At 42.7% G+C, this 899015-nt stretch overlaps 9 protein-coding genes and 1 long non-coding RNA gene across 24 annotated transcripts; 4 read left to right on the plus strand and 6 right to left on the minus strand.

The window, feature by feature from the left end:
- Positions 1-350: 350 nt before the first annotated feature.
- On the minus strand, positions 351-128863 carry CACNA2D4 (calcium voltage-gated channel auxiliary subunit alpha2delta 4). The gene is made up of 39 exons (XM_062616599.1): positions 128509-128863; positions 123198-123279; positions 115516-115632; positions 113954-114013; positions 112239-112401; positions 109911-110042; positions 108886-108946; positions 108128-108278; positions 106526-106600; positions 105206-105295; positions 98192-98305; positions 97029-97107; positions 94863-94996; positions 92263-92340; positions 91094-91174; positions 88584-88658; positions 87149-87235; positions 83623-83694; positions 79377-79438; positions 78633-78700; positions 78449-78494; positions 77073-77170; positions 75064-75157; positions 73693-73788; positions 71120-71247; positions 68033-68113; positions 25448-25509; positions 24272-24286; positions 22356-22400; positions 21335-21397; positions 15483-15553; positions 14586-14661; positions 12695-12747; positions 11716-11771; positions 10673-10693; positions 5910-6027; positions 3043-3155; positions 2362-2444; positions 351-1676 (listed from the first exon to the last, which is right to left on the minus strand). Exons 1-39 carry the CDS (start codon positions 128613-128615, stop codon positions 1590-1592), a joined length of 3294 nt encoding a protein of 1097 aa, XP_062472583.1. The 5' UTR covers positions 128616-128863; the 3' UTR covers positions 351-1589.
- On the plus strand, positions 29627-53573 carry LRTM2 (leucine rich repeats and transmembrane domains 2). 2 transcript variants are annotated; one of them, XM_062616597.1, is made up of 5 exons: positions 29627-30372; positions 40770-40905; positions 42348-42509; positions 46668-47258; positions 49240-53573. In XM_062616597.1, exons 3-5 carry the CDS (start codon positions 42443-42445, stop codon positions 49692-49694), a joined length of 1113 nt encoding a protein of 370 aa, XP_062472581.1. In that variant the 5' UTR covers positions 29627-30372; positions 40770-40905; positions 42348-42442; the 3' UTR covers positions 49695-53573. The 2 variants fall into 2 exon arrangements, with proteins under 2 accessions (XP_062472581.1, XP_062472582.1); XM_062616598.1 differs by lacking the exon at positions 40770-40905.
- A 16588-nt stretch (positions 128864-145451) lies between the features above and the next one.
- On the minus strand, positions 145452-192016 carry DCP1B (decapping mRNA 1B). 2 transcript variants are annotated; one of them, XM_062616694.1, is made up of 9 exons: positions 191776-192016; positions 190324-190364; positions 187723-187850; positions 166559-166625; positions 164253-164388; positions 156575-156718; positions 154980-155819; positions 148338-148586; positions 145452-146505 (listed from the first exon to the last, which is right to left on the minus strand). In XM_062616694.1, exons 1-9 carry the CDS (start codon positions 191932-191934, stop codon positions 146425-146427), a joined length of 1845 nt encoding a protein of 614 aa, XP_062472678.1. In that variant the 5' UTR covers positions 191935-192016; the 3' UTR covers positions 145452-146424. The 2 variants fall into 2 exon arrangements, with proteins under 2 accessions (XP_062472678.1, XP_062472679.1); XM_062616695.1 differs by lacking the exons at positions 190324-190364; positions 191776-192016 and adding an exon at positions 188277-188417.
- On the plus strand, positions 178608-664464 carry CACNA1C (calcium voltage-gated channel subunit alpha1 C). Of its 5 annotated transcripts, XM_062616658.1 has the most exons (50): positions 178608-179053; positions 250576-250897; positions 254535-254640; positions 467088-467227; positions 474533-474672; positions 495128-495289; positions 497032-497228; positions 516925-517028; positions 523481-523653; positions 546797-546887; positions 556144-556170; positions 558290-558450; positions 559245-559470; positions 565393-565600; positions 566414-566534; positions 568476-568590; positions 569696-569816; positions 569944-570013; positions 576241-576373; positions 578026-578155; positions 582139-582198; positions 582335-582394; positions 585816-585922; positions 587450-587537; positions 588687-588794; positions 589479-589531; positions 589639-589785; positions 590679-590880; positions 591343-591501; positions 594353-594463; positions 611498-611581; positions 612213-612296; positions 631673-631705; positions 634697-634825; positions 638650-638715; positions 641831-641922; positions 642718-642883; positions 643756-643883; positions 645543-645639; positions 647248-647350; positions 649545-649646; positions 651046-651173; positions 652327-652461; positions 653122-653474; positions 654799-654825; positions 656163-656291; positions 656673-656782; positions 658780-658883; positions 661624-661947; positions 662206-664464. In XM_062616658.1, the coding sequence occupies exons 1-50, from the start codon at positions 178924-178926 to the stop codon at positions 662500-662502; spliced, it is 6663 nt and encodes a 2220-aa protein (XP_062472642.1). In that variant the 5' UTR covers positions 178608-178923; the 3' UTR covers positions 662503-664464. The 5 variants fall into 5 exon arrangements, with proteins under 5 accessions (XP_062472642.1, XP_062472638.1, XP_062472639.1 ...); XM_062616653.1 differs by lacking the exons at positions 178608-179053; positions 516925-517028; positions 582139-582198; positions 611498-611581 and adding exons at positions 223292-224138; positions 516443-516546; positions 544430-544504 and having other exon boundaries at positions 652312-652461; XM_062616657.1 differs by lacking the exons at positions 178608-179053; positions 516925-517028; positions 582139-582198; positions 611498-611581 and adding exons at positions 225934-226045; positions 516443-516546; positions 544430-544504 and having other exon boundaries at positions 652312-652461.
- Positions 653678-662301, minus strand: LOC134162631 (uncharacterized). Its single transcript, XR_009964381.1, has 2 exons — positions 662194-662301; positions 653678-653904 (listed from the first exon to the last, which is right to left on the minus strand). It is a non-coding gene; the product is annotated as an uncharacterized LOC134162631 (long non-coding RNA).
- Positions 664465-671155: 6691 nt separating the features above from the next.
- Positions 671156-703164, plus strand: IL17RA (interleukin 17 receptor A). Of its 4 annotated transcripts, none has more exons than XM_062616675.1 (14): positions 671156-671343; positions 688268-688292; positions 690029-690175; positions 691713-691837; positions 692658-692784; positions 693903-693950; positions 694928-695085; positions 696452-696529; positions 696965-697040; positions 697125-697139; positions 698033-698134; positions 698948-698989; positions 699577-701563; positions 702142-703164. In XM_062616675.1, the coding sequence occupies exons 1-13, from the start codon at positions 671218-671220 to the stop codon at positions 701088-701090; spliced, it is 2583 nt and encodes an 860-aa protein (XP_062472659.1). In that variant the 5' UTR covers positions 671156-671217; the 3' UTR covers positions 701091-701563; positions 702142-703164. The 4 variants fall into 4 exon arrangements, with proteins under 4 accessions (XP_062472659.1, XP_062472662.1, XP_062472661.1 ...); XM_062616678.1 differs by having other exon boundaries at positions 699580-701563; XM_062616677.1 differs by lacking the exon at positions 697125-697139 and having other exon boundaries at positions 696965-697050; positions 698028-698134.
- Positions 703165-707120: 3956 nt separating this feature from the next.
- TMEM121B (transmembrane protein 121B) lies at positions 707121-709457 on the minus strand. Its single transcript, XM_062616693.1, is given in 1 exon segment — positions 707121-709457. A coding segment is annotated over 1 exon segment (2046 nt). The 5' UTR covers positions 709269-709457; the 3' UTR covers positions 707121-707222.
- A 6413-nt stretch (positions 709458-715870) lies between these two features.
- On the minus strand, positions 715871-724719 carry HDHD5 (haloacid dehalogenase like hydrolase domain containing 5). 2 transcript variants are annotated; one of them, XM_062616600.1, is made up of 8 exons: positions 724567-724719; positions 724198-724398; positions 723771-723883; positions 722539-722632; positions 722022-722055; positions 721441-721615; positions 720941-721129; positions 715871-720375 (listed from the first exon to the last, which is right to left on the minus strand). In XM_062616600.1, exons 1-8 carry the CDS (start codon positions 724666-724668, stop codon positions 720006-720008), a joined length of 1278 nt encoding a protein of 425 aa, XP_062472584.1. In that variant the 5' UTR covers positions 724669-724719; the 3' UTR covers positions 715871-720005. The 2 variants fall into 2 exon arrangements, with proteins under 2 accessions (XP_062472584.1, XP_062472585.1); XM_062616601.1 differs by lacking the exons at positions 722539-722632; positions 723771-723883.
- Positions 724720-731745: 7026 nt separating this feature from the next.
- Positions 731746-752599, minus strand: ADA2 (adenosine deaminase 2). Of its 2 annotated transcripts, none has more exons than XM_062616603.1 (10): positions 752404-752599; positions 751048-751367; positions 747892-748117; positions 740893-741103; positions 737784-737911; positions 736576-736666; positions 736170-736278; positions 735006-735163; positions 734013-734215; positions 731746-732836 (listed from the first exon to the last, which is right to left on the minus strand). In XM_062616603.1, exons 2-10 carry the CDS (start codon positions 751358-751360, stop codon positions 732728-732730), a joined length of 1548 nt encoding a protein of 515 aa, XP_062472587.1. In that variant the 5' UTR covers positions 751361-751367; positions 752404-752599; the 3' UTR covers positions 731746-732727. The 2 variants fall into 2 exon arrangements, with proteins under 2 accessions (XP_062472587.1, XP_062472586.1); XM_062616602.1 differs by having other exon boundaries at positions 751048-751373.
- Positions 752600-781488: 28889 nt separating this feature from the next.
- On the plus strand, positions 781489-886304 carry LOC134162616 (chromatin remodeling regulator CECR2). 4 transcript variants are annotated; one of them, XM_062616660.1, is made up of 19 exons: positions 781489-781729; positions 833458-833552; positions 853301-853484; positions 854228-854367; positions 854876-854980; positions 855600-855649; positions 857926-858095; positions 858829-858906; positions 863671-863827; positions 868520-868649; positions 868944-868981; positions 869085-869176; positions 869465-869591; positions 871015-871448; positions 872522-872650; positions 872743-873565; positions 875614-877018; positions 877867-877972; positions 878252-886304. In XM_062616660.1, exons 1-19 carry the CDS (start codon positions 781559-781561, stop codon positions 878255-878257), a joined length of 4440 nt encoding a protein of 1479 aa, XP_062472644.1. In that variant the 5' UTR covers positions 781489-781558; the 3' UTR covers positions 878258-886304. The 4 variants fall into 4 exon arrangements, with proteins under 4 accessions (XP_062472644.1, XP_062472643.1, XP_062472645.1 ...); XM_062616659.1 differs by having other exon boundaries at positions 781490-781729; positions 875611-877018; XM_062616662.1 differs by lacking the exon at positions 781489-781729 and adding an exon at positions 828790-828896 and having other exon boundaries at positions 875611-877018.
- Positions 886305-899015: the final 12711 nt, after the last annotated feature.

Consider the following 899015-nt stretch of genomic DNA (forward strand, 5'->3'; position numbering starts at 1 on the left):
TTACACACCTCTCAGGAGGCCCAGAGGGGCGCAGGTGGTTTCCAATGTGGCAGACCTGGCAGAGGAGGCCAAGGCAAGGCTCTGCTTTGCTGGCCTGATAGCCTGCTCCCTTTGAGCAAACACAGTGTGTACTCATTGGTGCTGGAGTGACTACAGATGGGGATGATGCAGAGCTCAGGGTGAGACCCTGTTTCCACCTGTAGCCATTGGCTGTGGCATCCCTACCACTGATGGTGGTGGTCCTCGATCATGTACATCCACATCACCCTGCCAGCACCAGGACTCCTACCCTGCCCCAGAGGTGACAGAGCTGTGGTCTGTGGGGTGCAGTTGACTAGTTCACAGTGTGCGCTCCATGGTCAGAGGTCCCAAAGTTCCAGTAAAAACAGTGGCACAGCAACCAGGAGCATTTCTTGGTATCCCCATGAGTTGCTGGCACATCCCTCCTAGCCAGGCCACCATTTCTGCAGTGTTTGCGTCCCTCCACCTGTACTATGTCCCCATGAGTTTGGTGAAGGGATATGGTGTAGGGCTGTGATTAGCACCAAACATGACACGCTGAAGCCTAAGTATCTATTTAGAATATGCCATATATTTGTTTTTAGTAAGATGGTATGGAGCAGTTCATACAAAAAGAGAAAAAATGGGTGCTCCCCATGTGTCTGTAAAGCTCTGTGACAGCACCAGCTGGGCAGGGGCTGCTTCTATGAGCAGGGCAGTGCTGCTGCAAGGGGAAAAGTGCCCATTTCTTAGCTGCTTCTGCAGTGAACTAACAGGCAGTGGGAAACATACCTCCACTTTTGGTGGGTCATCCATAACCCCTTCCCAGAGGTTAAGTCCACATCTGGGCAAGACTGTGGATGCTGTGCCAACAGTGTCAGGAGGGATGTCCTCAGCAGAGCTGGCGTAGCTGAAGCTAACTAGCCAAGCTGTGCTACTTTCCTTCACCTAGTTACATGCTAAGTACTGCAGTTCAGGTTAGGTGCTATGTCCTCCCCTGTGGTCCTGGCTGAAGGCCACACCAAGCCCAGGAGATGCTGCCTCCCTCCTAGGACCACCAAAGGCCTTGTTCTGGGAGGGCTATGCCTGGGCTGCTCCAGACCAGGATGCTCCAAATCCTGGTGGTGCCCACTGTGGGACAGGCAGACAGTGTCCCCTGCCCCTCTTGCTCCTCTATGGCCAGATCTGCTCCACAGAGCCCTCTATACCCCAAAGTGGTTCTGTGGGAGGCAGGGTGATGGTGGCATGCCAGCCATGCTGACAACCCTGGCCATCCTGGCTGTGAGCTGGTGTCTGGGAGGAGCAGCTCAGGAGGTGGAGTGCTGGGAGCTGAGCCTGCTGGTCCTCACTCAGGACTGTTACCATGGGCTTTTGAGGATGCAGCAGCTTCCACCGCTGGCAGCATGCTGGACCATGTGGTGAAGAACACAGCATGTGCTGCACCGCACTGTTAACACTTCAAGTCCCCAGTTTGTTGCAATGGGTATCACAGAACAGCCTGAGCCCCCATGTCCTCCCTTCCTGCCATTCCGGCCAGTGGCAGCCCCCTTTCCCCGGATCTCTGCTGTGTAAGGTGTGTGCTGGCAGCGTCACCGCAGGAGCAGCACCAGGGGCAGGAAGAGCAGCGTTGGTGAGACGGAGATCTCAGCAGTGCCACCGCAGTCTTGGGCGTTTTCCTGGGAGACGGGAGAGAAGGTGTCAGTGTGCTTACAGCCAGGGTGGCTGCTGGCAGAGGGAAGGGAGCCTGCAGCTTGTCTTTGGAAGGGGAAGCAGTGCCTATATCTGAAAGGAAGGATCACCACGGGCAAAGGAAAGGACTGGTTTGATTCCTGTGGGCTAGGATGACATTTGCTTCCTTGGCTTTCACCATGCTCTGCCCCACACCCTGAAACCAATCCCTCAGCCTCAGAGGCTGCAGCAGTATGTGCTCCCACATGTACGTCCCCCCTGCAGCTCCTTCCAGAGTCCCCTGCCTGCAAGCAGCTCGTTGTGCCTGCTCCTGGCTCCTGGCACTGTGCGAAGGTGCCTGGACCAAACTGCTGCCAGCCAGCAGGGAGGAGAGCTGCCTGCCTGCACCAAGCCCAGGCTGCAAGGGCTGGTTCCAGGAATCAGCGCTCTTCCAACAGGTGAAACCCCCAAAGAAACCCAGTAACCCTGTGGTGTCTGAGCTCGAGGTCTTCCCAGGTACCATTAGCCTGACTCAGGGGCTTGGAACCCCTTGAGGAGTCACAGGGCCGTGTCTGTGTCCAGTCAACAGGTGGGCACATGATACACACAGCGCAGGGGTGCAAGAGCGGACCACCATGCCCATGGTGAAGCCCAGCCAGGGCGTGCTCTCCCTCGCACGCTGCCCTGCAGTACCTCAGGATGGAATGCGTGGCACGTGTCCGGCCGCCGCCGCAGCTTCTGGGACCGCATCCGTTCACACTTCACTGAAGCGTTATGTGCGAGGCTGTTAAGGGCACGCAGCGGCAGGCAGGGGAAGGGCGATGAGCACCGCACAGAGCCATGGGGCCCTGATGTAAGTCATCTGGGTGTAACTGTACAGTGGCCTGGGAGACAGAGCGGGGAGGACACGGGAAGGGCAGGTTGCCTCGCATGGGCTGAAGACATCGCCAAGCTCGAGAAGGTGGCAAGGAAGGACCCGCAGCTGAAAGTGGTAACAAGCTGCACAGTGTCACTGCCCTTATGAAGAGCAAGGGATGAGGACCGGACAGGGATGAGTTATGGGAGCAGTGCTGGGGAGCTAGCCCAGCTGCACCCATCCCACTGTTGATCCTTTCCTCTGGCTTTTCCAACCATCATCCTCACACAGTGTATCCGACAGCCTGGCCAGTGGAGGCTGGCTTCCCTTTGAGGGTATGGAAGGCAGAACCGATACCTCCTCTCCACTACACTGCAACCCTACCTGCTCCATATCTCTCCCCAGCTGCCCCACACCCATGGTGACTCCCCTGGGAGCACATTTTCCACCCTACCAAACATGGAGATGAAGGGACCTGTGGAGCTCAATGCCCCTGCTGCACACACATGGAAGGATATATTTGACCTCTTTCACATCCAGCAGGACGGGTGGGAAGATGCTGCAGTCACAAACAGCATCTGTGACAAGGAGCAGCAGGTTACTGCTGATGATCTGCTGCGCCACAAACATCCTGCAAGGAAAGAGCAGGTTGGAGAAGGTACATCCCTCCCACTGCAGTGCCAGAGCGGCATCACCTGGCCCACAGCAAAGAAACACAAAGAAAACAGGAAACGGGATGTCAGTAGAAAGTGGGAAAGACACAGCAAGCAGCTGTACACATGGGGGTGGTAGTGTTAGTACACCTTTTTTTTTTGCCTCAGGAAGCTCCAAATTGTCTCAGATTTGTAGCTCTGTGCTAGGTACAAAAGCCAAAATTAAACCCAAACCCCAATCAAAAATACCAGGCAAAACCCAACACAAACCCTCCCCAAATGGGTCAGCATTTAGCATTTAAATGATTCCTCATTAGCATTTAACTGCAGATAACACCAGAGAAGGCCTGGTTTCATCTGGAGATGTGCCAGTGTCCATTCAATGTATGTTTATGCATATACTTTTACAATGCAAAGATCTATGTACTAAGTGTTCCTGCAAGGAACAGAGTTTTGCTAAATTTCCTGTTACTGGGGTGAGAAATGGAGGATCCCAGTAGCATCACATTATGTCTGTGTGATGGGACTGGTGCTTGTTCTTGCCTACTGTCACGAAAAGCATACATCTTCACTTTGCAGCCACAATTTCTCCTGCCTGTCAGACAAGCAGGCTATGGAACAGGGCTGGTGACAAGCACAGGCATGTGCCGGTGGGGATGTCTCTAGATCCCAGTGTTTTCCCGAGGATGTGCACGTGAGGGCTTGTGGCAGTGCTGCTGCCCTGCTCCTGCAGGCATTGGAGGGCTCGTGTGGGCTGAGCAGGATGAGGTCAGGCACGTGTTCCAGCCGTGTGCTGACAGGGTTCTGTGCACGAGTGTGTGTGCACAGCTCAGCTGTGTCCCTGTGCTCACGTGGCTGCGTGTGACTGCGAGCTTGCACACGGGCACATGCACCTCTGCGTCACCCTGGGTGAGCACATGGAGTGGCAGAGGGGGTGCGTGTCCAAGCGTGCGCACGCGGGTGTCACCGCAAGGTGCTGTACGTGTCTGGGCAGCTCACCCACCACCTGGTGCCCTGCAGGCATTGCCTGCCCTCTGCCAGCACAAAGCCAGGCTCAGCTGCCCATGCTGTCATCCTCCACTGCGGGCCAGCAGGCTGTGCTGCCACTGGGCACGGGGAAGGCCAAGTGCATCAGGCTTGGTGTGCTTGTGCTGGTGGCACGGGTGATGCTGCAGACAGAATGGGGCTCTGTGTGCTCACCGCCTCTCAGCCAAGGGGGAGGGCTTCTGGATGAGAAATACAGGTTTGTGAGCCTGTGCCTGCTGCACCAACAAACCCGGCTGTGCTGCAGATGGCCCTGCCTGCCTGGTCAGTCACCACTTAGCCTTGCTGCCCTCTAGCCTCCAGGGATTTCCTTATTCACATTTAGAGGTGTTGAATGTGACATGCTTCAACTATTTCATTAGTATTCCTGGCTGAAGACAGCCTTCACCCACACACACATTCAGTAACCAGGCTAGAAGTGCCCCATGCACCAAGCTGATGTTTACCCAAGGTGGAGCACCCAGCTTCCCTGGGAACCACCTGGGATTGCCAAATATGAACAGGAAAACCTTCATGACCAAGCAGGCCACTGGCTAATGCTCCTCAGAACCTGTGTCAGGGTTTGTGTTGCTCCCAAACACCTGCACAAAAGATGTACCCAGCATCCAGATGCTGCAACTTTGCCTATAACTACAGAGGAGCCAAGCAGGACTCTGCTGCTGCTGCTGGCACAGTTGAGGTGCTGCCTCTAGCAAGTAGAGATCAGCCCCAGCCTGTGTTGGTGTTGCAGATCAGTGCAGCAGCAGCATAACACACAACCAGGTCAGTTTGGAGCACCTGGCTCCTCTGGATCTGCCCACAGCTTTTTGCACCTACTCAGTACCTTGTGGTCACCAAATCTGCCATCTCTTCTACAACAATGTTTGGCAAGGCCTGGTTTTCCATGGCTGTTTTCCTAACCTTTAAGTCTTTCCTGCAGTTAATCCAAGGCTGAAGTCAGACTAGGTGAGACTGTTGGCTTTTTTGTTAAGAGGGATTCCAGTCAGCTCTGTTTGGACATCTCATGTTAGGAAAAGCTGGACCAGTGGAAATTCATCCTTCTGCATGTGATTGCTGACAGCATCCGCTCAAAACCAGCCTCTTTTCACAATGACTTTTCTGTTAGTTTGGACTGTTCATTCTCTTAAAATGAAACCAGAAAATAAAAAGGTCTACCTGTGATTCAATTTCTTTTAGTTTAACACTTCCTTTAGCCCAATATTTTTTTCTCCTTTTTTTTTTTTTTTTTGGTAGAAAAACAGGAAAGGGAGAGAATAAAGTAAAAGGAAAGCTGAAAGCACTGCAAAAAAGGAAAAATTTCTAAGGAGAAAACTGTTGCCAGAAATGTGAAAAAACAGACAAAGTTCCTTTCTGAAATCTGTGGAATGGAAAGACACATATATATGTATATATATATATACATACTTAAATGCTTTTCCCCTCATTCTACAGCCACCTCTGCTTATTAACTGATGTTTTTAACTTTTTCCTCTTTAACTGTGAACCAGTAACTTGATCACTTCACCCCCTCATTGTCCAGCGTGGCTGTTTAGCTCTGCTCTGTGGCCAGAGCTGTGGATGCAGTGGTGGCCATGCCATGGGCACAGCAAGCAGGTGACTCTCCTCATGTTGCTGTTGTCACCCATGGGCTCTGCAACAAGGATCATGATCTGGGGAACCTCAAATGAAAGGGAAGCCACAGCTCTTACTTTTGGCAGTCTCCACACTCTATCAGCCCATTGGTCTCCTTGATGGCCGGCTCGTACACAAAAACGGGGTACTCAGTGTCACAGGGCTGCAAGATGTCGTGCTTCTTGTGCTTGTGAGCTGCGATAGTAAGGATACAAGGTGAGAAAGCAAGGGCAGAGGACTGTCCAGGAGCTGTCTGCACTGTGACGGAAGCATGTAAGACTGGTGATATAGGTTGGAATAGTCCTGAGTTTCCCCTCCCTGACAAGTGTCCAAGAGCAGGTGCCTTCCAGAGAAGGGGAAGGAGATGCTGCGGAACGCAGTCAGGCAGTGAGCCCTGCTCCCACTAGGTGGTGTGGGAAAACCGGCCTATGTAAGAAATGAGCCCAATATTCCCACTTACCTCCCCCAAGGAAGTCTGAGCCCTGCCCTGCTGAAGGCACAGCCATGGGACTGCAGAGGCCACAGCACCCCGGGAAGCCCTGTGACCAGTTAGGCAGGGGCATTTAGGCACTGGTACCCCTGTGTTCAAGGCAGGGGATGTCTACCAAACCAGCGGTGAGACCCTCTTGCCTAACCCAGCCCTGGTTCATACACTTCTTTAAACATTCAAAGCTGCAACTGGGCGGTCCTCAGTGCCAGTGCTGAGAGAAGTGCCCTTGCAGGGACCCTGTAAGTCCGTGGTGGAGCTCTCCATCAACCACTGATCGCTCCTGAGCCCTCTGACATGATAGAGCGAGCCCACAGCTGGAATCTGAGGGTTGAATATGTGTCACATTAAAAAGAAAACACTGCCAGCAAACAGATCTGGCCTGAGCCCACAGGGAAAGAGGCAATGGCTCTCAAGGACCAGCAGAGACCCAGCTAATGCACAGTGCTGGCTCCTGGAGGGAGCCATCCACCGCAGAGGCAGGGAGCAGCTGCTCCATCACTCATCAGTCACACACACTTTGTGGGACTCCCAAACTAATTTGGGGATGAGGGGGAGCTGAACTGCCTTCCCAAGCCTCCCTTGAGAAGCAAGAGCATTCTTTCTAGGAGCTCAGCAAAGTCTGCCTTGCCTCCAACTACTGCTCTGGGCCTTCCTGGCAATTATTTTCTGCAGTTTGAGCTAGCAAAGCCAGCTCCTGCCTCTCTAACACACAGGGGGATGCCACTGACGGAAATGTGAGGCTTTGTTGCTAGAGCAGAGGTGGTTGCTGCTCAGGCAACAAGTATGAGAAGTGGTTTCTACATTAGCTTTGGGTCTGAGCACAAAAGACTCGCCCCATAGAGCTTCTGCAGGCAGCCCTGCCAGAGGACAGGCAGGACAGAGTCCTGATGTGGAGGGGTGACCAGCTTACCCCTTGCAGGAGCGGTGCTAAAGATTTATGGAAAATGCAGCAGCATGGGTTTTAATCAGCAAATGTGAGGTGAGAAGGCAGCGAGAGGAGAACTGTGATTCTGATGGGTAATTTGCATCACTGTAAAACCCTCACTGAGAGCTATGGTCTCCTCTGTCCCTGCACTGCCAGAGCACACAGAAAGAGTCAGGCACTCCCTTGCAGAGCCTGCTGTCTAAACAATGGGATTACATGAGACAGAGAAAAGCTGGATGATTTTCTCTGATTTTTTCTCCCCACCATTGTGATCCAGCAACACAAGACATCCATTAAGAGGCAGGAGCTGCAGCCCAATCTCCCCTTTAATGACTTCCTAGGTGAATATGATGGAGACTGAAACACCTCCCTGCGGTACAGAGCCCCCAGTAGTTGTGCCTTGTGCTTTCTGAACTCCCCCAAAATGTTACCTTCAGGGCAGCCTCCTACTTAAGTCCTCCCAGACTGCAGGCCCCACCTTTTGGTATCACGGTTAGGTTCATTTTGCACAGATCCAAAAGCACACAGGGCTTGATTTCAGCATCATGCCTTGTTCTGTATTCAACCTGGATTCACGCTAAATTAATCAACTGAGCTCGTTGTTTCAGGGTCTGGCAGCCAGGAGCTGCCTGGCTGTGCTCTGCCACTACTCACTGTCCCTCTCTGCAAACCCACACTGCAGAAGCATGGAAAAGCCTCTCCCATTTTTGCTAATGGAGAAAACCTCTGTCTAGTACCTGTCATAGGGATGGACAGTCCTGAGGATATTCGGGATGAGCAGCAGAAGGCCTGTTACTGAGATGAATTTCAAAGGCTTAGACATTTCTGATGAAACATGCAGAATATCCATTTAGGCTGGAAGGAGAGAAGCCACAAATGCTTTCCATGTCAGACCAGCTCCAGGCTGGTCCCTGATGGACGAAAGAAGTGTGAGGAACTGAGTGGGAGCCCTTTCCTTCAGCCTTAATTCACTGTGCTAGTGGCTGGGAAAACAAACTCTGAAACAGGCGGCCAAGCTACTGCAGTCTGGGCCAGGGACAGACCTTCTTAGGGACATGCTTGTGGTAAGACCACACACTGGTCCCCCAGCCACAAACCATCAATGTCCCATTGTGTTACCCCTGGATTTGCAGCACTCCTTGCTGGCCTGAACCGCACAAATGGGCAAGAGCTCTGGACACAGCTCTAGAGAGGCCACACTTGAGCAGTAATCCTGGACTGAACCCTGCCATGGTGGCTCTCGCAGGAGCAGCCTGTGTGTCTAGAGGTAAGCAGTGGGGAGTGGGTTAGTCCCTTCAGGGGCACTTTTGCCACTGGCAGTATGGCCTAAGTCATGCACAGAAGTTGCATTTCTGTTTGTGTCTTTCATGACCATCTGCAATTTGTCTTGCTCTGTGTTAACTCCATCATGTGCACCAAGTTACATTTTTAAACTCTGCTAAATTGGCACAAGTCCCCTGCATAGACTGTCTTCAATCAGTTTCTTGGCACAGGCTAAATGAAAAGAAGCCCCTTTAAAATCTTCTAACTTCTGCGCAGAGACAAGACCTATGACAGAGATTATGCTTAAGCCTCCTGCCACTTAATTTGCTTGGAAGCAATGCAGCTGCAGCAGTATTGAGAAGTTCAGAGAAGCCCAGTAGCACGTACATCATCAGCAAAACGCCTGGGCTGAGCCTCTGCATGCACATGCTGGACATCAAAACGTTATCAGTGCTCCAAGAGCCTGGTGGTCAGGGATTAGTAAACAGCCAGAGGAGCTGATAGCAAATTGCAAACTTTATAGCAAAGAGTGAGTTAATTCCAGGCTGTCGTTGCTATCATCTGCACTGCCAGAAAGGCTTTGTAAGACGTTTGGCAACCAATCCTTCTGAGTAGCAAAGGCAGCTGCCACGCTGTGTTATGAACTATACAGCCCGGACCGTGAACTCTTTCCCACCAACATAAATCACAAACCCAAGCCAGTGGATTTACTCTGGGACACCAGAGAAAGTCTGCTACTTAGTTACAAATACAAAACAGAGAATTTAATCGATTAACTTGCAAAATATCCTTTGTGTATATTCCTGTGCAGTCAAAAAAGAAACTTTAGTGAGCTACACAATTATAGAAATAGTCCTTTCTAGGCTGCATTCCTTGGTCGGAAGTGGTTTTGGCTTAATTAAAAGCTTTCAAACCTGTGCTGATGTCCATAAAAGCAGAAGCCCTTACAGACACAAAGAGGAATGAGATGCTGAGAGCAGTGAAAAATCCATGGCAGCAAACATGTCTTCTTACCACCTCTGAAAAGCCGATTTGCATGATGAGTGCAGTCTGAATACATCATGCCCGTACTCCAACAGCAAGGCCTGCCTTCCCAGAAAGCAAGAGAACTTGGGAAGCAGAAACAGGCTCAGCGCTGCAGAGCTAGAGGTGCACAGTCAGGCAAGGGTGAGCATTAGGTCCCTGGCCATTAATTCCTCTGCCTATATCCCTGAATCAATGTGTGCTCAATTTCTCTCTCACAAAATGTCTCCTTCTCTTCATATTTTTTGCATACACCAGCCTTGGCATGCAGTCAAGGAAACGTTAACATCTCTGGCAAAAATCTACAGCCCCTTCTTAACAACATGTGCAATCCATTTCTTCCAGCCCCAGTAGTATTCTTCCACCCCGCTATTCCCTCCCCCACCCCCAGACACTCTTTTGCTTCCTCTTCTTCTTACAGTGAGACACATTCCAACTGTCTCTATTTCTCTATCTCTGTCTCACACATACGTCTTGCTGGGCAGAGAGCAAATCGGCAAATACAAGCTAGATATGGAAGCTGGAAGATACAAACACAGCCACAGTCTGGACTGTGTCTTGGAGGGATTTCTAACTTGCCTGTAGGAGTGGATTTATGAGCTAGAGCATATACTTATCGAGCTGAACTGCCTGAAAGTAGTTGTGCATTATCCTGGGGCTGGGCTGGGGTTCATCAGAAGGAGCTAAGCCATGGGGTGTGGAAAAGAAGACTTAAGTTGCCTCTTAATAACTGAAGTCTATGAGACCCATATAGTTTTTCCTGAAATAGGGCATGGATCGGTCTTTGGTTTGGTGCAGTAAGTGAAAAGAATGGGGCAGCTGGGAAACAAAGTGAAGGACATGCCATGGTACATGGGCCATGTGCCCATCTACACCATAGTGATGGTGTTGTCTGTACCCGCAGTCCCTGAGGAGGCTGGTGTGCCCCTTCTTTTACTGACTTCTCAGTGACAGACCTTCAATTGCCAGCTAAACAAGGAACAGAATCACTTGCTTCTTTTCAGTGCAGGGCAATAGAGCCAGGCACTGCCTTGTCTGTCACCTCTTTCTGCAAGCTCCCCATTGTCTAAAAGAAGCCTTTCCTAGCTGGGGTTTCTAGCTAAATCCTCCTCTTTTTGCTGTTAAGTAGTTTTACTTACAGTGATGGAAGACAGCTTTGGCTGGACAATTCGCGTGACATACATACAATGACGATGGAGCAACATGACAGTTTCATATGATGGCAGAGCAGTGAAGAGATGAATTTGCACACAGCAGCCATGGAGGTGATGCAGGAAAGAGATGAAGAAGGCACAAAAGGAACTGGTGATGAGCAGGACAGCAGTGAGAACCCCCTCCCTTTTCCCTCCCATCTCTTCAAGCAAAGACTAAACCAAACTATGCAGCCACTGAGCATCCACAGCAGCTCCCTGCAGGAACAGCAGGTTGGTCTGTCCTCCAGAAAGAGCAGTCGCTCTTGCACTGTCACAAGTACTGCACTTGCATCTGACTCTTCCTCACCAACTTCTGCACAGGGCCATTCCTGATGCATGTTAAGCAGCAGCCTACATAGAGGATAGCTGCAACTTCTACCACCATCTCTGGTGATCATCTTTGGAGGAGGTGAGTGGCACATACACAGTACCCAGACACCGGGCTGGTTATCTGACTGGAAGGGAATTCTGCTTTCTAAAAAATACTTTTTCCCCGTTATGCCACGAGAGTTCGGTGCAGAAGACAGCCTCACAGTTAGCAGGGAAGTTACCACTGTCCATTAAAACACCTTTAGTGCTGAACAGTGAGGGTGTAATAACGGCACCTGCATGGCATGCAGAGCACTCCTCTCCTTTACCCTTTGGGTCACCTCCTGCCTTTGCAGCTGATGGTCTCTCTTATCCTATGCAAGTAGGATGGGGGTCCTCAGAAAGAAGAGCCTCCCCCTGCCCCAGTTACCTTGAGGAAAGCCACACACACCTCACCCTCACTGCTCTGGTGCTGTGGCAGCCTGAAATGGGCTTGGAAATAGGGGGAAATGGGGTGGTGGTGGGACCTGAAAGCTGGATTCCAGTGCCTGTGGAGGGAGAAGTGGCAGGGCAGATGGCTGGCTCCTCGCACGGGGCCAGGCTTCCCCATACAGCTTCTTCCGCCACCAGTGGCTGTAGCACTCATGTTCTATGGGGCTGCTGGACTCTTGTGTACTCACCATCTGCCAAGTTGTCTGAGTGCCAGAAGCTACTCATGCTAAACTCCAAAAGGAAGCTGTCAAAAGAGCAAAAACAGAGGATGCTTTTTCAGCAGCCTGGAAGGGTGCAGGTGTCAGGGAGATGGCCCCATTGCCCGATGAGTATCAGTTCTTAAATGTTTACTACAAATCTGTTGGCAGTGGAAGTCTGAGTTGGGTTTGTTTTTTTTTTAATTTATTCTTTTTTTTTTCCCTCTCCACATGATACTGTGTGGCTCTGTATCATGGGATGTGTACTGGAGAATACCTAAATGGGTTTTATCCTGGGAGGGGATTCAGCCACAGTGAGATCCATCTGAGGCACGGATGGCCATCAGGGAGCCCGTACTCTGGCTACTGGGAGGTAGCTGCACATCACATTAAATTATTCTGTACCGATATGCTCAAGCCCTCGGAGCTGGATTTTTTCCACACTTTTCCTTTTGCACACCCAGCAAGCTGAGAAGTGGTATTTTCATCCTAAATTGAGCTTGAACTCCAATTTTCCCCAGCAGTTTGGTGAGTTCGAATCCAGAGCTTCATTCAAGGTCTCCCCCCTCTCCTCCCTTGCCTGTCACTCAGACCTGAGCTCCCTGGCTTCCTTCCTTCAGACTTCGACCCTGCGAAATGAAGGTGTGCATTCACTCGTCACAGGCAAAGGAGACAGGCAAGAGGACTCAGCATCAAGGATCTGCATGAGGCCCCAGGAGACCTGAGTCCTATTTCTGACTCTGCCACTTTGTACTGAGTGACTTCAGGTAAATCCCAGACCTGCTACAGGCCTCTGCCTCTCAAAATGGGAATAGTAATAGCTTTCTGTCTCCCAGGAGCAAGGCGCTGAGCTGAATGTCAGGAGAAGGCTGAGAGCAATGCCCTACGCAGGCACCTCTGCTTGCAGCTTTCTCAGCTCTTGCCCCCATTGGACTGAGCCTCCCAAACACCCCAGTCTTTTGGTACTCACATGAGGAAATCACTTATCAACCATTTCACTGCAGCTAGAAAGGCATAAATTGGCTGGAGAACAAAAGAAGAAATGAGAAATACCGTAAGGACCTGGTCAGAGAGCTTAGAATTGTTATGCAGGACCCCATGTTTCAGACCAGTTCCCTCCACTGATCAGAGCTCTTGAAGACAGGCTGGAAATTCAAGGTCTGGGCACCGCTGGAAAATGTCCAAAATACATCAAAAGCCAGCAGAGCTGCCTTGCTACTAATAATATCCTCTCACCCCCTCCCTGTCAGGGTCAGGGAGTTTATCACAAATGTATGAAGGACTTTGAAGATGTAATTGCTTGATGATTTCTCTCCAGTATGGATGACCTTGAAAGCTCAGAGCAGGAGAGAAACACAGCTAAATGGGACACCACCAGTTTAGGGTGCTTTTGTGTTCTGTTAGCAAGTGGTGTTTCTGGGACAAGTGACAGCATTGCCCAGGATTTAGTATTATCTGCCACTGGTTGATTATGCTTAACTGTGCTTTCATCCAGCTTTTCCTCAAGATGGCATGACTTCTATCATCTTCTGGCTTTTCAGCTACAAATTGGAAATCCAGCATTGTCCCAGGGACAATTCATCTGCAGAGGATACTGCTGCTTCTTTTCTTCATGGTAACCATGTCTAATTTTCATCTCTCCCTCTCATAATCATACCCCTATCCTCAAATCCAAAACAGATGCAGCAGTCATAGGACATAAGATAATGTTCCATTACTGTTAGCTGACTTATCTTCAGCCAGAGAAAGTCAACAAAGAGTAAAATGTACAGATGGTTGGGAATTTGGCTGAGTTTTTATGAATGTACATGAAAAATGGACTTTTCTTGATTTCTTCCTTTTCAAGGGATTTCCTAAGAAGGGACAATGAGAGATGGAGGCAGAATGCTCTCCTTTTTATTCTCTTCCCAGTTCACCTCGTTTTTGGCAGCTCATACTTTGTGACATTTCTTTCAGTAATCAAAATTGGAGGATAATAGCAGTGACCAAGCAAATATTTTCACTACCCTCACGGTATTTTCATCTATCCAGCTGATGTACAGCCATTGCAAACCAGACACGTTGTTAAAATGTAACATATTGTTAAAAAGTAAAATTTTGCTGAAAATTCTTTTACTAGAAATAAATTACAATGTCATGCTGTAAGAAGTATTTCCAGAACACCACATTTTAAAGTATCAAAACCCCAGTCATGACAGTAATAAATACAGCTTGTTTAGGATTGCTTCAACTAGTTTGAAGTAGCCTGAGTGTTCATTACTCGGTTCTGCCTGTTTGAGGACAGGTTAGCAAGATAGAGTGGGATTAGATTATTAGTTTATATCGTCTGAAAGAGAAGTTGCATTTGGGTACTGGCAAAACTATTCACTCTGATAGTTTATCCCCTGGGCTATCAGCATTTCTCAGCTGCTTTAACCTGTCTCTGTTGCCCTAAGCCCACTCTGAAAAGCTTCCCTGAAAGGCTGACAGCTTTCTCTCAGATGCTCAGAGTGCAACTCCTCTTTCTGTGCTGCTGAGTAAAATCATGTCCTGTAAAATCATTTCTGTTCATTTCAGCAGCAAGCTGGTTCCTTGGCTTTTAGGAGATGTCTGGCATAGTCTAGTTCCTGTCCTGTCCCTGGTGCTTCTGATTTTCAGTGAGATCCTATATGCCAAGAGAGCCAAATTGGAAACCACTGTCAGTGGCCATCACTGCCTTAGAAATATTCCTTATGATGAGTCTGGACATTCCCACCACTTGATAGCAAAAATCTGCTAAACTCTTTTGGGGAACGTGCTACATCAAGCTATGGGAGATGTCTTAAGAAGAGAAAGCCTCCACAGCCAAGCCCATAGAAGGCTGCAGGCAGACAGGTACGTACGCTGAGCAGAGGCTGGGCACCGCTGTGGTGGTGGTAGGGTACTTTGCACATTGCTTGGTAATCATACATGGTCACCCTGCAATCGAAACAAAACAAGCAAGCAGTTGAAAGCAAGCAATGCAGCTGCCTAAAGGACACACACATCAGCTTTTTCTAAGAAGCCCTTGTATGGAAGAACTAAATCAGCGGCCTGCTTACACATACATGTCTTTGTTGTTTGGTCAGTGCTGGATCTTGCAAAGCAAGAAATACAGGCTCTGGGTTAATGTAACTGGGTCAGTAAAGGAAGAAATATGTCTCTAATTTCAGATGGTGAGTAAAGCAGGCAGCGAAGCAGGAAAATTATAACTGTGAACTACCTCAAGTCCCCCTACTTCCTGTTTTCAAGTCACTGAAACTCAGAACTCTCTTTTGAAATGGGCTGGGGGAGTGGAGTGAGAGAAACAGAGGTATTCTGAGGAGAGAGAGAGAAACGTGCTCAGCCAGCTGCAATGCTACATCTGGGGGACTCTCAAGACCACTGCTCACAGGCTTTCCAAGTGGCAGGAGGAACTGAAGCGCTTTATACCCAAAATGCCAAGAAGTGTTTCCCATAGCATCTTGCTCTGGAAAACACAGAGGAGCAGCTGCTTTCTAGCCACATGCAGATCAGGAGTTACTGTCTCTCTCAGTGCTTTGCAGCAGGCAGAAGAGCAAAATGAGGAAGAACAGGGACTGTGGTGATGATGGCTGAGCGAGTCAGGGGAGGAGGCAGGTAGCTGTAGGAGCTGTTTTATCAAAACAAGAGTCACATGCATCAGCATGTGCATTTTCCCCTGCTGCTCATGGGGACCAGTCTGCTCTGACCCACACATCAGCTAAAGAAAGAGAAGTACAGCATGGAGATCCCCCACTTACCGCCTGAACATGCCCATGTTTAGCAGCTGGGTCATTACTGAGCCATCCACTGCACCCAAGAATTTTCCAGTCTGCAATCACAAGAAAGGAAAAAAAAAACCAGAATAAACTGACAACAGTAAAATTTCCAAATGCTCGATGGGACCAGCTGATCCAGTTTGTCTGAAGGCCTACCACACACATAATGGGTGTTTTATAACGAGGTAATGCCAAGCTTTGTCCTTTGGCTGGCTGGAAAGCTTGAGGGAGGACTTCCCCCATCACCAGCTGGGCACTCTGCACCATTCCTACCACACTTGGAAATGATTTAGCCCACGTAAGTCATGCAGCTTGTGATAGAAAAAGGAGGACTCTCAAGCTGCAGAGACCCAGGCACACTGATTCACTGGAAGACTGGGCTCTCCTGTGGATTTTTGTGAATCCACATCCTCCAGGTCTGAGTGCCCGTGTCTTCTGCTTGAACCTCTCTGCTAGCTCACAGCTGCAGTGGCTTTGGAAACCTTTGCTCTCCAGCTGCACTAGGTGAACTGACACACCACATCGGAGTGCACTGTACAGATTTATTTAGGTAGGAAATGCAAGTTTACAACTCACTGTTGTGCAAGTTCCAAGCAGGCAGTAACCCCAACCACACAAACCCATGCATCACTTTAGGTTACTATGCACTGGCACAGACAGAGCTATTGCAAAGGCTCCACCCTAACAAAAGTTGCACATGGGAGGTAACAACCCCCAAATCCCACTTGGGTGCCTGAGCTAAAAGCAGAGCTTGTGGCTGTCTGCTCCCATTTATGCTTTGGAGTTAATATAATACCTCAAATACAGTCCTAATCCCAAATCCTGGAACTGCTGCTTTAAAGACTTCTTCGAACAAACAACAGATCTGTCTTTCCTGATTATCAAACCATGACAAATCTATTGCAAAAATGCTTAAAATCTGTCAAGTCCACTGCTTTGTTTAAAAGCAAGTAAATAAAATACTCATAAATAATAAAAGTGCTATCCTCCATCAATTTTCCTAGCTCACGGGTCTTGACACAGTTAACACCTCCCATATGTTATGGCAGTGTTCACGCAGTTTGGGGGGGACATTTTCTTTTCCACTGATAGACTAGCAGTGATTTAGCATGTATTTAGCAGATGACAGATGATTTCATTTATTTGAGTGGGGCATTTCCACTATAAAAACTAGACCCTTAGGCAGATTTACCTAAGATCATATGGTAATCATCTAACAGTAGCGTTACACGAGTATGAGCTTCTTCCCAACAGGCTTTAGAATGCATTTCACTGTATATATCGACACACAACATCAACTCCTCTTCGAGCACTTAGGCTGTAATCATCTCAGACATAGTCAAATGTGTCTGAGCAAGCGCTAACTTTTTTCACCTCCCTCGCTCTTTCAATCTGATTAGGGTGGTAAAAGGAGGCCAGCTGCTTCAATTTAATACCAGTCTGTAGCCCTAGCAGGAGCTAGAGCAGTGGGATTTAAGGCAGTGCAAGCTGCAGCTGGTGTGGCAAGGGGAAGTGTCTCACCCTGTTCAGAGATGCTGATGTCTGAATTTCTCCAGGTAGGATGTCGTTCCTATAGGTACAAATACGAGGAGCTTTTAGTACAACTGAGAGAAAAGCTTAGGGTATGTGTTCAGGAAAGCATGAGCAAATTGGCCTTTAACACCAAACCAGACATTCAAACCTTGGTGCTGTTTCAAGTACTCTGTGCAGGTAGTAAGACAGGAAAGCAACACTTGGCAGAAACCTAAGCGGTCCTGCACTGAAGCGACATTTTGCCAGGCAGCTCTCATTACAGCCTGCTTCCTCAGTGACTGGCTGCTGCTCTCCCTGACATTCCCCTGCTGTGTTTCTCCTGATTCCCAGGCTGGGTATTAGGCTGGAAGCTGGGAATTAGGCTGTAGGCTGGAATTGCACAGGCTCTTGCAATTTCAAAGATTCAAAGCACAAAGCATTGCCTCTGACATCCTGCGTGTCACACGCTGTATCAGATCCCTCTGCAGCTGAGAGTGTACAAGCGTTCATGCAGGCTATGCACAGGAAAGAGATGTATCCTGAAGCACACACATGGCTTGCAAGGTACATCACTGCTTACAGACATACATGTTCCTGTGCTTTGCTGGCTCACTGAACAACCTGCACTTTTGGTACACACAAAAGCTGTAGACAAACAGGATCTGCCAAATGGGCCACGCTTTGGGCAAGCAGAGCAGGCAGCCTCCTTGCATGGCTCAAACAAAGCCTGCCCTTCCTTCTCCACAAGCTGTGCCCACCCCTGGTGGGATCTTGGCCTTTTTAGCTACCACCCTGTCCTTGAAGTCCTGCCCAGGCAAAACTTGCAGATGTCTCAGGGAGAAGGGAGCAGTCCTAGAAAAAAGAGGTTTAGTGTGCAAGGGGACATCTAGATGCAGCAGGTGGAGGGAGCTCAAGACCTGTGATCCACAGATGTGCCTCTGGCTGGCAGCAAAAGGGGGCTAAAAACCCAGGGCCAGTCATGGGCCAGGGCTGAGAACACTGGCAGAAACATACTGTGGAGCAGCCCTCACTGCAGCACAGCCTGAGCATGCCACTGACTTTACCTTCCTCCACTGCCCTGGATCACCTGGTCCTTTCCCTTTCTCACTCCCTTCTCCTGGCTCTGGCTACCAACTTTTTGCTCCCTCCACAATAAATCTGGATGGGGAGATTAGCCTAAATTAAGAGATTACCCATTCTCCCCAAGTAATCCTGTAGGGAGGTTTCAATGCATCACTCATTAAAATCCTGAGTCCCTCTTTATTCTGTGGTGACTTTTGGCTGCTGGTAAGCTTCCTGCTGCCTTCAGGCAGAGGTTACTAGAGCTGATCCCCCATCCTGATTGCCCATCCGAAGGACAGAGGGAAGCAGAGGCCAAGCCAGGCTGTCCTCTCCCCATTTCTTTGTAAGGCTGCTCTGGTTTCCAGTGTGGCCACCCAAAAAAGAGGTGCATGCAGGAGGCTGAGAACACCATAAAGCACCACAGCTTTATGTGTGCTTGCATCACAAGGGAGCAAGCAGAGAGATGGAGCAAAACATCTCAGAGCCCCCAGGGTGGGTCTCTGGCACTAGCAGCTTGCTCAGGAGCTGTAAGGATACAGGCACTGTTATTCTTAGCTTGCACCTTTGCCCCAGGAAGTAGGCATTTTGGACATGAAAGCCCCTTGGCTGCCTTCCTCAGGGTAGTGGGGTTGTGCATGGGGCTCTGATTATGCTGGAGGTGCCACAGCCTGCGTGGTTTACTGGGGTAGATACTCACTCAGGTACCCTAGCTCCTTCAGCATCTGATAAGCCCATTCCCATCCTGACTGATGGGGCAGAACAGGCAGCATGCAGGCAGGCTGCCATTCTGCCTGTTGCTGGACTGAAATGCTGACCCATACAGCTGAGCCACTCTTGCTGGTGTGAGGCAGAGAGGGAGGAGAGTGAACTAGCCAACTTCTCCAGAAAGGCAAAATACACACAGAACCCAGGAATGGGATCTGGGGGGGGGGCATTATGTTAAAAGATGCACTGAGGGGAAGATTGTGGGATGGGGCAAAGAAGACCACATAGCAACAAGTGTTCCCCTGCAGCAGCATCATCCAAGTGGCAAGGCTATGAAACCCAGGGTACTGCTGCTGTATTGAATTCCCTGTAGTGTTTAACAGTGTGGACACGCCTGGTGCCTCCAGGAAATAAAAGCGGTAACTAGAACAAGATGACGGAATCAGAAGAAAAGTAGTGGTGAACTCTCCAAGGTCAGTGGAGGTAACACCTGGAAGAGGTAACAGCTCTGGTGCCTGCCAAAAGGCCTGATCTTGGAGGCATGCAGATAATGCTTATAATTTACCCAAATCCACTACAATGCCATGTTTCTACTGGTCAGATCTTTCAGAGAGGAGCTTTTGGAAAAACACATTTTCCATAAGATGCAGAAAACACATGGAGGCAGAACCCAGGAGGGCAGTGCTGGCAACAAACAGCAGATGTGGTAGCTAAAGGGTGTAGTTGCCTTTATCTATGGACACATGCCATAGGACTCAGCAAAGCACCTTTGAAAATGCCATGCAGGGCAGAGGAGGAAGCTGCAAATCCTAAGATTACCAGCCCATCCTGACCATGCAGCAGGACCTGGTCTCCCAGAGTAAGGAGTCAATATAACTTTACAGCAATTTCCTTCCTTGTATTTTCAAGTTTTCTTTGCCTTTTTTTTGGCATACCACGTTACTGAAGGGGTGCTTTTTACTGGAATATTCAGTAGGTCACTTTCCCAACAGAAAAGAGGTTGGTTATTCCATGCAACATGCCCCCTCCTTGATATCTGTCTATATCGTCCCCCTGGTGCCAATGTGTTGCTGATTCATTTTGCTTTGTGAGCCTCAACAGTTCCCATTTTGGCCTCGCTGAATTTACTGCACAGTGCCTGCAGAATTCACGATCTCACCTTTTCCTTTTGCCAACCTATTTGTAATATGCTAACCAACACAAGTCCAGATGGGAAACCACGGGAATCGTATAACTTGACACTTTCCATCTAAATATCCATCTAAAAATTCCTCTTCTTTCTTTTCTGTCCCAGCTACTTTGAGATCAATGCCACTACTTCACTCTTCAACCAGAACTTGTTCAACAGCCTCTTGTAAGGGACTCTCTTCAAGGCTTTTAATAAAACTGACAGGCAGTAGGTCATCCATCCTCCCTTACCTCCTGCTTTACCTACACTTTCAAAGAGCTATAGCTGGTAAGATAGGGTTTTATCCTTTATAGAAGTTCTGTTGCTTGTCCCAATCATATCCATACGGTGTTCTGTTACTTTACTTGCAATTTCCATTTCAACCTGTTTGTCACATCTTGAAGCAAGTAATTTCTGGGATCAGTTCTACTGACTTTTGGAAATACACATACAGTGTTTGGTAACTCCAGTACTGTGGAAATTTTAATGAAACTGCACACTTCTGTTAGTAACAAAACAGCTTCATTCCCCACTCTTGCTATTGACTTATTGCCTTGTAGCTTATGAGATTGTTCCAACACATCACTTTCTGACATCCAAATCTATGGCCTTTTATTATTTTGAAACAAATAGCTCTGTGGTGAATTTACTGGAGAACAGAAACGTACAGCTAAGCCATGCAGTGGCTGGTAGTGTTGGGTTTACACAGGCTACAGAGAAATCACATCATAAACTGCACCCCTTTAGCTCCCTAGGAATGGTCATGGAGGTACTGGCAGCAAGAGGAAAGGAAGCAACTTCTGTTGTTATATTTTTATTACTATTCTGAGTGTTTTTCCTTGCTCCTTTCACCTCTGTGTGTCCAGCAAACCCTCCAGTTCTTTAGGATTTGTCCTGTTTACAATTTGTTTAAACGATTTCATCTTTGTTTTTGCCTTTGGCTTTTTGTTCTTACCATCCCCTTGGTTTCCCTTCCTGAAGAACGCCTGCTTTGACTTCAGAGGCACTCAAAAGTGCTGCTCCCTTCCTTTTCCCCTTCCCTCTTTTCCTTTCCCTTTCCTTCCTTTCAGTTTCCTGAAGTCAGGGCACACCTGCCTTCTGGGATTGCCTCAGATCATCATTCAGTAGATTCTGTGCAGAGAGAAATGAGTCTGATTTCCTCACTCCTGATGAAAAGATATTTTGACTAGCTCCTTCCTTATGACTGCAAATTCCTTCCTCACCTAGGATGTGCTGTCACTCTGCTGGGAGGCTTCCCCCTCATCACACAGCTGAATTTAATTACACCACAGCCACCCTTATTACACAATTCAACTTCATTCGTTTTAACCAGCTCTGGTGGGTTATTTAGGAACACTCTCCTCCTCCTCCTCTTATGCTTTCTTACCTCTGCAGGTCTTTTGGAAACGAGTATAAAGCCGTTGTTATCAATAAGGAAGCAATTCAGAATCTGCAGAGATTAAAGAGAAGCAACATTAAAGACAGCTTTTTCCATGGTTGTGTGGCATGTGCTTCCATGTACTGCTCTGTGCACAATGGAGTGGTGTGGGCTGTGCTTATAGCAACAGCCTTGGCATTTCTACGCCTAGCCCCATGGCTAAGCTATGGGGCTTTACACAATTGACTTTCCCCTCTCTGCCTCTGTCTTGAGGTATTTAGTTTGTGAGCTGACTGTGACAGTGACTGTCTCTTGCCAGGGCTGTGAGCCACACTTAAGAAGACAAGGCACCCTGCAGGATATTTGGAGAGCACTTCTCTAATAAAATGGTATCTAATGCTTTCCATCTTCAGATTTCAGAGTTTTATAACCACTCATGAAATAACCCTCTCCTCACCACTGAGTATCAGTGATGGTCTTCGTTTTGATTTTGCAGAGCAGGAAATCAAGGCACAGAGTTTAGATGAAAACCTTTAGGTCTCACAGGGGAAAACAAGGATGCAGGGGAAATCTCACATTAACATAGAACAAAAATTCTCTGGTGTTCTCACTCTCTAGGACAGAGGAGCTCCTGTCCCAAATATGCCTGAGAACAAGGTTAAAGCAGTGGCCTAAATGCAAATAGGGGTGTCCAGCATGCCTGTCATGCTGACAGCCACTTTCTTTGGAAGACCTCGGATGACAGTGAGGCAGCCTTAGAGGAGATGGAATCTCCTTAGAGTCACTGGCTGGAATCTCCATATCTCTGCCTTGGCTCAACTGACATCTCACAGTAAAGGGGAAGACCTAAACAGCAGGTTTACCCCAACAGCTCAAGGTCCTGCTCCCAGCTCTGCAGCCTTTTGTGATGAGGTGACAAGCAATACCTTTTTGTTCAGTGTATGTATAGGTGTGTGTGTGTGAGATCTCCACAGAAGAGGTATTCAATCACATCCATCACAGGTACAGGGAAGAAATCTGGGCAACTTACGTCATCCTGACAGCTTAGTGGACAGGCACCGTCCAAGGCACTGCACTGGAAAGGAAAAGCAGAGAATTAAGCATGGCACGACCTCATCTTACAGTCTCCCCTGTGGGACTGCTGAGCTAAAGGTCTCCACACTACTATCACATGAAGCTCTGCAATTTAGCTGGCATTTCCCCCAAGACAAGCTCTTGAGCATGCAGAGGTACCACCCCCTAAGTTGGCCACCCCGTGCCTCTGTGTGCTCCCCACCTCTCTGAGCAACATCTCCATTGCTGAAGGCTTTGATCCTGCACCTGCCTCCCTGATAGGGTCCCTGTGCACTTCAAGCAGAGGTGTCTTTTGTAAAGAAAGGGGACAGCATCAAGCTCTCTGGCTGCAAATGCAAAGGTTATTGTGCACTGGTGAGAAACCAGCATGCATTTCAGCATCTGCTGGTATCTGCACTAAGCACAGAGCATGGTATTTTAGACCAGGATTCTTCTCCAGCAGGGATTTTTTGTTGTTGTTGCTGTTGGTTTCTTTATTCTCCAGGCAGCTAATGATAAAATAGGATGTGAATGGTGCTCATGTAGCCCAAGGCACCATCCATTTGTTTCATTTAGGATTTCTGTGTACCGCACTTGACATGTGTTTCACAACGCTGAACTTGGTGGGGACACGAGGGGTTAAGTGGTGAGTAACAAAGCCCTTCAGGTAGTTATTGATTTCATAATTGTTCCAAGTTTGCCATGGCTGTGCTTGTCTGTCTCTTTGTGTTATTTTCGAATGCTATTTTCTCCAGCAGCAGAGGGAAGAAAGCTGGCAAGGTGTTGCCATTTCTGTACACGGGGTCCCTTTCCTGCCTGCCAGAGGTTTTCTGGGGTCAGGGAAGGACACTAAAGTGCTGTGTAGCCTGCCTCCTCTCAGCCTGCTGCCCTTTATTTCCTTACAACCCTTATGCATAAACCCCAGACCCCTTTCTGAATGATTCTCAATAACAAGAGGTGAATTTTCCGTTTCAAATCACAAGAAGACTGTTACTTTCGGTTAGAATTTGTTTCAGAGGAGGCTTGGAGATGTCTGGGTTTGTTTCAAGCCCTGTGGCTTTGCAATATTGCATGCTCATGCTCCAAATCCCACTGGCTTTTTGAGGCTTTGGGGATGATGGTTTAATAACATTCCTTTACCCACACTTGCAAGCATCATCTCACCCCTTACGAAACAGCATCATGTTGTTTTGTTTCCCTGGACATATGCATAGAAGTGGCCGTGTACTTCATCCCAAGTGGGTTCTTTCCTTTGGTCATCAGAGAAGTGTGGCTGCAAAGAACCACTATTATGGCCTTCGGGGATAAGAAATACAGAATCCAAAGCATGAAAATCAGAACAGAAACCCAGGTGAACCAGAGCGGTTTCCAACAAGAAAGGCCTATACCTCACAGCATCTTCCTCAGCAATGTGAGGACTGAGTCTTGCTGCCGCTGCCCCTCCAAATTGGAGAAGATCCAGCAGTGCCCAGTGCTGGACTAGCTATGCAACAGTAGGACTGTGGTGAGAAGCCTGGGCTGAGAGCACCAGCAGCTTGCAGGGAGCCCCTGAGGTGGGGGAAGAGCTGATCCTGATCTCCCTGATTGCTCTGAGACCATATCTACTATGTTATGGGCACAGGTCCCTCCTCAGAGACCAGCTTACTTCACAGTATCTTCCTGCTGTTGGTCAGATCTCTGAAATGCTGTGACCCAGAGCACTTTGAGCTTTGCCAAAGACACTTAATTACTGTGAAGACAAACACAGCCTACAACAGGATTGGACTGTCTCCAGTGACTACAGACAAGGGACAGTGCCTATAATATGCTGGCACACAAACAACACAATTATGAAGCCAAGAGCTGTGGAGGCCTGCTGGGATGCCTCCTCATCCCCAGCTTTTGTCTACTTACATCACTGTCATTGGGCTGGGAAACGGGAGGCACAGCATGGACATCCAGAGCGGCGCAGCATGCGGTGAAGTGGGAGAGAGAAAACAAGATCTGTTAGTCATTCCTCTGTCAAATGGAGGTCACGTTCTCTGGAACCATATGCAGGCTCTTTTTCATACCAGCACCTAGCAGGGCCATGGGTTGCAGGCACTTGGCACACAGGCCTTTTTTCAGCTTCTTTAATAAGGCTTCCCGGTTTCACTTAACACCCATGTGGGCTTCTTTGTGTGAGAACTGCCTGGGTATGGCCCTAAGGAGATATTTAAAAATGAAGCTCTCTGCTGATGCACCAGGATATGCTCACGCACTTTGCAGAAGTATTTTTAGCTCAGGTTAGGTTTATGTGATATCCCACCTGTGAGGATGCTCCTGCCACCGCAGCCAGCTCTGAGCTTCTCCATTCCCCACCTGTGCTCGCTCCCAGCAAGCAGCCTCCTGCCCTTCTATCTTCTCTGTCATCCCCATCTAACAACAGTTCCCTTTCCTGGCAGCAGAGAGATACTTCTGCTGCATGCTGCTTTGGTCCCATCAGTCTCACCCCTCCAATATACCTTTCCAAAAACAAAGCCAGGGGAAAGCCTCTGGGTGGTAACGGAAAGGTGTTTCACTTTTCCTGACTCTCAGACCAGGGCAGCTGTTTTAATTATTCCATTTCTTTCAGTCCAGCAAGAATTTCCAAAATTAGGACACCACTGAAAGCTTATCCCTGGAGCAAGTGATTTTTATTTTTGCAAGCTGGTAGCATTTTGTTACCATTACCAAGATAAGAGAGCGCAGTACATTTTTTTTTTTTAACATGTGCCCAAAATTGCAGATTTCCATGAGGTTTCTGAAAGGCTGAATGAGCACAAACATATTTCCACAATTAAACGTGTCATATGCAGCAGAGCTAATGCCAGGCCAGGATGCTGACACTGTCAACACAGCATTTGCGGAACAGATTCACGGCTCACATGGCATTAGTGCCGTCAAAGGATTACAGAAATGTGTGACTTCAAACTAATCTACTTCATAAATCTTTTAATATGAATGTCACAGAAGCCTTCATCAAAATGCCATCATATGTGATATAACAGTATCGACCTAGCTGATGAACAGCATTAAATTGCCTCTCTACATGACTGCTGATACTCCTACCTGTTGCATGGCCATCCAAAACTTGCGTTGGAGCAAATCCAGCTTGATTTGCACACCCACCGCTATAGGAAACAAGAAAGGGGGAGGATGAAAAGAGGAAAGTACCAGAGACAGAAGGACAAATACAAATTAAGAAAGGAGGAGTAAATATTTGCCTGAAGTGATGGGACAGAAATCACAATTGCAACCTTCTTCCAAGTGTGAATGATAAGGATCAGGGGATCAGTGCTGAGTCAGACTGCCAAGTGAGAGTCAGTGGTTTAACAATGCAGAGGAAAAGGGGACAGTGTCTGTACTGAGGTACTGACACCTCCCTCCCACTAAACACTATGGAGCTACAAAAAAAAAAATCGCAGCAACAAAAAAAGTCCCACCAAAAACCCCAGGGCAGTGAGCATGTGAACTTTCATTTTTGTCTTTTGTAGATTTGCAGATGTTTCTGATCACCCCAGCCTCAACTGTTGCACAGCACAGCATCAGGCGGAAATAAAGTAGGCCAGTGTGAGGAAGGGACTCATTCAAAACCCCACCTGTCTCACGGGGAGACCACAGCAATTTAGATGGCTCCTAAGCCATTACAAAAGCACAGAAATATGAATGCCATTTGACGGAAAGGTGTTGATTAGAAGCAGTGCTTTGTTACCCGGTCCCGGCCGAGTGAACAGTGGGCTAAGCAGAAGTGTGTTTCTTAATGAAGTGTGTCCTAATTTCTTGGCTTAATTTCTCTTCTATTCCCAGCATCATGTTCCTGAAGTAAGGCATAGCTTCACAGGAGAAAAAATAGTGCAGGGTCCCCCTGACAGAATAACCTAGCTGTCCCTGGGTAGGTTGCTTGCAAACACACGTAATAACCAGTGCAGTTGTGTGCAGCCTGGCACAGTGACAGGAGCAGTGGTGCTGTGTGTCGACTAGTTGAATCCAAATGCTCTGCAGGAACTACAGCCTCAAGCAGGACCTTGAAATAGAATGTAAAGTGCAAGTGAGGGAGAAAAAGAAGCACAGAGAGGGAAAGTTTGAGCCTTTTTTCGCAACCACCGATATCGGGTGGATGAAGTGTTGCTGTTTCTACAGATTTCCTCTGAATTAGCAGGACCTTCAAAGGGGGAACAGATCCTTTAAATCTGAATCATGCTGTGTGGGTGCTTTTAAGTTAACAGTATGATCTGATGCTCTAATTCACATGGGTATGAATTAAAACTGGAGTATGCAATGGTATATTTTCTTGCAGCATGTACAGAGACCCTGGCACCCGACATCAGTTCTGCCTTTTATATCAGTGTCCTTGTCACATTCCCACTGCTATTACATCTTACAAAATCCCGTGTATCGCAGGTGCATTTATTATCCAGCTCTCCGTGCTGTAGACTGAATCTGACTGCCTGTACGTGAGGAAAAGAACGATTTTGTAGAGCTGCCTTGCCCTAAGCTGTGCAGAACACAAACCAGACAAGACAAAGAACGTAAACAAAGGAGAAAGGATGAGGCTGAGTCCAGCTTGAGTGAAGATTTATCAGCTTCAGAGGGGCTATTGCAGGCATGGTTTGGCTTGGTGCCCCTGCTGACAAACCGGCAGCCCATGACAGAAGGCAAGTGGTGCTGTTGCTGCTGAGTCCGATGAGGCCCACGCATCCGATTTGGTATGTAGCTTTAAATAAATTCATCGTTTTCCTTTAACACCATCTCAGGAAAAAGTTATTCCCCTTATTACAGCAGATCACATCAACAGAACTGAGCATTATTCAGTACATGGAGTTTTTATGAGACCTGAAGAGGAGCTGACACCTGCATAACTAACCTTGCAATGCAGAGGCTTGCTCAGTGGCTCATGGTTTTGCCAGTGGGAACATCTAGCCTTAAACTGTTCTTCAAGGTGAGCTTAGCCCCTGATTGTGAATTCTTGCCTCTGCTCAGGAAGCATGAATACCATGTACCAAACTTGGACAGAGTTGCCTACAACATGAGGAAGGATAGCTCTTGGAGGCTTGCGTTGGTGTCTGGTGTCAGGGACAGAAAGTCTCCCAGCTCTCTTTTTCCTCTTTCCACATCCACTCACATCAATGTCTAACCTGTCCCTGCCATCTGTCAGCAATCCTTGTCCTTTGGATGCAATCTTTGCAGCCCTAACTTTTCTGTACGGCTTGAGCTTACACATCTTCTCCGCATTAGCCCTTCCTTTCCTTCCCAGTGGTCCAGCACCCATTTCTAGCTATTCCTCATGGAGCCGTGGTGAGCACTACTCTCCTCCTCACATCATGGCACAGTCTGAAGAGGTCATTGAAAGCAAAGCTGGGAGCTATTCTGCCTTGCAGCCAGGTTTGTCTGTTTGGATGTACACATTACAGGGTACCACACTGGAGGGATTGCTCCATACTTGGTGCTTGGCACCACCACTCCTTGCCAGTCAATAGGGATTGGCAGCTCATGGCAAGAGCTGTGAGAAAATTCCACACATTCAGGTGACCTGAGGAAAACACGAGAGCTGAGGGGAAACAGGCCCCAATCACTCTCCCAGTGCTAGTAACAAATAGGTGCCTGGGTGCCTTCAGGCTATTGGTGGGGCTGGGGAGAAAGAAGGAAACTGGTAATTCAGCCTGAGGCAAGGATGATGCTACAGCTCAGGTGAGAGGGAGAAAACTGGACTAAACCCTTCTCTGCTTGTTCCAAAGTACAACTGAGCGTTAATGAGCCTTTTTGCTCTGGTGGCAAAGCATATGCTGCAGCAGTGGGAAGATCTGAAGCCTGCGAAATGATGAGTGGCTCCAGTGTGCAGCACAGCAATAACCGTGGAGTCCTCAGAGAGACGGTGGCTGATAGGTTTATTCCTACCACTGTGCAAACACCCTGTGCAACTGTAGCGTCCTAGCAGGGAAATAAAACACGTGGACCAGCAATGCTGTGCACTTTGCTTAGTTAGTGTCACTTGCTTAGTTAGTATCACTTCATGTTGATGAGGTACCCAGGCCTGTGAATGACTTCCCATCAAACCCAAGCAATGCCCACTGCATGGCTGCTGCTGGTTTTCTCTGGGATCTTGAGCTGCGATTCACTGTGGAGACAAGAGCCTTCCCCTCCACCTGTTCATCCCTCTGTTGAGCATGTCTGCCTCATTAGCTCATCCGCTGCTTGTCTCTCTCTCTGTCTGCCTTCCCTGGCTTCTCTCTTTGATTGTCCATATGCTGTTCTCATAAGGAGCTTTCCCCAAGATTTAACTCTTGGGCCTGCTGCACAACAAAAAGGCATAACAATCACAAGGCCACATCCTGTAAAGTGCTAATCAAGATTTACCTTGTCATTAACAACCTGTTTACATGGCAGTTGGTCCAGTAGTTAAATAAAACCTATGATTCAAATAGAAGAAGGCACCACAGCAGCAGAGCAGCCCTGCCCATACTGTCCATTTGCATTCCCCATTCTCTATTTCTGAAATATTCCTATTTTCCCTCTCAAGCCAGCAGTGGAGCTGCCCCACTCAAAATTTTACTTGAAGCCCCCTAAAAAATTTACTTAAAAAATAACTTCTAGGCAACTTAAAATGAACAGAAAGCTCAAACCAAGGGCAGCCTGTTTACAGTACTGGACCTGACAGAAGAGCCAGTTCAGGTGGATCAGTGAAAGAGTAATTCTTGCACATACGAGCTACAGAGGTCTTCAGCAAGCTGGAGGGAGGCAAGCAAGGGGTCTGATCTGTGGGATAGGGGTGGCTGCAGGAGCCCACAGGAGAGCACAGAGGGAAGCCTGAAAGAGGCAGTGGGTTGGATTTGATGGTACCAATAGGCTGTGTCAGGGAGGGCAGGGGATGCCTCTGTCACTGCGTGGATGTAACCACACCCCAAGCTGGACACATCTCCCTGCCACACACCAAATGCAGGGGAATGAACTGTGGGTGCAAACACTCCTCTCTTTCACCCATTCCCCTCATCCCAACTACCCCCTACAAGCACTCCTCAAGTTTTCCCTGATTCCTCAAGGACACAGACACAGGGTCATGCTGCATGCAAGGAGGGAAGCATTACGGCAGTTGCTGGGGATGCTGGCTGTGGCTGGGCATGATGTGACCAGCCCGCAGTGGCCACCTCTCCGTTAAGTCTCTCTGTCAGACACACTGCCTCCCCCCACTGTCTCTGGAGCACTGGTGGGAAGGGGGTGCCCTGCTCCCAGGCCCCCTGTGTTTTCCCCCACTGCTTCCCCTTCACTGCAGCTGCTCATCTCAGCCCTATACAAACCCCAGGGCTTGTCCCTTCTCCTTGTGCTTTTCTCTCTCCGTTTATTGTCATCAGCCATTTACCAGGAAGGGGAGAGATGGAGGGAGGGGAGGAGGCATTCAGCTCGGTGCCTCCTCTCATAACCTGTGCCTGACCAATCTGCCTCCCGAGGGGCTGTGGGGAGCTACCTCTCCTTACCCCTTCGTGAGTCCCTTGGCTCCCGCAGACGGATGGAGGCAAGGGGAGGAGGGGGAGAGAGGGACTGACAGCAACTGCCCTTTCTTCAGGATGGGTTGAGAGACACAAGAATCTCCCGAGCTCCTTCCTGTGGGTATTGCGGAGCACACCCTGCCTGCCTGGCGGGGTGACTCCTCTGCACTGTCTGTGCGCGCTCCTGTGCGTGTGCTGCTGCCATCACAGATGTACCCCCAGCTGTCACTTCGCTGCGCGCAGTCGCTCCCTCTCCCGTCTCTCTTTCCTTCTTCCCCTATTTATTATTTACGGAGGATTACAGTTCCTTTCCCACGCTGCCATCTCGCCGTGAGGTTCCTCTGCCCTCCGTGTGTGGCGAGCGGCTGGCTAGGAGGGGCTCCTGACAGCTAGGGTCCATCGAGAGCCCAGCCGGCAACGGAGGCACTTTCTGCTGAATTTGCTCTGGGATTGTACCGGGTTTGCTGACAGAGCTGTCGTTCTCACAGGAGGATCCAGCCCAGCCCCAGAGAGGTAAGTAAAGACGTCTCTTTTGTATTCCCCCCCCACTCCCCACCTATGTGAGATCAGTGGAGCTGGCCCCAGGAACCGGCTTCCCTGGGGAGGAGAGTGGTGGTCAGGGGCAGCACTGCCTGCCAGGCGGCACAGTGCAGGAGTCCCGGTTGTGCGAGGCTGGCAGGCAGCGGTCTTGCCGATAAGGCAGAACGACAACCCTGCCGCAGAGGCTGCTGGTACTGGTTCCAGTCCGGTTTCAGTGCGGGCAGCTGGGAGCAACTTCTCCCAGCTGTGAATGGCACAAGCTCAGGTGCAGCTTTGAGGCTTGGTCCTGTGGCCACTGGGTAGCTTCCCTGAGCCTTGGCTTTTGTTCCCCCTCCTTATGTCTGTGAGAGGGGTGAGCATATGAGCTGCCGCTCAACTGACCCGTGGTGGCTTTGCTGGGCATCATTTCGGTCTCAGCTGTCTTAGTAAGAACAACCTAAAATGGAGAAGTGAAGACCAAAACTGAACAGGTCTCGCACTCAGCACGCAGCTTTAGGACTGAGAGGGGGTCTTTATGTGTGTATGAGCATGTACAGTTTCACACACAAAGCTCACAGACACAACCACAGGATATGAAGTGAAGGATGCCATACCACAAGCAGAACCAAAAATAAGACCCAAATTGCTTCTGGCATCCCTGCAGGCTGACCCTGCGCTTTCTGAACTTTTGGGAGGAAAGCACAGCACTGAGGGTGAGGGTGAAAAAGCACAGAGAAACTTCACAGCCTTTTCCAGTCCTGCCTGGGAGGAAAGGGGGAGAATGAGGTTCTGAATGAGTTGATGTGAAGCCCCCTATGCATAAGGGTATATATGTGTCAGTGTGTGTGTGCATATATACACGTGTGCCTATATACACATGCACAGACACGTGCACACATACATCCCATACAGGGCATTCTGCCTGCCCCCCCCCTTCTCCCTCTGCCTGCCCAGTTTATTACTGCCACTGCATCTCATGCTAATTGAGAGAGACATGTAAAAGCAGAGCTTTCCTGGTTTGGGGAGAGAGGATGTTTGGAGCTGTTACTCCAACCAGGTCATGGCTGAGCCGGGCCCCAGGCCCACTGTGTGGAATGTCAGGTAGCCTGAATGTGCCACATCCAGAGCATCCCTGGCAGCAACCGCAGGGTCCATCACTGCTCTGCTGCCAGTGCCTGATCTGCCACCCAAGGGTGGGGGGAGAAATAAAGATCTCATCTGGGGAAGGGCTGGAGCAGCTGCTATTGCAGGGTTTAAAGAAGGAAACCCTTTAAAGACTGGGGAACCCTTAAAGGCACACAGGGACCTATCACAAAGCATGGGACATTTCTAGCGGGGGAGGGTGTGTGTGTGTGTGTGTGTGCGCCTTTCCAGAATTGCAGATCATTTTTCTGCTGATCTTTATTGCTCAGGTCTGTTGGGTGTGGGGGGTGGATCTTCCTCTAACTGCTGTTGGCAAACAACATTTGCAAGGGAATTATTCCACATGAGCAGAAGGCTTGCGGGAGTTGTCTCCCCATCAGACATCAGTGCAGCCTCTGTTAGTGTATCTTGCCCAGCTGGAGGAATTATGGTAAATCCTGAGCAAAGGGGCTGTTTGCAAAGAGAAAGGGGGGAAGTCTTCTTATGTAATTTTTATGCCAGATCATAGCTTTACCCTTGCCTTCAGCAAAGTGAACGCCACATGCTAGCAAGGTGCTTGGATATCTTCATGAGCTACTCCAGCTTCCTGCCCTTCCTCTGGCTTTTCTAAGCCTGATGCAGAAAGGATTTTCTAGGCTTTTCAGCATCACAGAAGCCTGGTGAAGACAGACCTGTGACTTGATGCAGCAGGGAGGACCAGCAGCAGCACAGGGCCAGGAGGATACTTGGACAGGCATTCAGCAGAGGCTGGAGCAGGATAGTGACAGGCTCAAGCCTGTGGGAGGGCATTTCTGGGCAGTTCTTCAGTGACTCTTCAGAACTTGCCTGTTGCTGATTCAAAAGAGAGCCCAAGCAGTTTCCTTTACTTGCCATGTTTGGTTACAAGCAGCTGCTTACACCACTTGACATCTGTCCCAGCCTGGGTGGCTCAAACAGTAATTCAAATGACCATACTGGGATGCTCCTGATAATGCTCCAGAGTGCCACACCATTGACACACTGCAGTTCTTAGTGGGAAGGAGCTGAAGTCCTGGGCTTTTTCTGTGTCTACCGCATGGAAATACCTTGTAACACATACCTTACTCCTGGCTTTACCAAAATGCTGGCTCACAAAAATGCTTTGTGTGGCTGAGGGTATCCTATTAGCAAGAAGAAGTACTTCTTCCTATAAACCAGTTCAGTTCCAGGCTGGAGAGATGGAAGGTCAAGTTACTTCACCTGCGAGGGGTTGGTTTATGTGGAATACAGTTTTATTCACATCACGAAAACAACCAGTTGAAAGTCAGAAGATGTCAGGATTTGGGGCAGCATGCCATCTGCACTGGGTTGCAGCCCTGACTGGTAGGATCACGGGCTGTATTTCCATAAGCTGCTTCACTCAGGGCACCAGCTACACGCTGCTTGGGGAGCGAAGCAAAGGGCTGTTACTGAGTTTTTAGTACTGCAAAGCGTGTGCCTGTTTTATTTGTTTACTGCCTGCCATCCAAGCCCTGCAGGCAATACATCATTATTCATTGTCTTGTGGTGTTCTGAAGATGCTCACTGCTACAGTCGCCTCATAGCTGATGATAGAGAATTTATGGTCCTGATAAGGCAGACAGAATAGTTGTTTTCCTTGCTTTTGAAGGGAAAAAAGACTTGCCCTTTAGCCAGACAGGGAAGGAGCAGCAGGTGCCTGACTGGAGCTTGGGGTCTCTTGGCTCTTGGTGCCATTGAGTTCTCAAGACCATACCAGTTTGCTGGCTAAGCTTCCAGGATTTTGGAAAGCATCTGTGAATGCTCAGCAGTTCTGCAAAATGGCCCCTAGGGTCTCATGTTGGGCACCGCAAAATTAGGAATGGACAGACCGTGGCCACGTGCCAAAACTGTGGTTTAATATTTAATGCCGACCACATAAAAATGGCCTTATTTATTACAACAACGTCATTGTTAGATGGAGTATTGGTGTGCCCTTTGCACTGAGTATAGGACAGGGTCCTGTGGAAAAAAGAAATAGTACTTTCAGGTAAGTAAAGGCTTTGTTGTAATGTGTACATGCAAGTGGCTGAATTAAGGTTGTGCAGGTATTAACTCACATTTAAGTGCTTGGCTTTGCAAGCCAAATGGCATATTTTATCATATGGCAATTTGGTTTTAAAAATGAAAATGACATCTTCTTGATTCTTCTTTTATGAATGGGAAAACAACAGACTTCCTGTTATTTATACACTGCAACACCCCACACCTAACCATAGGAAGGACCGAGAAATGTACGGCTGATCCATACAAGTCTGAACTTCATGGCTGACTGCAGGCAAAGGCTGTTACTTTAAAGACAGGCCCTGCTATCACACTCCTCCTCACTCCAAGGAGACTGGGAAGTTTCCTTCCCCATGGACCATGCTGTCACACAAGGAATAAAATAGTAGGACCACATACTGAGTCTGGAGATGTTAGAAGCAACTTGGGCTCTCTTTCCACTCCTGGTGAAGCTCTCTGCTGCTGGTGCTCCTCAAAGCAGGGCATGCTGCTGCTGTGATTTTGCTGCAAGGTACCTGTTGGTGGTAGAGGGGCTGCAGGTGGGCCTTGCTCCCCACACTACTTGCATTGATTTCGATGGGATGTGAATATTGCCTTCTCTTCTGTGGCTACAAACCTTCCAGTCAACTAAAGTCACATCAGTTTTGAAGACCTTCCCCAGCCTCACAAGCTCTGCAGCATGAGGCTAGGATCTGTTTGCTAACCCAGATGCATGCAAGGATCTTGGCTGGAGGTCTGGGTTGTGAGAGTGTCACCACATCTTGTTGAGCTATGGGCAATGTTCCCAGCTTGTAAAGAGTATAAATATGTTCCAGACAGCCTCAGGCACCCCTGGAGCTTCAGGCCTGGACCTCATGAAGTTTGTGTGGACTTTGCAGGGAAGCCCCTCTTGGATACTCTGGGAAGGTGATAGTGGGGTGATAGGGAAGAAGAAGAGAACCGCAGTGACAATCAAGCAGACCTATGCAACTCACTAAGGCAGAAAAAGGTCTCCTTCAGAGGCCGGTATAAATGCACCGTGTGTGAACAACAACAGTCAGCCTTTCCTTGGGAGGTTTGCCAGGAGCTGTGTGTGTGCTAGGTCACTGATCCCCTTATGACAAGAGCAGAGAGGATTTAATTCTAGCATGTTGTGCTCTTTCCACCCTGCTATGCATGCATGGATGATCCCTGCCCCTGTGTACATGCCCAGGGCACAGAACTGTGAGGTGAGATGGTAATGATGTTCTTCCTTTGACCCACTGTTTGTTCTACCTCCTCTCTCTCCTCCTGCTCCAACTGCTAAAGTGGCAAGCCACTACCCTTGCAGCCAATGGTCTCATTCTGAGAGGCTGGCAGCCAGAGAAGCATAGCCAAAGTGCTGGGTGAGGAAGACGGGGAGGAACTCTCCTTCTCAGCAGCTTAGGTGGCAGCAGTTCTCCATCACGTTGGCTTCTCCACCAGAAGCAAAAGTAACAAGAGTCAAGCACTAGGAATGCTAGTGAGCTTGGAGTCCTGGTGTATTTCAGAATAGAGGCTATGAAAAAAGGCAAAGCCAGTTCTTGGGCTAATGCAGACATGAATGATGGCAAACAAGCAGGTGTGGGACATTTTCTGTGCATGGGAGCTTGCAGAAGCTCTCCTGATTCTAGGAATAAGGGAGCAAAAGGAGAAAGCCTTATGGCCGAAGTGCCTTGGCTCCCATAGGATGTGACAGGAGTTTCTTGGTATTGATCTGGAAGCCTCTTGATTTGGCAGTCTGGCTGTGCTGTCTGATAGATGTCTGGCCTAGCACTCTGGGGACAGAACTGTGAACTGAGAGCTATATTGATAAAAAGCCCTTATATTTTCCTATCTTGCTGCTAAACTGATGCACCTCCATCTACTACTCTATCCATGTAAATGTATCTCAGACAGGCTGGCACCTTCCCTCTTATGGATCTGCTGCACCCTTTGCCCCTAATAAGAGACCCAGGGAAGGTACTGGGTCATGCCCAAATTTCTGAGCCCTCAGAGAGTCCTTCACAAATGTGGGCTTATACATACCCTTCTTCTTGAACAACACCCACTTATGAAAGAGATTACTTCGGGATTCAGAGCACCATCCAACTAACTGCGGAAAATACCTGTGTGTAGGCTGGGGAGGGGAATGAGAATCACAGAATTGGGATTCTCCTGCTAAGCTGCCTGGAGCTCTCCCTGGGTTGTGCCACTCACCCACACCCCCAGGGCAGGCCTGTCAGGAGGGTAGGAGCAGCATGTTACATGACAGTGAAGGATGCTCGTGGGGTGTAAAGGAGGAACTGGGAGCAGAAGGGTTCCTCCCCCAGACCTGCTGTGTCAGGAGTGGCCACAGTCCTTCTGTCGAGAGGCTGTGTGCAAGGATTAAAGGCCTGAGCTACTACTGACCATGGGATTAACCCCTGTAGGAAATTAAAGTTGTAGAGAAGGCTCTTCACTCCACAGCTGAGAGAAAGACGAAAACTGGGATCTGGATTAGAATTGGCAGGGCTGGTGACAAGCCACCACCCACAGCCAACTGTTCCTGGCTGGATCAGAAAATGTTATCTCAGCCTTCATGTAGAACCCCCCTCCACATCTCACTCGGTTACCAATTTTTGCCAACAGTGTGAGAAGAACAAAAACATCACTCTGTGACAAGAAAAACAGAAGGAAACTGGGTAGCCAGCTCACGTGTCCCTCCTCTGAGCCCCTCTCCCACTCCCTCACCCGCTTCCCTTCTCAGCTGCCTCTATTTTGCATGGAGGAAACACGCACGTGGTCTGTTGCATTCGATAATACTCGGAGAAGATGCTGGCACACACATGGCTGGATTTCTTCCTGTCAACTGCCCCCTCAGCTCTCCTCCTGCTGCTGCTCTGGGCCTCCTCCATATGCCACACTCTCACTGCACTGGGACTTTCCTGTCACTCCCGTGCTGGATATCCCAGTCTCCCCACCTGCTTCCACAGCTTCCCAAGGAATCCCACTTCTCCACAGCAATCTGGGTCTTTCCCATCAGTGATATCCACCCTGGCTCCCCTTCAGCAGCTCTGTGTTTTCTCAGAGGGTTTGATGATGCCTGATGCCCATGGTATTTCCAGCCTCTCCAACATCTCCCAGTCTCATTATCATGCATTGGTAAGGCTTGGGATGAAAATAATGGTAGAGGATGAAGAATCAAGAAACCTGGCTTCTCTCCTGATTTTGCCACAGGCCTGTTAGGAAACTTGGGAAAGCCTGGGCAAATCTCCTTTATTCTGTGTTACTTTGGAAAGCCCTACAAATCATCTCTGCTGGACAGGAGAGCATTTGGAAGCCCAAGTGATCCAGTCCAAGCACCACAGTTGATGGCTTCAAAAACCCTGAGTGAGGAACTAATGTGAGCTCTTGAAGAAGTATGAAAAGCTAGGCAGCTGAAATTTCAGCCAGCCAAACTCAGCAGCCATTTTTACCTCTGTGACAGTTTACCCCTCCATAAAATGGGAATAAAGCTGATCTTTCTCGAAGAGGGCTTGCGGATGGAACATCTTTTAACAACAATCACATTTGCATTTCAGAGGTGCCTACACATTGTTCTTCCAAAGATCAGAAGATATTTGACCTCTTCGCATCCCAGAAACAGGGTGAGGTTTTATTCACACCCAGTCAGGAATGTGGCAGAGTCCCTTACAATACAAAGTGGGTTTTGCACACTTTCTACTTTAAAGCTTTCTGCATGAGGTGCTTTGCTTAGCTGTGATTGATCACTGCAAGTCAGATGGCATCATTTCTCCTGCAGCTGAGCTTCTAGTATGAATTTAAAATGTGCTTTGCACTGATTGTGACAGCACAACACTAATGAATCTTGAACATGTGTTAATAAATCAGCAGCTGCTGGAAATGAAGCCCCCAGCTATTTAGCTTAGAAGCTCACTGGGACAGCGACACATGCTCCATGTTTCTACAGTTCTGTTGAGCTTGGCTGCCATCTCTGGGTGCTTCTGCAGTCCAATTAGACCACAAATGAGGAGCTGCCACTGAGACAATGTGACCTCTCATGGTCAACGATTTGCACAACTGACTTAGGTCTGCTGCGGGACCAAGAACAGGCCAAGATCATCTCCATGCCACCTAAGCCCATTTGGGGTACTGTCAGGAGCATGACTCCCCACTAGGACTCATCAGCCAGGTTACTTCATGAATTTCCAATCGCTGTAATCAGACCACATGGCTGATGTGTCTCTGTGCCCCCTGTGACTCTTGTCCCCCAAAGGGCTCATGAAGAAACAGACACAGAACAACATGCTTTAGTCTCTGGGTGCAGCAGTACTACTATCCCCCTCCATTATGGGGTGATGGTAATAAAACAGGAATCCTAAAAGCAACAAGGAAATGGGAGGGGAGAAAGGTAATATCTTTGAAGGGTTCTCCATGCCCTCCATCACCCTGCTGCTTTTCTGGTACAGGCTAAAGCAATACAGCATTGGAAAGCAAAAAAGGACTTTGCCAACATTCTGCAAGGAGAGTGTGGGGGAGGGATGAATGTCTGCATGTACTTCCTGATAATTTATCACTGGCATCTGTTGCAGCCTCTGTTACCTACCCTTTTGTAGAATAGGTCATCCACATGCCCCGCCAATGCTCATAAGCCAGGCTGTTAACGGAGTCTGATCCCTGAGCCACGATCCAAGGGTTAGTGCCAAGTTCTCGGAGAGATAATCAGAGGCAGAGGTTGCTGGGCTCTGCTTTTGACCATGGCTCATCCTAGTGACACAGTCACCTGTCTCTCTAGCCTCAGTGTCCCTGTCTGGAAAATGGAATAGCTTTATCCACCAACCTAGACAGAGGCACTATAGGCTATGACCCCAGCCTTCCTTCTGGGGATTATTACATACAAAATAACACCACCTACAACTACAGTAAGAGCCATTTCTAGAGCAGATGGAAGGTGCCACAGAATTGGGAAGCGTTATGAAAGCAGTATGCGGATGCAGTAAACCAAACCCTTCCCCACCCTCATAGCATGATCCTTGGGACCCTATTTATGAAAGCTAAGGCTTTAGATTGTCACTGCAAACGTTACTGGTGCCTGGACAGGGAGAATGGAAGCACAAGACAGGGATAGTGGCTGCTGTAGCTTTTATGCCCTGGCAAGTGCTGCAGAGTCATTACAATATCCTCTGCCTCCATCTCCCCTTCCTCCCCAGCAGTAAAGTTTCCTGTTCAAGCTAATTAGGGGAATCCTCATTAGAGAGTCCTCTAGAGTCTGACAGCAGGCCAAATGTCCAAGTGGCACTTCAGCTCAGTGTATTTTTGGCCACTGGAGACCATGGGCCAGAAATGGATGATCTCATTCTGTTGCTTTGAGCTGAAACTATACAAGTTGTCTTCTACTGTCCTATATCAAACAGCAAAAAGAAAAGTCTATCACCAGCCCCACAGGCTACTCTGTTCCTTTCTCCAGAATCTGGAAAAGAGACTTAACTCCAAGCATGTGGAAGAAAGGTCTGGATACCATGTCCCTTGTGACACGGCATTCAGCTGATGTGTTGCTCCAGGGAGAAGGAACTATCTAGTATGCCCAGAAGAAAGACTAATGCCTGATTTGTGGAGCCCTTGAGAGACTTCAGAGTATTCAGAGCTGCAGCAATGCTGATCAGCCTTGAGCCCCCAAAACCCAGGCAATGACATGCTAGTTCAGTGCTTCTCCCCTTGGGCTGGGGGTGTATGGGGGGCACTCCCAGGTCTGGCAGAGTCCTCACTGCTGGAAAAGTCCCTGGCTGACAGGCTAAAAGCAGCCAGACAGATTTGGTGGTGCTTGAAGAGCCTTGAGGTGTGGTCAGATGCTAGTTGCCCCAGGACTACTGGGTTCCCAGTGCTGCATTGGCAGTGAGCACAGCTGGCCTGGACACCTCTTGGGCCACAGTAAACCAGCTAATTAAGTCAGAATTCAAGACAAATCAGAAAAAAAAAACTCTAAAAAATAAACTCAGAAATCCTCTCCACCACCTTGCTCTCTCCTGGCTGCAGAATAGTAATTACTAAGGGTCTAATGTGATTATGGTCAATAGATGCATAAGAGAAACTGGGGTGGTTTTGGATCCTGAGAATTAAAATTTCTCCATAAACATACTACGTCAAGGTGTAATGCAGAAGCTCATTGCCCCTTGTACTTTGGCAGCCAGGAGCCTCTACCTATTCCGAATCTACTGTGCTGCCACCTGAGCATGTGCTATATATGCATGGAGAAGCAGGCAGTTCTGTGCAAGACGTGGATGTTGATAAACACAAGGTTACAGAAGAGCCCCCAGCACATGTGCATGCCCAACTGTGCACACGTTTGTAAACATAAGTTAGACTGGTGACTATATCTGCATACATACATGAAGATAGTTGTGTTTAAGTCTCAGAAACATGTATGAGTGCACAAAGTGTGGCTGCTATCTGTGTGGGGCAGGAGTGATGTATTTTTGTGACATGCTTTTAAAATTATCTTGGGTTTATCAAGGCGCCTCCATCTTTGTGCATGTTGCAGCGCAAGAGACAGCAGTAAAGCCTGAACAGGTGTTAATCACTATGCACTGTAATAAATTCTAAACATAGGGAAAGGGCTTATTTATACACGGCTGCTCCTCCCACCCTGCACTCTGTGCTTGAGCCTTGGCGCTGCCTCAGAGAAAGAGGCGCCCGTGAGGTGCCACAAATGACTGCAAGATCTGGACTTGCTCTGGCAGAGCAGGAGCTAGGGGTAGAAACCCTGACCCCATCCTCACACCTGGGTATGCCCATCCTGCTTTCAGCCCCAAACTGTTGCCTGGGGATGGCGTGGCTGGACCGCACAGAGCAGCGAGAGGGGTTGGGGAGACACCAGCACCTGGCATAAGCAGGGACCTGGGCTGAGGGGAGACCACGGATGGAAGCCGTGTCACAAAGCACCTAAGGAAGCTGTTTTTTTTTTCCTTTTAAAAGAAAAAAAAGCGTAGCCCCCCCTGATTGGAGCTGAGCCAGCTGATACAGATGGGGTGTTACAAAACAGAGCCAAAAGGCAAGAGCGCAAGGAACAGAGCTATCTATAACCCTGACAAAGTTAAATGGAGTGAAGGTGGGGAAGAGGGAAAGTCAGAGTGTGGCAGGCAGCCCCTGATGCTGACAGTGAGGACTCGATCGTTCGGCAATGGGATTTGGAGCTGATCGGCTCCCGCTATCCAGCAGGCAGATAAGGCTCTGTGGCTGTCAGCTTAAGTCTGCCGTTTATTCCTGTGCTGTAGGGAGTTAAATAGAGCACACGGAAAGCCTGCTGCCGGGAGTGAAAGTCAAGGAGGGAAGGGAAAGGAAAGGAAGAGGCAGTAACTGGGCAGTGCCTGGGGAGTCGGGTGGAAGTGGCTGTGGGCAGAGCCCCTTCAGGTAAGTGCTTGTGGCTTTTCATCCTTGTCGCTGCTGATGGGGACAGGAGACTTCAGGGGTGGCATTTAGGATGGAGACATTGATATGAGGGAGGCTGAAAGTCTCCTTCTCAGCCAGGGTGAATGCAAGCGGTGAATGGGGACAGCTATTTGCTGTGGCTTCTCCTTCAGTGGGGACTGCAGGGAAAGGGCTCAAGCTCAGTTTGGGGAATAGGGGGCTGCAGCCAGTGGTTTCGGTTCTGTAAGGGGTATTCATCTATTTGGTGCATTGGTATTTGGGTAAATGATCTAAATAGCTTTGCAGAACGTACTAGTCTAGGCACCGATCCTGCTCATCTTTCTCATCAAGATGCTAATTTAAATATTTCCTAGTGGTTTACTTTCCCATACAAAATAAATCATTCCTGGGAGCCTGGGGGAGGGGAAGCAGCTGGCACGTGTGTGGGGAGGGTGTCCCAGTGGGAGTGCTGCACCCAGCTAAAATAACGGCTGTGGATGTTGTCAGAGCCCCTCAGAGAGGGTGGAGGATTATGTATTTCTGTACCCTGGTTGAAACGTGTCCATCCAACTGCTGCTGTGACTGTGGGTGGCATATCTGAGAGCAAGCAGGGGGACAGGAGGGTCCGTGGTGTTTCCCTTTTTCCTGCTTGCCTGTATCCGAAAAGGAAGTGGGAGGGAAGTTGGAACTTGTTGTCAGTCAGCTATTGTCAGGGGAGAGTTTATGGTCTTTGGGTTTCTAATTAGTCTGAGCATTTTTCCTTTTCCTAATTAAGATGCAATTCCTCTCTTTTCAACACTCCCACTCAGTCTCCCCTGCCCCAGGTCCTCCCTTCTCCTTTGAGGCTCCCTCACTTGCTCTTTAGCTCCTGCAGTTGCTACAGTGTCGAAATCCTCAAGCTGAAGCTGCGCTCTGCTCAGCCCTGCTCCAGCCACCACATCCATTTTACCTTCAAACAGAAAGGAAGTGCTAGTAGGAAATACAGGGCAGCAAAGAAGTGGCTTGGCAGCCGCTGGTACCCAGACCCCAGTGAGCCTGAGCTCTGCATCAGGGAGGGGATGGACAGGTTGTACCACCTGTGTGGAGGCAAGAGGGAGTGAGCTGGAGTCTGCTGCCCTGATAGGGTCAGCTCAGCAATTCAGCAGGTTAACCTTGAGTGTGTGGCTAATGCAGCTACCATAGCAGGCTACTCAAACACGGGCTTGTCTCTTCGGCACTAAGGTGAATCAGGCTGTATTTCTGCCCTGTGAGGTTCAAAGTGAATTAACATTGTGTCTTTGCCAAGCTGTGCCTCCTGAAACATCCTCCATCTCTCCTCCAAAATGGAGCTGATTCCTTAGAGGCAAAACTCTAGCTGGGGCGGAGAAAGGACAGAACTCAGCCCAGCCCTGTGTCTTGTGCCCAGGCAACTTAGTCTCACCCACTCTTCTGCTCTGCCCCTCCAGGACCTGGCAGGCAGGATACAAGGTCATTCCTCCTCTCTTTGGGGCTGTGTGCCAGGCTGGCTGGTGGATGTGAAGACACGCTGGAGAAGACAACAATGCTGCCTACAACTGCTGGCCACAGGTGGAGGAGCAGGTTCCTCATGAGGTGGCAAGAGGCTTGTTGTAAGTAATGCCTACTCAGGTACTAAGTACAATGATCCTGTTTGTCAAAGGAGTGGAAAGAAAATAGGTCACATCAGGGTTAAGAATAGGGGAGAGGGACAGCTAAGAATGGAGATGTTTGAACTAATTCCTGATTCCTTTAGAGGCCAGGCTAGGTGGGAGGGAGAGCGAGACTCTAAAGCTGAAGATGGGCTTAAAGTGGGACAGCAAGTGATGATTGCTGAATTCCAGTGGGCCTGGCAGGTAAGAAACAGATACCACAGATACAAAGAGCCACCCCGAGCATTTCTCAGATTGGCATTCTGTGAGCTGCAGACCCCTCTCTGTGGTAGGAATATGTATATATATATATATATATATATACATACATATATAGGCTGCTGGGCAAGGCTCCCAGCAATTTACAGCAGAAGTCATGACAGATTTTAGAAGGGAACACGGGATGCAAATGCAGAATTCTCCTACTGGGCACTGCCACATGCAGTGAAAATCAAAGAGTAAACAAAGAAGATCTCTTTTACATTAAACTGTAAAAGTTCAGCCTGGGCATCTTCCCAGTAGACTGGGGCATCTGCTACAGCATCCCTGAGTGCAGAGCAGAGATGCCTATGGTGATGTGAGGCTTCTAGGAGTGTACCTTCAGTTCCCAGAAGCATCTGTGGACCACAGCAGAGGAAAAGGAGCACTTAGGGTCCATCACTATTACATGCCTAAGTGCCAAGCAGGTCTCTGGTTTCTCTTGTTCCTGTCCCCCTGATCAAATTTGGGGCTGGCACTGTAGGAAGCTGGGGAAATGACTTCCTTCTCCAGAAAACAGTCATCTTTGTAATCCATCTTTACAGACTAGACTGCTGTATAAATTATTTAAAATTAATGCTACTGAGTCTTGACTTAATCTGATATACCTAGATCAGCTTTCTGTCACCTACTGGTCACCAAACACCCCACAAAGTAACTTCATCTTCCCCTAACACAAGAACACATGCTACTCATCCTTATGTAGGGCTGGGAGAGTGTCAAGTTCTGTCTATTGTTTCCCTGCCTTTCTTCCCCATAGAGATTCATCCTAACCAGTGTGATGAATTCCTTGGTCTCAACTCACATACTAGTGGATGCACCTCTTGCAGGGACTGAAAATGAAATCAGACCTTCTCCCCTCTATGATTTTAGTTAAATATTTCCAAGCACACAGAGCAATATATGGGCAACAACAAGACATTTTTGGCATATCCTACATGGCTGCAGAAACTTGGCATAAATCAGATTCTGAACATAACCGCAGCCAGCTGACTGAGACTTTGTTCCTACCAGCCGCTGCCAGCATCCATACTGGTGGAACCCCACACCCACCCAGTTGGGGCTGGTGGCGGGTAGGCATTTTCAGAGATAAGCCCTGAACAGAATGCCACCTGTATAGCATTACACACAGTCTGCTCTTGCCTTTCTTGGTGTACAAAGCAGCTAAGTGTTATCTCATCATCACAGCTGTCAATCTATTATTAATACTGTACTTTTGTTAAGCATCCAGGAAAAGAGAGGGTCACTTGAGTGACTCACGGCTCTCTCCCTTCCCCACTCTAGCTCCCATTCTTTTAATTCTCTCCTTACAAGAGCGCAATGTATTCTGAATGGAATTAAGTATCATCCAGCCAGCCAGCACCTGCACTGCACCAGTCCACAGGCTATGATCGGCTTTCATGGCAATCTTTGCTGTTGACCCCCACCTTTGCATGATAAGAAAGCACACAGGTGCTCAAGGTAAAGATTTCTTTTGTATTTCATCATAAGGATCCACAATTACCATTAAAACAGCACACAAATTGGCACAGCCTGGGCTGAAGTACACCTGAGATCTCAACTACAGGACAAAAAAATTCTTGAAGGAATTGTGAAAGATGGATGAAATACAAAAGAGCTGAGATTGTCTCTCTGAACACTTATCCCCTGGTCCTTAATGAAGTCATCACGTAATCACAGAATACCATGTTGGAAGGGACCTCAAGGATCATCTGGTCCAGCCTTTTTAAGCAAAGCATGACCTAGATTCTATGTCCCAACACTCTGACCAGCCAAATCTTAAATGTGTCCAATGCTGGGAGTTCACACCTTCCCTGGGGAAATTATTCCAATGGCTGATTGTTCTCATTGTGAAAAATATTCCTCTTGCCTCCAATTGGAATCTTCCCAGGAGTAGCTTGGGCCCATGACCCCTCAGCTTTTCCATGGGACTTCTTGTAAAAGAGGAGTCTCCACCTTCTTTGTAGCTGCCTTTTAAATCCTGGAACATGGTGATAAGGGCTCCCCTGAGCCTTCTCTTCTCTAGGCTGAACAAACCCAGTTCTTTCAGCCTTTCCCCACGTGGCACTCTTCCCAGTCCTTTGATCATCTTTCTGGTTCTGTGTTATATAGCTTAGGATCCAGACTATGTAGTTCTCCTTAGGCTACCAGTCCACAAATCTGCCAGTTCTCACAAGGACCATTGGGAACATGAAAAGGCCCCATGCAGGATGACATGGTTTGTGTATGAAGGCAGCATTGCTGACAGATGCCAAGACAATATAAAAAAATGGGCTACGGGTTAGACTAGAGAGTGGTGTGATGGAAGAGAGGAAGAGCATGGCTGATCCAGGCACAGCTTCTTCAGAAGCTCTCCAGTGGCTCCCTCTCCTGTGGCAGTCCTTTCACAATTCCTTTGGGGTTAAGAAACAAAACACCTGCTTGCTGGGTCTTTGGAAAAAGACTAGGACAGAAGAATCTGGTTTCCAGTCCAAGAAAGAATGGAGGGAAAATAAATGCATCCACTTCAGCTACCGTTCATCCCTAAAAAGACTCTACCAGCCCCAAGCAATTGCCTTCTCTGAAGGAAAGTGAGAAAGGGAGAGGACAGGGCATGACGTACAAACAAACCTGCTTCAGCTTTAGTCAAATGTTCAAACTTGTCACCTTGAAAAGCAGCAAGGGAGCTGAATTTGCTTCCCACATTGAGAAACTAATCTCAATTCCACAAAAGGAATTAAGATGAAGGATGCAAATGTTTTACATAGTCTGCTTAAACATAACTCCCACTCCTCCAATGACAGGAAGCACAAAGCTTGCTTCCCTGTTGCTGGTGCGTCTTTGCCACAGAAACGAGAGTTTTAAAAGCCACCGGCTCACAAAGAGGATTAGTAACTAGTGCCCTGACACCATCCATAGGATCTGGACCCGCATCTGGAATGCTGATCCACAACAGCTCTACAATATGCTGGTTTGTACGTTATCTGACCTTCCTTTTGGGACAGTGCAGGCAAAAGGGGGTGTGCTAACCTTTTTCCTAAAACCCCTTTCTTCAACTACCGACCTACACTTTTCTTCCTCATCTTCATTGCTATAGGAAATTTTGGTCAGAGGAGACAGATGTGGGGGTATTGCTATGGGATTCAGAAACTGTTTTGAGAGCAATGTCAAGTACCAGGTGTCCAGTGGTTTAGGGTTTCCTTGTTACCTTTTAACAGCTTTATTCATCATACCTTTGTAGTGTAATTTAATTCATAAAAAAGTCTTTTGCCACAAGGTCCACACAATACACTGTGGATATGGAAAGCAAATGATACCCTGATTTAGAGGCTAACTTAGACATGAGCCTGATCTATCACAAGGATTAGGATACAAAAAGCACAGGAGCACAACTGAAATGTAGGTTGTTTTGTTTTCATTTTTCTGAAAAGATTTTCATTAACATGTCTATTTCTGTAAAAATAGAGCTTCTTAAATATATACCAGTCCCTTCCCTCTCAACCCTGACTGTTTGGAAAGAGCTGTCTTTTATCAGAGCTGAGGCTCCCACCACTCTCTACTCCATTCTCCTCTGACAGGTTCCAGTGCTCTAGTACATAGCAGCAAATTCTTTTGGGGTGCACCATTTTAACTTCCTCATGAGACTAGAAGGATATTTACTTCTTGCTCATGACAAAAAGACTAAGAAGAAAGTCATGATGACAGGCCTCCAGTAAAGGGATGCAGCTGTGAAGAAGCTCATTACACTGTAGGGCATTGCAGCAGAGTCACGCTGTGAGGGTTATATTATAACCATAGTTGTGGTCAAGGTGACAGTTGATGAGGATGGGAAAGCACTGTTCTAATACATGCACTCTCTCTCCCCTGCTTTTCGCCTACCAGTGCTTGGCTGTTGGCTGTCACTGTGTGCTGCCGAGTCCTTCTTTGCTTGTCCTTCCTCCTGCAAGTGTAACAGTGGCAACCTGGAAGTGGACTGTAGTGGCTTGGGCCTCTCCTCCATCCCTTCAGACATCCCCACAAACACCAGGACCTTCCTCTTTCTCAACAACAAACTCAGCATCCTGCCAGGAGCAGTGTTTTCCAACCTCTCTGCTCTACAGAGGCTGGATCTATCCAACAACTTCTTGGACCAGCTCCCTCAGAACATCTTCAGTGACCTGGGGAACCTCACAGAGCTTCAGCTGAGGAACAACAGCATCAGGGCCTTAGACAAGGACCTGCTACAACACACGGCCCTGCTGCGCCAGCTGGACCTCTCCATCAATGGCCTGGCCCAGATACCCTCAGGCATCTTTGACGACCTGCCTGCTCTCCGCTCCCTCTCTCTCAGGTCCAATCGCCTGCAGAGCCTGGACAGGGTGACCTTCGAACCGCTAACCAGCCTGCAGCATCTCCAAGTTGGGGATAACCCCTGGGAATGTGACTGCAACCTCCGAGACTTCAAGCACTGGATGGAGTGGTTCTCCTATCGAGGTAGGTGCTCGCGCAGCGGGAACCAAGAGCAGAAGTACAGGTCTTCCATGGAAAGGCAGACAAAGGCAGGCAGGGAAGAAACATGAGCAGATACATCTGGTAGGTCAGGCTGACCTGAATGTCAGATCTTAGCCAAGGAGCATGAGGACCATGCCACAATGCTGAAACAGTTCAGCACCACTGCACCTACATATAGCAGCACCGCCACACTGAGAAGTCCTCTGCAGCCCCAGATCTCCTATTTCCTTGTTTTGTTTCCATTCTGAAAGATTTCTTTTTTCTTTTCTTGGGAGAGAAATAACATAAAAATTTTAGGACTATGAGCTCCCCTCACCCTTTCTGCCTAAAGAGAAGAAACGCTTTTCATGCTTGAAAATAACCATCCTGTCCTCTTTCTTAAGCCGGAAGAACTAGAAGCTAGATTTGGCTGTAAAGAATCAGGTTTGCGTTCAACAAAAGACCCATAGGAAACAGTGCCACTTAGAAAAATACTGCAACTAATATTGGGAAACCCAAACTAAAGCTCTTAGTAACAAGCCAGGCCCCAAGTCAGACTGGCTATAAAATTATTTCAAACTAAGCAGCTCTTGACAAGTTTGTTTTTCCATTTTTTTTTTTCTTGAGATATGGAAGGCTGGAAAGGTACATATCACTTATCAGGAAAGCTGATGGGATGACAATTTTTCAGGAGCTGTGACTCAAAGAAAGATGGCACATTATACAGGAATGATGATCGAAGGCCTGACCTTCTGTCACTGGAGCCAGTGAGTAGGAAAGGGTCTCAAATCATGCAGATAGCTGTCACATCTCTGCTGATCACAGCCATGCTGCAAAGAGATTATCTATGCCTATGGCTACACTGCATTCTGAAATATGCATTTGTATGAGCAGAATCAAACCAGCATACGAGTGCCACTTTCCTCTTAATTTTTCTTTTTGGTTCGTTTTGTTTCTTGACTCTCAAATCACAGAGTCAATGAAAAGCACATGGAGTTAATGTTGCTTTTATTTCCCCTTACAAAGAAATTACCCGAACTTGCTCAAGCATTTGTTTCAACATCTGTCATTATTTTCACAGAGGGGGGATGGATTAGTTGTTCGAAGATGGGTCTGCTGTCATTTGGAGAAGATACACCCTGGTCCTATCTTTTTGCTTTAATTTCTCCTCATCTAAAATGGTTCTACTGACACTTATATAACTCACTAAACAGTATGAGGCTTATTTAATGGATGGTTTCAGAGGGCTTTCATGTCTTGGCCTGAAAGATGTCTATAAAGATATCATGTACCATGAGCTCTCTACTGTCAAATCCAGCCTAGGCAGAAACATATAAGCCGGCTGCCATGGTTAAAACTGTTCCAGCTGTGGAGGGCTAAGGCACTCAAACTTGAAAAGGGGAGATTTAGACTGGATATAAGGAAGAAATTCTTTACCATGAGGGTGGTAAGACACTGGAACAGGTTGCCCAAGGAAGCTGTGGATGCCCTATTCCTGGAAATGTCCAGGCTGGACAGGGCCTTGAGCAACCTAGTCAAGTAGAAGGTGTCCCTGCCCATGGCAAGGGATTGAAACTAGATATCTTAAGGTCCTTTCCAATCCAAACCATTCTACGCAAAATGTCTCCAAGTTAGGCAAAACAATCATTTTAAAGGATAATACATGTGCTCCTTCTGCCCAGTGCATGGAGGTGGAGCCATTCCTCCCTCCCTCCACCTTGGACAAGCACTGAGTATCTGGCAGGCTCTCATGAATACTCTCTCTGCTCAGGAGTGCATTCACACATGAGGGACTGGATTGTATGGCCCCACTGCTATAACAAAGCAGTTCCCCACTTGTTAATCACAATGCTGACTTTTGCAGGGCAAATGTTTAGCAGATGTGAATAGAGCCATAGGAACTTAATCCACCAGAGGATCTAGCTCTGCTGTCACTGTATGGGGATGAAGCTGTGGTTTACTCCTATTATCTCTATTGGGACAGGTGGGAAAATCGACCAGCTGGCATGTACCCTGCCCAAGGAGCTGAAAGGGAAGGATATGCGAATGGTGCCCATGGAGATGTTTAACTACTGCTCCCAACTGGATGATGAGAACAGCTCTACAGTGCTGGACAATACTGGCCCACCCTGCACTAAAGGAAGCCCAACTCCTTCTAAATCTAAATCGGGCCCAGAAACAGAAGTGGAGCCCAGTGTGGGATGCCCTCAGAAACAGCGTTATAGGCCTGTGAGCGTGCGCCGGGCTATTGGCACTGTGATCATTGCAGGGGTGGTTTGTGGCATTGTGTGCATCATGATGGTGGTGGCAGCTGCTTATGGTTGCATCTATGCCTCCCTTATGGCCAAGTACCACCGGGAGCTGAAGAAGAGGCAGCCACTCATGGGTGACACAGAAGGTGAACATGAAGAGCAGAAACAAATCTCTTCTGTGGCATGAAACTCTTCTAGGAAGGAAGGGACAGCAATGAACAAAGGTACCTGAGAGCAGTCAAGCATGGGGTCCTCCCAAAATACATCTTCCCAGACAGACAGACAGACAGACTGTGCTATTGCTCCACTCACCCAAGTAGTACAACATGGTTCTGGGGGGGCAGGGCACCTGGCTCAATTTCTGTTCCTCTGCCCCAGGCCCATTTTGTGCCCTTTCACCCTTGGGCCCTCCCAGACAAATAAAGTAGAGTCGGATCTCGAGTGCTTGCTGTGCCTCATGACCCTGCACAGACCTTCCCTCACATGCCTGCTGTGGCACCTTCTGGGAACCTGTGCATCCTCTCAGCTTCGGTCCCAAGTCATCCTGTATCATGTCAAGAGCTCTCTGCAGAGAGCAGCTCTGTGAAAGCTTCTGTGAGTAGCAGGACACCAAAAGAGTCCATGCCTTGCTGTTAGGGTCACTGCTGTTGTGTGACAGTAAGCTGCTGCTCACCCTACAAGTCAGTACTGCTGAGAGGACACCAGAAAGGACAGAGGGTCCCTAGGGGATGACAACAGTCAGCGGGAGGTTTCCCTTCTCACTTTTAAAGGTGAAAAGATACCTGTATTACTCTAACACATTGCCTGGGAGCACAGTGGCCCCCTTTTTGCTCCTGGCCAGGTCCAAATCTCCAAGCTGACATACATACCATCTGCTATAGGTACACAGATATAGACCTGTCCTTCTGCACACACACACACACACACTGACTCATTCTGATCCCAACACATACAAACAGTCGGCCCCAGCTCCAGCCATCCAGGTACCCCATCTGTGCATGCAGAGCCACATGTGTTCATATTGATCTATCTATCCTCTGTGTGCAGCCATGAATACATTCAGCCACTTTACTCTCACTGTAACAGTGCATAGCATCTTCTGCTTCAGACAAAATACATGCACCCTGCCACTGAGGAGCTAACAGAAACATCTCAGCCATAATGCAGAGCCAGTGGGAATGGGCAGGATAAGATGGAGAGAAACAGTTATTAAGGTTACAGCATGAGTCTGTGGAAACAAGTACACAGCATGAAAAAAAATTTGGTGTGTTCTTGTTATCTATGTTTTCTGTGATAAATGGAGAGCGTAAGGATATGAAGCCTCCATTTGGAAATGTCTGATTGGTAGAGCAGAAGTGGGCCATCAGGAAAGACTAAGGGAGGAGGTGGCTTACCAGCCTCGGTAGTGTAAACTATGTTGAGGAGTAGTGTGAGCCTAGGGGAAGGTGGCGGAAGAAGAAGGCGCACAATCCAAGAGAGGCAAGCATGGTGTGTGGAGTAGGGTTATGCAGCTGGCGTGACTGAAGAGAGGGGCATAATTCTGGAGGGTCTTGAAGTGAAGGCTGAAACCTGGACCACAGTATGACACAGATGGGGGAGCCCAGGAAGGGTCCTGCATGGTCCACCACAGCCCATGTATGCTCCCCTCACCATCATGCCATCCACCGCTGCACATGAGTGTGCACACACACACAACTGCACACACTGCCACTGTCACGTAGGGTGACTTCCCCCAACCAGATTTTAAAGCCCTCAGATTGCAGTGCCTCCTGCTAGTCTTAGCTCTTTCCAACCTGACAGGAAAAAAATGAAAAAAAGTGAGAGGGGAAAAAAAAACATGAAAGGAACTCAACATAAGGACTCATTTTGTATCACTGGAAGTGGGATAAAATGCTGTCTCCAGGGGAGAGCGCACATTGCCATGGTAACCTACTCTAACCCATCGCAGTGGGTATTCCTGAGCAAGGAAGATGACACCGGAGGTCATGCATCCGCAGTGCCTGTGAATGGTGTGATCCCTGCTGCCATCAGGAAACAAGCTGGCAGCCAGCCCAGCTTTGCAGGGTGTTTCTCTAGCAACCTGTGTTCAGAGCCCAGCACGCACTGCAGGTGGACTCTGCCAGGGCATCTCACCTCTTTTCTGTGCTCCAGCTGGATCCTGATGCCTTCGGACATCGCACAGCCCTCCTGCTCATGGCTGCTGGATCCCTGTGGAAGTGATGCACACTGGCTCCTCACTCCCTCCTGGTCCCAAACAGGTGTTTGTACTGATCCATGGGCACACAGTGCCAAGTCTTTAATCAAAGCCTGGAGTGGCAAAATCCCTCCTGGCCTACCCAGGGCCACCAAAGGCAAAACAATAGGATGCTCTGGACTGTTTTAGCGTGACTTCCCTTTGACACAGAAATGCATGGGACAGGGAAAAATGTTCTTCTGAAAGCAGAAGACCAGGCTGCCCTAAAAGAATGACTGGGAGAAACAGTCCACCCACAAGTGTGCGCACATATTCTACCCCCACTCCCAGCACACTGCTTTTGGGAAGAGGAGGAGGGGGGCTGGTAAGATGTGAGGAGGAAGGACTCTTCCCCCGTGCACTGTATAGCCACTCCAACCATCCCATCTGCTGCAACCATAGCCCGCTCTGAAGGGCAGAACTGGTGCACTGCAGACTCCATATGCGTGTTACTGCTGCTCCACATTCCCAGCAAGCCAGGACTAGACTCTGCCTGCTGGATCCAAACTTCCCCCCAGCCTCCCTCTCAGGGGAACTTCTCCCTTTACCATACTGGACTCCGCAATCATACTTGAAATGGGACTTGAGTCAGAGCGGTATATTTATAGATCTATATTTTACTTGCATCAAATAATGGTGAAATATTGCACAAAACAAATGGGACCTATGTATGTGTGTGTGTGTGTGTGTGTGTGTGTGTGTGAATGAGCAAGATAGTGAAGGAGAGATAGTTTTTAAGGGGACAGACTAGAGGTAAAATAAATGGGAGTGAGGCAGAGGACAATGCAAGGGTTGGGGGGGGGTGAAATCCTCTTTCCCTGCACCTTCCCTATGACCTCCTCCTGCCCTGACCAATTTTTCTTTGTTGCTAATTCTATTTTCTATATGCTGTGTTGTGGGGCTGATGGTGACCTTGCCCATCCTTTCCTTTTTTTAAATTCATTTATAAAGCGGAAAGTCTGGATTCATCTCAACCCTAGAAAAGGAAATGCTATATTTAGAAACCCACCCAGGAAAGGAGAAGACAGGATAGGGGAGAAAAGAGGGCTGCTGAGAAACATGAAGGCTGGCTGCTATGGGGACTCCCACTGGAAATCAAATACTGTACTTGAAAGAACAAGGACCTGTCCTCTTTCATGCATAGCAGGATAACAGGATTCACTGGGAAAAGTCCTCTTTATACCACTATTTGTAAACAGGCTCTTACTCTGCTCCCTAGCACACCTGGAAAACAGGCTGCCCTAATGTGACTGAGCTGCTGCACCTTCCAGAGGCGCTCTAGGGAACATGGTACCCAGTGTGGTAAGAAATTCAGCTCTCCTGTGGGATGCTGGATACAGAGCAACACCCAGCACTCTCTGTAAGCTGAGACAATGAGTTCAATGAGTAATGTGTGGGGACCAGAGGTCCTGTGTTCTCTGCAGATATGTCTAGGCATGGAGGAAATCCTCCTGAACACACTCTTTGCTGCAGGCTGGTGTATCAATGCCACATGCAGGTACCTGCCCTCAGGAAGTGGTCTTCTGGGGCTGGTAGGCTCAACACATGCCAGGGTGATGTAGGGGATGTCAGGGCCATCAGAAACACACTTTCTGCTCTCCCTGCTCCCCTTCCCCACACACCCACCTGTGGTACAAGCAGGCACATTTCTTGTAGGGAACAGATAGCACTTGTAATTCCTATTTCTTTTCGTTACTGTTTGAGGGAGAGCAACAAGATTTTCTAAAATGATTGAATGGAGGTTTCTTTGGCATGAGACAGAACATTTTTAAAGGTATATTATATTTCTGGCTTGTTGTTACAGAAGAATAATAAAGAATGTATTTTCCTATGCTCCTTCTTGTTTAAATGAGATCTCTGATGGTAACCTCCCCTCTTCCCTACCACCTGCAAAAGCAAACACTGCAGGGATACAGCCGGCCAAATGAAAAAGCCCCCGAATTCCCACATATGTGTATACAGCGTTTGAACTTGGAATGAATGTGCACACATCTACACACATACATACACTCTATCAGGGTGAGTCCTAGGCAAGCACTTACTGGTAGCTGAGGTGGGGCTGCAGGAGTAAATACACGCTCAAATCAAGGCGAGACCCTAGATCTAGAAACGCGCACACACACGCACACACACACACACACACACAGAGTGCGCTAGGGACACAGCCAGACAAGGGTGATTGTGTAACAAGGATAAGATACTGTGGCAATCAGCTCATTACATAAAAGTAGAAAGGGCCAAATTAATCCCTAGGGTAAGAACGCAGAAGCCAATGGAGTTATATTCAGGTCAAATTGGATTCCAAAAGCCTTTTTTTTTTTTTTTTTAATTAGAGCATAATGTTCAATCAAGCTTACAGTAACAAATGGTGAGCTATGGGTTCCTGCATCTCCAGATTCTTGACCCTGCTGAGCAAGGTTATTTTGAAATGAATGGAAATTGCTATCTAATCCTATTGCACCCACAACTACATAAGCTGTCACCCCTAGAGCTAAAAGAGTCTCTCCACCAGCTGTTCACTGGAGAGGTCTATCACACACAGCTAAGAAGTTTAAATTCCCCACTTCTTTACTTTCAGCACTAGGCATACACAATTCATCACATACTCTTCCTGTGACAAAAAGCTCATCCTGAGGCATGTGGAACCACAAAAGATGTTAAACCCTGCCACGAGCAAACCCTTGTGCCACTCTGCTCGCGCTGTAATACTCAGTTACCCTGTCATGCTCAGACTGATCTTCAGAGAGAAACTGGGTGCAGAACTCAGTTACTCTTAATCCGATAACAGCTGAGGCATCTGTTCTGCTGTAAAGGTATGTGCCACAAGAGAATCACTATTATTGTTTAACAGTATGGTGTCTATGACACATAGTTTAATCTAATTTTGCCATGTAGGTAGATGAGCGCACACAGATACTACTAAGCAGTTCCTATAATACTGGAAATGTAGAGCAGAAAAAAACACACTGATCTGATGACTCTAGCTTTTTTTCAGTTCATGAATTATCTGGGACCAGGCTGTGATCTTCTGCCTGGTTATTATATCGGTTAAATGAAATTAAAGTTGGTTATTATAATTTGATTATTTGATACTGGCAAATGTATCTGCCCTTCATACCTATCTAGTCACACACACACATTGCATTGCATATAGAAACATGTAATTATGTGTATGTATATATAATACATGTAAAATACATGGAATAGAATTCCTCTTCACTATCTTGTTCATCAGCAGCTTGCTGTGCCTGCTTGAATGGTGTTTGCTGACACTGATTGGAAGCACAGGTCAGAAGGTCAGTTTCTATCCTCTGATTAGATGAGGGCAAGTCCTAGCATGGGATTTCTGGGGACCAAAAAGCCTTCCCTCTGAGAATGCTGTGCAATGCAGACAAAGGAATAAGCATTCCCTTATGAGTACAGTTGATGAATGGAGTGCAAGTAAATAAAGATTTCCTGTATCATCTGGGGAGCTCTCCCATCAGTAGCAGTCCTGGAAACCTGGGGACAAGGCAGTAGCCTCACAGCTTTTCTCCCTTTTAGAGGGTGGGGGAGAAGCAACTGATAGGGACTAGACCTCTCCTTCCCACAGTGGTACTGTGCTGCAGCAAGGCAGAGGTCGTGTGCAGGGCACCTGAAGCCAAGGAGAAAAGCAAAGTGCGATGCTAAGAATAACTCTGCCTTGCGTGGAGCTTCTGGGCCAGGACAATAACGTGCTGCTCTTCACTCGGGGCACCAACTTGAGGTTTTGCCCTTCACATTTGCTTTTTCTGTGTCCTAACTTGGTAATAAACTTGTTTGTTAGAACAGCTGCAGAAAAACACCTCGCAAAGGGCATCGAATGAATGACAAATGCAGGTATTTCATTTGAGGAAATATGCACAGATGATATTCAATCAGCTCTGCATAAAGCTCAAGGGAAATGTCCAAAGTAAGAATGCTTTGCATTTCTATAGTGCTTGCCTTTGGCAGCTCTCTGGGAGCTTGCAAACATTAATGAATTCACAGAGGCAGAGATTCAGAGAGTATGAAGGCCAGAAGGGACTCTAGATCATCCAGTCTGACCTTCTGTGTATTGCACGCTACTTGGAAATTGTGCGGAAAAGAACCACAAACATTATTTGAGGGTGGCAGAAACTGCCTTGATGTGAAAGGCTTAAACAGCTCAATCTGTTTAGCTTATGAAACAGAAAATAAAGAAGGTATACCACAGAAAGTCCAACAGTGAGCGTGTACATGTAGCTAAGGTCAATCTTTCAGAAAGGCATCTACCTTTGATCTAAAAAACATTCAAGAGAGGAAACCTCTCATTTTCCCTTGATACCTTACTACAATGCCTATTCATACTATTAGCATTCATGTTTAATGTCTCATCTGAATGTGTTTGGTTTCCTGCCACAGGTTTTTGTTGTGTTTCTCTCTCCTAGATTAAAACCCCCAAAACATTCAGTAACCAGCTCCTCTCCTATGAAGGTACTTTATACTCTTATACTCAGTCTTCTTTTTGGTAAAATAAGCAGATTGAGTTCATTAAGCCTTTACTTGTTAAGCATTTCCTCCTCTCTGCAACCACGCTAGTCTTTTGCTACACTATTTCCAGTTTTTCCTCACCCCTTTTACAAGTATGCTCCTCATCCAACAAAATCTGTGTTCTGTATTGTAGATACTGACTATTGCCACACAACAATAAATATCACCTTTCCTACTTCTCACCACCAATGTCTCAGAGCACACTCTCTAGGCTGCGTGAACACAACTCCTACTTTAAAGATGAAGGGATATGGAAACACTAGGGCAAAACCCTAACAAGCAATTTTATCATCAAGATCATGGGAACTTGTTCTGATCCCACTTATAAGCCCCTCTATAGTAGTATAAATTCACAGGATTTTAAACCAGACTCTCATGCATTTCTAGGCAAGAGAAAAATCTAGCGCTTTAACTAAATTGATGGTCCCCTTCTAGCAGTCTCCTCTTTCTCATCCACTCATGGTATCATATGATTATCTTTCACTTCTCTCCTACTGGACATAAAGGTTTTAGATTCCCCAATAATTCCTTCTCTCTCCCCCTCATTTTCATCCTCTTGTGACTGATCATCCCCTTTTCAGTGACTGCCTCTGACCAGCTGCTTTTCAGATTCTCCCTTCTCTGATCTCCTCAACTGTCACTTCTCAGCTGCCACAAACCACACCAACCCCCACATCCCCATCTGCTTTTTAAAGGCTTGTTAGCATAAGCAGGGGCTTCTCCACTTGCTCTTCTTTGCTTTGCAAAACCCAAATCAACCAAGAAAACCCACCATGCTGTCAAAGGGTGGGAGAGGAGTTTAGGTCAGCCCTAACTTCTGGCCTCCCAGGTCCTGTGCTGGGGCTTTCAGCTGCATTAGCACATGTAGTTTTATTCACTCCTAATTAAATCATGGAGTGTGTGAATTAGATGGTATAAAGGACCAGCCTTGTACCCAAAAGGAGTGCTGCAGTGAACAGGGACTGCCCTGAGTGACCGCCCCATGGCTTGCTTGCTTGCTGGTAATTGCACCATGGCATGGTGAGACAAGAAACTTCAGTTGTCTCCTGATGATGGAGAAGGGACTGCAGGCCAGCAAAGTCTCATCTCTTTCTATTCAAGGCACCACCACCTTCTTACAGACTTTTCAGACTCCAGCTTAAACCCATTTGTCTTTTTACCTCAGATTCTGGCTGAAGCTGCATTACCCTAACAGCTAGAAGCTCTCTTCTAGTTTTCCACCCTAAACATTTTCATGGCCTATATATACTGCACTGTTTTAATGCAAGCCATGTGATTTAGTATAAATGTTTCCTCCAATATGCATTTACAGCATATATATTGCAGCAATCTTATCTGCTTCAACCCTGGTTGCATGTGGTTAAGCAAGCTGGGTTCTCCCAGGCTCCTCTCATAAAGTCAGGCTTTCTTTTTCTCTCATCATCTTTTTGTTCTGTCTATACCTGTCTCAGCCTGTATTCCTTTGGCCAAAACTGTAACACAAACTAGAGGGGACGTATCACAGGGCTTTCTGTAGGAGCACCAATGCATCCCCATCCCCACTGGGAACACCTCTCCAGGTACATTCTAGGACAATATTTTCTTCAACCACAACTGCATCACACTATCACTTGCCATCATCCTACCATCACTTAATACAGAAGTTCTTAGTATTTTTCTTCTGAGCTTTCTCAGGATATGTCTGCCACAGAGTCTACCTGTCTACCTTTTGGCAAAGGCCTCAGAACAGAACGTAGCAGATAACAACGGCTCCCTGAATTTTATATGGGCATCAGGGGAGGGGGCAATACAGCCTACACTGAGGATCACATTGAGACTTGGCAAAATGAGCCCAACAGTTCCCAGAAAACGACTGCCTTTAGTCGTGCTTGCTGTGCTCTCTGCCAGATCTCACAGGGTTACCAGCTTAGAGGAGATTTCTAATATTAGTTCTCAAGCATATGACCTTGTCTGTCGTACTACTGAAATTCATTCTGTTTCTGGTACTCCTGCCAAGGTCAATTAAGGCTTCCTCTACAATATCCTGCTCCTTCCCTGTACTAGCAATGCCTTCTAGTGTTGAATCATCAGGACACTTCCTCACTACCTGTTGCTATCTGAGTCAGAGTCTCAGGTTAATGTTAGCGAAGACTAATCCCACGGGTAACCATGGAGGAGTGCTACAAGTAACCTTTTGCTAGACTTTGATAAGTGATCTTGCTGCTTTCATCTTCCCAGACTGACTTTTACCTCCCTGCTCTTTGCAACTCCTCTGCCTTTCCCAATCTAGTCCAGTTTAACTGATAGTTCCATACGTGGAACTGTATCAAGTGCATTACTGAAATACACAGATCAGACCTCTGCAATTTTTTTTGCCTTCCAGGAAAACAGTCATCTGAAAGAAAGCTATTGGGTTAGTCTGGTAGGATCCAGCACTGATGAAGTCATACTGCCTGACTCCCTTTTCCCCTAACTGCTTGGTAATAATTATGCTTTCCTTCAAGATCTCCTCTAAAGTGCTACAAAGATTACAGAGGTTACTCTTAGAGGTCTGAGACTGAGAGCTTATTTCTCCCCCTTCCTTAATTTTAAACTGCTTAATTTTCACTTTTCCAGACTGCATAGAGTCACCACTGCGGGAAGAGTTGAAAAAAATCCATTGCTATAAGCCTGTGTTTCCACATGCCAGCTCTCCCAAGGCTGGAGAGCACCCAGGCCCAGCACCATGCAGTAAGCAGCTTGAACTGCTTATTCCCAGTAGTCAGCTTGTTTCTTTCCCCAAGGACGATATTGCTGTCCTTATCGATAACTTGGGCACAGAGACCTCTTGGGTTTTGGTTTAGACTACAGACTCCTTGATCTCAACCTCACTGCCCAGAAGTGGCCCCACTTCTCATTATCTTTTTTTCTTTTTTTTTTTCAGATAGCTGAAGAATCTTTTGCCGTTTGTTTTAATCTCCTTTGCAAGGTTTAACTCAGCTTGATTTGTAAGCAATCCTGACTTTATCCCTACATTTCCTGACCTCTAAGACGCAGCTTTCTTTCTTTGCTGTCTGTTCTTTTTCCATTCCACGTAGGCTCTCTGCAGAAAAAGCTTAAGCAGCCTAAGCAGTTGCTTGTGGTGGCAGACAGATGGAGGGCAACAGAATCAGGCACTGCCATTTACCGACTCCTCCCAGAAATGTGGGCTCCACAGTCTCTGAAAGTCAAACTGCTCTCTCCCCACACTCCAGACTTTGCACTGCTTCCTGTGCAAGCAGTTCCAAGAGCCAGTGGCAAACCACCCCTCTGCACACCCTGGGCAGCAATGTAGCCCACACCTTGCCTACCTCCTGCACCTACAACATCTCTTCTCCATCTTCCAACTGCCTTGGGAAAGCCTGGCACTTCCCAGGGCTTCCAGACAAGGACTCTCAGCCAAGCTCTCCTGCCAGCAGAAGCAGGACAACTACCTTCCACTGTCTCCTTTCCTCCCACACCCCCTCTGTGCCTCACCATCCAACACTGGGTCCATACCCACTGCAAACCACTCTGCATTCAGCACCTCCACAGCCCATGGTGAGCCATGAAGATTTGCTGATAGCCCTCATACAGCACAAGGACAGGGAGAGAAAAAGAGAATGGCTATCAGTACAGCCTCTGCACAGTACAGGTGGTGAGAGCACAGTGTAAGAGCATCAGGGAGGAATAAGAAATAGTTCTGAGGCTATTAATATGATACAGCTCTAAGCAAACTGGTCTGGCCTCATAGCTGACCCTGCGTTGACTAAAGATCTCCTGAGATGCCTTTCAACCAGAATTATCCTATGGTCCTATGAGTGGGCCTTCTGTGTCCCAGTGAGGAAAAGCAAGAGAAGAAAAAGGAGGTCTTGTGAGGTGAAAGAGCTCACAGTAGCAGTCCCATTAAGCAGCCTTATAATGGGGAGATTTGTGCCTTTAGGTGGGTAAGTAGGGCAGGAAAAGAGGAACTCGGTAGGAAACAGGCTGAGTTTGGTGGTAAAAGGAATGTGTCCTAGAAGTAGACCGAAGTTGTCCTCAGATCTGCTAAGTTTCTGTGGTTCTCTTCCTGCAAAACTTGTCTGCTTGTGCCTTGGTTAATTTAATCCAGACCATCTCACAAGACATTTCCTATAGCCTTTTCTGCTGTAATATTTACTACCTTCATCCCTACCTCTACAGACTGCTTCTGTGATCACTTTCAGCATCTTCTCACATGACTTTGCTCCTCTACTGAACTACAGGTCTTAATGAAGCTCATGACATCATTTATACCTGCGCTAAGGCTATGGTTCTTGCATGGACAACACTGCTTTACTCCATGTACTTCAGATGCATAGATATGGGCTGTTGTAGGGGAAGAGGTGTGAGCAAGGTAATGCGCTGGCCTTGCGTTCACACAGAGCTTTAAGTTTGCATCCTACTTGGTCAGAGGTGTTAATGCCACTTGCTTGGCAGTCTGTGGATCTTCACACAGCTCCAAATGGAAGGTCCTGGCCTGCTTCTCAGTGCTCATGAATACTCAGTGCATACTAACAGACCCTACACACTGGGTACACTTCCATGCCCACAGGGATTTCTCATGTACATACTGGCATGCACACACAGAAAACACGTGTAGGTGTGTAGCCCTACCACAGACATGAGTAGGTATAAATTACTCTGTGGGTAATTTGTGTAATTTGTGGGTAATTTGTGTGGGTAATTTGCACACATCTGTGCACACCTTTAGTTACACACATAGACAGGTATCACAGCCACGCAACACAGAGAAACTGTGTATGCAAATATACACATGTATGCACAAATCCCCTCAGACACTGAGCATCTACACATACTCTGCACCCCCCATGTGCTCCCATGGGCCCATGTGGCAGAGACACAGGTCCCTGATGATGCTGGCTAGGTAGGAGTTAATGCAAGAAAGGCTGGGAAAGAAATTAAAAGCAAATAAAAGAAGTTAAAAGCCCAGCACATGATTCTTCTCCTATCACATCTGTGAATCCTGGAGCGCAAGAGTAATTGTCTGCAATGAGTCAGACCAAAAGGCACAAGGAAATGGTTGCTATGGCAACCCGCACACTGCTCTAATTCGGCTCAGAATTAAAATGATATCAAATAATTTGCAAGCAAAGGGAACACGGCAAAGGCGCCGGGTGCCAATCTACAAAATCCAGCTATATGCAAGTGTCTCCTGAGCCAGAGTCAAGGGCTCGTTTCCCTTCAAGAGTGACAGCCATAGCAATCAGAGGAGCTACAGAGGCAGCACTGATGGATAACCTTAGGCTAGAAGATTTCTGTTACACTCAGGCAAGAACAGGCTCCTGGGCTGGAGCTCTAGCCTGGAACAGGCTCCAGGACTGGAGATGTTCTGAGGGATGCCTCAGCAGACCCCACAAGAGAAATCCTATTGCTCACAAGTTGTTTTGGTGTCCCCATTGTAGAAATTCCCTGAAAGGGCTGGCAAGGGCAAGGCCTGGGCACAGGCACCCACCCACAGTGGAGGCATTTGCTCTGTGCTGGGTGAAGCACTCCCCACATGGGCTGAAGGAAGGAGGGCTGATTCACTTGATGTTTTCTTCCCTGGTGAGTGATGCAATGTGTAAACTCTGGCACTCAGCTGACACTACAAGGAAATATTTATTCTACATAATTGGCTATCTTCTTTGCTTTTCCCCCAGCCAAGGGCTTATCCCAAGGCAAGAGGCAATGTCCACACACACAGGGAGGAGACACAATCCTCATGCTGAAGATCTTACAGCTTATGCAGACAGCAGATACACCATGGAGGAAAAGGCAATTGCTGATGTCCAGTCAGGGTGGGCAAAATGCAATCGAAAATGTCTCACATACTTATTTTTAGCATTCTTTTGAGGATAAAATAAATTTATTTGACCCCATTGTCACTAGTTACTGTACATGCTTGGAAACATCTATATGGAATTTTGCAGGCAGATGCCTGCTATTTCTGCCTGTTCTGACTTGGCTGGAGGATAACCAACTCTGAACCGGGAACCACGTAGCCTCAGCACGGACAGCAAACACTGGCGAATGGCAGAGTTTGCAAGATCAGAGCCAGTGCCAAACAAGGCCACCACCTCACTTTTATCTGGTTCATATAACAGCTTGTTTCTGCCACAGAAACACCCCAAAAATCAGCCTTTATGATTACAGGTCTCTCCCCCAAGGCTTGGTATGCAAAGTAGAATGCAATGGATGGCAGGCAGGCAGATGGATGAATGAAGGATGCAAGAGACACCGATTTTGGCACACCAACAGCACTGTGTAATGTTGATACCGTGGCCCATGGAGTATTGGCTCAACCTGTGGTACAGCCAAATGTGTGCTGACTGATAACAGCCTCCAGACAGACGTTCTGAGAGGTGGAGAGGGCATGGCTTGCTTTAGTACTAAAATCATCAGCATTTTTGGATTGCCATACGGGAATGGCATTAGAACCACACATAGCATTTCTACCTGTGCTACCACTGGATGCTGGGGAGATCATCATTTCCATAAAGGCACCCAGTGATACCTCAAGAGCTAACTGGGTCAACACTGGCACAAACCTCTAGCACTGAAAGGACAGCACTCCTTCTGAATACTGCAGCACACATTCAAGAGATCAGCTGCTCTATGGTTTTGTATGGGTAACAATAAGCTGGTTTCTGACCCAGCCTAGTGAAATCATTTTAATTCTGCAGCTTGGATGCAGCTATTTCCATATAAAAGGTGCTTATGCTATTGTAGCTTATCTCCACGCATTTTAGCAGCTTCTACAGGTGTAACTGTCATTTTCTAGAGAGAAGGTTGAAATATTTTATCCACCCAAGCAACAAAACTTTAGGAATACAGAATTGCATGTAGATTAGTTTGAAAAGCTGCCACAGCAACAGAACTGTTGAAAAACCCAACTAACTGCACTTCCTCTCCCTGCTTACTGGTAAGAGACAGCAGGTAGCCAAAACTGGGGACCAAGGAAGAGGATGGAGAGATGTCAAGCTGGCCAGTAATCGCTTTTCAAATGAAGAGCTTCTGTTGGACTGATAGAGGTTGGATTTTAACCAGTATAATGGCAAAATTACTTCCCATTATCTATTTTTCAGAATGGTTGATTTTGAATACTTTTGACAAAAATCTAAGCTTTTTAAAAACTCTGCTCCTGCTGTGAATAAAGAGCTCTTCTGAAAATACTGGCCTTAATAACTCAGTGTCCCCAAACATCCTCTGTAAAACAGAGACAATATTTCTCTTCTCTCATCCTTGATTCAGCTTGCCGAGCACTCTTCCCAAATATATCTCTGTATGCAATTGGTGTCATGGGATAACAATTTCACCGTGGTCCAATCACTGCAGATAAGAACTAACAGTACCTTTCACTACAAACAGAGAAGAAAGGTACTGTATAAAATAAACCTGCACTTCCTAAGGGCCCACTTAGATTGGTTTTTATTGGGCATTACGGAGACTGTGCATGCCACATCGTTTGCTGGTATCAGCTGTTTCCCATCCCTAAGACATGACAACCATGGCAAGAAACTTAATGGAAAGAAACCCCTACCTGCCCAGCTGGGACTGGCAGCCAGCTGACACCACATAAGTCAAACAATGAGAAGGTCAGGAAATGAAAGAGATGTCATACACAGCCCAAAGTGACAGCTAAACTCCTGCGCAGATTCCAGCAGTTTCACTGGGGCTTTAAATCACTAAAAGCTTCCGTCAGCAACTACATGTGATTTCTGCCTCACACCCTGAGGACCAGAAAGCCCCAGGCTACTGACTCACGGGAGGCAGCAGATGACAGTGCTATCTGGGGCAGGACTTGGCTTGGGGAGAGTGCCATCACAATTCCTTATTTTTCATTTCCAACAAAGTTAGTGTGCGTGAAACCTACTGGACTGACATCCCAGGAGAATAGCTGCCTTCTAATTAATTATAATTAATCATCCAGGCATTACTTAATGTTTGCATAGTGCTTTGACGTGCCAAAGCACAATATAGCAAGAGATATTATTAATTTAAAGAAACGGGTATAGCCAAGCCAGGGGTAGGTTTGCCTGTGTGGCTTCCAACCAAAGAGACCACACCAATTCAGCTCACACAAATGGACCTTGCCTTGGCTCCACCATGTCCTCCGAGAGACCTGCAGGTACCTTGAACCCTTTGCTCATCCCCCTTGTGCAGAGGTATAGGGACATGGCCCACAAGGGAAGGAGAGGGATGGGTGAAAGAAGGAAAGGGTAGGGTAGGGCAGGGCAGAGGACACCGCTTTTGCCTCCTGAATTTGGCCGCCTCACCACCCATCCTTGTGTGGAGCAACATCTCTAACAGTGAGAGAAGCATCTCAGACTCCCCTCCAACCCATTCTGGGATTCCCTTTTGAGCTAAGCCAGACCAAAATGGGAGGGAAGAGGCTCTTGTACTCCCACCCTATTTCTGTTCTTAGCCCTCCAGTGTGGGTGCTTTCCAATCCAAGTTGACTGCTCCCTCACTCCCTGACAGCATCAGGCCTGTGTCATCTTCCTGGACATTTGATTTTAGCAGTTTGCCTTTCTCTGTCTTGGCTGGGGACTGCCATTCAACCGCCAGAAGTAAAGGGGCTCGATGCTTCCTGTCACTGGCATTCTTCCCATGGGGGCACTGGGGGTGCTCCCTCCCCATAGGCATGGCTGTAAATCCTAGAGCTGAGTTTTTCACTGCATGCATAGTGAACATTTCAGAGTGCTCACCAATTCCCCCCCAAGCACTGTCAAGTCAAACAAGTGACAGTAACAATCAGTGGCAGAATGACAGGCCAGTTCATACCACTTGCAATTCTATAGGGGCACTTAAAAAGTGTCTGTTGTTCCCCTTTTACAGAACTGTGCCTGTATTTATCCAGAAACTACAAGCCTTCCAAGATATGTGGCTTTCTGGGAACCTGTGCTACCAAACTACCAACAGTATTCTAACTCTAAATGAACATTATATCAATCCCACTGAGGGCTGATGCCATCAGAATAACAATAACAACAATCTGCATCCCATTCTGCTCTGATTGCTTCTTGCTGTGTCTCCTCTCACTCCTCTTCCTTCACCTCTCTTCTGTACTCAGGATGGTATTGCAGCACTCCCCAGCATCATTTGTGCTGCAGCCTCTGCTGTGAAGTACCCTAGAATCATGTCCTAGCCACTCAGGACTGATTATATTAGTGTGAGGGGAGATGAAAGCAGGCCTATACCCTTCTCTCAAGATCAAACAGTATTGTAACAGGTAGTGTGACCTATACTGTCTACCTATAATTATTTCCTTTTTGTCTTCTTTTAAATGACTATTGGTATCAAAAATTCAGATGATTAACCTAGTTGCTACTGGAAGCAAAGAAAAGGCAATATATAGTAATTTTTTGCTCCCTAAAACACCCGAACCAAGGTGTAAACTTACACCCAAGTCAGCAGATGGGAAATACCTTGGCAAGCCCTTGTACTCCCACGAAGTGAATGGGGCTACAGCTGCTGTGGGCCCAAAGGACTTGGACCTTTTGGGAGAAGTTACTTCCCTCGGTGCTGTCATGCAGGCCATTCTTTGGATGAAATGTGGGTAGTTTTCATCAATGCATAAGAAATGGGGAATGAAGAACACCCAGCTATATGTACCATGTGTGGAAGTAAGCAAAGATGCTTACAGTCAGGATGCTTAATGTGCCTGCTACTGACAGGGACTGTGGCACCTTTAAGGAACAAAAGCAACTGAGAATTCATTTCTATGTCTCAACTTCTGTGGTTACCAGTGAGGAAAATAGTTTGTTCTGGATCATTTCTACAGATGACACAATTTTTGCCTTATTGTTTTAACATGATTTCTTTCCCTATCCTCTGCTCTTTCTCTGCCCTCCTCTTCCCTCTGCAGAGGATCCTGCCCCTTCACAGCATGTCCACACAGAAGAGTCAAATCAGTATTCAGCATAACCGAGCGGGTGGAAATCTCCACAGGGGTTGTGAAAAGCACTGCTGACAGAAGAGAAATGGCTCTGTCAGGGGCAGATCCTCCTGCCACTTGTTCTTGCTCCAGCTCTTCCAACTCAGAAGTTTCCTTCCTTATATTTATGCCAAACTGCCTGTGTGCCTCTGTTCTAACTCACAGGTCAGGGAAGGGAATGAAAACAATAATGAAAAACAATCTTAAAAAAAAACCACCCAAAACCAAACCAAATAAAGCTTTTCATGCTTAGAAAAATGCTCCAAATGCTCCAGTGCTGCAGAAACCCTTGGTACTGTTTCAATGCTATTTCATTTTCTGCTGGGTATTCTTATAACAGCGTCAGCCAGTATCAACTTTGAGAGCACTTTCTGTGACCCAAGCACCTATCAAACATGAACTTTACTGAAACCATCTCTATTTCACAGGGACAGACTTCATAATGATTTTCTGGATTTGGGCTTGAAATGGTGGTTTATTAGTGAAAAGTGCTATTTCATAACACCCCTCCTTCAGCTTATAAGTATTTCCTCAATGCCCACATGATACTTTTAGATATAAGGAAGAAGTTCTTTACTGTGAGCATGGTGAGGCACTGGAATGGGTTGCCCAAGGAAGTTGTGAATGCTCCATCCCTGGCGGTGTTCAAGTCCAGGTTGGACAGAGCTTTGGGTGACATGATTTAGTGTGAGGTGTCCCTGCTCATGGCAGGCGGGTTGGAACTAGATGATCTTAAGGTCCTTTCCAACCCTAACTATTCTATGATTCTATACTTTAAGAGTACCACTCCCAACTGGAACTTACTAAAAAACTAGAAGGTAAGGAATGTTTGCTTCATCAGAAAAACTGATATAGTTTTACTGTAGTACTGTATCCTACAAGTCGCTGTATCCTACCCAGCCTAGGGAAGAGCAATGGCTGACTCCCTCAAGATATCTGCTGTACGACCTTCTCTCTACTAGGTACTCGTATAACAATTATTTCACAAGTAGCTTTGCTTCTTGGCAAGTGTTTAGTGATAATTACTCCATTACGTGTTCATCAACTTCTTCCCTTAATCAATGCTTCCACTTCTAAACCAAATTCCACTGAGATACATCTTCTCTTACCCAATACTCCTACACAGAGCATTTAAGTTGGATACGATGCCAGCATTATTGATTAAAACATTAAAACATTAAAAATGTTTCATTAAATGGCTGCTCTGTTTCACTTCTGAGTTTACTGTACTTTCGTAAAGGCAGAAGCAATTGCTGCAGAAAATGGTAAGGGTTCAAAAGCTTTGGAGTTCTGCTGGAAGTAACGTGGTTTATGAATTTTCCAAAAGTAGACACAGAATCTAGTGAAGGTCTGCCAAAAGGGGTTTAAAGCTCATCTACAAAAATAAATTGGCAATCTATATGTCTGAGCTGGAAGTCTAGCAACAAACCCATTCCACCAGCAAAAGTTATTTTTCAGCTGAGATAACGACGGAGATGCATGAACACGCTTTTCTTCCAAAACCAAAGTGTCTCCTGCAAACAGTTCAAAATCTGCATGGACTTCTCAGCCTATTCACGTTTCAGAGAAACAGTCTCGATCCACAAATCCACCAGCATTGAAGATGGTAAGCTTCCATTCAAACAGTCAATTTCCCTTCCAAAAGCCTATCAGCTATTCAGTACCTGTTTCAGTATTCTCTCTTTAGCCTAGTTTTCAACATCACAAACTATTGTGGCTCACATCATCTCCCTTGAGTGGCAAGCTAACAAACAGCTCCCAGCTCCCACTCTCAATAAAAGATGCAATCATTTCATTCAAGATAAAAAGAGAAACCAGAATGTCCTACCTGCAGCAATACCCATCTTCCCATCCACAGACACAGACACAGCCGTGCTCACTGTCACCACTTTTGGCAGGCCGCTCCCCTCTGTTAAGACACAAATACGGAAGGCTTGGTTAGCTTATCACCGCAGAGGAGAAAAACAAGCAGGTTCAGCTTGCTCACACATTTTCGCACCCAGGACAGTGTGCACAGATGCCTCAACCCTGAAACACCCAAGAAGCTAGAAGCCTGCATCTTTCAAGACACAAACAACCTAAGTGGCTATGAGTAGATCTTTTTCTTCTTGTAGATAAGGTCCCCTGATAAAAGTAGCACCCTCTCAGCATAAAAAGGGACTGGTCTCCTCAGTTTTGGGCACGTAGAACTACTTTTAGGCCAGAAAACTGCTGTGCTTCATGCACTAGCTAAACTTTTTAGACACAGGAGAAGTGGGATAGGCAATTCTGACATTGACTCTTGCATTCTGCTACCCAAGCCAGACCCGCACTACAAATTGGAGAGACAGGCACAGCACTTCCAGGTACTTTCCAGGGCGTGCTCCATTTTAGGAACGAAGTCTTCTGCCCAAACTCTGTTATGCCCCAGGCTCTCCTGATTATCCTTTAGCTGCTGCTTTAAGCATCCTGTAGGTCCTGTGTCACAGCTGCCAGCCCTGTGCAGATCTCTTGGCTTCCACAGGGCACTTAAAATAGCATGGCTGGATAGGTTTAAGCAACTGAACCTCATCTCCCTTCTCTTTGTCAGTGCAGTTGTTTCAGACTGCAATTGTCCATGTGACAGATTCAATTTCTGTGTTTTCTTAAAGTGATTAGATTAGCTTCAGCAGGGGCACCTCTTTTGGAACTGCCAGGGGACACTCTGAAGGTCAGCATGATCGATTTAGCCTGCAACTGATTCCTCACTTGTGTGTTGAATGGAAATCTCTTGCTCAGACAGATGGGTCAGGGATTCTTTCAGTCCCAAGAGCTCCAGCATTTGTTTCTGCTTCCCGTTTCTGCCTTCATCATTCTAGGTGGCACCCAATGTGTCCAAAACACAATTCAGTGTCTGCCACATTTTAGCCTGGAGTCTCTCATTATTTTTTAGACTGAAGCCAGATTAACTTGCCCTGTGATGTCAGATATAGTAAAGCCCTTGTGAAACAAATACCCAGGCAACTGATGCTCACATGACTTGAGCCTGATTCAGCCTTTATGGTGAACCCCAAATGCCTTGCTCTTCCTAGGATGAGATAAAGAAGCAAAAGACACTTAGCATCTCTAGCAAAACAAACAAACAAACCAACCCAAAATAACAAAGCACCCAACACATGAGAGATATGGGCTGCGAGAACAGCTGACTTGCAGAGCTTTCTCTGCTGTATTCTTCCCTGGGGGACTTTTGAACACTAGAAGGAAGTGCCCTCAATAAATTATTCTGATGATCTGCAGTCATTCCCTGCTGGTTTCCTCCCCAATGGGGAGGTCTTCTGGCTCTTCCCTCTTATGTAATGAGAAGTGCATCTGTCCTGGAAACCCTTTGTCATGGGTGGAGGGCACATGTAGAAAGCATGAAAATGGTATTTCAACGTTTATTCATCAGGAACTTACTACGAAACTGGGTGGTCAAATGGTGGGACACCCCTGCTCCTTTGGATGTCAAGGGAGGGCCTGGACTCTGCTCTGATGGTGCAGCACTGTGTCTTAGAAGCACTGAGTAGTATTTTCTGGCTCTTCCCAGGCATACTGTGTGGCCTCATGGATCACTGTCTCCTAAGCCTAGCTGTTCATCTCTAAAGAGCCTAATCTCCCTTACAGTTTAGAACACAAGGTCTTCAGGGTCAAATATTACTTCTTACAATGTGCCTGCAGGGTTTCCAGGTGAATGGGGTCCTGGACTTGATTGAAGTTTCTGACAAATAGCCACATAATACAAAAAACCGTGGCGGCTGCTTGCGTTTTGTCTTTATTAATGGAAAATTACCAATGACTTCTAAGAAAGCCACATCAAGCCACAACTCCAGTTTTTAGCCAGCAGTGATTACTGTGGCCTGGGTAATGGCTGTCCTAGGAAGCCCCAGATGATGTCACTGTCTGGTTTTCTAACCCACACTCTATTCCAAAGAGCAAATGCTTTGGCATGCAGGAGAGTAAAAGGTCCTGCCACGCCTCCTCCTCTCTCCACAGTTGCCTTTTAAGTGAGATACAAGGGTGCTGGGCAGAGAGGCTTTCATGGAAGGTTTCAAGTATTCTCTTTCCATTCGCTCTCCCTTTACATCCTGGTTCATCACTTGCCTCCAAGTCAGGTTTTCTCTTCTTTGCTACTTGCTTTCCCACCCACCAGCCTCCCACCATTGCGCCACAAAAAGCTTTAGCAGCTAAAGTGCTGAGCTCTGTGACAGAGATGGAGAACTAGGGGCCAGGAAGGAGCACAGAGGGGACTTCTGCCTTCTGTGTAGGAGCCTCACATGAGGCTTTGTTTTGACTGTTTCTTCCAGGTTCTTCTGCTCTCTTCCAGCCTTTGAAGAAGCCCTTCCTGAGAAGCTATGGAAGAGCCTTCTTCCCTTTTCCTCCACCATCTTCCAAAACAAACCCATCCCTTCCCATCATGGAAAGTGGTGACAGAAAAAATGCTGCCCTCTAAACTCAGACTTCTTGACAAGTGCTCGCTGATCCCTCATCAGTCCCAGCTGTTACTGTCACGCAGTATGCCTGATGTTCCCTCTGAGGCATGCCTGTATGTCCCAACCCCTTCTGTGATACCCTTTTCTCATGGTTCATGTGTTCCCCTGCTTCCCACCTGCCTAAATCCTTTGGTCTATCCCGTCCCTGCACTTCCACGTGTCCTTCATCTCCCCTGCAAACTTCATGTTGTGCAGCCCTGACTGCTTTCTGTGCAGCTTGTAGCTTTCTCTTTCTGCTGTGTCAGTATTTCGGCAATGCCCCCTCTGCCATGCCCCCTCTACTGGTGCGAAGGCAGGCCAAAAGGCAGGCCTCAGCGTTTCCCACTAGGCAGGAGGCAGCAATAAAGGGATTGGGCAAACATGGTGTGGGAAGCAGGATGTGAAAAGCTTTCTCTTTCCCTCTCCTCTGGTGTTCAGGCTGGGATTACCTGAATCATCTTCTGAGACAATGCTGTAGATGAAGCTCCCGGGGGGATGCTCAGCTGCCCGCCGGTACCACAGAGGGAAGTGGTCCATGGTGAAGATGCTTTCCTTGTCCTTCTGTGTCAGGAATTTCCTGCCGAGAGAAAACCCAGGGCGGCCGTTGTGCACAGTGGGAAGGAGCTGGGCAGCCCTGCTTGGGGCAGTGCAGCGGGACCCCTGCGGCTGGGCACAGCACCTGCATCCCTTCCCACCCCGGCCGCGGTGGGTCCCCCAGGGGACCGAAACACGCCACGTGGAGCACCCCTCGCCCCGGGGACACCGGAGCAGACAGCGAGGACTCCGGGGCTACTGAAACCAGTGCCTCACACCCCCCGCCAGGCGTCGGTCAGCGGCCGACCCCCGGGACGGGCTCCTTCTGCAGCCCGGCCGGGCCCGCTGCCCGCTACACCCGCGGCCACGGTCCGGCAGCGCTCTGCTCCCCGCTGCCGCCGCGCCTCTGTCGGCCGCCCGCCAGGTGCCGCTGTTGCCCCGGCCGAGGCCCTCGGAGCCGCGGCCAGCGGCGGCCCCAAGGGCGGGAGAGGGGAGGCCGCGGGCCGGCAGCGTCCCGGCTGTGTGTGGGGCTCCGCGGCTTTCCTCGGCCTGTGGGTCTTAGTGCCCGGGAGGGAGAGGAGTCCGCCTGCCCCGCGGGAGGCCTGGCAGGTTACTCGATGAGGAGCAAGGGGCAGAGCCGGGAGGCGGAAAGGCGACAGGCATGAGCCATAGTGATGGCGTATGGCTAGTTACTGCAGGCAAATGGGGAGCAGGTGAGGAAATTAGACAATATCCTAAAAAGAAAAAAAAAACAATAACACAAGTTTTAAAGCCCCCAATAATATTAATTAAAAAAATAGGAAATCCTCTCCTATGAAGACAGTTTGGAAGAGTTGGGCTTGTTCAGCCTGGAGAAGGCTCTGAGGAGACCTTAGAGCAGCTTCCAGTGCCTAAAAGGGGCTATAAGAAACCTGGAGAGGGACTTTTTACAAGGGCAGGTAGTGACAGGACAAGGGAGAATGGTTTTAAACCAACAGGGGGTAGATTTAGATTAGATATTCTGAAGAAACGCTTTACTGTGAAGGTGGTGAGACACTGGAAGAGGTTGCCCAGAAAATCTGTGGCTGTCCCACCCTATCAGGCCAGGTTGGAGGGTGCTTTGAGCAACCTGCTCTAGTGGAAGGTGTCCCTGCCCAAGGCAGGGGGTTGAAACTGGGTGAGCTTTAAGGTCCCTTCCAACCCAAACCAGTCTGAGATTGTATGAAAAAAAAACAACCCAAACCGAAACCCACCCCAAACCAAAGGTCATGCTGCTGTGGCTAAATATGGAACTCCTAGGGGCGGATGAAGTGTTTGAGGAAACGGGTGCTCTTGAAGGCAAGAGGATGAGTCCTGAAGGCATGGCAAGATAAGCAGTGGGTGCTCAGGAGAGGCCTCATGAAAATCAGGTCATTGCCTTCCCTGGAGGTCCCTACATCTTGCCTGACAAATCCCCTTTGTTTTCAGTCCTCTGTTTAGATGTATATTTTGACATAGCGATAATTACTCATTTATACAGTTCCTCCCTTTCCGGGGATTCCAGAAGTGCCTCTTACGTGATGCGTGGGGGTCTGTCACTGCAGTGTCATGACTGCATCTGTTTAAAAGCATCGAATGATGTTCCTGATGCGCAGTGGGGGATAGGGAATCATCATATCTGCCTGCTGCAGCACACATAGATTTCTTCCTTGTTGCTGGAGCCTGACTACTCTGACTTATCCAGACTGCCTCAAAAACATGAAGAATGTCACCTTCCAGGCACAGCAGAGTTATCTGCCTTGAACCTATGACTTGTGTTTGGGGAACTCAGAGACAGTGAAAGAGCTGCCAAGAAGCTAACGACCACCACTGACTCCGTCCCCTTCTGTTCCATCTGCTGGTGTGCCTCTGTGACCTATCCTTTCTTAAGCAGCATGCACCAGCCTGTGTATTCAAAACACAGCAAAAATGCAAGCTATATCCTTTCCGTGTCAGAACCCTCCACTGAACACATGCTTTTGCCTTCAGGGAGAACACAAGGGAATGAATCGTATATGGCAGATGTCAGTCACATCACTAAATGCCTCACTGGAACGCACTGGGGTACTGTGATGTAGGCAATGTAAGAGGTGGAACAGAATAAAACTGGAAGAGAAATTGAGACAGAAAGATCAAATCTAGCCAAGCTGGAATGTCACCAGGGCACTGAAGTGCAGAGCCTTTGCACTGCAAAATGGTCCTGGGGATATATAGTAACTGAGGACATTTTCTTTGTTAGCTGACTGAAGTCAGGGAATAATTGAAGGTTTTCATTGAATGGAATGCATGCTGGGAGAGCATTTTAAGAAAAACTCGAACCAGAAGAAGACAAAGGACCACTGCCCTAATTCTGTAAATAGGCACCAAGGCCATTGAGGTGTTGCTTCTTTCTTTTCTGTCTTCCCAAATACATTTCTAAGGCTGGTGGTGGTTTCATGCTGCCCCTTCAGAGACACTGAGAGAAACCCTTTAGTGCAATTTAGGGACTTACCTGTTGGAAATTTTCTCAGAGCCCACGTATAGGGCATTCCTCATGAGCCCAGCCCGAGTGCCCAGAAATGCCATCTCAACACCTGTCTCAGTCTCCCTGTGGAACAGAAACACACAAGCAGAAGCAAACAGTTCCCACAAGAACAGACATCTCTCTGCCACAGGGTGAGGGCATTTCAAATAAGAAACCACACCTGGAGATACAGTCCCAAGTTCATCAGCAACATAACCTATTCACACCAGGGGTGGCACTGGCTCCTCCCTGCTAATGGCAACAGGTTGTTACTGGCTAACAACTGGCAGGCTTAGACTTGTACCTAGATTCACACCTTTGAAATTTGCTTATTTTATTCTCTTCTAAGTATACCATAAGCTCCTCTCCTCCTGTTAGCCCTGCTCTAGGCTGCCCACATGAAGCTGAAATGAAGGAGAGGAACCGTAGAGAGAGTGGCAGGATCAGGTATGCAGAGAATGGGCAGGGTAGCAGAATGACTCTGAAGAGGGTGTCCTGGTGCAGCTGTTTAAAGACATGCTGTTAACTGGGTGTCCTAGCATGACTGCCACTGGTGGAGCATCTGGCAGTGGTAGGGATACTGGTAACTGAAAGAGGGACAGGAATCCCAAGGCCACACAGATAAGTAGCATGTAGTCTGCTGAAAGAAGATCTGTTTGATACTAGGTACTACAAGCAATAGATGCCTTACTGGAAATAGACTAGGAAGTTGTTCACTGAAGCCAGCCTATCCACTCTGTGAAGCTCAGTCTGAAGGCATCACCAACAGAGACAAGATCAAACTCTCTTTTCTTTACTGCTGGTAAAGGAACAAATTACTTGCCACCTGGGATGGAACTTCTGCTACAGTCATAAGGGGAGTTGGGCCAAACCACATTGCTGCCATTTAAAGGGATAACTGATAAAGGGGGAAATAAATCATAACAACTTCAAAGTGAAATGCCCTGAGGTGTCCTAAGGTACCAAACTCTATCAGCTAAAGGGGCAAATGCAAGGCATCCGAGTTAGGTGGTGCAAAGAATTGGTGCTGAACACCCCTTGCAGTGACACACCCAGATCACTGCTCTTCTCCAGTGATATTCAGACATGGGTTGTGTTAATGATTTGTTACCAAAAAGCGCCTCACCAAACTAAAGGCTCTCCTGAGAAGGCCCAGCCTGTTGGAGTCCACTCCTCAGAGACACTTTTGGAGTTATTTTTAAAGGTATTGAGCTATTTCTGTCAGCTTTTGAGCTATTTCTAAAGTTTCTTATACACTCTACAATGGTCTGTGACTGTTTTGGGCACTGCATAAGCCCATAGCATCTGGAGATACATCCTCAATGATGTCTTACCCATATTTATTTCTTGTACACTTACATGGACATATTGAGGGCTAGGGTTGTCCAGTAGGCCTCCATGGGTGCAGTGACTACTGCATCAAACAGCACTTCCTGGACCAACTCCTCATCACCTAAGAAGAAGGGAGAAGATGAATCAGGGAAGAAAAGCATGTTCCTCCATAGATGTATTAGAGAGTCCTTTGTTAAGGAGCATCTGCCTTGCCAGGACAGTAGAACAACACAGCACAAAAAGAGGCCTCCTGTTGAGGTCTGAGAACATGACCTACAACCCCGGGATGGAGGAGAACACAAGAACAGATGTTACAGCTAAGATTATCAACTGTAAACTCAGTGGAAGGGTTTGGGTTTTAAAGTCTGGGCAAGTGAGAGGCTTTCAGATGAAGTTCTTCATCAGACCCTCACTCTGACCTTTTCCTTGATTGAATAGGCTGACCACAGTCATTGCCTCAGATCTTTGCCTTGACCTTTCTTCTGGATGCCCTGTACAGAGGACACCAGCCACCCCAATCCATTCAAGAAGCTTTCTTCAGGACCACTAGTGACTTCTTCATGGCCTCTACTCTTGCCTTGTACTCACTGGCTTCTCTGTTAGCCATCCTTCCTGTAAGTCCCATTAGACAATGTCCTGTCCTGGTTTCCACCAGAAGTTCTGGCCAGTCTAGGCTACCAGTCTAGTCTGTTCTGGACTGGAACTGAGAAATGTTTTGTAAGCTTCAAGGTATCATCATGTGCTAAATAACATACTCTAAAACCCCTGTCATAACCCCACTGGTTGTTGGGGTGCCAGGAGGAGCTGTGCTTCAGTACCAATCACTTCTGAAGCAGCTTGAACCCCATTATAGGCTGCCAGTATCTCTTTCTCAGTTGGGTTATAGCTGGCCTCATATCCTCTGTATCCCCAACTCCAAAAGCTGAGGGGTGAACCTCCAGTCTCCCCTGGAGCTTTCTGCCAGAGGCTCCAGGTAGGACCATTCTCCCTGGTTGCAGTGTAGAGCACATTTTTCACATGTTGTCCTGTCTAGGCTGGCCCAAGGGCTACTGCGTGAACTCTCTCATTTAATTTGGCTGGGTTGTGTCCAAATCATATTTGGTTTTCCTCCACAGCACTTCCAGGTCTGCATGGCTCTCATAGTCAGCTCTCCTCAAACTTCCTTCCTCCTCCTCTCTGGCCTCTTCAATTCATACATCTCCTCTTTTCAACCTGCTCCAAAAGCAGCCAGGAGGGGTCTGCTCATACTATGCAAGAGAGGAAAAATTATTGGATTACATTTGATTTTAGTTTTAAGAGATTCCCATCCTTGTGCCAAAGGTTTGTGCCTCTCAGGTAGAGGCATTACATGCAAAAGCTTGTACTTGGCACATCTAAGGTGGCTAAAGGACATCCTAAAGCTAAATTGCATAGATATCCCACTCTATAGAGGTGCTTTATCAGATGCTTGTGTGGCTACATGTTGCCTGGAGAATGGGTGCAAGGGACGGCACTGGGAGTAGGAAAGATAATAATTCTGTCATATTTTTTTTCCTGAGTCAGTTACCAATTATGTTTGGGAAACAAGATGAATACTCCTCATTCTGAAAGAACCCATCTCTCTAGATGGCACTGAGCAGCCCATGGAGGATGCTGGCCAGAGACCTGGGGAGAAGAGTAGTTACAGCAGCTTTCCTAGCTCCTCCTGCCATCACCCCCTCTAGCCCAGCTGGTCAGTCTGTCTTAAACATGGTGTGCAGCCCTTGCCAAGCTCCATTCAAGCCTTTCACCTTTTGGTGTTTCCAGTGCTGAGACCTCCAATATGGCCAAGTTATGTGACAGCTTTGAAATGGAAAAAATTCCTCTGACAGAGATGAGGAAGTGGATCCTCAGCTCATTTCCACTTGTGAATTAAGCTGGGCTTGAGTTCAGTCCTGCCTGTGCGGGCAGGTGTCACAGGAGCTTAGTTTGACACCAATCAGTTTGTCACAGTCCTCTCTCCCCCATGGTCAGTACAGGAAAATCCCATCAGGGCCCATTCTGTGCTTGGGACTCACATTCCAGGTCAGGCTCCTCTCCAGTGAGGAATCGGATCACAGCTTCCAGCTGGCTGAGCTTCCGGTGGTCCGGATCAATGTCGGTGATGCAGTAAATCCTGGTGGGGAGGGAAGAAGCAAGAGGAAAGAAAACCCAGTCAGGCAGATGCTCCAGAAAATAATAGCTGCAAACAAAAATTCAGGAAGGGACCTTGTGCTGCAGAGATTTTGCTGCTGCTGCATGTTGTTCCTACTCAAAATCTAACAATGTGGCTATATGAGCAATAACGATCTGATGGAGAGACCTGAAAAGCAGAGGGTCGTGTGCAATGTGAGTAGACTGAGAGCAGAAAAAACAAGAGGAAGAAACAAAATATGAGATGAGAAATGATATTGCAGTATGATAGGATGGCAGTAAAAGCTGTCCCAAATGGACACAGCTGCAGGAGCCTCAGGACACATTTTGGGGAGAAGCAGTATTACAAATGCTCTGTATTATAAAAAATCCCATTCTTCTAATCCTGCTTTCAATTTTGACTGCTTCATTGTCAGAACAAGGGAGGGTAAGGGGTTATAAGAGAGAATTACAGCTCATAAAGGAGCTGAAAGGAGTGATTTATGAGGGAAGCCTAAGAGAAATGAATATGTAAAGTGTGGTAAGCTGACACCCCAAGTTAGGAGTAGAAGAAGAAGTCACTGCTTATGTCTCAAATGTGCTGCCTGTGAAACTTGACAGTGTAATGAGAGGTGTGAAGGGCTGCAGGGTTTGTTGAATATAGTTATTTTGGCTTTGATACAGGCTGGGTTCATGTGCTTGAGTGTAACTGAATGTCGGGTTCATGAAAATCCCAAACCTCACAGCAATAAATGGAAAGTGCCATGCTTCACCCTATTTCGTATCCAAACCAAGCAAACCCATAAATTACGCTTGCTATTGAAACGGGGGTCATAAATCACCTCCATGTTCACTAGAAATTAGGTCTAGGCTCAGTTCAGAAGAACGCCAACCAAAAATAAGCTAGGATTTAAAAAAGCATTTCAATCTCTCACCAAGCTTGCAAAAAAAATTCCTGACAGATCTGACATACTGTAGGTTTTGTGGCACAATTCTGAGCAACACAAGGAGGAATAAAATAGGTCTGAGCACAGAAGACTGAGAATAAATCTCAGGAGATGTTTCTTAGCAGAGGGATGTGCCAGGCCTTGGTGGGATCTCCTGAAGGAAGAGATGGAACTGAATTGCCTGGAGACAATCAGGTCTTTGCAGGTACAGACCCTGAACAGCACTACTGTTTCCTTAGGCCACAGAGAGTGGTGAACTCAAACCAAATTCCTGGGAACTTTGCCAAAATCTCCTGACAAAGTCCTCTGTGACTGGCAGGATTTCCTCCACTTACCATTCATTCGCTAAAGACAAGTCTGGCTGGAGCAGGTCATGCAAACCTGAAACCAGATAATACATAGTGTATGCAGTTAGGTACCAGACAGACACATACAGGCTGTGAAGGAGAAGTAAAGCAGTGAAGTTCAGAGTAGCTACCTTATCCCTTAGGATAGCGTGGCTGTGTCAGATTAACCTACCTTCTTCCACTGAAGTGTTCCCCAGCAAAATGTACTCCCCATGTCCCCTGGATAGCACAACACCCAGGCTGCGGGCAGGAAGGAAAAAAGAGAGCTTGTCAGCAAGGAGAGGTGTAATCCCTGAACATGACACTGCATTCCCTGCAATTACAACCCTTAAGTCATTAACTCCTTCCACAGCTATTAAAGAAAAGAACATGATCGAAAGATTAGGTGAGATCCAGTTTCAGCACGAGGCTAAGGAGCCTGTCTATAGAGCTATGAGGCATTTTGGTGACACTTTTTTTTTGACCAGTGCTGTAGGCTCAGGTCAACAATAACATTTCTCGAATTTGTGCTAATTTAAAACCATTTCAGCTGGGGAAAAAAAAAGCAAAAATATTTTTGCTTGATTTCTCATGAGATGTTTTATAATTTTCAGTTTATCACAATGTTCTGTTTAGAATCATACACCAGAGCATAAAATATATTCAGTGGAACTGAAAACTGAAGAAGTCTCATTTCTCTGAAATGAAACGTTTCACCTGAGCTATATCTTTTAGACTTTGAACCTCAGATAAATCTAATATACCTTCTGAGTTGACCCCAGGGATATTTTAATGGCTAAAGGAACAAAGAAGTCAGTTATTCACAGTGCTGTACTCATGACTTGTAGCCAGTTTCATGAAGAAAAGAGACCGATTTGCTGTCCCTGATGGCAGACTTCTGACACCCTGGATTGGTGTCACATGAATCCTTGCTCACCTGAAGGGTGTTCCACTGATGTCCGTAAAGAAATAATCATTGGTGAGGAAAAGAACTCGTTTCTGGAATAAGAGCATGAATAAGAAAGTGAGAGACCATCTGACAGACCAAGAGCATAGTGATGATGGGGACCTGGGATGTACATCCCCAAAGCTAGGCAAAAGCAGTTGATCATTACCAACACTTCACTCCCTGCTAGGGCTGGCTGGAGGCAGGGTTGAATGCGCAGTATTCAGCATATTCAGCAATTTGTGACTTTCAGGATCCAGGCAGCCACTCTGTCTTTCCATGTAGGGCTTCAGTTAAACCTTTCTTTGCTCTAGGGCTCCTGCACAGCCTGAAGGAAGGGGTGGGGGGAAACTGCCCTCCCTCTTGCACCCACTGAGCCAATGTGCTGGGGCCCTGCTGCTCTTTTGCTATACTGAGTAACCTTGATGGCTTTGCACATCATCATCATTATCATCCCCAGCAGGAGGGGGGCTCAGTGGGGCAGGTAGGAAGGAGAGGTGGGGTTAGAGGAGAGACAGCATGGCAAACCAACCCACAGTGTGGGTGGGCAGCCAAGGCCAAGTCTCCCCACTCCTGTGGGAAATGCTGACATTCCTGACATTTGCTTTTGTGCTAAACTGGGACAAAAGATTAGCGTATTTCAATTTTGTTAGAAAACATCAGTAAAACCCCCAATTTACATTTTCAAATTGGAAAAAAGTGCTGATTCAAATCCAAGCTGGTTTGATTCACTTGAAAATATGTTTTTCAGACTGATATTTCAACTGAAGACATTTCAGATTATTGAAAGCTGCTTCAGAACTTCAGCTGTTTGCCAGACTGGCCTTTTCCTGTAGGAAAGTGTTGATTTCAGTGGAACTCTTTTCCAAGGGAGAAAAGTTTTTGGAAAGTTTCTATCCAACCCTTATGCCAGTATATGAACCCTAATATGCTTAAAATCCCAGCCCCGGTCTGAAAACGAGGTGAGAGGATGTGTGTGGGAGACAGGGAGTGAACACAGAAAACTCAGTGTTCCCCAGGGAAAGTCATGCCTGCTCCAGCTTGCTCAAGCCACGCAGCAGTGCAAGCCGAGCAAGGCAGAAAGGGGGAGCCAGCAACAGCTCCACACTGTGCCCCAAGTTTGTGCATGCAGTGTATGGGCTGATGGGGATGGGGGTTATTGGTAGGTCAGGAAGTGGCAGATGGCTCAGCCACTTCTCTCCCCTTTCTTTCGTGGCAATTGTGTACTGCTGAGCAACAGGGGCTGAGTTTTTTGCTGAGCCTAAGATGTTATAAAAGTGCTGTGATACTACCAAGGACCATAGCATGGTGGTATTTTGGTGGCTATGGGGAAGGTACAAGAGGTGTTAAGTCTCCTTTTCCTTTCCAGTCTGATCTAATGGTGGAGGCAGGGAGGTATGTGGAAGGAGATCCAGGAGTGTGGGCCGGTCTCTGGGAGAAAGGGTGCAGTGGAAAATGGCCCATGGGCGCCACTACTCTGAGAACCTTTCCTTCAGCAGGGCTTTGTTCTGCTTATCCTTTGTTCCCCTGAGCTGCCCCTCTTCTGCACATGCAGCCACACAGCACTTGTACCTTCTGAGAAGGAGGGCAAACCTCTGTTTGGGTGGGAGGGAATGGGTGGCAAATCCTCCCCAAGACAGCTGGATGTATCAGCACTTATCTATGGGAAGGAAGAGGAGCAGAGGCACCCTTGAGGTGAGCAGGGCTGAGGATGATCAGACAGGACTGATCATCCCTCCCACAACACAGTGCAAGGGAGAAGACAAGAATGTGGGTGTGCTGGCACAGGGATAGGATAGCTGACTCCCAGCACCTGCGGTCTGGGAAGACGTGTTTCCAGTTTTGGTATTGTCACCACTTATACTAGGTATCCAGTCCTGGCTAATGCGGTTTGCTACAGCTCTTACACATGTCCTTGCCCTTTTGCTTTCACAGTCACAACCCTGTGGTACTCTAGTTGCAAGCAAAGGCATTTTTGCCACTAGGTCTCTATAACAACCACTCCTTTTCTTTGGTCCGTATTTTCTCCTCTCTATCTCACTCTGCTCTCAGTGCCTCCCTGAGATCAACCTGGGGAGCTAGCATTTATGTGGCTGGCAGAATAATTCCTACTCCCTTCACTCAGCCCTTCTCTCTGCCTCATCGTCTTTGTTTCAAGGCTCTGTCAGCACTTTGTTTGTTTCAATGCTGCTCTGCTTCATCAGCTGGCAGAGTACAAGTGAGAATTGCTAAGTTTCACTTCTGGTCCCCACTCCACGTGTATTCTGATAATGGTGAAACTGTCACATACTCAGCTTCAGTCTCCTATTGTGCTTCATAAAGCTTACAGAGCTGCAGAATAAAATGGCTAATATCTCTCACAAAGGCTACTTTTTGTTATCTTTTTTTTCCCCGAGTAGAGGAGCAGAAAGATGTCCCTAAAATACTGAACTTAAAGAGGTGTCTTTGGGTGACTCAAAATAAATGCTATTGAGGGTACACAGAGACAGAGAAAGAGGTTAAGCTAGCAAAATAAGCAATCTAGACTTACAAAGAATAGATTGTGCTGGAAAACCATGATTGCTTCTCTGAAAAAATAACAAAGGTAATAGATGAATAGATGAAGTGAATAAAGGACATGCAATGTATCTGGGTTTATATAAAGCACTTGAAACAGCTTCTCATTAAATTTCACTCTGAAGAATCTGTTAAAGTGGGCTTAAATAAGATGTGGAGTGAGAACCAGCTGCAGCACTGTAAACAAAAAGAAAGAGCAAACAACAGGGAAAAAGATCTAATGAGAGGAAGAGACTGTCTTAGGAGCCTTTATGTACAGTGATCTGTAAGACAAAGTAAAACAATACTTCTCTGTCTACTGAGAAAAAAATCTCAATGACCCTAAAAATTAGACAGATTAGAGAAAACAGAGGAGTGGGGTTCACTTGGAAAAATGGCAACTGGAAAAATAGCTAAGAAGCCTGGAAACCAAGGAAGATGTTCCCACGCAGCTGTAGAAGGGATAAAAATATTGAAGGGACAAAAGAAAGGAGAACTGGGGCTCCCTGTTCAGAAATGCCTATTGCAGAGAATAGAGGCTCTCTACAATAGCAACTAGGAGCAACAGGGAAACAGTACTCAAATAATTCAGCCCAGGTACCTGTGAACCAGAAATAGTACAAGTGACAAAGGGAACACTAATAATTGCTGAACAGCTTGGACTGAAAAGTGTGCAAGTATTTCAAATGCAGATGCTGGCAATGCCCAGGAGAGGAAGGGCAAAGTCATTGACAGGTAGCTGATAGTTGCAACACTAGAAATAAAGAGAATTTAGTTACAAGCTGTAGCAGCAGAACTGTTCAAAGGAAACAGGGTGGTGCCTTCATTAAGAAATGGCACCATTTCAGCAGTGGCTGTGAGCAGTTGGTTTAATTGGAATTGGTGTCGACTGTAGCTTAGCATGGGAGCAGTTCAGCCAGCCTGATTGCCAAAAAAAAAAAATATTGTTCTCTAATAAGAGATGGAAAGTTTTCCTGAAATATGGAAGACTTCTGGGCAGTGTAACTTGCAGGACTCTGGAATACTTCCTAACAGGAAATGATGAAAGCCAAAATCTTTGGGAGAGTTAAATAAGCCTGAATGAAAAAGTACCAGTGAATGTAAATGTGCAAGATAATTTTGCACTGATTCCAAGGGAAGATGTATAACCCTACCTAAGAGCTGGTAGGGAACGCTCAAAAGTCTCCATTTTCACTAGGGCTTTTCATAAAACATCTGTAAATATTTGCATAGAAATGGAACCCTCGACCTGGATAGAGGAAATCACATTCTAATAGAGTGAGGGACAAAGTTTTCATGAGTGTTTTTGGGTAGGGAAAGGGACTTACAAAATAGCCTCCGAACCTCTGTCTGTCTAGATCAGCTCAGTATAGCCTTCCCCAATCTAAACTCTTGAAGAACCCAGATTCATTTCACAGCCCTATAAACAATTAACAGCATGCTTTTTGGCTTTGCCTGGACAAAGAAGAGATTTGGGAGGCATTTCCAATACCTTTGTATGAGCAGAATGTTGATAGGTATAAAAAGAACTTCTAACGATGCTCTATTTTATGTCTTCAGCACATGTGTTATGTATATGGTGAAACAATAAAATCTTCACACTCAGAAATGCTGAGCATTAAAACCACATCCTTTGTGGCACTTCAGCATCCATTTCCCATCCCCTCCCTCGTGTGACCTGAGCAGAAGTATAATGTCTTACCCCTTTATCCACAGGGACCTTCACATCCATAGAGAGGTAGCCTGTTTCCCCATTGATCATGGCAGTTCTCAGCTGCAGAGGTGAGCAAGCGTTAGTGTCTCCAAGCAGGACAAGAATTAATAGAGCTTGCTATTAACATACAGGGTCTGTCAGAAAAGAGTGACTGTGCCCCCTTCTCCCCCCAGGTCTTTCTTGCTTCTTTTAAACTGAAAACCTGTTCTCGGTGGTCAGGATCCTTGTTCCGTCAGGCTGATAAGTGACACAGAATAATGATGGCTTATACTGAAAGCTTGTTGATATGTCTTTTCAGTGAAAAGAAAGGATCTGGATGCTATGAAATTGCCAGTCCAAGTTTCAGACTTCACAGTTTGGCAGCCAGAAAGTCATTAGCATGGTGCTTTGAAAGCCTGGAAGTGGAGGCAACTGAGAAACCCAGTAACTCCCCCAGACTGATTCCAAAGCTCTTTGACATTTTTAAAACTGATTTATAAATTGTAGGCTGTATTCAGCACCACTTCTGAAGTGCAGCAGCGCAGCTGTTTAAGACAGCAAACCAAGAGTGTATGATAGCAGGGTAGGCAGTGAGAAGACCACTTTATTCGATCCAGTTTCCAAGGGCAAAATGTAGTTTTCACAGTTACTTCCAGCCTCTTGCAAGAAAGAGCCAGGGAATTTTTCCACTAGTGCAGAGGCTTTAACTTCAGGTCTAGCCTGCCAGAGCATATCAACCTACTGCTTCAGCCTGGGTAGAAAAAAAGGTGGGAAGTAACTTATTCATTCACACAAATTGCTTCCTTACTTCCAGAGACAGGCCTCCATTCAGGTGCTAGCCAGTCTCAACTGCATTTGCTTTACAAGGCCACAGTTTTGTTTATTATGGCTGTTTGATGTGGGTTATTTACGGACCTAGAATATAAAGCTTGTGTTCCCCAAGGCCCATGTCTTGGAAATTAAAACACTGAGTGGTACTATTACTCCTTTCTGGCTAAGAGTGTTTGACCTCCTGCCAGAGCCACAGCATACTCTCTGTTCAGGTCTGACAGCCTGCAGCATTTGCTATGGGTTTTGGGTTTAGTCCAGATATTGGTTTCATCCATATCTTCTTGAATATTAGGCATTTTTCCCCTGTAAGGCAGTGGGAGAGTAAATGAGTGGCTATCTGAGATCTCCCTGGATCTCCTCAGCTCCAGCTACTCTGCAGGCAGGCTCCTGGTCTTGTGAGCAGCCCCCAGATGACAGTAGCTGTAGATTGGTGCCACAGTCCAGGCTTGCTATGTCTTCCTCATCAGCTTTTCCAGGAGTGAGAATTACAATCCTGATGTCTGTAAGCACCCATAATGCTCAGTCCTTTTCAGGTAGGACACTTCTGGCAGCAGCTGTACCCTACTTGGAAAAGTGTGTAGCAGAGTTTGGATGCAGAGGAGCTCTGGTGGATGCTGAAGCACTCATTCCTGACACTCCAAACAGCAAACTCTCCTGCTCCAGGGCAATGAGTCTCTGCTGTGCCCATCACTGGTAATGAGTTCTGCAGACTCCTTTCCCCGGTCTGCTTGTGTGGCTTCAAACCAGCACAGACATACAGTTTAACTGAGAGGTTCTCACAATATCTATGTGTTTTGCCACTCGGTTTCAACATCTTTCCAAACTAACTTCTTCTTCAGTGGTTCTGTAAAAACTGAAGAAAAGCTGTTTGGGTGACAGCTTCTAGACTGCTGTGAGGATCTCTTGATTCTTCCCTTTCCCCCTCACACTGAGGGGAGCACTGTGTTGTTATACAAGCAAGCCCAAACTAGCACTGTTGTGCATCAATTGGTATTTTCCAGACAGTGCCATCTTCCCTCTCCTACATTTCTGTTTAGCAGCTGGTCTGTATTACACATCATTAGCACTTGGGCATATTTTTCCAGTCTGAATTTGTTGCTTATCAGTGTTGCCGAGATTATACTGCAACTGATGTTGAGTCTGTCATTGATCTAATACCATAGCTGCAAATATGGGTGTTGAAATGTTGGCAGCTCTCTGCTGCAGTGGGTGTATCTTGAGAGTCTCTAGACTTGCTGAAGTCACACTGCAGATACCGTTTGCGTCACTGAATGTCTGTGTACCCTCAGAGACTGCACAACCTTTCTGCTGGAAAGGGTTAGGCAGTACAGGAACACAAAGTGGCTTTGTTTTTCATGCCTCTCGTGACTTTTTTTCCATTGGATAGTTTTACTCTGATTGCCTACAGACAAAAACCTGACACTTTGCATCATATTTGCATCAGGTATCAGTGTTACTTGGTCAGACAGGAACCTGATAGCCAAATGAATATGACAGCAAAATTCTCCAGTTCCCTGGATTATTATTTTCGTGTATGTGTAAAATAGCAAACTGTAAAGAAGTGCAGCTCCAGAAACTGCTTGAGTAAGAGAGATAACTACAGTGGGAGCAGAGCTTCGAAGATAACAGTGAAGCCACACAAACCCATTGACAACCTGCATCTTGGTGGTTCCACTGCACATGAAGCTTCTTATTTTTATCTTGCTTTCCATGTTTCACACCCAGTTCCACTCTTTCCTTTCTTAGTTTGCCACTCTCCCACTTCCCAAGTTCTGCTGCTGAGACCCTTTGTACTTGGCCTGCACTAGAGGCAGTAGCTACTTTGATCCTCTTGCAGGGCGGTTCATTTGTCCTACCTGTTTAAGTGGGTATCTATAGCATCAGATCCGTTTATCTTGGAAGTTTCCCCTGTAATCCAGAAGCACGTGACTCACAGCTAATTCTATCTTACTCCAAATTCAGTTCTTATCTTAGCAACTTAATATCTCCTAATTCTCCTGAGTAAAAGAAAACCAGCCACAGAGGAACCGATCTACCTTCTCATTATATGTGGCAATGTGCAGCTGTTAAGGTGATTGCTGTTTCATGTTTATCCCTTTTAAACAATTTTGCTTAAAAGACAGTAAAAATGGTATTTTCTGATCTTTTCCCTCTGGTCAGCTACTGTTTTCAGTGCATCTACACCTGTGCAATAGAAACTGGTTCTCCTCAAGTGTCTGAAGTCCCTTATCCTCTTTGTCTATTGGTAGTAATGGCTACCAGCTTTAGTCTTTTTCTGAATGTCCTTTTTTCCTTGTTGCAGATCTCATTACTTGAGTGGCTTCCTCTATATCTCACATACTACATGTTGGGTAACATCATAGGACACTGCCATACTCCTAAATTACCTTGGCTTTACATGAAGGCAGCATTTGGGCCATATATAGACTGGCTCCTTGGAACAGTGTATGTATGCCCCTGCAAAGTGCTTCCTTCCTCCTGCCAGTGCTTTCCCTCCCTGATCCATGAGAAGGAAAGCTCATACTGGGAAGGAAGACAGGCACTTTGTAGAGGAACATCATCTGTGTCCCTTTGTAGCAGGAGCCAGTTAGGCACGGAAAAAAACATGAGTGCCTGCTGTTCCCCTGCTCCGTCCATACAGGCACCCAAAGTAACAGAAAGAAGGAGCTGCAAAAGCAGGCTAAATTCTCTTTCTGATACTCACTATTTCATCACGGTCTTCCCATTCCACTTCTGAAAGATCTACGCTGTTGTAGTTTGGCTTAGGCTTCAGTTTCTTTCCTTCTTTATACTGGTGTTCATTAAAAAAAAAAAAAAAAAAAACAACAAATCAAGTAAGAGTCTAGGTAAGTTTCTAAACTAACCTTTAAAGAATTGAGATGTAATTTGAAAAACAGAGGGGTTTCATTTGTTCTATGACTAGGAAGGCAGCTTTTGGGTGCAAGTGCCTTCTTGGTCCCATGCCACGTACTTCTTTATGTGGGCGCTGGAGGGGTAGAAGAGTTGAAGTGGGAGAGGCTGATCCAGGAGCAAGGGGCAGTCAGGAACACAGGTAAACTTGGAGATAAAGGCAGACCCTTTGTGAGAATATTCTTCTAAATAGATCAGCACAATACACTTTCCTCCAGGGAATATTTTTTTTCCCCGTACAACTTAGCGTGCAACCCCATTAACACTAATAATAACCAGCAGGAGATCTTTTCTGATGGGAATTAGGCTTTGACTCCACTGACACAAAGGTAGGCTTTTCACCTAGGGCTAACACATGCACGAGAGCTATTTCTCTGTAATCTAGGAGAAGGAAGAGATGTGAAGCAGACTAAGAGAGGCCAGTTTCAGGTGGAGGATAAAGCAGTGCCCATGCCTTGCCCCATCCTGAAAACACTATGTGTCCCTTCAGATATTGAAGTAACTACTGGTGCCTATGGTCTCCCTGAGCAAAGCTTCCTTTTTGAAGATAGCTACCATGAATCCACCAAGGCAAGAGGAAGCTTATAGCTGCATGCAGGTGGATTTGCGGTGACAGGCATGTATATGAAATGTGAAATCATTGCATGCTTGGGTATCTGAGTAATGGGGACAGCTGTGTACTTGCAGACAGATGTGCAGCCTGGAGCTCCAGGTGGCACCGTGAGGGAGAAATGCTGTCCTTGTGTCTGCTCTCTCAAGTCCCAGAGGGTCTTTGCAGCCTACTGGTCTCTCAATTGTATCTGACTTACCATGGCCCTAAGACCTGTGGACCCTGCTATCCTCAGATTCCCAGACTGTCCACACTACAGCTGTTGGGTAGCTATTACTAGGGTGCTACTTGTGCTAAATCTTCTTGTAGGAGATATGCCCAGCAGTGAAACCTTGTGTTGATGCAGATACATGTGCACTCACAGTGCAGCAAGCACACACAAATACAACTCTCACATTTAGGAGAACAGACAAGCAGGGTACTTTACACTTCATACACGTCTGTCCAAATACACATCTTTGTATGTGGAATTGATTTCTCTGGCCCTCATGCTCCTGGGTGCCTATATATCAGAGCCTGGTAGCCTCCACAGCTCAGTAAAATATGAGAAATCAGGAGCATCCCTAAAAGCTGCTGTTTCCAAGTAAGCAAAGGTTCTCAAATTCACAGCTATACATACCAAAGGACGGAGGTCTGGATGTGAAAGGATGTACCCGTTGTTGGTGTTCAGAAAGGCGTATCCATGGACACCCAGCTGGAGAAAGAGGCGTTAGAATAATTAGTCTTTTAGCTATAAACACTGCTGTGTAATGGGTGCCACTGACACCCTGGCACCACAAGTATTCAGAAGTATTTCCCTTTTTTAAGGCATTGAGTGGCAGAAAACAGGGTCCATCCCAAACCACTTATCTCCAGGTCTCTGGCTGCTCTGTCTGAGCAGGCTGACTATGATGGGATGCAGAAAAGGATGGGCAGGTAGCTGATTTGCGTACGCATTCAGAAAAAGATGCCCTCCTAGAGTATGATTGTGCTCATGGACAATTGCCATACAGGGGCAGAATAAGCTCTCCACAGCAGGCACAGCAGTGCTGCACATAAAATGGGCAAGGATGGGGAATGTTGTGAACAGTACAGAAACAGTGGTGACAGGTCTGTATGCCCGTGACTACCTATGCAGAGCAGTTAGTGATCAAGTGAGTATTAATCTCACAGATGGCTTCCCTGGAAACCCAGTCAGTCTTCAGAAGAGCTTTGTTTCAGTATTGGCAAGATCAGACCCGGCCCAGGCCAATTGTACAACCCTGTAGTTTTAAAATGCGTTTTAAGGAATAGCACAAACTAACAAGAGCAGGCACTGGTTTACCTGATCTGGAAGAGATTTTGAGAGAGCAATTACCCAGATCAAGCCCATATATAATACAAATTCCAGCTAAACCCCAGGTTGCTAAAATCCTGCTGATAGCCTGTGCTTGCCAAAACAAGAGGTGCCTCTAGGAAAACAAGAATGGCTAAGGTTTCTGTCTTAAAAAAAATGTTGCAAATTTATATTCCTATACAGATGATCCTGCAGGGATAAGAGTTGGGAAGTGGGGAGGCAAGTCATTTAAAATCCGTCTGTGCTCTTTTGGAGGGAAAGAATTCTGTGTTTCACACATCCCAGATCAAAACTTTGGACTCTACCTACGTGAAACGGTTTTTGCAGAGCACACGGAGCTCAGCTCAGCATGGCAGGAGTGAAACCAAGGCATTGAATCAGGACTACAGCAAACTTCCTTGTTGGCCTGTTAAAGCTGGAATTTCCCAGCCCAGTAAGCACCATCATAAATGCACAATCTCTCAAGGGCTGTAACTTTGGAGCTGGTCCTTTGTAATTCATATGCCAGGGGCTTAAGTTGAGGATCCTAGGTTTCCACACTGGTCTGGAGTTGAAAGTGGTTCTGGGAAGTCGCTTCCTGCCTCTAATGTAAGAACATCCTTCAGATAATTTTCCCTCCTTCCTTGCCACTTCTTGGAGGAAAGAACAGTGTCCTTCCTAGTCCCAGAAGAAAGATTTTTGTGACATATAGCGTTTGAGTGACATGGTGGGAGTAGGTGGTTTTACAGAGAAAATAAACATCGATAAAAATTGAAAGTCATAGATAAGGTTTCCTTAGACCCAAACCAGCTAGCTTTTGGTGCTGAATGTATGCACCACACCACTTAGTTCCTGGGTTGCCTGAAGGATTGTTTCCTATAGCTGCAAATGAATGGTCTGCCCTGCATCCATGTCTGCAAGCACCACACAGATTCATGGCCTCTGACAGCGTTTTCAGTTCTGTGAGTCTTCAGCAGTTATATTTTGGACGACTGCCTAACTGGTGGTAGTTGTCTGATAGGTACTAGAGAGAAACTGAAAACTGGAAATGACGGCTCAAATCACCTGATTTCATGGTGGTCCTCAGATGTGCTTTGCTGTCTCCTGGTGTGCAGACTGATTGAACAAAAGGTCACGGCACAGACATTACAGCAGAAACCAAACTAAACTGCATCTTGGGGTGTGTGCATGGGGGAGAAGGGCTCCTATGGATGAATGTACTATTTTTACCTATACTGAACATATTACTAATGGAAAGTTGTTGGACTAACAATTCTGGAGAGCAAATACTTTATTTAGGTACAGCACAAGTGAATGAGAGCCAACTTCCTGTGCACTCTCCTGCCAAGAAATCTTCACGCTGATCTGGAGAAAGGAACCTCTGGGCATGAGGCAGAAAATTTGGCTCTCTGCAGTCCATTCAGTCCTCAGTTTTTCTGCTAAGTGAAACTAGTTTAATTCTTGCCAGCTGGTGTGGCAGCTTTTGTGCACTGAGAACTGGATATAAAACTTCGATTCTTCTGAGGTAGGCTGTCAGATCTGTATCAACTCCAAGGGATCTAGGTTAGTGACCATCAAGATGCAAACACTCCATGATGTGTTACCCATCTACTGGATCATCTGGGACTTGGGTTTCTGAAGCAGCACAAGAGCTTCTAATAGTGAATGATTTCCCATGTGCTATATAGAAATCACACATCACCACATCCAGCATCTCTTGCTTCACACTTACAGTTCTTCCTACAGGCAGAGGAATGATTTTTCAGTCATGCCCTTGGAAGAATGACTGGTGACTTTGCTGTGCAAAACAGTAAATCCCTTTATCTCAGTCTTACCTTATACCGTGGAGCAAGTTTTAACAACTCCCTCAGTGGTACATCGGAGCCCACCACACCCAGGAGAATGCCATGAGATCGCTTAAAAAACAAAGGAGAATCCGTTTTCAGAAGCAAGACCTGGGTAGTTTTCTACCTGAATACACATTATTGTGTTCCTATGAGTCTCTTCTGTATCCTCTTCAGGCCTGTGTGAATATGTTAATTGAAAACCAGCTAGCATACTTTAAAAAACTCTAAAGAGCTTGCTCCAGTTTTTATGAAAAGGAGTATTTCTACCCAGCACTAGTCAGCATCTTTAACTATGGCTCAGAAGTAGCCTAAAATCACTGAAAACAAGTTTTGAGGGAAACCCCCTCAGTTTCAGTGTATGCAAATATACAGTAACAACAAGGCAATCACGCAAAACAACATGGATTGTTTGATAGCTTGGGTTGATTAAACCAAATGCCAAATCAGAACTGTTAACCTAGGAAAAAGGAATGACCCATAAAATGGAGAACTGGTTGTTTAATAAGTGTTCAGAGAACACAATGAGAAAACGACACACAGGATCTCTCACTGCAGTGCTGTGGTTAAGGCCAGCCTCAGGTGGTGAAGGCGGGCAATTGTTTTTAGGGCCAGGAGAAGATACAAAAGGACACAGGCATTTTAATCTGCTGAGAAAGTCATTATGGCAGGAAGGTGAGACCAGACAAGTTGGAAGTGGAATTTAGACACCAGTTTTTATTGCAGAATGAGAAACCACAATAGAGAGGTCAGGGCTGGATGCCTTTCTTCAATGATGCTTTTGCCAAACACAGGTTATTCCGCTCATGAAAAACCATCCATATGAAACGTAAAGGTCTGCAGTAAAAAGCACAGACTAGGCAAGGCAATGATCTCTTCCAGCCTGAAACCTTATAGGTTTGTGAACGAGGCTCAGTCTGAAAATGGAAGGGATAAAACAGGGGAAATATAATGTTCAAGGGGTATTTTGAAAAGACAGTATTCCAGCTATCAATTTTGTCAGATAAATTGTCAGCTGCCCTTTCTGCCAGAGGTCTACCGCAGTCTGTAATGGCTGGCTGTTCTTTCAGAGACCCATTGGCTTTAAAACCTTACAAAGGTCTGCTGTACCCTTTTCACCTTTGCTGGCTGAAGGAGAGGGAAGCCTGTGTTGCACTCACCGTCTCGTTCTTTTTGCTGAAGACTGGCATAGCCACTGTTGTCATGAGCAACAGACTTTGAGCCTGAGATGCAAAGAGCTGCCACAGAAGAATGAGTCACGTGTTAGCAAATGCAGTACCACAGATAACCTGAACGAAAGGCACTGGAATTCCCAAAGACCCCTGATGCTGATTACAAGTAGCCATCTCCTTGCCTCCCACAGCCCTCTAAAAACAGATGACAGCACTTCTCAATACTCTGTATCCAAGAGGATCGTGGGATGGATGCTTGCTCATGAGGGGTGATAATGATGGGATGAATGCCAATGAAGTGTGTTGAAGCAAGAAAAATTAAAGAGCTGCTACAAAAACCTGCAGAAGTGGTGGCACAATTTATACCCACCACGCATTGGGAGTGTAGACATGAGCACTTATACAACAAGTGTGAAAACCACCAAAACAAGGAGTACAAGATAGAAAAAAGCAACACAAATATGAGCAAAATCACAAATAAGATGTCATCTATATTGCAGACACATAAATACCACAAATGAGAAACACCAAAGGCAAATATTTAAAGGGCACAAATACACACAGGGCCTGCTTATATATACTTGTTACTTAACCATCTAAGCTTAGGAAAAACAGAGACAAATCATGATTCAAACAGATCATGGTGAGCTATCTCTACAGGGAATACAGGACATGGACATGTAATGGGGAACAGATACTCTCAGTTCTGCAGAAGACAGATGCTCTAAAAGCACACATGAAAGGAGGAAAAAGAGCAAGACACATGTGAAGAAATCTCCCAAATATGCCTAGCCATCAAAAGAACTTAATTGCTCAAAGCCAGTAGCACCTCCCTTTCATCTCTTACTTGGTCAGGTAAGTAGTAAGGCAAGAAATTACATTCTGTCTCCATTATTATACATGCTAGGAACCATAACAGAGTGAGTCAGTAATCTATAAAGTCACGTGAAGGAGACTTGAGCTTGGTATCTTGAATTACTGGTCTAGATTATTCTTTGTGAAAACTTTCCATTCACAGCAACACTCACACTAACTAACACACAGCAAGTAAACTTCTCCAGCACTTAGTGGATATATGGAGAAAGAGATACAGTGAACTAAGCTACTGCACAACACGGACACCCCTACCTACTCTGAACCAACAGCACAAGCACAGCTCTCCAGTACATCCATCATTTCCTCTCCTCTTCCTGTGAGTGTAAGAGGACTCCTCCATTGCTGCAGCCCCCACCCCCCTCCAGATGTACAGGCCAGCTGTGGCTGTGAGCACTGTCACTGACACACCAACTGGCACGAGGGAAATGGCACGCTCACAAAACACAGGGGTGCAGTTACCTCCTCAGACTGTGGCAGCTAGTGAGAGACACGGACGAACAGATGAATGAATACATGAATGTAGGGGTGAACCAAGGATGGGAGAGGCTGGGGCAGAGGAATAAAATAGCAAAACAAGCAGCAAGAGAAGAGATGCAGCAAGAAAAGAAACGCAACAAACAAGTCCCTGTGGCTCCCTTGGGAAGTGTGACACCACACACTGGTGCCAGGGGTGGCATGCCTGCTGATAAAATAAACTTGCTGGGTTTAGCAGCATTTCTGGAGGTTTTGCTTTGCACACTCAAGTACCATGTCCTCAGCTCTCACTTGGCACAGCTTCTGCAGCAGGAGATATTCTCATGTCATCCTCACTGAGCTAATGGGCCATGGCTGCAGCCTCAGTGGTCAGCCACAGCACAGAGGTGGGGGATGCACAGCCACAAAATAAGAATTATAACTTTGGCAATGTAAAAAGGCATGGAGACAGAGGTTGAGGAACATCTTCTATCTGGGGAAGTGCAGGGGAAGGCTCCTTCAGTGAAGGTTTACTCTTTTGTCCTTCCCTTCACTCCTTTAAATTTCCAAGCTGCCTTGGCAACACAACACTATAATAGCACTTGCTCGTGGTCCAAATGTCTTCACATATGGAGGCCTGAGACAAAGCAATGGGTATTGGGAGTGCTGACTGTCTGGTCCTTTGCCACGCGTCCTTTACCCACAGGGCTGAGTATAGGGCCACTGCAGTGATATTAGGACCTGCTAGCTCAAGGAAGTGAAGAGTGAGCCTGCTTCCCAAACTAAGATCTGTACCTTTGAGTGGCAACCAGTATACATTTAGCTACTGGGCTGGAGGAAATAAGTCTCTGTGACCCATATCCTGAGCTGTAAATCTTTCCTGTGAATAATCCCTTAGAAGGCAACCTGCTTACACGCAAGCACTACTTAAATCATGCTGTACCTGTGATTAGCCCTGGGCTCCCTGGTCACTGCAGACTCAGATCTGAGTCTGCATACACATCTCAACTCCAGCACTGAGCAGAAAAGAAATACTGTCTCAGCAGTGCCAGAGCCCAGTAATTTCTACCAATCAACCAACTTCTGGTTTTACATAAATTTCAGGACTTATTTAGATTCTGATACACATAAGATATTTAGATGGGAATCTGGGACAAGTTATATGCTTAACGTACTAGCTGGGTGTCTAATGCCTTTGCCAGTTTGGCCCATAGGCCCTACTGTTTGTTGACTTAAAGACTTGTGCTGCAAGTCCTTACCGCGCTGTCCATGTAGGCTTCAGTCCAAATAATGTCATGGTCGTGGTTGATGACCATGGGGCGGCTGAGGACATGCAGGTATTCCATCACGTTCTCCTGGACATCTGCCAGCGTGGAGATCTGAGTGTAGTAGCCTTCATGGAGAAACAGAGGTGTGAGTCACGCTGCTCACATGTCTTCAGTATTTTAAGTGAGAGTCTGTGCAAAGCTAGAAAACTAGATGTCAAAGACTATATACCCAGATGGCTTATCTGCTCTTTACAGAAAGTGCCTTGACATGCCTCGTATCCACAAGCTTCTGTGGACACGTGTTTCTGTGGAAATCTAGAGTTTCAAAGGATTGGCTCTGTTCTTCTCAAAATACCAGACCAATGCACAAGACCGGAGTCTGGATATCATGCCAAATAGATGTAAAATGTTGCTTTGGGTCTTAGGAAAATCCTAAGTAAAAAAAAAACCAACCACCAGTAATCAGGCTGCCTTTGTTCTTGAAGGCCAGACATATGCAAACAAAGTATTCCACCAGGCTACCCACTTACCCTGCCCAATTTTTATACTAAGCCCAAACTCCCAACTTACCTTCCAGATGTTTTCCAGCACACTACTCTTCAGTCTGCCTAGCTTTACATCCAAGGATAGTGACTACTTGCATCTACCCATTGGAAGCAGAACCTAAAAGTGCAAGTTACCTATTTTCCTCTGCCCCTGCAGATGGACCCATGCCAGTCTACAGCAAGGAGTACAGGGGAGGAAGGTTTTCAAGTTATCAAAAGGTGCTTAAAACTATCTATCTGCTTAATGGGTTAGAAATGTTAACACAGTGTAATGTCACGATTCTTGCTTCTCACCACGTGGAATGGATTGGTTGTGCTTGGCATGGGACAGAGTATGTCTGATAGATGGAAAACACTACCATGTGAAAAGGCTCATGATCTGATAAGCTTTGTGATGTGGGAACAGATTTAGTGTGCTTGAAAACAAGGAGTACAAGAGCTATACAATGTGCTGAAGGAGAAGAACCAAAATCAGTGAGCCTTGTGCAGAGCTCAAGTCTGGTGAGAATTCAAGTGCAAAGAGCACATTTTTGTTTTCTGGTTATTCAGGAGAATACATTCTCACATTTTATGGTGAACCAACAGCGCAGTGAACTCCCTGTCACTAATCCTAGGTCTGATCATGCAAACCGAAATCTAGGTTTTTGTTGCATATATCAAAAACTAAGAGTTTTACATGTGATTCAGAGCGCTAATAGACAAACATTTGAGCCTTGGATGTCTCCAGCTCACAGACATTCTGCAGGCTAGCAACTCTTGTCTGTCAATTATTTTCAGTAGCAAATGCACCCACGCATTTCATAGTCTGCTGGAACCACTGCTCAGACAGGAAAAGAGTCAATATACCTAGCTAGTCAGCCCCCAGCTTCAATCTTCCCTTCCTTTCCCTGTTTAAGCAGGATACTGGTGTAGCAAGCATTTCTGACTGTCTCCATGCAGGCTGAGGCCAAGTCATGCCCAAACAGCTTTTCTTTTTCCCCCCTCTCTACTTTTACCCTTGCAGAGCCTGTTAAGGCTAACTGGACTTTTTAACTGGCCCCAAATGTATAGAGGTGACTCACTTACTCTGAATGGATTTTCCCATTCATGCCGTATTCAGAATATTGGGTTTGTGGTGGGATTAACAAGCTATTCTGGTACCTTGGTGAAACCATCGGCACACAAAAAATTTGGCCAGTATATAGGGGTTAACCTGCAGACCTCATGAAAAATGCTGTTAAATCTTTAAAGAAGAGATATTAGTTTTGTATCTCAGCCAAAAGATGTCACAGGCTTTCTGACAGAGTTTTAGACAGATTGTCAAAAGCCAGCAAGTGGGACACAATAAGCACAGGGACTTAGATGGACTACAGCCAGCATGAATCTTGGTCATAGTGTCCCCTGGCACCGTGACAGGAAAATGTGGTGGCTCAGCACGGAGGGCTTGTGTTAGTTGGACACAGTCACTCTGAACATGGACTAGCAGGGTTGTTTTTTCCTTAGGTTGCTTTCCAGCCAAGGGTTCCTGGGCCCCAGGCTGTAGTGTCTGAACTGTATAGGAGTCCAGGGCGCTGTGGCTGCAGTCCATACATGGTACATGTGATGGGGTCAGGGAACTGTTCCCATACAGCACCTTTGTTGTTGCAGGCGATCCATTTCACGTTGGGGGCAAAAGTGACCTCCCGTCCAATGAGGTAAGTGAAAACCCGGACCTGGGAACAAGAATGCAAAGATAGAAGAATTAGGCTGCAATGTGCTAACAAACCCAAATGGCTGAGGTTTAGCATCCTGCTATGCGCTAGTGTGAATGCTTGTTTGTGGTGCATAGCAATAGCTCTGCCTTCACACAGAGACAGGAGCCTCTTGCTCTATTTGCTTTGCATTTTGTGGGCTGGAACTTGATTTCCATTTACAATAAGCCCAGAAAGCCAAGTAGCACCCAAGGTCATTTGAATAACAAGGCAGAAGTGCAAATTCTGTTTGATTTTATGATAGCAGCTCTGCCAGGCACTCAGCAGCCACATGCAGAGAGGTTTATAGCTCACAGGAATCTTTTACCCAGGGGAACAGCTGGCTGCATGAATCATTTAGAGAAAGCTTCACCATTTCTCCTGTGTTTGACCAGCAACAAAAGAGCCAATCCTGAAATAAACTGCTTTAACAGCCGCGTGCTCTGGTCTCTCACTGGGCTGCTTCTCTCCCTTTGCGCATTGCTGCTGTCTGGGATGAGGTAAGCAAATAAATCATGAGGGTGTAGGATGAACCCTGCTTTATTCTTCTTTCACAGTCTGCTTTGCTAGTACAAGCCTGTAATCGTAGGCCCCAAAGTAAATAGGGCTGGAAGACATGTAGAGATTTTGCCTGGGCCATTCTTTTGCATATCGTAAGAACTGGTAATAGCTAAACCTTTCCCAAACAGCATCAGTTATAAACAGTCTTGGATGGGATTAAAATACCTTTTCTTCTTTCCAAATTATTTTGAAGTACTCAGCTTAGTCTTTACCATTTTATCAGGAGAATGTTTTGATTGTCACACCTTTAGAAATCAAAGTGTATGAAAATATAATAAATCTTCACTGACCTACAGTTACCCATTTGTGATCCTACCACCTCTAAAACCGCCGCAGCAGGCTCCTGCCTGGCTGCTTTGCTTTGTGTTTACAGCTGGATGCATGTGGGTATCAAAGGATGTGAATGCTCAGCCCTGCCTGACATCCTGGCTCACGCTCTTCCATTCCCACCATAGCAGGATAGCATCTTTCCTTGCCCTTTCCATTTAGCACTTCCCAGACAAACCTTCCGATCTGGCCAGTTGTACTTTTCAAACACAGCTTCATAATCCTCCACTGCTCCGTCTGTAATCAGCATGATAGCTTGGTTACACAAGCCTCCTTGACCAGCCTCTCTGAACTGCAAACAGAGAGGAAGAGCATCAGTTACCTCAGCACGGGCTGTTTTTGTGTAACTGCAGCGTATTTGTTCATGGTGGGCCAGATCCTGACCTTCCTTTGTAAACCTAACGCTGTGCTTAAATAAAGACCGTGCTTGTATGCTGCATATAATTGTTTTATTTATACAGCCCTACCTAGCACAAGAAGACAGAGGAGACTCTACAGAAGTAAAATAATGAGGAAGTAAGTCCTGTGGCGGAAGGGTGCGATTCCCTGCTGCCTCACATCTTACAGTCACATTCGTTTACGCAAACAACTATAGGCTGACCATAAACACTGCAATTCTGATTTGACAGCAATAACTGTCACTTTTTATGGCAGAAAGCATGACAGGAGGAGGAAATCAGACTCATTATTTCAGGGCAAATCCATCAATCTGCCAAAAAACAGCAGAGAAAGGCAGGAGCATGTGAAAAATAAAAGAGCATTACTGCCATCAGGGCTGAAATAGGTTATTAATGTGCCAGATAAAAAGGCCATACACTCTAATGACAGATGACCTGTTATCTGTGCATAAGTGATATGTAAGGTAGAGTGGAGGTATTCTGGGACTTTGGTATAAACGTTGATGCGTTAAGAGGTGTTGAATGGGCACTGAAAAAGCCAGACCCTGCCTGTTTAGCCAGGAAAAACAGCCTTCAAGTGCTGCTTATCTCCTGCGCCTGCCTGAAGAGCCATTTGCCTCTTGGTTCTCTAGAGCCGGTGTACCTAAGAGCACAAGTGTCTTACGCAGCACCAGCACAGGTACTGAATTAGAAGTCACCAGAGGAGGCAGCAGAGGCCATGAAAGCACAAAACCACACAGCCACTTTGCTGTGGCTCTTAGCTCAGTGTCAGCCTGTGCTTCTCCCTGCAGAGCATCTCACTGCTTCTGAGCATGGAAAAGTCTAATCAGCAAAGGATACAAAAACTGATGCAGAGTAAAAAAATATGGAAAGAGGAAGATACAACAGCTCTGCACACAAGATTAATGAGAGGCAATGGCATGAGATAGAGAGCATATGGAAGACTAACTGAAGGGTGACTAATGTTATATCAAACACAGCAGCAATTTTAAACTGGAGAGGGTAGTTATATCTTATAAATGAGGAGAAAGGTATCCAAGTGGCGAGACTAATTACATAAAATGAAAGCAAGCACTGAGTAGGAGGACAAGAGCACAGGATGCAAACTGAGACTTTATAGATGTTTTAAGGTTCAATTAACAAGTCCCTTCTGGTGTGGTAATACTTTGTTAGGACAGAAAGCAAATGTCTTTACTAACATAGACGGTACTGTGGTTCCGCTGTAGATTAACATCATGACCATGGATACCTGGTGCTAATATCACCATAATGTCTCCTTTCACCACTATTTATGTTATCAGTCTTGCCTCCTTCAACACTACTCTTAACATCACTGAAGTACCTGTTACTCTACTGCAGTAGGTATGGATTCAACAGCTTCTGAATGACCACATGTGTGAGCCCATTTCTCCCTGTTTCATGTATCACTGACCAGAATAGGTACAAGCGATCATGAAAGAGAAAGGTGGTGTAATAAGGTCATTCCTAACTAGCTGTTCTCAAGCAAAACATCTGTGTGAATTCCTGAATCAGGATGAGGTAGTTGGACATGCTCTGCCTCTTTTGTGACACCACAGCAGCACACTGAGAGGGGAAACAGAGTGTACCTCTGTTGCTGTGGTCATGCCAACCCAACAGTAGGGATCTCCCATATCTTTCCTTACAGAGTCCCTAAGATCTGACATTTCCAGTCATCCAAAAAGCTTCTACACCTTGTTCTATAAAAAAAGCCTGTCACTGCCAGCTAGAGGGTAACTGAAGCTCCAGAGTGAGTCAGAACATGTGTCTCCCCCCTTCAGCAAGGAGACTCAAGGCAAAGGCTGAGGATGAACAACAGGAACAAACATAGGATGTGCTTAGGTGGAAACAAAAGGGGAAAAGCAGTTGATAGCTGCATAGGAGTCTGCTGCAGATCATCAGGTAGGAAAAAGACAAGGAGTCTCAAGTGAGTTGTTTCTAGGACAGAAATCCATTACGTGCAGATTACCAGAGAACGGGGCTAGTGTGAGCACCCATTAAGGAGGCATAGGGTTATGATGGTGCAGGAGATGCTGTCAGAATGAGGTTTAGATCACCGATCTGTGAACCTTGTAGTTACAAAAGCAGCTTATTCCAGTCTGTTGCAATCTACAATGTATATTATTTAGACAGTTGTTAAATTAACACTTAATTAAGGTCATCCGCCATTTCAAACTACTTAAGATCTCTCTTCATGTAGCTTACTTCAGACCTCATAATACTCAGATACTGAGAAATTAGATGCTGTATCAGAACCAGCAATCTCCTAATTACAGGAGTAGATGGTATTTTCAACAGGGAAAATGAGATCATCAGTGTCATAGAAATACAGATTAAAAAGACAGATTTAGAAAACAAATGAACAAGAGGTAATCCCTGGCTTTTAGGTCCTTTTGTGGCTGGCTGCAGCTGTAGCAAATGATCTGACAGCATTCACATCAGGCTCTGAGCATAATTTCCTACTCTGACTGAAATCTCAGGAGCATGAAGGAAGGGGAGAATGGGAACAAGATGTCCGCAGAACAGGTGCCTGAATAGGTGCGGGCTAGAGCTGCAGTCGGCAAATAAGAGCTGAAGCTATGTATTCTCCCATATAACTTTGGTTGTACTACCAGGAGTAGCAGGCATGATCTCATTAATTCACGGTCAGAGTCTCTTATACTCCCTTGTTTGCTCACTGTCATTTACTTTGCAGTTATAGCCAGGCACAAAAGTTACTAGTGAAGCAATAAGAACATCAGCATAGCTCAGTGATGCACAGGCATGCATGCGGATTATACACATCAGACTGGATGACGGAGCAGCCCCTCTTCATCTCCTTCTGCCCCATTCTTACACAGACCTGCCTCCAGAGAGGCCTCTGGAATTACTGAAAATTCAGGCTTAGTGGAAAGTGTTTCATGGGTAGAAAATTAGCTGAAGAGAAGAAAACAGAAAGCTAGTGAAGAACAAATGAGAGATGGCATTAAGCAAAATGGCATAAACTGGTAAACAGGAAATCCTGAGCTTTGCATGTCCTGAAAACTATGCCGCAGAATCCGGGTCTGTAAAAATGCAAGTGGAATCAAGAAAAGATTTACAAATGCTCAGAGAAGAAACAAGAAAGGGAGTAAAAGGAGTATGTTGCCAGATGATAAACAACAGAGGGAAATGGTCAGGCAGAGATGCTTTATAGCTGTCATACTTCATCATCAAAAGGACAATATTGTAATGGCTGTGCACACACTGAAGTGATAAGAAACAAAGAAAAGAATTAACGAATTACAGGCAGGGTCACAAAGTGGTAGGGTTAAAGCAAAAGTTAATTGAAAGCATTTGAATAATCTCTGCTCAGCAGGAAGGGAAAGAATTGCAGAAGGTGTTGCTGAACTACTTGCCTTGTGAGCCGAGACCTGACCGGGACTGACATCCCAAAGGACAAAGTGGGAACGAATAGAAAACTTGTGTTACAAGAAGGGGATAAACTAGGTGGGTAAATTGTCCTTAAACATTTAGCACATTGCTAGAAAGGTTAGTAGCATGGTCCTCTTGTGAGCGTGCAAATGAAATGCTTCCCCACACAGGTAGGGGATAAGAGGCCACAAACTCCGCTTACTCCCATCAGCAGATGGGCTCATTCTTTTCATGACACCAGTTTGCTCAAGTTACATAATACATCTCACTGAAGTCCAGTTTTTTACCAGTTTCACCACTTTATTTTTTTTTTTTTCACCTATAGCCTTTTTTGAGTGACCTACTCATAAACAACTTCAAAATCTATGTTATTTCTGAGTTCAACTGCCACTCAAGGTACACATTAAACCAGCTTGGCATTAAGAGGAGGCACCATTCCAAGGTGACCTCAGAGAGCAAAACTTGGGGTTTCTTTTCCTCCACTGGGTCAGAAACCATCAGCTTTCAAAACACCTACTTAGTCTGAGAATTACCCTGAGAAAGGAGGAGCCATAAGAGTCACAGATTTCGTATAATCTAATCCTAATTCTATTCTTACATGACAAATATATGAATATATTTATATCACTCTCTGACATAGGGCTGCGTTTGCATATGTATATACGTACGCACATCTTTGGCATGCCTATAAAAATATATAAGTATCTTTTCAATTGATGTACATTGGAAAGGATAGTCAGAGGCTCGAATACAGAACAGGAGGCTGAATACTGGCTGAAGAGGAATACCGCAGAGGCGGATCAGCTGTACAGGAATTAACAATGTGACAGTGTCTGAAGAAACATAGCTGTTGTCTTACATTGTGTTAAGAGGACTGTGGTGTGTAAAACAAGGAAGGTGATTATTCTGCTCTGCTTAGCACTTGATAGCTCTCAGCTGCAGCACTTACATACTGGTGGGAGGATGGTGTTTCAGGAAAGGCAGCCTAGAAGCAGCCATGAGGAGAGCAGCAGCCAGAACAAAGGGGTATAAATCCTACAAGAAAAGGGTGAGAGGACAAGACGTGCCAAGCGTGTTGAAAGGAGAAGGCAGTGGTGAGAGAAACTAAAACTTGATAGACAAGGAAGGAGCTCACTTGACAGAACTTTGAACCACTTTATGAATGTATGCTTAAGACCACAGTATCCCTGGCACGCAGATTTTATTGAAACCACTTGGTGTGTGGCTAGATTGAAACAGAGAGTTTAAGTGGTTTATTGAGCATGGCTGAGAGGGGCAGAGGAGGCTCTGGCTAACCATTCTCCTGAAGCTATTCTGCAGATTGCGTCACAGATTAAAATATATCCTGTCTACCCCAGAACAGAACGGAGGAAAACAAAGACAGTGAGAGATTGTGCTCTTCTGCAACCCCTCTGTTACTCATACCTCACTGAGTGGGTCTCCACTGGGCTATTAATTCTACAAGCAATTGGACTGAGGAAAATTACCAGGGAAATTTTGTAATCACTTTCATTACAGATATTATTACTGGTTGTCTGTTGTAATCAACAAAACCTGTTTCATCAGTGTGATGTAGCAATTTTCATTTTCATTCCCTTGCGTATGCTCCTGTGGACAATAACAGGACAGTCTGTGAGTAACAGCTATGACTACAAGCTTAGAATGTGAATGTTGTCTGACGGGAGGGGGGTGGCCAATTCCGCCAAAATTCCCCTTTCTCCTGTCTGCATGAATGCAGCAGCACAGATATATTTCAGGGCACACTGATGGAAACCATTTTCCTTTCCTATTACTGATACAGAACTAAGAATCTCTAAGATTTCAGAGAGTCCATGAAGTATAAGAGCACTTGGCAGGTGATACCCTTTTGACTCAAGTTGTGATGCTTGCTGAGCCTCGGGTCCTCCAGCTGGTGGTATCAAGACACTCTCTAGGTGAGTCCCTAAATAGGGAAGCTGATGTTTGGGGAAGGCTGTTGTAGGACAGCAGACATGTTTCTGTACTTGCATGCCTATGTATGTGCATGATGCTGCTTGTGCACTGAGACATCACCTCTGTCTCTTCTGAATGTCATCAGGCAGACAGAAATCCTGGGATGAAGTTGCAAAGTGCTACGTTAGATATTAAGAAATCATTCTTTCCTCTGTTGGAAAAATTGTTTAAATATTGTGATTTATATCTATACAGGCTCTGGATCTTTGTTTTTAAAGTTCAAGTTAATTTTGTCATAAAGTTCAAAGCCACACGTAGATAAATCTAGCAGGCCTCTAGTCCATACAGTTGTTCTAGGTTTATATCATTACTGCCTCTTTGGTCATCTCAAGTATCTTCCTCCAAAGATGTTGAAGCATTACTACTAGGAGTGCTGCCAGCCTATGACTGCAATGCCAAAGTTACACCACAGTCTTCTCAAGTTGCCATTAATTCCATTATGCTTCTGTAACCACTGGCAAATCAGCATCACCCACCACCATCCCTGGGTTCAACTCTGATCATGCTTGCACTGGCATAAATCAGGAACAGAATTACCATACCCAACAACAAACTTAAACCTTCAATTTGTAAAATAAGTAAGACTGGAGAATCCTTCCCAGGGTGTCAATACCTCTAGCACATTACGATTAACATCAATATCATCATTATGGCCACTAGCATCATAGCGTGTACATATATTTGTCAGCCCCAAAGGCACTGGCATCTTTAGGCCAACCACACTATACACAGGGCTACAAGGAGGTGGGGTGCTCAGCTGGTTCTTCGTCCTTTTTTGCTAACCTTCCTTAAGAAACAGAGTTAAATTTTATGTTTACCTCCAGACTACTGAAGTCACAATAGTTCACATAAGGCAATGAATCATTTACGATTCTTATCACAGGACATGATCAGACTGACTGATTAATTCTTCTGTACCAGTGATTTCTTCCCCAAGCACTGACACTCAAAGTGACACTGAAATAAACCTGAAGCCTGAGAATAACGTTTCACATCTTCATCATCATCTACTTATCAAGGCTCACATTGTAATAACATTACTTATGACTAGAACTGTCACCCTCAGCTGATCAGTTGTATTTTATTGCCACCATCTATAACCAAGGTGCCTGAGCAATGCCCAGTTGTGTGGCTCATTAAGGAAGCACTCAGGAGGCTGCAGCCTTGAAGAGATCGGCAGCCTCAAGGCACCACGCACAAACTGGCACCTCCAAATTACGGGGTCACCCCTGCACACTGCCCATCACGAAGTTAGGGACTGTGAGATCAGCTTATGCCAGCGGCCCCCCTGCCTCACCTTGAAGGATGTGCTAAGTCATAAGATGCAGAGGAGAAAGTAGGGGTGGGCAGGGACACTTGTGCCCAATGCATGGAGCAGCACTGACTCTTACCTCCCTCAGTATTTTGAAGGACTCTGTCAAAGCCTTGTTCACAGTGCCAACTCCTTTTGCCTGCAGTTCATCCACCAGCTGCTTGAAGTGCTGGCAAGAAGAGAGTGAAAAAGACAGCAATGAGTTGCAGGCAGGGTGTTTCCTTCAGCAGAGGGAGGAAAGGGTAACGTGGAAAAACCTGTGCTTTGGGCTCCTGATCCTTCACCACTGCTGGATGTGCAGTGCAGCACTGTGATGGGTGGAGGTGGGAAAGTCAAGTGACGGTTCCACTGGCAGTGCCATCATGTTGCACCATTGCCCAAGCAGCCAGAGCAGGACTGCATTTCACAGTCTATGTGCTGCAGACTATGGGTGGTCGATAAAACATCATGCAAGGGACAAAACTGCTAGAAATCAGACTTTCCTTTGCCTATCCCTTCAGGAAAACAAACAAACAAAGCAAAACATTCCTGTGCATGCAAGAGCGACAGGACTGGGGAAAAAGAAAAAAGAAAAAAATAAATCAGTGCTCATCCACTACTTAAGAGGCATTGATCTGGCTGTAAATGAAACCCTCAGAGAGTGCTCTCTGCAACATAGCATCCAAAATGCTTGGGGATCCTTTGGGAAATGCTGCAGGAAACATCACCCTCTGGAGTCATACTCAGACTCAGGACTAAGCTGGGAAAGAAATCTGGAGAGAAATCAGGTTGTTGAAGACATGGAAGGATGTGATATATCTGTGGTATTAGTATAAAGATAAGGGAATTGAAGAAAACCAAACAGTAAGAAATGCTGAAGATACAAGTCAGCCCAGAGGGCGATGGAGCAGCTGGGTACAGGCTGAGGCCTCCTGGATAAGAGCAACAAACCCCCCCATCAGAGAAAGCTTGCTGGCAGTCCAGCCTGGCAAAGGATCAGGCCAGGTTGAGAACACATTCACCAGAAAAGGGCTGATTTTTCTCTTTTGAGGGCTGAGGATGTGGGGTTTCAAAGGTGGAGACACTTTTCCCTCTGCAAGCTGTTCTTCCACAGCAGTCTGGGCTGGGTCCAGCAAGCTCTGGCAGTAGTGCTGGTGCATCCCTTGTGACACGGGGAAGCTGGTTGCTGCTGGTTAGCTAGCCAGCTGACCCCATGTTACAGTGGCTTTGTGTAAGCAAAGGTGAACCACAGAGCCAGCACACACCACTGAACTGGTGCTTGTTTCTGAAATGCAACCCCACATGTTTCTGGGAAATGGTTGTTTTCCCCCTGGAGATTCATGTCACAGCATCTTAATCTCTTGTACTTCTTACATTAAGAGAGCTACGTGAATAACACAGATAGGAGCCTGGTACTCACCTCTCTGTTATCTCTGTCTGCTTGGACCAGGATACCCTTAAAACAGGGTTCAATAAAATGAACATAATCATTATACTGCAAAGAGAAAGTGAAAAGAAAGGGGTTGTAATTGGAGAAAACTGGGTTCATGTCCTGGGTGGATGTTCAGAAAACAGTATGGAACATTATGCCATTTTATACACATTTCCCTTAAGAATCATTTGCAGTGATTATGCAAAATGTAATTTTGACAAATCTCAATCTGTTTGAATAATGCATTAATTATGGTGCTTTACTGAGTTCTATCTGGACATATCTCCACATACAAAATTGCTTTTTTTCCACTCACACTGTAGACATTTCTTCCACGCTCTATTAGCTTATGCCTTTGGCCTTGCTTCTAGCACTATTTGCACATATTTTTGACTTCCGGAGACTTTGCGAGTCCCCTGTCAAACTTTGCAGGTCATTTTGTATCCTAATGTCTGATGCCTCTCGTGCATAGCTGAATAACAACATACCAAATTACCACATATCCACCAAATTGTGATAATTAGTGGGGTGTATTCTTCTAGCCTGATACATATGTGAGGTAAAACATGCCAGTATAAACCTTTCACTGCAAGGTTCAGAAGAGCATCATTCCTAAAAGCATGGCTAAGAGGCTGCTAATGCTCAAGCTTAGGAGCTTAGGTCAAGCTATAATGTGTCTGAGCCGGTAGGTTGTTGGTGTGGGTACAGTAAAGGAATATATATATTATATGCTCTTTCTGGGATTGTTTTGATGAACAGATGATATTTCAAACTCTAATGGCTTGCCTCCATTTTTCTGCCAACACTGTTCACTCTTACAACTATCCAGCCATATAAAGACAGATCTTTACTGGAGTTTCTAAGTAACTTGCACAATAACAAGCTATTGACAGAAACTAGACTTTGTATCTCAGTGACTGTGCCCTGGCAAGCTTTTATAGAAAGGAGCCCAGGGAAAGAGGTGGTTGAATTAGCTTTTAAAATTAGGAGACAGGCAGCTGCTTGGCTTTAACGTGGCACCAAACCTCCTGTTCTTGGCCTGGATCATGGAAAAGCTTTGCTTTCTGTGATAGTAGTGCTGGTTCTCTATGGGTAACCAGCATATCCTCAACCTGTCCAGGGCTTAAAAAGGGAGATAGTAACACTGAAGCAACCTGACCAGACTCCATGCAGACCTGCGCAGGTTGAACTAGATTCTGACACATGAAAAGGCATATGCTGGTAATTTTCTAGCCTGGAAAGATTATCCTGAGGCTGGAGCCCAACACAGTATTACGCTATGCTATGCTAGGTGAATTTATTAGCTCTAGTGTCATTCTACACCACTTTACCTGCTGCACTCACATCCCTAAGTAAGCAAAAATATGCAGCTGACATCCTCCAGGGCGGGGCAGGGGGATGATGATTTAGCAGCCACCCTGCTGACCACATGAAGCCAGCTTCCCAAAGGTAATTGGTTTTAATCCACCATCCAACATAGGTACTAAGTGCTGTAGTTACCCCGCTGTAATGCCTATAGTTGCTAAGGGGACTGAAAAAGCTGGTATAAGGCACAAGGAAGACAACTTAATGAAAATGGGACATACTTACTGCAATGATGTTGACAAAGTCATTTTCTCCCAGCGTATCTAATATGGTGGTAATGGTGTGTTTGGCAATGGTCATCCTCAGGCCCTTCATGCTCCCACTGACGTCCACAATGATGACGATGTCCTTGGGAGAGGTGGCCGCTTGGATGTACCTTTTATAAAAGAAGAATACAAGGAAGCAGGGTGAGTGTACAAAGAGGAGGAATGCTGAGCGTGCTGCTGTTGCGTGATGCTAGAGGCAGCAAAATGAGTGTCACAAACAGCTATTCAGCAGGGTCAGGCTGGGCATCCAATGGGTCCCTTCCTACCAACATGCCTCTCCCACCAGCCCCAGCATCTCACTTCCCACATTGGCAAGTGCTGGGCCTGCTGCAGATGTGTGTCCACAAACAGCTAACAGTGACAATTGCTAAAGCCTCCCTTAGCCATGCTGAACAGACTGAGTAAACACTTCACATCTCTGGAGTCTGAACAGCCCCATCCCTCCAATCACAGAATTATAAGAAGGATGGGACAGAGGAAGGACAAACCAGTGGCAATATTCATGTGGCACATGTTAGATGCCATAAGGCAAGCTGGAACTGACAGGTGGTAAAGCTTCCTAACCTGCCACTGCCTTCATTTATGTAGCCCTCATCTCTTGCAGAAGCCGCATGGGGCAGTAGCTGCTGATCAGGAACTCACCAAGGTGTCACTTTGGAAAAGAGGGGGAAAGGAAGACTGAAAGATGCTTTGACTAAGTCTCTCCAAAACTCTTACCAGCCACGATTCCTGCAGTCAAAGGAGATGACTCCATTCTCGTCTGGTAACCACTTTATTCCTGAGGGGAGCAACAAAAGGAGCAATAAACACACACAGGCAGGCAGGCATCTGCTCCCCACTCCCCAGGGAACTTCCACTGTTCACTGCTGAGACACAGCTACCTCATGGGCATACAAGTCTGGCCAGCAATAGCAGTGGCTACAAAAACAAGCAGAGCTACATAGATACCTATTTAAAAAGGTACCTAGATACAGTTTTTTTCATTATGGGGAGCAGCTGCATTTAGTTTGAGCTTTTTGCCACTTTGATGTAGTTTTCAACATCTTTTTCTCCCCAACAGTGGTTGAGAGCATATAAACACAGGAACAGTAACAGGGACATGTCCCCTATTTCCTGCTCTGCTCACAGTCATCCCTACTTTTCCCTTCCACAACACGTGACAGGTCACAGAAGAAGGGCATGCAGCCATCTGATGAAGGGGCCAGCAGGCCAGGCTACAGCTGTGGAGGATCCTGTGGGCTCCTTCAAGCACAGAACTTCCTCTCTTGCTCCATGACCTTATATGCAGCTCTCAGCTCATGTGTGGATAACAAGTCAGACTGGCAGCGGCATCTGCCACATGTGGATGGAGAGGGGCTGTGGCTGCTATTAAAAACCACAGGGAAGCATGAAGCAGGGAACCCTCCTGCAGCATCCGCACCCCACCTGAGAGATGGGTGCTGCCATGGTGTTTTGTGAGCTTTTTGGAGCACCTGTAAGCAGCCTTCTCCAGGATTTCAAGGGCATCATGCTTGGGGGGCTGGTCCATGTAGGAAAAAGGGGGTCATGCCTACCATGGACACTATTCCTTCCTCCTAAGTGTCAGCAGCCCATGCACTCAGTATTTTTCTCACTGCACCCTGCCCATCATGGGGTCATGCTGCCCTCAACCTTCCCAGATTGAGCTCTTCCATGGCACAGACCTTGTCCTGCAAGACTATTGCATTGCACTGAAAGAGCAAAGCTGATCTCTGCTCTTTTACCTGGGTAGAGCCTAAAGAATCCAGTGGAGCTGCCAAAGTACTGCCAGGTCAGCGTGGGATCCCTTTCAAAGTTGTCCACAAAAATAGGATTCAGGGCTTCTGACATGTAAACACCATTCAGGATGTCCGGGTCTGTGATGAAAGAATAGAAAATAGGGAAAAAAAGTGCAAAAGAGGATAGGTGACCCACCACCTCCAATGGAGGAGAGAGATGAGAACAAAAGCAACCCCAGGAGCTGTGCAGCCTTGTCCAAAACTTTGACGATGGAAAAGGAACTGGATACATCATCCAGTAAATCCTGGAGGCCAGGTCACCACTGGCCGCTACAAGTGATCCTGGTCATACACTATTATCCCTGTTTCTGGTTCCATCCTTCTCTGCCCTTGGGCATTACACCTGGTTGGAAGAGGGCTCTGAGAAGCCCAGAAAACCAGCACCGCACTGAGCACAACGGGCCACACCACACAGGCAGGGCTCAGGAGTGTTTATGTTAGTTGTAACTGCCTAAGACAGAGGAGCTCTAGGATTTCATGCCATTTCTCTCTCTTCTTTTTGCCAACAATTCTTTTGTCTCCTCCTCTTTCTTTTACAAAGCCTGAGCTGTCCTCTCTTGCCCCTGATCTCATCAGAATCAATAGCAAGTTGCAGGCTTGCAAGAATTCGTAAGAGACAATGTGTATTTGGTGTCTGTGTTGACTCATTGCCTCAGGAGACCAAAGAGAGCAGCAGCAATAGAAACAGGGAATTATGAAACTAGTTATTGTAGGATTAGATGTATTAATGTTGAAAGGGAAGGGGCTTTGGCCTACCACTTCCTGTTAGTCACTTTACTAATGGCAGTTTTGGTCAAAATAGGGTAAAATTGAACTGTGACTCCTCCAGGGATGAGGCCAGAGGAACTCATGCATGAAGGGAGCCAGAAGAGCTGTGGAGAGCCAGGCTTGCTGCAATTTGCAAAAGAGGGAGTGAGTACAGCCAAGCACTGGTCCCAGCATGAGCCACGGGTATCAAATGGCTCCATCTCCTTCTCCTCTATCTCCTCCTCCTCCATCTCCTGCTCATTCTCCAGCCATAGCAGTTGGATGGTTTGTGTCAAGCTTTAGAGGCAAGAAATCAGCTAGCTGAGCAGCGCCTCTCTCCTGTCTCTGACAGCATCCATTTGGCCACCTTTTCCTGTGTGCTGCTCTAGGCAGCAGCCTACTTCGTGTAGCTGCCCACAGCCAACTCTGCTGGTAGCTCTATTGTGAGCAAGATTTTAGTGCCTGGTGCTGTCAGACCAGATGGAACTAATTGAAAATCATGGGAGAAATAGAACTCCCTCTATTGTCCCTCTAAATAATGTAACAGTTGTGAGCACAGTCACCAGCACCTACCCTGTCTGGTCCTGAAGATTGTAAATGAGAGAAGTAATGGCAGCTTTTTTTCTTGCTAAAATGTACACAAGGGGAAAAGCTGATGGGGAGGCAGGGAAGGAGCCAGTTCAGGCAGCTTCAAGTGGTGGCCAAAAGGAGCAGTAAACTCAGAACGATCACAACTGGTGCCTCATCCCGCAGATTTGGCAGTGTGCTGACCAGCCTGGAGATGGAGTGGTTTCTGGTGCATAGCCAGAGTGGAAGATGTGCAGGAGGAGAGGACACACTCTGGGCACAGATGAGGCTGTATAAGCCTCAGTGCCTTCCTGGCCTTCTGCAGCTGCTAAAGTGCCAAAGGCTCTCTGAGAAAAATAACCCAGAATAGTCATGTCCTTCTAACAGTTGTTCATTATCCTGCCCATGGCAGGGGGGTTAGAACTAAATGATCTTTAAGGTCCCTTCCAACCCAAACCATTTTGTGACTCTACGATTCTACCTTCGGTCCCTATGGATATGCTCATTAGGAGTTAAAAGTGTCTGTGTGAGCTGTTAGTGCCCCATAATACAAAGGTACTTGGGATCTAAAATCTCATTTAAAATCAGTGAGATCCTCAACACCTGAAGACCTTGATAGATCTGATCCTTTGTATGGAGTGACGATTGCCAGTAAATTCACATCACTGTGTTTCATAGCATCTTTGTGTGCATAGATGAACCCTAGGAGACTATACTGCCTGCCTAGGATGGAGAACTGTCCATAATCAGAGGTCTTTCAAGAGCAGATTATACCTAAGCCCTGTCACAGTGACAAGCTACAGCACAGGCATAGACATGCCTTGGGACAATATCTTTCCAGCCCTGTTTTCTTTTCTGTCAGTTGTGGGTTTTTTTTTAATATCCCCATCTTTTCTTTCAGTATTATTACTGGTTGTTTCCACAGTAACCTACTAGTAGTGAGAAAGTAGAGGCCATTACCTTTGTTGTAGACGTTGGTGGGGAGCTGGATATCACTGTAGGTTGTGTTCACCAGCAGATTATTGAAATGCTCATTTGGCTCCAAAATGAATTCATCTCCAAGCTCTACATAATTGTCATTTTCATCCTTATCATTAATCAGGAGAGAGTTGTAGTAATCAAACTGTTGATGATGACAATGGAAGAGAGAAAGGCAACAAGAGAGAATAAGACAGACTATCACCAGGTACTGCCTGAAAAAAAACTCAAAACCTCTTTAAAAGGTGAAGTGACACCTGAAGAATTTGGGCTTCAAATAGGATCATGATGCGCAGCAAACAACAGCCATTACCAACCGAAAATTGTCAAGCTGCACAAATGATGGTTTCTGGCCAGTTTCTCACTGTCAGGTGCCCATATGACTGAAAGCATGGTCATAACCAGCAGAAAAAGAGCCACCTGAGAGGAAAGGGACAGAGTGGTGGACTCCTGTGGTCCCTCACAGGTATTTAAGTGACTAGCCAGAGAGATGGAGTGTCTCACTGGGTCTGCCTCCCAGGTTTGCTACAGGGCATGCCAAAATCCAGACCTTACTTGTCCTGTCTCTGCAGCTGTCATTTACTAGAGCGAGCTGTTGATGTTCATCTATCCAGGATTATCCCCTCACTCTATCACTCTAAGCAGCAGGCGCACATAAATAGTGAAGGATAGAGTGAAGGTGATCAAAGATAATGGAGTTTTCCCCCTGTGAAGCCACTGGTGATTTAGCACCTACAGCCATTTTAGTATCCTCAGGACACTCTTCACCCTTGATAATAGATGTTTTGAAGATGTTTTTGTTGACTTTATCCAAGGGCAGAGGTTATTTAAGGCTTTATGTTCAAGCTAACGGTACTCAGCCAGTGTGAATGATGTGTGGGAATACAGTCAAGTACTTCAACTCACCCATGACCCTTACTGTGAATGCAGCTAACCCAACTAGCATGACTGTAATGGGATTCTTAAATAAAGAGGTGAAGATGGCAGCTAGCTTGATTTCAAGAACCATTTTCACTCCCACCTTTTCCCAGCATGGAGACATGTACTTGCAGCGATAGCCTGTACTTCTGCTAAGCACTCTGTGCTTGCACTGAGGACAGCGGACATTCTTTAGCAGAGTTTTCACTCCAGTTCCCTTCAACAACAATAATCCCATAGCTTGGCTACAACAGCTATTAACAGAAAGCCAATTAACCAAACAGCTTGGGCAACACCAAGCTTTCACTTAAGGGGAGTCCTACCAAGTGGGTGTCTGCAGGGTAGAGAAAAGATGATGGGAGCTGTTGAGAAAGATAGTGAGAAACTCAGCTCATTGGGATTAGCAGTTTGCTGTGGGTATTTGTAACAGCATCCACCTCATCACTCATACACACTCAATTTTTAGTTCGTTTTCCAGTCAAGTAACTGACAAAGCTCCAGCTAATTTGCAACAACGCATCATATAGTGACAACGTTGGTGTGCAGAAATGTAATGCCAATAACATCACACAACCCAACGTCTTCACAGATCCTTCCCCTTCCAGCACCGAAGGGACTAATCTCCTTGGTGTTACTAGGTTTGGGATCTGCCAAGGGAGTCTCTTACACTACCTTCTAGACAACCCGAGTGCCCTGAAGACAAGGAAACTCCTAACCTGTTCAGGAACCTGAGGTGGCTGATGCGTGTCATATTTTGTCACTGACTAAGATAAACTTACCTCCAGTGAGGAGTTGTACTCGTGGTTCAGATCTGCATCTTCTGCTGCTTCCACCAACCTCTAATGCAAGCACATGGAAAGAAAGATGAGGGAGTGCAGTAAAAAACCCTCCATAAGCTCTTCCAGCTGTATCAGCCATTCAGACAGGTAGTGAAAAGACACGCAACTGCCCCCTTTACCACAACACAGAGTCACAGGGCTATAAACTTCCCTCCTACCCTCCTTTTCTGCTGACCTGTCATTCTGTGCTGCAACTTTACATCTTGGAAGGTATATTCACAGCTATTTACTGCCAAGTATATTCACACCTACTTACTCCAGAGTCCCCACTAAACCCCTGAACAGTCTTAGATATCACAGGACATATACAAACAGGAACATGTTGATTCAGAGAATGAACAGCCAGAGATTTAATTTCATTTTCCATGAACCCTTCCAAAAAGCCATGGGAAAGGCATGGCAGACCCAGCCTGATGTCAGTATCTTGTCAGAAGAAAAGGCCTTGTGGGAGTCTCAATATTGGTATATTATTACTGAGACAAAGACCATGACTTGATTTCATAAAGGACTCAGTGATGGTGTGGCCATTTATAAGCTCTTACCATTTATGGAAGACAAAATAATCAACTAGCATTCTCCACTGTGATGCTTCAGGGCACTAATTCTCAATTGGTGCAGACTGGGAAGGAATCCAGCTACACACACACATGTTTTCAGAGCTGCACAATCAGCGATAGTCTCAGCAAAACTACTTTTTGCTCCTTCACAAAGGATAAGGAAATCCAAACACTGGAAAAGTCTGGATATGAATTTAATGTTATGGGCCAAAGCTCTGGGTCTAAATATGCCCACATTTCACTTTGGGATTCAAATGATGTGTTTCTGGATGACTTTTCCACATTAGATGCCTTTAACAGTCAAGGCTCTGTGACTACAGAAATATGCTTTTCATAGTGGGTAAATATAAGGGAATATGATAGATCCTTAGATGCAAGAGGCAAGAGGGGCCATAATGATTACTCGCTCTGATCTCCAACACAGCAACAGCTAAAGACCTCTTGCCACCTCCTCGACACTTCCCCATGTACACAGCTGGAAATCCAAGCACTTTCCTTGCAGCTTCTGTTCAGGGGCTGCAGAAATTTCCCTTGAGCCACACACACAGCTGAAACAAGCTACCAGTCTTCAATGGCCGGACTGCATCATGCAAGGATGGCTTTTCTCTTGCGAGAGGTGTTTTTTTGCTCTATAAACAGCTTTTTTTCTCCTGGAAGAGTATTCATTCCCTCATATTTATTCCTAGACTTTGTTTGTATCTCATTTCCTACTTTGGGCTGAGGGAGAAGCCAGCATTCCCTTGTCTGAACGCCCACATCCTCCCACCAGTGTCTACTTAAAGCTCAGAGAGAGGAGCCAGCTGCATCAGCAGGCATTTTGTTAGGCAAGGAAGTCCTCATGCAACCTCTGTGCCCACACACTCCTGGTACAGGCAGGAAGCTTTGTGTCTACTGCTCTGGGGCTGACAGGAGAGGATTTCCTTTCTTTAGCCCTGGTGGTCCTACCTCAACGGCTTCGACCTTCCTGCGGAGCATGCTTTCCATCTGCTCTGAGAACTTCTTCACCAGCTCCAAGCCATCCACCTCTTTGATCTTCAGCGTTGGCTCCACATCTTTGTACTTCTACCCAAGGGAAAGCAGAAAACCCTGCTGAGCAGGAGGCTCATAAGGAGAGGGGTGAATCTGTTATTGTTAGCTAGGTATTATTATTTTTGGTGAAGAAAGATGTGTTGAAAGAACCAGTCTGATTTATCACACCCCACACCCCCCTTTGTATTTCCCCCCCTTTTCAGGGTGTGTGCAGATCACTGGCCGTAACACAAAGCATTTTGACTAAGTAAAGGCAACTGATCCAATTGTGAGCTTGTAACTGTTGAAAACAGCAATGTACCTGAAGCTATTAGTGACTACAAAGGAGAGAGAAGCAGAAGAGGCTTTTGAAAACCAAAAATACACATTGTGCTTACGTCCATAATAACATTATGTACATCACATACCTGAAATTTACTTAAGGCAGAGAGAAGGGCAAGGAACTGTATACTGTCATTATATTGCCTCCTACACCATACGTGCTCTGGGTCACTAGTGGGAGAGATGTCATGCTAGTGTAATAACTTGTCCTCCCACAGTGCCATCCTATCTGTAGGGTAACTTATCAGGTCTGCAGCAAGAAGGGTCTGCTCAGGCTTAGGTGGGAAACTGCTAAGAAAGGTCAGTGAGACAGTTATGATACTTATTCAGCATGCATGACACACTTTGAGCCAAGAGCACCACAGAGGTGATTCCTTGAAACTAGGAATTACAAGTGTAACTATGTACTGTTGCCTCCACTGCGAGAGATGCCGTAATAAGAAGGATCTGGGTCTGACAGCCTTAGAGGTAATCAGTTTCTTCTGACCATGTTTTGTAGAATCTAGGCATTAAAAACCTGACAGTACTCCCAAACTGGATAACTGTAATCTGCCTCCCTGAATCTCCCAAGACTGGATACAGTGGCCTTTATTTCCCTTTAAAAAAGAAAAATAAATCCCAAACCTAACAAAGATAGGCAGAAATGAAGAGTAAAACAACCTGCAAAAGGACACAATATGGTTAACTTATTTCACAAAAGCCAGAGCCTTTTCCCCCAGCAATGTGGAAGCATGAAGGCAACAGAGACTGAATTTCCCCCATCCCTCATCATCATTTCTCTCTGCAGTGTATACACGTTCCCACCATCTACATGCTGTATTAACACCACAGCATCAATCTCAGCCAGGGCTGGACTTCTTGTGCTGGAAAAAAATGAGGTGGTGAAAGGGTAAGGGGATGTCAGGACTTTAGAGGCACTTTGGAGTTAGAAGAAAGGGGATGGTGACAACTTCGGATGTCTTTAGGGTGGGTAGTAGAGCTCCTTTTGTTCAAGAAGCTCATTGACCATCTGGGAGGGAGGGCAGCTGAGCCCAGGCAGGGTAAGAAATGCCTTGAGGATGGGGCAGGCTGAGGACATCAGACAGAAATAGCAGCATCCAGCCTGCAGCAGGCATGGCAGAGAGGCTGCTTGCTCTGTCTGGCGTGATTAACAGCAAGGGTTTTACCGGATTAAATATGCCAGTCCTTGCATCCCCTCTGCTGTGGCTGAGTAGGCAGGACTGGCAGGGGAGGAGGTAGGGTTGAACATGAAGGTTAGCGTAACCATGATGCTGAAAGAGGGACGTGCAACAACAACCCCCCCGACCGAGGTCCCTGACTGCTGACAAGAGCACAGGACACATCCCAGCTGGTGCCTGTCCCATTTAGCTCTGTGTCATGGTTTCATTGTAAGGGAAGGGATCTTTGCCAGGCTAGGCTTTAATCAGGCCCTCCTCAGGGGGAGGAGGGTAATCTCTCCTGGGAAAGCTAGTGAAGGGGGGGGACCACACCAGCAAGGGCAAGCATGCACTTTACAAAGTGACCTGCCATCGGTTACTTTGGGTCATATCTTGAATGAAAAAGAACAGGGCTTTTCACCTCTCAATTATTGTTTAATGTGCTTTTGACACATTGACAAGTAGATGTTGACAAGGTAAAAGTAATCATGAGCAATCATGAGCAGTCTGATAATACTGTACACACGTCTCAGCCCTGAGAACTAGCCAGGAATGAGAAGACAGGAAAACAACCACCAAAAAGTTTTCTGCAAAGTTTCAGTTGGCTGCAAGGAATACACCTGGTTTGAACTTTTTTTTCCCCTACAGTCTAGCAAACAACTTTCTATCTGAATCACTGCCACTAAATTCTCCTGCTATTAATGAACATTCACTCCAAGACTTCTTAAAGGTGAGCAATGAAGTAGTACCTGTGACTTCAATATTGTTAGCAGACACCATATTTGAAAGTATGCATATGTCAATACAGGTGCTTGTAGCTGACCAAGATTAGCCTGCATAGAATAAGTTTAGGGTTCAAGTTATCAGATCATTATAATTTCCAGAACAGGAATTGTCTGTAGACTTAGGGAGAATTGGCTGAAAGGATCTGATGTTGAAAAGGGGCCAAAAAGTTCTGATCTAACAGAAAATCTTTTCATATTCATCTAGTAATTAGTATTCCCTTAAAATAGAAGGAGCAATTAATTAAGATTCTCCTGCTGCAGTGATGGGGGTGGTGACTTAAAACTGGAATATCCAGGACCCAGTATTCTAAGTTTTATCTGTGAACAGAGATATATCACCAAATATATTTTCTTGTTGCCACCTCCATGAAATTGAGCCCATTGGAGTACACAGTGTTGCATTACTCACTGCTAGTGAAACTATATTAAGAGTGTGAAAGACATCCCTTTCATCTCCACCCAGGAAAATGTCTTGACTGAACTTAACTTCTATTCTTCACCATGCAGTTATTTGTCGTGCTTTCTAGTAATTACATAGCTGGAGCAAACAGCCAAGTCGTGCTGTCCTTTCTCAGCCCTATCCAATGGGGCCGGCAATCATCACCTCATGTCCATAAGGAAGCAGGAGGCAATTCTCAGGAAACACTTATAATGCATCATTTACACAGTAGAAGAAAAAGTGAAGATTTGGGTCTGCTGAAGCTGATGGCGTTCCTGCCACTTGGAGGCAAGAACCACCATATCATCTTCTTGGCATGGCTGCCACTTTGATTGCAGCAGCAGGACTATCAGCAAACAGACCTCATAAGCCACAAGTTGCAGCTTTCTGTTCCTTGGCTCTGGGAGATGCTACTGTCTTCCCCCTACTCAGCCTTTCCCATTACCTCTCTCTTCCAGCTGTATTGCTCTCAGCTGTTCTAGACTCTGGTCAACATTCTAACACAGACCCATCATCTTAGAGCCAGGTTTAGTTATGCAAGCTTATCACAGAATCATCGAATGGTTTGGGCTGGAAGGGACCTTAAAGATCATCTGTTCCAACCTCTCTGCCATGGGCAGGGACACCTTCCACTAGACAGGGTTGCTCAAAGGCCCGTCCAGCCTGGCCTTGAACACTTCCAGGAAATGGAAGCATGTTCATAATGAAGAATTTCTCCCTAATATCTAATCTAAATCTCCCCTCTGTCAGTTTACAGCCATTCTCCCTTGTCTTCTCACTACTTGCCCTTGTAAAAAGTTCCTCTTCAACTTACCTTAACTTCTGCTGCATAATCATAGAATAGTTACGGTTGGAAAGGACCTTAAGATCATCTAGTTACAACCACCCTGAATACTTCAGCCATCAAACCAAAAATCACTCTTTGGCTTCTGCTACCTTGATGAGGTTTAATTTGAGGATATCCTTACTGCTTGGGATAGAGAAACACCTGGGGGGCTTTCTCAAAGCCTTCTGATCCAGGATGAAATCCTGCCTTTGTGGATTCAAGAGATGTCTACTGATTCACCAGGTCTCTTGGAACAATAAAGCCTGGCAAGAAATTGACTGTTTGGATTTGCAATGAGATATTAGAGTTCTTCTGGGAAAACAAACAAAAAACCCTAAAGAAAACCAAGCAAACTCAAAGCCACAAAAGGAAGTTTATGCTAAATATTAAGGAGAAGGTCTACATACAAAACATTCAGTAACTGAAAAATTATGGCTCTCAAAGCAACAATAAGTTAGTTACTTTGAGCCTATTAGGCACAAGGGAGCATGAAATAAAATATGAAAGGTGCTGTTTTCTCTCAGTTTGTATTTCCACAAAGGCAAAATGCCCATCAACTTAAGCAGAAAAGGTCTCTACACTGTGCCCCTCATTCCTCTGCTGGTCTGTGCATGCTCACATACACAGAGAAATAGTTAATGTGAAAGAGAGGCAATGGCCCAAAAAGAGGAAGGTGCCTGGAAAGCACGTTTGGTTTTCCAAACTTCAGGGCATTTGGCTCCCCTGTGCAGGCCTGCAGTCTGCACTACTCTAACGATCCACATAAAGTTACTTGTGGTCTGCCAAGGTGCATCTCATGGGGCATGAAAACATTGCTATTAGTAAAAGATCTGTATATGCCCTCCTGAAACCATCCTTCTGTAGCAGTGTGGGTGTTATGATCCAGGATCATCTGTTTTGAGATGCTGATTTGTGAGTAAGTGTCTAACCCAGGGCTTGCTATGGAAACAGAGGCTGAAAGAAGGACTGAAGTTGTGTGTGTTCCCTGGTCCTCCCCTATTTCCCCAGTCCCAGGAAAATAAGAGAATATCCCTGGACCATTTTTCTAGGCCCAGGGAAATAAGGGAAAATGAAAGAGCTCAAGAAGAGTGACTTCAAGCTTGAAAGGCAATCCTGAGCTGTTTAAACTGCTGAGGTTCGGGCAGTCCTGAGTTGTTTAAACTGCTGAGGTTAGGGCAGTCCTGAGCTGTTTAAACTGCTGAGGTTAGGGCAGGTGACCTGGTTTCAGCTGGGATAGTTAATTTTCTTCCTAGTTGCTGGTACAGCACTTTATTCTGGATTTAGTCTGAAAATAACACTGATAACACACTGATGTTTTAATTGTTGCTATGTAGTGCTTACCCTGATTGAGGACTTTCGAGTCTCTCATGCTCTGCCAGTGAGAAGGGACATGGGAAGCCTGGGGGAAGCAGACAGGACGCCTGCCCCAAACTAGCCAAAGGGGTACTCCATACCACAGCACATCATGCCCAGTATGTAAACCGGGGAGAGTTGTCTGATCACTGTTTGGGGATTGGCTGAGTATCAGTCAGCAGGTAGTGACCAATTATATTGTGCATCACTTGTGTTTATTAAGTTTTGATTTGTTTTGATTTTTTTCTGTTTTATGTCTTTCTTATTATTATAACCCTTTTTATTACTATTATATTGCACTTTATTTTAACTATTCTTATCTCAACCCATAGATTCTACATTCTCTTCATTTGCCTCCCCATGCCCCCCTGGCTGGGGAAGGGAAGGAGTGAGGGAGTGGTACAGTACTTAATTGCTGGCTGGGTCTAAACCACAACAGCAGGACAGGATGTGCATTTGGGAGATGGCTCTTCACTGGAGTGTTAACAAAGCAAGTCTGGATCGAGCTCATCTGTATCCCAGTGCTGGAAGTGGTGACAGTGGCTCACTGAAGGACACTTTCCATCTGAATCACGGGTGACAGCGTTCCATGCAGAGTATCCCCAGAGATTGTGCAAAACACAATCTGTCTGTGCTACATCCAGGCCCCAACACTTGCAAGAGCAAATGAGACACCTTCCCCTCTCCAAGAACAAAGCCATGTGGACAAGGACTGAGACAGGCAAGTGCAATTGTTTTATAAGGCTGTCAGACCACCAGGGAAATACAGCTCTGCCTTGCCTGCCCTTGACATGAATGCAAGATTGGATTTTGTAACATTCAGGTTTCTTTTTCATCAAAAATCAGTTTCCTTTGCTTCCAGTGAATTACACCAAAAGCTGATAAAGTTGAGAACTTTTGTTCAAGATCTGGTTGCCATGACTGTCATTTTCAGTGGTACTATACTAGAATCTACAGGTCTCATATAACCCATACCCCCAGAAGATCAAGATCCCAAGAGACAAGACAGTATGGACAGAGGGGGGTGAAACAATTGGATGCAACATTCCTAAAGGGTCAACAGCACAGCTGTCTTAACACCCACCCTAGTATCACATTTGCCATTGTTAACTTTCACAACACTGCTATTTTCAAGCTAAACCCTGTTTTTCTTGGTCCCACTGACCTTTGGACCTTAAGGAACATCAACTCCCTTAATCTCTTGGTAGAAATAGTCACACAAGCAGTACAAGTTGGCTATGTTTAAGCATACCTATATAGCATCAGATGCAGATGCCTATCAAATAATCCCAGTCTGAATCTTACACCCAGTGGAGTTCTGGCACCCACCAGAAATACCTGAGCATGTCACTTTGCCTCTGACAATTATCTCTTGGAGACCCCATGGAATAATGGGCAATGCAGACATCATCCAAACTGCTAAAAGCCAAACTTTTACCTGCATCTATACCCACCACAGCTGCCTCATGACTAGTGCATGAAGTACCTCTATTTGTGCTGACAGATTTTTAATGCACAGTGGCACATTCCTCCTAAAAAGGTCTGATGATCAGATCAGTATGGAGCTTTTTGGTGGATGCTGAAGGCCATACATGGCCAAGCCTACCAAGGGTGATATTCCTTTACTCCAGATAGAAAGCAGCACTGTGGACACAGGGAAAGAAGGGCTCAGAAGCAAGGCAAGGTAAATGACATCCAGATCCTTCCTTTTGCACTGAGATATGGGTGTTATTACTAATACGAGGACAGAAATCAGACACCTAGAAGGCCTAAGAGACAATGCAGGGTTTGTATTGAAGAGAATGGTCAGAGGAAGAGTAAAGAAAAGGAACTGGACAGTCCCATGGGGTGGAGAGGGGACTGCATCACTTCAGATGCACCCAGCAGCCACCAGGCCCCCTGTGCAGCACTTGAGACCTGTTGATCCATGCAGCCCTGCTGCCGCAGTGCAGAGCTCACCAAGCCTGGAAGAGGAGCAGCCATTCACCTCTGACTTCAGGAGTCAAAGTAACAGGACAGCTTCTCTACATCTGCAAATGGGACCTTTATTAAAGCCTCTGGGGCTACACCCTTTAATGCTGGTTTCAGGTACTGACACTGTTGTTTCCGTGCAACGGTGCCTGGTGTTTGGTGACCAGGCCAAGCAGAGCTCTGCACCTCTGGAAGATCGTGGCTTCGAGGGCAGCTGCCTCAGGGACCTTGTCCAAAGCAGAGTTTCAAGGGCAGAATTCAAAGAATTAAGTGACTGGTGGAAGACAGATGAAGAAAGCAGAAAGAAACAAGAGTGCCAGCTGGAGAGCTGCAGGAGGGGACAATGGGATGACCATGAACATGGGAGTGATGGGCAGGATAGGAACTGATAGGCACCTAGGAAAGGAGGAGCGAAGGGTCAGTACAAAAGGGCATAAATAATTATCAGAGGGGAAGCAAAATTAGTACTGTTAAAAAGTATTTCTTTTTAAAAAACAGGACTATTTAAGTGACATTCAGCCATAGCTAATGAAAACAGGAAGGGCATTAGATAGATGGATGCCCCTCTCCAGTTCACGGAGAATGGCCACAGGGCATCACTCTCTGCTTATGGATATGAACCTACGTGGGTTTTGAGAGTTAACTGGAGACCTGTGTGGCTTGCTTTCTTCCATCCCAGAGGAAAGCTTGGAGGGCTACATGGGGAGACAGTCCAAAGCAACTGAACCCTCACAGCTTTTGCCTACCTTCTGCAACAGGAGAGAGCCTGAATACTTAGTCACAATGGAGTACAGCTCCCCACCAAAGGCATCTGCCCAAGCCTTCACCCTAAAAAAATGAAAAAAGGATAGATCAGTGTTAATAAAAATCAGCAGAACTGCCTACTTCTTCAGACAGGGAAAGCTCAATTTTCCTGAGTATGAATCCTACCCTTATTTCTCTAAGCAACTACTGTGACAACAACAAAGCTTTCTCCCCATACTGCTAGCCAGACAAGGAGTAAGGCAGGCAGCAAGCATTGCTTTTGGACATTCTGTCTGGGACATTGGTCAGCGAGGAGAGACACTGAGTTCTGCCTGTCTCAGTCACTATTTTAACTGATCACCAAGTTTTGACTTAGTGAATTTGTCTCACATAACTTTAGAAGTACAAAACTTCTACATTTGGTCTTCAGCATCAGCTGTTTTCCTCTGTTGTTAGCAAAGTGATATGAATAGCTCTCTGCAGACACCTATTTGTCTTCACTGGTTGCAGACAGAGCCTGGGGTGAAGGGCTAGACACCTAATGTCAAGACTGCTGAAGAGAAATAAGTGCCAGACCTGAAAGAAGTTGTCAAGATTCACCCCTTGGATTCAGTTCCTAGAGCTTTGTGGAGCAGAGACCAACAAGCCAGACTAATTCACTGCTGTCAGTGGAGATACTACAGCTTGATAATGCCAGAGTAGATTATACACCTTGTCACTGTAAAACACTACTTACATTTCTGCCATCCTGTAAATAACTGACAATAGCAATACCACATGGAGTGCATAAGGATGTTGAAGACCAACCTGAACATCAAGCCATCCAAATCAAAATAGATGGCTCTCATTATTGACGAGCACTTCGTCAAAAATCTGTTACATGATTCACATTAAGCAGATCCACCTACATACAGTTCCTTCAACAAGGACTCACTTAGGAGAGATATATTCAATGGGATAAATAGCCTCCTCCACTTACCAGAATACACTACTTATTTATGGGGTGCAGAGTCTTAGCTACGGCTTCCAGTAGATTTCTTCCAGTCCTAAGCAGGCTTTATCATCAGGGTCTAATTTCTCAGTGCATCACACCATTTTCATAGCACAATAAAACACCAACAGAGATGAGCTCTGGAGTAAAGCCAGCGCAGCAATGGTGGAATAATCACAACAGCTAACTTCAGCCTGGGGAAGACTGTTTAGACTCTCCTCTTGCAAAAAGAGTAGTAGGCAGCTATAGGAATGATTTGAAACATACTTAAGGCTTCTGTGCTGAACTGCACCTCTTTCCACTGCCTATAAAAGCAGTATAAGAGGGTGGGTGTCTTTTTTAATCACTCCTCAATTAGCAATGAGGCATTAATTTCTAACCACTGAGTGTGCTCTAGCACCAGCTGAAGTCAATAAGAACAAGGCTTACCCATTCGTGTCATGTCGTCCCGTTCCCCCCCTTTCTTTTTAGCATTGTACTCTGCATCTTATTTTGACAGCCAGAGCTTTTGCCTCTTCATTTCATTCTTAAATACAAAAGAGTATATGGGTATTTGCTAGGACAGCAGGATTTATTGCCCCGTATCAGAATTATTCTAGCAAGCCTATAATAAAAGAGGAAACCATAACAGGCACCTTATGGGATGCTTTCCTGCTTGTTGTAGTAACTAACAGATTCCCTGAGGTATAAGGAGCTCTGAATCAACATTTAACTTGATGCCCATCTGCTGCTGATGGTTTTATAGCTTTTATGTATGAGATGTTTTGTGCTGATATTGACTAATATTCTTCAGTCTCCTCACCTTTTGCCGCAGAAGAAGAGAACCTGGACATGAAGTCTGGGATAGTAATTTTAGCAATGAAGTTTATCTTTACCCTATTTGCCTCCCCCAGAAATGAGGTGCATATGATCCTGGCCTTTCCGTTTTGTGTTGTGTTTGTGGCAGTGCGTGTGCCCCTGTTCCCCCCAGCCCTCATCATTTGTCAACCCATTAGGGTGGAAGAGTCTGTGATATATGTATATAAAATAGCAGAAAGATGCTATTACTGAAGTAAGAGGCCCACAATAAATACAAGCTTAGCAACAGTCAGTCACTAGAGAAGCCAGCCACACACACAGTTTCATGGAAGATCCCAGCCTTACTGCTCGTGGATCTGCGCATTGTGCAGTCTTTAAGTCCATCATGACTTGGGATTCTCTGCTTTCCTAAAAACAGGACAAGATAATGTTGGTTTTTAGCCTTTGAGAGCACTTTTAGCAGACAGAGGGCCAGAGGCGAGCAGCTTTGGAGGGCTGGTTGGAAAGTTAGGTGTCACAGAGGAATGGGAGGGCACAAAGGTCCCAAAGCCCCGTGTGACAGGGTTGAGGAGTGGGTAATTAAAAATATAGAGTGGCATTTTACAGAAGTTGAAAAGGAGGCAAATGGAGAGGTGGAAATATGCTGGCATTTACATATTTAAAAGACAATTATTTGCCAGGGAAGGGAGTAACCTCAGAGTACTGGGAAATCAAGGGCAGCCTGCTGAATTTAAATAGGCTTCCTTATTTTTTTTATAAACAAGTTAGAGAAAAAGTCAGTCTAAAATTCATCAGGTTGCAGAGAAATTTCATCTAAGGCTGCTAGCTCCATGAACTCAGGGAGAGATACATACAGGTGGTAGGGGCAGTCTAAAGAGGCCATACCAGGTTGACCTTCACCTCTCCCACCAGCATGTCCTTATGTTTATTGGTGTCCTAAGCAGCAAAGGCTGAGCAGCCAGTTCCACATCCTCACCATCCTCACTATCCTCACAGCTACAAGAACTCCTGACCGTGCCATGGCCAGCTGATGAGCAGAGCAGTGGCCAGGAGTAAAGAGGAGGTGGTTTATGTGCTGACCTTGAACCCCAGAAGCATTGCTAGTAATCGACTGAGTAGAGCTTTGCACACTGGAGTTAAAGCCAAGTGAGCTTCGAAAAGATGTGAATAAACTGGCAATGAACTGAACATGGTTCAACAAAGCCAGACGCGACTTGGGGAGCAGCACAGGCTGATTTAGCCTTATGTCACTTAACTGTGATTGAACCCAGCTGCATTTCAAAGTTTTTGGTTTTGTGTCCCTAGAATGTCCCTGCATAACCTATGAAGCAAGTCCATTTTCCACTGATTTACTTCCTTCGGTCCTCTGGCCAATGTGCTCTTCTACTGAAGTTTCATTGAAAGAGAGCAATTTTTATATTTTAGTTAAATTCAGGAGTGGATTTCAACCACCAGGGATTAATTCAGCTGTGGGTCTGATTTCAGTGCTAGGGGAGAAAAGCTTTTTTCTATTGTTTACTCTTCATTCTTGTACATGAATATGTTCCAAATTGTGCAAAGTGACGTAACTCTTTTCTCCGTGGTAAAGGACTATCACATTATAACCAAACATATCAGAAAAGGATTTGGTCAGAGATTGCCTGCCTGTAATCCCTGCACTTGTATTCAGTAGCAAAACCAGCATAAAGGTTGTCCAGGTTATTAATGCTGCAGATTTCAAGGCCAAAAGATATTTCCATGCAGTATTTACCCAGGGAATGGAAAGCTGAATTTTATTTTGCATGGTTTAAAATTATCAGAAGTTGGATTTTATTCTCTGTAACCTCTGTGTCCTTTTTGTGAGATGCAAATCAGAAGCACTTTGATGAGGAAGGGCTTGAAAGTGCAGCCAAGAATAAAATTGGTGGCAAAGTTTCCTGAGACCCTCCCCAGATAATGTCATTGCAGCTCCTGGTAATTGCCTGGGCTGTATAGGTGAGCACATCTGCAAAGGGTCTTATAGGCAATGACTGAATATAAAACATTTTCTCAGTCTCAGGAAAGGGATTGAGCTGCCTTTGGTTGGTTTATCAGACACGTCTGCCACTGAAAGTGGATGGCAGTGTTGTCTCCTCTCCAGACCAACCGGCTTTCCTGTGTGGACAGACTGATCCCAGCTCCAGAGAAGCTGCCCCCCAACAACTTTTACCAACTGTGGTGCTGACATTTTTAATCCTTAAAGGATTTAACTTGCCTAAATCAGCTTACAAGGTGAAGTTTTCATACACTGGGTTTGCTGAGAGCCCTTAGCCTCCTGGGGTGCTGTCAGGGCAGGCTGGTGGGGAGTTTTCCAGCAGTGACCGTGCTGGAGGAGCCGCTTATGCACACCAACACACACGTGCAGGAATGGGTGCCCTGCAAAACCACATCCAAAAAGGTGCATGAAGATGCCCTGCATGTGCACTAGTACCTGGACACAAATGCAGTGTGTGCCCCATCTCTGGAAATGTTCAAGGCCAGGCTGGATGGGGCTTTGGGCAACCTGGTCTAGTGGAAGGTGTCCTTGCCCATGGCAGGGGGTTTTGGAAATAGATGATCATAGAATCATAGAATCATACAGTCATAGATGATCTATAAAGTACCTTCCAACCCAAACCATGCTGTGCTTCTGTGCACAAAACATGGCTGTTTATGCTTTCTATTGCAGCTCATCCTTTTATTCCTATGCTCCAAAGCTCTGGGAAGGGCTATTACACGTTTTGTAATAAGGTGTAGCAGGAGTAAGGAAGAAAAGGTGCTATGGCCTCTTTCCTCTGTGTAGCCTCCATGACATCCCGTGACATCTGCCCACGTGAATAAACACATGTGTGTATTATCCAGGCTGCGTATGTGCACACAAAGGCTTTTTTTCGGCCATCAGTGTACCAGACCAACACAAGGGGTCAGAGCTGCAAAGCTTGTACTGCACGATCCATATCTAGTGTGTATCAGAGAGATGCATCTTCACTCTAACACCCCATGCGTATGCCTCCTGCAGCCAGGTCCTCACCACTGCTATACATCCCCGGGGTGTCCCTGTCACTGTCTGCTGGAATGGCTCTGCTAAACTGGGGAGCTGCTAAACTGGGGCTGCTTGCATCTGCCTCCATGGCTGAATCTCTCCAAATTGCACCCGTGGCGGGGTTTTATGAATATGTCTTTAAACTGGTTTTGCCTTCTGCCACCCAGTGCATTAAGCAATGCATTAATAAATGACAAATTGCTTAACTAAAGCAGATGAGTATCATTGCTCTGCTTGACGAACGGAAAAACAAGGCATTGCATCCACGCTAGAGCTGTGAACGGAATCTGTGGCTCCCATTCCCATGTCCTTTCCCAGAAGCCATCGCCACCATTGGAAGGAAACACAACTTCTCCTGAAGTGATGTGCTCCTTTGGAGGAGCCTGCACCTGCAGTGCTTGCACTCCCATCCTCCTGCCCATGCCCACACCATTGCCCACTCCACACCAGAAACACTGCACAACAGAGAGAAGGAAACACTTACGTCTCCAGCGGGATCTTCGTCTGGGCCCTGGCAGAGGGCAGGAGGCAGAAGAGCCAGAGTGTCATCCACAGGATGGCCCAGGGCCCCATCCTCCATGTGCTAACCATCAGCAAGAGGACTGGACAGCGGGATGTGGGGGTTCCCTGTCCTTCCTGCTGCCCCGCGGGGGATCCCACGCAGCCCCTGCCATGCTGCCACACTGGGTATCCTCAAGCTGCGGGGCCAAGCCCCAGGGTGACCCTGGCTGCCTCCGCCCTGGAAATGCCACTCCTGCTACCGGGTGCTGTCACGGTGTCTCTGATGCAGGGCAGGCGGCTATAAACCTGCAGGGACCCTCGTTGGTGGGCACCCGTGGGTGCGGTGCATCTCTGCGTCCTGAGGAGCGGCCATGTCGGGAGGGAGAATCCGTGCCGCGAGCTGCAGTAGCTACGTAATCCCCCACCAGCCCCTTAATCCCCTCACCAAGCAGCAGCAGCCACAGATTTAGAGAAGTGGAGTGGGATAAAATCACACGGGATTACTCTGATTCCTGAAGATGGGTTCGGCTTCTCCAGCCACAGGTCAGGCTGTGCCTGCTTTAAAAGGGGCACATCCACTCCCTCCCCCCCCACAAATAAACCCTGACCTCTGATCTGTGTCCAGCAAGGCCTCTTTGTCACACTGCAGGACGCTGACATGTTGCTCCAGCAGGTCACCCCAGCACCATCTCCTCCCCACTGGGGACCTGGGGTTGGGACCAGGAATGTGGGCTACATGGCAGACACCAGTCTGTTCATGCTGTGCTTCTGCTCGGTGCTGAGGCTTGCACAGGACCAGCTTGCACAAGAGAAAGGAGGAGAGGAGAAAGGAAAGAGGAGAGGGGAGATGAGAGAAAAGGAGGGAAAATGGGCAGCAGGAAGCAAAAACAGCATGGAAAATGCCTTTTTTAACTGATTGTCTCCTTATGTTAGTAAGTCTTTACTAATAGTTGAACCTCTCAGTTCGGGCAACATTCAACTGAGATTGCCACCCCCTCATTTGTCTGGAGACCAATGAATCAAAGGAGCCCGATGGCTGAGCTTGATGAAAAGCAGCAAGCAGCAAACTGCACACTCGGATGAGGGGCATGCTGCATAAGCTCATCACAGTCACGAGAAGTATGGATTATAAATAACTATAGATACAGCAGCTGAAAGATTATAAATTGCCTGTTGAACACCTTGACTCTATGGCTATGAATTAACCTGGTTATTAAAGTATCTTCCAATCATCTTCTGCACCTTTACAAACGGTGTATTTAATACAAAATGCAAAGCCATGCTCGATCATTAGGTTTCTCATAAGAATGTGGAGGGAGAAACCAGCTGTCAAAGCACTAAAATAAACAAAGGCATGTATTATAGATGTGCTACTGAGTGCAGCATTGGTGCTGCACATTAAATGGGATAATAGAAGTGGCAGAGGAAATACAGAGAAGGGAATAAAACTGTGAAATGTGTAATACAGGTTAAATTGTATGATGAAGAGGCTGAACGCCTGGGGTGAGCAATTAGGTAATTACAGGAATAATTCACCTTGGAATTGGATGGTTTAGGCATTTATTACAATCTTTAACTCCAGATTGAGTATCTTTTTGAAAGTTAGGATCTTCTTCAAGCAGATGTTGTGAGCCTGAAGGGCACACATTTCCAAGTTATGTACTTAGGTCTGTGCAAAGGGTTACATGGGGAGGTTGAAATGGTTCTTTCTCACCTTAAAATGTGTGAAAAGTCAATTTCCACACACACAAATGCTGTAGAGACAGTGCCTTCAGGGTACCACATGGCTGTATGGCAAATGCCATAGTCAGCATACGAAGGCAACAGGCAGAGCAGATCTGGATCTTAGTAATGCTTTTCTCAAATGGTAAAAATGTGCCATGGGAGATTGTGTCCCAGAAAGGGACACATACAGACCCAAACGGCCCCAGTGGGGATCCAGATGTGAGGACAGTGCAGAGAAATGTCTTCCCCCCAGATATGCTCATAGCAGATGAGGGGTGCAATGTGCTGACCGTAGGAATGGAAGCAGCTGTTTGCCCTTTCCCTGATGCTGGCTTCACACTACTGAGACCAGGGACCAGAGGGTTGGGCTGCTGACTCCCCCTTCCTCTGCAGCCTGAAGAGAATAGATTGCTCTTAGATGAGATGGGAAGAATGACCCTCAAGGTCTTATTTCTCTGTGTTTATCTGGATTAAAAGTGCGGGGTAGCATCCAAGGTGGCAGGCTTCCCTGTCTGGATGCTTCAAGGAAGAGATGATAAAAATTCATGTTCTGAAACAATCTGAAATGAGATCTGAAGGCAGGAGAATTAACATTTTAGATGGCATTTTCTCTCCACTTTGCAAGGAGCCATATCAAAGAGCTGCTGTGAGTTGATTTTTTGCAGGATCTTTTCACTAACCCTTCCAGCCACTGTGTCCTATTTGCAGCTGGGACTCAGTTTAATCCAGAGGGGTTCTGGCAAGAGCGCCTGTCTGGTTGCATTTGGAGAACCCTGAAACACTGATAGGCAAGGCAGTAACAACATGCTGAACTGGGAGATCCAAATCCCTTTATTTGGATTTATCCCATTTACTGGATATATCTCACTTAACCCCTTAATGATCTAAAGTGGCAAGGGAGTAAGATTTGAAGGTGAAATGAAAATTGCACAGAAAACTGAAACAGCCCAGGTGACTAGAGGACCCTTAACGGGATTAGTGTGCATCCAGTTACTTATGTAGAGCTCAGCCACCACAGAGTGTGAGCACAGCTGGAGCAAGGGGAGGAGATAAACGGCAGCAGGGTCTGGGTTGGGAAAAAGAGAATTAATCCTGTGAGAAAGAATGAAAGCAAACACATAACAGGGAGTGAGAATTCAAGGCTGCAAGAGATATGGGGTGAATGATTACAGCAAATTAGAGCTAAATTTGCAAAACCATAGGGCAATAAAAAAATGCCAGCATGATTTTGTGTTGTGTTCACAGGCAGAGGGAAGATTTACCAGCTCTTTTCATTTCTGGTTTGACTAGAACCTGAATTCAGTTTGGATTATCTTGTTATGAGAAAACACTGGCAAATGTCAAGACCAGCTAAAGAATGAATATCATCAAACCACTGGTATAAGCAATGTATGAGGAGAGTTTATTAAACAGTAGAAATCCTCATTTGTTTAATGTATTCATATGGTGACCTTTACCTGGAAATGCCTCAGAAGGCTAACACGTAGTCTTACAGCAGCATAAATATAAGGAGAATGGGGCAAAATGAAGAAAGGGGAATGCTAAACTGAGCATCAGAGAAAGCTGGTGAGAAAGATGTGCAGGGCATGGCACAGCCTCTTGTGGCAGTCTCTCTCCATGCAATACTGGTCAATCAGGCATTCTGCAGCAGCCAAGTGTCTCTGTTAGAAGTTGGCTGGAACAGGGGCTACAGTGACAACCTTGAACGCAGCAAGAGTATGCAGCTTTGTGGAGGTGAAGAGCAGATGCGACAGTGTCTCAGCCTCCTCAGGCATCAGGCTCATCATAATACTACTCCTTTTGCCAGGAGGTTGATCGGGCTGAAGCTGGTCATAGAGGCACTTCCCCATAGTAATGATTTCCCAGTTAGCTCATTTAGTGATGCAGGGGTGCTCCTCTTATTTTCTGGGTACTCTGGTGCAGTGTCTCAGGGCCTACACGGAGCAAGCCTCAGGGTCCTTTCTTGCACTGTAGATATCAGGATATTTCAAGGATATCAGGACTGGGGAAGAGGTTGCAAAATACGAGCACTGACTTGTTTTTCATCCTGGAGATGCTGGGATCTTGCTGTGTGCCTGCCACCACCACCACATATAACAAAGCAAGTTTTTGCTCCATCATGATCCTGAACTTAAAACATCTGGGATGTCATCACTTAATAAGGATAATTTGCCTTGATTTTGAATATCTTAAAATAAGGCATGATGGGAGTAAACGGTCTTGTTCACAGAAGATACATTTATCTGAGATCATAATCTTGTGCCTCTCAACATCTCTCAGTAGGACTCCTTAGATGAGTATCTGGGTTCGAAAGCTCCTTTCTACCCTGGTCAAACATCCTGCTTGTGAAACCCCTCTCTCGACAGTGTTTGTGCTTGTGTCCTGCTCAGGAGATATGAGGACAATGTCTGTGGCCTTCTGAGTAGATTTAACTGCTCCTCAGGGTGGTTTGGAAAGCAGTCATGCAGTGTTTTGCCAATACTAGAGAATGCCATCTCCCTGTCTCAGCAGCTGCCAGGATGAGGGAGCCCTTGCCAGAAGAGGCAATGAAAAAGCACTTTTAGTCATGGTTTTACTGACTGGTTGTGCAAATCTCTTCTGATCAGGTTTCAGTGCTGTGGGGTTAGCAGTCACAAGCTGAGTTTGCAGAGGTGTGGATACCCCCTCACTCCCAGGAGTGTTTTGGGTTAAACTGGCTGCTTTTAATACCAGCTGGGTGCAAGGCAAATGGTTGATACATCTGGGTGCATGCAAGAGTTCTTCTGCCATCGGGGAAGAGGCTGATGAGTGCCAGTGGCCACGAGGAGACCCTGATATGACTCCAACAAGAGGCACACAAAAGCATGTTTACCATGGGAATGCAGCTGAATACCTGATGCCTCACTAGGATCTCTGTAGAGTGGGACAGATTTACCCCAAGTGTAACGCTGGGTGAGATATACATGGGAATATCGAGGTACCCTCAACTGACATGTAGGCAGGCATTATACCGCTTTCTTCATTTCAGGTTGCCTCAGAGCCAGTGAATAATGAATGTCACCATCAGACATCAGCAGCATGTCTCGAATTGAACGTGTTCACCTAGATCCCACATTTGACCAGGCTGCTCTGTAAATATCTGCCTGCAGACCCATTCACCTGCAAGCCGCATGTTCTCCCCCTTGTTTATAGAAGCAGCCACATAGGTGTCATATTAGTTAATGCCTTTGGCTGGTTACTTTGCCTTTTTTCCCTTTCATTTTTTTTTTTCCACAGCTCTTCTCTAAATTTAGACTTGTTTAAATACTCCAAGATGAAATGAGCATTTATTTATTTATTTTTTTTTGCTAGCAGCATTTCAAACCCTCATCAGGCACAGTGTTATGAGCAGTGGGAAATGTAGGTCATGGAAGGGAGACACCAAGGGAGAACCGAATGCACAGGAAGAAAAGAACATTGGAGCATCTTCCCACCATCTCTTAAGGCAAGACAAGCAAAGGAAGAAAGAATGAAAAGAAAAAAAAAGGAAAAATGCAAAGGAAGAAAGAATGAAAAGAAAAAAAAAGGAAAAATAAGTGAAAGCACGTGCTTGTTTTGGAAGAACTGTGAGCAAATGTGGTTTTCCTGGGGGCTGTCACAAAAGCAACCAGAGTGACAGTCAGCTTTATCCTTCTCTCTCTACTACCAAAGGGTTAAACTTAATCTTTTCTATTTCAAGCCCACCTGAAAGAACTTGATTAGGAGGAAGGGAAACTCCGTTTAAAAGAGATTAAAGCCTTTAGTGATAAAGTGGCTGCTTGTTTGAGAGAGGAGGCTTTGTTTCATGGGGAACCCCAGGAACTGAGGTGCATCAAGTGACTAAATAAATGATGCCACTTATCCTGCTAATCTCCACAGCCATAAAGACACTTGACTCAGTGCACATCTAGCTACATCATTTATGTTGCCAAATTCTATGTATTAAATGCATGATGCAATGACCTTAATCAGAGTACATGCTATAAATACCTCCTCCTTTCTGCTCCGTGTGTTAATAAGGATTCAGGATTTTGCAAGGTTACCAGGACAGAGGTATTTGGGCCAAACTAGGGTTGCTCCAGTTTGGCTGGGCTAGAAAGAAGGAGGGTTCCTCTTCCTATGTGTTCCCCTGTCAGGGTCAGCAGGGTACAGAAATTAGTTTCTTGCCTTCATGGTCTGACATTACTGCCTCACCTATTTGCTGAAATGCTGGTAAAGATTTATTGGGTAATGGCTGTAGGGTGCTTGGGTAATACAAGATGCTCTTTAATTCTCTGCACACTTGCAAAGGGAAACAGCATAGCCTGCAGGGCTGAGGACCACCTTCTTGCTTGACAAGTGATCTACAGGGGCAAAGCAGCAAATGACCCCACTTCCTTCCCCTCCCCTGGTTGATTTGGATCACAGCGTCAGTGGTTCAAGGGCTGGACTGAGCCCACAGGGCTGTTTAATCCATTCCCTGGCAATAGGGGTGGGCTGCAGCACTTTGCAGAACTGTCTGCAGTGATCCAGGCATTAAACATCTGCCTGCCAGGAAAAATGGCATCAATACAGATGAGCTGACTATCCCTAGTGGAGCATTCATGGACCATGGGCTCTGTGGCTGTGGGTTTGCACAATACAAATAGCAGTTACGCCTGGTCCCTGGGGAAGCTGCTGCATGCTACCGTAGCATAAATAAAGGGCAATCTTGAGGCAGTAAGAAATTTTTATCATTTTAAAATACATTTTTCAGAGTTTTCCTGTTAATTTCATTTGTTCTGCTGCTGATACTAAATGTCCAGGCAAGAGCTGTTGCAGAAATGCGTACCGGAATTTCTGGAATATTCAGAACTCAATTAAAAATCTTAGAAGTTTGATTATTTTTCTCCTTCAGTTTGACTCCACAGAAGGCAGCAGCTTTGCCAAAATTCTATGTCACAAATTATAGCATTTCATGCTTTTCTCCTTTGAAAACAGGAGTATTTTTTTCCCCACAAAAATCAGAGGTGATCAGTTTCAGTGTGATTAGAGATAAAAGCTGGGCTTCGGATGAGTTGTACCACACATTGATGTAGGTGTAGATAAAAACAGTCCATTCTTTCATGAATATTAATGAAAACATGTTTTGTGATTTTAGGCAACCATCAATTGTTATCAAAACACCAAGACAGTTTTGAAGAAGAGAAAGGGGTGGGGGAAGCGTCCATGAGGCTTTCCACATCCAATTAACACCATTTTGCAGCAGCTTGTGTTTTGCTCCAAAATTGCTCTGTAATGAGGGTGAAAGGTGTTTCCCTGACCCAGGGCTGCTCAATGGGCTGACAGGGAATGGTCTTAAGCCCATCTGAGCATGGAAGCGCTGGCACCATCTCCTTTTAAACTCTTTTAACCTCTGGTTACAATTCAAGTCACTTCCTGTCACCCTAAATTGCCTCTGAGTCTGTAATTAGCTCAGTCACCTGCCAACTTTCATAACACACGTTCACACTTCCTCCCTTCAATATCTGACAGCATCTCACTCAGCGAGCGGCCTTCAAAGAGATTTCCCCTCCACCCCAGGGGTTTTCATGCTGTGAGCCTGCCCCCAAAGGATGGAGATACAAATCATGTTGTGCCCAGAAGGATCATTAAACGCTGCCTTTGATTTCCTTCAAGGAGCACAAATTAGCTGTGGAAGCAAAATAGCACATTTCTTGCTATCAGATTTTGTTGGTGATTTTAAAACCCATCGGCACAGCATGATAGAGCCAGTATCTCCATGCGATAGCTGAGGTCTCTCCAGGTTCCAGCCATCTCCTTCTAACATAGGTGCTGGCCAAGGACAGCACCAATCCCTCAGTAAAGGGTGGCTCAGAAGGATTTAGCCTGGTCAAGACACACATGAGAATAAATAATCTCTCTCTCACTGGCGGAAGGTGTAACAGTGTGAAAAGTATCTGTCCGAAAAATTCCATTTCTAGCAGCCTCACTTATTCTGCTTCCTCCTGCTGCTGTCAGCATTTGGGCAGTACATGGGACAGTCAGTGGAGAGATAGGGACAGCTCGGCAAACCATTTGCTTGGGTTGGTGACAGTGCAGTCTGAAGCATGCTTGAAATGAAACTAAGAACTGCATTCACTGTCCATGGCAAGAAGTGGAATTTAAGATTACCAGAGCTATGGATAAATAAACAATGCATACGTATATTGCAAGAAAGAAAATTCAAATGCCAAGTTGTGATGTCTGTCTAAAATGATCTGCCGTTTGCGAAAGAAGCACTCCAACTGCCTGCCTTCTTGTTAGTGCAGCATCAAGGGTGAGGTTAACATCATTCTGAGCCAGAGGCTCCTGAAGTTTCAGACAGAAGCCAGAGTTGTGCCCCAAGGGATTCCTTCACGGGAAATCTGATGTGTGTAAAGGAGGCAGAGTGGCACCAAAATCCCATTAGCAGTGGTTGCTTGCTGCAGCTCTGGCCTTAGCTTAATTCATTCAAGTGATGCTGGAGCTAATTGGCATTCTCCGTTTGGAGTGATTCCCTTTTCTTGCTGAATTTTAAACCTAGGTCTAGTCTGCTATAAATCTCCTAGAAAGAAATAACATTAGCTAGCTCTTCTTGTACCCTGAAGTACAGCCGCACACTCTTACAGCCACTAAGCTAATTCATGGCTGTGTAGGGGCCAAAATGTCACAGCAGGCAGCAGTGAGTTGGGTCTCGCAGCTTGCATGCTGGCAATTCTGGTAGAACACTTCTGCTTTGAACACTTCCAACAGTCATTAGACCACGGTGAAGCTCCAGCTCTTTAGAAGGTGAGTTGCTGAGACTGACTGTGGTTGGCTGTGGGTGCTGGGGCAGTACACCAGCACTCCTCTTCCCATCCTGGAAATGTGGACAGTACCCAGCACTCCACAAATCCTTTACTGGGGCACCTCCAAATTGCGCTGCGGCTATTGTCAAAGTCCTCAATTACTGGTCAGCTTTGTCTCATCTCTAAAGTGCTCAAGCTCCTACTTGTCTTCTAGAGGTTTTCCAGAGCTCTGCTGATAGTGTGCTAATGTCTGGCTTCACATCTGCCGACAGTTGCTTTCTCCTCATCTACCAGGGAACAAACAGAAACTGCAAATGTTATTCACTTCCAAAGCCTTCTCTCCAAGGATGGTCTCCAGCAGCAAAGGACAAGCTGTTGTTCTTCATCATCTCACTGACATGAACATCTGTTGAGGATGATCAGGAGAGAAAGGAGCTTGCTGCTTTCACAGTCTTCCCAAAATGCTCGGGGGAGGTCAGCAAGCTTCCAAACACTGCATGCAGCTGGTCAGACCTAGGCTAAAAGCTAAAAATGCCCTAACCTAGTATGGAATAAGATGGAAGCAGAGAAGGTTGATGTAACTAAAATTCCTTAGAATTGACTGCTTAAGAGGCTATGAAAGCTGACAGGCTAGAATAGCCATGGAGCCTCTTTCCTGCTTTTTGAGAGAGAGGACACCAATTAGATTTAGTGTGGTGCTGCACATATTAACCAAGTAGAAAATTGTTATTAGCACTAGAAAATTGTGAGCTGTGCATATGGCAGCTCAGGACCAGAAAGGTGCAGAAAAAGATGAAGATAAGGGGCTTGAGAGCACACAGTGAACTCAATCTCTATACAGAGGCTCTGTGTAGATGAGGTGAAAAGTTGCTGCGTCAGGAGTCAGAACATGTTTTGTCATCCACAGTGGGTTTTAGTGTTGCTGTGCAGTACTATTCTGGGCCGTGGGCTTTCTCTGGAGCATGAAGACTAGGGGCAAAGGACAGGGGCAGAAACAGAACTTGATAGCTTGATAGTCCAACCTATTCAGGCAAACTTGTGTTTGTGAGAATCTCACAGGAGGTTTTTTTCTTTTCCCCTCCCACCGAAAATGGACTTTTGGTTAATTCTGGTCTTTTCTAAAATGCCTATTGCAATTGCTTACCTCTGGACAGACCACCAAAAAAGCCGTTAAGACTCCCATTAAGCTGCTGCAGTCATCTGGCAGAAGAAAAACATTCCTAAGGAGGGAGTGCAACAGAAGCTTTGTCAGCAGCACATCACAAATCACATCAGAGGCTTGGAGCAAAGAGCTGAGGGAAGAGCAGACACTAATGGGACAGGATGGGAAGGATAATGGGAACTTGCACTGACTGGCCTCTTTAGTGTCATCTGTATTACACAGCTGGAGAGGGCACACTTTGCAGCAACAGTAGTTTATTTTCTGATCAGTACAGCAGTTACATATGAAAATACTGTTGCTGTTCCACTCATTCCCACTGGCTTTGTTCATTTGTCTGGCCTAGGATAGGCACAGGGTGTACCAGCCTGCCACATACCATACCGCAAGATGCTGCAGAGGGAGGGAAGGAGGACAAGATTCCTGCTGGTCATACAGCACCTGCAAAGGGGAAAAAACATAACAACTGAAATCCCGCATTTGTCAGGACTCATTCTTGGTTGCTAGGCTGCTGCTGTTGTCTCTCTCTGTTCCTTGCTTCTTCCAGTTTTCACCGCCTACACAACATGCTGATCTCTTATGAAGTGCTGCATCTGGGAAACAGGGCAGTTTGGGCTGGGCTGAGGGATTTTTCTGTTTGCTGCAAACAAAAGTGAAGTGATGGACAAAGGAGAAAAGCCCCAGCGAGACATGACTGCGCATCAGTCTCTGCCTTTGTCTCTTGATTTCTTCTGTGTCCTCCATAAATCCATTATGGAACCACTCTTCATATCCACTTTAAATGGAGATAATATTTCCTTCTGTCTCCTCTGCTAGGGTAATTTGTATACAAAGCACTTCCAGATACTTTGTATCTAATGGGCTATTAATGTAAAAGCACCTTTAGAGCAATGTTGAAGACACTGAAAATATACGCAAGAAATAGACATCTTTTAAAATCACCACTTCCAAAACAAGAGCAGATCACTTTGGGTTAAATATTGACCAGAGTGTTTGTGTCTTCCAATTCTGTATCTGAACCTGCCCATTGCCCCCACCCTCTGTACGTTCAGACCTGCCTCTTCAGCACCAATATGTGTTGCTAGGGTGTGACCAGAAGAGCCCCCAACTTTTCTCTTTCTATCACCTTCTAAACTGGTATTTTAACTCTGAAATCTTCCCATTTCATGAGTTGGTTTCTTCAATGTATGCACAGCAGCACTTGCAGAGTGTCTGCTTTGCAAAGCCAGGTCTGCTTTGACTGCCTGCCAATATCTCAGAAATGAGTGCTCGCTGTCTTCATCTTTGGCCATCTGGCTGGTTCAATGCACTTGACACTGGAGAACATTTGTCTGCTGGATTTGGCAGCCCCCCACAGTGTGGGATTAGTTCAGTGTTTCTTCTGAACTTTAATACTCTCTGAATTTCTGCTTTTACAAGTGAAAGTTTAACTGAACAAAATCATTTTCTTCTGTGCATTTCCATCTCCCTGCTTCCTCTTCCAGTTTACACAACTTCACTTCGGTCCCCACAGGTGAGTTGAAGATTCACTGCTTTCACTTCTGCTTAGAACTATTCACTGTTCTTTCAAAGACCTTACTGGATTTTCTTACTGAGCCAGCATTTCTTCATACCTCTCAGTCAAAGGAGTTAACTGGAGATTCTTCATCTTCTTTATGTCTCTACTCATTCCTTCTACCCTTCCCTTGATGAAGCTTGTGTTTCACGATGATCCCCTTCAGGGACTTTTCTCAAAGACAGCAAAGCTTTTATTTGTTACAGCATTCATCATCTTCATCTTTGGTCTTGCTGATACTGTCCAGACATTCCTAACTTGTGGCATATGTTTGGTGGGGTGCAATCCACCTGAATGTAGCATGTGGTGATGGCCTGTGCTTGCTCACATGGCAAACAAGGGCAAACATCTCCCCGTGAGCAGCTGCTTTGGAGGAATGAGAGGTGGGTATGAGAGGATTGAGGCAGTGGTAGGAAAGAGGATACAGAATGTCTGGAAGCACTAGGTTTTGGTCTTCAGGTGTAGAAACAAGGGAAGTGAAATTAGTATCACAAGAGGATGAGACAGCAGGGACAAGTGGCTAATCCTGCTTGCAAACGTATCTTTAAGAGAGATGGAAACTATGTCTGTTGCCAAACTGCAAGCTTTAAGTATGGGATCCCTGGATTATGTCATGATACTACAGCCTGATGGCTCCTCTAGATCAAACACCTGGTCACAGCTCACTGCATCCATGGGAAAAGCCAGGAGAAGCAGGTTTTCCTTGATAAGAACTTGAGAGAGGACCCTCAGGCATAAACCCCCCACAACCTCTTGTATGAATGCGAAATGCAGGCACTTTTTCTAAGTGGTAGGTCTGGGGCTCCTGCTGTAAGTGGAAAGAAGGCAGCTGTTAGTGAGCCAGGCTGCTAAGCAGCAGTAAAACTGAAGGAAAACAGAGCTTTTGTTCCCAGCCTGAGTAGCCCTATGCTGGGAGTGCTGCCAAGAGCCTGCATGCTCCTTTCCCGTCTCCCTCTAAACGTTGCATTTACAGGCAAGTGCTTGAAGAAAAAACACACAGGTGGGTAAGCGACAATAAAAATAATCACACCATTTTAGTATGTTTCAGAAGCAAATTTAAGGTATCGGGTACAGAAACATGGTACCGGTGGCTGTACTCACAGCGACGTGGTGTAACAGAGATGTGCAGCAGCATGGTTCAAGGCCATGAGTAAGGAGCTCTGCATTGAGCACATGACCTTATGGAGCAGGGTGGCAGCACTTGGGCAAGAAAAGTGGCAATGTTGATGGAGAATCTAACGACAGGATTCGCATCCCTCTATGTACATGGCAGCAGCAGCTGTAGGACTTGGCCATTGTTTTGCATAGGTCCCTTATGGCATGAAAGCAAGCTACTCTCTGGTAGTCAGATGTCATCCTTTCTATTTCTTGGCTTTCATTTAGGCACCATACGCCAGAGGGTTTTCTCTTCTGCCTTTATTGACTGGTGGTGTTTGCGCAGACACATTGCTCTGAATGCAGAGCTTACTTTGCTTCTTGTGGAATTTGTGCCCAAATATAGTAAAAAGGGCTTTTAATTAATGTATGCCCCAAATGGTTTCAAAATGTTTTTTTTATTCTGTGTATGACTGAAGGTGCTGCTCTCACAAAAAATGAGCACTGACTTCCTATTGTATACACCAGATGTTTATTCTACATTTGTTCTTTGGAAGTTTTTATCATGTTGCTCACCTTCTAGAAAGAAGAACCATGGAGATTACTTAAAACTCGAATTCTTTCTACAACAGGTATAAAGTAAAGCTGTTCAAATACTGGACACACTTCCCCCAAAAGCTATTCTTAAAATGACCTAAAAAATACCTTTTTTTTTGCCTCTTCCTTTTATCTTTACAGTGCTTACTTCCTGCTCGCTCCAGTGGTTTTTCAGCTACACAGACAAAAGCAATCTGGTCCCTGCATTTCACATTCGCTTCCATGCTGGGCAGATTTTTATCTGAACAGTCTGCTCAGGTTTGATGGTACAATCTCCATTAAATTTAAAAGAAAAAAAATAGGAAGGGAAAATTCACCCCTATGTGGTGAGGAAAGGTAGGGGCTGATTCCAATGTCAGTACTGGTTCAGTACAAGATGGTGGTGGTAAGGAAGGTGTTTGCGAAGGCTAACATTAGCCCAGCCAATCTAATCTCCCAAGCCAAATTAGATTTGTACTGAGTATCTCAAGAGGATCCTGTCTTTCCACTGGCTCTGCAGACAGCCTGGAGAGATTAACCTCATGGACAGCAGTTACCCTTTGTGGAGGTATCTGCAAACACTCTCATGGATTTCCACACAGAGCCAAGGTAGGGGATAACAACAAAGTCACATTTCAATGTTTGTGGCATCTTCTGAGTCTGAATTTCAGTGAAGAGGCAAAGGCCTTTAGATCACAAAAGCTTCCAGTCAATTTAAGGCAGTACTGGAACTCAAGCCTCCTGCCTCACCTTCCTCTCCCCATACCCCACTCATCCCCATGGCTGCACGTCCCTGTCTGTATATTGACACTGCTGCCGAGGCTGCTGCCCACTGAACTCATCTGGGTTAAAACCAGCTTTGGCATGCAGGGATTCTTAACCTGGAGTAATTCTGCTGCAACATATTTCATCATGTCTTAATCAAACTAAAAGAGGAGAGAAAGGAAGGGCAAAGGAAGGAAAGAGTGGTGTGGGAGCAGGGATGAGCAGCTAGGAGTGGGTGGCTGGGACAGACTGCCTCTTCAGCAGCAGAGCCAGCTTAAAGTGTTTATAAAGCTATAGCCTTTGTTTCTGTGGTGTCTTGCAGAACCACATTTTCCTCCTCCCCCCAAGAGGTTCTAGACCATCAACAGCTACCTGCCCCCCCCCCCCCCAACAGGCTCTAAACCATGCTCCCTCCTCTATTCCCAACTCAGCTGCACAGAGATTTACGTCTAGAGGCCAGAACAAGCTTGTTAGAGATATCCGTAGCAGTATGTAAGAGTCTCTTAAAAGCCCTTAGGATTAGCAGTAAAGTTTACTGTAGGCTGACAGAGGATTAATTTTTTAGTGCATTATTCATCTTCAGGACTAGGATTTTGCCTTTTTCTAGGTTTCAGGGATCCCTCTGGGTAAAGCTGCCATCTCGTAACATCTTTCACATTACAGCCTCAAATGCTAACTGAAAAAAATATCTTCTAATTTTGTCTTTTCCTCAGCAAAGATTTCCAAGTTTGCTAAAATATTAAACAATGATTTTAATAATCTAAAGGGACAAAGACATCTCAAATGCCCACCACTTTTATGCCTGAAATTCAAAGCTCAACATGTTTTAAATAGGCTGTCAGAGGAGACAAAGCATCCTGCCTATTCAGCTGCATCCTGCTCCTGGAAAATGTGATTTTGCTGTACAATTTTAATTACCCTATTTGCAGCTACAACAAGGGGTAAACAAAGGAGCAACAGAGAGCTAATGAATAAAAATCAAATTAAGGATTTGAAGTTTCTGTGAGAAAAGATTTGGATGCCTTCACTGAATATTACAGATTTCAATGATAAACACTGAGAGAGATTATACTGAAGTATTTCACTGATTTTCTACTCCTCGTTTTCTCATTCTTGCTTATTAGGTGTGGAATTTCCTAAGGAACTGGTCATTAGTTAAGTGGAACTATACTGAAAGCTAATATCAATTCAAGGCTGAGACTAGGATTAATGTATAAAGCATTGCTCCAACTTCTGGAATTCTTGCTAAACCCCAATTTATGAGATATTTATTCCACTAGAACCAGAAGAAGCCCAACCCCAAACAGCAGTATATTATACAGACAATTAAAAACTATTACACACGCATACTGTGGCAGCATCTAAAGCAGAGTTAATGTGGTCCTTACACACCTTCTGACTTTCTGCTTCCTACCTTTTTTCCTTTTCCAGGTTAAAAAAAAAATAGGCCTAAAGAAAAGCAATCTGAACTGCCGTGGCCTTTGCATCTCCAAAGGCCTCGCTAGCTCAAGGATTCCCTACTTCTAACAGTGTCTTAAAAATAACATAATAAAATAGGGAACCCAAGTGTTTGGAAGTGACCTCCAAGCTTTTTGGTATCATGCACAGATGTGGCTGCGTAACAAGACAGCCTGAGCTGATAAAGAAGCTTAAACAAAACACAATACCAAAAGGCAGAGATCAATTTTTCAGTATTAGGTAAGAATCCTCCAGGCTTTCTGTAGTACTGGAAGGCTCCGACTATATTCCTGGAAAATGCCTTTTTCTGAGACACATACTTCAGCTTGTAGTAGAAAGAAGAGAGAAAGGGGCATGGCACAGTTTTACGCTCCAGTATGGACTCCAAGCTCACCTCACCAATTCCTAAACATCTCTGAAGAAGCAGATCCTGCCATCTGAAAGGGAAGCCTACACAAGAAGTTTGGCTTCATTTCTCAACAGAATTCTCTCACTACTTTTACTCTTTGGTTAATTGTCATAATATTCAGATTTTATTTCTGAGCTTTTTCTACCTTCTTACCTTGTACTAGGTAAGCATGCAAGCCAGCTAAAATAACACTTCTCTTCTTTAGCAACTACTCTTCTTTTCTTCACTCCATAAAGGACAAGTTTATGCCTCCTAAACAATCCCAGAAATCCCTTACAGCATAATACAATGACAAGTCCGACCCCGTCAGTGTTACTTGGTGTGGATGTAACCAGAGGAGAGGGCAGTGAGAGGAAACCCTGAATTAGCTCTATCCTTGTCTGCTTTAAGATAAGCCTCAGCATGTCAAGCACAGTGCCAATACTACTGTTGTCATAAACACCAAGAGTTAATGGATGTTTTAAAAAATATGCCTTTAATTTTTGTAAATGCTACATTACTCTGAAAAGCAGTAAATAAGGATGGTTTTAAAATTCCTACTTGCCTTTTGTAAGTAAAAGCTTCCCTCATGACTAAAAAACATATCAAAACCACAGCTTGAGATGCTTGAGGATTATTTTTAGCCACCAGTTACAGAAGTTCTGTTTCAAATGAGGTCTTAACTATGTGTCCCCATCATCATTAAATTGCACTCTCAGGTACCCCAGCATCACAGACACCAATTATGCATGTATGTAGTTTCATACAAACTCTCTTGTGTAGATTCCAATTTCTTCCACACAGTATATTCAGAAATAATACCAATTAACTCGGTAGAATCCCATAAACTTGAATGGCTACATAAATTATTATGGCTACAAGATTAGAATTAGGACTTGCTATCTTTAAATCTGCCCTTCCTGGTATTTGCTCAACATGTTCTTTTCACTGAATCTAAAAGAATCATAAGCAGTTTGGTAACAAAACAGAACTAGAACACAACTTGCTCTCTACAAGCCACCTAGTGTGGGAAAAGTCCAGCAGTTCTGTAGGCATGAGTCTCTTGGGGTTATTCACTTGTCTATAAAGAAAGTAGCTCTCAACTTTTCTTTTTAATATTGATTTAGAACCTTTCTCAAAGAACGTGAGCACTAGAGAAACACCAGATGTAGGTTGAGTGGGAGCAAGTGCTTAAATCGTTACAACTACACTAACTGAAACCTGCATCCAAATTTACACTGAAGAACCTTTACCACTGAAACTACTGAGCTGTGCCTACACCAGAGCCCATAGTAAAGAAGAATGTGTACTCACTTATGGAGTACAGATTGGGTTCTCTGCACCAACAAAAGAAATGCCTCTTCAGCAACATCTCTGGGTTCTAACCTGTAGTAAACTGGCACTTCAGTGGCAGATAATAATAAAAATTATACATAAAATTTATTTCAGTCATTTATGCTAAATGATTTAAAAAATTGTGAGCTTTCTGCCAAGTGTAAAATCATTTTAAAGTCACACAAATGTAAACACATAGTCCATGGTACAATAAAATGAAATCAGCGCATAGGAGGGAATAGCCATTTTATTTTCTTTAGAAACAGATCGATGAAATCACTGTGCTCCAGGACACACTAAAAAAAATTAATAGGAGTTTTACACCAGGTAGCATTCCCCTTAACAAAGTTGTACATTGCTTATCCAATGTGCAGACTGCATCTGGAATAATAGAAACATGAATCCAGTGCCATCCCAGAGCTATGCTGATAGCAAGTACATTCACAAACAAACCCTCCCCCCCAAACACCCGCAGAGTCCCGTTTCTACAGCTAGCTAAAAATATTCTTCTTAAAATAGAAAAAGATTTTTGTACAAAAATTTGGGGGGAAGTCATGACATGTCATCTAAACGGCTTTGCAGTCAGCTAAGCGCGATGATAGCTCAGGCTTCCCGAGACTTTCCCTTCCGAGGTGCCACTCGGGTTTTCAGGTTCCTAAAAGCAGTCCAACATTGCCACCATGTGTTCAGAGATGGGCACGTTCAGACGTTTCGGGGAAAATCCACGTCAAACACCTAGTCAATGAATAACCAACCACACTCCCAAGTAAAAAAGGAAGCCGAATTCTGAGAACTGAGCCCTTATGCAGTGAAACCAATTCCAAGTATGGACCAATGAAAGAAAAATAATTTAAGATATTTCGTTATTAAGTCTTCAGTATTGTGACGCTCTGCTTCCTGAAGGCACAATCTGTTTTTTGCTCACTTCTGTCTCAGTACAGCATGTACTTGCCAACCAGCAAAATCTACATGTATGCAAAATGGTTAAGACCATTCATTTCTTTAAACATAAATGTACTTGAAAATTTGGAAACCTTTTTCCTAGAGTTCAGGGAGAAACTGAGTTTAAAAATGATCTTTCACACAGACTTTTTCATGGCTGCCTTTCTCACACTGAAGAGATATGCTTCATAAATAATATTTAAGAAGTTGTCATCATTCTGAAAAACAAAACAGGTAATTGTTAGTGCATGATAGGCGTTCTGAGTAAAGAGATTAGAAGGTTTCTCCATTTCATGGACCAGTTACATTTCATTCTTACTCTATTTTTAAAAGTGAGCAACAGAAAGGCTGTTTCCTTTACAAAAATATGGATTATTTCCAAGCCTTGCTAGTAGCCTTAAGAAGAACTTAACATGAATATAAACTTCACTGCAGCAAACATGACTGTATCTCTATAAGAAGTAATGGGTATACAGACAGCAGATTTTCCAGACTCGCAGTGGATTTAACTTCAGTCCACTGTTCTTACATGATAACATGGAGGCGATACAACTCTGTAATTTCTTCCCTTCTAGGGATTTCCTAAAGTAGTTTCCTCTATTTAGTAGTTTCCTCCAGCAGCTTCCAGTGATAATTCCAAACATGCCTGCAAGAACAGTGAAACACCCTGGGGTTTGATCCTAAACTAAATCCTACCTGGGCAAATCCTTGCATCTTGTTTAGCTCTTTTAGACTTAATGCTCCTAACTGATGCTGTGTCCTTTGTTCTGATGATTGCTTAACCTTTTCCTTCAGATCAATTTGCAAGAATGGGTCAGCCCACATTAAGAAAGAATGTCATAAGTAGCTTATATAAACATATGAGGATAATTAAAATCAAGATACTATTTGAGGGAAAACAGGAGCATCCAAGATTGTAGTTTTATATAATGAAAAGTAACAGGTAAGAAACTGGCAGCAATATATTTCCAGGTAATTTAGTTATTCCCAACTACCACCAAGAACAGGAGGGTCAAATGCACATTTTGCAGGTAAGTTTAAGAGGGTAAAACCCAATTTTCTTTGAGCAGCTTCCTTTTGAACTTCACATATGGCTTTACTACTATCCAGATACCTGAAGTGTGTAAAGATGATAATTTTATCTTTTAATCCCAAACTAAAAATTCAGGGGAAAAATAAGAAAAGCCTTTAATTTCTTAAAGATACTGCTTTCTTTCCTACTCAGAATCTAGAACTTAAACTGCATTTTAAGTAACTTCAACATTCCAATAATGACTTTTATTTTTATTCGAAAGCCATACAAGCACACAGTTTTGGCCTACAAATTAAATCTGTGTTTCTATTCCTTGTCCTTTGCGGGCAGGTCTTTAGTTATACAATCTCTCCCCAGCTTCTGCTCTTCAGATATTCATCATGTGGCAAGTTAAGGAAAATAACATTCATAATCACCCATATCATCCCAGAGCAGTAAACAATCATCTCATACATAACACTGTCAATGATTTGTCACATTCGAATCTGGAAAATTACAGCAAAAGGAATTTTATCATTTGAACTAGAGAACTGCATTGAATTAACTGAACTATAGTTTTAGGTTATCTAACCTATATTTAAAGTTGCTCACAGTCATCCTGCAATTTTCATTTCCCATCTGAATTCTTCTTACTGCTAACATGCATCTCTGTAATATTTGGCAGCTAGGATAATCACCCATTATTTATTCTTAGCTAAAAATAGAATAGATCTCTCTCTGGCTCATAGATTCACCTTACAAAGTTTTCAGTCATCTTTGTTCTTTTCCATCAATTTTTTTTCTTTCCTGAGCCCAAAATCAGATGCATTAATCAAAATGCAGTTAAGACAGCAGGGTGCAAGGGCAGGCTATCACACCCTCAGTCTATGTCATAGTGCTCTGCTCACATGCAGCCATAAGCATACATTTTAATTATTCATTTAATCTCTAGACAGTCAGATGCAACCGATCACACAGGGTGCTTATATCAAAATGGGTACTGGGATTTTAAGCGAAGGAGAATTCTTGGCACTTTACCTGGATCAGGTGTAGAAGTGTTTCCTGCAGCTGCATCTTTGTCATTGAGCTGCTGCTGGCCACAGAAGGCTCTGTGCTTTGCAGTGGCAAAAGAAGGCTAGCTGAACTAGCAGCAGGTTCTTGGTTTGCTGCTGCTAATCGCCCACTTTCATTTGCTTTTGGTGGAGCAGATGTGGACTGAGTGAACACCATTGGGGACATCAACAACGTAGGAGTCACAGTGGCAGGAATGCGTTGAGGTGAGATTACCTGTTCATATAAAAACACAGTCATCAATTAAACCTATCATCTACTTCATTCTATGGGAATAAAGATGGTCAAAACCGCAGACTGATTTGCAACAGGTAGAGAGACTGCTAGATATCAATGCAGTTACATGAAACTCTATCTCAGGACCACCTACATGAACTATTTACAGATTAAAACACCTTCCATTCAATTTGAGATTGAAGCAATAGATTCAAGTGTGATTAAGCCTATCTGTCAAACAAATGACGTTAGGACAAGAGCATTTTATTACAAAAATCAGACTACTATTAAATATCAGCACTCCCAGAGAATGCAGCTGTAAAGTCTTCTACATAGGGACAGTAAGTCATTATGTTTAATCTTTGTGTATATACTTAACGTGCAAATATCACTACTAAAGACAAACCTCTGTAGCTAATATTAGAAAATGCTTTCCAATTATAACTTTCAAATTACTTTATAATTATATACATAAGTATATATATATTTTTTATTATTTTACTTAAGGAAAGGGGAAGGAAAACAAAGATTAAGTGATTTATCTAAAAAGCCACAGTGAGCTAGTGGCACTGTCAGAAACAGAACTGACTCCTAACCAACACACAGCTGACAAGATCAAAAAAGGCCCTCAAGGAGAAGGAAAACCTTGATGCTGCAGCAGTTCTGCAAGTTCCCTCAGTATCATAACCATGCCAACCTGCAAAGATATGTGTCAAAGAATTTTTACTTTTAAATTTTGCAAAACATCCTGGAACTGTAAACCATGCAGGACTAGGAAATACTATCAGATGTAATATACAACATAATAGGAAGTTTATTCACTCAGTTTGCAGACATTAGAGCTCTCTCCAGGTAATTATAGTAATAAATCTTAATCCTAATCAGCAATTTTCTCTCTATTCAAGTACCCGATATTTTTTTCACAGAACAGAACATACAAAGCAACTGATAGGAGTTCACCAAAGCTCCTCTCTTTTGGACTGGAGGATGATTTATTGCAACTGTATGAAGGTGAAAGGCTACTGAATCACTTTACTCTGTGTCCTGAGTTACATTTCAGTTTTGATGAAAAATTAAGAAAATAAAACTTAGGTTTATGTCCCAGATATGCAAAACAACGTAGTTTAATACTAAAAAACTTCCATATTTTGGTAGCTTGACTTACGCCTAGATTGTTCTACTCAAGACATTTCTGAACAATGTTAGCTAGACTACAATACAAATAAAAATAGAATGAAATGAAGAGAACTGGGATCTCATGCTGTTTTTTGCAAAATTTAAGGAAGCAGAAACACTAGGGGTGAGGGAAGACCCATGGGTATCAGGAAGCACACAATATTGCACCGAATACAAAACTATCCCAGTTCACATTTTAAACCACAACAACATTTTATGTAAATATTGCTTCTCAAATAAAGAGTTCTACTTAAAAACAAAACTCTTGACCTACAGCTTTTTCCTACCCCAGGGCATGTAATCATAACAGCAACCATCAGGTCTATGTTAAAAGCTCTTGAATGAGTTAACGTATTCCTAACTCGCTCTAGGTTTGCTTCAAACAGGAAGGTGGTGCATATGTTTGTGCACCTATGCTTGAAAAACAACATTCTTTTTAGAAGAAAATCAATCCAAGTCCAAAGTGACACCCCTCTGTGGAGTGAGACCTTCAGACTGCACACAGATGTTCACCTGTAAGAAGATTGCTCTCCTACAGTGGAAGACTGACTGCCTCCAGACACTTATCACAATGCTTCTGCTCTACTCAGAAGTAACTTCTCTATAATTTACCTCAAGCAAAATTGGCAGGGTTTGCTTGTACCAAATGATTCTCCCTAATGTCATTTAAAGAATGTATATACAAACTTCTCTCCAAGGGCAGGAACCTCCAAGCAAAGGGATGGTGGTGAGCAGCTGGAGGAGACAAAACTGTCCCACTAATATAGCTGAATCCACACAGACTGTGTCAAAACCTAGATGACATGTCCTTCAGACCCAAAAGACATTCCTCTCCAGAGTCAAAGGCAAATAAACAAAACCTGAGGCAAACTGTGCACTTAATAACATACACTTTCAAACATGTACACGTGGTTTAAAAGATGTAAAAAATTACTTATCTTCTCTGCTTTTTGGTAGCACTTGCCAAGCATATGGAAACTATATGGAATAAGCAATATTGCCATCTACTGGTGACACAGCTAATATCTTCAGGTTACTGCAAAACTTAAAATACTTGTATCAAAAGAACAGAAAATAAATATCATTTTTCAGTCACAGCATTTGTTTCTGTATGCAAACACTGCAATGCAATTTTTGCTAACACTTCATGTTCAAGGCTTCTGCCATTTAACAAATTTACATGAACAACAGGCTTTTTAAGAAACTTACAGGCATATTTTCATTTTAGACTTGGTTCAGATCACCTTCAGTCACTGGGAAAGCTGACACCCAGCAGAAATGGGATGCTGATCTTGGCATTACTAGTTCTAGATATACTAGTTCTATATAGTTCCTATAACACTATGCTTTTGGTGAAAACACTGAAAATGCTCTGTAGAGACTTTAATAGCCCTTGGGCCAATCTTTTAGCTTTAAGCAATTTCTCACAAGACATAACAGCTCTTCCAAAATGCTGTTCATCAATTTCTTCCCCACAGAATCTAACTTGAGTTACTTGTTCATCCAGTCTCTACTGAATTACCTCCAGATCTATCAGGTCAACACTTAAATCTCTGAGTCACTATATAGAGTAGGAGTCTACCATCAGTTGTGCAGCAATAAAGAAAGAACAATAAAATAACACGCAAAATAATCACTGCAGCATATAGAATTCCTTCTCAGAAGCATAAACGCTCACTAAGATACCTATTTGGTATTCTGCGTGGCTGCTGGCAGCAAGATGACACGATAGCTGGCAAATTCACGTAACACCATGAACTGAGGAAAGCATTGGATCTCCTGTAATGAAAACTGGCAGCCTCTGTTGCTTCCTACGCACGCAGAATTCCACGTGCATCAAGTGCTCCTCTGGAACATGAGCACCTGGGTGGGTGCTGTGGGACTCTAACTGGTTTTTAGTGGTATTACTTAAAACTGAGAACATTTAATGTAAGAATGGTTCAGGAACATTAAAGACAATTCCCACGAAAATAAAGCTGGCTACAATGCTAACATTGCTTTGTCTTTCAAATTCAGATTTTTTAAATTGATGTGTAAGAACAGAATCTTAAACTACTTTTCAAAACAAGTTGTAAGTATCTATTTGCATTCCTCCTCTGCATGTCTACAATCTCGTGCTGAAACTGCAGTCAGGACAATTGAAAGGTAATGATGTGATGCTCACACCAGAGATATTAGGTACCATGCACACATTCAGGAGATGTAACACTGTACCAAATACATTCTTGATGGAAAATGCTCCAAATGAGAAAAATGGGCTGCGAGATAAATGGCCTGCTGAAGAAAAGATAAATTTGTGTCAAGGTTATTGTAAGCAGTTCTAAACCCATAATTCTGATTAACATAAACACTTCAGCATGCATGTATCTATAATCAGGATAACTCATGCCTAACACTATGCATATGCTTAAAAGACCACAGCAGATTAATGCCTTTTTATTGCATCTTAAGCACAAGTTACTCACTGTCCACATAAGGAATACTTCACAGAACAGGGCTGGCAACAGACCTGACTGAATGCTTCCGAGTATTATTCTTCAGCTTTTGCTTTTATTCTTTCTTTCTCTATTTTTTTTTCTTTTTTTTGGTAACCGGTCTCTTCCTTTCCATGTGGGAAATCACAGTTCTTACACCATATGGAGAGGCAGAGAAGCCAATTTAAACTTGGACTTGTAATGTGTCAATTGTGGAAAAGACTTGCTTTCATTTTCTTAGTGCTGTTTTAGATGGATTTAGGGTGTTCCTTTAATAATGATTCCAACAACAGACACTGTCCAGATACCTCTCCATTCCTGTCAGACTTTCCAGAATTTGCTTTTCCTGTATAATTAATTGTAGTAGAGCAGGCAATACCAAAAGATAAATAATTACAGAGAACAAACCTTTTGCTGCATTTGTTGTCAGAATCTGCTTTGATCAATTTTGCATGAGCATGTGCAGATATACTTGTGCCAATTCAATTTCACTTGAATGTCTGTCTGCAGGCATGGTAGCACTTAAAGCCTCTGCTTTACAGCAAGGATTATATTATGAAAAGAATAACGTTGGTTATAAAAGTTATTTCAAATTTTTATCTTCCAATTTTATTTATTTTATTTTTTTTCAGAAACAGGCATATTTCATGTGGGTAAATCATGGCATTCTACAGGAACACAGACTCACACCTTCATTTTTAGCTTCCTCCCCTTTTTTCATTCTTGGCAATCTGCTGCATGTGAAAGAGGCCATTCCTTCCAGGTTGCAGAGCTTTAGGTGTCCGAAACAATAATTATTCATACTTTCATTATAATTTTCAGTCTATGCATTAAATCTGCTGCTAAATGTGTGAGAAGAACTGCATCTAATACTGTTTTGGTAGTAGCTGTTGGTCTGTGAAGCCACTCATAGGCAGTCTCAATCTACTTGGTCTGCTCACAGCCATGCAAAGTGAGACTGAGTATCCTCAGCTGCTTTTTTTTTTTTAAGGCAAACTTGCAGCAATAATCACAGTGAATGAGACTTGTAGCAGTGAAGATTTCACTCTTCTCACAAGCTACTGTTCTAGTACTTAGACAGTAAAATCATTGACATTGCATTACATCAGACCTCAATAATTCCCCTTCTGTATTGCAACTAATGCTGGCATTGCAGTCTTTAGCAATATCAACATGTATATGGATTTTTCATTTGAAAATATATCAGCATATTTTCCATTTTTCATTTATGCATAGTGATTTACACAGCCTGGCACTTGCCTCATTTTACCTTCAAAGAAGGAATGTCTCCATGCTATCCGTACATGTACCAGTTAGACAATTTCTTTCATTTATAGCAGGCAAGACCCATTCCCAGTGAAAACAGAAGTAAATTTTTGTGACTCTGGATACTCTTTTAATTCATTAGCACTCCACTAGAAAGTCAGAATACCATCTGTAAGCAACTGCTCCTGAATAATTTCAGTGACTAATCCCCCCAAAACTCTTTCACACAGATTATTCAAAGTCATGCTGCTTTAATTAAAAGAATAAAAATAATGAGAGCTATTTGCTATCGCAAATTAATCTTCCTCTGACCTCTCATGGAATTAGAAATCTTGACATGTCACAGTGTTAGTGACAGATGTGGCCCTTAATTGTTAAATGACTGTTTCAGCTTCTTCATGTGTAATATAACTCTCTAGAATCAGGAGGATTCTTGGAACATGCTGAAGTATTCTGTGGTCTTTCATTTGGGTTTTCAAGAAGTTGCAATAGAAATGCAGCTTTTGAATTTTACACTGAAAAGGTGAATGGTTTTTCATTCGGGTAACTTCTAGACTCCAATACAAGTCAGGCTCCAGCACAACACAAATCTTGTGAACAGTCTGTCCACAATAAAGTAAGTTAAAAGGCACTGAGAGTCATCCTTGAACAGCGAAGACACTCAAGTGAGAAAGATCCTACAGAAAATGAAGTTGTTAACAAAGACAGCAGCTATCCAGGATGAGACATTTCGTAATTGTATACGATGCTTTCCTTAAAAACAGAAAAATGTAGTCGTGAGACACACATTCTCTTGACATCTCCTGAATTTTTTGCAACACCACTCTGACTTCTAGGGTCACAATCACGAGAATTAAAGGTTTTGGTTTTTTTTTGACGGCATTCAGGAACAAGGCCTTTTTTTTTTTAAAAAAAAAAGACATTACATCACAAAAAATAGCTAATGAATACTTGCAGTAGTGCTTACGGTACAAGGTTGCTAATTCATCAATACAAAAAAGATTCAGAAAACTGCTCTTAGAAAGCAACTGATCTTTAAAGCACTTTTAGCAACAGGCATACAAAGGAATGCATACCTGCACAGAGAAAGCCATGACTAATTTTGTAAGAAAAATTATTAAACCCAAAATATTACGTTTAGTAACCACATGAGAAACCTTAAAATAAGTACAACTGAAAACCAGGTGACTTTTCAAAGTGCCTCTGGAAAAACCCAAGACTGCAGTGTTTTTGGTCATTATTGATGTGCAAGAGGTGCAGCCATCAGTATTTACAGTATCACAGCTTAGTAAATCAGAACTTATTTGCTGTTGTTAAATCATCCCCTGCGAAATGAACTATGTACAGCAACATGTGGTAAGAATAGCAACAAGAATACAGTAGTCAAAATGAAACAAAGACTAACCTTGCAAAACATCAAGTTCAAAAGATTGCTAGATTTTTATTATTTTTTTAAATGTTGATGTTTCACATTTACCTGAAAGAGAGCGCTCTGTTTTTCTGTACCCGGTGCCTTTTCTATCCAAGAATCCAGTGGTTTCAATGTATTGGTATTCTGAGTAACGACAGGAAACTTAGCTGCCAAGGTTGGTCTGCTGGATACATGCAACTGTTGTTCTTGTTGCACTATTTGGAGTTTTTTCAGTAACTCTTGAGGTGAAATCACCCCAGAACTGGCTGGTTGATTGCCCGAGAGAGGAAGTGGCTGTCTAGGAAGTTTGGATTGTTCTTTACCAAGTGTCTGAGACTCTAAAGCCTGGCCTGGTAGGGAACCATTGAAATACACCAAAGGTGGCTGGCTCATGTTATTTACTGGTGCTGCTGGTGCTCCAACAGGAGCAGGAGTCCTGCTGAACACAGAAGCTGTTGAGTTCACAGATCCTGTTGCACTGGTGTCCTTTTTAGGCACCGTCCCTGACTGACTTTGCAATTTCTGCAGTAAGCTCTGAGTGCCAGCAGTATCCTGAACTACATGAGATGCTGCAATACCATGAGAAGTCACAGGCTGGAAGAGTCCTGTGAAAGTTTCACCCACAGGATGGGTATTGCCATTTTCACAAAGTCGGTTCTCAGGAAACTCAGAAAGCGGATGAAGGTCTGTCCCACGCACCATAAGCTTCTGAATGGCGGGGCAAAGCTGTTTCTCTGCAGAGGGTGAATGCCTGCTAGGTTCTTCATAGGACAGTGAACGTACTACACCCTGCCTAATAGGAAGATTCTCTTGGTTCTGCTTATTAAGTGGTTCTGAGACATCCGTCTTTTCTTGTTTTCCAAACAGTGCTGTCAAAGACAAGTGCTGTGGTTCAGGATCCACATTCTGTTAGGGGACAAAGGAAAAAGTAAACATAGTTCCCTCATGCATAAGTCACATTAAGTGGTGACATTTAGCCAGCAGTATTCAAGGAAAAGCTGAGAAAACCAATATGTGCTTTTCTTCCAAGAGGATTTTTAATAGTTTTGTCACATAGGAAGGGCAAGACAACAGTTGCCAACCTGCTAATGTGGGAGAATAGCAGTGAACCTGAGAGATAGAAGTGGCTTCACTTCAAACACCATGAAAGAGCATATTCCCTTTCAGCCATCAGTACAATATTAGTAAGAAAGAGAAGTCTCCCCATGTATGAAGTAGGGCCACTTCTTGTGCATCTCCATGTCACAGCTGAATTCAGCTTTTAGGATGCTGCAGCATGATTGAACTTGAAGATATCAAGATACTTTATTTAAAGAACTAACCTAAAAAAAAAAAAAAAAAAAGGAAAAACAAAAAAGAAAACCACAAAAACTGTGGCCCTGCAATTGATTAGACCAGTTTGTAATCAAAGTAGCATCTGAAATTTGAAAGACTGGTATTTCTTTGCTGCCTCAGCATAGTATGCCTGTGACTTACATGCTTCTACATCATGCAGTGGGGGTTGCGGAGCTTTATATAAAACTGATTAGTTTTGCATTAAAATAATTCCTTACAGTCATTCCACCTCAAATTCTTGCACTGACCTTCCAACTCCAATATATATCCCTACATGGTTACTTGATTACAGCAGCACTGGTCAGAAAACACACAAAACATTTTACCTTGCTTTGCTGCTCATTGCTTGTTTTGCTTGCTCGTTGCTGCTGATTTTCACTAGGCTTCACTGGAATTGGTTTGATTAGGTTGGGGTTGTTATAGATTGCAGAGGAACTGGTTATTTGTTTTGGCTCTGAGCAGGTCTTACACTGCAACAGAAAAGAAGTGGTTTTTAGTAAGTGTGACAGTATCTTTTCCTTTATTTCTCCACTATAGTAAAATACAGACATACCCAGATATTCAGTAACCAAAAATACTAGTTGCAGCACTGATTATGAAATATCATGCTATTGAAAGAACTACAACTGCAACCTAATTTTCTAAACCCACAAATCACATGTAAAAATAAACACTTGATTCCAAGACTTCCCGAGCATGAGGTTTCCTTCTCATTTAAATCTCAGTTCTTTTTCTTACCTTCTGCTTTTCCCACACTTAAGAAAGCATAAAATAATTTTTAGAAAGCACCTCAGAAACCAAGCAACAGACATGCTTTTCCTGCATTAGCAGACAGCTAGTAGTACTTCAAATAGATGAAGGATTAATATGGCCATAAAGAACATTTCCAATGCTTTTTTGTTAAGAATTGGAATTATAACTCAGAATCTTTTACATAAATATTCCACATTGTGGGAACCTGGAGGATGCATATACCCACAAAGAAAAGTAATTAAAGGTTTAATCAATTTTTAGAACCAGTGTGTTTTCTTACTAAATATGACAGGATTAATAAAAATATTTATAAAAACACAAGCAGAGACAGATGACTAAAAGTGATCAGGGACATGGAAAGACATGATTTAATTCAGAAGAAATGCACAGAAAATGCTGCCTGAAAGAGAAATAATAAATGGAATAGGAAAAGGAGAACAAGATGGTCCTAGTTTCATTGTACAAAAAATAAGAACATAATCAATGGAACTAAAAAAAGCATTAGGTATACAAGGAATGCTATTGTCAGTAGAAAACAACATATTGGAAGTCACTATCACCTGATACAACTGAATCCAAGAACCCAGAAAGATTTCTTAAAGAATTACCTAACAAAATTAATCCTAACAAGAATATTCACCGTTAATTACCTGAATTTTATGGGATTTAAATTTATGCTGCAGATCTAATGGTTGGGTAAGGAATGATCAGGTTTGGTTTCTCATGCTTTCCTCCAAAGACCCCAGTCTTGTTTTTTACACTACTTGGGACAGAACTGTGGACTGGACAGGCTGCCACATGGACACACTCAAAAGCCATTTCTGTGCAATTATGAAAATGTCAGTGTCCTTTCCAGAACTTTCAGAAACAAACTCGTTAGGATGCAAATGTGTTGGGTGAGAAAACAACCCCTCCTCTCAGATATACAAAACTAATCATTTAATCCATTTCCAACACCTACTGCAATAGTGAACAGGACACTCTGGTTCCAGGGCTGCTTTGTAAAACAGAACTTGATTTCTCAAGGGAGCTCGAGGGGCTCCAAGGACCTACACAGTGCCTGATTTGCAACATTTGTCCTCAGGAATCCCAGCCCCTGAGATTGGTGGGAAGGTCTGAAGTGATGAAGACTTTCTCTTGGTAGAGGAGGATAGGGTTAAGTAGCATGTGGGATGCACTCACAAGAGCTGAGAGACCTGCCTCTGTCATTGTGAAACCACTCTATTTTTGAAAGGTAATAGCAACTGGGGGAGTGAGGCAGAGCAAGGACCAGAAGAAAACAAACATCAGTACTACCTTCAAGAAGGGCAAGAAAGAGGATTTGGGGAACTTCAGGGCAGTTTGCCTCACCTCAATCCCTGGGAAGGCAATGAAACAAATGGTTTCCTACTGGAAGCCATTTCTAAACATGTCAAGGACAAGAAAGTGAGTTGGAGTAGCAAGCATGGATTTACACAGGGAAGATCATACTTGAGCAACCCAGTAGCCTTTTACAGTGAGATGACTGGCTCAGTGGATGATGGGAGAGCAGTGGATATTATTTGACTTTTGCAAAGGTTTTGACAGTGTCTCTCACAACATACTCAAACCATTGATACGCAAACTAGGTAAGTGGACAGTGAGATGGACAGAAAACTATCTGATCTGCTGGACTCAAAATATTGTTGGTATGAAGTCCAACTGGAGGCCAGTCACTCGCTAGTGGTGTACCACAGGGTTTGACATTGGGGTCAATACTGCTTAACATCTTCATTAACGACCTGAATAATGGGGCAGAACAAGCTTTCAGACTATAAAATAGGGCTGTGTAGTTAATAGACCAGATGGTTGTTCTGCCACTCAGAGGGACCTTAACATGCTGAAGAAATTGGCTGACAGGAACATGAAGTTTAATAAAGGGAAACTGAAGAAGAATAACCCCATGTAGTACAGGTTACTACATGGTGCTGTACTAACTGAAAAGCAACTTTGCAGAAATGGACCTGGGTGTTAAAGAAATTTAAGATGAACTGGCAACATGCCCTTGGGGCAAAAGAAGGCCAACAGCATCCTGGGTTGCATTAAGCAGAGCACTGCCATCGAGGGAGGTGATGCTTCAACTCTGCTCAACACAGACCACTGGCTAGACCCTTCTACTGAGCAGTGCAGTGCTACGTCTAGTTCTGGGATTACCCACACACACACACGTGACTGTGTTCACTGAAAGTCTATGAAGTTGATTTAAGCACCTGTCAAGCAAGGAGAGGCTTAGTCTCCAGAAGATAAGGCTCAGGATATAATATCAATGTCAATAAATACCTGATGGGAAGAAGTAAAGATGACCGAGACAAACTCTTTTCAGTGGCGCCCAGTGAAGACAAGAGTCATAAGGGAAAAATTAGAATATACAAAGTCTTGTTTAAATCTAGGAAAAAACTTGCTTACTTTAAGGATGTTTGAATACTGGAACATGTAGCCCAGAGAGGATGTGGTGTCTCTGTCCATGGAGATATTTAAAACCTGACTTAACACAGTCCTGAGCAACCCACTATAGCTGATACTCCTGTAAATGGGGAGGCTGGACTTGGCTGTCTCCTTAGATCCCCTCCAGTGTCAATGATTTTGTGAGTCTCTCCTGAAAAATCATCTGGTGATGTTGGGACAGTCAAGAGCTTCTGCAGTGCATTTCTGATTGTGAAGTATAAACGTAGTTCCTGTCATGTACCTGGCTTTCTCCTATTGTATGACAATTTTTGGCTCAAATGATGCCCTTAGAAATAACTTTAAAGCACGTACAGTCATGCCACAGGGTGGTTAGCTATTCAGTTTCAAGAAAGAACAAGCACCTGTCTCTTCTTTCCTGGTATACCCCTGCTGCATAAAGCAAGAAACTTCCTCAAGCACTAGATTGGAAAAAAACATGAAGAACAACATACTGACTTTGCCAGTAACGCAGAGCTTCACAGCAAAACTGAATTTCAGTTACATATGAAATCATGTAGCAAGTACCCCATGGCTAATTTGAGTAGGCCACATTCAACATATGAATATATTTAAACTCAGATACACTTTTTGTCCTCCATGGGAAAAATCAAAGAAATAATTTTACTAGAATGTGGTATCTCATTCACCCAGAGCCTTGCTACCCATCTCACAGTGCAGAGCAAGTCTGATGACCAAAGATGTCCCAAAATTTAAACAAAGAGTTAAGTCCAAAGACTATACATGATAAGCAAAACCGTTTACTTTTAAAGCTAGTCCATGCTTAATTCCTTTATCTATGATTCTGGATATTTATGATTCTGGATATCTATGATTCTGGCTATCTATGATTCTGGATGATTCTGATTCCTCTATCTATGATACTGGAAGCACTCGAAAGAAACCTACACTTTTCAGTTTTGCTAAGCAGTTAATATTTAAAATGTTTATGAATGGACTGTTATAAACAATCATAACAGAAAGAATCTATGAAGAAACAGTGCAGAAAACGAGCCTACAACACTAACATAACTATTAAAGCTTTTACACTAAGGAAAAGTTTCCTTTCCATTTATTAGCTCTGAGTTAAATTTATCAATGTACTGCTCAAACAAATTGTTTTCTTAGGTTCTTCTTAGCTTACACATTGTTATCCTTGAACTTAGTAACTTTTTTGTTGTTCTTGTTTTTTCCTACAAACTTTATTTTCTCATAATTTCCAGGCAGTTCATATGGACTCTCAACAATGTCCTACTATGGAGCCTTCTGCAACTTCACCATTTCTTTTTAAAAATTAAATACACTTGGACAAATGACTGAATTATTCTTAAACCACTTTCTCACCCAGTTTCTGACTGGTGACATATGTTGTGTCTCATTCACTTAATGACAGTTAAGCCTCTTACCTAATATATTACCAGATGAAAGTTTTCTTCATAGTCCAAATAAGTGCTTCCTGTGGCCCTATTTGATCTATACTAAAACAAGTTCAGGTAGTTTTCTGGTTTAGACTGCACAGATCCCACATAGAAAAAAATATACTTCAGTAACATGAAATAGCTTTTCTTCTCCCAGACTGTTCTCTTTGTAACAACGCTGCCTTTTCTTCAATATACCCTCTTCTTACTGATATTTTTCAGCATAACGTTTGGGGCTAAAATCATAGAAGCATGTATTTAAACTTTATCATGATGAATAACATACTCGTGTGTATCTCACAATGAGTTCTCCAGAATTTAAATAATACCCTTATTCCCCCAGGGTATTTTAATAGGCTGAATTCTTCAGAAACTGTGAGTACCTTAGCTTCTACTGTCATACTCTGCATGAGCACAGGACTAAGCATGTAAAAATGAGGTGAGGAACAGTGGAGTTTCTCACTATGTGAGCATTTTTCAGACCAAATTCCTCAGCAAAATGAATGGCAATATATACAAAGGCCTACAGAGAATGAGACTGAACTATCATCTGGTACCATTCCCATGATTTGATAAAACGGCTAGAGAGAAGTATGCTGAAGAGGAAAAAAAAAACAACCTGTGATGATTTCAGAGGCTCAGAATATAGTCATTTTGGCAGATAGAGAGCATGGCCTTGCTGATGAGTAAGTTCAGAGCAACAACATGACATTTTAAGCAACTGTCAAGTGGACAGGTAAAGAAGATATCATATGCCATAATCAAGAGCAAAAACAGCATGAAAGAAATGTCACCATGCTCTTTAGTGATAGAACCAGAAGAGTACTCATCATCTACTACACTTGACAATTACTCTAGCTTGGTTCACTGGTCTGTCCTTTAGTCACGTGTCTTGTTCAAAGCTATGTTCCTACAAAAGATGCATAAGAAATCAAAAGGTTCGAAGATTGAGCCAAAGAAAGGCTAAGAAACATTGGAAAAAAGCAGAATATATGGTAAATCTCAATCAAAAAGAACAAGACCATCACTGAGGATATTTTAGGTAAGTTTGGTATGGTCAGAGACACAGGAGTCAAACAACTGCTCTATGTTGTGAGATTTCAAAATCTACATGTACAATATGAAACTCAAGCTGACCAGGACATTTTCGAAGTAAACAGACAAAGGGCAAGCGTGGTACTTCAGTACGCATTTCTCCTGAAGCAAATACCATGTCACATCCCAATCTCATGGTCTGTAGCAAAAACCTGACTTTGAGACATGTAACTGCAAACACCTGTCAAGTACAAGGAGGAGGTTCTAGAAGGTCTGATACAAGGAAAGAAGGTCAGCCAAGACCTGATGGAACTTAGAAGAGTTTCTGTACTTAGATGTCTATGCTGAAAGGGATGAAGAGGACTTTGAAGTTGTCAGAGCTTGAGTGCAAAGCTATAAAGCCCTGGAAACTGCAGATTTCCTAAAGCAGCCACAAGATGACATTAATGAACATGATATGAAGGTGTACAAGGTGTTTAGCAGAAGAGAGGAACTAAGGAGGACAAAGATGCTGTCAAAGAGCAGTAGTAAAGATTTCCAGTCAGAGCCCTGCTTAAGTGAGACAGAGAGAACCAATTCAGACTGTTTAAGAATAGCAGTGCAGTCTCTGCATCATCAAAGCTAAGTATGGCACAGTGCCCTCAGGAAAGCTAGGCCTTCTGGATCCTACTATCAAGTCTTTCACACAGTTAATGAATCAAAAGCTAAGGCACCCAAAAACTTAAAAAGTATATTCCTCTTCTGGCAGTGCATTACCACTGGAATGTTTTGTTAAAAGACAAAAAAGTGAAAGAAACAGTCAAAACCAGAAACAGAAGTCCAGAGGCTGTGCTTGCTCGCTACCAGAAATGATGTTCTTATCAAATCCTTGTGTGTCCTTAGTAATGAAGAAGAACGCTTCAGTTATTTTTGCCACATCAACCTGACAAAGGATGCCTGCCTAATCTGACCCTTAGATCAAAGCTGGTGTAGTAAATAGGTAGATGCTGTAGAAGAAGTGCATAGCACAGAGCTAAAACCAGAGCTTGTCTTGTAGGACAAGAAAAGGCACAATGGTTAAAGAGAAACACATTTTGTCATGCTTCATTCTGTATCCTAGCAGCTCTTCAGCTCTTTATCTCCCCAGCTATCAATCATTATGAGGCCAGCTAATACCACTTCTTCTTACCAGAGATCAAAAGAAGGCAAGTGTAAGACATTTTTTTTTAAATATTTTAGTGGTTTAAGAACTTAAAGTTCCATTAATAAAAAAGGAGGTGGGAGGCTATGTGTTTTATTTTACATGTAAGCTTTAAATGTGTAACTTAATTTAGGAATAAGATATACCCCTCAAAGTTAGCTACACTCTTAAAAAAAATCCACAACACTATATTAAATCCTTATTACAGAAAATACAAAGGTCCTAAGCTTCAAGAGAACCTATTCTACAATAAAAAGGGCTACATTTCAACATAACTGAAATAGTTTACTATTGTCTTTCTGAGGATCTTATTAGTAGCTGCATTTCAGAAAAATAACTTTTCCTCTCTTCAAATTGCTATGTTTAAGATATACTTCTAGATTCAATAACACTTATGAGTTTTATTATTGAATGACAAAACATGAAATACAGGAAACGGCAGTAGGAACCTGCAGGCTCTGTAACAATTTGCAGCATATATATGAATAGTTAAAATTCCTAATGTTTATTCCCCAAAGTAAAACGTTTTTGATTGCTCAATAATAGAGAATATTATTAGTCCATTAGTTACTTCTTTATTTAGAAGCCTCAGAAGACCAAAGCAGTACATGGGCTGAAATTACACTACATTTCAACCTTTTAACTGCCTTCTATTAGTATTTGAAAGTAGCTAACAACCACAATTAAAAGCAGTAACTTCACTGTTAAAAGGCCTTCTCTGAAGGAAGCTATTTGTACAAACTACAGAAGCTACTAGCAGGTTTGAATACTTCACCCACAAGAAGGACAAAACTTCCAGGTGCTATTCAATAAGCAATAAGCACAGGAGCTCCAAGGGTGAAAATAAAAGCTGATTTACACTTCATATTACCCCCCAGCATTCAACAAATAAGCAACCATATATGTGTTCGCCTTTCAGAGGATTTTATTGACAGCATTCTTTTCTTTTGAATCTTTAGAAAATTCTGACAAAACTTTTCTATCAGCCACTTTTACACAAAATGAGAGAGTACACTGTTGAAATCAGTTTCACATTGAGTAAAACTATTTAAACAAAACCAAACCCAATCCTTTTAGGTTTTAAATTGTAATGTGAGTAAGCTGGCATCACCGTATCACCAAAAAGAAATGTCCTCTTTTGTAGACAGCAAGCCTCACCTTCGTATACTCATCTTTGGCCTTGGTAAGCATTCGTAAGATATCCACTTCTTTGTTATTAGCAGAATTCACGATCATTGGGGATGCTCCTGTTCCCATGCCCTGCTTTGCTTTGAATTGTTCCTGTTGAGTTAAGCTGAAAGTTGGAGGTGAGAGGAGAATATACAAGACAAAAACCAGATAAAATATAAAGAGTTTAACCACAACTACTTTATTGATGAAAACTATTTTTACCCCATCTATATTTAAATGTATAAGAAATCTCTATTAAAAGATCTATATTAAAACACAGTTTGGCCAGGCATGAGATTCTTTTTCTCCAATCTTGAATACAGTAGGCCATAGACTAAAATTTCCATAACTCAGTCTTAATTTCTATACCCAGAAAGAGCGGGGAATTTAGAGTGTTATTCAGTTCTGCTGGTGGTGGAGGATTGCAAACACACAAATCAGTCATTAAGTACTAGCAAATAACCAATTTCCTGCCCCAGCTGTTTTATTATTATTGTAGAATGCTGAGAATTAAAACACACAGCCAATTGGCTGAGCGACAGGGTATTTTTTATCTATATGAAACACTGCTATTATAAACGACTACACATGGTTTACAATTGCAGGAATCCTCAGAAAACTAGTTTTTATTGTAGTAAATTACCAGTTTGAGAGTACCTAATCACCACCAACTGAAACTTGAGCTAGTTAACTAAAATGAGCTGTCAAAAACCGGGTTTCTTAAGGTTCATTGCTTATTTTCATGAATTCATCCCCATCAATTATTTCCTGGGTCAAAACTGACACATTTTATTGCTGTAGGATATTCAGCAAAAGCAACAAAACACCCTAAACAACCTCCGTCATTGTCACAGTCTGTGTTTCACAAAGTTTTGTCACTGCAAAATTAAAAGCAGCAGGTATTATTTTAAAAAGAGATATGGAGGAAACATGACTATCTTCCCATACAGTATTTTATAACAAATCCTCTTGGGAACATAGTGGTAGAAGAGTTAAAGCACTTTGCTATGGATTGAGATGTGTGAGGATGAACCTTGTTTGGACTTGTATTGCAGGGTACGTAAATGGGCTTTTGGGCACTTGGTAACTTTAGCAATCAAAGTTGATGTCACTTCCTCAGCATGCTTTTGTCTAGAGAAGCTGTTAGACTGGGACAGATAGATAACTTGAAAAGGACAGATTCACAGGTCTGACAGTGACTTTACACTGCACTCTTGTTAGTACCCAATGCTGTCAGTTTGACTGCATCTACCTCCTATGGCTTTTCTTGGGATGACAAAAACCTGACTTTACGTCATCCCTCCTCCTGTCACTTAAAAGAACTGTGAGACGATGATATGTCCAACCCTATATAATGCAGGCAAACAGTATATCCAATCTCTGCCTGTTGGGCCCCTTTACTATATCCTCTACATTATAGCTGTAAAAAAATTAGATTGCATATATGGATAAAATCTGTAAGAAGACTTCAGTTCCTTCCTCCTCCAAACACAAGAAACTGCAGAATATAGTAATAAGAAAAAAAGGATCATTGCAAACAAGCCCATCATTAGGCCAACCAGAGGGCAGAGCAGAAGAATGAGCCCATTCCGTCCCAGACACATGAAGAAAGCAGTGAGAGTGAAAAAAATATCCATGATCTTGTTAGATTAAAATACAGCTGAGAATACAGTTCTGTTTGAAATTTTAATCTCTGACTTGACTGCAAAATTAAAGATTATATAACATGTAGAAAATAATGTTAGGTACATAAAAGTAATGAATTCAAAGCTAATTAAAGTCTTGCTTTATATTAAAAAAAAAAGTGAATTTTGTACATATTCCTACAAAATAATGAATCCAATCATGATGTGTAAACACAATAAACCCCACAGAACTGTATTATTACTGCACGCCTTCATGGTAGCCCACATTTACACTGATATACCAAAAAAAAAAAAAAAGATAACAGCAACATTAAAAAGAAAACCTCCCCAAACACAAAAAATACATTAAACCCCCAAAGAATACAGTTCTTCAAAACATATCTCTGAGTCATCAGGAAATAAATCAGATGAACTGTTACACTCTGATGTAGCTGGAAAGCAGCACAGCAAATGATGAAATAGTATTGTAATATACCAACTTATTTCTGTTTATACAAAATGCAGGTGTGACAACATTATTTGCAACAAATTCTATACATACAGCTTTAAAATAGAAAAGTCTGACCATCCTAGCAATATAATGTGCATGTATGTACAGAAATACATACATAAAAAAAGCACAAGAAGTCTTGTTTACCCATCACTTACTTTTTCATGAGCTCTGCGATTCTTTGGCATTCTTCCTTATCATAAAACCAAATCCCATATATGGACACTGTAAATGCACATCAAACACAAACTATGAGCATCTTCTCAAACAGCAATTCTACCTGGTAGACATTTAAAAGTGACCTGTAAAGGAATTTTTAAATTTATTTATGCTTTCCCCATCTATAAACATGACACCTCAGATCCTCCAAATTCAAAAACAGATCAAGGGCGTATCTCTAAGAATGCAAATTACAGGCTGTTGAACCTTCAGTTAAGGCAGAGGTATTTCTTTAGAACACTAAACTTGAGGTTTTTTTCCTTTGAATCCTTTTGTTCTCTCTTTTTTTTTTCAGTTGTCATATCTTTTAGATTTCAGTGGCTAGTATAGCGCAGGTAGTGTTGCACCACACGTAAGCAAGCAAGATCTGATTTAGTTTTCAACAATGTTCAGATCTATCTTATATACCATCCAAGTTGTTATAGTATGAACTCCCTGTAAATTTCCTGTAATGTTGCTCATTATTTTCACCACCAAAGAAGTAATTATCTGTAGCCAAGCCCAGTATAGAAATTCTGTATCTTAAGTTCAGACCTCCACTAAAGTAAGGCCTTGCAGCTTTGCCCAGCCATGACAGATTTAAATTTACTAGTAGTTCAAGATTCTCAGACGTACACACTGCTAACGAAACCATCATTATGGTAACAGCCATGATGGAACTGCAGTTAGTGCAGGTTCCACAATCATCATAAAGAGGGAGCTTTTTTCCACTCTCAACCACGTTACATAGCTCTGGTAAGATAGCCTGGGAATAAATCTACAACACAATCTGAAAACAACTCATCCACATTTATCAGGGTAACAGTCCTAGTTTTAACCTCAGGCACAAATCTGCTTTGTGAAGAGGAAGGGAGAAGCACTTAAAAGGTTAACATGGATTTTCCCCTCTTTATCACCTTGTGTAACATTCATGTTCCCTTTACATTACATGGTAGCTAACACAGAGCTGCCACATTTCTTTCCCCTTTCCCTTCCTACCACACTGCAGGCAACAGTTTTACCTTCACCTGACTCAGAAACGTCAATTGCTAGTATGTCTTAAAATCCAGCATGTTTGATGTTAAAGGGCCATAAGCACCTGCTTAAAAACAACTGCAGCACTGATCCTGATCATGTAGTATTTCCTTATATTAGCAGAATCCAAAAGCAATCGCTTCTTCAATTCCACAGAACCAAAACCGTGGCATATGAAGTATAAGTTTGCTTTGTTGATGTTTGGAAAGAAAACAAATGTACAGCTGTTTGTAAGATACAAATGTAATACTTATCGCCATTCCCTCTCAAGTTCTCAGCTGTCATCTTCTATATAGCTAAAAATGCTTCAGCTATTTAATACAGCATACTGGTGAAAAGCCTAAAAAATCCACAAACCAAAGGCTAACCTGCAGACATATAAAAAAAAAACCTTCTAAAATACATACAGTCCTTTTATGATTAACTTTTGAAAAGTGTGATGATTTCTATTATTGACCTAAAAGAAGTTGAGCAACATAATACGCAACAGCGAGTCTATAAATGCGCAACGTAAAGAGCTGATCTGAACTGCAGAGTATCAGTTTTGTAACATAGACAGATTAAAACATGCATTTATATTAGACATTAATATTCTAGCACATTCCAGTAAGCATCCAATAATAAACTGCAAACCTGCACAGAAGCATATGAATGATTCACAAGGTTCCAAAGCACCAACCTATTATGCAAAACTACACATCTTTGTGACGGAACATATTTGAAAACTGTAACTCTGTAGTCTTCAATGCAACAACACAGCAAGCAGACCAAAAAGCCCAGGCAAGTCAAATTTGTTTTAATCAAGGTTCTTCTTTGTTATAAAAGAATCTCCAGTGCAGAAAAATACTGATGAAACTCTGGCCATCTGCTCCATCTTCTCTTTCTTTTTTTAATGTGTGCCACAGCTGGTGGCACCACCAATATGCAAGATGGGTTGAACAGCTTCACCTTTTGGCCAATTGATCAAACGTGTCATAGACTATTTATGAATACCTAATAAATTTGAAAACTGACAGTCCTATGAAAATAACTGCAGTGCTTCTGGCTATTAGAAGCTAAAAGACGAATCAACAGCAGGAGCAAGCTAGTTCACCTCAACTCAGTGACAAACACAACTGTCTGATTAACATTGTAAAACACCATTTCAGCTTTTACAGCACTACAGCTAATATTCTGAAATACAATTCAAACAAATGCACACCCATTTCAGATCATGGAACAAGGACACTAATTACTGCTTGTCCCACCAGAACATCACTCAACAATATACCACAATACACCAAAGCTTCTTATCTAAAGCTTTAAGTTATGGTACTACAGATCCAGAGACCTTTAGCCTAGATGTTAACTGAGCTTCAAACCATCTACCCAGTCTTGCTTTCTCACCTCAGTTAAATTGTACTTTCAACCAGCCTAGGAAGCACAGCTAAAAGCAAGCTAAGACCAAAACCCAATATCCTCTGCACTTACAGCTCACCCATTCAGTAATGAAATCTGTCAGAAGTGGACAGTCCCCCTCTTCCTTCCACACTTCTCCCATCTGTCCAGAACAGATGAATGCTTCCAAATACACTGAGAAATAATCACAATGTACCCCAAGCTCCTTCATGCATTGGAGAACAAGGTACCAGTGAGAAGGCAGTAACGTGATGGAAATCTGAAATAACCACGTATCCAAAGTACACTAGCATATGTTTTCATGTTGGATGTTTATCACCTCGAGAACTACGGCATAAATTCACACTGCAGTAGTATATTCTGCTATAATCTACATTTAAGAAACAAAATTGTAAATAGTAGTAGTAAAATGGGGTAGTAAAGTAGTAGTAGCAAAAATGGGTATTAATGGCCATAGTCTTGATTAATGATGAACACAAAATGGCAAATAAAAAAAAAATTATGTGTATGACAATACATAAGACCCCAGGACCAGCAAAAGAACTTCAGATGACTATAAACTGTAACTGGCAAGCTAGGAACCTGGCATGCTCTCCACTAATAAAAACTACACAGACATACAGTACAGATTTCACTACAAGATTTCACCAGCATGAAAACACTGCATGTCTTATCACAATCAAATCTAAACAGATCACTTTTATCAGCCTTCCATCTCTATCAGACTGTTTGACAAAAAGGAAATCCTGATCTAAGTATCATCTGTAGGGTGGTAATTTCACTAAAATGTTCACATGTTAAAAATGAATCATGATTCAGCGGAGGCACAACTGAATCACTATACAGCAGATGCACAAAGCAAGTACTTCTGCTGCTGCACAAAAGAGGAAATATTAAGTCACTTTTAGGCCCAGCTTTAGCTATACAGTTATTCAAGAAGAGATTATTGTAAGAAAAAAACAGAAGGAAAAACAAATCAAAGTCAAGTATCTTCTGCTAACCAAGTGAACCAGTTACATAAAAAGCAGCTAACAAAAGCCCAACAAGGAAAGCTACATTTATACTGAGAAGATGGTACACAGCTATTCATACACTTTCAATAGCTCCAAAGTCATTCACTAAATGAAATGAGATTTAGTAATGAATCAATCACATTAAAGGAAAAAAAAAAGGGGGGGCACCAAAGTTATGATGTTGTTAACAAGATTACACAAAACTAGACAGATATAATGCAGCTAACAAATCAACATGATACAATTAATATTGAATGGGAATAAGCTAAATAAATTACTTAAGTAACCTAACATTAAGGGATATCAGTCTTTAGAACGTTTAGAATTTGAAAAAAGGTCTGTCACTAATAAATAAAAAATGAAAATTTAACAAAATCTGTGAAGCTCTTTTACTATAGCTCAGTGACTGAATTTAAGGAAGTACACTAAGTTTTAAATCATTACTTCAGAGCCAATTCGACAGCTTCTGCCTTACAATTTTCATTTTTTTGGCTACAGATTTCTCCTGTCCTCACAAACGCTAGAGCACTCGATACTATTTATAAGCAGAAGCTGACAGCTGCTATCTACCAGAATTATGACAATTTCTAACCTCTCAAAATCTGAAACTTTTATTTATTATGATGATGAAGAATTCATCAACTTTCATAATTCACATTAAGTATCCTATTAAAAGGGAAGGCCTTTCTCTAGGATTATTTATTTTACTCTTCATTTGTCTAGCTTCAACTTCCAGCTATTAGATTTTTGTCTTCTGGATAGACATTTCCATTATCAAAGTCTTTCCATTATCAAATTACCTGTAGCACATTATTTTAAAGCTATTGCTCCACAGACTGCCTACAGTATTTAACCACAGTAAAAATAAATGCAACAATATCGTAACTACTGATGAGAGACTCTCTGTACCTAGATACTCTTTTACACTCACTGGTACTAAAAATAAACAAATAAATAAAATTATTCTTTAATTTTAATGTTTTATTCTTGATATCAAGCTTCTTAAGGAACTAAGAAGCCTAGACTCCTGCTCCTGAATATGTATATCCACACTTGGCTATATTAAACAGCAGTTTCTCTACACACATCTTACGAGGTAGCCAGAAACCTTTACGCTGGTCATCTTTTCTCTCTGCTGTAATGTTTGACTATTCAGCAAACTATCAATGCTTTCATTTCTTTTCCTAGCACTTTTAGAATATTGCAGCTTCCATTTTGCAGGACCTACTGAAAAAAGAACCCAAGTAGGTTATATTCACAATGATAATTTTTCATCTACAAGTTCTTAACTTAAAACATGAATCCAAGCATGCCACGTTGATTCTGTGCTCTTCTGCTCCAGTGCACATGCAATCCCTTTGTCCCTGATACCATCTTTACAATTACGATATAGGCATATGATGTTCCTTCCCCTTTGCTCAGCCCCAGTAGTAAAGGAGACTTGCCTGTGGATGGTTTACGTCCTACTCTACTGTGTAAAGCAAGAGAGGAGTACAACAAAGGAAAGACGATATAAAAATCCTGCAGCAAAGGCAGCTGCACACTATCTTGGCAAGCTGAATTACATCTCTGACACTGCCTCAGAGATATTATACAATGATACATAAGTTGTGAAATGTCATATTAAGTGGCTGCCACTGACTGCATATGCTATATTTCCCAGTGTTAGATTTGAGGCCCTAAACCTCAGTCTAAGATTTGAATGCATAACCTGCAAAAACACCAGCTACTTAAAATCACAACTGAAGTCCATATGAAGTGGGTTTGAACATATGAATGATGTTGGAAAGATTAGGTCTGAGTAATTAATGTCAGACATACAACATTTAATTGATCTCTGCGATTGTAACTACTCTGCCCTAGAATCCCAATTTGTAAAATGGGAAGAATAATACTTCTACACTGAGCAAGGTACAACAGTTCAGCTTATTCATTATTTATTAGTATCACAGAAAACAACAAGAAAAAAAGCAACTAACAGTTCTGTCCCTAGCACAGAACTTCAGTGGCATATAACAAAGCAACAGTCCCACATATCAGTAGTGATGAAAAAACAGACATGCTGAGTGGCTGCTCTTTACATGAATGCCAGTCAGACTATTTGATAACTGAAGCAAAGCCCTTATTACAAAAGACAATGATAACATAATTTAAAATTTCATAAGCAAAAAAGAGAGATTGCACAAGCAGCCTTAATTTTGGATTTTGCTAGTTAGGAGTCTTAAAGTTATTTTAGTTCTTTACAGCCTCAAACTTCTTTCAAACACAACATTTTGCTTAGCTATTTTTAAAAACAAACCACTAGAAGAATACTAAATTTCCTATTATACCACCATATTGATAGTGATGTGGCTCATCAACAGTACTGGAACTTTTAGGTCTCTTGCTTCTCTACATTGTGTAAAGCAGTACAATACAAATTATATATAAAACTCATTTGTTTTTAAATAATGGAAATTCAGCTTAGATGTATCTTGTTATTTCTGGAAGTTCTCAAAGAGGAACCAATTTTTTATGATGTCTCAGGCACACCACAATAAAATGTAAAGAAACTGAAGCAAGGCAAGAGTTTTTAAAGCAACAAAAAGCTGTATTTTGATATAATCTTAACTTAAATTCCTAAAAAGCTGCCCAACAATTTAAATAATCAAACATTTAGTTCTTTCATTTAAAAATTGACAAGCCTCCTGACCTACTTACTTAGGGAACTTTTAATATAGACAGGGAAAAGGATAACTTTGTATTTCCATTATTTCAAATGTTTAAAACATTACATATGACAAACCATTCTATGATTCTATGATCAATCAGGAAAAAAAGCCAGATATTAAAGGGAAAAGAATCCTTTGCATCTTAATGCAAACTGATGATCATACATGGAGAGTGAAAAAAGCTGGTTTTCAGCTTGACCAGTCAAATCTAAGTGAGGAGGGAACTATCCAAGCGGCTTTCTTAAAAAACAAACAAACAAACAAACAAAACAAAAAAAAACAACCAAACAAGAAAATGTACAACAACAAAACCCCCAATAAAATGCTAAAGCCCCTCAAAACCCTTTTCCCCAAAAGCATATGTTTTGACAGTGTGCAATGATTGGCAACACTTCCGAAAGTCAAGAGAAAGTTCCCCACCATCATCTGTTTAATTGTGCCTGGAACTATGCCTTAAAAATCACCACAAGAAACATTTTTTTTTGTTGCTAGGATGGACCCTGAAATATCCCTGCAATCTTCTACCAGTCATGACAATTGTGTTACAGACTTCCAGATAGACTCAGCAAATACTTGATTTCATGAGGCAAAAAAGGGACAACTCGGAGATGGTGGATTGTTTATTAAATCATGTCTGTGGCTCTACTGTGATAGCCTGACTTCAGGCAGATTTTTAATCAAAATTTATCAGAAATTCTTTATGAAAAAAAGTCAATTCTGTAGCAGACATAAACAAGATTGCCTCACTGGAATGCCCCTTAAAGAGCCTCAAACCTAACATATACTGTAGGGAAGTTTAAAGCCCATTGATCCATTTATTTCCATAAAGCTCAGCAGATGTAAGAGTCCATCAGCAGGTTCCTTAGTTTTTGGAAAAGAGCCCAAAGGCAAACTGAATTTTACAGATTTCCTTTAAAATCACATTCTGTTGATGCTACAAGAAATTTTTAGTCACGACACAGGAATAGCATCTATGTTATGATCCATCTGGCTTTTAGTGCATTTATTTTCCCCCCGCCCACCACTGGTTTTCCAGTCACATCGCCTGACGTTGCATCATCAGTTCCAAATAATTTTTAAACCATGATGATGCATAACACTGAAATTAAGGCAGGAAGTCTGTAGATGCTAGACTATTGATTTCTAAAATAACAAGTTGTTCTTAATAAATCCTTTAATGTTATTATTTCTAAGTTGTTCTTAAATAACAAGTGGTTCTCATCACTATTTCACAATAGACTTCTGAAATGTCCACGTCAGACTGGAGTTCCGCTGCCTTTTATAACAGAAATGATTAAACAGTCTCACTCAAGGAGCGTAAAAGCCAAGAGAAGAGGTATTAAAAAAAACAAATGCTGGGTGAAAGAAAAATATATTAAAAAATGATAGACAATGACAGTAGAAAGGTAAGTGAGGAAGTCTGCAGTAAGGCTACAAATCAAATCCAAATATCCTGAGTCAACAGTAGCACTCTTCCTATGAAAGAAATTGCATCTGAGAATAGCTCAGTGGAAAAGACACACAACACTCCAGCATCTGAAACTATCACCTGTGTTAGCTTACTCTATATTCTTTGCTTTCTACAGCAACCCATAAAACATATATTCAGTGCACTGAAATGAAGCCAGGCCCTGATTTACAGGCATCATCAAACATATTACAAAAATGCCATTACACAAATCTGGCTCAATATATATTCGTAACTTCTGTTAGCAGAAAAGCTTACATTAGCTTAACACTATCACTAGCGGAAGAGGCTAAACCAGAAACCACACTCTGCTTGATTCTGCACATCACATTGTACCAACTAGCTAAAATCAATGAGAACTCTCCTCAGTCAAGAAGGGGACAACACTGCCTTTCCAACCTAGCAGCAAAAAAAAAGTTTGCTTTTATTTGAAAGAATAGGAAGGAGAGCTGCCTTCACCTTCTCAATTTCCAGCCCCTTTATTTCCATCCTGCCTTCCACTAGGTTAAGAAAAGCAGCAGCTTCTGTTATGTTTCTTGCGACTTCTGTTACAGTTTTTGGTGAGTATCTGGGTTTTTACACCTGTAAGAATAAAATCTGTTCTACTGTAGGTGACATACATGGTTAGTAAAGGACTCATCAGATTTGAACATCATGGTTTTTATTTATAATTTAGTCAAATCTAAGAATATCTTCCCAATGATTTTTAAAATGCATCTCTGAGATACCCAGCAAAGGCCCAAGTACATCTCTAATTCCAGAGCTGTAATCAAGTTCAAATTATTTTCCAAACTCTACTGATTTTTCAGTAAAATGGATGTCCTGACTTCAGCTGGGATATTTAATTTTCTTCCTAGTAGCTGGTACAGCACTGTGTTTTGGCTTTAGTCTGAGAATAATACTGATAAGACACCAATGTTTTAGTTGTTGCTAAGTAGTGCTTGCCCTAAGTCAAGGACTTCCAGACTTCCCATGTTCTGCCAGTGAGGAGGGGCACAAGAACCTGGGGTGGGACAGCATAGCCAGAGCAGCTGACCTGAACTAGCCAAAGGGATATTCCATACCACATCACGTCATCATGCCCAGTATATAAATTGCAAGGAGTTGGCTGGGAGGGACTGATCACTGCCTGGGGAGGCCTGGGCCATGGGTCATGAGCAATTGTACTATAGTAGTATTAGTATTACATTGTACTTTAATAATTAAACTGTTCTTGTCTCAAGGTATCTACAGGTATCTACATTTTCCCAATTCTCCTTCCTATTCCACGGGGGAGTAGGTAGGAGAGTGAATGAGTGGCTGCTTGGTACTTAGTTGACAGCTGGGGTTAAACCATACAATAGAATAGAAGGAAAAAAAGAAGGAAGAATATCTAAACCTCAAATAGGTATTTAATAGAATGATCTTTTATTTATTCCTGAAACACAATTTTTTTTACTATAATCACTCTGAAGACCTGTCATCTCAAATGGTTTAATTCCCTCAAAATTATGAATGACTTCAAAGAGGGCTTCAAAAAGGAAAATAAGCAACTTTATAGATGATGTTTCTAATTCTGACTGTTGTGATCTCATCTTTTATTTCTTCACTGCATACCTTCAGATCCTAAGTAATGGAAATATATTTGCAGATCTGGACTGAGTTCTTGAAAGTCTAAGCCGTTTGTATATATATACTTGTTCTTGTAACAAGTAATAGCTAAGTAATTCCGTAAGATTAACAATATTTTAAAAAATCAACTTTGTATTTTTCCATTTGTAAGCTCTGTACACACCATCATTTGAGAGGCAGGCAATTTCTTAATTTTCCCTAAAACATCTCTATGTCTGAAATTGCCAGAAAAAGAATAAAAATATCCACATAGAAATAGGCAAAGTCAACTACTCCTCCTGAAATTTCAAATGTTTAATTTCATATTTACAGCATATCTTATGTTTTGCTTTTACTGATTTGCCACAGCCTGTCAACATGTCAAAGACAACACATTAAAAAGTTCTTCTCTACTATGTAGCTTTTCCTTCTCTTATAGTCAGCTGTTACATTGCCTTCAACACCACCTGCTTATCTGTAGAGCTGCCTTTTGAAATTCTGATGTACAATTTTTAATGATACAATACAAATTCACATTTACAGAGGTGACTTCCACTGTTCCCGCATAATGACAGGCAAACAGTAATAGGTTTACTCCAGTTGTGGGTAGGTTCATGCTGCACTCACAAGCTAAATCTCAGTAGCTGGCTACACTCGGACCCTTTATCATTCACATACGGCCACTGCATTTTCACATGCTTGAAAACTGAATGGCAATTACATTTAATCTTACAACATATTTTATACATTTTTATTAATACTTTATGACCCTTGTTTTTCTTGCCAAAGTTGCAACTTTGTAATTTCTTTCATGAAGATACAAATACAACCTCTTTGAGCTACCTTAATGCTTTTTTCTTTTGATTGCTGTAATTATTTTTTAACATGTTGGTATATATCTTAAAATTTTAACTACTGGAGTTAGTCTTCAGATTACTATAAAAATCAGCAGCTTACTGACTTTTCTGCCTTCTTGTAAACCAGACATTCCATGAGAGTATACGTATAGAGGGAAAAAAAGAATGTATACCTGAGATCAAGTCTGTCACCAAGAAAATGCAATTTAAGCGGCAAGCATTTCCTTGTTTTAAACCTGTAATCCAACAGAAAAAAAATCCCCACATTTACCAAACTCATTTTATATTAGCTGCTAGATATTTCATAATAGCAGCACTGGGAGATACCCCACAGTTCTGAATCCCTGAATACAGAACAGAGATACATGTAAATTAAATAAAAATTTGAAATTTTTCATTGGGTCATTTTCATTACAATAATTGTATTATTTTAATACAAAAAGTGCATATTTCATTTTGCTTCAGAAGTCAGCAGTACTTTACTAGTTCATGCAAAATCCTTTAGGAATAAAACATATCAGTAATCATCTTCTGTTTCTTCAGTCTATCCCCTCCTTCAGCGTTTAACTCTCTCAGGGCAAATCTTAACCTCTGTTTTCTGTTTGAGACAAAGGATGTACAAAATATTCACGTGACAGAAACCAGAACAAAACTGGAAGAGAGATGACAACACCAAAAAAAAACAAAAAACCAGTAAAGAACTGCAGGAAGGCATATGATACCTTATATAAATATCCAATGTTATTTCTCTCCTTTTCTAATTACTATGAGATTTCATTAACCTTTTCATTGAGAGATGCTACACATCCCTGTGTAGAAGATTTAATACTTGATGTTGCAAAGCAGATAATATTGAAATTTTACAGGAAGACAGTTTGCTTGACAAAGACAAAAGAATTGGTGGAGCTCATCAAACTGAAAGTCCATATCCTGTGTAAGACAATGACCAGCACCAGATGATTCACAGGAAGAATCTTCCTAGTCCCTTTACTGTTGACTTCTGACCTGAAGTATGTGTCTTACATCACTTACTTTTTTTTTTTCCCCCTGGCTACAGGATCTCTGGCTGGTTTTATTCATATAAATAATACCTCTGCTACGCAAAAGGATTACTGAAAGAAGCTGCAACAGACCTAGCAGTATTTAAGTCTAAAATAGTAAAGTTAGCAGGTAAAACCCACTTTTTCTAAGACTGACTTTAAGCAATACACTATGATATGAAGACTTCACATTTCATTAAAATTTATTAAAGCAAGCTCAGCATTGCAAAACCAACAACTGGGCTTCAGCTGCAACCATTAGAGCAGAGCAGACAGCAAATATTAAGCCCAATACTGTTACAAGTTTGTATGCCAGTTACGACAAAAAAAACCAACACTGCATTTGCAGTCTTAGTGGAATTCCACTGGAGCAGTTGCACCGTGTTTCTGTATAGAACACATTCCTTGTCCTTTAAAGGGTATGCTATCTTATACTTGAGAAGGGTTTCTTTCTTTTTAACTCCTGTAATTGAAAAGTATTGTTTACTGCTGATTTAAGGCTTGTTTTGACGAAGAGAGAGCTGATGAGGCTCTCAAGAGCTTGTATTAAATCAATACTAGACAGAAGTGAGCAGCTTGTATATGCGCTGTGGGATACACTTGATCACATATTTATCTTTCATGTTTTGAGAGAAGGTTACAAATATTTTTATATATACGCACATATAAAAGAGTGTGAGTGAGCAAGCTCACATTCCATGAGAAGTTTTCTGGCTATGTCAGGAGTGAAGTCCACCCCCTACTAGACAAACCTATTTTTTTCAAACACAAGAGGATATTATCAGAGAAGTCTGTGCTGATATACAGAAACCAGAGATCGTCATGGCTCGGTGAGGTGATGAGCTGACGGGTGGATGGCGCCCATTATCTTCACTTCTCAATCCAAGTTTTCCTGAAAAACCACAGGGGGAGGAGAAGGCTCCAACTGAGCATAAGGCACAGAGGACAAGAAAAAGATTAGGAGCAAAGAGCAAGGAAAGGAAGAATAATGCAAAAGATACTGCAGAGGTTTCAGAGAGCTAGAAAATAGACTCTAGATTAAAAGACCAAGTTATCAGTACTTTAAAGAAACCATCAGGTTTTAACTTCTGAACAAGGCAATTTTGTAAAGTAACTCTGAAGTAAGAAACAACTGACCAAAAGGAATTTACCTTTACTACATACAGAATATACGTTCAGGTTCAGCTCTTTCAGCTCTCCTTGGAATTTTAAAATGTTTCAAGCCTTTGTTCGACAAGCGTACCACCCGCTACCCAGCCACCAGCCAGGGGAACCTGAAACGAAGTATAAGGGGAAGCTGGTGCATGAAACTCAGCTTAACTGCTTCTACATCAAGCCTGGAGGTAAGACAACATTACCCAGTTGTGTGCACGCAAACTGTATTGGTATGTACCGGCTGGGATAACTATTATATTACTGTTTAAATACAACAGTCTGTATAATATATGAAACTACACTAATAACTTATAGTAACAATCGTGGATAATGTACTGTTAAGTGCTGTGTGTGTGATTCCACTACCACAGGATTTAGATAAGTCTCAAACCTGTGGAGTTAAATAGATCGATGGCTTCTCTTGGTAATATATTCTTTTGAGAATCCAATGAACATCACTTTCCCACTTCACTTTGATACAAGAGGGGAAAAGAAAAAAAAAGGTATGTAGATATAAGGAACAAGAAAGAAAAAGAGGTTTTTTTGTAGAGAAAAAGCCTGAGAAGTTTAAAACACACAAAAGCTCAAAATATTAAATGCATCTCTGTGTGTGAACGGATTAATCTGAAAAGGGAGTTACACAAGAGATTGCTGAAAAACAACTAGCTCTGTAACATTTTCATTTGCAGGAGAAACATGCTGGCATATTTACACTGACCTGGAAACATCCACCGTTTTATGCTATATAAGGAGGTGTGTATGAATTAGAGGGTATACAGGTAGTCACATGAAGATAACCTCTTTTAAAAAAAAAATTTATCTGTTCCAACTTGAACTCTAGAGCTTTACTGCATCATATGCCTATCTTATCTTGAAAAGATGTCTGGAATTCCCAGCACTGGCAGTACACTCCCAGCAGTAAACGTCCAAGCAAGCTAATATGTTGCTTATATGCTAACATCCATAAATGGGAAACAAAGAACTGTGTTTAGCAGATATATGCAGTATTCTACTCCTATTCTATACAGAAACTCATCTACAACTGCAGGAGGCTTGAGACACGCTTTTAATTCTATTCCATATACTTTCCCTACCCATCTGTCTGCTCAGGCAGGGACAGAGTTCCTCCATACACAAAATAATTACCAGCCATCAAAAAAACCTACATAGCTTTCTTATCGTAGCTCCTTAGCTTGTTTCTTCTCACATGACATACAGTTTCTCTGACATACAGATTGGACTCCATCATTCCACAAAACTGAAAACGCATGTTAGGATTACTACACTTTTTTTATCACCTTCATCACACATCAGAAATACCATTAGGGCAAAAAGATGGCTGCACTCATCATAGTTACAGTTGTAAAAAGCTACTTTATAAATGCAAAGCATTCTAAGTTATTTTCTTTGCTCAGTCAAAGACTTCTGCAACTACCAAATCCTCAGGGTAGGAACCATGAGGAAAAACCAACAAAAATGTCCTTTGAGGAAAGTCTGAATAGAGGTATCTGTGCTGAACTGCATGGAGGGGCAAGGGACATGGGTATTATCTATCAAAATTTGTATCTTAATCTTAAGGCCTTCACAACTGGAACGTACAACTTCCACTGAAAAACATACATCATATTTAAAGGAAAATATAAATAATAAAGTAACCTGGAAAAACTAAATTTAGAAATACTTATTAGTCCAGACAATTTTGCCGTACAAACAAAAAAGGGTTATTACAATTTCTCCTCTGTTTTATGTTTGGTGTTTTTTTTCATTTGACACCTAAAAACCTACATCACAGAACTACATTTACTGTCCACAATAAACACACACACAAAAAAATCCCAAATGACCTAACAGAATTAACCAATACCGGCTAATTCTAGAATAACATTAATAATTTAGTTAATTGGCTAGGGCCTCTGCAGGTCATTTATTCTAGCCTTCTCCTCAAAATAGGGATAGCTTCAGGAAGATAGAGAGTTAGGAGAAGAAGAAATTACGATCAACTACAATGTACCACAGAAAAGTATATTGTATGGCACTTTTTCAGTCAATCTATTTTTTAAGCAATTTGCAATTCCTTTACAACAAATTCTCCTATCCGTTCCACCATACTAAAAATCCAGTCCTGCTTCCACAGACTTTAGTTACAGATTTCAAAACCAGGCATAAACTCTAGAACGGGTAGCTTGGTAAGCGAGACAGCAAGATCATGATCCCCAGTCTTAAGATTCACCTGTTTTGAGTCAGCACCACTGCACATCCATCAACACCCAACTGCAAAACACCATTTTGTTATGCCATCAAGTTATAATAATATTTTTATATTTCAACAGGCAAGCACTGAAGATTTTTAGGCACCCTTGAAAATTAAAATGAGATTAAGCACAAAAATCTAAATCTATAAATATACCTATTTTATCTATTTCTAAAAATGCAAATTAGTATCTATACCATTTCAAAGGGGAAATTCTTTTATTTTTTCCACATTCCAAAGCAATTTTGACCATCTTCTTAGCACATTAAAATCATTGGCAGATTGAAGTACAGCCCACAAAGAGAGGAAACGATATGGGAAATGTAATAAGAAATAAGTAATGCTTTTATATATGTTTTTATAAACTGGTTTAGGAACAGATAATTTCTGACTGTAGATGCAGGGAAGTCAGTAAACTGAGTGCTAGACAGCATCTCACATGAAAAAAATATTACTGTCACTATGCATCTGATAGGCAAGTTTCTTCCTACTCCTATTTATTTGGTTCTCAAGAAAATTTGCACATGACCAACTATGAAATAGTGAAGTTGGAGACAAACTACAAAAAAGGTTTCTAAAGTAAATAAACGCATGCCACAGGACAAAACTCATGCTGCAACCTTCATTTTCTGGGTTTAGAAACAACTTTTACTGCAACTTTAATGTATTTTCAATATGCATATTTTCCTTTTAAATTTAAAAAAGGAAAACAATATCTATGCTTAAGAGTGTCAGCATTCCAATGCTCTCAGCAAAACTGAGGTTTCACTTTGAGGTCAGTAACACCCAGGGAAGATAACTGTGACCTCTGCTGCTACTCTGTCTTGCTGGATGCCTGATGAATTTTTATAATGCTAATTAGAGGAGAGAGAGTGGAATGGGAAGAAGGAGGAACTATTTGTTTATTTATCCAAGATAAAAACGTCTCCAAGGACAGAACCTCAGGTAAATCACAAACATTCATATTCTGAACAAATGGCAGTAGGCAGTCCAGGCAGGCCTTTAAAAAAAAGCTTTAGCCAAATCTGTTTAGCAAACAATAGGCTAAGAAGAATGTAACTCTAACAAGGGCAAGGTCCTTCTGCCAAAATGACTTTGAATTTCTATAGTTTGAGCTTTCACTTTTCAAACACTTTTGTTCCAAGTGGACAAACATTTTTCTGAGTTTTAAACTACAGAAGCATTTTCTTCAACAAAACCTGCAGGTTCTAGCAGGCCAGAATAATTATACTGCAATCAAACTTAATCTCAGAACAACTGTTTTTAAGTTATTCAGCTGTGACAAAAACATTGTGTTTAGCTTAATGAAGCAGCAACAGAAAGCCATGGAGCATTTACAAACCAGCAGACCACTAAATTTAAAGAAAAATAATATGAATTGAATGAAGTTAAAATCATTTAAAGATACCAGTTTCAAAATTCAAGAAGACCAGTGAACATTTGGGGAATAACTGATTAAATACACATTTCAATTTACTGCATTTATCCTGTTGGATTTTGTTGTTGTTGTTGTTACTGGACTAGATACTGTGTGTTGGCAGGTATGAGGCTAACAAATAAGGCTCTACATTTTAAACTGACCTTTCTACCAGCACCAGAAACTAAACAGAAATGCTATTGCACCATAAAAATAAAGCCTGGGATATCTATTTTGCCTGTCTCAACAGAAACAATTGAGGAAGTAGTTGCTTACTGGTCAACATGAGAATCTAAATTTATATGCAAATTTAACCACCAAAGGGCTGGTTTCATTCTCAAACAAAAACACATTTTACAGGAAAGAAGATATTTAAAATACTGAATTACAGAATATATAATGTAGTATAGACTGCAAACATTTCAGGGTAAAGAAGATATAATATCCAAAAGAAGATTGTTTCTCACGACATACTCATTTTTACATATCACTCAAATTCTATTACTGTTGTTTCCTGCTTTCCTTAGGAAGTAAACTTCTAATAGTCTTTAAACTTTACAAGAGGAACACTACTTGCAGGGTCAATGGGTCTCCAGAAATGCCCAGAGAAGTGGGGCACATGTTGCCCATTTAGTTTTTATCAGTATGTATTTGTTTAGAAGGGTGAACTGAAATGAGCCACAACCAAGTCTCCAAGAAGATAAGTTGTTCTATTTGAGAGGGCTCTAGGATACTGTAATATAGAATTTAAGAACGAAAAATAATAGTCTGAGAAATTTTCATGCATAAGTAATTCTGACCTACAGGGGAAAAAAAAACAAACAACAACCACCTACAAACCCCCCTCAGCCCCAAAAATGTCATGCTATTTCTTCAGACAGGTGGCAAACTTCCCTCTCCATACCATCTCATCTACCGAATGTTTTTGCAGCGTGGGAATACAGGAAAACAATACTAAATTTTCAGGGTTCTTATAGACAGAAAATGAATTTAGTTTAACCAGTAATTTACAGTTAAGCCTCTCTTCTGAACTATGTCACATTAATCGCATCAAGTCTTAAGCAACAGGTCCTAAACATTGGTTTCCACAGTAAATATCACCAAAAATAAAGGAAAAAAATAGTCATTATGTAGTTAAGGTTACTCAAATATAAAACTCAGGAAATTTTTTAAACACTTAAAATCATTGGATGATGTAAACAGAAACAGAAATACTGTCCTGCTTTCAGAAAGAAAGCATCTAAAATTGCAGATAACAAGTTTAAAAGTCACACTGAAAATACCATTGATCCATAAACCTTCTGTTTGTTGATGGTCAAGGATTTCTGCTGGGATTCAAAACTGTAATTTGAGCTTCCCTCCTGGCTTTAAAACGAATAACCCTAGTTCTAGCCTAACAGATTTCCCAAACTAAACTTTTCCATGAAATAGTGGATTAGTACAAACATTAACTGCAATGGATCCCAAATCCAGCCTGAAAAGTCCTGGGATTTGACTGTATGTTTCTGCAACATGGTGTTTAGACAGTATTTCAAATTTAGATGACCCAGATCATATGGAACAATATAAGAAATACAAGAAACAATATAGCAAAAAGTAGGGGAAAAGAAATAATTTTAAGTATTCATAAAACTTATATTTATTGTGTACAATTTTGGAAAGCTTTTTCCATTGTCATCATATATTGGATGCAAAGCAGTCTTTACAAAATAATAGCTATAACATGACAAAATGTTGGCAGACTTGTCATACACAAGTACCACCTTTTCCTGCCAAGAGCAAAAGCATTTATTTTTGACTGTATGATACAGCCAGCCACAGATATTCAGCTGTACTGAAATTAAGTTGGTTTCAACAAACATCCAGAATATTAAAAGAAACAAAACACCAGGCAGGACTTCTTTATTGTTCCAAATGCTTGCTTTTGTATTTTTCTGGAATTTACACTGTCACAAACACCAAACGTAAGTCCTGTTATATGGGAAAGCAATTATTCCAATTAGATACAGAGGAAACTGCTAGTTTTGTTGCATCTAATAAGATTTGTATGAAAAATAGAGTGAGAAGTAACCAAGTAAAACAAAAGACAACTTGTTTCCAGATCCTGTTAAGTATTACTGCCAAACTGTCCACCATTTTGTCAAGTAAACAGCTATCACTGAGTACTCCTCATTAGTATCTGGACAAAAGAGATAAAACTAATATTATAAGATTAGGGTGTAAAAAAAACCCAGTTTTGGATGAAAACTCCATTTAATAACAAAGAAGCCTGAAGCCTTAGTTTTGCAAAAATTATAAAAACAAGTTGTATAATAAAGCAAAACACAAAGAAAGCATCCATATAGCAAATTCAAGACTGATACTCAGAATTGTGTTTAGGTGAGACCTGAGTGAAAACGTATACTTAATGTTGAGGAGGTTCCTTTATTTTAGGTAGCAAAGGCTTTGAAATACACAGTAAGGAAGAAAGGGTCAGAGGTATCTGCATCACAACAGAGAAATCACCACGTGAACTATCTGTAGGGACCTAAAGAAGGTCAAATGAGTTGGTAAATCACTTTTCTTCTATGGATCTGTAATGCCAGTTTGCTCTAGAAACCTAGGTATTCCTATGAAAATCTGAGAAAATGACAGTTTTTCCTTTTGAAGTATCAAGACCTTCAGATTTCCTGAAGAACTAATGATTAAGCTTTTGTAAGGGTATTTAGAAGATAAGTAACTAGGGGTAACATACTGCTGGAACACATACCTGGAACACACCTGATACTAACTGAAATCCTAAACCAGTGGATTTTTTTTTTAGTAAAGCAAACATGCATCTTCTCTCAGACAACAAAATTTACCCATGGTTAGATCCAACAGCTAAAAATCAGACCCACACATCCAGGCTGAAGATAACTTTATTAAAGTACGGACTGGAGAGCCTGTTGTTCCTTTTTTCATGATTGCACTCAAAGGAATGATACAGTAAACAGTACCACGATGTCAAGAAGCCATTAGATCTTGTGGCTGAGAGATCCCAAATTGAAAGAAAGGTGTTACTTTCACATTGCCACTGGCAAAATGTAGGTATTGTAGGCTCACCCCAGCCAGCAGCACAGGTCCACACAGCCACTCTCTCCCTTCCCCTCAACGGGATGGGGAGAGAATCAGAAGGGCAAAAGTAAGAAAACTCATGGGTTTAAGACTAAAGGCAGTTTAACAGGTAAAGTAAAGCTGTGCACACAAGCAAAGCAAAATAATTCATTCACTACTTTCCATCTGCAGACAGATGTTAACCCATTTCCAGGAAAACAGGGCTTCCTCATGTGTAATGGTCACCTGGGAAGACAAATACTGTATATCCAAACATCTCTCTTCCTCCTTTCCCCCCTGGTTTTATTGCCGATCACAATATCATATGGTCTGGGGTTTCCCTGGGGTCAGTTGGGGTCAGCTGTCCCTGCTGTTTCCCCTCCCAAGTTCTTATGTACCCCCAGCCTACTCACTGGCAGGGCAATGTGAGAAACAGAGAAGGCCCTGATGCAGAGCAAACACAGTTCAGCAGTCAACTAATCTAAAAGAACCCCTGCCTAGACAGACAAACTAATAAAAGAAGCCGTCTCCATTTGCTGTTGCACAACTAGCCAAGAAACCCTGGACACAGGCCCACTGCTCAGAGGTATATGTTAGTACTTACATTTGAGACCCTGAAAATCTAAAATTCTGACATCTCTCTGAGAACAAATAGTGTACACCCCTCAAAGCCCCCAGTTTTAATCCTAACTACAAACCAATCACAGTTTACATGTAGTAATCAGACTAAAGACCATCTTCCTTCATGTCAGCAGAGTTATGACAACTTCTAATTACTCTTTATACCGTCTCACAAAAACGAAAAATTAATAGATCAGATTTCAGAAGGTAGATTAGTTATACATACATTAACTCCTAATGGAATTTCAAAAGGAGATAAAAAAATATTACATGCACATAGGAAAGACTTCAAAATCAGATGGGATAAACAGGTCTCATGGTACTTAAATTCCTTATGTCTTGTCTAGTCTATGTTAGTCCGCAGATGTCTGCATCACTTTCCAGTTTCTTTGGGAATTTCTATTTTTTGTCAGCGTATCAAATACTTGCAAAATTATAAGTTCATTTTGGTTATTTAAAATGTCATTTCTCTATTGTTTCTACCACACAGTGTGCGTGAACAACAGGATTCCCTCTTGATATACCTTTCAACTCCCAATTAGTTTATGTAGTAAAAAGGTCTAGCAGATTATCAAACTGGGCTGCTTTGTATGCCACAAATTTCCTCTGCTTTTACTTCATCCAGAGGGAACACTTCTGCATCACAGTTTACATAAAACATTTTTTGCAGTCTGCTTTTGTGCATCAAGCACAAAGCATAGATTGTACTGCAGCTCTGCTTCCAAGTACAGATATAAACTGTGTATTTATAACTGCTCATTCTCATGTAATTGCACATTGTAACAGTCTGCATGTATATCTGCATGCAAAAGAACAGTTTTCTCATGTCTGCCACGTATTACTGAGTTTGTCTGACACTCGCTAATTCTTGTATAAAGATAATCATGCAAGATAAACACAGAGCCCAAAGTAATAGCTTTGTCTTTCATCAGGATTTGAATTACGCTCAACACTTACGCTGTCAAGAATTAGCCCTAATAGTCAAGAAGTAATCTGCCTCCCAGATTGCTACAAGGACAGTATTTTGGAGCTACAGCAAAAGACAGGGTTTGAATTTGCTGCATTTGTCTATTTTTATGCAGAAAAAAAAAAAGGCTACAACTATTACTCCAACCCTTAGCAGATCTGCTTTACAGCAATACTTCCTAGTACTTACTAGGATATATTCAGAACACACAAAATATCTCTGTGAGTCTCTAAGCCCACCACATATACACAACCATAAAAGTCTTCTATTTGTCAGTTAACTGAAGAGATCACTGTTACGCACATTCTAATACTTTCTTTAGAGTGGCATTTTAGGAAGCACTGAACACAAGCTTCTCTTTCAGCAGCTCAAAAAGCAAAATGCATTCCTTTAATTGTAACTGTTAACCAGCTAGTTTTCTGCCCTTGAAAGCTGCAGTCTAACCATTTGGACTGCGGTAGCCAAGAACAGACTCTGAAGAGGTGCTAACTCCTTTAGTATTTAACCCTACATATCACGTACTTACATCTGGCATTTCTGTACAGTAGGAATGGGTCCTGCAGCTGGAAATCGAGGTCTTTAGTAATTGGTTCTGTTCGATTTTCCATGCTCAGTCTGTTCATAATTGTGAAACCATGCCTTGGAGAAGCTGATCTGAAAATTATCAAGTAGAAATCACATTAAGTCAAGGAAAAAAAGAAACTACTAGAATTTCTTTGTTGTATAGTTCTCCAAAATTGTCCAGGGCTTTTTTTATTATTTCTAAAGAGATAGTTTTGTTGCCAAGGAAGTAACAACAGACTCTTGCAGTGTTTCGTGCAATCCTTTTAATTATGTCAAAACCCTAAATTATGCATCAGAAATAACAGAAGCACCCCTGGTCTCACAATACCTACGGAGATTATGCCACACCTTCGGTACTACCATTTGACACCAACTGGTTTAGTCACAGCACTATAATATCTCCATGTCCAGTTTTCACTTCAAGTTATAATGCCTACAACTTCTGAACAGGCAAGATGTTACGAAAAGCCCCTTTGTCCTAGACCATCAGCGTCACATTACCCAACCACCACCTACCCTGTAGTTTCTCACTGGAGCAGAAAACAGCAAGCAGAATGATTCAGTCATGGGCCAGAGCAAGTATATTTTTTAATGCTCAGGTTAACAATTACAGATTACAGTCATTCCAGAAAGGATTTTCCATACCATCTAAAGCACAAGAAAAAAAAACGAGGGTGGTTAGGAACTGGAACAGGTTGCCCAGAGAACCTGTGGATGTTCCATCCATGGAAGTGTTCAAGGACAGGCTGGATGGGACTTTGAGCAACCTAGTGCTAGTCTAATGGACGATGTCCCTGCTCGTGGCAGGCAGGTTGGAAATGGATGATCTTTAAAGGCCCCTCCAAGGCAAACCATTCTATGATTATATGACTCTAAATAATTCATAGGGATTACACTTCAGGTCACTTACATAATTTTCACTGCTGTCAGCTGTTAAACCTATCACGATCCTGACAGGAGACATTACTTTCAAACCAAATATAACAATAAAGGAAAAGATGATAGCTAAACGTTTGGAAAAAATGCCATCTCTGGTAATTGCTGGTGTTTACATCTCTCTATGCTATATAAAGCACAGGAACCTACATTACAGGATTGGTTTAATTTTCCATTGATTCCAAAGTGAAACCCTTATCAAGCATCCTTGCTTGCAACAGTCAGCAGTTTGCCTAAAACAAAAAACCAGTCCACTTCCACTGGTGTTAACCCAGTTAGAAATCTGATTTTTTGACCACTCTTCAGAATTCGCAAAGATGAGACAGGTGATAAAAAAGTCAGCTCAAGTAAAATGGTCACATTACTTTACATTGTTACAACAGCAATGAAAAGCAACAAAGGCAACAGCAGTGGTCTCCAAACTATGGTCTGTTGGCAATGTCTTTTCCAAAAGACTTCATGACCTTGTTCAAAGCCACAGAAAATGAAAGTTAAAACTGAAGGGGAGGGCAACATGTGACGTTCCTCACAGCTCACAACCTTTTTCATACTGCTGCCTATAGGGCAGCCAGGGTAGCAATCTGTGCTGTAAATGGAAACTTCCTCAGGCAACAAAAGAACAGTGAAAGATCACAGATGCTAGAAGTGCCAGGTTACATGCTGTCAGCTCTGGAGTTTTAAAACCATCATACCAGAGAAATATTACTTCTGTTTAGCTACCTCCGTCTACTGCTGGCACAACTAAGGGCCAGTTCTTTCCTCATGTGGTGGTAATTACAACAGCATCTTGTCTCCACTTACCTGAAAGCAGCTTAGAAAAATTACTGGTGATGATTTTCACTGCTGGTACAAAAGAGCTCAAAAGATTAAAACCAGCATTCTCACTTCACACAAAGCTTATGGTCTCTTGAACTCTGTCACTTCACACATACATCTCTCACCTTCTCAAAACAATCTCTTGCTTTCTCGGTTCTCCTACCAGCTCCTCATCAACATAAATGTTGAAGAAAATTTCTGTTTTGGTGTCCTATCCCAGCAGCTACTGCAAGATCTGATTAATGTATTATTTTCTGATTTTAACAATAGTCACAGGCAAATGCTGGGGCACTAACTTGAAAACTCAAACACAGAGTAGGCTTCACAACAAATCTAACATACATGCTAGAATAAATGGTATAACCAGTGCCTTGAAAAGCCACAACTAGAGCTGCTACTAAAAGAAAACATTAAAATAATCCAGAATGTTTAATTAAATATGCATGAAAAAATGAATGATCAATAATACAAGCTGTATTAAAGTTCCCTAAGTAGGAAACACAATACTTCCATTAGTTCCACAATTCTCTCACTTTAAGGAATATCATTATTTATTTCACTAATTAAAACAATGTAACAGATTCCTATGACTTACCCATATTGAGATTTAAATCACACTTGTGAGTCTTATCCAAATACAGGGTGATGTCTCCTTCCCAGTGTTTTCTTCCCCACATTCACTTCTGCCAATTTCAGTTTCTTTTCACCCCTGACAAGGAGGAGTATTTCACTCATGCAACCATGGTCCATCCTACCTAGCTTTTCTATACCCACAGGTTTCATCTGCAGACATGAACCAGTAAATCCTCACCTTGTGTAAACAAACAGTGTTCCCTCCACATCAGTCTTCTCCTGAAGAAAAGGAAAGAGAATTGAAATCAAGGAAGCTTTTTGCTAGACATCAGTGAGCCCCCCTTCCCCACTCTTTTACCAATACCATCAGTTACATCTCTCTCACCTAAGCCACGAAGAAATAACTAAACCCAACTCCACTGGCTGGTGGTGAGAGGCTAGAGGCTAGAGATAGCACAGGTCACTGTGCAGCTGACCCAAGCTTTGACATGATATGAACAGGCTAAAGGCTCGACATCATGAGACTAAACACTGTGCTAGATTAACTCTCTGCTACTCCCAAGGGTGATGCACAGGTCAGGGAAGGGACTTTCCAAACAGTGCCTACCCTCAAGGGCAATGCTTGGGATGGGTAAGGGGAAACCACATGAAAGGGGCGTTGTGCAGGTTCTTCAAATACAGGTCCTAAGCCCCACCATTAGAACAATCAAAGAACCACCTGCAAATAGCCAGAATCATAGAATGGTCTGGGTTGGAAGAGACCTTAAAGATCATTCAGTTCCAACCCCCCTGCCACAAGCAGGGACACTTTCCACTAGACTAGGATACTCAAAGCCCCATCCAACCTGCCCTTGAACACTGACAGGGATGGGGCAGCCACAGCTTCCCTGGGCAACCTCTACCAGAGCCTCACCACCATCACAGGGAAGTGTTTCTTCCTAATACCTAATCTAAATCGACCCTCTCTCAATTTAAAGCCATGATTCCTCGTCCTGTCGCTACATGCCCTTGTAAAAATCCCTCTCCAGACTTCTTGGCACGCCCCCTTTAGGCACTGGAAGCTGCTCTAAGGTCTCCCCTGAGCCTTCTCTTCTCCAGGCTGAACAATCCCAACTCTCAGCCTGTCTTTATAGGAGAGGTGCTCCAGACTTCAGAGCACCTTCATGGCTTCCCCTGAACTCGCTCAAGCAGGTCCACATCCTTCTTGTGTCGTGGACCGCAGAGCTGGACAGTTCCCCAAGTTAATTACTTGTTTTCATTCTTAAACAGTCTTTTTAGCATTTGTAACACCAACACTCTTGTATGCACTTTGATTTGGCTACAGAGAGGCCCACACCGTGGTTTACACCCCAGTCTCTTGCAGCCCTGCCCTGCCAGCCTCTCAAACCTCATTTCCAAGGCACTACAAGGCTCAAGACTACCCAGAGGCTGAGGCACAACCTCTCACCGGCTTGATGAGCACCCCCAAACCGACCCTCCCACCTCCACCATGGCAACACCCACCCCTCTCTTTCCCCCCATCCTTCCTTCCTTACCCCGCCCTCCGCACAAGCCAGGGGGCGGAGCCTCCTCTCCACCCGCCCCACGCCCCGACGCCACGCCCCTCTTCCCCGCTGTGGGCGTGGCCTCTTCTCGCCCCGCCCAGCCACCGCGGCGGAGGGTGCGGGGAGGGCGGTGCGTGCTCACGTACCCACTCGTTGGCGCGGTGCCCAAAGGTGTACAGCGCCACCTGGCTGGCCACGTCCACGATGCTGCTGATGTAGGGGTCCTGCTGCTGCAGCGCCGCCAGGCTGATGTCCAGCCCCTTGCCCAGCAGGGCGGCCCCGGCCACCGCCGCCGCCGCCGCCATTTTGCCTCCGACAACAACACACGGTTCCTAATAGGCGCAACTAATCCATCACCGAGAAGAAGGGGCGGTGGTGGCGGCGGTTCCCACTCCCTCCCACCCAGTCTTATTGAGAGCGGGCGAGGAAGTCGGAGCCCAGGCGTCAAAATCGAGCGCCGAGCGCCGCCCGCTCAGGATTGTTGCCGTTGGCGACGGGGCAAGCTGAAGGGCGGCCTGACCAGAGGAGACCGTGAGAGTTGACCGGCTTCGCAGCGCCTCTCCCGGCAGCGGCCAGTCTCTGCCGGCCGGTTTTCTCGCGGCACCTTTCGTTTTCTGGCCTCTTCCTGCCGCTGGGGAGGCCACAGTGGCTTCATTTCCAGAGGGGTAGCTGCGTGCCCGAGGAACGACACGGCTGCGGGCTGCGAGCTGCGAGCTGCGAGAACCGACCAAACGAGGCGCGAAGTGCCGCCGGCGTTCGCTGTGCCGAGCACGGGGTCCTGCACCCACTGTGTGCCCATTAGCCTAAAGGGAGAAGGTGTGATGTGTGCCACAAGTTGTCTCACTTCGATGAATGTCCAGTCTGTATCTGCTAGCATACACTAGCACAGACTTCTGCGTCGAACTTAAGGGAAAAAGAACGTGAGTGCAAACTAAGCCATCATACAACCCTTGTGTGTGTATATATATATATACATATATATACACATGCATACATGTGACAAGCAGCTGAAACATAAGCATACGATGATATGGAGATACACAAACAGCAGAGGAACAGATGGACAAGACCATGAATTTATTTACCATATTTTCCTGTTAGACATATTTATTATTAATCTATTGATATTGACAGTTTACAGCAAATACACGAGCTTTATGTGGCATGCACATAAACTCAGTATGTACTTACATTTAAAAGATTTGCTTAACAGCATGAACTGCCTGCAAGAGCAGATTTTTTTTAATCCATCACCTCAGACTGACATAGCAATTCTGAAAAGAGTTACCACATTCTGTGTGTGGAAGCAGTAGGGTGATATATTTCCTTCCAGAGAATGGGATATCCTGAAAGAACTAAAGCCAAAGGTAGTGGATGCTGTCTTGTTTGTCTGCAATATCCCTGACAAAACATTTCTAGGAGTGCAGTAGCTGGATATAGGGGGATGAAGACTGCCATTTCATTTTCTTCCCTAGATAGAGTGAGCCGTAGCATCTGCTCTGAGAGCAAATGGGCAAGCCCAGGTGAAAAAGTGAAATGGGGATAAGAAAGAACTGAGAGGCAGCAAGCTGGAAATTCATAGTATTAAATGTAGGGACTGTCATTCTCTTGAGTTAGGAATGGGCATGCTTTCAGGAAGGCCAGAAAGTGAGATTGTTCTTTGGGCCTCAGGAGAGAATATGTATGTTTTGTTATAGCTCAAAAGGCCACTAAAAATTGCATTCCTGAGGACCTACAGCTTGCTCAGCAAGTGGGAGAGGAAACCTTAATACATGCTGTTATTATAATCTGTCTCACTCTTTGTCTAAAGGCACCTTGTTTCAGTTGGGGCTATAATGAAACACAGCTTTAGAGTTTAGAAGTTTTTAAGTGGTTTTGGTATACTCATGGTAGGAAAATAGCTCTAAGCAGTTCCATTTCAAAGCACTGGCTGATTTACAGATCCTGTAATGGCAAGGAAGATATATGGGCTCATGGTGGACAAGGAAAACTGCTGTCCTTGGTCTTGGGCTGACCAAAGTAGAATGGCAAAAAAAAAAAAAAAAAAAAGAAAGAAATAGTAAGTAAGAAAGATAAGTCATGTTTCTGAAATAGTGAACAGATGCACAATCCTTTCTTTTTGCTGATTGGATAGTCCTCGGTTCCCAGTTTGCAGGCACCGCGAACCACATTCCTCCTTATGTGCTGGAGTTTCTCATTACCATCTCATCTCCAGTTCTTTGGCATTTCTGCTTACAAAAAGTCCCAACTTGTCACCAAGGCGTAGAAGTGTCAAACTCTTGGAGTTTCTTTTCCCAGATGCCTTTGCCCCCTCCAACAATAATTCTCACTGAAAAAGGTGCCCTTTTTTTTTAATTATTTTTGGTGCTGTTGGGGAGGAGTTATTGCAAAGTCCCATAGGAAGATCATGTTATAGGAACTGTATTTCAAAGGCTATTTATTTAACTAAAAGTAGTCACTCATAGCTATTATTGAGCAGGAGAAAGCAGAATACAACATTTAGATGTACTGCAGCCTTGTTACAACTGGAAAAAAAAAATTGAAACAGAAATAATGTGTGTTTCAGCTTTTACAATTTACCTTGTTGTTGCCCCTTTTGTCAAGCCAAGTAGTAACCAATACTTGAAGCCTTGGATGTTTTTTATGCTAGAGAGACAGATTGATGGGCTCAAGTGTGTCTCCTGTGCCCTTCTCTTGACATAGGAAGATTATAGAATGTCCTCTTCCCTTGAGCTCCATGGAAGAAAACCCAACTGTGAGGTTAAATATCTTGAAGTAGGCCTGCCAAAAATTTTGCCTGTCTGTTTTCATTGCCCTGTTTGAGGATGCTTCTTTAACACTATCTTCCTCCTGGATTACTGTGACCCTTTCTACAATTGCTGGACATACAGTCCATAGTCCTGTGTTTTGGGTCAGTGAAGCTGTCAAGCTTCTGATCACGCCTCTTTATATTTTCTGTTGCATGGTGAAGTAGTTTCTGCTGGTTGCAGCTGTTTTGCAGTATAAGTGGGTTGTAATTGCTCCTTCCATTTAGCCTGAAGTAAAGCTACTTAATAAAGCCATTAGTTCTGCCCTGCTTTATGGGATCACATAGTAGACTAAAATTTTTCCAATGAAACAAGATCTTGTTAAGAGAAGCACTGTGAATTCTCACTGCACCTAAGAAGTTAAGGACATTTTAGCAAAAATGTCACAGCTTAAAAAGGATGATTCTTTAAACTGCAGTTATTTGCTTACAGTCAGTAATCCAGTAGTCCATAATAACTATCAAATCGAGTTAGAATGATGTTGCTGTAATTTGTTTATGAAACAAAGTAATTTTCTAGCTTTCAAAATGTCATAGTTTCATGAAGTATATGATTAGAATGTCACATTTTTGTCTTCCACCCACCTGGGTACTATGCTGTTAAAAAAAAACACACCTATGCTTTTGATGTGGTATGAAACGCGTTTTGTGTAGGTAATATCCAGACCGATTTAAAGCAAAATCCACACAGCATGACATTCTTAAGGTCTCTATTAATAACAAACTTTAAGATGGTTAGGTCAAACTTTTTCACAAACAAAAATTGTGCCTTCTACAGCAAATTATCAACACTGATGATACAATTTTATGTGAATGTATTTGGTGGCACTGCTGGGTGTACACAACCCCTGTCCCAGGTCCCAGCCATTCAGTCCTGCCATTTTGGTGTCTTAGGACTGTACTGGCATGGGTGCATATGTGGCTACAGTGTGAATCAAACTAGGGAAATGAACTGATTGAAAACCAGGTGTTCATACTGAGATCACTGCCTTGTCTGACTACTTTCCTACCTGTTCACATTCAGTTCCTTCTCTGCACAGCAATTTTTTTTTTAATAAACAGCAGGAATCACATGATGAAATGTAGAACTGAGCACCTCATTTGCTTCTCTTCCTCATCTTCAGCCTCTTTGGAGTTGTTACTGCATGGTAGTTGTCTTTTCCTTTTTATTCCTTTCCCAGTGCTGCCATAATTTTCTTCTGACTCTGGTGGCACTACTGCTGATCCTGCTAGTGGAAAAGGTGCTGAGACAGAATTAATAAGTTCCCCATACTCCATCCAGGGCCACTTGAGTATCTTTGCATGGTGATTTCCAGCATGCCAGCTTCCAGGGGAGCAGTAGGTTGCTCTTACAGAGCCAGGATGATCCCACAGGGCTTTGTTCCCATATTTCTGGGGATATGCTTGCAACTTTGCAGCATGGTAGCTCTCACCACCTGGGAACCAGTGCCCCATGTCCTGGAGGCCATCTATATCCCTTCGCAGACACTGATGAAATGTATGGACTTTTCAGCCCACATTGATTACAGGCTCTCAGTAGATAGCATTAGAGTGCTTTCCTTATGCTCAGAAGTTGAAGTTGTTGGTTGTACTGTTAGACCACTACCTAACTCCTAATGGTTAAAGCAGTTTTAGTCTTTCTGTTAGTAATTTATTACTTGCTAAAGGTTCCTTAATGAGTATAGGGTCAGATTATATAATTTTATCTGATGCAGTTACTAAAAAAATAATATTTCTTTGCTCTAGAATTAAATCTGGTTACTTTCATTCGAATTCAAAACAACTCCCTCCCCTGTCACCAAATAATCTCCATTACATTAAGTTATTAGCATGCCCATGTGTCTGCAGTGTTGCTTCCTGGTAAAGCTTGTGAGACCGTTTTGAGATTTTCTGCAAGTGCTAGTCCACACAAGAATGGAACAGTATTCTGTCATTGTTGGTTTTGAAATTCTGATATTATACATACTGTGTATGAAATAATTAACAATAAGCCTGGGTTTTTGCAAAAAGTTTGTTCTGTCTTTGACTTGAATTTTGTTAAATGGTTCTGATAGTAAGTAACTCTACACTTTTTCCTCTTTCTGGACATGTATTTGCAAGATACTGAGCTCTCTCTTCTTTACAGGCCCAGCTTCTGCCAGTGGCCTAGCTGGAAGAGAGCAAAAGGAAAGTTCCCTAATGAACTACTGCTTTTTGTTTCTAACTTCCTATGTAGATATTCTTCTGGGGTGAAGAATTCTTTTTGATTGAGCTTTAATCACTTTTCAGAGGGCATAACCTGAGCTGAAAAAAAAAACCAACAAAAAAAACAGGAAAAGACTATTTCAGGAGGAAAGGAGAGGCTGTACCAATATAATTGCATTGAATTATAGTGTTATACAGGAAAAAAGTCTTTCTTGTGTATGTTTAATCAGCAAAAATTCTGATTTGTATCAGTGGTAGATTTTTAATGTTTAAGTGACTATATGATTTCAGTGTCTTACTTTCAGTAGAGCAGAAACGAGAAAATTATAAACCTAAAAAAAAAGGGTTTTGCATATGGAATATGTTTACCTGGTTATACTAGTTGATACAATAAAAGGTGTTACCTTTATCTGCAGAATTTGCCTGACTTCTGTAACTATACAATTGTGAGTACAATTCTGTCAGATTTCATAAGATGCGAGATTACATCCTCCAGTCTCTCCCTACAGTTCATTTTCCTGTTATAACGAATTAAAAATACCATCAAATCTTGTTGGCTTTTTTTCACCTTCTTTATTTAATGTAGTAAAAATACTGACTTCCTTCAGTAATATTTCTCATAAGGCTTAACTTCACAGGTTGCTTTTCTTTCACCCCCATCCTACTTTAATTATAGTAAAAATAAACTCCAAACACTGGATTTTATTATGAGAAGGCAACCATTTTGGGTTAGTAGTTGAGTTCCTCAGTAATTTTTTCACCACAACTGTATGTGCTTATAATCAGTAAAATATTGTTGGTAGCCATTACCTTATTGCTTTACCTATAAACTGCCCTAAACTGTTCCGATACATCTGCATCATTCTTTGCACAGTTGATCAGCTAGGCAAAGCACCAAAATACTGATGAGACAGAACATTCCTGCTATTTTCCATAGGTTAATAAGATGTAATAGTAATTATAGCTTACTGAGGATAATACCTTTCCAACCACATCTTTCTGGTAATCACCATTTAATTGGCAGAATCAAACACCTGTAGCTCTAAAAGAGCTGTTTCCCAACTAGTTACAGAGAAGATGGACTCATTTAATTAATTCATAATACGAAGTGTTCCATTAGATAATTATATTGAGTCATGACCTCATTTATACACCTCACCTGGCATAGGAGGTGTATTAAGGAAATATTAAGGAAAAAATCATAACAAAGATATGCCACTGTTGCTGCAAAGAAGCAGATAGTAGCAAGGCTGGAGGAGCACTTGGGCTGAGTCTGATCAGTGGCTGGGGTGCACAGGGATTTGGGCCTTTGGTGCTAAAGAATCTCTTTAGGCAAATGAGTTCTGTATGTTCAAATCAGCTTGTTTTTTTGGAGTTAAATGATGAAGTCAGGAGAAGCGCCAAACTTAAGAATGCTTCACTTTTCTTATTACTTGTGTTGATCTAGAGTTTGTGGGTATGGGAAGAAAGGCCTGGGTAGAAAAGGAGCTCAGTTCTGTGTATCAGAAGATAAAACTTGATAACATTTTAAGTGTTGCCCTTGGAAACAATGAATGTAGTTTATCCCTGGTTTTTAAGAGGGATGCATTTGGGCAAAGGCATCTTCCAGCAGGTAACTGATAGAAGATTTAAGCACTTTCAATGAGATTTTGAAGTGGAAACTGAAAGTATTAACACCACAAGCCTCCAGTGGGTATCTGAGTCTGGGTTTATTACACTTGTGTGAATTTGTTTCTCCCAGTGAATTCTGAGAGCTGTGAAGGCATTTGGCAGTCCCTCTCCTACAATCTGATTTTGTCACTTTCTGGTGATGCTGTGTTATGTCTTCTGTCAGATTAAATTTACAGGCATATTACCTTGCGTGACAGAAACATGAGCTACATGGATTTTTAAAGAAAAACTTCCTTAGACAGCAACAGGCCAAGGTCTCTTTCTTCCTCTTATTTTTCCTGCTGTTTTACCCAAATCTGTTAATTGCAGTGTCATTTAAGCACTAGTAAAACTTATAAAACCATGTAAAACTAAAACATGTTTAGGACATTTTAGTTAGGTAATCTGTTATTTACTCCTGACTTACTACTCAAGGAAAGATCTTTTTTAAATAGTTTTACATGGCCTCTGAGGATTTCAGTTATTAACAGATGAGATAAACATATTTCATGGTATTCTCAGAATCAGGGAATGGTTGAGGTTGGAAGGGACCTCTGGAGGTCACATTGTCCAACACCCTGAAGCAGGGCCACCAAGGTTTCCCAGGACTTCCAATACTCCAATAAGGGAGACACAGCAACCTCCCTTGGCAGCCTGTGCCCAGACCCTTAATTATCTTTGTGGTCCTTTGCTGGATTTCCTCCAGTATGTCCATATCTCTCTTGTACTGAGGAGTCCAGAACTGGACCCAGCACTTAGGTGTGGCCCCATCAGGGCTGAACAGAATAGGAGGATCACCCCTCTTGACTTCCTGGCAATGCTTTCCCTAATGCAGGCCAGGATACCATTCTCTGCCTTTGCAGTGAAGACGCATGGCTGGCTCATATTAGTCCACTAGGACTCCCAGTTACTTTTCTGCCAAGCCGCTTTCCAGCTGGGTGACCCCAGCGTATGTTGGTGTATGGGGCTGTTACTTTCCAGGTGCAGGACTTTGCACTTTCCTTGTTGAACTTCATGACGTTCCGTTGGCCCATTTCTCCAGCCTCTTGAGGTTGCTCTGGATGGCAGCATGATTCTGTTGTATCAGTCTCACCTCCTAGTTTGTGTCATTTGCAAACTTGCTGAGAATGCACTCTGTTAGATGGAGTTTAACATCTTAAACAATTCCTTTAGTCCTTATTTTAATCAATGTGATATTTTTTCCATTTCTGGTGCAAAAGCCAGCATATTTGGTTTCATCTCTGAATCAAAAAGAAGGGGGTGGGAGTGTAGAAAATGTATGAGACAACTTAGATGGATTGTGTTATAAAGGAGAGATAAAGATTGGAAGAGAATTAGAGATCGTATTGTGTTATTATTCAAATGATACAGGAGCATACAGACTGGGGAAGCAGGATGCATGTGGATTCCCATTGGCGAGATAAAGAGACAGAAGAACCAGCAAGAATGGGATGGAGTACAGGAGGCAGAGCAACTGGAATAATGCTTGACATGTTGCACTGGAGGGCAGGATTAACATGGGGGCAAAATTAAAGGAGGCTTGCAGCCAGAATGAGACACCTGCTAGGAAAGGACAAAGTTATGTAGATCTTGGGGCAGAAAAATTCAGATTGGTTTTCTAACTAGAAGTAGAGTAAAAAACTGTTCTTTAGGTTTTGATGGAATTAAATGCTGAGCACAAGGATGGGTAAACAGTTGTGCTGCCATCACTGGATACTGCCTTTCTGCCATGACCATATTTTTAGGTCACTTTAATCACTGCTTGTGACATGACCTAGTTGGAATTGGTTGCTGCTACAGAACAGAATGTATGGAGACTCTCCTCATGCAGCACTGAGCAATTAGGAACCAGATAGAGCATCCCATATATTTTCTGTCTCTCTGTCTGCAAGTGATTTCTGAGGGATGCAGAACACATTTTCTCCACCTGCTTGAGGAAGAAAGGGACATAGACTTAAGAGTTGTAGGAGAAGTTGCTGACCATCAAGAGAGATGTAGTGGTAGAGGAAGCATTTATGAAAGCATAAAGCCTGCTAGAAAGCGTCTCTGTTTTCTTTACTACTTGGCAACAGTTGCCACAAGATGTAAAAGCCACTTGTACAGTTCCAAGAGAGATGATATAGTCCAATATTTTTAAATGTCTTGGTATCATTGATTCCAACTGATAAATAGCAGTTACATTTTCTCCTAAAAGTAACTGTATGTCAATAGAGACTGCTGTTTGAAATGTGGATTTGGATATAGAGGGAGGAAAAGCTGTAGGGTACTATTTTTAACATTCTATCTTGGATATTGCTGTTTGCAAAAATTATATAAACCAAGCTGTTTTGTCTGAGCTTTGGATAGTACATGTATGTGTGTTTTGTATATGAAAAAATAAAAAAAAAAAACCAAAACAAAATCCCAAGCAGAGAACAGGCTTAAAAGGGGAGCGGGCTCATTTTACTTGTCACTAAAGATTTAGTGTAATGAAGTAATGAAATGATGGAAAGCTTTTCTGAAGTCTGATTTCCTCTAGCATTTGGTTATCCACATTAACTCCATCAATGATGGCTCCATTTTTATTCAGTGTGAGTAAGACGGCTTAGCTTATGGGATTTTACTTTCACATGGCTAATGCATCTTGTTATGCTAGAATTATAAATCTGTTAAGTTTGTAGCTTCATTGATTCTCAGGTGTCCTACAGTATCGAGGAATATGATCTCTGTTCTGTGAATGAGAATACGATACTTAAACTGCTATAGTAACAGGAAGTGATTCTGAACGTGTCTTTAATTTAAAGCTAAAGTAGTAGCAACAGGAATGGAGATTCCACAGTGTTTCTGGGCAACCTGTTCCAGTGTTTTACCACCCTCATAATGAAAATTACTTTCCTTACATCTAATTGGAATTTATTCCTTTATGACTTGTCTGCTGCCTCTTGTCCTTTCACTATGTACCTTTGACAAGAAGTTGGCATCAACTTCTCTATATACTCCCCCTGAACACCTGAACACGGCAACAAGGTCTACCTTATTTCTTCAGGCTTAATAAGCCCAGTTACCTCAGCCTGTCCTCATATGTTATCCTTCAGCCCCCTAATTTTCTGGACCTTGTCCTCTATGTCAGTACTGGGTAGCCCCAAACTAGATGGGATACTCCAGTTGTGGTCTCACAGAATGACTTCCCTATGACCTTCTGGCAAAATTCTTACTAATTAGGTGCAGGGTGTGGTTAGCCTTCTTCACAACTAGGGCATGCTACTTACTCATGTTCAGTTTATTGTCTACCAGGACACCTGGTCCTTTTCTGGAAGACTGCTTCCCAGACTCTGCTGGTGCATGGGATTATTCCATTCCAGGTGCAGGATTTTGCATTTGTCATTGTTAAACTCCATGTGGTTCCTGTCAGTCCATTCCTCTAGCCTCCTGAAGTCCTGGAGAGAAGCTCTACCTTCCAGCATATGACTTCTCCCTCAATTTGGTATCATCCATTAGCTAGTTGAAAGTGCACTCTCTTTGGTAGTCATGATTATTAATAAAGGTATTACACAGTTTTGGCTCCAATTTCAGTACCTGAGGTAGTACTACACTACCACTAGTAGTTGGCCACCAGTAAGAGTTTACACTACTGATCACAACCCTTTGAATGTGCCAGTACAGGGAAATTTTAATCCTTCTTATTTATTCAATCCACATCTCCACAATTTGGCTACAGAATATTATGAGAAACTTTCAAAGACCTCACTAAAGTCAAGGGAAGTGACACCCATTACTCTCCCCTTGTCCACAGAGTCAGTCATCTCACCATAGAAAGTTATGTTGGTCTGGCATGGTTTGCTGTTGTAAGTCCAGTCTGGCTGTTCCTTTTTGTCCCTCCTGTGCCTGGTTATGGTTTCTGGAATTACTTACTCCATAATCCTCCCAGGAATTGAAGTTGACTGCCCTACAGTCAACCTTCCTGAGCCCTCCTTCTTGGAGATGGATGTGATGTTTGTCTCTGTCCAGTCATCAAAAACCTCCCCTGATAGCCATAACCTTTAAAAAATGAGTGACATTGTCTGCCTCTCTTATACACCTTCTGATACCACTTATGTCATTCCCAGGATCTGTGTATGTCCAACTGTCTTAAATGCTCCACTCCTACAGACTGCCACAGGGCTCAGTGACCTAGAAGGCCTAAAGACAAACCTTACTAGGAAGGAAAAAACCCAAACAAAACTGTAAGGCAAAACAGGCATTGTGTATCTGAGCCTTATCCATGTCTTTTGTCACTAGTTTCCCTGTCAGACTGAACTGTGAGTCCACATTCTTCTCAGCCTTCCCTTTGCTGCCAGTGTGCTTACAGAAGCCCGTCTTGCCTTTCTGAGTTTTGGCTTTTCTAACTCCATCCCTGCATTCCTGGGCCATGTCCATATATTCCTCTTGGGTATCCTGTTGCTGCTTCCATCCTCTGCAGTGCAGTATTCTGTGTGATTGATCCCATATAGCACATTCCTAAACAAGCTGAAATATATTCTGAATTCCAGAGCCATGATTCCAGTATTTCCCTTGCTCACTTCTTTCAGGATGTTGAACTGTAGAGTATCAAGTTTGCAGAAGCTTAGGCTGCGCTTGACCTTCACATTACCCAGCTCTTCATTCTTTTTCATGAGTAAAAGGTTGAATGCCTCTCCCAGTCATCTTGTTGATAATCTCTATCCAGAAATTGTCATCAACATCTTAACATGATTATTCATAAGAAGGATTTGATTTCATGAAATGTCTAATTCAAAATTATAAACTAAAAAGTTTGAATAAGTTCCCAAAACTACTGGGTAATTATCCAGACAGAGCTGATTAAAGCTCTCCCACTCCCTGTATTAATAGGAGCCACAATATTCCCATGCTGACTATGAGGGGAAAAATCAATATCAGCAAACGTACATTCATATTGATTTATCTTCCCTTTTGGTTTTCTAATTTAGTAAAGGCTACTAATGCAACATTACATAAAGATTCTCAGGAGAATAAAAAGGCTAATAAGATCAGGTACCACTGTTTGTTCTGTGGAAGTGAACTGACTTCACTGTACCTAGTCAACTGTTGAGTTGCTGAGATGAGGAAGGCCAGCACATACTTTTGAGCCATGTATCAGAGAGCATTATTCCAGGGATGTGACTAAAAGGAGTCATCGAGATGACTTTTGGAATGCAGACCCAGCATGCTGTTAGGATGTGTATTAGGGAGGAGTGGTCCAAGAAACCAAATATTAAGGTTTTATTTTTCCACACAGTATTCCAGGAAACATTGTAGATGTATTTGAATGTCCTGTTATACGCATCTGCTCAGAGCAGTTAGTAACATTTGTCAAACTAGGTTAGAAAAGGATTTTCTGCTCATGTGCAAATTCTTATACAGATATTTGATTTTTAAGATATTATTCCATGTGTTGTATGAGGAGAAAAGAATGCATTATGAAAGCTATCTGTTTGCTTCATTTACTCATTCTAAATAAAGTGAAGGGAAGTAAATGAGGTGGGGGGGGGGAAATCACAGAATTGTTAGGGTTAGAAGGAACCTCTGGAGATAATCTAGTCCTGAAATTTATTACTGTCCAGAATACCAGCAAGTTGTCTTGTAGGAAATAAGTCAACCTACATGTTATATACTTAGAGTTGAAATTAGGACATGATATAGACTCATAGACAATTTTTGGTTGGAAGGGACTTCAAAGGTCATCTAGTCCAACCCTCCTGCAATGAGCAGGGACATCTTCAACTAGATCAGGTTGCTCAGAACCACATCCAGCCTGGCCTTGAACGTCTCTAGGGATGGTGCATCCAACACCTCTCTGGGCAACCTGTGCCAGTATTTTACCACCCTCGTTGTAAAACATTTCTTTCTCATGTCCTGCCTGAACCTCCCCTCTTTTAGTTTAAAACCATTACCTCTAGTTCTAGTGCAAGTTATTGAAAGTTCGAAAAAAAAAGCTTCAGCAACAAAAATGTGCTAATTTCCCAAACAGTGTACATTTAACACAACCATATCAATATCATAACACTATTTCTTGCACTCAATAATAAATCTCAAGATATTCACCCTTAAAATATATACTCCTTGTCAAGTTACAAACATGAAATCACATTGTTATAAATATAAATGGGAACAGCATTATCTGTATTCTTACTGTTCATCTTATATATGGAGAGATTCATGATTGGAAGTATTTCCTGCATTCCATATAGTTGTTTTTCTCCTTTCCCCCTTATTGAGGAGAGGACACTCATGAGGGCACTGTCAAAAAGTAGGACATTTCCTTATCCCACCAAAGGACAAGGAAAGCAGCGGATTACTGAAAAATAAGACTGAATAATTAGGTTATTGAAGGCCCAGCCTCATACAGGTATTCAGTGTCCCAGAAGAACTGCTGATAATCTGCAGCTGAAAAATCACATTTTCAGGATGATTGTAAAAGTTGATTCCTGTCTCCCAAGTCCCGAATTCCTGTTTTTTTAAACTTTGAATGATTTTGGCCATCAAACAATTGTACTAGAGATATAAATGCAAGAATAGTCTTTGTCCTACTATAATTGCTGGAAAATTAATTTTCATTAGTCGCTTTCATTGGGCCATCAACAAATTCTTGCTTATGAAGAAGGAAGATTACATCTTAATTTGGAGTAACAAATGGTAAGGTTGTAATCTCCAAATAGCCGTGACCTCATAGTTTAAAGCCAGTTGTGTTCAGACTGATTTTTCTCAGTTGTCCATCAGCAAAGACTGTGACTTCTGCCTGTAATGCTACAGTAATACTAGTTTGGTGCAGTGCCTTTTTCCTAGGGGCAGTGATTTTACTGTAAATACAACCTTTTTACTCAGTCCTTTGGTTCCAAAGGTAGAGAAGATAAATCAGTATCATGGAAGTAAGCCATTCGAGTGGTCCCATCAGAAAGTGTTACTTAAACATATCTTAAATATTCTAAGGCATAACTCCATGGAAACAGCATTACAAGGTTTCTCAGCCAGGCTTAACTCCTGTTTCTTTCATATAGTCTTTTGGATATAATTTTCCTGTTATGCATCTCCTGAAACACTTGCACCCACCCCCAAATTTAAGTAGAATAGAATGTTATTACAGCAGAGTTTATTAAAACAGCTGAAACATTTCTATTATTAGCCCTTATTTTTTCACTTGGAAAACAGGAGTAACTGTTAACAAGTGTAGGTGATCATACTGTTATGTCAGCCCTGGGGAGAAAACGAAGGCTACACCTTCAGAAGGTGTGGAAGCTACTCTTTCTGAGCAAAAGGGAGCCAGGCATGGAATTCCAGTCTAGCTTCTGAGGTCAGTGATTCTTGTGGTATGGAATGTTTCTGGCCCTATAGCTTGTTCTTTTTCCATACTGAGCATATGGAAGCCACAATTCTTTTATGGAACTTTAATTTGACAAGATTCAAGTCATGTACATGACAGAAGGCCTTGAAATCTGGGCAGTTTTGCCTGTCAGATTGCAAGCCTTGAAGCATTTATTACCCATTTTCCTGAGAAATTTGAATCCAAACAGTTAAAACTTTGTTATCAAAACCTGAAGAGAATGCCTTTTAGAAGTGTTGCCTTGTACTTAGTTTGTGTAAGAGGGCTATTTTAAAATGAAAATCAAATTACAGGTTATCATTTAGTAATACCATAGTTCATGTGTACTAAAATGGATTTTCAGTTCTTACTTTAGAAGATCTCAAATAACTTCACAAATAGTATCTCAGTGAGATGTATAAATACTATATTCATCTTATTTTTAACAGGGGGGAAATTGGTCAAAATGAGTGAAGAGGCAAGATATATCTGAGGTTAGAGGTGGGATAATTTATCAAGTCATTTCTGTTAACCTTTGAAATTGCAGCTCTTCTTTCTGAAAGGATCTTTAGGACCTTTGTTTAGGACAGCTGCATTATTCACTGAACTCTTTGACTTTAGTAAGTTTTGAATTAATTCTCTTATTGTTGCTTGCACAGTCACAAAATCTTGCTTTAGTGACAAGAATCTATCCCCCATGTTCCTTTGTAGGTAATGCTCTGCATGTCCTGCCCAGGTGCCTGGTTACTGAATCAACAAGTATTTTTGATATTTACTTCCATCATTTTGGCCTGGTTAGAGCAAAACCATGAACACCTGTGACATTTTCTGGTCTAGAAAAATGCTTGTCAACACCCAGACTAACTTGGAAATAATTCTGAATAGTTCCTAGTAGAGGACTCTCTTGGTACTCTCTCTTTGAATTCTGTTGACTATAAGTTAAATGGACACTATCAAGCAAAACTTTGTATGGGGGGAATTATCGATGTATTTTAGCCATAGGCATTCATTGTTTAGAAATAACTTTAAAAAGTCAACACTGATACTTTTTACCTTTTCATTGCTATTATAATGATCAGTGTCATGCTTAATTTGCAGTAATTTCCACCTTTTATTTCTAAGGCATAGTAGAATAAAAGTTGGGAGTTGTAGTCTGTAGTTCTTTATCTCATGTAGCTTGGTAAAATTATCAACCTCTTAACACCCAAGGTTTTGCCCATATTAATGAAATACGTCTGAAGATCCATAATGTATCATCTCTCTGGACAGTTTTTTGCTGTTGATAAAATAATGATAATTTTTTTCAATAATATTTCCAGTATTCAGAAGTGAGAAGGATGGATGGATGGATGGATGGATGGATGGATGGATGGATGGATGGATGGATGGATGGGAAAAGTAATACAAAGAAATAGCGGTGCATGCTGCATCCTTTCATGAGGAAATCTGCCTGAAGATTAAAACTGTTTGCAGCTTTATGTTCTCCTGCATCTTTCATTACTTCCAAAAATCTACAAAAGTTTTATTGAAAACCAAATTTTCTCCACTTGAGGTTAGCAGGAAGACTGCATATCCTCATATGAAATTTAGGCTTAGTCATAGCCATGTTCATGCCACAACTGGGTTTAATTCTTGTAACTGTGTCTCCTTGGTGCTCTCTTTACCTCTGAAATATGGAGACCAGAATCCTTGGGAAGAGGAACACACAGTATAGAGGAGAGAGATTTGGTTTGTGATGTTACAAGAGACTAAAAATCTTGGGGATATACCCAGGCAGAGATATGACTAGAAGTTATCAAGATGTCAAGTGTTTATTTCCATTTCTGCAAGTTTCAATAATAAATTACCCTGCATTTACAAATCTACTCCTCCCACCCCCAGCTGGGAAGACACTAGCTTACACAGTGCCTCACAGATGGAGGGGGAAGACGAGAAGATGTCAGTACAAACATCCTTACTAACACTGTGGTGGCTAGGAAGTAAAGGGTGGAGGACATGACAGTTTGGCTAAGTCAATACATATCTTGAAACAGATATTAAGGAAGAAATTGTCTTTCTCTCTTTACGGTACCTTAAACGTGATATGAACAGAGAAAGCTAAGTAGGGATAAGAATGAAAAACTAAGAAGAAAGTATGAAGAAGATGCAATATATTATGATACTTTAAATAGTGCCAAGTACTGAAGAAACAAAAATATGTTGCATGTTCTTTTTTCTTTGGTTTTGGTTTAGTTCTTTTTTTTGGGGGGGAGGGGGAAGGAAAAGGGGGACAGTTGGTATTTTAAGATATACTCTAGCTTATCATTTGGAACTTGAACAGTTTTCATGTGTCTGGTAAGCTACTGAATAAAAAGAAAGGTCTTGAGTAATTCAGGGGTCATTGATCTTTCCCTGATTATTCTTATTCAGGGGCACCTTCATTATGTACCACTTATAGTAACTTCCATACGTTGGCCCTTCATAGGCTGTTATTTTACTCTGAGTTCATGGGTAACCTGGTAGTTTCTCCACACCTTATAACTCATAGCTCAGTTCACTTGGTGGGTGTTTTTTTCCTTTCAGAGCTGAAGATAGTTTACTTAGAGAGGGGAGTGCAGAGTGCTTTTTGCTTTGTCACATATTCTGTGTCATGTATCTGTGACACAGATAGATGCAGGTAAGTGGTACACTCAGTCTCTTCTGGAATAATTTCTTACATTCAGAAGAAATAAGGTGGTGAAAAAGATCTTTGTTCCCACCCTGCTGCATGATTGTTTTCTGGTGGGATATGATAATTCAATTTGTGATGCATTCGTGATGTGCATTGTAGTTTTTTAGGTCCAGTTTTGCCAGATGTGCAGACCATAACAATCCAACTAGTCTTTTACTTTTGTCTACAAAGAGCTGAATTTGGCTCTAGCATTAGTTCTAATTGTTTAAAGTTACAAAACAACTTTTTTTCCCCTTTCTTTTAATACTATACAAAGAAGGGGCTGGTAGTCTTGCAAAATAATTGAGTCAGAGCCTGTTGCAATCAAAAGATGATTAGTTTCTTGTGTTTATGTGTGTTCTGATGTGAACCAATCTATTATGTCTATTTTGTGTTCCTAGGGATGCATTATTTTTATGTAGAACTTGCAAAAGCAGACACAGTTGGCTGATGTTTATTAGTGACCTTATCTTGTCCTCTGAATTGTGGACAGTCTGCTTTGAACTGGGGAAATGCTACTAGCAGTCATTATGTGGATGTTCGGCTTTTTTGTAGTTGCTTAACCTCTCCAAGGCCCTGCCACAGTTCTAGATGTAAAAAAAAAAAAAGAGAGAAACTGAATTATGGGTGTTTGAAATATTTATAGAAGCAGTTTTTATTTAAAAATAGCATTTGTGCCTGAGAAGATCAGATGTACCACTTCAGTATGAAAAACAAAACCAGATTTTAGTTGATATTATTAACAGAAATTGCATGAAATTTGATAATGTAATTTAGCTGAAAATATTTTCTTCCAGTCCAGGCTTTAGAGTGTTTTTTGTGTTACTAAATGCTATAAAGATTTTTTTTATATCATTACCTATTTTTTATAGAGGTTACAAATAGGTGAATTATTGTTTATTAAAGAAGAGACTATACACCATAGAAATTAGATCTTTCAAATTAAAACATAGACAAGTGATATTAGAAAACCAGTTTCGCTTACTATGAGAAGATGGGATTCCCATCTATAACCAACAAAGTGCTAAACTAAGATCATAGAATTATAGAATAGTTTGGATTGGAATGAAAACATATTCTATAAATAGATTCAAATTAAAAACTGGATTATTTAGGAGCAAAAATTTCCTTAATTGTCTGTGAGGGAAGCTTACACGGACTTTCAAAATCCATCCTTATTAAAAATGAAAAGCAACAGTACATAGAATCCTGAAGTCATCATTGACTTGAAGTCACTATTTAAGTTGATTAACATTTTACCAGAATGACTATGAAGTACTGTAGGGTGTGGCCCAATTGATTTTCAGGTGGTGGCAATCATTAGTGAATACAGAATGACAGAACATGGTTTAGAAGGGACCTCAAGGATCATCTGGTCCACCCTTTCTAGGCAAAGTGTGACCTACACTAGATGTCCTAGCACCCTGACCAGTCGAATCTTAAAAAGTGATGGGGAATCCACGCCTTCTCTGGGGAAATTATTCCAGTGGTTGATTGTTCTCATTGTGTAAAATTTTCCTCTTGTATCCAGTCTGAATCTCCTCAGGAGTAACTCATACCTATCAATCCTGGTCTTTTCCATGGGACTCCTTGTGAAACTGGACTCTCCTCCTTCTTTGTAGCCATGCTTTAAGTACTGGAACATGGTGATAAGGTCTCCCTTGAGCCTTCTTTTCTCTAGGCTGAACAAACACAGTTCTCTCAGCCTTTCCTCACATGGCAGGCTTCCCAGTCCTTTCATCATCTTTATATCCCTTCTTTTGACCCTCTCCAGCCTGTCCACATCTTTTTTGTATAGTGGGGACTGAAACTGAACACAGGATTCCAGGTGTGGCCTGACAAGCCAAGAGTGGGGTAATGACTTCTTTATCTTTGCTGCTGATGCTTTTGTTGATGTAACCCTACATCCTGTTGGCTTTCTTTGCTGCAGCAGCACACTATTCACTCACCCTGAGCTTGCTTCCACCAGGACCCCTAGGTCCCTTTCCACAGAGCTTCTCCCCAGCCGGGTAGATCCCAGCCTGTCCTGCACTCCTGGATTGTGTTTACCCAGGTGGAAATTTGGGTAATTTGGAAATGCTTCCTGATTTGAGTATCATATACTGATGGGATTGAAAGAGTAAAAAATTATCCTGTTTCTTTTTTAAGGCTCAGGTAAAGAATGAAACATAGTGTGATTATCTTTCCACTCAACTCTTCCATGTTCTTTGTAAAATGCCAAATTGGAGAGGGAGTAAAATAAATGCCTGTTGTGAGTTACTGCTTTGACTTTTCAAATACTATCTTAGAACGCACTTGGAGGAGAAGAGTAGTGCCCTCAGAGCTATGATCCACAATTCCAAATCAAAACCATAAATTGAATGCATTTTGAAAAGGGGTTTTGCTTCACTTTCTTCAATATTTGAAATTATTTCCAGTACTGTGACAACTGTCTTAAATAAAAAGTTACAGAAAAAAGTCTGCCTGCAACTTTGCAAACCAATTATAGAAACCAAAGCCAGTCTGAACAAAGAGAAATTCCTGCCTCGTATTTCCTTAGAATGACAGATCTCCTTGTCTTTGCAGCCTTCTCCCCAAAACCAGCATGAAGCAGGGCTCTTCATTAGTCAAGAGAAGGCAGCATGCAACCATTAATATTAACTGTATCGCATCACACCATCTGGCTCAACCAGCTTGGAAATGATGGTCGGTATTATTTAGTCACAGCTGACAGGAAACAGCAAATTCATTCTAAGTACAATTGTCATTTACTCTTTACCCCTTGCTCTTGACTCTGTATGGTCTAACATTCATTTTGCTTTTGAAAGACCTCATACTTCTAACTGTATTGGTTGATCTATTAACTATATTGGTTGATCTAATTAAATCTATTTTGTATAGATCTAACAATATAGATCTATTCTTGATCTATACAAAAGAATATTTGTTGTATACTGAGCACTAAGTATTTAAAAAAAAAAAACCAAAGTAGGTGTAGAACTTAAGTTTTCTTTTTAAAAACACTCAAACTTTGTTTTTTTTCCAACTACAGAGTTGAAGGAATATACTTGTCTGTGAAGGTCCACTTAATATTTATTCTCAGAGGTATTTATGGACAGAGAGGAATGTTAATATGGAATACCTCTAGGCAGCCACCTACTCACCTTTTTATTTCCTAACATGTAATTGACCAGATACCCTTGCTTGATTTCAAAATACATTTGATCTTGCCTCCATACGTACGGTTTTGCAACAAGTAAAGTTTCCAAGATCCCTGCAAATCCCCTGGTTGAATCTGAGCATATAGAACAAGATCTTATTCACTGTCTTCATAGGTGCTCTAAAAATTAATTAGCCCATGATTTGCAACACTGTAAAGAGTTAAAAATGCTACCTAAGTGTTATAATTTGGTTCTTCACTCTAGTGTAGTCCAGCTTTTAATTGCTCTGCTTGCCATATTACCAGGAATTGAACTCTTGCAAAATAAGCAAAATCAGTCTATTAATCAAATGAACTTCAAGTAGAATTCAGGGTGACACCAGATGCAGTAAAGCTGGGGGGCAGATTGCATTCTTTTCCTGGAATAAATACATAGCAAACAAAACTATAGGCTTTGGGTTTCACTGTGATGCCTGATGTGCTACCTTTCTGTAATTGTAACATACATCTGATAGCCCAACAATTTATTGTCATTATAGATCTCACTGAACCTTTGTAAAGTTGAGAGAACCAAGTTAATTTCCTGTTCTTATATTCTGATCAATTTTTTACAATAGCTAAATAATTTCACACAGCATTTTTCAATTCCAGTCTCAAAGTACGGTGTGGTGTTAATTCAAAATGAAGCTTTAACTCAAATGTCAATTCTATCTTTGTGACTAGTAAAATTATTTTTAAACCATTTTTGTGTGCTCTGAAGTTTTTTGGATGTAAGGCACTCTGAATATCGTCAGTGACTGTATTTGATGCTGCTGCTGACTATGGGAGCTTCATCTCAAGGACTGAGAAACTTAGAACATGGGGAGTCACGAGTGTTCTTAACTAGTGCCAGAACACCAACTCAAGCTGATTGCTCCTTTGTGTCACTCTTAGGGCAAGAGTGTGATTCATCACTTCCATTTTGCTGAACACTAAAGTGCAGATGCATCTTTATGGGTTAGGTTTTACTCTCATTGAAGACTAAATGGCATCCTGATCTCATTTGTAATAATATAAGTTGGGAGTAATTTGATAAAACTGATTGACTACATCAGTATAATTCTTGTGTGAGATCTTTTCGGATCCAACAGCTTCACTGGAAATAGGTTTGGTTTTAGCAAATAGATATATTTAGTTTCTTTGAAAAGCATGTGGATTTCCCAGGCGCTGGGGATTCTGATTGTTATTCACTAGCAGAATATTTGTAAAATACATTCAGTGAACATGTTTAAGCCATGTGCTCTTCCTGTGTGAAATTTCAGGCATGATGTAGCTTTCAATGAATGATTAGTCTTGACCACCAGCTCGCTTCCATTTTGACAATAATACCATCTGCCATTCTTTCATAGTGTGCTTGTTCCTTTATCTTTGTAACTCTCTTGATGACTACATTGTTTGGATATGCTAGGCCAGTTAAGCTGCAAAAATCTGGTTTAAAAATAGCTGTATGATTTTAAAATGATTTTTAAAAACTGGAGGAGCACAGAAGGAAAAAAATGTTTATATATGGTTATAGATCTATTTCTGTAGTTCTATTTCTGGTAAACTGAAGCTATCTAATACACTACAGAAGCACAAAAAGAAAGATTTATATAAGTACAGATACAGAGTCATTTCAGGTTATGGTCAGGATGGTCTTACTGGCTTATCTTTGGGTCACTGGGACATGCAGGGTTTGTTTCGGCTTTTTGTTTGTTTTCTTCTCTGTACCATTCTTCTTCTATGAACCTGATATATTTTGGGAACAGAATTTCCTTTCTAGTATCTTCTTCAATTAATTATCGTCACTTCTAGACATCAGTTAGGTGGCAAAATAGCAGTAATGTACAGCTAAATAGAGATATTCAGAATGTGAAATCTGTCAGTCCATCCCCTGGGTACAACTCTATGCCTGTTCATGTTAGAACAACAGTCACATGTCTTATTAAATCAGGTACTCTTTGTGCAGCCTGTGTACTGCAGATTTACTGTGCTATATACCACAGAAGCTCCACTGTTGTGCTTGTGCCGATAAGAGTTCCTTCCTGAAGTGAAAATCAGCAGCCCCTGTTGTGCATACGAGCAATTGCCATAAACACTACAGACCTCAATGGAAATTAAATGGAATCAGAGAGATGTAATAGTCCCATATTATTTAAATATTTATTTTCTACATTCTTATACTTGACCAACCTGGAGCTTGCAAACTACCCTTTTCCTTTGGGATTGACAGGCAGCACTAACCAGTAGAAAGCTCAGAATGTCAATACCTCCATTTTCCTGTCTTCCTTCAGAGTTCAAGCTGTGTTTCTTCAGGAGATGATAGCAGCAGATGATACAGTAATTGTAAAAGTCAAAGACTCTCCTACAAGACTGAAGATGGAAAAAAAAAACCAAATCCTTATTTCTGGCCAACAGTTATGCAGTTAAAAGGCTAGATCATTATGTTATTTGCATTATGATGATGGAACTGAGTAAGATTTTGAGCCTCTTGTGTTCCTTTGACGCAAGAGAAGTATACTTTAGATTAAAGGAAGATAGTACAGTTGAAAGTGAATTTGTCAGTTGACTTTGAAATCCTTCAAGAGATGCCCTTCTGAGAAACTCGGTCAGTGCCTGACAGCTCTCAGGGTGAAAAAAAGTTTCCTTTATGTCAAGCTGGACCAGGAACTGGAGAGAGACTTCTTCAAGGATTTAATCGATAAGGAGCTGGGTCTGGTCTTAATCGATAAGGAGCTGGTCATCTTGCTTTCACTCACCCAATCTTCTTCTAAAGTCAGAAGACTCAAACTGACTCATGGAAACACAAGTAAATGAGACATAAAGGACATCTCCTTGAAAGGCAATTGGAGAACAAAGTGGGTAGTGTGTGCTTTTCTGTTCTCTTTACCTCTTGTTGCTTGTGCGATGTTGGGTCAAGCACTTAATCACTTTTTCCCAATCTGTAAGATTACTTATGATAAGTAGTATTATATTTTATCAGTTTAATGTCCAAAAATTCTGATCAGGATCAAGGCCTGAGTTCTTTACAACTCCTGTTTGGGTTTTTTTTCTGATTTACGAAAGTGATGCAGACAGGTCAGGACAGGAAGGAGGGATAATGTCAAGGAATGAAATGTTGCAATTACTTATGCTTCCTATACGTGTAATTGGCATGAGCTTTCCGTTCTCTTTTGATTTTGTATTTGCTTATTAAAAAATTATCAGGTTTTCTTCCCCTGGTGTAGAAGGGGAAATTTAAATACAGACTGAAAAATTCTATGGTGCTCTGAAAAATGGTGAGTTATGAATAACATCTCAAGCAGCCTTAGCCGGTGACGTAGCCTATTCTGAAACCTACACATTTTGTTACTTAGCAGAATAATGTAGTCTAGATGGGTTGTTGAGGAGGCAACAAGTTTTCCCCTTGATGTGAAACTTTCTACTATTTTAAAGTCCAGCAAAAGGTGGTCTTCCTCTAGTTCTCATTCTCACCCTATATCAAAGAGGGTATTAAACCTGATCTGGAAGCTTTCTTCCTATGATGTATTTCTTTTAGATAAAACTGCTGCCTTTTTCTTTTTCATTTTTTCTCTTCTTTGTGTGTGTGTGTGCTTGGAGCTTAGCTTGTTTATTCTTCGTCTTACAGAGTTCTTGAGAGGCAGCTCTTTTAAACTATTGTACACATTGATGGCATTATAAAATAACTCTCACTATTTGTGTTAAGGAAATGCAAATATTTCCGTCAGAACATGTGGGACTAAAGATTTTAGAGTTATTTGTTTCATTTTGCTTGTTTGCATGTTTAAAGAAAGATGGAAATACATGAAAGGGGAGATGTAAATAAACTGCATGCTGGAGGGGTAGTTTAAATAACAGTGTAACGTTTTTTTCAAGACACTGCAAACACAATGAACATTCATCACATATGTTGATTCAAAACCTACTTTACTATATTGTCCCCCAAATCAAATAATGCTCTCAACTTTGCTATCTGTAACTTCATCTGTTTTCCTGCTTCTGTTCCATCAAGGTTCCACTGCAGCAAATAAAGCTTTGGAGGACACATATTCAGGAAACCACCTATTGCATATATAATGCTACAAGTATTTGGAATATTCTGCAGCAGTTGTGGTGTTCACCAGCAGTGACAGCCATACAACCATTTTTAAATTTAAGCTACTTGAGTAACTTGTGTACAAGCCCAAATCCATGCAGTTGGAGCAGATTTAATTTATGCAGTGTCCAGGAACCTTTCCAAGAAGCCTTTAATATCTCTCCAGCAAAATACACTTTGAAACACTTTGTTTCACACTTCCAGAACTTCTGTAACACTTTATTAAAGTTTCACTAAATGAGCTTTTGGATGTCCTAGGAGAACAATTAGTCAAGATGGAACCACAATGAAATATACAGTTGATGATATAACCAATTCAATGAGGGTCTGCATAGCATTTGCTTGTGGTGTTTTGATGATGATTTTTATGGAAATAGAGAACTATTCTGAGTAATCTATTGGAACTAATTTTGTTCTAAAGGGTGGTTTGCAAAGAAGAGCTTTAGATCACTTGAATGCAGGTTTAGGTGGTACTGAGGTAACCCTGGACTGACTATAGTCTGTAACAATACAATTCTGGAAAAAAGGATTGAAGTTGAATATTGCTATGTGTGCAAGTTGTCTTTAACTTAATGCCCATTTGAATTGACCACAAAATCATTATTCAGTAAACACAATTACAAGTAATTTCAACCGGAGGCAGTGAGAGAACTGCAAGTTGTAGAACAGATTTTAAGATTAAAGGAAATAAAGGTGCTGCAGTTGAAAATGAAGCTGATTGCTGGGCGAGTGGTGATTTTCTCCATCTTGGAAAGAAATTATTGTGAAAAAAAAGCCAGAACACCACAAAGATTACATTATAAGCAGATACACTTACAAAGTGAGTTGAAATGTTGACATTGTGTGTAACTGACTATACCAATAAATTAATCATCTTTCTTGCAGCTGATACGCAAGACCATGTATTTTTAGACCATTTTATCTTAATAGTGATTACAGTAAATCCTCCAAAATCTGTCATAATCCCAAATTGTTGGCTTCCTTGAGTTTGTCAATAATTTTCTATGTTGACGAAGCAGATTTAGAGGTTTGGAGACTTTAAATGCCAAAAGAGAAAGAAGGAACTTGGTCTTATAACTCACCCCTGTATTTCATTTGTTTTTCTTTTTCAAGCTCAGTTTATGACTTTTATGCCTGGAATTGGTTGTACAGGCTAAATATATTTTTCTGCATTGCCTTCTTATTTTGACATTGTTTAGTTTTCATTGTTTAATAATTAGACCCACTGAGGTTTCCAAATGCCAGCATCCTGTAACCCTTCTAGTCACTGCAAATTCTTCCTCAACAGCTTGCAAAAAATTACGCTTTGAAGAAGCTATTTCTTCCATCTGTAGTTGCCCTAAATCTCAATTTACATGTGGTACTTAGTTATGAACAAGGTACAAAGTATATATTCCTGAGTAGAATGGTTAGATGATCATAATTATAATAATTTCTTAATTTTTGTTTTGTATGCAGTGCCAAGTATCTAAGATCCCCTCAACAGTTTGCGTGATGATTTTTTCTTTTTTTTTTTGCTAAAGTGTAGGCTGATCATATAAAAAATTCATTTTTCATTGTAGATCTCCCTGTAAACTTCATTAGATCATGTCTTTTGTTTGACTGATGATTTTATACTATTATTTTGCTTTTTTGCTCTGTTTTGTTTTGAATTAGCAGTAGCTAATGACGAACTGCTGAGCTGAAGTCTCTTTATATCAGTACATATCCATTCCAGTTAAGCCCAATTATTTCTTACCTAAATAGAAACAGTGCAACACTTTTTATTACGTTCATGTCTTGCCCTTAAGATTTTGTGGCAGAGTCAACAACTGACCTTTTCCCTTCTTGAGGAACAGAGAATAATTCCATTCTGAAATTCTGCAAAGGTGTTAGACCTTAGTGCACTAATAGCTGGTGCCAGTGATCGTGATGGTATAGCAAAAACTGCCACAGGTTCCCTCAAGTCTGAGAAGCACATCTGTGCTTATTTTACTTGGGATAATTGTCTATTGTGTTGTTTCAGTGTGTTCAAGCATTTGTTTGCTGATACACTTCAAATTTGTGCATGAATTCATACAATGCTACATGGTAATCATTAAACACTTATCACCTATTTACAAGGATAAATAGCGAGTTCTTTCATTTCTGCATCCGGACTTAAAAAAAAACCTTCATGGCGACCACCCGTTGACATCACAGATCACAGCTGAAAACCATGATAGTTAAACCATTATAGATTTGAATAAAATCAGACTTTCAGATATACAGGTTACTTTCTAGAAGCTTCTGCAGTCTAGAAAATCAAAGCTTACTTAAAAGCCACAAATTTCATCTACTTCCTTTTCTTCTCCATCTAATGACAGTTTATTTTGATTAGCAACTACTTTCCTACCTATTCTTTGTTTCCCCCCCCTTATATCTAATGTTTTCTATTGTTTACCAATACTAGACCTTAATATGCTTTAGTAGACCATACAAATATCTTGATAACTCTTACCATTTCCCCTCTAAATTTTTGTAGTTGCTTGTTGACATTTGAATGTAAATATGAAAGCTGATAACTGAAATTTCAAAGCCAAGTAACCACTTCTGTTAATTTCAACGTGAAAAATAGGGCTAAGTTTTCCAAGCTGACTTTGAAAATCAATCTTCTGACTGTATAAAACTTCAAAAATTCCTAAGCATTTGGCACTGTTTCAGATTTTAAGAAATGAAATCACCTAGAGATCCTGATCATCAGCCTTCCCAGAATCCTTTTTTCTGCAGAAATTCTCGTGTTCTAGCTAGTTGATAATTTTGAAAGGTCTGCTGTATCCTGGCCACATGTTGAAAAGCTTTAGATAGCACTGTCAATTGCTTTCATTCCAATTAAAATCAAGCAACCAAAAAAAAAAAAAATCAAATAAATGACATTTTTATAAATCCATACTCATTGATGTGATTTTTTCCACTAACAAATAGGAAGTTGAAATGGAGAGGATGATACTCACATTTTTGGATGATACGTAGTTCAGGAGAATCAAAAATAACTGACAACAGTTCGAAACAGAGCAGTCCTGAAACATGAGAAAAAATCGCTATCATCAGTAATTGATTAAAAAAAAAATACATTGTAGTAATGCAACGCTAGCAAATACCCAACATTTCCATTATACTGTGTATGGACCAACAATGCAGTATGGTCAGAAATAGAACCAGAATAATTAGGGTGGAAAGGACCTTAAGATTATCTACTTCCAATCCCTCTTCCATGGGCAGGGACACCACACAGTAAACCATGACACCCAGAAGTTGTTAAGAATATTATGTTATTTATGCACAGTGATTCTTTTCATGTACCCAGGACTGATCAGGTTATTTCTTTAGGTCTGACTGTTCTGAAAGAAAGACACTAAACAGAAACCAGAATTAGTGACATGTTAGCCTTTGAGAAAAGGGAGGCCAAAGTCTTTGTGCAAAGATTGCACTGTGTTTAAATCCCATTTATTTAAATCAGTGACAAAAAAAAAAAGCAAAACAAAAAAACAAAAAACAAACAAAAAAAACCAAAAAACAAACAAACAAAAAAAACAAAAACAAAAACAAAAACAAAAAACAACCCATAGTTTTCAGTGCAAGAAAGTGCTGATTCTGATGGGAAGCCTTCTCTGTTTGCTGGCGGAGGTGCAAAACCTTAAATCTGTGGGGAAAAAAATACCTTTCAGCAAAGTAATAAAGAGTTCTGGCACTGTTTCTCTGCACTGGCCCTGGAAAGAATCACATTTGTATTGTGAGCTTTAATACTATTTCTGGGGATAAATACATTTCTTTTCTACTTTTGAATAATTTACCTTCTTATAGTAAAAGGCATTACTGCCAAATAGTGTGAACAGAATCTACTGCAATTAGATAGCTAGATAACTTCTGCAGTAGGCCCAATGAAAACCCTAGATCATTTTGAAAGTACTGAGACTGCTTAAAAAAGCCTTTCAAATAATTTTATAAGGCATAAAAATAGTTCAGTGCAGAGTTATTGTATGTTCTTGCCTGTGTTCATCCCATTGCTTTCTGGCACCATCTTTAAAAACAGCATTGCAGTAACTTGCTTTCTGAGTCAAGGAGACGATTTGGGTGATTTCTGTTCAGAAGGTGGACATAAGTTCTGATACTGGATTTTGAAGAAGCTGTTCTGCCCAGTATACCCTATATATGGCTGGGTAAGGGGGAAGGAGTATACAGAACATTGTACAAAGAACAAAAAATTCCTGACATGCAGTATGGACTGTTACATGTCACATTATGCACCCCACAAATCATCTTTGACACTTTGTAACTTTAAATAGCTGTTTTTCAGAAATCTCTTGGTGCTTTATATGGCCCTCCTTACTATTGTTCTCAGAGCAACTGGAGAACAATTTTTTGCCTTGTAGCATCCCTGTGGGGTAGAAAACTATATCTCCACTTTAGACCTGGCCTAAAGCTGAACATACATTGGATTATTTGTCCAATCTGTATTCATCTTCAAGCACGAATTCAGCCTGACGTGAGATACCCTTGTACCTGATCATTACACTGGCCTTCTTAGAATCACAGAATCATAGATTGCTTTGGTTGGAAGGGACCTTAAAGATCATCTAGCTCCAACCCCCCTGCCATGGCCAAGGGCATGTTCCGTTAGACCAGGTTGCTCAAAGCCCTGTCCAGCCTGGCCTTGAACACTGCCAGGGATGGAACAGTCACAGCTTCTCTGGGCAACTTGTGCCAGGGCCTCACCACCCTCACAGCAAAGAGTTTCTTTCTAATATCTAATCTAAATCCTCCCTTTGTCCATTTAAAGTCATCTCCCCTTGTCCTATCCTTACTTGCTTTCCAGTAGGTCCCCTTTAGGTTCTGGAAGGCTGTTCTAAGGTCTCCCCTGAGCCTTCTCTTCTCCAGGCTGAACAACTCCAACTCTCCCAGCCTGTCGAATCTTGCCTTTAAATCTGCTGGCTGCCATACCATGCAAGGACAAAGAACTTTCTAATTGTTTGGGGATTTTTTTTTTTTTTTTTTAATTGAAGGAATAATTCTGTAATAATTTTTTAAAGAGATTTCTCTCACTTGTATACCCATCTTTGGGTCATGTGTGAGGGGATCTAAGTCTGCAGAAGGCTAAGCATGCTCTTCTTTTCAAAGCACCAATCATTCAAAAATAATAGAAAACCTTCTAATTAGCTTAGGCCATACGCTTTGCCTTTTGAGTACTGGGCCAGAACATACCCAATTAGACAGCTCAGGATTCAGAGCCCAGGCAGGGAAGGGCTGTTGCCCTCCCTGAAGTCTCTAACATGCTGCTCTGGAGTTCCTAGTAGAATCCCTTCTGCACTACCAGTATGAAAAATGGAAAGAAACTGTAAATAATATAAAGAAACAAATTTTAAGTCAGTTGAATCTCCCTAGTTTCTGTGGAGGGTAACACCTCAGGTTCTTTCCTGAATTATTCTTAAATGTGAATTTCAGTTATCGCATTATTAAGAAAACAAAAATATCTTACCAGCACCTTTACTTCAAATTCCACATCTTTACCAAAGCTTTTTTTTCATGGAATACATCTTCTGAGTGTCCTTTGACAGTACAAATTCTTTAGGGGAAGGTGATGTTCACTGTTATGCCACCTGATTATCCTTCATTAGCAGGATCTTTCCATCTTAATCCTACAATCAGTTTCTTTCCACTTCTCTGCATAGAAAAATATTTGCATCAGAATTGATGAGTAAGGAAGTCTCAAGTCATAGTAGAATTTTATTTATGCTGAAGAAATTAATGCCAGCTAATATTCTTGTTTCTTGTTCTATTTTTCTTCTGTATTTAATTTCTGGTAATTGGCCCAACTTGTGTCCCACTGTGGGAGCTTGGCAGAGAGAGAGGGATAAAGAACGGAGAAAGATTTGTAGGTTGCAGGGACAGCTTGTATATGTGGCTGCATAAGTATGTGAGCTGGCATAAAGCAAGGCTCTGTGGATGTTAACTGTTTAACTAATACTGGATATAAATCCTTAGCTAGATGAGAATGTGACCTGACAAGGTAGGAAGAAATATTTACAGGTGCCCCACTGGTGTTTGGTTTCTTGCAAGAGCGATCAGAATGCACTTAATTACATCCCCAGATATTATGACCATGCAAGGGTGAATCATGCAACTCTTGGTTGATGCATAGCTGGAAAAATGGAGTTAGCACAATCCAAAATGGCAAGGATTTGTGGTCACAAGGAGAAAAAGGAAATGCATACTTACACAATACATGTAGCCAGTGAAGGATTTCATTTTCAGTCCTTCTTAGAATGATGAAGGAAGGACTTTTTTTTTTTTTTTTAAGAAAAAGGCAAGTTGAGTTGAAAATGAAACCTAACATATTGCCATTCCACCTTTAGCAGTGACTTTGCTTGGTCTAACCAATACCTAGGTTAAACCTAAGCTAAACAGGGTGAGTGCATGTGACATTCGTAGAGAAAAACTAAGCAATAGAGAACAGAGTATTTTAATTGCTCAGAGGAACTCTTTCTCCCGAGTCAGAAATAAAGCAGTGTCTCTACATGCTGTTAATGGCATTATGTTGTTGGTGGATTACCTTTTGAATAGCATCTAAGGCAGAAGTTGTGATGATCAGCGGTTATTAGAAACCAAAATGACCTTTCTTTAGCACAAGTGCTTTGGCTGCATCCAGTTCTTGGTAAGTGCTTTTATGTCTCTATTCCAGTTTTTCTTGTAGTTCCAAGTGGATGTGTTTTCTTGTTTCTTTGCCTGAATCTGTTGGGTAGTACTGTTTTCTACTATATTTTGAGTTCCATCTGAGAGGCAGCTCATTCAAAGTGGTGGGAGGAACACCTCAGAAAGAGACAACTATCTGATCACCCCACTGAGATCCACTTGTAGGGAAGGCATTAAATTAGTTTGATTCTTTTATAGGGGTATTACCAACTTGAAATACTCTTTTTCTAGTTGGAATGGAAAACCACTTGAAAGGAAAGAACCACTGTGTTTTAAGTTCCACAAACACTATCACATGATGTTAAATGGATCCTCTGTCATCATGAGAATTTACACCCGGGGTTTGCAGGCAGGACATGGCATTCTGGACACTCACCTCCACGTACACCAGAGCGGCTTAGTTGCTCAGGTTTTGGCAGTTCCTGCAGTTCCTGAGGTGGTTTTGAATTCTGCATCTCTTGTTTAACATGGCAGCTCGAAGAGTCCAGCTACGTTTAACATGTACTGAATTCAGTTCACATTTCATTTGGAAGGAGTCATTTTTGCTCTCTGCGGAGGTTTCAATTATAGAGGACCAAACGACAGGCGTAATTAAGGGAAGTGGTGGGATACCAGCAGAGCACGTTGGTGTTTCCACCAAGGATTTTGCAAATCCAAGCTTGATTAATCTGTTTAAACATCTGTGCATCCTCTCGTCTGTGCAACTTATCCCCGGGTATCTCTTTCCCTTCCACCGCCTGCCTGCCTGCCGTGCTCCTAACGGGCCGGACCTAGCCGCAGCCCTCTCCACCGCTTCGCACACGATGTCCCCCCGGTAGCGCTTCAGCCAACGACACCGCCCGCCTCAAAACACCGCTCGCACTCGCATTCCGCGGCGGAACCGCAGGGCAGAGCCCCCAGTACCGAGAAACCGGATCGAAGAAGGGCTGGGGAGCGGCGGCGGCGGCGCCTGCCGCCGCGGGGTGCTCGGCGCGGGCGGGCGCGGGGCTCGGCCACTGTGCCACCGAGCCGCCCTGCCACTGTGCCACCGTGCCGCTGCCCCTCAGCCATGCCGTGCCGTGCCGCGCCGTGCCATGGGTCCCTTGGTCTGTCCCCCCACTTGTGGAGGCCGTCGGCTCCAGCCCGGCTCCTTGACGTCATGTCTGTGGCGCGGCCCCGGCAGGCGCAGTGAAGGCGGGCGGGCACCGCGTTAAACTTTCAGATCAAGTCCGGCGGCGGTTCCGAACGCCGCGCGCGGGGGGCTGCGTGCAGCCGCCGCTGCCGCAGCTGGAACATCTGGAAGCGTTCAGTGTGTCTGTCTGCCGGCGAGAGGGAGAGAGCGGGGAGCGAGCGCTCTGAGGGAGGGGAGGGAGTAAGGGGCTGGGACTGTGCTCTCTTCCTCTGCAGAAACAGCTCCCTGCCAACACAACGCGCTCGGAATGGCTTTGAAGAGGAGGAGCAGCAGCGTTTGAACATCTCTCTTTTTTCCCCCCTTTTTTTCCTCCTTTTCTGACTCTTGTAGTTGGTGGATTTTAAAAAGACATTTAATCCTCAGAGATTTGCCCTGGATGCTTTTGCTTTTTCCTTTTTTTTTTTTTTTTTTTCCTTTCTCCCCCTCTCTCTCGTTTCCCCCCTTCCTGTTCTTTTTTATGGTTTAACAGCCAGAGGTGCTGTGCTAAATTCTTGGAAGGGGCCCGGATGTACTGAGGATGCATTGCAATTTCACTAAAGGAGGCAGTAGTGGAAAGGATCAGTTTTTGGTGTTTGATGCAATAATGGGAATCAGGTAATAATAAAAGGGAAAATTCTGCAGCTCCATTCTTCCGTGTATTTTACCAAGCCGATTTTCGGAGGGATTAATCTGGACTCGTTTTAAATGGTCAATGAAAACAAGAGGATGTACATCCCCGAAGAAAACCATCAAGGTAAGCCTGAGATTCACCTCCGAAGATCTCGCAACCATTCTCTCCCCTACCCTTTGTCCGTAATCTCTCGGCTCGGTTCAACCGCTGCCCCAGCCAGCTGCAGCCGTGGGGCCGGGGCGGAGGACAGCCCTTGCCACCGCTTCCCATTCGGGGGACACAGCTCCCTTCAGCCGACTGTGCTGCAGGAAGACCCCCGCAGCCCCTCAGGGAACCGGGGGTTCATAGAAAACCCCGTTCAAAGTAAAGTTCCTTTGAGTCGCCGTCGTTGCCTTCCAGGGCGGAGGGGCTGCGCGGAGCCGCCCGTGCCTCCGTGTCAGGGACAGATTAATTGGTAGCGCGGCCAGGATTATGGGATCTTTCCCAATTAATGCCCTCCCGGTCCTCCTAACCCCCATCTGGGTACGGCTTCCTAAGACACCGGGAGAGGAGCCCTTCCCTTCTCTTACGCTATTTCTAATCTCTCACACGAGAAGGGAAAGGAAGGGGGAATTAGCTGTTTACACACACATACACCACACACGCACACGCAACCGGGAGGATGAGGGACACCGGGAGGGCCTGCATTAAAATCAAAGTTGGGTTTTACTTGGGGCAGTGATTTGTCTCCCAGCTCCTCTCAGGATCGCCCGCATTATGGATACCAACCCTTGCTGCTGCTGCTGCTGCCTCTAGGCATTAGCAAACGTCCCCCGCTATTCCCTGTAGTAAAACTTTGTCCAAACTCCAGAAGCCTCTCCCCCCACACACCCGGCTCAACCCCGATCTGCTGTCCCTGAAGTTATTTTTACCCTGTTACCTGCATGTTGTCCCCCCTCCCTCCCCAGCAGCCCTGCTGCACACACACATCGGTGTTGCACAGCAGACAGAGCCATTTCCTCCCCTCGGCAAGAGAGGAGCAGCGCTCCGGCGGGAACCGACTGCCCCCCTCTTCTCCGCAGAACCCTCCAGCCGAGGGCAACTTCTTCCTTATTCCCCCATCCTGCCCCCGGCCCTGCCCTCCATGGCACCTCCCACCCTTGTCCAGGGCCCCTGCCCGCTGTGACCGGGCACCTGCACTGGGTGCGTGTGGGGTCCCAGCTTCGGGCAACTCCCCTGGTGCCCCCTGCCCTCAGCCCGTGGCAGGGGCAGCCGAGGGCGCAGCTCGGGAGGTACGTTAGCGCTGTGGCAGCCCGTAATGGTGGAGAGGCAGTGGAGATAACACCATCCTCCTTCCGATTTAATACAGATTAAAAAGAGAAAAACCCCGACACCCCAGCATCCCCCTCCCCTAGGCACTCTATCGAAATGAGGTGGGAGGGGAAAGGAAGCAGCCCCTGATGCAGAGTGCTCCTTCCATGTGGGAGCGAGCCCGCAACACATGTATTCAGCAGGCGTAATTGGGCTGCTCTTCCTGGACCAGAGCTGATAAAGTGGATGAAGAGCTCAGCCTCCATAGCAATATGCCAACACTATGGCAACCTAAATCCAGCTCCCTCCTTATCAGCTGCAGTGATTATATAATTGAAGGAACAGTTTTGCATCTGTCTCTTTATGCGGGTTGTCATTACCCCCAGGTGAAAGAGCAACTTCTAAAGCAAACAGAAAATCAGTCAGGTGGAAGAGTTCTGTTCCCTGATAGTGCTTGGGCTGCCATTTATTTACAATCTATTTTGATTTTGTGCAAACAGCGCCTGAAAGGTTAAACTGATCAGCAATCGAGAAAACCTGGTGACAAGGAGGTGGGAGCAAACCAATCACAATGTGGAATGGAGTCGTTAAAGCAACCACAAATTCTCAGTTGCAAGGTAGAGATAAAGAGTAGAAGGTAAAGCAAGGTGTGTGACCCTGGCCTGCTCCTTGTTTGTAAGAGGGAAGGTTGACTGGAATAAGTCCTTGTTCTTGCATCCTTCTCAGTTGCTGGCAGCAAGGTGAGCGTTCCAGGTACTGCTGATACAAGGCAAATTTTTTTTGTCTGTTCTTGAAATGTGACTGACAGGGCCAGGCCTCTGCTAGCAGTTGCTTTCTGCACATGTCCACTCCAGTGAGCCTCTCAATAGCTCACCTGTACAGCATTTAGTACTATAGCCTGGGAGGCAGGGGAGCCGCTTGCTTAAAATAAAGAAATAGAGCATGCTAGAGGCCATTTGTTAGGTTGTGAGGACTGTGAGGAAGAGAAATTGTATTTGAAAATGCTTTGTTGACTTCTCAACTGCTAATTTGGGTAGGTTTGTAATACACGTGTTTGTAATACGTTCTTTTGAATGTGACTTTGTCCACTGAAAGGCTTTCACCCTAAAGTAAGAATTTCTGATAATTTTTGAATGTTAAAATATAAGTCTACTGTGTTTTCATTGCAGTCTCCTGCTGCACAAAGAAAGAGGAGCTGATGATATTATTTGTTGATGCTGAGATGCTTCTCAGCGTTTTTTTTTGCTAAACAAAAGAGCATATTTTTATAGCAATTAATTATTCATTATTACCATAGTGCATGTGTTTATCTAGAAAAACTAAAAAACCCACCTGCCAAGCACCAGAAAAAAGCTTTCAAAACTACCTCCATCACTCTTAATGCACATGTGGGACTGGGTGGGATCCTAGATGGGCATCTTTAATGTGTTTCCCTCATAATATTTTGAAAACTCACTCTCTCATAATAGAAAATGGAAAATCAGTTTGCAAACCCACGTTTCACAGCCCTCTCAAGGGAGGGACCAGTGTGAGTCAACCCAGCCTGTGGTGCTGCGAGTTCGAATCTCAAGCATAGCTTAACCATCTAGTTGAATGTGAATGCTCCCCATCCTGGTGATTGGAGGGGTCTCGGGGTGATTTGGTGACCAGCCAGGAAATGAAACGAATCCAGTAGTTCTGCCGTGTTTTTTCAGTCCCGGGGGCTTCGGGGGACCGGGAGGGTAGGTCCCGGTACTGCCTCTCCCGGGAGGTGGCACTGCGGGGCCGCTGAGCCCGGAGCCGTGCAGACGCTTCTCGGTCTGCCTCATCCGTCCCCTGCTCCTCAGGAGGACAGGCCAGATGTAGCACCAGTAGATACGGATCTACCCCAGAATAAAATTCATTAGGATTGAAGAGCCCCTGGTAGGTCACTTATTTCATATAGTAATGATCCTCTGAGTGAAAAGCCCTTTCTGATGCTGTGTCTGAACTACCCTTCCTTCAATTTCAGAGAATGCCTTTGGGCTTTGTCCTTATTGCATATTTTGAACAGATTTCTACCTGCTGCTTGTAGAGGAGAACCCCCTCGTGTATTTGTCAACCATAATTAGGTCTTCCTTCAACCTCCTTTCCTAACCTGCACATATTCTGTTCTTGAAATCTTCCCTGTAAGACACTTTTTTCATAGTCCTTGTAATCTTTTGTATCTGTTAAATCAGGAGCTAATTAGTATATCCTTTATTTCTCAGAAGCCTATTGATAGTGAGAGGGTCAAGTCACAAGCATGGTCCCTAATGCATTTTCTGACCTGAAATGAGGATCAAACCCACAAATACTCCCCTTAACTCTGCAGGTATAAATAGAGATGATTGTGTACACTTTACAGCTGATTTCAGTTGAAGGCTTGAAATCTGTCTCGTGCTGTGCTACAAGACAAAACCATTGGAGATGTGGACTAGAATTTGCTGGATGTTTGCTTTAATTTTCTGCTCTATTTTCAGAATGCCACTTTTATTTCCTCTAATTTTCTGGGGCAATGCTTTAACATATAGGAAAAACTGTGTTCTTTTTGTGGTGACTAAGTGATCAGACCAAGTCTTCATTTTTGAGCATTTGTTTTTGTGCTCTCATTTTGCTATACATGTTTGTCAGGCATTAGTTGTGGGGCATAAAGAATACCTCTAATTGGATTGACACTTATCTTCAGGGTTTTTTTTTTTGGGAAAAAAAATACCTGAATCACTGTTTTAAAAACACAGCACTAAAATTCCAACCCTCACAGATTTAACAATAAATGCTTGTATTTATAAAGTATTATTTTCTTCCTCTAAGTACTTGGGACATTCAGTAGGTGCTAAGTGCTTAATTCAATGTAATATGAAATAACAGTGTAATATAAAAACAGTTAATAGAATGTTAAATAACTACTTAAACATTCTAAGTAATATAGTGCACTGCATTTACTTGTAGAGAAGACTAGTAGTCTTCAGAAGAAGTGCTTATGCGCATTCAACCTTTTCGTATCCTTAAAAGAAGTATTTTAAGTATCCTGCTAAAGACATGGGATTTAAAGTATATACTCTTGAAAGATTTTCTTTGAAATCCTCTTCAGTCATACAGACCAGTTTGGGTTAGGTCATCATTGGTGTTCCTGCTTACTGGTTCTTCCTGAAGTCTGAGCTTCTGCCCTTATGAACACTTGCTTCTGAAGAACCAAGGTTGTGCCCTCTCTGCAACCAAGGCACCCTTACAAACCCACTCATAGTTGCATTTCTGCTCCTGAATGTATTTTTGGGGTTACATCTGTGTAATTCACTGCAGCAGGTATGACACATTCTTGCCATGTGGAATTAATTTGAATCATAGAATAGAACTATAGAGTCAGGTAGGTTGGGAAAGGCCTTTAAGATCAAGCCCAACTGTTAAATTAATTTATCCTACTAAGATACTTACTTTTAATTGTCTTCATTTTTTGTTTCCTCAAAACGCATGAGTTTAAAGAAAATGTCATATACCTGCAATATTACCATGTATGCTTAGGTTTCGCTTAGTTTCTTTCCATTTTGTGGAAAATGGGTTTACGCCTGTCCTTAAAATAGGATCAATCTGAATGGCAATCATTCTTAAATTTACTTTTTTTTTGCATGTCTGTGTATATGTGTGTGAATTGTCATTGTGGCCATCTGACTTGTTAGCAACTGTCTTGTTTAACCCTTTCTGGGAGTTAATTCAAGGAACAGAGTCACTGAAGTTCAGGAACAGCAAATATAAGATCTTTTTTGAGCAAATGTGTTGTATAAATTTATTGTCTGTCAAACAACAGATGTGACCATGTACATTAAAAGTCTCTTGAATTACTGAAAACAACAATAGGATCAACACTGAAGAAAGCTTTTTCCAATGGCAGAGATATGCTTTACAAAACATAATATTATTAAATTGTTCAATTGCCCATTTTTTTTAAGACTGTAGAAAAACCCAGTATTTTTTGGTTTTGAGTCAATTTTTTATCTGAAACACTGTTTCTTATTTAGCTAATGGTGATGAGATGAATTTGAGAGAAAGTGTACTAATTAAAATGCTTATTGCTGGATTTTGGCATCACCAATTTTAAGAAAAGACAACAATATTAAGCATTCAGACATATTGGTTGCCACCAAATACTTTTCGTTTTGACATAGTTCATCTCTTACCTAATATAAAATTGGCATGTTTTGTGTGTAATTTTACTAATGGAAGCTAAAAAATATATAAAATTAATATTTACCATGCTTAATCATTTTTACTTTGCTGGAGTAAAAGCATTTAAGCTACTTGAGAATTTTTTTCCTCATCCTGCCCTTTGTTTTTTATGCAAGAGGAAATCAGTCAGTCTTCTGAGCAGAGAGCACGGTGATGGGCTTATGGTGCTTCTGCCAGAAAGCAGGTGTAGTTTTAAGTGGTAGAGTGGTCATGCTGGGAGCTCTGAAATGCAGTGATGAAGTTGTATGATCGCAAGGGCACCTGTTATTACTGCAAGGTTGTCATGGAATAAATCAGGGTGCAGTCAATACGACATGTAAATCTTCGCATGAAAGAGTCCTTTAAAGAGTTTCTGTCAGTTCCCGTGAATGGGACATAATGATGAAAGTGATATAAAGAGCAAGCCCTGTTGAAAAGCAGGTCTTACTCAGAGCCATATCCAGTCAAATCTTTAATGTCTCTGAGGACAGGGCTTCCTCTGAGCAGCCTGGTACTGTATTTAACTACCCTTATGGTAAAAAGAAAAAACAAACCCCAAACAAAAAAATCAACACATTTTTTCCTAGTATCTGCTCTGTATGTTGAAATCTGTATACTTAAAGATGGAGAGCTAATTTACATATGTCAGCTGGTAGCTAAGCTGCAACCATGTTTCTGTGTTTAATCGGACACCGTGCTATTTGTTGAAACTTTGAGGTGGAAGACTTGAGGAGCTTTTGCCTCTGTGCAGCACACCTTTTTGAGTAGTTTTCTTGGTTTTATTATAGTTTGCATTGTAGGTGAGGTGAGGTAAGCCTGGAGTGTCAATTGGTCTTATAGATACACTGAGTTCATAAGTGGGTTGTTTTTCTGCGCTGTGCTAGAACAGCTTTCTATTCTATTCTGTGGCTAGGGTCAGAGACTGGCACATGTAATGATGAGGTAGTAGAAATCTATGAGTAGTTCAATGTTTAATGTTCCAATACATGTTAATATACCAGGTCAATAGATGAATCCTGCTATAATTTATAAACATTTAACTGAATCTGATTACTTACTGTTGGGATATATATATATCTGCACATAAAATCATCATGGGAGTGATGACTGTAGGGCTTGAATCCAAACACGATTAGGGTCTTCTATTTAGATTCTTTTTTCTCCCCATGGACTAAAGAAAATTGAGGTAACTGTTAATGGATGTCCTCTGGGATGTCAGAAGCTTATGTAGAAATGCTAAGACTGTATTTGTAGAGGACTTTCTCTTTTTTTCTCTGTGTGTGTGTGTGTGTGTGTGAGAGAGAGGGTTTTGTTTCTTTTTAGCCCCAGTTATTAAATTCTAAATCTCAGTTGCTGTCTCAGTGGGCAAAACATTTAGAATCCATGAAAAGAGACCAGCAAGTTGAATGTCCTTCAGCAGCTGGGAGGAGTTATCATGGTACCAGTTAAAGCCTTGCCTGTGGGAATAAACAAAAAAAAAAAAGGTTATTTAACCTGGTACCTGTAAGGAAATAAAAGAAATGCACAAGATTCATCAGTCTCCTGAGCTGGGCACTGACAAATTTAGCACAGTTAAGAGGGAGAGAAAATTTGCTGCTTTGATAAAAGACAGAAGATTAAAATAAAGTAAATCTTAAAGGTGATTGGAGACTTAATGGTTTTCAAACCAGACTGAGAAATGAGACCAAGAAATCTTGCTATCTTTCCACCATGTGTATTAATCTTATGAGCCAATTGTTTTAAGGAAAACATTGTCTGAGATCCATCCAACTTTAAACGATGCTTTATCATATGTTTAAAATGTGCTTCTCTAAATGGAACTGTTATTTGTCTTAAATTTTTCAGGTTTTCAGCCTATGATGTGGATGGTTGCCTTTGGGTATTTTGGAAAAAACAATTAAATATGACTGAACATGACATTGTAATTACAAAGTAAATATGCTCTAATTGAGTAATTAACTCAACATTTCTTCCTAAAGGCATTGTAGGAACAAATTTATGTTACTGATCAGATGTCAGATTTTTTATTCCAAAGGAGGAGAAAAAAAGATTTCCGTTCTTCAATGTGCCTGGCTAGATGTAAGACTTCTTAAGAATCTTCAGGTTTTGAAATTTAATATGTGGTTTTGATACATCAGATGTTCCTCTAGTGCTTTTTGTCAGATGAAAGAGTCTTTAAATATACAAAAAGAGTGCCTGCATCTCTTTTGCTTGTAAGTCAGTCCAACTCTGTTAGGTACCATCTATATCCTGCTTCATGCTTTATTGACAAAAGAAATAATTCTGAAATTGAAATTTGCATGATATAGCTGTTAGTAGTAAAATTCATGAATTTTAGATATAGAAATGCCACAGTGGACTGTGTGGGAAGCAAGGGAATCACGTGAGTTCAGGAATTAAAATTGTTTGTTGAAGATAGAAGAAAAATGTGTCATTGCATTTAAATACATCACGTAGCATATTAATGTTGAACTTTATGGTTAAATCTGATACAGATTGACAAATATCAGGAAGCTGAAAGTTAAGACTTAGATGCCATGCCAAACTTTGCTGTGTTTCCTGTCTATCACGTTGTTCACAGAGTAACTTTTTCCATGCAGACCCTGTATGTAAACCTTAGAAACTTGTATTTAGTTAAGTACAAAGGGGTCTGATTCTCTTGGGGTAAATTTAGCACATTGACAGCAAAGTTAGCAAATTAAGTCACATAAGCCCAAGTGACTTTAAGAAAAAGGAAGAAATCCATGATATTCATTACTTTCTTGAGTTGTAAACAAATATATGTAGGGAGGAAAGCTTCACCTATGTACTGGAATTCCCATGATACTTAAATTACTTATTGCTGATTTATGAATTATATAAATGCAGAGTGTTTTCAGGTGTAATTTAAATTTGAATTGGTATCTTTAGAGAGAAATAAAATATAGAATGAAAGTAGAAAGTGATCAGGTTAAATTGTAGTTTAAATGGAACCTTTATGTGACTGGAGCAACAGGTAGGAGTGAGTTATACGGAATTTTTATATCACTTTCACCTAAATGAAAATTGTAAGTGGAAAAATCTGTGATTTGCAGACATCAGTCAGGTTTGGGGCAGGCAGTGTCAAAATTGAGTTCTTCAGTTAGTGGATGGCTTGAATGATATAACTCTAATCTCTTTTGCCTGTCAGTTTCTCACTGGCTTTGGCTTAATTGCATAAATCCTGTGAGTGTGAAATGCCTGTTAGCAGGTGTTTGGTGGTGGTAGTCCTGTACACAGCAGTATACTCTGGTGAGCTGAAACACATTTCTCTACAATTTGTGATTTGAAGGCAAATATAATGACATAGTGGTGACTGGAATAAAGAGGCTATCACTTGTCAATTTGGCCATTGGAATAAAAGTCAGAAATAATAGCAGTGTGTGAAATACTAAGATCAACATGGCTTGAAGACTTTTATCTGCTTAAAGGCAAAGGGTGTCAACAAAGATCATAAGAGATGAAAACTCATGTCCTAATTCACATGCAGTGATAAAAGCTGTTATGCATGCCATGAAGTCAGTCAGAAAATAACTAGCCGTACTTGCTTCTGACAGTTCCTAAAAAAGTCAGGTATCAAGCTTCAGGAGATTTGAGCATGGAGCTCTACAGATGCTTGGCAGAATCTTTTGGAAGGTATCTTAGCACACAGTCAAACCTAAAGTGCTTTATAAAGGATCATGTCTTAAAAATAATTCAACAAAACATAGCAAGAAATTTTTAATGCTGATAATGCAATTTCTGTTACTTCCTATGACACATCATGCTTAGGCATCATCTGAGTGCTTTTAATTTGCAGTGTGAGTAACGCAGTATAGAAAGTTACTGTCAATAGGTATGTATTTGAGTAAATGTACATCCTGCTGCCTTAATGCAAAGCTTTTACTGAAATAAGTTTTCATTCAGATTTTACAGTACATGTGGGTCAGCAGTTTTCTATCTGTTTTCTTAGTACTTAGCATTCATATTGAGAACCTTGCTGTTGTCTTGCTATCCCTTGATTGCATTCTTATTTCACCAGAACAATGTTGGAATATTTATTTTTGAGATTTTTCTGTTGTGCTTTAAGGTGGTTTCTTCTGGAGAAAAATAATGCATAGAATACACAGCTAGGTTTTACTGAATGTTGCTAAAGATTTTGGCATGCATGCTGTAGGGCCAAAGGATGTGTTATTTACAAGACATGGATGGAGAAAACCCTATGTGGAGTCAATTCTACAAATATCAAAGGGCAGGAAATGTGTTCTTACTGCATGTATCAGTGGTGTTTTGATACTTCAAAAGGAATGTGGTGTAAGCTCATCCAGGTGGCTTAATATATTGGTGAATGTCAATATTGAAATACTATTTTAAAATATCATTTAAAAATAGAATTACCGTAGAAGATAGAAAGCCCCACTTGTCATCTTAGGATTTAAACCTCTAGTTCATGTAGCTAGTTATTTTAATAACAGCAGTAGAAAGTATCTAAACCAGATTCTGCTGCTACAAAACACTGGACAAAGATTTGACAGATTGTCAGGTGCTATTTGAGAGATTAATGTAAAGACTAGAGTACAGACATTAGAGGATCAGACTGTATTTTAATTTATTTCTGTGTTAGGATATAGGCTTCCAGAATGTCTGCCAAACCTCCACAAAGGTTGCCTTTTGGAAGGCTGGCAAATAAGTGTTTTCTCTGAAGTTGCATACCTATTTTCTTACATACTTACATGGTCATGGTATCTGTAGTATGAACAACTCCCAGTGTGAAAAACTCTATTGCTCTTCCCAAAGTGCCAGGTCAATAGGATTGAAAAATTAATTTTCTTTATTAACTATGTTCTGTGTGCTTATGTGAAGATACTACTCTCAGAGGTGCAGGCAAAGAAATTAATAAGACATTTAATTTTAGTGAGATGCATGTTATGAAATGGTATGTAGTTACTGATGTCATCAAGCCTGTAACAGATGTGGATATAGCAATACTGGGATGATTGATCCATCTGTCTGAATGCCAACCAGAGAAAACAGCTGCTGCCTTAGTCCTCCTGGTTGCATAAGCAGGTTTGAAACCTGTGTTGTGGTCAGAGCAACAGGTTAGTTTGTTGTAGAGGTCCAGCTGTGGTGATTAAGGGCAGGACTCTTGATGGGTACCTCCATACAACTGTTGTCCCATGACTTGCATTATTCCTTGTCAATTCTGATGGCTCTCCTTTTCTCTGCCTTTGTGCCTCCCCTCTCTGACCAGTCTTCTCCAGAATAAACAACCCACCCTTGGTTACCTTTTTTCCCCACTAGTCCCAGCTTTCCTATATCCATAACCAAATTTGGTGTTTCTGACATTGGTATTTTGTAATCCTGGCCTCATTTGGCATTCCTGACACAGTTACCTGGACACTGTTGGCCTTGCAATACTCCCCAACAGGACTCCAGTACTTCCCTTCAACTAGCTGTGAAGTTTGGTCATCTCTGACTCAAGTCTTAACTGTGTGTGAAATCTGGCCATTCCTTACAGTGCTACCTGTAACCTGTGTCAGCATCTGACTCTGTTGTCACATCTGGTAATTTCTCATGTCACATCCAGTAGTTTTCCATGTCTTGTTCACTTATTCAGGCCAGGACTGAGTCATCTGCCTGCAGCCTTAATAAGTACTCTGAGTAGTTCTAACTACTAAGTCTTAACTTAACTTACCATGTGGGTGCTGTATATTAACGGGTAAAGGGGATTCTCTTCCTTGGAAGAGAAGGTGCACTTTGGAAGAAAAGCCTGTGCTGGAAGAGTGGGCTAACAAGAACCTCATGAAGTTCAAGGACAAGTCTAAAGTCTGGCATGTGAGTAAACACAATCCAGGAGTGCAGGACAGGCTGGGATCCTTCCTGGCTGGGGATCAGCTCTCTAGAAAGGGACCTAAGGGTCCTGATGGGAACAACCTCCATGTGAGTGAATAGTGTGCTGCTGCAGCAAAGAAAGCCAACAGGATGTGGGGTTACATCAACAAGAGCATCACCAGCAGAGATAAAGAAGTCATTACCCCCCTCTACTCAGTTTCTGTCAGGCCACACCTGGAATCCTGTGTTCAGTTTCAGTCCCCACTGTATAAAAACATGTGGGCAGGCTGGAGAGGGTCCAGAGAAGAGCCACAAAGATGATGAAAGGACTGGGAAGCCTGCCATGTGAGGAAAGGCTGAGAGAACTGGGTTTGTTCAGCCTAGAGAAAAGAAGGCTCAGGGGAGACTTTATCACCATGTTCCAGTGTTTAAAAGATGATTACCTCCCTTTTTGCAAGGAATCACATGTAAAAGACATGGGGTCATGAGTATAAGTTACTCCTGGTGAGATTCAGACTGGACACAATAGGAAATTTTTTCACAATGAGAACAATCAGCCATTGGAATAATCTCCCTAGGGAAGAGTGGGTTACCCAACATCAGACACTTTTAACATTCAGCTGGTTAGGGTGCTGGGACATCTAGTCTAGGTCATGCCTTGCCAAGAAAGGTTGGACCAGAGGATCCTTGGGGTCCTTTCCAACCTTGTATTCTGTGATTCTTTGCACTTATATTTTTTTTCCCTGGCAATCAGCAGTTTTATAGTTGGGAGAGGCAATGGCCATGGAAGGAGACCAACATTACAGGTAACTGAAAATAAATGATCAGGCAGGTTTGGTCAGAAATCTACAGGTTCATGAGGAGGCAGTGCAGAGATCTTGGTGTAAATTTTGAATCAGATACTTTATTGTCATGGTTGTGTGTTTTCACTCGGGTATAAATTGCAGAGATAGGGTGCTCTTCTCTTGAATGTTACTATGATCAAATGTGAATGTAATAGAAAAGGGACTTCTGTCTGGTCTTTCTCTGGGACTGTACATGGGAGTATGTGATGTGTACACAAGTGTACTTGGTGCTAATGGATAAGAGGAATTATGCCTCTCTTCCAATTCTATGCATACTTATCAGTAGGCACTTCTGGGCTTGAATAGCAACCTAGATATACAGGGACTTCTGATTTTTGTCTGCCATCTTTAAAGTATGTGTATCAAGGGTATCTTAAATTTTGTTTTCAAATAGTAAGAAAAAAATTATCTATGCTCTGGAACCATTAGAATGTCTCAGAGATGTCTGCAGTTGCACTGTGTTTACACAGTTGTGTGTACATATATATATATATGTAGAAGTATAATTTGCTTAGTGGACCAGAATGAATAAGAGTGTGGTTGGAAGGATCTATCTGTGTTTAAAGAAGATTTGGAAAGAAATAGAATAGTATGAAATGAAATAGTCTGTTTTCAGATTGTCATTCTCCATATAGCAAAAATAATCATTTGTCATGGATGTCATTTCACCTCACTGTCATTGTTCAAATTGTCTAGTTGGAGCTAATCATCTACAGTTCATGTGTAGTCAGTGGAGAGGAAGGCAGCCATGGCTGCAGAGCATTATAGATAACTGAAAGAGGTGAGGTGGGCTGCTTTTTTGGAGGAACTTCACTGTGCCTTAACTGTATGGATAAAGAATTGATGACTAAGTTAGACTACATGTTAGATTTTACATTGCTGGAACTCGGGAAGTGAACTCTACTTTCTGCACGTGTGTTAATTTCTAATTTTTGTCAACAACAGAAGTGTAGTGTGGAGAAAGGAGTTATGTGTGCCTATATCAGGTTTTAGTAAGTCACCTATCTTCCAGGTGACCTACGTGAATGAAAAAGCAATAAATGTATGCTTCCTGCCTGAATGTATGCCATTAAATAAAATGTTAAAGAAAAGCATGACAATAAAAACAATACTTCAGGAAAAATCCCTGTTGGAAATTCACAGAAGCTGCTTCTTGAAGAATATCCCTGTTTCTATCTGGGGTGAGAACAATTAATTTTTCCCCAAATTATGTTTAGAGTGGAGAATATTGTGAATGTGAAATAGGTAGCTTCAGGAAGGAGATGGGGCTTTCCAGGCAGTGTCGAAAGGATGGCAAGCATGCCAGAAGACACAGCATCAGAGAAACCATGCTCTAATCAGTTCAATCTGCTTCTCCTAACTAGTGTGCATAGTTAGCTGTGCTGGCTGGAATGTACAAAATGTACAAGGAAAGATTAATAGTTAGGTAATAGCGATGTAGGGAGAGTTCTCTGCAGTAACTCTTCGGTTTGTGTGTTTTGTGCTTTTTGGTGAGCAAATACAGCATGCCTAATTTTGAAAGTGCCGTTTCTGAATCATTGCAAACTGATACAGTAACAGGGTCCCAAAGAGAAGATAAATTGAGGTGCAGAATTAATTTGGTTTTGTTAATTTGGTAACTTTGTTCAACCGTGTATTATTGGCAAATAAACTGTGGCCTGCTAGAGCTGGGATTACCAGGCAAAGTGTGCTGGGCCCATGATTTCAACCAGAGGGAGAGCCTTTGTCCCTCCAGGGTGCAGACAGAGGAGGAATAGAAAGGTATTTCATTCTGGTAACATCAAGAGAAAAGGTTAACCCATCTCAGCAGGGCAAGTTTTTATCATTGTATATAAAGGGTGTCACACACACTTTCTTTATATCTTTACAATCTCAAAGAACATGCATCTTTTCAAAATTTCTTCCTGTCATTCCACAAGCAGGGACATGAACTCTTTGTGTATCATCCTGTTATCTCCTCAGAGCCTCTTTTCCCAGAATTTATAGCCTTGACTCTATCATGCTGCCCTTTGCATAAGCTATATAGTGACCAAACCCTGCCATGCCCTGGAAGAAGGGCTGTGCTGCAGCAGCTACAATATGTGGAGCAACTATCATAGCTTCCCGAAGAGCACCAGCAAGAAATTCTCTCACAGAAATTGTCATCTGTCATGGGGTAGATGAGTTCAAAGTGATACTTGCCTTTCATATGAGGTGCTGATAAAATAATTGAACTTTTTGAACTCAAATTTGAAAACTGAAGTTTGAAAATAGGAAACAACGGGATTGGTTGGTTTTTTTTTCATGAATGTAACTTTTTAAAATATAGTATTTTCCATCAGTGGCTTCCAGTTTAAATTTTCTATGTAAACTACAAACATATGTTATGATGCCTCTATGGAAAGCTCTTCTGTAATTTTGCATGGGGTTGTCTATGATGCTTTCTGTCATCATTTCACCATTTGCTGTTGAATGCTCTTTTACTGCCTGTGCCTGGTAATGATACAATGAGTCAAAACTTGAAACAAGAGAATGTTTCAGGAAAAGTATAGATTTAAGTGGGAGTAATTTACTTAAAATAACATAACTGGTTATGTAGCACTACTTTTCTGATTGAGCCATTGTGCTGCAAATAACTTGAAAAAAGACAACAATGGGCATTCCTCTAAAAATCTTGTATTTATTACATCGCAGACTTCAGTATGTTGTAAAAGATACCATTTTATAGAGGAATTTCTGATTGATGTTTTTTTAAGTATCATCATAATTGCTTCATGTTTCCTACTGTCCTTGGGCTGTCTGTGGATAACAGAAGCCAAGTTGAAGGATCTCTCCCAGCAGTTTCTGAATCCTGCTGAGTATCATAAGGGACATTATAAAAAATACCCAGGCCTGAGCTGGGGAGGCAAAGTGAAGGTGACCCCTGACATTTCACATTTAAGTTTTCCCCTGATTAGGCCTCCCCATTGTTAGCAGTGTGTAACTTCTTAGGCATCTGAGTTTGCTTAGGTACAGCTACCAAATATGTCATTTCATAAGGGTTATTCTAGTTAGCTGAAAGGGTCATGGGGTGTCAAAAATCTTTTGCATGCTCATGCTGATAAATTCTGATGGCTTTTTTTTTTGCTGTCTCTATATAAGACTAAATGATTCAGGTATCTTTAGTGTCTCAATGTAATATATTATCCCATTCTACATTTTCTTGTACTTTTTCTTAGTTCTTTAAACTGTTCTTCTTTTTGAGGTGTGGAGTCTAGAACTGGGGCCTGTGATGTTGTGTTCTGTAGCAATGCTCTGTACAGCCATGTTGCATGAACTTTGAGGCTCACACATAGGTTAAAACTCATTGAGGTCTATGTTGTCTGTGTGTTGGTTCACTCTGACCATCAGTTAAAGCCAGACAACTGGCTCTCAGGATGAAGCAGCTCAGTCATGAAAGAGGAGTTAACTTGCTTGTATGCCCTGCCTCCAGAGAGGGAGGGCACAGTTTCATGGCAAGCTCCAGAGGTACTGAGAGATGCTTACTCCTTGTAAATAGGCTGGATGTTTTGGGGTTTTAAAGCGTTGGTTGGTTGTGGTTTGGCGGTGTGGTGGTGGTGGTGGGTTTGGGGTTTGTGTGTTTTTTTTTTTTTTTTTTTTTCTCCTAGCAAGCAGAAGAAGCATAGAATCTCTTGACCAGTGTTCAAATGCTATCGGAGTAGATGGTTTGTAGGAAATCTGGGCTTTTTTGTGATGTGCATCCTATGAAGTCCAGAGAGCCCCAAAAAAGGAACACACAAGCCTCAGCTTTCACTGTGTTTGGTGTGATCTGATAACTGTCAGAAAGGTGGGTCTGGAGCAGTGGCTAGAGCACTGATGCAGTGCTAGTGCTAAAATACTGCCTACTGAGATCTAAGCAAGTGCTCCACAAACCTGGTGTGCATCTGCTCTTGCCACCTTTGCTCTGGTGTGTGTCAAATCAGTAATGATCAATTAATCTGCCTTTATATAAGCAGGATTCTTTATTTTTAGAAAGAATCTATAAAGACTATCTCAAACACTTGCCTGCATCCACTGCAGAAAAGGTCACAGAGAAGCTGGTTAACAACGTTTGGATAGACAACCAGTGACATAAGGACTATTTCAGGGTTATGTGTTACAATGTTCAACCTAAGATATAAGCCAGATGCTGTTTATTCTCATACAGATGCTTACAAAGACTGTCTCTTGCTAATTTTTCCCACCTTTTATTATCCCCTCCTTTTTTGCTACAGTTGCATTCTTCTGATTTAGTGCCTTATTTAGTTTGGAAATGCTCTTCACTGGCAGAGCAAGTCAAGAGTGCTTGTTTTTGCATCTGGATATTACACATTCTTAATATTCAAACTTGGAACATTCCCCAGGAGGATACCAGTAAATAAAAATGTCAGAGAAAAGTCTGCATGCTAGAGATGGAACATAGTGCTTTAGATACCAAGCAACTCAGTAAAATTATTTTCTTCTATGCAAGGTGACTTTAAAAACATGACTCTAAATCTGTTATTGCTGCAGTGCCTTTAGATCACAAATGTCTGGTATGAGGAAAAGTGTTTATTTTTTTTGAATTGCCTTTTAATATCACCCTGAAGTTGAAACAAGCACTGTTTTCCTTTGTTGTATAGCATGGTTTGTTTTCATGTGGTTAGTAATTTTCTGTGGGTTTGCTTTAATGGAGGTTTGCAAGGGCTTGCTCCTTGTCTTGCAGAGCACGTTGTATATCGAGCATCCTCTTGAGATTCTGTAGATGAAAGGAAACAGAAGGATAAGACTGAGGCAGCATTTTTTTTGTCTTCTCTCAATTTAAAATTTGCCTTTTTTTTTTTTTTTGCATGATCTCTTTCTAGCACCTGGCTGGTGCCGAGTTACAAAGAGCCCTCCCATTTGAATACTTTAATTTTGCCCAAAAATTATTCAGAGATAAGATAACATTAATTAGATGAATGAAATTAGGAGAAACCCTGACCTTATTTATCTGTCATTGTCTTAATTCTTAGGACTTGGCAAAACATTTTTATAGTCCATTTTAAAACTTTCCTCTCCAGTTGCTTTTTCTGATCTTCTGTTGGTTTTACTCCAAGCAGCAGGGGGGGGGAAAAAGTAATCGCATTTTAAAAATGGGGAAAATTATGGTTTTTAGAACCCTGAGATTAATAGGTGAATTCAAAGTCAGTTTTGACACTTGAAGCATCTTTTAATATCTTTTCCTTTGAAACTGCCTGCATTTCAAGAAGTGAGTGCATCTTTAATTTATTAGGATATTGCATGCCTAATCTAATATTGGGTAACTGCAGTTTAAAATAAATTCTAAGCTTTGCCTTTGTGAAAAGCAATAAATGTTTTTAGGTGATTGTTTTGTGTGAGTGCTAATGATATAATTTATAGATGTCTGGCTTTCACAAAGTATTATGTAGTAAGTACCTTTTTAAAATTAGGTATATACTACTCTCTTAAGGTGTATGCCCAATACATGGATGAACCTTGGATTTGCATGCCTGCTGTGGTCAGTTCTTGCAATACTACCCACAGACTCAAGAGACAGCAATAGTGGTGCAAGCTATGGTGCTGGAAAGCCAAAGGGGTTGTTGAAATTTGACCACTTTGGATAAGTGGGCTAAAAAGGAGGAGGGGTGTGGACCAGATGGCCTTCAGAGGTCCCTTTTAACCTAAGACATTGTATGATAATGTGGATTAACAACTTCTTGATGTGGGTATCATCAATAAGAGGGAGGGCTGGCAGGGAGTACTTATGGCTTGCTTAGGAAGGTTAGATATCCACTCCTTTTATACACTTCCAAAGAACATTCCAACAAGCTCTGCCTGCTGTCTGGATTTGTGCAGCTGAACACTGACTCCACAAGCAGCAAGAAGCAGCAAAAAAACCTCATCCTCTAAGAATCTGCACTCTGTATTGTTTGTCAGGGTTGGTCTCTATTTAGAGCTGGATGCTGAAGGGTTTGTTTTGGTTTGGTTTGTGTGTGTATGTCTATTTTTATTGAAATTCATATTGTCTGTAACTCGGATACAGACCTATATAGAGATTCCTTTGTGCTTTTTAGTCATCATCTGATGTACCTGGGAACAGACTGCTATTTCTGGCCTGAGAATACTATGAGTTGTAGAAGAATTATGATTGATTTTTCTAGGATGAAGTATCATTGAAATTGCAAGCTTTGAATTATTTAGATATCATACAGTTGTACATATTTTCCAAATTTTGTCATATTTTGGGCCAAAAGCAGCTACAGAGTTGTTCTGTACCTTGTGCAGAAACACATGTGCATGTATATACTCCCCACACACAAGTGGGAGTCATTTAATCTCATTTAATCCACTTAAATTTGATGTACAATTGAATTTATGTTTTAGATTACTTCTGCACAATCTGAAGAGAGATTGGCACTTCTAACAGCTGGTTTCACTTGTATTTCAAACATCTGTCTTAAGAATGGAAGAAATGGTCCTCTGCAGAGACCACAGGGGGAGCTTTGACAAGATCCCTTTTTAAAAATGATTTGGGTAGGGTGAGGCAAATCACATTAACAGCTTTGTGTATTTGGTTTCATCCCATTCTGTGTTCTCAGCTAAAGAATCTGGAGACCATCTAATACAGCGTCTGATACATTTTAAACCTGTAAGAGTTTTATTTCTGTAAAGAAGTTATATTTAGATTACTCACAAAGTGAAGAGTAATCATTCACCAACAAGAAAATGATGAGTAGTTAAGTTGACAAGTTTGTCAGAAGGATCCAATCTATTGAGTTATGGTTAATCTCCAGAGGAATTTTGCTGTAAAGGAAATTTTACTGAATATGTACTTGATCCCAGCATCCTTAAGGATGTAACATTAAATTAGATGAACTGTGCAAAAAATAACATGTTTAAACAAGAAAGTTTTCTCTTGGTGCCTCCATTTGAGGTTCTATGCCTGGAGTTTGTCCGAGAAACACATTGTTCTTCCAAGAAACTCACTGTGACATGTATGCATATTACTACAAAGGTTTTGTACTGATAGGTACCCTAAAATACTTTTAAGAGATGTATTAATGCAGTATACCGTGATATGTGCATCTGTTGTTGCCACAGGTGAGGAACCTTGGTTTTTAATTTGCTTGCTATTTGGTATTAGAAAGGGCTTTGTGTTTTGTGTTCTGTGGGATATTGCATTATCACAGCAGAACTACTGTTTTATGCGAAAGCTCTTGCTAGCCACTCCTTCAAATACATGGCTAACTGGGTTCTCTCAGGATTATTTGAGATGAATGCAAATACTGGTGTTAGTAAAAAGCATCTTTATGTCACTAGTCCTCTATTGCTATTTTTGAGTTTTATGAATGTTTCAGTGAGCTATTGTTGAAGGGAAGTGTTGCTTGGCTTGATTTCCAAGAGCTTAACTTAGGTGCCACCAGAAACATGTCTTAAGAAATCAAGAAGGAGTCTTTGTGGTTTTCTTTGTGTTTTCTGTTAGCTTGAAAGCCACAACAAAATGCAAGTGTTTCAAAGGAAATTAGCCTCTTAGCACCCCTCCTCCCCCAATCTAACAGATTTATCTCCTAATAGAATTTGTAGTCCAGCTGAGTTGCATTATAGACTTCTCTGTCTCTCCTAGTATCTGTGTCAATTATCAGTCCTTTAATATTGGACGCTTGCCTTGGGGCTTAACATTTACTAGGCTCCATGCTTTCTTCTTCCTCCTCTCTAAAAAAGACCTTACCTCTCAGACTAGTTCTCTTCAATCTATAGTTACAGGAGAGAAAATCAGAAACTAGATGGACTTTTGTGACTCTAAGGATTTTCAAGCTTGTGGCTCTTCTGAGCAAGATTTGACAAGATGCCTCTGTGGTGAAGGAGGTATAACAGGCTGTTGCTTTACTTTGTTTTGTTTCAGAATGTAAAAATAGAATGGAAGTTGTCCTCCTTTTAGCTCTCGAGATGAAATCTTCATGATAACTTCTTATCACCTACTAATTAGAAGGGGAAGGATTCCATCATTTGTGTTATTGTAGACTGAACTGTAAAACCCCCAAATTGTCAGTAAATAAAAACATTATTTGCTTTTATTACAAGTATAGGATTGTGCCTTTTATTAGAAAAACTCCAATGCCACCTACCCCCACTCAAAAAAATCCAAACACCACCAACAAAAAATACCCACCCAAACAAAAAACCCAACCAAAACAAAACCCTACCCAAGCCCCTGAATTGTGTTTATTGAAAACCAGGGCATTTTCAAGCAGAAAAATAAGGGAAATATTAGACATTTGTATCTCAGTGCTTAAATATTTTGCATGTGTAAGCACATAGGGAGGAAAGATCTTATCGGGAAGCAATGGGTTTACATCACGCTTTGAAACAAAGTATTTTTGCATGGAGAGAACTGTACGTGTGATAATTTTAAAGGAAAAGTTATGATTTATTCCAGTGTTGGTAGGGAATTATTACTATTTGTATTCTTGTTGTGCCTTATTCATGAGCCAGGAATCTGTTGTGATGGATGCTCTACTAATATAGAATAAAAGTCTATCCTTAGAAAATTCAAAATCCAAATAGTGTTGGCAAAGTCCAACCATGCAATGTCCATGGGTAATTTTCAAGTGTAAATATTTAACTTGGAGGAATTCAATACTTGAAATGAGATTGTGCGCTTGCTCTCTTCACTGAAACTGACTTGTTTTTTCACAAAGCTAGTAGCTTATTGTGTCTTCTTGAGTTAATGGAATGCAGCAAAAAGGCCCTCTGTTGGAGGGGGAGATAAAGGAAAACAAGGATCTAATAGCAAATGAAGCATGGCTCTTGAATAAGTTTGAGGTTTTTTTTTGTTTAGATTTTAAAGAAATGTTTAGTCTTAACTATTGCAAACGAACTGTCTTAAATCATGTATCTCTTATGTGTGTGTTCTGAAACCCCAGAGCAATTTACAGGGAAAATTCCTTAACTCTTTTGTCTGTGGCTAACAACTACACAGTGCGTTTTAGTCTGACATGATGTTTAAAAGTGTATGTGTGTATTATAAATTTTGTGATAGAAAAAGCCATAGCGCGGGTTGCAATCCAGCTTTCATTATAGCTCTTATCTCTACTTACAAATTACCTACAGAAAACTCTTCTTTTTGAAAAAAAATAAAAAATAGTGTCACTTTACCAGGTAGCTGTTAGAATTAATGTTTTGTCAACTTAAAAAAAAAAAAAAGCAACAAAAAACAAAGAATGCAGTCAAAGACCAGGGAAATAAGGAAAACCATCCTCTAAAGGAAACATGCTCTAAAGAAAGTGAATGCTATATGCATGCAGCACTGCATTCACTAGGGAAAATTTCCAGGGATGTCAACTAAAAAGTTAATAAAGATTTCTGGAAAAGAGTTTTCTCCAGGACGACTGGTCTGAAAGACTTAAAGTGCAGGAGATACTGCACCAGTCCAGGAAGTCAGTAGATGTGCTTCACTGTCTCTATGATTAGGAAGTGTTTTCAAAAGCATATAATGAAGTTTTCTTACTGCAAAAACACTTCTTCTGCTTATTCACTGTGAGTGTGGTGATAAATATTCCTTTTCTGTTCTTTGAAATAGAACACATGCTTAGAAACATATTAAAAACATAAATATATATGTGCATATATATAAGTGTATATATACACACACTTGTGAGTGTAAAGAGCCTTCATCTTTAGGAGCGACAGTCTAATTTCTGGCATTCCCATTTCTGTCACTTTGCCTCATAGCTCATGTTTTCTAGGCCTTTGGTTGGTCTCCTTGCTCTCCTCTGGGCAGGCTCAACTAAGCCATATCTTTCTTGAAGTGTGGAACCAGAAACTGCCCACTGTATTTCAGCAGAAGCCCAGCCAATGCTGAGCTGAAGAGAAGGATTACTTGCAGTGTTGCACAGATTTTGTCCCTATTTATATACTACATTGCGATGATTGCATTTTGTGGGAAGAAGGCTGTATGACAGTATCAGCTTCTGTTCTGTTGGGGATCCAGTATAACCCCTAAGGCTTTTCTGGAAATAATTTAGGTGGATGATTCATTTTGCTTAAACACTTTGCATTTGTCCTTGCTGAACTCCATTCTATTTTTAAGACTTTTTCTCCAATTCATGAAGTTCATTTTTAATTCAAATCCTGTCTTTCAGTGTATTTGCTTTACCTCCCAAATTCACAGTTACCTGCTTGTTTAATAATGCCATTCACCATTTCACCATCCAGGTCATTAATGAAAACGTGGAACAGAATTGGATCTGGGGCTGGCACTTGGGTATCTCCATGTGTCACATCCTCCAATTTAGAATGTGTACCAGTGATAACTGCTCTCAGGCATCCACTGGTTCTATACTCATGTTACAGCAATATTTTTCTTGCTCATATGTCCCTATCATCCTTGTGAAACTGTCATACAAGTCATAATGAAGAGACATGGCACCTAGTGCTTCCATCTTGCATGTGAATTCTGTTACCCTGTTCTGGAAGGAATTAGTTTTCTTTGACACAGTGTATTCATGACAGATCCATGTCTGCTGTCCTCCAAGTACTTGCAGACACTTGTTTATTTTACTTACTTTAGATCCTTTCCTGGAGACTGAAGCTCAACTGGATTTAAATTTCTCCCTTTCCCACCTTTCTATGTCTGGAATCCATTCACACTTCCTTAGTCCTCTGAGGTCTCTCCTATCTTCCATGAATTCAAACAGCAGCTAACAGCTTTGAGATCACTTCAGGAAGCTCTATAAATATTCTGGGGTATTCTGTGGAATGGTACCTAAGTAGCTGAAACCATGGACATTATCTAAGTACTTCCTAGCTTGTTTACCATCCACAGTTGGGGATTAATTGTGCTATTCACCTGTTCTTGATGGATTTTCCTTTAGTAAAACTTGATGCAAAAAGGTCATGTAATACTTAAGCCTTTTTACAATCATCTGTCAAATGCTCTTTAATCTTTAAGGTCCCAAACCAAACCATTCTATGAGTCTATGAAATTTGTTCATATACATGGACTTTTCTGTTTAATTACTATTCAGATGCTTAAACTCATGAACCGTAGCGCTAGAAGTCCTGGAGAGAAAAGAGCTTTGTGCACCAGCTGGACAGAGTCAACAGTAAAAATTCTCGCTAAAGCGTGGTAAGGATTAGTAGGGTGATAATGCTGTGGATCACAGCGCTTAGTGAGTTGCTGCGTTTGAGTGGGGGATGAATCTCCATTTCCCAGTTCTGGTCCACTTCCAGCTTAATAACAGTATAAACAAATACGATTAAAGTGATTTAGGTATCCTGAAACTTTATTTCTATTAGGGAAATGGAGTGAAGTATTTTAACTGCTACACTGCAGAATGAAAATAGCAAATCCAGTAACTGCAGCTCTCTGGTTACAGCAAAGTTTTGTGGTGTGGGAGAAACAAATGCCACAGGTGGAATTTAGCATGGTGCCTTGCAAGTTCAGTATGAACTGTATTCTCCTTGCTTCCTAGGAATTAACACTAAACATTTAGATCGCAGGGCAGAATTTCATTCGCCCTGAAACTTTGGCTATGCTGTCTTTGAAAACATTTCACTCAGTTTTTGAATGTACTTTCTGTGAAGCTGTGAGTTTCACTCTGTAATTTAAGCTATAAAACTGCCTGTAGATCAAGTAATTTGTCACTGCCATTAGTTGTTTAGTACAGATAGAGTCTGCAGACTCTGAGCTTCATAAACCAGACAGATCCTTATCAGTAATCAATATTTGTAATATTTGTTAATATAAATCTGTCACTACTGACTCATCTTTTGAAATTAATCTGGGACAAAGCACTTTACCATGAGCACCAGTCCCATAATAGAAGCAAAAGCAACAAAACAACTGTAAGTTGTGTCCCTAAGTTTGCTGGCACATCAAGTCACAATGCATAGACTTGAATCCTCATATGAAACCTAGCTAATAAGCAGTAATAATGAAGGAGCTTGACACATTCCCAAATTGCATAAAAGTCTTCATTAAGATGCAGCAGCTGTTTATTTCCAGGACCACATGGTCTAGTCAGCATGATAAGAACACAAGTGGTGATGGATCAGCAAGTTTGCTTTTACTGGAAAACACACACATCTTTCTTATCCATTCTAATGGGTTAGTATTAAAGAAGAGCTAGAGTTGGAGAATAATTAGAGTAATTTTCCATTTATTTATCTTTCCAGAATGCCTCAGGCTAGGGAGGTCAAGTAGATGCTAAAGAGGAAAAACTGCATCTGAAACTGGTCTGAAAATAAATACGCATCCCATGAGTAGTGCTGTGTACAATTTGCTTAGCTTCAGAAAACTAAGTTTGTCTGCCAGCTGATTGCCTGCTTCATTGAGGAAATCTGCTTAGCCTGAGCAATTCCGAAAGCTCTTTTTCTTCAGTTTCAAATTCTGAGGGGTGTGAATTAACTATTTCCCAATTTCTTGTTTCTTTCAGTTTTCCCTTTCATGTATCAGTCATATTACTCACCAGCTTCCTTTGGCTGGTTTGCAACTAGGAGGTTTTTCAGTGAGCAGAGACAAGCTCTAGGTTTTCCTGCTCTGCAAAGAAACTCTGTCAGCCTGGCAGTCTTATGGCAATGCCTGACATAAAATAACATCTGACTGTCATGTCCTTCCTTGTCATTGAGATGAATTTAAAAATCTTGTATGCTTTCTAGGTAGAAGCATATCCTGTTGCGTTCTGTGTGTCAATGGAATTGTATTTATTCTACCTGCTTTAATTCATTTTAGTACAGTTATTGGTCATTGCTGTGATATCTTGGCACTGCGCATACAGCTGTGAAATATTCATCTTGGGTAATTATTTCTGCTCAAGAGCAGTTTGCCAATTCCCCAGTTTTGAATGTCTTTCATCTGATATTTTAAGGAAGATAGTGCTGTGTGGTCTTCTGTTTGCTTTGCCTAGTAGTCTGTAGGGTTACATCTGATCTCCTTAGTAGAATCATATTTCTATACTAAAGTGGAACACCATCAATAGTAGACTTTGAGCTTGCTTTGAAATATAAGGTGATCAAGCAAAGTACTGAGTTTATGCTGTTTGCATGCACATTTTTTTTCTGAAGCACAGTCTCTGCTGATCAGAAAACACAGTCTTTTGAGTGTGCAGCGTTTTGAAATTGAATTCTGTGAAGGAATAAGGTCTGTAAGTAGTCTGGGCTTCCTTTTATCTGTATCTCAATGTATGGGCCACAGGCAAGTCCACAAAAGAAGTTCAGTAATCTCTGAAATCTTACATGGCATATCTAAACAGGAAGTTCATTCTAATTAAAGTTTGCTGTTGTGACTTTGCATAGATTTTTATGTTGCACTTGTCTAACATGGCTTACATTTTCTTCATACTATGAAGTGTTTGCGGCAAAATTCAGTTAGCCTTTCACAAGTTCTAATGTATTTCAATTGAGGCATACTCCAAGGAGGAAGGGAATCTGAAGTTTCAAAATTCAATTGTCTTGAAGTGATGGAAATTTTAACTTGCATTGCTAAAAAAGCCTCATTGAAGAGACACAGGTGACTTCACTGTCTTTACTGAAGCAATGGAACAATTGTGCTAGCTTGAAAGGGTGACTTTCATTTTCTGTACTGCTAAGACCTAAATATCAGCCACATGTCACCTGACATATATATCCTATTACTGTGTGTGGACAAAAGCGTATACTCCCTTAGTTTTGGGTAAAAGATGCACAAAGCTTGAGACTTCTAGGTCTTAGCATTCTTGTTAATACATGCCTTTTAGATGTGACTCCATTGATTTCAATAGTTCGGCTATCTCAAAATCAGCTTATAAGGAGTTAGTTCCAGTTTCTAGATATATTAGTTGGTTTAAACTGCTTGCACAACATCCTATAGAACACAAAAGCCACAAGCCCTTCCTTTGTGTTCCAGTTTCTGCTTCAGTGTGCCTTCTAGTCAGGCTGTTCTTAGGCTGACTACAACAGCCTGCAAACAACATGTACTGTTTGCAGAGAGAATTACTGTCATTGTTAAAATTTCACTTTACCTTCAGGCGTTATTGAAAACCTAAGGATTTTCATGACAGGACTTGAGAACTTCATTTGGATTCTTTGCCAAATAATAGTATAGTGCTCCATGTCTGTGTAATAAAGCGATGAGATCTAGCCTCCCCTTTTGAGCTTTCAAGCAATCCAACTTTCAAAATTGATGAGTAAAAAAGGAAAAGAGGACAGTTTCTTTTCTGTGAATCCCTGCAGGTTGCGGTGATTGGAGGTGCTTCTTAGTAGCTCAGTGTCTACTGGGTCTTGTTGGGTGACTTGCAAAACAAATGATTATCCTGAACCCTAGTTCTTGATTTTACTGATACTTAAGATACTAATACTTGTGTTTTTAAAAATCGTTTATTTTTTCTGCTGTTAAAAAGTGTCTGTACAAATTTCTATTTTATCTTTTCCTTTCATAGGTTCCAACTATGGGAGTCCCCGTCCAGCTCATGCCAACATGAATGCCAATGCAGCTGCAGGGCTTGCCCCAGAGCATATCCCTACTCCAGGGGCAGCTCTGTCCTGGCAAGCTGCGATTGATGCTGCCAGGCAAGCCAAACTGATGGGTAGTGCTGGCAATGCAACAATATCCACAGCTAGCTCCACGCAGAGGAAACGGCAGCAGTATGGGAAACAGAAAAAACAGGGTACCACCACAGCTACACGTCCTCCCCGGGCACTGCTGTGTTTAACACTGAAAAATCCCATCCGGAGGGCATGCATCAACATCGTCGAATGGAAATATCCTTTTTGATGTTCTCATTTGGAAAACAGCAATTTATTTGTGCACATCAGGCGCTATTCATAAGTGTGAAGAAATCAATACATTAAGTTGAAAGGCACCACTGGGAACATAAAGTACATGAATAGTTTTTGATGTCTTAACTAAGATCATTTATGCTGGGGGAAAAAAAAAAGTTTTGAGTTTAGGACTGAAGCCTTAACTGTACCCTGGTGTAAGAAACGGCTGGAAGTGTAAATGATAAAGGTTAGGGGTTGAAATTTGCTTTTTTAAAACCACATGGCCAAGGCTGAAATTGATGGGAAATATGCAAGGTGTCTGAGGCCAGAACCGAAGTGACTTGATGGGATTGATAGCAGCTGCTGGCTTTCCTTACCTTTTTTTGCAGGCACTTAGAGGTGTCACCAGTTAAACAGCTGTGGTGTTTTGAATCATATGCATTTTTTGTTAAACACGTGGCATCACACTTTCTACAGTATGAGAAAAAGAATGGGACAAAAGGAGGAGGAAAAAACCCCAAACATGTAATAAGACCATGAAACAGGTCTAAAGTCTGTTCATTATTTTGGAACTCCACTTAAACTAATAAGGCTCACTAATGTATGGTAACAGATACTAGTTATCTCTTACTGGTTATCTAGAAGCAGGGTAAAAGAAAGACAGTTAAAGTAATCCTGCAACATGTATGAATGCAGTATAGGGCCAGATCTAGTAGTCTGAACAAGAGACAGCCTGTCAGAGATGATAGATGATCACCACTGACACAGAACTGCAGAATGTAAGGGTCAGTGCTGCTTCCCTGGAAAGTCAGTGGGAGTTTGGCCATTGGTTTAATTGTGTGAGAGAAGAAAATCGCCCGAGTCTGATGAGCACCAGCTAGAATTTAAGAATTTGGTGTGAAACACAAGCTAAAATAAAGTACACCTGCCTCACATCCCCAAAGGGAAACCGAGCCTTACCCTGAACAGTAATTGTCAGTAAATCGGAAGCTAATGGGCTTCTTCAGAAAATACAAAAGAGAAAACATGTTGTTAGGGATAGATAAGCATGTCAAGGGAAGGCAGTACAGAACTTGGCAGTAGTTAATATGATAAAAAAAAAATGAATGATGGCATTTAAGACAATGTGATAATATTGTTCCTTTGGGGGTCTGCTGGGACATTAGAAAGATGAAAACAGAATATGATTATTATGTCTTGCTGACATGGACATATTTTCCAGATTAAGAATGTGTTAAAATGTTCCTGTCAATTCTTAGATGTCCTTAAACTACCTGCCTGCCTATTTCTTTCTTCAGATGCTAATTTTTAATCCCTCTGATTAAGTTCGCAACTCTTTATCCCTTTGGACATAGCTCTGGTATTTTAAGTGTAAGAAGATGGGTGATGACTAACAGGATGAAGCTGAATATTGGTTCACTTGCCAGCACCCCAGTAACCACATGTCTTTAGAAAAAAGCACAGAGTGACATTTGATAAATGAATAAGATCAGCAATGAATGATGGGAATGATGTGCTGTAAAACAGGATACAGCAGTGCTGGGATCAAGAGAGGACCAAACAATGCATTTAAAGCAATCCAAAGATGCTGATGATAGCGTTTTATGGTTTTGTTTGCTTTTAGGTGAGTTGATGGAAGTATTTTTGTTTTCCATCAGAACCGCTCATTGGATATCTAGTGTTTATAAATGTGAAACGCATCAATCACAAGTAACAATATTAAAGGGTTTTGATGAAATTTAATTTTATCTGTATTCATCCTAATTGCTAAAAACTACTGAGGAAAGCTTAGCTTAATTTGCTGAACCACTCAAGTCTAAGCACAGTAGATATTAAATATCAAATGGTACTTCTGCAGTGTTTCTGATCCAAGCATTAAGAGGCTGAAGGTGCAATTGCACACAAGAAAAAGTGAAATGAAGCAATTGCCTTATTTTGCAAAGATTTAGCTGTCTGTTTAATTTTCTGCTCTGTGTGCAGGGTATTTGTAGAGTTTACACCATTTTATTTTTACAGTGCAAAAAGAAGTTGAAGAAAATATGCATAAACAGTGGTAAGTTAAAAGATAACAATCCTGTCAAAACCAAGAAGTCTAGGAAGAAAGTTATTAAGAAAAGGAGAGCCTGTGGAAATTCAGGTGTTTATACAGTAAACACTATATATACAGCCTGAACTTTTTGAGAAGTCCCATGGATAGCACCCTTATCTGCTTTTCTTCCTCAGTATGGTCATGTATCTCCTATTATTCATAGGTTTAAGCAGGGTAGTCTGGCAAGTTTGGAATACTTTGACTATTCCATATGTGAAATGTAGAAAGTATCTGAGCGTAAGCAGTGGCCAGGTGCCTGGACTTTGTGTATCTCTTGCAGTTCCTGCTGCTGCACATCCTGATCTCCAGTTCTTTCCTGCTAAAACCTGCTGAGAACAGTAGTCTGCTGACCAGAAACATACATGCTGTGTTGACATTTGGCAATGCTGCAAAGCCAGTCCCATGGTATATAAATTCATGCTCAAATGCACTCTGTGGCGCAGGTTATGCTTGGCATTCTCCCTGTCCTGTCCTGCTTTTAATTCCCCTCCAGAGTACTGGTGAGTTTTCCCAGAGCTAGCTTCCAGGATATTCTTGCAGGCAAGTAAACGTAGACAGGCTGTAAATCTGGTCTCTAGTCTGCGTTTGGAGTCACTTCACAGCATTTAAGAAGTCCACAGAAGTAGATGAAATACAGTGCCAGCAAATTGGTCAGTAGCAAAATGTCTTTTGATCCCAATGGACAGTCAGTGGGGCATCAAGGCTGTGCAGGATTTGCTTGTTGAACATCCAGTATGATTGTGGTGTTTTCTCTAATGAAGTTGATGCTGGTCTGAAATGCCCTGGAATTGGTGCTGCTTTATTATAAGAACTCTTAGCTTCCTTTTGCACCTGATACACTGTGTAAGCGCATTTGTTTTCCCTATGAATACTAAAGGAAATCCAAATTAAAAAGAAATACTGCCTAAAACAATTCTTAAGCAAAACAAGCATACATGGCAATGTGCAGTATAAACACATTTTGGGCAAAACTTTTTTCTTTTGCCTTAACAAATCTTATCGTCATGTAAATGTCTTCTAGCTGAATGTATGCCTGTATTTCTTGGGCCCTTGCATTTAACTTTGAGATATCAGAGACTGGGAAAGGCAAAGGGGGGTGAGGGGAGGAGAGAAATACAATGCCAAAAAAAAACCACCCAAAACTTTGGCTAAAATTGTTTCAGGGTTTGTAAATGCAGATGGAAAAGACTGAGGGAAGCTAATTGTAAGACAAAAGATGACAGTCCTTCTAGAGCAGGCTTCTGCTATTAAAAATAGTACAACCACACTTGAAGGAAAATGGGGAAAATGCAATCTAAATAAATAAAGGAAGAAAAAACTTTTAAGAAATCTGTGTTTACTCTGGCACGCGACTGGCCTACACTGCTTTTGACATATTAGGAAGATTCTTGGCTGGGAGCTCCTAAAAGCACTTAAAAAGGCATATGTTTCTTTTCAGAATATAAGGGGCTTGGAATGTTTTCTTTAAACAGAATTCTTATAAATCTTTTTTTCTTTTTTATTTGTGTGTGCACATTTTGGAACAATTTCCTTAACTCCATTCCTCAGACCATTTGAAATAATTATTTTACTGACTATTTTTGCCAATTGTGTGGCCTTAGCTATCTATATCCCCTTTCCAGAAGATGATTCCAATGCCACCAATTCCAATCTGGTAAGTCCTTAATGGTGTTTAGTTTTACTATTTTGAAAGTCCTTTTTAGAAGTGACAAGAGAGACTGTTGAAGGTAGGGAACATAAATGTATCTACCAAAGATAAGAATGTAATAGAGTAAAAATTGGATTGGAGTGCTGTGTCTCCTCTTCTATGTTAGCATCTGTTTCAATTGAGCTGCCTTTAGAAAAGAATGTCCCAAAAATTGCGTGGGTGCTGTATGTGTTGTGATTTTGGTTAACAAATTTCTGCGTGCTGCAAAAGTGCTTGGTAAGTTTTAAACTGGAGGTATTTGCGGAAGAAGTCTTTTAATCATGGATTATATGATGGGTTTTGTTTTAAAGTGCCATTGTGAAATTGATCGTGTCCTTGTCTCAGGTGATACTTGAGAGTGCAGCTTGATGACTAATTTGTAAGGAAATACATTAATTCTTGCATTTCAGAGATGCGTGTGGCTGGACACTGTTTGTGGGTTGTTTTTTTTTTTTACTTTATTTTGGATTTTTTTCTTCCCTGTTGTTGAGGAAAATAGTTTTTCCTCCATCACCACTGATGTGTATGTTGGTACTTTGGGATAGAACTGTCTATATAGAAAGGCAAGAGTGTTTACTTTTGGCTTAGCATGAAGTCATAGCAAAAAATTCTGTTCAGTACAGACACAGCATAAACCAATTCTGGAACACAATTCATTGAATTAGCAGAAAACATTTTTCTTTCTCTCAAATATGTGAACAAATCTCCCACTTGTCTGGTTGGATCAGGATGAAAACTTGCTCCCAGAGTTTAAGAGTTGGGATGCTCCTTCCTGATTAAAATTTACTGAGACAAAAGAAATTTAAGAGCAACAGAGGAGGAAAACAAAAGCCATACTTCCAAAGTAGGGATAATTGGGGTGGCCGACAGATGTTGTGATTAAAATGATCCGTGCTCTTCTTGGAAGTCAGTCACTTGATTAAATATCTCTTGGAGTTACACAAAACAAATTGCAAACTTCAGGACTTTGCTGGAACTGTACTTCTGTGTTAAAAAAAGGGAATAAAAGATTTAATGCTTTTCCTCTGTAACTCCTTAAAGAAGTTTAAAAATAGGAGCAGGAGGAGATACGTGATTGTTAACTTTTAACTATTCTTTATATTGACAGGGTATGTGATCTTGTCTTATTTTCTCTTGCTGCTATCTTTTTGTTAGCTTGACTTGGTGATTTCCAGTGATGAATTGTGGTGTGTATATGCAAGATAATTCAGTATGGCACCTTTCAAAATGAGTATCTTTTAAAAAACACATTCAATTCAATTGATTCTCTGGTGATAAAAGACAGTATATTTAATGCACGTTCTGACTTCCAAGGCTGAGATATGAAAACAGCAGAGTTGAAGTTTAGCGAACTCTTTAATTTGTCTTGAGTTTTATTTTGTGGGGGTATTTGTCTTACTTCAGTGAGGAGACTGCTGGCTTATACTGGGTTGGGAGTATATTCTTAATTGAATGAGGTTTATTAAAACTGTTCTTCTATCAGAAAATATATGCACTTCTGTGAGCTGAATTGCTATTCTGCATCTGTTTTCCAAGGCATCTTTTGCATCATTTGGTCAGTCTACCAAAACACTCATGTTATTTGTGAGTAGGAGTTTAAAAAGCCGAGCCAAGCAAAAATCATCATCTGAGGAAAGTTTAGAAATGTTATAGCAATGAAGGTGAGGAGGCATTGTTAATTTATCTAAACAGCAGTTTTAGAGGAAGAGGGGGGAGAAGAAAGTAAATGGGGAGTCTGCTTGACTACACATTGTTCTTTGGGTCTTAATGGAAAAAGTAATTAAAAATGGAAAATGAGATACTTAGTATTCCATGAGGGGGTTGCACTAGTGGAATTAAGACTCTATACTGTAGAGGAAACCCTGGACCGCCAACTGCCCAGTAGCCTTTGGTCCTATGGTATCGCTAGTCCCTTGTTGTGGTTTTGTGGGATTTGTGGTTTTGTTTGTTTGCTTTCTCAGGGTGATATACATATATTTTGGCATGTATATACTGCTGTTTGGAAACAGTTTTTTGCGTGTGTCATATGCTGCATTCTGAAGCTTTTCATAGAATTGTGAAGAGTTGTGTATTGTGGTGAGTGTGTAAAGTACTGAGCAATAAGGGGGGGGGGGGAGTGGAGGCAAATGGGTGAAATAAGGGTGAAAAAATGTTTTAGTTGTGTTTTGGAATAGGATGAAAGCTTAGATGAAGCGCAGAATTAAAGGGAAGTTATTCCAGATGGTAGGAACTGCAGAAGAGTAGTTGTACTAGCTTCTTGTTGTACTCACTTGTTTTTCACTTTTATTTTTTTCCTACCTGTGAGCATGTATTTTGCAATCAGATTTACTTTGCAGCTGTGATCCCTAAACCTTTAAAAGCTGAAAGAGGAAAGGAGGGTATGTCTTCAATGTGTGCACACAGGTTAATAGCATGCACAGTGTGAAAGTGTGAGTCTAACAAAATGCATACGGAATCTTCCTATCTGACCAGAAGAAGTTTTCACTTGTGTAACTCTTGATTCATTCCCATTTTGCAGTTTAGCCCCTTTTAGGGGTAAAGCTATGACAGAATCTCCCACATCCTATGTTTCTAGAGCCGTCCTTAACATGAAAGAACTATCTACAGAAAACATGATGGACAGTATCTGTTTTACAAGGTCTGAAAGTGACACAACAGTTTTCCAATAAGCTGCCACTTTTCCCTTAGGGTCTGAGTGTTCCTTCTCTAAGGTTTCATCATAACTTTTCAAACAATGTTTTCTTTGCAGGCTGAGGTAAAAATTCAGTCGCTTGTTTTTAACAGGATAATGGAGTAGAGGGTAGTGAGAGAAGAGAAAGGAGTTCTGAATTGTGGGAGTTGCTGCTTTCCTTCTCTCTCTAAAAGCAGAAAATGATAGCTGAATAATGTTTTGGTAAATAGTTTAATTTCACAGATGTGATCAGCCACTGGTCAAATAGGGCTTATGTATTGCTTTATGCCTTCTACAGAAGTCTTGAAGAGACACATGTCTCATTTGCCTGTACAAAACCAGGAACCTGTAGTCATATCTCCATTTTAACCAGCCTTGTCTTTAGGTTTAAGACCTATTTGATATGATGCTACAGTCATTAGTGTAAGTATTGGAAATAAATACAGAAAATTCCAATAAATTCCTTCATTTTTGTGTTAGCAAGGAATTGTGATTAGCTATCGTACTACAAGTTTAGGCCAAATAGCACGCACATGTTCTGTATGGTTCACTGCAATTTGGTTTCCTGTAATAATAATAATACTTCCTGTAAATCCTTAAGCCATTTTTATCAAGGCTAGGGATAGTAACTTGGACTGTGAAGAACTTTAATTTTTCAAATGCATGTTTATACTAACCCCCAGATTGCATATTTTTATGCTCACTGCAATGTCTTTGACACTGGCTGGAAGAAAAATGTCAGAACAATATAATATAGTTGGAACAATATAATGTAGTCATAACATGCTTGAAATTGCTTCAGCAGTTTCTGTGTTTTACTTGTGCAATGTGTTCACTGGAAAACTGCTGAGCTCTCACAAGTGGATGAGTTGTAGTAGGTGCAAAAATGTTTTTATAAGAGTGAACTCTGCTGAAACTTTGCTTAAATTTACAAGTAAAGCTCATTCAAAGAACAGTAATGTATTCTCTTGATGCAGTCAGGAAAACGGGAGCTAGTTTGAAGGGAATTAAAGTTAGCCTGCATGAGAGGCTGTAACTGATACAGAGGCTTTCTGCTTGTTATCCCTGCAATTATGCATTGGAACAGAGATAACATACATTTAGGAATAAAACTATGGACTGCCCAAGATAGGAAGCTGAAAGGAAAATGCTTCTGTCACTTTACTGGCAATTGCAAATGGCAGAAGCCTGGTCAATGTCACAGCATGGCGATAACATAATGAGGTTAAGACCAAGGTTTACAACACCTTCCGTGGAAGGCAACTCGATTGTTTATGCTTTAGCTAAATAGCAGGAGAAGAAGTTGTTTTGATAGCTCTCCTGTCCCTCCCTTGTCCTTATTGCAGGAAGGAAATCCTGTTTTATACTAGTTAAACGTAAAAAAAAAATCCCAGAATTCTGGAGCCAGCATATTGACCAGTCTCTCATTTTTAATTGTGCAAAGTCAGAAAAGTGTTAGAGAGCAGAGTGGTGGTGAGGAGATCAGGAAAAACAGGGATGGCTTTTCTGGACAAGGATAAGGAAGAATACTGCACAAAAGCTTTTGGTTCGCTTGTGTCATTGCTGTCATCTTATGTGACAGTTCTCAACTAGTAAGTGAATACAGTAATGAGATGTCAATGTCAGAGGTGAGGTGCAGGGCAGGATAGAGGAGATACCAAGATAATAAGCTCTGATAGGCTTATTAGCTTGGGCCTCATGCCAGCACTGCCACAGCTGGGGGAGGTTATGGAATTTGAAAAGTGGGGAGTAAGGGACAGAAGATGGAAGAGAGGAGCTGAAGAGGCTGGAAAGACACTGGGATCAGGATGAGGAGAAGAAGAAAGGAGGTTGTTCCAAAAAATCCTTAAGGACTTCCTCCAGAAAGATTGTGAATTTCTGACTTCTGTAATGCTAAGGAAATGGAAAATGATGGAATTTAGGCTCAACATTTCCCAAAGTCCTTGGAAGCCCTGCCTCTGGCATGGAGAGGCTGATACTCAGCATCTTTGGCAATAGTGAAGCACAGTGTGGAAGAATAAGCTTTATATTTGAGAAGACAACATTCAGGTTGTCTGCTGGTTCTGCTGCTGACAAACAGTGTGGCCTTGGGTAAATTGCTGTCTCAGTTTTCCAGTCTGTAAAGTGGGATGGTTACTGCTCTCATGGTGAGATGTCCTTGTCAAATCCCAGCTTTCTGCTTCTCCTTATACCAGTGGTCCCTATGTCCTCACCCAGTCTGTGCTTGTTGTTGTTGATAGTCTCTTGATCTCCTCTGAGATCTCTTATGTCTGTGTCCTCATTTTTGTTGCTTTATAAAATTTATTATCTTTGCTTTGCCAAGTAATTTTTCTCTTTCCAATCCCGTTTCTATAAGACCTCTTGCTTTTAGTTTCCCTATTCTCTTCTCCATAGTGGTTTCATATGTTGTTTGCCTGTTTTGTCTGTTGATATCAGTGCTATCCTTACTCAGGTTTGGCTCCCTGACCACTTCTATTGTTAACTCTGGTCTTAAATGCCTTTCCACTCCTAGACCTGGTCTCTGTAACCAAGTAACCCTCAAAATCTCCATACTCTTTCCAGCTGCTTCTTTGTTATTTTCCAGCTCCATTCTCAATACATAGGTCTCCCAGTCTGAGCCTGTCCCTGTTTTTTTTTTATCCCTTTTGGTTTTGAAATTAGTAGTGTCCTTCCCAATGTCTGTATAACAGTGGCAGAAATACTGAGAGAGCAGCCCAGCTGAAAATTCATTTGCTTTATTCCAGCTTGATTCAGACCAGCTGAGAACAGCTATTACATAGGTCCTTGAAAGCTTTTGTAGCCCTTGCTAGCCTCTGTGGATGTGACACATGCATTTTGTTTTGCAGAAGCTGTAAGACGCTTGATTAGTATTTGTAATGACAGTTTGGGCGTTAAGTCTTAGCAAGTCTCTGTGGAGCCTGTGCAGATGGAGGTTTTAAAAAGCCAATCTGGCTAAACTTAAATGGGTAGACAAGGCAAAAGATGTAGCCCTGACACAAAGGCCATTAATTTGGCAGATATATGGCCTTGTTGCAAATAGTATGATCACTAAAGAAAATAGTTGAGATATATTTTTTAAACTAGGATAAATCAATGGGTGGTGTTAAACTGTTTTGTCTGAAATAGTTCACAAATACTCAGCCTGAAACAGAAACCAGCCTGGGAAACTGTAGTATTAACAAAGTCACAATTAAAAAGAGCTGAAAACAGTATCTTAATGGAAAATACTGGGTAGCTTTAACAGAAATAGTGCTAGAGATTCACCTGCATTAATATCTTCCATATTAAAATGTTTCATAGTGCTTCACAATCAGTGAGATACTGCGAAATGGCATAATAGGCTTTTAGAATTAAAGAATAAATTATAAATAATGCTGTAATGTTGTCAAGTACATTTATGTTATGCAGTCTATAATGTAATAAAGAGGATAACGAGAAGAAGTAGGTTTCAGGTAGAATGTGAAAGTGAACAATGTGCCTTTGAGGCAAAATTCAACTATTTGAAAAGGGCTGTCCTGATTTAGAGGAGTTGCAGAGAAAGGACCTTTCTCTGTAGACAAACAGCTACAAGATTGGTAGCAGAAATGGATATCCCTATTTGCTTACAGTAGGCCTAAGTTTTGTGTAAGTAGGACTGTAAGTAAAAAAATCAGTTATACAAACTAATCCAAATCCATGGAAATAGCAACTTGAAATTTGCAGGTTGTATGTTTCTGTGTAAGTGATTTTTGAAATTTTAACTATATGTTTTGGTTCTGATTGACAGCTCGTTTATTGACTTAGTCCAAACATGAAGCCATTTATCCCATTTCTTTAGACAGCTCTGATTACCATTTTCCCTTTCTTTATGTGTAAGCTTTCTAAGTCAGTTATTAAGTGTGTGTTAGCTTTTTTTTTTTCCAGGTGGCAATTATTCTTGTTTATCAAACCTCATGTTCACTTCCCCTCTTGATCAGAAAAGATAGGAAAGCTTTGGAAGCAGGACAAATAAGAGATTTTAAGTACTGTTGTGTTAGCTGTAGTCTAATTTCCAAAATGACAGGCACGTTTCCTGGGTCTTTTTGGTACAAGTATCCTTATCCCTCTGCAAATCTTTAGGATGTTAGACTTCTGTTCATGAGTTTAATGATGTTGGGAAATATGAATCTCTATCTATAAATTCAGTAGATGGTTTTACATCCCATTGACTTCACTGGCTTTTACTTGATTTTCACCCAAATGCATCCTCTAATTTAGTGCATGCTATTGACAATCACTGGAACATTGGACTTTGCTGACATCTACAAAATCATTGACTCTAAAGGCAATACTCCTCGTACTTGTGAAAACTAGAAAAAAATCCCCACAACTTTTCATAATTCCCTTGGAAATAAAAGAATGGATGTGCTGCTTGCCAAGGGGCAGAATTGCCTAAAGGGAAGAATGTTTTGTATGTTTGTCAAAATTTTGACTAGCTATTCCTCTGGGGAACAATTCTGATTTCCCCCCCATGTTTTTTATCTCCTAAAACATGTCATAGCAGCTCTTCAGTCCTCCTAGCTGAATGACAGACAGCCTGTACTTCAAAGCAAGCAAAGACCATCCTCGAATTTCACTTTTGGGAAATGCTAGGCAATTTATAAAGGAGTTTGTCTACAACCCCATGAACAAAATCTCTTTTCTTGTACAATAACTGTGAAGAGCCTAAACCTGTCAATGATATTTCTCTATTAAGAGTATGATGTTGGAAGTTCACCAGTTAGGGGAAGAGTTCTGGTAAGCAGCAGGAAAAATTCATTCACATCTCCACAGTATGCTGCAGTTCTGCAGATGTTGGAAAGTTGGCACAGCAGGTTATCTGCTTAAGACATTCTTAGCGAGTTCTCTTTTACCTAAGCCTAGGCAAGAGAGCTGGACCACTTCTGGACTGCAGAGGTTTTCTAACATTTTGCTACAACCTTAGTAATGTGATGGTCTGTGGGACACTAAGAAATGCAGATTTTGCTTTGTTTAGACACTTCAATGATGTATACCTGTAAAGTTTTATACATGCATGATGCAAATTGATGTCTTGATACTCATAGTGACTTTATCCATGCAGACCTTGGGCTCTAATGCCCAAAAACATCTGGCCAAAGGAGCATACCTGCTCTTTGAAAACTGTTACCATCCTGTGGTTGCTGGCAGTACAGTTTCTTGAAAGTCTCTCAAACAGTGGTGTCAACACCTTTAGCTCCATGGGCTATATTTGGCTAGCTGTGCTGGCAAGTGTGCAACTGTTTTTCAGTCTGTCCTGATAAACTTTCAGTGATGGAGAGTTTGGGGTGTTGGAATTCTTCCTCTTCTGCTGGCTTGCTATTGTCTGTTTCTTGTAAAACTTATGTTTAGGTAGCTCATATTAGGAACTGAAGCAGTCATCTTTTGCATATGATTATCTTCATCTGGTATGTTGAAATGTTTTTCTAGTTAGCAATAAATGTGCTTAATCTCTGTATTACTCTTTGATCTAAAGCATAGTGAATGCTTTTCATGTGGACATTTTGAAATGTTTTAGTTCTATTACATACCCTCAAATATAAAACATCACACAAAAGCAGAACTTGCATGTTATTTTTTTGTAATTATTATCTTTATCCATTGAAAACCACTCACAACGCTGTTATCCTTGTGTGGCCTTGTTGTTTGAGTCGCTTTAAAACAAGAATCACTGTTTAAATGAGATTATGCAGCCAAACATGTGGTCACAAAAGATTTTTAAAGATCTAGTTGCATAATTGTTTAACAGTCTAAACTTGTATTTAAAAAAAACAACCAAACGGAAAGCCTCTCCTCATCATTGGTCACCAAGATAATGTCTGAATCTGAACAAGAGGCGCATCAATGTCCTTCAGGAGTAGTGGGCTGAGATGAAAGACTACAAGATGAAATAACATTAAAGAGAATGAACAGCTCCTGTTCACCTCTAGCTGTTAAGCTAAATCACAACAATGACAAAGATTTCAAACACACATTAGATTTGTATCACTGTAGTGACAGCTTTTTGGGGTATTTAACTATTAAGGTTTGTTTTCTGTAGAAGGAAGAAACTGGATACCTCTGCTTTTTAAAGCCACTTCTGTCCTTGCAACAAAGGGAAGGAAATAGAGGATTCCAGCTTCCCAGTGCTGTTAAATGCCTTGGGTGCCTCCTGAATCCAAGAAGCTAACTAAGCATTTGTTTGTGCAAATACCAAATAATCATGTGCAACTGTAGTAATGGAGAGGTACTATGTTTTCATCTGGAGTTTTCTATGAAATCAGTGCTGTATGTCAAAGTAGGGAGAACTGTAGATGAAAGTTGGCATCTGCATATATATAGGTGAGCTGGATGTGCAGCTGTGGTGTGTGCAACTTGTATCCTAATTTTTATAAGTCATTAATCAGGATTTATTCTTCCCTTATTCAACCTGAACAAAGTTTTAGCTAAGAGTCAAGTCACTGACTGCTTTTTAGCTCTTGTCTTATTTAACATTTTCACTGTATCGTAATTCTCGTTTGACGATTCTATGATTTTTATCCATCTCAGGGGTGTGATGTTTTCATCCTGACGTAAATAACTTCTTGATGATAACTATTCAAGTTCCAGCATTACCTTTTACTTCAATTAAATGTTTAACCCACTTGATAACACTGAAAAATGACATTTGTTTCAGCCTCTTTTTTTTATATTTGATATAAATATTAATGTCCAAATCTATTTTGTTTCCAGTTTTCATTGTCCTTATGATAAAACCAGCACTGCTGCTACTTTGTCTTTCTTTTGAAGCATCAGGCTGCTGCATGCAAATACTTGACAGTTCATAGGGGAAAAAGGAAGAAGCAGATGAAGCAAAGTTGAATGCTTTAGCCTTTCAGAGGCCATGAAATATGAGAATGTGTTTGAGTCTTTTAGATGATTTTTTTTTTGTACTGAAATCTCATGGAGTGAAAGAAGAAAAGAGAAAAAAAAATTGACAAAATATGTTTGCAAGTCTCAGAAGGTCTAAATCTGCTCAGTTTTGAGCATCTACATAGCATTCACCTTACAGAGGATATGGCTATATGAGGGACATAGCATTTTAAAGGTTTAAAGGACAGGATCTAGTCTAGATAAAGTGCAATGCAGTATTTGAGAGAAGTGCTGATACAACTTTGGAAATTTTTCTGATTATCTCTTGAAATAAATTCAGTCCTGGATGACAGCTCCATTTGGAAATGTTTACCTTCACTTTCACATTTCAGTACTGCATTGAAAAAGGACGCTACAGAGGTATTGATTCCCCCTTTCAGAGGAAGAGAGATCACAGCTTGTATACAAGCTGCTGCTCATGTGGTTCTCTGTGCTGTTAATCTTGGTTACTCAAGTCATTTTCCATGGTAGGCAGGTAACATTGTTGGGCTCTAGTATGAATCTGAAGGTGTGTGTTAAAAGCAGTCTGTTCTTTGTGGTTCATTCTCCCCATCACCCACCATCAAGACCTAAACTAACATGGCTCCCAGTCTGTGTGCATGCCAATGCTCTTCAGGGAAATAAAAGAAAGGTTTTATTGCATGATAACTTATTTAATTTACAGGCTTTTTTAATTTTCTCAATAATAGTTTTCAAAGAAGGATTTTTGAATTGCTGGTTATTCAGTATGTCTTGGTTTTATTATTTTATTTTATTTTTAAAGCCTCTGTTGAACTAATACACTGAAGCAGAACTTAAGAGTGTGGTTCCACCTATGCCTAGGATCCATTTCTGAGATCTTTTTGGGGACCACAGTTATGGATGTTTCTGTGTGGCGCTCATAGCGGATGTGTAATTGTCAGAGGTAGGCTTTGACCCTGTCATTCCCCACCTTCCACACAAGTACACACTCATACTGACACAGACATTCAGGGTAACAGGCACCAGTCTGGAGGCTTCTCCCTTGTCTCTGTGTGCAGACACAGCAGCAGCTGTGTGTGTAGGAGGAGTGCCTCTTCCTTTTCCTTGCACCTTCCCTCCTGTCTGACTGGGAGGGGTAGCGGGTCCATTTCACAGTCTGTGCAGGAAAGCAGGCTGCTCTGCTTTTGAAACAGTGGTAGAGCAGGTAAGGCCTTTCACTGTTCTCTCATGGGTGACTTCTAAGCTTCGATCAGGAGAGTATTGAAAATTGCTTCTAATCGATGCATCTGCACATGTGGACAGAGGGCTGAAAGCAGCTAAATACAGTGATAACCACGTTGCTCTATGTGCCTCTGGCTACGGAAACTGATGTGCCTTTACTGTTCCAGCACAGAAGACAAACTGGGTTCAGCAGAGTCTTTGACCTTTTGAAAGCATGAAAATCCATAGGGACCTGAAAATGATTCCTTTTTTTTTTCTTTTTTTTATTTTGTTTGGTTGAGCTGCTTAAAATAAAGTGGCCTATGACCTTTTGAAAGTGTGTCTGACCCTGTGGGACTAGGGAGAGACCAAATGAAGTAGACTATAACAGGACCCAGAGGTGAGCACAAACCTGAAGTTGTAGGCAAGCTCTATGCATCAGATGATATTGTAAGGTGGTAGGTGATAATTTCAAGTCTGGTCTTGTTTTCCACCGGTCATATAAATTCATGAAGTAATTCCTCCCTCAAGAGGAAAGATGTGATTAGCAGATGTGTAAGAACAACCTTAATTCTAATTTAAAGCTGCTTAAGAGTAACGCAACCTGAAAATAGGGTATTTGGGTTGGGTTTTTTTGGTGTTTGTTTGTTTGTTTGTTTGTTTGGGTTTTTGGTGTTTTTGTTGTTTTTTTTTTTCCCGTTCCTCCATGCATTCTTCCACTACTATACAAATTTACAACAAGAATGAAAATGTCTTTCCTGTCTCCACACAAATTCTGACAGATTATGCTTGAGTCATGGCTTAATTGTTCCTATTACGAGGACCACAACTTTTTCTCCATTTTCACTATTTCCTGATAACAATTCTTATGATTTTTCTCTTCTCCAGAAAGTGCTCATCAGCAACATCTTTGAAGGATGGACATTGGAGGTAGATAAAGTTTTCAATAATATTGTCACTAGCACAGCACAGAAAGCAATTCTTCTCTGGTTCAGTTTTTCTCCTTGGGCATCCTAGAATCTTATTAGCTGTCTTATCCAAAGCTTATCCCTGATGCTTGTGTTTTGTTGACCTTGGAAGTGATCTGGAAGCCACCTTAATGAACTGTTGCTTCTCAATATATGTATAATGACAGTTCAGTCAGTTTAGCCTACATTACTACATTCCAGACATATGCCTTTTTTTTCTGGCTATCTTGCTATGCTGAAACATTTTGTTCAATAGTTCCCAATTCTCTGATAAGTCCTCTTCACCTTGCACTGGTTTAGCACAATTGGAAGCATTCAGATTGATCTCGGTAAGCGAGTCTCACTTGCACAGCTTGCAAACAACATGTTTCTTCTACTGTTAGTGCTGTTGTGTCTCTGAATCTTCTCTCAGTTTTACCTGATGGAGCCCCGCATTGTATACAAAGTAATTATGTAATTATTCCATCCTGCTATCAGTAAATTGTTTTTAATTGGACTAGAGAGCAAGAGAAACTGACTGTGGGCTTTGAGTATGTTGCTTTTACTTGCCATGTTAAAACCTGTTACTTTAGATCCCTTGGTCTGAATCAGAAAAGCAAGAACGGAAAGCTTGTAAACAAATCCACATCTTGCTTCTGAAGACACAGATGAGAATATATTCTCCCTCATCATGTGTAAGTGAGAAAAGTGGTGATGACTGTAAAGCAAACACTGAGGGGGAAATGGCTCATAGAATAGCATACAGAAAAAAAAGCACCAAATGAATTTTAAAAAGCCCTCATGCTATACATGGCCGACAAGGATTGTGCAACAATTTGTTGAGAAATTTAACGTCAGAAAAAGAAATTGCTTCTGCTTCAGGATATTGCCATTTTCTTCACAATAGTGAGGTACTGTATAGAACCCTAAATGTTTTGGAATCTAACCTCATCATGTCCATCAAATGACCATGCTCGAGGTATTTATTGATAAGGTTGGATAAATCCTAGCTGAAGAGAACACCACTTGTCATGGAGTGAGTAAAATCCTGGGCATGATGCCAAGTTCTCTGGGCCAATTATGCCTTGATGGTGTATAGTGATTTATGCTTGTCTTTGCTTCCAACGCTGAGTGCTAGAGCAGGGAGAATGGAGGAAGGAGGAAAGCAAAGCACTGTTTTCTCACAGGGATGTTATTTACTTAAAAATTAAAATCTCATTATTCACCATTCTCTGGGGGGGGAAATAGCCTACTGTCTTGGGTTCAGCTGCAGCTGAGTTACTGGCTGTGCTTAAACCACAGCACCTCCTGACTTTATTTGAAATGATATAGTCTGTGCATGAACTGGATATGATGGTTGTGATGAGACTCAACCTAAACACGTTCTTTTAAATGCTGAAATTCTCAATTCTGTGACAATAGAAGCTACTTTATGTTAAATAATCTTAGACTGGACCTCTGATAAAGTTCTTGGTAGAATTTTTCTTGCTACTCAGTGATGTTTTGTTTCAGTGAGCAGCAGTTCATTTTGCAGTTGTTTTTCAGTGAATTGTAGAGAAGCCTATACACTTTAAACACTGAAGATGACCAACATGTAGAAGCCTTTTATGACTTTCAGTAAGGCCTTTTGTTTCGCTGGCTTATTAAAATTAATTGTTGCACATGGGAGCTGATTGACTTGTGCCAGGAGCAGTGATTTCCACTTATTCCATGTAGCCTCACAGCATTCCTGGACAAAAGTTGAGTCATGAGAGAGAAATGACTCATTCTTTGTACCATTCCCTTCTGACATTACTTCATGAAAAATCAAGAGGTTTAGTCTGAAGTATTGCTGTTGTGTAAGAAAACAGAAAGATTACATTAACTTTAGGGGAGGATGGAACAAGGTGGAAAAGAGGTCCATTGAGAGTTAATAAATAGACAAACTGTGTCAGGCTGAGGAAATCCCTTGAGCTAAAAATAATTGAAGGCTGGGAGGCTATGTGGGAGAGGTACTGTTTGTTGTTGATATTCCTTTGGCTTTTGATTATGGTCACTCTTGGAGGCTCAGTACTGAGTTAGATGAGCCCATTTTTTGTGGGGTGGGGGAACCGGAAAACTAGAGCTTTGGGATTCAAAATCCAGAAAGGGTCCAAGACTTTATGGTTGTGCAGCCAACCTTCTACTGGCATGGAAGGGAAGGAAAGAAAAGGAACCTATGTATTTTAAATATCTGAGACTTCTAGAATAGTTAGGGTTGGAAAGCACCTTAAGATCATCTAGTTCCAACCTCTCTGCCATGGGCAGGGACACCTCACCCTAGGCCATGTTGCCTAAGGCTCTGTCCAGCCTGGTCTTGAACACTGCCAGGGATGAAGCATTTACCGCTTCTTTGGGCAACCTGTTCCAGTGCCTCACCCCTGTCACAGTAAAGAACTACTTCCTTATACCTAACCTGAACTTCACCTGTTTTCATTTGAAGCTATTGCCCCTTGTTCTGTCGCTACAGTCCCTGATGAAGAATTCCTCTCTGAAATCCTTGTAGGCCTCCTTCAGATACTGGAAGGCTGCAGAAACTGTCTTGTAAAGTCAGTAGTCTGTGCCTTTTCAGAGAACCATAGAATGGTTTGGGTTGGAAGAGACCTTAAAGATTGTCTAGTTCCAACTGCCTGCCATACCTTTCACTAAATCAGGTTGCCCAAAGCCCCATCCTGCCGTAGAAAAATCATGAACTCAGTCAGAGATCAATGTGATCAGACAAAAGCTATTTATTACAGAGTATCAATCCTTTTTGTACTGTTTCTCTGCCTTGGCTTACAGCAGCTTGCTGTATTATAATCAGATACATTTTCTTGTAATACACCGCAACTACGGTTACATTTACAATAGCTTGCTGTATAATATTTGTATACATCATCAATAGCTCGCTGTAGTATAATTAGATACATGTTCAATAGCTTGTTGTATGATGATTGAATGCATACATATACAATAGCTCAGTATACTATGCTTTGATACATATTCCTGCGGCACACAGCAGCTACTAACAATAAACGTATGAGAACTTAACCTTTAAAATTTGCTAACAGTCCACTGTTTTGTATCTTGGCACAGTCCAGTCTGTTCTTATCTTGCTTGCACTGCTACTTTTGCTTCTTTACCCATATCCTCCTTCATCCTCGATTCATGTCGAGCTCCATGTAGGCACTTGCTGCCTTGGGAGTGTGGCCATTCTTTGCTAAAAATCCATCCACATCATCCAACCTGGCCTTTTAGTGAATTCAGTTTAACAGAGTTTTACTGTAAGTGAAGCTGAAGATTTGTGCCTCGTTATTGTAATTTAATCTGAGAAAAGAGGAAGGTTCAAGATAGTCAGCTGAGAAGATTATCCTGAGACAGTAAAGTAGGAGCCACCAAACTTGGTTAGACATGTGTAAGTGCACTTTTGCCTCAAACTGCTAATTTGTTGGCAATAAGATGTGGCTTCGTATATATTGTGGACATAAAGCCAAATTGAATTTGGGAAATGAAATCTGAATGTGACCAGTAAAACTATTTATAGGGAATTTTCTTCTTTCACATCCATTCACATGGGAGAACTCTTCCCAAGAGCATCACTTTAATTCCCTGTTACTAGTTTCTTAATTAGGCTGGTCATCAAAGCTATGGCTTGTAAACCCAAAGCTCCAGTCACTCCTTTCATGAGATAATACTGTCCAGGCATTGCTAACAGCAAAACTAAGTTCTGTGCTTTCCTGAATCTTTCAGATGCTGTCACGGATTGTCTGAAGGTGAAAGCTGTCTCCTTGTTATATCAAGTCTGCAGTTTGGGAGTTTAATAGTTGTGAAAGCATATTCGGCAAAAATTCTTCATCTTGGGATGGTACAGAGAGCTAGAGTGGTATTGAGATTGCCATCTTGGCTAGAAATTGAGGGGAGTGAGGCAGATAATATCACAATATTGGCTTGTTCATTGTGATATAGCCCTCTATTCAAAACATCTTTCAAAATCTAATTCTGTTTTCACACTGCAGTTAAGCAAGAGAAATTGGCAATCTGTGAAGTGACACCACTAGTCCTGTGTTAGTCTTGACAATGTAGGGTCACAAAGAAGCTGGCAGCTCACCATCAGAACTGTAACACCTTTTCTATTCATGATGTCCTTCAGTAGCTTTATTTCAAGGAGTTTTCAGTGGAAGGTCACATACAAGGACTATAAAGGAGATGGCAGGACCCAAGACATTTCAGTCTCTCTCCAAGGAAAACAGACCTAGCAGCATGGTCTAGATACTGACCCTATTTTCATCAATTCCCTAGCAAATTTGAGTCCAGATATAAGTGTCCCAGATATCAGAAAAATGGATCTCTCTAAGCCCTCAGAAGCCTTGCCTGAACAAAATCCTCTCAGCCTTTCCAATAAAGTTCCTGACTAGGGAACTTTCTTAGAAGACCACTTACAGGGACAGGCTGATAGTTGTGCACAGTATCAACAGGTGCTAGCTCTAATCACATAGGGGTATCCTACCCATTTTTGACAAGGTGTTTGCTTCCCTTTTAGTCCTCTCACTTTCTAGGTAGAGGAAGCACAGCATCAATTTGACATTTTTTCCCAAGGTGACTTAACCAACCAGTTTAGCAACTATGCAGAGGTGACACTGTAAGCCATTCAAAACTGGCTACACCTGAACTTTGAGGCATCTGCGTTTGCTCTATATTAGTAATGAAAGGTGATTCCTCTGGACTGAGGAACTAGCCTGGGATGAGCTCTGTGGCATCTAGGTCAGTCTTTAGTGCTGTCTGAATTGAAAGTCTGAATGCTGACTCTTTATGTTGGAAAATATCCTGCTGGTTTTGCATTTGTTTTTGGCATTTCTCAGATTCTCTAGAAAGACAGTTCAGCAAAATTATTCTGAAAGCCAATAAAAAGAAGCTGAAAATGTTGCTTTGTATTTTTTTTTAGCACATTAATATATCACCAGGATGCCATTAGAATCCCAACATTGATGCATTTCCAAATCAAGAGCCTTTTCTTTGTACACATGATTCTCTTAAAATTTGCTGTTAAATTTGTCTTTTGATGATAAGGTTTCTTTTACGGACCACTGGTAGTTGCTACTGATCTCCTGAGGATCTTAAAAGTAATCTAGTGAATCTTAGAATTGCAGTTCTGAATTTCTGAAGGTGGGCAAAGCAAAACTGAGGTGTTACATAAGCTGTGCTGGATCTACTTGACTTCTAATTGGCCACTGTTCTCTGTGTCAGCATCTGTGGAGGCTGATTAGCATGAACCACTTCCTGGTTCAGTGAACTTTCAGGAAGCTCAGATTCAAAACAGGACAGAAACATAGGAACACACCACATAGGATCAAGAGGGTACTGTAGTGACTGTTCAGGTCGCTAGACAGTCTTCCTGCATCTACCCTACATTCAATTGCTATGTGAAAATATTGATGAAGCTGCTTTTTATATGGCCTAGAAATCTGACCAGAACCTTTCTTGTTATTTCATTCCCATTTTCACAACTGTTCTATGTATAGAACTGTCATGCAAAAATCCAGTCACAACTAATAAGGAGATGAGAGGTACGCTAATTGTTTTACCACATTTGCTTTCTCTTCCAGTATTTGAGTTGGGTACCTGGATTCAGGACAGGCATCAGATTCTGTTTGACACTCCTTCAAAAGAAGGATTTTAATAATGTCAAGGGAAGGTTACAGAGCTCATAGAAGTATCACCTTTGAGGTGTTACAGTAATTTCCGCTTGTAGATACAAGTGTATGTATCATGACAATGTCTTTGTCATTTTAAATTATAGTTAATCTAGTGATTCAAAGAAAAGCAGTTAGGTTCTATTAGGAACACTAATTGCACACTTTTGAAAAGACTCTGATGGTACACAGGACGAAAGAGTTAAAAAATGGTTATAAAAATCCTTGAGTTAAAACTTTCTGGTAAGTGCTTCAAACTGATAGTTCTAATTCAAACAGCACAAATAAATCCAGTAAAAATATATATGACCTAAATACCATTTATTGTAGGCTCTGAGAAGGTTCTAACACTGATAATCACTTTTTAAAAGGCTAATACCAAACTGCAAACCAAATGGTTATTATTTTTCTCTCCAAATTAAACTATGCCATAAGCAGAAAAATACTCACTAGCAATATATATGTGTATTTGTGTTTTGAAAGAACTTTATTGGAAAATATAAGGAAACTATATTTACTAATAGCAATCTGATTTTTTTTTTTTTTTCAGCAATGTGGAACTATAACAAATAAGACAGGATAAAACGTAAATACTGACTTTTGAATTGTTGCCAACTGTGAGTTGGTTTGTTGTTTTTAAGTGATACTGATGCTTTCTGAAGTGCTGCGTCCCTTCCGTTACTGATACAAATATTTGTGGTGTGATTGGTGAGATGTTAGTTGTGAAAACGTATCAGTGCTTGCTGTTTAGGCCAGCATGTCTATGTGCGTTTGGGAGGGTGGAAGAAGGTTTCTTGTCATCACTGTTCAGTTGCTTCTGACAAGAGTCAGATCGGAGGAGTAGATTTAATTTCATAGAATCATAGAATACAGAATAGTTAGGGTTGGAAAGGACCTTAAGATCATCTAGTTCCTACCCCCTGCCATGGGCAGGGACACCTCACACTAAACCACGTCACCCAAGGCCTCGTCCAACCTGGACTTGAACACCGCCAGGGATGGAGCATTCACAGCTTCCTTGGGCAACTCATTCCAGTGCCTCACCACCCTTACATTAAAGAACTTCTTCCTTATCTCCAATCTAAACTTCCCCTGTTTAAGTTCTAACCCATTACCCCTTGTCCTATCACTACAGTCCCTGATGAATAGTCCCTCCCCAGCATTCTTGTAGCCCCCTTCAGATACTGGAACGCTGCTAGGTCTCCACGCAGCCTTCTCTTCTCCAGGCTCAATAGCCCCAACTTTCTCAGCCTGTCTTCATACATAATTTCAACAGGCTGGCGATGATTTTAGATGCATTTTGTGTATCCTTATGAAAGTATCTTCAATACAGATTTAGGTGGGACTCTCTCAGGTTTGCTGTCTTGAGTGAGTGCAGCCACATAGTGAAACAACACTTTACTACCACAAAGCATTCTCATGAGTAGCATAGACTCATGCATAGACTATCTGTGCCATCTATGCCATTAGACTGCAGTAAAATTATTTAAAGACTCATAGGAGTATTAGTGGTAGGCCAAATCCCATTGTGCTAGGCATTATAGAGAATAAAAGATGATCCCTGCCCTAAATCTTTCAGTGTAGTGCTTCAAAGAAGAAATCTGGTGTAACTCAAAGAGTTTTCTCAGTGCTAGGTTCTTTTTCCTGAATGTGAACAGAGGATGGTATATATCAATACAAGCTGATATCTGAGTGAGTTTGAGTATCAAGAGCTGTCTCGAGGCAAGAGACATATCATAGCAAGCGGCATATATCATAGTGAATTAATGCTTTCATGCCTTTTTTAAGAATGTGTAAGTTTACATAATGCTTTCAGTTTCTTAAGCTGTGAGAAGTTATGAAAACAGGAGGAGGGAGGTTAGGACTACTCTGTCATAGCACTAAATTTGTAGGTATAATATTTACTGGTTTTCAAGTTATGTTTTCTTAAATGGCACAATGGGAAGAAGAGGGGTCTGGGTCTTACATGTCTAGAAGCACAGTTAAGTACCATTGTCTTGCAAGTGCATTACTTTTGAAAGAAGTGTTGTCTTGAGCATGTAAGAATGTCACTGGATTTTATTTTTTTGTGCTTTATAAAATTAGTTCTGAATTTTGATAGCTATATTTTCATGAAGGTAAGACAAAATGTATGGGGAAGAAAGTTTTAATAGAAAATATGCAACATTATTCCAATGATCTTACAGTAGTCTCAATAGAATAGCTTGTAGGTCATGTTTGTTTTTGTGAAGAGAAAAATGGTGCTAGTATTATATTCAGGCCGCACTGAATGTTACTTTCCTTCTGTATCCTGTTTCCCTACCAGAAGATGAATTCTGCAGTATCTGATACCCCACAGTAAAGTTTTGTGACACCTTTACTGCATGTCACATTTAAATTTAAGGCAGCAGACTGAGATTCGACAGATGGTGTTGCGTCCATGCACTGTTAAGCTTGTTGCTCCTGAGGTTCCAGCCAGTGGCATGTGCAGGTGTTGCTTTCTGTCTTGCTGTGAATAAAGCTAGTTAGGGCTCTGAAACTGCTGATACATACTTGTGGTACCCTTATCTCCCGTGTTCTCTCTGTAATGTTTAGTATCCCAATTATCAACCATTCTGAAAGCTACCATATTACACATGACCACTGGCTTGAAGTGAGTTTTGACAGAAATGGCCATGTTTTCGTTTTAGAACTTGCTTGTAATACTCTATATGATGGCTTGACTTCACAAACAAAGATTTGGGAAGGGCTTTACCCATGCTTGCACGTGTGGGTAAACCCTTTAGGCCTGCACAGTGAATTTTTTAGGTGAGGCACAGCATGCATGGAACTAGCCCTACCCTTTACACCTGAGGTTTATCTGCCATGGCCTAGCTAGCTAGGATGGTGACAGCGAAGTCCTCAGGTTGTAGGTTTGGTTAGAGTATCCTTCTCTTAGATGAATGGCCTTACAAGGCTAAACAAGCTCCATCTGCCTGGGTTTGAAGTTAGAGTTGTTCTTCTCCTAGGATGGTTGCCTGAAGGCTAGTGAGCCCATCCTGCCCATGGACACCCTTTGTCTGACCCTTCAGTTGAGACCTGTCTGGCATGGGAGATCCTACCGGAGGCATATGCCACCACCAGCATAGTTCCCAACCTCACAAGAGCATGCAAGCTCTTTCCCTATGGCAAGGGGGTGTCCGTGGAAGAGAATATTCTATATACCTATTCAGCATGTGTATGGGTAGGGCAACATGCTAAGACTATGAAGGAAAAAATGTCATTTACTTTACAGAAAAGGATGAAGTAAACTTAAAACAAACTAAACCAATAAAAAGCCCCCACAGAGCCATAAGATGGGATTTTGTCCCGGCTTTACTAACCCTTTCCCTTTGCCTGGAATAAAAATCATGAGACTCCACTATGTTATGTGGCTGGCAAATATTTGGAACCTGTGTATCTAGCCCCATATCAGCTCAACGAAGAGGAGAGCATTCCCACTATAATTACCCAGTCCACTTCCTACAAGTTTTCTGCTTAGATTTTGTATTCAGGTTCTCCTTGTGCCCAAACCTCCTTGATTTTTGTGATTTGCTGTTTGAGCACTATCGCAACTCAAGCTGATTAAGCACCAAGAATCATGAATGTACCCACAGTATTTTGAAATTAATTCATGAATGTTTGGATGAGACTTTGTCCAAAGGGTTATGCTTTTTAATTTACCAAAAACTTCCCATCTTATGGTGCTGGATTTAAAAATAATTCAGGAAAGTGGTCTAGGTGGAGAGAAGGAACAATAGGCATGAGGGCAATGGTGCCTTCTTGTCTTTGGATACTTTACCAGTGAATAAGATAAGCTGCATCCTTATTTTGTGGCCTTTCCAGGTCTGCGTTCTCCTCCCTTCCTCAACATCTTACAGCCAATAGGATATATATGCTTTAAATTCCACATCCTATTCCCAAAGTCTAAAACTTTGGGGGATATTTGTTATTGCCCACTTACATGGTATAAAACATGGATGTAGGACCAGGACAGAGAGTGAGAGCTTTCTGCTAAATGCAGTGATTCAAATCAAATGAAGTATAATAATTCAACTTTAGTCACTGTACTGAGTCACTGTCCTGAAGAGTTTATGTTCTGACACAGTAGTGGATTAAGGGAAACTCTTCCATCTTTTGGAAGACAAAGTCACTTGCACAAGAAGTCATTTGGAAGAACTGTGCTGCTGGCAGAGAAGACGTGTGAGTATGTCTATCTCCTTGACACGCCTGACATTCTTCCAGCTACATTAGGTAAAATTAGCTGATTGACTAGGCGCAATTTCTACTTTGTGCCAGGATAAGGAAGAACACCTTGAGTATCATTACCTTAGTTTTGTTTTCCATAGACTATAGTACTTAATTTTGTTAAGGGTAAACATACTTGTTAGCAGCACAGGTATTTTTGTTTTCTTCACTCCTAATTGTGTTCATAAATTTGTGAAATGCTTATGAAGATGTTAAATTGTAGGATTTACTGATAAAACAACGCGGTAGCTGAGCTTTAATGCAACAATGTAATGATTGTCAGTTTAATTGTACCACACACTTTGAGAGGTTTGCCTATGGAAATCAGTGAAGTTCCTTGCATCTCTGGACTTTCCACGTATTTACAACTTTCTAATCTCACTAAAGGGTATGATGGAGATTTTGTGCTTTCCTATGAAAATTCAGAAACCGGCTACTACCCAACATATTTCATCAGAATAGAATCATGATTTGACTGTATTGGATATTACATGGCTCTTTAGGATAAGTTATTTTATTTTCTTCTCTGACTTCCTATGTGTTGGGTGGTGGAGCTTTTTTCCTGTGGTTGTTATTGAAATTCTGTAGTCTGAATATTGTTGTCTGATCTGGAACTTCAAAATTTGTATTCTTACTAATTTATTGGCTGTACATTGATATTAAGACCAATAAAGAAGACTATCTATTTTTGTGTCCATACATGGTACAATCTAAGAGGGATTTTTTGAGCTTCAGAATGGGAACATGGGACTTTAAAAATGAGCACGGAGACGTGAGTGCTACTTCATGAGGACATTGCAATTGCCACGTTACATCGCTTGTTCACTGTCCTTCCTTTGGTAGAGGACTGTAATGCTGTCTGAATAGAAGAGTGGAAAAGGAAAAGCCATTATGATGTGCAAGCTTATCTGAGAAGGAAAATGTTTTTCCTCATACTGGTTGGTTTAGGCTCTAAAAGATGTCGTATTCATGTGCATTCCTTTTAAAACCTGACTGAAGTTCTGATCTCCCGCATTTCTTGTGGCAATGAATTCCAGTATTGATCTAAAAGCTTTTACTTAGACAGGCTTTTCTGCTTCACCTATCAAATTTTCTAGCTGTATCATGAAAAATAGAAGCAAAACTTGTCAAATAAACTTTGGAAAACAAACTTTCTTTAAAAAAAAATAATGAATCATTATTTATGCATCCTGGAAGTTAAAGTAGGAGCTGTGTGCTCAGCACTTTTGAAATTAAGCTACTGGTTTAGATGCCTAAGTATAGGCATAGAATGCTAACTTCAAGCACTCACTTATCAAATTCTTGGCTTTGGTTACAAATGTCAGTGAATACAGGTAATAGCAGAAGTATACCACATCATGCCAGAATCTAAATAGTGAAAAGATCTGTATGATAATAGATTAAAACCGATTATGAAAGCATGAAAGAATTATAAGTCTGTTAAGTGACTGAATAACACATGAGGACATATTTTAAAGAAATACTGTCTTCCAGTTGCTCCAGTCCATGCAGGTCCCAAAGGATGCCTCCCCATCTGCTGCTTTCAGCTGCCCATTACCTCTTTCTTTTCCCTGTGCTGATACTACTGCTGTCAGGATTACAACTTAATTTGAAGAACTGGTTTAAGAGATGGAGATAGTAGGGTGATAACTATTTCTTATAATGATGGTAGTTTTTACCAGCTTATAATGGCAAAGATTCATAGACCAGCCCTCTGAAGAGAGGGTTAGGAGTAATCTACCTATTAAGTGAGAGAACTCTAATTATCACAGGTGTTTTGATAGCAATTTATCAATGGTTTTGTTAGTGTAAGGCTTGAAGGAATATAGTTAAAATCTGGTTGAAAGTTAGGTGGAAAAGAAAGAAAAACTTAAACTAGAAAATCATCCTGGAGAAGGCTACTTAAATACATTTTGCTACCAAAGTAAATTGAATAACAAAATAAAGATACCAAGTTTGACACAATAAATTAATGAAGAGAACTAATTCATTAGAACCTTAAACTTTAAAAAAATGGAAATTCTATCCAAATGCCATTAGCAGATTGGAGCACAAGTTATGAAATAACCTCAAAATAATATTTATTAAAAGAAAGGAAAATAAATACAAACAATAAAGTGCTCTGAAGATCTGACGTAAGGTAATTGAGTATGTAAACAGAGGCTTCTGCCCTAGTAGCAGATGACCTAGAGAATCCTCTGTATTGCAGAAAATATTGAGGACATTGCTCATTTAAAAGCATTTTTAAATAGAGAAATTTAGTGTGGCCTCTACTGAAGATAAAAACGTTGGAATAGGGTTCATGTCTCTTTATATATTTGGAGTTTGATCTGCTCCTTGACAGGCTCAGGATTGTTTGGATTTTTTTTTTGTATTGGGGTGATGGCAGCTTGCTGATTTTTTAATTATCTTTTCCTTAAGTACCTGTAGGGATAATCAGAATATAGGGGGAAAAGAAAGCACCAGAATCAAATTATGTTCACAGAAGCATTTTGAACAGATGGACAACAACAGAGAAGTTTAGATCTATATTCCAAAATCTGGGATGATTTAGGACATTATTTCCAGTCAGTCTCTAGATCTAAAGCCTGAAAAGAAATAGCAGATCTGGGTGAGGAAACGTCATGGATCCACAAAAACAACTGTGATCAAAGACTTGAACTTGAAAAAAAAATTAAAAATCCCCAAACTTTTCAGACCCTGAATCTTTTTAAGGACAGAATTGTTTAGAGACCTGGTCTGCTTTGAGCCTGTCTTTGAGTGGGAGGTTGGGTTGGATTACCTCCACAAGTCCTCTCCAACATACAATAGGTTTTTAATTCTTTGATTCCTTCTGGTCTATTTTACAGTAGGCACAGAGAGGTACATTTTACCCTGGACTTGTGCCAGATGAACTGAAAGGCATTGCAGCTTCCCTGGAAACGCCTCTTTGTATGGTACAACTTGCCGCATGTCAGTGTCCATCTTGGGGAGCGTGCTGACTGGCATGTATGTCAGCAGTAGGCCTCATCCGCCCTCAGCAAGGCAGGAAAAGGTTGGTAGGGTCACAAGATGGTTGGATGTACAGCCAAGAGCTGCAAAGATGCAAATGCGTCCAGGAATGGAGTAAGGACGGATGGGTTAGGATTTGGATTCCCCTCCTACAGCAGATGCTTTGCAAGTGAACCACTGAGCACAAGCTCAGTAGGGATCCTGAATGCTATTTAATCTTCCTTTATTTGGGAATTAAGCATGAGGAATTGTGTGTCTTTAACTGTTAGTGTGTTCATCTATATGGGTATTGAATCTGTTTTTGAAGAGTAGGCCAAGATGAAATAATTCTCTTTTTTGAATAGTTGAGGCAAAATTGTTTAAACTAGCCCTGGGTTTTTAATGACACTCTATGTTCATCAGGACAACATCTAAATCTGCTTGAAACTTGGCTTGTTGTAGTCCTCTCTGCAATGCTCGGTGCCTAGCAACCGTCATCAGGGCCAGTATTTTCATCCACTTTCCCTTTAAAGTGTTTTCCAGTTTCTTCTAGCTAGGGTATGAAATAAAAACAGCCTGAGAGACACTTACCTCTGTTTGTAATGGCAATAGCTGATTTTATGTACTTCAGGGCAAGCTTACCGTGGTAGGAAGCTCTCCAAATCATTCTTTATTATTCTAATATTATGATTTTGAATCCTTGAATTCCATCTCCTGGAAAGCCTTCCTGTTCATGCAGTAGGAAGATGCAAAAATTAGTGTGCTCTACGTCACTTAGAAAAAAAATCACAGGTCATCTGGGAGGAAGAAGAGAAATCAAAAAATAGTGTAAAAGGGTTAACTTTTTCCGAAGTTGTTCTTCAAATGTGTTATCAAGGAAAACAGTCTCGAATGCTTTCTAAATAAGCAGACAGCTTGCAGATGCAGTTTTTCATCTCCATGCTGTGCAGACAATAATCCTATTTTCTCAGTATTAATAACTGCAGGGGCTTTAGGGGAAACCCTAGTCTTGTAGCAGATGTTAAATGAAAACTGCATAGCCTAGACCTTATGTGCAAACTACTTGCTTTCTTTGCCAGGTTTCAGTTGAAAGGTATGTTTTTCAAGTATCATCCTTTTCCTTCCTCTATTAGGAAGGTATTGTGCCTGCATTACTTGAACAGTATCTTGTATATGTATTTGTAAGTGCCATTTGTCTGTTGCATAAGGCTGCTTTCCTGGGTGATGGCTTAGCATGATTATTTCTCTTGGCAATAAAGTAAAAGAAGGAAATAACTATATTTGTTGTTTTCTTTTAAATCAAGTAGCTTTAAAATTGACCATCCTCATTACTAGTTGTAGCATTTAATTTCTTTACAGTATAATAGCTCAGCTGTGGTACGCTAGAGCTTATAGTTCACATAGGTTCTGCAGAGGCAGCTCAGGCCACGATGCAGAACTCACAGTTCACTTGGACAAGAGCAGTGCTTGCTTTAATGAAATCACAATTAAAACCAGGCAGGAGCCCCTGGACTCCTACTATAAGTTATTTGATTACAGTTTATGGAAAGCTAGTGATATGAGATCATTTCTGCCTGTATGAGACTCTTATGGTGATGAGGTATTTGTGAAGATGAAATGGCTTACAATAAAAAATTAAAAAAAACACCGTTGTTGGAGCTAGATGCTCAGAGGATGTAAACTGGTGTAACCCCACAGATTTCAGTGGGACTAGGTTACAACTAGTTTGAAACCATGGCTGTCACGTTAAAAACAAACTTAACTGTAGAGAGAGTAGGGAACAACCTACCTATAAGCTTCTCTTCCCTTGGCCTTTCCTTAGTTTCCTTTCCTACTTTCCTGCAGTCTTCCCACTGATGTAGTCTTTTTTCTTTAACAGCCATACCAAGGAACAAAATCTATTTGTGCAGTTACAATACATTTCAGGACACTGTACTCAAAGACTGGTTGACATAGCACAAATGTAAACTAAGGGTGTATTCTCTGAGTCATATGAAGTGCACTGTCTGAGTGAGAAAAGATCTTCTGCAAGTATTCTTTCAGATGGTGAGTGACCTCTGCTTGTGTAGTTTGTGTGGAGTTGGGGTTTCTTATCCAATTACCTCGCTTTCCTGAAATGTTGTATTCCAAAGTGGGGTTCAGGATTTCTTAAGCAAATTTAATGCTTACAGCTGTAAAATTAAATGTTATGGATTAAAGTCTCTCTGTCTTATCCAACGAGAAATACGTGTATGTTATCTCTTACTGAGCCAACGCTTGCTCTGTCTTGTATGCACAGACACTGTACTTGCCAGTATGTATTTGTAACTCATTTGGTACTTACTGCTGCTCAGTGACATTCCAGGTAAAATTTCAAAATATTTAGCTTGGATATATGTCAGTAAAAGTTCATCTGGGACATCTGTTATGTTTATTTCCTTTGAAGTACCAGTTCAGTTTCAGAAGCACCTTCAAATGTTAAAAAACATTGATAAATTTATAGCAAATTATATAAAATAAGTGATGATATTCCTTGATTTGCTTGCAAACTTTAGTTTTGGAATGGACTACTGTTCCAGTTTTGGCTGTAGGAGAAAAAGAATTTAATGGTTAGAGGGATAGGAGATCATTCTTTTTGCCAGTTCCATAGTCTGTGTGTTTCTCAGTGCATGAGGAGCAAGGAGGTGAGCAACATGATCATTGGAGTGTGCTTGTTAAAATGATGTGTGGAAGGAAAGTGGTTAACAGCAAATATGATCATATTTGCTGTTATATTTCTCTTCATCTGCCAGCTTTTTAATTGGGACATCTAGATTGTTATAGTAGCCTGTTTGTACAGAGATGGAGGAACAAAGGTGGCAGGTGAGAATTTTGTTGATAGAAGCCTCATTTTTAAGACAGAGAACAACCCTCAAGTGTGTCCTCTAACTCAGATCCAGCCTGGAGAAAGATGAGTTTCCAATACGTAGGTGGTATAAATGTCAGACTGGATTTTTCTGATTAACGCATGTGTCACCATGTGCACTTTTTATAGCAGTGTACACTACCAGTTTCTGCAGGAAGAGCTTCTAGGTTCAGAGTGGAATTTATAGTTAAGATGAGAAAACACACAACCTGAAACAGCCACTGAGAACTCCAGGGCACTCACTTGATGGGGGTGATTCAGATTCGAGTCTTCAAACAGCTCAGCAACTTAAATGGTGTCTCCTCTGCCCAGCAAATGTCTAATCTTCCAGGTTACATGATCATTCTTGGCTTTTTACCTGTCAGAGAGATTCTTGGTGAACACAGTTAAATACAGTGGGGAAAAAGTAAAGGGGACTGAATCCATGTCCATGGTAAGAACAACCACTAGAGAGATGCAAAAGAATTTCAAGCCTGGTCTGTGGTGAGTCAATCACATATACATAATGAGGTATCTGTAACAGGAAACCTTGGGAGATAATAATTCTTTTATCTAGTTGCTAAGACATTCTTAAATAAATGAAGATTCACATCTTTAGATAAGCAAAGTAAAGAACTGTATTGGGATTTCCCAAACCAAGATGAATACTGTAATCAGCTGCAGAAGCTACTCATTATGCAGTGGGTAAGGATACTCTATTTTTTCTTCTAGAGCACCATCATCTCTAAGAAGAATTTGTTTCATTTAATTTCAAACTCTTGATTAGGAAACTAGGGACCTATTTCATGCTTAGATTCAGTTCTTTGGGTCTAGATGGAGCATTACATAGTGCCTCAGTGTTAAAGATAATAGGTGGCTCCACTCCCTTTATGTGTATGTTCTTCTATTGTTGCTGTTATGACCCTCTGTGGACAAAGGATGTGCAGCTATGTACCAGTCTACTTGTAGCTGGCTTCTTTTTGCAGTTCCCTTTATAAATGGTCAGAAAGAATGATGAAAGCCAGTAATAACTGCAATACTGTTCACCTTACTAAACTACCTTCATTGTTTTGAAATGCCTCAAGTGTATAGCAACAGGAAAAAATTTAGGAAAAGGCCCGTATAGGTTTCACTGGAATGTTTCAATTTCTCTAACCCTTATTTAATGAACTACACTAAACTAAGTGCTTAAAAGCCTTATAAATTGTCACAAAGATTGTAAGTAACCTTTTTGAACCCAAAGCAAACTAATGAGAAACACTGATTTAAAAGAACCAAATAACTTTGACTCAAATTAGTAATGAGACAAGAGAACATTTTACGGCTTCAATAGCTTGTGTGAAATGAATTGGTGGCCCCAGTCCAGTTTCTAGTAAATGTTTCGCTGCTACAGTAATAGTCTCTCTATAAATCATCAGTAGTGCCCACATCAGAAAAGTCACCGCTAGTATTTGACCATAATTGGCTGAGTGAATATGTTCATGCAGGATTGTCCTTAATGCCTTTCAAAGGAGTTTCTCTTTGCTAATGTTAAAAAGTGTTGGCAAGGAATCTGGGGGAGGAAGGAGAGGGTTTGTTGAGTGCTGCAGATATTCTTTGGGTTAAACTCCTTGATTTCTAATTCTGTAGAAGTTTGCTTTTTGTCCAAACTAAAATCCAATGAAAATGAAGTGGAGGAATATAAAGAAAGGCATTGGGCTGCGTAGTCCTGACTTTCTCCTGTTGTAATGGATGATGTTTCAATTATTCTTATGCTGCTGCCTTTTCATTAGATGGACAATAGTAACAGTGCTAATTCTATTTCTGGGTGTTCACAGAGGATGTACTCTGCAATTCCTTACTTTCTTCTAACACACACTGGTGCTTTCTTTGTTCTTAACCTGTTGTGTACTCTAAGAGCTGTTCCAAGTTGGCTGCTATTTTAAGTTTTTCTTATGAGACATGCTGTCTTGCCTGTTGTCCTTTGCTTGCCCTAGGACATCTCCATAGCATGTTCTCCTTAATGGAAGCTAGTAAGATCTGCTTGGTCAAGATGCTAGTTTGTCAGCGAAGAAACCTCTTCAGTGTCTTAAAAATCTGACATCTGTGTAACAGTGCAGGTATAAGAGCCACAGGACTGTGTTATTAGAGCACGTAGGACAGCCGTTACAAATAGGTGAATCAGTCCAGATAAAATTAGAACTGACTCTGTTCTTTACCAAGTCCTTGAACCAAACCTAGATCAGATTGCTTTTGAAATAAGTATCAAATCTCTCACAGATTTTTAATTTTAATCAGTCATTCAGGACTCTGATATTTCTATTTTGTTGAGCCCTTAAAGTTAATCCATTTCTGTTCATTTTTATGCACCGTGCATATTCTTCCCTGTTCTAGTGACGGCCCTTTGTGCAAAACCTGCATCATGGAAGGGTAGCTATTTCAGCCAGACCGCAACTGGGAGGGACCAGAAAATTTCTCATGGAAAAATCAAACCAACCAAACACGATAAATCCAGAAACATTTTTTCACCTTTCCTCTTGAAAGAATTTCTTTTCTGTTAAAGGATGAGAGCTTTGGTAAAGGTTTGGGTAATCAACCGTTTGGTGTACTTAACAGAACCTCAAGCCTCCAGTGGTTTGACTGTCACTGTTCAGAGTTTAAAAAGGCTTTTCTTGCTTGAGTGTACTATGCATATGTAGCAGTCAGTCTCTTTTTTAGTGTGCTTCAGACACAGTAGCATGCTATTAGCATTAGCAGACAGTTCTCTTAAAGGTCAGATGAAGTCAGAGAAGCATATTCCTCAGTGATAAAATAAAGCCAGAGCTGACACTTCAACAGTGCCAAGGAAAATGCAGTCTCTCTTTGTGTGCAAGCATGCACATGCATCTCAATCAGAAAGCCAGTCTCTACATTCTTATAGAACACTATAGTAACTTCATAAAAAGTAGAGTCCACACAGAAACATATTTACTCTTGAAATGAGAATTATTATTTTTTTTTTCTTGAAAAGCTAATTAATATCAGTGATCTGTGTGATGCAGCTAGGAAACTATGTTTGCATTTGAATAATCTTTTTGCTTATGACAGATTAAAATAATAAAATCATTGAAGATAATTCATTAGGAAGGAGTTGAATAAAATCATAGTACTTTTTGTTTTGCCTCATGTTACTTTATTTTTATATGCTATTCAATGTAATTAGTGAGTAAGACTTCAGAGTGGCATAACAGACAATACTAGGAATGGTACTTGGATTAGGTTATTTCATCATTTACTCCACAGACATATTTAATCTAACGGGGCAGTCAGGTAAATGTCAGAACAAGCAGGAAAAAAGAATAGCCTAAAAGCACTCTTTTCACAGAAAATATTTAAAAGTTGGTTTTTGGAAGGCTGTCCTCTCGCTCAACGCTACTGATCATGAAGTCCTAACTAGAGTAAACCACAGCAGTCTAACTCAGTCAAGTCTGCTGGGTTACACTGTGGTGGTTCTCACACTGGAGGTAGGTTAGCATTGGTGTGCCCATTGACTGTTTAAACAAAAATTATTTACTTTATTCTAAAGTTTGCTCACATTCCCTGGAGCAGTAGTTAATATTATTTGCATTATCATGTCATACAATCATAGAATCATTTAGGTTGGAAATGACCTTTAAGATCATAGAGTCCAGCTGTTAACCTAGCACTGCCAAATCCATCATTAAACCATATTCCTAAGTGCCACATCTACACGTATTTTAAATATCTCAAGGGATGGTGACTCAACCACTTCCCTGGGCAGCCTGTTCCAATGCTTGACAACCCTTTCAGTGAAGAAAATTTTCCTGATATCTAATCAAAACCTCCCCTGGTGCAACCTGAGGCCATTTTCTTTTGTCCTATTGCTTTTGTCCTGTTACCTGGGGGAAGAGTTTGACCCCCACCTCTCTCCATCCTCCTTTCAGGTAGTTGTAGAGAGCAATAAGGTCCCCCCTGAGCCTTCTCTTCTCCAGACTAAACACCCCCAGTTCCCTCAGCCATTCCCCATCACACTTGTGCTACAGACCTTTCACCAGCTCCATTGCCCTTCTCTGGCCCTGCTCCAGCTCCTCAATGTCTCTCTTGTCTTGAGGGGCGCAGAGCTAAACACAGGGTTCCAGGTGTGGCCTCACCAGTGCTGAGTACAAGGGGAACAATAATTTCCCTAGTTCTGCTAGGCCACACTATTTCTGATACAAGCCAGGATGCTGTTGGTCTTCTTGGTCACCTGGGCACATGCTGCTGGCTGGTATTCAGCCAGCTGTTGACCAGCAGCCCCAAGTCCTTTTCCTCCAGGCAGCTTTCCAGCCACTGTTCCCCAAGCTTATAGCATTGCATGGGGTGGTTGTGAAAACAGTGCAGGACCTGTCACTGGGCTCTGTTGGATGTGTGTTCTTCCTTTCACTCCCATCTAATATATTGGCAGATATTTCTCTTCAGAAATTAAAGCTGCTTCCTAATGAGGCTAATCTTTAGAAACTAATGGAATTTGTAGTACATTGATCTGTAGGAAGGTAACTGTCACATCATATCAACTGGCCATTTTCAAAGAATAAACTGTCTTACGTATAACAAGACCTTCAATACTAAAAATGTAAAGATTCTAGCAAAGCTGGAGACAGCATTGGTGTAAGAACTTTGAATGTGTATCTTTCCTACCTCTTGTTGCTGATGCCTCTTATCTCACATGATTGTGACTTCCTCAGATAGCTTCAAACTCGTGATCCTCAGACCTCTGCAGCTACATATGACCCATTTGAATCACAACATAGAGATGTTTGTTCTGCTCCCAGTTCTGGTGCAGGTGTGATTGACTGAATGGGACAGAAGCTGCCCAACCCCTCCACCCCCCCTTCAGGCAAAATTCCATCAGGGTCCTTCCTCTTCCAGGGCTCTAAGGTGTGTGAGATGATAGACACTCACAGAAAAAGTTAGAGGGGTTGGAAATATGTGCATACCTGGATGATGACTGGCAAACTGTAGTTATAGAAGTAGAGAAAATATTTCCATTCTAAATAATCTTTAAGCACATTATGAGAGAAGGCAAACGAAGTGTCTGAACTTTTAGGAGCTAGACAGCTTTTTCTTTCATTCTTAGTCTTCAGAATCTATGTGTTTCTTTGGGGCACCAAAATGAAAAGCATTATTTCTTGGCTTCTCTTCATTAGGATGAGGTTTTCGTGAACATATAAGCTCATGTGATCCTAAAATTGCACTAGAAAGATGAACAAAATCCCAAACAATTAGATGTAATATTTTTTGTGCTAATATATACTTGTGAAAATCATTCTGTTCTCTGCAGCAGCAAAGCCTTTGTATAGAGGAAATCATTATCTAAGTATCTTTTCAATGTGTCAGGAATTAAATATCTGTATGTTTAACTCCATTATGTAGGCAGTGAAGGACTAGAAATCAACTTTTCAATTTTTATTTCAGATTATTCCTATTTAATGGTTTTTATACGAAAGGTTTTAGGGGAATGTGTCATTTTCAGTTGCAATCACATATAGATAACATATGCTAGAAACATTTCATTTTTTTGTCCTTTGGATGGCTTCTAGCAACGTTTCATGGTGTTTCCCATTTTCTGTGTGGTAAATATATTTACATATCTCTTTATATATATATATTTTTGTGTGGTTTTGCTTTCTTGAGTGAGACTCTTCTAGCCAAGCAGCTTTCCTTCCTATGTAGGCATCTTTTGCACCAGCTCCTTGATTTGACCTTGGTTCACCTGTACTGCTGCTTCATCTGACTAAATTTTGCTAGAATGTATTTGCTCCCTTTGCCCTTTCTTTAGGGAATGAACCATTCACTTCATGTTAGGTTTATTTCAGTTCATAGTCATCCCTGGTTTTGCATGGTGCCCATGTTCAGCACACACTGGATGACCCCTTTCTGTAAACATTCCAAGTAACAATAGTTTTCCTTCTCCCCCCGTTCCCCCTCAAAATGTAACTATGTGAGCTGCTTGTTATTTGAATGATACTGGAAGGGAGAGTATGATGAAGCTAAATGTTATATCTTTAGGAATGAAGATGCAACAAATAATGTGAAATAGATTATCTGAGATGCTGATGTTCTTGTCATGTGTGAAAAGCCATTTCATAGAAACTGTCTCATAATCTTCAGAAAAAATATGTTCACAGCTGGAATATTCCTAGATTTTCCATCATCTCTGTCACCTCCTTAAAACTCAGGAAATGGATTTCTTTCATTCAGGGCTCTTCCAGATGTGCCCTGAAAATGCAGACAGCATGTACGTGTCATCTAAATTTGATGAAACAGCAAGTATAATTAGAATGCTTAACATGCTCGTGGTTGCCAGTACATCATTAACCTAAGATGTAGTAGTGTGTGACCATTTGATTTGGATGTAAGTGACCCAACAAAGTCTTTTAGTGGTTTTGTCTTTGTGGATTCTTTTTTGGAGTAGGCAATGAAGAAGACATACAGAGATCTCAAAATCTTATCTGGGAATCTAAATTTTATCTTCCTTTGGTGTCTGAAATTTGGTTAAAGAGAAGTTCTATTTCCATGGCAAAAAACCTCCAAAACAGGAAATCATTTCCAAGATGGGTGTATCAATTAATCCTTTCTTCCTGTCAGATTTGAACATAATTGATTGGTTTGTAAACTTCTACTGGCTGTAGAGATCTGTTTCACCCTGGAAATTGCTCATTATATCCATAGTTCTTTTTACAGTATGTATTTTTCAAATTGCGTGGTCACTGATGGGAATACCTCTTGCCTTAATGTGGAATCTGTAGCTCTCTTATAATTTTATATTTAAACGTATTTTTGTTTGGAGACTGGCAGGGATACTGTTTTCTTTACACTTGATGGTGCAGAACATACCCTGGCTTGTATACAGTGATTGGCACCAACCACATGTGAGGCAGGAGTTAGTATCTGTCTTGCAGGACTGTGCCTAGGAGATATGTGGCAGGTCCAGCAAGCTCATGTCACACAAATGGAAACTTAAGAAATGCTGTTGCTACATTAAGAGGTAAAGCAACAAGCTTTTATTTTCAGGATAATTATGATAAGCAAACATTTCTTGCTAGATGTACTTACAGATATTGATACAGAGCTAGTCAGAGCCCTAGATTTCTATAACAAATTTTTATTAAAATGTGAAAGTACCAAGAAGAAAACCACTTTGTTTAAAGGATAATTTAACGGATTGTAACATTTCTGGTAAAATAGTTTATCACACTGTTAAGCCTTTTTTTAAATTAGTATATGATTTTATATAGAAAAAGTAGGCATTTTTTTCATTCCTCATTACTACCCAAACAAGCACCACTTATTCTGAAGCAGAGAAGATAATAACTGAGGCATGAATAGCAGTGTCTTCTACATAGAACTGTGAGATTTGTAATGATTGTCAATATTAGAGACCTTCAGCTGTAAAATGATGCCTATGTTAACAACAGCACAGCACCCTCTAAGAGCTTGTCAGATCAGTCATTCAGTTATTGGTTTATCAATACTGGCTACTGTAAGAGAAAGCTGTGTGCTGAATCATGGCTGAGGCTTTCTGCAAAGATCCTGTAGAGATTCTGCTGTGTGCTTCCTGCTATCTCTCTTAAATAGTCAGTATAACCCCAGACAAACTCAGGAATGCCGCTGTCCTCAGACAGATGGTTTGTTATGCCATTGTGCAAGGTCCTTGCTGCAAGCCCTGATACTAGGAGGATGATGGAGGCTGACCTGAGCAGAGGGTGAGCACCTTGGGGAAGTAAAAGTTGCTCAGGTCTGTGAGTGCTGAGGAATGTTCTGCTGTTACGTACAAATGGTGACAAATTTACATAATTTTCACAGCTTATCCTAGTTAAACTGATGTCTATGTTTATCTTTAGAGCAGCAGAAATATAAATAGTATAACATCATACACTTGGAGTGTCCCATTCAAATAGCGTGGACAGCCCAACTTATTTGGTTTTATATCCAAATAGAGTCCAAAACCCATTACATTTGCAACTGTGACTTGAAGTAAAGTTTGCTGGTTTCTCAGGGGTTGGAGTAAATCTAATATTGGTCACAACTGAAGTGAGCTCATCTAACAGATGTTGTGACCTATAGGTTTCCACCAAACTAGTTTGAATATGTTCCCCAGCACCCCCTTCCTTGTGAGCAATAATGGTGCTAATATCTCAAGGTCACTTCCAAATTTTATTAGGCTTTTCTGGTCCTCTCATTTTTTTTGTCAACAAATATAAACATTCTTACAGGAGCACCAAAGGAAATCTAAACTTAGCAAAATGCTGATAAATGCTTGGTTTTTGGACTCTTTCTTTCTCACAAGGGTCAGCAAATCCCTTAAAATGATTGCATAGCAACTGGCAATAGGACTGGTCCTGACATTTTTTCAGCTAAATGTTTCCATCCGAAAATAAGAGTTTACTGAAAAGAAAGCTTGTGTAGTATCCTATCACTTTTGACAAAACTTAAGAAGGGGTTCTGAAATCTTGGATGGAATTCCTGGCTGAAAGCACTTCTAATATAGCCAGTGTTCTGGTGGATAAAGTACTGATTTGGGACACAGGAAAAATGGGTTGATGTTTTGTGCTCTTTCCTACCGGGAATCTGGGGCTGGATTTCAGTTGGAATGGTTCAACTGCTGGAAAAGTGCAACTCTGTCCATTGTAGCAAGCAGGTGAAACTGAGTTTTCCTCATCCCACAAGAGACTCTTAAACACTAGGAACTATATTTTTCTGTCGCTGTTATTACTTATTCATACAAAATAGGACTATTACAACAGGAGACACTAGAAAGGAACAGCTGTTCCTAAGGCTTCAGCTGAGTTTAGACTATCTAGGATTAAAATCTTTATTACCCTGGATGTCTGTAGGGGTTTTAGCTCTCACTTTCTACATTTCAGAGGCATTCTTTGCCCAGTACCTACATGTATCTTACTGTATTCTGATTCTTTTTAAATAATGATAAAAAAAAAACCCTGAAATATTTTCCTTTTTAAACAGTTTCTAAATCTTAAAATTCATGACATTTTATAACATTTCTGTCATTCTTTACAGCTGAATTGTTGCTTCTTGAAGGAAGAATATTTTACTCGAGTCAGAAAATACTCTTTATATAGTCCGTAGGGACCATTAGTGGACTATGGGTTATAGTTTTCAAGTTACTGATTTCAGTTCTCATCATTGTAGACCTCTTATTGGTGCTGCAGCTGGAGAATCAACAAGATGAGAGCAGAACTAGCCAGAAAACAGTTAGGTACCTGAAATAACAGAAATGAAAGCATGTAACACTGAAACAAGTACTGTTAAAATAACACTTTTTTTTTTTTTTTCAGAAACCATATAGCTGTTTAAAATGAGGCATTTGCCACACAAAATACTTTTCTGATATAATGGAATTAGAAGGGTATTTTCAACTGTGCAGTTCCTCTCTTTTGAATTTGATGTATATAAACCAGAAATTTAAGAAGGAAGTTGTGGACTGTTTTGCAAGGAAGGTCTTAAGACCTTCTTTTGTGGCTTCCTTCAAGACTCTGAGGTGCAATATATTCAACGAGAAGAGGCTGCATGGCATGTTCAATCTGTTGAAAAAAGAGTCAGCTATTTGGAAGAGAGAGCTTTGTATTTATTTTTAACATATTGAAGAAAGTTTTGGTAGAAAACTAACAGCATTCTTAATTGTATATTTATTTATTTTATACTGAATTATTAATCAAAGTGTTTAAAGGTAACAATAGAAACAAAATCCTTAATCGCACTTAGGATGGAAAAATCCCATCAAAGGAGCTGCAGCAGCATTTCAGTAATTTTAAAAGCTTTCATGCCCTCCACCTTTTTATGAACTGCATTAATCACAGAATCGCAGAATGCTTTGGCTTGAAAAGGACCTTAAAGCTAATCCAGTTCCAGCCCCCTGCCATAGGCAGGGACACCTTCTGCTAGACCAGGTTGCTCAAAGCCCTGTCCAACCTGGCCTTGACACTCCCAGGAATGGGGCATCCACACTTCTCTGGGAAACCTGTTCCAGTTTCCTACCACACTCATAGTGAATAAAATATCTTTCAGCCAAGTTTGTCCCATTTTTTTTCTACATGTTATTATTTACCTTTGTTTTATAAAGAAGGTGAAATTTACATCCTCTTTGAAGGACCAATGCAGGGCCATAGCTTGTTGAGAAGAAAAAGGTAAATAGCATGGTTTTGGTATAGAAGGGAAAGAGAAAAGGGGAAGAAAGATTGAATAAGGAAACAGAAACCAAAATAATGGAATTATAGAATTGTTTATGTTGGAAAAGACCTTTAAGATCAATTCCAACTGTTAATCCAGTGCTGCCAAGGCCACCAGTAAACCATGTGCCGCATTTGCATGTCTTTTAAATACCTCCTGGGTGGTAACTTAACCACTTCCCTGGCAGCCTGTTCAAATGCTTGACAACTTTTGGTGAAGAAATTTTTCCTAATATGCAATCTAAACCTTCCATGGCACAACTTTATGCTGATTCCTCTTGTACTATTGCTCCTTACTTGGGAGAAAAAAATTACACCCACCTCACTACAACCTCCTTTAAGGTAGTGTTATGGTCTCCCCTGAGCCTCCTTTTTTTCCTGGCTAAACGACACAGAGTGTGTGTGACAACACCCACTTCTGTGAGTGGTGTATTGTATGACCTTGTGCAAAACACCTTTCAATTTCTGGTAACTGTATATGAAGCTCTAGCTGATTTCGTCAAGGAAAAAAAAAATTATAATAGGAAAAGTTATACTGAATTTGAGATGAGTTTTGTGGTGAAAGAGTAACACTATGAATGACAGCTCTTTGAACTGTGTTTTTTGCATGGGTTCTTCAAGAAAAACTCAGAAGTGATAGCACTTTCTGTCAGTCTTCTTTTAATAAATTTTGAGTTTGTTGGCAAATTTTAATGAAAATTTGCATGTAGACAGAGATCTCGAAGGTGTTAAATTCCTAAAACAATTATCAAAAGGGTGGCTGTCTAAAGGAGAGAAACCCTGTTAATGGCTCCACTGAGAGACTGACAGAAACTCTCCCGTTACCATCAAGTTTGGCAACAGGCAGTTGGGCAGTCAGCACCCAATGAGTTCTGACAAGTCAGGCAACCAGCACATGAACAGCGCATCAGCAACGAGCATGTGTGGCTCCAGGCTAAGTAATGCATTGCCTTGCCCAAACAAGAAAGGTCAATGAGGTTTAGAGCAAATGAGGAATATTGCTACTGGGAGATGGGGTAAAGGATCATTGAGAATAGAATGGAGAAATAATGTGAATTTGGGGAGGAAGGAAAGGTTGTTTGTGGGTAGCTCATGTTGCAGATATCTGGGGAAATGTGGAATATCTAATGTAAGTACAACAGAAGGCATGGGTTGAGTTGAGCTTTTCCATGGAAGTGGAGGAGGCAGGAGACATCGGGTGAAGATCTGTTGGAACCCTAATTTTATCAGTTCTCCTGCCTCAGGAGCCATTCGTTCCCTTTTATTGTGAGGGGGGCATGTATGTGTGCACTGTTCCTCCTTTTAGGTAGAACTGAATATGGTAGAGGTTTTATGCTTGCATCTTTGCGTAAGAGTCCTCATCCCAAAGATAGATTTAAATTGTACAAGTTTTATTTAAAATATTGTGCGTATTTGCAGACTCCATTATTGAGGAAGAAGATTATTTTCAGGTTTAATTTGACTCTATTTTGCTTGTCATATTCATATTTTCTTTGAGGATTATAAGTTAGAGATCTGTGCTGTGTCAGAAACCTTTCAAAAGAATCAGAAATATCCATATTCAAGAACCTCATGTTCTTTGGATGCTGATCAACATCTGTTTTTTTCTTTTGTGTCTCTTATTAGTTGAAGTAAAAGGATGTGTCATGCTACCTTTATTTTCCTTTTTTTTTTTTAATCTTTGGGCTGCACTTGGAAGTCAGTGTTTAATTTATCATTTCATGTTGGCTTATTCCTCACTTAAAGTCATAATTAAAGCTGATTATATCTTTTATTTTCTCCCCAAAAACTAAGATGTTTCAGTTTAGATGACATATACATAAAACCTTGTCTAGAATTTCAGCAAAACAGGTATGGATTAGTGTAAATTAGTGCATACACAAAGTGTGGGAGAGATGTGATCAAGTCCTTCATCTGCTGATCAAAAAAACCCAAAAGAAATAAAAACTTCAAACACTTCTAATATGTAAATTTGTTGTTTCCTGCCAGCCTTACTAATACTCCGTATGGATAACAGTTTGTAGTTTGAAGCTGAGAAGCCTGTGCGATCATCTAGGATAATAAAAAAATAATAAACAGTAGAAAATAGAGATCTCTGTGATCTTGTGATCTTTGCCTTTCAAATGGTGTATCTAGTTTTCAAGATGCATTCATTCCTATGTAATAGCACCCTGAATCATTTTGAGGAAAAACCCCCGAATGGTGGACCACTGTGAGTGCTGCAGAGAAACTAGGTTGAAGCAGTAGAGTGGAGAGGCAGGAATGAGGCTGGCGGGTTTCCCGGCCTCTCATACGAAGTAATTCTCAGAAGGGAAATGGTGCAGGACTGCTGCAGCAGATCCACAGGCTGATTTCTAGCCCTTTTTTGAGAGCTTCCCAAGAGGTGGTGATCACTCTTGAAGGACAAAGTTCTGTTCAGTTCTGTATATCTCTGAGGGAAAGCCATCCTTGCAAAGGGCATATGAGATGACTGACATGAAATTAAAGATACCTGCTGGAGCTTTGCATGTTCATTATGCCCACTTTCTGGTTTCATAACTGACTTAGACCTGAAAACTTGAAAGACTCCTTAAATTGCAGTTCTTCTCAGAAATGTGACTTTGTTTAAAAAGAAAAAAGATGTGATAGGTTGTCATGTTTCTCTCTATATAACTTCAGATCAAATATATTTAGATTACAGATATTTTTGCTGTCAGCATTGCAGACTTAGCAAAGAAAGACAGGCCTGATTCTTTCCTACTTGTGCATCATCACCAGTAATATTCTGCAGCATAGATTTGACTCTCAATGAAACTTATACAAGCCCATTGTTTCAGTTTAGTTTTACTGGTTCCAAAACTTCCAGATCTGGCACTTCAATGGAAACTTACAGATTGATACAAAACCCAAGAATGAACGCGTCTGATCAACACATTTCTTCCTCATTGATAGAAAAAAGAAATCTAAAGAAGAACCTAAGGCAGTTAGCTGTAACAATGTTGTACAGCGAGTATTCATTTTGATAGAATTACTTTTATGGGCTGCTTTGTGGAGGAGAAACCATAAAAAAATTTGTGAATCTTTCAGGTGTATTCGAGTCAATTACAAGTTTTTAGTGGAAATTAGATGCTATTCAATGATTCTAAGGAGGATTTTACCCTAATTTTAGATTTAAGTAGAGTTTAACTGGCAAAAAGCTTGTTCACACCAAAATGTGTGCATGCTCTTTTGAAAAATATTTTAGATATGTACTTTTGGGTCAGAAGTTCTGCAAGGGGCAAGAGTAGAGTATCCTGTAACTTACTGAATTAGTCACAACTGAGCAAAAGCATAAAAGAGTCTAGTGAAGGAAAAGGATAAATGTGTCCTCATGGGAAGATATTCTAGAATACCTATTTTATTTTAAATTGATACTCTGCTGCTATACTCCATATAACTCCTGTACATACATAAATGCTGATATTTTAAAGAGATTTGGTCTAATGGCTAAGTAATCCTTTCTTCCTTAGAGTGTAAGGGATGGTCATGTTACTTAATTATTCAAACCAGAGAAAGTGATGCAGCAGGTAATTCGAACACATTTAGAAGAAAAAATACTTCCTCCAATGATATAACACTTTTACAGTGCATTTAAGGTGAAGTTTTCTCAAACTGAACAATGTTCCAGCATAATTTGAGAGACGAGATCAGTGCATCCTCGTTCTAGTGCTGCATAAGAATGAGATCTGTGTTCTGATTTGGCTACAGGTGTCATTAGCACTCCTTGCTCCAGTATGAAATCTCTACATTTTGGATTAACAGAGATATTTGTTGTGGTTTGCATGCTGCTTGGTGTGGGACTCCAACTAGATGCTTTCCCCCATTCCTGTCATTCATTATCTGAAAAGAAAGCTTTTATTTCTATTTTGCAGTGAAATACATTCATGTAATGGCAGATTTTTTTTTTTGTTTTCTTTCCTGGGATAGCTATTGTTTTAACTGTAATATCTAATGTAGATACAATAAAATAGTAAAAAAGGAAAAAATAGTAAGTATTATAATAGTATATTATAAAATAGTATAGCCTTCTTGAGGCTAGAAGGATATATACAGAATTGTTTGAAGTTGAATGTTAGTTTAATGTCAGTATTCTGGAGGTAAATTAATAATCACTTTTTCTTGAGTGTATTCAGTTTAGCTAATGCTCCTGGGCTGCAATTGTATTCCCCAGAAGATACTTGTGAATGTGTGACAGTCATTTGTGTCTAAAACACCAGGTTTTCTCTTCCATGGGAAATCCCAACATTTGAGTAGGAAATAATTTCAAGTTGAAAGAGACATCCAATATTTTTTGAATGAAGACTCAAACTACAGCAATCACTTCAGTGGTATCAAAACATTTTGATTAATTTCCACTTTTATATTGCACTGTCTCGCTAAATATAATATATATTTTTGCATATACAATTACAATTAAGAGTTGAATATAAGAAGATTAATTGCTGTGTTCAGTTTCTGAAGTGAAAACCTTTGACAATTTTATATAAAAAATGTAATTGGTATCAACATGTCTTCAAAACATTGCAATTTTCATAAAATTATTTTTAAGCAAAAGAGAACTTTTCTGCTTTTTTTTTTGTGTTGTTTGGTTTGGTTTTTTGGTTTGTTTTGTTTTTTGTTGTTGTTGTTGCTGTGTTTTTTTTAAGCTTTAAAAGATACCAGAAGAAAAACTTACATAGAGTACAGAAGTGCTGCAGAAATAAGAAAGACATGAGACCACTTGATGGTGGCTGTTCTCTTATTTTCCTTTGGCACTGTACATGTTAAAACTAGAAATAAGAGCTCACCTCTCCTTTCTGCTTCCTTCCACTGCCTCCCTTCCCTCCCAACTGCCTTTGTGATACCAAATGGGGAAATCATGCTACAGCTTAACAAGTAGCCAGCCATTGCTGCGCTTTGCTCTGTGTACCTAAGGCAGTGTGCAGGCCCCCTGTTTGGGTGTTGAGGGATTTGCCGTGGAAGACTCACTGAGGAAGCACTTCCCCCTAACTAGTTAAGCTCTGTGGAGACAAATGGAGTCTCGTGTGTGGCACAGGGAACAGAATGTCTTTATAAAGTCATGCCACTTCATGTTCCTCTTCAGGGGAGCTGCTAACTGGCACCTCCATATATGCGAGGATTTGGCTTAGGCTCTAATTATATTTTAGAAACAGCACTAAGAAACTCAGAGAGTTCAAAATAACTCCTCTGAACTTCAGAAACCCATCCCTGGATGGGTATTTGTATTTCCCAAGAGGATGCAACAGGATAGGAAAATCAAGTCAGATTTTTTTAGCATTTGAGTTTGTGGCTTCCTTAAAGGTTATCACCATATTCATAATTGCTTTGTGTTTTTATGGGAGCTGAAGCCCATCCGGAGAAAAATCAATTTTTAGGTTGAAATCAGTATCGTTAAGACATGGTTATATTAAATGTTCTGTGTCTCTGGCTATGCTTGTATAAACTAATCTTATCTGATACTCAGCAAGTCAAACTGTATAAAATTCAGTGATGGGTGGCAGAACAAAGGGAGCAGAATAAGAATTATTCTTCTAACTAGAAGGGATATTTTAATTTCAAGTCCTTTTGAAAACAAACACTGGTCACTGGTAAGAAATCCAGCTCTCATTGTTTTGGCTTTCTTTGTATTGTTCTTGTTCATTTTTGGAAGTAATTTTCCACTCAGATTTGGCCTGTTTTTATTTAGTGCCTTTGTAGGGTGGCTGAAAATATGTTTTTAGAATATTCTCTGTAAAGTCAGTTCTTCTTTATGTCACTATTTCAAAGGTCCCTATGCACAAGGATGTTATTGCTGTTTCTCAAATGCACCATGCAACTATTAAGTGTTTATTGTGACATTTTCCACTTGCCATTCATTCCTAATACAGATTGAAGGAGAAATATTATTTATTGAAACATGGGGAATAAATAGGAAAAATGAGAGAATAATTTTCATAGTACAGCTGATGGGCTGTATATTACTGAACACTAGGTCATATACAGCATAGAATTTAGGTGGAAATATTGTCTCAGTTGGGTGCTTGAGATAGAAGAAGACTGAATATTTTGATCAGATTTTCCTGCTACTGAAACATACAGATTTTGCAACTTCAAGATGATTTAGAAATTCCTTTTTTGTTGCCAAGTTATTCATTTGAAGCAACAATGTTCAAAACCTACCAAATGTTTCATTTTAGCATTTTAAGCATTGAAAGTTTACATTATTTTAATCTGAAATTATTTTCCATTTCATAATTCCTTTTTGGTTTATGTCATTATGTTTTGTTTTCAGTTCACAAAAACAGAAGGAAAAAAAATATCTTTCCTGGTAGAAAGAAATAATGTTTCTTCAGATTTTCCTTGCTTGAAAAAAAAAAAAAACAACCAAAGAAACAACCTGAAAATTCCTTTTTTATTTAACCCAAAGGAACTGTTTATTTTGTACATTGAAATCGGCTCAGACTCAGTATTTAATTTTTTGTCTAGCTTTTCCTCTGAAAGGAGTCAGCTGGACAAGCAGTTTGTCCCAGTCCTGCTATATTTCTGCCATGGGCTTATCTCTTGAAACCTGAAGGGAATGGTTCCCTGGAGTACAGTAGCACTAACCCATGCAGATCTTGGAGTCAATAACTGTAAAAGTACTACTGGTTATGATCAGACTTGATTTTGATATTTTAGTTTACAGGGTCTCATACAGCTTCTCTCCTCTAAAATACTTGTTCCTGGGAAGAAAGGTGCTGCAGATCCCTTTCCGTGTGACCTGTGGTTAGGTTTTGGATTGTTCTGCTCATGTGTCCCTGTAGTGGCCAGGAAGAAGCAGCGAAGAACACATTTTATTTTCTTAGTTGCAACTTTTATTAACTTCTGTTGAAGAATTTTTCACTTTAAGAGCCTTTCTTTCCTTGGTGATGAGTCTTTGCAACATGAGCTTTCATCAACCCTGTTGCAATTAGATGTGGCATATCTTGTATTCCCATCATGTCTTCAATCTGAGAATACCAAAGCCTAGTTGCACAATATTCTAAGTTGCATTTTCTCTTATTTTGTAGGGTCTATATGCCTAGGGAATGTCTACAGATGAAATGAAATCAATTTTTTTTCTCATCTATTAACTATAGGACAGTTCCTGCACAGATCATTTAAACCAGCAGAACTGCTGTGTCTTCTGACTCTGCTGATTTAGAGATTTTAAGGGGTTTTAGCCTTTTATCTGTCATTTGCTTTGAATATTCAGAACAGTTTATCTCCTTTCCTGCTTTTTAGTCTCATGTTGACATTGATTTGGAAAATCTTCCCACTGTCATGTTTTGGTTGGTTTTGTTGCTTATCAAAATGTGCTAATTTTAAAAGGTGATCAAAGCCTACAGAATATAAACACCCCGTAACTGCTGAGATCTTGAAGGAGTTTTATTATTATTTTGCCTGTTACACATGAACATCTAGGAAAAAACCCCAACACCTTTATTTTTAGGCCTCACTAATTCTCAGGCTTCTCTTAGTTGCAGGCTACCTGGCAACAGCTGATTGCCATGGCAACAGCGCGCTGATGAGCGAGGCTTAGCCTGTCTCTTCTGTCTCTGTCCTTCTGATAGATGGAGAGCTGCAGTAGCTTTATGGCCACTGAAGGGCATAGACTGACAGGCTGCTCGCTCACTCGAGACTCTGCAGTGTTGCCAGGGACCTCCTGCGTGCTGTATAGGTGTAAGGAGAGGGAAGGAAGGAAGGAAGGAGCTCATGACCTGGGGTTCAGATTTTTGTTGGAAAACAGAAAGCTATTCCTGTTGAATTCATTTCTTCTTTTGAGTTATTACCCAGACTCTCAACGTGCTTATCTTTGTTCAGCTCACAAATGCAGTCGCGCTGGCAGCTGTTTGTGTTCCTTATCTGCTTGCTGAAAATGCTTTGACTTTGCTCTGATTTTTTCCTCTCAGTCAGAGGCACGCAGCCCAATGCTAGAACATGTCCTGATTACATTCAGATTGTCCATGCCGTCTTGTACCTTCTTGTACAATGCCTTGCATTGTAGCTTCTGCAAGTCATCGGTGGCAGTTTTAGTGCTGAAGTTGTAAGCCAGAGCAGAATTTTGACCATTTAATGTAATCAGGTTAAACTAGCACAACAGAAAAGAGCTATTCATCCTTTTGTAAATTAAGGTAATACTTAATGCTAGTTCAGAGGTTAGATTTCTTATTACTGTTTGTGTTGATACCAGTGAACACTCAAAACATGAAATACATGGTTTTCTGATTTCTGGGACTTTGGCGTGAAAGTCTGCTGGAGAAAGCTGTTAGGCTATTCTCTCTCCCTTGGAAGTTAGGACACATGGCTAGCTTTAATCCCAGCTTTCAATTGCTCCAGCTTCCATACACTGGTTTTAACTCAGTGGAATATGACTCAGGCCAAACTACTTTTCTTTGCAAGGTTGATGCAAATTAGAAGTGATTGTCACCTTTGCATTGAAAAATGTTTTTATTGAACTTTTTCTCAATGCAGCTTGAGGAGGAGTGTGTGGTTCCTGCAGGTGAACTGGTTGTGCAGCTGGTTTCAACAACAGAGATTCTGCTTTTATGACCATGGGATCTTCAAGTAGCAAGGACTGCTAGGGAGAGATGAGATCCACCTTGCCTAGTAGGTCAAAAGCATCTTTGCCAACAGGCTGGCTAACTGGGTGAGAACTTTAGGATCAATAGGGTAAAGGAATCAATACACAATCAAGTGAGGAAGAGGTGGACTGAGTTTGTAAGCAAAGGGTGCATGGTTTTGCAGACAATAAAGAACTCTTAATCCATAATAAGGTCGTTTCCAACCCTAACTATTCTATGATTCTATAATGCTGAAGGGGGACCTCATGAAGCCTGTGCAAGCAATAAGGAAGTGCCTACAGGGCATTATTACAGGGACAGCTTTCATACATTTTCTGGGAAATCAGCATGTCCAAATACGTATCTGAAGAGTGTGTCTGCTAATGCACATAGTGCATGTAGAACAGTCATCAGGAGTTAGGGGTCTGTGTGCAGTTTCATGGCTATGATCTCATCTATACTGCAGACATAGTGGGGTAGTTTACACAAGAGCAGCACTGTAACAGATGTGTAAAAGCTCTTTAAGAAGGATGGGTCAGGAGAATATGAGGGAAGTTACCTTTTGTGTGAGGGAGCAGTGGGAGTGCACGGGGCTCTGCCTGGGAGCTCTGCCTGACAGCTGACAGCTTATAAATTAGGGCTATAGGGAAAGCCACAGGTGGGCCACTTTGCAGTAGGGGTCTGCAGCAGACCCTCTTATCAAGACTAAGAGGTTGTTTTGGTGGTCATCAGATAATTTAAGTAAGCCTCATGTTCAAAGGCACTGGTCCTCATGCAGGACTTAAACCACCCCAAAATCTTTTGGAAGGGTAAAACAGGAGGCCAGAAGCAATCCAGGGATTTTCTGGAGTGTGTTGGTGGTACCTTACTGCCAGAAGTGATGGAAGAGCTGATCAGAGGAGGACACTGATGCACCTCATACTTGCAAAACAGGAAGAACTAGTCAGGGATGTTAAAGTTGTAGGCCACTTTGGCTGCAACAGCCTTGAGTTGGTAGGAGTTCAGGATTCTGAGAGGGAGCAAGACAAATAGCAGGATCACAACCCTGGATTTCAGGAAAGCAGACTTTTTTCTCGTGAGGAATTTGCTTTGAAGACTCTTATGAGAGACAGTCCCGGGGAGCAAAGGCATCCAGGAGAGCTGGTGTTTTTTTTCCCTAAGAATTTTCATGGAAGAGTTAAAATGTCCATTTCACAGTATCAATGGATAGTTAGAGGGAACTGGCGGAAGTCATTGCTAGACCACTCGCCATCATCTTTACCAAGTCCTGGGAAACGGGAGAGGTGCCTGAGGACTGGAGGAAGGCAAATGTCACTCCGGTCTTCAAAAAGGGCAAGAAGGAGGACCCGGGTAACTATAGACCGGTCAGCCTCACCTCCATCCCTGGGAAAGTGATGGAACACCTTGTCCTTGGTGCCATCTTAAAGCATATCAAGGATAAGAGGGTTATGAGGGGCAGTCAACATGGCTTCACCAGGGGGAAATCATGTTTGACCAATCTCTTAGCCTTTTATGAGGAAATAACACGGTGGATGGATGATGGCAGAGCGGTGGATGTGGTCTACCTTGACTTCAGCAAAGCCTTTGACACAGTCTCCCACAGCATCCTCACAGCTAAATTGAGGAAGTGTGGACTGGATGACCAGGTAGTGAGGTGGACTGCGAACTGGCTGAAGGAGAGAAGCCAGAGAGTTGTAGTCTATGGGGCTGAGTCTAGTTGGAGGCCTGTAACTAGTGGAGTGCCTCAAGGGTCAGTACTGGGACCGGTATTATTTAATATATTCATCAATGATTTAGATGAGGGAATTGAGTGTACTATCAGCAAGTTTGCTGATGACACTAAGCTGGGAGGAGTGGCTGACACGCCAGAAGGCTGTGCTGCCATCCAGCGAGACCTGGACAGGCTGGAGAGTTGGGCAGGGAATAACGGGATGAAATATAACAAGGGAAAGTGTAGAGTCCTGCATCTGGGCAGGAACAACCCCAGGTTCCGGTATAGGTTGGGAAACGACCTGCTAGAGAGCAGTGTAGGGGAGAGGGACCTGGGGGTCCTAGTGGACGACAGGATGACCATGAGCCAACACTGTGCCCTTGTGGCTAAGAAGGCCAATGGCATCCTGGGGTGTATTAGAAGGGCGGTGGTTAGTAGGTCGAGAGAGGTCCTCCTTCCCCTCTACTCTGCCCTGGTGAGACCCCATCTGGAATATTGTGTCCAGTTCTGGGCCCCTCAGTTCAAGAAGGACAGGGAGCTGCTGGAGAGAGTCCAGCGCAGGGCAACCAAGATGATTAAGGGAGTGGAGCATCTCCCTTATGAGGAAAGACTGAGGGAGCTGGGTCTTTATAGTTTAGAGAAGAGGAGACTGAGGGGTGACCTTATAAGTGTCTATAAATACATAAAGGGGGAGTGTCACGAGGATGGAGCCAGGCTCTACTCAGTGGCAAACAATGATAGGACAAGGGGTAATGGGTACAAACTGGAACACAAGAGGTTCCACTTAAACTTGAGAAGGAACTTCTTCTCAGTGAGGGTGACGGAACACTGGAACAGGCTGCCCAGGGAGGTTGTGGAGTCTCCTTCCCTGGAGACATTCAAAGCCCGCCTGGACACATTCCTGTGTAACGTTATCTAGGTGTTCCTGCTCTGGCAGGGGGATTGGACTAGATGATCTTTTGAGGTCCCTTCCAATCTCCAGCATACTGTGATACTGTGATACTGTAATTGCCTCTTCTAATCTCAAGAATAGTTGATCTCTCCACACACAGGAAATAGTAGGTGACTGGAGGCTTGCACAGGTGAACACAGAGCTCCTGACAAAACTCAGATTTTAAAAAGGAAGCATCCAATAGTAGAAACAGGGTCAAGGGACCCAGGAAGACTATAGGGGCACTGTCCAAGCATGAAGTGATGGTTAGGCATTTGGTTAGGCAAACCAAAGTCCAGCTACAGTTGAATTCAGAAGCAGATGTGAAAAGCAGCAAGAAGTGCTGCTTCTATACAGTTATATTACCTGTAAAAGGAAGAGGAGGATAAATGTGGACCTGCAGCTCAGTATGGCTGGTTACAAAGGACAGGAAAAGACAAAGGTACTTGATGCTTTTTTTGCCTCAGTCTTTACTGGTAAGACCACGCTTCAGGAATCCCAGGCCCCTGAGACTGGTGGGAAAGTCTGGAGTGAAGTGGAAGAAGTAGGGAAGGATCAATTTAGGGAGCGTGTAAACAAAGTAGACACACACAGGTGTACGGGACCTGATGGGATGAACTCACAAGAGCTGAGGGAGCTGCCTGTGTCATTGTGAGACTCCTTTTGATTGTTTTTGAAAGGTAATCTCAATAGGGGGTTTCCTGAGGACTGGAATATGCTGTGGTTTTTCTCCTCTGTAGTGAGGAAATGGTTGGATATGCTAATAAGAACAGAAGAAAAAGTAAATTTAAGAATGCCCTGAAATTGGTAACCAGAAGCTGATTTTTCTCTTGATTTTAAAAAAGTCAGAACCTACTAAACAGTGTACATCAAATTACCTACAGAAAAGCAGACTTCTTGTCTTGGAGAACTTGCTGGCTTCAAAATTTGATTTTCCTCGCAGAAACTTCTGTGGGAACTGAAAGGCTACTGTCACCAGGCCTCATTTAAATACAATACCTGCTGGTTTGCTATTCCTTTTGGTCTGATGTCAGTGTAACCAAGTTGATTAATAAGCAATGAATCATGAAATTCTTTGAGGCAGTTCACTGCCTTTTTGAATGTGTAAGGGAGCTATGAACAGATTTCTTTAGAGCAAAGGTTCTAAAGCTTATGGCATGTGTGCTAATGGTCAAACGCAGCAAGTACTAAGTTGCAGAGAGCACGAGCCAGCACAAAGGCAGATCTAGGACACCAGGAACCCTCCAAAAACATGTGTGAGGGAGAATGCCTCCCAGGGCCTGCTATCAGAACTCAGTGGGAAGCTTTGCCTGGTACTCATGAAGTGAGTGATAGCAATGTCTCTTGGGTCCTGCTGAGTCTTCACCAGTGTATTCAAGCATTCAACATCTTACCTAGGGAAGATACACTATTCTTGGTAGGCAGTTCACTGATGTTTGCCTTGAAATTTCTTATCTTGAAACCAGATTCATAGTTTGGGGATTTTTTCTTTTTTATTTTTTTATTTGCATTTTAATTTTTTAGATTTTCTAAATGCTACTATTTCTTAGCCACTTTGAAGGATTTGATAGTGTAGAAGTGAAATGTTTTTCATTTTTACCAAACAATACCCAAATAGACGGTATTAAAACCCAGATATACTTCCTGGCATGTCACTTTGATGGCCTGTAGTTACCCGTAAAAGCAGTGATTGATATGCTCACTTCCCTTATCTGTCAGTGGAATAGGATACTCTGTGGCTGGTCTGGTATTTTAGTAACTGTCACCTTGTACCTCTGCTAGCAGTAGTAAAATACCAAGTGCTAATGCTCAGTTCTGTACTTGAACTTAACTGAATTTCCTGGGTTGGTACAAACTAGGGAAGTGATGAATTTATAGAATATATATCTTGACTTAGAAAATATTGGGTTTTTCTCATTTTGACATTCTTTTGGGGGGGAATTTGAGCGTTCATGTACATACAAGAAATGATGCGATCTAACATTTTTATCATTTATTTTGCTTTCTACAAAATTCATAATTCATGGGTGAAATTCTGTATTATGTTATGTGTGAAATATGTTGGTGATTTTATGCATCTTAGAAGCAGCTGCACTTACTAATTTGGACTGAGTTTAAAAAAAAAGACTTGTTATAAAGCTACAGACAAAATTCTGATTCTCACTGATTGAGAGTATTATGTTTAGCATCAGTGGGAGTAAAACCAGTTCCTTGGTCTTAGTGGTCTCTGCGTTTTTGAACCCTCTGAATTGAATTATTTCCTAAATCAAGATAATGACCTACTTATGGGAAATTACTTTTTAAATAAAACCTGTAAAAGCAGGGAGTTATAGTAAATTCCTTAGCTATGCGATACAGCAATCGTTACAATCTCATTCCATCAGCAGCTGATCTTTACACTGAGTCTAGGTTTCATTGGCAGATTGCTGAGGTTCTCCTGTAAGGATCTGTGGAAGTAATACTAAATGGAAATTTTAAAAGAATTTATTTATCACAAAAGAATTAAAAAGGTTCAATCAAATATTTGTAAAAACATTCATTTTTTATCAAAAAATTACTGTACAGTTTTGAGCTACTGGATGCCTTTGCAATCTTCCTTAATAGTTTTACAGTTTGTTGATCCTATTCAAGCCACTGGAAATGTTAAGGTTATCTTATGTTAAGGACATATTTTACTCATTAGCTACTTCCAGGAATCTTATAATTTTAACACTTAAAAGCAGAGGTTCTGATTTTTGTTGCCTCTACTTCAGTTTCTACTCCAGAAGTCAGCCTAAGCCCATTACACAAGGCTCAATAACAGGGGTCTTTCTGGTAGCTGTAGACCTGTTACTGGAAGCCTCAGCCAAACTTTGTAGCGGCAAAAATATGTCTCCTAATAATGAGGGGGAGGGAGCTATTGGAAAGAATACATAAATCAAAGAGAAAGGAGAAACCTCTAATCATTCAAATGCTTTTCCAGGATAAGAAGTTGGCAGCACTGGGCTGCATTGTGTTCATACTGATAAGATAGAAGATGACTGACACTTTTGGAAGATAGGGAGGAAAGGATAGGCTGCTGTGAGCTTTGCTACAGAAACTTCTTTTAAAGTTGAGATTATTCATACAGGCAGCCATCATTATTTTTAGTACAAACTCAGTTTTGGGGAGAGACTTTATGAATGTTCATGTGGGTTTTTTTCCAGATATAATTACTCTGCTGACATAGTAAACACTTTATTCTCTCAATAACATAATCTGTCCAACAAGCTGTCGGCAGAATGGAAGATGCTTTAGAATACATCCAAGCTACAACTCTTCTTGCAATTGCAGCATTGTTGCAGGTGGCTGCTTGTAGTTCTTCATTCCTTTGGGAATAAAAGCCTTACAAATTTACGGAAATATACAGCCATTACGAATAGGAGCATGTTGCTGAGAGGAATAGGTAGGCTCTTAGAAATGTATTCAGAACTGTAATTGTGGCTGAGCCACAATTTGTTCTCTCTTGACACCCCATGTCTTGAAACTGAATGCTTAAAAAGTAAGAAATGCTGCTTCTCTCTCATTCCTGTAGGCCTGGCAGTACCTTTCTGTTACGAGTTTCCCCTACCAGCTACATGGAGTTTACTACCAGTTCCGCCTGAATTCTGCTCTGTCCTGCTCTGTGTCTTATCTTGAAGGCTCTCACCATAGCTGGATATAAATGCAGCTTGCAGATACATAGCACTTCAAAACTGGGGGGAGCACTTAGGAGAGGGGAAAGGTATGGGAAAGTTTTGGGCAGAATCAGAACCAGGAGTGCATTCCAACAGTAGCTTTGATAGTTTTCTTTAACTTCTCATCAGGTGCCTCTAAGCCACAAAAGCATAAAACAAGCGGGTGATCTTTCTTATTCCTGATCCATTAAAGTCACTGAGAGTATAACTTGCCTAAAGAGAGAGCCGGTGGGTCCTTATGATTCACAGTGCTAAAACAAGGAATAAATACTGAAATTCTTTAGGAGAATGCATCTGTGTAACTCTTCATTGTAAATTGCAATTATGGAGGAGAGCCTGAATCCTTTTATTTTTAACTGTGAAGGGCTGACAGTGTGTTACATAACCTCAAAATATTGCCCTCATGCTTTCCTTGAACATCTTACTTAAAATCCAAGAACAAAAGCATATGGAAACAAAGTGATTTGCTGTGTTGTATCCAATGTACTGTGTGCTCTCTAAGCATCATCTGGCTGGACTGAATATGCAATGCTGTATACTGTTGTTGTCACAAATGCGTTTTTGCAATCAAAAACTTCCCCTTTCACAGGATGAAAAGATACTTTCTTAATGTTCATTACAGCGTATTAAGACATTAGTGCTCGTACCCTTTCAGTGCATTAGACAGAACATTGTCATTCTTTTTTTTTCATCAGATGAAATAATAAGTTATCTGAAATTGCATTACCTTCAGATAAAAGAAGAATATGGGCTCAAGCTTTGACAATCAAGACTTACTTTAGATAATGCAGTTAACCACTTGAAATAGCAGTGAGACATCTGAGCCATTCTCATGTAGCAAACCAGCAGAAGACGGTGATGCTTTTTACTTTTTCTACATTACATGTCTGTATTAAGACAAAACCTAAGGCAAAGGTCAATCTACTTGTGATAAACTTTAAAGTTGACTTTGCATTAATAAGTGAGACAGAGATGAGAAGCTGTTAAGAGAATTAAGAGCATTGTATTTTCATTAATTTTTAGATTTTACGCAGGGCCACAGATGTTTGTGGCACTCTACAGGCAAATAAAACAACAGGTGCTGATACTGAGGAATTAAGACCACAGTGAAATTTTATCCAGTAAGGGATGACAGTATTCACAGGGAGATTAGAAGAAAATGTTTTCACAGGAGTGAATTATCTTGAAATGTGTTTTTAACACGCATTTTGAAGTCTGTCTAATAAAATGTCAAAGCAAAGCTATACTTAATACTGTAAGATTGTAACTGGTGTCCCAGAATGAGGGTTAAGCTGAAGGTCATTGACGGAAAGATGCCTGAGAAATTTAGAGCTACCAGGTGTCTGAAGATGGGAAGATGAAAGACAGGATTTGGAATAAAGCTGCAAACAATGAGGAGGGCATGGTAGAAAAAAAAAAAAATTGTATTCTGGTAATTGCCAGAGGGTAAGACTCAGACTAACTGTATGTCTCTGAAATTTTAGTTCTGGTTCCCACCCTAGGCTAAGGAAATGGATCTGTGTCTTAGTGCATGGTCCAAGGCTATTCAAAACCCCCATTCACTTCCACTGTCCTATGAAATAAGTGTCTGTTTTCTCTCCCACTTCCTTGCAAGTGGAGAAACAGTCTATCATAAGGTGGTGGAAGTAACAAAGCAGTCAATGGTGGGAAGTAAAGAGCAGGAGACAGCAATGATTTGCTTTCAAGAAATGGATCTTTTAAACCGTTTAGGCTCTATGGAAATAAGCAAATTAAGCAAAGTGGGAGAATTTTCTAGTAACAGCTTACTCAGTTGTGGATTTTTCCAAATGCATTTTGAACCAATACTCAAACTTCAGAAAGCACTAGTGGGGAAAAATGTCTGCTTTCCTTCAAGCAACTTGTAATGGATTTTCTTTACATGTTATGGAGGTAAACATGCAGAATTTGGTTGGAGATGTTCAGTTGTGGCTTCTGTGAATTTTGTGACTAAACTGAACTTGCTACCTTTCCTTATGAAACAGAAGGATAGAGAATGTTTTCCAAGAAAGTTTGTGTTTTGCCTATTGCCCAGGAACAGAAATAAGCTGTGTTCATAGAAAAGAAAAATGTCTTCATAGATCTGCTGTTTCTTAAGAAATACTGCTTCCCGTTTGATAACTGCAGTGTTGAATGTCTTTAAAGAGACTTCATGGTGATGTGTATTTTGCTTATTCTTGCAAATCCAAATGCATGAAAATCAAAGATTGAATTGATGGTATATCTGCATGACTTGTAGGGTATTTGAACTTGGACAAGAAAGAGTGGTATTATCAATTTGCAGAATTTTATGTACCACAAAATTGTTAGTGTTTGTCATCTGCTTAGCAGTAGCTCTATGTTGAAGTGAGGATGGGGAATGGAGTAATGAATGTATATTACAGATAAAATTATGAATTAAAGTGGATTTGAAAAGCATTGAAGACTGGCTATCAGATGTAGTTTAGTCAAAATAAATTCATTCATCCGCTTTAGGGAGCTGTAGTTAAGAGGTGATTTTTCAGACACGGATGCTGAACTGAAAAAAAAAACAACAACATTGTCATGATTATTTTAATGTATTTTGAACCCAAGAATCTTTAATTGTTTATATTATTTTATTGTTTTTAATCAAGCTGTGTAGAGATGCTCCTGAAGGTTAGGCTTTAAAATAGCTAAAATTAGCTCAGAAAATTAAGCTTATCAAAGAGACAAAACACATTGCTTCATTCCTATCTAAATACATTAGGCATGTAAAATGACAGCTGGAATGCGTACTTTTGCTGCTGAGAGGTGTATTTAACTAAGAATAATCAAAGTCTGCCAAATCCATTTTATTGCATGATAACAAAGATAATCTCTAAGGAAGGTAATTCTCTTTCTCCTCCACGTGCACAGGAAAACTCTACTTTCCTGGCTCAATCTTGATTTCCTTAATTAGTTTTGACTTGGTCATTATTTAAACAGAAATTTACTAACTTTGCATTGGCTGAAGAAGGAATGAATAAAAATGTGGGAGGCTTCTCCATGGTAATTTAATATAATATATGTTTTGAGATTAAGAGAGAAATCCATTGGAAGAGATGATGTGGTTTTGAAGTAAAGAAAGTAGAGTTAGCTGTCACAGAGCATTCTCCACAACAATTTGCATAATAATAAATAGTTTACACATCTATAGGTCCTTTAGTCAAGAATCATAAAGTTCTTTATGAAAAAGGCCACATATTATTATCCACACTTTGCAGATAAGAAACTGAATTAAATAGTATTTGAAGTGCACGTTGAAGGTCTCAAATACAGCAGGCATATCCAAGTTCACAAACAAACTTCCTTTTTAAACTGTGAGACCATCCTGCCAATCCTTATGACACTTCTTTTTAGCATGTAAACTTTAGCAGATTGCAGTGAGATTCTTCTGAATTGACAACCATTTGGGCTTTATGGTGGCTGTTCTTAATTATGCAAATTTACAGTCATTGCACAAACTGAGATTTAGGACTAGTTGGCAATTGTATATTTTCAAAGTGCTGCCGGGCAGTCATCAATGCTTTTGGATGACTGAACGAATTCACACTTGGGTGATTGGTTGACCTCTATATGTGAGCTACTGGGGTTTTTTTCTTTTCCCTCTTTACTGCCCTGATAGCTTTACTCACGAGTTTTTCAGTGCATGTTTTATGAGTTTGGTATCTTTATGTACAATTTAATTTAGCTAAATAGTTCAGTCACTAATTTCCACACAGAAAAATTGCATATATTATACTTTACCTAAAAATGCCTGAAGCTGAATCTGTCACAAAAAAGTTAAATTCTTGCGGCACACTTTCACTGTCCTTCTGAGCAATTTCACAGCACTGTATTTGAATGTACATTTTCAGATTTAAGTTCATGGTTCAGTATTAAAGACAGGAGATCTAACTTCCCAAACCAGCAAAAAACAGGAGCCATAATTTAAGCGTAAGCTTCCTGATATACCTTATTTGAAGTCAGTGGGAACGCATGAGAGCGGATTAGCTGTTCCTTCCCACCATTAGCATCCTTCAGCTCTACTCCTTTCAGCTGAAAGCATATTATATCTTTGGTTTACGTTCTCCCAGTTCTCTTTTGATTGGTGGTTACTTACTGTAACTGCTTTATTGCCCTCAGTTCTCTTGCATTTGTCTTCCTTGTCCATTTAACATCATAATATCTTTAAGACAGGGACTGTCTCAGGTGAGATAGTCAACGAGACACTGAACATGAGCCGGCAGCATGCGCTTGCAGCCCAGAAAGCCAACCGTATCCTGGGCTGCATCAAAAGGAGCGTGACCAGCAGGTCGAAGGAGGTGATCCTGCCCCTCTACTCTGCTCTCATGAGACCTCACCTGGAGTATTGTGTGCAGTTCTGGCGTCCTCAACATAAAAAGGACATGGAACTGTTGGAACAAGTCCAGAGGAGAGCCACAAGGATGATCAGGGGACTGGAGCACCTCCTGTATGAAGATAGGCTGAGAAAGTTGGGGCTGTTGAGCCTGGAGAAGAGAAGGCTGCGTGGAGACCTCATAGCAGCCTTCCAGTACCTGAAGGGGGCTACAGGGATGCTGGGGAGGGACTCTTTATCTGGGACTGTAGTAACAGGACAAGGGGTAATGGGTTCAACCTTAAACAGGGGAAGTTCAGGTTCAATATCAGGAAGAAGTTCTTTACTGTGAGGGTGATGAAGCACTGAAATGGGTTGCCCAAAGAAGCTGTGAATGCTCCATTCCTGGCAGTGTTCAAGGCCAGGTTGGGCAGAGCCTTGAGCAGCATGGTCTCATGTGAGGTATAGCTGGCCATGGCAGGGGGGTGGAAACTAGCTTGTCTTAAGGTGCATTCCAACGCACATTCTATGATTCTCTGATGTAGAAATCAAATCTCTGAAGTGAAGGAAATTGAACTTCCTTAAGCACTCTAAGTAGTAAAAAGATAAAGCTTTAGGAAAAGTAGTATTTTCTGTGTCTTAGCTGATGTGGAAAAGTATTATGCAGACTAGAACTGCAAAACCTACTCAAGAAAGTACTTAAGCCCTTGCTTCAGTCTCTTTGTCAGACTGCTGCACAGGCCTAAAGTTAATAATATTCTTAAACACTCTTCTGTATCCAGAGCCTGAATTATATTCTATTTCTGTGTCATTATTTTTTTTTAAACGAAAACCTGCATTGAAATTCAAGTTTTCTTTACTATTATCCTTTGTTATTTGGTGAATTACATAGAGAAGTCACTGGAGAAATAAAAGCCAAAAGGACAGGTAAAGTGACATAATTGACAAACACCAAGAAAACCCCACTGAGGCTAAATCTCATTAACATTGTTGTAGAACTGAACTCGGTAATCTCTTTCCTGATTTCCATTTTGCATAGGGAGATAGCTGTCATGTACATTAGTAGAAGAGAAGAATCCCAGCCATGCAGTTTAAGTGTATTTTCTTTTTAACCTTTAGAAGGTCTATTTATGCCCTGCATTGTTCACTTGTACCCAGCAAAGTCACAATGAGGAAATCACTTCTTAAAACAACAAACTTCAAACAAGAATCCCTCCACATCACTGGGGAGATTTCTGAAGCTGGGAAAAAACTTTGTTCTGAAGCCAAACTGAACTGCTTTTGACCTATGCATCTGTAATGGCGCTTTGCTATTACCTTTGCTCTTAGTCTGTTCACTTTTTGAACTTCAAAAATAAATTTGATTTGCTATAGGCAGGCTGCAGGATCCAACATTTTGATATGGCCATGGTTAGCTAATCTGGATTAGCTAATCTGATGGATGATGTAATTTACAATGATACGATAGTGATTTGTTAGATGCTTCTCTGTCCAGCTGAATCGTGCTGTGCAAACAAGGTCCCAGTGGTTTGAAATGTTAAAATAGGTCAGTATGTAAAATACCAATGACACATCTGAATATCATCTGAATATACAGTCTATCACATAGATTTTAGTTTTCTGTATGCATGAATGTAAAATAAAACATATGCGTGAAATATTCCCCAGACTTGTAAACACAAATCACTTTGTAATTACATGAGCATTAGCAGTCTGCGTTCAATTCAGAGAGCAACCTGATCTTACATAAGATTAGGTTATTCTTAGTGAGTTGATGGCATCTGGGATTAGGCATTCTTTTTCATTCGTGGAAAACTGAAAAGAAACACTCATTCATCATCAGAGAGAATGGCTTCTGTGGAGCTGTATTATTATATAAACCTACCAGAAATTAATTCACAAAGGATGCCTGCAGAATACTGCAACAGGAAATGAGGACCAATGAGACCTTCTGCATAGTTCTGTTGAATTAGGGGTGCCAGGAATCAAAACAACACACGTGTCTCCTTGTTTTCATGGGTAGAAATAGAGAATTTGCTAAACAGACCCTTAGGTTTTAATCTGAACTCCCCCATCCTTTATTTATCTGTTGCTATCTAGTTTACAGGTAGTGTGTTGAATTTGCTGCTATGGTAACTTAGGATCTGAAGCCAGCAGAAGTTTTTCTATTTTGGAGATTTCCTTTTGCCATTACCATTCTCTCCATACTTCCTACCAGACTCGTATTCTGGAATTATATGAACAAATAAGTAAAAATAATCTAAAATTGTGGTTTTTTTTTCAAGTGAGAATTAACTAGGCCAAGAAAAAGCTGGCTAGATTAGTCCAGACTGAGGAAGCTGAAGTACAGAAATATGTGTTGTGTGTCTCCATTGGTGTGTTGTTGTGACATTATTGGAAAACAATTCAAGCAGGGTCCTTTCAAAGGTCTGCAGGGAAAAGATGACACTAAGAATTATATTTGCAAATCACAAGTTGTCAGTTGAGATTATATGGCACATGTCCCAAACGGCCAGGCTTACAGGATTGATTTGAACTGACCTTTATTAATACAATAACCTTAAAAGCAACTTTGTTAGCACCTCCTTGTTTGGTTCCCTTTTCTAGAAAAATAAGTAAGCATCGTTCACAGAGTCGTTTGCAAAATCTTATCCATTTCAATTTAAAAATAAAAGAACAAACTTTTTTAGGAGATAGAAGAAGGTCTGGCTCTTTTTCCCAACCTAATTCATTCACAAGTAAAACCAGTTCCTTAAAAAGACCCTATATATATTTATACAGTGACTCTCTGGAAGGTTGATAAATATGAAGGATGAAACAAAACTGCAGCAAAACCATACAAAAATGTACTAAAACACATCCCTAAACAATTTTAGGGGAGAACTGATCAAGAAGAACAATCTTAACAATGTATTTAGTACTTGATAATTTAGAAATAGGTGCTGATAAATTTAAAACTGTGATTTCCAGCACTGTATGCTCACATTAGCATGAAATTGAATCAGTCTTTTTCCTGCCTCTATTCTGTCGGTATTCTCTACGACTAGATTCTCTTAGTCAGAAATAATCCCTGTCTCATAATGCTTTCCTTGCTGTTACACAAATCCTATCCCTCTTTGCAGTGAGGTAAAATTTGCTCTAATTCTCATCTGGTGCTGGAATGTTTGCTGGAGGAAATAACCCAATTTTATTTTGGTTTCCTTTTTTTAATAAACTCCTAAGTTATATGTATAAGTTTCACATCAAGACAACTGATACCCAATCATGACAGCTTCATTTATCTTTCTGAAAATCATTATGGATATTATTTGATCTGGACTTCAGAAGCAATTAGGAGAAATGGGCAGAAAAGGCTGTCTCCTCTCCTGTAAGATGTTGCAGCATTTAAAATATTAACTCATCCTGTACATGGAGACGTCTTTCAAAGCAAAGAAAGATGCTGCTTCTAGAGCAGTAGGACGGGTGCTCATTTTCCATGTTAATGTCTATGCTTGCTTGAAGAAAAGTTTTAAACTTCCCTCTTCCATTAGAATAGAATGAGTTGTTTTCTACTTATCTAGGTTTCTCTTACTGCCAAATTGACCTTGGTTGAGCCATTCTCCTTTTCTGAGTTGGAGAATCCATCTTTGTTGCTACATGCATAGATGTTAATTTGAAGTTTTTAGTTCAGTTTATCAACATCTTTCTGGAAAAAAAAAATACTTAATTCTAAAATATTTAGCCAGCTTTTGGAGATACTATGGTTGAAATGCCTCCTCTCTGGTGACTGGAGTCAGACCTACTTTTAGAAGGTGATGTTTTTCCCGTGTAATGGAGATCATAACACCTGCCTGCCTCTTGTAGAAATTATGAGGGTGAACAAATTTATGTTCATGCCTTGCTAGGTGTTCTTCCTAAAGCTAAATGCTGCCTGAGAATGAGAGTCCTGACCTTGAAATTGGATGTAGTACTGTTATAGGCAAAACCTACCACAGAGCAAATGTGCCAACCCCCTATTTATCACTTACCCAGCTGTTTTGCTAAATTGCAGTTCCTTTAAAATTACACTCTAATTCATCAATAATTCAGCAATGAAATCTTACAAAGAAAACACTAGATGCCATTTTGAATAACTTCGCTATCAAATGGTAAGCTATTCAGAGGAGAGAGTGGGAATACTGCTGAGGTACTGTGTCTCTGTTACCAAGGGAAATTCAGTTAACGTTAGAGAAAGCTACAACACAACAGGGCTCGGGAGATTGTTTTACAACAGACCTTTGGTAGACACATAACAGTATGACGGAAAGGGAGAGGGAAGCCTGTGGGGTAAATATATCGATGTGATCTTCTTGCAGCTTTGTAGGCTTATCTGGGTATTTAAAACCCACACAAGAAAAGCAGATCAATGCATAAACCAGCATATTGCGCATGAGCGCAGGGGCTGGCATCCCTCCACACTCTGCCAACGCTGCAATTAGTCAGTGTGTGCTAAACAGATGTGTGTGTGGTATCCCTTCAGATCAATGCGAGGCTTAACTCTTTCGGGATGTTTGGCACAGCACAGGATCTAAGCAAGGGCCCTGGTTCTCTGTGATTATGTCCTGGTCTGTCCTATCTACCAAGTGCATCCACTCAAAGTGCAACATGCTGTAGGAGGGTGGTTGCAGCAATGTGTTTATTTTTCAGTTTTGCCATGGCAGGGTAATTTCAGTAGGATTTATGCTGTCTTGGAAGTCTGTCTTCTCTCCTACTCCCTTTTTTATCCGCATGTGTTACTGTGTGACGAAACATTTCTAATTATGTATCTGGATACAGGCTTGCTTATGATATATGTATGCATTAAGGCTATAGTAACACTTAATGGGTGAGACAGTGCATCTTAAATCATATCTAGACCAACTGGATTAAATCATTGCAAATGATTTACTTTCTTAGGTAATTCACCTACCTTCCTTTTTTGGCTTGCACTGAAGTTCTGACAGGCTTTTAAGCATAAGCATACTTTTGAAAAACATCCTAAAGTACTGTAAATTTTCTTCTAATGAAAACATATTTGTGAGATTATCAGAGGATTTTGGTAAAAAAATACTGAATGTTTGTAGCTCCAGCCTTTTATATTACAGAAGATGGAGGAGTTCTTTACTGGGAGGGTGGTGAGACACTGGCACAGGTTGCCCAGAGAAGCTGTGGCTGCCCCATCCCTGGCAGTGTTCAAGGCCAGGTTGGATGGGGCTTTGACCGGTCTGGTCTAGTGTAAGGTGTCCCTGCCCATGGCAGGGGGGTTGGAACAGATGATCTTAAGGTCCCTTCCGACCCAAACCATTCTGTGGTTCTATGAAACCTTCTCACAAAACAGTTTTCAGGAAATAGCTGAACCATGGAACCCACTCACAATTCCCTGCAACACTGCAAGTCTGCCCCAAGGTGAAAGCTGCACTGCCGTGGCCTGTATAGGCCTGGGCATTCCCATTTGAAATTTAAGGTCTTACAGAAAATGAAGTCATCTTTTCAGGTTTTGCTTGTGCTTCTTGTCCATTGATCCTAGTGACACTGGTCTGTTGTCAGGAATATTTCCCTCTATGCTCTTCCTCTTAAGTCACTCATTTTTTAAAAACTTATCTACCTCTTTTTCCCTCATTTTTCCCAGGGGATTTGCTTCTTGTTCTATACTTTAAAGAGAATATCCTTAGTGACCCTGGACTGGGTAACAGCTGCATTTTTGATTTACAGACCACCGAGCAGGTGCTATTTAGCTCTTGATGGGAAACACTTGCCTCAGTCTTGGGGCTGCTACCAATATTAACTGTGGTTACTTGTATATGGTAATGCCTAAGAACAGGGGCCCCATCCTAGACTATCATTTTCATGCCAGCAGAATTAGAATAGTGATCTTATTTATAAAGCACTCTCAATTTCTTGTTTTATTCTGTTTGTTGAAACAAGAAATTATTAATTTAAACATACAAAATCAGTAATACTAAATAAATAAGATAGTATTAAAATGCAAACAGATTAAAACCAAAGGCAGCATCCTACTATCTCTCTCTCTCTCCTGCACATTCATAGGCTCAGAAGGGAGGCCTGGCAAGATGTAACATTAATAAACATAAGGCCAGCAGCAATCATTAAATAAATATCATTAAAAAAATCCCCTTGATATTTAAAAAATGCTGAAGGCTTTTGTTTAATAAAAAAATGGGTAGGAATATAAAACAAAATGGGTACTGTAGTGTAGTGAATTTCACTATCAAGAAATTGGCTATGATAAAGTATAGAGACCAACTGCTTCAACAGGTAGCTGTGGAATCCCTAGAACAAGGATGATGTCAAGTCAGTACAGAGGTTTCTATGTTATATATGGTCTTTCCAGCTGGGCTTTTAAAACTTAGTGAGATCACCTTCAAGTCAAAATACCACTCTGAGCAACCCACAGGAAGCACCCAGGGCAGGTGAAATCTGACAGCCTTTTGCTGAACAGAATTGCAGACGGGCTAATCCATTCTGAACAAGCTGAAAGCTTTGGAGCTGCTCTGCAAATGCAGAATTACAGCACCTTCAGCCATGTGGTGACCAAGGCACGTGTTGCTGATGTGAGGTTGACATGGCATAAGTAAGGCCACAGCATCTGCAAACTGTGCAACAGGAAAAACATTTTCCATCATGTATTCACATCTCTTTCCAGAGAGAGTGAAAACTGATGTCAGGATGCAGCTCATTTGCTTTCAGCTCTGTGAAACATTGGAGGACCACAAAAGAGGGAGCCAGGAAGGGAAGTGGTAAATTGTCTAGTTATAAACTACTACTGGCATGATATTTTCAAGTCTCCAGCAACTTTAAAAAGAAGTATACCTGTTTCTAGACATTCTGAGGCTTGTAGAATGGGAGATGCTTTCCAGATAACGCACCATGTGAAGACTCTTGGGAGTTACAAGACTCGGATGAAGCTTCTCATTTAATCTAAATAGCTGATAGATTTCAGAACAGCAGCTTGTGCAAAAGTAGCAGAGCTAGGTTTAAAACTGAATAGGTTGGCTAGCAATATCTATTTAGTCATAGCAGCACAGAGTTCAACTCAAGATAACTGCCCAAGTATTTTCTGAGCTTATCAGGAAAGCTTTGCAGCTTGTTTGGCGTTCTGGGATTCCACAGCTGTGTTTGTAGCAGAACATCTGTAAGCTATGTGCAGGCATAACTGAACATGACTGTGTGAATATCTGAATACATGGAAACTAGTGTCGAGATATAAATTGTACCTACTTCTGAAAATATAGTTCCTAGATATCGTACCGCTTAGGAGTGGGATCTCCATATACACATTATTCTCTGCTGGAAAACTAAAGTAGTTTATATTATTCATTTCTCCACATGTGAAAGATAAGTTGGAATGTTTTACGGCTACTATGAGCTCATATATAGTGGAAACTCAAAGGTCTTCCAAATAAATATGTTGGTGGTATTCCTGGCATCATATAGGCAATACTTGATAATGAGGAGCATTTTTGCTCATAGGTGGTGTGAATCCAGACAGCTCATTTATTATAGATCTTTTGCATATAATTGACTTCTGTTGTACGTACGAAATGGAAACGCATTAAAGAGCATCTCCATTTTGCTTATAAGACCAATAGCCAATTTTCTGTTCTGTCTTTTGAGAATTCATAATTGTCTTCCATTATTAGATATTGGGAATGTAAACAATTACATGAGATTATAAAAGGGTTTGGTTTTCTTTTTAATGCAAGGTATAGTGTAAACATCTAGGCAATCGGTTGCTGCAGCAGTTTCCTATTTTTCCTTTTGCATTGAAGTTTGCTTTTGTAATTCCCATTTCTTGTTCAGCTCTGAATAATTTCTTAAGAAGTATATTATTAGAAATGTAATAATTTCTAAATTTACAAATTATGTGGTCCTCACAGTTTTTAATGAATCAGTAGGATATCAAGACCCTCCAAAGGAGGGAATCACAGTTTTTAATGTAGAATAGTTACTGTTCTGTAGCATCTGGAGACATCACAACCTGTAGTTTTCCTGGTTTTTGTCTTTTTGGCTTCCCCCACAAAAATTCCACTGACAAGATTGTACTGCTATGCTTTGCAAAGACCTCACTTAGCTGAACTATTCTACAAGTCGAGAAACATTTATATCACCCTCCAGACCAAAACCAGGTAAAAGCGGAACTTTCCCAAGCTATTTTTACTGAAATGGAGATTTCATACTATTCAGTCTATTTGGGTGCATGCAACATTTCACTTCCATAGAGGTTTGCCTTGAGTATTTCATTTGGAATGACAGTGGCTTTCATTTCTGTCTGAGACTCATTACACAACTGGAGGTAATAATCATACTATATCCAACCTCACACTTATTCCTTAGATATATATTGTCAACCAGAAGGCTTGGATATAAGTCTTATATTAAGACTCATTCATCTCTGCTGGTTTTGAGGGACTAGTGATCTGTCAGTCCATCCTGTCTCTCCCAGTGAACGGATCATCCAAGCTTTGGAGCTTTAGTAAAGTTACTCAAGTAGAAGATCAGATAATGTTTGGACAGCCACATGGTACCACTTTGCTCTGAAGGACTCAGCTGTAGGAAGGAACAAATTAGTTCAAATAAGCCTTAAATTGCACTTGATGGGCCATAGAAACAGATCTTTGTCCCAAGGTACTTCACATTGTTGCTGTTGCTTTATAACACATGCTGAAGCATGCATTTTTGTCAGACTTCCCCCTCTTTCCCCCTGTGCGTAGCAGCTGATTTTCATAGCAGTTATTAGGGCATGAGCAGGGAAGACTTTGTGCCCCATGATGGATGGGCCCACGCAGTATGCAAAGCACATGCTGCATATCACACTTCCTCTCTTCTACTTTTCCTTGCTGCTGTAGCAGTTTGGCCATATTTCATTACAGTTAATAACATGCTTTAAGTACAGCAGGCCCTGCTTGCATCAATAATAAGACCTCCTTTTTTTGAAAGGGTGGTTTTAATGCTAGCAAGTGGCTGCTCCTGTGATGTTTTCAATATGTTGCTAATCTGTAAGTACCTGCTCCTGTCAGTGGTTGAGGACCTCCTGTGTCCTGGGTAGTGTGCTTGGCTTCCATTGATTTCAGAAGAAGCTGAGGATAATCAGTGCCCTGCAGGACAGGCCATAAGTGAATGCTCCAGGCAATGGGAGCACAGAAGGGTAATCACAGTGCTAATGAAAGCAATAGGTGGCTGTCTGTGAAATATAGGTTTTTGCATTGAGTTTGTGTTGAGAGATTAAGAGAAGTTTTGCTTGAATTAAGCGTGTGTAAAAAGAAAAATAAAAGAAAAAAAAAAGAGGAGAGATTATTCATGTTTCAAGTTTCTGTTCTCAAGCTGCCATGCAGGGCTGCTCAAAGGAAAAGTCACTGGAGTTCTTAGACACAGAGGAAAGAATATTTTCCCACTGGCTAATAGCACAATTATTTTGGCTGAAATAAAAAAAATCTTCCAAATGCTGCTTGAAGCAGGATGAAAAATTTCTAGCAAGACAGGTGCATGTTATTAATGAACAATAGGAAAGAGTACTTTGTAATATGAAGCATTTAAGAGCCTCAAACTAGGTGTTGCTGGCCAGAGTATTGCCACTTCTGATAGCTTGTTTGTCCAATAGTAGAGAGCAAGTGGGGAAACAGAGTAATGTCAATCTAACACTGAAGAAAACATTTTTAGGATGGAACTAAAGGGTTAAATAGAGATAATGGCAGGAAATTATAACAGGGTAATTTTAGACCTGAGTGGAATAGATTGTGGAACAGAGAAATGTTGGGAGCTCTATTGTTGACACATTTAAATATAGACTGGACAAAATGTTAATAAATGTACAATAGGGAACAATTTGACATTGTGCTCAAGGAGATGGAAAGGGTGTAGTAATGACTTTTAAAAAGGACGATCAGATTTTGTAATATACTTTATTGTGAACTTTATCTCATTTTAAACATGTTTATATTTAACATAAACACAACAATATTTGTCCTCTTTATCAAAAGAAATGTTACTTTTTGAGGTTCAATGCAGTGTCCTTGATTGTCCTGTAGGGCATAGGGAGCTCTGCTGATTTGCGCCTTGTGAGTGCGCAGACAATGGTAATATATCTTTTTGTATCTGAAAGGCACTAATCTGTTCAGTCTTAATAAATTACTCAACAAGTAGCTCCACAGAATAGAATGTCATTCAAATATGGCCCTCTGAATCCGAAAACCCACTGAAACTGTGGAAGGGACAAATGTTCATGTGGAAGCAGTCAGCAGGATCTGTTAGATACTGGTCTTGATATTTTCTGAACCTCCTGTCAGTATCCCACAGTCACAAATCACCAATACCAAACTGCTAGAAAACAATCAACACTATCGAAAAGGTCATTTGTAGTTTGCAGGCAAGACAGTATAAGAGTGCTGGAGCTGCCATCTAAGGAGAAGATACTTTTTTTATAGGATTGAGTTGTGCTAATTTAATTTATCCTTTTAAACTCAAGCAAATCTTCAGAAAATTGTGTTTGCTTTAGTATAACATGTTGAAAGATAATGGTCCTTGACATTGAAGTTGTAGGTCAAGTGTAAGAACTTAGAGTCAATCAAGGGAAAAGTACCTTTCCAATGACATATAAAAATAATTTGTATTTGGTAAAATTTTTTTATCCTGGAGAAGGTCCAGATATTTTGCAGCTGCCATGGATGTGGTAAGGTCTTCACTTCTCACTAATAGGAGTTTATTGTTTGCAAATTGTTGGTATACAGGATGTCCTTGATGTTCCATAGATACAGGAGAAGTCAGTCATCATCAGAGAGCTTATAGGTTAGTAATAAACGGTGCAGGAAAGCACGTTAAAATGAGGTTGACTAGTCTTCAGGTTGTAACATAGCCGAGTAAAAGTATTTGATGTAAAAATCTTGTTAGAAAATATTTCTCTCTACTATATTTGCCTCAGCTTACTAAAATGATTTTAACATTTAACAGGATATCCTTATTACTTATTGTCACTACTCTGACACTGAACTTCTCAGCACATTCTTCCTGCTACTCTCCTCCCTTCTGCTTGCCATTGAGCTGGCCTCTTGTTTTGGGGCTCTTCCACAGGCCTTGTTGAGTGAGGAACATTACAGATCGTAAGTTAAAACCGAAAGTGAGGAGTTCAAAACAGATTAGAAGTTATCCTCACTATTTTAATGACCGCAAGGATTCTGCTGCCTTTGTGAAAAATTATGGCTTGGCTTTACAGTTGTATGAGTTCACAAGAGAGCTAGTAAATGAATTGATGACATTTGAGAGCTTTAGGGCAAATCTAATGGAATTACCTTTCTGTGATACTGTATGTTTTGAGATTCATAAACACAGTGCTGAGGAGAAAAACGTGTTCTCCTGTTCATATATAACTTTTATTATCTCTAAATTATATATAGCAAAATATATTTCATGCATTTCCTTCCCTTTCTTAAAAGATTTGACTAGATTACATGGTGGAAAACAGAATCATAGAATTGTTCAAACCTCCTTGAAGTTCTGTGTTTATCAGCAAGAGAAGACAGAGTAAATTCTATCAGAGGTGTGATAGCACAATTTTAACGCAAGAAGCAAAATAAAGAAACCAAGCACTGACATAGTTCAATATTATAGTTCCACTAACGGACAATCCTCTGAAGCAAGCTTGTGGAAAACTAACAGTCTGTCTCTAATGTTTTCTCCTTACCTTTCTTATGGTCATACCTTTTAATGAAAAACTACAAGATGAGATCCTGTGCTTAAAAATGATGGTACGGAAGAGTTTTTCCTTCTATTAAACTGAGTTGAGCACTAAGACATGAGTTGCTCATGCTAAATGGAAAACAGTGAATATTCAGCTTTTCTCAGCTCTCAGGAAGTGAGCATCCCATGCCTCAATTCGGAAGCAGAAAGAACATTTTTTGTGTTGAAAGGCCTTTGGATCTATAAACATTTAATCTATGGTCTCTTAAGCAGCCAAGGTCCCAGCTGCTGTCTGTTTGAGATAATGGCTCTTCTAGGTATGTTTTCACCTGGCACATTTCAGTAGTGAGGGTTGAAGTAGGGTCTGCCTCACCAATGTCATGCCTACATGGTATGATTGATGGAGCCTATAAAGGCTTTTTTTGTGAGGTTTGTGGGGATTTCTGCCTTGGTAAGCATGGAGAGAGAGCGTATAGGGAAGGCAGTTTAACCTGCTCTTAAGCAAGTCTGATGGAGCTGAAAGTGAGTCTGAGAGCATGTACTTCAGTGCTTTCGATTCTTTCGTAGGTTCACAGAAAGAGAAGGAGAAAGGTTTGAGGATGCCTGTAAGCTCAGGAGCCATGACTGTCAAGTATGAAAGATATGCATGTGGGAGAAAACTGAGCAGTGAAGAGCAGTTCTGATCTCTGGAGGCATTACATAGGAAGAGGGAAGATGTTTGGAATTGGGTGAGAGCTGGTAGCTGTAGTTATGGAATGGCAGGAAATTAGGGACATCCTGAGTTCATAGGATACTGTATCAGACTGGGCAAGACTGAATGAAAAGCTGTCTATTGCTAAATAGTGATTTCTGTGGCAGGGACAGAAGCAGGTTGAGGGAAGAGTAGACAAGATTTAAAGTTGATTGTGTTCTGTACTTCAGTACTTAATTCTAAAAATGTGTGAAAGCAGCTGTGTAGCAGCCAATTCTTTGTGCCACCTCCTGCTCACCTGCCCTAGAAATGCTTTTATTAAATGACCTAGATATATTAATAATATCACTTAAAAGTAAAGGGGGTTGGGGGGGTGGCTAATGGAACATAACTATGTGTGAATTCCTTAGCTGAGAGCAGGAGGGGAACAAACAAACCGACAATGGATACTCAGTTTTGGTTTTCTTTTTGATAGCATAATTGCCATTGGTACAATCTTATTTGAAAGAACTGCTGCTCTTGAGTACCTTGTGATAATAGGCTTTTTGTGGCACAGTGGTTAGACACAGCTTTGTTGAATTCATATTTGCACACTGGTTGACACTCAGTTGAAGGAGACAACCTCAGCCTGTCAGAGCAAAACCACCATATCTTACTCTCATTTGCATTCTACATGCCATGTTTCAATTTTTCATCATTAAATAATAATTTGTAGCTATGTAGAATCTTTTATTAGGGATCTCAGAAAGCTTTATACATATTGCATGAACGAATGGAGCCTCGCAACATGCCTGTGAAGTATGGCTAGGTGAGAGTCATTAGCTCTGTTTTATGCAGGAGCTAGATAGGACATTAAAGCATAGGCAAATTAAGGCTCTGAAATTTGCCCCCAGATTCTGAAAGCACTTTCATAGCAAAGCAGTCAGCTCTTGAACATGTATATTTGCAAAAGGCTTATATATGTACAACAGGTAACTTGAGTGCAGTTTCAAATAAAAACCTTTTTTTCTTCAAGGTCATGTAATGAGTTTAATCAGAGCGAGGAAGAGACCTGATGTTTTAAGTCTCCCTGTACTGTATTTTAAATATAGAGCTATTCATCCTCCTTGAAAGACTGAAATTACCAGGGAAGCTTATATATCCCAGTGAGGATTAATCCTACTCAGAGCTTCACGTAGGCTTCTCTGATTTGTTTTTTGTGTTTACTAAATGTTTTTTTCTCACATTGTCTTTTCAGTTGGATTACTCCCCGCTGAGTTAAAAATAAATGTCAAGTAATATGACTTAAATAAAAAAAAAAATCTGTGTGTTCCAGAACGGTCTGGCTTCCCCAGGAAACACTAGACAATTAATAAAGCAGAATGAGGTTTTGCCTAGGGAGCCATCATGGAATAAGAAGTGTGTATAAATACATGCACAAAGAAACACATACAAACCCATTAAAAGAGCATTTCATTTGGACAGGATCTACTTATCAATGTGGAAATTTATGAGGCACTGTAGAGCATGGACAAAAACAAATCATGGGGAGGATGCTATTTTGAAAGGTTGATGAAGTTTTCCGTGTAGTTTTTTTCTGCTGCAGCAGGAAGCATCACGAAGACCGTGAAGCTGTTATTGGTTAAGTCTGTGCAGCAGAAGTTCTGAAGCAGTTGTTTCCCCCAAAACATTTAGGAGGATGTTATAATTAATTTATATACTACCATTTCCATACTCGAAGAAATTTCTTCATGTCATACAACTTGAGTGTCTCTCTCTGAAAACCTTCAGTACCAGTTTTACCTTTTTCTGTGGAATTCTGCTCTAATATCTGATTACGCTTAATATTAAGGTATTTCCTTATTAGCTAATGAGATTTCTGGCTGAGAGTCAAAACCAGATTTTATGTATTGACTGTACAAGTTGCCTGTGTTGTTTCTGTGTGATTGGTGTATATTATATGCCATGCACATTCATCTTCAGATTATCCATCCTTCTCTTAATCTTCTCCACCTGAAGGCTGGTAAGTATCCTAAAATGGACTTATCACAGTGTCGTGGTTTAAACCCAGTCAGGTAATTCGTCCGCTCACTTCCCCCCCTTTCTTGCCCTCCCCCTGCTCTCGGAGGGACGGAGAGGAGAATCGAAAAGAATGCAACTCCCACGGGTTGAGATAAGAACAGTTTAGTAACTAAGGTATAACACAAATCACTACTGCTACCACCAATGATAACGATGATAAAGGAAATAACAAGGGAAGAGAATACATCATCTCACCACCAGCCGACCGAAATGACCAAGCTCTGACCAATACCTTCTCCAACCCTGCAGTCCCCCAGCCCTTCCGGCTAACTCCCCATTACATCCTGGGCATGACGTGCTGTGGTATGGAATACTTCTTTGGTCAGTTTGGGTCAGGTGTCCTGTCTTTGCTTCCTCCCGGCTTCCCCTCCTCCCTGGCAGAGCATGAGGCTCACAAAGTCCTTGGCCAAACCAAAATATCGCTTGTTATCAGCTCTGTTCCCGAGCTGAAAGTCAAAACATTGCACTGCACCAGCTACCAAGAAGGGGAAAAATGACTGCTACTGCTGAACCCAGGACACACAGCCATACCAGATGGGAATAGGTTTCTTAAAAGAAAGACTCACCATTACAAATGCCAGATTTAAAAGGAATATTTCACTTCCTGAAATCTTAGGGATTACTAGTGGAAGAGGCAGTAAAAATCTTCTTTAAAGCAATTTGTGAATTATTAAATAAATTTCTTTCAAACTGCTTTATTACTCATAGGAATTGTATCAATCAGCAGTGAGAGCTAAATTACTAGATCAGTCAGAAAATATTGTTGCAGCTGAAGAATCAATGCTAATTGAATCATTAAGGCATTATTACATGAAACGCAAATAGCTCAGGATGATAACTCTTTGCTCTGCTTGATCTATAGTCTGCAAAAAAGACATAATACCAACAGTTGTAATTCTTAATTGTTCTTCTTAGCATCATATTTTCTCAATACAGTATTTTTCTCTATTGGGGCAATTTTGCTCGTAAATCTCTTACTAGTGAAATTTTAAGAAACCAACCCCCCCGACTTTAGATTAATGTAGTAAACGTTTTCTCTGTAGTTTGAAGGTCAAACTTTCTTCAGACCTCCGATCCCTGATTTCAGTGAAGTTCAGAGCTGGGGGCACTTTTTGCTTGAACTGTTTTTGTGCTTTTGAGGAGCTTTTCCAGTGTTGCCTTTACTATGTTGGCTGAAGCAAGGCTGGATCTGATGGAAACTTCTGACAGTCTGTAGTAAGACTGATATCAATTAAGGGAACTCAGTGACTCTATGTTTGTGATTTGTCTTTGTTCACTCTTCACCAATAGTCAGAAAAGTTTGCTCTTAATGCAGAAGATGAAGGATGTGAGTGCTGTCCATATCTTTGAATTTATCAGACTCTTGTCACACAGGATGAACGTTGATGGTGTGGTATCTTCTGCTTGCTGCCCAAGCCCTCTAACGCATAAAGAACTGCAGCCAATTTGCTACATTTAACTCTCTTGCTGTGAAACTCAATGAATGTTTGTCTGTCTTTTAGCTGTTGTAATATTTTATCATAGATAAAGCATAGTGACAGTAAGACCAACAGCCCACAGATTACATATATGTATGTGGGTGACGGATAAAGTGATTGTGAGTGATGATGCATATGTGCTAGTGTAGCAGTGGTGAGGATAGTAGTTAGGTGGAGGCTTGCTGTGGTAGATGGGAAGAAGAGCATCTATGTGAGAAAGAATGTGTGTGAATATGTAGGTTAGAGTAGGTTTGAGATGGTGTTTTTGTTTTGATCTTCCTACTCCTTCTCTTTTTCCATGAAGAAAACAACTTTAGGTTTAACATATGTGCTTGCAGTCACAGCAGGGTTTTGATTTATGGGTTATGCTTTTTTCCCCATCTTGTCCCAACAGTAAAACCTGCATCTTGTGTGCCAAAGAAACCTAGAGTACTTCCAGCATCTTGATTTCTAATTATTCTGGATCCAGAACATCATTTTAGCATATAAAATATGTTCTTATGCAAATTAACGCCTTCCACACTCATCAAAGGTTTAGAGTAGTGTAAGTGCATATGTATGTGTGTATATAGTGATCAGCTAAAGAACTATATGGAGCTGGAAAAAAATAAGTCAAAGAATCACAGAACCCATGGCATTCTGTAGTTCTGAAGTTTATTAGTTGCATTGGGAAGATTAATGAATGAAAGAGCTTGGTGCCAGCAAAAGGCCCGGAGTGCAGCTTTTGAATCTCTGTTAATGTATTTTAATGGATAGAACAACAAGGTTGTGTCATTTCTCTTTTCTGTCATTGGTTTTTTGATTTGGGGTTGTTTGGTTTTTCTTCTTCTTCTTCTTCTTTTCTCTTTTAAAGTAATAATTCTGGTTTGTATTCATTTGATGGCCCTGCCACATCCTATCCAGTCAGTTTTCTTGCCAGTCCAATGTATCAGCTGGGAAATTTATTAAGTGCTTTTAGTTTCTCTGCCCTTTCCATATTTCTGCTCCTCATCAGTGCCACAAGTGTGTGGTCACCAAGTTCTGTAATTACAGGACTGCAGATGCTCATCATCCTAGGCTGGTATAATATGGTGTAAGATGCAGTGGGGAGGCAGCAAAACATCATGCAGTCATTTTCATTCAAGTCAAAGGATATCCAAAGTTTTCCTTTTCCCCTTTCCTCTTTTCTTTTCTTTTCTTTTCTTTTCTTTTCTTTTCTTTTCTTTTCTTTTCTTTTCTTTTCTTTTCTTTTCTTTTCTTTTCTTTTCTTTTCTTTTCTTTTCTTTTCTTTTCTTTTCTTTTCTTTTCTTTTCTTTTCTTTTCTTTTCTTTTCTTTTCTTTTCTTTTCCCTTCTCCTTCTCCTTCTCCTTCTCCTTCTCCTTCTCCTTCTCCTTCTCCTTCTCCTTCTCCTTCTCCTTCTCCTTCTCCTTCTCCTTCTCCTTCTCCTTCTCCTTCTCCTTCTCCTTCTCCTTCTCCTTCTCCTTCTCCTTCTCCTTCTCCTTCTCCTTCTCCTTTTCTTTCCTCCTCTCCTCTCCTCTCCTCTCCTCTCCTCTCCTCTCCTCTCCTCTCCTCTCCTCTCCTCTCCTCTCCTCTCCTCTCCTCTCCTCTCCTCTCCTCTCCTCTCCTCTCCTCTCCTCTCCTCTCCTCTCTCTCTCTCCTATCTTCTCCTCTCCTCTCCTCTCCTCTCCTCTCCTCTCCTCTCCTCTCCTCTCCTCTCCTCTCCTCTCCCTCCCTCTCCTCTCCTCTCCTCTCCTCTCCTCTCCTCTCCTCTCCTCTCCTCTCCTCTCCTCTCCTATCCTATCCTTGCCTTTCATTTAATTCCTATAATTCCTCTCCTCCCCTCTCCTCCCCTCCCCTCCCCTCCCCTCCCCTCCTCTCCTCTTCCCCTCTCCCCCTCCCCCCCCCCCTCTCTTCTCTTTTTTTCCTTATTTCACTTCCCTCACCCCAGTTCCCAGGCCTGTGTAATCCAAGATGATGCAGTGTGTTAGGTGTATGTTCATATTTCATCCAAGATTAGTTCTTATCTTAACCACTCTTTGCAAAAGTTGGGTTTGTCTGTTTGGCAAACGAACATCTCTGTGTGAAGTCACCTCCATAATGAAATAGAGCAATACTTTTAAAGCACCCACAGTTACAGAATAATTTTAGGGGAGACATTTCTGGGCATATGAGATAGTTAAGAAATAATTCCCTAGGCTGAAATGCAACTGGAGTACCAGGCCAACAAACACACTCTGTGAATATATGGGGCTTCTTAGGAGAAACAGAGATTTGATACCAAGCCTCCTGCTTCAAGTGTAGCCAAGTTCTAGTACTAATTCACAAACAATTCTTGCAGTGAATTTTTTCTTTGGATAATGTCCATTTTTTTCTTTGGATAATATCCATTCGTAAGTGAGCTATTCCCACCTTATTCAGCTAGAGGTACTACTACCTAATACAGTGAAAATTATAGACTGAATTGAAAGATTCACAGCCATCTGGGGCTAGTCTATCTGTCTTGTGCATTTTATTTTTTCTTGGCTTTCTAGTAAGGACCTGTCAGCAGTTTCTTTAGAACCCTGAAATTTATTTCATGGGGTCTGTGTAATCCTACTGAGGTTTATTCCATGTTTTTAGCAGGGAGAGGATTTGGCCTGTAAAGAGCAGAAACAAATTTTAAAGGAAAAGAAAGTATCCTGAGATCTCTTTCAGGTTAGTTACAGGTGAAAAGCTCTAACGTACAGAAAAGTGAGGCCAAGGATAAAATGGAAAGAAGGTCCTGCTCCTGAATACTGAAGAATCTAAAAATATGATAAATAACATCTAAAGATGCAGGAATCAACAAAGTATTTTCTGTCACTGGTGGTTGTGACGCATCACAAAGCTAAAGTTCCTTTTACAAGCATGATTCAAGACCTTTCTTGCTCTAAAGCTTTTCTCTCATGAAAATAAGTATATTTCCCAGTTGATTTTGAGAGGTTTTGTTCCCTCCTGCTGTGCTCCATGTTTGGATAGCAGGGTTCAGAAATATTTTGCCTGTTTCTACATGAAAAGGGAAAAACAACTAAGAGGAGTGAGATGTGTTTTTGAAGAACAATGAAAATAAGTACCTGTTTTGGAGGTACACCTTCACTCTATGCTCATATTCCACATCTTACACTTAGGCCATTCTTAATATACATGTGAGAGCTGCTGTGAGGATTCAAGCCATACGCTCAGATAAAGCTAGAGATGGTTTCGCCTCCTAAAGAAGTGTAACTTTGTAAACTTACTACTCCTCCATTCTTCTTGCTACCTAACCTCTCCTCAAAAGATGCATTACCTGCTGGTTCCTGCTTCAAGAGGCATGTTGTCTATGCAAATTGGTTTGACACATATGTGGAGGGTGGCTAGCAGAGGACATACAAATCTAAGAAATGTTCAGAACACAAAAAGGCCGCATATTTTTCTATTCCTGTTTTCACTCTGCTTTCCTGATTTTTCATTCTGTCCCTTGGTTCTCCTCCAAAAATAAATCTGGACATTTCTACAATTTCAGAAATGTTTTGATTTTAAAGGCTTCTTCCAGCAAGTAGAGTTAACTCCCTATAGTAAATCCTGAAGAAATTCTCAAAGAAAACAGGTGATTGAATTTGTTAGTATCAGATTCTCAGAATCTTGTGGACTACAAACAGACCATCTAGGCCATACAAACCAAATCTCACCTGAATTTCAAACCTAGTTTCTAGGTAGTTTGAAAATAGCTGTTGAATTTGCCCACCATTTTTATTTTGGTTCAGTGTCACCTTTACACAGAGATAATAGGAAGCACTGACTCTCCATTTGTTTCCCATGACTGTCCCATTCTATGTCTTGTAACCTGTGAGTGATCTGTTCAGCTTTGTCTTGTCTCCTCTTAGTTGCAGCTGTATTATAGCTGTGGAAGATGAGAGTTTGGTTGCTCTCTGTTCTGCATCCTACTTCCTTCCCAGGCTATGGAAGTCAAAGGAAGACAGCAACACCTACATCTTGGGGCAGTGGTGCCTCTGCCACGATGAAGACCCTCTTCTCCTCTACAGGCACCTGGAGCAGCTCAGGATAGAGGATAAAAGGAGAACAGACCGATGACGTGAGATCTTGGAAGCAGCTGAGTTTGGTTTAGTCGCACCAACAGATGAAAATGCAACCGATCTGCAAACTGTATCCTGAGTACCCTACCTTCTGCTGCTGCTTGCCCCCATCCACAGAGATCTGCCCAAGCACTCAAGTTAGTAGGGAGCTCCTTTCTTTCCTCGTACCTTGGGGCCAGCCCTCTGTGTGTATTTGTCTTTGTGGGCTCTCTCTCTCTGCCCCTACTTCCTACATCCTTTTCCCAAGCTGAATATAGTGTGATATACTCTCTATGTTCCTGAATCTTGTTGGCAATCTCGGTATAGAGTATAGCAGCTCTCAGGCTGCTCTCACATGAGCCTGTTAACTTTGATTTTTAAGGACTCGCACACTATATGGCATACAGCATGGTACAATTATTCTCTTCCCTTACGCTTCCTCCAGCTCAGCCCCCTGGTTGGCTGGATGCTGGCCGGGTCAATTCTTTGCCTGCTGGTGGCTTCCTCATTTAAATACTGTTGTCAACAGAAGAGCTGTTTGGTGGTAGAGAAATAGTCCCAAAGTATTTACTGTGAGCTTTCCAAATCTGTTCTCTTGGTGCTCACTGTGAATTGATGAGCTGCTTTTTTTACAGGATGGTACGACAGTGCATCATTTTGATATTGGGACATTGAGATGCTTCATTATGCAGAGCTGCATTTGCTGTCTTTCTTGCTGAGTGAATATGTTGTTGGATATCGGTCACAATCCTCAAACTCTCTAATAGTTTTTGCTTTGCCTGGAAATGGATCCTGTGACAGTACTAATTAAAACTTACAGGTTTCAATAATTTAGGTACAGATTCTGCCTTCAGCTATATGTGTGCTTTTCACAAACAAGAGCTCTGTTTATTTTATACCCATCTGTCCTCATCTTCCTTTGATTTTTCAGAAAGGCAACTGCCACTGAAATTCAGTGCAAAAAATACAGAAAAGAAAAATATAGAAACCTTCTTTTAAATTCAGCTCTGCATAAGGTCCTGAGTTTTACCCTTCTGATTCTACCAGGGCATGCCTTACTCACGAAGCTCAGCCCCTACACTCCTGTCTCAGGAAAGATTCACATTTAGACTTTAACACTCCTGAGCTATTTTGAAATTCAAAAGCACCTAAAATGGCTCAGGCAGAGTCTCCATTTCAGGATAATCATCCACGCATTTTGCATTCCTCCTCAGATTGTTTATGCTGAACATTCTCTTGATCTTGCTCGCTACAGTGCCATCTTCTTCATAAGAAGTAATAAATCAAGCTTGTGGTGTTCTCTCCTTTGCCCCCCACCTTCAGTCCAAGGCCTGTGCAAGAGTGAGCAGATCCAGCTGTGGTGATGGTGCAGGAATGCCTGGAATCTCTCTGATCTGTTTCCAAGGAACAGTTCCCCATGTCATGGCCAGTAAGCAAGAAAACTTTCCTTTCCTTTGTAACAAAGCTGAAGCCCTTCCTCCATGCGTGTTTTTCAATGTTTAGCTTCTAGCTGCAAGCAAGGAGTTGGGTCCTTTGTACTGTAGAAACTGACAGGTGATGTGCATCTCTAGTTGGCATCCTATGTAGGAAACAGATCATAATGAAAGGTGGTGGCATTACCTCATGAATGAGAGTTGTTTTCTTTTGCTGGCACAAATTCTGTTATCCACATGCATGCTTTACTCTATTTAATAGGAATTACCAGTGGTGCTCAGGCAGTGTTGTTGATGTCTGAGCATTCATGAAGGGGGAGTGTGAGGTGAGGAGTAATGGCAGATGATACTCCTTATCCACTGTATTGAAGTCAGAAGGTAATGCTGTGTTATGCTTAAGGAGGGGAAAAGGACTGATTTTGAATGTTCATCTGTACTTCTACTTGAAGTAAAATATTTGAGATACTCAGATGATGGAAGATTCAACTGATATAATCAGAAGAAAATATAGGTCCAGGTCCTAAGTAAAGTTTAAAGATGTGACGAAAATTAGTCTTCTACATCTTTCATCGTCCCAGATGGGGAGCTACTGAAACCAGTGTTTTTTAAAACCACGCTGTCTTTCTAAATATATGAGTTAGAAGCTTTTCAGAAACCTGGTTATTGAAACATGTAGCACAGTGACACAAACATTTTTCTTAGTCCTCCTTTCAATAAAGATGGCACTCCTTTCCAGTTCTTCAAATTATCTGTGATGTCCAGCAATTTGACTTCAAAACAAACTTCCTCAAGTACTTCACTCTCTTTAATACATAAAGCTGGATCACAAGCTTGTTAGGCTAACATTATTGCTTCTGTTTTAAGAATAAGGAACAGAGTGATTAAGATGATTGGCCAAAGCTGCTAAGAAAGTCTGTGGTAATGCTTCAAACAAGAAGAAATCTAGACTATCAGTTTTAGTTTTCTTAAGTCTCTGATTGTCTCTGGCTTTAGAAGACTCTAAATGGTAAAATTTGAAAAAAAAAGAAAATTATTTGTTTTATTTGAAAGAACTGCCAGTGAAATGATGTTACTCCTTTGTTTCAAACTGAAATTTTAATTGCATCTACAATTATAAAACCCCAGGACTATTTCAGGGTTTTCTCTTTTTCCTTGTTAGCTACTGAGCAGTCTTTTTGACTAAGAAACAGAGGAAATGAGAGGAAAGGGAAAACTAAGGTTAGGGATTTGGTAGCAGGGATGGGTAACTCCCCATACTTGCTCAGTGGGAAAAATCTAGGGGAAAAGTTTAAAGCTTAGGAAATTAAATATTTTTTCTTATTCAATTCTAATTCTTCTGATAATGAAAGAAAGTCTGAAAGTTTCTTTTGGTGTTTTCCTTTGCTTATTTATTTGTTTTTTTTTTTAATATTAAACTTTATTTTCCTTAAAGGAAAGTTAATTCATAAAAAGCAGTAAAAAGGCAGTTAAATTCCCTCTTTCCAAAATGAATAAAAAAAATTTATAAATATAATTTTAAGGAAAATATTTTCTAAAAATAATAGCACTGAATAATATTAGATTTTCAGGAAAATTAAGGTTTTTTTTTTTACTCAAACTTTTTTTCTTTTAGCTGAAGTCTGAGGCATCTGTCAAAATTAAGTCAAGAAATTTGATTTTAAAGTTATCACTTTTCTTTCAGATAATTAAAATTTTCACTAAGCATTGCTATCAGTATTTGTGCAATATTCGGTAGATATATTGTTGGGGTTTAGCTTTGGTGAATAAATGCTCAAACAATGAAAGAATGGTATATTAAAAAGTTTAATTAAAAAGCTTTCATTTAGCTGCATTAAAAGTATCATATCAATGAATTTATTTTTGTAATGGATCTTTGAAATCAAGCAATTTTTAGGGGAGTGGGGGACCAGAGATTTCTATGTAGGGAATTAGTCGCAAGTCTTTACACTGCATCCACAAACGTACCTGCTACATTTGTGAGCCGTAGAGGGTTTTTCATACCTAAGCTCACCAGAGGAAACAGTAAATTAAATAAATTATTCAAATTTGGGGCAATATTGGCCACAAACTATCTAGATTGAACATAGTGAAATAATATACTTGTATTTGTGCTGAATTTTGTAAATCAGTGCAATCTTAAGAAATGCAAAATAATTAAAGTGAAAATATTTTATTCTTTTCAAAACAGATTGTTATGTATTTTGAAATATAAAATTATAGGAAATATTTCATCCATGTTGAAATAATTTTTCAGCTTTTAATTTTGCTGGAGGGAAAAGAAAAAAGGTTGTTTCTCATCAACCTGAAAAAAAAATGTTTTCACCTAATGCCTAAGCAAAAAGAAAACAACCCACAACCAAACCAAAACGGTAGCCATTTGTTTAGCTCTAAGAAGTCTGTTTCCCATATATTGGAAAAAATCCTAATTAGGATACAGGATACACAATATAACCTCACTGTCCCCTGATACCAGTCTTGTTGAGATTTCCATGTATACCCATCCATGCTTTCTGCTTCCCTATGTAACTCTACATAGTTATACCTGTATGTGCAGGGCAGCCTGTGGTAGGGGACCTAATGGCATTTAAACAAGTTTTTCTCCATGTCGCATCCTCACTGTCTTCATTTGTTGCCTGTTGTGGCTAGTCAGAATTTTGTGGTAATGGCTGAGAACATCTTGCAGTAAAATTGATGGCTGTTCAACAGCACAAACCGCATGAGTTGGATGACACAGTGTCTCATATTGATGGAAGTGGAAGGGCTATTGCACACCCATAAAAAAATTGGGTTCTATTCGAGAGAAAGCAGTGGTGGAACATACACATTAAGAGGCAATTAAAGACAGTGTCATTATAAACATTCTTCTTGTTGGATAGCTGACACAGCTCTACGACTGTGACTTCAGGGGGTACCCTGAAGTTATGTTGAAAACCTGATTTTTCTGCTGCCAAAGGATAAAATGCCCTGGAATTTAGTCCATTGTATCTTATGTCTCAAGTGCCAGCACTTGGCTGCCACCTCTTTTGTGATATTTGGAGTTCTGTGAATATGGACTGTTTCAGATTCAAAAGCATGCCCCTCTCAGTGAGTGATAAAATAGTTCCCTGGGCTAGGTAATCTAAGTACTTTTCTAGCTTTAAGGGTTTCATTTTACACACATGTAAAAATAATGTTAAATAAGAATTAATTAAAATGAGCTCACAGTCATTTCCTGGAATCGGTGTGATCATGCCACTGAAGTAGTGGAACACACAGCTTTGTATCTGGTCATGCCTTTACATAGCTATCTGAGCCCACCTTCTCTCAGTTTGCTGAAAACAAAACTTGAGATGGGTAATGTAGAAGCCATATGTTCCCTTGTCATAAATTTTGATTTAATTTTGTCCATCTTAATTTACATCTTTATTGGAAAATCTATCTGCGAGATTGCTTGCGTGAAGCTTCCAGACAGTAGCAGAAAACCAGATTCAGGTTCAGTCTCTGACTGCTAAGGGCTATGTACCTAAACCTGGGTCTCTCGTGCAAATGTGATGGCTTATGATCACAAGAATTACTGCTAATTTCAAATACACTTTTTACTTCAGTAAGGAAGTTCTACTGTTTCTGCTAGGAGAAAGGCAAATGTTTCATCAGGAAACAAAAAAATAGGGAAGGGTATGGAATAACAGCCCTTTCAAGAGTCCAAAACCAAACATTTCTGTTAACTCTGCTCTCAATAGGCATGTGCTCACACAGACTAGCACTCCTCTGGAGAGTTTAGCAAATGAGGACATTTTTGTGGCAAGTTTATATTTTTTGGCCTGGCTTCCGCTTTGGCACCTGCTTGACCAGGCAATTTAAGCTCCTGTTTGAAAACCAGGGTTTGTCTGTTAACTATATTGGAAACTGGAATCTCTCCAGGAAGTCATGATCCCAGCCACTTTTAAACAGCCTTTGTCCTTCCAAGTATGTCCTCTTGCCCACTATAGAATTGAAGATGTACGGAAGCATCCTAAGCAATGACTTGTGCCATTTCACTGACTTCTATCACCACAAGTAATAATAAAAGCAGTGAAATGAAAGCTGTAAAAAGCTGCTGCTTTGGCATAATAGCTTGGAAGTACTTTACCCATAGTTAGTATGCACCTGGGACACTCTCAGATAAACACCCCAAGGAGGGACCAGAATAAAAATATGACCAAATGCGTACCCAAGATCACCACTAAAGTATCTTTTATATTTATAGGATCGTGGCTACACTATATGTGTGTTCCCCATGTCTGGAATATGTTGAATGTTGGTTATATTGCTATGATTTTCATCTTTCTGAGGGATTAAAAAAAAAAAAACAAAACCAACACAGAAAAAAAACAAAAAAACCTGGGTAAACGTAATGAAGAGGAGGGATAATTTTTTATAGATGAACAGAAAATTACTGAAATCAGTGCCTAGGATCTGGATCTCATATTTCCTTTATGTTTTACTTTTCAGTTGCTTTGTAAGAATTAGGAGTGATTTCTGAAGAATTTAGGGAGAGCGTGGTTTGATTTGCTACTCTGAATCAAGTCGTGTTGGTTCCTCACATCTAAAACTTTTACCTGGAAGTGGCCATCATTTGAGGTGTCAGAGGAACATAAAAAAAAACCAAACTCAAAACTCAAGCCCAACATTCAGAGAATATCTTTCTGGGGTGAAGTATAAGACTCCCATTCCCACAGAAGTGCATTTTGGACACTGATAATAGCTTGCATTGTTCCAGTTATTCATAAAGTTATCCAAATCTACTGCATATCTTTTGGCCTCCTCTTGTGATGAATTTACTTCTCAAGTTTAGTATAGAAGGAATAAAAGAAAATCCTTGAAAGTTTCCTTTAAATTTACTGAATTTTAATTTTAAAATGATGTTAGGAGTTGTATAATTCTTTCTGATTTTTCTCATGTCTGCAGAAGGTACTACCTATCTTTGCATGCTCTACTTCAAAATACAGTAAGTTGAATTATAGATCTGGATCTGTTTGGGTCAGAGCTATGGATTTGGGTTAATAGGCTTACTTCCTTGTAGACTTTAATACTTTCATACTTCTGTTTTCAGTGCCCTTTCTGACTGCACTTTGAACTGGTTTGTCTACCTGGAATTATTTTTAAATCTCTGTATTTCATTTTGTAGTTCTAATTGAGATGCCAAATAGGTTATTTAATGTCCAGAGACATTTAAGCTCTTACAGATCTTTATTAGCATTTGGTGTAAGACAGACAAGTTAGAATAAACTTTAGCTAGAACCAAGGTGTAGCATAGTTTTTCGCAGTTTGGTAGTCTCTTGTTTCACCTTGCTTTTTTCCTTCCTGGAAGGTCATGTTACTGTGTTAAGTGCAAATTTCAATATAGTGTTTTCGTAATAATGGTTTTCAAGCTGTTATATTTTCCATATTGCACTTTGCTTAGTGATTTGCTTGTGCCCTGTAATCAGTCAGAATGACTCAAATGTTGTATTGAGTATAGACTTGACTATGGCAAAACTGTTACTCTGAGAAGTTCAGTCCTTTTCCAGAAGTATATTTTCAAGCTTCTGCAAGTTATTTAATGAACCAAGCAGAAGTGACTACCTGACTTACAGAATCTCCTCAGCGAGCATTCAAAGCCAACCTAAGGTCTACGTATCCCACCCACCCCACGTAAAAAAGTTCACATGAGAGCTGGAAGTACAAGGGCTCGAGCTTTATGCTAGTCTTCTACACAAGGAATTCATCTCTCTTTCCCACTCAAAAGAAAACTTGTGTTAGCACTTCCAGTAGCCTGTTTAATGACATTACTCCATATGAGTTTATTTTAAAAAATGTTTGTCTAAGGGGAGATGTATTAAACACTGTATTATGTGAATTACATTTTCCCCATCCTGCAAAATCACCAACAGTCTTTTGAGAATATAAGAATATCATTTACATAATCTTTTGTCCATTCATAAAATCTGATAAGGGAAGTCTTAACTAAAGTTTTGATATATAAATAAAGGGCCAAATTGACCTCATTCTTTTAACCAAAACCAAAAAATACATGTTCACTTTCTTGCTGTAATTGTTTCTAGACCAAAATAATTTAATAGCTCTAAGGATAAAAAGACTTTTTCAAATAAGAATATTTTTGATAGATACCTTTTTTTTTTCTTTTTTCCTTTTTTTTCACAGACATCTCTCTCAAAATGTTTTGGCTTTTAGTAATTCCCAGGACCGCAAATCACTTCCAAAACTCAGCCAAATAATTTAGCGCTTACATACCGCAATGTCTTAGCACATCAGGGTTGAATACCCTTAGCAAATATTACAGCTTTGTTGTGCTGAAAAAAATTGGGAAGCTGGAAGACCAACAGGGTTGAAAACCGCTGCATCCCAGACTGAGGAAAATAATATTCTGATTAGCATTTTCAGGGACCATAACGGTTAGAATTTCAGGTCATAGAAGTATCTTTTTGGTGACCATAAAATGAAGTAGGACATATATTTGTAAGATTTTGTATGCATCTCCTCAGATAGTACTTTCCCGCTGAAAATATGGGACAAAAATAAAGTCCGAGTTCACTGTCTACACTGTGACATACAAAATAATTGAACCATACCTTACAATTAAGTGATGAGCCCCAGGTTTCCCATGTGATAGGAATAAGCCCATGCAGGTATCGGAGTGCTCAGGCATAAGTCCCTCTTTTCATAGCTCTGCACCTTTTCACATTCCATATCCAATCCAGACTTTTTTTTTTTTCAGTGCTATTTATTTCTTTTTAATTATCCATGACAGCCAAAATGAAGGTGGCTCTATGCTATCATTTTGATAGAAACAGTGCAGTCTTGAAATGAGTTCTCTGATTGTCCCCCCTTACCTCATCTTGGCACATTTCTCTTTTGTGCTGTTGCTCCATGTTAAATAAGTTTTTCTCAGAAGAACTTCAACCAAAAGCTCTGATCTGGGTATATATCCAGAGGGCTTAAAATCCTAAAGGGAGAATGGGGATCTGAACCAAGGATCAATCTGTAGAGCGCTTTATACCACATGCATACTGGGGATGTTTTGGTCCAGGAGAACAGATTAAATTTAATCTGAAGTAATAGTGGAACTTTATACAGTGGAGATGTAGGGGCCTGAGTACCAACTGCTCTGACCTACTGATCCTCTTCTGTTGTGTTACGAAACATCCTCATGTAGGCGTAGTCAAAGAAAGCAGTGTTTGAACCAGTGGGGTTTCAGTTTTGTTGTAAAACCATCACCTGCCATTCTCTTTTTAATTCTTCTTTCTGTCTCAACCTGATGGGATATTGTACTGCATTCCAGAGCCACACTTAATAGCTGAAAATAGGGTATGCCACAGCAGATCAAAATGGGAAATATTGTCACAGAACAATAGTATTTTATGCTTTCAGCTCTGCAGGCAAAGAACAGATACTAGCTGCCACTATGAAATAAAATTAAATGACATATAAAATGCTAACCTGTCTTCCTAGTGGGAGTGCTCATTGGTAGCAGGTAATTGCTAGTACTCCTGCTCTGGAAGGTCATTCAGGATTGAAACACAGATGCTCCCATCTTGTCCTTGGTATAAGTACAGTTACAGCATGAAGAAAAGGCAGCCTCGTTTAATGGGAGCCTGATGCGACTGAAGACCCACTAAAGGAAATTCAGGATAATATGTTTCTGAGTGTTCTGCTACTATGAAAAGAAGATTAAAGGATAAGTGGCTTATACTGTTACATTGACTAGAGCCTACAAAACAAAGTGGCAGATTTTTTTTCTGTGGCAGTTTTGATACGCTGTTTATCAGTAGAGTGTGGCTTCTATTTGAGAATTATAGTATTAAAGAATAGATGGGAAAATGTATTTTCCCTGTAGGGAGGAATGTATTCCAGTGCAAGAAGTGGCAGAAATGTAGAAATCAGTATTCTAACTAACTTGCTCTATGACTTCAGGTAAGTCATACTTTCCAGATTTTTCAAACAAAAGAGCCTGAAATTAGGTAGTTGCAATACTGAAGCTTGCATAACTAAATGAGGGAAATGGGGAAGGGTCAGAGCTCTGCTCATAGACAGAACATTCCTTCAGCTCTGGTGAATCGACACCACTGAGAACTTGTTGCATTCAGAAAAAAAAACAAAAACTGTGGGTTTATGCTGTTGTCTGCTGAGGGATGCCTTTTGAATCAGCTGTTTGAAAATCCCATTATAAAAATGCAGCAAGTTTCCTATGTAAGAGAGATGTGAAGAAATGCTAGCTTCCTAAATCACATAAGGAAAACTCTAATCCAGTTCTGTCCCCTAAAATTAGTAGGGCTTTTATCAACCAGAGAGTTGAGGCACACCTAGTTACCCCAAATCACTGATTATTTACTACATAAGTAAGGGGCAGCATGCACAACTGACCTGGGAATGATATTGCTAAAAAGCAATTTTTGATGTGCAACATCAGATTTCCTCTCACTAGGATACAGGCATATGATTTCTGTTTCTGTCGGCCTAGTTCTGCTCTGCTGGTATCCACTTATAAATCCCTCAGTGTTTTCCTTCGGGGCCAAGGTAGATGCTTTCTGCTAAAACCCATACATGGACTCTTGAGGTCTCTTTCTTTGAGATCCAAACGCGTTTTTATTCCCCTCCCAAATATCTGAGAATACTCTTCCTGTCTCCCTTTCTGTCACCAGGAATATAAACATAGACCTAATTCTTAAAAGGCACATGAACTCTTTTCTTTTCCCTTTCGTTGTGGATAAATTCAATGCTAAGTATAGTCTGGTGAGAAGAGACCTAAAGTTTCAAGCAAAATTCATATGGAAGCTACAGTTTTGTGTCTTTGTGGACAGCAGGGCTCTGACAAAATGGAAAGCAGCCTTTCCAGACTGTGTTCATGTAATACAGTGAACTAGAACATTCTTTCTACCTGGAGTTTTTGACCCACTTTTTTCTTGCTGTTCTGATGAGTCCTTAAATCATCTTAAATTTCTGACTGGGCCGATGTGCTGCAGGCTAATCAGAAGTTTAATCTCTAGGTTAAGGACAGCATATAATTAAATGTTCATGCAATGTCAAAATACTGACAGTTACAAAATGCTCCAGCCAGTAGCTTGTTGGAGAGCAAGCAATGAGCAAAATTACTTCAATATGTAGAAGAAATTTAGATGCCCTGAGGGAATGCTAATTCAGAGAGGTAGTAATAGGGATTACTACTTGATTTATAATGTGGCTTGAAAGGAATCAACAAGACCAGACCTGCTGCCTGTGTGTGCACTTAGCCATACAGTCACAATTCAGAAAGGAAGACATTAACTGTCTATCTTGCCTTAATGCTACCTTCTCCTCCTCTGACCTCTTCAGAAGCTCAAAGTCTAGTTGGATTTTTTTCTGTCTCTAATCAAACAACTCATCTGTGACTTCATCTGTCCCTCCTGTTTCTACCTTGTACTTTATTTTGCCTTACCTGAGAACTTAGTTAATAATTTGGAGCTGTTGCCCTGGGTGCTACAATCTCCTGTCTGATAACACTGTACCTCACTTCAGTCTGTCTTCTTCCTTTTCTGTTCTGTAGAAACTGCACACATTAAGGTCTTTCTTTGTAGACAAATCTCCTGTCCTCTTTGCCACCCTGAAATCTTTTGCTTGGATGTATCAGTCATACATAAGTTTTTCTCTAGTTTCCTTTCCCTTGGCATCTTTCAGGCCCACTTAACCTCCAGTTTGGAAAAAGAAATAGTGTTTTGGCATGTCAGCCTGGAAATACTGCTGACCCCTCATTTAATTTCAGCTGCCTGAAATTTCATGCTCTGTGCTCAGCTCTCTGGTTTGTTTTTTTTTGTTGTTTGGGGTTTTTTTTTGTTGTTGTTGTTTTTTGTTTTGTTTTTTTTTTCTTTGCAGTGTTTCTTCTGCCACATTTTATGGAAAAGAGTCAGAAGATAGAAGGATAATCTGTGAGTCATTTGTGCAATGATGACTTGCAGATTTCCTTCTTTCCTTCCTAATTTTTTTTCATCCCTTCAATCTTTCAGTTTCTTCTTTAAAAGGGGGAGAATTCATTTATAAAGTACATTGAATGCCACAGCTCTTATTGCAAAGCATTTTAAAAATATCATCAATACTTAGAGCAGGATTTCTCAACTTTCATCTGCAGGGCATATATAAAGGATTTTTTCTTTTTGTCAGAAAACATAATCTTATCATGGAGATTTTAGAGCCCTATTCATGACAGCTCAGACAGGGAGATTATATACCCTTTGAGCTCTGGTTCTCTTATTTAGAAACCAAGTGGAACTTTTTTGCTTGTGTGATTCTGCTTTCTGTTCTCCCACGCATAAACCCCTTGTTTATACTACGTTGGACCATGGAAATACTGTAACCTGATGATTTAGGATACTGAAAAATATTAGATTTGTTATTTGGGACCTGGGATGTTTTGTTGTGTAAGTGGGTGGATAAGTGGAGATGTATAATTTAGCATAGCTCTGGATACCCTTCTACTGAAATGACTAAGTATTCTGGAAGTCATCTTAAGTTTCTGACTGGGCTACACAGTTGCCTGGCTGTGTGTGTGTGACTGTCTAGGTGGAGAACAGAAACTCACAAAGAGAAATGGGAGAAAATATGATATAGTTTTATTTTAATATATTTGCTTATAGTTTTTATTTGATAATATCTTTTGTTTTGAATTATTTTGATCTGCCCATGAATTAGTTAGTGCCATACACTCTAATAAGTAGAATTTGTGTTGCTGTTCAACAGTCATCATTTGACTACAAGGCTTAACATTTTCAATGTTTCCTCTTTGACATTTTTAGGGTAAATATATTCTTGCAATGACTTGGATTATTATGTAGTCAAAGCTGATGTCAGAATGAGCTACCCAGGCAGCTTATCCATGGCCCACAACCCAGCTCTGTGACTGTGTCACGTTCTGATTTCAACCATTTCTGTTGTTGCAGATATATGCAGTACCTCTACCATGTGTGATCTGCAAAAGCCTTTTCTGTTCCTTTTAGAGTTTCTCACATAGTCTGCCTAATGCGTTTCACTTCTGACCTGTGTAATAGCTTTGCTATTTGAATCACAAGCCTTACTTGAAGAGATGTTGTCACTGCTGTCGACTCCTGCCAAACCCGATAATAGTTCACAGTCATAAAGAGTGCATCCCAAACCACACTTTCCTAGCAGAGCAATTCCCATCATGAATTCCCAACATGGATTTGAGGCCATCTCTAAAACACTGAGTTTGTTAATAAATGGAGACTAAGATCGGACCATCCCAGTCTCTTTCCCTTTCAGAAAACTATCTCTTTTGGTCTTGTGATATTTAAGCAGAACAACAAATAGAAATACTTTCTGTCCTGGTTAGTGCTTTTAAACATTGAGAAGGATTTATAATCTTAGTCTAGTTTCCTGCATATAATGGTTTCATGCTACACAAATTCTGAGTCTTCTTAAGGAATGCAGGAACAGATCTATGAACCCACAAATAATTGAAAACGGTAATTAAAAAAAAAAAGTCAAGAAATTAATATAGTTATTAAAATAACAGGGATTATTTGCAGATAATCTCGGAATTTAATATGTGAAGGATCCTGGGTTCAATAAGGTAAAAAATTGAAAGATCTTAAAAACATGGATTGGGAGTTAAACACTGTTAGATGATTGATCGACTGACATTTTATCATTCTTCTAGAGACTACTGGAGCTTTCACAGCTCATAGAGCATAAATCTGAAAGGCTGCATGAGTCTTTAATATTTCTTTAAGAAAGCAAGCTATGAATAATAAAGGACACATTCAACCTCCTATTTTGATTCATTTCTGAAATGTAATATATTTTATTAAATTCCATAATACATGTTGCTGTTGGAGTGAGTTACTTTTTTATTTTATTATTTTTAACAGGCTAGGAGTATTAGTCACTATCATAAAAAATGAAATGTGTAACTTCTAACTAAAGAAGCTTAGTGTGTTTATGTAGCTAGCAACACGTGTTTGCACGGAAAAAGTTGCTGAAAGCTGACCCCATACTGGGAAAATTGCTAATCTCCAAACAGTGTCCTAAACAACTTAAAATAAACATTATACTGCATGCATTTTTAAGGTCATCTCACACTTTCTGAGACAGTATTTCATTCCACATTGGCAATGTGAATGGTCTTGTGCCTCCAAATGTTGTTTTCTTTCTTTTTTTCCCCAAGAAATCTTCTTATTCCCTAAACCATGCCACATTTACCCCGTTTAGTAATTTCTCAAATGGAACGCATCAACTCCAGCCTTGCTTTTTAGGTTTATTTGATGACTTTTTTAATTGATTATTCAACAAAGACATCTTGTCAGATGTCATTGACTTGTTTTTAGCGCAGTGTCAGAAGGATTCCCTCATTTAGAATTTCTATATTACCATAATCAAGTTATAACTATATCATTATAATATACACTTAAGTGGGTTATATGAATGTATATAGAGACATACACTTTCAGAAGTAGTCAGTTACACCTCATATCTCTTTTGTGTCAGAGCTACTAGTATGATCTGCAGCCCCACAACTTTGTTAGAAAATATTCCCATATGATTGTTAGAAAATATGCCCATTATGGCTGCAATAGCCAATTTGGGAATATCTCTCCACTTCAGTCACTTGGGTGCAGACAAATAAACAGAGCAAGATGAGGGCCATATTTGATACAGGTAGGTGCCCCTCAAGCAGGAAACAGACTCCAGTGAGACATTTCCTACGGAGAGAAGAGAATCGAAACCCAAGTGTCAGCAAGCCAGCAGCAGTAAGAAACCTCTAGCTTAGAAACAAAACAAAGCACTTGTTTGTTGGCTTTGGTGATATGATTATCCCAAAGTCATGCTGATGTGCAAGTCATCATTATGTCTTTGGGAAAAATGTGTTTCAGTTCATCTGCAAGGATAATCTGATTATCATAAAAGTTTCTTCTAGCCTCACAGTACTGAGTAGAATCCTGGTTTTGATTGAAACTGGTGACAGAACTACTGAGTTCAACACAGCCATGGCTTCTTCATCTGAATGTACTGTCTTTATATACAGTAACTATTCTAAAACCAGTAATGATTCCTTATGTTTCAAGGGTGGGATAGCTCAATTTATCATCTTTAAATATTTGAACAGTTTCAGATGAATGGTACTTTGTACATGTGGAATATTATTCTTAATATTTAAGTGCACATTTTAAAAACACGTCTCATTTCCTTTTGTATTTGCCTAAATGAATATGATGATAATGTTTCCTTACAGCTGTAGTGAGCCTTCACTTATCACATCTTCCCATAACATTCTGCTGCAGAAATTGGCTGTTCATGGCTTGGACAGGTATACTCTTGGCTGGGTAGAAAATTAGCTATATGGCCAGGCCAAAAGAGTTGTGGTGAATGAAGTTAAAAGCCAGTTGGTGGCTGGCCACAAGTGGTGTTTCCCAGGGCTCTGTATTGGACCAGTTCAGTTTAATATCTAGCAATGATTTGGATGAGGGGATTGAATGTACCCTCAGGAATTTAGCAAGTGATGCCAAGCTGGCTGGGAGTGTTGATCTGCTGGAGAATAGGAAAGCTCTGCAGTGGGATCTGTATAGGCTGGATCAATGGGCTGAGGCCACTTGTATGATGTTCAACAAGGCAAAGTGTCGGGTCCTGCACTTGGGTCACAACAACCCCCTGCAACGTTCCAGTGGCTGGGAACCTGCCCAGCAGAAAAGGACCTGGGGGTGCTGATTGATGGCCACTGAACATGAGCCAACTTGTGCCCAGGTGGCCAAGAGGCCAGCAGCGTCCTGGCTTGTATCAGAAATAGCGTAGCCAGCAGGGCCAGGGCAGTGATTTTCCCCCTGTACTTGGCACTGGTGAGGCTGCACTTTGAACACTACATTCAGTTTTGGGCCCCTCACTGCAAAAAAGACATTGAGGTGCTGGAATGTGTCTAAAGAAGGGCAATGAAGCTGGTGAAGGGTCTAGAGAACAGGTCTTATGAGAAGCAGCTGAGGGAACTGGGGTTGTTTAGCCTGAGAAAAGGAGGCTCAGGAGGAACCTTATCACTCTACAATTACATGAAAGAAGCTTATAGTGAGGTGGGTGTTAGTCTCTTCTCCCAAGTAACAAGCAATAGGACGAGAAGAAATAACCTCAAGATGCACCAGGGAAGGTTTAGATTGGATATTAGGATACATTTCTTCACTGAAACAGTTGTCAAGTATCGGAACAAGCTGCCCAGGGAAGTGGTTGAGTCATCAACCCTGAGGGTATTCTAAAGATGTGTGTAGATGTGGCACTTAAAAACATGGTTTAGTGGTGGATTTGGCAGAGCCAGGTTAAGAGTTGGACTCCATGATCTTGAAGGTCTTTTTCAACCTAAGTGATTCCGTGATTCCCCTCCACTTGTTTTCATATTTTTGTGAACTGCATCTTTTTTTGAAGAGACTGTGTTCTGTGGTGTGTTGGGAAGTGTCTTGTGAAGTTATGAATCCAGGTGAAACCTCTGGATGTTACTGCACTATAATTGGCAAAACTGTGTTTTAACAAATGTTTATTTGGTCCCATATTAACAAGGTTAATACTCGTGTTACATTTTTGACACAATATTTCTAGAAGGTAGAAAATGTTTTTAGCTCTACAGCCTAAATAAAGAAATTGAGTCAGAAAAATAAAAATGTGACTGGTAAAGGGGTAGTACTTGGTGATGGAGCTGCATTATCAAATCCTGCTCCTGCTTCCAGGTTTATGCTGATTTCCCTGGGCAGGCTGCAATAGGAGCTGTACTACTAGGGTTTTCCTTATAAATGGGATGCACTCAGTTGATAATAATACTCTACTGGCTTGATGGTCTGTATCTGGATATTAAGCTAATTAAATTTGCCTGTCCAGCATTCAGGTTACAGTGGGTCTGGAGTTTGCTCCATGGCTTATCGCCTCTCTTTAATGTTATCACATTAAGACTGTCTTTAGATTTCTCACACTTCAATTGTATTCAAAGGGAGCTGTTTATATGAAGCCCCAAAATGGATTTGTTTCCAGTGCTTCTCCTGTGTTGCATATTAACATTTAATTAGCAAAAAGATTCTATTACCCCAGCACTGAAGATGAGAGTAGCTAAGGGACCTGCAAAATATAAAATTAGATGCACAGTCAACCTTTAATCTGGTCATAATGCTGTTACCTAAATAAATATTATAGCTCCTATGATAAGCTATGATTTGATTGATTTTGAAATGTTTATACCCAGGGTGTCTGGCACAGCTTGTTTTTGTGAGAACGCTAAAGTCAGAATGTCTGAACTAAAGAGACAGCTGCTCCTAACAAGCTTTATTTGGGGTTTTCTTCAGTTCAGAAGTGGCTGGTCTGTAATGTCCTCTCTTTAGAATGGGAACTGAGCTGGAATCCAAGTTAAACTTAAACCAAGAAAAACAATTCTCTAAGCATACTTTAGTCACGTAAATGTTCTCATGGCTCTGGGGGCCATCTTTCAGCAGAATCTGTTTTTGAAGGAATAGCAGGCTTTTCCCCTATGGTACTGGAAACTGTCGGTACATAACTAAAAGGCACATGCAACACAGAAACATACAGGAAAATATATTCTTTTGTTTTTGTTTTGGGGTTAGAGGTGTGAAGCCAAAGATCAGATGGAAGTTTTGACAATGGGATACATAAGGAATGGCAAATGAAAGGGCTCCTGGTATGCCTGTCCTTCTGTGGCTTAAAGGAGAGCTTTGCTATTTATTACAACTATTACCACAACAGTTAAAAAGGCTTTTGGTAACATGCCCTCTGCAAAATGTCTCAAGTATGTTTTCCACTTAGTTTTTGTTGCTAAGTTCTGTTTCTATACGACATCTTTGTGTTTTGTTTTGTGTTATGATGTCTCAGCAGCAATATTTCATCATGGACAGTTATTTTGATACGCATATTTATATTGCAATAGGCATTTCACACAACCCTCTATTTTAAATTTGGGCCTGCTATTAAAAATCGTGATTCAAGAACACATAGGAAGGTTGCTGGGATGTTATGTGATAAGGCAAATATCTGAAATTTCCTGACAACATATAGAATGTTTGATCCAGCTTAGAAAAGAGTGAAAATTGAGATATTAACTAAAATTTCTATTATACTTGCCCATACAGCTTCCAATTTAGAAACTATCTTTGTTATTCTGGTTTGAACTTGGAAGCTAAAATAGTTTGAAAATCACACAAATGATTTGTAGTTTAAGAACAGAGTATCTCTTGTGAGGATTAGGTTTTATGGCAGTTTCAAGAGCAGTTAATAAATGAAAGAGAATTTCTTTGGTTTGTATTAATATTTATTACAACAATTTATACAAACATTAACAAAAAAAAATGTCTTCTGAAAAACTTACATTTTCCTTCAGAAAAATTTTACCAGTCTACCTTTTTTCTTGGATGAAAAAGCAAAGAAAGTATTTAATTTCAAGTCTGTATAATCTGAAACAAAGGATTTCATTGTGTTGAACTGAATAGGATCATCTTCCCTTTCAGTTTACTTGCTGTTAATTCCCTGAGCTGGTTCAGTGAGTGCCTCACAAGAGAGGTAGTTGAGGTACCAGCTGCTTCCTTCCTCCTGTAGGGACTAGCCATGTTCTGCAGCACACAGCCTGTTCTTGGGTTGTACACTGAGTGTCCATCATGGGAGATGCAGTCCTTAGAGCATGGCCTGTCATGTGTGGCTGACGGGAAACAGCAGAACACATATAAGAAGCAATATGACAGGTGGTTGCAAGAGTTCACACTGAACTTGAAGAAAGAGTTTTCTTTTCAATAGATGGCATAAAACAAATAGTTTTACAATTCCAAACATTTTTTAACATCTTCTAATCCATTTGGAATAATTGCTGGCAATATTTATTTATTAAAGCCTTATCCTTCAGCATGTTTTACATTCTAATGTGCCCTGAGAGGTGGTTCTTGGTTGTCATTTTGGGTGGAGAAGTGTAAAAAAATAAATGCAGAAGAACCGCATTTACTGGTATGAAATCTTGTAACACAGTCCGGAACACCTATTAGAAGACTATAAATATAATTCAGATTCCTTTGACCACCATGCCTTGGCGGGTAGGCTGCTTCTGAAGCACACAAGTGCTGTTAGTGTATTGATTTTTGCAGTTAGTTCAATGACTAGCTATTCTTGGGACTTTTCTCTTTCCTTGGATATTTGCCAACATTATTTTTATTGTGTATTAATTAAGTTTTCCCATTTATTCAGCTCTGTTTCTGGAACAGATCTAAAGCTCTTCCACTAGGCCACAAAAAGAAAGCTGATTCCCTGAAAATACATTTTTCTTCCACATTTTAAAAGTTATTAGTTCTTGCCCAAAGTTAAGACCACTGACCAAATACCAGAAATGCGTTCAAGATTTGCTTAGGGGAGAAACCACTAGATATTCAAGTAGGAAAACACTTTGCATGGCTCGCCATACATTTGCCTGCTGTGTGCATTAACAACTATGAAAAGCTCACTGTTCATGACTCGAGTAACTCCATGTTTTCCATCTGTCATGCCATAGCGCCACTGGTATTAGTCATAGAAGATGTCCTGTGGTCCTCTTTAAAAAGGCCAAACTCGCCTGCTGCACGGACAGATGGGATTAGTAGGTCGCCTTATTTGGACACAGGGAGACAGATTTACAGAGAATATTTGACAGTTTCCAGCTGATCCCAACACCAGCCAGTTCAGGTACAGCTATGCATAGCCTTCATGGTAAAACATCAGTGGAGACAAATAGAATGGTTCCTTTTCTACAGTATATGAACAGCTTAAATCCTTTCTGCCTCCTGTAGTATTCTTTGGTTATATATTTGTCAAATTTCCTTATCTTCAGTGTTGTATGCTTTTCACTGCTGTATTTGAATGTGTGCTGCCTGGGTTAGCCATCCTGATTCCTGCTAGAACAAAGTATGTTCTGTACATTTGCCTTTTTTATTCTTTTTGCCTGGTTTAGTGCAGTGTCGACAGCGATTCTGTGCATATCATTTTAAATTTCCAGTTCTTCTCTTGCATGAGCTGTTGTTGAACAGTTTACATCGTCATGGTGACCTGATTTCACCCTCAGTGGACTAAACTTATTTGCAAAACTAGAATCTGGGGACTGTATTCCTTTCCAAATAGGTAACTTGGAAAACAGTAACTTTTCTGCTCCCTAAGTATTTAGGAAAAGGGGAACCAAGTGAGAAACTCCACAATCCACAGTCAAAAAGAAATTCTTTTGGTTCTTGCATATGTTATGTAAAGATCAGATTTAATTTAGGTGTTTGGTATGAGATCATCCTTCAGTGTAGTTTAGAAACAATGTCTTCTTCGATGTTACAGCTCTCCAAATGTTCAAGTTGAGCAGAGACACCTGCAAGTGGACCCCAGCTTTTCACTTTTCAGTCACTGAGCAAAAGAAGTTGAGTTATTAGGCCTCCTTCTGAGTGAAGCAATTTAAATGCTTGCTAAAATAAATGAAGTAGACAGCAAGGTGGAGATATTCAAAGCGAAGAGATTTGGAGTCCCAGAGTAGGTGTCTTTGAAAGCCCTATCCTAAAAGTTGACAAAACCAACCAACCAAAGCCAAAGAACAAAACAACAGAGGGAAAGGAAAATAGATGTGGAACCTAGGAAGACCTCGTCCTTCAGGCTTCACATTTATATTCCCAGCTTTCTTAACAGATTTTTTTTCCATTCAGATCAGTGCTGCAGGAGGACAGTTGGTGTTGGAGGTGAAGCAGGATCCAGCGAGTCTCTTTCTGTCCCTTCCTCCTTTGGGGCCTCTTCGGGCTCATTCTCTCCCCCCTCGCTGTGTTTCCTTGTTTCCTAGCTGAGACCTGAGCTGTTGCATCGCAGGAGCTCCCTCACTTTTCTATTACTAATTTGTATGCGGAGTCCTAATTACAATTTACCAAAATGTTTTTCCATTTTCTATCTATCATGTTCTAAGTCTATAAAAGAGTGGGTGAGAAGACTTGTCAGTAAGTCACACCTCTTCCATTTCTTAAGCTATATTTTTAGTTGACTGACTCAGATGGACTTTTGCTGTCAGAACTTCATAAAAGCCTTACCCGGTTTGTGTATCTCTTTCCATGATCAGTCATTTTGAATTCAGGATTTGAGTTCATGAGGGGATGTATCTGTATACTCAGCTTACTGATTAATTTCAACTTACGTGTTGTTTCAGTCTCCTGAAGACTGAGGGTAGATTTCATGAAGCTGTGACTATGACATATTGCAACTTCACCAGTTGCTTCTTCCAACAGTTTCAGTAGTAAGAATTTACAGTATGTGGCCTGATTGCTTCTGATACGTAACCTAAAATTTAGCTCTAATTATATTGCATGTACTGATAAGCCTGTTGTCCCTACAATGACAGTGAACTTCATCAGTCAGATGATTTTATCTAGGGAGCTAAAAAGCTGAATATGTGATAGGATATGGAGAAGAGATCAGTTGCAGCTCTTGTTTGATTGCTTTCATCATTTCTTCATGTCTAGCACTTTTTACAATGCTTCTGGGTTTTCATTTTTAGTATTATGTGGCATTCTTCGATAATGCTCTATGTTACTGACAAACATCTGTAAATTATTTTCTTCAGTAATTATACTAAAAATGCTTGCCTGCTTTCATATACCCACAGCCACCCACACATTTACACCCACCTGCATGCAGCATACACACCTGCGAAAGCATGCACAGAATTCTTTTTGTGGGAAATTAAAGTGCTAGAAAGTCTTCCTTATCTTTATATGCCAATCATTCTGCATAATGGTGTGCCATCTTTTTCTAAGATGTATTCTGAAGAGCTACTTCAAGTTGAAAGCCCACCTCTGAACACCCTGAAGGTGGGGAAAAACTCAGTTTCTGATCTGAAACTTTGCAGCTAATATAGTCTTCAACACAAAGACTCAGGGTGGGGCTCTCCTGTGAGGAATTGCTGCTTCCCGGTGTATGTCAGTCTCAATTTAAGTCACTTCCATTATGGTCAGAGTGCCTTAAATGTAAACATCCCTAACAGGAAACATTTCATTCCTCATTGATCTTTCCTGGCAGCTTGCTTCCTCCCTCCAGTGAAGAAGTGCACCTTTGGTTTGCTTGCCATATAGCTGACTATTTCAAAAACAGCATTGACATTACTGAAGCCTTATGGAGCCTATCCACCAAGGGGAGTTAAGGCCTGATTGTTTCATGTCTCCTCAGCCCTTGTCACAAAGAGGAACAAAATGCTGATAGAGTGATTGCAAGGACCGACCTGATCCCAGCGTGTCCTAAGAGATGGTAAAAAGAACTTTGTAATATCACCGTACTGGCTTTGTTTCTTTGATCTAGTCTTTTCACAATCTCTCACAGAAGCCAGTGAGATTTCCCTTTTTTCTCTTGTTCTGACTTTGGTACCAAAGCTGTAGTAAATTTCTGCCTAAATCTATATTCTCTCTCCTGTGTATACTTTTTTTTTGTGTTCTTATGTGTTAAGAGCTGCCTATTACTAGAGCCTTTGTGGTCATCTTCATAAGTTTTCTACAAGCACATCACTAGCTTCGATGTCCAGTAGAATATAAAAGTGCAAGTCCACTTGCCACCCTCCATTGCACAGTATGTAAAGTAGGAAAAGAGCTGATGAAGATCAGGGTGAAGAAATTTCTGTCTTAATTTCTCTGATTCTTGGAATCACAGAAGGTCACTGGGGTGACCTTTGAAGGGGTGTGTTCCTTGCAAAACTTGACTCATTTCTAAGTTGAGATGAGCACAGGAGGTTTTGCTGATTTGGCCAACACAGTTTGCTCTTGTAAGAGCAAATTGCCTCTGAGAAGGAGCTCACAGGCTCCAGCCAGGCTGGGGCAGGTGAAACTCATGCTGTTGAGCTGAGGATCAGAGGGCTGCCCAGGTGTTCTCCGTTGACATTAGATGTGTGAAAGAGCTAGCCCTCCCTAGGGCAGTGTGGGATGTAATGGTGGGCCTTTTTCTCTTTCTATGTAGAAATGAGGGGGTTTTTTTCCTCCTAAGACAGACATTTGGTAAGCAGCAACTCCCAGCCCTCCCTCACCCCTCTATAGAAGCATTCATGTGAGTACAGCATTTGACTAGTAACCTCTGAGCTAGGGTGTTTTCGGTAGACTGTATTTTTACTACTGGGACTGCTGATGCTTTGACTGTTAGCAGCCTTTGATTGTTGTCTGTGTGTTTCTGGTGTATATTTAGTTAATGGAAAGCTTACATTTTTCCTCTGTTATGTTCCATTTACAAGTATTCCTTTGTACAGGCTGCACAGTGAATGTTAACAACACAGCCATTTGTGTATGCAATAAATGGGTGGAGGAGAGGATACCATACATACTAATAAAAATGCTGCCTGATTTGCTGCTATCTAGTGGCTCTCACAGCCTTTGTTGAGTAATGTTTAGTATACTTGGTTGGAAGAACTGTGACTGTCCAAAAGTAGTGCTAATAGGTACATCTGACTCAAAAATTACACTAGGAACTGCAGGGCGATGTATGTAGTATAGGCATTTTTAATTAAACTGTGTTCAAAAGCTGTGTAGCTCATTAAAATGAGGGTATGCAAGTTGTCCACTTGCCACTCAATCTAAAAGGGTTCCCATCTAACAAAGTGGACCCATTTGAAAAATATGGTTTGTTGAAATTCAGCGCCTTTGAATAATTACGCACTAAAAAGCATCTGCCCTGTGAAGCAACACCACAAAGGATGGAGCTGTGTCTGGCAGACTGAAGCTTCCCGAGTGATAAAGAGACTGTGAGACAAGTACAGTTTGTGCATTAGGACTCTTTGAGGGCAAAAGGCAAAGGGGGTGATAACACAGCAGCCTGAAGGTGCAGGACCACCCTTACGTGGACCTCCACTGATCTAAAGTGTGTTCACCCTGTGACCTTTGTGATTTCTCATTGACATCAGGGACTTTGTGCAGACACGAATGGGCCATTCATGATCATGACTACTGAATGTTGTAGTTGTGTTTCTTGCTAAGTCATTTATATGAGTATGATATTCACAATTCTGACCAATTTGATATATTTTATCTTAACGACACAACTCCAAGGAAGGGTAATACTGTCTACTCTGATAATCTCAAGAGGAAGGGGCACTGAAAAAATGTTGATACCAATAACTTGGAAGCAAAATAAAAGAGCAAAATGCCTGTTGTGCAATGGTAACAACTTTTGCTCTCAGTGTTTCATGTGAAGGATATCCTCAGGTTTGCATTATCATACTGTTCATTTTAGAGACAGCAGAGAAAATGAGCAGAGTTGCACAGAGAGGCTCTGGTGTAGTAGACAAATGTGTCTTTGGCATCCTTGATTTCTGACTGGCACTACTGCTGCTGGACCTTCCTTCTTCTGCAACAATAAAAATACCAGCCCATTTTTAAAGCTTTGGTCTGAAAATGCCTCTGGGACAGTTTCAGGCTATTGGGAACATCTGAAAGAAGTCAGCCCACTCAGCATAAGCTAGCTAGAGCCATTACAGCTGTGCAAAGAATGAAATACTGCTCCTGTTTTGTTCCATATACATTGACCTTTTCTTGGATCTGTTGTCCTCCTACCTGTGTCAAGTAGGGATGAGGCTTTTTGTGCGTTTTTTTTCCTATTAAAAAAAAAAATACTGCCGGTATTTTTCAAATCCTGAAGGAAATTATTTGGAACACTTAAGGAAGCTGTTTCAGTCTGCTAACTTTTCAGCATTTCCACCAGCGTACAACTTCATTGTGTAATATTGTTGGATCAGACTTCCTGTATTTACAATGAAATCAGATCCTTGTATGAATTATAATTCATGGCTGTAAGGAAGGTAGTTCTTCTGCTTTCCATGGTGTTGGAGAATTGTTATTATCTCCCAGAAGGGGCTGCATAGGTACACAACAGCTGGGGAGTGTAGCAGAGATTAGAACAGTGGTGTTAGTGTCACAGTATGTTCCAAACTTGAAGAAACACTGAATGTGTATGTGTGTGTGTGTGGGGGGGAATTGGGATCAGGGGGGTATGGAGAGGTTGAATATTGCAGGGCTTTTGCTTTGTTTGAGGATAACAGACAAATGAAAGCAAAACTGTGGTTCAAGGATAATTTGTCAGCCTCACTGAAGAGGTACAGCTGCCATTTCTTGCCTCTGACTATGCATTTCTGCCACATCACTTGGGCCAGCACTTACTGTTGCGGCAGCTCTGTGGTGAGTCAGATCAGGGTGATAGCTGAACTTGTAGGAGAGCCATGACTCGTTTTCAGCAGAGGTGATCCCTGCTAGGGTGAACAGGTAAGATCTGGGGATGTGGGGCTGCAGATGAGGAGCTAACTGGGCAGGACTCCCTCTTTGGATACCAGCATGTGCTTAGGTATTGGCATTAAGCTTCATGAATAGTAGCTTGAAAGCTACAGCATTCAACCTGTTTGTGACCATGAATTGTAGTTCTTGTTAAGATTTTGGATGATAACCACTCTAACTTTAGAAAATGCGTTTTTTTTTCTGAATCACTCTTTTGGCTGGATACATTGTCACGTATTATCTCTTGGTGTTTTTATAAATGCTCTCTTTTCACCGAATTCAGGTGGGAGAGGCTTCAGAAATGGGTGAATAATGCGGGTTTTGTTGTTTTGTTGTTTTTTTTTTTTTTTAATCTCTTCCCTACTTGGGAGGTGTTGTGATGCTAATGATTCAAGGATACTCAGAAACCCTTGAACCTAAAGCAGTGTAGGAAGATAAGAGTGCCCTTAGAAGATGCAAGGAACCTCACTAATGCACCTTCTGCTAATTTGCCCCCAGGAAAGCAATGGTTTCCCTGTGACTTTAAAAAAAATTGTAATAGCAGAATGCTGCAGTGAGGTCTTTTATTACTTAAGACTTCATTGCTTTTAAAAATAAGCCAAAGGACATTTACTATTACATTATGAAATATGATCATAAATAACTAACGCTATAAATGACATTGGAAAGTAAATTATCAAAGTACTTTGTCTGATGCATTGTGCTTGCCTTTGTGTTGGTGTTATTCGTTTACTTAGTACCTAAGAAAATTCAGGAATTTTCCACCTGTTTCATAATGAAAGTCTGAGAAATGACAATTTTGTGTACAGAGACTGAAGGCTATAGTTTAGTCACAAAAGTACTGCCACTGACTTCTGTGACATTGTACTTGGGCACCAAACTGAATCCTGAAAAAATATGAACATTAGCAAAAGCATGAAGAATGGAGTTTTGTGTATGTTTCATAATGACTAGGTGAATAATATCCAATATCAAAGCTTCAATAAGCAATTTCAAAACTTCTTTAATTCTAAAATATTGTATTATATGTATTGTAGGCTTGATTTTCTTTTTTCTTGGATGAAATACATTTTAATGACAAACTGAAATATTCTATTCTGAAAATAAGTATTTTGAGATCCTTTTTTATTCTTGCAACCATCAAGGTGTTATGGTTTGGGGTTTTTGTTTGTTTTTAATCCAGTCATTTGCAGAGTATTTTACCACAAGTTGGTTTTACCTCTAACTTGTGTTATCTCTGTTTTACCCCTCTTTCTCATTTCATGCAAACCAGAGTTGTATTTTTCACGCATGGTACACAGCTTACATGAAGATGTACCTTACTCTTTCCTTTGTACCTAAATAATACATACTTTTCATTTCTTGGAGGAAATATGAACAGAATGAGAGGACATCTGAAAGTAAGTGAATTGGATACTAGTTTTCTCTTGTTTGTGCGTTCCTCAGGAAGGCAGTTCCCATTTCAATAATGTTGCAATTGGAAGATTAAAAGAAAATTTAATGTCTTAAAAAAAGAGAGCATATAGTATCATTTTAGTAGGCTAGAGTTCAAATACTGTAGTAATATCAAATTCCCTTTCACTTTCAAGAAGGATGGGCATTTGAAATAGCAGCAGAAACTTGAAAGCAGAATAGCTGTTCAGTGGTATACATGCATGCAGCCACATAGAAGCTGATGCTGTCAGACACATTTTTGCTGAAAACGTTGGAGATTTTTCAAATTAAAAACTTGATCATTTCAAAACAAAGCAACAATTCAAAGATATTTAAAGCAAGTGTAGTTTAGAAACCTGGTAGTGACAGGATATTGGGTTTGGTTCTGCTTAGTGGATTTTCTTTTTTTTTTTTTTTTCTTTTCTATCTTTTCTTTTTAGAAATACTTCTGTCAGGTATTTAGATAACTGGGAACTTGCTAGCACCACCTATTGGATGAGAAATCCTTCTTAGATCAAAATCATTGCTGTTAATGTCTGCAAAAAAAAAGGAAAAAAAAGCATGTGTTCATTTGAAGCTGAAATATCTCTAAACAGCTTTCAACAGGCCATTTCATTGAGTCTGTGTTTTAAATAAATGTGTAGTAATTTAACAATTAGTTACCAGAACTGAGAAATACTAGGGTTTCATTGCTGCAGTGTGAAGGCTTTCTTATGCTGGGAGTGTACCTAAAGCTGCTGATTGTTTAGAAAATCCTCAGGCTGAGCACACTAATACTATAGCTGTCACTTTGTGGGGACATGAGGAAGTACTTGAAGCTTGGTGCATCCATTATTTTTGCCAAAAATTGCCTGTTGTTAAACTGTACTCATCTTCTGATAAAGAAAAGGTATTCAGAGAAAAAGGACAAAACCACAAACCAGCCTGCTGGCCTGATCTGATTCCTTTGAAAAACCTTTATGCTGAGCTAAAGCTTTAGCTTTCAGTAACTATATTTAAAATAGCGCTTTGCTTTTCACTTCTTTTTTTAAATAGATTATTTATCCTTCCATATACATGAACACAGCTGATACGAAAGGCATAAAGAACATTTATTTCTTTCCAGTCCTACTCTCTTGTTTCTTCCCTATTAACATTATCTCCTTGGTAACACAACCCGTGAATTGTGTCTATGATATGCCAGTTACTGCAGTTTGTTTGCTACTTATGTGTATTTTAATTTCATCTGTGGGGTCCCACCCTAAATGGTGAGCTACTTAATTTATTTTCTTTCTCTGCTATCTTTCATGAGAATATTTTTTGTCTTCATTGATTCCATGTTTAACATGACCCCTGCCTCTGAAATGAATGACATTAAACTTAAGTGAACCAGAATTTCTGAAAAGATTTTCCTTTTAATCCTATTTCAGTATCTAAAAAAAATGTTCAGGTGCACCTTTTCAGTATATGAATACCTCATCCAAATGTATGTTTATGAATAAGCTTAACAAAAAAAGACTTCTTTTTTTCCCCTGCACTATTCTTTTGAAAGAGGCTACTGACTTTTGTTTTGAATATTTGATGATGTGTATTCAGAATCCATCTGAGTCTGAAGTGTTACCACTGTTAATACCAATTATAGCTAATGAGGTTTTCTCTTTTTCAGCAGGCTGATGTTTTTGTGTAATTTTTTGAGAACTATGGAGATCTGCTTTATTTCTGCACTGTATACATTCTGTATGGGGTCCTGACAACTAAATAAAAACTAGTTAGTCATTTGGAATGGGATAATATTAAACTCTGAACTCCTGCACTGACTTTGATACAGGCTATTTGAACTTGTTGCAGCTCCAAAAAGAGAGCCCCTTTAGCTTCCTGGTCAGAATAAAATTAAACTACATCCTGAAGATCTTTCTGTTTCATCTATTAATAAGTTATGAAATGGCTTCCCAAAGAAATACAAGGACATAGAAATTGCATACGGACACTAAAACACCCTCCATTTGGAACCAGCTCTGTTCTATGAAATACTTTGGTTTCATTGGTTCAGAATTTTCTAGTAATAAAAACCACTATATTGGTTAGTTGAAAATCAGCTTGGCTCTGCTAAATATCTTAGTAGCTTCCTTCCTTTTATAGTAATGAACATAGGCAGAGAGGCAAAGCTACTTTATTCCTGGTTCTGTGAGGCAGGAATTCTGGCTCCTGTGGCAGACACCTCCTTCCCTGTGCCCTGTCCAGCTGTGCAAAGCAGAGATCTCGGGGTGGCTTTGGATACCTCTGCAGTACAGTCTCAATGAGCTCACAGAATTACTGCTCAATAGCAGCAGTGCTGTCTTTAATGCATGTTTTATAATAGAAAAAGGAGGTAATAATGGAAGTAATCTTTATTAAATACATAAACGTTAATATTCACAAAATGAAACTCTAGCCAGGGCAGACTTCAGAAAGGCAAAGTGTTAAAAATACATGGTAGTGAGCTGGAGATGTTGCAGAGGACAGTTTCTATAATTTAATGTGGAGATAATCCTGGTGAGATAAGTGAGCATTGGCTGTGTTAGGGGAAAGAAATCTTGGCGTGAATAACCTGCTAATAGGACTTGTATGTCTCGGGTGCTAAGGCAGCTAACAACCTGCAACTCTGCATGTGTGACTGTGCCTCTGCATGGGTACATACACAAATGTGTGCGTCCTGCTGACGGCTCAGGCATTGCAAATACAAGTGAATAGTCAAACTCCTTTTTTTTGTCATCAAGATTTGGTTATGTTGAGCTACTCTACGTTTTTTTTGTTGTTGTTTGGTTTTTGTTTTTTGTTTGTTTGTTTGTTTTGTTGTTTGTTTTTTTTCCCTGACTTACTCATTGGCGGTAAAACTGGTGTTTGTCTGTATGTGAAGCATCAAAAAAATGCCAATAGTTTCTGGGCAAATAGGTGAAGAAATCGCTCCAACCCTAATGTTAAAAGGTTGGGAATAGTGTTGTGAGTCTCAGCTGTCTGAGAGGTTAGGTACTCATCCATGTAGAAGTAAATATATTGTAATTAAGGGTACAGTTTTGACAAGTTAAAGGCTTATGCATTTATTTGCTTTGTCATTGTCAATACTCTCTATGCCAGGTTGTGATGAGATTCTTCCAGTAACTCATATGATTAACTCTATGGACACTTCATTAAGAAATCCTTATTTCCCTGGTGAAATCAGGTTTAGTAAAATAGGCGGTTGCTTTGATTTAGTAAAACACTTGCTCAAAATATGGGTGCTTCAGTATGCAAATATAATATTGAATTATCTTTATCCCTTGTGTTGGTCTAAGTGCATGGATAGTAGAGAAAATGGAAAAAGCAGGATTGCTAAACAGAAGAAATAATATTTAGGCTTTTTAATCATTGTTCTGCCACACAGCTTAGAGAAGATTTAATAAACCAGTCTGAGGGACAGGTATTTAAGTAAGCTAACATCCCCTGGATCTGCATTTCTAAATAGCTAGGGAGCCCAACATTTTTGCTACAGCAAAGCTGGGAAAAGGAATGTCAGATTCTTTTCTTCTCATAAAATTTTGTATAAAGTCTGCTCATGCAACTTGGTGACTCGGAATTTACAAGAGCCAGAGTCTTTAATGCTTTGAGTAGGGTGCCCTAAATCTGTGCCAATACTTCTCAGGAATGACTTGTGAATGGCATGGTGCACTCACAAATAGGAAAGGAATGGGAGTGGCAAGAACCATGTTAGCTGGGGGAAAAAAAAAACAGTTGATAATGTAGCGTAGTGAAGTTGATTTTTGGATTGTATTTGCAAATTTTCTGAACTTGCTTATTTCCTCTTGGTTGACATGTCTAAATTCTTAACGTCAATTGCCCACGATGAGGAAGAAGAGAAGGTGAAATTACCCTAGCTGTCAGCAGAGAGTTCTGCTATTGACAAGGAGCATTTACCAGACGTATTTAAAGGTTGTTTGCTTTATCAGCCACACTGCCTGTGTTAAAAAAGAGATACGATAATCTTTCACACAAGCTAAAACTGACAAACATAAAGCCTTTGACGGAAACAGACACTGTTATTAGGTTACACATTAATAGCAGGATTTTCTTATTATGATATCACCTATTTCAAGCGCATAAAGACTGCCCAGACGGCAGGCTTAGATTACAGGCTTTACTCCACTCTCCCTGCCAGGGCAGGAAGGTGCTGTGCAGAACACAGCCTGAGGAGCTGGGGTTTGGCTAAGGAGGAGTGCTGATGTAATGTACTACTTTAGTACACCTTCTGGGTATGAGAGAAATCTGACCTCGCATCTCTGTAGGAGCCCTTATCATGGTCTCTCTCTCTCTCTTTTTTTTTTTTTTTGCCTCTTTTTTAATTTCTCCTAAGAAATAATTGTCCTCAAATTTCAGGAGACCCTTTTGGTACCAAAAAATTTTGCTTTTTATGATTATTTTCAAGGGAGGCTATGAATCTGGTCTTCTGACTTCAAGCATGCAAAAGACTTGCACTATACTGAGCTGTGATACTTTCAGAAGTCACCAGACTTGGTCTGTTTTATGCTGGGCTTAATTTCAAACCTCAGTGCAACCATTCAAGTTGAACTCTTAGGTATTATTGTTGAGGTCCTGAATTTGACCTCTCATAATTTTGACCAAATCCAATAGGAAATGACCCACGGACTTCGGTATCATGACTCAGGCAAACAGCATTATGTCTATATTTGAAGGATTTAACCTGCAAGCACATTTAACTTTGGCAAGCTGTGTGTAATCATGTGTGTGTTATCCATGTAGATTTTGCGTATGTGTTTTTTTTATATTACTCTGGAGGTGTTCAGATGAGTGAAAAAGACTTATCAAGGAGCCTGAGAGGATGAGCTTACAGGGATACCATAAGATTATAGTTTGTGTGAGTGGCAAGTGAAAGGGCTCATCCAGGTGTCAGGGAGGATTTAAAGAGCATTAATGGGAATGAAGGAATTGGGTCAGACAATCTGCAGCCCAGGCAACAAGGACAAGACATTTTGCTGCCTTCCAGCTTCAGAAACTATTCTAAAGGTAGTGCTTTTAAAACCAGAGACTTAATCCAGGCAATATAGTTACTGGCTTTCATCAGAAATCCCATCAGTATGAATGTGCAAACATGTTTTCTTGGCAGAAATTGCACTGATGCTAGGTAAGAAAATACCTAATGAAGGGCGACAACAGGAGCTTCACAGGAACCTGTATACAAGACTGCATGTAGGGGATAATTTGGGTAAAGTCCAAAGTTGCATTTAAAAAGAAAGTTTAAAAAAATTCAAAATTTTTTCTTTTTTTTCTTTTTTAGTTTTAAGATATTTCTAGCTATGTTCATTAAAGCAGTCCAAACTCCTGTTCAATCCTCTGTTTAGAGGAATTCCCTTGTTACACAGCCATGGTTGAACAGAATAAGTTACCCAAGTTTACACCCTTAGTGGACTGAAATAATTCCTTTTTTTAAATGTTTTAAATACAACCAGACAGTACCCTTTGGCTTACAAATATCCTCAGATTAACATCAGGTCATCTCAAATAAATGCTCAAAATGTTTGGAAATTGTCATGAATATTTTAAGGTAGGCAAAGCCAGAAGCATGTTGGCCTGTGTATTGCAGGGAATGCAGGCAGGCCATCAGTTCTCTTGAGCAAAATAGGAAGCTATATAAGAACTTCCAAATTTTTCACTAGGCATAGCAAAATAAAATATTAACACTGTTCACCTTTGCATTGACTGCTACTGTGTCAATGACAACTTTAATGTTAGCTTTGAGTTAATACCAAATTAATGTGTGTCTTCCATTTGGATATCCTGAGTTACTGGAGACCTGTGTGTAGAGATGAATTTCTGGCCCTCAGTGATACCTCAGAACTGTTCACAAGCATAGGAGCTTTGCACATATATATGCCAATCACATTCTAATTCAGGAAAGTAAATTTCCCTGCTTGGTTTTATTTGCTTTTTGGGGGGTGAAGTTAACGCTGCATACTGTAATGACTTCTAGTCTTAAGATGCTATGCAGCATTTGTTTCTTCTGGTGGTTTTGTCAGTCAAGATCTCTCTTGTGAGTGTGTACCCTTTCTGGGAAGGTCCCCCTACCTGTACCTCTTTTAGTAGAGAACCTTGCAGTACTCCTCTGCCTGGATTTGGCGCAATACAGCTTCTGTTGCTCCATTTTTTGCATTTACCACCCTTCTATTCCCACTGTTCATAATATGTTTCTAAAATGAAGACTTTTATGAAGAAAAATTAATTATAATGTGAGAGGAATATGTAAGTATAATGTAAGAGGTATAAATTAAGGTATTCATACACATTGAGCTTTCCTAAGTTTCCTAAAGCTTCTTTACCCTTAGGAAGGGCATGTTTTTCAAGAACCCTCGTGAAATGTCGGGGGACATTAGCCTGTTCCCTTGAATGTGTCCTGGAAATTGCTCTCTGCCAAGATCAAGTACCTTGCATGAAAACCTTACCACAGCTTTTGGTACCTCTTCCCATATATTTTGATAGCTGAGTAGTATATGGGTTAGCTCCATAGATGGTTAAACCATGACCACAGCCGTTGCATCTCAGGTACTTTTGGAGGTTATGATAATGAGGTTATCAACCTCCTTCCTTCCAGTGTGCAGCTCAGTTTGACTTGAACCAGCTCCTCATATCTGTAGAGTTAAGCCCTTCGCTCTACCCACTTTGCACCCCAGAGGTAATATATTTCAAGGAAGAAGGTAGTGATTTCTGGAAGTATGCTTTGTAAAATAATTGAAAATCTTTTGAAATAGAAACTGCTGTTTACTCTGCAGCATGTGTTACTACTAACATAAGGTATTAGAAAACAGTCTTCTCTTTCAAAACCCACTGGTAACTCTTCTGTCTGGGCATTACATCACACCAGTTTTTATCCAATACAATTGCAGTTTTCTAGGGCAATGTGAATCCCTCATATTATGTTTTTTTTCACTTTTGGCTACGCTGCAAATCAATTCTGTATGAACAGTACTTTCTGAAAGTATGCAAGATCTTCTGAGAATATCTATAAATCCTCCTCTTCCCAGCATTATTAGTGGGGCTAGAAATAGAAACTAGGATGGTGAGGAGTGTGGTCTACTAATGTCTTTCTCACTTTGAAAGCAGCCTGCTTTGATGAACTCTAGGTGAAGCTACATCATAAAACTCTTTGGATATTGCAGTGATTTGCAGGCAGGTAGGGCTTTTGTTATTTCTTTAATGAACATATTAGCCCTGTCCTCTTCAGTCCAAACTCTTGCTGGTTTTTAGATATATTTGTGCGCATTTTTTTTGTGAAACCTTCTCTAGTTTGGATCTACTGTTTAAGAAACTTACTCTTTTTAATATAACATTTTTGTTGTTCTAGGGGAATAACAAAAAAGGGGAGGGAACAAGTAAGTAAAGTATTTTGTCTGGCCAGACTTTCTTAGGTTTCTTATTCTTCTGTGTGCAAAGTAAAAAACTACTTTTACCCTCCACAACTGGTGAGATGCAGGTCTATCACAGATATTCAGAACTCAGAATTCAGAATTGTATTGAGGGGGTGTTAGTTCATTATATTTACAGATGAAAGATTAAGATTGATTGAGAACACTGACCTCTGGAATTACATGGGCTGCAGAATTTTGCTAAGTGATTTCCTCTATCAAGTCAGGCTTAAACTAGAACATACCTTCTAGGAAGGAGTCCATGCTTGATGTATGACATCAAGGGGCAGAGAATCAATTCTGCCTCAGTAGTTTGTTTCAGTATTTTAGGTGGTTTTCCTCTCCCTTGGTTACTTAAGCTGTGGCAGAGGGATTTGTAAAAGTCTAGAAAGGCTTTCCAGTGCAGTGGTTGGATCCTCTGTTGAAATTTATACCAATCCAAAGCAATTGTTTGTTCTTCCAGTTTCTGGTCATTGTTCAGTTTTTCATCTAAAGGAGATACATTCGTGCCTGTAAGAATATTTGTAATATGACTTGTTTCCTTGACTAGCAACAATGTAACTAGAAACAATAGCTCCAAACTACACCCAAAATTTTACATTGTGTCATTTGTCTGGATTTTGACAGCTTTTTTTTTTTACTTCTTATCTTGCTGCTTTTTTGACTGTTGATAACATTTGTTTCCTTGGGCAAGAAACATCCTTTCATGTCCAGTGGCATCCTCTTAATCTAGCTTGCTGCATATGGATAGCCATTAATTTGCTCAAGAAATACATGATCTTCTACTTAATCTCTTATTAATGTATACCTATTTCTCCTAGTGCAAAATGTGTCCTGGGAGGGCTTATTTAACTTCACTGGGGTATGTTTTAGTAGGGTGTTTTCCCCATTATTTTGGGGTGACACCTCAGGCATTGAGGTATAGATCTCTACCTAGTATTCTGTTTAAATCCTTAGAAATACTGGTGTTTTCCAGACTGTTAGAAGGAAGTGAATAAAAACTTCAGGAAGTAGGCCAAACATATAAAGTCTTTAATGGGTTAAAGAATAGAGATCCAAGAAATACTGTGAATTTGCTCACCAAAGTTTTTCAGACCTATTTTTAGTTGTTTGAACATGTTGACTCTTACATAAGATTCATTCAGAATATATAAACTATTCAGTAAATATTCCCAAACGTGAAAGAATCATATTTTCACCCATTTTGTTTCTGTCTTTCACATTCTAAAATAGACTATGGGAGCATTTCAGATATATTTCTGTAATAGCTGCATGAAGTTCTAGCACTGATTCACAAGCATACATCACACATTAATAACGTTGCAGGGAAGTCAGGAGTTGGGCAAAGAGATGCTATTTGATATGTGTGCATATATTTAAGTTCTGTATCTTGATAATTGAGTGTGGTGCTCTTTTATACCTGCTACACTGCAAAGCTATGGTTGTGCTGATGAAATTACAATACAAATACTTGATCACCAGCTTACTCTATGACGTATTTAACCACAGATACATTTGTATGGGTTGCTGTAGCTGTTCTGGAGTTCAGGTTTGGCTACACAGAGCAAAGTTGACTTTTATCCAGCTATCCAGAGAGGCAAGGGTTTCACTGGAACCCAACCTTATGATCCCAAGTTTCTGTGCTATTGAGGAAAAAGAGAATCTGATTAAAATCTGTTGAGGAACAAGTGCAAGACTGAGCTTTATCTGTCTATGGCTACAAGATGTTGAGGGTGCATTAATGGTACTTGACTTTGCACAAGTGTAGCCCGCTTTCCTTATGGGGGCAAAGCTACAGCTTCTGAAAAAGGAACTTGTTTTTTCCCTGACCGTTGATAGCTGTTGAACACTTAAAAGGATATATTATGTTTTATTCAGTTTGCTGCTTCTTATCTCCTACTAGTTTTAGGTGTAACTGCAGTATGATTATTCATACTATTGCAGACCAATACTACAAGACAACCAGGTGGTTTGGTCTGAGGAGGTACAATGTTGGGGCCACAGATTTCACTCTATACTTCAATGGCATTTTATGTCTGAAAGAGTGCAGTGTAATTAGGATTAGCCTTGTCAAGAAATTAAAGAAGTTTCTTTTGTTACACTTTATTACTCATATGTAGCACTTCAAAGTGAATAGAAAAATATATTGAATTTTCTTTCTTTTTTTTTTTTTTTTTTTACAAAAAAATTCCTCAGCAACATTTTGGTGACAACCCTGAAAAAGGATGAAATAAAGACTTTGACAGCTATACCTTCAATTTGACAACTATCTTCCCTAAATTCCCCTGATCTGGAGCACTATGTGAGAGTCACTTTATCTCTAGAAAGAAAAAAGAGAAGCGATCTCAGATCCTGTACTACTTGTCTCATGTGCTGCTTCCTCCAGGCAGAATCAAGAGCTGGCCTAAGTATTTTCCAGTATACACAGAATAAATAATAGGGAAAGGGAAGTGTTGGAGAGATTTAAAATACAACAAAAAAAAAAAGCTTTTCAACCTTGCCAAGCTAAATAATTTTAAAGTTTTGCTTTCAAGAAAGAGAGTTCAAGAACAGCATTGCAAATGAGCAAATGTCTCTTGAATATTAATTCCTGTTCCTAGTAGTCTATTTGTGAAGGGGGCTATTACTTCTGCTGCTGCTCCCCCTGCCCACCCGCTCGAATTACTCAAGGCATAAATCCTGCTCTTGGAATTCTGCCTGTTTGCTGACCTGGTTCTGCAGGACATTGTGGAATATGGAAGAGCCCAGAATTTAATTCCACTTTCCTAAGGGAAATTGCTTTACCTAATAGGAAGTGTCCTTGGCTAGGTTCACAGTATCTCCCAGATGTTGCAAGTGGTGGTCAGTAGGACTGTATTCCTCCCAGACTTTCCCATACAATAAATATACTTCACATGCCAAACTCAGAATCATAGAACAGTTAGGGTTGGAAAGGACCTTAAGGTCATCCAGTTCCACCCCCCCTTCCATGGACAAGGACACCTCACACTAAACGATGTCACCCAAGGCTCTGTTCAACCTGGCCTTGAACAGTGCCAGGGATGGAGCATTCACAACTTCCTTGGGCACATACAGGATTTAATTAGTGCCTGTAGGCCTGCAATTAGATGTTGACATTAATAACAAGCACAGTAAATCAACTGTTATAAGATGAAACACAGCTCAGTGACTACTCCTTTACCTGCAAGGAGGAGGGAAATCACTGATCGTCTGCTATTGTGGGATTTAACAAAAATAATCTTATTCTTTCCTTGTTACCACTATGATTTTGACTTAGATATAGGGGATGAAGTGCTGCATGAAGAAAGCTGAAGTGCCAAGATATTTCGTTTTGATTATGAAATCATGACGTGTTCAGTCTGTGGGCTGACATGATCAGAGATTACTTAAGGGGGTCACGACTGGGCAAAACCCATTAAAGCGTATTATTCTAGTTCAACATCAGGGAGAGGGCTCACAACCTATTATACATCCTGGAGATGAACAGACATAGCTAGGGACCCACACAATCCTAAGAAGTAGTGTGTATTGCACAGAAGCAGCAAAATACAGGGTTTCCACAGAAAAGGAACACAGCAAATATTCCGGGGGGGGGGGGGGGAAAGAGGTTAAAAATCTTAAGATGCGGAATAAAATAGCATCTAGTAAAGCAATGGAAAACAAATGCTGACAAAAAACAGGGCCTAGCACTAATTAACAAACATCAGCCTGCTTCTGAAAATCTACATGAGGAAACATAAGCTGCTGCATGACTCACAGTATGCATCAGATGAAGCAAGTTCCAAACCCTTTTTGCTGGTGCCTGGAGATAAACTATTTCAGATTCTGGCAACAGCAATTTTAGAGTCACACCCTGCATAAAAGAGGTACTCCAGACAGCAGTCACCTTTTAGGGAAGATGCTGTTCCTTGAGCTGGCAGCATCTGCAGTTTGGGTTAAGGCTGAACAGTGATGCTTTTTCTTTGCTGTATGGTGAGCTGTTGGGTGCATCCATGGGCAGGGTAATAAGAATAGAGGAAGCAACAGCCCCTTCAATATCTCTGCCAGCCCTGCTTGACCCTTTTGTGCCACCTGCTTCCAATGCAATCAGGAAACTATTCTTCGTAGATCTGGGGGGGAATTATAGGCAGTGTAGGGAGATTATATTATAAGATGCATATTAAATATGCAAATATATATCTATACACAAATTTCTTGTCCTGAAGTGTTAGCAATTTTTTACTAACATGTTTTCTCTTGGGGAAGGGGGGAAACTACAATTTTCTCATGCCCCTTAATTTTTCTTTTTGGAATTCAAAATGACGTTTTGCCTTATAGTTTTAAGTTACTGGATCTATGTGCTTAAGATCAATTTGATGTTAATCTTCATTCACCTGAATTGGTGTGATTGCTTCTGAGTGTTTCTGTTCAAATTGTGCGTGTCCCTGTTCTCTTCCTCTGTTAGTCTTTTCCTTGGGGCTCTCACTGTTGTAATACCCTTTGACCATTGCAGTGTATTGTGAGACTTGTATATTCCATGCAAACCAAAATTCTTTTATTCAAAGTATAGCTTTGAGTTTCAACTTGACATTAATGTCTAAATGAAAAATACTGGCATTTCTAGTAGAAATTTTCTGGTACTTCATGTTCTACAAAATATGCATGATGTTTTGGCTTCTTGACTGAGTTTTGGCACACTTCAATAAAAAACAGTGCTGAAATATCAAATGACAGTACTGAACTTCCCATTTTTTACTAGTTCTAGCCTTTGTTTACACTATTCCAGCCTTAGTGTACTCAGCTCTGCAGCATTACAGAAACCCATTTTTCATACTAATCAACTCCATCAAAACTTCAGTATGTCAATAATAATTTATATATACTCCCACCCATCCTACTGAAACAGAAGGAAACATGCATTGTCCAGCTAGTAGTAAGCAGATATTAGCAGATAACAAGTGCTTGATACTAATGGCAGGATAGCATCCTTAGTTCAATGTTATACCAGTAGCACATGCATGTGAGCAATTTATGCCACATGTGATCTTTTCAATCAGCACATTTCATAAATGTATCTGTTCAAATAGCTTTATCCACTTCACCCATCGTAACTCTCAAAACCAAACTGCTGTTGCTTTACCTCCCCCCCCTTCCCCTTTGGTAGGAACAGCGTCAGATTTTCTATGTCTGTGTGCTTGCGAACAAAAGGTGCAGAGGTAAGCCTTCTATGCTGGAGTCATACATTTTCTTGAATAGATTTTCCTGAATATTTGCATGTTGCCAAATATTTCAGCCAGGGTCACCAATCTCTTCTTTAATTGCCAGCACTGGTTTTGGGAAATAAGTGTTCTGCCCAGATGGTGCTATTTGTGACTAGTACATTTTCTACCTTCCTAATTAGACTTGTAGTAGCAAAATGACATTCAGCTTCTAGGTCCCATGCAAAATATCCACAAGATGCAGCTGGAATTGCAGTAAAATATGAGATATACGTGTTGCATTCTCAGTTTCTATTGCATCTCTTTATATACTGTCAGTTTGACTGCAGCACAGTTGTAAAACTGAGATCCTCTCCTGTCATCTTTGTGCCATTTTATGAGTTTTAATTAAAACATAACTTTTCTGCAAACTGTCTTTTGATGCTAGTTCACAATTCAGTTGACCTAGCTGTAATATAGTAAGAGAGCAATTTGAAATAAACAAAACCCAAGGTAATATCTTCAAAAGGTTTTATTACTTATATTCCATAAAATCAGCCTTACACAGAACAGTTGTCCAATAAGCTAAAACACAAAAATTCAGCTGTTCCACTGATCCACTTAAGGATTTTTCTGAATGATTGCTGAAATCTCAGTCTTTTAGTAGCCTTATCGAAACCAACTGCAGAGCTAAACACGAATGCCTCCGTAACCCACTGTACCCATCCGTACTTCCTTAGCTTGTGTAGGGTAGGATTCAGCAGTCCATATCTAAAATGAGATGAATCTACTTGGCAGTAGATGTCTCAAATATCTAGTTGAATTTTGACTTGGAAATGTTTCTTACTTGCAACCAACTAGCTTGCAGGCAGACCTATAGTAAAGATGGATCTTTACCAAAAAGTTGGGAATTTCACGCAGCATTTCATATAATCTCTCATGAGAAAATGAAAGAATACTTTCTTCTGGAATAAAATAGGTATGATCATGTATGCCAGCAGGCCTGATTGCTGTTTTAAAGCACTTCCATTCAACTTACTAGATTTTAATCAACAGAAACAGGGAATAGCCATTTGAGCAGAATACGTTATCCAAGCACTTCAATACCTCTCAATGTGTCCAAGTAGTGTGCTGTCTGCTACCGCTGTTACCATTTTTATGCAGCTTGGAGAGAGACTAAGAAAAAGGGCAGATGCCACTTAGGGAAATAGCACATCATGACATCAGCAAGCATTCTTGGTGTCTCCAGTACTGGCAGAAATGGTAGAGTTCTGCAGTGTTGTAGGAAGATGTATGCTTGGCAGCTGATTGTGCTTTGTACACACAGGAATAGGATTGGGAAGGGGGGATTAGGTGTCATGGGGAGTGATTGTGGGTGCGGCAGGGGTGAGGAGGGGAAAAGGAAAGGTCCTTAGATCTGCCCTCATGTGGCTGAAGGACCCTGCTGTACACTGCAAATGACAGTCACATAGTGGTCATTGCCTGGCCACCTTTTCCGTGTGAAAGAAACACTGTACTTCTAGAGAAAAGAGGTGGCTGGATGATTGCAAGTAGGTCAAGTATAAGCTTATCTCTCCAATAAATGAAATACAGAAAGTACTGACAGTTTCCTACAGTTGCTTCTTCCTGTTTCTGTGCTGTGGCAGGTCTGTGTTTGGAAAGGTAGGGCTGCTTCCATTCAAATGACTTTTGACTAGTGTCTCAGGTTGCAGCCCTATGGATTGCTATAACAACCAGACCACTTGATGAAATTATCCCCTTTGGCTTCTGTTAAAAGGGTGGACAGAAGCTTTCTCCCCCATTTGTTTTCCTTAAGCTGGTCATGGATCTCTGACTCGTTCAGCAGTTTGTACTGTAGTTTCTTAAAGCACACTGGTAATTTTTTTTAGTTTGTAGGGGAGTTTAGAAACAGTTCAGGGGTATCATTCAGCTGCAGGAGAATACGAAAACATAAAAGGTTTTTGTGGGTGTTGTAACAACAGACAATGTAATTGCGGGTATGTAGCCATAAACAGTGTTTTGACTATGTGCCAAGACTGAAAAACAGCCAACACAGCAAAGAATAAAAGAAGAATTTTCAAGAAAATAAAATATTTTTCTTATGCTACCTATTTGTGCAGCTACTTTTATAGGCATTTTGCCTTTTGTTTCAAGATAGAGATTATATTTATGACGGAAACATTATTTTACCTTCAACATCATCTCTTTTTAAGAGCTCTCTTCTACAAGAGAACTTCTTTAAGTACAGGCAGAATTGTAGCAGAACTGGGCCATATGGACCTAGTCTTGAATGATGATTGTCTCTTGAAAGAAAATGATGACTGAGGTCTTGAATGTTAGCAGCCTAATTCCACTTGGACTGAAGTGAGTTAGTGTTTTTTCCATCGAATTTTGTGCAAGAGGAACCAGGCTCCAGGTGAATGACAATCTGGGGATGAAGATGGAAGAGGGAGTGTTTCAATTTGCTGAGGGTTTTCTTTGCTTATCTTAGTGGGGGGGGTGGGGGGGGTGGCAAAACTAAATTCTGCCTGCTGCTTAAGTGTCACATGTGTTTTTAAAAGTATCTTACGTCATTTAATGCCAGTGTTACAGGATAAGCCTTTAGTATATGTCAGGTTTAGTGTGGTTTTATTTCCAAGTTCAGGTTAGTTTTTCTGAAGGGCTTAAACAGTAGACAAGATGATAGACCTAACAGCATAGCTTTGAAATTCATTTTTTGATTACAAGGGATGGTTATTTCTGAAGACTGGATAAAACTTGAGGTTTTAATGTAGGAAAATGATTATTTTATTTTTTTAAAGTGGTTAGAAGATTAAGTATTTGAAGTTAAATTAGTGTTTAGTTTTTAAGTGTTATCCATATAATTAGCATATACTGTACCATTTATAGGTAATATATCACCTTCATGCTAATTTCAAGCAGTAGAGCTACTAATTCTTTCAGTGCCTTCTCTTTGCTTTCTGCAAGTGATAGAAATTCAGTTTGTACTTGTAATCGAAAAGTTTGGGAACTGAAAGGTGTTTTGGATTAGCAAGTCGGAATACTGGCACAAGTTGCCTGGAGAGCTGGTGGATGTGCCATCCCTGTAGACATTCAAGGCCAGTCTGGATGTGGTTCTGGGCAACCTGATCTAGTTGAAGATGTCTCTATTCATCGCAGATGAGTTGCACTAGATGACTAATTGGACTAGTTGGCCCCTACCAACCCAAACTATTCCATGATCCTATAGTTGTTAAAAAGTGTATATGCCCTTTGTTCTTTGAAGTCAGTAAATACTGAAACATGTAACCATACCTTCTTATGCTAGAAATAGGATATAAGGAAGCTGCTTGTGTATTATTTAACTGTAGCCAGCTGTCTGGGGTGCAAAGGAAGATGAATATGAAAGCTCTACAACAGCACCAAGCAATGTTACCAAAGAGTTTGGGATGAGAAGGTAGGGCTCAATATCATTTACAGCTGAAACTGCAGTAAGGATTTCAAAAGGCACCCTCTGATCACCTGAGTGGAACTGTGCTGCCATATACAAAAAATATTGTCACCTCCTAAATCACAATTGCTAACTATGCTCTTTGGAGGACTTCCATTGAGCAGGTGGCCTGATATAAAGCTTTCTGCAGCTCCTGAGACCTGGTTATATAGCAGTGTCAGGTGGGGTGGCTGTAGGCTGTCAGTGGTACACTGAGATACTAGAGTCCCTATAGCAGGGGAGGTGCGTATCAACTTTGCAATAAAAATCCTTTGCAATAGGATGTTGTAGGAGACGTGGCAGTTGCCAGGCCCCATGCACGTCATGGTGGGCAATAGATAAGGAGCACTCAGTCAGTAAACGGTGCACACATTTCCACTGAGTCTGTTCTGCTTGTAGCCTTCATAATTTGGTATTGTTAGTTTTGCAGTTCATACCCACATAATCAAAAGTAGTTTCTTTAACGCTGTAGAACATAATTATAGGCCTGACAGGCTCTGACAAGTTGGTGGAAACGTTTATTCTTGCAGCCGGCAGATGCTTAAATGATTTTGTATTGGAAAATGCTGCCTGTGAAATGTTCTGTCTTAGTCTCTGTTACTAAACCCAGATTCATAATGAAGTCTAGCATCAAATATTTATGTAAAATTACTTAATCTGTAAATAGTTTTATCTATAAAAGATAAAAGCAGCTGAGAAAATTAGTCGGGGAGGGGGGTGGTGTCAGAAGTTTGTGTTACAAAACAGTGATGTGTTTCTTTTCTGGTCTCTTAAAATTGTTACCCAGCTGGCACTTTACAGAGAGAGAAGTTCACAATATCCATTGCTACATGAAGGATGTTCATGTTCTGATGTATTAATAGCACTGTAACCTATCCCTCTTGGGGTCACTATTATTAAAATCCTCTCACAAGACTCATTTGGAAAAGCAGTATGCTTTATGTAATAACTATGAATCAGTCATAAATGAAACATTTTCCCACAGTGTTGTCCTAAAACCAGATTGGTTCTCATCAGGAAAATCCAAAATTGTTTACACTGACTTGTACCTGCATAGTCCTCTCTACCCCCTAATTTAAGCTGTGTTATCTTTGAAAACAAAACCAAGCAATCAAGCCCTCATTTGCTGTGAATCAACTTCAAGTACTTGGGAAGCCACAAGGAAGAGAGGGATAACTTCAGCTATTTGAGCTATTACTTGCACGTTTTGACTGAGTTTCTTTTAATGAGTTGAGTCATTATTTGGCAACTTCAGTAGCTGGTGGTTCATCCACTGTATGGTTGAGTCTGAAAGTGACTGCAGCCTGATCCTATAGAACTGCAAATTCCCTAATTATTTTGATAACAAATCTCTATGGCTCCACTTTTTCTTTCTTACACCCTTCTCTGATGAAGGACACTGCAGAGGCTCTGGTTATCCCTACTATGAGGGATATATAAATCTCAACCACTGACTCTACTTACAACTTTGTTTTTCATAAGGTTTCCAAAAGTAATCCCTTCCTAGCCACTAATCTGACCCAGTTACTATAACCTGATTTCTCTAGGATGAAAGGGCCTGTCTTCCCGCTGGGACTACTGCAGTGGGACTCACACAGCTTACTTAATGGGTTTTATACTCTCAATGTGACTGCGTAATTTGGAGTCTATCCACTGAAGTGCTTGTACAGCCTATGTAACTGTGATATCCGTATATCTCAAAAATAGTTAAATAATGGTCTCAGTCAATTCCTGTCTAGTTTGGAGAAAGGAAATGCTTGTTTCAATCACAGGAATTTGTTGTTGTTTGTTCATTTATTTGTGCTTGTGGGGGGGTAGAAATTTATCAAGGGAAAGCTGAACAGAAAAAAAAGTAATTTGGTTTTGAAACTAATGAGAGTGTGATCAGTTTGATCAGTTTTCTCTCTTGCAAGTGTAATCTTACAAGGTAGGCTTAGCTGGTTTGAAACTTGTGACATGATTAGTTAGTGTTTAATTGTGTCAATGAAAGTAGGCGTTGTAGGAAGGCTTGGGCAAGGGAAAGGCATTGGCCAAGAGTAACCCTAAGAAGGTTTGTTTTTCTGAACAGGAACCTTCAGCTCTGCATTCAGCAGTCCATTGGAATAAGAAGGAGAGTGTTGCAGGAAAGTGCCTGTGATTTGTGTTTCCAACTACATAAATCTCCAAGATAAGCATGGCAGTGCCTATAGATATTTAGGCAATATTCTCTCTGATCCTGTTTCTTTCTACGCATGCACACAAATGGGCTTTCTTGCTACAGTGGCCATTTGGGTGATATCTTAAGGAATCCAGATGAAGCTAAATAAACCCTAGTTAGAAAATCTGAGGACAAATGTCTTTGAGAGGAGAGGAAAAAAAAAGCTTTTTCTTACCAGTGTTACTCAGTCTTGTGTAGGTTGTTCAGCTGTAGGTAGATACCATGCCTCCACATGCTGTTTTCATAGAGGCACCGAGAAAGCTGAGGGATGGTGCTGTTTACATGTGATAAAAAGGAGACTTAGGCTGTGGGTTGGCTCACAGTCTGCCAGCATGATAGTGTTTGTTATCTCAGTGGCTCTCCCAGCAGCTTCATACAGACAGCAGGTAATGTGGAGGAAAGATTTGATTCTTGAGGACCCCTTCGATGAGTACTCTGGAAATGAAAGGGCAGCTCCTCAGACCTCTTCTGCTCAAGAGAAGCAGAAAATAATATTGCTGTTCACTGTTCTTTGTTCTCTTCAGAAAAGGTTGTGAAGTAAACATAGAATCATAGAATCGTTAGGGTTGGAAAGGACCTTAAGATCATCTAGCTTCAAACCCCCTGCCATGGGCAGGGACACCTTATGCTAAATCATATCACCCAAGGTCTTGTCCAACCTGGTCTTGAGCACTGCCAGGGATGGAGGATTCACAGCCTCCCTGGGCAACCTATTCCAGTGCCTCACCACCCTAACAGGAAAGAATTTCCTCCTTGTATCCAATCTAAACTTCCCCTGTTTAAGTTTGAACCCGTTACCCCTTGTCCTCCACATGAGACATAGTGATTTCTTTATTGAAGTATTGGAAGGATTAATGCCATCAGGCTCTCTGCTACTGATCAGTGCATTATAAAGAAGCCTAAACCTTTCTCCAGAACAGTAATTGGTTTGATTCTGGGGTCCTCTATATTCTTATTCATACAGGTCTCATAAAGCTTTTAGTAGAAAATAAATTTAGCCCTAAACTCAGTCAGTGGAATTAATCCTAGCATTTTCCTGCATGCTGCAAGTTACTGGTAAAGAGGAAATAGTTCCTTGGACTGTATAGGAAAAAGAGGCTTTCTTGTTTTTCAGAAATAAAAAAATAATGGAGACTTTGAAGGAGAATTACAGAATATCACTTCTTGCAGACAGTAATAAAGTGTGTAACTGCCAGATTTACTCTAGATTACATGCACATTATAGAAAGATGTTTCTTTATGCTTTATGGCTGTATCTATTGGATATCTTGGAGTTCTTATATCTCTGTAGGCACCTGTGAATTAGCTTGTAATCCCCACTGTTACTTGCAATATGCAGGCGATCATGTACTATACACTAACCTCCCATAAGAATGCTTACTTACCATGCAAGTCCTTATTTCCTTTCACAAACTAAAAAATAATGATGTGGTCATTTCACTGAGTGTATGCTGTATGAAAATCCTTCTAGAGTCTGACAGCAGTCATCCCAAAGGCTTTCTCAGGACTATCAAAATATTTCTATTTCTGATGGGAGCTAAACCTCTTAATGTGATAAGAGGCATTAAGAATATGAAAAGGCTCCAGCAGGCATTTAAAGCATTGAAAGGTTTGATTTTATAGCCTGTACTCACATATTTACAGTACTTCATTACTCTAAATTAAAGGTGTGGTAAGCAAAGCAACAGCCACTTTCAATAGAAGCGGAGAAAGGGCTGCCTACCTTGGCTGAGCAAGGGACTATATTGTTCAGAACAAGCTAGAAAAGACCTGTTTGTTCCACCTTCTGGGGAAAAAATAAAGGGAAAGAATTAGGGAAAAGAGAAAAGGAGGGCAGGCAGCAAGGAAGGGAAAAGGAGGAAGATAATATGTATTATCTTGCCAAAGCTCCTGTTAAGATTCCACAGTTGAATACAGCAGGTGAGGAAATGTAGAAGCTAAGTTCTCTATTATAACATCAAGCTCCCTGCTCTGCACAGGCTGTATACTAACTTGCACCTTTCACTTTATTGGCAGTTATCCAAAGCAAGACATATAGTTAAGGTCAAATTACCTTAATATGGTTAATGTCTATATTTCCTAGCAAAGGAATGTTTAATATTGAAAGCAAGCTTATAGCATCCTAGACTTTTGTATTTAATTTTTCAAAAGCAAATTTGAAAGAATTAAGTGCAGAAAAGTTAACTGAGAAGTTATGCAATCATTTTGTCAACTCTGTAGTCTGTATGTGTATGTCCACTATAGATAAAAGAATACAACCAACCCAGAGATGCATGACTTACAATTTTGTCTGCCTTTCAGCTAGAGACATGCATTAGGGATTAATATACCTGGAAATCTGTTCATGCTTTTTGCTGTGGATGGTGGCTACCCACTCAGGATTAGGTCCTCCACTGCACTTGCTTAGGGCTCTTGGACATAACTACATTGCGCTCTAGTTGCCAGTGTAAAAAGCTCCCAGCAGGACTAAATTATATCCCTGGTGGCTGGGGAACCAAATAGCTGTTCTGGTGTTCAGAACTTGTTGAGGCGAAGACAAGATGCATCTTTGATAGGAGAAGCAAAGAAGCTGATAATAGGAAATTGGCATGGAGCTATAGGGCCCATCATGTTATTGCAAAGACAGTAGTTGCAATCTTGGAATGCAGTAGCAGAAGAACAGGCTGCAGAAGAAATGATAGAAGCCTTTAATCATACTGAGTATTGGTAAGACTTTAGATGAAACACTGAGGCTAGTCCTGGGGAGTACATATTAAGGTATGCATCAACTGTAGAGCGTAGAGGAAGAATCATCAAAGCATGACTTGCAGCTTAGGAATGTTTAGTCTAGAGAGAGGAAATGCAGACTAGATATTAGGAAAGAAATTTTGACAATAAGGATGGTGAAGCTTTGAAATATGTTGCCAAAGAAGGCTGTGGAGCCTCATTCATTGGAAGTTTTCCAAGAAACTAAGGAAACATCTGTTAAAAATGATGTAAGTATATTTTATTCTCCTTTGGAACGTAGAGAAGGAGTAAATTTTGCTTGAAGGGATGAAATAAACTAGCGATTTCCAAACTCTGGATCTTGCTATGCTTAAATTCAAAGGATTCTTAAAATGTTAGCAGTGGCTACATCTAATAGCATTTGACCTTGAAGTTTCTGGCCCCTATTCACGTAATTGTGGCGAGAAGATGTATAACCCAAAAGGGAATTGCACTTTTCAGAAGATGAAAAACATTGTAATAAATAACTTCTGAAGTTTCCACCTGGGCTTCTGACTCTGGGATCCCACAGAGCTGCTGCCAGAGCAATGCAAAGCAAAGTGGGCTGAGAATGTCTGAAATTCAGATTTCAGTTTAGGTTAATCTCTTCCACTAATTTTTAATGGATAAAAATATATAATGGTCTTGCTGTCAAAATTAAGCTAAAAGGGCATTAGTATTTAATGTTGTAGGGTTGTTTTTTTGTTTTGGTTTTGTTTTGTTTTTTTTTAATAGCTACTCAAAATGTTTTTGCAGAAGGACATGCAAAAACATTGTAGTTTTCTCCTTGTGTAATTTATAAAATCGCCAGAAACATTAGGTCACTCCAGTGGACAAAGAATAATTATGAAATGTTCTACCCTACAGACACTTCTTTAAAGTGTAAGAAGAGCATGGCAAAACACAGTAAGTGTTGAAAGTCTACCATGAATAAATCTGCCTTTTACTCTCAGTAATAGAGGAAGGCTGCTAGTTCTGAAACTCAGACATAGCTGAAAACGTCTGTAGAGCACAAGAGTGAACCATGAGTTCATTTAGTGAAACAATACCTGAGAGAGAGCCACTTCTACCTTAGGAAATGGCCATGTATTTACATCATTAAACCTGGGGTTTACAGTAATGGGTGTTTCTAGCTTTTAATGTATGCAACAGCAGAAGAAATATGGCTTTCTGAGTTAAAAACATTAAAAAAAAACTAAAAAATTATGCAGTATGACAAAATAATAGAATAATTTCAATTGAAAAGTTCTTCCCTAGGTCATCTTGCCCAACCATGTGCTCAAAGCAGTGCTGCCTGCAAAGCTCGGAGGCTTCTTTCATTTAGGGTTTGATTCTATCCAAAGGTATAATCCAAATCCCACTGCCTCTCCAAATGCTTGATGCAGTGCTTGCTCACCCTCATTGTTTAAAAAAAAATAAAATTAAAAAAAAAATATATTAGACCTTTTCTCACTGTAAGTTGCCTCCATTTGGTGGAGAGCCTGATGTAGCCTTACATATGCTAAATAGGGAGAAATGGCCACTTCCCTCTAATTCTTATGCATCATTTCTCCAAATGTGACATCCAGATCACTGTGGTGTTAGTGAGGTGATTCATACTGCTAATTAAACACCTGCCATGACTGTTTGTGTGTCCAGGTGATGAGTAGAAGGCAGCTCCTAATTCTGTACTGCTCTCAAGGTAATTGAGCAGTGTCCAGGGCTCCTTGTAAAGAGTTTCCTGTTTTTAAATTAATTAATACATTAATGTCTAGTTGTCTCATTTTACCACAGGAAAAACAAAACCATGATGCTGAGAATCTGCTTACGTTCTTATCTCATGTTTAATCATGTACAGCTCCTCATGTTTTACATAAAGTGCATGGATGCAGCTTCTGGTGTAGTCAGAGACTTGGAATTTAAGTTAGTTTTAACCCCCAGCATTGCAGGACTTGTTCTCTGAAGTTAAGTTCATTGGTATTAGGGCTTATTAACCCTTAGTGCCTTTCATCTGGCTACTAGGATCTAGAAGACTATACAGGTCTAAGTACAAAGATCAGATTCATGATTTTTTCAGGACTTGAAGTGTTTGGGTACACCATTATTATTTAGGACAGTATATTATATTTTCAAGTGAGATTTTAAAATCATATTTTGCCTTTTCCCATCCCTTCTTTACTCTGATTAAGAAGTCTCTTGATTCCCCTCATGCTCCCCTTTTTCTTCTAAGCTTATTCTTTCTTTCCAAAAAAAAAAAATTGCTGTGGCCTATATCTTAGACATATTGGTTGAACATTGCTGTAGTCATTAAAAAGAATCATGGCTTGCTTTATATATATTGATACACAAAATATGACTGAGAATTCAGTAGAGATTTTGTATAGAGCTACAGATAAAATTTTCCTCTCTAGAGGAAAAAATACTCTACAAAAAGCTGACATGGATAAAACTGATTAATGAGTTCTTTTTTCATTTTAGCCTTTTTCTGTGTACCTATCATAAAGTATTTTTGCTTAGCACCTGTGTAAGATATTTATGTAAGCTCAGACCCTTGTAGTGCCTATTTCAAACTTATCCTACGCAAGAAGGAAAAACATGTAGTTCTAATTGAATCAAAATTTAAAAAATACCCTCTGTTTTATTGCAGGATACTTTTATATCTATTCATAAGGCAGGACAAAGCTTTTTTTCAGAACAATTATATATACCTCTAAGCTTTTTGTCGCTGTTCTATTGCACCATTAACAGGAACATAGAACAAGTGAAGCATTATTGCGTAGCATGGCTAGGCTTGCTCTCTTTGTGTACTCACATGTGCATGTACGCTGGCAAATTCAATAATTAATTGCCTCTGGGACTTTGCCCAAGATAATGATGGGTAAAAGTTTCTAGTAGATGTACTGAAAAGGAGTTGGAGCAGGTGTAGAACTACAGAGGGCTTGTCCCAGGTGGAAGTACTTTTTGAAGTATGACACATTGCTGGTGACCAGATCAGTGCTGCCTTAAATGGAAGATTCATGTTTTTTATCTCTGAAAAAGAAAAAAAAAACATAATGAAGTGAGATGGCAAAAAAAAAAATTATCACTTCAGTGCTATAAAACCATGATCCCAAAGAAGATAGCAGAAACTATTTTAAGTGTCTTGGGACACGGGAAAGTCTTAGCTATTGAATGTGGAAGTTCTGGTGTGTGGACTATAAATTGACTGCATTTTATATAGAACCTAGTTTATAGCTATCAAAACATGAACATTTTTAGATGTATTTGATTCTTGTCAAGAAGAGGTTCATTATTTCATAGATATACGTTTTAATCTTTATTATGAAGGGTGTGCTTGACATAATTATGTCTGGTTTGGTTTTTTTTAAAGAGGTTTTCTGGAAAATCAAAGCTGCAAAACAGTCTGATTCTGTCATTATTTGGATTTGTACTCTAATACAGGGATAAATACAGCAAAGACTTCATTCTAGAGTATTTTTGGGGGGGAGGGCTTTTTGGTTGTTTTTTTTTAACTACAATTCCTTAAATATTAAAATATATTAAATATATTTGAAAACTGTGTTCTGAAGTATGCTTAGTACTCATCATCAACATGAGTTTTTCACACAGAACATAGGCTTTCGATAAGATGAAGAGCCCAGGGCAAGTATACAATAACACAAACTGCCTCATCATAAATTACAAAGAATCATTACTGGCCTAGCAAGTCTGGCCCTCATTAAGATTGCCAGGAAGTAAGCCATTTGGTGATAATGGTGACTGATACATGGATAACAGTATGGTAGGAACTGAAGTGAGACCAAGAATTCAACTTATTTCTTCATAGTAATACCTCTTTAGGGAAATGCTTCCTAAGAAGTTAGATCTCTTTGATACATGGCCCAGACATAGACGATGATAGGAAGTAGCTCAAGTTTCTTCTTCCAAGTACAGTGTAAGTCATGTTGGCAGAATGATGGTGCTTCTTGCTGTTTCCAGCCGCCCATTCGTTTTCTGTGAATGGCTAAATAAGGTATTTCTGTGTACCTCTGCACCTGTTTCTTTTGTATCATCCTATCACTTCATTTGACCAATGTCAAATTGAAAAATTTGATACTACTTGGCAATACCTAGAAGTGCCTCCTCTTGTTTTCTTTGTTGTAATTTCAGAATCTTCTGAGAAAATGTCAGCTGGAGGGAGAGAAGGGAAAAAGAAGAATAATAAAGGAAAAAAAAAACCCTGAAATATCACGGTCTTTTGGATACTAGCCCCCCTGGAACTTCCAAAACCCGGCAGCATGCTCTCAATTGTTAACAGGGGTGAAGCCAGAATGAGCAGGCTTTAATTCCTGTTTTTAATTTCTTGAGTCTCTGATAAAATTGTGGGTTAATTCAGAGGGATTATAGTTTCAATCTAAATTCCATCTAAAGATGATGGAAACCTGATGTTCTAATCAACTGTGAATGCTCTTTACAAACGTGTCATTATTGTCTAGTGTAGACCAACATTTTAAGAAAAAGCACCTTGGTTTTGTTATTTGTGACATAAATACAACTACTTCTGTTCTTGCCAAAGGTTCTATGTCCAAAAAGCTGTCCACTTACATCTCTCAAGAGCCAGTTCAATGGTGCATTGAATAGAAGCAATTTCAGTCTGTTAGTCGATCTTTGATAATTTTTGGCAGCCACATGGAGTTTTCGGCACTCTTCTACAAAGCATTGTTGCCTATACTTGACTGAAGTTAAGAAAGCAGTCAATGACTGGACTATTTGTGTTGCAGAACTTTCTTCTGGCATTGAATTGCCTTAATCTCTGCTAATCTTGTTTCATTTTTCAGATTTCTATGGATTTCCCCCCCCCCCCCCTTTTCTTTAATACCTGTTTTACAGCTTGCCAGTTGTGCATAATCCCATTCTTTCTCTCAAGCCTAGCCTCCTTGAAAATGCTACTCTAGGGACCAGCAAAAACTGATTGTCGGATGCAGCATTATCTCTAGTTACAGCCCAAAAAATTCTCATCAAAACAACATGAATAACTATTTTGAAAAGAAGGCTGCCCAACTGAGGTAGTTGAGCACAAGTGCAAGTATTTAGATAGGATATGAACAAGTTTAAATGTGCTTGGAGAATGTTTTTCTGCTCTATAGGCTTTTGGGTTCTGTTTTTTGGGGAGTTTATTTTTTTGATTGAGGATTTTATTTGGGTTTTCTTTAAGATTATTTCTTAAAATACAGAATCTGAATAAAGCACTACTGCATGTTGAATTCTGACAGTTTTTTAAAATCCCTTTTTCAAGCCTAAAAATTTGGTTCCTAAGTCATTTTGATAGAGTTCTTTGGAAGTTACTTAAATTCTTATACTTAATTTTTCTTTGAAGATAGCAATTCTCTAACATTCCTGTCGATTAAGTTGAGCACTTGGATACTGTTTGGCATTGATAATAGTAGCTTCCAAGTAACCCATGTGGGACATTTTCCAAGATAGGAGCATGCAGCTAGTGTCAGGGATATCGATGTTGCTATGCAAGAAAATGTGCTGATGCAGATCGTCAGAAGTTTAAGCTTTAGGAGTTCCTGCTGATCACATCCCCCAATTCTATATTTGAACAGAATCCTTTCATCAGTTCAGGAGACAGTTGCACTTTCAATTCTGAGGAATTCTGTCATATAGGCAGGCCACTTTTTTGTGAATGTAATTGAAATACTAACACAAATTCATCATGCTGATGGACAAGTTAACAGTCAGTCTCAGCATCGGTACCAGATTCAGGATAAAAGGCAATATGAGTAGTCTGTGTTTTTCATGATGATTTTTTGTGGAAATTTTACGGGGTTGCGTGCGAGGTTATGATGTTTAATTTGCTTTCATACCTTCTATCACAATAATCATACCACTTTTAAAATGTTAGGAGCAAGATATGCAAATTTTATAGACAGATAATGGGTTTTGGTGCATTTTTGAAGCCTGTCCTTCTGATGAATTCAAGAATGGCTAACTTAACACAAAACAAAGCCAAAAAAGAAAAGGCAAGCAATGGTATTTCTAGTATGTTTAAGCTTTGGAATGTGTATTCTGAGACCTGTAAAAAACGCTCAAGTTTAGGTGGCAAGATAACGTATTACTCCGTTACAGTTCAGGCAGTCTTTCTTAAACATAATCAGGTTACTTCCAGGTATATAGGTGAGAAAGATACATGGTCATTGTTTCTTCTACTCCAGAAGCATCCAACCAGCTACTGTTTTGAAACAATTGTAGGGGCAATATGAGATCTAGTTTTTGAACAAAAGTAATGAAATCCAAGTGAAGAAGCATAAGGCAAACACCTATGTTCATGTTTCACTGATTGCACATATTCAGAGGAAATGCGTTTATTTCTGCCTGCGTTCAGTTCCAGGGTCTACATTTCCTATTTTTAGCAGGCATGCACTATTGTTAATCTGAGATTTTTGACTATCCAATGAGTCAGAAGGTCTGACTGCCCAGAAATACGTGAGTCAGACAGGCAGGAATAGTCTGTTCTTCAGGACACCAGGAGACATATATTTAAAAAGGAGGTTTCATACTTAGTGAACAATACGAATGGAAACAGTATATAAATAGAAAACCTTTTACCCTTCACGTTGGATTTTTTTTTCCCAGGAAGCTCTTGTCCCCAAATTGTTACTTACTACACTATCCATTTTGTATATGAAAAGGGAGAGTTTGCCACCCTTTTTCTTTTCATAGCCACTGTCTATTGCTTAGCTAATGTATTTTGAGGACAAAATTCTCTCACTGTGACATAGCTATTCCCACAGTAAAAGAATATGTAAGAAGCCTAGAGAAGGCATGTGGGTCAGGGAGGAGAATTTCATAATCATTTAAATTTATCTTTCGAGATTTTCTCTCTGGGAGGGGCAAGTTCTGTTAAACCTCAAGACACAGTCATCTTGCAATGTATTTCTGTTTTTATTTTCAGATGCTAATAGGTGAACTTTCTGACTCTCTTCATGACAGTGGAAAACCGTTAACCACAGGGCTACATTATAACTTGTGATCTAAGTATGTAATAGTAGTTTGTAAAAGGATTAATACATGATGTGCAGCTCCAACCTCTGTAGAGTTTTTCTGAGGAAGGTGGAAACATCCAACCAGCTATAAAATTTTGGTGGATCCCTAGGTGGGGTTCAGTTTTAATAGGTAAATGCAAGATACAAATCCACACTGGAATGTTCAGTAATGGAATAACAGCTCTTTGGCAGCTCAGCATTTCAGGAATGAAACAAGAATACTATTACATAAAGGTCATTGGTTTAAAAGCTATCTAAATCACAAGAGACTAAAAGACATGGTGGTATTTAAGGTAACAGACATTGATGGTCTTGAGCCTAATTAGACCAGATGGGAATACAAACAGCATCAGCTGGCTGCCTTTTGGTCAATTTAGGAGAAAGCCATAGGATAAAGATTCAAGCTACCTACTGTTTGAGTGAAGAAAGTACATGAATTTCTAAAAATCCAGAAACTGTTTTCCACAATGAGTTAGTGATACAAAGAAAATGCATTTTCTAATATCTCTCTGTTTAGAGAGTGTCATGGGTTCAGCAGTAGCAGTCATTTTTCCCCTTCTTGGTAGCTGGTGCAGTGCAATGTTTTGACTTTCAGCTCGGGAACAGAGCTGATAACAAGCGATGTTTTGGTTTGGCCAAGGACTTTGTGAGCCTCATGCTCTGCCAGGGAGGAGGGGGAGCCAGGAGGAAGCAGAGACAGGACACCTGACCCAAACTGACCAAAGAGGTATTCCATACCACAGCACGTCATGCCCAGGATGTAACTGGGAGTTAGCCGGAAGGGTTGGGAGACTGCAGGGTTGGAGGAGGTATCGGTCAGAGCTTGGTCGGGCTGGGGGGGCGAGTTATCGGTCGGCTGGTGGTGAGATGATGTATTCTCTTCCCTTGTTATTTCCTTTATCATTATTATCATTGGTGGTAGCAGTAGTGATTTGTGTTATACCTTAGTTACTAAACTGTTCTTATCTCAACCCGTGGGAGTTGCATTCTTTTCGATTCTCCTCTCCGTCCCTCTGAGAGCAGGGGGAGGGCAAGGAAAGGGGGGGAAGTGAGCGAACGAATTACCTGACTGGGTTTAAACCACGACAGTTCTTTTTGGCGCCCAACGTGGGGCACGAAGGATTGAGATAACGACAGATTTGACTGGATTAATAGTCACTCGTCACAATGCTGATTTATTGGCTCTCAGAGTTGTTTCGCTTGATCTCACAGCTTCAGAATGTTGTAACTTACGTAGAGCCGGTATTTGCTGTGATAGTGTTTATCAAGTATGGGGCCTGGGCTAAGGTTCTTGTCTCACTGTGCTTTATGGCAATGGCTTGTAATAGGGGCGGGCTCCAGCAGCAGGGCGGGACGGACGTGGCCGTGGACTTGTACCTGGCCGTCCGGCTGCTCTTCACCGCCCTATCCCTCACTCTACTCTCTATCTTCGTGAGGCTGCGGGGAGCTGAGGGGGAGCGGCCCCGGGAGCCGGCGGCAGCCGAACCGGCCCGGGAAAGCGGCCCCGGGGACCAAGCGGCGGCGGGAGCGGGGCCGGAGGCCGCGAGGGGACGGCTGCCGGTGGAGGAGGTCGGGGCGGCCGAGGAGCAGAAGGAGGCGGCTGCCGAGCAGCGGGAGAAGGCGGCGGAGGAGCCGAGCCCCGCGGCAGAGCCCAGCCCCGCGACGGCCGAGAGCATTCCCCGGAAGCCGCCCGCCGAGCCCCAGGAGGATGCAGGAGACCACGCAGCATTTCCCAGCAAGGCAGAGGAGGAAGAGCTGGACTCAGGAAAAGAGAGGCTGGCGGTGGGAGAGCCGGCAAGCACAGCAGCTACACCAGTCCCAGTGACAAGTACAGCAGCATCAACTGAGAGTTCTGAAGGTTTTGAATGGCCTTTGGGTATCCTTGGGACCTGCCTGCTGATTGTGATGGGGATCAGCATGTTGGCACACACACAGGCTGTGTTCTACCCACGACCATTTTGTCTGATCTCAAAAGTTAAGCAGAGTCAGGTTTGGGTCTTGTCTGGGGTTAGACGAGGATATGGGGGGAGGTTTTCCCCAAGGCTGGACAGCCATGAGTGGCAGGGCGTGTGTGACAGTATGGGCAAGTATCTAGTCCACTGGGCCCCTCCAGTGCTTTGGAAGCGTCGGAGATGGAAGGCAGCTGTATGGAGTCCCCAGCAACAAGCTGCAGAAACTGCTGAAGGGGACAGTGAATTATTTTGAGCCTGGTGGGCCCAATGCACTTCAGGCCATCAGAGCAGAGATGCAACACAGAGATGGACTCATGATCGAGGGGTGGACTTAGCAATGGACACTATTGCCCAGGTTATTCACAAGTGTGAACACTGCACACAGTCTCTCCTGCTCTGGAAGACTGTTACAAGAGATGGAGCCTACGTCATGGACCAGTTGGACGCAGCAGCTTTATAGGGACTGGTCTATGCACTAAGATAAGAGTATATTGAAAATGTGGGATCTGAGCATGACGTGAATGGTATGGAATAAGGGGTGGATAATGTCCTGGGTTCAGCAGTAGCAGTCATTTTTCCCCTTCTTGGTAGCTGGTGCAGTGCAATGTTTTGACTTTCAGCTCGGGAACAGAGCTGATAACAAGGATGTTTTGGTTTGGCCAAGGACTTTGTGAGCCTCATGCTCTGCCAGGGAGGAGGGGGAGCCAGGAGGAAGCAGAGGCAGGACACCTGACCCAAACTGACCAAATAGGTATTCCATACCACAGCACGTCATGCCCAGGATGTAACTGGGAGTTAGCCGGAAGGGCTGGGAGACTGCAGGGTTGGAGGAGGTATCGGTCAGAGCTTGGTCGGGCTGGGGGGGGTCGGCTGGTGGTGAGATGATGTATTCTCTTCCCTTGTTATTTCCTTTATCATTATTATCATTGGTGGTAGCAGTAGTGATTTGTGTTATACCTTAGTTACTAAACTGTTCTTATCTCAACCCGTGGGAGTTGAATTCTTTTCGATTCTCCTCTCCGTCCCTCCGAGAGCAGGGGGAGGGCAAGAAAAGGGGGGGAAGTGAGCGAACGAGTTACCTGACTGAGTTGCAACCACGACAGAGAGGACTTCTGGAGACCTCTATGGGCTTCAAAGTTGAGTGAGAGCTTAGTGTGTTCTGAGACTCCTTCAGATTTGGTTCAAGACAAATGAGTCCCATGAAGGGACTTGGACAGCTAAACATAAAGTTATTTAGAGAAATAGTGGCCTGTAAATGAAGCAGAACTGAATTAGATGAGTAGTAAAATAGTTCCAATTATTGGGGGGGGGGGAGGGAAGGCAACTGGAATTTTATTTAACCTTCAGTTTGATGTCTGTGATATTTGTTTCAGTCATTAAGCTCTCCTAGAACTTGCAGTGGTGTATGGTTTCTTTTCAGCCAGGTATCTTCCACTTGACCAGAAGATTAGAGTAGAATAAAGTAGTTCAGTTGGAAGAGACCTACAGTAATCATCTAGTCCAACTGCCTGACCACTTCAAGGCTGGCTAAAAGTTAAAGCTTATTGCTAGCAAGAATGAACTACCTTCATTCCTGGACCTGTCTGTTCTTAATGTGTCTTGAAGAGCAACTTCTTTTTCTGCCTCATAGTCACTTTTGTGCTTTTTCCAACAGCATGGTTAGCTCTGCAATTGACAATGCAGAAACATCCAAACTGAAAGGCTGACTGAATAAGGACATTGTCTTGTAAACAGTAATGAGTACCTCAGTTTTTCATTGCTGGAGGCATCAAGATTTATGACAAAATTCATCCAAGTTTAGTATTTTCCAACATAACAATAGGGAATACACATCCAGACTTCACTGGATAAGGCTCATGTGAATTTCAGTTGTCTCTTCCCCCTCAACAAATGTTCTAGAAAGCATTGCCTTTGTCAGGAAGACTAATCAGAGCCAGCATTTTCACAAATATATTGCTGAGTGTGCTAAGTTAAACAGAAGAGTCTGTATAACAGTTACTGGTGGATGTCTGTATTGCTCCCAAAAAATGGAACATTTATGCGCTGTCATACATGCAGGTATTGGCACATACTTGTTTAACGAATAGTGCCTCCAAAGATGGTATTCATTTCAGTTCCTTGAGCCAAGGGATGCCAATTAAATAAAAAGAAATTAGCTTTGCATAATTGAATGGTTATTTCTTCAAGTTAGTGGTCAACCCATCTATCATCTCACCACAAATGAGTTCACATTCCATTGAAATGAGATTGATAAAAGGAATATATAGAAAGCAAGTAGTGATAAAACAAACTAAGGTTTTAAACTTAAGGTGGGTAGATTTAGATTAGATATTAAGAAGCTCTTTATTGTGAGGGTGGTGAGGCACTGGAACAGGTTGTCCAGAGGAACTGTGGCTGCCCCATTCCCAGAAGTGTTCAAGGTCAGGTTGGACAGGACTTTGAGCAACCTGGCATAGGAGGTGATGTCCCTGCCCTGTCCCCCTGCAAGGGAATTGGGACTAGATGATCTTTAAGGTCCCTTCCAACCCAAACCATCCAGTGCAAGGTCCTACAGCTGGGTCAGGGCAATCCCAAGCACGGCTACAGGTTGGGCAGAGAAGTGATTCAGAGCAGCTCTGTGCAGAAGGACTTGGGGGTGTTGGTCGATGAGAAACTGAACATGAGCCATCTTCAGTGTGTGCTTACAGCCTGGAAATCAACTGTGTCTTGGGCTGCATCAAAAGCAGCCTAGCAAAGCTATTTAAATCACAAAAATTCCAAAGTCAAGCTTAAGCAAAAACAGTCATTAAAGCCAGGAAAACAATAAGAAATATTATTTGAAATTCATTTTCTTGATTCTCTATTTAAAGTTGATGGAATCATATTTACCCCTAAACTTCATAAATTCATTAAATAAAACTAATAACTCTGCTAATAGTGAAATTTTGTTGACGAGAACATTTGAAAAAAAAATAATTTGGATCCAAATTACTTTCAAATGTGATAATTTCAGGTAGAAGCAGAAATAATAAATTAACCTGCCATTGAGTATATGGTTATAATTTTAATCCAGGTGATCTGGAAATAGAAGCAACTGAAGTTATTTTTATATTAGATGCCAGGAATTTTGAATTGAATTATCATGCAGATCAGCAAAAATAGTTAACCAGCAACCCTCAGATTTGTAATACACTAAACTGTTAAGGAAAGTGTAAATATTGTGATCTGTGTGGGGTACAATTTATAACAACTGCTCAATTTGTTGAATAAAATGTCTGTAATAATTCTCCATACCACTGTAGATTTGGAAAAGCCATCAAACTGGTATCACTGTATTTTTCAATACATCACGGGTGATTCCAAGCTATGTTTCCTTACATAAAGGGACAATAATAATTTTGTTCGTAGTTAAACAGAGAAACTTTTAGCACCTCTTCCAAAAAGCTGTATGCTTCCGTCAGCAAAGCAGTAATGAACAAGGTCTGAGGAAGTAGGAATGGTGAGTTCAGAAGTGTAGTACTTTGGAAGAACTCTGTGAGAGCAGGAGATTGGAGATGCAAAGGTTCAGGTTTTTACCCCTGGACAAATGTTAACCCTCATGATATGGCACAGCAGAAAACATTAGAGGAACACCATCTAGAAGGCCAGAAGATCTTGCATGTTGTGATTAGACTGTTTAGAGATAAATGTTTATGGGAATGAGCCACCACTAGCCTGCACTACACCCAGGTCAAGGCAACAGCATGGCCCCTTTGTTTCTTGGCGGGGAAGAATCCCTCTAAACCAAACAAGCTGAAAACGAACCAAAACTGGGCAAAGAGACCATACAAAAGGGAATGAACATGTTCAGACCAGGTCTGGAGAAATGAAAAATAAGGACATGGACTCCAGCTCAGGAAACCACGGAAGGACATTTGGTTAGGGCTTTTACTCTTCTTCCTTTGGGACCACATCAGTTGGGTCCTTTGGTCTGTCTGGTCTAGTGGACATGTTCAGTTCTAGTGGACTCCTTCAGTAGCAAAGAGCCTGAATCCATTCCAACACCCACAAATTCCTTGGACAAAACTGTAAAAATAGGAACCAATATATCTGCTGAAGAAAAGATGACCTAATAAATTATTTCCAAATGTTAAAGTAGAGGATTCCTTGCTATTAAATATTATTACTTGCACCTCTTATGTCCATCAAGTATTACTTTGTGACAATCTGCAACTTGGAGATAATTCTTAAGTTTTATTCAAATTACATTACTAACCCTGTAACTCATACTGTGTGTAATCTTAGCTATCTAAAATGATTTTGTGTGAGGGATGGTTTTCAATTTAAGCCACTTTTTTTTTTCCTTCCCCCCCTTTCCCCTCCATTGTACAACAATTAGCATCAAGTCCTAACAGACATATCAATGATTCGAGATAATAAGAAAAAATCTTGTACTTTTCCTCTTGAATATCCTGTGCTAGTGCTCTTTAGAAATTTTTAATTAACCTGATCTGGCAAAAGCATCTTCTGGAAGTTTCATTATCATTTGATTGATGACAATTTAGTCTTTAACTACAAAAGCTTCTGCTTTCCATAGTTTCAACATGATGTGTAATTTCTTTTCCATGCTAAAGGAGATGAAAGATTTTAGAATTTACAGTTATGACCATTAATACTATTTTCTTTTACTGGAGCTGCAGTCTGTTACATGAGCAAAAGAGACTGTTGCTAAATTTCTCTCACTATCTGCTTGCCAAAAAGTTATAGTCTTCAGCTGGAGTTACTCGAGATTTTCACTAATATGGATAGAATTAGAGTGAATTGCAAATGTTTCAAGATGGAAAAATATCTTCAGTTTTCCAACTTGAAATATAAGGTTCTGATTTTTATCTTTAATGATGAAGATTAGAAACACCCCTAGTAAAACTAGCAGAATTAACACTAGTGAAAAGTCAGTACAAATTCGATTAGAATCAGGTGGAATAGAAATGATCCTTTCCTGTCATATCCAAAATCTGGTTCAGGCTTAATTTATGCCTGGGCTAGAACCCAAGAAGATCTTTCTCGTGAGTATACATGCACGGGTTAAGGAAAGTAGGAGGTTTGTTGTTGACTGTTTGGCAGCAGCTACCTTGATCATAAGAAGTTGTTGTCAGTTTATTTTGTCCAAATAGGGCAATTTATATTGTGAAGGATAATGTATAGCAATCTGAAATGATTATTTAGTTGTTAAGAGAGTAAGATGGAAGCTGCAGGCAATAAGGAGAGATGTGAAAGAAGCATGTTCATATTCAGTCCCCACAGAGAGGGAGTAAATAGAATCAACAAATATATGTCTGTTGAAAGCAGTAGGATGAAAGCCTTTGGTTTTCAAAGCTGGATTGACTCGTTACTGAGGCTGGCTCCATCACTGATGATGTAAAAATCAGAGTGAGATTTTATCCTATGTTTTCTTCCATTCCCACTGCACAAGGGTAAATTGTAGCATTGTTTTAAAAGGGAAAATTTGTTGTAAACCCTCATAAATACTAGCATGAAACCATTTCTAGAACATTAAAATAATTTCATAGCAGAACAATTTAGGATAATTTCATAAGGTGCTCTGACTCCAGAAGAGTAACAGTCCTCTCTGCATTGATTCTTCGCAAAGCTTGAATTAACATTTCAGAAAAAGAGGAAGCCTGAGGAAGAATTCACACACGATCTACTTATCTACCATGTTTTATTTCAGCATCCACTTCAGTGATCTGAAAGTTTGCACACATTGTTCATAAATCCTGATAGCCACATGGTCTACATTTGTAGAAAGTTTGGTACCATATGGAAAAGATTTAATAGTGTGTGCTAAATGAATAATCTCATATGATATTTCATAACAAAAAAACTTTTCCTAGTAGGGAAAGAAAAGCATTAGCCAAAGGTCTTTTAGAATATCACTGCTTTTACTCCTGTCAGCAGTTGTGTGCAACTTTTATCAAAGTCGTTTATTTGGGAAAATACTGGTAAGAACTCTAAGATTCTACTTAGTTTTCCTCCTTCTTTTGCTTATCAATACGAATAATTTTATCAAATATCTAATTTTAATTCATATATTGACTTCCATATCTGAAATTTGGGATGTATTTATTATATGCTTTTGAAATGAATGTGATGTCTAAGAAGTTTCTGATTGGAGTTAGGGCAAAGATGATTAAAGGAGCTTCTAAAGAGATAAATAACCTTTTTCTTTTTCTTTTTTTCCAACAAATAAGCTAGATAGATCTCTTAAAATCAACACACTTTAGTTGTTTAAAATTTGATTTAAAGATGTAAATTTAAAGTTGCATTACAAGCAGAAAAGCCTGCTTGCCAGTTATATTATTAATCCACTAGATCATGCTGCCACTTAGCTCTGCTATTAAGAAACGTGTGTCTGTGAAGCCTCTCTGAAACGGGGCCGCCTGATGAGATAATGTATTAGGGAACAATGATGAGTTGTTACATAATGAAACCAAACTCCCTATAATCTATAGCTGTGCTGGTTAAACAGGGGAAAAAAAAAATCTGTTTAATCTATTATTTTGCGAGGTATTATTCTGTGCTTAGTCCCCGCTTTAAAAAGCATTCCAGGCTCCCTGTTCCAAGGTCAAAGCCTACTGCATCTTGTGAAAGCCTAAATGTAAGAAAGAATAGGCAACAAGTACATAAAAGGTCAAATTGTCAGAGAAAAGAGACCACAGTTTCAAAACATGCAGGTGTCTGAAGATGCAGATACGTGCCTAATGAGATTTTCTAAAGTACCTAAGCAGGTTAGGGACTGGAGATGTATGCTTGACTTGCTTAGCTGTGTCTGAAAATCTCACTTGGCTCTATTAGCCCTTCCAGTGCTCTCAATAGCTGTGAAAAATAAGGGAGTTGAAAATCTGTTTTCTCTGTTCTAGAAACCTGGGAAGTCCCTTATGCCCTGGGTGGTAGAAATCACTGGAACTTCCCCAATGAGCAGATGTAGTTATCCGTCCTCCTGGCTTATAGGCATGTGTTCCAGACAGTGCAGGCCATTACAACAGCCTCAGGAAGAATTCCTCCCTCTTTTGTGGTTTTATAGTATCTGCTCAATGTGGTAAACTGCTTTGTGAGGTACATATGCTGCCATATGAACCAATAAGCATAAAACCCCAAAATATGCTATTGGTTCAGGAACACTCAGTAAGTGTGGTACATACATGTGTTTGCTTTCACTTGATCTGCCCTCAGCAATTCACAGGGAGTCTAAAACCTGGACCTTTCCAAGCTGTTCTTGCCTTGGCTCCCACTCAGTCTGGGGAGAAGGGGCAATTGTAATCCTCCCTTTGGCTTCTCTGGTTCTGAGGTTGCTACCTGTTATAAATCAGGTTTTTTCCCTATATGGATTCAATTCTGTGTTCCATTCTTAGCACAGACTTTTAATTGTCACTATCTCCTTGTAACTGAAGGAGACCATCTGATTTATTTTTTTCTTTATTCATTAATAAGGCTAGACACTGCCTGCTCCTGGTCCAGGACTGGTCAGGGATATCCTTTTATAAAAGGGAATTACATGGATGACATGAGTGCTTAATCATTAAAAATAAAAAGCCACTAAATAGGGAATGAAACCTTGAAGATAAAATAGAATCACTTTTTCTTGGCCTTTCCATGAGTTTGCAAGTCAGCAAAATTAATGTTGGAACTGCAGAAGGCCTAGCGATAAGACAAGCTTCAAACCTCCCTTGCTGTTTCATTGTGCTACGTTTCTCTAATGCTGAGTGTATGCTTTCTCATACAAATGTAACTGATCAAAGGAGACAGAGGGGGAAAAGACAGAAAATAATCCAAAGCTGACCCTGCTTTATATAGGATTTTCTAGCTGATGTGGTTTGTAGTAAAGAGGACTAGAGAGAGAAAAAGAAACCATTTAGTAGCAGTCATTTTTAATATGTTATTTTAAGGTGGGGTGGAGACTATTGAGGTAATAACTCTACAAAAAAGGGAAGGAAAAAAACCACCAACCTAACCCAGAACAAAAACCCCACCACCAAACACAGAAAAAGGCACTTGATTTGTGAGGGTTGAATGTAATTATAAAAATTCTGATCAATTCTGGTCCTGAGATGGTAATCCTATTACCATAGATACAGAGGCCTGAAGCAAGAAGGTAACAAGAAGAATATATCTGTTCTTTTACCCTATTTTTTTTTAAATCAAAACATGTGGCTTAAATGGGTCTTTGGTTGTTTATAATTAAATTTTCCTGAACAATGCAGGAGTTGGCCATTTCTCAACTGTCTGGGGCATCTGTTTTCACATACTTCAAATACAATAAAGATTTTTGTTCTGTGGGTTTTTTTTCTGCTTGGACTTCCTGTACAATAAAAGTAGGAATGAATGTGAATTTGTAATTGGATGTACCTTTTGGGTACAGACAGCTGGAATCAAAACTGCATGAACCAAATTTTGCCATTAGTTATTCTTAGATATATGGAACTTAAATTCTGCAAGTATAGAGAACAGACAAAACTGTTCTTAATAATTCTATGTAGAGCAGCTGTGTCTTCTAAGGTTTACCAATCCTCAGTCAAAATAACCTGAGCTAAGTATTTTCTTCCAGTGTCTTGCAGTCAAGCTTTCTCTCTGCTGTTTGTCATAAGGTTGGTGTCAAAATATATGATTTGCTTCGGTTTTGGGTTGGTTCTTGGTTATTTGTTTGGATTTTTTTTCATTCCTCTTCTGGAACTTGATTTTTTTCAACTTTTCAATAAAACTGCAAGTTGCTTTGGTAACGTGGAAAAGACCCATGAAGTTGGGACACTAGACCGTCAGCTATTCAAGGAGCTAAAAGCTCTTAAAATTTTGTTACACATAAACTCACACTGGCTTGGTGTCACAGACTCTTTGGAGTGTTTTTTCCTGCTGTTTTTCATAAACTTCTCCTAGTGCCTGGAAACAAAGGCTGGTCATTTTTTTCTCAGTAAAGGCATTTAGTATCAAGATGTTTATCTTCATTTTGTCAGTGAAATAGAGCTACATTTGTTGTCCATTTTGCAATAACTTTATTTGAGTTTCTCATGTTAAATCAATGTGAGGAAAAACTGTACCGTTATATGTAAAGCATTGCATCGGTACTGCAGGCTGCTTTTTCTCTTTCTGCTTCTGTAGAAGGCTGTAGTGAGTACAGTCTTTTTATTTATCATGTGATTCAGAAAAGATGTGCTCTGAATGAAGCGACATAGCGACTGTTTGAGAAAAATGGCCAATAGCAGCACAATGCTACCACATAGCTATTTGGGGATTTGTGTTCGTTATTTTGCGTTGGGTTTTCTACATATTGGAAAAGGTAGTATTTATTACTGGATTGAAAGCAGCACTGAGGAAAAGGACTCGGGTGCGTTAGCTGGCAAAAGAGTCAGTATGAGCCAGCAGTGTGTGCTTGCAGCCCAGAAAGCCAAATGTATCCTGGGTTGCATCAAAAGAAGTGTGACCAGCAGATCGAGAAAGGTTATCCTGCGCCTCTTGTCCGCTCTCATGAGACACCCTGCTCCAGTGCTGCGTAAGTACCAGAGGAGGCCACGAAATTGCTCAGAGGGCTATGAAGACAGGCTGAGAGAGTTGGGGTTATTCAGGCTGGAGAAAGGAAGGCTCAGGGGATACCTTAGGGCAGCTTCTGATACCTAAAGGGGAGCCTACAGGAAAGCTGCAGAGGGACTTTTTACAAGGGCATGTAGTGACAGGTCAAGGGGGAATGGTTTTAAACTGAGAGAGGATAGATTTTGATTAGATATAAGGAAGAAATTCTTCAGTATGAGGGGTGCTAGACACTGGCACTGGTTGCCCAGAGAAGCTGTGGCTGCTCCATCCCCGGCAGTGTTCAAGGCCAGGATGGATGTGACTTGGAGCAACCTGATCTAGTGGGAGGTGTCCCTGCCCATATCAGGGGGTTTGGAACTGGATGATCTTTAAGATCCCTACCAACACAAACCATTGTATGAATCTATGATTATTATGGTAAAGGCAATTTTAAGTTTTAAAGTACTTGGTTTTGTGTTTTTCTGGAATTTCTCTCTTTTTAAATTTACACCATTATTTGGACTATTGCTTCCAAAAGTAAATTTCAGACTCTAAAGAGATTTTATTTTTTTTTAAATTTGTTCCATCATAGTGATAAACTGTGAGGATTTGGGATGTGCCTGTAGCACTTCTCTCTCTGCAGCCCAACTTGCCAGTAGAACTACATAGCATTTTTCATTGTCTGTATTTCAGATATTTTATTTTTCTTCACTCTTCTGACTTTTCCATGTGAAATTCTGTAACTTTAGGCAGTCTCTAGAGAGCCTTTTGGGACTTGGAGTTTTGTTTTGTGCTCTTTTGTGGGTTTGTTTTTTAAAATAGCAGGAAGCTGCTTTTCAAAGACAGATTATTTTCAGATAAACAGATCTTATACAAGGGGAAAAAAAAAAATGGAGTGTGCAGAGAAGATACCCAACTAGATGGGCAAGTATACTTAGTACTGGGCTAATGCAAGTAGTTAAATATTGCTTGTATGAACTTTTGGGGGATCCATGTATAATTAGTTGCTCTTTCAGTGTGAGTTCACAGAAGGGATTGTCTTTAGAAACACAGCAATAGAATCGCTTCTTGTTTTCAGCAAAACTGTGCTTTCCGTTGTTTGGGACAAAACATAGATTGCAGAAAGTTTTTTTATATGAGAAACTTTCTTTGGAGAAGGTAATTGGGCCAGGTATGACAGCTTTCTTCTCTCTTTTTTGCTTCAATTATCTATTCCTTTTATTCCCCTTTTAATAGACATCATTGCACCACCTCTGATTTGAAATTCCTCTTCATAATATGGAATTCCCCTAGGAACATAAACATCTCTGTCTAGGAGACTAATCTATCAGGGTTAGATTATTTTTTTTTATCACTTAAGTGTTTTTCTGAACTGATGATTATCCCCCTCATATTTTGCATAATTTTTTAGTTCATTTCTCAGATTCATGAGCACTTCCACAGTTTGGAATAGCCATGGAAAAATATGCCCATGTTGTATGTTTCTATGAAGCTTATTTTGCTTGCGTAATATTTGACTATAGTCCAGTGTGTGAAATTTAGTATGTGAATGGCATATTAAGAATGATTACTGTTATATTCACTTTCATGTCTCTGTGCATGAATCTTTCTGGCTATTTCTTTTCTCGTGCAATCAGTTGTTGTAGTGCATTCCTTTGTTCACTGCTGTAAGACTTATTATTTCATTATACTTCTATTCCTAAACTAAACAAAACAAAAAAAAAGAGCTAATGACTGATCCCGATCATTTGTCCTATCATTTTCCCAAATCAGTGAAAATCTCCCTGCCAGCATAAAATTGTGCATTTTTTTGTTTGGTTTTTATATTAAATAATGGTACTTCAGAGCTTTGAGAAATCAGGTGAGAGTCTGTTTAAGGTAGTGTACGTAGCTTAAAGGATTATAAGAGTTCCAAATAGTCCTGTCATGAAAGCAGTTTAGGATATATAAGCTAGTTTAGACAAGAGCTAACTGCAGTCCTCCCAGAAAACTCAGATGGAGGTCTTTTTGTAATTCAAAAATGTCCAGCCATATTTTTTTTGCCTTACTTTTTCATATTTCTGCGCTTTGTGCAGAAGCATCAAGAAACTGCAATAAAGACTGTTCTGCAGACTGAAGGGATTATGATAAGTATCAGACATTCTGAATGCCCGTCTGAACCTTCAAGGTATTTGCAGTTTGCCCATGACTAATTTCCAGGTGGCTCTGGAGGGAGCAGCTCAGGATGACAATTTTTCCATAGTAATGTATCTGGAGGTACTGTTTTTTTTCCATCAAAGAGGCCTTTGAGAAAGCTTTCTTCCTCTTTCTGGGACATCAGTTTGTGAAGCATTCCTTTGATTTTTCTGCCACAAGATGAAGGGAGGAAAAAGAAACCAGCCAACAGCTCTGTCATTTCTTTTCTTTAGCTGATGCTACTCATTTGCTTGCTTAAAATGATGGTAGGGATTACGAATGCATAATACAGGGTCTGCCGTTGCCCTTTCACTGTTGATACGGCTCTTAACGTGCATTTAGTGTAAACAGGTAAAATGTCAGGGTAGCTGAAAAGAAAAGAGCAGTAAAGTCAGTTAATTTGATGAAACACTACAGGGGAAATTCTACCCTTAGTCATACCTGACCGAGCTCCTGGGTGCGAATGGGAATTTGGGTGTAAATGGTGGCAGACCATACCTGGATGTGTTTTGCTGCTGAATGGTAATAGCATCCTCTCAGAGGAGACTATAGTTACAGGCTGCTATGCTTGAAATCTCAAGGGAACACATTTCCGTATAATAACTTGGGAAATTGCCTCTTTCTAAGGAGGCAAGAGTGTTTTGACAGTAGCTTTCTTCCGTGTTATTTTGAGGATTAGAATTGAAACGTAGACACTTGTAAGTAGCATAAATGTGGGGCTCCTGACTGGTCAAAAAATGGTGAAGTTTTGAGATTTGCTTTAAATGAGAACAAAAGTGAGGTAGTTTCTTTTTGGTTATCATTTGCCTATGCCAAAATGACTGCTGTTTAAAACAAAAATTTCGTGTCTTCAAAGTAAGTAATATTTTCATCCAGCAGTTCCTGACCATCAATTATCATTGTATTTAGTTAGGAGAGGAAGATGTTAATTTTTCTTAATTGTTGTTAATCTCCTTGTTGATCATTTCTCTTGCATCTGGAAAGCTGCCACTTCTAGAACATTCATAGTACACAAAGAACTCTCAGGCAATTCCCCACATAGCTGTGGCAATTCAGGACGCAGGATATTTTCAGAAGCGTATGTTTGACTTTACAAGATGATAAAGAAGAATGGGTAGCTATTTTCAGGGACAGGCATACTTCATCTATCTCCGTCTGTTATTCAATTCCAAATCTCAAGAAATATAATCTATGGTACAAAATAAGACTTTGTTTCTGTAGGTTCATTAGTGAAGCACAGATCCATCCTCCCAGCCAATACTTCAATCTGTACTTCAGTCTGACATGTGCTTAAATCTCTCATTAATCATTTGACTTAAAACAAACTTAACTAGCATCCTAGACAGATAAAGGGAAAGCCACCCAGAATGAGAAATTACTTCTTTTTATATAGAATTGGGGATGTAGTTACTCATAACAGAGGATAAGCACTATCCCTGGAGTAACAGTGTACAAATCATTGAAATAAGACTATGTTCAACCGTATTTAGGTCTTGTGGTTAAACTCTGTTTAGACCACTTGTCTCTCCAATGTAGAACCTCTTTGAAGAATCTGTTCAAACACCAAATGCCTGTTCCATAATTTCACTTTCAGTGAAGTGTTTAGAAAAACTTTTATAAATAAATTGTGCAGCAAATATAAAGCAGAACAGAGTATCAGCTGGAGATGCGAATGCACTCCTGGCTTGTTTTTTCTGCTGGCTTCTCCTTTATAAGTCACCCCTGAAACATGTTGGGATTTTTTCTCTTTTGTTCTTGTTTCTCCTCGACAAGCTAGCTGGTTTGGCATCTTATACTCATGAGTATTTTTAGCATCTCTTGAAAAACTCTGAGATGGATTCCTGCTGCTCATCATCCAGTGCTGTGTTCTCCAGTAGTTGCCATCAAAATATCTTCTACCTGCTTCCTTGACGCTCTTTACTCACCTGTTTTTTTCTATTCAATGTCTGTAATATTTATCTCTTAGCAATTGTTCCCTCTTGGGGGAAGGAGACCTCTGAATTCTAGCTTGTACTCTGGATGTCTTTTGCCTAGACTCTTTACTTGCTCTTTAAAAACCTGTCAAAAACTTTTAGCGGTGTATTTCCTTGATGATTGCAACATGTTTACTGTATATATAAAGTATTCACCTTGTGTTTTTCTCATGTAAGAGGTCCTTTTCTCTGTTTTTTTGTGCTACTGCAGGAATGTGCTTTACATTAATTCTTGTAAAATATCCTTAATATCCTTTCTGCATATTTAATGCAATGGGATTTTTTTTTTTTAATGCTTTTTAATTGCAGAATAGCTAAAAGAGGAATTGTCTTCTGAACAAAGACAGACCGTAAGGGTGTGTTGGTTTTTTGTGTTTTTTTTTTTTTTTTTTAGACCTACTCGGTACATCTTCTCCTGATGCAATTGCTGCCTTATATAGAAACCTGAGTCTGCTCACTTTAACTCAGAGAAAATGTTCTTAGTTATTACAAGCTGTTTATTAGAAATGGCAGTTTTCATATAAAAACTTGCAGAATTGGTATCTTTCTGCCTGGGCTCTATCGTGACACTTGCTGGAAGCCTAAAGTGGCTGTGCAGTATTTACTGCTGTGTTCCAGGAACATTTATCACTGAAGCTTTTGCTAAGGTAAAAATGAGTTTGAAGTACAGACAAGTAAAATGCAAACCTCAAAGCAAGTCACGAGTGAGTTCACTTCTCTAGTTACCTGGAGTGCTGTGTAACTGCTGCTCCACCTGCCCACTTTTCAGTCCACAAATGACCAGATACCCGTTTACAACCGGGTCAAATGGGGACAGCGTTCTACACAATTTCAGTAGGAGAGCTCTGCCACCTACATCCCTGAAATGAACAACATGTTCTTTATTTCTTCATAACATCTCTCACTTTCAAGGGCCAGACCCCCAAAATACATGAATTGGATTCAAACCAAATTTCTGAATTAGCAGACTTTTCTGGGAAGCATTCTAGGAAGCATGGGAACATGGCTGTTGATGTGAGCCCTCTTCACCTCAGCGTATGGAGACAGCATTGCAAATAGTGCATGTGGCACAGGCAGGTATTACCCAGGTGTTTCTTAGCCTTTTGAGCATTACCCTAAAGAGTGTATTGTTGTAGATTCACTACTTCTCCTGTGCCTGTCCACTTTCACTATTTCTTAGTCGTGTGGGAAAGATTAAGCCATGTTATATTCCTTGCTCACTAACCTGAAGAGCAGCACCTACACACTGCACATTTGTCATCAGAGGATGGAGCAGCATCTTGGAAACTCCTGGTTAAATCAGTAGTAGCCTCATGTCAGTAAGCTCTGGAGATCAAGTTTCACTGTAAGGAGCATGTTTGTGATGCAGTGCTCAAAACAAGGTGGGGGGGGTGGAGGGGCAGGAAAGGAAGAATTTAAATGCCTACTGATGATATCTGGACATTTTCAATCCACTGGTATCACAGAATACTGTAAGGGGAGGGAAGAATCATTGCTCACTGAAGTGGGGAAACAGAGGCACAGAGAAGTCAAAGGGCTGACTGAGAATTTCCATTCTCACTGACCAGGGTATGCATGCACTTGATGCTTGCTGCATCATGTCCAGCTGCAGGCATCACTTTATGATGTTTGCCTTAAATGTTTTCCTGAAGCCTTATTTATTCTCTTCTAGAAGCTTATTTCTTGTCCATTCCAAACTTCCAGTGATGTCAGAGTACAGGAGTACAGCACTGTGCCCTGAAGGAAGCTTAAGTTTAGAGCTGCTCAAACCCTTTCCTTCTAATTTGGTATAAATATATAAAAATTGAATTTCTTATGTGAATAGATAAGGCTTTTGATTTTCAAAACCAATCAAATGTACCTTGGTAATATCCCTCAGGTTTTATTTTCTTCTGTTTTGCTAAGAAAAAAAAAGATACCAACTAATGTATCTTACATTTTAACAGTGCCTTTCTTTAAACAGAAACTAATTTAACTGAACTCAGTTAATTGGTTTAAAAATATGAAGAAGCTCAACTAGGGTGTGCAGTCAGCTTTTCATAGCACATCCCGGAGTCAGTTACCATGGCACTGCGAAGGATTTTGGTCTCCATGGCAACCTCAGGTCGGCTTGTCCCACCTTTTATCTTATGCAGACTGAAAGCAGCAGCTTGTGATATCTGGAGTTAATATGTCAAGGAGGAGGCCGATACGTCACCCAAGAGGTGTTGGGTTGGTTTTTCTCCTCCCCCCTCTTAAACTCAATCAGTCTCTTAATTATTGCTAATCAGGGTATGTATGGCTGTCTATTCTGGCCATCAGTCCCCCCTCCTGCTGGCAGCTTCAACTCTTGCCCTGTCTGTGATACAGCACTGGCAGGGCATTTTCCCACTGCCTGGAGCAGGTCAGCCCAGCTTGCGGAGCATTGGGGGTAGCCTTAATGCATGAAGCAGGGGAGGACAGAGTAAGCACAAACTGGGGGGTTGCAAAGTGGTTCTTAGGTGAAGGATCTAGAGCACATGTCTTCTGAGGGATGGCTGAGGGAACTGGGGGTGTGTAGTGTGGATCAGTGAAGGCTCAGGGGGGTCCGTACCTGTCTCTACAACTACCGGGAAGGAGGCTGTAGTGAGGTGAGGGTCGGTCTCTTCTCCTAAGTAACAAGTGATAGGAGAAGAGGAAATGGTCTCAAGCTGCACCAGGGGACGTTTAAATTGGATATTAGGAAAAATTTCTTCACCAAAAGGGTGACTGCAAGTTTCCTAGGGCAGTGGTGGAATCACCATCCCTGAAAATGTTCAAAAGATGTGTGGATGAGGCCTTCAGTGACATGGTTTAGTGGTGGACTTGGCAGTCCTGGGCTAGAAGTTGTACTTGATGACCTTAAAGGTCTTTTCCAACTTAGCTGATTCTATGATTAGTTACTGTTGGCTCTCTGTAGTTGTGAAATCTAGGGCTGGATGGAGAAACTGCCTCCTTGCTCTTTGGGCCCAAGAACTGCCTGGGAAAGCAGATTTCAGGAACATGCAGTCTCAGCACTCCCCATCTCTGTTGCTCTCCCTGCCTTCACACAGACTTCACAAGCATTGCTGTGTCACTCTGGTAGCTTGCTGTGTTCAGGAGGCTGTTCTTAGAGAAGAGAGAGTGATGTAGGAGGCCTCTGTAAAGACCACCTGTGTTCGTTCCTTGGGCCTGTCTTGCAAAATCATGCTGGTGGTATTCAGACCAGGTTTCTGGAAAGCACAACAGAATTCCTGGAGCTGCAAATAGGAAGCCTAGGGTCTTCAGTTGTGTGTCTTCAACTGTGTGTCTTCAACTGTGTGTCTTCAATTGGGCTTTCATAAACTCACTACTACTTTACCTTGAAATTGTAATGGGTGAGAGAGCAGGCTGGTGAGAAAGACTGGCAATGGAGGCAGGAATTAAGGCAATATTCTTCTATCCCAGAACAGGCTGAAAACTCTTTATGTTGATCTGTTCGTGAATTTTTTCATGCCCTCAGGGCAGAGCAGCAAATGCAATCAGAAGATAGTTGTTTCACAGTGAGTATATGTGGTGTGAGGTGAAGCCTCTTTAGTCACAGGAAACAGCCAGTACTTAACCCATGTTAATAGTGATTTCTGAATGTTTTGTCTACCAGGAACTTCCTTCCTAATAGTCTGCATGGAGCTTTCCAACTGCCTGCTTTGAAAGCAGAACATACTACAGACAGCAGAAGGAAGTAAGTTTTGCTTTCAATGATGAGTAGACTGTCTTCATGCGAAACTGGCAGCCCTGGAAATCTTTAAGTAGCTGGTAGACAAATGAGCATTACAATACACTTAAAACACCCTGCATTTTTCACACATATTGTCTTGGGTTCATACAGCTGTTGGCACTGGGTTTGTGTGGCAAGGTTTTGTAGGTGAACTACAGGGGTGGCTTCTGTGAACTGCTGGAGGCTTCCCCTGTGTCTGACAGACCCCGTGCCAGCCGACTCCAAGGCAGACCCACTGCTGGCCAAGGCTGAGCTCATCAGCAGTGGTGGTAGCACCTCAAGGATAACGTATTTAAGAATTGAGGTGGGGGGGGAATGCACAACTGTAGCTGAAGAGAGGAGTGAGAACATGTGAGATACGGCTCTGCAGGCACCAAGGTCAGTGCAGAAGGAGGGGAGGAGGTGCTCCAGGCATCAGAGCAGAGATTCCCCTGCAGCCTGTGGTGCAGACCATGGTGAGGCAGCTGTGCCCCTGCAGTCCATGTTGGTCCACGGTGGAGCAGATCTCCACCTGCAGACACCAGAGCAGGGGGATGCCCAAAGAAGGCTGTGGCCCCATGGGAAGCCCACGCTGGAGCAGGCTTTCAACAGGACCTGTGTCTCTGTGGAGAAAGGAGCCCACACTGGGGCAGGTTTGCTGCAGGACTTGTGACCCCGGTGGGACCCACACTGGAGCTGTCTATTCCTGAAGGACTGCACCCATGGCAGGGACCTGTGCTGGAGCAGTTCGTGAAGAACTGCAGCCCATGGGAAGGACTCACATTGGAGAAGTTCATGGAGGACTGTTCCCCTGTGGAAGAGACCCATGCTGGATCAGGGGAAAAGTGTGAGGAGTACTCCTCCTAAGGAGGAAGGATTGGCAGAGACAGTGCGTATTGAATTGACCACAACTCGTATTCCCCATCTCCCTGCACCACTGGATTTGGGAGGGTGTAGAGAACTTCTGGAGTAAAGTTAAGCTGGGAAGAAGCAGGGCAGTGAGGATGAAGGTGTCTTTAAGATTGGTTTTATTTCTCATTATCCTATTCTGGTAACAAATTAAACTAATTTCCTCAAGTCGGGTCTGGTTTGCCTGTCACTGTAATTGAATCATCTTGTCTTGTCCTTATCTTGACCCATGAGACTTTTGTTATGTTTTGTCTTCCCTGCCTGAGCAGGTGATGAAAAAACCTCAGGAGGCCCATAGAATTATGCAGGAGGCTTTTGTTAAACCTCATTTGGGCTATAGAGTTTTCTGCTCCTTTAATATGGAAAGGAAAAACTTTCCCCCCAGATCAAATCTTTTCTCCATTTTGCTTCTAGTTCAAGACCAATGGAATGAATATCAGAGTATATGGAGTATTTTGGGGCCTTGAAATAGATTTATATTTCATATGGACACAGACTTTGGTTGGGTCTTATTTTATCATTTGTTCTTAACCTAATGATGAGGCCAAGGAGCAAAGTTTAGATCCAGTTTTGGAGGAGGAAAGTATGTGTTGCATCGAAGACTGTATTTGTGATGGTGTTGAGCTTTCTGGCTAAATTTAGAAAGTCTGTTTTAAGATTCAGAAATGACATTTTTGTATAAAGCGTTGATACATAAATCCATATGCTTTTAAATACATGGATTTCATTTAGAAATTTGACAGCCAGAATTGAAAACACTTAGCTGTAACAGAGTATTACTGCATTAAGTGTTGGGGAGAAAGGAATTAGCAAAGATGGCAACCAGATGCAGGAGCATGTGTTAGATTGATCCCAGCATCAGAAAGGAGTGCTTCCTTTCTCACCTGTGCACTGGCTGTTGTCCACTGGAGTTGAGCAGCTCACCTGCAGCCCTCCCAGCAGGCAGCTGCTAACAGCATCCCAGTCCAGTTGCCTTGAGAAGGCAGAGCAGTAAGGACAAAGTTCTTGTTTACATTTCAGGTGTTGCTCTGTCCAGTACATTGAAAGACAGAAATATATCCACTTGTGAAAATCCAACAGCTTTTCAGGTTGACCCTAACACTGGAAGTTTCCTTGTTTATTTTCCCATAGTATTAGTGTTTGAGAGAAACCTGCGACTGCTGTAAGAGGCAATTACTTGCTCTGACTGCAGTGGTTTTCATTGCTTAAAACAATGCTTAACAAGTGCATAACATCCCCCTACAGTGTTTTCGGGAATTGCTCTGTAGCGACAGAGGGAAAGAACAAGCTAAGGCAGAGCATGCTCTGCCTTCTGCCTGACTTGAGATAAATGACAGTAATCACATAGACAGTAATCTGGCCTTTTCTGCTCTGCCCACCTGCTGCTGCTGTTGTCATGCTCTGCACTCTGCTGCCATCCTCCGTGGCCGTGGTGCCTCCAGCTTGGCACTGCTGGGAATAATTAGGGGTGGCACAACTCTGCAGCTGCTACGGTGGTAAAGGGGGGGTGCAGGCAGAGAGGCGGTAAAGAGCTGGGCTGGAGCCAGCATAGCAAGAAATTAGCTGAGCTGTCATCCTTGCAAACAGTGAGCTTTTAGCTTTAGGATTAGCTGAGGGCATGAAAGGCAAGTTTTTTCTATCTGTAAGTCTGACTCTGTTACCAGGGGGAGCAGGGGACATCATGAGAATGCCGGCCATAGCCAAAATTGTACACCGTGATAATGTAGCTCAGAGGGCAGGCCTTGGTATCTTTAAATATAGCTGTGATCCTTTAAAGTTCCTCCTGCCCTTCACAGGGCAGCTCAGGGCTTCAGTGGAATTGTCCAGGGCAGAAATCCTCTTGTGGACAACAGGCTGTATGAAAGGGCAGGCACTGTCTAGCTTTCAACACAGAAAAAGCACTTCTTAAAATGCTCCAACACATCCCAGCTGTAATTAATGAGAAAACAAAAGTTTTTCAAGAGTGTAGTATTTTTTAAATAACTGCTAATGGTGAATTTAACAATTCAAACCCTACTGGGTGTAGCTAATTGAAAAGACTATAGGGATATGGAGACTAGTTAATGAGCTAGCTGTTAAAGAGAGTACACACTAGCAAGTTGTAGGACGTTGAGGTCTCCTCTAGCTCTGAGTTCACAAGATGAATGTTGATGTGATGTTAGGGTGAAGAAGTGGCTTTTAGCCATGCAGGGGTCAGGGGATGAGGCAGAACCTGTTTCTAGAATCTCTCAAGTGCTCCTATTTATGGAATTTATCAGCACTCATACTAGGCTGCAGCATGTGAGGTCATTACTTTATCTGGACTAGCTCTTTTAGGCTGATCCTCTATAGTTAAGCATAAATAAGAATAGTTCTAAGAAATAATTAGGCTTGTTCTGAGGATGTATTAACCTACATTGGTTTGTGTGTATGCATGCATATATTTATGTCTTTATATATACATTGATTGATGGCTTGGCTTCACGAGCGAAGATTTGGGAAGGGCTTTAACCACGCTTACTACAAGCACGATGACCAAGGGCATGTGGGATATGCAAATCTGGGTGGAAAAAAGGGTGCTTAGGCAATCGGGAAGTGTCCGACCAGGACTGTCATCTCCTGAGTAATTTCAAGCTACCCATGTGCTGGTCAGCCTGCATGCAAGGTTCGATCTGCGGCTACCCATGCACCTTGTCACCTACCGTTTCAACCCTCGCCTGTCCATACAGACAAGCTAGAGTAAGCCCTTCCAGCCTGTGCAGTGGATTTTTTAGGTGAGGCGCAGTGTGCGCAGAACTGGCCCTACCCTTTACACCTGAGATTAACTGCCACGGCCTAGCTAGCTAGGACGGTGACAGCGAAGTCCTCAGGTCGTAGGTTCTGTAAGAGCGTCCTTCTCTTTGATGGAAGCCCTTACAAGGCTAGATGAGCTCATCTGCCTGGGTTTGAAGATAGGAGTTTTCCTGTGAGGAAGGCCTGTCTTCGCTAACGAAGACCTTCACCCACACATTTTGAACAAGACTGTCATCTCCAGGGTCAATCACAAGTGACGAATGACGCAATAGCACAACAAGCGTCTAGGCGGGTTCTTAGAGGCGTTCAGTCATAAGCCCGCAGATGGTAGCCTCGCACCAGTGGCTCCTCAGCCAAGCGCACACACCAGGGGTCTGAACCTGCGGTTCCTCTTGTACTGAGCAGGATTACTATTGCTACAACACATCATCAGTAGGGTAAAACTAACCTGTCTCACGACGGTCTAACCCCAGCTCACGTTCCCTAATAGTGGGTGAACAATCCAACGCTTGGTGAGGTACATACATAGTGTAAAATTGCACACTACCATGACAGTCTGATCATTTTGGGCTGATTACTGAAACACATGTAACACAAAAAATTCCACTGTAGATGAGCTAGAAGTGATCTTCAACTGCAAAATAAATAGAGAAAAGTAGTAACTATCTCTGTCTTTAATGAAAGGATAAACTTGTTTCTGTTTGAAGACTTCTGTCACAGAAGATCCTTAGGGTCTGTCATAGGTGCCAGTGCCTTTGGTAGGCCTCTGTGGATGGTGTTTTTGAGTCCTCCCATAGTTTCCATTGCTTCCTTTTGGACTTTCTTTAATCAGTCCCTATGTGGTATCCTGAAATGTGCACCTACACCTGAAGTCTCCAGCTCTTCAGTAGAATGGAGGAATAATTTTGCATGTTAACTTTTCTCACACATATCGATATTTAACTGTCAGTGACAAACATTGTTTGTATATTGGAAAGTAATCTCAAAATAGGTTTCTTACTAGTTTGCACCTATTTTCATCTTAGTCTAGATTGCTACATTTACAGAACTTGAAGAGCACATTATGTACATTACTTAAGTCAAGTTGTGTGACATCTACTGTCATTCCTCTCTCTCCATAAGGCCTTTTACCAGATCCTAAAAAGAGATTAGATTGGTGTGACATGATTTTTCTCACAACCAATCACTCCTGGATGTTTGTAACTACCTTCCATGTAGTTACAAATGTTTCATAATTTGTTCCAGAAGCTGAAGCTAAACTGGCTGTTTCTAATTCCGTTCTCCTTTCATGTCTTAAAAACCAAAAAAAAACCCACCCCAAAACTAGAGAAAGGTAAATGTAATGTCTAATACCTTACCCAGAATAACTGCTAAAAGCTCTAGGTTATATCACCGAAACCTTTAGGCTTAAGCAGAGGACAAAGCTCATTAGGTCTGGGCAATTTGAAAACAATTGTGTTTTAACAAATACTTGTTAGTCTGTGGAGGTTTTTTTTTCTATTCAAAGACTTAGATCTTGCTCTTTTGTGACTGGAATTAGATATGATAGCCATCTGATGAAAGCTTAGCTTTTGTGATGAGCAACGCACAAAAAAGCACTAAACAACTTGACCTTTTTGACATCATACATCAAGAACTTTCACTCTGTTTCATGGCAGACTACTCTTGAGCCTACCTTTATGTCTTTGTTGAATGATTTCTCAATGTTTCTTGCTGGTTATATCCAACTTTGTATCCTGAACACTCTCAGTGAATAGCACTCTGTAATGTAATGTAATTTTGCTGGGCTTTTGTACTTTTGCTGGGTAATCCGACTTGTTTTTCACTGCTGTTCTTCTCATGATTCAGTTCAATGAAAATCTCACAGTCTAGTCAGGGTTACTATGTGACTTGTCTTTTCTCCACAGTGAAGCAGTTGGCATATAAGGCCATAAGAATTATTTCATTAAAGAGAATCCATCTCTCCGTAATGCCTTTTTCTTTAGACCATCCCCTGGAGGTCTTTCCTGACAAATCTCTAGGATGACTGAACCGTGCTCCCTTGAGGTCCATTCCTTTGACTTTCCTGTTGTGCTGCCTTCCTGTTCTAAGTTTTTTAAGAGTGCAAAATTTAAGATCTCTGAATACTGTTAGCTTTTCCCTTTAAGCAATGCCACCAGAATTTTTTCGCTCTTTGTGTTTTTGTTTGTACAAGCCCCTTCAATTGTCCCAGATTTAATACAAAAGAGAGTATTTTTTCACACTGCTGCCTTACTTAAGTGCCCAGCTCACAGGTTAGTGTTTGTTTGCTCTTAGAATAGTTGGTGGAAAGAGGTGGGGTGCATACACGTGTGTGAGTTAGTGTGATTCATAGGCCACTTCAACTCTTGCTCTGAGTTACCATCTAGCAGGGCTCCTCTCCTTTCTAGGGGATGTAAAGGGAGGTAAAATATCTAACTTAGGCTTTATGCTTGGTGCTCAAAAGTAGGTACTTTTCCATAAGATGCCTTTCTTTGCTTTCCCTCCCAAACTCTGTTTTAGCCTTATGCTGTATCACAATGTCTCTTTAAGAGAGAAATGGAGGACCTGCAAGGAAGAAATGTGATCTGGGAAGTCACCATGCACTGTGCAATTTTCTGTGCTCTGACTGATAAATTATTGTGTCTTCAGTGTGTTCTGGCATGCGGTGCAATTTGTCCATGTAGCAGTGATGATAGGTTGTCCTGAGCTAATAATCAAGACCCCTTTGTTTAGATTCCTCAGCCTTTTAGGGAAGTCTTAAAAAACAGTCCTTATCTCTTTGTCAGTTTTTATTCACATTTTATCATAAATGGAGAAATGTTTTAGCCTTGAGAGCTCTACTGTGATCATGTTAAGAGGCAATCTAAGAAAAGAAAAATAATCGGCACTGTTTGCAGTGACAGATTGTCTTTGTGCATCGCAAGAGAATACAGTTAATTGAATGTTGCAAAGCGCTTAGAAAAAGAATGCTGCCTTTCTTGTTGTGTATCTGAGATCTTTGTACCACAGAAAGCAACAGTCTGGCATTGTCCTGGAGTTCTCTCAGCCTTTCAGCATCAGTATATGATTTCACACTCTGTGTTTGTACCCTGTACCTAGACATCTTCCTTCCACTTTGCAATCAGAGTGTCAATATTCCAGCATGTGCTGTACAGCCTGGTATCCCATCTTCAGCTCTTCATCTTCTGTGACACTTTCTGACCACACAGCTTGAAATATTTCTTTCAAATTAAAAATTGGGTGGTGGGGACAGTGTAATTAACTTATAGAAAAAAATTTAAAGAGAATTAACTTAGCTGTAAAGCTTTAAGCCTGCATTATTAGCTACTTAAATTTGATTATTTGCACTAGACCTATTAATGGGTAGTCTCTCATTCTGGAGGGACAAGTATTGTTTTTTCATGGCAGAGGGGCTATTGATGGAGCAGGCTTGTTCCATGACTATCCAAAGGCAAAATTAAAGAAGGTTGAAGGTGTCTCCTCTGAAGTGTTTGTGACAATAGAATACTTTCCCTTTCTTGGCATGATGTGCAGCTCAGCTGTGTCATCTTGCATTTCAAAATGTAATTCAATTTAAGAATGCTCTTTTTTTTTTTCCTTTTTTTTAATGTAATGATAGAGGTATTTAAGCTTAGAAATTCTCATATTCTTTGGGGATTTGCTTCATCATGTTAGTCCAACTGCATAGATATTCTTCAAGATCAATTTTAAGTAACCAGATTATTATAGAATCAATCCAATGTCTCACCTACTTAGTAATGTTAAAGAGGTTTTGCAACTGATTTCAATGAAACTGGCCTTTCAGTTTATTAGGAGAAGCCAATTTAGCAAAAATATTTTTATTTTCCTGTATCTTAATCCTTTATTTTTTTGTCAACAAAGCATAGCCCAATGAGACTGATGACTCTGACTCTATGAGGCATTACAGCATGTACTGTACTACTAGTCCCACCATGGAACTAGTCATTAATATTTCCATGAAAACAATATTTTTCAGAGCAAGTGGATTCATCAAAACTGAACCAGTTCATGTCACAAGTTAGTTTTGGTCAATTTTTCAAGACAAATATTTGGGGTAGCGGAATTTTCCAAATTTGCAATACATCCATTTTGGCATTTTTTAGATATAAAAATAGTACTTTTCTTCAAAATGACCTTTCCTTTACAAAGCTAAGCTAATTATCATTAAAAACTTTATGAAACCAGAAAGTTTAGTGTTAAAGCTTTTAAGCAACCTGAATGGATTTTCTTTTAAAATCTTTCTAGTCCTTCTGGGACAGGAAATTACATTTCTATGTAGCCACAGATGATGCCTGCCTGCCACTGACCAGCATGGTAGATAGAAGCCTGCATTGAAGCAAAATATATATTTTTTTGGTTGGAGTTTTGTAGGAAGAAGCTTGTACTCTTTTTCTAGTCAATTACATGGTTTTGATAAAAAGAACAAGTCAGTACACAACAAGATAAGTACTGTAGTCTTTTTACAGTGGTAGATCAGTCACCTGTTTAACACAGCTAGCACTATCTTCAGAAACAATCCTGACCCTTAACTCAAGAATTATGCTTGCCATAACTGCAGCACACACACTCAAGAACCATTTTATTCCTCATCCCGACTCTTCAGTGATATTTTATGTGTGCTTTATGAGTGCTTATCAAGCTGTGGACTGAGGTAGTGTACTATTATATTAATATTTTGAAATATTCCTATGGGAGATCCAAATAAAGTGCTCATAGTCTGGAGTTAAATAGGTACCAGAAATATGTGCAAACCTTTCCTGCAGAAAGATCTTTTCTAAATGAACTAGGCTATCTTGCAGTAAACCCCACAGCTGTTTTTGTTTATGCTTTCCAAAATCATGTACTTCTCAGGTAACATCTGCCAGAGTGAAGACTGACTTGAGTTTTCCGAAGCGCTATTATCTAGAAGATATAAGACATAGTATTTATCCCATCAAACCATGGTTATTCAGCCTTGTATTTTCCTGCCAGGGTATGATATCCACATTTTGTGTAAGGCACTTGTTACAGCTTCCTCATCTCAATGCTTATCAGACTTCTGTGTTTTTATCCTCCCACCTAAAGCCTACTTGTTTATGTGCTCTTATTTTTCCTGATATAGAGCTAACTGAACTTATGTGCTTACTATGTAGAAGTTCTCTGTCTACTGGTCCTCCTTGTAGCATGCAGCTCATTTGTCTTCTCTCTTCCAGATCAGTGCTGACCACTTATTCCCTTCCTTCAACCCAGGTACTTTATGCCTTGTGCTTATTTATGCCCTTTCTGTAGATTCACTTCTGATGTATCTGGAAGTTCATAAGGGGCTTTTTTAGTAGCCTATGATAACTGAAGCAGAGATTCTCACAATATGTATGGAGAATGTCTCTTTCTGCCCTAACTAGCCAAACTCCTCCTTTCTCAGTATGTTTCTTAGCTCCAGAAGACCTCTGAGCAATGAAGTCAGATCCCAGCCTGCTCAAGAGTCTTTGTGTTTCTATTTGCTTCTTGCATATCACTCAGACTCCTTGACATTTAAGATAAAGGCCCAATTTCTGACCTTTTTCTCTTGTTTGTATGCTCACTGCTGTTCACATCCCAGCATTTTGGAGGAAGCTTTTTTCAGCCATCTTATCAAGAGGTGCATCAAGGTTTAATGAATGCCCATTTTCCTGGGCCTGGGAGATACACAACAGCTTAGATGCCTCTGTGTTCCAATGCGTCCCATGGATTACAAATTACAGAATTAATAAATTATACTGGATGGATTCCTTAATTGTCCATGAGGTCTTAAGCCTGTAGGAGCTGAGACTGCTAATTATGTAGATAAAGGTCTAAATCTGTGTTCTGGAGCAATCACTGGGATTCTGAAAGTAGGCTGAAGAGATGGGGGTGCTAAGGAGTAACAATAAAGATCAGAACTGTGAAGCAAAAACAAAGAGGGGAGGAAGAAGAGAAAACAACTACTGTGAAGTTCCCTTTCAGCACAGTTGGAAGTCATGGCTATAGTTTCTAGCTTCTTGCTCCCTCACTCATGCCAGAAAAGTTTGGTTTATAAAGTTTAGTCTGCATTTCCTTATCAGCTGTAGTACAATTGCACTAATCTTATGAAATTAAGACAAAATTGCAGCATCAATGACAGGTAACAAAAGGATGCGCTAAATTCCTAAGTCAATGTTTTCTGTATTGTATATTTTGTGTGTAATATGGTATTGAGCTTCCTACTGACACACCAACTACTCTTCATTGCCACAGCATAGTGCCTTCAGTGATAACCTTGACATACTGTCACTATTATGTAAGAAAACTGAAATAATGTATGCTATCTTTCTACTTTCTAATCCTTGCCAATTGTTCCGTTTAGTTGTCCTGTTCTTCATGCAGCTTCATACAAGATGCTATGGACATTGAGAATCATTGTGATATGGGCAGGGACAGCAGCAGATAAGGCTTTAAACCTTCATTAAGGGAACTGTGGAACTGGTTGGGGAGGGAATAGGTGAAGTTGGAGTAAGGGGAAGCCCAAGGGGAGACATGTTTAAAGCAGGGACATAGAATAATTCAGTAGAAGTAGATTTTATTTTATTGGGGAAGATATTCATTCTGAAATCATGTGGCAGACAGGAAAATAGGCAAAGGAAGACCTGCTGCAGTTATATACTTTAATGCAAAATAGCATGTGTGTTAACAGTGCTACTTGTAAGAGATTCCTGCATTACTGAGGGGACCACACAGCTTAGCATGTCCAAAAATGATTTGGTCACAGCACTCTTGTTTCCAAGAGACGTAAGACTAATTTAGAGGTAAGAGTCTGATACTGCAAAAAAATCAAGTCCCAGGTTTGCAGCTGGTTGGCTGTGTCTTCTAGGATAAGACTTCTAACTTCCCAGAGCCTATGTTTAACCAGCCATAAATGAGAACAATTCTTACCTATTTTCCAGGCTGCTGAAATGTTTAATTAGCGTTTCAAAATTGTTCTGGACTGTGAAGATACGAGGCACAGTAAAGTGGTGCTATTATTTCTTAACAGTACATACATACCTTCTGTATTTTTGTATCTGTAAAAAAGCCTTTCTGCTGCAAGCGTGGCATTTTAGTCTATCATCCTATACTAACCTTCCAGCCAGAAAAAAGAACTGAGCCAGACACTGAAACGTTTGCAGACACTTTTTGGTAATAGCTGCATTTAATAGAAACTCCAGTTGCTTTAAGAGAAGTCTCAGTTTATGGCTGTGTTCGAATTTAACGTGCCATGAAACCATTCTGATGTGCACAGAGCCTGAAGCTTTTTGCTGTTCAAACCTTCCTCCATAAAGCTGAGGATCCTAATGAGAAATGAAGGCCTCAAGCCAAGGATCTCACAACAGGCTGTTGCTGTAAACAGAGCAGAAAATGCACCCCAAGGTGAGAAATCCTCTTTAAAAGATTACTCTGCTGTGGAGGTGTAGGAATGCCAGAGCTTCCTTTAATGACCAAATAGTTTGGAGCCAGGTAGGTGTTTGGCAGCTGCTATTTGATGAAGAAGGAAAACCCCACAGCATTTGGAATATTTCTGCAGCAATGCTCTGTGGCTGCTGCAGGAGCACTAACGAAAAGCCCCTCCACTATCAGAGCTTCTCATTCCTGGCAGTTTATTTAATCCTCCAACTCAGCAACCCTTTTTTTCACTTAGACCAAAGGTGGTTGGATATACTAGTTAATAACATTTTGCAGAAGCCAGGTTAGTGTTAACTGTAGCATACTTCTGATATCGAGGAACATTTGAGATTAAGGTCTGAACTCCGTTTCAGCAGGCATGTTGTGAGAGCCAACTCAAATGAAGAGCAACATGGGCAGCAGCACAGTGGTGTCCTTACTCTGTTTTATAAGCAAAGTGTCTTCTGGTGTTTGGGTTATCTTGAGTGCAATGCAGCAAATCTAGCCTAAATTCTTTGTTTATTAAGCTCCTTCACAAAGCTGGCCCTGGTGTATGCTAACTCATTTTTTAGAGGGATGGCTGCTGCCAGCCAGGTGTGCTGGTGTGGTCATGAGCTACCCACTCCGTGTTTTCCAGTGTGAGGCTTGCAGACAGATTGAGGGTGAGAGAGTTAGATGTAAAAGGCTTGTTTATAATAACCTCTATTACCCTGCACAATATAGTCTTGAAACAGAGCTATATATATGTGATTTTTTAAATTCCATAATATTGCTAGTTATGAGCATACTGTTTCTCAACGTGGTAGCAAAAAATGTGGACTGTGTACAGATCTAGTTAGTGCCAATATATGGAGGGTGCAAAACTGCAAACTTAGCTGAGGTGATTGCTGCTTTACATCAGAAACCTTGGGAATCTTTGCTAAATAAAAAAGTTTAACAAATTGGAATGTGTATAAAAATATGCATAATTATGCATAAATGTCTAAATTGATATGTACAAATATCTATAAAAGATCTGGAGAGAATTATTTCATATTTGTGTTGATGTTGTTGCCAAAACTGAATGAACACAACAAATTTAACAATGTTCTCTGATCATTGTTGTAATCAAATTGAATGTAAGTATTTTGGCAGAGACTCTGATTTCTGTCAAAAATTATTAGGCAAGAATATATTTGCTTTTTGAATGAAAAACAGTTTCCATGTATGTCACCAAATTTAGCTACTTCAGGGCATATTTTCAGAGTTAGGTGTATTTGTGCATTATGTCAGCTGCAGAACACTCAGTTCTCTTTAATAAATAAATGTGAATTATTTAACAGTTACTTGAATCTTTGTACCTGTGCTCTATGTTCAAATTGCCTGCTCATTCTGTAATCTTCATTTCTTGCCACGTAGTAGTAGATCTGGGAGAAGAGAGTGCCATATATACTTGTGTCTGGAAAAGGATTTGCAGTCTATTTTGATCACTTATTTTAGGGCTTATTTGTCCCATATACTCATGTGTTGTTTACTTTGAATGCAGATATCATAAGTAACAAAAAATGCTTACTGACTTTTTGGCTGATAAAAATTAAAATTATTAATGGTCATCTGCAGCAAGACGGTATCCCTATACCCTGGGCCTTGGTCTCCCATTTTACCACACTGCCAGTTCCAAAGCTGCTTCTCTACACTCTGCACTGAGAATTTCCTCAGTCTGGCCTTATGAATGTTTTCAGTATTCAGATGATTTAATTCAGCTGACCCACAACATGTTATCTTTTCTTACATCCTTCCCTGGGTGTCTCTGTTGCTTGGCAGAGCAAGAAAACTCATCAAAGACATTTGAATTCTTGTTGTCTGGTATAGCAGGCTTACTGCAAACAGAAAACAGCATTTTCTCAAAGTTTGCGGATGTTTTTGACGAATATGTTCTCAAAAAAGAACGCGTTGCAAAAGTAAATTCAAATCCCTTTACTTCTGTAAGCTACTTCTAGTCCACAAAGAAAGTTTACAGTTACACTGTTGGTATTACCAGAGGCTGTGGAGTCAGTAGTAGCACCTTTGTCTTTCTGAGGAAAGAGGAGTAAATTCAGCAAATCGGATTGTCTGTTAGTTGGGTGGAAGATCAGGTTTAGAAACTGTTTTGGGTTTTTTTCAGCCTTTCTTTCATAAAGGGAGATTGGGGTTTGGGAGCTGGTAGCTTTGAATGCCTAAGTGTCATGAATCACCTCATCATTGCTCCTGAACAGGGTGGTCCAGGCTGTTCAGGCATGTAGCTTGGCTATCAGAAATCATCTTCTCTTGTCAAGTCTGATCTGGTAGCAGGGCTTTCTTCTGAGTTTAGTGATAGAGTGACAACTTGCTGGAAATCCCCTGTGATCTAGAGGATCCTTTTAGTTTGGTTACAAGAGATAATAGAAGTTGTAGGAATTCCTTAGGAGGATCTTTGAGTTCATATGGACAAAGCTTCAGAGACTTGGCAAGGAGGATGGTCTGTTGAGAAACTTTAAAGTGAGTAATGATGACCGAAAGGGAATGAAAATTTCCTTTTTCTGCTCAGCAGTATACATTTCTTAACAGCCATGGCAGAGCACCACTGTAATTGAAGCTGGAAAATTGAAGCTGGAAAATTGAAGCATTTCTTTTTTTGCCAGTTTTTGTAATGCGAACAAGCACTTCCCTGTAGATGTGGAATGGATGTTGTAAACAATATTGCTGAATCACTTGGTAGGACGTTTCCAAGAGAAAATGAAGCAAACAATTTGATTATCCATTACTTAACAAGGGCAACGGAAAACTGTTGTTAATTTGGAATACGGTATGGAGAAATCGCTGAGCTCTAGTAGCCCATTGGCTTTGTTAGCAACAAACACATAGCAGATGCCATGTTGTTTGTTATTGTTGACACCTTTAGAAAGCAGAGAATAGCAAACAGATTTTTCTCTGTACTAGTGGGATACAAAATCAGTCTTTTGCAAGGTTTATGATAGCAAAGTGTGTATTTGGCACATATGAGAAGAAAAAGGAATGTTCTTTATGTGTTATCACTGCTACCTCATTGAGAAACGCTGACAGGCATAGGGTGGAGTCTGCAGTGCAAGCAGAAACAGAGGCGAGCATGTGAGCCTGGGTTGCGTGGAGGTAGTAGTTGAATGACTCTTAGGCAACTGCAGGAAAAGGGGCTTCTGGTTTTAAGCTTCAACAAGATGAGGCAGAAGTGGATGAACAGGTAGGGGAAATAAAATGCTGGGCTGAAAAATGTGCAGGGGAAAAGAGGAAAAGTTGGGGCATCCTTAATTATTTGTATGACTGTAGACTTCATTAGTAATTTTGCTTATTATTATATTTCTTGGAGAGAGGTTAAGATACGTCATTGTTTAAAACCATGAAGTGCTGGATTAATCATGCAATCACCAGGCTCCGAAACATGTTACACAGAGTTGACCTACCTCTGCCAGCATTCTCTTTCTTTCTCAGAAATTGTGCCATCATCTGTGCGAGACTTATTTTCCAGAGTGTCCTGAAAGGGGTGAGCAGTGAGGGTTTTGTTTCTTGTTTGATTAAGGTTACCCCTTTCTCTGGGCCCTTAAACACAGGCTGGCTCTCCATGGCATGTGGCATTACACGACAGCATCACCACTGCTGAATTAAAAAATACTTGCTTTGATGTCAGACTGCTTGAGCGGGGATGTCTGTCCTTAGATGAAAGGAAGAAAATTTAACTTACCAAAGCAAGATACTTTTATGTGCAACATGCAACTTGACCTGTGTTACAAATGGGCAAAGAGGTTACTAAGAGAAGATTGGACTCGTATTTGAATAAAAATAGTGATTAATCTGGTTTGGATAAGATTACAAGCATGTCAGCTCCCTGTGTTTTAAAGACCTTTCAGCTGGTGCCAGAAAGAAATCACGCATGTATGCAGCTGGTTTACAGTACCAAGATATTCAAGGCTTTGTGGAGGTCAAGTACTTAGATTTGGATTTTCTATAGCTCTTTTATTGCATTCAGCATGTGGAGTGCTGACCTTGTTGTTGGACATTTTCTGTCTGTATCAATTCAGTTGTTATCCTTGGGAAAGAAAGACTGAAAGTTTAGGAACGTCACAGGTCTCCCTGACCACTGAGACTCCTAGTGCTGCAGGCAAACCACAAAATTATCCATTTCACAAACTAGTCAAACCCCATCTTACAACAGTTTTCTCTTAATTGAGAGGCTGTCACAGAACCTCACTTTTTTTCTGTTTAGAAATCTTCTTCTAATTCTTGCTTGAAGCATAGGCATGCAGTATTTCTTGAGCCACTGTGTCCTTTTGGTTAAGTAGGTCTTCTCTCTCCCTAGCATTTACTGTGATTTGTGTATAGACACCAGTTATATTCCCCCAGTATAATGTAATTATTGGCTAGCCTCAGGTGAAGAGATTACATACCAAGCTTGCCCCGGCATTAGTGGAAATGCATTCCTTTACAAGAGAAAATAGTGTAGCCCTGCAATTTGGAACTGCGTGTGAAAGAATTTGAAGTGGTAAAACTTTCAGCGTTGATAAAGCCCATGTTTATTTCATTCCTCTAATCAGAAGTGATGAGTCATTCTTCTGTGCAAACCCAGTCCTGTGGCCTGTCAGCAGCTTCTAGGAGAGAATAATTTCTGAAGAAATATTGTCACTTCTGTAGTGCTGTTCATCTTGGCGAATCCAAAAGCAGTTTGCAAAATGATGTTTAAACTAGATAGGAAAATTATTTGCCCACTCCTGAAGCCAAGCCTTGTCTCTGTGGTGGGATGCAGTGGTTTCTTAGCAGAGTGTTTTATTACCACCATGAGAACAAATGAGGTAATGATCAAGTTTATGTAAAACTGCTTAGGTCCAGAACTTACATGTTGTGGAGGTGATGCTGGGATGGCCAATGTACCTGGCTCTTCACTGGGGCCTGGGAGGTTTCTTCCTTTTTGTCATTGTTTTTGTCTGTTAACTTTGCAGCTTGCTCAGTCATGTCTGTCACCCCTACTGAAGCAGGAAAAAGCCTTAATGGTAGCTCTGGGTCTGCTTTCCTTTCCTTTTGATAAATTTAGGCTTTTTGATGAAGTGACAGGTTTCATCACTTTTAGCAGTACCTTTTTGACAAGGTAATTTATAGATGCATTGGCATTATGTGATTAGGACAAGCACAGTAAATAACAAATGAGAATGATTTATTTTGAAATTTAAACATCCTCCTCCAAAATTCAATGTTCATGCTGTTTTCATACACAGAAATACATCTTATTTGTTTGCTGAGCAATCTAATAGTCGGTGCACCTTTCAAGGATAACTGCTGCCATGTAATGATGAACACAAAAGACAAGATATTTAACATTACTGGGAAATTTGATCTGTTTTTCTGCAAAACCTGAGTAACTAGATATAAGAAGGAAAAGTTAGAGTTCAAAAACTCTTTGGGTGTTTCCATCTTGTACCAAATCAGCTGATAATTAAATGTCGTGCTCTAGTTAATCAATCATCATCCAGCTAGTGATGTGACTATCTTAGATTCATGGCTTACAGCCTCTCACTGGGTGTCTTGTCTGCCTCTGCACAGTTGGGTTAAGTACTAATAATTGACGCAGCTGCTGGAATTGGTTAGACATTTTCTGGAAGTATTTCACTTCTCAAAAACTAATTTCAGCAAACTTCAAATGCGTGAAAGATGTGTGCTAACTTAGACAAAATAAACAAAATATGGAAAGAATAGAAGCAAAACATTCTAACATTTCATTTTCAGGATTTTAGAGCAGAATATTTTGATTTTTCATTCTGAAATGTTTATTTTGTTTCCAACAACTACACTGATGTTACACAATATAAAACAAAAAGAAGAAATTGGATCAAAAGGTTTTAATTGCACTGAAATTTTTTTCAGGTTTTTGTGGGAAGATTCAAAATTTTGGGGGTTCCTTGCTTCTGTTGAGGATGTGTTAAGTACCGCAGATTAGGATGTCTCTGGGAGCTGCAGGTAACACGAATGCTAGCTGCTGTGTAGTTGTGTACAGTCCCATGAGGACAGGATGGAGAATTACCAAGCTGAGTGAGGAAGTTTCTGGAGTTATGTGATGCTACAGCCACTTACATAATCATATTTGGATGTGATACCTCCTCTGGAGAAGCAGTAATACGAAGCATACAGGTCCCAAAGTGGTACGTTTTGACAGGTATGTTTTCAACCAGATGTTGAGAAAAGAGGACAGAAGAGCCACTTCAGTAGTAGATGTAGGTTGGTTTAACAAGCACAATCAGTAAATTGTCATGTACTGGTGCCTGATAATGGAGTAGTTGCAGCTCTTGATACTCTTAACAGCTGCTGCTCCAGCTCGCATGGCTACCAGCCCAGGGCAAATAGTAAGATTTAGATGCCCATTAAGTCATAAAAAGACTGAAGCCAAAACACACTTACCTATCTTATTGCCTTGTCTGGGAATATTCAGAGCAGATCCTGTCCAACCGAAGTGACTCTATCAAGTATGTGATTTCTTTTCACTCTGATACTCATTTTGATTTTTCGGAGGTGAATGTTAGAGCAGTGTGCAGTTCCTGTTTTGTAGTTGATTATAAGAACAAAACTTGGGTCTTCTAATGCTTCACGAGATACTCCTGGAGGGCTTTCATTTCTGTTCTCACTTTCATTTTAAGTGTCCTCTAATTGCCTTAATTTTGAAAAAGGCTGTCTGGTCTGTAAAGTCTTCTGTGTTGGTTTCTCAGGCCTTTAAGCCTAAGATAAACAAGCAGGTTTGATTATTTAATTTGATAAATGAGTGTGAATTTGAATAGGGCCTTGAATAGCAACAAAAGATTAATGGAAGACTACTACCAATAAATATAAGAGGCTTTATCACGAAGAGACTGGCTAAGATGTCACGCCCAGGTGGCTGTACATGTTTGTCTGCAGGCATCTACCAAGGTCACCCAGACTTCTGTGCATGGATCCAGGGTCCTACAATTCCAGTGCATTTATGCTGATTCATGAATTAGATTAATTTCTTTGTGAAATTTCTTGAGATCCCTGCTAATGATCAGTTCTTCTTAAAATCATTGACTCCTAGATAGCTCCAGCTGGTACAAGACTCTCTCTCAAAGTAACATTATGTCTTAGACCCTGTTCAGAGTACCTTTAGGCCTCTCCTTTTCAATCTTATTACTGCCCTCTATTTGCAGCCACAGAAGTGAGCAGCAGAATTCATCTTTTTGTTACAGGAAAGTGCATGGTGCAGCCAGGAATGACTTTAATGAATACATGTAACTTCTGTTGCTTGTGAAATAGTACTTTCTATTACTGGAGTATGAAGTTGTGGTATGGAAGATTGAAGTTCACCATGAGGTTTAACTCTGATTCGCTGAAGGTGAAGGGAGGAACAAAACTTTGCAAATTAAAAAGTCCCCTGTTAGAAAAGAGGTGGGATTGATGGATAAATAGCTTAAACCACAGATGTCAGGCTTCAATAATGCTGTTAAAGGAGAAGTACCAATGAACGTTAGCTGGCTTTCCCAGAGTTTGAATGCAAAGGATAGTGTTGATACTTGTCCCTTTCTTGTGACTTGATATTTTGCATCATAAACCATAAATTCCTGCCAAAAGCTCCCTGCGAGACTTGGTGATTTCCGGGGGAGATCTGTGTAGAGCCCTCCTTATGGATGCAGAGATGGGATGAGCCCACCTGCTGTCAGTAGTCAGCCAGCATGCCCTGCAGTGTTCTCGCAGCTTCTGACTCAACAGCTCAGCCAGATAATCCTTCCTCCCTGCTGATGTGAGGCTGTACTTAGCCTCATTGCTCTGGCTGTGGCTGGAGTTCAGCTAGGCTGTGTGTCTTCAGGAATGCTTTTTTTCTCTAGCACACGCTTCACTGAACAACCCTTGTGTGCTCTAAGACACTTTGCAGACTCAGTATGTATATATATAGAGAGAGAGAGAGAGAGAGAGAGAGGGAGAGCCGCAGGATAGACACGATGGCCAAAAGCCCTCCAGTTCTAATCCATGGGCTGCAGCCCTTCCTCAGAGCTGGCATAGCCCTCCTACTTGGAAATGTTAACCCCTCTAGGTTAAGCATATGTTTATTCAAATTCTCAGGAAGCTGTGAGTTGAAGAATGCATTTCTGCCCTGTATTCTGTCTGCCTGTCTTCAGATTTTTGCCTCTGTGCTGCTGCTGTTGCTGTATGTGTTGGTTAGAGGCACTTAGGCACTGGGACATCCGTGCTTGAGAGGAAAGTGGGTGTATTGACAGAAGTACCAGGAGGTACTATGCATGCTAAATCCCGAGAGACTGGAATTAAATCAAAATTGCCACATGAGAGCAAATGAGTTGAAATGGGCATGCTTTCCAGAAGGGTGTGCAACTTACAGAGCATGCATAAGGATTTCATTTTAACTCTCTTCACGTCTCATTCCAACATGCCTTTTTGCTTTGTGAAAAGGCAATTAGTTGCAGTTGTAAATATCAAGTTTATAGTAGGCATAAATCATAAATTAATGAGTTTAAATTCTCTATAGTTGTGGAGTTCTGGTTCTATTGTTAGCAGTTGATTGTTTTCCCTTTAATATATAACCATCCCCCAGATTTAGACAAAGTTAAGAAATAAAATAAGGACATATGTAAATCTGGACCTTTTGATCCAAGTTCATTTTTGCTTTTGGCACTGACTTTAAAAAGTCAGGTTTGCAGGTAGTTGCCAAAATGTGAAGAATGTCAGTGGATGAACATGTTTGCAGAGCAATGCATTCAAGTGCATATTTGCACATGAAGATGCTATAACTGTCTCTGCAGATATTAGGTAGGTGTAAACAAGTGACAGTTTCTGCACACATGAACAGAGCATTTACAGGTAGTGGAAAAAATGTTTTTTCTGGAGGCTGTTAGGAAATGTGATCTAGGATATCTCCTTAAGACAGCATCATCTCTAAGTTAAGTTTACATCTTCTGTCTCTATGAAAACTTAGTAAGAATTGACTCACTCCAGGTTTCTGGATCTTTTTGCTTCTGCTTTAGGAGTCTGTATTGAATACTTTTTTGTTTTCTCTGTTATCATCTGTATTAAGTCCCATTGAGTGCTGCTGTGTCAGCCACAGCAAGAGGGCTCTAACCTCCCCAGCTCTTGAGGAGAATGAAGTCACAGAGCAGAGCACAGGCAAAATTTTTGTTGGTTGCTAGATGAGAAGGCCAAACCCAATTCTTTCTCTTGGTTTCAACTCTTTCATCCCTAATTAATAATCCCATGCACCTCATTTTCCCTACCACTGACTAGTTTTAAAATATGCTGTCATTTAAGAAGAGAGCCTGGATTCTTGGGAGCAGCTTTCCAAATCTAGCTCTGCTGCAAAATTCCTAGGACGGGTTGCAGTTGAAATCCTGATGGAGAAACTGAAAGTATTCAAGTTATGTTTTGAGTTTACCATTGCTGCTGCCCTCTGGCACAGTTTTTGTACACTGGCTTGGGCCCAGTACATGTCAGCAGCAATTTCTCCAAAGTCATGAGGAATTACTGGTTCCCAGTAACTAACATTTGGTCCCCGTTCCGTAGATGCCTTGTACTGTATTTTGAAGAGGGAACAGGATTGGGTAGTATTTACATACAAAGTGAAAAGGACTAAAAGTTGCATTGTGTGTGTTCTATACTGTCCCTACTCAAGATAGATCTTCTGATTTATAAGTGGAGAAACGTGTTTCTGACGTAACAGCCAGTTCTGAAAATATTATCTGAGAGCCAAGCTGGGCTCTTCTTGATTCAAGTAGAATGTATTGTTCTGAGACACAATTAGATCTTGATTAACAGTTTTATTGCCGGTGCTTAGGATACAGAGGAATGCAGTTTCTCTTCAGAATGCAAATGTCCTTCTCTGTTGTATTTTACCAAAAATACTTCATTTGGACTCCTCCAATGTTTTTTTTACGAACATTATTTTTACTGCCTTTCACTTTCAGGCAGCTGATTTTCAAGGTACTTTGCAAGTCCAGCTAGTCTGAGGTATAAAGTGAGCCTCTGCAAGCAACTGCTGTTACTGAAGACCTGATCACCAACAGCTTTGTTAATGTCAAATGAGATTTATAAGTGCTTAGGGACCTTGTAATCAGGTCTATTTTCTACCTGAGGTGGTAAAAAGCTTGACTTGAGCAAGCTTTCTCTGTTGTGGTCCTTAATTAGGCAGATTTCCTACTGTGGCTACAAGTGGTCCTACCACCAAAGCCTTGGGACCTGGGGTTTAGTTTTAGGACGTAGCTGCAGGTTGCAGCTTCCTTCCCTGTATAAGGAGCTGGTTGCCTTCTTCCTTCACATAGCAACTTTCTCACAAGAGAAAATGCTTTTCTCAGTTTCTGGGCCTGCTCATGTTTGTATTGCCTGTCTTTACATATTGGTGCAAAAAGAGGTAATCTGTAATGTGAGTAGCCAGCTGCATTCCGTTCACAGCTGAACTGTGGTTTTTAGAGTTATGCTGCATAAGCTGCTGTGAGATTTCATAGATTCTTCATGCAACTAGCTGAGATTTTTAGCTGGTTGGTTATTTTGAAATACTTCTAGGTAAGTTTGGCTTTGTTTGTTGGCACTCTCAAACACAACACGTAGCAGTTTATCACCCATCAGGAAACGAACAGGTGCCACTGACGTTGATGCATATATCTAGGGAGGCCTCTTGAATGGTTTACTACCAAAATAATGGTCAAAGCCAATGTAAGTTGGGCTGTCGCAATATACAGGAATAAAAATTGCCCAAGAGAGCTGTGTAGGAACACTGTCTTTAGAATGGGGAGAATCATTTTCATTCTTACTCGTCTTAGGGAGAAACACCAAGCTATAGTCACATGTCATGTGTTGAAGGTTCATTTTTCTTCCTATCCCAGCTATTTCAAACAAGGAATATTTTGAGCAAGCAGACATAAGTGCAAGTGGGGCATACAGGTCTCTAATGGTAATGTCTGTGAAAACTGAGCATGCTATTTTAGCCCCAGCAAAACAAGTTCAAATGCGAGTAGTTGTGGGTAAAGTATTTCAGTGGTTAAAGTATATCTTCAAATAAACTTCATCACTCATATCTTCAATAAATATGTTGGGTATTTCTTATTGCTTTATACAAGGACAGCAGGTTTATAGAAAGCCAATAAGCCGCATCTTACCACAACCATGTTTCTCAACTTCTGTGCAGACAAAAAATAAACTTTATGCCCACATAGATTTTTAAACTGTTACATGCATATGTAATGATTTTAAAAGGTTTCCCATGAGTGTTTGATGTTTGTTTGGGTTTTGTTTATGTTGCCAGTAGTAGCTGACTAAAGCTATGTAAGTGTCTTCTGAGGAGGCTTGTCTTTTATGCACATATGTATTTGTGCATGCATAGCAATATACTTTTGTCTTATTTTACAACTCGTAGGCTATTGATGTTGCTCCATGTTCACATCCAACCTTGGTCTAGAAGCATTAAAAAATTAGATTATACTATAATTCTCCAGACTTTGCATATAGAAGCATTGAATATTTCTGATGGATGTTTTTAAAGTGATTTAAAAATTGTGGATTGCTTTTCTTAGTAGTGCAAAAAATGCAATCAGCTTTCCCAATCCCAAGAAAATCCAGATTCAGTTACCAGATCAGTAGCTGTAACTTCAGTTTTAGTATGCTGCGTACAGTTTGTCTCAGTAAGAGATTGTTTTGCAGATGGAAATGATTAACAATAAAATGTATTGTAATATGGGAGTGTGCTAAGGTTACATAAGTTCAAAAATGCACAGTAAAACCAGACTGTCATTTGCCCTCTCGTGGAGCTAACCCAATAAAACATGCCTGCTGCGGTGTGTCACATGAGCACCCATCCTCTCAGTTCTCTCCACTTCTCTCTTTTTCTTCAGTCTCTTTCCAATTCCACTCTTTTTCCTCTTATCCCTTGATCTATCCGTTCTTCCAAACTAATGTTTGCATTTCCTATCTTAGCCTCTGCTCTTTTATTTCCACAGAAAATAGTATATTCCTTCTCCGGGGTTCTCTGAGAAGGGATGTGCAGGAAAAACAAACGCCTAGTATGTTTCATCCCAAAGTTCAATCTATACCAACTAGGGGAGCAGTGCTGCTGTATGGAGCTCAGAATATATATATATATATATTGATGTGATGACAGGCATGAAGGTTGCCCTTTGTGTTTCCTCTAGGAAATGTCCAGATAGAAGATGGATCAGTGCAGATGGCAGGCTTAGCTATTGATAAATTACACTTTTTCCTTCCTACTGAAGTCATAAGAAAAAAACTTTTCTCGCCATAGGAAAAAGGTAGGCATGAAGACTGGAGCTAAGGAAGATCTCCTTTGCCTGTGCTAGTAGCAGCTGTTCCCTTATACTTTGTTCAGGGTAGCTGCTGAGAACAAGAGTATATGTGTACCACATACAGTGTATTGCATTATAGTAAGCCTGAAAAAGCCTTTTTGGGTTGGTTGCATTAGTGAAGGACATAAAAGTCTGTATGAAGCTGCTCAATGAAATTTGTAGTTAACAGAAAGGATCAGTCCACTGAGGAGGTGGAAGGTACAAGAACTACATCTAGATTGCCTTCTCCCAGCTTGCTTCATCAAGTGTGACTATCTGACTACCCTCTGTCTTGTTAACGATGTACAGTAACAACTGTACAGAATAAAAAGTTAAGCTAGATTTCTCATTCAGGGAAGCATGAGTAGTATAAACACCACAGCTTCTCCATGGAATTGTTGTGCTTTGTTTCTAAAATTACAGCTGTCAGCAGGTGGGCATGTAGGGAAATAACTTTCCGCCATTGTTTCCTATGCACGAAGTGAGGAAGACAAAGGATTATGTAAAACTAGAAAGTGGTAGGGCAGGTTGAAAGCAGTCAGAAGTCCTGGGGTTCATCTGTGGAGCTCATTCATGCAGTGTGTTGAGGAGATCAAGAGTACACAGGGGTTCAAGAAGAGAACTGTCTCATTCACAGAGCAGAAAGCTGCTAAAGGCCATTAGGAGCAAAGGTAGTATTTGTGGCTCAGAAGGTCCCTTAGCTAAGACTGTAGTGCTGCAAGAAGTGCTCTGCAGAAGTACCACAGGAGACTTGCCTTCATTCTGGACTCTTAGCTGTGCAGCTGCTCCTTGGCCACCATGAGAGCCAGTATAAAGGGCTAGACAGATCTTCCATTGAACTGCAGGCTAATATGTTTGCTTGTATTTTATGCTGTCTTTTTTTTTCTAAACTCAGTGTAGTGCTCTCAAGTATTACTCCTATTATAAGCAATATGAACCTACATTAAAAATGTGAGGGCTGCTTTTGATTTGAGCTGACATTTTGATGGGTTGTCAACCTTCATATGGCAGTGGCTACCAATTTCCACACAGTTCAGGCTGCTTTATTTCACAAGGGTCTTAGAGAATTAGAAGATCTGACTCTGTCACTCTTCCACATCATCCTCGTTCTCTCCTTTTCTCATTGGGTGCTTGGCTGTGCCTGTGGTCTTCGATGTTCAGAGTGCAATTCGGCTGCTTAAGCTTGGGCATGTTGTGCCATTTCAGGTACCCATGGTATCCTGCCTGGCCTCCAGGAGAGTATGGCTCCCCTTTACGTTCTGTGTCAGATATGTCATCCCAACATGGGTGCCTCAGATAATTTAAGTTTTGCAGAATTGTCTGTTCAGAAAACTGAAACCCATCCTTAAAATGTGTGCTTTTCTTGAGCGGTTTTTAGTACATCTGCGTTGCCTGTGTGCTTTGAATTTTTTATTTCCTTCCTTCCTTAATTCCCTTTATTATTCACACCCCCTTCCTTTTATATTTTGCCCTCACTTACTAGTTTTTCCCTCATGTTGTTCTTTTCCTAAATTTCTCTTATTTCCACTTCCTATCAATCTCACCTTCTCTTCATGCCCTCCATTTTCCCCAACTTTATTAATGCGGTTCTCTTCCCTTTTCCGTTCATGCTGTCCTCATTCCATCAGGAAGGCATTTTGGCATACAGGAGGCACCTTCAGTTTGTGTGCTGAGATAAGTATGTGAATTGTTTAGGGAGCCCTATGTGCATGTGTGAGACTGACACCTCCCAAGGAGTTGAATTACAGAGCAAAAGAAAATCACTTCAGCTTTAACTGACTACTTTGGGCTTCTCTCATGCCCACTATCTAAACTGCGATTGGGATAATTCATTAATGAAATCATCTTCCAATAATAGCTGTTTGTATTGAATCGACTGCATCTCTGTACCTCTTCCTTCTGTCTGCCTTTTGTTTAGAGATTACTCAAATGCTGCAGTGCTGGGGCTCTCTCTTCTGACTACCTAGCCAAGCACGTAGGTTCTTACATGGTGAAGGCTTCATGAGGCGGCTGTGTCAAATGTGCCCTCTCTTCAGCCGCGCCACAGGTGATATCAGTGCAGCCTGGTCCTCGAGCAGTCAGGAACTCAACGCTTCCTATGAGGCAGCTGCCCCTTCCTCGCTAGCTTCCCTCCCCTGCCTCTTTGACCCTGGGAACCACAATAGCAAAGCAGTTTCAAACCCACATCCCCAAGGAACAGGTTAAAACGTTGTTGAACTGTAAGAGTGAGTGAGTGAGTGTGTGCGCGTAATCTCTCTTCAGCCACCCACTTCCCGAGCCCCAAAGGCAAAGTCTTAGATCTCCTTATATGGGGATCTTCTTTTCAGAAGAAAGTGGTCAGAAATGGAGCGGTGCCTGTGTTCAGTCTGTGTGTGTGCACAATACTGTCACCTACTGCATTACAGATTTGCGGAGCTCAGTACAGACTTACTCCCAGGTGCAGAAGGGGGGTCAGGCGGCTAAAATACTACTGCTTTTAGTAGTACATCACAGTTACAAAGAAACCTGGTGTGCATAATCTTTACTTTAGCAGATTTTTGTCAGGACCAGTAGATGATTTCCCTGTTTAAATATTATTATTATGGATTTGCTGCTCTAGCACTACTGCACAAAATTATTGTTATATGCTTCTCTGATCCCCTCCACCCCCCCACCCCCCCTTCTATTACTATCCAGGAATGGGCACACGTGTGTGTGTGTTTGTTGGAATACCCACACGTACACTGAGCCCAGTAAAGCTGCCCTGCTCATTAGCTCAAGGATATCTGAGCATGCAGGGGGCTTGGGATGATTATTTAAATTTCCTTATATGGGGATCTTTGTAAGTGTAGCTTTATGGTGATTCATGTTTTGGCCAAGGCTTGGCCTTGAGCCTTTTTCAGCTTTTTCATTAAAAAGACTGTTGTATTTAGCTGGTACAACTGTCTAATGATATCTATCAAAGTCATACTTCACCTTTTTCCCCTCCTGCCTGCCTTGACCTGTGCGCTGGTGGAGAGGAGAGGAGGAAAAAGCAAGCTAGGACGTAGGGGTAGCTGGTAGGTGCAATTCAGACTGTGGGCCATACCTTCCCAGTCATTTTCTAGCATCCTTCCACAGAGAGACAATGACAACTGGCTTCTATCTTCCCTGCCTGTCAGTCAAACCCTGAACCTTCTTGTTTTACTTCAGTGCTGTACCCAACAGGAGAGGGGCTGTGATCCATGCACCAGCTCATCCTAGAGCCATGGTCACCCTCAGCCCTCTCTCCTATGACCCTGCTCCCTGTCCTGCTGCCTGCGGTGGCCCTAGGGTGCATCCTGGCAGGCAGCCACAAGCTGAGCTGGAGTTTGGCTGTCCCAGTCAGGCCTGCACTGGAGGGAGGCTCCTGTGGCTGCCCATTTACAGCGTGTTCCTTTGGCTATGCATTTTCAGAGCGTTCATCTTGGAGTAGCTGCAGATAATAAAAGCAGTGATAGAGCCTGTCCTACAGGCTCAGCATAGCCCCTGCCTGGCCCCATAACGTTGTGAAGAATAGATATGAATGCATGAGCTGTGGAGGGAAAAACAAGAATGAGCAAGATAGGAATAAATCAAAAAGGAGCTGGTAAACTGTGTGGCACACTCATTGCTTGCCCTGGGCTCTGGTGTGTTAATGACTCCAACAGCTCAGATGCTTCTTTTTGTTTGTTTTACGCAGTAGGTGTAAACAATGCTGCTTTCTCCACCCCTCATCCTTTCAGCTTCCCAGTCAAAAGTGCCAAATTGAAGGAGAAGGGAGGTTTTGCAGGGATCAGAAAACCTTTAAGCTCAAGGTCTGAGCTCCTTTCCCTGGGAGACTTCACTTCTCAAAGCAGAGAGAGCACTATGAGAATGTGCTCTGCACAAAATGCAGAGGCAGCATGGTTTAGGCAACAAGAGGGCTAGGGAGCCATGTCTGCCTGTGAGACAGCAGGGCATTCCTGCCTCTCAGGTGTGAAGGAGAGAACTACCACCACACTGGTGTTTTGACAGAAGCAGACACCACAGAAAGCCTTGTCTTCTGGAAATGCATATGCCACAATGTGAGCTGGCAGCTGTAGAGTCACTGTGTCAGGTACCCACCAGCAATACGAGCACAGCACCACTTTGCCAATAGAGATACAGTCACTAGATTTTATTTCCTATGTGAGGTTACAGTTGGATCCTGCCTACTCTGTACTCCCTTTCCTTAGGATCTTGCATTAATTTTCCACTGCCTTAAGCTGCCGTTATTTCAGTAGTGTCCAGCAGTGGTACTTGCACAGCATCACATTTACCCTGGAGACTTAAACCCTGCATGAGAGCTGCAGGTGACTGCAGTGATCCAATGGGATCCAGCTGATGCTTTCCATTTCCATTGGTGATGCAATTGCTTCATCCCTTTAGAAGGACTTGTATTAACTTCTGAGGGATTGGAATCTTCTCATCAGCCTGTGACCTCTGACAGTACTAATACTGCAAAACCAGACTTGATTAATCATTAGGTTTTTAAAGATTTCCAAGTCTAGCTGCCTGGATTTTCTGCAGCTGTTGCGGATGCTGGCAAGAACCTTTGGCAGAATGGGGCATGATTGACATTTAGCCATACATGCAAGCATGGTATCTCTTTAAGAATAAGCTTTGGGAAGTGCTTTTTTGGCTACACTAAGTCTGTTTTCAGCAGTACCAAGCAGAAGTGTCATCATTTAAGGTCAGAAAGGTCTCAGTTTTCTAGCAAGTATAAAAATCACCCAAATATTTCTAACACCTGAATCAGAACATGCTTCATGCATTCATGCTTGGTCATGCATGACAGGTACAATTGTTCTACTTATACACCCTTCAGGCTGTAAAGTTCCTGTTCATTTGAAAGATGCTGCTATTACTTTCAATATAGAAATGTTTGTAATTCAGTTGTTACATTACATCAGTACAGCTAAATCTCCATTCCAAAGGTGCTCTTATTACTTTTAATATAAAAATGTTTGTAATTAAGTTGTCACATTGCATCAATACAGTTGAATGTCCATTTCACCATGTGACTGGTTTAGAGCTGGACATCTCTTTCATTTTCTGTGATTGCTAGCATGCTTCTTGGTATCTCTTATAGTTTAGATTTACCTAAAGTGTATTTCTTTTAGAGAGAATCAAATGGGATCAGTTCTTGCCTTCACCATTGTCTAGTTCTGGACTCTGAGGAAGTAATTTAAGTTGCCATTGCTTGAGTGTGTTTTTGTCTCCGATTCCTTGTGGTTTATATCCTTCAAATGCAAAACAGATATACCTATTGAGTTCTCTCTCCATTGTCTCTGTGCCAAGGTCTGCATATTTAGCTTTTTCTTAGTCTTTCCTTTTAATTCAGCTACAGTGAGTTTAGATGAAGTGATGTCAAACAGTATCCAATCAACAATGTATAATACTTTCATAACTTGTAGGACCTCTAGCAAGAGAAGACAAATTAACTTTCACCATCTTTGTGAGCTAGAAAATCTCATTTGAGTGTTTTGTTTCACAATATCTAGTCAGAAGAGTCACAGTAAGAAAAAAATCACTAAATCATGCAACTTCTCTGGCTCTCAGTATGCAATATTTTTCCTATAGAGCACTTTCAATTATTTGTCCTAAATCCTCCTAAATACCCAAAGCAATGGATCTTTTGAACTTTCTGTTGGAAGACTGCTTGATATCATACTAAAACTACTTGTAAAGACAAATTGATGCTTCAATGCAAGTTTATCTTTTCTTAATTTAATGTCATTGCTCATAGGTTTACTACTTCATGCACAAGCCAAAATTCCTCTCCTTTCTTGGTGTTCATACCCTTCAAGTATTTGTCATTTCTTGTTATATTCTTTTTCTTCTTTGCCTCTGAGCCAAGGTCTGTGTATTTCATTTTCTGAGTGTCTCCTTTTAAATCAGCCCCCGGATGTTCTTGTTTCTCCTCTGCTTCTGCTTTAGCTACATTATGTTTTAGTTAATGAGATGTCTCAAAGTGAATGAAATATCCCTGAGTGTTCTAGAAATAAGGACTTGAGTCTCCCTGTTCTTTGATGGGCTGGCCCTAAATGCAAAGCCATTTTAATGCATTGGGTTGTGAGAAGGTCAAAAGATCCCTGAACCAATATGGGAATTCCCAGATACCCTGCTTATTACAGGATTTCCCATATACATAAAATATCTTGTGTAATGTAATAAGGGACTCAACATAATTTTTCCTCTATTTCTGGGGAAGCCAGAACTTGCAGCTTGCAAAGGCTGCTAATGAATCTGTAGAAATAAATTGTGCATGTACAGCAAGTCTGATGTGTTGAATTTAGTGTGGGGGCTTGTTTGAACTCTGTGTCATGCTGTGGGAACATAGACTTGCTGTCTGCCCGTGTCTGTCTGAAGTTGTAGAGGTGTTTAATCATAGTTGTGTCATGGGCCACCAAAATCCTTAAGACCTTATCCTCAGTGAGGCTGTGGTTACTTTACACACCTTGAGCTCTGAAGGTATTTTCAAGGTTATTAGAGGGAGAGTGGCATTCTTTCAAAGTATGTGAAAGAGAACCTGACAGTGACATTTTTTGTACTGCAGTCCACAGTACCAGATGTGATTCTTGCAGCCAGTGACAGTGGTTAATGCCTCTGTATAGAGCTCATTTCAGTCTCATGTTTTCCAGTTGTGGTTACAGCTTTCAAAGCTACCTTTCTTCTCTCTTTCTGATTTCTGATCTGAGTCATACTTTTAACCACTTTTCGGTTTATAACCATGTCATTCTTTATTAATGGGCACTTTATTTTTTCTGGAACAATGATGATGATGTTAGGCAAACAGTGGACTAGCGTATCTCTCTGTAATATTCCAGTAAGCTAGGTGTGCAAACTTGATGTAGTGCCAAAACCTGGACTTTGTTTACTGCTGTACAGTCTGGTTTTGCTTTGGTTGATTTTGTTCCCATCAAGATTGAAGTGAATTAATTCTGTGAGTAATATTTCCTGAGATGCTCTGTCAAATGCTTGTAATTCAGATACATCATGTATACTACATTCACTACAGCCACTAATTCTACAGTTCTGTAAAAGGCACTCAGGTTTTTCTGGTGGTCTTTATTATTTAGAAACTAGAACAGCTGGAAAAAAAAAAAGTGTTCAATTACTCTGTAGATTTAGAGCTGACTGACTGTGGTCTGCAAACCCTAGTTTTGTGTTTCATGTGGTCTGCAAAGAATTGTCTGGTCTCAAAGCGCAGCCTCTTCCCCTAGACACTAAATTTCGTTACAGAGAGCTAGGAGTACATTAAACACATTTCTTAATCCTAGCTATGTATATATAAGCTGTTCTATTTGCTACAGGACTGTGATCACCAATAAAAGGGAAAGTAATCTCTATAATAGCAAGAGGCAAGGGTGTTGTGTCTTAATTAGTTTGCATTAAACTGATGACCTCCCTCCAGAACAGAATATACGCTCTGATAAGAAAGCTCAGCATCTCTTTGGTCTTTGAAGGTGTACACAGGGAGCTACAAAGGACTTTTCCACATCTTTTATACCCTGTTTTTGTTGCAAGTCATTGCATTTCCAGTCCTCTTATGCACAGAGGAACTTCTCTGTGTTGACAGGCTTACGTATTCTTCTTGGGGGACTAAGAGAGTAGAGAAAACTGTAACACAGACTGCTGTAGTGGCCTCCTGCTAGCTGTTCTAGAGATACCTCTCTCCTTGAGTTCTCCTTGCTGCATGTCTCCTGTTGTTCCCTGGTGAGATGTGGCCCTTGTCCCTGTGATTGTTGTTTCCTCTTTTATTTTAGACTTCCTGTTCTGATCTGTTCCAGTTTGTTGCCATACAGAAGAAAACAGAGTAATCATCAGTGCAGCTACACAGCTTGTGGTTTACATGTGTGTAAGTGCATTGCACACTGAAAGGGTTTCTTGCATTCGTGTATTTTCCTGCCTTGCTGAGCAACCTGTGTTACATACCCATCTCTCCAGTTACGTGACTTCATTCCCTTCTTGCCACGGGCTCCATGCATCTTTCCGCATCCTTTCTTTTCTTATGTCTGCAGTTTTGTATCCCTGGTTTCTCTCAGAGGTTGTTCCTTTACTGTCTCCTTGCCCGGGACTCCAAGCTTTCCTTCCTTCTGTACAGGGGCGCACAGCTTGTTTCTTCTTGCGTCCTCCATTCCTCAGCACGGAGAGAATCTTTTATGCTCTCAAATACTTCCTTGCTTCATACCATCTTCCTTTTTCCCCTTGATCCCTTTTTGTCATGGAGACAAGAGTGAAGCCTTGCAGAGAGTCAGTGTTATGATCCCTCGATTGATCACCTCAGATATTGAAAGTTTTGTTTTCTCATACCTTTCTGCATGCTCTGGAAATTTTTGACTGTGGGGTTGTTGGTTTGTTGGGGTTTTTTTTGTCATTTTGACAAAAAGTTGCCCTTTAAATTCTCACATTGCTGAACATAAATATACTTTCTTTTCTCCACACCCTCTAATATTCACACGTACAGTAAATACTCCATTTCACCCAAGTGGAACAGGTTTGGGGTTTTTTTGCAAGGACTATCTCCTGCAGATGAATAAGGTAAGATTTATCTTACTTTGTAATACTTAATTTTCTTCACTAAATATCCTTGCAAGAAGAGTCAGCAAAACTCACTGTTAAAGTTAGTTCTTTAAATCTCTGTTTAGGACATATATCAATAAATTACTGACCTAGGAAAACTGTTGTAAAAATTAATTAGATGAGCAAAAAAAACCCAAACTTATACCATGATGGTAAATGCTGGCACATGAAGAAAATTATTTCTTGGCATATCCTTGTCCTCCATTAATACCAATAATGCACAAATTCTTCCATGGGTGAAGGCAGATAAGATAGCCACATAAAGAATATCTTTATATGGCTCTGACCCAGTTAGCTGTCCTCAGCTCGGAACCAGAATGACTTTGTCTTATTTTTTGCTGGCCTGTGTTTTTGAGTAAATTTTTTACCTGCTGATATCTCTAATTTTATATTATTGCTCCTGTTACTGCAATCCTAAGAGATTTATCTAGTGCGCATTAATGTCCTCTCCTGTTGAAGTTCTAACCCCTGCTAAGTTTTGTCTGATGGAAAGAGCCATACCTCCCCGGTTTGCATTTGGTTAGCAAATGTCCTCTCCTGTTGAAGTTCTAACCCCCGCTAAGTTTTGTCTGATGGAAAGAGCCATACCTCCCCGGTTTGCATTTGGTTAGCACCTGCCTATTTGCTTAAGCTCCATGGTTCAAGGAAACTGTCTTCTGCTTTTGCACCAGCAAGCCAGTTTCTTTAGTTTTTTTTTTTTTTTTTTTAGATATACACCGTCTTCTCCACTCTCCCCAACTTCCACTTTTTCATGAACATATTTCACTGAGCTGTGACTTGCTAAGGAGCCGGTGAAGTAAGATACTGGACAGCTCTTCCAGCTGCCTGAAGCTGCAGAGAAAGATATTGTAATGATAGGGATGTGATATTATGGGAAGGACAGTAAGGAGGCCTTTTGTGAGACAAAGGGGAGGAAAAAACCAAATCAATAACTTGTTCTCAAAGCTGTAGTTAAAAAAGGACCTTGATTTTGCTTTGTGATATTGCAGAAGATACTTGTGCCCCTGTACCAGGGGGTTTCCCATCATGCCAGTGAGGATTTGGGAAGGTGTGAATAACTGATGCTTTCCAAAGTGCATGTAACTCTGGTCAAACAACTGCCTGGCCTCTACTATCTAAATGCTGATCTGAAAGCTTCCAGCATCTGACATGGCCAAGTTGTCTCAGATTAATTGCGAAGGAGAAGGTCACACACTGGCTTTGGATCAGTCAAGGGGGAGTTAAACAACTCAGCTCATGAAGTGTCCTAGATCTGTTTGCACAGCCTGAGAAAATTCCCTCAGTTACAAGACTGACTGCATTCACTCAGCCACCTTGGGACAGCAAAAGAGAACACCGTGCCAGCATGTTCTGCCAAGCACAGCTGTTGGGGTCTGGTATCTCTTGTTGTGAGACCTGACTTGGAGCCTTCCCAGGATTAAATTGCTGGCACTCGCTGCATTAGCAGTGAGCCAAAGGAAAGTCCAGGTTGTCTCTGCTTTGCACTGCTTCACCTGAGCTCCCTCCCTCCAAGCTGCTCCTTTTTGGTTTAAAGTTAGAGACTCTGCATATTGCATTTTGCTGTCCTTGTACTTGGTTATTCTGCCCTTCCTCCTGCTGACGTAGCTGAAGGTCACAGATGGACATGCTATTCTCCATGTTGGTCACTTTCTGTCAGGAGGAGTTGTGACGATAAGCCAAGTTATTAGAAATAATCTTCCTGCCTGTTGGCTGCCTATTACAAAAATGTTGGTGTGAGTGCATGTTTGCAATTGTAAAGAGAACAGACGTGTACCTGTAGACAGGCCACTGCAGGGAGCGAACTCATCCACTGTGATGGCCCCAGAGAGTCGGTCCAGAGGATTCAGACCGCCAACACAATTTTTGCCACCTACTGAAGTTGGTAAGATAGTGTGGATGCCTGCTGGTATAGAAGGTATTTCAGAAAATGTGACCACAGAATGGGAGACCAGCAGTTTCCAGCCTCCTGCTGGAAAGTCCTTAGGTTAAGTGAGACCTTACCTGTGGGGCTCCACAGTCCCTTCTTTTAACCTTGAAAACCCACGAGCAGTGTTTCAGCTGAAAACAAAGTAAACTTTAACCCCAAGACAAAACTTGCTTTCAGAGTTTTGTACAAGATGCCTCAGCTTGTTGTGGGAAACTGTACTCCTTTGACAAATGCACCGAATTTCTTGTCACTGCAAGTACTCCCCCTTCAGTGTGCAAATGACAGAACAATCTTCTCTGGTTCATTTTTACCCCATCTGAAGCCATGATAACTTTAAATCCAGCTTCTTGCTTCCTTTGATGACTGAGTGTCCAGAATAGTCTATTTTGGAAAGACAAACCAAATAACCAAGCCCTGCCCCTTTTTAATCTTCTCCGAATCCAGTAATAGCAGTCCCCAAAGTCACTGTGGCTAGCTGAATGGCTTTCTCCAACCCTGTAATCTTCTAGTCCCAAATTAAATGGATTTATTATCAATTTATGACAGACTGCTGCATAAAAAAGACTTCTATGGGCTGTGTCTTCTGTCCTTTTTTGTACGAGCTGTGAAGTGGGTGTACCTGTGACTGATTAAAATTTTGAAGTACTTCTATTGCCCACCTCAGAGAATGCCATTTGTCTCCTCCAGGCTCAGGCTGTTGTAATCTTTGAAGAGGAGAGATTGGCTTCAGAAGGGAAAGATTGATGCACTTACCTATAAACTACTGTTTTCATCTCCACATCAAAAAAAAACCTTGTACATAGCAGGCTTCATCTGTGGCTTCATGTATTTTCCAACTTGGGAATAACCAAAAATAACAAGTTCTTAACAAGCTTAATGCAAAAGTACAGAGAAATACTTTCTAGCATAACTGTCTCAAAAAGCCTTGATTCAAAGGACTCTTGTTCTTTGGGGAATTGGAGGGAGAGAGGAAGCGCACTGGGCAGAATCCCAGTCCTCAGGGCATTGCTCAATGCACATCCATCCTTGTGTTCACTCCAGCAATAAACAAACAGTGAGGTCCAAGTGTGCTTCGCACTGTTTTGGTCTAAATGGGTTTCCTGGCTGTTTCCAACCCCTATGATTTGATTCATGCGATCTTTTTCCTGGGAGCGAAATCCAGGCTCAGGGTCTGAGACAGTGCTTGTGGCATGCTCTGATGTGGACAATAGGGGACCAGAAGTCTAAGGCATATTGCATAGTGCACTGCGATTTTGTTATAGCCCAGTGATCAAGCCTTATGTTCTGGATCTAGGCTGCTTTTCCATCCTGTCTTGATTGCACCCCATGGTTTTGGAGGGTGCTTGGCTTCCTCCAGCTGCAGCAGCTAAACCACTTGCGTTTGGGTCTTGCTTATCCTGTTGCTGATTTCACCCTTACCAGCTGACGAACCTTGAAGCCAAGATACAATCCTGCAGTCCTGCTGCTTGGGCAGAACTGAGGTCTTCTCTTGACATGACATTCTCTCCTCTCACTAAGAGGAGGACTGTCTGTGAGCAGCCTGGGATCAGCTGTACTGTTTGCTGGCCCACGTAGTTGCTAATGCTCCATGGGCTGCAGCTCGCCCATGCACGTGAGTTTGGGGATGTTAGTACATCCAGTATAATACACCATTTCTGCTTATAGGTATAGGCTTATTTTGCAGGGAAACATGCTATCTTAGTAAGTGAACAGTAACTTCTGATTAGACATCACAGGGACCCATCTCTAATGCTACTGCAGTGTGTGATTGTGTAATTTGAATCAAGGTGACTTTATTTGAGCCTAATTCACTTTTCAATCTCATTTCTATTTTGCATACTCTGGAGATGCATCTGTCCTCCCTTTCCTGCCCCAATTTAAAAAAACCTATCATCCTATTTTGGATTTCTTTTTGCTACTAAGCACTGAATAGAAAAAAGAAAGGAAAAGAAAAAGGTTGATTTCTTAGTGCAAAAAAAAAAATGCCACACTTTTGAAACATTTGATTAGTGTTTTCCCAAAAGACTAAGAAGAGAACTCCTTGGGTTTGGAAGATTATTTGGAGGAAGGAAATAGAGTAAAAACATGGAGAATTTGACGAAATGATGACTGAAGTATTAGGAAACATTCTAATTGTGAGGCTGCCTGGCTTGTAGAAGAGGCTTAGAAAAGAAATAGTCAGTGCTCCATCTGTATAATATAAGCATAATAAAAGTAGGCTGGACATTGCAGGGGAGAATATGCTGTAGAGCTCAGTCTTATTTCTTCATCCCAACTGTTGAAATTTTTCTGATTTTGCTTTCCATGCTGTTAGTAGCTTTGCTTCTGCCAAGATAAGATGTGTGTGTCTGTGTGTGGTGTTAACCATCAAATGAGGAAAATTGGGGTTCCTTCATGGCTAGGGGTGAAAAAATTGGTAATATTTCTTTCTTTTCTCTGTTCATCTCTGAAGGCATTCCACCTCCCCTTGGTCCCTCATTCTCCCCTACTCTTGTCAACAATAGGAACAGAAATGTAAGTTTTATATATAGCATTTGTGGGGCCTCTGTGCTCAGCAAGGCATTCTCTTGAGGTTTTGAGGCTGGAAAACAATTGTTAAATAGGGGAACTGCGGAAGTTTCTCTGTCCTCGGCTGCCAGTGTTAATATCCTTAAGAAATATTTGAGAGAAATCTAGAAATCTCAGGTCATAATGACTGTAATACCTGTGCTGGAACATGAGGGACATTGTGGTTATATTGATTAGAGTAAGATGTTGATTACACAGAATAAGAAACTTTCCTAATGAAGGTGAAGCTTTTAAAAGTTTGCATCATGAAACATGAGGTTTTTCCTGACTCTTGATTGCATGCATATGCTGTAGAGGGCGAATCCACAACATTGTTTCTCGTGCTCCAAAGTGATTTTTTTCAAACATATAAATGGTGTTACTGAACTAAGTTGAAATAAGCCTGCAGACACCAAGGGCTCTGCACAAGGCAAGGGTCATTATTTGACTCCAAGGAATCTTAAATTTTTGGGGGGGTTGTGCCAACTCTGAACAAAACTCCCAACTGTAAGCTTGCAGCAGTCTTTTGTGGCTCTGCAATCTGGCCAACCCTTCAGTGAACATACCTCCAAATTATTGGCTGTATGCATGTGTAATTCACATACTTTAGCAGCTGTTGCAGTGCTGTAGATCTTGATGATATATGACCTCAAGATGTTTGATGAAGTATTAGCCTTTAATATTCATTAGTCAGTTCACATGCTCATATGACTGAGGGAAGACCAATTATCGATAATTAGATTCTGAAAATGTACATTGTACATAAACTTTATTTTTAAAGTGTTTAAGCAATAAAATGTTGTTCATATGGCCAAGATATTAATTAACTATGAGATGCTGGAATGGACTCTGCTCTCAATTTGTAACTCCAAGTGCAAAAAACCCAAAAAGTCATACTTGTGAGAAAGTAGAGAAAGGACATGGAGGCTTGAGGCTCATACATCTAAGTTCACTGCACATGTCATTAATAAACTGTGAAGCTGTGAATGCAGTGATATGAATACCTGAAAGTAACTTTCTTCTCACATGATAGCAAGGTACTTGAAATTCACTGGAATGCTTTGATGATAGCCTCAAGGTTAAGGAAGGATGAAACTGATGGCAGGTTATATTTAGCCCAGGTCCTTGACTCCATGTCTTGCTCCCCTGCTTTTGCATCTGGACCCATCTCTGACCTTCAGTTCACATTGCAAGATGGATTTAGGTTTTGGGACCTTTGGAAATAGGAATTGCCTATGGATGAGTCCTGGTGGGCTGCAATGGATATTGGTTGCATGCTTAACCTAATTTGCACATCTCACTAAATCTCACAATTTTACCTTGAGCTTCACAGCAGTTGACTATTTTGTGATAGCCCAGTGTTCTGCAGTTAAGTTGCTCTCAGCTTTGGTCTGAAGGATGGTAAAATTCTAGCCTGCATAGTTTTTGTAGTGAAGTTTGAAAATGTGCAATAACACCTCAGAAACTATAAATCAAAGATTATAAACACAGTACAGCTCTTCTTAATAGGTCCTTACAAGGCAAAATCTGAATTTGCATATTTATATGCTGTTAGTTATAAGTACTAGTTTGAAATACACGTAGGGTTCATAGAAAAACATACATTTGAAAAGAGTACAAAATGGAGCATGAAAGATCTGATTTATAATCTCCCCTAATATTTGCTTGAAAAGGAACAAAATAGGGGACACATTACAAGGCAGTTTTGTTTGTTTGTTTTAAAAATAAATTATCCTTCTTATCCATTAATGAAGCTGGAAGCAGCGCTACTGGAAACTGCAGGAACTGTGCTGGTTTTCTCACCATTGGAAATAGAAGTAAGACTTTGGGGGGGAGCTGAGTTGTAAATATTCTACAGGCATCTCTTCTTTCTAGGTGCTCTTGGATAAAATATGCTGGCAGGAGCAGGAACATGTTGTTTCTCTTACCCTGAGTCAATGCACTAAATGTTTTACTCCTCATTTTACATTATCACAGGCTTAAAGCTTCTGTTGCTGTTTTCTAATTGCTTTTATGGTGTGAGCTATGGGATATGGGTGATGAAAGGGGCTCCACCTGTGACAGAAGCCTTGCTCTGCTGACCCTGCAACTCACGAATGGAGGTCTTAAAACCATGCTCAGTTAAGCTAGAGTTTCTCAAATGGAGATGTTGAGAAATGGAATAAGTCTGGGGAGGCCAAAGTCTTCATGCTGTATTGTTTCTGCACCATTATTCTCATTCCACGCTGCTCCCTGTTAGGAAGGAAGGGAGGAGTGCCACATGTAGGACCTTGTCGTGGTTTAAAACCAGTCAGACAGCTCGTTCACTCACTTCCCCCCCTTCTTGCCCTCCCCCTACTCCCAGAGGGACAGAGAGGAGAATCGAAAAGAATGCAACTCCCACGGGTTGAGATAAGAACAGTTTAGTAACTAAGGTATAACACAAGTCACTACTGCTACCACCAATAATAATAATGATAAAGGAAATAACAGGGGAAGAGAATACAATACCTCAGCACCAGCCGACCGATAACTTGCACCCCCCAGCCCAACCAAGCACCAACCAATATCTTCTCCAACCCTGCAGTCTCAGCCCTTCCGGCTAACTCTCAGTTAGATCCTGGCCATGACGTGCTGTGGTATGGAATACCTCTTTGGTCAGTTCGGGTCAGGTGTCCTGTCTCTGCTTCCTCCCGGCTTCCCCTCCTCCCTGGCAGAGCATGAGGCTCACAAAGTCCTTGGCCAAACCAAAACATCCTTGTTATCAGCTCTGTTCCCAGGCCGAAAGTCAAAACACAGCACTGCACCAGCTACCAAGAAGGAGAAACATGACTGCTACTGCTGAACCCAGGACAGACCTGATCCTGAGCCATTAATAGCAATATTCAGAGGTACATCATGACCAGGTTCATGTGGTTTTTATTCCTGCTTCATAGCCTGTGCATTTAAAAAAAAAGTGTCTTACTGGGATTGCTGAAATCTGATCACTTGCTGTTCATGGCAGAGCAGAACTGTAGCAGATATACTACTGCTGCCCTCTCTCAGGATCATGCTGAAAGGTAAGAGTTCAGTGACAGTGTCTATGCCTCTACTGCTCTTGCCAATTTCTTCCACTCAGGCCTGCTGCTATTTTCTGGCAACCTGTTTTGTTTGTTAGGGTCAAGAGAATCAAGTAGAGCCTTCCTGTACATAAAGCTTCTCTTGGGCTCACAAGATGAATGTTGACTTCCAAGTACAGCTGCTGCATACAGATCGCGGAGACCATAGATGACCTATTTAGATGCTTGCTTTTGCTTATACCCTTGAAGGTGAAGGAAGGGTTTGGAAGCTGTTTTCATTGGCTTTGGTGGCAGGCAGGTCAATTGAGTATTCTGCAAAACCTTCAAAATGCAGTGAGGCTTTCCATCTGTAAGTACTGTCCCTTTCTCGACTGCTCTTTCTACATTCTAATAAGCATACCCAGATCAGTTATACTAATGATAAACCACTAAAAGCCTGAAGCCTACAGTAAGGGAAATTTACTTCCCCTTTCAGTGTGCCAAGATATAAGGAAATAATTATGTTTTTAATATTTGGTACCGTCACCCATAAAAATAATACTCATAAATTTCCTGACACCAAAATCAAATTCAACCCACTTAATTACTAGCAAGTAAACAATGATTTTTCCTCCTTAAAATATCCAAACACGTTCATAAGTACCTAATTAAGCCACCATATACATGATTATTCAATATAAAACAGTGATCGAGAGGCGGGCAGAGGAGGAAAAGCAGTGAAACCGTTACCGCAGACACACTTCTCTCTCCAAGGAAGCTAGTGAAATGTTACAGGAGAGATGATGGGTGGAAAATAATACGAACAGCAACAATAATTAACTTGGCAGCAATAATTAACTTGACAGTATCTGCAGTTTGAAGCCAACCAGTATGTTTGTTTTGCTGAGAGAAGACGACATGTGAGAAGACGTTTACCTCTTTCTCAGCAGTTTTGCAGTGTACATTGCAGATGATGTTGGCAGAACAGGGGACTGAGAGGGGAGTTCTGGATTGTGCCTTCTGATACCCTCGGGTCACAGTGTACAACTTAGGTAAAATACATATGTCAGTGTTTTTGCTGTTTAATGCCCAATTTTAAGCAACAGTTCCACATTTCTGAAGAGCTTTTGAGTGGGCCTGAAAATCTACAGAAGAGCTACTCACAAATCCAGCCTCGCAGTGCTATTTTCTGCCCTAGACAAAGTAGTTGACCTCATTCAGTGTTGCTGTGGGCTGAGTGGCCCATGTAAAACATCACTGTGCCTGATGAGCCTTTGCTCATCTGTAGGCTAGGACAGAAGAAATCCTCAGCTTCTCCCCTGTCTTTAATATAACTTGAGTAATCCTTGAGATTATGAAAGATTTTAACATTTTGATTAAAGTGGCTATTAGAGTGGAACTACAATTTGATCTCTCTTCTGCAAATTGGTAAGAACTGTTAAAAAAAATGGACGTCTCAGCCTGGTGACTGGGTGTCAATGTTGAGCTTTTAATGACATCGCTTCTACTACCTGGGCAAACCACCAAACTCCTACTGAATGTAATTTCAGATAGACACATTTGGTCATTCAGGTACCTTGATACACCTAAAGAACAAGTGGGTTTTTGTAAGGATCTTCAAAATGTTCTGTAAGTTTAATTTTTGTTTCCAAAGACATACGAAAGAGAAGTGTCATTCTTATATTTCTGCATCTTTTCTGTGTTTCCACTGCCCTTGCCACTCTTGTACCTGAATATTGCCTTTTAGCTTCAAGACAGTAGTGTTTCTCTCCTCTTTCCCCGCAGGAGTCAGGCTGAGGGGATTTCAGTGTCTTCCCTCTATCATCTGCTCCATGTAGCTAATATCCTACATAGATGTTCCGATTATTTCATGTTTCTTTTTTTTAGTTAAATAGCAGTTAAAAAACACCAAGATTAAAGGGCTATTTGTTAACAGTGCAAAGCAAAAGTTGGAAATGCTGTTCAACAGAATGAAAAATGTAGGTGCCTACTGCGTTATGGAGACAAATGTCCTTAATAATTGTATGAGTCAGATTAATTCTTTTCCAATGTTGTAAACCAGTCTGCATTATTCTTTTTCCTTTTGCAGATTGGTGGAGGGCATAGATCTATTGGTTGTCTTTGCTCCCTTAAATCTAATCAATTTTTATAAGGCTCCTCTGTATTTTTGTATTGAAGATGCTGTTGATTTTATGATCGCGTGTGATGTACTAAAGCGATAACATTTCTGGACAAGCATTGCAGACATGAGGTACGAGTTTTGTGCCCTTCAGGTTTCGTTTTCCAAGAGAACTGTCTGGAGCTTGTGGGCCTTGATAATTTGAATTGGGCAATAAATTGAAATGATATCTTCATTGCTGTGTGTTTTGGCTTTTCTGCCATGTCACTGAGATGTTTGTAATGTTGGGAAATGTGCATTTTGTTTAGCAACTACTTAATAAAAAACCTACTTCATTGAGAAGGAAAAAAGCAGGGAAAAAATGGAAATGAAGCCTCAGGATGGGCAGTAGACTTGAGGGATGCCTGCAGAATTGATCAGACTTTCCCAGTGCACCCAGCAAGCAGTAGCTTTTGGGCAGCCAGGTGAATAACTGCCTTGAAGACCAAGTGGTTTAGTTTGGGACTGTTGCTGGAAATTACACGAGGGGTAATTGAAAAGAAGATCCGTATCTGTCACAAGTACAATAATTATAAAACTTGGTGCACAAAGTACAAAACTTCCTTGCTTGGAAAACACAACCCTGTTCATTTTCCTGCTGAGAACAGTGAGAGCTACTGAACAGCTCAGGAAATGTTAGTAGGTGCTTTAGTGCAGACAGAAGTCAGAATTTGAACAGGTGGCTTTTAAAATATTGGCTCTGGTCTACTGTTGTGGCCATTGCAGCACTGATAACAACATTGGGAAATGTGGCTGTGGGATTTTTGATTCTTCTCTGTTATGGGAATTGCCAGGGAGTCATTTTGTCCATAACACAGGTTGGAAGTTGAGCAGCTCTTGCCTCCAAAGGTCAGGACCAGCTGCTGAGAATACTTTGCTCTCCATATACCCTCTGTTCAAAAGCCTTGGTGAACAGTGGCATGATTTCATCATGGCACTTCTCTGCAAATCAGAACTTGGACTGTGGGGCTAGTACTAGTGGTCTCTGTATGCTATTGAAGAAGAACCAGAGCACCAATGATCTTCAGACCACTCGTTTTTCCGTACACTGAACCCGGCTTTCTAGCTTATGCTTTCCTGATGCTGTCTTGTTCGGGCTTTTCATGCCTTCTTATCAGCTTGTTATAACTTTTAAGGAATGTACTTTTCTTGTAGGTTTCCATTAAAAAAATTAGTTTAGGGGTTACAAATGGCCTTACCATAGGGTGTTTGCAGTGTTTTATCAGCGACTTGGGAACTCTAAAGAGTGTGACTGAAGTAAAAAATCCAAACCAAACAAACCCTTCCCCCTACTGCCAAAAAATAAAATAAAATATAAACAAAAAAAACCCAAACAAAATAAGCAAAAACCAAACCAACAAACGAAAACCAAACAAGTATTCAAACAGTGTTGATAAAGTAGGATGAAAATGGGAGAAGTCACAGGAAAGAGGACAAGAGGAAAGAGCCATCAAGTGTGAGTGGAAAAAAAAAAACCAAAGAACTGAAGTAGCAAGCAATTAATTTGTAAAACAGTTTCCAAGTTAAGCTCTGTTATGACTGCTTTTGCTGCAGTCCTCTATATTGCCTTGTATTCACATCAAGGGTCTCTGGAGGCAGAAAACCATCTCCTCAAAATAGGCATCTGTCCTGTGTTGCAGAATGCCATCATCCTCTCTCATGCAAAGCTGTCTTGACTCAGTCCCTGTGGTAAACTGCCTTCAGGCCTTTCAAAACCACATTCAGCTGTCAAGTGCTTCCAGGAGAAGTTAGCCAAAAAGTGCTTTTTTTTTTTGATTTCACGTATTCCTTACCCTTCCTTTAAGTATCCTGAGTTCAAATATCCTTGCTTATATTAAGCATGTCTTATTTCTGTTTATTTCTTCCATCTTGCCTATGTAGCTTTGTCATTCATGGATAAATTTCACAGCCAAGTAATCTTATTTAGGTTTTTATTGGTTTTACTCGAAAAAAGTAGTGTTTTTTAGAGCAGAGCCCTAAGGCAAAATTGTTTTCATCAGAGTTTGTGCCCCACGACTGAATACAGTGCTGCGATAATCTGCTTCACCTTGAGACAGCTTGATTTCCTTGTGTGTGCTCTTTCGAAAGCTGTCTGCTATGTTGACTAGAAGTGCTGTAGTGAGAGAAGGAAAGGAGAAAAAGTTATGTATTTTCATATAGGATGTCCCTTTCCTTTCCTTATGCAATTGGAGGCAGATGTCAACACTTCTCAAGCAGGCAGCAAAAGTGATGATTTGGTGTACAGATAATCCTCGCATACTGAAGGAGTTTGAGATGTATGGGAGCTAGGTATTTTTGATAAAAAAATAAAATCTGAGGTATAGGAAGATGGCTACTTTAGTGTGAAATTATATACTCACCATGAGAAGGAAGTTACCCAGAGCTTAAAGTGATATAACTGAGAGGAGACCTACAAGTGCCTGAACTGAATAATCTGAATGTGAATTCTTCCTTCCTATCCCCTGGGAATCTGTTTTTTCATTGTGCTTTGGTTTAGTTTTTCTTTCTTCCACCTCATTTGCCTGTATAATTTCTGTTTATCATTTTCTGACCCTTCTAAGCATTAACATCCCAAATTAATATAGTACAATGTAAATATCATGCACAACTCTATTACCTAATAAACAAGTGTACATGTTAAATATTAGAACACGATTAAGCAACTTTGAACACATCCTGTGTCCTAGATCCTGCTTGACTCATATGTCATGGCAGTTAATAATCAGCTATAACTGAGTAAAGCACGAAAAAAAGATTATACCAGAAAGGAGGGGGCTTGTTTGTTTGTTGTTTTTTTTTTAAATACTACAGGGATTCTTTTCTGTTAATAAAAGAAAATAGATTTTTGCATTGCCTCCATTTAAAGATCTGGGAATGCTCTGCATTCCTTGCAGGCAGATTGAGAGTATACAGAGGGATTAAGCAACTCTCCACAGGAATGCAGGCATGCTGGGCAGAGATACAGCCTTTAAACGAGGCAAAGCCACTTGATAGCTCGGGATACAAAGTAAAGAAAGTCTCACGAGTCAAGCAAATGCAGAACACAGGAATTTCTCTAATCGAGGTAGGCTGTGTTTATTTGGCAGAAAATAGTCAAAACAGACAGAGTGGCACTTGTAACTCATAAGGGAAAAGCTGTTGGGATGTTAATATCACATCTTATTAAATTGTTCTGAAAGAAAAGTTTCCTAAGGCGATGGGGTTTCAGGTTACGGAGCAATACAGGTGACATGGTACATTTTTAGGTCTTGCTCAGAGGTTGAAAAACTCAGAGGATAGATATAAGAGAAAGATGTATCCATTAAAGTATATTGGTGTTCATAGGCTTGTATGTGTGATAGCACATAATTTTTTTCCTTCCAAAACAGGCTGAATTTCAAAGAGTGGAAATCAGAAAATGATAGTACCTGTCACTCTTGGATTCTTTTGTCCTAAAAAAACCAGCATATTCTTAAACAGTTGAGAATAACTGCTAAAAATGCAGTGTTACTCTCAGAAATTACTGCCTGGTAAAACACAGCCCCATAAAGATTATTTTAGAAGGCTGTAAAACCCCCCTTGGATAAGTGCAAAGAAGGAGCCCTGGTGAGGGAAGGGCACTGTGGACGCAGGTGAGACTGGAACAGTACCACATCTTTCTGGAGACCCATCAGTCTTCCTGGTGCACCTACCACCTGTTATTAAAGACCCTGACTTCACACTTTTTGAAGGTTTTTCTTGCTCACACTACAATGCCCCAGAGCACCAGCCTTACCAAAAGCTTACCAGTACAGATTTGTAAGGAATGTGGTGAGCTTATGTTAGGGAAGAATGCTTACTGTCAAAAGAAAGCCAATGTTATTTCCTTTTATTTATGACCTACTCAGAATTTTATCTCCGATTTCCATTTTCATCAGTCTACCTGCAGTATGAATTCTTCTGATTGCTTTTAAGGAGGAGAGCCATGGCCTGAGCAGTTATACTGTGTCTGTTTTATGGGAGAGACCTAGAGACATACATGTTGTTGTGCACTCAGTAGGTGTAATGTCTTTTTATATAATTGGGTTTTGGTCTGCGTTTTAAACAGAAGAGGCCTACTGTATTTGTTGCTGTCCTGGAGAGTACATCCTGTCAGACACTGTTCTAGTTGAGCTGAGTCACAATTTTTCAAGGGATGTTTTGTTTCCACAGAGGAAAAGAAACACAGCAACAGGTGGGAGGAGCAGCAGATTGATGCACAGGATCTAACTCAACTTCATTAGGACCCTGGCAATTGGTCCAAGTCAGGGTTTATAAATGGATTAGCAGAAATCTATTGTGCAGAAAAGTATTACAGCTCCCTCTCTGTTGAGTGTAAATGCAGCCTCTCTCTACGTTCAAGAGGCACTGCAGCCTTCTGCATGCCAGCTGTGGATTAAACAGCAATGTGGTTTTAGCAAATGAAACTATATATACCAGCTACAATACAATAAGTTCATTATGCTATGATATATTGTATCATATTCTCCCTGCTCTTAACCAATGCATCAACAAAAGGCTGCTAGACTGGTTTTGATAGTTTTTTGATGAAACACAATTTGCTGGTTGAGAGTGAATTTTGGTGCTTCTTGTCCCCATCGGCACTGCTGTTGCATTTGTGATGTCTTGGTATCATTTTGATGTCACAATACAAATGTTACCAAAAATACATATGTTGCTACAGCACTATATATCAGAATAGCTCACAGAATTGACCCCAAAACTACCCTTCTCAGATAATGAAGTTTCTTTAGCACCTCACTAACATTGCTTGGCATATGCACCTTATCTATGGCATGGAATAGCAAAATAGCCCCCCCTGATTCCACTATCCCAGTCTTGATTTTGTCGTAAGGTGGTAATCAGGAAGGTCCAATTTCCTAACTTGTCCCTCAGTTTTGAACAGCTTGTGCTTTGGAGATGGAAACCCAGACACTTTCAGTTTCAGCTCAACCTCTGGAAATCCTTGAATACAAGGAGAAGAAAAGTGTCGTGCACACAAAGCAACAAAAAAGAGACAAAAGCAAAGAAAGATGGCAGAAACAGGATGCAGGAGGTGGAGTGGAAGCAATTGAGTGGGACAAAGAGGGACAGGGACAGCAACATCTCAGTTTTCATCCACCAGGAACTAATCAAAGATTTCTAAACATTTAGACAAGGTCTTTTGATGCTTGTCAGAGGTTCCTCTTCTCTAAATTGCTATTAGCTCGTTAGCTGGTTAAGTCAGCCAAGTCAGTGTGCCAAGCTCCTATCCCTAGAGGCTTCATCACTCCAATTAGTCAACAAACCACTTGGTGTCTGTGAAAATATAAAATCAAATCAGGTTGTCATTGTCCTAAAATGAGTACTTAGAAACTGGGAGATCTAAAATCTTCAAATACCTTTATCCTACGTATTTCTCTGTTTTCCCAGTTGTGAAATGGAGGCAGTTTCTCTTTTCCTCCTGTGGTGTGATTTATATTTTATTTCATTCATTACTGTCTGTGAAGTCTATTGCAAGCCTTGGATGGCGACTGTGTTTCTTCAAGCTAGTAGTACAGCTGCTTTGAAGACTTCTCTGACCTATGGAAACCAGTATGTTCAGTGGCCTAAGCCAAATTTTCAGCAAATGCCAACTCTTTCTCTGGTGCTTGTAACAAGCAAACTTCAGCATTGCTCCAGAGACATAAGGAGTTCAGCAGTCCACTAATCCCCACATTTCTCTAAGTCCAGGATTAATTACAAATATGCTCAGCAAAGCTAGTAGGTTTCTGCTACAGGGGCTCTGTGGACCGAAAGAAAAAGAGATCAAAAGAAGACTAACATTCACAAGGTCATGTTTCCAAATGCCCTTCAGAGGCAGATGGTACTGAGGAAGACAGACTTCTCCCACAAATATCACCATCCCAGATGAGAATTGGTCAGAATTATAATACTTGAGAGTCTTCTCAGAGAGGTGAAATTCCTTCTGCTGAATTTGGCCTCTAAAATGTGGTCTTAGAAAATCATGAAACTGCACCATAAGAACAGAAATACTTTCTCCATTCCAGTGCAATCACAATGATGTTTCTAAACTGATCAGCCCTGATTCAGGAAAAGCCCAAATTCTGTTTTCCCTAAGAGAGCTATTGTGCTCCTTTTTCAAATTATGACATACGGAGGCATTCCTGAAAATCCTAAACAACTAACAGATTTATTGCTTTGATCTGCATTAACTGCATGGTGTCAAAGACATTTTGTAAGGCTTTTCACTCATGAATACAGAAAGACAGTCCCCTGTCCCAGTCTTTCTGTCCAAATCCAATAGCCAACTGCCTTCTTAATGAGATAAACCTGCTGGATCTTGCAGCCAACAGACATCTGTTAGAGCCTCAGGAATACAAAAGCTAGGGCTGGGAGATACCCTGGGAGACCATTTAGTCATTCTGCCCCACAGGAGGATTTATTCTCTCATGTTTTAAGGCCTGCAACTTCCCAGGCAGCATACATTAGCACACCGCTATGATCAATACTGGCATCCCAAGGAAAGTTTTCCTTAATGTCTCTCATAAACCTTCTTTGTGCCAGTATAAAGCCATTGCTTCCTGCCATATCCAAAGTGAATGCAGGCAAAGAGGTTATTCAGCACCTCTCTGCAGCAGTCTATAGGCTTGTCTTGCCTTTCCTATGCCAAACAGCCTTACAACAGTCTTTCCTCTCAGGTCGTTCTTCAGAAGAAACTCTTTGCTCTCTCCAGCCCCACTCTAGTCCCTCCATGTATTCCTTCATTCACAGAATTTCCACAGAACTTTCACCCCTGCTGTGTATAGCAGAAGGATTCTTTTCTTGCGTCTTGTGGCTTGCACATTTGTTTACACATCCCAGCATGGTTGCTTTTTTTTGTTTTGCAATAGCATGACATTGAGTCATATTCAGTCTGTGATTGACTGTAACCCCAGGAACCTTTTCTAGAGATCTAAAGCACTAAGGTGGTGAGACAAACTTATCCCTGGCAATCTTGTCTTTTTAGTCAGCACTAGATGACTTGTGGGATAATTTAGCCCTGCTAGTTTCACATCTGGCAAGTTATGCGAGAGATTTCAATGTCAGTTCCTTTTGCTTAAACCACGACACTATGTAACAGCTCAACTAAACATAATACAGTACAGTAAATCTAATAGCATCAGTTCTTGGTAATTGGACTTTTCATAAAGGGAATGATTGCAGAAAGGAAGCTAAGTAAAATTAAAATCTCCCTTAATTACTTAATTTTATGTTCTTTGCCATAGGCCAGTGGACTCATAGTCCTCCTTGCTTATTTTTCTCATCTTCTTGTGAAGACAAATTGAGTTTGAAACAAAGCAGAGTGAGACAGCATAGCAGAGTGAAACAGAGGACATGCAAGTGACAGACGTGACTGGAAGATAACTTGTGGAAAATGGCTTGTGGAGTCACGCTCAGGGGCTTGAGACAAATCCTTGTGATGTGCTATCTTACTAATATTATTCTCCATCCTTGTGAGTCCTGATGGATCGTATAAGGATGGAATGGTTTGCTCTTTTTTTCTTTTTTTTCTTTTTTCTTCTCTTAAAAACTTTGGAAAATTTCAGTTCAGACTGATTGATTAAAATGGGAAGATTTCAGCAAAAGTTTGCAAAGATTAAATCATGAGATCCTTTTCCATTTGTAAAATATTCTATAAAAAAAAATCTAGGTTGCTGTGTTTGCTCTTGTAGGCTTTCAAGGGACCAGAATAAACTGGACTAAGCAGTGCTTATTACCTGCAAAATTTGTTCTCCTTCCATCTATTTGTTACTAACGCTACCAAAGACAGTCGAACAATGAAAGAGTAATATCAAAATTATTTTTCACTATTTTTGTTCCTTTTTACACCCTGTTTGCTGTTCTGTAAATAATAGCAGCTTATTCCATTTAATTGTAGTTTTTAATCACTTCCACCACTGAGCTCAAACATTAGCACAACAGTGCCTTAGCACAGTTTGTAGACAATTAAAAGAAAACAGTAAAATCCCCCAGATCTACGCAATTTGATTTAGTGTTACTATAGGAGACTATATCTGGTATTAGTGAGCCAAAGCCTATTGTACTTACTCAAGTTTTACTCAGTTCTTTCTCATGCAGACTTTCTAGAAGTTGGTGGAAATTATGACCAAATAGGGACTTCATTTGAAATCTAAAATCAGATCCATAAGAGTTATCTTGAGTGTTTGCAAAATCTGTATTTTTGCCCTCTTTTTAAGTGTGTCTAAGATTATTATACAATGTATTTTTAAAACTTTACCTGCAATACCATACTGTTCATTTAATTTATTACTTTTTGCAATGTCAAATACTTAGGTTGATGTGATGTTTCTGAATTTAATGTGATAGACTTCAGTTAAACACAGTAATCATTGTATGTTTGACTGGGAGATAACAATAGGATAGGCAAATAATTATCTTAAAATGGCATCCAGGAGTTCATCCATCTCCTGCTACTTCTGCGTTGGCAGCAATAATACTAGGCATGACCTAAAATGTACAGAAAACAGAGTGGTTGGAATGGAGAGGTAAAAAGCCAGAAAATGTCATGGGATGACACTGAGCAGAGTCTGTGAGGCTATGAGGAGTATGTACTGAGCACAAGAAAACACTTATTCCCCACCAAAGTTCAAGTACAGACATCAGCTGTCTTTTATTTTTGTGGTGTGAGCTGGGACTTGGCCAGCAGCAAGGCAGAAGTGATGGGTTTAGTGTGTTACAGATCAGTCAGAACAACTAGTCAGGATGAAGAACTTGGAACATATCCAGTGCAGCAGCCTATAACATTAATAGCATTAAAAATAATTTTCAGGCAGATCAATATGAATCCTGTATGTTTAGAGCCTGAGGGTGATGGAAGAAAGAGTAAGGGAGCAGAGTAAGTGAAAACACAAAGTGTGTAACATCTTATTTTCATCAAGTGAACACAAAATCTTTGAAATCCAAGTCCATTTGGCACAGTGCTTGCCAGCCCCGAGCGGTAGACTGTCTGACGTAGGGGAAATCTGGCTGAGTTCTTAGAGATCGTTTCACCGGGAGTGACCTCCTGAGCAACGGGCATCATAAGGATTTGACTGTAACTGATGAAAGGGAATTGTGGTTGTGGGTGGGATTTAGATCTTTATTTTTTATTTCAGGCAGGCCAGCTGAAACCTCATTTTCCCTTTAGATGGAGATCCTGCAGCCTGCACTACTTGCAGGAGATAAAGCCGCCCCTGAAGCCTGGGATTGTAGGAGGAGTACGCCTTTTTGCAAACTAGCTAGAACCTAATCAAGCTGAGTTAAACTAAAGAACATTATAGGATCTTAATAAAATTTCTGACCTTTTGCTGCCCAGAGTCTAGTATTTTTCTTTGTTTTTATTTTAAGTTTATCTACATGAGAATAAATTCCATGTGAAGGGTTTGTTGTAGTAAGACAAAACATAGTAGACATTGGCTGCGTAGCTCACTATAACTTTTTACAGATTTTTCACTTGCAAAAAGTGGCATGGATGCAATTTTCATTCCTTATTAATGCCTGAATTTCATTAGAAAACATTTTCCTTGGTTTTAATGAATTAAATGCATTAGCATGCATTAACTCAATTCAGAGCTGTTTCTCTCCTTTCCACTTTCCCTCCTGCTGGTTTGCCAGTCAGGCTGGTGGAAATTCAGGTGATGTCTGGGAAATTCCAATATTTTGAAACTTGGTTTTGTTTAATATTAGAATAAAAAGTTTGAAGCATTCTGCATATAAGATTCCCCCTCTCCATTGTCCCTAAAGGAAAATTCTCTGAGAATTTCAGTGCAGAAATAACAGAGCATTATGTTTAAACATTTTTATTGAGCAGAAATGTTTAACATTCCCAGATCCATGTGTTTGGCTTGCTTGAAGCAAATCCAAACATTTTGTTATGATGTGACCTTGCATTATTCTGCACCCTCCCAAGTGCTGCTGTGGGTTTGTGAGGGTAATATAGCATCCTGCAGGGTGAGGTTACACCAACTTGACACCTAACTGAATGGAAGGTGCTGGCATTGGCTAGATTCTTAGTTTGCTCCTTTATCCCTGCCATACACACACAGAGGAGGATGAAATGCATGCTTGTCTTACAAGAAATGAGAATACATGCCCCAGTTTAATGGGGGTGGAGGCGAGAGTCCAAATTCTATTTTCCAGCTTCTTGTCTCTGGGTCTACTTCAACATATTTCAGTAGCCACTGCAGTGGTGATTGGCAAAATGGGTGGTGGGAGTCAATCAAGGAACAGAAGAACTGGCAAAGAATATCAGTAATTTGGGGTTTTTGGTTAGCCTAAATTGGCAAAACCTTCTAAAAACTAAAGCACTTCTTTTGCTTCTCCTTGCTCAGAAGAAATCTTGCTACTCTGCAGAGCTGCAGCCTTGTGAGCTTTATCTGTTTAAAATGAAGTCCATTTCTATTCTCTGGGTACTGCCCAGGTCACAGTCATGTTTTTAATTACCGATTAGACTTCCATTAAGGAAATAAAATGAGTTTTATGTGCTAGTTGCCAAAGGTCCTTACAGCTGCCTCATTGCATGTGCCTTGTCCATTCAAGCAGCAAGCAAGCAAACAGAAACTTACTTAGGGATGGTAAACAAAAACTGAAAACCTTTGCCCCACAAAAAATAAAGATAGAGGCTGAGATGGAGAAGCTGCAAGGACTTTTCATTTTTTATTCCCTTCAGTTGTGTTTTTCCTGTCTGCCATGAGCAGTGTGAACAGAATGTTAAATATGCCCTCAAGTTACTCATGGAAAGAAAAGGTCACACACACGTACACACTCCATCTCTTTCTCTCGTATGCACATGTGTATATACTGTGTTTGTATGAATGTCCATAGAGGGACCCCAACCCTAGGACATTGAACTGTGGGACCCATTTATTTGCTTAGCAATTTCAAGAGGAAGAGGTTATAAATAGTAATAAATTCAATTTATTTATAAAGCATTCCCTGTCAGGCATCACTGCGCTGCACAAACAATTATGAAAGAATTGTAGTAGATTAAAAACATAAATTGGAGCATCATAAAATGTGCAAGAGTGATTGGATTAAAATACATTTGACAGAAATGTTTTAAAAATGGGATTTTGATGAGCTCTTCTGTGTGGTCAGAGAAAAGTCAGTGCTCAGTGGCCTATTAAAACAAAGATTCAGGGCCAGATTTCTTCAGAGGGTCTCTTCTGGCTCTCTAGTTCTTATCTCAGAAGTTGAGAGTAATTCACATAGGGTCTAAATAGTGCTGGATGTGGTTATGGTTTCTTGAAGAGCCCGTGTTTGCTGACATCTGATCCCATGGTAGCTGCCCAAATACTTCTTTCTTTGGCTGTTCTCATCTTTCCTGCTAGCCCTGCTCTCTTCTGTAAGATATGGCCTATGTTGGGAGCTTGCATGAGAGAGACAGTGCCTCTCAGCTCAGTATGTGGTGGTGCCTCCTTCAAATTGGTGTTCCCCCTGCAAGGCAGTTTAGGGAAGGTTTCTAATTCTGAGAAGTTATAAAGAGGATGAAGAGAAATGGGGGAATTCAGTCTGTAGGCAATTACTGACTTACACAGTAAGCGGATAATACTTTCTATGTTAAAATTAGTAGGAAAATTCTCCCTGAATTAACTATATGTTAGTCTAACCTGGCATGTACTAGAATTACTCCAAACTTTGTAGCATCAGATAATTTTTTTAAAAATATTATCTAAAAATAAAAAGCTTTCTGAGAGAAAAGATGCTTCATTAAATTAAGGGTATGGAATGCAACTCCTCCACACCCCTTATCCATGAGGGGATTGTAAAAGCCTTTGGCACACAGAAAGTCTTGTTATGAGTGTATTTCCAAAGGATCTCACTATCCACATTTTAAGTTCTGTTGGAAATTCAGTCCTTCATTTTGGCAGCAGTCAGACACTTGGGATTCACCTTTGTTAAGCTTTTCTACCACTGGTTTTAAAACAATGTACTGAAAGCTCTGGTTGTGTAACAAGGATCAGATTGAAACGATACAATGAGAAGAACTCCAGACTTGTGAGTCGAGGAACCAGCTTGACAATAAAATAATTAGAACAGTTATTGCTGAGGTCATGTGGCTTTTTTTCCAAAAGCAAGCATGCTTGTCTATCCTGCTATAGATGATGCACTGTAAAGACCTTTTAGAAACTGCCCTAATGAGTCAATATTTAATTAAATAGTTTCTTTAGAAGTCTTCGTGCTAAAGTATGATTTACTGTTGTGCCTGGCAACAAAATGCTTAATGTTTATCACCCTAGCATGGTCTTGAGCACAGAAAGGTTAGGTTATGCTAGAGGAGATTGGTTTTTAATATTAATAAAAATGAAAAGTATTAATAAAATGGAACACTGAAGTGTTTTATAGCTGGTAGAATATGAATATGATCAAGTCCAAACACCTGAGCATAGTCAGTAGCCAATTTCGAACTCATTTGTGTAATTCTGGGAGTTGGATGAGACACGATATGACTTGTGATGATCTGTTACATATAGCTGTCATACTGGGGCTGCTCTGATTTAAATGGATACTTTTGGTACTCAGTCCTTAATCACAGGTTGGTAGACGGACAATTAACTGTGGTGTTTTAAATGGCTGTGTTAATCTTGGAGGAAGACAGTAGACTGCCTCACTATCTCTGAAACTACATAAAAGAAGCAAGTAAAAGTTTTCTCCTGGTGTGAATTTAATTCCTAAGCATGGTAACAACACCTAGCCAGCTTTTAATTTCTATCCAGAGATCCTAAATGAGGTTGTCTTAGTCATAAAGTTTATGTTGTCTTCCCTAATGTTGCTTCCTCCTAGAAGGGTAGTCTCTTGTTGGTCTGATCAGAATGTGAAGTGACAGTTCATTTCAATTTAATCGGAGTAGTGGACCAAAACAAAAGAAAATAGGGTACAAAATTCTCTGCCTCTTCAGAGCTGTTCAGTCCGCAACATTCGTACATGGCTGTTTGGATGGTTTCAGTTCTTGGTCACACCAAAGACAAACCAAGTCCATAAGGAACCTCTTCTTTGTATTTAATTCATATATAGGCAAGATCTTACTGTTCTGTTCAGTCCAAAAAAAAAAAAAAGGAAAAGAAATCTTGAGCAACAGCACCCAAGAGATGTCTGCTACTTCTAGCCGAAGACCATAAAGAAAAAAATTAACCAAAAAGAAAAAAAATTAAATAGGTTAGACATTATCTAATCGGTATCAGAGTCCAAATTCTGAGTCCAAATGGATGCATAATCCTTCATATGAATCCAGAAAGGTGCATACTTGACCATCTCTATTGTGGATAATAAGGCATCCCACTGGAAAGCATTGTGTGGAAAGGAAAAAGCAAATTTGTTAGATTATTCTGAGGACTGGAGTTGTATGTAGAATGATAAAATATGAATATTGTCTCAAAAAAAATATAGGTTGAAAGGGACTTCTGTGGATTGTCTAGTCCAAGCTCTAACTCAAAACATGTCTGTGTTCAAAAATGAATCAAATTGCTCAGAATCTTCTCTAATATAAGGGTTTCAAAGTAATGCTTCTCTCACAGTATGGTCCAAATGATAATGGCATGTCAACCCCTTCTGAAATGCAGGATTCCCAATAGTTGCATTATTCTGCATAGCTGGAGCCTGTTTCTTTACCTGATATTAGTAAAATAAATGTAGTAGAATGATGGTAAATGAGAACAGCGATGCCATTCATCATCTTTATTTTGGTTTGAGTGGATAAGGAACATGTGGTTTACTGAAAGGGAAAATGGATTTGTACAAGGTACCTAGCACAGGGGATGGAGCTCATTGTTTCTTGGCTTTGTATTATAATTGAACTCTGTCTGCCACAAAACCTAATTCCACTGAACTCAAATAAATTCAACTTGATCCTTGCCAAAGTGAAAAAAAAATAAGGAGCTTACACTAGATCCTGCAAAAGATCTATGCATAAAGTATTCATTGATTTGCTAAGGAACTCTTGAATGTAAGTCATGTATTAGGTCTGTAATCATTTGAAACTGTTAAAGTCCTCTCTTCTGTTCATTTCAGTGGAAGTTCTTTAAATGCATCATAAGCATGTTATGACCTATCATAAAGTACTGAAGGCTGGCTTGCACTATATTCCTCTTTTATAATTGCTTATTTCAGATTAGCAAGACTTCTGTCTTTGGTTTAGTCTTTTAGCCTTGGGCACCTTTAAAGTAGCTGCATATGAGAGCATCTGTCAGTTACAGGTGTTAGTTAAAAGGTGGTATTTCTGCAGTGCTTGGTGTGAATTTAGCTCTGCTCATTGTAATGCCTGATATTATACAGACACTGCCTTTGGTTGGAGTGGAGAGAAGGTAATGCTGATGGTATTTGGAAATCTACCCCTTTGGAAGCTGTTTGGACTGCTGTTTACCAACACAGTGGGTTATGTTTAGTTAAATGCTATTCACCCACTTCCTTCTTTGGCTTGTTTTACCCTTTCCAGGTAAAAGCAGTTGTGTTATTTTGCTCAATTTTGGGGAATATTCTTTTGGGGCAATAGGTAGAAGAAGAGATCCTGTCTTTTTAGAACCAGCAGTAACAGCAAAAGGAGTTATGTTTAGCAGTATGCCATCTTATCATCCCTTTCTATCCATCAAATAAATAGATATGGCTGCTTGCTTGTTCAATGGCAGTAATTTTAAGGAGAAAGAAAGAAAGAAAAAAAAAAAATCCAGGCATGTTCTCTCCTTTAAGTTTTGTTCCCTAATGTGTTTGTGTACTATTTTCACACATACTTAGCTGAAAATGTCTCTTGAGTAACTGAGTACATTCAGAAGGAACCTACTATCAACAAACTGTCTTAAAATCTGCTTTATTGAATTGATCCCTTAAGTGCATACATGTGGCTCCTCCTCACTGAAGTTCAAAGTTATTAATGCTAGCAGGAACCTCCAAGTCAGCAAATTCACACAGTGAGGATATCCATATCTCTGATGTGATGATAACTTGTAATCAAAAAATCATGGAACCTTTTTTCATAATGTCTCTAGGCCATCTTTCCCAGCACTGTAGTTTAGTCTCCTTAGTGCCCATCAGAAAAGATAATTTTCCCTACTAGGAAAAAATCTGAGTACCTCCACTCTGACTTGTATCTTTCAGAGCCTATTTTATTTATGCAGCTAATGCCAAAACATCCTATGTGACAAAAACTCTTGAAATACTGATGTTTTCCTTGGACTACTGAGTATTTGCATTACTGAATAAATGTATTCTATTATGTTTAAGGAAGCACTAGGGAATAATAATGCAGACACTGACATAACATTGACGAAGGTCAGACAGGCAGATTTTCAGTGATTCTAGCTGCGCAGGGCTTGTAGCACATTACTTCAACGTATAAGCTCTAGTTTTTGTGTTACAGGTTGAGCAGAGTGCAAGCAAAGACAGACAGCAAAGTCTGATTTGTAGATTGTAAACTCTTAATGCTGGGGTGTATGAAATACTAGAGCATGAGATTTGTCATTTGGGCCTTGAGTAACTCTTACAAAGTAAATGGTGCAACCAAGCAGTGTTGCTGGGTGGATGGGATTTGAAGAGCTAGGATCAAGGTACAGTGAATCATCCTGAGGACCATTTCTCAGAAACAGCACTGGCCTACTCCTCCACTGACAGAAGAAAAGCCTCATGGCACCCTATAGTAATTTCCTTGGATTTACTGTTTTCAGACTCCTTTTATGAAGCTAAGATGTCATTAGGTAGATTAAAAATTATAAACAAAAACAAACTGATGACATACTTGGAAGGCACATGGGATTAGAGGGGTTTTGTACCTAATACAGTAATCCTCTTTTGGAAGTATATGTTAGAGCCTTAGCAGTAAGTTAATGTTTGTTTCTTTGTTAAGAGTAAGATGATCTACAGTTTGTTTCTTGGCAATGTCAGTGCTGGCTAATCTGTTAGCTAGGGTAAGTGATGCTTATGTCCTATATCGATGAGAAATGAAACAAGCTCAGAAAAACAATGATAGAGCGAGTCCCAGAACATCTGTGTATGCTCCAGAGACTGGCCAGTTTTTTAAGACTTTTGTCCTTCTTCATCTTCCGCTCATATCTTTGTTGTTTGAGGTTTTTTGTCTGATTTTTTTCTTTTTTTAAACATTTCAGCACTATTGCCCAAGCAGGAAGCTTCTGCTTTGTAATTCCACAGTCTTCACTGTGCTTCGTGTGTGTCAGCCCCATCAGCATGGTTCCCATTTCTGAGACACACATTAAAAAATACTGTTTCCTCTTTCTTACAGCTCCATAACAAGTTCCCTTTCTTTTGATGCTGTGGTTTGGATTTGTCTTTCAAGGGGCGATGCTGTTGCTATCTCTCTTCCCTCCCACAGAGGTAGTGGGCAGCTCTCTGTCAGCAGGGAGCTCTCTCAGGCAAACATGCTAATATTTTTCTAGCTTGGTTTCCTTTAAAATGGCACCAAAGTGGCTTCTTAGAGGAGTAGCGTTACAGATACTTTGCAGTGCTATGTCATAGAATCAAAGAATAGTTAGGGTTGGAAAAGACCTTAAGATCATCTAGTTCCAACACCCCTGACATGGGCAGGGACACCTCACACTAAACCATGCCACCCAAGACTCTGTCCAGCCCAGCCTTGAACACCGCCAGGGATGGAGCATTCGCAACTTCCCTGGACAACCCATTACAGTGCCTCACCACCCTTACAGTAAAGAACTTCCTCCTTATATCCAGTCTAAACTTCACAGAATCACAGAATAGTTAGGGTTGGAAAAGGACCTTAAGATCATCTAGTTCCATCTATGTCCCTTGGGAGCTTGAAACACTGGGGCCCGGTCTGCCTAAACTGTGAAAATAAAGCTTCAGATTAGCAGCCAGAGCTGCAGGTGCCCATTTAACAGAGGAAAAGTAATAATTCTCTGTCTGCTGAGGGCAACAGGTCCTCCTCTTATTTCTAACCTGAGGTAGGGGGTGGTTGAGTCATTTCTGTGAGTTCATCTGGCAAGGGTGACATCAGAACTGGGACTTTAATCCAGGTTTTATCCAGAACCTAGTTATGCTATGTTATGCTGTGTTCATAAAAGCCCTTGAGTTTTATAGTATAAGGAGAAAAGGGAGCAGAATTAATTAGTAGGCTTTTCAAATTCTTCTTGAGTCTAAGCAGGAGTAGCTTTCTGAAATGGCCTGGGAGTAGCTACACTGTTTAATCTCGGCAGCATTTTTCCTTCAGTTTTAGATCCTGAAATCATTAATTTAAGTGCAGAAGATCATAAAATCTCTCTCCCGGGCTCAGCATTCTGTATCTTACGTTCATTTCAGAGGCTTTTATAGAGTTTTACTTTTTATGGATCTTTCCACTTTAACCAGAGCATTTAAGGAATTTATTCAAACGGCTTGTAGTTGTGTATGTAGACATGTATGTCTTTGTATAGGTGTGTATATATATATGCATGTGTGTGTAATATTTTGGCATATTATTCCCTCAATAGCATGGCTCAACAAACAGCTTTATTACAATAACAAAACAGGAGTCTGTAGTCCCATAGGCATCTTTAGAAGCAAAAAGTTATGAGGCTCCTAAACCCAACCAAATGGGACCTGTTATTGTTTGAAATACTGGCTGTTCTGTGCAGTAATAAATATTAAAAAAAAAAAAAAAAAAGTTGTTCCAGAATTTTCTCAAGTATTTACTTTCTTGGACCCTTGATAATGTTAGCATAGGTATTTTGACAAAATTCATGCAGTGGAAAGCTCTTCTGGCCAGGTAGGCCTGCACAGCACTGCATCCCCAGAAGAAGCACAGAGCCAGACAGAGCTGGCAGCAGTATTTGTTCAAGGGTGCCCAGAGGTCAAGGACAATGTCTGCTGTTAAATCACTAGGCACAGGATCAGTTTTAGGGCTTCCTCTTCAATTGCTCTGCAAATCTGCTTCAGGTTGGACCTGGAGTTATTAAATGAGGGGGTGGTCTCCTCAACATCCCCATGCTAACAGTGTCTGCTGTGACTGCAGGAAAGGTTTTTAAGGGAAGGCTGGTTTTCAGTGCCTACAGCATTTTTACCATGAGCCGATGTCTGTGTTTACAGAGTGGAATGCCAGGTGAATTGAGTGCACAGGGCAGCCTCAGCAGCAGTCTGAATGAGAGAGTGGTTTCAGACCTACTGTGGCACTTTTGCAGGAGGGAAAGAAGGCTTGCCCACAATTGTGGAAAGCCCTTGGTTGAAATAGGGAATGGGACCCATTAATGGGCTGGGTTGCAGCAAGAGAAATCTTTGTTTCCATCCTAAAAGTTGTTCATTCATCCCTAGGGACGCCATGCCCATCCCAGGCACCATACTCCCTACTCACATCCTCAACTCAGGGCACGTTCTTCCTTCACAGAGCCTATTTTCACCTTCCTCATTCTCTAAACAGGCTTTACCTTGTCTTTTCAGAAGTACAGCACTGCCTCCCAGGCAGAACTACCATAGGCTATCTGTATGGAATGGGATCTGGCCTTGCACTATGCTGATAGAGGCATGTGCAGCACAAAGGTGCAGGGCAATCAGAATGACACCGAATAGACTTCCCATCACACAGTCATTCTGTGGTTTGTTTTGGGTCTTTTTTTAAGAGGTTTCATGGCAGCTTGTCTTACTTTGCAAATGTATGCACAGATCTTGATTGTTTGGGTCAGCTTGACTACAATTTGTACATCAATTAGTACCCATTCAGTTGTCAGCAGCAGTTGAATGAGAAGGGCAGCAGGTTCCTCCATTCTAGGAGTGTGCAGGGCACTGTGGAGCTCTTGTTTGTGGCCAAGACCATGGCTGGACTTCTGGTTGTTAGCACTTAAGGTGCCAGTTCCTGTGCTAAGTAAAATAATGCACTCGCTATTTGTAAAGCTAGGGAAATAGGAGTTGCTAGTATTGTATGTTGTTGTTTTCTTCTCTGAGCTCAAAGGGACAGAAATCTTATTGTGCTGACCTATCTCCAGCTGGGACACTGATGGACAAATTCTGTGATGTGAGCACATTCTAAAGGTTTATGACAAATAGATAACTACAGAATTATACTTTTTATTTTTTAGGTATTCCCTGCACTAAGTACTGGGGAATGTTGCAGTTATTGTGAAAGCATTGTCTGAGGGGAGCACAGCAACATTTTAAAGCACAAACATGTGCCTACTACTGTCAGATGGAATTTCTCAGTCACATAAAATAGCCTGTTAGTGTAAACATGCAGATGAACTAGAAATTGCCTTTTTTGATCAGTGGTTTGCTAGTGAGTTGTTAATTACCTGGAGCTGAAAGGAAGATGTTCAAAAGGGCAGCTGTGAAATGATGGAATGGTTGTTTTGTAATCCTGCGTATTGTGTATTGCTGTACAGTATGAAAGTGTCATACATTCATTCAACTGGACAGAAGGAAAGGACAATTGCAGTTTGGCGTTGAAAAGAAAAATATAGTAGTAACCTGCCTGATTGTCTTTCTGTGTAAGCTGTAAGATATGTCCAGAAACTACTAGGATGTTTTCATTTGTATTTAACTCAGATTTGTATCTCTTTAATGTGAACTTTTATTCACTTTATAGTTTAACCTTGTAGGGACCTTGTATCCTTTTGCTGTCATCTAGTTTTCATGTACTTGTTTCCCACTCAGCTTGCCACGCAGCACTTTGGTAACGATTGCCTTATACTGCAGTTTTCCTCCTACTTAGGTGGAGGTCCCTACCGTTTCTGCATCACTGCTATTCTTATTCCACAGTTGGGAATAAGAGAAACCCCAGAAATTAGAGATGGTGAGCCTGTGTACTGACTCCAAAAACCTGCTTGCTTGTCCTGAATCAGACTGTACTGTCACTGGAAGTAATTCTGTTTGGATATGCTTAATTTCAGCCTGCATTTCACAGGGACATGCACATTTCTCATGAAATGAATAAAAGCCCCTAACATTAGTCATCCTGATCTGTAAATCATTTGCCACTAATATTCAGCCTACCTATTCCCTAGCAACAGAAAAGGGAATCCCAAAGAAGGCACAGTATGACACATGCATCAGTCTCAGGTGGGCTCCTGTCTTTATTTCTATCCATCTCTCTCAACAGTATTACATCCAGCTATGTTTCCTCTTCAGAGGTAGAAAAGGACTGGATGCAGTTCATTCTGATAGCTGGTCATATTTGGCAGCATACTGTGTACAGAGCTGAGTGCTAGAATATGCCTGTTGACTTTCTCCCCATCTCGTTTACACAGGTCTGTGCAGTGGTCAGTCCCTGCCAAGGTGAGGGCACCAAATTTCAGAGCCTAACCAAGGTTTACTGCCACTGTCTTGTCAGACTAGCTGCAGGCAATGAACTTGTAGGGAGAAAAGCCCTCTGGCAAGCCATGCATGTTAGGTGTACCCAAGTGGTAAGTCAGTGAGTTGGAGGTTGCATGGGTGGACTGTGACAGAAGAAAATGTCCTTATCGGTGGTTTGTCACTCACACTAACCATTGTCTCTCTGTTCTCTTATCTTCCACAGGAACGAGTGGAGTATCTCTTTCTCATAATTTTTACAGTGGAAGCATTTTTAAAAGTAATAGCATACGGACTTCTCTTTCACCCCAACGCTTACCTCCGCAATGGCTGGAATTTACTAGATTTTATAATTGTGGTAGTAGGGTGAGTACCGACATTTTTGTCACTGAATGCACTGACACATGCGGATACTGTCAACCTTTGGGAGCATGAGGGCAGGTGAATGTTTGGCACACTATGTATGGGTTGGAGGTTGCTGCTGTACATTATGTTCCTCCTATCACTGCCATTTTAATGGTTTGCAAGACATGGAAATTAAATTGCTTTTTGGGAACAGGGATAAAAAGAGGAAGCAGTGCAAGGCTGTCCAACTGGAAGAAACTCCCTCTGTCTGTAAACCTGTATGAGTATTTAAAAATAACATCTAGGTTGGATTCGTTAAGATTAGAGTTGGATACCAAAGGAATTCTGCCATCATGTCAACTTTTACTGATGTTTCTTGTTCTCTTACAAACAAAAATAAGTTCTTCAGCTCAAGATGTTCTGCTGGTGATTTCAACACTTTGATTTTGACCCTTTTAATGTTTTAACGTTTTAAAAGTCTAATTTTACTAACTGCCACTTTGAGCTGCAACTTTTCCAATCCCCTTATATTTCTCTACATGTTTGTCAAGCTTGGCATTTAATTTATTTGAATAAAAGCAAACACCTTCTTTTTCTACCTAAAGGTAGGAGATAAGCAGGGGATTTGAATTGTGGCTGTTGAAGGGAAGAGGTGAAGGATAAACTACCCCTGAAGACAAAGAGAACGAGTATATCTTTGCCTGAGTAATTTGTCCCATCCTCCCACCACTCCATTGTTAAAGAATTTCATCGCCCACAAAACCTTGAATTTTTTTCACCTCTTTACCAAGGAAACCCTGCATCAGCTCCTAGGGAAAACGTCAAAAGGGACACTTTCAGTCATCAAAGCCCCCTCGTAATTCCTGCCCTGGACCAAAGTCCGTCTAGCTTCTTAACCAATTTTGTGGTGAACCCCCAAAATTACGTCAGCAAACTGATGTGCACTACCCAATCCCTCCCACTTTCTATCATTACAGGGAAAAGTGGGTGGAAAGAGAATTCCCAGTGAGGGGGAGGGAGACAAGCTGGAACCTATTCTTAGTCTCAAGACCTCTCTGCCTCCACATGGGCATAACGCTTCTCCTTAGGGCAGGGCTCCTTTGTTCCTATCCGCAGCCAGAGGATCCCACAGCAAATTAGTAATTGGAAATTGGAAGATCCCCTGCCATTGATGTCCAATTCCATAGCTGATTCTGCCTTTGAATGCCCTCAGATATATCACCTGCTTGGGAATTGCTGCTTGCATTTAAGAAAGATTGGAGAGCAAAAGTCCTGTGAATGTGATTATTCTCTTTTAATTTTTATGAGAGACTTTTTAAAGAGAGGACACATTACCTCTTCTTCCATTGGAATGTAAAAGAGTAGGGCTCCAGAAATCATAGGGCAGCATTATATCTAGTTTAAGTATAGTCCTTTTCAATTTTCCTACCAGGGCGGTTAATCAGCCAGATGATATTCAGACTGAAATTAATTCCCTTGCCAATGACAGAAGCTGCAGCTCTCAGCTCTTCTATCTGCTCTTGCCTCCAGCAGCTCTCAGTCACTAGATGGGGAACAAAAAATGTAACTCAGGAGGGATTACACGAGTATAATAAACATGGCCAAGACCCCAAGGTCTCTGTTAAATAGTAACAGTCTCAAGTGACAGATTCCACTTGAAGGCCAGATGGGTTCCTTTGATGTTTATCTGTTTAAACTCACTTGTACAGTACCACAGCCTAGGCTGGTGTGCTGCTTTTTCTCTCCACAACCCCTCTGCAAAATCTATGTGGTGATACCATCTGTTCCTGTTCTGCCCTGTCTTCTTTTCCATGGGGCTGTCTGAAATCCCCTAATGACATTATGTTTAAATTTCAATGTATTTGAATATTTTTCCAGGGAGGAAGTCCCATAGAAAAGGTTTAAAATGAATTTTAAAGAGAGAGAAAGGGAGGAGCAACAAAGCAAGTGCTGGTAACATTTCCATATGGTGTCTTTTTCTGCCCATTGATGGAGCTGTTTGAGAAAGCTGAGTAATTTAGACACTGCTGTAGCACTGGGTAGAGGGGTTTCTTTGGTATGTGGGGCAAAGGATGGTGTGGGACTCATACTGGAAGCCTCAAGTCCCGAAACAGCCATAGTAATTGCCATTTGTGCTTGTTCTGCCTTAGGAATCATCTTCATTTTCAATGACTGTCCTTGCTACAGAAAAATTGGAAAGGCAAGGTGGGAAGTAATTCTTCAAGTTGGAAGTTAAAGAAGCAATAAAAGACACGTCCTTTGTTTGTCCTAGGTCCTTTGTTTATCTCTAAACCCATCTAGTACACACTGATTACCAGACATATCGTGAAGAGATAATACATCACAGCTGGCTTCCTTTATGTTAAAGTACGCAAGTCAATAGTGTAAGAGGATAATGGACATGTGTAAGACCAAGCATAAATTCTAGAGGGAAGTCTTGGTTTCCATAAAAAAATTTTATGACAGCGTGCCTCTATACTTACTTTCCCCTGCCTTCTGAAGATAGGTTTCTTGGTATCCAAAGGGATTTTATCATCAGTGGTTCTAGCAAAGCCTCAGGAATACACAGCAGCAGCAGAGGGAAGCACTGAACACAACTGCTACGTTTTCTGGAGAAAGGATGCCCTTTAGACATGTAAGCTTGTAACAGCTTATCATTCTTGCAGTGTGGGAGATCTGCTTATTCATCAGCGAAGTTGTGTAAAGCTTGATTCTAGCTTATCTTTAAATAGCCTATGACACTGCTATAGCAGCACCATTAAACGTTGCTTTGAAGAAAAATGTCTGTGTGAGGGTATCAATCAGAGGCTTTGTGGATAAGAACATTATTAGTTAGGAGCAGAGATCACACCCCTAAGCTGCCTAATGAGGCACAACCCACAAACACTAATGGTTAGTCAAATTGTTTCCTGCTTCCTCCAGTTTTACTGTTCCTCTTTTGGAAATCATTAAAACTTTCAGATATAACAGTGATGTCCTTGAGTATTAGGCTGTGTGATGGAATTTCTCTTGAGAGAAGCCTAACCTGACAATGTTGTGCTAGAAGAATATCTGTCTTTCCTGGCACTACTGTGGTTTGTCTGCCAAGCACAATCATTCTGCAAGGACCCTCCAAGCTTCTGCCAGAAAAACAGGCATCGAAATTTGAAAGGAAGTCTTAAAGAGGGATGATAAGTAATGAAGGTATTTGGAAAAGATCTGAAATTCAGAACAGACTGGAAGATGTGGTCATGGTATATGTCTTTCTATGAGGAGTTTCTAAAGGGCAAACCTAAACATTTTCACACTCAAATTGCAGGTGAACTGTAAATACTGTGAGGGGAAGAAACACCCACCTTTTTTATGACTATTTCATTATACCTATGAGGATTCTTTCAGCTGTGTTTTTCTGCTGTTTTTTTTGTCTTAGAAATACGAGTCTCTCTGTTTTCTTTCTGTATTCTGGAGGCCCTTGACAAGTTCTTTTATGTTATAAAAATCAGTGTGCCCTGCCCACAGATGAAGAGATGAAGAGGAGCTTACAGCCTTATCATGCTGCTGCTGGGGTCACCTAGCAAAGCAAAAACTTTCAAATGTCAAAAGAGAAACAGAAAAATAGCAGCAAGAAAAACAGTGAAACTTGCTTTATACTTCACAAGTAAATGAGAAAGGAAAAAAAAAAGGTGGAGTGTGTCCATACATGCACATGTGTGAAAGAAATTTAATTTTTTCTTTATGGTTCATGTCTGGCAGATGAATTTAATTTAGGAGTAGTCATGTCACAAGTGAAGTTCAGAAATCAAGACGCTGTTAATTGTGCTTCATCACTGGAAAGTCCTATGTCAAATGAAAATAGGGCATGAATTTAGGCTGGCAGAAAGTAGTTAAGTGGAAGGAAATAGGATTGATTTCTGTATTCCTTTTTTTTTTTTAATAACAGCAAGATTTTCAGTGGCCACAAGAAATTACCTCTCTTGCATTTTTATATTGTCCAAACTTTGGTTTGTCTGTCAGCACAGTGTTCTCTCACACTGTGCTTGGAACATGCCTTTCGGCTAACTCACCTACTGAGCAGAAAATGAAAGAACCACACCTCACTCCACCACGCCTACTGAAACTTTTTCCCAGAGGTTTTCATCAAGGAGGAGGTTTTACCATGTAAATATAGGGTTGAAAGACTCTGAACTCATGTTTTATATTAGTAGATTAATATCCCTTCAGCTCTTTTAGGTTTGGAAAAAAAGTTTGATGAAAAACTTGAGTCTATAAAGCTCATAGAAATAACAAATTGTACATGGGTTGTGGAGTTTTTTCCTAATAGAAGATAATGGAAGGGGGGACCATCAGAAGCTTTACCTTTATTCTGTGTGTTATCATTGGTGCTATTTCTGAACAGGTTTTAACTCATCCCCTGGATCATTATGAGTTACAGCAAAAAAGTATGTGATAGCTGTAGCCTGTGAGTCATTGATGTCAGCCCATGGTCTAACTCAGGAGGTGGTAGGAACAATGAAGTAGGATTGGCAAGGTGTACTATAAATTTGAGGAGTGGAGTAGTGATTCAGTAGGACAGACTGAGAACAGTATAGACCCCAGTACAAAAGGGAGAGAGAGTAAAATAAGTTAGAGAAATAAAAAGTTATATTGCATTAGTAAAAAGCAGGATTAGTACAAGCCTGGAGTAAATGTATTAAAGGCGGATTAGCCGCAGTAATACAATTCAAGTTTAAATGTAGGTTTTTAAATGAGAAGCAGCAGGAATTACTGTGAATTATTCCTGAAGTACAGTAGTCAAATGACTGTGGGTACCTCAAGACAGCACATGTAGCATACAGTCAGTGCTGGAGGACACAAACAGGGGCAGCTGGCCTGCAGGGGAGCTGCATTAATCTGGGAAGGCAGGTTCCAGCTCCAGTGGACTGAGCTGTCCTACTGGTTGTATTTCTGCTTCTGAAATAATTTAGGACATGTATAGCTTTTCTTAGGATGTAGAATTCTAGGGCAGCCCATGGTTTGCTCATTGAATGAGTGACAGGGGAAATGCCCTTGGTGCCAGCTGTCAAGAGCCAGTGTTTGGCCAGACATGGGGCCAGTGATAGTGGAGACCAGGATAATGAACCCTCAGACTTGCACAACTGCTGACTCAGAGCTCCTTGAGATTTCTTGTCTTCAGCATTGCAACAGAGCTGAAAAACAGCATAAGAAAGCTTTTGCAGTGAATTCTTTTGCCTCCAGAGGATCCCAGGAGACTAGGACTGTTGTATAGGTATGTCACTCATCATCTAGCATGGGAATTCTGTTGACTAGAAAGATATAAATGTTTGAATAAGAAATAGAGCACATTTCTAGAGCTTAATCACTAGCTTTCTGAAAATACATTAGGCCAAATTTGACCTACAGCGTTTCTATTATGAAGACCAGCAGAAAATTGCAACTGTATAATTTGTGTACACAGCTCAAGAAATACATACATTCAAATAATTTATGTTCTTTTCATCAGCCCTTGTTTATCTCTAGCTGTGATATCTGTAGTCAACGCAGTATTTCTCATAGGCTCTGTTTTTGTCTTCTCTGCATCCTGCTTCTCAGTCTGCAACACCTACAAGCTCAGCATCCAACCTCCCCACACACAGTTTTTCCCACGCTTGTTACCTAGTTGTTAAATCTTTCTGTAGTGCTTGAAGTTGAGGCTTTGAATAGATCCAGTTAGGAGTTCCTCAGTCACAGCTGACAAGTTTTATAAGACTCTTTGTATGAAATTAAAAAAAAAAAACACCAACTCCTTAAGAAACTGATTTTGCATTTGCACTGCCCTAATCCACATTTTTGTGTGGATTTAGTGCTGGGGAAAAGTGTTGGCTTAGATGCTTCCATAGAGGAATCCTCCTTTTTCTATCCATGGCAATCTCCCTATGTTTGTGTCCAGCCCTACTGGTAACTTTTAACTGGAGACAGAAGGCACACTGGAGCTCCTTGCGAAGCAGTCAGGTGGCTCAGCCCCTGCTTGCAGTTTGGGGGCTCCATCTGCTATATGCCAGTCAGGGTTTACAGCCGAGATCCTGACAGAGGCACTGCAGACTGCAAAGTCTGAGAGAGAAACCAGCCAGGGCTGAATCGAGGCCACCCTACCCAGGCTGTTTCTGGCATCCTAGACAGCTTCTTTCAGGTTACCTGTGGTATCTCCATGGCACGCTATGGGCAAAGGGGCCTCTGCCACTCCCAAGCAGAGTGGAAAAAAGCATTTTTTACTGGAACAGCTTTTAACCTCTACTGAATTTGGCTGCATTCATGTTGATTACTTCAAGGCTGAAAGCAATGTCATTAGCAAATTCATGAGGAATCCCTCCTCCCCCAAAGGTACTAATGTTTTACCAGAAAAATGGAAACTGCTTCCTGAAAGCTAATATATTATATCAAATCCTTATTAACATACAGGGTGAGCTTCAGCTCTTTAACAGAAGAACATACTCTTTTCTGCTTTGCACTGCCTTTTCAAATGTGCTCTGAGTGAGACATCTTCTCCTTAAAGCAGCTACTCCTACTAGCCGAGATTAAACATTGAGTGGTGTAATAAAATATTCTAATAATAAGACTCCTACAGTTTGGCACTTTCTCTGGCCAGTGCATCAAGGGATTTACAAATGGATACACAAGCACAAAATATGAGCATACTCATTTATTTGCACTTTGAAGGATCCCTGAGATTTACACAATGTTCTACCTGCAGTGACCTTGGTGAATCTTAAATCCTTGTGAAATGAGTGACAGGCAACTAACGATTGGATTAAATATGGAGATTTTTTTTTCCTCAGAGGGGATTGCTGGTTAATAAAGTTGTACTTTCTTACCTATCTGCTCAACTCCCACTGATTATGTCCAGACCGATAAGGACAGCATGGAGCTTGCCTTCAAAATCTGACTCCTGTGCCCTACTTTTGGGGACCCTTTAAATTCAGCACAAGGCATTGCCAGAGTGGTCATTTTGAAGTACCCGACATGCCCCAGCACCCAGGGTAGGGAGTGCACCTCCATGTGCCACCAGGCAGGCTGATTGCTGTGGTAGTCTATAGCAGGCTGCGAGGATCCATTAGGCTGAAGGAGGTTCACGTCATGTTTACGTCTGCTCCAGAAACAAGTGTTTTGTAAGTGGTATAGACTTTACCATTAGGCTACTGCAGATGGGAAGAGTCTGTCTCTCCTCCACCATATGTGAATGTCGACTGAGATGCGTGACACTCTTCACAGGTCTGTGCAATAGTTTGGGTGATATGATGATGATGATCTCTGTTCCTGTTTAGCCCAAGCCTTGCTGTCTGCCTACAGATTGTTTCCTCTTTCTTTTTGCAGGCTTTTTAGTGCAATTTTAGAACAAGCAACCAAAGCAGATGGAGGGAATTCAATAGGAGGAAAAGGTGCCGGATTCGATGTTAAAGCACTGCGGGCTTTCCGAGTATTACGTCCGTTACGGCTGGTGTCTGGAGTTCCTAGTGAGTAACATCATTAGTTTTCTTTTATGTATGTGTGTGTTGTGGCATGGGGCAGGAGTAGTTTGTGTAACAATTTTGAAGGTGGAGCTTGCTGCAGATTATTTTTTGGTGTGTGTGGAGACCTTTTTTCAAATTAATGTGCTCATAATAAATGTGATATTAATCCAGTGACCAAACAAGAGCTGAATGGGAATGGAAATTTCATGGTATGTCAATCTGATTGTGCAACTTTTTTAAACAATGAAAGTGGGAGATCCAAGATTTTCATGATTACAAGCAAAGATCCTTTAAATAACTGTGAAGTCACAGTACATTTTTGGCATTATAAATACTTGACCTAGATGGAAATGCTGTATGGCCATTTGTTTTGGGTTTGGAGGGAGAAGAGCTTTTTCATTAAAACTGCATTTTCTTCTTTGCATGTGATGTTCTGATGAGGAGCACTGGGAACAATTTAGAACCAACAGGACATAGGGCAATGGCACAGTCATGTTCTCTGTTAGTCTCATTTGCTTAAATTATTTGTAATGCCTCTGAGAAAGTCCTCAAGCAGCTTTTTATAGTCCAACATCCATTTTCTTATTTATAATGAAGATAAGAGTAACTGGAAGTCTGGTAATTCTGTTGTGGAGGTGGAACATGAACTTCATAATGTGATAGGATTTTATCATTTTGCTTGAGAGCTTGTTATAGATGGGACCCACTGGCCTTTTGAAGAGAGGGTTAGTTGAAAGCTGTCATTGATTTCCATGTTTATAGCAATGAGAGATGTGGTTAGCAGGAAAGGAGTTAATCTTTTCCAGAATAGCTGTGGAGAGAGCTTTGTTTATTTGAGGAGTTTGCTTGTTTGATATCTTCAAGTACCTCTAACCTTAGTCATTTGAAAACCTTGAGTCAAGTTACCATAAACTCTGTGAGATCAGTTTAAAAATCATGATTTATTTATTAGGTAAAAGAAGTGTGAGGTTCTTTTTCTTTTGCTTGTTTTCTGACCCACTAGGTTATATTACAGCCATGTTTGCAGGCTCTTCTCTACACCCGTAAAGGGTCGAAACTTTTTAAGTGAAAGGTGAGAATCTCTGCAGGAGGAGGTGAAGCACTGATAGAAGCAAAAAATACTGAGTTAATTGACAGCATTATTATTTGGTCTCACAAAGCGCCATGCTTGGTAACTGGTCTGCAAGGCCTCAGCTTGTGCCCAACTTGGGGTTACTTTGGACATCAGTGAGTGAGTAGAAAATATTGAACAGTAAATGCTGTCTATTAAGCAGCTGAGGACATTTCCCTCTGATACAGAGCTAACACCCAGTATTCATGCCACCTCTGTTAGGTGTTACTGCAGTGGGTTGTTTCATGTAGATAATTACATGTGTATCATGTAATACCTTCAATCTATGCAGGAGGTAGCTCTGCTTTTGGCCAGAATTGTCTCACGACAATTTTGGCTTTCTTCGTATTTTATCTATGGTCTTCAGCCTACAGTGGCATCCACTTAAGGTTTTGTTGCTCATTCCTAGTCCTTCTCTAAATCTTTTGACACTTCATAGTTACATGCCCACTCTATGGTAAGGGAATGGTACTCAAATTTAAACATCTATGAGCTCAAGGGTCTGTGAGATGCTGCCTATGCTGGGACACGCTCTTGGAGTTGTTCTGACATAGGCTGAGCTTAACTGTGCTTATAATTCTTGCTGTTTTGGAGAACAACATGTGTTGCCTAAGTGAAATGAGGTTTGTTAATACTGTTCAAGTCTCTTGACTAGTGCTCTTAGAGGACTAGAGGAGGCTGAGGAAGCCAAATCTGACACGGTTCATAATTTTATATGCATACATGATTTTGATCCCAGCATTGACTATCTAATAGTACACTTGTGGGGGGTTTTCATCAAGAGAAGTATTTAATTTGAACCAGAACAGATCCAGGGAGTCTGGTACATGCTAAAACATATTCAGTCTAGACAATGAAATGCCAGTCCAGTGCAAAGTAGGTGAACCATCAACTTTATCTGACAGACACCCTCTATTAGTCTTTATGGCTCTGACTAAGGACGTATTTATTCAACCAGGTTTCTTTGGGGCTCATATGGCTTTTAGAAAGCCTGCTGAGGTCTGGAACTAATACAGCCTCAATCTTCACTGGGCATTTATTAATTGTACAAATGCCTGTTGATTAGCCTAGATAGATATTATCACATCCATATGTATTAGAGTGTAACTTTTCTCATGAGGCCTTTTAGATAAGATTGCCTAAGCTAACCATAAAAGTACATTACAGGATTACGTTATTACATAATAATAAGTTTAGAGGTTTGGAAGTCAGATCTCTGGGTCTCATTAAAGTTCTGTCTCTCAGACATCATAAACACCAGTGGGTGAGTTACCAATAATGAACTTGCAGTGTTTTGCTATCCATGAAGAAAAGCCTTTTGTTTCCTTTCCCTTCCAAAATATAGTAGACTTTTCTACTGAGAGGAGACAAACTCCATAGATTTGTCCTAAAATTATGTGAATGTAACATGCACTGCAATTTGTCTTCAGACTCTAGATTTATGCAAGTGTATGCAAGTAGTATCTCATTAGTAAGAGGGGACCCTCTGGGGTCATTGGCAGCCACCTTCTGCATGGAAATCCCAGCATCAGCTGTTTGACTTAGGGTCCAGATCTAACTACCACTATTTGGGGGGAGAAAGGTGTAAAACATAATGATTGTTATAAACTAAATTTATGAAGCATGTGGTGAATTTTTGCATTAAAATATTAAACTCATCAGTATTGGGAAATAGGTTGTCTGAGGTGGATAGATTGGCTTGCAGCACAGAATCATTTTTTCTGAGTCAATTTTTTTCTCTCTGGCTCAATCTTAGGAAATAATCCAATTTAAGAGGGACATCTCTTTGTATTCAGGTTCAGCGTTTAAAGACCTGTTTCAGAATACAAACAGTTTTGACATACATATGATTAGAAGTAGGGGAAAAACACATGAATTGTCCTCTAAAGTAAATTACTAGTGTCTGCACTTTGCAGATGGGGAGACTGAAGCAAAAGTTCAAGGTTTAACACTTTCAAAAGTGGCTTCTAATTCTATGTCTCTCGTTGGCTACCAGTGCTAGAGACCTGGGTATATGAAAGTTTTAGATAGATGGGTAGCTTTAGATGAACGTTAGCCTCGGATCTGAGAATGCTTTTTCTCCAAATCCATGCTTAGTTCCTTGGACTTGACTGTCTTTTGTCAGAAATCATCTCGGTGAAGAATTCCGGGACTGTGCAGCACAGTAACAGGTTCATCTGCAAGCAAAGTTGGTTCACCCACAGGCAGATGAGCAGAGGTACCTTTGACAATCTTTGTAATGACTGAACTGTCCTAGGCCTCAAATTACTTTAGTCAAAATCAAAAGGGTTTGAGGTCATGAATTCAGCAAAATCTGAAGACCACATCTGGATGACTGTCATGGGCAGATAAATATTTCATAATCTTCAAGAGAACAGATGATACTTTTATTCATTGTGGTTATATGGACATTCACAAGACCACTTGTCATGAAGAAGGAAATAGGCGTTTCGTTTAAAAGATGACATGTCTTATCTCTTACCTGTGTCTCAAAAACAATTGTAGCATCATGAAAGAAGCTTTCAAAGGCACTGAATTTAAGGTCTTTGTGTTCCCATTACACCTTCAAAAGCTGGTGTTAAGTATTTACACATTTCCAAGGAGCGCAATAGGGATTGATTTGTTTTGATATGATTTTTGTAATTTGAGTTTCTTTCTCGAAAACATTTTGGAGTGAAAAGTACAGGTTTTGTTGTGACTATGTGAGGTGCATGGCAGAGCAGTAAATTAGATACATCCCACAGCTCTCATCCCAGTGATGACAGTTGCTTTGTGAACAAAATAAAATTTAAAACGGATAATTAAGCAACTCTTTTTTGCTGGGTTTTTTTTTTGTTTTGTTTTTTTTTTTTTGTTCTCCTAACTCTTTTTAAATTCTTACTGCTTCTGGAAAAACAATCCACTCCCAGCCTCTTTAGCCTGGCATTAACTTGTAAATTAATGGTGAATATTTTCAAAAGCACATTTAACTTTTGCAGTGGTAAGTCACTTTTAGAAATTAAGTGTAAGCACTGTATATCATTGATACACAGGCCAGGCTTTACTGTTCAACTATTCTGTTATTGTCATACTAATGTAATTCTTGTAGTGCATACTTTTATTTTAGTTGCTGAAATAACTTTACTGCTGGTGTACTGATGCAATCTCCTTGTAAAAAAAACTTCACATGTGCATCAGAGCACCTATCTCAGTGTGACATTAGGATCAATATGTTGGTTTGAGAAAGGAGAGAGAAGGAAAACAGTTCTCTAGATGGACATAAGCAGACAAGTGCAAAATCAGCATGTACACCAAAACTTAATCACTTTAGCGACTGGTAACTGTTACCTGGTATCCTTTGGCAGGAATGTAAAGTATTGCAAAGCTTGGTAGGGACAGGATCAAGTGAGCCTTTTTGTATTAAGAGGTTTCTATTGATCTCTCTTCTATCACCATTTTACATTATTACATATTTTTGAACTTGCTTTAAGCATTTTGTGCTTGAGGAGGGCAAAAAGAAACATACATTCAGCAATGAAGAAGCATGATCCAATAAAAAAGAAAAATCAATTGCTTAAAAAGGGGCAATCAGTTACTCCCACTCATGCTAACTCACGCCTATTTAACTTACTAAATTCCATCTCTATCTCTACCACCTTTATGCATGCAGCTCAATTATACCGCCTCATACATTCTGTTCATCCTCTTTATGTTGTACTTTGTCTTCATGTAACTATATTGTTGCCAGTAGTTGTTGCCTATCTGATATTTGACAAACATAATTTATACACTCTTCCAGGTATCTTGAAAGCCATATAATTTGAGTAGATTATGTGCTCTATACTTGCATTTTCAATGAGATCCCCTGCTGACCAGCCAGATGGACATGGGCAGAAGATTGTTATATCCTTACAAAAGCTAGAGAGGAAACTTGAGTGTTCCACCAGAACTTGCCATCTTTTTTCTTTTCTTTTTTTTTTTAAAAAAAAAAAAAAAAAAAAGAACCACAAAAAACTAAGCCTGTGATGTGTTCAAGCTTCACTTGAGTCTCATGGCAGGAGAGATTTACTTAAAACAAGTCACTAGCCCAGTACTTACATGGTCTACTTGAGATGCAACGATTGCGTAACTGGGAAATAGAGGGTATGAGAAAGATAACCTAAGCCCTTCTCATGACAGCGCAATGTCTTTCTGTCAGTGAAACAACAGCGTGTAACTGACTGAGTATATTTTTTTTTGTCGTTAAAATGAAGACCAGATTTTTCATGCATGAATGCCTAGAGATTATTACCTTTACATATATTTAAGTCAGCTAACTAAAGCAACAATTTTTTTATAACAATGCTTTTGCAGAAGCCCATGATTGCTCTGAGTTCATGTGAAAATTGGATATCTTCAGACAACATGAATAAAAAATTTAAACTTTTTTAGATTTTGTTCCACCTGATTACAATTAGTCCCCAGTTGCCCTGAAATGCTCTTCTCTATTAAAATTTACAATGATTCCTCAGTCTTGGCAATGTTCTCTACCTTGTATTCGTTTCAGTGTTTTCTCATTACCACAGTCATCTTCCATCTTTATCCCAAACTTTCTGTCGGAATGTGTAGGAAAGCATCCTGTCTTTACTTGCAATATCCTGATAGATCTGAGCCACTCAGGTCTATCTATATGATTCCATATTCACCACACAGAGTGGTGAAGATGAGAAATAAAAAAAGCCCCCGAGGGCTCTATGGGAATAGTAATGCATGAGGAAAGTTTTGCCTGTTTGAGAGATGCTGGACTGGCAAAGCCATCCAGCTGGGTTTGTTGTTAATTTGTGGTATTGTTGTAGGTGAAGCAAGGAAATCCCAGGGGTGATAGGACCGGATTTTTTTCTGTCTAGGTTTTGTTTGTGTGGAACACTGCCAAGTACATTGTGCATCAGTGTTTTGGAAGAAGTAAGAGAAAAAGGCTCTCAAATACTTACAAGGTGTTTAGGCTGTAGTCTGTATATTCCAGTGAAGATTGTTCTTAACTCTGACTGGTAATATTTCTTTTGTTTTCCTTCCCTTTTTTAAGGAATATGATCTAATTTAATAATTTCAAACCATAGGGGAATTTTGTTTGTACAGTCTCATAATTCAGAGACACCCCCCACTGAAAGAAAAATGTGGGAGGAGTTCTGTATCAAAATAGTGACTTACAGAGTTTGAGACAGTAGGGATATGTCAGACTCACCATCCTCCTAACGTAAGACTAAGCAAATCCTCTATCTCATGTTTGATTTGAGGACTCTGAATTCATTGTTGAGTGATTTATAAAAAAATGAGGCATTGATGCTTGTTGCCTGTCAGAAGACCTCTTAGTAGTGTGAGCTAGAAACTAGTACTATACTGATGACATGGTCTTCAACTGCACCTGATTCAGATCAGTTTAGGTGCACCTAACCAGGGGGTAACAGACATAATGTTTTCTCTCCTGTATAGGCCTTGCAAAGCTCAATTTGTCTAGAGGAGAAATTGAACTTGGGTGTAATCAAAGCATCCTTGGAGCCACTCTACCTGGTGTGTGGAGAAGGCTAGGCCAGTAAATATGCATCCAGCACCATGCAGAGAGCCTAGTTCTTGCTGCAGGCACACTGCTCCTGAAACCTTAGGTTCTGCCTGTACTGGGAAAAGCAGGGAGAATGAAATGGTGATTTTTTTTAACTACCCTCAAATGTCCTCTCCCAGGGGAAATCTGTTCTCATTTGTAGTATCATGTCAGCTTGGCTGTGCCAAACACTTTACTGGAGGGTGAGAATGAGACCTATAGCAACTTTACATGCTATTAGTTACTTCTGTATCTCAGCATATATCAGTAACATTTGCCTTACTCCATCCTTAGCAGCTGACTGGCCTTTCTTTTTCCTCCTCGGGTGGTCAACCTATGAAGGAGACATTCCCTTACTTTCCCAGTTCCCCTACCAGACTATTTACAGCATCATTTGAGAGTTCTGAAGGTTTTGAATGGCCTTTGGGTACCCATGAGACCTGCCTGCTGATTGTGATGGGGATCACCATGTTGGCACAAATGCAGAGTGTGTTTTACCCAAATGGAAGCAGAACGACTGGCAACGCAGAGGGAAACCCATCTGGGCTGCTGCACTGTGGCAAGATATCGCTGCCTGGGTGCAGAACCTGGTGGTGAAGGTACGCCATGTAGATGCTCATGTACCTGACAGTCTGAAAGCCTTGGAAAAGGAATTTGAACCACTCTGAAACTGGATGAAGGACAAAGCTCTAAAAAGCAAAATGTAAAATGCTGCCATGGGAATTGGATTAGGGGAGCTTCAGAGCAGAACTTCTGAAAGCTCCTGTGGTTGCTCTCCTGCTTGGGCTTGCCAGCTGCTGAGACAACATAGCTCAAGCTATTGTGATGATTCAATTTTTCAGCCACTGAAATGAGCACACCCAATGCAGTTATTTAGCTTGCATTTGGGATTTATTTGTATTTAGTGCACAATCAAAATTTTCAACTGTAATTTCTCATTGTTTTCTGCACAGCCCAAGAAAATTATCACCACTTTATATAGCTGAGGAAATTATGTAATTGAGGTAATAAACACAGAAAATTCAAGAAATCCAAAATGGCATCTCTTTTGAGAAGCATGCGTGTTTGGAATATGGCAAAGATATATGAGCTGTTGCCTGCTTGAATATGTTGAATAGTACATAGTAAATCTGAAGTTTTAAGCAAATGATAACTGGAAGTCAGTAAGACACTTTATTTTTTTTAAATGTGTATGCTTCTGATAAAGTATAGTTGACAGTCATATGTTCTGCACATGATTTGTGTTTATACACTGGTGGAGCTCGGGGTTTAAATTTACCCTCCTGATGCATGTGAAGTTATGGTATGAACAGCATACCAGTGGAGAAGTCTGGCTTGCCTTCAGTGTGAAGAGATAGGAGAAGTGGCCTAATCAAAGCTTCCAAAGTGTGAAAGGTCTGTGTGCAGGTACAAAAGATTATAGTAAGATGGAGGAGACAATATATACTTGGTATTCTGTTGTCACCAAATCTATAAAATAAAGATCATTGCCAACAGAGGGACTGCAAATACATTTGGGCAAAATTTGGCTTCCAAATCTTATTTTTGCCTTAAACTTTGTTGTTGTTGCCTTTAATAACATCAGCTTTTGCCAAGTCCAGTTCCTTTCTTTTCTCTTGAGCTCTAAAAGCTGTAGGAAACGTGCTCTCAAGCAGATTTCTTATGTTCTCCTTCATTCTTGAACAAGACTTCTCAACCGTCTGTACCATCGCTCCAGCACATACAGCACCGTGCGAGGACAAGTTGCACCACCTTTCCCATGTCATTGCCTAGCTGTTTTTAATCTCAAGAGGCAAATTTGTTTTGCTTTCATTAAAATGGGAAGGGAGTGGAGAAAAAAGAGAGAGAACAGTCTGAACCAAATGTCCTCATTAAGCTTATTTCTTCATAGTTAACTTAAAACTCTACACATGCTTGCAAGTCCTTTTTTTACTTAGGTCACTGTTACTCAAGGGAGTAATTTTATTCCAGTGTAGCATCTCCCATAGGTAAAAATCATTCCCATGAGTAGGGCTTACACAATCGGGACCTAAAGCATGTTTCCTTGAGTGGTACAACTTGAAGAATGATGTAATTTATGGCAGAAGAGGTTAACTCGGCATAGCAAAAAGGGATTTGTCTCAGGAAAGAAGATTACTCACAGAGCCACAGACTTCTTGTTGTAATAAAGATTTCTCTCATATTTAAGGAACGTCAATGAAAACAGAGAAATATTTATTACTTGATCTTGGCTACATAGCTCTTTTAAAAATAGCATTAACTACAAATGTACCCAATAACTGTGTCAGCCTTTATCCTACCAATTACCATGCTTGCTGGCACGATTATTGAACATGTCTTCACAACAGAACAAAAATCCCAAAACCGTAATGTGGGACCACATCAGAGTGTAGGCAGTCCTTCCAAATGAAGAAAACAAAGCCCATGCTGACATCAAGGAGCAGACACGAAGATAGTAAAACAAATCTTAGCTTGGTTTAGTAAGAGGTTTTCAGAAGTGCTCTGGATGGATCAGACTTCCTTTATAGCACCTGTTTTTTTTGTTCTTCAAGTAATGCTCGGAGTTCCCATTCAGAATGGACATAAGGCAAAGCTTAGGGTGAGACCATGTCCTTAAGATGCTTGTCCTAAAGCATCCGAAAAATCTAAGAATGCCATCTGCTGTCTCCTAAGAACAGGTAGCATTGTTGTTTAGATATGCTTTTGTCTGGACCATGAAGGAGCAGAAGTATGTCTGCAGATTGTAGCTAATTGGTATCAGCGGGAGTGTGTTTGGTTCGCAGTTGCTCACTTGTAATTGTTGGCTGTTGCTGTCTCCGTGATGGGTGGGTGAGCTAAGATATTGCTGTTACTGATCAAAATAGTAAGAATATGATCTATTCTGGTTTCTTCTTACTTTCTCTCCAAGATGACATCTCTGCTACATCTAATGTCATCCCAAGCTTACATCAAACGTCGTTTCATACTTTGATTCCAATTGGCTAAACTTTGCATTTCTTATTAATTAAGATCTTGTTCATTTTCTCTGAAGTGAATGCATGTCTATTAATTTGTTACTAAACTGCTGGGACTTTTTAACATGCCTGAATCTTTCTTATCCTGTCTAACACATGCTGGGTAACATTTGTCTCAGAAGTGGGACACAAGAAAGTTAGTGGAAGAGTGTTTTGCTCAGGACACAAGGCAGTACATGGATGTACCATTACTGGCATCATTTGAACTAATTTTGTTTGTCCTGGCCTTCCAAAAGTAGTGTTAGCTGCCTGTGGTCATCATTGTGACTTTTTCGCAAAGCATTATCAAAATACCAGCAAAGCAAAGAGCAGCAGACCAGTCAGATTGTTCTCTCAACCAGTGAATACATTTGAAGTCTCCTGTTTAGTCTCCAAATAATTATTTTTTTTTACAATTATGATCTGAATTTTTAGTAATATTACATCTGTGCAAGCACTATAGGAGAAAAAGACCTCCTCTCTGAACTGAGAGGAGGCAAATATGAGGAAATGTATTTAAAAATTCCAGTGGCTACACAAATCTGTTTGAGACCTTCCTTCTTCTCTTTAATCTAGCTTCTCCAAAGTCAGCCTTCTAAGCAAAAGCAGCTTTCTAAGTTATGTCTGCTTGATATTACTGTGCTAGTTGAGAACACAGGAATATTGGCTGGGATGAACAACTAATAAACTTTTCAATGCTTAAGATGTTCACCGATGGAACAAATAATTTGTTGTTCTGATCATGGGGAAATATTGACCAAAGGTAAATTATATCCCACCTAACCTGCCCAGTCTCTTAACATTTTATCAGTTTTCTTTCTGCCAGGAAAAAAGGAAGGAGATCAGACATTTTCTTAATTTCCTTTTTTCCCAGAAGCAAATCCAATTCCTGTTTAACACATGTAACAATAACCTATCCCATATGTCTTTTTGTTGCAACTATTTTTTTCTGACTTGTCTGAATAACTATGCCTCTTATTTTTTTCAGTTTTAGATTATCTTCTCCTGGTTTGCCCTGCCACATCAATCACAATTCAGAAAACATCTGCTAGCCCTCTGCAAAGAATCTTTTTTTCAACTTCAGTTATGCTAAAGCAGCTCAACATTTCCACATCAGGAGCATTTTTGACTTGAAATAGCATGTGGAATAAAAGAAATAAAAGAAATTTTAAAAAATTTATTTTTGTCCCTTTTTTTCATAAGGCTTACTAAATTTTATTTTCTTTAGCAGTGGATCTATAGAAATTAACTTTCATTATTAGATTACAAAAACTCTCTAAATTTTCTTCAAGTGTCTCATCTTCTAATCTGATACCATTCTTGCAGAGGGCTCCCCTTTTTGAAGGCAGTAGTACGCACCTGGTGTGAGGACTGGGACTTATCAAATGCTATGTATCTTAGAAGTATAATGTGCTGGGTTTTTTTCCTTTACATTAGTGTTACCACATTAAACTAACAGCCTGGATGACATTTCTGTCTTCTTTTGCATTGGCTGTTGGATTTAGTGATTTTTAATTTTGTTTTCTGCAATAACTGTTGTTCCTTCTTGTTCAGCACGTTCCTGCAATTGATTCTCATAAATTGTTGCTGTGTGTTGGTTTTTAGTATGTATTGGAAGTTACCAAAAGATAAGTTCTTTTAATCAGGTTTCATGTCTTGGTCAGAAATCAAACCAATATGTCCATGTATCCATACATGCTTTAACTGCATACGAGATTTCCAAAGGCCTGTTTTAAATCTAACAGTTCGGTTGTTTATTATAAATAGCACCCAAGAGAATTTAGGGTTGAGTATCACCCTTGCCCCTCACAATATAGGTGAAAATTTAACTTGAACTTTAGCCCATCTTTTGCTTTTCACAGTCCAGTGCTGAGATTGCTATTCACTTAAGGTCATTACTTTGGAGGGGGCCAAGTTCCACTCAGATTTATATTAGTAGATTTCTGTTTCTGTAAAGAATTTAATTTAGCTGTTCAGTTTGCAGCAGGATGGCCTTATGATTCTCTCTTGACAGCTTATTATATGTAAAAAGAAATTAAAAATAAATAAATGCTTAGTTCCAATGCATTCCAGCAATACATACACAGTCTGTACAAAAGTCTTCCAAATTGTGCAAGTCATAAAGTTACAAAGAAAGTAAATATCAGTAAAGTACCATTCTTTAGTCTAACAAATACATCTTTTGAAAACTGCAACCATTAATTTTTCTGTCCAAACATAGTGGAGCTCCCTAGAGAGCTAAAGGAGGTTTTGCTTATTATATCAGAATGTATTTTTTCCCCTAAAACTACTTTATTATCTGCAAGCAGAGTTTTAAGTATAATCAGGTTTATAAAACTCAAAAGCAACAGTCTTGCTAGTGTGGAAAAGAAAAAAGCTGGAGCTTCAGGTATTTGAGATTGGACTGATTAACCACTGAATAAATCAGTTCCTAAATTCAAACTCTTCTCTTAAAATTAAGAGTCAAAGTGATTCATGTTTGTCTGGCCATGTCTTTTCAAGGATTTTGGTGTTGTACCACGCATTTTCATTAACAGCATTTTTATTAGTTTAAAAAGAGAAATCAAGACGCTATTGTTGATTGTATTGATACAGTTGTTTGTATCAAGACAGTAACACAGCAGTAACCACTCATTGTGTAATTCACATTAAATCTTTCATTACCTGATTAGGTAATGAAAGATTTCTATTTCTAAGTTCTCAAAAAACTCCTGAAAATTTTATCAGTTATTTTGAAAATGTCATACTGTGTCTTGCCGGGTCTTAGTCCCAACTATGCCTATTAAATACTATCCAAAGTTAAGAGGTGAAGTGAGTTTTCTTCTCCAGAGCTATATGGCCTGTGTTTGTCATATACAATGCTGCACTTCCACATAGATAGCCATCTAAAGAGAAGGTTTTAGGGTTTATCAAGTATTTTGTTGTACTTTTTCTATCATGAGAAGGTAAAACAGTGTAGCTCATGAGTATGCCAGTTGATGGGCTTGGAGTATTTAACCGCACCAAGAAGAGCAATTTCTGTCATCAATATATTTTTCTCCGAGTACAACAATACTGTAATATTACCACCCCTGGATGCACTTTAACATTGCATGATCCCTGTTAACGTTTGTTACCTTGCTAGCTATTACTTTTTCTAAACCCCTTCACAAATAATAAGCTAGAGAATCAGGAGAAATAGCTCCGACAACTGAAAGACTTTGTAAGAGAGAAAGGACTATTTAGCAATGAACAAAAGGGGCTAATTTCCACTTACCTGAGGAGCTATGAGGATAAACAGTAAAAAATAATGCTGTTATGACCCTGAGATTTGGGCAACTTTACAAAGGTATTTGTAACCCAAAAAGTCATTAGTCCTCCAGATAAACGCTGGTACACTCACAATTGAGACTCAGGTGCTTTGAGCCCATTTCTGTTACCATGGTGCTTTAGCACTTCCAGGTGCCTTAGTTCCTTGTTTCAAAAACTGCATCCTTAGGACACAGTTATGTGTGTAATTATTCCTCAGAGCTGTATGCAAACAGCACTTGTCATTCTGAAACAAAGTTCTTTCATCATTGTCTCATTTCAGAGGTTACTTAACTATTGGTCTGGGGGGTGTTCATGTTCACTTGACCAGACTAAGGACACTGCAGCATTTTGACATGTTCCTATACAAGTGTTCTGACTGAATGCAGTGGCACAAGACTAGACCAAAATTTGTGCCTGTACTGGAGCTTGAAAGACTGTTCTCTTTCACAGCTGTGCTTAAGCATGGAGAAATTAAAAAAAGTAGAAGTGCGATGGATCATTTCACTGAGAACTGGTGCAGTCTTCTGGCCAGGCTGCATAGCTCTGTAGGGAGATGAGCAAATAAAAGTTCTTCCTGTTTGTGATCCTTCACAGTAATTAAGTATAGATAAAACCTTTACAATGAGTCCAACAAGAGTTTTCTCACAGAGTCCATGATCATCCTGTCAGCAGAAAGATCAAAGTTATTTCCTGGTAAAGGGTGACAGCTGATCCTTGCTGGCCCAGGAACTTCCGGGGCTCTTCTTGCATGCCCTTTACCTGCCTTACTTTCAGCCCATCTTAGGAATCTCTCTCTGGCAGTGAATACTTCAATTCATTCTTCCCCCTCTCAGCATAAGACTACTTTATAGCACACTGTGGTCTTTGTTTGCAGCAACCTCAAATTTAACTTACTGAACTTCATTTGTGGTTTTGCTCAAAATGGTCTTTTTCTCTGTCATGTGCAGTTTTCAGTAGGCAGCTAGTTGCAGCTTTTCTCTCCACGGTCCTTCTCTATCTGCAAGTCCCTACATGGGAGGGACACTACACCTTTGTGGTTTTATATTAAAAATCTGTAGATCTTTCCCGATCATTCACCAGCTAAGCTAAGCTAAGCTGAGCTAGTGAATGGCTGGAGAAAAAAGCTGAGCTTGTAGGAGCTACCTAACGTATTGTGAATGGAAAGATGAGCAAGGTCCTCTAATCAGCAAGCAACTTTTTAAGAAAGTGAATGTTTATGTACTTTGGACAAAAAGCCATTAAAAAAGGTAAAGCCCCCCAGGAGGGGAAAGGGATGCTTGTATGAGTGGTAGTAGAGGTTTCTTTCAGCAGAGAGGTAAAAAGCCTAAGTCAGTGCATGCATTTATCCAGCCATCCTCCTTAGGCATGCAAGAGATGGGCTGTGCAGCCACCGTGCTGAGGGGCAAGCTGTATTGTTTAGCTAAGTTAGGTCACTCTGACAGGCAGAGGATGCTGAAGATGAATTTCTTTCCAAGAGAAAAAAATCCAGAATAAAGGGCTTGGGTTTGTTGTGGTTTTGGTTATTTTTTGTTCTGCTGTGCTTTTCTTGCCTCAAAGGATGAGGGCAAGGGTGGTATTGAAAGACTTCACAAATATAAAACAATTGTATTCACATACACATGCTCATTTGTATGAGTCTCCTTTTGTGTGTGTGTGTGTGTATTTCAGTTTGAGAAGTCAATGAAAACATGATTTGAAAATGGAGGAATGAGAACAGTGGGAGCAGATGCCAGAACTTTCTTTTTTCTACTCATTCGAGCACATGCTTTTGAATTGTATGTTTGTATATGTTGAAATAGCATTACCTACTCCAAAATAGTAACTGTTCAGCTTGAAAAGTGTCCTCCCTAGTTTTTCTTTCACTTCAGCTAGATTCCTGTTCTGTGTCGTGCCTTTCCTTCCTATTCTAAGACCTTTTCTATTATTCTTGAAATAGAAATGACATCTGCAGCCCCAGAACATTGCACTACACCCACAGAACTTGCTTTATCTAGCAATCTGCCACTAATATTTTGAGACTCCAGCAAGACAGTAAGGACTACCTCTCCAAATTTTTACTGTACAGCTGTCCTTAACTGAATTGTGCCATATGAGCTCCCTTTGCAATACCGGTGAAGAAAGTCCTCAATGTTTTCCCTCGCAAATCATTGCAGATGTACTTATCCAAGATATCGTACCATGACTGTGGACCATTTTATGGTAGAAATGTCTGTTGTTTTCCAGGTTTCCTTTAAAATTGGAAAATTTCATATTTATGATTTTTTTTTTTTCATTTTTCTTAGCTAATGCCTATGTTTATTAAATTATAAACGTGCACTTTGGGGAATATTACTAGTTATATTGCTTGTGCTTTGGAAATAGAGATAACTGTAGTGACAGTCCCTTAGTATAGCATCAGAAATAAATGTGATCTGTCGGTAGGCCTAGCTGATGGCTGGGCATCGTGCATAAACTCTACTGCTTGAGTGGTTCCCAAAAGTGATCTGACTCAGGCACTGTGCTGAGTCACAAATCCTCCCCTGCTTCCTCCTTGCTTGCAGAAAGTAGTAGTTTTCTTCTGAACTATATTAACAGAAAAATAATTACCTCCCACATCCTTGGCAGTGGCTTAAGTATGAAAATCTGTGTGTGTTTGTGTGTGTATCAGGAGGTGGAGGAGGGATGGATGGAGTTGAAAGTCCATCCCTTTTCCTTTTAGTCCTGCTCATTCCCAGAAGGTCATTTGTATGAGACTGTGCCTGTTTATAACTCCTGGTTCAGGCAATGCCATGGTGTAGGCAGCTATAGCGCTGCAAAACCAATGAAGGAGTAGACTTGGGGTACGCTTTCTCTGAAGATCTGGGTTGCTAATATCATGAGAAAAGGAAACCACCGTGTCCAGCAAACCAAGTTTCATCCAAACTTGAAAACACGTGAAAACGTAAGATAGGGCTGTGCTTGGAAAGTCCCAATATTTTTTTCTGAGACCAACCTAGCATTACTTTCCTTGGATATGTTCCACAGCACAACAACGCCAAGTGCATTTTAGCAGCTGGGTCTAGTGCACTTTTTTTTTTTTTTTTTTATGACATCTTTGCTGAGCATTGGTTGGAATCCAAAAAAGCTTGTAAGTACACAGTGGGGTATGTAGGTAATCCCATTGCTTTAGGTGCAGACACTTACATGCACGGAGATAAACATGTTCTTCAATAACTGCCTGAATTGATGAGGCAGCAATCAGCTCTTCTCATGATTGCCTTTCTGAGAGGAAAATGCAGCATCATATAATACCTCTAAAACACCTGCAGTATCCCTAACAGTATATTTCCCATAGCTTTGAAAAAGATCAATGTTGCTTGTTATAATCTCTTTTTCTTCTTTCTTTCATATTCCCTGTACTTCCCAATTGTGCCCTAAACCTTTGGGTTGATGCAGTCCTCTAGAGACTGAAAAGGGCTTGACCTAGTAAAAAAGCAATGTTGTTCTCATGTAGTAAATATTTAAAACACTTTATCAGTGTAAATAAACACTAAATTCTGTGAGCCCAGGCAGTGGCATTAATGTGTTTTCTTACTGAAACATTTATGGAGCCAGTGTCAGCCAACAAAATGCAGCCAAGAAGGTTTTTTTTTAAAGGTAAGCTGAAGAGCTTTCAAAATAAATATTAAGAGCTGTTTAAGATCTTCAATTATTAACAAAAGAAAAGTGTAGGCTGTAAAACTGCAAATAATCCCTTTTGTGGCGCTCTCCCTAACCTCTGTGCGGTTATCTTTTTGTCCAGCCTGGAGTGAGCCCCTCAAGGCAGATGCTGTGCCTTCACAGATATTTGGAGTGTCTAGCACATGGAGAGAGCTTCCACAAATTACTAAGTAATTTTAGAATACCGAATATTTGAAAACCATTTATTTTTATATTTACTGCCAGGGTGTAATTCAGGACTCTGTGTTTATGGTTGGCCACCGATGGTATTGCCAACCTCTGTAAAGCAGTGTAAAAACGCAGTTCTTCGCTCTGCTGTGGGAAGGCAGTTACTGGCATCACCTTGGAACCCAGGGGCCAGCTTTGCAGTCTGATAAGGTCACTGGGCATTCTGATTTAATTATGATTATAAGCTGCAAAGCTCATTGCTTGGAGTGCAAGCCTTACCTCCACAAGGGATAAAATGCCAAAGGTGTACAGTGTGCAATGGTGTATTGCAAAGGGCATCAGGCAAGTGGAACTGTAGTGCCCTTGTATTGTGAACACCCATGTTGGATTATATCTGCTTGTCACAGTGTGCAAAGATTAAGAGCATGAATGAGTTGGGACAGAGAAGTTTAGTTTTTGGGGTTTTAACTGGTGGCGGGGTATGTGGTGTAAGTTCAACTGGCTTTTTTTACCTCTGCAGAGGGAAAAACATGTAAAAATGTGTAGAAGGCCTCACCACTGGTTAGAAAAAGTTTTGTGACTGCATGTAAGGGGATGGTTTGTCTTCATTTACCCTGATTAGAAGTGCATCTAATCATCCACAGACACTGCACCACGCAGATTTCAGAACACAGATTTTGAAGCATCCCTGTTTGTTCCACCTACCCATGGTTCTCCCCGAGTCCTTTAATCCTTACTTTATCCGTTCTCCCTATTCTCCGCCCTTGCTACTACACCAACTTTTCTGATTGTCCAGGCCTGGTTCCTCATGCCATTCCTTGCAACAGCTGTTCATGTTGCAAGTGGCTGCCTGAGCTGCGAATAATTTACTGTCTGCAACTATATTGAAGCAATAAGCTTGACAACAATGTGGGGAGCATGTGATGTGCATGTAATCCTGTGCACTTCTACTAGTAGCACTTGTCACCTTCTGAGAGGACATTTCTAAAGTTGATCCATAGTTAGTGGTTTTAAACTTTTAGAAACTCTCTGAATACTTCAATGGTAATATATGTAAGCTTGTTAATTAATGGAGTCATCTGGATTCAAAACCAGGCTGCTCTAACAGGGTACTGCACAGCACACACACATGTTGATTCATGCTAGAAGTATACAGTAGCTCATCTCTTCTTCAAAGTTTTGGTTTATTAGCCTCTAGAAGCTTTTTCTCTAATTAAGCTAGCTGAAGCTCCTGTAAATCTTCTGGTGGTACATGTTCCCTTGACTGTCTAATCACCTTATCATCTCATGTTTATGGTGCATGCCTTTGATTTCACGAGCACTGCTTTGTTAACACAAAGGGCATTGGTTTGTCCAGACACTATCTTCTCTGGACATCTGTAGTACACTGAAGCACTTTCATGGCATGGGTAGTAATGAAGCTACCTTTAAAAACCTTGTTCATCGTTGTGCTTGTCTTCAGTACCCTCTCAAGAGCACTGGGTAGATCCTATAATGAATATTAAACCAGTTAAGAATAACAGTAATTAAGGGTAAAATGCATAACACCTTGACTATAATTTGGATTAACAGGGCTCCTAAAGTCACTAAAAATGGAAGCCTTTACTTGCCTTTGTGTAGATTTATTTGAAGCTACAAATAGTTCAGTCTGCAGAGTTTGATTTTGTTTAGCTTCAGGACCATCTCTAGTCTTTTAACTTTCTTGTGTTACACATTGGTTGGGAAAAGGTGGGACATTGTTGTAATTTTCTGCTGAATGTAACATTCTTGACTGCTGTGAAGTATTGGGTGATGTTCATGTGGAAAGCAGTTCATTTTCTGTATGTATTTTGAATTAGTAGACTGAATAAGGTGAGCATCTAGGGGAAAAGAATGGCTGCCTCATGTAATCACAGCAGTATTTTTACCCCAGAGATATGCTTATCCAGAGTAAGTACTTAGAGGTAATTGAGTGAGCAGAACAGCTCACTCTTTTCTAGGATGAGTTTTGATCCTGTCAGTATTTTCCTTCATATAAGGAAATTCCTTGTGAAAGCCAGAATGTTTCATGCTATCACTCCCGTTGGATAGTAACATGAACCATTAACAGACAACTCAACTGACTGCAGATACCTGAAAAAACACTGTGGCCAGAGGGGTGCTGGTAGCCAGTTTTGGATTACTGGCAGTGGCATCTTGCTGGCCTGGCAGCTGATGCCACCTTTGATTGTTTCTGCTGTGTTCCATGTGGCTGGGGAGCAAATGCAAAGTGTCAGCCTTAGCTGTGAATTGACAGGAGGATTGCCTACAAGTGAAAGTGTTTGTCAAGAGATGTGTCATCCTTATTAGAAGGTATTTAAATTAGTTAGGAAAAAGTAAAAAAAAAAATGAAAATCCAAGATCTTAGGTGATAGATTTTAAAAGTTAATAGTTATCACAAACTCTCTTGGCAGATCTGTAGCAGTCATTTACAACTCATGAATCACATTTTTTCAAAAATCACAGCTAATATCAACTTCTCTAAGGAGATGACAGTATTTGCAGGAGACATTAATGGTTTCTGGCTCTCAGTCATTGCAAAATCATGAACTTGTAATTGTTCTGATATGGCTATTTGTAGACTATAGAGTTCTAGAGGTCTCTCAATATTTCCAGCATTAATAGCTTGCCAGTGACAGTGGTTGCCATCACTGCCACCAGTCATAATAACTTAAGACCTTTGTAAATGCAAATCCTTGCTAAAGGCTGGCTTTGTTATTCTGGCTTTGCAAATAAGGAGAAAGAGATGAGAGGCCCATGAAATCTGCAGTTTGAGTCAACTGCATCTGAGGGTACACTGCTTAGTGCTTGAGCAAACTCAGCTACAAGTCACCTTCCCTCACCCATTCTGAAATATTTGGTTCACTCATGATTAGGATTTATACCAGTCTCATGCCTTAACAGCAGCCATGTAATAATATTTTGTTCATATCCCTTTCTGGGGACCTGGACAGCCTCTATTATAGAATGATCCCTAAATCTTGTGGCAAAATCAGCACTGCTAGTTCTGATTCTCCCTCTGTTCAGACTGAAGTGAGGTAGATCTGGAGTGCAGGAAGATCCCAAGAGGGCTGGGAGCTCTCTGTCAGTATAGGTTTGGCGGTCCTTCAGGTCCTTCAGCAGCTCAGGCTGTGGGTGAGATGGCTTGACCCCTGGAAGAACACAGAATCAGATTAGGGCATGACTTCAGTTTACCATCTTTCCCCATGCTCTGGGATGCAGCTCTATGGTGTCCCAGCACTTGCCCTCTTGCATGTCTCAGTGCTCTTGTCCTGCTTCAGTTCTGGTTGTTCTTCATTTTTCCCGTGCTTTAACTCTCCTCAGTACTCTCCTGGGAACAATTTGTGTCTGGTTTTCAAGAACAGGCAAAATAGCTAATGTATTTCCTCCCCAGTGTGGTGGTATTTCAGTGACAGGTAGGGTAATACCTGCTTTACTTTAGTCTGTGATCCATGATGCGATGGTAAATTTGTGAAATACTGGGTATTTTCTGGAGGGGCGTGATCTGTAAATGTAAATCTTTATGTCATCAAGACAATGAGTTCAGGTGAGGGGGGGTGAAATAAAAATGACATTATTGTGCAATTTATAGCCTCTCTATTTTGTTCTCTTGCTGATAAATGTTTCCTTCTGTTCTCTCTGCAGGTCTCCAGGTGGTTTTAAATTCAATTATCAAGGCCATGGTCCCTTTGTTGCATATTGCCCTGCTGGTGCTGTTTGTCATTATTATCTATGCCATCATTGGACTGGAGCTATTCATGGGAAAGATGCATAAGACCTGCTATCATGTGCAAGGGGGACTGATAGGTAAGGAGAAAACTGTATCATGCACACAAAGTTTTTCTGAGGAAGGCATTCCCCATATATCTCAGAGCACTTGTGCTGTCTGTAAAGGCTACATGCAACCTGTCAATTCATGCTGAACACAGTAGTGAACTTACTAATGTGGACCTTTGGCGCTGCAAGCAGCCAAGGTTCTTTAACAAGATTCTTTAACAAGGATCTTTGAGCCTTTAACAAGGCTCAAGCAACACTAAAGTAGTGATGATTTCACCACTAAGCAGACTGAGCTACAAATGAGGTGGCATCACAAACACATCTCCATTTTAAAGTAGTTTTATTGTGAAAGATTACTGTATATTGTAAAGGAATTGAGGCCCATTACCTTTTATTTTTAATCACAGGCTGTGACCACAGCTAGAAGCGCAGCTAGTATGAAAGCAAAATTATATTAATGGGAAGAAACTTTTTGCACCAAATCTATCAGGAAAGAATTTTCAAATTTAGATACAGAAATAAATACTCAAATTTCAAAATAATTCAATTGTGTTATCACTCACTCATCTAACCATCTGCTCTTTTTCATTTGATTTACTGAACTTGAACAGCAGTAATTTCCCATGTGGTGGTGGGTGCCAGTGTCTAGGACCCGCTTCAGCTTATAACCAAGAAAATATTGTATGGCAGGAAATTGTTTCAGAAGTTCTATATTTTCTGCTTTTATAACACTGGCAGATCTCATTTTCTGGAAATGATGCTAGAACTATAATGAATTGTCAGTCTGATTTACAATTTTAAAGTGTATATATCTTTCTCCATAGTGTGGAATTATTTATGTTACAGCATCAAAGTCTATTATTGCTGTTTCTGGCATGCTTTAATGATGAGAATGTGATAATAAATTTTGGAAAATTGCATTTTTTTGCCATATAGGATGAGAAACAAACATAATTATCTGCTCCCTGCTCCCACACACATACATGCCTGCATCTGTTATAAATGTAGCACTAAGGTCTGAAATCCATATATTAAAAAAAAAATAAAAACTTTTATTGCATGAATTTTTGTGATTATAAAAGGGGGGGGGGGTGTGCATTTTTCATATACCAAAGCATTTAGGCAGGCTTGTTGTATGGGTTCTCTGATTTTTGGAAGTACCTGTATGGAATAAGGGCTATATAATCAAGCTGCAGTCTTACAGAGCTCATCAGTGACACTGGGCTACTGCTGAAATGCCACACAGCTTTTAAACTCCAAAAGAATGGAGCTCCAGACACTCTCTGCTGTGATTTAGCAGTGGCCCAGCGCCGTATCAACCTATCTCCAGAGCACTGAAGCCTGTCTGCTGCAGAAGTTCAGCTTTCTTCATTGGAGTACCAGTCAGTGCTGCAGTTTCCTTCCAAGGTTAACCCAGATGCCAAGTGACTGCAGTATGAAAACACTGGTCACATCATGCAGCCTAAAGAAATGTAATAGACTTGATCTAATGTTCTCTTTCATGTTGAAAAGCATGATTTCTTCCTCATAGGACAGTATGCTTGTCTTATCTCAGTTTTGACTGTAAAATTTGAAAGCTTATCCATTATTTTTACAAACAGAAAGTGAAGCATAACAAAGCATTCCTCTGCCCATTAAAATGAATACAGTTGCTTGTGCATTTATATAGAAATCTGTTAAATTTGCTGCAAAATGTATTTCTTCAAATAGCCTTCACTCACTCATGGCAATTAGTTCTCTTCATCTCCTTTTTCTCCCTCCTCTCCTTTAAGATACACCTGCAGAAGATGATCCATCTCCCTGCGCTCCCCAGTCTGCGCATGGGCGGCAATGTCAGAATGGCACGGAGTGTAAGGCAGGCTGGGAGGGACCTAAGCACGGCATTACCAACTTTGACAACTTTGCTTTTGCCATGCTGACAGTGTTTCAGTGCATCACAATGGAGGGCTGGACAGACGTACTGTACTGGGTACGTATCCGAAAATGATAAGATGAAAGCCCTGCTAATGTGCTATGGCTATGGTGAAGCTTCACAGCTTTGGAGCTTTCTTTCTTGTTTCTATATAGTGAAGGCATGGTTGCTAGCATGGAGCTTTAATTAGTTCAGTATATTAGTGGGTAAAATGGGAGGTTTTATCTGGTGCAGTTAAATCAAATGTAAATGTTGAGCTTCCAGTGATATTCTAATGTTGAAAGATGGCATGTGGTTTAACGGTTTGAAGATAATCAATGTACCTTTGTTGAGCTGAATGTCATGTAAAGACCTTCTCTGCAGGAGTGAAATATCTTGTACATCTCCAAATTACCAATGTAGAAGTATTTGTTACAGAAACTGGGTGCTCTACCAATGGCATTAGTGTTACAAAGGTATTACTCTGATCGCTCATAGTTTTTATAAGAAAGGCCTCACAAATCCCTTTTCATGCCAGCACTGCTTCTGATTATGATTTTTATCACAATAGTATTATAATAAATTCTTGAAAATTTTAAATTGTTATCAATCATGGTTGCATGTTTAGCTGAAACATGGTACTATCTTTAAGCTAAATTCAGTCTCATCTTGCCCTTTACCCTAATTCTGGAGGTTCAATAGCTTTAGTTTCTACCTTGTAATTCCTGATGTGTTGGGAAATTCAGTGGCAATACGATTATATTATAGGAGTTCAAATCAGATTTAGCCTTCACCTGTAAACCAGATATAAACATGTTTCTTGATTCAGCTCTTGCCATCAACTTTTGCAGCAATTCACACACAGCTCAGTCAGTCCCGTCTGTGTAAGGCTAACCCAGACTCTGACTAACTTTGAAGACTGGCATATTATGGCACTTGATTCTCCAAGATGGTAGGATGTGCTGCAATGCATGATGGAATTTAACTCAAGAAGACCCAAAGTACACAAAAGGATAATCTGGACTGAGGCAGCTTGCACTGTTAATCAACATCAGCTTTTCTCTTAAACATCAGCCTGAAGCTGTCTTCTACCCACCAGTGAGTTACAGTTTACAAGATTTCCCTTTGAATATTTAGCTTATCTGCAATAGATAGTCTCTATGTTGAACAGCTAGAAGTTGTCTCTTTATCCTCATAAATTTAGATTAGAATTGTGACTCAAGCTTCTTTTTAATGCCTGAGATAAAGGGCAGAGATCAAACCGCAAGGGGAGTCTGGGTCTCAGAGCACAAAAATTGCCTTTACTTGAAAAGAGGGTATAGACTGATAATAAGGAAGAACAGAAGTTAAGTCAGAAACATAACTGAGCAAAACTACTCCACAGCTCAACTATAACTATATATGATATGCCTGTCTTTTTATCACATTTAACTCACATTCCTTCGATCTTCTTGTGATTGAGAGGTTTTAGAGGTAGTTCAGGGGAGACAGAAGAGACTAAAAGATAGCAGAAACAAACATGAAAAGAGTTTTGGCAGTGTACACTGTTTAGTATCATGAAACCTAACTAAAAGTTGTCACTGTTTTCTCCAAAAGCACATGTAATGAAAACCCCTGCCAATCCCCACACTTTTGGATCCAGGCATCATTTGCATGATGGGATGTGAATCGTTCAGAACTCGGTTATCAGTTACCTAATACCAGGAGCCAAAACCTTATACTCAATGTTAAATGATTTTCTATCATGACTGCTGCAGGTGGTCTGAATTTTTTACGGCATCCCTGCAGCAACCTGGATTTTAGCTGTGGGCCTTTGTTGGGTATTCAGCCAGCTTTTTTCACGAATTTCCTGATCTGTTCTTCTACCTATAGAGACAGTATGGTGAACAAAGACCTGAAATTAATACTGATTGATGGTCATTATTTTTAGGGGCATCTATATAGTTAGCTTTTTATATTATGGCTTTGATAAAATCACAAAATCATAGAATAGTTAAGGTTGGAAAAGACCTTAAGATCATCTAGTCCCAACCCCCCTGCCATGGGCAGCGACACCTCTCACTAGACCATGCTGCCCAATGCTCTGTCCAACCTGGCCTTGAACACTGCCAGGAATGGAGCTTTTACCACTTCCCTGGGCAACCCATTCCAGTGTATCACTGCCCTCACAGTAAAGAACTTCTTCCTCATATCTAATCTGAACTTCCTCTGGTTTAATTTGAACCTATTACCCTTTGTCCTATTGCTACTGTCCTTTGCTTTGGAAATAAGAGAAATATTTCTTATCATTGGTTTCCCATTATTCCTAGACAAAACTACAAAAGAGTTAGCATTGCAGACAAAATTTCAGTAATTGAGGAAAAGGAAATTTAGTTTGTAAAGAAAAAAAAATATCACCTATGTTTAAAGGCCATGGAACACAAAATTAGATACCTGAACAACTGAGCTGACAGGCATACTCAGTTAAGCTGCTGTAAACAATCCTTAGAGTATTGTTGTCCCATAAGACCTTTTGCCTCTGTTTCATGTTGACAAAGTGGATAGAAGTCAACTGTGATCAGTGCTTGGCATATGGTAAAGAAGGTATTTGAGATGCAATGTGTATTTCCTTCTGCAGAGAAGTCTGTGCCACTTTGGGGGCAGATGTTGTTTTGGCAGTTACTATAGGGCACACTTAAGAGAAGCCTTGTGGCTTTAATATTTATATGTAGAAACAGTCTCTGAATATTGACACTGTATTTTCATATGTGGATGTTTCAAACCTGATCAATTGTGGTTTATACTATAAGTTTTATAGTCTATGAAAAAGGCATTCTAACTTAAGCTAGCTAGATCAAAAGTAAGATTATTTCTGGATAGTAAATAGAAAAAATGCAACATTTCAATCTCTGAGAGTGAAGGACAAATTTTAGTAAGTGGAATAGGATAGAAATAATCTATTTTAAACTTAGTGTGAGCCATTGTTTCTTTAGTGAAGCCTGACTCATTTATAACTTTACTCCCTGGCCTTTACCTCTTAAGCCAAGAAAAGTGGCCTTGTCATAGACAACCCACTGGGGTCTGCATCTCCATAAGAGTGTAGTGATAGGAGACTATTTTCTTCTCAAGTAGATAACACTTTGAGAGAACTCCTGGATCCACATTGAGGTCCTGGAAATTAACACTTGCGTTGTTAGGAAATAAATCTGCACAGTTGATTAAATTGGAAACGCAGGTCCTCAGTCTCCAACTACACCCTGAGATAGAAAGTTGGTTGTCCATTCTACACTGAAAGGAAAGCACAGATCAAAGAACAGTGTAAGAAAACATTATCTGCAAATCAGACTGTTTTGCAGCTGAAAATTTTAGTTGATGACTTTCAGAGGTCATTCCTTAAACTTAAAGATGTAAAGTAATTAATGTTAAAAGTGCTGAGCATTCAAAGCTCAAGCACACTGTCAGGTTCTCAGCTCCTCTGCAATTCAGAGTAGATACCAAGGTATGTAGGGAGTTTTCTTTGCTTCCTCCTTAAACCTGAAAAGAGCGTAAAGCTCAGCAGAACCACAGATAAAGCTCTCTGCCGAATTACTTGGCTGGAAATGTTTAGACAATGGAGCAGTTCCCTTGGTCTGAGCTTTTCTACAGGTGCTTTTCAATTATATCTTCCTGTTTTCTGAAAGATAGCTTTTGAAAGGTACCTAGATCTCTGCATTCCTCTCAGTGGGAATGGAGGGAGCTTAGCACATTTCAGCATGTTGCCCTGAAAAATATGCTAGCAATCTTATGAAACCTAAGTCTGTCTTGTGCCATACTTTGCAAGGTTAAACATGCATGTTTAAAAGTTAGAAATCTGTATGACATTCCACAAGCCTTGGACTCCTAATCCACTTAGTAGCTCTTCAAATTCTATCTTCAGTTTCCTGCTTCCTTCTTCATGTTTCTCTGCATGCCTCCTTCAGCTTTTTGCCTCTTTAGTGAAGCCTGTCTCCTCTGTCATGGAGTACTATTTCCCAGCCTGTGGTCCACATCTTCACAATAAGATAATGAGAAACAGGAAAGCAATAAACTTTTATTCCTTAGAAAGATTTTACATCAATAAGATCAATATACTTTCCAATCTCCTCTCACTCAGTAGATAAGACTTGTGAGGTAGATTGGTATCTTTTGAAATGTGAAAGAAAAATGTTAAGGAAAACAGTTTGACACTGCTCTAGTGGCAGGTAAGGTATTACTTACAAGGAGCCAAAATTTTAATGTGAAATAACTATATCGGACAGGATGAGAATCCATGCAAAACAACCTTGTTGACTCTTTGCTGAAAAATTGATCTTTGTTGAAGGGAGTGTTAAGAGTTTATAGAAGCACATCTCCTACACTGCCTCAATCTTACAAGGTTTGCTTTGTCCCAGTAAACCTGCCAGGTGGCTTTATCTTATATGCATTCAGTTTACAGAATCATTTGAGTAGATAGGCACCTCTTATGATATGTCACATCATAGGTTTTCCTATGCATGGTTGAAAGATCAAGCTTATTATTCTCAAAACTCTCCTTAATGTGTGATCATCTGGCATTAGCAGCTCGCTCACTTGTGCAGGCACCAAGGCCCATTTCTGAAGACCTCTCAGTCTTGGAAACTTCAGCAGCAGATGCAAATCTAAATGTTACAAATTGAGTTATTTTGTATTTTGTAATCAGTCTCTGCTGCAGTCTGTTATTTCTTATTGTCTTGTTGACTAAGGAGGAAAATTAATCCCTGTGCATTTTGTAACATCCTGTTTAAGTATTTGTAGACATTTGTTGCCTTCCCTTAATCTTTTTCTAATCTGAGTAGATTCAGTTCTTTCAACCTTCCCTAATTGGGCTTCTTTTTAATTATTTTTAAACAGTTTGTTTCTGTCCTTCAGGGGACGCTTTGCTTCTGAATTAAATACAGTTTGGACAGTGCCCTGTCTCTAGAAAGGCTTTCACCTTCATGTGAAATGTGCTTTCTGTAGCTGAAGCCTTATGACACTGCATGCAAATCTGCCCACTGCAGCCTCAGTTTTATGTACCTGGTCTCTCCACTCCCCTACATCTAAGCTATTATATAAATAAAAGAAAAAAGCGAGTGCAAAACACATCCATACATTGTTGTATTGGGCTGTTCACGTTGCTGGGTAGTGGAGAACCTGGTCCTGAGTTGTTCTGCATATGGTTTGGCCATTGCAGCTTGAATTCTAGGACTGAGTAATTCTACATGATTTATGTGCTTGATGTTTATTAATAATAAGCAGCCATAAGCCTGACATAATTTGTGGAGTATTGGCTTTGTCCCATGTGATTTGGACCATGCTTCAGAATACTTGGTTGAGTCTCTGAAAATAACATGCAGCGCCTCCAGGGACAGTTTACCTCAAGGCTTTAACTGTAAACTAAAGAGTGTGGTATTATTATAGATGGACTGAAGCCAGGTCTGAATGAGATCCAAGGCACTAATCTGCCCCTGGAAGAGACGCCTGAGCTGGCACGTGATAAGTTGACTCCCTCAAATTTAACCAAACAATCCTTGGTGGGCTTCTCAGCCCCTAGGCAATTAGGTGTTTTGGTAGTCTAAAACAGTGTGGCACACCACAGTGAAGGCAGAGTCACAATGTAGTGAGATTGAATCAGTGAAACATTCAGAAGCATCACATCCCCAAGGGCAGCAGAGAGTAACATATATAGATGAAGTGGGTTAAATAGGCTGCTCAGGAAGATCCTTCCGTCTCTGAATGAGAGATCATACTTCCAAGAGTCACTAAATGAGCTTCAGACGGGAGTTTACAGTAACCCTTACAATTCCCATCATGAAATCAAAACAGTACAAACTGGACAACAGATATAATTAATTTTGCTGACAGCATTGACATATCTTGTGGGCTTTTCTTATCTCCCCACAGTCTGTTGCAGCCAAAGAGGAAGATGATGTGAGGCATACAGAGATATTGCCACAAAGTGGAAGACATTAAACACAAAGCTGCAACCCCCAATTTTTTGCCAGCTGTGTTTTTCCTTCTAACCCTTTATTCTTGCAGCACTTAGGCTTGAATTAGTAAGGCTTTCCACACAAGAGAATGATCTGATTCTAAGAATATATCTGTCTACATGTTTCCATGGTGTTTATTCCCATCCGCCCCCACCCCTCCAAGAAAATGTTGGGCTTGTATTGTTGTGGGGTTGAGGTTTTTTAATCATCTTTTTGGCAGGGCTTTGTATGGATGTGAAAAATTTACAAAGAATATGCATGCAAGTATGAGCAACCCGTCTCTGTAATTGCAGAGGCTATTTCTTCTCCATCTGTAACAGTGGTGGGTAAGGGGAGAGGGCCCATAGTTCAGAGCACTGAAGGGCCACAGCATTAATGCGCTGAAAAAACAGTGTCCACCCTTAATTCGCATAAATGCTGACCTAAATCTGTTTTCTTTTTTCTCATGAACAACTGCCTTTCAACTGTTGTGGTTGCTTGTACTGCTACCTTGAAAATGAGTAACAGCAGTGACTTGCTGGTTGCCACCTGCCACGAAAACCTGCTGCTGAACATTTGTTCAATGCAAAATCAGCATTTATTGTGTGAAATGAAGTTTCCATGAGCCCTTCAGACCTCAGCTTTGGACCTCTCAGTCCTCTTTCTTTACATGGAAAGAAACTCTCCATTAAAAATAAGCTGCTTTGGGTTGGTTATGGGGAGGTGTTAATGGAGACCATCTGCCCAGTGCTCCTGCGTGGGAAGGACCTCTTTAATAGCCCTGTCTTTCTGTTGCCCTTTCTCTATTGTTTCTTCTGTTCTTTCTTAGACTTTTTCCTAATTGCTACTGTCTAATCACCAGAGACCTTTCTTGTCTTTAGTCTTCTATCCCAGAGCTATAAAATTAAGATTAACTACTGAGCTAAATCAACCTATATGACTTGGGATTTTGAGTGCCTCTGTGAATGCACTGCTTTGGGCCCTACTACCAGTTTTTCAAGAACTGAAGATCTTTGCCTTCTGAAACAATTGTCTTCAGAGTTGTTAAGTTCGGACCCATATGCTCCAGACAAATTCACAAATAACAGACTTTGGTTCATTATCTAGACCCTGGAAAGAAAAAGACAGGGGCATACAACCAAGGTCAGAATGCAAGTGGTGGCTTTAGAACTTTTTTTAAAACTCATGTTTATTTTAAGTTTAATTTTTTTCAGCATCTTGTTTTCTAGACAAAGAGCAATGCCACTAAACCCTTACCAATCTTACTGTGAATAAGTCTTTCCTGCCTTCAGTGAGAATCGGTCCACTAATGTTGGCTTTATTCATTGATTTGAGTGGAATTACTGCCTGAGTGGGACTTAAGGACTCAGTATGATGGGTGGTCATACATCATAAGTGTATAATTTAGCTGCACCCATGGCCTCCTCTAGAACTGTTTCATTCTAACTCCAATCCTCTGAACTGCATCTAAATTGGAGGCCTAAAAGCAACATTGGGCACATCTCCCTAAAGAGACCAGAAGTAGAAAATTAATAGTAGGACTCAGTCAGGGGAAAATTTACTGCAGAACATCCATACTGTGGATTTTTAAAACATACCTAGATTAAATCAGTTCTGGACATCATGCTGATCTCGCCTACTCAATGTTGCTGATAAAACTCATAAGGAAAATAGAAGGGGAATCTTGTCTGCCTATAGTGCAGTTGTACCTTATTCAGAATCTTTGAAAGTAATTTCTCCAATGAACTTCTAATGCTCATACAATATCTGTGAGTGGCTAACGTGCGTATCAGATTAAAGTGTAGTTCTAGATGCCATACATTTTGAGAATTTTGAGAGTGATTTCACAAATGAAAGTCGGATTCATAATCTAAAATGTTGAACTGATTTCTAGAAATATCATAGATCAAGAACTGGCTACAAAGGAAACTGGGTTAAATAGTGACCAAGTGTAAAACAAGAATTGACAGTCATGCCTCCACTTAATAAAGAAGGTAGTGATTATCTACAGCTTACAGTACTGTTTTTCATGATCTTTATTTTTAAGAACTTAATTGACTATGTAAATCAATGAACAGTGTGTGCTTGCATATTCTTGTGCATGAAGCAATCAGTGCTGTTCTAATAGACTTGTGGTAGAATTTGCTATCAGTCTGCACTGAGATAAATAGAAGCAGTTATAAAACAGCAGGACAGTAAAACGAGCAGAAAATCCTTTCTGGATAATCAGCTGTGCAAATGTAAATACAAAATAAGCAGAGCCAGGAAGGGATAGCCCAGAATTCTAAGATGACATTAGATCTTTAGATTTGGAGACCCACCATCCTAGGGGATATTTTCATGCTTGGAATCAGCACTTTATTCTTTTGGAGTTGAATTTCTAAAGCCTTTAAAAGATGAAAAGGTTTTTAAATAACTGAGCAGCAGTAAGAGATGGAACTGCTGCAATAGCTATAATGGAAGAACTATCAGCCCTGTGGCTCAATAGCCTTTGGGCTTTTGGATGACTTTCAAAGTCTTTTTAAAAGGGGAAAAAAACTATACGCACTTACATGGGAACCAGGAAACTCACGTAAAGCTCTCTGACTTTTGACTCTGGAGGCCTGAATTCAAATCCTGATTAAGTCACACAAGTCCAAATAATTTTTGGAGGTCACTACATGCCATTTCTGCAAATTGCAAATTCACCCAACAGGCTAATTCACTTATGTACTCAGTCACATGAGAGAATGGAGCACCTTTATGGGTGCTGTTACCTGTATAGGGACCTGACTTTGGCAGAACTCTGCAGATGGATCAATGACATGAATATCCTATAACTAGAGGCAAAAGTAGTGTCACTGTTGATGTTAGATGTTGAGGAGGGAAGAGGTAGGGAAAATGGTCTGTCAGCCACTTGTATCAACAAGCAGAATGGATCAAGAGCAAGGGCCTGGCATACTAGCCTGCAAGCTGTGTTTATGGAAAGCCTTGAAGATCTGCTCAGTCTGGGCCTAGTGTCTTTAGGAGTGACCTAGGAAATAACCCCAACCAAACAACAACAACAACAAACTTTTAAGGGAATAGTTTAAAGAGAATTACTTACATCCTCAAAGTGTAGCAGTTCCAGCACACTCTAGAATGTGAGTTTCTGAATCACTTAGCAATACATGAATTTCAGTATTTCACTTTTGGGTAACTTGTTCTATGCTAACCTGAATCGAAATATATTGAATTACTTTTTTTTTCTTTTACATATTAAACCTGGAGAAAAGAGAGTGAGGTGGCAATGCAGGAGGCTTATTTGAGCTCAGAATTTGTCTTTGATGTAAGGAATTCTTGCTGTGTAATGTTTTCAGTAGGAGTTCAGAATCCCTTTATTGCCAAACATGTTGCAGATGTACATAGCCCCCTCTAGCTTTCACAGAAAAATAGGTAAGTCCCACAAGAAAGCACAAAGAGTACAGGTGGGATGGGAAGAAGTGTAAATGATGGCTTCCTGATCATTTCTGTTTTCCCGCCCCTAGTAAAGTTGACTGTAGGAATTTCCCCAAGGTACTTGCACAAACAAAATTTAGCATGCTGAGATTTTGTCAGCTAAATCCACTTTTCAGATAGTTGATTTGCCATGGTAATCCACATCCCTTTGGAACATTCCTAGTGCTAATAAAAGTTGCAGCTTTGTGAAAACAAAACCCCATACCACTGCTGTTCTCTTTAAGTAAAGGGAGAGGTTGAATTTTTTTCCTCTATTTTGAAATGAAATGCTACTAGCCTCTGCCATTAGTTGAAGTTGTACAGTAAACTTGTGTGATGGCCATTTAAAATTACATATTTAATTAAGACAGTAGTAAACACACCCAAGTCAATACTGACCTCCTGTCCCTCCAGCAAGCACAAGCTGCAGTGCTGTAGAAGTCTGGGATCAGTAAGCATTTTCAACAGAAATAGCTTGCAGTGGAAAAACAGTTCAGCTCAATCATTGTGTGCCACAGACATTTTGACCCGCTGGTATTTGGATGCAAGTTTTAATTCTATTCCCATTCTCAGACAAAGACCTTATATTCCCCGTAATAGCTCAATCTGTTAAAGAACAGCTGACTACAAAGAACAACGTGCACTCAACCTGAAAACAACTGAAATGTGAATATAAAACTTTACTAAAGAATGAAATAATGTTGTGGACTCCAGTGATTATGTACAGGGGGCTAAAGAACACAGTGGAAGGATTCAGTGCCCTCATACCGTACCAGTAATTTGGGGCTGAAAGGTGGTTAAAATTTGTTTGGGTTTTTTTCTATGCCCCAGACTTTATACAGTCTTTCCCAGATGAGAAAATGTGCATATCCTTGAAAAGGTGGGGCCAGTATTTGAGTGATGAAAATATGACTCAGTGCTGTTAAAAGAAATGTGTTTGGCAAATTCTACTGGTAACAGTACACTTCCCGCATATTATATGCAACAAAAAGCAAATACGGTTTGCTTCGTATCTTTTGTGTTCTTCATTTAAAGGAGTTCATATAATAGTACAATGGCATTCCACTGTGACTGCATAATTTCAGAGAAGATCAAAGATCAAAAGCTATTTTACATGTTTGCATTTTGCTATCAAGCAGCTGACATGGTTGTAAGGCAGTGCTTCTACATCTTCACTCTCACCTTGTTCTTGCACAGGTTGCAGCACTGTGGTAGGGCTCTTCTGCAGGGCTCCTGCTTTTACGCAGTCTCCCCAAGAAGTCCAAGCCAGTCAAGGTGTATCTTCTGCAGGACTGTGTGCTCTTACACCTCTGAGGCTGAGGCCAGCATTGCTTTCACTTGTCTTCTCTATTGTGCTGTGCTGGAAGCTTGGTCAGTTGTGGAGACTTCACCTTCTTGTCAGAGAGATCAAGCAGCATAGCAATGAGCTATAGCTATGCTCAAAGGTTTTCTAGAATAAACAATTCTCCTGGATCAGAGCAGGTGTACTTGGGTGAGAACATCTACAGCAGATTTAACATAGTCTTTGTCAGAAGAGCTGAAGAAGAAACCTCTGCAGATTCCCATTTTTCTCAAATCTGTCTGCCCCTTTTCTCTCTTCTGGACACACACTGCTGCAGTTTCTTTGATTCTTTCCAAGGATTCTCTGTCATAAATTAATCTCTTCCCTTGATGGCTTCTGTTGTCCTCATCAAGGCAGTCCTTTCTCAGATAATGGCTCCATTTAGCTCCTGCAGAGAGTTCTGTACAATTTGCCAATATTTCTAGCTCAGAGTGGAATTTTAATTTGCTCTTTCCATCATTACAGAGCATACAGAACAATTGAGGAACTAAGGTACACATAGGAATTTTATTATTCTTCCCACTGCCTACGTAGGATGAATCTTGCCTACACTATTTGCTTTGATCCTACAGTAACTGTACAGCAGAATAACGTGTCTAGAGCATCCTCTGCCCTGGTTCATGATGCCCTGTGCACTTCATCCAGCTCTGTCTTGCCTTTCTCCTGAGGAAATTCTGAAAAAAAAAGAAAAGAAGAAAGGTTATAGATGTCTGTATATCCATATAGAATGCACATATGGAATTTATAAAATTCCATAACTGAGGTAACACAGTAAGAAGATACCTAAAAATAAGTGCTTGGAGAGAGCAATCTTAAAATTTTCCTTCTCCTTCAGTAGTTCAAAACAAAAGAAATGTAATTGTCAAACAGTTTTTAACAGGAGCAACTGATCAAGTGCTGCTCCTTTCTTTGAATGTCATCAGTTCAGACTGAAGCTGGGATGAACTCTCCAGTCTCTCCTTTTCATCCATCTGATGGTGCCAGCTACAAAACGTAGAGTATTGCAGAACAGTAATGAGGAGCAACTGTGTCTTGGAGTCAAATTTAACACTATTAGGATATTGATGCTTAGAAAGGAATTCTACCCAGAATAGCAAAGGCATCTGGAGTCCTTTGCTTATGTTTTAAGCCATTCAGAAGCAATTTTATCCCATTGTTCTTAAGTCCGTAAAAGTAAGTTTGTTTTATTTTAGGTTTTCTATTTTTGATTATTACAAGGTTTGCAGTTTTGTATTTTTTTTATCCCATCTCTGTTCTTTCACCTTGAGTCAGCTCTGAGACCTTAAATTCCCACTCCTTATCACCTGTGTTAAAGACTCAGGAAGGCTGAGAGAATATTTCAGGTTGATAAGAGAAATGATGATACTTCTGATGATGCAATAGGATGTCTAGACTGAAATGTTTAAATCTTTTTTTAATTTTTTAGCACCATGTACATTAAACTTGTGATTTTTTTCCCAAGGAATTTCATAAAATGAACTCCTTATCATATATTTCTCCCAGTCCTGTGCCCTATCCCATTCAAGTAAAGCACTTACGCATATCACTTCATTTCTGCTGGTAATAATAACAATTGACTTCAATGGAATTATTGACCATTAACTTCAATGAAGTTATTCATATGCCTTAAATTTTGCACATACATGAGTACTGGATTAAAAACCAACCAAGCAAAGACAGCTAATTAGATTTTAAATATTGAAGGATCTGCAAAGCGGAATCTTCATCCTTAGGGTAATAATGCACTAAGTCTAAATCCAGCTTTTTAAGGATATACAATGGGTAATAAGAAACAGAATTCTTTTATTTCTCCTTCTGTGAATGAAGTCAGATGGATACATGCTGTGTATAGACTTACTTGAGGTGTATGTGGAAACCAGACAGGAATTTCTCAAGTGAAAATGTGCTTTTTTCATGTCTTTATTGACATGAGATGCAGCATCCTCACACTGTTCAGGCTCCAAACAAATCAGCAGATTCAGGATGTGCAGGATTTTGGTGCTAAAGAAGAAATCCCATAGTTTGCCCTATGGTTGGAAAAAGTGCTTATGGAGCCTAACATACATAGAAAGTCTATTTTAGTACTGTATCCCTTCTTGCTGTAGCTTTAGTTCTGTTACACCTCACTGAAATCTTTCTGGGCTTCTTTTAAGCATTTGTAGTTCTGTGAATAAACTAGAAATTGTGAATAACAATGAGTAATTTCCTTGTTAAAACCAATATTAAGAACAGTGAGGCTTACAATAAGTTGCAAAATACATAATTAATATATTTATCGCAAGTATTACATTAAAAAGAAACCAGTATAACATAAGAAGCGTACTGTTTAGAGATCAGAGAAAAAAAAACAATTTGCTGGATTTGTTTGGCTAACCAACAATACTAAATTTTTTGCATATTTAGGGGTTAGTTTGTGTCACAGTACTAATAGTCCAATTACCTACCTATGGGTTATTTAAGAGCATAACTGTTAAAAAGGCAGTCTCAGATGTCTTATATCTCTATGGAGAAGTTGAGAGAAAACAAGGAGTCAAACCATCACATCACAAATCCTTTGCCTACTCTGGCTACTAGCAAAAGCTTTCAAGGCAAAGACTGCAAGTACTGCAAAGCCAAGGTGTTCTTAAGCCCAAATCAGCTGTGCAGTTGAGAAATTGACCAGAGGAGAATGTTTGATTGAACAGTTTATTTTTTGTTTGTAGGTTAGCCTCAAATATCATGCTATTGCCAGTTACAGTTGTTCTTGGGAACTGCCAGCAATATCCTTTTTCTCATTCGGGATGAATATTTTGCTCATCAGCTGTTTCTGCTGTTGTAATATATCTAGCATGAGGAAAGGCAGAAAAAGAAATCTTTCAAATCTTTTCACTGGACAAATTTATCCAGGCACCTTCTGGGAAATTCACCCCATCTTAGTTACTCCTGAAGTGTTACGCTGATTTTATGAGATCTGTTTTGTTCACTGACTTGTATGAATGCAAAGCATTTTAGTCAATCTGTAAAGTTTCAGAAACAAAGCGTTTATCATGAAAGCATCATAAAGATATAATGGAAATGAAAGAAACAATAGAAGGGTTGCTTTCCAACCCTAACTAGTCTATGATTTTATGATTCTATGATCCTCTGTTTATTTCAGTTGGTTTTGTACCCGAGTTCTGACTAAAAAGTTGTGAGGAAAGCATTTTTCCCTCACAATGCAAAACAGTCTCCCATTCTATAAAAAATGCTTGTAGTGTTAAGCTGAGTTTAACATGGTAGTTCCATGAGCATATGTGTGAATGAAATGCATTCACCCAGATATTCATGGGAAGAGAAGGAACGAGGGAATGGAAAAGGAAAATTTATGTTTTAATCCAAACCTCTTTACTTTGTAATTCAGCAGTGATAAATATCTAAATCTCACATTAGTATATGCATGGCCCTTTATGTATCCATGGAGCCATTCCTGCAAGGCTACCATTAAATCTTTGATCTAAGCTGAGGAAATCACTCCTACACATCCTTAAAGTTATGAAGGTACTTTTCCTGAAAAAGATGATTTTCAAAATGAAGGCTTCAAGCAGGAAGATATATTCAGTGGCAATTTTTACGTTTTCTTTCTAATATCTCCGGCTCCCGATATTCTCCAATTTTATATTGTTACAAGAAAGATTTCATTTAAACTAGAGATCTTGCTATTGGCCATAGCTGTTACATTTGGCTGGATCATTTCCTGAGGCAGCAAATTCCTCAGATAGGCTGCATAAAATAGCATTTCTACACAAGATTTCCAAATTTACTGTCCTTTAATTTTATTGAGTACTCTCCTCTCAATTATTGTTACTCTGTGAAAGGTTATATACTTCATTATAGAATACTTGAAGCCTACATTGACCTACATTTGAAAAACACTATCATGACATTCTATATTCATTACAAATCAATTAGCAATTTATACATGAAATAAGACTGTAGCCCTGGTGTCCTAGCTAACTTAGTTGCCATGATGCTGCAGCTCTCCAGTAGTGTGCACTAAACAAGACAAACTTTTCAGGTTGCTGGTTTCCAGTGACAACTGCTCTTTTGTGGTGCATTAAACTTTTCCTGTAACTTTCAGTTATTTATGAAAAACATTTGGTAAAAAGTGTCAGGGTGTGGGTGTGTGAACTGTAAAGTCTGCAGAATTGAGTGAATTGTGTCTACCCCTCCCATTAAGTGACTGAAAGACCTCCACTACATGCTGGGTGATGCTCAGCCATGATTTTAATAGATGATATGCCTCTGATATTTGATCTGAAGTATGATGCCTGTGTAGTGAATGCGATACTTACAAAATGTGCCAGACTACTATTCCTGGGGGAAAACAAAACCCAAACTTGTAAACAAGTAAAGCAGGCATGTCTCCTGTGGCTTTATCAATATGACTTTCACCTGTGTCTTCTGAAGAACCAGAAGGGGTAGGCACAAAAGTCTATTTATAAACAGACTCATTCCTTGGCCCCTACTGAAACTACTGGTTCTAATTGTGATCAGCCAACTTCATAATTAAAAATCCTGGTGTTATTTCTAGGAGATTATTTGTATCATTGAAAGATAAGCCTTCTACTGGATGTTGAAATGCCATAGTCATGGTAGCAGTTAAGGATTATTGGCAAAGGTAAAGCTCTTCCCCAGTACACAAGGTCCATCGGACCTCAAATACACTGAAATACCCTCTTTTAGTCATGATGACGAGTGGTTTCTTTGACCTAGTGAAGCAAGGTTGTATCCCACTTTGCAGATTGGAAAGCTGAAGCATGGTGAGTCAAAATGATGTCCCCATGGTGGCAGGGAAGGTATGTAGCAAATCATGAGAAAGGAACTGAAATCATTATCTCCGAGTTTTCTGACGGACAATGCTTTAATGTTTAGAAATGTACCAATTTTCTCACTCTTGAGAGTAGTGAGGTGTGAGTGTTAAGATGTGAACTGTGTAAGGTCAGGCAGTTTGACTCAGAAAGCAGAATTATTTCTTTAAATGGCAATTTGCAGATTCCCACCAATGCTGTGCTTCCAGCTGACCTAAGAATTGTACTATATGTGCTTAATCAGGCTGCAATCACCTTGACTACTGTAGCTAGAATATTATAATTTAGACCTACGCTGGCTGACAGTCTTTGTTCAGAATTACAAATTTAGAAGATAATACACCTTGTCTATAGAGGTTCATATGGTTAATAGTAAACAGGGAGAAGAAATGCACTCAGTGACCAGGGAGATGAGCTGTGTGTCCTGAGTTGTACTGTCCTTCCTAGAGAGGTAACCTATAACAAACCATTTTCTGTTCACTGTAGACAACAGTGCAAAAAACATTCTGCAGACCTTATTTTCTGCAGTCAGTAGTGTACAAATGGTAAAACTCCTTCTGATCTTGTCATGACCTTCTGCAGTTTCTCCACTTCAGCAGCATAAATAGATAAAAACAGCTCTGCCACCAAAGTTACACTTGACAAGAAAGCCTCCAGCTGCAGTCAACAAGATGTGTATTCATACACACATGATTAATAGCTACATATTAGCAGAATTATGAGAAGTTTCCAGGATGCAGTTTCATTTGAACACAGGTGCAAGGTTTTTACTGATAACTGCATGGGAGCATTGGGCTGTTGAGAACAGACCTTCCTGGGCTTCTAGGATACGTTCATTCTGGAGGAAACATTTCCAGGTATTTGGAAGGATGCAATCTCAGACAAGAATTCTATGTTTCTTAAATGTTGATATGTTGCTGTTACTGTTCTGAGTAAGTCTGTCTCTTCCCCTCAACCCCAAACTTCTGCCAAGCAGCCTGTATTTCTGCATTTCTCCTGCAGATGTTTTTCAAGAGCAAATAGTAAGCTCAAAGAGTATAATTTCTTTACCAAAGGGGGGGGGGGTAAATATTGTTTACTAAATACCTTATGTTATATCAACATATAACACACATTTCTGTCATCTGTGGCTCAGTCCCACAATGTATAGAATAATCTCAACTTCTACTAAAGAAAATGAGACATGAGAGCACCAAACATAGGGAGTACAGCAATAGAGAGACAGAGTGCCACATACTGATGGTTTCTCCACACTTGAGAAGCTATCACTGTCTCTGCCTCTCAGCTCCACTGTTACATATACAACTGGGCAATAAAAAGGAGATGAAAAGCTAACCTCCTAAATGTTCAGTCTGAGAAGTCCCAAATACTCTGCTGTACCAGAATGAAGGTCTATTTTTCAGGATTCATTTGTGCTAATACTGGCTGGTGCAATTGTTATGCAATTGTGCAGGCATTGGGAATAACCAGAGTACACTATATGCTGATTCTATACTTTACCAGGCCACAATGGAAGCTTCTTGCCATCTGGAAACTTCTTCATGCCAGAGTAGCACAGAAGGCACCCTGACATGCACCTGAATTCTGTACCCAGCACCCTGGTGTTTGCTATTTAGGATTCATTTGTACCACAGCTTTAAGTTTTATTTTTCCAGCTAACTTTCCCAGCTGACAAAAAGAAAAAAACTGCCTAAAGATAAATGCCAGATAGATGAGGCTTTTTTATCACCATCTATCATAATTAGAGGGAAGTGGAGTCATCATCGTGCCTGCATTGGTAAATTCTTATGGCAGTTTTTCAGAATCATCCATACTCATTGTTTGTATGGATTGCTTTATATAGATAGTCATGTTCTTTGTAGAAGAGAGAGAATATTAAGTCTCATTTGTTTACTTATATCCAGCTTTGGCAGTTACATTTTGCCTGCCTGATTTTTCCACTGTGATTTCAGGTGAATGTTTGCTTCCATCTTTATATGCCACAATGTTTTGTTCTCTCTAAAGCGCTGATGTGTTTCACACCAGAGGTATCTACTTTTTGGTCATGTGGGATGAAGTGTGGTTTGCAAACATAAAGAATATTCAGTATTATTTGTAAACTAACTGAACAAAACTGTTAAAAGGGAAGCTAGTTAATATGCTTAGGGAACGTTAGATGCTCAGGTACTTTCTTCTGACCACCAATCATATTAATCCTGTGAGGAAAGACCTGATGAACTGTTTTCACACAGTCAGATTTTTAGTTTATTTTTTAATGACTCTACTTCAGTTGCAGCTAAGGAGCCCTGAGATAGAGTTCTGGATCAGCCCACTGACTGTGGACTCTTGCCAGACAAGGACTTTAGTGAGTGTACTTTGAAACAAAAATGGATAATGGGCTTTCATCCACAAAGAACTCCTTATATTAGTGTTATTCTCCTGCCTTGTCTTATTGAAGGTCTGAAATTACCTTCCTGACTTGTTACGCATCTTGAGTCAGATCACTTCCCCTGAAGTGTGTCTCAGTGCCCTTGTATGGAAGAATATTTCTTCTGTGATCACAACAAATGCTTAGGTTGCAGAGGAGAGGACAACATAAGATAAAGTTTTCAAAAGCATGGAAGACAAAGGAACTAGGATGCTTTATGCATTTAGGTACTTGCAAGTCTGCAATTTATGTTTATCAATCATTTTAGTGCTCCTGAAAATGTTAACCACCATCTGTTTCTTTAATAATGCTATGTCTGGCTCAGGAGATGAGTGCTTATGAAAAGTAGGGAAGAAAGGACTGATATTTTGATATCATCACAAAAGTGAGAGTCTATTAAGGTATCTAGCAATTTTCCAAAATGTTGAACTTTGAAGAAGACTTCAAGTTAAATTGTGTTTATGTGCAGATACTTTTAGAATATATGCAGTATCTTATTATGTGATAGAGTTGCTCTACACATAGTACAGATTCAGGCGCTAAAGCAGTAATCTGCCCGATTCGTTTGCAGGTGCTTGTAGTACTGTAAAAGCCAGACCTACGCTCTTGTGATTCAGTTTACAGTCTCAATTTCTTTGAGTATTTCAGTTGTGTAGGAATCAAATTTTGAAGGAAATATTCATCCTTTAAGATGAAAAAGAAAGGTTGTGAGAAGGCTTTAGAATGTGAGAAGGCTTTAGAAAACGCTTGACCAGGTTAGAATACAGTGAACCTTGAAAGGTGCTTCCTCAAAAGCATACAACTACTGCCCTCAGTGGTAAACTGTGAAGATTAGCAATTGGGAAATTTGCCCACAGTTACCACATGCTCTCTCTGAGGTACATGGGGAGTAAACATGATCTGACAACATGCTGTGGCCATGCTTACCAAAACCTAGCAGTAGTTTCACTGGCAGCAAATAGCGTATGAATGTGCAGTGGTTAGAAGTTTAGGAATCATCAGATGGACCCTTGTGGTGTTGTAAGAAAACTCCAGAAAGTGACAGTCTATACATCTAAAAAAGTGCCAGTATGGCACGTGGTTATATCTCAGCCTTTATTAATCACTGCCTCTAAGGAAACAGCTAGAGGAAAAATGCAATCAAAGGAGGCCTCACATCAGAGAGAACATACAGAAACTCATTCTATGATTATGTGTAAACCAACCACAGGCTCTGTTTACAAACCTTTCCCTCTGTTCCTTTGCCTAATCATTTCTGCTTTCCCTCTCTGTCTTCTAACTTTCCTTCATCTTTCCAGATGCAGGACGCTATGGGCTATGAGTTACCATGGGTGTATTTTGTCAGTCTGGTCATCTTTGGATCCTTTTTCGTTCTAAATCTGGTTCTTGGTGTGTTGAGCGGGTAAGCTGACAGTTTTGGTGTCCTTTTTCCAATGCTACAGGGCAAGACTCCATAATAAGGGCTCTTCCCTGTCACCAGGATTCTTTCAGGGGGATTAAAAATCTGAATCCAAGGAAGCTTCACATCAGCTCTCAAGTACTTTGACAAAATGTTCAAACATTACAAATAACAATACAGGTAAAAAAAGAGGTGTTATTCTCTGGCAAAGAAATTCAATCTCAGGGCATTCAAAATCACTTTAATATCAACCTGTCATAAACTTCCAGAAAACTGGTTATTAAAAATCTTAACTGCTGGTGACTTGGGATCTCTTTGGCTGGAGCCTTGCAGTGCTCAGAATCTGAGCTTGTCTCACTAATTATCATTCCACTCTTCCAGGTCAATGATGCCATAGGAAGGGACTGGCCCTGGATCTATTTTGTTACACTAATCATCATAGGGTCATTTTTTGTACTTAACTTGGTTCTCGGTGTACTTAGCGGGTAAGCAGTACGAGGAAAACATTTTATTATTGTTTATTTTTTTAAATTTGTATTTCTATTCCAACTCTCTGATTACCAGAACAAGGGGCAGTGGTGGGTCGATCTCAGGAACCTTAATAGAAAGCCTAGGGTACTGCTGCACCAGTAGCAAAATACAGCATTCCTACTGGCATGGAAGGAGTCTTTTGACTAAATTGAAGGGATACAAGACAACTCTTTGCCTGTAACATGCTCCTCTACCTAAAACCTCTACCTGTATTTTGTGGGAAGAGGACAAATCTATGCTCCCCTGCAGGTGAAGCACAGCATTCACCAAAGAAGGGGATTATAGTAAAATTTCTGGAAGGTCAGTGGGACTGAAGAAGGAATGAGAGCATGAGACAAATCCCTTTGCATTTGTGGGATGAGATTCCTGCCAAGTTATATCTTCTCACATGAGGAATGTTCACATTGCTTAGTGCTTAAAGCACAGCCTAATGGGAGACTGTTTTCTCTGGAGTGTGTCTTTGACACACTTCTTCAATTAAGCACATCTTCTCCATTGTGCAGTTACAAGCCTATCGTGATGCAGGGAGAAAAGATCATTTCCCTCTGACCTGTTCTAAGGATGAACAGAGAAGCAGGAGAAGGCCTTCTACTGCTTAAGCATTCCTAAGACATCTAGTCACTTAGCTGTATTTCAATTCTGCAGTATAACCCTCACTGCAAACCAACATTTTAGTAGTTTTGATTAAAAACAATTGATATTTTCCCCAGTAATTACAAACTTTACCACCCCTGGGGAGCCACATAAATGACAGGAATCAAGCCAGAAAACATCCCTCACAAGATTTTTATAAAACTATCTCCTAGAATTAGGCATCTAATTCCATATTTGGGTATGACTGGGTGTCTACAGGCATTCCATGTACATAGATAAATATGGTATGAGGACTTTTATGCATCCTCTTCTTCTTTGTTTCCAACATCCTGCCTCCTTTAATGAGTTCTAAATGAATTTGGTCAGAGCCTGTACCTGCTGCCTGAGTGGGCAGCCCATAAATCCCTTGTCTTTTGATCATAAGAGAGGGAAAATGATGTCTGAGCAAGAGAGGACTTGATGCCTCACAAAAATTATATCCTCAGTACTTGGGCCAACAGCATAAGAAGGGCAGTAGTGGGACTGGAGAAGATGATCCACTATTGGCCATCCTCCAAAGAGACAGGTAATAGCAGATCTACAAGAGGTATTACTACTATCTTCATTGCTAAGACAGCTGCTGTGAAGAGAAGGGTTTCCAAGCAGTAATGGGAGTGGGGAAAAAAACCAACCTAGTAATGAAGTGTCAGGCAATAGTCTGGTTTTGGATAGTCTGGAGAGTGATACTCTGGGTACAATTTTAAAGCATTTCTCCCAGTGGATTCTCTGATCAGCAGGTAAGGATGCCAGCAGAAGTGGAGGATGATAACCAGCTGACAGAGGGAAAATGATCTGTTGCATCAGAGGTGCACTCAAAAACCATATAAGACAGTGGTTGAAGATTATATAGTATCTGATTGGATAAACAGTGCCTGTGAGCCCAGCCCTGAGGAGTGCATGCTGTTGGAGCACTACTAATTCAATTTACCTACCCTTGGATTTGTCTCTGTACGTAATTGAAAACTGAATTTTCTCTCTCTTGTTTTTCAACTCAAGAAAGTGTTTTGGGGCCTGGATCTTCCACCTCCTGACATACTGCAGGTAGACCACCGCAGTTAGTGGTAAAAGATGGAAACAATCTGTAGAGAGAACTGAAATCAAAGATGAAATTCACCTTGTTTAAGATGTGAGTCACTCTTTTCTGGCTGTGTTCACAGTGTTATGACAGCTGCACTGTTTCTGTAAAATTTTTTCCCAACTGGAGAAAAAGTAAAAAGAGTTTGCATCCATGAAAAAAAACCACAGAAATTATGGGAGAAATGTTCTAAATTTTCTTTGGGCTAAATAAGCAGTTCTTAAACAATTAATTTTCTAAAGGAGTTCTAAATTCTGCTGAGTTGTGAAGTGTGTTCACTTTGCAGGTTCAGCTTTTTTTTAAACTCGCTATTGCTGTTAGTCTGACCCAGTAGATCAGATTGCTATTAGCTGATCCACCTGTCCTATGTTAGATAGAAAGCAGTATTCTCGGGCATCTTTTTTTTATCTATTCTGGGCATCTCTGATTTCTTCCTATTTATCTATTTCAGGAACCTCACCAAGCATGTCATGTAGACTTCGTCAATGACAGATTAGCTTAGTTTTTGTAATCACGTCTGAATACGTAAGTGTAATTAATTGTACTCACAAAGACACCTTGATTGAACCTGAGAAATCACATGCTGAGTTCTGCTCTGCTTAAAGAACTCATTTGAACTCATTTGTAATTTGTTTTTCCTCAGGTATGTCATCCGTTCATGGTCCTTCTGCTAAATTTACCAGTCACACATGCTAAGCTAAATAGTATGACAAAGTATTCATGTATGGAGCTCTTCCTCTCTTGACTGAGCATAATATAAAATGCATGTGTTCCAAAGGAAATATCCAGTCAGCAAATCACACAGTAGACCTCCCCAAGCCCAGGCAAAAGGATTCCACATCATTGCTATGAGCAGTGAAGCCCTTCTTAGAGGTCTCTTGATCACGTGTGTTGTCTGTTTCAGTCAATTACTGAGGAAAAATAATGGCTGCACACCTAAGCGTATAGATTCACATTTCTTCTATATTTTGTCTAGCAGTGATCCAAATCCCAGGACACAGGCCAAATAAGCAGTTGCCTAAGGCAAATGAAGGGCTGGAGAACAGCCTTTTATTCTGGTTTGAGAGGATCCTGGAAAACCCAGTTGGCTGCTTTTGATGCTCTTAGTGCCAAGGAAGAGGTCAGAGTGGATGGGAAGCTGGATATGGTTTTAGCTCCTTCTGGAGCATTTTTTTTTTTTTTTTTGTGACATTTCAGGACTTTTCCCTAGTCTTCTGTCCTCTCTTCCAACCCTTCCCATGCCTTGGTGTACTTCTCAGGGTGGATGAGGCTTTAGGTCTTGTACTACACCTTTATTAGTAAGTAAGAGTTTTGAACTGCTACAGTTCTGCTGGTTTGCTCACTTTCTTTCATTCCTCTAAATGTGAGACATCATACTGAGATCAGATATAGATAAGAGTTACTTACATTCAATCATTAGGATGGGCAAGAGAAATTGTCTTCTGGAACAGAACAGTATAAAGAGCTGGGTGTTTAGATTTATGATATTGACCCACTCTAACCTCACACAGAGAAAACATGTCTCCAGAATGCTCTGCTTTTTGGTATTCTCTCTGGCAGATGTATGTTATAATTTCTGGGAGAAATGAAGCAAACTGAATTCTGGTAAAAACAACCAGATTCACTGACACTTAAACTGATGTTCTCTTGTTCACTGAAAAAAAAGACAGATTGCTCAGTATTTCTACAAGCCTTTTGTCAACGTAATCCTGACATCATAGTGCAATCTTTTTTGAGAATGTCACCTCCAGACTCAAGATGGCACTTCCATCAGAAAGCTTACTTGGTCCTTGGCCTCCCTGCTGAAACTGCAAACAATGATCATTTATTGCCAACTGTGATGGTGGCAAAGGAAATGTGCACACCTGCCTGCAGTAGGAACTGGACTGAGGTCACCAGCTCATTTCACATGGGATGGTAAATTACTACTGATAGTAATTCTTGATCATGAACAGCATTTGTCAGAGTACAGGCTGGCATTCCACATGGGAAGTGGTTTGAATTGCATTAGCGATTTCCTGAGACAATTGTTCTCAATGATTTAATGTTAGTAAAGCATAGAAATTAAAGTAATTTAAATAAGTTTTCTTTGGAGGGTCATCCATGGAGTATCATACATTGTACAAAGGAAAGAAACATGCAATTGCACATTGTTTAGACTAGGCAATCACAGTATCACAGTATGTTCAGTTGTGCCATTAAAAAGCTGTGTAACAAATTCACTCTTATGTAGATGGTCAATGTAAAGACATCATGTTAAAATCTCCAATTGGTTTAGTCAGCTCTCTCCCCAGCCTGAGTCCCATTTGAGAGAGACAGTAAGTGGGGACTGAAAAGACCCAGACAGGCGTGCAGCTTAGGTGCATCTGACAAACAATCCGCTTCAGTGCGCAGAAATTTCAGTTTCTGTAACTTGGGCTGTTCCATGATGTTTTCCACTTTTGTTTCTACAACAGCCCATTCCAAGTTATAACCATGCAAATATAAATGGTTCTCACTTGTAGCTGAAAGCTCAGCCCCTTTCAAAATTGGATTCATTTTTCTTAGGCTGTGAAATACCAGTTTAGGAGTCAACAACTGAAATATTGGGATTTGATTTATCAGATAGGCTTAGTAATATAAACTTTTTTCCAGTCCTTTTTTTAGAGTTAATTCGTTAATTTGGATATGGCACTGTGTCAGACCCAGAGGAAAGATGTTACTGAAGCAGAAAATATAACTGCTGTTGATTGAATTTTTCTAAAATTCTTTATACAGTTTTTATTATTATTTCTAAAAGCTTAGGATCACAGAATGGTTTGGGTTGGAAGGGACCTGAAAGATATCCAGTTCCAACCCCTGCTATGGGCAGGGACACCTTTACCTAGACCAGGTTGCTCACAATCCCTTCCAACCTGGTCTTATTTTTAAGGGGTTGTTTGGTCTAGATTTTAAGTAGTAAAATATCACTCCCAGCATGAGAGAATTTGATTATTTTTTTTCATCCTTGCCATGCTTGCAATAACTGAGTCTGCCTTGTGGCTAAGTTTGGTCCCAGGGTTGACTGTGATCCAACAATTCTCCTCTTCATTTCCACCTTCATTATTGCAGTCCCATGGGGATGGGCTGACCTCTCAGCAGCGTGACAGAGGTGAAGGTCACATAGGTATAATATAGATATATTTGTCACATTCTTTGGCTTGCAGTGAAGGAATCATTCTACTTTTGTTCTGCTGCACTGCTGGTTTTGTGCACAACTCATAATGTTGAAAGCATGATCCAAAGCCTGTGACGTCAATGGAAATCTTTCAGTGGGTTTTAGACCAGACAGGAGGGAAGTACTTCACCATCACTGTTAGAAAATCATGTCTATCTCAGTTGCTTGAGGACACTTCACATGGCACTCATTAACATTTTGGGTAAGATTTTCATCATCCTAATATTATTCCACCAAAGTAATTGTTACATTTTCTATTTGTTTTTGCAGGAGCAAACCTAAGAAAAATATAGGTGAACATTTTTGGTTTTTTATTCATTTGTTGCTGACAGTCATCAGCAATTGCAATGGATAATGCATTGGAAAAAATGTCTTTATCTCTCATTTCTAGAAACAGCAGGCCATGTTATCTGCTGTGTGTGCCTTATGTAGTGATCTGCTTCAGCAGATACAAGACTTAAGGCTTAAGTACTTTTGGTCCAGCACTTTTCACAATCATTGAGCTTACTTTTTAAAATACAAGCGTGAAAACCTGGTTTAGAACCACAGGAGAGTCTCTAAAGAGAGGTAGGTCAGCATTTCTAGAAAAAAGAATAATGCAGTATGGGTGTCTCTGAAACAGAAGAAGAAACAGCACCACAGCCAAAAAGAAGACAAAGCAAGCAGCCAGGTTCATAACTAAGCAATATGAAATTCTTGTTCTTATACTTTGTGTATTAAGCTATATTCCCAGTAGTGGTCTTTCATAAAACTATCAAAGTCTACCCTTGTTCACTTTCTGGTAGAATCTATTAGTTTTGTCTACCCATAAGTTACCACATTTGCCTACCCAGGTTGATATTTGAAAAATATGTTTCATGTCAGATAGCAGCCCTGAATACTGAAAGTCTGCAATAAAACATTGAGGTCTGAGTTCTTAAACGTATTATTCAGGACTGTGGTTAAAATTGCACGTAATTAAATGTGTACAGAATTGTGAGTACTGTTAATTACATTTACAATTAGCCCAATTTAGTTGTGATTACATATAAAAGTGAAAGACAGATTGAAACCTGGCTAAAAATTTGAGCCACCGTATCACTCTCCAGATGTCAGATTATTGTCAGGCAGTTCATCATTGAATTAAATTAACCATTATTCATATATAAATTTATGGATAACTGTTGGAGAATATGAAGTGGTGAAGAATATTAGAAAGTATATGGTTTCATACATAAATGCTACATACATGTTTTGTTTGAATTGTCAATCAGATGTTGAGAATCAAAGGATTAAAACCAGGTATACCTTTTTCCTTAATCATTGATTAAAATGTGGACACTCGATTTTATATGTGTATCTAGCAAGGATACTCCCTTCATGTGTCTGTCTTTAAAGAATAGAGAAAGCTGGGTGTGCTATACGGGATGTGGAGACTTTTTAGTGGAAATCAATCTAACACACAGTTTTTCAATTTGTTCCTTCCCTCTGCCTATGTCCTGCCCCTTCCTCCCTATTGCTAGGGAGTTTTCCAAAGAAAGAGAGAAGGCTAAAGCTCGAGGTGATTTCCAGAAGTTACGGGAAAAACAACAGCTAGAAGAGGATTTGAAGGGGTACTTAGACTGGATAACTCAAGCAGAAGATATTGACCCAGAAAACGAAGATGAAGGCATGGATGAGGAGAAGCCTCGAAACAGTAAGCAATTTTCTTCTGTCTGTCTCTCCCTTTCTGTGCTTTTAGCAAGAGAGCCTGTTCCCACCTGCTGTAGTGCTGAGACGGCTTATAAGTAAGAACAAGTTCTTCCTGAGACTCTCACTAGGTTTATACAGGATTCCAGTTTAAGGCCTGTTGGAAACTGTGAAAGGGAGAAATACGTGTACAATAATTGCTATTGGTCTGCAGATCCTGTTTCTTGTCTGTGATACTAACATAAGTTCCTGGTATTTGACAGAAAAAAAAGGTCAATACTTGCTGTTAAAGTCCACTATTGAGATAAGTTTTAAAATTTAAATCTGTCTCCATTTATTTGATTGCAGTTCAGTGTTGCAGGCAGTTTACACATGGTTAATTACTTTGAAAGCAACGGTTTCTAGGCAAAGCAGTACTACTGTATGGGAGAAGGGCCAAATCAACCCTGCTCTACAGTAAGTGGGCCATCTGTAACTTCATTGAAATCAGTGAAATTGTGTTTGGTTTTGCCAGGCAGGAATTAAGCTTTCAAACATTTCTTATGAGGGAATTATCTCTTATTCTTATGTTCTGGAGTTGAGAAGGTTGTTTGTGCACAGTGAGAATTCACCATCCCTCTCGTCTTATTAGAAATCCTGAAGATGGAAAGGCTTGAAGAAAGCAGTGATTCTCTACATTTCATTACCTTCATTGAATATTCCTCTTCCTTCTTCTCTTTGACCAGTACAGCCTGTGTAATACGTCAGAAATACCTATCAGAAACGTTTATCATTGCAGGTTGTGCACTTTGGAAATGTCAGACTTGGAACCTGTAGACAGTTACACAGTTCATGGGCACTGCCTGTACTTTTAGTTTTCGTTACAGAAATGGGCATTTTCCTAGTTTGATTTTGGAAGAGAAGACAGGAAACATTTCCCCAGAGATCACCCTTCGTACGAAACAACCAAAATCCATGAGATGATCAGAACAGTAACATATATTTTAGTAAGAAGGTTGGACATGGGAAACTTGTGCCTACAGAGTAAAGCAAGATATGTATCAGATGCTCATGATCTTTTGGGGAGTAAGCACTATTCCCTGTTGTCGCCAGGACATTGAAGAAAAAAAAGTACAACCTTATTTATATAAAGTTATACCCATGATACTGAGGCATCCGGGCTTGAAGGAGTCACGAAGGTGACCTGCTCAGAGTTTTCCCAAATCAGGTTATTTTGATTTTTATGCTGGTGTCTTCATAACTTTCATTACCTCTTCATTACCTCAGTAATCATTCAGAAATGAATTTATTCTTCTTGGCCAAAATTTGACGCTCTGAGGCATATAATACATGGAATAAATGGAAGGTGATGTCTGATGATCTAAATTAATTTGTAAACAGAATACCTTATATTTCAAAAAAAATAAAATAAAATAAAACCAAAAAACCCACTACCGTAGCAGGCTCTGGTTAGTATACTTATGTGACCTATGAGTGTGGAGGCGAAGAAATGGGTTGCACACAACTCCACTGAAGTCACCAGGAGAGTTTCCCTTGACTTCAGTGGATTGGGCCAAGTTTGTCACATTTCCTCTTTAGAGACTTGCCTGCTAAAGAAATGTGTAGCCGTAGTGGAGGCGATGAGAACTTGCCTTGCTTACTAGCAGATTTGAAGTTTTTATTTTTAAATGAACACAAAAATAATGCTGCTTTTGTAAAAGAGTTGTGGAATGTGCAAGGTGTAGATTCATTGCACATGCTGTGGGGTGGGGTCAATCCACATTTGAGCTGACAAGCTCCTTTATTGGGTGGTGATATTAAGAACTAAAATATAATGTATCTTCAGCTTGCTTTCAGTTCTTCCTGTTTAGTTTAATAATGTGAGTTTTGTAAGACACAGTTTATAGAAATTAGTCCTCTTATATCCAACAACTTGTCTATAGTTTCTTACAATTGGCTATTAATGACAGAATTGGATACTGTTAGTAAACTAACTTGCTACTAATTTCTTTTTCAAACTATTAGTGAATAGAGAGTCTTCAATGCCATTGGTTCTAAGTGTCAGGTCTAAGGGCAGTGGCTGCTGACCAGTCCCTTGTACACAACATGTTTTCTGTGACATTATGGCTTTGGGTCACATTATCCATTTCTGTTACATGACAGACCAGGTTGGGGAACAGATGTTTGCAGTGCAGAGTGCTAAACAGTAGAATTACGCCTCTGTTGAGAGGAATTGCTCAGGATGTAGAGGAAGGCTGTGGACTGATTTTGACCATGTACTGGGGACAGTAGTAATGTGAACAAAAGTCTCTGCATAAGAGAATAGCATAGACCAAGCAAACAGGTCACTCCATGAAGTTTTTTGCCTTTCTTCTGACATACGTGCTCCATCTAGTGCAGGCTATTGATACTAGTATTCTTCTTGGCACTTGTGGCCTGCATCTGTGAATGCCAAATTAATACTTCTAGCTTTGGTGTATTATCCAGTGTCTCCTCACCACAGGCTTTTCCAACTATGGAAGTAAAGGGTTTCTGTGCTGACATCCTCTAGTGAGGAAGCACATAGCCTCTGGGTACAGAAGGTAAAGAACAACGCTCCTCATTCCACCCTGAAGCCAGTTGGATACTTTCACTGAGCAGTTGAGGAGCTTGCACTCTGCCCTTCTGTATTTCTTAAATCACATTCATATTTTCCTGTAGGCTGTTGTATGTACTTTCACACAATTGCAATTTATTGCTTAAACTCTGTTGTATTTTTTGATATTTCTGAATTTCAATCTTTACTCGCACAACAGGTGGGAATGTATTTGCAAAGCCAAATAGCTTGTAAACATCCTCTAGTAAGATGTCAAACTCACTTAATTGGGTGATGTGCTTATCTGTCATGTATGTCACATGGGAAACTCCCAGTAACCTTACTGTGCCTACCCATGTGATTCCACATCTTGCTTATCTTACTGCCTGTGAATACACCTTCTGAAGAACCATCTCAACTCAGTCAGGTACTGTACACTAGTTTATTAACCAGCTCTGACAAGGCCTGCCAGTTCTCCTGAAGCTGAGTCATATTGCAGTTGTACTGCTCTTGGGTCTTGAGAAATCTGCTACAAAATGGGTTGAATGAACACTGAGTAACAAAATCAAACCGAGGAGTAGAACTCTTTCCTTAATGGCTTCAGGTTGAGATAATACCATAGAAAAGGTACCACGAGTTAAGTGACAGAGTGTTTTGGTTGGTTTTGATTGGGGCTTTTTGATGTGTTATCTACTGTGTTGAATGTTTGGGCATTCATGCCAGCAGTCAATCACCAGTAGAGTTAAACTGAGGAAAAAAGATGGTATTAATTCTCTTCCAAAATAAGCTCCAAGTATAACGGACAGATGGCACAGTTGTAAATTCCTCAGGAATCCCTTTGGCATGAGTGCCCCCAAGACATTTGAATCTCACCTACTAGCAGTGCTGAGCTTGCATTGCCAAGGCTCCAATGTGTTCCTTGTCTTCTTGTGTTTAGCTCTTGCCTCATATGCACCTTCAGTGTGTTTTTCTCTCAAATACTCTTCAAAGCTTACTGCCTCCTGTCTCCAGTACACCTCCTGAAGTGTTACTCCACAGAAGTGTTGCTACCCTGTCCAACACGCTTTTTTCAGTGTTTAATTAATAAATAATGTTGATATTTAAGGTATCAGCACTGTGCCTTTCAGATAACACTCACTGAAGTGCATGGGGCAGTTCAGACCTCCTTAAGTTGCTGGTTTAGCTGAGTAAACTTCAGGGGTTGCCTTTGCATCAGCTACGTTGTACTCATGCTCAGGAGACGTGGACTGCTGCCTGAACTCTGACAGTAACTCACACCATTACTTTAAAGAAGTCACATCAGTTTTTGCTTCCTCAGTTTTCCCTTGGAGGTTGTTTGGAGTTTTTGGTTTCTTTTGTTTTTTTTAGAAAAAATATCAGAAAAGTTTAGAAGTTTAATTAAAAATTACTTATTAAACTAGAGTCTCATGTAACATAAACTTGGAGATTCAGCAGCTTACATCATCTGGGCTCTGACCCAGGTAGTGTACCTAAACTGAATCATCCCAAACACAGAGAACATATGTCTCTAGACTCTTCTCTGTCCTTAGCTGCAGAAGGAGGTTTTACTGTCATCTTGGTCTGTAGAGAGGGCTGCCTGCCTGTCAGCATGGGAATTGCCTCCTGTAAAACAGAGAACACAAAGTGGAAGGGAAGCAAAATTCACTTGCATTCTAATTTGGTTTGACTGCCTGTGCCAGTCCTTAGGGCATCATCAGTCATATTTTGTATATGCCACTGCTTTTCTGAAGCTGTCAAACTTTGCCCTAAGTCTCATTCGGTGTTTACAGCCTTTAATGAAATGGTCAACAAGTCCAGGGACTAGAACACCAAGGATGTTAGTGGAGGAAAGGGTAAGAAAGGAAGATAAATGTAGCCAGAGTCGGTCAATCTGTGCAGCCTTTAGCTGATGCTCTCCATAGCAGAGGTCTTGGCATTCTGAGGCAGTTTATTACCAGTCATCTCTCACATGTGTTGAGGGGCATTCACAGGGCAGGCTGAATTCATTCTCTGTTTTAGGAAGTACATGTTTAAGGCAGTTTTTCCTTGTTTGCAAACATCATTTTGCCATTATGACAGATGTGAGGTGGGAAATGTGGAAAGGCTTCTGAGGGCTGTTTGTGTTGATGGTTTTCTTCTATGCTCTTTCCTTGATGGGCCTTCTACATGGGAAGAAAACATTAATTTGACAGAGAAGAGAAACACATGTCATGGCACAAAACAGCTACTGAATTTCAAAATCACATGATAACAAAGAGAACCATCCCTCCTGTTGCCACAGTAACTGGGAATTTGCCCTTTTTTTAATTCCTGAGTGTGGTCTGGAATGCATTTGTGTGGCTGTGGGCAGAAGCAGGGAACCTCAATCCAACCCAGATTCTCCTCCTATTGAAATTAATTGGCAAAATTCCCATTGACTGCACTAGGGTCAGGAAAAAGCTGTGAATGGGCAGGGAGAAGTAATTTGATGTTTCTGACTGCTCAGATTTTTGCCCTCCCTGTGTTTCTTTCTTTTTCAGTCCTATTTGGTGCTGGCATCTGCAGTGTGAGTAGGACCACATTAATTAACAGCGTCCCTAAGAGTAGCAGAGCCCACTGCTTAGCTGCTGGGATCTGATAACAAAGACATTCTGTGATTCAAGACAAGTCATTCTTCTAGTTAAGTCATATCCAAGATAGTGCTGTAAAGTCAAGATCTGATTTGCAGGTAGCTTTACAAAAATTTAGTCTAATCAAACTCCAGCCTCTATTCTAATGGGACTGATGGCTGTAGATAATCAAGTTTTCATGTAACACATGAAAAAGCAGTACAAACCAACGTGTTGCCTATCAAAAACATATGGCAATACTTCAGATAGTATATTAAACAATGAAAGGTGTGGGAGGGGAGTTGACTGTATATGCAGATTTATACCTCAGTTAAAGTGGCGATAGAAAGTGCCCAGCTGAAGACAAGAAGTACAGAAATACAGTCAGCTTCCAAAATACATAAAAAAAACAAAAAGAAATAGCCTGGAATCTCACCTTCGGAGCAATTATTACAGTGCCTTGGTGACCTCTGGAAGTGTTTGTTGACATCTGAGTTCACTGCCACTAAGGAATCAACTGCAGCCAAACTTTCTGGTGAGCTGCAGATTTTGTCTCACTCCTACGAACAGTGTTACTTGTGAAAAACACTAGTTATGATGAGGAAGTAAAAATGCATTTAATTACAAGATAATGAGAGGGGGGAAGTTTTCAGCTGCAAAAGTGAAAGTTTTAGAAGAAATTGGGTCCTCTTGGACCCTTGCAACTTTCAGAAAAACTATTTTTCATGGCAACCCTTTGTGCTTCTGAACATCAGGCCAGAATTGAGAACAGGAGAGCTGGTGGTTCAAACATGAGAGGAGAAGAATTTGATAACTCTAGAAATAGAAGCCTGAATAATTTCAACCCAAACAGGGTTTTATTCCCAAGAGCTCCAATAGCAGTTTGACTCTATTACGTAACAGGGATAAAAGTGTGACCACCTTTCTCTGAAAGTTCAGGCTTTTTAGGACTTAGCTATCCAATTTCTCTCAACTTCCTTTTGCACAGGCAACTTATACACCACAAGGAGACTCTACTGATTGCAGAGAGGCTATGTACCAAATACTTTCCATTTAATTTAATGAATGTTGTCACTAAATCCTTTGCAACCCTTTGGGAAAGTTAGCAGTTTGAAGCTGTTGGCTAGAGAGAGTTTTGTGTACAGATCTAATCAGGATGCCAAGATAAAAGAACACCAACTTGCTCAATTTTTACATTTAGAAATTTCACATGTCAGCATGCTCTGTGGCCTCCAAATCAAGTGCTTAGTGTACTGACAAGGCAGTAGCTTATTACTTTCAGCCTAAAAAATAGTATGGTGCTGTGGGATAATGTCTAAGGTAGAAAGCACATAACAGGATTTTCAAAGACTTGGTTATAGGCTAAAATTTCAGGGTGGCCTAAAAAAATCTCTTGGTTCATTTTCTATGATGAAATTTATTGGGGAAGAGCACAGCTAGGGAAATAACATAGATGAGGAGGGGAAAATGAAAGTATATTTGCGAGATGTCTATCTTAAATTCAGTCTTTAGCATCATTGCCTTAAAATTCAGGTCTTCTTATTCTCTGAGCAAAAGGATGGTGTACTGAGTTAATTTTGTCTCCTGTTGTACAGAATACACTTGAAACACTCTTGAACTTGTTAACAACAAGTCAGTTCCCTCAGATTTATTCTGTTTTCATCCTCAGAATTTGTCCCAAGGTATTTCACACACACATTAAAGGACATGGGCAGTCACCCCTTGACAGACCTGCACAGCTTGGTATTTTAGAGGATTTTTGCCTATTGTCAAAAAGCAATTGGAAAAAAAAAAACAACAGCAAAACAACTAAAAAATCCCAAACCATAGGGTACTTGTGTGGGATTTAAAATAATCTAAGCAAAAGCTGTAAAAGGCACAGGCTGAAAAATGAAACTTTTATCAGTTTAGTTCCTCCAATACCAGTTGGTGATTTGAGGATACTAACATACAACCTGGTTACATTTTGTTTTCCATGTATAAATACAAAGAAATAAAAGCCAGTGTTGTAAAATGATTTATTACCTGTCAAAACCTCATCTAAAGATAAAGAAAGCACAATGTCATCTACTTTTATCATTGTCCACTGATGTGGAAAATAATCATCTGGCAACTAAGAAAAGATTTGCTGCAGTGCCAACAATTGTAGGCATTTCACAAGGACACTTGATAGGTGTTTCACAAGGAGTTTAGTAGCTGTGATAGATTTATTCCCTTTTACCTGGAGACGCAGGGACAAAAGAAGTAAAGAAGCAGGTTTTGGTGTTCTCTGCTCCACCAGTCTCCTCTAGGGAAGAAAAACTCCATGTACTGTGTGGCAGAGGTTCCAAAACATGGTTTATTCAGACAAGGGTAACAGCAACTCCCAGCTGTGTGCTGTGCCTAGTGCATGCTCTTTAGAAAACAGTCCCAGTGGCATTTTTCTACCTTGCATCTCTTGAAGTAGCTCATACACATCTCTTAATAGCAATACTGTAGTTTGAGGAATACTTCCCAAAAGGCCTTTGTAAATGATAAGTCAGCTTTGTTTTTGTTGTGTGGTTGTTTTCTTCACAGAGAAGCTCAGATTGCAAAATGCTGCATGGGTTTGTGCTACAGATGTCAAGCTTGAGTCTATAATTAGCATGCTGCCTAGAAAAAGCTTCTGGGAGATTAGTTCTCTCATTGGGCTGAATTACTTCTGCAGTCCTTAGGCAAAAATCCTACTGAAGTTGCTGGGGATTTTGCCTGGGTAAGGACTTGGGCCCCAATCTGTTTCATCTGAGGTCAGTAACAAAACATGCCAGTGTCAGCACTTGAAAATGTTGCCCAGTGTGAGGTCTTGATGAACCAGAGGCTTCTGTGCTCACACATGACTTCAATATTGTGTAACAGTCATCCACCAAATGGAGAGCATGAGATATTCGGGATCTGAAGTTACTTACAGTACTGAATAGTCCAGATAGTACTGTTTGCCCAGTGCATAATTCCACTGGCTAAAATGCAGTTGTATCTGGCATCAATTTGACTCACTGTCATTGCAGGCATCTGGCTTCCATAACTGTGCTTCAGGAAATGTGGGATCAGACCCAGATAAACTTTTATATCCTAAAAAGGAAAAAAAGCATAGATTGGAAAGGTATGAGAAGGCATTTGTGAAGCTTCATAGTGACCCTGTAGGTAGCTGTGGTAGCAGAGCATTGAGGGCAATGATATTCAAGTAATATCGGTGATACTCAAGTAAAGCTGCCATATAAAAGTTTCATTTTCATTGTTTAACTTTCTGCTTCCATTTTTGTCCTATATTCCATCAATGTCAACAAAACTGATGCCAACATTTGACTTTTTCCTACTGGAATCAGACCAAAGCCAAGAGGAGACTTCCTTCCTGACTCTCTTCACATGTTGCTTTCTTCTTTTTTTTGTGAGTGAAAAAGCAAGGAAGCAGTAGGGCCTTGTCCTTGGTTGTTTGTCTTTCCCCCCATTTCCAAGAGGAGGAAAGAGGAAATAGCAAAAAAGTAATTCTCTCAACAAAGTGAAATTAAAAACTTTGGGGTTTAAGTTATGCTTAGAAATGCTTCATATACAACATTGGTTCTTTAAAATATGTATGCAGGTTAACATTTGGAGAGGGGAGTAATGTTGTTCTCGGCAATTTTGTCTAATCTAAAGGAAAAGGCACAGGAAAGGTAAATGATGTTCTGAAGGTCACCCACTCCCTCAGTGCCAGAGTCTCTCATATCATTCTCTGCCCTCTAGATGAAAATTTTGACCTTAGATTGTATCATGTAAAGCATTTACAGGTTTGATCCGGGTAGTTTTGAACTATTTTCCTTCATTGGGAATTCACCATAGTCATCTCAATCACTTTGATACAATTTTCTTGTTCCCCAGAATGTATGGATGGTTCACCCTGTACATTAATCCACAGGTTTTATTTTATTAGAAACATCATTTAACAACCAGCTGTTATAAAAAAGCAGCATTTAGCTTCATTGTTCTGTGGATTTCACAACTTCCCATTTTCTTTCTTTCTGGATGAAAAAAAGCCTTGATCATAAAACAAAAAGCAAGCAACCACTTGAAATCCTTCTTCCCATTTCTTCTCTGCTGATCATTACTGCTGAGGGTAGGTAAGCCATATCTAACTAAATGAGATGTAGAAGCAGTTTAGCTCGAGGCTGTGTTTAATGTCAAAGCACAGTATGGAGAAAACAAATAGTTTCCTATATCTGAATGAAGAGCTAAAGAAGAAAAAGCTGCTGGTATTCAGGAAGCCTCAGGACAAAGCTGTGACCAATGTTACAATATACAATTCTGCAGTAATCTGTTCTAACATAGTATCAGAAGGCCTGATATTGTTTGGTGAAGTGAGAAAAACATTTCTAGCAAGTAGAGCAGAGTAACTCTTCACTTTGGGGAAGGTGGGCCAAATTCAGGCTTGTGTCTGGCTCCAGCTGCCAGTTTCTTGAGTGAGTGCTGGTGAACAGTGACAGCTCTGAGATAACTAACTGACTCTGAAAGGGTCACTGCAATGAACATCTACCAAATCTCCATGCCAGTGCTGCCACTTGTGTATGGAAGAAGGGAGGGCAGCATGAGAGCAAACTCCAAAACTGTGTTAGTTTCTGCCTTCAGGCTCAATTTTAATTCTTGCTCCCTCATGGACATCAAAAGCTGCATAAGTTAGGTAAGTTCCCAGGCTGCTGTAGTTCACGTCTGGGGAAAAGCCTCTTCGTATAAGATTGTCTGTGAGTGAAAAGTTTTGTGATGATCTACAAAGCTCTTACTCTCTTGCAGCTGAGGATCTGGCTTGTATTGTTCAGCTTACAGTTTTTCCCAGCTTCTCCCTTCCCTCACTCTTGTAATGTGGAGCGCAAACCTTACACTGAGAACTGCTAGAGCAGTGATGTGTGACCAGATACAGCATACAGAGGCTGACATTAATGTTGATAGGGCATTAAGTTTATCTACTATAAAAGCTATTTCCCTAGCAAAGACTGTCTGGTGAGATAACACTTCTGTTTTGCCTGCTGCAAGAGAGACTTACATTGACATAGAAATCCTCTTATAGTACTATCATGTTAGAGAGAAATATCTTTGCGGGTAAGGCTTTAGAAGGAATCCATTGTTTACACAGCTGGGGAAGACACCTTTGTACAAATAAATTGATCTCCATCTGCCCTGTTGGGAAGTACTTCTTGAAGCTGTCAGGATTTATCAACTGACACTGTGATTCTGCTTCTCAAGGAAGGACATTAGAGGGAACAGTCTGTGAGAAAATTGCCATTGGCACACCTTCTGACAGATTGAACATGCTTTATTTGCCGTGATTAGGGAGGCATAGAAGCCATTTGGTACCAGGATCTCCACAGAAAATTTTAGGAAGAAATGCAACAAACCCCCAGGATACAGCAAGGCCACTATTTTTTTTTAAGTAGATGCCAAGAGTGTGCTCTTAAATCCTTAAAAGAGCACTTAAAGTGCTTTTAAAAACTGTGGAGTATTCAGCAGTTCCAGTGAAGTCAATGAGAATGACCTGTGATCAATATTTGAAAACCAGTTATAATTGCAGATGTAGTCTTAAAAGCCTCTTCATTGAGAAGAAAGTATTGGTGAGCAGGACTGATGGCAGCTGAAACTCTGAGGATATTTTAATCTAGCGTACAAAGCTGTCAGGAGAGTGGCTGTGGTGTTCGGTAATAGTAGCTGAGGGACATGGAGCATGTGTTTGGAGTTAGAAATAACCATTGGGGGTGAAAATTACTTGTATTACAGTAATGCCAATGAAGATCAAAGCCACAGTGTGTCTGGCACTGTATATACTCAAATTAAAAGTATATGTATGTACTTCCTTTCTACAGGAAACCAAAGCTAGTATAGATGGGTTCAGCTGCCAAAACATATTCAACTAATGCCAATTTAGATACTTCATGGTACTAAGACCTTCATTGTAGACTAACAGATCAAATATAGCACTCTTGTGGTGTGGTAGTTGGAAGGGCATATCCCAGGTGGGATGTCAAAAATGCCATCCGGTGCATCAGAAGAGGCAACTGAGTGTGGTTACTCCAAAGACATGTTGAAAAAGTTCAGTACAACTAGAACTTTCAATATGCATCTTGTGAGCTGAATGTCTTAAAAGTGTTCTTGGTAGATAGAAGAATGCAATAGGACCAATTGTAGCAGAAATGGTTCCAGTATGAGCTTTTTTCCCCCTCAGGCTAAGTGTGTACTCATCATGACCGGTCTACCTATCTCTTTTTCTTCCCTTAGGTATTTTATATTATAACTTGAAGATTCATGAGCAGGAATATAAATATTGGGGCCTAGACCCTGTATTCCTTGGTCCAGACCAAGAGTTCTGTGTGGGAAGGGGTCAAGCTGAGAAGCCTCTAAGGGACCAGGACAGGCTGAGGGAGGCAGCATCACTCTCCCAATGAAACTCTCATATCTTCCACTTTCCCTGCTCCTGACTGCAAGGTAGCCTGAGTAGTCCATTGCTTTCTTAGATTGATTCACAAGCAAGTACACAAGAATGCAAAGATAATATTATTCTGTTTTAAATACAAGTGGGGTTAGGAAGCTGCTCATCCTGTTGTAAAGGTAGTGAAATGGAGGTAGTGGCCATCCTGTTGTGAAGGAGCAGCACAATGTGCCTGTAGCTGACAGGAGGTCTGCAGCACAGTGATATTCCTGTGGCAGAGCTTGGTGACAAGGAGTCTGAGTGATATTACACAGCTGAACTAGTATTTATATTACCAAACTGATAGCCCGTGATGGTGTACCTGAGAAAAACCAACAGTTGTGAATGGCACCCAGCCCTTTTCAGCACTTTGATGGGAAGCCTGGGAAGCTTGCAGTCCAGCACAAACTGCTAATAAGATAAAAATCTCTTGTTGTATTTGCTCCTGGGAAAAAAAAGCAGGTCTCTCCATCTCAGTAATCTCATAAACAGCATCAAGCCTGGAGAGGTGTCGGGGGAAGTAAAATCTTTCCAACTGGGGAACTGAACTGAAAATAGCTGTGGCACTGAGTCTGCCTGCTGGTTACAGCAGTTCTTCAGTTAGCAGGATTGTAGAGATAAGTCAACAGATAAGAGAACTGGCCTTTCAGATTTCAAGGCTTAAATTCAAATTCAGCTTTAGGGCCCATGGGTGTTCATGGTGCTGCTCACATCCTCATTTCCATTTGCAGAGTTCACAGATGACAACATGATGCATCTCACTTCTCCTTGTCCACCTGAGGAAGGACTGCAATCAGATGTGTCCCTCTAAGCGCAAACTGTAGAGGTCTTGTAGTGGGCCCAAGGATAGGTAACGCGGGTCACTGGAGGTTAAAATGAGAACGTTACCTAATGAGAATTTTAACTATATTAAAATGAACAGGCTGAAGTAGCAGAAGGGTTAAGCATCAGAACAAGGATGCAGTGGCAGAGCTGCATGGATCCTCACAGATGTGTGGATCAAAATGTAAGTGTATTATCTAGCTGTTTGAAGAACCAGAAGCAGAATAACAGGGCTATGCCAGGTCACGAATTACTTGTTTTAACACAGCTGTGTGAGGGAAGCTTGCATAACACCTGCCCACACTAAGCTTAGCTCAAGCTGTTGTTATCGGTCCCTCAGTCTCCAGCATGCACATGCTAGAAGTATTTGCAAACTAGGAATCTATTATTTCAAGGTCATTATAAAATGCTTGTTTCTTTGGCTCAGCAAAATTGACCTATTCTCAATGCCTTACTCAAGAGGTATAAAAGCTTTAATTACAGGTTTGACAAGCTGACTTTAAGGGCAAAACTTTTAACTTCAATTCTTCGCTTTTCTGCACAGTAACACACTGCCTGCCCAGCTAGCATGTCTCATGCTTCTGACTCATATGATATTGTGATAATAGTGTCTAGTATCAGACTAGTCATTATGTTAGCAAAAGTGTCTGAAAGAACTCCACATGCAGTAGCAGCACACAAAATCACAAGCATTTTATTTACTAGGCACAGAAGAAATGTAGCAGACTAGGTTTTAAAAACAGAATTTTATGCACATTTCAGAAAAGCAGAGGTGAGATCCATTTCGGCTCATGAAGCTGAATAGAATCTGTTCAATGTGATACATGAATGCAACTACAAGGGTTTAGTGCTTTCACAAAGCCCTGGCTCCAGAGTGACCTAGATCTTGTGTGTGTTGCTATACCTGTTAATCAGTGAACTGAATTGCTGGTTCAAACAGTCCAGAATTACCATCAAGGGAGGCATCATCCAGAAGCCTTCTCACACATCCCACATGAATACTGCTGTTAGAAAATGTCTGCACTTGCTGAGAACTGATCTTTGTCAGGCAGTGCCTGTGCAATGGGACAGCTCAGATGGACTGGGCCTCGTTGCTCTCTCTTCTTCATAATATCAATGCTTAAATATTTTAAGTAAGTCACTCCTAAATTAAGTCTTCCCAGGCGCAGGAAACGTACACTACTCTTCCAGCTTGCAGATTGGTTTTTCAAATGAAAGCATTCAGTCACTTGCTCTTTCCCACAGTCCCTTCACCTGTGGCCCAACCTCTGCCCAGTTGCCCTGCCTGTCCTTTGAAATAATAAAGTCCAATTTCCCCCCCCACATTCACTTTTCCTTTTTTTTTTTCTGATGTTCTGCCAGCAAGGGCCAGGCTCCAGGAGAATAGTTTCCTTCTTCTATACTAGATACAATCCTCAGAGAGATGTACCTTCTCAGTGGCACAATTTCTGCCTAAGTTCCCTGGCTGCAGGGTTGTGCAAGCTCCTTCTGGGAAAGATGTCCACTGCAAGCCACCAGACTGATTTCTCACCCACTGCACTGTCCAAACAGTCGCTGCTGTCTTGACATATCCTCTTACGTGCTCTAGCTCACAAACTGTAGGCTACTTGCTAGGTTTTCAGGCATCACCCACCTTGAAATGGCTTGCAACAATCAGGAATGTCATAAAATAACTGCATCCCAGTCACTTTGAAGCTTTGCAGTCTAGGTGGTGAGCATCACTCCCTGGAGAGCTTCTGATGACCTAAGCAGATCAAGTTGGAACTAGCTTCTCTAATTTTCTTTTGCTTCTCCTGGGCTCTGCAGGGAAGATGGATTCACAGGGCTGTGAACTCAAAGAGCAAAGATGCTTTTGCTGAAGCAGAGATCCTCATCAAAGTCACTGGTTCACCACCCAGGTGTATATTTGTATGGGTGGGCAGATGCAGAAGTTCTCCCATGCGTAGGAATTTGAGGAAAGAAACACGTGGCCTACTTTATTATCACATTTGTGCTTGGAACTTATGTTCTGGATATTTTCATTTATAACAATGCTGGTGAGCAAAACATGAATAGCATTGTGATTATTAGAGGGACAAAGACAATTGAAGCAGGAGGGATTCTTTCTTTTAGTTGTTGATTTTACTGTCTTGAAGGCACTTTCTTTGTGGTTAGTAATTTTGTTCATGATCGACGTTTGTATCGCTTCCCAACACATTATCCACAGTGTTTGTATCTCTCATGCCCCCATTTCTATGGCGCCTGCCAGACCAGCCTGCAATAATAGAATCCTGCTGATTTTTAAGCGAGATGCTTCTGCTTGTGTCTGTGTATCATTTTGCACAGTAGATTCATATGGATTTGATAACACTGCTGCTTATCCTACCTTCTTCCACTAAAAATCATAAAGAATGAGAAAGAAATCTCTCAGAACCATTTAGAATGTGCTGCTGTGATTTGTTCACCATCACAAAATACTGCTGAAAGAGTCATAGATCCTCAAATGTTTCAATTGTTTCACTTTTTTTTTTTTTTTAATTGAATTGCTTCAATTCAATTGTTCTGGGGAACCAGAGGGGTTGCTAAAAGCTATTAGAGTGACACCAGAAACCTAGCTATAAACTATGTCCTGTCAAGTATAAATGCCTTGCACTTTGGCACATCAGTTCTTGCTCCTTACAATGCAAACAACATGACTCATTTATCAGACAAGAAAACTAGTTTAGGATGTGATAGGAGGATCCAGATTCAGGAGAGAGACATCTTTACATCTGTTCTGGTATCAGTTTTGTCACCCTGTGACCCAACCCATCTGTCCTCCTTCAGCCATAGGGATTAAGAGTTACTTCCATTGCACTTGCAGTCAGATACTCTGCAGTGAATAGACTCCTGTTGCAGACTTAGGTGTTTGCTCAGCAGTACAACCAGTTATCCAGGGAGACTGTTTTCTTGCCTTTTTTACAAGAGACTTAGACTTGTTCTGTAAAGGCTGCTTTTGGGTGAGTCCTACATTCTGTGCTTACGACACATTTGGGATACCACAGGTTATGCAAAGAATACCTTTGCCCTTCAGGCAGGGAAATGTGAAAAGGATTTTAAGTTCTTCCTTTCAAACACAGACTACAACATGTTTGAGGCTTGCAAAGGCTGTCTCTTGGCAAGCCAGGAGCTTGACTGTGCCCATTACATTGTTCTCTGTGCAATGTGCTTTCCACTCAGGGGCTGAAATGAACAAGTATTTGTGGAACGGGGCACATTACTGTCAATATTGCTATAAAAAGAAGAAAAATGGCAGCTGTATAAAGTAGCTGAGGAGTTTGTTATACTAAAATAAGTCCCAGGAAGATTAGTTAGTAGCAAGGTAATGCATTCATAGGTGTGCAGTAATCTGCATATGGTAATGACAGATCTGTTAATCACATGCCTGTGCATTTGATACACGCTGCTCTTTCTTCTATTCCTCTTTGGGTATGGTATACATTTACTTAGCCTATGGCTATATCCTCTCAACATCACAGGATGTATATGTGCCTATTGTGACACTCCGGAAGGGGAGAAGGACATGTAAGAACTAGTCTTTTTATATAAATATATACATTGCAATTTATGTTGTAAGATGTATAATTTATTTGAGTGAGATGTTTGAGGATACAGTACTCTATCTCAATATTGGCAACATTCCTCCTTTCTGTAAAGGAAGTAAGGTCTACTTCATTCAGTAAAACAGTGCTAAACTGCATCAGCCTTCTCTGACGCAGTCCATAGCCCAGCCTGGTTTTACTGTTTTGACAGGTCTTGTTAGTACATACTAGCTGCAGCACCTTTGCTGCTGGTTCACTGGTGCAAAGATCTTTTTATCAAAAGCCTTTTTCTGTTTGACTGAAGTGGATACAACTGGCAATCGCTTTATGGCTCTTTATTACTATCTTAGATTCCGTGGCTGACCTTGAAGGATAGTTTGAATCAAGCTCTCTCTTTGCAATTGCCGTCATTTGTACATAGCACAAAATTATGTTACGTCAAACTGTATATATTACATGTATTTACTGAAATATTGTGTGTGTAATACTGTCTGTATATACACTGTCCATATATGAGCATTCGTCTCTGAGCCCTTGGTAAACATTTTCCAAGTATTTTCCCAATATTTCTGATTTATTTTTTTTTTTACTGTGTTGGATTCATTCATGCATTCTGTCTGAGAGGTATGGAACCACCAAGATCCTACATATAGTTCAAGTTCCCTTTCCTCTTCTCCTGTAGAAGCTTTCCTATTCCAGAGCTCTGTTTCAAAATAGAAAATGCAAGAGTCCCCCAGTTGTATCTAGTATATTTTCCTAACAAAATCAGGACATCTAGAGAAAACTAATAATTTACCTCTGCACAGTTTACTTTCTGCACGCTGCTTGCATTTAGGAACACACTCACTGATTGTTCCCAAGACACTGTATGCATGTAGCAGAATGAAAGCTGTATCCTATTCAAATTAATGAATAAAATAAATGAGTGCAGCATTTCCAAACCAAGCAATGAGAAGAGGAAAGCTAGGCAATATTCATGTATTAATTAAAATGAGAGCTCTTCACCAAAGAAAATATGAGATGATTAATATTCTGACAGCTGCCATAGACTCATTCATGAAATGATGGGCATGAGAGGCACCATGGGAAGCAGGGTTTGTACTGGAAACAAAGTCATTCACTCAATGCACGTTCTGTTAAAGGAAGCAGCCTGGATATTGCAATTTATTCTTGTTGTGGAAAAAGAAATCTTAAATCTCAGCTGGAGAATTCACAGGACTTCTTTGCTCTTTAGATTTGCTTTATAGGTCCGCAGATTCCCAATTGGGAGACATCAGCATCAGTAATAACTATAGTACTTAGCTCTTATTGTAATATATTTCATCAGCAGATCTCAGAGAGATTTGCAAGGTGAGTGCAGAATTATAATCCCCCTTTTAGAGAAACAGAATGGATACATAGAAAGGCTTGGTTGTCTGACCAAGGTGACAAAATAAAGTGGTGGAGTGATTTCAAGTCCTTCTGACCTCAATTGCCATCACAAGCAAAAGGTGGATTTAGACCCATGTTTTGCAAAGCAATTCAATACTAGTAGAAATTGGAGTGTTGAAGAAATTGGAGTCCCATTGAGCATATTAGAAAACACAATCAAGTGTATTGCTGCTTTTCTTAGTTTGAAAACCACTACAGGTCTTTATCAATATGAATGAACTGTTGGATAGTCACATTGTTTCAAGCCAGTTACCTAACCACCAGCATAAAGTAAATGCCCATCCTGTCCATACCATTGAGGGAGATATCAGTATAGCCCTCAAAACCCGTGATAGGAAACTATCTGCCTGTGTAGTCTAACTCAGAGAGCAAAATCAGAGACATGAAGTCAGGCAGTGTGAAGTCTCTAACATACCCAGTTCTAGAACTGATACCCAGATCTGCAAAGTCATGTAGTAACTTACCCATTAAAATCTTTGAGAAGTTTGTGCTTTGTCTATGTTTGTGGGACTGAGCACCCTTTGCCCAGGCACAGTCTTCTCTTAAGAGAAGACAATCTTAAATTGTCACAGTATTAAAGTGAGATTCAGCAACAATTATGGCAACATTATGTAATCCACGGAGATGAATCTGAATAGATTTTTTTCCACCGTCAAGATGACAGAAGTGTCATAAATGCAAGATGCAACAGTGGTAATGATATTTCTGGACTGGGAGCAAATATTGCTCTCCAAGCGTGTAAAGGAAGAAATTATTTCAAAGCTACACAGAAACGTATTTGCTTGTGGCAGCTTTCTGTTTCAGTGGCTGACTGTCTTTTGGCAACCTGCCATCTAATAATTCATTGCATGTCCATGGGGCATTTCAGTAGAGAAGGGACATATGTTAGTGCAAGAGTAGGGCTGGTATCAACGCTTGATGCCAGTGACATGAAACAAAGGCTCTCAAAGGGTCTCGCACATCTATCTGTCTAGCCAGTCACAGACTGCAGACTCTTTGTCCTTCTTTCTGTCTGTTGGGTCTAAGAGCTAGAATTGACATAACATGAAGCATTTTTCTGATTTATTTTGAAGGAAGCTGCTACATAGCTTTTATTGTTGCTTTAGCTGCTGCTGAAATGTGAAATTTGAGTTTAGGTAGTCCAGGATAAAATGTCTACATTGAGAGATGAGCCACACTGTGCCAATATGTAAAGGTTTCAGAAGCTTTTGAAGAAAGAGTATATAATCTTCTGGTCCTTATGGTTTGCACTCTGTTGAAACTATGAGATACTTGAATGCCTTTTAAAAGTTGTTTCTCTTCCCTTTAAAATAATACTATGCTGCACTACCTAGAGAACCTGTGACTAACAGGAGATTTCATCAACCAGAGTCTATCATGGGTGCAGTGCTAAATCCAAAATTCAGAAATGCCTTCTTACCTCTTTAACAACCTGATGTCACTTAGGATGGACAAGTGTGGGGACAGAGTTGTTCTTTACTGTCAAGAAGTCACCTATATATGCCTGTATACAACATCATTTGGCAGTTGAGCAGTATTCACAGGGATTGATCACTGCCTTGCCCATGCTGCAGTTTGGACTCTGAAGCACCTTCAATGCAAAGTATGTGGAGATGGAAGATTTAATGGTCTGGTTGAAGGCCAGGAAGCAGGGAGGTGGGCTTCCTCTACATCTGACAGAACCAAGCCCTGTGGTTCTGACTGAGTTACAAGCAGTGGACCTTTTGAAGCTGACAGGGAACCACTCCTGTAACAGTGCATAAGCCCCTGAACACATGTGACACAGAACGCAAGGCACCAGGATTTCCACTGCTAAGTCTCTTTTTACTGAGGTGGGAGGAAATATGCATTTGCCTCTTTCTTGCCTTTGTCTCAGCTCCTGAAATTACAGGAAGGAAGTGGCCATTGAGATGGCTTAGTCTGTAAAGCATGGTCTTAAACATAACTCTGGTCTGGACTAGAGCCCACCATTTAGAAAAAAAAATCTCTTCCTGATTAAAACATTCCTGTGGTGGATTTACCACCATCATCATTCTTGGTACATGGTTCCAGTAATTAATTATCCGGACTGCAAAAATGACTGCCTTGTTTCTATGCTGGAGCCAGAGTGTGGGCACAAGGTCTGCATCTCTGAGAACTGAGTCAGATAAGAAAGCCATCTGGGCAGTATTTGGTCTACTGCCTCTCATATTCAGCCCTAATTTATACACAACCCTTCTGCAGCATCTTCTATTTTCAGGATTTGTTAACTGACCTCAATGAACCTCACAGCATCTGCACAACCTGATATTGAAGGTGATGTGAGGTGCCAGGTAAAGTAAGTGGTTGTCCTGCTGAGGCATTAGGGAATACGGTCCTAATCCCCTGTCTGTCCTGACCTTTAAGTTCTGGCCATCATTCCTCTAATATTTGATACCATCTTAATGCTTTTTATTGTCCTTAACATTTTCTATCAGTGCCATGTAATAAATGTCTGTGAGCTAGTGCCAGAAAGCTAGCCAGAACCACAGCAGTCTCTTCAGCCCATGTGCCACAGCACCTGCGTCTCCCACCTTGCTTAAATTTGGCTTTCAGCAGCAGTAAGATTAGGGAAGCGCAAAGTACCTTCTAGGACATCTCTGTGCATGCACCTCTGATCTGTGTGGGCCAAAGACCTCTGTGCATAACAGCAGAGGATCAACATTAATGCTGTGAAAAGCCACGCACCAGGAGGACATCAGAGGGTGAATGCTGAATCTAAACTCAAAGAGAAATTATGAGGCATAGTCTAGGGGTATCTTAGTTTTAGTAAGGCAACATACATCTGGGTGCTTGGTGAAAGTTGTTAATCTCTAGAGATGGGGAAATACAGAGAAATGTGATTACCCCAACAACTTTCTGTTAGCAGCTCTGATAGTTTTGGAAAATTCCTACATATTGGAGCAGTTTTGGAAGAAAGCAGATGAACCTCATTCAAAAATAGGCTAGTCCAGATTCTGACCATAAGGTTCAGGGAATAACCTGAGGACAAATTGTAATTGCCTAGGTCTCATCAACTTCAATATGTTAAACAGACAAATGAGGAATTTTGCCATTGACATCACTAGAAAAAGGAGTTGACGCGTAAACCCAAATTCAGCGACTTCATGTTCTCAGAAGCCAGATACAAAAAGAGCAGAAAGCCGGGAATAGTTGTCCTCTGATGATCTGCTATGATGTTTCATACTTCCGTATACCTTTGGCTTTCATTTTGCACTTTTAATTCACACGATGAAGTTTTCAGACAGAAGTGGACGTCGTGTAAGCTGAGTTCCTTGTTTTTTTCTTTTGCCTGTCACTGGCTGCATGTTCTCTGTTGATGTCTTGTTCCTGGTACTTGACACTGACCATCTTGTCTGTGAAAGGAAGCACTCCAGCTGGCTTGCCTGATGAGAAGAAAGGAAAGTTTGCTTGGTTTAGTCACTCCACAGAAACTCATGGTAATGTTCCACTGCACTCTGTGTCCACACTGCATATATCTGTGTGTTTGTGTGTCTGTATATCATACAAACTGACATATATAGCTTTGTATACTTCTGCATGTGCCTGCCTTACTTTCTGTATTGCTTGTTCAGTGTTCTCTTCATGCACTCAAGATAATAAGCTGCTCTGCAAATCAATCTCTTGCTAATGTCTTCAAAATTGTTTTCCATTTGCAAATAAGCTCGATTATGTCTTGAAAGTGCTTTACCTCATCTTCAAAGATGACTTGTGAAATATTAGCATTTTGGGTTTGGGTATTTTTTGCTGAAGGACTCAGTCTGGACTGCAAATTTGAATTATGAATGTTGTTTTTTCTTACAGCTTGGCTGCTTCATGTGCATCAAAATATGAATTCAGTTGATTCTTTAATTTGCCTTCCCAAATAGACAAGATTATTAAAACATATAGTCCTTGTAAAGGAACAGGCACCATTAGAGTATGATATTTAATAGTTATGCCAAGAGTGCTAGAGTCCATTATTTCATATGGTCCAAAGAACACAGCACAAGACCTTTAGATTTCCTAAGATATATGCTGTAGGCTTGTGAATTGTTGGGATAGGATGAAGGAAACATAGTTCACTTTGAGTGACATTTCTACCATCATGCTTTCAAAACAGGAATCCAGGACCTCTTTGGATAAACCTGCTGATAACTTTCAAGCCTCTGAAATAAGATGGGGCCCCATGATCCATTAAGCATATAGAATCATAGAATAGAATCATAGAATAGTTAGGGTTGGAAAGGACCTTAAGATCATCTAGTTCCAACCCCCCTGCCATGGGCAGGGACACCTCACACTAAACCATACCACCCAAGGCCTTGTCCAGCCTGGTCTTGAACACTGCCAGGGATGGAGCATTCACAGCCTCCCTGGGCAACCTATTCCAGTGCCTCACCACCCTAACAGGAAAGAATTTCCTCCTTATATCCAATCTGAACTTCCCCTGTTTAAGTTTTAACCCATTACCCCTTGTCCTATCACTACAGTCGCTAATGAAAAGTCCATATGCCCAATTGAGATGCAGAAGCTATTTGTTCTACATTGCTTCCTTTTGCGCCAAGAACCCACAAACAGATATGTTCTTAGCTCTGAGTAATGTATTCTTACAGGCTATTAGAAGCCTTCCAACAGCGAAATAGTGCATACTCTCAAGTCTCATCTCTTAGATATCCAACTGTTAATACAGGTCATGTTCTGAAGTTTTACCAGGCATCTAAAAGATCTGTTTAACTCCTCCATCATTCAGTTTTAAGTATCATTTTTTCATTTGGTTTGTGTATTTGAAAAGGAGGGAGGAACAAAGAGGACACATATTGGATCCTCTCCATTGTCCTAACTTCTGTTGATGATTATATATTTAGGACTTATTAGCTCATACAGGAGCCAAGAGCAGCTGGTGGACTAGAAATGGTGATTTTTGTGTGTGTGTGTGAACTGTAGAGCAATTAAAATAGTGAGGCTTGATAACAGATAGAAAACATGACAGGTCGTTGAATCCAAATGAGATAAGTTGATGCCTAAGGTTGTTCCACTTCTGTAAAACCCTAAGAAACTGTGTCCAGATATTAGTTGGTGAGTGTCAATATAAAATCTCTATCATAATCCGTATTCATTAGCTCCTTTGAATGGATCAAAGAGTCTGAATTCCCCTCTTAGCCTTGTAGGTCCAGTTTGTAAGTGTAATGTTGAAACACATTAATGGTTGGTATATGACGTATGAACCACTGGTATTCTTTATGTGGTACTTGCTATCAGGCTAACAGAAAACACTTGTCTGAACACATGTCAATCTGGTACATTTTATTTGTATTCCAATCATTGCACAAAAGATTGGGGAGGGCAGTGAGGTGGCTGGGCTGGTGCAAGTAAAGGGGAATTCTTTTTTAAGTGTTCCATTGAATCAAATAAAAGCTTCTTGTCTTTGCCAAGTTCTCTAGTTTTCAGTGGTTCTCATTCATAAAAGTTCCAGGAACTGACTCTGAAAGAAAAAGGGCAGCTGCTTCATCTCTTTTCTTTAGCATTTGGATGACCTGTGTATATTTCTGAAGTCTACCTACCCAACCTGGCCTGTACATGGAGGCACTAGACTTGCTTAGCAAACTGCTTAATCCTCAGGAGCAGCAGCTTTTTATTAAGCTTTATTAAGTCTTTTTATTAAGCTAGTTCCTTCCCTCATATGACTCATTAATAGATATGCCAGGTTCTAATGATCAACCCTCTCTTTTTCTTCCTTTTGACTCTTACAGTGAGCATGCCCACCAGTGAGACCGAGTCAGTGAACACAGACAACGTCCCTGGAGCAGATATTGAAGGCGAAAACTGCGGTGCTAGGCTAGCGTGAGTACATCTACACAGATATATGTGTGTAGGGATTGGATTGAGCTTGGTGGGTTAAAGCCAGGGCAAATGTCAGCCTTTTTAAGGGGAAAAAAAATCTCAGTGGGTGAAAGGAGACGGTGCCGAATATCTGTTGATCCTAGTTCTTATCTTAATTGCAATGTAGACTTCCTCTGGACATTAATGGAGAGACTCCGGGTTTACATCCATGTAAATAAAGCACAGAATGCCCAGGATAAGCAGCTCTGGGTTTTCATAGTAGCTAAAAGAATAACTTTTGTTCTTTTTTAAATCCCCTTTTTGGTGACAGATCATTAAACCCAGAATATATAGACCAAAGAGTGGAAATGACTGGTCTATTTACATTTCTTTAATGATTCTTGTACACTTTACGGTGTCTTGTGATAGAAATACATGGCTGATACCTCCCATCCTGCAGCGTGAATGACACCCTTCAAATGCTGAGCGCAATACTGTAGTGACAAGGAAATACATCAGATAGGAGGGAGTAATGCCTCCTTGAAATTGTGCCATTGTAGTTACTGGAGATGCCTAACAATATGTAAGATAATACTTTTGCAATGACATATGTTAGGGTATACATTTTAGCATCAGAGAGAGCAAGAATAGGCAGGAGGAGTAATTTCTTCCTTTTTGCATGACTTGCGTAAGAATGCACTTTATGCTGGGGAGAATATGTTAATCCCTCAAAATTTCCTTAAATATGGGCTAAGCCTATCCGTGCTCTATAGCTTGCGCCATGATGGTGTATTTTGAGGTTCTGTACTGTCCTTAGGGATACCTTGAGCCCTTCAGTGTTTGTCAAATGCTCATCATAGGTACATAAGTAATTTTGTCAGACCTGTGGTCCAGCTGACCAAGTGTTCAGGTCCTGACAGTGGCAGGAGGGCAAATGCACAAGCCTTGCCATTTCATGCTTTCCAGTCCCCTTTGACTGCTCCCAGATTTATGCTTACTACATTAGAGATGTTAGAGGGTACACTTCTGCTTTTTGCCTTTAGTGGCTATTTATAGACCTGTAATCCATGGATTTATCTGAACCCTTTAAGGCCTTTGCCCTCACAATCTCCTGTGACAACAAGTTCCAAAAGTTCACTACCTGCTGCGTAAGACAAGTACTTTCTCGTCTGTGTTTTAAGCTGATTTACTACTACTTTTAGTCAATGTCCTCTCCTAATATTGTGAGATTTGGTGATCAACAGTTCCACATTCAACTTATCTATCACTTTCATGACTTCCTAAACCTTGGCTGCATCTCCCACACATACTCTTGGCCCTCTCCTCTACAAACTGAAGAGGAGGAGATCTTATCTGTATTACAAGATATGATATGTGGAATATGTTGTAAATTCAATCTGCTTTCCTGTTAGTGTCAGCCAGTGATTTACAAACCCCAGGAGAAATTGTGATAGGTTTCCTTCACCTGCCTGCTGATGCCTACCTGCTAAATCGTTTAGTTTGGATTATGGCCTCTTTTCTGAAGGAATCAGGCTAAGCCTATTCATGGTGCTCAGGCATTTGTAGCCCTTCCTTTTAGCACCCCACCAAGTTGCTTGTGCTCATCAAATTACAGGAAGCAGCAGCTGGATATGTGACTACTTCTTCCAGCTGGATCCAATTTGGAGAACCATCTTTATTCTGCAGTTACGGTTCCCAGCACAATGGGTCCCCTGCTGCTACACAGTCCCAAAAACAATGGCAAATGTTACTGTAAAGTTTCATATATTTTTAATATTACAGCTTGCATTCATTTAATGTCCTTAGCCCCAAAGGATCCTAAAGCACTTTATGAACTGTAAATGCAGGGTTTGTTTTCACATCATTAGAGTTCAGCCACTTTCAGGGTAAAATGGGACAGGTGTTTAAAAACAAAGGATACAAGTGTATAAGGACGTGTATGAAGGATAGCTTGTTTTGCACTGAAGCTGCATGGGGAATTTTGGCAAGCAGAACATAATTATCTTGGCTGGAATGTGGCCAGGAGAGCTGAAGTTAAACCCAGCTCTAAGCATAATCATGACTTAGAATGGAGTTTACTTAAAATAGCCCAACATGCCCGCAGGAAAATAGCAGTACTGTGGTCTGGCATCGTGATCACTATGCTCCTGGCATTAGGAGAAGGAATAGCTACATCCAACATATTTCATGGAAGAAGATATAGGAGATTTACAAGAAAATAGAGCTTCGTTACTTTTTCCCATTTTGGAAATGTTAAAACAGGGCCCCAAGTTTCACCAGAGCAGGACATGTAAGATTCGGGGAGATAAAGAGTTTCCATGCACCTTTCGACTTAATTTGAAAATGGGTGATATATAGTAGGGGAATTGAAGTTTGTTATTGAGAAGGGGTTTTTCACCCTTTACCCGAGGACAGTTAAAATCCTCAAGGCCTCAGTCAGATTGCTTTTCATCTCAAAGAGATGGATAGGCTCCTTCATCCAGGAAAATGAATGGCTACATTATTGTATTTGAAATTCTGAGTGAGATACAAATTTTGCCAAGGCTTTCAACTTTTGTAAAGTGCTTGTTTCAAACTTGTGTAGCTGCAAATCCCTTAGTTATGGGTAAATTCAGATTTGCCTTTGATTCTGAGGCTTGAAGTTCTTTCTGGTTTGTTTTGTTACTGCATCACACAGGCAGAGAGAGAAACCAACTTTCCTGGTTTCAAGAACTATTAAGTTATCTTCTCACTGAGCCCTCATTTAAACCCCCCATAGACCAATATTTCTGCTGGAACATATAAAATGTAAGGAAGAATTTATTTGAATGAGTCTTTTCTTTTATTGGAATCTGACTAAGAGAATTGGAATTTGGCCCAGTGTTAGAGATACAAATAATTCATGTGGGAAGTCAGTTAATCTTTTCAAGTAAGTTCCTCATCTGGTACTAGTGACTTTGAGTAAGCACTAATAATTACGGTCATGCCCCTGATTTACTATAGTTGAAGATGAGGCCTGGACTTTTGAGCAGTCATCTGCCCTCTGGATTCTGAGGTTTTTGCTTGATCGTTGAGTTTCATCTGTTGCACATGAGACTTCATTTTTACCAGCCTGCTAAAATCATCTAGCAGGCATGAATCCCCATTGCCTTGCTATAAACACATTTTTTCCCAGAGGGCAGAGACTGCACTGGGCAAGCTGCAACCTGACATGACTGAAGCAACAGGGAGATTTCAAGTGAAAGGTAATATATTTATTTGTATAGTGGCATCGGGCTTCTAGGGCATTTAACCATCCCAGCACTACCACCATAATTACAGGCTGAGCTTGCCACCAAATTGAACTCACTATCAAAGGAAAAAATTACCCAGGAGACTGAAGGAAAAACCATTTTCACTGAAGATAATTCAGAATTACTGGATGTTCTTTTTGTTCTTATAAAAAGCTGTAGAGCTTTGAAAGGCTGGGTCTGTGAATGACAGAAAGATCTGCATGAGAAGCCAGGCTCAAGCGTGCCTTTTGGAAAAGGAGATCTTCCCTGACAGCCTTTCTCAGCTCCACAGAGACATATGCTATGTGAGATCAGGAGAGTACCTTTCAAACACAAGCTATCTCCTACTGATGAATTGTCTCAAAGAAGCTTTTATTTCTATAGTATCCATACTATAGAGACTGCCTTCATCAGCTGTGCTGTCTGGAGCAATGCCAGTCTTCAAACCAGCAGGAGTTTCAGGAGGGATCTAACATCTAATCTCTCCTTGGTTATTGTGTAAATCCAGTTTCTTAGAACTAAAACAAAACAAACCAAAACAAGTTCAAGGCCAGGTTGGACAAAGCCTTGGGTGACATGATCTAGGTGAGGCATCCCTGCACATGGCGGGGGGATTGGAACTAGATGATCTTAAAGTCCTTTCCAACCCTAACTACTCTATGATTCTAACTCATTCATAATCATTCCTGGTGTAATTCTGCTGCCATCAGGAGAGCTCTGGCTGAGAGTAGTTCCTTTCCAAAGATGGGTGTTAGTTTTACCAGGCATCTGAATTTGAAAAAGGTTTTCTAGGGTTCCACAGGACGTTGAAAAGCATCCCACAACTTCCACAGTATATCAACCCTGTCATGGTGTTGCCTTGTGCTACACTGACATCTGCCCTGCAGTAGAAACACAACAGCTTTTAACCTCAAGGACAACATTTGGAAGTGGAACTGATCTTACTTGTGATGTGAATAACCTGTTGCCTTTGGGTACAAAGAAACATGTTTCCTCTGCAGCACACATCTGTGGGATAAACCCAGAACTAGGAGCAGTGGGTTTCTATTTACAGGATATCCTTATACTCAGGACTTGTCAGTAGTGAGCGATTTCCCTGAGCCTCTATGGTTACTGCTGTGCAGGACTTAGATTCCCAAGGACAGGCTATTGCTCATAATCAGTAGTAATATGTTCTGTGAGGGATGTCAGCATATATAATCTTCCAATATAACCAGAATGTTAATTTTCTAATACAGTCATACAGATCTGGGGTGCCATAATAGAGCTTGCTTTTATACATATGTATTAGCTAAAAAAAAGACCTTTGTGGAAACTAATGTTCCATAGAGCCTCAATAGAAAAGTGAAGCACTTGAGCTCAAAGGGAAAGAGAAAATTAGCTGCTTTCATTGAAACAATAAGCCACTTGGCGTTTTTACCTTGGCCAGGATTTCCATACATACGGAGTACAGTTCAATAGCTTTTCCACCAAAGAGGGTTAAAACAATAAAACAGGATAAAACAAAGTGAATAACCTACCCTGGCTTTCCAACTGAAAACAGTGTGTCCTGAAAATATTATGAACAATGGAAGCTTTCACTGGTAGCTGCACCATCAGTGATTTTCCCTTGGTGCTTTTCTGGCTCGGAGAATAATTCTTATGCAGTTCTTGTAATAATCAGCGTAGGAGCCAGTGGTAAAGGCGAAAGAGTCTGTTTAGTTTGCTTGTAGGTTCACTATAGTTGCTGCTGGTTTTCACCTAGCGAGATGATAACCTCCTTCTGTGGGGACCAAAGTCCCATCACATCAAGAACAGTGGTAAGAAAAGTCTGCCAAAAACTCTGAAACCACTGCTGACTTCAGCAAGAAAATACGTAAGATTGAACCTTATGTATCAGCCTCAGCTACTGCTCTCCGATTTATTATGAGCAAGGTGCTTTTTATATTCACAGTCAGCTCTAGATACGTGTCTAAAGGACAATAGCATGCCCTTGTGGATTACGAATTATCTTCCTACTATGGATTCTGTGACAGGCCTTGCCTGTGACTTGTCACAGGGAGAGCAAGATTATTCACAAAGTGCTGAAGTGCTGTCCTATTTTCCTAGACTGTAATAAAGCCTGTTGAGCAGCAAACCAGCTCAATTTTAAGCTAGACAGATTCAGTTTTCTTAAAGTTATCCTCTAGATTCTCACTGCTTCTGGCCAACGTACACCTCTCTCATAGACCAGCATCACTCCAATTGGGTTGGCATGCTCCCCAGTGCTTCTGCAAGAAAAGCAAGAATGAAAAACAGAAAGAAAGAAGGGGCATCACTGTGTGGACTCTGCTGAAATTCAGTGGTTACCTCAGCAGGAGGATCTCAGTCCACATCAGAATGCAAATTCTCCAGGGCCAGTCAGTTATCTGTTCTGTTTTGCTGAAATATTTTAATTAATTAAATGAAATGGGAAATGGTCATTGCATCCCTGTACAACTCCCCAGTGTTAATTGTGCTGTATAGAGGATAGCAAGAAGGAGAGTGGAGGCCTATTGCTTCAGTGTGAATCACAGAGGCGCAGCTGAGGATAGAACTTAGCCCTAAGTCTTTATTAGCCTGAGAGATTATCAGGTATGTAGCATACGTTCCTGAGAATGTCATGATACTATATGCTTTTATCCCAATAATATGTGGAAAAAAGACCCTATGGTGGGCATCTTCAGGGATGCCGGCATCCTGACCAGAAACAATAAAATGTCATCAGCAGGAACAGAGAGAAGGAAAAAACTTGCGCTGCCCAGCTAGTAACTGCATGAATGCACCGTATTGCACCAAAGCAATATCAATATTACACCAGGGGTATGTTCTCACCGTTCTAAAATCTGTAGGATATGCATAGTGCAGCTCTTTGGATGTTCCCCAAAGCTGCATATAACCTAGAGGCATAGTAAGTAAATTTTTGTGTTACTGCTTTTCTGAGAGCTTTTATTCGTATTCAAGGGCTTTTGTAAATCCTCATGAAGACAGTCGCCTCTAGGCAGGATCATACAGTGTAGAAATAGTTGTGACCATCATGCCAGATAATTTCATGGTCATGTTTGTAATTGCTACTCCCAGAAAACAACTGTAACATGACCTTTGTGTCATGCTTGGCTACCTACATGATTTTTTCCAAATTTGTTTGTTGTGTGCGCAATTACACAAAGTCCTCAATCCCTATTATACAGGAGTGTCACATTCTTCACAAGCACATCGTTTCTCTTCTCTGGTGTCCACCATGAATAGAGAAATGAAGACTGTATCTCTCAGAATGTGGGAAATCTCACTAAATTCAATTTATGCTGCTTATCCTGAGTTTCTGTTGACAAAATCTTTACATTTCCCTGTTGTATCTGTATGTGCTGCATAACTATGAAAGGTTACAAGAGTTTTAGGGAATTTAAAAGATAGCTGGTCAAACAGTAGAGGTCTGATCTTTGTCTTTCTAAAATATAATCAGAGTTACATGGTTCCTACGATAAAAATACTCAGTAGTGATCTGAAATGGGTTTTCATATAAGCTCCTATGCCATGACTTTAAACAATAATTTCGCAAGACTTTCCAGAGCTGGACACAAATGGGGACATGCATTCTCCCAATGACATAAAGCCCCCAGGATACGAGGGATGCAAGAGATCCACATTTAAACTCAGCAGAGAATCTTGTCCACCCTGAACCCCTGGCAGCTTCCAGTTTGGAGTATCAAAAAAAGGCCATAGCAAGGGCTCAAATCCAGACTATTCAACAGACTCTAATGATGCCATAAAAGGATTTTTATACTACATAATTAATCCTGGTTCTGAAAGACAAAAGATTCTTGATCACAAGGGTCATTTGAAAACGAGTTTCAGATTTAGGCATGATGTTTTCAGAATTGCTTATTGTACAGTTTGCGTTTCCAAAATTCCATTTCAGTCTTGGATTCTGCCTCTAAATATAAATCTCTTCCTCCTTCCTTGTCCTGTTCTATATATATAGCACACCCACATGTGATAAAGCCTTCTGCCATAGCAGTAAGGCAAGGTGCGGGAAGGCTGTAGCTAACCTGTGGGAGCGCTGAATGCGCTTGGCTGCTGTTCATAATGCTCCAAAGATATAATTATCACATGTGTGATGAGTACTACACCTGCCACATCTCTTTTGCTTGAATAAATAAAAATATTCCTTAAGTGCCACACAACTCCCTTACCAGCAAACCACTAGCCATAGAGGTCAACAGAGAACTTCACAGTCCCTGTCCTTCACCTTCCACCAGGCAGGTTCCCTGTGACATCTTTCTCGCTCTTTTCCTCTCCTCCCCTCAGCCTTTTCCTATGAAAGTCCTTGCCATCTCCTTTTCAGTGCTCAGCTTTCTCCTTCATTGTGATTTTTATTTCTTTCCCCATCTTTGAACCTTCTCTTCTGTTGTCTGTAAACATGATCCATTACAATTTGTAGGTAGTGCATATGAAGCAAGAATTCTCTGTCAGAAGTTGGAATAGCTTTAACATTAAGGATGTGCTTTGTAGGTGCTTCACCCATCATGCTTGTTAAAGTGCACTTTCTTGCTGCAGCATAATTTAGCATTCTATTCAGCCAGTGTATTATTTCTTTTTATCAAGAGTTCTTGTGTGTGTCTGTAACCGCACCGTGTCCTAAACAAGCTGCCTGTGACACAGCAGGAATGATGTATTCAGTGCAAAGGCTTTTTTTATTCTTTTTTGTCTTGGACCATCTGCTATTGAAATGTTCTTATCGCTACAATCTCTTCCACATAAGGAAACTGACCTGATGCTGATTACTTGTCTGCGACTGATGTCCTCAGAAAGGGACATGACCATTTTTAAGACCACTACAGTATTGTTACATGCTTTGAGAATTACTTTTGTCCAGTGTCTATTAACACAGTGAATCCATTTTTAAGCCAGTACAGTAAGACCTTTGCCAACTGTTGTCAACAATGAATCACTTTCCTATCATAGAGGGAACCTTAAGAAATGCTTCAACCCAGCAGAAACTTCTTGTTTGTAGTCACTCCCCAGATTCTCATTTCTTCTGTTCCTGGTTGTAGATTTTGCAGCTTCCTAAATCACCTTTGACTCATGTCGTTGCTTCCAGATACCTTTATTTCTATCTGTCCACCATTATTTAAGTACCAGAAAACAGACAAAGAGTTCAAAGGCCTTGTAGGGCATGTGTCGATAGCCAAAGAGTTCAAAGGCCTTGTAGGACATGTGTCAAGCAGAACAAGGTAGTGGTTAGAGAATGGGGGTCTATCTCTAACTTCGTTTGGGAGTTTGCATAAAAGGCTGAGATTACTTAAGTGAATACATGCAAGTGCATAGAATTAGATATTTAAACACATATACAGTGGGAACATGGCCAAATTTTCATGAATGTTTAATTCCCCAAATTTTATTGACAGCAACAGAATCTGTTATTGTTCAGGACCTTTTGAATTCATCCAATTTATGTAGATTTTAACAGAGACAAAAAAATGTTAGTATCTAAGTTTCAAAATATCCACTGTTTTTCTTTCAGTTGCTGGGAAAAAAAGAAATGAACAGCAGGCATTATTTTCCCCATGGTTTCATAATGAACTTACATTTCTTGAAGGGACAGGTGATGTGTGAAAGCAGCAAGTCTGTCTGTATAAAGTCAAATGTATTTTAATATAAGAAAAAAAGAAAAGAAACCCTAGTGACTAATAGAAAGAAGAATAATGCTTGAAAAATAAGTTGGGTAACAGATGGATAGTGCCCCTAGCACTGGGCCAGCGTTTTACCCAAGAGAAAAGCTAGTTCACTCATGTCTGTAGGTGGTAGAATCCCATCATGGCACGACTATCTCCAAAACCCCCAAGATTTGTATATCAGGGAATTCTAGCCATTCCCAGTGCCTACATTGACTTGAAGGGGATTCAAGAGGAAAAAATCGTTAAGAAATTAATTGAGCTTAATTTTGTTTCTTTCTGTTGCTATTTTTTCTGTTGCTATTGATAGATGGGACAGCTTCAGAGACTTTAATGGCAATTCTTATCTTTCAGGCATCGGATTTCAAAATCAAAGTTTAGGTAAGTAAAACTGACTTATGCTTTTCCTCCTTTCCACCAGTTTTGTTCCTTGCTTTGTGAAGTGGTTTACTCCTGCATCTGTGGGACGCAGTGTTGATTCTAGGAGATACTGACAAACTTGTCAGATTTTAGTCCGTCATCTACCAAAAATCAAGATTTTTTTCTTAGTTTCATACTGAAATAAGGCACAGGGACTACTGACAGTATTTCACTCAGCAGTTCATATCTGATTGCTACATACATATCTCAAGCTATAACATATAAAACCAGAAGTTGTTCAACTGAATCATTATACTACATCCATCAACATCAGCCCTGTCAGCTCAAGGTTCTCTTTCCTACATTTTTTTGCACTACTCTGCTTTGCTTGATTGTAAATCTTTCAACTGGTGAGATTTGCATTTAATTGTGAAATTCTCCGTTTCACCATTGGACATGTGGAGTTCTTCTGGTGATGATTGTTCTGTTGATTTAAAGCTTTTGAAAATGTGAAGCAATCCCCAGGTGGGTTTCCTGTGGGTTTCCATTGGAAAGGCTGACTGAGCTCATAGAACTTAGCTGTTGGGGTCCCAGTCCCTTTCTGCCTCTTCAGTAGAAGCCCAGCTTCCTCCATAACTCCATAACTCCTCCATAATAGTCAGCTTTATAAAAAACTAAATTAATTTTCAGAATATCTGGGAAAAGTGAGCAACTGTATCCTTCAGCTTACAGAAATAATGTAAATTCAAGAAGGACCTGACGCGTACATGCTGCCTATATGCATCCCCATGCAGAGTTGCATACATAATCACATTCCTGCAATCCATGGTTTTATTTGTATGTAAGTGTAAGCACAAAAAAAACCACTTGTATCATCACATGCTCATGTGCACACACAATTTTACACAAGTAGACACAGAAGTGTGGGGGATTAATAATGATTTAATGACAACATCAATGTCTAAGTGTCTTGCCCATTTTAAAAATTGAGATGATTTCTTGTCCCAAATCCACTGCAGAACATGCAACCCTTATTAAATCTTTGTGCTAGTTTAACTGGGTGCCTTTATAAATTGCATAGCTGTAACAGCCTGGATTTGATTACCTGTTAAAATGTTGCAAAATTCTTGGCCAGTGTGCAATGTTCACATCACCTGGCTTTAGTTCATATAGATGCTGAACCCTGACCTCAAGAATGGACATAGTTCATCACTGGAAATAATGCATAAGAGAAGACCTAGCCAAGAAAATACCTTTCTTCCTGTAATGTATGTGTCTCTTTAGAGGCACACACATGCACGCACACACACATATGTATATAATATCTATATAAAACTATTAGATTTATTATACAGTGCAAGTGTTGCCTGGAAACTGGTTGCTATGCAAGTTAAATTCTGAAGAGTGGGAGGTGTGTAATTAGCTTTAAATATCTTCTGTAGTTAGTAATTACCCTCAGAAATCAGTGACACAAGGGGATGTGTTCATGGAAGGCAAACTTTAAAAGGTCTGTTGATTAGCAAATGGTACCCTTAGTTACAGGCATGAAGGTGAGATGCTGAGGTCCCCTAAGTTGCTTTTTGCCTGTTTGATGTGTTTTTTTTGTTTCTGTTCAGAGTTAGCCCCTGTATTGGGCTTACTCCTGAACATTGCTGAATGTCGGAAACATTCCATGGTTTTTATTTGACCTCACTTCTCCAAGGACTTAATCCAAAGGTCTGTAGTACATAGTGGGATAGCTTTTCATTGACTATCCTGAGCCTGGCCAAGGTCCCTTTGCAGGCCGCAAGCATTAAATACAAGAATAATAAATATTTTTATTGGAACTGGGCTAAAAAACCTCTTGGGGTAGCTGTAATGGATACCTTAATCAGATTAAGGTATTGCTTGAAGAAATTTATTCATCTCTAAATGTTGCAAATTGTCTTAGGGCTAGTTTTATTTCTATGGCTAAAGGAAGGATGATCATAGCTGTTGACTCAGATGAAAATGAAAGGACATTTCTCAGAGTGAACTTTAAAGTTATTCTCTACCATTCTTGAACAACAAATCAAGACTAGAGTCTCTCTTGACAGAGAAGATTTGCAATAGCCTAAGGATCCCTATCTGAAAAGAACTTTTCCTTTTCCAATTTTTCAAGTCGCTACTGGCGCCGGTGGAATAGATTCTGCAGAAGAAAGTGCCGTGCTGCTGTCAAGTCCAATGTTTTCTACTGGTTGGTGATATTCCTTGTGTTTCTCAACACCCTTACCATTGCCTCTGAACACTACAACCAGCCAGACTGGCTCACGGAGGTCCAAGGTGAGGAGAGGATTATGGTTCTGTTCATCATGCTCAGTGTCAAAAAAGGGGCTGAGGGTGGAGCTGATGCATTAGACCTCACAATGGTAGAAGGAGCATACACGGCTCCTAATAGTGTCTGTGAACGATCTTAAATAATACAACAAAATATGTGCCACAATGGCATAAATTTCAGGGAAAATGTTAGTTACTCATTTCCACCAAAACCAGTGTTCCACTGGGTATAGGTGAAATCCAGAGCTTATGCTAAATATATATTCACAGCAACTGGATTTCCAATTTATGGATAGCTACTGGGAGCCACAGGTTGTCCAGGGTTTTCCTGAAATGGCATTTATGATAAATTCTAGTTACAAAGGAGGTGAGGAAGAGCAATTTGTAAAGTTCTTCTGTCTGCAGAACAGTTGAATCCTCACTGGAGGTGAGAGCAGCTGAAAGGCTTAATTAAGCAACAGTAGGTAGCACAGCAGCTCTTCTGTTCCCACTCTCATCTGCAGATGACAACTGTGATGGGAGGTTGTGCACAGGAAGGCATGTCCCTGCCTTGGAGGTTGCGTGGTTGTGTAATACATCACACCTGTATGTGCAATACATAAGAATTGCTGCACACATCTTTGTAAAACATTTCTGTGAATGAGATGCCCATGCTTTTGAAGTCCATTCTTTGACCCAAGCTTACATGAAGTTAATCTTTCAGACTGATCTCAGAAGGCATTTCTTGTAGGCAAAAGCCAATGGTTAGCTATGATAATCTTTTGACTAAGTTTTCTTAATCTGTTTCTGTTTTTCATGAGACACTGCCAACAAGGTGCTGCTGGCTCTTTTCACGGCAGAGATGCTGCTGAAGATGTACAGCCTTGGTCTCCAGGCCTATTTTGTGTCCCTTTTCAATCGCTTTGACTGTTTCATTGTGTGTGGAGGAATCCTGGAAACGATTCTGGTTGAGACGAAGATCATGTCACCACTGGGCATTTCGGTGTTGAGATGTGTTCGACTCCTAAGAATATTTAAAATCACAAGGTACTAGTGTGTTTCTTTGGAGGTGAAAGAGGGTTACTTCTCAATGCACAGCATACATAGGTACAAGTCACTCACATCCCTGTTTTCCACTTTTTCTAGCATTAATTGGGTAGTGAAAATGTTAGGTTGATAGTCCCCATCTTCTGAAGTCCGTGGAGGGCTGTACAAAGTGGGTATCTCTGATGAGAGTGGTACAGATTGGTGAGGAGTCTGGCGTAGAGGGCTGGAGGCACTTGATACCATGCAGATTGTTAAACTGAAACCTGTCACGGTAATGCAAGCTGAGCTTGGGGTCTTATGGTTCCCTGCAAAAGACAAAGTGAAAATAAAATAGCAGATAGCCTTGTGACCTTTTCTTTTTCATTATGGTGACAGAAAGGAGCCTGAAAGGCTGCTTTGAGGCAAAATAGCATTTGACTGAGGAGCCATGCCAACTCCAGTAGACTCAACAGTGGCCTGAATGGGAGAAAGTGTCAACACCAGCAGCTATAAGCAAAGGATGTCGCCAGCCCTTCTCCTTCAGAAAAGTCCAGCATGAAGCAGCAGCTTTATGAAGAAACCAGTCTTTTCTAGGTTCCAGTCTCCCCTCTTTTTCCTTCTCATTTTTTCTCCTCTGTCTGGGTAAAGGCAGAGTGGTGTCTGTTAAACATTTGCTGCTTCCTGTAGTAAGGCATCTCCAAAACACCAGCTTGTTTGGCAGGCATCTTTCAGCTTAAGGGGAAGTTGTGGGACAGTTCAGCTCCCAACTTACCCAGATGGGAGATCTATTCAAGTGCTCACCCAAAGCTGCACAGTGTCTGCCTTTTCCCATGTGGCACCAGTCAGCACCTTATAAAAAGCTTGACTGGGGTGGTGAAAGAGTGTGTTTTATGCAAGCTCAGCTATGAAAATGTCCCTAGAATTGCTATGAACTCCCCCAAAGGAAATTTCTGACAAATTTGAGATAAAAAACACAGCTCATGAGAAAAACAAGACCAGAACTGGAAGACAGTCAAGATGGCAGAGCTGAAAGGCAGAAAAAATCACAGACTTGGACCTGTGCATTGTACATGATTTACCCTTAAAGCTTCTGACCCTCAATTCTCTGGCAGGGTGGATGGTTTTCAGGGTCAGATGGCAGAGACAGAAAATCAGTTTACAGCCTCAGATAGAGAGGCAAAATCAAGCCTATAGCTATTAAAAAAAAAGATAACTAAAAGGTGGTGTGTTTAGATTTGTGATCATAGAAGAGGGAAAAGCATTCCTGCTAACAAGAGTTTCCAGCAAGAAAGGCATCTTTGCCCTTTGAAAAATACTGGGGATCTCTGGTCTGGTGACTGTTTTTCCTGGATCTTTGGGTCTGAGAGCTATCATCACTGAGTCCCAGGCTTGGTTTCTGAGGAAAGCAGTAGCTGTTTCAGGCATTGGGTAATCAGATACACCCAGGGCAACTTACCAATAGGTATAAAAGCTTAAGCTTCAACATAGCATCCTGAAGAGGTCACTGTTTTTTCAAGGCATTTCTCCCCTCCCACACAAATATATAGTCTAGTGAAGAGAATTCTATAATAGAAAGGCAAACTCTGAGAGAATATCATTAATACTTCAGGAAGCTTGAGCTATTGGAGTACTTAAATATTCTTAAAGCTTCTGGCAGAGATGTAATTCTGGAACCAGCTAGCAGTAGGACTAGTGATACTCATTCTGCAGCAGAACTAAAATGCAATTTTACATGAAAGCAAATGTTACCTGGAATACATCTCCTGCAGTTTGTGCATGGGTCTACGCATAAAGCACAGAGCTGAGGAATAACTTATACTGAATAATGTATTAATCATATTTTGCCTTCTTTCCTGTTCCTAAAATATGGGCAAGTAGGTTGCAGTAGTCTCACATTTATCTGTGTTTTTTAATTATTCATGATTTTCTTCATGAGTTTTCCCCTCTGTGGGTGCAGTTCACCCTCATGTGGAAAGCCCTAGCACAAGCCTCCAAAGCAGTATTTTAGGCTTACTCACGTCTTGCTGCAGGAGTGAATATTCTGGCTATAAGCAAAACTTTTACCTCTGATATTCTCCAGTAAAATACAAATTTTTCCCTTATTCACTCAGCTCTAATAAATACAATGAGGATTTATTGACATTACAAACACTGGTGGAATACACCACCCAAGTGCAGTCATAACATAGAAAGATACAATCCTAGAAAGCTGGGAAGGGTAAGAGGGATAATAGCGTAACAGTTTATGTCAACTACATATGCATAAGCAGTGACATGGGGATGTACAGTGTAGATGGAAATAGTGACAATCGGCCAGTAAAAAGGCACAAAGCAGGAAGATTACTCTGGTGAGAGTATATCAGTACTTAGCTTAATCTTTCTATCTTTTTATGGATTTTCCATGGTAAACACCACGCACAAGCAAATTCTGGGTGTGTCAAGATGATACACTTCTAGGAAAAACACAAATACGACTTCCTAACATAATAGAAATAAAGACATTATCAGAGGAACAATGCGTCATTTTAGAATGTCACATTTAGAATGTCAAAAGCAAACGTTTCTTCCAAAATTATAAATACTCTTCAGAATCATTTAGTCTTGTACATTAGACAAGCAAACAGAATCATCTGTTTGTTTTATTCTGACTAATTTTTACAGGGCTGTGCAGAACATCTCCCATTGCTATGAGAAGATAAGTTATTGTCTCTTTATAATAGTCCTTTAATGCTTTGTAAGTCCCTATATTTAGTCCTTTATACTTAAAAAATAAATCAATTTATTTGCAACAGCATAATTAAATCTTAATCAACATACTTAAAATTAGGTATTTTATACCTAATTCTGCCACTGTGACAGACAGGTATGTCACTGTTAAATGTAGGGAGGAGAGACAAGGCACCTTTTTTTGTACCTGCTTTCAAAGTGGTTTTATATTGGATGAGCAGTGTGGGCAGGTTTCCTACAATGAGACTGCCAGCTGTTGCTACTGTTTTAAGCTCTGCATCTGTGATTGCCAGTATCATAAAGACATAGCGGAAAGCAATGGAGAGGAGAGGGAAGAGAATAAAAGAACATTAACTTCTAATCCAGTTCTGCAATTGATTTCTGTGTGAGATGTTGAACAGCCCATTTAACTTCTCTGCCTCATTCCTCCATTTCTAAACAGGGTTCATAATCACATCCTACTCGCTGGGGTTTTGCAGTGCCTCATTCACTGGCATCCTCAGTGGTCTGAGATCTGCAAGTGGGAGATGTTAAGAGGCACATTCATTTCCCTATAAGTCTGAGGCAGCAACAACACTTTCCTTTGTACTTCCCATTATATGCTACCTGGTTCAAAACTTCTGATTCTATCCAGCAGTGCCATGAGATTTATTGTAACTGGTTTTTCCTTGCAGTGTACTAACCAAAGAGGGCAAAGTAGTGAGAGACTGTTTCTTTGTCTGGGCTTCAACCACTCCTGACTTAAAAGCCTTGTGTTTTACTTGAGGGGGTGTTCATGTTAGTTTTGCAACCACCTAATGTGACAGATGGTAACCTTAGGTCAGGCTTGTAGGACAGTAAGATAAGGCAATTGCTATTTTCACATCCTAGTCTAAGTCAAGACTTCCTTATCTTCTCCTTTTCCTTTTTCTCTTTTTTCTCCTGATTGGTTTGTTTGCTTTTCTAATGGTGCTATATTTCTCACTAGCACTCAGTACACAGATAAAACAACACTAATCTTATCACCGGGTCATCTCAGTTAATTCCTTTGAGTCTGATAGTTACATAAGAATCTGAACTCAGGTACTGAGCCATTTGTAAGAAATGCAGAGCTGATAGAAGTCTTGCAATTGGGCTCTGAGATAGCAAGGCATTTAAGTTTAAAGTGAGTCACTGAGACGATTCAGATGTGTAACAGCTTTACTGTATGCCTCTTAAGGGCACTGATAGAAAGACCTAGAAAATGTGTGTCCTGGCTGGCTTTGGAGGACGTGGAAAGATATTCTGGCACCCATGGCTTTCTGATTTAAGGATGCTGAAATCAGTTGACTTTCATCAGAAATTAATTCCCTTTTCCTGTGCTGCTTTCCCTTCTTCCCAAAGTGTGAAAGTATGTGAATGTAAGCATAAACACAGAGAGCTGTTACATTGCACATTCAGTGCAGATATTTGTTGGCACTGAGCCCACAGTTTCTATGCCCTTACCTTTGCTCTGTAGTTTTTCATTGCTCATCTCGTTAATTTCAGTTAAACTTTAAAGCATTCTGATTTTCTCTGAAGTGCTGAAGCTGGGCTGGAGGGAAAACATCACAGTTCTCTTTGAAGCTCAGCCCTTGGAGATGGACCAGTTGCTGATCTTCAGAGGACATGGTGGTGTCCCTCTGCAGATCAGATTGCTAACCTTCATGACATGATTGGGCTGCTCAAGCATTCCTGTCTTCCACGGGACAAGAAAATTCTTCTTTTTTGCACTTTAAAAAATATTAAAAAAAAATCCCATAATTTAAAAAAATATGAAATTCACATTTGAAAAATATAGATTTCATTGGGATTTTAAGAACTCTCTGTAATGACTGCACTACCTTCGGAGAAAAATTGTATGTTGAAGGATCAGCTTCCTCAGAGGAGTGAAAGCACTAGATGGGTCTGCCATCCTTCTCAAGTGGAACTTCTGCTCCAAGGAAAATATGGCTAGAAATTCAGTCTTATGAGGAAAGAAAGGTTCAGTGTTATAGGCTTTGGGAGAAGGGAGTGGAGGACGTTGGCCATGGTGGGATCTCAAAGCATGGTGGTAAGCCACAAGACATGGTGCTAGAAAGAAGACTTACTGATCAGAGGCAGACATTACTGCCTTGCTGACCTGTGAAAGCTGTTGGAGCTTGCTAGTAATGTGCATTCAAAATGAGGTGACCAGAAGCTGACATCTAACCTTCAGCCCAGTCAGAAAGATCTGTCAGACTGAAAACTGTATAAAGAGAAGTGGCTGTGACCAGCTAAGCAGTAGATTAGGACTGATTGAGCAGATGCTATAGCAAAGTGGAAGCTGCTTCATGAGTGATGTGAATTCTACAGCAGTTTTGTCTAAAGCCTTTTTTGCAACACATGGCTACTCTGCAGGCTGGCAGAGAATGCAAGCAAACTGGCATGCAGCAGAGCATGCTGCTGTCATCTCTTTGAACTCTGATGTGGGAAGACAAGGGCAAGAAGATCTTTTCTCTGCATCGTATATCACTCTATCTGGGCACAATCTTGAATACACTGGAAGAACAAGTCTTAGCCACCCTTTCTCTTGAATGAAGTATAGATGGTTTGATGCCCAAAAACACCAGCAATGGTATGTATGCTCTTCCAAGAGCAAAGGAAACTCTGGACTTCATGTATAGAGACCTGGAGTCTATTTTAGGGCCTATATGAAAGGACATTTAATACCTTTCTCATTTCTCTCAGTACCAGAAAGCTTAGCAACCTCTATTTGTGAGTGAGCCCAAGCACACACACCAGATTTTGGACAAGTTTGTATTTGCATCCAAACTGTTTCCCCATCTGCTCTTGTTAGTTATTACAGGCCATTCTCTGGAGTGAGGTATGCTGTCTGCCAAACATCTGTGAGTGTTGTAATGAGGTTGGTTAGAATGTAACTCACTGAAGCAGCAAGAACTAATCACCATATATTGATATAAGATTTGCAGAGTCTTAGATGGAGAGTGCTGCAGTAATCTTCTGGGTGTACGTATGGAGTGGGGGCAATTGTGTATGTACACGTGTGATAGTAAAATTACTCATTAGCTGCAGTAGGTCTCATTATCTTAGGGAAGCACATCAATGATTCACTGCTTAACAGGATATTTGGAAGTGCCTGCTTATATGCAGAAGGCAGCCTGAACCAAAATCCTGTGCAGTCCATGAGCACCTGTCTTGGATTAAAGGAATTTTAACTGCCTCTATTTTCTCTCCCAGATACTGGAACTCCCTAAGTAACCTTGTGGCTTCACTCCTGAATTCAGTCCGTTCTATTGCCTCCCTGTTGCTGCTTCTCTTCCTCTTCATTATCATCTTCTCACTCCTGGGGATGCAGCTCTTTGGGGGCAAGTTTAACTTTGATGAGATGCAGACCAGGAGGAGTACTTTTGACAACTTCCCCCAGTCCCTCCTCACTGTGTTTCAGGTAAGGGCAAGAATGGTCCAACGGAGCCAACACATTGTGTTTATGTGGGGCAAGATAGATAACAGAGCCTTCACCCTTCCCCTGCAGCCTGACAGTCCCCAAGACTGGACATCAAGCTAACAGCTCCAGGTGCCATGCCATGCTGCCAGCACAGGGGTATTCCCTCCCAAAGTGGAAAATCAAAGCTAAAGCCCCTGTGTGTAGCAAGGCCAACAGGTCTTGGCAGGATAGGACAAGAGAAGAGCCATTGCCTTGTCCCAGAGCAGGATCTGCATGCCAAAAGGCCAACCCTGCAGCTTTTCTCCCCCTTTCCACGGTCTTGGGGAACAAATCACAGCAACAGAAAAGTAATCAAATGGTGTTTAAGCCAACTGCAGTTTTGCGAGTGATTGGCCAAAAGCACCAGGATCATTTGATGTGCAAGGTTAAGGGGAGTAGCAGGGAAGGCTGTGCTCAGGGCTGTCTTCAGTGTGGTAGATTGTGCAGCCTGTCTGAAACAACCAACACATGGGAGGGAAATGCATGGGAGAGATGAGGGGGCTTGAGCAGAGTTGTCTGGGAGAACTGTTGGTCTTCAGCCATCATCTTCAAGGGGATGGCTGGGGGGGGTTTTACACTTTGAGCACAAGTGCTCTTTGCATTCTACTTGTTCTGGGAGATGTTTTATATTTCCAGATGGACGCAGACAGTCTCCAACCATCCTGGGGGAGGGCTTGTTCTCTAGGATAGTAGATATCTTTGTGTTAATGGGGTTTTCAAATTCTCTGTGTGGTCTAACACTGTATCCCTTATTGGTGGGAATGTGTCATTTAGATCCTGACTGGGGAGGACTGGAATTCGGTGATGTATGATGGGATCATGGCTTATGGCGGCCCCTCTTTTCCAGGAATGTTGGTCTGTATTTACTTCATCATCCTCTTCATCTGTGGAAACTGTATCCTTTGATGCTACTCTCTTCTCCAAGTGGGGCTGAATTTGAACCCACCTTTTATTACTTTGTTATGTCAGAAAACAGTTGATTTCGTACCTTACATTTTTACCTTTTCCCTAGGTCTGAATTTTGGCTTTGCACTACCAAAAGTTAAACAAGTTTGTTTAATTTTAGCAAGTGCTAAGGCATATAAACAGTTGTAAGAGCCAGCTATGTGCCAGTTCTGCATGCTAGCTTTTATTTAGTATCTTTATATGTTTAGTGGTTTTTTCCTTCTCCTTAATTCTCTCATAGGGTTTTCTTTCCTGCTTTCTCCAGAAACTAATCTCTGTGTGTACCCACTGCACTTACTGCATATTTTTGCTTTAATTGCCTTTTCAGTAATATATTCCATGCACTTTCATCCAAGACTTATGTGGAATAGAAATTTGTGTAATCTACAATATGCTATATACAAATGCTTTAATAGGAGTAACATATGCTTGACATAATTGACTTCTGAAAGATCATATATTAATTCATGTATAAACTAACAGGAGCCGTGTTACATTGCAGTTACTGCAATCTGTGTGTTCTTCAAAGAGAAAATCATGTGCTCTGTTATCTTAGCCTGTGCTGGTGTTAAGTAACTTCAGTTCTGTCAGGCTTCAAGGTGAAGTGAGGGCACTGTACATATCCTAGGAGATACAAAGCACATGCATGTTAAGGCTGTCGGTGTCTTTTCACAGGAATTTGCATATAACATAGAGATATGGTTCTGCTCTGTATCTCAGTTTGCTCCACATTTGCTCATGTTTGGGTTCTGCTTCCCTAATAAATGGCCCTCCTGTGTCAGAGGTGACATTTCTTTTTATACCAATTCTCCTATAAAGCTTTTTGTACCAATTCTCCTGTAAAGCCTTGTAGTCTCAGCCGAGCTCTTCTGGCCTTTCCTCATAATTCAGATCTCTCAAACCCCTTATTTGACATTTCAGTTGACCTGCATGCCCTCTCTTCAAAGTGAGATGGTGCAATTCTACTTATCTGAAGGTCGAGGTAGGCAGTCTGCCTGGCAGCTTAAAAAAAGCTACAATTTGGATCTCCTTGTGAACTGCAGAGGAAAAATGCAAGCCAGTTCTACAAGCTGGCTGACTCAGGGGCCATGAGACCTTGGAGCCCAGGGAGGGGGGGATGGTTGTATTTCCAGTCTAAGCCTTGAACGGGGTTTTCTTAAAAGTTACCATGGTGTAGTAAGACCCATTCTCAAGAAATTTATAAAAGAAGCTGATGTTCAGATTTCTGACATGAGATCTGAACACTGACTGGCAAGATGAGAAAACAGTCCTTGCCCTCCAGCTACATAGGCACGGACTCTCTGCTAGGAGGTGGCAGAGTTGTCAGCTCAGCCCTTCCATGACCAGACTAAATGAGTTGCCTGAGAAATGCTAGTGAGAGTGCTATGCTTGCGGTCCATAAAGTCCACTCGTGTCTGTGGGAATATCTATAATAAGGTTATTCACCTCATGTGCATAGACCAAAACTGGAAAGCCCAGGTGTCTTATAGTAGGAGATTCACAAATGTAAGAATGCTTTAATAAAAGTGACCTAAGCTGTCAAAGATGCAAAGCATTCAGCACTCCGTTTGTCTTCTGTGGGATTTATTACACAAAGCGAGACTATTCTGGGAAACTGGAAACTCAAATATAAGTCTGGATTTACATGTTTTATATCAGTCATTCTGTTGTGAAATTTTGGAAACCCCACACAGTGTGGTAGCTATTTGGATGGAAGGTGTAGATCTGTGCGTGCTGGATATGCATGTCCTGAACATTTGTGTGAAATGGGAGTTAGGAATATCCAAGAGATCTGATGACAGGTTGCTAAAATCTTTCAATTAAGAAACCTTTGGTATAATGTTGTTTTGCAGTTTTCAAAGCCCGTTTTCTTTAAGTAGCACACAAACAGATATCCTGCTGAATGTATTTTTGGCCATTGCTGTGGACAACCTTGCTGATGCTGAGAGCTTAACATCTGCACAGAAAGAGGAGGAAGAGGAAAAAGAAAGGAAAAAGCTGGCTAGGTAAATCCATTTGCAAACACCTATCTACACTCATCTGCATGCTTTCCTGTGAGTAACATTGCACCCATTATGCACATATATGTATATTCAAGTAAGTATGTGTGCATGTGGAACATGTATGTATAACTTCTCTGTGGGTATGTATATATTTTATATTTGTGATTAAAGTAATTATATGTGGAATTATGTATATATACATTTTTATGTAAAGGAATTTAAACTAAAGGACAGGAAGGTGTCATGAGCTGTGAGTCTCCACATTTGCAATGATGTGAGCAGATTAAAGAAAGTCTGGGTGACTGATGAGCTTTCAAAGGCACCAGAAGAGAATGGGTGTGAAATGATGTCAATATTACAAAACCATTTGAATCTCCCTATTACCTTCTGAGTGCTTTGGACCACGAGGTGTATTTTCAGACTGTTGTTCCCATGACAAGATTCAGCAACTTCCTTCTTTTTTGATGCCACATGCTGTTCTTCTCTTGCCAGTTCTTTTAGTGTTTCTGCAGACTCTTAGGAGGCATGAGCTGGATGCAGAGCTTCTCTAACATTCCCAGCTGCCAACAGCAGGGAAGACTCTCCTTACTGCTTATTTCTATTCACTGTCTTCCAGGCCACTTGGAGGGGATCTCTCGTGCAGACCTTCTTGGTTCATCCTGTATGCTAGTCAGCAGATTTCCCTGTCTTTTAGAGTGCAGTGAGGGCAAAACTTTGTAGGCGACCTAGTGTAAGTGCCCAAGAATATGGGTTGAAACTGATTCATGCCTTTGTCATTGGGTGAATAAAGAGATCTCTACTGACAGACCTAGGATGCACATGTGTGCACACAGGCAAATACTTCCCCACATGTGCATGCATCCACCCACAGACACATGCTATTGAAAAAGCTATAAAATAGAAGGATGTTACACAGAATTAGAGTAGTCTCTGCCTTTGTCTGCAGATCAGGACAAGGTGGAGCCACTGGTATGTAAACGGGACTCAGAAGGGAGGTGTCAGCCAGGTGATTGTTGTCATGGTGTGTGCTGTAGTACATAAAGTTCCTGAAAGTGAAACAGCTTTTCACCTTTGTAACTCTTTGCTTTTTATCTTGTAAAATTGTTAGAACTGCTAGTCCCGAAAAGAAACAGGAGATAGAGAAAACAGCTGTGGAGGAGGAGACAAAGGAGGAGAAAATTGAGTTGAAATCGATCACTGCTGATGGAGAATCCCCACCTGCTACCAAGGTAAGGTCTGGGGCCAGCCAGCACTCTTTGTGCAGTGATGGCATGAATGGCTTGGGTTTCTGATGGAATGAAAACCTTCTGCCTTGTCTGATAAAGTCTTTGCTGCTTCTCCTTCCATTTCTGTCAGATCAACGTTGATGATTATCAGCCCAATGAAAATGAAGAAAAGAGTCCATATCCTACCACAGAAGCGACAGGTATGTGTCTTCTTTCTCTTATCCCTGTTTCAACGAAGAGAAGCTCCAGTTGCTAATGCATAAAGCCAAATTGGTAACAGTTAAGCTGAAATTGTAGTGCTTTCATGATGGGACAGGATGATGTGCTTGCCTGTGTTTGCACAAGTGTGGACCGGGTCCTTTGTAGTTCCTATACTGACTAATCATATTTGATTTGGTTCTTCAAATACAGAGTTTTACAGAGAACCAAATCAAATAACATACAAATCTCTGTATATACGTATGACTTTGTTTTCAGTCTATTTTCTCAGTGGTCAGTGGTGAGAGGAGACTCACAGCAGATACTCATAAAAGACAAAGTGCTGAAAAGTGCTGAATGCCTTTTTGTACTTTTGCTAATCAAAAAACACAGTGTGACATTAATATAATTCTAACGGTGTAGGATCTCAGCCTAGAATTGGAAAAATTCAAGCTAGAGCATTAATTAGACTAGTTTTTGAGTCAGTTGGACCTAATTAACTTCGTCTTCAGATACTTAAAAGATTGGTTGAAGAAATCTCAGAACTTGGAGCAGTTTTTCAAGAGATTCTGAATGGGGGTAGGGCTGGAGCAGAAGAATTGTAAGCTAGGCAGTTCAACTTCCATTCTTGGAAAAGTGCTGGAACAAATGATTACACAAACTATATGACTGCAAGATAAGGAGATGACTAGCAGCCAGCATAATTTGCCAAGAACAAATCACATGAAACCACCCGTATTTTCTTCTAAAAGGGGCTGACAAGACTTGTAGACAGGAAAAAAATAAAAAAGTCAATGTCAAATGCTTTGGCTTTGCTAAGGCAAACGATTGTTTCATACATTGGCTGGAAAGACATGATTTAGATGACTGACGAGAAATTGCTGAGACCCTTTACATGGAGAGTAGGGATGGCCCAAGTGAGGTTCTACAAGCCAAGGGCTTGTCGCAAGATCAGTTCGTTATTAATGACGTGAATAATGGAAGAGGAAATATGTTTATTACATTTGCAGATGGCATGAAGCGTGCTAGGGGACAGCTTTAGAATTCAGAGAGCTCTTGAGGAACTGGATAAATGGTCTAAATAAAATTGAAAGTGCCAGGCTCTACACGTGGGCAGAAATAAACAGCTCACAAATACAGGATCTCAGACAACCTAGAGTTAGGTAATAGTCCTTGAGAAAAGAATCTGAATCCTGTTACCATGGGATCAACAGGTGCCAAAAGCATTTTGCTGACTTTCAAAAACCAAGCAAGTAGTGAGATTTATAACCAATGGAAACATGACCCTTTAGTCCACTTATGGGTTTCTTCTAACTGCCCAATGAAAGCTAACCAGAGCAAAGCAAATGTTTTATCCTGTTCACCATTGATAAGATCTCAGCTGCAATATTGTATCTCATGTTTGGGTGCTCTGCTTAAGAGAAGTGGGGCTGAATTGGAAGGAGTTTAGGAGAGCATGGTGAAAACACTACTAGCAGGAAGCAAGAGCTAAGGTTGAAAGAATTGTGGTTGTTTGAGCTAGGAAAGGCAGGAGAAACATCTTCAAATGCATAAAAGCCTGTTAAAGGTAAGAGGGGAATTATCTCCATTATGAAGAAGTAACAGATTTAAGATTTCACTCTAGGGGAGAATTCTTTAAAGGTGAGGCTAGAAAAGATCATGGAGGTGGTTATGGAAGCCCAGCATCACTGAGTGTTGTTAAAAGCAGGTCAGAAAAATATCTGCCAGAAAAAGCTTAGATATAATAATTAGTTGATCCTGGCTTAGCAGAGGCATGAACCAGAGAGCCTTTTGTGATCCTTTCCTCCTCCTCTCTTCTACATTTCTACCATTACGTAATAGGCTGTAATAGGTAATAAAACACATTCTCCTCTATTCTGTGATTCCTAGTAAATAAATGTCTGATAATAGGTTGATGTGATAGGGTAAAAAAGATGCAATACCTCATTTTAAATAGATAGGCATGGATTTCGGAACAGCAAAAAGGAAAACTGTTCATTGCATTTGATTTTCAGTATAAAGAAATCCCTGGTTTTGCTATACTTATATTCTTCCATATTTATAACCCATTTATCAGAAATAGAATGTGGTTCCAACGCCATACAGTACTGTTTTAGTGTTGCCTCAGGCAAATCACTCTGGCTTTAATCTTCCCAGCACCTCCATAGGCACAGGCAGTTACTGGACACACATGCCCAGTTGTTAAGAGGCTTGTGGGAGACTTTAGTCAGAAGCATAAATTAAAACAGCTTGATACAGTTTTGTTTCTGTGTCTCACCTGGCTTGGATTTGCAGAACATTGCATTTTTTTTCAAGTGAAGGTACTGTTACCTGTATATCAAATTTAAGCCTACTGATAATAGAATTGTGTTTTAGTTACCTCCTGTGGATAGCTTAGAAATAGTATGTCATTTGAATTATATGACAAAAACTACATCTACAGCCTGTGTCATAGACATTTTATCTGCGGCCATGCATGGGATTAGAGTGCATAAAATTAAGTAAAAACACTTAACTCTTGCCTTGGGCTGCCAATCCCTGGCTTACCATATTTTTGAACAGAACCTAAAATTTGAATGGATAGTCAGGTTTTCTCCTGTCTCCTATTAGAAAGTCAAAAGGACAGCATCTTGGTTATCTGCTATTGATTGATGCCATGTCTAAACAGGCCTGTTCCCTGAACTGTTTATCAGTTCTTTGTGAGGAGTGAAGTTGATCTCTAACAGCTCACAAAATTACCTGACCACTTTTTTTTCAGAGTTCATGGAAGTCAACCATAAGGCTTAGATGCAGCAAAGTTTTGTAAAACCGCTGTTAATCAGATTTGCCATAGTTGTCTATTCTATTCTGCTGTAAAAAGTTCAGAAACACCAAGGCTGATGCAGCATGTCACATCTGCCTTGTGTAGCAGGGCTTTCCCCAGAATTAGCATGCAATTCTCACACGTACCCCTGTCCAATTCCCTTGCGGCCAGTCCAGAACTCTTCTGCCAATTGCTGATCGGTCCAGCTGTGGTACTGGTGATGGTGGATGCTGTGCAGCCATATATGTCCCGTCTGGGAATTCACCTCTTCTTGCCCGCTTGCATGTGTATCCATTTCAACAGTGCTTTGAGTAAAGCATCCTATTGCTTCTTAGATGCAGTCAACTGGTTCTACTGTTTTCTGTTTAGGATTTAAGCTGTTAATGCCTGTGACCATTCCATGGCTGTGTACCATTCCATCCTCTGAAAACATCCTTCACCCTGATACAGTGTTCAGAAACAATTTGAAATGGCCACCTCACTTGTTTTCGCTTTATTCTTTCAACTTACCTCACTCAGTCTCCTATTTGTTTCTGCTGCCTCAGCCAGTTTTCTGAGTAACCTCTTCTGACTCTGTTTGCTACACAGTGTTGCTCTTAGCCCCCAGGGTACTTTGTGTACTTGCAGAACATCATATCTTTGAAAGGAGAGAACTAGCTACTCCAGAGATTTGTGTACTCTAGAAGGATTATTATGATGATATGTTTATTATAGGAAGACATGGAGCTGGTCTTGTAGCCTAGTACAGAAACAGGCAAAGAATTCAAAATGTCAGATGGAAGGTAATAGCTTGGAGTGATGCATGGGAGCTTGACGGAAAGCAGTGTCCTTACACAAGAGTTCTGGTCTTTGTACAGTAAAAGAAAAAACCCTCATTGAAATTCTCACTGGTGCTGCCCTGTAGCCTGTGTGTGCTTTTGGCTTCACAACCAAAGGATATCACCATTCCAATGAAGCATAATTCAAGATGACAGTCCCAGATTTGAATTTCCTTGAACTTTAGGAGAGTTCAAACCTAGATCTGAACTTAGCAGCTCTGAGTCATGTTTCTTTATGATTTCACAGCAAGGTTGACTAGAAGGGTCACTTTTTAAACAGAAATATATTTGAGGTATAGAAAACAGTCAAAGAACAAGTGGGTAGTGACCTGAGCTGAGACTGTAATAGAGTTATTCTTTGTGTATTTGGGCCTCAGTGTTTCCTTTCTTCTGTGCCCTAGACCCTACTTTAAATGAAAAATATTTAAAACATTATTCTTTATTTATGACTGAGGAACTGGATGCATTTTCCAGTCTGAAGGTATGTGGTTGCCAGAATCATTAAGATGCTTCTTGCTCTATGGCAGAAACAAGAAAAAGATAAGAGAAACAATATTCTTTATGGTCTTCATGGGGCTGCTCCTTCTGCTAAGAGTCCATTTGCCTTAGGCGTTGTACTATACCCATTTAAAAGTGTTTTTTTAAGCATTCCTCAAGTAAAAGAAAAAGAAGATCTAATAGTGAAGGCACAGAGCAGGGACTTGGAACACTAGTCTTTTTAACTGAGTCTCAAATATCCAACGTGATCATTCTAGACTGTTGAAGAAGAAAAAGAACTTGCCTACCTTGCTCACTGTCAGCACACTCTGAAACCTGTAGATAAAAGGTACAAGTGCAAAGTATTTTAATATTATATAAATATAAGTATTAACACCAATTTTACAAGTACAAAAGTACTTCTGAAATAATGTTTCTTTAACTATTAAGGCCTGGAGAAGGAGTATTATGAATTACGTTACAACAAAAAATGGAGCTGTTAAAAAAATAGTCTGGCTTTAAAAGTACAAACTCTTAAGTACCAGTTCAAACATTTATGCAAAAATCTATCAAGCAAATCTGAGCTGAACTGTTGCTACTGAAAGTGTAAAGAAGGATTCCTATTTACATGTAATAACGGCATGCATTGAAAAGGCCACTTTTCTCCTGTCTCTGACATCTAGATAAGATCTGTGCTGATACATCTGTTCTTTCTCATGTGTCCATTACCAGATCAAGTACAGTACCTGACCCTAGAGGAACAGGCTCTTCCTGGAATTTAGCTCACTCTGTGGACTCAAGATTAACCTTTTAACTATAGTTTCTCCTGATTCGGCTGCATCTAACCTGTCAAGCTCCTCTCTTAAACAATTTTTTCCTGTCTTGCTAATTAAGAGGACTGGAATCTTTAAAATAGCAAAATCCTATTATGCCATTTACAAAACAGCATCTGACTCCAGGTAGAGGAAATGCCCAAAGGTGGAAGGTTCTCTTCCACATGCTGCTTAGCCCCCACCTCTGCTTGAGAGTGCTCACTGATCTGCACAGTGCCTGGAGATCTGCTCCATAGGCATCAGATTCAAGAGTCTCAGCCTTGCTTCCACCTTTTCTGTCTTCCCCCACACTGCATTATGAAAGGGGACAACTTAAAGAATTTCTGATTGTTGTAAGTCAAAGTGCCTGTGCTCCATGTTTGCTCTGGGGCGCATACCTGCGTGCATACTTGCGCTCATCCAGGCACCATCCCAGATGTGGCAGTGGCTCCATGGAGAGCCTTACAAAGAGGAGAAAAACAGTTCTTGATAAACTGGTGGAATGGTCTGAATAAAATAAGGTGCAGTTCAATAAGGATGAAGTCAAAGTGCCACTCTTGGGAATAGTCAGCAGCACAAACGCAGAAAGGGGAGTGCCAGGCTAGGTGGCCATTCTGTGGTAAATAATCTGTGCTTTGTGCAAATCAGGAACTGATGGCAAATTAATACTGAAGTATAATGAAAAGAAGTGCCCATAAAGGATATATAAACAGGAAGATAGTATTGCAATAAGTAATCCAGCTCTCCTCTGCACCAACAAAACCTCAACTGCAAGTGAATCCTTCAGCTAATCCAGAGGAGAGTAGCAAGAATGGTCAGAGACCTAAGGAACACAGCGCTTCAGGAAAGATTGCTGTTGTTTTGCTCTGGGAACCAGAAATCCTTATAGAGGCATAATGATGGTCCTCAAGTATGTAAAAGCCTTCTGCAAAAGGAAGGGAATTCTCTATTATCTGTGTCCATGGAAAATAAGAAAATACATAATGGATTTAGACCACTGCGAATGGTTCAAGTCAGTCATTTGAAGTTTTTTGTTTTTTTCAGAAGGGACAGTGAAGAATCTGAAGAGACTGTAGTGAGGATATTGTGGGTTTACCAGCATTAATGGTTTCACAAAGAGTCTAGAGCAATGTGTGCCAGGGCGAGCATTGGGCAGCGGATGCTGCCTTGGAGAAAGGAGATGGGCAAGGAACCTCAGGCTTTCATCATCCTATTTCAACAGTTCTTAGTTTTTAGCTGTAGTTATGACAGAGACACATCCCCCAGCAATCCAGAAGGTGATTGTATTTTGTATTAAAAGACAAAAATGCTTCTTGCAGCAGAGGAAGATGAGGAAGAACCGGAGATGCCTGTTGGCCCTCGGCCTCGCCCGATGTCTGAGCTGCACCTCAAGGAAAAGGCTGTGCCCATGCCTGATGCCAGTGCTTTTTTCATCTTCAGTCCTAACAACAGGTATTTAAAAGACTGCTTAGCTGGAACAAGGAGGCAGAGAGCAGGTATCCCTTTCATGCTTAGGCCCCAAAGGTTATGCAGTACAGAGCTCCCTTCCAGCAATTCATACCAGAGACATCCTTGGACCGGTCTCTGTTTTAAAGGCCTTGGCATGAAATCTTCATGAAAGCGTAACTGTAGGGAACCCCCTGACAATATTCAGTGGGAGTTCATGGCACCTGCAAGGCTGATTGAAGACACAAATCATAAAACCTTCAGAAATAAAGGTCTTGGAGGCAAGTCAGTAGATGGAATTCCCCAATATATTCGGGTCCAAATTGCAAGCAAGCCATCATGCAATCAGTCAAGCATGAGTTAGGAGCTTCCTGTCCTAATGGCTGCTCAAAATCCACTCCCAGTAGGGAGTTCATGTATTTCTGCTCATTTCTGCATGTCAAGAATGAGCACGGAAGAAAAGGGAGGAGGAAGAGAGTCCATAGCTCTGAGGGGAGACTGAGAATAATAATTTTCTTGCTTCCCTTGGGTTCCCTCAATGTGGATTCACATTTCCCCAACTGTCTATCCAACGCAGATGTGCGAGACCAGTTCTGTGAGTGAAGGGCTGAGAAATGACACAGAGGGATGTTATCTTCCCAAGGGTGCAGAAATTAACTCATTGTCCCATAGTCTGTGCAGTACTGTGTATCCCAACATATCCCTTGGGCACTTGGCCTCCAATCACAGCCCCAAAGTAAAGCAGGTCTGTAAAAGCACAGCTGAATTTACATCCAGTCTTTCCACAGTGGGGTTTGTGCCACTCCTCCTTGAGTATGTGCAGCAGGGAGGGACTGATGATGACTGGGACTCATGGACTCTAATGTCAGCTTTGCCACCTACCCACTGTCGCTTTTTGAAGAGAAGTAAATTAACCTCTGCAATCATCTGTGAAATTGCTTTAATAGGGGCTTGGAGGCTTAACACCCAAAAGTAGAGCTAAATGGATTAATGAAGTGTCTCTAGAATTATGCATAGGAGTGTTATGAGGTTTAACTCCTCCTGCCCTCATACCAATATACGGAAAGTGCTGCAATGGTCTCCAGTAAGGATGCTGCTGTTTGATGGGAGACTGCTACTTCTTTACCTGCTAGTTTCCTACCAAGACTGCCAAGCACTCTATATTTGGCTGATGTTCAACAGACACCCTGCATGGCATGATGTCTTCTCAGAACCCCTTTGCAGCCTTATATCTATTTGGCCAGGTCTATGCCCTGTAACCAAGGTAGATGCCCCACGATGAACAGTAGAATGAATGGGGAATGGTTCTGTGAATGAAAGCAAAGGATATAATTTGGGGTTGGAAAGTTTCAGACCACATTTAAATCACAAAGGACTCTGTCAGGAGGGAACTGTTCTTCATTCAAATGCACTGAGCATGAGTCCCACAGGCAGCCAATCACTCTGCGTGCATCACTGCATGACATGGAGAGTCAAGGCTGCCCGGCACCCTTCACAGCTGCTGGGTCCATCATTCTCCCTGCTTCTGGGGCAGAGGGAAGGTGCTCTGTGGAGCAATCCTCCAGGGCCAGTCCTGCTGGCAAAAGAGGAGGGGGGAATATTTCTCATGTCTTGCTATTCTCTGAGAGATGAAGTTGTGCCTCTCCTCTGTCTTTCAGGTTTCGTGTCCACTGCCATCGAATCGTTAACGATAACATTTTCACCAACCTGATCCTATTTTTCATCTTGCTCAGCAGCATCTCCCTGGCCGCTGAGGACCCCGTCCGACACCTCTCCTTTAGGAACCAAGTATGCTTCCCATCCTCCTTCCCTCACTGTTTATTAAAAGTGTGGTATAAGCAGATCATGATTTGAAGCAAGGAAATGCAGAAAAAGCTGCATCAGAGGCTTTAGGGGTAACTCCCTATCCTTTCTTAGGCTGTGTGTGAGAGAACATGAATCAGTGCATAATCTGGCCTCTAGTTCATTTCAGAAGCATGTGTAGGACAAGGAAGGGCAGGAGGCTGAAGCAAAATTATTGTTCCCTGGAATTAAGGCATTAGAAATGGGCTGTAGAAACATTGATTGGGATACGGATAATTATAACATGGGGGTTTTGCATGTTCCCTTTGGAACATGCCACATGATTTCTATTGAACTAAAAAGTCCAGGGCCTGATTTTGATTTTGTTCACACTGGTGAAAATCAGGAGTAACGCTCTTGAGTTTGATACAGTCACTCTGGAGGAAAATGGTGCTATCAAGATTGGAATCAGACTGTTTGAACACAAGTTGCAAAGCTATCATTAAATTTGAGGTAATCCTCAGGAAATATGCTGTGCTTCTCTCCTCAATGTTCTGGTGGAAGGAGAGGAAGGCATTCAACACAGAGATACATTCTCACCTTCTTTCCTGCCCATTCTTATTAGCCTTTTGGAACATTCAGTGCTCCCTTAACTTTGCCAGTTAACCCAATCTGGGATCACTGCAGAAATCAAGCAAGTCAGCAGTCATATGTGAGACTTCTAATTTCTGCTTGTCTGCAGTGGAATTTTGGTGTCTTTATGCCTGAAGAACTTGCTAGGCTTAAAGAGTGAGACAATTTTCTTTGTTGTTTAATAATAAAACCCTAATTTAACAGTCAGTGTTCTACCTCTGTGAAATATCCTGGCCTCAGCACGCATTTAAAGACACATGTGCATGCAGAGAAGGTGTTAATGGAGATTTCTTCCTGAGCTTATCTCAGAGCTGCTTTGCATTTTGTCCTGAAAAAAAGGTGCTAAATAATACAGTCAAATTTGTATCACCGATGACCCGTTTGTGCAGTTAAGTGTGCCCACAGTGTAGGGATAAATGTATGTCAGTATGTATTAGCACTGCAGCATGATGTCAGCTGGCATATGGGCTTCTGACATACCACAGAAGTTGCAGCAGAGAGATTTAAATGAGGAAAAAAAGTAGTCAAAGCTGATTGTCCTGGATAGAAGAGCTGAAGGTTTGGGGCAAAGTGTTGTCTTGTGTATTTGAAGCCGCTGATGTTGCATGAAAACTTGTGTTTAATTTTTGCAGGTACAGATGTTTAAAATGTATCATACAAGGGGACACTGACAAGATGTTTGGGTTGCAAATGTGGTCTGCCTTTACACTTTGACAGTAGAACAGTAAGAATGTCTTGCCCTGTGGCCACACAGAGGCCTGAGAGGGAACGAAAGCAAGCTGAAAGCAAACTAACTGCTTCTAACTTCACACTGGGTCAACATAACCAGACATTAGCATGTGCCCAAGAGCTACTACTGTGCAGACTACTGCTGCTGTTGATAAAAAGTGTCCTAGGGTAGGAAGACAGGAACAGATATCCCAGGAATGGCGAGCAAAGAGGCTTGGATACTGCTTCTGTCCTAGGCGGGCTAGTGGCTATGTCTTTCTTGTGTCACACAGGGCTCAGGCAGCAGCTGTTTGGAAGTGCCTCCCCAGTCTGATCAAACAGCCTTTAAAGCCCAAACAGGTCCTAAGACTGTGTGCTCACAGTATTCTCTTGTTTGTGCCTTGACAAGGTGCTTGTTCATTATAATATATTCTAAAGTAAATTCATATTTAGATAATAATAAATATGCCTGCTGATAAGTGTGCTTCCTGCACAGGTGGAGCAGTGATCTTTCTCATTAGGACAGGCTGAGGAAGTTGGGGCTGTTGAGCCTGGAGAAGAGAAGGCTGCGTGGAGACCTCATAGCAGCCTTCCAGTATCTGAAGGGGGCCTATAGGGATGCTGGAGAGGGACTCTTCATTAGGGACTGCAGTGACAGGACAAGGGGTAATGGGTTAAAACTTAAACAGGGGAAGTTTAGGTTGGATATAAGAAGGAAATTCTTTCCTGTTAGGATGGTGAGGCACTGGAATGGGTTGCCCAGGGAGGTTGTGAATGCTCCATCCCTGGCAGTGTTCAAGACCAGGTAGGATGAGGCCTTAGGTGATATGATTTAGCGTAAGGTGTCCCTGCCCATGGCAGGGGGGTTGGAACTAGATGATCTTAAGGTCCTTTCCAACCCTAACTATTCTGTGATTCTATGATCTCCTCTATAAAGGACATCTTTACTAGCTGCAGCTTTGGGGCCACTTTCACTGGTATGCTGTAGCTGCTTTGCAATGCTCTAGTGATGTCAAGCAGCTGCAGGTACAGTTTGATTATCCACTTTAATCAAGTTTATGACTGCTTTACATTGGTGGAGTCATGCAAAGCAGCCTGAGAGTACCCATGAATTTGGCCCATTGATTATAAAATTATTCCTCTCATATAATAACCAAATGTCAGGGCCTACATGCAAGGGGGCATTTCCAGCCATAATATGTGTAAATTAATATAGGATGAAATTGAGATCTGTCCATCCTTGAAATGGCTCTTTTTTTAATTCTCTAAGTTGCAAAAATTGATGGAGCACAAGACAGCCTTGAAGAAGTGAGAACAACTTGGGGTCAAAGACTGAGCGGTGACCTGAAAAATGTTAAGTTACACAGTAGCAGTAAGTGATACATCCCCCCCACTTGACGTTTAGTGTCTGCAAACTAGTTCAGATTCCGATCATGTTTAAATAGTGCCATCTAAAATAACCCTGTAATTTGCAGTAGCTACCCTACTGCCTGTGGCATTCCAAGCTGTGGAATTTATCCATTTATAAATCTGAGTTACGGTACATGCGCTGAAATACAAAAAACCAGCTGTGGGATGGGAGAGGGAGCTTTACTGCTGTATGTTTATTAGTATTTTAGCAGTAAAGGTTTAAATCTGACAAATGATCAGTTTTCTACAACTTCCATACATTGGCCTGCTCATGGGCAAACAACAGTAAAATAACAGCAATCCTAGGGCATGATACTTTTGATTTTCACCACTCATAGATAACACTAAAATGGCTTGGGATATTGGAATACATTGGAAACAAAAATAGTTCAATTCTGGTCCCATTAGTCAACGAGGAAGTTCCCGCTTTTCATTTTGTGGAATGTCCATTGATCAGCAGCAAAAGATATTCCTGATACTTTGAAAATCACTTTACACTTCCAGACTTGCTGTTGCCTGTTGTGACACTCTAGGACCACTTTCTGTGGTCTGCTATGCATGCCACCAGGACCCCCATCACCAGGTCTAAGTTCATGGGAATGATGAGTGCCTTTCAGCTTGCCTGTTATCCAGGATGCCTATGGAAAGATGCAAGATCTAAGTTAGGCACCTTTAGCACATGACGATATTATGGTTGCAATACAAGAGCTGGGATTCTGTTCAATTGGCAGTCTCTGTTTTTGAGCCTAATCCAGGGCAAATCAGGATAGACAAAAAAAAAAAAATAGCAAGAGCATGAATCTGAGGTTTGCTTTTCTTCCTTTGCGAGAAGTACAGAACGAGAATGGAAATTAATAAGAAAGAATGTCATGTTTTCCACTGGGAGACCGGGCTCCTTGTATTCTCAGTTTGGATATGTATTTGGGAAAATCCTGGAATCGTCTGTTCTCTATCAGATTAAAAAAAGAAAAAATCCTACAACAGCAACCAAAAACTTATTTTGCCTCTAGAGTCCTCATGGGATTGTAACTCAGAAAAGATTTCATGAAATGTGCTGCTTGTCCTCTGTGCCAGGACCTTCACTGCATTCAACAGGACTTCGTTACAAAACCGTTTCCTATATAATCCTTGTCCCCTTGTTAAAAGGCTTATGTATTTGATTTTGAACTGTGATTTCCCATGCAAGTGATCAGTCACTGATCTGCCCTCCCCAATCCTATTCCCTTTTGTTTTTACAGATTCTCTTTTATTTTGATATAGTTTTTACTGTCATTTTCACCATTGAAATTGCTCTGAAGGTAAAGTGCCCATCTTCTCTACCATTACTTGTTCACAAGCTTACTAGTTTTCTGACACTGTCTGTTGCTAACGCACACGCCTGTTTGTTCCTGGGTCACGCTCAGTACCACTAACCCAATTGTGCTTATTTTTCAGATCCTAGGCAATGCAGACTATGTCTTCACTAGTATCTTTACATTAGAAATTATTCTTAAGGTAACCAATCTGAGCAATACACTTGTTTTCCTCTTTCTCTCTTTCTCTCTTTTTTTCTCTCTCTCTTTCTTTCTTTCTTAGTTTCACTCTCTTTTTCTGTTTGTTTGGTTTTTTTTTTTTAAACCCCATTATTATCTCTACACAAAGGGTTATTTATCTTTTGATTTTAATGCTTTGGTAGTTGCTTAAAAAGTCTTCTGTGAAATTTTGATATTCAAACATCATTCAGGGCCTATTAAAAAAAAAAAAAAGAAATAATACAAAGCTTTTTATGGGAATCACAATGAAAGGATGATCCTGTTGGGAAAAGTAAGAGGATGCCAAGAAGGCAGCCATCACCCCATAAATGACTCTCTACTCTGGCCAGTATTCTGAAAACCGTATTTGTTCCCTGTGCAAGGAACCCTGAGAGCACACACCTCCTACACATGCTACAACTCATTCTGCACAACTCCTGAGGCTGGGCCAGAGAGTGGCCTATATAAGTGGGTGATCGATAACCCTGTAAGGTTACAGGGTGAGCAGTCACTTGACTGTCTCCTACTTAGGAGGCAGGGAGCTCAGCGTGGTAGCTCACTTTTTAGATGTGAAGAGGTAATCAAAAGTACAAGTCATTGAAACACCAAGGACTGTAGCTGCAAATGAAAAACTGCTGCATTGCCTGTTTGAAACCTGCCTTCCTGATTCCCAGGAGCATATTCTATACCAAGGAAAATGTGCAGAATAGTAGTTTAGCCTGGAAGAAAATAAAAATAGGCTGCCTTGTTCTTAACACTAATTTTCCCAAATTGGTAGGCTAATAATTTAAATAACAGTAATTGAGCAGAGTTCTGGCTTTCTAAATGCTAGGTTCATTTGGCAGCTTGGTTTTTGCCTCAGCAAGCTAGTTCTAATTGCTGGCAGGCAGTACCTTAGCGTTGCTCAAGTTCAAGACCCTAATAACAGTATCCATACTGAAGGCTGGCAAGCAGGGTGGCCCCTGAACATTTTTGTAGAGAAACGTGCTTTTTTGATATGACTTAAAATCACCAAAGCCATAATGTTCTCCAAAGAGATGTGCATGTTATGCCTCTGTGCAGTGTGCACTCTGCCTACACAATAAATCTGAAAAAGCACATACCAAATGGCTGATCAAAAAGGCCTGTCAAAAAAGAAAAACATCTCAACAGAAACACTTAAAGCCATAGCTCAAGACACCTGTTTGAACTTAGAATTACTAATTCTGCTTCCACTGGAGCAAATAATAACACTCCTAATTAGTTCAGTGGAAGCAGAACCTAAGCAAACCCACTGGTATCGCTCTGTTTTTATCAGGAGAGTGCATCAGAGGGGCCCTTCTTGTGTCCTCCCATTAATTTCAGTGGGTTCATGTCACCACTCCAGGATATTCTCAGTTCAAATTGGAGAAAAGGGCAAGGACTACAATTGTTTAAGAAATTCTGTTCTTGTGCTGTCAGTTCCTGCTTCACAAGTTGCATTGGTTTTTCCATGCATGTTTCTCTGCTGCTTTGAATTGAGCACAGTGCTTTCCACAACAGAAAAGTTAGCCTAAATAGTGAAAAAAAACCAAAAGAATCAAGGCTGTAGAGAAACAAGCTTCCTCTGACCTCATGTTGCTGATGACACCTGCAAGCTTCACACTGCTGTGGTGGAGTCTGGTGAATGTTAGCAAGGTGACCACCGAAGTTTTTTTAATTGTCATCCTGAAACCTAGTTCAGTGCCATAGATGGGAGCAGACACAGATTATAGGCTCTTTGAGAGTCTCTTCTGAGATAACAGCATCTCTCACAGGCTTGAGAGAACCACAGTTTGCATAGAACTTAAACTCAGCAGGGCTTCTCCTCCTGATTTCAATGGTGTCTCCTTTCTTTCAAGATTGCCATACAAAATCTATCCAGGCATCTTTACCACCTTTGTTATGGCAAGACCCCCTCCTCTCTTCCCCAATTGAATGTGTCTATAAGTATAAATTCTAAGCCAAGACCAGAGTTTATACTTCCTCCCCTTCTAAGTTCTGTCTGATTGATAGGCAGTTTGGTGAAAAAAATGTGATATACCATGTTCCCTTCCACCCCTCCTCTGAATAAAGCTGTTCCAGGCAGGTATGGCTGGAAACCACTAGCATGTATGCCATCCTGAGCCATTAGCAGGAGCCAGAAAACTCGATTTTTCATTCATTCTTCTCTGCTGGGAGTCTGGCTAGAGCTCATCATTGAGGAACAGTCTCAAGGTGTCTGCTTCAAGTTACTTTAGACATCTAACTTAGATGGGATTCAGAGGACCAAATTTAGCAGCCGATGTTCCTAACCCAGGTAATGGAGGGACATTAGCTGTTGTGGGGATGGGGTTTCTTCAAAGCAGCTCCTTAGGTTGCTCACTGAGTCTAAGGTAGGTGGTACAAATACCCCCATCAGCTCACCCTCTTTAACCATGCCAGACTCATTTAGTCACATTCTGTAGCTGAACTCAGTCTGAAATTCAATTCTGACCTCAGAGGTGTTTAGGTCTGACATTGCGGGTGAGACCCGTTTCTGTTTATTGTTTACACAGCCACTTAAACCAGTTCTGGAGCTGTGACATCCTCCTTAAAGCCAGGAGGTATTAAATACCCCTTCATACCCAGATGGGGCAGAGTGTCCTTGTAAAACATGTAAGATCTTTTCCCTCCTCTGCTGGGTGATGTTCATGATTACCTCCCCTAAGAAACCACTGTCTCAAAGAATCTTACCTTAGGCTTTGTGAGGAAAACCAAGGGGAAAGTGCAACTGCTTCCAGAATAAAAGTGGGAAAACCTGAATAGGGATAGGAAAAGGAATACAAGATTGAGCTGAACAGAAGCAGCAAACTGAAGAGAGCTGAAATTCCTCCTGTTAGTTCAGCTCCAAAACATAGAATTCCTGAGAGATTCTGTTTTTTCTTCACAGAGGGAAGGGAACTCAGCTGTCCACTGCAGCTGGTCTGAGCACTGAAAAACATTACAAAAGAGCCCTTTTTTTTTTTATTCAATTTAGCTCAAGAGGCCTTTATATAATACAAGCATCATACCCACAAGTGTCCTCTGCCATTGAAGAAAAAGGAAAAAGCATGTGATTGCAAAGAGTAGTTTTTGCAAACAGTCATTCTGCTGTTTTGCTGATTCTAAACATTATGTATTCTATGCACTCACAGTGCGTATTTTCCTCACTGAACCTAGTATTTGTTTTCCCTAGTTAGGTCTTTTATAGTTGTCTTAATGTCTTTTTCACTCTCTTCTTTCAATGGGGACTCAGCTTCTCCTTTGAGGTCTGGGGCTAAATTGTCTGCTATGTTAGAAATTCTGCCCCTCCCCAGTTATATACTCTGAGCACAACCAGATGTGTTTGGTTTCTGAACAGTTGCTAATGGCAAAGTATGTCTGTGTCTTCATGTGCCTTCCTGCAGATGACCGCATATGGGGCTTTCCTCCATAAAGGCTCCTTCTGCAGAAACTATTTCAACATCTTAGACCTGCTGGTGGTCAGCGTTTCTCTCATCTCCTTTGGGATCCAGTAAGTGAGCTATTTTCAACTGGCTGTTGTTTGGGGATTGCAGGGCTAGGTTGGGAAGTAACATCTGAGGATCATTGTCTTACCTGGGTAAGACTTTTTTCTCATAAGTCTGGAGGTATTTCCCTCAGATGATTCAAGACCATTAAAATTCATCCTCAAGAGGGGAGGTAATAATTGGGAAATTCTACTCTAATGACATGGAGGGGGTAACTTCCAGAAAGAGCAAATGACAACTAGAAATGGTCCATGGGGAATAATGTTTCTTAGCTTTGTTCCAAGATGTCTTGATTCACTGTATCAGTTCAGGACAGTTGAGTGACTTACTGTTCCCTCCTAGAGTTCTCATAACCTCTTTGGAAAATGGGCTGATAGTGTTTTGCTACTTCCTAAGATGTTGTGGGTCTTGGTCAATCAAAAACCATCAAGAGTTTGAAAAGCTGTGTGAAAATCTGCAGAGTACTGGTGGCAGTGACTGTTGATCCTGCTTCTGTTGCATCATGCTGTGTTGGTTGATGGGTTAATTTGCTTAATAAGTTTATAGATTTACTTGACTATATGGAACTTCATGTGTTGGTTAGGGCGTTTTCTAAGTAGTATCCCACCTGATAAGAAATGAGCTCCCAGTTGTCATCATTACAGGTTAGCAGCTGACATATGTTATGTTCCAGAACTAAGTCAAATAGTCAAACAGAAGGATTTATCAGGTCTGTTAGGCTTTCAGTCAAGGTTTTAAGAATGGCACAGTGCTCATTTTGACCTGCTGTTTCTTTCTTACAAACCTAACTAGATTCTTAGTATGTTAGTAAAAGAAACTGTTCCCAAAATCAGTAAGGAGGGCCTGATGTCATACAGCATGGAAAAGCTTCTCAGTCAGGATTTCAGTCTGGGAAGATGCGGAGAGTACTGTTGTAGGAGATAATTATGTTCAGTACTTAAATGTAAGTACATAAGTTATCCTAGCTGATTCAGTGGGAGTTCCACATCTTTAAATTTATGTACACAATCAATTGATTTGCGGGATCAGAGGTCAAACACATTGCAGGATCAAACTCCAGGTGGATGGTATACCTTTAGTGCTGGATTCACCTGGAGTTTCCACTCTTCTACGGATATTTCAGTGGAGTTCTTCTTTGAACCTTATCTGAAAATATCTTGTATGACTACATCTTGGCTCAATTTCTGTATCATAGATATCTACAGAGTGTTTGGCAGCTTGCCCTGCTTTAAAAAAAAAACAATATACACTGCCTATGTTCAGTTCCCTTCATTAAACAGCAAAGATGGTGAAAGCCAGGAGTATGTATACTGAGCCTGCCTAGATCAGGAAGCAAGATCTATGAAGATAACACCAGAGAGTAGTTTCATTAGCCGTGAAGTGCCATAGCAAAGAGTTGGCACTCTAACTATCCTGAGCAGTCTAAGGCTATGTAGGATTTCAAACAAGAAAGAGTAGGTAAAATCCATCTGTCTTTGCAGCACACCCCCTATATTGCTGTATCTCTCAAACCTTCCAATACTTGCTTCCAGGTCCAGTGCTATCAATGTGGTGAAGATCCTGCGTGTTCTGCGAGTCCTTAGACCACTGAGGGCCATTAACAGAGCCAAAGGACTAAAGGTTAGAAAAGTCCCAATGTATTCTCTAAACTATAAATTCAAGTTATTTCAAGCTACAAGGACTTTTGCAGTGGTTCAGGTAGTGTTTCAGCAGAATCACAGAATGGTTGATGTTTGGAGGGACCTCCGGAGGTTGTCTTGTCCAACAACCCTTCTCAAGCGGGCCACCAAGAGTGGGTTGCCTGGGACCATGCCCAGATAGCTTTTGAATACCCCAGGGAGGGAGACTCCATGACTCTCTGAGTGACCTGTTCCAATGCTCAGTCATTTCACAATAAAAAAGTGCTTCAGTTGAATTTCCTGTATTTCCTGTGTTTCGGTTTGTGCCCATTGCCTCTTGTTCCATCAGTGGGCACCACTGAAAATTGCCTGGCTCTGCTTTTTCTGTACCCTCCCTTCAGGTACTTATGTACATTGACAAGACTCTCTCTGAGCTTTCTCTTCTCCAGGCTGAATGGTCCCAGCTCTCTCAGCCTTACCTCATGGAAGAGATGCTCCAGTCCCTTAATCATCTTTGTGACCATTTGCTGGACTCCCTCCAGTACATTCACATCTCTCTTGTACTGAGGAGGCTAACTGGGCACAGTACTCCAGATGTGGTGGCCTCAGCACTCCAGAGCAGATGGGAAGGATCACCTCCTTCAGTCTGCTCAAAGTGTTCTGCCTGTTACAGCCCAGGATACCACTCGTCTTTGCAGCTGGCGCTTATGTTCAACTTGGTATCCACCAGGAAGCTAGTCTTTTTCTGCCAAGCTGCTTTCCAGCTGGGTGTCCCACCCATCACCGCTGAGCTTAAATGATGTAGTTTACTTGGATTACAGATGCACTCACAAGTCTATTTTAACATAGCCTTACTGTATTAGATAAATTCCTTCCTGTGGGTTGGTGGTTGCCCAACTGTCCGAGTCAGTGCTGCTGAAAGTTTCAGAGAGCTGAGCTCTGGTATTTTTCTGTCCCTCTCTGCCACTTCCTAAGAGTACAGTGAGGAATGTAACAAGTTGGTATTCTCTCCTCTTTCATGAGACATTACTTAATGGGCAATTGTTAGTTGTAAATCTCTTAATTGTATATTTAGTCTTGGGATTCCCCGTTAGCCAGAGGTGCCAGAACAATCCTGCAAGTTACTTTTGTCCCTATCTTCCATTTGCAGCATGTGGTCCAGTGTGTGTTTGTCGCCATCCGAACCATCGGAAACATTGTGATTGTCACCACTTTGCTGCAGTTCATGTTTGCCTGCATTGGAGTTCAGCTGTTTAAGGTAACACCATTGGGCCCATTCATTCATTCATTATGCTGAGCTGTATTATGTGATGGGAAGAAAACTACCACCAAGAAGCCTGGGAAGGGGAGATGGAGTCGTGTGTGTGAAAAGCAAAACATTTGTGACAGTGTCAGTGTTACTTGGGCTCCTGCTACCAGCAGTTCCCCAAAACTGGACCAGGCATATTCAGAACTCCTGCCCTTCATCTGTAATGATAAGAAATCATCAGTAACATCAGTAACCTTCTTCCCTAAATAGCTTGTGGCATGACTTAGTGCCAGGGAGGTGAAAGGGGTACTTGCAGGCTGTCTACCTCCCATCTCATGGAGAGAGGCATGCCAGATAATCACAGGAGGTTATTCATTCATTTCCTTACATCTGCTTTTATTTCTTTGCCCTTCACCACCCTTCTGTCAACAAGTGTTCTGCAGTACTCAGTAGTCATACACCTTAGGACATACGCATAAAAGTACTGTGCAAGCAGATGAAAGCCTGTGCTCTGAACTACATAGATGCAGGCAACTCCCAATCCAGTTTGCTCACATCTACCTGCAAAAGAGCATGTAAACATACTCATAGTTGGTTTAGCGAGTAGAAAACACAGTCTCTTTGCTACATCATCTGCCCTAACCCTTGTGCTGTCAAGAAAATAAGCTTCATTCCTCTTTCTTCCTATTCAAGGGCAAGCTGTACAGCTGCACTGATAGCTCCAAGCAGACAGAAGCAGAATGCAGGTGAGTCTGACCTTTCCCAGTTAGCCCCCTTCACTGGTCACCCACTCTCAGGGCCTTGTGCTGGAAGTGTAGTTCTGCAATGTTCTCTGTCTGTTCTCCATCCACAGAGGGTACTACATTACATACAAGGATGGTGAGGTCAACCAGCCAATGATACAACCCCGGAGCTGGGAGAACAGCAAGTTCGACTTTGACAACGTCTTGACTGCCATGATGGCCCTCTTCACTGTCTCAACCTTTGAGGGCTGGCCAGAGTGAGTGCTTCTTGGACCAGTGCAACAGTAGCAATATCCTCATTCATTTCAAAAGAGAAATTCAAATGCAGAGCATAGTCTTTCCCATTTTAAGTATTTAAATAAATCTAAAGCATTAAACATAGCAGTAGTAGCAGCAGTCATTGTAGTATTATGTACTTTCTAAATTCCTCAGGGCCCAAAGGAATTGCTGTTTCTGTACTTGTAAAGAGTGCACAGCACTGTCTGTAGCTCTTAAAAAAATGATTGCTAGTAGTAACAGTGATAGCAATCTTTGTTACAATCATTATGTATATAAATGGATATAAAATGCCTGTCAGGCACTTACCAGTATTGCTAGGTGTTACAAGTTTCCTGATAGAGCCAGCAGGGCCATATGAAACACAGCAGTGCTATCTCTGCGATATGGGCAGAGGTGGGATGTCTTGCCAGCATGTGCTGGCTGTGCCACAGGTGAAGGACTCCCACAGCTTCACTCTGTGAGAGTGACATGGGCATTCAGGGTACCAGGTGGGCTGACCCTGACCTGTGTCACAGGGTGATGCCAACAGTGATGTTAACAAATGTTGAAAGTGCTGTGATCTCCTTTTCTCACAAAACTGAGCTGCCAACAACACAGACTTTCCTGTCTTCTGTTAACTTAAGGGCATGCTTCTGTTTTAAATTGTAATTATTCAGCTACAAAAAGATTTCACCCCTGAACAGGTTCAAATGTGTAAAGTTAGCAAAAGCCATGTCTTCTCTTTTGCAAGAGTTTACACTCTGCACAGCTGTGAGTGAATTAATTTTGATGCAAGTAGAGGAAAGTCACGAAGTTAAACTTTGTAATATCACCTATAAGGCCTCAAGGCAGTTGCAGATTTTCTCTGCATTGGGCTCCTGTTTGCTTTCAGGTTGCTGTATAGGTCCATTGATTCCCACATGGAGGATGTGGGACCCATCTATAATCACAGGGTTGAGATCTCCATCTTCTTTATTATCTACATCATCATCATTGCTTTCTTCATGATGAACATCTTCGTTGGTTTCGTCATCGTCACATTTCAGGAACAAGGAGAACAAGAGTACAAGAACTGTGAGCTGGACAAAAACCAGGTAATTTACAACAATTTATCGCCACCAAAGATAGAAAATACACTGAGAATAAGCATCTAAGAGATAAATACATACAGAGAGGAACATGTGAAGACTGCCAACAAGATAAAACTATAAGCTGGCTTCACTGTCATCTTTCAGGAGTGAGATAAAAGAAAAAGCCTTGCTGTAAGATTTGCTCAAGGGATAACATTTACTTAACTATATGTGCTGTACTGTTTGGTTCACTGACATTAGATGAGCATGACTAATTGACATTGTCTGGCCAAAGTAAATGCATATGTAACTGTTCAATGGGTAGAATATGCACATTTGGATTGCAACCTGAAAGAAATGCTTATGCCAAGCATTTTCATTTCAGTAAGACACTTAAAACATATTGTATTTTTATTATGCTTGGAGGTAGTTGACCAACCCTGTGTTGTTTTTTTTATTTTTAAACCTACCCTGCCTCTTTCACAGCGCCAGTGTGTAGAATATGCCCTGAAAGCCCGGCCCCTGCGGAGATACATCCCTAAAAACCAGTACCAGTACAAAGTTTGGTATGTGGTCAACTCCACCTATTTTGAATACCTGATGTTCGTTCTGATCCTGCTGAACACCATCTGCCTGGCCATGCAAGTAAGTAAGCAGTCATAAAACCCTACAGGTAATTAATTATAAGACTTTGTCAGGGAAAATGTTGAAATGGCCATGGTTGAGACCCACTTTCACCTTTATCCAATGTATTGAGGGAAAGGGACAGGGACATGATAAAAAACTTTGTACCATGTTCATTCCTGATGACACTTAGTTAAAATGAGGAATCTGCCTCTCATCCTCTTCCTGCTAATATCTGACTCTTCAAACAATTCTGTTTTAACTCCTTAAAAACAAATGAGAAAAAGAACCTAACAGTTACATTATACACCAATGGCCACTATAATAACAAGCAACTTCTCAATTCTGACTTGTCTTCTATAAAATGCAGCAACAAGCCTGGAATTGCCACTCACCTGAGAGCTGAATTTTAAATCTGGGTCTTTTCTGCATTAAAAAGCAAATATTTTGGCAAACAAAACAATCAAGGAAACTGGGGCTAGAGGGCAGGAAGACCCCAGTATTTCCTTTAGTCTCTGTTAAGAACCATAAAAACTATCTAGAAAGAACCTCTAGAGGCCCTATAGTCCATCCCATCACCTTAAGGCAGTATCAGCTGCACCTAAGCATTTTTTGGTAGGTGTTTGCCTAACTTGCTTCACTACTGTTGCTGCTGATTGCCTTACTGTCCACTGTGCTGTGCATTCATTTTCCTTACTGCGCAAAGGTTTTCCAAAGATCTAATGTGAATCCACGAAAGAAACATTTACAAGAATAGCAAATAGAGGTAATGGATTACCATGTGCAGGTGGAATGTTTGCACATTTTTCCAAGTCTGTACTTACCTGGCTTGTTCCTTCCAGTCTGTCTCTGCACAAGGCATTTCTCACCTCCCTTTCATTTCTAGTCAGTCCCAGGCTTCACCTGCTAAGCCTATCACTGTGCTCCCAGTTTCCTTGGACATTTGAGCTCCCTTCTCTTCTACACTTTGCTTGAGAGCTAGTCTGCCTGTCACTTTCCTCCCTAAACCCCATACTTTCTCCTCACCCTATCAGTCTATGAACTCTCTTCCCTGGTGTGTGGCCCAGATAGTCCAGATCCGGACTCCTCAAGCAGTCATCCTCTTCTCCTCACTATATAGACTCAGTTGTAGTTACCCGTCCATGGATCTCCTTTTCAGTCTCTCTCTCCCCTGTCATAGATTTATAGTATGACTTGGATTGGAAGGGACCTTAAAGATCATCTTTCCATTTGGTTGTCTGTTACACTTTGTTCCCTTCTCTAGTTTGTACCTCTCCATGCACTCCCACACCAACTTCCCTTTTGATCTTAGCATCCCACTACTACATTTTCCACTGGATCAATCCCAGTCTGCCTCACTCCCAGCCTCCTCTCAAAACTAGCGTCAGTTTCCTATCACTCACTGTCTAAATCTACATTCATAGTCAATTTTCACCTTATTTTCTCTTACTGTCTCCAGTCCAGTCTCACCAGATTTCTTGACCTCCCTACTTTTTCTTCATCTGGTCTAGTTCTTTCCCGACCCCAGTGAAAAGGCTTCCTCTGCTGTCTTGCCTAAGGTACCAAAAAAGGAGTGAGGCAGCATAAGCACAAGAAAGTGCTCTTCTCTCAGATAAACTATCTACTGCCCTGCTGTCATGAAGCAATAGGGAGAGACTGTAATGTTTACTCTGAAGCATGCTCAGTTGCTGTGACAATGGTGCACAAACAGGGCAGGTGGAGCTAGAAGCTGTGAGATGTTTGTGAAGTGCTGAGGAAGGCCAGCATCTCTGGAGATTCTAGGACATCTATAGCCATCTTGAGAAAAGTACATTTTTCCAAAGGCTTATACTGTGGCCAGATTTGGGTCAAACTTTGTAACAGACAGCAAACACAAAAGCCACATTACAGTGAAATTCCAAGTTTCTAAGTAAAGTCCAGCAAGTACTAAAGTGTTTCAAGGAGAATGTAACAAAAAACTTTAAAAACATCTCAATGATATATTTTTCCCTGGACTGCTTTCAGCTGCAGATGAATTATTTTAACTGAAAGTCCTGTAAATAAATCACCCTGAGCCAATGTAGAATATGAAAGTTCATCCCAGCTGTTTATAAAAGTTAAGCAATAAAGTTTTTCAAAGTTAAGCAATTACCAGTAGAGCCTTATGAGATGGACTGGAAGATGACCTTAGAATAAGGCAGTGCAATCAGTCACAAGTATAATGATCTGGAAATAGGGAAATGAAGAGTGAGGTGGCAACATTTGCTGAAGACACTACTTGAATTAATCAATAGCAGATGGAGAGTAACTTCATAAGACCTTAATAAAGTTAAGGGAATGGGCAGCATGATTGCAAATTTAATTCAGAGTTGACAAATGCAAGATAATGCATATTGGAAAGATATGATTTGAACTGCTCGTGTGCTTTGCAGAATCTTGAATTAAGTGTAATTACTTGGGGAATGGCTTGGTATCATTATGAACAGCTCAGTGAAACCCCTGTTTACTGTGCAGTAGCAATCAAACAAGAAAGCGGTCCATGTTAGGGAGTGGTGAGATAACAAACACAATTGGAAACTGTCTTGTACCATTATGCAAATTTATAGTGAGACCTCAACTGGAGTTATGAGTGTGATTTTGGTAGCCACCACTCGAAAAGATTTTTGTATAAAGATAGGAGATCCAGAGGCAGATAGCAAAAATGGCTAGAGATACGGAAATGTGTATGTGGAAAGGGAGATGGGAATTCTACATTAAAAAGATGGAACATGTTGTGGGTTTCTTTAGAGAGCCTCAACACAAAGGGAGATCAGGAGGGCCCTGTGGATTCCTAATTAACTAAACAAATTGATACATCTGTTCCTCACGCTGGTGCCGGGATACTATTTTTCAGCACTACGGTCAGAGCTGCATGTTCAAGGAAGCCATGAATATTCTCAACATGCTCTTCACTGGCCTCTTCACTGTTGAGATGGTCCTGAAATTAATCGCCTTCAAACCCAAGGTAGGTGCTATAGGGGTAGAGTTTCCTGGCCTCTGTGTGTGTGTGCATGTGTGTGGGGCAGCTGTGAGGAGAAGGAGGAGGTGAAACTTTCTGATCTATTACCCCACCAATAACTGAGCTGGACAGTTGCTGTCTGGATTGGAGTCTCACATATATTTAATGAGTTTTTCATTGGAGAGGAGACACACTAAAACAAATAAAAATAATTAAAGGCCACACCTGCTAAGAGAGGAGGTTCCTAGTTCTCTGTTTTCATTAGGTTATAGCAGTGACACTACGTTAAGGCCATAACATGTTTTTCATTCTCAATGTCATTCTAATGCTCTCTTTGACTTTCCTTAAATAAATTATAAATAGCATCCCATGATTAGTCTTCTGGCCCAAGTGAAGTTAATCAAGCATGACTCATTTTGAGTTATGAGCTTTGGAAAAAAATGTTGCTTCTGGGAGGGCTACATCTCAGTGATGGTTTGAATTGCTTTAGTTTCGGATATAAGATTTCACTGATAATATTCAGTACCCCGGCATTTTCTGTCTGAAAGTATTGTCCTGGCCAATGGGTTGTGGTATTTTGCTAGTATACCTGCACCATGGGGTATGATTATAACCTACAGCCTCTTCCAACTAATTTGGCACAGCTGCTGCAGGACAAGGACAAATATTCTGACCTCACATAATTTAAGATTACACAAGTCCTTCTTCTTTAAGGTTTAAGACCAGGGTTGGGTCATAAGGAGCAGAATCCAGATACTTAAGTACCAGTATCTCATGCCATTTCATATCTTCAATGATACCTTGACACACGGGGTTGTATGTTGAAGGACACCTTGATACACTGGGGTTGACAAATACTGTCTGAAGTATCAATTGTGACAGTTAAGATGAGAGCAATCATGTCTCTGACACTCATGCTTGTCCTTCATGTTAAACATTTAGGGGATCAATGAAGTTAAGCACTCCTCCCAGCTCTAACCTAATGTCTTCCTCATCCTCAGCTCAGAAACTTTACTGTCCAATTCTACTGAATTTGGTCTTACTTTTTCTTGTGATCTCTGTGTTGACTTTACTCCTACCCAACCTACTCCACTTTCTAGCACCGCTTCTTAGAAGAGTTGCAATTTTTTCTTCCTGAGACCAATATCGCTATCCCATCTCAGATGTAGTTCTCTTGAAAGTTAAGAGCATCTTATGTGGTCTTGGTGAAGGGCCGCTTGATTTATTTATTTATTATTTATTGAGGTGTGTGTGAAATCTCAAACACAGTCTTGGTAAATTTAGAAATATCAACATCTGTTTCAGAGGGGATTGTAATTTTCTGGAGGGACCCTTTCATTTCTGAGATGTCGCTTTGTCTATTAACGAGCAAATTTTCTGGCACTGTTGCAAAAGTATTACCCGCACACTGTGTACCCAGAAATGTATCTCACAGGCTTTGTAATGTTCTTCTGATTTTATAGTTCTACTTCTCAGGAGATTCTTAACTTTGAGAAAGATGAGGTTCTCAGCAGAATTTGTTCTGAGCATTTAGGGAAAAAGTTCTGCCAGTTCGAATATTGAGCTCTGTACATATCAAGGAACACTTTACTTGACATGGTTGCATCCATCAAGTAAAGAATTGTCATTGATGATACTTCCTCTGTCTTACTTTCCTGTGTCTAATCTCCGTTTAAAGTTTTGCTGCACAACCAAGTACTAAACAAAATCAACAGGGGTAAACATGTATCCTCCGGATAGCAAAACATTGGAACAGGTTGCCCAAAGGTATTGCGGAATTTATATAATTTGAGGGTTTAAGATTAAGTTAGGGGATCCTCTCGTTAGAAACACCAGAGGAATGTGTGATCTACCTTTGGAGGGTGGAATGGACTAGACTAGACATGATGTCCCTCTCAGCCCAGTTTTCCATGATCCTGTAATTTCCAAATAAAACCCCAGCTACTACACTATAGTAAAATTGAGAATATAAAAGAAGCTTTCATGGTGACCAGGGTAGTAGAGTCTTAACAAAGTCTTCTGAACTAAGAATCAGACAACAACCTCCGGCTGGGCCCTCCCCATCCTGAAAGAATAACCAGTGAAAAGAATAAATCTGTTTCAAATTGTAGTCTGGCACATATGCCAAAAATAGTACTAACTCTCAAGCTGCTATTTTAATTCAATACCTTCAAGAAAATAGACAAAATTTTTAAAAAATGGAACCACAAGATTTACAAGGAATTAAAACAAGAATGAATTTATGAAAACAACTAATACAGCAACAAGACTTGCCTCCAGCTGCATTTGCAATGGATTATGTTGAGTACCAGTTCAGCAGCTCAAGTTTGAAAATCAAAATTCTGTGTGTAACTTGCCACTGTCTGCTCAACTCATGGATTTGACCAGCAGTCTTCATTCCCTGTTCCATATTGACTCAACCTGCTCTCCAAAGAAGGAAGCCCCCTATCCCAGATAGCCACTTGGACAGATATGGGGCAATGCTGGGTGGCACAATCTGCCTCTCTTTAGGTTGCACATGGGGACTGAAGCTGAACTTGCCTAGAGTATGTTCTGATGTGGGAATCTCACAGCATGCAGTAAGTTGTTACCTCAGCCCTCGTTTGGCCAGACCTTGTGTCTTCCTGTCAGTCAAGGTATAAAAGCAAACTACATTTGCAGATGAAGGTTGTTCCCAGGAATACTAGCTGGAAAAGTCCAAAAGGGTTTAATTGTCACTTGAGTGAACATTACTACAGCACAGCCATCATCCTCTCCCCTCTAAGCAGCGAAGTCCCCCAGACAAAGAAATGAGATCCTAAGCAATATTAGTGTTTCCCAGGTATGAAATGGCAAGATTAAATGCTCATGAGATCTCTGCCAAAGACAAGATTTGTCTGCCATTTCCTGAGCAATAAACCACAAACCAGCCTTCATTTAAGCTGATTTGTCTCACTTTTCATTTGCCCAAACATCACTCTTTGCCATCTGAAGAGTACCCTCAAATGAGGGAGCTGTAGGATTTATAACTGACAAGAAGAAAGTAGGAAACTTGGTTAGCTGAAGGTGGTGTGTCCTCACCTTAGTGACAAGCCCCAGGAGAATGTGGCAGAAAAGAACTGAGCATGGAACTGAAGCTGGCAAAGTTCTCTGTTTTCTCCAACTTTGTGGTGCTTAACCCAAGAGTGGGTTCTGCAGCTAACCTGCAACTACAGCAGGCAATGCAGTAACTGACTTGTAACTCTGGAGCAGCTGCCGCAGAGCTCTCCCTTGTGCAGGCGCTTCTTAAAGGCACCTTGGAATGAATGATCTGCAGCAGCAACAGAGGATCATGGTTTTCTCCATCTGTGCAAGGTAGAACAAGTTGCTGTTTATTCATACCTTTACCAGAGAGAATTGCTGAGGTAACTGGGACAGATCCCTGAGGTACTCAGAGCTATCACTCAAGCTTCTTACAGAAGTCACTGCGGGGATGTGCCCATGCAGAACAGCTTTGGGGGAGCCTCATATACTGAGTTCCTGCTGCAGGCAGTGGTATGGCAATTGCTATTATATGCAGTAATATAACACACTACAGTGCTACCATTGTGTATTACATGCACAACAACAAAAAGGTGTGGCAGTCTCTGACTGAAAAGATTTTTTTCCTTTATCAGGTTTTTGCTCCCATTCTGTGAGTAGACACATCCTTCTTCTTTGCTACTCTTAATAGTAAAGGTGAAAAAAAAAAACACATGGTCAGTTGCACAGACATGAAGTAGGTTCATGTATGTGCCTGACTGCAAAGAATCATCATGGATAATCCAGCCCTGTATCTAGTGTTAAGAGCAAGGATTTACCTATTGAAAGGCCAGCTGCAGGAATAAGGAGCCAAGTCTCAGTCAGGGCACTTCTCCTAGCACTATAGAAAGTATGTGAAGGAGGTAGAAAGGCAAGGGCTTTCCTAACTAAACATACTGTTACTGTTGAGGTTGGTTGCTCTAGTCAGTGAGTCCCTTTGATACCTGTCCCTTTTACTGGCCATTCTTCATGAGCAGAGTTTTGGTTGTTTAGTCTGCAGGAGGCCTAAGAGAGAGGAGAGGTGCTTTAGCTGGAGCAGCTGCTGCTGGTATGAATAAAGAATTCCAGGCAGGGGCCAGGCCAGCCTCTAAGATCCCTTGTGTTTCTGTGTGGTACATTTTTTGGAGGAGAGGATCAGTTATCCCAGTTTTTTTGCAGGATAAATTTTGCAGGATCTAAGCACTGTGTAAGACAGCTCATCTGTGCCTGATGCAGTCTCGACAGGAGTGTGTGCTAACAATAAGCAAGAGAGATTTGGGATGATTAGTGCTGCTGATAAAGAAAACCTCCACTACATGCTCTGCATCTGCTTACAGGGTATTAATGTGCTGCTCTGAAGCAAAACTCCCAAATGGACCCGAGTGTTTGTCTTGGCTGATGCTCATAAACTGATTCAAGACTAGCTACTTCAAAGAGACAGTCTAAAAGTAATGCTGTTGAGCCAAGGACTTTTGCTGCTTTGTTTTTATAATTTTATAAGCTCTCCAGACAGTCTGGAGAGCTGCTTTTTGGTTCCTGCATGGAGCAAGCTGCTGCTGCTTCATGCTTTTTCCGGAGAAAGCTACTAAAGGAGGTGCTGTGCTGTCTGGGGTGCTCTTAGCTACCACTGTCTGAGCTTCTTAAAGAAGAAATCTCCACAAGCATCGGTTCATGAAGGTCCAGCTGCTGTCTAAAACCTGCCTCAGGTTTATGTTTTCAATTCAAAGACAGCAACTTAAAATTCCCATTCATATGAAGCTGTGCCATCTGTCAATGTACATGCTAACATGGCGATAGATATTCTTCCAGGGATTTCAGATCTTTCCAGCTCTATGGAATGGGCTGGTTTACTGATGGACCGCATCTACTTCTTCTTTCAGGAAACATTTAATCTATCCCCTTGCTAGCTTGGGTAGGAATAGTAATCATAGAACTACGAATTTTCTACCACAGTCCCTGTCATCTCAAACTAGGGAAGACATATCAGTAGAACTACTCCCATGCATAAAGTAAAACACATGTTCATGTATTTTGTCAAATTCAGGTCTGCATGTGGAAAGGGAATCTTGGGGATTTCCTCTGCGAAATTATGGTTGTCACAGAGACTACAGATCACAAGTTTATTCCATTTACCAGACACTGTCAGCACCTTTCTTCCCTGGGTATGGATGCTACTTGTAAAGCAGCCTGTAATGCCATCTGTCCTGCCTCAGATAGTTAGTTCAGTCCCTCATTTATCACTGCTACTTTACTCTGAATTCATGTCATTCTTTAATGTCATTTCCATGTAGCAGAGTTCAGACTTCTGTGCACTGTTTCAAATAAGCTGAGAAATTCAGCAAAAGGCAAATAATCCCATGTGATCCCAGGAAGAGATACGACCCTCTGAGTAGTAGAAATCATGAGTGTCACCCATAGTTATTTCTTAGTCTCCATTTACTGATGGATCTACATGTCCTCAGTGTTTCTTTCCCCTCTGGTGTCTCTGCCCTTCCTTACTCCTCTTTAAGCTTCACTCAGTCAGCATTTATCATGTATTTGATGCACTGGTATCTCTTCTCAAACACGAAAAATTACTCATCTGTTTTTGTTTCCTTTTTACTACTCCATTTCTCTTATGTTTATGCCCCTAAACAGATCTTTGTGCAGTCACACTGGCTGCTTCATGCTACTTGCATTCTTCTTCTTCACCATTACCGTAATCTGTCATTCCTTGGTCAGGCTAGAGGCTTCAGCATTTTCACAAACAGATGAAATGTATGTGAGATCTATTCCCTTGCACCACAGAAACAGCGTTGGTTAATTTTGAAGATCTAATGCTTTTGTACTTGTTCATTCTAGTACCTTTAGAAATACCTGTATAGCCTAGGATGCTGCCCTAGCATCATTCATCGCTGTGTTTTATTTCTCCAGTTTACGCAGAGAAAGCAAAGTGAAGATTTTTGCACTCATACAAAAATGTCAGAAAACTGGTTACAATTGAATTGGTTTTGTTCAGAGTGGAAAAACTCTTCAGATCCATCCAACAGGCATAGGAATCACATTTAGTTAGAAGTTCGGATGAAGTACGGTGATAAAAATTAGTATAGTTTGTGTAAATGTGTAAGTGAGCCCATAGTGCAGGCAGCTCTCTTCCTTACTTGGAGTTTGGCCTCACAGTTCTGGTTGTCAAATGGCTCTTACTTTGCAGATTTCTCTGCTTTGAAGGTTTTTAACCTAAGTGATCATCTAACCATTTCCTCTCCTTGGCTTCAGTATTACACTTTTGGTTTTGGAGGGGCAGCTGAGCCACCCACCCAGTGCAATAGGAAGGGCAGTCTTCCACCCTGCCTCTGGTTGGTACAAGTGCTTTAAAAAGCAAAAGAAGGGGTGAGAGAGCAAATATGTTTCAGAGTCTGTGGGTGGGAAAAAAATATACCTCATTCAGCAAAGAGGGAGCTATGCTTGATATTGGGTAAAAAATAGTGAGCTTGGAGAGAAGTAGGAATAGTCAGGTAAGAGAGTGTGTGAACTGAAGGAAGTGAGAGACCTAAACAAACAGGAAGGACTATGTCCTGGGAGGCAGGAAGAGAGCAAAATAAAACCTGGAGGGGAGGAAATAATGGAGAATGCGCATGGACAGAATATCCTTAAAGGCAAGAGGAATAAATAAATAAATAAATGGAAGAAAAAAAGAATGAAGACCCTGAAAGAGAAAAATATTAATAAATTAGAGAAAGAAATTATTACACAAAAAAAAAAAAATGTTGCAAGGAGAGAAATAAAACAGAACTAGGGCTAAAAAGAAAAGCAAACAAGGAAAAGGATTTTTATGGAATTGAAAACTGAATTACAACCCATAGCTTTTAAGCTAATGGATATCCTTTTGTGCTTCTGCCTTCTATTGAAGTTCTCTGGCAGACATCCCAAGTCACCATGTTCAAACACATCAGTATCTCAGGCACAGAGCCTCCCTGTGTACTGTCTCATCAGAATAATTTGCAAGTTGTGTGCGGTGTATTTTCCTACTTCTGTGGATGAAGCTCAGCCTCATTGCAAAATGCATCAGCATGTTACACTGGAAATTCTTTCCTTTTTCACCCCAATTTCCTTTTCTGGGTGAAGTCTGGATATATTATATGTTTCTCTGTGTCTTCTGTACAGCAAGTAGCCCAGCCAGAATTAATTTCAGCTGCTCCAACAAGCCCACCTGCCATATGACCAGAAATCTCTGACATCTCTGTAGTGCACCACCAGACACTGTGTTTTATGTGTGCAGTCAGTCTGAGGCTCTCAAGCAACTGCTGAATCAGGCTCAAGGATTTTGGAAATACAGTAGAAAAGGGAAGACATCTTAAGCCCTCATTAATCACTCCTCTGCTGTCTTTACTGTGATTATCTATCTGCCAGAAGTTTCATGCATTTTGCATAGCATACATATCATGTGGAGATTTGACCATGTCCACAAGCTGGGGAGGAAGAATGAGCCTCTTTTCTAAGCCCTTTCTGCAAAATATGGTGTATCAGAGCATCATATTTAGGTGACTTTGATGTGAAGAAATCCTTGGGATAATTATTCTAGACATGAATGGTCAAGTCATCCCAGTCCTTTATACTAACCAGTGGGTTGGAACAGAGAGTCATCAGGTAGACTTGCTCTTGGATGCTGCTTGCCTGACAGAATTTCTGTCTGCCCCGTATGTCCAGGAGAAAGAAGAGAAAAGAGAGGCTAAGAAAGTAATAGAGGCTCTTGCAGCACAGCATGGGCCATAGCACTCTCACAGCAGCTCGGCATTAAAACTTTCTCACAGAACATGGAAGGGCATCCAACTAGCCAAGGACTAAACCAGCCGCTTTTGTTATTCCACACCTTAAATTGAAGCTGCTCAGGAGTCTGTGCTGCCAACATGTTACAAGGCAGTGATATTAGAAGAAAGAGGAACCACATCCTGGCCCATCAAGTTGAACAGTACACATGATGTAACTGTAGAGCCTTGAACAACAAATCTTCCAGCTAATACAAAAAAAAGAGAATTTGCAACAGAATGCTCAGGAGTGAGGTTGATTTAGCACAGTTTCCATAAATGAGGAGTTAGCAAGCAAGTAACTGCCTTCTCTGTCATGTGGAAGTACAGGGAATCCTCTTTGATACTTCTAGATTTCACCAAGTTCCTCACCAGGGAGGTGTGTGGGAGGAGAAGTCTGGCTATTCCCGACACTTTGAAGGAGAAGAAAGTAGTGCCAGACTAAAGTTTTTCTATTGTGCATATGCTTATATTCTGAGATGGCATAGGCGTGACTCCACCTAAACAAGTCATGCAGTGTGAAAAACATTTGGTAGGTGAATGTAGCAGAAGCAACTAGGCAGATGATGAGAAATGGAATTTCACAGCAAATCCTAGCTCATACCTCTAATTGAATCTGGGTCAGAAAACATCAAAGTCTTCCTTCTGAGCACTGGTTGACATCCTGTATGAAGTATACTGGTCCCATTTCCTCATGGAAAATGTGTGTTGCAGAAAGGCAGGAGCAGATCTCGGTTGGTTTCTTCATTGGTGCCCCCAGAGAAGAGGCCAAGAGTGAAATAAGTATACAGAACAAACTTCCCTCTTCATGCAGAAATAAATGTCCTTTCATGTTGTGGTTGAAGCAATTGGTGAGGGACAAAAAGGCTGTTTGATCTGCTGCTTCCCGTGTTACATTTGTTGTTTAAATGCAGGATGTTCTCCTCCCTGGAGGACAAGGCCAGCAATTTTCTGCACACAAATAGATCCTCTAATTATTATATAGAAAGTGTGAAATTCCTAACACTGATCAGCCAGAGCTATGCAATCCTCCAGCTTTCTGAAGGATCAGTGGAGAATTCAGTAGGCAGAAAAAGCTGTTAAAGAGGCTGTGTAAGAGCTTCAATGAGAGAGGACCTTCTCCTTCACAGCAAGCGTACCCAGAGAATTTGCATATTGCTGCAACATTGTGACAGATTTATTTTCAGTCTGGCACTTGGGGGCTTTAATGTCATTATAAATGATCAAAAATAATGATATGACTGCACAATGCAACAGTGTGGGAAGTACTGTATTAGCTATAGCACTTAATTATTTAATACAGAGAATTATTCACACACTGTTAAAAGCCCAGTGGGATGGTGAACAGGGGTCTCATTCACAACAGCATCGACAGCATCAGCAGCAGCATGTACAGGGCACAGTTCCAGGGAAAAGTGACTTGCTCTGACTCTCAAAAGGAAATTCCCAACTCTCTATCACTTCATGTGAGGTTGTTTTACAGGGTCAAGAACTCTCACAGATGCGAGTCTTCTCTTCATGTAAGAATGATACCAGGTAGCAGACTGTGATACAGCCCCTGTTAAGAACGGTTCCTCACGTTAGGAAGTTACATTTCCTCTGCCAGATGGTTACCTGGCTGAGGTCTAAGAGAGTTTGTTTCTCCTCTGTCATGAATCTGACTTTTGTAGGACCTTGGAAACTTTAGGTTTCTACGTTTCTGCTTTCACACATGTAAAATGAGAGTAACCATTCTCTTCTGGAAAGTTGTGGTTGATGGATTACATGAAAGTAGGCATTATTTTATTAACTATTCTAATCCGTGTAAAATCAAGCCTTTCCTGAAAATGGAGATAACCTAGAAAAAACAAATTAAGAAACCTATTGCTCAAACCTACCAGCCTGTTTCTAGAAGATTGTGCCTTTCTTTCCAGTGAGTATCCACTATTTGTGCAGCAGCCATGTTTTACCATGGTGCAGAGAAAGGGAAGCTATTCCAAGTCCAGCTCCATATTCAGAATGCTTCCTCAACTGTTAGGAGCCGTTGCTACTGGCTCATCTTCCCACAACAGTAAATGGCTCTTCATTCTGACAGATGTGTCACTTCTGTTGAGTTTACTTCTTTTGCATCATTCTTCCCTGGGCTGGGATGTCAGTCCAACTTCAGAAGACGACTATTTTAAACAGCTAAGCCCATCGTTTTGCTGTTTTCATAGGACTGTTTCATGTTGCTGGTTTGGTTTATTTCCTTCAAGAGTTATCTGTTGATTCTCATCAAGACCTGCTTTTTCTAGACCTTGCAAAGTCTTTGAGCATTTACAGCTTCTTCCTAATGGAATTTGACAGCAAAATTCTCACGGAATGCATTTTGTGATAAATGATCTGTTCAGACATAGCAAGCCATCACGTTCACTTTTCAGTCTTTCTGGTAAAACTGGTGTTGATTTTGTTCCTCTTTGCTGAGAACAAGTTTGGTTTCTGACTGCAGGGCAGTAATTGTTAAATGACTGCAATGTAACTACTGTTCATGAAGAAAAGGGTCCAACTCCTCACTGTGCCATAGCATACCTGTAGGAAAGTCAGGAACGTTTATCTTACTTTTCTAGGTCAACAACAGAACTTAAAGACAGCTTTCTGTTACTCTGATTCTTTTTCAAGCATTTATATCAAGGAGGCCTTAGGAATTCTGAGAAATTAACCCTCCTTTCAGAGGCAGCTAAGAGCAGTCCAGTCAAAAAATGACATCAGAGTCAGCTACTTGAATCATCCAGTTTCAGCATGTTTTACTGTTACCATTTCCTCAGACCTTCTCAACATGTTGCCTTGAAATACAGTCTTTGCAACCTCTAAGAGATGCTTCCAGGATAAATGCTTCCTTACTGTCTTTGTCATGCATCTTTCCCAGTCTTTGGAAAATCTGGGACCATAACATTGCACTTCAAGCCTTCCACATGGCTGAGTACTTGTGTGCTACTAGCCACTTTACAGTAAATGAAATATGGAGAGATGTAAGGTAACTGTGCCACCATGTAGGTGGGCATGGAATAGCTCATGGGACCATCTAGAAATTACAATTCTGGTGGAATGGAAGGAGTTTCAGTGAACTTTCAGTTCACAGAACAGATATGACAAAGACTTTTCTAGGTGTGACATTCCTGACATTATCAATTGTCAGTAGTTATGGAGAGCATAAAGAGAAGGGTCTGTTGTGATACAAGAGATTATATCATTTCAGCCTCCGTAAATGTTTAAGTTTGTCAAATGGTGACTTGGGGACCTTGGTTCAGGCAATGGAGTTTTCTCCTTTTTTATTGTGATTAGAGGTATTTGTCCACTAGAAGCACAGGTGAGACCCATAGTTTGCTTTCAGACCTACAGGCTCTGAAAAAGTAATCAGAAGGTGGTCACTTTTAGCCAGTGACCATGTACACCAGCTTTATACCAGTAGCCTAGAAATAAGCATTCCAAGTCACAGCACCATTCAAGATCTCCAACTCCTTTGTTTGTGTCAAGCAGTGTCCACTGTTTCCTCGCAGGTCCTCAGACCCCAAGGGGTACCTGTCTGCTTTCACTGACATCCTTTTGTGAGAGAGAACATGAAAGAGAGTGAGAAAGGGTAAAGGAAAGCATCAAAGTTATTGGTGTTATAGGAAGTTATAACACCTGTCTTGATCTACAGCTTGATCTTTCTTCTTATGGAATAAGCAGATTGTGGCAGAAGCCTTTCAGAGCTGACCAGACCTTTGGAACAGTCTGGGGAGCTGAAAAGCTCCTCTCCTCATTCCCTGTCTATGGAAAGATTTGATGGAACACAGGGGGCTTGTGCAATTCTCTGCCACAATGACTCATTACAGTGACTGGTAGGTGAACTGCAGGGATTCTGTCTCAGAATTAATCCATCAATGGATGGGAGCTGATAGATAATGTGCAAATAGATGCTGTTTTCCTGCAGCCTGTCAGGAGCTCCAAGCAGCTGCATCCTCCACTTTATTCCTTCTCTGCTAGGTTCTGCTAATTTCCCTGATTGCTGTTATGGCTAAATAGTATCTTGGCATAACAGAATCTGCATCTGACACAAATCTCCGTTTGGTGTCAGGAGCTATTGTAGCTTTCTTTTGAGATTGTTCAGGATACATGTAAATCACTCAAATCGGCTGTGAGAAGGTATGCCAAGAGTCACAGCGCCATGTAAATGTCATTTGATTCAATACCATTTTCCAATGAAACTGTCCCTTTTGCAAAATTACTTTCAGGGAAAGCCTCTTTTAAGAAGTCCAAGAGCTGACTCTCACAGCTCCAAATAGCCTGCAACATTTTCAGAAACAAATTCTCATACCAAGCAACCTTCATCTAAACTAGCAATTCATCTCATTTTGTGAATTTCTAGCAAAGTCTGCTTTGGTGCCCTTTACAATCAGCAGGAATATTTTTTGCTAAGAAATCACGGAGTATCAGGGTATAAGCTCCTTTCTCTCCTTTCCATATACGCTTTTCAGCTGATTAAGATTGAATCTTCTTTTTGTTGTTTTAGGATACAGCTTTATTTCAGATAAGTGATAGAAAGGTTCGTGCTTTTTTTAGGCTGTGTAGTTACCTATATGTCTTAGTTTCTTCTTGACGCTTCATTTCCCTATTCATACATGCATGCATGCATGCATGTCTTTCCCTTTCTTCCTATGACACTGCAGCATCTTCTTCACTGGGGACCATCTGACCTACATTCAGATCCCACCCAGAATAGCCTTGACCCTTGCTGTGCTCTTCATCTTTACAGACTTTTCTTTCAGAGGCATTTGTTAAATTTTGCCAGCCAGCTTGTAAGAGATGGGAATAAAAACCTGGGACTAAGCACGTAAATAACTGCACGTCAATTAACACACAAGCAAGCCTGCAGCTCCCACAGGGCTGGATGCTCAAAACCCAGCTGCTGCCATAGTTGCTACTCAACAGCACCTTTCCCCTGAGGATTTCTGTTTCAGTGTAGATACATTGCTCGCCAGATACCACATATTTTTATTATGGGCCTCAGGTGACTTTGAGCTCAGAATTTCAGGCAGACTCTAGTGGACAATTTTCTCTGCTGTTAATGAGGCTTCTTAGATACTGCATTAGGATCTCATATTCACAAAAAGTAACGGAACTTCTGAACCCATCTCAAATCAATCCAGAGATTTCAGTGGGTCAACAAGTACCAAAACAAACCCCAGCTTCTCTGACAGCTAATCTCAGCAACTAGGAAACCTAAAAATGATTGTCATGCTCATTCTGATATGCTACCATGTCTTCTCCCCTCGCACAAATGAGATTCCATTCCAGTCAGCTACTGCATATTTATGCTCAACCTTTCATTAACTTATTGATCATGTGGTGATACACTATCCTTTGCTACCTTTGGAGAAATAAAAAAGTGGGGGAAAAATATGCTCTAATGGTGGGGCTGTTTCATGCTTTCTGAATATTCAGTCCAATCCTCCTGGTCTCTTTCTGTCCTCCTTTCTCCCCAAAAGCTTCATGGATCTCCAAAGACATCCCACAAGAGAGGGTGACTACCATTCCCCAGTAAGCCCCTGAGGTTGCCATTATGTGGCATGCAATTGTGCAGCTAAATCAAGGTCAAGCGTCTCCCTTTAAGGGTAAAATATGGTATTACACTCCTAATTCCTGTACTGCAAAAACAAACAGTGCCATCAATTCATTTCCAGTCAGACCTCCACCCCCTTGGGAAAAATAAACAGAGCTTTCTGGTGGGAAAAACAGTTTGGAAATACAACCTCTTTATTAGAGTGAAAGCTCTTCCTTCATTCAGCTTGTCTTTCATTAGCCACCCTGGTACACTCCAGTGAAGAATGTGGCTCGAAGAGATACTTGGAGGTTGCAAGAGGCAAGTCCCAAAGGGGTTTAGTTCACTTTCGATATGTACTCGTAACTCCTGACAAGGTTCTGAGGTCTGATCCCAAGCTAAGTGGCCACATAGCCATTTGCTGGTATAAATATCTCCAAGGAGGGTGGCTTTTCAAGGAAAGATTCCATTACCTTTCATGCAAATGAAGTGTCTATCTTCTCTGTTTTCTTTGAGCTCTCTTCCTGTGAATAATATCTTCCTATTTTTCACCCTTCTGTTTGAAACACAGAAGGAACAGGTGAGGAGGAAAGGAAAGTTTTAAATTTCGTGTGTTTTCTTAATTCAACACTGCCATATTGGATGTGGGGTTGAGTAAAACTGCATTCGTATCCATGGTTCCTCTCTGTCACTCATCTAAGAGGAACAGGAGGAAGAGAAGAACTCTCTTAAGTCCACCTTAAAGCTACACAGTAACAGACCATGGTAATGCTCTTTCTGTGATCCCAGAGCAGACCAGCTCATGACTTTCAAGCAAGGAGCTGGCTGATGAGACTCAGGAGAGCACCCCATGAGAAAGAGCTGCACCACCAAAGTTAGCAGAGTGACTTCAAATGTGCTGTGGTGTCACAAAGGTCCAAAGCAGCTATTGGTAATGGCAATAAAAAAGGGACCTTTTCTTTCTGGGCCTGAATCTCTCTTAAGATGTGCCAGTGTTGTCAGTGCAGTGTCATTGCTTCCAGTTGAAGCTGCATTACCTCAAATGGGAGCAAAATTTACTTCACTGGCTTCAGTGGTCATCTGAGGACAGGACTTGATGCTACTTGTCACCTGCATTTTGTACCAAAAGCAAATGCTATTCCACCAGAAGCAGTGGCTTTAGGGGTCTTTGTAAAGAAGTTGCTCAGTGAAAAGAAACTGTGAATTTGTTTGCATCAAAAACATTCTTTGACGTATGATGCCAATCATAGTAAAAATAATCACCTATCCATCACCACATATTTAAAACTAGATAGTCATCATTTTCATAGGCAAAACCTGAGCAACATGTTTTGGATCTTCACCCTTGCAGCTGCCCAAAAGCAAACTCTGTTTTTATGGAGTTGTTTGGGTTCCTGCTGAAATCCTTAGTAATTCCTAAACTATGCAATTTGAGAAGAAAGTGGAAGATAGCCATGCTATCGGATGGATGCATTCATTTGGCATGTGAGCAGTGCCACTGCCTTCACCAGCACTGTGCATATGAACAGGGGCAGGAGGATTGGGTCTGTTGTCTTCTATTCTGTTCTCTTTGATCCTGCAAGCGTGTTGTCTGCCAAGGTCGCATCAGGCTGCAAAGGCACTTTTTGCAACTCTGTATGATCTGTGTCTGTCCTTTATTTATTCAAAATGTGTTTGCCTCTACAATTTAATCTGCTGTTCTCTCCCTCCCCTTCCTCTTGGTGAAGTCTAATTACAGTTTTATTCCAGGTCCATCTGGTTGCTAACGATGCTGGACACCACTGCTGAATTCATTCTAATATTTGTTGTGTATTTTCTAGGCTGGACGCTGAATAATAATATTCTCTGAATTTGCTTTTGCTCCTGTTTCCTTCTTTCCTGTTGTAGCTAATTGCATAGTAATGTGTAGCCATGGGATAACTACTTCTCCCAGTGTAGATCTGCTAAGAGTTGCCTATTTCAGGCTGCAGAGTAAAGGGGTTTTTTTTGCTGGTTTGGAGAAGATTTCAAAGTCCACTCCACCAGTTCCCTTCACTGGGGTAGAACCAGCTGAGCAGTGGCTTTTTCTGCTTCACAGATTTTCTTTTTTTTCCCCTGTCACAAGCATAATGCAGCTTATAAATGTGAGTCTCCAAGCATCCTGGAGGCAGTGTTTCAGTTCAGAAACACACTTTTTACCAGTGCCTGCTCCATCTGATGGTTGAACCCACAGTAATTTCAGGTCCCAAGCCTGGCTTGTGCAGTACCAGTGCTGGGATTTTGGGGTGGGTTTTTTTTTTTTCCTTTCTTTTTTTTTCTTTTTCTTTTTTTTTCTTTTTGCTTTCTGCAGCACTGCCTGGGAACACAGACTCACACTTTACCCATGACCTGACTCTCTGGCTAAGAATAGCAGTCGCAGTGCAACTTGGGTTCAATCTCACTGGAGACATGCTGCAGCTGGGAAACAGGGAGGTCAGCTTAGCCCATGCTCACAAAACCAAACACATAAAAGGAGTATGGAGCATTTTGTATGTTCGCCTCCTTTTAAGACTGCAGAACAAGGGGAAGAGGTTGGCACAGGCGTTCAGTGGGCTAACATTTTCTTCGCTCATGATACTGTGTTGTACAGGAAGTTTATATGCAGAAGCTCATGTCCTGGGCTGAACAGAACGTTTTCCAAACAGGTCCTGTATCCTTATAGCCTTCCCAGCCAAAAATCATGCAGGATGGGGACACTAAGCAGTGCTGATTATCTTCTCCTGAGCTCTGCTTAGGACAGTGAGATATTTGAAATAGCCCCAAAATGATTCTGCACAGCAAAGCAAAAGTATGAGTTTAACACTTGCTAGCGGATCTGCCATAGTTTGTCTAGACAGCCAATGTTGCAGTGGTTCTGTGGCACTCTCTTTAGCACGAGTTAGCACATGCTAAAGCCAATTTTGCTCTTGTTCTTACCCCTTCCTGGTGGGGTACATCAGGATGAGCTACATTCACACCTTCATTTTGTGGTGAGATGTGCTTTCAGAGTACCAGAAATGGCAGTGCTGCCCTGTAGTTTAAGCATTAGTAATAGAAATGTTAAGGTAATGGCTGTCATAATACTCAATATGGCTGGGTGAAGAGAAAGGTGACAAGCAGTGAGGTTTAGGTAGCACAGCCTCAGCCCTTCTGTGCCCTCTGCTCCAACATGACGGGGTAGAATGCACTGCAGCGGGGCAGCCAGCCATTCACTCCTAAAGCCAGCACACAGCATTGTATCTGGAGCATGGACTGGTGGATTAATACTCACACTGGCAGAAGGGGACCCATTTTTTGAGAGAACCATATGACTCCATTCCTATACTGTTCCCACAGCCAAATCTAAGCCAGATGAGGAAGGGTGCTGTGTTGTGAGGAATCAAAGTGTCTGGAGGAGCTGGTCCTTCAAGCCCTACTCCTATGAGCAGATATGCTCAAAGTGATCTGTGTGGCTTCCTTTTGCCCCCTCTCCCAAAGTCGGAGAGAAGGGATAGCTGCTCTGGAATCATGTTAACTGGATAGGGGCTGCTCACACACGTCAGGGATCCCAGGACTGGGCTGCAGCTTAAGAGGCAACAAGTAGACTTAAGAGGAAAGCCCCTTCACGTATCAGGGGAGTAATTCTAATGGTAATTTTGAACTGTTTTTGTCTGTCTAACATTCCTTTTTAATCCCCATCCTGCCTGCCCCTTCCTTATGTAGGGTTACTTTAGTGATCCTTGGAATGTTTTTGACTTCCTCATCGTAATTGGCAGCATTATAGACGTCATTCTCAGTGAAACTAATGTGAGTATTACTCTACCCTCCCCAGGATACCACCACCTCCTCCTCCTCTGCTGTTCCTTCTCTCTTTCTCTCTTTTTTTCTCTTTCTTTGTTTGTTTTTTTTCTGTTATTTTTTTCCTCTAGTCATGCTTTTATTGAACTTGCCGTCGTCCTTCTCCTTCTCCCAGGGAAAAAAAAAGGAGGGGGGGAAATGCCTCCTTCTTTTTCACTTGTCATAGCTCGCCCCACAGCTGTGACTGGTGAAAGCGCACAGAGTTTGGGGTGTGTGTGCTTTTTTTCCCTCCAAAAGGTAGACATGCTTGAGTGTAACTTTCTGACTAACCAGGCTTTTGTTGATACCCTCCACCATGTGAAACGTTACAGAGGTTTGAGCAACCAATACTGTAGAGTGGTAAGAGACTATTTAATATGCCCACGTAACCTCTTTCTTTTCTTATTTTTTTTTCCTCTTCTCTCCCTCTTTCATGCTTTTGTTTTGTTTTTTGATTTATTTTACTTTTTACTTTTTTCCCATCTTTTCTCCCTTTCCCTCTCTCTTTCCCTTCTTTCTCCCTCTCTCTCTCTCATTCTTTCTTTTTCTTCCTTTCTCTCTCTCTTTCTCTTTCTCTCCTTGGCTTCTCTGCCACATGCAGCACTATTTCTGTGATGCATGGAATACATTTGACGCCTTGATTGTTGTGGGTAGCATTGTTGATATAGCAATCACCGAGGTGAACGTAAGTAGCTGGCGTCTGTCCATGATCGTGCCTGCTCTAACATTCACTCATCTTTCCCGGGTTCTTTTTTTTTTCCCCTTCCCCTTTCCTCCTTTCTTTTGATTTTATTTTCAAAGCTTTTTTTTTTAGTTTTGAAGCTCTCTTTTTTGTTGTTTTTTTTTGTTGTTTTTTTTTTTCTTTTATTATGTTTTAATTTTTGGAACGACTTAAAGGACTTTTTGACTGTTGCATCATTTTCTTCCCTTCATAATCCGCCTGGCATGAATTAAACTGTATAGCAGGAAAAGTGATGGGAAACGTGGAGTGTAAGTGAAAAAGCTATTTGTGCCATGGGAAGCTACTAGAATAGTCCCAGGCCAGCACTTTGGTCTACCCAGTGTTATGCTTTTCTTCCCATGGCAGTTCAATACTCTCCACCCCACAGAGAGCTAAAGGTCAGTTCTTTCGAGGTGGAACTGCGGGAACCAAACCAGGAATCCTCCTTGTGCCTCCTCAAACAGGCTGCCTCCAAAAGAAATAAAGACCCAACCATCTGTGATTCCATGATCTCTGTTCAGAGGAACCTGCTCCTAATGTTCAGTTTCTAATTTGAAAGAAAAGATAAAATAAAAACAAAGCAGGAAGCCCAAAGAAAAACAAAGTGCCAGGGTTTCAATCCAGGTTTTGGGTTTACAAACCCAGTTTGCTTCATCTCACAAATTCCACCAGCACAATTAACACTGGTTGGTGCCCATCTCAGCAGACAGGTGAAGGATTGAATGAGCCACGGAGACTGAAATGAGCAGCTGGTGTTCAAGGAATAAAACACTTCAGGCAAACTTCTTCCTCTGTGTTTTTGGAGGTGGATGGCTGTAGCATTACAGGATAGATAAAGGGCAGGCAGGAAATGCACAGATTCCCACAAGAAAGACAACAAAGGACCACTAGGTTTACGAGCACGGACAAAAATTGCACTGCAAAATCAAGCTTAGAAAGGCCAGGAAAAAAAAAAATTGAAAGAAAATTGCTGTAAATATGTTAATGAAGGCAAATCAATCATGTATTTTCAAAATCATGTAGCTGTTGAGTAAACATTCCAGCTTGGAATTGTGTACTGTAGAGGCAATCCATCACAAGCAGAAAAGTGACAGCAGAGTTTTCACTCAATACTGACTGTGTTTAGGGGAAAATGTAGGCAACACTTTGGAAAAAGTAAAAATGCCTTACTTGGAACTTTCCAAACAAAATATCTAGGTTCTAGTTTAATTCCTGGTCAACACTTTCTTTTTCTTCCTTTGTTTTTTTTCTGAAACAGGGACATTTATCCAAGTTGGAATATTTTGATTTAGAATAAATGAAATCTTTTAGTTAGTCTATTTTCTGTTCAACTAGTCTATTTTCCTTGTCTTTGAAGAGACATTAACTTTTATTTTGCATCTGTTAAATGTGCTACTTTCTGGGCATACACCAAAAAAAAATCTCCCAGAATGTTGTAAACCATTTTGGTTACCCTTTTACTAAAGAGATATTAGGAATGGACTGACTGTAGGCGGAAGTCACAATGATCAGGAAGCTGAAGTTGTTCATTTTGAGGAATAAAATTAAAGTCTTTTTTATGTCAGACTTCTCACAACAAACCTAAATGGGGATCCTGGCAATAGCCTTCAGATTGTGGAAAAGTTCAATTCTCATCCACAAAGGAAGAACTGTACATTGTAACAGAGGATGTAAGTATGTCCTCTGGAGATGAATTATGCTAAGCATCAACAAGACTTTCCTGACTGATGTATTTGGATCTGTACAGAAGTCTTCCAAGGAGAAAGGCAGGAAATTCTTGTGTTTCCATAAATAAATGGAGGTCTATCATAGTCAGAAGCCCTGTACTGGGGGGGAAATCTAGTGGATCCTTTTGAAGAAATTTACAGTAATGTCCTATAAATTAAAGAACTTTTTACATCAAGGGTTAAAACGCTTGATATACATCTCATTAAACTTCAGTCATCTGAGAGGAAGACGAATAGTCACCCAGGCCTCTTCTCACTGTTAGTGGAGTGAAACGCACACCTCCCCAAGCCAGCTGGTGCCTCCCTGCATGTGTCTATGACAGGAAAAAATTAATTGCTCTTTGGATCTGCCCATCCAGTGACTAATGAGTGTCTAGGTTTGTTAGGTTTGTCTAGACACCCAGTTCTCAGACACTAAATTTAAGCGGGATAAATAACATTCATTCTCAGCATGTTGTCAAGCAGGTCACACTGCTGCTAATTGTGCTATGTTCTGATCTTCAGTCTCCAGGGCTATCCATACTGGGGTGCTTAACTACCATTGACAAGGCTCCCTCTCTTTTCCATTCCCTGGCTAAATTAGAGTTCATGTCAGCCAAGGACCAGAATCCCGTTTTTGGTTATAGAAGTCTATGAAAAATGAGGGTGTGCCTCTGTCCAAGCAACCATCACCTGTCTTAGTTGAGGAGGCAGCAGGAGTGGCCCTGACCCTTATAGTAAGGGTTATGAAGAGTATTGCACAATGGTCCCTCTGTTTCCTCTAAAGAATCCTTTCCTTCTATACAGTTTTTACAGACCTCTGCACACATCTTTTTGTTACCCGGCATGTTTAAATCTTCTCTTTTTATCTAGGCAAGTCCTTTGCTACTAGTTTCAAATGTTTGTTACTAAAAACTTGCACAGTCTTTTGATGCACTGATAAATGAGCAGCAGCTATGGATGAAATTTATTCTGAAATGTTCTGAAATCCCTTTGCACTTATAACCTGTATTGAATAAGAGAATGTTTTGTATGTTGGTTTGTCCTGTCGGATTCCCTTCCTGCTAGCAGCACTTGGTATGTTACATCTGTAGAAAATGGGCTTTGGAAGTAGCAGCCCATCTTGGACGGACAGTTGTCATCTTCCCAAGCAGTGTGAGGCAGTTTATCAGATATACTTCCCCCCTTCTCCTCAGGAGCTTGTTGCTTTCTTGCTGTTTGTGGGTTTGAGCAAACCCTGCCTTGTGTTTCTGTACAATGTCTTGTCTTTTTCCAAGAGACCTGGAATCTGAAAAAGGAAAAATAAACACTAAAATTCCAATAAACTCCACTAATTGGAGATGTTTAGGCTGGTCAGGTGCAGGTAAGATGTTTCTACCCAGCTCCCTAGAAGCTGAAGGACGTTTGTGGTAGGATCTTGGAACATGCTGCTCTTGGAGCTTACGGATAGTTTTCATTGTGGTCAGTTAGGGAAGATGTTGACACCTGGCACGGGTTAGTTTGATATGTGGCCATGGATGGATAAACCTGAAATCTCTGAGGTTCACCAGATGTTTGCATTCAGGGAAGCATATCCAGCAGGTGCTGAGCTGCAATAGCTGTAGTTGTGGTGGGAACCCTGACTGGCAGGTTCCACAGTGTGTGTGTAGGTATGTGATTGCATCTGTGCAGCTCCCTGTGCTCTGGGTTGTTTTTTTTTCCTTTTGACAATTAGTTTTGTTTTCTGAAAAGTAATTTCACAGGCCAAAACCTTTGTTATGATATACGTGAGTGTGCATGGGTGGGTCTTTGTGTGTGCACTCCACTAGGTGTAGTATATATTCCTGAACGTGTTTGGATGCCTGCGTATGGGCTTCGAATCCATGGGAGAGTGTACAGACATGAATCTGTGTATGAGAGAAAAAGAGTGTGTATGCAAGCATACATATTTCATACACATTTGTGTTATTGAACTGTTGTTGCTGGAGACATATGGGTTGTTGTGTATGTAACTGAGCCTATGAATAAGTTTTCTGAGCCCATGTGGCTACCTAACTATGCAATTTGTCTGCTTATGGATGGGTGTTTCTATCTGAGACTTTCCTGTATGCAGGCATGTTCATCTGCATGCCTGTGTGTGAGTGTATATTTGCATGGCAAGCTCCGCATATTTTTGTTAGCATGCCTGTGCATTCAAAAACAGTGAGAAGGCATGTACTCGTGAGGTAGGCTCCCAGGTCACCTTCAGCATTTCTGAGTCCTTTAGGAAACCACCATTTAAAACATCTCCATGGTGTGGAGGTACATCAAGTGGTAAGTCAAATTGCATTGCATTAGGCCCACTTGCTTGCTGCAACTTGGGAACATCTCCCAGGTGAGCCCCAGCAGCTCCACAGGCACATGGAAAAGCAGCTCACACAACTGAGTGTAAAGGGCATGAGGCAGGTTAAAATCTGGTGGGTTTGGAAGCTTCAGAGAGAGGCACAGTTTCTGCTAAATTCACTTCAAAATTGCCTTACATTTAAGCTGCATTTTCAGAGTTTTGCTTCTCAGTAAGTGAGAAAATAACTCCAAAAAACTTCTGAGAAAAAATGAAGATTCTCTCAAAATTTCTGGAAATAGTCAATGATTCTATGTTGGGCCCCTCTTAAGCCACTTTGTAATTATAGGGATTTAATCTGCTATTAAAAAAAGAGGGAGGCAGAGATCACGTATAGAATCATAGAATACTTAGGGTTGGGAAGATCATCAAGTTCCACCCCCCCTGCCATGTGCAGGGACACCTCACACTAAGCTGTGTCACCCAAGGCTCTGTCCAACCTGGCCTTGAACGTATGCCATGTGTCAACTCTATTTAAGTGCTAATACCAAGAATTACTGTTGAGGAATAAGATGAAAGTGATGTAATATATGGTGACTAAGAGGTGGGGCCTATGGGTTGTATTCCTTGGACTTTGACTAGATACCTCCTTCTCCCCATCAGTAAATCGGAGATTGTTGTTATTCCCTATGTTAAGAAAGCACTGTCATCAGTGTTTACAAAACACTTTTAAGTGCCTCAGAAGAAACCATTAAGATGGTAAAGTTTGCTACTATCTATTATAATAATAGGAAATAAAATGTTACAGGAGTTGAATAAAGCCCAGCAAATTTGGAATAGATCATCCCAGAAGTAGCTCCAATCACAGGCTTGCATTTCCTTCCTTTACAGAGAGCACAGCCTGGAGGTGGGTGCCTGCTATCCCCTCCTCCAGGCAAAGAAAGTTGCTCATTTCTATTTCTTGTGTTTTATCAAAGGGGGAAATTAAGTTATATTTGTGCTCTGTGCTATGGTGTCACTGGGAAAGATGCTAGCGTAACTTCCTTCTTCTTGGAAGAGAAGTTGGAGAGAAAAGCTGACACCTGTCTGGTCCATAGGGTCCTTTTTTCTCCACCCTTTTCCCTGCCGGTGTCAGACCAAAGATGCGCTGTGGCTGGGTCTTCATTTGCCACCAAAGCGATACTTACAGCAATGCCCACTGCGCTGGATGAGTCCCTGGGGCTAGCTGAGAGGTTGGCCCATCCAACTGCAGTGGGCATTTCTTGGCGTGCAGATGTGTGAGTTACAGAGGCACGGTCAAGCAGCAGCATATGTGTCTCCAGAGGCAAAGGTACCAGTGACAGTGGGGATGTCATGGGTTTGATTTTGTCTGTCTTGAAAGGATGTTGGGGAGGGAGGGTTTATGCCTACTTGTGAGCCTATCAGCAAGGGCTTCTGCCAGTGCCTCTGAGTGTGTCTGCATGCGTGAGTACCTCTTCGTTCATCAGCTATGTTTGGGAGTGATGAGGATGGCTGAGCAAAACCATCTGGACTGGTATCTATCTCGCCTGTTCTGCTCAGTGACCGTACTTGAGTGTGTGTCTGAGTGTGTCTGTGAACATTGCAGGAGATACAGAGGAGGACGAGGTACCCATGACAGGTATGCATTGTGATACAGCAGATGTGACAAGCTGGGGGAGTGTGCATGGATAAGAGGTGAGAACTGTCAGAGACAGGGAATTAGTGACTTGCAGGCTTTTGTGAAATAATGGAGTATTTCCCTGTGTAAGTTGCCCTCCTGTTGCAGCAGTACAGGTTTTCCCAAGAGTGAGCATTGCGACTGGCTTAAGGATTAATGGAAACGGTGTGGTTTTTAATGGGAGAGATGACAGTAGGAGAAGAAAAGAGAAAATACAGTGTTGTGCCTGGTCTGATCCATGGTGGCATCTGGGAGACACAGGACCCAGGTGCTTCAGGAAGTAGCACCACTATGAAGAAGGTTAGAGAAGCCCAAAGCCCATCTTACTGCATTACTGCCCCTAGGAAATGTTGGTCGGGTCTGTTGTGCACAGGACTTCTGCGTAGTGGTTTGGTGTTTGTTAATCAGACATTCAGGAGAGCTGAGTACTTTGTATCTTGACCTTCTGAAAGGTTTCTAAATTCTGGTACAAAGTCAGCAGGGGTTTGCATCTTGGTTGATTCCCGAGTACTGACGCAGTAAGGTCAGAGAGATACCAAAACATTCAGCTCCCAAGAATACTTGGAGACCTGTACAGTGGGTTCTCATTTAGTCTTCCTTTTGTTTCTGAAGTAAAGCAGCTCAGGCTTAAACCAGGCGCATGAGGCCTTTCCTTACAGTCATCTTGCTTTTGGTGTCAAGAGGCTTCATATGATTTGTCATGGGCTCCTGCTCCCATCCTTTGGAATATCTGACAGCCTATACTCAAGTCTCCCTCTCACCTTCTCCTGCACTTCCCCCTATTAACCCACCTCCTGCCTATCTTCCTTTTCTCCCTTGCTTTCCTCTCCCTGGTCTCCAGCCACACTAAACCTCACAAGTTCATTTTTCACCCTCAATCAATGTGTCTGAAGGCAGAGAACCAGTGGCTTAAATCCTGCAGTCCTTTAGGCAGAACTGCCCTAGGGCACTTCACCTGCACAAGGACTGGAGCGCTCAGCCCCTGAGACAGTCCTATACACACACCCCCCCCACAATGGGAGCAAGGATCAGTGGAAGGACGACATACATCTAGCCTGCACCTCAGTTGGGACTGGCATTCATCTCTGTCGCTGTGTCTGTCTCTGTGTCTCTGCCTGTCTGGTTCTCTCCGCTTCCATGCCCTTTGCTGCTCAGATTTTGGCCATCAGCTGCCACTGGACACAAATCTTTGCAATTCCTAGAACTTGCGAGTTCATTTACTCAAGCCTTCCGGAAGAGGCAGAAAACATCTCCCTCCATCTCTCCTTCTCTCTCTTTCTTTCTCAAGTGCCGTCTGGGTAGCAGAGGCCTCCAAATTATGTAGCAAAGGGCTGGAGAAGCACAGTGGCTTCTTTTGACATCTTGTGTCATCATACCCTTACTGCTGCCATCCTAGAAGTTGTGTGTAGTCCTGAGCTATCCCTTGTGTGCGTGTATATGTCTGTATATATGACTTGGTTTCTTTTTGGAAAAAATAATGATAAAACTGATGGGGGGAGGGGTGGATTTAATTTCCTTTTTCTAGTATCTGGTGGTGTTTTTATCGCAAGAATAATAATCCAGGTAACGCACCACGGTGGCCCCAGCTTCTGTATGTGGGAAGCCACGTTGAAGCATGGTTGTGAGCTATAGCAGTGGAAAATGCTAGTGCTTTATTTTGCCTTTGGTGAACATCAGGAGAGCTGCCCTGAACTGTTCCCAAATTAGGCTTAGATCAGTTTGAATTTGATCACTTCCCGTGCTTAATCAACAATTCTAGTGCATGTTTTTTACCTTCTGTTGTGAGAAAGAAGTATGGTAAGTCTATCTGACCACAACCATGTTTGAACAGGGTTATTTTGGTTTTATTTATGTATATTTTTGTCATGAAGATGGGGCCTCTTCTTTTTTTCTCTTTTGGCTTAAAAATGTTGGTATTCTGAGTGCGTTTCCAGAGTTCACAATGTGATTTGCTCATTCAAATAGGTGATTTTGGTAACTGCACAATTTTTTTCTGTAAGGAAATCTATATGAAATATGGGAAAACAGGAAAAAAGTGTATATTTATGCAGAAAAGGGGATAGTAAATGCAAATTACTCCTTCCTCATCTTACCTATTTGAGCTGTAACTGATGACTAGCAATATTAGCACCAGAAAGAAGAAAGCATGTAGCTCCCACTTTGAAAGACTGTCCATACTCCCTAGTTTTGAGGAAATACCTCAAGACTGTGATTTCCACAGAACTACTTGTTATACTTGGCTTCCAACATTATTCAAGGTGCATAAAATAATCAGAATGTATTTTACTGCAGGGGAGATTTAAGAGTAGCCTAAAAGTAATTTTGCCTTACTGGATAAATTTAACCATGCACATTCTAGTTGATTAAAATACAAGAAATTGAAGATAAAGAATACAGAACAAATTCATAAAAGCTAATTGTAAAAGCAGCAAAAAGAAAGTTAGATAGCCCTATAGCTATAAGACTTGATGCACAAACCTGTCTGGAGTCCTTCTGAGTGAAAATATTTAGAGCTGTCTCTAAAATGGTGGGGCACAGCATCTCACATTTTACTGAGGAGGGAATAGTGTTTAAAATTACTGCAGGCTTTTACATACCCAAAATGTTGGTAGGTTTTAAGGCTTTTAGAGAAGAGTCCTGTTTTCTTATTTGACCATGAACTGTTGTTACAATAACAATAGTAGCTAATAGTAGGAATACAAAGTACTACAGGCCTTGTCCTGTGTTGGTTCATGGGTAAAATAAGTGTGTGATGTAAATTTCAGTATAAAGAGCTCTTTAGAAAGCCTACAACCAGATTTTTTTGACCAGTATTTTATTTTTCTTGTCATTTTTCTATCACGTAACTCTCAAAGACAAAAAAAAACCCAGCCACTACATTATTCTGGCATCAACATTTGTGCTACAATATACTTCTATTTCATTTTCCTTATAATGTCAATGTTTTTTCACAAACCTAGTTAAAACGCTCAAAAGAAAAAATAATAAAAAGTGTTAGAACTACCCCAAGCTGGTTATATTTTCCATTGGCTTGCTAGCCAGGATAAATCATTCCTTTTGCCTAGCAAAAGCTTCTTTTCACTTTCCCTGAACTCTAATAGAGATTGTATCTTTATATGAATCCATAGAAAAATCCCTCGCTGACTCCTTAGATCATCTCAGAACATACTAATGTTAATTAATGATAGCTTTCTAAGCACAGTAAGTTAGATGGTCAAAAAAAAGTGCTCGAGTGAGCTCAAATCCACCTAGTTCTGTCATTTAAGGCAATTCCTTGAAGCACTGAACGATGTTCTCTGGCGTTTAATTCTCCTTTTTCTAAGACCTACTTTGCTGAGAATACCCAAGGAATTTTCCAATGTCGCTGTTCTCCGCCCACAGATTGCAGTAATAAAGGGTGCACAATCCCCTGTATTTCACTCATTCAGTTTTGCTTCTGTTCCTCATCCAAATTACAAGAGCTTTTAACACTGACCCTCCAAGACCTCATTGCGTGCACCATCTCATACTATTATGCATATTTAGAGGTCTGCTAACTGGTTCCAGATTGCACTGTCAGTTGCAATGAAAGTAATGAAGGTGATGGAAGAAGGCAAGACATACACAAGTATTTTACTTGTTTTCCTTTTTAACTTTCTCTGTTCCCCCATCTTCTTATCCCCAGTGACTTTCTCCAAGTTTTGCTGAAATCTTGGATAGTAGAGATCATGTTTCCCATTCCCAGGATCACTAGAAGTAGTTTTCAGTAAGGCAGTTATTAGTTCCCCTCTACCTCATGTATGGGTGATCTTTCCTGTTTGTCTCCAGCCAAGATGTCATCAGTCCAGGGAAAAGGCTGCTTCCCTTTGTGAAGGTTTTTGTGCCAAGCATTTGGCAACAGTTCAGCATGGTGATGGGTACCATTCTGCAAACCCAAATGCACAGACTATCAGAATTTTTGAGGTTCCCACTCAATAAAGACCTGGCTGGGGGGGGTTTGCTGGTAGGCAAGGAATGTGGCCTTCCAACCAGATTTCTGCTTGAAGGTAAACACATACAAACTAATTTTACCCTTTCAAATACAGTCAGTGTAGCACCTTCATTTAGCTTCTGCCCTGCTCCCTCTGCCCTCATATGTACCAGCCAGGGAAACATAAGGGGTTTTTCTATTTCTCACTAGACAACTGTTTTTAAAATGGCTGTGTTCTTACCTTCTCTCACTGGTCTGTTCTTTGTGGAGGCTCTCTGGCACAACATGCCAACAAAATGACTTCTGCTTCATATACCTTCATAGGCATCTGCTAAATGGGACCCATTCCCTGCTGCATCCAGATGACCTTGCTGTAGAGACTGGATTGCTGCTTATGGTTAGCTGATTTATGGCCAAAAATGTCCTGGCTCTAATTGCTAGTAAAACTGTTGGAGAGTAATGGGACATTGCAACTGGTCACATCCCAGTTATTCTCTCAAAATCCACTTTTGAACAGAGATACCAGTCAGTGGTGCTGTCTGCTGAGCCTTATCTGACTGACTGGAGAATATCTATCTCACCTAAATCAAGTGACAGCTTTTCCTAAGCTGAACAGACACTAAGGCAAAGATGCCTCAGCAGTAAAGAAATACTTGTTAATAGAAAGGATCTAAAACAAATTAATATTTAGGGCTAGGGGATTTGAGGCTCAGCTGTTTGCACAGAGGTGAACATAGTAAATCACACACAGCGAGCAGTAAATGTCACCCAAACTGTCCCTACTATTTTGTTTTAACCAAAGAATTCATCAGCTCAATAAGAATTTATTTTTGGGAAGAGGTATAGACCAAAAAAACCCTGTTTCTCAATAGCTTTCTAACAGGTATCTGTAGTTACATATGACCACCTCTAACTTGCTGTGATAATGCTGTGATTGGCATTCCAATCCCAGAATAGCTCATAGGCTTTATTGTATCTCATATTAACATACAGAAATCTAGTATGACTTTGTAGGCTGCACTCTTCTTGGAAACCTTCTGCATCAACATTAAATAACCTTCTATTTTAAAAGGCAATGAAAAGACACAGCCTGGGAATTAAATAATAACTGCTACAGATCTCGAATTAAATGATCCATAACAAACTGTCTTTTTGGGCTTCTGGTATCTCTGGCTACCCTCCCTTCAGGAAATATTCATTACCCAAAATTAACAGGGCCTGCTAGTTCACCTGTACCTACTTTCTCCTGCAACCCACAGTCCTGTTGCATTTGAACAAAGGTGAATTGGGTTTTCGCCTGTTTCCAATGGCATTTGCAGTTTCTTTCAGCACCTTCATCAAAGCATAAGATGGCTCCTTCATCTTCACTGTGTCCCAAACCCTTTGGTCTTGCCAAGGGAAGGATCCTGGCACCTGCATGCAGTCTTTGAGCTGGTGGATTGCCTGCCTTCCTCCCTGGAAAAACCTGCTCATGATCTAATCTCCATCTGGCTGCATTAGTTCCCAGAAGAGAGGTTATTTTGCTGCAGACCATAAGCCTGCTTCTGACCTTAACACCACCAGCGTGATTCCCGATCAGTTATACAGGAGTTGCAAAAACGCTGCCGAAGCTTCCTTCTGGATTCATGTGCTCCTGCCAACCACATCACAGTAAATCCTTCATACTGAGCTCCCAGCAGACCTCTTCATCGATGGAGTCCAAAGGTCTCCAGCCTCCTTTCTGCCCTATGCAGGTGAGACTGTCCAGAGAAGCCCCAGTAACACTAATACACAGAGGATACCAAGTTTCAGTCTGTTCTTCATTTTATCTTCTTCCTTATCCTTTTCCTACACCATGGAATCCTATTAGCTAATTAATAAGTAATTAACATAGCTGTAGAAGCACTCAAATGCTCAGTGCACTGAAGACAAGCACAGCCGTGACAGAAGAAGGAGATGCTTCTAGGAGTTTACATAATTCCTCAAATCATCAGCCCCCAGGGAAGACAAAGTCAGTAGGTGTTACTCACCCTCTCAGTACTAATGGGGTGTTGCAAGGTGTTGGAGATAAGGAAAGCCTCTGCCTACCTATGGCTCAGGAAATTCATCTTAGAGAAAAACTCTGCTGCCATTACAATTTCCAAGATAGGCTGTGGGATGTTACAAGAAATGGAAAAATCAATACCTTATACAGCAAACATCGTGTTTTTAAAGTAACCAAGACTGGTATGAATGCTTTAAACAGTCCCTTTCTTCTTTTTCATTTCAAGACCAAAATCAACGGTATGGTCTTAACACACAAGAACCTTAGCAGGCCAGCCTGTGTCAGAGACCATCTCCCTATTTGCAGCCTTCCAGAGCAGCTGTGCTTTCACAACACTGCTACAGATAGGAAGCCAAGATGGTTGATTCATTTGGGTTTTTGGGATGGGAGAACCTGGGTATGAAAAGAACTGCCATTTGGAGTGAGTTAAAATCAGATATAGGCTGTGTTTTTTCTGGAAAACCAGACTCCCTCTGTCCCTCCCAGCCAATGAAAAGAAAAAAAAGAATAATAAGGATCAATGTAAGAGAGAACATAAATCTTCCTAAAGAGGTGGAGGAAAATGAGACTGCACTTTCCAGCACAGTGACAATTACACTGCTGGGTTTAGTGTTTAAAAGCCATATTAACTTCATCATAGGAAAGGCAGTGAGGCACACTGGACTACTTAGAGACAGTAATGAAGAAAGCATTGGAACGGATGATAATAGAGCTGAGCTGGAGAACTGGGAACTCTAAACTTCCGCTCTTGTGCTCTCTCTGTGTTGCTCAGTGGTCTGGTCTGTTACCAGGGTCATCCTTCTTAGTCTGCTTTTGGCTGGGACAGCCTGATTACCTCCTCTGGGAGCCCTTGCTCTGTTGATCAAGAATTGGTCAAGTGAAAATGCAAGTTGAATGAAGGAAGTCCACATACAGCTTCTGGCAGAGTTGTCCAAATCAGAAAAAAAACTCTCATCCACTGATACTCAAACAAGAAAATCCCTAAAATCACTCCACCTGTGAAACAAAAGTTCCTGCACACAAGTAGCCTTTCAGTGTTAATTTTCATGGCTTGGTTTATCTTCATAGCCTTCCTATAAGGATGTTCTAGGGCTTTTTTTGGCTACATGCCCTACAAAACACAATAAAACACAGGCAAGCTGCCCCTGCCTCCCATGGTCAGACAAGTATTTGTACCTGAAGATAGTGTTTAATATGTATTTGCTTTTTAGGAGCCCCCTAGGCTTGATTACTGTAAGACTTGAACTTATCATTTACCCAGAGTTAATGAGAAGGATTATTAAAACATCCTGAAAATTAAGAATAATTTGCATATAAATACTCTACCAATTCTTCTGCTTTTCTGAAAGTTGGGGAAAAAATAGAGCTTTCCGCCGTGTAAAAACTGACTCTTTCATTAATTGTCCAGTAATTGTCAAGCTAGGGTAATCTGCATAACCAAATTAAAGCAATTGGTTTGCCTTATATTTACCTTAAGCACTTAGAACTGTAAGATAACTGTCTGACAATTTCATGGATAGAGATATATATATGTATGAAATTAATTAATAAGCTATTCAAATTTGTGTGATTTGCATATTTGAAGCTAATTAGAAAAGCAAGCTCTAGAATTTCAGAATCTTAGAATATACGAAATGAAGGCAAAAAACGATAGCTGCAGGACTCATTTGCTTTAAAAGTTACCTTGATCTTATTAAATGCATTTGAAATAGGCTTTTTTGCATACAGTTATGCTAATATTTCCTCCAAGATCTGAGATCATGTGGAATCTATGTGAAGTATAAATGCCTATGTATTGCATTTGTATGAGCTGACACTTGATGTGTGTTGATCCACATGAGTTAGTGCAGGCAGAAATGTAATGGCAAACTCCATTGCAGCTGTCACATTTTTTATAATTCCCTGTATTACAACAAATAAACTTTTAATTCCATAGTCCAAGAGGTTTCAGCCTCATAGAATCATGGAATCATAGAATAGTTAGGGTTGGAAAGGACCTTAAGGTTATCTAGTTCCATCTTCTGCAGATCTGTCTGAGGATTAACATATTACACTGCAGTGAAACAACTCGGGGCTTTTTCCAGGAAAATCAGCAAGGTGTTCGCCATTTATCCCAGTAAAAGCAGTATCATACACCATGATTCCCATGGCACCTGTTCCTAATAGGCATTAAAACCAAACCCCAATTTATGAAAATAGTCAAAAAAGCCTCTGGTGCTTCACCCAGATCAGAGCTATAGGAAGGCTTGATTTTTTGTTTCAGAAAAGCCCCTGGTACCTTTTTTTTTGTGGTTTAAGGTACAATAAATTTTTTAAATTGAAAAAACTTCAGTAAGATTTCATTCCAACAGAAATAATTTAGGAAAAGCAAGGCATTTGCTTAAGTAACGTAAAACCAGTTTAATCTGGGATTTATTTTTTTATAGTTATATAATGTTTCTAATGGAGCTGAAAACTCAAGTTGAAATGTGCGAGGAAAAAATGTGAGATTTCTATCTCAGATTTCAGAAATGCTTTTTTCAAAATTGACATGTCCCCACAGAACATTTCACTTTCAGCATCAGCATTTTTCTAACAGAAAACATTTTTGTAGGGAAAAAAATAAATAAAATCTGGCTAGTTTTGCTCAAAATATTCCCAGCATTTCTCAAAGAACTGTACACTTAATGAAAGAATGCAGAGTTTGAGCAACTTCTCTGGCTATTATTACTATTGTTATTGTTATCCTGCTAATAGTTTGATTTCACCATAAGGTTAGGGGAATTTGAACTGTGCTATCTGCAATCCAGCAGTATTCCCTGTCAGAGAAACAGCAGATACATTTCTGCCTGCTTTTACAATAACTTCACAGACTTTGGTGGCAGGTGGATGATCTCTAGAGTTCTTGTGATTAAAACCACACACAGCAGTGGCAGACAGATGAGTCTGGAAGGGGTTGTGGTAACTCCCCAGCGTAACAGCAGACTATTACCTGCCAGCAGCCAGGTTGATTTGAAACCCTGACTTTTTCCAGCTCTCCACAAAGACTTGTGTTACTCAGCTAGCCTCTTGAGGTCACTTTAGACTTTCGACAGGGGAGAGTCATGTCTTCTCTTTTATCATGTCTCTATGGCACTGATAAATTCTAAATCTCTTTTTCTCTTACACAGTGGTAAATTCTTGTTCTTGAAGCTCGGGTCCTTACAGATCCCATCCTAGTATGATCCACATGTGTGAAAGAAAAATCTCCAGAACAGTAATGTTGTGGGCTTGCTGCTGCCCTATTCGTGCGCTCTACATCCAGCAGTGGCCAAGCAGCTGAAACAGCCCTTCAGTTCTTTCTCACTCCCTGTAGCAACAAAACCAAATCACTGTTGCTCATCAGGTATCACTCAATGGAAATGCTTTTAATCTCCCTCAAAATCTTATCTGTGTTTGTACAATGAGTTCATTTTCACTGAGTGGTTCTTTTCACCCTTCATTTTGTGTCCGAGAAGGTCACAGATGCAGCATGGTTAACGTAGGCAGGACTCTTGGATGACCTCTAGATACAAAGAACTTGAGCTAGAAAAGACTGATATTCTAGAACTGAAAAGGAGCTACACAGCCCTGCAGCCTGCTCTGCTCAGGCGAAATCCACAGTGCAGATTCTCAGAAGCATCCTTCCAGCAATGAGTAGAAAAAGGCAAGAAGGCAGCACCTGTCACCCCTTTCCTCATGGAATAAGGCTAACAGACTAATGGACAAGTTTCCAGCAGATAAGGAATACTCATAGGTAGCTTCATTCTCCAAATGTCAACAGCTATCAAGGAAATAGCAGACATCCATCACCAACAACCAACTACTGCAAGTGGTCTCCAAAGATCTTCATCCACAAACCATATTTTCCTTAGTGGAGATATGCCATTATGGATTGTTCGTCACAAAAGGCAACACAAGCATCTGATAATTTGTTTTCTTGAGAAATATGAAGATACTCTGTCATATCATGGTGCCAAAGTCTCAGAGATTTCCTTATATCTTTTCAAACCTAGGGCTAACAGGCAAAATTAGAAGGCTGCCATTGTACCACTGCATTGGCTAAGACAAGCCTGACTTACAAAGCAATAACAACACTGAGCATTTGGCTGCTTAAATGTTGCCCAGATCAAGCCAGGCCAAAGTTCGTCACAACATAAAGGTTGAATTCTGTCTTGCAAAAGGAGATTCCTCCCATTGGATGGAAGAAACCTTGTTGGAAGGTAAAAAAGTTATCAGCAAGGAAGTTTTACTCCTCAAACATCAGACAAAAATCCATTTGGACTTCCTAGCAAAGACTGGATCCACTGAAGGAGCCGAACTCATCATCATCTTCAGTGTGTCCTGTGGTGTAAAAAAAAATTACTACCATCACCGTGCTGGTAATGGGAATGCCACCTGCCCATGCCATCATTTCAGTATCTCATTTAAGTATCTCTCTAATGAACAAACCTGTCTTCTTTCCCAGAGACTTCCTTACCTGGGATCCTGAATTCATGATGGGTATAAACTGTGCCTTTCACTTTTGTGCCTGTAGGGACTTCAAGGACGCACACAGATTAAAGCAATGTGTCTGTTTAAAATGTTGGTGCTCTGGTACACATTTAACATAGTTAAATGAGAAAATACGCAGGCAACAATATTCCAGGGAGCTTTTCAGACGTGCTTCAGGGTTCCCTCAGTCTTTATCCTACTGAATCTTTACTTTGGCTTCTAGAATTGGCTTTTCTGTTTCTTGACCTCTTCTGCTCCTTAGTGTCTCTATTACCTTTTTAAATATGGTGACATCAAAAGAAAATACATAAATAAATTGCCCAAGCACTTTCACTGCCTTCATTCCCATTTAGTGTCTTTGCACAGAAGCATCCTGCCTCAGGTATTTCTCTTCCCACTTTGAGCAGGCTTCATTCTACATCACTCTTAATATATCCCTGGACTTGTTTGCGATTTATGCTTCAGGTCCATCTTGTATGATGGAAATTGCACAGAGCAGCATCTCCTGACTGATCTCACTGTTACTGTTGTTTCCCTTTCTGATTCAGTTACGTGCATGCTACTTGTGCCCCAAACAACAAGAGCAGGGTAGGATACTTGAAGTTTCTTTGCAGGTTATAACACATGCAGAAGAGATGGCTGCAAATAAAACAGGGTACAGCGAAGGCCACCTTCTGTTAAGAGGCATAGCTTCTCCAAACAGTCTTTCAAAGACACCAAACAGATGAGGATTTGCTTTTACACATTGTTCTGAGGTTTGTAGAAATTAAATCCTGACACTGGCTTTAATTATCATAGAATCATAGAATCGTTAGGGTTGGAAAGGACCTTAAGATCATCTAGTTCCCACCCCCCTACCCATCACTATGCCTCCATCCTTGTGAACTGATGTGACTTCTACATTCTCAGGTGCTGAGTGCCTGTCCTTGTCCTAAAATTGGCATACTCACATCACTTGCAAGGTTGAAGATTCTTAGAAAATCTAGAAATAACTCTCTCTGCTCTATAGTTAGGAATGGCCACACTTCAAAGTCACAGTAACAGGTTCTCAGGTATCTGTGCTCAGGTCCATATGGTGACCTTTAAGCACAAGTGGAAAATGGTAGTATTTGGCTCCTCTATGAAACCTTTCTGGACATCAGAAAATGTATTCAGCAACCCACACCTGGGGGTTGATTTCCCCCTCATATACTCATGCACAAACTACAGTATGCACAAGCATATCAGGAACCTCAGCCCACAGTGCTACAGTTCAAACAATTGCCACTTGCCAGCATTAACAGAAACTTTCCTGTGCTGCTTTTTAGCCTTTACTGTAAGTAGCGATATAATGTGCTATTTGACCCCATCTTAAAACACAAGCCAGGTAACTCAGGGAATGAGAGAGGAGTAAATCAACCTCTACTTCACTTTCTTAGAAGTGCCAAAGATGCTCAGAACATTTGGTTTCTAGCTTTTCAAGGTGATGCCAAGTCCTTCAAGTTGAGCATCCCATATCAACAGTGGCTTATATAGTCATATCTTTTTATACAGATTTTTATACTCTGTTATGTTACTGATATCCGCATTTTCTGATTAAATACTAACAATATCAAAATGACAATTAAGGTATAATGTTCCACGGTAACTTACATGGCCTCTTCAGCCAGTCAGTCACAGATACACCTGCACTGTCAGCCAGGAAGGATGGAGAATCATGAAAGGTGCTGAAAGTTTTTGGGCTTCCTTCAGTGAGTTTGAAGGGGCTTTGTACCCTCTATCAGGAACACAGCAACTAGCAGAATAAAGGTCCTTCTATCGCTAGAAAAGATGATTTGCAAAACTAGAAAGAGGAAGGGGGATGGGACAGAGAAACTGCTGGAAAGGAGATGTTTGCCCAGCAACACAAAATCAAAATCTATGCCTGGTCTGTAAGAAATGTCTCTGTGGGCACCGCTCCTTTATTTGGTATTCAAGTCAAGTTTTGCCTGTATGTGATCTGAAAACACAAGAGCAAACACATGAAAGAGGAGGATAAAAGCAATGAAATCTGGCACTACCAAACCAATGTGTTAACCCAAAAGACTGTTACACGATTAGGTGTACCTTGGGTTTTCAATTGTTCTCATTTGCCTGTATCACCAAATAGGCTGTGCATCCAAACTAGGTTTTATTTAGGTAATACAATACCCATTTTGGTTACTGCACTGTCCTTGGAGAGCAGGAGCACACTGCAGGAGCCCTCTGTGGCACTAGAGCTAAATTCTGCCATTGCAGAACAAATACATCAGTTTCAGCTTTGCTAATGTGATCACAGGAAGTAATAACAGACAGGTTTGTCATATGGTAGAGGTTAGGCTGAACGAGTATTTTGCTATTGAAATGAAGGACTCCTGATAAAGCTGGTTTTATTTAATTTTCAATTCTGCTTCTTACACCTAAGGGTATTTGCAGCCTTGGTGATTTTAGAATTGTTCTCAGTATTGGATATGGCCCCAGAAGTTAATCAAGGAACATCAGGTTGAGTGTTTGCAGCAACTAGACTCTTCCAGGCATGACCAGGGCTCAGCTCAGCTTGGCTTCCCGGGAAACATCCACTGGGTCCCTGGAGCTTTGCTGTGAGGCGGGTGAAGGTACAGAAAGATAACCAGCATTACCAATCCACTTTCCACAGCTGGTGGTGGGTGTTGTAGGGTTGCCAATTGTCGATTAGACTGTCCCAACCCAGAATTACATGTAAAGGAATGGGGATATATAAATAGCATTGCTTTAGCGCTGGGGTATTATGGGCTTATAAATCAGACTGATGCACTAGAAGCTGGCTGGTCCCTGTGCAGACATGGCCTGGATCTGAGCTGGGGAGCTAAATCAGCCCTTGTATTGAACTTGATGGTAGTGACACAAGAAACATTTTAACAATATCCATGCCTCCACTGCCTGGATACCAGGATGTCTAGCACGCAAGAGATACTAGGTGCAATCCACATGTGGTGGTAGTGGATACAGCTTCCATCAAATCCAGTGGGAGTTGGAGCCACTTCTTCCATGGCCAGCTTTGATCCTAGGGAATTAGCCCAGCCTCTTGTGCATTTCTTTCAAACTCCCATTTGCCCTCTTCTACCATTTTGTTGCTCCTGTGTTAGCCAAGACCTAGTTTACTAGGGCTCTTGATTGGAGATTTATTACAGCTTATTTCTGTCTGCCTTTCTTTAAAGCCAGCTGAACATACCCAATGCTCTTCCTCTATGGTAAGACCGAAAATACAGACCACCCTCCCAGCTTCTGTGACACTCTTTCTAACACACTCCTTTATTCTCTTCTCCGTGATCACGAGTTCTCTCTCCAAGCCCAGCCTAGTTATTTGTGCATGAAGCTGCCATGTCATGTATTGGTGTGAGTCTGGTGTTCACATGAGCTGTGAATATGCTGCACATGTGTATTTCTTGTGCATCCTGAGCTTTCCTTTGGTCAAGTTAACTGTCGTTCTGCCTTCTAATGAACCACCAAGAGAGAACTAGACCTGGTAAGATTTCTTGTTAGCAAGAACCTATGTCACTATCAATGTGATGCTGAATGAGTTTGCAATGTGACTTCATGTCCAGGCCTCCAAACTAGAAAGGATTGGGACTCTGAAGTTCCTCTGCAGGGAGATGACTCACTGTAACACTGGAGTTCGTACTTTGCATAAAAGAAGTCGTGCAGTGGTGCACACAAACTCAGCTGCCTTGGTGTACAAGACAGTTCCCATAGCACCCCAGCAGAGCTGCAGTAACTCCAGCCTCTTGATTGATTGCCATTTTGCAGAACCTCCCTCCTCTGGCAAAGCTAAGTCTTCAGAAAGCTGGATGAAAATCAGGAGAAAGCAAGCAGGGCTACTCAAGCACCAGCTAATCTGTAGCCACCTAGTCTTAAAATGACTGTAATCTCCTGAGGCATCACTGAATGGTTTTGGCTGAGTGGTTTGATGCCAGTAAACTGCAGATGTGCGTCAGGGAGGAATTTGTTCTATTTTATCTGCTCTTTGGCCTTTGCCTACTCCATGACACTAGATAGACGGGGATAATTTTCTGCCTACAGTAGCTGCCTCTTCTCAGCAAGCAAAGTTGAAGGAATGCTGAAACCTCTGTCCAGACCCGCATCCCAGAGTGCTGCCATCCAAAGGGCCAAGCTGACAAGAGCAGCAGCATGTAGAATAAGAAAATACTTTTTGGGGGGGTCTTAGGTCACAACCACAGCAGTACAGCTTGTCCACCCAACTTCTAAATTTGGATCTCAACTCTTTTTTATGTGGCATTGGAATTTACCTTCTTAGAGAAAGTGGAAGGGAGGCCATAGGACTTATGTAGGACTGGGAGAGTTGTGTGACCTTATAATTAGCCCTCTGGGACTGCAGTGTTGAGAGAATTGAATGCTATGACTTTTGGTTTCTTGGAGGCCACATTCCCTCCTTCACCTCAAAATAATTTCCTCCAATTCACTGAAGCCCCCAGCCTGTTGTCCAAGTCAGAAAATGAGAGTGATGTGAGAGGTAGGGAGCAGTCAGGCTTCTCCTTGACACAGCCTGTTCCCCTAACCTTTTTCACCTGGTTACTGCATGGGCAGCAAACAGGCAGTGAGCCTTTGCTGCAGACTGGAGGAGGCTACCCAAAACATCCACCAGTGATCCACACCACAGGTAGACAGACAAACTGCAGCTGGGGTGTAATTGTGAACTCCTGCACATAGTGCAAGCAGAGTTCACAAACACTAGCAAGCAGCTACTGACCCTGTGTACCCCCATGGCTGCCGGGGCCGACAGAGCTCAGCACTAACCTGCCCATCCTGGGTTGGAAACAGGAGCACGTACAGCGCAAGGTACACATCCTCATCTGGTCATTTAATCCCATCTGGGCAACTCTATGCTTGGGGTTTTATCAGGAGTGGACAGGCAAGCAGCTGCTGTTTTCACTGCCTGATGACAGGAAATCCCAAGGGTCTGTTCTCTCTTGGTTTACACAGTGGTGAGTAGTTAACAGCGGGGTGATCTGCACTGTTTCTTCCTCCTAAATGTTGCTCTTTCAGTGGCATTTAGACTCAAAACTGTGGCCTTTGCAGCCTGGGTGGAGACAGAGAGGGGGTTTCTGCGCACTTTGCTCCATGGCAGGTCAAGTGGCAGGGTGACACTATTATCTGCCCCTGTGACATGAGGTCACATTCCCACAGTGCTGCTACTGGAAACCACTGGCTCCACAGGCTTCACACAGTATTTTAGGGGGTTAATGAACTGGTAAACACAGCGTTTTCTGTGCCTCACTCCACTCGAGCTGGGAAGCCTCTTCACTGAGGCCCAGGTGAGCCTGCTGCCATGGCAGCACTCAGACAGATGTTGCCTTCACACACATGGAGGCTGAGGAATGTCAGAGCTGGTCGCAAGCCCAAGGGAAAATGCGTAGGGACAAAGCAGATGCTGGGAATAAAAAACAGGCCAGAGGAAAGACTATTTTAAAATGCTGCTCCTTGAACAGTAGCAGTGAAGCCAAAATAAAATGTCTTTAGAAAAACAAAAGTCAGTGCGCAGACTGTGGGAAATACAAAGGGGTCATGAGAAATGCAAAAGGCCCGAACGCACAGCAGCAGAACAAGCGACCATGGTCCAGCCAGCCCCCTGAAGCATGGCCACAGCAGCAGCACAGCGATAGTGAAGCTGCCAGCGGTGCCAACAGCTGAGCAAGGGACAGCTCATGCTGTGCCCCCACGGGGTTTTGCACCCCAGAGCAGACCTGGGACCTGCTACTGTTTCCCCTAGAGCAAGCAGCACATGGCTGATGCCCAGCATCAGATTCTCCAGAACTGCTGGCTGGTGTGTTTGCTGGGTAAAACATCTGAGACAGATCAAAAGAGAAAGTATCTTTCTCCTCCAGTACAATGACAAAGGAGAATTGCATCTTTCCAATGTGAGCAGGAAATGTAATAGGGAGTTTTATAGCATAACATATCCTTAATCCCCAAAAGTCCAGGCAATATAAAGGGAGAGGCTGATGGCCTCAAAAGCCCCCACAGAGTAGCTCACCGCCCTGGGAGAGAGGGCAGGCTTGACCAGCCTCAGCCCACCTCTGGGGTGCCGGGGCAGTGCAAGCCCAGGGAGCGGTATCAGGACAAGGAACAGTGCAGTGAGCTCTTGGCGTAGCATCCTCTGTGGCCCAGGGCCCCCATTCCTCCTGTGCTGTTGTAACTCCTGCCTCTGTGCCAATGGCTTCCAGAACGCAGAGGAAAACTCTCGCATCTCAATCACCTTCTTCCGACTCTTCCGCGTGATGCGTCTTGTGAAGCTCCTGAGCCGAGGGGAGGGCATCCGGACGCTGCTTTGGACCTTCATCAAATCCTTCCAGGTATTCTTTCACTTATCTCTAAGTAAGACCTAATTCCTTTTTATTTCCCCTTGGTGACCTCTCGGAGAGGGATTTCACCCAAGTCCCTAAACTCAAAGGCTGCTGGTCAGAGCTGTGTGCACCAGTGACAGGTTGCACGAATGACAGTCAAGTAAACGGGGCTTGCAGAGAATGACTGCCCGGTATGAATTCAATCTTTAAAGAATGAGTAATTACTTGAGACCTTCCTGAACAGCCTTGATAGTTCAGTTCAACTCAGTCACCACCTGCCTGCAACCCTTCAATCTCCTCTTTCTTTCTTTTTTTCTATTTTAGCTGTATTTTATATTTGTTGTTTTAAGTGAAATGCACAGCTATGGGGAAGGCCTGGGTCTCCATTAGGTTTTATTTAAGCATTGTTCTGATGATTTCCAGTGAGTATTAGAGGTGTGTGGCCCCCATGCTTTCATCCAGAAGAATTTCACCTTTTTGGCCCTGGAAAAGATGCAAAGTTATTAAATTGGTGATTTTTCCCTGGAGGCAGGTGTCATTTCAGTGATACGTAAAGTGTGAGAATAGATAGGGGAAGACAAAGGAGACCAGACTGGATACGAATCATCACCTCTGGGGTAAAAGAAACACCAAGAGATAGCCATTTGCTAGAAAAACTGCTTCCATACCAGCCCCTAACCTAGCCATGTATAGAAAAATGGTAGTTACAGGTTAAACATAGCATATTCTTTCATTTTACAAGTACTTGACCTGGATTTACTGGGCCAGCACAACCTGGATGTTAGCTGGGGCAGGTCCGAAGGAAGCATCAGGGAAAGATAGCATAGGAATGCAAATGGTGGTCAAAATACGAGAAAAGATGCAGGACACACCACCGGATAAAATCATGAAAGAGTAACGTGCAACATATTAAGTCTTGAAACAGCGACCATATATCCCTCAGACTGAGCCTTTAAATGGTTGATAGCATTTGTATTGACTCAAATGGGAAAGTAGCTGATCCACATTTTAAAACTTAAACCTAACCAACTGCAACACAAGCTGGGACCAAAGCGTGCAGTGCTGTGGATCAGCACAAATTCTGTCTGTCAGCAGAAGTTGTACGTGTACACCAGGGATCAATCTGGACCTTTTCCACTGCATCTCTCAGGTGGTCTTGGTAGCCAGACCACGAGGCTCATGCAGAGGACTCTCATTTTGCACACTCCTTGACTGCCAGAGGATCTAATATGGCACAGCACTTTTCTGACATATCCATACTACAAATGACTTTTTCCATTGCTTACACAGTTGCTAACTTCCAGGTTGTTATTTGAGCAGCTCCAGTGAGAACCGTTTTGTCTGCATGCATAGAAATGATATTCCCTTGGCATAGCTCAACCATCCCTCATGCAGGGGACAGAGTCACACTTTCCAGTTCCTGCTTCTCCCCCCCTTCGCCCTTGCCCCTCCAACCTCTTTAGCAATAGCTCACTCTTATTCTGAGCTCAGCTTGCCACAGCCCTTGGCTGCAGAGGATGAGATGGATGGGAAAGGGAGTTCCTGGTACTTCCCTCCAGTGACCTCCAGACCTCTTTGATTGGAGAGTTGCTTTTAGGCAGGGTTGTAGGGTGATGGGAGAAAGTATCAAGGGAGGCATCTTCCACAGCAGGGAGGGGGGAAGACTAAGCACTGCAAGCAAGTGCTTCCATTGGAAGCTTTTAGCCATTTATAACATGGTAGTCTCTGCCCAGAGCTCCTCCTCTTGCAACTACTGGGAGGCTTCTTTGGTAGCTATGAATAGCCACTGTGCAGAGCTCTTTACTCAGCCACTCCCACTGTCAAAATCTGGGATCCCTGCAGACTCTGTCTGGCACAAGTTCTTCTCTGTGTCCTCACATGCTTCCAGGAAGCGTCTGCTCACACAGGGCAGCCGAATAAGCAATGAACTGCTGCTAGAGTTCACATCCCATTGCAACTACCACGTGGCCCATGAATGGCGCACAGTGCTTACAAGTTGGGGCACCGGTCAGAGGAGCGGGTGGTGGGAAAATGCTCAGCGGGGTTTCCTCCTGCAGAGACAGCGACAGGGCTCACGCAGGCGGGTGGGAGGAGTAGGAAGTAAGAGGGGTGCTGAGGGCAAGGCAAGGCCGTGGGAATCACAAGGACAAAGTGGTAGCCAAGGAAGGATGGAGGCAGAGGAGGACAGAGCAAGGAGAGTGGAATATGGGAGGTGCGGAGCTGAAGGAGCTGTGGGGAGTAAGGGGTAGAGATGAGTAGGAAGGTGCACCAGTGGAGAGGAATAGGCAGAGCAGAACACAGAAAGAAAGTGGAGGCCTAGAGGGCCAGGAGAGGACACTTTTCCCATCCCCATTTTAAAGACAGGCTAACTGGTAAGGTTATGCACCTCCTGTCCTATCTGGACCACAGAATGTTTGGAGCCCAGTTCGGAGCTGGTGTATCTCCACTGCATTGTGGGGTAACCATACAGATTTGTCAGACCTCATAAAACACAGAAGAATCTCCTCTTGAGCCTCAATGTGACATTCTTTCAAGAGCTGAATTTTTGCCATTTTAATATTCAGCCCTCTTTGAGATTATTTAGAATCATAGAATAGTTAGGGTTGGAAAGGACCTTAAGATCATGTAGTTCTAACCCCCCTGCCATAGGCAGGGACACCTCACGCTAAATCATATCATCCAAGGCCTTGTCCAACCTGATCTTAAACACTGCCAGGGATGGAGCATTCACAACCTCCCTGGGCAACCTATTCCAGTGCCTCACCACCCTAACAGGAAAGAATTTCCTCCTTATATCCAGTCTAAACTTCCCCTGTTTAAGTTTTAACCCGTTACCCCTTGTCCTATCAATTTCTGCAGATTTTAGTCAAATCTCCATAGTGGACAGTGACAATTTTGCCTTGATTCTTCCTATAGGATTTAGCTCTCTTGAATTTAGGCATAAACTTAAAGTGTGTGAATAATCTTATATTTTAAAAATAATAATGTTGTAGGCTTTTTATACTTTGTGAAATGGGGTGTTGAAAATCCTGATCAGGGACTTTCCTCACATTTTAAGGATGAATGTGTCTGCCCATTGCCTCTGAAGTCTGGAAATCTCTGGTCTGAGCACTATATATTTCAAAGGCAACAGAGTAGAAAATTCCTCCTCAAAAGCCTGAGCCTGTGAGGTCCCAAGCTGTGCCCTTGATCCCTGCTAGTGGCAGACAGAGGAAACAGACAGCACTCAACACTTTGCTAGTTGTGCCGGCCACTTCCTTATGAGGCAGCTGTGCATATCAGGGCTCTGCATTTCCTCTTCAGCACCTGATCACAGACACTTAAGTGAATTGCAGACAGCATCAGAGACACCTAACACTGAACAGGGAACAAAGCTGTTGCTGCTTTACATCCTTCGGATTGTACCAGCCATTGTAGTGGAAGCCTTGAATTCGAATCTTGGCAGCTGTTGTGTTGTTTCACCAGACTAGATCCATTAAAAAACACATTGCCATTAGTGCCAGAATAATACATGTTGTGATAGTTTTCTCCTATTGGTAAGCAGCTGTAGACACTGTTTTTTCCTCTCTTTCCTTTCTCCGTCAAGGGCAGGACTGACTTGAAAGCAGCAGAGCTGCATCATGACGAGAGGGAGCAGAGTCAGAGCCTGCTTGAGAGAAGGACAAGCAAATGTGGGCTTGGGGAGGCATCTAGTGGCCACTTGGCCAAATTACAGCTTCTGCTCAGTTTCCCAAAGCCAGGAGCATGGGCCAGGCTCCCGTGTGCTGGGCTCGGTGGAGACGCAGTGTTCTCTCTCTTTTCCTTTTTCTTTCTTTTTTTTTTTTCATTTCTAGGCCCTCCCCTATGTGGCTCTTTTAATAGTGATGTTGTTCTTCATCTACGCCGTGATCGGGATGCAGGTAAGTGATGCTAAAGAGCTAAATTGTGTCTATCATCTCCAGTTAAAAGAGTTTTGTGAACTGACTTATAAAGTAAGTAGGTTAATGTGTGGTTGTACGGGCTTGCAAGGATGTTTTCACCCAATAAGGTAATATGGCAGTTAACCTTGCTTGGAAAACATTGCCTGCCTCTGTACTTCCAACAGGAGCAGAACACACTCCATTTTTTGGAATAAAAAGACCCATTTAATGGTAGAATGCAATATGCAGACAGTAAAAGGGCCATGACTGCCCTCCACAGTTTCAAAGGACTACACAGCAGTGGTGGCAAAGGAGATTTACTGCTCATTGGTTCAAAATAGTTGTTTCAGTGGGCTTATGGCCATGCTGCACTGAACAAACCCAAATTTTCTCTCGCATCATTTTCTCACTGACATAACGTCCACTAAGTTGTAAAGAGCAGCTTTCAATTTACACCCATGAAGGTAAACAGAGGATGAGACCAAACAAACTGACACTATGTGTTTGTGCCAGTTCTTCAGGAAGCTGCATCAATACAATACCTTATTCACTTCGCAAAAAGAACATGGGCAAAAAGAACTGGGCTGAGCATTCACCTGTGCAAGGAACTGTGGCTGCATACAGACCATTGAAGAAAGCATGTGATACAGGCACAGTCTGTGACAGTGCCAGCCTCATTTGCTGTGCTGCTTTTCAAACTAAGCTTCACTTTCCACTCCAGTGTTAATCAAAGATCTCAGACAAGTCAGCCATCCAGGACCAGAGACCAAAGCACAGAAAGGCATGGCATAATCGCTTCCAGAGGTGTTCAGACATGACAGGCTTCTTGGTTTCACAGTGCCTACAGAATTTGTAACAGAACTCATCTGCCCTCTGTAACCTTGCTTTAATTTGTTTCCTGTTATTATAATTACATATTTTCATAGACTCCATTACCTTGACCCAGTTTGAAAAATAAAAGTAGTCTTTTGTTGAATTATCCCAGGTTACCTCAATTGCCCCTAGTCATTACAGGTGTCATATAGTCTACTAGGCTCATACTGGAAACTTGCCAGTTTTACCTTCAATACCTACCTAATTCAAATGGCCAAGATCATATAGGATTACCTGTGCTATACAGGAAATCATCTGAGAGTATCACACTGGTGTTATGCAGCTGCGCAAAGCATTAAAAATAGATTCCAAGCACCCATGCAGATAGGGTCTACAATGATGAGGGCACTGCCAGGGCTAGACACTTTATTCTGTAATTCTATTCCCTTTTCTGTCTGCTAGTTCTGAGTTGGCTATTTAATGCCTGGCTTACATTCAAGCCTCTGTTTAAATCATCTCAGCAGCCTAGGATAGTACATCTGTCTTTCACATTGATCTAGATTACTAGATCGCTTCCTGCCCTCCTGTCTTCCAATGAGAAAACCACTTTTCTCATCTCCCCTCTTTGCTTAGAGCCCACAGACCTGTTATCACCACTTGTTTGTCCAAATGGCATCTCAGACGTTCTGTGTGCTGTTCTCTTGAGCCTGCTGACGCAGAGAGTTTCCTCACATACAGGGACACGTAGGAAGGAAAATCCTTCCTCACTCCATTAAGCAGCTACCTTGGAAGACTAGATGTACAAGCTCTGATGAAAATATAAGGATTTCCCACATAAAGGAGACCTATCACTTTATCTCAGCTGCTGCCCTTACTTGAAGCATTAACAATTTTCAAGCTTTGCTACCTAATGTGCTCAAATGGAAAAACCCAAATTGATGCTGATGGATGAAGCCACTCATATCATGCCCAGGATGCACAGACTGGAGAGGCCATGGGAGAGGAACTTCTACCTACAGCTTCTCATAGGTGCCTAATGCAAAGTGCTTGTAGCAGCTGCCACCAGTGCCTTGTGTATGGGGGAAGCTGCAGGTTCAAAAGGAAAATCGGACTTCCAGCATGGGAAATTCCCTTGCCTACACTTGCCTGAAATGAAAAATATGGGCTGCCTCAGCTCAAACAGTCTCTGAGCGTTCAAACTGTCCTCCTGCTCCTCCTCATTGCAGCTGGGGCAGGGGAAGGCCCACACATCCATAAGGAACCCCTGCAGAAAACGTGATATACGAACCCTCCCTCCCATCTGCCGAGGCCTCCCCACCATTGTCCCTGCTTCTCTCCATGTCGTCGTTCCTCTTGGGGTGTTAATTATCAGTTACATTTGCTGGAAAAGGAGTTCCGTGTTCTCTCAGAGCTGCTCTGTTCTCGCTGCTTGTTTCGGCTTCAAGATTACAGCTCTCAGTCCTTGAGATCTCTGTCACGTTGCTATTGATGGGGAATAAACAGTCCTGACTGACTATGCTATGCAGAGACCTTTCCGCCAAGCAGGGCTTGTTAAGCCCTCAGTCCTGGTGCCCAAAAGTATCAAAGCTATGTAAGACTTTTCCAAAGAAGCCTGAAACTGCCCTGCACTGGGAACTTCACACCGGAGGGCAGGCTCCTAAAAAGGTTTGCTCGTGGCTGCAGACTTCATGCTGCGGCTGGATCAGATAGTTGGTGCAGTTGGTGCAGGTTGGTTGGGCATGGAAGGAAGCTGTAATCCATCCTTTCCTGGGCAAATCTAGGTACCATCTTCACACTGCTGCATTTTGGGGAAGAGGGGGTGATGTGAAACAAAGGAGGCTACTAGACAGGCAGGCAGGATGATCTCCAGATCCAAGGCAATGTTTACACTGTTTTGGGGAGATCCAGGGCACCCCACAGAGCTGCTCATCTTTTGCTACCATTTCCTCCTGGTGAAGACATAAACTTTTTCTTCTTTGTTACTGATTTCTTTCATCTGGACCCTCTCCACATATGAGTACCTGTTAAAACAGGGCCCCATATCACGTATTTGTAGTGTATGAAATGAAGAAGTCTTGTTTTAACAGAAGATGCCTCTTGTTACAAAATGAGTGCTTTTCCAGCAATAAAGCGCAAGCAAGGGGAGCAGCAGCAAATACGAAAGACCTGTGGAAATGGTTTTTCTAAGAGAAGAGCAGGTTCTGTTAACTGTCAGGGCCAGGGTGGGGCCAAGAGCTGCAGGTGACAAGAGGTTTGGGTGGTTTTGCAGGACTAATCTGTAAAGACCTCTGCTTTCTGCCAGGTGTTTGGTAAAATTGCGCTGAACGATACCACAGAAATCAACCGCAACAACAACTTCCAGACCTTCCCCCAGGCAGTGCTGCTCCTTTTCAGGTGGGTGTCTGACAGCTCTGGGTTGTGTCAGCATGGGAGCATGATTGCTCTGCTCTTGGGCACAGCTTATCTCCTTCTACCGTGTCATGCTCATGAGGTGAGTAGCAACATGTTGTCCCTCAGCAGAGGAGCCTAGGAGCTGTGTCTGATGACAGGACCAGCCCCTTAAGCCCTGTACACTGGCCTGCACTCAGTGCTGGGAGGGCGGCAAGTCCTCCTGCTCGGGAAGTAGCCAGTTTTCAGTGCTATCAAACGTTGGTATGCATCACAAACTCCTCCTTTCATTCAAATCCAGCCAGTATGACTTCCAGCTTATTTTAGCAGGGAAACAGGCATGAACTCCCACTCATGCTTTGGTATGGGCATGCCCTGCTCAGCTTAGCACATTATCCTGCTCCACCTGTGGCCAGCTGTGCCAGGGTCAGGGAAGGGTGCTGACAGGGTGGGGAGATGGCACAAATTCATCACCATCTCCTTGTTTTCAGGGGTATTTTTCATGCAATCCATAGACATGTCACACACATCTCAATGACTCTGGCTGGTTGAAGCACAACAGCCCCATACCCAGACTGGCCAAAGCCATTTAGAAACAACACACAGATGATGGCAACAAAGCCAAAAAGAGGGTATGCCAGTGTATGTCAAAGCCCAGCCATCAGCCCAACTTGTTCTTGATTGACCTCAGTGGCAAAATTTCCATAAATATTCATGGGAGCAGAAGCAGGTTGCTTAATGTGCCAGTCCCTCTCACATTGAAGGTCACTGCTGTCTTCTCTTGCCCTTTGCTGTGCCCAGGTGTGCCACCGGAGAGGCCTGGCAGGAAATCATGCTGGCATGTCTCCCGGATAAGAAGTGTGACCCAGAGTCAGAGCCAGCCAACTCCACTGAAGCCGATCACTCCTGTGGCAGCAGCTTTGCCGTCTTCTATTTCATCAGCTTCTACATGCTCTGTGCCTTCCTGGTGAGTCTGCTCCAGCAACTGAAACCTGTCCTCTCTCAGACTGTGCACAGTAGAAGAATGATCTCAAGGAGGGAAAATCTCCCTGTGGGGTCTTTCCCACCCTTTAAGTGACAACACCCCCCTTGGTCTCTGCCATTTCTGCCTCCCTCCCGCTCTGTGGGATGCTCTGCTTCCAAACCAAATCCTTTGTGCACGGCAAAGGATCTTCCCCCCTCCTCCTCAATGAGAAAACCAAATTAGCGTGATGTGGGCTGTGCTGAGGCTAGCAACGCCTCAGCCACACTTCCCACCTTCCCTCCTACCTTCCTTCTGGCTGCTGAGCAGGTTTCTTTCCTCCCCTGCCAGCAGCAATGACTGTGAGAATACACATATCCCACTTGCATCTGCTCCATGTTGGCAATGCAGCATTGCTCAGAGCAACAGCACATGCTCTGCAGCTGGCATCAGTGCGCAAAACTCTCCCAGTGAACAGCAGCACCATTTGAAAAGTTCTGGTCTTGGGCCAGAAGAAAGGGCTTTTATCTCAGCCCCACTGCCTTTAGAGGGTAAATCCCAGGTTCTCGCACCACTACCCCGTTCTGCTGGGCAAAGACACAGGTAAACAAAAAGCCATCACACCATGTCCAAGCATTCAGCAAATTTAGGCCTCATGCATTTAGTAGGGAAGAGAAAAATGTGACCAGCTGAGGATATCCCACATCTGGGGTCTTCCCATTTAAACTGAGGGGCTGGCATATGGGGGAACAGAGAACCCACCCACAATGGCTTCCTAGTTTCATGAGTCCAAACACAGCCCTTAAACAGAGAACACAGTAAAGTCTATGGTTTGCTACCTGTCTCATCCATCAAGTCATCTCTGTCCTTGTTTGCAGATCATCAATCTTTTTGTAGCTGTTATAATGGATAACTTTGATTACCTGACACGGGACTGGTCCATTTTAGGACCACACCACTTGGATGAGTTTAAAAGGATCTGGGCAGAGTATGACCCTGAAGCCAAGTAAGTAACCCAGCCTGGATATCAGAACTCCTCAGGAGAACAGGACCATTATTTTCTGTTCTCTAGACCCAGTGCAGTAAGTGCCATGTTCCTCCTGCAGGAACAGTTCTTTTTCTGAAAAGAATCCTAAAACAGGTACCTCCTTAGGGTATTGCTGGCAACTCCATAAACAAGCTGCGCAAGGATACACACAGAAATCTCAGTGTTATGTGGCAGGACATTGCTTCACTTTCAGTCAGGGGGAGATATAGAGGGAAGGAGGGCATATAGAGGGATGGGACAGCAGGAGACTGAGCAGAGGAGATTAGGGAGTGGGGTTATTATTGCATATGTTTGGGATATTGAGCTGTGACTCTTCTATTTGACTTCCTACTCACAGTAGAGCTGCTGTGCTTAAATCTCCGTTTTGTCATATAGGCCCATCACAACCTGTATCTTCACATGGCTGCGGTACATTGTCTGCGGGGTTATTCACATCAGCAGACTTGCAGGGATTTAAAGTTACACAAGAACAACTCACACGAGGGCTTAACTGACATTCGGTATTATATGCTCTGTTTAACACATGCTTAGGCTTAAAGTGCATTTAGATCCCTGTGGCATTACAGTACAGTTGACAACTGTAATTGCAAAGCCCCTTTCATTATGTAAAAACTGTGAAAGAGATCCTGGCATGAACTAAAAGCAGATCTCTTTAGGAACATAGTGTCAAGATAAATTTGGGCTCAGGTTCTGCAATATGTGAGGCCATGTCACATTATCAGGGTGATACATAAATTGAAACCCTTCTTCCCATCCATGGTGACTTCCCAGAGAGACTTTTAATATGGATAGGGGATAAGCACAGAATTCTAATAAATACACTGTTTGCTAACAAAACAGATGCTGCTATTTGTGCTTGTTTGAAGGCAAAACTGCAGGGACTGAAGCCATATAATAGATAGCCGCTCAGTCCAGATGACATCATGTTCCTTCACATCTATAAATGGGAAGCTCTTTTTTCCCTCTTTCCCATCCATGTCCCAGGCTTGGAGCCCCACCTTTGGCCCTGGTTGCTCTCCTCCCTCCATGGGAGAATTCTTCTTTTGAGATGCCATTTACAGAACTTAAAAGAAACTCAACTGCTGCTGTGGAGGAAGTTTAGCACTTTGTTTTGCACTATCTCCAGTGACAGCCCAAAGCATAAACGAGTATCAAAAGAGAGCAGCTTGGAGCTATTTATATGGGAGGTAAAGCACCAGAAAAAAAGAGATCCTGTGCTCCTCTGTGCCTGCTATATCCCTAAGACCAACATGTAAATAAACAGCCATAGATTTTGATCAGGTCAGTGGTGGCAGGACAACCCCAAATTGTCTGTTCATGCACTAAGAAACTGCAGCATTCAAAACACTGAAGTCCATTCTTGCAAGTACCGATTCATGTATGACTGACAGCTGGGTTTTCTGTACTAGTAGGAGTTATACAAGTGCTGGGCAATTCCTAAGGAATGCACACTGCAAGAAGCCAGACATAATACTTTAAGCTATGCCCAAGCTAAAGGAGTGGCAGTGTGGAGCTGAAAAGATCTAGTGATACTTCTAGCTTCATCCACACTCTGCAGGCGGATCAGCAGCTCACCCTGTGGTAAGGATGAGACCCTCACTGTGCTTTCTTCTTTAGGGGACGGATCAAACATTTGGATGTGGTGACGCTGCTTCGACGGATTCAGCCACCCCTGGGCTTTGGGAAGCTCTGCCCTCACCGAGTGGCTTGCAAAGTAAGGCACGCAGCAGCTTGGGGAAGGCTGGGAGGCACAGCAGCTAAATAGCCGGTGGCGGCATTTTTATAGCTAACCCTGCTGCTCAGCCTGGGTGCCTCCCAGTCTACTGCCCATCTGGGCTGGAGGGTCACCAGCAGGCAGGTTTTCTGCTAGTCAGAGACATCAGCACACTGCCAACCCTCTCTAGCTAAGAAAGAGCATTCATGCTAACCACAGCTCTCAAATATCAAGCACTGAATCAACCACACATGTTTGTGGTATCAAACACACATCCCAAGACAGATCAGGGCAGACAGAAATAACAGGGCAAGTAAAAATATCTCTGAGATTTTCCTTTTGACTAAGCAGTGCACCAAAAACCTAGTGCTGTATCTCATTCTTGCTTAAATAACTGAGATATTAAACAGCACAGTGAGCATGGTATTAAAATGCATGAGGGTAAGGACAGATTTTCGGTGAAAATCACGTGTTTCTTTAGTTGCAAGACTCCATCTCTGAAAAAGGACTCTCTCCAGTGAATAATGACATGTTTATAACCTTTACTTGAAGATCTTTGCTCATCTCCTTGCAAGTCCCAGAGTTCATGTGTGACACTTGCAATTGTTCTTTATTTTAGTGCCAGAGCAAAACACAAAGCCTGGGGCCTGCACACAGAAATATGTGACTTCTGTGGTCTGTTTCCAATCCCTTTCAATCTGCTGTCAAGCAGCTGTTTGTTGTCTCGATCTGGTTCAAACCCCCGTGACTGTGATTGCAGTGGTAGTGATGGGGAATGACACTCTTTCCTCCAGTTTGGTATTGAACCAGGCCTGTTGCATGAAAGTGGCAGAAGAAACAGCTCAAACAAAATCAACCCCTGAAAGCATACATTCAAACCAAGTCCCTGATGTCTCTTACCTCCTAAGAGATGGAAGATCTGGTGACTCTGCTACATCTGCCTCAGACATATGTTGTCAGTCTCACTAAAATTCACCCTGCAGCTGCAACAGTACTCAGCACTCTTTGTCCTACATGGCTTTACAGAATTATTCCAGGGCAGCCACAGCCTTATTTTAGAGGGAGACAGGGAATAGTTGGATAAAGCAGAACAGCTTTCAGGTTTGGCTAATTCCCTTTCTTTCAAGCCTGTCACCTGAAAGAAAGATTCTTGCTCTCTCTTTATATACATTTGAACCAGGCACAGCTTTAGTGCAGGCAGCTTTGCAAGTGCATTATGAGGTATGAAGAAATCAATTTGCTCCTCATAAGAAAACAAGGTGTCATTTAAAAGCCAAATAGTTTGGCGACTAGAACAAATCTCTGTGTAATACACTGTGGGCAAATGCCCACTGGCTAGCAGGGAAAAGGAAGGCTAGAAAGTGATAGCCACGCTGAAGAAAATGGAATATCTAGCAATGAGAGAGGGACTCCAGGACAAAAACTCCATGGTTGGGACCATTGGTGGATGTGACAAATACTTTTGTAATTGTGTAATTAAATCCACAGGCCATGGATGCTCACATAAGAAGGGTGGTGAGTCTGGAGGGCATCATGAGGGCATAAGGAAGAGCGTTCTTCAGTCTGTCTGTTGGCAGTGTGATTGTTCTCTTTCTCCTTACTCCACAGCGCCTTGTTTCCATGAATATGCCACTGAACAGTGATGGGACTGTCATGTTCAATGCCACTCTCTTTGCATTGGTCAGAACAGCACTGAGGATCAAGACAGAAGGTAAGAATCTTGCTGACTGCAAAGGTACGAAGGTAGCTGAGTGGTGTTCACATAAAAGTGTGCTGAGCTGGAATGCAACAATAAGAACATCCTCTGTAAAATGATCCCAGTTACTCACATGCAGCACACAGTACAAAAAACAATGTAAAGATGTTTGGAGGAATATCTTCTAGGGAGAAAACAGTGTTCACCATTCCCTAGAAAGCTGGTGCTTCCCATGTTACCATCTCGGATTATTGATCATGTTTTTTTACAGCGGTCTCAAAGTTAAGTTTTAGATCCATGTCTGCTCAAGCAGCAAACCACAGGAAGGAAAAAGGGCAAAGAAGTCTCCCCTTGTATAAATTAGCTGCAGACCTGGGCCACTTTTTGACTGCTGTTGCCACTGATCTTCCAATCCAAGGGAGGCAAAAGAGGCTGGACTCAAGGGTCTCACCTCCCTAAAACTCCTCATGTGCTTCCATTAGCATGAGTTAACATCACACTGTAGTGACAGTGATGTTGTAGGCCTAAAGACAGATGAGAAGCAAAGGGGCTGTTAATAGCTTTGCATAGACCAGCAGGTGTAGTTTAGGAAAGCAGACAAGATTTTGGGCTCAGCTTGTTCCCTTTGTCGCACTCTGTCACCTGCTGTAATGAAAGATATTGGTCCTGAGTCAAAACCTGGCTTCATGTATTAATGAGACACTCTAAAAGAGTGTCTAGGGCTGTGATTCACAGCTGAGCACTTCTGTCTCAGGAGTGGGTACATTTCAGGCATGGGAAGGTAGAGACCAGCAGAACCCCAGCTTACTGTGCCAGGATTATACTGACAGCTGAGCAAAAAACCCGTGATAAAATAAAAAAAAACATATTAAGGTCATGAATATCGTGCTAAACAAAGTTTGCCTGTAGCCAAAGAGGCTCTCCTGAAGAAAAAGCCAACCACAATCCCTGTAGGGCATCTTGTGGTTTATGAAACAAAGACCCAAAAAGGACTCAATTTTCTTGTCCGTCTTTGCCTCAGACTCTCAGAGCCATTGCCATTGAACTCCTGGGAAACCACCTAAAGCCTCAAAATGCTTGCTTTCTTGCCTTAGCAAGATCTTCTAAGTGGTTAGTTAGGGCAGGAGTTTGGAATCAGCCATCCTGAGTCAGACTTCTGCCTTTGATGCTGTCCTCCTGTGTCATCCTCATCAAGCTCCTCAGTGTCCCTGTCTTCACTGCATCCTATTAAGAGCTACTGCCACACAGAGCCCTGTGCAGTACACCGAGCCTTAATGCTGAGGAGCAATAAGAAAAGCTGCAGGAACAGCACCTTTAGGAGGACATGATTGTGATTCCATACTACCTAGAGAGAGAAGAGAGCTTCAATTATAAGGGGTTTGAATGTACATAAATTAAGAAATAAAATTGAAGGTGAATCACCTGGGAGGAAATGGCTACCTAGAAGGAAAGAATATAAATCGAACCTGCTTCACTCACTCTCAGAGGGGTAGTGTGGCTTGATTAATGTCTCATTTAGCTGAGAACCCCTTGGAGGAACATGTAAAGTCTAAGTTCAGACAGTTACATAAAAGGCTTCTTATAGCCTTTGCTGTTCTTCAGAGAATAAACACAAATTTCCTGGGACAGTCCTCTGAGTTGAATAGTGAAAACCTTGCACATGCCTGAAGTGCCTTGTCAGAGCACTGTGCAGACTCTCCAAGGCAGACTATCTGCACCATGTGAAGAACTTGGTATCTGCCGGGAGGCAGGGATTGCAACAGGTAGTCCTTGATAAGTGCTGCAATCAGGCACAGGCCTTCAGATTTTTAGGTGCATCTTTACTGGCAATTATTTGTATTCCCCAAGCTGTAGTTTCTCATCAACTGACCTCTCATCATATTCAACCTTCACTAGATCTCAATTAAAAATGTAAGTGTTAGATGAGACTGAAATGAAGTAGCGCTATGGTTCTGCTTTTTCTGGCTTTTGCACACTATCACAGGCAGTAACACTGTCACCTTCCTACCTCAAGATGACTATACATATTTAGGAAGAAGACCTCTTGCTGTGAGGGGGCTTTAGCAATGGTGAAAGCATCTCTTAGCCCAAAACTTTCCACTACTGAAAAAGCTGTGGTGTTTACTTCCCAAAATTGCCATGCCAGACATGAAATTGCTCCTCTGCAGGGTCTGCTGAATCCCTGTCTCTGATGATTTTCACCCTGCAGGTAACCTGGAGCAAGCCAACGAAGAGCTGAGAGCAATAATTAAGAAAATCTGGAAGCGCACCAGTATGAAGCTGCTGGACCAGGTGGTGCCCCCCGCAGGTGGTGAGTGCAGAATCTTGTCCCAGTCTGAATCTCTGTCTCTCCCCGCCTGATAATGTCCTACTGCACCTCATGATCATGAAGTGGAATGTGGGGGACAAGCCTTCTTCTACAAGCTGTCACCTGCATTTTATCAGGCTGAGATCTGTTTCTGCCTGTACTAACACGAATTTCATGTTCTCGCTGCTAAGAAATGAGGCTTCTAACTGCATAAATAGGAGTTAGAAACCTTTATTCCTAGATCTTGCTCCAGTTTGATCATAAGCAGTTGTCCTCCTGGACATTATCTGGTGCAAAGGAAGCAGGCAGAACAAAGTAGCTCCAAGAACAATTGTGTGTACTTTATGTGGCTGCATTACACTCAAGAATGCACCCGCACCTCATAAATCCTTCATATTTAGCAAAGCTGCCTTTACTATGGATATAACTCTTTTTACCCACATAACTGCTTTCTACTAGGATACCTGTCAAAGACTAGTAGTGTACCTAGGGACATTCCTCAGCCAGCCTGAACTGGTGTAGCAGATTGCTGTGGGTTTCTAAGCAGCATCCCTGGTAGGCTGTAATTTGCAGGCTTCTAGGCAACTCCTTCGCTGAGCTTCTTGGGACCCCAGGTGCGTGGGCATCCAGTGTGGCTTTTGCTGACTTTTTCAGGTAGCTGCAGGGGCTATAGCACAAAACAGCATTTGGTAGTTAGTTAACAGCTGCAGCCAGATCCTGCATCTTGCTCAGCCTGCTCTGAAGTCAGCAGACCATGTCTTACAACATTTCCAGTGGGTTTGGAGAAGGGGGGAGAGTTACCTGTATAAAAACTTGGTGCATATTTTGTCTGACTGACAGTTTGTATTGAGGATACAGCAGTGACTGCATTTCTGGGGATAGGTGATCATTTTGGTTCATTTGAGTCCATGCTAGGCACAACCAGACAGAATTTCAACGTGGAGAATGTCAGATCATGTCTGGAATGGATGGTCAGTCAAATGCTGTTGGTGAGCCCAGACTCTGAGTATGTATTAGCCTAGGTTGTCACAAGACAGAGCAGCATGCATTGACTCAGATGGGAGGCTGCTGCTACAGCAAGATCTTACATGGTAAACCAGTACCAGACGCTGCGAAGGTTAGAGGCACTTCAGCATAAACAGCATACATCCAGACGTACAGGGGTTCTCTGCCAGCAGAGCAAGTCTATCCAAATAGTGCATGCACCTCTCTTCCTGACTACTTACAGCAAGCTCTGGCTGTGGAGCAATCCCTTCCTTCAGCCCCGCATCTTGATGCCATCAAAAGCAAAGCTGTACTGCGGTGCCTAGCGTTTCTGCTGTGAATTGCAAGGCTCACATTAGCAATTATACTGTATTAAAGCAGTTGCTTATTTATTTATTTTTTTTATACCCCTTTGCAGATGATGAGGTGACCGTTGGAAAGTTCTATGCCACTTTCCTGATTCAGGAATATTTCCGCAAGTTCAAGAAACGTAAAGAACAGGGACTGGTGGGCAAGCCCTCCCAGCGCAACGCGCTCTCCTTACAGGTGACAAGCGGGCACAGAATGGACAGGGGTGGTACAGTAGAGGCATTAGACCCCACCTCCCTCTCAACCATGCTGGGGGGTGGAATGGGCTATCCCCAATGGAAAGGAGCTTGTAGACCCTTTGAGTTACAGCATCACTCCTTTTGGATAAATATGCAGGTACCACGTGCCACATCCCTTAGCTCTGGAGGTGGAAAGCACAAGTGAGGTATATCCACAGTTTATCAATCTGCTGGTAATATCTGAAATGTGGGTTCCTTTTAGAGAACTGGTATGAAGTGTCCAGCAGACATATACCTATTACCACATTCATTCTACCCTTTCTGAAGGGAGTTTCTATAGCAGGGTCAGGGAGAGCGTGTTGCCAGGGGGCAAAATGAGTTAAAAAGCAAAAAAGCATACCTGGATGCCAGTGCCATCCAACAAGTGGGACATCAGGCTCTAAGACCTGGGATCTTTTCAGCACTGTGCTACATGTTCACTGGGTGGACTACCAGGCTGTGTGAAAGAATGAGAAAGCCTCGCTGAATGTATATGCAGCCCCATTTACATCCCTCAAGGGTACTGTAAGGAAAAAGGGTGACTGGAGTTCCAGTAAGCTAAAAAGTGCTGTGGCGCAGGCTCAAATACAGATTGAGGTCTTGGCATACTCACAGCTTACCTTCCTGGATGGACTCCCTGGAATAGATTCCAGTCTGTGAGGTGTTTCAGAACTGTCTAGGTCCAGATGCCAGAAGGTTAGATATTAAATCCATATTTAAACTGCTGATTTAAAAGAAGACATTTTCAGAAACTCAGAGTCCATGGTTCAGCTGGAACTGTGGCTGCTCCAGGGTTTCTGGTTGTGGACCTGAGAACCCAAAGTTGAAAAAGCATGTAGACTTGCTTAGTCAAGCCTGTGTGTGGATTTATGACTATGTCCTGTTGTGATGAAGCCAGGGGACTAGCAATAAACATTTCTGGGTTGGATTGCTATGAGTTTCACCCTCTCTAAGCTGGAGATGAAAGAATAGAATTTGTTGGTGTTTTTCTGGGAGCTAAGGATGCTATATTAAGTAAAAGGGCTTTGCAGTGCTTAGGAAGAAATAGAATTGCTTTTACCCCTCATAAAACCACTCGGAGATATGAAGCTCTATAGTTTGCTGTTTTGCAGGCTGGTCTGCGAACACTTCACGACATTGGGCCAGAGATCAGACGAGCAATCTCTGGAGACCTGACAGCTGAAGAAGAGCTAGACAAGGCCATGAAAGAAGCTGTGTCTGCTGCCTCTGAAGATGATATCTTCCGGGTAGGTACTCAGCAAGTTTGCAAGCTGAGGCTAGACCAGTAGCTGAGCTCAGAGCATTCTCTTTTATGCACTCTGGTTTTCAGCTCGGCCATCTGTCTTGTTTTCTAAACCCTACCAGAAAACAGAGTGGGGGACTCAGGGTGCCAGATCCTGAGATCTTTGCATGGGTTTTATCCCATTTTCTTCTCAATGGAAGTTTCATTCCTAAAACCTAAGTAAAACCAGAATAAGAATGGCTAAAGAGTCTGAAGAATACACCAGTTCATCCATCTTACACTCCACAGAGCAGCAGTAAGGCACACTTCAGTTTTTTGTTCACTTCTCCTTTCAGTGGTACAAGTATCATCTTTCAAAAAAAGTACAAGTTATTTAAATCTTCCCTTTCTTATTTCATTCCTATTTCTTGTAATTATCTCCTCTGGTAATATTTTCTTTTCCTTTCTTTGCCTATGCTCCTGGCCAGTCCTCTGAAATATCTTGGAAAGCCAAAGCTTTCACGGCTTGCATGTACCTTGTCTCTCTAGAAAAGAGAGCACCAGTGCACGCACACTTTGGCCCTCATGGTTTTTTTTCCCTCAACAGCAGTCTAAACAGGAAACACTAGGGCCCTTGCACATCTTCTCACTCACAAAGGGAAAATCCTTCCTTCTTTTCTGACAGAGAGCTGGAGGCTTGTTTGGAAACCATGTCAGCTATTACCAAAGTGATGGCAGGAGTGCATTCCCTCAGACATTCACCACCCAGCGACCTTTGCACATCAACAAGTCTGGCAACAACCAGGGAGATACCGAGTCTCCATCTCATGAGAAGCTGGTGGACTCCACCTTCACTCCCAGCAGCTACTCATCTTCAGGCTCCAATGCCAACATCAACAATGCCAACAACACAGCCCTGTGCCGCTTCCCCAGCCCACCCAGCTACCCCAGCACTGTCAGCACAGTGGAAGGCCATGGGACGCCCTTGTCACCCACCATACGTGTACAGGAGGCTCCTTGGAAACTGCCTTCCAAAAGGTAAGCTTCACAGCAGTGAGTGAGTCAAGGGACCACGTATAGAAACATGCATGCAGACACCAGAGCACTGCTGCCCAGCTGAAGTCACCCACCAGACATTGCCCAGCCTGCAGCCTGGATTGAGCCTGTGGTTCTCCATTTGTGCGAAAGCCCACCATACAACAGATATGCATTGGCTGACCACTGCAAAGACCACTGCACTCTTACTGCCCAACACACTTGATTTTGTTGTGAATTATCATGAAAAAATACTTTGTAAGAACCAAAAGGAGCTTTATTTATCCCTCCTTCACCACAGGGAGGTGGTAACCAAGAAATTGGTAACCAAGAAACAGCAGTTCACCTCTTAAGCACCCCATAAGGAGCTCTGTGGAAGTCAGTGGTTTTTCATTCAGTGGGTCACATCCCTCCAGAGGTCACCAAATGCATCCTGGGAGGAGGAAGGAGAGGTTTTCAGAAATGCAGTGCTGTGCAAGGCAAATAAAACCCCCTTCTCTGGACAGCTTTCAAGATGTTTACACACAGATGACAAGTATGAAAGGGGTATCATCTTTATCAGCGGGGGATATTTTTAGCCCTTTCAGTCACAGAGGAAGGAGCTGGACAATTTTTCTGAGTGCATAGAGTGGGCAATGTGAAAAGGTGGTGAAATGCTGCCCCAGCAAAGGACAGAATAAGAAAGTAAGAGGAAACTCAGTGGGTGCAAAATAGAGGATGATCAGGGGGCTGGAGCACCTCCTATATGAAGACAGGTTAAGAAAGCTGGGGCTGTTCAGCCTGGAGAAGAGAAGGCTCTGTGGAGACCTCATAGCAGCCTTCCAGTATCTGAAGGGGGTTTTATAAGGGTGCTGGGGAGAGACTGATCATTACAGACTGTAGTGATAGGACAAGGGGTGATGGGCTTAAACTTAAATAGGGGAAGTTAGGTTAGATATAAGGAAGAAGTTCTTTACTGTAAGGGTGGTGAGGCACTGGAATGGGTTGCCCAGAGCAGATGTGGATGTTCCATCCCTAGAAATGTTCAAGGCCAGGTTAGACAAAACCTTGAGCAACCTGGTCTAGCGGAAAGTGTCCCAGCCCATGGAAGGGAGTTGGAACTGATGATCTTAAGGTTGCTTCCAACCCAAATCATCTATGATTCTATGAATTGCTCAAGTAAAGAGTCCAGTATTTTTATTACTTTGTGCCTTCCTGAGGGAGGCCCCAGGAGTTGCACAATATGTTTTACCATCTGCCCTTCCCCTTGCTGACTTGTGCTGATGTAACATTGCTAACATGGTGTTTTTTTCTCTCCCTGCTTCCTTGGGCACCTTCCTTGAATTAGGACTCATTACTACGAAACACTGGGATGGTACGTGTTCTCCCTTGTTCACTAATGCACTCTGGGTGTAAGATCCATTGTTCATCCATTGAAAGTCCAAACATCCATGAATATGACCTCTTATTTTTGTTGTCAGTAGGGCTGAAAAAGAGTTAATGATCACCATGATATTTCCAGAAAATACTCCCAACTCAGGGGTTTTCTGCCCACAGGCAGATAGTGATGCATAGTCTGTTTCTAGCTGGTTCCTAGATTTTGGGGGGTATTAAGAGTTTCTAGCTGGGGTTACACATCTAGGCACTCTCTGATGACAGCACAGTGAAATATACCCTGGCATGTCAGTACAAAAAATTCTGTATGGTTTTGAATAAACAGACTGTTGAATAGGGGGAGCTGCCTTACTTTCTCCTCTCTGCGCTTTAGGCAGTTTTACTTGCTTCCCATCCCAGCAGGAAGATCACTCTTGTCCTACAGGATGCTTTATACCATGTGTATGCACATTTCTCCTAATGCTTTTTGCTTAAAGCATATGATAATGTTTCCTATCTAGTCCCTGAAATACAAGAAAACCCCTGCCATACTGCTGTTTTCTGCAAATGCTAGTAACAGACTGACATTGGCTCCAATACCTCCATGTCAGTCTCTCAAAGATTCACACTACCTTCAGATTTCACTTTGCTCCTCAGAAAACACAAACTCAAAAGGAAGTGAAACATGAGGGCCAAGACCTAAAACAGAGGGACAAAGAGAAGACAAACAGGGAATTAAGGCCTTTCACACTTAAGGGTTTAAACGGATCCTACTGAATTCAGTAGAAGTACTCTGCAGTTAGTGATGAGGAAAAGGGCCCAAAAAATGGAAAAGACAGCAAGAAACAAGAGGGTGAACAGAAAGCAGAGGGCAGAGATGTGCACACAAAAGGGTTTGGGAGGCAGAGAATAAACCACAGAGCTGAGAGGGTTACTGTTAGTGTCTAGGAGGCCTCTCTGAAATTTGTAGCCAAGGCTTTTGCAACAAGGGGAAAAGCTGTATTTCCAAGGGCCCATCTCAGGTTTTACCTCAAGTTCAGTGAGGTGTATCTTTGGAAATATAGTCAGTGTGGTGTCGCACATCTATAGAGTACATGTAGTCATAAATGACAGTAATATTTGTCCGGCACTGACTTAAGAAGCTCTTCTTCTGAAAGAGGATAGAGCCAAAGGTTGTTTTGTGTTTGTGAACTCTGCAGCTCTGTTCAGTCATTGATTTTTCTATGATAGCTCTTCAACATTATAATAAACTGAGACAGATGGAGCCTGTCATTCTTGTCTTTATAACAGGTTGTCTTTACCATCTCCGTATCTTGACTTGTCTTTTTTGCTCATTAGCTCCAGTTCCAGAGACAGCCAGCTGGCAATTGTTTGCCAAGAGGAAGTGTCTCAGGATGAGACGTATGATGAAAATTTGAATGAAGACATTGAGTACTGTAGTGAACCAAGTCTGCTCTCTACCGAAATGTGAGCTTTGCAGCTTTAGTCAAGGTGTTTGGGTGGTTCTTTGATTAAAGGGGAGAGGTGGGAAGAGGTTCTGGTTTTCTTCAAGTAACATTGAAAAGGACATCTTTGACCCAGGACTTTCCTTCTCCTTTGAATGAAACATCTGGATCTACAGGGCCTTCTTCCATATTCACATCTACTATCTAACATTCCCAAATCTCACATTTAGAGCATTCTCTGTCACATGGTCTCTTGTTACTGCTTCTGGACCAGTTACAGCTCAAAGCTAACTTACTATTGCATCCATTTGATAGCATGATTTTCCTGGCTCCCCTGCTGGAAAAGGAGTTATTCTGTCCAATATCAGCTGCTTTTCTAGATTCCCTCTGTTCTCCTTTCCAGGCTTGCATACCAAGATGATGAAAACAGACAGCTTACTCCACCAGAAAACAACAAAGGAGAAGACAGCCGGCACTCTCCAAAGAAAGGATTTCTGTGCTCCTCAGCATTAGGTAACCCCCCAGCATGACACACGGGCTGTGCTCTCCTCTGCCTCGACTGAGTTCTCACATTTTGCTGGAGGAATCCCAGTATGTGTGGGCACAGGTGTTGCTGTTTGCTGCATTTAGCTTATAAGACCAGGAATCCCACAGCGTGCATATGATCCTGATCATGCACATGATTCTACTGACACTATGCTCAGTCAGTAGATGAACCTGTGGCTGTTTGGATAGTCCATGAGATCTGTTTGATTAAGCCTATCTGTGAATTAGGGGAGTTTATTAGAGCACTGTAGACTCTCCAGTCACCAAGGAGTCACCGAATAGGCTAGCCTTGAGTATACAGTGCTCTGTTCTGTGTGCATTCAGCAGGGAGAAAGGGGAGGCTGTCTCTTTTGTCTGCTACAATGAATAGAGTCAATTTCAGATTAAGTTAATACAATACAAATTTACTTTCTGCTCTGATTGTACCTGGAGATTTTCAAGTGCTTGGGTGCGCAAGCTACACTCAGGTGAAATCCATGAGTCACAGGATTTTATAGAAGTATCAGAACATATGAGAGAGTCTTGAAAAAAAATGACTCTTTGATGTAGAATATTTTTCAGCCTTTTTCCTGAATCCTGGTGTGAAGAAAAAGAACATTTGGGGAAGAAACTAAAAAGAATCCCATATATAAAATATATTCTTACAAAATAACAATGACAGGCTAGGTAGCATAATGTTTAAAGTGAGGCTACTCTGTGCTCACTCAAATCCTTCAGGTTGCTTATACAATGGAGTATTTGAAAAGCATTTACCTTATTTCAAAGCTTAAAATATTAGGCTGTGATAGTTCCTATATCTATCTGTATGGCCAGATTTGCAGTCAGTTCTTGATACAGTGCTTCATTAACTACATTCCAGTGAATATTCATACAGTGGTGTCATACTTATTTTACTAGTTGTTTGGGGATTTTTTTCTATTGAAAGAGGAATACTTTTTATCTGTATTGTAGTATTCATTCTCTGGGTTCTAACACATTTCCCTCAACCCTTAGAGGCCCTTTTCTCTACAGATCAGTATCACAGACATTTACTTTTTTCAGAATTCTAATTTTCTTTCTTGCTTTTGAAAAATGTCAACAGGATCAAGAAGACCACAAAATATTTCAGTACAGCATGCAGCTTAATCTTTAATACTGGATTTATTTGCCATTCTTCAGAAGTAAAGCCTGTGCACTTGTTCACAAACATACTTTATAGTACTTTTAAATTCCCACATGGGGAGTACCTTTCTCATATTTACAGAAGTAAAGATCAGTTTTATAGCAAGTAAACAATGTCGCTGTTTCTACAGTTCCCCCTAAAAATCTCTATTTTTTTTTCCCTAAGAGAAAAAAGCTTTTTTCTCCTCCCTTCTTCCCAAATTTTGAAACTGCTTAGTGTCCATATAAGCAGCCTCCCATTCACCAGTGAACTCAACCACTGATTAACTCACTCCACTTGACCTTGCTATAGACACAGCCTCATAAGCTGTGGTATGTCTGGCAGCTAAGGGACACAGATCACATGAAAGCAGGAGGTCGATTGTCACCTGAGCAGCCTGACGTCCGCTCCGGCATGTTATGTGGAGCCAGGCACAGCACCAGAGCCTCAGCTACCATTCTCAGTCCCGCTGAGGGCTTTACCTGAATCAGGGTTATGAGAACACTTCACCTGCTTAGAAGGGCAATCAGCTGCATTGTATCTGCTAGGACAGTGTTTCAGGAGAGGAAAAATACAAATCATCATCCAGAATTTTATCTTGCAGTTTGCCTGGGAGGTGGTGCTGGCTGGTCCATGATGCCTGACTGCTTTTTGTAAATACAAATGCTTTGGAAGGGGCAAATTATTGAGGGAAAGTGGACACAGAATAAAATGTACATGACTTTGCCCTGTCTCCAGTGGGACTGCTCTAAAAGAAGTAGAAACCAATTTCCTGTAGTGTATTATGAGTGATGAACACAGTTGTGTGTGATTTCTGTTACAGGTCGAAGAGCATCTTTTCACTTAGAGTGTCTGAAAAGACAGAAAAACCAGGGTGTAGACGTCTCACAGAAGACAGTTCTGCCTTTGCATCTGGTACATCATCAGGTAAGCATTAATAACCACAGAGGGCCCAACAATTCAACTGGTATCTTACCATCTGCAGCCTCCTTGAATTCCAACCAACTTTTCAAAAACCATTGGGATAGTTTCTCACCCATATCAAATGTCCAATTTTTAGAAAACTTATTTGCCATCACGCTCATTCCTGCTTTCAGGATTTTTATCATTCCCAAAAGAATGCTACAGGAACGTGTCCTTTGGAGTCAGAAGACTTACCATTTTCTGATGTCCATGAATGAGTAAAATAAAAAACTAACTAAAAGATAAAACTACCTACCCAAACTGCATGCTGGAGTGCAATTACACTGCTTTTGATGATAGTATGCATATGAATAAAACATACAGGTTCTACTTTAAAAGCAACCAGTAACTGTAATTAATCATTTTAAAACATAAACTGATTGCATCACATCTTAAGCCCTTTGTAACTGCATTCAGCAGCCTAGCAAATGTATGCTAGATGTCACAGTCCAGAGTAGATTTGTGTCTTTTGGTTTAATGATGACACTTTTTGTCACCATAAAAGAAACAAGTAGAGATGGTAGTGCCGGCCTTGCAAGTGTGGTGTCCTGCTCTGTGTAGTTCCTGGCACAGAGCAGAACAGCCTTGCCACTTCCTTAGGCTGCCTCAGGGGCAGAAAATGCCAGACAGCAGGGGCAGAAGGAGGGAGAAATCAGAGCAGAGGAGTGAGAGATGAGCGTGCTTGAGGCTCTCTGGCTTTTCTTACCCCTGCTCCCAGCCAGTTATCCTTTAAGGATCAAGCTCCAGAAGGCAGTGCTCTGCAAAGAGTTACAGCTCTGGCAGAGACAAGCAGCAAATGCATTGGGGCAGGGAGATGAGGGCAGGAAACAGCTTCCTATGTTTCCCCACAGCAGCCAACAGCCCTCCTGAGAGTTCCTGCCCTCCCATGGCAGGCTAGGCAGAGAGAACACAAGCCTCCCACCCTCTCAGCCCACCCAGCTGGCAGAATCACCTCCCTCCAGCCTGTATAAAGAGGATGGAGCTATTTCATCCTTCCTCATCCCACCATGCAGCTCCAAACCAAGAGGGATGGGGCTTTATCCACCTCAGTGTCACTCAGCCATATTGAAGGGTTCCCCTGAAATAATCATCTGGCCTCCAGCTTACAAGACTCAGCAGTGTTCATATAGTTACAAAAATGTTAGCCTCCAACAGTGCTTAAAATAAGAACATAAAGTGGAAAGGTTGCCTCTGCTAAGCACAATGGATTTGGTTGCTGTGAATGCTTGAAGAGGCATTCTCACAAAATACTCATTATAATATGTAAATATATGTAACTGAAGGTCAAAGCAGTCCCTAAGAGCTTCCCTCAACTTCCTCAGAACCTTACATTTTAGCCAAAATGCCTTGTATATGTTTCAGCCAATAAGCTGAAAAACCAGTTTAGTTGTCCTGCCTGACAGATCTATGGCTCTCCTTGAAGCCCTGGCAGCTTAAGGGATGTGCTGAGGCCATCATAGCCTGCTGAGCATGACTTTTACAGCATAGTTTTTAAAGGCTTTCTTCCTCACTGAAATCTGATAGATGTCTGACATCTAACTCCTGAGAAATTCAGTGAACCTTGTAGGTGGCAATTCTTTTGTTCATCTGTCACTGAAACCATCAGCATAGCACGGTTATCAGTTCCCAATGATTTCAGTGGCAGATGGACTCAGCCTTACTTAACTTCAGCTACGTTCAATTTAGCTCTCTAATTTAAACTGGTCAGTTCAGTCCCACTATGCTTAGCAGAGGGAAAGAGCATCCCCAAAGGGCAGGTCTTGTCTAAGTCTCATCCTCCACATAGCATTTTCAGGCAGGTATCAAAAAGAAGCAGGAGGCTTGTTTGTGTCTCTCTAAACAGTTAACTTAGGCTAAACATACAGCCTTCAGATAGCTGCAGCTGGGTAAGCCAAACAAGGATCCCCTGCAACATAATCCACATGCTTTTGTATTGCCTATGCATTGGTTCATTTGCTTATACTAGGCATCAGTGAGCTTTGTGAGATGACCTTATGATTCTGATTGTATTCCTTCTGGAACAAGGCAGCAGTCACATGAATAAAGCATCAGATCAGCCCTGTGCAACAGCAGGCTTCTTGAGAAATTTGTTATAAAAGGAGTCTGGATGACTCAGAGGTTGTGTATATGATTACAGGAAGGACTGGATGACTCGAAGTATAATCATCAGGTATTGATCCTCCCACCAACAGCAGATGCCTTAAAATCCAGTGGTGGATTTTTGAGTTATTGCCAACTGCAGATATATCTAAAATTCACATCTGGTACTGTTCAGGTTCCACAGTAGACACTTAACAGAAAACACATCAATTGGCAGTAATAGCTAGCAGTATGGGTGGTGGCAATGGTGGGAAAACAAATTGCTGTTTCACCCGCTGGAGAAGAGGTGGTGTTTCTGGCAAGGCTGCAGGGAGCAGGGCTGCATCCCTCCTGTCAGTGCAGTGGTTCTGAGGCTGAAGAACTGCAGTCATGAAAGTTTTCAATCTGGTGCTCGGCACTAGCACAAGATACACTTTAAAGGAAAGCTTGCAAAATGAGTTCACAGCAAATACCTAAACCATTCCAGGAACTGGCAGCTCTTTTCATGAGCCTTGAGGCCATCCAGGCCTTTCTCAAGTAGTTTCTGCAGAGCCTTCAGAATGAGGGTTCCAGCCCTACTGCTAAGAGCAAGCTCACACTTGTCTTGTTCCTCCTCTGTCCACAGGCGTTAGCAGTGGCCGGCCTGAGTCCCCTGCTCCAGCGAAGCCATTCCCCCACCATGTTCTCTCGGCTGTGTGCAACGCCTCCCGCTACACCCTGCAACCGTGGCTGGCCACAACAGACCATCCCAACTCTGCGCCTGGACAGAGCAGAGTCCAGCGAGAAGCTCAACAGCAGCTTCCCATCAGTACACTGCAGCTCTCAGTATCCTGACAACACTGGCTGTAGCAGCCCCAGGAGAGCCAGGCCGGTCTCCCTAACCGTCCCCAGCCAGACCGGAGGGAGCAGCAGGCAGTTTCATGGCAGCGCTGGCAGCCTGGTTGAAGCGGTAAGACTGCAGAGTTGAAAAGGACATGAGCAGTGTCAAGGCCTATTAGAAACACAGCCCTGAGAAGAGCAGGGCAACAGATACATTGCTGCCCACAATGCCAAGCATAGGAGGGCACATTTCCAAGCAGGGGTTGGCAGAGTGAATGGGAAGAGAGGGACTACTAGGTTAAATAGTGGTAAAGGGGTTGTGTTAGAGGTGGATGATGCAGGATACTAACTTCTGTCTTTGTCTCTGATTCCCTACCTGCTTTCGAAGGTCTTGATTTCGGAAGGACTGATGCAGTTTGCTCAAGATCCAAAGTTCATTGAGGTCACAACCCAGGAGCTCGCAGATGCCTGTGACATGACGATAGAAGAGATGGAAAATGCAGCAGACAACATTCTCAATGGTAACAGCAAGCAGAGCCCCAATGGCAACCTCTTGCCTTTTGTTAACTGCAGGGACCCAGGGCAGGACAGTGCAGGAGAGGAAGAGGAAGAGGTGCAGAACCCGGATTGTAGAATAAGTCAGGAAGAGCTCAAGGACAGCAGGATTTATATCAGCAGCCTGTAGTTGCCAGGGCTGGAAGCGATGCTGGTTTTTTATTTGTTTCAATGTTCCTAATGGGTTTGTTTCAGAAGTGCCTCACTGTTCTCGTGACCTGGAGTAACCGGAACAGCGTTCTTCATTCATTTCTGTTGGGACGAGTCACAGAGTTGGGTGGTGTAAGAAAGCTTTTCAGGAGCGGATATAACCCCAGCATGTGTCCATGAAGGAAGAGTGAGGAGGAGGAGGAAGAGCAGGAGAGCCAGCTCCCTCTTTTTTTCAGTCCCTGCACAAGGAACGGCTGCCTCCCAAGCGCATAGGGGAACCTCAGCTTCCTGTGGATGGCCCTAGCCAAAAGGACCCTGCGTCAAACGGGTGTCTTTCAACTTTGCTTGTAAAAATCATTTTGCACATATTCTGTATGAGCCTCACCGTCTCCATAAAGCCAAGGCCCTTTGATTCGGAAGGAGAGGAAGACTTCTTCTGCTGTGGATTCCCATACCGTGAAGTGGAGGAGGAAGCAGAAGAAGCCTGAGGGGCAGGTGGCAGCGCTGCCCGACCCTGCTAAGACTCCCAGGCAGCAGAATCTGCCAACCAATCCAAGCTCAGGCAGTCTCCTGCCAACCAATCAGAGCTCGAGCAGTCACTTGCCAGCCAATCCGAGCTCAGGCAGTCTCCTGTTGACCAATCAGAGCTCTAACAGCCAGCCGTGCAAGCCAGTGGGAGAGCGGGGAGCAGGCTCTGCGGCGGAGCTGAGCCGACCTGCCCCGCACTTGCTGAGGTGGTGGTGGTGGTGGGGTTGTGTAGATCTCTCTTTGTTTTGCAGTTTGATAGTTCCTTGAAAGCATGTTGCAGTTTTTATTTTGACTATTATTTTAAATTTTTTTGGAGGGAGAAGGGAGTGTTTACAAGGTTTTGTAATCACCTACCTTTTTGTTTTGGTTTCTTTTCACTTTTGCAAATGTTAAATTGGTTTGATCATGTTGTATTATTTAAACCGGGTTTTCTTTCTCCATTGAAATTTGGTAGAAGTATAATGATAGACAAGTTTTACCAACCATTATGTACACCAAGAATTCGTAATTTTATTTGCTAGCAATTGAAACCTCCTTTTTTTGTTGTTGTTTTATAATTTAAAGATAGTAGGCAATGCACTTGATATAGTCTTGCACATTTGAGTGACTGATTCGGGTTCTTCTTAGTGCTAAGTATATCTGTGCGTGTGGGAGCAATACAGAGTGACTGTGCGTGCGCGCGCGCGTGTGTGTGTGTAAGTGCATGCAGTTCTCCACATCCTGGTTTGAACTGCAGGAGATCTGTATCTGGGGCCATTTGAATGCAAAAACAAACCACTGTCTCTGCTTTTGAAAGGGGAATCAGTAACTTTGCATTTTCTGTTCCACAAGATATGCAAAAACAATGCAATAATATTAATTTTAAAATACAATTGTAAGTTGTGTTGGCATTAAAACTGTATAGAAAACAAAAATTGGGGGGGGGGGGGAACAAACAAAAATACAAACCAGAAGGCGTTACGCTTCAATATATTCCGTGTGATGTTTTATTGCATTGATAATGTTTCTGTTGAAGAAACCGCTATACTTGAATTCAGGTCAGTTTCAGTATTTTTCAAATATTTTTTTAAAAATGAATTGCAGTTGTGCCAAGCAAAGACAATGAATTGAAATTAAGTTTGTTTAAGAAAAAAAAAAAAGAACCACTTCTTGTATATTTTGCTGCATGTCAAGTGAATCATTTCGTATTTGGAATGTGCCAAGCTTTACCTTTGAACTTTTAAGTGCTTTTCTACGTGTGGTTGGGGAAAGGGGTACTATTTTTTTTCCTTTTTTAATTTGTACGATGAACAAAGTGTACCTGGTGTAAGTAACTATTCTGCAATCCACTGACAGGTTGAACGTTACTGATTTTGCATATCTTGTGTTCATTTTCCTTCTTCCTCACCCCCTTTAAACATGCACGCTGACTTTATTGGTAGAGAATCTTTCTTCCCGAGACCGGGACATTTTCTTCAGGCTTTGTTCTCTTTCCTTTTGCTCAGTTTCCCTAAAGGTCTCGTCCCACTCGAGGGTGGCAAGAGCCCCAAGCCCATTTGTTAGATCCATCCTATGTACTCAGCTGGCACCAGCAATTCAAGGAGTGGAGGAAAAAGTCAGCTTTTCAATTTATTAAATAGCTAACCCTGATTGATTATAGCAGGATCCTGGGAAAATCAAATCTGCAAGAGGCAGAATCATTAGCAAAGTAAAGTTATCTAACTCTGGTCTGGGCTGAAAGCAGAGGCTAAGTGAGGGAGAGAGCTCTGGATCATTGCTTAGGAGAATTGCTGCAGTCTGGCCAAGATGCAGATATGAAGTAGGTTTTTTTTTGTGTGTTCCTGTGCACTGTCCCATCCCTATTCCCAGACTCCAGTGGATAGATCAGATTCTAAATCACAAAACATCCGAAGGCACAGCATGTCCCAGCCATATTTCCCTACTAAGTGAGTGTGGACGTCTCTTGACCCTAACCCATGAAAGAGGCTCAAAAACCAGGCAGGTACCGTTAGATTTTATACAACTGGTTTTCATTTAGACTGATGCTGTTTTTATTCCCTTCTCGAGATGATTCACAAACTTGCAGATCAGTGCTGAGCTAGGAGGTGTAATCTGAGTCAGAGCTAAACTTTCATTCAAATCCTGAGCTTCTGCAGATGTCTGAGAGCATCATTCATTGTGTATGTTGGTTACATTATTTTTGTAATGCCCTTTCTTTTGTTCTTGATTCTCTGGGCATAAAACAGAAATAGCAAAGGGTATTTTTGACAATGTACTTTTTTCAGTGTCATTTTGAACTGGCCAGTAGCAGCTCAAGGTACCCTAGAAAAAAAAAAATACCGAATCCTTTTAAAGTAGAGAAATATGCATCCATTTGTACAACCATCTGGCATCAAAGTCCTAATGCAAGCCTTCCCTGGAGAAAGCAACCAGCTGATGTCAGTTAATCTCATCCTTTCCATCCCTCATGCCTGTATCGAGATGGGTACAGAAGCGTGTCTCCCTTGAAGAGTTTGCTGTTGCTAGTGCCAGTGTTCTCCAAAGCTATTCGAAAGGAACTCATGCTGTGCCTGGCTGTTTCTGAAAATGAAATCAGGGTAAGGGCTCCCTATCTCACTTTTCTCCACTAGAAAGTCCATCTGACCCTCTCAGTGGGAGACAGAAGTGTTCTCTGCTCCTGAGAAACAAAGTACTAATCTAAATTAGTGGTGGCAGTTGGCTTGTTTGGATGCTTGACAGCCCCATCAGCTTTTAGGCTTTTTCTTGACAGGAAGGAAAATGGTGGAAAGGATTATGCCCCACACATTCCCAGTGAAAGCTGTGACTGCCTCAGGGGTCAGAGCCTGCCATGACCAGGGAAAACCCCGCTCTGTGCTGGAAGACCCCTTAGGTCCTGCAGAGTGGAAAACATGTGGCCAGCAGAGACTGTTGCGGTTTAAGGAGTAGGTGTTGAATTTAGTAATTGCTGGTGCCGGCTGTACAAATTCCTCTTTCTGGGGAGGGCAGCATTTTTTATTTATTTTTTCATTTGAGGTACTTCCAGTGTGCACATTGTGACAGGCCTGAGTACAGACCTACTGCCTCCTTCAGGTGAGGCAGATGATGGAAAGGCAGGGGCAGGTTTAGTTCCTGGAATGTCCTTCTTTCCCTGTGTATGGGAGTGGATGGTGGGTATGATCACTGTGCTGTGGATGGAAGCTTTGAAGGAACTGATGGCTGAGGAGTGGCATGGAAGGAAAGAATGGGGAAAACGATCTGCTGTTTGCCACTAAGCATCTCTGACTTGCAAGAGTACGCTGCAGACTAAAGACGTTTCTTATAAAACAACAAACCTCCTCCTTGTATCACTCCTGCTCATGATTCCTGGCAGTACTGGGCCAGCCACACCGGGGGCATTTGTTTTTTTCCTCCTTATTTCTGTGTGGCTGACATGCAGGGGAAGAAAGTGAAACTTGTGATCCAGAGCTGGAGTTTCATTATCCACAGACCTTTTCTGCATCACCTGCCTCTTCAGCTGGACATGTGAACGATGATGGTGCAGATGCTGCTGCTACTGCAGGGGTCCCACCTGTTTTATTACCCTGCTCACCACACCCCAGCACGGAGGGACAGCCAGAGAGGCGCCATGTACAGAATCGCATCTATTTCTGCTTTGTTTTCTGACTCAGAACCCTGCCCCTGATGACTATGACAACAACAACAAAAAAAGGGCAAATGCATTTTTTACATTTCTTGATAATTTCCAAAGCAATGTATCATTGCTTTCTTTAGACTGACGCCAATATAACAGTTGTATGGGTCTCAGCCAGGCTCCTGTGTCTTTTCTGCCTGATGGTTTCAGATTGCTGTACGAAATGTATGCGTGTTTGCACACAGACACAATCATACAAGGTGACGGCACCACAAGCCCATGGGGTTGTCACCTATTTCACAGATGAAGTTGGAAGCCTTGCTTCATATGCACGGATGAGAACCCCAAACTGCTGGTCCAGTGAGCTGAACTGAAGCAGCCCAACTGAGACAGCGCTGAGTATCCTAAGATACATGCACGGTCCTGTTGTGACTGTCCCCATGGCAAGGGTGGGGTGGGGGACAGGAACACTGAATGATGAATTTGGAGCACGATAAAGTTGATAAAATAAGTAGAATCCAGTCGGGGTCTGCTGGTAGTGGTGAGGTTTTATCTGTTCCCATAATTAAAACTATAGTGCATATAAAGAAAATATTCCAGGCTGTCATAAGCCCCAGTTCCCATCTTGCTAACACAAGGCTGGAGAGCATGAGGATGCAACAAAGGTGGAAAACAGAGCTGAGTCCAGAAAAGTTTTATGACATCTTTTCTCCATTTATTTTCTTCCCCAAAGAAGCCTAAGAAATATAAATTCCAACCCGCATAGGGTTTCTTTTTTTCTTCTTTTTAAATGTTGCAAAGTTCTCAAAGTTTTATCCCGGGTTAGCAAGCCCAGAGATCCAGATTTCCAATGGGATCTCAGTGTTGCTGCTTTGTTTCTGGACAGCTGAATCCACTATGACCTTGCTGCTAAGCACCCTGAAATGGTGCGGGCAAGGGCAGAAGCACAGCCGAGAAAGAGGTGTCCTGTACTGCAGACAGACTGGGCTCCAACTGCTTTCAGAGAAGTCAGTAGCATCACACTGGGATGAAAAAAAAGCCCACCTCTTCTGATATAAACTTTAGTGTTCCAGTTAAACCCTCCATTCTTCCCCTGCCCCTTACAAGGGGCTTGACTTAACTGTTAACACTTGAGCATAAAAAACAGGCCTTCTTTAGGGGCATAGGACTCGACTCAGTTGCCTAAATGTGGGCATCTACTGCCACTTGAGATCCCCTACAGTACTCTGCCTGGCCGGCAGCAGCTGGTCCAGAAAGGCACAACTCTTCCCCAGGGCTGCTGCTACAGCTGCTGGCCCCATCTGGATGGCAGAGATCTCAGGTGGCAGGAGACAATTAAGCAACTTAATCAAGTCCCTTTCTAAAGGGCTACTGGAGAGGAGCAGCACCAATGACTGATGTAATAAGGGAATCTTCATTAGCATTACCAAGGGCTTAGTTAGGCATGACTGGGAGCTGGTCTCCACACTCCCATGCGGTTGTTTTCCTACCCCACCTCATGCAGACAGCCTCCACTCCTACAGCCTGAAGTTCACAGCGCTCTGCCCAGCCTTTATGTCAGGCCAGGGTTAGCAGCTGCATCCCAGGCCCAGCAGAGCGGGGCAAGCCCAGACAAGAGCAGGCAACACTCCACACAACAACAGGTTTTTTTTCTGCCAGCCTTCAAACAGCCCCTTTCCAAAGCATTTTCCTATTCAAGACAGACCCACAAACTCAGACACTATTCAGCAGACTCATCATTTGGATGATTAAATACATGTGTTTTTCTGTTGCATTTTGCCCAGCCAGGCAAAATGCAAGTTCCTTCCCAAACAGGCTGTAATGCTTCTAGTATTTTAAGCATCTGAAGCCAGTCTGCTCCCATTGCAAGCACCTAGGTAGACTGGCAGCCAATACTATCTAAACATCATCAACTTTATGATTGCTCATAGAAGTGATTGTTTCAGGCTTATTCAGCCTTGACAGTTTGAATGTGGGAAGGTTTCAGAGGAGGAACGAGATTGTAAATATCTCTTTGACAAACATTGCTGCATCACACACAAAAAATAAAAGGGGGAGATACTTTTAAAACTGCCTTAAAAATCAATTCTGAATGATGAAATCTCCCTCCAAACAATTGCCGCTTGGTAGAGCAGGGCATAAGTTGCTTTGGGTGAATTCTGGCAAGAAGTGGTTGGCATCTAGTCCAGTTTCAGCAGTAAAAGGTTTTAGGAGCTGATCTCACACCCAGTCTGAACTCACATGAGCGCCAGTGACCGAGCACTGCAGGATCAAAACTACATAAGATCTGTGGGGTACCTTTATCTGGCCTGCAGCTGCATGGTTTGGGCCTGGCCTGGCAAGGTACTGCATACCTGTGTTTCCCGGTGGCTTCAGGGAAGATGGGGCTCCTCAGCACCTCTTACATTCAGGCCCTGGAGCACCATTTCCTGCTCTGATCATCAGCTATAAATGTTGATAAATATAAGTGTTTTGCCTTCATTCGAATTGCCCAGAGATGTAAAATGACCTCTCTCAAGTATAAATCAGTCCAGACATAAACCTCCTCTCCCACTTTTCCCTGCCCACCCTCCCTTGCACCTCCACCCAAGCCCTTTCCAACCTCAGTTCTTTACCTCCTTCCACAATTTTATATCTAGTTTTCATGAACCCACAGAAATGCTTTTGTAAATAATGCTGTACAGTTTGTAATCGTCATGTAAGCCTGTCATCAGTGCCAGAGTCCGTCTTGCCCTCTCGCACGTTTTAAAGTCAACAGAAGAAAGTTAGAGTGAATGGCCCGCCAGTGAGCTATAGGGTCATCTCCGTGTGGGACAAATGTATATTCCTGTAAGATTGCATTTTTATCTAAGGAATGATGTTATTTTAAAATTGCTAATAAATTTCTAAACAATGTCCAGATTTGTTTAATAGCGTAAATGTTATCACAACCCCTTTGACATTGCTCCCTTACCTCAGCAGCGGCTGAAAAATAAGGCAGCTTCCTACAGCCCCTTACTTCAAACTAGCAGTCCCGCTGCCATTGGTGGGGGTTTAAGGGGCTTGACCATCTTGGACAGTCACAGCCTGCCCTGTCAAACAGTAACTTAGGAAATCCAGCCACTCTCTGTACTGTTGTCACTACAGCAATTCTGCTGTGTCATGACAGCCAAAGTGTGACTCATGCATAACCACACACTTCACATTTTCTCCACAGGATTCTTTTTTACCAAGCATATGCAACAAAAAAAAATGAATGCCTGCAGCCTAAATACGGCATAATCAGTACACACATAGGCCATGAAGCTAATGGGACGATAATAAGTAGCATACTATACATTTAGTTCTCAATGGAACAAATTGTTCTACCATGGTTATCAAGTAATTATGCTGCAATGCCAGCTGAGCAGTGTATTTCCTGTCGCAGCACTATAAATCATAATGCACTCAGTCCAAGTATGTTGGTGTAAGATTGGGCAAAATAACACCTCAAGAAAACAGTGGTTTTCTTCAATTATGTGTATATATACACATGTATTTTCCCTGACTTGCATGCAAAAGTCAGAACCGCAGGCATTGCTGCTGCTGTTTATTAACGGTGCCACAAGATGGTAAAACCCAGGAGGCGGTTAAACCCTGTGGATGTCATCGGCATGAGGCTTCGGAATGGCAGAGCAAGCCACCAGAAACCTCGTTATCTCCAGGCTCAGACCAGCCCTCAGTTAGACAGCTGCCACCACAAAACCGCTGCGTGTCAGTTAAAGCCCGGTAAACGGTTCAGCTTTGCTGAAGAGCTCACTGAGCTGGAAACCCAGCCAAGCTCCCTGTGGCCAGGCTACAGCTTTGTGTGAAAACCATAGCCGGTAACGGGTGAAAGCCGGCTGTGGGTGTGCTGTGGTGTGAAGAATGGTGCGAAACCCTGAGTGAAACCTATGAGGCAGCTGAAACGCCGTGATGATCAGGGATAAGTAAAAGGTTTGCACAGCCCTCGGTGAACTGGATGCATTTAGAATAGCCCCACAACAGGAAAAATACAATATACACATATAATGCTTGTTACTGGGTAGTTGCAGACGCTGCTGATGTTGGTTTACCATGCTTAGCGCTATTTACCCGAAGCTGGAGGCGTGCACTGGGGAGGATGAGCACTCAGACCTCTCAAACCCCTCCGTTTACTCGTGAAAACGAAGAACTAAGACAAACCCCGGGTAAAACCCGGTTCGGCTCCTTTGCCCCGACCTCTGCCCTCAGGGCCCTCTCCAACGAGGCTGCAATTCCCGTCAGCATACACCCGGGGCTCAGAGTCAACCGGAAGAAGAGGCGAAAGCAGGCCGCTGCCTGGACCCCGCCGAGGCGAGCCCAGCCCAGCCCAGCCCAGCCCAGCCCAACGCCGCTCCCCTCCCCTCCCAAACGCAATCACCAGACCGAATCGCCGCCGCGGTGGGCGGGCTCTGAGGGTGTTGCTGCCCTGCCCGTCGCTCCGCCCCGCCGCGGCCCCTCCTCAGGTGAGGGCTGGCACCGCTTCGCGCCTAGGTCGGAGCCCGGAAGCCTCGAGGCCGTGGCGGCAGCGGCCGGGCGATGGAAGGCTCGGAGCTGCGGTGGTGGCTGCCCCTGCTGCTCCTCTTCGTCTTCAGCATCCCGCCCAACGCCGTGGCCCTGCGGCTGCTGCTGAGTGCCGCGCCGCCTTTCACCTGCTCCCAGCCGGTAAGCGTGGCGGAGTCGGGAGCGCCGGGAGCTCGGGGGTGCAGGCTGGCCGGCAAGTGGCGGGTCCGGGCACGGCGTTGGCGGCTTCCCCGTGGTGCTCGCAGAGGGCGGGACTCTCGGCCGCAAGGCTGGCGAGGCGGCGGATTTCCCCGCGCCGCCGTGTCCCGCGCCGCCAGCGGTCGCTACCCGCCGGTGTGCCGGGGGGCGGGCACCGCGCGGCCCGGACGGGGAAGAAGAGCCGGCTGGGAAGTCGGGATGAAGGAGCGGCTGTCCCGCTGTAGGGGTGCGGGACTCAGCGGGGTCTCCTTCTCCCGGGACATGGATTGTAGGGCGGGGAGCCTGGGCCCGTTCGGTTCCCTCCCGGGCGGGTAGCAACAAGGGCTGTGGGGCAGGCGACCCGGAGCCGGCTCACTCCCGGCCTTGGCCCTGCGTTCGCAGGCAGAGCCTTGGGCGGGTGAGCTCTGGCTCCTTCCCTCCCTCCTCCGTCCGTCCATCGCGGAGCTGGCGGTGAGCGCCGGTCCGAAGCGGTGCCTGGAGGCGGGGGGGAGCTGCCTGGGAAGGAGGTGCCCGCGGACGGGACTCCTCTGAGCTCTCGGCCCGAGGTCGGTGACTCTTTGGTCCTGCTGCTGACCTCATCCGAACACTGTGCTGCTCGGGTAACCCCGGGTCCTTGGCTTTGTACGGTTTGGGGTGTTGATTGTGGTTGATGTGGGCTGTATGTATCAAAGCAACTGTATGTAGCGCACAGCTGTGTTAACTTCATGTTAAAACCTAGTTCTAAATACTGCAGAATTAGCCTGGCCGTGTTGATGACTGCCAGGAAGCGCCAGTCACTAACATCTGTGAGGGACCGTGGCTGGAGCTGGGCTCGCTAAAACTGCCTGAAGTTACTGCACAGGATGTGAGTCTTTGCTAATAGCTGAGGTTGCCTAATATCCTCAATGTTTTAACCTGTTCCTTGCAGCTGAGGTTTTTTAGGAGGAAGCAGAGAATCTCTGCTGAAGGAGCAGGTAAACAAACATTACATGTACTTGAAATCTTGTAGACAGGTTGCTGGTTGTCTTTTCTTCCTGGAAAACCAGCCAGAGAGGATATAGATTGAGAGGTGCAGATGTGGTGTCTGTAAAAATTGAACTAAGCAACCTGAGCTAACTTTGGCACCCCAAAGTATTAACAACTAGCTGGTCTCTCTTCTTCTGAGGGGGTTGTTTTGGTTTTGTTTGGGGTATTTTGTTTGTTTAGTGGGGGCTCTTTTGTTGTCTAAGACACAGGTAAGGAGTATATAGAAGGGGGAAGACATCTGGCTTTGCTTTTTGTTTCTGTTAGCAGCAGTGGTGTATGTATAAACAAGATAGTGGGCAGCTGTCTTCTAAGCTAGACGGTTTTATATGTCATAATGCACTCTCAGCAGTCTAGCAAAGCAGCCAGTCAGATGGGGCTGTAGACATACATTAGCCTAAATGTGTCCTTTGGGATGAAAGCTTCTGTAATCTTTTCCTGAACACATTTCCTAGCCTTTGTCTATGCTGCCTCCTTTCCTAATGTTTGATCATACGCTTACCCCTGTTTCACCTGACCTCTGCCCTGCTGCCTTCATTCTTATTTAAAAAGACCCAAGAAAAAGGACCACTTCTGCTGTTTTACTTAGGCTGGGCATTGTGGAGTTACAAAATGCAGAATCTTAGCAAAGGGGAAAGAGAACATTACAATATTGCTTAGGCATTTAACAAAACCATGGGTAGCCCAAACATTTAGTCACACAGAGCTTGAGAGTAATACATTGTAGAGTTTGAGTCCTTGGATGCGTGGGCTTTGATTGACTTTGTCTTCTTGGCTCTACCTCTGGCTTTTTAAGGAACTTGAACCATGATAACATGGTGAAGGGTTCACCAGTAGACAACTGACTTTGACCGAGGAAGTGTGTTGCTCACACTCTGGGTGTGTTTGTAGATCAGTGAATGTGTAAGCCTGCACTTTGGCTTTTTCTGTCAATAAGCCATTTTCTCAAATGCAAACAGTATTATGAAAAATGAGCTGGCTTAAACCCACAAGCAGCCTCTTCAGCAGCAGTTGTGAAGATGCTGACGCAAACAGGAAAAAGTACCATCAACTGAAGTTAGGACAGTTGAAAACAATATCCCCTTCCCTTTCTGTCAGTTGCACTGTTTTTGGAGGATGATTCAGTAACCCTTCCAATGAGTGACAGCAGCGTGGTTCAAAAAGGAAGCTGTTGCTGAGCACGGTTGGTGAGACCCACTTCCTTTTTTTAGCCCACCACACTCATGCTGCTGTTGCTGAGCTTCAGAGTAGGTCAGGGCAAGCAACAGTGGGTTTTTTTTCAGCAAGCCTTTCATGTGGTGGAGGCTGTTCTGAAGATGGAGTGGTGGAGGGAAAGTGTCATACTGATATCGGTAGACACCTATAAATTGTGAAAGTAAAACTAAAGGCTCATTAATAGCTTATCCTGTTAAAATACCAACAAATGCACTTAGTGGGCCTTATTCACCACCACTCCATCCAGTCTGCTCAGCTGTAAGGCTCAGTAGCACAGCTACAAATATGGTTCCTTTTAGTAACTATTATTTGAATATGTCATCTGCAGGGAGGTAGGCTTTGTGTTTTGTTGTTTTGGGGTTGTTTTTCTGCATACAGGGTAGAACAATCCCACAGCTTAAATATCCATCTGGTTGCTCATCATTAAGTCTTTAATCACTGTGTGCAGTCACTGGGCCATAACTGTTTCACTACATGGCGTGCTTCGGTGTCCTGGAGGAATGCACTGTTTATAACCCTGCCGTCTTTAAGGAGCTGGATAGGTGTACATAGTTTGGCTTTGAAATGTCTTGCTAGCTTGATGGATATTCACTAAAAGTCTCTGGTGAAGAATCGATAAAACAACTTCCATGAAGATGAGCAGTGGTGGTGCACGTGAGGAGGACTTTTCCTGGGCCACCTTTACTAATGTGCTTGTATTGCCTTGCTATTGACTGATTTCTCTCATGCTTCTCTGTGGCATCTTTTTGCCATGGAGGATGTTGCCATAAACCAGAGTCACACTTAGTGCTGCTAGAATGTTTCTGGACTTCTTGGCACAAAAAGGGTTAGTGATCGTAACTACCAAACTTTCAGCATAAAGAGGGTTAGGAATCAAAGCTATGAAAATATGATTTAAAAACCCTTTTAAATGAATTTTTGTTATGAGTCTTCAACTTCTGAATTTGGCTTTGATTTTGTTGAGAATGTATGTGAGAGCAAGAGAAAGAGAGCGACTATAGAGAAAAAGCTTAAAACAGTATTGTAAAAAAAATAGCTGTTTCCTATCAGCCTTAAACAAATAATCTTTCAGCAATTATTCCTGTAACATGTTCATGTCCTGTTGATCTCTGCTTCTTTTAACTAAGGAATCAGGAAAGGGAAACTGCAGTAAAGTTAAATTTGGCCAAGCCTCAGAAGATACATAGAATGGCTCACAGGTGAGAGGTAGATTTTGGAAAGCTGGAGCCCTTTCTGTTCAGCAGCTGCTCTTTCATTTGAGTGCTGAGGAAAACTGGATGCTTGCCCAGCTCACAGCCATTTCTTGCAAGTTACCACAGCATCCTACTGAAGAATCTTGACCTCCTGTTAATTTAATTGAATTATTATGACTGGTGCTGCTAATCAGTTTCCCATTTTATTTCAGCTTCATATGATTCTCCACAGCATATGGTCTGTTCTTTCATGTCAAAAGCAAAAAAACTCTCGAGGAAGAAAAAAAAAGAAAAAGAGTGAAGGAAACAGTTGCTTAGCTTTCTGTGAAAATATGGCAAGTAAACATGAAGAGTTGACTGTGCCTGTCCTGCTAATACTAGTTTTGGGCATCACCTCACAATCATCTTGTTCTCATTTGTGCCTCCCATGTCCGTACCTTTGCTTGTTGGGCTTGAAACACAATAGGAAGCTGGTGAGAGGAGAATATCTCAGTTTAAGCTCCTTCTGTAATAATGTGCAGAGCAGTTGCCTGGCTGTGGGCTCCATCTTCTGCTTTCTGCAGAGTTCTCTTTCTTGTCCCATTTGCCTGCTTGTCTATTGTGTGCAGACTGACATGTCTTGATTCTGTCAATGCTTCTTACATGCTTCTAGCTCTGTGTGGGTGAGCAGAAACAACCATTGCTCTAATTGTCTCATCTAAATTTGTGCTTGCTTAAGTAGGGAAAGTAGGTTAAGTACTTCTGCTGACCACAGCTTTGTTAATGCACTCCGAATGAGCCAATGCATCAGATAAGGCTTTGGGCTGGTTAGACCATTAGAAGGGAAAACCTGCAAGTATTACCCCTGGTGCTGAGGAGGTAGCCAGTGCAAATCTGGAAATAGTTGCCTTATTGTACTGCAAAACCAACTTCTTTGTGTTGGTTGGGTTTTGGGGATTTTTGAATATTTTTCCTGGCTTTTGGGTGTCATTCTCTGGAGTTACACTGTCTTAGTAAAGCGAGTTATACTGTCTTAGTTAAGCGTGCCCTCAGCTGCAGCCCAGTGAGTTCACCTGGGCAGTATCCAAAAAGGAAATGAGGTTTTTCATGGCGACTGCTTTCTAGGTTTCCTTTGAGGTTGTTACATCTCAAGCCTGCCTTGTTGCTTTACCTTCTCCTTCTGTTACCTTTGCTTCCTTATGCCAATAGCGATGCTTTCCCAGATGGGTGACTGTTTTTCTGGGCATTTTTTGCTGTTAGGTTATCCCTGTAGTGCTTTGGGGACTGAGAAGGGAATAGACCAACAATTGAGTTGCTGCAGACTCCTCTGTGGTGGGAGGTTCCCTCCTTCCCTTCTGTGGTAAGCCTGCTAAATTCTTGACTAAATGGTGGCAGCTTAAAACACTCAAACACAGTCTGCTACACACAGAAAAAGTTACTATCTACATTTGTAGATAGCCCCTTGAAAATCCTGAGTCAGGTTGGGGAGCGGTGACACACAAACTATTGTTGTTTGTCCCCATAGAAACCCCGTGTTGAAAGGTAAGATACCTTAATTGTCAAGTTTTAGTTCTGAGTCCTACTTAAGCTAACTGATAGCTCCTGATTAAGCTCTTGGCTTTTTAACGAATGTCAGGGCACAGTCTCATGGATGCTGGGAACATCATTGTGAACACTTTACCTGAGGGAATAGATCTGGAGGAAGAGAGAATCCATTTATGCACTTTGTTGGTTCAATACTAATATTGATCATAAAACAAAAGAGGGGGAAATGCAGCACTTCCTCATTTAACTGTGTCTTATCTGCTAATAAATTGAAACACCAGCACTCAAATGAAAGCATCTGTTGCTGCTCTTCAGGCAAATAGTGCTGTATAATTTATATAAGGGGTTTATCATTATGCAGTTTACAGTAATAACTGATAACTGCAACAGAACAAGGACAAAAAGACTCAGTAGTAAGTGATAGGTTTTAACAGAAATCATTAAATTGCAAACAAAAAACATGGTTAGTAGTCAGTTATTTTTGTTGCCTGTTGTGGGTTCACCCAGCCAGCAGCTCAGCCCTGCATAGTCACTCACTGCCTCAGAGGGATGGGGTGAGAATTGGAAGGGAAAAAGTAACAGAATTTGTGGATTGAGATAAGGACAGTTTAATAGGTAAAACAAAAGCTGTGCATGCAAGCAAAGCAAAATAAGTAATTCATTCACTACTTTCCATCAGCAGGCAGATGTTGAGCTGTCACTAGGAGAGCAGGGATTCTTCATGTGCACCACTTACTTGGGAAGACAAATGCCATAACACTGAATGTCACCTCCTTCCTCCTCCTTTCCCCTGAGAGATCAGCATCATATGGTCTGGGATATCCCTGTGATCAGTTGGGGTCAGCTGTCCTTGCTGTGCCCCCTCCCAGATTCTTGTGTCCCCCAACCTATCTGCTTGAGGAGACTAGTACAAGAAATGTAAAAAGCCTTGATACTGTGTGAGCACTGTTCAGTAATAACTAAAGCATCCCTGTGTTATCAATGCTCTTGTGGTCACAGATCCCGAATACAGCATCATGCCAGCTGCTGCAAAGAAAATTAACTTCCTCCTAAACAAAACTACTGCACCTGTTTGTGCAAGGGGTATTGTCAGGCTAAGTAATTTACCTAAGAAAGACTGATTAAACATTTAAATTACATTAGGAGTAAGGTTTTGGGTTGTTTGTTTTTTTTATGATCTTAATTTGCTTTTACATACTTTAGTTACAGTGGGACGTGACCTGATTTGGGAGGTAGAAAGTTTCATAACACTTCTATTAATTATACTTGTAGACAATTCTTCTTAAGTCTGATGGGGTCTAAAATACTCAATGGAAGATTTGTCTGCAGATTTGACTGCAATAATTAGGTGCAGTATACTTGTGAAATTGCAGTTCAGTTTAAATTGGTTTTTGTATTCAAATTGATCAAGTTGATTGGCCTATTTGTGGCTGGTTTGAGCTTTTGAGCACAACAAAGATGAAAGTGAAAAGTACTTCTTGTATGTCCTTACATATTGACATTAGTTCGTAGATTTATTTTGCTGTTTGTTATGTTAGAGCTCCTCTGCCCCAGGCAGAGCAGTGCTACACAGCTTTTGGGGTTGCCTCTCCCAAAACTCATCATGTAGCAAGACCCTGTTTGGGTATTTCCCAAACAACCAACAAGTTGTAAGTGCCACAGCCTAGCAGTGAGGCTGGGGATCCAACAGTGAGTTGAAAACTTTGAGATCCACTGCAAGAATAAGGAGGAAGACAAATGATTCCTGCAGGTGACCTAATCCCTGGAAGTCAGGGGAGAAAGGAACAGAGTGGGAGAAGGGCAAGGAAAGGTTAAGTATGATGCTGTTCATCCCACTTCCCTCCTTATATATAAAAAACCTGTTTAACAGTGAAGAGTAATCAGAATATTTGTTCTGACTATGGGATATTGCCTTAGTCCTAACTTAGTGCACCAAAGATTGTTTCATTTTGAAAAACATAACGTTGCTAGCTGGCTAATCAGAAAACAATTCTTCTCCAAAGTTCAGTTCTTAGGCAAAGTATTATATAGATTTGTGTGTACTTAGAAGTTAAGGGTGGCCAATAAGGCAGATTCCTCCCTTTGATGTAAATATTTCCTAAATGATAATGAAGTTGGTCGGTATTACACAAATTGGGTGTTGCACTGAATCTTCTTTTTAATACACCTATATCTTGAGTACATTTGTAGCACTGCTTATTGGAGTATGGGTGTCTGTAGACCAGAGTTATACCTGTGTATTGTTTTGACTTGTGTAATGAAAGCCTGCAAGAGGCTTTCAGGTTTTATGATTTTGTATGAGCATGTGGAGCTTTGTGGGTAGATAGGGCCTGGCGGCCAGAAGATATCGCACTGTACGGAAAGATAGGGCCCCCTGTTTGATAGCAAATAGTATGTAGCTTGTGATGTAAGCAGACGGAAGTGACGCTGTAAACCCAGAATATATAATGCTGTGTTGCGCACTAATAAACGCCATTTGCCGTCCACCACACTGGTGTCTGTGAGCTGATGGCCCGAGCGGCCTGGGGTTGGTCGCCGTGCCGTTCCTGAACCAGGTCACCATGCCTTGCGAAGGCAACAAGTGGTGCTGAAACCCGGGAATCTCACCTGGATGGGTGAACGGCGGCCGGAGCGGCAGGACCAGCCCGGCGGGGAGGACACTCCTGGACCAACAAGGAGGATGGAGGCCCTTGCAAAGGTCGTATCACAATTACATAAACAGTGGGGTATTGATTGTAAGCCCAAAGATTTTTCTCTCACTGTTGCGAGACTTTTGCAAATTGGGGTCATTGACCAGCTGGTGGATATACTCCACCCTGAAGTGTGGGACAAATGTACTAAAGCACTAGCTGAGGAGACGAAGTCCTCGGGTTGTGGGAAAAACCTTAAGTCATGGGGAAAAGTCGAACAGGCCCTGCAGAAGGCAATACAAGAGCAGGAGACCTGGAAGGCAGCAAAGAACTGTTTATTGGCCACCCCCAAATTGGGAGTCGGGGCGGCCACACAGACTTTGCACTTCCCAGACGTCGATGATTCTGCTGAGCCTAAAGATCTGCAAGAGGGTGGCATGCCTCCTCAGCACCTGAACCCCAACTCGCTTGTGGAGGCACAAGAACGAGCTAAATCTTTCTGGGGTGGGTTAGTTGAGGAGGCCAGAGGCGTTGAGGAAAAACTAGAGTCTGGAAAACCTTGGGTTAGACCACCACCCTATGCGCCCAAGATGGCGCCGAGCGGAAAAAGGGAAGGGCGAGCCGAAGGTGTTTATGGCGGGAATAGTGAAGAAATGTTAACGATAACAAGTGCACACGAATGGAGGGGGGAGGAGAATGAGAAGAAGGAAAAAGGAGGGGACGGCCGAAAAGAGAAAGGAAACGCGAGTGGAAGGCCCTCCGCCATCTGAAAAAATGCCCTTGTAGGGCAAACACCCCGCTGAGTAGTGGGCGGGGTGGGCGGGGCGAGCAAGATAGGAGGGACAAACGCAGAGGGCGGGACAAACCTGCCCCCAGGAGAAGCGGGCGCGGCCGAAGCCCGACAAAAAGATACCGAAAACCGGAAGTAAGTAGCCAGTCGAGCTCTGACTGGAGCAGATACCAGGTGGGACGAGTGGCCCGTAACTGATTCAAGCTCAGAGGAGGAGGAAAGGAGAGTAGATACAGTAAAAAGCCAAAATACTTCCACCCAAAATAAACCGAAGCTACAAGAAATAAGTACCCCCTTCACCAGTTGGGAAGAAATAAAAGCTGAGTGCACCGGCTGGGTCCCATCAACCACGCTAGCATACCCGGTCTAAGTCACGAATGGGGGACAGAGAATCCATTCACCAGTAAACCCTAAAGATATACAAGCGATCGTTAAGGCAATTGCAGATAAAGGGCTTAACTCTGCCATGGTGTCCACCCTCATAGATGGTGTATTTGGGGGAGACGATATGCTCCCATTTGATATAAAGCAAACCTGTAGAATGATCTTTGATGGGGCAGGGATGATTGTTTTTAAGGAAGAATGGGAAAATAACTCTGTGAAACAATTAGCTAAAGTGACCGGGCCAGATCACCCACTACATGGCTCCAATGTCCAATGACTGATGGGCTCAGATCCAACAATGATTACCCCCCAAGCACAGGCCCACGGCCTGCGGGCCCATGAAGTTTTGATAGCCACTTGTGTGGCCAGAGAAGCTATTCGCGCTGCCTCTAGAGTCATTGTCACGCCAACACCTTGGTCCACGATTAAACAAAATGAAGGCGAGAGTGTTACTCAATTCGTAGATCGCCTTCAGGCAGTGGTTGATTCTTCAATCCTGCCTGCGGTAGCAAAAGGTCCGGTTGTTGCAGATTGTTTACGTCAGCAATGTAATTCTACAACCAAAGAGATCTTACTGTCCCTGCCAGCGGGATCAAGTATAGCAGACATGATCAAGCATGTTACAAAGGAAGAGCATTTAGCCCCGATTCAGGTTGCTGTTCGCACTGCAGTGGCCGAGGTGATGGTATGTTTTAAATGCGGCCAGGCGGGCCATGTGGGAGCAAACTGTCCTCAGCTGGGGGACTCATCTGCAGCGCCCCCCTCACGCCAAAGTCGACCAAGAGGACTTTGTTGGGCTTGTGGAAAGAAAGGGCATTTTGCTAAAGACTGTAGATCAAAAAGTCAGGGAAACGGGAAGGGGAGAGGGCAATTGGACCGCGCACCGTCCTCTCCCAGCTGGGACATACGGCGGCCCAATTATGCCAACCCCGGATGGGGCGAAGCACTCCCGAACCCGTTGCCCCCACGAGAAACGACCAATTTTGTGGCCCAGCCGATGAGCCATTCAAATCAATCCACACCCCAAGAACAACAACAACCATTTCTTGGGAACAAGACCCTAGGGTGGCCCTGGCAGTAAAATGCGACAGCCCACCAGTAGTGTGGGGAATCTGTTCCCTTTATAATACCTCAGATGACACTACCGTTAGTGTCCCTTTTTTGATTGACACCGGAGCAGATGTAACAGTCATTCCAGAAACAAGCTGGCCCCCCAGTTGGAAATTGGAAGACGCCCCCATGGTGGGTGGAGTCGGGGGATTAACCCGGGCTCTAAAAAGTGTTCAATTAGTGGCAATCACACTTCATACTGCAAAAGGGCCGGAGAAAACCAGTACTCTCTTCCCATATGTTATGTCAGGGGTCCCACCCCTGCTAGGAAGGGATGCTCTAGCCCTTCTGAAAGCCAGGGTGACAAATTTATTGTGAGGGCCACTGCCGCGTACCCACTTCCACCTGTCAAATTGACATGGAAATCGTCCGACCCGGTGTGGGTCAAGCAGTGGCCCCTCTCAAAGCCTCGAATGAACGCTCTACTTGAACTGGTTGACCGCGAATTACAAAGAGGTCATATAGAGCCGTCCACTAGTCCTTGGAACACTCCTGTTTTTGTAATACCCAAACGAGCTAGCAAAGGGTTTCGCCTCCTCCATGACCTGCGTGAAGTAAATAAGAAGATTCAACCAATGGGCCCCGTCCAAACATTACTGCCCATGAATTCTATGATACCAGAGGGTCAACCGTGTGCTGTCCTTGACATTAAAGACTGTTTCTTTTCGATACCATTACATGAGGAAGACAGAGAGCGATTTGCCTTTTCGGTAGTTTTTCCGAATAGTTCATGTCCCAACCTACGCTTCCAGTGGAAAGTACTGCCTCAAGGAATGATTAATTCCCCTACTATTTGCCAAATTGTAGTGGATCGGGTGTTAGCACCGGTTCGGCGCGATAATTCGACTGCAACTATCATTCAATACATCGATGACATTTTAATTGCCGCGCCGTCAGAAAACCAGGTGGACCACCTAGTGACAGCAGTCTCAACAACTTTAAAAACGAATGGATTTGAAATTGCAGATGCAACAGTCAAAAGAGGACCGTGTGTGACCTTTCTGGGGATGGGGATCACAGGCTCTTACGTAACCCCCCCCAAAATAAAGATCTGTCGGAACATCAAAATGCTCCATGACATGCAGCAATTAGTGGGATCCCTGCAATGGCTCCGTAATGTTGTCCTGATCCCTCCTGAAATTATGACCCCCCTCTACGATCTTCTCAAAGGAAAAAACCCCTGGGAACAAAAACTTTGACGCCAGAAGCAATGAACTCTCTTGATTTTATTGAACAACAAGCATCATCGAGCACGCTCGCCAGATGGAACCCGGGTGTCCCGCTTGATCTATATGTGCATTTTACAGAAGGAGGGGGAGTAGGGGCACTTGCCCAGGGGACCCCTGAAAAAGCCCAGCCAATACAATGGATAGTCCTAGGAAAACCATCATGCGCATTCTCTCCAGGACACAAGTGCCTTGGCGATCTCATCATGAGAGGTAGAAAGCTCGCCCTAAGGCATCTAGGCATCGAGCCCGCCAGAATATACCTGCCTTTCCGCAAGCAACTCCCAAGTCAGTCGGTGGCAACTTCAGAGTATTTAGCCATAGCTCTCGTTGGATTTGGCGGAGAAGTCCGGTATGCTGCAAAACCCCCCTGGACTCAAATGCTGGCTGTTGTCAACATTGACCTCCCTCAGAAAATCATAGACCGCCCTCGACAAGGACCAACAGTATTTACAGACGCATCCTCCATAACCTCAACCGCAGCAGTGGTATGGCAGCCTGGAGAAAGGTGGCATTGCGTCAAAATGACTGACCTCACGCTTTCGGTACAACAGCTGGAAGCGCTAGCCATAGTCCTGGCGTGCGGACTGTTTCCAGAAGAGCATCTCAACATAGTGACTGGCTTGATGTTCGTAGCCAAGCTTTGCTTGGCCATGTCAGGCCCAGGTGTATCAACGTCCACAATAGCTTTAATGTTGGAAGAAGCACTCCTTTCTCGCAAAGGTACCATATCGGTCATTCACGTCAACAGCCACGACCCGATTAAAGGGTTTTTTCAAACTGGCAGTGACAAAGCTGATGCTGCAGCGAAAGGACTGTGGACGTTAAAAGATGCTCGTCAGCCGCACGAGTCTCTCCACATCGGAGCTAAAGCGCTGGTGAAGAAATGTGAAATCTCGATCACTGATGCAAAACACATAGTAGCCACATGTCCCCACTGTCAGAAATTACCGCTATGGTCCAGCGGAATCAATCCCAGAGGTCTTAAAGCCTCCGAAGTGTGGCAGACAGATTTTACCCTTTGTCAATTATTAAAACCCCGAGCATGGCTAGCGGTAACGGTAGACACATACAGCGGAGTGATTGTGGCCTCACAACATCTCAGAACCAACTCCAAAGCAACAGTCCAACATTCGTTAGCGGTTATGGCATGGCTTGGTATTCCCAAGCAAATCAAAACAGACAACGGTCCGAACTTTGTCTCCGCGTCAGTCCGGGCATTCGCACAAAAATGGGGTATTACCCTAATACACGGTATTCCATATAATAGCACAGGACAAGCCATAGTCGAATGAGCGAATCAAACTTTGAAATCTAAAATAGAGGTGCTGGCAAAAACAGAAGGCTTTTCCAGCGCCATTCCCCCGGGAGATCAAGCGCGCTTGCTAGCAACTGCCCTATTAGCACTAAATCAGTTTCCCAGGGGGGGAAGAGATAAATAGCCCCACTCAAAAACATTGGGCCACTCGAGCGATGGATGAAGGCCCGTTAATCATAGTCAGAAATGAGCTAGGAGAGTGGGAACAAGGGTGGAGACTAGTTCTTACTGGGAGAGGGTATGCCGCGGTCAAAAAAGATGGAATCGTCAAGTGGTGCCCACTTAAAACCAGACCTTGAGAAAGGTGCCCACATCAAACCAGACCTTCAGAAACAAAACTAACAAAACTTTGAGTTTCTCTCCACAGGATCGAATCATCGGACGTCCTCGCAACTCATACTCGTTGATACCAAGAGAAGATGACAAATCCGCAGGCATCCTGCCCATACCCGATAGTCCTGTGCGGATGGAATCCGGGCATCGGCGACAGAACCCCCGCAAACAGGGATGGCGACATCTTTGTGTGCTCCTCATCTTACAACTCATCGCCACGGGACAAGCAGTATCAAAACCCCACCTCCATCAGCCTTTTAAGTGAACCCTGTCTAGGTGGGAAGACCAGCAAATAGTCCAAAGTGTAATTACAGTGGGAGGGCCCATATTCACTGTTACCCTCTGTCAGCTAGTACCTATTGGCTCGTGCGGAAATCCTAATAATAACTACTGTCGTCCCAATCTTAATAACTACTATTTCTGCCCAAGTTCGAACCCAGGGAAAAGATATTGTGATTACCCCGGGGAATACTTTTGTGCCTACTGGGGATGCGAAACAATAGCTTCAGCTTGGGACCCTCCAACTCCAGACAGGTTTTTGACAGTACAGCAGGGACCCCTTGGATGTTCCTTCCTTAAAGGAGCCTGTTTGTATCTTATAATTAATGTAACGGACCCTTTTGACCGTGGGTGGATATCAGGAAAATCTTGGGGAGTACGATACCACTTACCGGGTAAAGATAGAGGGGGCCACATTTTAATAAGAAAGGAGCCAATCCCGCAAAATCCCAAGCCTGTAGGACCTAATCCGATTCTTCGCCCAAAACTCCCAGTCCCATCGAAACCTAGTCTAACAACACCCCCACCATATAGCTTTACCGTAGCCACTGCAGGCACACTTAATCTTTTTGACTGAAATCCTCTTTGGAAAATGATGCAAGCTACTTACCAACTGCTGAACAAGACTAACCCAGAGCTCACAGAGCATTGTTGGCTATGCTACGGCATAACACCACCCTGTTATGAAGCTATTGGAATAAGCGACACACCCTTACGAGTAAACGGTACGAATCCTGTCCAGTGTACTTGGGACACAGAAAAACAAGGGATTACATTAGCACACGTGACGGGAAGTGGTATATGTATAGGTAAAGTCCCTAAACATAACAGACAACTATGTGCTAATGTGCTACAGATAAAAACCCCTGCACAGTGGCTAGTACCGGCCAATAATGCCAAATGGGTTTGCTCTGTTATGGGAGTTACACCCTGTCTGTCGTTAGACAATTTTGATGAATCCTCAGAATATTGTGTCTAAGTAACTATAGTTCCTAAAATCTTCTACCATTCTGAACAATTTTTCTATGAGTCGCAAATCACTCCGGAACACCACTGGTCGAAACAAGAACCCCTTACAGCATTTACAATAGCTGCTTTCCTGATCATGGGAGGTGCGGGAGTAGGTACAGGAGTAGCATCCTTAGTGCACCAGAACAAATAATTTAGCGCCCTAAGAATGGCAGTGGATGAAGACCTAGCTAGAGTAGAACAATCCATCAGTGCATTAGAAAGTTCGCTTAGATCGTTATCTGAGGTCGTGCTACGGAATCGAAGAGGGTTAGACCTAATGTTCTTACAACAAGGGGGGGTATGCGCAGCTCTGAAGGAAGAATGTTGTCTGTATGCCGACCACACTGGCGTAGTAAGAGACACCATGGCCAAACTACGGGAAGGACTAGAAAAATGAAAAAGGGAACGGGAGGCGCAACAGAATTGGCTATCATCCTGGTTCATCCATTCACCGTGGCTTACCACTCTACTATCTACCCTGATAGGGCCAATTACAACAATCGTGATAGCATTAATTTTTGGACCCTGTATACTGAATAAGCTGGTGTCATTTGTCAAAAGCCGTTTGGGAAAGGTTAACATCATGCTAATGGAACGCCAACAGTTGCTTTAGGAGCACTCTTGTTCAGAATTCTTGTTTATCCCCAGTTGTACCTTGTTATTCTCTGTTATACCCTAGTTATCACTTGTTTAACGCACCTTGTCTGATGCGCTCTGCATTACAATTTCAAGCATATATTGTGTTAGCAAAAACTGTTCTAAATGTTGTGTGAAAGCATAAAGCATATAACGTTGTTATACCTACTTAGTTTTATTAAGCATAGGGAGGGGGGAAAATGTGGGTAGATAGGGCCTGGCGGCCGGAAGATATCGCGCTGTACGGAAAGATAGGGCCCCCTGTTTGATAGCCAATAGTATGTAGCTTGTGATGTAAGCAGACGGAAGTGACGCTGTAAACCCAGAATATATAATGCTGTGTTGCGCACTAATAAACGCCATTTGCCGTCCACCACACTGGTGTCTGTGAGCTGATGGCCTGAGCGGCCTGGGGTTGGTTGCCGTGCCGTTCCTGAACCAGGTCGCCACACCTTGCGAAGGCAGCAGAGCTTAATGCCAAATCTGCCTGCTTTTGCTCAAGGCTTATAGGAACATGGGTGCATTAGCTGAAATATGAGCATTAATGTCCAAGGCATTTTTTTCATAGCCAATAGAACTCTGCTCAGATGTGAAATCAGTTGCTTGGGACAACTTGTATGATACCAGACTTCACTGATTGCTTATACTTTGTATTTCTTTCAAATAATAGAAAGCTTATTGATTGATGAGGTGTTTTGCCTTCACTAGGACTTCTTTAAAGGTAGGATGCAGTTCTGCCCTGCTACAAGCAGACAAAAGCCAGCTCAGCTGTGAAAGAGCAGTGCCCACTTTCCTCCTCAGGCCTGGTGGTACATCCCAGCCTCTCCCATATAAAAAGGAGCAGAGGTGCAGAAAGGGAGGAGCTCTGGTTCACAGCTGACCCTCCTTCCCCTCCTTGAGTCAATTTCAGTCTGTAGCCAGGTTCCTGGTGTGGTCACAGACATGCTTGTGCCAGCACAGGGCAGGCTGCAGTGCTGGGGTGTCAGTGAAGGGAAGTTTACGCTGTGCCTGTAACACTGATGCTGTCTAATACTATGCTCAGCTTTCTGTGCCACGCTGCAGGGCATGTTCACTACCGGAAAGGTACAGTTGGCTTTTTCTAGCACCCATCCCTGAAAATGTAAATACAAACTTGCATAGCCACAGCTACACCATTAATAAGCCCCAAATATGCTTGGAGTTGACCTTAAGTTGCAGAGAGTTTAAAAGGCCTGCTGCCTTGCCTCCTCCACTGGAATGAATTCTTTTGTGGCAACAGTGTGACAGTATCCATCTTTCTATGTCAAGGCATAGGAAATGAGTGGGAGAAAACCTGCCCGTTCTCTTAATTTACAAAGTCAGTGAAAACTTCAGTGCTTTTGTATCATATTAACCAAGCAAACTTACATGCTTTTTTCTGATGACTGTGGGGTCTTCTTCTATAAATGCAATATACCTGGGGAAACCAGGCAGAGCCCACGTAACTTCTTATTGCTTCATGTTCAAGGCATCTTTGTTCTGAGAAAGTTTAACACTGATTTAATTATTTTTCCCCTCATGGATTGCTTCTCAAATTTGTTATTAATTGATGTGATGTTTTTTCTTCATTAGGACTTGGGGGGGAGGAACAGTTTATTTGCTAGAAAATGAAATCACCATATCCTACCTTCAAGCCTGGCTTTTACCTAGTGTTGTCTTTTCCCTGCTTCTTATGTGGCATCAGGAAAAAGACCAGCCGTTAGCCGTAACTGTTGCAGCCTTTCTGTTCAGGGATGCTCTGCAGCAGGCAATGTGAAACCCAGTACTTCAGTGTCAAACCTAGCTGCACAGAGCTTGTGCTTCCGGTCAGATGGGCTTAGACCTTGCAGACATTGCCAGCATGATCGCTGCTGGGTAGCAGTAACTTAAAGCAAAGGTGTATAAACACTTCAGGCTATCTTTCATGTCACACTGGTTTGTGTTTTCACAGTCCTGCATTTTTGCTTCTCCTCAGTGTCTTTCCATTATTGCAATTACTACTGTCACATATGCAGTTCAGGTGTGCACAGGCTTGATAACCCCGTGTCCTTTGGTTTTCTGATTAACAACTTTGTGCAATGCTTGCTGGTGGTTGATTCTTCCAGTTTGTATGCGTTGTTGTTCACTGAATTGTTTTCTTCCTGCTACCAAGCAGAAGCAAATTGCTGTCAATCCAGTTTCTATTCTGAGAATAATATTCTTGTTTGTTTCCCCCACAGGATTTAAACTGCCTTGTACGAAACAGTAAGTAATATTTTCCTTCATTGTGGTTTTCTCGTTAATCATACAGCAAGTTCTTCCATCTAGAACTGGAGAGACAGGAAGTGAAGCACTGCTATCATGCCTTGCTTTGGAAGTTTTCAGTTTGATCTGCAATCAGCTCTAGCTAAAAGAGGAATGGGAATTTAAGTCTTATCTTAAGATAGACTTGTGGGGTGGGTGGAGCACAACCCAACTGGTTAAGTTTCTATTTAAAGCTGGTAAATTTTTAAAGAAATGTGAATTTTAGGACAAGTTTGTCAGTAACGTTCATTACAAGCTATTGTATCTATGATAGGACTTGTTGAAAAATTAACATATGAACTAGAAGTAAAAGATATAAAGCTGAAAGCAATTAATATAAAGTACTGGGCATATAGTCTATTGAATTAACTTAATCTTTAAGGACTTTTCTAACCTAAATGATCCTATGAATTGGAAAAGGACTCTAGAAGTTACTTTACATCCCTCTGAGGAAATATATTGGATGCATCAGGTGTACGGGGTCAAGTCTTAGCAATGACATGCACAGGAAACACTTTAGTATAATTATGGGTAACGTTCTCCATATGTCCATTTGGTACATATAGGTGTCTGGATCTTGCTGCAGAACATCTTGGTCTTCCTTTGCAGTCGTTGTTATAAGCAGGCTCATGTCTGCCTCAGTGCCCAGCCCTGTATTGTACTGGTACAAGTGTTTTTGTAGCCATGCTTGCCAGATCAGGGAGATGACTATGCTGAAAATAACCAGATTTTAAACTTTTTTGGCAGGAGAGTGATTGGGTAGGATTAGATTGGATCATATTTCAAACTGGCAGGTTGCCATTGCTGTGAAAACACAGCTAAGCCAAACTACAGCTCCATCATTAAAATGCCACCTTATTTGAATATTTGATTTAAATTCTGCCTAATTATTATTTTTCTGCTGTAGGGGAAAGGTGTTTTTTTTTTTTAGTGCATAGTACACTCTTTTCTGAAGAGTACTTTAATCTTGCCAGATTTTCTATAGCTGTTTTCTGGTAAATGAGCATTTGAGGATTGTCTGTTTACTTTTTAAACCTAAAACCATGCTGTTACAAGAAGGAATAGTGCCCATTTTCCACTGTTCCCATCACTGACCCAGCAAAAAAAGACTAAAAGTGTATTTGGACAGAGCGGACTGACCATCCTGGTTTTAGTATGCTCTGATAAGTCAAATGTCTTACAAAGGTCTAAGTAAATCATTTAGAAGAGGCATAACAAGCAGTTGTGGGAAACTGAACTCAGATGTATATTCAAATTAGAAGTGATTTTTTTTTTATTTTTTTTTTAAAACAAAGTAACTATTGGAACAATTTCCCTGGGTATCTGACAGACTTCTTACCATTGGAAGGCTGAAAATTAGTACTAGTCCTCTAACATAGGTCTGTTTCAACAGCAAGGTATGGCTTGCTGCAAGAGATACTGAGTAAACTTACTTGACCTGTTTAGCCTGACTATATTGACTGTGATAATTGCTAATAGATTTTAAGGAAAAGAGGAAGTGTAACTAACTGGAATGAGTTTAGAATATTACAGGCAATTTAGAAACTACTTATGTGCTGAAAACTGCCTTAACTGTGAAGCAGTCTGTCACTCAGTTTTGCTCTCTGAGTAACCCTGACCCAAAGGGCAGACCATAATTGCAACTAAGCAGAGCTTCCTCAGCCCCATTCTAAAAGGTGTTTTTTATTTCTGGACAGGTACCTGCATGGAGGTGAGCTGGCTGCAGGTTCGCACATGGACTCCTTCTGCTCCAAGCAGTCTTCATGTCTCTTCTGACATTTTCCGTCAGATGGATGGAAAACTGCTGCCTGTGCTTCGGATAGAATGGAAGGTGGCCACTGATGGTAAATGGTGGTTTAATGTGAATATGGAGCAGAGGATTTAGTTGTGATCTAGTAAGGATAGGGAGAACAACTATGGCTTGAAGTCTCTTACTGATCTAGTTATGAAAGCAGACCTCTGAATTTGGGAGTTTGGCTGCTTCATTTTGTTTGCTTTGGGAGATGCTGTTTTGATTTTTCTTGATGACTGAATTGGGGCTTTAGGCATGCTGGGTATTCAAGAGTTCGGAATGCTCCCACTAGTATGGGATAATGACATTTAAAATGGGAAAAGCAGATAAAAGTGGAATCAGGTGGCCCACAACATTACCACAGCACTGAGGGAAGAATGGAGGTTTGCACTGCAAGCATTGCCTTTTCAAGGCATAGTGATGAATGCAGCAGGGGAATTACATCTTCAGACTGAACAAATGAGAATTAATATGAGAGTGTGCAAATAAATTATGTACTGTTAACCTAGTGCAAGTTCCTCCCATTTCAGCTAATCTGATCCTTGTAACTTAGGTTTCCTATACATACATGTCTTGATAAAGGAATAATTACCTCATTGCTAGAGCCTAAATGAGTAACAATAAAACAGGTTTTCTCACTCTCCAGATATAAAATCATAGAATTGTTAGGGTTGGAAAGGACCTTAAGATCATCTAGTTCCAACCCCCGTGCTGTGGGCAGGGACACCTTAGGCTAAATCATATCACCCAAGGCCTCGTCCAGCCTGGCCTTGAACACTGCCAGGGATGGAGCATTCACAACCTTCCTGGCCAACCTATTCCAGTGCCTCACCACCCTAACAGGAAAGAATTTCCTTCTTATATCCAACCTAAACTTCCCCTGTTTAAGTTTTAACCCGTTACCCCTTGTCCTGTCACTACAGTCCCTAATGAAGAGTCCCTCTCCAGCATCCCTATAGGCCCCCTTCAGATACTGGAAGGCTGCTATGAGGTTTTTGAATGTTTCTTAGTGTATGATGTTTCCATTCCATGCTCTTCTCCGTGGCTTTGCACTGATTCAAGACAGAATTAAATGTTTGTTTCTTCCTTCTGCAGGGCCTTGTCTGAGAGCTGTTTATCTCAGTATAGCTATTGTAGTGTAGAGGCAGGTGTGACTTGGGGTAACCTAGTAATTTTGTGTAGGTATAGTTATAAACTTTCTCACTGGGGCTGTCAGTACCAAAATAAAAGCATGTTTGCTTTGGTGCCCAAACTGCATGAAGCAGCCTTAAGAGGCAGAGCTAGATACAATACTAAACTTGTGGAACTGCCAGGGTGCCTGAGTGAATGAAGTTGCCATCTACTCTGCCCTTTCATTTGCACAGATGGAGCTCTTGCCATGCAGGACAACCTTTTAGCTGAAAGTGCTGTTAATCAACCCTGCATGCTCACTTCTCATGGCCAGTTATCTTTGTTAGGACCCCCAGTGCTTCAAAGAAGTAAGACTGTGACAAGACTAGGCACAGTGGTAATCCCTGTGGGGGTTGCAACCTCTGCACATGCAGATGACAGAAAAACAAAGATATGTTTTTCTGTCCCTGTGCCTGCAGCTAGCATCCAGTATCTCCAAGGGGCAGAGCTGGCTGTGATGCAAGTGAACAGCAATCGACAGATCTGTGCCCAGTTTGACTTTCAGAACAACTTGACACTTCAGGTCCGTCCGGATGGAGGCCGGGTGAGTGCAAAGGGCTCTAGCCTGCTTCTTTTTAGCCCATGCATTTGTTGCTGCTTTCATACAGAAAGGTTATCAATTAAAAAATAAAGACTCTTAGAGTTGATGAAAACAATCAAGATATTGGGCTTGAGACATGCTGTCATCTCCAGTTTGTTTTACACTTGTGTGTAACTGTGTATGAGCTGCTTACTTGGTGTCTCTTCTGCTTTTTCCATTCTTCAGGTTTTAAGAATTGTTGCTTTCAATGCCTAGCACTTGTCATCGTTCTGGATATTGCATAAAGTAAATAACTGTAGGAGGTTTTGCATTCTGTTTGGCAGCTGTGCCACTTCTAGCCTTCTTAACTCAACCTTTACTTCCGCTTCTTTCTTGGACTCTCTTGGTATGGAGGAAAGCACCAATCTTGGAGGTGGTCCTTCAACTTACACTAAGTCTAGGAAACGCATCAGAAAAATGCTGAGCATCCACAACTCCCTGTATGAACAGTCTGAGCTGCATATTTTAGCCTAATCTCCTTTCAGTTTAGAATGTAATTTAGTCAAAACTCCACAGAGTTGTTTGCCATAAGACTGTTAGATCAGATCAAAGATCCAAAGAAATAACTGTATATTCCTCATTTCAGACAGAAGGTTTTGGGGCAAACCAAGCACTAATACAGTTAATATACTTGAGTTCCATTTTATTAATAGTCAAGCTTCAGAAAAAGTGTCATGGGTTGAGGGAACATAGTGGAACAAGTCAGCCAAGTTAGCTGTTACTTGCAATGTCTTAATAGAAAAACCTTCTTGTTTAAGTCCTTGTGAATGTGTTTTGTTTTCAGTGGAATTTCACTTTTGACCGTTTTGAAGTGGAACCTGGCCAGACTTACCAAGTTACTGTCTACCACCTCCCCAAACTGGGGGTAGTTGGGGACTACAATTACAAGTCCACGTCTCTCACAGTGCCTGGTAAGAGATGTCTAGTTTACTCTAGGTCTTGAGCTTAAGACTGTTCTGTGTGTATGTGAAAATCTTCCTATAACTAACAAGAATTTTTGTTGTTTTCCCCAAAGATGTTGGGCATCTGCAGTGCCCTCTGGCTGCACTAACCAGTTTGTGAATGTTTGGCATTCAATACAAAGCTTAAACTGTTCCATAATTTTCTTTTTAACTTGTTTATAGTTGTCAACATGATTTTATAAAATGGCAAAGTGTGTGGTGTGTCAGTCAATGTGAGCTGGAAAAGGAGAGGGAGCACTTGGGATTCAGCCCTCTTACCCTTTCTTACACTTGGAGAACTTCCCAGCTTTTATCCTCCACTGTTCTTCAGAAACCTAATGCATTGTGTCAAGCTCAGCAGTTGCAGGAAGCTTTGCTGATTAGAGTTTACAGGTGAATTACAGGGGCACTGTAAATATTCCATCGTTGAAAGTGAGAAATTTAAGATATGCAGTGGGTTTTTTCAACTATTTAAGCAGGGACTTGTGCCTTTTCCTTTGTCCAGACCTGGGAGGAGAGACATAGTTTAAGCTGAGACTTGTAAATCCCACACTGCTAAATGTTAAATATTGAACTCTGTGTTGGACTGATGAAGGTCCCAAACACCAGAGCCAATCTGCTAAATGAAGCAAAGAGAATTATAAACTTGGAAAAGTATTTTAGGATCAAGAAAAATTCCATCCTCATAGTTTTCCTGGGGCAGAGTGTTTTGGAGGAATCTATTGCTGTGGCATGATCACAAGGCCCAGAGATGAATATGAAGTCTTAATTCTACTATGACCCTCTCTGCACAAGTCTTACATTAGCAAGGATTGTCAAATATTCCTGTTATAAAATTGTATGTTTTCACTCTTATCAATTATCTTTGCTCTGGAAAAAATGAAGGCACCATAACATCACAGGGAGTCTAGTTCACACACTGGAAACCAATACTATTCTGCAGCAATATTTTGCTCCTGCATTGACAAAAGGTCTCCATCAAGGAGGGTTTGGTTAGGTGATGTCTGACTTCTGATAAGAAAATGGTCTTTTTTTTCCTAAATGGAAATACAGTGTTTCTGACTAGTCACTGGTGGTCTTTCTTGCAGATTGCAAGGACTCTCTGATGAAAAGAACCATCCCATGTATAAACACAGGTAAAAATATCTGAGCTAGATGTAATGAATAAAGTTCCACAGCCTTACAGAATGGTTTGGGTTGGAAGGGATCTTAAAGACCATCCAGTTCCAACCTCCCTGCCATGGGCAGGGACACCTTCCACTAGACCAGGTTGCTCAAAGCCTTGTCCAGCCTGGCCTTGAACTCTGCCAGGGATGGGGCATCCACAGCTTCTTTGGGCAACCTGTTCCAGTGTCTCGCCACCCTCAGAATGAAAAACTTCTTCCTAATGTCTAGTCTAAATCTCTCTTCTGTCAGCTTAAAGTCATTTCCCCTTCTCCTGTCACTACATACGCTTGTAAAAAAACCCTCTCCAAATTTCTTGCAGCCCCCTTTAGGTACTGGAAGATGGTTATAAGGTCTTCCCAGAGCCTTTTCTTCAAGTTGAACAAGCCCAATGCTCTCAAATTGTTTAGTTTGAATTCTTTTAACTGAGTTGTTTTTGACTGGGTGGTTTTGCTTAGCATGAGAAGCTGAAGTTTCTGGAGCTTTGGGCCACAAGCAGCTAACTCTCACCTAGGTAAAGCTGAACTTAATTTACAACCTGTGCTTAGTTATGTACATGAAGGCCTTGAGACCAGTGCAAATTAGAAGATAAAGGAATTGCATCTGTTAGCAAGGAGCAACAACCAGAGAGAGAAAAAAACAAATTTTGGCCCCCCTTGACAACAGATGAACTCGGTGATGGATGAGGAGAACCAAAACTATTGGCCCAAGAGGCATGTGAACCGTAAGTGATGGTCAGGTGTATAAAAAACCAGGAATTTCTTTGTCCCTCCCCAGAGGCACCCAGTTGAGCTGTTCCTATTCCTGTACCACTCAGCTATTATTTTTCTAAGAATCAGATGGCTGAGAGACATCTCAGAATGGAGAATTTTCTTTACTGTAGATATAGGTGCTCTATTGAAATATTTCTGACAATTGAGAAACTTTGGCATATCTGCACTATTTCCAGGCAGCTTGTGGGAGCCCAGGATCCAAGGTAAAAGTCTAGATGATACAACTCTGCTTGTGAGCTTTAACCCATGGATGGAGTCAGCCCGATACCAAATTCATGTGGCCAGTTTCCTGGATGAGAAGAAGTGTAAAATGATCACACGTGATTTCACTGAGGTAATTACCTTCCTAAATGATACCTTGTGTGGTATTTTAGAGGAATGTTTCTTTAATGGTTGCTAACCACAGACTTGCAGCCATAGAATCATAGAATGGTTTGGGTTGGAAAGGGCCTTAAGATCATCTAGTTCCAACCCCCCTGCCATGGGCAGGGACACCTCACACTAGACCATGTTGCCCAAGGCTCTGTCCAACCTGGCCTTGAACACTGCCAGGGATAGGGCATCATGATGTAGAAGGTGTAACAAATGCACTTGAACAGCAATTTGCAAGGAAGTACTTTCACAGATTTTTAATTGCATTTGGAAAGAGGAACTCTGTTTCAGAAATTTGGTGGATAAAAGATAAGAGATTTTTATAATGCATGAAGCAATCTGTAAACATCTGCAGTGAAACCTGCAATTTGATAGGCGACTCTCTGGGCTCTGTTACCTTTGTCAAGCCAATGCCAGTGGGTTAAGACTAAATAAATCAACCAAAATGGAGGTGCAAAATTTCAATAAATCATTTAAGTAGTTTATCAAATGTGATGGCAGCAGGGGAGGGTAATGAATTATTTTTTGTTTAGATCAAGAATGAGTGGGTTTATAACAGATGTTTCAGCCAAACTGAGAATAAATTCCTCTAGATCTTACAGCCTGTGTTGTTGAGAAGCTCAAAATAGATCCAGAGTTATCTTCTGACATAAGAAATGTTCCCCTTCAGGCGTCCAAGGGAGGAAAAATGCTGACTATTTGGTACCAGTCCCCACCTTTCCTTGTGGGAGGGCAGATATATTGGCATCCAGTTTGTTTCATCTTTCCATTCCTTTCACACTTAAAACCCTTCATATTGCATCCACTGACACAGCTGATGTGCATATTTCCCTGGTCGAGGGGAATATATGTCATTTTGGAGTATGTATTGGCTAGTCATTGTAAAGAATATTTTTAGATTGTGTACAGCAGGTAACAAGGGCAGCTTATTTGCCTGTTCTCGTGTCAGAAGTAGCAGTGTTGACAGCAGTTTTAATTAGAGGAAGCTTGTTAATGCTTACACATTAAATAACTGAAGGCATTTACGTTATTAAGAAAGTGTAAGTTTAAGTTAACATGTTTGCAGTTATACAGTGTGCATCCTTAATTGTTTCCTATTACCTATGCAACTTCAGCCTGCTGTCTTAATAGGTCTGTCATGCCAGACACCTGCAGTGATGGTGACCTGACCATTTATCTGTTTTGTTTTCTGGGCTTCTTGTTCCTCTCCTAAACAAAGAAGCAATTTCTGCTGCTTTGGACCACTCTATATTCTCATGTTGACTCTTTTTTTCCTGCTTTCAGTTAATTTTCTTCCTTCCCCTGTAACTTACACCTGATTTCTGCAGGGTGGACTACAACAGCAAGTGAATGTCACTATCAAAATAGAGAAAAACATAAGAGCTTGCTGCAACTACAAAATACAGGTAGGATCTCACTCTTTTCCCTGTGTCTTTCCTTCACCTGCAATGCAGTGACCAGCTTAGGAATGTTGTGGGGGTTTTGCAGAGTGTTTTGTTCTGAGATTCGCTAATCCTTAATTATCTGTATCAGGAAAATTATTGTGGCTGAGAGGACAATATTTTTTATATAGGTATTCTCTGTAGACAGTGTTTTTTCCTTAGTATAGGGTTGCCAAATCATGGACTGTGGAGAGGGAATGGCAAGTGTTCAACCTCAGGAGCTTGCTGCCTTCTTAATGTAGTGTAGAAATCTTGATTGATGTTGTTTGCTGAAGGGAAATGTGAATTATGGGTCCTTGTGCAAAAATATGGGGAATATTGGGGCAGGGGAAAGATAAAGTGGAGTACAAAATTGCTTTTAACAATAGCTTCTGTTTTCTGAATTTATTTCAACTGCAGATTCAGCCGTTTTTTGCAAACTGTGGCACAGACTGCCTGAGACACTCTGCTTTCATCCCATGTTCACCAGCTCCAAGTGAGAACTCCTTTCCTGTAAATTAGATTCCCATTGTCTTACAGATGAGAGCTGATCTTTTAATGTAACTCTTGTCTTTTGCAGGTACAGACCCATCAGGTAAGAAGCTCTTCCAATACCCTGCAACTCCTTTTCTGCTGCTCTTTTCCTGTCATATAGAATAACTAATGATCCTCCCTGGGAATGACCCAGAGGGCAGGAAATGTCTCCTTGTAACACTGAGCTCAGAATGAATTGTGTTAAAAGTTTCATTATTTCACCATGATTTCACAAGGCAAGTATTTGTATGCAGTGTGAACCTTAAAGAGCTATTTTTTAGGCATACTTCACTTGCACAAAATTCTTTGAGAAACAGTTTTGACAAGAAGAGGCTTAATATAAAATACTTTCTGTCACTTTGCTCAGTGTTAAAAAAATTTGCATAATATAAAACAGCTTTGGAGATAATAGCTTGCATATATTCATTTTTATGAATATCAAGATAAATCATGTGCATAGTGATTTGACATCTTTTTTTGGCTGCAACAACACCTGTAAGGAGTTAGTTTGCCCAAGATTTAAACACCTGTAGATTGAAAAAAAAAAAATACATTATCCAAAATGGTGGGGGGTTTGTTGTTGGTTTTTTGGTTTTTATTCTTTTTTTTTTAGGTTAAAGATGGATTACATGAACAGGCAGGGCATGGGAGGCATGCCTGTCAAAGCTGGGTAAAAATTGCTATTTAGAGGAAGGTTATTGATCTGTGTTTTCAGTGTGCTGCACATATGGTTCTTTGTGGGACAAGTTTATGGTGTAGAGCATCATCATGAAAGCAGAAATTTGGTGTGAGAAGTGACTGTGTTATGTTGTAAGGGGGAAGTGCTGGACTGTCTGTGGTTTTAGGCAGAGCCAGGATCCTTCTCCCTTGGCCCCTGCTGCTCAAGAAACTTCTGTTCTTTCATGAAGCTCTGTTTGTTTATAGCAATGTCTGAGCACTATTTTTGTACTGCAGGCGATATGATTATATGGCTCTACTGGTGTATCACTGGGATCTGTGTGTTACTGGTGGGATCAGTCATAGCAGGTGTAATGTGTATGACCAAAAAACGAGCAGGTAAGACTCATACCAGCTAGGAAGAAAAAAATCAATGCTAAAACTATTTTGTTCTACTTCTGTACCTATTTTTATTCCTATTTTCTTCCTTGCTGTTCTGATGTCTTGCCACTGAGGTAGCGACTTGTAAACACTTTCTTCTGTTTTACATCCCAGGACTTGTAACATCCTAATACCATCCACGTAGTTAAGCAAAGTCTTCTGTGGATTATGCGCTGATACTCTATTTTCATAGGACTTCAGTTTATGAGCCAAAAAAGGAACTTCATTGTTCAGTCCTTTGTTTCCTGCAGATTGCTACAGATATCTTTTCCATTTATTTTTTTTTTCCTGTACTGCGTAAGAGTTCTGCAGGGCAGAAGCTTTCTATTTGTCCAGACTGTAATTTTTCCCCTGTCTCTCAAAATCTGTACAAAATTTATTTTTATGCTATTTTGAGTTTAAATAATGTTTTTCAATTAAGATGTAAGAAGGGAGACAGGGCACATAGGTTGACATTGAGTGGGTTGGAAAATTGGGTACTTAAAGACTAATTCCTAGTCTTTTGTGCTGCAACCGTGAAGCAGTTATCACATTGGAACTGTGCAACTTGCTGGTTGGTAAAAATATAGTGAAGTACATAGCAAAATCTGCTGTAGAAAAGTCTTTTTTTTTTTTTTTCTTTTTTATTAGGCTTCTCTCTCTCCATGGTTTTATCCCTGCATAGTTAAAGATTATGGTTTTTTTTTTAACTGACTGTTTGAAAGGTGTTGTCCTTTTAAGGATATGATCTTATTTCATGTTTTCAGAACTGACAGTGACTTTCTCTTCCAGGACACTGGCGAGGGAAATGCAACCACAATAATTTGCAAACTGGTAAGACATCCTGCCTGTGTTTAATCAAGCACATGTAATACATTCTGGTAGTCTCACAGTTGTCCAGAAGGAGTTCTCATAGGCTCTACTACTCTATAGTAGCCTTAGGATCTTCCTGTTGAGCTAAAACAGACTTTGTATATGGAATTTGGAATGCCATGTTTGCCTAATGGGAGATGGTTCCTTTGTAAAGTGGTAAGGCCTTTGATGCAGTTGGTGCTGTACTGGCAAAAGAAACTCTATTAATTATCTAAGCCATAGCAATATCAGATTGTTTTGGGATGGGTGCATTCGGCACTCCAGCAGGGAATATAGCTACATTTGCAAGCCTCTTGAATCTGGTGTGTTGTTTTTGTGTGGTGAAATTCCATGAACTATTCGGGCATTATTGTAAATCACAGCTTCACTGTCCGGATTTTTATGTTAAATTTGCACAGTGAGATGTTGCCTGCATATGATGCCACAATAGCTTCAGAACTGGTAGTTCCTATAATCTGTTGTTAATATTGTCCTATGTTAGTTGCTGCTGACTTGTACCATTACAATTTTGGGAATGTGGCTGAAATTAACATGTTTTTGTCTTTCAGCAGCACCATATACTGACCTTCCTCTGCCACCACTGAAGCCCCGAAAGGTTTGGATTGTGTACTCTGCTGATCACCTGCTGTATGTGGATGTGGTGCTGAAGTTTGCTGAGTTTCTGATGACAGTCTGTGGTACCGCTGTAGCCTTAGATCTGCTGGAAGATCATCAGATCTCAGAGTTAGGGCCATTACCCTGGCTTACTCGACAGAAGAAGGAAATGGAAGACCTATCTTCGAAGATCATCATCTTATGCTCACGGGGCACCCAAGCCAAATGGCAGGCCATGCTTGGGAGTGAGCCTGTGTGTCTCAAGCAAGATCAGCAAAAGCCAATGGGAGACCTGTTCACCCCAGCCTTGAATCTGATCCTCCCAGATTTCAAGAAGCCAGCTTGTTTTGGAATGTATATAGTCTGCTATTTTGAGGGGATAAGTAGTGAGAAAGATATACCTGATCTGTTCAATGTCACATCCAGGTACCAACTGATGAACAAGTTTGAGGATATTTATTTTCGGATTCAGGATCTGGAGAAGTTTGAACCTGGGCGCATCCATCGAATCCAGGAAATCACAGCTGATAACTACATTGATACCCCTAGTGGGAGGAAGTTGAAAGAGGCAGTACAAAAGTTCAAGAATTGGCAAACTGAGCACCCAGACTGGTTTGAGAGCGAAGCCATCTGCTTGGATAATGATGAAGAGTCTCTGTCCCTAAACAGAGAGAGCCAGGTGGATTCCTTGCTAAATGAACCAGGTGGAATTGTGAAACACCAGCTGCACCTGCGGGAGCCTGACCCTAACTGCTCCTATGTCATCAACCTCCACATGCATGAAGGTGAAAGTGGAGGCTGTAAGCTGCAACCTCAGCTTAATCCATGTGGGGATATGACTTCTCAGACTGTTGTCCTTCCTATGGATGAGGCTCCTCTAGTTCAGGTAATGGAGCCGCTCTCTTCCATGGAAGATAGAAATATACTTGGCCAGCAAGTGCTGAGTAATGAGGACTGTATGGAAGGAGTTCCCCTTCTGGAGACAAGCATTCCAATGAGGAATAATGTCATCCTCCATGATGACTCTGAAGTTTCAGCAATAGATGACCAGAGTCCTGCAAACCTCTCTGGTAACTTGAGACACCATCTGAATGGACTTATGTACTCTCTCTATCAGCAGAGTGTCATTCCTTCAGAGCCATTTCTCTGCCAAGAGGAGGCTGACAAACAACACCAGTTGGTCTTTGATGACCAATGCAAAGACCAAAGACAGTCAGTGCAGTCAGACCAGGGCTACATCTCTAGATGTTCTCCTTTGCCTCCTGATGACCCTGTGGAGGAGGAGGAAGAAGAAGAGGAAGAGGAGGATCAGGAAAACCAGGCGGTCTTCCATGAACTCTCTGCAGAGGTCTTGAACAGTCTGAAGAGCCTCCAGCAGCAGCTGTTTTTCCAGGACATTCAACGGAGCCCTGACTGGGAGTGTCCAGCTGAGGTGATTGACATTAGCCAATCTTTGGAGGACTGTTAGGCTCTGTCTGGAACCTGCTCCATTTGAAGTACCAGAATGGAATGTGGTACCATGCATAGTGTTGAAACTGCATTTCCAACACCATCCTTGTTCTCATAAATGACTTACTGGTAGGCTCTTCATGTCTGCTGCTAGGAGACAGGATTGCCCAGCAGACTGGTAATGCTGCTTCCAGTAGCTGGAGAGAAGCAACAAATATTAGCCACCTCTGTGAAAGAACAGGCAGTAGTTCTGTTCCTTGGGGAAATGTATTACATTGAATCCTCACTGGTGGATGGCAGTGGCTCATCTACTTGTGCCTTCAAAATGCCCTACAGCTGTGCTGGTTCTATTGCACTGGATAAAAGTCATGGCCAGAGTTTGGAAAATAGCTTTAGATAACATGGCAACATTTACATTGCCATTTTAATACACATCTTAAATAGTTTGTTGTAAATACTGTGTTAAAGATGTGTGCCTTAAACTTTAGCTAGGTGTCCTGGGTTCAGCAGTAGCAGTCATGTTTTTCCTTTGTGTTAGCTGGTGCGGTGCTGTGTTTTGACTTCCAGCCTGGGAACAGTGCTGGTGATACCGATGTTTTCGGTTGTTGCTAAGTGATGTTTACCCTGACCAAGGACTTTGTGAGGCTCATGCTCTCCCAGGGACGAGGAGAAGCCGGGAGGAAGCAGAGACGGGACGCCTGACCCAGGCTAGCCAAAGAGGTATTCCATACCACAGCACGTCATGCCCGGGGTGGGGGGTAACTGGGAGTTACCCGGAAGGACACGGGCTTCCGGGTGGGACTCGTTTCTTGGCCGGTGGTATTGTATTCTCTTCCCTTGTTATTTTCTCTTATCATTGTCGTTGGTGGTAGCGGTGGTGATTTGTGTTGTACATTGGTTGCTGGATTGTTCTTGTCTCAACCCGTGGGAGTTGCACTCTTTCGATCTCCTCCTCCGGGAGCGGGGAAGGAGAGAGCCCCGGGGGGGGGGGCTTGATTGCTGTCAGCCCAGCACCGCTCACTGGGAGTGAGTGAACAAGCTGTCTGGCTGGGTTTAAACCACGACACTAGGTTAGGGCTGTCTCTACCTGGTTGATACATATATATGGAGATTTTTAGTTTTGCCACTTGTTCATTTGCAACTGCGTTTCCATAGCCATTCAGAAATCCAATGCGGTAACTGAGCAGTAAGCAGGATAAACTTTTAAATTAGGAGTCTTCATAACTCTTCCTACCTCCCTACTGGGAGGAATGTGCCTGAAAACCAGCAATAGGAGGAAGGGGAGAAAGAGGGGATAATGGACCAAAAATTGGGATTTGGGCTTCTTATGCAGTTATATAAGATACACAGAAGAATTGGGCTGAATAGAGTTACTGAATCAGGAGAATCTGATGTGTTCTCTAACGCACTGATGCAGTGCTATTTGCCTTTGGATATCTTAGCACCAGGAAGGCTCGAACTGAAGATGTGGGTAGTGACACACAATTACGGAAATGAAAGACTATTCTGGAGGAGAAAAAAGTGTAGCTTCAGCAGATGGTTTTGATGGTTTGGAGATTATAACCGAGTTAGGGGAGGCTGAGCTAAAATGAGTGTAAAATGTATTTATATGGGTATAAATTCAAGTGCAGGTAGTTTAGGTTAACCATTGTGAAATACTTTATAGATGAAGGGTTCATCTTCCAGGAGCAGTGATGGTAACTGTATCAACTCCAGTGGTTTTTAAAAATTGGGCTCAATACACCAGTAAAGCTTGTTACCTGTGAGTTATTTTATGTTGGCCTATGTATGCTGGCTGGGTGACGGACTAGTTGAGGCTGGTGTTTACCCTGTTTGTTATCACGGTGTCTGCAGTTCAGCCCACTGGGTAGCAGCCTGTGAGATGTAAATAGATCGAGGCCTTTCTCCTTTCAGACAAGCTTGTCATCATCCTGTCCTTACCAATTTACTTGTCAAAAAATCTTAAGGCTCTTTTATTTCAGCTTTTTAAAAATCTGGTATCTCAGAAGATAATCTGTATTATGTTTATTTTATATTTTTGTTTATAACTTGTGGTTTATTGCTTAAATTAAAAAACAAGAATACTTTTTGGATATATTTACTCAAACTCTTTTATGTGCTCAATTCCACCTAACTCCTGTTAGTATTCCTTGCAGAAATATGAAGCAAAACTGGGAGCCAGAACTGAACTGGCTGACAAGTGCCAAAGCATTCCTGCAAAGGGTTGTGGCTGTATCCAATTGAGTTGAATACAGATGAGGGCCCTCATGTGAGGAGGTGCATGCTCCTTCAAAATGGGTGTTAAAGAAGGGAAATGTCTGTCATTTCTGTGCAGGGCTGGCCTGTGAGGCAGGACTGTTCAATCAGCTTGCTGTCTCTGTAGCCAGATGCCTGGAAAGACTTAACAAAGGGATGGTCCCTGCATAGATTCAAACTGAAAACTGGGTGCCACTTTTATTTGCTGTCTGTACAGGAGCTAACACCCCAGGGGCTAACCCGGGGCAGCTGTGATCTCAATGTGTCTCCAGCGAGAACCCCGTTCTCAGAATAACTGTCATCTTGATGATCCCACTTCTTACAGTTTCTTTTCTCTTGCAGCAATTAACATGTAAATCTGATGGTTTTTCTCCCATGAGCCTTTTTCAAGTGGTATGAATTCCTATACATCATTTAAATAGGAAGCTCAGAAGCGTCATCTGGATTTTCTTGCCTTAGTCATTCCCTTCCCAAATAACTCCTGTGGTGGTACAGCTTTTAGAATTCGCTTTCACTTGCAAGAAGTTCAAGGGAAAAATCCAGATGCTATTTTGGTGATCCAAAGTGAGGAAATCAAGTAACTTGAATGCATCTGTTGGTCCGTGAATGCAAAATTGAATACCCCAGCAAGACTCAAAGGAGCGAAATAAAGAGCAGAATCACTCACAAGTTTCTAGTTTTATTTTAACAATCTTGCTTTTTAAAAAATACAAGTTCTGATTAATGCTAGGGGGATGCCAAGTGTCCACTGGCCACAGGCCTTCTCTCACTTCAGTTTCTCCTCCTGGGAGTAGTCATCTCTTTTGTCAGTATAGCAAACGGAGAGCAATAACATGCTAAATGGCTGAGTTGTGTTAAAAGGCTTGTAATGGGATCCCAAGGGGTGTTATGGCACAACATCATTTGGCAAAGTGTTACTGACCTGGAGCAATAATTTCAGTGCTGGCAGGATAAATGGTTGGTGTGCAAGGTGCATCAGGTGAGGTATTGTTTGCACTTTAATGGTACCACTGTTACTCTCTTCTGCAAACGGATCTATTTATGAGGCAAAGGGTTTAAATAGAAGCGAGAGCTCAATTACCAAAGGGAACAGTATTCAAAAGGAGGAGCAGGCTTATAACCAAGACATTGAAGAGCTTTAAATATTTCTCTGTAGTAAGTAATTGGCAGCAGAGCTGCCCTTTTCCTTGCAAGGAGGCTTCTGTACTGCCAGCTACTACAAGAGCTTTACACTCTCCAAACAGCACATTCGCTAATAACCTAGAGACCATGGCACTACGACGATCTGCTTTTTCTACAAAAGAACTCTATGCAACAGAAGCATCATTTTGCAAGGCCATCTGTCCCAGGCAACCTTTGCATCTACAGACAAATCTGAACTGTGATGTCCCTGTCAATTGTTTTTATATGCCATGGCTAGAAAAACTTCAAATATGCCATTTTCTCAATAATGTCCTAACTGAAAAAAGGCACTCACTGTTGAAACAGCAACTTTGTTAAGCACTATGAAAGGGTACTGAAGTAAGACCCAATAATTCTGCTGTGATCCTTGTAGTGTCTCAACTATACTTACACTTCAGTGTATTAGGGATTATCAATTTTGTGCTATTATGACCTCAGCCATAGGAGCAGCAAAACATAGTTGAGGGTAAATAGCTTTTTTTCCCCTTCACCTTGTTTGTGGCAAAGGTGTTTGGCTGTTTTTTTGGTTTTGGGGGGTTTTCTTCAGCTGTTTGACTGAAGCGTGGAGTACTCCTAGGTACAGGTATCATCTCATTCTCTCCTGAACAACACTGTAGTTCTTGCTGAGCTTTTACTGTCTGAACAGTGAAAAAGGAAGGTGCAAGGAAATGTATCTGTACAAGCAAAATCTACCTGTAAGTACACCTCCTTCGGTCAGGAACTTAGCATCCCCTCGACACATCTCACATCACATAGGAAAAGTTCACAGTACCAAGTTTTACAATCACAGTCACTCACAGCACCAAGATTGTCCAGACAAAAAGAAGTTACTGAAGAGAAAGGCCACTGGCCAAAATTCACATAATTGCCCACGTAAGGGCTCAGGTTAAAAATAAAGCACTGGTGGGAACGTTAAGCCTGGCCTTTGCCAACTCTCCATTTGGCAAGGGGAGAGGAGTGAGTCACCTGTCCTATAGCTGCAGCTCTGAACAGAACAAGCACTATTGCCCCAGCTTTCCAAGGGGCTTTTCTAGCTCCTCCAGACTCATCAGCTGCCAGGAGCTGGGGGAGAAGAGGCCCATGGCACCCCCACTTCTGCCTGTGGGAGCTGGAAGTCACCAGACTGTAAACATTTTGTCGGAGCAGTCCACTGGAGCAGGCAGTTGATCTGACCCTGTGAAATGGGAAGTGGGATAGAGGCTCGGTCCCACTGAAGCCCAAGCCCTGAAGGAAAGAATGGATGTGTGTGGAGGAGAGGTCTGGGCTGTTCCTGCAGTCCTGCTGTTAGCTCTGGGTAGCAGTTGGTTGTGCTTTACTTCCCCTTCCTGTCAGGACAGCTCGAAAAAAGGCTCAGGATGTGAAATTGTCATTTTCCCAATGGATGCAGCCTTGCCCAGATAACAAAATATAAACCTGGGAGGGGCAAAGTCCTTCCTCCAAATGTGGCCTCTGTGCTCCTGCTTCCGTTGGGCTGGTTTCAGGAGCAGCTGTAGCCAGACAGAAGAGCAGGCCTTAACCCCCACCGAACGTTCATGGAGCTTAAAAAACAAAGATAACTGTATTTTTATGAGAGATTACTAACAATTAACTTTCTCCCCACCTACCCTGACCCACATGCACATGGAGGACAGGATGCTGGTACACGGGCTGTCACCAAAGCTTGTGTGTCCTTGCTTTCTGCACTGAAATGCAAGGCTCGCCAAGCCCGGTGCCCACCCCAAGCAGCACCAGCATCCTCTGCTCTGCTGTTTGGGATGGGGCAGTTTGCAGGCTGAGCCCTGTCTCTGTGCTCTCATGCAGACATGGAAGGGGGCCAGAGGAAATCTTTCCAGCCTTCCTGGCTGATGGAAAGGGAGACAGTACACTCTGCATAAAAGAAAACCAATGCTGATCCCATAAACATGCATATTCACAGAAATGAGAGCCCCAGCACCTGGGTGCTGCTGGCTGAAGCGAGCAATAGGCTGCTGTAAACCCTGTTCTCACCAGAAGTAAATGTCTCGGTGGTAGTGAAATGGAGCCTAAGCCCCTGCATTATGTCCATGCTGGATTTGCCTGTTTCTTTAGCATGTGAAGTCAACATAAGATGCAAAAGGTTGAAGCACAGAGGTAGACGGTATTGGCTTGGAGAAAGTGGCTCCTAGGCTTGAAATGACCAGCTAGCTGGCATGCTCCCAGAGGTCCTCCAGCTGGAACAACTCTATGCTGCTAGGAAACGGAGGCAGAAGCTTTGCAAGACCTAGTGAAACCAAAGCGCGCTTCCTTTGGCCCTGCCCGCACCCCAAAGGCACGTCCCTGCTGGCCAGGGCCCTCTCGCATCTTCTTGTGGTCAGCAGGAGTTAATAATGGAGGGGACAAAATCCACCATTTGGTCCCTGTTTGTTGTGTAGGAGGGAAAGGAAAACCTAAACTTTTATGGTCACAAAGCAGCGAGATGTCCTGGCGGGGAGCGGGAGGGGAAGAGCGGGATCCCCCGAACAGCACGGAGGGGCAGGACTCGACGTGAAGGGCAGGTGTGTTTTCCAGGGACAAGCGCCAGCCGTAGGCCCGTGCCGGCAGTCGGGTTTGCGCTGAGCTTCCGCTGCTGGATGTGTCCGCGGGACAGGGAGGAGAGCGAGAGCCCTTCTCCCGCTCGGCCGCGGCGGCGGGAACCTGAGCAGGACCGCAGCGACGCTGCGGGGAGCCCCTCGGGGGGCGGCGGCCCGGGGGAGGCTCAGCCCTGCGCGGTGACCGCCAAGGCGTTCACGTACCCGTGGGGCCCCACGTCGGCGTCCGAGAGCCCGTGGGCCAGCGGGGCGGCGGCGGCGGGAGCGGCAGCGCCGGGGCCGTACTTGACGGGCGGCGGGGCGGCGGCGGGGCGGAGGAGGCAGCAGGTCTCCAGCGCCTCCAGGCCGCGGCAGGCCAGGAAGAAGAGGTTCTTCAACATGAAAAGGGAGAGCGGCTGCTGGTAGCGCAGGAGCAGGAGGCAGCGCAGCGCCAGGAGCGGGGCGTCCAGCAGCCCGGCGGGCAGCAGGAGGTGGAGGGCGAGGCGAGCGGCGCCGGGGGGGCGGGCGGCGCTGAGCTCGTACAGCCACAGCACCGGCGAGGCCAGGCAGAGGAAGTAGACTGCGATGAGGAGGTAGCGCAGCGGGGCGGGCAGCGGCGCCGGCCGCCCGGGCTGCAGCACCAGCTCCAGCAGGGAGAAGCTGTCGAGGAGGTCGAGGCAGGTGGCGAGGAAAGCGGCGGCGGCGCGGTGCTGCGGCGGCGGCTGCGGCGGCAGGAGCAGCTGCCCGGCGCCCTCGGTGCCGATGGCCCGCAGCAGGCAGTACAGCAGCGGGGCGGAGAGCGCCAGCGTGATGCGGAAGCCGGTGGTGCCCAGCGGCAGGCGCAGCTCGATCAGCTCCAGGATGGAGGTGCCCAGGATCAGCGCCGCCTTGGGCGTGAAGGCGATGGAGTAGATGAGCCAGGCGAGGTGAGCGTAGGCAAAGTCGCCGCCGCGGGGGGGAACCCCGCCCCCCCGGCCCCCGGCCCCGCGCCCGCCGGGGGGGCCGTGCAGCAGCAGCGGGTGCGGCGGAGGCGGCCCGGGGGGCGGCGGGGGCCGCTCTCGGCGGCGCGCCCGGCTGTTGCGGCAGAAGAAGATGCCCCAGCCGGCCGCCAGCACCAGGTCGGTGGCGATCCAGCTGCACCAGTACAGGTCGGTGACTGCGATCAGGTACAGGTCCAGCAGCGCGCCCTGCCCCAGCAGCAGCACCAGGGACAGCGCCTGGAAGCCCCAGCGCCTCCCGCCCGCCGCCCCGCCGGGCCCTAGCAGCGCCGCCGCCGCCGCCCCGCCGCCCACCGTCCCGCCGCCCGCCGCCGCCCCGTACAGCTCCGCCGCCGTCATGCTGCGGCCCGGGCTCCCGCCGCTGCTGCTGCTGCTGCTGCTGCCGCTGCTAGGGAGCGGCGAGGCGGCGGCTGGCGGCGGGGCGGCGGGCGGCGGCACCAGAGGCTTGCTGATGCTGATGCTGTCCTCCTCTTCTTCTTCTTCCTCCTCCTCCTCCTCCTCCTCGGTGCTGCTGCGGGGGCTGCGGGTGCGGCGGGCCCGCGCCGAGCCCGAGCTCGACCCCGAGCCCCGCCGGCTGCCGCCGCTGTTGGAGCCCCCCGGGAAGAGGGGCTGCCGGTCGGCGGCGTGCGGCAGCGGCGGCGGCGGCGGCGGCGGCGGCGGCTGGAAGGAGCCCGAGGAGGAGGAGACCGAGCGCTGGTTGGAGGCAGCGCGGTGCATGGTCCTCCCCGGCCCCCGAGCCGGCGCGCCGGGCCCGACGGCCGCGCCGCGGCCCCCGGCCCGCCCCCAGCCCGCCCCCCGCGCCGCCGCACCGGCAGCGGCAGCGGTGCGGAGACCCCGAGCGGCGGGAGCCGGCAGGCGCTGCGGGGGGGCCGGGGGCGGCGCTGAGCCGGATCCGCGGCAGCTGCCGGGGCCGGGGCGGGAATGTCCGCTGGCGGCGGTGGGTGGGCTGGGGGGAGCGAGGGGGAGAGGCGCCCCCCGTCCTATCCCCGGGGCTGCGACAGAGCCAGCTCTGGGGGCAAAGCAAGGCCCGGCTGCGTCCTGACCCCCAAGCCCCCGTGAATGAAGCCAACCAGGCTTGGGCGATGCACCCATGGACATGCCACAGCCCCCCAGCACCCGCTGCAGCACATCAGAAGTACTTCAGGCTCCCCCGATGTCTCCAGGCTGACCAAGACAATGGCCAGTGGCCTGGCACAGAGCCCTCCGTTGTGGCTCCTCATCTGTGGTGCTGGGCATTCAGCTGCCCGTACTTGTGGTAACTAATTGTACATCAAAGGAAGTGGCTTTTACCCCATCGGTTTCCTGAGTCGAGCCAAGACACACACTGAGGACTCTGCCCAGCTTGCCACAGAATGGTTAGGGTTGGTGGGGGCCTTAAAGATCATCTGAATACTTCCACCTACCATGGGAAAGGACACCTTCCACTAGACCAGTTTGCTCAACGCCCCGTCCAACCTGGCATTGAGCACTACCAGGTGTGGGACAACCTGTTCCAGTGCCTCAGCACCCTCACAGGGAAGAATTTCTTCCTAATATGTAATCTAAATGTACCTTCTGTCAGTTTAAAGCCATTCTCCCTTGCCCTGTCACTACCTGCCCTTTTAAAAAGTTCTTCTCCAGATTTGTTGTAGGCTCTCTTTAAGCACTGGAAGCTGCTCTAAGGTCTCCCCAGAGATTTCTCTTCTCCAGGCTGAACAAGCCCAACTCTTCCAAACTGTCTTCATAGGAGAGGTGCTTCAGCCTTCTGATCGTCTCCGAGGCCTCCTCTGGACTTGGTTGTGCAGGTCCATGTAACGGAAGAGTGGCTTTAAATTGACGTGAATAGCCCTAAAGTTCCTACTTCTACTGAAAGCACCAGTCAGGGCCTTTACTGACCTGCTAATAATGGCCTTGAATTGCACTTGGCTGCCTGGATCCGTCACAGCACCAGTACTAATGACTTCTTAGCACATCTCAAAGTGGTTTGGTGCTCAGCATCACCAGTCCCTCATGCCTAGCTGTGCCTACTGGTGATAAGCCAGGTGCTGCTTGTCAATGACACGAAGCATACGTAATGAGCTGTACCCACAAATGCCTGCATTAACTATCCTCCATGGTAAAGATCCAAAATAACTTGACTTTTGAGAATGCTGCTCATCAGCACATGGGATTAAGTGAAACCCAGATGCTCAGTACTGGGAAAGGACATCAGGAAAGCAGTGACAACTGTCTAATAAGTGTTGGTGCAGGCTCCCTGAGGAGCCGTATTCCAATAAATGTCACTGGCTGCTCTTGACAACAGGAGAAATCCATCTGGGGCACCAGGAGAGTTCATGCTTAGGCCCAAAACAAAGAAATATTTGAGGAGGAGAAGGGGAGAACTTGAGGTGGGTTGACACAAAGATTTCTTTAGACACATAGCATTGATCAAGGAGAAAAGCAGAGGAAGAAGAAGAATCACAGCAAAAGCATTACTGTCAATGGGGACTGCAGTGAGGAAACACAGACAAATCAGGTTTCTAAAAGCATGGTCAAAACAGAGGGGGAAAAAAAGATAACGAGGCTGTGAAAGCTTTAATGTCATTACTTGGACAGCACAGTACTGAAGTGGTGCAACCTCTAAAGTGGAATAGCGATATGCAGGCGTTCCCGTGGTCTTCCATGCTGATTGATATTCTGCTTTAAAGTCCATGCTGCTGCACCTCTACTGCCAAAACCTGCACGGCTGCAGTCCGGGTCACAGCTAGGATGGGGAGCATGTAATTTCTGCTACACTCACATTGTGTTTTCAATGGTAGGACACGCTTGCCAAGACTCATCCTTGCATCAGTGCTATTTGTGTTCATTGCCTTCTCTAACTCACTTTGTCATAGTACATAGCATCAGATGAGACTGAACAGACACGTGCTCTTTTGCAGCCTACGGGCCCTTTCTCCCTGATTCTACATTTCAATTAGCAAATAGAAATCCTTCATTTTAAGAAGGTCATCAATAATAACATATCATAAGAAATATGAGTGCTCAGAAGAACAGTCTGGCCTTGAGGGTGGTGAATGGGCTGGTGTATCCTAGCCTGGTGCCAGGATGGAGGACACAAAACTTCACCCCAGGCACAACAGGCAGGACACCTGTGCAGGTACTCACAGAGGGACCCGGCTGCAGCAGACAGCACCACTACCCTTGTCAGTGTGACAAGCACCACTGGGATTCAGAAGTTTGAGATCAGGTGAGTCCAAAGAGGGCTGTTGCCATTTGTTTTCCTGCAGGTGACTGCATGGCAGCCTGAGGATCTCTCACATCAGGCTCCCGACAGCCCTGGACAGTGCTGCCTGCATTTAGTCCAGGGCACTTGGCCCAGGTATCACAGCTCTGGCATCCCCTGGACCACATGGAGCCCCTCCCCACAGCCCACATCCCATGTCAGTGCCTCAGAGGCAATACGTTCTTCCCTCTGCATTGCTTGGTGCAGTGCCAGCCCACAGCCACCCAGCATTGGAAAACAGCGAGCTTTTGTGTGACAGCAGCAATGCAGCACCACTCTCAGTGGAGCAGTTTAGTTTGAGGTTGTTCAAGATGCAAGAAGACAAGTGAGCAGTGAGCTGCCTCTCCTTTCCTTGCCAGATATACACTTCCATCATGTTTGCTTTGCTCTCCAGCCTCTCAAAGCATGTGGGCTTTGTCAGAGCCAAAAGTGCTCTGCCAATGAACACTGAATGTTTTGCAGGCAAGTCTTTGGGGCACTTGCCTGTGAAAGGAAAAAAACAATTGCTTTGACTACAATTTTTGTACAACTCCACCAGCACCTTGCTTAGGGCTCTGTTGGGTGACCTTTGTTACATTGGAATGTGAGGCCTGAGGCCATGGCCAAGGAGGATGTTTGCTGCCTGTGTTGCTCTTTCAGGTTTGAGCAGGGCCCAGTGCTACCTCCCTTTGACCGGTGTCAGGAGTCATCCAGCTAAGGATGGCCCAGGGTGGCAGCAAGGGTTTGGAATAACTGCTCATTTGGTTTCCATGGGTTAAATGGCAGTGTAATTGTGTGGGATCAAGAGTGAATCCATATTCTTACTTATAGGATCCTGGCCTTTATCTAAGGTGAGTACATTCACCTGACCCCTCTCAGGGTAAGACAACACTTGTGTCACTGGCATGATTAATTTAGCTAGTCCCAAGGTTTAGCTAAACCAGTCTTACTCCTACCACATTCACCTATTCCACTGCAAGGAAATTTTTCCACTCCTACAAGAGGACATGGAGAAAAACGCAAGCATCCATCTGGGCTGCCCAGGGCAACAGCCCTCACACAGAGAGGGTTGGTCCTGCCCTGCCTGGGCTGCAGATGGTGATGGCTTTGCCTCGTTGGCTCCTGTGCTCCAGGTTTCCTGGGCAATGCACTTTCCTGGGCACCGCAAGCTAGACGCGCTCACTCAGCTGCCCTGCCTGTCTGCCCACAGGCATTCCTGTGTTCTCTGCTTTCAGTCCAGAGACTCATTTCACAAAGGTTTGGATGTGTTTCTTGCCAGACTGATGTGGTGGGATGTCTGCCCCACCTGCTGGGGTAAGTGCAATCGGATGGGGTTCCCTGGGCTTTGGGAGGAGGGGGCTATGAGCTCATCCCATTTGCCCATCCCATTTCCACCTAGGGAAATGGGCTCTGACGTACCACCCAGGTGATGTGGTGAGCTTAACCCAGGGGAAGGAGAGAAGTAAGGCACCTGTGTGTTAAGTGGGCCTGCCTGGGTTAGCATGTACTTGGTGAAAGGGCTTGTACCTCTTGTACCCTGGGGAATACAGGCCTGTTGGGATGTGGCTGTGTGAGTAGGGGAAGAAGAACCTTATGGAAATGGTTCTCCAGAGACCAAAGGATCCTTGCTGAGGCTGGGAAGGTCCCTGCATCCAAGGTAGGCAGGTGGGAATAGGGACCTGTGGCTACAGGGCAAGGGGGGCTATAAGCAGGGATGGGGGAGTACTGGGAAGGAAGGTGGGAGCTGAAGGGCCTTCCTTGGGTTAGGCATGGGTTCCAGCAGGGCAAATGCTACCCAAACAAACAGGTGAGAATAAGGAAAGAGCTTCTTTGTGGGGAAGGAAGCAGAATTGTGCCTGTACCTTAAAATGGGAGTGAGGGGAGAAATGTCTTCTACTTGAGAAAGCACTGAAGAGCTTTTTGTAGCACACTGTAGGATGCAATATGACAAGTCGATGCTTCCCAAGTGATACAGTTATTTAATGCAATGTGTGGTCCTTGGAAGTGTTAGTGCTTAACCATTACTGTTAAAACATTAAAAGGCTCAACTATAAATAGCTTCTACTCTCCAGCAGCTCCCATATGTTTTTGGCTTCTGTATGTATTTATGTGTATGCACACACATATCTGTGCATACACATATTTAAAGACAAACAGCAGACAATAGGAGGTTTGTGAAATAGTCACACTGAATATCTAAAATGCTACCACTCTAGTTTACAATACTATTGGAAATAAGTGGTTTGCCATCAAAAATGCCCCTCTTGGGGGAAAGGCAACACTTTCTTAAGAGTAGAGCTCAAAAGGAGACATAATAATGACTCAATTTCTTAGGGAAAGGGGGGGGAAAAAGAGGCAAATAGATGCCTGGAAGACTAGAAACTAAATCCCTAATTATACCCTGCAGTAAGCTGTCAGAAACTGGCAGCAGTGGGAGGGAAGGAGGCAAAGCTGATCTCAGTGAGTTAGAGCATAATCTGCTCCAACCGTACTTAAAATGCCTTTTGTGTGGGAACAGGAAGGCTCTGGGATTCTCTGACACATGCTTTGTACTGCCCTTATCTAACCCATTCAAACAGGCAGGGTTGAAGTTACAGGCAGGCACACAAGAGTTTCACCTGGCCAGCACCAAAATTGAAAGAGGCCTGTTTGTGTGCACCTCTGAATACAATCTTTGTAACTGAACTGCTGATCCAGTATTACAGTGTGGGGAATGCAGATACTCTTCAAAAGGGTATGAAAGAACAATCTATTGCTTGTAATTAGATTTCAGCTGAAAGAGATTTCAAGACCAGCATAAAATGCAAAGAGATTGTTTCTTTTTGTGCTTGTATCAGGGTAAGGGCTTGGAGAGTGGAAATGATTCAGGGTTTGCTCTTAGCATTTTGCACTTGCTCAGTATTAGCACACAGTGTGTATGGGAACTGACCTTGAAGAGAAAGTTCTTAGTAGCTGAACTGACTGAAAGGGAGAAGCAAGTTTATTACAATGAATGAGAAAAAAAGTGCTTTCTTGATGGAACAGTTTGGTTCCTTGAGAAGATGCAGCTGTCTTGTTGGTGTGAGATTTTAAACTGTTTGAGGCTGAATCTATAAAGGCCTTTAACTCCATAATTTTCATCAAATTGACTGTGTGGCAGCAAAAATCCGTAAGACTTGTGTGTTTAAAATTGAGGTTAGGTAAATTTGGTAAAAGAAAGGTTTGGGCACACCTCTGAAGGGCCAAGCCCTGTAGCAGTGTGAGTAGCTAACTGCTTAGCTTTTGTTCTAGGCCCGCCAGAACCTACAGATTAGGCAATTCTTGGGGCTTACTCTGGTAGGCAGCTCTCATGCCATCCCCCTGGAAGCAAACTCCAACCTGAACAGGGTTCTCGGTCCCTCTTTTTCAAGTCATTCCTTCTTCAGCGTTCCATGATGCCAATGTTTAACTCTGCTCCTTATGTTGGTTAAGGATTTGTGTGTGACTCTAGCTTCCAGCTAAGGCTGTCACCTACAAGGGACACCTTAACCCTAGGCTGCCCTTTTGCTTTGACAATAGCGTAGTGATTAAAAGCATGCATCTGAGAGGTTCAGGTTTTGATCTTTCTGCCTAACTAAACCTTGATAAGCCCTATCTTAAGACGAGTGCTCCAGCTAGTGGAGTACTGGATACAAGGAGAAGGCTGGTTAATAATGCCTGTTATTTACTAGAGGTCAGGGACATAGGTCACTTCTTCATGATGTAGAATACAGTTCAATTCCTCTCTCTGCTGAGAATGGGAATTCTTGTCCAGTCCGTGAAAAACTGCTTTTACTGCTTTATCGTTACATTCAACATCAAGTTTTCAGGACTCTGAATTACACTTGTTTTCCTGTCTAATGTGTCTCCTGTGAGCTGTGAGCTCTGTAGATGGAAAACCTTCTAAAGGAATATAAGAACAATGCAAATGAATTGGTTGTTTCTAGATCATTAAAGCCAATGGTTTTCACCTAGTAGGATCTTTCATTTTCCATTTGCTGAAATTGGTGGAAACTTTTGGTTCTAATCTGAAAGTTTGCCTGTTAGTGTTTCTCTCCCTAATTCCACTCACCTTTAGAAGGTAACAGGGCATGGGTCTTGTCAAATAAGTTGTTTCTTTTATAATCACAAAGGGCTTATTTAACATAGAGCCAAACAAGCTTCTAGTAGTACAGATAGCTTTCCGTATGCCCTTAGGCTCGTTCTTCATCTGCAATAGCAGATTAAGGTGATGGCATCTAGCTTGTGGCTTGCTTAGGTCAGGCCACAAGTAAATGCCTACCCTGAAAGCATCTCATACACAGGTAGCATCCCAAAACTAGTCTTTACTGTAAACAGTCAATCAGGGCATTGTAGCATGTGATGTGTCCTCCTGCCTTTCCACCCCCAGCCCCATGCCACAGAGTAGGAATGGTCAGAGTTGCACTCATCTCGCCTAACTATGGCAGATGCAGAGTTTACAAGGAATTACAGTTTGGCTCAGTCAAAAGAATTGCTGTAAGGGTATCTTTCAGGGTGGTTCCCTCAAAAATTGCTTGATGAACAGAATGAAAGACAGAATTTGTCCTGATAATCTTTTAGGGTAAGGATGTGGAAAAGACCAGGATAAATACTCATAAAATGTTCACACAGCAAGTTAAAATTTATTCCAAAGAAAGCATCTTTTATTATTATATATATATACTAGATCAAAAGAGCAACCCTGGAACTAGGTTAAAATTAATATGACATCTAAAATAATCACAGCTTGCAATTTCTCTGTATGATATGTAATCACTCTGCTACAGTGTGTGTGATATAAGCCAAAACATTACCCATTTATTAGAGGGAAAAAGACACACCATCAGTAAGAATGGAAGAAAGGGGACAGTAATGTTATATGACTCCCTGAATGCCAGACTAGTAGTTGCATGTGTCCTCTGGAATAAAGGAATTGACCTCTCTGGCCACCATGATACTGCATGACATAAAAGCTCCCCGCTTCAGATCCAAAACAAGGTCTATCCCTCCTCTGGATCCTTCCTGCTATTCTCAGTTGCCTTACCTCGCTGCATATTCCCTTTAGGCTTGACTAACATATCCATCCATGGAAGATAGGGTTGTTAGGATCAGGTCTTCACCACGTTTGTTGTATAGGGCAGTGAACCATATGAATACTAAGATATTGGGTCAGCAACTGAAGACCCTTCTCCTGCTTGGTCCCATAATCTGCACATAAGTGTGCTTGCTTCAAATGAGGGAAATACAGCTTCAGAAACACCACTTCTGTGCAACACATGAGACAAAGGAAAAGTTATGTTGCAGTCACACTTGAAGCTAATTCCAGAAAGCTGCAATCCCAGGAAAAAGGACTTCACTGAATTCTAGCAACTACAGATGTCCATAAATGAACCACAAGTAACCTAGAAGCCTGCACAGCACTCTAGCACAAAACTTGCAGAACAGAGGAGACCTGGCAAGCACTTTGTTTATAGAATTCTTCCACAATCCAGTCAGTACCAACAGCAGCCAGAGAACCAATTTCCTACTCCGTTCACAGTGTCCAGGCAATTCCTAGGCAGTGACTTGGAAGAAATGCACTGCTCCAAGGAACTGAGCAGGAGGAGAGGGGAAAGGTCTCAATGTTGCTCAGACCAAGGGCAGCCCATCTGATTTAGTAGTGCATAGATGAACAGCAGAGCCTTTTATGCAACCTTACTTGGTAAGAACTGGGGGAAGGGTACATGATTCTTCTAGATTTCTCCTCCTCCTCCCTTCTGTCCAATTTCAACTTACAAGCAAAGCGTTTCTTAAATTCTGTATCACTGAAGTTCCTCCTACACATTTTTAAGACTCCCAGAGCACTGTTTCCACACTAACATGGTGAAAAAAAATCTGGAGCTAAAAGCAGATTTGGAATCTGAAGCATATTCACATCAGTCAGTTCACCTCCACTGCCATTCCAAAGACAGAGATGCCTGGCTCACTCTCTGTGCAAATGCAAACCTCTTCCTTTTTTGAAGGAGGTGCTATCTCCTTCTTTTTGCAACCTACCTCATTTCTGGCTGAGATGTGGTGCGTATGCTGATATGAAATTACAAACTCCTTGTGATTTCTCACAATTCTTCTGCATGTTCCTTCTACAAAGCTACTGCCATCACTGAAGAAGCAGCTAGTGCACCTCACTCCATTTGGGATAGCTGATTTGGCAGCACTACGCCCCTCAAGAAACACTGGTTCAGCAGCACCCTGTTTTTCAGTAACTGGCACCAGAGTCTCAACAAGTAAAAAGGAGCTCTGCATACACAGATGGACAGGTATTAGTATTTCTGCAGGTAAGTACCTCCTAAATTGAAGGTGTGGCTAGCAGCTACTGCCAGCAACCAGCTCTCTGAGGTCTACGTAATCATGGCCTAGAAAACCATTTCCATGGTCTAGACCATTCCTTAATCCCATGAAAGTTAGCAAATACTGCAAGGAAGGTGAACGTTCCTCTTTCTGTGCTGGATGGCACCACTGAAAAGTAAGGCTGAGGGGCACTGGACCTAGTTTATGAATAAATGGGGGTTTTATTTCCAGTTTAGGGTCTTGCACACTGGGTCCACAGCACAATTTTGACTGTGATATGCTGAAAGCTAAAGGATTTCCCCTATGTTATATGTAAAATCCTTCCCTATACTTACTCTTCTGGAAACTGGAGATAAGCCCTTGTCTTGTGCAAGCAGATGAAATGGTAATTTCTTTTTCTTTCCAGAGAAAGGCAGAGGATTCAAAACTAAGATTGTGTTCCTCACATTACAGCTGTTTTTAGAAGCAGCCAAGCAATTTGTATCCTGATAAGACCAACAAGAACCCAGCCAGTACTAAGAGAGAAAGAGACTGCTTCCTACGATAGATTTCACAGGAGGGAAACTCACCCAGAGAGGTTTTTTTCTGCTCTTATTCAGAAAATAAGGTATAGAGAAAGAAGCCACTGAGAAGGACCTCTTTATCTGGGTCACTGACAGAACATTCAGTTCCCTCCATATGCAAAGCCTGGCATAACGTAAGAACAGATCCCCTGCAGTGTGAGCTTCCTACGGAGGCACATCAGTATCAAGGGGACAGAGAGCTACTGAAACAAAATGTCAGCGTGCATGGATGCTGAGATCTGAATTAAGAACAGCTCAAACATCTTGTTTGTACCATGTGTATGGAGGTGCCTGGTAAAGCAGGAAGGAGGGAAGAGGAGGCAAAGACTTATTTCTGATCTCTGTGTGGTGTGAGGAGAGTATAACCAGGAACACCACCTCAGTTGTGTTGCCTCCAAAGGCTTTCCATCATATACACAGACTGATTTATGCTTCCAAAATCACAATGCTCCTCTGGAATTAAGACACTCCTTGCTGAGCAATATTGCTGAGCCAACTCCAAAACATGGAGTTTTTTCAAGCAATCCTTGCTTAGTTTCTTTGGACTGTCTAAGGACACACAGGTCTTGATCTTTCTCTGCATAGCCTGAACTAGAAGAACAGAAGCAGCAGACAGTGCATGATATGAAAATGCTCCTAGGCAGGCAAGTCCCAGCTGCTAATTTATGTTAGGGGGACTCTACCTGCATGTTAAAGGAAGAGGAAGAAACAGGGATCAGACTGTATGGGGTATCCCTGAGCTGCAAACCACATGAGAGAAGAGAGGAAGAAAGGAAATGAAGGACGGAGACATTTATTCTTAAAGATGAAGACTGGGAATTCAGAGCTTAGGTACCATCCTGGTATGATGATCTCTTCCTCAATCCTTGTGTGTAAGAATGGAGCAAAGGTGGGCTGTGACTCTTCATGGTTGGCCCTTGTTCCAAATAAGAGCCCCTCTTTGGGTGCTGTGCCAGCTGGAGAAGGGGGATGTTCCTTGCAAAGTTTGGGTCAGGATGGGTGCTGAAACAGCCTCTTGCTGCAGCGCTGAGTTCTGGGCAAAGATACTTCTGGAAATTCAGACTCCATGGTGGTTTCCTCTTCTATTGAGAGCAGGCTGCTGGCTCCCTAGTGGGATGTGAAAAGGCAGAAGTGTTCACAGAATGCTAAATAGGGGGGAAGGAACAATGTAACTTTTCCCTCAGCACTGCAGCAAGTTGCTCTGGCTACTGCAGCTTCCTTTGAGGGGCTGTGCCTCTCCATATCTGCCAGTGGACTGCAAAATGGGACTTTGTTTCCGACTGACAGTGATGCAGTGGCAAATCCCCAAGTAAACAGAATTTGTTAAAGTCCACAGGCACTTATTCTTCACAAGGAGAATAGTAAGACTTAAAGCCTTCTCTTGGCACAGTGCCACAACACAGCTTCTGGTGTGCTCACGTCACAAACTAGACGAATAGTACATTGTACGAATGGTGCATTGGCCGATGGTGGCTCCTCGCACAGGGAAAAGCTTCATCCTCAAACACATTGTGAGGAGGGTGGGCTTGCCTGATCTTCATGCACAAAGGGTGGTAAAGAAAGAACTCTGATGGCTGAACAAAACTGGGATTACTGGGACAAGCCACCTTCTTATACCCTGTTTCCATTATGGCTCAATTACTGATGGCAGCAATGTATGTTCACAGTTGAAAGCCTGCTGGCACCTGGCAGGATTGCAGATAAGTTATCAATAAAAGCAAGGGGCTTCTAGTGCTGAGGCAGGGAGTTTTCTTTCATATTGCCTAGATTAGAAGATCACCCCAGGTCTCTCCCCATTCCTCCCTTCTTCCCTTTCCAGTACATAAAATCCCTGACACCAGATCTTCAGTCACACCTGTCTTAACCCTAGCTCCAGTTCTCTTTCTTGAAAGCAAGCTGCACAGCATCATTCACATCCTGCACTATGTGAGATGCCTCCACCAGGCTAGGGTCAAAGCAGAAGTCCCGATGGCCATGGAACACTGACTCCATCGTGCACTCTTTCGTTTTAGTAGGGACATCGGCACTGTGGCGGTAGACCCCAGTGCAGACCAGAATCGACTCACAACTCTCCACTGAATTGTTGCAGTCCTTCCTCAGCCTGAGGTGATCCTCAGTTTGGGGACTGGCTGTCTGCAGGCTCCTCTTCACTCCAGCTTGGACCAGGTTCTGGTGAGCTGACTTGAGGTAGTTGTTGTAGAGGTTTGCCCCATAGACATCAGACATAGGATTATCCCTGGATAAGGTCACAGTGTGAAACAGAAATGAGAAACTAGCCCATGCATCAGTTTCAGGCTCTGGCAGACTAGGATTAAGGCAGCGCCAAAGGAGGAAGGGTCGCAAGATATTTGGTAATGTCAAGAGAATCACCCAGACTGGGCTAGGGAGTCCACCTACTGGTGTGTCCTTTCCAGCTGTGGTGAAGGCCACCTGCTTCGTAAACATCTTTCAAAGGGGAAAAGACATGTCCAAAGCACCCATAGCAGTTTCAGCCATTACTGTAATATATTTCCTATGATCCCGAAGTGTTTGGTTTAACTATGGCTAAAGATTCTGCATCTGGTCTCTTAACTTTTTCTGAAATCCAGTCATGCCACATGCACTCTGCACCCTATAGTAAACAGCTCTGCTAGGCTGACAGGGCTCTTCAAGTTATTAAAAGTGTAGAGTACAAAAATCTATCAAGCCTCTGTTCCAGGATGTGACTCTCCAGAGGCACCATAGGCATTTTGGTATAAAAAACATTTGAGGGGCCAGTAAGCACCTCCCTAAGGAAAACAGCAGGGAAAACAGTCTCTTACCCAACTGCATAGAGGCGTCGGATGGGAACATTCCAGCCCTGCTTCTCTGCCTGCTCTTGTATCAAGTATGCAGCATAGCGGTAGGTGACTGTGCTGGGCTTGCCAATCAAGGCCTCGTACTTCAGTTCCCGGCCTGTCACTTTCTTGTAGATGTTCTCTAAGCAGAGAAGGAAAGTGCCATGTCCAATCCTGCTCCAGAAAGGAGGTCATCAGTATCTCCAGTCACACCACTGGAGTAGCGAACAGTCCTCAGTAAGGAGGACCAGCTGCTGTAGCCAGGCTACTGCCTAAGCTGGTCATGTTATCTACACACACACACCTCCACATGCAGTGGCCTGGATTTTGCTTCTTGAAAGCTTAACTCTTTCTCATGCAGTTTTCATATCTCTGCTGCTAATAATGCCATACAGTCAAACTCTAAACCAGTCAAATGCTAAAAAATGTAGTAAGATCATCTGCAGGAGAGATGTATGAAATAGGCAAAAACAAATGCTTTTCACCTGGGCATCTTGGCTTCAGCCATCCACAAGAGGTCCATGTTGCAGGCAAGGACAGGCAGATGGGGGTATGGTATATCTTGAAGCTCTGAATCAGGGTTGCCATTGCTCAGGAGTACATCAGTAATAAGTTGCAGGCTTGTCTCCCACCTCACTGGCTCACCAAACAGAATCACCCCTAGAAGATTTCAAGAGATGCTTGGAAACTCACAGCACCCATGTATAGGACCCACTACCAAAGCCACCTGCTAGCAAAACCACTCCTTTGCTGGGATGCCCTGGCTAATACAGCTACCACTGGAACATGTCTGGTGCTAGAGCTCCAGTCTGTATGTTACTGCACCATATGCACCACTGGTCCCAGATACAGGAGCATGGCACAGGGAAAAGCTGGTTTTGCTCTTATCAAGCTTGTGCTTCATGCTGCACAAGGGCAGTGATGCTGCCTCCTGACTCTATCCTCTGAATAAGCTGCCTGTGGATACATATGAACTGACAGCACATCGTCAGCTCCCATCCCAGCTGGCTTTGCCTTGCTATTATTTCTGCTTGCTGTTCATATGTAAACAAAGGCTATTGCTTACCTTCTATAGTGGGGAAGCCAGTGGTTGGAGGAGGCTGCCAGGAAAAAAAAGAACAAGGGTAGGTTAGTAATGCAAAACCTAATGCCATCTCCAAAACAAACTATAAATGCTTCCTTTGAACCTGCCAAGGCAGCCACATAAAGAGGAAGGACAAGGCCACCTGGAATCCCAAAGAAAGACTTTCACCACCCCCCCATCCCAGATTGGATTTCACAGATTTTGCATTCCTGTCCTAGAGCTGGAGATGCCAACCAAACCAAACTTGCTGCAAGGAATAGGAATGAAAGACAAGTATGGCATAAGAAAGGAGAGGGGAAAGTCACTGCCCTTCCTGCAGGAGCCAATGCTTGAAAGAGCAGAGAGATGCTGGCTGCTCAGCATTAAGTCTTAGCCTCTTGCTTAAGTAAGTCACTAGCAACCAGTCACTCTGAGCCTTTGCAGCTTCTCCACCCCATGCTATACACTGTGAGCACCTCCACAGCAGACCACCGTCTCTATTGATGCACCAAGAAATTACCAGCTCTTTTGGCCTCCGGCTCTGATCCACCATGTCTAACAGGGGATATGCCTTCCTGAGTGCCTCTATGGTGACCACATGCTTGAACCCCAGCCTATTTCAGACCATTAAGGAAAGTTGTGGAGACTGGTTTGGGGGTTTTGTTGAGGTTTTGGGTTCTTCTTAAGTGACTGAGATTTTTAAGTTAATGGCAAAAGCATTTACAGGATTAAGGAATACAAGTCCTAGTAATAGAGGAGTTATTTAACCTGGTAAAGCATAACCTTGTGGCCTTCAGTCAAACTGTATGCTGTGCGTCAACCTACAGGTGGCCCTAAAGGTTACAAAAACACCCAGACTGGGGTGATTTAGTTTGTGATCAGCCATCCCTGAAATTAGACAAAAAGCAGAGGTGGATGTGTTTTGGGAGCTTTTTAAGGCCAGGGTTCTCATATTGGTGCGGTGCAGGGGACCGGTCAGGCTTCTTGGCTAGAAGCAGAACCTCTGAAGCCCTGGTCAGCTCAGCTGGGGAAAAGAAAATGGTCTATGCTGTTGAAACTACACAAGTGAGGGATGCGTTCCATTTACTCGCAGAACTCCTCACCCTCAGCTCACCCTATTGACCTTGGGAAACTGAGACAGGCCAAGGTTTTGCAACAAAGGAAGTTAAATGTTAAGGACAGGGTGTGACTCTGTGTGCACAGGCTGAGATATCACAAACCATACAGGCAGTTCTGACCTCCTCAAAGATATGAGGTTAGTCAGAGTTGCTGTGCCCTAGCCTCAGCCAGGCAGTATGCATCTGGGATTGACACACTGATTGTAAAGATACTTGAGTTCCTTCAAGTACTTGCCAGATTCCTGGGGGAAAGCCGTAGCTGTGGGAGAGTTGGGAGCTATCTCTAATGCACTTCGCTATGAATGAATGGGAGGAGCACAATTTTATCTCAAAAGTGAGTGAGCCCCAAAGCTGATAAAGTCCTTACAGTGACACCCCACCAACAGGAACAGCAATCAGGACAGATCATCAGTGTGAGAAGCAAAATACTGACCAAGGACAGCTAGGAGGTGACCAAGATGGAGATCAACAGTTACTGCCTGCATTCAGGCCTCTCCTTGAGGGTGCCTCCCATAAGACAGTGACTCCTCTGTCTCCCTGTGCTTCTAAAAGCTGATGGAGCAAGTACCAGGGCCAGGGTGGAAGCAGCAGCAGGACACACAGGGCACCCTAAGGCATGAACAGCAAAGGATACTCCTGGGCGTTCTCCTCCACGGGCCCCTGTCCAGCCACCAGCATGCACTTGTGGTGGAACTGGCTGAAAAGGCGCAGAGGGCTATGGGACAGGATCACCTGCTCCGGGGACACCTGCAGGAGGGAGGAGAGGGTGATGGAGGATCTGCTGGAAAGATTTCCTCCCTTCTACTGCGGTCGGGTCGCTTCCCCTTCCCGTGCTGCTACCGGCCTCCCTCCACCCCTCGGACCAAGACAGGCTGGTCGCTCGGTGGTGCCGCCACTCCTAACCCTTCATCCCTCCTGGGGCGCGCCCTCCTCCTCCCGGTGCTCCCCTCCAAGGCCGGGACAGTAGAACAGGGGAGCGGTGAAGAAGCCGCTTCCCAGCGCCGTGAGGTCCCTTTGACCTGCCGGAGGAGCCCCCTCGCCCCCCGGCCCGCTGTCGTTACCTGCAGCCCCAGCGCATGGGACAGCTCTTGGGCCCTGGCCGATCTCAGGCAGTTGCCGGCGTTGGTCAGAAAGACGACGGGTACCCGGAGCCGCCCGCTGCTGTCCGCCAGCCTCTGGAAGGCCAGGCGGGCGGCGGGCACCACCTGGCTGCCCCGCACCAGCACCCCGTCCACGTCGAACAGGAACCCAAAGGCCGGCGGCTGCAAGGCGAGCGGAGGGGACGGTCACCTAACGCAGGTAGTCCTCCCCTCCCCTCTCCTCTCCTCTCCCCCTCCCTGCACCCGGCCCCAGCCCGCGGCGCCCTTCCTGGCCCACAACAAGGACGCGGCCGTCGGGCCCGGCCTATCGCTCCCGGCGCCGCGGCTCACCCGGCCCCCGGCGCAGCGCCCGCGAGCGGGCGGACCCCGAGGACCCGCACGGCGCAGCAGCCCCAGCCCGAGCCCGGCCCGCAGGCAGCCGCGCAGCGCCATCCTGCGCCGCTCCACCCGGCCCCGGGGCCGGTGGCGGGGCACGCCGGGGCTCGTAGTTCCCGGACTACAGCTCCCAGAGAGGCGCGGGGAGCGGCGGGGCGGGACTGGGGCGGGCGGAGCTTGGCGGGGGGCCGCGGCGGAGGACTGAGCACGGCAGAGGAGAGGGCAGGTGCACGCCGTGACGTCCGCAGTTCGGGTTGGAGGCTTGGGGAGAGCTGTGAGAGGAGCTGTAGATGGCGAGTGTGGCAGAATTAGTGTTGGAAACGGGGCTAAGGCGGTGGGGCTTGACATGGCAGAGGAAAGAGGAGAAGGGGGGCGAGCAGCCCCGCGGTGAGAGAGGTGTGAAGAGACACTGATGAGGAGGGATCTGGGCAGGAGCGACCGAAAGGCTTAGGCGCTCCACAAAGCAATTTCACCGGGTTTATCTAACTTATTCACAAAACCAAAGTTTGAGGGCTTGGTTTTGTGAGGGCAGCTGTGTGGTGCAGGCCTCAGGGATACAAAGGTGTCCCAGAATGTAGCCTGGTCTCAATTTCAGATGGTTAAAACTTACTCTGCCCACAGTGCCCATATGAAGCCTCTTCATTGCAACTTTTTATCCCTGCCAGCTGCTGCCCTGCCTTTGCGCAGTCTTTTCTATGCAAATCCAAGCCTTGTGGTGTTTTTTCATAGAATCATAGAATGGTTTGTGTTGGAAGGGACCTTAAAAATCATCCAGTTCCAACCCCCTGCCATGGGCAGGAACACCTTCCACTAGACCAGGTTGCTCAAAGGCCTGTCCAACTTGGCCTCGAACACTGCCAGGAACGGAGCAGCCACAGCTTCTCTGGGTAACCTGTGCCAGTGTCTCACTACCCTTATGGCAAAGAATTTCTTCCTAATGTCTAATCTAAATCTACCATCTTTCAGTTTAAAAACATTCCCCTTGTCCTGTCACTACATGTGTTTGTAAAAAGCCTCTCTGCAACTTTCCTGTAGTCCCCCTTTAGGTAGTGGAAGGCTGCCCCAAGGTCTTTCCTGAGACTTCTCTTCTCCAGTCCGAACAAGGCTGATCTTTTCCCACAGATTGTAAAGTTTTCTAGAAATCTGGTCCTTTTTCTTGCTGCCTGATGGGCTGTGTTCCAGGGGCTCCCTCTTTTCCTGTGGCATGGGACAGAAATCTTGACACTGAATTCATCTGAGGCCCTTCCAGACCTGCGTAAAGCAAAAGATTCATTTCACCTCCATGGAAATGAAAGTGTTTGTTTGCTTTCTGGCTAGGCTTAAGATCTCCTGGCTCCCATGATACAGCAGGTTTAACACGTATGACTTTAGACACCGATTACACAAACAGTGTAATTTGATTTATGCTTGCATTGCCATGAACGCCAACCTTAATTCATTTCTAACACACTTTAACTCACAGAGCCCTTTCTGCAGAGCTGTAAAAGCTCTGGTATTGCAGGGTTGTGCATTTGTACAGATGGTTATTCCTCCTTAAGTGCCTTTGCCTTAACTGAATTATCTACTGTTTTACATAATTTCCTCAACTTGCCAGGACCTCTTTAATTTCTCAGAAGTGTTTGCAGCTCCTCCTGCTCTGGCAAAATTCATGCTGGCATTGGAGACATTACTGAAAGTATTTAGTTCCTTGCAGAGCGGGGCTTCAAACCTGCTTCTGCTAGCACAAGGGAGTGAGTTACAGCTGCTTTGAAGTACACCTTTGCACTAGTTGTTCTTCCACTTACAGCTTGAGGACCTCCAACCCTCATGTTCCTTGGCTGCCGGTGAAAAATACAGTCAGAGAGAGAGGCAAAGACTTTCTAAAGTGAATGACAAAGGCAAGAACCTGGTCTTGAGCATTTTTCAGTGATCCACCAAGGTGGTTGCTCCTGGCACAGAAAATCATTGACTGATTTACTGTGATTTCTGTCTGGACACTGGGCTAATGTACATTTGCAGCCTTTTAACAATACAGCCACTTACCAGCTGTTTGGGTTGTATCCTGGAGTGCATTGGGAGGAGTGTGTCCTGCAGATTGAGGGAGGTGATCCTTCCCCTCTTCTAGACCCTGGTGAGGTCACGTCTGGAGTTACTGTGTCCATTTCTGGGTTCCTCAGTACAAGACAGACAAGGGGCTATTGGAGAGGGCCCAGCGGAGGGCCACAAGGATGATCAGGGGTCTGGAGCATCTCTCTTACGAGGAGAGATTGCGAGAGCTGGGCCTGTTTAGTCTGGAGAAGAAAAGACCGAGAGGGGATCTCATTAGTGAATATAAATATCTCAAAGGCAGGTGACAGCAGAATGGTGCCAGACTCTTTTCAGTGGTGCCCAGCAACAGGACAAGGAGCAATGTCCATAGACTAAAACACAAGAAGTTTCACCTCAACATGAAGACGAACCTTTACGTTGAGAGTGGGCAGAGCACTGGAATGGGGTGTTTTCCCCGCGCCGTATCCAAACCTGCAACCCGCCATTCTTCCTTCTCACCCCCCGCACCAGGTAACGGTTGGATTTGACGCTCTTAAAGGTCTTTTCCAACCTAATTCCATGGTGTGGTTGGTGTCAGCGGAGTCCAGCAGGGGGCACCTCCGCATCACGGCACGGGCGAGCGGGGCGAGGGGCGGGGCGAGGCGAGGGGAGGGGGCGCGGCCTCCGCCGCTCACCTGAGGGAGGAGGAGGAGGAGGAGGAGGAGATGATGGACCCGCTAACCCCTTTCTCATGCTCTGCAGCGTTCTCCTGCCGCTGGTCAGAAAGCGTTGGGGTGGTTTGGGCTGCCACGGAGATGTGGCAGCTAGCGAGGGTTGGTGTTGCCGGCTGGGGTGTACCCAGCCCTGAAGAGGTGCTCCCAAAGCGCATGGAGGGCCCCAGCTAGCGTTCCCAGCGGGCTGGTGGAGCTGCCGTGTTTATTTTTGCGAGGAAGGCTTGTCCAACAGGCTGAGGCGCTTATATTTACACCAGCGGGGAGGGAGTTTGCCAGCAGCCTGGCTGCCGAACCCCAGCACCAGCAGGCAGGCTTTATCCCGACATGCTGAATGCCCAGTAGCATAATTTTCCCTTCAAGAGCTGATACTTTCTCTGTTACTGTACTAGGAGCTTCCCATTTTACGTGTTACACATGGCTGGACCTTACGATTTCTTCTGCAGGCACATCTGGCAACAGCCACATCCCGCAATGCCCCAGAGATGGTCTGTCTGCCCTTCTCACACCAGCCCGCAGGAGACTCCCACTTCTTCCCCTTTCTGCGCTGTGCTTGGATGTTTCCCCCACCCCCTTTCAGAGCTGCCTTTAAAGACAAGCAAAACAGGCAGTTGCCCACAGCCTTCTCCCGTGGGTTCCTATGTAAACTTTGCAGCTCTGTTTTCCCTGGACTCGTAGCCCTGTCATCACCCCCCTCTTCCTGACCTTCTAACATCCCTCTCTAAAGCAGCCGTACCTTCTGTCTCTTTTCTTACTGCAGAGGCTCTAATGGCCTGAACCAGCCCTTCCCCCTACAGTTTATCTCTTTCTCTGCTGCAGCCTGCTCATGGAATGACGGACAAGCTAAAGGTTGAGAAAATACAGTAAAATGCCTTTCTTATCCTGTAATGACCAAGGGGGCAGGACATGGCCTGATAAAAATGACAAGCCAGATGAATTGAGAACCAGACCCTTCACCTGCCTATCCCTCAGCAGACAGAAAACACTCGATAGACCTGCCATGACTGCAATGCTGCAAGCCTGGAAAGAAAGGAATACTGACCCAATTAGAGCTACACGTTTCCGACCAAAGAAATGTCCTTCTACTACCTGTGAAGAGACTAATTCAGCAACTTATAGAAGAAAAAAACTGAAGCAGGCTGAGTGTCAGGAGCTGGTGGAAAACACATCTGTATCCCTCTATTTTATGGCCAGAGGGCATCTGGCATCTGCGTAGTCCCACTGCAGTGATGGAGGCTCACATGATGTATAGATCCAGCTGCTCGCTTGGGCCTATCTCTATTTTCAACCATCTACCTCACTCCTCTGTTTTTATTGGCAAGATTTTTGACAGCAACCACTAGTGCTGGATCAGCCATTTCCTGCCAGTGAGTGACCAAGAGGCAAACATTTCATTCGCTAAATTGCCCCAAAGGTATCTGAACTGCTCCACAACAAAACACAGGCTAGACCTGTGTGCTGCAAACAAAGCTCCATCCACCTCTCATTTAAACAAATTGAGCCTGAAGAGGCCACAGGGAGACGGATGGGGGAGATAACAGGCATTAGGTTTGGCATATTCCTATGGCTGCCTGAACTAACGTCACAGAAACTTCCATAGATTTCCTTCTCTCCTTCCTTGCTCCAGAGTCCAGATGGAGACTGAAGTGGGGCCCTTTCTGTCCCTGCTCAGGCTTCCACCACACCTCTGGCTGCTTCCAGCCCTGCTCGTCCAAATACCTCCTTCATCTCAGGTTTTCAAGTTCTTTGGCTGGCCCTTTCTCCCCATGCCCATCACCAGTACTTTCGGCAAAGAGCCTCCAGTTGTGCTTCGAGGCAGTGAGTTGATGCTTCACTAAGCACTTGCCAGCTTTGAAAAGAATGGGCTGGTCATGTAGTGTTTGCTGTTCTCCTTGTTTCCTTCTGTTAAAATCATGCTAAAAGCAGCTAAAATGACCTTCAGTAGTTTCTTTTACTTTCTTATGCTGCCACCACCATAGAGATGGTACAAAACTTTAACAGGAGAAGAGGTAGCACAAGCAAATCGTTTCTGTTGAGTGGTCTCTGAAAACACAGCCCTGAGCTGGGTGCCGCTACTGTGTGATCTGGGGAAAGGGGAGGACCTGTGTTGTGCCTCTGCCAGGTGGCTCAGGCTGACTCCACAGTGTGTTAGCCCCATGGATCAAACTATCCTTTGCAGCATGCTGTGAAGACACTTCAGACTCCTTGATAACTAAATGGACTCCAGACTGAGGGACGTGAAATGTCTCCCTCCAATTCACATTCCAGATTAAAACCTCACATCAGATACAGGTATCCCCAGTTCTTCTTAACAGGACAAAAAAAGGTGAAATAAACCCCACAAAACCCATTTAAAAATGTGAATATATACCATGTTCTGAAAGAGACAGGCAATAAAGCCTGATTATATGTGATGTATTTGCCAACAAATGTGAGCAGGGGCCAAGGTACTGAGGATACGGAAAAGGGTATCTGGACGGGTTGATTTGCACAGCTAGAGTTGGAGACATGAAGATGCCGTCTGGGTTTCCCAGTTTGCATCTTTCTCCTAACTAAGGCCCACTCTATGGATAAGTTAATCCCCAGCAGTTAAGCAGGCTGGCCCTCCATCTGTCAGACTCACTAAGGCTCCAAAAATTGTTAAAGCCCATCTACTGCCAGAGGACTCTTGGGAACGCCCAGTCACTTCACATGGCAAGGAAGGATCCAAGGAAAGATACATGACTGGAGTCAGGCTTCTCCATGCAGTTCAGGCTCACATTTAAACCTATGTGATCAGGATGGAAAAAATTTTGCTCTCTGGCCAACCCTAAGATGGATACCTTCAGCAGAAGCTGAGTCACAAATTCAAACAGTCCCATAGAGCCAAGTTTCACCTTTCTGAGGGCTTCCTCTGGAGGTCACCTCAGACCTGTACAATTTTAACTCCCCCATGATTTCTGTGCTGTAATCCCTTGTTGGTGGCTCCATGGGACACATCACATCATGGTTCCAAATGCAAAGTAGGTAAATGGCAAGTACACAACATGCTTCTCCAAGGAAGGCAGGAACAAACTGGACACAACACGTAAACTTGTACCAGCAAGTGTCGCAAACAGAAGATCTAGCCCTGTTGCTAATACGGATAAATGAGGAGGGAGGACTAGAGGTAACCAAAAGGCCACCAGTGGCTCAAACCCTCAAGAGATTATGTGCAGGAAGTACTGAAATCTTTCCACTGTAGCAGAAAAGGAAAGAACATGGGTCAACCTGTGTTAAGGAAGTCAGCTCCTCCCACACTGGCTCTGTAATTATTAGCTTCACCTTGGCAGCAGAGAGGCTCACTTAAGGAAGAATCAACTCATGGCAAATAAAAGATCCTCGTCGATTCACATATAACAAAGCTGAAGGACTGGAGAGCTCAGAGGGACATTGCTGTGGGTCACTGGTTAGCAGCCATTCCACCAGTTAGCAGTAGTTTTTCTCAGCACTACAAATAAGGGATTTGTAGCAGTAGTTTTTCTCAGCACTACAAATAAGGGATTTCCCAAGTCAGCATTTATAGTATGACCATGATCAAAGCCTACCTTGGGGACCCTAGACTGAGCTGTGTACACTACACCCATGGAGGAGGAGGCAAGGTGGCTCTACTCTGGCTCCTCCTCCAGTATAAAGCTGGTCCCAGGACCAAATCTTCATCAAGGCCCAAAAAAGGCCAGCCTGCAAAGAGCAGTTGCTGTTGTTAGAGGAGGGTGTTGGCAGAGAGGGTTGGAGTAGAGGCAGCTGTGGCTGAAAAAGCCTTAGGGTGTGAGACACTCAACCCCCTTGGTCAGTGAGGTGTGTGACTGGGTTCTCACTTTCTGCTTCCTGTGGTTTGTGATGCTGGCTTCTGCAATGTAGAAGCCTTTGGTTTGCTGTGGGTTTGTTTTTTTTTTTGTTACAGGGTTTGTAGTGTGGTTGCTGGTTTTTTTTTTCCCTGGGATAACTAGAGATGAGCTTGCAGCCTGTGAAATGTGGTCTGTAGTAAGTATACTTGCCTCCTCCTTAAGGTGTTTTAGCCAAGGTCAGTGGAAATAAACACTATGGCCAGGCAGCTTGAGACAATTAGCAGCAAACATGAAGAGAGCAAATTTGCCCAAGCTGGTCTGATCAGGAAACAACAGTCCTCACAAGCCTGCAGATCAGATGAGGGAGAGTGTCTTCCTGCAGAAACTTTTGTAATTTCTCCCTTGGCTGATACAAACCAGCATAATTGTACTGAAGTCAGGGAGAGCTGCTGGCTGATCCTGGCTGTGTGCTTGCACTATGTGTGCCAAAGGATTTTGCTGAATTTATCATCCTTGATTAAGATTTCTTTCTCCCCACAACTAGTTCTTCTCCTGACATTTTTGATGATATTAAGAAAGGGAATCTGCTTTTCAGACACTATTTATTGTGTAGTTTCTGCAATACCTTTAGCTAAAGAGCTGAAAACTACAAAGGTCCAAGAGAACACTGTAGTTATCCAGTGTGAGGGTAGTTCTCCACCAAGATGAAAATATGTCTGACAGGCTGAATAAAGGCGCATTTGCACTCTGAGTAAGGTGGAAAAAGCTGGTAGAGGAATAACCTGAAATTAAATGGTGTCTCCTATAAATGCAGAGGTCTGTATTAACATGGCTCAGTGCAGGGGACAGTTTAATTAAGTTGTATCTGGGAAGCCAGGGTGTTTTTTCTCAGCTGAAAAGTGGTTTGGTTTCCTTGTGACCAGAAGACAGGAAAAGATTTTGCAGTAAAAAAAAACTGTCAGCAGCTGAGGCACCTCTTTTGAGCTTTGTGATCACTGTGCAACCAGGCTTAAATGTTCTGGGAGCAAGTCCCATCAGCTCGTTTCCAGCCATGGTAGGTCCTGAAATAGCAGACATCAGACCTGTGACTGGTTCTTCGACCTAGCAGTGCTATTTTGGCAGCTGGCCCAGGGTTAAACATAACAAGAGCCATTTTCAGTCCTTGCTCTCCTGAAGATCAGTGGCCCAAATGGTTGGATGTTTGTCTTAGCTGTTTCCGGACAAGGTCTGCATTTTGTAACAATAAGGCGAAATTCAGAGATCCTCATGTTAGCAATCTCCTGCTAATGTTAATTAGAAAGCATGTTTTTCCTGAATAAGGATGTCAGGATTTGGTCATTGGCAATTTTTAACTGTTTTGACTATTTTGAGCAGGGTGTTCTTTCACTGTTGCTATAACTGCTCCCTTTTACCTGCAGTCCATGACTTTTACAGGATAGTGCAGCTCATTCTTAGTATTAAGCCCATGAAGCCCATTGCCAGGTCAGACTTTGAGGTTCATTCATCCCTCTTAGCAATAAGTCTGGCTGGCTCTGATGTGCCAAATGCCTTCTGAGATGTGTCTCCTGCTCTCTAAAGCTCCTTTGAAAAGCTATCAGAGAGGTCAGCCACAAACTGGTCCCATTTTTTCTGCCAGACCTCTTTGGCCTTGGCTTTCTCATCTGGTAGCATGGCACTGTATCTGTGAGGAGAAGAAAAGTCAGTATCAGATAGGAGACAATGGGACAGCCATTTCAAGATCAGTGACCAAAATGAAAAGGCAGGAAGCAGTAACAGATTAACTCTTGCAGGACATGCCTACACGACACAGAGTAATGCAGTGTAAAGAGCCTTGAGCTCCTGCCAGCTGGGCTTATGCTGGGACAAGGCTGTATCAACAGCTACCGAGTCATAGAATCATAGAACAGCTTGGATTGGAAGGGACCTTCAAAGGTCATCTAGTCTAATGCCACTGCAATGAGCAGGGACATCCTGAACTAGATCAGGTTGCCCAGAATCTAGCTTGGCCTTGAATCCAGCTTGGCCTTGAATCCAGGGATGGCACATCCACCACATCTCTGGGCAGCCTGTGCCACTATTTTACCACTCTCATTGTAAAGAATTTCTTCCTCACGTCCAGCCTTAATCTCCCTTCTCTTAGTTTAAAACCATTGCCCCTTTACACCATAAGGACAAACAGCTCAGTCTGCATAAGCTGGACACACTGGGTAGCACCCAGTGACTAATACAGAAGAGACAATACTGCTTTCAGATGTGGCTGGGCTTGGTCCAGATGGGTAGGAAACAAGTATTTGTCATCTTCCCTGGCCATGCAGGGACTTGGGAGTGATATGAGGATTGGCACAGGATTTGGCAAACAGACAAGAATGTGCAGAAAGACCCTGGGCACCATATCCAAACTATTTTGAGACATTCAGAGCTGTCCAGATAAATAGAAAATGTGGTTAAACACACTCAAGCTACATGCTGGTAGACTGTTTTCCTGTGTTTCACCAGTAAGCCATGGCAAACACTGCAGCAAGTCAAATTTTGGCAGAAATAGACAAGTGATACAAAGGCCTAAAACTTCACCCCTACCCAGAGCAATGTGCTGAAGGCAAGTTCACAAAGGATGGAAAAGGGGGAATAAACTGAGGTGCTGAGTTAGAGAAAGGCAATCGAGGGCACAGGCAGAGGAGCCTCTGGGGTCCCTTTGTCACACCCCTGGAGGAGACAGAGGAGACCGGATTAATGGAAGCCCAGTTCATGTGGCAGGGGAGACTCTGGGGGAAAACCCCAAATACAGTGGATATCCAGGGAGCAAGCTGATAGCCCCCTTAGCATTACTGTGGCTGGATGAGAGAGGTGAGGAACTTACTTTATGGAGTTGAGTGCAAGTTGTTTTAAGGTCCTCAGGTCAGCATTCATCCCTCCGATGGCCATGAACACCTCGTAGAAGTCATAGGAGACTCCTTTTGCCCCAAAAATAGGGGGATCATCAGGGCTGATCACAATGGGGTGCCCTTCAGCCATGAGGTCAGCTGCAGGGTGGCTCCGCAGATCAGCTACCAGCAGCAGGACCTGGGCATGGAAGGGTAGGAGGTAACACCACATCAGGTTATTGCTGTAGCTGTGCTTGTATTGTGGCACTTATCAAACTGCTCTAGCTGCCTGTGTCAGCAGGTAGTCATCAGGGAGGACAGCCTCCAGTGGGCTGTTCAGAGCATGCTGGGCATTCTCCTTCAAACTCCTGCAGGAGAAGCCTATTTGTCTCCCCTGAACACACAAAGAGATCGGTTTCTTAAATTGATCACTTAAACCAAGGCCAGTGGGGTAAGTAACTTCTGCTTATTCGTAACAATTTGACTGTGAGGGCATCTGGGAGCTGGTATCAGGGTTCCTCCCTCAAGGCTCACACTAGTACATCTCTACCCCAGAGCATCCTTTCTGCTGCACCTAGGGGACAATGGGTACCATGCTAATGTGTTGCAAAAGTGTTCCCCCTGGTTATGAATTCTACAAAACCAGAAGACTTCCAGTTACAATCCCAGCTTCTGAGCCTCTGGCCCTCCTGGCTTTGAAATGTTTTCCATTGTATCACTTTAGGCACCTCCCTGGCTCTGGGCTTCATCTCCACTAGTGAGGACTGCTTTCCCAGGTTCCTCTGGGTAGGAATTTAAATGATTGTGAGCTGACTGGCACTACCAGCCTTCTTATATGCACAGCATGTATCTACATAGCAGACTGCAGTGTAATGTGGTGCAAAAAAAAACCGTAGCCAGCCTGGGTGCAACAAAATGTTTAGCTGCTCCCCAGCTCCCTGCTACCATGGTAAATCCCATTCCACTGTCCCAGCCCAAGACCAACATACCTGGTTGGAGATGGGACAGACTTCTACAGGAATATCCTTCTTCAGAGACAAACTTTTGGCTACTGGATGTTTAATGAGGGCAAGTCCATGGCCAATCCGACTGGTATTCAGTAGCAGTGCATCCAGCACATTATTGTCTACAGAGGTGCCCTGCCAGTCTGAGCAAAGACAGATAAGAATTACTGCAGTGTTGTGAGGAAATAAATCATCTCAGATAAGAAGTCTTCTCATAAAACTGCTAGACGATTTTGTTAATAAATATCACAGTTGTAAGGTGGGAGGGTTGCTTATGCTCTGAGTTCCCACTTTGCATTTTCAGTGAAACAGGGATCCAGATCTGCCCAGGACATTCCCCAGCACAGAGCTACCCACTCGTCTCATCTGGCTTTAGATGTCCACAGTATTGCTCTTACAGCTAAGCTAATCATGCTGGTCTGCACTGGTAGCTGATGGAGAGAAGTAATAATTTCTGGGGAATAGCCTGTGCATTAGCATGAGATATACTATGCCTTAGATGTGTTTGTTACTGTCCGTGTCTGTAAAGGGAACCTAAGGTAACCAGTTCAGGTGTAGCCATCTTCTCTGTAGATGTCAACATGCAGTAAGCATAACACACAAGTTAGGCACAACTGGCATGCCTGGTTAAGATAAACCCCACCCATATGGACTGAACAATATATTGACAATAGGCATATGTTGCCCTAGGAATGAAATGTAATGATCAGTTACTTTGATGAGTGTATTCAGATAAGGCTTGAGGCCGGTTCAGACATTCCTTCACCTTAAAATGTAAAATAATGGTTGAGGAATTCTGCTGCTTTGAATAGGATGTGAGCAGTGCTCCGAGTAGCAAATGGCTACCAGAATAACTCTTGCAGCATGACCCTATGTCACATACAGGTCAGAGATGCTGAGCCACATGATGCCTACAGTCAAGAGCAGGGAGCAGGTATGGGAGGTGCCATGTAGGAATGCTACATCCAGCAAGCTGATATGGGGAGAAACATAGGGAAAACTATTATATACACGTGTGAGATATATATATATATATATATATATATATACACACACTCTAGATACAGCCAGGTTTGCTGTTTCTCTGTTTTGCAAGACTTCACCTCTTGCATCTGCAAACAATAACAAGCCTTGAGTCCTCATGCTTACCAGTCTCTCCAGCATGGAAAAAGTATGGCAAGTTGACCCCCAGGGAATATGGGATTGTCAGAGCATCCTTCAGGTCCCATAAGGAATGACCTTCATCTTCATTGCCAACCTGGAGGAAAGAGGAGAGGTATTTTTGAACATGCTTTGGAAGTCTGTGGGACTTACAGCTATGTCACTGAGATGCCAACTGTACCGACATTACAATGGTGTGGAGTAGAGAGATGATTCTTTCAGGGGATGTTGTCAAGTACTCTCAACAAAACCCTTATCTGGAAGACTTATGATTCATTTACACTGATCTCAGTACAGCAGCAGAGGATCTGGCTCTGGTATAAAACATATGCCATATTATATATATATTGCACCTCTAAGGGTTAACTTGAAGCTGCAGAAGAAATACAGTTACCAGGTCGAAGCCTGCCAGGGTGTCTGGGAAGCGGTCTTTGAGTGCCATGGCAGTGACAATGGCTTCTTCAATCTGGGAAACATTCAGCATCCTAAAGAGCAAGAGAGAGAAAGCAGTGCAGAGACTCACTCCCACGGGCCTGCATTCTCTGGCTTTGAGTTGTGAAATGGGGCCCCCAGGGATATTTCCAAAATGCAAGTTGCTCCTGAATCTGACAACCAACTTCAAGTGCTGAGAGTAACAGCAGCAGAAAATGGATATTATGAAAGGAAACCCCTGAATGACCAGGAAATGCCTGGCTAGACCCTGCTGTCACTAGAGTTGAGGCATGTTTGCCTGACTCACTAGCTTTCCCATCTACCAAGCAGGGAATATAACAGCATGGAGAGAAAATGTTTAATTACTTTTTTCTTCTCCACTGTTTTGCTGGGAGGTGGGACAGCAGCTGCAGAGAGTTTTAAGTTTAAATTTCTTTCAGCCTTGTCAGATTTAAACATCATAGTGCATTTTGCAGACAGACTCCATCTATACCCAAGCTGGCCAGAGGCAAGCCAGCCCTGAACTGGAAACAGCATTCTGCCGAGCTGGAGTGAGTAAGTGCTGATGAGAGGTCTGTTATATTTGCTCAGAATCACCTCACATGACTTCATGGCATCTGGCTGACTTGGAGAACAGCCTTGTGCCTGCCTGTGAACAGCAGCACGAACATACCGTACAAAGGCTGCCGGGAGAACAGCTTTTGCAGGGTTCCGCGAGGACCTCTGTAATACCAAGTGCCCATACTCGGGCACTGCTGTCACTGCTTCAGTTTCCACAGAGAGAGGGAGTACATCCAGGCTCAGAAGACAGCACGCATGGCTTGGGCAAGCACACATGTAAGCAACCCTCCCCTTGCTCATTCCCACACCCAGGGCTCACAGATGCTTGTCTCTCCAGCGCACACCATGAGCTAACCCAGCTCGCGTTGCACGTACACAGACTTATATAGATGAATTCTCATCCTCAGCCTTTTGCAGGTGCCAGGGAATGCTTCGGGAGTCAACACCACAGGTCTGACGACACAGACAAGCATTGCTAACCAACTGTGGCACTTCAGCCCAGACCTCAGCCTCACTTCTCCTGGCTTGGACCCATCTGTCCCTGCTACCACCTTTGCCGTAGCACAGGCAGCCATGCACAGCCCCATTTTAGCTCTGCTCAGCCTTTACCTGTGTGCTGTAAATATAATCTTGGCTCCAATAAAGTCAGGGTGCTCCTTTACAAACTGCTTGGTCACTTCCCGATAGGTTGCCACAGACCATGACTTATCGTGCAGGGTGCCATCCAGTTCATACACCTGCAGAACAAGAAGTACATGGCAAGCAGAAGTTGGAAGAGGTGTTTTATTGGAGGGTGGGAGAAATGAACTGAAGAAAAGCTCAGGAGAGCTAATGTGCTGCAGTCTATCAACAAGGCAGAAAAAGCCAGTTAAATCTGTGCGGAACATTTTCTTCTTGACGCCTTTACCAGATGGCAAGAACCAAGGAGTGGTATTCCTTCTTCCTGTGTGATGCAAGAAAAAAGTTTCTACATGTTCAGACATGGCAAGCAAGTGCCCTTGAATACCCAGAGGAGACCATGACCTCTTACTCATGTCTATACCAAATGCTGGAGTGCCTTGTACAGCTGTCTGGCGGCTCACACACACTCTGTGCCTTGTGGCAGCAGTCTATCAGCCAAGGCAGCCCCAAGGCATGCAAGAGCTGAGCTCCATAAGCTACCAGCTGGGCTGCACTGCTGCACCACTCTGCCAGAGGTTTACTCTGTGACCTTGAGTCAGTTGTTCAGTCTTGCCATGCTTTCCTAGTTCTCTGGCTGCAAACTAGGAAAACCAATCCTTTTGGCATGCTGTGTCTCATCAGCCTTGTGAGTTCCTCACTACCAGGATGTATGCAGGGCTTTTGACCTGTATAGACCCTGTATATCCTGATTGATACTAACCCACAAAGGCCCTGCCTGGAGTTCTCTAAAAACAGTGGCTAAAATAATTCTGTTCTCTTATCTTTCTTGCCTTTCTTTTCTCTTTCACCCTTCTTCTCCACCCTCCAAATGGTCCACTCCACATTCTTTCTTCCCCTCCGGTGCTGCCTCTTTCAGTGATGCCCCTTGCTAAGCCCCTGAGCCCCTGTGGCATCCCCTTGCAGGCACCAGCAGCCATGGTGCGGACACAGACACTCAGAGGGAATTTTCCCCTGCAGCAGCCCATGGGAATATGAGACTTTACACAGCTGAATTTGCAAACACAGCTGGGTTTGGGTGGCTTTTCCACAGTGTTTGCTGTTACGCACTAAATCCTGACTTTCATTTACTTTACCTCAGGGGCCACTTCTGGCAGGCTTTGCCGCAAGGCAAGCTTTTGCAGAGTTAGTCAGCGCTGTTGTCCAAGCCTTGTGGAGGATCTCCAGCCACACAAGCATTTTGCTATTCCCATCACACCCTGCTCACCTCAAAGCGTCTCACTTCCCTCTCATCCCTGCCCCAGCCTAGCTGGCACTGCCCTTGTGCACCAGCAACCCAGCATGCTCGCAGCTCCTTGCAGCCCTCACAGTGTGGTTGTACCTACAGGCTGCCTGTACCTCGCAGCACGTTAAGCTGCTGGGTGCGAGCAAGCCCAAGGGCTCTGAAGGCTCCCACACCTGGAGCCAGCATCAGGGGCTAGACAGGAAAGAAATCTTCCTTGCCAAGCCTCTCTTCAAAAGGCATTACAACCATGTCTAAGCACTGCCAGTAAAGGCAGGGTATTTTCCAGTCAGGCTCACGCACTTGTATCTTTGCAGATACTCTTGGTCCAGAAACCTATGTGACATGGGGGGATGTCAGCTCTTGTACTGTCTCGTGGCACAGGAATTTTGACAGTACTGTTATTTTCTCTTTCCAGGTCTCTTTCCACCCCAAAGACAAGAGTGGCTGAGTTCAGAGCAGCTGGCTCATGACCAACACCCAGCAAAGTAAGATACTTAAAAGCTTTTTGTTCTTCTCCCTCTCCTATTTTTTTTTCTTTTCAGTACACCCTTCTCACCTCAGGCACAATTGAGTGCCAGTCTGCAGCTCTTACATTGAACCTTCTTTTGCTATGGGGCCAGCCCAAGCCCCAACAGGGCAGGGTTAGCAGCCCCACTCCCCAGCTGTTGGGATCAGCCTCCAGATTTGTCACAGCATCTGCCTGTCTGCTGATGGGGTGGCTGTGGAGGCACAGACATCCACATGCAGCTGGCTGGAGCTCGCCAGCCGTTGCTTGCAAGGGCTTTGATTTAAGGAAGTTGGTGTCAGGCATGCTTGGGAATCAGGTCACTAGCAGGACACCAGCATGGCTGCTTCATCCGCTGGACACTGTGGTGACAGCAGCAAGCTGCTACCTGTGTTCCCATACACAACTCACCACCACTAGCTGGTCCATCAGGTGCTGCCAGGTCGACCTCGCACAGCAGCCTCATTCCAATGGGCTTTTAAGAACATGGAGTAGATGGTGTAGTGAGGAGCAGCAGCATCCCTGATGTTTGTTTTGGTAAGATATCTGCCTGTCTGAGAGAGCTCTCACCCCCATGCAGCCCCACTTGGAGCTGGGCAGGAGAACTGTATGGAACAGGTGTGCCTGCAGCGTCTAAATTGGCACTGGGAATGTGTGAACCCTTATAGTCAAAGATTGGTGGTGGGGTCTGCTGGTGCTTTGAAAGGCATGGGGGCAGCATGGGGTTGTAGGACAACCTGACCAGCTCCAGGTGACATGCAGGGAGAAAGGCCTGAACTATTACTGACAAATTTTAGTGGAAATGAAAGGAGCAGTTCATACACAGCCAAAATTCTAAGTTGTCAGCAAACTGTGGAAGACTGTGCTTTGCCTATCGGTTTACTAGCCTATTCAGAGAAATCATTCTTAAATAAGCTGTGGATTTAAAGTAACAGAATTATTCCACAATAAGTGTCTAGTCAAAACAGGAAATTATTCCAGAAGAGCTGCCACAGAACAGGTGATTCTGGTGCAGACAAACTTGAGATACATCTTCCCAACCAGCCAGATTTTGACACAACTCCCAGTCAGACTGTGCAATGGAGTTCGGTGCTGTTGCCACAGCAGGTGTCTTCCTTAGCATCTCCCACTTTCAAGCCCTTGCCTATGCAAATCTCCAACAAAGACCTTTGAATATGATCAAGGTTTTCCGACATCCTTAGAAGGGCAGGTATGCAAACATCCAAGAACTAAATCCAAGATAGGGCTTGAGAATAGTTATGGAGAAATAAGGGTTTAAAAGAATACTAGAGAAGCCAAAAGATACATACCGGAGGCAGGATAGCTCTTATCTCAACATACTGTACATTATCTTCATAGAGCTCCAGCAGCCCCTGGTAGAAATAGGCCTTGAACACAGGTGCATAGCAGATAAGTCCAGAGGCAATGAGAAAGACTTCTTCAAATCTTTTCCAAATTAAAGTCTGAGAAGGATAGGTGAGCTCAGGGACATCTGTCACCAGGGTCAAGTTTCTCAGCAAGCTGTAGAAACGGGTATAGAGAAGAGGAAGAATGAGAAGAACAAACAAGACAGTTGGCTTTCAGCATGTAAAAAGCCGCTGGCTGGCAGTTAGGTGTTTGGTACAGGAGGAAACAGATTTCCTCCAAGAGATGTATTATTGTCAGAGACCAAGCTTTGCAGACGTGACACTCTCCCACCTGCATGCTCTGTGGTGTAGCAGGGCAGTGTCTGTGCTGAAGTAGCCATGTGTTGTATGGGCAGGACCAGGAAAAGGTGCAAAGCCATTCCTGCCACAGCAGCGGACCAATATTAACTCAGGGCCTGTTGGCACTGCTGTACAATGGGAATAACAATGACTGGTGCAACTAGGAAGCATTCAGATAATTTTTCTGCCACTTACGTTTATTCCTCTAATGGCTGGTACAGATAATAGCTGACAGGTAAAGAGTCATACGCTATTGAGTTACAAGCAAGGTAAGACTAGATGTTCAAAACCTGTCTTTACAAAAGAGTTACAAAAGCAAGTATGATGGTTTTATATCGTAAGAATTGCACTCTGCTACCTAGGGGTATCCTTAATCCAGAAGCAGACTAGCACATTACTCCTGGAGACAACATATTCTCCCAAACCTCTTCAGTGCATGTAAAAAAGTTATGACACACAACTTTCTGTTTACCACCTAAAAGCAGACTGAGTCTCCAGGAGAAACCATGTACTGGGTGACCATCAACCCGTTTACTAAGCCTAGAACTTGCGCTGGTACCTTTTTTTGGTCAAAATACACCACCTAAAATACAAGCAGGGGAAAATGTTTGTGAATCAGAAATCCTTTTTCCCTGCCAGTAGAACACACCTGATACCCTGCCTACCTTGCTGATGACTGTGTCAGATTGTCTGCTGGGAAATGCCTGATAAGAATCACAGATCCTGGCTTTTCCTTAGTGGGAAGGAAGCATATATATTTCCTCCATAGACTCAGCTGGTGTAGAAGCCTTTTTCAGAAATCCGAAGAGGCAGCTGGTAGTTTTATCAAGCAGAGTTTAAAGGAGCCCATAATTTCAAGATTATCTAGTTGTGGGTGACAGCCTGCATTTTGGACAGGGTAAGGATCTGTGCCACAATGCTGTCCTCTGGCAAGCGGATTGTCTTCATCCCACCTGAAGCCTTGCCTCTGGCAACAGCTCCCATCCCTCTGCTGGTGGCCACCTGAAGAAGAGTTCATAATAAATTTCTCAGGCTGGTGGCAAAGTCTAAATGGCAATATGGGGGTGATTAACTTCATTCCTGGGTGGACAAACTGAAGCCATTGCAGCAAGCTACAGAGCCAGTTGCTTGCAGGCACATGGGTTTACTAGCCTGGCCAGGCCTGATGCTTATATAGTGGTAGGGGCTAAGCAGGTTCAGATAGAAATACCTTCAACCATGTTTCATCTTTCATTGGAGCATATTGTTTCCACTCAGTGACAGCTACTGATCTTTAATGATGTTTCTTGTTTGATTTCTTGGCCCCCATCCTTGTGTAGTGTTCTGCTCTGTTATATGGGTGGTGTGGGTTTGATTTGTGCTCTTACTATCTTCTTCCAGGAGGCTTCTGTGGATGGAATTAAAAGCCTTCCTCCTACAGATGTAAAATGTGATCTGGTCCAAACTCATAAACTGACACTTCCCAGGCAGAAACATCCGTTTTGAGTCCCTCCATCCTGGCCACAAAACAGAGCCCGGTCCCCCAGCATTAGCCTGCTCTTTCACTAAGGATGCTTTTTCAGTGGGTGCAATTCCATTTCTTCTTCACTCTGTTAATTTGAGACACTTGTGCCACGTTAAGGATGAGATTTTTAAATGCTTAACAGTCAGGGAAATTCAGACCTAAGGTTTCCACAGCAACTTCAGCTCTGCCCTCCGGCGCATTACAATAGGGGCTTTGGTGCCATTATTATCCCAGGACACTGGGCAACCCCAGCTACTGTTCAGTAATCCATGCAACCAAAGGCGACCGAGCTGGACCATGGCAGGGGCGGACAGTGGGGAGCACGCAACAGTGGGAGAAACCACAGCATCACCCTAGAAACCAGGAATGCAGAAGCCAGGGGCATCCTGAAGGCTTGGATCCAGCCGCCGGAGCTGTGGTGGAGACCGGCTGCCAGCGGAAAGGGTGTGCTGCAACTTGGTGGGAGGGGAGAGGAGGTTTTGTGTGGGAAGAGCTGGGGAAAAGAGACTTTTCCACTCCCCTCCTGGCCGAAGGGCAGCTCCTCACCAGCCCTGCGCACCGACAGAGAGCACCTGCCCAAAGCCAAGAGCCCAGTGGGGCTGTTCCCACCATCCCTTCAAGCACCGAGGGAAAAACCTCCCCGTGGATCAAAAAGACCGTGCAAGCCTGTTCTCGCCATCCTGCACAGCTTCGTTTCAGATAAGGATGGGCGGTTAGTCGGGCTCCCACTGCTTTCTCCCCTTGTCCTGTGAGAACTCAGCTCCTCCAGCAATCAGCGTGCACAGGGCTCCGCTCCCTGCCTTTAAATCTAGTTGTACAAACTTGTGGCTGTTTACTTAGCCTGTGCTCCTGGGCTAGAAGCAGCAATAAATTCCCACACCACCCTGCTCCTAAAAGCACATAAATCAAATTGTGCTTTTTTTCATAATCCCCTTCCTTTTGAGACTGATTATTGATCCCTATAACTGTTGAAGATTTATTGCATAACAGTGATCCATCCTTGATAACTGGATAATCTCCTAAGGGTTCAGGGGCTTTTGCCAGCAGCAGCTCATGCAGATGAAGCAAAGCTTCATAAATACATTTTTTGCTTCTTTTCTGGAATGGGCCAGTGATCAGGTGCAGACTACAAATAGCTTTCCATGTCATGTCATATATGCACTGAACAATGCTATTGCAATGCATATGCCCAAAGGGGCACAGCTAAAATGACCAGCTAAGGATTATTTATTTTCAACTGTGGTTTTGCTTTCTCTTTTCCTGTTTTTTTTCCCCATAACTGTCTTGCTTCCTTGGGCTGTATGATACAGAAGCAAGCAGGTTTTTTGCCTTGTCTTTAAAGGGATTATTTTTCCTGCTTCTTTTTCTGTTCTAGATGGGCAATTATAGCCCTCTCATCACCGTAGTATCTGAATGTCTTCCAGTGGTGCATTAAATAGTGTGACTAACATCTGTCACATGTGGTTCATTCGTTTTCTCTCTCTTTCTCATCCCCCTCTTGTTCTCCCCAAGGGGAGACTTGTAGAGGGAGCAGAGTGCTTTGTTTCTGTGGTGGATTTTCAGTCTCTTTTTTCCTCTGTAGTGCACACACTGCCCTATTTTTCTGTGACATAAGGCAGTCGGAGGACACAGAGGGGAAGGTGATGGCAGCCCGGGCAGCCGCGAGTGCCCAGGGGAGTTGTCTGCACAGCCTCGGCCATGGTGTCATCTCCCTCACAGATGACTTCATCGTGGTGATAGAGAGCTCCGCTGGGCCACTGGGGATGTGCTGCTGGGCACGGCCTTAATCCTGGGGCTGCTGGTCAGGAAGGGGTCTGCAGTGGTATTTTACAAATATCTGGAATGTCAGTGCTGTTTCCCAAATATCTAGGGGCATGCTCTTGCTTTAGAGACAGTGGCCATTACGTTGCATCTTGAGGAAATACTGGTATTCTCCTATATCGTAATGTGGAGTAAATAAATTAGGATTATTCTTTTCTTTTGAGTCTCAAAGCAGCATTCCCTTTGTTTCTCTGCCTCCTGGCCTGTGATCTCCTGATTCTCATAGTAGCATCCTTTTGGCATCAGTAACAGAATACTCCAGGGTCTTGGCCCATAGGAGGTGTGTTTTGAATAGGAATGATTAAGCCTTCTTTTGAGGGAAACAGACAAAAAGACTTCCTTCCAAAACACATATGCACATATGTATATGTATGCATATGTACCTAAAAATGCAAACAGCAAAATGTAATGCAGACACCTCTCTCCCTCACCCCTTCCTGGTCAATATTGCAATAATGTGAAAGAATGCAGCCTCTCAGAAACATTTCCATTGTTCCCTTCATGTTTGCTGATCCACCCTGTCTTGCATGAGAGCCCTTCCCTGCTGCCATATTCCCTTGATACTCCCTTGAAATCACCCAACTATCCATCCGTTCCTTCTTCTGACATCTGCTTTCTCTCAGCTTGTCAGTGCTCAAGGGCAAAGAGGAGCGCAGGAAAGAGGTAGCCTGGGATGCACATGTTCAAGAGACTGGGAGAGTTTCCAGAATCTGAGAAGCAGAACAGATTGGGGCCTATTCCTGGCTAGAGACCTATTTCCAGACGGCCGAAAAACATTCCTAACCCCTAGAACTAGCACCCGGGGATTAGATGAAAATAGGAGGGGAAGCGCCTCAATGTGGTCGTTGTTCGTGTTTTTGCACATTACGTGCAATGACTCCTCTGCGATTTTGTGGTGATGAACACAGAAGGGCAAGAAATGAAGGACAACATGCTCAAATGAGTAAGTCTAAACACCCAGGATGCGAGAGATCCAAGTTTGTACTTGGCCTGGGCACACGTTTGCTGAGGAAATCACTAAATCACTTAATTGGTCTCTGCCTCAGTTTCCCCTCTGCTTTTGGGGATACTTTTGTAGCATGGTCTGTCTTGTGCCCCTGTGTAGTGCCTGCCACTCTGAATTCCTGTTCTGACTTGTGGCTACTAGACATTGTCAGGCAACTGATACAAACAGAGAGGAATGTGATAACACTGCCTCTGAAAGGAAATCATGTTTCCAAACAGGAACATAGGATACCAAATAATGCACAGCTCCACCCTTGTAGGCATATAGGGTGCTGTGGCCTCTAGCCTCAGCCAGAAAAGGATGTCACACTATGGAAATACAACTGAAAACAAATACAACAAAGGGTTGCTTCTGAGCCAGTTTTGAAATGCTGTTGATCGGGCTTCAGGGAAGTGAAGCTGTTTCAAAATCCAGTCTCTTGCACATTCTTTATGGGTCTTCAGGTGGGGTTGAAAAAAGCTGGTGCTATGGTCTTTCCCTCTTTATCACTCCCAGTAGAAGTATAAAGGAGATAATGGGAAACCAGTTTTCTCTTTCAAAGACATACGTAAGCGACTTCTCACTGGATCTGATTTCTTCCATCACATGTCAGGGCAGCAGAGCCTCAGGATATGGAAGATCAAAAGCCCAGGGTCTGACACTACTTTCTCCTTTTCTGGACCTCCCATAGGAGACAAGTGCTGGGGGCCCTGGAGAGTTGGCTCCCTCTGCCCTGCCCCTTGCTGTTGTTGGGAAGGGAAAGCAATACCATGCCAAAGATCTGGCAGCTCCTCAGCTTCCCAACCTGACCTTCTTCCCAGATCTGTAGGGCACAGAACCCGAGCAGCTTCCATGTGGAGGGGATATGAGCTCCCTAAGAGTTCAAAGGTCTCTATTTAAGAGCACACACCCTCACTGAAGGGCACTACAGTAAAATCCATCAAGTTTCACTTAGGAAATGCTATAATTAGGGTCACCCATGTCACCTTTATCCGGCCCTCTCCTCGTGTGTCAGCGTGGTGATACTGTCTTTAATTACATGACACCCCATGCTACTTTTTCCCATGGGACCTCAACCCCCAGAGCACTGTGGACAGTGGTGCCCTCTGAATGGTCCACTACTCAATATTTTCCCCTGTCCTCATCACTCAGTGTCTGACTCCATGCATTATTTAGCATGCTCTTCCAGCCCCCTACATGCCACGCAGAACTACATGCTTCCTCCTAGCTTTTTCGGCAGGGCTTTGTCCCAGCATCAGTGGCTCTTGGATGGGGAGGTAGAGCTCTCTCTTCCTGACAGCACTGACTGGAAGGGGGGATCCAGGCTTTTCCCACCCACCTGTGAGTGATTAAATGGTAGGGGGCTGCTGAGCAGTCAACTAACACCTGGTCCTGATAAAAGGCAGCCAGCACTTACAATAGGAGCTGCCTCTAGGGAGGGGAATTCCTGCTAGTGAGTGAGTGAGTGAGTGAGTGATGCTTGGGGAGCCATCTAATGGGTGAGCTCCTGGACAGCTACAGGAGGCCTCTCCTGTAAGAGAAGCAGCACTGCTACCAGGAGGGTGCTGAGTGGGGAAGAGACGTCCCAGGCATAGGATCTGTGTGTGGGGTTCACTGGCTCAACCCATGCCCAGGCTGAGACCAAACCCCTTTTCTGAGGGCAAATCACAGTTCCTGGTGCCTGAGGGTCCTGTTGGGAATGAGTGCCTCATGCTTTAGCGTGGTAGCTACTAGTGAAGTTTCAAGAACAGTCCTCAGAAAATAAGCGTGATGTTTGGATGGGGAGGTTGGGTTGAGTTTTCTTTCGGGTTATTTGGGGGTTTACATGCTAGCACAGTTACTAACATATGTAGTTTGCCCAACTACTTCTTCTGTATCAAAATAATAGTTTTACAAAAGATTTCTCTGATGTTGGGGTTCTCAGCTACCTGGCTTACTTATCTTCTTATCTCAGTGGTTGAGATAGGGTCTTTCAGCATGCATCCCTACCCCATGCTGGGAGTACATCCAGCAGGGGTGCTGAGAAGAGATAGGGGCAGATCACATGAATCTACTGAAACTGTTGTCTTTAGCATGTCTGTGCCAAGGACCAGAGTGAGGGTGCACAGGAAACTTCAATTTTGATGGTGTCTGACTCCGGTGTACTTAATGCTGTAACATTCAGTATCTTGTGTTGCTATTTGTTGCATGCATGCAGCCCTACATGGAGTTCCCTGCTTCCAGAGCAGCAAGAAAACAAGGAAGTTGGATGATCAGAATGATCCTGCTGGCTACACAGCCCCTCTTCACTCACCTGCTATTAAACTCTGTCACGTTGCGCAGCTGTTTACGGTAAGTCTCCAGCAAAACCCACTGGGAGCACTGGGCTGGCACTCGGTGCGGAGGGTGAGGCTTGGAAAAGCGGAACTGAATGGTGCCCGTGTGGGTGAAGCAGATGTAGCAGTCGGGGAGGTAGGTGGCATTGTACACAAGCCAGTCCACGCTCAGGATGGCATGGTCATGCAGGTGTAAGACAGCACCTGGTGGGATGAAAAATATATTCTAATGAGACAAAGCAGCTGAGAAGAAGGAACCAAGGTTTAGTGTGGTAGTAGTTTGAGTCTGCCCATTCAAGGGCATCTGGAAATGCTTCTAGATGTCTGTGAGTGACCTCTCCCAGCAGAGACTGTGCGGCTGCGCTGCCTCTCCCTTGCTGGAGGATGTGGCCCCCTCCACATCAAACAGAGGGCAGGCAGAGTGTGACAGCTCCCTGGGAGTGGAGGGAGGGCAGAAATCAATAGGGAGCTCTGCTGCTCCGCTGGGATGGAAAATGCTCTGAGTTATTAAAGGTCTTTCAGACAGACTTTGCTGTGAGCTGGCTCAGGCCTCACTGATTTAAAGAGGAACTCACACAGTAGGCAGCAGTTTACAAGGCATGCTAGCTGACTTGCAGACCTGAAACAAGTCTCTGTGTCTAAGCTGTTTGAATCCCTGCCTCAACTTTTGCATCTAGTCTGTGTCTCTTCTTTAATCTCTTTGAAACTCTGGCATACACCAAAATCCCAGACCATGACACACCAGGGAATTGCACTCAGATGCAGAGTACCATCTACTTTTATGCCTTATCAAAAGCATGCTCGCTTACAATGTACATCTGCTGCTGGCCAGCCTAAAAGGCCTCTGGGACGCTCTGTTATTGTGCAGTATGTTGGCAACTGCCAGTCTTCCGGGCGCCCTCTGCATGCTCACCTTCCTCAGCCCATCCTTTCATTTAGCTAAAATCTCTCCTTTTGCAGAGACTTCTTACATTTCTGGTGCTTGAACTAAACTTCACCTTTGTAAAGGGAAGATACTATGAGAGCTGAAGTCTTACAGATAGGTATTTTATTAGTCTAGGGGAGAGCTCATAGTCAAAATTGCTTTGATGCCCTTAGGGGTAAAGGGAAAACATGAGTAGCAAGAACAAGACAAAAGACTGGTGTGTATGTGACATTAGACAAACTTCAAGACTATAACTTGCAGTAGACTGATCTGATATAGCCTATATAGCCTAGAATCCCTCACTACAGAGGGTCTGACTGTTAAGATGCTGTGGTTTGCTGCTCTCAACGAAGCTAGTGTGACAGAATGGGCATGCCACAGCTGCTTAGATCTGACCCTTCTATTGCTGGCAATGCCACCCTCTTGCCTATATGCGCAGCAACAGATATTACAAGAGTGTTTGAAACAGCAGTAATTCCCAGGGCCTCTGACCAAGACTGAGGCCTCTAAGACTAGGTCCTTCTCAATCTTGTCTCTAAAAACTTCTGGCTCTTGCAAAAATTCCAATAACCCATTTTAATGTCTCCTGGATTGAAAAGTGTTAATTTTTTTGTTTGATTCCTCCTTGGTATCAAAGATGCCCTATTGGAGGTGAAGGGGGGAGTACTTTTCAATTCCTTACTGTTCAATTCAGTAATGATATCTGAATCATTTGTGGTAACAGATCAGGATGCTGCAAACCAGGCATCCTCATCCCACACCAGAGGCTGGGAGGGAGAAGCTGAAAAGTGAGAAACATGGCTCTTATCCATGTTCCCTTGCAAGTGAAAAATGCTCCTGTGGAGAAACTGATTCCCAGATCTTCCAAAGCAGGTCACCAACCTGTTTCCAGGCAGCCATGTGGGCAAGGCCATGGGGCTCTGGGTCAAAAAGGGACCACCTGGAAGGGTGGAAGGGTGGGCATACTGTACAGAGTTACAGTAGTATTGACAGTGTTCACTGCAACTGTCTCGTATCTTTAGTTAAAGAAAGCACCTTGTTTGGATTCTTCCTTACTGAACTAGAAATGCAGAGGGAGAAGCTAAAATCTAGGCTTTCCTCCTGTGATCACCTCAACCCCCTGCCTCTCTGCTGAACTGTCAGCAGCTCAGGCACAAGGAGACAGTAGGCTTCCTGCTACCCAGCCTAGCTGTTTTCTATTTCACCATGGCTAAAAATACACCACCACCCCGCCCCCCCCCCCCCCCCTTTTCCACTGCAACTGGGACTACTGGACTTTCAGATACTGCTGTGTTACAGCTGCTTGTTGGAGGATGCACAGGATGGTGCAGTGAAGGTACTGGACAATGTCATAACCTCTAGCTAACCTAAAATGGTCCAAATGCCTTTAAAACTGTGTGTTGCAGAGTACAGAAGCTCTCTTGGTATAGGACATGACAGCCCATCAGCACGCAGCTTGCTGCACAACAAGGGAGAAATGACCTAGGGGTGGTGCAGACCCTGCTGTTTCCTGTGTGGTCAACCCATTTTGAGGAAGGCAAAAGACATTTCTAAAGACAAAAGGAAAAACGCCTGCCCTTGTGAGCAGAGATCTCCTGTAAGTGCACAGACCAGAGCCTGATTAAGAAAGATAAAGTGAGAGAATATAGTAGTTTTTATATCATAATAAATACAGGCTTTCACTTGCATTTAAATGTAAAGAAACTTGCAGTATTGGAGGTAGAACCTTCCTCCTCTAATGCCCCAGACTTTCCAGTAGGCTTCCAGAACCAGCTGCAGAAAGACTTACTGGGGGTACAGCATTTTTGGCTAAGACAAGCTTGATAGCATGTCTGTATTATGTGTATGTGAAAAAAGAAAAGGCCCTGGCTGGAGCACGCTGAGCAAATATGGATGTTTGCGATGTCTTGTTGTCTTTGCTTCCTCTGCCCTTTCTCCACACTTCAAAGGCTGGAGGATCCATATTGTAAGTCATACCAAATGGTACAATTGCTGGAAATGTGTATTCATCTAATCCATCCCCCTCTTCCTCTCTCCCTGTGCCCTGTCCCCAAGCTCAGACGTAGGACTCTTCCTGGGATGGAGTGAGTGCAATTTACAGCTCTCACAGGCTCGCCTGCCACATCTCATGCTTTGTCCCAGCTCTGCTGTAGGAAGCAAAAGGCAAGAGGAGGATGAGTAAGACGAGCAAACCTTAGGCCAAGCCTACCTTTTGGCATGCGCTTTAAGATGCTGAACACCGTGCTCTGCTCAATGAGGCCTTTTGCCCGAAAGAAGTGCATGCTTGGAGGAAACTGTCCTGTAGCTATTGCTGTTGCAATCTCCTTCTTCTTGAGGTTTACAAGCTTTGTACTGAGCTGCTGTTCCTGCCTACTCAGCAACAAATTGCCACCTGTCTGATGTGCTTTCTCCTCCTGCATTAGGGAGTCCCGGTCCTTCCAGAGTGGGATGGGAAGGCAAAGGGAAGCCAGATTCAGGAGAAGGTACACCAGCCTTATGGCTTGAGCAGGCAGATGCTTCATCCTGGAGCTGTGCCTAGGCAGGGGGAGAAGATGGAGCATTAGTGGAGGTCCAAATGTGACACCTTAGCAATGATCCACAGTTCCATCCTGCAGAAATAGTGGGTAATTGGATGCTCAGTGCTGGGGGGAGAATCAGGTACCAATGTCCTCTGTATTTAGGAGAATGCATTAGCATACTCCCCATGATAGTAACTGCACACAGCAAGAGTGTGGGCAGATTGGAGATGAGATAATGCTCCTTGGATCAGACTGGCATCATGTCATGCAGACTTGCAGTATGGTGAAAGTCTAGCCCTGGTGTGGGGGATTGGTGCGGTCAGGTCTATGACTTTCAAGCTGGGATGGAGTCCCCTCAGAATAAGAGGTGCTGGTGACACAGTACTGGCTGTGCTGCTAGCATCCCAGGGAGGGAAGCAAGGGTTCATAGCACTTGAGGTGCTTCTAGCTTTTGCTTAGACTAATTGGATCCTGATCCACTACAGTCAAGAAAAGACCTTATTGCACCTTTATGGTATATTCCAGCTATCACGGGGGCTAATTTACTGGCAGAATACCCCACAGTTTCCTCTGCAGTGACAGAGGTGCATCCTTTCCTTGCAACCCCAGAAGAAAGAGGACAGAAGGGAGACCATGGGAGTAGTAAGAGATTGCAAGGAGGCAGGCACATGTGAACTCTGCCCTTCCCAAAAAAAGCACAGCTGCAATATAATCCTTTAACACTAGGCTTTAGTGACCCTCCACAACAATGTCTCCAGACTGAAGCAGGCTGGGGAAAGGTTCAACGTTTTGAAACGGTCCCCTGTGAATTACACAGTAAGTCCCTGCTTGCGCATGTGTCTTCTGCTTCCAGCCTCTCCTCCACCTCCGGGTCCACCAGATTGTCCTCAGCCCCATCAGTGGGTCCCAGGAGACAAGGCACACTGGGAGAGCAATCTGCTGGGAGCACAGCAGGGCAGATGCAGCCCCGTGTCAGGCCTGGCTCCGAACTTAAGGAAACATCCTAGAAGGTGCTGTCTTATCCCTGGTGAGACTGACTCACTTACTTTTAACTTTCCTCCTCCTCCTCCTCCTTGCATGCAGAGCTCATCCAGCTGCCACCCCAGAGAGCAGGGAACAGTTATCTCTCTTGCAAGCCGGCTCTGTCCCAGCAAAGATAAAGAGGCAGGATCCGTCCCAGCGGTGCGGAGCGAGGCACCCGCCAGAGCAAGCAGTTCCTCTTCCTGTGCTGCTGCTCGGGCTTGCTCAGCTTTTATTTATCCTGTCCCTACTGCTTCATGAATATATAAATAGGAGGAGGAGGCAGGGGAGGTTATGAGAAAGCAGGACATAGACACGCAGGCAGGCAGCTGCCGGGAGCTGGGCTGGGAGCTGGGGAGCCAAAGCAATGTGGTCACCTGTGGGAACCCCTCCAGCTCCACATAGAATAGAGGTGCACTCTAATCCGTCATTGACTGCCAGTGAGGCGAGCAGGGGCTTGTCTGCGCAGCCTTCTAGTGTACTCTGATATGCAGATGCAGCTTTTCAACATCTTGGAAGAAACGCTTATTGACATGTTTCCAGTATGGAGAAACTCTTAAGCCCTGCTCAGGCTGTCCCAGGGATACACATGAGCTTGGGTGTCTAATCTGATCCATGCTTTTAATGCCAACAACACTGCAAGCTCTACTTGCTAATGTGTTTTCATCTGAGACAACAGGAATTTGTCAGAGCAGTTTTAAATGACTTTGCCCAGTCTTTGCCAGCTGTGCAAACCAGACAGATGTCAATTTAACCCACTGCATTGGGCACGCAGGGTTAAGCTTCTATCTGGAGAGTAAATCGGGTGGAAGGGGGTACAAACTGATTTAATTTTTTTAAATCATAACAAATATTGCAATTTCACTGCTTTATTTTGCACAGTTGAATGGGCTGAGATTTAAAGTCATTTAAAACAGATGTTCTGTAAACAGCTTCCAGTGGAGAACAAAGTCCATTTGGTTTAATCAAAATTTTAATGATTTTAATTTTTTCAATAAAAAAAGAAAGATCTCGTAAGCCAAGAGCTATTTAAAACAAGTCACAGCAGTCACGAAGATTGGTTTTGAGGCAGAGAAAGTAGAATTTGGTCAATAATAAGATAAATTTCATTAGCCAGCACCACCGCAGCAGATTTAAAGTAGATTGGGCAGGCCCCCTGAATATCCCAGCTGGACACCTGCCAGCTTTTCCTGCTTTCCTGGTCTCTTTGCTGTCACCAAGATCAGTCCCAGTATCCATGCAGGGATCAGTCAGGGTTTCCCCAAAGCGTTCCAAGCCTCAGTCAGGGCAGTGTGTCTGGTGAGTGGCTGTGGCCCCTTGCCAGCTCCTCAGCAGGATGGGTGTTTTCTTCAGTCTCAAGATGATGCTGCTCCCAAAGGGAGCTCAGAGGAGTGGAATGATTCACCCAGCTATGCTCTGCAGCAACTATTAGTTGGTGAAAACAATCTGAGGATGGGAAGTGCAAGGAGAGATTGCATAGGGAAGAGCATGGAGTGGAAAAGGGATGGTTCAGTAGGGACACGTGTTCCACCAGCAAGTATCTTCAAGAGAACAATGTAAGTGAGAGAAGGGAATTGCTCTAATTATCTCAGACTAGTAAAGCCTTTCATTAGGACCATAAAACCAAATTCAGGCTGGGCAGTTAGAAAACCATCTCTGCAGTGAGCAACTGGGTGCTAGAGACAAGTTCCAAGGGAGGAGGATTAATAGGGGGCAAAATGCTGGGTGGAGGACTTCAAATAGCAGCTCACAGCCAGGCAGGGTTCTTGGAAATGCCTACCAGAGGGCCTCAGCACTGGTTCAGCCTGTCAAATTGAGTTTGAAAAACAAAAGCAAAGTCCAGTGCAAAAACACATCTGTAATGGGACTTCTTCATGTAAGCAATCACAGCCATTGCCAGGAGGGCACTGTACAGATGCTACAAGGATTGTGCTAGGAAATAAGAAGGTGTTTGAGATGGTTTGCTCACTATTAAAATGTGGTCCAAGCTCTGAAAACAAAAATCATGAGGGGCCAGCACTGGTGAAATAAGACCACAGCTGCTTTTAGGCCAGATCTGTCTGGACATGGAGGGTGAAAGGAGGGAGAACAGGGCAACCCAAGCCAGGGTATGGTTGCCACCAGCCAGGAGCCCCATCTGTGGGAGGACATGGGTTCCTAGTGCCTACAGGCATTCACAGCTCAGGTTTCTGAGCTCACTGGGAACTAGAGCATTCTATAGGAAGACTTGCTTTATATAAAGGACCAGCAAGGAATGTTGTAGAAGTTATTTCCACGCTGATGCATCTCCCAGCTAGTTTGAATTCTTGCTGAGAAGTGGGTAGCCTGCCTGGAGGTTGTGTAATAGCTCCATGTGTCTATCCACAAAACAGTCATTGCAGTTCCTGTCTGGTCTTGACTGGCTCCTGAAATAATCTTAAACTCCCTGGCTCCAATTCCACTTGCTGTTTAGTCAGGGCTGATAGGGGCACCTATCATGCCCTATTCCATCAAATACCCCAGCTATTCCCTGGTTTCTTGTGTGGTTTCTAGCCCATGCTGACCTCTGGGCTGCTGCCCTGTACCCAGCAGCATTTAAAAGCCCTGTTTTAAAGCTATCATGGTTATGTCTATAGAACCTGAATGCACACCCTTCCCTTATGCCCAGCTGCACATCAGATGCATGTGGAGCTTTAAATAGCTGCTGACCACTGTGTAGTTCTCTCAGTGAATTCCCCTTGGTTCAGTTTCAGTTCTGTATGTGAACCAGTTGTTTTCAAACTTTTCAAGCTTCTTGGAGGCAACAGCTACCATCACCTCTAGCACATTTCCCCACCTCTCCCTTCTGCATTTTCCCTGCTGCTGCCATTGGGTGTTTGCTCCCACCATTCAATCCCTTGCAGCAGCAGTGCAAAAAGGAGCATGGGCACAGTCCCCAGGAGTAAGGGTGCAGGAGGGAGGAAGGACTGCAGAGGCAGCAGCAGCAGGCTTGTGGGCCCATGGTTTTCACTTCATCTTTCAGCTTGGCATCTCACACAGTGCTTTCGAGTGTCCTGCAAAGTCCATCTTTATGCTGCAGCCTCTGCATGGAGGATCAGCTTGCTGTGTGCCACCCAGTCCCAGATTAAAACACTGCAGCATGTGTAGGTGATACCAAAAGCTACAGTAATGACAAATCCAGCAGAGGATAGACCTAGGGGTGGTGCAGACCCCTCTGTCTTTCTTATGTGGTCAACTCATTTTGATTAAGCCAAATCCGAACCAAGGAACACTGCTTATAATACAGAAGATTGGGGTGGTTTTTAGCTTCTTAGCCTCTCTGAACAAGCTGAAGTCTAAGTCATGCTCTGGAAATACCACTGTAAGACCAGGAAGAGGAGGTGAGGGCTGGGAAATGGATTCCCAGCATCACCAGTTAGCTATACTTTCTATGCCAGCTGCCTCATTTGTGAAATGGGATCAATTTCCTGCCTAGCTGCCTTGCTTGACAGTGGTGATTATTTACTGTACCTGCTGGTGAAATAGCCAAGCTCCCTGGGCCAGCGGCTAGATGGCTGCAGTTTTAAAGCAAGTCTGTGTAACAGACATACTCTAGTTTTGAGAGGAGAACTGTGAGGTGGGACAAGGGGCTGGAAGACAGCCGCAGCAGTGAATGAGGGCAAGCTATGGAAAGCTTGCTCCTTGAACCTCTGTGCTAGGCCTGGGGGAGACCACAGTGCCAGTCCCTGCTCCAAAGTGTCCTAGCCCCCCAGTTAATGCCTATGAAATGCCTAGAAGGTGTAAAAGTGCTATGTGCTGTAAATTATAGTTAAGAGTAGACTGCCCCAAGATGTTTGGGATGATTAAAAACTCCCCACTGGCCTGCTAAATAACCTTTGCTTCACTCTGACTGGGCACAGGTTAGTATTTCACACACACACGCATTTTGTGCCCAGCCAGGCAAAATATATGTGCCATTTACCAGCTGAGCTGGGAGGTCAGTGGGAGCCCTGAAGCAGAGAGAGTGCTGGTCTGCCATGGGTCATGCTGGCAGCATTGCTCCCCAGCCTGTAGCCAAGCTCTGCTCACCCTCAAGGTGCTCCATTCCCCTTCAGAAACCCTCCCTTGCCTTAGCTGCCCAACCGTGCCTCCCTGCATCTATCCTTCCACTCCTCCTCAGCTACACCCATGGCAACCTGATGATTTAAAGTGAATAAAACACTTCAGATGCTACAAGACCTGGAGCTGGTGACGGAAAGAGACACAGAAAGAGCAAAATTCCCAGGTTAATGATGAATCACTCTAGGAGCAGAGTCATTGATTTGTAATCATTGCCTGGCTCTCAGATATAATAGCCATGAATTCCTCTGACCAGAGACCGAGATGAGGTGCTTTGGGCTATTCCCAGCACACCTACAAAAATTCAAATCCGTCTTGCTCACAAGAGCAGGGTTCATAGCTCCGAGAGCCCAGCAGCTTCATCAGCTCTCACCCTCTAACTACAGTGGAACTGGAGGTGCACACAGCCGGTCGCTGTGCTACTGCTGAGATGAGCTTGCAAATAAATCATAGAATACAACAGTTAGGGTGGAAAAGAACCTTAGGATCATCTAGTTCCAACACCCAAAATAAATAAGTCAAACTGTATCATTTCCTTCAAAATCCTCCCCCCACCAGGGTTGTTCTCTATTGCTGTCACCCCATAGAGGAGGGCTGAGAAGAAGGACAAAACAAAGCAAGATGATGTGTATTAGCACCCTGTTGCTCTGGGAGCAAACAGCAGGCTGCCAAGGGCTCCCAGAGCAGGAGCTGAGAGCCCTGGGTACTTGGGAAAGAGACTTGGTGCCATCCAGAGCAAGTCTCAAGCTGCCTCCGAGGTTTCTGTACAAAGGCTCCCAGAGAATATTAGCAAAGCCTCCAGCCTATTGTTTGTATTCTTGTGTTCTTTCCCTCTCCTACCTACTAGGGGTAAAAATGAGAGCAAACTAGGCAACTGAAACATCGTGGATTAGCAAGTGTATCTGACTCTCTCTAGAGAATGACTTGAGGGACAGAAGAAGCCCAGTGCCACACTGGAAAGAGTTTTCTTGCTTTCTGCTAGTTGCACCGGGTTTCCTGCCTGATCTGTTGTGTCCATCCACCACCAGACTGCAATGGCTCCCATGGATCAGCATAGTTTTGAAGGGGTTGGTTCTGCTACAACAAGCAGGGCAAAATTCCTGTACCTAAAAGCTGTATTGTATCTAAACATGCCCACACACTCCCAGCCTCCTACTCCACCCACCTGTCTTCCCCAACTAGAACCTAAAGCAAACCAAATCTCTTCCATAATCCCTCCACCTCTACCCTGAGAGTACACCACACCTTGATACAGAGGATCTGAGCTCATCCCTGGTCACTCTGCAGCTGTGATTATCCTCATGATCTCTGTCAAGACACCCTGTGCCTCCACATCAGCCATCTCAGCTAACTGGCTCTCCATTTCTCTGTATCTACGTCACCCGAGTTGCTCCACTTGAAGCCTGATCAGTAAGAAGTATGAGGCCTTGCAGTGACACAGTACCATGGTTTCTCTTTCTCTCTCCCTAGAGTATCATAGAAGTCCCACAAAAAGACACATATACTACACTGCATCCCAAAAGTATGGCTCTATCTTATAGCTTTAGGTCCCAGAAATGTTTTGGAAGAGAGGATAGCAAAGGCTGGGAAGCACACCAGCAGCTACACCCAACCTTCAGCTGCTCAGAAGTCACCCCCTGTGTACACTTTCATTTCCTCCTGTGCATGAGGCAAGCAAGCCGGTATTTAGAGCAGGTTTATACTACAAAATTAATGTTAGAGAGGAGCATTTGAGTTAAAAGTGTCTGTCTTCTAGCCAAGCTTCATCCTGCTTAGGCAAACCTCCAAACTTCATTAAAGCCTTGAGATGTCAAAACAAGGCTTCTGCCTCTCTCCCTTTACAGGTACCTCCATATACCATCGCTGCAAATGCAGACACTGGCTTCAAGCCTGCTAGCACTAGCAGCACTGCCAGCAAAACATAACTCCCCCCAAGCACTACCCAGTTTCTTAGGTAGGGCTGTGCTCTGTGGGGATTTATACTATCAAATCTAGCAGCACCTGAGCAATAGAGCTTAGAGCAAGGTGAAGGGTGCTCATCACAACGACAGCCACCTGCCCTGGGCACACAGTCAACAGCAGAGCCCAGCCACTTGGAATCATTACAGAAAAAGCTCTGGGCATTTCTGACATGCCTAGACTTGTTCATCCTGTTCTTCAGAGGCATTTCAGCCCAGCCCATAATACTTTGCCTCTTGTCCCCTGACACCTCCCAGCCTGTCCTGCAGGTAGTGATAGGTGCAATCTTACCTTCATCTACATCACTACATTGCTCCAAGAGGTGCTCTTTCACTAAAGCACCAGAGCACTACAGCAAGCAGAGAAGTCATCAATTCCCACTCCACCTGGGTAACAAGAAAGGCATGAAGCACACAGTGTCATTTTTACAAGTCTTTCAGCAACAAGCTGCAGTATAATCACTGACCTCACAAACTGAGGCACATACAAGAGGCTTCAAGGATATGGCTTTGTAGGGTCTTCAAACCAAGCATGTCTTTTGGAAGTAGTGGGAATACAGTCACTTTCCAGCCCATCCTAGGAATAGGTAGCTCAAGCCTACCTTGTTCACTTTCAATTACAGTGAACAAGGTTTGGCTCTTGAACCTCACAGTCAGCTCTGAGAATGGCTCCTGTGTGAATAATACACTGTAAAACCGCTAGATCTGTGGCATAACCTGAATCATCAGCTATGGGAGGAAGCAAGGCTGCAAGGATCCCACTCTGCACCTAGCATAGCCCCCTCCAGAGTGATATGTTAGGATCCCTGGGGAGCCATTATAACCATCTGCCTAAAATTTCTCATTCCCATGGCCTTTTCACTTTGAGAGACAGCCCTCACTGCTCTAGCACACATCAAGTGTGCACATACGTGCAGGAACGCTGCCCATCACTGCTTTGCATTATAATACGTGAGAGCTGCTTCCTTTATATTCTGCCTGATCGATATGTCCTCTGCAGACAGACAACTCTATTTCCCACTGTGTTTTCACTCTCTTGGTGACAGTTAGGGCAAAATCACAAGCAACATCAGGGATACAGGCATCAATCAACATGTCAGCTGCGAGGAAGCAGCAAGAGCTGGCTTCTCCATGGGAAAAGGTGAGCCTGGAGCTCAGGGCGATAGCAAGGCAGGCACAGGGCAGTGGCCAAACCAGCAAAGGCACAGTCCCCTAATACCCAAGCAAGAAGAGCAGAGCAGGTCTGGTGATGGTAAGCAGGTTCAGCCAAGAGGCTGGGCAAGTCCATCATGAGGGGACAGATCCAAGGTCAGGTGAGGGACTGAAGTCCACATAAACAGAGTATATGGCACAGGTATGGCAGCAGCACAGCTGGGGACCAAGTGCAAGAGCCTCAGCTTACAAGTGAGCAAGACAGGTTCTCACAGAGGCTCTTTAACAGAGCTTTCTCAGAGAGCTCTCTTAAACATAAGACACCTGCGTGATTACCTAAGCCAGCCCTGAGCCCAGGAGCCAAACCCCTAGGGAACATGCTCAGGGCCCTGACACTAGCTACCATGCTGTATAAGCCTTCTCGAGGCAGGATTTAGATGCCAAGGACGAGTATAATCTGCTGCCAATCTCCAGACACAAGCACCACACCTTCACAAATGCTCAAGGTAACAGCAGCAAGCATTTTAAAGTAAAAGATTCTTACCAGAAACCCCTCATCTGTGTTCCAGACTCTCTGCCTGGTTGGGACAAGCCTTTGTTATAATTGGTGTTTGTACAGCAGTCAGTTCTGCTTCCCTGAACACCACCAAACCCTGCCACCTGAGGCAAATCATGCAGTAGTACCTGTGTACTGTGGTTTCACTGAGTCTTGCCTCTGACTTTTTTACCCTCTTGCTTTTGGTCTGACAGCAAATGCTGCTTAAGGCTGGCTGCCATTTCTTTTCCACCATGGGGAGTTCTCTACCACTGTGAGCGCTAGTTTCACTGCCCATCTGTGTAAGGCACCCTTTGCAGACATAAAGGCTGGGTATCACTTATGCCACTTCCCCAGCTTTTTGGGAAGGCCCAGGGCAGTAGAAGAAGGATGGTTTGTAGCGTTATAACCAAAGAGTGGTTTGTCAGCCCTTCTGCAGCAGTGCATCCCTTCTGCAGGAAATGATCAGTGTGGCAAGTTGGTGTAATAAAAGGAAGCAAATAGAGAAAATGCCAACCATGTAAAAGTAACTGTATTTTAGCAAAGATTTGGAACAGTGCTGGAGACAGAAAGTAGTGCAGCGCCACATGCATGAACAAACCTTCTTATGCTACAACAGTATTTGCAATTTCACTCTGGTGAGGGAGAACTATAAGCCAAGCTGAACTCCTAACTGACTCCAGTGATTCTGATAGTTTCTGTTTATTCACCCCATTGAGAGTTGGGCCTGAACCAGATCCAATCTGCATCTGTCTCAGGTGTTCAAAACCTGCCTCTGGGAGACAACAGGAAAGGTGAAACACTCAACATTCATGCCAACCTCACCAGTCCTTGAGCAGAAGAGGGGGCTAGCAGCCACCAGTGCCCTTTCTGGACCAACATGGAGATGTATCGGTACAGCAGTGTGCTAGCTTCAAAGATTTTGCTCTAGGCTTTGCATCCAGCTCCTGCCCCAGCAAGGTCCTACTGCAGTACAAGAAATCAGGCTTCATAAGACAGAGATGGCTGTGCCACAGGCACCGAGTCACAGCCAGACTGCAGCTCGCTGGAAGGGACCACCTCCATGAGTGTGAAGAAGGAAGATCCAATAACCACATTTAGTCTGTGTACGTATTACTGTCTCTGAAACCACTGGCCCACCTCCTCCCTCCAACATCCCAGCCCAGATTGCATTGCCAGTGCCGTGCTGATGTAAAGCTGTGATTGCCAGCACGGGGTCTGGTGCCAAGGGGAATTTGCTGAGGCAGTCGGGCTCTCCAGCAGGCTGTCAGCTCCTGGGTCTGCAATGGCAATCAATCACTGAAGCTCAAGGAAACACACCTTAAAAAGCTCACCACTGGCTGTGCTGAGGAGGCAAGGTGTGTCCAGCCTGTTGAAATGACACTATGATTAAAAGTTAATAAAAATGCGTTTATCAGTAAGTTGTATTTACCTTGTCTAAAGCCATTTGAACAAATTGAAACTCTTCTCAGTCTTTTCCTGCCGCATTAAAAACAGCAAGGCATGAAACAGATCAGTAACACTAGCCACATTGGCTCTTTGTTTGGGGCAGAAGAAAGCTTTGCTGTTGGAAAGCTTCAGCTGGCATGGCTTCAGCCAGGGAGATGCTGCCTCCTGGCCTCTGCCAGGGCCCCTGCTGGCGAGCCCCAAAAGAGATTGCCAGGGTACTCACATGGGCACATAAAGAATGCTCCCAAAAACACTGCCGGGGACCAGCTGTCCCACTCCGGGGGACACTTCCAGGTTATTTGCATGAGCAACTATAAATGTATGCCCCAGAGATTGCTGCCAAGGCCCCTGCTGGCATGAAGTAGGGGCTGTGCCAGGGTACTCACCCAGGCACAAAGCAGCATGAGCCTCTGGGTGAGGCTGTCACAGACCCAGTGCATGCTCATCGCACCCCTCTGAGGGTGCTTCATGGCACAGCCCCCAGCGGGATCATAAGCACCCAGGGCCCTGCATCCCAGCTGGATTCTGCTTCTGTGCTGGCTCCAGACCTGTAAAGCAGAAAGACTGCCAGACCTTGAGCTCTTTCCTTCCCTCACCCAGCTGCGTCCTTCTCTCTCCAGCCACACAACAGCTGAGCAGCTCAGCACTGTGCCACCTGCTACCCACCTCCAATATCCCCTTCCAAATCCTCTGTGCAGCCACCCCAGGGACACTCAGAGCTTTGCCCCTTCAGCTGCACACCCCTCCCACAGGGCTCTGGTCCCCCTTCAGCAGTGGGGCTCATCAAGTACCATGCAGCAGCAGGGAAATGAGTGGGCACCCTGAGAGGAAACTAAATATGCCCAGCTGAGACAGGGTGGGCAAGTCAGCCCCATGTGTGCCTCCTCCCCACACAGCCAGGCAGGGTAGACAGCAACAGGCAGGAGGAAGGCACGGGGACAAACAGGATGCCTCAGTTTTTGTATGCTTTTGCGGATGCTCATGTGCTCTGGCTGCCAGCAGCCCTTCAGTGACTGCAGTTGGTAACACACACTGCTGGCATGGCGTGGGCACCCTTCAGGGATACTTAAAACAGGTAAAGCACTTTTAGAGAGAAAACATTTAGAAACTTTCTCTTTGGAAACACCAGTGCTGCAGCACAGCCAAACCAGCCTGTGGGAGAAGTTGGTTTCCCTGAAAGGAAAAAGAAAGTTTGCTTGTTTGCATCCCACCTGAGCAGGTGGTAGAGAACGAAAACTGACAAAAAGAAAGTTTTCTTGTATAGAGGTTGTTAAGCTGGGGAACTCACTGCCCCATGACATTTGTTTAAGGCAAAGGATTTTTTTGTAGCTTTTTACAAGTCCTTCCTGGAGGCATTACCCCTCAGCATCCCTCTAACCTTGGGATGCACTCTGGACTGGTCAGGATTACAGTGGGCATATTCAGTGCCTGGCAGTCTAAGTAGAAATAGAGGAACTGGTTTGTGTTGGACCACACTAACTTCTCTCTTCTAGCACTCTGGTTTTGCCAGGGGTCAGCATCATGGGAAGGAACACAAAAACCTCCAGTAGGAAGGAGCAGGAGGACATCCTGGCTGATGAAACCCTTCCCAGACTCCACAGGCGAAGGCTGAATTCAGCTTTGGTAAGCAAGGCTTACAGCAGTAGAAGCTTTTGTTACTTTAATTCTAGCTTTTAGTATTGTCTGGAAAACTGTTTGAGATCTGCTGAACCTTTCACTGAATCCTGCTAGGACCCCTGGGCTCCAGCCACACAGCAGAAGCAAATTCCACAGGTAAGATGTGAGCAGCGTGAAAAGATACTGCCTTTAGCTGTCCCTGATATTGTTTCCAATGCAATTGAATATCTCTGTATTTCACACAATGAAACAGGGAGATAAGCTCTCAGTGAATCTTTTCAAGCTGCTCATTCTTTTATGAAGTTTTATCAAGCTGCAACCACAAAGGAGGAGGAAGAAAAAGACTTTGACTCAACCCTGACTGGGGAGGAAAATGCCTTTGTTTTTACTATGGGGTTCTGCTTCCCATTTGCATTCAGAATTAAAAGTACTCCGTCTAGTGACAAAACTAATGCTTTTTCCCTTCCTGTGACTTGGTTTTGTCTGGTCTCCTTGCAAAAGCAATATCAGCATAGAAGATTAATAGAAAGGGTTAGTGAGCAAAATCTGCCATGTTGATAAAGGCATATGAAGAGCAAACTCCACTAAAGCCTCCCCTTTAGTTTACAGGGTTGCAAAACATAAAAAATTCCTTGTTTAGTAAATTGGGCCAACATGGTCCAGGGCAACTGAGAGACAGATGTGGAACCCCACGATGCCAGTGCTACAGACCCGCTTTTCAAGCTAGAACAATGCTTTAAAATGAAAAATTCATTACCCGGATCTGTGAAAAGCAAATAAAGCTCAGCCTTTCCTAACCTTGACATTTTCCAGACTGCTGGCCAAATCCACGGGTAGGACACACGCACGCGCAGCCGCCCCCAGCCTTCAAAGGGCAAGCTGGTCCACCAGAGAATGCCTTTCAGATGTGACTTATCTCCTCTGAATGAGCTGTGACACCACTGAGCCCCAGCGTACAAGGCGCCATGCATCTATACTTCTAATTACTACAACCGGCGGTGGTAAAGGCTTTACGGCTCTGAATGTGCACTGTTCTGGTGTCATCCCCAAAGACACAAACCACAGAAAGAGTGGGTGAAAGCAAAGTGCAACAATTAGTAAGTTCATTCACCAGAAGACCATTTGCATGTGCTATTGCCAATTGCTGCTCCACTTAACCATCGTGAGCTATTTTGGCAACCAGGGTCTGCTCTCTGACATGAGGCTATCCTAACACCATCCTCCTTGCTGTGTTTTGTCCCTCTCCTCCCCCGGTTCTGTCTGTAATGTGACAGTTTCTGCCAAACAATGTTAGTGCATTAGCCACTTTTCAAACGATCGTTTCCCCACTGGGCAGGCTCTCTTCAGAGCGAGAGGATGGAGACCACAAGCCTCTCAGCTCCAAAGAGATTTTCCCTTCTCCGGTTAGTGGTATTCCCTGAGCCCTGCTGATGAAAGACACAGATGTGTCTGCAGAGGAGCAGCTCTCAGTGCCTGCCTCATTCCCCAGAGCCCTCTTCAGCCAGTTTGATGTCTAAGTGGAAGGGAAGAAAATAAGCTGACAGTGGGGTTACCACCCAGATGATTTTCTGAATTGATTAGCTGCTTTTTCATAGGTCTCACAGCCATACAAACAGCAACCTCGCTGGATCTTGCAAGCGAAGTAATGACCTCAGCTAGGAGAGCTCTAGAGAAAGACCAGCCATAATGATGTGCTGCTCTCTAGGAAAGAAACAAAGGAAAAGCCAGGGGAAAACAACATGAAGGGAACTAAACAACAGCTAGAAAGAGGCAACAAAAATGCAGCTTGCAAGAGCAAGAGGAAAAATACGCATCTTTTAGCAGCAGCTGTTTTTTCATTCCAATTTGTATGGAGAGAGCTGGGCAGGCAAGGAAAAGAGAGTTCAGAATACAACTTTTTGAGATTTAGCCTGTGAGCATGGGACAGGCTCATCAGCAGCTAAGGGCCTTCTTTGGGTGTGCTATGATAGAGGTAGTGTAATAAAATCCAGACCCCTTTGAGCTGTCATGTGCTGGTTAGCCCATTGCCACATATGGGATGGCCAGGAGCAGCACTCGGCCACTCTGCCTGTGACCCCCCTGCCAAGCAAAATTGAGCTGCATGGGGCAAGCATTGTCCCTTAACATGGGGTCCTGCACCCCAAACCTTCCTGGTCGCAAGGTTTTCAGCTCAAGTGGGCACCATCAGTGCTCAGACATCCTGACAGTGGTTTTCTCCCTGGCCCTGGCTCTCCGCCCCAGTACTGCCAGGGCAGGGCAAGCCCAGACCAGGCACAAGAGCTTGGAAGGGCAAGTGGCAGCCTCAGCCCTGCAGAGCCTGGCCTCAGTCCCCAGTGAGGTTGCAGGGCTGCCACGCAATGCAGGGGTGGGAATGGCAGGCAGCAGCCGTGGCTTTCAGTACACTCTGTCTGTCTGTCCATCCAGGGTCTCGCACTCCAGTGACAAAACCTCTAGGGTGTGCAGATGCGAGGGGCCAGGGCAGGGCTGCTGAGCCCAGTAGCCATACTGGGGCTTCCTCAGTTTCTCCCACCATTTCTGAGAGGAGGGACTTCTTCAGCATCCTTGGGCAACCCCATTGGTGTGGATGCTGCATCACAGGCAAACGGAGTGGGTGAAGCCCTCTCTGACCAGGCTGCAGAGTACTCAGGGTCTATAAGTGTTCCATGCAAAGTGTGAGCTTTGTGTGCCTCTGGGTAGAGACAGGTTTCAGCAAAGGCCACCACTGGCCAGGCCACGGGTGCCACCAGGACACGCTCTGCTTGACCCTGCAGAGATAAGTGACATAAGAGGAATGAGCTGTGAAAGTAGATAAACTTGTGCGGGACTCCAAAGGACTACACTAGTTCAGATCAGATACTGAAAATCTGTCTTCGAAGGGAAACAAATGGTCCAGCCTCCCTAATCTTGAGCTCCTGACTCCTCCTCAAACCCCAGAATAGTACAAATTAGAAAAGGGAGGGCAAAGAAGGGTGCTATGAAGCCTCATCTCATTGCTATTTCCCATCTGTGCTGTGCTAGTCCTGCCAGAGGTTTTTATCTCACAAAAAAAAAAAAAAAGAAAAGAGCTGGAAATCAACCCCACACATACTATATTCCCTCTGCAAGCACCGCATGCCTAGAACTAGAGTCTGCTGCTCTCAGTGCCTCTAATTAGCTAAGCAAGGCAAGCACTCATTAGCCCCACCTGGGTCACTCCGCAGCTGGGAAAGAGGAGCATTAACCCCCACACGGCTCCAGGATAAAGAGGTGAGAGGCAGATTCATTCCATGTGGCTGCCTGTCCTGGCTGCAGGACCTCATGTAGCCTGGCCATGAAGAAGAATGGCTTTGGGTAGTGGCTGGATGGCAGTGTGAGGAGGCTGTGCTCACAGTGCTGCTCCACAGAGCCTGATCTCCCTGTAACGTGCTATTAGCTTCAGAGGGGAACTTTTGGGAGGGGAAAAGATTTGTTATAGCACCACAAAGCACTGAGCTGCAATTTTAGCTGTTCTTATGCTGTAAGTGCTTAGCTGGTAGCATCTCTGAGTATATCTAAGTGGGAATAGAGGGGGCTCTGGCACAATGGATACAACTGCAGTGATAGAGTTTGGCTTGGCACTGATATGATGTTTCATAGCCATAACTTCAGAGTGCTAGGCAAAGCCAGCTGCCAGCTTAATAATAATAATAACTTCAGAAGTCTTGGATGTGCTTTTGTTAAGGTTAGGGCCCAAGGGGTGCGTTCCAAGATATTCCCTGTGCTATCATACAAGTGTTTTTCTCCTTCTATGTTAAAGCTTCTCTTGCGTCAGGTATTTTTCTTCAGGTGTGGTAGTGCATCAGGCCCCAGTCTAGAGCACAGGGTGCTCGGTACAGCACATACACGTGGGACAAATCAATTGCTGCCTCAGGCTGTTTGTAGCCTTTAGGTAAAGGTACTTACACACTGGATTCGTCCGAAATGGGCAGGCAGAGTAAGTTGGAGAATAGGAAAAAGTGTGTGTTTCCTTGTTCAGTTAAGTTCTTTATTTTTAGGAAATTGGTGCTAAACCATAGAAGGCATCTGTCTGAGCAAGGACAAGAAAGGAACAGGAGCAACTGCTCTGCCTGCAGACAGGAGAGGATGAAGAAGACTGAGCAGTTAAGTGCTGAAAAGAATCTGCCTCTGTCCTTCTCTCTCTGTTACAAAGAAACAGCATGGGGCATAGCAGCTGCGGCAGCAGCAGCAGGAAAAGGATGGAGAGCGCTTAAAATACTTCATGGCTCTGACTGCTCCTTGGGGCTGCAGAGAAGTTCTGCCTTACCCTGGATCCCCACGCCGCAGGTGGCAGGAAATCTGGGGCAGAGAAAGCCAGTGGTGGAGCCTGGCATGAAAGACACCCTTTCCAGGACTGGGAATTGTGCTGGGTATACTGAAAATAGCCTATCTTGCCTCTCATTCATCCTTTGCAATCAATGCAGGACAGTCAGGAAGACCACCCTCAGTTCCCCAACACAAATGATAGGATGACAACGAACCACTAAATCGGCAAGTGGGCAGTGCCTTCAAGTCACCCCGCAGCTACTGCTTACAGACTGGTTTTGTCTGAGGATCATTCGTCACCAGGCACTGGTCACCAACATGGAGATATCGGGAACAGATGTAACAGGCTGACAACCATCAACCCAAGCTACCTAGCAGCCTTCTTGCTATAGCCAGCAAGGAAACATTCCTCTCAAACCCTGCTCTTTCTCATGCTGATTCAGATGAAGGGCCAGACAGTTGGCCTGAGCTGCTAGATTGGTCCTCACTCACCAGCTTAGAGAATTCCATGTGATTTCCTAAGCAGAAATGTCCATATAATCTACATGTGTACGTTCACAGATATGTGCTCGTGCACACACAGGCCTCCTTACATTAATAGCACTGCAGGGATTTCTTGCCTATCCTAAGAATGCAGGCTATCAACAAAGACAATAAAGCCAAAGCATGGCTATTAGCAGTATGGAGTCTGCAATACACAGTTAAGCAGATCTTGCAGCAAACAGTAGTTGGCAGTTCATTACAGCACTTGTTGCCTCCCTCTATAGTTTTCCACTCATAGCATCTGGGGGCATTTAACAAGTAAGCTTTTAATAAATTGCATATAGCCACAGTGTTAGCTACAAAGTATAGCTCTATGTTACCAGCTTCATTTCACAGGTAACAATCTTGAGGTGCAGTGGTCACACTAACAACAGTTTGGAATGCTAAAACTGAGAGGGTTAAAAAAAATGTTACTATTTATGCTAGTTCTTTCCCTTCTGTATTTTCTTCTCTGCTGGATCAAATGAATTAGTTTAGCTGGGTTCTCTTTTATCTCGAATCATCTTTACTTTTCTTTCTTCCCCAGCATGGTCTTCAAAGTCGGGGTTGGGAAGGCTGCAGGGGAATTTTGGCTGTCAGTTTGGTTTATATTTAATAGCACTGTTGGTTTACAAATGTTTTGCTAAAGGTTTTTTTTTTTTCCTGGTTTTGCTTTCAACTTGATTCCTATGATGCTACTTCAGAACAATACCCCTCTCTCACTGGAAAGATAAATCGGTTGAGAAGAGCACTTGCTTTGGAAAGGTGAGGGTAGAGTTGTGATGGGTATTTAGAGACTCTATTTACATCAGAAAGAGAGGGGAGGGAAAGAAAAGCTAAAGTAGTGAAGTTTTGCCTCTCTAAGCAAAAAGACTCCCCAGGAAACAGTGGCCTTATGAGGTCCCCTTTCTGAGGCCTCAGAAAGCTGGGTGCACAGAACCAGAAATCTTTTAGCTGGTCTCTGCAGCCTAGAGCTCATTGGCAACGGGTACTTGTGGTCACAGAGCCAGTGGGAGAGCACAAGCTAAAGTTGAATGTTATATGCTGATGGACCTGGGAGGAAATGAGCTGGAAAACGGCTCACCACTGGAAGATGCAGTGGCTGCTTAGGAGCTTGAATTAGAGAATGCCCAAAAGATTGTATATTGACATCCCAACCAAAAAGATTGTTGAACAGGTCCCACAAAAAAAAATCAGCTCTTCAGGTGTCTGCAGTGAACAATGCTTTAGCCCCCATGGCATCATTCCCACTTCCAACAAAGGTAGGGAAGCACAGTTAGAGTGAAACAGGACGTTACTGCTTGTGCCCTTGGGCCAGCCAAGAGTGGAGACCGCTGCCATGAGGTGCCTACACAGTCAAATGAGAGTGACTCTGGCCAGCACAGGCACACCTACACAAGCTGCCAGCTCACCAGCTGAGGAGGAGTAATAACAGTAGTGAGGATACTTGTCACTGATAAACCAAACATACTCTAGTAGGCTGGTCCACCTTGTGCTGAAGCCTACGCTGCTGCCTCTTCACCACTGCTCTACATGTGCTGGCTTGGAGACATGCTCCCCCATTCCATTTCACTCCAAACACATGCAGGTGTTTGGTGGGAGGTGCCTGAGTGGTGTATGCCTCAATATGTGCACCCAAAAATTGCCAGCCTAGCTCCTGCCTGTTCACAACACCCAGATCAAAGAACGGTGGACTTGAAGTATGGCTAGCAGCTAAGCAATGCTTCTTGACAGATGACACTCTCAAAAAGAAGGGTAGCTTTTGTTTCTCTGTTTTTTTTTTTTGTAGAGTCTAAACCAGAGGAGCAGCAGGATTGGCATGATCTTGTGGTGTATGAACTACGTGTCATAAATGTCCCAGCTAAGGTGGGCAAGAGAGCACTTCTCTGACATGTCTCCCTTGTGCTGGGGAGGGTTTTCTCCTATCAAATTACTTCACAGAGAGCACATGCCCAAGCAGTGTGTTTGGGGAAGAGCAGCAATTGGAAGCCAGGTGGGCCAGGATGAGGTGATCTGCCCCATGTACACATCCTGGGACATCAGAGCTGTTTGCTGTCACTTTCCTGAATGGAGCTTGCAGGATCTGGAGACTTGTCTCTAGAGACTTTCCCCTGTCTGCTCTGACTGCTGAACAGAAGTACAAAACATGTTCCATTCAGAAGCACCTCCACAGTGAGTACTAACAAGCCATTTCTCCTTCACCCAGCAGTACAGCTGCCTCTAACATAGACCTTGCACAACAGGGCACATTTCACCAGGGAAGGGGAAGATTAATTTTTCCTCCAGCTGAAGCTATCTGGAATTGCTTTGAGACAAGCAAAATGCAATTGCATAGGTTGCAATGTGCCTAGCGTACATGTGCACAAACGCTGCCAGGGCATTTTTAACTACCAGGACTGGCTAGGACCTATGTGCAATGCTACATCTTAAAATACAGGATTTCTGGAAACTCCATCCCCTTTCCTTTCCCAAATGCACATCTATCCCCCAACACTGTGCCGCACTTGGTTCAGTGGTGGCACAGAGGGAAGACTGCTGACTCTGCTCCTGCTTTCCATGCTCTCCTGGCTCTCCCTTGGAGGATTCCTGTCCCATTCAGAGCCAGCCCACTTTACAAGAACTTACATGAAGCGAACTTTATCATCATGGAGTCCATGTGAGGCAGCACACTTCATGTCACTGATGGGGACAGCCCTAACTAGGTGTTCAGGGTGACAGGAGGCAGTGGGAGGACCTGCTGTTTGCCTGATGTGCTGGCTGCCTGATTAAAGTTCCTCAACCCTCTCTGGCTCAGCTGTGACTCATTGTGGGTATTTGATCACATTTTCAGAGCAGGATTAATTACTGTTTATTGCTTGTTCACATAATGGACCAGTGTCACACACCGAATCATTTAGGTTGGAAAAGATCTTTAAGATCATTGAATTCAATCATAAACCCGGCACAGCCTAGTCCACCACTAAACCATGTCCCTAAGTGCCACATTTGCATGCCTTTTAAATACCTCCAGGGATGGTGACTCAACCACTTCCCTGGGCAGCCTGTTCCAATGCTTGACAAATGATTAGGTGAAGTATTTTTTTCCTAATATCCCACCTAAACCTCCCCTGCTGCAACTTGAGGCCATTTTCTCTCATCCTATCACTTTTTACTTGGAAGAAAAGACCAACACCCACCTTCTTCCATCCCTTTCATGTAGGTGTAGAGAGTGATAAGGTCTCCCCTCTGCCTCTTCTTTTCCAGGCTAAAGGACCCCCAGTTCCCTCAGCCACTCCTAAGGCCCATTCTTTGTTGGATAAGGAAGGAGGCATGCCCCATAATTTAGTGACCATTGCATCTAAATGAGAAGGTTAATAGCTTGCCCACTTCATATTTTAACCCCCAAGCCTTTTTTCCTCTCTAATTGTAAAGCATAATGGTTTTTATTTCCATACAGCAGTTCCCTGGAGTGCTTTGTCCAAACATATAAATCAAAGCCTTGCTGCCACATTTTGGAGTGCAGGGGCAGATTCTGCCCTCACCCAAGACATAAAGTAGGATCAACCCTACTGCTTCCAGTAAAGTTACCTCATTTTGTCTGCATATCAGACAGGTGAGGGAAAGATGGCCACTCAGATAACTGGCAGGGAGGCTGGGTGCTGGGTACTTCTGCAAATCAGATTCTTTGTTTAGGTGATTATCTACCACATTAACTTCAAGCAGTGGAGTTTTTTGATGCCATGGTCTAGCAGGGCAGACATATAGCTGCTGGCATACATCCCCCTCTTCCCAGCAGTAAAATGAGGCTTAGACACAAGGATGAACGAGGAAGGCTGGGTGTGGGAAACCCAAAACTTGAAAGCTATTAAGTGCAGAAGAAAGAATAAATCAGCTGGCCCTTCTCCCTGCCAATGCAGGTCTTTTTCCATTACATATCTACTTGTATTTTCATCAAGTCACAGTTTAGAACAATTCAAGTGCTTCTGCAGGAGTAACCATTCCACCACAGCCAGGCCTTTTGCAGCAGGATCCTCATCTTGGATTGAGAGGAAAGTGGAGGTGCATTAGCAGAGTTGTTTTGGGAGCTGGAAATTGAAACCTAGAGCTTCCTCTGGCACAGACTGGGACCTATTTATCAGATCTCTGTTCAGAAGCCCACAGCATCCCTCCTGCTAAATGCCTGAATGTAAGGAATGCTAGCAGCTTGTATTGACATCCTATTGGCATGGGAAACCCTTGAGCTGAGCCTCAAGTATTTGATGAGAGGTAGTAAATGAAAACCAGCTGGAGAAGTCAATGGTTGACAGTGTTACTAATGGTGCAAGCAGGTCTTTTCTTTCCACTTCTGCACTGCTGATGCAAACAGGACTAGTGACCAAGAGAGGTGATCAGCTGCTGTATTGTGTGGCCTGTCCTAAATACATTACATAGCTTAAGTCCACACCTCTGCCTGCCTTTTCCAAGCTAGCTGTCATCCCTCGGCCAGCCAGGCACCCTCACTTCAGCAGGCACAGCTACTGCAGAGGTTGGGGTGAGAAGGGGTGAAGACATCTTCTCGGCCCCACTGCCAGTATCTCAGGTCTGTTCTAATGTACATTTGGCACTAACAGAAATAGCCCTAAGGTCAAGGCTGTACCCCTGTGAAGAACAAGGCTTTCCCTTAACTGGTCAGCAGAAAAAGCTGAGTATCTTAAAACCCCCTAGTTGCAGGCAGGACTGTTCTGGGAAAAGTCTGGAGATGACTAATGGGATTAGTCACTAGCTCTTTCCCTTTGAGGCTGGGCACTTAAAATCCCTTCGCTCCTCAAATCTGCCAGCCATCCCTCACTTCAAACTGCCTACAGCCACTTTTCTCTGAGTGCCTTGACATGCAAACAGGTTTTGAAAGTCTTTCATGGGCCTTGTTCTCATTGAGACCTGCCTGGATTATTTTTGCCAGAGGAAGTGATCCTAGCTCTTTGCCTTGCACTGGAACCAATGAGTCTGAACCAGCTTAAACTGTGTTTATGCTGAGTGACTTTAATTATACATGCTGAATTCAGCAAACCAGTAGAAGTGCAGCTTAAACTGGCTCAAGAATAGCTACATTAGGGATCTGGAAATAAATACATTTTGTAGTATGTTAGGAAAACTTTCCTGCAAGTAGGCCAGCCCTCATACCCAAACCATTACTGGGAATGTCAACTGCCTGCCTTTGGTATTTACAGAGAAACTGGATTAAGTCTGTCCACCTCACCTAGAATAATAATGTTTAACTTGCGAGTAGCATTTTACAATTTCCAAGCAATAAACACTGAGATACCATGGTAATGAGAACTGACAAGGCACTAGCATTAACTAATTAAGCCTTACAACTTCCCGGAGGTATCTAAATATGACCATTCCTGTGTTATGGATGAGGAAAATATAGATGAATTGATTTACTCAGAGGCACAGAGCAATTCAATGGAAGAGCTGGAACCACAACTCAGTCCTTCTAATGTTTGGACTGGTGCTCAGCTCTTCATGAGGCTCTGCCTTATTTCTAGATCTGTGCATCAGTGTAACCTAGTATCCCATTCTTAGCAGGATTTAGAAATTAAATACTCTTAATTTCTGTTGACTGTTATGAAAGGAGTGGGATTTTAATATCTCCCTACTCAAACGCAGCAGTGATAAGCAGAGTACCGGTGAGGTTGAAAATGGATGCTGGTGAAGTCTCAACTAAGAATTGCACAGGAGTAACAGAAGCAGGAAAAGCAACTAACAGGTGGGTGTCAAATGAAGTGTTGGAAAGGACTGCATTAGCTTAAACTATTCTGGGTCTTGACTTTTCAACTCCTGCCATGGCTGCAGTAACTGGTATGCACACAACCGTACCATTTTTTAATCTGTATGGACTTAGTGGTTTACCTCCACACTGAATCTGGCGTAGAAACCTCCATGGAGAGAACAGCTTTGGCACCAGTGCTGAACAGAAGCCCTCTTGCTCTGCACAGGTAGGCACTCAGCAACACCTCTCATAGCTGTATGAGGTCATCAGAGAATGATGATTCACATTCTGAATGATAATTCTGAATCACAGAACAGTTTGGGTTGGAAGCGACCTTAAAGCTCATCCAGTCTCATCTAGTTCCAACCTCCCTGCCACAGGCAGGGACACCTTCCTCTAGACCAGGTTGCTCAAGGCGCTGTCCAACCTGGCCTTGAGCACTGCCAGGGATAAGGCAGCCACAGCTGTAGACAAGAAATCAAATTTTCCCTTATATCGTGTCTGTAAGTCCAGACTAACTATGGAAGACTGGTTACAACAAAGAAAATTTCAGCTGCTCTGTCAGGGTTGTTTTGATGCCTCTAATCCCCATCTAAGAAGATGTTGAACAGAGAACTGCATCATTATGGGTTGTAGGCAAAATGGTCTTTTAATTCCCCTCAAGGAACATAGTTCTTCTCTCCTGCAGTGACTGATGGGGAGCTCTTCTGGCTATGGAGCACCTCCCTGCTGTGAAGCATCATCTGCATTTCATCTGGAGCTGTTCTGTTTGCCTGTGAGTGCCTGGCCTCCACAGCGCGCTGCACCTGAGCCAAACCAGCTCAGGCTGTGGCGGTGAATCCCAATGAGCCTCTCACTGGGTGTTCAGAAGCAGTCTATAGGAACCAGTGCTGGAGTGCACAGCATGTGTATCAGCACCATTGCTAACCGCTGGTCTGGAAGCAATTAAAATATCTCGTTGTTTATGCCGTAGCACTGATGCCTCTGGAATAGCTGTGGATGGCAAAAGTAGAGACAACAGACCTGGAGAGACATGAAAGCGTTTGGGTTTGCCTATGTCTCTGCTCAGTTTCCCAATGAGGTCTCCAGGGCAGATTGCTAGCTCTTCATCTTGCTTTGTGGCTGTGCGAGCTAGCCTGTGTCTGACTTGTCTCTGCCAGATGTATGGACCAGCGCTTGACAGCAGTGGTGAGCATGGCTGACCGCAAACAAACACGAGTGTGGTGTGCCCGTCTCTGGGATACTCTTTGGGGAAGATTTGGAAAGATCCAGATTACCTGGTTTTAAATCCATTGCCACAAATTATTGTTCGCCTGTTGATTGCTCTCTAGGGGACAAAACATCAAGTTACAACCTGTGGTTTTCAGCCTCAATGGATTAAGAGCAGAAAATCTGTTGAGACCTAAGGCTTAGATCTGTTGGTTTGATATGTAGTTCAGTAAAGCACACAGGAGAGAAGCCGTGATAGGGGATGCTTTGCCACATTGGTGCTAGCCAAATTCCCAGCAGATAAGCGCTTTTTGACTAAAGGAGCTGATGCAAGCTAGAAATGGCACAATAATGCTAATTTTCTGCCTAAATCAAGGATGAATGTGTGTGACTGCTGTTATACTTCAAGGAGAGAGCGGCTGCACTTCAGTAACATGAAGTTACTTCTACTTTCCAGTGGTTTGCTATGCTGAAAACAGTGCTGTGGAATAAATACCTGGAATATTTCAAAGAGCATCCATCAGTTTTTCAGATACTAGGTCAGGTTTGCAGGAGTGATTACTTTCGCATTAGCTTGTACACTGAACAACTCAAATGTGTACATCCAGGAGTCAAGCTAAACAGCGCACTGCACTTTGGCCGTTGCTACCTCCACAGCCTCTCTCAGCATGTGAGAAATTGGAGGATACGTTCTGACCAAGCAACAGGTTCTTGAGCAGATGAACCTCAGATCCATGTTGCCCATGGTACAGGCTGCAGCATCATGACAAGCCTCCTGGTTACTCCAAGGTAAAGGGAAATGTCTGTGTCCCAGATAAATCTGCAGCCCTGTTTATGTTAGCTAAAATTTAAACATTGCTGTATAGATACCATATACCCAGCTCCAGGAACAGACCTTGTGCAAGCTGGTTCATTGCAGCACAGTGCCAAAAAGGGAGAATGACATTTTTTTTCTTGAAATACTCCTGTTTCCATCTCCTGTCTCTCACACTTTCCAGCACTGTCCAGGCAGACCCTGTTCTCTCTCATGCCTCCACTCAGCAGCTGTTATCTGTGCCCACCCATCTCTTCCCCATTCATTCTCAGGCTCTCCTTTCTACTGACTCCCTCATCTTTTCTCTTGATAACTTAAATTTTCACATTGTTAGGTTGCTCAGACCTCACATTTTGTACCTTCCTCATCTCACCTTCTTATTCAATCCTTCAGCCTCCCACTCACCAGCAGAGACTCCTGTTTGCCCTTGCCTTCACCATGCATTTGTTCCTTTTTCTCTGTTCTGGATTTACCATCTCTTTCAGCCTCTCCCTGCTCTTTCCCTTTCTTTTTCACAGCATTCCTGCTCCTTCCACTCCACAAGTGTTTGTGACTACAGACTTTTGCATACTCCTTCCTAATTAGGAAGATGTATAAATTCCTCCACTTCCCACCTCTCACCGTATTTGCCAGTTTCTCTCATCCCTTGTCTGTCTCATCCTACACAGTCTCTTGACTGCACCAATGTCCTCTATTCCAAATCTATTTTCCTCTCTTTCAGCACTTTCTGGTCAAAGAAACAGGATTCTTCCTGCCATTCCACTCCTGTTGGTTTTCATGTATCTTATTTCAGCTCTTTGTGCACCACTGCTGTCTCTACTTATAAAATCACAACTAGTAGCTCAAAATAAGTAATTATTAAAATGCAGCATGTCTTTCTTCTCTCAACTCTCCTGGTTCAGTTACAGGAAGCAAAGTTTTTCATCTGCTTTCACATCTCTTCTGTGATCCCTCCAGCTGCATCCATAGCCCCACCACTACCAAGAAAAAACTGTTCCATAATTTCCACTATATGTTCCTCAGTTTCCTTGACTTCTTGTCTGAGTCAGAGAGGCAGATCAATGGATTAGAAACGGACCCCTCAGTGCTAAGTACTCCACTTCAGTTTTTGCTCTGTTCAGGAAGGCTTTTCAATTGTGCTATGTAAACCACAAAATCTCTTCACTCAGGAGGCCTTGAAAAGGGAACAAGAAACTTGAAGATGGATCAAAATACAAAGAGTCCTAGCAGGTAGAAGTGGCTTGGGATGAAAGTAGGAGGATAAATCACAACTGCCTTCTGCTTCACCACTCAGAGAACAAAAAGAAGCAAAGGCAGTGAGATTTGCTGGTGCTTGACTATTGAGGCAGGTCAACACATACAAGGGAGCAATAAAATTCAGACATGCTAGAAAAGGGAGCTGAAGCAATTCACGCAACGAAATGCAAAAGTTCTGTTTTGAAGACATAGGGGATTTAATTTATTCTTCCTCTGAATTAGGACAACATGAACCTCCCAAAGCCCCATGCTTCTGAGAATGTGCTGCCAGTGAGAACAGAGCTTGAGGTTTGGCTAGTCCTTCTGCAAATGTTTTTGTGTCCTTACAAGGGAAGCCTGCAGGTCTGCCTGTACCTAGCTTACAGAAACCTAGTCAGTTGGGCTTTGGCTTGAAGCCATGAAGTGGAAATGCAAGGAACTTAAGAGGTTTTTCTTGAAGATATCCTTGTTCATGATAATATCACTTCAGCTGCTGAGGATCTGACCTTTAACTGTCAATAATCCGTTCCTTTGCAGGGGCAAGCTATAGGAGATCTACCCGGCATCAACCTAATATTACATTTCAGTTTTGTCAAATCGGGCACATATTTCAGGTCTTTCTGGAGAAAGTGGAAAGCATTCCTTCCTTTTTCTTCTTTCCAGGTGAAACAATTTGTCATACAGGAATGGGACTTTCAAGCTCTGCATCTCCTACAACCTTTTTATTTTCTTTTGGCACTTTGAACTTGGCTTTTCTCAATGAAATAAGCTCAAAAATCCAGAGATGACCTCAAACAACAAAAACATGAGTCCATGATTTGATCCATCAGCCTCAGTTCTTCCTCAGTGTGGCTGTACATGGTATAAGCACTCAACTTACAGCCAGTATGGAAAGGAAGGAAAAGAAACCACACATAAGATAGTGGAGGAGTCTAAGTATGGAGGGCAATGAAAAGTCAGGATTGGATATTGAGTTGAAAAATCAATAGGTACCTGAAGTCTTACCAATAGCCTAGGGGGGGGAAAGATGATTGAGAGGAAGAATACAGCATACCGGGAAAGGGCACTGGTCAGAGCAGGCTTTGCTTGTGTTAGTTAAATAGGAAACTCATAACTGAAGTGGCTTGGAAGCAGAGAAGCACACAGGTTTGTGAACAGAGATATTTGTCAAAGACAAATAGAAGAGGAAGTGCTGTGTTGTATTCACCAAGTGCCACTGAACAGCAGTGGGAGAGCAGAGATTTTTATTCTTCATTAATAAATCTAAAGAAGTGATTTAAGGACAGTGTAAGAATCTAGCAAAGTGAAGCAACCTCAGGTGATCATGGGCAGCCCCTGGCATCCTTGCATAAAAGGAACAGTAGAAAACAGTCCAGCAGAAATAATGGGGACGATAGAGGGAGCCAAATTAATTCACAAAAACGTTAAGCAAAATTGGGAGCATAGCTCTTCTAACGGAGAGGTTAGGAGTTCTCATTAAAGCTCACAGAATTCTTAGTGGGATAGAGTGCGGGGATACTACAAAGCTATTTGACCTAGTGTCAAGAACAAGCAAAGATGCAGCAGTAAGATAAGCTATGGCTGGACATTACAGGAATTCAGGGAGGAATGTCGGGATAGTGCAAGACAGAAATGCAACTCCCCTTACATGGCCAGGGAACAGAAAGTTTGCTGCATGGAAGCACCAGGCATTAAGTAACACTGCAGAGTTCTGTAACTAGCTCAAAGAAAAATGTGTCTGAGGATTTGTCACCCCAAGATTTCTCACGCAGAGCTATTGGTGGTTTATAGTGATCCCGTATGCTGACAAAATACTATCAGTTAGCCTGCACTCTTCTCCTCAGCAGTTACCCTATTGTAGCTGGAGCTACTGGTTTCATCCAGTGCAGGCAGATAGTACATGAGAGACCAGACATTGCCTGGCTCAAGATCAGGTCTTGGAGCTGTCATGCCTTGAAATAGATTCAGGGTTTCAGTATAACATACTGGTCTCCTGAGAACAATACAGTCAAAAGAGTTTTGGGGAAAACAGATGTAAATACCGGTGCTTAGAAAGACAACCAATAAACCAATTTAACAGTGCACATTTTGGCAAAAACCTTGGTGGGGAAGGCCTAGGAAATCTATGCTGTGGGTTGAAATGTACAGCAAAGGGAATTTGCTGTGAATTCCTGTGCATAATGAATGATATAAGATGCTACCTCTAGCATCTTATCCTCTTTGCTGCTTCGTTTCTCAAGTGACCCTCACAGCCCCCCAAAGAGCAGAGCAGTTGTCATACCCAATCAACCCAGTGGCCTTCCTAATCCAGTCTTCTCACTTCAACAGTTGCTGCTCTTTAATGCATCAAAGAAAGGTGTGAGAAACCCCGTAGTGGACAATTATAAAATAACCTGCCCACAAGGGAAGTTTCTCCCTAATCCTTTGCCATCAGTTGGTGGAGATGTTGTGCGTTGAAGCCTGATGGTTTATATCCCTTCTAAAATTTATTTATACCCTGTCTAATGTGACCATGAATGTTTTCAGTATCTGTATAAATGTCTAATCCTTTTCTGAACCCTGCTAATCTCCCAGCCGCAATGAAGCCTCATGGTAACAAATGCCATGTGTTAATTACAGATGGTACAAATATTTCCTTGCACCATTTTAAATTTGCTTCCTTCCAGTTTCGCTGTGTATCCCTTGATCCTGCAATATGAAAAAGGGCGATGAAATTAGAGCTCACTCATTCCTGCCAAACAGCACTGCTGTCTCTTGATTTGTTTCTTCTCTAAAGTAGCTGTTCCTACCCTCGGCCAAAGTTTTCCTGGGTCAGACTGTTTGGCAGTGGCCTAGGGCATGGCACAGAGCTTATGCTTTCACCTATTCTCTGTTGATGAGTTCATTTGGAAGGGCAGTAGGGAGAGGAAACTCTGAGAGTCTCAAAAGTACATGCTTGAGGTTGCAGACTCTGAAATTTCAGACTGTTCTGTGTCAGCTGGTATTAGCTCAGCAGCAATATGATGACACGGACTGATGCCACTGGCCTTTCCCTCTTTGTTGCCTCGAAGTTGGAGACAGAGCAGGTGGTTTCCTCTGCAGTGTCGTTTCCCCTCAGCCGGATCCAGCCGATGTTCAGGCTGTTTCTGAAAGGGAAGGTCTCGCTCCTCCTCCCATCCCACCTCAGGCATTTCTCCGCTTCCTTGCATCTGTTCTGGTGGTCACCCAGCTGTGCGATTAGTCCCATCAGTTCTGGACTAATTGTCTGAGCAATGCGCATCTCTGTTCTGCTGTTCTGTGCTGACCCTGTGAACGCACAAACAGCAGCCCATCACCCTCAGACATGTGGAGATGGCACTGGAAATATCAAGGGAATGTAAGGTGTGAAGGGGAGAGGCTAAAACTTAAGAAGTTAGCCAAATACAGGAAAGGAAAGGCTAGGAAAAGTGGGACTGGTATAAAAATGCCCTCAGGCAGATGAAGGTAGGAAGGAATTCCTAAACTGTGGTTAAACTCCACATTTATAACGGTTTCACTGGAGGTAAGACCCTAAGCTGCTACAGCTGTGCACCATTACAGTCAACTAGGTTGGAAAAGACCTTCAAGACCATCAAGTGCACCCATTACCCCAGGATGGCCAAGTACACCACTAAACCATGTCGCTGAGGGCTTCGTCTACACATCTTTTGAACGCTTCCAGGGACAGCGATTCCCTCAGGAGCCAGCCGCAGCATCTCCCCACCACACCATAAAGCTCGGGGAGCGGCCCAGCACCGTGGCTGAGGCTGTGTCCTGGCATACCCACAACCAGCCCTAGCGCCCTGGGGACCGGAGCAGGAGATCCGCCGCGGCGGGGTGAAGGGCTGAGACGGGTGACCCCTGAGGCGAGGAGCATGCGGGGGGCGGCGGTTCCCCGGTCGGTAGGGACGCTCTCTAAGACCTCCCCGAGGAGCTCGGCCCGGGCGCCCCCTTCCCGCCGCCTCGCACCGCCCAGGCGAGGCCGCGGTGCCGCTTCAACCCGGCGCAGGGACCGAGACGCGGCCCCGCCCCGTCCCTCGGCCGGTGTCCCCGCCCCGGTAGGCGTGCCCGGGCGGGCGCGGAGGGCCTGTTGTTGTGATGGGCGCCGGCTCCGCCCCCTCCTCGTGCACGGCCGCGCAGCCCCCACCCCGCCCTCACGCCTTTTGTCCACTCCCTGCGCCCCGCCCCTCCGGGTGTCCCGTTCTCTGGTCACCCCCTTCCCCCCCCCCCCACCCCGCCTCGCCCCATTCCGCCCCGGGCCCATCTGTTCCCGGCGGCGCGGCGGTTCCCCTGCAGGGCGCGGGCAGGCGGCGGAGGATGGGCCCTCGCAGCAGCAGCAGCGGCGGCGGCGGCGGTCGGCGGCAGCAGCGCCCCCGCCGGCCCTAGCGCCCCCGCGCCGGCGCCGAGCAGCCCCATGCGCGGTCGGCAGCGAGGGGGCAGCGCGGGGCCGCCGGGGGGCGGCCGCTGAGCGGCGTGGCGCCGGGGGGCGGGCGGAGCCGCAGCGCCGAGCGGCGGCGGCGGCACGCAGCCGCCCGCGGAGTGAGGCAGCGAGTGAGCGGGCGGGCAGGCAGGCAGGCAGGCAGCCGGCCGGCGGCCGCAGGAGATGTGCCCGGAGGAGGACGGCGGCTGCGGCGGCGGCGGCGTGGCCGGCACCGGCGGCCCCGAGGCGGCGGTGGCTCTGGACGAGCTCCGCTCCTGGTGGGAAGTCCCGGCCATCGCGCACTTCTGCTCCCTCTTCCGTACCGCCTTTCGCCTGCCCGACTTCGAGATCGAGGTGAGAGCCCCGCGGACGCCGTTCCCGTGCACGGTGCACGCCCCGGTGGGCAGCCGACGGACGATCGCTTCGCGCGCCAGCCCTCGGGCTGTTACCGTGCCGCGGCTCCGTCCCCGCTGCGCTCCCGCTGCGCGGCGGCTCCCGCGCGCCGCTCCCCGGCCCCCCAGCCCCACTTTGCCCCGGTGAGCCGCTGGATCCCGGCGCGATGCAGCGCGGGTGCTCCCTTCCGCCCGCGGCAGATGCACCAACTTCCCCGGGTCCCTCCCGCGCGCGCTCGCAAACTTTCGGCGCGCCCGTCCTGGTGCGGTGGCGGCGGCGGCGGCGGCGGCGGCGGCGGCGGCGGCGGCGGCGGTGGTGGTGGGCAGAGTTGCCCCCAAGTCCCGGCTCCGGAGCCGGCCGGGCAGCCGCAGGCGGAGCGGGGCCGGCCGCCGCCGGGCCGCATTGTTCCTCCGGGCCGGTGTCCGCGCACAAAGGTGGCGGGAGGGGACGGGCTCGGCAGGGAGCCGGCGGCGGGTCCCCCGTGCCCAAAATGGTGGCGGCGAGAGGCGGGCCCGGCCCGGTGACCCCCACTATCCTCGGGGGGTCCCCGCGGCTGTTGCTGAGGGTAGGGGGGGGGTCCCCAGCCCACACAGCCTGCGCTCAAGTTGCTCCCTTTTGTTGAAGCGGGGGTGTCGGTCCCCACCTGGCTGGTGCCGGTGCTGGTGGATGGGGTGTGTGTGTATGGAGGGTCGCCGCCGAGGCGGGCGGCGGGAGGTGCAGTCGTTCTCCTCATCCCGGCGTGCTGGGCTCCTCCGCGGGGCACCGCGCTGCGCATTGTGCGGCTCCTCGGAGGCTCCGCTTGCAACTACGGTGCCTTCCTCACCGACCGATCGACCGCCTGTGCTCCCCGCGTAGGGCAAACTCTCGGCTTCCTCACTTTCGTGCCCATTTTTCCCGTGTGGGTTTTGGATTTTTTTGGGGGAAAGGGTGTAATTTTTTTCATTATTATTAATTCTTACTTTCGTGCGCGTGGCTAATGCTCCGTAAATATTTTGTGCTCCGGCTACAAACGTTACAAACAAAGTGTGTCCTGGTAAGAAATCTTTTGTGCTTGCTGTGAAAAGCTATTCTTGCCAGCGCGTTGGCAATAAACCCGGGTGAATAACGTGGCGGCGTGTGTTTGTATTTATTTTTTTTCTCTCTTTAAAGGCAGTAATTGCCCCGTGAACGCGAATTCCAAAGATGCTTAAAAGTTCAATGGGATGCGCGAAGCCCTAAAGAGCAAAACTCCTCGAGCAGGATGTGAATTTCTGAAGAGGGGGAATCCCTTCTGCGGTGCGAAATCTTGAGAGGGGATAAGGTCTCGCAATGATGCAACTTCTTGCGAAAGGGAACTCCCCTCCCCCTCCTATTGATGCCAAACCAGTAAAGGGGGAGGCTCCCCGGGCCCGGCAGCGCCAAGTCTTGAAGGAACCTGAATTTACAATGATAAAAGAGCCAAGGCACTAGCCTTTCACCTTTGGAGGCAATTAGCATCTGGCTTGCTTCACAAATGAAGTAAATGTGGGCTCCCCTTTGCTTCCCGGAGCACACTTAGGGTGGAGGTGGGAGTTAACATCACTCGGAACAAATGAAGTTGCTTTTTTGGGGAGGGGGGAAGGGATGCCCGGGGTGAGGAGGAGTGCATGCGGGTTGGTGCTGGGGGTGTTGCAGAGCACAGAGGCAGCACATAGAAAACGTTGCCCTCAAAACCACCTTGGTGCACATGGATGGCTTGGCAGGAACAGGCTTGGAAGGATGGTGTTGGTCAGAGGGACAGTGGGAATCAAGGTTAAAAGTGGGATGCTCCGAGGGGACAGATGTGCCTGTCAGATCTCAGTGTCTTCAGGCACATGGAGTACATCTCCATCCTTGGCACAGTGTGAAGGAGCCTGGTGCAGGTGGTTTCAAAACTCGCTGTTCCTTGAAGCTCACCATCTTGTTACCCATTGCATGGCTTAGTTGTTTCCATTTCACCGCTTGTTTTGGAGATATCTGGGAACGATTCTGTGCACAAAGAGCTTGCGCAAAACAGTTCATGGGGTGAAACCGGTGGCCAGTGATGGATCTTACTCCTTTTTTTCTAAGAGTACTGCTCTGTGGTTTGTACTTTATTTGGCTGCATAGGGAAGGTTCCTTCCTTCATGTTGTACCTAATAGTGCCAGTTCCCATTCTGGCTACATACAGGATGGGCTTTAAGTTTCAGGGGTGTCTGAATAAAATGGAGGTGGCTTTTCTAGGGGCTTATGGGAAGCTCTGGGACTCAAGGCAAATAATGGGAGGAAATGAACCCCTTGACAGCCATCAAAAATTGAAACTGTGCTCATGTACAAATGACATTTTCTTGCTTTAGCTTTGGTTATCATGGGGATGGGTGCTTGTGGCAAAGTGCAAGCTGTTTAAGAAGTTACTGTCCCTCATGGGTAACTTGGGGTGAGTAGCTGGGTCCATTTGGTGGCAGAGTAAAACAGGTGGTTTGAGTGAACCTGCTTCTCGTGTGTGGAAGCAGAAATGGAGCTCTCAAATTCAGAGGGTGTCTGCGGGAGGATGGTCATGCCCAGGCTCCTGGAGCTTCACAGCAAGTGTCTGTCTGACTGCCCAGTATTGCTAAGGGATGGCCTTACTCTGGCTGCAGTTGGCTTTTGGAGGGTATCTTCTTTCTAGGAGGGCTGAGCGCCTCTCAAGTTAAATCCTAGTTTGGTGGCTTTTTCTTTCTTTCCTTTTTCTGATACTAATGCATCTCCAGTGGGGAGCCTGGTGCTAAACTCTTACAACATTGTTACAAGTGAAAGTTTTAAACAAACCTTAATTCTGCTTGTAATAAATATCCCCTTCTTGCTCTCTCCCTCCTTCCCTCCAGTTTAGCAGGCAGTGTGGTTAAGGTTTCACTGCTACAGTCTCTGTAGTTCCCAAACCAGAGAAAACCCGATCTTCCAGTATGTTTTAGTGTATTGTTGTGTTTTCTTTTTAAAGCTGTAGTTATTTACTTTTCTAAACCCCTTCCTCCCCCCCCCCGATATATTTTTCTTCTGGTGGGTCTGCCCATAGCTAGCAGGGAGGCTCTGCAGTGATAGGCCATCTGGACCCATCCTTCTTGCGCTGAGCAGATTCGCTAGTGGTATTTGAGAAGTTTTGGGCTTTAGTACAGAGAAGCAGCATGGAGCTCTCGTTTTTTTCTTTTCAAATGCAAACCTTTCTCCCTCTACTTATTGGCCCAAAAGAGAGTGAAGCTTCCAGATGCAGGGCTGCCATCAGCAGCTGGATGTCAGAAACCTGGGCAGCAGATGTTTTGTTTTTCTCATTGCTGGACCAGTGTGTAGCCAGAGACTGTGGGGAAGGGGTGTCCGAAACTGAAAGAAAGAAGCGCATCCATCACGCCGGACCCTGGGCATTGTTCGGGGAGGGGGTGGGCGCAGCCAGCCCCCATGCTGGCTCCAGCAGATGCAGGCGCCTGACAAGGCACAGGGCTCCTCTTTTCAAACCTCTGCTGCAGCATCACCCGGCGATGGGCTCAGGAGGGGTTCAGCTACCGCCAGCGGGTCAAAAGTTCAGTGGGCCAGGAGCGGGTGCTCTGGGACATGTTCGGCTTCACGCTGTGATCTCACGTGCATCTGTGAGGATGGCAGAGAGCGCTTCTGCCTTCTGGGGTAGGTCTTGTCTTTTTTTATCCTCCTCCCCTTTTAAATGGCTGCCTTGTTGGCCATCTGCTGTATAAAACTTCCACGCCACTTCAAAAGTGGGCTTTTAGTTGTGTTGGCTTGGATGTTGTGGCTTCTTTCTTGATGGTCTGTAAAATCTGCATCGAGTGGGTTTGTCCTTCCCTGCTCTAACAGTACTCCAGCAGGAGGAGGTCTGGCTGTACGGGACACATGCATCATTTTTTTGGAGGCATTGCCTTGATGGACAGAAAGGATGCTTTCCATAGTCAAGTTAGTGCAGGTGATGATAGGGAGTGATTTGTTTCCCTCTTCGAGTCTCGACTGTAATACGGGACACCTCTCGTGACAAAGTGTCTCCTGGCCGTGTGCCCTCCCCTTTGCAACTGAATTATCTTCTTGGCAGCTGTAGGGATTGTTTGCATCGAAAATATTAGGGGAATATTTAACGTTTTCAACTGTATTTCAGCGCAACTTGAAAACACTGGACAGAAGCCAGCGTGGCGCGGCCACCCAGCTCTTTGGCATGTGCTCCCAGGAGCTGTGGGCTAAAACATTTAGGAACTTCTGCCTGGGTAGGTCGAGGGGAGGTGACTTTCCAGAGCGCGCTTGAAAATAATCAAAACGTTGTTAACTTAGTTTATTTGGAAAAGGGGGCAAAGCCACATTACACAGGGAAAACATAAATCTTTTCCTGTGGTTTTTAAAAGCGCCTTTGGGCAAATTGCCTCTGCTGTTAACTTCACTATGGCTTTAAGATGCTTTTCCTTGCCTCTTGCCCCTTCCTAGCACTTCGAGCTCTGGCTCTACCTTTAGGTACATTCCTCTGGCTCCCAGGCAGGGCACTGCTGCTCCTGCGCACCTTTTTCCTCCTATAGTGTGGTATCTATCCTGCTGGTTCTTGAACAGGCTCTTTCTGTCAGGATTATGATGTGGCTGTTACAAAATCAGCAACTGCTACTGCTCCTGTGGGTCTCCCAGGAGGAGGAAGAGTGTGGAGAGAGGGAGAGCTGTGCTGTGGCCATCTGAAGGAGAGAGCAAAGAACAGGGTTTCTTCTATCTGTGCAAACCAGATACAGTTTTAAAGGCAAAAGTAGAGTTTTTTAACATGCTAAACTCTAAATATGTTAGAATTTTTCCTAGTGTGGACGGATGGCTGAGCACGCTTTGACCTCCCCTGTCCTGTCATGTCAGTTCCTGCTGAAATTACTCTGGAGCCCCTTGCTGTGTGCCATCCAGGTTCATCCCTTGTGATCCATGACACCAAACCAGCCCAACCTTCCTGTTCTGTCAGTGGTTTGTACAGGGTTAATTGCACAGCACTAAGCCTTCACCCCTCTATAGCTATTCTGGTCTGGTGCTGCATTATTATCTGTATTACAGGAACGTGTACAGCGTCTACATGTTGTTTGATAGCTGAGATGGCCAGATAGTTTCTGATCAGGAGAATTTAGAATCTAATAGAGATCAATGCAACATGTAGGTGCTGCAAGCTGACAAAAATATCAGTGAATTCACGTAGCTTAGCTCTACTCCTAAGAGGGGAAGTCTGAGTTGGTTTAAATGGTTTTTCAGTAGAATGGCATAGGATGTTCATCCCTCTTGCCCTTTGCCTGTTGGTGGTGGCAATGTTAAAGTGGAAGGGGACATTAGCTGCGTGAAATGAGCAAAACAAGAGATCTGCTCACTAAAACTTCACTTGTACAAAGGACCTGGCTTTAGAAAGAGCTCATTGTCTGAGGAAAGGTATAGTAATTGGCAGTGCATGGAGAGGTGCTGTATGTCGAGTAAGCAGTGATGGAAAAATGATGGACTCTGGACATACTGAAAAGACAAAGTGTCCGCCCCATTGTGTGGAGAGACCTGTTTCTAGACCTTTGTGTGAATTTGGGTTATACACCACAGTCATTCTGGTGGTTCTGCTTCCCACAGGCAACATCGGCTTCACCAGAGAAGAGGGCATGAGCTGGGTGTTTGTTGTTTGAAAATTGTTTGAAAATCAAGTTTAAAAACCAAATGAAATGGAGGGTTAGTACTGGTTTTACTGTTTTTTCTACCTGTCCCATCCACTGTTTGGTATAGGTGCTTCAGCAGTACCCCATCCCTCTCCCGATGTCTGTTTCAGCCACAGTTCTTACTTTGCTGGTCTTCAACTTTTGCTGCCTTAGTTATTCTGTTCATAATAGAATCGTTAACACTCTACATGTCAGTATTGGGCTCTAGAGTTCATTGAGATTAATGGAGGGGGAGGCAGAGAGATACTTCTCAGAGCTGTTGTTTCAAGTGGTCTGCAAATTGGAAAGCATTATATCAGTTTCCATTTCAAATGCAAGTCACATCTTTGCCAACTGTAGATCTTAAACTTTTTAACAAGTGTTTACATTTTATATAATGAGACTCTAGTGTAATTGGATACAAAAAGAAGGAATAGGTAGTTTAGGAGGCTGATATGTGGGTTAAAACATTATCTTAAGCCTATGAAAAGAAACAAGAAGTGACTGCACGAAGCCAAAAGGCATCTGAACAATGGATAACGAAGGTTATTTTGACAGGAACATTTTGAAAGGATCCGAGTTAGGTGACAGGGGAGTTGCGGAATGACTGTGGCAGTCGAAGGCAGAAGAAAGAGGAGCACGATAAGAGTTTTGGAGATTTGGAAGGGGTACATGGGGGTTGGAGGCCGTTACTTCTTCCACTAGTACAGCTGACTCTGAAAATCATGTCCGGTGTTAGCTGAAGTGTTTGTGCACCCACAAGTTTAATGGTTTAAGCTGAATTTACTTAAAAACCAACTTAAAATAATCTGCAAATCTTCCCCTGCTTGGAGGAAAAAAATGTTTTGTGTAGTAACTTGAATATGACTTTGCAGTCTGCTTTGTTTACAGAGACTCGAGTACCACAAACCTGTACGGATTCAATGGAGCTGATGTAAACTACTGCATAGTGCATCTAAATTAGGCCTCAAAAAGTTCTTTCCTTTTGGAATTTGCTCTGACCAAACCAGCTAAAAGTAACACCTTTAAAGTGTTGCAGCTTTATATGTAGACCTGCTTAACTGCGGTCTTTCTCTCCCGGGGAATAATGCCGGCAGAGCTGTGCCATTCTGCCCCTGGCATCTGTTAAGTGCCTGCATGAAGGGTGAAGAATTAACTTTTGTAATGGCAATGGATGCTTTCATAGACTTCTTTCAGGCAAAAATCTCCTCAAGAAAAGGGCTATAGTCAGAAATGACAACAGCCAGGGAGTTAAAAGTTCCCGAATTAAAAGTTTATCCGGTAAACCTCAGTGTAGGTAGATACAATTTTTTTTTTTTTCTTCTTATTTTTTTCCCCCCTCCTCGTTACCAGAAGCAACAGCATCTGCTGTGGTGGTGGGAACAATGCAGCCTAGTGATTCCTCCTTCCTTACAGTAGAGAATCCTGTTAAACACACAAGGCTGTGCCTCAGAGTGTATCCTTTCAGCAGGCTTGTTCCTTTTAATGGGTGCCCATTCCTGGGGTCTCCATTGTTTCACCAACAATAGCACTAGGGGCAGCTGATTTGGTTGACAGAAAATGCGTTAATTTAACAGATCTATTCCCTTTAGCTGGGCTCCTTCCTATTGTGCCCCAGTTCTCCCCCAGTTCCTGGGGAGGAGGGCCCAGAGAGCAGGGTCTGTTAGGTGGAGGGCTCCTGCAATTAGGAGGGGTTTGCAGCCTTTTGTGTGAGGAACAGAAAACAGCTGATGGGGGGGGGGGGGGGGGAAGTGGTGTTCCTGAGCTTTGCTTGCTGCAAGAGCACATATTTCCCTGCTTTTCTGGGGGGCTTTTAAATCCACCTTTACTGGGGATGGGAGAATAACTTGACGCTATGGGCTGAAGGCAGTCAGGGTCTTTGCTTTGCTTGGGGGTGGCCTCACAGCCCAACATGACAATTCCTTTCAGAGCTGGCTCAACTTCTTGATAAACTCTTTATATCTCTTTTATATATAAATGCTTAGCTAAAACGTCGGCTTTCCAGTGAAAAAGTAAAGCTGCTGTTATCATCCAGGGTAGGACTGCTGAGGGCTGGCTGGAGAAGGCAGTACGTAAAGTTAATAATACTAAACAATGTGAAACGTAAGGGGCATTATGGTCCTTGGGCCACCTCTGCCTCAGGTCAGACCACCAGTTTAATGTAGTTTTGGTACTGATCTGATTTAGGCAGTGCAAGCTGTCCACCTTAGATGTACTTATACTGGTTCAGCTCTTCCCTTTATTACTGTAGCTCAGTTCAGTGACAGGGCAGTAGTGCTGGGAGTCTGTTGGTTTTCACATCAGTGTGCTCAAGCTAGCATGTTCAGCCTGGTGGGAGGGAGGGTACATGCTTTGCCAAGGGAGCAGTAACCAAGACCATGTTCCCTTTCAGGCCCTTCTTCAGGCTTCTGACTCTGGTATCTGCTTGCTGGGTCCTGTTATGGCTTTTGGGGGGTTTTAGTCCTGTGGCAGGAGCAGGACCTCGTGCTTTTGGTGGCCCGAAGCTGCTGGGTCAGTCCGCTGTGTCTCCTGAAACTCTAGCCTTAGCTTAGTTCTGGTTGCTGGGGCTGGTGATGTAAAAGGAGCTCTGGAGAGTCTTTTTCCTCCTTGTTGGAAAACTGTCACTTCTCTGGCTCTTGCTCTCCAGCTAAGCCTGCCCAAAAGGGGCTGGAGCTTTGCACAACCAAAGGGTTTGGAAGGTAGAGCTAGCTTTCTCATTTCTGGTGTGCACTGTACACAGGGAGTTGTGTGGAGGCAAAAATATTTATACACCTATAACACAAGGCAAAGAGGGTTGTGGGGTTTGGCTTTTTTCCGTGCATGGGTGCTTTGTTTGTTTTAGGAGGCAAAGGGTGAGAGTTCACTTAAAGAGCTTGCCTCTTAATAGAGCTTGTCATTGTTGCTAATATAAAACAAATGAGCATGGGAGAGGAGCCAAAGGCTCCCTCTTCTGGTGTGCTGGGAAGGTTCAAATGCTGAAACATAAGGAAAAAAATTAACACACCCAGCCCCCAAACAAACAAACAACAAAAAAAAAACAGAAAGCAAGAAGACCCCTTCTGTGCATTCCTCTGGTATTTTAAGATCTCACATAGGCCTTATTGGTCCAACACATAAGTTGCTTCATGGCTCCTGAGTAAGTAACATTAAAGACGCTCTGTAAAAGTGAAATGTGTTTTCAAATGCAAACTACATTTTACTTGCAAGTAGAAGTGAGTCCTGGTTTCAGAAGGATTCCCAGTCTGAACATGAAGAATGGCAGCCCTTCATGTCCCCACATCCCACTTTTCTCAGTGTTTCTCTTTACTTCCCTTTTCTGCATCCCTCTCTTGCAAAGATCACGTCTTGTCCCATGCAGCTTCCAGGCCACGTGTGTGCATTGGCATGTAAACATGTTTAGGATGGTTGCAGGAGCCAAGTATTGTGAGCACTGTCTATAGAAACTGCGTGTCCAAGACTCCAGCACTCCTATTGCTTTTGCTTGAGTCAGCCAACAATTCAAAACTTATTAATGGGTGATTGATGGAGAAATGTGTGCAAGGAGTAGTGCTTGGTTGGGATTTTTAGATGTATTTTCTAAAACTCCCTGTACAAAGTGTGTGTGCCTCCAAAACGAATAGGATTTCAGGGCATCAAGAGAAGTGACTTTTTTCCCCCATGCCTTTTTGTATTCTCCACTGGAGAATTTGGCATCACATGGCCGTTTTCCTTGTGATGTTAGTGTGGACTCACAAGCGGTGTCTGGTGCAACCAACACGAGGACATCAATTCTCAAGCCACCCTCCCACGGCAGCTCTTGCCACCCGTCACGGATGGCAGTAAAACTGCTCACCCAGATTAAAAACCGCAACTCTTTCTTCCTTCAAGTGAGCCATGTCTAACCAGGAGCGGTTGGCTCCCCCAGCTGGCTCCCTCCACAGCCCCACAAAAGGGTTGTACCAGCATGACTGAAGCAGTGACACGGGAATGGAAACAGGCAGTGGGGAGGGGAAGGGAAGGGCTTTTTATAGCTGACACTTCTGCTGAAAAAAATGCTTCTCGCACGGCAGCCCTGCGTAGCAGGTGGAGTGAGACTGCGCAGGTAGCAAGAGGTCATGCAGCGAGGGGGGCACCTGGGGAAAGACCCTCATCGGCCTCTGTAAGAGGTGGTTAGGGTTCCTTTTTGGTGCTATATCAAGGCTTGCTTGTTTCTTGTTTATGTTCTGGATAGGAAAAGGCTCACACTGGAGTTGGTGGGTGACCCTTTAAATGGTTTTCCAAGTCAGACCTGAACACGCAGTTGAAATCAGTTAAACTTCACTGTAGCTGGCAGTCTTGCATAAAACCAGAAGAGTACAACATTTTATCTCCTTTCTTAGATTCAGGCTTTTCTTTTTTAAAAAAGCCCAAATCATTTCCACACAAAAGTTTCCCTTAGGCTCTGGTCACCCAGCAATGCAGGTGTCTATCCGTCTATGCTTGCCTGTGCTGAAGAGGCTGGAGCAGCTTGCCTGGTTGGACAGGGCAGCCATGTAGAATAAACAGGGAATAGCAGTCTCGATTTCCTTTCTTTCAGCCTGATACAAGGTGCTGAGGCACAGAAGACTATTTTGCCCTTAAGATAATTGTGTGTTGGAGAGGATCAAAGGGCTTGAGTTTTTTTTGTTTTGTGGTTTTTTTTTGGTTGAAAGGGGATTTTCTCCATGGACAGCTGCAGTAGTGCATTAGTAGTGCAATGGATTATCTTTCCATGATCTGTAGGATCTCAACCAGCTATTGAGGGGCCCCGCTGAAGGCTGCTGCTTGGGGGAGGCAGAGTGAAAGTCTCCTGTAACAGGGAGACCTGTAATGCCTGTGGGCTCGGACCACTTGACTCCCCCTGCCCCAGCAGGGTGGGTGGTGCTGGATATTCTTAGACTGCAGATAGTGCCATGAGCATGAGGAAAGGGAGCCCAGCTCTCGGTTATGATTAACTGCAGCTGATGCCCTGCATCCACCCTGCTCTCCGATGGAAGTGCTTATTAAGGAATGTGAGAAGGGAGCTGATTCCAGCTGCTGCGGCATCCCGTAAAGGGCAGTGTGTAATTTGGGAGGGTGTTACGAGTCCCTTGGCTAAACAAACTACTCGCTGTAGTAAGCGCCTGACCTGCCAAATGCCTGGGCTTTCTCATTTTGGGAAGTTTTGGATGATGGCTGATCCGCAAATAGCCGTGGCATTGAGGGGGAGTCCCTTCGCATGCGTGGGTGGGTATCTGTATCCTTGCTCTGTGGCGTCTTGGCACGGAGGGGTGAGGTGTTGCATGTGGCCTGATTGTGACAAGGGTGGGATGGGACAGGGCTTGCTGCTATCAGAGGTGGAGATCAGGTCATGCTGTGCCTCCCTGACCTGGTTTCGGGGCTGGGGGATAAGGGGACTGGAATGTGCAGGGCTGTCAAGGAATGTGGGTCCCCAGGTGGCCGCTTCAGTTGCTTGAGCTTAAGTCGGGCTCGAATTACATCTGTGTGCTGGTTAGTAAGTGTTGGGGCAGCTCTACTGTGGCAGGTTGTCCTCTGTGAGCTTCCCCTGGGAGTAAGATGCCAGAAACATAGAGGTGACAATATATCTTTTTAGGCAATAAACTCGCCCCTTGGGCAGTTCGAGAGTTTCCTGCTGACTTTAACAACACAAGTTTTATCACTTTTTGGGTGTTTTTGTGACTGGTGAGACACACAATGGGATGAACCTGGCTTTGGATTTCAGGGCTGAGGTTTCTGGGACAGGCTGTTAGAAAGACTTGACTTTTTTTGTAAGTGGGACTGGCTTCAGAATTGGAGGTTGAACACAGACCGCCATATGATGTTGTGTTGTTTCTCCTTGGAGGAGTAATTACAATTTATAATCATTGCCTAGTCCGTAGCCAGTTGGCAGGAAGGCTGCTGTGAAGGGATTGATTATTAGTGGATGCTTCATTGTGCTGTCCAAGCCTGAATTTCTTGATCTAACCGGTTTCCTTCACTTGGAATGGCTGTAGTCAGCAGAGGGAAGGGAGGGAGATAACGCCTTCCCTCTCAGCAGTGCTGTTTCTTGTTCATGGGATATGATCAGGGAAGAAAAGGGTCAACAAAAAACATCAAGACTTAAACGTTCTCATAGAGAGGCAGCTGGCTGCCTGGGGGTTGCTCGCAATTTTCCTGCTTCCTCTTGGGATCCTCTCTGTATTTGTTTTCAGCTTGGTGGCTGGAACAAAACTAGTGCTGCTTGGTGTGAGTGTCCTGGGGGCTTTTCCTGAGAAATGTGCTGGGAGAGTGGAAGCATCACCCACCGGGAAGGTGATCTAGTGCTTCGAAATGCAAAGGCATGCTGTCAGCTGCGGCTGTTGGAACTGAGTTAGCATTTACACCGGCAGTAGAGGACGCACAGAAGTACGGATGCAGCAGCACAGGCTTGAGGAGCTTGGACAGCAACATCTGCCGGGCTCCTCGGATAAACGCTGGGATGGTTTGGTTGTGCTGAACCACATCCTGCTGCAGCTCCTCTGATAAACCTGGGCTAACTAATTTAATGTTAGCAGCTATGCAAAGGTGGAGTAGCTGGCACTGCTCTTTGGGAAAGGGAGTTTCTGAGGAAGGAGCTGATGGGGGAGGTCGTGTGGCAGGCTTGGGCTGGGCTGTCTCACTGGGCTTAGGCTGAGTGGTAGCAGTTGGAAGAGGACAGCTGAGCTATAACTTAAAAAGCAGAGGGGTGGGAGACTCCACGCCAGGTCTTGGAAGTATGATCCTAAGCCTCTGTTTGCCTTCCTCCTTTCCTCCCCCACTCCCAAAGCCCCTCTCTCCCTGTGTGGAAGTGTCCCAGTTCTTGCAGCTGTGTTAATTGTAATGGGTCATTTAGTCCTGAAATCCCTGTTTAAAAGGGGCAAGTCCTTGCCTCGTGTGACAGCTGCCGCCTTGCACTTTTCCCCAGGCTGGAAATAACTGCATATGACACAGGAGCAGAGCATGGCGTGGGGGAGGGAGGAGGGTTTCTGGCTTCCTCTTAGTGCTATAATGGCTTTGCTGTGTGACTCTTCTCCCATGTGGACCATAGCACAGTCATGCCCCACATATTTAGCAGATCTCTCAGTTGGCAGTGCCTAGGCGATATGCTAACAGCCTGGCTCTCCCTGGGCTCTGGTCGCCTGGAGTCTTCCTGGGCATCTGGGAGCATGGGAGAAGGGACATGAGGTGGTGGTGACACAGGACACTTGCCTGGAGCATCAGGGACCGTCTTTGGAATCAATGTGCTTGCCTGTCTGGAAGGAGGATCTGTCCTCTTCTGTGCAGAGGCAGAGACAACAAGAGGGAAGGCAGAATGGTTTCCACTCCTTGCTCCCATCTTCTCTCCAAAATCCAAGGCTTGAGCCCATGGAAACCTGGCCAGCTTTTCCTTCTAGCTGAAGGGCTGTCTCCTGATTGGAATGACAGCTTTGAACTGGAAGACATTATTTCATTAGTGTGCTAATCAGATACAGAGATTACCTGATTGGCTACTTAATAATTAAATGAAGTTGCCTGTAATTCTTTGAGCACACACAGAACTAATTAAATTAACCCTTCACTGCCCTGCGTACCTAGAGTGCACTTGTGTGAAATAGAGAGGGCAGCTTCCCCAGTGTGGGGGACCGTGAGCAGAAGGAGGTGATGGTCAGGAGGTAACCAGTGCTGGACTGCCAAGGTGATCTTTTCTCACCAGGAACCTGAAGAGGAGAAGATGGCATGCTATTACACCTTCCAGTTCAGTTGGCATTCAGTGTGCCTGGTGAGGGATCAGTATGTCTGGCAGTGCTCTACCAAAACATTTTGTCCCCACGTAGCCTAGAGAATGTATCAGGCTTATGGAAGTTGGTGCCCAGGCACCAGCTGGTGGCTTTGTATCACCTAATGAAGAGCAAAGTATTAGTGAAGAAAGATGCACTTTCAGTTCTTCAGGAGACGCAGTGAAGCAGAGATCAGATGTTCTCGTGTACCTTTGAAGCATTCTTTTCCCCTGTCCCCAGTGGCACACAGCCCCAAATAAGCCAGGTTGTTTTCATGTGTTTGACAGCATTCCACTGCTTAAACTTGTTGACCACCTCTTTCTCCCTACTGCTTCAGTGGCAGCTTGAGGAACTGCATTTTGCACATGCTCACAGGATTAAGTGTATTTCCTATAGATGGAGAAGGGCACAGGAGTCGTATCAGTGCCAGTACTTTCCTTTATTGTAGATTAAAAACCAAAAATGTGAAAAGGGTAACAAACAGAAAGTTTCTTTGTGTTTTCCGGCCGCGATGCTGTGCCCAAGCTTTCAGCTTCTGTAATGCTGGAGGTGTGGCACAGAGTTTGACTTTATAGTGAAAGTCTAGTTTTTATAACATGTGAGAGTATTGTTATGGTGTTGAAGACACTGTTCAGTTATTTCATTGCTAGGGTGAAGAGTCAGCATCTGTAATTTTTTGTACATTTTTTAGTACTGAGCGCTTGGGTTGAGGCAACAGGAAACCTTATAATAATCCAATCCTGTTTTCTTGTTGCTGCCACTGTCTCCTTCTAGACTTTGCCCATACATGTTAAAATGAAACTGTCAAATTAAGCACATTTCACTGTCATCCAAAACTAAACTTGGCAGAGAAAAGCCCTTGGACCTTCTGGCCTGAGTTAACCATGGCTGGCTTCAGCTACCCCAGTGAGGAACTGCAGAACAGCTTTCCCCTCCCCTGCAGTCCATGTTGCTGGATCTGTCCTCCCCTCAAGATCAATGGTATCAGCAGTGCCCTTGGAGTCAGCTGATTCTCAGCAGAGGGATAAATATGTGAGCCACTGCTTTGTCTTTAAAAGCTGGCTTCCACATCATGGGCAGTCTGAAATGCCTGCAAAACCGGGCCAGGAGACGGAAGAAAGCTGTGAGGATGGGAAACAAAAGAGCAGCTTTGCGGTAATTGTATGGTTGCAGTGCTCCCTCTGGTAGGGGAGCATTTGCTGGTGAGAAATGATTCCCAGTGTTGACTCTACAAATGCAGGTATGCAGACAGGATTAGAAAGGAGTGCAGAGTAAGCCAAGAGGAGGGGCCGCGAGCCTTGGGATCACTAGTGCCTACTGATCCCAGAGATTTGTCATCATCATAGAATCATAGAATAGTTAGGGTTGGAAAGGACCTTAAGATCATCCAGTTCCAACCCCCCTGCCATGGGCAGGGACACCTCACACTGAACCATGTCACCCAAGGCTCTGTCCAGCCTGGACTTGAACACTGCCAGGGATGGAGCATTCACAGCTTCCCTGGGCAAGGGAAGTTCCTTCCAAGGGAAGCCGTTGGACCTGTTCTCCCCACAAGCTAACCCCTGCTGTCCTTCCTACACGGCCCACACTATTCTGTGGCAGGCCCAGAGCTGTGGTACCCACATCTGACTCTTAGCTGGGGTCTCTGGGAAGGAGCTACCTCCATTTTGTGAGCCAGTGGGCAGGCATAGGTCTTAATAGTGTGGGTCTTGGGGAGGCAGGGAAGATGCCTTCAGCACATGCAGGGTCAAGCTTGAGCCCAGCTGCAGAAGCCAGTTAGGTTTTAGTATTATTAATATTTGATGGTGTCCTATTGTAAAAAGGCAATAAGTAAGGCTGGTGAGTCTGTGCCTGGCCTGTTGTTGCAGTAAAAAGCTGCTTTCTGAGGAGATTCCTGAAACAAAGGGTATTCTAGTGAGTGGTTGGAAGTGGCCATTTAAATGCATCTGACCATAAAGATGCTGCCTGCGAGCAATTTTGATGTGGGAGCTTGTGGGACCCACTCCTGTGGGTAAAATCATGCTCCCGAGGACAGAGCCTGAATGCCGGAGATTCGGCTTGGGGGTGGAGTTCAGGGAGGCTTTTTACCTCTTGTGTCCTCTTCTTTGTTTTTGTTTATGGGTTTACAAAGTCGGATTAGCATTTCAATGTTGGAGGCAAAGGCCCTTGGGCTGTGGTGGAAGGCAGCCCGGCTTAGCCGGTTTGGGATTACTGCTCCTTTCCCAGCAGCCGTCCTTCCCGGGCTCTGGTGAGGAGCAAAGCCTGAGGCTTCTCCCTGTTGGGAATGCGCGCAAGCTGCATCTTAAGGTAGATGGGCAGTGTCACCGTGAAGGGTAATTAGCCTTCTTTTACTGCAGGGATAATTTTTTTTATTGTATTAAATGGTAGCACAAGTTCTGGAAGGGATTAAAAAAAACCAACAGCCCCCCCCCCCCGCTCCGGACCAGCTCTGAATCCAGAAGCTTTTGCTTTTTCCAGTTGTGTCTGCTGATCTAATAGATGTTGCTGGCCCACAAATGTGACTTTGCTTTAATCTTTGGAATCTCACATCCACAGTCCTATTACTGTAATAAAGCAGTGTACTGAATAAAACAGAAGCTTTTGCTCCTTTCCTCTCCGTGTCTGTATTCAGTCACAATTCGGAGCAAGTCCAGTGGGTTCAAGTCGATGTAATCCGGATTTACGCTGCACTCACTGAAATCAGTGTCCCACCTGAAACCGAAGTTTTTGTTTTGGGATGTTCCCTGTTTGTTGACTAGAGCTGACTGCAGCTCTTCGTGGTACCTAATCCATACACTGAATACGGAGTGCCTTCGGAACAGTCTTAGGTTCTCCTGTAGTGCAAGACTAACGCACGTGGTTAAGTTTGCAAACCTACATTTACACAAGAAGCTTAAAGAAGTAACTTAAGCACAGAGCTTATTTTTCTTTATTACTTATTTATTCTGAAGAAAATGTGAAGGTTTTTTTTTTAACCTTCCTCCAGTTTAATTTGTTCCTATGGCTTTTCTTCATACAGAAGTATGGTATTCTTTGGTGAAAGGTCAGTCTAAAATATTTTCTTAGCTTGTAGCTGGGAAACTGCACACACAAAAGTGTTTTGAGACCAAGTCAAAAATATTTCTCCAGACTAGTTTCACCTTCTTGACTGTCTCAAATCCTAACTTCTTATTCTAATATAAGATTTTATAACTGCTAGTACTTTGTGCTGTCTCTTATCATGCTAGGGCACTGTACACACCTTCATTCTTTGCTCCCCTCCGTATTACCGCTGTTTGTCTGCTGTCTGGGAGAGAAGTCATTCAGGGTGTCAATATGTTAAGCTGTTGAGAGAATGGGGAGAGCTGGGATGAAGGTATTGTTATACTGGAAGGTGTTAATTGGTGCTATCAACCACTTGTTTGATTTCTAGACAATTACAGCAGTGCTTGAAGTTGTGTCTGAGCTAAACAAATGGCAAGGGCTCCACAAGTCCCCCATCTTCTCTTTTTTTGAGTGCTTGTTTCCCCACTGCCACCCCCAAAAAAATTATCAAGGCTATACACACTTGAGCCAAGAGGATGTGTCTGGACATTGAGGAGTTAGCAGAGTGTACTGCACAAAAGCCTGCCGCATTGTGTGTGAGCCCTGCCCTAGCCTGGTGGCTTGGAGGAGCAGGGGATACACAGGGGATGCTGAATGGCATGTGGGTGTTTCTGGGTTCTTTAGGAGCAGAAGAACAAATGTACTTTTGGTGACGTTTTCTTATGTGATATTTCCTGGTTAATAGGCAGATGCTTGACATTATCTAGGGCAGAGCCCTCTTGCAGGATAAATAAGCAGCTGCTGAATAGAACATCTTATTTGTAGTCTGGGATTCCTGCCCAGAGAGAGGGCAAGTGAGAGGCTCTGTTCCGCCCCCTGTAGGAGAAGTATATAAGGTCTACCCTGTGGCACCAGGAAAGTGTCTTGCTCCTATGCAGCTGAAGAAGAGGAATCCCCTCCTCTGTTGCCCTTTCTCTATAACTGGAAAGTAAGGAACCATCCTGATTTATTTTTCTACTTTTTCCCAGATGCAATAAGAAGCAGGATGGGGAGTGGCACCTGCTGCAGCTTGGAGATATGTTCATTTTAGCCTGAGTACATTAATGCCACATCCCTCACCAAAAAGTCCAAGGTGTGTTGAATGTTATTCAAGCCTACCTTTGTGTGGACCTCTTAGCATTCATATTGTCTCATGAATCCAGCCCTAAATGCTTGTTCACCATATTCCTTTGGTCGTGGTGGCTGCCCTGGTGTCCTACTCTGGATAGATTTTGCTTGTTGCTTTTCCTGGTTGTTCATGGTGTGCATCTGGCTTTGTGTGATGTCATCCGTGGAAAACAGAGTGAAAGAAGGCATCTGAACAGAGAGAGGTGATGCTAAATGAAGGCTGAAACCTTAAAGGTGTAAGTGACCTGTGAAGACTGTTATGAAAGGAAGGCCAAACAAGACTTGATTTCAGGAGAGACTCATAAGGAAACCACAGCATAGAATCACAAAACCACATAGTCAGAAGAAACATCTGGAAGTCTCTAGTCCAACCTCTTGCTTGGATTGAGGCTGTCGTCTGCAGTAGGTTACGTTAACTATGGTCTGAAGAATGCATAATGCTTTCCTCAGTTGTTTTCTCTTTTCCTACCCCCACAAAAAAAAAGCAGGATTGCTGCAAGAGCTGTTTTAAGAGCACATTTAGGAATGCATGGTCTAAACCTGCTGAAATTCAGCTTGGGCAGAAGGATTGCTGGGAAGAAAAGGCGTTCAGTTGGGATTCAGGGATACGTACGCCTTTTGCTGGTGGTTCTGGGGTATTGCTTTTGAAGCTCTACTTGAACTGTGATGAGTAATAAGACAGGGTTGAAACTGCTGGTTCCTTTTCTCATTCTGTAGGGAATAGTTTGCCTTTGAGGGATGGTTGTTGCCTGTGCACTGATACCCTACTTTAGGAGTCATTATGCAAGCACTCCAAATGGGACCTGTGGGTAAGGAACACACAAAATAGCAGCTGTTGGCTTGTCAGAAATGCCTTTGACCAGACAGGAAGATATTTTTATTGTTATTATTATTGAGAACAGATAGCCCAAGAGTTCTGGCCTTGGGGGTCTTTTTTAAGACCTCGCTCATTTCATCTATTCCTACTTGCCCAAAAGCTAGGTAGCTATCTACTCTTTGCATCCCTACTGACTCTTTCTTAGGTGTGCCAGCACAAGTCTTCATGGGGCCACACTGAAAGAGGTCAGTGAGCTGATCTGGCCAGTGGATAAAAAAAACAGACCACCTCAACTCCTCTTCCTTCCAGCTATTTTTTGTCTGGATTAATTTTATGAGCTGGATCATAGAGTGGCCTGGCAAACACTAGTGCCAGCCATGGTGTAGGAGCTGGAATAACTGGTGGGGATGAGAAAAGGGGCAAGAATAATTTAGTGTCCAAAGTAGACTGTTATGTCAGACTAATCATGCAGGGGTTCATCACTGTCAGTGGAAAGAAACTGAGAGGAGAGTAGTCTATTTTAGACTGACACAAATCACTCTGAAGGTGTTTCTCTCTTTCCCCATGGTTGATGGAAAAGAACCTGATTGCACCAGCTCAGACAAGGCATCAAACTTAAACCTCATTTTTTGACCCTCATATTTTAGTAATGAAGATATCAGCATGCCTTATTAATGTTCATAGTGCTTTACCTTCTTAATAGGGCAATTATGAGCAATAGCGATACCATGAAAATCCAACTGCTAACAGTAATATAACTGGTTGAAGAGCTAACTATCAGCTCTGGGGTGAAAAGCCCACTTTTAACTGCTTGCCTTTGGGTAGGCTGCCCATAAAATGGGGCTGTTCCTGCATGCTTTTTGGTGTTTCTGTCCTGCAGCGAAGGCTCCGAAGACCAATATTGTCTGCTTGCCTGCTAATGTAATTTCTACTTGAGCTCAAGTGGTAGGTAGCAGTGATATAGAATGTGGCTGCTTCAAACCACTGCCGTGACATGACAGCGAGGGTTTGATTGTACGTTATTGTTTTCTGTGTTGAAACTGATGCAAAATAATTACAAATTCAATTACTTGGCAGGAAACGATAGATTTGCAGTTGTCTGTGTATCCTTTAATCCATCACCTTGTACCTGCAGATGAGGATTGTTTTTAATTACAGTGTCGTATTCTTTTTCTGCGGGAGAATGGCAGTGCTCACTCTAGGGCAGATAGTGTTGGGAGTATAAACCAAGGCTAAGCACTGGACAAAGCTGTTTGCTATGTGGCTCTTGCTTTGTTTGCTGAAGAGGTTTGAAGATGGGCAGAACATGAGAAACAGGGCTGCTATAGGAAAAGAAAGTATGTCTTTTGGTGAAGTGAGTGTATAGTCTATCTAGCCAGTGGCAAGGCATGTATGAGGTCCTTGTCTCACCCCTCTTTTATTACAGCCCCTTTTCATCCATCAGTTGAATTTTGTGGGACCATGCTTATGGTGGGCTGGGGGGCAATCCAGGCTTCAGAAGCTAAATTTTGGAATTTTTTTGTACCTGAAATTATTTTGGTTGTCTGTCCTCAAATGGATGGAAAAGGCGTAAGAGTCGAGGAATAAGGATGGGTTCTGCCAATAGACATACTGATGTAAAGTTGTGTGTTCAGTCTCCGTACTCATCTTTGTTGCAGAGATCCAGACTGACTTATGACTCAGGGTGAGTTGCTTATGTCCCGTTTTCAAACAAGAAACCTTCATTTAGCTGACTTGGTGGCAGTGCTTGCCTTGGAAGCAGTTCGGGACATGTGCCTCTCCTCATGTGTGGTAACACAACTGTGAATTATTGCAGGAACTGGGAAGGAGCATAGGTGAAGCCAAGTGAGACTGGCATGAGATCCCAGATCACATCACAGACAGGCCCTACAAGTTCTTGTGTCAGCTGAAGCACAGAGGGCAAAGCCTCCTTCATGCCCATTTTGTGCTCCAGAGCTGCAGGGCCCTGGTTCCTTCCCTGCGTCTCCATCCCTGGCTGCTGGTCATCCAGATGATCCAAATAAGGGTTTGTTTTTCAGTTAGCCAAATTAGCCAGCAGAGGAATAGCCATGGGTGCCAGCCAATGCAGAGCTAAACTGGGCAGATGTGTTGGAAATGGCTGCGTTGAGCTCATGCTTGATAGTGCTCTGTGGCATTTCAGGTTTGGTGCTGAACCACCTGAAGCCATCTTAACTGTATTGCCAAACTTCGGCTTTAGAAAGTGCTGGGAGCTTGGGACTGGAGTTAAAATTGGTAATGGTGCTGCAGGGAAGAACTGGCCAGAAGTTCTCTGAGTAGTTTTGGTCAAGGCACCTTTATCTCCCTTGCTTTCCCTGCTTCTGCAGTGTACCGCTACCTATGCACCTTCTTGCATCCTGGGAAAAATAACAGTTAAACTCTTTAGTGTTTTAAATTATGCCAAAAAAATCCTAAGCATGGGGCTTGTGGGATTCTTTTGGGGGTGAGGGGAAAATTCTCAACTGGAGGTGCAGCCAGTGAGTGCTTAAATAGAGTGGTGAGTTTTGCTAGCATGGGTCATTTTTTTTCCCCCTCAATTTCTCATTTGTGAAATCAGATTAAAAATCATTAACTTGTAAATAGGGTGAGAAAAGAATTAATGCTTATTGGATTGAGATGCTATGTGGAGGCCACCATAGAAAAAGGTCTGTGAAGCGATTAATAGCTTATTTGGTGGCGGGGCTTGGAAGCTATGTAGCAAATTAGGCATAGGGATACATAAAGATAAGAAGGATAAAAATCAATATTGAGCAGCTGTCTTTACTTCCTAGTCTCACACTCCCCTGCACTGAATGAAGTGTGATGGAGATGTATGTGATAACTCATTTAATAACTATTATAAAGGGTTTGAATAATGGGACAGACCTCAGGTTGTTTTTACAGTCAAAGTAGCATTTCTTCTTTACACACTGTCACCTGAACTGTTGCGGAGAGTCAGCAGTCTGCATAGGAGATACGAAGGAAGTAGTAGTAAGTGAGGCTGTGCAGCAGTGTAAAATCCAAAATACTCCATTTAGCAGTTAGCAAAGAGTGAAATAAAGCTTTGGGTATCCTCGTTGGGGGTAAGGACAGGAGAAAAAGCAGGGGGAAGTGAATATTAAAGGTAATGAAATTGGTTGAAAATAAGAATAGAGGGAATTGTCTGGATTAGTGATATGCAGAGGGCCATACTGTGTAGCTTTGAACTGTCCTGGTATTAGATGGATTTCTGACCGTGTGATTACCAACAGACTCAAATTGTAGGATATACAACTGTGACTCAGAAGACATAGATGACTTTTCAGATGGGCATCTGTAAGACCTAACTTTGTCTTTTCAATAACCTAGCTGTTGTAGTCTCCACAGATCTGTGGCTTGCAGACATGCAGATTTCTGTATGTCTGATGAAGTAGGCTCTGTATGTAGTGGATGTTGTCAACAAGCTGGCTGGTGCTGCTCTGTCTCTTCAGGGATAATAGAATCTGGGAACAATTAAGAGGCAGAGTGATCAGTTCCTGGGGGCAGGAGCATACCCTCTTGCTTTTCAGCATTCCCTTGGCTGACTCATGAACTCTGTTGATTGACTTGGGAAGCAAATGAATCCAGCTCTTCTCCACAAGGAAGAGTTATGGAGGCAAGGTGGTGAGAGGAATACATCAGATCTCAGGCAGCTCCTGCCCTCTCAGCTGTGAAATGTGTGGAATTTACAATGGCTACTTAACTGCTAAGCAAGTAGGACTTTTTTATTTGGCCTTCATGCTCTGTCCATCCTTTAAAGACTACAAGCTGTAGCTGAGAAATGCTCACACATAAGCACAGAGGACAGACTTGGCAGCTTGCTAGAAAACAAACTGTAACTAACTATAGTTGTCCAAAAATAAATGCAGCCATAAGATTTGCAGCACTTCATACGCGCTTCGGTAAATGAAGCAAATGGTGTGTTGGGATTCACAGCTCCTTGGGCTACCCTGTCCTTATTCAGCCATTCCCAAGCACGTAACTAAGAACTTTGCTTTGGGGTGCAGGTAGACATCCCTGCTTTAATGCTCTCTGTATTTCCATGTTTCCTTCCACCCAGGAATCCAAAGGGAATGTTAGTGGCTGGTTAATCGGTGCAGGCAGGCAGGATCGCCAGAGGCTGGGCAGTGAGGCACCACGATGTGCAGAGGGTTTATGTGACCTGCCACAAGCACAGGCTTCTTGCGTGAGTGCGGGCAATCTGCAATACAAACCAGATCGTCTGTCTTCCAGCCCTACATGTGGAAAACACAAGAGCGCTTAAAGCACCAGAGTGCTCAAAACGGTTCTTTTTCCTTTAGCATTACTTAGTTCTTTTGCCAAAAAGTGTCACCTTTTTTTCCTCTTTTCCTCTTTAAATACTGTGTTCTGATGGTGGTACGCTCTAGGTAGTTACTCATCTCCCAAGCACACAGAGCGAGGGGGGTAAAGGCTTTCAATATGCCGAAGTGCGTGCAAGGAAGAGATGTGCTGCACAAGCAGGACTTGCCTGTATGCAAATTTGGTTTATGATATCTTACATTCAAGGATGAGAAAAAAGCCAGTGGTAAGAAAAAAAACCCACCATTTCCCAGAGGCTGAGTGGGCTGGTGACAGGAGAAGCTGCTGAGGGAGGGAGAAGAGACAGGCACATGGAAAATAAGCTCCTGCTCCCTCAAAAACATGCATGCAGAATGATAGTGGGGTGGGTGTGGGGGTGTGTAAGCAAGTAACATCCCAGAAGCTGGAAGAATAAAATGAAAAGGCAGCAGGATCAGCCCGCAGATGAAAGGCAGCCCCTTTAACATTTGCTCCCGGACTCCGGCAACTCTCAGCAGTTGGCTGGAGACTAAGCTGGACGGTCCTGTGGAGCTCCAACAAAGGGACGAAACAAACCCCCGTCCCCTGGGGCCCCCCTCCCCGACAACGCGTGAAACAACTTGATAAATGATTGCTCTGTCAGGGGACCACGGGATGGAGACGTCTGGGAGCGCAGGGGGAATGTATCTAATTCAGGCGCAGGGGAGCTTGGGGTGGGAGAGGGGAGCAGGCAGAGGGGCGGTGGGATGGGGGTATGGTGGTCCCCTGCCTCAGCAGCAAAATTAATAAGGATGGAGAAGCAGGAAGGGGCGGGCAGCTCTCCAGAGGGGTTTCTCGGGAACAGGCTGGTGGGCTTCCATGAGGGCTCGGGTAGGTTCCCCCTGGCTGTGCCCTGCCTCCAGCCCCACGCTTGCATTACCTCATTTAATGGGGATGGCAGGAAATACAAACCTCCCCCCACTGCTCCCAGTCCAGCAAGGGTTGCTGATAGCATTGAAAGATGCAGAAACAGGAGCCCATGCCCTGGCTCTATTCAAGAGAACATTAATTACCCTAAAACAAAAACAAGAGGAGTTCACAGCTGGGGCCCAACACTTCAGATTCCCCCTCCCTCCCTCCTTCTCCTGCTGCTCCTCCAGAGTATGTACACGACAGCTATTTATACAGTCTCCCCTCTCAAATGACTGATACTGGGCTCAAAGCACCCTTGGTGCCCATCCCATGGGATTTATAGGGACAGTGTTGTGCAGGTATCTTGGAGGCAGAGATGGTCCAAAGGCTGGATCTTTGCTGCAAGAGAAGCTGTGTGCCACTGCCATCAACCAAAAAAGGGCTGTGTAATTTGTGAAAAGCCACGGCAGTTGTAGTTGCCAGTGGTCCTCCATAGTTCGGAGGGCTGCTGATGGAACCCCAGGTTAAGTGTCTTAGCTCAGCAAGGATAGGAGAAAGCAGTGGGGCAACTTCAGTGATTCCTGCTGGAAGAAATTAGGGATTTGATGGCAGCCTCTTTTTCTCCCTCCCCCTCTGAGGAACAGAGCAGAGAACTTAATTTAGAGCCCTCCTGAGCTGCTGGTTAATAAAACTCTTGATCCAGGAGGCAGCTGCTGCCACCATTTACAAGGTGACCCAGAGCCCTGTTCCAGCATGTCCCAGGCCACTATGTCATGAGCACCAGTTGCCAGGAATAGAGAGAGCGGCAACGTGTATAAATAAATAAAATGGGGTTTGAGCACACTTCTGTGACCAGCTGGTAAAGGGGAAGGGCCTGGCTTTAGGAGAGCTCGATGCTGAGTTTTGTTGTTTTGACTGCTGTCACCCATCCAAAGAGAAGCTGGTCCCAGACCTTGCTCTTGGGGCAGATTGGCAATAAATATTAACAAAAATAGGTAAAATGTGGATGCTGCCTGTGAGGAGGAGTGCTCTGGAACATGTGGAAGGCAGTGTTTGACAGCTGTCAGCTCCAAGCATGTCTTCACCAGGGGATTTGGTCTCCCCATGGCATTGCCCTTCCCCTTCTCTGTGCCCCTGCCCCAAGGTCTGCAGTGAGCTTAGCAAGTGCTTTGGCATAGGTAAGGTGGTTCGTCTATGCTGGAAGTGTTGCAATCATTTAGGCTGCTAACCCTATGACTGTGCAGTAAAGGTAGAGGCTTATACACCTGAGTGCTCAAAGCCCCCTAGCACCTCCCTGAATTCATCTTGTGTCTCCAGAAAATTAACAAATTCCCCCACATTTTATAGGAAAATCACTTTGGAACAGCTACACGTATGATGTGAGAGCTATGAGAGATGCCATTGCAAGAATACAGTAACTAACTGCAGGGTAGCCACTTGCACTCATTTTCGGTTAAGTGAAATGATGTTCAGCTGGGTTAAGAGGGCCTATTCATAATGTAGAGTAGAGTTGCCTGGTTCAAGCACTATTGCAGATTAGGAGGACAGGAGACGTAGAGTTAGTCAACCCTTTTAATTTTCTACCTAGCAGTAAGGAGGAACTGCTGATGGCCATGTCTGCTCTCCTCTTGGACCATCAGCACTTCAGTTTGTTACAGAGATTGCTGTCAGCCCTGATAGCTCCACTGGACTTCAGTTTTGGATAGAGGGTACAGTTTGCCAAAGTTGCCCTGTATTAGAAAAACCCAACATATAGAAAGACTCTTGTGCTATTTGGTTTGGAATACTGAGAAAGGGGGCGACTAGAAAGAGGTTTCATATAATATTATCTCTACATTCTTTCTTTACACTTAAATTTATTTATTGTGAACCTGTGGGAATAAATAACCACTAAACCCCCAAAACCCAATAATAACACAAGCAAGGCAAAGAAAGAATGATGTTCTTTGTGATCATTTACACTGGGTTGCAGCACCTAAGTTATCAAAGCATAACTTGGAAAATGTTTTAGAAAGCAGACCTTTTCTTGTGGTCTAGCAAGGAACAAATCTTGTCTTGTAACGATGGACTTTTGCAAGTGCATACAACAGTCAGGAAGGTAGGCAGCCCATTTGTTTTTCATTTACTGCAAGTTCCCAACTCATATAGGACCATCATCCACCACCATCATGTAGCCCTTCACCTTTTTCACCAGCAGCCTTGTCTAGAGCTCCAGGCAGTAACCTTCTGCAGAAGGCCAGAAAGGACAGCTGAATACAGTGATTTCTTTTAAAGCCACTGTAATGCTCTACCAGATCTTGTAGTTTTACTTAGAGGTAGTTGTTGGTTGGTGTTTGTTGGTTTTGTTTGTTTTGGGTTTTTTCAAAGGAAGTAATTTCCTACACAAAAGGGAAGTGTTTTTTCATGCAAGACGTAATTAAACTGAAATTCATTGCCACAGGATGTTATGGATGCCAGAAGTTGAGATAGGTTCAAAAAGCAATTAAACAAATTCATGGAAGAGAAGTTCATCGAGGGCAATTAAGCACAAAGATACAATCTCTGGCACAGGAAGTCTTAAGCCACAGCTTGCTGGGAGCTGGTAGGGGGGAAGCCTTATGGTGTTCTTGCACCATTCTTACACACCCACCAAGTATTTGTTGGTACTTGGTGTCTTGGGTAGGATATTGGGCTCCATGAGCCTTTGGGCTGACCCAGTCTGATGGTTATATTCATCTGTTGTGCTTTAGACAAAACATGTGCTGCCTCAGTTTTGCTAAAAGAATGGTAACAGCATATAGAGATGTGTGTGACCCTTTGGATTCCCTTTTCTATGTCCCTTTTTTGCAAGCAGAGAGCAGAATCAAGACTAGATCTTGGTGGCAGAGAGCAGAGCTGGGCTCACAAGGAAGGGAAGGAGCAGTGGGGAAGGAAAGGAAACCAGGCTGCTCAACCACTGTCCTGCTGGCACATGTTGCGGTCTGCAGAGCATGCGGCGTGGTGTTCATGGGAGAGCTCCAGACACTTCATGTGCTTCCAGAAAATTTGTGTCTGTGTGAGCCCTGTCTTCCAGTAACCTGCTCTCATCTGCCAACTGCTTTCACTGGTACAGCCAAAGCACAGCACCTTTTAGAAGGGACTTAAAATGAGACTTTGTGCTGATTAATAGCATGTAGATACAGAAAGTAATTCCTCAGATGGACAATTACTTGACTTCTAGCCTCTTGCTTGGTTTTATGCTTCCTGCAGTTTCCCTTGGTTCAGAAACTGAAGTGAAGCACTGTTAAAATGACATTATATTATGTGCTGTCATTCAAGGTAGATAATGCATAGTTATAACTTTGTAATTGGAAAACATTAGGTCCAGCTCAATAATGTTGCTTAATATATATTGAGAACTTTAAAAGCAATAACCAAAAAACCTCAGGTCCACCCTCCCTGCCCTGGGCAAGCCTGTAACTGTAAACTGCTGTGAGAGGATATGTATGAGGCTGCCACAGGGATCAGAAGTAGTTTCTGTCTCAAATTCACTGATGATTTAGAGAAGGAAATAGTGTGCTGATTAAATTCATGAACATTAAAAATGCTAAAGGAGTACTATTCAAACATGCAAGAATCTAGAAAGAGATTAGAAGGACAGATAAAGAACTTCCAGTTGGAAACCATATGCTGTCATATCTGGACATAAATAAACTAAACCAGAGGTAAGTGGTGGGAACATTTGCAATGTGAGAACGAGTGTGCTATGTCTTGTGACTTCTGGCTAAAATCAGTATTTCATATTTTACTTCAGTTCTTGAAGGTACTTTGAAAACATGATCCAAGTATATGCCCAGTTGAGAGAACCAAATTGAGCCCAGAGTTTATTATAATTTAAAAACATTGTGAATCCAGTGGGTCATGTTTGTTGTGGTCCTGACACCTTGTTCTAAATATTTTCGAGCAAGGCAGACCTCTAGTTCAAGGGAGGCTATAAGAGCATAATATTGTGCGATGATTTCTTCTTAAAGATGTGGTAATACAAAGGAAAGCTACTGACTGCATATGAAGGGATGTTATACTGTACAGCGTAGGAAGACTGGCAGTAGTCCCTACCCTTTTGTGTAGCCTTGTTTCTGAACACCTTAGTGCCAGAAAGATTTAAGAATTGTGTGAAAGTCAGAGAGTATCAACCAGAATAACAGCAGGAGAATGATCCTATTGTAAAGACAGATTGAAGGGCCTGAATATGTTGGGACGCTTACCTGTATCTAAAGGACACAGACACCAAGGGAGCCAAGGAAATTGGGTGACAGAAATAGCAGGAGAAAGGAGGAGAAAATGGATTCTGAGCACAAGGAAGGGATCCTAAACAGGAATAGTAAGCTCTCTTATTGAAATACTTATACTAGACAAATAGATTGGAGGGCAGTAGATAATATCCTTCAAATAGCTCAGGGTTAGAAATAGGATCTTGTATGCCTTTTGTCCTCAATAAAGAGAATAGGAAAGCAGGGGATGGTTGGTATCATAAGTAAATAGCGGGTTCATCTCAGTAACCAATATGAGGATTATTTGATGAAGTAGGAGAGTGGGGACATGCATTCCTTTGGCAGACTTGGCCTAAGTACTAAACAAGTGACTCAGGATTTACTGGAAGGTATAAGAAGGAATTAGGAGGCAAATATAAAATGATCTTGCTATGCGAGTCAGTGCTCTGGAGGCTAGCTGACTGTGCTCAGTGGTCAATTTTTGATGGAGATATTTCACCTCCCTGATAGAAGAAAAGATTGGCATCTCCTCAGATACTATTTGGTTTGGATGGAAGAGTCAGTGATAGCAACTGTAGAGTTAATACTGTGCTTCCTATTACTTCAGAAAGGGCTGAATGTTTCGGACACGAAAAACTCTGTTTCTCAGCATTTTTTTTCAGCTATTCTTGTGGCGAATTAAACCATCTTTTCCTTGAATGCAATTCACACAATGAAGTTAAAATCATGTCTTCCCTGTTTCCTTCCTCTTCCATTTTGAGCTACTTTCATGTCCAGAGTTTGCCCTCCGCTCACTGAACTTCTGATCAGGTTCTGGATGAGGCCACTAGCCCAGCTTGTTCTCATTTGTTGTCCTTAGTCATATCTAGTATTAGATACCTTGGAAGAAAGAGTAAAATCCTGCAAAGACAAGTGGGAAAGCTGCAGAAATCTCTTGACTCCAGTTGCTGACATTGTTGATGTTTTGTGGTTTTTAATCTTATTAGGGTTATTGCTTCAATAAATACCTTGCCGAGTTGAGTTTTGTGGGTTAGTTCTGTCTGTATGGGTGCAGCAGTATTTTCTTTCATCACTTCTAAATCTGTTGGACAACTCCTTGCTCCTGTCTTATTGGGAGAAAAAGAGGGTGGGAATGGAGAATAAGTGCATCCAGATGGCTTTCTCTGCCTGCTTTATGTATCATACATTTGGATTGTTTCACCTCTTACTTATAGCCCCTTAAATGCAGCCCAGAAACTTGAAAATCATTAGAGTTCTTATTCAGAAGACTTTTTAATGGACTGTAGTCTATCCAAAGTCAAGCTAACTAGGGTTCAGTGAGTCTGAGTTCTGTAATGTGTGTATTTTGTAATTGAGTTCTTAGATGAGCATCTTTTTGGAGCTCCAATTTATGTCACTCTTCTAAGGCTTCTTATACTTTGTTTTGTTACAAGGACAAATGGGTTGAATGCAATGTTTGAGACTGTAGTTGTGTTTTCCATATTATTCTTTATCTCTAATACAAAGCTTCACGTCTGGTTTGTGGTTTTGACAATGACTGGAAATTAAGCAGATGTTTTCCCTGTGCTGTCCATGAGAGCACTTAGATCTTTCTCTGAATGGTTACAATTAATGTGGAACCCATCCATGTCCACAATTGCTTCAAACTCTCCTTGCCAATTTGCATAACGTTGCATTTGTGTGTACTAACATTTATTTGCTGTAACTTGGGTTGATCCTGCAGATTTAGTTTTTTAGTTCTCTCTAAGTTTTAAGTAACTTATAAAGCGGTATTGTCAACAATTTATTTTTTCTCCTATTGCTCATTGTATATGCCCCTTTCCAGATCATTTAATATATTAAATGTTGATCATAGTATCCGCCCCTGGGACTTCCCCCATTAACCTTGAAAACCAGCCATTTATTCATGCTGCTCATTTTTTCTAAATTAGCTTTAATCTATTGACAGATGTTTACCTCTCACCCCATGACTAGTTTCCCTAATAGGCTGCAGTGATTAATATTACCAAAGGCTGTTTGAAAATTCAAATTAATTATATCTACCAGTTTTTCCTTAACCGCTGTCTTGATTCTCCTTACAGAAAAGATGGAGGTGCCCATTTTTCTTATGGAAATACCATGTTAATCTGTGCCTCCTGTATGGCATTAATCTAACATCCATAACTACTGAGACGAGCCATTTTACCAGGTACTAAAGTGAGGTTTACAAGTGTCTGTAATTCCCAGGCTCACCTTTGCTTTTAATACACGAATGCACAGTATCGCCTGCCCTGCAGCTTTGCCACTTCCTATTTAATTTTAATGATCAAGCTGCCGGCAAAATACGTAATACGCCGCTTAGCCCTTAACATTGTTAGTAACTTGGGCGAGTGCTACCCAGGCCAGTTTGTTTCCAATTTAAATTAATTTTATGTGACTCCAGGCATCAGTGGCAGGCTGCCCTGCGTTTTACAGCGCCTGCTTTTGAACTGCTTTTTACCAGCACCCGTCAAGGGCTCCTGCCTCCCGCTCTTGGAGATACAGTTTGAAAAGGTCTTCCGAGTATCTCGACAAATCCCTACCCTAAAACTTTGGGAAAGGTTAAACACATTTATTAAAATCTGAGGGTTTAACTTTTTTATTCAAACAAGCAAGCAGTAAATTGTCATTTAAATATGATGTTCCTATTTTTTGCCTTTTGTGTTAGTAAAAGTTTGATTATCTCCAAATCTTGCTACAATCCGGAGATTTGCAGCCAAATTCAGTCTTTATATTCAAGTCAGAGTTTTCTTCTGTACGTGTTTAAGCAATTTATGGCTTCAATGTATGTTTAATTGGGTTAATTTTAATGTTTTAAGTTATAAAATCATAACTGTTTCCTCCTGTTTACAGAATAAACTATTTGCTTATGACCTTTACTGAAGTGCTTTTGGTTAAAAAATTAATTTAAAAAATGCACTAAAACAGATTAAGTGGGTTTGATGATGAAGTTTAGTATTAATTTGTGTTAAATGAGAAGCTTTGCACCATGTAGATGAGGCCCTTAGTGGCACAGTTTAATGGTGGACCTGGTGTTACGGTTGGACCTGATGGTCTTAAAGGTCTTTTCCAACATAGTTGGTTCTATGGTTTTATGATTCTAAAACTGATTTACTGCGGTTAGCTATCTGACCTGGTTGGTTTCTGACCCTCAGGTCCTCCTGAGCTCTATGAAGCCAACACCTCAGCATCTTGCATACAGGCTTTTATTCAGAAATTGGAAGAAGAAAGTGAGTTTTTGGCTTGCAGCTCATGCCTCCCACATGCACTAAGGGCAGTGCTTAGGTTGTAGGAAGGTGCTTGACAGCAACCACATCCTCCCGTGTGCTGTGCTGCATTGGCATGAGTGACTGCGAGGTGACAGTGACAGAAGGCTGATCCACCTGTAAAATAACGTGGGAAAGAAAACTCAGCTGTCTAATAGTGGGTTTAGAATTTTTAATCCTAAAACCTCCCTGTGCCTGGTCATCGGTGATGCCCAGGAGCTGCTGCAACGCTGAGAGTGAGCAGAGGGAGAGATGCAGGTAGGGAAGCTGGGCACCAGCCTGGCAGTGATGCTGTAAAGTTACCCATGAAATTTCATCCAGGTTGAAAGGAATAAATAGAAACAAAGCACATACTCTTCGTCACCCGCAGATGGGCTCCACACATGTCAAGGCTCAATTTATCCTATCATCAAGGTCTGTTCTGGGCTCCTCTGTGTTTTCTGCCAGTTCAGTCTGGGAGTCGTTTTACACCTCTTGGCAAATATTTGGTTTGGATGTTAAGTATAATTTAAATGATTGATTAAAAGTCAGAGGAAGCTTCAGCTTCTATTGGTTACAGTAATTCCAAATTTATCTTTAGCAAAGTTTTAAAGGTATTAGTGCATCTTAAGTATTTGAGTGTGAAGTTTCAGTGGATCCTAACAGCCCAAATTGCTGTCCTGGCAGATTTTTGCACTGGTGTCGGTATCCCCAGTCAGAGCCAATTTGTATCTTCTTTAGTGATACAGTTAATATTTAAATGATTCAATGTTTATATTCCTCTTTGAGGGGGTAGGAAATCTGTAGAAAGCATTGAAAATGTTAGACTGAGCATTGTTTCTTTATTCCTAAGTATTCAAGTGCATCTTGGACGTAGACTCAGATGCTGCAGTACGTAGCACATTATTATATCAAATCATGTTGTTTATCTCCCACCCTTGTAGTGTTATGATGATTCCTTCTTATAGCTTTCTGTGGTGTTCTTCAGATGCATTTCAAACTTCCGGTCTCCTTAAAAATGCTTTGCACATCTTGCATTTTGACTGGCTTCAAAACCTCTTCCCCTCACACCTTATAGAGCCTCATTTCCCTGAGCTGATTTCCTGTGATGGAATTATTTCTCCTCTCCCTGCCACAGTGGTTACATTCTGCGCTGTGTCTGCTCCTAGCAGCCCGTGAAATGTGGTCCTTTGCATGTGAGTGCCTGGCATTTGCCATCCTAATTGTGCTTCTCCAGACACCGCGGTGCGTCTCAGATGTTTAAGGAATTCAGCCTCACAGCTTTCCTGTGCATTAAGAAAGTATTTGCTCAGTTTTATGGAACCACAAAGTGAAATGCCCAACTTCTTGGAGGAAGTCTGTGTCACAGCTGGGAGATGAACTCTGATCTCTCCATGTCTGTCCAGAACATTAACGACATGATCATCTCCACTGCCTCATCTCAGATTCGGCTCTTGAAGTTGAACGAGCATGTCAAACTGCATTTTTCATCTATTTTCTCTTGACTCTGCTTATAGCTTGAGGCACTGGGGGAGAGTGGAGTTTTTACATGTTGGGAGTCTTCTTCAATACCAGTCTTTCATCCCCTCTTTTTCTGCCTTCATACATCCCAAGTTCTGTGAAATCAAGTCTATTCCTTTCTATGTCTGAAATGCAGTTTTCTGTATTCATGCACATACTTGCTGTCAGAACTTTTATCTTTGTCCTCTGTTTTAATGCTGCAACAGGATTTTATGTTTTTTTCAGGATCCTCACATTTTCTCTCCTCTATGACATTCAGCTCTAGGCAGCCAGTGTTTTCTGAATTTGACATCTAAATCATGTTCTTTCCCATTCAAATTTTACTCTCTGCAGCCTGATTCAGCATGGAATACAAACAGTTTTCTGCCTTGTATACAAAAATGCATATACAGGGTTAGATCAAAGGTCCGCCTAGCCCAGCATCCTGTCTCTTGTTGTAAAGCAGATACCCAGGGAAGAGTGTCAGAATGGGGCAGTCAAGCAGTGATGCTTCACTAGACTGTGTCCACTAGCCTCTGGCTCATATTTGCAGCTCTGAAACTTCCTTTTGTATTTAAGAGCCCATGATAGGTTTTTATCTCTTCACAAATGCACACACACACACACACACGTTAACTTGCTTGTTCCTTCTGTGAACCCATGTACACTTCTAGCATCCATGATATTCCATGGCAAAGAGACAGGCAGATGAATTATTGCTTGTGCAAGGAAATGTCTTCTTTTGTTTGTCTTTATCCTGAGACTTTCATTTGATGTCTGTCCATTCTCTTTTCAGAAGGGGTTACAAGCACTCATTCTCTGTGCTAGTCTTTTATTGTTTTGCATAGTTGTTTCTCCTGTAGAAGCTGTTTCATGCACTTGGTCACTGTTGTTGCCTTGCTCCAGCTTTTCAGTTCTTCTGTCTTTTACTTTTTTTCTAAATATGTGGACGAGAGCTGCACGTAAGTTCAAGGTGCAGTTTCACTCTGCATTTATAAGAGGTGCAATGATGTTTTACATTCCTTTCCTAGGCATGCCTACTATTATTAATTAATTTTTGACAGCCTCCACTATAGTGCTTGTACTTTCAGGGTTCTACAAGCTGCTGCCCAAGCTGCATCTCTGCACTTTTGCTTATGATCTGGACCCTGACAGTTACTTTTGATTCACCAAAATTTTCTTTTTTCTCTTGCATCTCCTTTTTTATGCTTCCACCATATCTGAAAGAACTTCCTTCCTCCAGTGCTCCTACTCACCTTGATCTCTAAATTCCTGCTTGAAGACTCATACTACAAAGCTCTTCAAAAGCATCTGCTCTTTTTTCCCCTTATCTAGTGTACCAGCACTGTCAGGCAACTTTCTATTATGCTGGAAATAAAAAATGCCTCTAAGACGTGTGCCAAGCTCACAGAATGTAAATCCACATATGTATATCCAATTCACTCTTCTTTTTTCTCCTTTCCTCTTCACCATCTGTCTTCTCATCTGGTTTCTGTGTGCATTAAGGTATAATTTTACACCAGTCCAGTTAATTCCAAGTTTAGTTTTAGTTTGCTCTGTTTAAAAGTGTCTTATGTTAATAGAGCTTTATCTGGTCACACTGTGTACAGCATCTCACGGAAAGCAGCCCTGCAACAATTTAAGAAGCAGTCCAGGGAAGTCTGGAGCCTCCTCTATTCCTGTCTGGGAGCTTTTGGATAGAAATCACTCAGATGATCTGTTGTAACTTCTGCCTAATAAGCCTGATGTTCCTTCTTTGTGATGGACCCGCCACATCACTGATGTGCAGATGTGCAGCCTGTTTGCCTCCCAGATGTGGTAGATTGTACACAGATGGACTCTGTGAGCAGTGAACAAGCACGCGTGAGGTTGGAGACGTACCAAGCGTGCAGTGTTTGCAGCTTATGCTGTATGCTGGGTCAGCACGTAAGCATTTGTCCAGAATTGTCCTGGATGCGTTGTCCTGACTGCATCTGTAAGAGAGCAATCTGCCATTGGATGCCTTCCTGTGCAAGTCCTAGTATTGCTGTGTGTTTTAACCACAACCAAGTTAATATGGGGGAACTGTTGTTCTTTTAACAGCATAATCTTTAGTTGCTGTATCACCATTGCAGATTATTAAATTACTCTGATTCCCCCTCTCTCCCTTAAAAGTATACAGTCCCTTACAGTTTAGACAAAAAGGGGTTGTTTTAGACTCAGCATTCAAAAAACTGGGCATTGTGTTCAGTCGCTCCCATATGGACTTTGAGCCTTGGTCTGAGCTGGGGATATACATCATTCTGCAGATGCAGTGAGACAGGATTAGTGTCCTTCTTGCCCTGTCTTCCACAACCACAGCATTTAGCTGCAGTGTGGTTTTGAAGGTCAGCCGCATTTCAGGTCCCCTGGCTGCAGAGGTGCTGAGGATGACTCTGTCCTTAAGGTTGCATCATTGCATTTACATGTAGAGATGTGATTCACAGAAAAGTCTGAATCTCTTCCTCTAACGTATAGCTCCACACCACATAACAGTGTCTTGGAATAAATCTGTTAACTGAGTGTTAAGTTCAATTAAACTAAATTAGAAATGGATTAATGCTGCAACGGTCAGAGGTCTAGTCTGAGAGTTGTTATGTTTGGTTTTAGTGCTCTGCATTTGGCTTCCTGTGTGATCTTGGGCAAGTCACTTAGCTTATCTGTGAGAAGCCTGCATGGTTGTTGTGAAGCTAAATGCCATAAAGATGCATGAAGTCCTCTTGTGTGTATGTTACTGGCTTTATAAAAAGACTGAAGATTAAGTTAACAAAACCAGTCTCTCTTTGTCAGCCCTTTCTGTGTCCCAAATGATCTCTATGGTTGGAAAAGCCTCCACACTTAAAAAGTTCCCTTATAACCAAATCTTGCAAACATACTTGCATAGGCTGTACCTAAATAAATGAAGTTACACTTAAATGAATTAGCTGTTGAATCTAATGTTTATGATTATATTGGCAGTGTGATCTGCTGCTGCAGTGAGTGTGGCTCGGAGCCATTCTGATGTTAAAAAAGGAACAGAAACAATCAGTAACCCTGCTGCCAGGCAAAGGAAGGATGAGGGCTGGGGCAGACAAAAGCTTAATCTTTCTCTCTCTCTCTGTTTTTCTAAGAGTTTGAGCTAATCACTGATAACCAACACTAAAACATCTGAATCATAAATCTATTCAGCTACTGTGTGATTCCCAACAAACAGAATACAGAGTGTTTGTGCCTTAGCTCTTCCGTTCCCTGCTGAGCCATGCCTCGCATTTCTCTCACATATAAACCTTTCTTGTAGTCTTTGCAGGTTTAAAACTAAATTCCCATAATGCTATTTACATTTAAGTCACTGGGGCACCCTTTCTGTGGTAGCTCCCTTTTAAGATAACTTTAGGCAGAAGATGAAATCACAAGTAAGTCCAAAGATCAGGGATGCAGCCTTACATGCTCGTCCTTCTCCCCCACCCACCTCCCTCACAGCCAGGACTCCTGCTTCCCGCTATTGTGAGGATTAATCCTTTAGTGCTCCTCGCTGCTTTACCTTCCATGTAGCCAATAAGCACAGAGTGACTGAGAGACTGGATGTGTGTTTGAAGGAATGAATAGCAATGGATCAAACTGGTGTAGCTCCTTCTCAAGTGCTATTAGGAAAATATAGTCATTTGCCTTTTATTTTAAAACTTACTATGATGCCTTAGCTTATCTGAAAGTGACTCCAGGCATTTTTGGATTGTTTTTTCTTCCTTCTAAGATCAATGGACAGATGGGGGGGTGGTGGTGGTACGGGACAAATTCCTATCTTTGCACCCCAGCTAGAAGTGAATAGAGAGGTAGTACTGAATTCTGTTCCTTGATTGCTGGCTATGGATGTGCTCCAGCACTGACCGAGGCTGCCGATAGTAAACGTGTAGGTGGAATATTTTTCAACACCAACATTTATTTGGGAGGAACAGGAAGGGACATTACATCTCTTCTGTGTGAGAAAGCTTGGAATGAGTGAATTTGTAGTCTGCAGAATAGGATGTGATTTTTCTTTGTTTACTTTTTCTTCTTCTGTTTCAACTGGACGGAAATGACGTGGAGGTTATTGAGTTAAAATGACTTCCTGAAATTTTTGTGTGCTAGAAGGGAAGGAGTTGGGAAACAGTCTTTGGAGCTCCTCTTGCTGAAGTTTATTAGCGAGTCATGGGGAATGTTACCACCCATCAACACAGTGGGATTGAGTCCTCTGGGAGGGACCAGGTCAGAGTCACCTGTGCTTATGGGCAAGTGTTTCAAGCAGCAGCAGCATGTAAATACATCAGTCAAAATGTTGGGGGGTGCAGAGAAGAGGTGTCCTCAAGTCTTTGAAGATGTGAGTCTGAGATGTTTTGCATAGCACGTGTAAGGCTCTGCGTGCCCTCTCTTAAGGAGGGCTGGAAATCATGGGATTGTTTTATACCCAAATGTTTTATTTTCATTTTATTTATTTAAAAGTTTGAAGGAAGCAAATATATGGAAACTAAAAGATGAAGAGTAGGTAATTACAACAGTTTGGGAGGAATGGTAGGGACTTTCTGAAACGAGACTCTTAAGTAAGTATTGGTTTTCCCAGTGCAGCTGTCTGGGGTGAATTTGTTATGGAAAGAAGAGTAGTGATTCTTGTTCCCAGCCCTGAATGTTCTGGGTCTTCTCACACTTTTTGATGTTTTCTGTATTTTACCTTTGAAATGCTTGATTTTTTTTTTTTAATTGAATTTATTTTGTTCTCTTTAAATGTTTTTTAACATTCGGGCAGTGAAATCAGATCCTCCAGAGGAAAACTGTTCTTTGAGAGTTGTCTAGCTAGCATAGCTTTCCCTAAACTTGATTTTTCCTTAGTTCCTCTGTTTTGCTTCTTTGGATACAAATGCCAGACAGGATGAGACATTCCCTTCACTGCTGAAAAAGGAAGTGTAATTGGCAATGTTGTAATTTATGCCTGTATGAAGTGCCAGGTGCAGGTGTCCTTTCTCCTATCTGTGGGACTTAATGTTTGGAGAGGCTTGAGCAAGCCTGTGTATAAAAGGGCCTGCCGTCCTCTTCTGCTTTGAGGGATCTGTGAATAGTTAAGCTGGTTCTCGTTGTCTTACAAATATTAAGTCTCGTGGGAGATCTAGGTATTTGTCCCTATTTTGTGCGTATCGAAAAAGAGGAATAGTCAAGTGGGTTGCCTGAAGTCACCCAGCCTACAGAGCTGGGAATAGGTTTCCTGGCTCCCAATACTGTACTTTAAACCACAAGATTAGTCTTTTTTGAAAAGGATAATCTGTATGTTCAAAGAAGGCTGTATAAAGCTCCCATTAACCCCGGTGCTGTACCTAGTGAGGAAACTAATTTATGTTCTGGCAAATGAAAAGCGGTTTTGAAGACCCTGCTGCAGGTCACTGTCAGACCTTCAAGGTCTGTTGCCACCAGTTTAATTTTTCTCCTGTTTAAATTTGCCTCTGTCATTCCTGAGAAAGGAGGAGCAAAACTGTACTTCTGAGGAAAGATTTCCAGAGGCATCCAGTTGTGGATAACTGAGAACAAGGTCCACGTGTGGTTTTCTGCTATGCTTAGTTAATGTACAGAATGGCTAATGTTCCCATTCTTCCGTGAAAGAAAGAGATACTTCCTGGCAAAGCTCTTTCTTATTGAATTGATCACTTAGTCAAGATCTGAAGAGCTGAATTCCAGTAGCTGATGACTGGAAATGTCCTTTCAAACTAAAATGTTGAACTTTAGAGTTTACCCCTCAGTCCTCAAGCTACCTTATCTGAACAGCAGAGGAATTTTCTTTCCAGTTTTCTTCTGTTATCGAGGTAGAACACAGCATCTGAATGTTAGAGAAGTAGCAGTACATTAACCCAGCCTTGCCTGTACTCATAGGTTGCAAGTGTTTTACAGGGTTGGCTAAAGATTATCTAACTTTTGGCGGGGGGAGGAGAGAGAAACAGGCAGAGATTTAGCTCTCATCACTGAATGCATGAAGTGAGAATCAAAGCCAGGGCTTTCCTGATCCCATGCTCCACTAATAACACTTTTACAAGCTGGTTATATAATTATCTGTTACCATGGGTTTTTTCTCCACTTCAGGCAGATCAGCTATTTCATCCCGACAAAGCATTTTGTGCAGATCTTTGGATAATCCAGTGTCATCACTTCTGTGCTGAGTTGCAGAAGCAGAGCTGGCTACTGTGGTTTACAAGATGTAACAGACCTTTGGGTTTTGGTTGGTTTTGGGTTTGTATTTTTAATGTAATGAAACAAGTCTGGTTTTATTTTTCTTTTTTCTTATTCTAGGTGGCAGGAAAGAATTTATGAGCAAAAGATACTCCAACTAATGCCTGTAGAATAAGTGTTAAAGCAGTAGACCTGGTTTCCTCTGTGTCTGGGCAAGTAGTTTACTGCCCTTCTCTCAAATTACAGTGCTGTTTATAATATGTGTTTTAAGAGTGTAGTTAGCATTAACATTTATGAACATAATAATTAACATTAATAATAATTTGCCGTTTCTGGCAGGTGTAATTATTATTGCATAAATAGCCAAGTGTTTATAGCAACCTCAAAATTTATTGCCAGTAAAGATAACATTAAATTAAGCTAAAGAAGAATCTCTGTATGGCATATGTGTTGAAGAAGATACTAATCCTTTGTTCTGGAAGGAGAGCTCCAAGCACTCCATCACCTTTTTTATGGAGCAGCATTGCCAGATGTGGAATAAAACACAGAGCATCCACCTCCTAAGCACATGAAGGGCTCTGTATCATTTCCCTTGGCAAACACACATGTAAACTGAGCTCTTTCCAGTGGAGATGGTTCATGGCCACTTCTGGCTTTGCCAGGACAGTTGCACTGGTGGCACTTGTGTGAATGGCAAGTCACAGTGTGTCACAAGAAGCAGCTCCTGAGATTTTACACTTGCCCTAAAATCCCTGGGACTGCCAGCTTTATGCTTTGTTTTTCTGAGCAGATCATTCTCTCTTCTGCCTTCCCCCAGCTGCGGGGAAGGGAACAGGAATTCCCACGGGCTTCCTGGCTCATTTTCTGGCTGCTCCCAGCTCTGAATCATAGGATCAACTAGGTTGGAAAAGATCTTTAAGATCACCAAGTCTGACTGTTACCCCCCGCACTGCCAAGTCCACCACTAAACCATGTAACTGAGGGCCTCATCTACACGGTTTCTGAACACTTCCAGGGATGGTGATTGCACCACTTCCTTGGGCAGCCTGTTCCAATGCCTGAGCATCCTCTCCATGAAGAAATGTTTCCTAATATCCAACCTAAACCTCCTCCTGTGCAGCTTGAGGCCATTACCTCTTATCCTGTCACTTGGTACTTGGGAGAAGAGATCAGCCACCTCCTGTCTCCATCCTCCTTTGAGTTAGCTGTGGAGAGTAATAAGGTCCCCCCTGAGCCTTCTCTTCTCCAGACTAAACACCCCAGTTCTCTCAGCTGCTCCTCATCACACTTGTGCTCCAGACCCTTCTCCAGCTTTGCCCTTCTCTGGACCTGTTCCATTACCTCAATGTCTCTCTTGTAGTGAGGGGCCCAGAACTGAACACAGGATCTGAGGTGCAGCCTCACCAGTGCCCATTACAAGGGGATGATCACTGCCCTGGCCCTGCTGGCTATGCTATTGCTGATACAGGCCAGGATGCTGTTGGCCTTCTTGGCTGCCTGGGCTTAAGCTGGCTCATGTTCAGCATCTGTCAATCAGCACCCCTAGGTTCTTTTCCATGAGCAGCTTTCCAGCTACTCTTTCCCACTCTGAGAGCAGTCACCTCCATCACCAAGAAACCCTGTTGAGTCCTGTTTAGGTTTTTACTAGCATCCCACGGAAGATGATGTCTCAGCAGAGCAGGGCAGGTCGCATGTTCCACAGGACAGCTGAGGAAGCACAGAGGCTGGCTGAGGGGAAGGTGAGCTGGGTAGCAGTCACTGGGAGTGGAGGCTTCAAGCTCCAACCAGGCTTTAAAAGCTCGAGGTGGCTTTTCCACATATCTAATGAAAATACAGATTTTTTTTTGGTGGAGGCTGAAGGCAGAGTGTGAGCACTGGAAGAGGTAACTTCCTGTGTTTGTTTTGACATTGGATCCTGCAGTGACATGTGTTATGAAGCCAAGGCTGTGTATGGAGCTGTGACTCACATTACAATATTTGGCAGGCTTAAAACACTATTTCCTATGACAAGCCTGTACCTTAGTGCATATATCTCACATTAGGGTGGTAGCACCTGTGTTTCTTATAATAAGGAAAGGAAAATGTATAAAAGCCATTAATTTTTCTGTTGAAGTATGTCTGGGCTATATAAGCTTGGAATAAGCTTGGGTAGTCCGATAGATAAGCCAGTTGATGCTTTTGGCTATCCAGAGTAGTGCAGACAGTTATCTAAGAGTATGAAAGAGACCTATTAGTTATGGTTCCACAAACTGTTATGCCAAGGGATAGATGTGTGTTTTTAAAAGTCATTCTTAGGCTTGAGACTAAGCCTGTTGCAAACAGGCAGTTCAGACATCTGAGTAGCTGGCTGGCTGCGTCATCAGGGTTGGTACAGGTCAGCAGCTACTTCATACATTTTCAGTTCTTTGCTAACCTAATAGAAAAAACACTGGAACTGGGATTTCCCTATAGCACTGTGGTGGAATTCACCCCCCATTCATTTTGGCCATGTGTGGTGGTAGAAACCTGTGTGGTACCTGTGTGTGGCTGCAGGCTCTTTCTCGATGGCTTTTTAGTTTTGTCTGACCCCGAGTGAGGAGGAAGAGTTTTTAGTGCCGACAGCTCTTTAAGGCCAATGTCCCTGCTGAGCCTCCAGCCTGGGTTTGTTTGTGGTGGGTACGCTGTGGGCTGCGCTCCATGCAGCATCGGAAGGGGAGGCAGAAGAATGGCTGGTTGTGGAGATCAGATTAAAGAGAAAAAGCAAGGCTTTACATAAAGCCTGTTTTCATCTTAATGTATTTTACTGTTTCATCCTGCTTTTCCAGGCAAGGTTGAGCATGGGACCTGTCTTTCCCCATTCAAAAGCCAGGTTGTCTTTTTTTGTTTGAGGGGCAGAAGGGATGTAACGGAATCACCTGAACCCCTAAGGGGCGATCTGGGCTTTCTATTTATTTCAATGATAACAATAGTTTTTTCATGGATTGCTTATCAACTGGCAGCTAACAACATCCTGGAGGGGGAAGCAATGTAAATGCTGGAGCACCACTTGTTTCTGTTGTGGGAGTTTTGAGGTGAGAGTGCAAGCCAGCTGCATAGCTTGAATGCCATGGTGCCTTAGTGGTGCTTTATGGCAGGGAGTAAGTACCCCAGGAGTTTAGGCCAGTGCACAAACCAGAAATGTGGAGGTTGGTTTAGATGGGACAGTCTGGCTGTATCAAGAGCAGTGAAAATCCCCTTAAAAAAATTGTTTTCCCAATAAGTCTTGAAATCTTTGCAGAAACATCAGTCAAGCAATCCATTCCAGATTTTGGCACTCATCCTTTCCCTTCCCCGTGCTCATGCTGAGCAGATGAGTGCAATGGCCAGACCTAAAATGAAGAGCATCTACAGTCTGATCTCATCTTCCCTTGCTGCCTTTGGCTGGAAAGGAGGAGGGGCTTTGAAATCGGATTATTACTTCGAGCCTCTTGGCTTTGGAGCTACAGACTGTTCCCCATGTTGCCAATGGGCTTAAAAGCTTAGCAGAACTCCCACTAGGTACCCAGGAAGCCTCTTACCGCAGGAGATGGTGACATGGCAGGATCAGCTGTTCTTTATTTATCAAGCAACCAAATCATCTGGGGAGGGACCATACCAAACCCAGTGATGTTGTTTCTGGAAACATCAAGAACAGGTAGAGCTGTGCTCACCCAGGGTGCTGCATAAAAGGGTTGATAAAATTTGTATTCTTTAGCAGCTGGTAGTACTTAGCCCATTAATGGGAATGTTAAATCCAGCAGTTGTGGAGAAGAGTGAGTTAGGGGTTGTTCTGGTTTTGTTTTACCGGCAACTCAGTACTATCATGGGACTGTGAGAGGTTTAACAGTATATAATCTATATGGTATTACGAGTTAGCTTCAGAATGGTCATGATCTGCTTACCACTTTCCTCAGCCTATCTTCCCAGAACAAAAAAAAAACCTGAAAGCCTAAACCAGCACAGTCTACAAGTAGTATAACAATCTGAACACGTGATACTCCATACAAGCGCACATACTGGGGGAGATCCTTTCTAGGTGATAATAAATGATATCCTTCTGAGGGCGAGGCAAACAGGATGTAATTCAATCAGACTGTGTTTCCTCTCATACTGCTGTGTTTGGAGGTTATTTTCAGCTAGGGGAGCTGAACTCGTGGCTTGGGCAATAGTGGTCAGACACTTTGGGGAGGGGGTGTTTTGGTCTGGGTTTTCTCAGGGCGCGACCCCAGTGTTTTTGCTGTAAAGGCATGGACCTCTGATTAGAAATTTCAGCAGGCTCATGTTAAGGTTGCTTTTCTTAATTGCCCTTCACAGGCCTGTTGGAAGTCTTCCGCAGGGGCTGCAAACCGTAGGCTGGAGACCATCAGTTCTGCTGAGCCTGAGATTCCTGTCTCTCTCCCATATAAAGCCAGCACAGTGCCCAGTGCGATGCTTGCCTCTCAGTCAGCATAACTGGCTTATAGTAAATGGTGTAGATGATCTGCTCTGAAGGAAGAGGGGATTATTTTGAAAGGGAGAAATGATCCTTCAGAGGGAAATAGCATGATCTTCAAACGCTTTGGCTGCTAGTAAAACTGCTGGGGAAAAAAGATGATTGCAGTGGAACAAGTGTCAAACCTTATGGCTTCTCTCTTAACCCCAGCACTGAGTGAAGCATGTCCCTGGTAAGGATGCTGGGGCTTGTGGTGATTTTTTCATCTGTAGAATTGTTCTGCATGTGGGTGTGTGCCTCCCCTTCCTACACAGGTGCTACAGGGCTTTACTGAATGTTCTTTAAATGCTTTGATGCTCTGGGATGAAAGCTGCTCTAGAGGCATAAAGTCCTAATGGCTAACTGTTAAACAGAAACTAATAGCTTATTACTTCAGAGCTTCACATGTCCATCTGAAAAGGTACTTTGCAAGGGGGGGGGGAGAAACAGAATGAGTAGAAGCTGTACATCTTTTAAGTGCTGACAGTGCGTAAGAATCATAATGATTGGTAGTTCTTGTCCCAAATCGCTTGTACTGCAGGCAGGATGAGCTAGGAGGAGAGGAAAGCTTTACTAGTAGTGGTACACTCATAATGATTGGTAGTTCTTGTCCCAAATCGCTTGTACTGCAGGCAGGATGAGCTAGGAGGAGAGGAAAGCTTTACTAGTAGTGGTACACTGCTATGGGGCATGGGGGAGACTAGACTGGTCAGTCTGAAACCTCTTGTCAGTACAGTTTAGCCACCCAGCATGAGCTGCTCGTATTTGTTTGTATTATGCAGCAGTGAAAAATTTCAGTTGGGAGGCAAGCGGCTGCATGCTGTGCAAACAGGGGAGGGTCCCTGTCCCAAAGGAGAGATCAAGCAGCAGGTTAACATGGGTGGAGAACAAGAAGCCACAACTGTCCTGGTGAGTACAGTAGGTGGCTGAGAGATAGCACAGTGGTCTCAAACTTTGGAACATGCTGGTAGTGAGCCTAAAGAAGACAAAACCAGAGTGTGCCTGTAAACCAAGCCTGAAGAATTCTATCAAAAATCATCCATCGGCATTGGAAACAGTTTGCATTTTCAAACCTACTTGGTCTGAACCGAGCAGAGTTCAATCTTTGTGCATCCCCTTCCCAGCTGAAGAGAGCTGCCGGAGGAGAGGGTGACTGACGTTACCCGTTGCACTGCTGGCACTGGCGGGATGCACGTGGGATTTGTTCTTTGCAAACAGCCCTAATGTGGAGGCAATACGACAAATTGTCCCCAGCTTTCTGTTTATAACTGTCTCCCTCATACAAAGCTGTCATCTCACACCTCTGCTTAGCCTTGGAGTAACATTATGCTCCTATTTACAACATGCTGGAAATAGCCTTCAAAGTCTGCTCGCAGAAAGTCAGGGAAGGTAGAGATCTCAGAAAGCACTGGCAGACATAAAGGGGGGGACCTAAAATAACACGAGAAGGCAATACTCTTGCTACTCTTTCTTTATCCCCCTCCTCAAATGATAGTCCCCTTTTGACAGGGTAGCTTTCTTCTCCCCAGGGTATTTATTTGCTCTTCATCCCTTGCTCTTGCACATACCAGTCTGGTGGCTCAGAGAAAAGCCAGGACCACTGCGGTGCTGAGTTTCACTAAACCTCTTTTGCTCATGCCCCCAAAGATATCATAGAAGGCCAGCTTGGCATGCCCTGAGCTCGTGGTCCCCAGGGAGTGAGGTGAAGATGATGTGTCCTTAATGAGAGCTTCTGACTTGGTCCCTGCTGCCAGGAGTGCAGGAGGGCATTCAGCACCCCCTCTTCTTGTGGTGGAAAGGTGGAGTGGAGAAGCTGGGGGCTCCTTTGGCTCAGGAAGCCATAAAGCCCTGGAGCATCTCATAGAGGACAGTGTACAGGCTCCTGCAGGACTGTGGGGAAGCTGGGAGAGATGCATCCAGCTGCAGACTTGGATAGTGGGTGGTGTCTCCAAATAGCTGCTTAAAATTAAGATAATGTGGTTGGGAGAATCCACCAGGGTCAGGACCTGTAACTTCTGTCTGACTTTATGGCAGCCATCTGAACCCGCTGCTGTTTGTGCTTGCAGGGTATCCTGGTGCTAGGAATACCTCTGACTTGCCACAGTGCCCTCCTGCCTTGGCATGCAGAGCAGGGCACTCAGTAGGTTTCATTATTTTAAGTACTATTTCCATATGATGGCAGCAATCACAAGCAGGGAGAGCATAGCACCAGGCTGCAGAAAGCCTCTGAGTGCTGTCTTTGGGCGCGATTTTTCAGATGTGCTGAGTACTTCCTAGGGGCTGAGTGCCCCAACAGATCTGAGTTGTGGATGTCGGCTTGTGGCATAACTGGATCCTGTCACCCCAGTTCCATGACCATGTCCCACTGATCATTGCATTAGCCTTCTGCTGCTGATTTGGGTGTACTCTCTAGCCAAAAGGAGGGTGCTGCACTTTCCTCTCGGGGATGTGCTGGGGGGAGCAGTGCTCTCTCCCCAAGTCCCTGCAGCCTCCTTGGACATGTGGCCCTTTGGTCAGGACAGCAGGAGCTCCCAGCCAGAGATGTGAAGTCCACACACCAGCTTCACACAGCACGGCGATAAATGGTGTTTGTTGTAAGCATTTCAGGCCTGCAGCTGACTTTCCATTTTCCTAACCAATCCCAATAGCTCCCAGTTACCCCAGTGTGATTTTGCCAGGCTCTTGCCCAGGTACCCATTGTCATTATTTAGCTGTGAAGGGAAAGAGAACATCCTGACTCAATTCATCGATGGTGTTGAAATTTCAGTGCATGGATTGGGGCTGGCTCGGTGCAGCCCACTGGTAGCTTTCAGTGATCTCTTAAAGCCTCTGCAAAAGCCTGTTGAGTCACTTGGGAGTATTGCAATGGAAAGCTGATAACAGCAGCATCATGGAAACAGAGCTGAACGGATTGGGGTTTTTAAACTGATGGCTAACTTGGACAAGGCTTATCTGTGCTTAGTCTGGTTATGTCCATCAGATTCGGTTATAGATGATTCAGCTCCAGCACGGAGGAAGCCTTTAAACTGTAGTCCTGAACCTGAGCACCCAGTCTGCTCACACTGGGCTCTTGCACGTACTGGCTTCCCTGTGGTTTTGGAGGGAGTCTTCTGAAACAAGGGCCCCAAACTTTGCAATACCGTCTTCCATGCAGACAGCTTGCCAGGAGCTGGAATCTGACCAGCTGCTTTACAGAGCTCAAAAATCCACTGCGTGTGCTGGTATTGATGGCAGTGGTGTCACTGCTGTCACAGCTTTGGACTCGTTTCTTTACTTTTACCCAGGAAGCCAACTGCCTTTCCTCTCAAATCTTTGCAGATATCAAGAAGCACTGTATTTTGGGCAGCATGGGGCTTGGGTCACTTGCATGGTGTCAAGAGCAGACCAAAGTTATCAACCGCAACAAAACACAAGTGACGTTGGAGTTTAATACATCTGGGGGAGCAGCATTTGTTTCAGCCTCAGCCCTTGGCCAGCAGCGCTCTGGTGTGGTGTTAACCATACCTGCCTGGCACGGGGCAGCGTTCCCTTCTCTGCCAGCACACCGAGGAGCAGGGAGGGATTGGGTTAGCAGTGCCCTCCCGCCTGCTGCTGGCCAGTGCTCCTTCAGGGAGAGGTGGTCACCCTTGCTCCTGCGGCTGCCTCTTCCCGACAGCCCTTGCCTGACTCAGGGGGGATTTAGTCCCGGGCTGGGGGGAGGGAAAGACGTTAAACAGGCTTTTCCCTAATGAGGTGTGACGCCAGCTGGAGAGGGGGAGAATCCTGCTTTTCTGCTGTCTGTTGCTCTCTACAGCTACAGGAGGAGGAGATGTGGTCGTCATCCCCCCCTCTCCTCTGCTGATTTGCTGCCTCTTCTCTTTCCTTTCTGTGCCGTCCCCAAAGCGTTTTGGCAAGGTTCAGATTTCTGTGCTCACAGCTCAGTGCTCAAAGAGAAAAGGGGAAAAACAAAAGGGTTGGAGGCGTGGGGAGGATGGTGGCTGGGAGGATGGTGGCTGGGAGGGAGCCCAGCCGCTCGCTGCTTGCCCTGGCGAGGCTGTGGGGACGGGTGCCCAGGGCAGGGTTTGCCCTGAGGTCCAGGGGGGGTTTAATGGTTTCTTTCTCTTGGGAGTCCCTGGCATTACTTCAGCTCAGATGTGCCACCCAAGCACTGTGACACTTTGCTGGCTGGCCTTTGTTGGAGGGGAGGGCTGGAAAAACAAGGTTTATTTCTCCTGGGAAATGTGGGCTGAAGCCTTAGGTGAAAACCCAAAGGGATCCTAACATTTTGTTTACAGTCCTAAGATGTTAAGATTTGCATCGCATCCTCCTGGTTCCCTGCATTCCCACAGCATCCTGGGTGTGTGGAAAAAGTCCAGGATTTAGGTGGTTCGGGGGAGGAAGCTGGAAAATCCGGTGGGATAGTATTCAGTTAAACAGGGCTAATGGATCTAGTTCTTGGAAATTGAAGCACCCCTCACTGATCTTGCCCTATCACAAGCAGCAACAGAAAACAGTAGACAAAAACTTTACAGGACAATGTCAGTATCTTTTTTTTTTTTCCAGTAGTCATGGTAATACTTGGACTGTGCCTTTATCATAATGGACTGGTACCCAGTGTGCTATCAGTAGAAATCAGAGTGGGCTCCAGACAGCACCCATGGCATTGGGGAGCACAGCAAGCACCTTTCTGCAGAGGTGCCTTTTAGCCTCACGCCTGCTAAAGATGCTTCATTAGCCTAGCGATGTGTCTCTGTGGATTAATCCTGACTTGTGCAAGCATCCCCTTAACCCGACTTTGCACCCAGCCCCGCACTGGTCTGTGTGCCCGGTGCCCCTGTTAGCCAGTGGCTGCAAGATCCACCAGATTGGGTACGCAAATCAGTGCTACACATGCTGAAGGCAAGGACAAGGAGCGCCCACCTGGGAGACAAAAGGCAGCAAGTGAGGGGCAGGGGGGGAAATACGCATCCAGGTGTTTTGGGGAAGGCTGGTGGTCCCTGCCCAGGAAACAGCACCTTTCCTGGTGCCCGAGGAATGTCCCCCAGGATGACCCAGTGGCTCCAAAAAGGTAAAGGTCACTCCTGGGCCTGGAAAACAATGGCTGCAGATAGGGGCTATCTGAGCTGGTTGTGGCCGCTGCGTAAGGAGTGTTAAGTCAAACAGCTGGCTGAAAAGGCTCACGGGAAGCAATTTAAATATTCCTTCATACAAAAGGCTGTCCCATCCTAGCAAAGACAGACTGCTGACTGACAGCTTTAGTGCACAAGTGTATGTGGATAAGGCTGAAGGGGGGGGAGAGGGGGAGCATCCTGGAGCCTTACTTTCCCCCACCCTTTACTTTGGGTCCTAACGTGTCATTTTTCACAAGCTGTGAGTTTACTGTGGTAACACATCTGGGATGTTTTAGCACACTGCATACTTTGGGTTTTGGTTCCCCCCTCCTCAGGTGTATTTTGTTAAAAGGCAGATGCCCACTAAAGTAATTTCCAAATAAAATAAGTCAACACCTCTAAAATACTCAGTGCTGAGTGAATTTACTCAGTAATTGCTAGCTATAAAGTATGATTAATATTTATACAACAATAATATGACTCTATCCAAGGAATGGCAAGCAGCAACAGCAGTTTTTGTGTTAACTTGTCGTTAAGCAGGGTAGTCATCTAAAGGCCAGGACAGAGATTTCATAGAATCATAGAATCATAGAATAGTTAGGGTTGTAAAGGACCTTAAGATCATCTAGTTCCAACCCCCCTGCCGTGGGCAGGGACACCTTACGCTAAATCATATCACCCAGGGTCTCGTCCAGCCTGGTCTTGAACGCTGCCAGGGATGGAGCATTCACAACCTCCCTGGGCAATCCGTTCCAGTGCCTCACCACCCTAACAGGAAAGAACTTCTTCCTTATATCCAACCTAAACTTCCCCTGTTTAAGTTTTAACCCATTACCCCTTGTCCTATGACTCCAGTCTCTAATGAAGAGTCCCTCCCCAGCATCCCTATAGGCCCCCTTCAGATACTGGAAGGCTGCTATGAGGTCTCCACGCAGCCTTCTCTTCTCCAGGCTGAACAGCCCCAACTTCCTCAGCCTGTCGTCAGAGCCTTTGCCAGTGAAGACCGAGGCAAAGAAGTCATTCAGAACCTCAGCCTTCTCCAAATCCTGTGTAGCCAGTTCTCCTGAGAGCTTCCTGAGGGGGCCTACATTCTCCCTAGTCTGTTTTTTATTTTCTGTGTACTTGTAGAATTCCTTCCTGTTATCTTTAATACCTCTAGCTAAGTTTCATTCTAACTGGGCCTTAGCTTTCTTAACCTGGTCCCTAGCTTCCCGGACAGCATCCCTGCACTCTTCCCATGCCACCTGTCCTTGCTTCCACTTATTATAAGCCTCTTTTTTCATTTGAATTTTCCTCAGGAGCTCTTTATCCATCCAAGGAGGTCTCCTGGCCCTCCTGCTGCACTTCCTTCTGGTTGGGATGCAACACTCCTGAGCTTGTAGCAGGTGATCCTTGAATATCAACCAACAGTCTTGGGCCCCCTGCCCTCTAGGGCTATATCCCATGGAACCTTCCGAAGCAGGTTCCTGAAGAGGCCAAAGTCTGCTCTTTTGAAGTCCAGGGCAGTGAGCTTGCTGCACGCTCTTCTCACTGTCCTGAGGATCTCAAATTTGAGCATCTCATGATCGGTGTATCCAAGGCTGCCCTGGAGCGTCACATTTCCAACCAGCCCTTCCTTGTTGGTGAGCACGAGGTCAAGCATGGCACCTCTCCTTGTCGGCTCCTCTATGACTTGCAGAAGGAAGTTGTCTTCCACACAATCGAGGAACCTCCTGGATTGCTTGTGCCGGGCCGTACCGTCCTTCCAACAGATGTCAGGGTGGTTGAAGTCACCCATGAGAACAAGGGCCTGCGAGCGTGAGGCTTTTCCTATCTGTCTATGGAGTGCTTCATCCACAGGTTCTCCTTTTTGTGGAGTTAGCTCCACAGCAGGAATGCTGTTAGGCTTTGGCTGCCCATTGCCCTTTCCTTTCCTTGAGTTTCCACGTGTATATATACGCGTTGACCTGGTTCTTGCTATGTTATATATATGTAGTTTTATATATATATATATGTGTATGTATATATATACACACACACACACACATATATATATATATAAGGTACTTCACAGTGCAGGTGTCAAGCTTCTACTTGTGAAGCACTTTGGATGCTGCACAGGAGGTAAGTAACAGCAGTGTTGATAATGAAAATATGCCATTAATATATTTCCAATAAATAACTACAAGCGGCATTTAATCTGCAATCTGTTATCAATAATTTTATTACTGCAGTTACTGTGGTCTAATAAAGAAGCACTTTCTCTTCTTTACTGGGTATGTGCCAAGACGTTTATCCTTTATTCTCTGGCCATTAACCTTTATTCTGTAGCCATTAGTGTAGCCATTTGTGTAACAGTCTGTTGAGTAACATTCAGGCAGGAATTTGTATTCAATCCATTATTTACTCTGCAAGCTAAAAAGAATAGCTTCTTAGGCTTATGCTGTTTAGCCATATTAAATCTTGTTAAGTGCTGTTTACTACTCATAATAAGTGTTATAGGAAGTGGATTTTTCTTACTGTGAATGATTTTCTGGCATATATATAGAACCGTAATTTAGCCTAGTAATATTTTGAAAGCAGCTTGACATTGCTAGCTGAAAAACAGCTATTGCTCAGAACATGTGAAATTTGTAATAACTACATTTCAAAAGTTTATCCTTTTCATGGATCAGTTCCTGCATCACACGTTGATGTGAACTGCATTGTGCTGAAGTAAGCTGTGATACTTCCCACCCCTTCATCAAGGGTTGAGGTGTTGGGTCATAAGGTCTGATAACCCTGATTATGCCTTTCTTTCTCTCTTAGTAGAGGAAGACCAAACCAAAACAAAGAAAAATAAGTGAAATAATCAAAATGCCTGGTTTATTTTGAGGCTTTTTCTTGCTGGCTTTTAGCCATTTCTGGCTACCCATCTGAAACTGCTACTTCTCTGTGTAAGTGGCTTTTAGGGCCACGCTTTCTGAGCACATCTTTTAAATGAACTCACCGGCCTTAGCAAATGGAAAGCAAAGCTGGAGAATGAAACTGTTGATTCCTGCCCATCAACTGAACATAGGAGAAATCATGGCTTTCTTATTAGGCTATAGTATCTCAACCTCACTGAACCCTATTTTAGAGTGTCCAGACAAAAGCATTAGTCTTATGGCTGGAGAGTGACATTCAGTAAAAGCCTTTCAAGGTCTTCTCATAAACTCTTGCAATGGAGAGGTAGTAGTAGCAGTATTTTTAATGATGGGTAAGGTTGGCTTACCTAGCATATGCTCTGCTGCTGTACATGTACTTGGGGCTGCTTGGGTCTTTTTGGTCCTGATCAGCTAGCAGTAAATTTTAAGGAATTAGTTTGATGGTTGGAATTGTTTTTTTCTCTCTTTTCTGCACATTAGGAACTGGAAGCTGCTCTTCACAGGGATGATGTGGAGTTTATCAGCGACCTGATCGCCTGCCTGCTTCAAGGTTGCTATCAGCGCAGAGACATCACGTGAGTAACCTCGCTCTGTGGCTTAAGCTCTTTGCAAGGGGAGCTAATTAACACTGTTGCAGGGATGTTTCACGGCTTCAGAGTGATGACATGGCAGTGATCGGCAGCCACCAGCAATCAGGCCAGATGCTTCACCAAGTGGAAGGGAATTCCAGCTCTTCTTGGGTCGAGGTTTTAATTTTACAGACCGGTTGTCAAGCAAACTTCTTTGTCCAGATCTGGTGCAAACATGTTTGATGCTGTGCTGTAGCACTGGTGCACACAGTGAACGTTCACATCTGCTGTTATGTTCTGCACTCTTTTTGGTCAAGTCAGTGATATCACACTTAAGTCTTTAAATAATCACAAGTTTTCAACATTCTACATATATTGCATAGAATAAGACTTGCTGCTCTGCAGACACCTCATTTGCATGAAAGATCCTGCTCCTTTGCAGAGGGACAATTGCAATTATTTTCTTAGAAATAAGAGGAGTATTGGAATCAGTTCAGTTGCAGGATGTTGGAAAGTGGTTTGACACCTTCTCTGGATGTTTCAGCATCCAGAGACACTTTGTTACTGTCCACCAAAATACACTCCCAAACTAAGATATCTGTAGAACATCATTCTTCAGAGAATTGCCACTCATGCAGTGCAATATGCTCCCAGTGATAAAAGGCTTGTTGCAGTATGTTTTATTTGTTCTCCTGTGAACCATGTTAATAGCAAAGCATATTTGTGGAGATGAAGACAGCTTGGCAACAGTTGCAGTAGCTTAAAAGAGGTGTTTAGCAGTCCTGATCACTAAGATTCCCTTGTTGTGCAGAGTCTTCGGCTGATGCATAGGCATAACCATAGATGCTTATATGTTTTATTCACCATAACCAGCTCAAACTTGTAGAAGCAGTGGAAGGTTTGTCTTTGATAGATTTCATTAATTCCACATTCTGAGCTTCTCCTAAACTCTCAGCAGAGAGTTTAATTGCTTATCCTGAAGGAATATATCAGGAAAACTGCCTGGAGCCATTGGGCTATGTTAGGGATGTGGGCTCTGAAGCTTTTCAGAGGAAGCAATGGGGGGAGGCTACCTGGAAACAGAGGGAAAGGTGCTGTATGCAGAAGGATGTCATAAAGGAAGAAGCACTAAGATGTAGTTTAAATACAAAAGTCTGAAGATAAATGAGAATGAAAGTGATGGCTTGGATACACTTCTCAGTGTATCCGCTTACAGACCAGCTACAAAATATTTATCCAAAATGAATGTGTGTTTTCAAAGCCTGAAATTCTCCTTGTTCCTTTCGTGTTTATTTCCAACATCTTTGTTCCCTCTAACCTGAGTCCAAGACACATAGTCAGTCCTTAGCAGATGCACAGCTTCCTTGCTGTATGTAGTTTGTCTTCTGTTAGCGTTAAGGAGTTGAGCCCATAATTAGTTTTATGAGTGCTCAGCAAAGACATGCAAATATAAATGTAAGAGGCAGAATTTGCGTGGAGTTTAGATTTGGCTTTTCACAATGAGCCAGGACTCCATATTTTTCTGTTGCAGAGAGATAGCAGGTATCTGTCTCGGGTTGGAGGAGTCAGCAGTGTCACAGATCATCACAGCAGCATTACAGCAGTGATTTCTCCAGTTATTTTGCCCCACTTTCTCATGCAAAGGCTGTGAGCTGTTAATCTTTAGGCTGTAAACTTTGCTCCCTGTTGCATCTCGGAGGGGAAGGTAGGAGCTTGTTCTCTCATCCTTGTTCTTGGAGAGCTACAGCTCAAGCACAAGATGCTTCATGTAACTTCATATAAAACATAGCTTACCTCTCCAAGGGGTTTTAAGGTTTAATTAGTTTTGTATTGTGTCTTACCTCTTTGATGGCCAAAATGTTATCTGCCTATGCTTTCTCACAGTCTGTCTGGGAGCAGCTTGTAGCTCTTGTCACATCTGTTTTGACGGCATGCAGAACTTGTGGCGGAGCTGGGCTGCCTGGCTTTAATCATGCATCATAGAGGGGTATAAAACTGTCACATACCTTTGCTAATTATAATGTGCTCTCAAGTAATTTTAGAAGTGGAACCTAGATGAGAGCCCTTCTAAAGCACAATTTATCATACTCTAGTTTGATTTCCTTTTTATTCCTTTTTTTTTTTTTTTAAAGAGATTAATACTTTTCTAGAGTTCTGTGATATTTGGTGTTGAAATAGAGCAACTTTGCCTTGTTTTCAATATTCTTTATAACAGACACTTTTAAGAATCCTGTACATGAGAGAGAGATTGTTTTTTACCCTGCTTGATGGTTAGAGGGTGTTGAGTGTCTGGTAACTTGAAGACTTTCTTTGAGCTATGGATATCTGTGTTTAACTGCAGAGACTACTTAATGGGATGCCACACGATCTTCTCCAAACTCTTATTTGTCATAACCTATCATAGTTGTTAGGAACACTCTTTGTTGACCTGGTTCTTGCTATGTTAAGCACTGTAGACGTACAGAACAGAAAAGACAGTAGTTTGTATTTCTGGCTTCTAACGTGTAGTGATGACCCTGTAGTTGTCTCTGCCTGGCACTGGGTGGTTTGAGCCCTTGTCCAGGACAGTTTCCCTGTTGCTCTCCTCTTTCTGCTCTGACCCAAAATACTTTTGTGCCATGATCTGCAGCTTTTGTTGTTTTATAAATACCCCTCATAGTATTTACACAACAACCATACTATCTAACTGTTAATGATGTAGTAACTGATGTCCTTGACACTTTTTGTTTGATCTCTTCAGTTTTATGTTATAGGCAGGGAGCATTTGGTTTGATGCCAGTGAGTTTACCCATACTTTTTCCCTGCTTCTAGCTTTTGTGCACAGGCCTTGATGTCTATGTTTTCTTTTAATTGTTTCAAAACACAAATGCCTGGAAAGTGGGGAGGGGAAAACTCTTAATAGAATGTGGGGGTTATAAAAATAAATTTAAAAAAAAATAAAACATTTGGAAAAAAGACTGCTGCTTGCTTCAGATCCTCTCTGATATAAATTGGGCAGCTGCATAGTCCCTAGGGGCTGCCACTTTAATTCCAGCAGGAAATGCAACTTGATGACTTGTATCAAGACAGGAAGATCAGAGCTTCAGCTAACGGCAGCAGCCGCAGCAGGAGCCTTCTGCAGCTGTTTTTAAGTAAGAAGTGATGGTGTGACATGGATGTGTACACTCAACTAAAATAATCCAGAAAAGCTCCTGTTGTTCAGCATTTCTCTGGGTGGAACTCATTCTTCACTGCTCTGTTACTGCACTGTGATGTGATCACATGTAATGTGATGGCATAAAATGTTTCAATGACTGTATCGTATTTCTCATTGGGAGGCATTTCATACAAGGTTATTGTCTCTTGGAAAACATTATAATTACTTTTTTCTTGTAACATGTTTTAACTTTTAGTTTTTCAACATGAACAGAGGTGCCAGAAAGTGAGGAACAAACACAACACTTCTGCTTCTGCCTGTGCCCCATGAGATTCTTTCTCTTTTTAAACCCCAAGAGGCTGGTCCTTCACTGTAGCTGAAAACTATCTAATTGACTTCTGTGGCACCATAGACAGCGTTTGCTTCCTTAGGAACCTCAATTATTTTTTTCCCTGTTATTTCTTCCCTTAATGCATTGGAATTTTTTTCCCGGGTGGATCATCTGTTTTGCACCCATCTTAAGCTCTTTCTGGATCTGTAAACTAATCTTGGAGTCTTTGGCTTGTAATTTGTGCCTGTTTGTTCTAATGTGGATAATAAGAGGATATTCCTTAACTCCTCTTCCCTCCCCTGCAATTGTTTTAATTATTCCTTTCATAGCCTTAGTGGTGGCATTGAGAAATACTCCCAGTGCGGCATCTGAAGAGCTATATTCCCTGCTTCTTGAATTGCCAATCAAGAATACTGCCTCTATTCTGCTGATTTTCTAATGCTTGTTCTGTAATCACTTATTTGAGCTTTCATCAGAAAGAGATAAGGGATAGTCTGAAATCTTCTAACCCATTGCACAAAATGCCCATTTCTGAGGACGTATTTAATAGCTCTGGGTATTTCTCTTCTCCCTTCTGCTTTGTCACTTCTGTCCACCCTTGTCCTATATTCTGTGCAGATTGTATCTTTACAGGTTACTGTGGGGTGTTACCCTAGGTCTCATGTTCTGTTAAAAGTGGCCTCTGTTAAAAGACTAAACATCCTAAAATTGCCTTTCTGCTGTCAACATGTGAGTTGTGTCCTTTAAGAACTGTTGTATGTTGGCTTGGTCTAAGGGATGAAACGGCAGGTCAACTGGGATAGTTGGCAAACCCGTGCCAACCTTTCAGTCTCAAGGATACTGTGGTGAACCGGGCTGTGGGAATAGCTAAGCCAAGGTACTAAGACAACCTGAATGAATTCAATGCTTCAGTCTGTGTCACAACATCTGGGGCAGCCAGCCTAAGCTCAGTCGCAGCAGACCTGAGGACCACCACTTTTCAGAAAGGGCTTTAACCAGCTGAATCTGGCAGTTGTGCTGGTGACCTTGATTATAACAACTGTTTCAGTGGCCCAGCCACAAAGCACTTCACTAACTCAGAATCATATTCATGAATGCCAAGTGAATATCAACAAGATCAGCATTATTTACAGTCTGACTTTTAACAAGTGCTGCCTTGCATACATCATGGAGATTGGTGGATGGCCTCTGGAATCGACCCAGTATCATCAGCACAGGAGATACCGTGAGGGGGCAAGGGAGATGAAGTGGCTGCATTTCTCATCTTGAATCTAATATTAATATTTATTATAATAATAGCCAAGCCATACAAGGTGAGCCTTTTAAAGGGTAAAAAGTGAAAATGAGGCAGCTGGCAGGTGTTGGGAAAGGAAGGATGAGATTACAGCAGTAAAATAACACGGTCATTCAGAGATTAATGAGAAGCACAGTGGAATAAAATTATAGAGTTCAACTATAAATAAAGCTAAGTAAATGTCTTTGATTCTCAGATGGATAAAATGAATCTTTAAAGAAGAATCCAAAGAAAAGTTGGTCGCACATTCTGGAAGTGCTATTCCATAAATGTGGTGGAGAATAAGAACTGAAAATGGTGGAAGAGAGACTGAAAGCTGTGCTGTTATTGTTAGGGCAGATGGATGAAAGACAAATAGATGGAATATCTGGGGAGAGGGAGTTATGCAAAACATTGACAGGGAGGAAGAGGTGGCTAAACTTAAAAGGATGAATAGAGAGGTCAGTCTTGGAGACTGCAATGATGTCATCATGCCAGTGTCAGAGTTTGAAATATGAAATGGACAGCTGTATTTTTAAGTCCTTGATGTTGCAAACCAAGTGCTCCGGAGAGGAGGAAGAAAGCAAAGATGAAGAAAGAAATTGAGAAGGGAAGCTAAAACATCTTCTCCTTTGAAGGAAGAAGACAAAAGAATGATGGAGAGAGTGGGGCAGGGTTGAAGTTCTCTCCATGTGAAACCTTTGCCCTCACTTTCGGGGCTTGCATTCCAAACCATCAGTGCAGGATTTCTGTTCCAGCACAGTTGGTCTTGCAGGCCATCTCCTAACGCATCTGCCATGTTCAGAAGCCAATCTTTAGTCCAAGGGAGAATACTGGAGAAGTTCTCAAAGTATTTTCTTGGAGCCTTTTAGCCCCAGAGAGCTGGGGCACTCCTGGCCAGCTGCTAAATCTCTACGATAATCTGGTGTGTCATCTCAGCCTCTGCTCTCAGTCACCTGTATTTTGAATTTTTCTCTCATTTTACCTTCCATCCTTCCTCGGTTTCCTTCTGCCTCAACCAGTGTAGTAGTTTTTTAGAGAAAAGGAGAGGGAAGACCTTTTCCAAATGAATCCCAAAGGGATTTTTTTAGGACCCATCTGTTAAAACTTCAGGTTACCCATTGTCCCCAGAAACTTGTAATGTGTGGGACTTGATTTAAGTAATGAATTTTCAAAGCTTGTTTGCTTCAAGGCAACCCCATGCTAAGTATTTTTTGCCTCAGAAGGGACTCCCTTCTCTCACACTAAGCATATTTTTCAATGAGCAGCAAGGCGCATAAAGGCTTTTTTTCATATGGATTTGTGCCATAATAGAGGCATGTGTCCTATTTCCCCATCATCAGCAGGACAATAACTCCAGCTTCTTCCCCACAGTGCTCGTCATCACTGTAATACCCTAAGGTCCTCTCTATAGCCCCATAACAATCGGAAGAGCTTATGGCCACAGCAATACTGTTGTGTTTCCTTATGGCTATGAATTAGAGCATGCTTTCTGTTGATGGGCACTAGGAATGAACAATGCAGCATTAAGCTGGCTTCACTTGTTCTTCAAGGATCCAGAAATGAATAGTAAGTAATGATCCTCTTCCAGTCTGCATGTGGAGCACAGTAAGCCTCATTCCTTTTTACTCTTTTAGAATACAGAAGATGTATTTGGGTCTTTCATAAGTTAATTGTCTCCAGCTCCCAAGGGTTGATCTGCTTCTCTTCAGAAAGAGCCTCACCATCAAATAGAAGTAGTAGAAAGAAAGAAGTGTGTGGATGACAGCTGACAAACACATATTGAAGCATGGTTAGATGCAAGTGAAGATAATTGATGGGAGAAATGTGATGCCATCACAGGCCAATCAAAGCCCTTGCTGTCTTACCAAGTTAGTTCACTAGGTGAAAGTTGGGCTCTAGGTATGTTCTGGACCATCCAGCAGGCTGTGTTCATCCCTCCTGAGACAAAAACTGCTATGGCTTGATCTTCATTTTGTCACATCCGAAGTGGCTTGTTGTTGGGCATGCACTGCAGTTGGCTGTTAAGGTCACACAGAATAAAACACAAAACAGAGAGAAAAAAACAAGCCTTAAGAGTCAAAGTGCACATGGAGGCAGCATATGGCAAGAGCAGAGAGTGCAGCAGTGGTTCTCACACTTCATTTCATCTGTGTGGCCATCAACATCCCTCCCTGCACGTTCTTTCCAGGTCAGATCAGTATTCCCTGGCTATGCACCCAGCATTCATGAACCGAAATCTCCCTTAGCAGAACACTTCAAAGCAATAGCCAGCAGCCTGCATCTTGCCAGGCCTCTCACCCCACACCAACATTACCCAGCCCACCCCTTCCACTGATTGTCTGAGTTGGCTTCCCCCAAGGTATTTGTTTCCCACTTGAGCACCCATCTTTCTTCCTTTTTATTATATCTAACAACCTGTAACTAGTTACTGAGTTAGTTAATAAATAGTTCTAACACTGGTTCTTTTTGTTTTCCTTTTTGATCCTTCCAGAGATTGCCTTTTGTTATTCAAAGCTGAAGGTACTTGACACAGAAGCAATGCAGAAGCCCTCAGGCTTCAAACTCTGCTCTGGCTGTGGGATAGTTATGCCTATAAGTGATTCCCCTCCCCAGTGTCTGATAAGCCTTGGGGAAGAACTGGGCAGAGAAGAATGCAGCACTCTGAATTCCTGTGGGGTTCTGAGAGGCATCCATCCATGTGAGCACTGAAGGAGTTTCACCTGCTGATCAGAACCTTTGAGGATCAGCATTTCACCCTGCCTTGGGACCCTCCTGCCTTTGTCTGACTTCCTTTACAAGGCAGACAAAAATCTGTCCTTCTTGTCTGTTGGGGAGAGAAAGGCACCTCCTTTTGTTAAGTTGTGATCAGAAATGTCCAGGTCAGAGGGCTCTCTTTTGAGGCCAAGGAGTTACTCTGTGAGCTCTAAAACTGACCCTGGGAACTGCTGTGTCTTGGATTTATTGCCTCATGAGCGTATGCTCTGAGGAGAACCAAGGTTCTTTGGTTTTTCATTGCAAAAATCCAAAAAGTGATATAATTTACTGATCCCATTAAGTCTGTCAATGCCTGCTGCCTGCTGGTGTGCTTGTAAAATCTCCAGTTTGGCATCATTATTGCTTGATCTTCACTTGATGATCATATGCTTCACCAAGGGACCCTAGAGGTCAGTGCATTCCTCCTTCAGCTGGCTCTCTTACTCTGCACCTCTGTCCTGTGCACCAGTACCACCAGCTTCAGTACTGATTGTCCTGACATCTTGTCACCGTTATCTTCCTGTCCTTTGGTACCAACTGTCCCTTCAGTACACACCACAGCGCTGCCTCTGAGACTCAGGAATTCTGCCTCCTGCCATTCTGCCTTTGCCAGTGGCGGCTGTCACTCATTCTGATTGTGAGCCTGACAGAAAACTCTGCACTTCAGTGTCTCAGGGGATTCTTACCACTTGATCTGAGCACAATGCCAGGGAAAAAAAAATCATGTTTCCAGTCTAGCTGCAGTGATATATCTCATTGCATAGAGAAGCACTGGGCTCTGATTCTCTTCAGCTCTCCAACCCTATTCACTAGCATGCCAGGGAATTCATTGTTTAATAAAAGCCATTTTCCCTGGCCCTTCCCCAGCCAAGATCAATGTCATCACATGGCAAGAGACATCTTCCTTCTGCAGTATCACATGCCAGCTTGACACCAAAATTTCTTTAGGCGTATGGAGAGATATTTTCAGTTCTATCATTAATTTATCATAGGCGCTTAGGGTGAGATAACTTCTTTTCTTGGTCCTTTCCACCTCAGACATAATGTGTGATGGCATCAGCACTGTACCACCCTGTTCTAGTACCAGCTCTGCCTCCCTTTCTGGGTAAAGCTTCAGTAACTGATATTGCCTCTTTCTTGGGCTCCCTCAGCTGAACAGATTGATTCCTCAAGGCAGGAAAAGAGCAGCTGGCATTGCTCAGGCTATGCATCTTGTCTCCTTCAGGACTGATGGACTGTCCGGTGCAACACCCCAAAAGCAGCAGAAACCACTTATTGCTTGACAGGTACTCAAGTCTTCTTCCCCATTCAGACAGGCAGGTTAATCTGGCAGACCAATTTACCAGGAGTTTTGTGGAGGTTCCTGTATATCTCCAAATGCACATTATTTTACAGTTTCAGCCATATCTCAAAGAACTTCCCTGGTTTTAGGCAAGAAGAGAAAAAGTAGTCGCAACATCTTCTGCTTTCCTCCGTGTTGGAGCTGTGATGCATGTATTGACATGATGGTAGGTAGGAAAATGCATGTTAGTGGCTGATTACAGAGCTAGTTTCCTCTAGCTCTTCCCTTGTTGCTCTCATAGGTTGGTTGTACATCACACTGAAAGCTACTGTTACTGCACCTTTTGACTGATGGTTTATGGGTAGTATCTTAAAGGAAAAATTGAATAAGTGGTGAAGTAGAGCATATCTATGGAGATAGCATGTTGGCAAAGCTGGGCGAGTGTGTTTAAATACACCTCTAGTATAAACTTGATCATTGTTGAGTCAAACCCAACAATGCCCATAGAAAATAGCAAAATCACACTTAATAGTATTTATGCAGTTACAAGTAAGGAAAAAGGCAATTTTAAAAACTGCTTCAAATTGTCTTTTCTTTGTACTCATTCAAGGTAAATAATCCTTTCTGTTCATCTGTTGCTAACTTAATTCCTGTTTTCACAAGTACATACAGCAATACAGTTTGGTCACCACAGCGATGTTTCAGCATCTTTTAGCGGCATTATTTTCCCCTCTTTTTAATCCGATTATCCAACCTATTGATTTGCCGTTATCGGTTTTCACTCAAATTGCAGTAGCAGTAGTGGGGGGAATTCCTGTTCCTCTGTCCATACCGTTATCCCAAAACCCTGCATACAAGGAGAGCACAAATCTTCCCTTCATGGAGACTGTGCAGAGACTGGGATTGAAGGAGAAGGTTTGAGCTAGCACTCAAAAACAGGTAGACATCATATTTTATTTTAGTCCCATTAATATTCTCTTTATCCATCTGGGCAGTGTACATGTCCTCCTGCTCATCCCCATTGCCTGCAGGACTTTGTCTTCCTTTGTTACCATACGTGATGATTCTAGTTGCTCTGACTTTATTGTTACTCCTATCCATCCTATGATTCTATCCCTATTTCTTCCTTTCCTCAATCAAACAACAAAAACACACAAGCAGCCCTAGTTCCTACCTAAAAATCAAATTCAGGCCCCCGCACCTAGTGTGCATCTAGTTAACCATATGTGTCTTCCTCATCCTCCAAGTACTGCATAATCCATTGGGCTTGGCAAATCCAACCTGTCTTTCCTCCAATGGCTTCACATCTTCACACCAATTGCTTTCTTTCTCTGGCTTACTTGGCCAGATAGGCTGCTGGTCTCTTGAGACAGGGAGATGGATGCTGAGCATCTGCTAGCTTGTTCCTGGTATTGTGGTGGGGAGGAAGAGGGGGATCAACAGAGAGGCAGACAAGGGGAGTGAGGAGCAGCTGGGCATAGGTGGAGGAGGGCCATCAGCGCCTTCAGATTGTGTTTCCTGCACCAAAAATCACTTTCACCTTCTTATGCAGAAGGAGAATCAACAGCATCCCTGTTCTTGGGGGTGTCAAAGGTAGGACAACGATGGGTAACACCTGTGGCCCCTCCTGCTGATCCTGGGGGTGGTGACAGAAATAGAGCAGCCCTGGCTCACAGAAGGGTGCTTGGAGCTCCTGCAAGCAGGGAGACAGAAAATGACAGGACAGTTCAAAGTAACAGGTATGTGTGATTTCTCCTGCCGGTGCTGCCTTTCTCTCACACAGCCCAATTAACAGGGGTCACAGAGCACTGATTAGCTGCCTTGGCGGTTTGTGAACATAAAGCAGTGAAAAGCCAGGGTAAATGGGGGAAGAGAAGATCAAATAGACACTTATCTCAGCACTCCTGCTTGTCCCCGGCATTTGCCAGCCGAAGGGAAGAGCCTTTTCAGAAAAGGCCAGTGTGGGACAGTGCTGTATCTGTGCCGGTATCTCTGTTGATTTTCTGCCTTCTCTCAGCACAATAACAAACGAGTCACTCCCACTGGCAGTGTCATGCAGTGTCATGCATAGGGTGGTTGCTAGATAAAAGACAAATCACAGAAGCAGCATGGAGCATAGGAAGCTGGGGAAGATCAGAACATGCCTTTTGCCATGCTGGCATGTGAGATGAGTTCAGTTCCTACAGCTGGCGTCTCCTTTTGGAGGGGTGGACTTGCTGCCTCTTGTCCCTCATGTGAGAGAAAAGCAGTAGAAGGTAACACGTATCAGCTCACAGCAGATAAAAGGACATCTCCATCTCATTCAAGAGTTGGAGCCTGGTAGTGCTAAGGAGCCCAGGCTAGAAACTTCCTTGGCTACTTAGTTTTTCTGCTGTTGGCTGGGGGGAAACATTTGTATGAGCAGACTTGGAATGTCCCTGAAGAGTGGGCAGCTGTGGTGACCTCATGGCTTCCCTTCCTCCTTCGTGCTCCCCTTTTTTGGTGGCAGCAAAGCAAGGCTCCTGCTTCAGCTGTCGTACCTAGGTTAAGTGGCTGCACTTGCTTCTGTCAAGCCAGCACATGCTCCTGTGGTGTGATCCCTTATTAGACCAGACAGCCTACATCAGCTCTCCATTCTCTCTGCCTCCCTGGAGACACTGCCTCGCTCCATAGCTGTTCCTATTCTGCTTCTCTGTGGGATACAACCTATCTGCCAGCTCCCCTTCCAGCTTCCCCAGTTTTTATTGTATGGAAGATTGCTCGAGGTAAGATGGAGGAAGACAAGAAGCGGGACTGGAGTATTCTTAAGCTGCTGACGGCCTTGGAATTTCTTAGCTGATTCTTCCTTACTCCTAAACATGAACGCTTCAGGCGTTCAGCTGGGAAGGCAGTGGATTCCCTGGTATCCAACCATGTAAATTAGATTTCCTTAGCAAGATCTAGCAGCCCTTCTGCTGGAGAACCTCCTGTCCTAACTTTGTTTTATCATGTTAGAGGGTCCAGAACACTGATGTCTTCTCCAAGCATCTCTTCAGCTTACTCTTGGGGTTGGTCTCAGTGCCACATTTGAGCTCTGGAAGAAACTTACGGGGTGAACACATGAGGGGCAGAGATCAGGGTGCTGAAATCATTCTGCTATCCTTTGCTTTTCTGGAAAACTTGCTTTTCTCTTTCATGGATGTGGAAACCTCTGGTCATTCATGTTTCAGACTGCCAAATCCAGGAGTTAGACCAGACTAGGGAAGAGCTACTACTACTTAATAATTGCTAACCGGTTATATTTTTTGACCTTTGAAACAAAACCATGGTTGTAATATAGAAAGAATGTCTTCTGGTGTTCACAAAGAAGACAAAGGTCACTGGGTGTAGAGTTCAGTGCAGTCCACATGCTCGAGTCGCCAGGTGTCTTTCTTCCCCCCTTCACTGCTAGTGCTCCTGATGGCCGCACAGGTAAGCCACAGAATAATTTGAGGTTTGAGCCATATATGCGTGCAGGAAACTGGTTCTAACTAGCAGTGAAGGACAAGAGGCAGGACTGTACATGCCTTGTGAAGGTCTTGTGCTCCAGCAATCTCTCCTATCTCTCTGATTCTGGGAGGAGAAACTTCACTCTGGAGCTCTGGTGAGTTCAGTTGGATTCTCCTCCATCTCATTCTGTGGTCTCATTCAGGGTCTGTTAACAGCAGCTGTCTTCCTTTTCTCCACAGCGACTTATAGGCCACCTGGTTTTCTCCAGGCATGAATCAAAACAGGGCACGGAAAACCAGGATGAGCTTGAGTATTTGTTTCCTCTGTCAGAAGGGCTTTACTCTAGGGTAGGACCTTGCTTAGGTCTGTTACTAGTGTGGTGTGAATAGGAGTTACTGCTTGCCTCCAGACTCCATGGCTAGAATCTGTGAGTCTGTCCCCACCAGTGGTGCAGGACGGTGTTGCAGCAGTGGCACTGCTAGTTGAATTGGAAATGAAATGTGGATGTTAAAGTTTAAGATCATGATTCCTGTACCTCCATCTTAGTTATTTTGATCTGCTGCAGTGAAGTGTTTTGAGGAGAGACCCTTCAAGATGCTTGTTGCCCTTGAGCCTTTGCCAGTCTGATCGTCCTCATGACAAGCCCGCCCATGGTCTGAGGACGATATGCTTTCTTTTGGCTTGCACACCTTCTGAGCAAGCTGCACGCAGAGGGCTTGGAAGGAAATATACCTATCCAACCCTTTTCTCACACAAAAGGATGAGGTGGTATCTTTTCCCTCCCTGCGTCATGCCTGACTTGGTTTCTCAGTGGGGTAAATTGTTCGAAGGTGAAGTACAAGCTGGTCCATAAAGCTTCCTCCCCCACCTCAGATAAGAAAGCTCATTAATACAGTAGGAAAAAAAAAGTCTCCATTGTTACATGAGAGCTCAAGGTCAGGCTGGTAGTAGTAACTCATATTGCTTCTAAGGTCAGCCTATGCTTTCTCTTTCTGACAAGCCACGATAGATTGATCATGGGGGCCCTTACATTATTTTTTTTCCTCTGAAACAGGCTTTGCTTCTCCTGACCCTGTTAATGATGTTTGACTGAGGTCATCCCAGCAAACCCTGAATCCTTCCCATTACCTTCCAGAGGGCTTGCCTTTGTGCCAAAGCATTGTGTGCTTGTTAAGGATGAAGATTTCCTGATCTCTGCTGTAGCAAAGAAGCTGCCTTCATTGGAAAGGGGAGACATATCTTGAATGCCATCTGCCAGTTAATGCTCTCATTAACACCTGAGTGACTCCCAACACCAGGCTGGTGCCTTTTTGCCAATTCAGAACTTAAAAAGGTGCCAGCCCATAAGGTGAAATATCTTCAGTCCACAAAATTAATTCCACGATAAAACGTCTGTTCTTTGATCAGACCTTGGTCGCTGCTGCTGTTGTTTCTTTTAACTGCGGGCGTCATCGAGACAAGACCAGTTCTCTTGTGTGCTGTGAACTAGATGCCCAATGAGTCTTTTTTCATTTATATATATTTATGTTGACAACCTTGTAAAAGCAATGCTTGTGCTGGGTGGCTGACGGAACCCAAGTCTTTTTCAGCTTTTAAAGCTTTTGCCAGACAGAATTATCACTTCTATTACTTTTCTTTCAGGCCAGCTCTGTAAAATGAACTGTGAGAGTAATCCTATTCATGTTTAAACAGTCTTTGAGGGAAGGGCTGAGCTCTCACAGTCTTGTTTTCCATGTTCCTCCCACATACTGCTGTTGGGCAGGAGGTGGAGGAGGTCTGCTGTTATTCCTGCTCTCTGCCATCCTCTGGTTTTGTCAGGGTTCTTGGTTTTAATCTCAAATACAGAACAATATACTGTCTGGGATTAGACATAGGTCAGGCTTGCCATTTTCCCAGTGGCTTTAGCTCCAGAGCGTTCCAGTATTTACTCTTCCATTGCATTTTGTAAATTAAATGAAACAAGAGACTTAAAACACTGTCAACATGATAGATACTCCAGCTAGTGGGTCCAGGCAATTATTTGGCATCTGAGCTTTGAGAAGGCTTATTTGTATGTGCCAGCAGTATCTGAGCATTGTTGAGAGATTTTTATCTCCGGTATTTCCAGCTCCTTACCCTAATGTTTCTTTTAATCCAATATTTACTCCCAAGGGCTGGGGGGGTTTATGGTTGGGTTTTTTTTAGTTGATTTGGGGAGGGTGTGTTTCATTGTTTTGAGGGGACTGGGGGCGGGAGGGCTTGTAACAAAATTGGCAGCAATAGACCAGATAGGGAAGTGTGCTGTGACAGTAATTCCACAGTCGGGCCATGGCACACTGCCTGCGGGAAGTGCAGATTGACACAGGGACTCTCTCACTGAATCAGTGTTTGGTTTTGCTTTTGTTTGTTTGGCTTGATTTTGTTTACAGCTTCCCAGCCAAGATTTGATTTACTTTGGAGACTTTAAAACTAAAAGCACAAGTGGCTCTGCTTCCTCTGGGCATAAGGATGAAAAAATACATGTGTGTGTGTGTGTACACATAATTCCAGCCCCAATGCTGCTGGGTTCACTCAGAAGGAATTTCACTTTGAGTCTGCCCTACAGGGTGCCTGTGGGGCTGGGGTCTGCGAGTGCAGCTGTTCCTTGCTTCGTATGCACCAGGAGCTCTGACTAAATTTGTCCTATAGCCTGTCAACCCTGTGAAGTTTTCACCATTTCTTCCAGAGGTCTCCCATGGAGCCCCTCTGGGAAACTGGGCACAGTGATGCGCACACTGGCCACGCTCCTTTTCCAGCAGCAGAGCATGACCCCAAATGCTAAAAGCCCGGGTGATGGGCAGCGTGCCTCTTCTGCGAGCAGGGGAAGCTATGGGGAAGGCAGGCTGCCGAACTGGGATCACCAGGCCGGGGGAGGAGTCTTCGGCTCCCCTCTCCTGGAGCACAGAGAAACCTCCCTCTTTGGGAAGCAGCCGGGTGGCAGATGGCCGGGCTGCAGCGCTGAGCTCTCAGGGGGTGTATCATTTCTCTGGCTTGTTCTGGACGCTGATACCCATGTTGGAGAGGAGCCCCTCCTTCAGCTTGTTCCCGGCGTCTTTATGCCCTGATTCTTGTGCAGCTGCTACTAAAGATCACAGGCAACTTGAGCTGCAACCTCACTGGGACTCTTGTGGCTTGCCTGCTGCTATTCCTCCCCTTTGACACCAAGGTGTTAGGTCACATCCTTCCCTGTGCCCCAGGTTTTCTTTTATATGTGTAGGGGTCTCCAACGTATGATTTAATCTTTCAGCCACATGTACAGTTCAGCTTTGACCTCCTTTCTAATCATTGCAAAAGAAGGTAGGGACCTCTGACAGTGACCATGTGGTTTCAGAGCACAGCCAGGGACAAGACTAAGAATTGCATTGGGCTCATGAGAAATCGCCTGCACCCATGTGGAATGTATCCCATAGATACACATGTGCTATTCCACCACTTCCCCACTACAGCTATCCAAACTGCTTTGCGCATTGGGTGGCAGCTGCAAAGTAAGGGATGTTGTGACAAGTGAGTCACTTTGTCTCAGCTTTCTGAAATATTAATGGTGCTAGTGAAGTTGGGATGGGAAGAAAGACAGTGGGAAGGGTGAAGTTTTACAGTTACAGAGTACTCTAGCTTTTCTGACCTCTTGTAGGTGATTTCTGCAATAGTTGTCCTTGGTTAATGAGCTGTATGGAAGATGGCTTGTGCTGTATGGCAGGGAGAGGTAGAAGATTGAGATACAGTGACAGTTGTGGTCCACAATCTCAAATTTTTCATAGCTATTCTTAGAACCGCCAATTTACTTTCAGGAGGGACTTGATTTTCCTTTGGATATGTATCCTGAGACAGAATGTGTCTGTGTACCAGTTCATCCTCCTTGGGAATACTACCAGTTTGTAGAGAAAGGATATTGCTGACCTAACATTGCCTCCATTGGCTGAGAGTTTTTACATCAGTGATGCTGCAAACCTCAGGAGAAGCGATACATCTGCCTCCTTAGCTCAGTGATCTCCTTTCTGCCTTCTTCCCGCCTGCAAAAGGGTTTTCAGAGGTTCTCAACTGTAGCAGAGACTCTGTAGGACTTGCCACACCTGCAGGTGTATCACTGTTACATTAATGAGCAGTTAAAGAGTATTTGACAGACTGCATCCAGGCAATTCCTGTCTGACTTTTTAATCTTATGGATATGAAGTTTTTTATTTTTTATAGATAATGCTAAACATTCCTGAGCATTTCTGCTTTGTGTGAGGAAGGACCCCAAGGGCAGGCTTCTCATAGACTGCTGTACTACTTGCACATTTTCTTCTCCAAACCAAGGGGGCTGTTTCAGAAACCATTTATAAATGGAATGTAATAGAGCCAGGCTAAGTGAGAGTAAACGTAGGTGCAGCAGACAGGTTGAAGACGAGCACCCCGCGTTCGTCTGGACGAAAGAGGCCGGTCCCCATTAAGAGGGAAAATATAAATTGGGTAAGACTGAGAGTGATTGAGAATGCCTTGAGACATCTGGTTCCCATCTCTGGTTCTCATTTCTATCCTTATTCAAAGCGACAAATGCACAGTAGCTGTCTTTGAAAATGGATGGGAGTAGGAACTCAAAAGTACTTTTGAGAACAGAGCTTTTAATGTATTGAACACTGGGTGGATGGAGGAAATTTCTAGTGTTAGCCACTTCTGTGAAAGTCAAACTCAAACCAAATTGGTTAAGTCAACAGAGCCAGTCCCCAGGGGGAATCAGAGTTACATAGGCAAAGACTTCAGATGATCTTCTGGAACTGAAAGGCTTTCTGGATCACTTTTCTCTGAGAGGAGTCAAAATGCTGGAGCAAGGTAGGTGTACTTGTGCAAGTGGTAAAAGTATCTGTCTGATCCATGGCTCTCCCTTTTTCCTTTTTTTTTTTTTTTTTTTTCCCCTAGGGTAAAAAAGAAAGGGGGGTGGGGATGGCCAGAAAAATAAGAGCAGATAAAACCCTGTTGCTTTTGTTGCTTCTTCCTGGCATACCATGTCTCCCACTAGTTTTTCAGGGTCCTAGGGAAACTGTTTTTTTCAGTCAGTTGTTTTGGAAATAGCCAGAGCCTCTATATCAGATCTGATAAAATAATCTTCTGTCTTGAGCTCTGATAGGGTTGAACAATTGAAGTTGGGGGCTGAAACTCAGATGTCTTGTGAGAGTTTACAGTCTTTTTCCTTCTGTGCATCAATAAGGTGTTGCTTTCCCAGCATCAATACAGGTACTACTTTCCTGCTTTCAGGAAAGGATGTTCTCATCACTATTTCTCTTCTGAAAGCTAGTCAAATCTGTCTATTTTTGTTTTAATCAATGGCTTCAGTAAATGTCTAACATTTAAGCTGTGTATGATCAAACAGTATTCTTAAAGGTAAAAAGTTTATAAAGAGAATCTAGTATCACACTTTCTGCCAAGCTGTAAGTCCTTGCTGGAAGTTGATTTGGGTTCTTGAAGTATATGAAGAAGGCACCCTGGGAATGCACACAGCTACTTCAGGTAGGTGTACTGTGCACTGAATATTTCATTTAAAAGAGGTTAGTTTTTATCCTAAAATTAGTACTTGAGGCAGCTCAGAAATCATTTCATAAAACAGTCAGTCCTCCTTTGCTGGCTGAACTTTGTCAATGCAGGGGACCGTTTCAAGTTGCATTTGTTTCATTGCTGATATTAGTGGGGCAAAGCAATGATTCTTGGAAATGCTAATGCTTTGTTTATGTCACATAGAAAATAGCAAACTCCAGACTGCAGAAGGCACTAGATCCAGCTACATCCAAGCAACTGTTGTTAAATACAACCAGAGGAATGGTAATGCTCCTCCGGTGAGAGGAGGTATCTGTGGGAGGTCAGCTTGCATTTGACGTCAGGAAGAAGCAGGCTAGTGAGGACTGATCTGCAGGGTGGTAGCATCAACTTCTCGCCACTTGAGGAGGAAGAGGAATGCTGCCAGATGGACATAGCTTGAGGAATTATGTGGTATCTGTTCCTTCATTCTTGCAGTCACTGTCTGGTCATGGTCCTTTCAAAGACACCCAGTCTTTACCAAAGGCATGAAGCCTGCTTTCTTAATAGCTAACTTCTGGTTGGCTTTTAACAACCTTTCTCCAGTTGGATCGTGCTTCTCCATCTCTTTGTTAAAAAATAATAGCTTTTGTAGTAGTTAGCAATTTCTCAGGCAAACACAGTTCTGTAGCACTGGCATGGTTCCATTAATCATATAGAGTAATCCGTTTGTGCCAAAAACCTATCAAGTTGAGCTGCCTTTTTGAGAGCTGGTGGGAATGTGTACCCAGTGGTGTTCTTGCTGGCATATGGACTTCCCGTGTGTGCAAGAATGACTGGGGCATGGGGGGGTCCCCCTTAGCTGTGCTCAGGGTACACAAGCAGGCTGAGAGAGCCTGGCAAGTCTCAGGACTCAAAGTGATATGAACAGATCTTTGGGAAGTTTTATATTTAGGGACACATGGCCTCAGCAGCCATTTTTTATTCCCTCCCCTGAAATTTTCAGCAGTCAGAATAAGGGCCTCAAGTCTCATTAATATAGACAGGAGTTCTTTTAGCCTTAAGCTCCATCAGCAGTCTAATGTGTGTCAGATGGGGACATTTACCCTGAATGCCAGATGAGGGCAAGAAATGTGTGTTTCCTTTGGTTATATGGTGAACTTCTGGGAGCGGAAGGGAGACTTAATGTGGCCCAGCTAGAAGATTAGAAAGATCATTCTAATAGCAATGTGTATGAAAAACTCAGGTGTTCAACTTGATCATCTTGGAGACTAGAGAGACTTCAGTCCTCTGGGCTGAGCCCTGCTTGAGAAGTACACTCATGTTGCATGAATGAGCCTTGTTGCATGGCAGAATCCAAGCTGTGTGTGTTAACTGGGCTGTGCAGATGTCCTGCCAGAGCCGCTGATGGAGGAACAGGCAGAAAGTGGCAGCATCTTTAGGGACAGAGGGGAAAATAGGGGTCACAACAGGAATATAGGAAGCATACAGCAAAGCGAGTAGGACTCAAGCAGCTATGGAAAGTGGCAGGGCATTGAACCAGGGCATAGAAATCTACGTAAGAGGCAGAAAGAGGAGCAGGGCTTAGCTACCTGCAAATGTGAGGAGCAAATGGAAAGCTGAAGAAGAGGGTCTCCACATGAATTGGGCAGAGACAGAAGGGGATCAGGCTTGTTGGCCTCGTTGCATCCTATTTTAGTAAAAGATTGATGTTGGTGCTAGCAAAAGGCACAGCCCATGGGGCTGAGCTAGCATATTTAGCTTGTTATTTCAAGTTGGAAAGAAATAACAGTAATGCAGAGTCCTGTAAGTTCTGTGTGTATAATGTGAAATCCCATGGTGCTGCAATGAGATTGCTGTGTTTTGGGAACTCTGTAGAGATGCACCTAACCATAGCTGTTGTGGGGCATGGTTCTCCTTCAGGTGTCAGCTGTGTCTGTGTTGTGTACGTTCAAGTTGTTGGTTCCACCAGGTGTTTGTGGCAAACTACAGTGAGTGTGTGGGACTTTGTTTCCTTGGTTAGATCCCAGACGTTTCACAGCTACCTGGAGGACATCATCAACTACCGCTGGGAGCTGGAGGAAGGGAAACCCAACCCCTTGCGGGAGTCCACCTTCCAGGAGCTGCCTCTACGCACCCGGGTGGAAATCTTGCACCGCCTCTGTGACTACCGCCTCGATGCAGATGATGTCTTCGACCTTCTCAAGGTGCTTTGGGCAGCAGGGAAGGGGGAAATGGGGCAGCTGGGCCAGATCAGTGAATCTGCCTGGGAACAGAAGGGTTGATGCTATTAAATGCATTTTAACACCAGGTAACTGGTACCGGTGCAGTGGGTCAGCAGTTCTCCATCTCCTCTCTTGCCTTGCAGAGGACCCAAGGCAAGCACTCAGGACTGCTCTTGGGGCCCTCATCCTGAGTGGATGTATTCGTAACATGGGAGTCACTAAGTAAATTGGCTTTATTGGCTACTCTTCCTGAGAAGAGTGAATTTGGAGATGCTCCAATGGTAATGGCAGGGCTGCGAGAGCTGAGACTGCCTTGCTGAGGGATGGTGTGAGATGAAAGGATGGGGGTGAAGTGTAGTGGGGGAGCTGGGGGAAGGGTGATGGCGGGCAGGGGGGAGGGAGCTTCTCAGGGCTGTGTGTGACTGTCGCCAGCTCTAATTAGCCCTTCCCTGTCAGGAGCACCAGAGATGAAATGTTAAAATGAGAGAGGCCATTCAAATTAGAGATGCCAATCTCAATCTCTCCCTGCACAGAGAGCGAACATCGCCTTCCCCCTGGAGTAACATTTTCCCAGCTCTGGCCTGGAGGAGCAGCTGTACTGCTGCTGTGGCATGGTGGGAGGGGAGGAGGGAGGTGTTTGCGGAGGGTGTCATCATGTTTTGTGTGACAATGTGGCCGCTTTTCAACTTGTCACCGTCTGGTGGGGGGCTTCCCGATGGGCACAGGGCTTGGATGCCGACAGCCTCCGCGTGGAGCCACTGGGCGAGGACAGCAGTGGTGCCCTGTACTGGTACTTCTATGGCACGCGGATGTACAAGGAGGATCCTGTGCAGGCGAAAACCAATGGAGAGCTGGCTCCAGACAGGTAACAGTCCCCACAGCATTCCCCCTGTGTCTGGGTGCAGGGGGCAAGGGGGGCACGGCACAGCCAGCCTGGCTGTAGGGGACTCCGCCTGACTGCTGTTGTGTCAGGGGGCTGCAGGGGGGAGCCTGGGAGAGGGCTGGGGCAATGTGGGCGAGATTGGAATTGCCAAGCAGACTGCGAGCTGCCCCACCGTCGTGCATTGTGTCAGAGCCAGCCTGCAGCCTTTGTGGCACCAGGAGAGCCTGCTGTGGGAACGATGCTGCCTGCCCCACTGCATTCCTCCCCGTCTGCCCCGCACCGTGCCGGCGGCTCCCAGATCAGGCTTCCAGCCAGTGGGAATCCCTTCTCTCCTCCCCTCCCTGTCCTGTTGCTGCTCTGATTTAATCCCTTCCTTTAGTGGGGTTCCCAGCAGCTGTTCTGACTTCCCTGCCCGTCTTCCATCCTGCCAGCCACAGGATGATGAGCCCTTGCTCAGCAGATATTTCATGGTGGGTTTGCTGTTTCGCAGGGGATGCGGGGGGCAGACTAACACCCCAAACGTTCCTGGGAAAACGGGCAAGAGACGAGGGCGACCCCCAAAGCGGAAAAAACTTCTGGAGGAAAACCTGCTGAGGTACGGAAAGGGTGTTCCTGCAATAGATGTGAAATGCATATATATGTATAGGGAAGTATAATGTACTTCTGGGGTTCCCCCAATAAGTATGTGTATACCAAGCAGCCATAATTTCATTGCTTCTCTGAAGTGAAGCAAGCTCAGACTTGGTGGGTACTTTGATCACTCTCCAAAGACAATTCTGAGTGAGCTGGATACCAAGTGTGGTGGAACAGTGGGTATCACTTTCCAGCCACCTCACTTCGGATGCAGTTCCTCTGAGCAGTGCTAGGGGATATGCTCTTAATAAAGAATACTTCAATGGTGTAATGCTTGAATCCAAAAATCCTGGCCTCTTGAGCCAGTATAGATTTTGGGCTGCTTCCCATGAGAATTGAAATACTGTTCTTGCCAAACTCCAGCCTTGACTTCTTAAAATTTTATGAAGCTATGAATAAATATATATGTGAAAATACATATTGGACATGTGTGTGTTCTGCATGATGGTGTTTATCATGGTTTTGCTGTGCATTGAATAGTTGCTCCCCATTCTTCTCCTCAGAATTGGTTATGAATTGATCAATGATGTGAAGTAATATATTTATTGTGTCACTCCTCTTTCTTTTTTTTTTTTTGGCAGGGAGAAGGCAGAAGAGAACTTGCTAATCCGTGAGACTCAGATAAGAAATGGTAAAGAGATTTTGCCTGGTCAGGGTTGATACAATCAGCTAACATGACTCTTGAATCATCAAAGCCTAGAGAGATGCCTTTCTCAGGAGCAGGAAAGTCTCTGCTGGTGTCTGGGGCTGAGTTTGGAAGGAGGGGTTGGCATCACAGGCTGCCCTGCAGCTGGGAGCTTGGGCACCTGCGGGCTTCCTACTTTATCGTGGATTAGTTTGGGATGAAGAAACCTACCCTATTGGGTTACACTAGGCCTCGGGGGCTGACCTACACAAGTGAAGTTGATGGAAACTGGCTGTGAATAGCACAAGCCCCTGTTTGTAGCCAGTGAGGTTTTTTGGACTGGAAAGAGAGTGGGGTCAACAATGCCAAGATAAGGAAGGAGAAAGCTTTTCATTTCTCCTCCCCTCTCCTTCCTTGTGCCATTGGGTGTCTGAACTGTGTAAATAATCCCTTGGGGATACCCACCTAAGGGTTAACAAAGCAAGCAGAAAAAGTTAAGTTGGCAATGTAATGAGAATGTTGAGTTTGAGGGGGCTGGGACTCGTTTGTCATACATGTGCACCCAGTGGCTTCTACATAACCCAGGAGCTCAGCCTGCTCATCTCCCCACAGTAAAAGGCAAGGGTGGCATTGTCTTTGCCATGCCTCCTTCCCTTTGCCCTTTGTCTTCAGATTTCCTGGCGGCTGCTTGGGAGTGATGCACGTGAGGCTCTGAGGGTTTTATCAGATCATTGTCTTCCAGCAAATTGTGCCACTTCAGCTGCAGAGTAATCTCCTGGCACAAAGCAGTGCTGTAGTCCTGCTTGCTATTGAAAGGAGTTGGCCATAGGCAGCTGGCAAGGGAGGGGGAATAAGGATGCAGTGTGCAGGTAAGCTCCCCACTGCAGTGGGCAGGGAATGGCTTCATATAGCCAGGGAGACAGAAACCAGCACACGTTTGGTCCTTTGCCATCTCGATTACCAGTCCCCAGTGCATTAACTGGAGCCGAAGCCAATGGTGGGTTAAGCTATAGGCTGGCCTGTTACTTGGAGCTAGCACACCCACTATGGTATGGAGGTTTCTAACTGAGAGCAGGTGGCTGGAAGGGACAGTACAGCTTTCCTGTCTTCCTGGGGCAATCTGATAGCTTGTGTGACAGAGCCACTGGTGGCTGAGATCCACAAAGGGCCCAGAGTCAGGTTCAGAGAGAAAAGGCTCTGTTTTTTTCTTCCCTGTATTTTTCATAGTTAATTTGCTTGAAAATGAGGTGAGAAGCTGCAGGACATCTGCCACTGTGGGGATAGTGACCATGGATTTCTTTCCAGTAGCCAGTGGTTAGCTCTAGAAAAGTCTAGAGGGAGCCAAGAACCCCTCAGCCTGAAGGAGTTTGAGCCAACATCTTCCCCCTCCCCCAAAATGGGCCACAGCCCTTTTTGCTTAGAGAGTGTCCTGGGGCAAAAGCATGCAAGTTGTAACCCATGAGGTTCTTCTGCTCTGTAAACATTTGCAGAGCAGGAACCACACTTCCCCTCTCCAGGTGGGTGTTCCAACCACCACGCGAGACAGCCTTTCCTTTGCAATTAATATTCAAATGTTTCACACAAGGCAGAACAGCTCTGAGTGTCTTGGTAGTTGGGACATGCTTCAGAGCAGCGGGTGATCTGCTTCAGACCCCACTCTGGGTTGAGCAGGGATGGGATGTGAACTTTTGGAACTTCCCCCTCATCTGGCAGCCCGATGAGCCCCATCCTTTACTTCCTTTTCTGTTCCTCTTCTGTTCTTTCAAGTGTCTGCAAACAAAATGTTTCATTTGGGGAGAATGGGAGGTTTTGTTCACCGCAGCCAAGGTTTGCAGTGCTAAAAGAAAAAGGTTATTTCAAATAACATTCATTTTTGATGTTTTTATTCTGCTGCCAGACTGTCAGACATTTGCATTACCCTATGTTCTGCCCTAGCTGACAGACTCCATTACAAACCCTTTTTTCTCGTCTGTCATAACTGGAATGGAGGTTTGCTACAGGGATGCCATACTACCCATGTGTTGCAAAGTGGCACCATTATTTCCTCACCTGTGTGCTTCCTCTGTGTCCTGGCATCACTTTCTAGTGCTGCTAGGGGATGTAGCAGTGCTTCTGGTGGACGAAGAGAGCTTTGAGTCTATAGCAAAGAGCATGTTTCCCATAACAGTGGCCATTGGCAGTACCCTTTGCCCTTCCTGAGGCCTGAGTAGAGAAGAGAAGGGATAAAGAAAAGCTGTTACTCATAACTGCTGTGGAGATAACATCCTTTCATGTCGTTGAAGGGTCCCAAGGGCCTGGCCGTGGGACATGGTGGCTGCTGTGTCAGACGGAAGAGGAGTGGAGGCAGGTCACAGAGAGCTTCAGAGAGAGAACTTCCCTTAGAGAGCGGCAGCTCTACAAACTCTTGAGTGAAGACTTCCTGCCGGAGATCTGCAACATGATTGCACAGAAGGTGAGGAGACATGACATCCTGTTTACCTCCCTTTGACCGCTTCCAAGAGCATGGACGTTTGCTGATTGAAGGAGAGCTAAATTCAAGCAGCCTGTCACCCTGTCCTGCTTCCTGCCGCCTCCAGCCTGCAAGTGTTGTGGATGCAGGAGCCATTCAGCTTGTGTATGGGGAGAAAGGCTCTCCCCAGTGGAGTGGCAGGGCTAGAGTGGATACTTATGGATCTGGTTCATGATTGCATGGCAGTATAGGTAGGATGACTGAAGAGGTTACTGTCTTCAGCCATGTTCTTTGTCCCTTTTCTCCTAGCAGGGTATCTATCTGCTTTTGAACTGCTTTGATTTTGATTTGAACAGCCTAGCTTTTCTATGCAAACTGCTGTGATTCTACTTTTACTGCTGTTTCTCTCAGCTGGCTCTGCTGAAGGGGGCAGTGGCTGCTCGAGCTGCTATGTCAGAGCCACGAAACCCTGAAGGGTACTCTTCATCAACTGAATGTTTTCAGGTGGGACAGATTTGGCACAGGATCCTTCGGCTAGATGGCTTTGTAAAATGTGCTCTGCAGTCAGCGTGATGTTCTTGGATTGAGTTCAGTTTGCTTGTTTTCTACCCTTGTAAAGCTAATAGGGATTTCATGGTCGCTTCTAGCCCCCAGAGTTTCTCCTGCCAGTATCACCAATGTGCCCTAATTTCCTTCACTCTCTCTTTCCTTCCCTCACTTCTCAACCCTGTTTCAGGAGAAGCGTCTGCAGCGGACAGAATTTTCTCCCAGGTGGATGTCTGACCATCAGCCCATCAAACCAATCAAGCAGGAGGTGAGGGGGGGTGCGAGGGGGAGGACTACGGAGGGAGGCGAGAGCAGATGCCTCCTGGGGGAAAAAATAAACCGCAGCATCACTATTCAGTGGGAAGGAGTCGTTTGAAAGTGCTTGCGCTGAAAGAGAGATGGGTGGTAATGCCCGTCAAAGGCAGGCTGACACTCGGGGTTTCTATGGCGAGCAGGGAGGTGCTGCCCTCTGGATCGCAGAGGTAACCGGCCTTGCCACAGACTCCTGTGCAGCTGCATATGGAAATCTGCACTCAGTCTGGGGAATTCCACTTCAATGAAAGTGCTGGCACATTCGAGGCAGTTCAAAGAAAAGTTGAAGAAGGATGAGAGGGCTAGAAGAACCGGCTTACAAAGGGAAATGACAGAAATTCAGCCAAGGGGAAAACGTGAGGCTGCAAACACATGAGGGTGTAGATAGCACGGAGGGAAAGAAGAATGACTGGTGCAGGACAGAGCTGAGAGAGGAGGGGGTCAGCTGGAAATGGAAGTCAGATTTCGGCTGCTTAAAGAAATGCTTATCAAACTGCAGCCTTGTCGTCTGAAACGCCTCTTTCCCTGCCTCTTCACCCTCATCTCCTCTCCACCGCATCAGTGTAACAGCGCTGGTGCTTGCGGGGCTGTGCAGTGAACCAGACCCAGGAAAATGGCTGAAGTTAAATATAACCTTTTTCTTTGGGCAGGGTTATTTTTAACGTAGATCAGCTTCCCGATCCAGTTCACCACACAGCCCCCAACAGTCACGCTGGCACAGCCAGGGGCATGGTACAGTGGAGATGGGGGGTCTTTGAACTGGCAACTACTACCTAAAGTAATCGGTCAGGCAACACGGGATTAGCTTTGCAGGAAAAAATTGGCTTGATTCTATCGGGCCATGGCATAATCTCTTGCTGTAGATTAATGAGAAATGGTGTTTTGTCAAACCCTGGGAAATTAAACTGCAGGGAATATTCCACGTGAGCCAGGGTCAGGGGTTCCTGCAAAACAAAGGAGAAAGTACAGCGCTCCACAATAAATATAATTACTTAGAATAGGTAAATAAGAGGAAGGAAGAGCCTCTCATCATGCTGTAGATAAAAGCCTGCCGAGACGAAAATACAACCCCAGCGATGGTCAGTTTGGGGCCAGAATTGCTCTCTGCAAGGCCCACCATGCAGGAAGCCCAGGGACACGTGTTTGTTCACAGGCAGCAGAAATCCCAGAGGAGGAGGGGAGTGGGAAACACATGGAGCCTGAATGATGCTAATCAGTACCGCAGGTGCTCCAGGTCTGCTGCGGCAGAGGGCTGTTAATTGCTGCCTGTGGGCCAGTGAAACGTTTCCAGCGAGCGGGGGGCCCTCTTGGCACCCGCTGCGCCGGGGTGCAGGGAACCAGCCAGCGCAAGGATGGTGATGCTCACGCCAGCTCCCCGGCAGGATGTGGCAGTCATCCCTGCGCGGGGAAGGTGCCAGCATGTCTGATGGCTTGTTTGCTGAGTGAAGGGTGGGCAGCAGGCGAGTCTGGGGGAGAAAACCTCAGCCTGGCGCAGGGGTGACGCCTTCTTCCCGATTCTGTGAGCTGGATGCTGCTTTGGTCTGAGATATAACTGCTCCGTAGGCTCCTAATCCTGCGGGGGATTTCTCAACAGGTGGTTCAGATTAGCTCCTCATTAAAGAGCCGCCTGAGCAGCACCCTCATTAGGGTAGTGCTGCGGAAACTGGAGCAGGGAAGGTTTGGAGGATGAGGGGCCAGGACGTGTGGCTGGAGGGGGCCAGGGCACCCGAGCCTCCTGGCCTTCTGCCCCTGAAGCCTGATATCCACTGTCTGGAGAGCAAAGCAAAAGGCATAAATTTGGCCCTTTCGGGGTCCCTGGGGGGAAGGCAGAGATACTGTGTCCTGGAGTGCTCTCTGGCGGAGGGAAGGAGATGGTGGTGCTGCAGTCACACGAGAGGGTTAGGTTTTATCCTCGGAGTGGGGAGGAAGCTGGAGAGCGTCCCTTTGGCACCTCTTTGGTCAGGAAGGAAGTTTAACTTGTGTTGGAGTCTTGTTTTTATCATTCCAATAGGCGTCTGCTTCCACCACATCTGATAGGAGTTTGCTTGTTTGTATTGACTTACGCTTTTTAACCCTGAGTTAAGCACACTCATCCCTAATGGGTTTAAGTGGGACACCAGGCAGAAGGTACCTCTGAAAATCAGGTTGTTTATGTGTCTGAATCATCTCAAAGAGCCCATGCCAGCATTGCTGATGTCCTGCAAGCACTGCAGGGAGCGAGCGCAGTCGTGGATGTTTGTTGCAGTTCTTGGTGCTCACTATACTGCGTTTGTGGTTTCTGCTTTTCCCTTTCTTCTTTTCCTAATTCAGCTGACATCCTCTCCTTTGGTTCAAATTGTCCTGTTGCTTTGTTAATGCTATATTTTTGGTGGGTTGATCTGGAATGTGCTATGGATTCTGTGTTGTGTCACTATAGGGTGCTGAATGCACTCTGCAGGCTTGAAGAGGTCCTGGTGTGAGCACTGCAGCTTGGATGTTGTGTTCATGTGTCCATAGGACAAGAATGGTGGAAGCTGTATGAATTCAGGGAAAAGGAAGGTCTGAGCTGTGCGCCAGCAATTGAAGAAATCAGTGTGGCATGCCAGGATGGCTTAGATCTACTGGATGGAGAATTTAAAGGCTGATGGTCACATCCTCAATAAAATATCTTGGTGTACCAACTTCTGGTGGCTGGTTCATGCTCACCTCTTTCTCTTCTAATTGCTGTAGAATCTAACTTTTTTGGTACCTTTCTTTTGATCAAGAAAGTTCGGAGGAAACTGCTTGATGGTGGTCAGGATCAGACCTGAAAGGAAGTTGTTTGCAATACAGGAGTAGAAAATCAGATGGTAGAGCAACTGAGAAAGGGATATGGAAACAATCAGAAGTGGAAATGTAGAACTCAGTTCTGCAGGTTTTTGACCTCTTGTACTTGGCACAGCAGTTTCATTCCTGGGCACCCTGGTGTTTGGATATTGATCTGTTGGAGGAAAGGTCTGAGAGAGACAACTGAAATGATTAGGGAGCTGGATGGATTGCTTTATAAGGAAACATTATCCTAATTGCAGAAACGTGGGAGTTTTGTGTAAGTGTCTGAGGAAGCCCATAAAGGCTTGAGTGTGGCGGAAGAAGAGGAGAATTTATGTTCACCCAGAAGAGCGTAACCAGGAATAATTGGATGGAGTGAAGGGATGAGAAATTAACTTTTGACTGAATGTGAGGAGAAGCTGGCTAATCTAAAAGCATGTGAAGTCACAGAATGGTTTTCTTTGGGAAGGGGTGGAAGCGTGAAGTTCTAATAGTTGACAAAGATATAAAAAGGAAAAGAAGATAAGCAGAGTTCCCTTATGGTGAGATCATGTTGTGCGTTCCACCCAAAAAGATCAGCACAGAATAGGTGTTTTTGCTGTCCAGTCTGTCTCTAAATGTCCTGATGTTAACAAGGGTCCCATCACTCTCTCTTGGACACTTCTCTGTGGCCATTCGTGGTTGAAGCAAAATTCTCTGAATATGTATTGTTGCTGCTGGAAAAAAGGATATAATACACAGTGCTCATTCATGGAGAGCTGCAAAGGGAGATTATAGGGCAGTGCTGTGTAGGGAAGGGAAGGCAGGGGGGAATGAATGTACTGTGAAACCGGACAACATTTTATCAAAACATCCTGAGGTTTCACTTCTGGGCAATGAAACAAGGACAAAATAGTAATTATGGTGCCAGATTTTTTTTCAGGGGATTAATAATGGGCCTGTAGAAGTTGATGGTCTGAGCTGCAGCCAAGGGACTCCAACTGACTGCTAATCCTCAGGAAATGCCTTCTGCCTTAAGTGGTGGTTGCTGGTTATTCCCTGAAAATGAAGGTGTAGAAAGCTGTAGGCCCGTTGTTCTTTTCCAGTTTATATTCCCTGCTGATAAGGCACGCATATCCCGGTCTTGCAGAAGTCAATGAGGTGGGAGTGGCTGGTGGATGAACAATTCATTTGCCTTATAATTAAATTCAGCTAATAAAGGTAATTCCCTACTGCCATATACGTACTTTGCACTTTACTGGAGAAATAGGAGCAGATGACCCTGGTTTGGGAAGCTTACGGTCTCAGTAGGATCAAGCACAGCCTTGCAGCCTTCTGGCAGTGGAGAGGTGAGGAAGTGGGGCAATAAAGAGTTCAGGCATCCTTGACTGAGAAAACTGGTTGGGGGACCCAGCAGGAAAACTGGCCAAACAAATGAACAAGAGCTAGTTCAAGGGATATTAGCGTGCATAAATATGGCTGGTCTTGTTTTGAAAGGAAAGCACTCCAAACAATACCTTGTACCAGTTTCTTTTCCTATTCAAAGTACTTTGTGGTTTATAGCAGGGCCAGGTTCAACAGAATACTCCTTTTTGCTCATGCTTGCAACCTGGGGATCCGCTCGCTGGAAGGGGTAGTGGTGTTGTGTTAGGGTGTCAACAGCCCTTTTGCCCAGAAGGGAAATACACACGATCCATCCCTGGCTTGTCTAACCCATCGCTTCTCTTTCCTTTGTCCCTGTGTCAGTAGGATTTCATTGCTTGACAAATAACTTTCCTCTACATGTTGCTTTTCATCAGAGAATTCATATGCACACATCCTTTCTTTTCCCCCCTTTTTTCCTCCCAGCCATTCATTGTAGGTATGCTCTAATGCTTGCTCAGGGTAAACCTGCCTCTGCTCAGACTTCAATAAGCCTATGCATTACAGTGTTTGTTGCACCATTTTGTCACAGGTAAACCCAAATGTGCTGAGTTCAATGGAGAAGCAGAGGCGCAGAGAGGAAGAGGAGGAACGCCAAATCCTCATAGCAGTGCAGAAGAGGGAGCAAGAACAGCTGCTAAAGGAGGAGAGGAAGAGAGAGATGGAGGAGAAGGTCAAAGCAGTGGAAGGTACGTGCATGCGGCCAGTGTGAAGCAGGAGGGGAAGCTTTCAAAGCCGAGATTGAGATCTTGATCTGCCATTTGCATCCCTCCCCTGCCAGACCTGCTAACAGGAATATCTTTTCTGGCGCTTACCTTGGATAAGTTGGTCTGACGGCAACTTCTTTTGCTTTGTCTATCTCCCTTACTATTGGTGGCTGCTCTCTAGTGCATTCTTCAGCTGCGTTATCTTCAAACCATGCTTATTTTTCCCCTTGTCCCAGCTGGGGGTAGCAAGAGTAGTATTTTTGTATTGCTATTGACCTTACTATTTGGAGAACTAAAGATGAGGGGACCAAGCTAAATAGAGCGCCAGGGGTGCCAGCTTCAGGTGTTGGTCTTGTTTTTTCATGGTTTTGAATTAAATGCTGATTTAAGCTGTTCTGCAAGAAGCAGCTGTGTTGTGTTTAATATGATCAAGCCACAGACAGCAGGCATTCAGCCAGTACATGTAGGCACTGGTGTCTTAAGAGCAGGCTCATTTCTGACCACCTTCTCTCTGCCAGTCTCCCTTATGGGGATTCCTTTATCTGCTGCTTTTGCTGCAGTGGCTGGCTGGGCTTTTGCCGTTCGTCTTCAAAAAGCTGTGGTGGTAATGTGTGGTGGTATCAGAATTGTGGATATTTAAATGGATAAAGAGTCCAAAAAGGAAAAAGGATTAAGTTCATGCAAACCTTGTAAACTTTCCAAGATGAAACAGTCTGCTACCAGATGTTTGCTAGCAGACCAGATGTTATCTAAGAATAGCTTCTTTTACCTGCTTACCTTTTTAACCTTTAGAAAATCCAATTACTTGCTTGGCCTCCATATAGTCCTGGTTGCCAGTCCTAGCTAATCCAGTGCTTTAAACTGAGAATCATCTAGCCTTCAATATCAGCCACATATATCTCTCTCACCTTGGCAAATTGCCTAGCCTCTGTGCTTTAACTCTCCATCCGTGTAGACAATATTAATCTCAAAGTTCCAGAAGAGCTGCAAAGATAAATGTACCTGTAAAAAAATTCTTATTCTACTATAAGCCATGTCCTTTTCTGGGTAAATTCAATCACTACATCATCTGGGTACAGTATTGTTTAACTTGCTCACCAATTACTTGGATGAAGGGATAGAATGCCTCCTCAAGTTTGCTGCAATACAAAACTGGTAGGAGTGGCTGATAGCCCAGAGTGCTGTGCTGTCGTTCAGAAGGATCTAGACAGGCTGGACAGATGGGCAGAGAAATTCAACAAAGGCAAGTGCAGGGTCCTGCACCTTGTGATGAATAACTCCATGCACTATTACAGGCTGAGCCCTGACCTGCTGGAAAGGAGCTCTATGGTGAGGAGCCTGGGGGTCCTTGTGGATGAGTTGTCCATGAGCCAGCCGTGTGCCTCTGTTTCCCACAAGGCCAATGGTATCCTGTGTCCATTAGGAAGAGCACTGCCAGCAGGTTGAGGGAGGTGATCCTCCCTCTCTACTCAGCCCTGGGGAGGCCTCTCTTGGAGTGCTGTGTTCAGTCCTGGCCTCCCCAGTACAAGAGACACAGAGCTCCTGGAGCAAGTCCAGCAAAGGGCTACTAGCATGGTTAAGGGTCTGGAACATCTCTTGTATGAGGAAGATCTGGGAAAGTTGGGTCTGTTCAGCCTGGAGAAGGCTCAGGGGCATCTAATAAATGTATATAAGTATCTGAAGGGCGGATGTTAAGAAGATGTATCCAAACTCTTCTTGGTGGTGCCAGGAGGTAGGACAAGAGGCAACAGGTATAAACTAAAACACAGGAAGTTTCACCTGAACATGAGATCAAACTCCTTTACTGTGAAGGTGGCTGAGCACTGGAATAGGGTTCCCAGAGAGGTTATGCAGTCTCCTTCCCTGGAGGTATTCAGGAGCTGTCGGGACACAATACTGAGCAATGTGCTGCAGGTGACCACGCTTGAGCAGGGAGGTAGGGCTGAATGACATCTGGTGGTCCCTTCCAACCTCAACCTTCTGTGATTCTGTGGTGATGCAAAGCCACCAGAGAGCCACTCAAAGAAACTGGCATGGGATTGGGCAATAAACTGTTTTAAGCTAATTTAGCTACATTCATGCTTTTCTTGGCAGACATGCTTTTATTTTGGTTTGTGCAATTCCAGTTTAGTTTAAATTTGTCCCTAGTCAGTTTAGGCTATGTCAGGAGTGTCCATTTTGAGCTGGTGCAAAAGCTGTTTGGAAAGGTTATATAAATAGCTGACTTGTTCAGTTAAGTCACTGCAGTATTTTTTTTTCATCCCTAGATGAAACGGCAGCTCTCCAGGTAAAACTGGCCTCGTAGCCATCTTTCCTTATTGCCAAATACATCTGCCATTAACAGTTACTTCCATGACAGTTCTTATGATGGACAGAAAGTGGTTAGGAAATGAAGTCATTATCTTGCTTGCATCAGACTTGTTAAAATTGGACATCCATTGACAGAGGTTTTAGGGTAGCAAAGATTTTCTGTATTTTGCAGTCTGTTTGGGATTTAACATTAATATTGTAAGGTGTTCTGCAGAGGGGAGATATAAAACACAAGGTGAAATATCTGCTCTCTGATGTACTTCATCAGCGCTTCACCTGCTTCCCTCTTTTGGACTGTGTGCTGTTTTTAGATCATGTTCCTGCTTCCACTCTGGGATTTCACTTCCCGCCAATGCACACCCCAAGTAGCAAACCTCCTGTGGGGCCCATCTATTTGTTCCTGAATTTATGAGTTAAGGCAGCTTTATAGATTCCTTCCACAACAGTGGGTTAGAGTTTCCCAGTTCTCTTCCCAGATGCTGCTCCAGCATTATCTCTTGCACATGACTTTCTGTCTGTTTTTAGGACAACGCTGAGATTTTGAAAGCTGCTGGGTAGGATTCAACCTAGGCCAACAGCGTGGCAACAAGCTCTGCCAGTGATGTTTAACATGCTGTGTTAATCACCTGTTGTGTAGGGGGACCTGCCATTAATCCTGACTGAGCTCCAGTCTGGTACCAGGGTAGTGCTCCCTGATTCATGTCAGTTTATTAGACCAAATCCTTGGCAGGCCTTGATTATTTCTGAAATGTGCATCACCTTACCCTGTGGCTTCTGTTCCCATGAGATTTTCCTTTTGCTGCCCAAGTCATGCCCTCATGTCTTTCTCAGCTTTTTTACTTAAGCATCCATTACAGTGTCATCTAAGTGATGCTAATTTTACAAAAGAAGCATGAAATACTGAACTGTGCCTGGACAGATGCAGATGATCTCTTAACTGCAATTTAATCATAGAATAGTTTGGGTTGGAAAGGACCTTAAGATCATCCAGTTTCAACCCCCTGTCACGGGCAAGGTGCCATGGGCACACCTTACACAAGACCATGTCGTCCAAGGCTCTGTCCAACCTGGCCTGGAACACTGCCAGGTATGGAGCATTTACCTTTTCTTTGGGCAGCCTGTTCCAGTGCCTCACCACCCTCACAGCAAAGAACTTCTTACTCATATCTAACCTGAACTTCTGTAGATGCAAGTCATGTCCTTCCAACTTCAATGGTACCCAGAGACTTCCAGTGGGAAATTTGGACTTGAATTTATTGATCTTTGACATATCTGGTCATGGACCTCCCTGGAAATATCCACCTTGTAGCTATTCCTAGTTTTCTTGTGCTCTCAACCCCCATCCCGAGTTTGGTTTTGACTGACAGAGTAAGACAGTAAATTAATACTCTTCCACCAGAGCTGGAGCTTGGGTCTTTTCCATATTCCAAAGATGGAGCCTCTGCTAGAGGGCATTAGCCAAGTCTCCCCCATCTTTCTTTCACTCTTGAGTGTTCCCCAGTGTGGCCTTTTTTTCTGAGGTCTTACACCTATGACATCTCTCCTCGAGCATTATTTTCACAGAATTCTGCTCCTGCAGAAAGTTGGTACAACCACAGGTGTTTAGCAAGTCAAATGAATTCAGATTTCCTATAAGAGAAAGGAAATGAGGTTCATACGGGCCCATAAACGTTCTATTATGAAGCAATCTGTTAGCCAGCTGTCTGGTTGCAAACCACAGGTTATATTACCAGCATTGCTTCTTCCTGTCTCTCACCTCTTAAAAGCTGTCCCAGTGGCCCTCCTGTGTGACAGCTTGCTCACTCTGGTTGCTGGCCATGAAGGCCTACCTGAGCAATCTGCCCAAAGCTAGCCACCATGGTGGAGGATATTAATGTTCCCAGTTTCTCATTGCCTCCCAGCTGGGAGAACTTCACCCTTCCCTCAGTACTGTTCTTCATCCACCTCAGTGTAAACCAGCTGCCTTGAGTTCACCTGCCTGAGGTGAAGCTTCTGAAGGATGATAACTTAGCAAGCTAGCTCTTTCCATAGCCCTGATCTATGCCTAGTTCTGGGCATTGAACACCTTTCTTTGTATCTCACCACAGTTGGGAATTTGTCTGGAAAATGCCATGGGAAGCATCTGTATCACAATAATGCTTCAGAATCAGTGATTGTAAAGTCAAGGGAAAATGAAGAGGCATGTTGATGGTGTGCTGTATTCTCACCTCCTCTGCTCCTGTGCTGTTGCTGCTTTTGCAGAAAGAGCAAGGACGTTTTACTGGCGTTCTTGAGAACTGCAGGATCTGCCTTTATTTTCCCTGCAAGATGACGTTGACAAGGAGTGATGAATGGTTTTGCACCTCTCCTCTTTCCCCACTGCAGAACGGGCCAGGAGGAGGAAGCTTCGTGAAGAGCGGGCCTGGCTGCTGGCGCAAGGGAAGGAGCTCCCCCCTGAGCTTTCTCACTTGGATCCCAGTTCCCCTACCAGGGAAGAGCGAAGGACCAAGGATCTGTGAGTATACAGCTGGGCACTGCAGCATGTGAATATATTGAAGTAGTAAGTCTGTGAAGCAGAGGAGTCATTCACAGGAGTGAGGAGGAAGAAATGAGGTTGGAGATCAGCAAGGAGTACACTGAGAAACATCTGGGTTTGGTCCACGCTAGAGGAGTGTTTGTGATAAGGTCTATTTGTCAACTGGCATGCAACCCCGTGCACTGGCAGTGTGCACGGGGTGAAAATGAAGTACAAGAGCATGTCTCGTATTCACTTCAGTCTGCATATTCACTGTTGTTCTTCCCATTACAGCTTTGAACTTGATGATGAGTTCACAGCCATGTACAAAGGTTAGTCCTGCCCCAGCTTTCCCCTTTGCATGATTTGCTCAAACTGAAATGCTGCCCTGGGGGTGTGTGCATAATCTTTCACCTTTCTTTTGCCTACTGGCAGTTCTAGATGTGGTAAAGGCTCACAAGGACTCTTGGCCCTTCTTGGAACCTGTTGATGAATCGTATGCTCCCAACTACTACCAGATCATTAAGGTATGGAAGGTGGTCCAGCCATCTTGACTAATGCATTTTGTGACTGGGATGCTGCCTTTTCTAAGTGTTAAGAAGTTTTGTGGGCTATGTTACCCTCGGAAGTCAAACTACATGATGCCAGTAGTCCCTTCTAAACCTTACAAATCAAGGAAACCAAAGATGAGAGGCTACCTCTTTCAAGAGAGCAGACTCCACTCTCCTTTCCCCTTACATGAGGAAGCTAGCTATGCAACTTTGTAAGCCCCACTGCGCTTGCTGTAACTGAAGGGAGGTTTTGTTGCATTTCAGGCCCCCATGGACATCTCTAGCATGGAGAAGAAGTTGAATGGAGGTCAGTACTGTACCAAGGAAGAATTTGTGGGCGATATGAAGACCATGTTCAGGAACTGTCTTAAGTACAATGGTGAAGGCAGTGGTAAGAGCAGTAAGATGCTAAGTTTGTCTATTTGCAGTGCTCAGTTAAAGCAAGTAAGCAGTGATCTTTTCCTACTCACCAGCACTTGATTTGTGCTCATTCACTTTCAGGGTATTTTTGGAAGGCTGAACAAAAGAGGTGGAGCCCCTGAGTAAAAAGGCCTGGGGTTTTAGTGAGGTTTTTAGCACAATTTGGTCATGCCAAACTGGGTCATGGCACACTAAGGGGCTCCATATTGGTAGAGGGTGAAGACAGAATATACAAAGAGAAGATAGTCTGTTTCTTTCTGAGCTCATTCCTTCATGTGCCTGTGTGTATACATGTGCCTTTCTTTCTCATAATACCTAACACAGACTTTGAAAAGCATTGGAGTCTGGAGTGTGGCTAGCTCCCAGGTTTTGTTGAGTACCACAGAAAAGTGAGAAATGAACCACAGTTGTAGTCCTTGGGATGGAAAAATGTAGGTTTTGGATTCCTTTACTACTGAGTGAATAAAATGAGTCTGCAAATGGGAAGCCCTGGGTTTAACTGCTATGCCAATTAAAATTCTATGTGTCGCTTAGGTAAAAAGTCAGTTCCCATATGGTGGGTCATCACTGCAGACTGTGTCTCACTAGCACCGCCTTGAAAGGGAAAATACGTAGAGCTACCCAGCTTGTTGCTGTGGGCCCCAGGTAAAAGCATTCCTGCACTGCCACTGGGAGAGCTCTGTTTCCCGAGGAACTCCAGGGTTAGTTTGGTGGAAATAACTGGAAAGTCATTTGCTTCAAGCCCTTGTCATTAATACCTCTCGCATCTCTATTCCTTCCTATCCATTCCGATGAAAAGTAAGAGCCCCTCTGAGCAGAACTGTCCTGTGTAAATGATGCAACAGGGACACTGGTGTTGGCAACAGTTTTTGTGTCGGGGTCAGCAAGTGCTTTAGAAACTGTACATAGATAAATATATTTGCTCATTTTCCTCTGTCCTGTAGCATACATCAGAGATTTGAACAAGTCCAAGAAAAGCCTCTGAATGTAATCAAAGAGCATTGCTGGAAATTCACATTTCTTCTCTCAGCACTCTGTTGGCTAACTGTGCAGGTCACACATCTCTGCAAGCAGAGGTGGTGCTTCTCATAATGTAATTCTTGGCACTACGCTGGAACACTGAGTTAATGCTGACTCTGCAGGCTGTGCTGCTAATGGTACTTTGTCATGCCTGTGTGCCTGTCCTCTGGTGGGGTTACTGAACAAATCTGGTGCTGTGTTGCTTATAAAGTTTGAGAACATAAACCAAAGTTGACTAGCTAGAAACAAAAGTCTTCCTCGAATAAACTTGGTGGAGGGGAGGTGATTTATCTGATGGGGAAAGTCTGATGCTACTTAATTGCTTTTCTCTGTAAGCCTCTGTCCCTGATGTTGTTGGGGTTTTTTGACTGCAGAATATACCAAGATGGCTTACAACTTAGAGAGGTGTTTCCACCGAGCAATGATGAAGCACTTCCCTGGGGAAGATGGAGACACAGATGAGGAGTTTTGGATCAGAGAAGACGGGAGACGAGAGAAGAGGAGCAGGCGGACTGGCCGCTCCAGCACAGGCAATGTTTGGACTCGGTCTCGAGACCCAGATGGAGCAGGGAAAAGGCAGCAACGCCTGGAAAATGGAGGAAAACCTCCACCATATCGAGCTGCTTCCAGGGCTCCTGCTTCTTCCTCCTCTTCCTCTTCATCCTCCTTCTCCTCGTCCTCTGCAGACGATCAGAGTGGCAACCCAATGCAGCCTCCTCGAGAAGTAGGTCCTTCCAATGGGAGAGGTTTCCCTCGCTCTCTGCAGTATGGCGGCATGCCCAGCCCTGTACCACATCCCGGACAGATGGTAAGGAGCAGGCTCTGCTGTTCTTTACCCATCAAGCCTGCGGAGGGAGGGAAATAAAGGGGAATGGAACTCTTGACTGTGAAATCCCTCCTGTGTCACAATAACCTTTTCCCAGAGATTAAGGGTCAGGGCTATGGTTTCTAGCCCCTAGATTTAAACTGGTACAGCTTCAGTTTTTGCCACAGGAGCTGGGGACAATCTTATGATGCTTCTCAAAACCAGCAAGTCCCTATGTGGGCTTGCGCTGGCCCTGGCTCCCCCAGTTCTCTCCTTGGAGAGTTACCCCATTGTGCATGGAAAGCAGTTGTATTTCCTTTCTTAATCTCCAGTTTTATGATGCTCAACAAGCCAGTCTTCTTTTGTCTCAGTTGCTTACAGATGCCTGATAGCTTTGTGCCATCTGTGTGTATTTCGTGCCTTGAGTATTTATAAAAGCAGTAAATGAAACCAAACACAAGGCCACCCTGGACAGCAGCAGTGACCTCCTTTTAGCCCATTTCTTCTCTGAATGCCACCTGTTCTGCCTCCCCTTTGGGCTGTTCCTCGCCCATCTTTCACTGCCTTTTCCACTGCAACTAGCAATTTCCTGTGGGTGCGGTGTATCATCTGCTTCTCTGAGATCCAGGCTACCCTTCATCCTTTTAGAGCAATTCTTATGATGCAGATAGTGGGAGGCAGTAGGAGAGCTGGAGGCAACAAGCATTGTGAAGGAAATCCAGCACGTTCATTTACCCCATTGACCTGCTTGCTTACTCTTGCATGGTCCTCAGAGTGAACCACTGCCCCCTCCAGTCTTCTTGCTTGCCCCTAAGTAGTTGGGTGACAAGTGTGTGTACTGCAACCTTGAGCTCAGGGATATATGGATGGGGAGTGAGAGAGTGACTTTGGCAGGAGGGCTGTGTGTCACCTTGTAGAAAAGAGACCACAGGTTTTTCATGTATACCTCCAAAAAGCTCATCTGCTCCTGTGGTTACTCCAGCCTTGGCTTCCCCCCGCCTGCAGCAGCTCTGCAGTTTTTCTGTGGTCCACAAACCGTTTCATTGCTCCCTCCTGCACCTCTCCCTGTCCCCCAGAGACCAGCTGTGCCAGGAACGTTTGGTCCCCTGCATGGATCAGATCCCACCAAACTGTACGGCTCACCGCGAGTGCCTGAGCCCCATCCTGGAGACCCGGTCCAGCAGCACCAGCACTTCTCCATGCAGGTAAGAACCACTACAGCCAAGGGATCCAGTACCCAGGCCCTGCCGGATGGCTCTCACTGAGAACCCCCCATCTCTTTCTCCCTCCTCCCCAGCCGGCCGTGGGACTGAGCGAGCACCGCGGGCACAGGCTGGCAGCCCCAGAGAAGCAGGCATGCGCAGGACCGACCCACGTCTCTGGCCTCAGCCCCCGGCCAGGCGCCCTGCAGCTGGGGCGCATGAGCGGCCCCCCGCCAGACGCTGTGTACCCACCAGCCCAGTTCCAGCAGGGCTTCCTTCCCCCGAGGCACAACGGGCCCCCCATGAGGCCGCCGGAGGGCTCGGAGGTCCCCCCAGGGCACATGTACCGGCCCTACAAGTACCTGAACCGCGCACACCCAGCCCTATGGAACGGCAGCCACGGCCCCACCGCCCAGGGCACTGTGGGGCCAGAGGAGAAGGCGCCCATGGGGCCGGGGCCCTCTCTCCAGCCCCGCACCCTGGGTCATATGATGGACCCGCGGTCCATGAGGCCACCACTGCCTCCCAGCCAGTGGACTGAGCAGTCCAATTTCCTACCTCACGGGGTGCCTCCCTCAGGATATATCAGACCGCCCGGGAAAGCCACGGGGCAGAGGATGCCACAGCCACCAGCTGCTCTGTTTGGGGGACCGCCCCAGGTTCAGAGGGGGAGCCAGGGCGGGGAGTCCATGATGGACAGCCCGGAGATGATCGCCATGCAGCAGCTGTCCTCCCGCGTGTGCCCGCCGGGTGTGCCTTACCACCCTCGCCAGCCGCCGCCGCCGCACCTCCCCGGGCCCTTCCCGCAGCTGGCTCACGCTGCCTCCGCCGCCGGCGTGCAGCCCCCAAAGCCTGCCGTGGGCAATGGGGGCTCACAGGATCCCACCGCACAGAGCATGGAGATGGACAGCAACCAAGGTAACCTCTCCAGTGACCTTCCCGCCTGTATCTGTTGCCCCGCTCACTGACACGCATCCCTCCCACCTGCTGGACAGTGCAACCATTTCCCATTCCGTGCTGGTGTGCAGTTGTGGGGAGCAGGCAGGAGCACCCTCAGACTGGATTTGTTGCTCTTGGGCTCCAAATTTCTAGGGACCCAAACCTTGACTGTCATACAGATGTGCTGTGCTGCAAATGTGGCTTTATTTGGACTTGTGCTCCTAGAGAAGTGGAGAATATGCCCTGATCTTCAGGCTTGCCAGAGTCAATTTTAAGCAGTGGCTGAAGCTCAGCAACAAAAGCAGGGTTTTCTTTTCTAGAAAATAATTAAAATCTTGATTAAATAAAATCCCAGAATCACAGACTGTTTTGGGTTGGAAGGAACCTTAAAGATCACCCAGTTCCAACGCCCCTGCCGTGCGCAGGGACACCTTCCGCTAGACCAGGTTGTTCAAAGCCCTGTCCAACCTGGCCTTGAGCATCACTAGGGATGGAGCATTCAGTTTTTACATGTGTGTATTTCTTTAATCTGAATTGGAATATATTTCCTACTCCAGCCATCACTTAGACTTTCTAAGATTGTTTTGTTTCACTGTAGCTTGCCAGGGGTCCCCTCTGTCCCAGCTGTACCTGCAAGCTATCAGTTTGCCTTGGGGTGCAAATGCAAAGCATAGGCTGTGGTGCTTCTAGAGCTCACTTGGAATTAATATAAAAATGGGATCTACAGAGAGTTAGGTAAGAAAAAGAAGACATTATGTGAATAAATGGTTTAAATATACTTCTTTGAGTATGGCTTCTCCACAGCAGCTGTGTCGATTCAGGTGGGACGGCAGTGTGTCACGTGCACCATCACAAGTTTCTCTCTAGTTGAATTTCATTCTAGCTGGTAAACTAGACATCAAAAAAAGCCCAACTTAAAAATAAACCAAACCTAAAGCAGAGATCAAAAAACCCCAGAGATCAAAAAAAAATTTTCTTTTCATTAATTCTAGCTGGTAAACTAGAGATCAAAACCCTTGCATCTTTTATGGATCCCTCGTGTGCCTTGCGCTAGGAGCAAACTCTTTCCTTGTGTGGCATTGCTTAAAAGTCATCATCATTTAACTGTGCTGGATATAGAACAGAGACTGGGGGAGGATGTTGAGTGATTGCAGGGCAGAGCAGTCGCATCTCCAAATCACAGTTGGTTAAAATATGGCTGCAATAGGCTTTGCAGCATCTTGGTTGTGGTAGTGCTTCTGCCACGCTGTGGGCAAGTGGGGTTTGTGGACCAGAAGGGGCAACACAGCCTGAAATCAAGCTGCTGTTACTCCAGATTCTTATCTTGCTGTTATGTGGACCCCACAGTGTTATTTCCCAATTCTGCCTCTCTGTTAGGCAGCCTCTGCCCGCCCCTGTGTCAGACTAAATCCACGTGTGCAGTGTTACTCCAATGGATGCGTGACTTACTTGCAAACTACGGCGTGCCTGTATCTTGAGAGTTCAGTCCACATGTGCTATCTTCTTCCAAGAGAGGTGCAGCCTCACAAGTAGTTTTTAAAAGAGTTCTTTGAAATGGAACAGCTGCTAAAGGTCACCTACCTCTGCGAAAATGCACTTCAGAATTGCTAAAGGTCTCTGAAGGGAAGATTGTGGTGGGTGTGGGAGGGAGGCCCTGCAGAAGAGCAGCTGTCCTGATGCCATGCTCCAGCAGTCCTGTAGAGAGGCAGAGTAGAAGGTGGAACTTTATAGGCTTTTGAGTGCGTACAGCATAAGGACCTTCATGGCTTTAGAAGGTCGCCCATTTTTCTCATGCATTTGCAACAGAGTGTTAGGGACACCTTGGACAGAGCTGCCCAGCAGCTTGGGTTAGCAACAGCAGAGGATGCTGAGAGGCTATTTTAGTACACCTGGTTAAGCTGGCATGAATTAATCTTTGGCACGTGTGCTTTGGTGGAGTGTGAGTAGGTGTGTGCATGTGCTGGGCTGGGAGGGCCATTTTCTGAAGTTAGACCAATGTGTGACTTTTTCTTCCTCACTTCCAGTAGAGCCACCAGCAGGCATGGACGAGAAGGCTCAGTGCATTGGCATTCCCGACGGAGCCTACGCCAAAATCCTACCTCATCCCAAGCCCCCACTGCCCATGGAGTGCACCAGGCACGCCTTGCCCCCAGATGGGGAGGGAGATGGTTCCAGTGTGAAGGGCGACCTGAAGGCAGGACAGGGCAAAGGCTCGTGGCCGGCGGAGAGCAGCTATGCCAGTGGCCCAGGCTGTGTGAGGGACCTGGTGCACACCTCTGAGAGAGGCGGTCCCCTGCCTGAGAATGGGGCAGCGGGCGAGGGGCCAGCATCTGATGCCGAGGGGAAGGGGCTCGCTGCCAACCTGCTGGAGAAGCCCCTCTGTGGTGGGGGGAAGGCTCTGCCTGAAGCAGCTGTACCTTGCATGGGACAGGGCACTGGCCTCCCTGGCATGGATGCCAGCTCCATGGGAGCTTCCCCCAACCAGTTCCACCCTCTCTACATGCCTGGTCTGGAATACCCAAATTCAGCTGGGCGTTACCACATCAACCCAGGCTTGCAGGGGTTCGGTCCCATGATGGGGGGAAAGCCTCCTCCTCCTGCCTCCCACCCTCAGCATTTTCCTCCACGGGGTTTCCAGCCAAGCAGTGCCCACCCTGGCATCTTCCCCCGGTATCGGCCCCCCCAGGGCATGCCCTACCCCTACCAGCCACAGCCTCAACCTTCCTACCACCACTACCAGCGACCGCCCTACTATGCCTGTCCGCAGGGCTACTCGGACTGGCAGAGGCCTCTCCATCCCCAGGCCAGCCCCAGCGGGCATCCCACTGCCCATCCATCCCTGGCCAGACCCCTTTTCCCGGACCGGGGGTCCACCAGTGGCTTGCAGGGCTGCGAGGCGCTGAGCGCTGCCCTGGCCTCTCCCAACCGCATGGACATAGCGAGTGCCAAAGAGGTTTCTCCAAGCGATGGGCAGGATCTGGGGCCTGAAGATGAGAAGTCCGAGGAGTCCCAGGAAAGACCAGAGAGTCCCAAAGAGTTTCTTGATTTGGACAACCACAATGCAGCCACAAAGAGGCAGAGCTCGGTGGCAGCAGGGGAGTTCCTCTACGGAGCCCCACCACCACACCTGGGCTCGGGGATGGGATTCGGCCCATCAGCTTTCCCTCCCCATGGGGTCATGCTACAGACTGGCTCTCCTTATGCATCCCGGCATCCCGCCAGTCATTTCCAGCCCAGGACATATGGATCGCCCATGAATGCTCACCTATCTCATCATCCGGTCTCTAGCCAGACTAACGGCCTCTCTCAGGAGGGACCCCTGTACCGCTGCCGAGAGGAGAACGTAGGTCACTTTCAGGCCTTGCTGATGGAGCAGAGAGGCAGTGGAAGTGGCATGGGGGGGCCACCCCAGGACTTGTATAGACCCTCGGGGTAAGATCGTGTTTTCTGCGAGAAGGCAAGGCGGGAGGGGGGTGAAGCCCTGTGATGATAAGTGTTGGATATCCTTGAAAGGATAATGCTTGAAGTCAGGGGAGATGGCAAGCAAAGTTGAAAGGCTGACTGGTGACTGTTAGACCTTTGGAGTGCGAGGTCTCTTAAGCTGGAGAGAGTCTCGTACAACTCCTTAAAAACAAGTGGCAATTGCTAACACGGAGACCAGTTAACCTGTCCCATCCATCCCCACACCAGTGCTTTGTTTTATCTGTCAGTGTTTGTTAATGCATTATTCAGGGTTGTGCATCTCCTAATCAAATGGACTCTTGCCTTTATCTTTGCAAGTATTTTATCACATCTTTCTCATAGTGGGGCAGAGTAGCTAACTAAAGTAGAAGTTAGCCTCTTGTTATGAATCCCTTTACTTAAGTAATGTTGCTCCCTTTTTCTCCCCTCCTCTTGCTTTGTCCTTCCTCTCTGTCTCAAATTTCCCTGACAGATAATTACTTCTCACTGAGACTGTGCGTATCACGTTTTATTCCTACGTGGAAAGCTATGCTACTCCAAAAATTCCCTGTTCGGATTTTATAAATATGATTCCACTGTTAAAGCTTTGTCAAAGTCCCGGCATGACAGTCCTCCATCTAGTATTCAGGGAGCTTGGCTTGCAACTAAGCCACTGGGAGGGTGGCATAGATTAAAGGTTGTGTTTTGGGGGAAGCCAGAAAGAAGTTTACACAAGGTGCATGCTTGTATGTGAATGTTTTATGTATGCTTTCAATGAAGTAATGGGATTTGCTCTTGAGTTCATGTGCTAAAACTCTCTCTATTCAACCTGGCTCCAGAATGCAAATGCATCAGGCTCAAGTTCCCTTCCCAAAGATGCCTACAGCAACCATGTCCCGGGAAGATTTGACGTCACAAAAACCATCAGCATTGCCTCTGGATCAAGTAAGGGCTGCTAGAGAGAGTAGAGTTCACATACAAGTCTTTCCCTTCCCACTGGTTAAAAGAGAAGTATTTGATGAAGTGGGAAGCGCTGGGGGAAGCTGGGAAGTGAACTAGTGCTATGTAGAGGAGTTGGGGATGTCTCTATGGTCTCAGCTGGTTGTAAAATGTAATCTAGGTGTTCCGATAGTGCTAGCTTTGAACTGGTTGCATGCAGTCATGAGGTTATTCCTTTCTAAAGCTGCCAGTTAAAGCCTCCAACTCTTGTTCTTCCTCTTCCAGAGCTAGTCCGAGGAAGGAAGGACCTCATGAAGACGAAAGCCACGCACGATTTGGACAAGGGGGAGGAGGGGCAGGCCTTCCTCCCACCTCCCCTGACCCGAGCAGCATGTAGCTTCCTGGATGCATGGAACACAGTGCTGCGATGGCTTTTGTGTTGGGAACCTGGAGCGGTGCTGGGCCCCAGCCAGCCGAGCAGCTGGCTCGCCACCACAGGGCGAGCATCACACTCTGGTGGCTTTCCGTGACCAGAGACTGCGTCTCATTCAGGGTTTGAGGGATTTTTGGGGTGGGGGGAGGGTGGGGGTGGGGGCAGAAATGTTCATTGACTGCTAAACTCAGGTATATTTTTCAGGGTGGAAGAGGACGATGATGGAATTTTACTTGTAGTATTAACATGTGTGTTTTGGAGCTGGATCCAGTTTACAGAATTTAACCTGTTGCCTTTTTAAATAAATTTCTGTTGTTGGTGAATGTATTGTACATAATGGGGGAGGGGGTGGGCCCAGCTTGTAGTGGGCTTAGCACTGGAGGAATCCTTAACTGTTTACAATCATATCACACTGAAATCTTTCAGGATACAGTGAGGGTCTGGGGGGAGAGGGGAGGGAATGAATGATGGATGACTTGCTGTCCTCCTTCCTGTCCTCTGCAACCAAGATATGACCCAATGGTTGGTTGACTTAGTAGCAGGAATTGCTCAGGAGCATAATGTGTCCTCCTCTTTCTCTTGTCTTCTTCCTCCTTCTCTTCTCACCCCCACCTCTGCCCCTCTGGATCCAGGGCCTGAGTGCACTTCCAGCTCCTGTCAGCATGGGGGAACAAGGAAACCAGGACCAGGAATTGAAACCAGAATGGGACACTCAGGGCATCGTCCCTTCTGCTAGTATAGTACCCTTTCTGCCTTTCTGATAGGAGAAATGTGTGCTCTGGAAAACAAAAAATGGCATAACTGGTCATCTTAGCCTATTTTTGGTGAAACCAATGCAGCTGCTGGTGGAGTGGCACCTGTCCAGTAGAACAAACTGTGCAAATCTGTAGTGCCCTGCTGCCTAAGGGCAGGAGCCAAGTTCTTTCTCTGACCCTTGGCTATATTCACTTCTTAGCAGCTGCAAAGCAGGCAGTACCCCAGTGTTCCTGACCACTCTCAGTTCCTGTGGAGGAAGAGCATGAGGCTGCTTTAGTGGAATGGAATTGTTGGTTTAATGCAATGTGAGCCATTTGTTGGCCTGTGGAGTTGGATTTGGCATTTGCAAGTTGCAGGTGAATCAGAAAACACTGATTCCAAATCAGATGTTGAGGTTGCATGTCTCAGAGGTTGAGGGATGAGAGGGCAGTATGCTAGAGTTGAGTTGGTTTAACTTTGTCATCACTGATAGGTAGCAGCAGGTCCTACAGGGCTAGTGGCAGCTTCACTTGGCTGCATGCATTCTATAGGGGCTTTCCTCTTGTACCGGTTGCAGTACTTTGTCAGCCACTGGTGTTCAAAGGCAGGTTTAGCAAATAAATTCAGTAGGAATCTCATCTGCATTTATTCACACCTTAAAGCTAACAGGCAAACAGATTTGATAACTCTTGGGGGAGCTGGGGTAAAACAGGGGAGTCTCTACATCACAAGGCAGGGCAGCAAGATCTGCTGGGACCATAGCCCTAGTGGGCAGGCTGCTGGTTGCACTGAGGGGTACAGGGGTATGGTTAAAGGGAGGATGTACTGATGTGTTGGACAAATCATGCTAGCAAGAGCACTAGAAGTGAGGACAGAGCAGTGTGCCCTTTAGTCTGTGCTACCAGCTAGGAGAGGGTCTTTGGAAGTTTCTGGAGAATTTTTCTGGCTGCTTTGTTGTCTTGGATGGTGCTATCACCTCTATCTTCAGCTGGATTGCACTAGCATGCATGACTGTACTGCCTTTGTCCTGCTGTATAGATCTACCATGTGCTGGCAAAGCTGCTTGAGCAAACATCAGGTAGCATCTAACTGAGCCATTATCCTTCTGTCCTAAGCTCTTATAAGCACAAAAATCCTAAAAGATGAGAATATTTCTCTCTTAAAATAATTAGAACAGGGAAGGGCCACCACATTTATGCCCTCTTACCAATAACTTCCACTGCTCTGTTGCTACAGTACTTTTGCCTCTGAGGTGTGCAGGGCCAAGGCATTTTCCAAGCCTAACAGGAGTTAAACTTCTTCATGCTATTCCCTCAAGTGTGATTATAAATGCAGTTTTTGTTACTCACTGCTGCTGCTAGCCTGTGAACTATAGCTGCTGTCTGCTTAGAACCTCGAGTTGCCTGGGACAGCTGGTCCCTCAACAAAGGAAGACTTCAATATAATGTGAATCACTTACAATGCCTATCTATAGATGCCATTACAAAAGGGAGATTTTTTGGGGGGTGGATTTCTTTTTTCCTTTTCATTTGTGCTGATCTGTCAAGAAGCAATTGTCACTGGTGGATTGGTGTAAACTGGAATAGATGATCCTGAAGGTTGTCTATTGACTGAGAACCAGGTAGCTGCTCTCCCTAGCCAAGAACATTGTGCTATGGCTCATCTGAAATAGTCCTAGATCTGAGGGTCTGCTGCTGGCTCATCAGCTGGCAGTGGGTTTTCAGAGGTGCCCAAGCTGCTCTGAAATGCAGGCCTAGATCTCCTACTGAAGGGAGATACTGAAGCAGTTGCAGGTATATATGAAAAACACCAAGTGTAGCAGCTCTTCAAGACAATAAACCTGAGACAAAGGAAAACACAGTTGCTTCTCCTTGTAAAGCAATCTTTAGTTCATTGTAGGTAGAAAAAGGATTGGAAATAGCACACTTAAAAATAGAGGAACTGTAAAATGTAACTTGTAGCAAAGTATTTGAAATTCTGGAAATGTGAATGTAGGTTCTTCCATCCACCCCTGCTGTACTTCAGCCTGTGTCTTCTGTCTCATTACCCAAATATTTGAAGTGCCTTTCATTCAGCTTGTTGTGAACTTTGTGAAACAGGAGGTTTTTAGAAGCTACAAAAAAAAACAACTAAGCAAGCTGAAGCACTCTTGGCCTTCAGCTGGAACTGGCACTGAAATCATGGTTCCTAGTGGTCATGGTATCTGGATGAGTACCAAGCCCAGATCAAAACAGGGAACAAATAAGAACAAGAATTACTTGTGGTCTGCTTGGAGAGCATAGTGGAGTGTTGGACAGTGACAGATACCCTGAGGATCTTATGTGGAGTGTGTGACATGAAGATATTACCCCTTACCTGATATAATGCAAATCTGGGAGAAGGGTTTAACTTGTGGATGGTAGACAAAACGGATTAGTGACTGACTCCTTTTGGGAGGGTTTCTAGGTAAATGGCTTTTGATGTAGTCAGTAATTCTTATTAAAGTGACTAACAAGCTGCTGTTGTAAGGACACATGGTTTATATTAGAAAAGTACTAATATAGCCTAGGGGAACTATGGCTGGGCTACAGGGATAAGGGCTATCCTGGGGACAGGACACAGTAAGGTAGAGAGCTGCCTGTGGAATCTTAGCTCAGAGTTTCCAGACTTACAAATGCTTTGTTCATAAGTGTTTGGGATTTGTTTTCTTCTTTTATGGTGATATTTAGGGATCCCCCTAAAATCAGAGCTCTATCTCACTAGGTACATACAATCTGAGCAAATCAGAGAAAATTGGCCCCTCCTCAGAGGGCACAGAGCAGATTGCCGGTGTGGAAACACGTGTGGAGCAGCAGAAAACATCAGTTTTATAGTTTATGGTTTCCCATCCCATGCTGCACAGGCCTGCTTTGTGGATATTGTGAAAGACACTGGTTTAAAGAGGGATCTATAAAAGAGCAAAATGGCAGTTCTTTATATGCTTATGCCAAGGGTTGGCATGCAGCGCAGGAGAAATGTATCTGCATTTTAAAACATCCTAGGTTTTGAATGCCATACTAGTGTCCCTATCTTACATAATATTTTAACACAATTAGGAACTTCCAGACTCTGGTTGGAAGCCCTCTTTCTCATCCCCCAGCATTGCTGTAGTATGATATATACCAGTCGATCCTTTTTCAGAAGGCATCCTGAGCTAGCAACTTTGCAGAGTTTCCTGTAGCTATTACTTTTCCCATACAGAGGATGTGTTTTTCTATAATTACAGATTTCATCTTAAACTTAAGACTATACCGTGCATAGAACAATGATGCTGACCATGCTTGAGCATGACAAAGATTTCCAGTATTCTCAAAAAAAGCTTTGTATGCTACTCTGGATTTTTAGCCTCTTGTTCTCCCCACCACCTCCTCCTTCACAAGTGGTGTGTGGTGTTCCCAAGCTCCTGAGATGCTCAATTGCCACTTGTAAATGTCACTGTATAAACTCCCTCTGGGACTCTGGAAGCTTTGGGCATCTGAAGGACTGCAGGCCCTGGCAATTCAACTAAGCCTTTTAAGAAGGCCAGTCACTTGAGGCTTTGCAGTGATTTTTAGCTGTGTCTAGCACAAGTTTGCAGTCTATAAATTCCATGGTGTGACCCACCAAACCTCTTGGTAGCAATCCAAGGCACCAGCCTGCAATGAGGAGGACAAAAGAGGAAAGTAAATTTGAAGCTTCAAGGCCCAACTGGTTTGATTTGCGACTTTAAAGTACATGGAGACACTTTTCTTGGAAGAGCTTCTGATTCTTTCTCATCCGCCAAATGCCTTTCCCATGCAGACTTTCTGAAACTAATCTCCTGTGTATATTTTTGTAAGTGTGGTTTCTCGGGGTCTTGGAGAGCTATCAGCTTCTTGATGTCTTATCTGAAAGCTAGTCACAGAGGCTGTCTTTCATTCTGCTGACTGAGGCAGTTCTCCTGCAGCTTCTCACCCCAACGCTTCTCCGTTTAAAATGGAAGTATAATGAGAAAACAACCTTCCTTTATTCCCTCTACTGATCTCTGACAGTCTTCTGTGCATCTCTGTGTTCAGCCAGGGCGGTTGCTTTGCTCTTGATGGCTTTGTTCTGTTTTCCCTTTCCAAGGAGACGGTGCTGCAATATGCATTGTGGAATTTCTCAGAAGGTGCCAAACTGATTGACAGGGAAGTACCATCCCAAGGGGTGGCTCGGAGAAGACAAGCAGGGGGATTTGTGATGGCATGGTTGCTCCCAGTTCCATGCAACCATGCAACTACATCTGTGCTTAATCAGGGCAACCCCTCAAAAAGTTGTCACTGCAGTTCATTGGTGGTAAAGGAGTTTGCTCTTGCAGAATTCCTGCTGTAAATCCATGCTGGTGGTTGAAGGGCAGGTGTGTGAGTGCCGTATCCTTTCTGTAAGGCTGAGATGGAGACAGCAGGCTGGAAAAGTAGTGCAGCTGCAGGCCATGTGACAAGCATCAAGGGCGGGTGCTCATTGTAACTGAGAAAGCATCTCAAACATTGACCTTCCAGCCTTTCCCCATCTGTACCTGTTTAACATACAGATGGGGGTAAAGGACATTTGGGCTTGGCAGGACCCCTGCCGCCCATGCGGAAGTAAAAAGCTTTTAGCCAGCACATAATGAACTACGCATCCTGGTTTTCACTCCCTGCTGCCCACCTCCCTCTGAAAAAGATCTGGGGAGGGACCGATTTCCAGCTGTCTCCAAAGAGGAACTGCTGGGATGACAAGAGCAAGGCTTGCTCCACCCCTAGGAGATTCAGGACAAGGTTTCGTGTGTTTGAAACTAGATAGCAACGTACAAGTGTACCTTCGAAGTGCAGGTGTAGTGAGCTGCATGGTGCTGTTCTGGTTTTGGTTACTGTCCTATCCTAGCTCACATGCAGTGTGTGAGAGACCATGAAGCGTTTTGTAGTTTTAACACTGATGGCCTGGCATCAGTTGAGGGTTTTTTTCCCTTTATTTGCAGCAGTGCCCTAAATTTGTTTCGGCAACAGTCTTCCTGTGTTTGAAATGTGGATGTCAAAGTGGACAGTGTGTCCAGGAGAGAGCAAGAGTTACATCCACCAGTGGAAGAGGGGAGGAAGGATTCATTAGGGTTAGGGATTAATTGGGATTTCACCAACTCTAGTGAGTCCCTCTGTCCTTTGCCCGTTCCATTTGGAAACACTTGGCTCGCTAGCAGAAGGGCAGTAAGTGGTATATCTTCTAAATAAAACTAGAACTGACTCCCTGTGGGCAAAATTCCCTTGCTGTGGATAAAGGTAGACCAAACACCCAATAGGGACTCATTTGGCCTTCAAGTCGGTAAGAGGAAAGCAGACGCCTATTGCACTCAAACACTGTGGAGTACATCAGAGGAGCAACCTCCCTTTCTGAAGCCAACCAGGCAGCTACAAGAGCTCAGTGCTCAACTCTTAGTCTGGAAAATCCTCTGATCCCCTTTTGTGTCACACGCCAGCACTTCCTCTCTCCTCCCTTTCCTAGCTTTCAAGTTTCTTTCTCTCTGCCCACTTTGCTACAGTTGGTTACTGTCAGAGATGAAAGCTCACTGCCCATGCGAGTAGAAGGGCAGGAGGTTGAACTTGGCAGCTGTCTCCATAAGGCAGGCAGGTGGGGAGTACGCATTTACTCTCCTCATGGAATTAAGGTGTCCCTAGTGGCTCACTGTTGTTCTCTCGCATGCCCCTGCGGTTTGCCATCCTGGCGTGGTGGTGCCTGTCCTTCTGCCAGCATGAGGGTTTGCTTCTGCCCTCTGTGCAGGGCTCCTGCGTGTGATCCTGGTCTGTCTACCTCTAGTGGGGCTTAGGTTTAAAACACATACTGTGTACAACCATGAAAGCTGTTGCCTCTCCTCCTGGGTAGATCAACGAACACAGCTGCATGATGTTTTTCTGAGCAGTAATAATGTGCAGCAGTGTAACTTGACTTTCCAATATTGTTTCAGGGAGCAAACGGCTGTGAAACACACTGGGGGGCTTTACTCTTTGAGTGGGAAACAAGGTGCTCTTGGTGGCCCTGCATCTTATCTACGCCACATTCCTGCTTTCCCAGCAGCTGTTGGGTTTATTTAGGTGGCCGGGAGAGAGCTGGTTGCTGCTCCTGTGTTTGGGAAGGTAGAAAGGGAAATCGAAAGTTGAAGTTCATCCTCATCCACAAAGCCAAGCACATGGAAGAAGGGTGTCTGCTGCTGCCACAGAGTGAAGGGTGGGTAGACTGCTGACTTAATGCCTCTGGGGGAGGAGAGTGACCCGTTGCTGCTTCATTTGGCACTGATGGGGCAGGTAGCAGGAGAGCCTATGCCACTACGTTCATTTTTATTGAAGTTGGGTGATGTTGGGGTTTTTTTGTATTATTGTAAGTTTGTAAAGAATGTAATCTGTCTGTTGGGGGCACAAGGAGAAAACGGGGGCCTTTCTCTTGTCGGGTGAGGCTGTTCTTATGTTGCTGTGTTTTTTGGTTTGGGGCGGGGAGGGGGTTCGCAGCTATTCGGGCAAAAGCCTGCAAAAGCATTGTCAAATGCTTGCCACTGTCCCAGGACAGCCAGAGGGTGAGCTAATGCTGTGGCATTAGCTGTGAAAATGCCCCCTGCCTGCAACCCTCAGTGGGGGGAATCTGACCTGCAAGGGGCTCTGCACTGGGGTGTTTGGCGGGGTGGTGGGATGTAACACTCATGGTCCTGCTCATCTGAATACAGAGCTGTATGGCTGCCCATGCTGTTTAGGAAGGGTTGGGTTTGATAGCCTGAGTTTCTCAGTGCAAGAAGGAGTTTGTGCTGGAGTTGCTTTCCCCAGCAGGGGCTGAGGTGCTGCACCTCTCCATCCATCACCTGCTGCCCGGCAGCCCTGCCCCTGCCTCCCTCCCCATCCCGTAGAGCACAGTGTCAGGGATCCTCTTCTCTCTCCTGCTGCTGCAAAGTTGTGTGAACTTTCCTGGTCGATACTGGAAAGGGGAATGCTATTTATTTTTATATTGTGTATATTTTGTCTTGGTCTGCTGATTACCTTTGTTCCCCAAGAGCGACAGTTACCTCAATAGTTAGTTTAATACTGTGTGTTGGGTAATTTTTTTAAAGAACTTTTTTAAAAGCTTGATCCTTGGAGGTCTGTAGATTTTATTTCCATATGAATTGGTTATTTTGTATAAAGTAAGTTCTTAAAATAGCAATCACCCTCGCTGTATGTGTGTTTTCTTGTCTCCTGCATGGTCTCCCTCTGCCCTTGTAAGGGGGGGGGGTGTGGTTGGGGGGAACACAGCTTTCTTCAGAGAGACAGAGCCCTGGACTGCAGTCAGACATGGTTGTACCACCTGAAATCTATTTACAAAAGAGCACCTGGAAAGCTAATTGGGATCATTTCCCTTTCTGAAGCACAGCTGTCTGCCTATGAACAACCCCACTGTGGAAATGAGATGGTGTCACTGCTTTCCCCGCCCCGAGCCCCTGGTGTGCTTGGAAAGCCTGCTTCCTCCCCCAAAACACCACACAGTCTAGGGGCACAGGTAGCCTGTTCCCCCAAAACCTCTCTGCTTTAAAAAGGGTGATTGCCCTTAAACCCCACAGAGTGATGTTGCTATGAAGGAGCCACTGATGTAGCCTATGCAGTTCCCCTTTGTGCTTTTTTAATGCTAAGCAGCATAGAGTGTGATGCCCCTCAGGGGCTGTTAGAGGAATGAGAAGCCTTTCCAGCTCATGTGAGGTGGTCCTAATCCGTATTAGATGTCAAAGCAGCACTTGCTGTTCACTGTTTATTAAATCTCCCATGTGAGATGGGGAGTGGCTGCAGCCCTGGCAGCACAGAGGTGTTTAAAGACAACAGAGCTCTTCCTTGTGGGGGTTTTGGCATCAGATCTGGGAAATGGCCCTACCGTGTTGTGTGGGAAGGTGCCTGCTGTAGGTGTATGGAGGCAGCTTGCGCTTGGCCCTTGCTCAGCTGGTCCCCAAGTAAACAACTTGCTCGGTTCCACTGACTCAGCAGCTTTGCATCAGGACAAAATCAAGGTGATTTCCCTTGAATGCTGGTGCCAGCAAAGGAGGGCACATAGGATGACTGGCAGAAGGCTGGAGGCATGATAGCTCCCACGTGCATGCTGTGGGCCCTTTCCCTTTTCTGCCCAGCTTTAGCTGGTAAAAGCTCCCTCTGCCTCCTCCAGGACCGGTAACAGATGCTCTTGCTCACATCTCCTCCTGCCAAAACAGCTTTGCAGCATAGCCTGCTTGTGCCTCAAGCTCCATCTGCCCCTCCTGCCGGAGCCATGCCTGAGGCTGGGGCTGTTCCTGAGCCCAGTGTGCTCCGCTGGCTCTCAGCACCAAAGCTGCCTTTGCAAATAGATGCTTATGAAACATTTGTCTGTGACGCAGGACCCCACGCTTACTGGCCAAACCAGAGGCCTCATCCTGTCCTCATAGCTCTTCCCCTCTGTGTGCCCTAAGCAGCAAGTTGATCCCTCACACCACCAGCATTTTACAAAGACTGGTCATTGAACCCTGGTGAATCAATTGTTCAATAGCTCACTGAATCCTCAGCAGTGCATCCCTGCTCCTGGGGCCATTCAGACACTCACTTCACTCTCCATGGCTTGGTCCAAGAATAACTTATCCTTCCACTGCATATTTCATACTGAAAGAAGCCCTCAGGAGCATTTGTTGGCACCTTCCTGCCCCTGGACTTTTGGAGGAGTCTGAGATGTGACCTGCTGTACCCAGACACCTTGAGCACCCCAAAATGGCCAGTGGGGTGTCAGAGGCAGGTGAAGCTGAGCATCCTAGTGGGTGCTTCTCCAGGCCCTGCGGAGGCTGTTTGAGGATGCTGGCTCCTCCGAGGTAAGCTGCTCCCAGGCGGGTGAAGGGCTGCTCTCTGTCATGTATCCTCCTTCCTCCTCTCCCCCTCCGGGGGCCAGGGTTCAGGGTGACAAGAGCAAGCTGTCCGATTGAGGAAGGGGAGGAATTCGGACGCCCCATCAGTCCCAGGAAGTGTTTGGGTCAGAGGGGATAGGCAGGGGGAGATTTCTAATCCTGGGGCTAAGCCTGCACTGAGTGGAGCCAGCGCTAATTGGAACCAGTCCCAGGGAAGGGGCAGAAAGCTGCTGCTTTTAGAGGTGCCTTGCAGCCCAGGCAAAGACAAAGCTTATCTGTGCTGTAGGAAGTGCCACATCCTAACCTTGACAAGATGCTATCAATCGGCAGTATCAAGTTAGGCCACTTGCCCACCTATTTGTTTACCTTTCTTCCTACTTTCTGCTGTCCATGATTCTTGTTTTTTCTCCTACTTCCTCCTATGGGCTGGCAAAGCTTAATCCCCTTTGCTAAGAAAGAGCTTTCCTGAGCTCTTAGACTGTGGATTTAAGCTCTTGGCTTCCTCTCTAGCCTCCTTCTCCCTAAGAACTGCGATGCTTCCCACATCCAGCTTTTTATCCAGCTGTCTCAGAGCAGCTCACTAATCCGTGTAGGCTTGAATTGTGGATGGGTGGATAAATCAATTTCAATAGGGACCAGTTTAGTGCCCAGTTTGGGTGCAGAGATAAATGGCTGCCCCTTACCTCTGTCATGGGCCAGACACTTTGGAGACCTTTGGCTCCCGGAAGGCTTTGCCGGACCTGAATGGTACATCTTTGGGGGATGCCTCAGAGCAAAGGAATAACCACAGTGCCCTTGGCACCCATCAGTGTTTTTAGTGGGGGGTTGGTTGTGTACTTCCCTAAAAATAAAGAATATTGTAGATAAAGTTCCCATCTTGAATTTTCCAGTTAGTCACCACACTTAGCATGGGGCACACCATGCTAAGGTGTAGAAGGGAAGGACTAAGGCACTTGGGGTAGCTCAGGAAGACTCAGATTTAGGCTAAAAGAAATGGTTTCTGTTCACAGGAATGTTTAGTTACAGGTATTAGGAAGAATACATACATTCATATATTCAAGACTTTGATTTTTGTCCTCCTCCACCCCTCAAAGCTGCAATTTTTGCTTGGTGGAGAGGGCACATGCACGAAAAGGCAAAGCAGCGCCCCTTGCCCTGTTGGGTAGCAACAGACCTGAACACCTTGCTCCCAGGAATAAGCTCAGTCTGAGTGTGGGGTGGTGTTGTACCTGTATTTATATGTACACAAAACAAACCTTGAGGGTCTCCCAAGTGCTAGCAAAGAAATGCAAACTCGTTTTGTGACCCCAGGACCCTGTGCTTGCCCAGCAGAGAGACAGCAGTGGCTTTGCTGAAGGAGAAGGTGGGAAGGGGCTGGGGCTCACCCTGTGCCTGCCGCGGGGTTCAGGTCTACCCCCTCCTCCTCGGTCAGCACCGGGAGGCCACATGTTCCCTGCCTGCTTGTTTAAAGTCCTCTCTCAGCGAGGCTGCCGGGATGGAGGGATCATAAAGAGTTCAGCCCCTTGTCCCCAGCGCACCCGTCCTTCTGGGGCCCGTGGGCAAAACTTGCTTGCAATTTCCTCAGGCCGTGACCTTTGTTTTGACCATGGTGGAGGAGGATTGCAATCCATCAAACCCAGGGCTGCCTCTGGCTGGCAGAGGGAGTGCCTTTATGAGGGGCAGGAAGGCACAGAGAGGAAAGTGGCACCACGTGTGCCACAGGACATGCTCCTGACAGAGCTGAGAGTTTGCTCTGATTTTCCTTCCCAAATGGATTCTGTATCATGATTTCCTGCAGGAGAGATGTCTTGCAGGGTGTGTGCTTTGAGCCAGCCCTGCAGACCAACCAGCAGCATCAGGATCATACTTCTGGCTGGAGCTTGAGCAAAGTGGGATGTGCCTGCAGATTTACCACCTCTGAAGCCCTGGCTGCTAATGGTCCCTGCACTTCCAGGTTTTTGGAAGATCCCAATCCAGCAGCACTGTTTTGTTAGGAAAATCAGTAGTAAACTAGAACTATCCCTTGGGAAACGGCTCCTGTAGGTGTCTGTCTCTCCACTCAATTTCCCAGGGGGGCAATTCATCCCAGGAGCACAAGTTCCCCTGCATCCGGGTGTCCCTTTTGAAGCCATACCTGCATATGAAACGAATCTCCCCCGAGGAATGCAGCCTGTGCATACCAGTCTACCCCGCTTCCTTTGGCTGCCTGCCTCTGCCTCCCCTCCCTCTGATCTCCGCTTCCCTAGGGAAAAGCATCCTACCAAACTTCCCTGCCATTGAATACAGATTCCCTTGGGAAATTACTCTGTCCCATATCCCCCTTTGACCAATCCTTGGAGAGGCAACTCAGTTTTGGGGTCAGAAGAGAGGGTTGCAATATTTCCCCTAGCCCCTTTTGTAACAGCAAGCATGGCCTTGAAACCTCATACCATCCTTTCCAGCCCAACTGACCACTTGCATGGGAAGCAGGCACGTTTTTCCCTAGGAAGGAGCTGTATGCTAATTTCCAGGCACAGCAGACCATGATGTGAAGAAATGTGCTGCTTGGCTCCTTGTTTGATGAGGATCTGTTCAGCTCAGAGAGGAGAAAAAGGGAAAGGGAAGTCCTTTTACACTTCAAACTGAAAACCTTATGCTGGGGGAGGTAGCTCCTTGAACTGAAAGGAGGAATGCATAAGTCCCCCAGAAAGTCTTTAGAGGACAATCCAGACCTATTTGGAGGCATCACCTTTCTCTCCTATGTCAGTTGCTGTCACACTTTAACTTGTGTGCCTGGATTCCAATGCCACTTCCCCTCTGCACCTCTGTGCCCACTGCCCGACTCACACCAAACACAAGCCTCTTCTCTGCCCTTGTCTCCAAGCACATCCCAACACCCAGTTCAGTGCCCACCGCCCTTAGAGCCATCCCAGCCCACCAACCCCACAAACCCTCCACTGCTTTGCCCTGCAGGTCCCAGATCTTCCTGGTGCTGGGAGCCCCCAGTGTGAGACACCTTTGAGAGCATCCACTTACTGCTTCCCTCCAGCTGCTGGGAGGCTGTTATGGACAGTGGTAGCATCCCCTATGTATGGGAGAGCTATGTCCCCTCATCACCAATCTGTCCCCTTGAGAGGACACCCAGGCAGGGTCAGGGGCAGCTCCTTCTCCAGGTGGAGAGGAACAAAGCCTAGCACTGAAACAGCCTTTTTGCAGGGATGAGGGCTTGTTTTACTGGTGCAACCCACGACCAGCCAGATGTCAGATCTGGAAGAGGAGAAGGCAGTGACCATCATATGGGCACATGTGCTAGCTGCCATCCCATGTGTATGACCAATGGGCATGTCTGTGGGCACCATGCAACGGAGACACCTGGGATTTGGTGGTAACTGAGAGGGGATATTGCAGCAGGGAATGCTTTGCTGCAGCAGTTCAGGGAAAGCTGCTCTGGTTTGGAAGCCTTGTGGGGACAAAAGTACCCCAGTGCAGGCCGCTGAAAGGCCAGAAACCTGCCAGCAGGGTTTATAGCCAAAGCCTGTGATTCTGGCATGGGTCCGAGCAGGGCTGGTTTCTCTGTTTGCCGAGCTGCAGGTGCTGGTAACTTGACAGTCATCTTTCATTTAAATACATTACCTGTAAAGAAAAGCCTGAGTACCTGTCCTGCTCACATGGCAAAGGGAAACAAACCCTTTCCCTTGTAAGCAAATCTCTCAGGGCTTAATTTTAAAGCCAGCAGTGCTAGGGCTCCAAGTTTGTGACATCCCACCACACAGTGACCACCACTGCAGCTAAACAGAGCCAGTGGCTGCAGGCTGGGGCTGTCATGCAGGGGATTTGGTACCCTGCGTGCTGTCCCTGGGCCTGTGGGTGTTTAGGGTCCATTGCTGCCAAACCACTAAGCATTTCCTCAGCACCCTGCCCAGCACCCAGAGCCTGTCCCAGGGTGAATGTCAGTGTCACGCTGTCTGGGCTCAGATCATCCATGTTCAGGCCTTGCTAATATCAAACCAATAGCAGGAGCCCCATAGGTCACTCTCTCCTTTCCCCAGGCCCTGCTTTAGCTAATCTCCCTCCATGCCACAGCCGCAGCTCCCATGTTGCTCAGAGCAGTTTCAGGAGCACCAGGGTGCTCACCCTGGGGCATAGGCAGGCATGGGAACAGAAGAGCCGGACTGGATGCTGCTTGGCTCCACCAGCACCTGTCTTCTCTCTGGAGCTGATGCTGCCTGCTTGCTTTGAAGGAGAGGGTGCACGGATCATGGGAAACAGCATCTTGCTTTGGGTTTTCATCCCCCTTTCCCAGTCACGCATGTCTCTGGGCCTGCCCTATAGGCAGATGTATGGTGGATGCCCACACGCCAGATGTCCTGGGAGATCAAAGTTGCTGCTCACTGCATCCTCCATTCACGTGTGCGCACGCATCCCCCCCCCCCACCTCCCAAAAGACTTATAACTTATGCTCTCTATCTTCTGTCCAAGATATTTTCCTTCCCTTCCTTTGTTTGCTTTCCAAACCCTTTTAGTCTTTGGCACTCCCTGCAGCCTGAGCCGCGCCAGCAGGGAAAGGCACCCTTTGCTCCCACTAACAGCAGCGGGCTGCGGGGGGTAAGTGGGTTTCCATCCTGCTTCCCTGCCTCTGGGATTTGCCACTTCTTGGGGTGGGATGTGAGGGGGGATCTGCAGTACCCTTGAACCTACCACCCCACCCACCCAGCGCGGCTGAGAAGAGCTGAGGGGTGCTGCATTGCCACATGGGAACAAGGAAACCCTCTTCTTATCCCCTCATAGTCCTGGGGGTAGTTTCCCAGTCCAACCTCTGGGAAGCCCTGAGACCCTTGGAGATGCACTAGGGACTGAATGCAATGCAACCCCTCCAGCACAGAGTTTGCTACATCTACCAATGCAGAAAGCCTTTCTGGTACGTCTGAGGTCTCCAAAGTGGGGTGCATGCAGAAGAAAACACCAGGGGGGTACAGGAAGAAAGTATTTTTATTATTAATAAGTAAAATAATACTTATTTCATCTTTATATCATCCTTCTTTTAAATTCTAGTTTCAATATGTTTTATAACATACACAATGTTAGTACAGTAGTACATGTATATAATTTGTCAGTAAATATATATTGGGAGTATGCCCCCCAATATATGTATTTACTTTTATAATCACAGAAATTTGGAACCCACTGGCCTAAATCACCAGCCAAAAGGTTAAAATCAAAACAAAGGTTGATGCCTGAATGCCAGCAACTCATTCAGCAGCATGGAAACCACTTTACAGAACTAAAGCAGGCAAGCTTTGGTCAGCTCTAAGGGCTTTGCCTCTCTCCTCTTTTCCCCCACTGCTGCCAAATGAGGTCAGGAGGCTTAGGGGGACCTCATACACAGACGAAAAATGAACACAAACCTCTCTGGTAGGTGCTGCAGATTGGGTTTTGTTTGGGAGACACATGCCTTCTCCACCTTCCCACTGTGTCAGGTGTCCCCTCCTCCTGATCCAGCAGCTCATTCACAAGTCCAGCAGGCTCTTGTCCAGCTCTTCTTGCAGAAAGTCACGGGCTTGACTTTTTCCTACCTGTGCTTCAGAGACATGTTGTGTCCCCCAGCACATGGTGCTTCTCCAGCCATCCGTTTGGAAAAGAACATGCTGGTTACCTATAGCTAACCCATAGTTATAGCTGCTGGGGGCACTCAGAGAGGTGCCCATGGTGCATGCCCCAGTACGTGCCCAGCCTGTCTCCAAAGGGAGCGTGAGGGACTCTGGCCCAGTGCATAGACACCAGCCTGCTGCCAGCCCACCATGGCAGCAAGGCAAGAGCCATCTCTAGCCCAGTTATCCCACATGCAGCCAGCACTTCCAGGCGTGGCGCAGAGCTGGTGCTTAATGAAAAAGGGAAACAGATGAAAAAGAAATGATTAGTGCAGAGCAATAAACCCCATCAGATGTTGGGAGATATGTTAGCAATATATTAAATAAGGAACAGAAAAAAAGCCAGATGGTGGTTCCCATCTAATTTACAGCTCCAGATGACTTCACAAGAGGTCACTTGATGGAACTGAAAAGCAAATGCTTCAGGTTGGATGAAAGCAAACACTCTGTGCCTGCCAATACAGCATGTATGAGGCTGAGGAATGTCCTGCTGCAGAATGGCATGGACATAGCTGGAGTAAGAGCATTTTTGTTTAATTGATTAGCGCCTTTAACTTGCATTGCAGCCCATAGTTGCTGTTATACTGCGGTTTCCAAAGTGACGAGATGTTCATGCTCTTAGTCAAGAATGGTTCCCCCTGGACACAGCTTCCTCCATGTGGATTATTGCCACAGGCAGGACACGGGCATCCTTAGTGTTAATAATTATTGTGTGCCTGTTCCTAAAGTGGTGATGCTGCAGACTCAGAAGGCCTTGTTACTTCACCAGCATTTCTTCTCCTAGGGACCATTTTTGTTCAGGGACTTCTCCCACCCCAACCAATGTTAACCAGATAGCCGGGGGGCCACTGCAGGCACTGCGGGAGCTGTTGCCACCAACCCGTTTCCCATTGCCTTGATCTCCCACCAGATCATCCCAATGACAGTCTCGGAGGGCTGCAAGAGCTGCTGCTGCTCTGGAGTAGCAACCGCTTAGCAAAGGCTGTATGCACTAATACTCTGCACAGCTTTGTGGATGCAGTATTTGTATGAGGTCTCCCACATTCATTTTCAATTGCATCTGTGACTTTGCACCACGAGTGTGCCATAGTGAGTAGATGTAAATATGTCCGTACAGCCATGGGGACAGCTGCATATACTTCTTTGTGTTGTGCAGATGGTGTGTAGGTATCTCAGGTGTCTCATCTCTGGCATTTGTGGATCCAACAGTATCAGCCCTCCAGGGTGTTTGATTCACACTGATCAGTACACAAACATGCAGGGAGTGCGGGGCTGCTGGCTATACATACGAGGTGTGTGGAGTCTTGTCAGTCTGGCAGCATTTAGGCCTAAGTAAAGAGGATAACCATCAGAGAGTAAGTTATTAAATAGTTGCTCTAGTGACCCAATTTTAGCCTAGCATCAAAAAATGGCATGATCCTAATAAGCGTATCTATTATAAAACTTTTTACCCAGTACATAAGTAATCCGTGGAGCTCATTGCAGGACACTTATCTGGGAAGCCACATGGTTTCTTTATTTGAAGAAGGACATAACATCGGTGGTGTAAGAGCAGCATAAAATAGTATCTCGGTTCTAAGTGCTAAAAACCTTCTCAGAGCTATCTATCTCAAGCACCATGACGCAAAGCCAACCACCAGCTGAAGTCATGAGGGACTCCCTTTTTGTCATACCACTATCAGGACCATTGCTGGATTCTTGTACCTTGAAACACTGCTGCTGCTGGGTGGTCTTGGCTGGTGCATGTGGGTCAGTGCATTTTTGGAGCAGGAAATGGGGCAGAAGACCTGCAAATGCAGGGGTGGGTGCTGCCAGTGTGGCCCTGGCTAGTTATGCTACCATCTTTCTTCAAAGTGCCTGGAGCTGAGAGCACACGTGTGGAATGAGCAGCTGCATTTAAATTGCTCAACACCACATGCATGGTGGGAAAATACTTGTGATTTCTGTTTTAGGAAGATCGATAATTTTCTTGTGCTCCCACTCAGGGGTTGCTCTGGGACTAACTTGTAGCATTTTGCTGCTGATAGCAAGGCTCCTCTCTCCTTCTGGAGGCCCTCTGAGGGGAAAGCATGAGCCTTTCTCCAGAAGATGTTCCAAGAAGGTTTTGTCTGTGGTAGGTGCTCTATACCAGCAGCTACCTGCTAAGGTCAGCAGGTAGGGAGAGAAATACCTAATACACAGGGCTGAAGAACCCACACGGGCAACCAGAAGAAAGGAAGGGGAAAGGATCTGAACTTCCTGCATGCCCTGCAGCTGGTTTAGAAAGCAACAAGTCTTTCAGACCTTAGAGGTTCATGGTACGAAGTCAAAGCTCCTCAGAAACCATTGATCACCCAATCTCTCTGTTAGAAGACTTCTAAAAGTTTCATGGGAAAAGTAGGGATGTTTCTGCCACTGGCAGATGGTAGGATGAAATCCAGGATCCTGAACAGCCCCAGGGTCTGCAGTTGGTGCTAGGCTGGGGAGTGTAATAACTTGGTGTTTAGATAGGAGACATGGAGTCCAAGGACTGTCTGAAAAAAAGGACCTCAGGCAAGCACTCTTGGTCATAGGATGGGAAAAAAATGCTGGGAAATACTACCTTTATAATTTCCTTATGCAGTCTCTCCCAGCACATCAGCCTTGAACTAACTAAAATAACATGGTAGCCTTGATTTCCACAGCTTTTGATATCCATCATGTAACATGGGCTGGGAAATGCCATTTTTTGGCACACTGGCAGTATGATTCTTAACCTGAGAATGCTCTGTACAGATGTTTTCCTTGCTTTCTCTAAAGCAAAGCCAAAGAAGCAGTATGGGATGTTCTGAAAGAGATGCTTAGGAAGACAGATTTGGGGGTTCCCAGCCAGCTCTACCTTGGCTGAGAGCAACAGGAACTTCCCAGCCCTGGAAGGGCCTTCTTGTCACGGCCTGCTCCCTACAAACACGTTTGAGAGGCAGGATGGGAGCCCCCACCTGCCTCTCTGAGCTGCCTATATCAAACGGCAAACACAGCCAAACCGCGCTGCAGTCTGCCTGTGCTCTCGCTCTGGGCTAAACACCTTTTGCCAAGTTGCTTTACTGCAGTCTCGAGTCTTTGCTCCACAGAATAGCAGCTTAGAGTTCACAGTTTTTTGCTCTGAGTTTCCTTCTGTGGTAGTTCACTTTGATTTCCCAGCTTTTCTGTTCCTCACTCCAATTTCACTGGAATTAAATAAATGGGTAATTCTCTTAATCTCCCAGACTACTTTAGGCACAGACCGTGGATCTACAGAGATGGCTCCAGCCTCATTGTACCGTGTACACTATTGGTCTGTGCAAGGTATTATCTGCTTCTTCTGTTTTCCAACAGAGAGGCATGTTCTTCTGTTACTTATTTCCCACTGCTAGCTAACATCAGCAGTCTGGACAGGGGCAACACAACAAGAAGGTATCCTCCTACCGTCAGCTTGCCTTCAGCTGCATGCTGGAATCAGTGAGCACTCAAAGGCCAGTAGCAAGGCTTTCATGGAGTCACCCAAAAGCCACATCCTCACTGCTAGGTTTTAACAAGGCTGGTTATGGAAAACATTGCTGGCTCTGAAGTGGAGAGCTGGGCACTTCAACAGCAGCACGTTCACCCTGCCACTACCAGTTTTCTGATGGGTAGCACTCACCCCTGACAGCCAGCTCAGAGCTTCCTTTCAGAAGAGCTTCCTTTCAGAAGTTACTGCTCTATTATCTGTTACTGGTGTAATAAAGACATACAGGCCTCAGTTCTTGGTACCTTCTGGTTGTTTAATTCTAATCTTTCTCTCACCTTGACACTTGTGTGCACCTCCAGGGATCATTCACACAGCATGTGTCTCTCTAATTAATGTTAATACCTCTCAGTGTGAAAACTAAGTACTAAAAAGGCATTGTGACTCAGGTGTGCAGTAACATTTTAAGTCCTCTGCTGATCACTCGGTGTCAAACCTGCTCTTAAATTTTCCACTGCCAACTGTGCAGAACAAGTACAACATTATCTATTTCCCTAACTCCTCTTTCAGCACCAGACAGAACCAGCTCTGCACTCTGCATTAATCTGCAGTGCTTGCCTCTCCCATCACAACTTAATTCTTTTACCTGAAACCTGATTTAATGCCTCTTTTGTTCCTTGTATTTGTCCAGTTTCTTAATGTGCTGATCTCACTTAGGCCTTGTTTACTATATCCAACTGTGATAGTTTACATGCTTATACAAAGATGAATAAAGACCAATATCCTCATTGATTTGCCCTAGGTCATCAGGTAAATGAGTAAGAGAAGAAATTGTGCATCCTACTTCAACTGTAACAGCAGTACAGTTCAAATAATGAAACACCCCTGCAACAGTTCTCTAGTAGGAACTCCAAAATCTACCTGAAATGCTTTTGTTTCACATTTTGCTTGTAAAAAGCTGTGTACAAATGCCAAAGAGAAGCTGAAGAGAACCCAGAACAGGGTTGCTAACCACACTAGCTAAACCTGGTTGGGATATTCTGGTTTTCTCTGCATCTCTGAGGTAATAAGATTTGGGAACAGCCCCCATTACCTGGAATGAAGGACAACATTCCAGGTAATGCAGACAGCACTGCTTGTAATCATATTCTCTCATGTGGCTGTCCCAAGAGTAAAATTAATTGGTACCTTCTTGCAACACACTTGCAGGGAACTGCTGATGCAGGAGGAAGTTCCTGTCACAGCTGCCATGGTTCAAGCTAAGAGTGCCTGCAATCCTGCAAATAAACTGAGCAAGCACAAGCATTTCAGTTAGCTTGTGGGGGAGGGTGTAGGGGGTATAAACCCACTAGTCTGTTGCCAGATGCAATATACATAAAGCTCAGGCCATTTCTTATAGATCTTCTTTGAATCACTGCTACCCATGTGGTTGACCAACACTAAACACATACTTGAGGTCAGTAATTTGTATATACATGTATCACAGTGGTTACTTCTTCCTCTTTCCTGAACAGGAAGATACGAGAGAAGACACAAAACTGTCACAGGAAAGTAAATAGTAAATAGCAATTCCAGTGTCAATGAGCTATTATTTTGCTTTTCAAAAGTATACAAGATCTGGATTTGAGAAGGTCTTGCTACCTTCATGGAAGAAACAGAGCATTAGAACTTGTACAAAGAATCCCTTTTGTCACAGCCAAGCATGTTTATGGTACCAGTATCAGAGAAAGTGTTAATGACTTCTAATATAATTTCTTCTTTAGTGAATAAAGCCCACCTGAAGAAATGAGGCAGTAGAAGTCTTATCTAGCATTTAAAGTCTACTTTATAGGAGGGCATGCACCTCACCTTGAGAAGCAAGGGCCTCAGGTTAAAAACACTGCCTAAAGCAGTGTTCCTGCAGCTTGACAAGTATTATTCACAGCACAATGCAAAATTCCTACCATTCCTCAATC

This window comes from Pezoporus occidentalis, unplaced genomic scaffold (genome assembly GCF_034315485.1).
Source record: "Pezoporus occidentalis ecotype Australia unplaced genomic scaffold, CSIRO_AGI_Poc_V1 ctg19, whole genome shotgun sequence".
Taxonomy (NCBI): domain Eukaryota; kingdom Metazoa; phylum Chordata; class Aves; order Psittaciformes; family Psittacidae; genus Pezoporus; species Pezoporus occidentalis.

Coding starts and splice junctions, on each gene's coding strand:
- DCP1B (XM_062616694.1), bottom strand. CDS start 191,934: ATGGCGGCGGCGGCGGCGGTGGCCGGGGCCGCCCTGCTGGGCAAGGGG. Junction 155,820..156,574: donor GCAATGAGCAGCAAAGCAAG/GTAAAATGTTTT, acceptor GTCCCCTAACAG/AATGTGGATCCTGAACCACA. Junction 146,506..148,337: donor CACTTCTACACCTGATCCAG/GTAAAGTGCCAA, acceptor TTTGTTTTTCAG/AATGATGACAACTTCTTAAA.
- IL17RA (XM_062616677.1), top strand. CDS start 671,218: ATGGAAGGCTCGGAGCTGCGGTGGTGGCTGCCCCTGCTGCTCCTCTTC. Junction 695,086..696,451: donor TCACACGTGATTTCACTGAG/GTAATTACCTTC, acceptor TGATTTCTGCAG/GGTGGACTACAACAGCAAGT. Junction 698,135..698,947: donor TATGACCAAAAAACGAGCAG/GTAAGACTCATA, acceptor TTTCTCTTCCAG/GACACTGGCGAGGGAAATGC.
- LOC134162616 (XM_062616659.1), top strand. CDS start 781,559: ATGTGCCCGGAGGAGGACGGCGGCTGCGGCGGCGGCGGCGTGGCCGGC. Junction 855,650..857,925: donor TGAGACTCAGATAAGAAATG/GTAAAGAGATTT, acceptor ATGTCGTTGAAG/GGTCCCAAGGGCCTGGCCGT. Junction 873,566..875,610: donor GGAGATGGACAGCAACCAAG/GTAACCTCTCCA, acceptor CCTCACTTCCAG/TAGAGCCACCAGCAGGCATG.
- HDHD5 (XM_062616600.1), bottom strand. CDS start 724,668: ATGGCGCTGCGCGGCTGCCTGCGGGCCGGGCTCGGGCTGGGGCTGCTG. Junction 724,399..724,566: donor GGCGCTGCGCCGGGGGCCGG/GTGAGCCGCGGC, acceptor CTCGCCTTGCAG/CCGCCGGCCTTTGGGTTCCT. Junction 722,056..722,538: donor GCCGGAGGCCAAAAGAGCTG/GTAATTTCTTGG, acceptor TTTTCCTGGCAG/CCTCCTCCAACCACTGGCTT.
- LRTM2 (XM_062616597.1), top strand. CDS start 42,443: ATGCTGCCTACAACTGCTGGCCACAGGTGGAGGAGCAGGTTCCTCATG. Junction 42,510..46,667: donor GAGGTGGCAAGAGGCTTGTT/GTAAGTAATGCC, acceptor TTCGCCTACCAG/TGCTTGGCTGTTGGCTGTCA. Junction 47,259..49,239: donor GGAGTGGTTCTCCTATCGAG/GTAGGTGCTCGC, acceptor CTATTGGGACAG/GTGGGAAAATCGACCAGCTG.
- CACNA1C (XM_062616658.1), top strand. CDS start 178,924: ATGTTTCAAGCCTTTGTTCGACAAGCGTACCACCCGCTACCCAGCCAC. Junction 588,795..589,478: donor TTGGAGTTCAGCTGTTTAAG/GTAACACCATTG, acceptor TTCCTATTCAAG/GGCAAGCTGTACAGCTGCAC. Junction 590,881..591,342: donor GTGAGCTGGACAAAAACCAG/GTAATTTACAAC, acceptor CCTCTTTCACAG/CGCCAGTGTGTAGAATATGC.
- CACNA2D4 (XM_062616599.1), bottom strand. CDS start 128,615: ATGGTTAGCACATGGAGGATGGGGCCCTGGGCCATCCTGTGGATGACA. Junction 115,633..123,197: donor GCTCTCTCCTGTTGCAGAAG/GTAGGCAAAAGC, acceptor TCCCTTGGGTAG/AAGTACAAAGATGTGGAGCC. Junction 71,248..73,692: donor TCTGAGAAAATTTCCAACAG/GTAAGTCCCTAA, acceptor TTCTCTCGGCAG/GAAATTCCTGACACAGAAGG.
- ADA2 (XM_062616603.1), bottom strand. CDS start 751,360: ATGAAGCATCTGCCTGCTCAAGCCATAAGGCTGGTGTACCTTCTCCTG. Junction 748,118..751,047: donor CTTAAAGCGCATGCCAAAAG/GTAGGCTTGGCC, acceptor TCATCCCACCAG/GTGCTGTCTTACACCTGCAT. Junction 736,279..736,575: donor CCCTGGCAGGCTTCGACCTG/GTAACTGTATTT, acceptor TCTTTCCTCCAG/GTTGGCAATGAAGATGAAGG.